The sequence below is a fragment of the Chiloscyllium punctatum genome, chromosome 27 (genome assembly GCF_047496795.1).
Source record: "Chiloscyllium punctatum isolate Juve2018m chromosome 27, sChiPun1.3, whole genome shotgun sequence".
In the NCBI taxonomy this organism is placed as follows: Eukaryota; Metazoa; Chordata; class Chondrichthyes; order Orectolobiformes; family Hemiscylliidae; genus Chiloscyllium; species Chiloscyllium punctatum.
In genome coordinates, this window is record NC_092765.1 from 32,822,639 (window position 1) to 33,976,071 (window position 1,153,433).

The 1,153,433-nt window shown below is 41.0% G+C and overlaps 8 protein-coding genes across 24 annotated transcripts; 6 read left to right on the forward strand and 2 right to left on the reverse strand.

Annotated features, from left to right (window-relative positions):
- Positions 1 to 558: 558 nt before the first annotated feature.
- On the forward strand, positions 559 to 71,283 carry LOC140453635 (uncharacterized). Of its 3 annotated transcripts, none has more exons than XM_072548491.1 (9): positions 559 to 697; positions 49,048 to 49,128; positions 53,148 to 53,222; positions 54,554 to 54,657; positions 56,798 to 56,890; positions 58,579 to 58,753; positions 60,149 to 60,333; positions 63,248 to 63,346; positions 67,334 to 71,283. In XM_072548491.1, the coding sequence occupies exons 2-9, from the start codon at positions 49,092 to 49,094 to the stop codon at positions 67,589 to 67,591; spliced, it is 1,026 nt and encodes a 341-aa protein (XP_072404592.1). In that variant the 5' UTR covers positions 559 to 697; positions 49,048 to 49,091; the 3' UTR covers positions 67,592 to 71,283. The 3 variants fall into 3 exon arrangements, with proteins under 3 accessions (XP_072404592.1, XP_072404594.1, XP_072404593.1); XM_072548493.1 differs by having other exon boundaries at positions 561 to 697; positions 58,579 to 58,747; XM_072548492.1 differs by lacking the exon at positions 559 to 697 and adding an exon at positions 47,857 to 47,990.
- Positions 71,284 to 96,060: 24,777 nt separating this feature from the next.
- Positions 96,061 to 115,451, forward strand: LOC140453295 (interferon alpha-inducible protein 6-like). Of its 2 annotated transcripts, XM_072547858.1 has the most exons (6): positions 96,061 to 96,087; positions 96,259 to 96,392; positions 101,390 to 101,500; positions 105,515 to 105,583; positions 113,892 to 114,053; positions 114,968 to 115,451. In XM_072547858.1, exons 3-6 carry the CDS (start codon positions 101,434 to 101,436, stop codon positions 115,075 to 115,077), a joined length of 408 nt encoding a protein of 135 aa, XP_072403959.1. In that variant the 5' UTR covers positions 96,061 to 96,087; positions 96,259 to 96,392; positions 101,390 to 101,433; the 3' UTR covers positions 115,078 to 115,451. The 2 variants fall into 2 exon arrangements, with proteins under 2 accessions (XP_072403959.1, XP_072403958.1); XM_072547857.1 differs by lacking the exon at positions 96,061 to 96,087 and having other exon boundaries at positions 96,128 to 96,392.
- Positions 115,452 to 140,593: 25,142 nt separating this feature from the next.
- LOC140453296 (interferon alpha-inducible protein 27-like protein 2A) lies at positions 140,594 to 147,672 on the forward strand. Of its 5 annotated transcripts, none has more exons than XM_072547864.1 (4): positions 140,594 to 140,702; positions 145,182 to 145,237; positions 146,936 to 147,097; positions 147,465 to 147,672. In XM_072547864.1, the coding sequence occupies exons 2-4, from the start codon at positions 145,210 to 145,212 to the stop codon at positions 147,536 to 147,538; spliced, it is 264 nt and encodes an 87-aa protein (XP_072403965.1). In that variant the 5' UTR covers positions 140,594 to 140,702; positions 145,182 to 145,209; the 3' UTR covers positions 147,539 to 147,672. The 5 variants fall into 5 exon arrangements, with proteins under 5 accessions (XP_072403965.1, XP_072403962.1, XP_072403964.1 ...); XM_072547861.1 differs by having other exon boundaries at positions 145,182 to 145,243; positions 147,465 to 147,671; XM_072547863.1 differs by having other exon boundaries at positions 140,642 to 140,774.
- A 1,636-nt stretch (positions 147,673 to 149,308) lies between these two features.
- Positions 149,309 to 155,247, forward strand: LOC140453297 (interferon alpha-inducible protein 27-like protein 2A). Its single transcript, XM_072547865.1, has 4 exons — positions 149,309 to 149,458; positions 152,770 to 152,831; positions 154,524 to 154,685; positions 155,053 to 155,247. The coding sequence occupies exons 2-4, from the start codon at positions 152,798 to 152,800 to the stop codon at positions 155,124 to 155,126; spliced, it is 270 nt and encodes an 89-aa protein (XP_072403966.1). The 5' UTR covers positions 149,309 to 149,458; positions 152,770 to 152,797; the 3' UTR covers positions 155,127 to 155,247.
- Positions 155,248 to 156,928: 1,681 nt separating this feature from the next.
- On the forward strand, positions 156,929 to 175,127 carry LOC140453636 (interferon alpha-inducible protein 27, mitochondrial-like). 2 transcript variants are annotated; one of them, XM_072548495.1, is made up of 6 exons: positions 156,929 to 157,216; positions 165,486 to 165,610; positions 169,327 to 169,353; positions 171,789 to 171,824; positions 172,858 to 173,019; positions 174,350 to 175,127. In XM_072548495.1, exons 2-6 carry the CDS (start codon positions 165,559 to 165,561, stop codon positions 174,454 to 174,456), a joined length of 384 nt encoding a protein of 127 aa, XP_072404596.1. In that variant the 5' UTR covers positions 156,929 to 157,216; positions 165,486 to 165,558; the 3' UTR covers positions 174,457 to 175,127. The 2 variants fall into 2 exon arrangements, with proteins under 2 accessions (XP_072404596.1, XP_072404595.1); XM_072548494.1 differs by having other exon boundaries at positions 156,930 to 157,165.
- A 12,633-nt stretch (positions 175,128 to 187,760) lies between these two features.
- On the forward strand, positions 187,761 to 219,440 carry LOC140453298 (interferon alpha-inducible protein 27, mitochondrial-like). Of its 3 annotated transcripts, none has more exons than XM_072547867.1 (6): positions 187,761 to 187,839; positions 196,751 to 197,050; positions 199,861 to 199,970; positions 210,741 to 210,788; positions 217,938 to 218,099; positions 219,240 to 219,440. In XM_072547867.1, the coding sequence occupies exons 3-6, from the start codon at positions 199,925 to 199,927 to the stop codon at positions 219,332 to 219,334; spliced, it is 351 nt and encodes a 116-aa protein (XP_072403968.1). In that variant the 5' UTR covers positions 187,761 to 187,839; positions 196,751 to 197,050; positions 199,861 to 199,924; the 3' UTR covers positions 219,335 to 219,440. The 3 variants fall into 3 exon arrangements, with proteins under 3 accessions (XP_072403968.1, XP_072403967.1, XP_072403969.1); XM_072547866.1 differs by having other exon boundaries at positions 196,770 to 197,050; XM_072547868.1 differs by lacking the exon at positions 196,751 to 197,050.
- A 6,540-nt stretch (positions 219,441 to 225,980) lies between these two features.
- On the reverse strand, positions 225,981 to 228,694 carry smim12 (small integral membrane protein 12). 3 transcript variants are annotated; one of them, XM_072548497.1, is made up of 2 exons: positions 228,661 to 228,694; positions 225,981 to 226,687 (listed from the first exon to the last, which is right to left on the reverse strand). In XM_072548497.1, exon 2 carries the CDS (start codon positions 226,680 to 226,682, stop codon positions 226,398 to 226,400), a length of 285 nt encoding a protein of 94 aa, XP_072404598.1. In that variant the 5' UTR covers positions 226,683 to 226,687; positions 228,661 to 228,694; the 3' UTR covers positions 225,981 to 226,397. The 3 variants fall into 3 exon arrangements, with proteins under 3 accessions (XP_072404598.1, XP_072404597.1, XP_072404599.1); XM_072548496.1 differs by lacking the exon at positions 228,661 to 228,694 and adding an exon at positions 227,981 to 228,644; XM_072548498.1 differs by lacking the exon at positions 228,661 to 228,694 and adding an exon at positions 227,752 to 227,850.
- Positions 228,695 to 239,640: 10,946 nt separating this feature from the next.
- On the reverse strand, positions 239,641 to 962,960 carry LOC140453638 (disks large-associated protein 2-like). Of its 5 annotated transcripts, XM_072548499.1 has the most exons (16): positions 962,687 to 962,960; positions 943,155 to 943,228; positions 778,211 to 778,322; positions 550,332 to 550,409; positions 549,733 to 549,879; positions 513,542 to 513,649; positions 388,855 to 389,943; positions 335,151 to 335,371; positions 313,039 to 313,210; positions 305,562 to 305,799; positions 296,180 to 296,520; positions 283,238 to 283,332; positions 272,177 to 272,601; positions 269,735 to 269,826; positions 262,714 to 262,866; positions 239,641 to 254,752 (listed from the first exon to the last, which is right to left on the reverse strand). In XM_072548499.1, exons 7-16 carry the CDS (start codon positions 389,875 to 389,877, stop codon positions 254,534 to 254,536), a joined length of 2,979 nt encoding a protein of 992 aa, XP_072404600.1. In that variant the 5' UTR covers positions 389,878 to 389,943; positions 513,542 to 513,649; positions 549,733 to 549,879; positions 550,332 to 550,409; positions 778,211 to 778,322; positions 943,155 to 943,228; positions 962,687 to 962,960; the 3' UTR covers positions 239,641 to 254,533. The 5 variants fall into 5 exon arrangements, with proteins under 5 accessions (XP_072404600.1, XP_072404603.1, XP_072404601.1 ...); XM_072548502.1 differs by lacking the exon at positions 549,733 to 549,879; XM_072548500.1 differs by lacking the exon at positions 513,542 to 513,649.
- Between the last annotated feature and the right edge of the window lie 190,473 nt (positions 962,961 to 1,153,433).

Sequence of the window (1,153,433 nt, forward strand, 5' to 3'; positions counted from 1 at the left end):
AGTGATTTATCATTTTTCTTCTTTACTCAATTTACTTCTACATCCTGGATTCCTGAACTTATGTTATCCCTCTCCATTGGGCTGAAGCCATCATTAATTAACAGAGCCACGCATCCACCTTTTCCTAATTTGCTGACCTTCTGAAATGACACAAGTCCTGCTATATTTAGGATATATCTATGTCATTTGCTAGTTCAGGATGCTGTACAAAATCATCCAGTCATCAAGCTGGCCTTTATAATTTACTACCTTCAGGCTTATAAATGGGACACTATATTCTTTATTGGATGACTTGCATATTATACTTTTCATCATTGGCAGTGATACACTTTCACCCTCACATGGCTGTATTCTATTTCCTATTTCCTGAACTTGAAACTTGCAGAATCAACTGAGCAAGTAGTGGGCTGCAGTGCTTGTACCATCCCTCTTACTAATACCAGGTAAGCACCAATCAGAAGGAGTAGCGTAAAATTGGTATGACTTACAGGTGAGAACTTCCTGTAGCTCTATTCAATTAGATTCACTTGCCTGACACCAAAGAGACAGGGGAAAAAAATTACCTGAACAACTCTCAACCATTCCAATTCCACAACGCACAGCAGCATCAAGCCAAGAGTCTGTATAGGCTTTACTTCCTTTCCAATTGTGATTTTCCCTAAAACCTACAGCTACTGATTTGTTTAAAGTGCACAAGGTAAGTAGGCTATGAAATTCTTTCCTTTGTCTGCATTTTAGAGCTTTCAAATCAAATGTGAATTTGACTAGAGGGGGATCTGCATTTGAGTTGAATTTCATGCTAACAGCTGTAGGTGGGGTATCATATTGCACTTTTACAGAGGCTCTCCCTTTTGATTATAATTGTTGCAAGATTTGAAGATTAGAATTATGATTGGAACAGTAGGGAGAGGGATATGTGCTGTCAGGGGACAAGAACGAAGAGACCCGCTGCGATTGATCCCTTGTTATTATATTTTAAAAAGATTAAGAAAAATTAATTTGTTTGGAATGGCTGCAAATACGTCTCGGCGTACAGGTAGAAGAAGTTTAGGTTGCTCAGAATTTAACTGAATTTGAAAAATCACTGTTTCCTGAAAGTGCACATCAAATCTGTTTGGCTCCTTATTGTTTTAGCCATTATATTTTGGACCACTGTATGTTCACTCCCCTCCATCTAAATATGAATCTATTATTCACTTATTTTTGACTGTTCGGATTTAGTATTGAGGTTAGCTTTCCTCTGATTCAATTTTACTTTGAACAATTTAGCAGAACAGATATGGTTCAGTGTGAGACTGATGTGAAAATTTACACATTGCGCGTGTTCTCATTTTGAAGCAACATCTATGTATAATGTTCAGATGCCCTGTAATCCATCTGTCTGGTCAGTGAGATCTAATCAAAGATTCATATATATATATCCAATTCCCTTTTGAAAGTTACTATTGAATCTGCTTCTGTAATCCTGCCATAATAATATGCCACATAAACAGAATTCTCCCTTTTTCCTTTATGCATCATTTCGAGTCTGTCTATCAGTGACAGTATCTTACTTGCTGTTTTTCTGGTTTGTTTTTCTTTTCATTTATCCATGATAATTAGAATTTCAATATGGATGAGTGACTCAGGAGAATTTTCATTGGCCTGTTTTAGACAGTATTTGAAATGGTGCGAGTGAAATTGAGGCACAGTTCCTCAACCACCATCCCCCAGCCTCAGTATGGGAGGTATGAAATGTTAGAAGTGACATTTCATGTCTGATCACATTCATGGATCAGTTATTGCTTGACTTAGGATTGCATAAGAATTACATATGATATACGGCTCTGAAACAAAATCTTTGCCTCAACTAGTCCACGCTGACTTTTATGCACACTTGAGCATCTTCCCATATTTTGTCCTCTACATCTACCAGTCCAATTCTATACTGTTTTCTGCATCACTTGTTTGTGTTGCTTCGCTTTTAATGCATGTTCATTTCACCCATTCCCTGTGGTAGTGAATTACACATTGTTACCGCTCCTTTGGAAAGAAGTCTCTCTTGAATATCTTGGTGAGTATCTTGTATTTAAGACCTCTTTATCTGCCCTTCACCACAAGAAGAAACATTCTCTCTGTACCCACTCTATTTTTATAAGACTGTAATTCTAAAGACAGCTATTATGTCACACCTCAACCTTTTTTGTCAAGAGCCAATTTAATCCTATCCTGAGCATGCACACATTTCTGGTATTATCTTGTAAATCTTCTCTGCATCCTCTCCAGTATTTTTGCATCCTTTCTGTAATATATAAATCAGAACTGCAACCAGCAAATGTGCTGTAACCAAGGTTTTAAATAAGGTTCGCATAACTTCCCTACTTTTCAGTTCTATCTGTCTAGAATTAAATCTTCGCGTATGTTTTTTTGGGTTTTTTTTGGCTCTTCCAAACTGGAATGCAGTATTTAGTGATTGCTGTATTGTTATTCAGAGATCTCCTTGTTCCTCCACCCCAGCAAAACTTCCAACTTCCTTGTAATAATTGACCTTTCCGTTCTTCCTACCAAACTGAACAATCTCACTTTATTTACATTACATTTAATTTTCCATTTATTTGCCCATTTTGCAAGTTTAGCATTGTTTTGCTATGATTTGTGGCATTTCTCCATTACATTGATTACGTCCCTAACCCTCAGTTTGGTAAGGTACACAAACATAGAAAATATATTTTTGATTCCAAAGGCTAAATCACAAATATACAGCAGGTCCACATTCATTAGTGTGGGATACCAATTTCTATTCCATTCAGAATAACTATCCCTTTACCATTCATTCTCTGCTTTCTGCCTTGAAGCTGGCTAACAAACCATTTGTTCCCTTATTCCATACTCTCTGATTTACCCATTAGTCTACCATGGGGAGCCTTATTGAAGACTTTTTGCAAATGCCGATAAATTGCATCTACTGTATTGCCATTGTCTACTTTTTCTGCTTCTTTTAATATGATTGAGAAATTATTGATATTCACCTTCAGCGCCTACATGAATTCTATCTCTATCGTGTTGATATCTGTGCTCCTTTGTTTGATTGCCGTCATGTTACTTAGAGTAGTGAACAAGGCATTTCTTATGCTTGTCTTTATTGATCAGAGCATTGATTGTCGAAGTTAGGAGGTCATGTTGCAGCTGTACAGGACATTGGTGAGGCCACTTTTGGAATACTGCTTTCAATTCTAGTCTCTATCCTGTAGGAAACATTTCATGAAATTTGACAGGGTTCAGAAAAGATGTACAAGGACGTTGCTGGAATTGGAGGATTTGAGCTACAGGGAGAGGTTGAATAGGCTGATCTTGTTTGTATCTGGAGGGTCAGAGGCTGAGGGATGACTTTATAGAGACTTATAAAATCATGAGGGGCATGGTTAGGGTAAACCATGAATAGGGGAGATCCCAGAATAGGGGAGCCCAAAACTATAGGGCAAAGGTTTAAGGTGAGAGGGAAAAGATTTAAAGGGACCTAAGGGATAACGTTTTCACACAGACAGTGGTGTGTGTGTGTGGAATGAGCTGGCAGGCAAAGTGGTGGAGGCTGGTACAATTACAACATTTAAAAGGCATCTGGATGGGTGTATGAATAGGAAGGGTTTAGAGGGAAATGGGCCAAATGTGGGCAAGTGAGACTTGATTAATTTAGGATATCTGGTCAGCATAGATGGGTTGGACCAAAGGGTCTGTTTCTGTGCTGTACAATATGAATAAGTACAGCTACTCCACTACCAAGGTTAAATTTTTTAGGAACCATTGTATGAACATAAGCTTCAAGTGTGTGAATTATAGTTAACCTTTTTGAAGAAATTAGTAAAATCAATGTTAATTAGGGGTTGAAAGGTTACCAGGGGTAGGTGGGAATATGGATTGAAGTTATCAGTTGATCAGTCATGAACTATTGAACCGTGGATCAGACTCAGTGGATGAGTGGCCTGCTGCTGTCCCTGATTTGTCTATTATCTTTCTCGTAATGAATCAAAGGGATGTGGGTGCCGTTGGCTGGGCCTTCTTGAACAATTCCAGTCCATTTTATATAGGTAGGTCCATGTTACATGCGGGGAAGAATTCCAGAATTTTGACCCAGCAATATTGCAATGTTTCCACATTGGGATGGTGAGTGGCGTGGAGGTGGTGGTGTTCCTATCTATCTGCTACATTTGTCCTTTGAGATGGTAGCAGCCATGAGTTTGAAAGGTGCTGTGTAAGCATTGTTAGTGAATTTCTGTTAGTGAGTTTTGTAGATGATGCATGGTATTACTACTGTACATTGGTGGTAGAAAGAGTGAATGTTTGTGGATGTGGTGCCAATCTACTCTGCTGCTTTGTGTAGGATGGTGTCAAGCTTCTTGAGTGTTGTTGGAGCTGCACTTATCCAGGTAAGTGGGGAGTATTCCATCACACTCCTGACTTGTGTCATGTGGATAGGCTTTGGGGAGACAGGAAATGAGTTACTCAACTCTGACTAGCTCTTATGGACACAAAATATTCATGTGGCTAGTGCAGTTCAGTTTCAGGTCATTGGCAATCTCCAGGATGTTGACAGTGGGGAATTCAGTAATGACAATGTCATTGTATATCAAGGGCAATGGCATCAAGCTGCTTGCATGTTCTTGGATTTGCACTTACTTTGACAAGTGGGAAGTATTCCACTTACCTCCTTACCTAAGACTTGTAGTCTATAGACAGGCTTTGGAGAGAAAGGACGTGAGATTCTTTGCAAGATTCCGAGCCACTGACCTACCCTGTAGCCACAATATTTATATGACTAGTCCAATTCAGTTTCTAATCAAGGATATTTTCCATGATGTTGATTTTGGGGGATTCAGAAATGCTAATGCCGAATGTCAAGATGAGATGGTTAGATTTTCTCTTGTTGGAGATGGTCATTGCTTGGACCTTGTGTATACAAAAGTTACTTGCCACTTGTCAGCCCAAGCCTGGATGTGATCTTGGCCTTGTTGCATTTGAATATGGTCGGTTTAGCATCTGAGGAGTTGCAAATTGTGTTAATGATGGTGCAATCATCGTTGGACATCCCCACTTCTGGCCTTATAAGACCATATGACATAGGAGTGGAAGTAAGGCTATTCAGCCCATCGAGTCCACTCCACCATTCAGTCATGGCTGATGGGCATGATTATGATGGATGGAAGGTCTTTGATAAAGCAACTGAAGATATTTGGTCATGAGGTTCTACCCTGAGGAATTCCTGCTGAGACACCCTGGAAATGACATGACTAACCTCCAACAACTACAACAATCTTTGTAGGTAGTATGTCTCCAACTAGCAGAGACTTTTCTCTGATTCCCTCAACTCCAGTTTTGTTGGGGCTCCTTGATGCCACACTCTGGGATTGGGGTAGAAACTGTCACACATCTCCTTCTGAAATGTGCCTTTGCAAAGGAAGTCTGGAGAAAGATGCAGTGATTTTTGTCAAGATTCATCCCGAGCTGTTCCGCGATGCAGGGCTCTGCGCTCAACGGTCTGTTCCTGGGACACATTCTGAGACAAATATCGACTGCACTTGAAGGACTGTCAACTCTGTGAAAGACACTCTTTGGTCTGCCTGAAACTTGTTGGTCTTCCAGAACAAGAATTTGACCCTGACCAAATGTTGCAGACTGGCACATTCCAAGGTCCATGACAAAATGCTGAAGATGATCTAAGCTTTGGGCAGCTCTGACAAGGCGCAGACAAAGGGAAAGACCATTGTCTGAGGTCATTCTGCCAAAGCTAAGTGGGGGTCTGTTCAGTTATCAGATCCTCCCGATGACTCAAATGTATATAAATATACTCTTGTACAAGTAAATGATGCCTTTGGTTTGGTTGCTGGATGCAGTCAAACTCCAATATTTGTTTGTTTCCTCAAGTTACGTACAGAACTGAACTGTGTGATGGTAAACAGATGTAAAGATTTTTTTAATGAATAAAATATATTGTTGAAATTCAAAAAAATTTAAAAGTCAGGAGCCTGAGTGATCCTGGCTGAACCCAAACCTGGTGTCACTGAACAGGTTATTGCTGAACAGGTGCTGCTTGACAACACGGTTGGTGACATCTTCCATCTTTACTGATGATCAAGAGTAGACTGATCGGGCTGTAACTGGCTGTGTTAGATTTGTTCTGCCTAGGATATAATGGGAAATTTTCTTCTGTGCCAGGTGGATGCCAATGTTGTAATGGACTGAGATGAACAATAAATGCTGGCTAGCCAGCAATGCCCACATCCCATGGAATGTTTAAGTAAAAATGTTTGTATAAAATATGTTTGTATGTTGGTTGTGATTGATGCAACATAGGCCTTTCTTTTTATATTCCATGTATGGCATTGTTTTGGACAGTAGTATATTGCAGATGACTGATGCCAAGTTGCCCAAAAAACAAGTAAAATTTCAACATCTGTGTTTCACTGAATGAAAACTGGGAGATAGGCGTGGATAATCTGGATGAATATTTGAGATTTTAAGATCAGGGTGAGACTTCTGCACCAGTGGTTATTACTTGAACAACTGCATTCACTGAGTTTGTTCAAAGAGAATGGTTTCATAGAATCTCTACAGTGTGGAAGCAGGCGATTTGGCCCATTGAGTCCACGTTTATCCTTTAAAGAGCATCTCACCCAGACCCTCCTCCGGCCCTGTAACCTTGCATTTCCTGCGGTTAACCCACCTAACCTGCACACCCCTGCACACTATGGGCAATTTAGCATGGCCATTTCAACTAACCTGCACATCTTTGGAATGTGGGAGGAAACTGGAGCACCCGGAGGAAACCCACACAGACACGGAAGAGAATGTGCAAACTCCACATAGACAGACACCTGAGGCTGGAATTGAACCTGGATTCCTGTCGCTGTGAGGCAGCAGTGCTAACCACTGAGCCACTGTGATTCATTTTATATTTTTATTTAGGGACCTAATGGGCAACTTTTTCACACAGAGGGTGGTACGTGTATGGAATGAGCTGCCAGAGGAAGTGGTGGAGGCTGGTACAATTACAACATTTAAGAGGCATTTGGATAGTATATGAATAAGAAGGTTTTGGAGGGATATGGGCTGGGTGCTGGCAGGTGGAACTAGATTGGGTTGGGATATCTGGATGACATGGATGGGTTGGACCGAAGGGTCTGTTTCAATGCTGTACATCTCTATGACTCTATTGGAATGCGATCTCACCACTATTTGGTGAGCAATTCACTGTTATAACTGTTTCATTACTGCACTGGTGGTTAAAAAATGAATGTGTCAAGTACCTTCCAGGTTATTCATTGATTTTGTCTAGTTGAGCTATTAATTTTATAGCAATATTCCACTCTTATAATGCAGTGGCGAACCTCCACAACATCGTTCTTGATGAATTTAAGTATTTGCAGTTTTGTAAAAAACTGGTATCAATAAAGGTGACCATGACACTCTTGTTTGTTTTAAGCACACATTTAATGTAAGAATGATCCTTTCAGAATTTAAACCTGACATTGTTATTCAATCTATTCTATATGTGACCTCTATCCCTTATCAATGTGGTTGGCTTTTAAATCAGCTTCATGGTGGATGAACATGCCAATCAACTGCATCCACCCACTAAGAAGAAGTCCCATCAACATTTTTTGGGCAATCAAATGGGAGGGTTATTAATGCTGGCCTTGCCAATTATAGCTGAAAATGTGTTGTTGGAAAAGCGTAGCAGGTCAGGCAGCATCCTCGGAGCAGGCGAATCGACGTTTCGGGCATGAGCTCTTCTTCAGGGCTCATGCCCGAAACGTCGATTCTCCTGCTCCTTGGATGCTGCCTGACTTGCTGCGCTTTTCCAGGAACACATTTTCAGCTCTGATCTCCAGCACCTGCAGTCCTCACTTTCTCCTTGCTAATTATATCCATGTTCTGAGAATGAATAAAAAAATGTTATAGATTATAATGTATAACTTTGCTGGCAAAGTATGGCTGTGGGCAGTTGTTCCTTTGAGGTCTAATTGTTTTTCAATTCAGAAGGTCAGACAGATGTTTCTTCTTTTACACGTGTGACACAGAAACTTACATTAAGTGGACAAAATTAAGTTGGTTCCAAAGTGCTTTCTATTTTAACAAGTTACCATTCAGTCCATCAATCTACAATCACATATAAAAGCATACATTTTATTTAGTGAATGACTGTGTGGAAAATTGTCTTTGGACGGTGGAGCAAGACAGGTGATGCCAGCTTGCATAGCCATTGGCATTGAATATCCGGGACTGTGTTTCATCGTAGACCATATGACATCACCCAGTCATGCCTGTATCTAAGGAGATTTTTCATTAACTTCCAGGTTTGCAATGATGATCATTCTCCATAAATTCCCTGGATAAAAATATTGCCAACTTCTTTTGGGTAGTACAGCAATCTGCAACTGGAAGAAAGAAGGACATGTCGGTAGCATCATTTAGTGACTGAAGCAGCATAGCACTGCCACAGGAATAACTTGGCCAGCCATTTCATTAAGTTCCATTCCTCTACCATCTCTTTTGACTCTCTTGATAGTTTTAAAATGTCTGTTCAGCATCAGTCCTCTGCTACATTGGCAAGACTGAATTCTCTGTTCCTATTACAAAGATTGGTCCTCTATTATTGGTAATTTTCTCCTTCCCTGCTATTGTGTTAGACTTAACCAAACCATCTTTCATCTCGATGATGTACTTTGACTCTGCACTGAGCTTTAAACTCCACAGAGGCTAAATTCGATAGGGCCAGGTATGACTTCATGTCCTAACTCACATGGAAGAGATTGTGCTAGACTTATTGTATATTATTGAACATTATCTTTGCTTTGAAGTTAAGTAAACAATGTGATTGTCAGTGTCAAAGGCAAGGTAAAGAGTTGGAACTGCTGATAAGTTGGGAAATGGTGTTGAGCTATCTGGTTTGGAACTTGGATAAGGTCTTTCTGATCAGCTCCTGCAGAAGGGGATAGTCTCAGTTGCATCCTGCCATTGCTCTCCTTCCTCATGTTCCTGCTCCTTTGCTGCTTAGCATAAAGAGTAAAAATGGATCCCTCATGAGCTGCAGCAAATAGCAAACAACCAACTATTGTTCCTCATTCTGTGGGATATGGCAGCAAGGTTCAGGCAGTGGAAGCTCACAGTTTGCTCTATCACTTTTCTAGTGGCAACATGGTTCTCATTATATGAATGCTACACACTACATCTGCCCATGCAAGTCAGCAGTCATGTCATTGGAAGGGGGGGGGGGGGGGGGTGGGTGGGGTTACCCAGTAGCCTCTCCTTCAGTCGTAACTGAAGTTGCTTTTGCTCATTTGAAGGCTTCTGCAGAAGCTAGTTGTTTCCAGATCTGGGTGAATTCTTTGGCCATCCCGAGAATGCAGAATGAGTAGAAGATTGAGCAGACATTAGACAGAGCAGTTCCAATTACGAGAAGAGGGAGGAAAAAGAGAGGGGGTGGGTAGGATTTTCAGCAGGAGACTATATGTGTCAGACCGTACAGGGAGCAGTTATCCTACCTGATGCTCAAAGATGAAATGCTGATGTTACATTGGATGAGCACAGAAAGAAAGTATCATGAGATGTCAGGCATGGACAAGCATTGTCCTCTGTCAATGGTCAAACACCAGCTAAATGGTCACTTTTCAGTTCAGATATAAGGTTTAATTGACTGTGAATGCACCAAATGATGGGTGCTTGTAATCAATAGCATGGGGAAGCCTGCAATCCAGGCAAAGCTGTTGTCTTTGCTTGCTAGCCTTTGATGAGAGACAGCAAAATTAGTTAATCACTTTGAATGAAAGCTTCAGTATGTACCATGCAACACTTTCATCAGCAAACTGTGAAATGTTACAATGACCTACATCTCAAAAGAAACCATATATGCAGAAGTTCATCACCACGGTCACTTTCACAGCTATTGGCATGCTCTGAGGTGGCAGTGTGACTGTCCTTACTGAAACACAAACACCTCATACACTGTTCATCTTTGAGCATCAGGTAGGATAACTGCTCCCTGTACACTCTGACACATATAGCCTCCTGCTGAAAATCCTACCCATCCCCTCTCTTTTTCCTCCCTCTTCTCATAATTGGAACTGCTCTGTCTAATGTCTGCTCAATCTTCTACTCATTCTGCATTCTCGGGATGGCCAAAGAATTCACCCAGATCTGGAAACAACTAGCTTCTGCAGAAGCCTTGAAATCAGCAAAGGCAACTTCAGTAGTTGCTACACCACTCTTTTCTGAATTTTGTAGCATATTTAGAAAATGCAAAACACTTGCAGAACTGTTGCAGCAGCAGGAAGAAGTCAACCTGTAATAAGTTGGTAAGCAGCTGATGATCCATTAAAACACTGGTGGTGAGTTCTTCCTGCTGTTGAGCACATGTGCAGGGGCATGAGGCTAAAACAGGGCATCGGTTGGAGCACTGAACTCCAACATATGCTGATGGATGTCATTTGCCTGCCTTACCTCTCCTCCCGCAACCATTCAGAACATGTCTGTCAACACACTAATCAATACAGTGTCTGGTACAATAACCTCCATAAATGTACACATGCACCTTGGGCACCATTCTGGAGCTCAGATATGTACTTGTAACAACCAATAACAGGTTCTAATAATCCCAATATTTTTGTACCGCATCTGATCCATGAATAGAACATTTTACTTCCACCTTTGTAACATTGTGAACCTTTGTTTCTGACACAACACTTCCATTGTGAGAAACCTTTACCCATTTGTATCATTTCCACATTCAACTATGTCTCCAAAATTCTCTTTGTTGGTCTCTTATTCTGTATAAACTCTAGCTTGTCCAAAACTGTAGCTGTGTAATCTATCTCACATAATGTTTCTGATCATGTCTATGGTTATCTAGGTCATCTCCTCTGACCTGAAATTCTATTCTGAATGTTCCATTATTCCATATCCATTCCAATGACCTGCCTGGAATGTAGAGTCTTCAGCTGCTTTGTTCCCACTCTCTGGAAGTTCTTAAGAATACCTCTCTGACTAAGCTTTTGCCCATCCCTCCTAATTTATATCGTCTAACTCAGTATCTGCTTTCCTTACACCAATTTGTAACACATGTGAAACATGAAGCTAAATATTCCATAGTGTGCAAATTGTTTCAGTGATGTTTATGTCTCTTGCAATTCTTGTGGCTAGAAATTAGACATTTTGCATGGAATCTTATAAAGCTCTGAGCAAAAGACCATAAGATATGTGAGTAGAGGGAAGCTATTTGGTCATTGAATCTTCTTCACCATAAAATGAGATCATTGTTGATCTGATGATTCTCAACTCCACTCTCCTGCCTTTTCCCCAATACCCTTGATTCCTTTACTGATTAACTACCTGTCAATCTGAGCCTTGAATCTACTTAAGAACCCAATCTCAACAGCCTTCTGTGGTAAAGAATTTCACAGATTCACTGCCTTCTGAGAGGAAAAACAGATCTTCATTTCTATTTTAAATAGGGGACCCCCTTACTTTGAGATTATGACCTCTGGTCTGGACTCTCCCACAAGGAGAAACAATCTTTCCACATCCAGCCTGTCAAGACCCATAAAAATCTTACATATTCCAAGTAGGTCTCCTCACATTGTCTGAAACTCCAATGAATGCAAGCCCAACTCACTCAACCACTCGTCATGAGAAAATCCCTTCATACCCATTAGCAAGTGGTGAGCTTTCTCTGGATTGCCTTCAATGCCAGTATGTTCTTTCTTTGTTAAGGGAACCAAAGCTTCTCTTGGTATTCTAGTGTGGTCTGACTAGTGCTATGCATAGTTTTAGCAAGATTTCCTTAATCTTATACTCCATTCATTTTGAAATAAAGGTCAACAGTCCATTTGTCTTCCCTGAAACCCATTCACTTTGATGCTACTGTTTTATGATTCTTGCAAAAGAACTCTCTTTGTGTTGTAGCTTTCAACTTTTAATAATATTCAGATCCTCTATTGTTCCTGCCAAAATGCATAAAATCTCACATTTTTCCACATTATTTTCCATCTGTCAAGTTCATGCTCATTCACTTACCTTGTCTAATCACTGTAAACTAAATATTCCATAGTGTGCAAATTGTTTCAGTTATTATTATGTCTCTTGCAATTCTTGTGGCTAGAAATTAGATATTTTGCATGGAATCTTATAAATCCCTGAGCAAAAGACCGTAAGATATGTGAGTAGAAGGAAGCTATTTGTTGCTTTGAATCTTCTTCACCATTCAATAAGATCATCATTGATCTGATGATTCTCAACTCCACTCTCCTGCCTTTTCCCCAATACCCTTGATTCCTTTACTGATTAAATACCTGTCTATCTGAGCCTCACTACTTGCTTTTCTACCTATTAGTTAAGCTACTTTCATCGTCTAAGTAATTCATATCCATTTTAAATAATTGCGGTCCTGGTGCTTATCCTTGTGGCACTCCATTCATTACATCCTGAAAATGCCCCCTTTGTCCCAATTCTCTTCTATTGGTTCATGAATACTCTGCCCATTCTAATATATGACCTCCAACATCATGGGCTCTTATTTTACAAAATGGTTTTATGGTGTGGTACCTTATCAAACACGTTTTGAAAATCTAAATATATTCCAACTACTAGTTCTACTTTATCTATCTGCTTGTTAGTCCTCAAAGAATACTAATAAATTTGTCTGGTATGAATTCCCTTTTGTGAAGCAATCATTATATGTTATTATGTTGTGATTTTCTATAATTTCATCATTTTTAATACTCGAACATTTTCCCAATGGCAGATGTTAAACAAACTGGCCTATAAGCATCCATGACCTGAATGATGAAGGCTATGGTGAGAAACTCTCCCCGTGTCTGTGTGGGTTTCCTCCGGGTGCTCTGTTTTCCTCCCACAGTCCAAAGATGTGCAGGTTAGGTGAATCGGCCACGCTAAATTTCCCATAACGTTCAGTGATGTGTGGGCTAGGTGCATTACTCAGGCGAATTGTAGAGTAACAGGGTAGGGAAATGGATTTAGGAGGGTTGGTGTGGACATGTTGGGCCAAATGGCCTGTTTCCACACTGTAAGGATTCGATGATTCTATGAAATCATGTGAGAAGTTGAGTGAGGCCAGTCTCAATGTTAGGGCCAGTTAGATGTATTTGCCCGTTAAGTTCTGAGAGTGGTGATAAGATTCTTGCGAAGCAATGGCAAGGTGGCTGTTAGCAGTGATTATTGCTTGCTTACAGGCTTATTAATATGCACATCTCATCTTATTAATATGTATCTTCCTGTTCTACCATCCCGAAATTAGATGCTGAGAATTCCAGGCATGAGAGTCACAGCGGATCCGGCTGACTCCAGTTCAGCACTTGCTCCTAAGGAACTCCAACCCGGACACCTAGCACTGCCATTTCAGGGGACACTCCACCTTCCTCTCCAACCTATCACCTTCCCCCCACCCCCCTTCATCTACTTATCACATTCCCAGCTACAACCCCCCAGTCACATTCCCCTCCCATTTATCTCTCAGCCAGCACTAGACTCTCCACTCTGATCTCTAGCATCTGCAGTCCTTATTTTCTCCTGCATACAACTCTCCACCTCATCATGGCATATCTGTGATCCTCTTACAGTGTGTTTCTGAATTTTAAAGCTACACCTTGTGGTATACAATCAACTACCATCGCAATGTTGCAGCAAGAATATTTGCATGTTAGGACAAGCACCCAGCTTGCAGAATGGACCAACTTACACCTCAGAATAAGGACAATTGTCATTGTTGTCAGCAGTCCTCAGTCACATCAAGTGCGACAGCCTTCAGTCAGGGGCTCCCTGCATTGTAAGTCAAGGGAAGCCTCTGATTATGATCCACAGGCTTGGCAGAGTCAGTCAGCCACTGGGGGTGGTCAGGATCAGGATTCTATCATCATAAGGAGCAAACAGCTGAACATCAGGCAGCCCATCCCCTGATGTGACTCCTTCTGCTCTGATGTGGGCCGTTCTCTCTTTGCAAGAGAGGGATTGCATGAGATGAATTTGTGTGGCACAGCTGTTAAGATTCATGCGACTGGAGGAAAGTCAGCAAGCAATCCTCTCTTTGTGGGGGAGTTGAGGACTAGGGTCAAGAGGAACATTACTGGGCTTCCCTTTAAATATCACCACAGTATCTGCCCACACAGTCTGTGCAGTGTATAGCTACTTCATTTTAAACTCATAATTGCAACTAAGTTTGCTTGTGTTCTTATGGAGGCACTTCAGATTTAAGATTTCTTGGAGGTTGTAGGTTATGACCAATTGTGGCTTATGGAAACACCTTGAACATTTTCTTGAGAACATGTCATTGAAAGGGTATTGAGAACATTGGAGTTTATTTTAACAATGCCTCCTCGAAATCATATGCTCGGTGATTAAAAATTGGCTTGCTTTTGCTGAACAGTCTCCGCATCCCAACATATCATCCAAAAGCCCTCCACCGCACTTCCTCCATTCCCCACTCCACTGCTCTAAACCCCTGCCCTCAACGCAATAAAGACAGAGTTCCCCCTTGTTCTCACCTACAACCCCACCAGTCTCCGCATCTAACATATCATCCTTGGTTCCAACTCCATTAAAACCCCACCACCAAAAGCATTTTCCCCTCCCATCCCTCTCTGCATTCTGCAAGGATCATTCTCTTCACCAATCCTTTGTTCACGCCACTCCCCCCACCAACACCCCGGAACCCTCAGGTACCTTGCCCTGCAACCGTAAAAGATGCAAAACCTGCCGGCACACTACTCCCGTCACCTCCAACCAGGGCCCCAAACAAACCTTCCAGATGAGACAGATGTTCACCCGCCTCTCTTCCAACCTAGTTTACTCTACCCGGTGCTCCCGTTGTGGTCTTTTCTACACTGAGGAGACCAAACATAAATTCAGGCCAAATTTCACCAAGTATCTCAACTGGGTCTACAGGGGCTGACTGGACCTCCCAGTCATTGCCCATTTTAATTCCCCTTCCCAAACCCTTTCTGACATGACCATCCTCGGCCTCCTTCATTGCCACAGCGAATCAGACCACAAATTGGAGGAGCAACACCTCATCTTCCACCTGGGCAGCCTACAGCCCGGAGGACTCAACATTGATTAGATTACATTACATTACAGTGTGGCAACAGGCCCTTCGGCCCAACAAGTCCACACCGACCCGCCGAAGCGCAACCCACCCATACCCCAACATTTACCCCTTACCTAACACTACGGGCAATTTAGCATGGCCAATTCACCTGACCTGCACATCTTTGGACTGTGGGAGGAAACTGGAGCACCCGGAGGAAACCCACGCAGACACGGGGCGAACGTGCAAACTCCACACAGTCAGTCGCCTGATTCGGGAATTGAACCCGGGTCTCTAGCGCTGTGAGGCAGCAGTGCTAACCACTGTACCACCGTGCTGCCCACTCCAGTTTCAAGTAACCTCCCTTCGCATTCCCTGACTCCCTTCCTAGCCCCACCGGCTCCTTCCATTCATCCGCTCAACTCTTTCTTCCAGCCACCAACCAAACTCATTCCTCCCATTGACCAACCAGGTCGTACCCTCTACCTTTGTTCACCTATCCTTACCTCACCATCTGCCCCCCTCCCTGCACCCACCAACCCCCCCCCCCCAACTTACCTGCAGCTCTTACACTCACCCCCAGTCCTGAAGAAGGGTTACACCCATAGCATTGACTTCTCCACCTCCTGATGCTGACTGGCTTGCTGTGTTCTTCCAGCTTGTCTACCCTGTTGTACACCCTGTTTGGGCTGTTTGAATAGCGACCGGCTAGAAGAGGTTCTTGTTTTTTTCTGGTCTTAGTTATGGGACAAGAACTCTAATGAGAAAGGTTGCCCCCAGTCAATCACTCCCATTTCTGAAAAGAAATCCCTCTTGCTGAGTTCAGAGTGAGGGCCTGAAGAGTAATTGCAGGAAGTTTTTAACATTGTAGTTGCTGAGAAATCTGCGTCTACCAACACTCCAGATGTAATCACGTATGATTAGTGAATTGACCATATGTTCCAGAATATCAGAATAATAGATTTTAGAACATTCTATGTCTTATCTTTATTTTAACCTCCAATAATAACTCAAATGGCCAAAAGGTGTGTTCATTTTGTTTTTATGAAGTGGACCTCTGCAGCGAGAAATCTATATTTCTCTTTTTCTTAAAGAGTGCTACTATGTCATTCATTCTGTAGACTTCAATTGATTTAATTAATCTGTTTGTTTATGAGAGTCCGGTAACTAATTCATGCTCACAACGCTTGATTGCTTAAGCCTGATTGATGACTTGAAGCTAAATTAATCAGAACTATTAAATCTTACTACAAACTGATCTCTAAGATAGGTTCAATACTATAGAGTTATTTAAAACATTTGGTAAATAAATCTGTTGTATACTTAGCAATTAGTCTAACATCCCAGAGTCATGCAGAGATGTGAAGAATACAATGCCGACTGGAAATGTAGAATATGCCAGTACAGCAAGGCTGGACTCAGAGATACTCCTATGATTGAGTAAATAACCAGATAACAAATTATCACTTTTTTCTCATCAGGAGCTACTAGTTTCTGTGAATCAAGCCCTGATATTAACAAGATTTAGGAGAAAAAATGAGAAATTGAGACATACAAATGTTACAATATCAACAATAAAACTAACAATATTTCTCCCTGTTTCCTTAAGCATGTATATTTGGGTCCTTCCCACCTCTAGTCCAGTTTACAAAATCTTGCTATCTAAAGAGGTCTACACGAAAATGCTGCAGAATAGGAAGCCAGCATTGTGTCAAGAAGTATTATTTAATCCAGAAATAGTGACCAAAAGATGGTCAGGGAGGTTTATAAGGGGCTATCCAGAGAATGGATCAAGGTGACAAAATGTTCTTTGTTAATGGAGAGTTAAAGGGGTGTGTAGAATCCCAGTGCATACAAGTATAGGCGACATGTAAAGCCACTATTCTACCATTTATTTTACATCATCATAGAAAGTTACCAAATACTCTGCTGGATCTAAAGGTCCAATTCTGTTGGTGCTTGTTCTTTTGCTGTTTTGTTCTGATCGGAGTTACTGAATGAATTGTTCAATGAAAAATGGTAAAACAAAAACATTCCTTTTCATCTCCAGTTTATAAATCTGAACTGAGTGCTGATTGGTCGAGGAGATTTCTTGGAAAACCAGTTTTTTAAAATATCAAGACTCCCCTGCATATCAAATGCTCATTCCCACTGGTGAGAACAGCAGCTACTTTGAGCAGTTTCCTTTGTACAATGGGTGCAACTTTTGGAATGGTCCACGCCCAGTAGCTTATGTTTCCTGCCAGCTACAAGGGGAACATTTTTCTTGTGTAGGAACATTACACAATCAATCACACTCCCACCCCATGTTTACCAAAAACAACAGGCACTATGAGGATAGTGGGGCCTGACAAAATGGTGCCTGTGCTGAAAACCAATCCATCAATTGACCCCCTCTAAACCTGCTCCCCCAGTCCCATCAACAGCCCCCAGCCCCATCAACAACCACACCTCTAGTGGAAATGGAAATAATATTACCCTTGTTCTTAAGTTCCAGCATTAGATAAATGTTTGGGGCACAAACAAGACCACACCAGTGGATCTCACTGGTGACTCCTTCCACTGCCAGATCAGTTATTGTAGTTAAATGGTGTCAGTACGTAATATACTAAAATATATGAAAAAAGGAAATATTGTGAAAGTTCTGGTTTATGGAAAACAAACCACTTCTGTTGGGGCCACATTACCCATGACTGCCAGTTAGTGCTTTATTTTCCATAAACTGTTAGTCCCTAGAGTGTTTTACCTATTTATTAAACACTGAAATGCTATTAATCATAGTTTAACGTGGGATAAAAAAATAAAGCAGAGCAGAAATGAGAACTGGTCTAAAGACTCAAATGTTAATTGGAACTTTACAATTTTTTTATAATTCGCTACTTGTCCGTCAGTTATTTAAAAAAGCTGCCAGCAAATTTGGACAGAGGGAAAGAATTCTCATCAATCAGCTGTGAGATGTTTGTACCGATTCTAGGTGTAGAACTGACACTTCCCAAGTCTGAGTCTTGGATCAGATTACACGGACATCTGCACAAGGGAAAGAAAGGCTATCGGGCCTGCAGAAGTGATTGCCATAGTGACTGAGCCTCTTCATGCCTCCTGTGACCTGTTATTGCTGCCATGGGTGATGATATCATATTTTTCAGTCCATTGTACTCACAGCAGTTTAACAGCAATGGAAATTCTCAGAGGAGTCAGAAGGGAAAAAAAAACGTTTTGAGTTCCATCTGGGTTTGAGCAATCCTAATGTACCGCAAGTAAACAACCTTTGATAGATTTAATTGACAAACACCTTACATATCCACTGCAGTATGAGATTAAAGGACATTTCAACTTCACTGCAAATTCTCAATAATAAACTACATTGAACTGGTCAAATGAGTTACATGTCTTAATGTTCATCATTTATGAATTAGTCCCTGCCCTTCCAATCTTCTACCTTGATGGTTCCTCTCCTGAAGGCATTAGGTGATCTGGGCTACAATTCTATGGGAAAACAATATTTGTCTAATCCCCTGTCCAAGTGGTTTTTCCATCCTAAATCTTTGACTGGGGAGCATTACACTCAGTTTTCAGTCAGTATCCAGCCCTCAGTTACTGTACTACTGTCAGAAACTGGTACCCCAAGTGATTTCCTCCCATGTATCTGAGGGGTGTCCAGTATTAAGCTTTTGCTTTCACTGATACACCAATAGCAATCAACTCAGCCCAGTTCAGGGATTTGACCTTTCTAAAAAGGTACAGTGTGCTCTACCTGACTGAAAGCAGGAGTATTTTCAATAATCCGTGTACAACAGGACCTTGATCAGATGGGCCAATGGGCGGAGGTGTGGTAGATAGAGTTTAATCTAGGTAAATATGAAGTGCTGCATTTTGAAAAGCCAAATCAGAGCAGGGCTTATATACTTAATAGTAAGATTCTGCTGAGTGTCACTGACCAAAGAGATCTTGGAGTGTAGGTTCATGATTCCTTGAAAGTGGAGTTGCAGGTAGACAGGGTAGTGAAGAAGACATTTGGTACATTTGCTTTTATTGCATTGAGTACAGGAGTTGGAATGTCATGTAAAATACATTGTTTAGGCCACTTTTGAAATACTGTATTCAATCCTGGTCTCCTGGCTGTAGGAAAGATGTTCTGAATCCTGAAAGAATTCAGAAAAGATTTACAAGGATGTTGCCAGGTTTGGAGGGTTTGAGATGTAGGAGAGGCTGATTAGGTTGGGTTTTTTTTCCCTGGAACATTGAAGGCTAAGGGGTGACCTAAACAAAGTTTATAAATTCATTAGGGGCATGGATAGTGTGAATAGTCAAGATGTTTTCCTCTGTGTAGAGGAGTTCAAAGTTAGAGGGCATAGGTTTAAGATGAGAGGGAAAAGATTTAATAGGGACCTAAGGGGCAACTTTTTCAAGCAGAGGGTGGTGCATATATGGAATAAATTGCCAAAAGAAGTGGAGGAGGCTAGTACAGCTACAACATTTAAAAAGCATCTGGATGGGTATACGAATAGGAAAGATTTAGAGGAATATGGTCTGGGTGCTGGCAGGTTGGATGAGATTGGGTTGGGATATCTGGTTGGCATGGACAAGTTGGACCAAAGGGTCTATTTCTATGCTGTACATTTCTATGACTCTGAGAAAATTCATGCCTTTAGTGTGGGTTGTAAGCTGTTTTTGGGCCCTGGGGCAGCAACAACTGCTGGGAATCTCTTACTAAATGAATCATAGAATCCCTACAGTGCAGATCGATGCCATTCAGCCCATTGAGTCTGCACTAACCCTCCAAAGTGGGCGACACGGTGGCACAGTGGTTAGCACTGCTGCCTCACAGCGCCAGAGACCCGGGTTCAGTTCCCTCCTCAGGCAACTATCTGTGTGGAGTTTGCACATTCTCCCCGTGCCTGCATGGGTTTCCTCCGGGTGCTCAGGTTTCCTCCCACAATCCAAAAAAATGTGCAGGTTAGGTGAATTGGCTGTGCTAAATTGCTCATAGTGTTAGGTGAAGGGATAAATGTAGGGGAATGGGTCTGGGTGGGTTGCTCTTTGGAGGGTCAGTGTGGACTTTTTGGGCCAAAGGGCCTGGTTCCACAATGTAAGTAATGTAATCTAATCTAATCAAACATCCCACTCTACCTCCAGAACATCGCACTTACCACAGCTAACCCACCTAACTTGTACATCCCTGAACACGATGGGCAATTTAGCTTGACAAGTCCACCGAATCTATACATGTTTGGACTGGGGCAGGAAACCAGTGCACCTGGAGGAATCTTATGCAGAGGCAGGGAGAATGTGCAAACTTCACACAGTCACCTGAGCGTGGAATCAAACTGAGCCAGCCTTAGTGCTGATAGCTGTGAGGCTCCTTTAAAACCCCTCTCTCCTTTAATAATGGGCACGATCTAAGTGACCAATTTTTTTCTGGTCTGATTGCCATCCTAAAAAACTCAGTAAACAGATAAGGACTTTTAACTAAAAAAATCCCTCTCCTGTAACTCTCCACTCTTCTCGACCACCATCCCCTAACCCCACCACAGATCTCCTCCCCATGCCCTATATCCCAACCCCTTTCACAACTTTCCATCACATCTCCCCCATCACCACTACACCATGGCTCTCATAGATCCATCCCACCTCCCGAAATCCCCCTGCATTCCCAAGCAATTTCCAAGCCTCAATATGAGGACGCCATGGGGAAAAATTGGGGAAGTGTTGATAAGATTGATTATATTACCCAAATAAAAATAAATGTCTTGGAATTTTGCTGTCCAACAGGATCCAACATGTTACCACATTAATGTCATAATTTAAATGGAATCAGTTGGTGATGGTTTGTGGAGCTAACTGTTCCTCAGTTCTCTGTTGTTTTTTTCAAACTCCAAATTAAATCATTGCAAATTCTGGTGGCTTAAGGTGCCCACGTTAAAATCTTGGGTAATAAATCAATCAAGGTTCACATCCAAGGACCCAATGTGTATAATTGTGTTATGCTCAAACTGATGATGGAGTAATAGATCAGCTGTTCTGGGTGAAAACATTGATCGTGTTAGCATTGATCAACTACTCAGTCACCCGAAGGGGCTAAGAAGGTATATTAGGCATTCACATTTCTGCCAATTGGTACATTTACTTACAGATTAGATTAGATAGATTACAGTGTGGAAACAGGCCCTTCGGCCCAACAAGTCCACACCGACCCTCCGAAGAGCAGCCCACTCAGACCCATTCCCCTACACCTAACAGTACGGGCAATTTAGCATGGTCAACTCACCTAACCTGCAGATTTTTGGACTGTGGGAGGAAACCAGAGCACCCGGAGGAAACCCACGCAGACACGGGGAGAATGTGCAAACTCCACACAGTCAGTTGCCTGAGGCAGGAATTGAACCCAGGTCTCTAGCGCTGTGAGGCAGCAGTGCTAACCACTGTGCCACCATGCCACTCAACTTGTATTTAACTGGTCCTCTCATGGTTATGCCAGGGCTCAGGGATAGAGTTTCATTGTCCTGCAAACATAGCTATAATATTTAGTCAAGCAACTCGATCCAGTTGTGGATTAAATACTTAGAAGACATTCTGCGCAACCCCTGTTGGGTTCAACAGGTTTATCCAATGAAGAGATGAGCCATACAGTTGAACATGCTCCCAGGACTAACCCATTCAGGATGATTGTACTGTGTTACAATTGCAAACAACTGAGGCTAGGGAAGAGGGAATGGAATAAGATTCTCACTTGTGATTGAGATTTAAGTTGAACCTTGTCAGAAATGCATGATTATCATCAGAAATGATTAACATTTAAACAGGGAGGGAATGTCCTCGTGGTAATGTCTTTGGACTAGTAATCTAGTGCCCAAGGCCAAAGTTCTGTGATGATGGGTTTAAATCCCATCATGGCAAATTGTAGAATTTGAATTCAATTTTAAAAATCTGGAATGATTACCATGTAAATACTGTTAATTGTTTTAAAAACTCATCTGGTTTAATGAAGTCTTTTAGGGAAGGAAATCTGCCATTTTACTTCATACCTGTAGGAATATGATTGACCATTAACAACTATCTACCCTTGAGGATGAGGAATAATTGCTGGCCTAGCCTCCCATGAACAAAAAAAAAGCCACACCCACAGATGTACAACAGGTTGAAGCCACAAGCAGATTGTCCTTCACCTTCCTGAGTCGTGGAGCAAGATTGACGGGGCTACTTTTGATTCGTGTTCCTATGTATGAATAGGCAAGGTTCACACATGAACAATAGTCATACAGTTAGGGTCCAGAGGATGAATGGTACTTATGAACCATACCCTGGTGTAGAATCAATTATTTCACGTGTGGAAGGAAGAAGAAAAAGAAGTGGTTGACAGAAAGTCTACAGCATGTTGGATATTTTGGACTGAATTTTTAATTCACTCTAATTACACTTAATTACATAGACCTAAAATTAGGCCTTTCTTGTATACAAAACCTTACTTCTAGTGGTCATGTTGTTGACACGGTTTCTCAATGTTTCCCCTGATAAAATACAAACTTTTGATACCTCTGACAAATATGAACAGCCGTAGAGACAACACCTCACCAATGGAACACTGTAGGACCTCATGACCTGGAATCTCTTAGCAAATTAGAAATACTACAGTGTGGAAACAGGCCCTTCATCCCAGCAAGTCCATACCAACAACCCCCCCCCTCCAAATTACTCTACAGCTCCCTTTGACTAGTACACATCCCTGAACACTATGGGCAATTTGGCATGGCCAATTCACCTAAGCTGCACATTTTTGGACTGAGGGAGGAAACCAGAAGAGACACGGGGTGAATGTGCAAACTCCACACACTCACCCAAAGCTGGAATTGAACCCAGGTCCCTAATGCTGTAGGGTAGCAGTGCTGACCACTGAGCCACCATGCCACTTAGCTTGTACTGCAGAGTACTATCTTGTTTGAAATCTAATGTCAGCATATTTTAGGCCATTCTTTCCTGCCCTCTATTCTACACTTGGCCCTGATTTTGTGTAAAGTAATGGTTTTGAGGGAGTTCATGTTCCATTGATGTCACACACAGTCTGTGCATGGAGACTGAGAGTTCTACATTACACTGAAGAGATGTAATCTGCACAGCTCATGAGAGACCTCAGTAATTATGCCTGTCTAACAATGTAGGTTTGTATTTTGCTACCAAGCAATAAGCCATTTTCATAATTAACAATAAACTCCATTGGCAGAGGTGGCAGATTCCATTTGTTGGTAAAGGTCTGTATAGGGTCATAGAGTCATACAGCATGGAAACAGACCCTTTGGTCGAACCAGTCCATACGGAACATAATCCCAAACTAAACTACTCCCACCTGCCGGCTTCTGGCCCATATCCCTCCAATCCTTTCTTATTCATGTACTTATCTCAGTGTCTTTTAAATGTTGTAACTGTGCCCACATTCACCCATCCTCAGGAGGCTCATTCCACATGCGATCTACCCTCCATGTAAAAATATTTGCTTCTCATGCTTTTTAAAAATATCTCTCCTTTCACCTTAAAAATACACTCCCTAATCTTTAAATCCCCAATCCTTGGGAAAAGACACCTACCATAAACCCTATCTATACCTTTATGAATTTACAAACCTCTATCAGGTCACCTCTCAACCTCCTATGCTCCAGTGAAAAATGCTCCAGTCTATTCAACCTTTCTTAATAACTCAAACCTTCCATATCTGGCAACATCCTCATAAGTCTCTTCAGAAATCTCTCTAGCTTAATCATATTCTTCCTACAACTGGGCAATCAGAACTGGACCCAGGTCTCCAAGAGAGGCCTTACCAATGATCTGTACAACCTCAATGTGACTTCTCAATTCCTATACTCAAGGAACTGAGCAATGAAGGCAAGCATGCTAAATGCCTTTTTAACCATCCTGACTACCTGTGATGCAAACTTCAAAGAATTGTGTAACTGAAATCTTAGGTCCCTCTGTTCTACATGACCCAAGGCCCTACCAATAATTATTTTATGCAGTAGTGTCAAATGGTGAATCGAAAGCCTGTTTTACATTTCAGGGTGACCTAAAATATTTTCCAGTCAACTAAATTATGTTGAAGTGCAGTCTTAATTGTAAAGTAGGCAATATGGCAATTTGTGCACTGCGAGATTCTACATCCCTATATTAAATACATGCCCAATCAGTTTTTAGTGATGTTTAGTGATGGACGGATAAACATTGGCTAGAACAGTGGGAGACACTTTCTTTCAAAATGTTAACTTTTACAGTAAGCTGAGAGGGTGAATTTACTACCTCATTTGAAAGATGGTACCTCTGATTGTGCAGAGCTCAGCCTTGCTCATGCATACAACAGGATTAGGATATATGCATGTACATATCAATGATTTAGACTTTAATGTAGGGTCAAGATTAAGAAATTTGCAAGTGACTCAAAAATTGGCTGTGTGGTTAACAAAGAGGAAGAATGTTATGGACTGCAAGAAGATGTCAATGGACTCGTCATGAGGAACAAAAGTGGCAAATGGAATTCAATCTGAAGCAATGTAATGCAATGTATTTGAGGTTGAGAATTTAGGCTTGAAATGACAAAACAAAAACTAGACATTGCTAAAAAGAGACATGAACTTCAAATTTTTCATCTTGTGTTCCAAATGCAAAAAAAAAATTAGAAAGGAAGTAACCTTTTATACTGTTTGAGAAGAGGGCAATGACTGGACTAAGGTTGACTTCGGAATGCAGTAGGGACTGTTAACTTACTTAGTTAAGGAATTATATTCAAACTCTGTAAGTTTATCTTGATTTGTCAGGGCATTGTCACAAGGTTATAGCAGCCCTTTACTCAGTGATAAAGGGTGAATGTGTTATCATATTTCTTTACCGAGAAAGAATCAGTCAAGACCCTGACCAGTCAGAGTTGATCTGCCTGGTTTGAATTTTAACCAACTAAGGCAGTTAATAGTTCCTGCTGCATCTCCAAGCTGACTATAATCTGATCATCCACCTCCACCCAAATTCTGCATATACCAACCTTTTCTAAGCTAAAATCAATTCTGAAGAAGGGTCACTGAACCCAAGATGTTATCTCTGCTTTCTCTCCACAGATGCTACCAGACCTGCTGAGTTTCTCCAGTAATTTGTTTTTATTTCTGATTTCTAGCATCCATAGTTCTTTGTATTTTTTGTTGCTTCTCTTCTAAAATTGAATTTTCAGTCCTCATGATTATGAGACAAGACTTTATTTTTCTTTTTAGCAACCTTTAAATTAAGCACTACCAAGCAATTATTAATAAATGCTAGAATAATGAGTTGTGTAGAGGAACAGATGGACTGTGTCCACGAATGTCTGAAACAAGTTAGGAAAATAAGGTGGTCATGAAAACATACTTTTGTTTATTTGCTGAGACATGGAAAGCAAGAATTGGAGCGTTGGCTTGAATTATATTAATCACTAATTAGACAAAATTTTGAATGCTGTGTGCAGTTCTGGTCAGGAAGGATGTGATTGCACTGGAGAGTTAGAAGAAAATCCAATGAGAAATGTTTTGCTGTGGGGAAAGCTTAGGTGGGTTGGAATTGTTTTCTCTGGAATTGGGGAGACTCAGTGGGAATTTAATTTGGGTGTTTACATTTGTGAGGCACCTTGACGGAATGAATGGGAACAAATATTATCCCTTGGCATAGAGGTCAAGAAAGCTTGGTAGGGAACACTTACAGGGAATTTGAAGAAAATATTTTCAACAGAAGGTGACATGGGACAGGAACTCAATGCACAAAAAAATTGGTTTGAAGACAGAAGCTCTCATTAAAGTTTTAAAAAATTGATATGCACTTGTATTTTCATGTAATACAGATCACACATGCTCACACACACGTGTTAGGAGCAAGAATAGGTCATTTGGCCACTTGAGTCTGCACCACCAGTTAGTAAGATCATGTTTGACCTGACTGTCATCTCAACTCCACATTCCCACCTTTTCTTGGTAACTTTTCACCTGCTTGCTTACCAATAATCCATTCTCCTCTGCTTTATGTGTGAACCAAGAGCTGGAAAGTGAGTCTTTTGTTGTGGGCACAGACAGAGTGGTCAAATGGCTTCCTTCTGTACCATAAACTTTCATGTTTCTATGTTAAATGTTGAAGCTTATGACTTAAAGATGACAGTGTGATCCTGAGTGAAAGTGGTTACTTGGCAAAAATGCGAAAGGAAATGAAATGAGTACAAGTTTGGAGACTGATGCAAACTGGACAATGCATGGAATACTTAGATTAAGAGAAGTCTATGATGCTACAGAATGGAGCAAGAAAATAAGGAATACTTGAAGAAATGCACTGATTGGCCAGGAGAGAGCCTTGAAAAGGTCTAGCTATTTATCAAGCATATAGAAAATTACACTGACTAACCAGTGAAAGGGTGCCATTATTAAAGTTAGTGAGCTGTGCAAATTCATCTCAGTTACTGCCCTCTATGGCAGTACTGCATGCAAGCACAGGAAAGCATCTAAAGACATAACCTATAGAGCCCTTCAAAAAATGATTACATACTGTGACAAATTTCAGAAGTTGAACCTGTCAAATTATATTTTTCACCCATAATTTACAAAAGCAAAATCCCGAGGCTTATAAACAACACATTCTGAAGCCTCTACGATATTGTGATTAGCTTCTTTTCCACTTTGTATTGTCTGCGTGCAAACGCACACCAGCTAAATTAGAGAAAGGCAAGTGGATTTGAGATACAAGCCGCAGAATTCAGGATCATAGCAAGTTTACAGAGGGTGGAACATTGAAAGTTAGCCAGGAAATATATTGGGATAATTCAATACAGGAATGAAAAATCTTCAATCAAAGTTTCAGAGATAGATAAACCAAGGTTCAGAGTGAATGTATTCCATTTACTGAGGTGAATGTGGATAGTCTTTGTCTCAAATATAGGTTCAAATGTCATCTCAGGAGCATGGATTGTAAGATTGCGAGCAGTCTGGTTCATTGCTGAGTCATTGCTGGGGAATGAAGCTGAATGACTTCAACCTTGCTAATGCTTAATCTGCAAAAAAAAATGATAGTTTTTCTAAGACCAGATCTTGGTAAGCATTTTGACAGAAGAGAGATGATGAGGTGAGAAAATAATAAGAAGTTGTCCTGGATATTGTCGTTATGGAGGTGAAAGTCGATCCCAGATCTGCAGATGATTTTGTCAAGGATTACGATGCTGATGATGAAAAGGAAGGAGTCACAGTTAAATCCTCGGAGGATTTCTAAAGTGATAAAATGGGGTTAGGCAGTGAAGCCATTGCTGGAAATACCTCTCCTATAGATTAGATTACTTACAGTGTGGAAACAGGCCCTTCGGCCCAACAAGTCCACACCGCGCCGCCGAAGCGTAACCCACCCATACCCCTACATCTACATCTACCCCTTACCTAACACTATGGGCAATTTAGCATGGCCAATTCACCTGGCCTGCACATCTTTGGACTGTGGGAGGAAACCGGAGCACCCGGAGGAAACCCACGCAGACACGGGGAGAACGTGCAAACTCCACACAGTCAGTCGCCTGAGGCGGGAATTGAACCCGGGTCTCAGGCGCTGTGAGGCAGCAGTGCTAACCACTAATAGATAAGAGTTAGCTCAGGGTGGATCCAAATGACAGCATCCTGCTAAGATGATCAATAAAGGAGAGATGCTGGAGAAGGAAAAGCGAGCAGAGAGGGAGTAATGCACCTTGCTTGCAGTTACAGATATTTTTAGATATTATCCTTGATAGGGATCTTCATAATTATAAAAGAGGTAGAGGGAATTTCAGGAGATATGGGCATGAATCAAGAAACTGACAACACAATCAAGAACTTTTAAAACATTTATAATCAGGAAATATGTTGTTGTTTACCACAGTTCTTTCAAACCAACATATGCAAAGAGAGTGTGACAAGATTTTGGGATCACCCAGGGCTTATTTGTTGTCAGGCAACATCATGGGAGAAACTCAGAGGCTGCTGAGAAAGGATGAGGAATGATCCAGACATGAATAACAAACTCCAACACTCTGCTTTTCCCATAATCACAGGATTCAAATTGAAGTGTGTTCTATTCTATTCTATCCTACTCTGTTCTATTCTATTTATATATAATTGTTCTATTTTATAATCTATTCTAAATATCCTATGTAAATAGAATGATATTATATTATTAAAATGATATTTACAGAACTATAAATGAGAGAATTAACAATATGCACCATTGATGTACTGTCCTTAGAATGGATTTGCCAAGATATCACATAAAAGGTTATTGTGCAAAACAGGAGCTCGTGGTATAAAGGGTAACATACAAACATAAACAGAAAATTGGCTGACTAGCTGTCTGGCTGATAATAGAATGTGTATAAATGGGTCTTTTGTGGATTGGCATAAGATCATGTCGGGCTCTGTGCTGGGTCACCTTTTTACAATTATATCAATGACTTAGATGAGACTATTGAAGGCCTAGTAGCTATATTTGCAGGTGACACAAATTTACTTTAAGAAGTACATTGTGGCTGCAACATAACTAGAATGCAGAAAAATACAGATGGGCTCAGTGAATAGTGAAACATTTGGCGGTGGGAAAATGTGAATTTGTTCACTTTGTCAGGAAGAATGAAAAAAAGACAGCATTGCTTACATGGAGAAGAACTGTGGGATTCCAAGATGCAGAGGGATCTAGTGCTCTTGTACCCATAATCAGGAAGACTAATGGGATGCTAGCCTTTGTAATCAGTGGAAGCAAACATAAAGATATTATGCTTCAGTTTTACAAGGCACTGTTGAGACCAGATCTTGAATATTGCGTTCAGTTTTGGTCTCCTTATTTAACGAAGGGTAGAAATATGTTGGAGACTATTCCCAGGAGTTTTACTGGATTGAGTGTCTGGGTTGTCTTATCAGGAAAGAGCGGACAGGCTGCGATTGTTTTCACTTGAGATCAGAAGAGCAAGGGATGATTTGATTGAAGTTGATAAGATTCTGAATGGATTTGACAAGGTGAATGTGGAAATAATGCTTCCTGTTGTGGATGAGACCACAACTAGGGTGAAGTATTGTAAGGTTATGTTCACACTATTAAAATTGAAATTTCTGCCTCAGAAGCCAGTTATAGGGGTGTTGTTGAATTAGATTCTTGTTAGGCAAGTGACTAAAGCATTGGTGAAAAATGGGAATGTGAAACTCAGAACACAAAGAGATCAAGCATATTCTTATTGAATGGCAGAGCAGATTTGAAGGGCCAAATGGCCTACTTCTGCTCCTAGTATATATATATATATATGTGTTCAAATTAGTTTTGACATTCAGCAAGTCTGTGATAGCACTAACATTGGCTGTGAAGATGCAACATAATGGCAGTGAACCAATACAGACATCTCTCATTGCCCTTGGCATCAGTGCTTGCTGAGTTTGAGTTTAATCCAGAGTTTGGGCAAGAATGCTGCTGAGTACAATAGAATGTGCTCCAGCAACTGCAGGGTAATATAGAAAATGGACAAATGTATCAAGTAAAAATGCAACTGCAAAGTCAAAAAGTTCTTCAGATCAGCTGATGACCATACTTTTATATAAAATTTAAATTCCATGCTTTGGTGTTTTTTTCTATGAAACAAAAAGATCCACGTGTAATTGAGGTACTAAACGTTCATGAGTTTCTGTTGTGATGCACACCAAGTTTAAATTTAATAGTGTCAACATATAAATACCCCAATTCAATTTAAATTTGTTCCTTCTCCATTTTACAATGAGATGATAAACGTCTGCGTTGTGGGTCTTTCTATATTTCACAGCTTTTCCAGAAGGGCTGGCATTTTCGACGTCGTAAGAAAGTGTGAGAGATTGTGTTCCCTCGGCTGTGAAGATGCTAGAAAAAAAGCAGCAACTGGGGCCATATGGGTGAATCTGAGGAAGAATGAACTGATCACTCACAATGTTAGGATTGTACCAAAGAACATCAAACAGTCAGAGGGAGATAGAAGACCAATTATGTAAGAACATTGCCAAGGAGTGAAGAAACAAAATGGCAGTAAAAGTAGAATTTCAACTACCCTCACATTAATTGAGACAATATCAGATGCAAAATTCGTGAAATGCATTCAGGAGAGCTACTTTTGTAGGTAATACATTGCAAACCTGCAAGAGAGGGACAGTCCTGGACTTTGTTTTAGGAAATGTGCCCAGGCAGTTGGAAGGATATCCATGGGAAAGCAATTTTGTTGTCATGATCATAAGCTGGTGAAATTTAGTACATGGAACGGAACCAAGGTAGACCAACACCAAGAAGTTCCAATTTGGAGAGAGGATAACAACTGAAATGTGGTTCAGCAAAACTAGGTTGGGGGAAGCAGCTACTTGAAGATGAATCAATATCCCGTCACGCCTCACTAAGGGAGGTTGCTGGAAATCAAGCTCTGATATGCCCAGAGTTATCACAAAATTTAAATATTTTTCAAAGTACACAATATTCTCCAATCTACCTGCCTTTTTCCATCCAAGTTAACAGAAAGCATGACTGGCTTTCTGTAATTAACAAGTGTTACTATTTATTACAAACAGACTCTAGCTACAGGTAAACAATTGTGAAATGTTAGCATAACATAGCTAACCCCTTAATAAAATTCACTTTATGCACAAGTGCAGCCAGACACTAAAAATGCATGGGTGTTCTGAGTAGAGGGTAAAACTGGGAAGGCAGGGTTCACTAAGATGATCCTTTTGGATTGCTAGAACTTATTCTCTCTTTTTCAGGTACTTTTTTTCACGCTGGTAGGGAGCAAGGTGCAATTAGTTTACACTCAAAGTGTCTGATTTGTTAGTTAAAAGCCACAGCTGACAGCAGACAATGGGGGAAACAAATTGGCTTTTTCCAGGGATTAGGTATATTTTTACTGCAAAGAAAAGGGAGCTGGCAAGAACCATTATTTAGAAAAGCATGGGTTAATTCAGTCAGTACAGATGGGCTGAAACAAAATCATGTCAGAATAACATTAGTGAATTTTTTGAGCCAGCAACAATGAGGGCCAATGAGGGTAGAATGTTTTTTTTTCAGTCCACATGGATTTTGCCAAAACATTTCACAAAGTACCACATGGAAGATTAGAGCGATCCATGGGATAGTAACAAATTGGATTCAAAATTGACTCAGTGGACATATGTTTTTATGACTGGAAGGGAGTTTTCAGTGAGGTTCCTTAGGGCTCAGTATAACATCCCTTGTGGTTTGTGGTGCATATCACTGATTTACACTTACATGCAGGGGCGGCATGGTGGCTCAGTGGTTAGCACTGCTACCTCACAGCACTAGGGACTCAGGTTCGATTTCAGCCTTGAGTGGTTGTCTGTGTGGAGCTTGCACATTCTCCCTGTGTCTGCATGGGTTTCCTCCCACAGTCCAGAGGTGTGCAGGTCAGGTGAATTGGCCATGCCAAGTTGCCTATTGTGTTAGGTGCATTAGTCAGAGGGAAATGGGCCTGGATGGGTTACTCTTTGGACGGTCTGTGTGGACTTGTGGGGCTGAAGGGCCTGTTTCCAAACTGTAGGGAATCTAATGTAATCTAATCAAGTAATGTGACTAAGCAATTTGTAGATGATAGGTCGATTGTGAAGAAGGAAGTTGTAGTCTGCAGGAAGATATCAACGGCATGGTCAGGCAAGGAGGAAAGTGTCAATGGAAATGGAAATGTTATATAATGCATTTGGGCAAGACAAGAAAGGCAAGGGAATGCACAACAGATGTTAGGACTGAAATGTAGAAGAACTGAGGCATCTTGATATACATAACCATCGATTGTTTAAAGTAACAGGATAGATCGAAAAGGTGGTCAAGAAGGCATATTACTTTCCTTCACTAGCAAAAAATTAGGATATAAGAATGGGAGATCATGTTAGAATAGTGGAAAACACTAGTCAGACTGCAACTAGACTTCTGTATTAAATTCTGATCACCACATTAAGTGAAGCATATGATCACTCCAGAGAGAGTACAGGAGAGATTTGCATGTATGTTGACAAGACCATAGAATTTTAGCTATGAGGGAAAATTGGACAACATGTAGTTGCTTTCTTCAGAACAGAAGAGGCTGAGAGGGAGTTTACTTGTGGGTCTGGAACTCAGTGCTGAAAGGGCAATCCACAAAATATCTTCAATGCATTTAACATGTACAGTACCTGCTATGCCATGTACATGCTCGTACCTAACTTACAAGTCCATGGACCATCGGCTGAAAAGTGGGGTTAAGCTTGATGATTCTTTGTCTTTGATGAGTCTTTCTGTATTTCACTGTTTCAGCTTCTCCAGAAGGGCTGGCTTTTAGATATGTGAAGGAAATGTGAGCGAATGCTTCCCTCTTGCCACAGTTTGCACAGCACTCTGCCACTGGTCCATGGTATCTTCCTGAAAGGGAGGGTGGGGCATGTGATATTCTCAGGTTCATTTCCTTTGGACAGTCTATGAGTTTATTATGTACAGAATTGTGGATTGGAATTCTAGCCATTATCAGGCAAAATTCATTCCAAGTCTGCATCCAGGCTTGAGGATGCCTCCTCTTGGAAATAAATGTTTCTGGGGAATTGTTGGCGATGATTAAGGTTCTGGGGGATGGTGTGTGCCTGTGGCCTTAACTGATCTGGTGAAGAAGGAAGTTTTTTTTTAAAGTATTAGAAGGCACTACCTGTATGAAAGTGAAAAAAACTGTAAATTTTGATGGTGTGCCACCAATGGGTGGCATGGTGGCTCAGTAGTTAGCACTGCTGCCTCACAGCACCAGGACCTGGGTTCGATTCTAACCTCGGGCACTTGTCTGTGTGGAGTTTGCACACTCTTCCTGTGTCTGCGTGGAGTTTCCTCCAACAGTACAAAGATGTGCAGCTTGGATGAATTGGCCATGCTAAGTTGCCCTTGGTGCTCAGGGATGTGTAGAGTAGGTGCATTAGTCAGGGGTAAATGCAGGATAATAGGGGAGGGGAATGGGTCTGGTTGGTTACTCTTCGAAGGGGTTGGTGTGAACCTGTTAGGCCAATGAGACTGTTTCCCCACTGTAGGGATTCTATGAATGAGCTTCATAAATTTTCAATGTCTGTATCAAGCTAGAGTGTGGACTCCAACCCAGCTCTTCCTGCCTCCACCCCAAACTACTGTCACCATTTCACATTCTGGAAAAGACTTGGCGTATCAGAACTCCCCACCCTGGGGCATAAAAAGTAAATTAATTGATCCTCAATGATTTTGAATTGGCAGAATCTTTTTAAAAATGTGTAGGAATTTCCTCAAGTAATTACATTATTTTCAGGTTTTACTTTTAATGTCCTACTTTTAATGAGGTAAGATTGTTACAGTCTTTGATTCAACCATATATATTTTTGTGATCATCTGCCTCCTTCTCACAACTTGTGGAAAGCTTTCTAACAGTTGGAGCTTTCAGTATCTCTTGTATTTGTATCTATTCTTTATTCCTTTAATTAGATTTATTTTCCAATTATTCCAGTTAGATCCAAAATTAGAATCATAGAATTTTTCAATATTGAAGGAGGCCATTTGACCAATCGTGACTATACAACCTCCCAAACAGGACTGGCTACTCAGCCAGTCCCATTCCCCAGCCCTAATGCTGTAGCCCTCTAACCTCAACAACTAACCATCAACAATTGATTGATATTCAAACAGTGCGATATTAAACTGAGTTCGAATCTGTTTATTCAGATTGATGTAAATGATCTCAGTGCTCTATTTTGTAGAAGAACAGGGAGGAAGGTCTCCAGTGTCCTGACCAATTCCGATACATCAGCCAACAAGACTAAAATAGATGTGGGCAGGACATGCACCTTCAAGTTGGGAAGCAGGAGTCAGTTAGTTCCTGCATTATGTTCCTGATGTTTGGAAGTTTGTTCATTCACATGGAATTTTCAACCTTCAGAGCCAGGGCCAGACTGGTGTCATGGCTGCTGCATCCTGATGTGGGTCAAAGGTAGGAACAGGGGTGGGCAGATTCAGAGGCCTATAGATTAGATAGACCATCTTTCATTGATGTATCAGGCCAGTTCTCAATATAGTTTTTAGGCCTCTATTACTCACCCTGCACCCATTTTTACTCCCCAGACATGCCCATGCCACTCTACTCTCACCTGTATGCATAATGCCCTCACATTTCTCATGGTGCCTGATGATTCTCTATACCCACATGCATCTTGCATGCCTCCTATGCAACCTCTATAACTATTCACCCTCTATGCAACATATACAGGAATCACTTGCACTGTGAGGTCATTGAAAACTAAGAAATATCAGAAAGACTATCTGTTCAAACCACACTTAGAAAAAGATTCCCCTTTAGGAACTCACAATGTTGTCAATCAAACATTCAGCCATTTGAACTCTTTTTGCAAGAGTAAATATTAGTTAATTCATCAAAACAAACAAACAGCTATCCAAAATCACTTCTTCAAGCTAATTAATCCTATTATCATTTTCATAAAACTGTCAATAAAATATACACACAGTCCACTCATCAGCCAGGTAACTAACTTTGGGTAAAGCTGAATCTATTAGTGAAGTTTGGAGGTCAGTCATGCTTTCCTAATGGGATCATATTACCGCACTGAATCAACAAATCCTACAGAGTTCAACTCAAAGGATTCTTTGATGTTGCCTTGCCAGATGTCCAGCCATCTGCTCCATCTTCAACAATAGCACAAGAGAATTTCAAGTTCAATATTTTAGAGTCTGAAAACATCTTCGGCCTTGGTCAACATAAAATGCAAGGTACAGTGTGTGGCACAGTGGTTAGCACTGCTGCCTCACAGCGCCGGAGACCCGGGTTCAATTCCCGTCTCAGGCGACTGACTGTGGAGTTTGCACGTTCTCCCCGTGTCTGCGTGGGTTTCCTCTGGGTGCTCCGGTTTCCTCCCACAGTCCAAAGATGTGCAGGTCAGGTGAATTGGCCATGCTAAATTGCCCGTAGTGTTAGGTAAGGGGTAGATATAGATTTAGGGGTATGGGTGGGTTACGCTTCGGCGGGGCGGTGTGGACTTGTTAGGGCCTGTTTCCACACTGTAAGTAATCTAATCTAATATGGAGATTGTGCTTCCTCTTATTGTGGGCGGCACGGTGGCACACTGGTTAGCACTGCTGCCTCGCAGCGCCGGAGACCCGGGTTCAATTCCCGCCTCAGGCGACTGACTGTGTGGAGTTTGCACGTTCTCCCCGTGTCTGCGTGGGTTTCCTCCGGGTGCTCCGGTTTCCTCCCACACTCCAAAGATGTGCAGGTCAGGTGAATTGGCCATTGCTAAATTGCCCATAGTGTTAGGTAAGGGGTAGATGCAGATGTAGGGGCATGGGTGGGTTACGCTTCGGCGGGGCGGTGTGGACTTGTTGGGCCGAAGGGCCTGTTTCCACACTGTAAGTAATCTAATCTAATCTAATCTAATCTAATCTAGTGTCATTCACTTAAATTGTATTAGGTAAAGTCACATAATCCCAGAGCACCATAAGGCCTGATCTCTCATGAGAGAGAGATGACAGGTGGTGGTTTAACCTGAGGGTTACCATGTCTCAGGAAAAGGGAGAGGTTGATAAGGTGGGACCTTCATGGTGAACTCAGCTGGTGTGGGAACTGAACCATGCTATTGGCATCACTCTGCATCGTAAGTCAATGATCCGGTTAACTGACCCCAGATTATATTAAAAACATGATTGAATGCAAAAGACCACTTTGCCCACTGGATCAAGTTTTCTAATGCATGTAAATACTTACGCAATGGTGGTAAATTTAACAGTTACTGACTTATTAAGGACAGAGCACAATCACTGCATGGAAAGCATATATAACTCACACTATAGCCCTTGCAGTTGGCAAGACCTTTTAAATTTTCCTGTTTACCCATCTTGGTTTCCATAGCCTTCAGGAACCAACCTGCCTCAGTTAAAATATTGATGTTGGAAAAAGTTTAATATTCTGCAAGCATCTAAATGGTCCCGGTGGCATTTTACATAAGCATCACATCACCAGCCCCCTGCCAATCTCACACACACACACACACCTAGTGGTGGGTTTGATATTGAGGCTGGTACACTTCCAGTTTAGACCTGTTCGTACGTATTCACTCAGCATCAGACAAGGAAACTCCAGTCCTACATGTTCATTTATTCCATTGTTGGACCTTGAGTGCCACATTTCCTGACATTACAACAACAACCACACATCAAAAGCATTTAAATTATAGTGACACATTTTGACACTGTTGGAGATTGTGCAGGGTGACATAAAAATGCAAGTTTTTCTTCTTGCTGAATATTTTTTATGGGCGAATGCAGATGCTGCATTTCACCACTTGGGGGTGGCATGTGCACCAATCTTCTCAGGCTCTTGGATTTACTACTTGTACTTAAGGAATGTATAAGGGTCTATTTCATCCATTCTAGAGCAGTGTTTTTCAATAGAAATTACTGACTAGTGACTCATGTGACTCCAATAAAACCATTTCATCACAGCCACTGGTTTTAATAGAAAGCAAAGTTGTTTAATCTAGATAACACCAGTAAAAATATATTACATGCAAATCTAATAAAAAAAAAGTGACTTCAGTCAGTTCACAAGGAATGGGCAATGCCAAAACACTTACACATCCTGATTTTCATCTTCCAACAAGCACACAGCTTAAACTGTGTATATGCACAAGCAGATGTCCAAGTATTGAGGTCACGGACACAATGGTGTGTGGTTGTCATTTTTCAATTTCTTTTATTAGTCAGAAATACAATACACTGCACATGGTTAACATATTGGACAACACTATGCTAATCTACATATTTAAACAGAAATAGGAAGTCCATACTATTCTGTTTTCAGATTTGTCTTCAGCATTTTATAGGTTTCTACTTATATTTTTGTAAACCAGGACACATAACTTATGAATTATATAATGTCATGATAAGAATAAAAGTGGAGATTCCTGAAGTTGTTGCCAATTAGAAAAAAGGAAGTCAAGTTAATAGCTTTGCTAACAAAACTTTCAGAAAAAAAGTTCTCAATTTTTACATCTCACACCTGGAAAGAAATATATAGGTTTACAGGTTCAACAATCTTAGGTTATGATAGACAATCTGCCAGATGTTCTCCCACCAGACAAAGGGCTTTTAACTTGGTAACATGCACAGGAATGTTTTTACTGAGTACCCAGCTCTGGTACAGGCAGACCTTGCTTTAATACCTCAAAGTAATATGAAACAGAAACCAGACCTCCTATCAGAAGGATGTTGTGAAACTTGAAATGGCTCAGAAAAGATTTACAAGGATGTTGCCAGCGTTGGAGGATTTGAGCTATAGGGAAAGGCTGAATAGACTGCGGCTGTTTTCCCTGGAGCATCGGAGGCTGAGGGGTGACTTTATAGAAGTTTACAAAATCATGAGGGACATGGTTAGGGTAAATGGACTAGGGCTTTTCCCTGGGCCGGGGGTGTCCAGAACTAGAGGGCATAGGTTTACGGTGAGAGGGGAAAAATTTAAAAGGGACCCATGGGGCAATCTTTTCATGGAAAGGGTGTTGTGTGTATGGAATGAGCTGCCAGAGGAAGTCATGGAGCCATGGAGATGTACAGCATGGAAACAGATCCTTTGGTCCAACCCGTCCATGCCGACCAGATATCCCAACCCAACCCAACCCAGTCTAGTCCCACCTGCCAGCACCCAGCCCATATCCCTCCAAACCCTTCTTATTCATATACCCATCCAAATGCCTCTTAAATGTTGCAATTGTACCAGCCTCCACCACTTCCTCTGGCAGCTCATTCCATACACATACCACCCTCTGTGTGAAAAAAGTTGCCTTTTAGGTCCCTTTTATATCTTTCTCCTCTAACCCTAAACCTATGCCCTCTAGGTTTGGACTCCTGGCCCCAGGGAAAAGACTTTGTCTATTTATCCTATCCATGCCCCTCATGATTTTGTAAACCTCTATAGGGTCACCCCTCAGCCTCCGACACTCCAGGGAAAACAGCCCCAGCCTGTTCAGCCTCTCCCTATAGCTCAAATCCTCCAATCCTGGAAACATCCTTGTAAATCTTTTCTGAACTCTTTCAAGTTTCACAACGTCTTTCCAATAGGAAGAAGACCAGAATTGCATGTAATATTCCAACAGTGGCCTAACCAATGTCCTGTACAGCCACAACATGACGTTCCAACTCCTGTACTCAATACTCTGACCAATAATGGAAAGCATACCAAATACCTTCTTCACTATCCTATCTACTTGCGACTCCACTTTCAAGGAGCTACGAACCTGCACTCCAAGGTCTCTTTGTTCAGCAACACTCCCTAGGACCTTACCATTAAGTGTATAAGTCCTGCTAAGATTTGCTTTACCAAAATGCAGCACCTCGCATTTATCTGAATTAAACTCCATCTGCCACTTCTCAGCCCATTGGCCGATCTGATCAAGATCCTGTTGTAATCTGAGGTAACCTTCTCGCTGTCCACTACACCTCTAATTTTGGTGTCATCTGCAAACTTGCTAACTATACCTCTTATGTTTGCATCCAAATCATTTATATAAATGACAAAAAGTAGAGGACCCAGCACCGATCCTTGTGGCACTCCACTGGTCACAGGACTCCAGTCTGAAGAACAACCCTCCACCACCACTCTCTGTCTTTTACCTTTGAGCCAGTTCTGTATCCAAATGGCGAGTTCTCCCTGTATTCTGTGAAATCTAACCTTGGGGAGACTTGTCGAACGCCTTACTGAAGTCCATATAGATCACATCTACCACTCTGCTGGTGGAGGCTGGTACAATTACAGCATTTAAAAGGCATCTGGATGGGTTTATGAATAGGAAGTCTGTAGAGGGATATGGGCCAAGCACTGGCAAATGAGACTAGATTAGGTTAGGATATCTGGTTGGCATGGATGAGGTGGACGGAGGGGTCTGTTTCCATGCTATGCATGTCTATGACTCTATGATTCTATGACTTAAATCATACCTATCGATTTCAAATCTAGGGCATGAATAGGTCAGAGGGATCGAGTGAGGATTCCAAATGAAGGTGTGACCACTGTAATGACAATAGATTGGTGAAGGTTCAAGGTGGTAAACTGTTGTTTCATGTTTGATATTTATCAGTCGCCATAGAGGCCTGAGCTGCATAATCTATGATAAAATGTATTGTAGAACTGACAAGCAGTTTAGTTAGACTCATCTCAATGTTGAAATTGTCTCACTCCATCTTTTATGCTTTTCACAAGCGTCATGGTGGGATTCTTGCTCGGCAGTTGCCTATTGACAGGGATTATTGCTTGCTAAACAATTTGTTAACAGCCCAACCCTTCTCAATAATACCCACTTTCCCATCTTACCAAACTTGACATCAGAAGAACTAGATAAGAAAACAAGGGTGAGCGGTTGGTGGATTAGGGTCACCCCCTACCCTGAGCAACTTCCATTTATAAAAAAGAGTCACCAATGTCTCGGGGCATACTCCATGGGTACCAGTCACCAGCATCCCATGTCCACAGTCATTGTGTCGGCCTCAAATATTCCTCAAGGGACATCTCAACTACACCGACAAAATGCTCAGAGGGTGGTGAGTATCTGGAATACACTGCCTGGCAGGGTAGTTCACAACCCTTGAGAAATGCTTGGGCGAACACTTGAAATGTTATACCACTGTTGGCCAAGTGCTGGAACGTGAGGCTAGTGTAGATTTAGATCTCAAACCAGGCAGGCCTGGCCTAGTGTTGTGGCCCTCACTCATGGTCATGGGACAGAAAGAAGCACTTCCAGATCCCTGCCTGCATAATGGGGCACCAGGTTTCCTCAGTTTGTCCATGCCCAGGCAAATGTGAGTAACTGTGCAGGGCAGCTCTGGACCAAGTGTGCACTCAGACAAGCACCATGAGCTTATCAAGATCTCACAAGCACAAGACATACTGGTGAATCCCAAAATAGCCACTGAGTGGTGACTTGTTCTGGTGAACATGTGTGGGAAGATGGGAGGAAATCAAATATGAGAGGTGCCTGGGACATGGTAGATAATTAATGCAGAGATTTTGGTAAGAGAGGGCAGGAGAGCTTGCTACTCTGCATGGCATAAACCTTCCATGAATCTCAACGCAAAGGGGACATTACCAACAGAATGCAGGATTCAACCCAAACAATGGCCAGCTTTTTTTCTGAACCACCATTGACTATATCCTGTGATAAGACATTTACCCTCACTTGGAGACACAGATAGCATACATACATATAAACAATGAATGAGGGAATACCACTGACCCCTTCAAGCCTGTTCTGCCATTCAGTAAGATCATGGTTGATCTGATTTAAACCTCAACTCTACTGCCTATCCCAATAATCTTTCATCCCTTTGATAACCTTTCATTCGCTGCTTGGAGGCCATTTCTTTCTGCCATGGGCAAATGTAGTAATTTGATTGTGAGGAAGGAGATATATCATAAGATTACATTTACCACAGTTCAGTACAGGAATATAGGAACAGGAGTTGGCCATTTAGCTGTTCATGCCTATTCCAACATTGAATGAGATGGTTGATCTGCAACTTAATTTTGTAAATCCATTTCCTTCCCATATCCCATACTATCTTTATTTCACAAACATCTATGTCAGATTTATATCTAGCAATTGATTAGTTTCTTCAACCATACAACTTTCAGCAATATCTATATTCCTCTAATTGTGTTTTTTTTAGTTTTTCAAGGGTTACTTACTCCAGCATTAGCAGCTGTACCTTCAGCCACCAAATCCCAATAGTTTGGAATTCCTCTCCACACCTCACGACCTTTCCTCTGGCAGGATGCTCAATAAAGCTAACCTAGGTGACATTTATTGGCCCAAAAATTTCTTTGTGTTTCAGAATCAAACTTTGCTTTATATTTCTCATGAAGTATCCTCATACTTTATGTTATGTTTAAGGTAGTAAATGAATCCAAGTCACCATTGTTATTATCAATTACCATTTGTGGAAGATTGCTCTGAGCTACTATTTCCTCATCTCATTCCTGAAAGATCTAACTCTCATTTTTAAATATTGCTCTTCTCCTATTTCCCAATCACCAGCTATAATTTCTTCATTTTCACTTTGCCTGTTTCTTATTATCTTGAAAGCTGCAATGAAGTCCTTATTTGCCAATTTAAATTCTAGTGAGTACAGCCCTAGTTTGCATAATCTTTCCTCATTATTTATTATTTGCAGTTAGGTATCATTCTGGTACATCTACCTGCACAGCCAATATATGTTTTGAAGATGTGATGTCCAGAACTGCTTCCTGTATTTGCTGATCTCTGATAGCTTTGTATGAATGGTTCTTAACTATTTCCCTCTTGTATTTTATCCTCTACTTATAAAAAATAACAGCCATGGGTCTTATTAATTCTTTTTGTACCAGTTCATTAAGTTAAATATTGAATTTAATATTTATGCTGGATGTAAGCTTGCTCACTGAGCTGGAAGGTTTGTTTTCAGATGTTTCCTCACCATACTAGGTAACATCATCAGTGAGCCTCTGGTGAAGCACTGGTTCTATGGCCCACTTTTTATTTATGTGTTTAGGTTTCCTTGGGTTGGTGATGTAATTTCTCTTTTTTTAGATTATTTACAGTGTGGAAACAGGCCCTTCAGCCCAACAAGTCCACACCGCACCCGCCGAAGCGCAACCCACCCATACCCCTACATCTACCCCTTACCTAACACTACGGGCAATTTAGCATGGCCAATTCACCTGACCTGCACATCTTTGGGGTGTGGGAGGAAACCGGAGCACCCGGAGGAAACCGATGCAGACACGGGGAGAACGTGCAAACTCCACACAGAGAGTCGCCTGAGGCGACATCTTGTGGAGATGTCATTTTCTGTTCTTTTTCTCAGGGGATGGTAAATGAGAACCAAGTCAACGTGTTTGATGATAGAGTTTTGGTTGGAATGCCATGCTTCTACGAATTGTCGCGCATGTTTCTGCTTGGCTTGTCCTAGGATGAATGTGTTGTCCCAGTCAAAGTGGTATTCTTTCTCATCTGCATGTAAAGATACTAATGAGAGTGGCTCATGTCTTATTGTGGCTAGTTGATGTTCATGTATCCTGTTGGCTTGTTTTCTGCCTGTTTGTCCAATGTAGTGTTATAGTTCTTGCAAACACCTGAGAAAAAGAACAGGAAGTGACATCACCAACCCAAAGAAACCTAAACACATAAATAAAAAGTGGGCCATAGAACCAGTGCTTCACCAGAGGCTCAATGATGAGGTTACCTAGTAGGGTGAGGAAACATCTGAAAACGAACCTTCCAGCTCAGTGAGCAAACTTACATTCAGAACCTCAACCTGAGCTACAAATCATAATATTTATGCATATAAGTAGGTCTGGGTGTTTTCAGTCTGTTTTGTACGTCTTATAATCTTCATCCGATGTTGCAAAATCTAGTAGATGATATGTTCGATCTGAACTTACTTATTAATGTAAATGCTCTGTTGTTAAATGAAGCACATTTCAGCAACATTTAGAAACAATAATATTGAGTCACTTATCCCAATAAAAACAGAATTGCCACTTTCTGCAGCTCCATGCTTCGTACCTGAGATATTTTATTTCAGCACGTGGACTTGCAATGCATTAAATCTGACAAAATAAAATAAGTTAAAGGAAGGAAGTTTCAGAATACAGCGGTTTCACTTTTTTTAAACAAAACTGTGAAGGATATTTTTGGCTGATTTGAAAATGATGCTATCTAGGGTGAAAGCCCACTCTGTGGTCTGGTTAATAATTTATTACTTTATCTCTGGTGGTTGAGCTAGGGAGGCTGATCAGGCTTTCAACAGACTGTGAGTGGAGAATAAGCAGTGTCTTGAAGAGAGACTGAAGTCCCAATTCTGTGGTGTAACTTGCCACGCCAGAGATTAAGTGTCATTGTGTCTCAGGTCCAGAAAGAATCTTGGTGATTTATTTGAGTATTTAAAGTCACAAAGAAAAAAACATGCAAATATCATAATAACTTTAAATTAGAGCTTTGGCCTAATATGAATGATTCTGGATATCTTTTGATACTTTAGGTTGTAAATTACATTAACTGATAACTTCTAGGCCACAGATGAGTTAGAAGTGACAAAGCAAATTGAAAAACACAACAATCTTTTAATGCCGCTTTTGGTAATGTCTCTCTGCCTCACAAGACATTTTCAAGGAAGGCAAATGTCACAGACATAGTAGAGCTTCTTTCAAGCTGTAAATATTTTAAACCAATTTAATCAAATACATTATGACATGTGACTCGCCACAGGAGGGACTTGGACCTGGACTGACTCAGAGGTTGTGACGCTCCAACTCCACCTCAAACAATCTTCTGTCAGGTTGCATTTCAAAGGGAATCCATGAGCTTCCTTCAGTGTCTGGCTAATATGTGCTGTATTAGAGAGTCATAGAGATGTACAACATGGAAACAGACCCTTCGGTCCAACCCGTCCATGCCGACCAGATAGAGCTGTTTGAAATGGAGCTGGAACTTTTCAACATGGGAAAGAGGAATGTGAGAAAATAAAAGACAACACACCCTAGCAAACTAGCAAACAACTCCAGAGTCCGAGTATAACTAAGAAACTGTTCTAGGTTATGTCCTATAACCAAGGTCATTCTTTCAAGATGACAGACTCCTTGATTCCATTGGATTGCGCCAATTATAAAAGAATGAAACCTAATGGTTCTATGTATGATAGGGCGGCAAGTGACCTGCCTTTTGTGCATAACTCACCTCAGCTTCTTAGAATCCCTACAGTGTGGAAACAAGCCCTTCGACCTAGCAAGTCCACACTAGCTCTCTGAAGAGCATCTCGCCCAAACCCATTCCTCTACATTTACCCTTGAATAATGCACCGAACTTATACATCCCTGAACACTGTGGGCAATTTAGCATGGCCAATTCACCTAACTTGCGCATGTTTGGATTGTGGGAGGAAACACACACAGACACAGGGAGAATGTGCAAACACAGACAGTCCACACAGACAGTCACCCAAGGCCGGAATTGAACCCAGGTCCCTGATGCTGTGAGGCAGCAGTTCTAACCACTGAGCCACCGTGCTGCCCTTACATTGTTACAGAATCCTGATAGTCTTTTTATGGGGACAGTTGATTATCAACACTGAAGCTGGGTTCTTATCAATCTTATCTTCTTCACTGTGTCCTGTTCAGTTACTATGAAATGACATTTGAAATGAACCAAATCAGCTGCACACTCCTCCCTGGAAGTGTTGAGGAGTATTATCTACATGACACTTAAGACTTAAGATGGTTGCAACCATTGCAGTCTTGTGTCTTGCAGTCACAAATAAAACTTGCATTCATATGGTGCCTTTCAAGACCCCAAGATATTAGAAAACATTTTACAACTTGAAACTTGAAAGTATGAAAACATAAGACTGGATTCCATTCAATGCACTGCCCAGTTTAAATGGTACATAAAATCCAGTTGGCAGTCTGTTCACTGTCTGCTTTTCCATCCCTGTCCCCATCACAATTTTACCAGTGGCTGGGGAGACATTTGCTTGGGGAGACCAATGGAGCAATCATAACTCTTAGAGTGACACCTAATGCCTACTTAAGGTCTGCATTCTCCTGCCCTTATCATTTAACTGCCAGCAGGAGAGCTCCATATAAGTAGCCAGTCCAGCAGGTTTCCATGTGATGGCTGGTGTAGAGGATGAGATTGTCTCCCTCCATAATGGGCTGCCTGGGCTATCTACACTCCCAAAGCCATCCACTGACCTCCTCTCGTATCAATGATTTCTCGAACACCCACCACCTACACTCCTACAACCTATCATGCTTGTACCCTAAGCGTGGCCCAAGGAAGATCCTAAAGCACCTTCAGCTTCAGCTTTGTCAAGCTTTGAATGCAGTACCAAGAGTTGCCACTGGTCCTGGTTGCACTGTTGATGCTAAAAAGCTGTCCACCTCTGATTGGCTGAAACAGCTCTCTGAGGCTGGGAATGCTGTTTCTGAGGGGCGGCATTGCAGCCTCCAATCTATTAACAGTCAAGTGGCTTTTAATTGGCTGCAGGAAAGCCATTCTTCCAGTGGACTGGCTCCCTCTCATTCCCCACATCCCCATCTTGGTACACTATGTAATCTAGCCTTCAGAACAATGCAGCATAGAAGGAAGTCATTTGACCTATCGAGTCTACGCTGGCTCCTTCAACTCCAACATCTTTAATCCATTGATTTCAAATTTGCCAACAGAGCTAAAATGTGATACTTTATGAAATGCTTTCTAAAAATCCATGTACACAACATCAACAGAACAGTGCCCTACTTCACTCTCTCTGTTACTGTACCAAAAACCTCAATCAAGTTTATCCACCCTGATTTGCCCTTAACAAAGTCATAGAAAGTCTCTTTTATTTATCCATCTTGATGCATGTGGCTGTTAATTTTCTCCTCGGAAATTGTTTTTACGGTCTTCCCTCTATTGAATTGATCAGTCTTTAATTCCACAATTGATCCTTCTCCCTTTTTTGAAATAAGATGTATGTAGCATTTGCAATTCTTAAGACCTTTGGCATCACTCCTATAGCTAAGGACGATTGGAAAATTGCGGTCAGTACCTCTGCAATTTCTATTCTCCCTTAACCCAGCGACTGAGAATGCATTGCACCAAGACTGAGTGGCTTTAAAACTTTTGGTGTTTTCTGATTCGTCGTCTTTAACTACTTTTATCTCATGCAATATCCAATAACCACCACACTGACTTTCGCTTTGGTTCTTCTGTGGTAAATACAACACATTTATTTAGTACCCCAGTTTCTGCCTAATGTTCATTTTGGGCTTTGATTGGCTCCTTCACTCCTAGACCAGCCTTTTGCTGTCAATATGCCTTTAGAAGAACTTTGGACTCCTTTTTATGTTCTTCTAACAGTCACCATGAGGCACCCCACCCCCTCACACCCCTCCCACCCAACACAGTATAATAACCATACTTACAGAAACATAGAATCATAGAGATGTACAGCATGGAAACAAATCCTTTGGTCGAACTCATCCATGCTGAAAATGTGTTGCTGGAAAAGCGCAGCAGGTCAGGCAGCATCCAAGGAACAGGAGAATTGACGTTTTGGGCATGAGCCCTTCCTCATTCCTGAAGAAGGGCTCATGCCTGAAACGTCGATTCTCCTGCTCCTTGGATGCTGCCTGACCTGCTGCGCTTTTCCAGCAACACATTTTCAACTCTGATCTCCAGCATCTGCAGTCCTCACTTTCTCCTCAAACTTATTCATGCTGACCAGATATCCTAAATGAATCTAGTCCCATTTGCCAGCACTTGGCCCATATCCCTCTAAACACTTCCTATTCATATACCCATCCAGATGCCTTTTAAATGTTGCAATTGTCCGAGCCTCCATCATTTCGTCTGGCAGCTCATTCCATACACACACCACCCTTTGCATGAAAAGGTTGCCCCTCAGCTCCCTTTTATATTTTTACCCTCTCACCTTAAACTTATGCCCTCTAGTTCTGGATTCCCCACACCAGGGAAAAAGACCTTGTCAATTTACCCTATCCATCCCCCTCATGATTTTATAAACCTCTATATGGTCACCCCTCAGCCTCTGACACTCCAGGGAAAACAACCCCAGCCTATTCAGCCTCTCTCTATAGCTCAAATCCTCCAACCCTGGCAACATCCTTGCAAACCTTTTCTGAATGCTTTCAAGTTTCACAACATCCTTCCAATAGGAAAGAGACCAGAACTGCACACAATATTTCAAAAGTGACCTCACCAATGTCCTGTACAGCTGTAACATGACTTCCATATTCACTGCTAGAATGTGAGAAATGCTGCCTTGTGTACTTTGTTTTGCCAGAATGAAAATGGAGGTATTGATGAGCTTCCTCATAGCTTTTAGTTGCTTCTACATCCAGTATCAGTCTTGGCTGGATGTGGTGGGGCAATATTGGCTACGACTCCCTGTCTATAGCCTAAATGAGTAGTGGGAGTCTTGCCTCTGTTTGTAGCAAATCCAAAACTTTTGGGGCCTAATCTAACTCCAGACCTTCTGCATAAAAAGTTAAAGCTGACATTCCAGTGTAGTATTGAGGAAATGCTATAATGTCTGTGGTGTTGCTATTTGGACAAGTCATTAAACCAATACACCAATTGTCCTTTTAGATGGATGTAAAATATCCCATGATACTACTTTGATATAAAAACAGGGGAGAGCTCCCTGGTGTCCCTAATCAACATCACGAAAACACATTACTTAGTCATGTTCACATTAATATTTGTGGGAGGTTACAAAGCAGAAATTGGCTGCTGCTTTTCCAACATGACAAGTTACTGTACTTCAGTGGTGCTTATTGCCTTTAAAATGTTTTCGGGCTTTCAGAATTCAAGAAAAGTGCTGTATAAACACAAGCCTCTCTTCCTATCCTATTTCATGTGTTTAGATTAGGATGTAGGTATAAACTGTCCAATGACCAGTTTGGGAATGATTTTGGGATACACCAAGTGCTCCAAACTTTATATACTGATTTGAACCAAAACATTGTAGTTTTTGAAAAACATATATTTATTCATCCTTTTCAAAACTAAGATGAAATGAACGTTATAACTTTTAAAAATCAGATGGCTGTCTATAAGTGAGAATCAGTCTCTGTGTAAATAAGTACCAGTCTCTGTGTGAGTGAGTACCAGTCTCTGTGAATGCCAGCCTTTTATAATGATTAGACTCTGTGTAAGCACCAGCCTCTCTGTGTAAGCACCAGCCTCTCTGCATAAGCACTAGACTTTCTGTGATAGAACCAGTCTCTGTATAAGTGAGTACCCACTTTATACAAGTCTCTGTGTTAAAACCAGTTGCTGGCTAAGTATCAGTCTCAATGTGGACGGAGCAGTCTTTGTTAAGGGCAGTCTCTGTAAAAGTGAGTACCACATTATATATATCTATATAAGTGAGTAAAAGTGTCTGTACATAAGTGAACACCACTGTCTGTGTAAATAAATACCAGTCTCTGTGTATAAGTGAGAAGTAGCTTCTGTGTAAATGAGTACCAGCCTCTGTGTATAAGTGAGTGCAGCTCTCTAGATTAAGTACCAGTCGTTGAGTACAACTACTTTGTATAAGTGAGCTCAAGTCTCTGTTTAGCTAATACCATGGATAGAAAGTTGCACTAGATTCTCTCATCTTTCAGCCTTCTCCTGTTGCAGACAAGTGTTCACTGCTTGAATCTAACTAATTTCAGCAAATCTTAGCATATTTGGTTAAGAAACACAAGGGTAGTGTTTTTCAAATATCTTTTGTGCTAAAACAAAAAAAAATTGCCAAAATTGTTTGTATGAGATGTAAGTAACACAGAATGATTCCCAAGGTGAAAGATTGCGTTGACCATTCACATGATTTTTTTTGTTGTAAATTTCAGCGACTCTCCTGCAAATCTGAGCAAGCACACAATTAACTTGTTCTCTCTGTGAGCTGCTGTAGGCAGAGTTAATACAGGTTTATTACAGCAGTACTTTGCCCTCCTGGAAAACACACCATTTATCATGGGATTAGGGCAGTATAACAACAAGAACATGTCCATTAGCAGTGAGTGCTTGGTTTATCTGTGGAGTAGAAGGCATGATCTCCCCTTTCCTATCATTCAGAGACAATTTGAGCTTAGCTGGCATAGTGAGATGGGTAGGAGAAGCAGGCTATAGCTATTAAATAAATTAATGAAAGATAATTTCTTAAAATTGAAAATTGTTCAGTTGACCTCAGTGAGCCTTGTATAGCTTTTTCTTCAAGGATAGGTCCTAATCAGTGTGCTTGCAGACAAGGAATTTCCTTATGTATTTCCTACAGCTGTTTACTTTTGAATATTCATGATTGCATTTCTTCTAGATCTCCTGCTGCCCTCCGAAGATTCCTCTGTACTTTTAAAAGTAAAGTTTATGTCAGCTCCTTATTCTCAAACAGTTCATTCTTGTTTTTTTCAGATTCATTTGGTGACTGGCCCACTGAATTTTCTCAGGGGTGAAGGATGGTGACCAGAAGCACCACAATCCAATATTTTATAGGTATCTTCACTTTCTGCACTTTTTTGAGGATAAAAAATCTCTTGGGGCATTTATTTCTGACAATCAATCATAAGAAAATCGTGCCACTCCTGACCTTTCTAACATTATTGTACTGAAGTGCTTTGAGATATGATCACACTGATTTTAAACACTGTAATGATCTACAATGTACTTCCTTCTATTATATCAAGTTCCTCTTACCATAGTATTAGAAAACTCAAAATGATCCCCAGGTGCTATCCAAGTTGAAAGGGGCAAAACCCAAATTCCAGGTAAAGACTTGAAATCCTAGAAGCTGTTTCTCACATATCAGGTGGATAAGACATGAATGTTTTATATGTTGACCACTGTGCTTTACTGAGATCTTAGTGCTTAGCCATAGGGATAGGTGTAAGATACTGTGCTGCAGACAAGCTATGGAACATCTGTATCTTTAACAGATTTTACTTGATTTAAAACAAGCCTTGACCTTTCATTTCTCAATCCTGATTTGGAGGAGCTGGTGTTGGACTGAGGTGGAAAACGTTAAAAATCATACACCACCAGGTTATTTGGAGACACTAGCTTTTGGAGTGCTGCACAGATGAAGAAGCAGTGCTTCAAAAGCTAGTGCCTCCAAGTAAACCTGTTGGACTATAGCTTAGTGTTGTGTGATTTTTAATGTTTTCAATCCTGTCCTCAATAATCTTGTTTGATTTAATATCAACTCTGATGCTATCATGAGAAGGTCTATTGTTCAAGGTGTCAGATGAAAGGAGACAATCAGATGTGAAAGTGTCTTCAGGGTCACGTGAGCTCTGAAAATGTAAAGGCACCATAAGCCTGAAGCCATCCCACATCAATTAGGATCATTCTCACTTTGAGTGGAGGGGTGGGAAACCAACCATCTCATGTTCAATTAAATATCATAATATTTAATTATGATTAAATAATTAAATCATAACTTTACATTCTTCCAGGTTTATCATTGGTCAGTCAGCTTTTACAGGCTTTGGAATCCAACAGGCAATAGCTAGGCGAGCATTATGTAGAAGATATGTGCCATGCTTTTCCAGCATTATTGTACACCAAACCTACAGACTTTCTTGCAATGAGCCAAACTAAGCTGCTTCCCAAGCATCACCTCTGCCAGCATCATGATCCTCCCCCTCCAGAGATTGCCAATCCTTCCCTCAGAATTGGCACCCTCCCTTCTCAGCATTATGGACCTCCCAAGGATCAGATCTTCTCCCAGTCCGTGCTAGCAGCAGGATCTCGACTTGACAGCTCCCTGTCAGCAAGTCAAGTCTGTTAATCAGGTTGGGCTCTGACTGGCAAATGTACTGGAAAGAAAAGAATGTCTCCTTTGGAAGTCCAAACTCCATCAAATGTGGGGAAAGCAGGGCTCAAATCCTTCTCCAGTTTTAAAATCTCATCCCTGTCAAGACTGGGCCATAATCTCTGTGCTAAAGAGACAGGGATAGTAACTATCTGTTGCACCACAAGCAATAATTTAGGTGGATCAATACTTCTGCTGAATTAAATATATGTATAACCAATTAAATTTCACATCTCATAATCAAATAACTCACTAACATGTAAAAACTGCTGCAGGTAACATTGCATTTAAGATAAATTTGGTAAAAAAGGACCAAGATGTGAAAAAAGATAAAAAGACACAAGGCCTAAAATTAGCATATAGCTAGAACACAAAATTGGAAATATTGAATTCACAATTTGTTTTGCACAGCATATGGTTTTATTTTCCATTTATATATGATCATCCAGATTAAAAAATGATTACTAGGTATGGACCCGTTTCAGCATCATTTTTAGCTCACCTGCACACTTCCATTCATCTAAGTTCTTTACTCACAATCTTATGGAGAAGCCCCTGTGAAAATCCCAGGCAGGGATCAATCATCTTTTCATTTGTCTATGCACTGTAACAGCTGCTTGTGACAATGGTTTCAATCTCTGATTTTCTACAAGTGCTGTGTTAGCTATAGCATGGTTCATTCTTGTTAAAATGGCAAATTTTGAAAGTAACATTCAGCTGTCAATAGTATGTTCTGGACCCATTATCACTTTGAATGTAATAGAAGATAACATTTTGAATTTGAGGTCCTAATTTACATCCCATCTAAACAAGGCAGAATGCTAATCAGCATCTGCCCTCAACCATGCCATTCTCACAGGCTGGTTGCCTTCGGGTTTTAGACTCCACATTGAAATGGAATTATTGACATTGCAAAACATTTTTGCTGCTCACCATTATAAAAGGAAACAAGTATGATTTGCATTTATACTCTCATTTCCAGTATAGGATGTCTCAAACTCCTTTACAATTTATGAAGAACTCTTGAAGTGTACTCCTTTTGGTAAGGTAGAAAAAGTGGCAGTTAATTTAGACACACAGTCCCACAAGCAGGAATTAAATAAATATCCAGATCATCTGTTTTATGTATTGGTTGAGGGATAAGTATCAGCTGGACACTGGGAGTCCAGAGTCACAGAGTTATACAGCACAGAAACAGACCCTTCGGTCTGACTCATCCTCTTCTTTGAGTGTTCCCATAGAGACTTGATCCTGGGTTTGAAGGGCCCTTAATTTTCTTTCCTTTCTTTATTCTTTCACTGGATATGGCCCATCACTGGCAAGGTCAGGATTTATCCTCTGTGCCTAATTGCCTTGAACTCAGTGGCTTACTGAGCCACTTCAGAGAACAGTTACATTGCTACCAGTATGGAGTCACACCCAGACCAAGGCAGTTCAGAAGATTTCCTTCCCTCAAGGACATGGTGAACCAGATGGGTTTTTATGCTAACTGATATGTTTCATGGCACCATTACTGAGACTAGTTTTATGTAGCAGTTTTATTAATTTGCCTTCTCATTTTGAAGATGAGATATTTCCAGAGATATTCATCTGTCACAGTGATCAAAATCCTGCCACTTTAAATGCAGGAAGCTACTAATAGCTGTCACGTTACAGCTCGCTGTACCGCCTTGAGATGACAGTTTGCTGAGACTGCTAGGCAGCAGATATTAAATAGTAGATTGTGCTCCAGTGAACCTCAAAGGCTGAACACAATAAACAGCTTTTAAAAAGGTGAACAAAGTTGATTTTTCCAAATACAACACAGCTCTCAGACAGTATTTTTAAAAGAGTTATTAAAAGACAACCACAAATATTATTACACTGAAATGCCTTCCATCCCAAAACAATTGCCATAGCCTATGCTCGAGTTTACTGCAGGAACTGGCCTGAGCCACAAAGCCATTCTAATTGCCCTGGCAGGACCGTGTGTGGAAGGACGGCTCTTCCAGATAGCACATGCCTACTGTTTATAAACTTTATCTTCTTGTCATGTGACTGTGTTTGGGCTGTGTTTGTGATTATCAAAAAGGGCCAAAATGGCCATGAGGGGCCAAAGGATGTGTCTGCACACACATGGGGACAGGGTCTCCTCAGCTGTCATTCCTTCACTGAGTTTGCCCCACCATTGACCAGCCCTCTCCTTCCCTTGTCCCTTCCCAGAGCCAGGGAGGCCTGAGGCCAGGGCTGCTGTTGTACCTGCTCCTCCCCACCTAAACTTCAGAGTGATCCACCTCCTTTTCTAGATACCAAAATATCAACAAAATGGTGGCCCTCATATGCCCAACTGGGACCAATGAAACCAGCATGCCACGATGCCATATTCCTGCACGTGCTCACTTGTTTCTCCAGCTGGTGCTGGCATCCCCTCCACAATCAAGACAGTCTTAGAAAAGAAAGGTTACTTGCTTAATGCAAGAACAAACTTCCTTGTGCCAAACAAAACATTGCCTTGCCAATTCCTAAAATATCTTAGAGTCATTTTGCTAATAACTTTTATATCTAAGTGATAGGATAAATCTTTTGAGTAGTTTAACTTAGTTGCAAATTATACTGTCAGTTAAAGACCATGTATTACTGACATTGCATTGTCGTGTGTTATACAATGTTACATATGGTATAATGATTTCAAGAGTGTTGGCTTTGTGGTTCCCTTCCACAGGTTTACTTGTGGTTTGCATTGTATTATTTAGCAATGCAATGGACATGGAGACATCCACGAATCAGGAAAATGGAGGTAAAATACTTAGAAAATGAATCTCACTGTTCTTCAAATATTTTAGGATGCTTGTTTCACTTACCTTTTCCCCTCTGCTGAAATAGTGGTATAAAGCACTACACATGAAGTAATATGCTATTGTGTCTGACATCGCCTGTAATGCTGATGTCTGATGAATTTTCACTTTAGTAAACTTCTTAAGTTCTCAGTGAGTAGCAGGTGCCATTGTTCATGCCTGCATCCAAAAAGCTTTGCACTTCCCAAAGAATAGTGTAAAGCAGATACACAGGGATAAATCAGATATAAAATTCTAACCACTGGGAAGACCATCCCAAGCTGAAATGTTTTGCGATAGAAAAATAGATAGAAAAGGGAACATGGTTCACACATCTTTGAAACCTAAAGGGATAAATGAACCAGAAATGGGTGAGATATGAATATTTAAACTCCCTCAAAATCAAACCCAGCTTGGCATCCAAGCATACACCCTCTTCCAGTTTGAGCAGTGACAGGTCAGGATGAAGCGGGTAAGAAGCAACAAGCAACCATTTCCAGCAGGCAGGCTGGCTGTTTAAAAATTATAAACTGTGTACTTCGGATTCAACCTGTTTTAAGTTTAGTACCCACCCTCCCCTCCACAATCCCTCCTCCCCCCAACACCTATCCATCACTCCTGACAAACAGGAGAATTCCAGCAGTTAATGGGAAGTGGAAACCTCTTGATATTCAAGGGGGAGCAGAAAGACTTTCTCCTAATCCACCAAGCTGATCTGCTTTCCTCTGTAGATACACATTCCCCCCCTCCCCAGACAATCGGATCACCCCATTAGTGATCCTAAGCCAGGGTGGCTTGTGGCTCAGTGGTTAGCACTGCTACTCACTGTGCCAGGGACCTGGATTCAACTCCAGCCTCAGGTGACCGTCTGTGTGGAGTTTGCATGTTCTCCCTGTGTCTGCATGGGTTTCCTCTCACTGTGCAAGATAGGTGCTATGGCCATTTTAAATTGCTCCATAGTATCCAGGGATGTGCAGGTTATGTGGATTAGCTATGGGAAAAGTAGGGTGATATGATAGGTGAGTGAGTTTGGATGGGATGCTCCCCAAGGGTCAGTGTGAACTTGATGGGCTACAGGGATTCTATTATTCTAAACCTGACTGTACCCTTCCCCAGTCTTGACAGTCAAGCTCATTTCTCTTGATGAATTGCACAGTATTGATAGGTAAATGGCATGCTCCATGTGTGAGCAGTAAATATCATCACAGAGGGGGCGAGGCAGGAGAGGAAACTAGGGGACAATGTATTCATTAACTTGTTTAAAGTGGGGTATATTTACTTTCTTTCACTGTAGACATGTCCTCCTGGGAAATGGCTAACAATTCATCTGATAATAATACGATGTGGGCAGATTCTTATGGAAATATGACAATGAATACAACTGATTTTCCAGTTAATGTAAGTTACTTACACACTTAATGTTCTATAATGTGGATTGTAATGAAGAGAGTCATGGCATGAAAAGATACATTATCTTCAGTCCTTTGCAAACAAGGTCCCTGATTTCAACTCTGCCTACATTTACTGGAAACTAGATGGGAATTAGTGGTGTGGAGATGGGAAATTTGGCAGAAGGCGTTAAAATGGAAAGTGGTCTCACGCCTTTCTCATTCCAATATAAAAAGCTACAACTTTATAGTGCAGGTGACATGAATTCCTGTCCCAAATCAATGGTGTTCTCTTTATGATTGGATTCTGACGATGACACAATATGGGTTCAATGTATTTTCACTCATCACTATTTAGTTGCAATGGGAGGTGTGATATAAGGTAGAAAGCATTGAATACAATAGCTCTTAGATAAGTCCTCATACATTCCAAATATGACATTGGTAAAGGGAATAGTTCCTTTACTATTTTAACTGGGAATCTGTATGGGGAAGCAGCAGTGGCCATGCCTGCTAGCAGAGGGATCATGCACCAGTAGAATCTGAGTAAGGCCAGCTTTCAGAGACAGTTTTTAGATTCCTTCGTGGGAAGCCAGCCAGATTAATCATTAGAAAAGGCTTTCTGCAACTGATCACAATTGCTCTCTGCAGGAGGAATGTTCTGTAAAAAAACTGAAATGTTTGGTAATTAAGATACTAGTCCTCCATTTTAAAGTGTACACAAAGTCATAGACGTCTACAACAAAAAAAAAAGATTTTTTGGCCTAGCAAGTCGATGCTGGTCAAAAGCAAGCACCTAACTATTCTATCCAATGTTTCAGTACTTGGCCAATAGCTCTTCTTTCATCAAAATCTCAATGAGAGGTGAACCAATCTACTCAACCTCCTCTCATAAAATCATCCCTCCATACTCAGGGACAGTCAAGTGAACCTTCACTGGATGTCCTTCAATGACCAGTATATCCTTCTTTAGATAACAGGCCCAAAACAGTTCGCAGTATTCCAGCTGTGGTCTGACTAGTGCTTTGTATAGTTTACAACCAGTTGTAACTGGATGTTGGTAAGCTCGGTTGTCTGGTCTGTAATGTAGCTTGATGCCAACAATATGGGTTCAATATATCTTCATTCATCAATATTTGATTGCAATGCGAGGTGTAGTATAAAGTGGAAAGCATTGAATACAATATCTCAGATCAGTCCTTCTGCATTTCAAATATGACATTGGTACAGGAAACAATTCCATTACTGGATAGGTTCAACACACAATCAGAACTAGGCCTCATGCTTCATTTAAATGAGACTCCTGAGAATGTGCTGGGATTTGGGAATTTAGTTTACATCCTGCTATATTGCTGGCAATAGCCATCAGGTAGATCCCAAGGGAGACAGAGAGGGGAGCTGATGGGCAATAGTAGGGCAGGACCTGGCAAAATGATGGTTGGAACTTCCATGGAGATAGGAGAGGCACTCCAGCCCAAAATTCATTACTCATGTTTGTTGCTAAAACAAAACTTATCTCCTTTTTTGGTGGCTTCCAGGCGCTGCAATAGGAGCTGCTGGTTAAGTGGCCCATGGATCCAGATGTCCTGTGCATATTTTGCCTGGTGTTGGCAGAGTTCAGGCAGTGGGATTTTGTGAAAGGGTTTCTACTGTAAATGATGGTTCCAAAATTGCCAATGCAAAAGGCCTGAACAGGTACTCTTCAGCCTTGGCCAGCACGGCAACAGGTGCAAAATAAGCGCATGAGCTATTCATCAAATCATCTCACAGACATCTGACTTTTATGCCTTTAAACTGGATGGAGTGATAACAAATTTCCAAGCTCTCACTCTGTTTACATAAGTAATCTACTATTGCACCTTGACACAATTCATATTTCACCAGAAACTTAGCGTTAGTAGATGACAGTCAAGATTTTGCAACAGAACTGAAATGAGTATGTTTAGATACTGTGCGAAATTAAGGCATAAATTTCCCCATTTCCACAAACAGAATTGATCAGTCTTTGAGATATTAAAATTTGTGATCTATATCCCTGCAAGTAATCTGTTATTCTAATAAAATGACATTGGAAGATATTAGCCATATATCAAATGATGTCAAAACTAAAGATTGAGTTTAATAAATAGTTTTGTTTTAATTGTTTACAGTTCTCCTGCCAGACATTTAACTGTTCAGGATACAACTGCTATGAAGACTATAGTGACTGGGAGGAGTGCCCTGAGACTCACATATACTGTGAGGTGGGTTTGTTAAAATGATCTTTTCAGCTGTGGAGTTGAAGAAAATGCGTACACAGCCTTCATAAGAAACACAGAGGTCTACTCTTTACACTTTCTCTCCAACCTGCTCCCCAGCTATCTCTGTGGCTGAGCCTATCCTTTAATACTGATTCATTAAGAGGTCAATGTTCCCAGGTGTATTTTCTGTACTTAGTCTGCTGACCTTATCGAGATCAGATATAACAGACTGAATTTCATTTTTATGTCTGTAGACTAGGAAAATTAAAATTCAGCTCAATTTTCTGCTCATAGTGACTCTTCATTTATTATTGTAGGGTAACAATCATATGTAGTCAAGACTAAAAATGACTATAGTGCCTTCTGTGATCAGATAGTCAAGTGGTACCTCTTGACTGGGTAGATATTTGTCTCATTGTCAATTGTTAGACCTGCTGGCTCTTGTGGCAAGTTGAAAGGAAAATAAGGAAAACCAAACACAAAATAGTTTCAAAGTCTGCTATAGGCAGCAAACCAATATGTTATACTGTGAAATATTTACTCATCCTTAAAGAACCCTTAATTTCAAACAAAAATATCTGTGTCAAAACAGAAATATCTATGAAGAACAAAATAACAAAAGTGCTATATTTTAAGACATCTTCTAATGTGTCCCAAGAGTATAATAGTTTTAATTTTGACTGTCACAATTATTTTAATCTGTGTCAGTTTCATCATATCTCATAGGATCTGTGAGGGAGGAAAGATGTCTAACCTTCATAATTACTGTTATCCTTTGTTGTAAGGAGATAACTAAGCTCAGCTGTAGAAATTGGAAAAAATTGTTTTCAATAATGGCTTAAACTTTAGGTTGAAGGAGTTACAAAGTGCTTTTTGCAAAAGGACTGACTATTACCTGCTGTTGAAATGCTGTAATCCCATATATAATTAAAATGCAAGAGCATGAACTCATATCACTGACCCATCCCTTGTTAGAAAATGTCAGCTTACTCAGGGGTAATTTTCAAAAGTAATATCAACGCTTTAATTTCCATAAGGAAATTTCCAAATATTTACTTTTCTGCGATGGAAACTCAACATTTCACTTTGCCCTCGAACATTTCTCTCCCAATTCCTTGCTAACACCTTGTTCATTAACTGATGGTTACAGGCTGTTGAACTGCAAGAATCCTCACATTATGACATTAATGCTTAGATCATTCCAATAAAAATAGCAGAAGATATCAGAATGTTCGATAAAAACAACGGGAAGGGACCATATCTGTCAGTGACAAAGCAGAAATGCTTGTGAATAACTCTTCTGAATGCATTTAACTCTTCTTATAGAATAGATAGGGAGATGCTATTCCCACTTGTAAAAGAAATAAGAATAAAAGGGCATAGATTTGAAGTGATGTTTAAGCAAAGCAAGTTAAATAGAAAAGAAATTTCACACCTCAAATAGTTAGAGTACTGAACGCCTAAAAATCTGATGGAGAAAGGTTCAACTGGGGCATTCAAGAAGGCACTGGATAATTATTTGGATAGAAATGGTTGAGCAGGGATGTGGACTAAAGGCAGGAGATTGACATCAGGTAACAGAACTAGTACAGGTACTCTGTGATGAATGATCTCCTTCCGCACCACAATCACATCTCTTTCATTATATTTCCAAAATACTGTTTTTAATTAATGTCCATTTTGTTATCCAGCTCTATCGTTCCTCCAATACCTCATACTGGGCAGGTTGTAGTGATGACTGCGCTGGTACTACCAACATCTGCAGAAATTCCTCTATAGAGATGTGTACGATGGAATGCTGTAATACGACTCTGTGCCTGATGCTGAATGGCGAAATTCAAGAATTACCTGGTGAACTCGGTACTGGTATCTGTTATATTGATTTACAGAATTCCTATTTGGAAATATGCTGTACAAATCACAGATACAATAGTAATGATTTCAGTGACCCCCATAAACATGCCTGAATTGATTATGAAGCTGTAGCTAACAAAAGACAGCAAAATAACAGCATCTGTAATGCTGTCTTCCATAATCAACTGATGACAAAATCCTTATAGCTTACTCTGGTTATTTCAGAAAAGCCCAGTGTTAGTAAGGCTAAATAGAATTAGCAATTCACCTTAGAGCTTTATAGAATGTCATATCCTTTCATATGATCAATTTGTGTTCCTATATTGAATGTCAGATTGAAATTTGATTAGCACTTATTATATGACTCTGAAGAACATTCTAGTCAGGCAAAGAAAAGTTGGAAAATAGATAAATTTGAAGTTTATCATTTGAGCATTTTTTTCAGCAACTACAATAGAATGGTAAGATCCTGATGGCAAGACAAAATGCAAGGAATGGCAAGGTTCTGTTTGGAAAATTCTTGTCTGTACACTCTGTAGGTGATTTTTTTTTGGATTACTGTATTATTGCACTGTCGATCCTGACAATCACTTAAGGTGACTCTAGAGCTATAGTTAATGTTTTATCTCAAATAGTTATACAAATGTCATGACTTCACCCATCTTGCACTTAGCATCAAGTTCAACAATTTGGTCATTTGTTTCTGATTACCTGATCACAAATTAACATCACTGTTAAAAAATTTGATGTTGAAATTCATTCCCTTCATGATATTTTTTAGAAATATTAAAATTAACATTCATAAGTATATTGGGGTCGTGAGTGCGGTGCTGGAAAAGCATAGCTGGTCAGGCTGCATCCGAGGAGCAGGAGAATCGACATTTTGGGTATAAGCTCTTCAGTCCTGTTGAAGGGCTTATGCCAGAAACATCAATTCTCCTGCTCCTTGGATGCAGCCTGACTGGCTGTGCTTTTCCAGCACCACACTCTCAACTCTGACCTCCAGCATCTACAGTCCTCACTTTCTCCTAATTCATAAATATATTCCTGAAACCAACACAAGCATTTATTTTATCAATATGCTTGTCTGTGCCAGGGTGTTACCCTCTTTTTGCATTTAGTCAACATCTTCTCCAGAAAGGCAGGTGCAAGATATTGAATGGCTGACAAATATTCAAAATTACTCTGCCACATGGGGTTAGTATTGGTCTAGAGTGAAAATTCAAAAGGAGGAATGATACTATTTGCTTACTGACAATACTTTGGAATTTTGATTTAATACATCTTTCTATCTGACACTGATTGGAAATTAGCCCTTAAATATGTTAACGTTAGAACTTGTGAGTGTTAGAACTTCTCATTAGTTAATGTTGCATAAAGCAAGCATCTTTTCTTTTTGCATTCCAGAGATGCAAATGTCAACTTATGAACCTACCCAAACCACTATGGAAATGACTGAGTCCACTGCTACAGAAACACCGTCCACAACACCGACCACAACACCGACCACGACACCAACAACAACACCGACCACGACACCAACAACAACACCAACAACAACACCGACAACCAAAGCAACAACAATAGGCAGTGTGAGTGTACAGCTGAGTGTCTCAGTTGATGTTACAAATGGAATTCTATATGTCCATTCTTATTTACTACCATTTTCTAAACCTTTGTTGAAATTAGTTTATCACAAGAACTCAGCCAAGAACACCGACCCAATTGGTTTACTAATTTACATATCTTTTCATGTCTGATTGATGAAATTACTTCCCCAATGTAGCTTCACTCAGTAACCACTGCTTTCAATGAGGTTGCCTGCATCATTTAAACTTGGATGTGTAACCCCTGCACTTGAATCAGGGCTTTCTGTTAAACTGGCATCGTTGTGTGTATGAAACACCACTGACATAATCAACCACCCACATCAGGGTGTCAAAAATTGCTAAGTTGCTTTCGCAAGGTAGTAACTAAATGTATCCTGATCTCTCGGAAGGCAGGTACCTGGCCAGGCATCTTAGGCTTCTGGAGTGTAATAAGATCAGGGCTTTGGCAGGAGTTTCTCTGCTTAATTCTTTTGTATCATGAGTTTGCTGAGGCCAACAACTCTTTCGGATGTTTTGCTTGTTCTGAATTATTGAACGTGACATAGTGCTGATCATGCCATCAGAGTTCCAAGATCAGAAGAAGCAGCAAGGAATGCAGTAAAGACCAGTGCAAGTTACAAATAGAGGGAGGTGGAAGCATTGCATTCAGCAGCTGATTAACATACTTGTAGGTCAATGAGGGGTAATGCATAAGGTGGTTAGGATTTGATGGAGAAAGCTGCCACTTGCATGGTCCACTGTGCAAGTCCAACACTTAACAATGCATGACCCAGCACATGACATTGAAGATTACTATGGCTGTAAATGTTTATTCTTCAGGCACTTTCTAGCATTGCTGATGCTAATGTTTGAGGCCAGCAATCTCAGTCAGTGTGTTACAAAATGGCTACAGTCTGCCCAAGTGTCAGCAGTTCATTGCCTTTCTCATGGTGATTGATGAGCAGGAGAAAGAACTTTGTAACTTGCCCAAAGTTTCCAGATACCTTAGACTTGATGCATTCAGGCCTTTTGTGCATCCTATTAGGAACATGCCTTCGTTGCTAATGACAAGGGTTTCCATTGGCTCAATATCCAAGTTGTTTTTTTTCTCTTCATTGGATGCAGGCATGACTGACTGGTCAAGCATTTATTGTCCAGAGGGACAGTTGAGAGTCAACCACATTTCCATGGTCTAGAGTCCAAATTAGGACAGATGGGATAAGAATGGCAAACTTGCTTCCCTAAAGACATTAGTGAACTAAATGGTTTTTTCCTAACAATTGATGATTATTCCATGGTCATCATTAGACTCTTATTTCCAGGTTATTACTGAATTCAAATTCCACCATCCTCCATGGTAGCAATCAAACCCAGATTGCCTGGTTCTTGTGATTAATAGTCTCATGATAATACCACTAGGCTATCACTTTGTTGTTACTGCAGGTAGAAAGTCATGAAGGGCTGTGATGAGATTTCAAACTGAAATAATGAATCCTTCACACAGTGTCAGTCCTCTGTTCCTTCAAGGCCATTTGGTGGAAGGGTTGCTGCTTGTTGAGTCTCAGCTCCTATTGTGCAATTGGAGTCAAGAGTGTGGTGCTGGAAAAGCACAGCAGGTCTGGCAGCATCCGAGGAGCAGGAGAATCGACGTTTCGGGCAAGAGCCCTTCATCAGGAAATCGTGCAATGCCTCTAATCCTCTGCTGCTTCCTGAGGCTGATCGGAACTTCTGGACTTAAAAAGGGAAAAAAAGTGGGCATGAGTTATCCTGTAGTCACGTGGGTAAGCACGGGTAAATTAGGTGGTTTCTAAAAGCAGCAGTAAGTCAAGATGGTGTTGGAGTGTGGTGACTCTTTGTGAGCTGTCCCCAGCAGATCATCTCCTTACACATGATTTTTTTTTTGTCGTGTATCCTGTGTATGGATACCATGTAAGCCGCCATAGAGGAAAACTGCTTTAATGTCCTGTAGAATGCTCATCAGGGACAGTGCTGCTGAGTTGCTGCTTCCCCACAATGCCCATCATTTACTCTTCAAGTGAAACAGTACACAGATGAACAGTCACCCTCCTCCTGTAGCTCCCTGTGTCTGAGCGTGAACTGTTCCAGAGGAGGGAAGTGTGTTAGAATTTGCATCATGAAAGATTTTTGAGGATGTGCAAATTAGGGTATAAATGTACCTCTGGTTTGAGAAAGATGGCAGAGGCCTGAAAAGTTGAAGGTAGTAATTTTGAGGACTGCAGTGAATGCTGTGATACTGTGACAGGAACCAAAGGAGATGGGATGAGTGTCTTGTTGCTTGCTTCCAATGTGTCCCTTCACTTTACAAGTTGCATGCTATCTTTATCTGGTTTCAGCAACAGGGAAAGTTACCATTGCAATTAGGCCAACTGCCAATAAAGAATATCAGTATACAGCCTGTGCATTTAACTCAAGCTAATAAGGACACCTTTGCAGAGTTGTGATTGGGTACCACTTCAAATGTGATGACCATTTTGGTAAAAGAAAAACCATTTGTAACTAATTTCACACAAAACGTTGGTTATTGCAGGACCTCAGAATACTGCAAATGGACTCCCAATGGTTACAGAGCCATTTACTCTCACACAACTTTGTAAAAGAAAGGTAGATATTGTAAAATATAGGTAAATAATTAGACTAATAATGTTTATTGATGACACTTTTATCACACAGTTCATTCAGAAATAAGCCTGGCACATGACATGATGATAAGTTCTGTGGCATATTTGTTTATATATTTAAAACACTATTTCGCAAAACTGCATAAGCTTTCTATGATACTGAGTCACGGTCGATAAGGGTTTACATTTGCGTGTGTGGATAAAATTCAGAGCTGTTCATGAAAATTTCTATTATTTTGCCAATATTTGTATCAAGCTGAGAGTATTTTTAACTGCAGGGAAACAAATGTGCTGTGATCAACTGCGCTGGAGATGACTGCTACAAAAACCAAAATCAGGGAGATATGTACTGTCCTATTGGTATGGATTACTGCAAGGTGAGATCTGTCTAAAAGGTTCACTGATACTGCAAAATATTAAACTGACATTGATAGGAGGAATATATTTAACAAATTTGTGTCGCAATCCTCTGTCTGTAACCTTAGTGATGATATTAAGCAATTTAAAACAAGAAGCTTAGTCCTGCATTACAGTAGTGGGCATGGGGTCTTTCACATGCACAAAACCTGAAGAACCTAGGTTGGAAAACCCGATATAGAATCAGAACGATCTTGCAGATGGATTTCTCAAAGCTACTGTATGGCACACATTATTATATCATGGTTATTTACTCTGGAATGATCAAACAGGATTCAGGTTAGAAATGGGATTGAGAACGAAATCCAACTGTTGTTTGGCTCCTTATCAGAAGTCTATTTTCTATTAGAAAACTAATTTTCAATCAGATAACTAATTTCCCCTCAGCTCCAATATTATAAAGTCCTGCCTATGGAGCTTAATCAAATCAAATATTTGAAAATTCAGGCAATAGTCTACACAAAATCCACCAGCATGTCAACTTTTAAAATTTTCACACATTTTCAGGACCTCCACAGACTCTCTTCACACTAATGTCCACAGATTCTTCCAGAACTGCACCTCAATATGCTACTACCTCCTCTCTCATGTTTCTGAACTCCCTCCCCTCTTTGGTCACCTCCCCTACCTTCACTTCTACTTCCCATTTGGTATACCTATTCCCTCTCTAAAGAGATTGAAGACATTTTATTTAGTTTTATTTATTTAGAGATATGTGTTCTTCTCTTTTGCAGTTTTGTTGTCAGTACATCACCTTCACAAACACATGCATGTCTCCGTCAAAATGGGGAAGGAAACAATGTGAATTTTTAAAAAATACTTTCTTACTTTCTCACTCCTGTTGAAACCACATGAACTATATTTCTCTCATGAGATCATATGAACATTCAAAAAATGATCAGCAGAAATAGAAAAGCTGATCTTAATACCTGCAGCATCATGACTAAACTGTCTTTGTACTCTCCCTTGAAGACACCCTGAGACTCATTCACCACACTACCAGTCAATATAATCCAGAGGTTTCATATACCCATCGAAATGGAGACCCATGTACAACATCAGGCCTATTCCCAATTTGTTAAAAATCACAACACCAGGTTATAGTCCAACAGGTTTATTTGGAAGTCCAAGCTATCAGACTTGCAGTGGGGCAGGATCATAGGATACAGAATTTGCTTTTCATATCTCTTTTATATTCGATGTAAGTTCATAAAAGTGAAGATGGAAGGAATAAAGGGAGAGAAAATGGTATTCCTACTTTAGCATAGTTTAAATATATAACCCTTGTTCCCTTGTCTTTCAAACTAGAGTAATGTATCAACAGTTATGCAATCTATCCACTTCATTATTTTATAAATCTCTAAAATAAATAGACATAACTTCTTCAACCTACCTGAGTAGCGAGGATTCATTAAAGCCATGGATCATTCTTGTAGTTCTTATATAACCCCTTTACAAATGTCTATGCTAAAGGCCATGTGACTGGAATAAATAAGTGCTAATTGTCATGCCATTGGTCATCCCCCTCATTCCCCACACTCATGTCCCCACAATCATCTATTTGCTTTCTCCCTGGGGTTGTTCTGAAGTCTCTGGGAATTAAAGCCTAGTGTGCAGGCCATGCTATGAGCAGCTCAGGAGAAAAATCATAGGGGCAATTATAAAGTCGTAGAGTCATAGAGATGTACAGCATGGAAACAGAGCCTTCAGTCCAACCCGTCCATGCCGACCAGATGTCCCAACCTAATCTAGTCCCACTTGCCAGCACTTGGCCCATATCTCTCGAAACACTTCCTATTCATATACCCATCCAGATGCCTTTTAAATGATATAATTGTACCAGCTTCCACCAATTCCTCTGGCAGCTCATTCTATATGCACACTGATCTCTGCATGGAAAAGTTGCCCCTTAGGTCTCTTTTAAATTTTTCCTCCTTTACCATAAGCTTATGCCCTCTAGTTCTGAACTCCCCCACCCCAGGGAAAAGACATTGTCTATTTATCCTATCCATGCCCCTCATGATTTTATAAACCTCTATAAGGTCATCCCTCAGTCTCCAATGCTCCAGGGAAGACAGCCCCAGCTTATTCAGCCTCTCCCTATAGCTGAAATCCTGCAACCCTGGCAACATTCTTGTAAAAATTGGGATCTAAAAAAGAAACAGATTTGAATGTTGTTATTCACTAATTTGAGAAGTGTTGGACATAGGAAGAGACTGCTTGATTGAAGGTCAAAAATATCTGTCACTGAATTGGGATACTGCACTTCTATTTATATTCTGGGATTTAGTTTTGCTCAGTTATCAAGATGGCTTGAGTGTGTTGTAGAATAATGAACAAATTATAGTTCAATCCATGTAATGGCTTTGGTAGTTCCTGATGTCCTCCCCCTTGTCCTAAGTACATAAGCCATGCTTAGCAAACCTTGGTCAATGAGGACTCTACAGATAGAGAGAAAGATTCCCATTCTGACTGAAATTAGACAACACTACCCCAGGGTAGAGTGACCATTTGTGAGTGTGGATTGAGCTGGAGATTGGAGGCTGTAATATGAAAACTTGAGGAATATATCCAACATGGTGACAACGCTATTCCTCTCCAGTACTTGAGTGAGACGTGGAGTGCTTCACTCAAAAAATTGATGATGCCAAATTAAATAACAATGTAGTACAGCACATTAATGTACAGAAATTACAGATAGTTGTGGATACAGGCAAATTCATCACACAAACTAGCTTTCCACCCATTGGTGGAAATTCATCTACACATCCTATTGCTTTGGGAAAGCAAACAACATATTCAAAGACCCACTTATACTCTCTTCCAACCTCTCCTATCAGGCAGAAGATACAAAGGTTTGAAAACATACAGAAACAGATTCAGAACAGCTTCTTCTCTCCTGTTATCAGACTTTTAAATGGCTCTCTTGATCTTTCTCTGCACCTTCTCTGTAGCTATAATACTATATTTTGCATCTGTTCTATTACCCTAATGTATTTATGTAAGGTATGATTTGTTTGGGTAGCATACAAAACAGGGAGAAAGTGAGGACTGCAGATGCTGAAGTTCAGAGCTGAAAAATGTGTTGCTGGAAAAGTGCAGCAGGTCAGGCAGCATCCAAGGAGCAGGAGAATCGACGTTTTGGGCATGAGCCCTTCTTCAGGAATCCCGAAACGTCGATCCTCCTGCTCTTTGGATGCTGCCTGACCTGCTGCGCTTTTCCAGCAACACATTTTTTAACATACAAAACAATAATTTTTTTTGTACATGTGACAATAATAAGTCAAATCAAATCATGACGTAACTCCTTAAAACACACCTCTTGGTTTAGATCTTTGACCAATATACATGTGAACGTATGAATTAGGAGCTGACGTTAACCCCAAGGCCTGCTCTACCATTCAGTAAGATTATGGCTGATCTGATTACCCTATATCCTACACACAATAGGTTTTCACCCCCTTGAAGATTGAGAATCTAAACAATGTTCTAATGGCTTTTTCATTGGCTTGGTGTTCATACTAAGTTTATAACTATTCAGAGAAGCAAGTTGGGATGTTTTGTGCATCAATGATACTATAAAAATGCAAGATGTTGATGTTTTGAAAGTCATCAATGCAGCATCCAATTCTATTATGTATATAAGTTGATGCATGAGGAAGTAATTGGAAGTAATTTTTCAGATGATATCTGACAGTAGTTTTTATTCACTCGTGGGATGTGGACACCACTGGCTGGGCCAGCATCTTATTACCCATCCCTAGTTGCCCTTGAGAAGGTGTTGGTGAACTGCCTTCTTGAACCCCTGCCGTCCACAGTTTGCAAATATATGAACTTTGTATTCCAACATGAATGAATATTCAATCATTTCAGAAACATCATCCTGAGTTTACTGCTATACTATATAGTCACATACATCTTTCAATGTTTCCCCTTCTGTTCATCAGCTGGAAAAGAACACAGCAACCAACACATGGACAAGTAGCTGTGATGACTCTTGCAACAGTGTGTCCTCTGGCTGTTCCAGTAGCAGTTCAACAACCTGTGTCCAGGAGTGCTGCACAGCCACCACAGATTCCTGTCTCAAATTAGATGGAGAAGAAAATTTGATTGGATCTGCAAGTATGACAGAGTCTATGAAGATAATGGTTTATACTGTTGCTGTGTTTATTTTGACTATTCACTTTGCACCCTTTAGTTTTTAAATGCAGGAGCCAAGAATTCACACCAGACTTTGAATGTTCAGTTCTGTCAATTGACATTCCGACATCAGCGTACAACTGCATAAGCCTTTTTATGTCAGTATTCAATCTGGGGAGATCTTTTACCCTTAATGAAGCTGAAGCAATTCTGAGTCTCAGAATAGGAGCTGGCTTAAAGGGATGCTGAAATGGGGAAATAGCTCTCTCTCTTCCTCTCTGGGCATCATCACTCATAGGAACAAATCTTTCAAATACTGAAAAAAGGTAGAAATTTCTCTGTAGTTGAAGAATCAAAATGCAGAAGTGTCCTTACATACCTAACTGCTGTAGACACCATAAATCTGAGGTAGAATTTTACCTCAGTGAGGGGTAAAGCCGCAAATTATGGAGGATGGATATTTACCTTCAATAGATGCATTGTCTTAAAAGGAAGTATATGGAAAATGATCAACATATTCATTGTGGCAGTGTGGAAAAATTAAGCCATTTTTTCCAATGTTTAAGTCCATTCCAACAAACAATAATGCCTTGGACTTCTCAACTTGCAACATAGAATGACTGGGAAAATGGGCACTATCTTCTTGCCAATCTGAAATAGACATAAATCAAACATAGGCCAAATCTATGAGAGAAATCAGTGTTTTTAACATTGAAATTAATATCAATAGCTTGAAATCTTAAATGCAAACTGCATTTGGTGTGATATGAAATTCATTCCCTCTTAAATTCTCATCTCCACAGCTCTGCATCAGAGAATACTTGATAAACTGTACAGAAAAGGCTTATGCAGTGATTATACCAATTCCAAATAGACATAAATCATTGTAATGTAAAGTGATACATCTAGTTAAAAGGTCTGTTCAGTGCAGTGAGTTTGCAGTGTTGAAATCTTTGTAGGTTATTGTAAATAACAACAATCTTTATGATTAAACATGTTGCTCATATAGCAGGAAAAAGTCTTCTAGGCCTTGCCTTTTATTATTTAAATACAGGAAGGGGCAGGAAATATAAAATTGCAATGTGACTACATTGTCCTCTGAGGGTCCTTGCTTTGTTATTTAGTGCACCAGCATCTAGATTCTGAAAGCTGATATTTTTGGTCTAGCAGACGTGATTCAAATGGTCCTTCTGAGGTGGATGCAGTTCCTTTTGCTATAAGGTGACTAACAACCAGGATGCTGTTGGCAACTGTGGCTCAGTGGGAATCACTCTTTCATTTGAAGGAAAAAGATTGCAGGTCAAAATCTCATTCCACAAAGATCTAGGTGGACACTTCCAGTGCAGCACTTGCCATCTGATTACAGACTTCTACTCTGTTAGTGGGATATAAAAGATCACTGAGGAAAAGCAAGGGAATTCTCCCTGATCTCTCAGCCAATATTTAACCTTTGACAAATAACATTAAAAACAACGTACCTGGTGACTGTCACTTTTCTGTTTGTGAGGGCTTACTATCTACAAATTAGACACCACAGTTCTGACAATAGTGATATCACTTCAAAAGGACTTTTCATTAGCTATGGAGTACTTCAGGATCTTTTGTGGTTATAAAAGGCACTACATCATTGCAAGTCTTTACCATCTGAGCTCAAGCAAAAAAAGTAACGTGAATGAAAGTTTTACTGGAATAAATAGTAGGGTTAATGTGTTTCTTTAAAAATGTGCTAGAAATACATCGAAGTTACTAAATGGAAGCATGCCATTCAATCCATCTATTCGGTGTCAGCATTTACCCAACATACCTCTGAGAAAATAATCCTAAATAGATTTACCTACCTTCTTCTCACACCCCTACAATAACTTGTCCATCATCAATCTATCCAATTAATCTCTTTCTGTCTGTTTGTTTCTACATCAATTAATTAACTGTGCTTATGAGTTCCACAGAAAACATAGGAGATGTTACCATGTAGTTATATAAGCATCAGAAGCCCTTATAGCTTTAGTTAGCCTTTTGTTAGTCCACAAAAGAAAGCAATCTATTAATTAAAAAAAACAAAAAAAAAAACAAATTACAATCCACTTCTTTCCTAATTTTACATCAGGAATGCCTTTCTCAGTTCAAATGTTTCCCAAGATCATTGCCAGAATTACTTGGTCAGTGTAGCTTTTTTGATTATTGTCCTCATCCTTCAAGGTTTCTGCTTCTACCTGGCATTGCCTTTGACATTCAATCTGTGCAGACTCACTCCTGGACAGGCCTTTTAAGAAATGCTTGAGCAAAGTTGAATGTATTTTTGAATGGTTGTAGCTGTGTCCCATCTACAGCCAGTCCTGTCATTACAGAGCACCGTTGCGAATTTGAATTCTGGCATGGTCTGGTCACCCTGCTTCTATATGAATATGCAGTTTAAACCTATGTCTTGTGATGTTTGCTTCAAGCATAAAATATTTGTTTGACTGGACTTTAATAAAATTAAAACAAAATTATATTTGTATAATGTTAGAGTAATGTATGTAATATGAATAAAGAGTCTAAGATGGGTTATATTTCTCTTTTAATGAAAACAGAGAGTCTGTCTTTCTCCAGAATCAATCATATTCTATTCCCAGAAACTTAATGTTTTTGTGATTTTGATTGTGGTTGTTAATTAAGAGGAACTACAGACATTCTCCTACTATTATTAAGAGGGGATAACACCAGGTGTAGAGGATTAACTGAAAGCTGCAGGAGGTATTGTTATGAGCGTTGCAAGCATTCAACCATTTTATTGTTTCCATTGTGAGAGGCTCAGCACCAAATAAGTATATTTAAAAATGGGTGTGCATTCTGTTTCAAAAGTGTTGATCTCATCCTCCCCTTCCTTGATGGTTATTCTCATAAAGTCTTCTCACTCAGAGCTGGCCTACTCTGTGACTCAGATCTTACCAAGATGGTGCCCACAGTATAGAAATCAATCTTGCTTCAGTTGGGTGTACTGGTATATTCCATTTTAGTCAGAGCTAATGGATTACCATATCTAATTAAAGTTTGATTTAACCTACTACTGAAAAATTAGTTAGCCCTCCTGACTTTTGTGATGACAGTCATTGTGCGATAGAATGAAACCTACTAATATCCTAGCTTAAAATTTGAAAGTTATTGATCTAATGAAACAATCAGAAAACTGATTAATTACAAGTATTTTTCTTTTTGGATAGAGAGCATTTTGAGGTACATGGCCAGAAATGATGTTAGACAGTTTCTCAGTCTCTAGTAAATCTGTTCATTTTCTGATTATGGTAATAATGATTCCCAGGCTAAAGTTGTTCAACTTCACATCACTTTACCACATGTGTCACTATAACAGCACAACATGACTTGCGTACCATTAGGGAGAAGAAGTTGAGGACATTTTGAATGCAGAGAAATGCGGTGACAACTAAATTCAGTACTTATTGGGTGTGTTTTTTCAAAGGCCTCCTGTCATTTGAATTTTGACGTTAATACAGGAAAAGAAATTCACAATATCCATAGGGCATTAAAGTGGCTAATACTCCTCTTAATAGTTTATTACAGGGTATTTTTTAATTAGCTTCTAATGAAATCACAGTTGAACATTGCTTTACTTACTCTGGTTGCACTTGTTTAACTGTGTTATTGTTAGGATTGTATCATTCTATTCTGTTTCAGATAATGACTATCAGATGTACGACTTTGTGTGGCATCTATGTATTACCAAACAAGCTTTAATAAAGTTATATTCAAACACAAATGCTCAGCTGTTTAACTTATCTGCATTGAAATTACAGCAGAATTTGTAAAATATTTCCTTATTCAAAGAAACAAAACGCATTTATTTTGGGAAGTTACATGTATTCATTTTCCATGGGCTTCATTGTACATTTAGAGTGATTTTTATTGTTATTTTAAATACAGTCATATCTTTAAAATGCTTGTTGCCTCTGGTTGTCTTCTCAGCATTTTTACTAATTTAATAAAAATTATTGACATTATTGACAATGGTAGGGCAATTATGTTTTATAGAGAAAACTATCTAAAATATCACATTTAATTCGATGGACATTTTTCACTTGTTAAAGAAAAAAACTACTTGACAGCAACAGGGAAGGAGTTACATGAGTTGGCTGCCAGACACAAATTAAGATGCAGAGCATTGGAATGTTTGGAACTTTGGAATAGCAGATTGCAACATAATTATGTGATGATTTACATGAAACTGTGCTCTACATATTACATTAATGGAAGAATCATTTCTTAAGTTCTAGAGTTCCAAGTCTTCTCTGGAGCTAACTTTTTAAACTTTTATCGAAAAGCAACAAAAATATCTTCTGTTCTCAAGGCTCATGAGTTTAGCAAAGCTAAAGAACAAGTGATTAGTCTATCACTGACTGCATCAAGAGAAAATTCATCCCTGATTTTCCTTTTATTGGATCACGTAAAATGGAATTAGATAGATCCACTATAGGTGGAATCTTGTGGTTTGATGGTAGTATCCCCACGTTTGAGTTAGAAAACCTAGGTTTAAATCCCACCTGCTCCAGGTTGATCTGAACAGATTGATTAAAAATTTCCAGATCCACCAAAAGTAACGTACATTGTTTCTTTCACTCCTTTAGACAGCTCTTAACTGTTAGCATGTTACTGTCATGAGTGAGCAGTGTAACTAAGTAGTAAATAGCTTGTGAGCTTTACATTCTAGAATAAGATCTGTTTATAAGGTTCTTTGGGAACCATCAAGGAGCTCATAATTCTTGACTGTCCTTTGTTTACGGTTCCATGTCTGTCTGAGTGTCCATGGAGAGGATGCATGCAATTTCTGATAGCATTTTTGAAGTTATGAAGACCAGTGTGTACTTGGGGTAAGGAAGGGCTCAACTGCATTACATTTTCCAGCCATGTCTAAAGTTGATTGTCCAGTTTTCTTTTTAGTTACAGTCCCCTAATGAGCTGTTTAAGATTTTCTTAGCTTGTTTCTTTTTTTTTCTCAGTTTTGAAAAAGAGTACAAGGACACTTGGACATGAATAAGGAACTTAGTTTTCATTGGGCTCTGGGATCTATGTGTTTCAAAGTTTATTTAGCCACGCAGTAAAAAAATGCTGGTCACAGAATCTTTTGGAAGGGAAAATAAAGCATTGATTTTCTTTTAAAAGAAACCAAAATGACTAATAAAATAGAAAGCCCATTTCATCAGGCCCATCAGATAGGTTTAAAAGGTGACATTGAGGAAATCTGTTAAAGGGACAACATCAAAAGGGTGGTTAAAATGGCAACGTACACAATAGAAAACATTGCAAAATCACTGCAATATATTTGCTCTAGTCATCCTAACCATTAGCCAACAAACCAGAAGTTCTTACAAACAATGGCTTAGAGCTTTCACAAATGATCGAGAGATGCAAGATGGCTATCCAGATCATTATACATACAGTCATAGATTCATAGAGTTGTACAGCATGGAAACAGACTCTTCGGTCCAACTTGTCCATGCCTACCAGATAGCATAAACTAATCTAGTTCCATTAGCCAGTACTTGGCCCATATCCCTCTAAACCCTTCCTATTCATATGCCAGCCTCCACCACTTTCTTTGGTAGCTCATTCCATGCAGGCACCACCCTCTGAGCGAAAAAGTTGCCCCTGATGTCATCTCTCACCTCTATGAAAAAGCTATCCAATTAGTTATATTTTCTGCTTTTTCCAGCTAGCCCTCCAATTTTTTTTCCCCTCATCCAGTCATCCTTTTATGTATTTCAGATCAGAACAGCATACTGTGCAACAAAAAGCTTCCTTTGGAGTTGTATCGTTCATTTCCCTTTCACGTGATATCTGTTCTCTCTCATGATTGATCATTCTGCCACTGGTAATAATTTCTACAAATGTAACCTATCAAAACCATTCAATAATCATGAGCATTTCCGTTAAATCTTCCTTTCAGCTTCTCTACTGTAAAGAGGACAACACCAGCTTCTCCTCAATCAAAAACAGAAATTGCTAGAGAAACTCTACCAGTCTGGCCACTTCTGTGGAAAGAAAGAGTTAACATTTCGAGTCTGGTAACTTCATCAGAATCAGATTCAAAATGTTAACTGCACTTTTTTGCCACAAATGCTGCCAGACCTGCTGAGTTTCTCCAGCAATTTCTGTTTTTGTTTAAGATCCCCAGTTGTTTTATTCATACCAGCTTCTCCTTTCGATCCACATGACTCAAGTCCTGCATCCCTCAGAGGCAAAACTGTGTAGAACATCGGGTATTTATTGACCTTAAGGGACATACTTTTGTTGATTAAAACACAGTGACTAACAGCTGTGTTTATGTGTTTCATGACTGCATGATGTACATTAGCTTATAGCTTATTAAGCCTGGTCTTATGTTTATAGGGAATTGTGCCAAATCTCTCCACTGAGATTGTGTTCTCTGTGCCAAATTAACCTTTGTAGATGTTAGTAGAAGCAAAATGGTCAGTTTTGTTTTGGTTGCTCTGCACTCTTGCCTTGTTACCATCATTGTTACTTTAGGAAGTCTGCAGAGCATCCAGCTAGTAAGTTATAGTCAGAAGTAATATTCTATTTACAACACAATGCACAATTTTGAAATCCTCAGCCTTGTTTTCAAATCCATCCACAGCCTTTCCCTCCCTATCTCTGAGAGCCTTTTCAATTTACAAACTTGAATTCTCTGTATTCCTCCAATTCTTGCATCTTGTACTTGACAACTGGTGGCCCTCCTTTTAACTGCCTGAGACCAAAGCCCTGAAATTCCCTCCCAAAACCTTTCCCTTTCTTAATCTCTTTGAAACTATCCTCATGACAAAGTTTTTTTCGCTTGTCATAATATAATTCTGTATCTTTTTATTAATGATGTTCAGCATAATGAACATTTTACTGCCTTGTAGGAAGTTATATAAATGCCTGTTGTTGTTACTGTCTGTGCATCCTATTAAAGTAAACATAAAGTAGTGCAATGTATTGATATTTCACCATTTTACTGTTATTGTTGCCTTGTTTAAAATTAGTTTTTACAAGATAATTTAATCTTAATCTTACATTGACTTCAATATTTCTTTTCTTGGTGCCTCAGTCAGAAACATTGTTCAACTTTATTTCACAACAGGGGAGATTAGTTACATGAGTACACATTGTGTACTGAAGCTGTTTATCTTACCTTATTTTTAATATAAACATAAACCTCCAAAAGTTCCACTGAAAACATTATTCTCAGAGGAGTTGGTTGCTGCTGGGCACTGAATCATGAGCAACAAGTGTTCAATGTAAATTAGCCCAGAGTCCAGAGAGCTAATTTGTCAAAATAAAATCTGGTTTACCACTCAACACACCATTTAAAATAAAAAGTGTTTGTTGTATTAACTCATCAAGTACCACAAATGGTTATGAGACCGATACACTAGACCCACTTAAGAAGCAGTGAGATAAATCAAGTGAGTCAAATGTCAATCTTCATCCAAAAGTATTTTCATCTGTGAAGTGCTCTTTGCTGTTTGAAAATACTGCTTTCTTTAACCCATGTTCATTTCCTTTACATCCATTGAATTTACTCATCCTTCCCCAGCAAGCTGTTATCTTTGGAAGATGTTGGACATGTAACTTACTCCCAAGCATAAAATGATAACTTGCACAAAAAGAGGCTACTTGGCCCATCATTGCCAAAGCTAGCTCTTTGAAAGAACTGTCAAGTTAGTCCATTCTCCATTATTTTGCATTTTCTTTTGCATTTTCAAGCGTCTACCCAGTCCTCTTTTGAAAGTTACAAATGAGTCTGATTGTACCATCCTTTAAGGCACAGCACAACTTCTCATTATAGTAAAAAATACTTCTCGTGTCCCTCTTCCAGTTACTTGTATCCACTGTTTCTTCTGTTACTTTGAGACATGTAATGAAACAATTTGCCAATGGCCTTTCATAAAACACAATGCAAACTAGGCTTTTTTTAAGTGGAGGTGGGTCTACTTACTGTTCTTTAACAGCTGACGATTATTCACTTTTCAAAGACATTCTTTACAAGTACAAATGTGTGCTGTAAAATGGTACAACAATGAAGTAATGATGTTCTCTCGATATATAAATAAAGGGGCCAATTTTCTTTAATATTAACCTCAGTCAACACTCCTTCTCCAGATACAAAATTCAGGAGTAAAGGGACATAGACCTGTTTTTATGATCCTCAATTTTTCCAGACCTTGACCAGTAGTCTATGATGGCCAAGTGGTATTAGTTGGATGTAGCTAGTTAACCCAGAGAAATAGGTAATGTTCTGAGGTTTGAATCTCACCACGGCAGATGGTGGAATTTGATTTCAATTAAAAAAATCTGGGATTAAGAGTCTATTGGTGACCATGAAACCATTGTGGATTATTGGGGCAAGCCTCATCTGGTTCGCTAATGTCTTTTAGGGCAAGAAATTGCCATCCTTACCTGGCCTGGCCTAAATGTGACTCCAGACCCATGGCAATGTGGTTGACTCTTAATTGCCCTCTGGGTAATAAATACTGCTCTAGGCTGTGCTGCCATCATCTTGTGAAATAAATGTGAAATGAAAAATCCAGAGTGCATTATAAACTGGCAAAATGACATTTGCAGAAACCAAAGAGTTTGCAAGGGCTTTCAAATAATGTTTTTGTTACAAAGATGTAGAAGCTCCAGAGTTATTCCCCACAGAGGTCTGTAAAACAGCAGGGGAGTTATCCACATTCACAGTGAAGACTGTGATCAACAATAATACAGTAATTAAGAAGCTGATGTACTTGTGGGCTCACGAAGGAGCATGAGCAAATGAAAATAAATGAGTGATGGATTTGGGCAGTGTTGGAGAGAGTTGCGTGATTTGACGCAGAGCTATTGAATAAAGGTAGCCATTGAAATCGCAAGTTTTATGTCGTGTGGAGTTATAAGAATATTGTTCTCCCCTGCATTGTGAACCCATCATCAAGAAACCAAGTCTGGTGCGCTTAACCAAAGCAATGATTGCACACTTTTGGATGAGATGTGCCATTTATTTCTCAGAATCTGGCTTTAGAAGTTTATATTTGGATGTTTATATTTGGAAATTCAAATATGTCTTATATTGCCGCAGTTACAGGCATTCAGCATTTGAAGATTATTTTGATCATTAAGCTATTTGTTTGCTAATCTTTAGTTAGGTTATTTGAATAGCTTATTTTTTTGGAAACAAATCACACAATTTGCAATTCAGTTCTGTTCACATTGATTTATGTCAATGTATGTATTATCCTTTAATAGCTGTAGCTTTTAGAAGATAGGTACACAGAGAAAAACAACTTGAAATGATAATGAATAGTTAATTCAACACGAACAAAACACAGATGCTCAGTTAGCTGTCTAACTGCGACCCAATGCAAATCAAGAGTCTTTCAAAGCTCTCAAATGTTATCTACTGGCTGGAGATATTGCTCTCATTTGTCACCATGGAGAAAACAAGCATTTCCCATGTTTCAGAAAAGGTCAACAACTAAAAAATGTTGTTTATAAATTGTGTTTGAATCAGCTGAGCCGCTGCATAAATAGATTAATATTTAACTGCGTTTTAAATTAGGAGCAAAACTAAGAGAACATGTTCTGTAACATGGAGTATGTTTATTTAACTATCTATTTTGAGTCAGCCCTTTTTGCTGCTTAAAGTTTAAAAGCCTTCAAAGCTGAACAATGATGACTAAGAAGAATAGTCAAAAGTTTTTGAAGCCAGTGTAACACTGAGGCTAATGAGTGACTTGTCCTTTCTGTTGGAAAGAGTCTGGACTTCATTTTGTGTCTTCTTTTGCTGATGCAGTCAAGGCCAATAGACTATTCTCCCACATTTGCAGTGTGAGCCAAGTCTGCACATAAATTGTGCTATGTTTTCATCCATTGTAACAATTTTCTTTTGCAATTTTGAAGAAATGTGGAGCAAGGTGTTTCAGCTTATACCTAAGAATGTTAGTCTCATACATTCTCCCTGTTCATCTCTGACATGCTTCAGTTAAACTGCCAGCATCTGGTTAAAGCGTTGGATTTTCCCATTCTGTTCTGCCCAGTTCCTTCAGGAATACTATTTCAGTGCCAGCTGCAGTACTCTAACTCTGGTGCTATTACAACTCTTCAAGTGGATCCTGGTTATAATTCACAATGGGTTGTCAGGATTATTAGGCTCTTCCTTGGGTGCCTTCCTGTGCAGGTGTTCACAACACCAGGCAGGGGAGATATTTTCCTGTCAATCCTGCGTCATTTATGTACAGCTTAATATTCCCACTTGTTATGTGCCCCACCCCTTGCCTGAAGGAATGAAACTGAGCCACAAAGGGGTGGAGTCTTGACTTGAAGGTTCCATTCTCCAATTTCCACCTCCCATTGTTCTCAGAGCCAGGGATTGATGGGATACCAAACAGAGACCTGAAAAGTAATGCTTCTTCATATTACTGCAAGATAACATTCAGTGCGCAAACACCCATTTGCGGCAAATAATCAATATTTCAATTTATAATGAACCAGGCGAATTTTCCCAGCATTTTTCAAAATATGATCACAACATCTGTAGGCTGTACAAGAACTCTCATGAGTGAACGTGCGCAGAAGGGAATCATGTTTTGAGGGTAATCATCTAGTGTTCTATTAAAAGAACAAGAAGACAAACACTTGTATAGCAGCTGGTGTCAGCTTACACTATAAACATTTGTGGCTCAATTAGTTGTTTAATGGATTTTACAGCCTTCTTTTTCACTCAGCATAATAGTGTTCTTAACTATAGGCAGCAGGTAGATTTGTATTTCACAGGATCACAGCAGTATTATAGCCCAAAGGAGACCATTCGGTCCATCTTGTTTGCACCAGCTCTTGAAATGAACATTATGAGTTAGTGTCCTTCTCCTGCCTTTTATCCACACCCTTGCACATTATTTCTACCCAATTAATCCTCTAATTCCCCATAGAATGGCTCAATTGACTGCCTCCACCGCACTTCCACACAATACATTCTAGACCTTAACCACTCATTGTACTAAAATACCTTTATCACATATCATAGAGTCATACAGGACAGAAAGGCCCTTCAGCCCATTGAGTCTACAATGACCTATGTCGACTAATCCCACTTTCCAGCACTTTGCCCATAACCCTGAATTTTATGACATTTCAAGTGTCATCCAAATATTTCTTTAAAAGGTTATGTGGTTTCCTGCCTCTACCACTCACCCAGGTATTATATTTCAGATTCTCAGCACTCTCTGGGTGAAAAAATATTTCTTCAAATTTAAACCTCCTATCCTTCACCTTAAGGTTATGCCCTCTCCTTACTGACCCCTCAACCAAGGGGAACAGCTGCTTCCCACCCACTCTGTCATTGATCCTCATAACCTAATACATCTCAATCAGATGCTCTCTCAGCTTTCTCTGCTCCATAGAAACCAACCTGAGCCTATTCAGCCTGTCTTCATAGCTAACAATCTCCATCCCAGGCAATATTCTCGTGAATTTCCTCAGCACCCCTTCCAATGCAATCACATTCTTTCTGTAGTGCGGTGACCAGAGCTCCACACAATATCCCAGCTCTGACCTAATCAAAACTTTGTACAGCCCTGATATAGCCTCCCTTATCATAGCATCAAATACTAGTTTGGTAATCAGTTTCAATTTGAGTCCTCTTGTTCTCAATCCTTTTACATTTGGGAACAGTTTCTCACTACCCACCATATCAAACCCTCTCATGAGTTTGAAAACTCCTCTTAACCTTCTTCTCTTCAAAGCGCACAGTCCCTAGCCTCTTCAGTAAATCCTCACAACTGAAGTTTTTCATTCATGGTACCATTCTTGGAAACCTTTTCTGTACTGTCTCCAATGATTTTGCATCCTTCCTATAATGTGGCATCCCGAACAGCACACAGCACTCCAGGTGACGTCAAACAAGTGCACACGTTTAGCAAAACCTCCTTGCCTTCCTACAACACTTGGAAAGCTTAAAGTCTCATTGTCCAATTGGATGATGCTTGATGTCGGCCAAGCAGTCTTTCATACCTCACTTTCAATAGCTTTATATTTGGCAAAAGGAAATATTCAAAGAAATCACATAGAAAGGGTTTAATGAACATTAAATACTGTGATGTAACTGTGATCTCACATGTGCTGCTCAGAGCAGACAGCTTTGGCTTTCATTAACAGGGGGATTAAGTTTAAGAGTCGTGAGATCTTGTTGCAGCTCTATAAAACTTTGGTTAGACCGCACTTGGAATACTGCATCCAGTTCTGGTCGCCCTATTATAGGAAAGATGTGGATGCTTTGGAGAGGGTTCAGAGGAGGTTTACCAGGATGCTGCCTGGACTGGAGGGCTTATCTTATGAAGAGAGGTTGACTGAGCTCGGACTTTTTTCATTGGAGAAAAGGAGGAGGAGAGGGGACCTAATTGAGGTATACAAGATAATGAGAGGCATAGATAGAGTCGATAGCCAGAGACTATTTCCCAGGGCAGAAATGACTAACACGAGGGGTCATAGTTTTAAGCTGATTGGAGGAAAGTATAGAGGGGATGTCAGAGGCAGGTTCTTTACACAGAGAGTTGTGAGAGCATGGAATGCGTTGCCAGCAGCAGTTGTGGAAGCAAGGTTATTGGGGACATTTAAGAGACTGCTGGACATGCATATGGTCACAGAAATTTGAGAGTGCATACATGAGGATCAGTGGTCGGCACAACATTGTGGGCTGAAGGGCCTGTTCTGTTCTATGTTCTATGTTCTAGCTCTGCTGCCTTTTCATGCGTACAGCTTACTGTTAAAGACTTTGTTTAAAACATATAGAAGTCTAGTCTGAGGCTGGATAAAGAACGGAAGAAACTTACCAAGCCAAAGATGACAAAAAAAAGTATTTTTAATATGCGTGTGACCTTTCCCCAGGATTGCATCCGTCATGAAAACAGATTTTAATTTCTGGAAACTCCAGACCAATCCCGAAGTGTGAGCAACCCAAAAATATCCATGCCCTGAAACAGAAGAAAATATTGGCCCAGGTTTTTTGAGGAGTGGCAATCCAAACCAATTCACTCTTTCTGCGCTCCACAATCCCAGACCTTTTAGAAATGAAAAGTGCACCTAAAGTCCAAATGTTCCCTTCATAACATAGGATTGTCCTGAGGGTGATGAGGGGTGGTATGGGGAGGGGGGAGGGGGCAGTCAAAACATGCCTCTTTGGCAGCCACCATGTTGTTTTCTGTGATTTAAATGCCCAGCAGCACAGCCTGACACTTGGCCAGTTTCTGGGTATGCAGCTAAGTTAGGGTTAGTGTAGAAGTTGATGAAGGAGTTAAGGTGCCAGGTGGGTAAGGAATCAGAAGGATAGGATATCAAGGTGCAGGATAAGTAATGTTGCAGGTACACAGAGTGCCAGGCAGTGGTGCCTGGTGAGTGGGTTGCCAGGTGAGTGATGGAGTGCTTAAGGGAGGCCAGGGTCAGGCGATGTTCTGGTGATTTTAGATCTCAAGGAACTGGAGCTCCAGATAAAATATCCTCCCCCTAAGATCTCTGTATATAGTTTTGGTCAATAATGGCAGTTGATTTTCACTCATAAAGATTTAAACCTCAATCACTACATGATGGCAACAATGACCAGACCCATAGAACTGCAAGCAAAAATCAGTTAGAGCTTAGAGGAGAGTTACCATGAGCCAGCCCGGCAGTTCAAACTCAGAGCTGGGAGTAATACCCGGAGTGAAGTTCAGTGGCGGTCGGGGCCTGTGAGTGATGGATTTTACATATTGAACCATTGAATGTGAAAGCCCATACAGAGGCTGAAAAGGCACAGGAGAAGTCCTATAACAGAGTACATGAAAAACAGCAGAAAGACATAAATTGGCCACAGTAAGTGAAACATTACTATAAATTGAAGTTACGGGGTACTTACAGAGATGGGTAAGGAATGTGCACTCAGAAAAACCCATAAGTAGTAAGTGTGCAGAGATGTTGTTCATGCCATTAAGGAAGTCTGGCAGTGGGAGTCCGACGAAACTGGTTTCGTGGACAGCTCTGAGGGCAAATAGTGTGCAGTGATTTTACAGTGAATTTAACACAAACTACAGCAGTCTTTGCACATTTATCACCACATGATGAATTTTCTGAGTGCACATTTGTCCCTGCCATCCCAGCAGCAACATACCCAGAGAGATACTGGTTGAACTCATCTTGTTTCATGTGGCATACCTATTGCAAGGTTTCAATACCATGATGGAACAGAGGTACAGAATTAACACTGAGATGCAGATATATTGGGAGATAGGAGAAGAGTGAATTATCAAAGAGGATACAGTAAATGCATATTAATCCTTTCAGACTCTTGCACATTGCTGTGACCAAAAATCTTCAGACTGCCCATGATCAAAAACTGAAATCATTGGCGTTTACTCAGTGACACCTGAAGCCATCTCCATTAAGGGAGGTAATGACCTGGTAGTATTATTGCTGGAATGTTAATCAGGAGATCATTGTAATGTTCCATGGACCCAGGTTCAAATTCCACCACAGCAGATAGTGGAATTTGAATTTGATAAAAATCTGGAATTAAGAGTCTAACCATGACCATGAAACTGCTGTCATTTTTGGAAAATCCCATCTGATTTACTAATATCCTTTAAGGAGGGGAATTGCCAACCTTACCTATCTAGCCTATGCGTGATTCCAGATCCCTGCAATGTGTTGACATTTAACTGCCATCTGCGCAATTAGGGATGAGCAGTAAATGCTAGGCTAACCAGCAATGCCCACATCAGTTGAATGAATCAAAAAAAATCTTCACCTCTAAGACCTCAGGACAGCAGTGCACATCTTGCCCCTCCCTCAAACCAGGGGGTCACAGATGGCAGGGAAAAAATGGCACAAATACTGAAGACAATCAGCTTCTCAAGGGCATTTTAGACTTTAGTTTGCTCTTTTGTGATAAATGCACAGAGTTAGCCGACATTCCAACAACGATTTGTATTCTCAGGCAATGATAAGAGACTATATGTATCCTCTTAGTGAATAGTGAGTGCTATGGGAGAATAACGCCTCAAGCAAAAGAGATGAGGTGCTGGGGAAAGTGGAGTAGAGTTAAATATTTATGGTTAACTGTTAAAAAATAGCCAGGTACTGCAAGGAACCTTGGGAGCAGATGTAGAGCGAGAAGAATTGTACCTCTATTCCAAGGTAACTATTGAGTCTGTGTAAAATGAGTTATGGCACAATGATGTTAGATCACATAGATCTGGAGTCTGGATCTGTGAAGGTCTAGATAAAATGTTCTCTGTGACCAACTTCTGTATGTTTTTATGTACAATAATGGTGTTCAACTGATATTCATTCATCAGCGTGTGGATTTCACACTACAATATACGCCAGACTGTATTGCTACAGCCTTTATCTGAGACATTTTTAGCATTTTAAAAAATAACTTAAGTTTGGTTAGGATCTGGCTGGATTAGAGAATTGCTTTACAGGTAGACTACAGCAAAAGAAAGTGATTACTCAGGAACTTGAGTGGCAACTTGTTAAATCATCACAACTAGGTTTATTTGCAGTTGTAGTTTAATTACAAAAAGTAAATCTTTTGTTATGATCCTAGCTGATGGTATTACTGAACAAGTCAGATCTGGGAAGGAAACTTGACTTCATGGACCAGATATTTATTGTTGTTAATGCAATAGTTAGTCACTGAAGCATATTTGCACAGGGCTACAGATTTCCTGTAGCAATGGAACAGAAGTTTACAACACAAAAAATGTTTAAAAAAACAAGCTAGCTAGGTATATATGACAATTTGAATGATCTCAAACACATGGCAAGACATTGCTTCTATCGGTTTCCTAAAACTCTGTGTTACAAAGACTCAGGTCCAGAGAATTCACACCCCATATCATGTTGTGGCCGTACAGGACATTGGTAAGGCCAGTTTTGGAATACTACGCTCAAATCTGGTCTTCCTGCTATAAGAAAGATGCTGGTAAACTTGAAAGGGTTCAGAAAAGATCTACAAACATGTTGCCAGGGATGGAGGGTTCAGTTATAGGCAGAGGCTGAATAGGCTGGAATTATTTTCCTTGGTGTGTCAGAGGCTGAGAAGTGACCTTATAGAGGTTTGTAAAATCATGAGGGGCATGGATAGGATAAATAGACAAGGTATTTTCCCCAGGGTAGGGGAGTCCAGAACTAGGGGTCATAGGTTTAAGGTGAGAGGGGCAACATTTAAAAGGGACCTAAGAGAAAACCTTTACCCATAGAGAGTGGTGCACATATGGAATGAACTGCCAGATGAAATGGTGGAGTCTGGTCCAATAACAACATTTAAAAGGTATCTGTTTGGGTACGTAAATAAGAAGGTTTTAGAGGGATATGGGCCAAATACTGGCAAATTGGACTAGATTAATTTAGGATATTTGGTCAGCATGAACAAGTTGGACCGAAGGATCTGTTTCCGTGCTGTACATTTCTATGACTCTATGTAGCAGGTATGGTTAGTAAGTTTGTAACTTATACCAAAATTGGTGTATAGTGGATAGTGAAGAAGGTTATCTAAGAGTACAAAGAGATCATGGTTAAATTGGCCAATGTGCTGAGAAATGGGAGATGGAGTTTAATGTGGATGTTGAGTTTTGGTAAGACAAACTAGGGAAGGATGTATACAGTTAATGGTAGGGCCCTGGGGATTGTTGTCGGACAGAGAGACTTGGTGTACAGGTACATAGCTCCTTGAAAATGTTATCACAAGTAGACAAGGTGGAGGAGGTGTTTGGTATGCTTGCCTTCATCACTCAGAGCCCTGAATAAAGGAGTTGGGATGTCATATTACGGCTGTACAAGACATTGGTAAGGCCACGTTTGGATTACTGCATACAATTCTGGTCATCCTGCAATAGGAAGATTGTCATTATACTGGAAAGGATGCAAAAAAGATTTACAAGGATGTAACTGAGACTGAAGGATTTGAGTTATAAGAAGAGCCTGGATAGGCTGGGATTTTTCTTTCCCTGAGTCTAGGAGGCTGAGGGGGGACCTTATAGAGGTTTATAAAATCATGAGGGGCATAGATATGGTGAATAGCCAAGGTCTTTTCCTTGGGATAGGAGAGCCCAAAACTAGAGGGCGTAGGTTTGTGGGGAGAGGAGAAAGATTTAAAAGGGACCTGAGGGGCAATGTTTTCACATAGAGGGTGGTCCGTATGTGGAATGAGCTGCCAGAGGAAGAGATAGAGGTTGGTACAATTAAAACATTTAAAAGACATTTGGACACGTAGATGGAATTATTTTCCCTGGTGTGTCAGAGGCTGAGAAGTGACCTTATAGAGGTTTGTAAAATCATGAGGGGCATGGATAGGATAAATAGACAAGGTATTTTCCCGAGGGTAGGGGAGTCCAGAACTAGGGGTCATAGGTTTAAGGTGAGAGGGGCAACATTTAAAAGGGACCTAAGAGAAAACCTTTACCCATAGAGAGTGGTGCACTTATGGAATGAACTGCCAGATGAAATGGTGGAGGCTGGTCCAATAACAACATTTAAAAGGTTTAGAGGGATATGGACAGGCAAATGGAACTAGATCAGTTTAGGAAATCTGGTCAGCGTGGATGTGTTGGGCCAAAAGGCCTGTTTCGTGCTGTTTGTCTATGATTGTAAGTAGAAATAATATTTGTTTAATTTATTTCCATCTTTCCTTGCTCATCCTCACGTTGGGTTAAAGATCCTGACCCCATGACAATAGCAATCCTAAGATTAGAAGCTAACTATATGGTCTTATATAGGTCCAAGCCTTGTCCTTTCATTCACTTTCACAAGATTTACAGCAGCCGTGTACTATGCTATAGCGCCACCTGTCAGCTGTTCTCATCTCAATTTTTTAAATCAAATCTCCGATTCCCATGCGGTGCATGAGGATTTTTGTTACTGTGTTAACAGTGCTAAATAAAGCAAGTTGTTGTATATACTTGTGCCATTAGGTTACACTAAATGTATGAGTTGTGGCATATTTGCTTGGTGAGGCTGTAAATTGTATCTGTTGTAAGTATTGCAGGCATTTCTCAATGCTACATTCCTTGTAGAGTATTAAGAAGTTTATTCATTAAGAAAATGTTAAAGTTGAAGTTTATCAGGGGACCTCACCCCGGCCATTGGTTCCATACCTGCTTGATATACAACCAATGGGTTGAAATCCATTTAGCTGAGTACCAAGTAAGTTGAATAACAGGCAATCCAGTCGAGACACCCGCACCAATCAACCAATCCGCCCCGTGGCCCAACATTTCAACTCCCCCTCCCACTCTGCCGAGGACATGGAGGTCCTGGGCCTCCTTCACCGCCGCTCCCTCACCACCAGACGCCTGGAGGAAGAACGCCTCATCTTCTGCCTCGGAATACTTCAACCCCAGGGCATCAATGTGGACTTCAACAGCTTCCTCATTTCCCCTTCCCCCACCTCATCCTAGTTTCAAACTTCCAGTTCAGCACTGTCCCCTTGACCTGTCCGGACTTGTCCGACCTGCCTAGCTCCTTTTCCACCTATCCACTCCACCCTCCCCTCCCTGACCCATCACCTTCATCTCCTCCCCCACTCACCCATTGTACTCTATGCTACTCTCTCCCCACCCCCACCTTCCTCTAGCTTATCTCTCCAAGCTTCAGGCTCACTGCCTTTATTCCTGATGAAGGGCTCTTGCCCGAAAGGTCGATTTCGCTGCTCGTTGGATGCTGCCTGAACTGCTGTGCTCTTCCAGCACCACTAATCCAGAATTTGGTTTCTAGCATCTGCAGTTATTGTTTTTACAATCCAGTACCAAGACCAAGTTCTATTGAATGTGTTGTGTTTTACAGCACTGAGACTTATTGGTAAGCTGTTGTTGTTAATACAAGGAAGTGGTGAATCTAAATCAAACTTGCAATCACCATTCTGCCAACTCTTTCAAAACATTTAATCAAAGCATTAATTTAATACAATTAAAATTGGTGCATTTTTGATTCATAAATTACAAAATTTTTTTCCATTTAGGAGGGAGTAGTGGAAAGTTCGCAGTTTAAAGAAGTTAAAATACTAAGTAACTATGCTCTAATATTTGTCTTCGTTGTCCAATTTTCTCTTTTTTTCTCTTCTCCTATGTCACTGACATTTGTTGACTTGTGGCTAATGGTACAAACTATCCCCAAACTCAGATAGTCAATTGTCAGCTTCCAGTATTAGTGTCAACAACCAGACCAAAAGCACAGATAAACTGGATACCTTTACCCATTCATGTAGGGAACATAACATTTATTAGGCTAGAGCTAACCACAAAGTCCTCTTCGCTTCAGTTAGAAAATGTGTTGGAATTAGACAAATGCCAAAGATACATTTTGTGCATGCCAGCAGCAAATATTATCCATATGCTTTGAGCAACTATTTCTGCAGATTTCAATTTATCTTGAAAAGGAAGTAAATCTAACAATTATGTCATGTTTTGCTGGTTTGATGTATATCTGACTTATCTCAAAGTAATGCAGAGTTTACTCTTGTTCTAAATCCCAACAGTTTATTCATGGAACTCTAAGCATCTTAGAACTTAGGTGATTTCCAAATTGCAGCACAGATGCCAGATCCTTTCTGAAACATTTCCATATTTCTTAACTCTCTAAATCCACTCACAATCTTTGCACATGTACACAGATCAGCAAACGTAACCAATTAGGTAAAAACAATAACTGCAGATGCTGGAAACCAGATTCTGGATTAGTGGTGCTGGAAGAGCACAGCAGTTCAGGCAGCATCCAAGAAGCTACTTGGATGCTGCCTGAACTGCTGTGCTCTTCCAGCACCACTAATCCAAAACGTAACCAATTAATCAAACCTAGATCAATGAAACCATTGAACGTTGTGGATTGTATAGGTGGCACACAGCTAGTATTTCTCTGCAGCTGAGAAAGTTGGAAGCTAATAGCTGGAATATCTCAAAAGCCCATTCACACATGCTAATCATAGAATTCTGGGATGTTGATAGCACAGAAGGAGACCATTTAGCCAGTCATGTCTGTGCCAGCTCTCAGCAAGAGAACTTAGCTAATCCCATTCCTATACTGTTTCTCCTCTAGTTCCGCAAATTTTCTCTCTACTGGTAATGATCTAATTTTCCTTGGTCAGCCACAATTGAATTCTATTCCATATCACTCGCAGTCAGTGCATTCAGGTCCTAACCTTACTGTGCAGAAACCGTAAGTCGGTGTCCTCTGGTTCTTGATCCTTTCATCTACAGAAGCACTTTCTCCTGATCCATTCTGTCTAGAACCTTCATGATGAACATCTCTATCAAATCCCTTCTTAATATACTCATGTCCAAGGCAAACAGCACGAGCCTATCCACATGACTAAAGTTCCCCATCACTGGAACAAGTAAATAATGTATTTGTAATCATTTGCTTATTGTAGTTATTTTATCCACTCAATTGTTGGCAATGTTTTATGTGAATCACATTCAGTTTATTCCTGAAGAGTGCCCAATGGGTTATCCAACAGGAAATCTTTCCACATATACACATTGGAGCAAAATGGAGCAAAATTTGTCAGCTGTTTACCAATTGAACTTGTTTTAGGTTGCAATTTGTGAGCGCCCTGATTACTTGAAACAAGAAATGTTTTCCCCATTGCTGCTCTGCACAACCCTTCTCAACACATCAGAAAGGATTCACCGTTAGAAAATGTAGCTCCCATCCACTACTCGAAGCAAAGTGGCATTAGGAGTGGTTTCTTCAACATCAGTCACCTTCAGGTAAACCCCCTGAAATACTAATGCAATATTAGTTAATTATTGTTGTCCTACAGCACATGGACTGCAGCGGTTTAAGAAAACAGCTCATCATCAACCTCTCAAGGGCAATTAGGGATGGGCAATAAATGCTCACCAGAAAGCAACACCCATGTCCCATGAGTGAATGAAAGAAAAGTTCTGCAGTTCTGGGAGCACATAAGTATATTACAGGGCTCATTCAGGTGGTAACACACCCTTCTCTTAACATTCAGTCACAAGAGGAGGGTATCACTGGCAAAGCCAACATTTATTCCCATCGCTAATTTCCTGGGAGAAGGTCTGCAAAATAAAAGGACAAAACATGCACAGTCCCCATTGTACCCTTCCTGACTTACAACTACAAGATTCAAACCAGAACCATCTCCTCGCAGGCTGGGCTTTGTTTAAGCTAGTTTCCCCCATTGCCATTATCAAGGCTCATTTTCATCAGCTGAGAGGAGACGAAGCTGGAGCCAGCAGATTGTTTTCCCATTATCAAACTACAAATAACTGCACAGAGGCTGGTATTCCATCGCCAAGTTACCCTTTATTTACACCTGCATGGATGCTGACCAGCCAGCTCAAAGTCACTTGCTAGAGTGAGGAGGATCCCTGAGCTTCTGAAGCTTCTATCTGGCAGCCATGTTAACAGCCCCAATCAGGGAACTCATACTCAATGAGATCCAACTAGCCAACCTTCTTGCAATCACGACAACACCCCATCCCATTTTATACCCCATAAAATATAATAAACATCAGGAGAGGAGCAAAACAGAATCTTTTCCCACCAGTTCTGTCTTCCTGCCATAGTTTGAACAAAAACAAATTCAGGTTAGGAAAGCAATAGCCACAAGATGGTGCAAGTGTTCTAAGTGACAATCTAATAAACTATAAAATTCCATTTTCCTGTTCCAATATGATGGCATGCACCTTTATCAGAGCACATTTTTAATTGCAGTCACTCATTACCCACCTCACTAGGATAAGATGTCCTAGCCCTGTGATTTGTTGGACAGTCTGAGGCATCAGGTGTACTAAACATTATCTCCCAACTAAACTATGGCAGAATCTTTCTGGAAATCGGTTAAGTGCCATTTTCATCTGGCTTCATGGAGGTTTTTCTCCATGAGGCCTAGCAAGGTATCTCATGTGATTGTCTCAAAATCATCTTATTAACTAGATGAAGCGTGTTTAAGAGAAGGACTTTATTTCTCTAGAGCACAGAGCCAAAATAGCATTCACTATGTGCAATTTCTAAAAGGCATTCAATCAGGTGCCACCTAAAAGTATTACAACTGATCCTCGGGCGAACATCCCCAATTCATCCCAATTCCAGAAAGAATATTCCTAAACGATAATGCTGTGGAGAGAGGAGGGATGCACTGTCTCACTATTCAGCACCTTCACTGCTTGGGAGTAACCAGGTCAATTTAAAACAGGATCCCTTCTCTCATGGTGCATTTTCACAAACCAAATGTACAGCATTTATGTTTTTAAAAGAGGCAATTTAACAAGGCTTTCTTGAGTTAAAGAAAGATCGATGTTATTGGCTACAAAAACGTGAAAATATAAGAAAACACACAAACAGATTAGAAACAAGAAGTGTGTCCAAAAAGTAATATTTAAAAAAAAACAAAGATATGAACCAGTCTTTGGCTTGACTATGATGAATAGATTGGGAAATGTTGTGGAAGGTGATTCCCGTAGCGCTGACTTTGGAAGCTGAGTTGTAGATTGGAGACCAAAGGAGTTGTCCAGTTTCCATCAAAAGGGACCAGTTTATAGCAAGAGATTATGGGCAGAATCTTACAGGGATCTGAATGACAAGGGCAATGGGAGAAATCTGGGAGGATTATATGAGAAGCCTATCTCGATGTCAGGAACAATGAGGTACATTTTCTGTCAAGGCAAGGTTCTCACTAGGCAACCGTGAGATGCCTATAAACGGGGATTATTGCATGGTAACAGCCTCATTAACACTGAATCTCACCTCACTAATCAGCAAACTCTCATGAGGAACCCCCATTCTACCATGAAGAAATTAGATGCCAACAATTCCTGAAATGAAAGGCAGAGTGGGACCTTGGTCAGCTCCAGCTCACCGCAGCAGCCTCTGGCTCTCCAACTTGGACACCTGGGAACAACAGCTCCAGGAAAATTCCACGGCACAAGTTGAATGCAGCCCTTGTCTACGGACTCGTGCCAGCCTCTTGGAACACTCATGGCATCTCACTGATCCCTCCCAAGATCCAGCATATGGACTGCTGTGTTCAAGAAGGCAGACCACCTCCTCAAGGGTGGGCAATCCCAGCCAGCAATGTCCACTTCCTACAAGTGAACTTTAAAAGCTTGCAGCACTTTTCTTGCACTTCAATGCTGCATCTCTGGGTACTTGACAATTAACATTGAAATGCTGCTTCAAGGACACTGTGTGCAGTGACAGACAACCAGCTCCTGCACTAGACTAGGCTGCATCTCAGAACTGTTTGCTCACTCTCCTAATGCTCACTCAGTTCAAGCAACCCTGTGTTGCCCTAACTTGTCTTTTGTTGGACTTTGGCCTCTCATCTGGAGCTTCCAGCCTCACAGCACTTCTGTCTTGTCTTGCTGTTTAAACACAAACACAAGGCAGATAACTTATCATGGTAGTTATCGGTTCACAATCAAGCCAAAGGAGACAGCCTGCAGTCAGGGGTCCCAGCACAGTAAGTCAATAGCAGCCTCTGATATCCACCCACACCCTTGGACAAATGGGACAGTCAGGACCAAGAGCCTCTCCTTGCAATGAATGGAGAAGCCTATCTCCTGTATGGCTCTTTCTCCCATATCATCGGTTGTTTTCTCCCAGAATGAGAGAATGGGAGGGATTGAGTGAGACGAAAGTGGGTGGCAATGCTGTTACTACTAATCCAGGCTGGGGGAGAGTGGCAGGTCGCCCTGAGAGAGTGAGCAGGCAGCACAGGGGGCATGTAGGGTTGGTGGTGTCAATCACTGGGGTGGGTGAGAGCGAGCAAGGGAAGATACTACATGCCACAGGGAGAATGGTCATACATGTGTCAGAGCAGAGATGGAGTGAGTGTCAGGTAGCAATCAGAAGATGGTGGCTCTCACCATGGTAGGGTGGAGTATCCTGTACACTGCTTGGCATTCCTCCAGATGACTGAGAGCACTGGCCCAGGTGGCAACCTCAGACCAGGCTGACAGGGTCTGGTGCTGATCGTGGGGGAGGAGGAAAATCCTCCTCTACATCACCAAATTGACCAGGACCTCAAGGTCACTGTCCACAAAACAAAGGGCCAATTTCCTCCTTTCTGCAAATGTCAATCATTATACAGCACAACTCCTGATTGTCAGTGGCTGTCCTGGAAAACAGATTTTTATTGAATTCAAATTCCATCATCTGCCATGACAGGACTCAAACCCGGGTCCTCAGATTATTACCTGGGTCTCGACATTAATAGTCCAGTGATAATACTATTAGGTCATTGCCTCCACTTGTATCTTTTATAGGTAGCACAAACACTGGGATGACAGTTCATTCCAGTAAATCCCAGCAGTGGTGTGTTCTTCAGGGTATAATGAGTGATAGAACCAGGCAAGCATTGGGTAACAAGCCCACCAGGATAGGTAGTTGGAGAGATTTAGGGTGACATGACAAGAAATCACAGTAAGCATCGCAGAGAGAAACTATTCATGATACTCAATGAAATTGACACTGAACAAAACTATGGCAAGATCCAGTCAGTGATTTTCTTTTGACCAGCATGTACAGAAATGTCTAGTCAGAGTTCTCAGCTGTATCCCTTTACTGCATACTTTTATACAATGGAAAACTCAAACCCCAGGCAAGCGCAGAAAGATTTAAAAAGGACATTAGGAGGAACTTTTTACACAGAGTGTTTCATGTGTGGAATGAACTGCCAGAGAAAGTGGTGGATGCAGATGCAGTTACTATATTTAAAAGACATTTGGATGAATACATGAGTAGGAAAGGTTTGGAGGGATATGGGCAAAATGAAGATAAATGGGGTTAGTTTAGTTTGGGACCATGATTGGCGTGGACTGGTTGGACCAAAAATTCTGTTTCCATGCTGTATGACTCTATAGTTCTATGACTATTCTAGTATATGGGCAGTGCATCACTCTAATGCACAGAGACCAGTGGTTGCAGCTTTTTTTAAATCTCCTTTCTTTTGTTATCCTGGAAGGGTAAAATACAATATGAAAGGAAAGAAAAAACTGCAGATGTTGGAAATCAGATTTACAAACAGAAATTGCTGGGAAAACTCAGCAGATCTGGCAGCATCTATGGAGAGAAAGCAGAATTAATTTTCAGGTCCAGTGACCCTTCTTCAGAACCAGACATGTTCTTCGCCTAGAACTGCATGTCTTTCAATGCATAGTATGTTTTCAGTCTAGGACACAATACACAGCAGATGGTTTTCTGCTGAGGGTAGTAATCAGTTCTTCATAATCTCTGTAACAGTTCAGTTTTATGAATGGAAATCTGTCCCTTTGACATTTTGATGATGTGTCCTTGACATTCTTCAGGTGCAACATTTCATGGCTCATCACAGGATGCAGCATAATCCACCCATCCACTGAACTTACATTCTCAGTTATCATTTCACTGGTCTGTCCATCATTTAAAAAGCAAATGTTGGACTTCAAAGTTCAATATATTCTTACATTTTGGGTTATGATACATTGTTATGACAAAAGGGAACTGTACAAAGGAAGAGCTAATGGTACTAGGATGATATCTCATCATGGTTGGCAAACTACCGAGAAACAGAGGCCCAGATCTATGGTATTTCCAATCCTAATTGGACTGTAGCCACTGGCCTTTGTGTGCTAGACTACTGGTGTACCCATTTGATTCAAGGTCCACTGTGTGCAAGATTTTTGGAGAGGGACACAGCTGAGAACTTCAGCTAGATATGCAGATAAAAAGAAACCAAATCTCTCTTTCTCATTACACCTACTTATACTTATTGTTAAATTGGAATATGCCTTTATGTAATCGAGGATCTTCTGCAAATCCTCTGCAATGACATAATCCAAACCATGAATGTGAGGTTGTCTTAAACTACTTGCGTAACACCCACTAAATTCCTTTCTGCACTCCTGGCTGAGTGATGCTCCTAATTTAATGTTCTCACCCTTGATTTAATATCATTCATGGCTTTGTTGCTCACTACTTCGGCAATCACATTCATCCCTATAACCCTCTTTACCACTAGCTAGGCTTAAGGTAAAACAAAAATGATGGGGTGATTGGTGGCAATGAGCTACTTCAAACAACCCTTACAGTCGACCACATGCCGCTAATAACACAAGGTGCTAGCTGTGGTCATAACTTGAAAAGCACAGGGAAAGGAAATGAAACTGTGATGAGTTAAAAGGGAGTAGGATAATGAAACTGAACACAAATAATAGCGTGTTCATGTATCACCTTTAAGAACGTAAAGTGTCATAAGATGCTTCGCAGTAGCATTATCAAACACAACTTGACACTGAGACAGAAAAGGAGACATTAGGAAAAATAAACAAAAACTCAGTGAAAAGGATTAGGTTTTAAGGAGTGTCTGAACAAGGAAAGAGTAGGAGAGGGGTAGAGATGTTTAGATAAGGAATTCCACAGCTTGGATCCTTGATATCTGATGAAACAGTTGCCAATGGTGCAATGGTTAAAGCCAGGGCTGCTGAATTGCAGGAGCAGAGATATCTGGAATTGTTGCAATGCTGGAGCAGATTATAGAGGTACTGTAAGTTTTAAATTCAGCTATCATGCAAACCATATATCAATGTATATCAGCAAGTAAAGGAATGTTAAAAGGAATTTGCGAGGAGTTGGGAAAGGCAGCATAGTTTTGGAGGGTGATAACTTCATGGAAGGTGGAAAATGTTAGAGTGGTCGGGAGAATGTTGGAATAGTGCGAGGTCTTTTTAGATTAGATTCTCTACAGTGTGGAAACAGGAGCCCCGGCCCAACAGGTCCACGCTGACCCTCCGAAAAGTAACCCACCCAGACCCATTTTCCTCTGACTAATGCACATAATACTATGGGCAATTTAGCATGGCTAATTCACCTGACCAACCTTCGCATAAACCAAATCATCCGCCGACATTTCCACCACCTCCAAACAGACCCCACTACCAGGGATATATTTCCCTCCCCACCCCTTTCCGCTTTCCGCAAAGATCGTTCCCTCCGCGACTACCTGGTCAGATCCACACCCCCAAACAACCCACCCTCCAATCCTGGCACTTTCCCCTGCCACCACAGGAACTGTAAAACCTGCGCCCACACCTCCTCCCTCACCTTTATTCCAAGGCCCTAAAGGAGCCTTCCACATCCATCAAAGTTTTACTTGCACCTCCACTAATATCATTTATTGTACCCGTTGCTCCCGATGCGGTCTCCTCTACATTGGGGAGACTGGGCGCCTCCTAGCAGAGCGCTTTAGGGAACATTCCCGGGACACCCTCACCAATCAATCACACCGCCCCGTGGCCCAACAATTCAACTCCCCCCCCACTCTGCCGAGGACATGGAGGTCCTGGGCCTCCTTCACCGCCGCTCCCTCACCACCAGACGCCTGGAGGAAGAACGCCTTATCTTCCGCCTCGGAACACTCCAACCCCAGGGCATCAATGTGGACTTCAACAGTTTCCTCATTTCCCCTTCCCCCACCTCACCTTAGTTCTAAACTTCCGGCTCAGTAACTGTCTCCATGACTTGTCCGGGCTTGTCCTACCTGCCTATCTCCTTTTCCACCTATTCACTCCACCCTCTCCTCCTTGACCTATCACCTTCATCTCCTCCCCCACTCACCCATTGTACTCTATGCTACTTTCTCCCCACCCCCACCCTCCTCTAGCTTATCTCTCCACACTTCAGGCTCACTGCCTTTATTCCTGATGAAGGGCTTTTGCCCGAAACGTTGATTTCGAAGCTGCTTGGATGCTGCCTGAACTGCTGTGCTCTTCCAGCACCACTAATCCAGAGTGCACATCTTTGGCCTGTGGGAGAAAACCAGAGCAGCCAGACAGACACAGGGAGAACATGCAAACTCCACACAGACAGTTGCCCAAGGCTGAAATCAAACTAGGACCCTGGTGCTATGAGGCAGCAGTGCTAACCACTGTGCCGCCCACAGTAATAAGAACTAGTGACAGAGTTAGGCAATTTTTGGTACTGGTGTGGATATGGACCAAAACAGACCCATTGATCCAACTCGTTCAGATATCCTAAATTAATCTAGTCCCATTTGCCAGCACCTGGCCCATATCCCTCGAAACCTTTCCTATTCATATACCCATCTAGATGCCTTTAAATGTAGTAATTGTGCCAGCCTCCACCACTTCCTCTGGCAGCTCATTCAATAAACACAACATCCTCTGTGTGAAAATGTTGCCCCTTAGGTTCCTTTTATATCTTTCCTCTCTTACCTGAAACCTATGTACTCTAATTCTGGACTCCCCAACCCCAGGGAAAAGACTTTGTCTATTTATCCTATCCATGCCCCTCATGATTTTATAAACCTCTATATGGTTGCCTCTCAGCCTCCGATGCTTCAGGGATAATAGCCCCAGCTTATTTAGCCTTTCCCTGTAGCTCAAGTCCTCCAACCCTAGCAACATTCATTTAAAGTTTTCTGAACCCTTTCAAGTTTCACAACATTCTTTCAATAGGCAGGAGACCAGAACTGCACGCAATATTCCAAAGTGTAAACAATTTCAACATTTTTTTCAGGTCACAAGGGAAATAAAGCCCTTTGGAATCACAGGTATTTCCAATTTTTTGTTCGTTGTCTCATCCAAGAAAAGGTTACTATTTCACCAATATTGAAACTGAATTTGTTCTTGGAAATTGAAACTGATGTGATTCTTTTGGAATGAGGCCAGATCTGTTGCACACAAAATCCCAGTTTATTATTTACCACTGTCTTCAACTCCAGTCACTAGACCATTAGATTCTCCATTCTGGATTAGTGGTGCTGGAAGAGCATAGCAGTTCAGGCAGCATCCAAGGAGCAGCGAAATCAACGTTTCGGACAAAAGCCCACCAGATTCTCCATTGGATTGTAGTAAGGTAACTTGCAATTTTTGGTGATGAATTTGTTATAGCCTGGAATAATTGGTGATGACGAATGAAACCTCTTAATTTTAACAAAGTTACTTCTAATTTTCGTAATGCAGTCAGAGTGTAAGTCAGTGTGTCTGATGTTTGTGTTGCATGTTTTAATTGTTTTTAAATTCTCTTAGCATTTCCCTTCCTTCTTCACTCAGCGAGCGTTCGTCTTTTTCTCCTCTAGCATTTTAAAGCCACTTAACACTTTTCAGGTCTTTGGTGGGACAGATAACAGTTGTGCACTTCCTCAGTTTTTAACTCAGATTGTGAGCATCACTGAACTATCTAAATACACCCAGCTTCATGTTACTCTCATCCAACTTAAGTTTGTTACAGATAGAATACAAGTGAAAAAGTCTGAACATTTGTTATTCAAAAACAAGTTCTTGGGTCTGCTATGCAATGCACAGAGGGAATCTCCCCCATCCCAGCTTCCGGGGAAGATGCTACATAGAAGTCTGGACTTGAAATTCTGTCTGATTTCCATCTCCCTAACTAAAAGTTACTGAAGCCAGTTGTGATATTCCTACCAATTCATAGTTCTGCCAAAATATTAACTCTGCTTTCGTCTCCACAAAAGTCTTCTGGTTTCTCCAGCACCCTTTCTTTTGCTTCAGATTTTTAACATATGTAGTTTTTTGTTTTATTGCCAAGGTGCCACTTGGCATGAAAAAAACAACTTGAAGGAAGACTTGAGGAACAAGAACAGTTTGCAGATGGCACCTCATCTGCAGAGCCAGGAAGACCTGTGTTGTATTATGGTTAGAAAAACCCACAATCTCTCAGTTGTCTGCATATACATTTTCCAGGAGATGTGGCTAATATCAAAAAGAAGAAAAAAGCTGCTGACGTTCTAAGGAAGTTGGCAATTAATGTCTTGAACAATTTTTCTTCCAGCCAAGGGGCTGAGAGCTCTAACTCAGCACAAACTGAAGATCAATCCTATGCTTATTCCAGGAATTAGTTATCCCTTTCCTCCTCATCCAAGTCTTAGCAGCAGCTGGCATTTTGATTTTGTATTGTTCAACTGGAACAATTAGGATAAGGTCTCATCAAAATTAAAACCAAGATTAATTCGCGATAACCAAAGTGATTTATTTCTATTGAATTGATGCCAGCAGGGCCATACCTTTAAGACCCAACTCCTTGACCAGATCTTGCTCTTCCTGTAATTAGTGAGTTTTGAGAAGATTTGTACTTCAGGTTGAGGTTCTGGATGTAGGTTTGCTCGCTGAGCTGGAAGGTTCATTTTCAGATGTTTTGTCACCATACTATGTAACATCTTCAGTGAGCCTCTGGATGAAGCATTGCTGATGATTCCTGCTTTCTATTTATATGTTTGGGTTTCATTGGGTTGGCGATGCCATTTCAAAGAAACCCAAACATAAAAATAGAAAGCAGGAATCATCAGCAATGCTTCATCTGGAGGCTCACTGAAGATGTTACATAGTATGGTGACAAAACATCTGAAAATGAACCTTCCAGTTCAACGAACAAACCTTATTCCTGTAAGTTGCGATCTTTGTCCCCTTTGCCCACCCAAGCATGTGACATACAATGGGAATTCCATGAGATTCTGATTACTCCACCAGAATTTCATTTTGAACTTGCTTTGTAAGTCCATAAAGTTAATGAACAATATTTCTGCCTTATCATTGTCATCCACTGTCAAGAAGGTGGAGAGTTTAAGACATAAAAATGATTTATAGACAAAAGAAAACTAACTCCCCAAACGTGGGTAACAAACAAACAGATTCAAGAACAGCTTTCCCCCCACTATTATTAGAATTCTGAATGGACCTCTCAAATTTTTCATTTAATGTTAATCTCACTCTTTGTGCACCTTCTCTGCAGCCGTAACATTGTATTCCTCACTCTGTTCTATTACCCAGTTGCATTGTGTATGGTATGGTCTGCCAGTACTGCATGTAAAACAAAACTTTTCACTGTGCCTAGGCGCATGTAACAATGATAAATCAAATCAAATTTAAAAGCTCAGACAAAGGCAGCAGAAGCTGTGATTCATAACAGAAGGTCAAAGGAGAGGAAAGTTCTCAATACTTGTGGTAAAAAAAAGTTATACTCTTTTGAGGATTAAGTACCAGGGGATCAGCAAAAGGACTGTTGAAGAACAATTATTATAGGATCCTCAGAGCAGATTCAGGTGAACTCAATCCTATCTTAAGGATCCCTTTGCAGCAATTTCCACTGTTCTATGCTGCTCAGTTGCTACAAATGTAATGCAAGTATCAAAATGGATTCACATGTATTTTTTTTTAAAAATAAGGGCCCTAAATAAGATTGGGCAGCTAGGCTTGGCAACTAATGCTCAAAGTGATAACATCTTTACATGATTCATTTGTTTATAAAGTGCCCATTTCATCCAAAGTTAAGATTGCCCAAGGAGTGGAATGGAGCACATTTGGGAATATTCAAAAAAGGAAGCAAGTCAATGAAGTGATCTGAGGGATATATTTCCCTCCCCACCCCTTTCCACCTTCTGCAAAGACAGTTCCCTCCGTGACTACCTGGTCAGGTCCACATCCCCCTACGACCCACCCTCCCATTCTGGCACTTTCCCCTGCCACCGCAGGAACTGTAAAACCTGTGCCCACACCTCCTCCCTCACCTCTATCCAAGGCCCTAAAGGAGCCTTCCACATCCATCAAAGTTTTACCTGCACATCCACTAATATTATTTATTGTATCCATTGCTCCCGATGTGGTCTCCTCTACATTGGGGAGACTGGGCGCCTCCTAGCAGAGCGCTTTAGGGAACATCTCCGAGACACCCGCACCAATCAACCAAACTGCCCCGTGGCCCAACATTTCAACTCCCCCTCCCACTCTGCTGAGGACATGGAGGTCTTGGGCCTCCTTCACCGCCGCTCCCTCACCACCAGACGCCTGGAGGAAGAACGCCTCATCTTCCGCCTCGGAACACTTCAACCCCAGGGCATCAATGTGGACTTCAACAGCTTCCTCATTTCCCCTTCCCCCACCTCATCCTAGTTTCAAACTTCCAGCTCAGCACTGTCTCCTTGACTTGTCCGGACTTGTCCGACCTGCCTATCTTCTTTTCCACCTATCCACTCCACCCTCTCCTCCTTGACTTATCACCTTCATCTCCTCCCCCACTCACCCATTGTACTCTATGCTACTCTCTCCCCACCCCCACCCTCCTCTAGCTTATCTCTCCACGCTTCAGGCTCACTGCCTTTATTCCTGATGAAGGGCTTTTGCCCGAAACGTCGATTTCGCTGCTCGTTGGATGCTGCCTGAACTGCTGTGCTCTTCCAGCACCACTAATCCAGTATTTGGTTTTCAGCATCTGCAGTCATTGTTTTTACCCTGAAAATAAAGTGCGCCATGTACAATCTTAACACAACCAGACACTGGGCCACACCCACTTAATCCACTAAACTGGTTAGGTGAGCTGTAGGATCTGGTTACAATCTCAAAGACAGCTCATCAGTCACACTGAAGAGCAAGATCAATCAGTTAACTCACCATTCAAGATCTGCAGATGAGATAGTGGCAATAAGTCCTGATTGGTAGCTGGTCACAGTTTTAATGTGATCTTCAGAGGTTTGAGGTCTAAATCCAGAGCATTTACTGGTATGTTAGCCTGCTTTAGGCTCCTATACCTCGCCTGAATCAGTTTGGAATTAGATGCTTTAGCTGTTAATTTGAGATCATTGAGCGACATGATTAATGCATGCTATAGGCTCAATGGATCTGGGAATTCAAAAGAAATTTCCTCACTTCTTTAGTGGTAAAAATTTGGAACGGAGAATGGTTAAAGCAAATAGATAGCTTTTATGGAGGGGATGCCAGACTAGAATTAGAGGGTGAAGAGAATAATGGATTATGATGGTCAATTTAAATGGGAAATGATAGAGGAAGCTCAAGTGAATCATAAACTCCAGCATGGATTGGCTGGGCTGAATGGTCTCTATCTCTGCAGGATATATTATATGATAATCCCCTATGAAATGAATTGGCTGACATCATGTACATAATTTCCGTATATGTGTAAACCATTCACGTTGCAATGTTATCTCTCTTATAATCCCTTTGGTTGGAGTGTGTGATGATGCTTTTTGTTGCTGTTGATTGTTCTCACTACAAACTAAATCCACTGTATTTTATACAATTCAGTCTGTTCCCTGGCAATTCAACTTACTCGAGTAAAGTTGATATTATATAGATGCACGTTAATGGAAGATAAAACTTGACAAATAAACAGTGGATGAAGTTTTTAATTAAAAGGGTTCTGTACATATGCACATAATGAAATCTTAATGAGCAGCTTCCCTGGTGGGTCTGTGGTTAAACAGACTCAAATTATGACTGAAAATTCACCCACACTTTCTATCACCACCTTGTGGTTCTTGCTGGAAAAAGTGTGGGATAAAGATCCAGTGCTGTGTTTAGGGACCTCAAGGAAGACCACTTTATTCCTCATCATTCAATAACCTCTAATGTCAAATATCTCAATTATTCACGTGCAGGATGTATCAATCAATCACTCTTCACCAAAGGCAACTCCTTGACTAATGGCCTGCTAAAGTTTTATCCAAGCTGAATTCTTTCTTCTCCTGGTGGTGGTTTACCATTGCCTTTCATGCTTAAGGGTAGAATAAGGATGCAGGCCTTCAGTCCAGCTTATTCAGAATGGGAATCAGATCTGCACTAGTGTTCTTCAAAGCGAGTTGCACAGAAGAAATTGAGGACTGCAGATGCTGGGGAGTCAGAGTCGAAAAGCTTGGCACTGGAAAAGGCACAACAGGCCAGGCAGCATTCAAACAGGAGGAGAGTTGACATTTCAGGCATAAGCCCTTCATCAGGAATGTGATAATCGGTTTACAGGAAAATGGACCATGGAACTATAATTAATGTGGGTGGAGGGAAGAACATCAATGAGAACAATATAATGTGGTTTACTGTGTTTTACAGGGAGAAATTTCTTGCGTGAAACTCAAACAATCCTAACTTCAGTTATGTTTCGTGGAACACTTGGTTTCTTCATTTCTTACCTCTTACTTTCAAGCACATTTGCAACCTCAGGTGAGTGAATATATTGCCATGAATTATTATAACTTAATTCCCAAAAGAAACATTAATTTATCAATATATTAACATTACAGAAAGTTTATAACTGAGCATGTATCACACTTCCTTACAATTCCTGTGCTACACACTGCTGTTGTTATTTTTTGTGATATGTCAATTCGGTATCACTGCTGCACCTGTGGTGCCTTGTGTTTAGGTATTGTTATATCCTGAACCTGTTTTTGATGGCCCTTGGAATTTCCCAGAAGTTAACTGTCCCTGATTAGTCTGTATGTTTTTCAAGTCTGTTTCTTATTCATGAACCTCGAGGTGATCTAGGTGAATGTGCCTGTTGGACATTGTGGAACACTGACATTTCCTTTCTTACTCTGGTGTGTGGTTAAATCCACACTTGGTCATTTTCAGGCTGAAGTAACATTTCACTTTAGTGGATAACAAGTGTGTTCACACAGCAATATTGACAGGATGGTTGGTAACATTTATAAGCATGGGTCTCTTCCTTCTCTGGAAAATATGGACAATGTTCAAGTGTATATGCACACATTCCAATTGTAGAGATGCTGCAAATTAGTTAAAGAATTTTTTGCTATAATATTACTGTATTACGAGGGCCCAGAGCTGATTGCACTGAGGTAAATTTGTTGTTAACACAGAAACTCTCAATTATTTAACAGTATTTTCTTCTTAATTCCGTCCTGAAGGCTATTGTTCTTAGATTCCACTGTACTTCTCAAATTTAGCATCCAGGGAGTCAGCCTGACAGGCCGAATAATGGTTGTAACCTTACACTCATCTCTCGTGATGCCTGGCTGCGACTAGATTCAAGTTGAGTCAAATTGAAACAATGACTTTTTTTATTTCTTCATTTTCTCTGTGTGCCCGTGTCCTTCCTTTCAATAGGAATGAATTATTTCTGTGTTCCAATTTCAGCAATTAGTGCTTGTAAAAGAAAAATAATGCCAGCATTTACCCTCTATGTGAGAAAATAATCCAAAACATTTTCTTGTCTTCCTTCCAAATCTTCTCAACATCTTTTCCTTGACTCACCTATCTAATCAGATACTGAATACTGGCATATTTTGGTTCAATTACTGTGACTGAAGTGTCAGTGGGAGAGCACATTGGGGCCAGTGACCATAATTCTATTTGTTTTAAAATAGTGATGGAAGAGGATAGACCTGATCTAAAAGTTGAATTTCTAAATTGAAGGAAGTATAATTTTGACGGTATTAGGCAAGAACTTTCAAAAGCTGATTCAGGGCAGATGTTTGCAGGTAAAGGGATGGCTGGAAAATGGGAAGCCTTCAGAAATGAGATAACGAGAGTCCAGAGAAAATATATTCCTGTCAGGGTGAAAGGAAAGGCTGGTAGGTGTAGGGAATGCTGGATGACTAAAGAAATTGAGGGTTTGGTTAAGAAACAGAAGGAAGCATTTGCCAGGTATGGACAAGATCGATTGAATGAATCCTTAGAAGAGTATAAAGGCAGTAGGAGTATACTTAAGAGGGAAATCAGGAGGGTAAAAAGGGGACATGAGATAGCTTTGGCAAATAGAATTAAGGAGAATCCAAATATTTTATATCAATGTTTACTGTGGAAAAGGACATGGAAGATATAGAATGTAGGGAAATAGATGGTGTCATCTTGAAAAATGTCCATATTACAGAGGAGGAAGTGCTGGCTGTCTTGAAACACATAAAAGTGGATAAATCCACAGGACCTGATCAGGTGTACCCTAGAACTCTGTGGGAAGCTAGGGAAGTGATTGCTGGGCCCCTTGCTGAGATATTTGTATCATTGATAGTCACAGGTGAAGCGCCAGATGGCTGGAGGTTGGCTAATGTGGTGCCACTATTTAAGAAGGGTGGTAAGGACAAGCCAGGGAACTATAGACCAGTAAGCCTGACCTCAGTGGTGGGCAAGTTGTTGGAGGGAATCCTAAGGAACAGGATGTACATGTATTTGGAAAGGCAAGGACTGATTTGGGATAGTCAACATGGCTTTGTGCGTGGGAAATCATGTCTCACAAACATGATTGAGTTTTTGAAGAAGAAACAAAGAGGATTGATGAGGGCAGAGCAGTAGATGTGATCTATATGGACTTCAGTAAGGCGTTCGACAAGGTTCCCCATGGGAAACTGATTAGCGAGGTTAGATCTCATGGAATACAGGGAGAACTAGCCATTTAGGTATCGAACTGGCTCAAAGGTAGAAGACAGAGGGTGGTGGTGGAGGGCTGTTTTTTCAGACTGGAGGCCTGTGACCAGTGGAGTGCCACAAGGATCGGTGCTGGGTCCTCTACTTTTCATCATTTATATAAATGATTTGGATGTGAGCATAAGAGGTACATTTAGTAAGTTTGCAGATGACACCAAAATTGGAGGTGTAGTGGGTTATCTCAGATTACAACAGGATCTTGATTAGATGCTGAGAAGTGGCAGATGGAGTTTAATTCAAATAAATGCGAGGTGCTGAATTTTGGGAAAGTAAATCTTAGCAGGACTTACACACTTAATGGTAAGGTCCTAGGGAGTGTTGCTGAACAAAGAGACCTTGGAGCGCAGGTTCATAGCTCCTTGAAAGTGGAGTCGCAGGTGGATAGGATAGTGAAGAAGCGTTTGGTATGCTTTCCTTTATTGGTTAGAGTATTGAGCACAGGAGTTGGGAGGTCATGTTGCAGCTGTACAGGACATTGGTTAGGCCACTGTTGGAATATTGCGTGCAATTCTGGTCTTCTTCCTATCGGAAAGATGTTGTGAAACTTGAAAGGGTTCAGAAAAGATTTACAAGGATGTTGCCAGTGTTGGAGGATTTGATCTATATGGAGAGGTTGAATAGGGTGGGGCTGTTTTCCCTGGAGCATCGGAGGCTGAGGGGTGATTTTATAGAGGTTTATAAAATCATGAGGGGCACAGATAGGATAAAGAGACAAAGTCTTTTCCCTGGGATCGGAGAGTCCAGAACTAGAGGGCATAGGTTTAGGGTGAGAGGGGAAAGATATAAAAGAGACCTAAGGGGCAACTTTTTCACACGGAGATTGGTACGTGCATGGAATGAGCTGCCAAAGGAAGTGGTAGAGGCTAGTACGATTGCAACATTTAAAAGACATCTGGATGGGTTTATGAATAGGAAGGGCTTGGAGGGATATGGGCCGGGTGCAGGCAGATGGGAGTAGATTGGGGTTGGAATATCTGGTCGGCATGGACAGGTTGGACTGAAGGGTCTGTTTCCGAGCTCTACTTCTCTGTGACTCTATGACTCTTTACTAATTTCAAAGTGATTACTCAACTTCACTCATCATTGCAACAAACTTCACTTTTTGTTCTCTTACAATGACGTATTGGTCAGTGCAAGGTTAGAAAGCCATTTGGCTCATTTTTGTTGGCTCAGTATCAAATGTTCTGTTGGTACTCACAACGTTGACTCAGACACAGATCTACAAAAGTTTGAGAGGCATAGATAGGGTGGATGATCAGAGGCTTTTTCTCAGCATGGAAAGGTCAACAGAAATAGGGCAAAGTTCCAGATGAGGGGGGAAAGTTCAGGGGAAAAGTATGGGGAAAATCTTTCACACAAAGGACGTTGGGTGTCCATAATGTACTGCCAGTGGAAGTCGTTGAAACTGGCATGTTAGCAACATTTAAGGTACATCTTGATGGACACATAAACTTGAGGCGAACAGAGGAATCGATACCACATATGGGCAATAAGTAGCAAGTCTAAATGAGGATTCGGAATCAGTGCTGGCTTGGTGAATCGAAGGGCCTGTTCCTGTGCTGTATTCTTGTATTTTATTAAGCCATTTAGGTACATGTGGAAATCAGAGGATACATTACACACCTTTATGTGGCTGGCATTCATCAGCACAACATCGAATTGTGAAACCCTGGTTTTCTGTTGGAGCAAGAATGTACCTTCATATTCAACCACAAGCCCAGAGAGCTAGGAAAGATAATGGAGGACTAAGATACAAATTTACATGAATTTTCAATATCTCTTCTTCTTCAGATCCTCCTCCAGATGAGGATGACTCCTGTGGATTTATGGAGGCACTTCCATATATTGTTGGCTTTGGAGGTATGAACATCCGTTAAATGTTTCCTACTCAGAGCATTTTTGCCTCAATAATATTGAGAACACATATTGAGAATCTATTTATGTTAGAATTCATCCAACGAAGGGATTGGATAGTACCATGAACTTCTGGATTAGTGGTGCTGGAAGAGCACAGCAGTTCAGGCAGCATCCAACGAGCAGCGAAATCGACGTTTCGGGCAAAAGCCCTTCCCGATACGTCCATTTCGCTGCTCGTTGGATACTGCCTGAACTGTTGTGCTCTTCCAGCACCACTAATCCAGAATTTGGTTTCCAGCATCTGCAGTTATTGTTTTTACCCAGTACCATGAACTTATCATGCAGCTTTAGTGAATTATGAACTAATGAGAAGGAAACATACTCTGCTCAAAGTTTGGGAGAAGATTTGTAGCTTGGGTGCTCGTTGTTGTGGTTCTGTTCACCGAGCTGGGAATTTGTCTTGCAAACGTTTCGTCCCCTGTCTAGGTGATATCCTCAGTGCTTGGGATCCTCCTGTGAAGCGCTTCTGTGCTGTTTCCTCCGGCAATTATATTGGCCTGTCTCTGCTGCTTCCGGTTGTCAGTTCGAGCTGTCCGCTGTAGTGGCCGATATATTGGGTCCAGGTCGATGTGTTTGTTGATAAGAGTCTGTGGATGAGTGCCATGCCTCGAGGAATTCCCTGGCTGTTCTCTGTTTGGCTTGCCCTATAATGGTAGTGTTGTCCCAGTCGAATTCATGTTGCGTGTCGTCTGTGTGTGTGGCTACTAAGGAGAGCTGGTCGTGTCGTTTCGTGGCTAGTTGGTGTTCGTGTATACGGATGTATACAGGAAGACAGTTAACGATCCGTATATACGAAAACTAACTAGCCACGAAACGACACGATCAGCTATCCTTAGTAGCCACACACACAGACGACAAGCAACATTAATTCGACTGGGACAACACTACCATTATAGGGCAAGCCAAACAGAGAACAGCCAGGGAATTCCTAGAGGCATGGCACTCATCCACAGACTCTATCAACAAACACATCGGCCTGGACCCAACATACCGGCCACTACAGCGGACAACTCGAACTGACAACCGGAAGCGGCAGAGACAGGCCACTATAAATGCCGGAGGAAACAGCACAGAAGCGCTTCACAGGAGGCTCCCAAGCACTGAGGATGTCACCTAGACAGGGGACGAAACATTTGCAAGACAAATTCCCAGCTCGGCGAACAGAACCACAACAAACATACTCTGCAATTTCAGTATTTAACTTCCTTGCATGAATTTCAATGGATATATCTGTAATTATCATGAAAATAGAACAATTGTGGTTTATTAGTGATATGATTTATTTTTGCCTAATATCTCCTTGAGCAGCTATCCTTGTGGCAGCATGGTGGCTCAGTGGTTAGCACTGCTGCCTCACAGGTTTGATTCCAGCCTCGGGTGACTGTCTGTGTGGAGTTTGCATATTCTCTCTATGTCTGTGTGGGTTTCCTTCAGGTGCTCCGGTTTCCTCCCACAGTCCAAAGATGTGCAGGCCAGGTGAATTGGCCATGCTAAATAGTGTTATGTGCATTAGTCAGAGGGAAATGGATCTGGGTGGGTTATACTTTGGAGGGTCGGTGTGAACTTGTTGGGCCAAAGGGCCTGTTTCCACACTGTAGGGAATCTAATCTTAATTAAGGAGCGGTGTAAATATTTATGCGAGTACACACATCCTTATCGCAGGTCATCCTATCTCAGAGCACACACCTACTGTGCTCCAGTGAACATGAAACCTTGCTTAGACAGCTATCTAACAGTTTCTTAGTAACCTTAAAGAGGCACATGAACATGATTAGGAAAAAGCTTCACACTCATTGTTTTTTAATTCTCTGGGGAAATGCCAGGCTTTATTTGTCCTCTAGAGAGGAAGGGGTGTAGCACTACTAATCAGAGAGGGTGTCACAGCTACAGAAGCTTCCAACATCGAGGAAGATCTGCCAACCGAGTCAGTATGGATGGAAATTAGGAACAGCAAGGGAGCAGTCACCTCGTTAGGGGTTTACTACAGGCTCCCCAATAGCAGCAGGGAGATTGAAGAAAGCATAGGTCAGCAGATTTTGGAAAAGTGTGGACGTAGTAGGGTTGTTGTAATGGGTGACTTTAACTTTCCCAATATTGATTGGAACCTCCTTCGAGCAGAAGATTTGAATGGAGCTGTTTTTGTAAGGTGTGTTCAGGAGGGTTTCCTAACTCAGTACGTTGACAGGCCGACGAGGGGAGAGGCCATTCTAGACTTGGTGCTTGGAAACGAGCCGGGGCAGGTATCAGATCTTGTAGTGAGAGAGCATTTTGGTGATAGTGACCACAACTGCCTCACATTCTACATAGCTATGGAGAAGGAGAGGATTAGGCAAAATGAGGGGATATTTAATTGGGGAAGAGGAAACTATGATGCGATTAGACATGAGTTAGGAAGCATGGATTGGGAGCAATTGTTCCATGATAAAGGCACTATAGACATGTGGAGACTGTTCAAGGAACAGTTGTTGCAAGTGATGCATATATATGTCCCTCTGAGACAGGCAAGAAGTGGTAGGATAAAGGAACCTTGGATGACGAGAGTGGTGGAGCTTCTTGTCAAAAGGAAAAGGTAGCTTACATAAGGTGGAGGAAGCTAGGGTCAAGCTCAGCTCTACAGGATTACAGGTGTGCATGCTGGAATGGATGGAGATAGAGGAAACTGATGTGCTGAAAATTTTGTCAAAAATTAAGATTGACAAGTCGCCAGGCCCGGACCAGATTTGTCCTCGGCTGCTTTGGAAAACGAGAAATGCAATTGATTTGCCACTTGCGAAGATCTTTTCATCCTCGCTCTCTGCTGGAGTCGTATCTGAAGACTGGAGAGAGGCAAATGTAATTCCTCTCTTCAAGAAAGGAAATAGGGAAATCCCCGACAATTACAGACCAGTCAGTCTCATGTCTGTCATCTGCAAGGTATTAGAAAGGATTCTGAGGGATAGGATTTATGACCATCTGGAAGATCATGGCTTGATTAAATGCGGTCAACATGGCTTTGTGAGGGGCAGGTCATGCCTCACAAACCTTATCGAGTTCTTTGAGGATGTGACTAGAAAGGTTGATGAGGGTCAAGCTGTGGATGTGGTGTATATGGACTTCAGCAAGGCATTTGATAAGGTTCTCCATGGTAGGCTCATCCAGAAGGTCAGGAGGAATGGGATACAGGGGAACTTAGCTGTCTGGTTACAGAATTAGCTGGCCAACAGAAGACAGCGAGTGGTAGTAAAAGGAAAATATTCTGCCTGGAAGTCTGTAGTGAGTGGTGTTCCACAGGGCTCTGTCCTTGGGCATCTACTGTTTGTAATTTTTATTAATGACTTGGATGAGGGGATTGAAGGATGGGTCAGCAAGTTTGCAGACGACACAAAGGTTGGAGGTGTCATTGACAGTATTGTAGGCTGCAGCGGGACATTGACAGGATGCAGAGATGGGCTGAGAGGTGGCAGATGGAGTTCAACCTGGATAAATGCGAGGTGATGCATTTTGGAAGATCGAATTTGAAAGCTGAGTACAGGATTAAGGATAGGATTCTTGGTGTGGAGGAACAGAGGGATCTTGGTGTGCAGGTACATAGATCCCTTAAAATGACCACCCAAGTGGACAGGGTTGTTAAGAAAGCATATGGTGTTTTGGCTTTCATTAACAGGGGGATTGAGTTTAGGAGTTGTGAGATCTTGTTACAGCTGTACAAAACTTTGGTTAGACTGCACTTGGAATACTGCATCCAGTTCTGGTCGTCCTATTATAGGAAAGATGTGGATGCTTTGGAGAGGGTTCAGAGGAGGTTTACCAGGATGCTGCCTGGACTGGAGGGCTTATCTTATGAAGAGAGATTGACTGAGCTCGGACATTTTTCATTGGAGAAAAGGAGGAGGAGAGAGGACCTGATTGAGGTATATAAGATAATGAGAGGCATAGATAGAGTCGATAGCCAGAGACTATTTCCCAGGGCAGAAATGACTAACACGAAGGGTCATAGTTTTAAGCTGGTTGGAGGAAAGTATAGAAGGGATGTCAGAGGCAGGTTCTTTACACAGAGAGTTGTGAGAGCATGGAATGCATTGCCAGCAGCAGTTGTGGAAGCAAGGTTATTGGGGACATTTGAGAGACTGCTGGACATGCATATGGTCACAGAAATTTGAGGGTGCATACATGAGAATCAGTGGTCGGCACAACATTGTGGGCTGAAGGGCCTGTTCTGTGCTGTACTGTTCTATGTTCTTACTCTGGTGCTTGGTTACATCCATACTTGCTCATTTTTCAGGCTTGAGTGACACAAGCATTTTAATGAGTTCGCACAGTAACATTTATAAACACAGGTCTATTCTTTCCCTGGAAAATATGTGCACTAAAGATGATGCAAATTAATCATCCAATTTTCTGCTATAACATTAAGGCCAAAACTTGATTGCACTGAGGAAAATTTGTTGCTAATGCAAAAGTTCTCAATTATTTATCATATTTTCTTCTGAATTCCCTCTCAAAGGCTATTGTTCGTAGAGGCTCAGGTTTCACAGTGCTTCTCAAAAATAGCAACCAGGTAGTTAGCCTCACAAACCCAGCAATGGTTATATCATAGAATGACTACAGTGGGGAAGCAGTCCATTCAGCCCATACCGGCCCTCAAACCCAATGCCTATAATCCTGCATTTCCCATGGCTAATCCACCTAGCCTGCCTCTCCCTGAACACAATGGGGCAATTTAGCATGGCTAATCCACCCAACCCGCACATCTTTGGACTGTGGGAGGAAAACAGAGCACCCAGAGTAAATCCAAACAGACACGATGAAAATGTGCAAACTCCACACAGTCAACTGGGGCTGGAATCAAACCCAGGTCCCTGGTGCTTGAGGCAGTAATGCTAATTACTGAGCTCATGCTCATACTCATAACCTCATACTCACTGCTCAGTGCTTATATATCTCTAACTAACCATAGCTATGAGCTCAGATGATCACATTAGACGAACCTTAGAAGCTAGCACAAAGTGAGTATGTGCTGAGTCATCTGAGGTTAGACTGGCAGCAGTTAATCTAACAGAAAAAGATTGTTCAATGTGCAGCTGCCTAAGGTGAGGCTGCTGAATTCTGCTGCTGACTAAGATATGGACCTCAATGGGGTGACATACAGGAATGTACAGACAGCCATGTCACGTCAATACAATGAGTATGCATATGCTAATAATATGATGAAGTATGTAATAATATAATCCGAATATCAGAAGTCACATGTTGTCACAATTTTAATAAAATAACAATGGAATAACTGTATAGATAGCAATAACAAGGATCAGTATTCTGTATGTTACTATGTGAAGTAAAGAGTTTGTAAGAAAGCAGTTAGTATTCAGTCTTAGTTAAGGCAGAGCCAGAGATGCAGCAGGTTCAGAGGAAGGAAAGTCTATAGATCAGCCTGAGAGTGCAGGCCTGAACTCCAAAACCCAAATCTCATTGAGTGAGCAACCATGAGGACAGATCAATATACAGTTGTATCCATGGTGTTAGCTCAAGCCATTGGGTACATCTGCTTGCCTACCAGAGAGTCTCAGTCACTGTTGAGAAACATGGAGGAATCTGCAGCTACTACTTGTAAAGGGAATGGCATAGTGTTTAGCTCCCCTGCAGCCTGTGCTCCATCTCACTGTCTTACAACAGATCCAGAGGATCTGCCATTGCTATCCCTACCTGGGGCAATCTTCCCTGTGACAGGCTACCTACTCCTCCCTCTTTGTAACGAGCACAAATCTCCATTGTAACAATAAGGAAATATGAATGTATTTTCAACAGTAAATGATATCAAATTAGCATATACCAATTGAAGCCTTCAGATCAATGCTCTTCTCAGATGGTATGACATCTGGTCCTACCAATAAGACACACAGAATATAGGCAAGACATAGGCAACTTACAAAGATATCTAATTTTCTTTCATTTTTATTCTCCACTTATTCCAAATGTTGTAAACAAATTCTCTCTGCTTTCAGATGTTTTCCACAAAGATACATAATACATGTGGCAGGAAGATCAATCGCACAATTTTCATTCTCTCAAAAATGCTTTATCATTTTCAATCTTAGAACTTCTCCAAACTTACTACATTGGAAATTGATGCATCTCCAGAAGGTCTCAGAACTGTCTATGACAGGATAATAAGCTTTTTGTATTTGGTTCCAGGATGCCTCTGGCAGCTCAGGCAAAAGATTCCAATTTCAGAAGAGAAGCTCTAGTTTTCAGATCACAACAGTTCATACAAACTGACTTAGCAAGACTTTCTGTCACAAATTGAAGTCTACAGCTCTCAACCAATCATTTCCAAGTGTGCCCCTTATTTGTGAAGATCCAGGGTATGATTTGAAAGTACAATACAAACCACGTTCTAAAATTAATATTTTGATGCTTTTAGACTACTTTCAAATCCTGCGAGAAGTAAAGCTATTCCTTTAGAGCTACAAGCTACTAATAAGTCTGGGTTGGAAAATAGTCTCAATATTAAAACCATACACCTTAGTCACAGCAAAGCAGAGGAAATTCAGAAAGCTATGTCAGACAATGACTGGCTGCACCAGCTGTAAAAGGTCATCACTGGATCGCTTGAATATATTAAACAGATCTCTGAACAAGTCTATTCCTTCTGGCCCTTCAGAGGCAAACTGAAACTCTCCAGGATCATAATTTTACAGGCAAACATGAGAATTCCACAATCTCAATTTCAAAACATGTTGGACCACCTAACTTTAGCTGATATGGAGACAAATGAAGATTGGCAGCATGATCCTATCTAGTGATCCAGCATCAACAAATCACACAAAACTCCATTAATTTCAAAAACTGAAAAAACCTCTCCTTCAACATGAGATTCCTTTTGAACTATGGTGTAAGATTGCGACTGATATTTTTCATTTCCAACAATATGATTAAATACTGGTCACTGACTACTACATCAGATTCCTTCAAGGTCATCACTAATAAAACAGTTGATGACACATTGACTGCTATATTCAGTGTGTTTGGTATTCCTCAACAAATAGTGTCTGACAACTGTCCACACCACCCTCAGTCTAACAATTTCACAGAGATTATACAGTAAAGTCCATGATTTTTTGGTGTAAAGCAGTTTGCCAATATTTTCTATGATACATGTACAGGCTGCTCCTCAAGGTAACAATTTAACCTGACTGGCAGCTCTCATGTTTGGGAAGGAAGTCCACACAGTTTCTTTTCCTCCAGCATACTCTTCACCCAGCCATGGGTCCATAACATGTTACAAGGGATTGATCAATGAGCATGCAGACAGTTATCTCAATTTGAACCTGGACAAAGCATCAGGGTTCAAGACTGTCACAAAAACATGTGTTCTTATGTGTCTACTCTGGGCCATATGATTTTGTATTAAGCAATGGTTAAGTCCTACAAAGGATAAGTGCTTTATCTGAACTGCATATAATCAACCAACTATCACACAGAATGATGATTGAAGATACCACACCTGACAACACACCTACAATGAGTGATGCATACTTATTATGAAGCCAGACCGCACATCACAGAATGAACTGATACAGTCAAATCATTACACAGATATAGATCAAATGCAGGCAATGGGACGTAAGTATTGCTAAATTGGTCAGCATGGACAAGTTGAACCGAAAGGTGTGTTTCCATACTGTGTGACTCTATGTTGTCTGTCTGCCAAGGCATTATCTCAATGAGTACAGATAATATGTCCATTTCAGATTTGAATATATTTATCAGAAAATTATTCCCATTTCCGAAAGGAATAAAGGGATGATGCATAATTGAGTAGATCCAAAATCAGGCAGGCTATGTACTGTTGTTAGATGATATCACAATGTTCCAATACCCTCATTACCTACATGACCAGTAGCAGCCATAGTAATAATGTTAACACCCTGCTTTTATTTGCTGAATATTTTCTCCCTGTACTGAGTAAGCACAGCATCCAGACTATGTGTAAGTCTAAGATCTCATAGCAGAGTAAGTAATTAGTGTTGTTAATACAACAACCGTGTCTACATTGGCATATGTTATATGGGCTAACATATAGGGAACACACAATCATATCATACTGGCAGTGATGTTGAACCTGGAAATTGCATCATGCTCTTTTGAAAGTTTTTAGGCAAAATAATTTGCAGAGACTGTGATAACTACAACAACATAAAACTTGCATATAGTTGAGAAATTGTTAAAGTCAATTTTATTAAATGCTGTATTATTTTTCCATGGGGCAAAGGAGCAGCAATGTTAGGAGGTCCTCCAGTTGTTGGAATACTTGGATTTACCACAAATGGTATAGCAGCAAAATCTATTGCATCATTAATGATGAAAATCACTGCATTTTACTATGGTGGATCAGTGTCTGCAGGAAGTCTGGTGTCAATACTTCAAAGTTTTGGTGAGTTATATGAATTTATGTGGACCAAATTTGCATTATACATTCTTTGTGTGAATCCTCAATTGTGCTACACTTGGAACATCTGTTACCGTGAATCCTCACCTCAACATTTTTACATTTGTTCCTAGAATGACAGAATTCCCACAGAAACTTTGATTTTATGTTTTGCAGATGTAGGGGTTATGTACTGCTCTCCTGGGCTAGATTTTATAGAGAGGCAGTAGTTGTCACATACCCTGTCTCCAATCATTAACACATTGGTGGAGACATAAAGTGGCAACTGGGACTGTAAGGATACCCATGAAGTTGAGTGATGGGAAATGGAGTGAGTTAGGTTGCTGGACTTTAAGGTAAGAAAGGCTTGAACATTCGAAGAACCTGTGGCTAGGGACGTCTGGGGTGAACTTTGGGGGCAGAGAGGAATAAATATGGGATAACCCCTGATTGATGTGCCACTCCAATATCCTCCTGTCTTTTCAAATAAACGCAGTATATAAAATGCTTTTTTTTCACTCTGACCTGCCTCCCCTTGTTCAGTGTTATATGGCAGAGGAGGTATATTGGGTGCATTAATTGCCACTTATGGGCACTCAAGGTTCCCACTAGGAATAGGGGTGGATGGCCCAGTGTGTGCCTTACCATGGGGAATGGTTCAGGGTGAGCAGGAGAAAGCTGCTCTGGTGATCCAATATATTTTATGTACACCAACAGCCCTCACAAAGGACAGCAGTAAAACCTATCTAATGATCCAGAGCCATGATTGCAAATACCACCATTAATGGTTCAGAAAATTCTAGTCAAGCCTGTGATGCCCAAATCCCATGATGAGTGAAAAGAAATCCAAATTGCTTCATTAATTCTTTAGAGAAGATCTTAGCAAAAAATACTAAATAACTATGTTTTTCTTTCAACAGGGGCAAAAATTGGGCTTTCTACCTTCGGTTCATTTGGAGCTAAAACTGGATATGACTTCCATAAATATTTTGTGTGTGGAAAAAGTAAAAAGTCATCCTCAAAAGACTAACATCAGCAAGCACTGGAAAAGGAATTAGGTGTGCATGGCTTAATTACAAATAAAGTACACTGTAGATTTCATACAGTTTGTGTGAATGAAAGTAAGATAAAAATAGTAAATGTTACTGGCTAGTCTTGTTCTGATCAATGACTCTTCCATTTTGCAATATACTATATTCACTCAATAAGGAATTACAATGAAATGTTAGCAGCTATTTTCTGTTGCATAGGTTCCTTTGTTTATTATCTATTGTGAACTTGTATTGCTATTCAACTGTCTTCCAACTTGGTTAGCCCAACATAGTGATCACAGTGTAAATACAGTGCTGGCTGCAAGTTTCAACTCAAGAATAAATAAATTGATCCTGGTAGCGGACAAAATTACGTTGAATGGAACAGACTCATTCCTTTCACATACAATTCACAAAGTGCTCTGCATATTTCAAAGGTGGAATATTGTAAAGAAAACTGTGTGTGTGTGTTTTGGAGAGGGATCGTCGGTGGGGAGAGATTATAACCGCAAAAGCAGACAGGTTTGGGAATGAAAATATCTGAAAGTCTCAAACACAATTCACAGTGAACCTGCCCATCTTTGTTTTAAAGGAGGCCAGACAGAGAGCAAATAAGCAACCCAAGAGTTGGACTCCTCATTTAAAAGGTTTAAAGGGTCCTACACCTCAATTGTCACGATTAACACTATTCAGGTTCACAATTAATTATCTTTCAAACATTGTTTGTGTGGCAGGAAGAACAGGAGAGCTTTCTCGAAGTCTTGAAATTAGATGCCGTTATTATTGATAGTCATACAGTCATACAGATGAGCAGCACCAAAACAGACCCTTCAGTCTAATGCATCCTTGCTGACCAGCTATCCTAAATAAAACCAGTCCCATTTGCCAGCATTTTACCCATATTCCTCTAAACCCTTCCTATTCATGTATCCATTCAGATACCTTTTAAATATTGTTTAATTTTACCTGCCTCCACCACTTCCTCTGGCAGTACATTCCATACATGCATCACCCTCTGCATGAAGAAGTTGCCCTTAGATCTCTTTTAAATCTTTCCACTCTCACCTTCACTCTATGCTCTCCAGTTTTGGACTGCCTTGAGAGAGAAGGACTGTAGTGAAAGGAGTAATTAACCATGGAGAACTAAGGAAATAAAAGAAGGTACCAAACTGAAAGCAAATGCACAAAGTGGCAAAGTTTAGTAGGAAACAAGGGGATTGGAAAATCTTTAAAGGTCATCAGAAAGCCACGAAATATGCTGTAAAGAAAATTGAGATGGATTATAAGAATAAACTAGCTCAGATATAAAATGAAAAATGTAAACATTGACCTCTTAGAAGCTGAGAAGGCAGATTTAATAATGGGAAATGAGGAAATGGCTAAGACATTGAACAGGTATTTTGTGTTGCTCTTCAAAATGGAAGAAACAAATAATATGTCAATAGTTGATGACAAGGAGCTATGGCAGGTGAGGACATGGAAACTATCATTATCATGAAAGAGGTAGTGTTAGGCAAGCTGATAGGTTTATAGATAAACAAGTCTCCTGGCCCTGATGGAATGCATCCCAGAGGACTAAAGAGATGGTGGAGGAGATAGCTGATGTGCTCTCAATAATTTACCAAAATTCAGTGGACTTGCCAGCAGATTTGAAAACAACAAATGTGATGCTACTGTTTAAGGAAGGAAGTAAACAAAAGGCAGGTAACTATAGGCCTGTTAGCTTAACTTTTACTGTGGGGAAAATGCTTGAATCTATAATCAAGGGGAAAAAACGAGACATCTATATAGAAATTGTGCTAATTTGCAGACACAGCATGGTTCATGAAAGGCAGGTCATGTTTAACTAATTTACTGGAATCCTTTGAGAACATTATTAATCCGGTGGACAACAGGGAATCAATGGATGTGGTGTATCTGGATTTCCAAAAGACATTTAACAAGATTCCGCACAAAAGGCTGTTGCATAAGCTAAAGATGCATGGCGTTACAGGCAATGTATTAGCATGGATAGAAGATTTGTTGACCAACAGGAAGCAAAGAGTGGGGACAAATGGGTATTTTTCTGGTTAGCAATCAGTGGCTAGTGGTATGTCTCAGAGATCAGTCTTGGGACCTCAATTGTTTACAATTTATATAGATAATTTAAAGTTGGGGATGAAGTATGGTGTGTCAAGGTTTGCAGATGACACTAACATGAGTGGTAGAACAAAGTGTGCAGAGGATACTGAAAGTCTGCAAAGGGATATAGGTACGTTAAGTGAATGGGTACAGGTCTGGCAGATGGAGTACAATGTTGGTAAGTGTGAGGCCATCCATGTTAGTTGGGAAAACAGCAAAATGAACTATCATCTAAATGGTGAAAAATTGCAGCATGTTGCTGTGCAGAGGGACCTGGGTGTCTTTGCGCACGAATCATGAGAAGTTGGTTTGCAGCTGCAGCAGGCAATTAAGAAAGCAAATGGAATATTGTCCTTCATTGCTAGAGGGATGGAGTTTAAAAAACAGGGAGGTTATGTTGCAGCTGTATAGGGTGCTGGTGAGGCCATATCTGGAGTATTGCATGCAGGTTTGGTCTCTTTACTTGAGAAAAGATGTACTGACAGTGGAGGGGTGCAGAGGAGGTTCGCAAGGTTGTTTCTGCAACTGAGAATGTCGCCTTATGAATAGAGATTGAGTAGAGTGGGACTGAACTCACTGGAATTTAGAATAATGAAGGGGGATCTGACAGAAACATATAAAATTATGAAGGGAATTGACAGAATAGGAGCATGGAGGTTGTTTCCACTAGTGGGTGAAACTAGAACTAGGGGGTATAGCCTCAAAATAAGGGGAGCAGATTTTGGACTGAGTGAGGAGGTACTTCCTTACCCAAAGGTTGTCAATCTGTGGAAATCCCTGCCCAGTGAAACAGCTGAAGAGAAATCAGAGTTAACATCTGATGACCCTTCCTTAGAACTGACCCAAAACGTTAACTTTGATTTCCCTTCACAGATGCTGCCAGACCTGCTGAGCTTTTCCAGAAACTTCTGATTTACTTCATCCACAGTTCTTTCAGTTTTTATAACGCAGTTGAGGCAATCTTGTTGAATGTTTTTATGGAAAAGATAGATAGAGTTTTGAACATTAAGGAATTAAGGGTTATCATGAGCAGGCAGATAAGTGGAGCTGAGTCCATGAATAGGTCAGCCACGATCTTATTGAATGGTGGAGCAGGTTCAAAGGTCGAGATGGACTACTCCTGCTCCAATTGCTTACGGTTTTATGTTCCACCTTAGGGAAGAGACCTTGACTATTTACCCAATCCATGCCCCTCATGATTTTATAAACCTCCACAAGGTCACCCTTCAGTTTCTAACCCTCCAGAGAAAATAACCCCAGCCTATTCAGCCTCTCCCTATAGCTCAAACCCTTCAACTCTGGCAGCATCCGTGTAAATCTTTTCTGACCCTTTCAAGATTAACAACATTCTTCCTATAGCAAGGAGACCAGAATTGAACACAGTATTCAAAGAGTGGCCTAACCAATATCTTGTACAGCCACAGCATGACCTCTCAACTCCTGTACTTAATGCACTGACCAATAAAGGATCAGAGGTAAAAACAATGACTGCAGATGCTGGAAACCAGATTCTGGATTAGTGGTGCTGGAAGAGCACAGCAGTTCAGGCAGCATCCAAGGAGCTTCCTTGGATGCTGCCTGAACTGCTGTGCTCTTCCAGCACCACTAATCCAGAGTAAAGGATCAGACCCTTGCAAACTATGACACTTACTGCAATTGAATTTCCACCACTTCCCCTGTGCTCCCTCCAGTGCCACTAGCCAAATCATCTATAGTGATTGGAACCAGGCAGATCTTATTGAATACGAGACCCTTGATTAGGATTGCTAACTTAGGTCAGTTAGGGGCGCAGGCTGACAGATATAAACAGGGGATTCCAAAACAAAAGGGAATTCATAATTTCCTCACTTCATTGACTGACTCTGAGCTGGCTATACTATATACATGTAAATAAAAGGTGACTTGGTGACAGGATACTGGCCTCTGTGCAGTTATTTCATCATCCAACTCACACAATGCTGTTATTACATGTCACCAGATGTCAAGTATAATTTTCATCAGATTCTTTGATGCAGTGCTTCAGTTTGTACCCCTTCAATGATTGATGAGGAGATACAGGCCAAATTATATTTTGTAGAGGGCTTTAGGACTCAGGTGCAACTTTATGATGGAGTCACAGAACTGCTTCCCACTACGAATAAATAGTGCAGTGTGCCTGGAATTAAGAGATTTGAAGAAAGAAGCACATGTAGAGAATTGTCTTTCAATAATGTAACAGTAAGATTAGAGGCTGGTACTTCTCACATTGCAATGTATATTTCGTATTAGTCACAAATAAACGGAGCTCTAAAAAAGGCCAAAGGCTGGAGACAGTTCTTGATTGTCGCTCTTGAACTGAAACACTTAAATGTGAACATACATAGGAATTAGAGACGATAGACAACAATTCACCAATTCACCAACAACTCTGCCATTTAACATGACCATGGCTGATCTTATCCTGGTCTCAAATCCACTTTCCTGCTTGGTTCCCAGAGTCCTTTATCCCACTTTTCATCAGAAACATACTTATTCCTTTTTTGAATCTGTTGATTGATTCTGCTTCCACTGCACTCAGAGACAATGAGTTCCACAGATTCACAACCCTCAAGAGAAGTAGTTTTTCCTCATCTAAGTTTTGAATTGACTTCCTCTCACCTTATATCTATGACCTCTTGTTTGAGACTGTCCCACTAGAGGGATCATTTGCTCAATGTCCACCGAATCAATCTCCTTCAGCATGTTATATACCTCAGTCAAATGCCCCCTTGTGGGAAAAATTGACCAAAATTGACACAAAACTGTGTGGAAGCCATTTTTGTCACAAAGCAATGTTTGCAGTAAAATGTAGCCTGCTAGAATAGTGCTGTTTGAGGCCTGGCTGAGGCATTCTATTTTGATAGCCTGACCTTACAGCTGCAGGCTGTCTCTGCTCCTCAGGCCAATAGATAGTTCTGCTCTCTATGTATTGTTTCACTCTGCCGCTTATCGGTTGTTCTTGCCTAGCCAAACCTGCAGAATAAGATAACATTCAGTTTTGTAGACATTAGGAAATGTGGGTCTGGACGATGTTGGTGAACCTTACAACTGTCCCTAGGTTGCTTAATTAATGGGTAGTGGGCTTGTATTTTACTATATAGAGTCATAGAGATGTACAGCATGGAAACAGACCCTTCGGTCCAACCCGTCCGTGCCGACCAGATATCTGTATTTCATTGGAATGCATTGGACTTCTCTGAATGAAGACGTACAATCCCCATGGCCATGATAAAGCGAGTTAAATTGTTCAAGGTCTCAACTCCTGACTATTTGGTTTTAAATGATTTGGTATAAGATTTATTTTGCCCTAACAATTGGCATAGCCAACAGGAACTCTATTTTACGAGGTTTTCTTGAACCTGTTGCTATTTTACGAGGTCCTCACTGAATCTGCTTGATTAAGGTTCCCCTTGGCCCACTTATGAGGAATGCTTTTGGTTTTATTTTTTTCTTTGTTTTGGTCTTGTTTTTGTTTTAAAAAAGAGGGGAACGACAGAGTTAAAATATCAGCCGGCTGCATGATCTGGCCCTGAGTTGACATGCTGATCTATTTTTAAGGGAAAAAGGGAAAGATAGAACATAGAACAGTGCAGCACAGAACAGGCCCTTCAGCCCACGATGTTGTGCCGACCACTGATCCTCATGTATGCACCCTCAACTTTCTGTGACCATATGCATGTCCAGCAGTCTCTCAAATGTCCCCAATAACCTTGCTTCCACAACTGTGCTGGCAACGCATTCCATGCTCTCAAAACCCTGTGTGTGAAGAACCTGTCTCTGACATCCCCCTCGATACTTTCCTCCAACCAGCTTAAAACTATGACCCCTCATGTTAGTCATTTCTGCCCTGGGAAATAGTCTCTGGCTATCGCCTCTATCTATGCCTCTCATTATCTTGTATACCTCAATTAGGTCCCCCTCCACCTCCTTTTCTCCAATGAAAAAGGTCCAAGCTCAGTCAACCTCTCTTCATAAGATAAGCCCTCTAGTCCAGGCAGCATCCTGGTAAACCTCCTCTGAACCCTCTCCAAAGCATCCACATCTTTCCTATAATAGGGTGACCAGAACTGGAAGAAGTATTCCAAGTGCGGTCTAACCAAAGTTTTATAGAGCTGCAACAAGATCTCACGACTCTTAAACTCAATCCCCCTGTTAATGAAAGCCAAAACACCATACGCTTTCTTCACAACCCTGTCCACTTGGGTGGTCATTTTAAGGGATCTATGTACCTGCACCCCAAGATCCCTCTGTTCCTCCACACTGCCAAGAATCCTATCCTTAATCTTGTACTCAACTTTCAAATTCGACCTTCTAAAATGCACCACCTCGCATTTATCCAGGTTGAACTCCATCTGCCACCTCTCAGCCCATCTCTACATCCTGTCAATGTCCCGCTGCAGCCTACAACAGCCCTCTATACTGTCAATGACACCTCCAACCTTTGTATCGTCTGCAAACTTGCTGACCCATCCTTCAATCCCCTCAGCCAAGTCATTAATAAAAATTACAAACAGTAGAGGCCCAAGGACGGAGCCCTGTGGAACACCACTCACCACTGACTTCCAGGCAGAATATTTTCCTTCTACTACAACTCGCTGTCTTCTGTTGGCCAGCCAATTCTGTATCCAGACAGCTAAGTTCCCCTGTATCCCATTCCTCCTGACCTTCTGAATGAGCCTACCATGGGGAACCTTATCAAATGCCTTGCTGACGTCCATATACACCACATCGATTGCTCAACCCTCATCAACCTTTCTGGTCACATCCTCAAAGAACTCAATAAGGTTTGTGAGGCATGACCTGCCCCTTACAAAGCCATGTTGACTGCATTTAATCAAGCCATGCTCTTCCAGATGGTCATAAATCCTATCCCTCAGAATCCTTTCTAACACCTTGCAGATGACAGACATGAGACTGACTGGTCTGTAATTGCCAGGGATTTCCCTATTTCCTTTCTTGAAGAGAGGAATTACATTTGCCTCTCTCCAGTCTTCAGGTACGACTCCAGCAGAGAGCGAGGATGCAAAGATCTTCACAAGTGGTGAAGCAATCTCATTTCTCGTTTCCCAAAGCAGCCAAGGACAAATCTGGTCCAGGCCTGGTGACTTGCCAATCTTAATGTTTGACAAAATTTTCAGCACATCAGTTTCCTCTATCTCTATCCATCCCAGCATGCACACCTGCTCATCAAAGGTTTCATTCACTACAAAGTTCGTTTCTTTCGTAAAGACAGAAGCAAAAAACTCATTTAGGACTTCCCCTACCTCCTCAGACTCCACACACAAATTCCCTATGCTATCCCTGATCGGCCCTACTCTTTCTTTGACCATTCTCTTATTCCTCACATAAGTATAAAATGCCTTTGTATTCTCCCTAATCCGTTCTGCCAAGCCTTTCTCATGCCCCCTCCTGGCTCTCCTCAGACCATTTTTGAGCTCCTTCCTCAAAAATGCCTGCTTGTAATCCTCTAGAGCTGAGCTTGACCCTAGCTTCCTCCACCTTATGTAAGCTATCTTCTCCCTTTTGACGAGAAGCTCCACTGCTCTCGTCATCCAAGGTTGCTTTATCTTACCCCTTCTTGCCTGTCTCAGAGGGACATATTTATTCATCAGTCGCAACAACTGTTCCTTAAACAGTCTCCACATGTCTATAGTGCCTTTACCATGGAACAATTGCTCCCAATCCATGCTTCTTAACTCATGTCTAATCGCATCATAGGTTCCTCTTCCCCAATTAAATATCCTCCCATTTTGCCTAATCCTCTCCTTCTCCATAGCTATGTAGAATGTGAGGCAGTTGTGGTCACTATCACCAAAATGCACTCCCACCACAAGATCTGATACCTGCCCCGGCTCGTTTCCAAGCACCAAGTCTAGAATGGCCTCTCCCCTCGTCGGCCTGTCAACGTACTGAATTAGGAAACCCTCCTGAACACACCTTACAAAAACAGCTCCATTCAAATCTTCTGCTCGAAGGAGGTTCCAATCAATATTGGGAAAGTTAAAGTCACCCATTACAACAACCCTCCTACGTCCACACTTTTCCAAAATCTGCCGACCTATGCTTTCTTCAATCTCCCTGCTGCTATTGGGGAGCCTAGAGTAAACCCCTACCGAAGTGACTGCTCCCTTGCTGTTCCTAATTTCCACCCATACTGACTCGGTTGGCAGATCTTCTTCGACAATGGAAGATGCTGTGGCAAGATGGTTACCAGAAGAACCCGCAGTGGTGGGGTTGCATGGAGCATTACAGGCCGGCCTGAGCTGATGCAAAGGGAAAAACGCTGTGGCGAGATGGAAGTTGGCAAGAATAATTTCTAAATTTAGGTGACCTTGAGTTCTTGACAGCTGCGGCCGCACTTGTTTGGCCTTGTGTGTGATTGTTCTTTTCCTTTTACAGGTTACAGACCTGCGCCACGGACTGGTGACGTTCTGATGGGATCGGTGAATTCCAAGCACCCGACAGAAAGGCTGCCCCCGGGGGACAAGTAAATCTCGTCTTGCTGAGCAGGGCGGCCAGTGTCTGTTTGCTGTCTTGAGGAAAACAAAGAATCGCCCGTGGTAAATCTGTTTGAATCAAGAATAAGGATACCCCAGTCCAGCCAGGTCACTGACCGATACTGTTTGAGAGATGAAATATAGAGAGTGGTTGCTACTTTGGTCACGTCCAAATAAAAAGGAAAGCTGGCCAGGGACAAAACTCTTGTGTCAATGTCTCATGGTTAATTTGAAGCTTGGCTGCATTAATTCATTATTAATTAATAAGTGGCAGGATAAAGCCGATAGTAGATGGAAAGATACCTTGCTGGCCAGTTGGATGAATTATACATGTGATAGGGGGAGAGAGGTATGTGCAGAGATGGAAGCTGAGTGAAGTTAAAAGCTGAGTGTGAATAGGTAGATGAAAAACAAAGGGAATACGAGAAACAGTGTAAAGCCACTGAGGAATAAGAAAAAGGTTAAAGCAACAACGCTGTAAAATAAAAAGAACTTACATTCTACTCATAATCCCGAGGCTATGTCTGGTAAACCGACCCAATTTGAGGAAGGGGATGACACTGATAGGGATGAGGCATAGGGATACCCATTGAGCTACCAACATCTCCCGATAGTCCCCAGCACACCCCTTATAAACCTTCCCTTACTCTGAAGATGAAGGGGCCAGTCTCGGTAACCAGCTTCATAGCCAACATCACTGGGGTGAGAGGCCTGAGCCATCCTAAACCAGGGGCCATCCCGGGAATCAGAGTAATGTTAATGAACCAAGCCCCTGACTGCAAGAAGAAACCAGAACTATTTCCTTAATACGTCCAAAGAGCAATACAGATGTAAAGGCAGCAAAATTCTGGGAGTGACCTGAATAAGAGTAGCTTGTGTTCTCAGACTGAAATATGTGGCCAGCTGTCTGACAAAAGTGGTATACAGCCCACAAATGAAAAATAATCAAGAAGCTGACTCACCTTTGCTTAACCCTACGCTTTTGCAATGTATTCCTTCTGGTGTCGCTGACATGATACACACAAACAATGTGAACTAGTCCAAGAATTCCTGGTCCCTAATGAAGTGAGCAGTGATTTTCTACTGGGATTAAACTATGATTTAAATTTTAGGTAAAACCTAATATGTCCAGCAACCTCATGATCCCTAAAGCCCATGTGCTAACTCCGACGGGGTTGATTGAGACCAGCATACCCACTGGGGGCAGAACCTACCTCAGATGCCCACCCAGCGACCACCACTGAATAACCCTTTACTGAGGGGACCCTGGAAATGGGGACAGACTGCCCACAGAACTACACCTTTGGAACTGAGAACAAAATGGTGAAATCCCCCATGGACAAATTGCAGGCCTTTGCGTTTACTATGAAAATATGGCCACTGGGGAGTGATGTGTCCTTAATGTTACCTTGGAGTTAACACAGGGGTCGACATGCTTGCATCCTAGCAAAAGGAAAATCTGCAAATATACACTTACTCTCATTGTGGTTTTTGACATGGCCTGATTGATTGGAGCCTTGTGGGAACATAGAGGATTTTAAACCTCCATGGGATAACCTATTAGTAATCTGTTGTGTCCAATCAATCTGGCAGTTATCAAGATGTTCCACTTACACTGAGGCAACTTATACAGTCTCCAAAGGAATGAACAGCTAGATGCTGCTGCCAAGCAGGCAGCCTTACACCCCAAACTTCTGGTCCCATTGGGGTCCCAGCAAAATCTGATTACAGACAATATAAGGACGGGTATATGAATCAGTAGATGAATTGATAGATGAATCAAAACCATCCCAATGACTGATACTGCTGCCACAACAGTGGTGGACAAGTGGGAAACATTTGCATCAGTTAACCAAACTCTTTAACGTTTACATTCACAGGTATGCCAAGCCGAATAATTAAGACCAGGGCAAATTGGAGCCTAGGTGGAAAGGCCTGTTCCTCATCCTTCTGGTGACCTTTTCAGCAGTCAGGGTCAAGGGGATGCCTGAATGGACGCACACGTCACAATGCAAAAGAGTGCCACCCCCTGGAGGAACACCAAAAGACCCTGTCAGAGACACCTGTTCAGCCTCCATCTGCGAATGGCTCAGCCTGATCACTCTGCCTTTTACTACACTCTTTCTTAGCTTCCTTTCACTATCTATTTTTGATTGGGGCACAATGGGTAGCCTGATAACCTCTAGTAAATGGGAATTACAGTTTAATACTTTTCTTTATGCACAGAGGATCAACCACTCTAGCTGCTGGGTATGTGCCCATATCCGCATCCATCCCAAACTCTCACCAAGTGAACCCTTGTGGAATTTGAGTGACTCGCAGCTTTCATTACCCCTGTCTTTGGAACTGCTTAGCTAGAAATCAAAGTAGCCCCACAGACAATCCTGTGTTCGGTTCAGTTCACTGTTGCGGCCCTCCTCTCCAGCGATCTCGCAGATGCCCACGTTTTCCCCTTCCTCACGAAACCCCCAATGATATTTCCCAGTCGCTGGAGTCTTCGGCCGCTTTTCTTGCTGAACCAGAGGACTATTTGTCCAATCTCCAACCACCACCCCCAACAATCCCCCAGCTCTAAGTACATTCACCCTTTTGCTGACATTCCTAATTTGTTCTTATAAAAAAAGAGGAGGGATCATGGGAGAAATTGATCAAAATTGACACAAAGCTAGGTGGAAGCCATTTTTGTCACAAAGCAATGTTTGCAGTAAAATGTAGCCTGCTAGAATAGTGCTGTTCGAGCCCTGGCTGAGGCATTCTGTTTTGATAGCCTGACCTTACAGCTGCAGGCTGTCTCTGCTCCTCAGGCCAATAGATTGTTCTGGAAACAGACAGCCTGAAATTTGTACCAAGCACTAAAAAGAAAGATATGATCTCAAAGTAACAGAGACAAATGATAAGGACAAGAATATGTTTTGCAAAAACCTAGGAAATCAAACAAATTCTTTGAGCCATACAAAGTTAAAAATCAGAGCGGAAAAATGTGTTGCTGGAAAAGCGCTGCAGGTCAGGCAGCATCGAAGGAGCAGGAGAATCGACGTTTCGGGTCCGAAACGTCGATTCTCCTGCTCCTTGGATGCTGCCTGACCTGCTGCACTTTTCCAGCAACACATTTTCAGCTCTGATCTCCAGCATCTGCAGTCCTCACTTTCTCCAAAGTTAAAAATCACAACAACAACAGGCTATAGTCCAACAGGTTTATTTGGAAGCACTAGCTTTCGGAGCGTCGCTTCTTCATCAGGTGGTTGTGGAGGATACAATTGTAAGGCACAGAATTTATAGCAAAAGTTTACAGTGTGATGTAACTGAAATTATACATCAAAAAATACCTTGATTGTCTGTTGAGTCATTCATCTGTTTGAATATCATGATGGTTTCACTTCTTTCATGTGTAAATCACAAAACTTTTTAAAAAGTTGCATTCTCAGGTTGCATTCTATGACAGAGAGAGGCCACACTTGTAAGGTTTTCTTTCAGACTCTCCTCTTACTGCAGAGCAATATGGTGTCACACAACAGTGAGAAAACCTTCAAAGGTGAAATATTTGATAAAGTTTTTATGAATCCCTCCCTGCTTAAGAGTCATAGAAAGACATATCGAAAGAAGGACACTATTTCCCAATACCATGGTCAGAAAATTGCCAGACATAGACAATTATTTGTGTGCATTTGGTGAATACCAAACAGTATCCTTTCTGTGGAGGAGAAAGTGAGGACTGCAGATGCTGGAGATCAGAGCTGCAAATGTGTTGCTGGAAAAGTGCAGCAGGTCAGGCAGCAACCCGACGTTTCGGGCATGAGCCCTTCTTCAGGAATGAGGAAAGTGTGTCCAGCAGGCTAAGATAAAAGGTAGGGAGGAGGGACTTGGGGAGGGGCATTGGAAATGCGATAGGTGGAAGGAGGTCAAGGTGAGGGTGATAGGCCCGAGTGGGGTCCGGCCTATCACCCTCACCTTGACCTCCTTCCGCCTATCGCATTTCCAACGCCCCTCCCCCAAGCCCCTCCTCCCTACCTTTTATCTTAGCCTGCTGGACACACTTTCCTCATTCCTGAAGAAGGGCTCATGCCTGAAACGTTGATTCTCCTGCTCCTTAGATGCTGCCTGACCTGCTGCGCTTTTCCAGCAACACATTTTCAGCTCAGTATTCTTTCTGTGTCAAAGCTTTTAGTGGGAATCCACCCCATCTTCTCTGACTGGGAAGACAGTAGCTGATCCTAAGATACATCATAACTTTTACATACTACTGATCATCTTCAGCCATCAACACCAGTTCAACAAAAATGTCAGAGAGAAAGTAGACGCAGTCATAATGCACTGAGACAATGTAAAAAGCCTAATTTGACAAATGTACTAATGCAAGTGAAACACAAGTTAAGAATGGAGATTGGCTTCAGATCAAATAGCCAAATTGCAACCTTGAACTTGTATCAATTCTATCACATACAAAGTATAACAAGCAAATTTTTCAGTATCAATATTTATCTTTTGGGTGGCAATCAGCAAGGTATTTGACCTTGAGCATAGAATCATAGAGATGTACAGCATAGAAACAGACACTTTGGTCCAATGCATCCATGCTGATCGGATATCCTTCATTAACTAATCCAATGTGCCAGCGTTTGACCAATATCCCTCTAAACCCTTCCTATTCAAATACCAATCCTGATGGCTTTTAAATGTTGCACAGTCAGTTCTTCTATAATGCAATGGTTATGTTCTTGTTCAACCCTCTGGTATAGAAAAATCATGCTGTGGAAACAGCGCTTTAAGTTTGGTGATGTAATTGTGTAACACCCAGCACACATTTTATGCTTTAGAAACAGTGTCCCCAGTTGGTCAACTGCATTACAGGGAATTTGCATTAGCGAAACGCATGTTATAGCAGAATGACCTGTAATTGTACCAGCCTCCTCTGGCAGTTTATTCCATCCATGCACCACCGTTTGTGTGAAAATGTTGCCCCTCAGATCCCTTTTAAAGCTTTCCCATCTCACCTTAATCCTATGCCCCCTCGCTTTTGATTATACCCATAATACCTCACTATACCCATGCCCCTCATAATTTTATAAATCTTTAAAAGGTCACCCCTCAACCTCTGATGCTCCGGGAAAAATAGCCCCGGCCTGTTCAGTCTCTCCCAATAGCTCAAATCCTCCAACCCTGGCAACATCCTTGTAAATCTTTTCTGAATTCTTTCAATCTTTCCAACATTTTCCTATAGCAGAGAAACCAGGATATTTTGAGGAACAAGATGATAGAACACAGTACATAGAGCATGTCAACACAGTACAGGCCCTTCAGCCCTCGATGCTGTGCCGGACGTCTATCCTACTCTAAGATCACACTAACCTACATACCCTTCACTGTATTACTTCCCACGTGCCTATTCAAGAGTTGCTAAAATGCCGCTAATGTATCTGACTCCACTACCACTGCTGGCAGTGCATTCCACACACCCACCACTCTCTGCGTCAAGAAATTACCCATGACATCTTCTCTAAACCCTCCTTCAATTACCTTCAAATTATGCCTCCCCAGTTGACATTTCCGCCATGGGGTAAAGTCTCTGGCTATCCACCCCATATCTTGTATATAATCTTGTACACCTCTATCAAGTCACCTCTTCTTCGCTCCTATAAGAAAAGCTCCAATTCCCTCAACCTTTCTGCATAAGACATGCCCTCCGGTCCAGGCAGCATCCTGGAAAATTTCCTCAGCGCCTTGTCTAAAACTTCCACATCTTTCCTATAATGAGCTGACCAGAACTGAACACAATATTCCAAGTGTAGTCCAACCAGGGTCCTACAGAGCTGCAGCATAACCTTGTGGTTCTTAAATTCAATCCCCCTACCAATGAAAGCTAACAAATCATACACTTTCTTAACAACTCTATCAACTTGGGTGGCAACTTTGAAGGATCTATGGACATGGATCCCAAGATTCCTCTGCTCCTCCACACTGTCAAGAATCCTGCCTTTAACCCTGTATTCTGTATTCAAATTTGTCTTTCCAAAATGAATTACTTCACACTTTTCAGGTTGAACTCTATCTGCCACTTATCAGCCCAGCTCTCCATCGTGTCAATGTCCTGTTGCAACTAAAACAACCCTCTACACTATCAACAACTCCACAAACCTTTGTGTCATTGACAAACTGACTAACCCACCCTTTCACTTCCTCATCCCAGTCATTTATAAAAATCACAAAGAGCAAAAGTCCCAGAACTGATCCCTGAGGAACACCACTGGTCACCGAGCTCCAGGCTGAATACTTTCCATCTATCACCATCCTCTGTCTTCTTTGGGCCAGCCAATTCTGTATCCTGACAGGTAGATCTTCCTACTTGCCATGCCTCCTTACTTTCTGAATGACCTACCAATGGCAACCTTATCAAATGCCTTGCTAAAATCCATTTACACCACACCCACTGCTCTACCTTCATCAACATGTTTGTCACATCCTCAAAGGTTTGTGAGGCATGACCTGCCCTTCACAAAGACATGTTGACTATCTCTAATCAAACTATGGTTTTACAAGCAATCATAAATCCTGTCTCTCAGAATCCTCTCCAATACTTTGCACGCCACTGACATAAAACAGACTGGTCTTTAATTCCCAGGATTATCCCTATTCCTTTCTTTGAGCAAGGGAATAACATTTGCCACCCTCTAATCATCTGGCACTACTCCAGTGGACAGTGAGAACACAATGATCATCGCCAAAAGCGCAGCAATCTCTTCCCTCGCTTTCTGTAAAACCTAGGGTATATCCCGCCTGGTCCTGGATGCATAAGGATTTATCTATCCATTTGTTTTTCAAAATTTTAAGCACATCTTCCTGCCTAACATCAACCTGTTCTAGCATATCAGTTGGTTTCACACTGCCCTCAGAAACATCAAGGTCCCTTAATGTAGTGAATACTGAAGCAAAGTATTCATTAAGGATCTCCCCTACTTCCTCCGACTCCAGGCGCAAGTTCCTTCCACTATCCCTGATCGGCCTTACCCTCACTCTGGCCATCCTCTTGTTCCTCACCAAAGTGTAGAGTGCTTAGGGTTTTCTCTTTCCTATGAGTCATATCAATCATCCACTGCATCAAGTTGATCACAGTACACTATAATAAATTTAAACACCTAATTGGAAACAATCAGAGACACTTTGTAGCTCAACATACTTCTGCATGCAGAGGAAAAGTTGAACTGAAATGATTTGAATTGTACATATTTGGATGATACTGTTTAGAACAATATAGTTGGAAATAGGTGGGGAAGATGTTGGGTTTAAAAATAATTGATTTGTATTTGATTGGGTCTGCCTGCTTGTTGATCTTTGTACTTGTATAGGATTGATTCAGTCTGTGGAATGAGTCATCTGACTGAATTCTGTATACTCAAAGAAACTCAAGGAGCATTCAGCTTGGCTGCTGAGTACATCGATATTGTCAAAGGATACTGACGTTTCTGTAAGTTTCACTCGGTTTAATATTCTGTAAATAAGCTGTTGTAATTTTGAACTACAGTTAGACCAGGGGCTTGTTGGACTTTTATCTCAAAAAAATAAGACTTTTAGATCCTGTTTATATTTAATTTCTGCCATTTTTACAAAAGAAATACAAAATGATGACCTGGCAGGATTACGAGCTGAATTTAACAATCCCCTGCCTATTTTTTGAAGAGTGAGGTGGTGGGACTTTCACTGAATTCAGCAGGCTTTGTTCTGAATATGTTTTGTTCTGAATCAACCTCTCCAGGGATATATGATTAAAGGATGCATCTTGGAACAGATGGAACTTGCGCCTGGGATCTTGGCTCAGTGGTAGAGGCCCCAATGTGACACAACATTTTTTTAATTCACTTGTGTTATGTACCAGACCAGACCCGCTCAAAATACTTTAAGTAGCCGAGACCCTAACCTTTTCTTACTCTACAAGTTGATGTGAAGTGCCGTGTTCCAGATGCATTGTGGCTGGTCAGACTACAAAACACAATTTATTTAAACACTTTGGTTAAAATACAAACAAAAGCAAGAAGAGTTTAGAATAACTTCACTATTGTAAAATTTAACTGATTGATAGATAAAGTACCTACAATCGGTTTTGCCATGACACAATAGTTCCATTCTTGTGCAATCCCGTGTTATAAGAAAATCTCATAATAGGAGCAAGATTTAAACTAACGGGGGCAGAATCACGTTATAATGAATGCACGCTTTAAATGTTCACGCTTTAGGAACAGTGTCCCCGATTTGTCAATCGTGTTATAGCAAATTCATATTAACGAAATGTGCCTTATAACAAAATGACCTGTATTGCTATTGTAACTGTTGCAATACAGTTACATCCCATAAACACCACCCCTTGGCAAAAAGGCAAATTCAGACACAGATTCTCACATGCAGGAGGAACAAAACTTCAAGAGTAAATCCAGAGAATGTAGCAGCTTGAAGATATTCACTGCTTCTCCAACTCTTTTAAGAGCCCACCAGTAGGCAAATTGATGCCATTAAGTCGGCAATTATTGTTCATCCTCAAGCCTACAGGACTTTACTGTTTGCAGATGATGCCTACACAAATGATCAACAGGTTTTTCTGTGTGCTTGATTGTATACTGGAGGATCCTTCTTAATTGAACACTTGAGCCTCTCAAAAGGAATCCTCTCTTCCCTAAGGTTTTATCTTCCTTATTCTAATGACCTACCAAGCCACAACCCTCACCCTGTTGCTGCAGCTTGCCAGCTCAACCCGCAGTGAGACCCCTAAACAGAGACTAATTGACCTTGTGTCATGCACCTCGGTTTTAAGTTGCTGGATTTTCCAGCAGCTGATGATTCCCTGGGGCCCCTCCCCACCCACAACCAACCTTTCAGCTTTTGAGGAAGTCCAGTGCTCTGTATCATTCAGTCCCAGCTGTTAATTAGGACTTAGGTGGTGGTGCTTTTGCCTCTCAGTCAGAAAATTGAATTTTGAGGTCCCATATCATAAAGATCAAAGCTGAGAGTCTAGTGCTGCTAAAATTGTTAGAGACACCTTCTCTTGAATGAGATGTGAAGACGTAGCCTCACTGATCCTGTCAGGTGTACAGAAATGATCCCATCACCACCGGATTATTTTGACGAGGTTCATGGGTGTTATTTGCAACATCTTGGTCACTAGGCATCTCTCAGCCACTTATCATAAAATCAAATTACCAGGTCATTTTTGCTTTGCTGTTTGCGGGATCTTGCTGTGCACAGACTGGGTGCTGTGTTTCCTTTTATTGCAATAGTGGCCGCACTTCAAAAGAACGATATTGGCTGTACGGGATGTTTCTGACTGATGTGAAAGGAGTAATGTAAATGCAAGTCTTCCATTCTGGATAATCATACCAACATCATTAACAAAAGGTCAAATGACAAAAAAAAGGTCGGGCAGGGGAAGGGGACTGTTGACTGGGTGCAGGAGGTGTGCAGGAAAGATGATGTATTGACAGTACTTACTCGACAGTGAGATTGATTGGTTTGAGAGTTTCACGTGAGTCCTTTACTCAGTTTACAGAGTGAATATCAGCACACTAGCCATGTGGGCAAGAGTTGGAGCTGCAACAGCAGGAGCAGGTAAGTTCTCTGCAACCGCACAATCGTTATTTTAAATTATGAGCATGTAGAGTCTCAGGGAAGATGCTACTAAAGTTTTTATTTGGCTCTATCATACAAGTATCTCAAAAGTGTCAAAATATCATAATGAGAACTAGATTCCCTATTGCATCTCCAATTCCGAGAAGCCCAAAGGCAGGTTATGGTCTGAGGACTGGCGTTCAAATCCAACCATGGAAGACTGTAGAATTTGAAATTTTTTTTAAAAGTCTGGAATTAAATGACCCTGAAACCACTGCTGTCGTAAAAACTCATCTCGTTGACTAATGTCCTTCAGAAAAGAAAATCTTGCTACCCTTGTCTGATCTATGTTTGACTCTGGATTCATAGCAATTCCCTCAAAAATGGCCTTGCAGAGCACTCTATTTTATTTAAGCACTAAGAAGCTTAAAACAAAAGGGAACTGGACGGACCACCTGACATTAGCCTAGGCTTTGAAAATTCAGTTGTGTCACGCCAGCTAAGACCTCCTGACCAACATTCACTAACACGCAGGCTAAGATAAAAGGTAGGGAGGAGGGACTTGGGGGAGAGACGTTGGAAATGCAATAGGTGGAAGGAGGTTCACCTTAACTTCCTTCCACCTATTGCATTCCCAACGCCCCTCCCCCAAGTCCCTCCTCCCTACCTTTTATCTTAGCCTGCTGGACACACTTTCCTCATTCCTGAAGAAGGGCTCATGCCCGAAACGTTGATTCTCCTGCTCCTTGGATGCTGCCTGACCTGCTGCGCTTTTCCAGCAACACATTTTCAGCTCTGATCTCCAGCATCTGCAGTCCTCACTTTCTCCTATTCACTAACACGCATTTGGCTAGTGCCAATGTTGAGGGAAATGTCTCGCAGACTAGGGAGCCCAACCAGTCACGCTCGTGAATATTCATTGTCATACTCCTAGAATCACACCTTACAAACAATGTTCCAGACATCACCCTCTCCATTCCCGGTAAGGCGGCGGCACTGTGGTATAGAATTGGGGTGGGTGGGGGGGGGGGGGGGGGGGTTTCCTGACAGACTTCAACATTGACTCCAGATCCCAAGACACCTTGTGGCATCAAGTTAAACATGGGCACAGAAGCATCTGATGCTTGCCACACACAGCACCTTCACCCGGCTTATGAATCCATACTCCTCTTTGTTGAGCACCACTTTAAGGAGGCACTAAGGGTGAGAAGGGTGTAGAATGTATTCTGAGTATGGTACTTCAATGTCATCACCATGATTGGATCAGCTGCATCACGAATGAACAAGCTGGTCAAGTATGTTGCCCAATTGTCTCCCTCAGTACAAAGAGGACAAGAGTCAAGTCTATATCAACTAACTTCTGCCTTTATTAGTTTAGTTAAAGCAGACATAAAATTTACTCCATTTGGTTAGAAAAAGGTTAACAGCAAGCAACTTATCACTACCCACTGAGCTTGGTGTTCCCAGAACAGTCAGCAAAATAAAAGCTAATACCCAAATTTAGAAGATTACACTGGCTGGGCACTTCTTCTGGGTCTCGGGGGATGGGGGGGTGGGGTGAGGGGGGGGGGGGTGGTGCGGGCGGTCTTCTCCAGACCCAAGTGTGGGTTGCACTCGGCGAAGGTTGCTCTCTGAGGTTTTCACTGATGGCACATTGAAGTCCTTCATTTTTATCCTTTTCCTTTATCTTCCCAAACTGTGGTGTTTTGTTCTTGTTGGCTCCTCAGCTCATCTGAGAGCCTATTGTTTTTGCAGTATAGGCTCACTTCGAGAACACCTTTAGGATTTCCTCATTATTCTTCCACTAAATAAGAATTTCCCTCTTCTAGCATCCCTCAGAGCTGAACCAGCTCAAACCAGCCCAAGTAAGCAGCGAGGGCTCAGATAACTTCAGTTCAGAGCTAATGTCTTTATGTGTGAGCAGCCTCTGGCCAATAAGTCCTAAAGGATATAGCAGCTACAGTGAATCTGCAGCAGGTGGGTGAGGGAATCAATGACAGAGAAAAACATAGTTGACCTCGTCCTCATCAACCTACCTACATCAATGTATCTGGCCATTAGAGTAATAGAAGGAGTGACTACCACGCAGTCCTAGTGGAGACAGTCCTATCTTCACATTAAGGATACCCTCTAGCATGCTGTGCAGTACTATCACTGTGCTAAATTGGAACACATCGAGGAACTCAGGACTAGGAATCATCAACAGCAGAATTGTACTGAAATAAATCAGCAATCACATGAACCGGCATATCCCCCTGTACTAACATTAACATTAAGTCAAGGATCATCCTAATTCAATGAAGAGTTCAGGACAGCATGCCAGGAATAGCACCGAGAAAGGTCTCAACCTGGTGAAGCTACAAAAGATACCATCTTCAGCCAATTTGATTCATTTCACATGATATCAAGAAATGGTTGGTGGTCCTGGATACTGCAAAGGCTGTTGGCCTGGACAATATTCCAGCAATAATACTGAAGACATGTGCTTCAGCACCCCTAGCCAAGCTTTTTCCACCCAGCTACAATACTAGCACCTACCCAACAACATGGAACATAGCCCAGGTATTTTCTGTACACAAAAAAGCAGGGCAAATCCAAACCAGCCAATTATTGACCCATCAGTCTACTCTTAATCATTGGTAAAGGGATGGAGGTGTCACCATTCTCTCTTCTTAGGAACCTTTCTCAACCGTTGAAGACCTTCCCATTCACAGTCTCAATTTCCCCCTGCAGCAATTCTCCCTCTCACAGACCCTCACGTTTTCCACACCATCTCTTTCTGCTTTGGAGCCTCACTCTGATTTTAGCATCGCTGTTCCCCTCATGGCCTCTTTGTCAACCCTCTTCTATTCCTGCCTGACCATCACCTGATGACCACTCACCCCACCTACTCAAGCTTCCCCAAACCTCACTTCCTCTCTAACTCACTTGGCCCTTGAAATCACCATCTTAATAACCTTCCACCCTCTTGCTGCCCACCAGCTTTCATGTGTTCCCCACCCCACCCCTTTCTCAAAGCCCTCCATGCTACAGCAGCTTTTTTCCCACCCCTGTAGATCTTCTCCATCTGACTACCTCCTGAGGATCCTTATAGCTCCTTTCTCCCTTTGCTGCCTCCCATCCGTTTTTCCGTTTCCTAATCACTGTCTCCTCCCCTGTCATGGTTACTCAGTGTAGACTTACCCATTGGCGGCCTTGATCCGCTTCATTTTCACTGCCCATTTTCCTCTGCAACCCCCCCCCCCCCGCCTCCCCCCCCCCCTCCCAGCACCCTCCTCAATGTGTGGTATTGAAATGGGGATATATTATCTTTCAGTTATAACCATTGCTGCTGCCCCGGTGATCCTGGGAGCTGTGGGATTTACCAGTGCTGGAATAGCAGGAGGCTCCATTGCAGCAAGTATGATGTCTTCAGCAGCTATCGCCAATGGGGGAGGAGTAGCTGCTGGAAGTCTGGTGGCTGCCCTTCAATCTGCTGGTAAAATCCGCTGATAAGTAATGGATAGTTCTCAGCATTTCTTCTTCAAAGCCTCATTGATAAAGTTTGACACTTTGCATTTATGACAGTATGAAATAATATTTTATTGTCTCTCAGTGTAGATTTAACTGAAGCTAGGTGATATTTTTGCAATAAATATTAATGCTACATATGTTTTAACCTCAACAATGTGCCAGTAAGATATGGGTTGGTTTTGTCATGAATGTTAATAAAAAAATTCTTATTTAACAAGTTTTAGTGTGGAATCTATACTTCCCCAGAATATTATTTAGATCAGAATTATCAGAAATGTTGATTATTGATAAATTCAGGACATGTCATGTTGATGCCTTTTCTTTTCCCGTTCTTTGCAGGGGCGGCTGGAATCCCAGTAGCTGCCAAAGTTGGACTGGGAATGTTAGGTGCCTCTTTGGGGTCATTGGCAAAATTTCCAAAACAAACCGTACCTAAAAACAAACAAAATTAAATGGATATTCTGTTTTCCATTCTGAATATGCAGGAAGCAAAATGTTAACTGCAATTCAATAAAGATACTGCATATTCCAAAATAGCTTTGACTGTTTTTCTATCCTAGATATTACAATGTGAAAAATATTATTCAGAAGCCAGTTATATAAATACCAAGTCAGAGCCCTGGGTTGACTAAATCACATCCTGACTCCCCAAAACCTGTTTTCCATCTACAAGACAGTAGTCGAGAATGTAATGGAATACTCTCCATCTGCCTGCGAGCGTGCAACTCCAACAACACTCAAAATGCTCAACACCATGCAGCGCAAAGCAGCTCATTTGATTGATACCCAATCTAACCCCTTCAGCATTCTCTCCTTTCCCCACTCACTGATACACAATGGCAACTATGTACTGCCTAAAAGATGCACTGCAGCCTTAAACAGCAACCTTCAAATGCATGACCTCAACTACCAGGAAGGACAAGGGTAGCAGATACATGGTAACAGCATCACCTGTAAGATTCATTTGAAGTCACACATCATCCCGACTTGGAAATATATCATTGTTCCTTCCCTAGGGCAAAATCTGTGAATTCACTGCCTAACAGCATTCACGGTTTGGAGTCATTCATGTAGAACGCTGAGCTCAAAAACTGCATGAATTCATGTAAAACTCCGTTATGTCACTTTTTAGATTAGAATCAATCTAAACATCATGGCATAGACAGAGAACACAGGGGGCTAACACCTTCAACATATTGTCTAGCTATCACCATTGTTAACAGCTAACCTGAGAATGCAACTTTTTTTAAAAAAAGGTTTTGTGATTTACACATGAAAGAAGTGAAACCATCATGATATTCAAACAGATGAAAGACTTAACAGACAATCAATTTTTCAATGATAATTTCAGTTACATCACACTGTAAATTTTTGCTATAAATTCTGTGTGTTAGGATTGAGTCCTCCACTATTAAACCTGTTGGACTATAACCTGGTGATGTGTGATTTTTTTTTAAACTCCTAACAGCATTGTGTGGGTACTTACATGAAATAGGCCACAACGGTCCTAGAAGGCAGCTCACCGCCAGCACCTCCAGGAGAAAGTGAGGACTGTAGATGCTGGAGAGTTAGAGTCAAAAAGGGTGATGCTGGAAAACCACAGCAGGTCAGGCAGCATCCAAGGAGCAGGAGAGTCGACCTGATGAAATAAGTCTGATGAAAGGCTTATGTCCAAAATGTCAACTCTCCTGCTCCTTGGATGCTGCCTGACCTGCTGTGCTTTTCCAGCGCCACTCTTTTCAACCACCACCTCAAGGAATGCTGAGGTAGCCTGCAATATCCACATCTTAACTATTAGACAGCAGTTTACCACAAACTCCAACATCCAGATCAACAGCACCCAGTTTCCCATACAAATCTAGCCACAAATTAATCACCTTTTTTTGGATTATTGAGCTTTAGTAGCAGTTTTTCTGAGGAATTCATAATGATTTCTGGCCTAAGTGTGTGTTATCAGAGTTTAGGTATGCCTGTCGTGCATTTATTTGGAAATATGGTAGCTGCTTTAGAGAGGAGGGACATCTTCTTCCCAAGGTGTCACCTGGTTTGTAAATTTAAGGGTTTGGATAAGTAAACTGTTCAAAATAATTTTCATTTCAGTTGAACTTTTGATCCATAACTACATTTTAGGGACAGTATGACAAATTATAAAATCAGCCCTCCAACACATTTATGTCCTTAGAAGTTTTATACCTTCCACACCCTGTGAGCATATTGTATTCTTAAATGGTTGGTAATGTCTGATGAAGGTTTGAGGCAATAAAACTGAAACTAATGGTGCAGGTTTGCTTTCTTGAATCAACCTGTTCAGAGATGTTATTACTCACCTCTGAAGTAGATGGGACTTGGACTCAGGCCTCCTGGCTCAAAAGTAGGGACACTACCACTTCATCACAAAGACCCCTGGTTTGATGTCTTGAATCTTGGCTTCATTGGAATGTGATAATAAATTCAACAGTGAAATCAACAAATGCCATCTTTTGGGTTCTCTACTAAACTACAGTTATGAAACCCTGGAGCCAGTCTTGACTTACTAATTTGAGAAAAAATCTTTGCTGTGAAGACCAGTCAAAATCGAATGAGTCACTCATTGAGTGTCGTAAGTGTGCTTAAAGGTAGATGTGGAGCAGGACTTGGTAATCAGAACTGTTTACTGAAGGTTGTAAATATGTACAAAGCAGGAAGGGATCCTGTGCTGGACTATGTCCTGACGTGCAACCTGATGTCACAAGTTGCCTTCTTTTTACTTTCTGCTGTTTTGGTAAATTGAGCATTAGGGAATAGCAGACTCTTTTCGGTTTGGTACCTGCATTTCACCAAACATCAAGTTACACCCCAAGACTGTCAGTAGTTCAGTTTCTGTCTTTGGACACCTCTAACACCTCTACTAGGTGATAATCAAGACATTTGGAAGAAATTTCTAATCATGATTCAATACAGTAAAGCTGCTCTACTCTTTGCACTCTTGGTCACGCAATAAAATTTGCAGGATCTGGCATGCACTGGTTAACAGAAATAATGTGATGGCAACTATTGCCAGTTATTAATGTACTTTTGAAATCAAATGACCAACAGGGTGAATACCACAACAGCAAGTGATCATAAATGAAGAACGTTCTGAAGACAGGACACTGGATCCGAAAGTGGAAGTGGAGCACATTGCAGATCTCAGTTGGTGAAGCATAAGATTCCACATTGTATTCTGCTAAATAATGCAGACTTTACTGTATTTCTGTAATAATTACATATCGTTTCTTCCATGAGTGGCAGGCATCATTCACTATTGATTGCCCTTCAGAATGTTATGGTGAACCCGGAGACAAATATAATCTCAATGCTGTTAGGAAGGGAGTTGCAAGATTCTGACCCAGCACTAATGAAGGACTGGTGATATAATTCCACATTAGGATATTCATCAGTTCAACACCAATATTACCACAAAATCCAGGTGCATTTCTTTTCATATTTTTGTCGATCAGGACTTCATTGCTTGGGTGGTGTTCAAGCTGATGACTAATGTTTTCCTATGTGGCAAACAGTAACACTCCCAGTCTGTCTCCCTTTTCCCTGTGAGGTAACTGTTCTCTCCATAAATTTATCTCTCTGTAATTTTTCTGAAGTTAAACAATTATTTCATGTTCATTGGATTCTGCATTGGTCAGAGATGGGTTCAAATCAGTTAAGAAAAGATATTGATCGATGTCAAACTGCAAACAGTCTGGTGAACTGGTTATTGGGTGTGGCTTCATTGATAAGATATATTTCAGAACTCAGTAGAAGCAAGTGCGAGCAGTTGATTGTGTAATCTTGCACAGCCAGCAGATACTTAAAAGCTCACGACTGAGTTTGTAGTAATTGCTGCTCTTGAGGTCAACGAAAGAGTTTCGGTGAGTGTCAGAAGCATTTCCTACTGGCGGGTCAAGCAGCAGCTGTGACTGTCTTGCAAAGGAAGGAATCCAGTAAGAATTTGTGTTTTGCTTCCTATTGGCAGCATATAAAACAGAAGCAAACTGTAATGGGTGAGGCCGTTTTTGGCAGGGCTGTGAGGTTGAAGTGCTGCTGTTGAGGGCAAAGTATGGGCTTTGGTGAGAATTCGATGTCGCTGAGGAGAGGGAGCAGCACCAAGGTATGGCAAGATAAGGTTGAATCCAGTAGTTACTAGAGCAGTCGGAATGACTGTTAGTGGAGTTTGTGAGATGTGTGAGATCAGGGAGAAGTCAAATGTCCCTCTGAGACTGCGTCAATCAGTTGGAACAGAAATCAGACTCACCCGAGGAGCTGTCAGGAGGCAGAATGTTTTATAGATAGGAGCTTCAGGGATGGTGATGGCCAGCTAGACGGCTGACCACCAGGTGAGGGAGGCGGGCAGTGCAGGAGTCCCCTCTGGCTGTTCCCCTCTCGAAGAATTATACTATTTTGGATACAATTGGCAGGATGGCTTCTCAGGGGCAAGCAGCAGCAGCTGGATCACTGGCACCATGATTGACTCTGACTCTGTTGTACAGCAGGGAAGCTCAAAGTGTATGTGAGCTGTAGCAATAGGGGACTCTACAGTCAGGGGCACAGATTGGTGTTTCTATGGCTATGAGCGAGACTCCAGCTGTCAATGTCGAGAATGTCTCTGAGCAGGCACAGGACACTCTGAAAGGCGAGGTTGAGCAGCCAGGGGTCGTGGTCCATTTTGGTATTAACGACACAGGTAGGAAGAGAGACAAGGTCCTGCAAAGGGAATTTAGGAAGTTAGGTATAAAATTGAAGACTTTCTCTAGGCTTATAATCTGTGTGCCACTGGGCACTGGAACTAAGAAGATAATACAGTTCAATGCGTGGCAAAAGGACTGACGTAGAAGGGAGAGCTTTAGATCTGGATCATTAGGATCTCTTCCAGGACTGCAGTGAACTGTATGAGAAAGTTCTGTAACATCTAAACTGGAGGGCCATCAATATCCTTGCAGGAGCACTTGCTAGTGTCATTTGGAGGCTTTAAACTGGTGTGGCAGAGGAATGGGAACCAGTGCAGAAGGTCGTCATGTGGAGTGATTGAGGAGAAGGTCGAGTTTAATTCAAGTCAGTTTAATAGGAACAACAGGCAAAGGCAGATTAATGAACATGGCAGAACTGGCAGTCTGAAGTGTATTTATTTTAACACAAAGAGTATAACTGGTAAAGCAGATGAGTTTAGAGCTTGGATTCGTACATGGGACCTGATGTTGAAGCCATTTAATAAACTTGCTTGAGAAAGGCAGGAATGTGGTACCAGTATTTAAGAAAGGTGGTAAGGACAACCCAGGGAACTATTGACCGGTGAGATTGATATCAATAATGGGCAAATTGTTGGAGGGAATCCTGAGGGACCGGATTTGCATGCATTTGGAAAAGCAAGTACTAATTAGGGATAGTCAGCATGGCTTTTTGCATGGGAAATCATGTCTCAACTTAAATGAGTTTTTTGAAGAAGTAACAAAGCGGATTGATGAGGGCAGAGCAGTAGATGTGATGTATATGGACTTCAGTAAGGCATTCAACAAGGTTTTCCATGGGAGACTGATTAGCAAGCTTAGATCTCATGGAATACAGGGAGAACTAGCCATTTGGATACAGAACTGACTCAAAGTTAGGAGACAGGGGATGGTGGTGGAGGGTTGTTTTTCAGACTGGAGGCCTGTGACCAGTGGACTGCCACAAGGATTGGTGCTGTGTCCACTACTTTTCATCATTTACAAACATGATTTGGATGGTATAGTTAGTAAGTTTGCAGATGGCACCAAAATTGGACGTGTAATGGATAGCGATGAAGGTTACCTCAGAGTACAACTGGATCTAGATCAGATGGTCCATTGGGCTGAGGACTGGCAGATAAAGTTTAATTTAGATAAATGCGAGGTGCTTCATTTTAGGAAAGCAAAGCTTAGCAGGACGTATACACTTAATGGTAAGGTCCTAGGAAGTGTTGCAGAACAAAGAGTCCTTGGAGTTCAGGTTCATAGCTCCTTGAAAGTAGAGTTGCAGGTAGATGAGATAGTGAAGAAGGCATTTGATATGCCTTCCTTTATTGGTCAGAGTACTGAGTACAGGAGTTGGGAGGTCATGGTTAGACTACTTTGGAATATTGTGTGCAATTCTGGTCTTCTTTCTAGAGGAATGGTGTTGTGAAACTTGAAAGGGTTCAGAAAAGATTTACAAGGATGTTGACAGGGTTGGAGGATTTGAGCTAAAGGGAGAGGTTGAATAGACTGGGGTTGTTTTCCCTGGAGTGTCAGAGGCTGAGGGGTGACCTATAGAGGTTTATAAAATCATGAGCAGCATGGATAGGGTAAATAGACAAGGTCTTTTACCTGGGGTGGGGAAAATGACTGCCAGTCCACCTGCTATTTCTCCCGCCATCGCTTTTCATACCCTGGGATGCATTCCCCCATGTCCAGGAGACTCATCTATCCTTAGCTTCATTCACATACTCAACACTAACTCTTCCATAATAATGATTATTTCCAGGTCCTCATCTACCTTCGCCTCTTCGTCACTTACTGGCATGTTATTAGTATCCTCCACTGTGGAGACCAATACAAACTACCTGTTCAATGTGTCAGCCATTTTTATCATATCCCATAACTAACTGCCCCTTCTCATCCTCTAAAGGACCAACATTTACTTTAGCCACTCTGCTTCATCTTACATATTTATAGAAACTTTTGGCATATGTATTTATATTCTGTGCTAGTTTTTTTTCATACTCTACCTTAATTTTCTTTGTAGCTCTTATTGTGGCTTTCTGTTGAACTTTAAAGTTTTCCCAATCTTCTGGATTCCTGCTGTTTTTGGCGACTTTGTATGCCTGCCTTATTTCTGTAGACACCCATGGCATATTGCCCCTCCTTTTACAGTCCTTCCTTCTCATCAGAAAACACTGTTACTGAGCACTGTGAAAAATTTCTTTGAAGGAAATTACCCTTTTGTAACATCAACTCCAAGGAAAGAAGTAATCATTTTTCTGAGATGCATTGTGTTTTTAAGCACACCCTGCAAAAAGGATTCCTGATTTGCCATCAAACGACTGGATAAATATTACAGAGCTAGTAAAAGAGCTAACCAGCACATGTTTAAAGGTTTTTCTCATAAAACCTAACCCAGAAAGTGTCATCTAGAAAGTCTTGGTATAGTGACAGTTGCAGTTCGACAAAGACTGTGAAGCTGTTGTTTGTCGATGACTTGGTGGGGTACTATCCCTGAATCCCATAAACATCGTCCTGGCGGCTTAGCAATGACCTGAATCTGAACTGGACCTGCCATTAAATACAATGGCTTCAAGAAAAGACCAGAGGCTGGGCATTCTGAGGCACGGAACACACACCCTGGCTCCCCACAGCCTGGTCCCCCACCTGCAAGGCACATGTCAAGTGAATGAGTTCTACTTTCCTGGATGAGTGCAGATCCAACAATGCTGAAGAAGCTCAACACCATCCAAAGCAGAGAAGCCCACTTGCAAGTGGATCATGTAGTCACTCTATCTAACACTGATGCACAGACTCAGCAATGTATCAACAGCAAGGCCCAATTCAACAACTTACCAGAGCTACTTTAACAGTACCACGCAAACACACACCCTCCAAACCTAGAAAGGCAAGAGCAGCAGATACATAGGAACACCATCACCTGCATGTTCCCTTACAGCCCACACACCATCCTGACTTGGAACTTTATTGCTGCTCTTTCTTAAGTCAAAATTCTAGAATTCCATTCCTCACAGCAGTATAGATGTACCTTCAGAGTTGGTTAGCTCAGATGGTTGGTTGACTAGTTTGTGACTCAGTGCGATGCCAACAGCACAGATCAATTCTCTCAGTGGCTTTGGTCACCATGGAGGTCTCTCTTTCTCAACCTCTTACCATCTTCACCTGAGGCATGGGGACTTTACTACAAACGTCCCTATTACTACAGCGTTTCAATAATCTTACCACCACCTTCTCGAGGGTGTTTAGGAATGTGTAATAAATACAAACCCAGCCAGCCAGTCTCACATTCTGTGAAAGAATTTTTCAAAAGTACTGATTTTTGTGGGAATTGCTGCAACAAACTGGTTGCTCTTTCCCACACTGAAACATTTATTAGTTGCACAGCACTTTGGGATGCCTGGTGTCTATAAATGCATTGTATAAAGGTAAAAGGCTTCCTTTCTAGATAATTGAATCAACCTCTTGAATTCATGGTAATGTGTTGAAGAAAGAACAGTCACAAAAAAACTGAGTAGCATTTATGTGTGTCTGGGGTGGTTATGTGCGACCCTGGTGGGGGAAGAGGTGACGTCTATGTTATTTACTTCTGCAATAAAGACTTTAGGATCAAGAATTTAACATGAAACCTTTATTCAGTTTGTAGAGCGAATATCTGGAGACAATCATGCTGCGAATTGGAGCTATAATAACAGGTACAGGTAAGTGCTATTCGATCATATAAATCTTTTTCTTTAAATAATAATGGAAAATAAAAGGGAAATCAAGGGGAAAACTTGCCACTAACTGGAATCATAACAAGCACAAGGAAGATGGTTGTGGCTGTTCTGAGAAGGCAACATGCTGTCTGCAATGTAGAACTCTAGTCACAGGCTGTGTCACAACTTTACTTTGGACTACACATATATTTGTTTAGATGTAAATGAACTCCCCACATTTATTTAAGCTATTATATTATTCCCTGGTATTCAGCTGATATATTTACTTTTAAGTAAAATGAATCAAAGAAGAAACCAGCCTTGCAAGCTTGAAGGCCGAAAGGAGCAACAGCAAACAAAGTATAACTACAATCGAGAAGTTCGCACAGTCCAGAAAACAAAAGACAATAAGATTATTTTGTAGACTGTGTTGGTTTGTGCAGGCAGACAGCTAATTCAAATCCACCTTGTCTAAATTCAAGCAATGACAAGAAAGGTGGGCTGCATGAAGAATGATGACCCAAAAGAGCTATCACAAAAAGAGGGTGCCAATACCAAAAAAGAAAACAAACAATAATACTGAACTCAATGCAAAGCGGAATGGATATCAAATCCACCAAGATGAAATAGAATGCCATGGATTATCTGGTCCAAGATTTAACAAAGGATGCAGTTATGCTACATAGATCCAGAAGGTGCAGAACCAGTTAGGCAACCTAAAAATATATCCAGCAGTTTGTAATAGGAGCTTACACAAAGTCAATTTTTTGGACTTGTGTGAAGCAAACTAGGACGTTTACTCAAAAATATGGAACATGATAAAAGATCAGCTGCATCCAATATTTAACTTTGAGATTTACCAGGTGGTTAAAAATGTGTTGCTGGAAAAGCGCAGCAGGTCAGGCAGCATCAAAGGAGCAGGAGAATCGACGTTACAGGCATAAGCCCTTCTTCAGGAATCAGGTGGAATTGACATCCACAGGCAAAAGCTGCAGGAATCAATAGATTAGTCTGTCAGTAAATGCATTAACACAAAGCAAGTGAGAACTCATTATCTCTCCAAATTCTCTAAGAAGCAGGACACACTTCCTGACAAACATGGGAGGATAAAAATGGTGCCGGTGTGGAACTACTCCAACAACATATGGAACAATGGGAACCTGGTTTCTTGCAATTATATATTTCTCGACAAACATGGGAGGATAAAAATGGTGCAGGTGTGGAACTGCTTCACTGACATGTGGGATACATCACACAGTGGGACTCTGGTTGCTTGCAGTAATATACAAAGTAAACAGTGAGCTCAGGCTTAGAAACTCACAACACTTAATGAAACAATGCTGAGGAAGAACAGAAAACATCCACGCAAATTGTGGAAACAAACACAAAAGAACACACCTAGACTGAACACCAGGACATCAATCAACACACGACAACATGTCCACAAACCAATATCAACCAAAGGCAAAATATACCAGATATTTCAAAAAGGCTGGATGGATTTATTGTGAAGGAAATAGACCTTAATTGCAGATGGGACTAACTAGACTTTAGAATTTCAGGTTTTGAGCAATATTAAATTGGATCAATGATGTTCTCACGTTTAAAAACTGCCACTTGATTCCCTGGTATTTTAATCAATATTAAATTTATGTACATTGTGCCATATTGAAATGGGGAAATATTATCTTTCAGTTGCTACCATTGCTGCTGCCCCAGTGATTCTGGGAGCTGTGGGATTTACCAGTGCTGGAATAGCAGGAGGCTCCATAGCAGCAAGTATGATGTCTTCAGCAGCTATCGCCAATGGGGGAGGAGTAGCTGCTGGAAGTCTGGTGGCCGTCCTTCAATCTGCTGGTAAAATCCGCTGATAAGTAATGGATGGTTCTCAGCATTTCTTCTTCAAAGCTTCACTGATGAAGTCTTAGCATTTATAACTGTACCCAATATTATTTTATTGTCTTGGATACTTCTCTCAGAGTAGACTTTACAAAAGCTAAGTGACAGTTTTGCAATAAATATTAATACTACTGATGTTTTAACCTCAGCAGTGTAAGGGTTGGCTTTATTGTGATTACAAATAAGGAAGTTAGCTATCTAACAATTTCACTATGCATTCTGTCTTTCCCTAGAATATTATTTAGACCAGAATTGTAAGAAATGTTGAGATTAATAAATTCAGGACATGTCATGTTGATGCCCTTTGTTTTTCTGTTCTTTGCAGGGGCGGCTGGAATCCCAGTAGCTGCCAAACTTGGACTGGGAGCTGCCGGTGCTTGTATTGGTGCACTTTTCTGACATTCGAAAATAAAAATGCCTGAAGACAACGGAAAATAAATAATTTTCATTCTGAATCAGAGGAGGGAAAAGGCAACTGAAGCCTAATGCTGAAATTCAATAAAAGCTCTGCATAATCTAACATTTCAGTCTGTCTGTTTCTTCATCCCAAATATGGGAAGTTTCTGTGCAACAGTTTTGCTCAAATTGTTTGCACCAATGGCCTAGGGGTATTAGTGCTAGACACGGGTGATGTTCTGGGTTCAAATCCACCCTGGCAAATGGGTGGAATTTCCATTCAAAAATAAAGGATTATAAAATCAAGAGCCTAATGATAATCATGATTTTTGGTTCACTTTCGGGAAGGAAACATGCCATCCTTTTCTGATCAACATGTAACGACACGCCCACAGCAATGTGGTTGACTATTAACTGCCCTCTGGGCAATAGTGATGCCCACATCTTGTGAAGGAATAAAAGTGCCAGCATCTGGCTTTACACTAAAATTTATCTCATGAAACATTCATGACCTTTTCTGGATTATTAACCTGCAATGGTAGGTTTTTTTTTCAGAGTAATTCTTCTCTAATCTGTGTTTTAACTGATTTGAGGTACACTTGTCATAATTTGGAAAAATGGTAACTGCTTTAATCCTCAAATCCCTGGCTGACTTTGAGATCCTCATTTGAGTTTTCAGCTTTGAGGCTTAATCATACATTTGTAGAATCATAGAATCCCTACAGTGTGGAAGCAGGCCATTCGGACCATCAAGTCTACACTGGCCCTCCAAAGAGTATCCCATCCCGCCCCAGCCCCCTTCCCTATCACCTTGCATTTCCCATGGCTAAACCACCTGGCCTGCACATCTTTGGACTGCAGGTGGAATTCTACACAGATGCGGGGAGAACGTGCAAACTCCACACAGACAGTCATCCAAGGCTGGAATCAAATTGGGTGCCAGGTGCTGTGAGGCAGCAGTGCTAAACTGAGTCAACATGTCACCAGATAAAGATTTGTCTTTTTTTTAAAAGGCATAATGTACCTTTCCTGATTCCAATGCCTGAAATTGTTTTTTATGATTGGTTTAGAGCCATTACCAAGTTTAGTTTAATATTCAATTTTCTGTCTTTAATGGGAAGATGCCACACCGATATGATTTTCAACTTAAAATGTTGTTGGTTAAGGTCATAAAAATGTATTTCTATTTGTGCAAGGAATTGCAAATCTTAGTTCCCTCACGCCTCAGGATTACGCTGTAATATTAAATCATCTGGGGTTCTGCAGCACTCTTCTCCTCCAGCCTCTTTGTGACAATCCAGCCAGATAATCTTGCTGTCAACCTGGTGGTCTGTGTTGCTTATTATTGCGCCAGTCTGAGGTTGGTGAGCTACTGATGTGGAGTGGGCAGCTCCACACAACTCAATGGGAACCTGGTGTTCTGAACAGCTCCAGCCTCCTCACACACACAAATTAATTTCTCTCACCCCGTTCACACACAGTGCACTTTATTTTCCACTCGTTGAATAGTTGTACATCTAAGTTTTGAATAATCCTTTATGTTATTCGAACTGCCAAGCATTTACTTAAACTGGGATTATTGATTTGGAACTTGAGTGTTAAAGAATTTAAAACACAACCCAACCTCCTGACATATTTTAATATTTACACAATTTCTCCTGGATACAAAGTTAGGGCTGGGAGTGATGTCATGTGGATTTCTGAGGAAACGAAACTGAAAATAATGATTTCTCAGAAACAACTTTCATTGTAATCTGGTATAAAAATGGAACGGGCTGAAAATTGAATTGGCAAAACTCACTGAGCATTAGGACCCGGCAGAATCCTCTGATTTGCTATATATTCTGTGATTCAGCCACTACGAAGCTACTCCTCCTGAGTCCAGCTTGGGTTCGTCTTTCGGTAATTCCAGGATCTATCTAGGTAATAACTAAGAAATCTACTAGTGATTTCAGGCACTTTCGGTCTTCTACAGTATGTATTTTTAGAAACATTATTTTTCTGTAGTTAAAATAATAGCAGGATTACACCAATATACTCATAACCCATCAATGCATTGCGTATGACATTTTCCTTAATTGGACTCTGATCCATTGAAGTTGCCTGAGCCACGATGATCTCCAGCTTTTGTTGTTTTCGGTATAGATTCCAGTATCTATAGTAATTTGCTCTTACCCGCGTGAAATTGAAGCGAATGGCTTTTGCTTTCCTGAGTGATACGGAGTAGCACTTACAGCTGTGTTTCTGTTGTGATGACAACATTACTGTCAAGTCTGCTAGGTTTACGTGAACAAAGATTTGATATTAAGCACGTGTGCAAGGCAGCATAGCCACTCCAGTCTGAAAGCCTCACTCATTTCCACAATATCTAAAGCCCACACCAATTGCACTGTATCTAATCTTTCTTCCCCATTACATAGTTTCACAGCTTCAAGATTCAGTCGTCATCTGACATCCTCTTTTTGAGAAATTCTGCTCTGCACGTAGCAAGCATATTCAACCTGAGATTACCTCATTCAATGTCAGAACTCACAGGACACCAGGTTGTAGTGTTGTTCAAGGTTGAAGAAGGAGCAGCGCTGCGAAAGCTTGTGGTTTCAACTAAACCTGTTGGACCATAACCTGGTGTCCTGTGACTTGTCACTTTGTCCACCTGAGTCCAACATGAGCACCTCCACCTCACTTAATACAACTGGTTTTCCTTTGCGGTCCCATACACTCCCTCCTCTCTGTTCAGCCCAATCTGATACAGAGGGCACATTGCCCAAGATCCTCCAGCCACTGTTAGCTCCAGTGATCTGATTTGAGATTGATGGATTTTAGATTTCATGCAAATTTGTTCTTAACTTCTGGCCAGACTAAAGTTCTCATGATGTCCTGAAGCTGTTCGTCTTTCAAACTGCACACGCTGAAATGGCAAGGCTATTAGATTAGATTCCCTACAGTGTGGAAACAGGCCTTTTGGGCCAACAAGTCCACACCGACCCTCCGAGAGTAACCTACCTAGTTCCATTTTCCTTTGACTAATGCACCTAACACTATGGGCAATTTAGCATGGCCAATTCACCTGACCTGCACATCTTTGGACCGTGGGAAGAAACCCACGCAGACATGGGGAGAATGTGCAAACTCCACACAGGCAGTTGCCCGAGGCTGGAATTGAACTTGGGACCCTGGTGCTGTGAGGCAACAGTGCTAACCACTGAGCCACCGTGCCTTTAGGAAAAGGGGAGCAAGAGAATTCCAAATGAAGAGTAAACAAGCTTTTCCACCTGTGCCCATAGAGATAGGGAACTAATACAGATTACAGCAGCTAAGGAGAATATGACTTTATCCAAGGCTAGTTTAAATAATCTTTACTTCAATGACAAGTTTTGATTTCCTAAAGCAATCCCAGTTTGTCTTTAAATGCAAAGGGGTTGATTTCTAAAACTTCCTTTGCAACCTTTGAAAAACAGGCAACTGAATGACAATGGCCAGTAGAGCTTTGGACACACCTGATCTGGAGTCAGCCGGTGGGAAAGGCCCATGAGGAGTATTCCATGTTGTCTGCTGATACGTCTGTCTGTTCTGATCAACCATAGACTGCTTTTCTCAGTGCCTACGGATGTGTACTGGAAGCATATGACTAGCAGCCTTGGAACTCACGTAGGAACAAAAGGATTCCAATGTCCAAGTCTCGGCTGTCCTGCCTAATATCTACATTTAATCTATAAAAGTCCAAACCAAGACAAATGTGAATCTTGCAACGCTTTACCAGCAATAGGAGAGATAAACAGTGGAACAGCAATAGACAGCAGAGACAAGATGATACCCTTTTGTATCATCAACTCCAAGGAAAGAAGTAATCATTTTTCTGAGATGCATTGTGTTTTTAAGCACACCCTGCAAAAAGGATTCCTGATTTGCCATCAAACGACTGGATAAATATTACAGAGCTAGTAAAAGAGCAAACCAGCACATGTTTAAAGGTTTTTCTCATAAAACCTAACCCAGAAAGTGTCATCTAGAAAGTCTTGGTATAGTGACAGTTGCAGTTCGACAAAGACTGTGAAGCTGTTGTTTGTCGATGACTTGGTGGGGTACTATCCCTGAATCCCATAAATATCGTCCTGGCGGCTTAGCAATGACCTGAATCTGAACTGGACCTGCCATTAAATACAATGGCTTCAAGAAAAGGCCAGAGACTGGGCATTCTGAGGCAGGGAACACACACCCTGGCTCCCCACAGCCTGGTCCCCCACCTGCAAGGCACATGTCAAGTGAATGAGTTCTACTTTCCTGGATGAGTGCAGATCCAACAATGCTGAAGAAGCTCAACACCATCCAGAGCAGAGAAGCCCACTTGCAAGTGGATCATGTAGTCACTCTATCTAACACTGATGCACAGACTCAGCAATGTATCAACAGCAAGGCCCAATTCAACAACTTACCAGAGCTACTTTAACAGTACCACGCAAACACACACCCTCCAAACCTAGAAAGGCAAGAGCAGCAGATACATAGGAACACCATCACCTGCATGTTCCCTTACAGCCCACACACCATCCTGACTTGGAACTTTATTGCTGCTCCTTCTTATGTCAAAATTCTAGAATTCCATTCCTCACAGCAGTATAGATGTACCTTCAGGGTTTGTTAGCTCAGATGGTTGGTTGACTAGTTTGTGACTCAGTGCGATGCCAACAGCACAGATCAATTCTCTCAGTGGCTTTGGTCACCATGGAGGTCTCTCTTTCTCAACCTCTTACCATCTTCACCTGAGGCATGGGGACTTTACTACAAACGTCCCTATTACTACAGCGTTTCAATAATCTTACCACCACCTTCTCGAGGGTGTTTAGGAAAGTGTAATAAATACAAACCCAGCCAGCCAGTCTCACATTCTGTGAAAGAATTTTTCAAAAGTACTGATTTTTGTGGGAATTGCTGCAACAAATTGGTTGCTCTTTCCCACACTGAAACATTTATTAGTTGCACAGCACTTTGGGATGCCTGGTGTCTATAAATGCATTGTATAAAGGTAAAAGTCTTCCTTTCTAGATAATTGAATCAACCTCTTGAATTCATGGTAATGTGTTGAAGAAAGAACATTCACAAAAAAACTGAGTAGCATTTATGTGTGTCTGGAGTGGTTGTGTGCGACACTGGTGAGGGAAGAGGTGATGTCTATGTTATTTACTTCTGTAATAAAGACTTTAGGATCAAGAATTTAACATGAAACCTTTATTCAGTTTGTAGAGTGAATATCTGGAGACAATCATGCTGGGAATTGGAGCTATAATAACAGGTGCAGGTAAGTGCTATTCGATCATATAAATCTTTTTCTTTAAATAATAATGGAAAATAAAAGGGAAATCAAGGGGAAAACTTGCCACTAACTGGAATCATAACAAGCACAAGGAAGATGGTTGTGGCTGTTCTGAGAAGGCAACATGTTGTCTGCAATGTAGAACTCTAGTCACAGGCTGTGTCACAACTTTACTTTGGACTACACATATATTTGTTTAGCTGTAAATGAACTCCCCACATTTATTTAAGCTATTATATTATTCCCTGGTATTCAGCTGATATATTTACTTTTAAGTAAAATGAATCAAAGAAGAAACCAGCCTTGCAAGCTTGAAGGCCGAAAGGAGCAACAGCAAACAAAGTATAACTACAATCGAGAAGTTCGCACAGTCCAGAAAACAAAAGACAATAAGATTATTTTGTAGACTGTGTTGGTTTGTGCAGGCAGACAGCTAATTCAAATCCACCTTGTCTAAATTCAAGCAATGACAAGAAAGGTGGGCTGCATGAAGAATGATGACCCAAAAGAGCTATCACAAAAAGAGGGTGCCAATACCAAAAAAGAAAACAAACAATAATACTGAACTCAACGCAAAGCGGAATGGATATCAAATCCACCAAGATGAAATAGAATGCCATGGATTATCTGGTCCAAGATTTAACAAAGGATGCAGTTATGCTACATAGATCCAGAAGGTGCAGAACCAGTTAGGCAACCTAAAAATATATCCAGCAGTTTGTAATAGGAGCTTACACAAAGTCAATTTTTTGGACTTGTGTGAAGCAAACTAGGACGTTTACTCAAAAATATGGAACATGATAAAAGATCAGCTGCATCCAATAGTTAACTTTGAGATTTACCAGGTGGTTAAAAATGTGTTGCTGGAAAAGCGCAGCAGGTCAGGTAGCATCAAAGGAGCAGGAGAATCGATGTTACAGGCATAAGCCCTTCTTCAGGAATCAGGTGGAATTGACATCCACAGGCAAAAGCTGCAGGAATCAATAGATTAGTCTGTCAGTAAATGCATTAACACAAAGCAAGTGAGAACTCATTATCTCTCCAAATTCTCTAAGAAGCAGGACACACTTCCTGACAAACATGGGAGGATAAAAATGGTGCCGGTGTGGAACTACTCCAACAACATATGGAACAATGGGAACCTGGTTTCTTGCAATTATATATGTCTCGACAAACATGGGAGGATAAAAATGGTGCAGGTGTGGAACTGCTTCACTGACATGTGGGATACATCACACAGTGGGACTCTGGTTGCTTGCAGTAATATACAAAGTAAACAGTGAGCTCAGGCTTAGAAACTCACAACACTTAATGAAACAATGCTGAGGAAGAACAGAAAACATCCACGCAAATTGTGGAAACAAACACAAAAGAACACACCTAGACTGAACACCAGGACATCAATCAACACACGACAACATGTCCACAAACCAATATCAACCAAAGGCAAAATATACCAGATATTTCAAAAAGGCTGGATGGATTTATTGTGAAGGAAATAGACCTTAATTGCAGATGGGACTAACTAGACTTTAGAATTTCAGGTTTTGAGCAATATTAAATTGGATCAATGATGTTCTCACGTTTAAAAACTGCCACTTGATTCCCTGGTATTTTAATCAATATTAAATTTATGTACATTGTGCCATACTGAAATGGGGAAATATTATCTTTCAGTTGCTACCATTGCTGCTGCCCCAGTGATTCTGGGAGCTGTGGGATTTACCAGTGCTGGAATAGCAGGAGGCTCCATAGCAGCAAGTATGATGTCTTCAGCAGCTATCGCCAATGGGGGAGGAGTAGCTGCTGGAAGTCTGGTGGCCGTCCTTCAATCTGCTGGTAAAATCCGCTGATAAGTAATGGATGGTTCTCAGCATTTCTTCTTCAAAGCTTCACTGATGAAGTCTTAGCATTTATAACTGTACCCAATATTATTTTATTGTCTTGGATACTTCTCTCAGAGTAGACTTTACAAAAGCTAAGTGACAGTTTTGCAATAAATATTAATACTACTGATGTTTTAACCTCAGCAGTGTAAGGGTTGGCTTTATTGTGATTACAAATAAGGAAGTTAGCTATCTAACAATTTCACTATGCATTCTGTCTTTCCCTAGAATATTATTTAGACCAGAATTGTAAGAAATGTTGAGATTAATAAATTCAGGACATGTCATGTTGATGCCCTTTGTTTTTCTGTTCTATGCAGGGGCGGCTGGAATCTCAGTAGCTGTCAAAATTGGACTGGGAGCTGCCGGTGCTTTTATTGGTGCACTTTTCTGACATTCGAAAATAAAAATGCCTGAAGATAACGGAAAATAAATAATTTTCATTCTGAATCAGAGGAGGGAAAATGCAACTGAAGCCTAATGCTGAAATTCAATAAAAGCTCTGCATAATCTAACATTTCAGTCTGTCTGTTTCTTCATCCCAAATATGGGAAGTTTCTGTGCAACAGTTTTGCTCAAATTGTTTGCACCAATGGCCTAGGGGTATTAGTGCTAGACACGGGTGATGTTCTGGGTTCAAATCCACCCTGGCAAATGGGTGGAATTTCCATTCAAAAATAAAGGATTATAAAATCAAGAGCCTAATGATAATCATGATTTTTGGTTCACTTTCGGGAAGGAAACATGCCATCCTTTTCTGATCAACATGTAACGACACGCCCACAGCAATGTGGTTGACTATTAACTGCCCTCTGGGCAATAGTGATGCCCACATCTTGTGAAGGAATAAAAGTGCCAGCATCTGGCTTTACACTAAAATTTATCTCATGAAACATTCATGACCTTTTCTGGATTATTAACCTGCAATGGTAGGTTTTTTTTTCAGAGTAATTCTTCTCTAATCTGTGTTTTAACTGATTTGAGGTACACTTGTCATAATTTAGAAAAATGGTAACTGCTTTAATCCTCAAATCCCTGGCTGACTTTGAGATCCTCATTTGAGTTTTCAGCTTTGAGGCTTAATCATACATTTGTAGAATCATAGAATCCCTACAGTGTGGAAGCAGGCCATTCGGACCATCAAGTCTACACTGGCCCTCCAAAGAGTATCCCATCCCGCCCCAGCCCCCTTCCCTATCACCTTGCATTTCCCATGGCTAAACCACCTGGCCTGCACATCTTTGGACTGCAGGTGGAATTCTACACAGATGCGGGGAGAACGTGCAAACTCCACACAGACAGTCATCCAAGGCTGGAATCAAATTGGGTGCCAGGTGCTGTGAGGCAGCAGTGCTAAACTGAGTCAACATGTCACCAGATAAAGATTTGTCTTTTTTTTAAAGGCATAATGTACCTTTCCTGATTCCAATGCCTGAAATTGTTTTTTATGATTGGTTTAGGGCCATTACCAAGTTTAGTTTAATATTCAATTTTCTGTCTTTAATGGGAAGATGCCACACCAATATGATTTTCAACTTAAAATGTTGTTGGTTAAGGTCATAAAAATGTATTTCTATTTGTGCAAGGAATTGCAAATCTTAGTTCCCTCACGCCTCAGGATTACGCTGTAATATTAAATCATCTGGGGTTCTGCAGCACTCTACTCCTCCAGCCTCTTTGTGACAATCCAGCCAGGTAATCTTGCTGTCAACCTGGTGGTCTGTGTTGCTTATTATTGCGCCAGTCTGAGGTTGGTGAGCTACTGATGTGGAGTGGGCAGCTCCACACAACTCAATGGGAACCTGGTGTTCTGAACAGCTCCAGCCTCCTCACACACACACAAATTAATTTCCCTCACCCCGTTCACACACAGTGCACTTTATTTTCCACTCGTTGAATGGTTGTACATCTAAGTTTTGAATAATCCTTTATGTTATTCGAACTGCCAAGCATTTACTTAAACTGGGATTATTGATTTGGAACTTGAGTGTTAAAGAATTTAAAACACAACCCAACCTCCTGACATATTTTAATGTTTACACAATTTCTCCTGGACACAAAGCTAGGGCTGGGAGTGATGTCATGTGGATTTCTGAGGAAACGAAACTGAAACTAATGTCGTAGATTCGATTTCTCAAATCCAGCTTTCATTGAAATCTGATATAAAAATGAAACGGGCTGATGCTTTTTTTTTTGATGAAGGGCTTTTGCCCGAAACGTCGATTTCGCTGCTCGTTGGATGCTGCCTGAACTTCTGTGCTCTTCCAGCACCACTAATCCAGTATATGAAAATTGAATTGGCAAAACTCACTGAGCATTAGGACCCGGCAGAATCCTCTGATTTGCTATATATTCTGTGATTCAGCCACTACGAAGCTACTCCTCCTGAGTCCAGCTTGGGTTCGTCTTTCGGTAATTCCAGGATCTATCCAGGTAATAACGAAGAAATCTACTAGTGATTTCAGGCACTTTCGGTCTTCTACAGTATGTATTTTTAGAAACATTATTTTTCTGTAGTTAAAATAATAGCAGGATTACACCAATATACTCATAACCCATCAATGCATTGCGTATGACATTTTCCTTAATTGGACTCTGATCCATTGAAGTTGCCTGAGCCACGATGATCTCCAGCTTTTGTTGTTTTCGGTATAGATTCCAGTATCTATAGTAATTTGCTCTTACCCGCGTGAAATTGAAGCTAATGGCTTTTGCTTTCCTGAGTGATACGGAGTAGCACTTACAGCTGTGTTTCTGTTGTGATGACAACATTACTGTCAAGTCTGCTAGGTTTACGTGAACAAAGATTTGATATTAAGCACGTGTGCAAGGCAGCATAGCCACTCCAGTCTGAAAGCCTCACTCATTTCCACAATATCTAAAGCCCACACCAATTGCACTGTATCTAATCTTTCTTCCCCATTACATAGTTTCACAGCTTCAAGATTCAGTCGTCATCTGACATCCTCTTTTTGAGAAATTCTGCTCTGCATGTAGCAAGCATATTCAACCTGAGATTACCTCATTCAATGTCAGAACTCACAGGACACCAGGTTGTAGTGTTGTTCAAGGTTGAAGAAGGAGCAGCGCTGTGAAAGCTTGTGGTTTCAAATAAACCTGTTGGACTATAACCTGGTGTCCTGTGACTTGTCACTTTGTCCACCCGAGTCCAACATGAGCACCTCCACCTCACTTAATACAACTGGTTTTCCTTTGCGGTCCCATACACTCCCTCCTCTCTGTTCAGCCCAATCTGATACAGAGGGCACATTGCCCAAGATCCTCCAGCCACTGTTAGCTCCAGTGATCTGATTTGAGATTGATGGATTTTAGATTTCATGCAAATTTGTTCTTAACTTCTGGCCAGACTAAAGTTCTCATGATGTCCTGAAGCTGTTCGTCTTTCAAACTGCACACGCTGAAATGGCAAGGCTATTAGATTAGATTCCCTACAGTGTGGAAACAGGCCCTTTGGGCCAACAAGTCCACACCGACCCTCCGAGAGTAACCTACCTAGTTCCATTTTCCTTTGACTAATGCACCTAACACTATGGGCAATTTAGCATGGCCAATTCACCTGACCTGCACATCTTTGGACCGTGGGAGGAAACCCACGCAGACATGGGGAGAATGTGCAAACTCCACACAGGCAGTTGCCCGAGGCTGGAATTGAACTTGGGACCCTGGTGCTGTGAGGCAACAGTGCTAACCACTGAGCCACCATGCCTTTAGGAAAAGGGGAGCAAGAGAATTCCAAATGAAGAGTAAACAAGCTTTTCCACCTGTGCCCATAGAGATAGGGAACTGTTACAGATTACAGCAGCTAAGGAGAATATGACTTTATCCAAGGCTAGTTTAAATAATCTTTACTTCAATGACAAGTTTTGATTTCCTAAAGCAATCCCAGTTTGTCTTTAAATGCAAAGGGGTTGATTTCTAAAACTTCCTTTGCAACCTTTGAAAAACAGGCAACTGAATGACAATGGCCAGTAGAGCTTTGGACACACCTGATGTGGGGTCAGCTGGTGGGAAAGGCCCATGAGGAGTATTCCATGTTGTCTGCTGATACGTCTGTCTGTTCTGATCAACCATAGACTGCTTTTCTCAGTGCCTACGGATGTGTACTGGAAGCATGTGACTAGCAGCCTTGGAACTCACGTAGGAACAAAAAGATTCCAATGTCCAAGTCTCGGCTGTCCTGCCTAATATCTATATTTAATCTATAAAAGTCCAAACCAAGACAAATGTGAATCTTGCAATGCTTTACCAGCAATAGGAGAGATAAACAGTGGAACAGAAATAGACAGCAGAGACAAGAAAAGTAAGAGAAGTCAGGGCACATCAATCCGCAAAACAAACTGTGAAATACATCCGCACTGACCATAATGGAGGCATGGTCAGTGCCTTGAAAGTCCCAAGCCTAGACTCGAATAAGGTGGAGGTGAGATAAGGTACCAGCCAAGTCATCTTTACACAAGGAGAAATTGCCCCTTTTGTATCATCAACTCCATGGGAAGAAATAATCATTTTTCAGAGATGCATTGTGTTTTTAAGCACTCCCTGCAACAAGGATTCCTGACTTGCCATCAAACGATTGGATAAACATCACAGAGCTAGTGAAAGAGCTAACCAGAACCTGTTTAAAGTTTTGTCTCATAAAAGTTCACCTAGAAAGTGTCATCTTGAAAGTCTTGGTATAGTGACAGTTGCAGTTCTACAAAAACTGTGAATCTTTTGTTGGGAGATGACTTGGTGCGGTACGATCTCTGAATGCCATTAACATCGTCCTGGCGGCTTAGCAATGACCTGAATCTGAACTGGACCTGCCATTAAATACAAAGGCTTGACGAAAAGGCCAGAGACTAGGCATTCTGAAGCACGGAATACACATCCTGGCTCCCCACAGCCTGATCCCCCACCTTCAAGGCTCATGTCAGGAGAACAATGGAGTGTGTTCTACTTTCATGTATGAGTGCAGATCCAACAATGCTGAAGAAGCTCAACACCATCCAGAGAGAGAAGCCCACTTGTAAATGAATCATGTAGTCACTCTATCTATCACTGATGCACAGATTCAGCAATGTATCAATGGCAAGACCCAATTCAACAACTCACCAGGGCTACTTTAATAGTTCCATGCAAACACACAACCTCCAACACCCAGAAAGACAAGAGCAGAAGATACATAGGAAAAGCATCACCTGCGTGTCCCCTTACAACCCACACGCCATCCTGACTTGGAACTTTATTGCTTCTCCTTCTTGATTCAAAATTCTGGGATTCCCTTCCTCACAGCAGTATAGATGTACCTTCAGGATTGGTTAGCTCAGATGGTTGGATGACTAGTTTGTGACTTGCTCCCTCCTCTCTGAGATCCGCACCAAATCATCACCAAACACTCAAATTATGGACCTGTGACACAAGCATCAGGAACCTGTTCGTGTTGTCTACGGCCCCTCACCATAAGCCAAATAAGCATCAGTCTCCTCTCTTCAAGTTGATCTTGAAGATCTAATCTACTTAATGCTGAGGCACTGTTCCAAATCTTATTTCAAAACATCTGATCAACATTTTCATTTGTGTCCTGAGCAACATGATCCATATTCTTCCCTTGCTCTGGGAGTCAGTGGCTATAGTGATGGTCTGGCACAATAGGCTTATTTATATTCCTTTATACCTAATCCTTCAACTTGCATGACCATAAGTGCTAATCCTATTCCCTGGGCTGTAAGTCCTCTTGCGACAAGACCACCCAAGGAGGCATCTCCCAATTATAATTCTCCTCAAGAAGTCCATTATGGCTACCTTCCCCCATGGGTATCTGTTACCAGCAAGTGGACAAATTACTACATTGTTAATCAGCATGGTTGTGGTTTTGCACAATGCCCACACATTGCTCTTGACAACATTGTGACTCCAATCCTGGCTTCCAAGCAAATGGTAGTATATTAGTCCATCCCCAGTATTAGTTATGATATTAATGACAGTCCAGTGAAGGAACTTCCTTCTTCCTGCTGCAAAACCTCCATCTTCTCAGTTCCCTATTATTGCTATAGATGAGATTAATTGCCACATCCCTGTGAGTATGCATTGTGGTTTTTAGGAACAGAAGAGGCAGGTCAAAGTCTGGAGTGCACCAGTAATTTCAGTAACTTGATCACTTTCAGTCATAGTCTGTTCCCTATCCTGGGTTCGATGCATTGGTGAGGTTGCATTCCTGGTGATGTGGAGTGTTGGAGGCTCCCAAGGTGTACCTGTCTAGGTGGTGGTTGCAGTGATGATTTTCCAGATTGTCATCACCCTGGAGATCTATCTGAAACAAAATAGTCAAGAGCACAATTGGTTTCTCTCCTGTTGACAAACTGAGTTCTAAGGATTCAATGCTTACACCTTCCTTTTCCTCCCATATCTAGACACCAAGTCAGGGCACAAGTCAGGAGTGTGGTGGAATACTCCCTGTATACCCATATAAGTGAAGCTTGAACAACACTCCAGATACTTGACACCATCTAGGACAAAGCAGACCCATTGTTACTTAACCACTGTACATGCCTTTTCCTAATCCTCCCCACTCTGTCAGTTCTCAGGGAGAGTACTGCCCTCCCCTCAATCTGTCATTTCTATCTATGAGGTGAAGTTGAGAATAAAATTCCTGAAATGATTAAAGAATCCTAATAGTTTCCTGATGTCCCTTATGTTCATGGATCAGGACAAGCTAGGGGATCACAGCACGTAATTTGTCTAATGCAGATCAATACACTTGGCAAATGGTGCATCTCAGATACTGAACCTTCAATTTCAGAGTAGTGCTTCATAATGCCCACCCTTAGTCTTAGATGCTGAAAGGAGATTGTCTACCCATGCAGGGCAGAGGTACAGAGATTCACTGGTGTTACAACCTGATTCATTGCTTGATTAATTATAACACTCTACCATGGAATGCCGTGAAACATGAGTCCTTGTGCATTATTTTCCCTCTATGGTGAAGGCAGTTTAATTGTGATTCAGTGGCTGAAGGAATGGTACAGAAGACACTTGTAATGTTCTAATACCCTATGGCCTAAGCTTAGCCCATTAACAGTCATGCCTGGGCTCACCAGAATGGGATGTATCTGTGGGATTACTTCATTCAAAGCTGTATTCATTAGACCATAACATATAGGAGCAGAATTAGGCCATTTGGCTTATCAAATCTACTCCACCTTTCACCCACAGCTGTTACATTTCCCAACCCCTTTCTTCTGCCTTCTCCTCATAACTCTAGATTCCCTTTCTAATCAAGAGCCTATCTATCTCTGTCTTGAATGCACTCAATTACTTGACCTCCACAGCCCTTTGTAGCAATGAGTTCCTCAGATTAATGACCCTCTTACTGAAGAAATTCCTTCTCATTTCATTGCTAAAAGATTGTCCCTTCAGTTTCCATCAGGTACCCCCATCCTTCTAAACTCCATCGAATACAGACCCAGAGTCCTTAACTACTCTTCAAATAACAAGCTCTTCATTCCCAGAATCATTTTTGTGAACCTCCTCTGGACCTCTTCCAATACCAGCACATCCTTCCATAGAAGCAAAGCTGCTAAGAATATTCCAAATGTGATCTGACCAGAGCCTTATACAGCCTCAGGAGAAAGTGAGGACTGCAGATGCTGGAGATCAGAGCTGAAAAATGTGTTGCTGGAAAAGCGCAGCAGGTCAGGCAGCATCCAAGGAGCAGGAGAATCAACATTTCAGGCATAAGCCCTTCTTCAGGAATGAGGAAGGTGTATCAAGTAGACGAAGATAAAAGGTAGGGAGGAGGGACTTGGGGGACGGGCGTTGGAAATGCGATAGGTGGAAGGAGATTAAGGTGAGGGTGATAGGCCGGAGAGGGGGTGGGGGCGGAGATGTCAGGAAGAAGATTGCAGGTCAAGAAGGCGGTGCTGAGTCCAAGGGTTGGGACTGAGATAAGGTGGGGGGAGGGGAAATGAGGGAGCTGGAGAAATCTACATTCCTCTCTTGTGGTTGGAGGGTTCCTAGGCAGAAGGTGAGGCGCTCTTCCTCCGGGTGTCGTGTTGCCATGGTCTAGCGATGGAGGAGGCCAAGGACCTGCATGTCCTTGGCGGAGTGGGAGGGGGAGTTAAAGTGTTGGTGCGGGTGTTCCAGAGGTGTTCTCTGAAACGTTCTGCAAGTAGGCGGCCTGTCTCCCCAATGTAGAGGAGGCCACATTTGGGTGCAGCAGATGCAGTAAATGATGTGTGTGGAGGTGCAGGTGAATTTGTGACGGATAAGGAAGGATCCCTTGGGGCCTTGGAGGGAAGTGAGGGGGGAGGTGTGGGCACAAGTTTTGCATTTCTTGCGGTTGCAGGGGAAGGTGCCGGGAGTGGAGGTTGGGTTGGTGGGGGGTGTGGACCTGATGAGGGAGTCGTGGAGGGAGTGGTCTTTCGGGAATGCTGATAGGGGAGGGGAGGAAAATATATCCTTGGTGGTGGGGTCTGTTTGGAGGTGGCGGAAATGACGCAGGATGACACAATGTATCTGGAGGTTGGTGGGATGGTAGGTGAGGACCAGTGGGGTTCTGTCCTGGTGGCGATTGGAGGGGCGGGGTTCAAGGGCGGAGGAGCGGGAAGTGGAGGAGATGCGGTAGAGAGCATCGTCAACCACGTCTGAGGGGAAATTGCGGTCTTTGAAGAAGGAGGCCATCTGGGTTGTTTGGTCCTGGGAGCAGATGCGGTGGAGGCGAAGGAATGGGAATATAGGATGGTGTTTTTACAGGAGGGAGGGTGGAGAAGGTGCAATCTAGGTAGCTGTGGGAGTCAGTCGGTTAATAGTAAATGTCCGTGTTGAGTCGGTCGCCCGAGATAGAAATGGAGAGGTCTAGGAAGGGGAGGGAGGAGTCTGAGACGGTCCAGGTAAATTTGAGGTCGGGGTGGAAGGTGTTAGTAAAGTGGATGAACTGTTCAACCTCCTTGTGGGAGCACGAGGTAGCACCGATACAGTCATCGATGTAGCGGAGGAAAAGATGGGAGGTGGTGCCAGTGTAGCTGCGGAAGATGGACTGTTCCACATATCTGATGAAGAGGCAGGCATAGCTGGGGCCCATGTGGGTGCCCATGGCTACTCCTTTGGTTTGGAGGAAGTGGGAGGATTGGAAAGAGAAGTTGTTCAGAGTGAGGACCAGTTCAATCAGTCGAAGGAGGGTGTCAGTGAAAGGGTACTGGTTGGGTCGGCGGGAAAGGAGTAGCTATGGACACCCACATGGGCCCCAGCTCTGCCTGCCTCTTCGTCAGATATGTGGAACAGTCATTTCAAACAAAAGCCCTTCATCAGGAATAGAGGTAGGGAGCCTCCAGGATGGAGAGATAAATGGGGTATGGAGGGGGGGGGGGTGGTGGTGGTGAGCCTGGGGAGAAGGTAACAAAGAGTAAAATAGATGAATGGGGGTGGGGATGGACGTGATAGGTCAGAGGGGAGGGTGGAACGGATAGGTGGGAAGAGAGACTGGCAGGTAGGACAGGTCATTTCCCATACCCCTGATCCTAAGAATTATATCTTATGCCTTTTTGAAAACATTCTAGATTTAAGCCTCAACCACTATCTGTGGCAGAATTCTGTAGGCTCACCATTCTCCATGGTGAAGACACTTCTCCTCATCTCAGTTTGAGATGGTCTATCTCATATCCTTAGTCTGAAATCATCTATCCCATATCCTTAGACTGTGACCCATTATTCTGGACTCCCAGTTATTAGGAACATCCTTCCTGCATTTACCCTGTCTAGATTTCTGTGAGAACCACCATCACGCCCATCTAATTCTTCTAAATGCTCGTGAATTTAGACCTACTCAATCCAATCTTTCATCATACATTATACCCATCCCAGGAACCAGTCTGGTAAATGTTGTTGCTCTCCCTCCATAACCAGAACATCTTCCTCAGATAAGGAGACCAAAACTACATGCAAGACTCCAGGTATGGTCTTACCAATGCTCAGTACAATTGCAACAAGAAATCCTTGCCCCTATACTGGTATTCCTCTCACTGTGAAGGCCAACATACCATTAGCCTCCTTCACTATCTGTTGCATCTGTATGCTTACTTTCAGTGACTGGTTTACAAGCACATCCAGGTTTTATTGCTCCTTTCACTTTCCCAATCTGTCGCTGTTCAGACAATAATTTGCCTTCCTGTTTATGCTACCAGAGTGGATAACCTCACATTTATCCACTTCATTGACATTGCATTTTCACTCCTCCACAAATTGTCTAAATCACACTGGAACATTTCTGCGTGCTTCTCACAATTTACCTTACAACATAAGTTGTAATCTGCAAACTTGGAGATATTGCATTTAATTCTCTCATCTAAACATCAAAATATCTTGCGGATAGATGGGCCCCAATCACTGATCCCTGCGGTACCCCGCTAGTCGCTACTAATCAGAAAAAGATCGGTTTATTCCTATTCTTTGTTTTCTGTCTGCTAACCAATTCTCTCTCCATGCCAGCACAACCAATCCCATGTGCTTTCACTTTCCATGCTCATATCTCATGTGGAACCTTATTGAAAGCCTTCTAAAAAGTCCAGTAAGCTGACAGCCATTGGCTCCCTCTTATCTACAAGTTACTTAAGATAACTGTTGGAAAATTCTGAAAATCATTTGAACCAACTCCACATTTTATTATACATTTGTGACCAATAAAGTAGGATGGCAGAGTCAGGATTTTGTTTGTGGCCTTTCTAATTGAGATTACATCTTGTCTTAAACTTTGCAGGAAAATCGCTGTGCTCCAGCTGTTCCTAGAACCTGCATTTCTTTCATTATTCACCCTTGAAAATCAAGGAAATATGCTTCATCTGATTTACAGCGCATTGATCTTGTCTGCTTCTTTCAACACAGGTGAGCAGTAGATTTATGTGAACATACTGACAGATGTTTAATAGTTCCATTGTTATGCCTGACTATCCCACAATCTTATTGAATGATACACTTTTCAAAAAGAAAAATAACTTATTGTTCGGAAACAAGTGAGCAATAATGCCCTTCAATTATTTGAGAATAGATTGAACAAAGAAGTCTGTAAATTCTAAGAAGATAACTTAACTTAAACTTTGGATTTCAGAGTGCTAAAGCAGGAAGTAAAGTTGGCATTAGTTTCTTGCTTTGATTCCAGGCATTCCACATTATCAACATGATGAGGAGAGAACTGTACATCAGTTGCACATTTGGAACGGAGTGGAGTAAGGGTGGAATTTCTTTGGTAATTACTTCAAAGATCCAAGTTAGAGAAAGAGAAGTCCAATGGATGAGTCAGTGACAACGCTAACAGGATAATGGATTGAGTCATAGAGTCATATAGCACAGTAACAGACCCTTCCATCCAACTCATTCAAGTTGAGCAGGGATGCCAAACTTTGCTAGTCCCATTTGCCTGCATTTGGTCTATATCTCTGTAAATCTTTCCTATTCATGTACCTATCCAAATGTCTTTTAAATGTTGCAATTTTATCTGCCTCCAACACTTCCTCTGTCAGCTCATTCCATATATCTTCCACTCTTTTTATGTGGAAAGGTTAGCCCTCAGGTCCCTTTTAAATCTTGCCCCTCTCACCTTAAACCTCTGGCCTTTTATTTTTGGACACTCCTTTCTTGGGAAAAAGACATTTTGTCCACGCCCCTCATGTTTTTATAAACCTCTATAAGGTCATTCCTCAACCTCCTTCACTCAAGGGGAGAAAACCACCATACTGGATTAGTGGTGCTGGAAGAGCACAGCAGTTCAGGCAGCATCCAACGAGCAGCGAAATCGATGTTTCGGGCAAAAGCCCTTCATCAGGAATGGGCTTTTGCCCGAAACGTCGATTTCGCTGCTCGTTGGATGCTGCCTGAACTGCTGTGCTCTTCCAGCACCACTAATCCAGTATTTGGTTTTCAGCATCTGCAGTCATTGCTTTTACCTTGAGAAAACCACCAGCCAATCCAGCCTTTCCTTTTGACTCAAACTTTCCAGCCCTGGCAATATCCTTACAAATTTTTTCTGTACCCTTTCAAGTTTAACAACAACCTTCCCACTGCAGGGCAATCAGAATTGAATGCAATATTTCAAAATTGGTCTCACTAATGTCTTGTACAGCGTCCTCGTAGTATTCCATCTTCAGTGAAAACAAGTGTACCAAACGCCACCTTCACCACTATCCTGTCCAAATGTGACTGTGATGGAAAGGACAATTGTCAGCCATCAGAAAGTGAGGAGAAAGAAACACTCTTGACTGTCAAGAAAGAATTGTTAAAGCTGAATTGCCATTGAAAAAAATTCATTTGGAATTTCAGCCAATTGACTCAGATGTTATGAGAACAGAAAGTTCAGGATTTATCAGCGTGATCAACTTGGAATAGCATATTGTTTGAGGGGTAGGCAGCAGGCAGGAATAACTGACAAGACACATGATTAGCTGGGATTTGGAAAGCAAAGAATGAAATGCACTATCAAAGTTTTCTCATGCTACTTTGAAAAGCATAGAATTAGAACACAGTTGCTTAATCGATACAGTTATAAAGTACAGAGGAAATCACAGATCAATCCTTTTGGGATTTACCATAAGACCATAAGACATAGGAGTGGAAGTAAGGCCATTCGGCCCATCGAGTCCACTCCGCCATTCAATCATGGCTGATGCGCATTTCAGCTCCACTTACCAGCATTCTCCCCGTAACCCTTAATTCCTCTAGACAACAAGAATCTATCAATCTCGGCCTTGAAGACATTTAGCGTCCCGGCTTCCACTGCACTCCATGGCAATGAATTCCACAGGCCCACCACTCTCTGGCTGAAGAAATTTCTCCGCATTTCTGTTCTGAAATGACCCCCTCTAATTCTAAGGCTGTGTCCACGGGTCCTAGTCTCCTCGTCTAACGGAAACAATTTCCTAGCATCCACCTTTTCCAAGCCATGTATTATTTTGTACGTCTCTGTTAAGTCTCCCCTTAATCTTCTAAACTCCAACGAATACAATCCCAGTATCCTCAGCCGTTCCTCATATGCTAGACCTGTCATTCCAGGGATCATCCGTGTGAATCTCCGCTGGACACGTTCCAGTGCCAGTATGTCCTTCCTGAGGTGTGGGGACCAAAACTGGACACAGTACTCCAAATGGGGCCTAACCAGAACTTTATAAAGTCTTAGTAGTACATCTCTGCTTTTATATTCCAACCCTCTTGAGATAAGAGACAACATTGCATTCGCTTTCTTAATCACAGACTCCACCTGCATGTTTACCTTTAGAGAATCCTCGACTAACAATGATTCAATACATAAGAGAGGATACAATAATAGACTATAAAGTGTATTTTATTTGTATTAATTGTGAGATTATACAAAGTTTATAGTGGAGACTCCTCCATCTTGCTGATGGTCAGACAGTCATTATTCCACTGTTGATCAGAATTGCACATACGGGCCCTGCAGAATCCTGATCATTGCAGATTCCAAAGGAACTGCTCAGGAAGTTAAACTTTTCACTGGACAGTTCCTCTCCGCTGAGAACCTCTCAAATTTATCAATTTGAGCCAAATAATCTAGGGGATTCAAATGGAGTTATGTAAATAATTACTCAGAAAAAGTTAGACTATTCTCATTTAGCCTAGTCTCATTCCTGAGTAGACATTCAATGGACCCATTAATTAGCTCGCCAACCCCTAACTATCCCCCCTACACAATAACACTCAGACTCTGCCATCACCCTCTCTTACCAGAATCCACCAGCCCTGCCATGCTCGGGGCCTGCTCAGCCCTTCTCCCACTCTGGACCAGTTGCTGCCCTTTCCTTGCTCCAGACCTATAACTTCATCACCCTTTCCCCTCTGTAGACCCACTGATAGCTCCTACCCGACTCTGGATAGGATATGCCCGTGCTGCTACCTACTGCCCCACCCACCACTTATGACTAGACTCTCTACCACTAGACCGGACCATTTCTGCAATCAAATAATTGCCCTCTCCAGCCCTTCACTGGAGCAAATCACCTCTACCTATCTTAAGCGTTGAATTATTTACTTGGCGTTTACCCATTTTGAATCCTTTGCCAAACCTGTTTGGCAAACCAACCACCAGCACCCCACTCCTTACTCATCTGGTGCCTTAACCCTCGTTACTTGGCACCTTATCCCACTGACAACCAAACTACTTGGTCACCCTACCCACTACCCATATGACATCCTAAGCTCACACTTACCTGAAGTACTTAACATTTGATGGCAGCTGTCAGTGGCTATCTTTGATTCTCGACTGTCAAATTTCAGAGTGTGTCAGCTACTGTCTGTGAAAAGTGGCCATGGTTTGCCTTTTTTCATCACTTCTGCACTACAAGAGAACAGCTTTAAAAAAATCTAGCCCATTTTCCTGAATGTCTCACATATTTCTATAAATATCTGTACATTTACAATGTAATTCATTGGTTGCAAAATGCTTTGTGTCATTCTGAAGATATGGTGAGATGCTGTATAAATGTACAGTTGTATTCTCTATGATGATACTGTGTATGTGTATCAAAATATTTTTTAAAGATGAAAAGAAAAAGAAAACATACTCATACTGTTATTAATTATATCTCTTACAGTTTCAAGCTCATCATCAGATGAGACAGGTAATCTGATTCAACACATCGGAGACAGTGTATTGCTTTAAAATGCAATTTATTCATTTTTATCATGATGTTTTACAAAAGTGTCAGAATGGAGAGACATCCCTTTCACTCTGTATATTCATCTGGATTTTCCAATGGCATGACAGTCATATTTCCAGTACAGTTGGAGTTTTGCATCAGGCCTCTGTAGAATCCCCATAGTAGCAAACTCTAAAGGACTAGCATAGAAAATTGAATTTTCCAACACACAACTCCTCGATGCTTAGAACCTCTTAAAAGTGTCTATTGAAGTCAGAAATCAAGTCTGATTAAGTTGAGTAAATAATTACTTAGAAATGTTAGACTATTAAATACCTAGTTTAACTCTTATGTCAGTATTCAGCTGACTCCATAATTACCTAATACTCCCCATTACACTTCTTGTGGGCCCATAAATTCTGAACTGACATTACTCTCTCACCCCCAAACATCAGACACCCTCACTCCACCAGCTCACCCCTTAACCCCAATATGGACCTGCTTTGCCTTCCCTAGCATCTAAATGCCTATTACCTGGACTGGACCTTCTGCTGCTGCTTCCTCTGATCCATGGACTACTGTGCACCTTCCCTGACCCACCACCCACTGTTCCCCTGCTTTGGACATGATCTGCCTGTACACTCCCCTCCCCTGCCCTGCTGTTAGACCCGATTGCTTCCTGGACTAGATACATACCCCTCTCCTACCCCTCACTGGAGCAGGCACATCTCAACCCTAATCTGAACACTAGATCACTCTCAGTCTACACCCACTTGCCATTCTACCTTCCTGGCATCTTCCACACATACATACTTGGTACTGTATCTACTGGTACACTGGCTACCTGGCACCCTACCCACTATCCATCTGACATCCTAACCATGTATTTAAGTACTTAACATTCAACAGGGGTTGACAAGGGGTCTCTCTGTGATTTTGCACCTTTTAAATTCCAGAACATAACAGTGCTATCCTGTCAGAAATGCCCAGTTTCTTCTTTTGTTATTTCCACTTCTTGGAAACTCTGGTCCATTAAACTGAAAGTTACACAAATATTGTTGCAATTACAAAGTAATCCACTGTTTGCAAAATACTTTGGGTTATTCTGAAGATGTAATAATATGCTATATCAACGTAAGAAGGCATTTTCAGACTTCAGTATAGCAAAATATGAAATCAAACTGGGTGAGCGAAATAAAGCTATTTAAAAAACACAAAATGTTCTCATCCTGTTATTAATTACATCCTTTTTCAGGTACTAGCTCATCAAGTGAGTCATACAATCCTGATTTTTTTCCCCCCACCTATCCCATCCTATTGGTCAGATACATTTACTACTTTACTGTCTGTGGCTGTGGGGTCCAGTGTAGTCCAGAAAGCTAATGTTATTATTTATATTGTGGAGAGGGACATCTTGCTTTTCCTTAAACAATCTGTCTTTTCCATGTGTAATGGAGAGTAAGCAGGGCTGAGGATATGGAGTACTTTCTCACTTTCTTTTTTCCCAGTATTGTCTACTGCACTGGGATAGTGCCATTTGGACATTCCAGTTATGTTTATTCTCATGGTTCAGATCGAAAATGACCCATTGCAGCATTTTTCTTCAAATCACGTCTGCTCAGCCACCAACATCCACCAATCCAGAAAGTATGTTTTGCTAAAAACAGGAAATGCCGGAAAAGCTTTCAGCATTTTCTGTTTTTAGCAAAACATGCTTTATAGATTTGTGGATGCTGGTGGCTGAGTAGACATGATTTGAAGAAAAATGCTGCAATGGGTCATTTTCTTTCAGCATTTCTGGCATCATCTGGCAAGTGAGAAACAGAGGTGCTAGTTCAGTTTGAGTGACTCGTTTTCATGAAGTTAGTAAACTTACTTTAACACTGCCCCCAGCTGTATGAGAACTCGATAGGGGTAGCCTGGCACTTGATAAACAAAGTACATCCTGCATTGAATATACTCTATGGGGCTCTGTCTGCAATCCTGAACACCACCTCCCAAACCCCCCATCACCTCACCTCATCAATGAAAGCTCCCCAAGTGGAGAAGACCATGCTGTTATTATCCAGCATTGAGTCTCAAACAAGTTCAAAGTTATTCTTTTTCTGTCCAATCAGGTTGAAGACAGGGAAAACTGAGCTCCTTGCTTTGGAACAGGTGACTATTTAATGGACATTGCACACTGTGGAAGCAGTGCCATATATCTGGGTTTTGAGCTTGTAGTTTTGAATGTTAATATACCCCTGACATTCTTAGCCCTCACACTGAGAAGAATATGTCTGTGCAATGCACAAACTGATAAAGTGATGTTTGATATTTAACTTGACTGTTTTACTTCATTACTGATATCAAATTATAGCGTTTCTCACTTTTTAAAGCTTTTGTCATGTTTGTTTTTATTCTCCATGTATTTACAGATTGGTCAACGGCTGCCTGGATTGCTGGAGGAGCGGGTAAAGAAACAACCTGCTTTCATACTCTCCCTTAACAGCTTCTCGGAATATCCAAAGATGCTTCCCAAATAGTTGAATATATACCTACTCACTGCTGTTTTGTGGGGAACCAATCTGGGCATGGGAAGATTCCACGAGTAGATAATGTTGTTTTCAGTGATGTTTCTTGAACGTTTGCCCAGAAAAGCATGCTGTTCTTCATTTAATTCCAACAAATGGTGGGCACCTTGATTTCTGTCTCCTCTGCAGTTCAAGTCAGCAGCTCACCATCAACTTCTTAAGGGCAACTAGGGACAGACAATAAAGACACCCTCATCCCATGAGCGAATTTTAAAAATTGCACCACTGACAACCCAGCACACCTTCAACATAACACTAAATTGTCAAGCTAAACTGAGACTGTGAGTGGGGAAACTTTGATGTTGGCATACTCAAAATCATGAAGGAGACAGAGCAAGTCGATAAGATAATTAGTCAATAAGTCTCTCAAAACACGTAGAGGGTAGTTAGAGCAAAACAACTGTGCTAATAACTGGGAATCATTGATAGAGCATAATTGGAAAAGATCACAGAGATGAGGAGAGATGGTGTTACATTTGTAACATTTGAATCTGGAACATGGAACCTGAAAAAGTGTGGAAGCTGACTCCAGATATATTGTTAGAAGTGAGATGAATAGGTTCTTACAGGCTATGGGCATTATATGGGAATGAGGGACCAAATGTGACCATTCTTTCAAAGTGATAGCATGATGGCTTGAAAGCTTTCTACGTTCTATCTTTATTATGATTCTATTCTAAAATAATCGGTGGGATAGCCTTGTTCGCTGATGGAATTTGAAAATGCAAACCTGTGACATGATGTTGAGTCCTTTAAAAGCTGTTGCTGTTGTGGCGTTATGCTGCTGTTACACAAAGGGCTGTCTTTATTCTTTCTGAATGGCTGCAAAATACATTGAACATGGGAAATCTCTGTGCTGGATTTGTTGAAGTAGTGATGTGTTATCAACTGGCTTGATTGTTCTATTTTGCAGTTGCTGCATTAGTTGCTGCCCCTGTTGCTGTTGCTGCAGCTGGATTTACTGGTGCTGGAATAGCAGCTGGATCCTTCGGAGCACAGATGATGTCTGCGGCAGCACTCGCTAATGGAGGAGGTGTAGCAGCAGGCGGCATTGTAGCAACTCTCCAGTCTATTGGTATGATTTCATATTTTTTTTTGTTTAATTGAACAGTTATAAAGATTGATGTTAATATAATCACTGGTTCAGCAGCTTGGCTGACCAAGTGGCAAGTAACATTTATGCCACAGAAATGCCAGCCAATGACCATCTCCAAAAAGACACAATCCAAACACCACCCCTTGACATTCAATAGTGTTACTATCACTGAATCCCCCACTATCAATATCCTCAGAGTTACCGTTGACAAGAAACTCAACTGGACTTGCCATGTGAACACAGTGGCTACAAGAGCAGGTCAGAGCAGTAACGAACTCACCTCCTGACTCCCAAAGTCTGTCCACCAAGTCAAGTGTGATAGAATACTTGCCTAGATGGGTGCAATTCCAACAAGACTCGAGAACTTATGACACTACACAGGACAAAGCAGCCTACTTGATTGACACAATATCCACGCTCTCTGACACCTGTGACACATCGTAGCAACAAGATGCACTGCAGAAATTCGCCAAAGATCCTTAGACAACACCTTCCAAACCCATGACAATGTCCAGTCAGAAGGACAAGGGCAGCAGATATACGGGAACACTACCCCCTGCAAATTCCCCTCCAAACCACTCACCATCCTGATTTGGAAATATGTCACCATTCCTTCAGTGTTGCTGGGTCAAAATCCTGGAATTCCTTCCCGTAGGGCATTGTGGGTCTACCTAGAGCACTATGTACTGTACTGGTTCAAGAAAAAAGCTTACCACCACTTTATCAAGGGCAACTAGGGACAAGCAAAAAATGCTGGCCAGACAGCAGTGCCCACATTCAACAAGTGTTTTTTTAAAAAAGCTTTAATTCATCTCTCCAAATGTACATGAAGAAAAGATTTTTGAATTGAGTCACGGTTCTGTGATTTTTCAAACACAAGGCTATCAGTCTTCATGAGAGCAGAGGGAGATTATATTTGCTGAATGCATTACTGAATGTAGTCCAAATGGGTATCTAAATAATAAAAACCCAATATTTATGTTGGAGTGAAACTCATCATTGAAGCAATTAGAAAAAGATGTCCTCTATCATTTATATTTTGAAATGACTTCGAGAACTGTGTATTGTAAAATGACAGATGAACAGTTTTGCACCCATTTACTTGTCCTTTTTGAATGGGTGGAGAACCAATTTATATCAACTGTTCAACAGCTTTTACACGATCAAGATTGGAGACCTGGAATATAATGCTTCCCTGTGCAGAATGGTTCACAGCACAGAATGATCAGTGTGGGGAGGGAGGCAGTGATATTGATATACGTTAAACATGGTAAAGATTAATGTAATGATCTTTTGTTAACCCATACAGGAGCTGCTGGAATCTCTACTGCTGGTGCTGCTGCCATAGGAAGTATCGGTGGCGTGGGTGGTTATGCAGCAAAAGCAGTTTTTCAGGATTCTGAAGATGAGCCCTAAAGCCCATGAGCTGTTTTAAAGTAGACACTTAGAAGGAATTAGTGAGGATTTATTTATTAGATGAAGGATTGAAATAATCATATACTATAAGAAATTAATAAGCAATGAAGTATTTTCTGCTGACTATAAATTAATAACTTTGAAATACTTTTAATTTTAGTATGGATGTTTCTATTCTCTTTCTGCTATTTTGATGCCCTGTTAGCTATTTTCTCAATTAGAAGTGGATTAAAAATCCTTCAGATGTTGTCGTTCTATAGCTGGTCATAGAGTAAATGCAAACATTCAGATTGCTGACTACATTAAATAGAAATGACAAGTGTCTGTGATGAGGAAAGTGTCATGCTGAATGTAATACCAATGCCACTGCAGTTCACTGCAAGAATGAACTTTGTCTGTCTGGAGTAAGGGTAGGGCTTATGCCCGAAACGTCGATTCTCTTGCTCCTCGGATGCTGCCTGGCCTGCTGTGTTTTTCCAGCACCATATTTTTCAACTCTGGTCTCCAGCATCTGCAGTCCTCACTTTCTCCTAGGGTATTTTAAGGTTATCTTCAAAATGTCACAAGATCCATCTGTCGCAATGTCTCCTCTTATGTATCTAATGGGGTCTGATCATGCTCTTGTAAAGCCATTTGGGATGTTTTGTTACATTAAAGGTGTTATAAAAATACCATTCATTGATGATCTTTTTGTCATATATCCCCAAACTTCCAATAGCATTTTTGTAACATGGGGGGATATAACGACTTTCAAGAGTCTCATATGAAAAGCATATTTTTGTTGAGATGCAGGGATATTTGACAAATGAAGCATGCATCTCAAAATGCACATCTCATGGCTGACACACAAGTCTTGGAAACTCAGTATCTGTGATATGTCAGAATGATTTGAGGTGGTAAAAGTATGCATTGCCTCTACAAAATAAAATCTGAGATGGTGTTACACTTAATATCACAATAATCAAATCTTAGTCTACTTGTGGAGCTAAACATCTTTCAAATGATAATTAACATAGCACTTGTTTTGGGATTTAATTTTCCCTTTGAACCCAGCATGCTGACCAAGAGCTTGGACCCCACTCTTAAAATTTCTTTCTTTGGCTCTGATGACCCCTCAATGAAACTCTGTGCGATGTTTTCCAACGTTAAAAGATGCTGTATAAGTGCAAGCTGTGGTTACTGCATTCTACTTGACAAACAATTTTAAACCTCATGGCCGCTTCCATTCAGAAATTTTACCATCTGGAGGCATAATTTTTCCAGCATTTGTTTCAGCAGATGCAAGCAACTCATGGCAGCATTTAACTGCAGTACATTGGGAGTAGAAATATGAAAGAGTTTTTCACTAAGTAAAACAATGCTTCTTGCTACTTTATAGCCATTTGTTCACTTAGGCCTCAAGTAAATATTTATATCCAGTGTCTTCCAGCTCACTCGTGGTTAGAATTTTTAATGTTATTCTGTAACCAAGAAAATGCCAAATCTTAATCCCAAATACCAGAGTTGACTGTGCTAAACCCATTGAGTATTATAACCCAGCAAGTCCTTTCAGTTTGCTATCTTTATTCTGCACTGTAATGAGTGTGAAGCTGTTCCTATTGAGATCAATTGAAGTTCAAGTTCACAAGCTACTCTGATAGACGTCAAGTAATATTTAAGGTATTGCAAGAAATTGGAGGTCATGATTTCACACATAGGTACTGTAAAGTTTTTACATTTATTTTTAGCAGTATTGCTTTTTATAGTATTCACTTAGAATAACAGCAAATGTAAACCTCATGGTCCACACACAGAGAAAGGCCCTTCAGCCCAATGAACGTGAGCCAGCCAAATATTTTCCAGCTCACACCATGTACCATCCACACAATGCACTGCAGAAATTCATTACGGATCTATAGACAGTACCTTCCTAGCCCAGTCACTGGGCCAAAAGTCTGGAACTCCCCCGTCCCCCGCATCCCCCTTCCCCCACCCCTCCAAAGGCATTGAGGAGCTACCTACACTTAATGGACTGCAGCAGGTTCAAGAAGGCAGCTTACCTCCATGTTCTCAAGGCTATCTAAGGAAGTCATACATGCTGGCCCAGACAGCAATGTCCACGTTGCATGAATGAATTTTTAAAAATTTGAAATAGCTTGATTTATTTTCATTTCTTTTGAGTGACACACCTCTCTCTTACTGTTAAAACAAAACCTATAACATGCATGCTTATATTTCAGTGAAAGACTTTGCAAAATAAAAGCAACCATGATCTATCAAATCAGATTTCCAGAATTTGGGATCTGTTTTGTCCAGTAACAACATTTATTGGGATTATACCACAGCGTGGAGGATTCAATGCAGCAGTTTGACTCAAACTCCAACATTAGGTTCAACAGCATGCAGCTTCATCCAAAAGTTTATGTCACAAAACATTCACAACTATTTTTCTGGATCATTAAACTGGAGTTGTAGTAGATTTCTCTGAGTTTCAGTTTTATCCAAATTTACCTGAGTTCGGTTACTCCTATCATACATAGATTTGGAAATATTACCGTTGTTTTAATACTCAGGTGGATTTTCTGCCAATTCATGGGTGGAATTTTCACTTCCTTGAGGATGTGGAAAATGGTAAGTCTGGGAAAATATAGTGAATCCAATGGAATCTCCCCTTAAGCTTTGTGGCAACTTCAGAATCTCACTTCTGAAATATGACTGTCATATTTCCATGTACTTCCATCTAGTTAATACCGACTCACCTTATTTGTACACCACTTCCAATTCTCCTCTTTTTCCCTGAAAAACTAGACTCGCAAATTTCTGATGTTGGTCCCAGCAGGCACTTGGTGGCTGCAGCTCAAAGATTGTCCCGTCCATCATCCAACTCCGTCATCGATACCATGTCCGTGCATGCTCAATACCCACCAACTTTCTCGACTGTCCACATTAGTCAGCATCAGCAAGCCACCAGGCTCAATACATCTTCATGCTCGCTCTTGGACCAAATTAAACAACAATTCAGCACTTTGACTCTACTTTGGAGCTCAAGATTTGCATGCTTCTGCCAGGTTGCTTTCGGTGCACACTATCATCTCATACATCAATACAGCTGGCATCAATGTCGCACCTGCAGCTAACAGCTTTGGTGGCAAACGCTGCATGAGTATATAGCAAATGGCCATGTCTGAAGGTCAAGAGGGATGAGGCCTCAGTGGAGTCAAGGGGCACTACAGATTTTGAGAAAATTCTCCTACCAAGTTCTATGTTGAGGAGAAGTGATGTTGATCCAGAGCAATAAAACACACCAGTAAGAGAGATTCTGAGGTGGCGATGCAGTGGAAATGTCCTTTGGCTCATAATCCAGGAGCCACAGACTAATGTTCTGAGGGACATAGGTTAAGTGCCACCTGTTCAATGTTTAAAAAAGTGGATTCAAAGAGAATGAGGGAACAATCTGGGTTATTGAAAGGCTAGTTTAAACTAAAAGCTTCATGAGAGAGACAGTCATAGAGTCATACAGCACAAAAGCAGACCCTTTAGTCTGACCAGACCATGTCAAACATGGTCCCAAACTAAACTAGTCTTACCTGCCTGCTCCTGGCTCATACCCCCCACATTTCTTATTCATATACTTAGCTGAGTGCCTTTTAAATGTGCCAACAGTCACCACTTTCTCGGGAAGTTCAATCCACATGCGGATCACTCTCTGTGTAAACCATTTGCTCCTCGTATCTTTTTCAAATCTCTCTCCTCTGGCCTTAAAAATATGTCCCCCAATCTTGAATTTCCCCCATCCTGGGAAAAGACACCTACCATAAACCCCATCTATACCCTCATGTTTTTACAAACCTCTATAAGACCACCTCCTAATCTCTTAGGTTCCAGTGAAAAAAAGCTCCAGTCTATCCAGTCTTTCTTTATTACTCAAATCTTCCATATTCAGCAACATTCTCATAAATCTCTTCTGAACCCTGTCTAACTTAATAATATTTTTCTGATAACTGGGTGACCAGAACTGGACACAGTACTCCAGAAGAAACATCACCAATGTCCCATACAGCCTCAACATGACTTCCCAGCTTCTGTACTCAAAGGACTGAACAATGAAGGAAAGCATGCTGAATCCCTTTTTAACAACCCTGTCTATATGTGACACAAGCTTCAAAGAATTAGGTACCTGTACCCTTAGGTCCCTCTGTTCTACAGTACCACCCAAGGCCCTACTATTAATTGTATAAGCCCTGCCACTGTCTGTTGTACCAAAATGCAATACCTTGCGTTAATCCAGATGACTTACACTGGGGAAAGATTAAGACAACATTAATTTCAATCCATGAAGTGTCATTCACCAAAATGGATTCCTAAGTTTACAGTTAGCAAGCGTGAGTTTGCGTCAAGATTAGAGTGGTGCTGGAAAAGCACGGCAGGTCAGGCAGCATCCCAGGAGCAGGAAAATCAATGTTTCGGGCAAAAGCCCTTCATCAGGAATGGAGGCTGGGAGTCTCGGGTGTGGAGGGATAAATGGGAGTGGGGTGGGGCTGGGGAGAAGATAGCTGAGCGTGCAATACGTGGATGGAGGTGGGGGTAATGGCGATAGGTCGGAGAGGAGGGTAGAGTGGATAAGTGGAAAGGAAGATTGACAGGTGGAACAGGCCATGAGGACGGTGTTGAGCTGGAAGATTGGAACTGGAGTAAAGTTGGGGGAGGGGAAATGAGGAAAGTGGTGAAGTCCACATTGATGCCCTGGGGTTGAAGGGTCCCGAAGCAGAAAATGAGGCTTTCTTCCTCCAGGTGGTGAGGGACTGGCGGTGGAGAAGGCCCAGGACCTGTATGGGTGCAGGTATTGCAAATCCATGAAGGTGAGGACCAGGGGGGCTCTGTCCCTCCCACATGGATTGAAGATGCCCTCAAACGCATCTGATCCATGTCCCGCACCTCCACCCTTGAACCACAACCCTCCAACTGCAACAAGGACAGAACCCCCCTGGTCCTGACCTTCCACCCCACCAACCTCCGCATAAATCGCATCATCCGCCAACATGTCCGTCACTTCCAAACGGACCCCACCACCAGGGATATATTTCCCTCCCCAACCCTATCCACTTTCTGAAAAGACCATTCCCTCCATGACTACCTGGTCAAGTCCATGCCCCACCCCCCCAACAACCCACCCTCCCATCCTGGCATCTTCCCCTGCCACCACAGAAATTGCAAAACCTGCGCCCACACCTCACCTTTGTCCAAGGTCCCAAAGGAGCCATTAAAGTTTCACCTGCATCCATCAAAGTTTCACTTGCACATCCACCAATGTCATTTATTGTATCCATTTCTCCCGGTGCAGTCTACTCTACATTGGGGAGACTGGGCGCCTTCTTGCAGAGTGCTTTAGGGAACACCTCCAGGTCACGAGCGCCAATCAACACCACTGCCCCGTGGCTTAACATTTCAACTCCCCCTCCCACTCTACCGAGGACATGTGGGTCCTGGGTCTCCTCCACCACCACTCCCTCACCACCTGGCGGCTAGAGGAAGAACACCTCATCTTTCACCTCGGGACCCTTCAACCCCAGGGCATCAATGTTGACTTCAGCAATTTCCTCATTCCTGCCCCACTTTAGCCCAGTTCCAACCTTCCAGCTCAACACCGTCCTCATGACCTGTCCCACCCGTCAACCTTCCTTCCCACCTATCCGCTCCACCCTCCTCTCCAACCTATCACCTTCATCCCCACCTCCAACCACCTATTGCACTCTCAGTTGCCTTGTCCCCAGCCCCACCCCTCCTCCCATTTTATCTCTCCACCCCCACACCAAGGCTCCCAGCCTCATTCCTGATGAAGAGCTTTTGCCTGAAAAGCCAATTTTCCCGCTCCTAGGATGCTGCCTAACCTGCTGTGTTTTTTTTTAGCACCTCACTAATCTTGACTCTATTCTCCAACATCTGCAGTTCCCACTTCTGCCAACATGAGTTTGAGCAGACCTCTAGAACCTCCCCTGTAATCTTGAATGTGTGACCTCCTGAACTATTATTATAGTCTGGTTCCAAACCTTGGTTTCCTGAATTAAGATCATCCCTCTCTATTTTTCCAACATCATCTTTAATTAGCAGACCCAACTCTCATAATTAGAGTGAGAGAAGAGTGAAGCTGGAAAAATTTGAAATGTATTTTTTGAAAACAACAACAACTGAGGAATGAGATGGCAGAGTTTCAATTCTTTCCTTTCTGAACCAGTGTTACTGCAGAAATATTAGTTTAATAAATTCTTGCTGTCAACCGAGCGGTCTCTATTGCCCAACACTGGGCCAGTCTGACACCAGTAAGCTGTCTATTTTGATTGGGCGGATCAGTACAACTTAAGGTGAACCTAGGTCTAAATAACCCCAGCCTCTTTATTTTTGGAACAAATGAGTTTCCGACACCCCTTCCACACACAATGTAATTCATTCTCCATTTTGCGAACGGTTGTCAATCTACAATTGAGTGTGATCCATGTGTTATGTAAATTGACTGGCTTTCATTTCAATTGGAGTTATTAATGTGCAACCCAGTGTCCTAGATTAGTAACACAGCCCATGCTTACAAATAGACTATTAAAAGGTAGGTGGTGACATCGGTTAGATTTCAGAGGAAACGAAACTGAAAGTAATGATGCTGGTTCGATTTCTTGAGGAACCCTTGGGACCTCGATTAAAAACTGGACATGGGGGAAAAAAATGAAGTGTCATTTTATGACTTCTCTGCTATTCTGAAATTGTAAAATACTAGAGACAGCCTGTTTTCGCTGGAAAAGAAGTAATATCTGTGAATTATGTTTGATAAGAATTGAATGATAAGGATGCGGGCATTAGGACCCAAGGTGTAATTTGTCGGTTTGCTGTACAGCATATATTCTGCACACGGCTGCAGAGTGTGGGCAGATGCAGCTATTGAAAACGGCTGCCGGTTAAGGTGAGGGTGGAAAACTGCAACTCATCAAGTAATGCTTCGGATATTTACGAGAAATTTGCCTTCGTGATTTCCCTCTCTACAGTTTGCATTTTAGCAATATCAATGTTCCATTATATATTTACAGATTTTATATATGCTATATTCATAACATCTCAGGGCATTGTTCTTTGGTATAACTGGGTCATTGAAGTTGATAACTGCTGCTTTTTTTTGTATCCAGAAGTGTTCTTGCTCACCACTGAACATTTCTCCAAAAAAAAAGTGTTCAGTGTTCAACACTAACTTGTCTCTAGCATTTCTGAGTGTTGGCAACGTGGGGCACTTGTTGAGTTCTGAGGAAGGGTCACTCAATCCAAAATGTTAATTCTGATTTCTGTCCACAGGTACTGTCAGACCTGCTGAGCTTTTGCAGCAATTTCTGTTTTGGTGACACTCATTCCTGTGTTCACTAAGATGTGCTCTTGAGTGCAATCTTAACAGAATAGCAGCTGAGCTGTCTGAGGTTATGAGGAGTCTTGGTGGGACATGACTGCAGTAACCGGGTTAGAATGAGGAGTTAGAAGATAGTGGTACAAGTATCCCTGACCTTTCAAAAGATTGTTTTACATCACTTGGCTTTTACAAAAGACCTGTATTAGTACCTGTTTTGCTAACCAAAAGAAATCCGAAGACTCTTTTCGCTTTTACGAGAAAGGGCAAAGGTCTTCCCATTTAAATTAATGCTTCTTCATTTTATGCCATTTTGGCTTACGAAAGGTTTCATAAGAACGCTGTATTTTCGGATATCTGGGGATAGCTGCATTTAGCACTACAGTGCCCAGAAATGTAGCAACCCTGTAATAACAGGAGTGATATTTAAAAGGAATGCAGAAGTTTCAAGTGACGTTTTGCATCAAGAGATACACATGAAAAGCAGGTAAGAAAGAATATCAGGAAGATAAATTTTGGTCAAAATAATGAAGCTACTCATGTTTACTGATATTTGAGCACAAATAATAAATTAAAGTTAGGTGTAAAGCAGATGCAATGGTAAATTCAAATATCTTTCAGTTATGCCACTTCATGGCTAACTATCTGCTTCCTGCATAAAATCTTGGGGACAGGATGAAGCTGCTGTATTTTCATGATATAAACTGATGATAGCATGCATCTCAATTTCAGTGAAAGTGCATTTAGTTTTTATCAAGCAACCAATTTACCAAAACGTTTTGTTGACAGAATTTGCAATTGTGCTTTTACTACAAGAAAAAAACACCCCCACCTTGTCTCAGTCCCAACCCTCGAACTCAGCACCACCTTCCTAACCTGCAATCTTCTTCCTGACCTCTCCGCCCCCACCCCCACTCCGGCCTATCACCCTCACCTTAACCTCCTTCCATCCATTGCATTTCCAACGCCCCTCCCCCAAGTCCCTCCTCCCTACCTTTTATCTTAGCCTGCTTGGCACACTCTCCTCATTCCTTAAGAAGGGCTCATGCCCCAAACGTCGATTCTCCTGCTCCTTGGATGCTTCCTGACCTGCTGCGCTTTTCCAGCAACACATTTTCAGCCCTGATCTCCAGCATCTGCAGTCCTCACATTCTCTAACTGGTCCCTGACTCAATGCAGACATTCAGTTCTGTGACTACATTTTATAAAAATGACATGCATTGGTAGATGCTGAAAGTACATTGAATATAATAATCTTAATTTTTGTTATCTGTTAATGATGAGGGTATGCCTTTTTTAACCTTATCACTTTGATCAGTCTGTTTAATACCTTCTCTTTCCTTTATGAAACCACATGGATTGCTTTGTTACATTAAAGGTGTTACAGAAGTACAACTCCTTGATGTAGTTTTTATCATGTATCCCCTCTTTCCCTTTCACACTGCCATCAAACAGGGAGTTATAATAGATTTCACAGCACCTCATATGAAACTTGAGAAAATTGGGATATTTCATAAATAAAGCACATGTCACAAAATACAAGTCTCATGGTTGACATACAAGTCTTGGACACTCTACATCTGCGATAATTAGTCAGAATAACTTGAAGTGGTACAACTAGTCAAGTCAGATTCAGAGTAATTACGTGATTGACCATATTAACTATTTACCATGATAATCACTCTCTGAATAAATTTACAACAGGCTACGAATGTACTTATAACAAAAAAAAGCTTAAGTTTTATTGCATGCAGAAAATAAAGGAACACCAATCACATTACACTAAACTATAGACAAAGATTATTTGAAAATGCTACAAACATGAAAAAAAATTGTTTAACACTCAACAATGTTACAAACACTCAAACCTTAGTGAATGACTACTCTGTCTCCATTTTAAAGATACCTGTTCAGTTGACATAGCTGGAATTAGTTTATGGAACTTCTTCTGGTGTCTAAATACTTCCGCAATGTAGGGCAATTTAGCATAGCCAATCCACCTAACCAGCACATCTTTTGGACTGAGGAGGAAACCAGAGCTCCTGGAGGAAACCCACGCAGATATGGGGAGAATGTGCAAACTCCACACAGACAGTCGCCCAAGAGTAGAATGAACCTGGATCCGTGCTTTCAGTGCAAACATTTGAGCCATCCATACCCTTTGCTTCAGTGACGTCAAGCTCCTTCGTTGAATGAATATATGGGGTGTTTGCTGGCATGTGTTGCGGGTGTTAGATTGATGTCCCGGGGTACCATACAGCAAGATGGCCCTGCATGCCAGACACATCCTGACAAGCAATCTGTCTTCATCTTTGCACAACTGAGCACATTAAAGCAGCAGGACTGGTAGTATTTAGGCAAGTCACTAAGTCAACAGGCAAGCCAAAGCACGGAAATATGCAGGCAGGCTGTAAGTGAGAAAGCATGCAAACAGCTCAGAGATGTAGTCTGTGAGCTGGGTGCCTGTGTTTATGAGCAAAGTGTCCTTTCAATGCGAATTGCTGGAAAGTGCTACAATGTGGGACTGTGCTTCCTACGAATCCTGCAAGTGGACCTCAGAGATGCCATGAGGATTCTGAGGGGTTGACAATTGTTGGATACCCAAATCCATGGATGGTGGTGCATGCAGCTGGTACCCATGGATTATGTTCTGAGATGCTGTTTGTTGTTGAACATAGAAATTGTTCAGCACCAGTGATGAACTGAAGTCACTGACTCTGACTTACACAGCGAGAATTCTCAATGCCTAATTTGTTTGGCATGTTTGGGAAGTTAGGACGCTGTTAGTAATGAGACTAGATAGAATAGAATAGAATCCCTACATTGTTGAAACAGGCCATTCAGCCCAACAAGTCCATACTTGTATACTAGATGTACACTTAATAAGGTATTTAAGAAGAAATAATTCTCCTGAACAGGTAACTTGCTACTACTCATGAGAAATTCACCTTGACACCTGGAAGATGTATAAAAGTTGCAGTGAGTTATTCCCAACATTGAAATAGGTCTCTCTAAACTTCTCATGTAATACTGCAACAAATCTTACCATCCTCGGCTGAAAATATTTCATCTGATATCTTGCAAGAAGAGGACACAATTGTAAGAAGTAACAGGTGGAATCATGATGGCTGAGTAATACTTAATCCTAAAACAACTTTATCAAAGCAACTTAATTGATCTTTTATAGGATGTTGCTGTGAATGGATTACATGTCATGTTTGCCACAAAAATGTGGCTGTTTCAAAATGGAAAATGATCAGTTGAGGGGCAGTTCTTAGTTTGCAGCATCTGAAGTGGTGTATCTGGGACTTTCAATCTGGTGTGAGTGCTGCAAGGTCCAGGCAGAGTCATAGAGTCCTACAGCATGGAGACAGGCCCTTTGGCCCAAACTGGTCCATGCTGACCAAAATGTCCATCCACACTAACCCCATTTCCCTGCACTTGGCCCATATCCTTTTAATCCTTTCCTATTCATGTATTTGTCCAAATGCCTTTCAAGTGTTGTTAATGTACCCTCCTCAACCACACCTGCTGACAGTTCATTCCATATGTGGTACTACACTCCGGGTAAAAAAAGTTACCCCTCAGGTTCTGTTTTATTCTTTCCCCTCTAACCTTAAACTGATGGCCTTTAGACCTCGATTCCCCAACCCAGGGAAAAAGACTGAGTGCATTCACCCTATCCATGCCTCTCATGATCGCATACATTTCTATATGTTCCCTCTCAGTCTCCTACGCTCTGAAGAAAAAAGTCCTAACTTGTCCAACCTCTTCCTATAACTCAGACCATTGAGTCCAGGCAGAGTCCTCCTAGATTTCTTCTGCACTCTTTCCAGTTTAATAACATAGTTCTTTTGACAAGGTGACCAAAACTGAACAGAATACTCCAAGTGAGGCCTCACCCACATACTGCAAAACTGCAACATAACTTCCCAATTTCAACACTCATTGCCCTGACTGATTAAGGTCAGTGTACCAAAAGCCTTTTTCACTGACCTACCTGTGACTCCACTTTCAGAGAACCATGCACCTGAACTCCAAGGTCCCTCTGTTCCACTGCACTCCTTAAGGCCCTAGCATTCACCATGAAATTCCTATCTCGATTTGACTTTCCAAAATGCAAGATTTCACACATCCATCTTAAATGCCATTTGCTATTTCTCGGCCCACTTCCTCAGCTGATCAGGTCCCGTTGGAATTTCTGAGAACTTACCTCACTGTCCACGATATCTCCTATGTTAGTGACACCTGCAAACTTACTAATTATGCCTTGCACATTCTCATCCAAATCATTGATATAGATAACAAATAGCAATGGGTTCAACACCGACCCCTGAGGCACTCCACTCGTCACAGGCCTCCAGTCTGACAAGTATCTTTCAACTATTACCCTTTGCTTCTCACAATCAAGCCAATTGTGTATCCAATTTGCCAGCTCGCCCTGGATTTCATGCGTTCTAACCTTCCAGAGCAGCCTGCCACGTGAAAACTTATCAAAGGCCTTACTAAAATCCTATATAGACTGTGTCTACTACCCTGTCCTCATCAACCTTCCTGGTCATTTCATCAAAGATTTGTGAGGCATGATTTCCCATGCAGGTGGAAGTGGGTACTGCAGATGCTGGCGATCAGAGTCAAGATTAAAATGGTACAGGAAAAGCACAGCAGGTCGGGCAGAGTCTGAGGAGTACGAAATTTGATGTTTCAGGCAAAAGCCCTTCATCAGGAATGAGGCTGGAAGCTCAGGGATAGAGAGATAAATGGTGGCGGAGTGGCGGTGGTTGAGAGTGCAATTGGTGGATGGAGGTGGGGTAAAGGTGATAGGTCAGAAAGGACGATGGACAGATAGGTGGGAAGGAAGATTGACAGGTCATGAGGATGGTGCTGAGCTGGAAGGTTGGAACTGGGGTAAGGTCGGGGGGAAGGGAAATGAAGGAAACTGATGAAGTCCACATTGATGCCATGGGGTTGAAGGGTTCCGAGGCAGAAGATGAGGCCTTCTTCCTCCAGGCGTCGGGTAGTAAGGGAGTGGCGATGGAGGAGGTCCAGGACCTGCATGTCCTCAGCAGAGTGGGAGGGGGAGTTGAAATGTTAGGTTTTGTTAGTTTTGTTTCTTCAGAAATTTGCTTTGAAACACAAACAGTCTTGGGACCAGATTCAGTTTCAGTTTCCTGTCTGCAGCGTGTATAAATCACTAAATAGTTCAGTCACATACATTGCCAAGTATCTGGTCGTTTGTTTATTTAGCTGTATATTTCCTTGTATTCTCACTGGCACAGGCTAACCAGAGGAAGTGCAGAGAAATTAAATGCTTTGTGACTAGTAGAAGTCCCACTGGATTGCCCAGGATTCCTCCATTTCCTGATCTTTCCTTCGCTCTTTCATTTCCAGCCTGTCTGGACTATATCGGTTATGTAGAATCCTTACTTTTCTCCCATCATACTCTGGATCCACTCAGTCTTTCTTTTATTGAGCCTATGCAGGTCATCGAAATCAGACAATGACAGCATTGTCACGCATAGGGGAATGCCTACTGCCTGATTCACTTCACTTTCCAGACCCAACTCAACTCTACATATTGCTTTCATTTGAATATGTATATATAAAACTAAATCGCATGGTAACATATAAAATGATCATATGTTTGAAAGGAAGCAAACTTATTAACTATATCATTATGACTAACCAACAGGACTTGACTAACCAACAGGACTTTGCACATCTGAATTAAAATTCCCCAAAATGATGGCACCTTCAAATTATCAATTTGTTCTTTATTCCTATGTCAATTATGACTTCTTGTGTACTGAGCCAGTTTCACTTCATTCATTTCACAACAATATCATGTGAGTTCAGAGGAAATCAATTCAAATTAAAAATAACTTCCGTGGACAGTCACACAACTCCCTTGCCACTCTTAAAACAGCCAGATTCGTGTTAACCCAGGAGCCCGGAGACCTATTTTGATTTTGCAATTGAAACTCCAGGAGAAACCTGATTTATGGACAACAATTGATCCACAGAAGGTAATATTGATCTTTATATCAATTTAAACTATGCTCAGTTTATCAGTGCAACATTCATGACTAGAGGTTTGATTAGAATAGATTCCCTACAGTATAGAAACAGGCCCTTTGGCACAACCAGTCCACACCGACCCTCCGAAGAATAACCCACCCAGACCCATTTCCCTCAGACTAATGCACCTAATACTATGGACAATTTAGCAATGACAAATTCATCCGACCTGCCCATCTTTGGACTGTGCGAGGAAACTAGAGCAAACCCACACAGACACAGGGAGAAAGTGCAAACTCCACACAGAGTCACCCGAGGCTGGAATCAAACCTGGGACCCTGGTGCTCTGAGGCAGCAGTGCTAACCACTGTGCCATCCCTAATTCATTACACCTCTGTTTATTCCAAGTTGCTAATATGATTAATTTTAATGCATCCTTATCCTTATATATTCATCTCTTTTTGTCGGTTATGCCAGTGTAAACTGGACATTGTGAGCTAAATCAGCATAAAATATTGCAGAGTTTTAAATGTAAATGTGCATGTATTTTCTGAAAATTTTTACACGAGATAAACCACAAAACTGGCTATGATCTAAGTTGAAACTATGGAGTTTTCATTGCATACTGAGGTGTAAGAAGGCTCTGCAATGGTGATGGTCTAGTGGCCTGACTCTAAATCATGAAAATCAGCTAACATTCTGGCAAGCCACAGTCTACAATGCATTCTCCAAACAGTTGTCAATTTTACCACAACTCCAGGAAGATTAACCAGATATAGGAATGCATTGACCCACCTGCTTGATACCTTCCCATCTGACTTTCTTTGTCGTCCTACCTTGAACAGCACCTCAGTGGGAACTGTAAGATTTTAATACCTCAGTTACACAGGTACGACTAGGCATATTTTAAAGTTTTGGAAGTATTTAATATAGCAGTAAATTATAATTTGTATCAAATGCCTATTAAATGGTACTGTATAATTTTGTTTAAAAATCATTATAACTCATTTTACTCACAGGTAGATGGTCAAACACAAAAGCAAAAACATATAGAGGGAGTGCTGGATGTCTTGAAACAGGTTAAGTTGGATAAATCCCCAGGACCTGATCAGGTGTACCCTAGAACTCTGTGGGAAGCTAAAGGAGTGATTGCTAGGCCTCTTGCTGAGATATGTGTATCATTGATAGTCACAGGTGAGGTGCTGGAAGACTGGAGGTTGGCAAACGTGGTGCCACTGTTTAAGAAGGGTGGGAAGGACAAGCCAGGGAACTATAGACCAGTGAGCCTGACGTCGGTGGTGGGCAACTTGTTGGAGGGAATCCTGTGGGACAGGATGTACATGTATTTGGAAAGGCAAGGACTGGTTAGGGATAGTCAGCATGGCTTTGTGCATGGGAAATCATGTCTCACAAACGTAATTGAGTTTTTGAAGAAGTAACAAAGAGGATTGATGAGGGCAGAGCAGTAGATGTGATCTATATGGACCTCAGTAAGGCATTCGACAAGGTTCCCCATGGAAGACTGATTAGCAAGGTTAGATCTCTTGGAATACAGGGAGAACTAGCTATTTGGATACAGAACTGGCTCAAAGGTAGAAGACAGAGGGTGGTGGTGGAGGGTAATCTTTCAGACTGGAGGCCTGTGACCAGTGGAGTGCCACAAGGATCGATGCTGGGTCCTCTACTTTTTGTCATTTACGTAAATGATTTGGATGCGAGCATAAGAGTTAGTAAGTTTGCAAATGACACCAAAATTGGAGGTGTAGTGGACAGGGAAGAGGGTTACCTCAGATTACACCAGGATCTGGACCAGATGGGCCAATGGGCTGAGCAGTGGCAGATGGAATTCAATTTAGATTAATGCAAGGTGCTGCATTTTGGGAAAGTAAATCTTAGCAGGACTTATACACTTAATGGTAAGGTCCTAGGGAGTGTCACTGAACAAAGAGACCTTGGAGTGCAGGTTCATAGTTCCTTGTAAAGAGAGTTGCAGGTAGATAGGATAGTGACAAAGGCATTTGGTTTGCTTTCTTTTATTGGTCACAATATTGAGTACAGGAGTTGGGACGTCATGTTGCAGCTGTACAGGACATTGGTTAGGCCACTGTTGGAATATTGCGTGCAATTCTGGTCTCCTTCCTAACGGAAAGATGTTGTGAAACTTGAAAGCGTTCAGAAAAGATTTACAAGGATGTTGCCAGGGTTGGAGGAATTAAGCTATAGGGAGAGGCAGAACAGGCTGGGGCTGTTTTCCCTGGAGTGGCGGAGGCTGAGGGGTGACCTTAAAGAGGTTTACACAACTATGAGAGGCATGGATATGGTAAATGGGCAATGTCTTTTCCCTGGGGTCGGGGAGTCCAGAACGAGAAGGCATAGGTTTAGGTGAGAGGAGAAAGATATAAAAGAGACCTAAGTGGCAACTTTTTCACGCAGAGGGTGGTATGGATATGAATGAGCTGCCAGAGGAAGTGGTGGAGGCGAGTACAATTGCAACATTTAAAAGGCATTTGGATGGGTATATGAATAGGAAGGATTTGGAGGGATATGGGCTGGGTGCTGGCAGGTGGGACTAGATTGGGTTGGGACATCTGGTCGGCATGGACGGGTTGGACCGAAGGGTCTGGTTCCATCTGTTCATCTCTATGACTCTATGACTCTCGATATTTTTGGTGCTAAGCTTATTTTTAGCTGTAATGTTAACATTTTACTAAATAACCTCAAAGAATGCTTTTTAATGGCTGGAGGAAAACTTACTATCACACTGCCTGATTGAGCTGGTTCAGGGAAGAATTCACCATTTTGATTTTGCAAATTAATTTTAATGGAAACGTAACGCCTAACCTAAATAGCAGAATGTAAGCACAATTTGGGTGCAATAACATTCAAAATGGGAAAAAATGTTAGTTAATTTATAATGTAAATGGTTCTTAGGGCTACAATGCTATTGTTATATGTATCAATCTAAAATTAACAAGGCATGACTAATTTTGAGGAAAGAGGAGTGTCTGCTATTTTGGAAAATAAATGCATTTTTCCCAATTTGTGGTAGCCACGTATACTGGGACATTGTCAAGAAAAACTGCCATACCATGCAGATGCATGGCTCCAGATCTCAGAATATCTGAGAAATTTGTTCTCAGGAATGAAAGATGCCCTTTGAAAACCAGTTTGCCTTTTGAAACGGGTCGACAAAAAGGTATGAAAACATACTTGTATTGTGGTTTGGAGGCACAGAATCATGGCTGCAATTTAAAACAATGAAATGGATTTATAAATGGCAAAAGTCATTTATCAACATATTTACTCAAAGTGCAACAGCAGCGTGTGTTGCCAGAGAATAAGAACAGAAGAAACAGAAGTCAAAGTAGACAATAAAATCATAAGAAATAGGAATAGGCCATTTATCCCCTGAGCCTGATCCATCATTGAATAGAATTATGACTGTTCTGATATTCCTCACGCTCACTTTCCTGCCTTTTACTATAACCCTTGACTTCATGACTGATCAAGACCCTACTTATACATACACAAAGACTCTGCTCCCACAGCTCTCTGTGGCAGGGAGTTCCAAAGACCCACAACCCTTTTGAGAGAAGAACTTCCTCTTTAACTATCTTAAATTGGTGTCCTGCTCTCTGATTCGAAACTCTCCCATGAGGGGAAACATGCTCTCAGCACTTACCCTGTCTAGCCCCTTCAGAATGCTAGATGGTTCAATAAGATGGCCTCTCATTCTTCAAAACTTCAGTGAGTACAGCGCCAACCTGTTTAACCTTTGCGTATAAGACAATTTCTCCATGTCAGGGGTCACCCGAGGGAACCTTTTCTGAACTGTCTCCAATGAAACAATATCTTTCTTGAAATAAGGGGATCAAAACTGTTCATGGTACTCCAGATGTGGTCTCACTAGCACCTTGTACAGCTGCAGTAAGACCTCCCGACTCTTATACTCCAACTCTCTTGAAAGAAGGGCCAACATTCCATTAGCCTTCCTGATTACCGACTGCAACTGTGTGCTAACTTTCTGTGTTTCATGTACAAGTCCCCCCAAATCCTAATGTGCTGCAGCTTTCTGTAGATTTTTTCTCCTTTTAAGTAATATTTTGTTCTTTTATTTTCCCCTCCAAAATGAACAATTTCATATTTTCCCACATAGAGTCTTAGAGATGAACAGCATGGAAACAGACCCTTCGGTCCAACCCGTCCATGCCGACCAGATATCTCAACCCAATCTAGTCCCACCTGCGAGCACCCGGCCCATATCCTTCCAAACCCTTCATATTCATATACCCATCCAAATGCCTCTTAAATGTTGCAATTGTACCAGCCTCCACCACTTCTTCTGGCAGCTCATTCCATACACATACCACCCTCTACGTGAAAAAGTTTTCCCTTAGGTCTCTTTTATATCTTTCCCCTCTCACCCTAAACCTATGCCCTCTTGTTCTGGACTCCCCGACCCCAGAGAAAATACTTAGTCTATTTATCCTATCCATGCCCCTCATAATTTTGTAAACCTCTATAAGGTCACCCCTCAGCCTCCGACACTCCAGGGAAAATAGCCCCAGCCTGTTCTGCCTCTCCCTATTGCTCAAATCCTCCAACCCTGGCAATATCCTTGTAAATCTTTTCTGAACCCTTTCAAGTTTCACAACATCTTTCCGATAGGAAGGAGACCAGAATTACATGCAATATTCCAACAGTGGCCTTACCAATGTCCTGTACAGCTGCAACATGACCCCGACTCCTGTACTCAGTACTCTGACCAATAAAGGAAAGCATAACAAACGCCTTCTTCACTATCCTATCTACCTGCGACTCCACTTTCAAGGAGCTATGAACCTGCACTCCAAGGTCTCTTTGTTCAGCGACACTCCCTAGGACCTTACCATTAACTGTATAAGTCCTGCTAAGATTTGCTTTCCCAAAATGCAGCACCTCGCATTTATCTGAATTAAACTCCATCTGCCACTTCTCAGCCCATTGGCCCATCTGGTCCAGATCCTGTTGTAATCTGAGGTAACCCTCTTCGCTGTCCACTACACCTCCAATTTTGGTGTCATCTGCAAACTTACTAACTGTACCTCTTATGTTCGCATCCAAATCATTTATGTAAATGACAAAAGTAGAGGGCCCAGCACCGATCCTTGTGGCACTCCACTGGTCACAGGCCTCCAGTCTGAAAAATAACCCTCCACCACCACCCTCTTCTACCTTTGAGCCAGTTGTGTATCCAAATGGCTAGTTCTCCCTGTATTCCAAGAGATCTAACCTTGCTAATCAGTCTCCCATGGGGAACCTTGTTGAATGCCTTACTGAAGTCCATATAGATTACATCTACTGCTCTGCCCTCATCAATCTTCTTTGTTACGTCTTCAAAACACTCAATCAAGTTTGTGAGACATGATTTCCCACGCACAAAGCCATGTTGACTATCCCAAATCAGTCCTTGCCTTTCCAAATACATGTACATCCTGTCCTTCAGGATTCCCTCCAACAGGTTGCCCACCACCTAGGTAAGGCTCACCAGTCTATAGTTCCCTGGCTTATCTTTACGGCCTTCTTAAATAGTGGCACCACGTTTGCCAACCTCCAGGCTTCCGGCATCTCACCTGTGACTATCAATGATACAAGTATATCAGCAAGAGGCCCAGCAATCACTTCTCTAGCTTCCCACACAAATCCCCTGATCAGATCCTGGGGATTTATCCACCTTTAACCGTTTCAAGACATCCAGCACTTCCTCCTCTGTAATCTGGACATTTTGCAAGATATCACCATCTATTTCCCGACAGTCTGTATCTTCCTTATCCTTTTCCACAGTAAATACTGATGCAAAATATTCATTTAGTATCTCCCCCATTTTCTGTGGCTCCACACAAAGGCCGCCTTGCTGATCTTTGAAAGGCCCTATTCTCTCCCTAGTTACCCTTTTGTCCTTAATATATTTGTAAAAACCGTTTGGATTCTCCTTAATTCTATTTGCCAAAGCTATCTCATGTCCCCTTTTTGCCCTCCTGATTTCCCTCTTTAAATATACTCCTACTTCCTTTATACTCTTCTAAGGATTCACTCGATCTATCCTGTCTATACCTGACATATGCTTCCTTTTTTTTCTTAATCAAACCCTCAATTTCTTTAGTCATCCAGCATTCCCTCTCCCTACCAGCCTTCCCTTTTACCCTGACAGGAATATACTTTCTCTGGATTCTTGTTATCTCATTTCTGAAGGTTTCCCATTTTCCAGCCGTCCCTTCACCTGCGAACACCTGCCTCCAATCAGCTTTCGGAAAGTTCTTGCCTAATACCGTCAAAATTGGCCTTTTTCCAATTTAGAACTTCAACTTTTAGATCTGGTCTAGCCTTTTCCATCACTATTTTAAAATGAATAGAATTATGCTCGCTGGCCCCAAAGTGCTCCCCCACTGACACCTCAGTCACCTGCCCTACCTTATTTTCCAAGATTAGGTCATGTTTTTCACCGTCTGTAGTAGGTACTGAACATACTGAATCAGAAAATTGTCTTGGACACACTTAAGAAATTCCTCTCCATCTAAACCATTAACACGATGGCAGTCCCAGTCGATGTTGAGAAAGTTAAAATCCCCTACCATAACTACCCTATTATTCTTACAGATAGCTGAGATCTCCTGACAAGTTTGTTTCTCAATTTCCCTCTGACTATTAGGGGGTCTATAATACAATCCCAATAAAGTGATCATCCCTTTCTTATTTCTCAGTTCTACCCAAATAACTTCCCTGCATGTATTTCTGGGAATATCCTCCCTCAGCACAGCTATAACGCTATACCTTATCAAAAATGCCACTCCCCCTCCTCTCTTGCCTTCCTTTCTATCCTTCCTGTAGCATCTGTATCCTGGAATATTAAGCTGCCAGTCCTGCCCATCCCTGAGCCATGTTTCTGTAATTGCTATGATATCCCAGTGCCATGTTCCTAACCATGCCCTGAGTTCATCTGCCTTCCCTGTTAGGCCCCTTACATTGAAATAAATGCAGTTTAATTTATTAGTCCTACTTGTCCCTGCCTGCCCTGACTGTTTGATTCACTTCTGTTCTCAGCTGTACCAGTCTCAGATTGATCTCTTTCCTCACTATCTCCCTGGGTCCCACCCCCCTACCTTACTGGTTTAAATCCTCCTGAGCAGTTTGAGCAAATTTCCCCGCCAGTATATTAATCCCCTTCCAATTCAGGTGCAATCCGTCCTTCTTGTACACGTCACTTCTACCCCAAAAGAGAGACTCCAATGATCCAAAAATGTGAATCCTTCTCCCATACCCCAGCCCCATACACCAAGTAGCGATTTCTGTTTTGGTAGCCAATATACTACCTCCAGCACTGTGGACCAGTATCTTGTGACTTAACCTATTGTGAGTTACTTTGCCGAATGCCTTCTGGAAATCCAAATATAACACATATTCTTGTTCCCTTCTATCCACTCTGGTTGAGATTTCCTCAAAAAATGTCTCATAAGTTAATCATACATGAATTCCCTTTCTTGAAGCCATGATGAGTCTACTTTATTAGGTAATGATTTTCCAAACATTCTGCTATTACTTTTTTTTTCATCAATAATTTGGTACTTTGCAATAATAGGTGTTAGGCTAATCATCCTATGGTTTTCCTTTTGGAATAAGGGGGTCACATTAGCATTTTTCCAATTCTCTACTCCCTCTCTAGAAACCAACCGTTTTTAGAAAATTATAACCAATGCATCCATTATCTTTGTAACTCCCTCTTTTGGGATCCTGGGATACAAGCTATCAGGGCCAGAGGACATACTTTCTTTTAGCCCCATTAATTTGTCTAATATTACTGCTTTAGTGATAGTAATGGTATTTGATTCCTCCCATGTATTCTTCAATATTAATAGGAAGTATTTTCCACATAAAGACTCATACAAAATATCTGTTCAACTTCTCTGCCATTTCCTTGTTCACCAAAATTGTATGCCCAGATTTATTTTCTAAGGGGCCTTTATTCACTTTGGCTTCACGCTTCCTTTTTAGATATTTATTTATAATATTTTTGTCAATATATATTTATATAATTTTATATACTTGCAGCATATTTTCTCTGTCTTTATTGTATTTTTAGTTCTCCATTGCTGAACCTTGAACTTATCCCAGTCTTTGGTGCTATCACTAACTTTGGCCCACTTATATGCTTTTCCTTTCAACTTAATATTCTCCTTAACTTCCTTGGTTAACTATGGTTGGTTTATTCCTCTCTCAGAATATTTCCTTCTTACTGGGGTGTAAGACATTTGGCCCCCCAAGGCTGCCCAGCTATTCAACAAGATCATGGATGATCCTGCTCCAGGACTCAACTTGCTAACCTATAGCTCTGACCTATGTAATATTTCAAAAAGTTATCTACCTTTTCTTTAAATACTTGCAATGATCTAGCCTTCCTATCTTTTGGGGCAGAGAATTACAGACATCCAATTCCCTCTGGGAGAAAAAATCCCATTGCATCTCAGTTTTATTCTATTCCTGTGTCAATTAGTTTGAGACTCCTCTACTAGTGGAAACATCTTTGCAACATCTGACCAAGCAAGCTCCCCACATTCTTCCAGAATCTGATTTTCAATAAGATCACCTGTCATACTTCTAATTTGAATGAGTAAAGAACTAAGATAAGTTATTATGATTATTATTATTAATATCCTTGAGAAGTCAACTGAGTCATCCCAGCCTAGTGAACCTCTTTTTAACTGCCTCCAATGTAAGTACATCCTTTAAAATACAAACTGTACACAATATTTGATGTACAAGCCCACCAACACATTATACAGTTTTCAACAGAATATTCTAGTTTTAAACTCCAAATCCTAAGCAATAATGACCAAAAATCCATTTACACTCCTTCATTAACTTCATTAACATCCATTACTGTAGCCTCTTTCATACACTGCAGGTAAGGATGCTCTGAGGCCTGGTACATTGGTGAGAACAAGCAGAGACTACGGCAACGGATGAATGGACACCGCACAACAATCAACAGACAGGAATATTCCCTCCCAGTCAGAGAACACTTCAATGGTCTGAGACATTCGATCTTGCACCGTAGGCGACTGTCCTCCAAGGTGGACTTCGAGACAGGCAACAACGAAAAGTGGCCGAGCAGAGGCTGATAGTCAAGTTCGGTACCCATGGGGATGGCCTTAACCGGGACCTTGGGTTCATGTCACACTACAGGTGACCCCACTGCACTGTAAACACACACACACACACCACTCCTACAGACCCATTCACTCACACAGACCCTCTCTCATAAGTTCACACATACCCTCCCACACTCACACATGCACCCTCCCACAGATTTATACCCCTTTACACTCTCACTCATTTATACACACACAATCTCTGACAGACCCTCATTACCCCCACCCTCCCCTCACACACTCACACTCACATACACCCACATGCACACATACACACATATGTTTGTGGGATGAATTTGCACTTGCAGAATTACATTTTACTTTGCTCAAAAACTGCATGAATCCATATAAGATTCTGTAAATCCCATTTTTAGATGAGAATCAGTCTGACCATTGTGGCACAGACAGCCTCACACAGGGTAGCTCACAGCTTAAATGCATTATCTGTGCAGACATGACACTAATTGTTAAAGTTCACTTGAGAATTTAACATTTGAAAAAGCTTTGCGATTTACATATGAAATAACTGAAACCAACATGGTCATTCTAAAGGATGAGAGACTTTACAAACAATCCAGGTCTTTTTCAATACATAATTTCAGTTACATCACACTGTAAACTTTTGCTATAAATTCTGTGTCTTACGATCTTATATTCCACAACCACCTGATGAAGGAGCAGCACTCTGAAAGCTTGTGCTTCCAGTTAAACCTTTTGGACTATAACCTGGTGTTGTGTGATTTTTAACTTAATGGAACAGCTCTTGCTTTCTTTTACTGTACTCCTCAGCTGTAATACTATCCCCTGAATTAAACCACATAGCCAAGCAATTGTGAATGGATGAAAATACCATCAATCACTTAACTGTTTTCCTGTCATGTCCCACTTGGTTCTGACAGGTAGAAACAGTTTGAAGGGGCTCGCTCCCATTGGCTTTTCTATCGTGCAACTGCTGCCGTTCTCGCGCATTTTCCTACTTTCCTCTTTATGAAACCACTGTCTCCATGCTTTCACATTGTTTGAGAAGCAGATGACCTCTTCCTCCCATTTCTTATGGAGCAGCTGTCCATGCCATGTACCTCCCACAGTTTCAGAAACATATGGCCACCTCTTTCAACCTTGAACAGGAAAGACTCAGTAGAACGACATTAACGGTATTATGAATAGTGGAGAATAAGTGGAAAGTGGAGTAGGTTTTTTTAAGTTTATTGAACAGTCCCTATTATCACAGAAAAATGTATTCAACAAATGCCACCTGTAATTGCATATTATTTGAGAGTTTGTTGTCAATTAATAGTCTAGTGATTAAAGTACTGTCAGTACTTAAATGTGGTCCATTTTTGAGTGTCTAAATATATTTTATTACTTTACTTATTTCATATCTGAGTATTCTCCTTTACATTGCCTGCACCTTATACCTCCTGCTGCTAAAAGGTAGTGCAGGTCAGGTCGTTATCTGCACAGCTTTGCCAATGGAGGAGGAATAGGATAGCATCCAAATGAAAGAAGCTGTGCCATTCCCCTCCCTACATCAGAGACCTTGTCATTGAGTCAGCATTTGGGGTGGCATGGTGGCTCGGTGGTTAGCACTGCTGCCTCACAGTGCTAGGGACCCAGGTTCAATTCCAGTCCTTGGGTGACTGTCTATGTGGAGTTTGCACGTTCTCTCTGTGTCTGTGTGGGATTCCTCCCACAGTCCAAAGATGTGCAGGTGAGGTGAATTGGCCATGCTAATTTGCCCATTGTGTTCAGGGAGGTGTAGATTAGGTACATTAATCGGGGTAAATGTAGAATATTGGGGATAGGGTTTGGGTGAAATACTCTTCAGAGAGTCAGTGTGGACTAGTTGGGCTGAATGGTTTCCACACCATAGGAATTCTAAGATTCCATTCAACATTTAATATTGCCTGACGGAATGATGAATACTTACATCGAGATTCCCTGTTACTAGTTGCACTTTCTGCTAAAAGAAATTTTTCAGCTTTTTCCTTCCATTTTCTCTTTGCCATGCATCCACTTAAGTCATTCAGTTCCAATTTGTATTCATGTATGCATCATCCACGTTAGAGTTAATCATCCCATCCTACCCCCATCACTATCGCACAGATAGGCACAGTCCTTAGGACATTCAATCTCGTCCCAATCTTCTGTCAATAAACAAATAAGGACTAAGGGGCTGATTGTTACTATATGGGATTACCATAAATTACAACTGATATCTCTTGCCTGTGCTGGCTAATCAACATCACTAGAACAGATTATATACTTTACATTTCATTGGTATTTGTTGCATGTTGCTATGTACAAATTGGCTGCTTTACAATAATGACTAAAATTTAAAAGTATTTCATTATTTGTAAGCTGCTTTAGGGCAGAGTGAGGAAAAGACTCTGCACATCCTTTCCTTCCCACTATGGACTGACGAACATGGAACATGGTCAGAAATATGAAGTAACATTGGCAAAATAATAGATTTTGCACATAGCCACAGTAAGGTAACTGAGTTTTTCTGCTTTTAATAATAAAGGGAAGAGCCAATTGCATTTGGAATAGCTTTAATTTCTCTCAATCCCTGTTAGGTAGAATTGGAATTCTGAGTGTTTTCTTACATACTTACGAGCATGAACAGAGAAGCAAAACAATCTATCTGTTCAAAGCTCATAAAATCAAAAGAAATGCAAGTAAAGATAGCTGCATTTGGCTCAAAAATGAAACTCTCATTTTGTGCACAAACTGTGATGAATCAGAATTTTTGTGAGGCGTGCATCAAAGTGTGAAGTAGTGAGGTTTGCTGTTTTCCAGATGCTTTAGTATGCGATTAAATGCTGCTCTCCTTTTCTACAGGTGACGGAATTTGATGACAATCTTAAGTTGACACTAACATTTGAGCTGTGGGGGAAAAAAGAAAATGCATTTGCTGGCCTTACTAATACTTATCTGCTCTTTCTCCACTGGTAAGATATTAAAATCAATTGTCATATAAAATGGACAAATAAGACAACCATGCCTCTGGTTATATTGCAAGAGATGTTTATAATTACTTTTAAATTTGTTCTTAGGATGAAGGAAATACAACCACAAAACAATTATTTGGGACCTTCTGTTTGAACTGATGGAGTATTTTGTAGAGGCTTCTCCACAATTATGATAAGTAGAGACTTTTAGGATACCTCAAAGCAGTTATGAAAGAATGACAAGACGTGTCCAAGTTAGGATGGTGATAAGGCAGTTGAATATATTTCTATCATGTTTTCAGAGTTTGTTGTTGATAGAGATGACAAGGCAGGGAACTGGTGTCAAGTTAGTGGTTTGCAAGTTGATGCAGTGTGTTCTATGCATAAAACTACATCCAATGTCTGCTGACATTGTGTTGTGTGTGCTATGTTCCTATTAGGGACAGACAACTTCAGCAACTTCTCAGCAACTGATGGAAAGAATTGCACAAGAAGGTTTTGTGTTATCAGACTTTTATTGTAACAAACAAAATAGAATTAGCATAATTAAACATTAGTCCAGAGACAACTTATTCTCTAAACTACAGAAAAGGTACTTTTCAAATTAACACAACCAAAACCTCTGTGTCACATTTCTTCATTACACCAATGGTAAGCTCACTAGACTAGTATTCAAGAGACCCAGGCTAATACCCTGAGGACATGGATTCAAAGCCCACCATGGCATGGCTAGAAGTAAGAGCCAGTCTTAGTGATGGTAGCCATGTTAACTATCAATTGTTGTAAAAACCCAACTGGCTCACAAATGTCTTTCAGTGAAAGAAATCTGCTGTTCTTACCCAGTCTGGTTTACATGAAATTCCAAGAAGACAGTAATGTGGCTGCCTCTTATCTTCCCCTTGAAATGGCCGAGCAAACTATTCAACTCCAGGGCAATTAGGGAAGGCCAATAAATGCAAGCTTTATTTTATTGCATTTATTATTCATGCTATTAAGTATTATTAAAGTTATTACATTACATGTACCTTTCAAAACCCATAAAAGGATTGAAAAATAATTCTCAGCAGATATGTACAATTGTAAATGAAGTCCCAAAAATTTCCCAGCCACTCCAGAGACACTCTTGTCTTGACCATGAACCCTTAAACGTTCCTTCACTCAAGCTCATGAGTATCATCAAACTGATTTCCAGCAGAAAGGGATTATCTGGTGACTGCTTGCTCTTTAAATCTTCAGCAGTTCTGCCTCTTTGAACAGAAAAATGATTCTGCTTGGTGGTTTACAGAAAATAAGTCTTTCCCTCTTCTCAGCATAGCAGCAGCTGTTTCTAGTTTCTCTCCAGGTCCTTAACGACTTTCTGAGATCAATATCTCAAAAGACCATGCCTCCTATTGTCTTAAGGTGAGAAAACTAGTATTCGGGTTTCTATAGGGTTTGGCCTGGGATGGTTTTTCCATGTCAACTCAAAACACATTGTTTCTTGGAAGATTCAAGTATATTTCATCATCTCCATTAAGTCATTTTTAATTGTCTTAAATTGCAGTAGAAAATCTTAAAAGTCACACCTTTAACATAGATGTTGAATACAATGGCAGGGCTACCAATTAAATGCATTGTTTTGGACTGAATCTAATAAGGTTTAAATTCTACTTGCTACTTTTCTCCCAGCTTTATTATAGGGTGAAACATTATATGCAGAAGCAACCTGTGTCTGAGGGTCCTTTCAAAGGGAAAATCATCAGGTTTCAGTCTTTATAATGATTTCCTTCCCACAAAACTTATCACTTTGTTTGATTCCAACCCTGTCAACTCAATCCTGACACAATGGCCAGAAGGAATGAATTGTTGACATTTTGCTTACGATCTTTTTACTGAATATCTCATTGTACCCCATCTGGACAGGGAACATATCTTCGACTTTTGACATTTTTCATTCACAAGAACCAAAACTGGACACTTGGCATTTGTAGAGAATTATGTTTATAACTCCAAGATTCTAGACAAATTAACACAGGGGACTATTCATTTTCACTCCAGTTAAGATTTGGGCACCCACAATGTCACTAACATTTCAGAGGATTGATGAGAAATCACGGGGTCAATTAGAATGCGTTTGCTATTTGACTTATTCTATGGGTGTTTAAGCATTGTTTAAGTGCATCAGGAGACTAAAATATTAGTCATTGTATGATGTAATACAATCTAAACCCATTTTTGTCAATATCTTTTCCTGTTTGTTTGAGGAAGGTTTATTTGTGAATAATTAGTTATTTTTTGTTAATCAGAGAAACAAGTATTGTTTCTAATACTTAAGCAGATACAGTCAAAACCTGTAACTGAATTTATTGTTACCATTGGAGGAATGGGACTAGAAAAGGAATTGGAGTATCCCTTCAACATCCATTAGAAGAATTTCCTCTGAGTTCCATCTCTGTGAAATTCCACTCAGTTGGTTTCGCTCCTAACTGAACCTTCCTTGCCTTGTTCTCAAGACTATCTCTATTCATTAGTCTTACCTTTCACAGAGTCATAGAGATGTACAGCATGAAAACAGACCCTTCGGCCCTACCCATCCATGCCGATCAGATATACCAACCCATTCTAGTCCCATCTGCCAGCACCCAGCCCATATCCCTCCCAACCCTTCCTATTCATATACCCATCCAAATGCCTCTTAAATGTTGCAATTGTACCAGCCTCCACCACATCCTCGGCAGCTCATTCCATACATGTACCACACTCTGTGTGAAAAAGTTGCCCCTGATGTCTCTGTTATATCGTTCTCCTCTCACCCTAAACCTATGCCCTCTAGTTCTGGACTCCCGACCCCAGGGAAAAGACTTTGTCTATTTATCCCATTCTATGCCCCTCATAATTTCGTAAACCTCTATAAGGTCACCCCTCAGCCTCCGATGCTCCAGGGAAAACAGCGCCAGCCTGTTCAGCCTCTCCCTATAGCTCAGATCCTCCCACCCTGGCAACATCCTTGTAAATCCTTCCTGAACCCTTTCAAGTTTCGCAACATCTTTCCGATAGGAAGGAGACCAGAATTGCATGCAATATTCCAACAGCGGCCTAACCAATGTCTTGTACAGCCACAACATGACCTCCCAACTTCTGTACTCAATACTCTGACCAATAAAGGAAAGCATAACAAACGCTTTCTTCACTATCCTATCTACCTGCGACTCTACTTTCAAGGAGCTATGAACCTGCACTCCAAGGTCTCTTTGTTCAACGACACTCCCTAGGACCTTACCATTAAGTGTATAAGTCCTGCTAAGATTTGCTTTCCCCAAATGCAGCACCTCGCATTTATCTGAAATAACTCCATCTACCACTTCTCAGCCCATTGGCCCATCTGGTACAGATCCTGTTATAATCTGAGGAAACCTCTTCTCTGTCCATTACACCTCCAATTTTGGTGTCATCTGCAAACTTACTAACTGTATCTCTTATGCTCGCATCCAAATCATTTATGTAAATGCCAAAACGTAGAGGGCCCAGCACCGATCCTTGTGGCACTCCACTGGTCACAGGCCTCCAGCCTGAAAAACAACCCTTCACCACCACCCTCTGTCTTCTACCTTTGAGACAGTTCTGTATCCAAATGGCTAGTTCTCCCTGTATTCCATGAGATCTAACCTTGCTTATCAGTCTCCCATGGGGAACCTTGTCAAACGCCTTACTGAAGTCCATATAGATTACATCTACTGCACTGCCCTAATCAATCTTCTTTGTTACTTCTTCAAAATACTCAATCAAGTTTGTGAGGCATGATTTCCCACACACAAAGCCATGTTGACTATCCCAAATCAGTCCTTGCCTTTCCAAATACATGTACATCCTATCCCTCAGGATTCCCTCCAACAACTTGCCCACCACCAAGATCAGGCTCACCAGGCTATAGTTCCCTGGCTTATTTTTACTGCCCTTCTTAAACAGTGGCATCACGTTTGCTAACCTCCAGTCTTCAGGCACCTCACCTGTGACTATCAATGATACAAATATCTCAGCAAGAGGCCCAGCAATCACTTCTCTAGCTTCCCACAGAGTTCTCGGGTACACCTGATCAGGTCCTGGGGATTTATCCACCTTTAACCATTTCAAGACATCCAGCACTTCCTCCTCTGTAATCTGGACATTTTGCAAGATGTCACCATCTATTTCCCTACAGTCTGTATCTTCCTTATCCTTTTCCACAGTAAATACTGATGCAAAATATTCATTTAGTATCTCCCCCATTTTCTATGGCTCCACACAAAGGCCGCCTTGCTGGTCTTTGAGGGGCCCTATTCTCTCCCTAGTTATCCTTTTGTCCTTAATATATTTGTAAAAATCCTTTGGATTCTCCTTAATTCTATTTGCCAAAGCTATCTCATGTCCTCTTTTTGCCCTCCTGATTCCCTCTTTAAATATACTCCTATTTCCTTTATACTCTTCTAAGGATTCACTCGACCTATACTGTCTATACCTGACATATGCTTCCTTCTTTTTCTTAACCAAACCCTCAATTTCTTTGGTCATCCAGCATTCCCTATACCTACCAGCCTTCCCTTTCACCCTGACAGGAGTATAATTTCTCTGGATTCTTGTTATCTCATTTCTGAAGGCTTCCCATTTTCCAGCCCATGACCTGCGAACACCTGCCTCCAATCAGCTTTCGAAAGTTCTTGTCTAATACCGTCAAAATTGGCCTTTTTCCAATTTAGAACTTCAACTTTTAGATCTGGTCTAGCCTTTTCCATCACTATTTTAAAACGAATAGAATTATGCTCGCTGGCCCCAAAGTGTTCCCCCACTGACACCTCAGTCACCTGCCCTAACTTATTTCCCAAGGTTAGGTCAAGTTTTGCACCTTCTCTAGTAGATATATCCACATACTGAATCAGAAAATTGTCTTGTACACACATAAGAAATTCCTCTCCATCTAAACCTTAAACACTATGGCAGTCCAAGTCTATGTTTGGAAAGTTAAAATCCCCTACCATAACTATCCTATTATTCTTACAGATAGTTGAGATCTCCTTACAAGTTTGTTTCTCAATTTCTGTCTGACTATTGGGGGGTCTATAATACAATCCCAATAAGGTGACCGTCCCTTTCTTATTTCTCAGTTCCACCCAAGTAACATCCCTGGATGTATTTCTGGGAATATCCTCCCTCCGCACAGCTGCAATGCTATCCCTTATCAAAAATGCCACTCCCCCTCCTCTCTTGCCTCCCTTTCTATCCTTCCTGTAGCATTTGTATCCTGGAACATTAAGCTGCCAGTCCTGCCCATCCCTGAGCCATGTTTCTGTAATTGCTATGATATCCCAGTGCCATGTTCCTAACCATGCCCTGAGTTCATCTGTCTTCCCTGTTAGCCTCCTTCCATTGAACTAAATGCAGTTTAATTTATTCATCCTACCTTGAACCTGCCTGCCCTGACTGTTTGACTCACTTCTCTTCTCAGCTGTATCCGTCTCAGATCGATCTCCTTCCTCACTATCTCCCTGGGTCCCACCACCCCACCTACTTGTTTAAATCCTCCCGAGCAGTTCAAGCAAATTTCCCTGCCATTATATTAGTCCCCTTCCAATTTGGGTGCAATCCGTCCTTCTTGTACAGGTCACTTCTACCCCAAAGAGATTCCAATGATCCAAAAATGTGAATCCTTCTCCCATGCACCAGCTCCTCAATCATGCATTCATCTGCTCTATCTTCTTATTCCTGCCCTCACTAGCTCGTAGCACTGGGAATAATCCAGATATTACTACCCTTGAGGACCTCCTTTTTAAATTTCTGCCTAACTCTTTGTAATCTCCCTTCTGAATCTCAACCTTTTCCCTTCTTGGTTCCAATATGGACAATGACCTCCTGCTGGCCCCTCTCTCCCGTGAGAACATTCTGCACCCTCTCTGAGGCATCCTTGATCCTGGCACCAGGGAAACAACACACCATTCTGCTTTTTTTCTGCTGGCCACAGAAACGTCTGTCTGTACCTCTGACTACAGAATCCCCTAACACAATTGATCTCATGGAAGCCGATGTACCCCTCGTTGCTTTACAGCCAGTCTCAACACCAGAAACCTGGCTGCTTGTGCTACATTCCCCTGAGAATCCATCACCCCCTACATTTTCCAGCATACCTGTTTGAAATGGGTATATCCACAAAAGACTCCTGCCCTAGGTGCCTACCTCTCTTACCCTTCCTGGAGTTAACCCATCTATGTGACTGTATCTGAGACTTGCCCCCCTCCCTATAACTACCATCCATCACATACTGTTGCTGTTGCAAATTCCTCATCGCTTCTATCTGTCTCTCCAAACAATCCCTTCGATCTGATAAGATTCGCATTCAACAGTATTTATGGCAGATATAATCCGCAGTAACCCTTAAACTCTCTTTAAACTCCCACATCTGACAAGAAGTACATCTCACTGCAAAGGCCATTTTTGCTCCTTCACAATTTACATACCCAGAAAATAACACCGTTTTATTCCTCTACAAAACACTGCCCCAGGTTAAATTAATAGCTATGGCTCATATTTTAAGTTTAATCAAGAGACTTCTCTCCAAAAACATATAATCAAGAAATAACCCACTGTACTCACTACTGCAGCCTTTCTCTTGGACAGACTGAAAACAACGATTAACTTATCTGATTCTGTGTTGTGAACTTCGCCCAACAGTTCCTCCAAGATTAGTTGTGAATTTCACTGTTGTTAATTTTCCCAGATGCATTCCGATGTCCAGCGATACACGAATTCAAACAGCAAAGGTGGTAACTGTGCAGGTTTTCTCTCCCCCTCTCTCTCCCTCTCCTGCACTGTACTCACCATGTGCTTCCTTTGTCTGCTCTTCTCCCTTTTAAACTGCTGTTGTTTTGACTTTTTTTTTCCGAAGTTCCAAAACAATGCAACAGCATATGAAACAGTAATTGCTGCTCCTGGAATTCGAGGAAATCACCTCCAGCACCTAAAATACCTCAAAAAAAGGAGCAGCTCTTACAGCCAGAAAACTTTCCCGTCCTCCATCTTTCCTCACACATAGCATACCCTTGGGTGGAAAATTAACTTCCATGTTTGTTAATTTATTTGTCAGCTTTACTTTTTCACCAATAATACTCCTGACTCCATTAAAACCACTCTGCAGTCTGATTGCTTATTGAGAATCAATTTGATGGATGAAAATGTTTTACCATCAGTAAACTGCTGAGACTGCAGTCATTCCTTGCATCTCCTCTTTGAAACTGAGATGGTGGAGGTCTTAAGAAAATCAAGGTGGATAAATCTCTGGGACCTGATCAAGCGTATCTGAGGATGTTGTGGGAAGCTAGGGAAGAAATTGCAGGGTCCCGGGCAGAGATATTTGTGTCAGGTGGTGGATTGCCCAGGTGTCCATCTCCTCATCCCTCCAAGGAAAGGATTTTTCCTGAGGTAGGAAAAGATAGAGATGGCGTCTGTGACAATGTGGAGATATTTATGTCCTGAACCTGAGCACGTAACATTTGTCACCCCACTGCAACAATTACACAAACCAGGGACCAGTAAAAGAGGAGGGAAATCTTACTGCAACTGTACAGGTGCTAGTGAGAGCAGCTTTGGTCCCCTTATTTAAAAAAAAATTGTGTTGTTTGATGCAGTTCAGAGAAGATTTACTAAGATGAAGGGATGGAGGCTTTGTCTTATAAGCAAACATGAAACAGGTTGGGACTCTACTCACTGAGGTTTAGAAGACATTTGGTACATGTCTAGAAAATGGTTGGAGTGCTATCAGCTGACACAGGCAATTGTGACGAGTTTAGTTTGGGAAATGGTAGGCATGGGCGATTTGGACAGAAAGGTCTGGTTTTCTGCTGTATGACTCTATCTACAATCACAGATGAGGTGCTGAAGACTGGAGGGTGGCTAATGTTGTGCCTTTATCGAAGGAAGGTCATAAGGAGAAGCCTGGGAACTACAGGGCGATGAGTCTGACATCAGTGGTGGGTAAATTGTTAGAGGAGATTCTGAGAGATAGTTTTTTACATGCCTTTAGAGAGGCAAGGACTAATTAGGGATGGCAGCATAGCTTTGTGCGTTTGAAATTGGTCTCACAATCCTGACTGAGTTTTTTGAGAACGTGACCAAAAAGAAAGATATGGGCAGAACTGTAGACATGGACATGGACTTTAGTAAAGCCTTTGACAAGGTTAGTAGACTGGTTAGTAAAGTTAGATCACATGGGATTCATGGAGAGTTTGCCAATTGGCTTGATGGTAGGAGACAGAGGGAGGATTGTTTTTTGGACTGGTGGCTTGTGACCAGTAGTGTTCTGCAGGGACTAGTGCTGGTCTACTGTTGTTTATAAATATTTATATAAATGATTTATATAAGAATTTAGAAGGCATGGGTAGTAAAGTTGCAGATTATACCAAAAGTCAGTGAAGATGGTCTCAGATTACAAAGGGATCTTGATCAATAGGACAAAAGAGCTGAGCAGTGGCAAGTGGAGTTTAATTTGGATAAATGCAAGGAATTGCATTTTGGTAAAACAAACAAGGGCAGGATTTATACAATTAATAGGGCCCTGGGTGGTGTTGCAGAACAGAGAAATCTAATGGTTCAGGAACATGTTTCTTTGAAAGTTGTATCATAGGCAGGAAGGGTTGTTATGGACAAGGCCAGACCATTCCAAACATTCTGAAGCAGGCAGCCCAGACCATAACTTTGCAACTTGTTTTGATAAGTATACAGTGAAAATTGCCCAGAGTAAGTTATCAAGGTTGACTACCAGGTTTTAAAAAGACAAAAATTCATTCACAAAATTACACAATGAAACACAAAGAGCAGAATAATGAACCCCTGCAGAACTCAGTCTATTCAAACTAGACTTAATTATGCTGTTATGAATATACACAACAGTCCCAATAAGCAAACTCCCTTAAAAACACAGTAAAAATGGAATAAATGCTTACAAGTTGAAGTTAGAAGGGCAGAAGGAGAGACAGTTTAGCAACCTATTTCCACACAGCTCAGTGTTGAACTCCTAACTAGTTCTGGACTGAAGTGCTCAGCTAGAGAGCTAACCACTTCCCTTACATTATACCGGTCACTTCCAAAACATGACCACTTTGGCCTAAAGTCTTATCTGTTTACATATAAACAAAATGTCTCTCAAAATCCTTTAATTTTTGTACCAAATCAGTCTAATCAGAACGTGGGAGCTGTTTACAACCCCTCTGAAAGAAGAAAAAAAACAAAGACACAGTATCCTTGAGAAAAGGAACAGCATTTAGAAAAAAGGGGCCAGCTTTGTGACAGGGTGGTTAAGAAGGCATTTAGCACACTTACCTTTATTGCTCAGACCATTGAGTATAGGAATTGGGATATCATGTACAAGACATTGTGGAGGCCATTTTCAGTGTGCTGTGCACAGCTCTTGTCATCCTGCTTTAGGAAGGATATTATTAAATTGGAGAGGGTTCAGAAAAGATTTGCAAGGATGTTGCTGGGACTGGAGGGTTTGAGTTATAAGGGGAGGCTGGATACAGTGGGACATTTTTCACTGGAGCATAAGAGGTTGAGGGGTGAGCTTATATGTGTTTTATAAAATGGTGAGGGGCATAGATAAGGTAAATAGCAAAGGTCTTTTCTGTAGGATAGAGAAGTTCAAAACTATTTTTAAGATGAGAGGAGAAAGATCTAAAAGGCAACTGAGGGGCAACTCTTTCACACAAAAGGTGGTTCATATGTGGAATTAAATGCCTGGGTAGACGTAGGTACAGTTGCAACTTTTAACAGACATTTATGCAGGTATATGAATAGGAAAGGTTTAGAGAGATATGGGCCAAGTATAGGCAAATAGTACTAGTTTCGTTTGGGAAACTTGTTGGACCACGGGGTCTACTCCCATACTGTATGACTCTCTGACTTTATGACTTTCTAAGTTGATTTCAATATTATTTTTTCAGCTGCACCTGCAAGTTAATCTCATTAATGCAGACACTCAGTGTCCCATTTGACCTTATCCTGACTTTGAAGCCTTCTTTCTACTGCAGTAGCAAGACCACCTACTTCATCTTTCATAATTGCTGCCTGTGCCATTATCTCATCCTTCTTGCCACTGGAAATTGCCATCAATTCCTTTGGTAATTTCAGGCTTATAGTGTCCAACATTTCCTTGCTAGAACTTCAAGTTCCATCTTACATAAGCTTCAACTTGTCAAATTCCCCTCCATCTGCACTTTATCTTGTGTTAAGCTCTTGTACAGTCTTATGTTTGTGCTCACTAACTTCCACACTCCATCCAATTCAAAATCCTTGCCTTTATGTTTAAATCACCCTTGCCCCTTTTCAAACAGTTTGAATCTTATATACTGATGCACATTTCTTCCTGCCACACTACAGTTGTTGATGGAACCACCAATACTACAAATGAGAAATTTCTGCCTAATGCCATTTACTTTTCTCCATCACCGCTTTCTGTCAAAAGTCCTCTTTTTGAACATGCCTTCGGGTATCTCCCATAGCTCTTCTCCTATCACTGCCTAGCATCAGTTTCAGTCTGTGAAGGTTTACTTAATGTTTTATATTCTAAAATTACTTTATAAAGACAAATTGTTTTTATCAAAACTCTAAATCTGTTGCAAATTACCCATTATGTTATGACTATAGATTTTTAAAAGTAAATTAGTTACTGAAAATGAAGGAAAATAAGTTAATCAAATATTATCACAATTGCAGACACCTCTCAATACTAGCATGCTTTTTAAAATGATTTGAACATCTTTTAACTTACAGTGGATGCCTCAGGATATTCTAAACTTGCTTGGATCGGTTTAGGAGCAGGTAAGAGAGTGATTTGTTCATATCTGTCTATTTAACCACATGTACATAACTACTGTTTATTTTGGTTCCTGTTTTCCTATTATCCATTGCTCCAGCATCACATCACATGGTATTGCCTGGCTGAGAAGGTGAGTCATTATCAGATATTTGCAATGCCAGGTTTGAACCATCTGGTAGGAAGTATAAGTATAATATAAATAAGTATGAACCATGAATAAATACACAACCTCCCAGATGGTATGAATGAGAATGACAATAACTAACATGCTGAAAATCACTAACTCAAATGTTATTATTAAAGGTCGCAGAAGATACTTATTCTCATGCTGAAAACAAGAGCTAGTTCATATACACAAGACTATGTGCCCTGATTCAAAATAGCAATGTGATGTTAACTAGCAAGCCTTCTATACGTTCGGCTTGTATATTATCATTGGATTATATGTAGATCTCTATCCCATTAGGTGATCAATAAAATACCATGACAAGTAATTGTGTAAAAGCTAAGACTATCAAACAATGGATTGTCATTTACAACTGTAGGCAATACTGTGTACTTTGGTAAATTAAGCATTATACTTGAACAGCAAACATCCAATGCGCTAATACTCATAGACATAAAAATGGCGCTTTCTGAACATGCTTTTCTTTTCCAGGTTACCCTTCTTGGATTATGTTGCAGTTTAAATAGTCTTGTGATGCACTTCATTTGTTCCTAACATTTGGATTATCAATAATAACCAAAATTATAATTTAGTTGACATTTTTTTCTGATGTTTTTAAAACAATCATAGAAATCAGAGATAATGGACCATGTATCAAAAATGATATTTTCTTTAAAGACTAGATTAATTGGTGAAGATTGGGGTTAGATCAATTTTGAAATTTGGAATAACATTTTGTTTATACATAGAGTGTAGATGCCAGAACAAATATAAACAATATTGATAAGCTATACAACTCAAAATTAAAACTGCTAAGCAGATATGGTTTCCAAATTGGAACCCATAAACACTTTATTAAAAATAATTATTTGCTTTTAAAATGAGCATATTAATTGCTTTGGAGAGTGAATCCAAGTGAGAACAATTATATGACCAAATAATGGAGAAGATATAAAGTGGAAAGAAGCACATGTTTCTGTGTTGTAAATGTTTTATTATTCCATGATATGAGTGAAATTGAGAAACATGGTACAGAGAAACAACCACAGAGAAAAACACCCCATTTTTGTCACAATGTTTCCACCATATTGTGGCAGCTGAGCTTTTAACAAACTAAGCACAGGAAATGAATCACCTGTTCTAAATAAAAGTCTGCCTCAAGAAAAGAACAAAACAAATGTTTAAGAGATTGAAAATCTATTTTTCAATTAGTGGTAGAACTACAATTGCACTCTAATTCATCACCGTCACTTCTTTGTATTTCATGTATTTAACATCTCTGTCATGATAATGTTCATGATAGGATTGGATAGAGTCAAAGCGTCATAGAGATGTACAGCATGGCAACCTTTTGGTCCAACCCATCCATGCCGACCAGATATCCCAACCCAATCTAGTCCCACCAGCCAGCACCCAGCCCATATCCCTTCAAACCCTTCCTATTCATATACCCATCCAAATGCCTTTTAAATGTTGCAATTGTACCAGCCTCCACCACTTCCTCTGGCAGCTCATTCCATACACGTACCACCCTCTGTGTGAAAATGTTGCCCCTGAGATCTCTTTTCCCTCTCACCCTAAACCTATGCCCTCTAGTTCTGGACTGCCTGACCCCAGGGAAAAGACTTTGCCTATTTACCCTATCCATGCCCCTCATAGTTTGTAAACCGATATAAGGTCACCCTTCAGCCTCCGAAGCTCCAGGGAAAACAGCCCCAGCCTGTTCAGCCTCTCCCTATAGCTCAAATCCTCCCACCCTGGCAACATCCTTGTAAATCTTTTCTGAACCCTTTCAAGTTTCACAACATCCTTCCGATAGGAAGGAGACCAGAATTGCATGCAATATTCCAAAAGTGACCGAAGCAATATTCTGTACAGCTGCAACATGACCTCCCAACTCCTGTAATCAATACTCTGACCAATAAAGGAAAGCAGAACAAATGCCTTCTTCACTATCCTATCTACTTGCAACTCCACTTTCAACGAGCTATGAACCTGCACTCCAACGTCTCTTTGTTCAGCAACACTCCCTCGGACCTTACCATTAAGCGTGTAAGTCCTGCTAAGATTTGTTTTCCCAAAATGCAGCACCTCGCATTTATTTGAATTAAACTCCATCTACCACTTCCCAGCTCATTGGCCCATCTGGTCCAGATCCTGTTGTAATCTGAGGTAACACTCTTCGCTGTCCACTACACCTCAAATTTTGGTGTCATCTGCAAACTTACTAACTGTACCTCTTATGCTCGCATCCAAATCATTTATGTAAATGACAAAAAGTAGAGGACCCAGCACCGATCCTTGTGACACTCCATGGTCACAGGCCTCCAGTCTGAAAAACAACCCTCCACCACCACCTTCTGTCTTCTACCTTTGAGCCAGTTCTGTATCCAAATGGCTAGCTCTCCCTGTATTCCATGAAATCTAACCTTGCTAATCAGTCTCCCATGGGGAACCTTGTCGAATGCCTTACTGAAGTCCATATAGATTACATCTACTGCTCTGCCCTCATCAATACTCTTTGTTACTTCTTCAAAAAACTCAATCAAGTTTGTGAGACATGATTGCCCATGCAAAAAGCCATGTTGACTATCCCAAATCAGTCCTTGCCTTTCCAAATACATGTACATCCTATCCCTCAGGATTCCCTCCAACAACTTGCCCACCACTGAGGTCAGGCTCACCGGGCTATAGTTCCCTGGCTTGTCTTTACCGCACTTCTTTAACAGTGGCACCGTGTTTGCCAACCTCCAGTCTTCTGGCACCTCACCTGTGACTATCAGTGATACAAATATCTCAGCAAAAGGCCCAGCAATCACTTCTGTAGCTTCCCACAGAGTTCTCAGGTACACCAGATCAGGTCCTGGGGATTTATCCACTTTTACCCATTTCAAGACATCCAGCACTTCCTCCTCTGTCATATGGACATTTTGCGAGATGTCACCATCTATTTCCCTACAGTCTGTATGTTCCATATCCTTTTCCACAGTAAATACTGATGCAAAATATTCATTTAGTATCTCCCCCATTTTCTGTGGCTCCACACAAAGGCCGTCTTGCTGATCTTTGAGGGGCCCTATTCTCTCCTTAGTTACCCTTTTGTCCTTAATATATTTGTAAAAACTCTTTGGATTCTCCTTAATTCTATTTGCCAAAGCTATCTCATGTCCCCTTTTTGCCCTCCTGATTTCCCTCTTAAGAATACTCCTACTTCCTTTATACTCTTCTAAGGATTCACTCGATCTATCCTGTCTATACCTGACATATGCTTCCTTCTTTTTCTTAACCAAACCCTCAACTTCTTTAGTCATCCACCATTCCCTATACCTACCAGCCTTCCCTTTCACCCTGACAGGAATATACTTTCTCTGGATTCTTGTTAACTCATTTCTGAAGGCTTCCCATTTTCCAGCCGTCCCTTCACCTGCGAACACCTGCCTCCAATCAGCTTTCGAAAGTTCTTGCCTAATACCATCAAAACTGGCCTTTTTCCAATTTAGAACTTCAACTTTTAGATCTGGTCTATCCTTTTCCATCACTATTTTAAAACAAATAGAATTATGGTCGCTGGCCCCAAAGTGCTCCCCCATTGACACCTCAGTCACCTGCCCTGTCTTCCTTCCCAAGAGTAGGTCAAGTAGGTCAAGTCCTCTAGTAGGTACATCCATATATTGAACTAGAAAATTGTCTTGTACGCACCTAAGAAATTCCTCTCCATCTGAACCTTTAACACTATGGCAGTCCAAGTCTATGTTTGTAAAGTTAAAATCCCCTACCATAACTACCCTATTATTCTTACAGATAGCTGAGATCTCCTTCCAAGTTTGTTTCTCAATTTCCCTCTGACTATTGTGGGGGTCTATAATATAATCCCACTAAGGTGATCATCTCTTTCTTATTTCTCAGTTCCACCCAAATAACTTCCCTGGATGTATTTCTGGGAATATCCTCCCTCCGCACAGCTGTAATGCTATCCCTTATCAAAAATGCCACTCCCTCTCCTCTCTTGCCTCCCTTTCTATCCTTCCTGTAGCATTTGTATCCTGGAACATTAAGCTGCCAGTCCTGCCCATCCATGAGCCATGTTTCTGTAATTATTATGATATCCCAGTCCCATGTTCCTAAACATGCCCTGAATTCATCTGCCTTCCCTGTTAGGCCCTTTGCATTGAAATAGATGCAGTTTAATTTATTAGTCCTACCTTGAACCTGCCTGCCCTGACTGTTTGACTCACGTCTGTTCTCAGATTGTTCTCTTTCTTCACTATCTCCCTGGGTCCCACCCCACCCCCCCCAACCTTACTTGTTTAAATCCTCCCAAGCAGTTCGAGCAAATTTCCCTGCCAGTATATTTGTCCCCTTCCAATTTAGGTGCAATCTGTCCTTCTTGTACAGGTCACTTCTACCCCAAAAAAGATTCCAATGATCCAAAAATGTGAATCCCTCTCCCATACACCAGCTCCTCAGCCATGCATTCATCTGCTCTATCCTCCTATTCCTGCCCTCACTAGCTCGTAGCACCGGGAGTATTCCAGATATTACTACCTTTGAGGACCTCCTTTTTAAATTTCTACCTAACTCTCTGTAATCTCCCTTCAGAATCTCAACCTTTTCCCTTCTTACATCATTGGTTCCAATGTGGACAATGACCTCTTGCTGGCCCCTCTCTCCTGTGAGATCATTCTGCACCCTCTCTGAGGCATCCTTGATCCTGGCACCAGGGAAACAACACACCATTCTGCTTTGTCTCTGCTGGCCACAGAAACATCTGTCTGTACCTCTGACTACAGAATCCCCTAACACAGTTGATGTCTTGGAAGCCGGCATACCCCTCGTTGCATTACAGCCAGTCTCAATACCAGAAACTTGGCTGTTTGTGCTACGTTCCCTTCAGAATCCATCAACCCCTACATTTTCCAAAACAGCATACCTGTTTGAAATGGGTATATCCACAAAAGACTCCTGCCCTAGGTGCCTACCTCTCTTCCCTTTCCTTGAGTTAATCCATCTATATGACTGTATCTGAGACTTGTCCCCCTCCCTATAACTACCATCCATCACATACTGTTGCTGTTGCAAATTCCTCATTGCTTCTACCTGTCTCTCCAACCAATCCCTTCGATCTGATAAGATTCGCATTCAACAGCATTTATGGCAGATATAATCCACAGTAACCCTTAAACTCTCTTTAAACTCCCACATCTGACAAGAAGTACATCTCACTGCAAAGGCCATTTTTGCTCCTTCACAATTTACATACCCAGAAAATAACACCGTTTTATTCCTCTACAAAACACTGCACCAGGTTAAATTAATAGTTATGGCTTATATTTTAAGTTTAATCAAGAGACGAATCTCCAAAAAACATATAATCAAGAAATAACCCACTGTACTCACTACTGCAGCCTTACTATTGGACAGACTGAAAACAACGATTAACTTATCTGATTCTGTGCTGTGAACTTCACCCAACAGTTCCTCCAAGATTAGTTGTGAATTTCACTGTTGTTAATTTTCCCAGATGCATTCCGATGTCCAGCAATACATTAATTCAAACAGCAAAGGCAGTAACTGTGCAGGTTTTCTCTCCCCCTCTCTCTCCCTCTCCTGCACTGTACTCACCATGTGCTTCCTTTGTCTGCTCTTCTCCCTTTTAAACTGCTGTTGTTTTGAATATTTTTTTCCCAAAGTTCCAAAACAATGCAACAGCATATAAAACAGTAATTGCTGCTCCTGGAATTTGAGGAAATCACCTCCAGCACCTAAAATACCTCAAAAAAAAGGAGCAGCTGTTACAGCCAGAAAATTTTCCCGTCCTCCATCTTGGATTACCCGGGATCTAGGAGATCAAGATCAAATTTAATAAACATTACACCAGCAAAACAAATTATGTCAGCATATTATGGATTGGCTTATAGAGTTCTCATTTCGCACTTTCCCTCTTGTTCATTTTTACATCTGCTGAACCTATCACCTTCATCCAGCTTTCCCAGCTTCTTCTCCCCAACCTCATCCCCCTCCCATTTGTCTCTCAGCCCTGATCCACAAGCCTCATTCCTGATGAAGGGCTTATGCCCGAAACGTCAATTCCCCTGCTCCTCGGATGCTGCCTGACCTGCTGTGCTTTTCCAGTACCACACTCTTGACTCTGATCTCCAGCATCTGCAGTCTTCACTTTCTCCTATGTGCTGAACTACTGTTTCTTTTAATCCACTGTCTTAAAACACAGCACACTAGTATGGTCATAGCTTTCATACTTCCCAACGTTATCTTAATTATATGTGTTATGACACCAGCTCCAGCCATATTAACTTATTGCAATATTGACTTTAGTCGCCTGGATAGGATGAAGGTGGTTCATTATTACATTTTTCTTAGACAAATTATATGTATATACAATATTCTATCGATACCAACCTCCTAGGAAATGGCCCTGCTTTTGTGCTGACATATAATTGGGCTCTGCTTTCTTAGTTTCACGTAATGAACAGCCTAGTAAACTAGTATAAAAAATAATCAGTTTGCTGCTATTAACATGTACTCTTCCCTCTGTCACATAATACAATAGAATTTTGTGAACTCATTCAAAATATCTTTTAAGATCTATGCTTTACAAATGGTGACCTTTCCGTTTGGCAATGAAGGCCTAAATCAACTGATTTGCTTTAAAGTTCTGCTTACTGTTGCCTGTCTTTGAAATGATACTACTATGTGTCTTGAGACTCGAGGATCACATTGGAATAGTGCCCATTTCCAATCCGCAGTACCATCTGAGATAGGATATATTGTTAGACTGGGTCTAATCACAAGGAGTTTATGAAGTACATATCTGGGTTTGAATTGCTATGACACATAGAATCGCACACAAACATGGATCATCACCTTCAAGGGGAGGAAGGGCTTCTGCTATATCTGATATATCACTACTGTCACCAGATAATTATGGATGATTAAATTAAATTAAATTGAATACTTTCATTTCCAGCTTCTGCTATTTTTGCTGCCCAAGGTTTTATTGCTGCACTTGGGTTCACAGCTACTGGAATAACAGAAGGTTCTTGGGCAGCAAGATTGATGTCAATCATCTCAAGTCTCAATGGAGGAACAGTACCATCTGGAAGTTTTGTAACCACACTTAAGTCCATTGGTAAGATATCTTAACCTTTTGCCATCTTCCTAAGTTACCCACTGTAGCTATGCCTTACTGAAGAATGCGTGAGCCCACACACATGTTTTGATCAGGTTTGCATTTAATAATATGAGGAAAGAGTTGTTTTAAGATTAGATTCCCTAAAGTGTGGAAACAGGCCCTTCAGCCCACCAACTGTCCAGAGTAACCCACCCAGTCCCATTTCCCTCTGACTAATGAGGCTAACACTATGGGCAATTTAGCATGGCCAATTCACCTGACCTGCACATCTTTGGACTGTGGGAGAAACCAGAGCACCCAGAGGTAAACTCAAACAGACAGAGGGAGAATGTTCAAACTCCACACACAGTCACCCAAGTCTGGAATTGAACCTGGGACCCTGGTGCTGTTAGGCAGCAGTGCTAACCACTGAGCCACCATGCCAGGGACTCCTGCAGCTCCACACACAGCAAATGAAGCAAACCACAATGGGAATGAATTGAATAAATTATTTAATCTTCTATTCCTCTGACAGATATTGCCTTATCTCTGCCAGAGCTCAGCCTGTAAATTGGCCATTGAAATTAAATATTGAATTTGGATTTTATATTTAGGAACTCAATGCTCTAGCATTATCATAAAAAAAAGACCTGCAAATGCTAGAAATCTGAAACTAAAACAAATAATTGGAGAATCTCAGCAGGTCCGGCAGCATTTGTGGAGAGAAAGCAGAGTTAATGTTTTGGGTCCAGTGACCCTTCTTCAGAACTCTCGCTTTGAATCTGTACAGATGCTACGGTAATACATCATAAAGAAGTGAGCGCCCTTATTTAGAGATCGAAATTCATATTGTAATGTTACAAAATTTACAAAACTATAAAAATTAATGAGCGTGACGGTGAACATTAGTACTAAATCTAATCACAATGATTTAATTCGTCCATGGGAAGGTGGGTGTCACCTGAGTTAGAAGCCAATCAGCACTATGGGAACTCTTCATATTTCAATGAGTACACCTAGTGTAGGGGAGCAGGGACTGGGGTTGGAGATGGGTCAAGATGACCCAATAAAAGCCTTAAAGCTGTGACCCAGTGATATCATATTCTTGCATAACAGTTGATATTCATAGCCTCTGTTTCTCACTTTTTTCCCTGAAAGGTACTGCAGGATTTGCTTTATCTACCATGGTCTTGTTGGGAGCTGTGGGTGCCCTCATTTCTATCATCATCGGTATTAAACTGGGTATTTTCTGAAACACTGTCTGCAGAAATAAATTGTTATGTTTTATCGACCAGCAGTGGTTTGGGAGTGTCTTTTTTTAATTCTCTTAGCCTAGATAGAATGCATTCTAAAGGAAAAAGTGAGGACTGCAGATGCTGGAGACCAGAGTCAAAACGTTGACTCTCCTGCTCCTTGGATGCTGCTTGACCTGCTGTATTTTTCCAGCACCACATTTTTGACTCAGAACTATTTCTTAAGCTAAGTAAGGTAAAACAGATTAAACCTATAGCAAATGCCTCCATTATTCTTGCTTCCAGACTGCCCACCCACTAAAGCTTGGTTCACTATTCATTTTTTACATGGACTCCTCTTATCTCTCTGCCTGTTCCCAATGTGGCTGGAAGTAAAACCAGTCTGGACATTGCATGGTCTCTGTAGTTGCTCTATAACCATAATCTTTGCCAATAGCCCGCTGAATTCAGCATCTTGGTCAAGCTGAACAAACCTTGGCATGAATTAATATAAAACTCCATTATCTCACTTTTTAGATTAGAATCAATCTAAACATCATGGCATAGACAGAGAACACAGGGGGCCAACACCTTCAACATATTGTCTAGCTATCACCATTGTTAACAGCTAACCTGAGAATGTAACATTTTTAAAAAAGGTTTTGTGATTTACACATGAAAGAAGTGAAACAATCATGGCATTCAATCAATTTTTCAATGTATAATTTCAGTTACATCACACTGTAAATTTTTGCTATAAATTCTGTGTGTTAGGATTGAGCCCTCCACTACCACCTGATGAAGGAGCAATGCTCCAAAAGCTAGTGTGCATCTGATTAAACCTGTTGGACTATAACCTGGTGTTGTGATTTTTGACTTTGTAGCCCGCACCAATGACTTGCATACAATGAAGGCAGTAAAGTTCTCCCCAGCTCATGATGAAATAGAAGTGTGGGTAGGCTTTTTAAAGGATGATTATGATGGGGCCATGGCACGTACACTTCTCATCTGTTGACCCCACCCCCCCACCAAATCACCTCAATCCTCAACATGCTTCTATGTCTTCCTCTGGTCAAGTGTCCTCTTACAGAACTGCAGGTGAACGGGCAAGTTGCAAGGTTGATATGAACAGTTTACTGAGGACATGAAATAGGTAGGCAAAAAGTTGGCAAATGGAAAATCATATTAAAAAATGGAAAGTTGTTCATTTTGGAATGGAGAACAAAAAACAATGTTATTTAAATGGAAAAAATCTGCAGCAAGTTGCAACACAAAGGGACATGGTGGGACTTGAGCACAAAACACAGAAAGTTAGTACACAGATTCAGCATATAATCAGGAAGGCTAATTAAATATTGGCCTTCATTTCAAAGAGGCTGAAGTACAAGAGTAAGGAGGTCTTACTGCAACTGTACAAGGTGCTGGTGAGACCACATCTGAGTATAGGGAGTGGTTTGCTCTCCTTATTTAAGGGAATATATAGTTTCATTGGAAACAGTTCAGTAAGATGATCCTATATAATAGGAATCTTGTGTGCAAGAGTTAAACAGGTTAGGGACTCTACTCACTGCAGTTTAGATGAATGAGAGGTGATCTCATTGAATCATGTAGGATTCTTAAGGTGCTTGACAGGGGAAATGCTAAGAAGTTGCTTCCCTGACAGAATACACCTCTTAAAATCACACTGACGAGGAGTGGCCTCTTCCCAGAGGACTGGCAGAGGATGCCACAACGTCAAACCCTGACAAGATTACAGTGGTGCTGGAAAAGCACATCAGGTCAGGCAGCATCCAAGGAGCAGGAAAATCAACGTTTCGGGCAAGAGCCCTTCATCAGGAATGAGGCTGGGAGCCTCCCGGGTGGAGAGATAAATGGGAGGGGGTGGGGCTGGAGAAAAGGTAGCTAAGAGTGCAATAGGTGGATGAAAGTGAGGATAATGGTGATAGGTCGGAGAGAAGGGTGGAGCGGATAGATGGGAAGGAAGATTGTCAGGTAGGACAGGTCATGAGGATGGTGCTGAGCTGGAAGGTTGAAACTGGGGTAAGGTGGGGGGAGGGGAAATGAGGAAACTGGTGAAGTCCACATTGATGCCCTGGGGTTGGAGTGTTCCAAGACGGAAAATGAGGCAGTCTTCCTCCATTCATCAAGTGGTGATGGAGGAGGCCCAGGTTGGGAGGGGGAGTTGAAATGTTTGGCCATGGAGCGGTGGGGTTGACTGGTGCAGGTGTCCCAGAAATGATCCCTAAAGCACTCTGCGAGAAGGTGTCCAGTCTCCCCAAAGTAAAGGAGACCACATCGGGAGCAACGGATACAATAAATGACATTTGTGGAAGTTCTGGTGAAACTCTAATGGATGTGGAAGGCTCCTGTGGAGCCTTGGATGGAGGTGAGGGGGGAGGTGTGGGCGCAGGTTTTGCAATTCCTGTGGAGACAGGGGAAAGTACCAAGATGGGAGGGTGGGTTGTTGGGGGGTGCGGACCTGACCAGGTAGTCACGGATGGAACGGTCTTTATGAAAAGCGGATGGGGTTGGGAAGGAAATATATCCCTGGTGATGGGGTCCGTTTGTAGGTGGTAGAAATGTCAGCGGATGATGTGGTTTATGTGGAGGTTGGTGGGGTGTAAGGTGAGGACCAGGGATTCTGTCCTTGTGGTTGAAAATGCCCTCCAATGCAACTCATTCACATCCCACACCCCACCCCTCCAACTGCAACAAGCTGGTGAGCACTTAACTGCAACAGCCTTGCAGCTGGCCAAGGAAGAAATGCCCAGGATGCTTGCACTTGAATACTAGGCACCTGCACAGCCCCAGGCAGGAGAGGATTCTGTGGTGTTCGCAATCAATGATTTAATTGATATGCACAGGGAAGAATAGGAGTGGCAGACAATTATATAAGAGGCAATGGTCTTCATAACCTAGAAGCTCCAGGACTGTTGCTATGCTGATGGCACCCAGCTGTCTAAGGCATGCGATTGGTTGTCTCCAAGTGGTGGCTGTCTTGAAGATCTAGAATTGGCACCTTGAGGATTTGCTGGAGAAACACACCAACTTGCATTCCATCACCCTAGCCAATGGTCCTCAAGACCGAAGGTATTGAGATAGGAGAACTGAGAACCCGACATGCATTCCAGTGGTGGTTCTTCCGAAGGACTCAGATGCCAGGAGGCACCCAGACAGAGGAGGAATCATACACACACACACACACCACCTCAGAACTCTCCTCACAGACACTCCAGAGGTGGCCAGGCCCTACATTTCGCTGCTTGTCCTTCTCCAATCCTTCGAAGTTGAAGACGAGGAGGATCCTTCTGTAGCTCTTCAGTATGGAGGTGAGTCCAGACACAAAAACCTTCTGGAGTTTCCCAACCAAACCTCCAAGATGAACAAGCTCACTACTGCAGAATGTGGGTCAACATCAAGACTTAATGGGAGGGAAAAGAACAAATTTAAAAAAGGTTTGAGGCCACTTTGGTGACAGTGCACTGTACATAAATTTTATTGGTTTTGCACCACATGCATTTCTGAGAGTCTCTTTGTGGACATAAATATAACTCTGCCAGCATTATGCCTAATTTCATGTTCACAGTATGTACCATGGTCTGCCCTGATAGCCTGCAAGGTGTATGTAGGGGAATTGTTTCTGCTGGCATCATTATCTTACATGGTCAAACACTCTCATCTTTTATTAGCCTCTGTGTGCAAATGTGTTGAAGTTAATGAAGTGGTCAACGATGAGTGGACAGGGAGGTGTACTGTGAACTAATACATTAGGATCACCAGGGATTAGAGGGCCTTTGATTCAGTGTCCTGTTCAATGCACAGATCTACATAGAATGCTGTAGCCCTCAAGAGGGCCTCATATTGATGGGTCTTGCAGAGCATCCCTCACAGGTTCGGACACCCTGCCCACTCAGCTGTGATTGCAGCTTTAACTTTCAGCACAGTGGAAAGATGGCAGTGAATGGTCTTCAGCCAGTGGCTTCTCGTCCCACCTTGACATGTTCATGAGTCCCAGGACAGCCAGATCCTTTTCCTAATTACCCTTCCTGTGAATGTCCACAGGTCTCATACATCCCCAAATCCCCACCCAACGCATCTACTCGTACCTTCAACTGCCTGCTCCCCTCCAACCACAGCCCCCAGCATATGAGATGGCTATGCCAGATGTGTTATAGACTGGCCTCAACTTTAAGTCAGAGTGGATGAACCTCTTTTGCATTCCCTGTTTGCATCATGCTTTACTGTATCCTGCACCTTACAAATACAAATAACCCAATTCACAATTGTCTTCTTTGCTTCCCCAAGCCTACAGCTCCAAATAGGTTGCTAAAACATCTTCCCACGGCCATAGCTCCTACTTATTTCTACCCATTCCAATGGATTGAGCATAGCTGACCCTCCCTGAACAAACTAACCAGACAGCCTCAGACAAGAAATGTTCCAAACAATATTAGTGATATCCCACAGACTGACCACTATGAAGCCACAGGACTGAGGTGATACACTCCTGGGCTGTTGTATGCTTGTGTGAAAACTGCTGGCCACACAGTATGGATGTGGCATTGACATAGAAAGTTGCTGTAGAGCAAAGTACATGTCTGCTTGACTGATGATCAGTAAGGCAAAGTTGCCAGGTTGTTTTCAACTGACACAGAAGGAAAGCCAGGTTGGTACTGGCATGCAGGTAGGTGTTGTGTGGGTGAGTGCTGAATGAGCAAACAATCAGCCAGAGATGGTGCCAAAGAGTGATGACTCCTACATTGGTGGGTCAGCGAAATGATGGAGGCACAGGTGTCATTGGTGAGCTGGCTCAGGGGGGAGTCAGCAAAATGAAGATAGACTCTCTTTTGGTTATATCTTTTTTATTCTTAAACTGTTCAAAATGGTGCCAAATCGTGGCAATTATTGAAGTTTTTCCACTTTATTTTACTGCATTATTTCAATGTAAAATGCATGTGACAACAAATCATTCAACTCATAGGAGAATCTAGGACCAGAGGGCCTAATCTTGGAATAAAGGGATATTAATTTAAGACTAAGTTAAGAAGAAATTTCTTCATTCAGAGAGTAAGTCTTTGAAACGCTCCGTTACAGACCGCTCTGGGAGCAGAGTCCACATGTACATTTAAGATTGAGATAGATGGATTCGTGATCAGTCGGAGAATTACGGGTTAACAGGGAAAGGGCAGGAACGTGGATGCGAAGAATGTTGAGCAGCTGGGATCCTATTGACAGGCACAGCAGGCCGGAAGGACAGAATGGCCCACTCCTATTCCTTTTCCTATGATCTTACACAATAACCTTCATTAGTTAAATTTATGTTATATATAACTCTGACAACAAAAACATCAGATTTTATTTTATTGCCTGTATGTTAAGCATTTTAATACCATAGTTTATTGGTAGGAACATGGAACTTAAGCAAAATTTAGCAAGGGAAGGTTGTGTTCTTAATACCAATTGCAATGACTACTGTTTTATTATGGGTTGTTACACCATTTGGTCATCCAGACAGTCTTTGATACCACCAGCCCACTTCCTAAATTAATCAGCTATGTTCTATTTTGGAGAATCAAATGCAAAACTGCTTCTTTTAACCTTGGAGATACTTCAGGAGTGTATGAGTCTCCTTCCTAATTCTCTCCCAGCATGGTGCTCATATCTTGGCTTTATTCAATGAATAATATATCTATCATAGCAAGTTAGGCTTATGAAAAACTTTAAAAGCATTAAATGCATTTGTTTAAACATGGAATACCTTTAACTGGATAAAAGAATGAAGAATGTTTAGCCAATAGAGGAAGATATGAAAGAGTTACTAAGTCCATCAAGCTCATCTTACATACAAGTTTTCTAGAAAATACAAATTCCAGACATGTAGTTTGGATGGTATCAGTATGAAGTGTTATCCATGCTACCCTTTAACCAAGTTTTTTGAATACAGATATTAAACTAAGGACATGTTCCAAACAGATGAACTGAAAAGATTTCAATACCCCATTTCTAAGCAGAATAGGGAGCTCTTTAACAGCAGGAGCCCATCAACAACATCATTGCTGCTGTTTGTGGAACCTCACTGAGGTGAAGTCTAATCATTCAACATGATTCTATGGTTACAAAATTATATTTTTGGGGGAACTTACCACAAACTTCAAATTCACACTGCTAGTTATACCCAACTGAAGAAAGTGCAACTGTTTAAGGCAGCTGAAATGACGTGGGTTTGGGTAAGTTGAAGCTCTCAGACTTCAAAGCTGCTTGCTCTGTATCAACTGGGAAATGCAGGGAGATGTGTGGTCACATATTACAAAGGAGAAAGTGAGGACAGCAGATGCTGGAGATCAGAATTGAAAAGTGTGGCATGGCAAAGCACAGCAGGTCAGGCAGCATTCGAGGAGCAGGAGAATCGATGTTTCGGGCATTCCCGATGAAGGGTTTTTGCTCCTTGGACGCTGCCTGACCTGCTGCGCTTTTCCAGCGTCACGCTCACATATTACAAAGGCAATGAATTAGAAACCATCGTCCCACTTGTATAAAACCTGGCCTATTATACTGGTAAGGATAAATTCACAAGGAAAACCAAATGAAAGGGATCCCAAACCTGTCTAAATTTGAACTGATTTCTGCAAAAGGTGTTAAGACTGAATAATGTTCAATCTGTAAACAATCATTCTTCAGTAACTTTATTTTCAATGGTAACAAAACCTTTACCTACTCCAACCGCAATAATTCTAAGTAAATGCATAATACATCAAGAATTTTGACATTTCATTAACTTATGACAAAATGCACCAGTTAATAGATCCAGGTTTGTTGTTGCAGTGGTGGGAAGGAATGGAAATTGCACTGAGATACATTCATCAGGAAACAGCATATTCCACTCCTCTGAGCTTTCAATTCTTGAAGGATCAATAAAAGCAGAGAATTTAGAGTTTTCACTTCACAGCAGACTGGCAAAACAAGCTCCACTTCAATTTTCCCCTGAAATTGGAAAATCTCAGTCAGGTGAGCATTTGAACTCCAACACACGTCCTGTCATCGGGCATCCACAAACTGCATTTGGAAGACAGCTTTCGTTTGTGGGCTAGCTATTACTGGCCTTGTCTGGTCGATTCCTGTTTAGCACTGCCTTTGGCGTGAACTCAAGTTTGTCCTTTAGGCTTAGCACTTTGGTACAATCTTTATCTGTGATTTCAGCAAGTTTTCTCTCTTCACGCAATTCAAAAATGCTTTTCTCTTCAACTGGCTGCTTTTGCTCCCCACGAATAAACCACTCTAAGTTGTATCCTACTGCCCCAACCACAAAGGCCACAGGAAAGGTTATATAGGGTGCATATGTACGGACAGCAACCCACAAGAGAGGCCACATGACGTCTGCAGAGAAAGAATATCATCTTAATGCTGAGTTCTTGTTTGCAATCTTAAAATTTCTATAGCAAACCAGATTGTCAAAATGACGTCAGCAAGATTATAGTGCAATAATAAAAATGGCTATTAATTTTTGCAAGTATTCACTTCTACTCATCCATAAGTTTAAAACAAAATCCGTCGTGCTGCTTAACTTGGCCAGAATTTTTCCCAACCAGTCCAGCTGAAAGTTAAAGCAGAATAATTCGCTTACAGCAGTGTTTATTCCTTCTCCCACCTATGATTGTTCAGCTTTTGGGAGCAATGGCACATTTTATACAGATTATTCTGGGATTCAGTCAAGTATAACTTTGGTCACAATCTTATGAGGAGGATACTAGGGCAATGGAATGTACAGTATTAATTCAACAGCATTCTACCGGGAATATTTTCTTTGGGAAGTTTTACTGTGCTTTTCTAAAGAACTTAAACTTGAGAACATAACATTCCAAAGAGAGAGGTCAAGCTGAAAATGGAATGCAGAGTAGTAGTAAATCAGTATAAAAGGTAGAACAGGGAGGTGAGTCAGAGGATGGCGACTCTGTGGAACTTATTGCCACAGAGGGTTACAGAGATCAAGTCATTGAGTGCATTTGAGACAGAGATAGGTTCTTGAATAGTAAGGGGATCGAGGGTTATAAAGAGAAGGCAAGAGAATGGAACATGTCAGCCATGATCGACTGGCAGAGCAAACTCAATGAGCTGAATGGCCTAATTCTGCTCTTATATCTTATGGTCTAAAATACACAAAGTTTTTCAGTGACTGACAGTATACATGTCAACACAAGGAGTGAACTGAATAAGGGGGATGAGCTCAATACACAGATAAATGCTCAAAAGCACAAAACCATGGCTAACACAGCATGCAGAAACATGCTTTAAAGATGGCAGGAACAGCAGCTCCAACTTCCTGGTTACAGGGTTTTCAGAGAGGAGGGAGATTATAATCCTAGATGATATAAGCACAACTGTGAGGAGTGTATTAAAAGTAGAGGAAGTTAGAGGAATTGAAGAACACAAACAAAACTTACACTTTGTCAGCTACATCATGACTCTTAATTTTAATATGACTGAATAAACTTAAATGTAAAGGATTTCACAATCATAATGAGCAGGTCTGAGGATGCCTTCTAGAGAGTAATCCAAACAAAGAGTAAAATTAAAAATTGCAGGTTAATCCCAACAATGCTTTATTATTCTGAAATTGTGCACTTCAAACAAGAGCAATAAAATCCAGAAGGGAAATGTGTAAATACTTACAGGGCAACAGGTAAGGGCTTAAGAATTTTTTGAGCTGGAATAGGCCATTCAGCTCCTCAAATCTGCCTAGAGTCAAAAAAAAACCTGTAGATACTGGAATCCAAACCAGGCACACTGGAGGTTGGAAGAACATGGCAGGTTAGGCAGCTTCAGGAGGTAGAGAAGTCAACCTTTTGGGTATTACCCTTTTTTCAGGGCTGGTTCTGGAACAGGTTTTGTTCTGACATAGGCTTCCGAAAAGGATGAAACGTTGGTTTCTCTGATGCTGCCCGGCCTGCTGTGCTCTTCCAGCCTCCTGTGTGTCTGCCTCGTCATTCAATAAGATAATGTGGTGGCTCCTATCAAGGGGACAGCTCGGGCCCAACGGCCTCGCTCCCTGATCCACAGCCTTTACCATCTCCAGAGAGCCGGGAGGCTGAGGCTGGGACCTGGGGCTCGGGCCTGGAGCTGGTGCCTGGGGCTGGAACCCGGGCCTGGAGCTGGGAATTGGGGCTGGACCGGGGACCCAGCAAGGACAGGCTGCCCTTGGGCTCCCTGCGGCCTCGCCAGCACCACGAATCCCCAGGCTCGAGTACACGCCGCGCCCCCTGGAGAGATACTTCCGGCCGGCCTACACCCGGTGTGGTGTGGGGGGGTGAATACCCTCCATTCTCTCTCTCTGTCGGTCTCCCCCTCCTCACCTTCCGCTCCTACGCCGCCCTGCCGCTGAATGCCCCCCCTTCTGACCCCTCCCTGATTGGCCAGCCACTCACCCCACCCCCTCATCGCCGATTGGATAGTCTGTCTGCCAGTCAGACCCTGGCCCCGCTTTCCAGCTGGCTGGATGCTGGCACTGAACCTTCCAAGAAAGTTGCTCAAAATGTCTTTTTCCTTGTGTCTCTCACTGACAATCTGAGGGTATCACTGTTTTCTGTGAGTTCACTTTTACAGGGAGTGAAAATACGAATATATACACAACAGTAGGCCACTTCCATGGCTGATCTCACAACATCAGTTTGTTCTTAACCCTCAAGTTCTTTCATCCCTTGGTTATCAGCAGAGACTGAGCCAAGTTCAGTACCAATGGGGTTGGCCTCAACCAGCACCTAGGGTTCATGTCACACTACAGGTGACCCCACTGCATTAGACACACGCACAGAGATGCATATACTCAGACACAGACACTCCTACAGACACACACACACACTCCTACAAACCCATGTACTCACGCAAACCCTCTCTCATAATCAAGCCCTATCTCATATACTCCCACACTCACACGCACCCTCTCACAAATTTATATCCCTTTGCACTCACACACAGACACACACACACACTCTCCCTCTCTCACAAACACTCATAACTCCAACCCCACACCCCCACATAAGTTTGTGGGATGAATTTGTACTTGCAGAATTATATTTTATTTTGCTCAAAAACTGCATGTGAGATCCATGTAATATTTTGTAAATCCGTTTTTAGATTAGAATCAGTCTAAACATTGTGGCACAGATAGTCTTACGCAGGGCACCTCATCCGTTAAATGCATTATCAGGACCGACATGACACCAATTGTTAAAGTTCACTTGAGAATGTAACTTCAAAAAAGTTCTGCGATTTACATATGAAAGAACTGAAACCAACATGTTCATTCTAAAAGATGAGAGACTTAACAAAACAATCCAGGTCTTTTTCAATATATAATTTCAGTTAAATCACATGTTTGCTATAAGTTCTGTGTCTTAGAATCTTATACTCCACAACCACCTGATGAAGGAACAGCTCTCCGAAAGCTAGTATTTCCAAATAAACCTGTTGGCCAATAACCTATAACCTATAATATGTGATTTTTAACTTTGTACACCCCAGTCCAACACTGGTACCTCCAAATATTGATTATCAAGAATTGTCTTACCTTAGAAATACTGTGCATCCACTACGTTCTAAGGAGCAGAATTGCAAAAATCTCATCTCTGCCTTAAATACGTGACTCCCCATTTTTAAACTATAACCCTAGTTCTAGATTCTTTCACAAAAGGAAAAATATTTTCCGCATTTACCCGGTCAAGGCACTTAGGATCTCACTTTCAATGGCTATTCTACATTCCAGGTATAGCCTGTCTTGCCCTTCCTTATTGGGCAATGTACTCTTTCCTGACATTAGTCTGGTAAATGTTTTCTGAACTAATTCCAATGCATTAACATCCTTCTGTAAGCATAGTGACCAACACTGCACAAATTCTGTAAATACAAACTTACCAATGTCCTGTACAATTGACGGTAGCCATGACATGGAGGTGCCACTGTTGGACTGGGGTGGGCAATGTTAAAAATCACATTACACCAGGTTATAGTCCAACAGGTTTACTTGGAAGTACAACTTTTGAGCGCTACTCCTTCGTCAGGTGGATAGCTGTGCATTAGGAAATGCAATTTACTTCTTTTTAGATTACTTCTCTGTTTCAACTTAATTATCACTCAGCACTTTAAGAAATTTCAAGGTCTATTTAGTGAAAAATATATGATTTTAAAATGGAAATGTTGTGAGCTGTCTCTCTGGTGGACTTGACAAATGCTGTGCTTTGTGTCAGTTTTTCTTGCATGATTATGCAATTGTCAGTTCAATACACATACATGCATGAGAAACCTTGTGAATCTTATAGCAGGGAGTGGCTTCACGTCAAACCCCTAGTGTTACATTATGGGCCTAAAGGTCTTGGCACCATATTTAACAGATAATGAATGGGCATCCGTTTCCTGCAAGCTAGAAGCATCACTCAGCATCTTGGAATAAATGATCATAGCTAAACATTTTTACCTTTCCAAGTTACCCGACAGAGCCTGCCTCCCATCCTAAGATAGACTTACACCATTTCCAAAACATTCACCTTCAGCCAGCTTTCTTGACTCATTGTGTTTTTATATTCACTTATGGGATGTAGGCAATACTGGCCAAGCCAACATTTATTGCTGATCCTTAGTTGCCCAGAGGGCAGGTAAGAGTCAACCACATTGCTGTGGGTCTGGAGTCACATGTAGTCCAGACCAGGTAAGGATGGTAGTTTCCTTCCCTGAAGGACATTAGTGATCCAGATGGGTTTATCCAACAATTGACGATGATTTTGTGGTCATCAGTAATTTCTTTATTCCAGATTCTTTATTGAACTCAAATTTCACCATCAGCGATGACTGGATTTGAACTCGGGTCACTAGAACATTGGTTGAGATTCTGGATTAATAGTCTTGCAATTATACCATGAGGTCATTGCCTTCCCTAGTTTACTCTATTATTTCCTGTTTATTTTTTCTTAATTCATTCATGAGATGTAGGCTTTGTTGGCTAGGTCAGCATTTATTGTTCATCCATAATTGCCCAAAGAGCGGTTAAAAGTGAATTACATTGCGGTGGATCTGGAATCACATATGGACTGGACCAATGTTCCTTCCCTAAGGGACATTAGTGAACAAGGTGGGTTTTTATGACAATTGACATTGGTTAGGTAGTCATCATTAATCCAGTTTTTAATTCCAGATTTATGAGTTGAATTTAAATTTCACCAGTTGTTGTGGTGGTGTCTAAACCATTATCTCGAGAACATTAGCATAGGCCTCTGGATTCCTGGTCCATTACACCTTAATCTCCTATAAGCATGGGCAAATGTAAGTTGGTTTAAACAGGGTTACTGTAAAATGCCTTTATGAACGTCACAATCTAAAAAATCTAAGACTATGCATGTATATGACATATTCATTTTTTTAAACAATTCTTTTTCTTGCATTTGCCAAACATTGCAAAATAATGGTATAAGCAGTTGACTGAACAGCTGGTTTGCATTGCAGAGCAGAGTACCCCAATAGCGTTGGCTAAGTTCCCACACTACCTAAGGTTACCATGAAGGAATCTCCTTCTCAACCTTCACCTCCTCCTTGTCTGAGGTGTGGTTAATCTCAGGTTAAAGCACCACCAGTCGCCTCTCTCTCACGAGAGAGTAACCCTATGGGTCAGTTGGAAGATGACAGCTTTATTTTACGTTGTCACATCTGATTTTGCTCCATGAGATTGATATGGAATGGAAAATTCTGCGGGGCAGTTTGTGCTATCTCATTCCCCAGCTATCAAAGTACTTAATGAATTCAGACATTGCAGGTAAGGTTTTACCTTTATTAGTGGAGTTTAGGTGAATATTTAGGTAAGTCAAAGAAACAAGCCTGTTAGAGAGCAACAACAACAGTAATTTGCATTTATGTAGCCCTGTTAATGTATTATTATGATCCAAAGTATAGGCATTTGAATGGAAGGCAGTAAAGGAAAGAGGTTTGGTGGACATTTGGAAGGGGTGAGGTGCCCCACAAGGTTGTGGCCCTGAGGCACACATAGATTGGTAGACCTTTTCTTTAAATTATACATTTTTATTTCTCTCTCAGCTTGTTCTTTAAGCCTTACTGTTAAGTCCAGATTTCTTGGGCAGTAGAATAGCCTTGGATGTTGGGCAAAACTACATCCTGGGCTATGGTAACTGCTGGCAGCAGCCTGTTTGTGTCCTCAGCATTTCAGATGGCTTGCTGCAGAAAGAGGGTTGAGGCAGTATGATTTTGTGCAGGAAAGTTCATGTCTTACTAATGAAGATCTATGTCCCCTCAAGAGGGGCTGCTTGATTCGAGATCGGTCAAAGGAATCGACAAATGCGGTTTAAGCAAAAAGCAAGAGTCATTAGTTTATTGAATTAAGGTACCTTGACGCAATTCTATCCAGCAACACAGAGATTGAAGCTTCTGTGTTCCGTGGTGAAGTTGCGCAATTACATTTGAAAATTTCACATTATTTATATGTTTTTTAGTAATACTACAACCTTAATCACAAGAAAGACCAATCACATACAATAAGGTGACATGATTTACAACAATGATTTACAACAAGTTAATCCAGTGATATTTCCTGGGAAAGGGTTCTTAATTACAAAAAAGTCTAATCAACAGTGAGATGGTGATATGATTGAAGACAGGCTAATCCAATGGTATTTTCTTTAAGAAGGGTATCTCATTTGTGTAAATTATCATGCCATGTATCAGTTCAAGGTTAGTTCAAATGGTCAATTAATATGTCAGTATTCATCTTATGAAAATTCTATTGTCCTCTTTTCTTTGAACTGCAACTTAATTCTGCAAATCAGCAGTATGTTCAGCAGTATGGTTCACAGGCCATTTTATAGTATTCTTTTAAATTGAGAAACCACTTTTTTATAATAAAAATCTACATATTTTTGTTGCCTAAATTCAAATTCACCAATTTAATAGAATTCTTTGAGGAAGTGACAAAGTTGATTGATGAGTTAAGGGCTGTAGATGTATACATGTATTTAAGTAAGACGTTTAATAAGGTTCCCCATGGTTAGCTGACAGAGAAAGTGAAGTTGCACGGGGTCCAGGGGTACTACCTAGATGGATAGAGAACTGGGTCGACAAAAGGAAACAGAGAGTAGTAGCGGAAGGGAGTTTCTCAAAATGGATACCTGTGACCAGTGGTGTTCCACAGGGATCTGTGCTGGGACCACTGTTGTTTGTGATGTATATAAATAATCTGGAGGAAGGTATAGGTGATCTGATTAGCAAGTTCACAGATGAGACTAAGATTCATGGAGTAGCAGACAGTGAAGGAGACTGTCAAAGAATGTGGCAGAATATAGATAGCTTGGAGAGTTGGGCAGAGAAATGGCAGATGGACTTCAATCCAGGCAAATGCGAGGTGATGCATTTTGGAAGATTCAATGCAAGAGTGAACTATATGGTAAATGGAAAAGTTTGGGGGAAATTGATGTACAGAGAGATTTGGGTGTTCGATTGTACCCAGAAGGTGGCAATGCAGGTTGATAGAGTGGTCAAAGGTATACGGTATGCTTTCTTTCATCTGATGGAGTATTGAGTACAAGAATTGGCAGTTCATGTTAGTTGTATAGGATTTTGGTTCGGCCACATTTTGGAATACTGTTTGCAGTTCTGGTTGCTGCATTACCAGAAGGATGTGGATGCTTTGGAGAGGGTACAGAAGAGGTTCACTAGGATGTTGCCTGGTATGGAGGGTATGAGCTATGAAGAGAGGTTGAGTAGATTAGGATTATTTTCAATAGAAAGATGGACTTTGAAGGGACCTGATTGAGGCAAAATCATGAGAGGTACAGACGGGTGAATAGCAAGAAATGTTTTCCCAGAGTGAGGGATTCAATTACTAAGGGTCACGAGTTCAAGGTGAGAGGGGAAAAGTTTAATGGAAATATGCATGTAATTTTACGCAGAGACTGATAGGTGCCTGGAATGTGTTGCCAGCGGATGTTGTAGAGGCGGGCACGATAGCATCATTTAAGACGTATCTAGACAGATACATGAATGGGCAGGGAGCAAAGGGATACAGATCCTTGGAAAATAGGAGACAAGTTTAGATAGAGGATCTGGATCGAAGCAGGCTTGGAGGGCTGAAGGGTCTGTTCCTGTGCTGGAATTTTCTTTGTTTTGCTGGGATACACTGTTCCCACAGCTCCAGGATCCATTGTGAAGGATGAAATTTCTAAATACTTGAAAGTTTATGGAAAATAGGGCAAAGTCAGCATCGTTTCATCAAGGGGAGATCATGCCTGACAAATCTGATGATAGAATTCTTTGAGGAAGAAACAAGCACGTTAGACCAAGGAAAGCCAATAGATGTTATTGACCTGGACTTCAAGAATGCCATTGACAAGGTGCCACACAGAAGGCTACTGAGTAAGCTAAGGGGCCATGGTGTTAGAGGCAATGTACTAGCATGGATAGAAGCCTGACTGTCTGGCAGAAAGCAGACAGTGGGGATAAAAGGATCCTTCTCAGGACGGCAGCTGCTGACAAGTGGTGTTCCATAAGGCTCAGTGGTTGGGACCACAACTTTTCACTTTATTCATTAACAATCTAAATGAAGAAACTAAGGGCCTTCTAGCTAGATTTGTAGATGATACAAAGATAGGCAGAGGGACAGGGAGTATTGAAGTGGTGGGGAGGCTGCAGAAGAATTTGGACAGTTTAGGAGAGTGGGCAAAGTAATGGCAACTGGGGTACAATTGGGAAAGTGTGAGGTCATGCACTTTGGTAGGAAGAATGGAGGCATGGACTATTTTCTAAATGGGGGGAGAAAATGCAGAAGTCTTTAAATGCAAAGAGACCTAGGAGGTCTAGTTCGGAATTCTCTCAAGGTAAGCAAGGTTGAGTCAGTAGTTAAGAAGGCAAATGCAATGTTGGCATTTATTTTGAGAGGACTTGAATATAAAAGCAGGGATAAACTCTGACGTTCTAGAAGACTCTAGTCAGACCACATTGGGAGCATTGTGCACAGTTTTGGGCCCTATAGCTCAGGAAGGATGTACTGGCCCTGGAACATGTTCAGAGGAGATTCACGAGAATGGTCCCAGGAATGAAAAGCTTAACATATGAGGAAAGTTTGAGGACTCTGGGACTATACTTAATGGAGTTTAGAAGAATAAGGGGGAACCTAATGGAATGTTATGGAATTCTGAACCACCTGGACAGTTGGATGTTGGGAAGATGTTTCCATTGGTAGGAGAGACTAGGACCCGAGTACATAGCCTTAGAGGAAAGGGAAGACCTTGTAGAACAGAGATAAGGCTAAACTTCTTCAGGAGAAAGTGAGGACTGCAGATGCTGGAAATCACAGTTGACAGTATGGGGTTGGAAAACCACAGCAGGTCAGGCAGCATCCAAACAGCAGGAGAATCAACGTTTTGGGCATCAGCCCTTTGTCAGGAATGAGGCTTGTGGACAAAGGGGGCTTGTGGGAAGGTTGGTGGGGGGGGGGGGGTGGGGGGGTGGATGGAGGCGATTGGGGAAGGTAGCTGGGAATGTGATAGGTTGATAAACTTCAGTCAGAGAGTGGTGAATCTGTGGAATTCACTGCCACAGAAAGCTGTGGAGGCCAGGTCATTGAGTATATTTAAGATTAAGATAGATAGTTTCTTGATTGTCAAGGGGATCAAGGGTTGCAGAGAGAAAGTGGGAGAATGGGTTGAGAAATCTATCAGCCATGATTGAATGGTGGGGCAGACTGGATGGGCTGAATGGCCTAATTTCTGCTTTTATGTCTTATGGTTTTACCTCAATCAGCATGTATTCTAGAACACTAGATCAATCAGAAGGGGATTGTTAGAAAGGAACTATCAGGTTATTGACCCAGTGATGCTGAAGGAACAGCGATATAATTCAATGTCAGAATGGTGTAAGGCTTGGAGAGAAACTTTCAGGTAACAAGGTTACCCGCATATCTGCTGCACTTGTCCTCAAGATAAATGCTCGGCACAACATCATGGGCCGAAGGGCATGTACTGTGCTGTACTGTTCTATGTTCTATGGTAGAGATCACTCGTTTGGAAATTATATTGAAGGAACCTTGGTGAGCTGAGGAGATGATAGTTTTCGGCTTTTTAGTTGAATTTCACTGAACTCTTATTTCTCCAATGTTGCCATATTTGTATTCTTGACTATTTGTTTGTCACCTCCCATACCCCTGCTCTTCTGGTGGAACATCCTTTCCTTTTACCTCAGAGTTGGTCACTCTGGTGGAGTGAACACAGTGGTTACTCTAGCAGAGTGAGCACAGAGGTCTCCCCTTCAGAGTGAACATGAGGTCACCCTTGGTCAGTGGGCAGAGAGTCATCCTGGCACAGCAGTTATTCTGGCCCAGTGGGACAGAAGTCAGCCATGTGGTGGAGTCAGCACAGAGGCCACTTTAGCAAAGTCAGCATGGAAGTGACAGAACATGATCAGAAGGGTAACAACTGAAATGGAAGGACTGAGGGAAGCATTTTCAGAAACATTTTGCAATTAGGTGGTAAACTTTGTTCATTTTTGTTCGTATCACAATCTGCATTTGATACTTATATACCAGTATAGACAAATGTAACAAGCTGTGTTCACTTCTCAACATGTGATTGCTCAAACATGGTTGTTATGGTCTTCTGTGATCAGGACTCAATCCAAATGCACTAAATGATATTCATTGATGCGTGCTGCAAGTCTTGAATGTTTTAGAGAATAATTGAACACAGAATTCTTTTTGGTAGGGTTTTGAGTTAGTAATCATTTCAAGTGCATGCTGCTAACTCAGCATTTCATGAAAGCTAAAAAAATTTCCCGAAGAACATTATCTTGAATAAACACTTTGAGGTCCTATTTTTTGAAGTTCCTGTTGAGCTTCTCAGGTTTGTAACAAAATAGTTTAGCTCAGTAAATTAATTATTTTTAAACTAGTCACATCTTTGTTGACATGCAATTTTAATAACAACTTGAAAACATCTGGGCTCATAAATAATTTGGAAAACTTTGATGCAATGGCGAAAAGTGTTTGTTTTAAATATAAATTTGTCAAAGATAAAGGCAACAAAGCTAACACCATCAGGTCAAATATAAATGAAAAACACAGCTAGTCATCTCAGCCTGAGGTCTCATCATTCAAAAATCTTGTAATCCTCAGTTTTGCCAAATACATACTATTTTGCAATAATACAGAGGATATCAGTACTGGAGTGATCCACAACACTGACATTTTGGTTCATAATAATAATTAAATTGAGCTTTCAAAAGTCTTGACATAGGTATGGTATTTTAATTAAAACAAAGAACTATGGATGTTGGAAATCAGAAACTAAAACAGAAATTGCTGGAGAACCTCAGCAGGTCTGGCAGCATCAATAGAGAGAAAAAAAAAGAGTTAGTTTTGAGTCCAGCGACCCTTCTTCAGAACTAATAGCAGCTAGGAAAAGACAGTATTTATGCTGAGGGTGGTGGGTAAAAACGACCCCAAGCTTCCAGTTGCCTGTTACTTCAATACACTACTGTGCTCCCTGGCCAACATTTCTTTGGGTTTTGCTGCAGTGTTCCAGTGAAGCTCAATGCAAGCTGGAAGAACAGCATCTCCAGTTCCATTTTGGGGACCCTTCAGCCTTCAGAACTCAAGATCAAGTTAATTAATTTTTGAACCAGAACACTGCCTTTCATGTCCTTTACCCACCCGCACACCCGCCATGACATGGGTGGCTTTCAGCTCAGCTAACTCATTTTCACCCACTTATGATGCCCATTATCAGCTTTTCTTCTTCTCTGGCATAATATTACATTCACTTCATCTGCCTAACTTTCCTTCTTTCCTCTCACTCCTTTACCCCAGCACCCCTGACATCAGCATTTTTTTCTAGCTACTATCAAATCTGAAGGAGGTCACTGAATTTGGAATGTTCACTCTGCTGCCAGACCTGCTGAGTTTCTCCAGTAATTACCATTTATGGTCTTTAAAAGAACAGTTTCCACGCAAAGTTAAAGATCACACAACAACAAATTATAGTCCACAACAAGTTTATTTGGAAGCACAAGCTTTCAGAACGCTGCTCCTTCATCAGGCCAAAGGTTAGTACGTTCACATAAATGTGTTGAATTATAACCTTGTGTTGTATGATTTTTAACTTTGTCCATCCCAGTCCACATCATAACTTTAGGTGTCACATTAAAGCATTTCCAGTGCAGATCCAGCAGAACATTGAGAAATAACATTTTCCTTTGTCTGTCCCAACAACACGCATTAAAGCCAACCTCCGAAAAAAAAGAGACAGTTGTGCATAGTTGTTACTTTCTAGACCTTGAGGCCTATCCAGATGAAATTGCCAAATTAATATCAAGTGAGGAACAGTTGGGTATTCTAGACCCATACCTACTCTAAAATGGATGAAAGTTCCCCACATTTATTTCGCTTAGGGCACTTGCATTTGACACAGAAGGAAGACTTTCATCCAATTTTTCTTGACTGGATTCAAATGCAGATCCAAAAAGTGTAAAAATCCAGTCCACTTCAAATTCCCTCTGTAAATTAATGGGTTATTCAAAATTTCACTGGTAAAATGAGATTATATGTCACAAACTAACACTGGGCCACCTGTTACCACAGTCTTGTGACCAATATGCATGTTAATTCTGAAGAATGCTGGAGGTTTTGTAATTGCAGGTTTTTAATATGATGAGATTTGTGTCCCCAGCATTGATCTTAAGGGGACGAAATGAGGGAAAATCATTGAAGCCAGGTGTCATATGGGAATAAGCAGCCACCCAATGTAACAATTAAGGGGTTCCCAAACATCTATAACTTTGTGTTTAATTGACATTACCACATCAAGTTTCAATTTGTTGGTCTGTTGAGGAAGAAAATCAGCTGGTGAAACAAGGACATACAATTCCCAACAGATTCCAACTGTCCAAAATCATTCATTTCAGGTAATAAACAGATAGCCACAGTTGACAGATCCCTCACCATCAGTAGTGAATTTATTATATCTTCATTAACCACAAAAGTCAGTGGGTGCAAAGGGCAGACAAAATAATGAGTGTGCCAGCTCTGACTCCACTCAACCTTCTTCCAGCAGCCAAATTACACAATTGCATTGGCAGAGATTTAGAAACAGACTCACACCATCACCTCTGAACAATGAATATCAAAGAGTTGGAGGTTAAAAATTGTTAACTTTTTTTTTCAAAAAAAGCAATGAATGGACAACAACACCAGTTAGAAATGTATAGATTTATTGATGTAGGTTTACATTCTAAAATAAATAAAAATGATAATTTTCTCTCATTTGATATCAAGTGAGAAATAATTCAGATGTTTTATGTTTATGTAATAAATTAATATTGAAGCATACTGTACCATTTTTTTTCAGCCAGTCAAAAATGTCCACAACACAATTTGAGTACAATGCCGATTCATTTAGATATTTGACCCATGTTCCAACAACACTATTTTGCCAGTATTCATTGATATAGTCAAATCATACAGTCAATTGCAGCCTTGAATAAATCAAATGACAAAACAACATAGTGTTTAACAACGACATGGTGGCTCAGTGGTAAGCACTGCTGCCTCACAGTGCCAGGGGCCTGGGGGGAAATGTAGGATCCCAGGAATAAAATGCGGGTGTAGAACTGGATGGCATGGTCTTCGGAGGGTCAGTGTGAACTCAATGGATCAAATGGCCTGCTTCCACACTGTAGGGATTCAGTGATTCTAAACACAGACTTCTGCTGCTCTAGCTGGTGACACTCTAATTAGACTATTTCCTTATACAGGGAAATGAGGTTGTAAATGTGAACTATATATTTTACCTTATTCTGTTGTAAACAAGACTAAAGATTTGAACTCATTTAATATCCACTCACTTGCACATAGTTGAAATCAAGGTCAAGTCTCCATAGCATAAATATATCTTGGTCAAAGTTTATTTCTAGTCGAACCCAGGACTGATAGTTAAGTAACAGGCCGATGGTCTGGTGAGTAAATAAATGATATACCCATGGTTGAAGTTACTCTTGCAAAGATAAACAGATAGGCTGACTGACCAATAAACAGATGGACAGACTGAGAGACAGGCCGACAGAGTTTTTCAAACAGTCAATAAGAATTTATATCTAAAATTTTATGTCACAAAATCTATCCTGTACATTTATTTAAATGTTTCTTTTGCATAACACAATGTTCAATATATTTATAAGCAGTGCCACTGGTCTAATAGATTACATCAATATGGTATATGGTTGCATATTAATATTTCACAAAATAATGATTTAATAGAAGACATTTGTCCCTTTTCATTCACATTCTGATATCTGGACTGAGAAGCACAGCATTACTGTACATTTATTTGTGAAAAGTTTTGTCTGTTCAATCAACTTGTTCATTTTAGACACAGTCGGATTTTCCATTCCATTTATGTCAAGGAAATCAAATCGAGTAGGGTGTAAAATGAGCAGATGATCTGAACTATTCAATTTGCGAATCAATGGGTGAGGTTAGAATGACCTCACCTGAGGTTCAGCCAGTAATAGATATTTGTACAGTCACACCATCTTCCTCTCATATGTACGTAATGTCTAATATAGTCAAAAGACACAACCTGTTTTTTAACTAAACAAATATTTCCATGGAAACAGAATAATCACAGCACAAACATATTGTAGTTTCTACAGAACTATATCTGAAAAGTATATTTTGCATGTTCACTTTCAATTAAAGGAAGTTGCAGTTGGGTAATCTCTGGAAAGGCAACTTTTGCCAGGAGCTGCACATGAAGAAATGTCAATCACAGCCAATGAACTGGGCCCATTGTTATATAAGTGCAAATGTTTAATGTAATTTTGAAGAATGATTTTGTGTACTATGGTCAAGAATGTTGGTGAAAAATGAACGATTGAAAACCTTTCCACATCCACTGCAAATTAAAAACTCTGAGAACAATAGATACAGTGTTAATCTTCCCCTTGATCCAATAACGTGCCCTGATATTCCACACCAGAAAATCTACTGTTTACAATAACAATACCACATTTCCATGTATGTAAGTTTGCTCACTGAGCTGCAAAGTTCATTTTCAGACCTTTCGTCACCATTCCAGGTAAAATCAACAGTGAGCCTCCAGTAAGCTTTCACTGGAGGCTCACTGATGATGCTACCTAGTCTGGTGACAAAATGTTGGAAAATGAACGTTTCAGCTCAGGTAGCAAACTTACATATAGACTGTCAACCTGAGCTACAAATCTCAACACTCGCTACCACATTTCCATTTCTAACATCAGGCAATCTCATGGCATGCTAGAGTGCAATTCCTAATTTAATGGGAATCAACACTGTTTGGGTACGACTGTATGGTCACTTTGTGGTTACTTGGAACTGGGAAAAGATGTCCAAACTAAATGCATATAGTATCACAACAGATGTAGAGTCATGGAGTCATGGAGATGTAGAGCACGCTTCCACAATCCGTTTTGAATTTGAGCTCAAGTGTCACACCAACATGATTATGTGCTCATGTACTGTGCCTTTAAGATACCAAGGGAAATCTTTCCTATGTTTAAACATGAAGAATCATTGTGCCTGCAGCATAAATATACAGGCTCGGTTCAGTTGTATAGGCAGTGATTTTTGTATGCAATGTTGTACAACACATATATAGTGTCCGTGAGACTGACCACTTTTTCTAAAGTAAGCAAATAGGACACACCACTCTAATTTTGACTCCAATCCACCACTCTAATCTTAACTCTAATCTTACCTGTGTTCCAACCTTCTAGCTCAGCACCATTGCCTTGACCTGTCCACCTGTCAATCTTCCTTACAGCGGGCTCAAAGGGCCAAATGGTGTACTCCTGCTTCCTTATTTCTACACACTGGAAGCTCAACGCGGGAAATCGCAATTCATCTTGAAAGAAATTTTAAGATTTGACATTGCAAAATGAAGGTTTCAAGGAAGGGAATATTTCTAGTGAATAATCTTTTTAAAAAGTATCGTAAGATGTTTATTCATTTCAGGAATTTATGAATGCAATTTGTTGAGGACAAAGCATTTTATGGTGGTAGTCACATATCCCTCTGTGGAATAAAGCTTTTGGTACAGTATTGATCACTATGCCATATAACCAAACACTACAAAAAGAGTGATACCTATCATATGTTATATGGGCTTTTTTCTTCAACAAACAGAACATGACTCAGAAAACAGTAGATTTTGCCGTCAACAGATTAAGTCATCATCAATGATGTCTGCAAATTACAATTTGCCCTCAGCGTATTAATGGTCAGAAAGCATACTAATGGTGCTCTCTATATTGCAAACATGATGCATTTATAAACTTCATGCTAATGTCAGTTAATATGCTGCTTGTTAATTATGGAATAAGAAAGCAACAGTATAATTCACAATGCTACGAATTATTCAAAGTTGCATACACTTCCTTTTTTTTGTAGCCTAACTTTAGGGGTCGTAAGTAGAAATTGCTATTTGTATTACATTTGTTGTTTTAACAAGATCTGTTGTTTTAATAATCAATAGCAATTGACTGTTTGAGACATAAGTGGCTACTCACAAATGCATTGCATCATTCCACTTCACTCTTTCACAAACAAGCTTTGTCACTGTAAAACTGAAGGTGGATTGAATGGAATCTATTTGCAGAGCTCATTGTGTCCCAAAAATGCCAAATACTCCCTCATTGTGGGCTTATTTCCTTGGAACTGAAATAAAGTATTAAAATGTGGGTTGTTTTTAAATGGGCTGAGGAGATTGGCACTGATGTATGGTTTACATAGAGACCTCCACCTTCTTTTCATTCAACTCACTAAAATGTTCTCACCTTTCCTTTGTCCTCAAGGCTTTGGCACTTACTGAAGGATGTTCCCAGCAATACTCATCCCTTTCTAATGCAAAAACAAGTGTGTATTTATTTTGCGCCATGAAAGCAGAAAAGCATCCTAAGGCACTTCATGGGTGGGCATGAGGCGGGTTTGGTGCTGGTAAACAGACATTGGCGTTGTGCAAAAATTTGAGCATTGACAGGTAATTTGATGCCAAAAGGGTGATTCCATCCACTCACTCATTTTACAACAGGGAGCATTAGTCAGGATACTCTGGATGACTGATGGTAAATTACCAAATCATCCCACTGAAATCAGTTGAACCAGTTACTGTCCTCATCTGTCTTCCACTTATGAATGCTGCCAACAGAGGTTGGGGAAAGCAACTGCCATTGTTGTTAAAACTGCTATTACTGACCTGGAATATCAACTAATACAACACAGTCCATGAACTGAAGCTCAAGCTTTCCTGGTCTCTCCTGTTTTGGTTACACACTGAATATTTTCCCAGGTATTTTGGTGTAAGCATTTATTGTCTGGTTTAGATTTATCTACACGTGACTTCATGGCAGCCGCTGGAGATACCAAATGTTCATTGTTTGTAATTGGAAACTAATGCAGGGCACTGAGGACGTGTCATCAGAGACTTTACATTGATATTGAATCTTGCTTGTTGGTAATCCCACTGTTCTATGCATTTGCAGGACAATTTGTTCATTGAGTTATCCGCATATTTATGCTATCAAGACAACGCTTGATGGAAAGTGATCATGAAAAGCTCAGTACATCTGCTGATATTAAGGATGCCAGCTTCCAACTTTGCCCAGAATTTCTATCTGGCTATAATATAAATACAGCCAATGCTGCAGGATGATGTACTGGCCAGGGAGAGTGGAGTTCCTGTCCTGGCACTTTGATAGGCGCAATCCTTCAAAAGCCTGGTGCAGGATTATTGGCTAACATTTCTGGAGGAGGATCTATGCCTTTGAGTATTGAGTGGAGGGATGCAGTCTGGCTCTCTCCAAAGAGGAGCATCCATTTTGCAGCACAGTAATTCTGGGGCATTTGGAGACAGCTATAATTTTTCCATGAAGTGACACCCACCCTCCTCCCTCAGCCAAATGCATGGCAGCCAACCTAGATGGGCACCATGTGATACCTTCGACAGGTATGGCACGAGTTCCACCTTTTCCCCAAAAGGTCTGCCAAGGTTATTGTTGGAAGATACAAACAAATTAGTGTGATCCTGCTGCCAATTTCAGAATTACTTGCCCCCTGAGTCTTTGGCCCATTTGGTGTTTTCAGATTGAATAGCCCCAGTCTTGTCATCCACAATGCAGTTTCTGCACAGAAAAACACAGTTGGCAGACATAGAGTATGTGAATCGAAGGAATTGTTTATTTCGGACAACAATGTACAAAGTGAAGAAGAATACCCGAATCCAACAAGCTACAATTTGTGTAATGGTTTTAATGTGAAAGGAAATGAAAGAAAAATAGTGACCTTACATTTCTGTGGCATCTTTCATGATCTCAGGATATCCCATGCAGTCTACAGCCACTGAAGTACTTTTCAAGTTTAGTCACTGTTGAAATGCAAGGGTGGAATTCACTGAAAGCCAATGGCAATAAATATAATGCTCCTCTCTTTCTTTCCTACATGTGAAACAGGATGACCATTTACATGGAGTTTTGTTGAGATGAAAATTATTTTACAGTACCACTTAAATTATTTTTGAAGGACAAGTATTCTTAAAAGCAGTTCAAATTTCAAAATGTATCTCCATTCTGGTCTTCAGTTCTCTAGAATATATAACATTGCCAGTACATTCTTTTCAGGAAGGAATGAACAACTAGGTCAAGGGACACGCTTTGAATTGGAACTTTGTTTTTAGTTTATACGATAGTGAACTAACATATTTTACTCTATCACAGGTTAATTTGTGTTCTTGCTTTTCCTTTATAGTTTAGTTTTGCTTATCAAGTCAGGAAAATGGAAAGCCTCTCACAGCATTTAAGTGATCACTTGCTCACCACTGGGGGAGAAAAGAAGAAACTCCACATTAAAGTAAATAGTTGAGTAATATTCAAATCCACATAGCTTTATTATGTATTCTTCAAACAGCCTGCCTACCATTCCTGTTCCGTGGAATAGAATGGTCTGGGTAGGATGTTATTTTAAGTCAAGGTTATGCTGCATTTCTTGTACACAAGATGATCAGTTTCAAAGAATGCATAGAAAATAATGTCTGCTTATTTTGATGTTATTAAAACAGTACTGCATTGAAATAACTCAAATGCCAATCTCTAAGGAATGCTCAGCACCAGATCTCATTACAACCTTGGTCCAAATATGGGTTAAAGAGCTGAATTCAACAGGGAGATGAGGTGAGATGAAAGTGACTGTTCTTAACAGCATGGCAGCATGTGACCAGTTGTGCCACAAAGGAACCTCATTAACAATGAAACCAATAGGAATCAGGGGTAAATATTCCACTGACTGTAGTCATATCTAGCACAGAGGAAAATTGCTGCGGTTATTGGAGGTCAATTACCTCAGTCACCCATGAGTTCGTTAGGGTCGTGTTTTAGATTCAAATGTCTTCAGATGCTTCATCAATGACTTTCCCTCCATCATTAGATCAGAAGTGAGTGATGGTTGCTGATGATTGCATAGTGCTTAGATCTATTCACAATTCTTCAGATAATGAAGCAGTCCACTTCTACACGCAACAAGATCTGGACAACATTCAGTTCAATGACTTAGAACAATTGGTGCACCAGAACATCATAACATGCATGTTCCAGTCACATTCTTGCCTTATGCATGTCAGGCAATGGAGAGAGTTTAACCAACATTTCCTTTGATATTCAATAAAATTATTGCATCACATCATCCACCATCAGCATCCTGGGGATTACAGCAGAAATTTAGCTGGACTAGCTTACAAGACCATGTCGGAGATTAGGAATTTTACATTGATTTCCTAACTCCTTAAGGCTTGCCCAACATCTTATGCACAGTTCAACTTGCTTGGGTGAGTGCAGGTCCTACAATCTCCATGAAGTTCATCACCATCCAAGACAATGCAGCCCACTTATTGGCAACCTATGTTACACCTAAAACATCCACTTCTATCATGATTAGTGTACTACAACTGCAGCGTGTACCACCTAAAAAATGCATTACAGCAACTTTCAACTTATTTTCCTCATCAACCTGTTCAGAGATGCTATTATACACCTCTGGAGCAGGTGCGACTTGAACCCAAGCCACCCGGTCCTGGGGTAGGGGTGCTACCTCTCTGTCTCAAGACGGCCCCTTCAATGAGCCCTGAACAGTATCACAAAATCAGGACATCTGTTACCTATAAGAACAAAGGCAGAAAATATACTGTACGTTTCCCTCCATCCTGGCCAGATATCATATCATTCTTTATTAGCTAATGTGTCAAATCCTGGAACTCCTTATCTAACAAGCTTATAGACAGCCCTGGCTCAAGGAGACTGACAGCCATGTTCTCAAGGGGTGACCACAAATGCCAGTCTTGACAGCAATACCCACATGCAATTAGCAAACAGAAAACACAAATAGAAGACATGCTACAACAACAAAGATATGTAAAAAATTGTGAGTTGACATTCAGAGTCTGACTGCTTTAACTATAGATCAGATTTATTTGATTCAACAGGACATTTGTTATGGCTGCTTTTCCATCTTTAGCTGAAATGTTGATCTTTAACCCTTGATCTTCTGTGTTTAATAAGCAGTAAGTCAAGACATGTACTGTAATACTTACTGTACACATCTTGACATTTACTCTGTACTTTCAAATAGCACGGGGGGTGTCCCTACATCTGAAGGACTGTAATAAATGGAGATGATGATTCGATGCTAGCCTAGCCAGTCATACCCATATTACATGAATGAACAAAAAAAAAATTCAGTAGATTTTACTTCTTAAATATAGTGAATTAAATACATTGACTGAATTCCAACTTCTGCTTTCAATGTCAATAATATATGTGTGTGTATGCATGTATATATATATATATATATATATATATTTAATTTCAATATTCCAGCATTAGAGAGCCATCCTTAATTTGATCCTTTGATTTGGTACAACCTTATATTCACTATAAATCTGCATTCAAGTCATAATTTATGTTAACAGCAATTATCTTTTTTACATTATGTGAAACTGTATTTGCTCAAAATGCATCATACTGATTCGTAGCTTCAGTACAATAATTAAATGTCCAATGTATTTTTAATTTAGAAGTAATCCAGAAATAGAGTCATGTACTGAGTTGTTTTTTTAAGTTGCACCTTACATCAATAGTAAAGAATGAGAACAAGCATTGACATAAAAAAGAAAAAAGGGACAAGTCTTAAAAGAATGATGAATAATGTAAGGCATTAATTAGTTGTGCAATTTATCAAAATATTTTAAAAAGGTCAAACCTGACAGGTATTGGCACACCTAACTTTGAATGTCATGACATCATAAAGGCTGTATAATGTGAAGATGTTAAACATTCAAAACAATTTAATGTTGTTTTTCAAAGCTGAGTCCAGTTTTGAAGTACATATTTTGACAAAAATGTTACAAATCCAATTAAGAAGTTGCATTCAGTTGCTTTGCTTGCTGCCTTGAATATAGCACATCAACGGGGAAATTAGGATTTTCAACACTGGTTGCTTTTGTATTAATAATTCACTCACATCAACTTCTTTCTGTGGTTGTTCACTTTGATGAAACTCTGCTCTGAGCTCTGACAGGATCTCTGTTGCTGTTTTACCTTTGCCAATGTCATCAGTTTCTGCTTCACTTTGCCTGTTTGTGAATCTACCAGAACTTAGTTTCACAAACATATCTATTTCCTCAGCAAATGTTTCAATCTTGGACTTACTCCACATAAGACTATAAGACATAGGTGCAGAAATTAGGCCATTCAGCCCATCAAGTCTGCTCTACCATTCAATCACCGCTGATAAATTTCTCAAACTCATTCTCCCGCGTTCTCCCCATAATCCTTGATCTCCTTGACAATCAAGAATCTATCTATCTCCATCTTACATACACTCATTAACCTGGATTCCTCAGCTCTCTACAGCAGTGAATTCTATAGATTCGCTACTGTCCGGCTGAAGAAGTTTCTCCTTATCTCCGTTTCAAAAGGTCTTCCCTTTACTCTAAGGCTATGCCCTTGGGTCCTAGTCTCTTTTACCAATGGAATCATCTTCCCAACATCTACTCTGTTCAGGCCATTCGGTATTCTGTAAGTTTCAATTATATTCCCCCCCATCCTTCTAAACTCCATCGAGTACAGACCCAGAATTCTCAAATGTTCCTCATATGTTAATTCTGGGACCATTCTCATGAACCTCCTCTGCACATGCTCCAGGGCCAGTACATCCTTCCTGAGATATGGGGCCCAAAACTGCACACAATACTCAAAATGTGGTCTGATCAGAGCCTTATAGAGCCTCAGAAGTACATATATTCAAGTCTTCACAAAATAAATGCTAACATTGCATTTGCCTTCCTAACTACTGACTCAACCTGCAAGTTTACCTTGACAGAATCCTGGACTAGAACTCCCAAGTTTCTTTGCACTTGCTGAATTTGCTCCTCATTTAGAAAGTAGTCCATGTATCTTCTTCTTACCAAAGCGCATGACTTTCCTATGTTGTATTCCATCTGCCACTAATTTGCCCACTCTCTTAACCTGTCCAAATCCTTCTACAGCCTTCCCACCTCCTCAATGCTCCTACCATTAATGTTTAAAATGAAAAGTTGTGGTCCCAACACTGACCCATGAATGCAACTGAACTACCAAGAATCACATTTCAGATTATGCGGCACGGTGGCACAGTGGTTAGCACTGCTGCCTCACAGCACCAGAGTCCCGGGCTCAATTCCCGCCTCAGGTGGCTGTCTGCGTGGAGGTTGCACATTCTCCCTGTGTCTGCGCGGGTGTGCTCCGGTTTCCTCCCACAGGTTAGGTGAGTTGACCATGCTAAATTGCCCGTAATGTTAGGTGAAGGGGTAAATGTAGGGGAATGGGTCTGGGTGGGTTGCGCTTCGGTGGGTCAGTGTTGGGCTGAAGGGCCTGTTTCCACACTGTAAGTAATCTGTAAGAACTGTAAGTAATCTAATTCCCACCATTGCTCTTGCTGCCTCCTGAGGGCCATGCTCAATTCCATGCACCATCCCATGCATGCCCACAATTCTCTATCAATACTAACTCACTCTACTTAGAGATATTCTGGTTCACAGATCAATGTTTACACTTTTCATCTGGTGTTTTAACTAAAAGTACTATGTTCTTTCATTCTGGTATAAAGATCAATGTTTTAACATCTCATGCTAATGTCTCTCTGATTACTTTGACCCTATCCTTTTTCCAATCGCATCTGTTTTGAAATTTCACCACCCAGTCTGAAGTTGCCTTCTGTTTTCATCAAACAATCATCCAGAGCTTAATCCAATTATGATTCTATCACACTGCTATTTGAATGTGGTGCAACACTTGAGGTCTTCGTCCACCATCTTTGCCTCTGTGCTTACTTAGATGGCCAGGAATCTTCTCCACATCCAAAGTACCTTTTCTCCTATCTTCAGAAACTTCATTCTAATTGGATCCCTCATTCTGGCCTCACAAGTCTAATTAGATTGAGAACTGATGTTTTGAGCACAGCTCAACTTTTATGCTCCCCTCCTTCTCTCTAAGCTACAACTCACAGCACTCTACTCTCTCAGGTTCGTTCCTAGTATCACCATCCCACTTGCTGACAAATGTGTCACAGGTACTTGGTCTACTGGCTTCTATTTAACAGAGGCTGAATGTCAACTGTCTGATACCTCTCCTACCTTCTTCCGTGCTCAAGTCTTCTTTTCCAATTGATTTTAACACATGTTGAAACCTCTCCACTGCCTCCAAGCTTATAGAGTCCCACGGAAGAGTCTGCTTCTAAACGTTTCACTAATAGGATTGCTGTAATGGTCATTGTATCGGCCTATTCATTCCCTCATGGAACTGACTTCTTAGTTTCTTGATTTTATTTGATCTCCTCTTGTCCAATATCTGCAACTCCTCCCCATGCCCTGGGGCTCTTTCACAATTTCTACTCTCATAGTACAGTTGGTTTTGTGATAACACGTGTTTCTTTAACGTGATTGAAGAATTTCGATCATTATTTGTTGAACACAAACTTTCCTTACCTGTAATGACTATAGCATGATTCTGGCCCCATTAGTTTAAATGGCATGGCTATTGTGTGATTTTGTTATAAAGCAAGATTGCACGAGAATAGAACTATCGTGTTATATCAGAACCGACTGTACTTACCATCTTCTCTTTACCATTGATGCCCAACTCTTTAAACATTCATCTCCCAAAAGGGCATTTTGAGAATTCTCCACTTCTTCCCGGGGTTTCGTTCAGTACCACCTATCATCAGTCTCCTGCTGGCTGAGATTTTTGTTCACATTTTACAGATTTTCATTTGAATGTTTTCACTTCCTCCAAATGAAAGTCGCTGCAAAATGCAATTTTTTTTAATCTAATATTTTTGTCTTACTCATCATCAAATGAGTCATCTCTGACTCTTCCCTTCCCTTCCTTGACTTGTCTATCTCCACCTGCAAGGATAGGCTATTGCCAAATATTGATCATAAGATGACTTATTCCGGTAGTTGCCTTTCCAGCAATTCCTCACACTTGACTTTAATAAGGACTCTATACAAGTTTGTAAGTTTCTCAGTCATGTGTTTTGAAAATACTAGCTTCTATACTACTGCTGATAGGTCCTCATCCAAAGGTTCTGCTCACGATGGTTAATACGGTCCTCAACCATGTCCGTTCCATATCCTCGTCCATTCCCCTCCCTCTCAGATCCAAGAATGAGTTCTCCTTGTCCTCACCTTGCAACCCAGCAGCCCTCGCTTTCAATGGATCACCTATCACTATCTCCAATGTAATGTTGCTACCAAGTATCATCCTGCACTCCCTCTCGGCATTCAATAAGGACCATTTCCTCCACTCCAATGCCATTCTCCAATTATATACAACATATCTTCCCTTTTCAATAGTACTTGCTCGCAAGTTGAAACACCTGCCCTTTTACCTCTGCCCTATCCATCATCCAAACACCTCGAACACACCTTCCTGGTGAAGCAGCAAATTACTTGTATTTCTTTCAATGTAATATCCAGTACTCATTGCACACAATGCAGGCTTTATTGCAATGAGGATATCAAATACAGACTGAGTACTTTGAGAAACCCAGTTTGAATCTGCAAGCATGGCCATGAGTTTATTGTTATCTGTTATTTTAATTCTCTGCTTCACTCCCACTGTGATCTCATTGTTCTTAGCTGCACACACCGTTCAATGAAGAGCAACATAAGCAGGAAGAACAGCTCCCCATCTTTCAATGAGACACTTCACAGCTTTCGGGCTCAACACCATTTAGCAATTTCCAATCACAACCACTGGCCCTGTGTTACTTTCATGGCAACTACTGGTGATGGTTCTGGCATTCCTATTTGCAACTCTGCTCATCCCAGCTTTTCTTTCTTTAGTTGACCCAATACCATCAACTTTGGCCTTGAGATAATTGCATTTCAATTTCACCTGCCTCCATCCTTGAGAGACCTTCCCCGATATTCTTTCCACTCTTTCCTCTTTCCCTGCCTTCGCACTTACTAAACACCAGTTATTATTCCAGTTCTGATAAAAGGCCACTGACCATAAAAATCACCTCTTTCTCTCTCCACAAGTTCAGTGAGACATGCGGAATATTTTCTGCATTTTCCGTTTGTATTTCAACATATTTCTCCAGCCTCGTTGTAAAAAGACCACATTTTATATTTCTCCAGGCTCCAAGGCAGTCAGTAAATTGGCAGTAGGGAGCTGAACAAAATTTGGAATATTCACACAGATTTAAAACGGGGAAACACCACTACTGAAGTCAAATACTGCAAATATTGGAAATCTAGAAGAAAAAGAGAATGCTGGAAAACTTCAGAAGTTGAAGTGGCATCTTCAGAAAGAGAAATAGAATTATAAAATTCCAGGTATGGTCAGCTGAAAGGCTACTGATCTGAAACTTTTAGTTTTGCTCTCAATAGATGCTGCTCAAGTATTCGCAACACATGCTGTTTGTAACTCAGTTATTAACTTACTTTGTCAGCAACTAATGCATAAATAATCCAAGGATATGATGGTAATTAACTGGGTACATTTGAAAACAAACCTGCAATAAGATCTGTCAAGCATACCTCGACTGTACATATAAGTAAGAAATGTTCAAAGACTCTGTATTGGCAGAATTTTTTATATACTATATATATTGGCCAGTGCCAACTTCAGATGTACAAAAACAGCAATCAGAAGAGAAAAAAATCAAATGTAGGTCTCTAATACGACAAGACTTGCTCTATTCTCTGAGTTTTTAAATGTAAATCAATTTCACCAATACAAATCTTTGTCCCAGTGATAACCACCAAGTAGGAATATTATCCCATTAAAATTGTAGCAGTCTTGGTGATAAGGACCCCTGCAAATTCTCTGCTGCCACCCCTCCCATGACTTGCCGTCCAGAATTAGAATTTACAATGTATGAATGCAACCTGCTTACCATGCTGTTTAATATCATAATCCACTTGTTATTGTAAGCTCACCAAATACCGTGCATTCATTCCCATAGAATGTAGTCCATTCATCTTGCCATTATATATTGCATATTACACATCTTTCCTGATTAATGCATCCCAGCAAGTCAGAATTATCTTACCATGCAAACACAACTTAAAACATTTTTACAATCTCTTTAGGTGCTTGCCACCAGTTCCGATCAATACATTGTTCCTTCAGCAGTCTGAATCTTTGGCCAGTTCTTTCATGGTTTAAGCCCTTGCACTCAATAATTTTTCCCAATGCCTTTTGGTATGCTTCCTTTTCCCAATTTTAGTACAATACAAAGCAACAATCCTTTAGTTTTAATTCTCAGTGCTGCTGTCCAGCGTCCTGTTCAGTGTCACCTGCAAATTTGGGGGTGATAATATTTTTCAAAAGTTATTGTTGATTTATGCACTCGTGATGAGCAATAGCCAATGTTACAGAAGTGAATATATTCTTTCTTCGTATCCATTCACTGTCAGTATTATTAAGTCCCCGGGTTAATTACAGAAACAGGAAGTTGTGACACAAGCCTCCCTCTATATCCTTCCAACAACTTGCCCGAATTGTGATCTCTGAAGGGCATGCCCAGACGCACTACAGCAATGTTTTCCTTTTCACGCCAACTTGGAATTCTACTTAAGCAGCTGTGAGTGCCATGGTATGGGCAAGGTTTTGTACTGTGGGTCCTGCTTACTTGAAAACCCAATTAAGCTATATAAAACTTATTCTACATAGGCTTCCTATAGCCATTTCAGACATAAAGACAGACATACTGAAAGAGAGAGAGAGAGAGAGAGACAGAGACAGAGGAGATACTTTGTACATTTGGCACTTCTGTTGTTCTGCTTGTGTATTTGTGTCAGTAATACCACATTCTTTTGTACAGAAGGACAGGTTGGGGATGTTGAGGGGAGTGTTTCATCCTGTTCAGCTGGGCTGCATCCATGTGCCCATAGGAAAGGGATACTTAATTGTGCCGCCCAATTGCCAGTACCAAAGGGTCATTGTCATGAACAACTTGAAATTGCTGGGTAGTCGAATAATTTTAAATTCTGACTGAACTCAGCACTTTCTGGATCATTTCCCTTGCAGTTTCAGATTTTTGGAATTCTCACAGTTTTGTGTGTAAATCTTATTCTCTTTTTAAAAAAAAACTACTCTCTAAGACCAGTGACAAATTCTGCGACAATCACGATGTCTCAGTAAAATGTATCACGTCAAGAATGAGCCACTGGTAAGTATCAGAGTGGAAAGATAATTCCAGTGAAATCGAAGGATGAAACTTTCACTGACTCAGGTCCAGCATCTTGTCCTGGTGAACTGCAGTTTCCTAATGAAACAAAAGTTAAAAAATAAGTACAAATGACAGCAGGATGCTTCCAGCTACATGCTTCTTCAGTCAGACCAAAACTCTCTTCATGTTGCTCTTTCACTCAGATGCATTATAAAGAACTTGTGCACAAAATATATTAGACTGCAGCTTCGTTTAAAAACTGAAGAAAATATAATTGGTCCACCATGACAACATAAAAGAACACAAGAGGAATGTTAATGCTTGCTACTGCTGAGACCAGACAGCAGGATTCAAATATGCCCTTGGTCTGGCTTTGTCATCCCTTGTACATAAGAAGTAAAGTTGAAGTTAAAGACAATGTTCCTGCCAAATGGCACTGTGCAATTTCAAAGCCTCGTCTGGGCTTCTGGGATGTAGATTTCGATGCTATCTGCACTTTCCGTGGCAGAGTTTTGCCGATATGAAGCTGCTCGCTTGGCAGCCATAAGTCGTTTTCTTGCTTCTTGCCTGTGTCTGTCAGCAAGTTCCAATGACTTCTCCCGCGCCGCAGGTAACCTTCCCTTCGACGGTTTCTTTGGTATAGGAGGGGGGATCTTCATTTCATCCTATTAACAAAAACATCTTTTTTAATGAATCACTGAAGTACAGTTATTTGCTTACTTCTTCATTTTCTCTCCTCAAAATGACCTCATCTTCATTTTTAACAAACAATTCCTCCTCCTATAAGCACTAACCCACACTGTTGCATTCCAGCATCTCCCCAATTGTACTTAGATATGCCAATGACCATCACAACTAAAATCACCCCAGTCCCTTACTGACATCCGTTAATATGCACTTTCAAACAAAGTCATTTATAAAGGCAAAATGTGATGACCTGGAACACCTTTAGCTTTGTCAAATTTTACCGAGACTGATTGGAGGAGCCCTTCAGTTTCCAACTGGTTCAGCAAGATCCACAGAATCTGTAGGCTGAATTTGCAGTCTTAATAAACTCTGCATTCGCTGTCTATGATATAAGGAAGCTTACATTATACTGTGTTACAAAGTGGGTAATTTGTAAATATTTTATTTATTTTAGAGTTTGTATTTTGGACTAATGACACGTGGGTTTGGATTTTGTGTGTATGGGTGGGAGGTGGTTTAATAATTAACTTGCCAGTTTTTTTATAGCCACAGTTTTTAGAAACCAATATGATAAATAGTGCTAATGGAACTTATTTGCACTGGGAGAGTTTCATGAGTGGACAAAATAAATAATTGAAAATATTAACTTTATTTCAATTTGTAGGAACAGGCTTCAGGGAAACACCGTAGCTGGGGAGAGCATTTCAGTTTGCATATGTCCTGGTTGAAGTTAAATATATAAAACAGTTTCTCTGTTTTATTGTTAAAACCAGATGTGCAAATTTGCACATTTGTGTTTCAGTGAAAAGTCACCTCAATAAATGTTGAGTAATACCTAAAATGTTCGGTTGCAATCTGGGAACTGACCTGTCCAGTCATAATTTCAGTTGGGATCACAACTTGTTTGAAACCTCCAACCTATGTTTACTATACTTAAGAGTTAATGAGCCTCGGACTGATAATAATCCCTTTACAGTGGAACAGAGATCATACAGGATATCCATTATCTTCTGTTTTCTCCACAAATATGAGGTCAGCATATAGGTCAATTATAAAAACGAACTGCCTACATAAGTTTGAATGATGACTCTCTTTGTTGTTCACTATGTGGGGTCTGTTTTGTGTAGGCATGTCTTAAATTCCAATGCAGCTTCAAAACCACATGCATCACCTGTTTGATCCCAGACACCGGGAAGTAATTGTTCATTTGTAGGATGAAATGTTGAGGCTGCGTACGAACGAGACTATAGCTCAACACGGCAGAAAAGTGGAATTGATTTAAACACTGAATAAATTGAAAGGTATGATTTTTGTGGGCTGAGAAAATATTATCCCATTCACCATGATTGATGGCAGCAGTGCACACATATATCAAAAATGGAATCCATCCATTAAAAAAGTTAAGATTAGGCTTACACTGCTTCATAAACAACTAGCTTTTCCCATATTTTCTCATGAGGAAACTAATTTTTATATTACCATGGATTCACTGTTTAGAGACATGAGTAAGACATGTCATAGATTAAGTGCATCATTCTTGGGAGGAAAAAGCAACCTTGCATTTTTGGTTTCTAAAGCTTTCAGTCATTCGACTTATTTCACATTATATAGACTAATGACTACCAAGAGGAGAAAGTGAGCACTGCAGATGCTGGAATCAGAGTCGAAGAGTGTGGTGCTAGAAAAGCACAGCAGGACAGGCAGCATCCAAGGAGGAGGAGAATTGACGTTTTGGACATAAGCCTTCATCAGGAATGAGGCTTGTGGGTCTGGGGGACGGTGGCGGGGGGGGGGGAAAGAGCTGAGAGATAAATGGGAGGGACGTGGAGCTGGGGAGAAGGTAACTGGGCACGTGTTAGGTAGACGAAGGTGGGGGTGGAGTGATAGGTTGGAGCAGACAGTGAAGCAGATAGATGGGAAGGAAGATGGATAGGTCAAGAGGGCGGTGTCAAGTTGGAGGCTTGGGACTGGGATAAGGTTGGAAGAAGGGAAATGAGGAAACTGGTGAAGTCCACATTGATCCCATGTGGCTGCAGGGTCCCAAGGTGGAAGATGAGGCGTTCTTCCTCCAGGTGTTGGGTGGTAAGGGTTTAGAGTTGGAGGAAGTTCAGGACCTGCATGTCCTTGGTGGAGTTGCAATGATCCGTTGCGAATGCTTGTTCAATTAAGTATGGGACTGTAAGAAAGAAACCTAATGAGACATTTGTAGAATCTGCAACAGAAAAATGAAATGCTTTGGGATCTATGGCTTCAATCACGGCAGTTCGAGAAAAGTTTTGAGAATGTAAGGGGAATCACCTTTAAGAAAGTATTCTGAAATAGTATTTCAGTAACCATCGATCCTTGAGACTTATCTTGATAAGCATTAAGAACCAAAGATCTGAGAAACAGCAGTTCTAATGTGAAATCTCACACAGACAGTTGTATGGAAATTATCATATGGGGATCAAAGAGGAAAGTGGAGGAAAATAAAATCTTGGGGTGGAAACAATATTACATTCAGGAACAATTAGACATATACCAAAATAATAAAGGAGAAAGGCTAGAACATAAAAGTGATATAGAGAACATAACAAGCTTCCATTGTAACAAGACTAATGGGGAAATTAATGGGGTCCTACTGCGATATTAGGAATACCTAACGAATTCTCAGAAAGTGATGCATCAGGAAAGGCAATGTGTATTAAAACTGCAGAGCTACATGTGAATTGTGTTTCCTCAGAATTTATGAGAAAGAGGAGATGGCTCAGGATAGTCAAGAAAATTCTTTCTTACTTACTGCTAAAAAGAACCAGGTCACCAGAGGTTCTGAATAGTTTGTTTCCAAGATACAGTATTTTCTTATTTTTCTAATTAAGGAGGTAGACCAATAAATTTATAGAGAGATATTGGAGCAAGTCAGTTGTTGATGTCACAATTTATCTTTCAGACGAGGCAATGAAGGGTAAAATATTAATTGGTGCAATATAAGAGGGTACATTTGCAGTAGTAAATTTAATTGCACAGAAATAATTATTATCTGGGGGAATAATCTGGAAGCTGAAAAATAATAATCTCAATGAAGGTGTCGAAATAAATATTGAAACTGCTGTGATATAGAAAGAACATTCTGGATTGTTTCTCGACTATGTTGTGACTGGATCTGAGGCCCATAGAATTAGCCACCAAAAGGAAAAGTCTACACAAGAGCAATGACATGAAAAGTCTGATGCTAGTTCCAAAAACTTAAGAAAAGAAAGGAGGAAGAAAAAGAGAATAAGGCTGATGTGTTTAGTCCTTTTTCATTAACAGAAATTAAAAGACATATTGAGAGTTGAGAGGTTTATGTTAAACAGTCCCACTTAGAAACTGTGTAAGGACCAATATATTAGGACCTGGATGTTATTACTTAAAAGACAACATGATAATGAGGAAATGGAGATCACTTCATTGAGGGATGGGCATTTGTTCATCAGGTGATAGTTCCACCTGAGTATCATAATGGGATTTAGAGAGTAACACATGTTGTGCTTTTATTTTCTTTTGTGTAAGAAATGTTGCTTTTATTTTGTTGAAAGTACATTGACAGCTCCTTGTGAATATGACTATCATAGTAATAAATATCGAAAATAAAGCTCATTGTTTATTAAGCCAGGCCTCACTTTGTATATGATTTGTTCAATATTCATAATCACCTGGGAATAAATAACTAAGACAAAATGGCTGTAGTTCTCAACATTTTGGGACATTGGGTTCTTCTTGTAACAGAACCCACTCTGACTTTTCCGCCATTTACTCCTACACCTCTTAACTACCTGATCACTTTTTTAACATATTTATTGTGTACAGCTTATCCAAGTCCTGGGTATAGATTTCTCTCTAGCTCTCTCTCCACATCCCATGGGTTCAAAATTGTTTTAAACAATTAGCAATCTTGTTAAATCTAAGAAACTCCAATGTCCTGATTAATTACATATCAACAAATGACCTGCAATTTGCAGTTAAAATAAACTCCAGTTTCTGTTTTGAAATTAAGCAGTGAAGAATATTTGAATTAAATTATTTCAAAACCCAATAAAATACAGATATCTTCCACTGTGGCAGCTCATTGCTGCCTAGGGAAAACAGCTTTTCACTGTATAGTACTTAGAAGAACCTGTCTTGTAATAATGTCAGCATGTCATGCCAGTTAAAATTTTCTATGGGTTATGTGACTATTAGTCTGATATTTAATCAGACTATTAAGTGTGTCACAGTCTCTTGTGGTGTGTGATATGTGGTATGGGACATATTGGGGACATGAGTAAGGCTTAAGCACTGTTTCATTGCTTGCATTTGACCTTCACATGAGCTGTCCTACAGCCCAATGACAGCACTGAATGCTCCACAGGTCTTTACCAGGACACTGTACAATCTAAATCACTCAGGACCTCCTCAGAATAGGCTAATTCCATACTGCACAGCAATAACCTCTTGCATAGTCAGGGCATACAGTCTGGATTCATCAGAGAAGTGACACGAACCCCCTTATCAAGTGTCCTGATGAGCCACTAAAATTTGATTCTCCTTTAATTACACCTCTGCTGTATCAGGAGCTCACACTGTGCTCCTGATCCTTGGTTCAATGAATCAGATATAAATTGGACAGCACAGAAATACTAATTTACATCAGATGAGTTGATTTGATGTGATTTATTATTATCACGTGTGCCTTGGTAGAGTGACAAAGTTTTGTTTTGTGTGCAATGCAGGCAGATCACACCATACAAAGCGCATAGGAGTAACAGAATAGAGCGAGGAATACAATGTTACAGCTACAGAGAATTTGAGTTAGTTGGTTGCTCAGAACACCGTAAAAGCTAAGCCAATTTAACTATCTGACAAAGGGTCCTGGCCTTAATTTGCTTGGAACCACTTCCTGAAAATTATTTCAATCTAAATTCATCATTCTCCCTCTCCTAACGGCAATTTTAGTACCTGTCATTTCTACCACTGAATCTATGTAATTACAATTCTGAACTGTCAGTAACATTCTAAATTATTCAATTAAATGCTTTTGGTATAAAGTCAAATGAAGCAAACTCACTCACCTCATTATTATCATAATCCACAGCTGTAGTGATGAGAATGCCTGAAGCTCTTTGCAGTTACATGTGGTTACCTAGCTTCATGCCCACAAACTCTGGGTCTCTCATTTTCTTTTGGTGTAAGCTTACAGCTGATAACAGTATTCCGTACACAATAATAAGCTAAATTAACTATAGCCTTCAGCATGACTTCATGCCAAATAACTATCTCTCTGCCATGCTATTCGTTTTCTTCCTCCTTGGGTTGGCACCTTGACTCCCTGCATCTCCCTGTGTCTGTGTTATCAACTCCTATTCTTACTCCCTGTTGGACTAAGGAATGAACTCTATTCTCAATTTCATCTCTCCACCCCTGAGGCTCCCAGCCTAATTCCTGACAAAGGGCTCCTGCCCGAAACGTCGATTCTCCTGCTCCTCAGATGCTGCACGACCTGCTGTGCTTTTCCAGCACCACACACTCTCGATTCTGATCTCCAGCATCTGCCGCCCTCACTTTCTCCCTCTATTCTCAATTACATCAGTGAAATCAAACAAGCAGTTATGGAAGCATTAAGTGTCATAGGCTTGCAGTTCAATTTTGACCGTGGAGGTACATGACCAATTGCAAATGCAGACGTGATAAGTGTGTGCAATGCACCCATAATTTTACAATCTTTACTTCCCATGAACCAGGTAGTACACGATGAATGGTAGAAGCATGGGTACCAGCAGTGAAAGTAAAGAAAATAAAAGCAACTTTAAAGTTTCAACAGAAAAGACGGATTGGGCAAAGGCAGCAGGTCAGAAAGAAAACTTTCGCAATAGATGGCATCTGGGGAGGAAGCTGAGCTCAGATTTGAGCAATGCGTTTAAGATCGTGAACCTCTGGGTTAAACTCTTGAGGCAATGAGAAAGAGAGATGGAGATACAGCGATAAGTTAAAGAGAACTGGCTTTAGTGTGGCCAAAATTAAATTAAAGGGTTTTTAAAAAATCATCAAGATCTTATTGTCAGATAGTTGGAGATGGTAAGAACAGACATAGAATCAATGAACAGGTGGAAATGTAGAGGCAGATGTCATCAGCAAATGTTTCAAAGGCATCTGGATGGGTAAATGAGTAGGAGGGATATGGGCCAAGTGCTGGGAAATGGGACTAAATTAACATAGTCAATATGGTCAACATGGACGAATTGGACCAAAGGGTCTGTTTCTGTGCTGTACAACTCTACGACACTATGGGATCATTATCACAATACCAGTTCCCATGGTAGTATGTAAACGTATGGACAGAAAAATAGTTCAAACAGCTACTCTTATGATGCAGTGTCATAATACAACAGAAACAAAACACAACCCAGGTGATTGCTTCAGGCAAGTAGCTGACAGTGTCAAATGCAGTGGAGTGACCCCCACCCAGGAGGATAAGGAAGTATAACAAGGTCACTGGGAAATTTGACAATGTACAATAATGTTGTGGGTGGGGCAGAAACTGACCAGAAGATTCTGAAGATGCAAAATATTCTATAACTTCAGTAAGTAAAGAAACATTTGATATTGGATAGCATAGGGGAGCATTGACAATGCATTCGCATAAACCCTGAGCTGGAGGAGAGGAATGGGTTGATAATCTCAGTCAATGTGGGACTGTGAAAAGGAATTTGGATGAAAAGTGTCTTCTTGAGGAGAAAGGTACGGTCTTCAACTAATTGATAACTAGCAACTGATGAAAGATCTTTTCATTCATCATCACCATTTTGTGTAAGCCCCAATGGAACAATATAGTTCAATGAGTTAACTTCAAATTTTTTGTCCTTTCTTCCAAATCCTAATATAATTTGTCTTTACCCTACATAGGTGATCCCCTTTTTGCCTGACACTCCTGCATTCACCTTCATCACCTCTACCATTGGCTTTTTTTCGTCTCTCACTCCCTCTGTTGTACCAATAGCTAGTGCTCATTCATTGCAAAAACATTTGCCCTCTCTGGAGCTTCACTTCTTATTAAATTGAATTTTCCCTGCCCTCTGTGGGGTGGTATGGTGGTTCAGCAGTTAGTACTACAATATCAGAGTGCCAAGGACCCCGGTTTGATTCCAGCCTCAGGTGACTGTCAGTCTGTGTGGAGTTTGCACATTCTCCCCTTGTCTGTGTGGGTGACCTCTGGGTGCTTTGGTTTCTTCCCACAATCCAAACATGTGGAGGTTAGGTGACTTGGTCATGATAAATTGCCCATAGTGTTCAGGGATTTGCAGAGGTAAATGTAGAATAATAAGGCAGGGTGGGTTACTCTTCAGAGGATCGGTGTGAACTTGTTGTGCTGGGTGGCCTGTGTTCACACTGTTGGGATTCTATGATTCTTCTCTTTCAAAAGCTTCCTCAAAGTCTGATTATTCAATGGTATTATTGGTCCCCTGATGCTAACGGTCTCCATTTTCCCTTTGTTGGGTTGTAGCAGCATTACAATTGTTTTTGATCTTCTTCATGTGATGCACCACTAAACACTGTTGTTCAATGTTTGTGGCATTTTACATTTTTAACCATTTTAAAACAAACTTCTCCTTTTATAAGAGTGGAGATATTACTCTTTATGGTAATTTTACACTAAATGTAATACCCATTCAGGGAAACATGTCATTCAACAAGGCACATATGTCTTCTCATTTCCTCTCTATGCATTGTTCTGTTACTCCCTTAGGACAAGGTGCAAGTTTTAACCAAAAGCTGTCTTCCAACCAGGATTGCAATTAAAAAAAAATAATGAAACTTAATAGTGTGGTTATAGAATTTTCTCATCAACCGTGTTTTCATGACCACTTAAAAATTCAGTAAACAAATAAAGAACAAAACTGAGAACAGCACAATAGTGAGTTATAGTGGACATGTGCGGGCCTACCTTTCTGTCTGAAGCCTCCAGCAATTTCCAATTATTTGCTTTTATCTGCAAAAGTTCATCAAACTTCAAAGTCACATCCTCAACCGACAGCTGCAAGAGATCCCAGAATCCTGCAAGATCCTGGGACGTAGGCAAAGGAAAAGCATTTGGATCCTGAGAGCACAAAATAGGCAACAAGAAAGAAATTACAATTAAAACTACTGAATAAAAGCACCAACGAAAGAAGATGTTTCTGTGTTGAAAACTACCTTCCTGATCCCGATAGGCCCTGCCAATTGTGGGTGTTGGTGGGGAGGGCGATGGAGTTGTTTTTAATTTTGATTTATTCATTCGTGGGGTGTAGGTATCACTGACTCAGTCGGAATTTATCGCCTATCCCTAACTGCCCTTAAGGTGGTGGTGGTGAGCTTCCCTCTTGAACCACTGCAGCCATGTGGCGTAGGGACATTGACACGACTGTTACAAAGTTGCAGGATTATGACCAACGACACTGAACGAATGGCAATATATTTCCAAGCCAGGCTAGGACTTGAATAGAAACATGCAGGTGTTTCAGGAACGTGTGGTATTCAGGAAAAAACAATGTTTATTAATTTGTGCTTTCTCCTTCCTTTCCTGAAGAAAAAAAATTGTGCACTTATTGGGACATGGGTAAACATCTAACACCATGTGCAGGTAACCATTCTTGCTCTTACAGACAAGGCCATGAATGTAAGCAGGACTTTTGCCACTTTGGAACACCATGGAGATAATTTTCACTTCAGAAGAGGAGGTCATTAGAAAGGTTGCCAGATCATTGCCCACCATTTCTCCTGCTGACAGTAACAATTACCTTCCCACTGCTCCTACTCAACATCCACATTATGGTACTTTCCAACAGGGATCATTATCTCTTGGTGCATTTTTGTTCCCCTTGCCTGAAGCTAATGAAACTAATCTTGAGAATGCTAATGCTTGCTTTGCTGAGGACTGTTAGTTTTAGGATTGAGCCCAATAATTTCTGGATTAAAGCAATCAATTCATAATCAGATTTCCTTAAGATTTCTTATTGTGAAATTAAAAACAAATTTTATTCAAGTGTCCGTGGAGAATATGAATTGATATTTTCAAGCTGTTGGAGTGGACAGTGAAGGTGGTTGGGATGGGGGGAGGAGAGAACAAATGAATTCTGAGAAGGTTTGGGCAAAAGTAGAGCTGACCTGTTCACCTGTTCAATACAATGCAGAGGTGCAGAAAACAGTTGAATATTTTCAAAGTATTGAAAATTCAGCAGCAATATGTCTATTCTGAAACTATGGTGTATGGGAAACAAATTTCTAAATTCAAAATTATCACTAAGCACTGTTACGCTCCTTGCACATTCTTTGGCCAATGATTTTAAACTTGACAGGCAATGGTGCTGGGGGAAGATTAAAGTAGTGACCAGGCAGACACCACTGTATTCCTGCAACTTTCCCAACCCCCACAGTCCAATTACTGACTGTTCTGAAGGTTGTGGTGGCCTGTTGCTAAAAAGGGCATTGTGTAATGGATCTGAAAGGGTTAATGCTGAAGAATGCCTTGGGCACCACTCCACTTGATAATATCTTTTGGTCTTAATAGGGAGAACTCAGGATCTTGAAGGAGTAGGACCCAGGGTCTAGGTCTTCCTCAAAGTCTTTGTAACAATATCTAACACTTTAATGTCACTTTATACCTAATTGTGATCAAGCAAACACTATGTCTTGTTTAAGGCGAGAACCCTTCTCATTAGACTACCTAGTGGTTTGTCTCGACTATTCTAGATGCTGTAGCTTCCTATAAAGCAAAAGGATGGTGATAGTAAATCTACCTGATACCTCATAGTGCTGAGATTTTATCTTCCCACATGGTGCGGCTTCCATTCAGCTGCCTCCTATAGCTTTAAGAAGGCTGCTTGTTCAGTCATTCAGTGGTTAAGAAGGGCTTAACACTCAAGGGCTTTAGAAAAGAAGGCAGCTTTGTGCCAAAATTCAACCTGGCAGAATCGAGATTCAGTGGTAATCTCGATTACCTGGTAGGAGACCTGTAGCACCAATAGTGAACATGCAACTCCATGGGCTGGAGGATTACTCACTCCCTGGCATATTGTGTTGGGTGGTGATGGTCCATAGGAATGGTCTCGAGTTAAGGTTCAGTCAGAGTGAATGGAAATTAGAGGCTCTGAGAGTAAAGCTGAAGTCTCTGGTCAGCAAGAGAAGACATTAATAAATGGCACAATTTACGGATTGGGAGCAAGTACATACAGCTCAGATTAAGTGTCACTCTATAATGAGTGGGCACCAGAATGCACAGATAAATTAAGGAAAATCAATGTAACAGAAGCAACTGAGAACAAGATCACAGACACAGGAAAGTTACAAAGTCAATATTAAATCAATAACAAAGCAACTTAGAAGTGAAAGCAAATAAAGTCCAATGGAAGAGGCAAGTTAAGAGGCTTCAGAAAGGCAGGATATTCATTAATTAAATCATGTTAATGGCAGAAAGTACGTATTTAAAACACACAGCAGGGTGTATCCAAAAAAAAAAGCAATGGGGATTATTATTTAGAGCTGCAGGCAGCAGGAATAATCTAAGAAAAAAACAATTAATGAAACAGGATTCATTCGGTAAAACAGTGAAGAGAATGGCAATCATTGTTGAAGCTGCAGGCAGCATGATTTATTTAGTAAAACCATTAAGGAAATGGGAATTATTTTAAGGCTGTAATTAGTTGATCCATCTAGAGAAGCTGTAAAAGATGTGCAAATATTCCATTTTATTTGCAAAAGGTTGGAATCCCCCATTTTGACTGATGGAATGCAAAGATAATCTTCAGTATATCAGTCTGCAGCAGTAGCAATGTTATACTGCAAAATTAAAATCTTCTAAAACAAGGGAAATAAACAATCACATTAGGAAGACATTGTATCAGAAATAATATTGCCAGGGAAGAATTCATTGCAAAGACTAGTAAAATAAAACAGAAGTGGACATCTTGGAGAAAGCAGATCTTAAGATGCAAAGTAGATTGCAAAGCAGAAACAATCAGAAACAGAAATATTATGTACAATTAGGAGTTTAATATTTCAGCTCAAAACAGTGTAAAGGAAGCAATATGTAATTTTGAAGAAGTTCTGAAACCTTTTGATAATTATTTTAACATTAGAACAAATAAAATACTTCAACAAGCAAGGTTTAATAGAAGTGTTTAGCATCCAGAAATAATTTTATCAGTGATTTGTGAAGACTAGTGGAAAAATAGGGCTATGAAGATTTCATGTCAGAATTCAGAGATGGAATTGCTGTTGGAATTTCTGATGAGTTTTTGTCAGGTTTTTGACAGTCCAAAGAAGATTAAATTTTGAGGAAGGTATTCAAAAATGAGTAAAGTAGAGGTCCAGTGCAGCATAGATTAGCATAAGAGGAGAAGTTTAAATTTAATCATAAAATGACCAAATGAATTAAATCAGTTCCTAAGTTAGAAAGCCTTGGAAAATTTGGATTTGGCAAATTGATTTTATTGCATTCACTATCTTGCCAACTATCTCCTTTAGAATTCTAAGCTGTATGTAATTAGGTTCAGGGAATTATCCAATTTCAGTCCCTTAAGTTTCTCCAATTTCCTAGATTTTCCAAAATTGCCTGAGTTTGGGAGTGGTTCCATCAGATTGGAAGTTGGCAAATGTAATACCAGTTCTCATAAAAAGGGGAATGGAGAAAACAGGGGATCACAGGCCAGTTAGCCTCACATCAGTCTTTGGTAAACTGCTGGAATCTATTCTGCCTGAGCTCTCTATGTGAAGGTAGGTTTAAGATGGTAATCTCCACCATCTGTGTGGCTAGGAAGCATGTCCTGAATTTACCCCAGCGAGAAGGGGATGCTGTTTACACTAATGTGGTCTATATTGGCTTTCAAGCTGACTGAGCACTCCAGTCTCCCAAAGTGTCTGGGTGCTGTGGCAACCTACACTTTTACATGCATGTCATAACAATGGAGAGTGATGGTGGAGGATTCAAGTTATTTTCATCGCATAGCTGACCAGAACATTTCCTGCACAGGCTAAGGATAAGGGGTTAATCATAAAGGATTGACATGTTAAGAAAATACTTCACTCAAAGGTCTGTGAATCCCTATGGGTTGTGGATGATTATTGAACACTTTTAAAATGCAAGCCAGATAGATCTTGGTCCCTCAGGGAATCAAGGATATGAAAATCAGATGGGGTCATGGAATTGAAGCCCAAGGTCAGCCATGATCAGACTGAATGCTGAGGCAGGCTTCATGGGCTGTATAATCTACTCCTATTTGCTGTGATCTATTCCTCAGGCAGTGCATTATCAATCTCAGAAGGGTCTGGAAAAATAGTAGCATTGACAGAGAATTTGGCACAAAGTGAAGTAGTTTGATATCTCATTAATGAGGGGTGTGTTTGAAAGAGAAGCAGAACTGGCGAAAGATGACAGCTACGTAGTGTATGTATCAGGAAGGTGTCTCAGTGAGACTTGGGTTCAAATCTAGTGTATAAATTTCCACCAAGGAATGCACTGAGGTTGCATTAAAAACAGTCAAATAGAAATCATGCCGCAAGCAGTAAACTCCATTGTCTAAGAGCATCAATATATATCAAAATTTACAGATTAAGAACATTGGACTTGACATAAAAACATAAAATGGTGAAACAGTTTACTCAACATCTGAAAACAGAAGTTAGGCTAATATTACAGGACTGGTGCCTGATCCACAGAGAAATATTAAACTACCTTTCTCTTTCAAATGCAGAATGACCAGAATTTTTGTAAATTTGTACTAAACTTTCTCCCACGTCACCAAAAAATTAGTAATTCTTGTACTGTACAGTTGTAATTCTTGTACTGTACAGTTATCCTCTTTTCCTGATATTACTTCACTAACAGAATGGTGAGCTAGTCCAGCTTTCCTTATTATTGACCACATTGAAGTGTACTGGGAAAAGCTAACCAAACTGAATGTTGGCAGGTTCAATTTATCGTTGGGTGCATTCAGTACTATTGATAATTGTGATGTCCATGTGAGAAGAAACAACTAAGTGTCAGGTTTGTCACAATTAAGCAACAAATGCAGAAATCTAAAGCAGGACTCTCATTATTAATTTGAGTTTTAAAAAACTGTTGAAAAAGGATTATAATTTAATTTTAGAATCCCTATTTCTTTGTGTGGAATATTCTGTCAGATAGAGTCATAGAGATGTACAGCATGGAAACAGACCCTCTGGTCCAATCCATCCATGCCAACCAGATATCCCTACCCAATCTAGACCTACCTGCCAGCATCCGACCGATATCCCTCCAAACCCTTCCTATTCATATACCCTTTCAAATGCATCTTAAATGTTGCAATTGTATCAGCCTCCACCCACATCCTCTGGCAGCTCATTCCATTCATGTACCACCCTCTGCGTGAAAAAGTTGCCCCTTAGGTTTCTTTTATATCTTTCCCCTCTCACCCTAAATCTATGCCCTCTAGTTCTGGACTCCCCGACCCCAGGGAAAAGGCTTTGCTTATTTACCCTATCCATGCCCCTCATAATTTTGTAAACCTCTATAAGGTCACCCCTCAGCCTCTGACGCTCCAGGGAAAACAACCCCAGTCTGTTCAGCCTCTCCCTGTAGCTCAAATCCGCCAACCCTGGCAACATCCTTGTAAATCATTTCTGAACCCTTTCAAGTTTCACAATATCTTTCCGATAGGAAGGAGACCAGAATTGAACGCAATATTCCACCAGTGGCCTAACCAATGTCCTGTACAGCTGCAACATGACCTCCCAACTCCTGTACTCAATACTCTGACCAATAAAGGAAAGCATACCAAACACCTTCTTCACTATCCTATTTACCTACGACTCCACTTTCAAGGAACTATGAACCTGCACTCCAAGGTCTCTTTGTTCATCAACACTCCCTCGGACCTTACCATTAAGTGTATATGTCCTGCTAAGATTTGCTTTCCCAAAATGCAGCACCTTGCATTTTTCTGAATTAAACTCCATCTGCTACTTCTCAGCCCATTGGCCCATCTGGTCAAGGTCTCATTGCAATCTGAGGTAACCCTCTTTGCTGTCCAGTACACCTCCAAATTTAGTATCATTTGCAAACTTGCCAACTTATACCTCTTATGCTCGCAGCCAAATCATTTATGTAAATGACCGATCCTTGTGGCACTCCACTGGTCACAGGCCTCCAGTCTGAAAAACAACCCTCCACCACCACCCTCTGTCTTCTACCTTTCAGCCAGTTCTGTATTCAAATGGCTAGTTCTCCCTGTATTCCGTGAGATCTAACCTTGCTAATCAATCTCCTATGGGGAACCTTGCCGAACACCTTACTGAAGTCCATATAGATCACATCTACTGTGCTGCCCTCATCAATCTTCTTTGTTACTTTCTCAAAAAAAACTCAATCAAGTTTGTGAGACATGATTTCCCACGCACAAAACCATGTTGACTATTCCAAATCCGTCCTTGCCTTTCCAAATACATGCACAATGATGAATTCTGGTAATTTTATCAGGGAACTTGGCTTGGAAGAGTTTTTGAAATGTTATGTGTGTGAGGCAACTCACAGCATGCACACACACCCATATGCAAATACATACTTGAATCTTGCATAGCCTCAATACATTGTTCTTCTACCCTCATCCTGTCGAACTCAATAACTCCTTGAAATAAAATTCTCTGCATTGAACTGAGGTAGGCTGTTTAGTATGTGAAGCCTCTCACACCATTCAATTGCTGATCATCACCTGGGACAGAATTCTCAGAAAACTTTGAAAACTGAAGTCTGCTTTTTCAAAACAGAAATAGAAGCGCAATGCTGTGGTTCATCATAGTTGCTTCGTACTCAGTTTTAAAAGGGGTCGTGCTGGATAGACTCTTTAAAGATGAGGGAAGCAGTTTGAGATATGTGAAAAGTTGATGCAGCGAAACAGAGATACAATTCCCCTTACTTCCCAAAATGAACACACACAACTACTATGATTTACCATATTCTGCTGACATAGTCGGTAAAACTGCTGGAACTTCTGTGACATGAGAAGCTGGGCACTGCCAACTGCGCTGCGAATCTTCTCAAGTACTGAAACACAAGACAGAGTGCATTAAATTCTGAATACAATCATTGCATCAGGGCACAGAGTTGTTTATCATAAGTAAACAACAATATTCAGATCACTTCCCTGAGCATGTATCAATCTCCTCATGAAGGGAGTCAAGCAATCTGTTCCCAGGACTCTGCCAATGCCACTCTTCAGCTGCTCTGAAAGGCGAATTGCCCAGTTACAATGATATAGACAGAAGGGCATTGAGTCATATGCTCACTCTGGCAGCTGGTGAGCCAGACAAAATGCCAGGAGATTGAAAGAAGGAGCAAAAATAAGTCAATAGACATAATGACTTAAAGGGGACAAAGTGCGTCAGTATTATGAGCACAATAGTCAAATCTGTGATTTAAAAGATAACCATCCTTTTTCATGAGACATTAGCAGTGTTCATTCAATTTACTTTCTGCAATGTCTTGTTACAGTGTGGATGGCATGTTTTGAAAGGTAGTGGAAGCAGATTCAAACAGTAATGCTCTAAAGAAAATGGTTTCTTAGCTTGCAAAGGAAAGGATTGCAGAGTTTTTGGGAATATGTGGAAAAGTGGGGTTAATTGGATATATGTGTCACAGTGCCAGCATTGGTGTCAGAGGCTGAATGTGTCAGAGGTCTCCTGTTCCTTGGATGCTGCCTGACCTGCTGTGCTTTTCCAGCAACACATTTTCAGCTCGTCAGAGGCTGAATGTCCACCTTCTGTAGTTTAATTTGAGGACATAGACTGAAGTGGAGTGTTAGCCTGAAAATCAGATCACATTCATTTAAATTTTTGGATTATGCTCAAAGAAAATGAATGTTTTTTTTTCTAGTTGCTGATCAGTTCACAATTTTACTGTATAAACACTCAAATGGAAAATAAAATTGTGGAAATTCCCTGTTACTTCAGCAAGCTCAACTACTTATACATTAAGTAAGATCCTATTTTGGATCTTCAAGTTGTGCATAGTTGGCAAATGTTATACAGGATTACAGCTGGACTTACTTCCCCATTCTAGGAAGAGTCCAAAATCATCACCTTTGACTGTAAACAAATGTCAGGTAAGGTTGTGTGGGGCTGGTACACACAGTCAAACTGTCTGTCAACATTTGTTGTAAAATCACGCACATGAACTGTAACCATTGGGCGATGAATGGTAATTATGAAACCATATTCTGGCAATCTGCAACTTCAGAAAGGGGAGGGGGGAAAATGACACCAACGCTGGCTCTCTGACACATATATCCAATTAACCCCACTTTTCAACTCATTTATATTTTCTTTGCAAACTTTGTTTAGTTCATTTTTATTCATTCACAGAATGTGGGCTTTGCTGGCTGGGCCAGCATTTATTTCTTACCCTTAGAAGTCCTGAGGATAGCTGAGAGTTAACCACATTTTGTGGGTCTGAAGTCATGTGTAGGCCAGACCAGGGAAGGGCAGCAGATTCCTTCCTTCAAGGATATTTGTAAATCAGGTTGGTTTTTCCTGACAATCAGCAATTGTTTCACTGTTATCATTCGACTCTCAGTTCCAGAGTTTTGTTGAATTCAAACTCAAGCGCCTGCCATAGTCCCGGGTCCCCAGAACATTGTCTGGATTAATAAGTCTCTTAAATAGTATCAGTAGGCCATGGGTTCCCAAAGCTTGGATCTAATCAAACATATTCGCAGAAAAATAGTAAATGTTTCTTAGGAAGACAGAATGATAAAGAAAAATTATTGGGGATGTGCAGGAATGTAGAGTTGAGGTCAGCCAATATCTTACTGAATGCCACAGCAGGCTCGAAGGGCTGAGTGGCCTACTCCTGTGCTGTGTTTGTGTGTTCATAGTTGGAAGGGATTTTACTGCAATTCCTGTGCGTGTCTGATCCAGATTGCTTCAGGTCTTATATTCCCAGCTGTGGGAATGTTGTAAGTTGGACAGTGGGAAAACAAAATTTAAGAACGGTATAACTCAGCAATTTCCATGCATGGAGTAACAGTGAGATGGCATTCTGGGCAGAGGCTTGGGACAGGTTTACAGACAGTGAATTCAAAGCATTGGAGGTTGCTAAAGTAACCAAAGAGAAATGCATGAAAATTATAGCAAGGAAAAACACATTATTTACCAATAAGAGATTTGATTAGCTCAGTTATTAGTTAGCTACAATAGTGCCAATGGCAGGGGTTGATTGTTATTCTGTCTGAGGAAGACTTACCACCTATCTCCTAGCCTTGTCCCTCAGTGAGGAAGGCAATGATAAACCAGCTTTGACAAAAACAGATCAAGGTGAAGCATTTGGAGACAATGAGCCTAGGAAGTGCCTTTGGGCACAGCATCTTTCCATGGAATGGATTGTCGAACCAGCTTACCCTCTTCAGGTAGGTCATTTTCCTCAGCTTCTCTCTCCATCTGCTGACACCATCCTTCTAATCGTTCCACTTCTGCCTGCAGTAACTTGATAAACCAGTCACCGTCTCTGTGGCATGGAGATATTCTGCCAGGATCTGGGAGGCTGTGAACACTGGCCTCTCCCCAGTGGTCCTGGCGCTGGGCGTCTGCACTATCATAGCGCATTCGGTAATCCTCCTTGTATGCCCATTGTCCTTGTGTGTGAACAGTTCTGAATGAAGTGTACTCATTGGAATGCTCTGGCTCTGAGGAATGCCGCTCGAATGATTGGCCAAACTGAAATCCCTTGTCCTCTGTGCTCACACACAGGCCAGGAATACCCTCCAATTCAAGGTCTGCCTGAACACTCGTTGTCACACTGTTTGAACGCTTAAATCTGGCATGCCTAGAGAAACCAAATATGAATAATTAATATGCAAGCTACAAGACGTCTTGGTATTTTATCCACTCCTATTTTCCACCCTGCTCTCCTGAAGGTGATATCTGAAATGACAGCATAGGTTTGGACGCTGAGGCCATCTCTCTAACTGTACTCCCCCACTCACAGTCCCACCCACACAACAACACTAGCACCTTGCCTGCCTGCCTGCCTGTGGTCTCTGTCAAATGACAACTCCATGTACGGGTCTGGACTATGAAAAGCAGGACAGTCAAGCCTGATCATCTTTTCATGTGACTTACACACACATACACTTTACACCAGATAGATGAGGAATGGAATCGTTATGTTGCCTTGTTAACTTAGTTAGCCAAAAGGGACGAAGCGAAAAACTATACGGCACAATGTGTAGGTCAGTTAATTCAGCACAAACAAAAATCAGCTAAGACCTGGAACAGTCATGGTCAGTAAGGTTTAGTACCATTCCTGATGAAGGGATTTTGCCCGAAGCATCGATTTTCCAGGTCCTTGGATGCTGCCTGACCTGCTGTGCTTTTCTAGCACCACACTCTCGACTCTGATCTTCAGCATCTGCAGACCTCACTTTTGCCAAGGTTTAGTACTATGCCAGGCAGTGATTTCTTTTTAGCACCAAGCCATTTTGGTTTGTTAGTCACCAAGGAAGTAACCACAATAAACCAGACTCTTCCTTGAAACACATGGGGCTGGATTTTCACCTCCCAGTAGTTGTGTCGGTTGGGTCATGAAATGTTGAACTTCATTTTTTTTGCTGGAGAAACAATTTTCTGCTTCCTGAAATTTCCTGACCCTACACCAACTTTGTGTGGGACAGTTGGGATGTTGGGGAAAGCCTTGGGTGCAAAGCCCACAATTACCTCTTCAACTTTTTAAACCGTAAACAAAACACCTCTTTGGAGAGTTCACACAGGGGAGGGCTGGTGTGGAGTTAGGAACATTTTGAAAGTATAAGAGTAATAATTTGTTTTGACACCTTCAAACATTATGATTCGATGCTGCATTGTAATGTAAATTTGTTTTCAATGCAGTGATTTGTCATCAGGATCTGTCCTGTAAACCTAAGTTGACTTCCCCATTGACTTGCCACGTATAAGTTTATCAAGCATTATAGGACAATTTCAGTGTTGTATAGCATCAAAATACATTTCAAAAAGAGGAAGGGGGGTGAGGTTTAAGGACTTTAAACATTAAAACAGGAGTAGGCCTTGCAGCCTATTGAGCCTGGCCCACCATTCCATATCAAGACTGATCATATACCTTCATGGCACATTCCCACACTATCTCCATTTCCCTTGATATCATAATTCTATTCATTCTGGACTCGAACCTGCTCAATGATAAGCTTTCACTGCCCCACGGTCGAAAACTTTAAAGATTCACCGTTCTGAGTGAAGAAATTCTTGATCACTTGAGTCTTAAACGGCCTACCCTCATCCTGACACTATTCCTATACGTCTCAGTCTCAGATTTACCAGTCAGGGGAAACATATTACCTAAAGTTACCCTAACCTGTCCTGTAAGAATTCTGTAATTTACAACGATATTGGCCCTCATTCCATGAAACTCTACAGATTAATCTGGTGAACCTCTGTCAGACTCCCTAGATGGTATAGATAAGGAGGTTGAAACTGTCCAGAATGTATCGGTCAGATATCACCAAGGTTCTACACAACCCTAACAAAGCATATTTACTCCTACACTCAATCTTCTTGTGATGAAGGCCAACATGCTGTTTGCCTTCCTAATTGCTTGCTGCACTTGCATATTAACCTTTGTGACTTGTGAACAAAGATACCTGCAACTCTTTGATCCCCAGTAAATTCCAACTTCTTACCGTTTAGAAAATATTCTACCTTTGCATTTTTTTGACCAACATGAATAAATTCACAATAAATTCTAACTGCCATGTTCTAACCTATTCACTGAGCCTGTCAGGTCCCTCTTACTGGGAGCAGAGGTGCTGTGCTGGAGAATCAAGTTGACCTTTCTAACCAGCTGAGCCCCGCACCCCCAGTCCATAGACAAGTGTGGCTTGAAAAATGCATAACCCAGTGTGAAAAGACACAAATCCCAGGAAAAGTCACACGTAAGTCTGTGAACGTTTCAGAAGGTGCAAGACTATGCAGGTCAGGTTTTCCAAAGCCCACTCAAAAATCTGGGTCTTAGAGTTACAAAGACAGCAGCTTTTATTTACTTTTCCATAGCATTCCCTCCCATACACAGAAATGGCTGAAAGCGCTTTTTATGGTAGTGCACACCAAGCCAAATGATGCTGGGGTGCAGAGGAGGGGATTGCTCAAGAAGAAGTGGAGGGAATAAAAGAATAGTCAAAGAGGAAACACTTAAAGTATTTGATAATACAGATCAAAGTAACAAGAAAGCTGTGCAGCAGAACACAGTTCTTCAAACTGGAGTCTCATCACCAATAAAGAAACAGATCTTTTAAAACTTATTCACGGCATGTGGGTATTGTTGGCGAGATTGGCTTATACTTTCAATCCCTTTATTGAGCTGGTGAGGGTGAGCTACCTTGAACTGTTACTGATGTTGTTGATCTGCATCACAGCTCTATGGAACTGCATAGCTCACTAGGCCATTTCAGAGGGCAGTTGAAAGTCAATCATAGTGTTGTGGGGCTGAAATCACACACTGGCTAGACCACATAAATGGAACAGGCTTCCTTAGCTATCTACAATCATTAATCAACTGAGTGCTTATATAAACAATGCAATATGTTTCTGTTCACTTTACTGTGATCAGCCTTTTATTCCCAGGTTTCCTTCAAGAAGGGTTCAAAATCTCAATTTGTCATAGAGACCTCAATTCACATTGTATGGATTTGTTCAGTGTCCTAGTCAGTCAATCAAACCAGTACTGAATTAAGGAACAGGAACGTATCAGAAAAAGTGCAAAGTAGATTCCCAGTATATTGCTTTACAGGGAAGGTCATTTGTGTCTGTGTGGTCAATTTGAAACAGCTTTTCGTTTTGTTCAAATCCCCTGCTATTCCCTCAGAAGTCTTCAGTCTTTTTAAATATTTGTAGACTCTCTGTTAAAATCTATCATGAATTCTGCTTCCAATACAATATTTAAGGGCTCCCAACAACCCCTTTATTGTGACACTATGCACTCTGGTCCAAGACTTTCCCATGGTGGAAATATCTTTTCAGCATCAACTCTCTCAAGCCCTTTGAGAATCCTACATGTTTCAATGAGAACACCTCTAATTCTTCCAAACTCCAATGTGTAGAATCCCAAAATGTTCAGCCTTTGCTCATGAGATAATCCCTCCATATCAGGGATCATCTGAGTGAACCTTCTCTGAATTGCTCCAATGAAATGATATCTTTTCTTAAATAAGGAGACCAAAACTGTTCACAGCACTTTAGATGTGGTCTCGCCAGCACCTTTTACAGTTGCAGTAAAACTTCCCATTCCTTTACTTCAAACCCCTGTAAATAAGGGCCAACATTCCATAAGCCTTCCTGATGAATCTGCTGCACCTGTGTGCTAGCTTTCTGCATTTTGTGCACAAATATTCCCAAGTTCCTTCATGTTGCAGCTTTCTACAGGTTTCCTTTATTTACTCACACTCTTCTTTAGTTTGCCCTTCCAAAATGAACACTTTCCCATTTTTCCCCTATTGTACAGCATTTAACAACTTTTTGCTCATGTATTTAACCTATCAATATCTCTCTGTAGACTCTCGCAGTCTGCCTTTCCGCTTATTTCTGTGTTGTTTAACAATTTGGTTACAGTACATTCACTCCAAGAGGTTAATATATATTGTAAAAGCTGCTGCACTGATCCCTGGGGAATCCAAACGTCATGAGTCACCAAGCTGATAAAGAACCCATTATCCACATTCACTGTTTTCGCCCATTGGCTATTCTCTTTCCATGCCAATATAATAGATTGGATTCCCTACAGTGTGGAAACAGACTCTTCGGCCCAACAAGTCCACACTGACTGTCCTTAGAGTAACCCACCCAGACACATTTCCCTCTGACTAATGCACCTAACACTATGGGCAATTTAGCATGGCCAATTCACCTGAGCTGCACATCTTTGGACTGTGAGAGGAAACCAGAGCTCCTGGAGGAAACCCATGCAGACACGGGGAGAATGTGCAAACTCCACACAGACAGTCACCCAAGGATGGAATTGAACCTGGGACCCTGGTGCTGTGAGACAGCAGTGCTAACCACTGAGCCACCGTGTTCTATCACCATGGACTCTTATTTTATGTGATGTACCTGGTCAAACTATTAATCTTTTGTGATGTACCTGGTCAAACGTCTTCTGAAACTCCAATACAACACATCTATTGGTTCCCCTCAATCTGCTCTGATTGAGACTTCATCAAAAAAACTCTATTAAATTAGTTAAATATGATTTCTGTTTCATGAACCCATGCTGAATCTGCTACTACTTCCTTAATAATTGATTCCAATACTTTTCCAACAATAGATGTTAGGTTAGTTGGCCTGTAGTTATCTTTTTTTTTTGCCTTCCTCCCTTTTTGAATAGGGTGTCAAATTGGGAGTCTTACAATCATCTGGTAGTTTTCCAGAATCTAAGGATTTTTGGAAAATTAGTGGCAATGCATCCACTATCCCTGCTGCAACTTATTTTAGGATCCTACAATGTAAGCCATAAGGGCCAGGACTAGAGTCAACTATAATTATTGCTCTATCCTTTTTATGTGCTCCTCTTATTTGCTAACTTATAGCCTTTCCTACAGATTGGGGTCTGGTTGGGCTCTGTACACGACACCTATCAATGTCTTCTTTCCCATGCTGTTTTTTTTACCTCCGCCCAAATGGACTTTACATCTACAAACCTAGAGTGTCTCTTACAACTGTCCTCATTTCACCTCTTTTTGACAGTGTTAACCCATCACCTTTACCATCCCTTCTGTCTAACCAAAAAGTCAAATATCCCTGAATGTTAAGCTCCCAGTTTTGATCTCCTTGTAATCATGTTTCCATAATGGCTATGAGGTCTTAGTCATTTACTTCCATTTGTATTGTCAGTTTATTTATCTTATTTTGAATACTTCTTGCATTAAGATACAAAGCTTTTAAATTTGTTCTATGATTGAATCTTCCTACACTTTTATGGTTCCTTGATACAACATGATATTCTGTCCCTTTTATTTTCTGGTAACAATCCTCCACCACTAACCTTCAATCCTACTTTCTCTTCTACCTTCAGTTTGCTAATTTTCTATGTAACTGAATGCCAGCCCCATCTACAGATCAGTTATGCAATTCTTCTGGACTCTGGTCCAGCATGATTCACATGGAGCCAATCTCATCAGAACAGATCCTTCTTTCTCCAGTTCTATTGCCAATGTCACATGAATTTGAACCCATTTCTCCAAACCCATTTGACCCTGTGCCAATTCACCTGTAGCTTCAGGAAGTAATCTGGAAATTAGTACCTTTTTTTTATCACTCATATTCCCTCAGCATCTTGGTCCGTCTTGCACAAAGCCATGCTGACTATCCTTATCTTTCAGAATCACTTCCAACAACTTACCCACCACCACTGTCAGACTCACAGGTCTCTGGTTCCCCAATCTCTCCTTACATCTTTTCTTAAATAAAGGAGCAACATTAACCGTCCTCCAGTGCTTCAGCATCTCGCCCATGGTTACTGACAATACAAGTATTTTCGCTGGGGTCCCTGTGATTTGCTCCCTAATGTTCCACAATGTTCTGTGATACACTTAATCAGGTCCTGGAGATTTATTTACCTTTATGTTTTCCAAGGCCTCCAGCACTTCCTCTTCTGTAATGTAGACTGTTTTCCATAATATCAATATGTATTTCCCCGTGTTCTCCAGATTCTATTTCCTTCTCCACAGGAAAAACTGACTCCAAATATTCATTTAATATCTCTCCCATCTCCTGTGGTCCCACGCATAGGCAACATCATTGACTTTTAAGGGGCTATACTCTCTCTCTAGCTGCTCTTCTGCTCTTAACGTATGTGTAGAATCTCTTTGGATTATCTTTAACTTTATCTGTCATGGCTATCTCATATCTTCTCTTTGCCTTCCTGATTTTCCTCTTTAGAATGCCCCTTCACTTTATAGTCTTCAAGAGAATCATTTAGTCCCAGTTATATATATCTAATTTTTTATTCTTAACTAGAACCTCAATATCTTTATTCATCTGTTGTTTCCTAATCTTATCAGCTTTACCTTTCCCTTGAACAGGAAGATAGTACTTCTGAACTGTCATTATCACACTTTTGAAAACCTCCCAATTGTCCATTTACCTATGAACAGTCTACTTCAATCAACTTTTGAGAGTTCTTGTCTCCTACCTTTAAAATGGGCCTTACACTAATTAAGAACTTTAACTTTTAGAGAAGGCCTTTCCTTTTCTGTAACTGTTTTATAACTAATGGAATTATGATCACTAGTACCAAAGTGTTCCCCAACTAACACTTCAGCCACTTGTGCTGCTTTATTTCCCAAGAGAAGGTCAAGCTTTGATCCTTCTCTAGTAGGCACATTCACATATTGATAAAGAAAATTTTCTTGAACACACTTAACAAATTCCTTGCCATCCAAACCTTTAAAACTATGGCAGCCCCAGTCAGTGCTTGGGAAATGAAAATTCCCGACTATTACAACCCCATTATGCTTACATATATCCGAGATCTCTCTACACATTTGCTCCTCAATTTCCCTCAGACTATGGGGAGCCTTTGGTACAATCCCCTCATGGTGATCATCCCTTCCTTATTTCTAATTTCAACCCATATATTTTCACATCATCAGAACATAGAGGCATTTCCATCAATGTTTACAGGACTATCTTTTTATTAATAGTTATCCTTCCTAATTGATCCAAATCCTCCTGTTGTACTCATTCACCTAGAATATCATAACCTTCTGTAAAAATGTGGTGATAGTGCCTTTCTCTCATCCTTCCTAGCGAGGTTTCTAGTTTAATTTGTATTTGATCCTAGGTTGTCTTTAAGAATTCTTTGACTTGTCATTTATAGGCATATGCAAGGCAGCAATCAAAGTATCCAAGTACTTTGGCATGCAGAACTGGTCCTAAAGTTTCCCAGATCACCAAAGGAAATACACCCCTGAGGGTGACCAACTGGAGCAAAGTCAACCCTGTCAACAGAATAGAAGGAAATGGTGAGGAGCCAATCCCCTAATCACAGGCTGGTTTTCTCCCATGTAGGCTCACTATGAACTCACTGGAGTTAGAGACCTGAGTATGTGGCCAGAAGCAGACGCCCGTGGAGTGATGCTAAGGATTGGAGGGGAAGTGAGGTGCAGAGTGAGTAGCTGTTGTGGTTGGGAGATGATGGGACATCTGGGGAGGCATAGAGGAGCTGAAGTGGTGTGGGCCTGAGTGCTGGTAGGGATGGGAGGAGCTGTGGATGAAGACGGACTGTTGCTGGGGTGGGTTGCGGGGAGGGGGGGGGGGTGGTAGGATGTAGGGAGATGGTCTGCAAATTGGGCAGCAGATCTGCAAAGGATGTAAAGGATTTAAAATAGTTTAAAGGGTCTGAAATGAGGAGACAACATTTTACAACTTTTCAACAAAGTGATATGGACTAAGAAAACGGAGGTAATGAACCCTTAGCAAAATAATGTGGAGCCTCTGGATGAAAACTGCAGGGGTACAGGATATACTGCTTGGGGAAAATGTGGTACATGCAACTGTCACAAATATTGTGTCAATTAAACTGGTTCATTTCATAAAGAAATGTATTTATGCAATATCATTTTTAAACTGCCTTATATATTCTGAATTACATGAGGTGCAATGACAGTTTGAGATAAGCACGCAACCATTTAGCTGTAACCTCATCAGTCCATAGGTAAGTGTGAGAGTTGTTCTTTCAAAAATACTTTTGTTGCTAACTTTTGTTTATTGTCTTGGGTTGATTTATACACAGTGATGTCTAGGAAATAAATGTTTCCTTCTTATGTTGTGTTTTTAAGATTATTGGAATAGTAACCCTTTTCAGCATATTGTTGAATTCTTCTCATTCTGCTTCTGCAAGAGGTCAAATTCCCCCCTTATTTTAACACAAACATAGAAGACATTGTTACGCACAGTGGCTCACAGCAAGAGTAGTTAGAACTGCTGCCTCACAGCGCCAGGGACCTAGATTCGATTTCACCCGCAGGCGATTGCACATTCTCCCCATGTCTGCGTTGGTTTCCTCTGGTTGCTCTGGTTTCCTCCCACAGTCCAAAGTTTTGCAGGTTAGATGGATTGGCCATGCTAAACTGCCCATATTGTCCAGGGATGTGCAGGCTAGGCGGATTAGCCATGGGAAATGCCAGGATAGGGTTGGGGGGGTGGAGGTGTGGTGAGTCTGGGTGGGATGTTCCTCGGAGGATTGGTGTGGACTTGATGGGAAAAATAGCTTGCTTCCACACTGTAGGGTATTTATGATTATGCAATGAAGAAGTTAGCAAGAGTGGTAAAGGAGCCTGTGAAAACCATAAAGGAGCTCCTGAGAAATCTCAAGAGTTGGGCTCAGAAAAGAAAATATTTTGAACACTGATGCAGAGATATGCAGCTGATGTTGGGTGCAGCAAGGCCATGCAGGGTCCCTGGAAAGAACAATAACGACGTTAAAATTAGTTCGCTAAGGCACCGAGAGCTACTGAAAGTTGTTTGGGGCACAGGCCCGGGCCAGTACTGAGACGTTCTGATGGCAAATCATTGATGTGAAATAATAACTTTGTACCTCTCTGCACTGATGCTTCTGAATGTGGTATTTCCAGTTTTTCTGTTGTTTTACCAATTGAATGAATTGCATTTTGTTGACATTTAGCAGGAGAATACAGATCTTTATCCTGGTTAAGCAAGAGAAGAAAAAGACAATAGCCTTGGGGTTGACAGAGAAGAAGTTGAGTGTCATCAAGTACAGTGTTAGTTCCAAAATCTTCACTTAGCGAGGCGCTCACTTCTGGGAATGCTTTTCAGTAATCAGGACCACACATTACATTACACTCTCTCATTGATGTTCATTTTGTGCAGGGCAATCGGGGAAATAAATTATTTACTTGCAGCAGAGAATTGTTTATTTCACAGCCAGCAGGCAAAATGATTCCTTGAACGAAGACACTAATCACCCACTAAACATATGGATAAGGCTGGCTGAAGAGCTATGAGGTGAACTCCACAACAGGCGAAAAGAACACTTCTGAGACTATTGAATTTTCAATGACTTGTAATGGACTAGTGAACAGGTACTGGCAGCTGAGCAGAAGTACGGTGCTTTCTAGATACTGCAATGAGAAAAGGGGGGAGAAATAGCTTTCCACACTGGGTAGGAGGATCAATCTCTCGATTGAACCTTTAGAGAGTGGAATTCTCCTCTGCTGAAACTTTGCTAATGCTGTGAACTGCAAGATCACTGTAATTCTCGGACCAAGTGTTACAGTAAAGGTGACCACTAACTCCCCCTAGTGGCTTCGTGGGCAAATGGAGCGCTGAAAGAAGTCAACTGCTTTGTATTCTCATATGGTGGTGGGTTAATCTTTCTCGGGGAGAACCCCAGACACATGGTAGGTGGAGGCAATACGGCATCACACTGGGCTAGGCAAAGAGGAAAGCAAATCAGCTCAGGATACGTTTGGGCTTTTGTGCATGTTTAAACGTTGTTTGAGGACAGGAGCAGGTTTGACTATGATGAACAACTAAATTAAAAATGCCACACAATAAGAATAGCTTCACTGGGGCATTCCCTGACACCAGTGGAAACACACCCCAGGGTAAATAAGCACTTTGAGATCTGGCAGCAAACAAAGGTGTAAAAATCTGTGAAGAGACATTGGATTCACAATCAGGTCAATGATCTTTTTCAATCATCGACCTTAAAAATAAACACAGCTTCTCTCCCCTTGTAGTGCTGTCCTGCGTTTTTCTTTTTCCCAACACTTTTTGTTCCTGATTTATGAGACAGAATTCTGTAAATTGAAATGAGTGTCACTAATGTCAGCACAAATCATACTTTTAACATTTACTGATCCTGCACTCCCAGGATGGAGCCAAATTCACAAGTATCATATTTCTATAACATAATGCCTATTTATTGCCCAGTGAGTTCTTTGAATATTGGATTGGTGAATGTTAGCCGATGGACCTTATGCAAAAGCATCTGGCAAGCAAATGTACTTCCTTACAAACACATTATAAATCAAAATATTGCACTGCATTAGTTGTATGTGATATAAATCATAGGAAATGTAATATGTTACCAGATAATTACTGTTAAGAAGGCATGATGTGACATAAATTCTGTGTGCTCAATGCAATTTTGTTGCATATGGGAGATAAGACTTAAAAATGGAAATGATATTCAAGTTTCCTTTTCTCACAGTGATTATTTAATTGCATCACATAGCAGGGTGCTGGAAATAGAGTGAACAGCAACTTTTGAAGGGATTTAGATATATATTTCAAGGGAAAGAGTTGTACAGTTATTGTGATAGAACAATAGTGAGGACATGATGGGCTGATTGACTTTCTGAGATGTACGATTCTATGATGCTATGAATAGCAAATGATGGACACGTCCTACTGAGTTAAAACAAGTGACTTACCGTTTATTATCTTCAACCTGTACTCCAATAGAATGGAACTCCCGAAGGCCTTTACTATCTGTGTCAGAATCAGTCATAGTCTCTGAACTATCCACCTGATATATGAAAAGACAATGAAATCATGTTATCATTTCTGCATGAGACTAAACTGGCCAAGAACAAGAGGCAGCTTTATCAGCCATGTCTAAACTGAGAAAAAGAATGGTTTTATGAAACTCTGATTATACAGTGAGATGCCACTGAATGTATTCATACCTATGACATCTTTAACTTGGGAGATTTATTTTGTTCCTATTCTTTGGGGCACATGACAAGGGAGTTAAAATTGTAGTTCACATAAATAAATAAAACTAACATCGGCCTTTTCACAGATGTTATATCTTGACCATTACTACAGTCTGATATAGATGGAGATGCCAGTGAGACATGCATATATAATCTTGACAATCTGTACCAACTAACTTGGTGCATTAAGTTCAAAATATCATGACTGATTTATGTTAATTGGATTCTTATGGCAGCAGTAAAGTAGAAAGGATAGCATATTCTACAGGTTTAAGATCCTCAAATTGTGTATATTCAAGGTGTATGCTTGATTGAGAGCCTTGATTGAATTTGAGCAATATATTTTACGTTTCCTTTACTCTGGTCTTAAAAGGAGATTTTATGTTCTTGGAGCTTCGTTCCTCAACTTATCCTAAAATCCTCTTAGGAAGGGACAGATAAGGGACTCGCTTTGATGTGCAGCAGCAAATCATCATGTATTCAATAAAAGGCTACTTAAGGCCTAGCTTGCATGAAGGGATAATAATAAAAACAGCAACTTAGACTTATATTGTATTTTTTATGTAACAAAACTTCCCAAAGCACTTGAAGATTATAAAACAAAAAAAAAATCACACTAAGCCAGATGACCAGAAATTTGAACAAAGAGGTAACTTTTAAGGAATGGCTTCAAGGAGGAGGCACAGAGATATAGGCAGACAGTATCAGAGCTTGGAGCCTCAGTAAGTGAAGGTCAAAACGCCAATAGTGGAGTAATTGTATATGGGGACACACAAGAATTCCGAATTAGAGGACAGCAGATAACCCAGAAGGTTGTAAGGCTGGAGGAGACTGCAGACCTGTGGAAGAGCATGATCAGGAGGGAATTTAAAAAAGGACACAAATTTTAATGTCAAGGTGTTGCTTGATCAGGAGCACAAGGGCATTATGGAAATCAAATATGCTGTGAGTTAAGACATGCACATGGGAGTAGTTTAGTCCACTGACATCAGTGTCTGACTGAGAATTTCTGCAGTTAAGGGTTCAAGACAAGAGTAAAGTTATGTAGGTGGATATAGATGGCTCTAATGACCACACAAATGAGAGGTAGGAAGCGCAAATAGAGTTTCTTAAGACCAAACGTGACACCAAGGTTGTGAACAGGGTGGCTCACATTGTCAGGAGAGCGATGGAATGGGTGAGAAGGGAATGGAGTTTCAAGTAGAAATCAAAAACAGTGATTTCAGTCTTTTTATTGAAAGAAATTTCAGTTCGTCCAGTAACACCGGAGGAGTCATTGATAGAGGTGGTTGTGAGTTAGAGCTCGGTATCCCTGTACAGGCAAAAACTAATGTTGTACCTTCAGATGGTACAGCCGAGGCAATGTCTAAATGGCACAGGAGAAACATTCTTGGAGTGGTCGATATCCTGAGGAAGAATAGCAAATTCTGTATTTGCTGCAAATCTATTATTTGTGGTGAATATGTTCATTTATTTGTGCATTGTGTCATACTTTATAGCCAAATCGACATTCTAACAGTGTCTTTATCCAACTTTCATACATTAAGGAAAGTGCATTATGACATGTGATATGTTAAAAAGCTGATAAATAGAAATACAATTTCCAGTGTTTTGTTCATTGAATGGTGTCAGGATCTCATAATAGAGATCTCTGCACTCGCAGCCTATGTTTTGCTGTCCTTTTAATGGACAGAACATAGCAGGTTAGGATTTTGCTGTTGGTGATAGCAAACAATATTCCTACAAATCAACCTTGATGTCTATTTAAGGGGAAGGGGGGCAGGGAAACAGAAAAGTTTCACTGGAGGAGGTACCTTCTTGATGATGTTGTAATGATTACTTTGATGTCACAACATTCATTATGATATCATGAAGCAACTAAAGTACCTTCAGTGACGCAACATATTTAAAGCGATGGTCTTTTTCAAGAGTTTCACCAACAGCATTCCCTTTATGGCATTATTTTGGCAGAAGCAGGATAGTGGTCAGAACTACTGATGACAGCTTCATGATGTCATGTCATGTAACTGGTATGATGACATTTTGTGATGTAATCCTATGCTTCAAAGTGACTTGTCACGGTATGAGGACAAACTTGGAAAACAGATTTCCTAAAATGATTTGAAGCACATTTTTAAAGGCAAAGTTTCCCTCATCACAATTAGTGGTGACCCATTGAATATATTGCAAGTATTACAATAATACTGATGGAGGAGTCAAACTTGCTACCCTTAAAATCGATTGTCTGACCAGACCAAACCCTCTCTGAATATGTTAAGAAGATAATCTAAACACCAGTTTTTTCTTATTTTAAAGTAAGTGTACAGCAATGCATTCCAGATGCAATTCTAGCAGCAGGAAGAGAACCCCCGCTTTTAGCTGTAACAGAGAGAGGGATAAGAGCTCCACATTCAGCTTCGAGACCCCAGCAACTGCTAAAAGCTAAAACTAAAAATCAGCTTTCTGTGGGAGCCTGACCCCACCCATTCAGTCTGCTTCTATTATTCCCAGAATCTCACAAGCTGGTTTACTTTATTTGCCTGAACAGATTTCAATGCCTTCATCCCAAACTTGCTTCTGACAAAAAAGACCAAATACACCTCTTAAGGCCATAGTATCCTCACAAAGCTCATAATACAATACACAAAAAATTTAACAGATGCACAATGGCAAGCCACACTCCGTGCCAATGTCTGCCATAGATGCACATATCTAATTGGGAAAAATGATGCCCAGTAGTAGTGAAGAGGTTATGCTATGCCAGTGTACAAGGAGTGGAGATACTAGAACCCATTCAAATTGGACGGGCAGTGTGCTAACATGCAAAGAAGGACATGAGATGGTCAAAATATTACTGATAATTTTGCAGGGTCTGGCAGGAGATGGAGATGAAAGTGAATAATTTAAAGGGAAACACAAAGGTAAGACAATATAAAATGTAAAGTCAAACGATGAGTATTAGTTGTCCAATCCTACTCTCTGAATGGGTAAATTCAGCACTAAGGCAGAGATGGGGCTAGAATGCTGTAGCTTCAGTTTGTATATTTGTTTTGTAGCCAACAGACAACTGATCTTCAAAATGGTAGCCTTCAAATTAAAAACCTTGAGAGGTAGTATTTCCTTTCTGCCCTTTAGCACATTTTAATCAAGCTGTCTTAACATAGGGCAACAATTGGGAAATTGCATATTCATTTGCCAAAACTGCATATATTAACATTTCTTCATGGAACTTCATCAAAGGAAATTTTTGGAAAGGTGAACATGTAAGACATCACTTGAGACATTCCTGAGCTTAAGAAATGAGGAATTTGAATCATTCTGACACATATGATCTTTAATTTAAAGAGTGCACTTGTAAACTCAACTCCCTTCCGGTCAGGCTTTGTACATCTTGATGTCAAAACCTGCATTTGAGATAAGAGGCACAAAATTGATTAGGAAAGTGTCATGTTCCAGTATATCATTTTAAAATTTTGAACAAAGATGATTAAAATGGCTGCTATGACTCATGTGATGAGTGGCATTTTGAGCTCTAGATCAGCCTGAATCTCAAGCAAATACCTAATTCAATATTGACATTTCAGGCCATCTGAGGAGTTTGCGTGGTCCTTTTTGAAAGGATAGATCTTCAACAAAAGATCTATTGAATTGAAGCCAGCTGTGTCTGTTTCACCATGGTGATAAAGGAATAGTGGAACCCAATCTGAGAAAGATGAATGTGAATGGATTCCATTAAATTTCCATTGCATTATAATGGCTTCCTTTGTCAAATTAGTTGAAATAAATCAACAGAAACATCAACCTTTATTTCAAAAAAGGACCGCAGACTTGTGAAAGTCACTTGACAATGACACCATTTTTGGCATGCTTTCCTTCATCGGATGAGGTACTGAATATAAGAGTTGGCAGGTCATATTATAGTTGCATTGGACTTTGATTCGGCCACATTTGGAAAAGTGTGTACAGTTCTGGTTGCCACAGTACCAAAAAGATGTGGATGCTTTGCAGAGGGTGCAGACGAGGTTTACCAGGATGTTATGGTGGGCACTAGCTATGAAGAGAGATTGAGTAGATTAGCATTATTTTCATTAGAAAGACAGGTTGGGTGTGGTGGTGGGGCTGCGGGGGGAGTGCAGTGGTGGTGGGCAGGACCTGATTGAGGTCTACAAAATCATGAGAGTTATAGACAGGGTGAATCATAAGAAGCTTTTTCTCGAGTGAGGGACTCAATTACGAGGGGTCACGTGTTCAAGGTGAGAGGGGAAAAGTTTGAGAGATATGCGTGGAAAGGTCTTTTTACAGAGGGTGATGGGTGCCTGGAATGCATTGCCAGCGGAGGTGGTAGAGGCGGGCACAATAGCGTAATTTAAGATGTGTCTAGTCAGATACACAAATGGGCAGGAAGCAGAGGGATACAGATTCTTAGAAAGTAGGCGACAGGTTTAGATAGAGGATATGGATTGGCTCAGGCTTGGAGGGCCGAAGGGTCTGTTCCTGTGCTGTAATGTTCCTTGTTCTTTGCGGCATGCTGTGACACAAGTAGAAGCTGCTTGCAGACAGAGACAGTTTTTCACTAAAAGCTATCAATTAGTTGCAAGCCATCTAAACAGTGATAAATAGAGACACCTTGCAACTCTGAGAAGGACTCTGCTTCAACTTATTTCAGTTTCAAGTTCATCTGAGAACAATATCCTGGATATTCAACCACAAGAAACCATGGCGATTACTAAGAACTTTTCCCAACTTGCATTTCACCGAATGCATCATCTTCAGCTAAGAAACTATTGAAAAAGATGAAAGCAATTATAATCTGTGACTTTTTTTGTACCTAAACTTTGTGCGAGACAGATGAGGGGGATACGATGCTTTACAATCCTGGTGCACCTGTGTGTAATAAATAAATGATCCGGTTTATTTTAAACCTCATAAAAGGTGACTGCTGAAATTAGTTAATTGGAATTCTCACTCTGAAGTTGAGAAAACACCTGAGGCTGAATCTCACCTTCCCTGGCAGTATTAGTTTTGCTGAGTTTTTGTCTCACTATGAAACAGAGCAAGATCTCTCACCATACCTTATGTAGCACTCATCTCATTTACTACCTATACAGCCTCTATGGCACCCCTCTTGCCTGACAGTCAATGATGTTCTTTACTCCACTGGCGTTACTGTCATCATCTTTTCTGATACTCTATACTCACTCTATCTGTATTACTGTACCCTGCCAAGGCTCACACTCTACCATTCTCATTACTGCCTCCAGCATCTTGCCTTTCTTGCTGTCTCCTATCACAAACCCTGGCATCACCAACCTATTTGCCCCCGGCGCCACTTACTCACTCATTCAGGATATCTCCCCACCTGCATCGCCAACCTCTTTCATCTCCCTTAATTCTAGGAAGAAAACAGCCTACAATAGAGCAGTTAGAGTCAAATACATTAAATGTACCAACCTTGACAGCCTCTGTGCTAATCACTTCCACACATTCACTTCTCTGAGAGAAAGAAATTCCTCCTCACCTCTGTGTTAAGTGTGTGACTTCTTATTCTGCGATTATGTCCTCTGGTCCTCGACTTTCCCAACAATCGGAACACATCTACACTAAGTCTAAGAATGTTGTATCTTATAATAAATTTCCTCTCATTCTAAATTCCAATGAGTATAGGACAAATCTACTCAAACTCTCTTCATAAGGCAGTCCCTCCTTGCTTGGTATTAGCCTACTGAAGCTTAACTGGACTGTCTTCAATTCCAGTATATCTTTCCTTAGATAATGGGCCCAAATCTGTTCACAGTGTTACAGATATTGCCTGACTAGTGCAATATATAGTTGTACCAAACCTCCCTATGTTCGTATTCATCCTGTTTGATTTAAAGGCCAGCGTTCGATTCACCTTCCCTATTAGCTGCTGAACTTGGACGCTAGCTTTTTGAGATTCATGGGCAAAGTCTTCAGAATGTCTCTGGCCCATAACTTTCTGCAGTCTATTTCTACTTAAATAATATTAAACTCCTCAATTTCTCCTATCAAAGTGCATATCTTTATATTTGCTCACATTATATTCCATCTGCTGAGGTTTTGCCCATTTACTTAACCTGTCTGTATCCCTTTGTAAACTGTAAGTCATCCTCACAATCTGGCTTCCCACCTGTTTCTACGTCATCTGCAAACTTGGCAATAGAAAGATTGCTTTTCTCATCCAAGTTAGTAATATGTACTGTAAATAACTGTGGCACCAGCACTGATCCCTCCAACACCATGGACCATTACCTTATTAAGTAGCCTAATGTATGGTACCTTACCAAATGCCTTCTGAATATCCAAATATATTACATCCACGGGTTCTCTTTTATTTATACTGCTTGTCTCCTCCTCAAAGAATTCTAGTAAATTTGTCAGGCATGATTCATGAAGCCATGCTGACGCTGTTTAATCACTATGCATTTATGTTCTGTTAAAACATCCTTTATCAAAGACATTAAGCTAACAGGCCTACACTGATCTGTTTTCTACCACACTTAGACTTCTGGTTTCCATAACATTAAAGAGCGAAAAAGGGATTGGAGAAGGTGCAATCAAAAATTCATACATAAGCTACCAGAATTATGAGGAAAGTTAAACTGGCTGAGACATTTTTCTTTCAAAATAGATAGACAGGGAGAAGACATGATAAGCATCTTTACAATAATGAAATGCTTTGATAAGGTAGCTGCATGGAAAATATCTCTATTGTCGAGGTGTCCAAAGTTGGAATCCATAAATATAAAATAGTTTCTGTGCAGTTGAGACACAAATAAAATGTCAGCAACTGAAACATTACCTCTGTTTCCCTCTCCATTGCTGCTACCTGGACTGAATTTAAATCATATTTTATTTTAGCATAGGCTTACAGGGTCAGATGAAAAGTGTTGGAAGGAGAACATGTCAGGCATAAATTTGACACTGTCAAGTTAAGCAGTCTCTGTGCTGTAAACTCAACAATTTTAAAACAATATCATTCAAAACAAAGGTAATGAAAGTGTCATTTTAAAGAAAGGGATGACGTAGCAAGGGGCCATGATGAGGTGGAGTCGGTGTTGGACTGGGGTGGACAAAATTAAAAATCACACAAACCAGGTTATAGTCCAACAGGTTTATCTGGAGGTACTAGCTTTCAGAGCGTTGCTCCTTCATCAGGTAACTAGTTCTGAAAGCTAGTTATCTCCAAAAAAACCTGTTGGACTATGACCTGGTCTTGCGTGATAGCAAGGTGGAGAAATTTGAGACAGCAATGCAAAATGTGATACAAATTAAAACTCTGACACTCAAAGATGGAAAGGAGACAGTGGGACATGCAAAGATTGACAGTGTATGAGGAACATAAGGAGCACCTTAACACCCAGTGCTGGAAGAGGTTAATGTGTGTGAGGTATGAGATGCTAGAGATTAATAAATGAGAGAAAAGTTTTGAATTTAAGACATTAAGAGACATTGTATCAAAGAAGCTTTATGGAATAGAGAGACACATGACCAGGATCCAGTGTGAGATACAGTAATGGTGCTAGATTTCTAGACAAGTTGCAGTTTGAAAAGGATGGCCAGTAAATTATGAGGGTGGCCAATAAATTGGTTTGGTTGGTGAGTAAATTGATGAGCAACATGCAGGAAAGAGGGATGAAGATGTGGATCAGGATTTGGTGGAGGTGGTGGGAGTGAAGTAAAACAAGCACGGGATGAAATTTTGGTGAAAATCAAGGGTTCATAGTCTGAAGCTCAGCTCATGACCAGTTTTAGAATGAGTACCTGCCATGTTGGGACTATTCTGTGGATTAATTTCTGTTTTTCCAAATCAGTTCCAGCTTTTGTAAAGCAAACCTTTTACATTTTGCAGCAAAACAACTCTAATTTGGACCCTATTTTCTCCATTTTGTCAATACATTGGAGCGGATCTCTCAGCACCTCTGGGGTACCTCTGTATGTTGAAGCCCCAGTGTGCAAACCCATATACAATAAATATTCTTGATTGAAACTGATACCTATCACCCAATGGCACACTCATAGACATTTATTTCTGCGCATGTACAATACTGTCAGAGCTCTTGTAGTACAGTAGTAGTATTCCTACTTGTGAGCCAGGAGATCTGCATTCAAGACCTCCATGTTCCAAAGCTGTTTAATAACGTCTGAGCACGTTGATTAGAAAATATAACCAATGCTGTCAGTTCTGTGAAGAATTGTTGAGTAGCACTCTTCAGGTACAGCCATCTGTCTGCCCTCACCTTTACTACTGGTACTAATGCAGAAAGAAGTTGCACTATGGCAGTTACAGCATCAGTGGAACAGTCCATCTTCCACAGCTCCACTGGCACCATTCCCCACCTTTTCTTCTGCTACACTGATGACTGTATCAGTGCCACCTTGTGCTCCCATGAGGAGCTTGAACAGTTCATCAATATCACCAGCACATTCCACCCTGACCTTAAGTTCGCCTGGACCATCTCAGATACCTCCTTCTCCTTCCTGGACCTCTCTATCTCCAACAGTGACTGACTCAGCACTGACATCTTCTACAAACCCGCCGACTCACACAGCTACCTGAATTACATCTTCGCCCACCATGCCTCCTATCACTTTGGAAGGTTGGAACTGGGATAAGGTGGGGGGAGGGAAAATCAAGAAACCTCCTAAAAATGCTATCACTTATTTCCAATTCTTCTGCTACTCCCACATCTGCTACCAGGAGGACCAGTTCCACCTCAGAACACACCAGATGACCTCCTTTCAAGACTGCAATTTCCCCTCCCATGTGGTTGATGATGCCCTCCAGTGCATCTCATCCACTTCCCGCACTTCCATCCTCAAACCCCACCCTTCAACTGCAACAAGGACAGAACCCCCCGGTCCTCACCTACCACCCTGCCAATCTCTAAACATATTGCATCATCCTTCACGATTTCCATCACCTACAAACGGACCCCATCACAAGGAATCTATTTCCCTCCCCACCCCAATCCACTTTCTGTAAAGACCATTCTCTCCACGACTCCCTTGTCAGGTCCAGGCCCCCATCAACCCACCCTCCTCTCCTGGCACCTTTCCCTGCCACTGCAGGAATTGCAAAGCCTGCTCTCACACCTCCCCCTGCACCTTGGTCCAAAGCCCACAGGAGCCTTCCACATCCATCAGAGTTTTGCCTGCACTTCCACACATGATATTTACTGTATCAGTTGCTCCTGATGCGGTCTCCTCTACATTGGGGAGACAGGACGCCTACTTGCAGAGCACTTTAGAGAATATTTCTGGGACACCCGCACCAACCAACCCCTCTGCCCCAGGGCTGAACACTTCAATGCCCCCTTCCATTCTGCCAAAGACATGCAGATCCTGGGCCTCCTCCATAGGCACTCCCTAACCACCCGACACCAGGAGGAAGAATGCCTCATCTTCCACCTTGGGATCTTCCAACCACACGGCATCAACATGGACTTCACTAGTTTCTTCATTTTCCCTACCCCCACCTTATCCCAGTTCCAACCTTCCAACTCGGCACCACCGTCATTACCTGTCCGACCTGTCCATCTTCCTTCCCACCAATCCGCTCCACCTTCCTCTCCGATCTATCACCATTATCCCCACCTCCATCTAGCTATTATACTCTCAGCTACTTCCCCCCAGCCCACCATCCCTCCATTCACCTCTCCATCGCCGAGGGTCCCAGCCTCATTCCTGAAGAAGAGCTCTTGCCCATAATGTCGATTCTCCCGCTCCTCAGATGCTGCCTGACCTGCTGTGCTTTTCCAGCACTACGTTCTCTACTCTAATCTCCAGCATCTGCAGTCCTCACTTTCTCCTAGCTACAGCATCAAGTTGTTTACTGAAACATTATTTCAAGAGGCACAGTGGAAAAGTGAGTGTGAGACTAACTGTTTGCTGCAAGGACTTGTACATTTGGAAAGAGTCATAGAGTCATAGAGATGTACAGCATGAAAACAGACCCTTCGGTCCAACCCATCCATGCCGACCAGATATCCCAACCCAATCTAGTCCCACCTGCCAGCACCTGGCCCATATCGATCCAAACCTTTCTTATTCATATACTCATCCAAATGCCTCTTAAATGTTGCAATTGTACCAGCCTCCACCACTTCCTCTGGCAGCTCATTCCATACACGTACCACCCTCTGCGTGAACAAGTTGCCCCGTAGGTCTCTTTTATATTTTTCCCCTCACCCTAAACCTGTGCCCTCTAGATCTGGACGCCCCGACGCCTAGACTTTGCCTATTTATCCTATCCATGCCCCTCATAATTTTGTAAACCTCTATAAGGTCACCCCTCAGCCTCCGACGCTCCAGGGAAAACAGCCCCTGCCTGTTCAGCCTCTCCCTAAAGCTCAAATCTTCCAACCCTGGCAACATCCTTGTAAATCTTTTCTGAACCCTTTCAAGTTTCACAACATAAGATACAGCTGCAACATGACCTCCCAGCTCCTGTACTCAATACTCTGACCAATAAAGGAAAGCATACCAAACGTCTTCTTCACTATCCTAGCTACCTGCGACTCCACTTTCAACGAGCTATGAACCTGCACTCCAAGGTCTCTTTGTTCAGCAACACTCCCTCGGACCTTTCTATTAAATGTATACGTCCTGCTAAGATTTGCTTTCCCAAAATGTAGCACCTCACATTTATCTGAATTAAACTCCATCTGCCACTTCTCAGCCCATTGGCCCATCTGGTCCAGATCCTATTGTAATCTGAGGTAACCTTCTTCGCTGTCCACTACACCTCCAATTTTGGTATCACCTGAAAAATTACTAACTGTACCTCTTATGCTCACATTCAAATCATTTATGTAAATGACAAAATGTAGATGACCCAGCGCCAATCCTTGTGGAACTCCAGTGGTCACAGGCCTCCAATGGTCACAGGCCTCCAGTCTGAAAACCAACCCTCCACCACTACCCTCTGTCTTCTACCTTTGAGCCAGTTCTGTATCCAAATGGTGAGTTCTCCCTGTATTCCGTGAGATCTAACCTTGCTAACCAGTCTCCCATGGGGAACCTTGTCGAACGCCTTACTGAAGTCCATATAGATCACATCTACCACTCTGCCCTCATCAATCCTCTTTGTTACTTTCTCAAAAAACTCAATCAAGTTTGTGAGAAAGGAATTTGGTCAGAAAATCAAACTATAATTGGAATAGTTAGAGACAAAAACTGCAGATGCAGGAATCCAAAGTAGACAAGAAAGAGGTTGGAAGAACACAGCAAGCCAGGCAGCATCAGGAGGTGGAGATGTCAGTGTTGTGGGTATAAACCTTCTTCAAGAATGGAGGAAGAATTCCTGATGAAGGGTTATACCTCGCAGCGCGCTTCAGGGAATATCTCAGGGACACCCGCACCAATCAACCACACCTCCCTGAGGCCCAACATTTCAACTCCCCCTCCCACTCTGCCGAGGACATGCAGATCCTCAGCCTCCTCCACCGCCACTTCCTCACCACCCGATGCCTGGAGGAAGAATGCTTCATCTTCCGCCTCGGAACACTTCAACCCCAGGGCATCAATGTGAACTTCACCAGTTTCCTCATTTCACTTCCCCCCACCTCACCGCAGTTCCAACCTTCCAGCTCAGCACTGCCCTCATGACCTGTCCTACCTGCCAATCTCCCTTCCCACCTATCCACTGCACCCTCCCCTCTGACCTATCACCTCCATCCCCACCCCCATTTGCCTCTTGTACTCTTCGTTACCTTCTCCCCAGGCCCAACCCCCCCCCCCCCCATTTATCTCTCCACCCTGGAGGCTTCCTGCCTCTATTCCTGATGAAGGGCTTTTGCCCAAAACGTTGATTTTCCTGCTCCTTGGATGCTGCCTGACCTGCTGTGCTTTTCCAGCATCACTCTGACCTAAACTCTGGTTTCCAGCATCTGCAGTCCTCACTTTTGCCTAGAAGGGTTATGCCAGCCTTCATCCAGCTTCCTGCTTGTCCACTGATAATTAGAATAGGACATCCACACTAAACTTCCTGCTGAGATCTTATTGCACTGCTTTAAGGCAAGAGTTGACTTTCCTATAAATAGTTTAGAGGTTACAGAGATATGATAAACCAAGTGTTAGACTTGGTGATTTTGCTGTTTCCATTCACCAGTTCTACATCAACTTAAGCATGAGAAGGACTATACATTGTCTTCATAATGAACCTTTGCCAACAGGTCCACTGCACTTCACAGGAGCTTTACCAGGTATGGTTTGTCACCAAGCTATCAAGGAGATGGCTAAAATCTTAATCAAATTAGAGATCTCTTTTTTTGTGTCATTCTTTTCCTTTTCTTTACTCAGTAGGGGAGGGGAGGGGGAGGTGGTGACTGTTGTTGTGTTGAATACATGAGAGACAAGAACCAAAATTTATCTTCAGGCAGAACCATTTTAGAAAGATATATGAATTATGATTGGACCGTCAGTTGGTGCAGGAAAGGAATTGGTGAGTGAAGCATTCCAAGGGAAAAGGTAATGCCGAGACCGTCAATTCATTGAATAGGAGAGTAAGAACCATACCATGGCAACACAAATTTGTGAGGACTCCAAGTGACTCATGCACAGAGATACCTAGTTAATTGTGAATGGAAGGTTCTCTCATTTTAACTCATTTGAGAAAATAGATATAGTTGTGGTTACCTGTATCCCAACAGATGAACGCCACTTTCTTTGGCGTGGCTGTAGCTTTGGTTCTTCACGATTCAGAATGCCTTTACTCATTCCAATTCCATCGGAGCTCTTTATTGAAGAACGACTTGGGGCACGTGACTCCAGTGCCAGGTGCAGTGCTTTGCCACTGTCAATACTATCTGTTGAATTGCACTGGGATTTAAGATCTTTTGACCAGGAGGTGGACCGATGGACCTCGTTCTGCAGGTATGCATCCTGGGTTGACTCTGTGCTGCTCTGGGCTGTCACTGAGATGATTGGCTTTGTGGCCATCCGAGGAGGAATTGGAGGAGCTTTCTTGTAATTAAATGCTAGAATTGGAATTTAAGATAGAAGGTCATTAGGATGCTTGGTTCCACAATGTTTTGCATTTTGAAAGACATTGTTTTCATTACAGCTATAGTTACAGACAGTGCAATGAATCATCTCCTTGGCACTTATGTATAAGGGACAGGGGTAGCCATATTATGTGACACAAGCCTGACTGATTCACTATCATGTTCAGTTCTGCATCATTATGCAGCACCTACAATGCTAGGATATTCAGTATGAGGTTTTACAGGAAAGACACAGAGGTTGTTCCACTTGAATGGAAAAAGCTCAGCATGAGGCATCGATTATTTAGAACTAAGAAAAGGGGTATTTTTTCATTCGAAGGACTGTGAATTTTTGGAATTCATTGCCATGACTCCATGGTTCTTCACTAAGCACAGTCAAAGCTGACACACGCTGTTATTTGGCCTCTTGGGGATTCAAAGGACATAAGAAGAGCGGAATAGAATGTGGATGTAAGGCTGGAGGTCAGTTAGGGTTATATTGAATGGCAGGGCAGGCTCAAAGGGCCTTATGGTTTACATCTGCTTATATTTTGTATGCCCTTACGTTGCAATCTTGTTCAAATAAAGTTATGGGTAGCATCAGGGGCAGCAATCCTCCTTTCCCTCATGCCCTAGCAAAGGAAGTAACCCACTCGCCAAGGTCAGCTAACTCACCACTGGTTTAAGTTTGAACCTTAGCTCATCCTGCATTGTACTATTCAACTCTTAATGATACAATTATCAAGTTATTAGGAACTTGGAGCAGGTGTATTGCTTTAAGTTCTGTTTTATTGAACCAGCTTTTCAAAAGCAAAATCTGGACTGTGAGAAATCTAAAATTACACAGCCTCCATGTAATGCATGCTGATACCACAAAGGAAAATACTGGAAATTAGTCAATGAGTGAGACTCATCTGTGGAGAAACAGATGACCTATCATCAACACTGAAAAAACACATTTCACTATGATTTTCAATTTGCCAATTGCTTTTTACTTCGCACTGAAAAGGGTACTGGGACTGAAGATTAGAGTTTGCTCTGCGTTATTCTAAACTGTTCCAAAGAGATACCTGAGAGTTTTGAAAAATATTATACTGATGGTTTCTGATCAAAAATGTTTTAGGCAGTGATTTAAGACTGTGCAAATTTGTAAGATGATTCTCAGTTAGCTTTTCATATTTCATATAAATTCTTGCATTATGGCTTTAACGGCACATGAGAATTTCGAGATATTTGTTTAAGAGGTTATTATTGCTCTGAGCCTTTGCAAAGTGCGAGCATCTTTTCAAAATGCGCATACTGAAGGTGTGGAGTCTTTGGACTCCATTCATCAACAGCCTTCCGTATTAAGCTTAACGTGCCAGAGGGTCATCTGAAGTGATATGAAGGATAACAGAGACAAAACTGGCAGCAACCCAACAATATGGAAAATGCCTAAGGATATCCTGTGCACAAAAGTTAGGACACACTCACCCTGGTCAATTCATGCCCTAACAGTCCATTCTCGATCAACAGCAAAATAATATAAGGTTATCCGTAATGCTATAAGCTGCACTTACAAAGGGACAACCTGCTCACTGATGCACAGTTTGGTTTTCTCCAGCTCCTGACCTCATTACAACCTTTGTCTAAGCATAGACTAAAAAGATGAACTCCAGAGGTGAGGTGGCAGTGACTGCACTTAACGTCAAGGCTGTATTTGACTGGAGTGTGGTATCAATGGGGATTTCCACTCTCTGCTCGTTGGAAACTTACCCAGAATAAAAAATGATGATTGTGGTTGCTGGAGGTCAATCATCTTAACTACAGAACATTTCTGCAGAAATTCCTCAGGGTAACTTCCTAACCTCAACCATTTTCAGCTTTTTGATCAATGGCCTTCTCTCTGTCATACTGACTGACTGATGACTGTACAATGTTCAGCACCTTTTGCGACACCTGATTTACTGAAGTAGCCCTCTCAATATGCAGTAAGACTTAGACAAAAACTTGAATTTATAAGTGACAAAGAATATTTCTGCCACCCAAGTATCAGGCGATGATCATCTCCCACAATACAAATTTCTAACAATTATCTCTTGAGATTCAATGGCATTTCCATTGCTGAATCCAGTACTATCTCCATCCTTAGAGTTATGACTGAGTAGGAATGGAAATGAACCTGCCATAGCAATATACTGACTATAAAAGTGGATCGGGGCGAGGAATTCTGGGTGAGTAGCTCACCTCATGGCTCCCCAATGCCTGTCTGCCATCTACAAGGCACAAGTTATGAGTGTGACAGCATATTCTTCACTTGCCTGAACAAGAAGCCGGACATTGTCCAGGACAAGGAGCTTGTTTGGCTCCGTATTTGGCACATCAATATTCCCTCCCGTCAAACTGACACACAGCAGCAGGTGTATATTATCCACAATATGTGCTGCATTAATTCATCATATTTGATCACACCTTCCAAACCTGCCCCCTCTACAGCTTAGAAGGGCAAAAACAGCAAAGACATGGGAACAGCCTCATCTACAAGTTTTCCTCCAAGTTACATACTCGTCTAATTTGGAACGATATCACCATTCTTTTTATCACTGGAGCAACATCTTGGAAAACCCTTTTAACAGCACTGTGGGTTTTCCTAAACCCCAAGAATTGCAGCAGTTCAACAAGGCAGGTCATGACCACTTTTTCCAAGGCAATCATTAATAGGTAAAAAAAATACTGGTCTAGCCTGCTATGTCCACACCCCTTGAATGGACATAAAAAAAGGATCGTTGCTGCACTAAGGGGTGTTTTAACAAAAGCAGATGTGCCAGAAACTGGGTAGAATTGGTTGTGCCCAACATGAGTGGATGTTGAAACAACAGTTGTGGGGCTGGCAAGAGAGTGTACACAACAGCCTCACCTTTGTCACTGGGACTCAGTACCTACCACTTCCTTTATTCAGAGTTATAGAGTCATACAGCACGGAAACACACCCTTTGGTCCAACCAGTCCATGTCGACCATAATCCAAAACTAAATTAATCCTGCCTGTCTGTACTTGGCCCATATCCCTTCAAACATTCTGTATTCATGTACTCGTCTAAACTCCTTAAGTTCGACAAGAAATATTGTATAATGTCACCAGGGGAAAAGATAAAGTGCAATCGACATTAACACTCATCACTTTTAAAGTGTTAAATATAGTTATATTTTAATTTGACTATGTTGACAGAACATTCTTCAAATCACAAGCTGATCAGACGTTTGCAATTCCCACTGATCTGCTTAGGGTGACGGATAATGTTGTCATGTATTGAATTGTTATTGTATGTGTGTAGACTGCTCTACAGATCAGGTACTCAGTCAAAGACTTCTCTAGTATATGGCACCTCTCTGCTAAAACATCTGTGTAACTAGGACCCCAATTTCCTTAGTTCTTCCTGGGGTTACACTGCCATGACTGCAAATGTGTGCAGCTCAAGTTGCTGGAGTGTTCGATGTAACAACCCCATGATTGATCCAGGGATCTAAAACTTTGTTTCAAAGTGCCTATATCATGTCCAATAATTATGCTGGTAGCAGCATCTGTTTCATTGTATCTTTTTATGTTCAATCACAATGGTGTCCTGATACCAGCGTTGATGTCACCTGGCAATTATATCTCCATTCTAATTTCTCCTTCAAAAAGTGCAACAATTATCCACTGAGGGAACCTTCACTCTTGCTTGGGAATCAAGTTTTCACCTGCATCATCTTCATTGCTGATCACTGCCAACCTACTGAAATGTTAATGCATTGGCAATTCTTGCAGTTTATAAAGGGCTTTATATTCAATCATAAGTAGGGACCGGACACACACACAGTATCCCTTCAACTCTGAGCAATGCTGTGCCATGAAATGTTGACCAATCTCTTTTACATCATGTGCAGACAAAATTTTCCTAAAGGGCTGCAATAGAGTCATAATCATACAACACGGAAACACACCCTTGATCTAACTTGTCTGCACTGTCCAGACAACCCAATCTGACCTAGTCCCATTTGTCAGCGTTTGGCTAATATCCAACTAAAGCCTTCCTATTCATATGCCTGTCCAGGGGCCTTTTAAAAATTGTAATTGACCTCACCTCCATCATTTCCTCTGGCAGCTCGTTCTATAAACACACCATCTTATGTATGGAAAAGTTACTTTTCAGGTCCTTTTCAAATCTTTCGCCTCTCATTTTAAACCTATGCCCTCTAGGTTTGGCCTCCCACAGCCTAGAGAGAAAAAAAAACTTTGGCTATTCACCCAACCCATGCCGCTCATGATTTTCTAAATCTCTGTAAGATCACCCCTCAGCCTCTGACGCTCCAGGGAAAATAGCACCAGCCTATTCAGCCTCTCCCATTAACTCAAACCTTCCAAATCTCAGCAACATCCTTGTAAATCTTTTCTGCATCCTCTCAACTTTAACAACATCTTTCCTATAGAAGGGCGACCAGAATTATACACAGTATTCCAAAAGTGGCCTTACTAATGTCCTGTAGGTCTGACAATAGTGGTTTGGTGCAAAACCTCATCTTATGCAGGGTTGGAATGGAAGTGGCACTCTATAATTATAATTATGCCAGTAAAATAATTCTCCTTATGATTCAAGTAAACCTGTCTTTTCTCTCTTCTTTCAGTCCTATCTTCCTCTTTCAAAAGAAAACACATATAGAATGCATCATATTCTGACTTGCTGAAAAAAAGAAAAACATTACAACATATAATATTCATCTATCATAAATCCTTTGAATATTTTAAGAAGACCTAACACTATCTCCCATGGAGATTAGGAACAGCCATCTATTGCCAGGCTTGCTGGTGCTCACGTCTTGTGAACAAATGAAGAAAGTGCTGGAACATGATGAGATTTAGTTGTGATATTCCCTTTAATCAATTAATCTGATGATCTTCATGATCTAGGCTTAAATTTAAGAGATAGTCAAATGGTGTAATCGCTGGGCTATTATTCCAGGTAATGCTCTAGGAAGACGGGTTCAAAATCAACCATGGCGGTGGGAATTTGAATGCATTAAAAATCCAGCATTAGGAGACTAATGGTAGCCTGATTGTCAGAAAAAATGCCCATCTGGTTCACTAATGTCAGTTAGGGAAGGAAGGTACCATCCTTACCTGGTCTGATCCACATGCGACTCCAGACCCACAGCAATATGGTTGACTCACAACTGCCCACTGGGCAATTGGGGGTGATGGGCAATAAACGCTGGCCTTGTCAGCAGCATCCACACCCCCAGAACAAGTATAAAATAAAATTGGGCAATGAATGTTTGCTACCTATAAAGCTGCAGCCAAACATTAGCATGTAATTCAGGAGCCATTTAACAGAGACAGGAAAGATTTGAAGGGATTTAAAAGATACTAGTCTTCCAACTATAAGAGCATACCTTTGATCAGAGAAAGATTATTAGGTTGATTTATATTACTGAGATGTTCAGAACTCAAACTGGAATTCTACATGACAGTTCTATTTACGATTCACCTTGAATTACAAATTTTTCGGAATGAGTTAAATTGAGAAATGCTCTGAGTTGGTCTGAATGGGTCCTTCTGGAATGGATCACTAGCTAATATGCTGAAGCTGTTGTCAGCCCCATCAATTTAATTGCGAAGAACAATACTTCATGGACAATACTGGAGAGCAACAAAAGGGAGAGAGAGTCAGAGTTCTGTGATCATTCTGCAGACCTATTGATTTCTGATGTTACACGATATGCATCAACATTACGTGTGCGCTTGCAGGAACTCAGTAAATTTCTCTCAAAGCTGTCAAACACTTATCAAACGTATCACAGCAAAAAAAAAGCAAAGATAAAAAGAAAAATAGGATATAGCTTTTAAATTTGGAGCCAGTGCCATGACACATGTTGATCATGAATCTGGATGGTTAAGAAAATAATACAGTTCTAACAGCAATTGAAAGGATAAAATAAAACATGTAGCTTACTCAACAAATAAATGCTTTTAATTTGTGACAGTACCTTTTGTATTGTATTTACTTCGCAGTCAAACATCTTTAGTAATATTGAGATCTATCTAGAAACTTGCACAGTACACTTCGATATCCACAGGTATCTGTTTGACTTTCAATCATAATTCAACATACAAAACTATTTCCTTGACAACTATTAATATTTTCCAAAGCAGCAACAAACTCATCCTACGATATCATTTTGATTGAAAAATATACCTCCTGATCTACCAGTTTACCTGGCAAACCCCAATCTTGTAAAGCAGCACGATATAGTTTAAAATAGAAGCCATCAAGTTTAAGTGCAGTGTTGACAGTTGGAAACTGCTGTTCAGAGACTGAAACAATAATTTAGCACCATTTACACACAGCTGAGATGAACACTGGGTAACAGGCATTGTGTGTTGGCTAACCATCAAGCACAGTTTGAAGGGACATTTAGGTCTGCTCATTTTACAAAATATGTTGGAACATAATTAATATTGCACTTTGACATTTGCAGACTGTTCATGAAATCATTTGTTTGCTGCCTGGCCTCAGTGATTTTCACTCATTAACCCTGCCAAGTTGCTTTCAGGGTTTTCAGCTGTAAACTTATTGAGATGATAGACTCTGCAGCTGGCAGAATGTAATGTCACCAGAAATCTGGACAGGATCTAGCACTCTGCTGTAAATTCCAAATGGTGCCATTCCTTTGGACATCAATTGAGTGTCAGTTCTCCTACACTGGATTAATATCTGTAAGGAAATAAATTCAGTCTACCCAGATTCAGTTGCAAACTAACATACAACCCATCCATCAGTCTTGGGTTTGAAGTCATATATCCCAGCAGAGATCAAATGGGACCCACTGCACCACTCCCTCACATTAAATTAGCTCTACACGAATCTCATTAAATATTGCTGGATATTATTCCAAGAAAGGGTGTTCATGCTGTTGTAATAATAAGGCACTAGAACAGTAGCAATCTCGTGTAATTAACTGGTATCTGTAATGGTCAAAAAGGAGAGGGTGGAAATATGCAAGTGACCTCAGCAGCAGCATTGTGTCAATGTGCCATAAATGTATGGAATATATTCAATTCCTATCCCGTATCAAATACTAAGATGTGGAGTTTTGAATGTGCTTGACGGTAGTGAAGGTAAAAACAATGACTGCAGATGCTGGGAACCAGGTTTTGGATTAGTGGTGCTGGAAGAGCACAGCAGTTCAGGCAATATCCGAGGAGCAGCAAAATCGACGTTTCGGGCAAAAGCCCTTCATCAGGAAAGACGCAACGGGAGCACGTCTGACTGCATATCAGAAGGTTGCATGTGCAAATCGTGTCAGCTGCAGTGTGCTACATGGGAGCTCAATTCCTGCTGTTTGTGGGCTTGACGGTAGTGAAGACAATTACTAATGAAATGATTCCATAGTTACTGCTACTTCTAATGATGCTGATGATGAAGAAGACCCATATGCTGACACATACAGGAGGCTATTGGAATGGATTGTTCAGATGGTGATCAGACTGATTTTGAATTGTCCTCTGAACTGTTTTAGTCGATTCGTTACATGTAGATGGAGTTGGTTCATACATAGCTTGTAATGTGACAGAATTGTATGGATTTTAAATGTGTTGATTAGTTACTTTATTCCATTGTGATGGTCATTCTTGAGCTCCAATCAAGTATACGTGTCAATCCTTCAAAAACATTACAGTTAAAAGTTCAAACCCTGATCTTTACCCAAAAATGGTCTCAAGTATTTGATTAATACATGGATAAATATGGCAATTTTCCACTTATATTGCACTCAATATTCATTTAATAAGGAATCTGCACAGAATAGGGATAATGTGTCTGTGATTTTTTTTTCAGTTAGGTCACCAAAGTAGTCATCCAGTAAAGAAATACTTAACCATTTAAATGATTTTTTTTTGAAAAAGGCAAAGAACATGAGAATCATGCCACAAACAGTTGACACAGACCCATCTTCTATCATTCATCATCATTTTAACTCAAACCTTCCAATCAACAGGAAACACTTCCGTGGACCTCAGGACAAGGTATGACAGTACAACACTGAAACAGCAGAGTGCACACTCTGTTTTCCACCAGGCTTGAATTGATCTTAGAAAGTAAACGTAATAAGGATTGACCTTTTTCTCGAGATGTGATCCAGGGAGGAGGCAGAGGAGGAAACTGGGTGGACATTGACACTTGCTGTAATTCAGCCTGTCCTTCTTGTGCCGATAACCTTGTTGTGCTCCTGCATTTAGATGACCAGCTTTGATAAATTGTAATGCATAACTGGCTGCCTTGATTCAATGATTGATGAGATTTAGTCGGGTGTAATCCATCACAAGCCTTGTCATTAGGCTTGCGGGACTGGTTAAATCAGAATAAATCTGCACTGATCTGAATTAGTCCTTGAAGTACGTTTTTAAATGATATCAATTTTTGCATCTTATCTACAAAAAGAGTTTGTGATTACAGCAATTGAGGTGTTTTAGAGCAGGGTGATTTCGTGGAGCAACTTGTGAATGATGGAACAAATGCTCAACACAGGCTGAATAAGAAATGATGAACAACCAGACTACAAACAGATTCCTGACAGTCTTCTTCCTTGGCCATCACTGGCAAAGAGTGGCTACACTGAAAATTCCTGGCTTAACAGATCACACCGAAATGAATATAGGTGTCCACAGAAATTCATGGATAATCTAATTTTTGAGGAATAAAACAATGAGAAATCAAAACAATAATGATTTATATTGAGGGAAATCTTTACCAATCCTTACATTGATCGCTGCAGTCCGACACACAAATGCATCATGCCAAGTGTGATAATGCAATATTTGCCCTGTTGTTAATTGCATTAGGCCACCTCTAAACATAGAAATTTGTGTTGCAAACCCTGTTTCCATGGTGACTGTCTCCCATTAAAACACTGATAGCTCAAAACTGAGACGGGAGGATTGGTCTGCAGAATTGATAATGCTCGAAACACTTCAATTAAAGGTGAGCAGTTGGTTTCATCATCCTCACTGTCAGTACTTACAAGTGCTGGATTTAATAGCACCGACACTCGTGGCAGGCATCATGGGTGCTGACATAGAAAACACAGACAGGCAGTCATCATCCTGTGAGCATCCAGCTTGAATGGCTCGCAGATAGCTGTGACTTCGCATTCGGAAACAGCCAGGCAGGTCGAGAGCCTCCACAGCTTGGGATTCCATTTCTCCAAAGACTGACTCACACACCACCTCGAACTGTCTGTTCTGATCAGCCTCGCCAATCTGCAGTAAAGCACACACATTCCTTATAAATCAAGGCACAGTTTGTTTTTTCATGTTGGATTATCTCATTAAACATTTAAAAATGTTGACGCCAAGTGCAGGGTGTATGCAAGTTGTAATGTGGTCTTACTATTTCACATTATTTTTATAAAAGGCTTTTATTCTCCCATTCTGCATTTCCACTCTTTTCAGGTTAAAACTTCCAGCAGTGGTTGTTTTTACACCATACATAGGGCAATAGGTGGCAGAGTGGATTACACACTGACATTTAATTTCTAGAATATGGGTTCAAGTCTAAGGCCAAATCGATGGAATGAAACAGTCCATTTTCTCTTAGTTGTATTAGTTCTGTGAAACCTAGCAATCTCCATCCAGTCTCAAACAATCCAGTACAAACTGACATTTAACTAGAAATCTTATCTTGGAGCCCAGAGGAAGAAATGGGAAGAAGGTGAGGAAGTGTCACACTTGTTTTGTAGCCATGGTCCATTGTGACCTGCACCGTATCTGAGAGTTCTTGCTAAAAATGTTCAAAGTACATTGCAGGCACATCAACAGCAATAAGGTGAAAAGACAGGTGAATGGTTTTGGGAGTGACCTCAAACACTGACAGATATGTTGTCAATTCCCAGCATTTTTAATCTTTTTAATGTCAGCCTGTATTGTTTATTTCTTTCATCTGCGAAATGCTTAATGCTGACACAAGGCACGCAAAATACAAAATAAATTCCTGCCTGGAATTCTGTAGTGGATCGAACCTCTGCAGAAAAATGTTGATGTCCCTGGTGTTTCTATCAATCTCCTGCTGAAGCTATCTATGTGCACAAAATTCAGAACACATAGCAAAGTACTTCAGAATATAGTTTCATTCTTAACTCACATTTCTCAATTTTAAAATATCCAAATTTGGTCTCAATGCTGTTTTTCCTCACACTGTTGTTGAACAAAGTTATAGTGACAAAGGAGCAGCAATTCGAAAGCTTGTACTTCCAAATAAACCTGTTGGACTTTAACCTGGTGTTGTGTGATTTTCAACCCCAGTCCAACATTGGCATCTCCACATGTTGGTAAGTAGACAATTTGGCTGGAATTTGTGCAAGATGACATTGAGCTTGGAACTGATGGATGGTCTTTGTCCAAAGATGGTAAACAGGAAGATGTTATGACATGATTATATTAGAACAGAGGTCATTTGACATTGAGACAGATTTCTTCCTGACACTGGACAACCACAAAGTTGTCATCACATTGAGAGATTCAATTAACTTGCTCCAGCATGTTCTAAGCGGTTGCTCCAGTTCTATCTGCTTAATGAAATGTTGACTTTGCATAGCTCTTACAATCGAAGAATTATAATGTTAAAACTTGGACCATGACCATGGTGAAACACTGCAGCTGTAATGTAATCTCCATTAGTCATCAATGATATTCAACTTACAAAAATAATACTTTGTTAATATAGATCACAGCACAGAAGCCAATTACTCAGGATGTGGAGAAATGAAATATCATTTTGTAGGGGCAATCATCTCAGACACAGTATCCCTTAATAATGATAATCCATTCATCCAGATAGACAGACCACAATGGTTCAAGAAGGTGCCAACAAGGAAAGTTGAATGAGCAACAATTGCTGGCCTTACCAGGGACACTCACACACCATGAACGACTCACAGAATAAAAGATAGGTGGACTATTGCTGAGTCGTCATGATTTCCAGCATTGTTTGTGCTCCAGTTTGTACAATGAATTACAATATTAGTTGTTTGAGAATTCAGGAAATGGGGAGATAATTGTGAAGTTTCTGTAGTATTGTAACATTTTGTAATTCTTAACTCAGATGCACAAGGAGAAGAGGGGATGGTAGCCTGGTAATACAGAGGCCCTGATTAATGCTTTGGGTACATGGGTTCAATCCCATTGTGGCAGCTGGTGGGATTTATATTTAAACAATTTATATAAATCAAGTGGTTGATGAAACTCTGAAATTAAAAGCCAATTGCAGTAATAGTGACCGCGAAACTATCATCAATTGTTGGAAAAACCCATCTGGTTTCCTGCCTGCCCCTTGGGGAAGCAAGTCTTCAGCCTTTCATTGGTCTGGTCCACATGTAATTCCTCATCCATAATGTGGTGGATTCATAACTACTCACTGAAAGGGTTTAGGAAGCCACTCAGTTCAAGAGTAATAGGGGTGGGTCAGGGTCTAGTAGTAATGGCTATATCCCATGAAGTAATAAAGAGAACAAAATCCAAATTAAAAAGCTTGTGTTACAGTCATTTAGTCCACAAATAAGCCACAGTTCCAGAGTAATCACAGGTGATTTGGTCAGTTGATGACTGAAATATAAACAGCATGATGAATGTATTGTGATCTTTCAAGGGACCTAAAATTCAGAGGCATTTTTGAAGAAAACCAAATGAGTTTCAGCCAAGATTCATTGTCTGGAGTTCCCAATCAAAAGATTATCACGTTAACCATAGAGTCATGGAGATGTACAGCATGGAAACAGACTCTTCGATCCACTTGTCCATGCTGACCAGATATCCCAACCCAATCTAGTCCCACCTGCCAGCACCCGGCCCATATCCCTCCAAACCCTTCCTATTCATATACCCATCTAAATGCCTCTTAAATGTTGCATTTGTACCAGCCTCCACCACTTCCTCTGACAGCTCATTCCATACACGTACCACCCTCTGCGTGAAATAGTTGCACCTTAGGTCTCTTTTATATCTTTCCCCTCTCACCCGAAACCTATGCCCTCTAATTCTGGACTCCCCCACCCTGGGGAAAAGACATTATCTATTTATCCTATCCATGCCCCTCATGATTTTATAAGACTCTATAAAGTCACCCGTCAGACCCAGGCGCTTCAGGGAAAACAGCCCTAGCCTATTCAACTTCTCCCTATAGCTCAAATCCTCCAACCCCGGCAATATCCTTGGTTAATCTTTTCTGAATCCTTTCAAGTTTCACAACATCTTTCCGATAGGAAGGAGACTAGAACTGCACGCAATATTCCAACAGCGGCCTAACCAATGTCCTGTACAGCCGCAACATGACCTCCCAACTCCTGTACTCAATACTCTGACCAAGAAAGGAAATCCTTAACTTAAAAACCTGACCTGCACGAAGAAGCAAATTACAGATGGGATGCTCGTGGTAAGTGAAACCAGATCCTTGTTATCCTGGATATTTTTGAGGTTCTCCCAGGAAATATCACTGGGTTCACCAAGAATGCATTCATCAACTTTAATTGAGATAATTATTGCTCGTTTCTGCCACAGATGACAATACAGTAGATACTACAGGCACATATATAGCCAGCTGAAGATCACTTTCTTATGTTCGAAGCATTCTCAAAGCACAGTCTGTATTGACTACACTAACTCTAGCATCTTTGTTGAGGGGAAAAAAACAGGATTACAAGACTTGTTTTGGATTGTTTGAGCAAAAGAGCTAGTAGTAAAATAATGAGCTGAAAGTCCTACTTCTACACTGAAATCATTTATTCACCTGTAATCACACCATTGTGGTAGCAGCAAACAGGAACTGTTCACTGAATATTCAGATGTGTAACCACTGGCTAGCAAGAAATGATGGAAGTGAATAATTATTTCCCCTATATCACTCACAGTACATACATCCTGAGGTAAATGAAGAAAACAGTTCTCATGTGAAGACATAATGCAGGATTGGTTTATGTAGTGGGTGGTTCATTGGTCCCAAAGATGAGTGACGTCACTTCCATAAACCTTAGTCCCACAAGAGAGGATATGGACATGCATTAATGAAGTAAGTGAACCACCACCTTCCAAAAACAATGGTTCCTTTGTATAGTTCATTGTAAGCTGTGTGTAGTATGAACTGGAGCGAATTGATCATACATTTCTAGTGGGATGGTGTACAATATTAAAAATCGAAAGAGGCTCCTACACACTCAGCAATTCTGCCTCATGCCAGCTGATTTTTGGGAAGGGGCTTGATAAATGTACCCCCTACAATGCCATGCCAAAGAGTACTGGGATGGGTATTGCAACTCAGTAGCATGGCCCCTTCCAGGTCAAGGGGAAAAGAACTGCATGAATATCCTATAACTGGAATTACCTGGCTGTGGTTGTTTGGTACAAGACAAGAAATATTTATCTTCTACCGAAAAGTGACTGGTGTCCAGTTTTTATGACATTCAGTTCTTACCAATGCAAGTGCTTATGTGTAATTTTCTGATGTGATATATTTCTGTCCTGTCCATTTGTGCCTCATGCACCAGTGCATCATTTATTTCTCTGATATGACCCAAATAAGCCTCCATTAGCAAGAATAAGCAAAACCAATTCTGGATAAATATTGTGAGGACCTGTGTGCATTCTATTTTTGTTCATACTCCATTGTCCTCCACATTACACATTCCACCAGGGTCTGCACGCTGCACTTTTCTCCTTCAGCCCCTCCAGCTTTCTCCGTACTTCTGCTCGAGTCTTCTGTACCTACCACTTCAAGCTCATGCTCAGTCACTTGCTCTAAATTACCTAACTCCTCCTCAATCTTTCATTTCTTCATTCCATTGTGAACCACTTTGGGATGCTTTGCTATCTTAAAAATGCCATACAAATGGTACAAATGCTATACAACCTACAGCCTGTCGTTCAAGTGGTCTATATAAAGACTTTCATTTACCTCTTGCCTAGAAGCAAGAGATGGGTAGCAAATGCACAACGACTCCCCTGTTCCTATTCTTCTGATGGTCCCTACTCAGCATACAGCCAATAATCCCTGTCTGGAGGTAACAACAGTGTTCAATGTCTTTTAATTTTTTTTGACACTCCCTCCAATATACCTTCACATGCTTCAAAACATTAGGTGGGCTTGGCAGCATTAGAGGGAACATCCCTAAAAGATGTCATCACTGTAATTCACCTCTGCATGGAGCTTGCAAAACATAATTTTCAATGATAGTTGTACAAATGGAGGGTAGAATTTCCACTCCAATCTAGACCTAATTTTATTTTGAAACAAATAACTTCTTCCAGTGCTCATGGTCAAATTTCTTTGGTGGCCCGGTGAGGTCAGAATTATAAAGGGACAGAAGGCAATGATGAAAATCTGCATCAACAGTCAAAGTTTCTTCACTCATCACTTCTGTTTATTCCTCATTCATCAAACCTACACATTCTTCCAAAGTTTTAATGTATTTGGACTGGTGATTGTTTGGAATGTGGATTGCATCAAGCATGTGAAAGCTTTGAATCAGATTTTGGCTGGTGCAGCATTTTGAGGATTGTGAGTGTGTGTGTATGTGAAAGAGAGCAACAGTCATGTAATAGCAGCATCTTCCTCTTGGGCTTATGGAATTTCTGGAAATAAAGATAACACACATAAGCAGATTAGAATTGATAAGCTGCTGTGTCACACTGAGTTTGTTTTGCAGTGGAATACAAACAGCATTTTCAATCTATTGAAAATTAAATTTCTTATCACAGTGATTATCATTATACAAACAGGGCCCTTGTTGTCATCATGGACTTCAAAATTCTGCAAACCTATACAGGTTTATAATCTCCTGAACGATATGATCACAGCAAATGGGAAGTTTCATTTGCGACACGATATTTACTGTCTTAGAACAGTAGCATGCGAAGGGCACATGCTCGTGTAAGGTTTGAAAAGTTATTTTACAGTCAGAATCAAAGGCCACACAATACTGTATCAGGTATTAAGTCAAGTAAAATGAAGCACAATATTATCTTGCTACCCGAAGATGGAAAAGCAGCACAAATACTTTCAAGTAGTCCCTTCTATTTGTGAAGAAGCTTTCTAGAGGGCAGCTTTCCTCAAGTAATAGGAAGAGGTCTGGCTTGTTTCGCCTGTGTGAATTAATCTCTTTTGTGCTCCATTTTCAGCAAGATGGGAGTACATTTGGGATTCTAATGTTCTGGTGTTAACCCATTCAAAAACGTGGCCACTAAAAATACTGCGAGAAATTTCTATTAGTTTTAGCTAATTGCCCCACAGACATCAAGCCGTTGAAACATGCCAAATATAACAGCGTAAGATCATTTTAGTGGTTCTAATTGCTTACCTTGGAGGTTAAATTGAGCACCTTCTTTGACAAATCCTTTGGAGCATAGTTGGGCTGTGTTGATCTTCCACTTGACTTCCTCCCATGCCTACAAGAGCCTTTGGGTCAAAGCTGATTTGTTTGGTTGTTTCAGTTTAGGAGGTACTAGGTGACTGAATGCCATTATTGTCATTTTAAAAGTTCTGTTGATTGTAATGTGTCTAAAACACCCATAATTTACTGGTGATTAAATTCATGCATTGTAAGTATTGCTAGGAGGTGAAGCAACTACCAAGTCTGATTTAATATACATAAATTGTGCCCTTAAAATGATTTCCATCACTTTTTTTCTATGAAAAGCTTGTTTATTACATCCTGAAAACATACTTTCAATACCATTTATGTATTTATTTGAATAATTTCAAAAACACTGGGATATTCTGAAAGATTTGCAATTCGACACAGCAAAAACTACTAATATTGAATTACTCTGGAGAGATTATATTTGCATGATCATTGTACACAAAAGAAAATGAAAACTTACCATTTTTGTGTTTAACCCTTTATCACATGTTGAACTGCCCCAAAGCAGTTCACACAATGAAAAACTGGAAGGAAAGGCAGCAGTCATTTTTTTTTGTTCTGGAATGTCTCAAAAACATTACTGAGATGAATAAGGACCTTTCCTTGAAACAATCAGGAGTTGTTACATAATTGGCAAGATATTCTAATTTTCTTCACATATTACCTTTGGAATTTCACCTGAATGGTCAGATGGAATCTCATTCTAATACCTCACAAGGGGGTCAACACAACAGTAAGTACAGCACACCCTCAGTGTCAGTTTGGTGTAGCACTCAAACTTACCTTCAGTGACTTGGAGACAGCAGCCAATCTAGGAATTTAATTAGTTTATTGACAGTTTACAGATGTTGCTGAATGAAAAAAAATTCATGCAGTTTTTGGCTTCCAGGATGAACACTGCTCTCAGAGAAGACATTCAGTCGCTAGAGGCAATGTGTCATTTTGGATGGGTTAAAGAAAATCTTATTGTTCCTGTAGGTTAGTTCCCATTGTAGGAGCATATTAGGATGGCATAGGCAGTGTTTGACCCATTTGAAGAAATAACAAAAGGTCTATTAGCTGCTTTATTGCACAAATTCATACCTGCTCTTACCTGATTGTTGGCACTGAGCAGTCGATTGTAACCTTGACTCCTGGGTAGAAGCTTCGGCGGAGTACGGAGACTAGACCGGTGCAGATTATCCAGACTGTAGTTCATTGTAGTTTGTCCTTGCAGGTAGGAGTGGCTGCAAATGTATGGATCAGAGCAGTGCTTACAGTTGAATCTATGTAGGTAAGCAGAAATGTATTATTGGGGAATGTATAATTTACAGAAAAATATTGGGAGTAACAGTGATCTCTATAACTGGCACAAAATTGATGAAAGCAAATCAACAGGCTATTTATGGAGAAGGAAACTGAGCAGAGATTGTTGATTCACTACCACCCAGCACTATTTTCACTCATGACTTCTGATTAGGAAAGGATTATAGTATTTGTTTAATGATTGTGGACAATGTGATTCTAATCAACAACTTTGGTACAGAAACAGAAGCTTGCATTTATCTAATGGCCTTCCTGGCCTCAGGATGACTCACACCACTTTGAAGAAGGGCTGTTATGTTGTAGCCACAACTGTTTTGCAGGCAAATGCAAGAGTCCACTGTGTACAGCATGTTCCCTCATATAACAGAGGCAAACCACTATATCATCTGTTTTGTTGATGCTGGTTGAGGGATAAGATTTTGCCAGGATATTCAAAAGATAGCTTCTTGAACAATGAATCTCACGCTCAGCGTCACACTGAGGCATCAGTCGAGATTATGGGTATAGCTCCAATCTGAAAGTTGTTCAGTCAGAAATAGGTGTGATACCACTGAGCTGTGCAAACGTAAAGTGACATAGCCTTGAACAGATGGAGAGGAAATTTCATACAATTGCCCATTCAATTACACCCACTTTAAACCAATACCAAAACTTATTATTTTCCTCACTATTCTCCCTGCTGTGTCAAATTTCATTCAATACCGAATGAGGGGGCAACATTATTTTCTTCATGATGACATCAAGTGAGTTTACATTTTAATAGATAGCGTTCTGTGGAATAACTGGAGTGATATCGTTGACTATTCAGTACCTCCAGCATGAGGCAATGAGGATATAGGGTGACATAAGTTAGCACTACTGCCTCACAGCGTCAGGGACCCACATTCAATTCCACGCTCGGGTGACTGCCTGTGTGGAGTTTGCACATTCTACCTGTATCTGCATGGGGTCGCTCTGGGTTTCCTCTCACAGTCCAAGGATGTGCAGTTTAGATGGATTGGCCATGGTAAATACAGGATTACAGAGGTAAGGTAGTGGGGGTGGGTCTGGGTAGAATGCTCTTTGGAGGATTGGTGTGGACTCAATGGACCAAAAGGCCTGATTCCACACTGTAGTGATTCTACGATATTTTAATAATCTTCACGGTGTATTGTTCTGAGACAGTTCTCTGGCCTTCTCTCATTCTATCTCACAATGTTCATCACTGCCCCCTCTCAGTTTCAAAAGAATAAAAGGGACGTATAGCACAGGAACAGGCCCTTCGGCCCTCCAACCCTGTGCCGATCCTCATGCTCTAATTAAACGAAAAAAACAAACTTTCTGCCCTTTTTTGGCCTATTTCCCTCTATTCCCTCCCTATTCATGTCATCCAGATGCCTCTTAAATGTAGCCTTTTCCCACCACCTCTTCTGGCAATGCATTCCAGGCTCCAACTACTCTCTGCATGAAAAACCTCCCTCGCATATTTCCCTTAAACTTCCCCTCTCTCACCTTGAACCTGTGCCCCCTTGTAATTGAAACTTCAACCCTGGGAAAAAGCCTTTGATCATCCATCTTATCAATGCCTCTCATAATTTTGTCAGGTCTCCTCTCAGCCACTTTCTAGACCGTTCACCCTCACTACGCTGAAACCAAGAGTTATCATTCTCACGGATTTCAAAGTCTTTCACCTCTTTCACAGCCTTCAAGCTCTGAGCTTCAAGCTTTCAATCACTTCATCACTATTACCTGATCTCCTGTAGCTCCTTCATTCATTTAACCCTGTTGTGTCTGCCAGCGTGGACTTTGGTTTCACAATTAACTAATATATAACTCCAATTGACAACATCTTTTGTGAACTAAAAGCTCTTAAATATGAAATGGGTGTTGGTCCTGGATATTTATATCCTTTTGACTGAGGTCACTATTCTCAAGGTTTATTGTACGAGCAATGGAGGCATCCAATATTGTTCTACATTGTACAGTGATAAGCAAAAACAGAAAGGCTACTTTTTGAAGAGTTCCTGCTGTCCCAGGTTGCTATAATCATTATTTTATATTGAAAAATGTGAAAAGTGCATTGAAATGCCAAATATATTTGAAAATACTCAATCTGAGAAGATTTTGCTGGAGATATACAATTGACAACATTTTCTGCTGCTGTCTGGAAAGTTGATGTGAAAGGGGCCAGAATAGTGGAGGACATATTGACTGTGCCCCCTAGCGGGTTTGATGTAATCCAGCAGTTCCCATGTCATGAGAAAATAATCCACTAAAATTATTTATTACCCATGGCTCAGTAATGCCAGTTGATGACTTGTTACAGGATCAGAATGCTCATCAGGGTTATCTTTCGATTTTTGTGCAATTCATTCTCCATAGCTTTCTGTTAATCTGGACCACAACATGCTGGTGCCTTTCTATGTGTTGTGTCCAAGAGTGAGATGGGTGAAAAGTATAGCAACTTAACAGTGGAACAATCTGTGTCCAATCTGCATAAGTGTTGGCCCCACTGCTCATAGCTAAATTTCGTTTTTGAATGAGTTTATTGCAGTTGCTCGCTTTTAAATTCAGGACCAAAGCACGATATGAAATCAGTAAAAACAATCAATATCTGACAACAGTTTTCAAAGTTTCAGATGGACTGCATCAATGAAATTCTGGAATGGGAACAAACGCGTTATTATTTTGCAGGCATCCCTGCTGGACAGATAGCTAGCACAGTTCTTGTGACACTCAGAGCTTCCAGGATTCTTCCTGTTGTTGGGCTGGTGCCCAGACCCCCTAAATGGATTTCCCAAAGGTGGAACAGAGAGTGCAAAGACCATTAAACAGGTGACCAACATACTGCCCAGCCATATATGGGTATAAACTGCACAAGCAAGCCCATAGGTAGAAGGTCTTCATCACATACAGTCCCCTTGTGTTCAGGGAAACAAATTTCAAGATTCCTTTAGCTGGGACCCTCCTTCCTCAATCCATACACTTGTACGCTAGCTTGTCCTGCTACCAAACTGGCCACCATTTCCCACTCATGATTTGGACTGAACGATGCAGTCAGGACCTGATGGCATTCGAGCAATGTGTTTAAAAGGAGCAGACTAGGTTTGACCAGGCGCTATTGCCACCTGAAGTGTAAACTATTGAGGACAGTCCAATCAGATGAGTAAATGCCCAGGAAATGTAATTGTCAGCCAACCAGTTGCCACCTTGTGGGCAAAGTTAACTCACACCTGTTATGCAGTTGATATATATTTCACAAGGCTTTCATATTTTAATGGAAGCATCTTGGTATTGTGTTTCCATAGTCTTACCAGACCATAGGGGTGCTCTTTCAACAGACAGAGGTGACTGGTGTTGATTTAACCTAAGGGCCACCATACCTCAGGTGAGGAGAGAGGTTCAGAAGGAGAGTCCTTATGGTAACCTCAGTAGGTGCAGGAATTGAACCATTGCTGTTGGTAGTGTATTGCTTCACAAACCAACCTTCCAGCCATTTCAGCTAAACTGATCAGTAACTGGAAACAAGTTGTTTGGGATTCAAATTTCAACCTCACATTGCTAATGGGTTGCCAACATGCTTTAAGGCTGTACCATGTGCGAGCCAGATAAGGCAAAGAGGAAACCAAGGGAAAACTGGTCTTTACGCCTCTGTTTTTTGATTGAGTAACAAACTCATCATCTCAAAAATATTGACGTGGGGCAGGGACCATATTCTCCCACTCTTTTTGCACTGTAGAACACCATTAAAAGGCTGCAGGAAGTCTGATCAAAGCAACAGTTGATATTTTTGCAAAGATAAGGATTGAGAAAGCTGTGACATGAGTTTCACTGCACCAGCACTTCAATTGGATCGATTAGGTTGTAGACAGTGAGGCTTGTTTTTGTTAAAGAGTATATTGATCTTCGTATTCTTCCTTATGCTGTGGCTCATGCTCCACTATCCGCAATCAAGTCCATCCCCTCTAATCTCAAGTGAACTCTCTGCTTCCACAGCATCAATCACAGATGCGGCCAATCTGACTGTTTCCTTGCATTGCTGTCACTCATATTCTGCTTTCACTCCCCAACCCTAATTCCTTCTGGATCTGCCTGGAGAAAGCTGCTGAAGTTTTGCACTGCATTCACTACAACATTTCTGCAAATGTCAGACCCCTATCTCAATCACTGATACTTTTGCTGTCATTAAAACCATTACTCCACCATAGTCTGGTCATTAATCCAGCAGTACTCTGTAGCTTTCAGTTCAAGATGCACAGAGCTCAGGGTTTGCCATGGATAATTCAGTTAGATTTAGAATAGTTATAGAAAAGGATAAAGATGAGCAAGGAATAAACGCTCTGAACTGGAGCCAGGCTCACTTTACTAAATAAAATATGATTTAGCCCATGTGACCTGGGAGCAGCGACTCACAGAGGAATCTGTATTGGAACACTGGCATGAATTCAGGGACGAAATAACAGGGTTACAGGGCACAGAAACATAAAGTGTTCTTCTTCTTTGGGATGAAGAAAGGTCAAACCACACACGGAACATTAACTCTGTTTTTCTCTCTCCATACATTGCTGCCAGACCTGCTGATCTTGAATGAAATAATTCATGATTTTATTGTCACATATATCTGGGAAAGTGCAATAAAAAGTGTTTTGTCAACACAATCCGGAGCCATTACAAAATGAACAAAAATAAGTGATTTAAATAGAGCTTCATTTTCTGTTTAATTGACAGAAAAACATAAAGGCAGAACAATAAGAAATAACCTTCAACTTTACGGTCCCTCTTATCAAACACGGCTCCAGGTTTCCTTAAGGTCTCCGGGATTTTCGTAAGTTGTTCTGGTCTCCGTGCCGCAAGGAATCCCTGTTCCGGGACAGGCGATGGCTCAGGAGTCCCCAGCTTCGCTGCTGTCACCTTATTGACATTGTAAGAGTCCCTGCTCTGGGCTGACCGTGCAGCCAAAGCTGCAGCCGCCGCTTGGCCGACATCTCTAGATATCCTTGCTCTGGGCCTACTGCAATCTTGAGCCACCAATGCGGCCACTACCTTGCTACCTTCACCATGAATCCGTTTGCAGCTTCCTCCACCATGACACCCTTCAGATTTCTAGTATCCAAGGCACGTTACTTTTACTTGGGATAAAAATGTTCCTGTAAAGACAAAGCATGATTCTTGCAGGGGGCTGGACGATGTGGGCTGTGGCAAGATTTGTTGCAGTCATGTGAGAAGACGGATGAAGTGGGAGCACCTCGCTGCATCTTTTTGACCAGGCTGTAATCTTGTTTGATGTCACAGTGAGAAACACTCCAAAAATCTCAAAGCCACTGGCACTTGGCCAAAAGAATGTACGATTCAACCCAAAGGGCGGCACCAAGACCAGATATTCGTGATGTGCAAGAACATAAAGGTGAGGATTACACAAAACAAAAGAGAAGCTTATGACAGATACTGAGGGTTCAAAACACCAGAGTCCTTAGAGAAGTATAAAAAAATGCAGAGGCTAATTAAAAAGTAAACAAGGAAAGCAAAGCCATTGGATGAGAAAGCATTGGTATATAGGTTAAAGGAAAACCTAAAGGTTTTATTTTTTAAACAGATATATAAAAAGTAAGAGTAGATCCCCTTAGGAACCATAGAGTCAATTGTCCATGGACTCGGAATACTTGGGCACAAGTTCTCAATGAATATTTTACATCCATCTTCGCACAAAGCAGAGAATTACAGGCCTGTCAGTCAGACCTTTCCTGATGAAGGGCTTTTGCCCGAAATGTCAATTTTCCTGTTCCTCGGTTGCTGCCTGACCTGCAGTGCTTTTCCAGCAGTACACTCTCGAGTCTGACCTTAGTGGTGGGACATAATCAGGCAGAGGTCTGGAGGGCAGAATATATTTGCACCCGGAGAGACATAGATTAGATTACTTACAGTGTGGAAATAGGCCCTTCGGCCCAACAAGTCCACACCGACCCGTCGAAGCGTATACCACCCACATTTACCCCTTCACCTAACACTACGGACAATTTAGCATGGTCGATTCACCTAACCTGCACATTTTTGGATTGTGGGAGGAAACCGGAGCACCCGGAGCAAACCCACGCAGACACGGGGAGAATGTGCAAACTCCACACAGAGAGTTGCCTGAGGCGGAAATTGAACCCGGGTCTCTGGCGCTGTGAGGCAGCAGTGCTAACCACTGTGCCACCGTGCCGCCCATAGATTAGTCAGGGATGAAAAATGTGTTGCTGAAAAAGTGCAGCAGGTCACGCAGCATCAAAGGAGTAGGAGAATCGACGTTTCAGGCATAAGCCCTTCTTCAAGAATGAGGAGGGTGTGCCAAGCAGGCTAAGATAAAAGGTAGGGAGGAGGGACTTGGGGGAGGAGCGTTGGGAATGCGATAGGTGGAAGGAGGTTAAGGTGAGGGTGATAGGCCGGAGTGGGGGTGGGGGCGGAAAGGTTGGGAGGAAGATTGCAGGTCAAGAAGGTGGTGCTGAGTCCGAGGGTTGGGACTGAGGAAAGGTGGGGGGAGGGGAAATGAGGAAGCTGGAGAAATCTGCATTCATCCCTTGTGGTTCCAATCCTCGGACTCAGCACCGCCTTCTTGACCTGCAATCTTCTTCCCGACCTCTCCCCCCCACCCCCTCTCCAGCCTATCACCCTCACCTTAACCTCCTTCCAACTATCGCATTCCCAATGCCCCTCCCCCAAGTCCCTCCTCCCTACCTTTTACCTTAACCTGCTTGGCACACTCTCCTCATTCCTGAAGAAGGGCTTATGCCCGAAATGTCAATTCTCCTGCTCCTTGGATGCTGCTTGACCTGCTGCGCTTTTCCAACAACACATTTTTCAGCTCTGATCTCCAGCATCCGCAGTCCTCACTTTCTCCTAATTAATCAGGGATGGTCAAGAAAGATTTGCGAAGGGAATGTTGTCGTTGCTAAATTTGATCACATGATTTGAGGAGCTAACCAGAAGTGTCGATGAGGGTAATGCGATCTACATTTAATGTGATCTACATTAACTTTAGCAAGGCTTTTGATAAGGTACACCATGGCAGACTGATTAAGAAAGTAAAAGCTCATGTGAGCCAAGGCAAAGTGGTAGGTTAGATCCAAACTTGGCTGACAGAAAGGAATCAGAGGGTGGCAATCAAGGGATGTTTCTAGAATCCACACAATTTGGAAGCAGGCCACTTAGTCCATGGAGTCCACACCAACTCTCCAAAGAACATCTCACCCAGACTCATCCCACTACCCCCTCTGCCTCCCCCTAGCCATGTAACCTGGTATTTCCCATAGCTAATCTACCAAGCTTGCACATTTCTGGATACAATGGACAATTTAGCATGGCCAATCCACCTAACTTGCATATCTCTGGATTGTAGGAAGAAACCGGAGCACCTGGAAGAAACCCACGCAAACACAGGGAAAATGTGCAAACTCCACACAGACAATTGCCTGAGACTGGAATCAAATCCGGGTCACCTGTGTCACTGTGATTGGAAATCTGTTCTCAGTGGAGTTCTGCAGGACTTGATACTGACGCTCATGCTAATTGTGGTGCAGAGTAATGATTTAAACTTAATAACAGAGAGCATGTTCAAAACGTTTGTGAATGACATGAAAATTCATGAGTGGTAAGTATTGTGGTGGACAGCCATAAACTGCAGGAGGATAGCAACAAACTGGCCAGGTAAGCAGAACAGTGACAAATGGAATTCAACCCAGAGAAATGTGAGATAATGATGCTGCAGAGGAGATTTACCAAGGTGTTTCCTGGTCTGAAAGGTCTGTGCACCTTTGGATTGTGGGAGGAAACCGGAGGAAACTGAGTATGTTGGGGTTGTTTTCTTGTAGGCAGTGAAGATTGAGAGGGGACCTGATGGTGGTACACAAGATTATGATGGGCATAGGTAGGTTGAATAAGAAGGTATCTTCTTCAATAGTAGATAAGCCAATGGCCAGCAGGTATAGATTTAGGGTAAGGTTCTAGATTAGAGTGGTGCTGGAAAAGCACAGCAGTTCAGGCAGCATCCGAGGAGCAGGAAAATCGTCGTTTCGGGCAAAAGCTCTTCGTCAGGAATATTCTTGATGAAGGGCTTTTGCCCGAAATGTTGATTTTCCTGCTCCTCGGATGCTGCCTGACCTGCTGTGCTTTTCCAGCACCACTCTAATCTAGAATCTGGTTTCCAGCATCTGCAGTCCTTGTTTTTACCTAGATTTAGGGTAAGAGGTAAAAGGCTAAGAGGAGAGTTTGAGGAGAAATCTTTTCACTCAGAGGATGGTGGAGATTCTGGAACTCACTGCCTGAAATGCTGGTTGAGTCAGAAGCTCTTGTAGAATTTAAGGTGCAGTTAGATATTCACTTCCATTGTCTTAGCCTCCAGGCCTAAGGGCCTGGAGAGATATAGGATTAGTGTCGTCAGATCTTTGTTGATCAGCACAGCTATGATGGACCAAGTGGCCTCCTTTTCTGATGTAAATGCCTAACTGGTTTTGCCCACTATGGTCAGATCTGACTGAACCACAGAAGGCACTACCGGGTACTGTCCTGCTGTAGCAAGATTTCCATATTCAAGGAACATTACAACTTCTCTTCCCACACGACATTTTTTTAAAAATCACACTTCTCATCTTAATTTCCTGTAACATATGCAGGAAACTCATTGATTAAGATCAGTCCAGCCACTATCAGCTGTTTTTGCTGTTTCCCTCCCATTCACCAAAAGCTTTCATCTCTCTCCCACCCTAGTCCTGAACTTGTATCTTCCTTTTTCTCCTTTCAACCCTCACAGTCTCCCCAAATTTATCTCATCTATGTGGCCTACATTCTATTCTTCCAATTATTCCCATCTCATTGCTGGTCACCATCAACTCCGCCAACACCCATGCTCATTAAATTCCATTCTTGACCATAAGATGGCTAATATTCCCCCTTCACAGGGTACTGTTCTCCTTTGTTTCAAAGCTGCCAACACTGTAAATAGACCTGTGTAAGCAACATATGTCAACCTGGTATAACCTTGGGGCAGCACAGTGGCTCAGTGGTTAGCACTGCTGCCTCACAGTGCCAGGGACCTGGGTTCGTTTCCAGCCTAAGGCAACTGTCTGTGTGGAGCTTACACATTCTGCCCGTGTCTGCGTGTGTTTCCTCCAGGTACTCTGGTTTCCTCTCACAATCCAAATATGTGCAGGTTAGGTGAATTGGCCAAGCTAAATGGTCAATGTGTTCAGGGATGTGTAGGTTAGGTGCATTAGGGTAATGGGTCTGAGTGGGATACTCCTTGGAGGGGCAGTGTGGACTTATTGGCCGAAGGAATTCTGATTCTGAAAAACAAACCTCAATTCAGTAGCTACATCAAAATCAGAAAATCCTTTAACAGCCTCTTAAAACTGTCAATCAAAATATGAAATTACCTCCCATACCCTTAACTGCTGCAATAGGCATTTCAGAGATTTTCAAATTTAGCCAAGCTGTAAGAAGAGGCGGTAATGATTTCTTTGCTAAGTCTATCAATTGATGAACTCCAGCACCATCTTTATTTTACATTTTTAAAAGGCTGGGGATAACTTCAGATCATAACACTGAAAGCAGATTTTACCCACTCTTCACAAGCATTTACACTTCCTCCATAAATTTGATGAAAGCCATACCATGGGTCAAGATCCTGGCAACAGGAAAAGTGGGTCTTTTTGAACTCCGCTCTGACTTCAAACAACTGAGCTGAGACTAGTTTTTCCTGACTTATGCTCTGCAAGATTGGGATCTGCTGGAAATGGGGAGCAGGGTCCCCATCTGAGTCCTGCCTGCCAATTTTTCAATGGAGTCAGACCAATTCCACAAAAATCCAGCCCCTGTTCACAACGTCAGTGTTAGATACTTTGGAGGAGACATTTGTTTGCATAGCTCTGATTCTAGGAAAACAATGCTGTTTCCTCTGGGACAGGCAGTGCCATAGGCTACTATCGATGGGTGGCATGTTGGCTCAGCGGTTAGCATTGCTGCATCACAGCACCAAGGACCCAGGTTCAATCACAGCCTCTGGCAATTGTCTGTGTGGAGTTTGCACATTCTCCCCTTGTGTGTGTGGATTTACTCCGGTTTTCCTCCCACAGTCCAAAGATGTGCAGGTTAGGTTGATTAGCCATATTAAATTGCCTATAGTGTCCAGGGATGTGCAGGCTTTGTAGATTAGCCATAGGAAATACAGGGTTACAGGGATGGGTTTGGGGAGTGGGTCTGGATGGGTTGCTCTTTGGAGAATCAATGTGGACTCAATGGGCTGAATGACCTGCTTCCACACTGTAGGGATTCTAAGTGACTTGTTTGGTTTCCTTCAAATTATTGTTGCGTACTCCGCAACAATTTTTAAACTCTTTGGGTTGCAGTTTGCTCACAAGACGTCGCGATCAGAAAAATCTTTTGCGGTGTTTTTATAGTATTGGACAATCTTGGAACTCAATGTCCAAAGAAGCAATCACACATACTGGCAAGATTTAGTCGGACTCTGTGACTTCTCAACATTCAACTTCAAAATTACAATCATTAAAATAATTCAAGTAGGCAGAAGTCAGCAGCAGGCCATCTTACTGCATGGGCACTTTCTTCACAGTTCATTAGTTCTCACCACCTTCATCATGCATGGAATTTCTAAACACAGCTGGACACGGCAAAAATAAAGAGTGGTGAAACAAAGGTAAGACAGTAAAAATAAAACAGACCCTTTTGAACAATTGCTAGGGAACAATGGGACCAGACAGCATGACTCTGAGCGATCAACATTTGCAAGGTCATGCCTCTGAGTCAGAGGGTTATTTGTTGAAATCCCACAACACAAGGTCTGAATTTATAATATAGATTGAGACTGCAGTGCAATACTGAGGGAGGGCTGCATTGTCAGTCATGCTGACTTTAGGCAAAGATGATGACCAGAGGGCCAGCCTGCCCTCTCAGGTGGATGTAAACGATTGCTATCTTGAGGAAAAGGAGGGGAACTCTCTCCCCAGATGTTCTGGCTAATATTTGTCCCTAAAGCAAAGCCATTGGGTAACAGAATGCTTGGTCTATTACACAGCAGTTTGTGGAATCTTGCTATGTGAAAATTAGCTTCTGTTAAAATTGTCAGTGCACTTCCAAAACGTTTCACTGGCTGTCAAGTATTTTGGAACATCCTGCGCTCACTGAAAATGGGCAAGTCCTTTTTGTTCTATTGTAGTGGGAATTCAAAAGAAAATCAGAGCTTTTCGAACATGTGCAACATCTTCAGCCTGTGGAGAAAATGTCAGGTAAAATGTCAGCTGAATGGGTCTACTTCATTCATACAGATCCCAAAATAAACATTGCAGATGACAGCTATGTTATTACTGTCACCCCTAAGTATACTTACAATACTTAAACGTCTCTTAAAATGACAGGGCTGGGATTTATCCAAAAACCTCACTGTTTCTTGTATTACTGGAGTCAGCTATAAAGATGCTTTCCTCTTTCATTTCAATTGTGTGTAATGGCACAATTGTAATTAGGAAATGGATTGGATGGTTGATCCTAAACTGAACCGTTTTGTAACTAATAATCACTTTACTGCAATTCAACCAACCTTTCTAATATCCTTAAAACTCCTGGATCATGCAGGGTATTCATTTTCAACTGCTGTCTACAGGTGGCAGCACAGAATCACAAATTACTGAGAATGAACTGTGATTTTTGAGTGAGATATATAAAATGCTGATGATTCCCTTAAAGAAAATACAGAATTCTGGCAGATGAGTGGTCAAAAATGTAAGATAATTTCTCGGACAAAATGAATGCAATTAATCCAAATGTAAGGGAGCTTTGTGGCTCTTGTGGCGCCATAGTCTTGCCAGACAATAGAGGCTGCTCTCTTATTAGAGAGGAGCGACTGGTGGTGATTTAACCTGAGGGCTACCAGATCTCAGGCAAGGGAAGAGGTTGAGAAGGAGAGCCTTTCATGGTAACCTCAAACAGGTGATGGAAATTGAACCCACGCTGTTGGCATCACATTGCTCTGCAAGCTAACAATCCAGCCAACTGGGCTAAAAGGAAGCTTTACCACAGTGTGGTAATTAATTATTAGCTCTCAAAACAAGGATGTCCCCCAAGGTGATAAAGGTATCAACTCAACAGTAAAATCTTGGCTGTGTACTACATCATCAAATCCTGCCATGATACCACAGTATCTCTTGCTTTGGTCCAATAAACAGGAAGACTCCAGATCTCGCCACTTGGAGATCTATGAAACTAATTTTCCAGCAGTGCTCAAATTTTCTGGCTTCGTAACAGTAGTTGTGGCTATTAAAGTAGAAAATTGCAAGTGGGCGGCAAGTTGCTCCTATCCATCCCATGATTAATAATATTGGCTTAGCTTTACAGTCAACAGTGAATGAACACACGAGCTGCTCATTTCACTTATACTTCACATGGGCACTGGGCTGAATTTTTATGAAGCTCATTGAGGCTGGAACAATGGCAGCTAGACACACTTAATCCCCAGACAGTCTCCCAGTGGAGGCAAAAACACATCTGGTTAAACCAGATAGTGGAAGGCGACTGACACGGGATTCTCAAACGTCAAGAGTGTAACAGTGAGTATATTTATGAGTGAGTGTGTGTGTGTATGTGTGTGAGAGAGAGAGAGTGAGAGTGAATGTGTGTGTGATTGAGTGAGTGTGTGTGAGAAAGATTGTGTGTGACTGAGTGGGTGTGTATGTGAGTGAGAGTATGTGTGTGTATGATGTTTGTCCCTGGAGTGTAGGAGGTTGAGGGGTGGCCTCAAAACTTTGAGGGATATACATAAGGTGAATAGTCAAGTCTTCTTCCAAGGTACAGGAGTCCAAAAGTAAAAGGCATAGGTTTAAGGTGAGAGGGGAAAGATTTAAAAAAGACAACTTTTTCACACAGAGGGTGGTTCTTATGTGGAATGAACTACAGAGGAAGTGACACATGCAGGTACAGTTATAACATTTAAGACATTTGGACAGGTATGAATAGCATACGTTTACAGAGGTATGGGCCAAAAGCAGGCAAGTGGGACTACTTTAGTTTTGAAAACTTGGTTGTCATGGACAGGTTGAACCGGAGGGTCTGTTTCTACGCTGTATGACTCTATGACTCTTTAAGATCATTATTGACCTGTGCTGGCCCACATGTGACTCGACATCCATCATAATTAGCTATTACGATGGGGCATAGCTTTAAATTAAGGGGTGGTAGGTATAGGACAGATGTTAGGGGTAGATTCTTTACTTAGCGAGTCGCGAGTTCATGGAATGCCCTGCCAGTAGCAGTGGTGGACTTTCCCTCTTTATGGGCATTTAAACGGGCATTGGATAGGCGTATGGAGGATGGTGGGCTTGGATCGGCGCAACATCGAGGGCCAAAGGGCCTGTACTGCGCTGTATTTTTCTATGTTCTATGTTCTATAATGTTGCTGATTTGTAATGCCCCTGAAATGGCCTGGCAAGCCATTCTGTAAAGTCCTCCTCACTACCAACTGGTGTGAAAATTGGGAGGGCTCTCCCATGCAGAACTCAGAGAGTCATAGAGACCTACAGCATGGAGACAGGTCCTTCGGCCCAAATTGGTCCATGCCGACCAACATGTCTGTCCATGTTAACCCCATTTCCTTGTACTTGGCACATATCCTTCGAAACCTTTTCTATCTATTTGTCCAAATGTCTTTTAAATGTTGTTAATGTACCCGCCTCAACCGTTTCCACTGGCAGCTCATTCCATATGTGTAAAAAAAGTTGCTTCTTAGGTTGCCTTTTATTCTTTCCCCCCTAACCTTCACTGATACCCTCAGTTCTAGTCCTTGATTCCCCAACCCTGGGAAAAAGACTGAGTAAATTCACCCTATCCATGCCTCTCATGATCTTCTACACCTCTATAAGGTCCCTCTCAGTTTCTTACGCTCAAAGTCCTAGCTTGGATGCTATGATGGTTCTACGTTCACCCTCTCCCTATAACTCAGATCATTGAGTCCAGGCAACATCCTTGTAGTTTCTTCTGCACTCTGTCCAGTTTAATAACATCCTTCCTATAGCAAGGTGACCAAAACTGAACACGATACTCCAAGTGCGGCCTCACCAATGTCCTGTATAACTGAAACATAACTTCCCAGCTTCTGTCCTCAGTGCCCTGAATGATAAAGGCCTTCTTCACTGCCCTGTCTACATGTGACTCCACTATCAGAGAACTGTGAACCTGAACTCCAAGATCTCTCCATTCCACTAGAATCCTTAAGGCCTTACTGTTCACCATGAAAACTCTACCTTGATTTGACTTTCCAAAATGCAAGACCTCATACATATCTATATTAAACTCTATTTGCCATTTCTCGGCCCACTTCCCCAGCTGATCAAGGTGCTGCTGCAATTTCTGATAACCTTCCTCACCGACTAAGTAACAGATTGACAATATCCCATGCACCACTGTCACCATGCCTGGGAATGTCCTGTACACGCTGGCAGGACAGATCTACCCAGCAATGTGGATGCCAGTCTTCAACCAATTTGATCCATTCTATGATGGGAGGGAGTGCAGTATACAGTTGGCAAGGAACTGTGCTGGGAGTCCTCAATATTGACTCCCTGAATTCTCATGGCAGGAGGGCAAAGCTGGGCAAGGAACCTCTTGCTGATTACCAAGTATTGTCACACCTCAGCTGCTGAAACAGTATTCCTCCATGTTAAACACCATTTGAATGAAACACTGAGGGTGGCAAAGGCACTGAATGTAGGGATCTTCAAGAGTCATCACCAAGAGTGACTTGGCAGCACCATGATTGACCCAGTTGGCTGGTTGCTAAAGGACATAGTGGTGAGACCGAGTCTGAGACAGATGATGAAGGAACCAAGAAAAGGAAAATATTGATTTGACCTTGGCCTCACCTATCAGCTTGCCACAGAAGCACCTGCGCATAACAGAATCGTTAGGAGTGACTAACCCACAGAAAATGATGTCTCACCTTCACAATGAGAATAGGCAAAAGTGAGGACTGCAGATGCTAGAGATTAGAGTCAAGATTAGAGTGGTGCTGAAAACACACAGCAGGTCAGGCAGCAGCCAGGGAGCAGGACAATCGACGTTTCGGGCAGGAGCCCCTCATCAGCCCTTCCTGCTGAAGGGGCTCCTGCCCGAAACGTCAATTTTCCTGCTCCTCGGATGCTGCCTGACCTGCTGTGTGTTTCCAGCACCACTCTAATCTTCACAATGAGAATCCCTTACATTGTGTGGTGTGGCATGACCACTATGCTACATTTCAAACAGATTCAGCAAGTCAAACCTAGGCATCCATGAGGCACTGTGGGCCACCAATAGCAGCAGAAATGTTTTCAAACACCACTTGTAAGATCATGGTGCAGCATATCTCCCATTTTAGCATTACCATAAAGTCAAGGGATGCTGCCTGGTTCACTGAAGAGTGCAGGAGGGTATGTCAGGAGTAGCACCAGGCATACCTAAAAATGAGACGTTAAATGGATGTAGCTGCAAAACAGAATACTTGCCTGCAAAACACCAACAAGTAATAGTTGAGAGATCATGCAATGAATGGTTCTAGTCTAAGCTCTGCACTTCTGTCATATGCAATTGTGAATGATAGTGGACAGTTAAATAGCTAACAAGGATCTGCATACATCCTCCACAAACATGGAGCCCAGTATAGTTCAAAGAACAAGGTTGAAGCATTTGCAAGCATCTTCAACCAGAGATATTGAGTGGATGATCCCTCCTGGCCAACTTCTGAGGTCCCCAGCATTGTAGATAACAGTCTTCAGCCAATTTGATTCATTCCATATGACATCAATAAACAATGGAAGGCATCTGACACTGCAAAAGTTTGAGTCTTTGTGACATTCCAGCAAATATTGAAGGCTGAAACACTGAAAGCATGTTCCTGAACTAACCACACCCCAAACCAACCTGTTTCAGTATGGCTACAACAATGATATTCACCCAACAATATGAAACATTGCCCAGGAATGTCCTGTCCAAAAAGGCAGGATAAATCCATATTGGCCAATTGCTGTCCTGTTAGACTACTCTCAATCATTTAAAAAAAAACATGGCAGCTGGGCCACCATCAGTAAAGTGATTGAAAGGTTCATCAAACGGTGCTATCAAGAATACTTGATCAGCAAAACCTGTTCACCTTTATTCAGTTTGGGTTCTACCAGCTCCATGCAGTTCTGGACCTCATGACAGCTTTGGTATTCAAACCTGGACAAAAGAGCTGAATCTGGACAAAAGAGCTGAATCCAGGAAGAGAGGCATGAGTGACTGCCATTGACAATAAGGACTCGAGCGTGGTATCAAAGAGCCCCTACCAAAGCTGGAGTCAATGGAAATCAAAGGTGAAACTCTCAAACGGGAATACTAAAGACACGGACGATGGTTGTGGTTGTTGGAGGGCAGTCATCTCAGTTCCAGGACAGCTCCTCAGAGTATTGCCCAAGGCCCAACCATCCTCAATGGCTTAATCAATGACCTGCATTCGCTGTAAACTCAAAACTGGGACTGTCCACTGATAATTGCAAAGTGTTCAGTACAATTCATGACTCCTGAGATACTGAAGTGTATGTAGCAAGATTAGAGTAACAGTCAGACTTGGGCTGAGAAGTGGCATGTAATATTCATACCACATGTTTATCCAGTAGTGACCATCTCCCTTGGCATTAAATAGTATTACCATTGCAGAATTCACTACCATTCACTTCCTGTTGATTACCATTTAAGAGAAACTGGAACAGTCATATCAAATATCTTGGTATTTCACCACGAATTTCACCAAAGAGCCTTAGACAGTACCTTGCAAACCCACATTCACTACCATCTGGAAGGATAAGTGCACAGATACATGAGAATACCATGACCTTCAAGTTCTCTCCAAACTACACATCATTCTGACTTGGAAATATGTCACCTTTCCTTTACTGTCGCTGGGCTGGGTCAAAATCCTCAAATACCCTCCCTCAGGCATTGTGGGTCATTCTATAGCACATGGACTGCAATGGTTCAAGGAAGCAGCTCACCATCACCCTCTCAAGGGATGGAAAATAAATGCTGCCTTAACCAGCAACCCCCATGTCTCATGAGCGAATAAAAAATTCCTTTGAAAAGCAGATCAACGTTTCACTAGGCTGATATCGGGGATGGCAGGATTGTCACATGAGAGATTGGTTTGAGGAGACCTGTATTCACTAGTGTTCAGAAGAATGAGAGAGAATCTGATTGAAACATTTCAAATTCTAACAAGGCTGGACAGACTAGATGCAGGAAGGATTCTTCTCCTTGTTGAGGAGTTTAGAATCAAGGGTCTCAGGATATCGGGTCGGCCATTTAGACAGTGATGAAGAAACATTGCTTTATTAGCAGGGTGACCAAAGTATGAAATTCACTGCCAAAGAAAGTTGATATTTAGGTAAGAGACTGATCATTTAAAATATATTAGAGGCATCACAGAATATAGAGAGAAAGTGAGAATATCGTGCTGAGATGGAGGGTCAGTTACAATCACACGGAATGGCAGAGAAAGCATGAAGGTGTAGGAAGATCCCTCTCCTAATCTCTATTTCTAGGAAGTCACCTCCTGTCTCCCCAGAGCCGGTCTACAATCTACAAGGCACAGGTCAGGTGTGCAACAGAATCCTTTCCACTTGCCTGGATGAGTGCAGCTCCAAAAGCATTCGAGAAGCTCAATGTTGGTCAGAAAAAGAAGCCCACTTGATTGACACCCCCCAACCATGACTTTCAACATTCACTCTCCTCACCAGTAACATGTGGCAGCAACAGTGTGCACCAAGTTTCTCCAGACAATGCCTTCCAAAGTCACCACCAGAACCACCTAAATGACGAGGGGAGTGTAAGTATGGGAAAGGTACCAGCTCCAAATCACACACTCTCCTGACTTGACTGACATTCCTCCACTGACTCCAAGTCACAAAGTTGGGACTCCCGTCCAAGCAACATAGTAGTTACAACATGAGGATGGCAGCTGTTTCAGATGCAGTCTCACCACTGCCCTCACAAGGGCAGTTAGGCACGGTGAACAAAAGATGTGTGGAAGTTCCAAGAGCAATTATACATAGATTTCCATAATGCATCAAATATAAGGGTAGCGCCTGAACTTCCAACATCATCAGGAGATTGAGAGTCAAAAGAATGGATTATTATTTTACATCACTGTTTCACACAAAGTTTAGTAGCTAATGTACTTCTCAAAGTGAAAATGGTCAGGGCTGTGAGTGGGACATTCCTTTTCTTGATCACAAGATGGCGGCGGCGGCAAGGTAAGATGTGTTCGGACTCTGTGCCCATACGCTCCTGCTCAGCTAGCCGGCCGCATTCTTCTTTGTTCTTTTCTTTCTTCTTTTCCCTTTTGTGTCAGAGTTCACCGTTTCTTCTGTGCTGTGGCTGCAGTGGAGGAAGGCAGTAGCCAGGGCCTGCGGTGGTGGCAGATCTGGGTGTTGGTTCCTCACGGCTGTCGCTTTATTGGATGCTTCATTATCGACGGGTGTGGTCTGATGCTCCTGGTGGCAGCGGTGTGGTGGCTACAGTGGTGGCGGGATGGTGGTTCAGTTCGTTCCTCGTGGCTATGACGACAATGCGGTGGCTTTGGGCAGCGAGTGAAGTGGTGACAGTTCAAGCGATCTCTTCAGTGTTGGCGGCTTGGTGGTCTGGTCTGTCCCTCCTTACTCTGGCTTCGGCAATGACAGTGGGGTGGGTCCAGTCCAGAAATCCTTGCTTTGGTGGCCTCAAGGGGAGTGATGGCATTCCTTTGCCACTCCAGAATCCCAGGAGCCATGGAGGGAACAAAAGATGAACTTTGTTCTAACTTTGTCTCAACATTTTCTTTTCTTAGCTTCTCTAATTAAAATGATATCCAATTGTGATGACATATCTCACTGTATTTTCATAAATACATGCGATAATAAATTGCTATGCTATCCTCTTCTGTATGTTTTGTGTCAGTGACAGCATCAGCCATGCTAGAAATGTGCAACTGACTGGAGGTTAAAGCTCCATCTACACTGCTCAATGATATGCCTGGCCTCAGACTTGGCTTGGTTGCCATCCCTTGAAAAACTGCTGTGAGCTACCGCCCATTCCCACAATGGTCATTGTCCCAACTTCTCTGAAAGAATCTGTCAAATGTCAGGCGGGATTATTGGTCGTTTCATACTACTGACATGCACAGACTGGAAATGGGACAGATCTTGCGCAAACTCATTTTATCAGGGGTCTTCTCTCTGCCAGTTTTGGGATGTTCATATCCATTGTACCTGACCAGAATACAAGCCCAGGTTCAAAACGTGAGAGCATTTTATCCAGCATTTGCCAGTTTATAGGCCCGTTATGATGAGGCCATTCCAGTAGGTAAAATTGAACGGCAGCCTGTAAATTTGAGATCATCATCAGAAACAAAAATTGCAAGCACTTATTGTGATTTGTTTTATAGCATTACTTCCATTGTTTTGGAAGATTGCGAACTGATAGGTACCGATATGCACTGTACCTTTTAACTGGCAAATTTACTTGAATATGCAATTCTGGCAAAAATTCTGAATAAGTGCACTGATATGCGAGATATTCTTTTGCATTTAGCATCATGCAGAGATTTGTTTCCCCCAGAAACAGATAGCGCGTCCCTTGCAATCATGTGTTTACTGCCACTGTCCAGTAACTAGATTATCATTGCATGGCCAAAGATGGTAACAAAGTAACCCGTTTATAACAGGAATTGGATGAATTTGCAAAAATCAAGAAAACTGGAAACTGCATTGGATGCGAAAGCAGTAGATATATGGTGAAGCACACTAGTATTGATAAATTCTGTCTCACCCTATTCAGTTGTTTGAGATGAAGCATCAAATGTTCAGGGCAATTACAGAGAAACACAAGCACAGACCATTTCATTGCCTTCCCCACTCATGAAGGAACATAATGCACAATTGGAAAAGTCAAAAACTATTTCTCAAGTCAATAGATTTTATCTGGTTTACCAAGATAAAGGCATGATTTGACATTCCACTTGAACCACCAACAACAGCAATACAATGTCAGTAGTATCAATGAACCAGCTCAGAATTCACTCCCATTTTAAATGCACCAGTTTTATGCAACAGCAGCTTATGTTTTTTATGGTATATACACACAGTTTTAAAATCCAGAGCTTCCAACCAGGTTCTATCCATAAGCATTCAAAAATTGTAATTTCAACCAATCATGCTGGTCCAGGAAAGATAGTCAATTGTTAAGTACTTTTGAAATGTTTTTCATATGAAATGATATTTAATTTATGAAGAAATCGCCTGACTTACACTAACTAAGCTATTAAATGATCCATTAAAGCTTTTTAAAAGTCATTTTCAATGACAAAATCAGATTATTTGCAGTTGGAGGACTGCTGCATTTCTTTATTAAACAATTTATTTCTGCTCATAAGGACTCTTTCAGCTATCTTAATAAAATTGCACCAAGTTATCAAACCATTAGGATCATATCTTAAATGGAAAGAAGATAAAAGAAACAATTACGTTTTGTAACACCTATCAATTGTGCTGATTCATGAAAGAATGCATCTGAGATTATGCAAATGAATTTTAGTGCGCTCTTAAAACATGAAGCTAATCAATATAATTTCAAGTATATTTTGAATGCAATTTTCCAAACTGGAAACCTAGAGATTTATTCACATCTGCCACTATGTGGCTATCTATTTGCATAAAGCACTGGAGCATTGGACTCAATGCAGTCCTGAACTTTTTGCTGTGACAATACTATAGCTTTAAGAGATGTATATTGTCTTGTTTTTTTTGTAAGGGAAGGTTGAGACAGAGGCGCCGAGCTTGTTTTGCTTTTAAAGTTGGAGCAATAGACGCAGCCTGAATGAGTGGGGTCAAGCTCCCAAAGAACCAGAATTTTTAGTTTTAACTTTCAGTAGCAGTTGTTGGGATCTTGAAGCTCTTATTCCTCTCTCTGTTACAGCTAAAAGCTAGAGTTCTTTTTCTACTGCTGGAATTGCAGATGAAGTAATTTACTTTACTGAATTTGCCTTTGTCAAAGGTGTGTCTATAAGATTTTACTATATTGGAACAGTTAATTAATGGTAGTTAACTTATATAATATTTTGTTAAGTATTTCAATACAGTTACAGTTAAGCCAAATATTTTATTTTAATTTTGTCTGTATTTGAACTGTAGTGCAAAAATAAAGTGAGTTTTTCTTAAAGTCAAGTAGTTTGACCAATTGAATTTTATCTGGAATGCAATGCCTTGTATTTACATTTAAATTAAGAAAAGTTAGGGTCAAGGCTATCATCCTAATGTATTTTGAGGGGGTTTGTTCTGGTTCATAACAATGGCCACCCATAAATGCAGAGCGTTAATGCTATGTCAAGTGAAAACCTTGGTTGTGATTCCCTTCCAAACTCCAGGGAGACATTGAGGTCAATTGTACCATCCCGTATTCCCCACTGAGTTCTGACAACTTTGCCAAGAGAAAGTTGAGACTGCAGATTCTAGAGATCAGAGTCGAGAGTGTGGTGCTGGAAAAGCACAGCCAGTCAGGCAGCATCCAAGGAGCAGGAGAATCGATGTTTCCTGATGAAGGGGTTATGCCTGAAACATCAATTCTTCTGCTCCTTGGATGCCACCTGACCTCCTGTGCTTTTCCAGCATACTTTTCCAGATAACTTTGCCATCCAATATACAAATTAAAGCTTCCCTACAAACCATGCATCTTTTGTTTGTGAATTGGGTATGTATCTCTAGATGCCATTCATATGAAACATTCATGACATTAGTTTATATCCTGACTGTACGACAGATGTTTGGAATGAAGGTTATGAAACCCAATAAACAAAAAAACATGACAACAGATCCCATGCTGTTGGGATTGCATCAATCTTACTTTGAGCGACTCGGCTCACTGCTGCCTCCTGCACCTAACAATTTCGGATAGTTCTCATGCCGAGAAGCTCCTTTGGGTGACATCTTTGGGCTTGCATCAGAGTCTCCACTTTCATCATCGCCCATTGCTTTGATGTAGCTGCCACTGCGCATTCTCCGACAAGGAATTTCACCGTCTTTGTTCACTCCCGGATACCCACCACCCCATTCATCCTGGGGCACCTGAACAATCAATACAAAACAGAACAGATGCAGGAGTTAAATCAAGTACTGTGAGGAACATTGCTGACTGAAAGAATATATCTTTATGGAGCAAAATGGGCACTATATTCCCATCACTTCTTGACTAGTTATTTTTCATTTTACAACAAATTATATTTTGGTGTTACTTTAGCGACATGAATGCCTTTTTGAAAAGGTATGTAGGCAGAATGTCTTATTTGGTTTTGTAACAAGGACAGAGATATAGCCTACAGTCTGGCTTTGAAAAATATGCCAGTTTTTTTTGCCCTCAATCAGTGGGAGAAAATACCATTACAACAGAGAAACATTGTCATTTGTGTGATGCGAGCTTGTGTAATTTTAACAGCCTGTTGATGCCCTGTCAGTAGAGGCATCGCTTTCTGCTCTGCAGATTATTTGAACATATGTCGCCTTCCTTCATTTTCACTGCAGTAACATATTAAAATTCTTCGTTGAGTAGTATAACGGAAGCATTTTCACCTTCCAGAGTGCAGCACTTCTCGATGGTCCACCATCTTCTTGTCAAGAGCAAATACAGATGGTCAGCAAATTCTAACCTTACCAGTAGATGCCACATCCAATAATGCTTTTTTTTTAGAAAACGGAATGGCTTTTTAAACCCTCTTATTACTGAAAACTCTTTATTTTTTGAATCCTGTTTTTAACCTCTGGAAACTAACTTTAGCCGTGATCTCATTGCTGCTGCAAGTGAGCCAAGTCTAACAAAGCCAATTTATATACATCAGGAATCGACACAAGCCCAGAATAGTCATCCTTGAAAATAAGGATCTAATTAACCAGCATTAAATCTATGTTTCTGATTTCAGTTCAGTGTATAGTTGTCAGAAGCAGAACGCAGACAAATATACACACATCAATCCAAAGCAGATCTACCCTACAATTATCCAAGTGATTTCAATACATCCAGATGTTTCATAGCTACATCCAAACCAACCACATGCAATTTTCAAATGCTTGTCCTTTCACTGGTCTGTTCTATTGCTTCTTGTTCATAAAGTAAACTTTATTATCACAGACACAAAGGCGTTTATAAGAAACTTCTCTATATTAAGGAGGAGATAGTGGTGCTGTGGTGGTGTCACTAGTCTAGCAACCCAGAGGCTCAGGCTTAAGCTTTGGAAACTGAGTTCAAATCCTAACGTGGCTTTTCGCAAAACTTACGTTCAATTAGTAAATCTGGAATGTTAAAGCTTATCTCAGTAACAGTGACAATGACAACCAGCATCAGCTGCTGTAAAGACTCACTTGGCTCATGTCCTTGAAAAAAGGGAATCTACCATCCATGTGGCTCCAAATGTGGTTGACACTTGACCCTTAACAGCAACTTTGTTCAAGGGCAAATTATGACATCATAGTTTTGGCCAAAAAAAAGTTGGACATTCATTGATTACATGTTGACTAAGTCAGAAATCCTGACAAAGGAGCAGCACTCCAAAAGCTTGTGATTTCAAATAAATATGTTGGACTATAACCTGGTGTCATGTGACTTCTGACTTTGTCCACTCCAGTCCAACACCTGCACCTCCACAATATGTTTGCTTGGTTTTGCTTTTCAAACACTGTATTGGTTTGCCTCAGCTGCTGGTGATTTACTCCTGAATCAGAAGATTGTGGGCTTGAACCCTTGTGAACTTGATTATATGATCTAAGCTATCACTTCTGTGCAATAATAAGAATGTGCCACACTGTCAGATGCATGCACGTTCAATTGTGATTATGCTGTTGAAACAAAAATATTGCAAATGAGAAAACGTAACAAAATAAATGAGCAAGAATATCACAATGCTCTGAATTTTACAGGCAACTTTATTTCTCTGACACAACTTTTATACTGTATCTGGCTGGAAAACCATCCATTTTATATCATTGAGAGGAACATTTGTTTCCAAATGCTGAATTTAGATTTCTACTTCTGTTGCTGTCTATTCTGACAATGGGACAACCTCTTCAAAAAAGGAATTCAAATTAAACAGTAATAAAAGCATCGCTTATGAAGTCTCAATATGTTTGTACAATCAAGCACTGTTGATTGATGACCTCACAGGAGCAATTGTTACAGAGCAGATATTCAGTCTGACAGTGGGCTAATCAAATGCAAGCGCTTTTTAACAGAAATCACTCTGGGTTAGACTTCCCTGCAAGCATATTATTTTCATACTAAGATTGATAATTCCTTTACTTGTACAGTATCAGTCTCCGTATTTAAGAAAGATGTAAATGCATTGGAAGCATTTCAGAGAAGGTTTCCAAGACTAATACCTGGAGTGAGTGAATTGATTTATAAAGAAAGAACAATCTTGTATTCACTGGAGCTCACAAGAGTAAAGGATGATTTGTTTTAAAAACATAAGATCCTGTTGGTTCTTGACAGGATGGGTTTGGAAATGATGTTTCCTCTTGTGGGAGGATTTAGAACTAGGGGGTCACTTCTTAAAATAAGTGTTGTCCATTCAGGGTAGAGATAAAACTCTTTTGTTTACAAAGAGGTTCGTATGTCTTTGGCAACAAAAACAGAAATTGCTGGACAAGCTCAGCAGGTCTGGCAGCATCTGTGAATAGAAATCAAAGTTATCGTTTTGGGTCCAATCACCCTTCCTCAAATGAAGGAAGGGTTATCAGACGCAAAACGTTAACTTGGATTTCTCTTCACAGATGCTGCCAGACCTGCTGAGCTTTTCCAGCAATTTCTGTTTTTGTTTCTGATTTACAGCATCTGGAGTTCTTTCGGTTTTTATTCATGAGTCTTTGGATCTGTCTTCCACCAGAAGCAGTGGAAGCAGAGTCTCTGAATACTTTTAAGATGGAAGTTAATGGGTTCTTGATATGCAAGGTGGTGAAAGGTAATCAGGGTGGGTGGGAATGTGGAGTATTTAGATCAGCCAGGAATGTGGAGGAGGCTCAAAGTACCAAGTGACTTACTTCTCCTCCCAGTTTAGATGTGTGTATGTTCACCATGCGGGTAGATGCCTTCTTACACCTTTCAGTTGCAAATGTTAGCATCTTTTACATTTATATAGCACTTTGAACATAGCAAAATATCCCAAGGAGCATTTTCAAAGAAAATCTGACACTGTGTCTTAAAAAGAATGATTAAGACAGTTGACCAAAAGCTTTGGCAAAGCTGTAGGATTTTAAGTATGGCTTAAAGAGAGGGTAAATGTTGAGAAGGCATTTCCTGTTATGGAGGCGTCTCAAACAAGGAGACATTGTTGCAGAATAAGGGTACACCTGTGTACAAGTGAGATGTGAAGGAATTTCTTAAAAGAGGAGAAGAGAGTTGAAATTCTGGTAGCGTTTACGAAAGGAATTCTCGAGCTTGGGGATTATCTAGCAGAAGGCTACAACCATCATTAGTGAGATGAGGGGTGTGTTAGATGCCAGTATTTGCAGAGGGTAGAGATCTTGGAAGGTTGTAAACCTGGGGAATGTTGCAGAGACAGGTTTGTTAAGACCGTGGAAGTCTTTGAACACAAGGGTGGGGGAATTGTAAAACTGAAGCATTGTCACATCTGAAGGTCACAGATTACAGAGATTACAGACTAATGGGATTTATTTCAATGTTAGGATTGTCGATGAGTTCAAGCTTATGACATAGAAGGCTAGCTAGGACTAATTCATTCTGGAAATAACAAGTCACTAGTGAGGGTTTGAACAGCAGACAGGCTTAGGCAGGGATAAAGACAAAGTGATGTAACAAAGGGGAGAAGTAGGTATTTTCGGTATTGGTAGGGATGTGGGGCAGAATTTTAAGGTGGAAATGTCTTTCCTCACATGAAGAGAGGATAAGGATTGCAACTCTTGCTGATGTCAGCACTCTGTAGTGTTTAACACCCTTAGGGCTGTAAATGAGCTAGAGGTAGCATCTCTGCCTCTCACTCAGGGCGAGTTTCAGCTTCAGAGAGTTGCTGGTCAATCTTACTGTCTCAGGGTCACCACTATGGATGGCAGTCACTGCTGGAAGTCACCTTCAGTTCAGGTTCAATTCCAGGAGGGAGACAGTATCTGGGGGTATACTTTCGGGAGGTTGGAGTTGATTGGTAGACGTATGTCTAACATTGTAAGGGGTCCAGTATTATAGTGTGATCTCTCCTCTCCCTACTTCCAGCCCAAGCAGAGTAATTTAATATGCTTCCTCTCTGTTCATGACTCCTGTTGGCTGAAAACTGTTGCAGTAAGCGGTACTTAATTGGTCAATAAAGCCCCACAGTGGGAGCAGGAAGGCCTATGCATACCGTCTGTAAGATTGCAGACAGCCCAGGGTAGGTGGGAAAGTCTACTGAGTCTAGATTAGAGTGGTGCTAGAAAAGCACAGCAGGTCAGGCAGCATCTGAGGACCAGGAAAATCAATGTTTCAGGCAAAAGCCCGTCATCAGGAATAGAGGTAGGGAGCCTCCAGGGTGGAGAGATAAATGAGAGGGGGGTGGGGGTGGGGAGAACATAGCATAGAGTACAATAGGTGAATGGGGGTGGGGATGGAGGTGATAGGTCAGAGAGGAGGGTGGGGGAAGGTAGCAAAGAGTACAATGGGTGAATGGAGGTGGGGTTGTAGGTGATAGGTCAGAGAGGAGGGTGGACTGGATAGGTGGAAAGGAAGATAGGCAGGTAGGACAGGTCATGAGGGCGGTGCTGAGCTGGAAGGTTGGAGTTGGGTTGAGGTGGTGGAAGGGGAAATGAGAAAACTGGTGAAGTCCATATTGATGCCATGGGATTGAAGTGTCATTTCCCCTTCCCCCACCTCACCCCAGCTCCAACCTTTCAGCTCAGCACCGTCCCCATGACCTGTCCTACCTGCCTATCTTCCATTACAACTATCCACTCCACCTGCCTCTCTGACCTATCAGCCCTATTCACCTACTGTACTCTATGCTACTTTCTCCCCACCCTCACCCCCTTCTCATTTATCACTCCACTCTGCAGGCACCCTGCCTCTATTCCTGATGAAGGGCTTTTGCCCGAAATGTCGATTTTCCTGCTTCTCGGATGTTGCCTGACCTGCTGTGCTTTTCCAGCACCACTTTAATCTAGACTCTGGTTTCCAGCATCTGCAGTCCTTGTTTTTACCCTGGGAAGGTCCACTGAGGCCATTTAATGGCCCTCCTGCCTGCTGATCAATCAGCAAAGGGCCTCAAAATTCTGCCCATGCATCTGAAGCTCTTCGAAGGGTTAATGAGGTTTCAAACCACAACGGTTCAGCATCTGACAGTGGCTGGGGAAGGGAATGGAGTCACTGTCTCGAGCACAAAGGGGTGGCGGGATCTGAAGGCTATGACTTCAACAAGCCAGCAGACTGAGGCAGTGGAAAGGTTGAGAGTGGGCAAAGGGAGGCAGAGCTACGAGGCATGTGGAATGCCATGCTTATGTTTTCAGGTGGATTTGCTGGGAGGCATCATGTGGAAGAAGTAGGAGGGATGCTAAAGTTAAATCTTTGGGGGACACAAGATGTAATAGTGTGTTTCAATTACAACATTTAAAAGGATCTGGATGGGTCGATGAAGAGGAAGGGCTTAGAGGGATATGAGCCAAACGCTGGCAAATGGGACGAGGTCAGATTGGGAAGTCTGGATAGTATGGAGGGAGTTGGATCAAAGGGTCTGTTTCTGTGAAATACAACTTTAAGGTAGAATGCAAAGCCATTGAAGGTGATTCTCCAGTTACAGCTGGATAGATAAGAGAAAAAGGCACAAGAACAGGAAAAATAGGAGTAGGAGTAAGCTATTCAATCCCTCAAATTTGCCTCATTATTCTATAAGATCATGGCTAACCTGCCCCAATCCCCAAATTCTCTTTTTGTGATTGTTCCTCATAACCCTCAACTCCATAATATTTCAAAAATCTATCCATTCTTCCTTAAATACTTTCAGTTCTCACCCCGACAGGACAGAATGTATAACACTCTCGAGGAGAAGAAATTCCTTCACATCTCAGTTGTAAATAAGTGTACCCTTATTCTACAACAATGTCCCCTCGTATGAGATGCCCCCATGACAGGAAATATCTTCTCAACATTTACCCTTTCTTTTCCCCTCAGAATCATGTATGTTTCAAAAGGATCACTCCTTATTCATCTAACCTCTATAGAATAAAGGTCTAACCTGTTTAGCCATTCTTGATAAGTCAACCTTTTCATGCCATGAATCAGTCAAATGAATTTCTTTTTGAACTGCCTTCAATGTTAGTACGTCTTTTCTTAAGAACAGGACAACGATGTATACAGTAATCCAGGTAAGGCAACACCCTGTACAGTTGTAAAAACAAATTCCTAATTTTAAATTCCAACCACCCTCCCCAGCAAAAAAGGCCAAAATTCCTTTTGCCTTCGAAAGTAAAGGTTGTACAGAGGCGAAAGTCAGGACTGCAGATGCTAGATATTAGAGTTGAGAGTGTGGTGCTGGAAAAGCACAGCAGATCAGGCAGCATCCGAGGACCAGGAGAAGCAACATTTCAGGCAAAAGCCCTTCTTCAGGAATGGGGCTGGGAGCCTCGGGAGTGGAGAGATAAATAGGTGGGTGGGTGGGTGGGGGGGTGCTAGGGGAAACGTAACAATAGGTGGGTGGAGGTGGGGGTAAAGGTGATAGGTCAGAGGGGAGGGTGCAGCGGATAGATGGGAAGGAAGATGGCACAGGTGAAACAGGTCATGAGGGCCATGCTGAGCTGGAAGGTTGGAACTGGGATAAGGTGGGGGGAGGGGAAATGGGGAAATGAGATTGCACATAGCTGAGCAACAATCCAAAAATAGTCTTCATTTTTGTCTAATTTGAGAAAAGAATATTTATTTCATTTCCCTTTCACACAGCTCCAATGTTGCAGCAATTGTCCAACCCTTGGTAATGATCAACTCATCTGGTATAAATTGTTGCTGTTGAGATTCCAACACCAGTTCTCACTGAGCCAGATCGAGATACTGTGCGTTGTGTATTTGTATAATTCCCTGCAGCTTGGCCTTATGTTTTCTCATGGTCTCTGTCATACACCATCTGTCCAAAAGGCTTCATATCGAAACTCCAGCTGCTAGGATTTATTGACCATGCAGGTGATCTAAAATCATCGCTCCTCAGTGACACATGACAAGGTGTGCTGACCGACAAGAATATTCCAAGTTCTGTGGTTGGCAGGTGTTCCCCATCTGAGGTCCAATCTTTCAATTTTGGTATATTTAAATATATACAGTCAAAAAACTATAGAAATTAGGATGCTAACAGAGTACCGTACAGACAGTTCTCGAAGTCTGTTAGCTGATCTTTAATGAGAGTATGGATGCCAATTGTCTTTACAGTCAATACTGAGATTTCAAGAATTGATTTAGTATACCAGGCAGCAGCAAAGAAGAGACATCAAAGTCAAAAATGTGTAGCTTTGATATGAAAATTCACACAAAATATTAAATTTATGAATGTGCAATACAGACCCATAGTGTACACTGTTACAGACTTCAATTGAGTTGAATTGAGAAATTGAAGCTTATGGCATTTGTTAAATGAAAATTTAATGCATTCATGGGACATTCTTCTGCCTTTTCTATTAGTGAATCTTAAATGGGTTAAGTCCTAAATTAAAATTGCAGATAGTGATACAATGCTAAAATAAGGTGAATGCTCATTTACTAGATTTGTGGAAGGTTCTTGTGCTACATTTGAGAAATGTAGACAAAAATTGACATCAAATATTCTTTGACTGTGCAGTATCACATTAACCATGCCCTGACACTGCTTGGCTTGGTATGAGCAGTGTCTGAATCAGAAGGTTCAAGTCCCACAACAGGACCTAAGCAAATGGCCTAAGCAAACATTGCAGTATAGCACTGCTCAGAGAAGCTGTTGATCAGACGAGAGAAATGAGGTACCTGTCTCCTTGTTCGTGTTGGGTGTAAAAGTATCTTTGGAAGTTTTTAGAAGATGGACAGTGCTCATAGACATTCATCCTTCAGAAACAGATTAACTCGCTGTTCATCAACATTGAGGGCCGGAGGGCCTGTACTGCGCTGTAATGTTCTATGCTCTATGTTTTGTGAGACCGTGTTGCGATGAAATTGGCTTCACATTGGACAACAGGAGTAAACCATTTGTTGTGAAGCATCTTAAATTGTTCTGAGCCACAAAGGAAGTTTTATATTTAGATAAGTTCCCTCTTTAGGTTTTGAAGGTAGTTTGGTGCAAGGCATAGTTTAACTTGGCTCAGAATCTTACCGTACAGGAAGTGACCATTTGGCCCATCATGACCATGTATGTCTTTGGAAGAGTGATTGAATTAGACGGCTACTCTGCTTTTGTCCCAGATCCCTGTGAAGCTAACCCTTCAAGTAAATACTCAATACCTTACTGCTTGAAAAGTCATGGAGCAGAACTGGTAACAAAGTACACTGGGGCACTGCTATAAATAACATGCTCCTTGGGCACCATATTGAGAGAACATATTATAGGTGAGATAGCAGTACAACAGTCTGACAAAGACAGTAAGGTAAAAACAATGACTGCAGATGCTGAAAACCAAATACTGGATTAGTGGTGCTGGAAGAGCACAGCAGTTCAGGCAGCATCCAACGAGCAGCGAAATCGACGTTTCGGGCAAAAGCCCTTCATCAGGAATAAAGGCAATGAGCCTGAAGCGTGGAGAGATTGGCAATTATCCACAAGCCAAGGTTAAAGCTGTGGGGATACAGCTTCAAGTTTCACCATGATGGAGTTCCAAATTCAGTGAAGGAAATCTAGAACTGAATATTAGTTTCATGGTCACCATCACTGTAAAAACCTAAAACCAAAATATCTGTGGATGCTGGAAATCAGAAACAAGACCAGAAATTGCTAGAAAAAAAAACTCTGCAGGTCTGGCAGTATCTGTGGAGAGATATGAGAGTAAACAGTTCGGTTTCAGTGACCCTTCTTCAGTCACTGGACTCAAAACGTTAACTCTGCTTTCCCTCCACAGATACTGCCAGACCTGCTGAGTTTTTCCAGCAATTTCTGGTTTTGTTTCTGATGATTAAAAGTTATGTTGTCACTACTGTCCTTTAGGGAAGGATATCTGCCACCCTCACCTAGCGGGCCTGTTTGTGACTCCAGCTTAGCAGGAACGTGGTTGACTCTTAACTGCCCTCTGAAAAGATTTAGGAAGTCATTCAGTTCAAGGGCAGTTAGGGATGGGCAACAAACTGGTCCTGGCAGCAACACCAAGCACCCATGAAATAATAAGTTACAATGCCCTTTTGTAAATGTCAGGCTAGTTGCCAGATCAATGTACACCATCTTTTGTTCTTCCTTTATAACCATACTTTTGGTTGTATAAATTATATAACTATATAAAACATTTATATATCACAACTACTGCAGGCCCTTTATTGATAGTTCTTTTTTAAAAAAGTAAATCCTATATTGTTTGCCTTTGTTAAACCCATGGTGGCATTTTGAAATTTGGGTTTGCAGAGTTAGCCACAACAGCTTTGTAAACTAACTTGTTTGCCGCTATTTAGTTTATCCTTCTGTCCTTTATTGAGTGATGCGATATTAGCTCCCCTGCACTTGCTCAGCACAGTTCACACATCTAAGAGAGTTGAGGAACCATGTTCAAAGCTGCAGATTTCTTTCAGTGGGGCTTGCAATACATTCCAAGAGGAACCAGTGCTTTATCTACTGAGTTCAGCTAAATGTTTTCAGAACTATATCCTTTTCTACATTTACCTTGAACAGATTTCACCCCTACTTTCATCTGACATATTTATATTCTGAGTTTCATCGCGATTTGTCAACACAAATGCTCAGCTAAAATCTTCAAGAGTAATATACCAAAGTAATCCTGTACGCTCCCTTTTTGTCACTTTTTTAAACAAATTTCCTGTCAAAATCATTAGTTTCCTTTGCTTTAATCTGTTATTCTTTTTGCATTCCAATACTGAATTGCATTATACTGCAATTGTATCAGAATGAGGAACCACTCAGAACCTTTGGGAACTTTATCACATTTAATGAGGGAGATTTAATGTCAAAATCAAACCTGACTATCTGGAATGCACATCTGACATTTTTAAAGTACAAAAGAACATTGGTCCAGAAATTCAGCTGTGATGGCTGTGTACATATACTTAATTGGTGGGACTTAATGCAATCTTCTGGTAAATTGGACATGTAAACTTGTTGTTTTCCTACTTCTGCTCCAATTGATTCTGGAATGGGAAAGCTGTGGATGGACTTCTATCCATCCTACTGAGTCATTCAACCAGCAGTCACTGTTGGAAGCCCGAAAACCCAGCAGCATCGAGGTTACATGCTGGCTCCCAATGGGAGGGGAAGAGAGTAGGGGACACTGATTCTAAGGCACCCATTACCTTGAAGGTGGAACCTGCTGTGAGGCAACATTTCCCCCTGCTGATCAAGGGCAGGGAGAGAAATTGAGGGCACGGACCCCAAGCACAGTGAGTGCTGACCCTGACCCCAACCCTGACACCAAGACAGCAAGTGTGCTCAAGTTCTGATGTACACCCTGGGTCACCGCTGCTGATCACTCCTGCCAGCCCTCCATGCAATGCCCACATGGCATCATTCCCACGTGGCCTAGGTCCCTTGATGATTTGAGGCATGAGCCTGTGGAGCCAGTTGGGAGCTGTCACTATTTCAATGGCACTGCCAGTGATGGACATCTGCTGTACTCATTTTGACTGGTTGTAGGGTGGAGCCTGGTAGGATTGGGCACTGATTGGTGAGGGTTCTGAGAGTAAGTTTTCCCAATCTTTAAATGATCATCTCATTCCCAACAAGACATTCGTTTAATCCTTCATAATGAAATAATAAATTGGCTGCTTCTTTCCAACTATCTCATAACCCTGAAAAAGAAAATCAGATTTAGCGTCATTAACCTCCCCCCCCCACCACCACCACCCAGGATAAAATTACCCCTGTTGCTGTATAAGGTCTGTGGAGGATCATGCAAATTATAAAATTAAGCTCAAAGTTGTCAGTTTAAAAAAATGTTATTCACTTTCATCTCAATTTGTATTTTGACAATGCAAACAGATTTTCTTTTTGTGAAATTCTCCTCAGAAATAAGAACCTCAACTGCCCTTGCTGCTGTTCTCTGAGCCCTTCCATAAATAATTAGATTATTAAAATGGGGCATCATGTTCTAAATATAACCTTAGAGAGCTGGTACACTAGGTTTTAAATTATAATAAATTACTCTTGAGATATATGCCAATGGTTGATCAGTTGGTAACAGGTCTCCTATTGATTGGTGATGTTGGATCAAAAACCCCATCAGAATCTTTCTTCTTTCTCAACTTTAACAATGGATCTTTCTTCCAATATGCATCACTTCAGACTAGTTACCCGTAAGGGTGGGACCTTCCTGGCCTAGAGGTGGAAGGCCTGGAGAATGAAGTGAACTTCATCCCAGGCTGGTGTCTTACCATTTTCCCACCTTTGCCCCTGTTCGGTTCTGGGCAGAAGACTCAAGCTTCACCTTCCCACCCCGCCACCAACCGAACCATTTAAACAATCAATTAATTGGGTTGCAATTATTTCACCAGTGTGCAAAACAAGAAAGAACTGAAGCATGCCCTCCTGACTGGGTAACCCGTTTAGACAGACTGTTTGCTTGGGGAAAAAGGGGCCTCCTTTTATCTTAAGTAATTGATGAATGGTGGAGGGGGCTAGACCTAGGGATGGGGTGGGGTGACCCCTGAACATACAGGGGCTGCCAGGTTCTGATTGGCCAGAAACTCTCAGTGGATAGGACTTTCTGCACTGGGTTTCTCATTCTGGAACAGTGTTCTGACAGCCAATCATCTGCATGATTGTTGGAATATCTGGTGCGCTTTCTCATCTTTGTAGACTATGGCTTTCCTTGCCGGAAATTTCCTGCAAGATCCCAGCCTAAATTCTACTTCCAGCTCCTTGAACTATCTTGTATTTTTCATTCAACAAACGTTCCTGCACAAGTCACTCCATCTAAATCTTTCCTATTAACCATCAGCTTCAGCTTTCCATTACTGAACTGATTTTCAATCAAGCTCATCAATGTTAATCCTTTTAGTTCAGACACAAAGCTTTATTAGATGGCTTTGGAAAATCTATCAATTGGATGACTTAATAATTACTAACTATTTCAACCAGTGCCAACAAATTCACAATCTATTCTTGAAAAAGCAATACTGATGATTCTTACGGATTTTATTTTTCTCAATAAACACGATCATGGCACTTGATGTCTTGGCATATTTCTTTGACTGGAATATCATCTTCTGATTCATGGCTTGTTCCTTTCTGCAATTTTAAGATTATCTACCCTTTCTTTTGGAGTACTGACCCTGTCAGCAATTGCCAGCAATTGAACTATAGACATGAAAATGGCTGGAAAATGTTGAATCCTTCTCAGAGCATGAAACCCACTGATTACTGGCCACTCAACGTTCTGTAAGATCACCTGACAAACAAGTAAATCGATGATCACCATTGTGTGATGTCTCAAGGTCTCATGGCATTTAAGAGAAATACACATGATATCATCACTATTAAAAAAGCATGTGACCTCAGGTTATAAAGATCTCAACTTCTATTTATCTTAGATCATTTGAAGCATGTTTCTTTGTTATAACCTAATAGCTTTAATATTTGCCCTGATACTTGTTTGTCTGAGGAATGTACTATTTGTATATAATAGCTGCTTGTAATATTTATTTGTTGGATTCTTCAATGCCAAGATATTTACACCAAGTTTCTTTCTTTATGGGAGATAACATAAGCATTGCCACATCAGGCAAAATCCCCATTTAAAGACAAACACACATCAAAGTGGTAGCAGTAGCCATGTGTAAAGGATTCCAATACCTATGTGGCAGATATTTGGAAAACTAAATGAAGACCAACTGGAAAAGTCAGACAAAGGGAGAAACATTCATCCTTGAGCAGCATATCTTTCTGTCAATAAAACAATGGGGCAGATTGCAATATGGGGTATTAACCAACAAGAAAAGAGAGCAACTTTGTTTTTGATCAAAATGTAAGCTCTTTAAAGACAAAATAAATAATGCAGAGATTGTATTATTTATAAAGGATGAAGATCACTTTTGAGCTGAGACAAATGGCAGGCCTAGTCCAGAACGAACATTTGAAAGGTTAGAATCTTCTGATCCTGGCAGGTCATTCACAACAATAGCTGAAATATCTTGTTAATAAAAAAATGGTATTTTAAATGTACACTGATAAAATTAGGATACATGGCTCAAGGTAGTAAGATGCAATGCTTTTAAGGTGGAATTTGGGATAGCACAAACCTCACATGGAGTAGACATCCATGACACTATGACTGAATTCAACTGTTCAACTAGCAAATATAGTTTGACATTACAGACCAAGTGAAAGATATTCCCAAGAAAAGAGCTCTAAAACTTTTACTTGCTATTAGCAAGTTAACACAATTGCTCTTTCATGTATGATCAGGAAGATCCGTAAAAGATCTGGAAGTTTATCAATGACCAGCTCAAGGTAAAATTTAACTTCAGGTTTAACAGACAGGAGTTTATTAACCAGTTTGTCAGAGGGGGCCACAGCAAAGGGCATGATTATAAAAGAGGCTCACTGAATTAGTTGTCGCTTCCGTACCAATAAAACATTTAGCAAGGATACTTTAGGCAAGAAAAAGGATCATATTATTGATGCAGTACTTGAGGACTGTTGCAAGAATAAAATCAACATTAGTTACATGCACTAGATGCATACCAAACCAACAAAATCAGTAACAAGTGTGATCTGTCCCATTTGCCCAAAGACTGTCCAGCTTTTCTTAGTATCTGTAAAATATGGAGCACTAGTCACATGTGCAGAAAATCTGGTTCCTAAGGCTAGGCCAGGCCCCAGAACAAAACACAGCTAACTAAGATGATTCTATAACACTGGCAAAGAAGACACTAAGAAAGTGCACAAATGTATATACATCAAGGAGGCTCAGAGACAAAAAAAGCAAAAGGCAAGTATCAGAAGGTAACTAAGCTTTCCATATAGTTAACTTCACATGCCATGCCAATGGTGTAAGGCAATGAGGAACTTTCACAGCCATTATTGCCATACATCTTGAAATGACAGGAAAACACAATAAAAGCTAAAATCAACACAGTAGCTAGAACTAACATATTACCACAATACATTGTGGTAAACATGTAATTCAGCACATAGTGCTCTACAGTACAGAGTATAAAAGGGTGTCACAGTATAACAGATCAACAACCCTGTACATTGGCAGAATCACACTGCAAAACCAAAATGCCAGCTCATCTTGGTCTCCTGATAACTTCGACCGGGTAGATAAACAATGGTGGAGCAGTGACAGGTCTACCATTACACACAGATCACAGTATAGTCACAATGCTTGAGATTTAAACTGCACTCACTGTAGCAGAACAGACCACATTTATTGATCCTCTAAGGAAGTGCAGTGTGCACATTCAAGACAAGCTTTGAGCAGAATGCAATAGGATTGAACAAAATGGTATAATTCAGATGTTTGTCCACCATACAGACTGGTGTAACTCCATGATGTTCCTCTTACAAAAAGTATTAATCAAAGGTGCCTTCATCTCACTCAAGAAGGTGACCCACCTAAAATACTGATGCTGGAAGAATTAAATGCTAAATTCTTTGGAGCAAAATTATTTTTCAAGCTAGATATGAAGCATGGATACTGGTCTGTCCATTTAGTATGAGAATCCCAAGTGCTTAGAATATTTAGAATGTCATTTCAATGGTACAGGTTCATTCAGTTACCATTTGATTCTATGGGATAAAGAGGATCTGATACGTTGTCTCAGAACGTTAAATTTCCTTTCACAATGCATCTGTAATTTTGCTGACAAGGTATCACAGCTGACAGGTTTGCCCAAGGAAAATGCCCTACATATGCAGCAGGATATTCATCTACTCATGAATGTATATGAGGTACGCCAAACAAATCGGCTCCAGTCGGGAAGGATGCTTCTACAACCAGACAATGTCCCACTCATTTCTTGGATGAAAGTTGCATCAGACCTATTCGGAGTGCATGAGGAATAGACTGCTTCTCTAAATTTGCCACTGTTCAATGAATTAGTAACACAAGCACAAGCATTGTTGACCTAATAAATGTTATTTTCAGTTTATTCGGTATTACAGACCAGATACTGTCTGACAATGAGTCACAACACACTGACAACCATTTAAAGACATGACTCCTAAGTAGAAATGACACACATCATCACCCTACTATCCATGCTTCAGCAGAACATATCAACATACTATTAAATAAATAATATTAAGTGCCAAGCAACAAAGAAAGATTTGATATCGTATTGCTGCATTTTCACGCAATATCAATGAAGAAGGGATTACCATCCCAAGCATAAATTATGCTCAAAAGTAAATGGGAATGAATTCGCCCAGAAACCAATTGCTTAATCATTACAAGACACAGCTCATTCTTCTTCAAAGATAAAGATTTAAAGATTGAAAGAGCTACACAATAAGAGAGCAGGTAGAGAACTACTAAAACTGAGCACTGGGCAGAGAAAGCTGGTTAGAAATTTAAATACTTGGCTACCAGTGAAGGTTTCTGAAATATGCAACAGCTCAGATCATAAGAAAGTCCTACTGATTGTGGTGTTCGGTTGCAAAGGAACAGAAGCCAAATCAAACTGATGCCCAGTGCAACAAAATCACGCAGGAAGAAAATAAACAAAGTGCACTCAAATGATGATTGTGTGGTGATATTCAGCAGCAACAGGCTGCAGCTGTTTGTCAGAGAAAAGCAACAAAGAACAACACAGATCTCTCCAGATGTAGTATGCAGATCCAGACAAATAATCAAACTACCGAAGCATTACCTTAAAGTTGAAACTGTTCTCATTAAATCTATTTTACCTATTAGTGCAACTGTTGAATTAACAATATACGCCTGTGTCCAATTTTGTATATTTTTGGGGATAAATTTTCATGTTTGGAAGAAGGGGCGAGTTGTATTGTGTTTCATGGTCAATATGAATATATGCTTTTACAGACATGCTCATGATATCATCACTATATCATAGCATGGTACTTGAGGGTCCTCGATCTTACCCCAGATCACTTAAAGCATGATACTCTGCTGGAAGCACCCATCTCTGTTGTAATCTATTATCTTAATATTAACATCAACATTTATGTCCCTGTGATTGTAATGTTTGTATGTAAAGTTAGTTGTCATAAACATGTGTGATTCTTCAGTCCTATTATATCCATGCCCACTTTCTTATTTATGGGAGGTAATATAAGCATTACCATATCAGGTAAAATATCCTGTCAGAGGCAAACTTACATCAAGCACAATTTATTTTTCATGATATGGATTCAGGAAGGAACATTGACCGCGATGCTGGCCCATATCTGTTCATCTAGTCATCCCATGTGAATTTTATGTACTTAGATCTGTATATACATATTTGGTGTTATTCATTAAAAAAAACATCTTATAAACAAATTGCAAAGAAGTAACTAAGGACCTTGAAAAACTATCAACGAGGACCAAGCAGCAACAAGTAGGTAGTAAAAGGCACACATTTTTAGAAAGCTCTTAAGCCAGCACCCTGAACTCTGAATAAACTAGAAATTTAAGAATGGATGTAATGTTTGTAACTAAGACATACATAATCACAAATTTCACAAAGGTTTCTTTAAACTCAGGTACACTAAGGACAAAAGAAAAGTATGAATTTTCAGTTGTTGCTGCAGTTGAGGTCACTTGGCAAACATCTTGCCATCCTAATCTCAAGCAGTCTGTTGCTCTATCCCTCTTATGAAGTTGCAAGATGCCATTTGTAGTCATTATTTTCTATCTAGATTGGTTAAGGCTCTCAAATGCACTCAGTTTCAGAATCACAGACTTAATTAATGTTATTGCAGGGTTCCTTTTCTCATGAATACTGAAGGTGTTTTAAGTTTATCTTCACATTTAGGGTTGAACATCCACATAATTTGGGTAACCATCAGCCAGGCTGTTGCTAATCTGTAAAAAACAAATATTCTCCATTGCTCAGCACTCAAAATCCAATGAATAAATAAATAAAAGTCTGCAATCATACTAAAAGCTTCACCTGTGGCAATTACAAATGTAATGTGAATTTAATTATATCAAATGATTACTGAGTCACAGAACAATTGCATGTTAAAAATTTTCATCAGGAAAATATTTTTTCTCCTACTGTAACCTACTTAACAGAATGGGCGAGAAATTGAAAACATAGTCTGTTCCACTTTAGTGAATGCACAATAAGTGAAGATCTTAAGTTAAAGTGAATAAAGCTGAAAATCCAATTTATTTGATGGAAGTGCTAATTTTGCCACTCAATGACTATCAGAAAAGCAGCCTGAACTGCACATCAATGAGTGAGGCAGTGGATTTCAAGCTGAAAAGCTCCTTGATTACACTTTCTCCCATTCTGCCTCCTGTCAGAAATCTATTCTAACATTTCAGTTTCTGTGTCTGTAACATCTATTCTGACAATGTCACCTTTTACCTTCTATTCATGAAAGGGAACAAAGAGAAATACTTACATTTGTATTCTGTCCTTCATCACTGGTTGAACAACTCTAAATCTTTTACAACTAATGAAGTACTTTTTGAAATTTGGACATTTAATACAAGAAATAAGTTTGACAGAATTTTCTTTTGCTTCAATGAAGGATTCCCACCCATGTTGACAGTTCCTGTGATTGTGTTCATTCTATGACTTGCGATTCTGCTCTCATCCCTTCATCTCCAGTCCAGAACCACATTAGGATGCATAGAATTTCCCTTATCTTCAGTTTCCATCATATTAGCCTTCATAGTCAATGAATGAAACTTCACTATTACTGCCATCGCAAGTGTGATACTACTACCAATTCACCTTCATTTCCCTTCCTCTTTCAGCATTCTAAAGGTACCACTTACTCCACAACACCCTGGTCTATTAGTCAATACCACAACACCCTGGTCTATTAGTCAATACCTATTATTCCTATAAAAGTACAGTAACAGTACCATATCACCTTCTGCCATCCCAAGTCCAATGCCTCAGACATTTTTTCCCGGCGAACTGTCAATTTATTTAGATTACTTTCAGTTTAATATTTCCTATTTATTTCCAACCTGCTGCACATTTATAACACAATTGTGTCATTATGTTATCACATGTTCTGAAAAGAAAGCTAAAATGACCTTATAAAATTGGCACAGAATCTTACAAGATGGCTCCCAGAAGTTAACCAACTGCTCTTGTTGATTCGTTACAGCCATACAAAGCCCAGCAGGCAGATATTACCTCACTAATTAACACAAAGGGTGACATTTGGAATTCAATTAACCCTTGTCCAATGTGTCCTTTTGAATTTTTGAGAATTCAAGGCTCCTGAGAGAATGGGAGACTAGAAGAACAACAACACAGAAAATTCCAGCATACCTGTCTTTGCTTTGAGGGACAATAATTCATCAAAGCTTTGGGATAATAGCCAATTTAAGTTTTGATCTGGATAATGCAAGCTGTGAGAGCCTATTTTGAGCAGAGCTCCAGAAATTCTGAGAAACACCATCAGAGATAAAGGACTTCTAAGTGAGAGTCAGAAAAAGGCAAACCAGCTAATAGATTGCTCTACTGAACAAGGTTTCTGAAGGTCACAACCTTAGCTCCTTCAAATCAAAACAAAGAAGTCTTCACTCCTTATCAGAATCTGTTATGTCTTTTTCTGCCTGTGGAAGCAAACTCCAACTATTCAATTAATAGATCTATTACAGCTGCTAAACTCTAACTTCAAGGTTTCAATGGCTTCACCTCAGAAAGGCCATGACTTGGATGTGCCGGTGTTGGACTGGGGTGGACAAAGTTAAAAATCACACAACACCAGGTTATAGTCCAACAGGTTTATTTGGAAGCACTAGCTTTTAGAGCGCCACTCCTTCATCAGCCATTTGTCCACCTCAGAAAGTGAAGTCTTCAAGCAAGACAGGTCTGCAACAATAACTGTGTCTGAACTACCTTAAGTCTTTATAAGTATATTTTACCTGTACTTACTTTTAATCTTTGTAACTGTATTTTGGCTGATATCAGTATCATTTTTTACTTAGTAAATTTCATCAACAGCATAGAAACTAACCTTTGATTTTGTTGAAAAATAAACCATTGCTGCTGCTTATTTTTAAAATGGAACACTTGAAAAAGTGAAAAGATGCAAAATGAGCTCCACAAAGTCACAGCTTACAGAACACTCTTTAAAGATGCCTAATATGACCGACACACTTGGAAGTCTAATCTATGCTAATGTATTATCCTCAATCCCATGAGCTTTAACTTTGTTTGCTAATTCCCTTTATCAAAAGGCTTCCAAAAACCCAAATACAACACCTTTACTTGTTTCCCAACATTGACTCTGTTAGTAACATCCACAAAATTCTCCAGGTTTGTAAACATGACTCCCCCTTCCTTAATCCATGTTGACTCTTAGTATCAATCAGATAATTATTTCCTAAAAAGTTCAGTAATCATATCCTGCATTATAGATTCTAGTATTTTCACTACTATTGTTGCCAGATTAGTAGGTATTTAATTCAGTTTCCACTCACCCTCCTTTCTTAAAATGTGGGATTACATTTACAACCTTCTAATCTACAGGCAGCACTGCAGAATTGAAATTTTGAAAGATAATCACAATGCAGCTGTTATTTTTGTAGCCATCTTGTTCAACGCTGGTGAAGCTCACTGGATCCCAGAGATTTCTCAAGTGTCAGTGCCATTAATTTCTCCAATGTTTTTTATTAATACAATTTATTTCAGTTCGACACTCTCATTAGGTTTCTTGGTCTTAGTTATTTCAGGGACATCTCTTGCATCTTCCTCTGTGATGACAGATGTGGCTTAGTGGTTAGAATTGCTATCTCACAGAACCAGGGATTTGTGTTTGATTCCACTCTTGGGTGATTATCTGCGTGGAGTTTTCACATTTTCCCCGCGTCTGTGTGGGTTTCCTCTGGGTGCTGTGGTTTCCTCTCACAGTCCACGTGGATTGGCCATGCTAAATTGTCGATAGAGCCCAGGACTGTGCCGGCTGGTGGATTAGCCATGGGGAGTACAAGGTTACAGGGAGAGTATAGAAGGGGTGGAACGCTCTTTGGAAGGTTGTTGTGGACTCAATGGGCCGAATGACCTGCCTTCCCATTGTAGGGATTTTATGATACTAGTTGAGCTTCTCTGCTTTTTTTTTCAATTTCCATTATAAATTCTCCTGTTTCTGTCCCATGCTTATCTTTGCTTATCTGTTCCATTTTACATAGCTATAGAAACTTTTACAATTTCCTTTTATGCCCTTGCTATTTTGCATTTGTTTTCAATCTCCCGTTCTTTATCAATTTCTTGGCCCTCCTTGGCTTTCAACATTCTTCGGTGAATTTATACCTTCTCCTTTTAACTAATACTATCTTACCTTTCCTGTGTTAGCTATGCTTGGTTGCCTTTTCTGATGGTTATGTTGTGCTTTAAAGGAATGTACTTTTTTTGAAAACCAAGTGTTAATTCTTAAATATTGCTGATCTACTGTAAAAGGCGAAAGTGAGGACTGCAGATGCTGGAGATCAGAGCTGAAAATTTGTTGCTGGAAAAGCGCAGCAGGTCAGGCAGCATCCGAGGAGCAGGAGAATCAACGTTTCGGGCATAAGCCCTTCTTCAGGAATGAGGAAAGTGCGTCCAGCAGGCTAAGATAAAAGGTAGGGAGGAGGGACTAGGGGGAGGGGTGTTGGGAATGCGATAGGTGGAGGGAGGTCAAGGTGAGGGTGATAGGCCAGAGTTGGGGTGGGGGCGGAGAGGTCAGGAAGAAGAATGCAGGTTAGGAAGGCGGTGCTGAGTTCGAGGGATTTGACTGAGACAAGGTGGGGGAGGGGAAATGAGGAAACTGGAGAAATCTGAGTTCATCCCTTATGGTTGGAGGGTTCCTAGGCGGAACATGAGGCACTCTTCCTCTAGCCATCGTGTTGCCATGGTCTGGCGATGGAGGAGTCCAAGGACCTGCATGTCCTTGGTGGAGTGGGAGGGGGAGTTGAAGTGTTGAGCCACGGGGTGGTTGGGTTGGTTGGTCCGGGTATCCCAGAGGAGTTCTCTAAAATATTAAGCAAGTAGGCGGCTTGTCTCCCCAATATAGAGGAGGCCACATCGGGTGCAGCGGATGCAGTAAATGATGTGCGTGGAGGTGCAGGTGAATTTGTGGTGGATATGGAAGGATCCCTTGGGGCCTTGGAGGGAAGTAAGGGGGGAGGTCTGGACGCAAGTTTTGCATTTCTTGCGGTTGCAGGGGAAGGTGCCGGGAGTGGAGGTTGGGTTAGTGGGGGGGTGTGGACCTGACGAGGGAGTCGCGGAGGGAGTGGTCTTTTCGGAACGCTGATAGGGGAGGGGAGGGAGATATATCCCTGGTAGTGGGGTCCGTTTGGAGGTGGTGGAAATGACGACAGATGACACAATGTATATGGAGGTTGGTGGGGTGGTAGGTGAGGACCAGTGGGGTTCTGTCCTCGTGGCGATTGGAGGGGTGGGGCTCAAGGGCAGAGGAGTGGGAAGTGGAGGAGATGCGGTGGACAGCATCGTCGATCACGTCTGGAGGGAAATTGCGGTCTTTGAAGAAGGAGGCCATCTGGGTTGTACGGTATTGGAACTGGTCCTTCTGGGAGCAGATGCGGCGGAGGCGATGCAATTGGGAATATGGCATGGCGTTTTTACAGGGGGCAGGGTGGGAGGAGGTGTAGTCTAGGTAGCTGTGGGAATCGGTCAGTTTAAGTAAATGTCCGTGTTGATTCGGTCGCCCGAGATAGAAATGGAAAGGTCTAGGAAGGGGAGGGAGGAGTCTGAGACGGTCCAGGTGAATTTGAGGTCGGGGTGGAAGGTGTTGGTAAAGTGGATGAACTGTTCAACCTCCTTGTGGGAACATGAGGCAGCACCGATACAGTCATTGATGTAGCGGAGGAAAAGGTTTGAGGTGGTGCCAGTGTAGCTGCGCAAGATGGATTGTTCCACATATCTGGCGAAGAGGCAGGCATAGCTGGGGCCCATGTGGGTGCCCATGGCTACTCCTTTGGTTTGGAGGAAGTGGGAGGATTGGAATGAGAAGTTGTTCAGGGTGAGGACCAGTTCAGTCAGTCGAAGGAGGGTGTCAGTGGAAGGGTACTGGTTGGTACGGCGGGAAAGGAAGAAGCGGAGGGTTTTGAGTCCTTTGTGATGGGGGATGGAGGTGTACAGGGACTGGATGTCCATGGTGAAGATAAAGCGTTGGGGACCGGGGAAGCGAAAATCATGGAGGAGGTGGAGGGCGTGGGTGGTGTCCCGAACGTCGGTGGGGAGTCCTTGGACTAAGGGGGACAGGACCGTGTCGAGGTATGCAGAGATGAGTTTGGTGGGGCAGGAGCAGGCTGAGACAATGGGTCAGCCGGGGCAGTCAGGTTTGTGGATTTTGAGCAGGTGGTAGAAACGGGCAGTGCGGGGTTGTGGGACTATGAGGTTGGAGGCGGTGGATGGGAGGACAATGGGTCGGCCGGGGCAGTCAGGTTTGTGGATTTTGGGCAAGCATCTTTCCATCCACCCCATCTTCCTCATGCCTCTATAACTGCCCCTGTTTAGGTACAAGATTCTAGTTTCAGATTGAACTTTATCAGTTTAAACACAATGAAACATTCAATAATACTCTGGTCACTATTCCCTAATATTCATTTCAACAAAGTTATTAATTAGCTCTTTATCACTCCATAATACTTGGTCCAAGCTGGCATGAATACACACTTCTGCCTTTAACAGTGTTCCTCTCTATATGGAAATCTCTATAGATGACTAGAAGGAAATCCAGTAAAACTGGTAAATGAGACATAGCGATTTCGTTCATCTTATAAGCTTCAAAATGGAACTGCAGAATGACCGGTAAAGTTTGTTTTTAAGTATCATTATATTTTTCCTTTCTGCATATACTCTATAATATTTGAAATATGTAAAGTGAGCATTAGTTACTGTTTAAAGCTAAAAATCTATCTTTAACCCTGAGCATATAGATTTCCTAGGCTTTTTGAACTTGTTGACTAAAACAAGGTGAAAATCCATGCAGGAAATATTGATGCTGAAGAATTGACAGGCAGAGGAGCATGGGAATGGGCTCTTATCCCTCCCCAACCAGTGCTCAAGACCATCACCACCATCCCAAGCTTTTACCCATTTTCTTTAATTAGTCATAACATTTTCCATGAACTATTGCAAATCTATCGAATATATTTTAGCTTTAGGAGACCAACCCTCTCCCAGGAGCCTGAAATTTGAATTTTATTTTGACTTGCTTGTACATGTCTGGTCATTTCCTGGTGATATTTTTCAGGTTTCTGTGCACACACAGCTTCAGGCTGCAGTGAAAGGCCAGCCTTGCACTCTTCATGTTCAGTTTATTAAAGTATAGCATGTTTTCAGGAGGCCCACAATGAACCTTGTCACACAACACACCACTCTGAGCCTTCCCTCAGCCCCAAAATGCTCAGGTGAAGCCATTCTGCTTCATCCCTGTCAGCAATACCTTCAGGAATCTCCTGTGCAAGTGCACAAATTAGGTATAAAGGTTTGCTCAACCCAAGCACGTTTGAGATCCCCATGGCAAATTCTCATTCAGCAAACTACTGCCAGCACATTCATATTACACAGGATTCCTGATCCAAGCAGAAATGTTAAATACAATTCTGATCCATGCAGAAAGTAGCAATCCATTATACTGTTTTTAACGCTCAGTACATTAGATATAATGAGCCCACTGCCAAAAATCAGCAAGGGCGATTTGAAGATTTTGCATGTCTTAATCATTTTTGTGTGAAATATGGATTGCTGCTGGATTTGTCTCAGCTGAATGGGGCTGGACTATAGAACATACATTTTCCAATTTTTCTTTATCTGCCATTTTATAGATGCCTTGACCCAACTGTAACCCCATTTCTACAGAAGGCAGTTCAATTTTTATCCGAAAATGACTTCTTAGAAGAGAGTCTTGCTCCAGATCTGCTCATTCCTTGTTCAGGCCGGCTTACTGCATGTAAATGTACTTATCTGGCTCCAATGTGTTTCGTCTGGGTCTGAAATAAGTTTAACTAAGGGCAAGGCGAGAGCCATATGCTGACAGGGTAAGTATTAGGTCCATCTTACTGAGACCTTGGTTTGCTTAATTTTCATGCCCTATTTAAGTAACTTAGTTTGATTCCTAACTGATTGGCCAATGCCATTGATATGGTGCTGGCAGGTAAAAGTACAGGTACATGAAGATAGGAAAAGCCAGCACCAGAGATAAGCCAAAGTGGTTCCTAGTGACCCTAACCACAGAGAGCGAGAATGTGGAAATAATCACTAGTCTGATCTGGAATTCAGTTTTAAACTGTGACCAGCTCTAACAAGCCTCAATAAGTTTTATGCTTTACTAGTTTTTTTTTTGTCTGTCTCTTATTGGTGATTGGCATATCTGAGGATGCCAAACTTGGGGTCAAATATGCAGCAACATGCTAAAATATCGCTGAGGTCTGAATGAGACCGTCAAAACATATGCTTGGGGAAATAAGGCCTTTGCCAAGGCGTCAGGCTCCCAAATGCAAGAGTGAAAGTCATGACTGGCCAGTGTCTCCATGCCCCAATGGCAGTGTCCCCACCTTTGAGCCAGAAGGCCTGGGTTCAAGTCTTACTTGCTCCAGAGGTGTGTCATAATGTCGCTGAACAGGTTCGTTAGAAAATATCAAAACCCTGCTATGGCTGAATTTGGGGTAAGTTTGGAGCATTTAAGTTGACCCTTTAACTCCATTAGACTTCTCTACTGGAAATATAAGTCAGATCCTTACGTTACTCTTCCCTTAATCAGGAGTTGCCATTATTCTGCATTGATATGACAGCATTAACGTCTCACAATCTTTAATCAAAATCCCTTCACTTTTGTGTGCGCTCAGCTTGATTTCTCCCTTATTAATATCTGAGTTCACACAATAAAAAATGATAGCTGATAGAAAGTGAATAATAAGCTGTCATTTAATCCTGGGCTTCAGGTGTTGTGTATTAGCCTCCTCAATGATGGTTTGAAATTAAAAAGATATTAAATTGTAGACTCACACTGCTCTCAATTTCTTCCTTTATCAAGCAGGGTAATTTAATTGAAACATTAATAATGAGCTTCTTTTGTCAAAGTAAAGAAGTGGATGTTTTGTTTGAAGGATCTGAGCACAGTGTCTGAGGTGCATTAGATGATGATAAATGGCATAGCTGATGGAAATTGCTGTGAGTCCCAGTCACCCAGTTGGAAACACATGCTTGTTAGTCCAGCCAGAGAGAAAGGTGGTGCTCTATTGATCGAATCATTTGGCATTCTGAGAACTTTTATTTTCAAATTTGTGCTAACTGAGGTGAAGCAAATACTATAAACAGGTGACAGGGTGCGAGGCTGCTCATTTAACACATGAGAGACCATTTGTCTCTCAATCATTAATAAGTAAGTGATTGTTCTCCTTGAGAATTCTATTGCTAGGATAGAAAATAGGTGTAGGGGGAGGCCATTCAGCCCTCTACCCTGCTATGCCATTCAACTAGATCATGGTGGCCCTTCTATCTCAACACCATTTTCTGTCATTCTCCTCATATCCCTCATACCCTTAATTCTTAGCAGCATTAGAAACAACACTGAAAGACAACCAACTTACAGAAGAAACCCAGCAAACAGAAGGTGCACGAACATTAAGCAGGAAAAAGGAAGGAAACATACACAATATAAAAAAGAAAACGTTAGAAAGACTAAAAAAAGATAAAAACACCATCATCCTACCTGCAGACAAAGGATGCTTGATAGTCATTTTAAATCAAAGAGACTACATTGAGAAAGTGAACGCACTACTTGCAGATACCAACACTTAACAACAAGTGGTCATAGACCTGACTCCCCAATTACAGAACCGAATCATAGCCCTACTCAAAAAACTTCAGAAATCTGGAGAAATAAATAAGACCAACTTCCAAACAAAAAGTGAAACAGATGGATCCAACACACCATGCTTCTATGGATTACCCAAAATTTACAAACCAGGAACCCCTCTCAGACCCATAGTCTCGCTACCTGGAACACCAACTTACAGGTTGGCCAACAAGTTACACCAAAGACTAAAACACATAGTAGAAGACTCACGCTACTCCATCCACTCCACCCAAGAATTCCTTAAGACCATCAAAGACACCAAGGTAGAAGAGGATGAAATAATGGTCTCCTTTGACATAACAGTCCTGTTTGTATCCATCAACATCAACCTGACTAAAGAAACACTGACTACACTATTAGAAGAACCAAAGACACACACATACATCAAACACCACCAACTTCATCAGCAAGGACAATATTGTCACGCTAGTGGACCTATGTCTTACCACCCACTTCACCTTCAAAAACAAAACCTACAGGTAAACCAATAGAATACCCATGGGATCTCCGATATCAGGGTTCTTAGCAGAGGCATTAATGCAGAGACTCGAACAAACAGCTCTGCCAACCATCCAACCCAAATTTTGGGTCTGCTACATGGATGATATCTTTGTCAGCACTAAACAAAATAAATTAGAGGAAACCTTCAAAACCATCATTAATACCCTTACTGGCATAAAATTCACTGACAAGAATGAAAACAACAATAAACTGCCATTCCTAAATGTCGCAGTAGAGTGAACAGCCAATGGCAAACTTCAAACCAGCGTCTACAGGTGAACAACACATACTGACCAAATACTGAACTACAGAAGCAATCATCCCAACACCCACAAACGAAGCTGCATTAGAACATTATTTCAATGAGCCACCACACACTGCAGCACAGAGGGACCACGCACAGCAGAGGAAAATCACCTATACTGTGTATTCAAAAAGAACGGGTACCCAATAAACACACCCCGCTGATTTCTCAGCAACAAACCCCAACAAGTCAACAAAACACATCCAGAAACCCTAGCCACTCTCCCCTACATCAAAGACATCTAGGAAATGACTGCCAGACTACTCAGACCCCTTGGCATCATGGTAGCCCACAAACCCATCAACACACTAAAACAGCAGCTAATGAACTTGAAAGACATATACAGACAACAAGCAAAACTAATGTCATTTACAAAATACCTTGCAAGAACTGTAACAAACACTACATTGGACAAACAGGTAGAAAACTAGCCACCAGAATACATGAACATCAACTCGCCACAAAAAAAAACCTCTCACTAGTATCCTTACATACCGATGTGGAAGGACATCACTTCGACTGGGACAACACATCCATCCTTGGACAAGCCAAACAGAAACATGCATGAGAACTCCTGGAAGCATGGCATTCCAAACGGAATTCTATCAACAAACACATGAGCCCATTTACCACCCCTGAGATAAAGATCAGGAAATGACATCACCACAGGAAATGACATAACCACCACAAGGAAACCTAAATACATAAACCAGAAAGCGGGCCATGCCACCAGTGCTTCATCCAGAGGCACACTGATGATGTTACCTAGTATGGTGGCGAAATGTCTGAAAACAGACCTTGCAGCTCAACGAGCAAACCTACATCGAGAACCTCAACCTGAGCTATGAATCTTCTCAAAACTTGCTAATATCTTTAATATTTAAAAATCTATCAATATTTATCTTGAACATACTCAATGGCTGAATCTCCACTGCCTACTGGGTAGAGAATTCAAAAGATTCACTGACCGCTGAATGAAGAAACTCCTCTTCATTCTTAAATGTGTTACCCCATATTCTGAGCTGGTGTCCCCTGGTTCAAACCATGGAAAACATCTTTCCTCCATCTACCCTGTAAAGCCTTGTAAGAACTTCAAGCAGGTAATCTCTCATTCTTCTAAACTCTAGAGAATACAGATCCGGTCTCCTCAACATGTCCTTGGGGAAAGATCCCTGACATCCCAGGAATCAGGCTGATGAATCTGCATTACAACCCCTCTATAAGAAGTATATATTTCATTCAGTCATGAGACAAAAACTGTGTACAATAGTCCAGGGGCAGTTTCACCAAGGCTGTATGCATTTGAAGACCTATTTACTTCTAAAATCAAGTGCTTTTGCAGACCAACGTATCAATTACCTTCTGGGTTTCTTGAGGCATATTGGTAATGGGGTGGGGGGGTGGGGTTCAGATCCCAAGTGCTTCCACTTATGGTTCTGTTATAACATGTCTGGACAGGTCAATTAAAATAACCACCACTCAGTTTTTCAAGTGTTTGTTGCAGCATTCAGAGATACACGAACAAGGACATCAAAGTCTCATTGGTCATCAATACTTCCAATCTCTTACCATTTAAGAGTTACTCTGCATTTCGGTTTTTGCCACCAAAATGGTTGACTTCATATTTTTCCACAGTATATTCCATCTGTGCATTTTTGCTCAGTCACTCAGCCTGACTAAACCCTTTCACCCAGTCACTCGGCCTGACTAAACCCTTTCATCCAGTCACTCAGCCTGACTAAACCCTTTTCCCAGTCACTCGGCCTGACTAAACCCTTTCACCCAGTCACCTCAGCCTTACTAAACCCTTTTCCCAGTCACTCGGCCTGACTAAATCCTTTCACCCAGTCACTCAGCCTGACTAAACCCTTTTCCCAGTCACTCGGCCTGTCTAAACCCTTTCACCCAGTCACCTCAGCCTTACTAAACCCTTTCACCCAGTCACTCAGCCTGACTAAACCCTTTCACCCAGTCACTCGGCCTGACTAAACCCTTTCACCCAGTCACTCAGCCTGTCTAAACCCTTTTCCCAGTCACTCAGCCTGACTAAACCCTTTCACCCAGTCACTCGGCCTGACTAAACCCTTTCACCCAGTCACTCAGCCTGACTAAACCCTTTTCCCAGTCACTCAGCCTGACTAAACCCTTTTCCCAGTCACTCAGCCTGTCTAAACCCTTTCACCCAGTCACTCGGCCTGTCTAAACCCTTTTCCCAGTCACTCGGCCTGACTAAACCCTTTCACCCAGTCACTCAGCCTGACTAAACCCTTTTCCCAGTCACTCGGCCTGACTAAACACTTTCACCCAGTCACTCAGCCTGACTAAACCCTTTCACCCAGTCACTCAGCCTGTCTAAACCCTTTCACCCAGTCACTCGGCCTGTCTAAACCCTTTTCCCAGTCACTCGGCCTGTCTAAACCCTTTCACCCAGTCACTCAGCCTGACTAAACCCTTTCACCCAGTCACTCAGCCTGACTAAACCCTTTTCCCAGTCACTCAGCCTGACTAAACCCTTTTCCCAGTCACTCAGCCTGTCTAAACCCTTTTCCCAGTCACTCGGCCTGTCTAAACCCTTTCACCCAGTCACTCGGCCTGACTAAACCCTTTCACCCAGTCACTCAGCCTGACTAAACCCTTTCACCCAGTCACTCAGCCTGACTAAACCCTTTTCCCAGTCACTCAGCCTGACTAAACCCTTTTCCCAGTCACTCAGCCTGTCTAAACCCTTTTCCCAGTCACTCGGCCTGTCTAAACCCTTTCACCCAGTCACTCGGCCTGACTAAACCCTTTTCCCAGTCACTCAGCCTGACTAAACCCTTTCACCCAGTCACTCAGCCTGTCTAAACCCTTTCACCCAGTCACTCGGCCTGTCTAAACCCTTTCACCCAGTCACTCGGCCTGACTAAACCTTTTCACCCAGTCACTTGGCCTGACTAAACCCTTTCACCCAGTCACTCGGCCTGTCTAAACCCTTTTCCCAGTCACTCGGCCTGTCTAAACCCTTTCACCCAGTCACTTGGCCTGACTAAACCCTTTTCCCAGTCACTCGGCCTGTCTAAACCCTTTTCCCAGTCACTCGGCCTGACTAAACCCTTTCACCCAGTCACTCAGCCTGACTAAACCCTTTCACCCAGTCACTCAGCCTGACTAAACCCTTTTCCCAGTCATTCCTCCTGACTAAACCCTTTTACCCAGTCACCTCAGCCTGACTAAACCCTTTTCTCAGTCACTCGGCCTGTCTAAACCCTTTTCCCAGTCACTCGGCCTGACTAAACCCTTTTCCCAGTCACTCGGCCTGTCTAAACCCTTTTCCCAGTCACTCGGCCTGTCTAAACCCTTTCACCCAGTCACTCGGCCTGACTAAACCCTTTCACCCAGTCACTCGGCCTGACTAAACCCTTTCACCCAGTCACTCGGCCTGTCTAAACCCTTTTCCCAGTCACTCGGCCTGTCTAAACCCTTTCACCCAGTCACTCGGCCTGACTAAACCCTTTTCCCAGTCACTCGGCCTGTCTAAACCCTTTCACCCAGTCACTCAGCCTGACTAAACCCTTTCACCCAGTCACTCAGCCTGACTAAACCCTTTTCCCAGTCACTCGTCCTGACTAAACCCTTTCACCCAGTCACCTCAGCCTGACTAAACCCTTTTCCCAGTCACTCAGCCTGACTAAACCCTTTCACCCAGTCACTCGGCCTGACTTAGCCCTTTCACCCAGTCACTCAGCCTGACTAAACCCTTTTCCCAGTCACTCGGCCTGTCTAAACCCTTTTCCCAGTCACTCAGCCTGACTAAACCCTTTCACCCAGTCACTCAGCCTGACTAAACCCTTTTCCCAGTCACTCGGCCTGTCTAAACCCTTTCACCCAGTCACTCGGCCTGTCTAAACCCTTTTCCCAGTCACTCGGCCTGTCTAAACCCTTTCACCCAGTCACTCGGCCTGTCTAAACCCTTTTCCCAGTCACTCGGCCTGACTAAACCCTTTCACCCAGTCACTCGGCCTGTCTAAACCCTTTTCCCAGTCACTCGGCCTGACTAAACCCTTTCACCCAGTCACTCAGCCTGACTAAACCCTTTTGCTCAGTCACTCAGCCTGACTAAACCCTTTTGCACAGTCACTCAACCTATCTAAATCCTTTTGCACAGTCACTCAACCTATCTAAATCCTTTTGCACAGTCACTCAACCTATCTAAATCCTTTTGAATCTCTTTGCATTGTCCTCAAAATGCACATTATTACTTAGCTTAATCATGAAAACGTTACTTTTGTACTCTGTATCCAAATCATTGATGTAGATATTGAACACTATTAAAGGCTGCCAACCTGAGAATGACCTCTTTATTCCTACTGTCTATTTTCTGCCAGTTAACTGCTTCACAATCCAGTATTTTACCTTCGATTCCGCAAGGTCTAATTTTTTTTGGCAACCTTTTGTATGGGACTTTATTGAAAGCATTCTAAAAATCTAAATACATCACCTTCACTGCTTCCCCCTATCGAAGCTGATGGTTACATCCTCAAAAAACTCCAGAAGGTTTGTCAAATAAGATATGCCTTTCATAAATCCATGTGAAATCTGTGAACTTTGCCTTTATTTTTTGCCTTTCCTGCTAGCACATCCTGTACAATAGATTTCCAGCATTTTCCCTAGTACTGATGTCAGGCTTATCGGTCTCTCGTTCCTAAATTTCATTCTCTCTCTCTCCTTTCTCGAATAGCAGGGTCACATTTGCTACTTTCTGATCTCCAGGAAACATTCCAAAATCAATTCAGGTTTGGAAGGTGAGTACTAATGAATTCACGATCTCATCAGCCATCTCTTTTAATGCTCTGGGATGTTGATCATCAGGTTCAGGGGAATTACTAATATTCAACTGCATTAATTTCTCCAGTATTGCTTTGTCTCACAAATGCTAATGTTTTTCAGTTCCTCAGTCTCATCAATCCCGATAATTCTGGTCGGCCTTTTGTATCTGTCTCCATGAAAATAGATACAAAATTTGTTTAGTTTCTCTGCTATTTCCTTCGTACCCCTTGTAATCTTCCTCTTTCTTTGTCTAATGGTCCCACATTTACCTGTGATAACCTTGTTTATTTTTATCTTTTTACATACATATAGAAGCCTTTATAGTCCATTTTACATTTTTTGCTAGTTTACTTTAATATTCTATATTCTCTTCCTTTATTAATTTCTTGGTTCTCCTTTGTTGAATTCTGAAATACCCAATCCTCAGTCTTACCTCATACAGTCATAGACTCATAGAGTCCTACAGCACGGAGACAGGACCTTTGGCTCAAACTGGTCCCTGCTGACCAAAATGTACGCCCATGCTAACCCCATTTCCCTGCACTTGGCCCATACCCTCTAATCCTTTCCTATTCATCTATTTGTTTGAACGCCTTTTAAATGATGTTAATGTACTCAACTTAAGCACTTCCACTGGCAGCTAATTCCATATGCATACAAAAGTTGCCTCTCTGGTCCCCTTTTATCCTTTCCCCTCTAACCTTATACTTGATGCCCTCTAGTACTCAATTCCCCAACCCTGGGACAAAGATTGCTCACTCTATCCATGCCTCTCATGATCTTATACACCTCCATTAGGTCTCCCTTCAGTCTCATTCGCTGGTAAGGCCAGATTTTGAGTATTATGTTCAGATTTGGTTGCCTTGCTATAGGACGGATGTTATTAAACTGGAAAGAGTGCCAAAGAAATTTACAAGAATATTGGCTGGACTCAATGGTCAGAGGTTGGAAATCTCCTTGTAACTCAGACCATTGAGTTCAGGCAATATTCTTGTAAATTTCTTTGGCACTCTTTCCAGTTTAATAATATCCGTCCTATAGCAAGGTGACCAAAACTGAACACAATGCTCTAAGTGCAGCCTCACCAATGCCCTGTAGAACTGCAACATTATTTCCGAATTTCCATACTCACTGCCCTGACTGATGAAGGCCAGTATGCCAAAAGCCTTCTTCACTGCCCTGTTTATCTGTGACACCATTTTCAGAGAACTCCAAGGTCCCTCTGTTCCACTATACTCCTTAAGGCCCTACCATTCACCATGAAATTTCGACCTTGATTTGACTTTCCAAAATGCTTGGCCTCACACTTATCTATACTAAACTCCATTTGTCATTTCTCAGCCTACTTTCCCAGATGATCTAAATTCTGCTGCAATTTCTGATAACCTTCCTCACTGCCTATTTTAGTGTCATCTGCAAACTTACTAATCATGCCTTGTATATTCTCATCCAAAGCATTGATATAGTTAACAAACAGCAATGGGCCCAGCACTGACTCCTGAGGCACTCCACTAGTCACAGGCCTCCAAGTCCGACAAGCATCCTTCCAACATTACCCACTGCTTCCTACCATCAAGTCAACCGTGTATCCAATTTGCCAGCTCCCCCTGGATTCCATGTGATCTAACCTTCCAGAGCACCATGTGGGACCTAATCCAAAGGCCTTATTGAAATCCATATAGACTACATCTACCGCCCTGCCCTCATCAACCTTCCTGGTCACTTCATCAAAGATCTGTAAGAAATTAGTGAAGCATGACCTCCCAATCACAAAGCCTTGCTGGCTACTCCTAATCAAACCTTGTCTTTCCAAATGCATGTGTATCTTATCCCTCAGAATCTTCTCAAATAAGTTACCCACCACAGATGTTAGGTTTACTGGTCTATAGTTCCCAGGCTTTTTCTTGCAGTCCTTCTTGAACTATGGCACAACATTTGCTACCCTCCAGTCTTCCGGGACCTCACTTCATCACAGAATCCCTACAGTGTGGAAACAGGCCATTTGGCCCAACAGGTCCACATGACCCTCTGAAGAGCAACTCGTCCAGATCCATTCCCCTACCCTATTACTCTACATTTACTCCTGACTAATGCACCTAACCTACACATCCCTAACGCAATTTAGCATGGCCAATTCATCTAACCTGTGTATCTTTAGACTGTGGGAGGAAACTGAATCACCCAGAGGAAACCCACGCAGACACGGAGAGAACGTATAAACTCCACACAGACAGTCACACCGAGGCTGGAATCAAACCTGGGTCGCTGACACTGTGAGGCAGCTGTGTTAACCACTGAGCCATCATGCTGCCCAAGTAGTCAAGCTGCCATTAAGCACAGGAAGCCTGACAGGGTTTGAACACACAACCTTCTGATCTGGAGTCAGGCATGCTACTGTTGCACTACAAGCCCACAGCTCTCTGAATAATGATGCAAAAATATCAGCCAGGGCCCTGCAATTTCTTCTCTAGCCTCTTGCAGTGCTCTTGGATATACCAGGTCAGGACTAGAAGATTTATCTACCTTCCTGCATTCTAATACATCCAACACCCCTTCTACTGTGATAAGGACTGTCCCCAAGATATCACCACTAACTTCCCCAAGTTCCCAAGTCTTCATGTCTTTCTCCATGGTTAAGAAAAGGAGAAATATTCATTGAGGACCTCGCTCATCTCCTGCAGTTCTACACATCCATGTCCACTTTGGTTCTTGAGAGGCCTTATTCTCTTTGGATTCACCCTAATATTCTTAGCCAAGGCTATCTTATGCCCCCTTTTCACCCTCTTGGTTTCCTTTTTCAGTAAACTCCTGTAAACCTTCAGGGATTCTCTTGATCCAAGCTGCCTGTAACTGAGCCATGCCTCTTCCTTTTTCTCGTCAATGCCTCAATATCTCTTGTCATCCAGGGTTCCCTAATCCTGCCAACCTTCCCCTTCACCCTCACAGGAACATACAGACATTGGACTGTGTCTTCAGAATCCTTAAGGGGGAGGGTGTGCAGCCAGAAGTCGTGGTGCACATTGGCATAGGTAGGAAGAGGGGTGGGGAGGTCATTCAGGAGCTCAGGGAGTTAGGCTGGAAGCTAAAAGCTAGGACAGACAGAGTCGTCATCTCTGCGTTGTTGCCGGTGCCACGTGACAGTGAGGCAAGGAATAGGGAGAGAGTGCAGTTGAACACGTGGCTGCAAGGATGGTGTAGGAGGGAGGGCTTCAGGTATTTGGACAATTAGACTGCATTTTGGGGAAGGTGGGACCTGTACAAACAGGACGGGTTGCACCTGAACCAGAAGGGCACCAATATCCTGGGAGATAGGTTTGCTAGCACTCTTCGGGGGGAGGGGGGGTTTAAATTAATTTGTCAGGGGGATGGGATCCGGACTTGTAGTCCAGCAAGTAGGTTAGCTGTTGTTCAGGATGTCCAAGAATGTAGGGAGGCTGTGGAGAAGGTAGCACTGACAGGGAATACTTGTGGACACAGAGATGGGTTCAAGTCTGTATACTTCAATGTAAAGAGTATCAGAAATAAGGTGGGTGAACTTAAGGCGTGGATCGGTACTTGGGACTCCGATGTTGTGGCCATCACGGAAACGTGGATTAAAGAGGGACAGGAATGGTTGTTGGAGGTTCCTGGTTACAGATGTTTCAGTAAGATTAGGGAGGGTGGTAAAAAAGGAGGGGGTGTGGCGTTGCTAATTAGAAATGGTATAATGGCTGCAGAAAGGCAGTTCGAGGGGGATCTGCCTTTGGAGGTAGTATGGGCTGAAGTCAGAAATAGGAAAGGTGCAGTCACCTTGTTGGGTGTTTATTATAGGCCCCCAATAGCAGCAGAGATGTGGAGAAACAGATTGGGAAACAGATTTTGGAAAGGTGCAGAAACACAGGGTAGTAGTCATGGGCGATTTCAACTTCCCAAATATTGATTGGAAGCTCTTCAGATCAAGTAGATTGGATGGGCGGTGTTTATGCAGTGTGTCCAGGAAGCTTTTCTAACTCAGTATGTAGATTGTCCGACCAGAGTGGAGGCCATATTGGATTTGGTACTTGGTAACGAACCGGGACAAGTGGTGGGCTTGTTAGTGGTTGAGCATTTTGGTGATGGTGACCACAATTCTGTGACTTTCACCTTGGTTATGGAGAGAGATAGGTGCGTGCAACAGGGCAGGTTTTACAATTGGGGGAAGGGTAAATACGATGCTGCAAGACAGGATCTGAGGAGCATAAGTTGGGAGCATAGGCTGTCAGGGAAGGATGTCGTTGAAGTGTGGAACCTTTTCAAGGAACAGATATGACGTGTCCTTGATATGTATGTACCTGTCAGTCAGGAAAGAGATGGTTGTGTGAGGGAACCTTGGTTGACGAGGGAGGTTGTATGTCTAGTAAAGAGGAAGAAGGAGGCGAACATAAGGTTGAGGAAACAAGGTTCAGACAGAGCAGTGGAGGGATACAGGATAGTCAGGAAGGAGCTGAAGAAAGGGATTAGGAGAGCTAAGAGAGGGCATGAAAAATCTTTGGCGGGTAGGATCAAGGATAACCCCAAGGCCTTTTATGCGTATGTGAGAAACATGAGAATGATGAAGACGAGGGTAGGTCTGATCAAGGACAGTAGTGGGAGACTGTGTATTGAGTCGGAAGAGATAGGAGAAGTCTTGCATGAGTACTTTTCTTCAGTATTTACAAATGAGAGGGACCGTATTGTTGAAGAGGAGAGTATAAAACGGACTGGTAAGCTAGAGGAGATACTTGTTAGGAAGGAAGATGTGTTGGGCATTTTGAAAAACTTGAGGATAGACAAGTCCCCCCGGCCTGACGGGATATTTCCTAGGATTATGTGGGAAGCAAGAGAGGAAATTGCAGAGCCGTGGCAATGATCTTTTCATCTTCACTGTCAATGGGGGTGGTACCAGGGGACTGGAGAGTGGCGAATGTTGTGCCCCTGTTCAAAAAAGGGAATAGGGATAACCCGGGAATTACAGGCCAGTTAGTCTTACTTCGGTGGTAGGCAAAGTAATGGAAAGGGTACTGAGGGATAGGATTTATGAGTATCTGGAAAGACACTGCTTGATTAGGGACAACCAGCACGGACTTGTGAGGGGTAGGTCTTGCCTTACAAGTCTTATTGAATTCTTTGAGGAGGTGACCAAGCATGTGGATGAGGGTAGAGCAGTGGATGTAGTGTACATGGATTTTAGTAAGGCATTTGATAAGGTTCCCCATGGTAGGCTTATGCGGAAAGTCAGGAGGCATGAGATAGTGGGAAATTTGGCCAGTTGGGTAGAGAACTGGCTAACCGGTCGAAGTCAGAGAGTGGTGGTAGATGGTAAATATTCAGCCTGGAGCTCAGTTACAAGTGGAGTTCCACAGGGATCAGTTCTGGGTCCTCTGCTGTTTGTAATTTTTATTAATGACTTGGAAGGGGGAGTCGAAGGGTGGGTCAGTAAATTTGCAGACGATACGAAGATTGGTGGAATTGTGGATCGTGAGGAGGGCTGTTGTCAGCTGAAAAGGGACTTAGATATGATGCAGAGCTGGGCTGAGGAGTGGCAGATGGAGTTCAACCCTGTCAAGGGTGAGGTTGTCCATTTTGGAAGGACAAATAAGAATGTGGAATACAGGGTTAACGGTAGGGTTCTTAGTGAGGTGGAGGAGCAGAGGGATCTTGGGGTCTATGTTCATAGCTCTTTGAAAGTTGCCACTCAGGTGGATAGAGCTTGTAAGAAGGCCTACAGTGTATTAGTGTTCATTAGCAGAGGGATTGAATTCAAGAGTCATGAAGTGATGTTGCAGCTGTACAGGACCTTGGTAAGGCCACATTTGGAGCACTATGTGCAGTTCTGGTCGCCTCACTTTAGGAAAGATGTGGAAGCTTTGGAGAGGGTGCAGAGGAGATTTACCAGGATGTTGCCTGGAATGGAGAATAGGTCGTACGAGGATAGGTTGAGAGTGTTAGGCCTTTTCTCATTGGAACGGCGAAGGATGAGGGGTGACTTGATAGAGTTATATAAGATGATCAGGGGAATAGATAGAGTAGACAGTCAGAGACTTTTTCCCCGGGTACAACAGAGTGTTACAAGGGGACATAAGTTTAAGGTGAAGGGTGGAAGGTTTCAGGGGGATGTCAGGGGTAGTTCTTTACCCAGAGAGTGGTGGGAGCATGGAATGCGCTGCCTGTGGGAGTGGCAGAGTCAGAATCATTGGTGACCTTTAAGTGGCAATTGGATAGGTACATGGATCGGTGCTTAAGCTAGGACAAATGTTTGGCACAACATCGTGGGCCGAAGGGCCTGTTCTGTGCTGTACTGTTCTATGTTCTATTATCTCTAGCTATCTCACTTTTAAATGCCTCCCACATCCCAGAGGTCCATGATTTGGCAATTTTCTAAGCTTTCTCCTTTGACATTTCTTGTTAGCCACCATTAGATCACATTTCCTGCTGGGGTTTTGTGCCTCAAAGAAATATATGCTTGTAATAATACATATATTAATACTTCAAATCTAGCCATTACCTATCCTAATCCCCCACAGGTTAATTATATTTAGATTTAAGCCATCATTCAGGATTGATCTTTATCACTGACAATTTTTCTTTTATGCATGTTAATGGGATTACATCTATTGCCCATCACTAACTGGCCTGGTACTGAGTGTTTTCCCATTTCAGATTGTAGTTAAGAGTCAGCCACAATGTTGTGGATCTGGAGTCACACGAAGATCAAGAACAGGTAGGGTCAGCAGATTTCCTTCCTTAAATGATGTTAATGAACCAGATGGATTTTTATGATAATCGACAGGGGTAATATGGTTGCCGTTTGCCTAGCTTTTAATTCCATGTTGTTTTATTGAATTCAAGATGCATGTTCTGCCATGCTAGGATAAGTCAGTATTAGCCATTACATTACATCATGCCATTACCTGCCCTCAATTTAACAAAATTCAATCATTTTACATTCACTCTTGTCTATACAAATCACCTTGCATTTGTTCCAGGAACTTGTCCTTTGCAGAATTGGGGTTAATTAGGTTGACCTGGTCTAAATGTAGAGTGAAGTTCTTGTGATTACTGTACTACCCTTGCTAAATACAGCTCTACATCCGTTTTTCTCACCATATCCTACCTTCTCATGACTGTTTGCTGACCTACAAATAACTCCCACTAATGTTAGCTATCCCTTGTTGTTTCTTAGTTCTACCCAAAATGATTCAAAATCTCGACCTTCCAATCTAAGATCTTCTCTTACTAATGCACTCATCCTATCCTTTATTAACAGTGCTACCCATGCTTTTTTAAATTTAACCTGTTGTTCCTAAATGTCAAATACCATTGAACATTCAGTTCTGAGCCTTAGTCACTCTGCAGCAACATCTCTCTAATGGCAAACAGATCATATTTGTTTCCTTCTGCTTTTGCTGTCAACCGAGCTATCTTGTTGCAAAAACTGCTACCATTCAGAGAAAGAGCCTTTAATTTTGCCTTAATAACAGTTTTCCATTTTTTGACATGTGTGATGCTGGCATTTATTTCCACGGGCTTCCCATTTTGTGTATTGGTTTTCTTCCTGTCATATCAGCTTTGTTATTGACCTATTGAATTCCCTTTCAGGTTCCTCTCCTCCTATCAGGCTGGTTTAAACCCTTCCCAAAGGCATAGCACCTTGCCTTGCAAGGATATTGGCTTTGGTCCTTCCAAGCTAAAAGCCCATCCTCCCTGTACAAGTCTCACCTGAAGGATGGACATTCTGCTAATCATGCTCCTCCATTTGCTCAAAATAATGGCTACGGTTATTTATTCCAATTCTTTGTCTGACCTATGTGACAGCAAAGTGGATTTTAACTGAATTGGCGCCTGCAAAGCAAGACTGAGGTTCAGCATACAAATTGGCTTCTTTTCCTTTGGCAATAATTCCAGCTTTCATTCTCTTAAAACAGATATTGTGTACACATATTTTGTGATATTTTGATGCAGAATGCATTGTAGGATTTGTTTAAATTTGATGTCATGTTACTGAGAAAATTAATTGAGAAGCCTTGAAACAATTTTTCGTACATTCCAGAAAGCAGAGATTGCCAATGGACTGGTCCAGTGACACTGAGTACATGAGCAGTTGCCAATTGCAGTAAATGTGTAAATTCTGGCTGAAATATTGCCATTGGGAGTAAGACCACCAACAGGAGAATTACTGCTGGAAGGAGACTTGCCAAGTCAGATCAGATCCAGTCAGCCTGCAGTCAATCTAGTCTGACCAGCTGAAACATAATTCTAAGTTTTAAATCACTGTGTTGTCTTCAAGTGGACTTGCAGTAAAATGTTATGAAAATAGCTGAGGATAATGTTGAAATAAACCCAGGTTGACTCAGGTCCTAATTCCTGTTCACAGTCAGGTGTACAGAGACAGAATTCTCAACTCCACAAATCCAACCTTTAAAAGTCACCATCTGCACTTCCCACATTTTTCTGGGAAGAAGGTCACACTAGATAAGGATGCAGGTCAGGTGACCCAAGAGGAGCTGAGCCAATTCCTAAGGTGGACTGGTGGATTATCTGCTTTGAACCTCCAGCACTCTGGCCAAAATTACAGTCATAACATATAAAATATTCCCCTCATTATCCTTCCCTTACTTCCCTTCACTTTCATACACACCCATTCCTGATCCTTGAAACTTAATGCACTCTACCCATCCCTCTGGCCCTTCATACCAGCAAGTCACACTCCACATACACTCCTCTACACACAGCCCAATAATCCTTATCAAATTTAGTGTCGGCAAGTAGAAATGAGAATCTAAACAAATTCACTGAAGGAAATAAGAATTCACCAAGGAGAAATCTAAAGCAGTTTCTAAAGTAGAGGTCTTGTTGAATTTGGCATTGAGCAATCCATTAGGCATGGTGGCTCATTGGTGAGCACTGCTACCTCACAGCTACCAGAGACCCAGGTTTGATTCCACCCTCGGATGACTGTCTGCATGGAGTTTGTACAATCTCCCCATTACTGAGTGGTTTTCCTCTGGGTTAGAACAAAGAACAAAGAAAATTTACAACCCAGGAACAGGTCCTTTGGCCCTCCAAGCCTGGGTTTTCCAGTTTCCTCCCACAGTCCAAAAACGTGCAAGTTAGGTGGACTGGCCATGTCCAGGAATGTGCAGGCATGGTGGATTAGCCTTGGAAATGCAGGGCTTCAAGGATAGGATAGACGGGGCAGATCTAGGGTGGATGCTCTGTGAAGGACTTTGGTGTGGACCCAATGGGTTGGATTGTCTGCTTCAACACTTAGGGAGTCTATTATTACAGCTGGCTGCTAACTCAATGATTTGTTACAACTCAGGACTGGGGATTAATTGTATCTTTACAGCTGATCTTATGGGAGGTTAAAACAAAAGCAATAATGTGATGGCTTGGGAGTTTACAAAAGCCAGTCTGGGGTTATCAGAAGAATCAATGGCAAAATTAATTGGGAAACTAGATTTCAAATGGATCAGAAGAGGAATAATATCTACTTAAGGCTACTTCTATGACTTGAAAGATCATTGGCATAGTCTATTTTAAAGAAAGCCTTGCAAGGCCTGGAATGCAGTGATTTAATAAGGAAACTAGAAAACATGGACACTTTTAACCATCAAAACTCAAAACTGAATTTGAAATAGTTTAGAGAAAAAAAACCCAGGTATATGCCAACAAGCACCCCTTTGCGGAGATCAAGCCTGTCCTGGTTTGCAGCTTATCCCAACATTTGGAGCAGTAGACTCCTACAATCCAATTGCCAGATTGCAATTCTGATAAGACCTCATGTGTGAAAGACAATCATTTACTTGCTATTGAATTGATCATTCAGTTGGAGTTTGGTTCTCTGCTACTGAAACCTTTCTTTATCCCAACCTCAGAACAAACTTGGTGAAGTTTGCAGAATAACAACAAGGCAATAGCTGCAGACAAAGGGTGTGCCATCTTCAATTTTCAAGGTCCTAGAGGCTTCACTGAACTCTCAAGGACATGAGAATGTTACCTTGCCTAACTCTTATTGAAATACACTTCTATAATTGGATCATTCCTGAATGAGTGGTACATGGCTAATGTAGTGCTCGATGTTTTGGGGTCAGTATGTAAATAAATAATTCTGTTTTCCCTAACCCATGAAAGTCTGCTGCTGGTAATCTTAACTTGCCTACAAACTGATGGAGGTTTTCAAAACAAACGCATCTACATTTGCAACAGCACATCACATGATCACGCAGTGAAGAGAAAGCTATTGGTTTTTTAATTTATCTACTCTTCCCTGTGTGCAACAAAGCTACTGGATCATATGGATTAGTGGAATTAAGTTCTGATTCAGATGTGCGGATGGACCTCCAATGTTAATCAAGCAAAGTCGTGCCCTAATTCTATGGTACCTTTATCTAAAATAAAATCTGTTTGGATTTGGCAAAAATAGCACTGGGTTCACTTCAGAGGCTGGGGTAGACCTTGCGCTTTAGCTCATTCAATACCCTATTGTGATAAAATGGCATAACATCAGACCATGAGAACTGACTTATAGAGAGGGGAAAATAAAGCAACCCCTTTCTCTGTTCACAATTGGGGAGTTGAATTTAAGTTCTGCTAATAAGATGCATCGGATAGCAACTTTTAAACTCGTGAATAAAAACGACAAAAGAAGATTAATGTATGTTGAGTTATCTCCTTTCACAGCATCGGACATCCTGTCGCAGTGCAGATTAATAATACATTTTGTGGCCATTTTCATCTAAGAACCATAAGTATATAATCTCAGTGAACTGTAACTGCTGCCAAACTTGAACAGCAGAACCTTATTTGCATTCATCCCTGGAATCCACACACTGAAATATGTTTACTTAAACATCTGCTTTAGCTTTTATTGTTTTAAGTTACTGTTTACAATTTATACAGCGCATAAACCATCATGCAGCCACTATATGTGTCAGCTCATGTTGAATCTACCTGATACTTCGGTTGTTTTTAAAAAACTGTTACTGTAGTTTTGGCATTACTTTGGAACTTATGAACAGTGTATGTTGTGATTGCAGATTCTGTGATTTTCTGCAGAAAGTTTGAATTTGCTCTCTTCTATCGACTTCTTGCTGTGAAGTTTACAGCTGCACAGATATGGAGAACTTCCAGTACCTGTAAATATCTGAATATTAGTCAATCTCATGCAACCATCATTCCCCTGACATTTGGCCAAAAGAAATCCTTAATTTTTCATATGGCTCAATTCATTATTCATTACGGAGCTGCTTGTCAATTATTTATCAAAACAATACTTGCAAATTATGAATTAAAACATGATATCTTCCATTTTCCCTTTCCATTCCCCTGATTCCCAGACAGCACTGAAACCGTTTCCTCACCCAGGCTATGGGGGTGGAGGGAACACTCCCCGAACCAGGAGCCCAATGACACCAAGTCAGGAAGCGGCCTTGTGCTAGATGCCTTTTTGGGGTTTTGGTGGGGGGGCACTATGTTCACCTAACAGCTGATGGTCTGCTTTTAATGTATTCAGTTTCAAAGCAGGTGCCATGTTACTGGAAAGTTCTTGGAACAAATAAAATGCTTATGGACTGGCGTGTGCTTGAAAGCAAAGATAAATTCCATGGTTCAGGATTGATCGTGAACAGGTACCCAAATGATGAGAGCGCTCACCAAATGTCTCAGTGTGTTTCAGTAATAGGTTCCAGCATAGAATCCCTACAATGTGGAAGCAGGCCATTCAGCCATTGAGTTCATATCGATCTTCCAAACAGCATCCCACCCAGACCCTCCAGCCCCTACCCTATAACCCTGCATTCCCCATGGCCAATCCACCTAACTTGTACATCTTTGAAACTGCAGCACCCGGAGGAAACCCTCACAGAATGTGCAAACGCCACTCAGACAGTCGCCCGAGGGTGAAGTTGAACCTGGTTCCTGGCACTGTCAGGCAGCAATGCTAAACACTCAGCCACCGTTCTGCCCCATAAAAGACAGAAAAGTATCAACTGAAAAAAATTATTTTGGAACTTGGGGTGTGGATGAAATAAATGAAAAATAGCTTGTCTGAACATGGAATAGGTTTTCTTTGAGTATTTTCTGACCTTCCCCTTTGGAGTTTTACAATTAGATGCATATTTTATGTTCATCTCTAACCATCCATATTAAAGTACTCAGCTTCTAGATGGGAATCCATATCATGTGGTAGAAAGACACGTTTATATGATTGTCTATTCATTTGTAGCTTTATAGCATCTGATCTGTCGAGGTGCAGGCTACTTTTTTGCATTCTGTGGCTTCAATGCTGTTAAAATCCAACAGGCATGGTACAGACAGGAAATGAGCATCCTAAAAATACCTTACTGGAGTAAATTACTGCAGATGCTAGAATCTGTACTAAAAACAACAAATTGGATTAAATTAGATTTCCTGCAGTATGGAAGCAGGCCCTTCGGCCCAACAAGTCCACATCGACCCTCCAAAGAGTAACCCACCCAGACCCATTCCCCAGCCTGATATTTACCCTGAACTAATGTACCTAACACTATGGGTAATTTAGCCTGGCCAATTCACCTTACTAGTACATTTTTGGATTGTGGGAGGAAACCGGAGCACCCAGAGGAAACTCACGCAGACACGGGGAGAGTTTTCAAACTCCACTGCTGGAGATCATAGCAGGTCAGGCAGCATCCGCAAACAGAGAGCAAGCTAATGTTTCGAGTCTAGAGTCAGCTCCAAAGAAGTGTCATCTAGATTCAAAACGTCAGCTTACTCTTTCTCCTGAAGTATCTTTCCCAGCCTTGGCCTTGGGAATGTAATACCAACAGTTTCCTAGGTCCTTTGGAGAGGTGTTGGTGAGGAGAGCTTGTGCTGAGGTGTAGTGAGGAAGTTTGACACTTGTGGTATTTTTATGGAATATGTAGAAAAGAAGACTATTCAAAAACTTTCTGGCTCTTCCTGAAAGGGGATGCTGGTAGACATGGGTATAGTGGAAGCATTAAACGTTCTGCTAATGTGTCCCTTTCGGTTGCCAGTGGGGTCTTATCATCACATCATTAGGCCCTCAATTTGCAATGGAAAAGAGACTTCACTCTAGCTTTAGACTGGTGCACCTTTTGCCAGCGGTAGGCCTCTGTGAAAGCAATAGCTGGCCAATTAAAAGTAATATCCTGCAGATGCTGGGAATCTGTAATAAAAAAAGTGTTGGAGAAATGCAGCAGGTCTGGGATGAGAGAAAACAGAATTTATGTTTTGGGTCTACTATGTCACTTGTTCAGAACTAAAATGGTTGGAAAATGGTAAAAAATGGAGGACCAAGGTATCGTGGAGGGAATGGCCCCTGCAAAATACTGACAGTGAATGGAAAAGGAAGATGTGCTTGATGGTGGTATCCTGCTGGAGGTGGAAGAAAAGGCAAAGGATGATCCTTTGCATATGGACACTGGTGGAGTAGAAAGTGAGGACAAGGATTTTGGGAGGGAGGAGAAGGGGTGACGGCAAAAGTCCAGGAGATGGGTCAGACAGAAGGCTAATTGTTGGGATTACCAATTTGCCATTATCCTGCTGACTTCATCGTGAACCACCCCAGCCCCAAGACAATGCCCCATTCAGGATTCATCTTATTTCTCAGCTGTTCAGTGATCACATAAAATAGATGATTAATCAGATAATCAATGTTTTCATATCTAAGATACGTGATTTGCATGACAACTACTTTGTTCATGTTGAAACACGACAAAGCAGCAGGGGAAACCTCTCTAAGTTCAAAGCAAGTCAGCACAAACAGAATATACAATGGGCACAATGAAATACTGACTCTCTTCCTCTCCCATCTGGTATTCTGTCATTTCTGAGCCATCAGAGTTGATCAAAGCTTTCTCTCATTCTGTTTTCTATAGGTCCCAAAGCATCTTGTGTAGAGAGAGAAAGTGTTACAGTTGATTAATTTGAAAATCCTTTGCATACTGAAGCAGTGGAATAAGGAGAGCAAGTATTCAAACTCAATCTTCCATCACAGTGTCTGTAATGAGTTTTGTAGCATGTTGGAATTGAGTGCAATGTTTATATACAGGCTGGAAACACAGTTGTTCTTCATTGTAGCAGATTATCTCTCTCACTGACAAAAGAGGAGATCAGGATCAGCACAAGAACACTGGGAATGCAAGCATATCCCAGGGGTGGATGTCTTACCTCCGTTCAGCTGAGGTTGTCAGGAGTTTCAAAACTCCTTGGGCAGCAATCTGAAAACAACGGGGTGAATTTGACACTGGGCATAGTGGCTCCGCCCACTCATGTAAAAGACAGGGGTAAATGTGCCTCCACTTGACTGGCTCACCCCACAGCCATTAAACAGCCTTTTTATTAGCTTGCTTTGGAGGTCCACTGTGACCAAGAGGAAGTTCCTGCACCAGTGAGTTGTGTAAGGTCAGTAACTCTCACAGAATCAGAGAATGTTACAGTACAGGAGGCCATTTGACCCATTGTATCCACACCGGCTCCTGAAAGAGCTACCCAGCCAGTTCCATTCTCCAGTTGTATCTCTGCAGCCTTCTAAATTCATCACTTTCAATATTTATCCAGCTTCCTTTTGAAATTTCCTGAGGAATTCACCTCCACCACTCTCCTAGGCAGTGCATTCCAATCCTAACAACTTCCTGAGTCAAGAAATTTCTCCTCACCTCACTCTTGTTTATTGAAGGTTTTGCAATTGCAACCTCGAGTTACTGGCATACCAACTAGAGGGAACAGAATATCCTGCTTTACCCTGTCAAAGTTGTTCATAACTTTGTACACTTCAATAAAGTCACCTCTTAATCTTCTCTGCTCCAAAAGAATTAGCTTAATTTCTCCAGTCTTTCTTTGTATCTAAAATCCCTCAGTCTGGTATTATCTAAGTAAATCTCGTTTTAACTCTCTCCAGACTTTAACATCTGTCCTTAAATAAGGTACCCAGAACTGTACATAATACTCCAAATATGGTATGACTAATGATTTGTAGAGGTATATGTCACTTCCTTGCTTTTATACTCTATGCCTCTGTTTATAAACCCAAGAATCTTGCAAGCCTTCTAAACAATTGTTTCAAATTGCCTTAATTGAGATATATAAGATAATCAAAGGGGTTAGATAGGGTGGACAGTGAGAGCCCTTTTTCTCGTATGGTGATGGCTACCACAACGGGACATAGCTTTAAATTGAGGGGTGCTAGATGTTGGATAGATGGCGGAAGTAGTTTCTTTTCTCAGAGAGTAGTAGGAGCGTGGAACGCACTGCCGACAACAGTAGTAGACTCGTCAACTTTAAGGACATTTAAATGGTCATTGCATAAACATATGGATGAAAATGGAATAGTGTAGGATAGGCTTCAGGTTGGTTCCACAGGTCAGTGCAACATCATGGACCAAAAGTTCTGGACTGCATTGTAATGTTCTATGTTATATGTTCTATTAAATTGCTTGGCCATCTTCAGAGAATCATACACCTGAACCCTGAGGTCTCACTGCTCCAGTACTCCCTTTAAAGTTATATCATTGAGGCTGTATTGCCTCTTTGTATTCCTTCTATGAAAATGTATGGCCTCACATTTCTATGCATTGAATTTCATCTGCCAAGTGTTTCCCTGTTTGTACAACATGTCAATGTCCCTCTGAAGTTGGTAGCTGTGTCAGAAGTGCCAATTTACAGCCTCTCTCACCTACCATCCTACCTCCAGAGGCAATAAAATCCTGGCTCATATTTCAAAATCATTCACACTTTTAAAAACAATTTGAAATTGGTTAAAGAACGGATATCATTGCTTTAAAGCAGCATGATCGCACAAATGATTGGATTGGTTCAAATGGTTTCCATCACTCATTCTGGTGTTCCAGAGGATTTCTTAAAATTTACTGAGTTTCTACAATCTTCAAATTTTTAATTAAGTGAAAAGCTAATTTAAATTAGTCATTGAGAAGAACTCATTCACTCAACAGATGATCATCATTTAGAACAATTTGCCTTGCTGGATTTTATATTAGAAAGAAATGTGAGGCTGAATGGATGATGTTTAATGGGCTGAATGGGCCACTGCCGACCTTACTTTTTCTTATGTAGCTCCATAACATAAATCTTCTAGATTGGCTCAAGTCCAGGCCAGACTGATGGAACAAAACCTTCCCCATCTCAGTAGCTGTAAATGTTCAAACTGGGAGGTGAGGCAGTCCAAATCCTGCTCACGGTATGAGCCCACATCACAAAACTGAACAAAAACCAGCACAAACTAGCACTAAATTAGGAAGCACACTCATGAAGGACACAAGATTGGCTGATCTGGACGATGGAAATGTCAATTGCAGCTGGGATTGTTCATTGAGAGTGGAGTAGAGGGGGGAATAGGAGCTGCTGGTGAATAGTTACGATTTATTATTAAGGCAGGGTGCAGAGAGATGATCTGTGGTAATTGATGGTGGTTGGAAGATGTGAAAAAAATGTTCCCTGTCCAGCATCAAAATAACAAAAGCAATACAAAACAAAGAATGAAAAAACCAGTAGGAAAATTCCATCAAGGTGCTGCACTGACTGACAGAGAGCTGCAATTCTTGACACTGATTGATTGCAATATTCTTTGTCGTCCTTCTCCAGTGTGTCTATTTCTGGTATGAACAAATTAAGACCAGACTATAAATTTTAGAACTACACTAGAGGGTTTTTAACTGTAAATGAAGTACTTTGTTCCTTATTAAAGTAATGATCTTTGCTAACGATTTTGGTTCTCAGTGCAGTGATCTGTTTTGGGATGATCTGTATCAGGTTATTGCTTAGGTTCCAAAGCGTGCACTTAAGACTGTAGCACTGCAGCTTAATGTCTCACTCAGAGCCTAAGGATCATCAATCAATCTGATATGGGAAGGCCACACTAACCATTTCTTTAGATCATTTGAGAATTGGACTTGAGGTGATTCAGTGTTAAGGAAATGATTAGGGGAAATAGAAACAAATATACATTTTTAAGGGGTAAAAATGGGATGATTTCTGCTAAGATTGATGTCAATGCTACAATTCTCAGTGGTTAATGCATGGAAAATTAAATGGTACTTCTAATGTGAGCATCCTTTGAGAGCTGGACCACATTCAAATCTTCAAGTCCTTCCTGTGACTTTTCCTTAATCTCACTGCTAACAATGTTTACTGAAACTGGATTGCTTCTTTGCCATAAATGCAGACAGTAAATTCACATTAAAGGTATCTGTCCACATTTCTTTAATCATAAAATGTAACGGGGGTTTGGGCTAAGAGATTAATTAAGCACCGGAAATCAACACCCCTCTTCTGAAAACCAACATTTCTGGTCTTTCACTTTATTCCGTTAATCAAACTGGAAATAGAATTCCACTGATCACAACAGACGGCTGAATATTTTGGCTGTGGTCCCTTCATTTTGAGGTTACTTGTAGATGCCTAGAAAGGGAAAGGTTTCTAAGAATCATTTTTCCATCTTTTGCCTAGCATAGATGTCAATGAATCCCATCCCACACCAAGTTCAGTTTGACCTTTTCCCCTGAATTTTCTGGTTTTCTTGGCCACTGCCAGCCCTAATCCCACTGCATCCTTGCATTGGTATCCTTCCTTGGTCTTGACGTTGTCAAGATTTGTAAAATCTTCCAATCTCCAAACATGCAGTGTTCTCTGATCTGGCCTCTTGTCCATCTCCCATCATTTACCCAACCATTCTCTCTGTCCTTCCTTCTGATTTTAAGATCCTCCTTAATAAGCACTTCTTGATGACGGCTTTTGCCCAAAATGTTGATTTTCCTGCTCCTCGGATGCTGCCTGACCTGCCGTGCTTTTCCAGCACTACTGTAATCTTGACTTCCTTACCAACCTTGAGTTACCCGAATATCCTTTTCTTGGTTGGGCACTTGCCTTTGGAATTCTTTCTACATTGACGAACGTTATAAATACAAGTAGAACATATACATGCATTTACTGCATGCCTTGCATGATATCTATGCAGGAAAAGAGCATTTGCAAAGGGTGTAACTTCTCTTAGTTGATTCAGTCAGGTATGTTTTCGAGAGAAAGCTTGGTCTATATGTGAATATGGTTACACTTGAAGTAAGTAACAATTTCCTTACCTTCTCAAGTGTGTCATTGAGAAGATAAAAAATAAATTTATTGCACACAGTAGCATGTGTGCAATACTTAAACAAATATAGGCAATATTTAAGCTGTCAATGCAATGCAATTTAACTGCACAAACCACCATGCATGTAATGTTTAAATTGTAAATCAAATATAATGTCACTGCACACAGCAGCATATATGCAGCAATTGTTAAGCATTAAATGAAGTAATTTAGATCCAGTGTATTTTAAATCAATACAGTTTTCTTTATCAAGTTGTAGGGGGTCAATGGGTCATTTTTAAATTACACATTTAAGTGTTGTGTTATGCCTGCTATCTATATAATTCCACAGTGCAAAGGATCATTTGCAGAGGCAAGTAAATATTGATTAGTCAATTTAAATATATTGATGTTGGTGTGTAAGAACTTTGCCAGCCAAGTTTGTAGGTTGGTATTAAATATTTCAATTTCCTACAGATATCCGATTATGACAGGTCAGTTAGTAATAAACATCACTGTTGCACAGACTTAAATACTGCTAAAAGCAGACCAGAAAGCAAAGGTTTTGGCATGCACTTCACAGGAGTACGATGCAAGAAACAGATTTGAAAATGGTGCCACCAACTTATACAGTATGACGAAAAGATGTTGACTGGTTAGGTCACTGTTGTACCAGGAATAATTACCTGTCAATCTTGAATTTCAGACCAGGCAGGTAGACTCTGATTGGTCAGGATGATACCATGGGAATGTAGCCAAGATTGGCTGTCTTCATGACCTTTTCTCCCCAGCGGCCAAGGGGCAATGTATGTACAAATCAATTTTTCCTGTGTTAAACAGGGCCTGTGAGTGAGTATATGAAGCTTCTCATATGCGCAAATGCATCACATTTGCATATTTGACTCACATTCTTAAATTGGTTTCTGGTGCAATTCTGAGCACAATCTGGAGTATTTAATTAATGTTCAATAGCACAATCATACCTAATGTTGGACATACAATGATGAGGTTAAAGCACAGCCAGAATGCTATCTGCTGCAAATGGTCAACAGATCATGCTGTTTGATACAGTCCACAATCCTTGCTCATTTCGTATCTGGCATCACACTCACACTGAAGTTTGAAACCACATTACCCATTTGTGTGGTAGACAAAATAACTTTTTAGGTTGATGATGGTGGAGAAAATTGTTGAAGGTTTACTGCAAAGCAACAGCTAGAGACAGCAACTTCACCTGCTGCTCAAGGTTTTGAGATAGTTTCCACTTCCACGGCAAACTGAGGTAGACTGGGCACCTTTAGTGCCAAAAAAGGCCCTTTCGTGAGTTTATACAATGTACAGTGAGCAATGATTTGACCAGGATATCATTATCACAGAATAGATTTGATACTGCCCGTCACATCATCAAGCTTACATTGTAAGCAGATGACTAGGACTCTATTCACAACATCACCCAGAAGGTCGTTAAGGTAAAAAGACTTCTTGTCTACTCTACAAATGAGTTTTATTGCTGGTGTGATGCCAGCAATGTTAGACGAGTGCACTTGTCTAATGACATGTCATTGACCATTTTCAATGGGTGGCACGTTAATCACGCTCAAACATCCAATGTTTGCAATCCTCAGCACACGAGATCAATATTAGTTGTAATTATACTATTGTCAATATTAATTCAATTATCCAGATTGTGCTAAAAATTACGCTGAAAACCAATGTAAGAATTTCAGCCATATGATGCATTTGCACATGCAAGAAGTTGTGTTTATTAACACACTGGACCTTATTTTATGTAGAAAAAAGGAATTTGCGTATATGTTGCACTTTTCTCACTGTGGAGGAAAAGGGGGTCAGAGAGATTGCTAATCTCTGTTACATGTCAATGGTATCGCCCTGAGCAGTGAGGATTACCTTCCTGGTCGGAGATGTGTTGCTGGAAAAGCACAGCAGATCAGGCAGCATCCAAGGAGCAGGAGAATCGACGTTTCAGGCATGAGCCCTTCTTCAGGAATGAGGAAAGTGTGCCCAGCAGGCTAAGATAAAAGGTAGGGAGGAGGGACTTGAGGGAGGGGCGTTAGAAATGCGATAGATGGAAGGAGGTTAAGGTGAGGGTGACAGGCCGGAGTGGGGGTGGGGGTGGAGAGGCCAGGAAGAAGATTGCAGGTTAGGAAGGTGGTGCTGAGTTCGAGGGTTGGGGCTGAGACAAGGTGGGGGGAGGGGAAATGAGGAAACTGGAGAAATCTGAGTTCATCCCTTGTGGTTGGAGGGTCCCTAAGCAGAAGATGAGGCGCTCTTCCTCCAGCCGTCGTGTTGCTATGGTCTGGCGATGGAGGAGTCCAAGAACCTGCATGTCCTTGGTGGAGTGGGAGGGGGAGTTGAAGTGTTGAGCCATGGGGTGGTTGGGTTGGTTGGTCCGGGGCCCCTGCCCCAAGTCCCTCCTCCCTACCTTTTATCTTAGCTTGCTGGGCACACTTTCCTCATTCCTGAAGAAGGGCTCATGCCCAAAACGTCGATTCTCCTGCTCCTTGAATGCTGCCTGACCTGCTGCGCTTTTCCAGCAACACATTTTCGGTTTTGATTTCCAGCATCTGCAGTCTTCACTTTCTCCTAGAAGATTTTTGCCTGGTCGGAGAACCAAGATTGACAGTTAACAATCCCTGCTGCATCCAAGCATATCATTGGATATTCAATTGTATTTACATCCTTTCTAACCAGCATCCTTTTCTCATGGTGTATAAATTTGTGTTTCTTCTCTCAAGGCTGCTCATTGCACCCTAGTCTGGAATGAATGTAAGATGAAAACCTTCAGACTTCTTGTCTCCTTTCAATAATGCTTAAACACGATGGTCTCAGAATAATTTACTTATTCCTTTATGGGACATGGAGATTGCTGGCAAGCCCAGAATTTGTGACTCTTTCCTACTTATCCTTGAACTGAATGGTTTGGTAGGCTGTTTCAGAGAGCAGTTAAGAGTCAACTACATTGCTGTGGGTCTGGAATCACACAGAGACCAGGTAAGAATGCCAGATTTTCTTCCTTGTGGACATTAGCAAGCCAGATGGGTTTTCACAGAAACTCAATAACATGTTGTCATTCCAGGATTTATTAGCTTAATTTAAATTCCACCAGCTGTTGTGGTATTTGAGCTTGTGTCTGCAGGATATTAACCTGGGCCTATAGCTTACTAGACCAGTGACATCACCATCACTCCACCATGTACTCCTTCACAGTGTATTCTCTTTTGGAGCCAGTGGAAAATAAGGCGCAGTGTAGAGAATGGTGAAGAATGTTCATAACTGAATGGATCCATAAATTTACAATACCGATAATATGGGCATTTCAAATGTACTTTTAAAACTCAATTCACGAACAGTCAAATCATGGCAATTAACTAGGAACATTCTGCAAGGCATTAATTGTAATGAGACCTCCACTTCAAAAGAGTAAACACAACTGTTTGAATAAAAGGAATGCATGTTCACTTTCAAATTGGAATTTTCATCATAATTTGCCATCATCCCCACCTCAACTATGGATTATAGCAGAGGGACCTGAGAAGGGAACGATAACTTTCAACGAGCATAGTAACACAAAAAGTGGAGCATCTGATTTGCAACTCAGACCCTGGCAGTTTCCAAAAGCCATGAAAGATTTAGTCTATCTCCCATTTTGTGACAATTAAAGCAAACTTATGAGAAGTCACATGAGAAATGCAAGGCTGGAAAGCAATGACGTGTTGCTCATTTAGCTTACTGCTAGCATTGACAATTACATTGTAACATTTACCTGAAGATAATGGTAAGCCCTTTCCTGTGCCTTGTCCTGCAGCATTAAAGGTTTGTCATGGCCCAGACCCGAGCTAGGATAGGCCTCTCTGGCCTGGTTTACCGTCATGGTGGACCACATACTTCTTTTCATATGTTGTGAATCAGTCAACATTGGCATAGCTGCACAGGCTGAACATTTCCCTTCACTGCTGCTTTTTAAACTCTTCAGGGTCAGATCTCTGCAGGCACTTTCGATGGGTTCTGTACAATATTGGGAGGCCTGTTCCATAGAGTGCCTACTGGCCCCAGTGGCCATCATGTAACTGCTGTCACTGTCGAGGTTGTCGTCTGAGCTCCACCATCCTGTGATCTTGGCTCTGTGCTTAGATTCAGATTTGCGTTCCTTGCTTTTGCTCCGCTTCGTTGACCTAGATTGGTGGTGGTGCTGGTGGTGATGCTGATGGTGATGATGGCTTTCCCCACCTTTTCCCTCCATCTTTGTACCATTCACATTTCCCTTTGAAGGGGCTTCCAGGGAGTGAGACTTGGCAAAAAGCTTCTGCACAGAGTGCACCAGGTGTCGTATCCTGCTGGGACTCTCGCTCCGCTGCTCAGCAGAACTTGCCCGTTGGTACTGAAGTGTGTGGAACCCATCATGATGCAGAGGCAACTGCTTCTCAAACTGGTCCAGCAGGTTAGCAGGTAGCCGATTGATCTTGCTGGAAGTGTGGGTGGCAGCCATGCAGTCGTCACAAGACTCGTACTGTGGGTTATGATGCATCCTGGGGAATGTACTACTGGAGGACATCTGCTCAGTCATGCTCATCGATACCGCAGGATATTCTGAGGGCATAGTACTCCTGGACATGCAGTAGTGATGGTCCATTGAACAGGAATCTGAAGGACTAAGCATGTAAGATTGCCGAGGGTCTTGACTGTGATGTAAATAATCATGGGAAGGGTCGCAATCCTCAGGCATACAGTGGCAAGTGTGCCCAGACGAGTGCTGTGACTGGCTACGACTTCCATTATATCCCTTCATTGTGTTAAAACAGTCCAGAGTCCATCTTTATTCTTCAGGATAGTGTTGATGAGCTGGCCCTATCATCTGTAAGAGGCAAACCAAAAACAGAATTAAACTTTTTTTCAAAATTAGGAATGTAGGTTTTTGAATCTTCAGGACAAGAGTATCAGTGTAAAACTAACAGGAATTCATCAAAACGTTCGACCATGATAATGTTTGAGATTTCACACAAACATCTAGAATTGGGATATGTGAGTCCAAATTTAGTGAGTAATCCTGCTGGGATATCACCATACATCAAGCAGGCAGCAAACACAATACCATAGGGAGTCCCAAATATCTTATTTGACATTTCTAATGTCACACTTCCTGATCAAGGGCTTATGCTCGAAACGTCAATTCTCCTGCTCCTCGGACGCTGCCTGACCTGCTGTGCTTTCCAAGCGATATGCTCTCATTTCTGATATGGTCCATAATGCACAGACCTTATGGCTGTTGTTATTTGAGCACTGATGCAGGAGGTGGATGCTGTGGTCAGAATTTTCTCCACTCACTGCGACAAGTGGACAGAACATTGATTTAATCTCTTCTTAGATGGACAGCATCTCTTGCAATGCATCACCCTTTCAGGATGACAATGAATTGTCAGCATAAATTGTATTGGAGCTCAAATTTATAATCTTTCCATCAGGGATATGAGGCAGATCTTTTGAGTCAGGCTGCAATTTGGTAATTTATGCAGTACCATGAAAGATATCTGCTTAGGGACATAGCATTTATCTTTATTGCCTGGATGGTTATCTCCTAGGGTGGAAGTGTATATTTTATATGAACTTCCTTGATATTGATCCTGTTGAAAGCAGTGCCTTGTCAAATATCATCCAGGCAATGAAGACTTTAACCCACAGTATCAACTTTGGAGAAGTATGTATCATTACATTTATTAAAGTTCTCATATTTCAGCATTGCAATGAAAAGGTTTTGTTCCAAATTACAGCTGATAATAGCAAATATTCCACTGCAGAGAAGCACTCCATTAATACATTAATGATCTGCCTAAGCTTGTTTCAGCCTGTGAAAGCGAAGAAGGAATTAATAAATTTAATTCCCACAGAATAGCAAATTTAACATTCTATTACCAGGGCACAATTAATAATAAAGGGGATGTCATTTAGGACTGAGATGAGAAGCATTTCTTTTTTACACAGAGAGTGATGAATCTTTGAAATGCATAACTTAGAGGGTTGTAGAACCTCAGTTTTGTGAATATTTAAAGTAGAGGTTGATAATTTATCCATGACATAAAGGGTTATGGGGATAATGTGGGTAAAAGAACCTGAAGTATTCAATTAGTAATGATTATATTAAATGGCATAGCAGGCTTGATGGGCTGAATGGCTTACTCCTGTTTCCATGTTTGTAAATCTGGCTTGATAGGCCATTTACTTAATTTAATAAGTGAGTCTTTCACTCAAATCTAAGCATGCAGTGCTGAAGATTTGGTTTTTAAAAATAAAACCGAAGTTTATTATACAAAAGAAAGTCAGGTAAAATGATCCATTTACACATTTAAAAGATTTAAAAACATACTCTCAAAATACAATCCAATCTACCTTAACACCATCATGTTATTGTACTCAAACACTAGAGAGAGTTTCTTTCTCTGTCACATCTACAGGTTTAACATTTTTTTTTGCTTTCAATTCCTGGTCTTGTGAGTTCAGTAACCTCTTTCTTGAATAGTCATTATAAATAAGCTTAGACTTTCTCAACATCAAACTAACCCTTCAGGGTTCGAACCAAATACTCCTGATTTGGAACTCTGTAGCTAAAGTCTTTACACTATCTATTTTCCAACAGTTCTAAACTGTTTCACATATTTAATACAGACCCAAGACCTCTGCATACTAACAAAAATCCAAATTAGGGGGTTCCACTCCACACAAAAAGAATCCTGATCCTTTAAATGATAGCAAGCTAATGCTCTTCAATGTTATCGCTGTGTGCTTGCAAAACTCTGTATATTTATAAAAATGCAAACAAATTCTGATTATCACCCCAGTACGTGTCTCTCTCTTTCACACTGGGTTTTTAAAAAAAATGGCTCCTGAAAACTTAAGGAGTAAATTATTAAACCACTTCATACACACAAACCAAAACCCACATGCCACTAGTTACAAATACAAATACAAACTAATGAAATTAAAATGTATATAAATCACACATATTACATCACACAAGGAACTCAAGTTATGAATAATTATGATATCACGATTAATAGCTTCAAAAATAAAAAATATTCCGTGAGGATTGCTGGAGTCCTCATGCTATGGGATATAAAAATAAAAATTGCATGATTCAAGGAGTGTAACACTTCCAAACATCCAGTATAAGTACTGTAACTTGGGTAAGAAGTCAGATTTTCTATTTCTTGCTGACCTTCAAGGAAACTGCACTCTAGATGTGAGGATGTTCCTTATCATGCTCCCATTACACTGTGAAATAAATTGTGAAATACATTTGAGAAGGTAATCTTGAGATAGATTGACAACGCAGCATTATTTCACACTGTGTTACCAAATAATAGAGTACAAGAATGCTGTGATTCCTCATGTTGAATTCACATCCTCCACCCTATTATTGAGGACAGCACCAATTAAAAATTTGGTACTTCCTCTAATACAGACAAAAAAGTCAGATCATACTGTATACTTTCAATTCCAACTTCTACCATCTCCTTTTCCTCTCCCATTTTACTTTGCGTCCTCACAATCCTGGTTGATCACTCTTCTCCACCATATCCAATCCTCAGGAATGGGATGGACAATTGGAGGGAGGTTATCTCACCTTTCCATTCTATCAGTGAGAAGAAAAACGAGAGTGCAAACCAAATTATATCATGTGTGTCAATGCCTTTGGTAAAATACTGGTCAGAAGTTACCAAGAATACAATAATCATTCAAGTTTGATGTAAGGGTTAGTATTTCAATTCTTGCCCTCTTCCAGGGTGCAAATGCAAAATATAAATTGACACATCAATGCCGTACCAACAAAGTGTAAATCTTTTGTAGATGCTGGTTTTTGAATAAGTTGCAAAAATACAATCCAGTCTGATCTTCAAGTGAATGTGAATGAATCCATGGTATTATATGAAAGAGCAAGTGCTTCTCCCTTGTGTCGTAGCCAATACTTACCCTTCAGTCAACATCACTGAAACAAATCAGCTGGTGTCATTTGTGGAACCTTGCTGTGTAGAAATTGGCTTCTTGCCTTTTCCACATTACAGTTGTGCCTCAACTTCAAAGTTACTTAATTGGCTGTGAAGCACTTAGGGACATCATGAGATTCAAGTCTTTGTTTTAATCTTAATGATATCGTCAAAAGTAACTTCTTCTCCTCTAGGCATTTTATGGGTTTGATTTTATTCCAAGCTCAATTTTCCTGCACATTCAGCATTTTATGAAACACAGCGATGGCTATTAGTGAACAAGGCACAAAAACTTGACAAGGTGATCTTAGAAGTTACGATTTTTTTTAATGTGTCAGAATATGGACGAATACAGCAGAATTTGCAAGATACATAATGAGTGAAACAAGATGGATTGTGCTTGGATCAGGATTTCTAAATAATACGTAATAAGATGACAAGTCTGCAATATGCATTTTTATTCTTCCATGACATAAATTCTAACAAAAATATCTTGCATTAAAACTGCTGTTTATAAGCCCAGAATTCTTGACCCACACTTTTTCAATCTTCTCCAATTTGTACTGGCTCCTTCTCTTTTTTTTATAACAAACATGGTCTAGCTGATAAAGATGTTGTCTAAACACACAATGAATAGTCTGATGTACGATTTGCAAAATATATTATTGTTATTTTGTAACTAAATTGCTAAAAGAAAACTAAATGGAGATGGGTTAATGCTGTGAAGGATTACTGTTTTAAAAATCAGAAACTAATTCTGGAATAGTGGCATAAATTACCTTATTCTAAGAGGAATTGGGAAAACACTTGGAAAAAAATGGAATAAGATATCTTTACAGTTTGGTTTAAGACAGGTAGGGTAAAACATTAAGTTTTATTTTCAGTTCAATTAAAAAAAAACACTAAAATTTTAGTTGAGAAGAATCAAGACTGAAGTTCAGAAGCAAGATTTTATTTTCTCTCTCAGTAAGTTTCAGTACAGGGGAAACCAGCACTGCAACAAGCAGTGTTCCTTTCTCCTCATTTGTTAAGCTTCTAAGCCAGAAGAGTTTAAGACAATAATTTTCAGCTTGTTCAAACTGAAATAGTTTAGGACATCAAAAGTGTAAAGGTTAATGCTGTTAGACCTGGAGCAATTGTAAAGTTGTCTCTACTGAGAAAGAGAAACTAATAGGAATCAGTTAAAAGAACAAACTTGGAGATGAGCTAAGAGAATAATTTCAATGGATCTGAGTCTTTGCTACAGATAGTGTTGGGAAATGAGATGAAACAGTGTTTAATGTTTGTGTTAAGATATCACCAACTGTTTTACATACATGTAGTAATTTCATTCATCTGCTTTTTTTCATTTTTGTAATATACTTATGTTCTGTCATTAAAGAACATCTGCAACCTTGTGAATCTGTTTCAATAACTAAGCACCATGCAAACCAACTAAAGAAAATGAATCTTAATTGTGTGACCTTTCAGGCCAGTGTTCATTCAGAAATCTGACATTTCTTGTAGAACCATCAGTTTGGATCATAACAAGAGTGTGACTGATATTTGAGTTTATTCATTCAAGACAGAAGAGAGACATTTGCAACATATAATAAAAACAACTTTCTTTCAACAGAAGTACGTGCTTTAAAAAAGAAATGAAGCCTCAATGAGCAAAAGTAGCAACCGCTGCGACACTCAAACATGGGGAGGCAAGGTGGCTCAGTGATTAGCAATGCTGCCTCACAGCCCTAGGGACCTGGGTTTGATTCCACCCTCAGGCCACTGTCTGTGTGGAGCCTGCACTCTCTCCCTGTATCTGTGTGGGTTTCATCATGGTTCTCCGGTTTTCTCCCACAGTCCAAAGTTGCGCAAATGAGGGGGATTGGCCATGCTAAATTGCCCAAAATGTCCAGGGACATATACGTTAGATGGATTAGCTACGAGAAATGCATGATTACAGTGGTGGAGTGGGTCTGGGTGGGAGGCTCTTCAGAGTGTCAGTGTGGGCTTGATGGACTGAATGGCCTTCTTCCACATTGTCCGAATTTTATGATTCCAATACTGAACCTGAAGGGACCGGTTCAAATGTCAACCCTTGATGTTTGCTGAATTGCATTCTATGTCCAATGATGTTGGTGGGTCACATCAATCAAGGTGCATTTTGCTATATTCTCTTCAATAATGATTCTTGAAGGAAAGTGTATCATGAAGAGAAGGACAGGAATTGGTCCCTGTCATAATGGTCCTGCGGTCAAACAATCTGCCAGTCAGGCCTATGCTTGCATATGTAGAATGATTATGGCTGGGAATTAAAGTGAGATTAATTAGATAATTCCTACAATGTACAATACTGTGAATGAGCCTCAAATGTGCTGCATGATTCTATGATTATATTCAAGCAATTTACTATAGGCTTGCTGTCACCTGTACCCCAGCAAATGTTAAAGCCTTTGGGAAGATGGCGACAGGCTGGACAAAAGATAACCTTGAAAATTCAAGTAATTCAATACATTCTAAGATCTAGATAGTTAGATTGTGAAAGTTCAACCAAAGTTCTCTTGCTTTTTGACAAGCCCTAAAACAGTCTCCACACAAATTGTGCAATCATTTAAGACCCATTTGATATTGGACGAGTAGTAAATTCCTTCTGGAGAGAGTTAAGGGAAGTACGTCTTCTGTACCTACCTGAAGACCATGTGAATGTGCAACAATAGAGGGTTATTACTGCATCAGTGATTCCTGATCTCAACAAAAAATACTGAAGGACTCCTTTCCAATAAATCCTGAACTCTGAGATCACTAGGAGCATCCCCTCAGTTTACAGTTGTGAAGTGTGTCATAATTAATTAATAATAATGGATTGTAACTCAAGATCTATTTAATTATTGTTATTTTTAAAGGTATTTCAAAGACATGCAAAGTGGTGCAGGGAAACAGCTAAAAAACAAATAATTTAACAGGGGTGAACAGCAAAAACATTAAGATGACTTCCTCATAGCTCAAGAACTGCTCTACCTAAAGGAAATTCAACATGACTTTAAGAAGAATACTTTTAGAGAGTGTTGCTGGCTAGGCCAGTATTTCTTGTTTATCTCTGGCTGCCCAGAGGACAGGTCAGAGTCAACTACATTGCTGTGGGGTGTGGAAACACATGGAGATCACACCAGGTAAAGATGATAGATTTTGTTCTCTGAAGAACAGTAGTGAACCAGATGGATTTTTATGACAATCGACAATTACATGATCGCCTTTAGGCCAGGTTTTTTTTCAATGATCCAGATTGATTTTGTGAAAGTAAAACATAAGATTCAATTGAGCTTAAACTTTACTATTGGTGATTTGAATAACTGTGTGTTTAATGCTTTTGTCTGAAATTTCCTTTCAATATTTGAGTGAACAGTTTATTTTAAACAAAATACATTTTGCATTATACTGTCCTCACTTAAAATATAGTCACTATATATTACACTAACATACAGTATGTTATGTTAAACATGTTTCATGACATTATATTCAAAGAATTTTAGAATCCCTAAAGTGTGGAAACAGGCCATTCACCCATTAAGTCCACACTGACTCTCTAAAGAACATTCCATCCAGACTCAACCCCTCACCCTTCCAATCCCTGTAACCCTGCATTTTCCAAGGCTAATGGTTAATCCACCTAACCTGCACATCCCTGGACACTATGGACAATGTAGCATTGCCAAACCACCCTAACCTGCACACCTTTGGTTTGTTGGAGTGTAAACCCCACAGAGACAGTCACCTGAGGCTGGTATCAAACCTGGGATCCTGATGCTGTGAGGCAGCAGTGCTAACCCCAGAGACACCATGCCACCCCATATATTATTATGTTAAATTGTAATATCACCTTTGTAGCCAAACACCTTTTACATATTTGGGCACACTATCTAGACTGTTACTTCACTATGGTCTAAAGGAGGTGTTGGAAGTGCTGTCTTTCAAATAAGTGATCATATCAAAGCCTATCAAAGCCTATATATGGTATATATACCGTATATACCGTGGATATATACGGTATCCACTTATAACTGGATACTGTATATAAGCAATGCATTGTGAAGAGTGCACAATCAACTGAAGTACTATATAGTGAAAGTTATATGAATGTTGCAACTTAAATGAGGGAGAATTTAATTAACATTTGATACATTCAGATGAATGTAAAAGATCTCATGACAGAGTATTATTATGTTAGTATACTTACATATTTATATTATTTAGTCTTGTTTTTAACTTACTGCAATGTGTTTTCTGCTTGTTGTAGGGTTTAGAGTATTTCGTGGTTATTGTGCATTACATGTTTTTAAACTCAAGGAGAATATAAGGGATTGAAAAGGTCTTGGAACTTCTATGTTTTCTGGGTTATTTTACATTATTTCTGTCATTCAATGTGTATCACAATTACTGTACTCACTTGAAGGTAACTACTGAATTTGTCATTCATAAACCACTCAGGTTTCACAGTTTGTTACATTGACAGAATCCGCTGCCTGAATGATCACTTTGTAAAATCACTGCTAGCTGGTTATTATTCAATAAGCAGGGAGAGGAAAATGAAAAAAGGCCCCAACAGAAGAATTAAATAAACAGAGAAGATCAGCAGCAGGCATTTATTGGATTATCTTTCACCTTGCATGGTTCCTGGCAAATTCACAGTAACATTCCTGAACTATTACATAGTTACAGGCACTCATTATTCTTGTTTATAGATGTTTATTCACAGAATGTGCCAAAGGTTGGCCACATCACAATACTTTAACTGATTAGCCTTCTGGACAGCAGCGGAATGAAGGTGAAAGAGATTACACACTTATAACTGGATACCGTATATAAGCAATGCATTGTGAAGAGTGCACAATCAACTGAAGTACTATATAGTGAAAGTTATATGAATGTTGCAACTTAAATGAGGGAGAATTTAATTAACATTTGATAACTAAAGCTTGATAAACTGCGACAGCATTAGGTCATTGGCAACATTTGACCTTTGGATCCAAGCTCTCCATTAAAGATCTGGGTACATGATCTAGACTGTCACTTCATTGAGGTGTTGATGAAGTACTGCACTGCTGGAAGTGCTCACTTTCAGATGTAAGTTTACAACAAGGTCCCATGTGCTCTCTCAGCTGAAGGTAAAAAATGACAATATTTGAAAAAGAGCAGGATAGTTCAGCCAGCAACACCACAATAGATTACCATTGCAATCATTTACTGTGCCTTTAATCACACAACCTTATGTTAAAAGAATGTTAAAAGCATTGTAGAATGCAAGATTTTATCTTTAAAAGGTTTTATCTTTATCTGATGCAAATATTCTGTGAAGTGCAATCTTGACTTCAGAAATGTATAAATAATGACATTTTTAAAAGTGATTAGCTGTTTGGCTACCCTCGGTCTTAACTCTGAATCATTCCCTTCTCCCCCATCTCAAAAATAGATGAGAAAGGTTCATCTGGAGCCTGCTTAGAATTTCTCAACTCCTGGCCAAGCAATGAACTGGAGGGAATCTGCTTGAAAATATTCAATGACTTCTGCCATGTAGATTGAGAAGCCCATAGAGTCTGTCCTTACTGTGCTTTCTTCCCTCAATGGGGTTCCTTTGCATCTTCCCCACCTCCCTGTTACAACTGGGACCCTCATTTCACAAAGGTACAAATGCTGATGTTAGATAATATTCAATTCAATATTGTACACTGAATAAGAGCCAATAATCCATTCTGGGCTTTGTCAAAAACATCAACTCTGGACATCATAATAGTTTATGCTTTCACCTGTTCAAAAGAATAGCAAGCAACCCAGTTTTCTTCAGAACTTATTAATATTGCAGGAATTCAAACTTTCAAAGCATGCAGTTCTCGCGAATCACACATCATCAGTGGGAATAAAAAAAAATTGTCACCTAGTCACGATGCACCTGTGATAATGATCCTGTAAGATTTCTCAAGCACCTAATGAGCCACTTAACTAGCATAAATGTCGAAAAGTTCATTTATCAAGATTTGCATTTTAAAAACATTATGTATAATAGCAGAACAAATGTTCCCTTTCATGGGATGTGGGTATCACTGGCAAGGTCAGTCTGTATTGTCCATGTCTAAATGCCTTGACCTTGAGGGGCTTGTTAAGCAATTTGAGAGGGCAGTTAAGAATCAACTGCATTGCTGTCACATGTAGGATAAATTCTGTTCCCTCAAGAAGTGGGGGGGGATGAAACTGATGTGATTTTATGACAGTTGATAATAGTTTCATGGTTGCCATTACAGAGATAATTGTCACACACTGAATGGGACTGTCCACAGCCTTAGTGTCACATTTCAAGCCTGAGCTTCTGACTGTCCATCCTTATCTACAGCAAATCCTTCTATTTTCACTGCCCAGTCCCTGCTTTGGCTATTGAAACCATCAACTTGCAAGGGCCAAAATACCTTTTGAGTAGATTTTCACAGGCCATTCAACCTATTCAGTCCACAATGAATTTCCAAAGGGCATCCCAACAGACCCACCCTATATGTGTATTTCCCATGGCTAATCCACCTAGCCTGCACATTCCTGGACACTATGGGCAAATCAGCAATGCCAATCTACCTAACCTACATAGCTTTGGACTGTGGGAAAAACCAGAGCACCCAGAGGAAACCTACGCAGAGACAGGGAATATATGCAAACTCCACACAGACAGTCAGTCATTTACTGGCTGCAGTGATGAACAAATGTTTGCTGAGACACTATGCATCCCACATGCAGTATTTAATAGAGGCCACAGGGGTCCCACTTGCTAGCTGGAGAGCTGTGAACTGTGAGAGAAATTCAAATGAGCAAGACCATGATTTCTGTTGGTCAGACAATCTGGGAGTCCTATGTACTGTCTGGGAGTCAGTTAGTTCAGTTGGCAGGATGGCTGGTCTGCAATACAGAGTGACGCCAACAGCACAAGTTCAAATCCTGCACCAGCTGATGCTACCATGAAGGTACCATCTTCTCAGCTTCTCCCTTCACTTGAACTATGGTGACCCTCAGGTTAACCTCACCACCAGCTGAGAGAGCCGTCTAGGACTATGGTAATTTCATTTTCACTTACTTGTCATTCCACTGTAGATGGGGTTGTGGATTCCTGTGGAAGTCCCATTGTGGTAGCTTCTAAAGGGACTGACCAGGAAATTGAAACTTCTGCTGGGAGATTCCTGGATGACTAAAACCATTCAAAGGTACCCATTTAAATCGGAACATTGGGAGGGGTCTGGATAAAATTAAGTCAATAGTTACCCAGGAAATGTTAGTCTATTGAATACACATTGTTATTCCTGAGTAATTATTCAATTGACCCTGTACTTACTTGATATGTCTTCAATTACAGCTCCCCAGACCACACCCCTCTGCCCTCCCCAGACCCTGACCTGACAACCCCAATCTCTCCCCCTCCTACCACAACCCAACATTCCGACCATGCTCCAGCCCCAACACCCTTCCCCCCGCCACCCCCCCCCCCCCCACCCCCACCCCCACCCCCACATTTCGGACCTCCTTTCCACTGCTTTGGACCTGCTGCCCCTGGCTCTGCCTTGGTCCTGATTTGACTCTTCAGCAAACATTTCCCTGTGATGTGAATACACTCCTCACCACCACCTTGCTTCCCCTGGTGACACCCAGACACCCATCCCTCCCCTGCCAGCACTGGATCTTCTATTTCGCAACCACTCTGATCTACCCTTAACACTGCAAGATGTCCCTGGCCTCCTCCCCACTTTCCACCCTGGCGCCATACTTCCTACCCATCATTCACCCTATCCCCCACACCATGTGGCACCCTAATCCACCTCGGACCTTAATCCTGATCAGAATCCCCTATCAGAAAAATGCAGAACTCTCTCAAATGGGACCCATTGTCTTTCAGAGTCAGCAAGTGAGCATTCCATCTCCAATATATGGAATTATATACATGCGTAAATAAAACAGGAGTTGCAAAGTTTTTGATGCTGACTCAGTTGCCTCCTTCTGATGTCTCTAGATAAGAAGAATAATTTCAGTGCTGACAGTTTGTTTATTTCACATAGGTCTCATGAAACTTCCTTCAATGTGGTCAGGTGACCAGTGCAGCTAATTTATGTCCATGTTTCTTCATTGTTGAAAGAGGTAGGCCTGAAAGCTTTCACAAAGTGTTTACGTTAGAGAATGGTTGGTCTCAATGAGAGTACACCAGGCATTCTGGATAATTTGAGGTTGTCCATATATCGAAATAAATATCCTTTAATTTGTCCTTTCTGAGGAAGACAATGCACAACAGAAGGGTGGAGAAAAGTCAAGTCACGAGAAGCTGGAGGTGTGTACATCCACTGCCAACTTCCAACCAACTCTAATGTGGCATGACAGTGTGGAAGGTTAGATTCTGCAAGAGAGGAGGACTGCAGCAGTTCATGAAGGCAGATTAACCACCACATCCAAGGACAGTTAAGGATACACAATACCCATATCCCATGAATGAATGAAGAGAAAGCAGGGTCAGATGTAGAACCTTCTATTTGCCAATGGCAATAGCATTCAGTTACTTTGTCAAATTCTCCTCCTCTCCCTCCTTCCAGTCATGTTACAAAAGTATGGACATGGTAGATTAGTGACCAACAGTACCTCCTTCTTCACTAAGCAGCTCCACTGCTCTGTCTCCGGTCAGCCAACAGGAAGTCTGAAAGCTCTGTTCCATCACTTGGGCAAGTTTTTCTGCTACCACATTTATCGTGCTAGTCTCAGGGTTTTGCCAGACACCTGAGCAACTGTGACAAAATCTGAAAGATTCCACATCCAAAATGAGCAATTCTTGCTCAAGTGACTGTATCCTTTTGGTGCTCCTGCAAAGGCAACAAATATCTGCCCGATTCCTCATAACAAACTTCTGAATCCAGGCACAGCAAGGGGAGTGAACTCATGCACACTAGACACAGCAGCAAATTCAGTAAGGGTTCAAAGAAAGATCTGCTGTTAGATAGTGCTTTTCACAACCGCAGGACGCACTCAACAGCCAATGAAGTACATTTGAAATGCATGCATCAATTCATCAGACAGGGCAAACCAACTCATCCCAACTGGAAAATCTCCCATTTCTTGTCTGAATGTTAGGTCCTATACACATATCCTCTGAAGGGCACATGAGACATGTGCAATTATTCTTTCCATTATAGCATATTCATGTTTAGGGCAAGCAGTAGACTGAAGGGCCTCAGGCAGCACAATCCCCCAACAGGCTTTTAGATGCTAAGTACAGCAATGTCAATCTCAGCTTCCAAAGCTACCTAGGAATTGACTGTTTTGTATCTTCTGCCTGACAGAAGAGCTTGGAAGAGATTATAACCAGGGTGGGAGGGACCTTTGATGATGCTGGCTGCCTTTCCAAGGAGTCAATGGATGGTAGATTGGCTTGCATGATGTACTGGGTTGTGTTCACAACTCTCTGTAGTTTCTTACGGTCTGGGCAGAGCAGTCGCTGTATCAAGCTGGGATGCATCCAGATAGAATGATTTCTATAGTGCATCAACAAAAGTTGGTGAGAGTCCTTATGGACATGCCGGATTTCTCTCCTGAGGAAGTAAAAGCGCTATTGTGCCTTCTTGACCATACCGTCAATGTGGGTGGTCAAGGACAGATTATTGGTGATGTACACTCATAGGAACTTGATGCTTTGGACCATCTTCACCTCAGCTCCATTGATGTAGATAGGACTGTGCCTTCCTCCTTGCTTCCTGAAGTCAATGACCAGCTCTTTAGTTTTGCTAACTGGACCAGCAGCAAATATTCCATAATTTACCTTGAGTGAGATTGACAATATGCACAGTAAGTGGGGCAGATTTCTTCTGGCCAGCAGAAATTCAGTTCATACCACTGAATTTAGTTAACTCTGAGTTCTGTTAAAAGAAATGCAGATGACAAACACTTTCTCAAAAAAACTTGAAAATAAGGATATAGCTGGCATTTAAAGGTTTTATTCTACTGTTTTGGCTTCACTGTCAATGAAATTTTCACCATCTTGGATAAGAATAAATTCTGGAAAATTTTACCAAAATGGTGTTTCATGCAGATATCACGAGAAACCCAATAAGCTCAGGTAAGATGGAGAGGGCTATAACACACCAAAATTGATCCTGGTAGTTGTCCAGGCCTATGACTGGCAAATCATTGACTGTGTATGACAAAGGTTACCTTGAATGAACAGTGTTGGCCTGATAATTTTGTGACCCACATTATTTCGTCTTAAGAGAAGGTGAATCTGATCATTGCCTAATTATTTTCATCTGCAGCACAGAAGAAAAAAAAAACAAAAGAATTTGGCATCCAGGGCTGTTGGTAACAGTAATTTGTGAAGATGAAGATGATGAGTGATTTATCATCATATATATCGAGGAAGATACAGCAAAAACTGTTTTGTTGCCACAATCCATGGCCATTTAATTCTGCTTCTCGTGAAAATCTGGTACCTTCAGCGCTGAGGTGACAAGCATGCTGCCAGAAATATGAGTGCCAGCTAATTTATTTTACAAAAACATTTCTAAAGTTGAAACGGTTGCTGGTGACAGTCCAGGAACCGAGATGCAATATTTTATTTATATTAAACAAGTAGTTAAAAAAAGTTCACTTTTTGTTCATGTTTAATAATCTGCCCATGCATCATTCATTATTCATACCAGTTGGGATAGCTACTAAGTATTCCCAGCTGGCTTTACATTATTTATTCAAAAAGAAAGTTCACTCCATGTTCAAGTTTTATAGTCTGACCTTGTATCATTCATTACTGCTACTGAGGTAGGCTTTTCATCTAACTATTCTCATCTGGTTTTACATCAGAGACAAGAGTGATGATGTATCCGATATCATATCACAGTGCACTGGAGAGTACTGTGATCTTGAGTTCAGTGGATATAAAAATCACGAGAGATGTAAATTAGGCTGCTGATTCAGAATAGGGTGAAAGTGAGGACTGCAGATGCTGGAGATTAGAGTCAAGATTAGAGTGGTGCTGGAAATGCACAGCAGGTCAGGCAGCATCTAAGGAGCAGGAAAATCGGGCCTCCTGCCCGAACATCGATTTTCCTGCTCCTCAGATGCTGCCTGACCTGCTGTGCATTTCCAGCACCATTCTAATATTGACTCAGAATCACCAATTTTCCATGATTACACAGAGCCTGATCTACCCCACTGCCTGAAGGTGACAGAAGTGCAATGCTTTAGTACAGCCAACATTGTCTTCACATTTCCCAGTTGTCAAATGACACCTGAATGCAGGCTTTCACAATTATTATTTTCTCTTTCAGTGCACTCACTAGCTAAGCCAGTGTTTATTGCCCATTCCTAATTGCTCAGAGAGCAGTTAAGAGTCAACCACTTTGCTGTGGGTCTGGAGTTATATGTAGGCCAGACCAGATAACGATGACAGATTTCATTCCCCAAAGGACATCAGTGAACCAGATGGGTTTTCCAACAATCGACATTGGCTTAGTGGTCATCATTAGACCCTTAATTCCTTATTCTTTATTGAACTCAAATTCTAATATCTGCTGTGGTGGGAGGTGAACCTGGTCCCCAGAATATTAGCTGATTTTTTTGATTAATAGTCTAATGATAATAACACTCGGCCATCTCCTCCCCATAAATTATATATGATCCTGAACTTGCAGCACAACAGCAGGTCATTCTGTCCAGTTGGTCTGTGCTAGTGGTTGTGCTTCACATGAGCTTAAACAAAATAGAAGTAACAAAACTAATTTTGTCAAAATTATATCCCTTATAGGCACTGGGCAACAAATGGTGTAGAGGTCCAGTGATACAAGATGGGATATAAATTCACTTAACTAGATTCATGAAATCACATTCTTTTAGCACTAAGTTAGAAAAGTATAATAATTTAATGATTCTTTTGCTTTTATATGGAATCAACTACCACAGATCTATATTCCCATGACACAAAACACATTCCCATGCTACAAAACCTTTGAGCGATGCCATGCAAAAGCTGCTTTTTGTGTGAGTATGTGAAGCTGAGAAATGTCACATTTTCTAGCCTGACAAAACCAATTCTCATGAACAAAATTACAAGTTTGAGATGTACAAAATGGCTGAGCTATTTATCTTGCCCATCGCTTTGTTCCTGTACTCACCCTTCCTGTTCAATGCTGTGATAGCATTTCACCATTAACTAGGCAGAGCTCTCAACCTCGCAATGTTGGCAACGTGAATGCAAATCCTTTGCAGTTTGAAAATAAAACACAACTTCACGCAAAAAAAAAAGATTGAATAAATTCCCCTCGACTTGAATGAATGAGAAGGCTGGAGCTGCTTACATTTGCAGGAACACAGCTGATGTGTGGATGGAGGTAATGTGAGCAGTTTGCAATCAGCTACAGCAGATTACGCTGCTCAGGAGATCCCTGAGAAGGGTAATTAATCCCACTACTAGTCTCGAGCTCCTTTCAGCCCACAAGGCCATGCTGTATAAGACTGCTCAGGTTTAAAGAGCGTCATTAAAAAAATGATTATTTAGAAGGGGAAGAAAGCTCTGTGCCACACTCTCTGTATGCTATCTGCAATCAGTTTTCATCCTTGACAATTTAATCCAACAGAATGCTGTGAAATTGTGCTTTCCTGAGTACCCAGGCAACACTGCAAATTTGGGTTGATATTAAGACTTAATGAATGAGGTGTGTATTCTCAATGGGTGGTAAATCAGCAGACGCCCGCTGATTAGGAATGTATCTGCACATATAGATGACAATGAGGATGATTTATGTAATTTTCAGGCAATGTGAGAAATGTTTAACATCCCACCTATACAATGTCCCCGAGCGATTTCAGCAGCAGGGCAGTTACAGCCGGCTGTCTGTGCATCAGGAATGGATATTTGAAGCATAAATTAGCAATGGTTTTTAGTTCTCCAAATCAGTTCAAAGGGTAAAGTAATGGAGACATCAACAGCAGCAGCAAGAAAGACCCATGGTCCATCTCAAGAACCTTTTTAACAAGGGCTGTCACTAAACTTGAACTTTCAGATAAGGAAGTTGCAAGGCACCAGGGTTTTGGATTCTTGTTTGTTATGAAATGCCACCTCCACAGACACAGTCTGGTTTGGTGCCCTCAATGAGTGATAAACAGCTTCCTGCCACACACTATTCTAGTATATGTAGGGAAACTATATTTCTTTTTTGGAGAATGTTCAAGATATCAGAGGCCCAGGGAACAAAATTCAAGGACAACTTCACTCCTTTAAAAGGGAGGTGTGGAGGAAATGAAGGAAAAAAAGAAACTCAATTTTAAATTTAAAACAAAAACAGGCATTACATCAGTCTTTTGGGCATGGCTTCCCTTTAAAGTTCTATGATGCTCAAAATTACGATTCTCCCCCTCTCATCAGGTGGCTTTTATCAGAATGCAGAGACCATCGTGATAAATAACTGTGATGAACAAAGTCTCTCCCCTCCCCTTCTCCTAAGCAGCTATTCTCACAGGATGAGCTCCAGGTATGTTGCCAAATTAAGACTTTTCTAATAGGACCCATTCACACTTATTTTCATTTCCCCAATGCTGCCTCCTCATGTAAGACTTCCAAGTAAATGCAGAGACAAGGCTTGGGATACATAACACCAGAATCTGGATGTAAGAATGATAACACCAACAAAAGAAGCATGGATAAATCCAAAATCAAATCTGGATAAGACACTGAGCCTTTCTTCGCTATGGTATGTAGTTGCCATGGTAGTCAGTTACGTGCACCACACGATTTTTAATGCTTCCACTGTATAATATTCATTCCAAAAACAAATTGGCTGGAGAAAGCTCTACTTTTTTTGAGAACATACCCATTAATTAATAATGGAAAGCAGTGAAGCAGACAGAACCAGCTCTCATAGTTTTAATCTCGAGTCTTTGTTCTACCGGACAATCTCTAGTAAGGCAGCATTTAAATTGATACAATTGGACTCAGTCTCTGTGGATTAGGAAGGGAAAATAAAAATCTCTCTTGCGCCTAATCATGGTTGGAACTGTAGAATACACTAGTGAAGACTCCCTGTAAGAAAATGAATGAGCTAAGCTATGATGGTTTACATCCACCTCCGCTGGCTGCAAAAAAATGTTTAAATTCTGTTCTACTGCTGTACCATACTCCAATTAAAATATACTTAACTGCTTCACCAGAAACCTTAATGAGCCAATTGCAACTCATTCTTAAGAGAGGAAAAGAACAATTTTATTGTTTGGGACCCACAAGAAACAATGAAACCACAATGTAAAGCCCACAAGTACAGACACATGGTACAAAATTATAAAGGGGCACATTAACACAAGAGAAATATACAGTTTTATGCCCCAGAGTGTGCTTGAGGTCAAAGGTTTTAACCTAAGACCACGGATGGTTAACAGTGTCTTATAAGAACAGCAGTAGTGAATACTGTAGCTCTCTTGTGTATGGATGTTTCTCTCCAAATTGTGTTATCAATGGATGATTTGCCGCTCCCAAGAGATAGACAGAGAGCTTTTATCAAGTCTACAGTCACAAATCCATTTCTTCTGTTCCGCCAAAAGCAGTTCCTTGAAATGCAAGCTTGTTTTCAGTATACAAAGTCACAGTTTGCAAGCTCGACAATGCAGATGATCTCTTTCATCTCCAATATGTGAAACTCATTACATAGGAATAAATCATAACAGCAGATAAGGGCCTTTCTATATGTGATTGTGTGGTCTAGCTTCAACGTTTTTGATAAAATTCTAATTTCAGTTCAGATCATTTTATTTATTCCACATTGATTTCATGAAGCTCTGCTAACTTGCATGGAGAGCTGATTGTTGTTATAATTAGTGATTTTTGAGAAGATTTGTACCTCAGGTTGATGATAAGTATGTAAGTTAGCTCACTGAGATGGAAGATTTGTTTTCAGACGTTTCGTCACCATACTAGATAACATCATCAGTGAGAGTCTATAGTGGTATGCCCTGCCTCTTTATTTATAGGTCTTAAGATAAGTGATGTCACTTCCAGTTCTTTTTTTTCAAGGGAAGGTAGTAGGATCTAAATTGGTGTGTTTATTGATGGAGTTCTGGTTAGAATGCTATGCCTCTAAAAATTCTCTTGCATGTCCTTGTTTCCCTTGTCCTAGGATGTGCGTGTTGTCCCAGTCAAAGTGGTGTCCTTCTTTGTCTGTATGTGTAGAAGTGATAGTGGGTCATGTCTTTCGGTGGCTAGTTGATGTTCATGTATCCTGGTGGCAAGTTTCCTGCTTGTTTGTCCGATGTAGTGTTTTTTTTGTATGGTATCTTGTAAATGACGTTAGCTTTGATGGTAGCATCTAGTGGATCCGTTAGTTTCATTAGTTGCTGTTTAAGTGTGTTGGTCGGTTTGTGGGTTTTTAAAATTTTAATTTTTTTTATTTTTAAAACCATTTCAGTCCACGAAAGTTGGAAATGTTAAAATTAGATGATGCCGTTTGAAATCAATAGCGTTGATTTTGATCATCTATTTGTGATAATGATTATAAAATAAATATTGGTCATATTACCATGATTAACTGTTTTGCTTTATCTTGAAATGGAACAATGGGATGTTTTACATTTGCCAGGCAGGCTGGCATGGTTTTTGTTTAATATCTTAAATGAAAGCCACTCTGATAGAGCGCAACATTCCTTTGGGACTGCGACTTGGATTTTGTTTCAAGTCTTGAAGTACATGTGACTTGAACCCAAAATCTTGTAACTCAGAGGTAGGAATGCTAACAACTTAATTCATGGCTGACAGTGATAGGTAGGTAAATCAGCTGAGCTGCCACAGAGTTTTAACATGGCAAACTCTGGCCAGTTTATCTGATTTTACAACAATCTTTAAGGGGAGAATTGAATGCTGTTGCAGAGACTCAGATATTGTTTTAAAAAGATATACTTGCTCCTGTGTGAAGCTAGGAGGAGTTAGGACTGCTGTTCCTGCCTCCACGTTAATGCTGCTGTGAGAAACAAAGCTCACTCACTTCAATAATTTCAGTCTGAGACAAGATCTGAATCAGTAGTGTCATTTATTTTACTCTTGCAAGAGGGTGTGGTGTTCACTGTCCACAAGGCAGGGACACACACACACTGAATTCAACTAGTACACAACATTTATGTAATTTGGCTCCTATTCTCTCCTCCCATTGCTCCTCCTTTGTTTACACCTCCCACCTCTCTAAGACCGGCGCACATTACTCTTGTTCATCTCTTGCCTTATCCGGTCTTGTCTGTGACAAAATGCTTATTTCTGGCCTCACAAGGCCGTTTGACCCCATCCTGCTGTGGGCCATTGTTAGGTATATCCTCCCTTACTTGTTATGACCTTATGACTTCATGACTTCTTGACTGTGGTTTGTTCTTGTTTTTGCAGAAGCGGGAAACAGATGCTTATCACTACTGTTTGTACAGGTGTATCTAGCTTAACCCCCTCCTCTCACAGCACCTTATCTATTTGTCTGTAACATCTATCATTCTTTACAGGCACATTTCAGCTAATACAAAAACAATTATGTATTTCCTTCACATAGTTTCCATTCTTGTTGACTCAGCTCTTGGCTGAAACAATTATACACTGGTGCGAGTTCATTTACCTTGCATAAGTAAATATGATTGCAGAAGTAACACTACTTTACCTATATCCCACACTGCCCACTACTGTTGGCCCGTACTTCTCTCCATCTACTGCCTTCCTGAACTGGGAATCCCCACTCCTCCAAATCGAACTGAATGCAACAAGGGTCCAGAACATCCACTGGGAACTTGAATATCTATGAGCGAGAGTGCCACTGACTGATCTGCCTGAGCGTTGAAGGACACAGCAGATGTTGAGAGACAAAAACTGAGGAAGACCTTGACCTTGTCCTTGACTTGGTTGCTGAAGCATCTGTTCAGGCAGTAATGAAAGGATTGTCAAATTTCAATGTTCACTCTAAGGACACCCCTATCGTATGATGTGGGACTAACACCATGTTAAATCAGATAGACTGAAACATTATTCAGCAACTTAGCTGATGAGTCTTGACACACTGTGGACCAACAACAGCAGCAGAATTAGATTTCATCACAATCTACACTCTCATATCCCTAATACCACTACCATTATCATCAAGCAGGAGATAAGCTTGCTACACTGAGGAGTGTCAAGGGAAAAATCAGTTAAAAACACTGTAAGACTTGAAAATGAACTGGTCATACTGGAATACTGTTCTGAGATATACAAAACAAGTCAGACCAGTATGGGTTATTTGCATGTTTAATGTTTTGTTTTCCCCTTCTGCATAGGACAGCATGCCACAAACAGCACAAGAATATCTAAAAATGAGGTGTCCAACTGTTGAAGCTGCTGCTTTGGTCCAAACAGCAGAATCAGCACATTACAAACACTCCTTGATACACAACCTTAGATCAGATCAAAGCTCTGCAGTCCAGTCACATGCTATTGAAAAACCAAACAACTAACAGGAGCCAGGGGCTGGGAAGTTATGCAGCAAGTGATTCACCATCTGCCTTTTCAAAGCCTGTGCACTAACTACACAGATACACCAAATGGACTGCAAGGTCAAGGAAGCAGCTCACCATTACCCTTCTCAGGGTCAGTTAGAGAGATGAACAGTAAATGCTGAACCAGCTAGCAACACCCACATTCGATGAATAGATAGCAAGACTCAGGAATGTGATGAAATACTCTCCACTGGCCTGGACGATTGCAGCTCCAACAACACTCAAGAAGCTTGACACCGTCTGCTTTACCTGTACCCTTTCCACCAACTTCAACATTCGTTCTCATCGCCGCTGGTACATAGAGGCAGCAGTGTGGCTCATATACATGATGATCACAGTAATCTGTCAAGGTTTTTTTTGAACAATACCTCTCCCAAGTTGTCATCATTGTGGTTTTGAAGAGTATAGCAGCCTTCTGGGAATACAACCAACTCCAATTTTCTGTTGTGCACCATTCTGACATGCAAGCACTTCAGGTTCTTTTACTGTCTCTTGGTGAAAATGCTGGAACCCCAGCATTGTAATGTCCTTCATCACACAGATTGAAGGATTCCAGAGGGCAGCTCATCACCATCTTCTCAAAAGGAATAAGGATGGCCAACGTATATGTTGGCCTTTCCAGAGATTCCTACATTTTTTAACTAAATCAACACACAGTTATTGGACGACCACCACCCACCAGAATATTACTGACTGAGCCGTGTCTACAATACAGTTGTGCAGCTTATGAGCTGACAATTATGTCCTGTAAGATTAGATAATATGAAATTAGCATGTAATATTTACTGCATAGCGTAGTCCAAAGAAAATTGTTAATGAGTGATTGATTAAGGATGCACAGGACACCATTGAGTATACTTGTGCATGCTGAGAATTACCAATGAGAAAAAGAAATGCAGAAAGAGGAGTGTCATGAATCAGTTGAATACCGGATTGGAATTGGTTAAATAGATAGCAGCATTTGTGAAACTGACAGAGTGCATGCAGCTGTATGCAATGGTTTGTCCTGTCAAGAATGACCTGCAATCGCCTGAAGGAGTTGCTGTATAATACTGATAAGCCTTCACCAATTTATGTTCAATGACATAGAATAGAACAGATATTTGATTTGGACATTGCTTCAAAGTTTTTGTACTCAGTCAACCAGGTCAGTTGGAGATAAATTTGTTTTAGCTTACCTCTGGGACTTCTGATGCCCTCTATTGCCCCCAATTCCTGAGGAACCACATAGGTCTTCTTCCGGCATTCAGTAACTGGCTATTTTGCTGAACAATCTGTTGAATTTGGAAGGTTTTGCTGTCTGCAGTATCTACACATTCATGTTATGCTCTAGTGGTTATCAATTTTACTTTAAATTGTCAGCTTCTGCCAAAAATGTGCAAGTTCTAAACCTATACCCACAGCAGATCATCACAGCCCCTCTGCCAAATTCAGTGTTAAGATCTAATGGCATGTCGAGAATTTTAAAAACTTTTGTCACGAGGCCACATGTAGTTGTAGAAACTTCATCTCAAATGTATAACATTGACAGAGAAGAGGAACTTTCTCTCATCTCCTATTGCAATAAATATTTGCAATGTTTCCCCAGAATTTCTGTGACCGTCTGCTGCTGTTTCAGTGAACGATCAGATCGAAGCCTTAACAGAAATTCCAGGCATTCTTCTCATTAAATAGACAATAGACAATAGACAATAGACAATAGACAATAGATGCAGGAGTAGGCCATTCTGCCCTTCGAGCCTGCACCGCCATTCAATATGATCATGGCTGATCATTCCTAATTAGTATCCTGTTCCAGCCTTATCTCCATACCCCTTGACTCCACTATCTTTAAGAGCTCTATCCAATTCTTTCTTAAAAGAATCCAGAGACTGGGCCTCCACTGCCCTCTGGGGCAGAGCATTCCACACAGCCACCACTCTCTGGGTGAAGTAGTTTCTCCTCATCTCTGTCCTAAATGGTCTACCCCGTATTTTTAAGTTGTGTCCTCTGGTTCGGCACTCCCCCATCAACGGAAATATGTTCCCTCCTGCCAGAGTGTCCAGTCCTTTCATAAGCCTATACGTTTCAATCAGATCCCCTCTCAGTCTTCTAAACTCAAGGGTATACAAGCCCAGTCGCTTCAGTCTTTCCGTGTAAGGCAATCCTGCCATTCCAGGAATTGACCTCGTGAACCTACGCTGCACTCCCTCAATAGCCAGAATGTCTTTCCTCAAATATGGAGACCAGAACTGCACACAGTACTCCAGGTGTGGTCTCACCAGGGCCCTGTACAGCTGCAGAAGCACCTCTTTGCTTCTATACTCAATCCCTCTTGTTATGAAGGCCAGCATGCTATTAGCCTTCTTCACGACCTGCTGTACCTGCATGCTTGCCTTCATTGACTGGTGGACAAGAACACCCAGATCTCTCTGAACAGCCCCTTTACCTAATTTGATACCATTGAGGTAGTAATCTGCCTTCCTGTTCTTGCCACCAAAGTGGATAACCAGACATTTATCCACATTAAACTGCATCTGCCATGCATCTGCCCACTCACCTAACTTGTCCAGGTCACCCTGTAATCCCCTAACATCCTCATCACATTTCACCCTACCACCTAGCTTTGTGTCATCAGCAAATTTGCTAATGTTATTGCTGATACCATCTTCTATATCATTTACATATATTGTAAAAAGCTGCGGTCCCAGCATGGATCCCTGCGGTACCCCACTGGTCACTGCCTGCCATTTCGAAATTATTGAGCATTAATATTATTACCAGTCTAATGTCAATATGTTCATAAATACAGTAATGACCACTGCCTGACCTTCCATTAATACCAGAAACATGGTCTAAAATTTGACTACTCAAATAAAGATATGATGGAGACACAAAGCTCATCAAACTAAGTAACACGGGTGAATTTGCTTTCAATCACTGATGCACCACTACTCTTACGTTTAATTGTTTGACACATCACAGGTCTTCTCAATTTAATTAAGTAACTTGCTACACTAAAGGTCATGATTAGATTAGATTAGATTAGATTAGATTAGATTACTTACAGTGTGGAAACAGGCCCTTCGGCCCAACAAATCCACACCGCCCCGCCGAAGCGTATACCCCACCCATACCCCTACATCTACATCTACCCCTTACCTAACACTACGGGCAATTTAGCATGGCCAATTCACCTGGCCTGCACATCTTTGGAGTGTGGGAGGAAACCGGAGCACCCAGAGGAAACCCACGCAGACACGGGGAGAACGTGCAAACTCCACACAGTCAGTCGCCTGAGGCGGGAATTGAACCCGGGTCTCTGGCGCTGTGAGGCAGCAGTGCTAACCACTGTGCCACCGTGCCGCCCACAACACAACATGGAGTCCAAAACACAAAAGAACACATCAAGAATATTCATGTAGTTCCAAAAAACTGACAGCTGAAGGCTAGTTCAGAACATAAGCCTTCTGAACACAAATGTCTTGAAGGAGTGTGAATGGAACATCTTCTATCTATCTGTAAAGTCTCCAGACAATCAACTGGATATGTAGTTGGGTGAAGACAAATCGTTTGGGCAATGAGACTCTGACTATGGAAGGATTTTGCTCATGTACCATCTAACCATTTAAGCCATGTACCCAGAATCCACTCTGATGCCATGTTGTTTGAGGCAACTGGGCACTTGGAGAGAGAGGATCATGTGACGTGCCAGTTAACCGTTTGCATGTTTGACCTCTCCTCATCTGGTCATAACACCACTTGACCTTGAACTGGGAATGAAATTCATTCCAAGTAAATTTGTTAAGAAAGAAAGCATAATGAGCAGGTAGAGATTTGCAGGGAGGGGCTGGTCATGGAAATTTGAACTTCAGGATGGATCTGATTGATTGTTTCCACTCTGAGGTCTGCACTTGTTTATAACTCAATGAGTATTCATGTTGCTCCTGATAATCTGTGGATATAGACCATCCTAAAAGAGCTAGTGAAGGTTGGGCAAAGTGGCACAGAAACTCCACAAAGAGGGAATTGATAAACTGAACAAGGTTTCAAATCCCCTGATGCTATAATTAGCCCTAACATTTAGCTTGTACCAAACTCCCTATTTGGTTATTTTAATATTTCAGAAACGTCCAATCGAAGTGTGTAACAGACCAGTTAATCATATCACATCATATAGACCTGTTTCATAAAAGTTGAAATGAGACCATTGAAAACTAATTGCTGTTATGTGGAGTGAAACTTATTACCCCCTTTATTACTTCACTGCTGCTTCCTCCCATCAGATTTGATTTCTAAGCTCTGATAATCCAGCTGAGTTGTTCCATTTTCTCATCTACGTATTATGGACAACATCCAGAAAGAATATTGACAAGCTGACATCATTTGATATGTGGCATACAGGAGGATGAGAAAGGGAAATGAGTGCATCACATCAAAGAGAATAAGATATAATATGTTGGTTAGATGATTTTAGCAGACGGTGGACAGAGACAAATATCAGACGGTGAAAAGGCTATGTTTGTCCGTTAGTGTTTTTTTAAAGTGACAGACTAAAATGAGAAAGAACTGCGATAAAATTTGTATTTTGATGGTTTTCTCCAACTTTCTAAAACAAAGAGCCTAACACTCGCATAAACAGATGTTTGAATAAGCAGTTGATGAAGTGAATGCAGGTACACAGGAACTGAGAGGCAGCAACAAAAAATTCATAGGTCTATGGACTAGTGGCCAGTTGACAATGACAAAGTTATTTTGCCTCACAACAACTGTGTGATTGGTCTCTCAGGTAATGAAACAACTGGGCCTGGGAACAAGATACAGAGAGAAGTGTTTTGTCTCTACAGCATGGCAGCTATCTCTTTCTGCAATAAAAACTCATTTTAAACCCAAAGAAAATCTTTCCTTCAGTAGCTGTTATGACTTTTAACTGACATGTTAGGGACCTCAGTTAGGCTAACCAGCTTTGCAGTTTTTTCCAGCGGAATCAGTTGAAGAAAATCTACTGAAAGGCAATATTCTGACCTGCATAAACATCCTAAGTATCATTCCAGTTTTCCTCTGCCCATCGTTTATTTTTCCTGTCCATTTGTTAGTGACTGTGTATATGTAGGGAATTTATGAGCAGATGAGAGTTTTAATTTGTTGTATTTTGTGGCAACAGTTTATAACGGTTTACCTGTAATTGCAGTCTAATTATTTGCAATGTATTTCTTGGTAAGTAAAGAAATGTGGTCTGTGCTTTGTGTCAACCTGAGTCTGAAAATCAGGAAAATTAGGAAATCTTATGCAGTTACTTTCACACTTAAACCTTTGCGATGATTGTGGGAATAATGGACATCGATTACAAGTGACCTGGGAACCCCATAAATTGACTTAAGGTATGACTGCGTGGGGCTGTTGCCTACAACATCATCTATACTGAATTCCTGATGGCAAAAGAGTGGATCCTTAAACAGAACCCTTCACAGGGACCCTGGCACCTCTGGATGGAATGCCATGGTAAGAATACACAGCTGATCAGGCTAAAGAAGCAAATGGTGTACAGCAGTGGACCATACAGGCAATTCCTCCATGTTGAATGGGAAGGTACAGAAGGTTGAGATGCTTCAGATTGTGAGGCTGAGCTTCCACAGGAGAGTTCAGAGCCTTGAGCCAATGCCAAATTGCATCCAAGTAGGAATCAGTTCAGACAGGAGTGTTCTACATAACTGAGTCCCTTCCACACTATGACCTGCATCTTTGTGATAAACTCTAGAGGATTGATCAAAGTTGTTGCACAGTACCTCAACATGGCAGCCATTTTCTGATTTATGATCAAAATCCAAATGCAAACTGAGTGTATTTACAGATAAACAAGAGGCCAAGTTAATCCATGATATGTTTTGAGGAATGCCAAAACCTTAAACTAGGCACCTTTTCCCAAATCTTGCTGCCAAGCAATATTTCTTGACCTGGATCTTCTGAAATCCTGATGGTGGAGACTGGATGTAACTTCAAGCTACGTTACAGGATTCCTTTGAGGTTCCAAAGCTAGGACTCCCTGGGAATTACCTGGGAGGTTTAACTATCCAGTGGACAATTCCTCTCCTCTCTGGGACCTTCTGGAAAAATCTCCAATTTTGCATTGGAGCCAGGGACTTTGGGTGGTTCAGCTAACTCCCTGGATAGTTGCCGAGTAAATGTTAACCAAGACAAGCCCTATCATAATTCCTGTGCAGCTGTACAACATACCGCCCAGTTAATGATGCACACTAAACCCCTACTGACACCTGGACTACCTTCCTAATCCCCGACTTTCTCTCTCTGATTCTGAAACCACACTCCTAACCTTACGCAACACCCCAACTCACCTGCCAACCCAAACTGGCAACCACTTCAACCCCTACCCACCTTATCCATTGTGCATCTCACTCAGCAACATAACCTACCTTCCTCTCCCACCTGCCACCTTACCCACTTGTCATGCTCACATCCTACACACCCGTCCTCTTCACCTGCTTCTTGCCACAGATTTTCAAAGAAGTTTTGGGACAATTAAACACCTTACTTACTGGAATACAGCAGCTAGTGCTGCAAAAAATGGGGCATGGCCTTTATGTAAACTCTGTACTGCTCCCTCTGGGATTCCCTACACTAAGGATGTGTCCTTAGTAGATTACACTGAAAAATTGGAGGAAGGTAAGTGTGTGTCATTTTCTCTCATTCAGGTCAGAAATAAGGGGCTGGAGTTGCTAAGGAGTGGTCTATCTCACTCAAATTGCCACTCTGCCACTTCTTTTCTTTGAAAGAAGTGAGGTCCACATTTCTGAGAAGACATTCCGTTCGGGGCTTCTTCAGAGCCGTGGAGTTCTACTTTCATTCTGACTGTTCTTTTGTAGCATAAAACTGCTAAAGATAGACAAATCATGGCCATTTTTTCATAGCAGTCTGCTGCTGTATTGGAAATCGGAAGCTCCTGACTGCCACCTTGATAGCTGCAGTCCAAAGGTAGGCAGAGAAGCGAAGTAGATGTTAGGGTGCTGAGAGGATACAAAGTCAGATAGGCAGAGGTTAGAGTGCCAGTTAAGTACAGTGCTAGCTGAGTAGTTCACCTGTGAGTTGGGGTTAGGATGATGGGGTGGAGGCGGGGGGCGGGGGGAAGAATGCCAAGTGGGAAATGATAAGAATGCCAAGTGGGTAGGATGTAATGGAGCCAGATGCGTGGTGCAGCACTTCAGGAAGGTTGTGATGGGTAGGTGAGTAGAGTTGGGTCATTCAGGGGTAGGGAGGATAAACGTCAGGTTTCAGATGGTTGTTGGTTCTTGCAGCATCACGGGTTTTGGGCAGCGTGGGGAGCAGTGGGGTGGGTAGGCCAATGGTCAGTTCTGGCAGCAACGAGATAGGGGTGGGGCAGGGGTTGGGTCGGGGTCAGTGGACGGTGGTTAGGTGCAGAGTGGGGTGGAGGATTCAGGATTTGGGGTGGGGATTGCAGGATTGGGGTGGGGAGTGGGATGGGGGTTTCAGGATTGTTGGCTCTGATGTCAAGTCCTGAGGCAGTGGGTAATGGTTACCTGGTTGGGGGAGGGCGGGGGCGCAGGGGGGGTGGTGGAGTGGTATCAGGCTATGGTCTGGGGAAGGTTTAGTATGGGGTGTGTGAGGTAACTATGAAGCCTGTGACTATTTCACTTGATTCAGTTGGAAGTCTCTCATGTCTCCCGGGAATGGAGACTTTCAATGGAGACTTTGGTAGAGTTTGTGTTGGACTGGAATTGTCCAGCAGAAAGTTCAATTTTCTGGGCAATTCCTTTCCAGTGTGCTACGATGGGAATTCTGCAGGGTCTGCAAGCTGGAATAATGACTGTCCGGCCATCAGAAAATCTGGATCAGGGTTTCCAGTTTTCATTGGAAGATCTGGACCTTTAAAGTCTGTTGTCACAATAGCTAAAATTAAATGGAAAATGTATGTGTAGCTGTGCTCTGTGTACACTTCCCAAATATAAATATCTCTAGGGTGTCTACATGTACAGTAACCAACAGTATAATCTTTCATGGCTATGGTTGCATAATGGTTTATTGTGGAACAAGATATCCAGAGGCTTGCACTATTGATCTGGCAAAATGAGTCCAAATCCCGTCATGGCAAATAGGGTGAATTTAAGTTTAATTAATCAAATAAATCTGAAATTTAGAAGTTAGTGGCTGTGCAACTTACAGATTTTTTTGTCAAATTCCATTAAGTCCTTCACAGAATGAAATTTACCATCCTTGTCTGGTGACTCCAGAAGCACAAAAAACAGTGGATTCTTGTCCAGCTTCCAGGCTGCTCAACTGCACCAAACCACTCACAGCTGTTCAAGAATATAAACTCACTGCCACCTTCTCAATGGGCATGAGAAGACAGGTAATAAATGCTGGCTGTGTCAGTGACACCCATGGGCTGAGTACGAATAATTGAAAAATTAATGTTACCAAAAAAGTGTGTGAAGACAAACTTGCTATTTAACCAAAAGAATAGAGCTGCTTGACTGTATTTTTTCATTCTGTACCGTGTCATAGTCACATCTTCTGCAGTTTCTCTTGTGGCATGTTATGTTCCATTTCCTGTTACTTTCCACAGATCTCCCATCTCACCTGAAGTAACAAGCAATTCTTTATGATGTCTGTCTCAAGGACAGTTCTGTCTTTCCAAATGATTTCTTGAAATAGAAATATTGACACTATGATACCAGTGAATTAACCACTCTTAACTTATTTTGCTCTGAAAAGTGTCATCATAAAAAAGTCACCATTGAAACTGGAAATCTCCCATGATGGAAACACATAAATGTTATAAAATAATATCTGTTGCAAGAGGGAAAAGTGTTTGTTTTTCAATATTCTCCACCTTAAACTCTAGGTCTATATTTCATATTCCTGCCTGCAATTCATTTTCATATGAGGATGTTCAGATTGTGAACAGGCAAGAGAGACAGATGCTTTAACTTCCATCAACATTTTGAAAGCAGCCACATCTGATTTGCATGCCTATTGCACTGAAGTTTCGATTTATGTGGAAAAACATGGCTCTTTTGGCATTGTTTTAAACAAATTGTGTGATGCAGTGTGTTCAGATATGAATGACGGAGCTCCTCAAATTGTTCAGTAGCTAGTTAGACTCAATATTGTTGTACCACATCACTGAGACCAAGAGGATCCCATGTTCCACCCCTGCATTGTGTTGTGTTAACTTGATGCAACCAGGGCAGTGACAATTTGCCTCATTGAATAAACCAGGGAAAGGATATATAATCAATACAAAAACAAATCACTGCAGATTCTGGGAAGCTGAAATCAAACAAAAATTGCTGGAATCATCCAACAGATCAGACATCAATTGTGGAGAAAACAGAATTACAATTCAAGGTTGCTTTCATTAATATTAAAGAATAATAGAACTGTAAAAGAATATGTAAATGTGGGAAAGGAAGAGGGAATGGAGGCAGTTGTTGAAAGTACAACAGGAAAGCCTTTGACTAGGTGAAGAACAGGGTAGGTTAAATGAGATTACCTGATGCAACAGCCATAGAGACTGGTTAGTGGCACCCCTCACTCAAACTCTTCTCCCTTCTGCCACCTGGCAGAAGATGCGAGCATTCAGTCACTCATGGCCAGACTGTGTAACAGTTTCTTCCCCCAAGCCATCAGGCTCTTTAACACAGTATGATTGGACTCTTTCCCATCTGAAATTCTTTGCACAACTTTGAATTGCTGCTGGAAAAATGCCTATTATTTATTATTCTTTTATTGCACTGCAACTTGCATGTTTTGCACTTCTCATGCACTTTATGCTGTGTACAATTAAGTAGTACCCTCAGTTCCGGAAGAACGCTGTCTCATTTTTACTGGACCAGTTGTATATGGTGGAAATAACAAATAAAACGCTCCTCTCCTCTCTCTATTCTCTATTAGGTAAAGCACAGAAACAAAGGTGATGTCCAAATGAAACATGAATAAGACAGCAAACAGTTTAATGCAAACAGGAAAGGGTAAGGAAAGTAATTACACAAGACTAGCAAAACAAAACAAGAGATTAAAAGTCAAAAAAGTACAAGTCAAAACAACACAGAATGGAACACAACATTGAACACAAAGGCTATAAAATTCTTATTCAAGAGATAAGGTGCTGTTTTTCAGGCTTGCGTTTACCTTCAGTGGAAAACTGTAGCAGGGCCATGGACATAAAGGCAAATGTGGAATAAGGGGGAGAATTAATTAACATGACAAGCAACTAGAAGTTCTGGATCTTGTTTGCAGATTGAACAGAGGAGTTCCAAAAAACAGTCACCCAATTTGCACTTTATCTCTTTAATATACAGGAAACCACAAAATGAGCTACAATCTCAACATTCTAAACTGAAAGAAATGAAAAAAAAGATAAATTGCCAAGGCTGCCAGAAAGCAACACTGGGAGGTCTGTGATATAAACTGTGTAATTTATGTACATTAATTCAATTTATTTTAGAGTTTGGATTTTGAACTGGTGGCATGTGGGCTTTAGTCTCGATGTATGAAAAGGTTCAGTAATTAACTGTCAGTCTTTCTGGAGCCTTCATATTAAGCAGTATGGTAACAGGGCCTCTTGGAGTGATAATCTGAGGTTATTTGTGTTGAGAGAGTTTCACAATTGGGAAGAGAACACTATTAAAGGCATTACATTGATTTTGGATCAGAAGAATGAACATAGACTTGGGCAATTCACAGGAAACCTGACTGGGATCAAATGCAAAAAAGTTTTTCCGAGAAAAATAGTTCCTGCAGAAAAGTTAAGAAATACATTTACTAAGTGTGAGGGTTTTAGTTTGAAAATTCCAGACCAGAAGAATTTGGTTCATATATTTAAACAGTTATTTAAAGATAAAAGCATTTATGCTCAGTTGTGCGAATAGTCAAAAAAAGGCAATCAAGCACTGAAGACTGGAAATTTGAAGAAGCAGTTGAGTTAACTCTAGAAATATGATAGAGAAGGGAACTCATTGTGGTATTTGCATTTAATAAAGGGAAGGCGTTGAGACAGATAGGATTCATAGAATCCCTACAGCGTGAAAACAGATCATTTGGCCCAACAAGTCCACACTGACCCTCTGAAGAGTAACCATTCCAGACCCATTCCCCTACCCTATTACTCTATGTTCACCCCTCAGTAATGTACCTACCCTACACATCTCTGAACACTATGAGCAATGTAGAATGACCAATTCACCTAACCTGCACATCCTTGGAATGTGGAAGGAAACCAGAGCACCCAGAGGAAACCCAAGCAGACACGGGGAGAATGTGCAAACTCCACACAGTCGCCCAAGGGTGGAATCGAACCAGGTCCCTGGCGCTGTGAGGCAGCAGTGCTAACCACTGAGCCGCCATGTGTTTTGCCATGTGTTTCAAAACGTTTCAAATTGTGTTACTTACAAACAGATTGGTTTGTTCTCCTTTATCTTTATTTTTGTATATAACAAGCTTCTGCTTTACTGTTAAAATAAAATCTGCAGCATTTCACACTTCTGCTTCTGTGAAAGACCACCTCCCTCAAATAATGCTCTGTCAAGCCAGATTTCAATCTGGGATCTGACTTGTCCTGTTATAACATCAGCTGGGTGATGTGGTTTAGTGTTTCTTTGAGCGTGGAAGTGTTCTTCTCTGCTTTTAAACCCTAACTTAGATCAATTTTTCGCTATTTGAATTCCACTTACTTATAATGCAACACCAAGGCACAGAATGTTGCATTGCTTTTCCAGCTTTAAGCCTGGTACACTTTTCTAGCCTTTTGTAAAAAATCAAGTTGTCCCTCTTTTCATCAAAGAGTTATTTAACATCAGTTGTTTCCTTTTATTAGCAACATCAAATCAGAATCTCAGAGATTGAAAATTATTTTAATGCAATGATAGAAGTAGGAATCAACATTACAGCAAACAACAGGACTGTTTGCTCTAGTTTCATAAGAGACTTAAAAGTTCTGTATGTACACACCTGACTATAAAAAGCATAGCCTTTCAGCATGAAACCAGAAGGCAAAATTGTCAAGTTCAAAATCTCAAACAGATAAGCAGTAGTAGCAGCAATATCAATTTTGAGACATAATGTCAGTATGAAAACATTTCTTTGATTATAGCTTCTTTGATACTGAAGCAGTCCATGTTCAAATGCAACCACATCTAGACAATACCCAGGCTTGGGCTGACAAGAGGCAAATAACATTTGCATTACACAAATGCCAGGCAATAACCATCTCCAATGAGACCGTTGGAGTTATCCCATAACATTCAATGGAGTTACCATCACTGAATCTCTCACTATCAACGTCCTGAGGTTTGCATTGATCAGACACTCAACTGGACTCACCACATGAATATAATGGCTATAACAGGAGGTCAGAGGCTAGGAATACCGCAGCAAGTAACTCACCTGCTGACTCCCCAATGCCTGTCCTCAAGGCACAAGTCAGGGTTGTGATGGAATAAACCCCACTTGCCTGGGCGAATACAGCTCCAACACCAGTCAAGAAGCTTGACACCATCTAGGACAAAGCATCCTGCTTGACTGGTACCACATCCACCCTTCCACCATCGACGCTCAGCATCAGGAGTGTGTACTATCTACAACACGTATTGTAGAAATTAACTGAAGATCCTTAGACACCTCCTTCTAAACCCACAACCACTTCCATCTCGAAAGACAAGTGCATCTGATACATGAGGGCGCCACCACCTGCAAGGTCCCCACTCACTGTCCTGACTTGGAAATATATTGCCGTTCCTTCAGTATTGCTGGGTCATTTTAGGTGTATCTACACTGCATGGACTACAGCTGTTCGGGAAGGCAGTTCATCACTACCTTCTCAGGAAAAATCAGGGATGGGCAATAAATGCTTGCCAGCCTGTGATGACCAAGTTCCATAAGTGAATAAATTAAAAATATCACTTCACAGTTAAACCACCAACTGGGATTGCTAATGATCAGTGAAGAAGTTATGACCCCTTTCATAATACTTATTTTCTTTTCAGAAATTTGATTTGGATTGCAAATGTTTCATTTATGAAACTTGAATACTCTCTACTTTGTAAATCAATGGTTGGTGTAACATAACATTTGATGTCACTTTTCTGATGCCTGTCAAAAAGTTGTGAATATAACAATGATACTGATATCTGCCCCATTGCTGTTCCTGTCAATTACAATCAGAACAGGCACACAATGCAAAATCTATTGATCAAAGTATTCTCTGTTACATTATATCCCTACTATCAGTCATGACGATGTGGATCACACAGGACAGAATTCGTTAGTTATGGCGATACCTGACAGATATTTACGTAGTGATATTTCTCTGTCAATCAACGTTCGTTGCCTGTTGCACATTGAGAAACCTGTCAGCTACAGTGGTATCCATCAATTGTAAATCCTGTCAATCGCAGTGATGTCTGCCAGGCAATGACAAAAACCTGTCATCAACATGATATTTCTTAGATATTGACAACTGAAGTGACATTTATCAATAAAAAATCTGCAAATCACAGTTATACCTGTCAATGACAAACATGTGAATTTCAGTGATTTCTATTATACTTTGACAAACGTATCAATCACAGTGCTATCAGAGACTGACAAATCTGTCAATCACAGATTTCTATCAGATATTGTCTCACCTGAGAATTCTAATAGTATATGTCAGACTTTGGAAAACCTGTCAATCACAATGTCACATGTTGGAAAAAAAACTTATCAATTGCAGTGATTTAAACCTATGAAACGCAATGATACCTAAATGACAAACCTCTCAATCACAGTGATATCTGTCAGACATTAACAAGCCTGTTAATATTACGTTATCTGTTGATGATAAATCTGTGAATCATAGCCATGTCTTTCATTGACAAACCTGTCAATTGCAGTGCTGTCAGTCAATGACACACTATTCAGTTCCAGGGTTATATGTGAGACTTGTACAAAACTCTCAAATCCAGTGATATCTGTCTTACTTGGAAGGAACTCTTACTTGTTGTGACATCTGTCAAAGACACAGCTGTCAATCAGAGATATCTGTCGAAATATAAACTCCTCGGTGATAGTGATAGCTGTCAGACAATAACAAACCTGTCAGCCACATTTACATCTGAGAGACAATAACAAACTGGTCAATCAAAGTGATATCAATCAGAAATTGACAAAATGTGTTGTTTACAAAATCAATCTCAGCACTAGCTGCTCTATTATGCCAACTCAAAAGGTTTCAGTCAAACATGTTGATGCCTGTCCCATGACAAACACTTTGTCTGCTCCTAAATCCCCTTAAATCACAGTGCTGCCTATCCCAGATCAGGAGTCCTGGTGAAGACTCCTGCCTCAAATGTCGACTCTCCTGTTCTTCTGATGCGAGTTGACCTGCTGTGCTTTTTCCAGCTCCACGTTTTATTGACACTCACTCCTCCATTCATACAGTTGCTTGGCTCACTGGCTTTCTTAACCAGAGAAAGTTCTTGCTCTGCTCCACTATCACACACATATCTATCGTTTACTCCTCAGTCCCATATCACACCCTTCTGATACTCAGCAATTTTTGCACACTTTGTCACTTATAACAATGGCAATTCTATACAATACCCTTCCACCACTTTCAATGATCCCTGTCCTATTGAGTGCCTCTACCAGTCTCAGTGAGAGACAGTCACGTCCAACTTTATATTTGAGGTGGCAACAAAATCAAAAATGTGATTCATGGAGCAAGTTTTAAACTTTTCCACTGGGATTGTTCACCACGATTGAGTACATTTGCTGAGAAATGGAGGTTATGCTCTGTCATTCCCTGTGGTGTGTGTGTGTCATTGCTGCAACAGTGGAAAAGAATCAAGCCTTTGTGTAGTTTTTTTAAAACTTGAAAGAAATTGCTTCTGTGTGAAGATAGCATTCTTTTAACAACAGAAGAAACGAACATTTTTTAGCTGACCTTCATGAGCTTCACTTTTAGATCTCGTGTACTTATAACTAGTTTCACCTCTGTAGTCTCTCTGATTCATACTGTGTATTTCAGGATCTTTCTTGCATGCATAAGTGTGGCATCCTGGCTCTGAAAATAGAGAAAACCTCACTTTCACTCCCCTTTGTCTCTTGCCTTCTGGAATTGCAAGGACATGAGGCTGGAGGTTTGCAGTTATTCAGTTCAGAACACATTGTCTACAATGGCACACTTGGCTCTGAATAGATAGCAACTTTAATTAGCTTCAAATCCAGAGCTCCAGAATGTTCTCCATGATTGAATGCTGAATCATTGAATATATTACGTAATTTCACCATGGATAAGCTAAAGGTATTAATTAAATTAATATGATCTCTAGCTGCTAGTTTAATTCCATAATTAGAGATGCCATACTATGACTTTCATATCGTTACCTGTAAGATTCTACAATATCCAACTTTGCAACCTATCAATTCCATTAATCTAATATAGATCAACTAGTTATGGATGACCAAATATGGCTGATCATTCTTTAGCTCAGTAAAAGACAATAGTGAAATTCTATACTATGAAATCCAATTCATTTGTAGATATTCTATCCAGAGTTGTGTTGCATATTTCCTCTTAACTGCTGCATTTTGTTGGATACTTTGTTGCCTAATATATTTTGACTATGGATGTTATCATCATTCATTCAGAGACAAGGATGACTCTCTCCATAGGTGGCTGTACAGTCCTACCACAGGCTCTGTTAACTTCGGGCCTGGGAAGGGGTGGGTGGGGCAGCATGATCTTCATGTTGCAGATTTTGAAAAATGTAACTATCCAGTTCAGAGTTTCCTACTGTCAATCGTGCAAAATGTGGCTGACGTTATTATCCCTAGCTCAGTTAGCTAGATGGCATGTGCATGGTGCAGAATGATGCTAATGAGTCAGAGGCTTTACAGCACGTGCAAAGTCTCTTCAATCCATCATGTATGTGCGAGTCATCAAAAGTCCATCAACTGCTCTATCCTCACCTTCAGTCCACATCACCTCTTCAAAAGATTCAATCAAATTTGTTCAACATGATCTTTCCTTGCCAAAGCCATGTTCACTATCCTTGATGACTCCATGCCTCTCTAAATGGAGATTAATTCTGGCCCTCAAAACCTTTTCCAGTATTTTCCATACCACTGATGTTAAACTCACTGGCTTGTATCTCATTAGCTGTCCTTCAGACCTCTGGCACCCCTCTTATGGCCACAGAGGATTTATAAATGAATGGCAGAATTCCTGCAATGTCCTCTCTTGTCTCTCACAGAGGCCTAGGATGTATCTCATCTGGGACTGCAGATTTATTCACCTCCAAACCTGCTAAAGCTGCTAATATGTCCTCCATGTCAGTGCTAGTTTGTTTAACTGTATCACAGTCCACCTCTCTGATTTCTATATTCACATTGTTCTTTTTTTGATGAACACAGAAGAAAAATACTCATTTAAAACTCCAGCCATGTCTTACAGCTCCACACATACATTGCTACTTTAATTCCTAATGGGCCCTAATACTTAAAGCCCCTAAAACCATTCCCTGATTACTCTCTTGCCCTTAAAGGACTTATAAAATGCCTTTAGATTTTCTTTAATGTTACTCTCCAGTCTTTCCCATGTCTCTCTTCTCTGTCTTAATTCTGTTTTTAAGTAACCACCTGCACTTTCTTTACTCCTCGAGGGCACTGTTTGTTTTGAGCTCTAAGTATCTGCCATGATCTTTTTCTTTCCATTGCCCAGTCTTGTATGACCCTTGACATCCAGGGTTCTCTGGACTAGTTGGTCCCGCCCTTCACCTGTAAGGAACATATTGGCTGTGATTCACCACTATTTACCTTTGGTTATTCCTCTGGTAGGATGCCCTTACCAACTGTGGTAGTTCATGGAGGCCTGCCAAATTACATTACCCAATGCTTGATGCCCCTCATGCTACAGAACTATTTCTTTCTCTCTCCAACTGGGAGAGGACCTGAGTGAATGGTAGCTAATTACTGATATTCTTTCAGTTTTAAGTGAGACAAATTATATATTACAACAGGCCTGGTGGCTCAGTGGTTGGCACTGCTGCCTCACATCGCCAGAGACCTAGGTTCCCACCTCAGGTGACTGTCTGTTTGGAGTTTGCACATTCTCCCCGTGTCTGCGAGAGTTTCCTCCGGGTGCTCCGGTTTCCTCCCACAATCCAAAGATGTGCAGGTCAGGTAAACTAGCATGCTAAATTGCCGAGTGATAGGTGCATTAGTCAGGGGTAAATGTAGGCTAGGGGAATGGGTCTGAGTGGGTTACTCTTTGCAGGGTCAGTATGAACTTGTTGGGCCAAATGGCCTGTTTCCATACTGTAGGGAAGCTCATCTAACAGGCCTCACGTCCTGTTTTGTTGATTCAACAATATATTTAAGGATGCATATTGCCCCTTCACCTCCCTAAATCAGCAGACTATAGCTTTACGCTCATTTTCACTCTTTCTTCTCCAAGTTAATTAATTCCGAAATTAGACAAAGTTTGCAGCTTTTACTTTTGCCCCAGTTTGTCTGTTCAATTTTTTACTATAGGCTCCACTAGGTGTGGCATTCTGGAAGCCAGTGATACCACAAAATTACAGCAGAGAACATTGGTTGAAGTTAACAGGCCAGTACACAGAAGCTTACTTTGAATTGTCATTTAAAGTAAAGGTAATGGAGTGAGTCAGATGGCACTGAATCACGTTGATATGCACGATTAACATTAATAGCTTTAATAAAGCTGAAGAAAATGACATGGGAAAGTCAAAAGGACAGTGCATGGATATTAAAAGTGCCAGAGCAGTATTTTGCCACTACCATAGTGTTGGCAGTAACCCCAGATATACATCATTCAGAAGAATGACTAACTACACTGATACATTACCCATTTCCCTCCTTTACAGCAATGACAACAGTTTAAAAGGGCCTCATTGCTTATGAAATGCATTGGGACATCCTGAGTTTATGAGAAACATTATATGCATATAGGCTATTTCTTTTGTCCTAGGTTGTGTACCTATTTTTCTCTAATTAACCTTTAAGGAATAACTTGCAACTGTGAATTGGCAAATAAAACTTGGTATTACAAGGAACAAATTCATTGTGTATTTCCAAGATTTGTTGAGAGGATTTTCAACTTTATAGTGTGCATGCATGGGCTTTTATCAGGTATTCCCCCAATGCAGTGCTAAGATAAATAAAAAATATGGGATGAAACAGCAGAGAAAGTGCATGGTTTGCAATAGGTTTACCAGGCAGCAGAACAATAGAACCAGCTATACGATTGCAGCAAATTACTGCAGATGCTAAAATCTATACTGAAAACAAAAAATACTGGAGATCAGCAAAGCATTTGATAAGGTTCCCCATAGTAGGCTCATTCAGAAGGTCAGGAGGAATGGGATACAGGGAAATTTAGCTGTCTGGATACAGAATTGGCTGGTCCACAGAAGACAGCTACAGTGGTAGTGGAAGGAAAGTATTCTGCCTGGAAGTCAGTGGTGAGCAGTGTTCCACAGGGCTCTGTTCTTGGGCTTCAACTCTTTGTAATTTTATTAATGACTTGGATGAGGAGATTGAAGGATGTGTTAGCAAGTTTGCAGACGACACAAAGGTTGGAGGTGTCGTTGACAGTATAGAGGACTGTTGTAGGCTGCAGCGTGACATTGACAGGATGCAGAGATGGGCTGAGAGGTGGCAGATGGAGTTCAACCTGGATAAATGTGAAGTGTACATTTTGGAAGGTCGAACTTGAAAGTTGAGTACAGGATTAAAGAATTAAAGATTAAAGTGTGGAGGAACAGCAGGATCTTTGTGCAGGTACATAGATCCCTTAAAATTGCCACCCATGTGGACAGGGTTGTTAAGAAAGCATATGGTATTTTGACTTTCACTAACAGGGGGATTGAGTTTAAGAGCTGTGAGGTCTGGTTGCAGCTCTATAAAACTTTGGTTAGATCGCACTTGGAATACTGTATCCAGTTCTGGTCGCCCTATTATAGGAAAGACGTGGATGCTTTGGAGAGGGTTCAGAGGAGGTTTACCAGGATGCTGCCTGGACTGGAGGGCTTATCTTATGAAGAGAGGTTGACTGAGCTCAAGTGTTTTTCATTGGAAAAAAGAAGGAAGAGAGGGGACCTAATTGAGGTGTACAAGATAATGAGAGGCATAGATAGAGTTGATAGCCAGAGACTTTTTCCCAGGGCAGAAATTGTTAACATGAGGGATTGTAGTTTTAAGCTGTTTGGCGGAAAGTATAGAGGGGATGTCAGAGGCGGGTTCTTTACGCAGAGAGTTGTGAGAGCATGGAATGCGTTGCCAGCAGCAGTTGTGGAAGTGAGGTCATTGGGGATATTTAAGAGACTGCTAGACATGCATATGTTCACAGAAATTTGAGGGTTCACACATTAGGTTTACCTTACATGAGGATCAATGGTCGGCACAATATTGTGGGCTAAAGGGCTGTACTGTTCTATGTTCTATGTTCTATCACAGTAGATCAGGCAGCATCAATGGAGAGAGAGCAAGTTAACGGGGGTTTGGGTCTAGATGACTCTTCATCAGAGTTGACATGAAGTATTGCGGGGGCAGCATTTATATAACAGTGGGAGTGGGGGGATTGGTGGGAGTGCTGGAGGAGAAAGGGTGTTGATATGTGATAGTACTGGGGAGGAATGTGTATACAATATGTGATCTAAGTAGATTTGCCATAACAATCAGCTGACCCCACTGACAGATTACAATTAAAGTTCCCACCATTCTGCTCAACTTTTATGCTGCATGATTCATAAATGGTATCACAAAACAGTCAAACACTTTCCTGAGTTACTTTTAAAAGGAGACAATGCTCAAGAAATTGTTTGCAGCTCAGAATAAAATAGTGAAGTAAACGAATGTGTCTGAGACAAGGTTATTTTTTGTGGACACTGAATTCAGATAAATCAGCATTGTCTCTTGTGAGTTTAAAAGAGCTCAGTGTTTTTACAACCTTCCAACTGATTCGGTTGCAGCTTTGCACAGACCCTGTCAGGGACATGGTAAAGCATGGAAATCTCCAGGGCGGGTTGCATCAATACATCCCTTCTGACTCTCTTTCTCCAAAAACCTACTTTTCCAATTCTCTGTTCTAAGAGGAGGAAAACTATATTCAGAAATGCTGAAAGAAATAATTCTTAAACCGTAAGCAAAAAAGAGTCCAGGTCTCAGGTATAACAAATCAACCACTGAACTAAAGTATGATCAGTTCTGTGCAGAAATCATAGCATCATTGAAGAATCAAAAGCGTTGTAAGACTAGCCCCTTCAGATTGGGAATGTGGAATGGTGATATAGAACTGTCTATCTGATTATCTTTACTTCGTTAAAAATATTTGCATCTACTCTGTTGGCCTGTGTGTGGGAAGCCAAAGGGCATAAATTTTAAGTTGTCAATCAAAAACTAGCATTTAATGTTTTTCCGCTGGTTAACAAGAACAGCTTGGCTGCAGCAAATAACTTTTATCATGTTAATAACATAAACCCCGGTGTGTATTTCTTTTAACCTGAATCAGACAGTCAGGCAAATTGGCCATTTTGATAAGTTAGTTAATTTTCACAATTGTGGTGACACTGGCAACAGTCAGGCTCAAAGGCTCCCAAATAAATTGTGTCAAAATCTTGCCGGGGGGGGGGGGGGGGCATATCTGGGGGGTTAACTCCAAGTACTGAGACATCAAAATGTGTTGATATTAAATTACAGTTAAATCAATTTTAAAATGAGGAAATATGAAGCTGCTTGAGATAAAAAGAAACAGAAAGGAAAGATGATTCAGAAGAAGGGATGATCATGTATTCATTAATTCAGGCTCAGAAAGTAGACCAGAGTTAAGTAAGTTAATATGGGCAGATAACATGGAGAATTATTCTATCAAAAGTGGAGCTCTGATGAGGAAATGAGACATCTTCATAAAGTTGCATAAGTGGGTAGCTGTTCATCAGATTTGGCACCACTTAGCTTTGTAAGAAGATACTGTAACACATAAAGTTTGTATGGCAGGACATGTCTGAATACAAAAAAAAAACCTCAAGGTTCGATTAACAGGCATAAGGATGGAGTGCACTTCTTTAAAATGTGCCAAGCATGTCATGTTGTAGCCAAAGCTCAACATATAGTCAACTGACACCTTTATTAGTGAATGAAGGAAAAATACTTTGCATGCTAGAAATCTAAAATAAAAACAGAAAATGCTAGAGGAACTCAGTACGTCTGGCAGCATCTATGCAGGGAGAAACAGAGTTAATTTTCCAAGTCCAATATGACTTATATGATGGTATGACAGAACTTGTATCATGTGGTCACGGGTGCATTATCTCGAATGGGAAAATGATGGGACAGGCTCAGGATTTAAGACAAAGATGATAAAAGGTTGCAGAAGACCTGAATAAGGTCTGAGTGAGCATGAATGGTCGAAGCTTTGTGTATTGTTGTCCATATGCCAAATACCTTATGACAAAATGCTTTTTTGAAATTGTATATAAAATCTTTTAAAGGTGCAGACAAGTAAAGCGCTTTGTTTTGTATGTGGATTGAAAATGAGAAAAATAGACATTTTTAAAAGGGATGAATGTACAAGGAGTTATTTGAAGCTCAGAGGAAAAAAAGTGAAGCTGTTATGTTTCTGGACAGCACAGTACATGAACAAGCCACTAACTGGTGTTCTTGTCCACCAGTCAATGAAGGCAAGCATGCAGGTACAGCAGGTCGTGAAGAAGGCTAATAGCATGCTGGCCTTCATAACAAGAGGGATTGAGTATAGAAGCAAAGAGGTGCTTCTGCAGCTGTACAGGGCCCTGGTGAGACCACACCTGGAGTACTGTGTACAGTTCTGGTCTCCAAATTTGAGGAAAGACATTCTGGCTATTGAGGGAGTGCAGCGTAGGTTCACAAGGTCAATTCCTGGAATGGCAGGATTGCCTTACACGGAAAGACTGAAGCGACTGGGCTTGTATACCCTTGAGTTTAGAAGACTGAGAGGGGATCTGATTGAAACGTATAGGATTATGAAAGGATTAGACACTCTGGCAGGAGGAAACATATTTCCGCTGATGGGGGAGTGCCGAACCAGAGGACACAACTTAAAAATACGGGGTAGACCATTTAGGACAGAGATGAGGAGAAACTACTTCACCCAGAGAGTGGTGGCTGTGTGGAATGCTCTGCCCCAGAGGGCAGTGGAGGCCCAGTCTCTGGATTCATTTAAGAAAGAATTGGATAGAGCTCTTAAAGATAGTGGAGTCAAGGGTTATGGAGATAAGGCTGGAACAGGATACTGATTGGGAATGATCAGCCATGATCATATTGAATGGCGGTGCAGGCTCGAAGGGCTGAATGGCCTACTCCTGCATCTATTGTCTATTGTCTATTATTGTCTATTGTCTATTGTCTATTGATCAAGATGCAGGTTCAGACAGACTCTGTGAGGGAAGTACAGGGTGAGGTATGGAAACCTCCAGAGGATGGCTGCACCAACATTTCTCTCCGTCCTCTTTCTCTATGTAGTTGCTCTGTCCAAATCTCAGTTGAAACAGCAGGTAAACTCTATTCAGGTTTTCTGAAAAAAGGTTCTCAAACTAAAAGACAAAAGAAAGATCCCGATGAGGTTATGGATTAAAGACAAATTGTTGCTGTGCAGATAACACTGTAGCAGCATCGAAGAATCAAAAGGACTGTGAGACTAACACTTCCAATTTTCAGATTTGAACAACAGAACTGCTTTTCCCTGACTATTTGTGTGTGTGTGTGTGTGTGTGTGTGTGTGTGTGTGAACGGAAAAGGAAAGAAGTTTCAGTTGTGTAGTCATAAATTGGCAATTCATTTTCCCTTGTGCTGGCATTGATTTAAAAATCAGTTCAATAACTAGTACAATAACTAATTATTTTCTTGTTAATAACAAAAACCTAATGTGTGTCTCTTTTAACCTGAATAAGACAAGCAGGTAAATTAGGAATGTTGGTAATTTAACTAACTTTTTTACATTTATGGTGGCTCTGGGAATAGTGGGGAAGGATATCATTTTGAGGTTTGTACAACATGGGCGGGTGTGAGATTTGTGGCAGGCTCTTGTGAGGCATCCAGGGGCCTCTTCCTTGATATTGGGAGCAAGTTGCTGCATCTATCCTGCAGCGAGAGGAATTTCTCACCGGGCAGTAGACAGTCGCAATGAAGGGGGATTATAACTTGCTTGGTATCCTATTAGTGGCTTCATTAATATTCAGTTTCCTACCATACCAAATGCACTGAACAAGCTAGACATGGTGAATCCTCGACTTGGAAGTCAGAACAGGAACTTGACAACTTAGCTCTGGTTGTGAAGAGCCTCCAGTGGCTGAACACCAAACAGCATCTCAGAGGACAGTCCGTGGGCACCAGCTGCACTTCATTCACAGACGTTTGAATCCAACATTTGCCAACCTGTCAGGCTTCTCTGATCCATTTGCAGGACACTTTGCAAATGCAGACTTGCATTGCAGGGTGCATTGACAACTAGCATTAAAAAGTTGCTACAAGGACACTTTGTGCACAGAGAACAAGCACCCAGTCCATGGCCTAGACCAAGCTACAGCTCGGGGCTGATCGCTTGCTCTCTTAGCACTTGCTTACTCCATGTCCAACTGCATTATCACAACATCCATGCTTATCTTTCACATTTCTGATGAAGAGCTTATGCTCAAAATGTCGACTCTCCTGCTCCTCAGATGCTGCCTGACCGGCTGTGCTTTTCCAGCACCGTACCTTTTGATTCTTATCATGTCATGCCAATTAACACAAGCAATAAGCCAAGTCACTTGCCTCACTACTCAGCAGTCCTCACTGAAGGGAGTGTACATGTTGTTGTACGTCAATCTGACACCTGATCATTGACACCACTGGATCCTCTCCTGCCTGGTCTCTGTCAATCCTCTGAGTGCCAGCGACCTGGCAAGTTTCTTCCTCAGCCAGCTCCAGAACGGAGACAGTGAGGTGCTCAACAGCTATGTTCCCAAGCTTTCTAAGCACGATGCTCCCACTGAGATGTCAGTCAGTGTCTCAGCAAGGGCAGGAGGCAGCCCTGCCAATGCCATACTCTCATCCTCACACGTCAAGGAGTTGATTTAGGGCAAAACTGGTCCTCTCTGTAGCCACATCATGGACATCCAAATAATTCCTGTGAAATACAACAAAGGGAAAGTATTGCAGCCAATGGGAAGAGGCGGTGTGGAATGAATGATGCTTAAAGGGAGTTAATTTGGCAATTATAATGAAGAGTGGTGCTTACTTGGATGGCAAGACATGGGTGGCTTGGTATCACCACTGAACTGGTCCTGGTCTTCTGCAAGGCACAGGATTCTCTTCTCACATGGGGGGTGAGGAGCCTGTGCTGGGCAGTGTTCCACCTGTCCCGGTCCTTAATGCCCTAATGTTGGCTGTCTTCTCTTGGAATGAAAGGAAAGGTGCTGTGAGAGATGAAAGTTAGGTGCCATGGAGGTTACTGCTGGCACAGGCAGTGAAATGTCTGAGCCAAATAAGCTGGCAGCATAGAGGCCATGCAGGGTTAGTGCTCTGCAATGTTTGGGGCAGTAAGAGTGTGCGCAGGAGATGTTGCAGGCCATAGTGAGACTGACAGAGAGTGAGCCTTGTTGGGAAGTGGGTGCAGTAGCAGAGATAGGCTGAGTGTGGGGTAGCAGAGAGAAGAGCTAGCAGACTGGAGAAGGTCATTGTCGCACCACTGGTTGTTCTTCCACACCTTGGAGACGGCACTGATCTTGGTGGTGACCAAGCTTACCAGGGTCTGGTGTTGTGGCTTATTCTGCTTCGGGAAAAGTATGCCCCCTCTTCACCACCTACTCAACCAGGACTTTCAGTTCCTTGTTAGACAAACACAGTGCTATCTTCCCTTTCTCCAATATCTTCAGAATGACTGCCCGTCATCAAACCAGACAGTTTCAGAATGCCAGCTCTCATCTGGGCCTTCTACAGTTGGTGCAAATGGCAGGGATGGATTTCCACTGAGTGGCAAGCTGTTCCAAGAATGGTGTGTGGGTAAGGTGGGACTTGAATGAATGAGCGGGATGCCATTGTAATCAGTCAAAGAGATGTGTTTGGTAAATTATGATGAGAAGTCTCAGAAGGCTAACTCTCCCAAAAACTCAACACACCTGATCATTAGCCAAAAAAACAACACAGGGACGACAGCTTTCTGAAATTATTTCAGAAGCTTACACTTTAAAAAGAGGGATGAAAAAATGGTCATTTGCATAGGACTTTTCACCATCTCAGAATGACCAGATATATTTAATGGCCAATAGACTACAATTGTAATACAGAAAAAGAGCAAATTGTGATTCACAAGATCCCAGAATCAGTAATGAAATAACTGACCAACTCATTTGTATTAGGTATTGGATTGGGGATAAGTGTTGGCGAGAGAGCAAAGAGAACTCTCCAGCTGCAGACAGGGTGTTGGTTTAGTATTCCACTTAAAGGTAGTGCCTCCAGTGATGCACTACTACCTCAGTACACGCTGAAGCCCTAACCTTGTGCACTGTTGAAAGTATGGCTTGAGGGAATAATTTATGTTTAGTTCACTATGCAGATTATCATAAATAGGATCATTGTTAGAGATAGAGGCTTTGCAACACTGCAAGGACAGATAGTTAAATTTCAGTTTCTCGATACAGTCATGGACATACAAATATAAAACAAATAGAAGTAAAAAAGTTTTGATAAACTTAAACAAGATGACAGCAGAAGCATGAATCTGTATCAAAACAGCTTTTTGTTGTTTAACCAGCAGAGTGTCTCAAGTACATCTACAGAGTGCACAAAACTATACAAACAAAACACAGAATAAATTACACATAATATACTGAAATATCAAAAAAAACTTCCAAACTCTCAAATAGTGTACAATATGTTACTACGGATAAACAATGAACATTATATCCAGGTCAGTGGTACACTACTGATTGCCTTTCACTGTATCATCTCAACTGACACTTCACAATCCCACGCTGAATCAGGTGTCCTTCACTTGCTAATCTTTTTAATTTCCTACTTAAATAACAATTCTTGCCTTTTCTTAATACTGGAACAAAACCAAAATGTGCCCCAAGGTGAGTTTTGAAGTTCACTGAACAATTTTACAATTTATGAAAAGTTACTGCGAATGCTTCTCCAGCCTTTCCCTGGCTTTATCAAAGCCCAATGTCAGGAGTTAGTAAAGTGATGTTTGAATATGCAGATATATTGCACATTTTGATTAACTTACTTTCTAAAAGTCTTTAACCATTCTATCATTACCAGTACTGTTGATTGCTTGTTCATATTTTTTGCTGAAAGATTTGGTGCTTAATTTTAAGAAAATTACCACAGAAAAGGTGAAATGCAATCTCAAATGCATTAAAGCTTTAAACTTGTATTATTGTTGCCATATATCTTAAGGAACTTATATATAGTATCAGTAATGGATGCCTCTTAGCTCGATATTTCAATAAACATCATTTAATTTGTTTTACTCTTTGATTTTCTCCTTTTCTGGCTAGCTAGAGGATTGACATGAATGTGTTTGACAGTTGCATATGACAAAGTACTGAAGAAAACAGATAGCTGGTGCTGACTTACAAGAAAATAACTTAATTCCTTGGTTCTGGCATCATAAACCGTGAGGACTGCTCACGAACTGAGCAAGGTCTCAAGAAAAAAAAATCCCTGAAATATATCGGCAGCTTTGCTATTTTCTATAATACTTCATCAAATATTTATTCAAAATAAACATTTGCTTTGGGCTGGCATTATCATTAGTCAGAAGCACAATGTACTCTTCAGAGTCAGCATAACTGATATGAAAAGCAATAGAGAGGGTGTAGAGATGTAAGACTTGAAGATGGAAGAGATTATATAACATTAAATGCCTTCTGGTGTTACATTACAATACCTAGCACAAAGCAATCAACATTAATCATACATTACAGTTCACTTTGTACAATCCATACACCCAGTTTGTTATCTTTATATATTATACACTCTAAATTATTATCTGCAATATATGTTCTCATCAGTAAATTAAACAAACTATCTAACATATCAACTGCAGATGTAACATGTTTTGCATTTTATATGTTAAAAACTTAAGCTGTTCCTTCTAAATTTTGTAACTATATTACTCAAAATTTATAATAAGATTGACCTACTTAAGAATAAGAGGAAGAGGCCATTCGGCCCATCAAGACTGCTCTGCCATTCAATAGCATCAGAGCTGATCTAATCATCTTCAAGTCCACTTTCCTGCCTTATCCCAATAACCTTTGATTCCCTCACTAATTGAAAATCTGTCTATCTCAGTCGAGAAGAAAGTTATAATGTGGAGGTGCCAGTGTTAGACTGGGGTGGACAAAGTTAAAAATCACATGATATCAGATTATAGTCCAACAGATTTATTTGGAAGTGCTAGCTTTCAGAGTGCTGCTCCTTCATCAGGTAGCTAGTGCAGTAGGATCATAGGACACAGAATTTATAGTAAAATATCATTGTGTCATACAACTGATGCAATATATTGAACAAACCTAGATTGCTGTTAAGTCTTTAATCACTTAGAATGGGTTGCAGGTTTTGGTTCATTAAAATGCAAATCCCAGAACTGCTTTCAAGTCACATTCCTGAGATAATTGAAGGCTTTATAAAAAAAAAGTGACATCTCAGCTCAGACAATGCATTAAAAGACTGGTTCTATTTTCTAGGCAGGAATCTATAAAATGACTCTTGGATTGACTGCCTACAGATTGTGTGCTTTTTGAACAAAATAGAATGTATCTGTAAAAACAATTCTGCAAATTCAACTTCACCCCATAGACTTATATGTGTGTGGTGCGTCCATGTGAGGAAGAGAGAGTGTGTGTGTGTGTGTGTGAGAGTGTGATGGAGTATATGCCTGTGAGAGACTGTGTGCACGGGTGTGAGTGAGGGGGGGAGGGGGGTATGTGTGGGTGTGCCTGAGACAGAATGTGTATATGAGAGAGGGTCTGTGTGAGTGTGTGAGTAGGTAAGAGTGTGTATGTGTGCTTGTGTGTGAGAGAGTATATAGTGTAGTGGGGTCACCTGTAGTGTGACAATAATGCAAGGTCCTGGTTGAGGCCATCCTCATGGATATCAAAGTTGGCTATCAGCCTCTGCTCAGCCACCCTGCGTTGTTGCTTTTCCTAAAGTCCGCCTTGGAGGATGGTCACGTGAAGTTCCAAAGCCAAATGTCCTGACCGCTGACTCTAACCTCACACCTTCAATGCACTGTCTGAGCTGCGTTGTCACTTTTTTCTTATAAAATCTTAAGTTATCTCAGGAATGTAGCAGCAACCTAGATTTGTTCATTACATCGCGTCAGTCGTATGACACAATGATCTATAAATTCTGTGTTGTGTGATCCTGCCCCACTAGTTACCTGACGAAGGGGCAGCACTCCGAAAGCTTGTACTTCCAAATAACCTGTTGGACTATAACCTGGTGTTGTGTGATTTTTAACTTAGAAGAAAATTAACAAATAAACCTCTTTCACCCTCTGTGGTAAAGAATTTCACATATTCTATACCTTCTAAGAGAAAAAAATTCCTCCTCATCCTTGTCCTAATTTTACTGAGTTTGTGCCCTCTGGTCTTAGATTCTCTCACTAGGGGAAACAACCATTCAGGTTTACCCTCTGAAGTCTGCTAAGAACCTGATATGCTTAAGTTTCTTATTCTTTTGAACTTTTTAAAAAATTTACTTGTGGGACAGCGCTAGCTGGCTTGTGTATATTGCCCATGCCTAGTTGCCCTTGAGAACATGGTGAGCTGTCTTCTTGAACTGCTGCAGTCTGTGTGCTATAGGCTCACCCACAATATCGTTAGGAAGAGAACTCCAGGAGTTTTGACCCAGTGACAGTGAAGGAATGACGATATATTTCCAAGCCAGGATGGCGAGTTGTTTGGAGGTCATCTTGCAGATGATTGTGTTCCTATATATCTGATACCCTTGTCCTTCTAGGCGGAAGTGGTCATGGAGAATGCCATCAAAATGTCTTTGGTGAATTTCTACAGTGCATCTTGTAGATAGTACAGACTGCTGCTACCGAGTGTCAGTGATGGAGAGTGTGGATGCGTATGGATGTGGAGTCAATCATGTAGGCTGCTTTGTCCTCAATGGTGTCATGGTGTTATTGGAGCTGCGTCCATCCAGGCACATGGGGAGTATCCCATCACATTCCTGACCTGTTCCTTGATGGTATGGATGGTGGACAGGCTTTATAGATTTACTTGCCACAATATTCCGTGCCTCTGACTTGCTCTCAGAGTCGTAACCACTTTATTTATATGGTGAGTCCAGTTCAGTTTCTGGTCAATGGTAACTCCCAGCATGTTCAGAGTGGAGATTTCAGTGATGGCAACACCACTGAATATGAAAGGGCAGTGTTCAGATTGTCTCTTATTGGAGATAGTCATTTCCTGGCATTTGGAAATCATGAATACTGCTTGCCATTTGTTAGCCCAAGCCTGGGCATTATCCAGATCTTGTTGCTTTTGAATGTGAACTAATTCAATACTTGAGGAGTCATGAATGGTGCTGAACATTGTGCAATCATCCATGAGTATCCCCGCTTCTGACAGAGGGAAGATCATTGATGAAGCAGCTAAAGATGGGTGGGCCTAGGTCACTACCCTGAGGAACTCCTGCAGAGATGACCTGGTACTGTGATGACTGACCTCCCACACCACAACCAGCCTCCTATGTGCCAGATATGACTCCAACCAGTGAAGAGTTTGCCCTCTGATTCTAATCAATTCCAATGTTGTTTGGGCTCCTTGGCCAGTATTCCATCACCAAGTCACCTTTTCTTTACACATGGGGAGTCCTTGACACTGATCCAGCTCCATCAGAGCCAGCTCTCAGAGTGAACAGGATGTCTGACACTCCTGTTTGCATCTGCCAGCAAGTGTTCCCTGACTGGATCAGATTAATAATCCAATCGTGGAACTTATATTCCATGAAGTGAAGTTCACCTAGCTGACTTCATTATAATCACTACAACTCTCAGCTCAGGAATTCAGCTGTTTTGCCCATGTTTGAACCAAGGCTATAATGAGGTCAGGAATCGAAGGGCCGTGGGGGAACCCATACTGGGCATAACTGAGCAGGTTATTGCTGAGCAGGTGTTGACGACACCTTCCATCACTTTACTGATGATCGAGAGTAGACTGATGGGGTCGTAACTGACTGGGTTGGATTTGTTCTGCTTTTTGTGTATAGAACATACCTGAGCAATTTTTAACATAGTGGGGTAGATGCTAGTGCTGTAACTGTAGTAAAAACAGGTAAGAAGAGCAGCAAGTTTTGGAATACAAATCTTCAGTCCTATTGCCAGAATATAGTCAAGGCCCAAAGTCTTTGCAGTATCCAGTGTCTCCAAATGTTTTTGGAAATCACGTGGAGTGAATCAAATTGGCTCTAACTGTTTAAGCCCTCTGCAAAAGAAAATACCTTCCATGCCTGAGATTAACCTAGTAAACCTTCTCTGGACTCTTTCCAATGCCAATAGGAGAGCAAAACTATCCATTGTATTCTTGGTGTGGTCTATGCAGTGTCTTGTATAGCTTTAACAAGACTTCCCTATTTTTATACTTAATGCCCTTCAAAATAATGGCCAATGTTTCATTTGCTTTCTCTATTTCGAGCTTACTTTGGACACTTTTCTGGTTGGTGCATGTGGACTCCCAAATCTCTCTGTGCTGAAGCTTTCTGGAGGCTTTCCCTAAATCAATAACATTCATCTCCTCTATCCTTCCCACCAAAGTGCATAATCACACATTATATTCAATCTGTATAGTTTTTGTCCACTCACCTAAATTGTCTGTAACCCTCTGCAGCCTCTGTAGACTGTTTGTGTCACTCACTCCACTTATTTTAATGTCATTCATAAACTCGACGATAGTATATTCATCTCCCTCATCCAATTCATGAGTATATTTTGTAATTATTGTGGCACTGATCCTTGTGGCCCCTACTAGTTTCAGGTTGCCATCCTGAAAATGCCCCCGAAAGGAGTTTAGATAAGGGGTTAAGCAACAACATAGTCCCTGAAAAGGCCTCCCAATAAATGTAGATCTCACTGGCAATACCAGGTATGTAATTTATTTTTATATATTTCAGGTAAGTTTTACATTCATCACACAAAAGCTGTACTCATCTAAATTCAGTATTTCTTGCGCTATTAAATTTTGCATTTTGAAATTACTTCTTGGAGTATAAACCTTTGTAATTTTTGTGAATTTGATGGATTCAACTGGGACCATGAAATATAAATGAGGCGGTAACATCCTGAAGATGGCTTCTGTAACATCAACCTCAAGTGGCATCATGATCTACCACAATCATTTACACAGATGATTGACTGCAATTACATTTAACAGAATATGTTTACTACAATTGGTATTGCAGAAGCTAGCTTTTGAGTCAGATATCATCCATCATATGGTGTCGAGAGAAACACAAATAAAATCGCTTTTCCCATTCTTCCTGGAATATTTTAAACTGCTCTTTTCAATTGGTTTGAACAAGTGGTGTCTGTGAGTTGACTCTTTACTTGGGTCTGCCTATGGAAAATAGATTTAACCATATGTACATTGGGCTAAACGTTTGGGTTCAGAATCAGAACTAGAGAAGCAGTGTAAAAGTTAGGCATTAGGACTATGTTAAAAAGAAAGCAACATTCATGCAGTAATATACAGGCAAAGATGTGCTACATATGAAATAAAATATAGCTCACACATTTGTGTAGAAGATAACAGAAAGCTGGGGGGATGATAAGCAGAGAATAATTGATAGCACAGAGTTGTTAACAAGACAATAAGTTCAAATATCATCTTTCACAAATGAAACTCTGCTTCATGAATATATCAGAAGTTATTACATTTAAACATACTCTCTTATGTAAGATTTATTCCCCAAGGTGCAGACAATGTCAAATAAAGTCACTGAATATTTGTATGAAAGACAGCTCCTGTGAAAGAGGAGAGCAGACAATGTGGAGCCTGCTAGCAAGTTATTGAATGCGTGAAACTGAAGTGGGCTTGAAATTAACTTGGCCATCAATATATCAAATATACAAGGCCATCAAGAATAACTATAATCACAGATGGGAATGCTACAGCAGAAGATGTGTTTTACATTTTGTGCTGGTTGTGAATTTCAGTGCGTAATATTTGATGTCCCCACATCCTGGGAATGTATTTGCAGGGATTTTGATTAGGAAAGGGAAAGCATCAAAACATGTGTAATAGTGGAACGGCCATGCTCAATGTTTACTTGCCTCTGTTGTGGATTTGTCAATGGCAGGGGAGATCTTTGCTTGGGCCAGTTCAGACTCAGATCTGACCAATTAATAGCCACCATGGGTTACTTTCCATTGCTGCTGGTGAAACCTAGCTGCTTTTTTTCCCAGTTTGTTTGATCCAGTGCAATGCAGGTATTCCCCCTAAAGTACCTCCCTCTCACATGTTCCTCTCCTGCTCTCCCAATGCATTTAAAAACTGACTGAGTTCTGCAACAAATGCAAGACTATTTCTAACTTAAAAAGCCTGAATCACAGATCTCTTTTGGCTGTACAGCAATGCCTGAGGGAAATGAAAGCACTGCAGATATACGTGCACTGTGCCTGTGGTTATACTGGAGCACCTATTGGTCTGCATCGTTATGAAGAAAATAAGCTCTGGCAATAACACATTCCATTAGGAAGAAAGCCACAGAGGACTGGAAGATTGAATAATTCAAATTTTGAGATAAACAGTGTTAATGAAGGGATAGGCAAAAGATTCACTTTCTGGATTAGTGGTGCTGGAAGAGCACTGCAGTTCAGGCAGCATCCACGTAGCTTCGAAATCGACGTTTCGGGCAAAAGCCCTTCATCAGGAATAAAGGCAGTGAGCCTTAAGCGTGGAGAGATAAGCTAGAGGAGGGCGGGGGTGGGGAGAAAGTAGCATAGAGTACAATGGGTGAGTGGGGGAGGGGATGAAGGTGATAGGTCAAGGAGGAGAGGGTGGAGTGGATAGGTGGAAAAGGAGATAGGCAGGTAGGACAAGTCCGGACAAGTCATGGAGACAGTTACTGAGCTGGAAGTTTAGAACTAGGGTGAGGTGGGGGAAGGGGAAATGAGGAAACTGTTGAAGTCCACATTAATGCCCTGGGGTTGAAGTGTTCCGAGGCGGAAGATGAGGCGTTCTTCCTCCAGGCGCCTGGTGGTGAGGGAGCGGCGGTGAAGGAGGCCCAGGACCTCCATGTCCTCGGCAGAGTGGGAGGGGGAGTTGAAATGTTGGGCCACGGGGCGGTGTGGTTGATTGGTGCGGGTGTCCCGGAGATATTCCCTAAAGCGCTATTCCTGATGAAGGGTTTTTGCCCGAAACGTCGATTTCGAAGCTACTTGGATGCTGCCTGAACTGCTGTGCTCTTCCAGCACCACTAATCCAGAATCTGATTTCCAGCATCTGCAGTCATTGTTTTTACCAAAAAGATTCACTTTGTTTGGCCAAAAACAGCACCAAAGTCTAGGCTGGGTCTCCTTGGCATCAGTTTTTTCCTTGAAACAGGTTACCTCTGAAGTGCATTGAAAGACAAATGGTTACTGATTTAATTTGTATGCAAGTTACTTTGCTGCACCTTCTCCAAAATCATCATGAAGCATCTGAAAAACCAGGTAGCAACACCACTGCATGACTACTGAAGCATAGGAATGGAATCTATTTTCCCTGCTCCTCGTGCCTGTTTTTCAAGAATGATTTGAATGCTGAATACAAGAAAATTTTCCATTCAGGTTCAACTTTATCATATTGTTATGGAGTAGAAACTTTTTTGTTTCTTACTTTTTCATGTGATTTGACCATTGCTGGCCTGGCCAACTGATGCTACCCATCTCCAGCTGGCATCTATGATGCTAGAGGCCTCAGAAAGAGGGCAAGATGAATCACCCATTCAACCCTTCTGGTAAAAGATGGTTGTAAATGCTTTAGCTTTATCTTGCGCACTGATGTGCTGGAATCTTATATCGTTGAGGATGAGGATATTTGAGGAACCTTCTGCTCCAGCTCTTTGTTCAGTTGTTCACCACTATTCATGACTGAACACAATTAGAGAGCTGAGGTGTGATCCAATGTTTATGAAATTGCTAAGCTCTATCAAGTGCTACTTCAACCGTTTGACATGACTCTGTATTTGAGTACTGTATTTGACTTTTAGCTCTGCTTGATGTTGCTCCTGGCATGCCCTCCAGCATTCTATGTTCAGCCAGAGTTGATTCCCCTGCTTGACAGCAGAGTGGGAGATAATGTTGGACCATGAGGTTGCAGATTCTATTGGAATACAACGTCTTGCCAATTCAGTAATTGTACAAACATGTAAAACATAGGTTAGCAATTCAAACACATCTCTCCAAGGTATACTGCATACCAGCTGTAAGTGGGGGACAGATGGGTTGGAGGGTTGAAAGAAATAGTGACCTTTGTGGTGAGGGTGAGAATAGGATGCTTCTAAAGGGTTCAGAGGGAAGGAAATGAAGGCCCTACCTCAGTTTCCAGTCTAAGCAGCTGAAGCTCTCATGTGTTCTGACTGGCCAAAGTCTCCCCATGTCATGGGTATAATACCCATAGTAGCAGGATAGACCTCTTAGATGGTCATTCATGGCCACTTAGAGGCCTCAAATAGGTCCAGGGTGTCGGGCCACCTGATGAACCCCCTCATTGCCCCTCATTCAATTGATGCAAAGGCGAGGATGCTCAATTAGGTGCTAGCATGCTACCCAGTGGATTTATAAACTTCTCCATTTTCAAAATCACTGGTTGGGGAGTGATATATTTTAAACCCAAATCTCTCTCACTGGCAATTGCCTCAGGATAAACCAAACTGATCATAGTTTTGATGTTTTTAACCTTCAGATGAGTTTTAAACAGATTTACACACTGGACTAAGACCATCTTAGTTCACATATGTTTCATTACCCAAATCCATCCTTGTCTCCGTTCACCTGCTATTGAGACTCTCAATGGTTTTACTCCTTGAGAATTCCAAACAAAACTGAAAAATAGGTGGTGATCAAAAAGTTTGCTGTTCATTTCTGAACTCGTACCAAGACTGCCCAGCCATCATTTGGTCCATGTTTAAGCACTGCCTCATTTACAAATTCTGAGCCTTGTTGTCAAATTCCTCATTGCCTTATTCTCCTTAACTCTCTGTCTAACGGCTGGCACCACAATTCCCACCACAGATAGGGTAAGGAGGTAAACTCCAAATCCAGCCTAATCAGAACAGGGATTGAAATCTACAATGAAGCCATCCAGCCAACTGAGCCAAATGGCTCTCTGCCAAGGAGTCCAAGACCCAGATCAGGCATCCATTTCTGAAAAGTAGATTGGAAGCTGTGTTTGGGAACTTTGCCACCTTACTCCCTGGTATCCTACTTATCTGGCACCTTAACTACTTGGCACCCAATATACCTGACTGCCTAACCCTAACCCCCTTGCATCGTAACCTCCCAGAACACTAACCTCACTCTCCCATTCTGTACTTATCCTTTCATAGGGGCTCTGTGATGGTGAACCTTTAAATTATAGATAACAGCAACTGACTGCTGTCAAAATGGGAGGTGTGATTTGACATCCCTCAACTATTCCAAACTTTGAGTGAGCTGTCAGAATGGAAGCATGACTACTTTTCTGAAGGAGCCCTAGTCAGAATGCTCGGTTCAAAAATGTGCAACTTTCTCACAATATAAGGCGAGGAGTAGCAATCTGCATGTAGTTCCCACTCCTTCCAAAATCAAATGTCAATGACAACATACAATTTTCTATCCATGTTATATGGAGCTATGAAGTGTGATGAAAAAGGCTCCACTTCTCCTTCCACCATATGGCTGACCAGGAGTCTCTCTCTAGCATGTACAAGTTGACACTTAATCTTTTTAGCTGTGCTCTGAATGCTCCTTCTTTGGCCACCAATTCCTGGTGAGACTTGAATGCTGATATCCTGCCTCAGAGGCAGGGACAGTTCCACTACATCACAACAATAACCTTGCTCAAACCTATAAGCCTCCGAAGTATGTAAGTGCATCCAATTCTAGACACTTCTGCATCTCAATACTATCTGCTTCATTACCGGTGACCATGTCTACAATAGCTGAGGTCCTAAACTCTGTCACTTCCCTTCTCAATACCCTCCTGTTCTTGTTCAGCCAGGGTTGATTCCCCTGCTTGATGGAAGAGTGGGAGATAATGCTGAACCATGAGGTTGCAGATTATCCTCTTGCTTATCCCATAAAACATCCTGAAATCTTCATTTTCCCACATGTTGACTGACTGTTGAAACCCCAAAAGTTGGTTGAAACCCTCTAGGCCTCACCTCATTTACCAAACTATGACAACCTGCTTGATTCACCTACTGTCTGTCTTCCATCTTGGCAACCCATATGCTGAAAGTGTTTTAGTGAAGAACTACTTTCAATCAAAGAACAGGAAACAAGGAATGTCTTTATGAAGTTTCTTATGACAAACCCTGTTCATCGAACAGCAGTATTTGAAATACCACAGCAAGAGTGGTTATTGCCAAAACAGGTTTAGGATAAGACAGAAAGTCTGTGTCGCCAACATCCAGTGCTGGAGTCTTAATATAAACCCTTTGTGCACTTACAGAATGGCACAAACCATCCTACTAATCACTTTCAACGAAGCAAATGAGAGGGCTATCATTTGCCTTGGGGGATTTGTATTTGCTAAATAAATAAAAATCATGTAAAATGTTTAAAACTTACCTTTTTAGCTTTCCTTTTAGTTATAACTGTCATTATGTTGCTCAGTATCAAATATTGCAAGATAATGATTCTGTACAGTGACTTGGGACATTTTATGATGCTAAACCTACGATATAACTACAAGCTATTTATGTTACTGTTGTTGCAATGCACTGACTGATATGACTGTAGACTCTCGGCATTTTGTTGCCAAAATTTGACAGTATTCTGAGACAATGTCCTACAATTTAACACCTGTCAAGCTGTTGTGGAACACATAATTTATCAGTGTAAGTCTGACCTTGTTCCCGGACTAATAGAATTGACTTGTGTAGAAAAGAGAACTTTCAGTCGTTGTATGATGAATCCTTTCCATTGCTCAGCATGTTGTATCGGCTATGTGGACTCTTGCTCACCATAAATGACATTTATTGCTACCATTCCCCTTTTAGGTTAGGACTTAAGAGAGCTGGTTTTGGCTAGTGCATTGGATGTAAATCACAAAGTAGAAGAATAAACAAAATAGACAGACAGGAGGCCGGAAGAAAGCAGGAAACCAGACAGCATCAGGAGGGGGAAAAGTCGACATTTCGGGTATAACCCTTCTTCAGGACTGGGGGTAGGTGTGGGGGGAGCTGCAGATAAAAGGGGTGGCAGGGGCAGGGTGGGGAAATAAGGAACGGTGAAGACAGGCTGAGGGCATGACCTGGTTGGTCAATGGGAGGAATGAATCCGGTTGGTGATAGGAGTGGTGATAGGAGCAGTGGGGGAGGGGGGGGGGGGTTACTGGGGTATTGGAAGGGAGTTGGGGGATTGGAAGGGGGGGGTTATTTGAAATTGGAGAACTCAGTGTTGAGTTCTCCAGGCTGTAGGCTGCCCAGGTGGAAGATGAGGTGTTGTTCCCCCAATTTGCATTGTGGTTCATTTTGGCAATGAAGGAAGCCAAGGCTGGTCATGTCAGAAAGGGAATGGGAAGGGGAATTAAAATGGGTGGTGACTGGGAGGTCCGGTCAGCCCCTGTGGGCCCAGCTGAGATGCTTCGTGAAACATGCCCTGAGTTTACATTTGGTCTCCCCGATGTAGAGAAGACCACTTCGGGAGCATTTGAGACAGTAAAGCTAGCTTGGAAGAGAGACATGTCTGTCTCACCTGGAAGGAGTGTTTGGGGCCCTAGATGGAGGTGAGGGGAGTGGTGTACCGGCAGGTTTTGCATCTTTTCCAGTTGAAGGGGAAGGTACCTAGGGGTTCAGGGGTGGTCGGTGGGGAGAGTGGCGCAAACCAAGGACTGTTGAATGGTATGGTCCTTGCGGAAGGCAGAGAGGGACAGGGAAGGGAAGATGTTCTAGGTGGTGGGTTCTAGTTGGAGTTGGGGGATGTATTCAAGGATTGTGTGTTGGATCTGGGGTGGTAGGTGAGAGCTAGATTCTGTCTTTATTGCGTTGGGGTGGGTTTAGAGCAGTGGATCGGGGAATGGAAGTGGTGCAGTGGAGGGCCATCTGGATGACGCAAGGAGGAAAAGCACATTGTCCATAATAGGTGGTCATCTGACATGCTCGTGAGTGGAATATCTCTTCAACCAAGCAGATGCAGTGGAGGTGAAGGCATTGGGAGAATGGGATTGGGTTCTTGCAGGATACTGGGTGGAAGGAGGTGTAGTCCAGGTAGTTGTGAGAGTCTGTATGTTTGTAGTAAACATCCGTCTGGTGTTTGACACCAGAGATGGAAATGGTGAGGTCAAGAATGGGGAGGAGTTGTCCAAGATGGACCAAGTGAATTTGACGGGGGGGGGGGGGGGGGGTGGAAATTGTGGGCGAAGTCGATGAACTACTCCAGAAGATCAGACGGGAGCTCTTCCCCACCTAACGCCTACCTCTTTGGGCCATCAATCTCTGGCTCCGATACCTCCCCTGTGCTGCTGCAGGGAGGTCACTTCCATTCAGCTGGCGACCTCCCCACAGGCACAGCTGCCCTGCCTCCTGTAAACTACCAGCAGATCCACAAAATGGGCCTTAATGGAGCTTTTAAATGCACAACTTGGACTGTGCTGCCAGTGCAGTTCCCAGTCTGTGATTAGAAAGGTTGCTTACTATGAGACCATATTTGGAAAATTTCCATGATGCCTACCATGCTGCTGGAACCCATCATGCTCACTCCCTCTCATTGCTACTTACCCAGTAAAGTCCCATGTTTCAGGTCGATGACCCTAGGAATTACAGACCAGTCAGTGTAACATCGCTGGTAGGCAAATTATTGGAGAGGATTCTGAGAGACAGGATTTATGATTATTTGGAAAAGCAGAGTTTGATAAGAAATAATCAGCAGGCCTTGTGAGGGACAGGTCATGCCTCACAAATCTTACTGAGTTAATTGAGCATTTGGCAAAGCACATTGATGAAGATAGAGCTGTGGATATGGGTTTTAGCAAGACGTTTGATAAGGTTCCCCATGGTAGAATCATTCAGAAAGTAGGGAGGTATGGGATAAGGGAAATTTGGCCATCTGAATACAGAGTTGGCTGGCCATGGAAAATAGAGAGTGGTAGATGGAAAGTATTCAGCCTAGAGCTTGGTAACCGGTGTTCTGAGACCTCTGCTCTTTGTGATTTTTATAAATTACTTGGATGAGGACGTGGAAGGGTGGGTTAATAAGTTTGCCAATGACACAAAGGCTGGTGGAGTTGTAGATAGTGCGAAGGGCTGTTTTAGGTTGCAATGGGACATTGACAGGATGCAGAGCTGGGCTGAGAAGTGGCAGATGGAGTTCAACCTGGAAAAGTGTGTAGTGATTCGTTTTGGAAGGTCAAATTTGAATGCAGAATACAGGGTTAAAGGCAGGATTCTTGGCAGTGTGGAGGAACAGAGGGGTTTTGGTGTTCATGGCCATAGATCTCCCAAAGTTGCCATCCAAGTTGATAGGGTTATTAAGAAGGTGTATGGTGTGTTGGCTTTCATTAGCAGGGGGATTGAGCTAAGAGCCATGAAGTTATGTTGCACCTCTACAAAGCCCTGATTAGACCACACTTTGAATATTGTGTTCAGTTCTGGTCGCTTCATTATAGGAAGGACATGGAAGCTTTAGAGAGGATGCAGAGGAGATTTACCAGGATGTTGCCTGGACTGGAGGGCATGTCTTATGAAGAAACTTTGAGGGAGTTAGGACTTTTCTCAATGGAGCAAAGAAGGGTGAGAGGCGACTTGACAGAGATATACAAGATATTAAGAGGCATAGATAGAGTGGATACCCAGAGACATTTTCCCATGGTGAAATTGGCTATCACAAGGGGGTATAATTTTAAGGTGATTGCAGATAGTTTTTGGAGAGATATCAGTGGTAGATTCTTTACACAGAGAGTAGGGGGTGCGTGGAATGCACTATCAGCAGTGGTAGTAGAGTCAGATGCATTAGGGACATTTAAGCCACTCTTAGATAGGCACACGATGATAGTAAAATGAACGGTATGTACGTTAGTTTGATCTTAAGGTGGGATAAAAGGTTGGCACAACATTGAGGATTGAAGGACTTGTACTGTACTGTTCTGTTTATATGTTCTATATTTATCAGAACTGAGCACAGTTGAAATTTAATATGTTTTAAAGAAATAAAAGGGAGGAGGACTGGTAAAAGAACAAAATGCTTTTGATAGGCTTGCAGGCAGGAGAGAAGAAATGACAATTGATTTGGTGGTGCAGTAAGGCCAAAGGAGGTGGCAATAGGGGGTTAGTATAGCAACAAAGATGTCACTGGAAGAATAGCAGAATTACCAACAGCTGCTACTTTGAAAAAAAGGAAAGGAAGTGACAGTAAAATCAAAACTGGCAAAGTAAAACAAACAAAATGGGGACAGAGGTTTCTGTCAATTCTGGAAGGCCATGAAATATTGAATCAAAAGACTAGATTCCTCACTGTGTAGAAACAGGCCCTTTGGCAACCAGTCTACACTGACCCTCCAAAGAGTAATCCACCCACACCCATTTCCCTCTGACTAATGCACCTAACACTACGGGCAATTTAACATGGCCAATTCACTTGACCCGCACATCTTTGGACTGTGAGAGGAAATCGGAGCAAGGGAGGAAACCCGCGCAGACACGGGGAGAAAGTGCAAACTCTACACTTCCAGCCTGAGGCTGGAATTGAACCTGGTGCTGTGAGGCTGCAGTGCTAACCACTGAGCCCTATGAGGTGCTGTTCCACAAAATCCTGTCGAGTTTCATAGGAACATGATAAGATGAGGTTAGAGAAGTGAGAGTGAAAGCACCAGAGTGAAAATTCAAAGGATAGGTAACCAGAGGCTCAGAGTCAAAGTGAATCTGGAGTCACTTTCATGGACTGAACAGAGGGGTGTGCACCATGGCCATCCAATCAGCATTAGCCTGATATGGGGTTCTATATTCACCGCTCACAGTGTTTCCATGCAGCCAGGGAAATGCTGGAACTCAGAGTGGCCCCAGTCGACTTCCACATGTCTGACAGGATATTAATGCAATGATACAACAACTTAGGAAAGTATTTGGTCTGTCAGCTGTTACTCCAGAGGAATTCGCATCTATGAGAAAATAAATTTTACTGCATTTTTTTTTAGCCTAATGGAACCACACAGAGTACAAGATACAGCATTGATCTCCTTACCTAAGGAAGGATAAACCTGTCTAAGAGGGAATACACTGAATGTTTACTTGATTGGCTTCAGGGAGGGGAGGACTGCTCTATGAGGAGAGATTCAGGAGACTGGATGTATATTCCCTCACATTTAAAAGAATGAGGGTAATCTCATTCAGATATATAAAACCATTCAGGGGCTTGACAGGATTTATGCTGACAGCATTTTTTGCCTTAGCTGGGGAGCCTTGAACTAGAAGTTACATAGAATAAAGGGTCAGCCGTTTGTAACTAAGATTTGGAAAAAGCTTTTTCTTTCAAAAGATTGAGAATACTTTAGAGAGCTTTGAATGCTCAGTCACTGGTTATATTGAAGATAGAGATTGATAAATTTTCAATGCAAAGAGAAATAGTGTTATGGGGACAAAGTGGGAATGTGAGTTCAGGTGGAAAGTCAGCCATGATTGACAAAGGCTTGCATGCAGTTCTTTATTTCTTGGTTCTCATCTGGCAATTGTAGGTATAACCTGAATGGTAACGGTATAATGTGAAGACGCTATAGTATTGAATTGACTGTATTGTCACGTGTACAGAGGCACAGTGAAAAGCTTTGTCTTGCGAGCAATACAGGCAGATCACAGAGTTAAGTAGCATAGTTAAGTAAATAATAGGTAAACAGTGGCAAAAACAAAATAACAGGTACAGGCGAATGTTCAGAATTTGAGAGCCCATTCTGTATTCGAACAACAATGGGGCAGAAACTATTTTGAAATCAGCTGGTGCATTGTTCAGGCTTCTATACTTTCTCCCCGATGGTAGAGGTTCTGGAAAAACATTGCCAAGGTGGGATCAGATCTTTGAAAATGCTGGCAACCTTTCCTTGACAACAGACCTGGTAGATGGATTCTGTAGATGGGAGATTGGCCTTTGTGATTGTCTGGGTTGAGTTCACCACTCTCTGTAACTGTCTCAGACCTTGAATGGTACAGTTGCCATACCATGTAGTGATACATCCAGACAGAATGCTCTCAATGGCACACTTATAAAAGTTGGCCAGGGTATTCACCGTCATGCCAAATTTCCTCAGCTGCCTGAGGAAGAAGAGACACTGTTAGGCCTTTGTAACCAGGGCGTCCACATGAAGAGTCCAAGAAAGCTTGTTGTGGATGACCACTCCCAGAAGCTCGACACTCTCCGCTCGTTCCACCTCTGTGCTGTTAATATATAGGGGGGCATGAGTAACATCCTGCCGAAAGTCAATAATGAGTTCCTTGGCTTTGCCAGCATTGAGAGCTAGGTTGTTCTCAGTACACCATTTTTTCAGGTTTTCCACTTCCTGTCTGTAGTCTGTTTCATTGCCATCTGAGATTCAACCAACTATGGTGGTGTCATCAGCAAACTTGTAAATGGCATTAGTCTGGTATTTGGCGATTCAGTCATGGATATACGGTGAGTACAGATCTCTGATGGGCTCCAGTATTGAGTGTTAGTGAGGATGAAATATTGTCTCCAAATTTCACTGATCGTAGCCTGTGGGTCAGGAAACTGAGGATCCAGTTGCAGAGAGTGGGGCTTAGTCCGAGATCATCAAGTTTAGTAATCAGCGTCGAGGGAATAATAGTGTTGAATGCTGAACTATAGTCAATGAGTAGGATTCTTACGTAGCTGTTCTTGGTGTCAAGATGTTCTAGGGAGGAGTGAAGGGCAAGTGATATAGCATTTGACGTTGATCTGTTGGTCCGATAGGCAAATTGGAGTGGGTCAAGAGTAGTGGGAGGCTGGAGTTGACTAATGCCATGACCAGCCTTTCAAAGCACTTCATGACCACCGAAGTTACGGCCACTGGGCGGTAGTCATTCAGACATACTGCATGAGCATTCTTCGGCACAGGGATGATATTGGCCCTCTTGAAACAGGCAAGAACAGTGGCCTGCTGCAGGGAGAGATTGGAGATGTCTGAGAAGACCCCTGCCAGTTGATCTGCGCATGCCTTGAGTGCACTACCTGATACTCCGTCTGGTCCCATCATGTTCTTTCGATTCATATGAAGGAAAACTGATCTGATCTCTGATGCAGTGACTGTTGGGACAGGTTCATCAGGACTTGGTGGAATAGGTGTTACCTCTCCAGCGAAATTCTGCTCAAAGCCAGCATAGAAGGCATTGAGACGATCTGGTAGGGATCTGTTGTCGTCTGCTATCTTACACTGTCTCTTTTTAGAACCTGTGATATCATTCAGTCCTTGCCATAGTCGCCAGGTGTCTATCTGGGTCTGTAGTAGAACAACATTGGTAATGCTACCCATCAGGTTCACTGTATACTGCATTTAAGTCGTCAGAAACAAATGCACCATCTCCTGATGACAGGTTTAGGAGGGAACTGGGTAGCATTTGTATAAAAGATGTTTATTTTGCTTAAAAGAGAGACATTTTCAAGGTTTTCCGCTTGTACTTGTATCTGACATGAATGCATATATACTCACCCCTTCTAAAACACTATCTTAGCAAAAAAATTTTGTTCATTCATCACCTGCACAGCTTCTCCCACTGACCCATCCTCGGCATCTATTGCAGTAAACTGGATGCTTATTCAATCTACACATATAGGAACTGATACTGAGATGTACATGCAAGCTACACAATCCCAGATAGAACTTAGTATTTATCTTCCACTAAGTGTGTGCAAAGTACCATTGTTGACAGAAACGTACACAGAATGCTCTCACAGAATACCAGATGAACAATCAGCCACTACCATGTGCACCAAGCAGAAAATCTTGTGCTTTAAGTCATTCTGTAATTGTCTGCAAGAAACCAAATCTGCTTTCATGAGGGTTTTAAATGACTTTAATATCATTCAGTTACGCCTTGGCATTTGGTACTTAAACTCTTGACATCAAAGTACCTAAAGAGTGAAATATAACTGGAATATTTACATTCCTAAATCGAATATATTCTGCATTTGTGACAATTATAATTTAAATAATTGGATAGTAGAAAAGTGCGCATTTGCATTTCATAAAGTACTTAATTTAATAATAACTGTGTTAGAAATAATTATCACATTGTCGGTGGTCTCTGCTGCATCAGTGCAGAAGCTTTTGTACTATCTTGTCTGTACTGTTTGCAAACTATTCAGTTTAGTAAAAGCATATATTATTGGATGAGACAATATAATCTAATTTGTTCTTCCCAGTTAAACTGTGACTGACATGTCTCTTCAAATCACATCAGACAAATATTTTTGATTATAATAGATTGGTAGTCATCCTCTTACCTATCAGCGCATTTCTTCATTTCTTGCATTAACACAGACGAGATTTATAGTTAATGATGATCACACATGGACAATCGCACATCCTCAACATAATCTAAGATCTAAAAGCATTTTCCCCTGTTGCTGAGTTGCATTGATATGTGTGTAATTTTGACACAAATTCTGAGGGATCAAATTTTTTTGGACTGCTGGCACAGAGGAGCTGGCTCATGGAAACTGTTATTGCAGAATCCAGATTTGCATATTTTTGGAAAAATATGGTGTTGTTGGGTGCATGAAGCACTTGAGAAGTTATTACCGATGGGAAACTGCCAAATGACTCTCTCAGTTGGCAAAGATACTTACACATTTGAATGCTTAAGCTCCTCAGGTTCTTGAATGATCTCTATATGATGATATTAATTGCTTTCCTAGTCGGGCTAGTCCATGTTGACTCCTCAAATATGCAAGAAGTTTCAGGACATATGTGGTTCAAAAACAACTCAACTACAATCTAATAACACAATTTAAACCAGCAGCAACATTCCACATGTCATTTCAAATAAATGTAAAGGCGCAGTCTAACATCTGTGAGCACCCAATTTATATGAACAATGTAATGAAGTAACATAAGCATGTAAGTAAAGAATTGTTGTAAGGTTGAACAGCATATAGACAAATGACAGCAAATGGCTACTCTGATGAAATTAGCAATTATAATGTAGGTTAGTTTGTGTAATAAACTTGTTTTGTAGAATACTGCTCCAAATGAGCAGCAATTTGAAGGGATTCAAATGAGCTCCATGCAATATGGTAATAGGTGTGAGCATTAGCACGCAACATCAGGAAAGGAGTAACAAGGTGAAAAAGGATTGCTTTGTGGCTTACATACTTTGCTCATTTATCTTACATGGATAGTGTAACATCTCAAGCTGACAAATGTGTAAATGAATAATTATGTTAATGAAGCTTTTTCAGCTTACAAAGAAGGAAAAGTGTACATGGTCTAGTCAACAGTGCAACAGCATGAGAATATTGTTAGGTTTTGTTACTTTTCTAAGTTCACCTGAATGGGAATCCTATAATAGAGTGGTGTTACTGTAAATCACTATCAATAATGGTGTTAAGACACTGTCACTGTGAAAGAGACTGGACTATATTTCAAAGATGTCATAAACTATGCATGTGATGATCTTGACTCATATATTGCCATCTGTATGTATTTGAGCAAATTATTGCAGATACTGGAATCTGTACTGAAAAAAAACAAATGCTCGAGATCACATCTGGATGGCAGTTCATCAGAGCCGAAGTGAAGTGTGGAGGGGACAGCATTTATGCTTAACTTTAAGGGTGTGGTGTTAGGGGTAGTGGGTGTAGGGTGCTGGTGGAGAAAATATGTTGGTAGTTCAGATTAAGTGATTGGAATGTGAGAATGCCTGAGTTGCTGTGATTTCCAGCATTTCTTGTTTTCAATTTTATATCTTATTGCTTATATGTTATTTGTATGCACCACACTTTCTCCCAGATTTAATACTGTACAGACCAGGTTCTAACTAATTTCTTAGTCCTTAAGCATACTAAAGCCTGTGATTGCTGCACATAACACATGCTAGACTGCGTTAATACACAAATCATAGTTCAACTCATGTATTATTCTATTTCTACCACTTCCCACCTCGAGTACTCTAATACATGTAGAATACTCCATCTGTCTCCAGTATTTTGTATATAATATTCTCAACTTTTTAAAGTTATGTTGAACCATGCTTTAAGTTGATCATGCAGCTAAAAATACTTTCTTTGCAAAGACTGTCAGAGAAGAAACTAAGAGTATGCAGAGCAAATGTAGAGAAACAGCCTGCAGCCAAATATGTCAGCATGAAATAAGCAGCTGTAACTTGAAAAGAATCTGGGACATGATACAAACTGGCTGGCTGTAACATGGAACATATTGTAAGGCAATGACAAGACATAATACAAACCCGAAAGCTAGCTATTAATATTTCCATATTTCTTTGAGACAGTTAAAATCAAGGATATTCAAGGAGTTATCACAAGGTTAAATGTCGAATGAGTGGTGAAATATCTTTTCCACAAACACTCATTGAGTCAGTTATTAATAGTGCAACAAAAACAAACTTGCATTGATGATGCAGATCCAAGCCTGTGGGTGACACAGAAACACTTTCTTTCTAAATCAACCTGTTTGGATATATTATGACACCACTCTCAGGGATGTGGGGCTTGAATCTAGATCTTCTGGTCAAGAGGAAGAGACACGACGACTATGCCACAATACCTCTTTGTGACACTTTTCTTTTTGGATAGAGCTCATTATTTACTCTACCTCACAGCTCCTTCCACACACCAGTCCTCCCCTTACAATCCCCCAAATTACCTACATAAAAGCAAAGGAGCTGGAGATTTGATACAAAAACAAAAATTGCTGGAGAAGCTCAGCATGGTTTGGCAGTGGTTGTAGAGAGAGAATCAGAGTTACCATTTTGAGTCTGATAAAGCTCTTCAGGACTGCACTTGCTTGGCTATTGTATATTAACACACATTGGCATAGAAATGCAATGTTCTCGAGATTATAAATCATGAATCCATGACCTCCCTGCAGGATTGAGAGCTTTGGAATGCTGACCGTTGGCTTTTTCTGATCCTTTTCCACAATAAAAAATGGGCGCCAGTATATCGGCAAGCAGTTTGGCAACCTTTTTTCATTTTTAAAAAATTATTTCATAGGATGTAGCTGACACTGATCCATGGTTGCTCTTGGCCTGAATGGGGCTTGCTTGGCCATTTCTGAGGGCAGTTAAGAGTCAACCAGATTTTTGAGGGTCAGGAGTCACACATCACACGTCGAACAGAGCGGGGAAAGATGGTCGATTTCCTTCCTTAAAGATCATGAGTGAATCAGATAGGTTTTTATAACTATCAATGATAGTTACCGTTGGTGTGACGAGGTTTATATTCCAGATTTTTTTATTCATCATATTTAAATTGCATCATTTGCAATGGTGGATCTCTGAACTTCCAGTGACATTATAGCAGTGTCATCATATTCTCTTAAATTACTACTTGACAAATGAAAGACGTGTAACACAGCTCATCAGATAGCAATCATTGAATGCTATTGTTTAAAGCAAAACTGATCCTTACTTATATCAGGAATTCCCAAACTTTGAGATAACATTATAAAGCTAGAGGTGTGTAATAACAGACACATTTAGTTGAAACAGGAAGAAAGACTTCCTCGTGATTGTTTACCTGTGTCAATTATGGAGTTGAGAAAATGATAGACTAAATGACGTCAAGAAAGTATTTTTGTTTGGGTACTGGTACCTGTTTATTTATTTTACATCTGTGAGAATGCGCAAAAAGTTTCCTTCAGATATGTTCTGGAGTGTCAAGTGACCTACATTTCCATGATTACGAATACATCCGTGAAAATCCTTGCACAGAGGAGCACAGGGATCATGAAGGGCCAAGGGAATGAACAGAGGGGCAACAAAAGCAGTCATTGCTGGAGAAGCTCAGTAGATCTGGCAGCATCTGTGAATAGAAACAGAGTTAATGTTTTGGGTCCAACATTCTGAGGAAGAGACATCCGACCCAAAAAGTTAACTCTGATTTCTCTACACAGATGCTGCCTGACCTGCTAAACCTGCTAAACATCATTTCCAAAGAAAGGATTGCTCATGAGAGGAACTAACCTGTTGTAAGGAGGTCTGAGGCCAGGGTTGCAGTACTAGTCCTAATGTAAGTTACCATGTAGCTATCAGTAATGTGAACTTACTCTTAAGCCTGGTTTTGCAGTATTCACTGTTCACAATGTGCAATCATACTGACTTACCTGGTACTGACCTACATGCCAGTACTCAAGTTCTGATGAAAGGTCACAGGCCCAAAACATTAACTCTGATTTGCCTTCACAGGTGCTGCCAGACCTGCCGAGCTTTTCCAGCAATATCTGTTTTTGTTTCCTCTTACTCTGAGCTCTTCTCATAATTTACTCAGCTTTTCATCTGTCCTGGCTGCTATCCATAGTCTCCTTGTTTACCTATCCCTTTCAGGTCTCTCTTTTTCTGAGCTCCGTCTCCACCTAACTGTTCACCTCCACCCCACCACCCCCTCCACCATCCAACTTCAGCTTCACCATAAAAGCAAAACAGTTTTTCCGAGCTGCTAACACTTCTGATGAAAAGTCAGTGAACTCAAAACATGAACTCTGCCTTCTCCTCACAGATGCGGCCAGACCTGCTGATTTTTGCCGACAATTTTTTGTTTTTGTTTCAGATACCCAGCTTGCATAGTTTTTGTTTTATCTCACCGAAAATGAGTCGAGGGAATTCATAATGGATCATGAGCTGGTGGTTGATTAAACAGGTATTTTGCATTGTACTTCACATTCCAGGATAGGAGAAACATCACAGAAATAATTAAATTAGGAAATGAGATGGAGGGAGGAAATCAAGAAATTTACTATCACCAGGAAGTGATACTTCGAGCAAATTATTGGAGCTGCAGATTAGTAACGCCCAGGTTCTACAGATGTCATTGTAGCTCTTTTAAAGACATGGGTAATGAGATAGCTGATGCAAACATCAAAAATACTGGAGAAACTCACCAATTCTGGCAGCATCTATGGAGAGAGAAACAGAACCAACATTTCAAGTTCAGGATAGGTATAGACAGCAGAGATCGAGTGAATCCTTAGAAGAGTACAAAGGAGTAGGAGTATACTTAAGAGAGAAGTCAGGAGGGCAAAAAGGGGACCATGAGATAGCTTTGGCAAATAGAGTTAAGGAGAATCCGAAGGGATTTTATAAATACATTAAGGACAAAAGGGTAACTAGGGAGAGAACAGGCCCCTCAAAAATCAGCAAGGCAACGTATGTATGGAACTGCAGGAGATGGGGGAGATACTAAATGAGTATCTTGCATCAGTGTTTACTGTGGAGAAGGATATTGAAGATATAGAATGTGGGGAAATAGATGGTGACATCTCAAAAAATGTCCATATTACAGATGAGGTGGTGTTGGATGTCTTAAAATGCATAAAAGTGGATAAATCCCAAGGACCTGATCAGGTGGAACCTAGAACTCTGTGGGAAGCTAGGGAAGTGATTTCTGGGTCCCTTGCTGAGATATCTGTATCATCAATAGTCACAGGTGAAGTCCTGGAAGTCTGGAGGTTGGCTAACGTGGTGCCATTATTTTTTAAAGTTGGTAAGGACAAACCAGAGAACTATAGACCAGTGAGCCTGACATCGGTGGTGGGTAAGTTGTTGCAGGGAATCCTGAGGGACAGAATTTATATGCATTTGGTAAGGCAAGGACTGATTAGGGATAGTCAACATGGCTTTGTGCATGGAAAATCATGTCTCACAAACTTGATTGAGTTTTTTGAAGAAGTAACGAAGGGGATTGATGAGGGCGGAATAGTGGATGTGACCTATATACACTTTAGTAAGGCGTTCGACAAGGTTCCTCACGGTAGACTGGTCAGCAAGGTTAGATCTCACGGAATACAGGGAGAACTAGCCATTTGTATATAGAACTGGCTCGAAGGTAGAAGACAGAGGGTGGTGGTGGAGGGTTGCTTTTCAGACTGGAGGCCTGTGAGCAGTGGAGTGCCACAAGGATCGGTGCTGAGTCCATGCTTTTCATCATTTATATGAATGATTTGGATGTGAACTGAAATCTGAATGATTTCAGATGACACCAAAATTGGAGGTGTAATGGACAGTGAAGAAGGTTACCTCTGAGTACAACAAGATCTTGATCGGAAAGGCTAATGGGCTGAGGAGTGGCAGATGGAGTTTAATTTAGATAAACATGAGGTACTGCATTTTGGAAAGGCAAATCAGAGCAGGACTCATACACTTAATGGTAAGGTCCTGGGGAGTATTGCTAAACAAAGAGACTTTGGAATGCAGGTTCATAGTGGATTCACAGGTAGATAGGATAGTGAAGACATTTGGTATGCTTCCTTTATTGGTCTGAGTTAAAAATCACACAATACCAGGTTATAGTCCAACATGTTTAATTGGAAGCACGAGCTTTCGGAAAACCACTCCTTCATCAGGTGGTTGTGGGCCACAACCACCTGATGAAGGAGCGTAGCTCTGAAAGCTAGCCCTTCCAATTAAACATGTTGGACTATAACCTGGTATTGTGTGATTTTTAACTTTGTACACCCCAATCCAACACCGGCATCGTCAAATCACTTATTGGTCAGATCATTGATTATAAGAGTCATGTCGCAGCTATGCAGGACATTGGTTAAGCCACTATTGGAATATTGCATGCAATTCTGATCTCCCTCCGGATGATGCGAAACTTGAAATGGTTCAGAATTGATTTACAAGGATGTTGTCAAGGTGGAGGATTTGAGCTATAGGGAGAGGCTGAATAGGCTGGGGCTGTTTTTTCCTGAAGCATTGGAGGCTGAGGGTGACCTTATTGAGGTGTATAAAATCAATAGGGGCATGATTAGGATAAGTAGAGAAATCTTTTCCCTGGGGTGAGGGAGTCCAGAACTAGAGGGCATAGGTTTAGGGGTGAGAGGGGAAAAATTTAAAAGGGACCTAAGGGGCAACTTTTTCATGCAGTAGGTGTGTGGAATGAGCTGGCAGAGGAATGGTGGAGGGTGGTACAAATCCAATCTTTAAATGTATGGATATATGAATTGGAAGGGTTTAGAAGGATATGGACCAAGCTCTGGCAAATGGAACTGGATTAGGTTCAGATATCTGGTCAGCATGGACGAGTTGGACTGAAGAATCTGTTTCTGTGCTGTATATCTCTATGACTCTATGACTGTCCATGACTCTTCTTCAGAAAGGTTTTCTTTGTTCTTTTTTCACAGAAGCTGCCAGATTTACTGAGCTTCTCTAGCAGTTTCTGCTTTTATTTCCAATGTCATGCAATTGCTGTATTTTGATTTTATGCAAATGCTTAATTCACTTCTGTTCCTGGTTGGCCAACCTTGAAGAAGTTCTGATCTTTCCTCAAATAATATTTTTGTTTGTCAGTTTGTCCACCTTCAGTGTTTTAATGTTTGACAAAGTGTTTACTAAAACTCGCTTTCACAACTCCATTTTGTTCTGAGGAACTATCTCTGGGCCATCCCTGCATGGATTCCAAATGAAGTACCATCAATCTTGTTTTGTATCCACTCAAGATTACAGTTATCCCACCATATATGGAAATCCGCACTCAGTGCTGTGCATCGCCACATGCACACTCTTGTCCACTCTCTCTATCAGCACTACTTCCCACTGTCTCAAAACTGTCCTGATCACCAGTTTCAGTACATTCTTTGTCTCATTCAATGAACTAACAATAAATGCTTTATCTTCCTCTCAGTTGTTAAGGATGACAGATTTCTTTCCTTAAAGGGTGTTATGACATGGTGGTAATCCCCTCTGTTAATTGAACTAAATGCTCAGAAAGGCTCACCTCACCTCATAATTTGTTAAAATATGAGTGACAGAAATTTCCAAATTCCACTATTAAAAGAACATAACATCAATTTATTCTTTAGCTCTAAAAGTGAACATTAAACAACAACTATTCACAACCTAACTCCCCTTTTCTCTTAACTGCTGATGATCTGCCTCCAACTCTATTCCAATATACTGTTCTAATATTATACTTATTAAAATTACATCAACTTATTTCAAAACTACAGCAGCTGTCATCTCTGGTGTCTGTCTTCTTCCGGCTGAAGATCTCCCTGGGTCATCTTCTGTCTTTTTACTGTAAATATGTTTCATATGAATCAGTGCCTTTGATAGAGAGTGTTTCATAATTCATTGGATCTGTATTGATGGTTGTTGCTCTGGTCAATGTTCAAACTGCTTGCCTTTTTAAAATATTGTCTTATTGGTTCAATGTTGGCAAAACAATAAATTTAAATGAGATTGAGTTTTAGTACCGTGGGGCATAATTAAAACAAATTGGTTAAATTTGAATTGTTGTCATTGGATCGCCTCATTGGTTCAATGTTGACAAAACAATAAATTCAAATATGACTGAGTTTTAGTATCCTGGGGCATAATTTAAACTGATGGATTAAATTTGAGTTGTTGTCAAAATAGCAACCAACTCAGGTGTCTATTCACAGCCACATGTTACAGATTTTCAATTTTCGAGTACACTCTGAAACTGTTATCTATTCATACCATAGGTGCATGTAAGTTCTCTGTGCATTCACTCTCTCTTAAAGGTATAGTACATGCCTTCAACTTCCGAACATTGGCAAGTAAAGTAGTCGGGCTTTTATGACAATTGATCCATGGTTGATGAACTTTCAATTTCAGATTTCATTAACTGAATTCAAATTCTACCAGCCACCGTTGTGGGGATTTGAAGCATGTCCCAGAATATTAGCTTCTGGATGACTAGTGAAGTTACATTACCCACACAAGCCACCATCTCTCCACAAATCTGCCCGCCAGCTACCTCAGTGAAACACTATATAGAGGCACACTAAAGAAACTGTAAGCCCTGTGAACTGAATGTAGCCTCCTGCAAGCCTAGGAGCTCACTGCTGCCATCTCTCCCATGAGGCTACATTTTTGCCAGTCTGACATTATTACTAGTTATCTTGACCAACCTTTTGGTCCAATCAAAGACAGCAAAACTGGTACTTGTCCAAGCTGATGGAATCAGAGTTCCAGAGTGTTGAAGGAAGCAGCAAAGCCTATTAGGTTACCTAGCAACATAAGTACAGGAAGCAAATGAGGAAACAAGTGAGTAGTGCATACTTATCCACAGTTTTTCCTGAGATTGCTTCAACCCGCTCAACTACCACTGTCTTCTCAATTTGTTCTCACTGATGAGCTCCAGAAGAATTGGGAAGCTTGTGGACTTACAATTAAAGTGATAAATCAGTGTCAATAACATTCTTAGTTGAGTAAATAACATGCTCGTTTTCAACCAGCCTCTCCCAAAGGAGTTTGCAAGCTCACTGTCTCAGGTACTGCAAGGAAACCCAGGAGTTAGTGGGTTGTTGCTGACTTCCTGAAGCATGACCGATTTGGCTGGTCTTCACTCCTGGGTTTACATGAGGTAGCTTTTTATCCCGCAGTTAAAAATCCACCTCATATGAAAATAATATGCAAAGCAATGGAGCTACTAAATTACTCAGCATGGTTGTTTTCTTCAAGAAGAGTCATGACCTCTGATTTGAAATTAGGTAGACGATCAAACACCTTTGCAAAAAATGCTTCTTTTTAGTGAAAAATGCATTTTCAGTTGTATTAATAGGAAAGCACAATGTAACTTTTCTTAAATATACCAAGCAATTTTTTTTTAAACGGGGAAAAAGAAACAATTACTTTCTATTTGCTCTCTGAAAGCATTGATTTATGCAAGGTTTTACATTTATAATTATGAAAATAATGTTGAATTTCTATCTAACAAGTGCGGTTTTGGGGTATTTTCAGTACAATTTCCTGACTGAGGTGTTTTATTAAGTTGCTGTATTATTGTCCCACAACTGAACAAAGTGCCTCATTTAGTAAGGATTTCATTTTCTATCTAATTGGAAATGTTTTAATCTCACTCTCATCTACTACATTATTATGAAAAAATATATTGGACATGTACTGCCAAGTTAGCCCACAGGCTGTGAAATAAGACTTGCTACTGAAATGCTAATTTTCCAGGTCTTCAATTTGGAATCGGACCCAGTTGTTACAAGACTAGACTGATTATTATTTCTTGTAATTGAGATATCTAACCTCCTTCCCATTTAAATGGCAGTGGATTCTTTGCAACATGATTCCATTGGCATCTCTCTCATGTCTTGCTCACTCTGTTTTGACTCTGGATTCAAGCCAAAGCATTCCCATTCTTGATACTTCAGCACTTTTGTAAATTTGCCATCGTTTTTGCACTTGCATTTGAGAACTACGCTGCCAGTTAAGCCTTTGTAAATGATAAACAAAGCAATAAAAGGTTTTTTAAAAAGCATATGTGCTAATTTTAGTGGAAGATGTCGGCAATTTGCCATTCCCAATAGGGTCCTGAGATGGCTCTCAGATCTCCTTCGAGGTATTTTGCATATCTCTGTGTTGCAGATCAGACAAATGTTTCAATACTGGTCATGGAACAAATACAAATCTTTAGTTACGCATCGGACCAATGCTGTAAATTTCTGAATAAATGCAAATGCTGCAAACTGTGGATGGTTCATTGCTAATTTTCAGCATCTCTGTGTGCCTTGGTTCACAGAATTGCTTCTGTATCACTTTTGCAGAATCAAGCTCCAGTTCACATTTGAGGTTATAATTCAGTTTGTCAGTAGGGCTGGGGCATGACACTGATCAAGTTTTTGCACATAATAGTTGCACAGTGACTTCCTTGGATTTTTGATTCCATTATTCATTGGATATGGATCTCACTGACAATATCAGCACTTATTGTTCATTCCTAATCACCTTTGAAAAGACACCAGTAAACTGCCTTCTTGAACCACTGCATTCTGTCACAACAGTTTGCTAAGCCATTTCAGAAATTAGTTGAGAGACAACCACATCTGCCATTCGTCTGAACTTATGTAGATGCCCGGCTGATTAATGACACAGCAGATTTCCTTCCCTGAAGGACAGCAGTGAGGCAGATGGTTTTTTACAACAATCCAGTAATTTCATGGTCACCACTGATGCTAGCTCCTAATGTCAGATGTATTTAATTAACTGAAGCTAAATTCCCCAACTGATGTGATGGGATTTGAATTCATCTCTTCAGAATATTGGTCCAGGCCTCAGGATTATTAGTCCAGGAACATAACCCCATGCTTCCATGAAAATGTACATGTGTAGATGCTAAACGGAAAGAGATCTGGACCTGGCTTTCATTGCCCTCAAAGTTAAACTGATACTGATACATAGGACAGAGATTCACATATGTGGAATGGCCATACATTTGAGGTGGTGGATGGTGCATTCTGAGAGAAAAAAACTAGTAAGTGAGATAACACAGGGGAAAATTAAACAGAAATATCTTTTTTTGTTTCAGTATATCAATGGAACAAAGAGAGATTTTGCAATCATTCTCAGTGAAGACAAGCGAGTTATCAAATTCACAAATAACATCCTACACCACTGTCACTAAGGTAAATACTTTCCCCTCATCCTTCTTGACCTATCTCTAGTTTTCTAATGAACAGGCTCAACACTTGTTTTTACAGGTGGGTTATAGTTTAAATAACAGAACTGACTTTTTTTCCTTTTATGTTTAATACAACCAAATATAACTTTCCAGATATACTTTGTGCTGCTCTTTATGTATCTAATTCAAAGTGATTCTGAGGTCTCTCAAAGATGTACGTCCATTCGTTTCCCTACCTAGCCTGGTAACTGTTAACCCCAGAATTGTCCATCATGATGATGGTTCTTCCTCATGTTTTTCCCTTTAGTGCAAGCTAGCAGAATCTTTTCAACTTCATTTCAGAACTACTGGAACTTGGGCTTTTCAATTTTAGCATTGGCTCCCACCTACATTCTTGTAAATGAAACATAGAGATACATGTCTGCTTGCTACTTCCTCTTCCCTGCAATCTGATAGATTAACTGTTGTGAATTTCAGAAATATTGTAAAAACCTCTTTTCTTCAAAGTCCAACTTCATAGCAATATGAATCACTAGCTAGTGTGCTTTTTGCCTCAGCTGAGGGCCACACTCTCTCAGAATTGCAAAGGACCGGCTCTGTACTACATCCTCAGGAGAATTCATACTCTCAACAAACAGTATTTCAATTCCATCTCAAACATTAAAAACTGTAAGTATAACAAACTTTTATCCACCCACGTCCATAACCAGCGCTCCTCAAACATTCCAAAAGATTCCACTGGCCTTGGAATCTATTCCGCCATTAGCCATGCGGCTGATGCAGCTGCCACCTCCATGCTGATTGATGATGTTACATCCGGCCCCATCATGGCCACTCCCACAACCACTTCCACCCCTCACAATTCCTCATGCATCACACGCGACATCACTTCCGCACTTCACATCGTCGCTGATGCCACATGCTCAGTGACTTCCGCCACCCCTACTGCCGTGGATACCACCACTTCCGCCCCCACCAGCGCCACTCATCTGCATTCTGCTGACATGCCCCCCACAGACCCCACTGTCACTATCCCCACCCCCCAGAACACCGAGGGGAACACTACCCCTGCTCATGACTCCACCCCCATTCCCCCCACCATCACACCCACTCCAGTTACAGGTTCCGCCCTGACTCCCAGCTCTACACCCACACCAGATCCCAGCTCCCAGCCCTGCTGAGTTTTCACCATCCCCCCAGACTCCCCCTCACTGAGGACGAACGATCAGTTCTCAGCAAAGGACTCACCTTCACCCCCCTCCGTCCACGCATCAATGAATTTAATACACGCCATGACGTCGAACAATTCTTCCGTCGCCTCCCCCTCCGAGCTTACTTTCACAATCAGGACTCCCGCCCACCTTCCGAGGACCCCTTCACCCACCTCCAACACACTGCATCCACCTGGACACCCCGCGCTGGCCTAGTACCTGCCCTCGAACTTTTCATTTCCAACCACCTCACAACGCGCAGCCCTCCAATTCCTCTGTTCCAATCCCAACCTCACCATCAAGCCAGTGGACAAAGGGGGCGCAGTGGTAGTCTGGCGCACTGACCTCTACACCGCTGAAACCAAACGTCAACTCGAGGACACCTCTTCCTATTGCTCCCTCGACCATGACCCCACCCCCATCACCAAACCATTATCTCTCAGACCATACAGAACCTCATCACCTCAGGAGATCTCCCACCCACAGCTTCCAACCTCATAGTCCGGGAACCCCGCACTGCCCGGTTCTACCTCCTTCCCAAGATCCACAAGCCTGACCACCCTGGCCGACCCATTGTCTCAGCATGCTCCTGCCCCACTGAACTCATCTCTACCTACTTCAACACTGTCCTAACCCCCCCTAGTCCAGGAACTCCCCACATACGTTCGAGACACCACCCACGCCCTCCACCTCCTCCAAGACTTCCGTTTCCCCAGCCCCCAACACCGCATCTTCACCATGGATATCCAATCCCTCTAAACCTCAATCCGCCACGACCAGGGCCTCCAAGCCCTCCGTTTGTTCCTCTCCAGATGTCCCCAACAGTACCCTTCCACTGACACTCTCATTCGTTTGGCCGAACTGGTCCTCACCCTTAACAATTTCTCCTTTGAATCCTCCCACTTCCTCCAGACCAAAGGCATAGCCATGGGCACACGTATGGGCCCCAGCTATGCCTGTCTCTTTGTTGGCTATGTAGAACAGTTGATCTTCCGTAATTACACCGGCACCACTCCCCACCTCTTCCTCCGCTACATTGATGACTGCATTGGCGCCACCTCGTGCTCCCGCGAGGAGGTTGAGCAATTCATCAATTTCACCAATATATTCCACCCTGACCTTAAATTTACCTGGACCATCTCTGACACCTCCCTCCCCTTCCTGGACCTCTCCATCTCCATTAATGATGACCGACTTGACACTGACATTTTTTTACAAACCCACCGACTCCCACAGCTACCTGGATTACACCTCTTCCCACCCTATCTCTTGCAAAAATGCCATCCCATATTCCCAATTCCTCCACCTCTGCCAGATCTGCTCCCAGCAGGACCAGTTCCACCACAGAATACACCAGATCGCCTCCTTCTTTAGAGACCGCAATTTCCCTTCCCACGTGGTTAAAGATGCCCTCCAATGCATCTCGTCTACATCCCGCACTTCCGCCCTCAGACCCCACCCCTCCAACCATAACAAGGACAGAATGCCCCTGGTGCTCACCTTCCACCCTACCAACCTTTGCATAAACCGAATCATCCGCCAACATTTCCGCCACCTCCAAACAGACCCCACCACCAGGAATATATTTCCCTCCCCATCCCTTTCCACCTTCCACAAAGACCGTTCCCTCCGTGACTACCTGGTCAGGTCCACGCCCCCCTACAACCCACCCTCCCATCCTGGCACTTTCTCCTGCCACCGCAGGAACTGTAAAACCTGCGCCCACACCTCCTCCCTCACCTCTATCCAAGGCCCTAAAGGAGCCTTCCACATCCATCAAAGTTTTACTTGCACATCCACTAATATCATTTATTGTATCTGTTGCTCCCGATGCGGCCTCCTCTACATTGGGGAGACTGGGCGCCTCCTAGCAGAGCGCTTTAGGGAACATCTCCAGGACACCCACACCAATCAACCACACTGCCCCGTGGCCCAACATTTCAACTCCCCCTCCCACTCTGCCGAGGACATGGAGGTCCTGGGCTTCCTTCACCGCCGCTCCCTCACCAACAGACGCCTGGAGGAAGAACGCCTCATCTTCCGCCTCGGAACACTTCAACCCCAGGGTATCAATGTGGACTTCAACAGTTTCCTCATTTCCCCTTTCCCCACCTCACCCTAGTTCTAAACTTCCAGCTCAGCACTGTCCCCATGACTTGTCCGGACTTGTCCTACCTGCCTATCTCCTTTTCCACCTATCCACTCCACCCTCTCCTCCCTGACCTATCACCTTCATCCCCTCCCCCACTCACCTATTGTACTCTATACTACTTTCTCCCCATCCCCACCCTCCTCTAGCTTATCTGTTCACACTTCAGGCTCACTGCCTTTATCCCTGATGAAGGGCTTTTTCCCGAAATGTCGATTTTGAAGCTCCTTGGATGCTGCCTGAACTGCTGTGCTCTTCCAGCACCACTAATCCAGAATATAACCTGGTGTTGCGTGATTTTTAATTTTGTACACCCCAGTCCAACACTAGCATCTCCAAATCATGACAAAGGGATTTGGGACTTATAGTTCAGAATTCTCTTCAGGTTAACATGCAAATTCATTTGGCGGTTATGAAGGCAAATGCAATGTTAACATTCATTTCAAGAGTACTAGAATACAAGAGGAGAGATGTATTGCTGAGGCTGTATAAGGAACTGGTCAGACTCTATCTGGAATATTGTTTTGGGTTCCATTTCTAAGGAAGGAGGTTTACAAAAATGATCCTAGGGATGAAGTGCTAGTCATGTGAGGAGTCATATGATGACTCTGGACCTGCACTTGATGGAATTTATAAGAATAGAATCATTGTATCCCTACAAATGCAAAAACAGGCCATTCAGCCCATCAAGTCTGCAGAGACTATCTGAACAGCACCCTATCCCGTAACCCTGCATTTACCATGGCCAATCTACCTAACCGGCACACCTTTGGACTGTAGAGGGAAACCAGAGCATCAAAGAAAACTCACACAGAAATGGGGAGAATGTACAAACTCTATACAGACAGTCACCCAAGGCTGGAACCAAACCCAGGCCCCAGAGTTGTGAGGCAGCAGTGCTAACTACTGAGCCATTGTGTCACTCTGGATGAGGGTGTCCCAATCAAAACTTACAGAGTACTGACAGCCCTGGATAGAATGGACATGGGGAAGATGTTTCCGCTAGTAGGACAGCCTCGGAGCCGAGGGCACAGCCTCAGAGTAAGGGGTGACCCTTGAAAACTGAGATGAGGAGGATTTGTCTTCAAGCAGAGGGTGGTGAATCTGTGGAACTCATTGCCACAGCAGGCTGTGAAGGCCAAGATATTGAGCATATTTAAGACAAAGACAGACAGATTCTTGATTGGTAAGGGGATGAAGGGTTACGGAGAGAAGGCAGGAGAATGGGGTTGAGAAAACATATCAGCTGTGATCAAACAGCAGGACAGAACTGATGTGTCAAATGGCCTAATTCTGCTCCTATATCATATGGTCTTTTGACTACCGAACCAGAAAGGTGGACTGGAGCTGCATGGATAGAGAGAACAAACAAAAGGCAAAACACTGCACTACTGCAGGAGGGCAAGGTGGAACTAAGTTTGACAGGCTTCAAGGGCAGAATGATCGCCTTTATATCTAAACAAACCTGTTGGACCATAACCTAGTATTGTGTGATTTTTTTACTTTGTCCACACCAGTCCAACACCATCACGGCCACATCATTTTTCTGTATATGTGTGAGACAAGGTAACTGCCATCATGCAGTCATGGAAAGTTAGCAGTAGGAGCTCCACCAACTGAGCTAACACAGCTGGTTAGGATCATAAAGAACAAAGAACAAAGAAAATTTACAGCCCAGGAACAGGCCCTTCGACCCTTCAAGCCTGAGCTGATCCAAATCAACTGTCTATACCTCTCACCCAATTCCTAAGCATCTGCATCCCTCTGCTCCCCACCTACTCACGCATCTGTCCAGATGCATCTTAAATGAATCTACTGTGCCTGCCTCTACCACCTCTGCTGGCAACGCATTCCAAATGCCCACCACCCTCTGTGTGAAGTACTTGCCACATGTATCCCCCTTAAACTTTCCACCTCTCACCTTGAAAGAGTGACCTCTTGTTATTGAATCCTTCACTCTGGGAAAAAGCTTGTCTCTATCTACCCTGTCTATACTCTTCATGATTTTGTAAACCTCAATCAGGTCCACCCTCAATCTCCTTTTTTCTAATGAAAATAAATCTAACCTACTCAACCTCTCTTCCATACACCTTCCATACCAGGCAACATCCTCGTAAATCTTCTCTGCAAAGCATTCATATTCTTTTGGTAATGTGGCGACCAGAACTATACACAGTATTCCAAATGCGGCCGAACCAATGCCTTGTACAATTTTAACATGACTTGTAAGCTCTTATATTCAATACCCCGTCCAATGAAGGCAAGCATACATATGCCACCTTAACCACTCTATCCACCTGAAGCAAACTTCAGGGTACAATGGACCTGCACTCCCAGATCTCTCTGCCCATCAACTTTTCCCAAAGCTCTTCCATTCATTGTATAATTTGCTCTAGAATTAGTCTTGCCTCAATCCATCACCTCACATTTGTCTGGATTGAAATCCATCTGCCACTTTTCTGCCCAACTCTACAGTCTATCTATATTCTCTGACAGTCCCTTATGCTTTATGCTACTCCACCAATCTTCATGTCATCTGCAAACTTGCTGGTCATATCAACAGTGCCCTCTTCCAGATCATTCATGTATATTACAAACAACAGTGGCCCCGGCACTGACCCCTGTGGAACACCACTGGTCACCTTTCTCCATTTCGAGAAACTCCCTTCAACTACTAATCTCTGTCTCCTGTTGTACAACCAGTTCTTTATCCACCTAGCTAGAACACCCTGCACACCATGTGACTTCACTTTCTCCATTAGTCTACCATGGGGAACCTTATCAAATGCCTTACTAAAGTCCATGTATATGACATCAACAGCCCTTCCTTCATCTATCAACTTGGTCATTTCCTCGAAGATTTCTATTAAGTAGGTAAGACACGATTTCTCCCACACAAAACCATGTTGCCTCTCACTGATAAGCCCATTCTTTTTAAAATATAAATAGATCCTATTAATCAGTACCTTCTCCAGCAACTTTTCCACCACTGATGTCAGGCTCACGTCAGTTACCTGGAATATCCCTACTACCCTTCTTGTACAGGGGGACAACATGAGTAACCTTCCAGTCCTCTGGCACCTCACCTGTATTTAAGGATGTCACAAAGATATCTGTCAGAGCCCTAACTATTTCCTCTCTCGCCTCCCATAGGAGCCTTGGATAGATCCCATCCAGTCCTGGGGATTTGTCCACCTTAATAACCTCTAGCATACCCAACACATCTTCCCTACTTATGTCAACAAGGTCCCGACTAATCAAACTTTTATCTCTAATCTCAACATTCATCAAGTTCCTCTCCTCACTGAACACTGATGTAAAGTAATCATTCAGAATCTCACCCATTCACTCAGGTTTGGTCACAGCCTTCCTTTGTTATCCTTTAGTGGACCAATCTTTTCTCTAGTTACCCGCTTGCTTCTTATATAAGAATAAAATGCTTTGGAATTCTCCTTAATTCTGCTCGCTAAAGCTATTTTATGACCTTTGAGCCCGCTTGATTCCACGTTTAAGACTTGTCCTACTCTTCCAATATTCCTCCAGGGCCCATTCTGTTCTTAGCTGCCTAGACCTTATGTATGCTTCCCTTTTCCTCTTGGCTAGTTGTACAATTTCTCCTGTCATCCACGGTTCACAAATCTTGCCCTTCCTATCCTTTGTCTTCAACGGGACATGGCTATCCTGCACTATCTGTAACCTATCTTTAAAAGCCTCTCACATCTCAAATGTCGACTTTCCTTCAAATAGCTGTGTCCAATCCACAATTTCAAGCTCCTGCCTAATTTTGATATAATTGGCCTTGGCCCAGTTTAGTACTCTTCCCTTAAGACCACTCTCTTTTTTATCTACGAGTATTCTGAAACTTACGGAATTGTGGTCACTGTTCCCAAAGAAATCCCCCACCGCAACTTCTACCACCTGTCCTGGCTCGTTCCCCAATACCAGGTCCAATATGGCCCCTTCCCCATTTACATACTGCTCTAGAAAACTCTTCTGGATGCTTCTTACAAATTCTACTCCATCCAGACCTCTGATGCTAAGTCTATCCCAGTCAATGTTGGGAAAATTAAAATCTCCCATCACCACTCCCCTGTTGCCTATACATCTTTCCATAATCTGTTTACCTATTTGTTTTTCTACCTCACGCTCACTGTTGGGCGGCCTGTAATACAGCCCCAATAATGTAACTGCATCCTTCTTATTTCTCAGCTTCACCCATAATGCCTCACTACCCAAGACCTCCACGGTGAGCTCCTTTAGCATAGTCGTGATATTATCCTTGACCAGCAATGCAATTCCACCACCTTTTTTACCTCTCTCCCTGTCTTGTCTGAAGCGTCTATATCCTGGAACATTTAGTTGCCAATCATATGCCCTTCCTTCAACCAAGCCTCTGTAATTGCAATAACGTCATACTCCCAGGCACCAATCCAAGACCTAAATTCATCTGCCTTACACACTATACTCCTTGCATTAAAGTAGATGCACTTCAGGCCACCAGTTTTTTTGCACTCATCTGCTCTCTGCCTACTCTTCCCTTTATTAATGCTATCTTCATAATTCTTACAGTTTCCAGTCTCCACCTCGCTGCCTACTTGCTTTCTCTTCTGGTTCCCAGTCCCCTGCCACATTAGTTTAAAACCTCCCCAACAGCAGTAGCAAAAACTCCCCCAAGGACATTGATTCCGGTCTGGTTCAGATGTAGACCATCCATTTTGTAATAGTCCCACCTTCCCCAGAACCAATCCCAATGTCCAACAAATCTGAATCCCTCCCTCTGACACCATCATCAGTTAACTTATTCAATGGTAACACGGAGGGTCCCTTTAATCATTTGAGAACATTTGGAGACACCCCAGAAATGCTCTCAGTATACATGTGCAACGGCTTCATGCACAGTGCCCCTGCTCGCACTGCCAGTGATGTCAATCCATTCTGTTGCTCACCTCTATTGTGCTTATTTGGGCACCACCATGTCTTCCACTGGCAGAGCAAAGTGTGTAAGTACCTCCTACGTACTCAATGTGAACCTTTCAGTGGTATCAGAAGACACAGTGCAATCTGTAAAGACTAAATGATTCAGGCCAATATTTACACAAACTTCATACAGTCATATTGGACTCAAGATTTTAACACTGTTCTTCGCTTCACAGACGCTGCCAGACCTGTTGAGTTTGTCTCACACTTTCTCTACTCCTCCAACGGCAGCTTCCTGAACTTCCCAACCACCCTCAGCCCTCAACAAGATTTGCTAGCAACCAGTCCTCGTTGAGCTTGATTTGCCTCCTTCTGTTGCTGAGATCAAGGAAGCTATTAAGCAGATATACTCAGACGAGGCTTCAGGGAAAGATGGAATGCAAGTGAAAAACTTTAGAGATGTACGTCCTGATACAATCGAAGCCTTCCATGAATGCTGCTGTGCATGTGGAATGAAGTTGTCAAGCAACTTTTGCGATGCCAGAATTGCTGCTCTCTATAAAATCAAAGGCAGCCCAGACAGAATGTGGCAACTACAGTGCTATCTCACTCCTGTTCATCGCAGGAAACAGCTTTGTTCCTATTACCCTGAACAGACTTATCATTGTGGCAGAAACAAATCTCCCTGAGGCCCAGTGTGGCTTTCACCCAGGTCACAACATGGTGGTCACAATGTTCACAGCGAGACAATCGCCTCAAGGAGAAATCGGCCCCTGACCTCATCTTCAATGCCTTCTCAAAGGTCTTTAATACAGTCAATATGTGGCCCTCTGAACAATCCTGGAATAGCACAATTGCCCAAAACATTTGACAAGATCATACAACTGTTCCATGAGGAAAGGCCAGGCCAGGTCCTATTAAGTGCTGAATCATCAGCTCCCTTTGAAACTGCGATAAATATATCATGGCTGCCTTCTAGTACCAATCCTCTTTAGCCTGTTCTTCACCTGTGTCCTTAGCCACACTGTCAAGGATCTCAAAGTAGGATCCTGTGATATTTTTCTGATGACTCTCTCTTTGACTTGCAATGCCTCAGTGCAGTAGCTAAATCATCTGAAACATTCACTGAGGATGTTATTTTTGCCAATGATGGCACACAAAATGAGAGCATTGCAGATCTTGTTGATAGCCTTTCAGAGGCTTTAGAGCTGGTGGGACAGAGCGTGAAAGACTGCCATTACGTACAAATCCTTGCTAAATTCCAGCACTGTTTAACCAGACACTTCCACCAGTGATACAAACCTGAAGAATGTCATTAATAATAAATACCTTGGAGTCATTTTCTCCAACAACAGCTTTGTTTGATAAATAAATAGCAGCTTGGATCAACAAGGTGAGCCAGGTGCTCAGAATGCTTCACGTCAGGATTTGATACCACCATAGCATTAGACTGTGCATGTAGATCAAGGTGTACACCTTGTCAGTAATTCCCTCCCTTATTGCTATGGGTCCTGGACTCTATACTGTAAACACAAATAGCAGTTGAAACAATTCCACATGTATGCTTTTCGCTGCATCCTCAGCAGCTGCTGGCAAAACCAGATTCCAAGTAGTGAAACCTTTGACTTAGCCCAGTCAACAAGAATTCAGGCAATGTTCCTGAAAGCTTAACTGTACTCGATAGGGTATGTAATTAGAATTAAGGACCATTCGGAGACAGCTGCAGAATGCAGAGCTGGCATCTGGCAACGGAAACCAAGGTTGGCTGATCAAGCAAAACAAAGACATGCTTAAGGGAAACCTGAAATAGTGCAGCAACCTGCTGAGAAGCTGGAAGATTCAGTGTGAGAAGGACCTTGAGGGCTTCTGTCGCTTTTATAAAAGCTTCAATGTCAACAACATGCTGCCCATGAACAGGGTCAGAGTGTAACATCTGTCCATGTCAACAAGATGAGTTCTAATGCCCCTACACTGCATCCAGACTAGGGCTACATCACTGATGAGTTTGCACATCCATCATCCTCTTTGTACCCAAAGGATTCCCATCCTCCGCATCATCAATGCCCAATGGTCTTTTGAGAGAGCTGCATTCCTCCAACTGTCTTCTGGACTATTGATGTTTGCAACTGCCCTATCACTGGCAGTCATACTTTCAGTTGTCAAAGCTTTGGAGTTCCCTCCTTTAATAAGTCTGCTTTTCTCATCCTTTAAGGGACTTGCTTTGACCAAGCTGTTGGTCACCTAACCAGATAATCTCTCATGTAACTCAGCGTCAAACTTTCATTTGGTATGGCTTCTATGAATAGTCTGGGGATATTTGGCAATTTTTAAAGGTGTTACATAAATGCAATTTGTACTTGTTGAAGAAAGGCCAAATCCAATTAGTCATCATCAGTTAATCATTGTTTCAATATCTACTTATTGTTTTCTATTATTGACTTAGAAAAATCTGAAATAACCAAGAAATTAAAAATGAGATGTGGAATTAGAATCCCTACAGTGTGGAAACAGGCCCTTTGGCCCAACAAGTCCACACCAACCCTCCAAAGAGTATCCCATCCAGACCTATTCTCCTACTGTATTACTCTACATTTACTCCTGACTAATGCACCTAACCTACACATCCCTGAACACTATGGGCAATTTAGCATGGCCAATTCACCTAATCAATGCAGCTTTGGACTGTGGGAGGAAACTGGAGCACCCAGAGAAACCCAAGCGGACACAGGGAGAACATGCAAACTCCACACAGATAATCGCCTGAGGCTGGAATTGTACCTGGGTCTCTGGCATTGTGAGGCAGTGGTGCTAGCCACTGAGCCACCGTGCTGCTCAATAAAAACTATTATAACAATTCACTCCGATGAGTCCCTAGTTTCAAATCATACTGACTGTTGCTAAGTGTTATATACCATGTCATGATAAAATGTATTGGGTGCCAGATGAATCTGTCTCCAAAATCCTCAAATTACATGGGAAAATTCACTCACGAGGGTGGACCTATCAGAGAAATGATGCCCCCCCCCAATAAGTTGAATGGAAGGAAATGGTGAAGATCTCAGAGGCCAAGACAGATGCGGCAGGCAAAGGGCCCAAAGGAAATGAGTGCTTGCAAGGAGATGGAGGAGAGATGGGGAGGCTGGGGACCGATGGTGATGATGCAGGGTGGGGTGGGCACAGTATGGTCTTTGAAGGAAAGGTTGCACACACTGCTCCTGATTTCACTGGAGGTTAGAAGAGTGAGGGGTAACTTGTTTGAAGTATGGTATATAATATCCTGTATAGTCTTGACAAAGTGGACTTAGAAGGTACCTTTTCTGTTGTGGGTGAATCCAGAAATACAGCACAACATTTTAAAATTAAGAGTTGCTCTTTTTGAGCAGAGGTGAGGAAACAGACACTGAGAATGCTGGAGAAACTCAACGGATCTGGCAGCATATGTGGAGAGAGAAACAGAGTTAGTGTTTCAAATCTTATGTGACTCACTTTCGGAGGTGAGGAGAAATGTATTCTCCCAGACTTTGCGCGACTTTGGAACACTCTGCCTTAGAAAGCTGTGGAAACGGGGTCATTAAATATCTTTAAAGTAGATTCTTCTGAGGCAGGAGAATCGTGAGTAGGTGAGAATGTGACATTCAACAAGCAACAGATTAGCCAGGATTTTACAGAATGGTTGAGCAGAAACTCAGGGATTAAATGGCCTCCTTCTGCTACAAATTGTTCGTTTATATGTACATTTGTTGGATGAAAGAGGGCTGGAAGAGAGAGCAGGCAGCAAGTGGCTATAAGTGGGAAAGAATGGCAGGTTGCAAGGCAGTGGGAGAAATCTGGAGCCGTAAAAGGAGAGAGACATTTTCAGATCAACAAAGGAACAGTCAGCTAACCAGCAGCTAGAAAATCTTGAAATCACTTTGTAATAAATTATTTGCATCATAATTTGGTATCTCTAGCTTAATTCTGCATCTGTTCAGGAGCCACGATGTGGGGAAAATTGCATTCGATATTACTATAATGAACATTACGTCTATTTTAAATTTAAACCTGAGATAGAGATCTGTGATGCATCAAAAAGGGTAGTAACTGCCTGGTTAAAATATTCTGTATTTATGAATATGCGACAGAAATGCTTTAGCTGTGATCTCACCAATCTTGAAGCTGTGCTTATGGTGATGGATTTTTATCTGTAGAAGTATCCCTCAGTTATTTTTTTAAAACATTGTTACTAATGTATACCTCTTGTCTTTTGTCAATTTAAATACTGGGAAATGAATGCTTTTCTTATGGAGTGTGACTTGAAATTTAATGGAGGATTGGTAATTATTCATGATATTGATTCTTCTAATGATACTTCTGTGTGTGACTCCAGATGCCCAAATGTTGACACAAATACACAAAGTAGTGGCACTAACACACTGCATCATCTAATAAAACATTTGGTGAGAATGGAAGAGCAGACACATAAAACCAAAAAAGCAGCCCTTGAGGAAGAAATGTTTTGTGCCCTGTGACAGGTGAACTAGCACAATGATAAGAATGGTTGATCATATGGTTCCCTGATTTATACCAGTCATTATTTCAGCAGGCAATATTTTTGTCATCCAGAATTGTTTTATAATGAGCCTGTCACTCATTGTCATTACTGTTTCTGCAGGATATCCTCTAACTAGGAAATATGTCTGTTTCAACAGGGACACAGCAAATCCACAAAGGCTTGTGTTTTAACGTAACCTAGTAGGCCCACACATTAGTGACCTGTTTGGCTGGTTTCTCTTCGATGATTGCTGTATGGCACTGACTGCATTCTTTACAAAACAGATTGAGTTACAGTTCTTCAGAAGATGAAAGCAAATTGATCTGCCTAGCATAGGATCCAGAGGTGAATTTTACTGACTGAGGCAAAACCAGTTTGAGTCCCTGCAGTTGAGTTGAGGGACAGCAGAAATAAACATCCATCCGGCAAAGGAGAAAGCAGGAATCATTCTATCTTCCACACTGGTTCATTCACAATATCTCATACAACACAAGTGCAGATTTCCTTTCACAGACCAACCTCTTTCAGGTGGAAACTCATTCTTAAATATATCTTTCAATCAAATTCTGAAGAAGAGTAACATCAGATGCGAATTTTGTTTTTCTTTCCACAAATGCTGCCAGAGGATGTGCCTTAGAGGTAGGTGGGATTTGAACTCAGACTTTCTGGCCCAGAGATAAGGATTCTACAAAAGTACCACAAGGGTATTTTTTATCAGCCCACTAGGACATGCTGTGACACACCACTAGGTGGGGGGGGGGGGGTGGGGGGGCGGTGCGCAGGGAGGTGGGATTTGAATCAGACCATCAGACCCAGAGTTGTCGACTCCACTGCTGTGCCACAAGACCATTACTCGTTCTTTAACATGTGCCTTAACTTTCTCCAATTAGTATTGACTACTCTCAACTGGAGCATGTACATATATGCATTCAACTGACAGAGCAGTGCAACACTTGAACAGCAAAGTTTAGGTAACCGACTACAGACTCAATCAGGAAATGGTGCATCAATTAGAAGTAACGAGTTAAAATAATTTTTGAACCTATTGCTTTCAGGTTGGAAGCAGGGGTGGGGTGGGGCAAGGCTGGGGGGGTGGTGGGGAGGAAGAAGCGCAAATAAACAATAGACTAAATATACTTTATTGAAAAGATTGCACCAAGCATGGCCTGAGAGGTGTGAGGTAGATGCATGATTTGGTGCTGAATCAGACAAATTTAAAAGATCTAACCCAATCCTTCATACAGAGCAAGATGGTCTCATCTGACCTGAAATAGTACAGGTAATCTCAAACCCCTTGGACAGATGAATGAAAATTCAGCGTGTTCTTGCTCCAGTGAGCTCTATGTGGGGCTTTGCATTTCTGTATCTAAAAAGGATGATGTTAACTGGGCCTTAAAATTCACAAGATGATTTACTGGCTACCTGGTTCCTTATGCCCTCGACCTTAACCTGCACTTCAAGCAGGTAGCAAGGACAGCTGCACTATTTCAGTCTGAATGAGCTGATACTTGATTGTGGAGAAAGTGAGGATTGCAGATGCTGGAGATCAGAGCTGAAAATGTGTTGCTGGAAAAGCGCAGCAGGTCAGGCAGCATCCAAGGAACAGGAGAATCGATGTTTCGGGCATAAGCCATAAGCCCTGCATTCCTGAAGAAGGGCTTCTGCCCGAAACGTCGATTCTCCTGTTCCTTGGATGCTGCCTGACCTGCTGCGCTTTTCCAGCAACACATTTTCAGCTCTGATACTTGATTGTGTGCAGTAAGCACTATCCACAGTGGTGAGTTCACAGGGATTCACAGAGCAAGGATTGAGCTGTATGAGATAGACTTGGGGCCCCTATAGACTCTGTAGTAATGTAAGAATGTTCATGTCATCTGTAAACAGTTGTAGTAATGCAATACACTCCATACTGGTTTCTCAGTAAGAGTGTTCCAGTTAGATCAGAAGGTGACTATCTGAATCCACAGTAAGTTATTTAGGGCTTGAACACACAAACACACCTCTCCAACGTCCCTGCTTCCCAAACTAACTTTGGTGCTGGTTAGCAGTCTCCTGAGGAGTTCAGGAAGGTTTGACACTGTGCCTTAGGATAAGATCAAATATCACTTGAATCATCAAAGCCCAATCTAGGTTCTTAAAAAAAAAATGTTTGTGGGATGGAAACATCACTGGAGTGGCCAGCATTTATTACCCATCTCTGGAGAAGCAACAGTAAGCCATTTTCTTGATCTACTGCAGTCCATGTGGTGTAGGTACACCCATAGTTCTGTTCGGGAGGGAGTTCTTAGAGTATTGATTTAGGCATTTACACAGCTTTTGCTGTCCTTGTTCATCTAGGTGGTGTGAAAGAAGAGGTATGAGATTCAGCAAGTTGGTTTCAGCACATTGTGTAGGTGTCACACATGGCTGCCTCAATGTGCCAAGAATGAAAGGAGTGAATGATTTGAATGGTGGCTGGAATGAGCAATGAGCAGGCTATTTTGGCCTGGAAATTGTTACATTTCATAAGAAATTTGAAAGCTGCATGTCACTAGGCAAGTGGAAACTACTGTATATACTTGTGTATATGTCAAATTTTGAAGACAGTATTTTTAAGGTGAAATTAGGGGGTTAATTAATACACAGGCACAAATTTTGAGGGGCTGAAATTCATGTTTCAGTTTGAAATACTGTATTATTTGCAAAGGTGGATTTGATGGTACAACTAATCCGGGGTAAAGAAGAAAAACAAAATTACAGTAAAAGTAATTACTGGACTAAAGCAAGAGACTGGTACAAAAATGTAACATGTCATAGATTCATTGAAATCCTGCAAAATCACACTGTTCACCTTCGTCACGGTCTGGTATAATGGCACACTTAAAATGCAACATTTATTAGATTCTTGAACTTTCCCACCAAATTCCTCTGTTTCCCTCCCATTTACTCTCATATGTACATCAGCAACCTTAACACATTTGTCAAAGAATTAAAGATATAACCATATGGCGCTAATATATCTTATTTTTATTCAGATATAATAGTCAACTAAAGTGATTAACTTTTTAATGATATTAACTTTTGGATGTATAGTGAACAAAGTACGATAAGTACTGATAGACTAAGTACCGGTCTGAATGAATGAATCAATCAAAACGTGCTGTAGGCAACCAAATGTGGTAAGTAAAGTTATGAACGAATGAATAGAAATGCAATATAGTAAACAAAGAGTGATGCATAGGTTCACCGAAATGAATGAATGGATGTGATTTAATGCAATATAGTAGGGTTGACTTATACACAAGACATATGGAAAATACAAGATTTATTTGGCCAAAAATAAGGGATCAAATTATACATGAGATCAACCTTTACACAAGTATGTATGGTACCCCTGACTTGAGCTTTGTAGGTGCTGGGATTTGACCCTTGTAGGTTGTGGGACAGGTTATGGAAGCTGAGTTATTTCCAACAGAATTCTAGCCTTTGACCTACTCTTGTAGCTACATTTAACTACAGGTCCAGTTAAATTTCTGATAACGGCAATGTCCAGTGCATCGACAGTGGTATATTTAAAGAGGGCTCCACCAGTTTGGGGTGTGTACCTTTGCTGCCTGCAATGTAAAACTACAATCTGTCTGATCAGGCATCATGGGAATCCAATCACTCCATTTAATTAACCTGTTTTTTTTCTGCCAGCACTTAAAAAGTGTTGCTTTTGGCACAGAGTTAAATTCAGAGGCACTGCCACAAGGATTAGAGTGGTGCACAGCAAGATGAAGCAACATCTGCTCTCCAATCTTCTTCACAGGTTTTGGTTGCAGGAAGTCATTTAACACTTGGTTGCAGGCAGTAATTGCACAGCAATACCAGGGTACTTTTATCTGAAACATTAATTACTGCATTCGCCGCACTGGTATTATTGTGAAGCTATGAATTAGAGCCTGTCAGCCACTAATGCCAATTTATAACTAAACAGAATAAATAACACTAATATCAAACAAAATTGGAAAGTCCATTAAAATATGTTCGCTTCAACCATGTCTGTCATCAGTATTTTCCATCTTATTCCAACTTTAACTCATGCGCTTCCAGAACAGTTTATTCACTTGTATAGTGCATCAAATGGTAAAACTGAGAAAAGTCCATTTCGCCAGAGATGGGATTAAATTGAGGATGAGATGCAGTTTGGCCGCTAGATGAGAACTAAAAAGCGATTGCTTTTGTACAATGACCATCACACGTAGGGAAGTGAGTCAAATTGTCTGATACTCAGAGGAAAAGAAGTAACGGGAGTGTTGAGCAGGAATGGAAAGGAAAACAGTGTAAAGAATATGGGAAGAACAAAGCATGGCTGTGAAGAAAATGGTTTTAGACAACAGGAAAGGAGCCAACCAAATAGACAGAATTTGCCCAAGGTACACAGAGAAACAGTGAAACTAGCAGCTGGAGGCCATTCAGCCTTAAGCCTGCCCTGCCATTCAATGTGATCATCACTGATCCTCTATTGCAATGTCATATTTCTGCTTTCTCCCTTGATGCTTCTAAAATCTAAACTTGTACCTGCATTTATCTTGGATATATTCAGCGCATTTGTCTTTGCAGCCTTCTGTGGCAGAGAATTCTATCGGTGCACTATCTTGTGAGTGAAGAAATGCTTCCTCATCTCAGTCCTAAATGGTTTATCCCCTATCTTGAGAATGCGTTGCCTGGTTCCAGCCAGGGTAAACATCCTCCTAGCATCTAGTTTGTCCAACTCTGTCAGAATTTTATATGTTTCAATCAGATCTCCTCTCATCCTTCTAAACTCTAGTGAATACAGGCCCAGTCAAACCCAACGTCTCCTCACATGACGATCTTGCCATCTTGCATCCTAGTGAACCTCTTGCTGCACTCTCTCTAAGGCAAGTACATCCTTTCCAACACAGGGAGACTAAAACCGCACACAATACACTAGGTGTGATAGTACCAAGGCTCTGAATAAGTGCAGTAAGATGTTCTTATTGTTGAACTCAAATCCTATTGCAATGAAGGCCCATATACCTTACATAATACACCATTTGCCTTCCGAATTGCTTGTTGGACTTGCCTGTCTTTTTCATTGACTGGTGTATAATGGTAACAAGATACTTTTCGTATATCCATGTTTCTCAATATATCACCATTTATAATTATACACTTTTTTTTATTTTTCACACTAAAGTTTATAATCTTACATTTACAACTTTGCACTTCATTTGCCATGTGCTTGCCCATCCACACAACTTGACTAAATGACCTAAAATCATCTCTGCATCATTGTTACAATTCACAAACTTGCCTGATTCTGTGTCATCAGCAGGCTTGGAAACATTGCACTTAATTCCCTCATCTAGGGCATTTCTGAATGTATTGTGTGGGGACCAAGCACTGCTTGTTGTAGTAGCCCACTAGACACTGACGGTCACTTTTAAAAATATCCACTGTTCCCACTCTATTTCCTGTCTGTCAACCAGTTCTTATGAGGGAGCTTATCAAAAGCATTCTGAAAATCCAAATACACCCCATCCATTGATTCTCCCTTATCTCTTCTCCTAGTTACATCCTCAAAAAAAACTCCAGTGGATTTGTTAAACGTGATTTGTCTTTCATAAACTCATGTCAGCTTTGTGCAATCCCATTAACGCTTTTCAACATTCAATTAGCAAGTCTTTTATCATAGACTCAAGCATTTTCCCCACTATTGATGTTAGACTTACTGGTTCGTTAATCTCTGGTTATACACTCATTGCTTTTTTTAAAAAAAAGGAAGGCTTACATTTGCCACCCTCAAATCTGTCGTTATCGTACCAGAGTCTACACAATTTTGTTAGATAACCGCCAAAACATCCAACGTTTCCAGAGCCATTTACCTTAATACTCAGGGATGTAGATTATCAGGCCCTGGTGATTTGTGAGCCTTTAACATTATTAATTGCTCTAACACCATTCTCTTACTCATACTGACTTTCTTTGTTTCTCAAACATTTCTGGGTGGTTATGTGTGAAGACACAACCAAAGCATGTGTTTAATGCTTCTGTCATTTCGTTGTTGCCTATTATCATTTCCAAAATTGCTATCAGAAACATACATTTGTCTTTATTAATCTTTCTCTTCACATATTTACTGGAACTTTTCTGGTTACCTTCTTTGTTCCCTACAATTTTAATCTTGTACTCTATTTTCCATTTCTTTATCGAACCTTTTGTCTTCCTTTGCCAAATTCTAAAATGCTCCGAATCCTCAATTTTCTGGCAATTTTATATGTCTCCTTTTTCAGATCTAATACTATCCCTAACTTCCTTTGTAAGTCATGGCTGAACCACCTTTTGTCTTGATTTTGTACGAGATAGAAATTTTAGAAGAATCCCAACAGTGTGGAAACAGACCCTTCGGCCCAACAAGTCCACACCGACCCTCCAAAGAGTAATTCCCCTACCTATTGTTTTCTATTTACCCCTACTAATTCACCTAACCTACACATCCCTGAACACTATGGGCAATTTAGAACAGCTAATTCAAATATGGTCCAATTCGACTCCAGAACATTCCAGACGGCCTCCTTCAAAGACCACAATTTGCCCTCCCACATGGTCGACAATGTCCTCCAACGCATCTGCTCCATTTCCCACACCTCTGCCCTTGAACCCCCACCTCTCTAATCGCAACAAGGACAGAACCCCCCAGTCCTCACCTTCCACTCCAGCAATCTCCAAATACAATGCATCATCTTCTGCCATTTCTGCCACCTACAAAGAGACCCCACCACCAAGGATATATTTCCCTCCCCATTCTATCTGCCTTCCACAGAGACCATTCTCTCCGTGACTCCCTTGTTAGGTCCACAGCGCCCACCAACCCACCATTCACTCCTGGCACCTTCCTTTGCCATCGCAAGAAGTGCAAAACCTGTGCCCACCTCTCCCTCTAGCCACCACTGTTCAAGGTCCCAAAGGATCCTTCCACATCCAACAAAGATTTACCTGTACTTCCACAGGCTTCACTTACTGGGTCCGTTGCTCTCGGTGTGGTCTGCTGTACATTGGGGAGACAAGACGCCAACTTGCAGAACGTTTCAGAGAATATCTCTGGGACACATGCACTAAACAACCCCAGTGCCCTGTGGCTGAACACTAACTCCCCCTCCCACTCCACCAAGGACACATAAGTCCTGGGCCTCCTCCATGGCCAAACTCTAGCCACCGACACCTGGAGAAAGAACGCCTCATCTTCTACCTTGGGACCCTCCAACCACATGGGATCAATGTAGGTTTCACCAGTTTCTTCATTTCCCCTTCCCCCACCTTATCCCAGAGCCAACCTTCCAACTCAGCACCACTCTCTTGAACCTGTCCATCTTCCTTCCCACCCATCCGCTTCACCCCCCCACCTCCATCTAGCTATCATACTCTCAGCTATCTTCCCCCCAGCCCCAACCCCCTCCCATTTATTTCTTAGCCCCCTTGGACCACCCCCTCATTCCTGATGAAGAGCTAATGCTCAAAATGTCAACTCTCCTGCTCCTCGGATGCTGCCTGACAGACTATGCTTTTCCAGCACCACATTTTCTGACTCTGGTCTCCAGCATCTGCAATCCTCACTTTCTCCTGGTTGAGAGTTGCCGGCCAATCAAGGGTCAGCAGCTCTATTGAACAGCAACACCACCAGGGGGACATTGGCTCCTGATAGGACACCATCAACAGATCCCAGACATAGGCATGTGATAGCAGGAGAGGGATTATTGGGTGTGTATCATGTGGGAGGGGAGCGATCAACAAGGATGGGAAGGGGTGACGGCTCTCAACAGATGTCTCCTTTATAATGTCAACTGCCACACTCAGGGACTGGGTACCTTTGATCAAACAACACAGCTGCATGCCACTGAGTTGACAGGGTCCCAAACATTCCTTCCAGGTGGGACAGAGGTTCACCTGCCTCTCCTCCAGCATAGTTTACTGTATCCAGTGCTCCTGATGTGGTCTTCGCTACATCAGGGAGACTGAAAGTGAGTGGGAATGTTTCATCGCACATCTCAGCTGGGCCCACAAGGGCCGACCGGACCTCCCAGTCACCGCCCATTTTAATACCCCTTCCCACTGCCTTTCCGACATGACCATCCTTGGCTTTCTCCATTGCCATAGCGAATCAGACCACAAATTGGAGGAGCAACACCTCATCTTCGGCCTGGGCAGCCTACAGCCCACAGGACTCAACACTGAGTTCTCCAATTTCAACTAACCTCCCTACCCATCCCCCAACTCCCTTCCCGGCCTCTCCCCCACCCTTCCTTTCTTCTCATTGACCCTTCCTTTTAACCACCAACCAGATTCACTCCTCCCATCTACCAACCAGGTCGTACCCTCTACCTGTGTTCACCTATCACTACCTCACCACCCTGCCCCACCACCCCATTTATCTGCAGCTTCCCCTACACCCACCCCCAATCCTGAAGAAGGGTTACACCCAAAACATTGACAACTCCACTTCCTGATGCTGCCTTGCCTGCTGTGTTCTTCCAGTCTCCTGCTTGTCTACACTGGGCCAATACTGGCAGCTGAGAGATAAGGCCCTTAAGTAGGCGCTAACTGTCACTAAGTGGACATAGGAGGCTGATAAGGTGCCTAACCCCCCCACCCTCCTGCTTGTTGAAATGTCCACTAAACCCATCATGGAGGGAGGAGATTAAATTCCATCCTACTATTCCATTTCAAAAAAGTACAGGTGCAGTGAGGAATTGTAAATCCTTTCCTTCACTTCTTACATTCTCTCCTCTTGGTCATTTACTCTCACATAAACAAGTTATGTCAAAATGGTATAACATGCTAGATACATCGACACATTATGTTAATTTCTAGCCGCAATACTTTGGAAAGAATACCAGGGGAAGTAAACAAGATTTATTAGAATGGTTCCACGGCTGACGAACTTTAATTAAGTGGAGAGACTGGCGAAACTCAGATGGTTTGCCTTGGAACACAGAAAATTAAGAGGAAATCTGAAGTACAGATTGAAAAGGTTGCACAAAAAAAAAGAGAAAACTGCTTTTAGTGTCAAAAAAGCAAGCAGCTAGAGAACGTACAGCAAATATAAAGAGCAAATAATCAGAGACAGTGTGAGAAACTTCTTTTTTGCCGCAAATTATTATAATCTGGAAAGTGCTTTGTGATTGAGGAAGATCTCAGGCTCATGCTGACCAGACTGATTGTTTAGCCATGCTTTCTCAATAGACATTTGGAAATTGAATTGCTGATGACATACCCCTCATTTAAATTCAGTAAGCAGACATTATGAGGCACTTTGTGAAAGAATAGGATGCACAGGAGTGGCCCAATGCATTACTCAAATAGAAATATTGCAACCTCATGATGAAACAACCTGTTAAAGAGGTGATTTGGAGGAGCCGGTGTGGGACTGGGGTGGACATTGGTAGAAATCACACAACACCGGGTTATAGTCCAACAGGTTTATTTGGAGGCACTAGCTTTCGAAGTGTTGTTTCTTCATCAGGTGGCTGTGGAGCAGGACCATAAGACACAGAATTTGTAGCAAAAGATTACAGTGTCATGCAGCTGAAATGAAAAATTGAACAAACTTAGATTGTTAACTCTTTCATCTTGCAGAATGGGTTTGCTGGTTTTGGTACTTTAATATGTAAATCCCAGAACTTCTTTTACGTCACATTCTCAATACAACTTTAGGTTTTATAACGAAAGGTGACATCTCAAGCTCAGACAATGCATTAAAGGTGTGAGGTTAACGTCTGTTTGTATCCCAATCTTGAGTCAGTCTGGTTCTATTTCCAAAGTGAAAGTTACAAAATACTTTATGGATTGACTGCATACAGGTTCTGCATTTTTGAGCAAAATACAATTAGATTAGATTCCCTACAGTGCAGAAGCAGGCCCTTTGGCCCAAGAAGTCCACACCGACCCTCTGAAGAGTAACCCACCCAGACCCATTTCCCTCTCACTAATGCACCTATCACTATGGGCAATTTAGCATGATCAATTCACCTGACCTGCACATCTTTGGACTGTGGGAGGAAACCGGAGCACCCAGAGGAAACCCACACAAACACGGGGAAAATGTGCAAACTCCACACAGACAGTCGCCCAGGCCTGGAATTGAACCCAGGTCCCTGGTGCTGTGAGCCACCGTGCCGCCCTAATGTATCTGCAAATTTAATTCTGCAAATACAAATTCACCCCATAGACTTATATGTGTGTGCATGTGCAGGAAAGAGAGAGAGAGAGAGACAGAGTGTGTGCATGTGAGTGCATGCGTGTTACTGCACCTGAGAAACTGTGTGTTTGCGTGTGTGCAAACTTGGTAAAGTATGTGTGTGATGGAGTATATGCCTGTGAGAGGGTGTGTGTGTGGGTGTGAGTGTGAGGACTGTGTGTCTGTGTGTATGAGAGAGAGTGTGTGTATGAGGGTCTGCGTGAGTGTATAAGTATGCAAGAATGCGTGTGCTTGTGTGTGAGAGAGAGTATATAGTGTAGTGAGGTCACCTGTAATGTGACACAAACCCAAGGTCCCAGTTGAGGCCATCCCCATGGGTTGCCATGTAAGGGTTTTACGGTGTTGTGGTCAATGTTGTCCTGAAGGCTGGGCAATTTACTGTGAACAGTAATTTGTTTAAGATTTGGTGGCTGTGGAGAAGTAGAGGTGTGGGGAAAGTCTTGGCGAATTGCTCAGCCTCATTGATAATGCGTTGTAGGCTGCAAAGACCATGGCCTAGGTTTTCAGCTCCTGGAAAGTACCGGATAATGAAGGGTACCCTATAGGTTGAAACCTGTGTCTAGCTCCAGAGGGGGTCGTTACGGTTTCTCACCATGGCACATTGTAACTGGCATTCGATGAGTTGAGCATTGTACCCTGTGATTATGAGGGCATCCTTGAGCACTTTCAGGTGTCTGTCACATTCCTCCTCATCTGAACAGATCCTGTATATCCATAGGGCTTGTCCGTAGGGGATGGCTGTGTTTGATATGTTTAGGGTGGAAGCTGGAGAAGTGTGGCCATTGTGAGGTTATCCACGGGTTTGCGCTAGAGTCAGGTGCTAAGGTGCCCATCCTTGATGGAGGTGCATGTGTCCAAGAATGAGACAGATACTAAAGTGTAGTCCATGGTAAGTCTGATCATGGGATGAAACTCATTGATATCACTGTGTGTAGTTGTTTCAGTGACTCCTCACAATGGGTCCAGAGGATAACACTGATGTCAATGTATCTGGTGTATTGTGTTGGTTGGAGGTTCTATGCAGCAAAGAAGTCTTGTTTGAACCTGTGCATGAAAATGTTGGCATAATGGGGTGAAATTTGGTCCCTATGGCTGTTCCATGTGTCTGGATGAAGAACCATTTATCAAAAGTGAAAACGTTGCGTTCGAGGATGAAACGGATGAATTGTAGGACGGTGCTGGGAGATTGGTAGTTGTTGGTATTGAGTACTGAGGCTATTGACACGATGCCATCATCATGGGGGATGCTGGTGTAGAGTGCTGACATGTCCATTGTGACAACGAATGATCCTGGTTTTCTGATCCAGGATGTGTCAGAGCGCCGGCATGGATACCAATATTACACATGGGGACACCATCCACCATGTACATGGCAGGTACTCATGTGATTTGGTCTACACTGTCTATCTCATCTGCTACAGGCAAGGATGCCATGAGGCATGGTACATTGGTGAGACCAAGCAGACTCTACGACAATGGATGAATGGACACCGCGCAACAATCAGCAGGCAGGTGCGTTCCCTCCCAGTCGGGGAGCACTTCAGCAGTTAGGAACATTCGGCCTTGGACCTTCAGGTGACCATCATCCAAGGTAGACACTGGGACAGACAACAACGCAAAGTGGCCAAGCAGAGGCTGATAGCCAAGTTCCGTACCCACGAGAATGGCCTCAACTGGGACCTTGGGTTCATGTCACACTACAGGTGACCCCACTACCCTATATGCACTGACACACACACACACACACTCTCATACGCTCACAAGTACACCCCTCACACTCACATCCATGCACACTCACAGGCTTATACCCCACCACACTCGCACACATACAAACACACATTCTCTGACGTGTGCTCACCCCATGCACACATTCACATGCATGCACCCATTTTGTCTCTCTTTCTCTCTTGCATGTGCACACACATATAGATTTATGGGGTGAATCTGACTCAACATTGGGATACAAACAGACTCTAACCCCACACCTTTCCTGCATTGTCTGAGTTTGATGTCACCTTTTGTTATAAAACCTGAAGTTATATTGAGAATGTGATTTAAAAGAAGTTCTGGGATTTAAATATTGAAGAACCAAAACCAGCAAAGCCATTCTGCAAGATGAAAGAGTTAACAATATATCATTTGTTCAATATATCATTTCAGCTGCATGCCACTGTAATCTTTTGCTATAAATTCTGGGTCTTGTGGTCTTATGCTCCACAACCACCTGATGAAGAAGCAGCACTTCGAATGCTAGTGCTTCCAAATAAACCTGTTGGACTATAACATGGCGCTGTGTGATTTTTACCTTTGTTGAAGAGGTGAAATCGTTCCTGGAAATTGGCATTTTTAAACTTAAATGGTTTTCTGTCTGTTTTTGAATTTATTTTACAGAACTGTGATTCTCTCTTGCTAAATATCAGTGCGTAAAGGGTTAAATCAGTACCAGCCAATAGCTTCTGAGAGGCAGCTACATCACTTCATTGGCACTGAGTTTGCTCCACAACTGTAATGTGATCAAACTAAAAACAATGAATAGCTGTGTGTGTCAATTGACAGCATTTACTGAGGTACATGTCTTTTTCAGTAGAGATTGTTCTCTTCGAATATTGATAACTAGCAATGTTAGTTTTTTTTTAGATTAGATTACTTACAGTGGGGAAACAGGCCCTTCGGCCCAACAAGTCCACACCGATCCTCCGAAGAGCAACCCACCCAGACCCATTCCCCTACGTTTACCCCTTCACCTAACACTACAGGCAATTAGGTGAACCAATTCACCTAACCTGCACATCTTTGGACTGTGGGAGGAAACCGGTGCACCCGGAGGAAACCCACGCAGACACGGGGAGAACGTGCAACTCCACACAGACAGTTGCCCAAGGTGGGAATTGAACCCGGGTCTCTGGCGCTGTGAGGCAGCAGTGCTAACCACTGTGTCACCGTGCCACAGTGTCAAAACAAACAGAAAACCATTTAAATTTTATTGAAACATGAAACAGGAACACTTTATTTCAGGATCTGTAATAGTCAGGAATGTTCACAAGTCCCACAGGGGAGCTCTTTCTGAGTCCCTTGAAAAGATAGCTACTGAACTACTCAAGCCTTCTGAGATCAATTGTTTTGTATTCACCTCAAAGGCAATATTTGCATGTCTTACAAAAAAAACCTGTTGAATCATGGATACCAGAATTTACAAGAATTTTAAGCTAGCCTGGCAAACAAAGTCAGTACATTGTTTCTTATTCTATACATCAGAGTGCAAAAAGAATACTATACCTTATTTGTTTCTTCTTTAGTCATGGGAACGTGTGCATCGTTGACTGGGCCAATGTTTGTAGTACATCCCTAGTTGCCTTTCAGCACCTTCTTAACCTCCTGCAGTCCACTTTGGGTAGGTACACCCACAAATACTGTTCGGGAAGGAGTTCCAGGATTTTGCCCCAGCAACACTGAAGCAAATGTGATACATTTCCACCTCAAGATAGTGAGTGGCTTAGTGGAACTTGCAGTTGGTGGCATACCCATGTATCTGCTAGTGGTCAGGGATTTTGGAAGATGCCGTCTAAGGAGTCTTTGAGAGTTGCTGCTGTGCATCTTATAGATAGTACTCACTGTTGTTACCCTGTATCGGTGATGGAGGCAGTGAATATCTTGTGGATGTGATACCAATCAAGCAGGCTTCTTGATTTTGGATGGTGTCAGCTTCTTGAGTGTTGCTAGAACTGTATTCATCCAAAAAAGTGAGAAATATTCAGTAGTATCCCTGATTTTGGGGAATTGAGAGATTATTTGCTTCAGGATTCCCTCTGACCTGTTCCCATAGCCACAGTATTATATAGCTTGTCTATTTCTCTGGTTATTGGTAATCATGAAGATGATGGTAGTAGGGATATTAATGTCATTGAATGTTGAAGGGTTGATGGTCAGATTCTCTTTCCTTGGAGGTAGTTGTCTGGCATGAAATTTACTTACCAGCCTGTGCCAGGATATTTTCAAGGTCTTATGCATTTGGATATGGATTACTTTGAATCCTACTGCGCATGATAAAATCACCAGGGAACATTTCAATTTTTATATAGTCTGGCAAGATAAACTGGCTACTGAGATATCTCTGTCTTAGCAAAAACCAAAAGTGTTTTGGGGAACGAAAACTCAGTTGTGAAGGTGAGCCATACCAAATTTGAAATGCTGACTTTTTGTTCTCTCCACAGATGCTGCCAGACCAGCTGAGTTTCTCCAGCATTTCCTGCTTTGTGTTAGTTCAGGTCTCCAGCATCTGCAGTATTTTCCTTTTATCTCTGCTATAGTGCCAGGGTCATTCTATCAATCCAAACATGTACAAGGCAGAAAGAGATTCATTAGAGATGTGAGATTGCTTAAGGTGTGACAAAAAATACCACTAAACCTGTGAGATTTTCTGCACGTCAAGCAAACAGAAGGTCCACCTGGAAGTATCGCCTCAACCATTTACAGACTTATAACTATCTTAATCTGCATGCATTTGACTCCCAATTGACCTAAAAGCTAAACGAAATTGAAATCAAACTCATATATATATCGAGACATTTGATGTAAATCATCTCTATTTGTTCTGTAATTGTCATTGGCCTGCATGAATAAACTGTGACATCTAAATCAATTTTCTTGCTTTTTGTTGGCAAAATATGCGACAACCTTATTCAATGAAACCATTTCCTTACTTCATGTAATAAAATGTTCCATCAATTATTAAGAAAATAACAAACAAAACTATTAGATTCCTGTCAAACACAATCAATGGAATGTCTAGTTGAATATTGCTTGGTAAAATAGAGTTGCTTATAATTGTGATGTACTTACTGAGGATAATAATGCAGTTTAAGCTGCCTAATGATACTACTGGGTGTTTGAGCCCAAGGCCTTACCATTGTAAGAAATTAATGAGGCTGGCCATATGATGGAGCCAAATTAACTTCTGGGCATATCAAAGCAACAAATCATTGAAACATAGGAAATACAGCAGGATCTAGCTGTGTGGGCTCATCTAAATTCCTTCAATTTAGCTGTACGGGTAACAACTAAGTCTCTACAATGAGGATGAGAAAAAGTGGTCAACTTCACAGGAACAATAGACATGTGGTGTTAAGGGCTGCTCAAACTTTGTGCCTATCAATACTTCTGAATTAAAGACAGAAGGGAGGATAGTAAGACAGATGTATCTTGTCTATACTAACCTTGGATGGATGACCTTCAAGTCACAAGAGTTCTGAGTGGGAGTCAAACTTTGTGGAAGATCAGAAGAAATGTAGAAAAATCTGACTTTGAAGACATCAAAGGTGCAAACTACAAACAGCCAATGCAGAAGCAGGAGCCTGAAATTGGAATACAGTGAAGAAGGACACGCCTTGCTAAGTAATTGAAGCCTGGCCAGTGCGGGTCATACCTAAGTCTGAGGTAGCTTTGATTTGCAATCTGATGCAATTAATGCTGCAGTCTTAACATAGAAACAGAGAAAATGGGAGCAGAAGTAGGCCATTCGACCCTTCAAACCTGCTGTGCCACTCATTATGATCATGGCTGATCATTCAACTTGATACCCTCCTCCTGCTTTCTCCCCATACCTTTTGGTCTTTTTAGCCCAAATAACCACATTTAAATCCTTTTTGGAAACATTCAGTGTTTTAGCCTCAACTGCTTTCAGTGGCATAGAGTTCCATAGGCTCACCACTCAATGGGTGAAGAAGCCACTCCTCACCTCAGTCCGAAATGGCTTAGTCTATATCCTAAGACTATGACCTCGGTTCTCGATTCCCCATCATTGGGAACATTGTTCTTGCATTTATCTTGTTTAGTCCCATTAGAACTTGTTAGCTTTCTATGAGATCCACATCCATGCCCCCCAACTCCTCATTCTTCTAAACTCCAATTAATATTATCCTAATTGATCCAATCTCTCTTCACATGTCAGCCCTGCATTCCCATGAGTCAGTCTGGTAAAACCTCTCTCCATAGCCAATCAGGAATTCTTGAGCTCTTACTGTGCAGCTAAATCACTCAACAGTGTATTTCTATGTTTAATAGATGCTTTTCTCCTGTTTTGCTCAAATCCCTTCAATCAAAGCACTCCTTTTTCCTCACTGAAGCTTACAAAATAATGAAGGAGCTCGAGAGTGGGGATGCTGAAAAGGATGTTTCCCCTCTCTTGGGAAGAGTGGCAGTCAAAAGTCAAGGGACAAATCTCAGAATGAGGTGAAAGATATTTAGGACTGAAATGAGGAAGAATTTCCTGACTTAGAGGGTAGAAATTCTCTACCCCAGGAGGCTGTTAGAAGCTTAGGTTTTGAGTATATTCAAAGATAGAGACTGATACATTGAAATATTAAAGAAATGTGGGCATAGTGAAGGCAAATTGCTTTAGAAGTGGATGATCAGCCATGATCTAAAATAACAGAGCAGGCTTGAGGACTGAATGACCTGTACTCCTGGTTCCATACATGTTCTATTCACTACTACAAGAGTGGCTCAGAGTGCCTCATGTCGACCAACTCTTGTATTTGACATCATAATTGAAAGCCATGGTAGCAGGTTGGCTGTTGGAAATGGTCCCACTCTGTCACAGCATGACAGAAAACCTAGAGTACTGGTCCTGTCTATCACCAGATTTCCACTTGGTTTTCCAGAAGGTCTTCAAACATACTGGTCAGATTACTGGTCAAACGTACTGGTCAGATTACTGGTCAAATGTACTGGTCAGACTTTAGGCAGGTGCAGTTTCTGCACTGGTAAGTTCAGCTTGTTCAAAAATCTCAGTTTAAATTGTAACTTGTCAGAATGAGGACTTGAAATGTCATCACATTCAAGGCTGTAGGCCTAGTGCTGGAAAGTCGCACCAGTGTAGATTTAGGGTACCCTAACTCAATGGGCCGAATGGACATTTTGTACTGCACAATTCTATGATTGTAAGGGAGTTCCACGATTTTAACCCTGTTACAGTAAAGGAAAAGAAATATTGTTTTAAGACAGGTGGTGTGTGATTTGGAGGAGAACTCGCAGGTGGTAGCGTTTCCATGCATCCACCACCCTTGTCCTTCTGGGTGGTAGGGGCCATGGGTTTAGAAGGTACTATTAAAGGCAAAGTGCTGCTGCACATCTTAAAGATGGTACACACTGCTGTCAACTTGCATCAGTGGTGTATGGGCTGCGAATCAAGCAGGGTACCTTGACCTGGATGTTGTAGTGCCTCTTGAGGATTGTTGGAAATTTACCCAATCAGGAACTGGTGAGTCAAGAGTGAGTTACTTGCTGCAGAATTCCTAGCATTTGACCTGCTCTTGAAATCATAGCATTTATATGGCAAGTCCAACTCAGTTTCTAATCCACAGCAGTAGACAATGGGCAAATCAATGACAGCAATGTCATCAAAGGGAGACAGTTAGATTCTCTCTTTTTAGAGACGGCCATTGTGTGACGTGTGAAAAGATGATTGCTGAGATGATTAACAGCACAAACATCTTCTTTAATGTAGGTATGATTCAAACCAGCAGACAATCTTCCCCTTGATTGCTACTAACTCCAGTTTTGCACACTCTTAATTTCAAACTCAGTCAAATGCTGCCTTGATGTCAAGGGCTACCAGTCACATCTCACCACTGGAGTTCAGCTTTACTGTCCATGTTTGAGCTAAGGCTGTAATGGGGACTGAAGCTGAGTGGACCTGGCACACACAAACTGAGTGACAGTCAACGAGTGTGCCACTTTGATGTCATTGGTGGTGACCCCTTCCCCTACTTTGTTCATGATCGAGAAAAGACTGATCGGATAGTAATTATCAAGGTTGGATTTGTCCTGCTTTGTATGGACTGGACAGACCTGGGAATTTTGCACATTGTTGAGTAGATGGCAGAGTTTGAGCTGCACTGGAACAACTACTTTTTGAACTCTTGTTCTGAATGATTGATAAATGATTGTATCATCTACGGTGTCACGTCCATTACAACGAATAGTCCCATCTATATAACCCTTCAATACAAGAAAACATCCAAAGGATAGAAGTGTTACCAAAACAAATTTGACACCAATCCACATAAAGAGAAATTAGAGCCAATGTCCAAAGCTTTGTCATAGAACATGTTTTACAAAGCATCTAACAGGAGGAGAGTAAGATAAACAGGTTTATGGAGGGAAATTCCAGAGATTAGGGACAGACATATGGCATTACAATGAACACTAGGGATATCCTAGACACCAGGATTTGGATAGTATTAATCCCTTTAAGGCTTGTAGGAGCTCACATGACGAAGGGGTGAAGTGATGAAAGAGTTTGAAAACTGAATTTAAAACAGACGTTTAACAGTGAGGAAATGCAAATCAGTGAGCAGAGGGGTAAACTGGACTTGATGCAAAATAGAAGGTAGCAATAGCTTCACTTTTGGAGGGTGGATGATGGGAGGTGGGCAAGAATATTGTTGGAATTGTCAAGTCTGGAGGTAAGGATGGCTTGGATGATGGCTTCAGCAGCAAATGAGCTGAAGCAGGGGCAGAATTGAGCAATATTGCGCACAGATGGAATTAGGTGGTCTTCATGGAACTGTGAAGTATGACGTCAAGGTTGTGAACAGCCCAGTCTCAGTTTCAGATAGTTGCCAGGAGGGGTTGGAGTTTTCTGTGTGCACTGAAGACAACTACTTCCCCCAATACTTAGTCAGAGGAAATTTTTGTTCATCCAGTACAAAAGCAGTCAGGCAACTTATTACAAGTCGGAGAGAGGCAGAATTGAGAATAAAGAAAAAGCATTCAGGATTAAATATCTACCACAATGAAGATGCTCTCTGTCATGGTGCAAAGTGGTAAAGTGGCCCAAAATCACATATCCTGCCTCTAGACATGGCATTTGCTATTTTTGAGTAGGGGAGGGTGAGATTGGAATCTATTTGGGAGTTGCATGTGTGCATTTTACAGAACTTAAATCACCAACAGTCTTCCCTGAAGGGGACTTTGGCGTCCCTGTAACATATATCCAGAATGTGCACATGACACATGCTAAAGGAGATGTGAACTTCATTCATTTGAATAGCTCGAGTATCCATTTGGAGTGATAAGGTACCATTATGGTTATGATCCTGGCATAGCTTTGAGCAAGTCAGGTACACTTTGCCGGGAAGAAGGGAAGGGATTGATCAGGCACTCTTTGGGTTTGTTAACTGCGAAAACAATGTTGCCTGGAAGGTGCAAAAAACCCTTGAAACTGTAAAACTGTCAAAGAAATTCCAAAAGGTGTCATGAAATGTTAAGCTTGACAAGAAGTGTCAGATATTGTCAAGAACTGTCAAACTTGTCAAGCTCTGCCAAAAACAGCAACCTTTTTAAGAACTGGCATAAAACACCAAGATCGTACTTTATTTTTGAATGGGAGCTTTGTTTTATCAATAGAGTGCAGTTGGCAACGTAGAACTTTAAATAGAAGAATTTCATTTTTTTATTTCTTCTATGTGCATGGGCAGTTATGAGAAATTAAGTGATGGCATGGTAGAAGATGAGAAAAAAAGACTGAAATACTAGTTGGCATAAGCTGGCACTTTGTTACCATAGGCATATGAAAGACTTTGGGAGATGGTAGAGGACACTAAGTGCCATCAGTGAGCATGGATGGGCATGAGTGGGGGTCAGGGTGCATGAGGAAGTTTGAGGACGGTGAGCTCTGGAGGGATTTCTTTTGTTATTTTCATTTTTAGACTCAATTCTGGGGGCTGAAGGCAGGCTCTCCACCGAGCTCAGCTCAGCGACTTGCAGCCTACTCAGCTTTTGCAAGGTCTTCCCAATGTTGGGATTGTGGGAATGAAAATTTGGACTTACAGTATGTGGCAGGGGTGCAGTATTTAGATGAGAATTAGGTGAGTCTAAGGAATTGTTATGGGAGTGGAAAGAAAAGTCATTGCTGGTGGTTCTAAAACAATGACTGGAGAAGCAACCATTGCACTTGGTAAGTAAATGGCTGATAAGGGAGAGGCTTTTGAGAAGAATGATGGTCAACATTGCCATTTACTGCAAAACAGTAGACTGTCATATTGATTGACAATTGATGCAATTTGCGACTGCAATGGGAGCTGCTTTAGTATTATGGCAGGTCAATAAGCCAAATGCAGGCATGGAAGCAACAGCACACTGATTAGATTAGATTTCCTACAGTGTGGAAACAGGCCCTTCGGCCCAACAAGTCCACATCGACACTCTGAAGAGTAAACCACCCAGACCCATTTCCCTCTGACTAATGCACCTCACACTATGGGCAATTTAGCATGGCTAATTCACCTGACCTGCACATCTTTGGACTGTGGGAGGAAACCGGAGCACCCGGAGGAAACCCACGCAGACACGGGGAGAGAATGTGCAAACTCCATACAGACAGTTGCCCGAGGTTGGAATTGAACCTGGGACCCTGGTGCTGTGAGGCAGCAGTGCTAACCACTCAGCCACCATGCTGCCCCACTAAAGCAGGATAAAGGGAGATTGCAAATGGTGGGGGTGGTGTGGGGTGGAAAGCATTTGCAAGAACAGTGGGGGTAAAATCTTCTAGGAGAAAGTGAGGACTGCAGATGCTGGAGATCAGAGCTGAAAATGTGTTGCTGGAAAAGCGCAGCAGGTCAGGGAGCATCCAAGGAGCAGGGCATGATTCCTGAAGAAGGGCTCATGCCCGAAACATCGATTCTCCTTCTCCTTGGATGCTGCCTGACCTGCTGCGCTTTTCCAGCAACACATTTTCAGCAGTGGGGGTAAAAGGTTATCTAATTAAATGAGCGGGATGATGACAACAGATTGAAAGAATATGCAGGTAGTATCTGAAGAGAAATAAATGTCAATAGCATCAGCTAACATGGTAGTCAAGTTGGGGGACCAGCAGTTTGGTGGGAACAGCGTAAAGAAGTAGGAGATGGGACTTATTGCCAAGACAAACTAGAAGATGAAATTATGGGGATTAAAACTAAACAGAGAAAGAGGACAGTTTAAGCCCAGGACTCCTGTAAGTACGACAGCAGAATCATTTTGATCAGCTAAAATGACATTCTGTTAATCATCTAAATAAACTGTGTAATGTAATGCCACAAGCTGTTCAAATTATCTCCTCGATTATTTTAATGGAAAACCAGAGTCTATAAACATTGGAGCAGCTTATTACAAGAATCTTCAAAGTGGAGCAAGCTTTTCATTAAACAGGACCCCATAGAAACAGAAATAATTGAATCTTACTCCAATTCTCTTCCTGTTGTGGAGAAAAGTCTGCCCTCCTTGGAATTAACTTAATGTCACCATGGTGACAATCTCATATAATGAATATCGCACCACATGGGCCAGGAATAAAAATAGGTCATTTAAAAATTAATAACTTCTTACAGTTTGTGTCATTGTAAACATCAAATTAATTATTGGGTGAGAACTAGGGTAATGGATACACTCCACTATGCTGTTAGGGGGTTTGCAAACAGAATGAGGTTTTGGAGCTCTAAAAGCTCAATTTCAATCTTTTGTGTTGTCTACCAGTAATTCTTGGGTTACATTTACTGAATCATGTTTTACTCCATTGTCTTTCCAAAGGAGTTAGTTTAAATGCTTTAATGATGCTCATGTTAAAGAAAAATATGCCAGAGATTAAATTGAAAATAAGAATTACTGGAGGAAACCTTGTTAGTTTGTTCTTTTCACTTCCACTAACCTGTTTAAAGTCAAAGGTCACCATGTTTGATCTTACTATTTACTTGTTCTAAAGCACTATTTGCATAATACGTTCATGTATAATTCATAAAGAAATGCTTAAATTTAATATGATATACTTTTCCAACCATGGAGGTCTTCTGATGGCGTCAACTGATGGTGGTTTAAGCTGAGGGTCACCACACTTCAGGCAAGGCGAGAATTTGAAAGAGAGGCCTTCCTGGTATAACAGTAACTCCATAAAGGCATTTGCTTAAGTTGTATTTATGCATTCATGGGATGTGGGCATCGCTAGATAGGTGAGCATTTATTGCCCATCTTTAATTGCCCAGAGGGCAGTTAAGAGCCAACCACATTGCTGCATGTCTGGAGTCACATGTAGGCCAGACCATGTAGCAATGGCATTTTCCTTCCCTAAAGGACATCAGTCAACCAGCTGGGTTTTTCCAACAATCGACTTTGGTCTCATTAGGCTCTTAATTCCAGATTTTTATTGAATTCAAATTCTATCCTCTGCAGGATTTGAACCCAGGTTCCCAAAACATTACCTGGATCAATAGTCTAACGATAACACCAAGAGGCCATTACCTCTCCATTCCACTGTTAGTTAAAACTCAATTACTTCCTGCAGAGAGGGAATATTGTTTGTGGAGGGAGAAAAGATTTAAGTGACTTTTCTTTCTAATTGTAATTTTAGCCTTGTTTGATGTGGAGTGTGTACCTCCTACTGAAATGAACTCTCCCACATTAGGGTCAAATTGGCAATGTGATGTCTGTAGGAGAAAATGAGGACTGCAGATGCTGGAGATCAGAGTCGAGAGTGTGGTGCTAGAAAAGCACAGCAGGTCAGGCAGCATCGGAGGAGCAGGAGAATGATGAAGTTTCCCGATGAAGGGCTTATGCCCGAAACATTGATTCTCCTGCTCCTCGGATGCTGCCTGACCCGCTGTGCTTTTCCAGCAACACACTCTCAAATGTGATGTCTCTCAACTGGGGTGATGGTTTATATTGCAGACACTATTACAAAAAAAAATTACTGCAGGTCAGGCAGTAAATTTACTCACACCATCTATTTTTACAATAAAAGTTGATCATGATGCTGAATTTTGTGGATTTTTTTTTTCACTAGCAGTGTTTGACTACAGCTGAAGGTACCTGCTATGTGAAGGTACATGGTGTGATTCAGCTCCATTTCCTAGTTATGTCTCTTCTGCTTGTGTTCACTGGCATATAACACATAGATATTGCTCTTGAATTGCAATGCCTATTTTGAAAAATACTGTTTATTTTTGTAGTCAATTGCAGTCTTTCAATGATGTGGCAATTAACCATTTTTGTCAGAGTGTAATCTCCAAGACCAAGCAATGCAATTGAGAATAATTAGTGTCCGGCATTGAGTAATGAGGCAGTCACTTAATAGTGGCCTTTAAATAGCATCAGAAAGTACAAGTTTAAAATAAGCAATTTTTTGCATCGTCAGTAGAGCAGTGAGGGGAATCCCATTTCATGGTGAATACAACAAAATTCCACTTGGAATTGGCCAAGGTCCTTTGTTGCAAAGAGATGAGTTATTTATAGCATGGTAATTCTCGAACAGGATGAAGTTCGAAGTGAATGTTTCATCAGAAACTACCCAGTTATATCAGGTGTGCAAGAAAATTGGGAGGATATTAGATGGCTGGAAGAAGCCATTGTGAAGACAGAATTGCTGCAAACAAAATGCTCTGTCTTAGTATCACACAGAGAATCTCAATTATGGGTCAAAAAGAAACTGAGGCTGAGAGAAAAGATAGAGACAGAGAGGGAGAGATTAAGGATAAAGAAAGGATTCTGGACATTGCAATAATGGTTAAAATGCATCAAGGATACAGATTTCAGAAGCTCATTTATAAGAATGTAGATGTATCTCTCTTGCATTGAAGGACTTCATTCTAAATACTTTCTAATCAATCTGCTCAAAGATGCCTGTGCCGCCTGGCCCAGAGATAGGAATAGTGACAGTACACCACAGGAGTTCGTAAAGGACTTTGTTCTGTTCATCGATCAGATCAAAACGTTTAGTCAACTTAATGTGAGTGAAACACTTAAATTGGAACGTATAATTGAGTAAACTGTTACTTCTGCACGTGCAAGTCACCTTTTTGGCAAAAGGATTCACACAGTTAATAGAGACGAGTCTGTCATGTGTCAGACATTAAACTGAAGTAGAGCATTATTTCCTTAAAATCTTGCACCTTTGTGAAAATTTGCTGAAAATATTAAACAATAACAAAAAACAGTAAAAGAACAATAAATTGTCAACACTACCAAATAATTAGGTAAAAACAATGACTGCAGATGCTGGAAACCAGATTCTGGATTAGTGTTGCTGGAAGACCACAGCAGTTCAGGCAGCATCCAAGGAGCAGCGAAATCGACGTTTCGGGCAAAAGCCCTTCATCAGGGATAAAGGCAGAGAGCCTGAAGCGTGGGGAGATAAGCTAGAGGAGGGTGGGGGTGGGGAGAAAGTAGCATAGAGTACAATAGGTGAGTGGGGGAGGGGATGAAGGTGATAGGTCAGGGAGGAGAGGGTGAGGTGGATAGGTGGAAAAGGAGATGGGCAGGTAGGACAAGTCCGGACAAGTCATGGGGACAGTTGCGCTGGATGTTTGGAACTAGGGTGAGGTGGGGGAAGGGGAAATGAGGAAACTGTTGAAGTCCACATTGATGCCTTGGGGTTGAAGTGTTCTGAGGCGGAAGATGAGGTGTTCTTCCTCCAGGTGTCTGGTGGTGAGGGAGCGGTGGTGAAGGAGGCTCAGGACCTCTATGTCCTCAGCAGAGTGGGAGGGGGAGTTAAAATATTGGGCCACGGGGTGGTGCGGTTGACTGGTGCGGGTGTCCCGGAGATGTTCCCTAAAGCGCTCTGCTAGGAGGCGCCCAGTCTCCCCAATGTAGAGGAGACTGCATTGGGAGCAATGGATACAATAAATGATATTAGTGGATGTGCAGGTAAAACTTTGATGGATGTGGAAGGCTCATTTAGGGCCTTGGATAGAGGTGAGGGAGGAGGTGTGGGCACAGGTTTTACAGTTCCTGCAGTGGTAGGGGAAGGTGCCCCTGGTGGTGGAGTCTTTTTTGGAGGTGGCGGAAATGTCGGCGGATGATTTGGTTTATGCGAAGGTTGGGAGGGTGGAAGGTGAGCACCAGGGGCGTTCTGTCCTTGTTACGGTTGGAGGGGTGGGCTCTGAGGGCGGAGGTGCGGGATGTGGACGAGATGCGTTGGAGAACATCTTTAACCACGTGGGAAGGGAAATTGCGGTCTCTAAAGAAGGAGGCCATCTGGTGTGTTCTGTGGTGGAACTGGTCCTCCTGGGAGCAGATCCGGCGGAGGCGGAGGAATTGGGAATATGGGATGGCATTTTTGCAAGAGGTAGGTTGGGAAGAGGTGTAATCCAGGTAGCTGTGGGAGTCGGTGGGTTTGTAAAAAATGTCAGTGTCAAGTCGGTCGTCATTAATGGAGATGGAGAGGTCCCAGAAGGGGACGGAGGTGTCAGAGATGGTCCAGGTAAATTTAAGGTCAGGGTGGAATGTGTTGGTGAAGTTGATGAATTGCTCAACCACCTTGCGGGAGCACGAGGTGACACCAATGCAGTCATCAATGGAGCGGAGGAAGAGGTGGGGAGTGGTGCCGGTGTAATTACGGGTCATCCCCTCCCCCACTCACCTATTGTACTCTATGCTGCTTTCTCCCCACCCCCATCCTCCTCTAGCTTATCTCTCCATGCTTCAGGCTCACTGCCTTTATTCCTGATGAAGGGATTTGGCCCGAAACGTCGATTTCGCTGCTCCTTGGTTGCTGCCTGAACTGCTGTGCTCTTCCAGCACCACTAATCCAGAATCTGCCAAATAGTTGCCAAGTAATTTCAAAGTATTCGATGGACATGGAGCATAAAGTGCCTGTGAATTCTGTTTAGAAAACATCACCTCAATCCAGATCTACTCTCCTGTCAAGTTGGATCCATTATTCTCACCTTGTGCAAAACAGAATTTGGAATCTAGTTAAAAATTCAACTCTATGTTATCTTGCTTTTAAGTATCTTAGTAATTTGCTTGCCAATCTTCTTGGTAAATGCTCTGAATCACAATATTCTCCTGAATGACAATTTTTATGTAGGCTCTTGATACCATAAGCTCTAACTGTTCCTTGTGTTCCATTGTAAACTACTGAAAGTACTTTGCCTCATTAACTTGACTGTTTGCAGCATGAACACAAGGTGTTATTCATGAAATTCAGTTTCGCTCTCAGGTGACAAATCATGTATTTGAAGAACTTGTTTTTGCACCTTTGTTTTTTTTAACAATCAGCATGGTCACCCAAAACCTGTTGATCTTCCGTAATTACATCGGCACCACTCCCCACCTCTTCCTCCGCTACATTGATGACTGCATTGGCGCCACCTCATGCTCCCGCGAGGAGGTTGAGCAATTCATCAACTTCACCAACACATTCCACCCTGACCTTAAATTTACCTAGACCATCTCTGACACCTCCCTCCCCTTCCTGGACCTCTCCATCTCCATTAACGAAAACCAACTTGACACTGACATTTTTTACAAACCCACCAACTCCCACAGCTACCTGGATTACACCTCTTCCCACCCTACCTCTTGCAAAAATGCCATCCCATTATTCCCAATTCCTCCACCTCCGCTGGATCTGCTCCCAGAAGGACCAGTTCCACCACAGAACACACCAGATGGCCTCCTTCTTTAGAGACCGCAATTTCCCTTCCCACGTGGTTAAAGATGCCCTCCAACGCATCTTGTCTACATCCCGCACCTCCGCCCTCAGACCCCACCCCTTCAACCGTAACAAGGACAGAACGCCCCTGGTGCTCACCTTCCACCCTACCAACCTTCGCATAAACCAAATCATCCGCCGACATTTCCGCCACCTCCAAACAGACCCCACCACCAGGGATATATTTCCCTCCCCACCCCTTTCCGCCTTCCGCAAAGACCGTTCCCTCCATGACTACCTGGTCAAGTCCACGCCCCCCTACAACCCACCCTCCCATCCTGGCACTTTCCCCTGCCACCGCAGGAACTATAAAACCTGCGCCCACACCTCCTCCCTCACCTCTATCCAAGGCCCTAAAGGAGCCTTCCACATCCATCAAAGCTTTACTTGCACATCCACTAATATCATTTATTGTATCCGTTGCTCCCGATGCAGTCTCCTCTAGATTGGGAAGACTGGGCGCCTCCTAGCAGAGCACTTTAGGGAACATCTCCAGGACACCCGCACCAATCAACCACACCGCCCCGTGGCCCAATATTTCAATTCCCCCTCCCACTCTGCCGAGGACATGGAGGTCCTGGACTTCCTTCACCGCTGCTCCCTCACCACCAGACGCCTGGAGGAAGAACGCCTCATCTTCCGCCTCGGAACACTTCAACCCCAGGGCATCAATGTGGACTTCAACGGTTTCCTCATTTCCCCTTCCACCACCTCACCCTATTTCTAAACTTCCAGCTCAGTAACTGTCCCCATGACTTGTCCGGACTTGTCCTACCTGCCAATCTCCTTTTCCACCTATCCACTCCACCCTCTCCTCCCTGACCTATCACCTTCATCCCCTCCCCCACTCACCCATTGTACTCTATGCTACTTTCTCCCCACCCCCACCCTCCTCTAGCTTATCTCTCCACTTCTCAGGCTCACTGCCTTTATTCCTGTTGAAGGGCTTTTGCCCGAAACGTTGATTTCGAAGCTCCTTGGATGCTGCCTGAACTGCTGTGCTCTTCCAGCACCACTAATCCAAAACCTGATCATGCTGAACTAAAAATTAATTATAATCTAAAAGAATTCAGTCGCGTTCAATTGATAACCACCTTATCCCATAGTCAAATAAACAAAGCAACATTGAAAAATATGTTTAAGAATTTCCTTCCACTTTTCCTTTTTACTTGTGGAAACTTCACTACGAAATAACAAGGTTATCTTATTTTCAGTCTCCTTCTTGCAACTGCCCATTTCATATGGAATTCCTGAAGTGCTGAGCTTTCTCTTGTTAGGAATTTACATATGCAGAACTTTCCAGTTGTGATCTGCAATCTAGAGAACCAGCCTGGCAGAGGTTGAAAGTAAGTTGCTGCAATTTGTGGGATCTATTAGCTTGGAATACAATAAACAACACGCTGTGTCATTTCCAGTTGCCCTCAGCTTCATCTCCAGGAAAGGGAAACAAATTTCTGTTGATTTGTTTTTGGCTAAACTTTTACTTTCCATTTATTAAGCAAAGCTTTATCTAAATCACCCTGCTTTAGATGTTCTCCACTTGAATGAATCCACTTAGCAGAGGCATAAGGAGGTTCATGTCAACATTTTTCTGTTTTGTGTTATTCTTCCACTTGCACACCAAGCCAAGTAACAGAGAGGTTGCTCATCTTCAGACACAAACTGCCCCTGTCCTATTTCTTTGTCATCTAATGTCATAATTCAAATGAGATACTGCATTTGTTATGACACCAGCTGATTTTATTATAGCACAGGCCAGATCCCAGACTGAAATCTGGCTGGATAAATCATATTTTGCTCCTTTCATTTTAATGAGATGATGTCTCCCTGAAACACAAACATGCATTGCTGCAGGATTCAGTTTTAAGAATAAACAAAAGGTTACTATGTAAGAAAAATGAATATAAAATAGAATAATCTAAACTATTTACACATAACACATAGTTAAAGATTTTGAAATGCCCAGTAAAAATATAATCCCATTAACAACAACATCCCATTATGGTGTTCAAATATCAGATAAATTCCCTTCTGTTACCCACACAGATTTTAAATTCGCTGTGACTTCAATTCCTGATCTTGAGAATCTGATAGCTTCATCCTTGATAGGTCGTATAACTGAGCATAAACTTTCTCAGCTTCAAATAGCCCCTTCAGGATTCCCGCCAAACTGGTCTGGAACTGTTACTATACATCTGACACAAAGGTGATCCTTTTTTTAAACAATTCTAAACTACCTTCTCTCTTTGTTGGAGCAACTACTTTATGGATCTGGCTTCAGTGAAGAATGGGGCAGAACTGCCCAATTGATTTTTTCCTCCCCAAGCTATTGGTGTTTCCCTAATCAAAACAAAAAACAACTTCAAACTCTGACCTTCCAAACTGGAGCTTGATACGCATGTGTTTAACTTGTTTACTCGTCAAATTCTCCTAAAGTAAATTAATCAATTTCTCTCCAAGAAGTCTTTCTTTAATATTCTGCCTGAACTAAAAATCAGACTGGCTGCAGAAATATTACATAGTAATCACAAAATTCATTCAGATACACTGTGAACCCATATGCCACTACTCCAAATTCAAAAATCCAAACTCAAAATGAAATATCATAATTTATTTAAATTACATACCTTGCAACACAACCACTCTCTGCCTGAGAGCTTTGTCATCTCTGGTGATTGATTTTCTCCTACACTGAAACCGTAGTCATCTAAAATATTCTAAAGACACTTTCTCGGCAGTTTTGCTCTGCTTTTCTCCTTCTTCTAGTCCACCTCATTAAATACAAACAAAAACAGAAATTACCGGAAACACTCAGCAGGTCTGGCAGCATTTGTGGAGAGAAATCAGAGTTAACGTTTCAGATCCAGTGGCCCTTCCTCAGAATACATCCTGAAACATTGACTCTGACTTCTCTCCACAGATGCTGCTGGACCTACTCTGCTTTTCTCACAATTTCTGTTTTTGTTTCTGATTTACAGCATAAGCAGCTCTTTCATGGAATCATCATTGAATCCCTACAGTGTGGAAGCAAGCCATATTCACATCGACCCTCCAGAGAGAACCCTATCCTAACATCACAATCCCACCTTTCCTATGGACATCCATGGACATGTGCACCTAATCCGCACATTTTTGGTCTGTGAAAGGAAGCCAGAGCACCTGAAGGAAACCCATGCAGACATGGGGGGAATGTGTAAACTCCACACAGACCAGTTTTCATTAAATGCATACTTTATGGTTGACTGTTAGAGGGTGGACAGTGGGTTAGATAGGGGGACAGGGAGAGCCTTTTTCCAAGTATGGTGACAGCAAGCATGAGGAGGCATAGCTTTAAATTAAGGGGTGATAAATATAGGACAGATGTCAGAGGTAGTTTCTTTACTCAGAGAGCAGTAAGGGTATGGAATGCTTTGCCTGCAATGGTAGTAGATTCATCAACTTTAAGTATATTTAAGTCGTTATTGGACAAGCATATGGACATACATGGAATAGTGTGGATTAGATGGGCTTCAGATTGGTTTGTCAGGTCGGCGCAACATCGAGGGCCGAAGGACTTGTCCTGCGCTGTAATGTTCTATGTTCTATATGTTTATTTTATTAACTGAATATAGACGGAGACCATCCAGATTTCTATTTTTGTCCTTTTATCAGTGGTGACTCACTAGTAGATAATCAAAGGCCTGGAACATTCCAGAAATTCCGCTTGGTTGGCTTGAGTGATTAAATGAAATCTTGTTGTTTATTAATGTAATTGCTTTTTCTTTCAAAATGAATGTAAATAAGAAGTTTTTAAAAATGAAACTCAAAGCTATGCAGTCTTAATTAAACCCTCATGATTTCACAATTATATCACAGCTCATGGAATGTAATATTTTCCACTGTTATTCCACAATTTCTGTTCAATAGACTTCAATCAGTGAATTACAAGTACTTGTTTTCACTGACCTATAACCTATAACTAATTTTGTAATTGAACTTATTGGCAAAGCAGTTCAGCCTGCATGATTGGTCCCATTGAAGACAAAGTACCAGTTCACAATTTCTTCTCTGTTGATCCGGATAACTCTAAAGGGAAAGATGTAAATTGTGAAGGCTTCTAGATCGAGCATAAATGATCGTTATAATGCAGTAGTAAGCTGTTGCCTGATTTGTGGTGTGATAGTTGTCTGATGATGCCTAGAAAGGACTATCATAAAGAAATTTAAGGCAGTAGGATCACTGACTACTGCAGGAGTGTTTTGCTCCTGGTGGAACCTAGCAGTATAATAACACTGGTTGATATATTATACTAATAACTTGTGAAACAAAGCTGAGTGTCTTAGGTCACTGATCAGAAAAGTTAAAGCAAGATTTTCATTATCTGTAGATCATAGTGGGTGGGTATAGATGCATGAAGAGGAGGCACCTTGTCTGATAATGTACAATAAAAGCCTTTCCTGTAGCCTCTTCCATGTCCTTAACTTTCTCTTCACACTATAATAATGGAGGACTCCATCTGAGAATCCTAGAGGTCCATTCCAAAACCATATTTAAAGAGGCAAATAGAATTTATACTAAATCTCCTGAATAATTTGCTAAACCACTAAAGAGTTCAATATTGATTCAGGGATATAACAAACCGGCTTAACAAAACAGAAAATGTTCTCTTCATTGAAGAATATACAATAAGTATACAATAAGTATATATTCTTCATGCTCCTATGGCCATGAAAGGAGCTGCAATGACTATGTGGTGTTAAAGTTGAGAGAAATGAGCGATTAGTGAAGCCCCTGTATTACATTTACATATGACAGATGGGTATAGCAGGGTCTTAAAGGGGGCCAAGCATATTGGGCCAGTTCTTAGCATCAGCTTTGAACAATTTTAGCAACACATTTTATTCTGTTTTACATGTCATGTGTGTCCCCAGATTGAAGCTGAAAAATGTGTTGCTGGAAAAGCGCAGCAGGTCAGGCAGCATCCAAGGAGCAGGAGATTCGTCGTTTCGGGCATAAGCCCTTCTTCAATTGCATGGATGCTGCCTGACCTGCTGTGCTTTTCCAGCAACACATTTTTCAGCTCTGATCTCCAGCATTTGCAGTCCTCACTTTCTCCTAGTGTCCCCAGATTGACAAAGATTCTAAAGAAAATCCAGTCTAGTCTGCGCCATCCTTATCTAAATACAGTAATGCATGTTTGTACTTTCTCATTTCCTGTGGAACTTAGGATAAGGTGGCATGAAACCAATGCAATCTCTATGGGCTGAATTCAACTCCTTTTCCAGCTCTCAGTTTGACCCAGACAAAATGGAAAACAATCATCATTTTTAATTATGGACATGCAATATTATTCATGATGAGACCCACGCTTGGGGTAAATGAGCAGGGTACCAAGTCTACCTCACAAATGTAGCTTAGTAGAAACACTTTATATGAATCAGAAGGCTTTGCTTTCATGCTTTGCTTAAAATTTTAGTGCTTTTTTAGATTAGATTCCTTACAGTGGGGCAAGAGACCCAACAAGTCCACACTGACCCTCAGAAGAATAACTCATCTAGATCCATTCCGTGGCATTAACCCCTAACTAATGCACTTAAGACGATGGGTAATTTAGCATGTCCAATTCACCTGACTTGCACATCTTTGGACTGTGGGAGGAAACCAGAGCACTCAGAGGAAACCCACGCAGACACGGGGAGAATGTGCAAACTCCACAGAGACAGTTGCCCGAGGCTGGAATTGAATCCAGGTCCCTGCTGCTGTGAGGCAGCAGTGCTAACCACTGAGCCACTGTGCCACCCTTTGTGTGCAGGATCAAAGGCCTCCATGCAATTGGAAGTGTCATCTCTCTAATGGGATATTACACTGAGGTCTGCTCAGTTGAACATGAAAGATCTCATGGGACTAATTCAAAGAAAAATGGCAAGTAAGTTAGGTGCCCTGACCCATACATTCAACAGTCTCACTGATCATTTATCTCATTTAATATTTGCACAAATTGGTCTGTCATGTTTATCTATGTGACAAGGATGATTACACTTCAAAAGTCAATAATTTGTGTGAGGTGTTTCAGGATACCCTGAGGGCATGAAAGCACTAAATTAAATTTCAATCTGCTACTTATGAGTAATCTTGATATCACCTGTCCTCAGCTGGGCCATAAAATATTGGTTTTCCCAAACTTGAGATGTAGAATTAAGAAAGACATTTGTACTTGAACCTGAAACTAAATGGTCAGGCGACATGAGATGGACGTGATAAGGTTCCTACTCAAGATAATCAACCCTGTTCGCATTAGCTATTATGAATGTTAAACACCATCTTTTAATCTGCAGTAACCATTGGAAGGGGAAGCTATCAAATTACATGCAATTTTAAAATAAAATGATATAAAAAGAAACTTGTCACCACAAGATGGTAGCATAAGGTAATAGTAATTTCTATTTCTATTACCAAGAACTCAGAATGCCCAAAGACACTATGTAGGATCAGCAATGAGCACACAAAACTTGCAACCTCCTGCTCTAATCTCATAGTCTAAAAGCTAGTTCTTTAACAGGCAACAATGAATTGGCAGTCCATTTTACATCTCCCTTAATTTTGTCTTTTACTTTGTAGCTTATAAGCTTACATTGCCTCACCAAGTCAAAATATACACACACAGTTATTTCTGAAGGATAAAATGCAGGGCCAATGTTTCTGCAATAGAACGCCAAATCTGTTTCCCACTCTGGTTCTCTAACAACTGAGCTACTCAGAGTTCAAGTAGATGAGAATAAACAGGTACCCTTCGTTCATCTCTCAAGCACACACGTATGCCAGAAATAAAACATGTATCTCTGCCCGGGAACTCCATTATATTCCAGCTATGAAGTCCATACACACAAAGCACATTAATTGAGCTATAAGAATGCATAGAGAGCAATTTGTTGATGCAGCATCGAACAGATGTACAGTAAAGTCCTGCTGTTCATGGGGAATATGTTCCTGGAGAACTTTGTAGTCACTTTTGAAAATGTTGAAAAAGACCAACTGTTAATGTGCAAAATGCAATGCATCCACAATACATTTTATGATTCCTGAATAATCGAACATTAGAGTCGCAGTGGACAAAAAGGTAATGGTAATGATTGCATAGAAAAACAAATTTGTGAAGGGCAGGCATGTGAATTGTGGGATGTTTCTGAGCATCAATTACTCAGGGTCAGGCAATGCTCTGCACATCTACTTCCACAGTCCCAAAGAATCCTTCAATTATACTAATGCAGAAACACATAAATGCTGGGTAGCTAGACCAGTAAGTCTGGATAGTGCCGCCATGAGTTCGCTCCCCTCACTCTTAATTGTCCTTTCTATTAGTTTCACATTAGAATCAGAGGGAACTTTTATTATGCATCAACATTGTATGAACCCAAGCAACTTGTCAATGACGATGTTTTAATTTGATTAACTGTGAAGTTAGGCAGCCTCCAGATTTAGACCAGCATCATTGCCAGATTTGTTTTGTAGCAAACTTCAGGAATGAGAAAAGGCTTCCCATCCAAACTTTCCTACTGTCTGTGTCACCTTCTGAACATTTTCCCCTTCCTCTCTGTCTTGACATCAGTCGAGTATAGAAATCTTCAGCAATATTAATCAACACTAATCAGTCCAGCATTAAGGCAGCAGGCTGAATATAGACTCTTCATTACCTCCTTTCTTTCCTTCTGCCTCCTCCTTCTCCAGGGAGCCTACTGAAATTTTGTCCATCAATTTCAATCTTCATCTCTTGCTTCGAGATGAAGGTTACAGTGACCTTGCTGCAGGCAGAAATTGAAGACATTTAGGATAGTTTATCTAGTATCTTTCTTTTAAAAAAAAGTCATATTGCTTCAACTTAAATGCATGTGGCTGCATTGATAACTCGACCGAGGCTGTAAAGCTGAAAGGAAAAGGTCAATTGGCTTGCGAATAAGGCCAGTGATTTGTAGAACAGATTGTTTACTCTCTCCCGGTTTGATGGACAAGTACCAGATATTTATTAATGTTGTGATCTCGCCTGAATTTTTTTTTTAAACGTAACCTGTTTGTTCTCCTCGATCAAGGAGAAAACTCAGCTAATGGTAAGCATTCATTCGCTGCTCATACCTTTTAAAATGTATTATTTGCTTCCATAGCGATTGTTGTTTTCATTAAGGCCTTTTTTGTTTCATTGTATATTGCTTCTTTTAAATGAAATGTCTAACTCACTTGATGTCACCTTCCTCCTTGACTTCTAAGGTCAGAGACACAACATTGAGTTTATTTGTCACTGGAACACATCCTGTTGAGAGAGCAGGGCCAGCCTTACAGACTGCTTGCATTCAAATTGCTTTTTCTTTAAACATGATTTTTGAAATGGCCTGGTTGTGAGTTAGCAAAATTGTAATTAAGTAATACCAGCAACTACAGAAAGTGTGCATCCCGATTTTCTTCAAATAAAGGATCTATTCCCCATAGTTAAGTCGTCTATCTTCCTATGCATCTTTAGCGAGTTGGTGATGAGACCCTTTGTGTTATTGAATGTGCAATATGAAAATTAACAGCATTATTAACATGCAAATAAGCCAACAAGTTCATTATGAAATATAGCATGAGTTGTGACTCTCCAAACCCTACGGATCGATTGATTGCATTCAGGCATTTACACAAACAGCATCTCATCCATAGCCTCTCTGTTACTGTTAAGAGTGCTGCAGATTGAAGCTTCCACAGAAAGTTTGGGCTGGAACTGACTGGTTAATGATGTGATATTTGTCAGGCACTGTGAAACAATCTCCCTGACCTGTTTTTCTCAATATATTTCATTTAACCACTAAATGCTATTTGACCAGTATGTGAATTCCATTTGAGGAGCAAGAAATGGAATTGCCCAGAAGAAGTAAGCCAATATGAGCCAAACCTGTTGAAACATTAGGATTTGTTGATCTCCAATCACCAGCTTTGTGATACTGGACAGAGAAGCACATCACTTCTGAAGAAAGGTCACTGGACCCGAAGTGTTAAGTCTGTTTTCTCTCCACAGATGCTACCAGACCTGTTGAACTTTTCCAGCAATTTTGGTTTTTGTTCTACATCTTAACTATTGCTCATGGGCATTTTATGCAAAGTAGAAATCATAAAATTCTGAAGAATGACATTTGTGCATGACTACTTGAAACATTTGTAGCAATTGCCTTGTTTTGCTATTGAAATGGTGAATTTAACATATTCAAACTATACATATAGCCACACCCCCAACTAAAAAAACAATGGAAGTGGGAATTTGATCAGAACATATTAAGCAATCTAATGACAGCATAAGTCCATCATTTACAGGCCATTAGCCTAGAAATTGCTGTTGGCAGGAATTAATTGGTAATTACCAGACATTGTTGAAGTAGCAGAGCCTGCTGGTTTACACACAATTTTGCTGCTTTCAGTCACTCCGCTAAACTATAAACTGCATTTGCCGCATGGGAGTTGGCCAACGTGAAGGAATTGTCTCAAGTCAGCCATGAACTGCAATTAAAGGATGTTGAAATAGTACTGGCAAAATTGCTTTTGAGTTTGGAATTGGAAAACAAGGAAATCGAAATTCATCAACCATGCACTGAAACCCCTACTGCAAGCATTAGGACAAGCAAACAGACAAGTTTTGGAACAGGTGGCTCCGACCCACATTACAAGGTGCTCCAGCATGGCAAGAGATTACTTGAAACAGACAGATTCCAGTCAGCCATGACAGTCCCAGGCACAGCTGATTCAGCTTTAGTGCAAGGAGTAGCAGAGCTATTAGAATCTCAACAGGCTGTCAACGAATCTCTGCAAGCAGCCAACACACACACACACTTAATCCCTGCGCGAACCACTTAGAAGGATTAGTAGGTTTGGTATCACTCATCTAAAACAAAGCCTAAACACAGTGGCAACTCAAGCTGCCGGCTTTAATATGTAATGTGTTAGAAGAAATAAATGGGACACATTTACTTACACATTGAACTGAGTATCATCAAGGATTAAGATAAAATCAAAGTCCAGCCAAAGATAGCAAAAGATGGCATGTGAAGTGTAATTCATGCAAGTTTGGGACAAGTAATTTGTCACATATGATTCTCTTCCCTCAGAAATTCTGCAGCAATAACGTTATTAAAAATTTCTCCCATCGGTCCCAATGCAAGCACATCCAATAACAAAAAGGATGTCATCACCAATTCGCTGAAGATGGTCAGGAAGATTGAAGACTTATGTATGGGGAATGTGTTCTCACTATGCAATGCTCAATCTGCTGACTTTCTTACAGCATTGGTGACCTGGATTTCCAAGCTTTTAACACCTTTAAGTCAGGCTCCTACTGTCAAATTTAAAATTCTCTTTGAGTGCCTGGATTTCTTGAGGATCTGGCAACTCAACAGCCAAAGGGAGACAGGGGATGATGCTGACTCCAGTGCTTAAGTTATTTTTTAGTCCTTCATGTGGATCAATAGAATAAAGAATGCTTCCTCCAGCCCCTCAAACTAACCTGTGAACCCCTGCCTCCAAGTGCAGCCTTGTCCTCTCTCCCCCTTGGTCATTTCTGGCCTTCCCGCATTTTCCCTGTCTCCTTACAAATGGTGGCATTCCTTCACTGAATGAAGGGCACTATAAAGTACAACCAATAGATCATGATGATGGCAACATAATTGTACAGTACAGTATTTTCAAAGGAAATTCCGTACAGAGATTCAAAACATGAGTACACGACAAGATGACCTTATTACTTTATATTTATCTGAATTGAATTGAATTAGCTTTATTGCCACATGCACTCAAATGAATACAGTGAAAAGTTTATAGTCGCCATATTTCAATGCTGTCTTAGGAACAAAGGTACCTAGGCACAGACTCTTAAGATCCCATCCGTGGAATTCTGATGTAAATAATGGATTATATTAAACACGATCACAAATTAATGTTCAATATAGCTTTTAGAGGAACTGCTTTGGATTCACTGAGATGATTAGGTTAGTGAATTATTAAGCTACTGAACTATTTGGACACAAACATAAAAATGAGCCAGGCATGGATAACACACAATAATTCTATACCTATATATGGCAACATAAAGATTCAGAATAGTATGCACTTCAGTATAATGACTATATTTATGAAATTATTTAAACATGTTTCACTTCATGACAAGTGGGATGTTGTACCTAACTCCCAATGTTGGGAAAAGACACCCATCATTATACCACCCTTTGGTTACTCAGGTAGGTGGAAATCCATATCTTAAGCTCAGAGGGAGCAAGAGATATATGCATGGAAATTGTTATTTTCCTTAAGACATTTTTTTTGAGAAGGAATAAGTCCAGATAGGGGAATAATAATGCCCTCTCTCTCTCTGAAGGCTGTTAAGGGTCACAACTCACATCAGTAATGAGTAGTTACAGTTTCAAAGCAGCTCTCAATGGATATGAATCCGAGGACAGAAAGCTTAGTGACGTGAATTCTATAGTCTCATTTCAGAAGGGAATGTCAGTCCAGATTGCAGCATCTATTTAAGATCTGATCTGCAAGGTAAATGACTGCCATGTCATTTCTTCTTGAATATTTAAGATTTATTGCTGTTACTTGAGAAGGGTTTTGGATTATTTATGTGAAACATAGCAGAGTACAGAGGTCTGCTGGTGGTGTGCATTAATGTTCTCAGGATATGGTATGCATCTATCATTTCCAATGTTACAAGCCCCTAATTTCATATTGTGGATACATTACAGAAATGGCTGTTTGAGGCAATGCATATAGACAATAGACAATAGGTGCAGGAGTAGGCCATTCTGCCCTTTGAGCCTGCACCACCATTCAATAATATCATGGCTGATCATCCTTAATCAGTATCCTGTTCCTGCCTTATCTCCATAACCCTTGATTCCACTATCCTTGAGAGCTCTATCCAACTATTTCTTAAATGAATTCAGAGATTGGGCCTCCACTGTCCTCAGGGGCAGAGCATTCCACACAGCCACCACTCTCTGGGTGAAGAAGTTTCTCCTCATCTCTGTCCTAAATGGTCTACCCCGTATTTTTAAGCCATGTCCTCTGGTTCAGCACTCACCTAACAGCGGAAACATGTTTCCTGCCTCCAGAGTGTCCAATCCGTTAATAATCTTACATGTCTCAATCAGATCCCCTCTCAGTCTTCTAAACTCAAGGGTGTACAAGCCCAGTCACGCCAGTCTTTCAGCGTAAGGTAGTCCTGCCATTCCAGGAATTGACCTCGTGAACCTACGCTGCACTCCCTCTATAGCCAGAATGTCTTTCCTCAAATTTGGAGACCAGAACTGCACACAGTACTCCAGGTGTGGTCTCACCAGGGCCCTGTACAGCTGCAGAAGAACCTCTTTGCTTCTATATTCAATCCGTATTGTTATGAAGGCCATCATGCTATTAGCCTTCTTCACTACCTGCTGTACCTGCATGCTTACCTTCATTGACTGGTGTACAAGAACACCCAAATCTCTTTGTACTGCCCCATTACCTAAATTGATTCCATTTAGATAGTAATCTGCCTTCCTGTTCTTGACACCAAATGATAACCATACATTTATCCACATTAAACTGCATCTGCCATGCATCCGTTCACTTACCTAGCCTGTCCAGGTCACCCTGTATTCTCCTAACATCCTCCTCACATTTCACCCTGTCATCCAGCTTAGTATCATCAGCAAGTTTGCTAATGTTATTACTAATACTATCTTCTATATCATTAACATATATTGTAAAAAGCTGTGGTCCCAGCACTGATCCCTACAGTAACCCACTGGTCACCGCCTGCCATTCCGAAATGGAGCCGTTTATCACTACTCTTTGTTTCCTGTCAGCCAACCAACTTTCAATCCAAGTTAGTACTTTGCCCCCAATACCATGTGCCCTAATTGTGCTCACTAGCCTCCTATGTGGGACTTTATCAAAAGCTTTCTGAAAGTCCAGGTACACTACATCTACTGGATCTCCCTCATCCATCTTCAGAGTTACATCCTCAAAAAATTCCAGAAGATTAGTCAAGCATGATTTCCCCTTCATAAATCCATGCTGACTCTGACCTATCCTGTTACTACTATCCAGATGTGTTGTAATTTCATCCTTTATAATAGACTCCAGCATCTTTCCCACCACTGAGGTCAGACTAACTGGTCTATAATTTCCTGCTTTCTCTCTCCCACCTTTCTTAAAAAGTGGTACAACATTAGCCACCCTCCAATCTGCAGGAACTGATCCCAAATCTATCGAACTCTGGAAATAATCACCAACACATCCACGATTTCTCGAGCCACCTCCTTCAGTACCCTGGGATGTAGACCATCAGGCCCTGAGGACTTATCAACCAGTTGAAAGGAAGGAATAGTTGATGGGAGACTACTTTGTACTGCTTTTGTGCATTTTCTGGCAGCCTGTGACAGGCAAAGTGCTTCCTGTAAAGAATCTTTTCTTCCATTTGAAATGTGAGCATCTCTGACATGGCTTACATTTATTGTCCATCCCCAATAACCCTTGAGCCAGTATGCTTGGCCACCTACAATTGAATAGCTCAGCTAGATCATTACAGAGGACAGTTAAGAATCAAACATATTCCTATGGGTCAAAGTTGCATGTAAGTCACAAGTAAAAGCAGAAATTGCTGGAAAAGCTCAGCAGGTCTGACAGTGTGGAGAGAAATCAGAGTTAACGCTTTCAGTTAAGTGACCCTTCCTCAGAACTGATTGCAGCTTGAAACATTTTGGTTTATGCGCTGAAAATTGGATGGGGGAAGGGGGTAAGGAGTAAAGGATAGGTGTGGATAGAGCCTAATGAGAGAGAAAAAAGGACAAAGGAGTGGATAACCATCTGGCTAGGAGAGTGAATAGCTGTTAATGGGGACTGTTAGTGGCTAACGATGGGCTGTATGTATTAGCTGACGATGTGATAACAAAGCCTGGTGGGTGGACGTTGGGGTAAGGGTGTGGGAGAACTCAAGCCCTAAAGTTGTTGAACTCGATATTGAGTCCAGAAGGCTGCAGGGTCCCAACGTGGAAAGTGAGGTGCTGTTCTTCCAGGTGGTGTTGAGCTTTGCTGGAGCACTGCAACAAGCCTGAGACAAGGATATTGATGAGACAACATGGTGGTGTGTTGAAGTGACAGGCAACTGGAAGTTTTGGGTCTTTCAGACAGGATAAGAATGTCAAATGTTGTCTGCTGAAGAGCATTGGTAAAAGTTATATGATTTTATAGATGCCATTGATATAATTGACTGAATAATTTAACATTTCAGGCAGTTTATTGTATAATTAAATAAATTTCTTTGTCAGATTTACAAAGGGAGGTTTATAATCAAAACAACTAATGAGTGGGTTAGCCAGATCATTGTTTCATTCTCTCCATCTACTCTTTATATTCTATATAACTGAAGCTTCCTGTACATTCCATTAGTGTAATGAATTTACTGAGAACTTGCAACAAGTAACAACACAGTTGCTCCTTTCATTACAAAAGGACACATTATCCTTATTTTGCAGAGAATGGGAATCAAGATGATGATAGAACACCATTTTGCTTTTCTTGTTGTACAATCTGGAATATCAGGAGGCTTTGGTAATAATCCTTATTTAACATATGTGTAGTATGTCAATTCTTAATTAAAAAGTGGAAATTTTGATTAATTCCCAATTCACTCTGTGATTGCTTATTTCGTGTTAAATGCTCCTCCCAAATCCTTCAGGGTAGACGCCTGTCAGATAACTGCTGTCAACAGTTTCCTCTTTAATTTCCTGAAGAAGTTTTGATTCACAATGCCATGGTCTCCACCACTAGCTCAAAGAGGCAGATTCTGAACACATGCCAACTAGAATGGGTAACCACTGTGATGGCACTAATATGATTTATCCATTTCCAGCTAACCAGCACCCATGTCCTTCCCCCAACACGACCCAAAGTGTATCAGTTGAAAGTTTGAATGATGAATAGTGATCATAGATACACCAATTTCTTTCCATCATCCATTGGACCAGGAATCTCTCTTAATCATAGAGATGTACAGCAAGGAAACAGACCCTTCGGTCCAACTTGCCCATGCTGACCAGATATCCTAACCTAATCTACTCCTATTTGCCAGCATTTGGCCCATATCCCTCTAAACCCTTTATATTCATAGACCCATCAGACGTCTTTTAAATGTTGTAATTGTACCAGCCTCCACCACTTTCTCTGGCAGCTCATTCCATACACACTCCACCCTTGCATAAAAAGGTTGTCCCCATAGGTCTCTTTTATACCTTTCCCCTCTCACCCTGAACCTATGTCCTCTAGTTCTGGACTCCCACACCCCAGGGAAAAGACGTTGTCTTTTTATACTGTCCATGCCCCTCATGATTTTATAAATCTCTACAAGGTCACCCTTCAGCCTCCAACACTCCAGGGAAAACAACCCCAGCCTGTTCAGCCTCTCTTGTTCTTGATGGAAGGATTTGCAGCTTGGTACTCAGATCTGCTTGGCCATGTTAGGAACACACCTTCCTTGGCCATCAAGTATAATCAAAAGAATTAAGGTAGGAGGTTCTGGCTCAGAGATACAGGGGCTGTGTTATCTGTTACAGGACCTCTTGAGAAAGTATTTACCTCCGCAACCTCAACATTGTATGTGTTATGGATGTTGTTTTGTAGAACTCAAAGACAGGGGAAAGTTTTAGTCAAAATGTTTACCACAGTTATAAATAAATTAAACTGCAAGTTAAAATGTAAAAGTTATACTTCTAGCCTTCAATATATTACATTGATGTCTTATGAAGATGTGGGTGTACTATACCTTTAAGAGAATAAAAGCTAGCAGTGACAGCACCAAGTGTTCTCAGTAAGACACAATGTAACATGTGCTCCAGCTATTGGGGTAGCTAGTTGCCTGGAAATGACAAAACAGTTTTGAATTAGGCCAATCATTTTAAATTACACCCCAAAAAATACCAAATTCCAATCAAGTTTGAATTGAGTATATTGACAATCTTAAAACCAATGACACAATCCGATGCTTTGGAGGTATAAGATGTGGGAAAATTGAACAGTTGGGAGGAGAACTGCCAAGCCAATGACATCTGCGCACTGCCCAGAAAAATAGCTCTCTTAAAGTATTTTACTTGATCAGTAACCTGAAGCAGACTTCCCAAGAAGAAGACAAGAATTCAGAGAAGACTGAAAGCAGCCTGCTTTTGAGATAAGAAGCGTCGTTTTCTAAATCTTAAACGGGAGTTTATTGGACCAGTATTATAGAAGGGAAGGTAAAAGGTAGGTTCGAGGAAGAACTTGTAAATAATTGTTAGTTAATTATTCTCTGTCATACTTTAAGGAATAAAGTTGTTAGCGTTTACTTTATATTGTTCTTGCCCATTCGAATTTTTAGATTAATGCATGGGATAAACCTTTTCTGTGTTGCTGGCTTTAAATTAAGTAGGAGGGTTTGCCCTATGTCTTCACAGATGCAACATAATAACATCCGTAAGCTTTTCAGATGATCAATTTTGAATGGCATGGTGGTAATATTTAAGATATTAGGAGAAAGTGAGGACTGACGATGCTGGAGATCAGAGTTGAAGAGTGTGGTTGTGGAAAAGCACAGCAGGTCAGGAAGCATCAGAGGAGCAGGAGAATTGATGTTTCATGCATAAGCCTGTTACTTGGATGCTGCCTGACCAGCTGTGCTTTTCCAGCACCACACTCTTCACTTAAGGTATTAGCTCCACTTTGCGAATTTTCTGATATTCTATGCTCTAAATTTGCTTGGTACATATTAAATACCTTCCAAACCTGTGAACTGTGTCACCCAAAGGACAAAGAAAATTAATTATGGAAATATCACGACTTGCAAGTTCCCCTCCATGACACATGTGATCCTGACTTGGAACTATATTGTAGTTAACTTCAATGCTGTTAAGCCATCATCTTGGAACTCTCTTTCAAAAAACAACCACAGATGTCATTACACACATGGACTGCAGTGATTTAAGAAGACAGCTTATAATCCCGTTCTCAAGGGCAGTTAGGAATGGGCAAGAAATGCTAGCCAGCATATATCATATGAACGATTAAAAAAAACATACTTCTAAAGTGTGATAACTTGAGCCTGCTTTTATGCCAACATGTTAATCAATTCTCCTGTCTCAACCCCAATACCCATCTGTACATTGTCCAGTGAGGTTAAAGCAGATAACAATGCTCCCATGCTATGATGCCATCCAGTTGAATTGACAACATGGAGAGTAAAGGAAAAAAGTTGCCTTTCAGGTAGTCCCAGCTGGAATATGTATCCTGTGGTGTGTCAGGAACCTAGTGGGGTCTGAAATTCGATAAAGTGAGGCACTGGAAAAGGATAATGTCTGAAATGTCGACTGCCTTGCTCCTCAGATGCTGCCTGACCTGCTGTGCTTCTCCCAGCACCACACATAATCCACTCTAACTTTCCAGCATCAGCAATCCTCACCGTTTCCTGGGATTTGAAGGTTTTCAACTGAGTAACTGGACTCTCCAAATTGGAAACAAAGATGATCATGGACCTCAAGAGAGTGGAAAAGATGAGCGGGGACTATCAGGAGCCAAGCTCCACACTCTGCCTGTTCCAGCAGTCTCCTGGCTAACATTCTTCACCATGTAGATCACTCCACCTTCTCTCCCCAGAAACATACTACATTTCTGTATACCTGTTTTTCTAAACAACCTGTTCAGAGGTGTTATTACACAGCTCTGCAGCAAGAGGGACTTGAACCTGGGCCTCCTGATCCAGGGGTAGGGAGTACCACTGGCCCACAAAACTTTATAACCTCCTCTGCACAATTCATTTTTAACACTAAAAACTATCTGCTTTCCCTTCTTGCAGGAAAACTGAATGCACGATGAGGGAGTGAGAGAGTTGCATGGTGTTGGATGGGGAACCATGTTGCCCTTCTGTAGTAATCAGTGATGGACATGAGCAATGTCCACTTGGTCCACTGGGAAGAAGGTCTTATCCATGAGGCTGAAGATGCCAGCAGTGAGCTATTGTGTCAGCACGAGCTTCCCAAAGTATTGGTGCTCAGACTCACTGAGAGAACTGATTGTGTCCCTGTCATTTGCATTTTGGGGATATCATCTTATTTGAGCTTGATCTCAGGGTCTATCCTCTCTGCCTTGTGGAATGGTGAGAGTCTGAGGAGAGTGCAGCTGGTGTTCTTACCTGCAGCTGTTCCTCCTACTGTTGGTCAGTCGTGCAAGGTAAAGGAGCATAGGCTGCTCCTCTGCAACAGTGAAGTGAATTAGAAGGGAAATGCCACTCAAGGTGAGTGAAGAAGTAGGATAGATGAACTGACTTCAAAGATGCCAGCATGAATCTGTGAAGCAGCAAAAGCACAACCCTACAAGAAGTTTTGTGAGCAGCAGCTTCTCTGTTTCAGCAAAGACGCACTCCCCGTTGTGCAGTCACCTTGGTGACACTGATGAGCTCTACAAAGTTCAGGAAATCAGTGTTCTGACTGGTAAAGCTTAATTTGTTAAATCAGTTAATCAGTTCAATCAGCTTCTGAAGCTGGGTGGGAGGTTGAGTTGTGAGGACAAGCGAGGATGCTTCAGTGTGATTTGGACAAGTTGAGTGAGTGGGCAAATGCATGGCAAATGAAGTTTAATGAGGATAAACATAAGACTATCAATGTTGGTAGCAAAAACAGGAAGGGCAGATTATTATCCAAATTGTGACTGATTTGGAAGGGGGGAGGTGCCAGGAGATCTGTGTGCCCTTGTATATTGATAGCTAAAAATAACCATGAAGTTGCAGCAGGCAGTGAAGAAGATAAATGGTGCATTGGCTTGATAGTCAGAGGATTAACTTGCTGCAATTGCATAGGGCCTTGCTGAGGCCGTACCTGGAGTATTGAGTGAAGTTTTGGTCTCCCTATCTAAGGAAGGATGTGTTAGCTAAGGAGGGATTGCAGCAAAAGTTTACCGGACTGTTTCCTGGTCTGACGTATGAAGAGAGACTGAATCGGTTAGTGCCATATTCAGTAGAGTTTAGAAAAATGAGGGAAGATCCCAAAGAAACCTATCAACAGGGTTAACGCAGGAATGATGTTTCTAATGACGAGAAGCAGGGTTCACAGTGTCAGGATAGGCTATTTAAGACTGAGATGAGAAGGAATTTCTTCACCCAGAGAGCCTGGAGATCTGCCTCAGAAAACACTTGAGAATAAAATACAATATTTTCAAGAGCGATTTGGAAATAGTAAGTCAGCTAAAGGAATAATAGTTTATGGGGAGAAAGCAGAAACAGGGTGAGAGTTGGATGGTCAGCCATGATCATATTGAACGACTGAGCAGATTCAAAGAGTTAAATAGCCTACTCCTGCACCTAGTTCCTTTGCTTCTATATCAATTCCCTGTTTGCAGACAACAATTACTTATCTGGCAGCTGCAAAGGGTTCCCTGCTTGCCAACCAACCTCAGCCAGATAAAACTCAGAAATATGTGGAATGATTTTGGATTCCTTATATAATGTTGTTTTAAGAGAGTTAAGTCCCAGTATGTACCCCAACACCCTTTTATTGTCAGTTAGGATGTACCCCATTGTGTCTCATGATGTGGGTTGATCAAGGAGAGTTCAACTGTGGTGAAAAATCATAACTTGTTTCTCAAACGAAATAATTTTAAAAAATCAACTTGCAACTTTGAATGAAAAGAATCCATCGGACCAAGGTCATGGTGTGAAACCCATTACATGGACAATGACTGATCTGATTACGATCCATGATTTTGGTTTGATTTCTTGATTCTTGTTTCCCAGCTGGTATTTGTTCACTATGTGCAGAACCAAACATCCCAGCCTTGTATCTGTAAGTTACATTCTGCAGAAAATCCTGGACTCAATTTTTTTTTCCCCCCACATGCATGTCTCGTTCAACCCCCAGCTGGGACATGCATTGAGTTGCACAGCAGGAGACATTGGTGTTCAGGAAATTCCTGCTGTTATGGTTCCCTGCACAGGGCACACTGCAAGCAAGGAATGCACAGTGACTCAGGCAAACATTATCCCTCGGATTAATGCATTACCTCAGGGTAGTCACTGACAGCAGCAATGGACCTTGTGATGTCCTTTTAATGGGCCATTTGGTTGAGAAGGCACTGACTATTTTACCTCCTTCAAACGGGCTGAGAGAGGTACAGAGCAGGCCGATGGGCAAAATAAACCCAGAGAAATACAAAAGCCAATTTGCATTGAACACATGCACTTCTCAGTAATTGTATCCAGATCTACGTTGAACAGAATTGCTGCAAAACTTGCTGTAAGTATATGCTGAACTCAATTTCCAGTAATTGGATCTCACACTGGCACAGTGATGTGCTCCTCTTAAGTGACAGGAGATGCTTTACTTTTTATTCAGTTTTTACACTTGGCTACCTATGATTCTTGCAATGCTAAGTCAAATCAAGTCAAAAGCACACATGCAACAACATATGTCTACTCCCCCATGACTGTACTCATTACACAAGATCAGAAAGAGAAAAAAGAAAGCACAAGATAAAGAAAAAACAAGTTGCTTCCATTTCAGCCTGTCCAGAGGAATGTTTAGAGGCAAATTTTACTTATAGTTTAAAAGAGAAACTGCTTTCTTGTAACCTTATGCATATGAATCATCTGGAACAGTACATCCTTGGGATTCACACTGATGAAGGCATTTTGCTACCTTTAATTATGTTGGTGTTCATTAGCACAGCAATCGTAACTTACTGAATAATATGCTTCCCTGCACATAATTTCAGAAAGGGATATGGATGATATGTAGAAGTCCCAGCTGGATTTTCAGTTCAATCTCCAGCTGAGGCGTGCTTTGAGTTATACAGCAGTAGCAGCAGCAGCAAGGTACTCATGAAGACACACATCTCTTTGGAGCTATGATATATTTACTATTTTTCAATCTTATTGCTTTCAACTTTACCATGCTCTGCCTGTCCAAATACTAGTCAAGGGCTGCTGAAATAAAGGATGTTAAATGATCAAATAAAAATTATCACAGAAACTGGTGCTTGTGCTGAACTATTGACTTATAATAAAACCATTGTATGTCTCAGAAGGTCTTTTGCTGCCTAATTCAAGATATGGATATTGACTTGTGAAACATTGCTCAACAGTGACAGAAATCAGAAGTTCTATATGTAGTCCTCCATGAACATTATAGTCTTCACCCACAATACCATATCCCAATTTGTAAAGAGTAACCTGAAATTTGCTTAGTTAGCTAAAATGTGGAAACGCATATGAAGCTTGACAGTGACCTATTCATTAGGAAATTGTCAGGCTACATCTTAATGTTTTCTGTGTTCTCTGAAGGGATATATGTGTTGAGAATTCAGTCGGTGATATCCTGAACTGGTGACAGGGCATTTCTGGATGAAGTTATATTCCTACAAAAGTCCATTGCCCCATCACCCTCATCCTTAAACACATGATCTAACTATCCCTGAATGTTGTTTCCACTACTTTACCAAGGGTCCATTAGTCCTTGGTATTACTCATTCCTTGCTTGAAGATGATGACAGAGCATAGTGCAGCACTGAAGAAAGAACTAGATGACCTCAGCCTCATCCAAGAGAACGAGATCTTTCTGGACAGGACCTTCAGTGAGGTTATTACACCGAGCATACCAGAAGAGAGTAGAAGGGAGAAGAAGATGAGCAAGGCAGAGATGAGACAAGTGCAAGAGACCCTGGGGGAAGTACTGTCAGGAACAGGTTGAATCTTTTGGAAACCGTAGAGACAGACGTCACTGCCAGTCCGAGAGGTGGTCAGGTCTGCCAATCAGAAATTGGCGTGGATGCAGAGCCAAGGAGTCAGACATCACACAGAGCTGTGGTAATAGGGGACTCCATAGTGCGAGGGACTGAAAGGGGTTACTGCAGCAACAGGCGGGATTTGAGGATGGTGTGTTGCCTTCCTGGTGCCAGGATTAAGGACATCGCAGACAGAGTGCAGGAAATCCTCAAGGGCGAAGGTGAAGAACCAGAGGTGGTGGTGCATGTCGGCACAAATGACGTCGGGAAGAAGAGGAGGGACATTCTATAGCGGGACTTCGGAGAACTCGGAAGAAGGCTGAAAAGCAGGACATCCAGGGTGGTTATCTCCGGTTTGCTTCCAGTTCCTCGGGCTGGAGAGGACAGGAACAGGGAAATAATGGACCTGAATGTTTGGCTGGGGAACTGGGTGCAGGAAGCAAGGATTTAAGTTCTTTGATCACTGGGGTATGTTTAGCGGTAAGGATAAATTATACAAGAGGGATGGGTTGCACCTTAATAGGTGGGGGACCAGCATTCTGGCAGGTAAGTTTGCCACTGCAACACAGCTACGTTTAAACTAAATAGCAGGGGGGGAGGGGACAAACTGGAAGTTTAAAAAGGAAGTTAAAGGGAAAGCTAAAACAAGAGAAGTCAAGAAAGACAACAGAATCAGTGGAGCAGAATACTCAAAAAAGGAACATGCTGTAAGGTCAAGTGAAATAGGGATTGATAGAAAGGGTGAGGGGAGTAACAAATTAAAAATATTATGTATGAATGCACGAAGCATTAGAAATAAGGTGGGTGAGCTTAAGGCTCATTTGGAAATTGGCAGTTACGATTTTGTGGGGATAACTGAGACGTGGCTTCAAGTGGACAGGGCCAAGGCGATACGTGCTATTGTAAGGACAGACTGACTGGCAAAGGGGGTGGGGTGGCCCTGTTGGTAAGGAATGATATTCAGTCCCTTGCGCAGGGGGACCTAGAATCAGGGGATGTAGAGTCAGTATGGATAGAGCTGAGAAATTCTAAGGGTAGAAAGACCCTAATGGGAGTTATCTACAGGCCCCCAAACAGTAGCCTGGATGTAGTGTGAAAGTTGAATAAGGAGCTAAAATTGGCCTGTCGCAAAGATATTACTACAGTTGTTATGGGGGATTTCAACATGCAGGTAGACTGGGAGAATCAGGATGGTACTGGACCCTAAGAAAGCGAGTTTGTGGAGTGCCTCCGAGATGCATTCTTAGAACAGCTGGTGCTGGAGCCTACCAGGGAGAAAGCAATTCTGGATCTGGTATTGCGCAATGAACCGGATTTGATCAGGGACCTGGAAATAAAGGAGCCATGAGGAGGTAGTGACCACAATACATTAAGCTTCAATCTGCAGTTTGAAAGGGAGAGGGTAGAATCGGAAGTGACAATATTTCAGTTGAATAAGGGGAACTATGAAACTATGAGGGAGGAGCTGGCCAAAGTTCAATGGTGCAATACCCTAGCAGGGATGACAGTGGAGGAACAATGGCAGGTATTTCTAGGTATAATGCAGAAGATGCAGGATCAGTTCATTCCAAAAAGGAAGAAAGATCCTAAGGGGAGGCAGGGTGGCCATGGCTGACGAGGGACGTTAAGGACCAAATAAAGACAAAAGGGAAAAAGTATAATATAGCAAAGATGAGTGGGAAATTGGAGGACTGGGAGGCTTTTAAAGAACAACAGAGGATTACTAAAAAGGAAATACGCAAAGAAAAAAATAAGGTACGAAGGTAAACTGACCAAAAATATAAAGGAGGATAGTAAAGGCTTTTTTAGGTATATGAAAAGAAAACAAGGTTAAGACTAAAATTGGGCCCTTGAAGACAGAAACGCGTGAATTTATTACGGGGAATAAAGAAATGGCAGAAGAGTTGAATTGGTACTTTAGATCTGTCTTCACTGGGGAAGACACGAGCAATCTCCCAGATGTAATAGTGGCTGAAGGACCTGAACTGATGGGAATTTATATTAGTCAGGAAATGGTGTTGGAGAGACTGTTAGGTCTGAAGGCTGTAAGTCCCCAGGACCTGATGGTCTGCATCCCAGGGTACTGAAGGAGGTGGCTCTAGAAATTGTGGATGTGTTGGTGATTATTTTCCAGAGTTCGATAGATTCAGAATCAGGTTGGGATCAGCGGATTGGAGGGTGGCTAATGTTGTACCACTTTTTAAGAAAGGAGGGAGAGAGTAAACAGAGAATTATAGACCAGTTAGTCTGACCTCAGTGGTGGGAAAAATGCTGGAGTGAATTATAAAGGGCGAAATTACGACAGATCTGGATAGCAGTAACAGGATAGGTCAGAGTCAGCATGGATTTATGAAGGGGAAATCATGCTTGACTAATCTTCTGGAATTTTTTGAGGATGTAACTCTGAAGATGGACAAGGGAGATCCAGTGGATGTAGTATACCTGACTTTCAAAAAGCCTTTGATAAAGTCCCACATAGGTTAGTGACCAAAATTAGGGCACATGGTATTCGGGGCAAAATACTGACATGGATTGAAAGTTGGTTGGCTGGCAGGAAACAAAGAGTAGTGATAAACGGCTCCCTTTCGGAATGGCAGGCGGTGACCAGTGGTGTGCCGCAGGGATCAGAGCTGGGACCGCAGCTTTTTACAATGTATATTAGTGATATAGATGAAGGTATTAAAAGTAATATTAGCAAATTTGCTGATGACACAAAATTGGGTGGCAGGGTGAAATGTGAGGAGGATGTTAGGAGAATACAGGGTGACCTGGACAGGCTAGGTGAGTGGACAGATGCATGGCAGATGCAGTTTAATGTGGATAAATGTGTGGTTATCCACTTTGGTGGCAAGAACAGATTACTACCTAAATGGAGTCAAGTTAGGTAAAGGGGCAGTACAACGAGATCTAGGTGTTCTTGTACATCAGTCAATGAAAGCAAGCATGCAGGTACAGCAGGTAGTGAAGAAAGCTCATAGCATGCTGGCCTTCATAACAAGAGGAATTGAGTATAGAAGCAAAGAGGTCCTTCTGCAGCTGTACAGGGCCCTGGTAAGACCGTACCTGAAATATTGTGTGCAATTTTGGTTTTCAAATTTGAGAAAAGACATTCTGGCTATTGAGGGAGTGCAGCGTAGGTTCACTGGGTCAATTCCCGGAATGGCGGGACTATCTTACGCTGAAAGATTGGAGTAACTGGGCTTGTACACGCTTCAGCTTAGAAGGCTGAGAGGGGATCTGATTGAGATGTATAAAATAATTAAAGGATTGGACACTCTGGAGGCAGGAAGCATGTTTCCGCTGATGGGTGAGTCCCGAACCAGAGGACACATTTTATAAATAAGGGGTAGGCCACTTAGAACAGAGTTGAGGAGAAACTTCTTCACCCAGAGAGTGGTGAGTGTATGGAATGCTCTGCCCCAGAAGGCTGTGGAGGCCAAGTCTCTAGATACTTTCAAGAAAGAGTTGGATAGAGCTCTCAAGGATAGTGGAATCAAGGGTTATAGGGATAAGGCAGGAACAGGATACTGATTGAGGATGATCAGCCTTGATCATGATGAATGGTGGTGCTGGCTCGAAGGGCAGAATGGCTTACTCCTGCACCTACTGTCTATTGACATTACTAATCTTAAATCTGCAATTGAATCTGATTGCAGCTGTTTGGTATGCCTCAGTTTTTTTTGTTATGCAAAGATCAAAGATTGAAGCGAGGGCCTTACTGTTTTGTGTATCTCAGTACCACACCATGCATAAACTAGAAACTGAAGCTGACCCCCACCCCGATGATTTACGAACGTATGAACAAGGGCAGAAATAAGCTGCTTCAAACTTGCTCTACCTTTCAATAAGGTCATGGCAGATCCATTTGTGTGCTCAGAATTTTACATTCCCACCGATCACTTGCTGTCTCTGAGGAGCAGAACATTCATTGAACAGTTGGAGATTTTAATTCTTTTGCCTTTCAGTTGTTTTTCTCCACTGCCAAGTTGAGAGTGATTAATATACACAATGTCCTGGGGTTTATACAGCAAAAGGACAAAAGCAGGGAAGCAACATTAAAGCTGTATAAAACTCCTGTTCAGCCTCAACTGAATCATCACACCCAGTTCTTTATGAAAAATGTGAAAGCTTTAGAAAGAAATTGATGAGGATAGTTCCTGGGATGACAGACTTCACTTTCATAGATAGATTGTATAAAGTAGGATTGTTCTCATTGAAGGAGGGCAGGAAGAGGGTGGAGATTTGAGAATGGTGCTCTGAACTCAGCAGATAAGAGAAACTATTTGGTGACCAGTGGTGTTCCATAGGAGTCAGTCTGGGACCTCTGCTCTACATGTGAATAGTGTGGAGGGCTGTTGTAGGTTGCAATGGGATGCAGAATCAGGCTGAGAAGTGGCAGATGGAGTTCAATCTGGAAAAGTGTTAGTGATTCACTTTGGCAGTCGAATTTGAATGCAGAATACAGGGTTAAAGGCAGGATTCTTGGCAGCATGGAGGAACAGAGGGATCGTGGTTTCCATGTGCCTAGATGCCTCAAAGTTGCCACCCAAGTTAATAGGGTTGTCAAGAAGGTGTACGGTGCATTGCCTTTCATTAGCAGCAGATTGAGTTTAAGAGCTGCGAGGTTAGATTGCAGCTCTATAGAGCCCTGGTTAGACCATACTTGGATTATTGTGTTGAGTTCTGGTCACCTCATTGTAGGAAGGATATGGAAGCTTTAGAGAGGGTGCAGAGGAGATTTACCAGGATGCGACCTGGACTGGAGAGCATGTCTTATGGAGAAAGGTTGAAGGAACTCAGGCTTTTCTCATTGCAGCAAAGAATGATGAGAGCTGATTTGATAGAGATGTACAAGATGATGAGAGGCATAGATAGAGTGGACAGTTAGGGACTTTTTTCCAGGGCAGAGAAGGCTATCATGTGGGGACATAATTTTAAGGTGATTGGAGGAAGGTTTAGGGAAGATGTTAGAGGTAAGCTCTTTACACAGAAAATGATGGGTGCATGGAATCCACTGCCAGCGTTGTTAGTAGAATCAGATGCTTTTAGGGACGTTTAAGTGACTCTTGGATGGGCATGTGGAAGATAGTACAATGTGGAACACCACTGGTCACCAAATAGTTTCTCTTACCTGCTGAATTCAGAGCACTCACAATTTTGGACACCATTCTCAAATCTCCACCCTCATCCTGCCCTCCTTCAATGAGAACAGTCCTAGTTTATATAATCTATGAAACTGAAGTCTGTCATCCCAGGAATTATCCTCATCAATTTCTTTCTATGTAGGTTAGTCTGATTTTAGAGTAGGATAAAAGGTCGGCACAACTTTGAGGGCCAAATGGCCTGTATTGTGCTGTACTGTTCAATGTTCTATGTTCTATGCCTGATGGTGGAAGGATCAAGCATTAGAGTAAACAGATTTAAAGTAACTGGCAAAAACAACAATGGGGAAATAAAGGAAAAATAAAAATGTTTTTATGATCTGAAAGTAACCATGGAGGAGGCAGTATCAATCAAGCACATGGAATTGGAATGTTATCTGAAAACAAATAAAATGCAGGACAATGAGAAATTGCAAGGAAGTATCACAAGGTAAATTGCTACTCCCCTGTGCCAGCAGGGAGATGGGCTGAATAGTTGTGTGCATGCTCTGACCATTCTATGATTCTGCACTCAAATTCAACACTCTGCATACATTCACTTCTCCTTGGAGAGAAATGTATTATTTGCTGATTGTACCAAGCCCATTAATAGTCAATGAACCACCACATGCTTCAGGAAAGGTGAAAGATCCACTGCTCTGTCACCCAACTCGCTCACCTTCCTTTTTTCCCCTCAGAATATCTGTCTGAGGTTGATGAACCTCTCTCCAATGGGGAATTCCCAAGAGTTCATGGCAGGCTGGAGTCCAGCATTAGATTGATCTTCGCATGGAAAGGTCCTGCTCCATTGCACTTCAGGTGATGAGTCCAGGTCAATAAAACAATTGACAGTATGTGCCAGAAACTTCCACTAAATGAAAAGGCTAACATCGTAAGAGTCTTCTTCTCTCATGTTTTCAGCAGAGGAGTGGGATTAAGTCACCTGTCTACCTTCTCTGATACAAAAAAAAAGAAGCTGAGGTAAAACTAAAGCATGGGGAGAAAGAATAATTTTGCACATTGCAGTTGCTTGCAAGTAATCACAGGGCATTATTGCGAGATTATCTATTCAGAGACCCAGATAATGTTCTAGGGATCTGAATTCAAATCCCACCAAGGCATATGGCACAAGTTAAATCCTATAAAAGTCTGGAATTAAAAGTCTAATGATGACTTTGGGAAATAACTTGTCTAGTTCACTGTCGTCTTTTAGGGGAAGAAACTATTGTCCCTACCCAATCTGGCCTACATGTGATAGCACACCAACAGCAATTTGGTTGACTCTTAACTGCCCTCTGGACAATAAATGCCAGCTAGTCACTGACACACACATCATAGAATCACAGAATCTCGACAATGTGGAAAGACATTATTCAGCCCGTTGAAGTGTTGGTGCAGATTCAAACAGCAATCCAACCAAACCCAATCCCTCATCCTATCGCTGTAACCCCTAATTTACCAAGGTTAATCCAGCTATTTGGACACAATGGGGCAATTTAGCATGACCAATCCACCTCATCTGTTCATCTTGGAGGAAACCCACACAGACACTGGGAGAATGTGCAAACTCCACACAGACAGATGCCTGAGGCTGGAATCAAACCTGGGTTCCTGGTGCTGTTAGGCAGCAATGCTAGCCACTGAGCCACCATACCACCGTATGAATGAATAAGGAATAAAATTCATGTTATTTCAGAGGGCATTTGAGAATATCATATTGAGCAAACAGCGCTCGATGTTGCCAGTAGTAAGTGATTAATAAAACATGAAATGAACAATGTCCTCACTGCTGTGGTTTAATTATTTCACTTTCTCATTAAGTGAAAGGATTTTGATGATAGGAATAGAGGAGGAAAGCACTGACATGCCAATCTCCATGGTGCCTGCTACTTCAGTGAGATGTAGGAAAAAAATTAAATCTCCAAACTCATTAAAACTGACATTGTTTTGAAGGCTTCCATCTTGACTCGGAAAGATGGGGTTCCTTTTCTTCTAGGTTCATCTATTCATTCCCTTAGCTATCCTGCAATTGAGAAATTGAGGCTGTAATTTCATTTTTACTGTTAATAGCATTTACTGGAAAGTTGACTGCACTATATATTCAGAATGGAAATTAATAATTGCATTATTTCCCAACTCTTAATTTGAATGAATGTGGTTAGATGAATAATTACTTTGCAAAAATAAATCTTATGGATATAAAGATCATTAGTAAGAATGTCATATATTTCTTAGATGGGTTGACTACTTTTTAATACTTGTGCCAATAATCACTCTGACTGAAACTTAATTAAAATGCTGTAATATATGCAGAATAAAATGCTTCCTGGTGATCAGCTCTCTCACAAAACAGCAATACAGATGTCAGTGTTATTCTGTGTCTATCATGTTACCTCACGAACATGAGGTGCATTGACAAACATTGTCAATTTTTAAAAGAACGAAAATGTGATTAAAGCATTATAGGCAATTAAAATTGCATACATTATTACTAATAATCAGGGACAAATTTCAAGGCAGTAATGTGATTCTGTCTTACTATTTACTGTGTTAGAATAAATGAGTGACTTTAATCTGCATGTAGATTGGGCAAATCAAAAAAGTCACAATACCGTAGAGGAGGAATTCCTAGAGTGTATGGTTTTCTGGACCAATATGTTGAGAAACCAACTAGAGAACAGGCCACCTCAGACTGTGTGTTGTGCAGTGAGAAAGAAATAGTTCACCGTTTTAGTTATGAGATACCGCTTGGGGATGAGTGACCATAATATTCTTAATCAAGATGGAGAGTGAGGTATTTGTTTGTGAGACTAGGGGTCCCAAACCTAATAAGGGAAACTATGATGGCGTGAGGCATGTGTTGGCTGTGGTGGATTGGGAAAAACCCCTGAAACAGTGGATAGGCAATAGCAAGCATTCAAAGAGCTCTTGTGGCTAAAGTGATCAAGGGGTATGGCAGAGGGCAGGATTAGGTTATTGAACTCGATGATCAGTCGTAATCATGTTTAATGGCGGAGTATGCTCAATGGGTTGAATGGCCTACTTCTGCCCTTTTCTTCGATCTTTCTGTGTTGTTTCCTTGTTACACATCTCAGATTAAATCTAAAACATTCATCAGCAATTTGCTCAAAGGCTTAAAATTTCACTGAGTTTCATGATACATCAACTGAATAGGGCATCTCTCAATGAGGTTTATACATTTGAATGTCCAGATTTGTTGCATTTTATTTTAAATATAAAGCTGTAATAGAGTTTGCAGATGCATTGAATAATGATGTAATGAGTCCGAAAGGACCACTTTACATTTTTGTCAGGATTACAAATTAACGTTACACCTCTGGCAAGACCATGATAGCATTGATTAATAAATTCCTTCAATGCAATTTAAAAGAGAGTACTGGAATTTGAAGTAAATTGAACAGAAATAAACAACACTCAAGCTTCATGGCAGTTCCTCGATAACTCAGGCTTGGAGTCTGAATTTAATACCGCTAGGTAGAAGCGTAGAGTCTGAGGGAATGGTGACAAATTCGAATCAACTGTGGACTTGCAATCAAACATTCTGTAGCCATAGGGTTACATGTGGACACCCCATCCACTTCTAAAAGGCTGCTTTTATTTACAATGCAAAGTCAAGTGTTGTTGTTCACGAGTGTCAAAGTTCAGAAAGTTCCACCTGATTGAATGTGACAAAAGCATCCATGTCTGTTGAGCAGAAATTCAAGCAGGAGGCAAATAACCAGACTATAACATTGCCTCACATTAAATTTGTAACTAGTTGAGAGATCTGGGAAAACACAGTAACAATCATAGTCCATCTGTACATTTTTTGCAAATCAGCACTTCTAGTGACTAGGCTTCTGGTAATTAGCCTCTGGGTTACAATTTTAATGTCGCAGTGCACCAGCAGATTTTCAGTGAAGTTTACAAGCTGATTATAATAGTTGCTGTGTTTTCCCAGATCTTACAACTCACTTATAATTTATCATTGTTGCCCATAAGACACAGGAGTAAAAGGAGGCCTATCAGTCCCCAAGGGGATCATGGTTGGTCTGATTATCCTCAATTCTACTTTTCTGCCTTTGATTCTCTTACTGATTAAAAATCTATTTCAGCCTTAAATATTCATAATGATTCAATCTCTATAGCCCGCACACTCAGAGAAGAAATTCCTCTTCATGTTTGTCCTAACTGGGTGGCCCCTTATTCTGAGATTATGCCCTCTAGCTCCACACTCACCCAAAACAATTATCCAACATCTACCCTCTCAAGTCCCCTAAGAAGATTCTATGTTCTTGTATATCTCAATAATGTTATGTTCTTGTGACAGATGCAACTACACGTGTAGGTGGATCAAAGTGGCTATTTTTGCTTTGGATATGGACAATCCCGCACTCTCACCTCTTTCTCCACAGAAGTTACTTATCTGGAGGCCAAACAAAGGGAAGGGGTTTCATGGGGACTTCCCATTTCCTGAAAGTTAGAGGCCCTTCCACAGGTGGGAGAAGGCTGTGCTGAACAAGTTGGTGTTGCAGCTTCTCGATGTAGGCCATCTTGAGGGCTGCAGTCTGAGGCTGTGATCTTGGCACCCACCGGTCAGAGTCGGAATGGGATGATATTTCTGAAAATACTTTGGAGTTGGCACAGACTCCCACTGAAGCGCAGTCTACAACACACTAGGGGAGATCTAGAAACAATTTGGAGCATTGTTTTTGGTATCTCTTGTTGGTGCAACACTCCATTCTCAAATGCCAGCTCCTGAGGCCCCTCCACCTTGACCTGTGAAACTCTGAGGTCAGCTGCAGAATTCGGCAATGTGCAGGAAAATAGCTGGAGAGATTGTGCATAATGATAGTGTACAGAAACAAGTTGCATTTACATAGCAACTTGCACCGAGAATAACATCCCAAGTTGATCCATTGAAGAGTATGAAAGATTGTATGCTGAATCAAGGAATGAGATAACAGAAGAGGTATCCAAATTCTCAACTAATGTTTGCTGGAGGATTGTAATGGAGCAGTGCAAAGTGCCACGATTGTTAGTGGCAACTTCAGTTCGTTTGCTTTGTACCTTCACGCCTTATTTTCTCCACTGGGGAAAAGTGGAGATGTACTGAACGAATGAGCATACTAAGAATCAAAGTCTTTCAGCCATGGTATGAAATCTCCTTCAGTGGCCAACAGTCTTGGTGTGACATTGAAACAGAAGCTTCAGGTTCAAAGGCAAGCATGCTATCGATTGAGGAATGATAACCTTGGACTACATTGGACAAACAGGCAGAAAACTAGCCACCAGGATACACAAACATCAACTAGGCACCAAAAGACATGACCCACTATCACTAGTATCCTTACATACAGACAAAGAAGGGCACCCCACTTTATCTGGGACAACACATCCATCTTATGACAAGCTAAACAGAGACATGCACAGGAATTCCTAGAGGCCTGGAATTCAAACTGGACCTCCATCAATAAACACACTGATTTGGACCCCAGTTACCAACCTCGGAGAAATATAACTGGAAATATTATCACCCACAGTAAAAGACCAACACATAAACAGAAAGCGGGACATAACACCAACGCTTCACCAGAAGCTCACCGATGATGTTACCGAACATGGTGACGAAACGTCTGAAAACAAACCTGCCACCTCAGTGAGCAAATTTACAACCAACCTGAATGATAACCTCTCTAACTCCAGAAAGTGGAACCGAGCCAAAAGCTAATAGTGGTGCAGTGGGAGACTTTTAATCTATAGAAGCTGATTATTCTCCCAAAGCTCCACATGATCACAGAAATCACATCAGTGCCTATTCAAAATGAGTGCAGAGCAGATGCCTCATCAGAAGATGGGCTCCATTAAAGAAGACATTGGGTTTCTATTGAGAAATAACATGATACGTGTAGATTTGTTAACACATCGGTTTAAACATATTATAGCACATACACGTAAGGAAGATAGGACTTGAACCTGGATCATCTGGCCTGGAGGTGGGAACATTAGCACTATGCCACATGAGTCACACACTTAAATGATGTTTCACAGCTGTTTGCAGTTGCTACCATATGAGAATCGATTGAACACACTGGGAATGCTAATAGCCTCAGAGCCTCTGCATCCAATTTTCCACCCCCTTTGCTGAACTCTTCTGACAGCTGAATGCAACATTTTCATGTTTTGTGATTGTTAGGTTTGATTCTCTACCTACGAGACATTCCATTTCTTTCAGAACACTTTGTGAATCGACTTGGTGTTCACTCAAATCAATTCCCCCATATATGCCTCATTTTGTAAATCTGGAGGTGAGCATTTCTATTTCATATTGTTAACTTTCATTTATCATTCATCTAATTGCTGAAACACAGAAAACTTGTTTTTCTGAAGCAATACCTTGTTTCTCTGTTTGCCTATTTCACGATCATCAGGAAGTTCGATGAACTTTTCTTCTACATCTTAAAATTCTGGGAAATCTAGCGCAGGGGATTAGTTTTAAGTCTCTGTATCTCCCAAAGCACCTCTGCAAGAGCACTTTTAAAATCTTTTTCAAATGCTGGTATTGGATGGAGAAATTGGATAACAAGCTTTCACACTGCTGAATATTTGTAGAAAATAACTCGCTCCAAATCAAGTCCCACCTTTAAAGTAACTACCAGTTTGATATTTTAGATTTTCACTGTTATCAATAAGTGTTCTTAACCTTTTTAGGGTTATGACTAATGCTAGAATATTGATCACCTTTGACATTTTCCTTCTTTCATGGATTTTCTGTGAAAATGGAGGAGAACTGACCTCGGGGAACTAACAATGTGAGTAAAAATAAATTAAGCTCAATTGCTGCTGTTGGTGGAAGTTGAGCTCTCATCAATAAATCATTCATACAGACCGATTTAACAATGCTCCTTACATTACGCATATTAATTCAGTCCCTTACTCTCCAGTAATTCATTTCAGCAGCTCCCTCTATGATGTTATCAGTATTCACAGCGAATGCACATTGAATTTGAATAGCAAAAGGATTTAGGGTTTGTTTGTGAGCACCAGTCAGGGCCAGGAGATGAGGTGAGTGGCCATGAGATGTAGCGCTAATTGAAAATACTAAACAGAAAATGAATATGTTCTGATGATGTTCTGAATAAGGGTTACTGAATTCAAAACATTAACTCTGCCTTCTCCCCACAGATGCTGTTTGACGTTTTGAGTTTCACCAGCAATTTCCATTTTTATTATAAATGTGCACTACTTGGTTGCTTTTCTGGAATTGCTGATTAGAGTCACGTTCTCAGTTCATTCAGTTACTCATAGTATTACTTTTAACCTAACTTTCTACACTTTGGAAGCTACTACAGTAGAATAGGTGGGAGCTTTCAAATCTTCAGGTTATGTTGTCAGCAGCCAAGCTTGTCTACTCAAAAAACACAGTCCCAATAAACAGCTTCACTTCTGGTTCTGCCCTGATACACTGGCCGTCTATTTCTCAGGCCTCAATTACTATTTAACAACTGACATCTGCTTGAACATCGGGTCCCTTCCAAACTTAGAGTCATAGAGATGTACAGCATGGAGACAGACCCTTCGGTCCAACCCGTCCGTGCCCACCAGATATCCCAACCCAATCTAGTCCCACCTGCCAGCACCCAGCCCATATCGATCCAAACTCTTCCTAATCATATACCCATCCAAATGCCTATTAAATGTTGCAATCGTACCAGCCTCCACCACTTCCTCTGGCAGCTCATTTCATACATGTACTACCCTCTGTGTGAAAAGGTTGCCCCTTTGGTCTCTTTTATATCCTTCCCCTCTCACATAAACCTATGCCCTCTAGTTCTGGACTCCCCAACCCCAGGGAAAAGACTTTGCCTATTTACCCTATCCATGCCCCTTTTAGTTTTGTAAACCTCTATAAGGTCATCCCTCAGCCTCTGACGCTCCAGGGAAAACAGCCCCAGACTGTCCAGCCTCTCCCAATAGCTCAAATCCTCCAACCCTGGCAACATCCTTGTAAATCTTTTCTGAACCCTTTCAAGTTTCACAACATCTTTCCGATAGGAAGGAGACCAGAATTGCATGCAATATTCCAACAGTGGCCTAACCAATGTCCTGTACAAATGCAACATGACCTCCCAACTCCTGTACTCAATATTCTGACCAATAAAGGAAAGCATACTAAACGCCTTCTTCACTATCCTATCTATCTGCAGCTCCATTTTAAGGAGCTATGAACCTCACTCCAAGGTCTTTTTGTTCAGCAACACTCCCTAGGACCTTACCATTAAGTGTATAACTCCTGTTAAGATCTGCTTTCCCAAAATGCAGCACCACGCATTTATCTGAATTAAACTCCATCTGCCACTTCTCAGCCCATTGGCCCATCTGGTCCAGATCCTGTTGTCATTGAGGTAACCCTCTTTGCTGTCCACTACACCTCCCAGGTACGGATCTCATTTCCAGGCAATGTCTGATATCTGTTTAAGCTCAATGATCTTCCCAGGATCTGTGCCTGCTTGAACTCCTTTGATCAAGAATTAGCTTCCTGGCCTGTCCTCACAAACAAATAAACTTGTTTGGTTTGTTCTTTTCATTTTACCATACACTATCCCAAAGCCCACAAGTCATTTTCAGCTCCCAATTCCCAGTTTACAATTCCAAACCAAAATTGAAAAAAGAATTAAAATGAAAAGTAATGAAAAAAATCAGTGAGCATTCAAACACTCTTTAAACAATGGAAAAGGTGGTCAGAGGGCGTTTCCCGTTGAAATGGCCCTCTCCCTCACTGACTTGCCATGTCAGCCTATTGCTGCAATCAAACTGAGAGGCCTGATTTCAAAACATTAACTTTCAATTTATCGGAGACTCCAGTCAAATGCAAGAATTAATATATTGGCCTTGCGTACATTATATATTTTGATGATGTGGCTTAAATGTTAAATCTGTTTAATATACAGTTTGCTCCAATCCAGTGAATCTCTCCACAGGTGAAGGGCATTCTATTACTACACATTTTAGAAAACATTTTCCTTTATCTATAATTCAGTCAGCGAGTAGTGGAAGTAAACAGCTTGGAATTAGATTTTTCTGGTGCGGCATGTTCTGCTGGTCGGGACTTTCCTTCTGTACCTTGACTGTGCCCCAACCTCAAACCATTTCTGACTATCAGGTCATTAATATGCTGCCACAGCACACGTAGCACAGAAGTACCAGATATACATTTAAAACACTTTTATACATTTCAAATGTGTTACACTACAAAATTGAACCAATACACTCTGCGATCGACCAGCTTGTTTCATGTTGATGCCAACTGCTACCTGCCCTCAGCCTGTGGTGAATGACAGGGATACACTGGCAAACCTACCATCCAGTAATGGGAAATATATTCTGTGATGTCCTTCTATAATTTGCCTCCCTATATAATATGTCTTCCTATAGTGGAGGTCAGCATGGTATACTCTCAATGCCAATTCGGGTGACAAATGTGAGAAGTGGTGTTTGGCAGTGAACTGTCAACAGAATAGTTACCCACTCAGCTTGACAAAATCAATTAGGGAAGTGCATTTCCTGATGTTTGTTTACTTTTGTGTTGTTGGAAAGAGGGTGATGGAATGGTCAGTGATAGAGGAAAGGTAATGCATTCAATTGTTAAACAGCAAGGTGTGGTTGCGATTATAGAGATCACTTATATCAGTGGAGGGTGGAAGTGAGGACTGAAGATGCTGGAGATCAGAGTTAAGATTTGAGTGGTTCTGGAAAAGCATAGCAGGTCAGGCAGCATCCAAGGAGCAGAAAAATTGACGTTTCGGGCAAAAGCCCTTCACCAGGAATGAGGCAGGGAGCCTCCGCAGTAGAGAGATAAATGGGAAGGGGTGGGGCTGGGTAGAAGGTAGCTAAGAGTGCAATAAGTGGATGGAGATGGGGATGAAGGTGATAGGTGGGAGAGGAGGGTGGAGCGGATAGGTGGGAAGGAAGACTGGCAGGTAGGACAGGTGATGAGGATGATGCTGAGCTAGCAGGTTGGAACTGGGGTAAGGTTGGGGGAGGGGAAATGAGGAGCCCAAGCAGAATGGGCTAATAGTGATGTAGCTTTCCTGGTTCTTTTGGTGCCACTACTTTCTGTTATAGCAACTCCTCCCTCACTTCCTCCTTCTTTGCCCTGTGCTCTTGTTTCTCCATTCCTCATCTGATAGGTGGTGGAAAGGGCTGTAGCCACTTCCTAGTAGCCAGGTTATGCAGCACACTAGGATAGAACTGAGCTGAACCAATGTTGGTGAGCATGTGAGGGGTCTTCCAGAACAGTTCAGACAGCAGCAATGATGTTGTCTATGGATGCCAGTAGTTTACTCTAGACTATTCTCAACAGCATCATGACTTTCATTGCAAGCCTGATATTCATATGCAACAAACAATGTACACCATGCGTGGATAACTCCTGCTGTCATTACTGAGCCTTTGATTTGTCATGGTGAGTGAGTCACAGGTTGAAGAGGGCTGGTGCTGAATACAGGAATTGTGATCACTGCCACGACTATGGGCAATCTGCATGATATACCACATGGAAACATAAACCAGCAATATCTTGCATGCTTTTTTTGTGTGACTCATGAACCAGAGCATCAACATTTCCCAACTTTTCATCATTTAAGAAATATTCTATCTTCTGTCTTTTCCACCAAAGTCAATAGCTTCACATTTAATCGTATGGTATTCCATCTGTCACTCTCTAGTCCATTCACTTAGTCTGTCTAAGCCCACTTGATGCTTTCTTGCATCCTCCTCATAACTTACTATCTCACCAAGTTTGGTGCTGCCAGCAAATTTGAAAATACTAGAACTGGTCCTCCAAATTAATTATGCAGACTGTGCACAGCTATGGACTGAGGACTGATCCTTGTGTGACCTGCTAGTAACAGTCTGCCAGCCTGAGAATGATCTGTTTGTTTCTACTCTCTGCTTTCTTTCTATTAAGAAATTCTCAATCCATACTACCTTATTTCCCACAATCCCACACACTGCAGTTTTATTTACTAACCTCCTGCATTGCATCTTAACAAATGCTTTCTGAAAATCCAAATACAATACTTCCACTGGTTTTCCTTCATCAATGTTGTGAGTAATTAAATATGATTGTCAAACATGACTTTCCTTCCATAAATCTATGCTGACTCTGCTCAATTTTAAATTGCTTCTTTTTAAATGTGCAGTTATCACATCATTTAGTAACAGATTCTAAAGTTTTCCCTATTACTCTTCTTAAACCGTCAGGTCTGTAGTTGTCCATTTTTCCATTCCCACCATCATTAACTAATGGAGTTATATTTGTTATTTTCTACTGCACAGGAACCTTACCAGAATCTACAGAAATTTGAAAGATAGTCACTAATGCATCCACTATCTCTCTAGCCACTGACTTCAACACTGGGATGAAACTCATCTGTTTCAGGGAGTTTACCAAATCTCACCTCATCAATATGCAGTGTCCCATTTTTCCACCCACCCTTTCGGAAACGAGACAATTCCGAGTGAGTGCAAAACAGAGCTGGTACCTGATGACTCCCGGCTTCTATCATGGACGAGCACCAACATTTCATGGCACACTCTATGAGCATTGGCCACACACACACACTTCAGGAAATGACACAAATCAGCCACACCACACCCTAATGCACATCTTCGATCCATTTGCGAAATGCACTTGAATGCTGCACTTTAGAGTGTACCGTCACCTTGCATCGCAGTTCTGTTGCTTGGCCTTTTTGCACACAGGGACTGTTATCTATCTTATTGATTCGATGAAGGCACTTCGGAGGGCTGTTCACTTGCTCTCTTAGATCTCTCATACACTTGGTGCATGTTTGGGAGCTCACCAAAGGGAAGAGGCTGATCCTGAGCCTCACTGTGTGAAGCCTGAATGGTTTCCTTCCAGTTTGGTGCAAATAGCTGCACTTAATGAAACTGCGACATGCCGCCACCACACTCTTGCAGTTCCTCAATGTATTGCTTTGGAAACCCAGCTCTTATACATTTGGGAATTAATCTCCCATAGTGTTAATACAGATTTAGTTACTGCAGTAAATTGAAGTCATCCATTATTGCTATATTACCTACAGCACATGCATTCCTAATTTCCTGATGTATTTATTCCCCAGAGTTTAGTAACCCGTAAAGAACTCTCAACAATGTCTGTGGCCCTTGCTCCACCCAAATCGATTCTCCATAATGTACCTTCAACTTAGGGTCCTCCCTTACCAACGTACTGAATTTGTCCCTTAATAAGAGTGCTTTCTCCACTTCATTTTGCATTTTGCCTGCTCTTCCTGAATGTCAAATATCCTTGGATATTCAGCTCAAAATCTTGCTAATGCTGGATCCACATCTCCATAATGGCAATTAAATACTACCAAGTTGTGCAAGAAAGTTAGTCCTAGTTCAGCTCACTTACAACTGACCCTCTTGTACAAGTCCTAACTGTCCCAAAATTGGTCCTAATGTCTCAGAAATCTGATGTCCTCTCTTCTATGGCCATGCCCTTAGTTCACTTACATTAACTTTATTTCCGTTTATTTATACTACTTTTATTTGCTTAGCCTCATTAAAATTTACAACTATTGATAAACCTTACTAGTATTGCTGAATCCAATTAATATTTTTGCTAGCTTCAATAAACCTTTTTTATAGCATTTCTTTTCCCGAATGCACCAAATTCTCACGGGAATCTAACTTCTGTTCGAGCAGTCCACATCTCGCTGGGGTGCAGGTTCCTGATCGTGTGTTCCTTACAGACAGTGTTCTTTGAAAATCCTGTCTCTGATACAGTGCCCCCAATGAGTCAGCAGCTGGTTTAGTTTCCAGTTACAGCGATGAACAAGTGAATGAATTACGTTCAACTGGTTTCATCACCAGCAACAGCCTAAAAGGAGTCCAGTGCCTGAAGCTCAAGAGCCAAAGTAAACCCAGACAGTCACAGTTTAAGAGGTTCCTACCTTGCTTTGAGGCTGCAGTTCTAATTGTATTAATTGGCAGATTTCAGTCACAATCTCGTTGATGAAACAAACATGGTTCCTCCTGAAGTTGAGGTAAAATCATTATTCCTTGACCATCCTTGGTGGATTTGGTCGCACTGAATATTGAAGGAGCTGGCTATAACAGATAGCTGATGCATTGGTAATGACCTTCCACAGTTCCATAGAATATGGTTCCTGCAGACTCATCAGCTTTAGATCAGCAGTAGGAAAAATGTTACAATCTATCCAAAAGGACATGAATAATGTTGAGACAGACCAGAGAATTCTCTGATGGCTGTTGAAACATTAATAAAGTTTAACGAGGTCTCTAACGTACCCATATAATTCTACCAGACGTCACAATCAAAGATCCAAAGAACTAAGATTTAGGTGGCTCATGATCCCTTTTAACTGATTTGGTAAAGGATTCTTCATTTCATTTACTGTCACAGTGTCATACAGTACAGAAACAGATCCTTTAGTCCAACTTGTCCAAGATTCCCAAATTAAACTAATCATTTGGCCCAAATCCCTCTAACTTTTCTTATTCATGTACCTATCCAAATGTCTTTTAAATGTTCTAATTGTACATGCATCTACCATTACCTCCAGCAGTTCATTCCACATATGAACCACACTGCGTGTGAAAAAGTTGTCCCTCAAGTACCTTTTAAATCTTGCCCCTCTCACCTTAAAAATACGCCCCCCAGTTTTGAAATCACCCAGCTTAAGGAAAAGACTTCTGCTATTCACCTTATCTATGTCGATCATGATTTTATAAACCTCAATACATCACCCATCAACCTCCAATGCTCCAGTGAAAAAAGTCCCAGCCTACCCAGCCTCTCCTTAAAATTCAAACCCTCCAGTCCCAGCAACATTGTGGTAAATATTTCTGAACCCTCTCCAATTTAATAATATCCTTCCTACAGCAGGGCGACCAGAACTGCATACAGTATTCGCCAATGTCCTCCACAACCTCAACATGACATCCCAACTCCTGCGAGGTTGAGACAGGTGTAGAGGATGAAAACGAAAGTGATGTCATACCAACGTTAGCTTCTGATTGAGCTCAACCCACACTGGTCTGTAGAACTGATACTTGTGGGATTTCCTGGCACAAACCCCTTTACCAAGATGCTGTCTTACACATTCCATATTTGAAGTGTGCTCCCTACAGCTTGGAATCCAGTTTTGATGTTCATGTGACTGCATTAAAGTCGGCTAAAGTAGGCACCATCAGCTCCAAACCTGCCAATTTGTAATTTTCTTCCTTCTTGGTATTATTAATCGACCTGTTCAAATGTGATTTGATACTCCTGCAGAGCAGGTGGAAATTGAACCCAGGCCATCTGGATCTTTTATCTTTTATCTTAGCCTGCTGGACACACTTTCCTCATTCCTGTAGAAGGGCTGATGCCCGAAACGTCGATTCTCCTGTTCTTTGGATGTTGCCTGACCTGCTGCGCTTTTCCAGCAACACATTTTCAGCATCTGGATCTGAGGCAGGGACGCTACCACTGTGCCACAAGAGACCCCAAAGATTTTCCTTCACATTCTCATATGACTGTCTCCCATTTTACCCTCCACTGTTTGTGACTTCTGTCAGATAGGCACAAGGAATTCCCATAGGTAATTCTTTACCCAGACAGTGGTTGCGGAGTGCAGTACCAGAATTTGAGGTCACTTTCATTCTTTCAAGATTCATAGATTCAAGAAAAAGCTGGATAATCACACAGGGGAGAAAGGAATAGATTGAGTTGTGATGGCAGTAATGTGGACGGATGAGGATAGATTTATACACAGTACAAATATCAATCTAATCTGGTGGGCCAAATGATCTGGTTTTTGTGTTGTAAATACTGTGTGAATAAATGCATCGTGTCACTGATGGTGATTACCATCTTAGAGTATTCTGCTCAGCAATTTGTAATTTTTCTTCCATTGCTCTCTCTGTTCTCCTGCCTGTTCGCATTTTCTGATCTTACTAAAACCCAATGTCAATTGTACTGAAAGAAACACACATTTTAACTTATCTTTTCTGTTTTAAAACAAACCAGAACACTGAGCTTTTGAATTTTTTTATCTTTGGGATTCTAGAATTTTGCAGTTTTACTTTTCAATAAAAGTCTCACTTATGGACTGTTGATCTCAAAGAGGATTTGTTTTAAGATATCATACGGTCTGTACATCACCGTACTTGGGCTGAACATGAACAAAACACAGAAGAACCACCGACATAAAGAAAAGCTCAAGAAATGATTACATTGCTCCAATCCAAGGTCCAGAAACAAGGATTTATAGCCATTCCTGTAAATTCTAAGATCCACTGTCCTCAGTCACTCCAATTAACTTGGAGTTTTTAGGGTTTCTGTATTTTTCTACATACGGCCTTAAAGGTACAAGCCAGATTCAGTGCAGCTTCATTTAGTAATGGACACTGTACCACTCTACAATGACTTTACATATATTGAGAAAGGGCAGTCAGGATATAAATACTCCCCTAATTCTATAATAATGTTTGGCGCAACTCACCTGTATAAAATTGTACTCTTCCTGACTTTTAAAACGTAATATCACAAAAGATACATGGAGCTCTATAGTAAAACAAAATCCTTCCAGGTATTAGCTACCAGCATGAACACAGAAATTCTTTTTCTTATATAAAGTGACTCATAGGCATCAAATATAGGTTTTGATGAATGCGTGGGAAAGAACAGCACAACTAAATTGGTGGTATCAAAACCAGTGGCTGCACAGACAGATGTTGACAATACGGAGAGTCTGAAGGGGGATACAGTACTTTACCACTCTACATGTAATCAAACCTTCATCTGACAATCAAAGGGTAGGAATGATGTTACTAACTGGCAGAGCAGAGCACAGTGATTTGTAAACATCTGTGTTCCTGAGGTAATGCAACAGCTCAAAACTCTTCCTGTCATCACAGTTGTTTAGTTAGCCCAATTACTTTTACATAACTGACCAACTACAATGGCGTAAGGTCCAGCTCAGCTATTATTTATTGCATTGTTTCTGACTTCATTCTGTGCTGTAGACACCAACTGCTTCAGGCAGCTGTCAGCCAACAGGAGAGATCAATGGTATGAGACAAACTGAGAAGTTACACAGTTACTGTGCATTATGCAGAAAATAATGAACAGCACCAATGTATGTGGTCTCAATTTAGTACAGAATGTCTTCAAGAATGAGTGTGTGTGTGTGTGTAAAGAAGATGCTTGGATTTATGAAAATACCGCAGGTGGAACTTATTTTGTACAAATCTAGGATTTAATATGGCAGAATTTAAGCAGAAAACTTGAACATTTAATGTTTATTGTCTTCAGGCAATATAAAATGCAATACTTTTTACAAAGGCTTTTTCAGAGAAGGATTAGAGTCAATGATTAAAAGGGGTAATTACAAATTTATCTGTTGAGGACCATAGGGAAATCCACATTACCGACAGACAGTGTCATCACTTCAAGCCTGCATCCATACTATCAACCTATCTTGTGAATAAAGTACAACCTAGCTCCAGTATCTTAATCAATCACACACCAACACTGACAAATTTTGAATGAATTTTGTCTGGCTATTAATATCATTTTAGAAAAAAAATTTGAAAAAGACTGTGATACAAGGAAGGAAAGGAAGATTTGAGTCTTGAAGGGGAGAACATCCATTATTGAATGAAAAGCTGCCTTTGCAAATGGCATCTCTGCATTGAGAAAAGGGGCGTGGCATCTGCCGGGTATAGGCAGCTGTCCATTAAACGTGTGGAGAGTCTGAACAATAGGAAGAGTACTTGTACCGAAGCCGAGATCATTAAAACTAGCCCAGGAACAAATATCGATACCTTGTTAAGCCATTCCAACTGTCACATAACAAGGAAATTGTCTGAAAAATTAACATGTGGTGCACCGTGCAAGGAAAGCAAATTACCTGCTGGACCATCTGTTTGTGCTAATAGGCTTCTCTGGTTTCAAGAGGCGTCACCCGCAGTTCATTGGAATCTGAAGAAGGATTATGTTGAACACAGAGACGGAGTGTTTGCCAGGAGCCCACCGAGCCCTTGTTACAGTCAGTCAGCTGTGAAATTCATTGACGTTAAAGCACTGGCAGAACTTTAATTGCATTAAGTTTTATGCATAGCAAATTAACAGGTAAAAGCTCGGAGACAGTGCGTTAAGAATATCTGAAATCACATCAGTCCTGCAGTGACAAAAAAATTCCCCTGGCAGATGGTGCTTTCCTGAATCATTTGATCTTCAGGATATCAGTGGTATACCAGTTTGAAACAGATGTGCTGCCATGTTTCTTTTGACTGACTGAATGCAACATGTGAGTGATTTTATGTTCTTTAATCCTGGTATCAATCACGCTGCCATAATTTCTCAAATCTCAGTGGTGCATCTAATTAATAAAGCAATGGCTACAACTTACAAACAAACACACACACAAATTGTTACTTTTCATGAGAGTGTGAAGGAGGATAATTGTTTAAAACAGGAATGCATAAAATCACGCCATTTCAAACGTACCATTGAGCAGCTGTGAAAATGGGGACTGTCACCACAGCAGTAAAAGGTTCGGCAGCCACTTCTTCCTGGCTTTTCCCTCTGTCAATTGAAGAGCAGAAAATCAGGAATTGCACAGAAAACCACACACACACATCACTTATGGTAGTTTATAAAACACATTCTACAGACAGTCAAGACAAAAATCTGGAAGTTACACTTATGTGCATATTCTGGGTTATGTGCTTACTTAGATTACATTTTGAGTTGACTAACAAACAGACTAGCAGACTGGCTGTCTGTCCAGCTGAACATAACAGAATAAATCATTGAATGAAGACAGTAGGATAGAGGCCGCTTACAGGAACACAGGAACAGAAGTAGGCTATTCAATTTATACCTCACCATTCAATACAATCATGCTGATCAAACACTTCAAAGCCTTTTGCCCATTCCATCCCCATTCTACTCATAACTGATCATTTATTAATCCTTACCTTAAAGTTACTCAAAGAGTGTGCTCCCATGGTCTTCTGTGGTTGAGAATTCCAAAGGTTCACAACCCTAAGTAAAAATAACTTCTCTTCATCTCAGACCTAAAGTGGATCTAGGAATCATCTTTGCTGCATCTACTCTGTTTATGCCTTTTGTAGGTTTTAAATGAGATGACCTCTCATTCATTGAAACTAGAGAATTTAGACCGAACTTGTCCAATCTCTCTTTGAAGGATGGTCTCGCCATACCAGAAACAAGTCTGAAGTACCTTTGCTGCACTCCATTTTATGCTGATATCATCTTTCCTGAGATAAAGAGTCAAAATTGCACACACTGCTCCAGGTGCTGTATAACCAAGCTCCTATACAAGTGAAGTAAGAATTTACTACTCCTGCACGCAAATTCACTTGTAATAAAGGATAACATGCCATTAGCCTTCTAAAAGCTTGCTGCCCTTCCATGTTAGTGTTCAGTGACTTCTTGACAAGGACACCTAGGTTCCCTTTTACATTACACTTTCCAACCACTTATCATTTCAGAAATACATAGTACATCTATTTCTCTTACCGAAGCAGGTAAGCTCTCAATTTTCCATGAGACTCCATCTGCCATGTTCTTGTGCATTCACTAAATCTGTCCAAAAATGCCTGGAGTCACTTTCCAATTTCCTCATAACACACATTCTCATTTAGCTTTGTATTATCCACAAAATTAGAAATATTACGTTTGGTCTCTACATATTGAAACATTTTGTGAATAGCTGAGCTCAAATACTGATCCTTAAAGTACCAGACGAGCCACAGTGTTCAAATAATCTATTTATGCCTACCCCCCGTACTCTGTCTGTGAGCCAATCATTAATCCATGCTGATATATTATCTCCTAGCCCATGTGTTTCAATTTTTCTAACCAGTTTCCTAAGGGAGACTTTATCGAAAGCCTTCTGAAAACCTAAAAAAAAGACATTTTTCCACTCTTGTTTATTAATTTTGAGACCATATCTTCAAAAATTCCAACATGTTTGTTAAGCACAATTTCACATTCACAAATCTATTACTGACTGTGCCCAATTAGATCATTAACAACCAGGTACCTGTTTGTCCCATCCTTTAGAATGGACTCTAGTAATTATCTAGCTATTGATGTAAGATTAGATTAGATTCCCTACAGTGTGGAAACAGGCCCTTCGACCCAACAAGTCCACACCAACCCTTCGAAGAGTAACCCACCCCTCACTGACTAATGCATCTAACACTATGGATAATTTAGCATGGCCAATTCACCTAACCTGCATCTCTTTGAACTGTGGGAGGAAACCAGAGCACCCGGAGGAAACCCCCGCAGACACGGGGAGAATGTGCAAACTCCACACAGACAGTCGCCCGAGGTTGGAATTGAACCTGGGACCCTGGCACTGTGAGGTAACAGTGCAAACCACTGAGCCACTATGCTGTAAGACTAACTGCTCTGTAGTTCCCTGTTTACTTTCTTCCTCTCTGTTTTCTGAAATAGTGAGGTGACATTTGCTACCTTACAATTCCAAGAAATTATTCTAGAATCCACAGAGTTCTGAAAGGAAATCATCAATGCACTGATTCTCTATAGCCACCTCTTTCAACACTCTGGGATGTAGATTATCAGCCCCATTACACAAGAATTTCACACACCATTGTTTCAAATAGCTGTGTAAAAGGTGCAACTACCTTTCTGAGATCTATAATATAATAATCATCTCCTTCATTCATTAGAAGAATAAGAAACCTATTCCTATATGCAAGGATATAGATTAAGATAATGCTTTCATGGATGCATAAAAAGACTGAACCTAGTCCTTAAATAATTACCATAACATGGCTGTGTAATGGCAGTCTGTAGTGTGCCAGCATTATGGATGGATGTATATGAACTGTTGAGTAATGTTTGTTTCCAGCATCTGAGTCATCATCTTGAAGGATGGATGTTTGGTCATGAACAACTCAGACGGGTCATCTATTTCATCCTAAGATTTGACAGCAGTTTGTGAGATATTGGTACAACCTGAGCTAGATAAAATGTTGTAGTATCATTTCATGAATCCATATATTGGTATGATGATCTCAGACTTTGCTACTTTGTTCTGGTTCAAGTAAGGAGTACTCATCATGCATTTATACCATCTTCTTCCTTCTTTGCAACAAAATCTTGTGTACATTGTGTAGTGAAAGTGTGTGTGATGAAAAACTGTCTGTCAAACAGACAGGGGTCTGCCTCCCAAACATGAGAGCCAGCCCTGAGGATAAACAATTGCCTTGAAGAGTAGCTCGTGGAGGTAATATGGTTCTTCAAAAGTCTTGGCAAATAGAGTCATAGTCATAGAGATGCACAGCATGGAAACAGACCCTTTGGTCCAACCCGTCCATGCCGACCAGATAACCCAACCCAAATCGAGTCCCACCTGCCAGCACCCGGCCCATATCCCTCCAAACCCTTCCTTTCATATACCCATCCAAATACCTATTAAATGTTGCAATTGTACCAACCTCCACCACTTCCTCTGACAGTTCATTCCATACATGTACCACCCTCTGTGTGAAAAAGTTGACCTGTAGGTCTCTTTTATATCTTTCCCCTCTCACCCAAAACCTATGCCCTCTAGTTCTGGACTCCCCAACCCCAGGGAAAAGACTTTGCCTATTTACCCTATCCATGCCTCTTTTAGTTTTGTAAACCTCTATAAGGTCATCCCTCAGCCTCCGATGCTCCAGGGAAAACAGCCCTAGCCTGTTCAGCCTCTCCCTATAGCTCAAATCCTCCAGCCCTGGCAACATCCTTGTAAATCTTTTCTGAACCCTTTGAAGTTTCACAACATCTTTCCAATCGGAAGGAGACCAGAATTGCACACAATATTCCAACAGTGGCCGAACAATGTCCTGTAGAGCCGCAACATGACCTCCCAACTCCTGTAATCAATACTCTGACCAATAAAGGAAAGCATACCAAACGCCTTCTTCACTATCCTAACTACCTGCGACTCCACTTTCAAGGAGCTATGAACCTGCTCTCCAAGGTCTCTTTGTTCAGCAACAATTCCTAGGACCTTACCATTAAGTGTACAAGTCCTGCAACATACCCACTCTGTCTGTAGGGACGACCTTGACCTTCTAGTTATTTACCATTTCAATAAACCACCTTGCTCTCCTGCTGCTAATATTCCTGTCCTGGGCCTACTGCAGTGCTCCACCAAACAAAACGTAAGCTTGAGAAACAACACATCATTTTCTGCTAAGGCACTTTACAGCCTCAAGGTCTCAATATTGAATTCCGAAACTGAGTACATATTGTCTGATTTTAAAATAAAATTCTCACATGTCCTCTCCTGCTGAAAACACTGTTATTTTTGTATCTGTCTACTTTGCTCCTAATATACAGGACCCATTCCCTCCATTTCACACCTTACATGCATTTTACATCTAGCTTTCGTTGTCCCCACCGTTCGCAATCCCTTTGTCTTTCAAACTGGGTCTCAACCTCTCTCAAGAGTGTAAAGAAAACACTTTTCAACACCTTTCAGTTCGGAAGGTGAGTCATTTGGGTGGCATGGTGGCTCAGTGCTTAGCACTGCTGCCTCAGAGCATCAGGGACGCAGGTTCGATTCCACCCTCATGTGACTGTATGGAGTTTGCAGGTTCTCCCCGTGTCTGTGTAGATTTCCTCCCACAATCCAAAAATGTGCAGGTTAAGTGGATTAGGTCTGGGAAATGCAGGATGACAGGGATTGGATCTGGGCGGGATGTTGTTCAGAGGGTCAGGGTGAACTTGATGAGCCGAATGGCCTATTTCCACACGAGGGATTCTATGATATCAGATTCCAAATCATTAACTGTTTCTCTCTCTACAGGATCTGCCAAGTATTTCCACTATTCTGCATGTTTGATTTGGAATAATTTTGTCTTTGAAAATTACACTCCTGGAGGGATCTAGTTAATCTCTGAACATTCTTACTCAGCAACGCACTGGCTGATGGTGAACACCTGTTGGAGCTGCAGGTACAGCCTGCTGAATTTGCTCTGCTTGGCTATGATCAGAATGACATCAATATGGAGATAAGCTTTGAAATCAGATTCAACAACATTCACTTGTAGGTCGATTTTGTTCTCAGCAGGATTTGAAAATCGGTTAAGAGCATCAGGATAGTCATCTGTGAGCTTGCTTTCTATGATACATCAAAATTATACACATGTAGCTGTTGCAGCTGAGGAGATGCATTGGTGGGAGAAATAAAACAGATTGTTTCCAATGGTTTGCAGCAAAAAGTGCAGCAAAATGCTTGCCGAAGCATTATTTGTGCAGCCTCTGGATTCCAAAAACGAAAGTGAGATATTCCTTTTCAATGTTGTCTCAGGACTTTGGAACCAAACACAATGGACTCATTAACCTGTAAAATGTGTTGATTGATCAACACATTGCTCTGGTTTACATTGTAAAACCAGCTTAGCTGTTAAATGAAATAAAACTGTAGATGCGAGAGATCTGAAACAAACAAAAACTGAAAATGCTGGAGAAACTCAGCAGATCTGACAGCATCTATGGAGAGAAAAACAGAGTTAATGTTTCAAGTTTAGTCACTCTTCATCAGAACTTTTAGGTATAACTGAGATGTTAACTGTCAGTCATCATTAACAGATGCATTCTAAGTAACAATACCTCTAACAATTGCAGTCCACTTGTCAACCTATCAGCACTCTTTTCTCAGACTGTATAATGTTGCTTTGTGTTTACTTTTGAAAGATTATCCTCATAAGTATAAGAAGCAAAACTTTAATTAAAATATGTCTTCTTTGGTAAAACGCACCCAACAAACCACTAGCTACTGAATCTAGTAATCACTGTTGATGGTAGTTAAACAGGTCAAAGCCAAGCAGCTCTCTGCTCGTCTTCATTTAAAATTGGAAAAGTACTGCAGTGCTGTGATCTGTGAACTGTTGAAAAGACAGTTACACCTTAGATCTTTGAGTTGCATAGATCATTCTCAGCTACCTTTCCCCCCAGTCCCACACCCTCCCATTTATCTCAGCCCCCTTGGCCGACAAGCCTAACTTCTGATGAAGGGCTTATGCTCGAAACGTCGACTCTCCTGCTCCTCGGACGCTGCCTGACCTGCTGTGCTTTTCCAGCACCACACTCTCGACTCTTACATAGATCATGCAGAACAGCCTCCTGTTCTCCGTTAATCACTCCTTGTAAACTCTTGGAGCTGTCTTTCTGTTGTCATGAAACTGTTGGTAATTTATGTTATTTCCTTGTAATCATGCTGTGTTCATGTTTATGTTTATACATGAAAAGTGACTTGTCCCGTTCCCCCAGAAGTCACAATTTTTAAAAAACCTGCTACTATGAATGTTATTTTCCAAAGTTGATAGTTCCAGCAGTCCTTTTATTTTAGTATTTTTATAGTAATCAAGACCGTATACAAAACAAGGGACTACATTTTACATGAAAGTTGATTTTTATATATATCCAATTTACTACCAGTCTGTGGATCTAGAAAGTAATTTATTTTTGTATGATTGACAACAAGCAATCACCTAGTTCTGTGTGTTACTATTATCTGAAAAGAGGTATCTGCAATTCTTTGTATTGCTATGATGCATTTTATCTACACCCCTCCCTCAACATTGTGCTGTGTCTCACAGTAAGCTTGACAATACACCCTTATGCCATCATCACTGTATCATTGCATGTTACTTGAGGATGTAAAGATATAAGATATAAAGAAGGTATATGCTCCACCTTAGCCTGGATCACTTGTTAATCATGTAACATCAGCCCTGCCATTTCTGTGCTGAGGAATGTCATGTTTGTACAGAGTAGTTATTTGGAATAAACATCTGTTGGATTCCTCAAGATGACACTATGACTTTCTGTTTCTTGTTTTGCAGGAGGTAATACAAGTATTGGTACATCAGATAAAATACCCCTGTTGGAGACAAACCCACACCATTCCTGTGGTATATCATTCAGCTGGAACTGAGCAGCACCTTTCCATACTTACTGAGAATGCTGTACAACTCCAATATGGGGCACGTATTTTATAGGGGGAGACTGGCTTACTTGGAACTTTTACCTTTGTTCTTGTTTGTATATTCCTCTCTTGTGTCAACATCAAGAGAGAGTGGTTTTTTTCCCCCTGCATAGGTTAGCCTGTATTCAGGCTTGAAGTTCTAAGTAGGACTCTGACATTGGCTGCTCTAAGCCAATGTAAGCAGTGCCAAGTTCTCACTGACAAATTCTTTACACAAACATTTTTAGACTGAAGCTGAAGCCTTCTCCTGTGACCTGACCACCTCCTGACTCCTTTTGTATTTTCAATGGCTGTAGGTGAATCACATCGGGCTAGATTTTCTGGCCAGAGTGGTGGGGAACCTGAAATAACTCCACAGAGGCTGGTATCCTGTCATCAAGTCACCCTTTATTTACACATGCATTGTATTTAACACTGGTCTGGTTTCCTCAGAGCCAGCTCACAGAGTGAACAGAGCCCCTGACACTCCTATCTTTATCTGTCAGCCAGGGCTCCCTGATTGGACTAGGTTAACAGCCCCCATCAGGGGACTCATATTCTATGACCTCATATTACTATAGAAACACTTGGAAGGAAACCAACTCATTGCTTGTAAGCTTGCTGTGCAACAATAGCACATGGGGATGGAATAGATTGGCGGACCTTCCCATTGTGACAGTCACAGCCCATCAGTCCCAGCAGAGATGGATCTCAGCAACGGCCATTGCTGTGATTACATGATGTAGCCCTGACAGCACCAAGGTTGCCCCAGAATGCTAACTCCCAGTGCTTTATGGCAGGGAGGGGTCCAACAACCTAGAGTTTTGTTAGGTAGATGGAACAGAAGGAAAAGAGGGATGGGTACTCCTGGTGTGCTCAGAGAAACCCCGACAAATCTGGTTCCCTTCTTTCTTGGAGACAGTAAGGATTGCAGATGCTGGAAGCCAGAATCAATAGATGTGAATCTGGAAAAGCACAGCAGTTGAGGCAGTATCTGAGGAGCAGCAGAGTCAATGTTTCAGGCCAAATCCCTTCGTTGGGACTGGGGAGGGAGAGGGGTATCTCAAGTAAACCTTTACAAATGGTCTGCCGCTTTGATCTGGTTGATTTAACTCAGTGTGTTATCGAGCGGCTGGGAGGGGGGGAGGAGGTGTCAGCTCAGGAATAGTTCTGAGGGAGATGGATTAGCAACTCTACCTATTTTACATGCCTTCCCACCCACCAGAAAGCATGCTGTCATCTATAGTAAAATCCCCTCTTTTCTGAAGTTTAACTTCTTTACAAATGTCGCATTTTTGTTCTAAACAAGAAAAAAAAGCATTAAATAACTTCCAAATGCAAATTTTTACCTCCATTTGCTGCAGTTCGCATTACGCTGTCCGCAGTCAAGACAACGTGGAATGTTATAGAGGTGATCTAATTCTGCAAGATATTCTCACACTGTCTTACAGTAAGCTTTGTGGATCAGACTAATTGATAGTCTCATTATAAATTAGAAAGATAAACAGAGTACAGGAAACTTTCCATTGGCTAAGGAGATTATTTGTTATCACAGGAAGTATCTGAAAACTCCCTCAAAACTGGAAAGGTTTAATCTGCTAGACTGTCTGATCCCTGAAGACTGACTTGCGCAAGATAAGAGCAGGCATCGCTGTCCATACCAAAAATGGGATTACTTTGAAACCCATTTCATGGTCGCCAGCTAGTATCCTTTAGGTTAAATCCTAAAACAAAGGAATATATCTGTAGGTCTGGTATGTCATTCCCTTATAAACTGAAGTTCACTGTAGAATAGCTATGATCTGGGATGCACTGGAATTTTGCTGAAGGGAATTTGATGCATACTTTAAAAGAAAAACATAATTGAGTCTCTAAGGAAAGAATAGGGGGGTGTTGGTAACTGAATAATTGATCCAAGCCTGAATAAATGAGTTGAACTATAGTGATAGTGATTCCACCTATTCAATGGTAACTAAGGGTGGACAATAAATGCTGGTCAGTCACACCCACATCTCACAAATGAATGAAATGGAAGTAACTGCCCCAATGTCATGACTTTAAGAATGTTAACAAAACAGGGGTTGGTGGGAACCTGGGGGTGGGGGGGGGGGGGGGTGGTGAGAATGCTGTGCTTATTGCAGTCAAAATTAGCACAAAGGAAAATAATTTTGTTTGTTGGAGGTCAATCATCTCAGTCCAGGATGTAGTGATTGCAACAAGGCCAGCTAGATGGATCTCATAGAATATAAGTTCCCTGATGGAGGCTACTAATTTGGTCCAATCAGGGAGCCCTACCTGATAGATATAAACAGGATTGTCTGGGGTTCTGATCACTATAAGAGGTGGCTCTGAGGGAGCTGGATCAGTGTCAAGGACTCTCGACAGGTAAGTAAAGGGTGACTTGGTGATGGACACCAGCCTCTGTGGAGTTATTTCAGTGGTAAGGAGAGAAAAGCATGTTCCTGAGGAAACTCGCTCACAACAGTTATCTTTGATTTGGAGATAAGCATTTCTGGCATCATGCTGTTTTGAGAAGCTTGACCTGTTTGATCATGCTGTTGAAGACTGTGGAAAGAATGTTATTATTTTCTGAGCCAAGTGACATTGGAGCAGATGAAAAGCAACAGGTAACACTCCAGACAGCCTGTGGAGCTGCAGCATTTTTCTTCTTGTTTATGGAAGCCTTTCTTTCCCTGAGACACCAGACACTAAACCTTTCAAGAGTTGACGGATTTAGTTATGGAATATTTCTACCCCGACACTCCTCTAATTCTGAGTTACTATTGTTTTTAATCATCAATTCAAGAACCAGGGGAATCTATACTGGAATTTTTGATGAGGCTAAGAAGAAAAATAAACAGGATTGTCAGGGGTTCTGATCACTGTAAGAGGTGGCTCTGAGGGAGCTGGATCAGTGTCAAGGACTCTCCATGAGTAAATAAAGGGTAACCTAGCAATGGGATACTGGTATCTGTGGTGTTTTTTCACAGGACATCACTGTGTGAGTTCCCTCAAGGCAGAGTCTTAGGCACAACCATTTTCAGGTGCTTCATTAATTAATTTCCCTCCATGAGATCAGAGGTGGGAATATTTGCAGATGATTGTACACATGTTCAGTCAGAGGGTGAGAATTCTGGGGTGAGTAACTCACTTCCTGGCTCCAAAGTACAGATCCAACATTTGAAAGTTACAAAGACTGGAGTGTGGTGGAATATTCTCCATTTGGCAGGATGGGTACATGACCAACAACACTCAAGAAGCTTGAAGCCTTTCAGGAGAAAACAGCACACCCACCATCCACTACCTTCAATATATTTTCCCTTCACCAATGATGCACAGTGCCAGCAGTGTGTACATCAACAAGATGAACTGCATCAATAAGATGAACTCTTAAAGAATTCTTCAACCACACCTTCCAAACTCAAGACCACGACCATCCAGAAGGAAAAGGGTAGTAGGTGCATGGGAAGCTGCAACCTCCCCTCTAAATGAAGAGACCATCCTGATTTGTACTTACCATGTTATGTCAAAATCCTGGAACACTCTTCCGATCAGCACTGTGAATGTCCCTATACCCAAGGAATGCAGTTACCACCACCTTCTCAGGGGCAATTGGGGATGGGCAATAAATGCTGGCCAAAGCAGCAATGGCAAGTTCCTATGAATGAACAAACAAATTGGATATATCTTTCAAAGTACCATGGATAAGAAGGGTCAAAAGCTTCCTTTGACACTATGATTTCTTACAATGGATTCTGGTGCTATATCACTACTTAGGCTTGATTTCATATTGAGATATGCAGTCCTTCCAAGTAATTGATTTGCTAGCAGTGATGAGAAGGTTTGTGGTGTTTCTAAGCTGTTTAAGATATAAGGTGTATGGGTTCATGTCCAGGTTTGTCCATACATAAATTGGCACTCGTTTTGTGTCTGGTTGCTTGATACACTGTCCAACCTCCATTGTCCATATGCTCTTGTCATATATGTTTTCCCTTTGGCTTGGTACAGATCAATGTTTTCATGATGTATATTGCAAGAAATTTATATGTCCATTTATGGTAACATGGAAGGGTACTGTGAAAGATGACAATTGTACGTGAAAGAATAGTTATTAATACCACATGAATCTGGATACCTATTTTGGTCACCTAAATGCTTATTAGCCCATAAAATAATTGCTTTTGCCTTCAAGTTTATGAAAGCAACCTTTTTTCCATTTATAGATTAAAATCTTTTTATTAAGAAAATCCCAACAATTTTATCACTGGGTAACTACTTGGAGTTGGAAAGAAAATTTTCAGCTGTAGAGCTCTTTAATACATAAACGTGGGAGCACGATTCCAACCACTTTGAAGTTGCATGTAGACTAAAACCACCGTAGAACAAACCTAACAATGCAGTAAAGGTACTGAAACAATGAACCTTCCATCTTGTTACTACATAAGAAAACACGAACACAAGCTTTGTCCTAATTACAAACAGCGTTATAAACACCATGACTTATTTATGAACCTGTACCATGTTCTGTGGTTCTGTAGTAAGTTATGACTTTCATTTACTTCTTTGCTGGAGTGGAGAGTTTCTTGTAACTGACAAGTTGATTAGATTTTGATGGAGTGCATTTAATTTCTAAGACATGCTCCTAAATGTTTTGGAGAATCAGTGGGGTGAGATTTTTTGAACAGAAATGGGTGAAGGCCTGCTTTAGCTCAATGGGATTTTCACACTCAGATATTGTGGTGTTTCGAACCATACATTCTGCAATGTTGTGAGCACATTAGCTCCAAAGCCCAATGGCTATTCCCCTATTTTTCACTAAATGTAGTATTTCAATCTCATGTTCTCCAGAGTGTGCTTTTCGATTTGCGAACAAGGGTATTCAGGAAATTTTCCCAACCCTTTCAAAATAAAAATCTGAATGCTGCTGAATATCTGCAGAGCACAGCAGAAACAGAACAATGCAATGAAGACACTGTCAGTCAGGGTTTTTAAAAATCGCCAAATTTGTTCATCTTGCTCATTCAGTGCAGCTCCTACCAAATATATTCTTTGTTCTCAGTCTGTCTCTCCCGTCTTTCTCACAGTCATCCTCTGTTGCATTGTCCCCCCTGAACTAGCCCAGTCTGCATTCAAACATTTGCGAATGATTGTTTAAAATGTTTACTTGGGAATGGCTGTGACTGAGAGAAAGTGAGCACTGCAGATGCTGGAGAACAGAATCAAAAAGTGTGGTGTTGGAGAAGCACAGCCAGTCAGGCAGCATCCGAGTCGACGTTTCGAGCTCTTCATCAAGGTGTGACTGACGCAAGTTGACTTCTCCACAGTGACTCCAAGCTTAGTCCTATCCTCACCAAAAGCACAATTTCTATTAGGGGAATCATTCCACAGCAATCAGTATCAAGAACCCTGACTGTTCCACCTGCAATGCTGACAGATCAATCATAGTGTCCCTGCATCTCAGCAACAGCTGGCACTGAAGATATTTCACTAAAATGGCTCTAGGTACAAAACACATGCAATTGTTCACACTTGTGTGCACAGCCTTGCATTTTGAAGTGATCAGAGCCTTCCAGTTAAACTGCTGACATTTAACTGACAACTGTTTATAATCATTCCATGCAGCTGATCACATAGCTGCTATTTGCACAAGGTTAAGAGTGCCAACTAGCAATGTTTCTGTGGTGCATTAGTTATCACATTCCTCTCAAATGCAACAAACAGCCAATTCAAAATATTAGTGTCCAGTGGTGCAGTAGTAGTGTCCCTGTTTTGGGGCAAGAAGGTCCAGGTTCAAGTTCCACTTGTCCAGGAGATATATTATAAAATGTCCAAATAAAAGTTGCCAATTATGATGGAGAGAAGCAAGTGTTCAATGAGTGGCTTGTACTAAGGTGCAAATCCCTTGCAGCTATTTTACTCAAACTGTTCAGACACTCAATGGACTTGAACCAGGCCTCCTGACCCAGAGGTATGGAAACTACTGCTGCACTGCAAGAACACTCCAATCAACCTACTCGGACACATCTGGGGCAGGTTGGACTTGAAACCAGACCTTCTGAACAAATCCCTTGCAAAATTAATCAGTAATAACCCACTGCGCTCAGCCAACACAGTGTTGGGTGAAGGTAATGAGGGAACAGCTTGAAGGTGATGACATTTATGGTGAATTGACTGCATTCCAATGTAGAAAAAGAATCTCTCTCTTGGATGCCATTCAATTATTATAAGGTGTATCAGTCAAACAATGCAGTGCTTCCTGAAAGCCACTTTCTGTTCATTAATAGCAATCGAATTGGGTGATAAAAATAGAGATTATTATAGCAACTGAAGGGATATTCAAGGAAGAATTCTCTGCTGTGTCACTTTAGTGACCCACAATGCTGTGTCTGAAACTGTCACCAAAGATACACAGCCCAGAATGAAGAGGAGGGGATGGAGAATGAAAACAGTGTGTCAGCAGGGAGGAGAGTACGGCAATGCCAACCAATGTCTGATGTATTGTGGTCTGGCATCCAGCGATATATAAACTTTGAAGCCCTAACAACGTGGAGATTGTTTAGCTCTGTAGCTGCCAAACTGAGTGTTCGGGCTCGGATTCCAGACTTCTTTGGCAGAGTTGTGGTGTACCAGTCTATCAAATGTTAGTACACAACTAATTATTTTCATAGCAATTTAAATACTTAGCATTTCTTAACCTTTGAATTAGATTTTCTGGCTATTCTGTTTTAACTCAAGCTAGTTATACTCAGTTTATGTAGTCACGTTTTGCTACATAGCAATATTGTAACACTCAAAAATAATGGCACTAACACTTTAAACTGGCTAGCACATATAGCAGGGAAATTATATTACTTACTATTCATTTGTCTATTACTAGTGCATAGAATTGTGTTGCCTCTCTCGCAGTATGTGAATTCTTTATTGCTTTTATATTTAAGATGACATGAAGATGCTATGAACAAGAACAGATTCTTTTATTTTTTGGGAGAAATTATTAACCTTTTTGTGACTGGTTGGGTGCTGATCACTGAATAGAAATAATTGTATTTTATCTGCTAAATAAATGTGTAGGGGATACTGAGCCTGGATATTCGTCCATGGGCTTAATCCCAACGTTAGACCCAAAATTCACTCATGTTGCACCCATTTTGCCAAACATCTGTCCATTCTCATTATAACATACTCAAACTTAAAATGAATGTGAATGAACATTAACTGGTGTTTAGACTGAAATCCAAAACTATACAAATGTCTTTCCTAAACTGCTACAATCAGGTGACCTCCACAATGAGGCACACACAAGTTAAGCTAGCTTTAGTAGAGACCTCATGTTGTACACAAGAATCATGATCAGAAATGACATGGAGGTCGGTGGAGCCAAGATGCAAAGAAGCACACTACAGACAGAAAGACAAAGGTATGCGTGGAACTTTGAATTGCCACTAAAAAAAATGAAGAACAAAGAAGCACCCAACACTTAAAACACTGGTTATGCAGACATTCCCCTACTAACATCTGTTTCAATGACAGAGGCTATGAAGCAAAGATGGACTATACTCCATGTACAATAGCAGAACTCCGAAAAATAAATAGCCAAACAATTATAAGTCCTTACACTTATATCACTGCAGCAATGTGATTGTTTCAAACTATATTCTACCCTAAACCTCTCCGAGGAGCAAAAAAAAATACATATGGCAACAGTTTTAAAGTGTTCAAGGCACATTTTTAACCCCAAGTAAACATTACATATCAAATGCGCATATTCAGTATCAGTCATTAACTGGAGATTGCAGAAAGCTGTGATTTTGCACAATTAAAGGATTGTTGATAGAATTACTTATCCAAATGCATTAAGCATAAAAGATTCTGTAGTGTGAGCATGCCTACTGAGAGAGGAGAAACTAACAATAAGCGAAGTAATTTACATGCCCAGAATTGCTGAGGCTGTAAATTAGCAGTTAAGGCATATTCATGGCAGAACAGAGGAGGTCTTGCAAAGTGCACACAGATCCTCCAGGCACAAACAGCAGAACAATCACAGACAAATGGCAGGATACAAATATTGCAGAGAACCTCATCCTAAAAAAGGAGATATGTTCGGCTTCGGAAAGCAGTGTTTTCTCTGCAAGAAGCTTAAACAATTTATACACAAGTGTATGGCTAAAAGGTTGCACCGCAATCAAATACAGATAGCTACTGAAGAAAGTTCAGCAGAAAGCCGCCTGAGAGAGAAAATAAAACAGCTTGAAAAGAAAGGAGTAATCAAAGATGCAGCAACTCCTAAAAAATGGATTTGAATCATATAATTCCTACAGTGTGGAGGCAGGTCATTCATCCCATCAAGTCCACACTGACCATCCAAAAAGCATCCCACCCATCTGGATTGTGACATACAAGCAAGGGAAGCAGATGCGTGGTGTAGCCATGCTTTTGAGGGCAACATTCTCAATGAAGAAACTGGAGGATGCTACAGTAGAATATGAAATTTTTCAGACTGTAAGTGAAACAGCAGCTCGATGGGCTGTGGAAGTGATCAATTCACCAGAGGTATTGAATATGACAATGGGTGCCTTGCTCAAATCAAGAAAGTTATCAACAGGATCTAAAACTCCAGATGTTGCAAGAAGTTGCAATACAAGGATAGCCCAAGAGTGTCAAAGATACACCTGGTGTAAGACCACATTGGATACAGAGTTAAATTGACAACCTAAAATTTATTTATTTGGAAATAATTTTATTTTCTACTTCATAAGCTTGTAAAGTTGGTTAATCTGGAGTTCTGCTCAAGGGCAGCAAAAAACAACACTCAGGGAGTCTATTGCAAACATACTCAGACTTCATAGTTTTCTGAAAAAATTGTCACATTTGGCAAATCGAGTTCATGAGAAAGTGAGAATCCAGTTAGCTTTGATAAAGTGCTCCTGCTCATGAATTATAAATATTGTTGACAGAAAACTTCCTTCTCCCTCACTCCAACATCGACATGCACATGATTTGTAGATTAAGAACAACACTGTTGCTTTACATGACTAATTTGAGATTGTTATTAACATACAGAACAAGAAAATACACATTTAGTCACAACCTCCAAATGTCTCAAATTAATTTGTAAACTAATAGGGCAACACGGTCACTCAGTGGTTAGCACTGCTGCCTTACAGTGCCAGGGACCCACATTCGATTCCAGCCTTGGGCAACTGTCTGTGTGGAGTTTGCACATTCTCCCCAGGTCTGTGTGGGTTTCCTCCGGGTGCTCCGGTTTCCTCCCACAATCCAATGATGAGCAGTTTAGGTGAATTGGCCATGCTAAGTTGCCCACAGTAATCAGAGATATGTCAGTTAGGTGCATTAGTCACGGGTAAAATGTAGAGTAATGGGGTAGGGGAATGGGTATAAGTGGGTTGCTCTATGGAGGGTTAGTGTAGACTTGTTTGGCTGAAGGGACCTGTTTCCACACTGTAGGGATTCTATGAATTATTGACGCTGTCAGAAATTAACGTTTTGACCTAAACTTGAAACATGTGAAGTAATAGTGTCCTAGTTATTTTAGTCAACCTGTTCAGATATGCAATAACACACCTCCAGGTCAGGTGGGACTTGAAATTCTGCTCTAGAGGTATTCATCACCACTGCACCAGAAAAGTAATAATTTTCCTTACCAATCTGTTCAGAGATCCTCTGAAACAGGTCAGACCTAAACCCACACATCCTGGTCCAGAGGCAAGAGCATTATCACTGCCTCAAAAGTATCCTCACAATAGTGTTCTAAATTCTGACTGATGAAGGTTTCATTTCTCGATCATCAAGCCCTTATTACTTTCATCAAAAGTCTTAAGTATTGTTGGGTGCACCCAAAAAGAGATCAGGATATGATGAGCCCCCTGGATTAGTGGGAGCATTGGTACATGGGGACTTGAAATACTGAGCTACAAAGATGTGTTAGAATTTTTAGTTAATTTTTCTTAATTAACTTACTTTCTGAAAGACGCAAGTTCATTAGTGTGTGGAAGTAGAACACAAATTATTGTCATGAATACCTCTTGTCCAACAGTCTGAGAAAGAGTTGGACCACGTAAGCTAAATGTCCAGCATGTACAGTCATTATCAGGTCTTCAAAGCAGCATAAGCAAATTGTAATAGACCAGAATGAACAGTGGACCTCCTGAAGTTAGTACTGAGATGACATAGGAGGAAGTTACAAAACTAGACATGAGAAACAGCCTCGGATGAGACAAGAAAAGATGAAACAAAGTTCTGACTGATCAAGGATAGAAGTGTCAAGGTTCAAGTAGCAAAGGATAAGTGGAGAACATTAAGAGTGTACCTTTCCCCCATGTTTTCAATAAAGATCTTGCCATTCTATTGGGTCATTCATATGAAGGGGAACTTTTCTAGGGCAATGAGGTCCTGTTAAAAATCCAGTCAGGTCCATCCCTGAGGAAGACTCTAATAAAGTAAGAGACTTTGAGATGCCAAAGGGTGGATGCTAACAGAATAACTTGAGAAGATAAGTTTGGCATAACACCCGAATACTGAGGGCACTAAGCAGAGAAATGAAAATAGAAAGAAAAAGCTAATCACAAATGCCAGTCTCATGTCTTTCTGGACCAATATTTGCTACTTGTCACAGGTGCACATTTTCTGTGGTCAAATGTATGTGAAATATCCACCTTAACATTAACATCAATGTGCCTACTCTTCAGTCAATCCTGATTGATTTGATAATTTATAAAAATCAATTATACTTACATTTAAAATAGCAACAAACTCAAAGGTCAAACATTTGAACAATGTGTAATCACTTTGTTCTAATCTAAAGCCAGGCTAGCAGACTTAGATTAACTCAAGCACCTTCCAGCCAGGGGAATGAAACTCCAATTTAATATCATTAAGCACTAGTTAAATTTTAATATTCATTAAGAGTCAAAGGACTGAAATGGCACTCTTGAGATGCATTCCTGTTGACCACCGCAATTTAATTTGGGTGATGGCTCTGCATCAGCACAAAATGTATGCTGTAGCTGACTTACAGTTCTATCCTTTTGGAATTTCTCCACATCAGTCCATATCTGGCTAATATTAAATATACAAATGAAGTTGCATTGGCATAGACAAACAGTATGACGACCATTGCAAAAACCAATTATAGCAAAGGTTCTAACCAAGTACGCTTAATATATCTGGATAAAACCAGTGACTTCCATTTCTCGATAAGCCTTGTGTACATTTGCTCTCTATACAAGATTAGTTGAGTTGTACTCTTCCCAAGGGCACTTCTGTGTCTTGACTTCTTGCAGCTGACAAAACTGTGGTATTTAAATGAATTGGATTCTGAGACATATGCTCAGAAGTAATCAATGAAAACAGAACGTCATGATCAAATGCAATTCGAAAATGTAAAAGCAAACCTCATGGGCATCAACACTTCCATGTTCATTTTCCCAAGGAATCTCAGAAATGCTTGACCCTGGGTTGATGCTGACACAAAATGGCACCTGCCTGTTAAATGAGATGCTAACTGAATTCTAATTTATGGTTGGGACAGCAAGGATAAATGTATAAGAAGGAACCGGTCAGCTCAGCCTGACTGTATGAATCTTCCAAGATACTAGTTACATAACATTATTGAGGCAGGGTCCAAATTAGATGGCTGCTTGTTCACAATGATAGGAAGAGGATGACTACGTTAAAAGGGAGTGCAATTTTACTTTAAGTCTCTCTCTCTCCATCTCTGCAATCTTTGCATCTATCACCTGATTTTAGTTAAGATATAATATTAAGGAACGTAAAAGGAGTCCATGTATTGTAATGATTGAGTATTTTACTCTATGCTTTTCTGTACATCCTACCCAGCACTTCTAATCTGCTCAATCTGAATAGGAACAAGATTAGGATATACAGCCCCTTAAGGTTGTCTTGCCATTCGATGAAATTATGGATCATCTTGTACCAACCCTCCATATGATTGTCCTCTCTCCATAGCCTTTTATATCCTTATCTAGCAAAAAGAAAATCATATTTATAATTATTAAGTGAACTAGGATCTGCTGCTTTTTGTGAGGAGAATTGTTACCACCCTTTGCAAAATGAAGTGTTTCCAAACTTCCTATCTGAATTTCTCCTATATTTGGTTTTCACTAACAGTGGAAAAAGGTTCATTTTTATCTACTCTTTCAAAATCTAAAGACACTCAATAAATTATTCCTTAATTTTTAATCTTCCAGGGTACAAACCCAGTCCATAAAGCCTCTTCAGATAATCCAACCATAGAAGCCTGGTGACGTTTTGATGAATCTGCATGTCTCTCTTTCCAGAAACAATTTAAACTTTCTATGCTGCAGCGCCTGGACCTCTACAGAGTGCTCCACTTGCAGTGCAATTAGAGCTTTGTAAGGCTGCAGCAATACTTCCACCCATCTATTAAAGTATAGCACATCTGTTCAAAACAGAGCAGCTCCACAACACATTGGCCTGGATTATCTCTCTGCTCAAATTTTTCCTTGCCCCAACACTGCCCTGTGTTTCTTTCCAGCCCAGGTTCTCCAGAAATGCAGAGTGCAATGTCCCTCATAGCTCTATAGAGACTAAAGAAAGACAAGGCACACTTCCTGTTTATAGCACCAGCTGCCATATGGCAAACTGGCACATACAGTGTGAATGTGAATGAATGAATGAGTGTGAGTGAGTGTGTGAATGGACTGATGGGCAGGGTGTGCTAATAAAGCAGTATGATGTTTGAGGTGGGTGTGAGGTAAGGTTTTTAGAATGGCAATGCTAGATAGGTCAGGAAGGGGATGTCAGATTGGGTCAGAGCTAGTAAGGAGATCGAAGGTCACTCAGGGATGTTAGTGTAAGAAATTGGGGCATCAGCTCTGAATTAAAGAGAGTATTTCGACTAGGATTATTCTGTCTAAAATCTCCTGTCTAAATTCTGCTGAACTGCCCAAAATCTCTGACATTAACTTCAAGCTAAAGATATTGGTGGAATGTCCTTGGGCGCACAGGAATTTCCCAATTGAATTTCAAACTTTCTAGGCAATTCTCTTGGAAGCTAATGTGTTGGACTCTTGCAGATCCTGAGGACCATCTTGTGTTCTCCAACAAGCTGAAAACCAGAAGATCTGGACCATAATAATCCAAAAGAAACATGCTTAAACTGAAAGCAACAATCAATGCACGGTCATGAATTTTATGAAGCAGAGTTTGGGTTTGAAATAATTTAAAGAATCAAATGGTGTCCTGAGAACTGAGTAAGATGGAAAAGTGACCTGGACGAGCTGAAAGGACTTTTTTTAAATTCACTCATTTCTTTTAAAATCGGGAGAACTTGGAATTCAAGAACATCTATTCAGAAACAATAAAGGAGATTCTTCCAAAGGTCAGTTGCAATGAAAAGGTTGTAAGAACCAACTTCCAATAAGTGATTGTAAAAACAAAATGGCTGAGATTTTTGTATTTGACTCTGCTGCAGTTTCCATTTGGAAGTCGGCAGCTGTTGTAGTATCTGACAGACATCGCACATGAATGCAAATTACTCATGGCAACCAGAAACTTAGAAGAGAAAGGCTCAAAACTGAAATGCCTGGGCTACACTGGCACTGATTTACAGTAGATTGCAGTTGTTGGGCTTCAGTCAAGGCAATGACTGTCCAGTCAGAAAGAAAACTAAAGAGTGAAAAAGAAAATGTTGGGGCATTGACAGAGTTTAATGAAAAATTATAATGTTATCATCAAACTAAATTGCAAACAATCCTCAACAAATTCACTACTAGTGTAATTACAGGTACTGTGGATTTCTAATGTTTATGGTTTTTAGGCTAAAATATCAGTGATCACCTTTTCTTTTTGTTTTATCCTGCTATTGATTTTCATTGTATTGTAGAGATATATGGTGACAACAGTACAGCACAAAGATTAATAGCTAAATGCTAAAAGCAGGAGTGCACCAATCATGTCAGATAATGTTTGATCACATGGAACTGGGACCCAATAAAGAGGTCCTGCTTGACCCCACCTCTATACCTGGTCCACATGGTTCATAAAAATTCATTAATTTGCATTAGCTTGTGTCCAGCTTTCACCTGCTGAAAGCATCCAAAATCTACTTGTGATATTTATACATAGCGGCATGGGTGGTATGCAGGCTGTGAGTCATTGTTGAGGGACTGCATCTGATGCTAATAAAGGTAGGAAAGTGAAAAACCTTCAGGCAAGCAGAACACACTCGACAAAATGTCCACAGCAAGACTCAGAGCAACTCATTCATACCAGAGCCCAATGATGGCAGTCTAGAAGCGCATGGAGTAACAGAAAAAGTCGAAGACAATATTCAGAGGCTCAACCAATGCACTGGATCAATTGGTGCTGCTACTTCAAGAACCATGAAACCTTGTCCATAGTCACTCTGAAGCTCAATAAGCATTAGGTTAGTATGCAATTGGCAGCAGTGCCAACACCATTCTGATTAGACAGTTCAAAAAAAGAAATCACCAACTATGCAGACATGCTTACAGTCTTAGATTCTTAATTTATAGTGTAATCTTATAATAGACCAGGAAAAATTCAATCAAAACAATCAGGAACCAGGGGAGACTCCTTACACCTTTATAAATAATCTGTATCCCAATGCTGAACATTGCTAACATGCAATATTGAGACAAACAAAAAAAATAGTAATTGATGGAGAAACTCAGCAGTTTTGGCAGCAACTATGAAGTGAAAAGAGAGTTATCATTTTGAGTCCAGTGACCCTTTGTTGTTTCAGAGCTCCAGTATCTACAGTTCTTTGTTTTATTCCAGTATGCAACATTGAACGATCCGAAGAGATTGCAGTTTAGTTGGGGTGAAGGAAGAGTCTTTATCGGAATCTTTGTAGTCCAAAGGGGACCATATTGGCTAAATCAGTGTAGTTTGCAAGGCAGGCTGAATTTGAAATCAGAAAAAAGGCTTGTTGTCAAGGGAGCAGGGAATCTTCACCAACAATTTCATCTTCACGTTTATCATTTAGATGCCATCCAAAATCCCACTAAGGCAAGAGATTTGGGAAGGGGGTACAATCACTGCTATTGCTCCATGCCTAGGTTGTGGTGGGAAAACTCCACATTGCGGTCCAGACTAGCCAGTCATGAATGATACAATTGCATGCCATAAGAGTTTTAAGATAATCTGCTGACCCAGCAGCAGAAAATGTCACTTTTCTAAATCTTTCATGGAATGTGGGTGTTGTTGGCTGGGCCAGCATTTATTACTCGCCCTAACTGCCCTTAAGAAGAGAGTGATGAAACTAAAACCAGACCATTCCAATATGCAAATGTCAATGAAGTAGATGATACTGAAGAACAAGATTCAGTCTTCTTCTGGCAAGTGATTCATTCACAAGAGGGCCTCTGGTTTGCAGATATCATTGTTAACAGCAAGGAAACTAATTTTAAAATGGATATAGAGGCAGATAATCTTTCTTTTAGATGCTATATTATGGTTGATGTCTGATTTTCACCAACTGCCTTCCATTCAATCTAATGGTAGAAGAAGTATTCCATTCAGTCTGAGGGCAGATGCAGGCTACATTTCAATGCAATTACAGAGAAATCACATACACTTTGCATGGCATGACTAAGTAGCATTGTTCTTTATTAAAACAGATCACTTGTGTGGCTTTGAAACTTCTCCAAGTTCAGAGGAAATTGAAGTTGACTCATGATACTACAAACCTGCTTTCACCGAAGAAACTTCAGATACAGGAGGATATTGCAGATTTTACTTCTCTTTTGTGGAGATGCTATGAAAAGCACAAAACCAATGCCCCAAGGATTAAAGTTACCAGCCAGAAGATGATCTTGCAGTACTCATTCAGTAAAGGGGTCAGAGAATGAAGATGCCATTGTTGTAAATGATTTGCGGGAGGAAGATGTTCTCAATTTTGTATCTTTTGAAGACAATTAGTTTTTCATTGAAGTTGCAAAAGAGGTGAATTTCCTCCCACTGTATATGCTGGATCAATCTGGTTCCTTCACACGAAGAATTGCCAAAGCTAGATGTCCTTCCCAGTGTGAAGATACCTTTGTCAGTGTTGAATCTTCAAGCAAGTTTGCAAATCAGAATACTATGGAGGAATTTGCTATACATGTTAATCTGATGTAGATGCCTGAGAGTGTCTAATTTCCTCTAATCTTCAAAGTGATTGCTTTGTAGTGATGGTGATCCAACTTTCTGCCAGAGTTCTTGAGGTGGCATTGTATGCAGAGGAGTAGCCGCAAACTGAACAGACCGTGAATGTCGTGCCAACAGGCACAGAAAGAAATTTTCTTACCTTAAATGTACTGAGGAAATAATTTCTACATCTTCAACATAGTCTTCAAAATAATAATAGTTCTTTCTAACTGACTGATTTGTTCCTGGATAAAATTAACTAGGTGTTGTTCATTGTTGCAGCAGCACTAGGTGATATGGTTGTGAACATGTTCATAGGAGCTGAAAGTGTTTCACTTCCCTCAAGCCACACTTTCACCTATTCTCAGTGAGCAAAAACAGAAGATGAGGAGAATGGGGATTTCTGTTTATTGCCTTTCCCTTTATTGGAATTTGATGGTCCAAATCCTGAAGATTTGTCCCTCAATCAGTCTTCGATCAGTCTTTAATGCTTTTGCTTTCAAGCCATTAGCTACGCAACCAAGTTACCAGCTGCTGTGAAAAGCTTGCATCCCATCCTGCCAACATGATAACCTTCCTCGCAAAATGTGATGAAACATTCCGTACATTTTCAAAACAAGCCAAGAACCAAAACTAACATCTTTGGTAAAGGAGACTGCGAAATTAAACTATGATGCAAATGTAAATAGTTTATGATACAAATGATGCATTGACATGGCAAACTTCAGGGGAGGTGTAGTACATGGGATTGATAGCTATGTGCTAACAGCTAGACTATATCACCGGGAACAGGCAATTTACAGGAAACCACATGGCACTGGGACTTGACGGAAAAAGATTCTTGTAAAGTCCTGTTCAACCATACCTTTGAGTGTAGTGTAAAGAGTTAATAAATATTTAACCGTTTCCACTGATATTTCTCCAGTAGTCACCTCTCAAGAGCATCCAAATGTTATGATATTTTTGCAAATTCCAGCGTTTCTTTAAGACAATCACACAGGAAATGTTGGTGCTTTATGTTATAATCTCATGAATGGTTTCAAAAATAATCTGTTTAAAAGGTGGCTTATCCAGTGACCACAGCAATTCTTTCCCAACTCCCTCGCCCCCTTGTTATCCCCTTAGGAGGACATAAATACAATGGTGTATAGTGTTGCACGCTAACTGTGGGCTATTTTGGTTAAAGAGTGAAAAATAGGCGTTACATAGGCTTTGTACGAGTAATGAATGCTTGTTTGAAGAAGTGCCAACTTAACACGTGATTGTTGATTAGCAAACTCTAAACATACCCATGGGTGCTGAAATGGCCAGCTGCAAGTTTGACACTTAATACTGATTAGATACTGTTTTTCAGGAGCGAAACTACTCGTGAAAAATCATCTTTCCTTGTGTTTTGAAAATTGAATAACTCTGGTCATAGATTCCTGTTCTTACATTTGAACAGCAGCTGTACTTCAGAAGTAGTCAATTGGCTGTGGCGTCTTGAGGTCATGAATGGAGCTATATAAATGCAAGCTGCCAGTATTTTTTATTACACCTTTCACTTTATTAGATTAAAATCTTACACTGATGTGAATTGATGATGCAAGGAATTCTACTCCTTATTGCCAAGATTTCAACAAATAAAAGGACATACTGTGCAGTGGCATCTGATTTAGTGACAATCTGTGAATAAACATCACTGCTCCAGACCAATTTCGAACACATGGTGGAACTCAGAGTGACTGCAACAACATGTGCATCATTCCAGTTACCAATTTTACTGCTGGGAATGAACTGTTGATGCTTTTCACATGGACCAGGTTGATCTCAAAATAGATGTTCACAGCTCCATGTGCAATTTGGCACTTCTATTAATCATGATGAAAGTATAATTAAGAGCTCCAGCTGATTTGAAAATTGGTGCCACAATGCCTCATGAGGTGCTCAGGACGAGGACTTGCCAAGGAAGTGGTTCATCTTAAACAGAGGAGAGTGTGAGGGTGGCTGCCAGATATCTGTCAGCTGATAATGGAGCCTTCTGGTTCAGAGGTTCCTTAATAAGCATCATACGAGTTCACAAGAGAGAATAAAAGTCAGATCAGAGTATGGCAAAGTAAAACAGCAGCAGTTTGAATGTCAAGTCTCAATGACATTATAGCAGCAGTCAAGGGGCTGAACATCAGTTCTTGTGGAACCCACTGTCCTTGTTGATAAACTTTCAACAGGTTTTAATCTCATATGAATGGCTTGTGCTAACTAGATCAGCAAGGAATAGGAGGTGGGCGAAGGCAGCAGGGGACCCTGTGGTACGTGCTAGTGAGGGTCAGAATAGGAGGATAGAGCAGATGAATGCGTAGCTGAGGAGCTGGTGCAGGGAGAAGGGTTCACATTTTTGGATCATTGGAATCTCTTCTGGGGTAGATGTGACCTGTCTTAGAAGGACAGATTGCACCTCAATTGGAAGGGGACTAATATACTGACAGGGGGATTTGTGAGAGCAGCTCAGGAGGATTTAAATCAGTAAGGAAACACAACCTTCTCAAGCACAACTAGAGACAGGCATAAATGCTGGGCTTGGTAGCAACACCTATATCCCATGAATGAACAAATTAAAAGTTATCTTTCTTCCATTCAGATACATCAAGGACAGCAGTTTTGAAAGAACTTACCAAATCTTAGTAGCTGGCCTTGAACCCTAGTATGGATAAAAGAGATAACATGAATCCTTACTATTACAAACTAATCAGAACCAGCAAAATGGTTCTATTGTTGAGAATTCTATTAATGAAAATAATAGAGTTTCAGACAGAACCAAGTAGACAATCTGGCAAAACAATACATATTTAAGTGGTTATTTTGAAACTGTGGTCACGTTTTGTCTTCATAAAGAGCTGCAAACATTAGTAATATTGAAATGCTAGCAAGATTGAGTGATAACATGTTAGAGCATCTAGTGCATATATTGATGACAGATGAAAACAGTAACAAATTAATAACAATTCACATGATAAAATGTAACACTCTGTATAACTCTAGCGCCAACCTTCTGTATATAAAAACATTTTCAAATTGAGGTTTCATTATGTTCTCATGCCTGGATTTTACGAAGTGATTGTGCGTGGGAACTAAATGAGTAGCTTTTGGGCTGTGTTATTCTCTTGAAAAAAAAATCTACTTCAACTCTTCTTCAGCAAACATATTCCCTAACTGATGCACCAAAATCTTCTATAGTGGTTGCAAATCATGGGGTATCTGTACTCGTGTTGGCAAGACCACCAAATTGTAGAAGGTGGTATCAGATGTGCTTTGTTTTGGATGGAACACCAAAGTGAGACGTTGTGCTTTCATTCAGAAGGACATACTAATTCCAATTGCAGCCATGATTTCTGGGATGTTGTAAAAATGTTTACGTTTACACCTCTGCCTCAACTACTACCACAAAAAATCAGATTTACAGGTCATTTATTAATTTGCTCTCTGAAGGATCTTAATGAGTGTAAATGGATTGTTATGTTTGTCTGAACAGCAATGACTGAACCTCAAAAGAAAACAAATAAACTTAAAGAACTTTAGTGTTTATATGAATATTTTAATAATGAATCCAAAAAGTATTTACAATGATTTATTTCCATATCACTGCCTGGACTGCTATTTTCATTCTCATGTTACCTTATTAAAGAAATGATGCTGTCATTATTAAAGAATCTTGTAAGATAATTTGACCATTTTAAAACAAAGGGTTACATTTTACATAGTAGGATGGTTCCCCGACCTCTGAAACTGCAGCCATTTTGAATATAGAACATTACAATACAGTACAGGCCCTTCGGCCCTCAATGTTGCACCAACTTGTGAAACCAATCTGAAGCCCATCTCACTTACACTATTCCATTATTATCATCCATATGTTTATCCAAATGCCCTCATTTAAATGCCCTTACAGTTGGCAAGTCGATTACTGTTGTAGGCAGGGCATTCCATGCCCTTACTACACTCTGAGTATTGGCCATTGGGCTCTGAACTTGGTTGAAGTGGGATTTCTGTCCCCATCCAAGATTCAGTCTGATCTCTCATATGTCTCTTATCCCAGCAATTCCAGGAGACAGAAGTCGAAGTGAAGGTGTTTTGCTGGTTGACAGGACACATGGGCTTAGGGAACTTGCATGGCCTGGGAATGGAGAGAGGGAAAATGGGTTGGGGGAAGGGGTTAAACTGTGAGTTGACGTCTCAGGGTGCTCAGTCATGAACCACCAGCTCCAGAGCAGTCTTGATGGGAACATTCGCTCCCTTGAGTAAAATCAGATTGGGGCTGGAAGGAGGAACATACTGTTAAGTAGTTATCTGATGCTTTTCCTGGCTGATAACATACCCATGGGTGTGGGCAGGCAGTCAGGCAAGAGGCATGCTGCTGCTTCCCTGACACCTAATATAATCTCCCTTCTCAGTTGTCTTTCCACCCCCGGGCAATAAAGCCGAGGATGGAAAGGCAATAAATTTTTACAAGTCAGAAGGCTTTAGCATAGATTTGAAATAGTGCTGGCAACATGGTGGAATTATCACACTGTAAATTGTATGTGTTGTGCTAAAAGGCTGTGACCTTTTTGCTAATAAAACCCTATTCGATGAGTATTAGCAGTGCAGTGCTTTAGGCTGCCAGCCTTTCAGCAAAGTTTCTTTTAAGCTGCACAGAAGTTCCCATGCAAATTCAACACAAGTTGGTCTCTTTAATTTCCCATGTATGCTGAAGCCATGTAACAAATTTTAAGTGGCTTGAAAGTCTTAGGAATGAGCCTTTGCTGGATTTTAGATTTTCCTGGATTTTGGATTACCCATTTCCATCACGACGAAGCTACAATAAGAAACCAAAGTATCTGCAGACACACAGTTTCAAACAGTTTGTCTTCAAGCTCTCTAAACATGTGACCTTACATCAAATAATTTGCAGTATTCCCATCTTAGATCTTAGTCTTGACAGCAATTTGTCAGGAACAGACTTTTACAAGTGGATGATAGACACGGAAATGAAGGAAAGCAAATGGCACTGTTATAATTGTAGCCCACACCATCAATTTCCAAAGACAGGACAGGTACTGAATGTTGGTATTTGAGGTGCAAGTTATTTAATGTGAAAACAGGGTAAATTATATAAAATTTTATAAATATTGCATGATGGCCATAGAGAGAAAAATGTTTTGATTTTGGACAGTTCAGCCTTTTTGAATAAATAGATTTGGAATACTAATCCTGAACAGTATAAAAAAAATCTTAAGAGGGAATTTCGCTTGGGACTTGGATTTAGAACACTCAGTAGATGTGTAAGATGAATGTGGGCAGCCTAAAACCTTAGGAGGTGTGAACCTGAAATCTTAAACAACTCCTGACTTGCCACTAGCACAAATGGAATTTCATCGACCACTCTTGATGGGTGGCACGGCTGGGATAAGAGACATACAAGAGTTGGGACAAAATCTTAGATGGGGACAGAAATGCCTCCTCAACCTAATTCAAAACCAAATGGCCAATAAATTTCAGAGGTCAGGGGAACCATCCTGCTTTGTAAAATGTAACCCTTTGTTTTAGAAATGGTCAAAGTATCTTTCAAGGTTCTTTAAACGTGGTAACTTCACCCCTTGAAGCTTGAGAATGACAATAGCAGTCCAGCCAGTGGTACAGAAATAGATCATTGTAAATACTATTTTGTTACATTATTAAAATATTCATGATTTCACAGATGGCTTTCTTTATATCAAGATCGACATTTTGCATTTCATGAATATTACTCAATGTCATTCATAACAACCAAAGGAATGAAGGTTTATTTGATCCAATTTGTGTCCAGCGTAGGACGACTTCAAAGATGAATATTTTGTACTTTCTGAAAAGGGAAAAGAATCACTTTCAGTAGAATCATGTATTAAATATTCCTCTAGCTTTGCTTGGTACACCTCTTCACATCAACTATGCATGACTTCCATCACTGCCTTTCTTAAAAGAGGTCTGAGAATACTTCTAAACACACAGTTTTATGGAGGAGAGCTGCGATTAGGATTGGAACAGGACTCTGCCTTCTGCTTCTTGTTTTAAGTACTTCTGACTAATATTACATGGTATGATAAATATATACAGCGCAGAAAGAGGCCATTCGTCCCATATATGCCTCTTCCCTCCTACCTTATCTAATCATAAAGTCATACAGCACAGAAACATATCCTCCATGCCGAACATAATCCCAAACTAAACTTATCCCACCTGCCTGCACCTGGCCCATATCCCTCCAAACCTTTCCTATTCATGCACTTTTTAAAATATCTTTTAAACATTGTAATTGTGTCCACATCCACTTTTCTTCACTCCCTTATGTGCTTATCTACCTTTCCCTCCCTTCAACTCAACTTTAGCTTCCGGATAACAGGTTCTGTATTCTAACCACTCTCTGGATAATTACTATTTTACATTGATGACCCCTAGTTCCTGTCTCGCTCATAACTGGAAATGTCCTACCTATTTCTGCCTTCTCAAAGCCTGCTAAATTACAACCACAGTCTAACATCCAGGCTACATCGGCGTAGCATTTGAATTTCTCACAACAACTTATGTCTTTATGCTGCTTATAATGTAATAAACCATGGCATTTCACAAGAGGATTATAAAACATAATTTGAAAGAAAAAGACACATAGGTCAGCTTAGTCAAAGACGCAGGTTTTAAGGAATATTTTAAATGTAGCGAAGTAGGGAAATGTAGAGAGAGTATTGTAGAGTTTAGAGATGAAGCAACTAAAGATATAGCTACCAACATAAGTGCAATTAATCTCAGCAAACACAGGAGAGCCAGAGTGACCTATCACCTTCATCCCCTCCCCCACTCACCCATTGTACTCTATGCTACTTTCTCCCCACCCCCACCCTCCTCTAGCTTATCTCTCCATGCTTCAGGCTCACTGCCTTTATTCCTGATGAAGGGCTTTTGCCCGAAACATCGATTTCGAAGCTACTTGGATGCTGCCTGAACTGCTGTGCTCTTCCAACACCACTAATCCAGAAACTAGTTGAAGGGTATGGGGTTGGAAAAGATTACAGAGGTTGGGGGAGGGGTGAATGACCATGGAGGAATTGGAAAACCAAGATGAAAATGTAAAAACAAATGACATTCAAATGGGAGCCAAGATGAGTGAACACAGAATGATAGGGAATGGGACTTTTCTTTTACAAATTATGAAGCAGGCAGCAGAGTTTTAGATCATTTCAAGTTTCCACGGTGTGGAATCCAGAAGACCAGCTAGTTATGCATTGGAATATTCTCCTATGGGAAACAAAGGCATGAATGAAGCTTTCAGCAACTATCAGCAGAGGCTGAGACAATGTTGGGTCTGAATACTGAGGTGGAAACATGTGAATTTAATGATGATGCAAATGTCTGATGGAAAATTATTCTTAGAGTCAAATATGACCCCAATGTTGCAAACAAACTGGTTTAGACTCAGACTGTTGTGAGAGAGAGTTGGTAGCTCAAGAGAATAGTTTGAAAGAAGACCAAAAGCAATGCTTTCAGTCTTTCCAGCACTTAACATTTCTCCTCATTTATACAAATGTGAGAGCAACAGTCTGACAATTTAGCAAAAATGAAAGAGTTGGGTTGGGTGAGGTAGAACATAGAACATAGAACATAGAACAATACAGCACAGAACAGGCCCTTCGGCCCACGATGTTGTGCCGAACTTCTATCCTAGATTAAGCACCCATCCATGTACCTATCCAAATGCCGCTTAAAGGTCGCCAATGAATCTGACTCTACCACTGCCTCGGGCAGCGTATTCCATGCCCCCACCACTCTCTGGGTAAAGAACCCACCCCTGACACCCCTAGGTAGTAAGTGGAAATGTAAACTAACCCCATTCTTTCAAAGGACATCTCTTGAGCATATCATATGGATGAGAAATGGAGAGAAGACAAGGGTCAATTTTTCGGCCACCTTTGTGTGTTTTTTTGGGATGCCAATCATTTAGTAGCAAAGTAGGCTAAATCATGAAGAGTTCAAGGCTGTGAATGTATGCCCAGTAACAATGGATTTGTCATGGCTTTCAAACCAAGTTAACCAATTATATTTGGGCTATTAGATCGTCAGAAAGATGATGCCAATCGAGTTGGTCCATGCTGAAAGTGAATCCAGTTTCTAAGGAAAACACGACACCATCTTACCCCTCACCTTGCCCAAAACTGAATGTTATTTCAGGTTTTGTATTGCAATACTAAATTCCTGCAGAATTATTTCATTGATGATAGAGTATTTTTCAAACTGTCTTGTCATAAGCCGTGTTTAATCTGGTGGTAGCATTACAATTCTGATAATTTGTTGAATTGTTGCTTAATTGTATCAACCAATTTTGTTTACTGAGGTATCCAACTTTTTGAATATTAAAGTAACACTGTTGATTTAAAATGCTGCACAGGTTCTAATAATTAACCCTGACATTCTCCTGTTAACCTTCTTGCATTTAGCTTGAAATCATTTGATTATAATAATACAGGGATTCCTGCAAATAAATGTTCAGTAAAACTAAATGTAATCAGCTAATGTCAATTATTATGATTGATTTTTCAATTCTAATGGTACTTTTCATGAATCACAGTGTTCACTCCTCAAATTCTTTGATCTGAAAACAACGAATGCTGGAAATCACAGTGGGTCAGACAGCATCCATGGAGAAAGAGAGAGCAAGCTAATATTTCAAGTTGCAATGACTCTTCATCAGAGTTGATGTGAAGTGTGAAGGGGGCAACATTTATGCTGTAGTTGCTGGGGGGTAAGGGGGGGGGGAAGCATAGGTGGATGCAGAGTGCTGGTAGAGAAAAGATGTTGCTAGTTCAGATGAAGCGATTGGGATGTGAGAATGGCAGAACAATGGTGTGACTAACTGCCAGACTGGAAAGAGAAGACAGTCCCACTGGGGTTGGCGGGGGAGGGGAGAGAGGATATGGTGACAAAGAATGTAACAAGTAAAGTTAAAAGAAAGGGAAGAAATGGGAGTTGGTTCATAATTTAAAGATGTTGAATTCAGTATTAAGGCTAGTGTGATGATAAGATGCTGTTCCTCGAGTTTGTGCTTTGGTTCACTGGAGCACTGCAGCAGGTTGCTGACATTTCCCACCCACTGCGGATGACAGGGCTCTCAACCACATCTGACCTATCACCCGCGCTTCTACCCTTGCCCCTTCCCATCACTTACAACATCATGGTGATTCCAGTCTGGCAGTTAGATGCACTATTGTTCTGCTATTCTCACATTCCGATCACTCTGTCTGAGCTATTAACATCGTTTCTCCACCAGCACCCTACACCCACCACACTACCCTTCCATACTCTCCCCGCTAGAGTATAGCAGAAATGCTGCCCCCTCTACAGTTCAGCTCTGATGAAAGGTCAACCAGAGCTAAAACATTAGCTTGCTCTCTCTCCGTGGATGCTGTCTGACCCACTGTGATCTCCAGTATTTGTTGTTTTCGGTACAGATTCCAGTATCTGCAGTAACTTGCGCCTCAAACTTCTTAGTCTTTTTTAAGTGGTGATGACTAAGGAGACCAAAGTTTTGTCCTCTTATTTTGTGCCTTAATAAAATTAGCTATAATAATTGCAATTAATATTATATGCATAACCCTGCCATTCATATTAATCACCAAAACTGAGCCCCCCCCCCACCTTGTTAATCTCAATCCCACCATCAATGAGATATTCACTCAGCTCTTCCTTTAAACACTTCAGCAGGAAATATATTTCACACTTCCATCCTTCTGTCATTAAAAAATCCTCCTAGCCTGGAGTTCTTCTTCAACTTCTTGAGTGGTACTTGTGCCTTTTAGGGTCATAGAGTCATAGAGATGTACAGCATGGAAACAGACCCTTTGGTCCAACACGTCCATGCCGACCAGATATCCCAACCCAATCTAGTCCCACCTGCCAGTACCCAGCCCATATCCCTCCAAACCCTTCCTATTCATATACCCATCCAAATGCCTCTTAAATGTTGCAATTGTACCAGCCTCCACCACTTCCTCTGGCAGCTCATTCCAAACCCGTACCACCCTCTGTTTGAAAAGATCACCCCTTAGTTCTCTTTTATATCTTTCTCCTCTTGCTCTAAACCTATGCCCTCTAGTTCTGGACTTCCTGACCCCAGGGAAAAGACTTTGCCTGTTTATCCTATCTATGCCCCTCATAATTTCTATAAAGTCACCCCTCAGCCTCCGACACTCCAGGAAAAACAGCCCCAGCCTGTTCTGCCTCTCCCTGTAGCTCAAATCCTCCAACCCTGGCAACATCCTTGTAAATCTTTTCTGTACCCTTTCAAGTTTCACAACATCTTTCCGATAGGAAGGAGACCAGAATTTTTATATCCCTACATCCCACATCAGTACAAGGCTACTCTAAAAATGCTGAGCAGATGACAGTTCATTGGTATCTACCATAGATAAAAACTGACAATTCATGAACATGAAATGCATTGAATTTTAGCTGTGAAGTTATCCATCAACAAGGCTTCAGCAAAATTAAGTGGGTTGGTTTTGACCGGCACTGATGTGATGGGCTCATAGGTCTTGTTATACTGCAGGGCTTGAAAGTAATTTAAATTCAGTTTAAGCAATAGTTATACAAACTAAGTTTCCACCATGTTATTACTGCAGACTGTTCAGCTCCTTTAAAAAGAGAATGATTACACACGGAGTGATAGTTGCAAAGATCTAAGTACAAAGAAGACAGTTGCCTCTTGAAACTTAATGAGCTAAATCCTACTGCTAGCTTTTGCTGTATTAATGGAATGCAGCAGGAAATGACTGAGCATGTCACTGCCTTTGGTATTTAGTTCGACAGCCGAAAGAATGGCTTCCAATGGAAATACAACGGGAATGAGCAATTCATAAGGGGCCCAAGTTGGAGGCACTGAAAGTTCTTGCAGAATTGTAGGGTTGAGCTGGGGAGGAATGAGGGCATTAGGGATTTAAACATAAGGAAACGCATTTTAATATTGCAGCATTGGTACTGCCAATTAATATGGCGATGAAGGATGAACAGGAATTCGTGTAGTTCAGAATAACGATAGCAGAGTTGTGAATGAGGTTATGTTTATGGATGACGTGAGGCTGGATAATTGAGCCTAGATGTAACAAAAAAGTTTGGGATTCAGTTTCAGTTGCAGATGCGTTGAAGCAGAGCAGACCCAGCAATTGTTCCAGAAAGAAAAGATCAATATATCCCAACAAAAACATCACCTCAATCAAGTTCATAGGATTAGAAAGTATACAGTTCACACTTATATTTAGTCATTATCCAAGGTAATAAGTGTATGATATATTCCTTTGTGCCATTAGTTTGCCACATCACATTTCCTGATTCAGAAAATACAGGCGTTACGATGGAGCTTTATGTGCTTAATGGCTTAAAAATTGCTTCTGCAAAACAGCCTCTGTACTTCTCTAAATTCTATCACAAATTAAGTCTGTTGATTACCCCCTTGGAATTATATGTTGAAATGATATATTGTGATCACATCATCAGGAGAATTTGTAAGAAAGACTTACTAATGGTAACAATTTGAAAGAACTATATTAAAACCAATTGAGATTGAACCATTAACTGGAGTTATTTCGACATTTGAATTGAACATGTTAGTTCTACCCCCTTTGAGTATACTATTCCTCTAAAATATGCAGTGAACTAAGTTATTACTGTAATTAAAATCATGTTGTGATAACACTGCAGATCAAATTGAGAGACTGGAGTATTGCACTGGTCTGTTTATCACCAAATGCCAGAATTTCGGTACTGCTTTCTGTTATGGACTGTTACCATTATATCACCTGGTTCAATATGCAAAGTGGTTTTAAGGACAAGGACAAATGGCTGGGTTTAAACTGCGCAGATAATGTGCACAGGTTTTGATTCTGCGGTCATGTTATGACATTTGAGCTACCTGTTACATACACCAAACACGTACACATCCGGACAACTGGGGGTTTGAAATAGAAAAGCAGAATATCTAATGTACTGCAGAAGCGTATTATCCATGATAAGCAGCCCTATTTCTTGAGAAGCTTGCTGAATGATCGAACAGCTACAGAAATATATGAAGCAGCTTTGATCCTGGAACTTCCCGGATGGAATTGGAAAAATCACTGCAGTGACTTCAGGTCTGATGGGCAAGGAAAGATCAGACAGAATGTTTGGAACCACTGGACTAGGGCTTGACTTCAGTTAAATAAACTGCAACAGAATTCTCAATCAATGTCGAAACAGCCTCTGCATCATCTGCAACCAGGAAAGTCACTTATTGCATCGAGTTTGAGAGGGTCTCATGAAGCAGAAAGTTGATGTCAAACTCTATAAACATTGATTGACACACCAATTCAAGACCAGTGCAGCAAGCTCCCCATACTCAACATGAATTGCTTCTGAGTTGATGGGATCCAAAGTAAAAAGTAGTTTTATCTCAAGATTCTGCTTTGTAATTTGGATTTGGAGTTGAATTGCATGTGGTGCTTTGATAAATAGTAACATAGATTCCCTTGTTCCACTCATATCGTCACATACTTTCTTCCTTTCACTCAAAGAAATATTTCAGGCAATGTCATAAAAATCAAAATTACTTCAGGACGATGATACCAAAGCATATCAAATTAATAGATGATAAGTTATTTGACATTTTGTTGGTGGTTTTATAAATGACCCCCTATCTCAAGTTTAGCACGTTCAAGGCCGGTGTTCAGCATGTGATGACTTGGAACTGCCTACTGCCTGTTTACTATTCTTGCACTCCAGTGTTGACTTGAAGGAACATTGTTTTTCATCTGTAGACTTCATCGTTATAAATAGTACTGTTACATTTTGATGGTACAGAAGCTTAGGTTGCTTCAAAATGAGGGTAATGCTGGAAATATATTTGCAAGTGAATACATGGGCTAGATAATGGAGTTTGCAGAGATCTTGGATTCAGATTAGCCTTTCTTCAAATCATTTCATTTCAAATGATCATGAGAATCAAAAACCTAGATTGCCAATGCATTAAAATGGTATAGTGGGGCCAATAGAAAAACCACATCATTGCATGTTTTTAACTAAAAGTTCAAAATAAATTTTAAGTTTTTCCCGATTCTTGTGAATTGTCCTGAAGAGTGAAAGTTTCAAGCTTCAAGCTTCAAAGGGTCAGTGTGGACTTGAAGGGCCAAATGGCCTGCCTCCACATTCTTGGGATTCTGTGATTCGATGGAAACATGGAATACTCAAAAATACCATTTCTCGTGACTTTTTCCTTCAAACATTTCCCTTCTGCTATTTCTGATTGAGGACGGAACAGCTGTTTGAGACTGCCACACTACTGTGAACCCATTGGCCACAAAATCCCACAAGCTCTGAAAACTGGTACAGATGGTGGTGCACAATCAACCTGTGGCCTGTTGCTTTGATGAAGGTGACAGATAAATTCATCTCAAAACAGAAAGTACTGGAAACACACAACAGGTAATGGCAGCATGTCCAGGGATGTGTGGGTTAGAGGGGTTCAAATCCAGCGGAATAGAGTGGAGAGGGTCCAGATGGGATGCTCTTCAAAGGACTGCTGCGGACCCGATGGGCCGAAAGGCCTCTATCTGTACTGTAGGGGTTCGCTGATTCAATGCATTGCTGATAGCTCATCCTGTGTACTTGTGATGACAAGGTTGAACAACATGCAACAGCCCACAAAGCCAACAGTTCAGTCGAGCACTGTTAAGTTCCTCTTAAGTGCTTCAGGGAGCTGAAGTATTGTTCTTGCTTTTATTTAAGGGTAGGGTGTGCTGATTAGAACGAGCACTTAAAAGGAGTAATGTTGAGTTGAATCCAATCACATCTGCTGTAACAAATGCACATTTGGCAACTGAGCCAAGCACAAGAATGACAAAAGATAGTGGCTGTTCAGAAAGTCTTATGATTGACACAGGCATGCGAGAGATAAATGATACAGTCACCAGGTTGAATGTTTTGATGACCTTCCTGCATTGCAGAATTAGTGTTGGCAAGAATATAGTTTGGATTCTCTTACTTTGTTGTGCCACACGGTGCTATTTTAAGCTGCAATACATAACTAGATATGGACAGCTGAACATCAATTACTTTTCTGGCTGTCAAAACATTAACAAGGCTTGCACAGGTCAGAATCTGCCCAATAATCTATGTTATCCTACACTTCTGCAGTCTGCAAAAGGTCGGGCAGCTCTACTACTATGCCAAGTTGAAATGTGAAGTTATGTCGATTAGCAAGGAAGCACATCTATCAATATTAGTCGGTGGCTTGCAAGTGAATATCCTGTTCAAACTGTGAAAAAAGTCATGCAGCAGAAGCTCCCAGGAAAAATCTACAAACATTGTTTAGCACAAGATTCCAGTGTCAAAGCTTGATTCTTCATAATGTTAGCAGATAGACTTCAGTTTTGACTTGATGCAGTTAACTTGTGAGGTCTGTTCCATTGAAGCTGCTGCTTGTCAGGTAGCATTAGATCATGTGATCTGTTGGAATTCTCCGTGAGCACAAGGAACTATCACAATTGCTGCCACTCCTATAATCCTTTATCACTTTGTAATGTCTCAAAGCACTTCAGAGCAAAAATTACTTTTAAAAGAACATGACTGTTGGCAAACAATTGGTGTGGATAAGCAATGCTTTGAAATTTTCATTTTTTTGTTCAATTTAACTGTGCTTGTCAAGTTAATTGAATCACATTGTGCTATATTACAGCAGTCTGAACCATGTGATATGGTTATGGGTTTCTGACTTTGAAGAAGTTCAATCTCATTACCAGTCTTACCAAAATGTGTTTGTCTAATACAACATGTTAACTGTGCATAGTATTTGTTGTTGTGGCAACCAAGGCCTAATGAACATCAATGAGCTCACTGATGAAAGGTCACTGACACAGAACGCTTTCTCTCTTTGTCTCTTTGCGAATGCTACCTGACCTGCTGAATACTTGCAGTATTTTCTCATATCTCTTTAATAAAGTCTCTAGGTTGCAAGTAGCTGAGGTAAAATACAGTAGTGCTATATTATTTAAGATATCATCATTCGACCTATCACCATGACAACCAACTGCACATCCTCAGACAACCTACACAATTAAAGGCACTTGACTGAGATGTACTGGAAAAAGCCACTCAAAAACAAATTATGAACAAAAGTGACATGTATTGATGTTGAGTGAGATCCACATCAGGCTGTACTCTGGACTTCCCCCACCCCAGGGAAGAGCCTTTGTCTATTTATCCTATCCATGCCCCTCATGATTTTATAAACCTCTATAAGGTAGTCCTACACCTTTGCCAAGATGGCGTCTCTCAGAGTTATTCTACTAACGCCATCTGCTGTGACTGGCAACTTTATCTTCATGTGCAAAGAAAAAATGCACCCTCCCTGTTGAAAGTTAAAACTTTTGTTTTTCCCAAATATTGCTTCTTTAGACTGTCATCATGGGTCTGCTCATTTGGAGCTCAATGTCATCCAAATAGTACACTACTCGACTGAATTCCTCACAAAATTCGATTCATTACCACTTGAAAAATTCCAGTGACTGAAGTAACACCAAATGACAACCCTTGAAACTAAAACTATATATTAACAGTCAGATGTGACTCATCTATAGCAAGTTGAAGAGAGGTACTCAGCAGATCTAATTTTAAAAATTGACAACAATGTGAACAGATTCTCTATGGATTACAAACTACTGGGTGGATTACATTCCAGCATTTCATTTAGAGTTAACTTATAGTCCTCATATATTCTTAAACCAACATTCTGCCTTTGGTGTAACCATTATAAGAGTGGTGTTATGATGCCAACTGATATTAACACCGGAGGAGTCAAATCTCAGAGTAAACCCTGAAGTTTTATCTTTGCAATTTGTTTACTGAAGTGGTCAATCACTGAGTATACTTACAAAAGTAGTTGTCAGGAGCTGGGGCGCAAGATACAACAGGAGAGAGAAAAGATGTGCAGGGAAGGCAAAATAACAAGAGATCACGGGGGACTTCAATATGCAGGTGCACTGGGAAAATCAGGTTGGTCATGGTTTGCAAGAAAACAAATTTGTGGAATGTCTACAAGATGGCACTTGACTGAGATGTGGCACATCCGGGAGGGGGAGAGTTACCTGGACGCTTTGTTTCAGGAGGCAGTCACACCTGGGAGATTAAGTAATTCACATACAGCGAGTGATCAGGCTCATCAGAGTGTGACTGTAAGTGAGGCAGGTAGGGGGAACCTGAGTTCAGGAGTGGAGGAGCCTCAGTCCTTGACCTTGTCCAACAGGTATGAGATTCTTGCTCCCTGTTCAGATGAGGAAAAGGGCTCTGGACAGGATGAGCCAACTGACCAAGGCACCATGGTGCAGAAGGCCATTCAAGAGGGGGGAGTTAATAGACAAGTAGTGGTTATAGGGGATTCTATAATTAGGGGGACAGATAGTATCCTTTGCAAGCCGGATCGGGAGTCTCGCATGGTGTGTTGCCTGCCCGGTGCCAGGGTGCGGGACATCTCCGACCGGCTTGAAAGGATATTGGAGCGGGAGGGGAGGATCGAGTTGTTGTGGTCCACGTTGGTACTAACAACATAGGCAAGACTAGGGTGGAGGACCTGTTTGGGGATTACGAAGCACTAGGTAGGAAATTGAAGCACAGGTCCTCAAGGGTCATAATCTCCGGATTACTGCCCGAGCCACGTGCCAATTGGCATAGGGACAAGAAAATTAGGCAAGTAAACATGTGGCTAAGGGATTGGTGTGGGAAAGAGGGATTCCACTTCATGGGGCATTGGCATCAGTTTTGGAACGGGGGGATCTGTACCGTTGGGACGGTCTCCACCTGAACCGATCTGGTACTAATGCTCTAGCGAAGAGGATAAATAGGGTGGTCAGTAGGATTTTAAACTTCTGAATTGGTGGGAAGGGAAAGTGAAAGTGACAGGGAGTATGGAGTTAAATGGAAAGACAAGCAGCAGGATTGCATGTGTCCAAGTGGATTTAAAATTGAGGCAGACTGGTAATGCAGAAAAAAGCAAGGATAACTTAGGACATCATATGACTTCCAATAACTCTAAGGATAAGAAAGTCAGCATTAAGGCACTTTACCTGAATGCTCGTAGCCTTCATAACAAAACAGATGAACTAATGGCATAGATCATAGTGAATGATTATGATGTGGTAGGCATCACAGAGACTTGGTTACAGGGGGGTCAGGACTGGCAGTTAAACCTCCAAGGATTTTCAACTTATCGAAAAGACAGGGAGGTCGGCAGAGGGGGTGGGGTTTCCTTGTTAGTTAAGAACAATATTAAATCTATGGCACTGAATGACATAGCGTCAGATGATGTGGAGTCTGTGTGGGTGGAATTGAGGAACCGCAAAGGCAAAAAAACCATAATGGGAGTTATGTACAGACCTCCTAACAGTGGTCAGGACCAGGGACGCAACATGTAATGGGAAATAGAGAAGGCATGTCAGAAAGGCAAGGTCACAGTGATCATGGGAGACTTCAATATGCAGGTAGACTGGGTAAATAATGTTGCCAGTGGATCCAAAGAAAGGGAATTCATGGAATGCTTACAGGATGGCTTTTTGGAACAGCTTGTCATGGAGCCCACAAGGGAGCAGGCTATTCTGGACCTAGTGCTTTGCAATGAACCAGACTTTATAAAAGATCTTAAAGTAAGGGAACCCTTAGGAAGCAGCGATCATAATATCGTAGAGTTCAGTCTGGAGTTTGAAAGAGAGAAGGCAAAATCGGATGTAATTGTGTTACAGTTAAATAAAGGTAATTATGAGGGCATGAGAGAGGAACTGACAAAAATAGACTGGAAGCAGAGGCTTGCAGGGAAGACAGTAGTGCAAAAATGGAGTTTGTGGGTATAATTGAGGACACTGTACAGAGGTTCATCCCCAAGAAAAGAAAGATTATCCAGGGAGGGATTAGACAGCCATGGCTGACAAAGGAAGTCAGGAAATATATCAAAGAAAAAGAGAGATCCTATAAAGTGGCCAAGAGCAGTGGGAAATCAGAAGATTGGGAAAGCTACAAAAACAAACAGAAGATAACAAAGAGAGTAATAAGAAAGGAGAGGATCAAATGTGAAGGTAGGGTAGCCATTAATATTAGAAATGATCGTAAAAGTTTCTTTCAATACATAAGAAACAAACGACAGACAAAAGTAGACATTGGGCCACTTCAAACTGATGCTGGAAGCCTAGTGATGGGAGATAAAGAAATAGCAGGAGAACTTAACAAGTACTTTGCGTCAGTTTTCACAGTGGAAGACATGAGTAATATCCCAACAATTAAAGGGAGTCAGGGAGCTGAGTTGAGTATGGTTGTCATTACAAAAGAGATAGTGCTAGAAAAGCTAAAAAGTCTTAAAATTGATAAATCTCCTGGCCCCGATGGGATACATCCTGGAGTTCTGAGAGAGGTGGCTGAGGAAATAGCGGAGGCATTGGTTGAGATCTTTCAAGAGTCACTGGAGTCAGGAAAAGTCCCGGATGATTGGAAGATTGCTGTTGTAACCCCCTTGTTCAAGAAAGGATCAAGACAAAAGATGGAAAATTATAGGCCAATTAGCCTAACCTCGGTTGTTGGTAAAATTCTAGAATCCATCATTAAGGATGAGGTTTCTAAATTCTTCGAAGAGCAGAGTCTGATTAGACCAAGTCAACATGGATTTAGTAAGGGGGGGTCATGCCTGACAAACCTGTTGGTATTCTTTGAAGAGGTGACAAGTAGGTTAGACCAGGGAAACCCAGTGGATGTGGTCTATCTAGACCTCCAAAAGGCCTTTGATAAGGTGCCACATGGGAGGCTGCTGAACAAGGTGTGGGCCCATGGTGTTCGAGATGAGCTACTGGGATGGATTGAGGATTGGCTGTCTGACAGAAGGCAGAGAGTTGGGATAAAAGGTTCTTTTTCGGAATGGCAGCCAGTGACGAGCGGTGTCCCGCAGGGTTCAGTGTTGGGACCACAGCTGTTCGCATTATATATTAATGATCTGGATGAAGGGACTGGGGAAATTCTAGCAAAGTTTGCAGATGATACGAAGTTAGGTGGACAAGCAGGTAGTACTGAGGAAGTGGGGAGGATGCAGAAGGATCTAGACAGTTTGGGAGAGTGGTCCAGGAAATGGCTGATGGAATTCAACGTGAACAAATGCGAGGTTTTGCACTTTGGCAAAAAGAATAAAAGCACAGACTACTTTCTAAACAGTGAGAAAATTCGTAAAGCCAAAGTACAAAGGGATCTGGGAGTGCTAGTCCAGGATTCTCTAAAGGTCAATATGCAGGTTGAGTCTGTGATGAAGAAAGCGAATGCAATGTTGTCACTTATCTCAAGAGGGTTGGAATATAAAAGCACCGTTGTGCTACTGAGACTTTATAAAGCTCTGGTTAGGCCCCATTTGGAGTACTGTGTCCAGTTTTGGTCCCCACACCTCAGGAAGGACATACTGGCACTGGAACGTGTCCAGCGGAGATTCACACGGATGATCCCTGGAATGGTAGGTCTAACATATGAGGAACGGCTGAGGATCCTGGGATTGTATTCATTGGAGTTTAGAAGATTAAGGGGAGACTTAATAGAGACGTACAAGATAATACATGGATGGAAAGGGTGGATGCTAGGAAATTGTTTCCGTTAGGTGAGGAGACTAGGACCCGTGGACACAGCCTTAGAATTAGAGGGGGTAAATTCAGAACAGAAATGCGGAGACATTTCTTCAGCCAGAGAGTGGTGGGCCTATGGAATTCATTGCCGCAGAGTGCAGTGGAGGCTGGGACGCTAAATGTCTTCAAGGCCAAGATTGATAGATTCTTGTTGTCTCGGGGGATTAAGGGCTACGGGGAGAATGCGGGTAAGTGGAGTTGAAGTGCCCATCAGCCATGATTGAATGGCGGAATGGACTCGATGGGCCGAATGGCCTTACTTCCAATCCTATGTCTTATGGTCTTAAGATGGCTTTTGGAGCAGCTTGTGGTGGAGTGCACAGAGAACAGGCAATACTGGATTTAGTCGCGAGTGCAGTGCTGCAAAAGCGCAGCAGGACAGGCAACATCTGAGGAGCAGGAGAATTGACGCTTCGGGCATAAGCGCTTCATCAGGAATACTGGATTTAGTGTTGTACAATGAGGAAGCCTTGATAAGGGAGCTGAAGGTGAAGAAATCCTTAGGAGGCAATGATCATAATTTGATTGAATTTACCCTGCAATTTGAGAGGGAGAAGATAGAAGCAGAGGTAATGATATTACAGCTGAATAAAGGCAACTACAGATGCATGATGGAGGAGCTGGGTAGAATTGACTGAGCCTAGCAGGAAAGACAGTGGAACAACAATGGGAGGAGTTTCTGGGAGTAATTCAGGAGATACAGCAGAGATTCATTTGAAGGAAAAGAAGCATGATACAGGGAGGATGGCTGATTAGGGAAGCCAGGGATAGCATAAAAGCAAACGGGAAAACACATAATGTGGCGAAGGGCAGTGGGAAACCAAATGATTGGGAAGCAAGACCAACAGAGGGCAACACAAAAAAAAGGAGGGAGAAAATTAAATATGAAGGTAAGCTAGCCAGTAATATAAACAAGACTGTAAGAAATTCTTGAGATATATAAGGAGCAAAAGAGAGACAAATGTGGACATTGGGTCACTGGAAAATAACGCTGGGGAGTTAGTAATGGGGAACAAGGAAACAGCTGAGGAACTGAATAATTACTTTGCATCAGTCTTCACTGTGGCAGACATGAGTAATATCCCAAAAATTCAAGGGAGTGAGGGGGCACAGCTGAGTATGGTGGCCATCACCAAGGAGAAGGTGCTAGAAAAACTGAATGGCCTGAAGTGGACAAATAATCTGGACCAGATGGACGACACCCCAGAGTTCTAAGGGAGATAGCTGAAGAGATAGCAGAGGCGATAGTGGTGATCTTTCAGGAATCGCTAGAATCAGGGAGGGTCCCAGAGGACTGGAAAATCACTAACTTGACACCCCTGTTTTAAAAAGAGGGGAAGGCGAAAGACGGAAAATTACAGACCGATTAGCCCAACCTCGGTTGTGGGTAAGATCCTGGAATCTGTTGTGAAGGATAAGATTTCTGAATACTTGGAAGTGTAAGGTAAAAGAGACCGAAGTCAGCATGGTTTCATCAAAGCGAGATCACGCCTGACAAATCTGCCAGAATCTTTTGAGGAAATAACAAGCAGGTTAGACCAGGGAGAACGAATGGATGTTACCTACCCGGACTTCAAGAAGGTGCCGCATAAGAGGCTACTGAGTAAGATAAGGGCCCTTGGTGTTAGAGGCAAGCTGCTAACATGGATAGAAGCTTGGCTGCCTGGCAGAAAGCAGAGAGTCTAGACAAAAGGGTCCTTCTCAGGGTGGCAGCTGGTGACAAGTAGCGTTCTACAAGGCTCAGTGTTGGGACCATAATTTTTCACTTTATACATTAACGATCTAGATGAAGGAACTGAGGGCACTCCGGCTAAGTTTGCAGATGATACAAAGAAAGGTAGAGGGACAGATAGCATTGAGGAGCTGGGGAGGCTGCAGCAGGATTTGGACAGGTTAGGAGAGTGGGCAAAGAAAGGTAGCAGATAGAGTACCACGTGGGAAAGTGTGAGGTCATGCACATTGGTTGGAAGAATAGAGGCATGGACTATTTTCTAAATGGGGAGAAAATTCAGAAGTGTGAAGTGAAAAGAGACCTGGAGGTTCTGGTCCAGGATTGTCTCAAGGTAAACTTGCAGGTTGTGTCAGTAGTTAGGAAAGCAAATGCAATGATGGCATTTATTTTGAGAGGACTTGAATATAAAGGAAGGGGTGTACTTTTGAGGTTCTATAAGGCTCTGGTCAGAGCACATTTGGAGCGTTATGCTTAGTTTTGGGTCTCATATCTCAGGAAGAATGTACTGGCCCTGGAGCATGTTCAGAGGAGGTTCACGAGAATGGTCCCAGGAATGAAAAGCTTAACATATGAGGAACATTTGAGGGCGCTGAATTTATACTTGATGGAGTTTAGAAGGATGAGGGGTGTTCTAATTGAAATGTACAGAATACTCAGTGGCCTAGACAGAGTAGATGTTGGGAAGATGTTTTCGGTGTGGAAGAGACTAGGACCCAAGGGCATATTGTCAGACGAAAGGGAAGACCTTTTAGAATGGAGATAAGGAGAAACATCTTGAGCCAGAGAGTGTTAATCTACGGAACTTATTGCCACAGAAGGCTGTGGAGGTCAGGTCATTGGGTATATTTAAGACTGAGATAGATAGGTTCTTGAGTATCAAGGGAATCAAGGGTTATGGGGAGAAAGGGGTTGAGAAACCTATCAGCCATGATTGAATGGTGGAGCAGACTAGGTGGGCTGAATGGCCTAATTTATGCTCCTAAGTCTTATGGTCTTATCAAAGGTTAAATGTATTTCAACAAAGCAGAAAACTAGCTTAAGTCTCACACTTTCTCAGAATTGCTGATTGGATGAGTTATTAAAATAAATGAGTTTCTGACCTTCATAAAGTTCACAGAGCCGAACACTTAAATTCCCTTTTAATTCTACTTTACAACACAAGTTCCCACATAAAATTAAATAGTTTTAAACAGAACTTGAGGAATGGTGAAACAATTGCATTCGATCGAATCTCCAACAAAGTGTTCTTGTTTCAGCAATATGCAATTAATAAAATATTATCAACATTCACCATAGTAGAACAAATATTCTGTTAAACTTTTGTTATAATGTTAGTCTTCTCCAACTTTGCTCTATTTTGTCCCTTAATGCATTAGGCTGTAGGTGAAGTCTGCAGTTTGATATTCCTCTGAACATGTATGCATCCATATGTTGGCCTTATTTCCTTGAATCAGATTGCTGCTTTCACTATACATGCACAGCGAATGGGCAATTGTGTTATATTGTCTTGTGAGTTTCACTTTTATGCAAAAAAGCGTATTCCAGTTCAACACCAGTGTATTTAACTAGTTCTGTCTGAGCAAGGACGGTTTTCCCTGTGAGGAGGGTAACTTTGTCCATTGATCCTTGTAGGTGACTAGAACTGTTGCTGTTCCTGTTATGGAAATTTTCTCCCCTCCATTATTTCTTAATTCTGTGCACAATTTCTCCCACTGATGAGGTCAAAATCTTTGATAATATACAGATTCAGGAATCACACAGACCAATGCCCATTACTGACCTCTATGTCAACCCTTGAGTTCTGAGGGATGGTCCCGGACCCAAAATGTTAACTCTGATTTCTCTTCACAAATGCTCCCAGACCTGCTGAGCTTTTCTAGCAATTTCTGTTTTTGTTTGTGACTTGGACTAAGATGCCCTGAGAATTTCCCTTGACTATCCTTGTGCTTCTTATTATTTGTATCTGAACAGACCCCCACTTTGACTTGCGGCTCTTTGATAATTTTAAGCAGACAATGTTGTTTCTTTCTGTCAGAGTTTGCTCCATGCTTGTTCGTTCTTGAATGGAAATTTATTCAACTAGCAATTCTGACAATCCCACCTTGCTGCCGATTCTGATATCTTTGCAGGACAGGATCGGAATATGGTGCACACAAGGAAAGTCAAAGGCCATTTGAAAAACTGTTGTATCCCAGAATTACCTAAAATAAATGTAATTACACAAGAGGATGCTTCTACACCGCCCTCCGACAGCTGCCAGAATTAGAGGCTGGCAGCTTAAGGAACAGCTGCGTCACCCAGAACATGGTGACTGCTGCCAGTAAGACACCCAGCCAGAAGACCAGGGTTGTCGCTGAATCTCCTAAGGTGAGTCATGGTTGGAGAGATTCACCATCTCAGTATAAGGATGGGTCAGGTTGGTGAGAGGAGCTGGCAGCGAGGGCACCATGGGGGTAAATCAGAGTAAGCTGCCACTTTGTGATTCTGAGTGCCTCAGTGGTCGGTAAGCAAACCTCTACGGGGCTGCCTGTCCCCAGGATAACACCGGTCACAGACAGATGAGGTCCTTCAAGTGATCATTATTTGTTGTCCATGGGTCTACCCACCACAGATTAAATTGTGGGAGGAGGGAGCTAGCAGCACAGTTTCTACCCAACTCCTTCCCTTCCTGGCCTTCAAACTCATTGGCTTAACTTGGTATATTCCAAGATGGTGGCACAGTAGGACTGCTGAGACAGAGCTCATCCGCATCTGCACATTTTTTTCTCTCTCTTTTCTTACCTCCCTTCCTTGGGCATCATCGGCGGTGTCCAGGGTGAAAGCCAGTGCAGACTCCCGGACTCAGCGTCGACCCATACTCCCGGACTCAGTGTGGACTTGGATTCCCGTCTCAATATCGACTCAGTGTGGACTAATTCTCCTGGTCTCAGTGTGAACTCATACTCCCGGTCTCAATATGGACTCGGACTCCTGGACTCAGCGTGGACTGTGACTCCTGGTCTCAGCATGCAGACTTATTTCTGGATTCAGCGTGGACTCAGAGTCCCGGACTCAGCATGGACCCATACTCCCAGACTCAGCATGGACTCATACTCTTGGACTCAGCGTGGACTGGCACTCCTGGACTCAGCGGGTACTGGGATTCCCGGACTCAGCATGGACTGGGAATCCTAGACTCAGCGTGGACTCGGACTCCTGGACTCAGCGTGGATCGGACTCCCGGACTCAGCATGGATTGGAGTCCCGGATTCAGCATGGACTCGGAATCCTGATACTCCTGATCTCAAGGTAAAGCCCAGCGCAGACTGGGTTAGAAGAACTGTTATTCTGAACATTCATTTCTCTATTTATCTAATTTATTGCTGACCTTTTTAATTTCTTTATTTTTAAAACATTTTTTCCTTAAGAATTTGCAAATAAGAATCTGTACTGAGGTAACTTTATACCTAAGATGATGCCACAAGTTGTGACTTGTAAACGTTTCACTGCACTCACATGAGTACATGTGACAATAAAGGCAATTCTAAGTACTCAGTTCACACAATCTTACTTCTGCCATTTTCCAATATTGACTAAGTGGACGAACCAAGTAGACCTTTGTTTCAACATGGAATATTCACACCCATATTCAATTGCTTTATGTTAATTCAACGCTCTCTCCCCTTGTCCAGTCGTTTACAACCTATATTTAACATGTGCTGTTTTGCTGATTTCAGATTCTCTGGTGAATGAGTGTCCTTCATCCTCACTCAGTTGAAAAAGTGAGGCAAGAAAATGAGAAGGAGAAGATTGCAGCGTCATACTGAGTTTTTCATAGTTTCTCAAAGTGTACAAAATGGCTGCTATGTAGCATTTTGCAAGAACGAACTTAAAGATGCGACATAAACAATAGCTCTTTCCTTCTTTTAAAGATTCACGCACAGCATTAGTCACTTCTTCCAGATTCTTTTTGTAAACATAGATTTCTCAGCAATAATAAAGTGTGCACATATTTTGTTAGTGATGGACCTGACAACAATGACCAATAAGTATGATATTTAATAAGTAGAGTTTACTCCAAAATAGAGTAATTATTTATTGATTAATTATGATTATCCTTAAACTTTGCAATATAAATGCAAATTACATAAATGATGAACAGCAAATGTTTGCTATGGAATATAATTACACTTGCCTAGTTCTCGCTGGACCTCAATTATGCATTCCTGGAGCTCTGATTATGTGCAAACAAGATCTAATTCTCACAACCTGTTCTTGATGACTGACAGAAGCAGCAATGGAAAATTTTCCTTACATGTATAAAATGATTCATGGCGCCATAACTCTCAGTACTTCAGGAACCTGGGCTGTGTGTAGCAAAAATAAACAAAACCTTTATCATTGAACCCCAATAACCTGCAAAGACAATTTCTGATTTCAGGAGAGGTCACTGTTAGGATCCAACTAAAGGAACTGACAAATGACATGAATGGAAATCCTGACAGGAACTTTGAAACATTCAAATCACTGTTGAAAATTTAGACAGTTGTATTTACATTTTCAAACAGGCATCAACATGCTACCAGCGTAAAGACTCCAAAGTAAGACTATGTGTCCTGACAGGATTAATTTTTGTTAGCATGTAAAAGGGAGCAGGGGTGATTCACATGAAGGAAAACCACAATGGTGCAGGACTATTTTAAATGCAGTGCTGAATTCAAGCAGACTCCATTTTGGCTGTTGCAAGGGACACAGCCCACATATAGGCAGTCACTATTTTATGGAGTAAATATAAATGCTTTGAACAGCAAGTAGGGGTATTTTAATTGTCATAATGTGAAATTAGAATTGCTTGGCACTTTAAAACTGAAAAAAAAAGGTGTCATTGAGAGTTTTTAAAAGATCTGTCCCTAGTAGTTCAAATAGCTGTTGCTTGAAATTTCTCCAAGAGCTGCATATGAATGCTTGACTGATTTCCAAATTTTTATCGTCTTTAATCTTGTGAATGAATAGATATTTATCTAAGAGATTACACAGTTGGAGACTTAAAAAAATAAAGGTTTGATTAAGTTTTTATGAGTTCTCTTAATCACCAAGTCTGTACTCAATCTTTAAAATTATATTTCAGTTTAGGATGGGCACTAAATTGGCGTGGGGGTAAACAGAGACATGGTTGTATAAAGGGGTCAAGGGATTAGGTTAGTGAATAAATTAGAAAGGGACCTTAAAGGGGGTTGGTGGTCATTGAGGGATGAATGCTAGAGAAACTAGACTTCCATAACATAACTTGGACAAAGTTGCAGACTACTACATGTGTGTACTAACCAGTTGGCCTTGGCACTCTCTCATCCAGCGGTCAGCTAAGCATTGTTTTCAGGGTCAGTTAGCCCAACTTTATCTTGCAATAACATTGCCTTAGTGCGATTCCTGCTCTTGAATTTCAATTTTCAATGGAATCAGGATGAGATGGGTGTGACAATGAATGAGCAATCTGCCAGATTACTATCCAGGCACTAAGATGAAAATTAACCATCCCCAAGTATTTACTTGAACATTGAGTTTTGACGCAATCACTGGAACTGTCTGAATGGAGTGGCCAAGTTTGATGCAGCTGAATTAATATTAGCTATCATCCCTGATTTGTTTGGTAATTATTTCATTACAGTAGGTTGATGCATCTCACCCTGAAATGCTTAGACTCAGTATCTCACCTTCATGAATAAATATATCAGCTACCTGCCAATGAATGTTGTTATTAGTTTTGCAGTAAGGACATTAGGCTGACCGAAATAAATCAGAAGGCCCATGTATTATTTCTAAGGCAACTTGATTTCAGTTTTCATCATAAAACAGATAAAACTCATAGCTACCTAAAACATCAGTAAATCCCACATAAAGAAATTGCATTGACTTATTCAATCTCATAAGCACTATCTGTGATTGTATGAGAATAATGATGTCTTTGTGTATTGCATTCCCTAGACACCAGTTACAAAAAATCTGAGTCTCAGATAATAAAACAGAAATTTGAATAATGACAATATGCCCGTTATTATCATTATTAAGGCTAAATCATTTCCACAGATGGTACGTTTTCCATGTGGTATTTCAGGTATTGATTTGTACAAAAACATTTTGGCTGACCTTTGCTCAACTCGTCACCTTCTCCATCTCGATAAGTGGCTGATCTTGGACCCATTGAAAAGTTACATTACAGAAAGTGGCCACTCAGCCCATCAATGCCTGCACTCAAGAAAGTTTCACACTGCAAAGAATACATGTTCATAAACATTGTAGTGTCACAATCACGTCAAGACTCACATATTTTGATGGCACGTATTGCATCATTATGGAACTAACATGTGGCTTATCAAACTTTTTCACAATGATAGTGCCCCTCGAAAATATCATAGAATCCTTACATTGTGGAAGCAGACCATTTGGCCCGTCAAGCCCACACCGCCCCTCTAAAGAGCATCCCACCCAACCCACCCTTCTACTCATATCTTTGGACTGTGGGAGGAAGGTAGAAGACCCAAAGGAAATGCACATAGTCATAGGGAGAATGTACAAACTCCACACAGTCGCCTGAGAGTGAAATTGAACGCAGATCCCTGGTGCTGTGAGGCAGCAGTGCTAACCGCTGAGCCACTGTGCTGCCCATAACATGCTTATATTATGTATTCTTCTGTATATCTGAAAAATATTCCTTATGCAACTTCAAAAGAAGCCGAGAAAATGTGAAAAAAAATGAATTGTTTTAATAAAATGAGAAGCATGAGACTTTGTGACTATCTTGAGACTTTCACATTTTTAATATTGTGTTGGTCTTCGTTTGATGCAAGACTTGTGTGACTTGTTTCAGAACAGAATATCACCATCTAGTGGTAAATATTTTTAGTGCCATTTATGATTATTATAAATAAAGTTAAACAAATGTAATCTTGTGTTTAGGCCAAAGCATCTCAAAATGTTTCAGAGTCAATGAAGTACAGTCAGCGTCAGCATTTCGGCAACAATGTAACCAATTTGCACACTGCTGTTTATGTGACCTTGTGTTATACTGCTGTTGGTTGAGACCTAAATATTGGTCAGGAAGAACTCCCCTTCCTTCTTCAAAATGGTGCATTTTTAAAAAATATTCATTTTAAAGGTTCGCCATCTCATTCAAAACTCAGTAATCCTAGGAGCGTAGCACTCCCTCCATTCTGCCAGTGAAATGTCAAACTAGGTGTTGTGCTCAAAGCTGTCAAGTGGATCTCAAGTCCCACAACCTTCAATTAAGAGGCAAGCATGCTATTAACTGAGCGAGAGATGACAACTGAAACTGGATAAGTATATGAGGAAGAAATGAAGAGAAAAATATGTTGATGGAGTGAGATATTAACGGGTGGAAGGAGCCTGGTGCGGATTATAGTCATCATGGACCTTATAAAGAAATTGCATTGACTCATTCAATCTCAAAAATGGAGTTGAATGGCCTGTTTCAGTGCTCTAATTTCTTTTTAAGTAGTTAATAAAAATAACTGAAATGGAGTAGAAAATTGAGGAACTCTCTTGAAAGCATTACATTCAGTATGACAGTTGCTGTTGCTTATGGGAACCCCCAAGTTTGGCTGATTTTTGTAATCTTGATAAATTTCCGTGTAATGGAGCTCCTTATTTTTAATAAGTGACATATTGCAACAGTTGAGGAGAATGTGGTTTCCCCTTCATTCAAAATAGGTGTTGCCTTCTCATATTGTTTTTAATACCCAAAGGCCCTACTGAACAAATTGTTTATTAAACATCATCAGAACAAAGCTTTGTCCCTTTGCTTCATCTCCTTTTACAATGTTATTGCAATCTGAAAAAAACAAGTCTGTAAGACAAATACGACAGGACCTCTAGACCAGATGTACCATAGTACATGCATATACTTCAAAGAGTAATCACAGTGGACTGTTCTGATGACGTTGATCACTTGTCTTGTTCCTACTCAAAAACCTCAAATGTTTCTGAATGTTAAACCTCATCTCAATATAAAGACATTAGTGTGTGAAAAAGCAGAAAGAACTATCATTTAGTGCCTGAAACTGCAGAGTACTCAATATGCAAGGAATTAAATGCTTGTTTACTATTCTCGAAAGGAATAGGCAAAGGGAATGATATGAATTTCTAAGCGTATTGCATTCCCTGACAATTAACTCATAGATCCTTTTAACAAGCAATTCAATACAAAGTACCTGAATGGAGCAGGCTGTCACTGACTTCTCACACAAGTCCATCAGTTTGGTTTGGCTCTTCCGCTCAATTGCTTAGAAAGTATTAACCGCAGACGATGACAAGCTTTGGAACCATCTGTGTACGGCAGCGCCTCAGTGAGCTGCTGAGTGACTGTCTGTCTTTGGGAGGGCCAAGATTTTTGGCCAAAGGGACAGCTAGATGTGCAGAGTAGTGCAGGAGGGCAGAACCAGCAGGACTGCTCGCTTCAGGCTTCAGCCTCTGCAGTGCTGCTGAGTGGCAGTGCAGAGCAGCCGTGCATAGCTAAAGAGATGGAGGGAGATGTGATGGGAATGCCTTGGGTCTCTGCCCTCTCACAAAAAAAAAGCCACGCAACAATATTGGAACATTTTTGTCCTGTTTCAAAGCAAATCAGACTAAAGACCAAATGAGCTTCTATGAAATGGAGAGCTGAAAGTGACGAGGATAATCATTGCTCTATAGCGCCCATTGTGTGCGTCAGCGACCCACCGGGTTTAGTGTCAATAATAGTCACAATAAGTTGCACATATCCAAATCCAGTCATCACATTTCACTGTAACACAACCAATTGTGTAACAAGTATTATGGATGACGGTTTAATGAATAGAAACACTTAACTTTTCACTGTAGCTTCTGGATACAATTACGGAAAATTAATGAAACATTGTCAATAGGAAAAGTGAAGCCAAATTCATTTCTGATCAACCAAACCCTTATATAGTGTTTAAACAGACAGCATGTTTGTGCAGCTGGAGAGCTTTTATAAATCTCTTCTTACATTTCTGTCTTTTTGATGAAATGCTCATTCCAAATACCCATGAAAAATAAATCTCTTTGTATCAGTTTGTCCTTCACAGGATTTACAAATAAGACATCACATGATTTAGAAGTGCTTTAACACATTTCAACTTTATTTTAGATTCAATGTTACAGAGAAAAATTCCAGTCACAGGCTGGTGCTATCAGTATTCTGACTGTCCCGAATTGTGCTGACAGCATCTGTGAGTTTTGCCAGTGATTCTATATGAGATTTAACTGTCAAAAATATATCAAAACTTCTGCAGACACACTCAGTGCATTAGATGAGCTGATGTTAAGAAAGGAATTTCCAAGAAAAAAAGAAGACTGCTTGATCCTACCTAGTATGGACGTAGAACTTTCCACCATAGACATTGCAATCTACATCAGATCACCACGCAACTTCAATGGTCATACTTAATACTGTAATTGAGACATCATAACAATAATTCTTTGAACAATGGCAAGACAGAACACAGCAAAGAAACAGGTGCTTGGTGGTGTGATGGAAATATAACAACTGCTCCTTCAACGTCAGCAAAATGGAAAAGCTGGTCATTGACTTCAGGAAGCAAGGTGGAGGGCACACCCTTATCGACATCAGTGGAGCTCAGGTGGATATAGTTGAGAGTGTCAAGTTTCGAGCAGTGATGATCACCAACAATCCATTCTTCACTACCCATGTTGATTGACAGTCAAGAAAGTAAAACAACTCCTCTTCTTCCTCAGGAAGCTCAGGAAGTCTGGCATGTCCATAAGGATGCTCACCAACTTGTATTGATGCACCATAGAAATCATTCTATCTGGATGCATCACAGCTTGGTCTGTAAGAAACTACAGAATTGTGAACACAGCCCAGTCCATCACGCAAATAAACCTTTCATCCAGTGACTCCATTTACGCTTCTTACAGCCTCGGAAGGGCAGCCAACATCATCAAAGATCCCTCCCAGCCCAGTTAGCATCTCTTACAATCTCTTCCTCCAGACAGGAGACACAAAAGCTTAAACACACTTACCAACAGGTTCAAGAACAGCTTCTTCCTCTTCTAAATGGACCTCTCAAATTTTACATTTCATGATGATCTTGCTTTTGTGCACCTTCTCTGCAGTCACAACATTGTATTCCTCAATCTGTTCTATTACTTTTATGCACTTTGTATGCTCTGATCTATTTGTACTGCACATAAAACAAAACTTTTAACTCTACTTAGGTACATGTGACAAGAATAAATCAAATCAAATCAAACTTTTTTTGAAGAATTGGACATCAATGGCAACTGCAGAGGGAAATTTTGGAGGCCGTTGTTCTCGAGTGCAACTGGGAAGTAGATTAAAATGTAAGAGACACAGTCATTGAAGGATGCATAGTAGGGACAATCTGATTGTACTGCTGCCTTTTTATTGTCATTGTTTGACAATAGAATGTAAACGGGTACATGCTTCAAGAACAACATGTTCCATAATTACTAATGAATATAACATTCTATGCTACAATACAGGAGTGTCAAAAAGTTACATCTGATAATGAGTTACGAGTACATTCAACAAAATCACTAAGACTAAGATTGCTTTAAAAACCAAAAGTGAATAGCAAGATCTGTTGTACAGAAATATCAAAAAATTGGAAGAGATGTTCTTATTTAACATCTTGGGGGTAATTCAGTGAGACATTGACTTTGTCAATCCTCTTTAGAATTGTATACACCTCAATTCACTCTTCTGTTATGCATTTAAACTTTCGACAGTATAGGCCTGAACTGCACGTTCTCTCTTCATATTACAAAACCATCATAACTAGAATCAATCAAGTGAATCTTCTTTGAAATGCCTCCAATACAACTACGTCACTCTTCAATAAAGGGATCCAAACTGTACATAATAATCCAGGTGCAGACTCAAACATGTCTTATACAGTTGCAGCAACACTTCCCTCCTTTTATTCTCTATTTCTCGAGCAATAAATGCAAAAATTGCATGTGCCTTCCTTATTACCAATTCTACCTGCATACTAGTTTTCTGTGATTCATGCACAAGGATACCCAAATCCACCTACATCAAAGTACTCTGAACTTTCTCACCATTTGGATAATAAGTTATCTTTCTATTCGACCAGAATGGATAATCTCACACTTAGCCCCATTAAATTCCTCTTTGCCAAATTTTAGCCTAACTTATCCATACATATCATTTTACAAATTTCCTTTTCCTTTATTGCAACTCACTTTGCCAATTGTTTTAGTGTCATCCACAAATTTAGCTGTAGTACCTTCTAACCTTTCATCCAAGTCATTAATTTAGATGATAAATAGGTCTGGTCTGAGGACTGAACCCTGTGGGACCTCACAAGTTATATCTTGCCAACCAAAAAAAGACCCATTTATTCTGATTTTTGATGCCTGTTGGTTGGCCAATCTTCTATCTGAGCTAATAAATTACCCCTAACCCAATGCAATCTTACCTTATGTATTACATTTGTGTGGCACCATATCAAATGCCATCTGGAAGTCCTGATATACTACATCTACAGGATCTCCATTATCCATATTGCTTGCTGCATATTTGAAGAACTCCAGCAAACTTACCCTTCAGAAAACCATGCAGACTCTGATGGATTGCGTTTTGACTTCCCAAATATCCTGTTTTCATTTTCTAAATAATGGATTCTAACAACTTCCCAAAGATAGGTGTGAATCTAACTCATCTATAATTTTCCACTTTCAGCCTCCCTCCCTTTTTGAATATGGATGTTATGTTACCATTTTTGCAATGCACAAACCTTTCCTGTATCCAGGGAATTTTGGATCACTACAATCAATGAATCCACTCTTCCTGTTGCTGTTTCCTTTCAGACACTAGGATGGAGGCCATCAGACCCTGGGGGCTTGCCTTCAGTCCCAAATGGTTGCTCAGTACATTTTTTTCGTAGTGATGATGATTGCTTGAAGTTGCTCCCTTTCTATAACCTCAGCATTATCTGTTACTATTTGGATGGCACTTGTGTCCTCTATTGTGAGAACTAAAGAAAAGTATTATTTATTGTCTCTGCTATTTCTGTGTTCCCCACTATTAACTGTCCAGTCTCAGGCTCCAAGGGACCGACATTCACTTTGACTACTGTTTTCCTTTTTATATCATTAGAAAAGCTTTTGCTATTCATTTGCATGCTTTGTGCTGGGTTTCTTTCATAACTTACCGTTGCTCTTTTTATTACATTTTTCAGTAACCCTTTGAGAACCTGTCACTGGCCTTTGCAATATGGAATGTTTTAGTTTTGCCTTTCTGTTAAGTGACTCACCTGCACTTGGCTTTGCAGGCAACATGTTAAGTTGGTCTATTTTTACACGATACCTGACATTTCGTCCCTGCTGATTACACTTGCAGGAAGTGCACCCATCTCCAGCTCCTCCAAGACCGTGTTAGGGAACTGGAGCTGGAGTTGGATGAACTTAGGATCATTCGGGAGGCGGGGGGGTCATAGATCGGAGCTTTAGAGAAGTAGTAACTCCAAAGATTGCAGACAGATGGGTGACAGTGAGGGGGACTGAGAGGAAGCAGCCAGTGCAGGGACCCCCTGCGGCCGTTCCCCTCAAGAACAAGTGTACCGTTTTGGATACTTGTGGGGGGAGCAACTTACCAGGGGTAAGCAATGGGGTTCAGGCCTCTAGCACGGAGCCTGTCCCCGTTGCTCAGAAGCGAGGGGTGGAGAAGAGCAGAGCAATAGTTATTGGGGACTCGATAGTTCGGGGCACAGATAGGCGGTTTTGTGGGGGCGAGAGAGACTCACGTTTGGTATGTTGCCTCCCAGGTGCAAGGGTACGTGACATCTCTGATCGTGTTTTCTGGGTCCTTAAGGGGGAGGGGGAGCAGCCCGAAGTCGTGGTCTACATTGGCACCAACGACATAGGTAGGAGGAGGGCTGAGGATGTTAGGCAGGCTTTCAGGGAGCTAGGTTGGAAGCTCAGAGTTAGCACAGAGTTGTTGTCTCTGGTTTGCTACCCGTGCCACGTGATAGAGAGTCGAGGAATAGGGAGGGAGAACAGTTAAATACGTGGCTACAGGGATGGTGCAGGAGGGAGGGATTCTGGTATATGGATAACTGGGGTTCTGGGGAAGGTGGGACCTCTATAAACAGGATGGTCTACACCTGAACCTGAGGGGCACCAGTATCCTTGGGGGGAGGTTTGCTAGTACTCGTTGGGAGGGTTTAAACTAACTCTGCAGGGGCTTGGGAACCTAGACTATAGCTTTAGAGTGCAGGACCTGGAGTGTAGGGAGGTTAGGAACATGGCATCAATCTCGAAGGAGGGTGCCTGTAAACAGGAAAGTGGCTTGAAGTGTATACTACAATGCAAGAAGTATACGAAATAAGGTAGGTGAACTTGCAGCGTGGGTTGGTACCTGGGATTTCGATGTTGTGGCTATTACGGAGACATGGGTAGAACAGGGACAGGATTGGCTGTTGCAGGTTCCAGGGTTTAAATGTTTTAGTAGGGTCAGAGGTGGGGGTAAAAGAGGGGGAGGTGTGGCATTGCTTGTCAAAGATAGTATTACAGTGGTGGAAAGTACGATGGATGAAGACTCGCCATCTGAGGTAGTTTGGGCTGAGGTTAGGAATAGGAAAGGTGAGATCACCCTGTTAGGAGTTTTCTACAGGCCTCCTAATAGTCCGAGAGACGTAGAAGAAAGGATTGCGAGGATGATTCAGGAGAAGAGTGAAAGTAATAGGGTGGTTGTTATGGGGGACTTTAATTTTCCTGATATTCATTGGGAAAGCTATAGCTCGACTTCGTTAGATGGGTTGGTGTTTGTCCAATGTGTGCAGGAGGGTTTCCTGACACAATATGTAGACAGGCCAACAAGAGATGAGGCCATACTGGATTTGGTTCTGGGTAACAAACCAGGCCAGGTATTAGAATTGGAGGTAGGTGAGCACTTTGGGGACAGTGACCACAATTCGGTGACTTTTACTCTAGTGATGGAGAGGGATAAGTGTGCACTGCAGGGCAAGAGTTATAGCTGGGAGCAGGGAAATTATGATGCGGTGAGGCACGACTTAGGATACGTGGCTTGGAAAAGTAGGCTTCAAGGCAAGGGCGCAATTGATATGTGGAGCTTGTTCAAGGAGCAACTATTGAGTGTCCTTGATAAGTACGTACCTGTCAGGCAGGGAGGAAAGGATCGTGTGAGGGAGCCGTGGTTTAATAAGGAATTGGAATCCCTTGTTAAAGGGAAGAGGGCGGCCTATGTAAAGATGAGGCGTGCAGGTTCAATTGGGGCGATTGAGAGTTATAAGGTAGCCAGGAAGGATCTGAAGAAAGAGCTAAGAGCAGCAAGGAGGGGACATGAAAAGTCCTTAGTTGGTAGGATTAGGGAAAACCCAAAGGCTTTCTATAGGTATATCAAGAATAAAAGAATGACTAGGGTAGGAATAGGTCCAGTCAAGGATAGTAGTGGGAAGTTGCGTGTGGAGGCTGAAGAGATTGGGGAGACACTGAATGAATACTTTTCGTCAGTATTCACTCAGGAACAGGACATTGTTGCCGATGTGAATACTGAGTCACAATTAATTAGAATGGACGGCTTTGAGGTATTGGAAGAGGTGTTGGAAATTCTGGAAAGGGTGAAAATAGATAAGTCCCCTGGGCCTGATAGCATTTATCCTAGAATTCTCTTGGAAGCAAGGGAGGAGATTGCAGAGCCATTGGCCTTGATTTTTATGTCCTCGGTGTCTACAGGAATAGTGCCAGAAGACTGAAGGATAGCAAATGTGGTTCCCTTGTTCAAGAAGGGGAGTAGGGATAACCCTAGTAACTATAGGCCAGTGAGCCTCACTTGTATTGTGGGCAAAGTCTTAGAGAGAATTGTAAGGGATAAGATTTATGAACATCTGGATAGGAATAATGTGATCAAGGATAGTCAGCATGGTTTTGTGAAGGGCAGATCGTGCCTCACAAACCTTATTGAATTATTTGAGAAGGTGACTAAGGAGATGGACGAGGGTAAAGCGGTAGATGTGGTGTATATGGATTTTAGTAAGGCTTTTGATAAGGTTCCCCATGGTAGGCTACTGCAAAAAATACGGAGGTATGGCATTGAGGGTGAGTTGGAGGTTTGGATTAGGAATTGTCTGGCTGGAAGAAGACAGAGGGTAGTAGTTGATGGTAAAGGTTCATCTTGGAGTGCAGTTACTAGCAGTGTTCCGCAAGGATCTGTTTTGGGACCATTGCTGTTTGTCATTTTTATAAACGACCTGTAGGAGGGGCTAGCAGGTTGGGTGAGCAAGTTTGCAGATGACACGAAAGTCAGTGGAGTTGTTGACAGTGAGGAAGGATGTGTCAGGTTACAGCGGGATATAGATAAGCTGCAGAGCTGGGCAGAAAGGTGGCAAATGGAGTTCAATGTAGGTAAGTGTGAGGTGATTCACTTTGGTATGAGTAACAAAAAGATGGGGTACTGGGCTAATGGTCGGATACTTGGTAGTGTGGATGAGCAGAGGGATCTTGGTGTCCATGTACACAGATCTCTGAAAGTTGCCACCCAGGTAAATAGTGCGGTGAAGAAGGCATATGGCGTACTGGCTTTTATTGGTAGAGGAATTGAGTTCCGGAGTCCTGAGGTCATGTTGCAGTTGTATAAGACTCTGGTGCGGCCAGATCTGGAGTACTGTGTGCAGTTTTGGTCGCTATACTATAGGAAGGATGTGGAGGTACTGGAATGGGTGCAGAGGAGGTTTACCAGGATGTTGCCTGGTATGGTAGGAAGATCGTATGAGGAAAGGCTGAGGCAATGGGGCTGTTTTCATTGGAGAAAAGAAGGTTTAGGGGTGACTTGATAGAGGTGTACAAGATGATTATGGGTTTAGATAGGGTTGACCATGAGAACCTTTTTCCACGTATGGAGTCAGCTATTACGAGGGGGCATAGCTTTAAATTAAGGGGTAGTAGGTATAGGACAGATGTTAAGGGTAGATTCTTTACTCAGCGAGTCGTGAGTTCATGGAATGCCCTGCCAGTAGCAGTGGTGGACTCTCCCTCTTTATGGGCATTTAAATGGGAATTGGATAGGCATATGGAGGATAGTGGGCTAGTGTAGGTTAGGTGGGCTTGGATCGGTGCAACATCGAGGGCCAAAGGGCCTGTACTGTGCTGTATTTTTCTATGTTCTATGTTCTATCACTACAGCTCTCATCAGCTGCCACCCCAACACTGCAAATGACTAGTTCAATTTAAAGGCATCCTGCAGCCACTTAAAGGGAAGGTATATTCTTGATATAAAAAGGACTGGAATTTAATCCAAACATATTCTGGGTTTTGATACTTTGAGGAACAGTTGAAAATGCCAGAAAGGGTGAGCACCAGGTTTTCCTGACAATAACCTGGAGACTTGGACACAACTTTGAAAGGAGAGGCGAAATGCCCTGGGAGGGGAAGGTAAGATGCAGCAGGTTGTTCGGAAATATTTCAGGAGGACTGTGAGCAAGCAACAACAGATATCAATGCTAAGAATACTGTTCCAAAAATATGGATGTCGTGCAGAAAAGTAAAGATCTAACATGCGTTGTGAAGATAAATGAGTTAACCTTCAAAATGGCATATCCTCCCAATGATCTTATCCATTCTCAATATTCTTCACTGCCATCACACACCTACTAATGATTTCAATTGGTCAGTATTAACTCTTCAATTCCTCACGTTCACTTTACTTCTCCTCACTCTCACATATTCTACATAGTTACAAACGTCACATGCACAACTCTCAATTCATGCAACCTGGAAACTATCTAATCATGACACCTGAGCACATTACAGAATATTACCTGACACACTTCTCTCTTTCTTGAAGAAGAAGGTGGCACAAGAAAGCATTGGAGGAGAACGGATTTTGGCTACACATTTAACCTCCATGTAGGAGGTAGACCTAACTATCAGAGGAAGGGATATCACTGAGGTTGGAGCCATTGGCAGAGCTACAGAGATAGATGGTGACAGCCTGCACATTTTCTCTTCCTCCACCACCCTCCGTTGACTGATGTTGTCTTTGTACACTGTTGGTTGTGTAAGTTTGCAATTCTTATTTTCTGCTCTCCCCTCACTACAATCCTGTACTTGTTCCTTTTCATTTCAGGCACCCAAGAACTGGAATCTTCCCAGTCAGTGAAGGAAATGAAGACACAGCAGACAAATAGTCACTGTCACTCAAACTTGCTCTCAGCCACTGCTGTCATCTGTCTCAGTGAATATGTCCATAACCTGTATATATCATCAGACAGGATAAGAAATCAATTGTCACATGATATGGGATTGGGACTATATGAGTTGAATGAGAAAGATGTACTAGAAAGATCTTTCCAAAAGTATGTACATACTACTGAAATCTTTGAAGAAAGAACTCACAATGTAGCCTAAAGTTCGACATGAGTGATTGGTGACTTTGAGCTTGAAGCACAGAATGAGACAGAACAGTGACCAGTTCAGACACAATGCAGTTTACAGACTAGTCACAGAGCAGGAATCTACACATGGTAAGACACCAAGAACAAATGCACAAGAGCCAGGACAAGAGGCAGAGATGCCTGTTCTGCAGACAGCAATGTCATACACTAGTCCTATTACACAGAATTCAATGGCCAGACTGCAAATGAAGCGTGATGTGTTAAACACAGTAAGTCAAAATATAATGTTCAAGGAGCATGAAGTGGTCCAGCACTAACTTCGCTCAAGACTTTGCACAGAGTGCATAGCACAATCTTCACAGCATGAAATGGGTTATCAGCTCTATAAGCATATCTATGGGAGCTGTCATAAAATAGCATTTGATAGCTAATCATATCTTCCATTCTAGCACAGTCTGCACCCATTGTAGTTCAAACAGCTCCCCTCAAAGTCTTGAGAACTGCACTGGAAGCTTGTACTGTTACCTTGTAAGTTCAACAACTGCCAATAGGTTCTGTACACCATCATTCCTGATGAAGGGCTTTTGCCCGAAACGTCAATTTTGAAGCTCCTCGGATGCTGCCTGAACTGCTAATCCAGCACCACTAATCCAGAATCTGTACACCATTGTTCAAAGGGACCACTGGTACATCACAGCTATCTATTAATCTGGTCCTCAACAAATCCAAAGATTATTTGAAGCAATGCTATTGGAAAATGGCAGTGGCTTTATGTAGCATCAATCCACCGTATTATATCTTTGCAACTCACTAATGTCCATAGTGCCCTGGCTGTTGTCTGTCAGTGCTGCGAACCAGCCTCCTTTTCACTCTGCCTGCTAATCTGGTAATAGGGAATGCAACAAAGCTGCCTCTCCATATTACGTCTCTCACTGATCTCACTTATACAGTAGCATTCAGCAAACTGCAAGATGGTGTTTACGCCTGTTGTGAGTGCAGCCTGGAATGAGGCAGGATGTGGGGGAAGGATAACATAGGTGAAGGTCCAACACCCATTTCTGCTAAGACATGAAAGCAGAGTGCAATAGTTAGAAGTACTTTCAGTCAGAAATACTGAGTGATTAATCCCTCTCAGCCCTCTCTCTGTGATCTCTCCTCTGTATGCCCCGTATCAGGTTTCAACCAATTTGATTGCGTTCACTTGGTATCAAGTCACAGCTCAGAATGTAGTGAAGGCTATGGGTGCTGACAATATTCTAGTCATAGTACTGAAGACTTATGTTTTAGAAGTTGCTGCACCCCAAGTCAAGAACTTCCAGTACAGCTACAACAAAGGCATCAATCCAATGGTGCAGAAAATTATCTATCTATGTCCTAGCAACAAAACACAGAACAAATCCAAACTGCTGAACTAGTGTTTTCTTCATTGACAATCAAAAGATCATAAGAAACTTTATAGAAGATATTGTTGAGAGTAGTACTAACTCAGCCCCAACCTGATCACAAATATCTAGTTTGCATTCTGCCAGGCTTACTCTGATGTGAACCTCATGACATCCTTGGTTCACATATTGACAAATGTGCTAGAGTTGAGGTAACTGTGTTTGTTCTTGACATGAATGCACATTTGATCGAGCAGGCCACTGAGGAGACAATGAGAATGAAGGAAAATTCACCACTCATTGGGAGTCACGTGGAGCAAAAGGTACAAAGTTTGGCTGTTGGAGGTGACACAACCCATGTCTCACTTTTTGTATTTTCTGAAGACTTTGGCATGTAGCATGCCTGAACATCAGTAGCATTAGTCATTGTGAAATCGTTTATCTTTGCTGACTAAGAGTATTGGAGGAACATGACCATCACCTTCTATAGCTTTTTAGACTTGTGTGATGGCCAGCAGGCTGCTGAAGTCAACCTTGGGAAGGAATACAGCAGGATAGATTCCTTAGCCAAACATTCCAGCCAAACCTCAAAATTCAAGATTTTTTCTTTCTCTAGAAGATACTTAGTAAGTACCCAAAGGTTACAGCAATAGTTTTAGATTTGTTCAGTAAATTATGTTTACTGGCTTGTTAATAAGTTGATGATGAACTCAGGTGGTTGTATTTTTGGATCTTCCAGAGTAATCAAGGTTGACGTTCAAAGAGTTCAAGTGATGCATACTATGAAACTTGTATAGGTTCAAGTTTCAAGTTACACTGCTGGCAGTAATCTCAAGAGAGGTACCCGTGGTGTGTAGTAAGACAGTAGCATGAGACACTGGATAGAGCACAGGATGATAGGGCTTCAGACTGGAGTAATGTTTTCAGTTTTCTGCTCATATACTGTAACACATGGTTCCTTATGGGCAATTATTGCTCACAGACCTCCCAACACTTTATGGAAAAAAACAGAGAGCGTCATCATGTCTATTAATATCCAGTATCTTTGCATTCTCAAACTCATTTGTATCAAGTCAGACATTATGTATAAGTGACACATAAGACTGACAATTATTTTGTATGAACCACCAATCCCTTAGACCCTAACACTTACGCATTCATGTTTGCCATTGTTCATTGGCAGCCATGTTTTGAGCCACCAATAAATTTCTTCACTGAACTGTTGTATCTCGCTATCATCTTTTCCTACTTTGAGACACTCCTCAAGACCCATTCTTTTAAGTGAACTTTTGATTACTCTCATACTGTATCTTCTCGATTTGGTTTAGTGTCCTGTTGTTAGCGCACACCTGTAAAATGAGTGGGAATATATTTTACTTTTTTTCTATTAATAATGTTCTATCAAAGCAAATCATTGTCATTACTAGTTTCAGTTGCATGGTTTGTTAGCAATGCTGTACATTTCACAAATCAATACATTATGTAGACACCATGAACTGTATCACTATTATTAAGAATGTATCAAACTGGAAAGATGGCGAAGTAGGATTACTTACATGCCAAGCAGCGGAAGCAGCAGACAGTAAACACTATCCCATAATCAATGGATCAATATCAAAGCTCTGCAGTCCTGCCTCATTCACTTTTGAACGGTTGTGAAGAATTAAACAATTACCTGAAGGACAGAGTTCCGCAAATATCCTCATTCTCAACAATGGGGAAGTATAGGACATCAAAGCAAAAGACAAGGTTCAGGTATTTGCATCCATTTCTGTCCAAGTTTTTGTTTTATTCATTCACTGGCTAGGCCAACATTCACTTGATTGACCAGAGGGGCAGTTAAGAGTCAACCACATTGCTAGGGTCTAGAATCACAAGAAGACAGACCAGGTAAGGTTGGCACATTTATTATTATTCACCATTGGCAAACCAGATGGGTTTTTACAATTTTCAATATGGGTTATATAGTCACCCTTTGGCTAGAATGTTTTTATTCCAGACTTTCATTGAATTCAAACTTCACCATCTGAGGAAGGGTCACTGGATCCTGAAATGTTAACTCTGCTTTCTCTCCACAGATGCTGCCAGACCTGCTGAATTTCTCCAGCAATTTCTGTCTCTGTTTTAGCATCTGCAGTGGTGAGATTTGAATCTATCCCGATAGTATTGAAGACTCTCAGGTTAATGTCCTAAGATAAAACAAAGATGCTGGAGAGCTGAAACATACAAAAAGAGAAACTGCCAGAGCAATTCAACAGGTCTGGCAGCACCTGCGGGGTGTTAATGCTATGAGTAACCTTTGAAGAGACACTGGGCTTGAAATGTCAACTGTTTTCTCTCCACAAACAATGGCAGACTTGCTCAGTTTCTTCAGCCATTTATGTTTGTATGTGTTCTGGATTATTCACCCAGTGACATTAACAATACGTCACCACCTCCCCAAAGTGTTGGTGTGGATGATCTATCTTGGCTTCCTTCAGAAGAATCCAGTGTTACAAATATCAGACTTCAATTTCAATTCAACTCACTTGATGTTATATCAAGAAAAAAACCAGAGGCACTTTCTCTTGTCAAGGCTATGTGCTCTGACAAAATACTGCAGCACACTTGTGCTCCAGAACTAGGCACACCCTCGACCGAGTTGTTCGAATACAGTTGCAGCCAAAGGAGTCGATCCAGCAATGTGAAAGGTTGCCCAGGTGCGTATTGGTCATAAAAAAAACACAACAAAGCCAACCTAACCAATTACTATGGTTCAAACATGAACAAAGGAGGTGAATTTCATGCAGCACTTGAATAAATATGGCATCAAGGAGCCTGAGCAAAACTGAAATGAATGGGAATCAAGAGAAAACTCTCCACTCATTGGAGTCATACTTCATAAAGAGATGGTTGTAGTTGCTCGTGGTCAATAATCGCAGTACCAGGACATGTCTGCAGGAGTTCCTCAGGGTAGTTTCCGAGGCCAAATCATCTTCAGCTGTTTCAACATTGGATCAGAAATGGGGAAGTTCGCTGATGACCACACAATATACAACCATGCTCTCAACTTCACAGGTACTCAAGCAGTGAGCATATGCAGCACAACCAAGATGACATCCAGGCTTGAACTGAAAAATGTCAAGTAACATTAACCTCACACAAGTACCAGGCAAAGACCATCTCCAACAAGTAAGAATCTAACCACTACCCTTGATATTCAATCATTACCAAATCCCCCACTATCAGCATTCAGGGGAGGTGCCACTGCCTAGAAACTGAACTTGCCCAGCTATATAAATACTATAACTGCAAGAATAATGCAGAGGCTAAGGATACTGTGATGAGAAACTCACCTCTTATCTCACCAATGTCTATCCACCATCTACACAGGACAAGTCAGGAGTGTGACGGAATCCTCTCCTCTTGCCTGGAGAGGATTCTCCAACAGCAAAAAGCCTGAGGCCCTCCAGGACAAAGCAGCCTGCCTGACTGGATGTCCTTCCACTACCTTCAACAATCACTCCTTTCATCACTGTCGAGCAACTGACTTTTACAGTGCCTGGGAAGATAGTGGAGGCTGGAAACATTACAACTTTTAAAGAAAATTTGGATGAGTACTTCAAATAACATAACATTCAAGAACATGGGACAAGTGCAGGAAATTGGGATCAATGCACCTTTCATGGTAGTTATATCAGTGCAGACTTGATAGTCCAAAGGGCTTTATCTGCGTTGTATGAATCAATGAATCTTTGATTAACAGTGGCTGCAGTGTGCACCATCTAAAAATACACTGCAGTCACTCTCTCAGGCTCTTTGCTAGCACCTTCCAAATCCCATCTCAAAGGACAAGGGCTGCAGATGCATAGCAACCTGCCAGTCACACAGCATCCTGACTTAGAAATGTATTATAATCCCTTTACTGTTGACAGGTCAAAATCTAGAAACTTCCTTTGTAACAACACCGTGTGTGCCATATGCCCAAAGACTACAGCTCATTAAGGTGGCAGCCCATTAGAATGTTCCCCAAGGCAATTAGGGATGGCCAATAAATTGTGATCTAGCCAGTGGTGCCCATATCCCACAAAGAAATTTTAAAAGCTCCATTTTCTTTAAATCAGAAGTTGCATTATTGGTCTGAAATGCTGAGAAGAACATGCTATTCTGTCAAAATATTTCTTTGCCCTAATCTTTTTATGTCGAAAAGTGTGGCACTGGAAAAGCACAGCAGGTCAGGCAGCATCCAAGGAGCAGGAGAATCGGTGCTTCGGGCATAAGTCCTTCCTCAGCAATGTTGGAGGGCTTGGGTAGAGAAGGAGGCTGAGAGATAAATAGGAGAGCAATGGGGCTGGGGGCAGACAGTGAGAGAGAGACTCACTGAGATCCTTGTGGAGGGAGGAAGAGAACATTTTTTTATACCAAGTTATTGGAGTATAAATGGTTGAACCCCCAATTTAACACTTGGTAGTACTAATTAGAATAGTAATTTTTAAAAAATATTCATTTTAGTAAGTTTCAGCACCAATATCTTTTTTTTAGAGTAAAACATAAGAATAATCATTAATCCTGAAGATTCTCCTGTTATTTTTAATTTAAATCATCATTGTGTAAATGAAATAGCAGATCAAGTCTGACAGTGCGCACGAGTTGAATTATTATTGCCTGTTACCAACCCAAGGTTACTTCAACGACTATGTGCGCATTATTACCTCAGTAATTGCACAAACTCAATTCCCTGGTCATGTCCAGAAGAATGTTATGTTTGATAATTCCAATGAGACAGGATTCCCTCTTCCCCTTCAAAGTTGTGCCAACCGTGGCCACTTTATCCTTTGCCAACTCCTGATTGGGAGAGAGAACCAAAACAACACTGACACATATCAAGGGATTTAGCATTTAGCAGCTCTGAGTTGAGAAGGGTGATTCTGCTGCTGAATACAATCAATTGTACACATACAAAGCATGCTGTCTGCTCTCCATTGTCACGGCTGCCAATGAATAATACAATTTAAAAAAATTTACTCACTTGTGGGACATTGGGTCAGTATTTACTGCCCCTCCCTAGTGGCCCTTGAGAAGGTTGTGTGCTGCCTTCTTGAACCGCTGCAGTCGACCTGCTAAAGGGTTGACCCACAATGCTATGAGGGAGGGAGTTCCAGGATTCCAGTGACAGTAAAGGAATTGCAATATATTTCCAAGTCAGGGTGGTGAATGGCTCGGAGGGGAACTTGTAGCCAGTGATATTCCCACGCATTTCCTGCCATTGTCCTTCAAAGTGGAAGCATTCGTGGGTTTGGAAGGTGCTGTCTCAGGACATTTAGTGAATTTCTGCAGCACATCTTGCAGATGGTACACTATACTGCTACAGAGCATTGGTGATAGATGTGCTTATGAATCATTGAATCCCTATAGTGTGGAAACAGGCCCTTCAGCCCAACAAGTCCACACCAACCCTCCCAAAAGTAACTCATCCAGATCCATTCCCCGACCCTATTGTCCGACATTTACCTCTGACTAATGCACCTAACCTACACATCCATGAACACTATGCGCAATTTAGCATGGCCAATTCACCTAATCTGCACATCTTTGAAGTGTGGGAGGGAAACAGAGCATCCAGAGGAAACTCATGCAAACACGGAGAGAATGTGCAATCTCCACACAGACAGTCGCCCGAGGTTGGAATCGATCCCGGGTCCCTGACACTATGCCGCCCCACGAAGGCTCAGTGGGTGCATAAAATTTAAACCTGTGTTTTAAACCTGAGCGCTAAACATTAAACCTGACTTGTGTCCTGTAGATAGTTGGCAGGTTTTGGGGAGACAGGAGGCAAGTTACTCACCTCGCTTCAGACCTGCTCTTGTAGCCTTTGTATCTATGTGGAAAATCCAGTGATATTGCTTTAGATTTTGTTAATAATATTTTGATACCAGCTTCTCCTTTCCTGACAACATTGATCCATGCTGAAGTAAAGTTCAATTCATATTGGATGCCTTTCAGTAACTTGATCAAACTTCACATGTGAGTGCAAACTATGAAGGGTGTTAGCATGCTATTGGAACCTGCCCACATCCTCAACAGAGTGGGGATCATGTTGACATCTCCTGTCAACGCCAGGATGGCAAAGACTAATGTTAGTGCTTCATAGAGTCATAGAAATGTACAGCATGGAAACAGACCCTTCGGTCCATCCCAACCCAATCTAGTTCCACCTGCCAGCACCTGGCCCATATCCCTCCAAACCCTTCTTATTCATATACCCATCCAAATGGCTCTTAAATGTTGCAATTGTACCAGCCTCCACCACTTCCTCTGGTAGCTTATTCCATCCACGTACCACCCTCTGTGTGAAAAAGTTGCCCCTTAGGTCTCTTTTATATCTTTCCCCTCTCACTCTAAACCTATGCCCTCTCGTTTTGGACTCCCCCACCACAGGGAAAATACTTTGTTATTTATCCTATCCATGCCCGTCATGATTTTGTAAACCTCTATAAGGTCACCCCTCAGCCTCCAACACTCCAGGGAAAACAGCCCCAGCTTGTTCAGCCTCTCCCTATAGCTCAACTCCTCCAACCCTGGCAACATCCTTGTAAATCTTTTCTGAACCCTTTCAAGTTTCACAACATCTTTCCGACAGTGTATGCAATATTCCAACAGTAGCCTAACCAATGTCCTGTACAGCTGCAAGATGACCTCCCAACTCCTGTAATCAATACTCTGACCAATAAAGGAAAGCATACCAAACGTCTTCTTCACTATCCTATCTACCTGCAACTTCACCTTCAAGGAGCTGTGAACCTGTACTCCAATGTCTCTTTGTTCAGCAACACTCCCTAGGACCTTACCATTAAGTGTATATGTCCAGGTAAGATTTGCTTTCCCAAAATGCAGCACTTCACATTTATCTGAATTAAACTCCATCTGCCATTTCTCAGCCCATTGGCCCGTCTGATCAAGGTCCCATTGTAATCTGAGGTAACCTTCTTCACTGTCCACTACACCTCCAATTTTGGTGTCATCTGCAAACTTAATAACTATACCTCTTATGCTCACATCCAAATCATTTCGATAAATGATGAAAAGTAGAGGACCCAGAACCAATCCTTGTGCCACTACACTGGTCATAGACCTGCAGTCTGAAAAACAACCCTCCATCACCACCCTCTGTCAGTGGGTGGGAATCATGATGACATCTCCTGTCAACGCCAGGAGGCAAAGTCAATGAGCCAGTTCTGTATGCAAATGACGAATTCTCCTTGTATTCCATGAGATTTAACCTTGCTCACCAGTCTCCCATGGGGAACCTTGTCAAATGCCTTACCTGAAGTCCATATAGATCACATTTACTGCTCTGCCCTCATCAATCCACTTTGTTACATCTTCAAAAAACTCAATCAAGTTTATGAGACATGATTTTCCACACAGAAAGCCATGTTGACTATTCCTAATCAGTCCTTGCCTTTCCAAGTACATGTACATCCTGTCCCTCAGGATTCCCTCCAACAACTTGCCCATCACCGAGGTCAGGCTCACCGGTCTATAGTTCCCTGACTTGTCCTTACAACCTTTCTTAAACAGTGGCACTACATTAGCTAACCTCCAGTCTTCTGGCACGTCACCTGTGACTATCAATGATACAAATATCTCAGTAAGAGGCCCAGTAATCACTTCCCTAACTTCCCACAGAGTTCTAGGGTACACCTGATTAGGTCCTGGGGATTTATCCACTTTTATGTGTTTCAAAACAGCCAGCACTTCCTCCTCTGTAATATGGACAATTTTTAAGATGACACCATCTATTTCCCTGCATTCTATATCTTCCATGTCCTTTTCCCACAGTAAATACTGATGCAAAATACCTGTGTTGTATCTTCCCCTTCTCCTGCAGCTCCACACAAAGGTCACCTTGCTGATCTTTGAAGGGCCCTATACTCTCCGTCGTTACCCTTTTGTCCTTAATGCATTTGCTTCAACGCCTGCTCAAGCAAAATAAGCTAACACAATTGTAATTGAACTTTGTCTGTCTGACTGTGTTGTGAACACTTGCCCTCTTTTGTGTCAGAATGGACTCTAAAATCCAAAAAGGAATTATGTCCCATTTTTATAAGGAATGGGGCAGCACGGTGGGTTAGTGGTCAGCACTGTTGTCTCACAGCACCAGGGATCCAAGGTTCGATTCCAGCCTCGGGCAACTGTGTGGAGTTTGCACATTCTCCCCATGTCTGTGTGGGTTTCCTTTGGGAGCTCCGGTTTCCTCCCACAATCCAAAAGATGTGCAGGTCACCGAGCTAAATTGCCCCTAGTGTTCAGGGATGTGTTGGTTAGGTGCATTGGTCAGGGAAATGTAGAATCATAGGATTGAGGAATGGGTCTTAGTGGGTTACTCTTCGGAGGGTCGATGTGGACTAGTTGGGCCACATGGCCTGATCCCACACTGTAGGAATTCTATGATTGTATGAATTAATTATTTCGGACTGTTTCTGTGAGAAGTGATTGTCTCCTCAAAGGACAGTTTAACATATGCCTGAGATGGGTTTTTTTTATTAGTGTATGAACGAATGACTTTATTGGCATGTCTATTTTACAGTGAGAAAAACAGTAAAATACAGTGAAAAGCTTTCCCATTGTCATACATTTTGGTGCCATTTGAATAGTTTTATGAGTAAGACAAAAAAACAAAGAAGTAGTTTAATGAAAATCCATTTGTCCTGAGCCAGCTCATCATCAATGATGCCTTCTTTGCCTCCTCCACCTCTTGTTGCTGTCTGTACTGGACCCAACTAACAAGGAAGTCGCCACATTTCAGGGGCCTTCTAAGGTGTCTACAAAAAAGTAGCCACAGGCTGCAAAGGAGCATGGGCTTTTCTTTCCATTAGAGATAGGCAATTGGTTATATGTAGCTTGAGGGTAACCTTTCCATAAACATGGGCTAAGGTGAGGATGCAGGCCTACCACAAATGATATGGGGATTGAAGATGCACTGTTGGTTTTATTTTGCAGCATACTCTAGTCAGAGAACAAACTTTTCATTTAGTTCCAAGATCAAAAACAGTTGGGTTCTCAAGAACAGCTGATCCACAACTCTACCTGAATATATGACCCATGTGATTCATAGAATTAGAAATCCTTTTCTTGCCTAAATCTAAAGTTAACCCCGAGAACTCTCAGACACAGTTATTCTGCTGTGGTCTGGGATAGGTAGAAAGCATCTGGAGGCTGAGAGTCTCTGTGATTCCTCCTGTTGAAACGTGATCCCCTGCAAACCAATCCTGCCCCATACAAATATAATGTTTAGTCAATAGTACTTTTAGTCTCATATTACAGTAAAGTACCAAAGATCTGAAATCACATGATATCCTTTCAGCTATTAAAAAATAAATTTAAGCTTGCAATTACAGTCTTTCAGTTTCTGGGGGGATCGTGATAATGCTAAGTATTCGATTTCCATGTTAGGCGAGGCGTTAGTTAGACAACTGCAGTGTTTTAGAATAAAAGTGCAAGGAACGATTGATGAATGAGGAATGATGCTTACCCGAAGGTAATACAACTCTGCTCTGTATTCAGAAACTGCTGCATAGACATTGTAATGCATTCAATTTCACTTATGATCAAATAAAAACCGTAACTGTAACCAATATGAAATCTGCATTTAATAATTAAACTGTCTTAAAGTGACTTAAAATTTATTACACTCATTCATTCCCAGGCTTTCCACTGAATCTCCATTACCCTAAGCACAGCAGCAATATGGCACACATCACTTTTCGAAAGCCTGTTCAGAAGTCTGAGTTTCTCAAAGGATCAAGGACATGGATCAGGATATTTACCCTCTAAATCCAAGCTTGCTTCTATTACAATGGTATAAAAACAGGAGTAGAAAAGATAATAAAATGCCGTGTTGTCTAAATATACAGACATCCTGTTGACACAGGGAAGCAGAGACAGATACAGATACAGTCTTCTTTTAGAAAGATACAACTGTCAACAAGGTAAAGGAGTTCACAGGTTCCTATCCGGGAGAACTGGTCTGTGGTAGCAAAGGTGCTGACAGCTTACCTATTGCCAAAGTGATTCAGGCTGAAGAGAAGTCCTGAATGGACGAATGACAGTAAGAAAAAGCTGGATAAACAGAAGACTAGGGAACAGGACCTTAAGGAATCCATGTTATGAGTTTGCTTAAAGGTCTCATGAAAAAAAAATCGCTAAAGTAGTTAACATCAAGTGAATGCAGAAGTTTGGTGGAAAGAAACCAATACAGCCGTGCCAATTGTAGTATGAACTTTAATGTGGAAACAGAGTGACCCTTTACACGCTTGAGTATCTGTAAAGTTGTTGTTGAAGGTAAGAGGTTGTTGCTGAAGGGAAAGATCTTCTAGGAGAAAGTGAGGACTGCAGATGCTGGAGATCAGAGCTGAAAATGTGTTGCTAGAAAAGCGCAGCAGGTCAGGCAGCGTCCAAGGAGCAGGAGAATCGACGTTTCGGGCAAGGGCTCATTCCTGAAGAAGGGCTTGTGCCCGAAATGTCGATTCTCCTGCTCCTTGGATGCTGCCTGACATGCTGCGCTTTTCCAGCAACACATTTTTCAGCTCAACAAGAGAAAGACCCAATCTTTCAATTTACCTTTATTTTTGATTGTAGACTAAAATGGAAAAAGATTGTTTAGAACTAATTGCTGAATTTTGTAAGCAAGTTACTCATTGTAATAGATAAAACAAAGAACAATGGATGCTGGAGATCCGAAGCAAAAAATAGAAATTGCTGGAGAAAGTCAACAGATCAGGCAGCATCTATGTGGAGTTAATGTGTTAAGTCCAGTGATTCTTCATCAGAACTGATAGCAGCGAGTAGAGTGTTTTTTATGCTGAAGACAGGGTTGGTGGGGTGGGGGGGGAAATGAAGTCAGCTATAGATGGAGATGGAGACCAGAGAGTGAGAAAGATAAGGTAAGTAAGGAATTGTTGATGGTAGGACAGGGCAGGAACAAAGGTGAATAAGTGGTAATGAGAGCTAAGAGTAGGAGAGAATGAGCAGGCTGTGCTGAAATTAACCCATGAAATGTGAGAATAGGCCTGAGAGTAGGAGAGAATGGGTAGGCTTTGCTTCCATGTCATCACAGGACGTAGGTATGGGAGTGGGAATGAGTTAAAAAATGGGAAGATAGAATCAGGCTCCGAAGTTATTCAACTCAATATTGAGTCCTAAAGGCTGCTTTTGTCCCCAAGTGGAAAATGAGATGCTGTTTTCTCAGCTTGTGCTGAGGTTCGCTGAAGCACTGCAGTAAGCCTGTGACAGAAATGTTGGTGTGGGAACAGAGTGGTGCGTTAAAGTGTCAGGCAACTGCAAGTTTGGGGTCATTTTTAGAGAGAGAACAGAGGTTTTCTGCAAAGTGGTCAGTTTATGTTTTGTAACCCCAATATAGAGACCATACTGTGGACTGCAAATACAGTGGACTAGATTGAGTGAAGTGCAGGTAAATCGCTGCTTCACCTAAAAGGTGTGTCTGAGGCCTTGGATAGTGAGGAAGAAGGAAATAAATGGGCAGGTGTTACACCTTCTGCAATTGCATGGGAAGGTGCTGTGGGGCTGTGGGGTGGTGTTGGGAAAGGAGAAAGAGTAGATTACAGTGTGCCAAAGTGAATAGTCCCTGTGGAAAGCTGAGAAGGGAATGGAGAGGAATGTATGTCTGGTCATGGCATTCCAATGGAAGTGATGGAAAGTTCAGCTTACTATCCTTCAAATGAAGGATGGTGGGATGGTAAGTGAGAACCAGAGGGCTCCTTTGTTTGGAGGAAAGAGAAGTGAAGTGGTGAAGGCAGAAGTGTAGGAGTTAATGTGTTAAGTCCGGTGATTCTTCATCAGAACTGATAGCAGCTAGGAGAAAGTGTAGGAGATGAGTTGGACACGGCTAAGGGCCCTCTTGACCATAATAGGAGGGAATCCTCAGAAAAAAGGTGGACATTTCAGAGGCCCCCCTGTCAAAGTTGACATCATCAGAATAGATGTGACAGAGATGGAGAAACTGGGAGAATGGAATAGGGTCTTTACAGGAAGCAGGGGGTGAGGATGTATTGTCAAGGTATCTGTGTGAGTTGGTGGGTTTGTAATGGATATGGGTTGCGTTTACACTGTTAATTTGCAAACAGTGGAAAGGCAAGTCAAGGCAGCACAATATCCGAGTGTGTGTGAAGCATGAGATTTGGCCACCAATGGGTAGCTGACCTCTAAGCAGCTTTGACAGAGACTTCCTAAACATGACTAACCAGAACCCTGAACTCTGCCTGTCTAGCTCTCTGACTGACCATACTGATTCCTCCATCTGCTTGTGATGCTGCTACAGGACTGAACATTGCCCACTCCCCAGACTGCAGTCAAATGGATTCTCAGATGTGAGTGTTCCAAGTGGATAACTGTCTTTGGCCAAGCCCACGCTTGATGGTACTGGGAAACACCCATCTAACCCCCCTGCCCCCCCTCACCCCCCCCCCCCCCCCCCCCCCCCCCCCACCAACCCTGACCAGTACATGTTAGATTGATGTCTTGGTCTGCCATTCACCAAGATGCCCTCTGCCACTCTCTCCCACACACATCCCTACTAATAAGCAGACCAACAGATTGTCTAAGTGTCTGTGAAAAAGGGTGTCTGTTTGTGGCCCTGGATTATCCCTTGAGCTTTATTTTGATTGCGCTCAATATGTAGATTGTTTTGAGCAAGTGGCAAGCTAAACTCACCAAGTACTTGCTCTGCTTTCCATACTGAGTCTTCTTGTCATCGAACGTCTTTGGCATGTTTGCTGATTTGACAACACAGTCTGTCATTTATGTCTGGCTGAGATTACAGAGAGATCCATGGGATCGGTCTTGATTGCATTTGCTATTTGATTCTCACTGTAGGATGTTCAATCACAGTTTGTTTACCACATTGTACATGAATTGTTGATTGTCAGAACGATAATAATTGTATAATGAAGAAATATTGTCTGTTCAAAACTGTGCAATCCTGTTCCTTTATTTTCTTAGGAAGTCTCCTGGATCTCTCTCTTGTCAATTTTGAAAGGTTAGTGGTCCCTAAGCACATTGTTACATAATTTGTCTGTCCCAGGTGCCTTTGAACATGCCCTGAAATTGGCTTTTAAGAAATCGGGATGAGATGTTGTTATTCACTCCCATTTCCCTTTTTATTCTGGGAATCTTATCTATTGTCTTCCGACGGCAACCAGACTGAGATTTGGAATTCTGGATGTGAGGGTTTAATGTTTCATAGCACATGTTGGTCAGAACCTTGCTGAGGTTTCGGGTATCTCACTTGCTGGCTCAAAGCCAGCCAGAGACCAGTGCTGCCTCTTCTTAAGCAGGCCTTTCGAGGCACAAGCCAATCAAGCCGTGGCAAGGCTCCCCAGCGGGCCTTCCTCTCACATCCAGGATCATAATTTAAAATCTGGCTGGTCTCGTCTGGGATCATATTACATCCATCAATACCCTCTTTCTTTGCTTGAATTCTCACAGCATATTCTGAACTATGCAAGGGAGTGGAGTGAATCTCATTTGTTGTTTTAATCTCTATCTTCTTCTTTCAATTGTCCATTTGGTTTGAAATCTGTCATTCTGTGTTAGAATGATCTTACATTTTACTGAATCACCCTTGAGTTATTGAGGATAAGGGCACATAGGTCAGATCGATCTGTGTTACTTTGTTTAATGGTGAGCAGCACAGAATGTAAAATGGAAATGAAGAATATAATGTCTCTATTTTAAAATCTCAAACAAAAGTATCTTTAACTCCTGACCCAAAAGTCAGATGTTTATATCCGTGTCATTATTCCCCGTTCTACTCGGCTGAGTGAATTTATTCAGTTCTTAAGGCAGCTGGATAGATTTTGGGAAGGAGACAGAGAAATCTGGTACATATTGTGCATTATTACATATAACAGTAAATGGCATCACTGAATCTAGAGAACATTAGAGATATGCATAGACTCAACATATTCCAATTTTACCACATAGACAGTACTTTAAATAGTCAGTAAGAAAATTAGACTACAATGAAAAGGATGTAGTTTAGAGGTTAGTTCACAATTCCCCACTTGACTAATGACATGGCAGAAAGTATGACAGTTCATCCTTGTTTAGTGTCACATTTAGTGACGTGTTTTAAAATTCTCTCTTTTTCTAGCAGCACAGAATTTCCAACTCTTAAGAATGGGGTAATCTGTCCCAGCAGCCTGTGAGTATGCCCTGAAATTGGCTTCTAAGAAATCTGGATGAGATGTTGTTCCCATGTTCACTCCCATTTCCCTTTTTATTCTGGGAATCTCATCTATTGTCTTACTATGGCAACCAGGCTGAGATTTGGAATTCTGGATGTGAGGGTTTAATATTTCATAGCACACATTGGTCAGAACCTTGCTGAGGTTTCAGGTATCTCACTTGCTGGCTCGAAGCCAGCCAGAGTCCAGTGCTGCCTCTTCTTAAGCAGGCCTGTCGAGGCACAAGCCTATCAAGCCGTGGCAAGGCTCCCCAGCGGGCCTTCCTCTAACTGACCAAGAGCAATGGTTGAGTCAGAGGTCAACAATTCCAAGATGGAGGTCTCTACTGTTAGAGAGACAGGAGCCAGAATCCTTGGACTGCACAGTCACACAGGCCCCAGGCAAATAAAGGATGTGAGGGGAGAGATTGATGCTTCCTGTGGTAAAGGGAGTGAAGAGATAGGCAAGATGATAATGCTGGCTCTAATAGGGAGTACTCCCACCTTCCCAATGTCAAGTCTATTAATTAGGCACTGATTTTGCTCATGAAGCCTGTCTCCACCTCTTTCACCCAGAAATATAAGGTGAAATACACAGCTCTAGTTGCCATACACACTGTATAGTGCCAGATAAAGCCCGTCTGCACCTGGCTTCATTAAAACAGTGGAGAGATGAAGCCCTTCAGTGGATCATTGGCCACTTCAAATGGTGAAAGGATGCAATAATAGGCCTTCCCACAGAGAACTAGGAAAATAACAGGGTTCTGTTACAAAGTCATTCTGTCGAATTGCATGTCCTATCTGACTCAAAGCAGAAGATTAAGCCTATCGTATTGATTTATATTACATTTACTATTCATTCACAGAGATGTATTCATTTAGAATTTGTTAAAATCTAAATAAAATAGTGCATAATAGAAAGCTTCACTGAAACAAACTGACACCATGTACGCAGTGGGATGGTGATATTCCATTAACAGGAACAACATCTGTTGATGCCATATGCACTCATTCACATGCAATATTTATATTCCAGAAAATACCTTTGAGACTTCCAGGCTGATGATTACCAATCCTCCCAACCATTAGAGTCTCGTGCAGGGGCTTCAGGACCCTGGAAAAGCCTTGCGATAATGTCAGGTAGGAGATTAGCCAGGTCAGGGGAAAACAGGAATTCATGGAACAGTCAGGTTGAGGGGGAGGACAGTCAGGTCAGGGATGCCACAGTGAGAGTCACTCGGGGGGCATTAATTGTGCAGCTGTCCAGGGCTTAGACTAGGTCCTTATCTGTTTAACATTTTCTGGGTAACCATTCAAGTAAGCAACTGAGAGCTGTCTGATGTCTCTAGGTCAATCTCAGAGGCAGAGACTTTTTCAAAAGGTCCCTGCAAGTAAGTGAATTCCCCAATGGAAATTCAAACTCCCAGGACAATTTTCATGCAGTCTGCGCATTGGGGGTCCTGCATAAACACATGGGAAGGGTTTACTGGTTGAGAATCCACCCATTTGGCTATTTCATGAGTGCAGCTTCCTCGGCCATCAAGTCCAGAACAGACTCTAACCCGGAGAATCTGGCAAAGAGGGAGAGATAGGAAACAGGCAGGAGGCTGGAAGGACACAGCAAGCCAGGCAGCATCAGGAGGTGGAGAAGTCAATATTTCGGGTGTAACCCTTCTTCAGCACTGGCTTGCTGTGTTCTTCCAGCCTCCTGCCTGTCTACTTTGGATTCCAGCATCTGCAGTTTATTTGTCTCTAAAGAAGGAGAGATGTCACACCATTGAGCATCCAGACACCTGAATGTCTGGGTCAGTAAACTAGTAAAGTTCAAAAAACAAACATATTCCTTTGGCCAGTCAACTCTTGTAAACTTTCTCCAAGTTACTACTATCCAGGAGGCTACAAATACCTGTATCGCTTAAAAATCATAATCAGGCACTGGCATATCTTTGATACAGCATCATGCTAGTCGCAAAATACAGAGGCTACTATTCAATATTAATATTGTGTTTTGCCAATTGTATAATAGGACAGTGAGAGATTACAAGAAGGTATTACTGGCGTAATTCCTAAATTACATGGAACCTGAAGACATATTACTTTGTTAAGGATCAAATTAAACACATTATGTTTACGGCTAGTCCAGATACTAGGTGAAGCTAACTATACATCAGATACATAGGCTTTGGCTTGACTTTCGCTTATTTTGAATACACCTTTGTGAAACACTTTGGGATCAATAAAGTGCCATATAAAGCTTTTGTAATTTGTGCAAGGGCAATGCTTTCTCGTTTCCTCCTGGTTGAGTTGCCTCTGTGTTTCTAGCAGACAATCTGTTGTGAGGCAGTTTTTTTTTTCTTACAGAAATTAAATTAATGAAAATGTGTGACCTACAATGGCAGTGTTAACCTTTTCAAATAATTACATTCTTAATATGTAGCAGAATGTGGAATCAAGTCACACTTTAAGACTCAAATCTCTCAACATCCATTTTAGAGGCTTTTGAGTTAAAAGCTTACATGGACAAATAAAACAGGAGTTGGCATAACGTCACAGGTGCAACTGCACATGCACAGATGAAACAGAGCTCTATATGTGTTATTTGGTGTATACATTCTAATTTACATCAAGTTGTTTGGTTGAAATCTGGTTATAGCATAAATCAACATCATATACACGCATCACCAAGTGTACACGGATATATATGCTTATGATTAATGGGCCTATCTTATTTTTTAATCTCGCACTCCAATAAGTTCAAACTCTGTACTTAACTCATCACACAGCTCAGAATATAATCAGCGCTAAATAAATAACTGCACCACAAGACATCAAACTAAGGGCAAGATTGCTGTCCTAATGCTTTTCACTTTTGCTTGCGACGTACATGCCACTGGCTAGGACAAGACTTATTGCCCATCCCTAATTGTTATTGTGAAGGGGTGGTGAGCTGCCTTCTTGAACTCCTGCAGTCCACCTGATGTCAGTATACCCAGCCCACACACATATAACATGAAGGAATGGAACAGTATTAGAATAATGTAAAGAGAATAACAGAGCTTGAAACAGTAATGTTGAAGGTGGTGTCAAAGTAAGAAGAAATTATGGTCTAGCTTCATTAGTGGGTTTACAACGACAAAAAGTAAGGTTGGGAAATTTCATTCAAGAGCTAACTTTGGGCTAGCTGAAAAAGAAGCAACACAACCAACTTTCTGTGTACTAAATCTTTGTTGAGAGTCTAAAAGTCCCTGCAATGTCCTTCAATTGTACAAATATAGTTTGGTCCAGTGAGTGAAGCCTTCTTTACTGTGAGTGTTGTAATTTAAGTCACAATGCATAGAACTTTGTAACTAAGTTAACAGATAGAGGGTGTTTATTTTTTCTTTATTTAACTTCTAACATTGTTTAACTTCCTTATTCCTTCATGTGTATTCAGGTGAACATCCAACATAAAAGGGAACGAATCAGGAATGAAGACTCCTCCAGTTTCACAGCTTGACTTCAGATGACTGATTTCAAAGACTCACAGCTTTGAAGCAAGCATTCCTCGGCTGAAGGGCATTCCACTAACTTTTTTATGCACAACACAATGGTCAAAAAAATAAATGCTGCTGCCAGAACAGATTAGATCATCTCACCCAGTAAGAGCACGCGTGCCGTTTATTCAGGAGCCTTTGTACTGATAAGTTGTTCAGTGTTCATCAAGATACAAGTTAAAGTTCACATCTTTGTGCAATAAAGGATGTTCTCTATAATCACAGTAGATTTATGAAACAGATTAAAAAGGTAATGGAATAAATTAAATACCTCATGTTCTTCAGCAAAAAAAATCTATTTAAGACTTTTTTTAAAAAATTGGAAATATTTCATAATTTATTTGATTGAAGAATTTCTTTGAATCCATTATTAACTATGATGGAGTGTTTGCTCATTATTGTAAACGAAGACATACTTTTGAATGAAATACTGTCCCATTTTGCATCTGCTGATGGCAATTTATAATCTTATGGACTGTTATAGCCTAGATCAGGATTAAAACAACTAATACTGATCTTGAAAATACAACTCGAAATATATTTGAAGATCAATTGGCTCCAGCTTTTCCTTTTAGTTTCTATTCTGTCGACTGAGATAGCAAGACAAAAGAATCAAGGTTACCATTAATTTAAAACACAAAACGTTTTCTTTGAAATAAACATTTCATTTACTGTTAACTATTTCAATGTCTTGGATTATTTCAGAGAAGTGTTTGATAGGAGAGGTCTGTCTTCAACGGATGATACAAGCAGTAAATGAACTGCAGCATTCATACATAAATAAGACACACAATGCCATTTATTATAAATGATAAAGTTGCTATAGTCCTACCAGATGATAGGGCCACTGTTTCATTAACGACAGAGACAACTGGTGGTGTTTTAGCCTGCGAGTCACCATGCTTCAGGCAAGGTTGAGAAGGAGAGTCCTTCATGGTTATTTTTAATTGGTGCAGGAATTGCGGGCCATCATTCTGCATTACAAACTAGCTATCTAACCAACTGAGCAATTTGTCACAGAATTAATTGTGAAAGATAATCATCACCCAAAACAGGATGCTAGGGGACTCGACTTCAAAATAAAACTCAGATTGTCTTCAGCCTGCAATGATGCACCTTGAATTAATTCATCAAATTTACAAGACACCAGCCTGAATAATTAAAACCAAGTTCACAGAGAAGGAAAAATGCGAAAGATATAAAAGGAATTCTTTCATGCTTCATTGTTTTAGGAATTGTTTTACACTGTACCACAATATCCATATTCAGTGAGAGTTTGTATTCCGAAACCATAAAGGGCACAAAAGAGGGGAATAAAACAAGATGATGACTAATTAGTTCTGGCAATGAGGCAACATGAACCTTACGGGCTAAGTGATCTTTTCAAATTCAGACAAGTGGACCAAAGTTGGCTGATGGCTTCAAGTTGGCTGTTTCACAAAGGCACTGTCATCATAGAAGAGTAGAATATTAGCACTGGTCAGCCACAGGTTCTTCCCATTCTGCATGGCCTTTGGTCATTTTTTTCTCCTCCTAAATTTCGAAGGTTAGAAATGTCACTGCTGGAGGATAGTACACAAAATGTTCATCCGGCACGTCCTGATGCAGTTTGAAGTGTCTTTGACATTACTATAACAACACAGTTCAACCCTATCCTCAGATTTTCAGCCCTTGATTCGGATATGGGACCTTGTTATTCATTTCACATCTGAATTACCCTGCAGCACAGCAATTGCTAATTAATGCTAGATTAAAGAAAAGTTGGCTCTGAAGACCACGTATACTGGGATCTGAATGCAGGCTGAAACTTGTTGACATGACTAAAGGAATGCCTGATTGCCACAAGTGGGTTAGATCCACATTGAACCATTTAGTTGGTTTTCTTCCTGTTGCTATGGCAGTTCTTTCCAATGTACCAAAGACAATCAAAAAAAGCCCAATTGTTAATAGCTATCAAAAGTTTGTGAACATTTATAGACTAATGATGATACTTTGTGGCACCTATCTTTCACATTGACTAGAGGTGCAGTTGACCAGCAGAACAAGCCAAAGTCATGAGGAGCAAAGGTTGGAATTAATAATCCAAATCAGCACTTAACTAGCTGATTCCAGTGGAGCACAAGTAGGGCCTAGATTACAGCACATACTCAAAATAGCCCAATGACATGAATAATGCAAACCCAACATTTCAAAGTCCATTTTGAATCAAGTGTAGTTGAATTTGATCTATTGAAAATCAGGGTTAATGCATTTATGAACAGTACATCTTCTATTTTGTACTTAACAACAGAATCGAGCACTCAAATACAAAATACCATACACTCAGGCATCCTATTCAAGTCAAAGTAGTTGCAGATGTTCAAATACTAAGAGGAATGTTAAGCAAATCCTGAAGTGGACCATTTGCCTCTCATCATGATAGTATAATATTCCTTTGTTTCTGACTGAGAGATAATGAGAAATCTGTTGCACTGGTCTGAATGGATGAAAAAGTGCACAGTACACTGACTTTTTTAGTTTTTAGTCTATTCTTGTAGGAAATTAATCACTGATCAATAATATTATTTGGATCAATTGACTAACGTGGAATGATTTCACTTGGATGCATTTTGATATTACTAATGATCATTGAGATTTTGTTTCTTCTGATTGTCTCCGAATATCCAGATATGACACAATTCAATCTGCCTTAGAAATATTCTCAGGTTCTGTGGCTTAATTGTGAATCTTGCCTTTGAAGAGGTTGTTTCACACTGCCCTTTATTGACTGGTATTGCTAATGTGACCACAGTCTGACAACAAGTGGATATCAGAGCTTCTGTACATATTTTCAAAGGAAGACCAAGTTAATCCTATACAAGGAGGCTTTGTTTTGAATTGTCAAGCAGCTTAATTCCACAGTAAAGTGAATACACAAAGCAATAATTAGAAGCCATTGCTACAACATACCTCAGCACAATATCATAAGAACAATGAAGATACCACACTCTTGTGTTTTGGAACAGCGACTTGCTCTATTTCAGCATCAGACCATAAGGCATAAGAGCTGATATAGGCCATTCACCCCAATGAGCCTCCTCTGCTACTCGGTGAGATCATAGCTGATCTGTTAATCCTGAACTCCACTTGTTTGAATTTTCCCTAAAAGCCTTAATTCCCTTTCAGGGAATTATCTCAGCCTTGAATATATTTAGTGATCCAGCCTCAACTACCTTCTGCATAAAAGAATTCCACAGATTCACTACCCTCTGACAAGAAAAAAATTCTCCTCATCCTTGTCTTTCATGTGCAATCCCTTATACTGTGACAATGCCCTCTGATCCTAGACTCTCCCACAAGGTGAAAGAACATGTCTGCATCTATCCTGTCATGTCCCCTAAGACATTTCCATGTTTCAACAAGGTTGCTTCTCATTCTTCTAAGTCCCAAGAAGTAAGGTCTAGTCTACTCAATCTCTCTGTGCACAATATTCCAGCTATAGTCTAAACCAGTGCCTTGTAAGCAGAGTAACCCCTTCTACGTTCTGTCCTTCTGCCCAAGAGGGGTAACTCTACTTGCAGATATATTTCCTCTTGGCCGTCTCATAACACTTCTGCTCAAATGTATGGTTGAAACCTGAGGTTTTCTTTTAGGCAGTTTGACTCGAGTCTGAATTCCATCACGCTCCAGGCCAACACACTCAACAGTTTAACATGAATAAAAGTACTGCAGTGATAAAAACAGAATATCATATCATCTTCTATTTCCTTCAGGGTGCTGGACCAGATGATCCATCAGAAATCTAAAACATACCTGGCAGCCCTGTTATCCTGTAAATTTAACCTCTTGAGAGTTAAATTTAGCGAAGCACTGAAAACTTCAACACAAATGACATCAAAGTGCTCCCACTCCTCTATGATGAAGACTACAAAATGTGACAGCTGTCTTCTACTGCAGAGGTCTTCGCCCTCTAGAACCTGCTAAAGTAGTTCGTTTTGACATTAAGGCTACAATAGCATGTCATAAAACTTGAAATCACCCCATATCTGCATGCATGGTCAAAATTATTAGCTACTCCCTCTGTAATGCACCATCCATCTCTGATGAAGAGTCATCAGGATTTGAAATGTTAGCTTGCTCTCTCTTTCTCTACGAATGCTATCTGACTCGCTGTGATATTCAGCATTTGTTTTCATCAGATCAACAAACTCATTGTGAACCAGGTGTTAAACCTAAGATGATTTTAAGTTTGTAGGGCCAATACCAATGGATGAAATGCTAATGTGGAACTGCACATTGTTTATTCATCAGAAAATCAGCAAAAAGCTCCAATTAGTTTGTATTGTGTTTGACAATCAATTTTAAAGATTAAAATATCATTCTACAATTCATCTAATATTTTTGACCCTGCCATATTTTTCACTGAGCATCGTTTTTAAAAAAAACTGGATCAGCTGGTCACTTATTTCACTTCTGGCTTACAAGTTATTAATTCTAAAATCAGCACTATAAAAAAAACTATTCATTTATTTCACTGATGCTTGTCAGAGTCTGATAGGCACACGTTAGCCTACAGATCACCAGCAACTACATTTTAAAGGCAATGCCTATTCTGTGAAGCATTTTGGAATGTCCTTTGAGCATAAAATGTGTCACCAATAAAAATTCTTATTGTCATTTCATAATTTATTTTACACTTACATCAAGCTACCCTTACTTTATTTCTATTTGCAAAATACCGAAGACATAGTAATTTTCTATTCAGGAATCAATCTTAAATGGAGCACTGTGTTCCAGTAAATAATATTCTTCCGAGGAGGCTTCAATGAATGGTTGTTGAAGCATCTCGAGCTCTCTGGTGAATGTTTCTCCCCTTCAAGCTGATCATTTTAATCCATTCTTTCTGTCATATCGAAAGCAGCCCTTTGAGATTCCTGATTGCGTTGTAACCATGGAAAAAAGAGCTTAACAAGAAACAATTAAAACGTTGGTCTTTTCAAGACAGATACTTAACTGATGTTCAATTTGAAAGCATCTCTTATGCTCCAAGTTCTATTTATATTTTGCAATGACCTAGCATAATTCCAGGTCGAATTACAAAGAAAAGGAAAGTATTCAGAACCAAAGTAATCTCCAGAAGCCCAGAAGTGTATATTTGAAAGCAAAGATAAATAACTCAACATCAAAGATAAGAGTTTTCCTTCATTGCTGCAGAGCGCAGTTCAACAAAAGGAGCAGCACTGTCAAGCTTGCTAATTAATCATTCGAGCAGAAAATGGTGTCTGTTCAACTGAAGACTATGGTCAAAGTTTTCAAATAGAAAGCATCTTGCCTACATTTTATCACAAAATTATCACAAAGTGGGAATGGGATTGAATTTTAATTATGATCGCTTTTCCCTCAGAATACTGAGACAGTGAGGGATTGTTTGATTTCGGCCTTTTCCATCTTACTCCCATTTCTTCCTGAGGTAGGCGAAAACGTGTTATCCAAATGTTGGTTTCCAGAATCTAACTTTTTGAAACAATTCTACTGCAAGGGCATCAAGATTATAGCAAAGATAGGGCTTATTAACAAATGATTCAAAATCTAAGGGGGATTGCTTTGCAACTCTATCTCCACACACACACAAACTCAAACACTCAGGAGATTAAAAAGGTAGGGCATGATAGCAGGAAGGCTATATTACAAATTTTGGTTAACTCAAAAGGTTTTAAAAAAGGTCAGCTGTAACTCTAAACCTAACCCTAACCCCAACCCTAACCTGCAGGAGGTGATTGTTCAAGGATAGCTTCCTCAGTGAGTTGGGACCAATAGTTTTCCTTCTTGCAGGCAAGGCCTAGGCTTCTATCTCAACAACAACTTGAAAATGGAGATGGAAGGTCCAAGACACATTGCCAATGTAGCCTGGATACCTGCTCACACTTTGAAAGTCAAGGAGTGACTGAGTTAAAATCCCAAAGTTGTATGGTTAAGCACTTCAACAACCTCAAGTTTTAGTCATGTGAGAAAGACCACCATTTCATGTGCTGAGGGCCCATCTTGGTGAATTAATGGAAGATTGTTCCAATAACAGTACCATTTTATTCCACCCAACATAGAACCATTCGAAGTTAAGAGGCAACTGTCATATCATTAGTGCCCATTTTAACATAATGGGTTTTGAGGTTTTCCTTTGTCTAGAACTGGATGGAGGCAGACAGCTCAAAACCAAGCACTTTGTCTCAGCTTTCACTGGAACATCTATACATTGCGAAGGGTTCAGAAGCCTCTCGAAATATGATCATGTGATCAGCCTCAGCCATTTTCTGCGCAACATTATGCACTTTTAAGAGAAGCAGTTTTCAAATGTGGAAATACAGGAAAGAATACTGTTTTCTGTGGGATTTTTCTTCATACCCTCTGGCCATGACAAAGTTATTAAAAAAAACACAAGCAAAGGTGTTCATGTTCTTCTGTACTACACAGCAAATTGAAAGTGGATGTGAGTGATATTACTTGAAAAGGCCTCCGACTCAGACGAGTTGATTCTATTAATAAAATGTCAAAGAGAAGTTTCTGCAACAGTTGAAGTTACATCAAAAATTGATATATTGCAGAATGCATTGTACCTTAGAAAGGGAAAGCCTTTTGAAATAATGTAGAAAAGGTGAGAAATTTAAAAGTAGCAACATACATCAGAACTAGGAGTAGCAGTAGGCCATTCAACCCTTCAAACCTATTTCACCATTCACCAGTTCCAACACCGAACAACCCAGATGGCCTCCTTCTTCAAAGACCGCAATATCTCCCCAGACGTGATCAACGATGCTCTCCACTGCATCTCCTCCACTTCCCGCTCCTCCGCCCTTGAGCCCCGCCTCTCCAATCGCCACCAGGACAGAACCCCATTGGTCCTCACCTACCATCCCACCAGCCTCCATATACATCATATCATCCGTCGTCATTTCCGCCACCTCCAAACGGACCCCACCACCAGGGATATATTTCCCTCCCCTCCCCTATCAGCGTTCTGAAAAGACCACTCCCTCTGTGACTCCCTTGTCAAGTCCACACCCTCCCACCAACCCAACCTCCACTCCCGGCACCTTCCCCTGCAACCACAAGAAATGCAAAACCTGCGCCCACACCTCCCCTCTTACTTCCCTCCAAGGCCCCAAGGGATCCTTCCATATCCGCCACAAGTTCACCTGCACCTCCACACACATCATTTACTGCATCTGCTGCACCCGATGTGGCCTCCTCTATATTGGGGAGACAGGCCGCCTACTTGCGGAACGTTTCAGAGAACACCTCTGGGACACCCGGACCAACCAACCCAACCACCCCGTGGCTCAACACTTCAACTCCCCTGCCCACTCCACCAAGGACATGCAGGTCCTTGGACTCCTCCATCGCCAGACCATAGCAACAAGACGGCTGGAGGAAGAGTGCCTCATTTTCCGCCTAGGAACCTTCCAACCACAAGGGATGAACTCAGATTTCTCCAGTTTCTGCATTTCCCCTCCCCCCACCTTGTCCCAGTCCCAACCCTCAAACTCAACACCACCTTCCTAACCTGCAATCTTCTTCCTGACCTCTCCGCCCCCACCCCCACTCCAGCCTATCACCCTCACCTTAACCTCCTTCCACCTATCGCATTTCCAATGCCCCATCCCCCAAGTCCCTCCTCCCTACCTTTTTTCTTAGCCTGCTTGGCACACTCTCCTCATTCCTGAAGAAGGGGTCATGCCCGAAACGTCGATTCTCCTGCTCCTTGGATGCCGCCTGACCTGCTGTGCTTTTCCAGCAACACATTTTCAGCTCTGATCTCCAGCACCTGCAGTCCTCACTTTCTCCTATTTCACCATTCGGCAAGTTTGTGGTTAATCTTCTACTTCAACACCATTGTCCCTTTCCTCGTATCCTTCGCAGTTTCTAATATTTAACAATCTGCCAATTTCAGTTCACATTCCGATCGCTTAATCTGCACTATCAGTATCCTTTCTCCCCCAGCTCTCCACCCCAACACTATAATTTAAATGCTGCCCCTTCCACACTTCACGTCAGCTCTGATGAAGAGTCACCCAGACTCAAAACGTGGGCTTGCTCTCTCCCCACAGATGTTGCCTGTGTCACTGATATTTGCAGCATTTCTTTTGGTTTCAGTACAGATTCCAACACCTGAAGTAATTTGCTCTTCCATTTTTGAAGATACTCAACAACTGATCCTCCGCAGCCCTCGATGAGCACAGAATTCAAACAACCCTCTCAGTAAAGAAATCAAAGAATTGGGTCCATTCTGACACCCCTGTTTAGGCAGATATGGCTCTCAGAGAAGCAGCCTCTGGGAAGTCGGTAGCCATGTATATGATGGTAAGGATATACTGGAAACTTCCTTTACATTTGGGCACGAGTGACAAAGTCCACTGACACCTTGCTGAATGGTTGACTGAAAACTGACACAGGAATCATAGATGCATGTCACTTTGCAGAGAAGGGTTTTTTCCACAACCTGGAGTGTTGGAGGCTAAGGGGTGACCTTATAGAGGTTTGCAAAATAATGAAGGGCATGGATAGGATAAATAGACAAAGTCTTTTCCCTGGGGTGGGGGAGTCCAGAACTAGAGGGCATAGGTTTAGGGTGAGAGGGGAAAGATAAAAAAGACACCTAAGGGCCAACTTTTTCATGCAGAGGGTGGTATGTGTATGGAATGAGCTGCCAGAGGATGTGGTGAAGGCTGGTACAATTGCAACATTAAAAAGGCATTTGGATGGGTATATGAATAGGAAGGGTTTGGAGGGATATGGGCTGGGTGCTGGCAGGTAGGACTAGATTGGGTTGGGATATCTGGTTGGCATAGACAGGTTGGACCGAAGGGTCTGTTTCCATGCTGTACATCTCTATGACTCTATAAATCCCTCCTCACCTCAGTCCTGAATGGCCTGTTCCTTACTCTGAGACTGTGCTCCCTCAGCCAGGGGAAAAGTCCTTTCTGCATTGACACTGTTGAGCCTTATAAAAAACTGTGTTTGAACTAACTCATCTCTCATTTCTCTAAACATCAGAGAATAAAGTCCCTGTCTGTTTAATCTTTCCTCAGAGGACAATCCATCCATCCCAGGAATTTGTTTGTTGAACCGTTGTTGCATTTTGAAACTTAATGCAATTTCTGTTATATCATGGTCACAATTTCCTAAATATTCCTTTCCAACAAGATTATTGAGAAGCAGCTGTTAAATGGCCAATTAAGGCTTCAACTGGAGCAAGGGCATGCTGGGACAGTGGACCACCAAGGAGATCTCACAGTCTCCACCTCCCCCAACAATAGTGTGCTGTAAATTTCTGCTTGATTCAAGTTTTTATTACTTATAGTAATTTAATTTAATTAGTTCACGGCACATTCTGACTACTGAGTTTCACCAAGGATAACTCGGAGTTAAATTACAACTTTAGAAGGACAAAAATTGACTTTCATTCACAAAAGCCCAAAAATATCTCAGTTAACTAATTCCGGTGTGAGTCTAACAGTTTTTGTGATTCAGTGAGGGTTACTAGTAAAGTCCATTTCCTTTGTTACCTGTCAACAGCATTATCACAAGATGAAATGTCTTCACACTGGCAAAAATAGAAATGTTATTCTGAGCTTTTCATAATACAGAAGGAACACTGTAAAAGCAAAGATTTTCAGTGAGGTAGCGTCTTAGTGTTATTGAAATAAAATGTAGTGAGGACAGGGAAAAAAATTGCCAACAGATAAATATTTTGAGGTTATAAAGGACTAGAGAGTTTTATACACAAAGGCTAAAAATATTGGGATTTTTAGGGCTCCAAAAATACATTCAAGGTGTACCTATGCACATTTGGGATAAATTTTGATGTATGTCTCAGTGGCTCAGTGGTTAGCACTGCTCCGGTTTCCTTCCACAGTCCAAAGATGTGCAGGTCATGTGAATTGGTCATGCTAAATTGCCCATTACTCAGGGGTACATATGGGGAATGGGTCTGGGTGGCTTACTCTTCGGAGGTTCGGTATGGAATTATTGGGCCGAAGGACCACAGGCATGTGGAATTATTTTAGTTTGGGACTGGCAGGGACAAGATCGGACTGACGGCTCTGTTTCTGTGCTGTAAAAATCTATAACTCTCTGTGGGCATAATGCAGAATTAGATTTAATTAGATGACCTACAGTATGGAAATAGGTCCTTCGGCCCAATACTTCCATACCGAACCTCCGAAGAGTAAGCCACCCAGACCCATTCCCCATATGTACCCCTGAGTAATGGGCAATTTAGCGTGGCCAATTCACATGACCTGCACATCTTTGGACTGTGGAAGGAAACCGGAGCAAACCCACGCAGACACTGGGAGAATGTGCAAACTGCCACACAGACAGTTGCCCAAGGCTGGAATTGAACCCGAGTCCCTGGCGCTGTGAGGCAGCAGTGCTAACCACTGAGCCACTGTGCCGCCCCAAATACAGTACAGTGAATGGCCTCCAACAGCAGTTGGATATTCTCCTTGCAATATTGATATTTTTTCCTCCAGTGCCATCATTTTAGAAACCAACACTCTAACCAGTGCCAAGATTAGAGTGGTGCTGGAAAAGCACAGCAGGTCAGGGAGCTTCCAAGGAGCAGGAAAATCGACGTTTCGGGCAAAAGCCCTTCATCAGGAATGAGGCCTGGGGCTTTTGCCCGAAATGTTGACTTTCCTGCTCCTCGGATGCTGCCTGACCGGCTGTGCTTTTCCAGAACCACTCTAATCTTGACTCTGATCTCCAGCATCTGCAGTCCTCACTTTCGCCCACTCTAACCAGTACATGCTCTGAACATCAGAAAGCTGCCCACATGCTCACGAGCAGCAAGAGTTCCCCACAGTATCACTGAATCACCAATAACTTACAAGCTAGTAGCTGGCTGATGCTTTCTGGCTGTTACTATATACTGATTCTACACGTTTTCTGGCTGTTACTATACTGATTCTACAAGTTTTTTATGTTGTTTACCACTGTTTAAAGTTACAAAGGTCTGCACAGAATGGTGTGGTGGATGCTGAGCGATATTGGCTGATGTCAAGGCTCCTGCACAAACCAGTTGCTCATAGACATGGACGAACCAGCTGGCATTCCATGGAATATAGCATTAAGTGGGAGAATGAGGTGAAGTCACATAGATCAGGGCAAGTTGCTGGAAGAGAAAGTAGTGTAGGGAGATGAGAGCAACAGATAGTCCCTTCTGCCCAGAGAGGTTGGGCAGCATTGTTCTGACCTTAACAAGGAACAATGTGTGAAGGATCTCTGCTTTGGTGAAGATATCCATTGTCTGTTGAGGCATAACTGCAATGTCAGAGCACGGCCAGGATCAGTATGCTATGGCAAGGAACTTACAGACACCTGAATTCTTCCAAGCAGTAGCTGGAAGTGTATGCAATGCATATAACAGTTTGCCAACCACTGCTGCATAAGGGAGATCACTGAGGCGCTCTACTCAATGAAATCTGGCTACATTTAATTCCCTCTTATCACAGAGAAGCAGGTACAGTTTCACTGGGAATGCAGCTTCTTCATAGCATGAGGCGACATTGATTGCATGTGCATCATTTTGTTGGCATCGCATGATAACTCTGCTGCACCTGAATGGAAAATGCTGCCACTCCCTCAAGATCCATCTGATATGTGACCCTAAGCAAATCATGCACTTCAATGTCCAGGATCCTGGGACAACAATCACATTTACATAGCACCTTTATCAGAAAGAAACACCCCAAAATACTTCACAGGAGAATTATAAAGCAAAGTACAATACTGAATCACATAAGAATTAGCCAGCATGTGATCTTGGCATCCAGAGGGACTCTAGTATATGGTGACTGCCTGTCCAGAGAAAGGCAAAGACTGCTTCATTGGGCAAGTACCCCACTGGAAGTGGAAGAAGGTGGACAGCAGCTTTTCACAACAAGGTAGGTGGGTTGGTATGGTTAGCCTCAGATTTGTTCAAAAGATTGCTGCACATAGTGTATTGAAGGCCTGCAGTGAATCCCCAACAGCCGTGCACTGACATGTACGAGATTGGTCAGGATCATCCGACACACCTCTGAATATTGCATCTGCTCCATATTGGTCCCTTAATATGGTCCACAAAAATCTTCTGTGCTATCACTTGGCATTACACATGCACCCCATTCTCTCCCTTCCTCTGTCGCTTTAAAAGTTTGAAACTGTCATTGAGGCATATAATAACACTACATCCAAGATCAAGATATTCAAAGCCCACTCTCAACGGTTTCCAGATGATAAATCAGATGATCAAAAGCTGTAGTCAAAGAGGTATATTTTAAGGAATGTCTTAGGAACATAAGAACAGGCGTAGGCCATCCAGCCCTTCGGGCCTGTTCCACCATTCAGTATGATCATGGTCTAACTTCATATACCTGCCTTTAGTCCATATCATTTCATAGCTTTGCCGAGCAAAAATTTAGCTCAGATTTAATATTAATAACAGATCCAGAAACTACAGCTGTTTGTGGAAGAGAGTTCCAAACGTCAAGCGAAAACTGAGGTAGAAAGGAGAGGTATCAAGGACATGAAGGCAATTACAGAGATGGGGAGGGTGAGGTGATAGAGGATATGAGAACGAGATGGACAAAGTTAAAACTAGATATCAGTTAACCATGAGCAAATGTTGGTGACGAAGAACAGGGGTATGGGACTTGCTTCAAGGGAAGGCACCGCCAGCAGTGTTTTGGATGATCTCAAGTTTATTACGGGGTACAATGTGGGACATTAGCCAGGAACATATTGGAATAGTGAAATCTAAAAGGAATGAGAAATTCGGCAGCAGATTACCCAATACAGGTTTGCAATTTGATGACAATGTCATGGAAGTGAAAATATATTGTCTTCGTGATGGCTCAAATAAGAGGTCGTAATCTCACCTCAGGGTCAAAAGTAACACCAAATGTTGTGAGCTGGCACACTTAATTTTTTAAATCATTAATGGGACGAGGACATTGCTGGCTTGGCCAGTATTTATTGCCCATCTACAGGGCAGGTAAGAGTCAACTGTCTTGCTGTGGGTCTGCAGTCACATGTAGTCCAGACCAGGAAAGGATGCCAGTTTCCTTCCACTTTAGCGAACCAGATGGGTTTTCCCCAACAATCATTATCATTATTAGATTTCTAATTTCAGACTTTTATTGAATTCAAATTCCACCATCTGCCATGATGAGATTCAAATACAGATCCCCAGAACATTACCTGTGTCTCTGGAAAAACAGTCCAGATAATACCATTTGGCCATTACCTCTCTTGTAATACTTTCAGAATCATAGAATCCCTACAGTGTGGAAGCAAGTCATTCAGCCCATCTAGTCCATACCAACCCCCTCCAAAAGCATCCCACCTGGACCGACCCTCCACTTTATCTCTATAACCTTGCATATCCCGTGGCTAATCCACCCTAGCCTGTACATCCCTGATTACTAAAGGGCAACTCAGCATGGCCAATGCACCAAATCTGCCCATCTTTCGACAGGGAGATTGACAGAGTTGGCAGTAAGGAAACTCAGCTTGGAGTCGTGACAAAAAATAATTGCTTTGGTCTTCCAAATATTTATTTGAATGAAATTTCCACAAAGCCAATCCTGGGACGAGACACAATATCCTAATTCTGGGGCAGTCTATTCATCGGGTGCATTTCAGCCAGCACAGCATACTGAAGGGCAGAAACCAGAAGAAAGATATCATCAACTTATCACAAGGCTTCAGGGCTCAGCCTATGTGCTCATGTACAGCAAACAAGCCATGATGCCATAAAGAATACAATTGTTTGTTCAGATCATTGAGGTGCACAATGCTTTCACTGTGCCAACCATTCCGCAGAACACAGCACGCTGAGCTATGATTTGGGTGTGCAGCATTCAGCAGGCTACATCTCACCATTGCAAGGGAACAGCCATGGCTTCTACCTGAGACATGAGCAGCTATCAACATGTGTAGCAGAAGGAGAATGAGAAGCAAGAAATGAAGGAGAAAGAGAACGCAAGAAGGTTGAAAAGATCCACCCCACCCTGCCACAAACCAGCTGGGCTCTCCAGGAAATTCCAATCTGGCTGTGGTGCCAGTAACTGCAACCCCCCCAACTCCTCATTCACCTTCAGCTCAGCACCTCCTTTCCATTGACCCTCAGAGCATCTGCTCGGCTACAGTACAGTATGACAGAGCTCCACCCTTCAGACACTCTACCTGTATTCCTGATGAAGGGCTTTTGCCCGAAACATCGATTTTACTGCTCCTCGGATGCTGCCTGAACTCCTGTGCTTTTCCAGCACCACTCTAATCCAGAACCTGGTTTCCAGCATCTGCAGTCATTGTTCTTACCTAGTTGATTTTTCCCAACAGTATGACAGAATACAGTACACTCTACAAACTCTAAAAATTTAAATCACGGCATACTGCATTTACAAGTCAGTGAGTCACCATTATGCATTTCTGTAGTGCCTATCCTAGTAGACTGCAGCCTGGCTGAAGGAAGGCTGTTGGTTCTCAGTGCGGGAGACTGCAGATAGAATTGAAGGATAACACCAAAAAACTCTGGCTGTTGAAGACCTTGTGTAGACAGTGTCATCTCAGGCTGCAGTCTGGGCTGGCTACATGAAAATGGTTAGGTGATCGGGTGGAGGATGAATGCTGTCTTCCTGCTGGATTAGGATAGCTTCTGGATCAGAGAGACTTGGGCCCAGGATCTATATCATTTCATTCAGGCTGTAGCCACAGAGCATTGGGAGATATGGTCCTATGGCTGGAACGCTAACCTGATGCCCTAGTTTTGAGTTCAGCTTAGTTGGACAATAACAATCCCTTAGTGCTGTTTAAGAAAGCTCAGGGAGTTCTCCTGGTGTGCTGCCAACATTCTTCCATGAATCAAAAACAGACTAACTGGACATTCGTCTCATTTCGTCATACTCAAAATGTCTGTGCCATTTGCCAATATAACATCAGTGATTGTGCACTGAGGCAATGCATTGTATGTGAAACACTTCACGACAAATGTGAGAAACTTAATAATAAGATGTACGACACAAGTTTCTTTCTTTCCGCCTAATTATAGAGGTTTGCATTAAACACAGCGGTGTTTTGAAGTTTCCAAATACAGTTAGTAGGCCAGCACGTCAGCCTATCTCAATGTTTCATTGTAATATTGTACAATTGGCAGTTAAGGTGGGGTAAGGATGGGTGGGAAGGGGTGTCCATTGAAGTAAAAAGCCTATATATAGATGCTACACATAGATTTTAAAAAGTAGCACAGCCAACTCCAGATTATTGGGATCAGGAACACGTTGCCCATGCTCCCAACTCAATGCCAACAGCAATAAAGTCCCCAAAAAACCATTTTTATTTTCTTGGATACTGTATCTTTTGATTTCCCTCTTAACCTTCCCAATTTTATTTCTTCTTTCCTGCTCAACGCTCATTGTTTTGACCTTCTCATGAATATATTTTGAGATGTCTTCCTGGATATGATGCACTCCACAGAAACTCAAGTAGAACTGAGTGACTCCATCATGTTCAAAAACAATCTTAGCGTTTCCCACCGTGGCTGCAAGTTATATTTATTACAATTTAATTGATTTTTGAAGGAAATATTCTTAGCAAACCTTGAAGTACATTAAATCATGACCAACATTTTTTTTTTAAAATGACCTTCTGAAGACATAAGAATGAACAGAAATCACCCAATTGTTCCATTTATTTGTAACTAGATTAAGTACAAATCAGTTGTCTATTGAATTATTGCAGACATTTTTAAAACACACTTTCAAGCTAAGGCAACCTTGAGATTGGCCCCAGCTCAATTTAGTGTTGCTTATCAATCATCCCTGACATCTTATTGCTGCTTTCTGAGTTCTGCTGTAATTGTTTTTAATGAAAGTATTGCACTTTTTCTTCACAGGAATCACAATGGATTTATTTGTATTATACATCTCACTTTGCTTTTAGTTGCAGCCTGAATCATGAACAAAGGGTTTAATTCATTCACATTTTGTCTTAATTCCTTTAATAACCATGCAATGAAATCCCAGTTGTGCAAGCCCCATTACAGAGAAAGAATAATGTTATTTCTCTTAATTGTTTGTTTTTCTTGGTCTCTCACCTCGGAATAAGCCAGTAACTGGACAAACAATGTGGTCATTCCTGATGAAGAGCTTCTGCTCAAAACAGCGACTCTCCTGCCCCTCGGATGCTGCCTGACTGGCCGTGCTTTTCCAGCACCACACTTTTTGACTCAACAATGTGGTCAGATGACCAGTCAATGCAAATTATAGGGGAAGGGGGTAGGGGTGAAATAAGAACTGATAAAATTCCAAATGTTTCCTCTTCTTGCAAGCCCTATTTAATGATTATTCTTAAAAGATGGCATTGAGATATCTCCTTCCAAGAGATTTTTCTCAAGAGTGTAATTTCAGCAGTTTTTTAATGAATTAATTATTGCTTGATACATGGGTGTCACTGTCTTGGTAGTAACTTATTGCTCACCTCTAATTGCCATCAAGAAGGTGGTTGTGAGTACATTCTTGAAGCACTGAGAGATGGGATGCTGTAGTGACATCTGCAGTGCTTTAGGTATAGGGTTCCAGGATTTTGAGCCAGCAGTAGTCAAGGAATGGTCATAGATGTTCCAAAGCAAGATCATTTGCAGCTTGGAGAGTAACCTGCAGCTAGTGGTGCCCCTGTGCAAGTATAGCCCTTATCCTTTTAGGTGAGAAAGGCCACAGATTGAGAATGAGCTGTTGGAGCAGCCTTGATGTATTGCAGCCATTGACTAGAAAATGAACAGGATAGTCAAATAAATACAGTGACAATATCTTGTAGACAGTATATACTGCTGCCATTGAGAGCTAGTGGTGCAGGGAATGAATGTGGAAGATGGTGGAGGAATGCCAATCAAGCAGGCTTCTTTGGCCTGACTGGTGTCAAATGTTTTAAAACTTTCTGAAGGTTTACTTATCCAGGCAACTGAATAAAAGGTGAAGCACAGCTGTGCCAATCCAATAGATGCCTAGCCTCGACAGGAAGCACAGCGCAGACTTATGCCATGCAGATGGTGACAGGTCTTGAGGAGGCAGGAGCTGAATTACTCACCACAGAAATCATCGCCACTAACCCTCTTGTCATCACAGCATTTATATGGCTGATCCAGTTCAGTTCCTGGTCAATGGTAGCACTCAATGTATCAAACATTGTTGAATCCCCAATGTTAATGGTATTAACATTGATGGTTAGAGTTTCTCTTGTTGGCTATGATCTCAGAGTACACTGGGACCTTGACCATATGGGCCAATGGACCAAGGAGTGGGAGATAGAGTTTAATTTAGATAAATGTGAGGTGTTGCATTTTTGGTCATGCAAAACAAGGCAGGACTTATATCGATGGGTGCAGGAGCATTGCTTCTTGAAAGTGGAGTTATGGGTAGACAGGGTGATAAAGAAGTCATTAGGCATACTGGCCTTCATTGGTCAGACCATTGAGCATAGGAGATGAGATGTCATGTTGTGACTGTACAGGACACTGCAAAACCACTTTTAGAATACTGCACACACTTCTGGTCACTGTGATATAGGAAGGATGTTGTTAAACTTGAGAGGGTACGGAAAAGATTTACAAGGATGTTGCTGGGACTGGAAGGTTTGCATTATGGAGAGAGACTTATCTCCCTGGAGTTCGGAGGCTGAAGGGTGACCTTATTAAGATTTATTAGATTGTGATGGGCATGGAGAGTGTGAATAGCCAAGGTCTTTTTCCCAGAATGGGGTAAGTCCAAAGCTAGAGGGCATAGGTTTAAGGTGAGAGGGGAAAGATTTCAAAAGGACCTGAGAGGTAGCTCTTTCATGCAGAGGGTGGTGCAGGTATGGAATGAGCTGCCAGAGGAAGTGGAGGAGGTGGGTATAATTACAGCATTCAAAAGGCATCTGGATGGATATATGAATAGGAAAAGATTACGGGCCAAATGGAACTAGGTCAGATTGGGATGTGTAAGTTTTCTTCAAAACATCATTTTCATTCTGTAAGAAGTCTCTATCCCCTTTCAAGGGCTTCTCTATGACAGTGCTCTGCAAACAGTAAGAATGATTTTTATTTGCTTTCTCTCTCTCAAAAGTGCATTGCTTAAACATGAGATCATCACTCAGTAATTGTTGAAAAATGTTTTCCTCAACTAATAGCTCACAGTGATTTTGGAGCTCTGAATATTTCTATGAAAGAGTCTTTATTCTTCATCAGCATACCTCATCGTTTCATCAATTATGTGAGAACATTGTCGTCCCTGCAGAGAATTTTGAAAATCTGCTGTAACTGTTTTATTTTTCAGTTTCCAAGACTTGATTGCAGTGAAGCTGTTAATAACTAGACTTATAGATGAGCAGTCACTTTAAGGTAGTTGGACGACTTCAATTATGGTTTAATTGGTCTGTTTAAGCTCTTTTTGTTGCTCGACTTTAAGATTCCCAAGCTCTGTAGTTTGGTTCTCCTCCTTTTTGCTGGGAAAAGATTTCCATAGACAGTTGATGGGGTTCAGTTTCACGGTTGCGTTAGATTTTTTTTGTAGGTTGCAATTTTCAACATTCAAAATTGTCAAATGATTCAATTTGAGTCTAAGTGCACCTTTTCCAAGGATAGCTTTTCCCTTGCTTCTTGCAGTTGTTGAATTACCACTTCTCCAAAGGGGAATTCCACACTGTTCAAAGGAACAGAAATTGGACCCTTCAAGCCTGCTTTTCTTTAGATTGTATAAACTCTGAAAAGGCTTCATCCAGTATTCCCACTGCAATGTGCTCCCACGTGAAGTTTCCATATTGGCAATTATCCATACAGCATTATAAATCATATGTGAAAGAGTTAATGATGACACTTGGCTCTTGGTTGCTCTGTCTATGATAGCAGTTCCAATTTAAACTGAAATAAAAGCTAATTCCATTGTTGCATGTTGCAGTTACTTCTGCTATGCCATGTCGGAATGAACAGCGTCAGCATTGCTGATCACGGATAGCAACACACTGACCCGGTCTTTGTTTAGAATTAGAATTAGGTTTTATTGTCACAGGTACTCAAGCACAAGGATATGTGAGTACAGTGAACATGGACCAAGTAGACATTTTCAGCACCATCTAAGGTACAAAAGTTCAGCATTACAGTCCTTCTAAAGCAGAGAAAGACAGCGAGAAAACTAAAGCAGATGGAGCAGATGGGTCCGCACTGAGCTTCACCTCGAGGCTGGGAGTCTGCACTGGGATTCACCTCGAGGCTGCGAGTCTGCACTGGGATTCACCTTGAGGCCAGGAGTCTGCACTGGAATTCACCTCGAGGCTGGGAGTCTGCACTGGAATTCACCTCGAGGTTGGGAGTCTGCACTGGGATTCATCTCGAGGCTGGGACTCTGCACTGGAATTCACCTCGAGGCTGGGAGTCTGCACTGGGATTCATCTCGAGGCTGGGACTCTGCACTGGAATTCACCTCGAGGCTGGGACTCTGCACTGGAATTCACCTCGAGGCTGGGAGTCCACACTGAGCTTCACCTCGAGGCCGGGAGTCTGCACTGAGCTTCACCTCGAGGCTGGGACGCTGCACTGGAATTCACCTCGAGGCCGGGAGTCCATACTGAGCTTCACCTCGAGGCTGGGACGTTGCACTGGAATTCACCTCGAGGCCGGGAGTCCATACTGAGCTTCACCTCGAGGCTAGGTGTCTATTGGTTTGGTTTCGTTTTGAGGCTTGAAGCGATAGAGCATTTGATAAACTAACAGAGCTATTGTATGCAATCCTCAGCCTGATCGGGACCTCCTGCACTCTCAAGAAGGTGTGGAAAAGGCATGGCTTTTTCCATGCTAAGTGTAAGTGTTATGTGGGCGATGATGACCAAAATGCTTTGTTCCTTTCCTGCATTTTTTTCTGCTCTTCCCCTTACCATAGTCTGTAAACCTTTGCGACCAACGAGAATTTATTAAGCAAAGTAGATGATGAACGTTTTCCTGCTGTTTGCTGTCTTTTCTGCTGTAGACTTTTCCCTTGCATTTTCAGCTTTTGCACAGCCTCTCCCTTTCTGCTGAGAGGAGTTAGAGAGTCATGAATTCTGTCTGTTGCTGCTTTGTGTCATCACTGAGCTTCTCTTGAAGCTTGAGACTCATATGGGGAAGTATTTCCTCAAAGCACAGTGAATCTGTGGAATTCTCGACCAGAGAAGATTATGGAGGCCAAATCACAGAATGAATACAAAAAAGTGATAGATACAATTTTAGATATTAAAACCGTCGAGGGGTATTTGGTGAAACCAGAAATATGGCATTGAGATAAAGGATCAGCCATGATCATATTAAATGGTGCTGCAGGCTCCCATGGCTGAATAACCTTATCCTGCTCCTAGCTTTATGTTCACCGCTCGATGTTTTTCCCCACTTCGAGGATCAGATCATTGGGCAGACCTCTTTCTCTACCCATGACACTGTACTGTCACTGGGCTTCAGCTAAGCTGCTTTGTGCTACCTGCCTCCAGTTCCATGGGTCTGTTCACTGCTACTACCGTGTTGTATGTTCCCCAAGACAACATTAAGAAGCTTTATTAAATGTAATTATATATAAAGAAATGGCACAGGAAGGCATCTTCTGGAACCCTTCAGACTCCGGTTCTTGCACTTGAGTCCTTTTAGACATTCTCACTACTTTTTGAGCCAAAGGTATAATTAACCTTTTACTTTAGACAGCTCACCAATGTGGGATTAAATTCCCACCCTCAGGTTTGTTACCCTTATAATATGAATGCTATGACACTGTCCTCTCAGACAATGGACTGATGCTTTCTTCGCCTTGCAGCAAAGGTCAAGAAGTCCTCATGCTGTGAAGTGTAGACATGATCCTGAAGGATGGTGAAATTTCTCTTTGTGAATAAAAACAGAAGACTTCCACACTTTCTCTATCATAATAAAAAACGGATAAGGACAATTGGGTAATGTGCAGTTTCTGGCAAGATTTTTTTTTGAAGTGGGAAAGATTTCAAAAGTAGGTATTTCCCCAATGTTCATTAATTACTTATTTCCCCTAAATAAAATGCAATTTAACTACATAAGCTCAACTGTCTATAAAATTGGTTTTCTTTTTGAGATTAAGAAAGGCTAACTGTTAAATAACAAGCACAAAGCCTCATCAGCTAAATTGTGAAAATCAATGTGACTGCTTGTGATTCTCACTGCAGACTCTGTATAACATTCCTTTTCATTGAATGTCAATCTCTACTCAGTGCGCAATGCTGTAATAGGCTCATGCAGCACTGCAATATGCATTAACATTGGGGTATCGTTAGAGGTAGAGTACAGAATTACTCTGCAACAGGACAGCCTGATATCCTTCCAGAAGTAATAGAATCAATAAACTACATTTGATGGTGTCAAAAAACATCATGTGTTCAGCTTGTTTGCTGACAAGTGCTTTTCTTTTAAAAAAAAGCAAACAATGACAAGTAGGAGATTAGCCTGAATAAATATTCTGTGATTTTTAGGACATAAACTCTGTATTGGAACTGATCTACTCATTACATCCAGTGTCAGTATAAGACAGTTAGGTCAGATACAGCATCACACTCTACACTGAGCAAGTATGCTGCTACCATTGGCTTGAGCACCTAGCATCCTCTCTAGGAGTAAGGGGGTAACAGGAAATTAAAAAGGAAATGGTCTTGTCTTCAGTGTTCAGAAGTCAAGGGCTAGAACTTGGATATGAAACTGCCAGGGAGTAGGTTGATAAAGGTCTTTATTTTTGGTCGAGCCCCCTGCAATCTCTTTACCACTGGCCTTGTGGGAGGCACACAAAAATGCCCCAACCATTTTTCCACTCGGGACATGGCAGGATATTCTGGAAGTGGTGAAGATTTTGTTCTATTGCATTTTAATTCAAAACTTGAAATTACATCCTCCATTTCAATGCACTGCTTCATTTCCTACACATTTATAACCTTCTAACAAAATGGTCAATTTTCAGCCAACTAATGATGACTTATAGATCTCTTTGTGAAATGTTGTTAGTGTAATAGGAACAGGGTTCAGATGGTCCCAACTCCCTTTTAACCCTTGCAGTCATCTAGGATGAACTTTCTGATCATTAAAATTTTACCATCTTGAGGCTCCATAGGAGTCACTAAAATAAATACATATATATTCTAAATATTAATAATAAAGAATCATAATAAATATTCTAAAATTAAAGCACAATACTGTGGATGCACAAATCTGAACTGAAAACACAGAATGCTGGAGAAACTCAAAATGTCTGGTCGAATCTGTGGGAAGCAGAACAGTTTTAACATTGAGTCCAAAGACTCCTCTTCAGAATAGTTCCAAAGAAGAATGATATTGGACTCAAAACATCAACTCTGTTTTGAAAGCCATATTGTATTTCTCCAGCATTCTCTGTTTTTATACCATTACCAACTGCTCTCTCTGTTTAACCAGGTCCAACTGCAATGTTGTGTTTACACACAGAACCTCTGTATATTTCCAATGCTACCAATTCCCCAAAGGTCAGACCACAAACAATATGGAATTCAGTGATGATGATTCAAAGATGAAATATTGTAATGTAGGTCTTCTATCATCAATCTAGTGATTAAAAACAGATCAGTTCTGAAATGAATCATAACCACAATCTCCACTGTATTTGTGTGAACGTCATAAAAATGATCAAGTCAGATTCATCCCAACAGCTGCCTTCTTTTTGTAAAACATCATGATAAGTGGGCAGCGCGGTGGCACAGTGGTTAGCACTGCTGCCTCACAGCGCTAGAGACCCGGGTTCAATTCCTGCCTCAGGTGGCCGACTGTGTGGAGTTTGCACGTTCTCACCGTGTCTGCGTGGGTTGCCTCCGGGTGCTCCAGTTTCCTCCCACAGTCCAAAAATGCGCAGGTTAGGTGAATTGGCCATGCTAAATTGCCCGTAGTGTTAGGGGCAGGGGTGAATGTGGGGAATGGGTCTGAGTGGGTTGCGCTTCGGCAGGTCGGTGTGGACTTGTTGGGCCGAAGAGCCTGTTTCCACACTGTAAGTAAACTAAAGTTCTATAAGTGGTAAGAATGTGGAATGTTATCAATGGTCCAAGTGAGCAAATGAATTTAAGGAAAAACTAGGCAACTCTGTGTTGAAAAGGATGGTTACAATAGTCGACTTAGATGAGAAAAGATGGGAGCAGATTCCAGTGGAGCATCATGACTGGGATGGGCAGATTGGTGCAAATGGCCTATTTCAAGACATGTCTAAATCATTCATTATTCATTCCATCAAACTCTTTCTAGTGAAACTCATTTAATCCATTAGGAAGATCAATGAAAGCAATAGACGGTTGTCTTCCTAGCCCCTGAACAATGTGGACATTGGTAAGAAAGTTAGGGGAACTGCATGAAAGGACCAATGAGGAAGTGAGAGCAAAATGTCTCATTTTCCAACCAAGTGTTGAACGACGAGTCACAATTCTCATCAAAGGGTAGTGAGGGGCTTAGTTGCCTGAATTAGCGTGCATTGACATTTTCATCATTACGCCATCTCACCTTAATGATATGCAGTTTCCCATGCTCTCACCCAGGGGTAGACACTAGTCAATGACAATTCCTGACATGAAAGTCAGGGCAGTAACCTGATGGCTCCAGCTTGCCAATTGCTCCTCTGAACCTCCATCAAGAACAACATCATAAAGTATGCTCTATGGGCAGCAAATAAACACATCCCCCAACCAGCAGGACCTCTAGGTCCCCATTGGCAAAGTTGGGTGCCAATTACTCTCTGTCTGACATGTCCAGGGTAAATGTAACAGTCTGTTCAGGGCAGATTTAAAGATGGCACCAGTGCAGGGAATTGCAGGAGATCCAAAACGTCAGCCTGGGCAAGAGGGAGAAAATGACAAGTGGGGCAGCATTGGGACATTGTGCGTAAGTCATGACACAAGCTCGAGAAGACAGCATGAGAAAACTAACGAAGGCTCCTGAAGAGAAATCCTCCATGAAGCTTGCTAAAATCGCTACAGTTGATTTTAGGTGAAATTTAGCCCAATATGTTTTTTTCACAATTTAATGAAAACCCATACAGCGTGGAACCAGGCCATTCAGCCCTATAAACAGCATCCCACCCAGACCCACCCTTTTATCCTAACTGTATTTCCCATGGCTAGTCCACCTAAGCTACACAACCCTGGACACTATGGGGACCTCAGCATGGCCAATCCACCAAACCTACACATCTTTGGACTGCGGGAGGAAACTGCAGCACCCAGAGGAAATCCACACAGACAAAGGGAGAGTATGCAAACTGCACACAAACAACCAGCAAGGGTTGAATCGAACCCAGGTCCCTGGTGCTGTGAGGCAGCACTGCTAACCACTGAGCCACCATGTTGCCCTACCTACATGACATAGAAACAGAGCAAATTTGTATTCTACATCAATAAAGAACTAGAAAAGCTGGCTTCTTCAGAAACAGGATTCAATGACCATTGTTGTAAATCTCCTGCATATTCCATTTATTTGTTCATTTGTCTATGAAGAATGCATGCAGGAATTGTCCCACATTACTTTAAAGCTTGAAAATATAATCAATTCAGTTAACTTGTAAGTAAAGTTCTGAGCATCCTTAATCAATCACGATTGCCTGCTCAAATACACACAATGAGAAAAAGTGAACATTTAACATTAATTATGTTGTAACTCCTTCTTCCCTGGAGCTTTTCCATTCACTTAATTCTGGTAACAGTAAATCTAGAGATTATTTTCCTGATTGAAATAACTACAAAAGCAGGTGAGATCAATCATAGCTGCTTCACAGTTTTTGGACTATGTTAAACTTGAAAAAAAGAAAAGTTTAAAGACAGTTGAGTATGGAAGACAATTAGTAGATAACTCACAGCTTGGCCTCTGAACACTAAGCAGTTTCTATCAGCACTGTTCCAGGTATTTTAGATGTTTCTTGACATGTGTCTGAAAATGTTAATAAACCGACAAAATGTCACAATACTTCTGCATTTGGATGGGTATATGAATAGGAAGGGTTTGGAGGGATATGGGCCGGGTGCTAGCAGGTGGGACTAGATTGGGTTGGGATATCTGGTCGGCATGGACAGGATCGACTGAAGGGTCTGTTTCCATGCTGTACATCTCTATGATGCTATTCAGGCAATTATGTATTTAAAATGGGGAAAGCATTAAAAACTTATTACAAAATTGCTAAGTAAGTGGCATTTCCAGCCATTCTAGAATATGTCCTCTGAGTAACACGAAGAAAAATATCAAAAAGCATTTGAATAAATAGGTACTGTGGCAATGGATAATTTCATAGTTGAAAACAAAAACAGAAAACGTTAGAGAAGCTCAGCAGGTCTGGTTGCATCTGTGGAGAGACAAAACGATTTAATGTTTCGAATCCCACATGATTTTTCTTTGAAACCTAGGGTTTGAAGGCATCTTTTAACTTTTGGTTTGATTCCACACTATGAATTTAGGTATGAATATATGGACATGAACAGAGGAAAAATACAGGTTCGTCCTTACCTAATGCAACTGTACATCAGAGCCTGGCATGTCTATGATTACTGTGCAGAACAGTATTCCATATTAATGAATAGAACAAAGAAAATTTATAGCCCAGGAACAGGCCGTTCAGCCCTCCAAACCTGAGCCGAATGATGAAGTATCACTTTGAAATCTAAGCCCAAAGACAGTTCTCAACATTTCCCTCTTTTGGATCAAGCTATAAAGATCACAAATTCATCATGAGGCATTAAACCACACAATGAACAATTAAGTATGCAACAGGCAGCAATAAGTGCTAACAGAAAAAATCCAAGTGCAAACAACAAATAAAGCCCAATAAAAATGGTCGGGAGATGGTGTAAGGGTCTTCTTTCCCAGGCTCAGTCCTGACCAATTCTGGATGCTTAATCTATTGGAGTAGAAAGTTAAAAATTTCACAACACCAGGTTATAGTCCAACAGGTTCAATTGGAAGCACTAGCTTTCGGAGCGCTACTCCTTCATCAGTGGACAACTTCCAATTAAACCTGTTGAACTATAACCTGGTGTTGTGTGATTTTTAACTTTGTACACCCCGGTCCAACATCGGCAGCTCCATATCATGTCTGTAGGAGTAGGTATTTCACAGTTGGTGCAGAACGTATAGAAGGTTTTGTGAATTTCAAATAAGATAAAGAATATTAAGATGAAGCAGCTGCTGACATCTCTAGCCTGTTTTTTCATTAGGTGTCACCACTTTACTCGTAGAAATAAGGACTGTCTATTCAAATATGGACCTGGTTATTCCTTGACTTTCAAATTACACAGTGCAAATATTTTATTAGAGATATGAAGCAATTTATTATAATTGTATTTTAAGTTTGCTGGTAGGTGAAGTTCGTATCAATGGATTAAGCATGAAAGTAATTATATATGCATTATAATGTCCAGACTTCCTTATGTACTTTTGTGCAGGAAACATCAGAATAACCACAGCATATTGCAAAAAGAGAAGAAAACTGCTTAATGGCAAATCCTTGATCATAACCTTCTTTAATTTAAGAAAGCCACGTTATCTACTGATCTATTGTGCTTCTCAAAGCCTTCAAATTCTTAAAACAAACCTTGTCTTTGCCAGATGGTTTCTATCTATGAACATTAAACCTTAGCAATTCAAACATGTTAAAAAAAATCAAGCAAACAATTACTAAATCTCTTTCCCAAAGTAAAGCATCATTCCATTTACAAAATGGCAAAAGCAAAGTTGAAACACAAATACACAATAACAAAACATTCAGCAGGTCAAGCAATATCTGCAAGGAAATGTTTAGGAAGGCTTATATTTTGGACTATCGATATTAACCAAAACTTGACCTCATAAACATAGCATAGTCACCAAAATCAATAAAGAATTCAGGAGATAGTACTTTTTACCAGAGAGAGACTAGCATAACAGTGGACTCACTACTGGAAAGAGCATGCACAAATTATGGGGAAAGGGATATGCTGATATGATTAAATTACCTACAGTGTGGAAACAGGCCCTTCGGCCCAACAAGTCCACACCGACCCTCCAAAGAGAAAGCAACCCCCCTATATTTACCCCTGACTAATCCACTTAACACTACGGGCAACTTAACATGGCCAATTCACCTAACCTGCACATCTTTGGACTGTGGGAGGAAACCGGAGCACCGGAGGAATCCCGCGCAGACACGGGGAGAATGTGCAACTCCACACAGACAGTTGTCCGAGGCGGGAATTGAACCCGGGTTTCTGGCACTGTGAGACAGCAGTGCTAACCACTGAGCAACCATATGGTTGGACAGAGTTGGTGAGAGGATACTATCATGGAACACAAGCATTTTCTTACACTGTGTGGGTGAATTCACTGCTTCTTTGATGTACATACAATCCAATAAACTAAACAGATTTCAGTTCTTACTAAGCAAACACAAATGTTAACAGTAAAGTTGTTCAGGTATTCAAAACACTGTCGTATAACAAGAACCTACAGAATGCATTCTTCTTACATGTGCATTGCCTTCTCCATCTTTTTTCTCTTCAAATTTTTACTGGTTAAATATTAGTTGCACTGCATCTAAATGTCATACACAATTTCATTTTTTCTGCATTTCTTCAAAAATCATTTAAGTTGACGCATTAAACTTGCACTTTCAATCCTCTGGAGTCTAGGCTACCTATAAGTAAATTTGGTTGGCTGAAAAGGAATTGCAGAGTCCAGTTTTTCAGACAGTTGTTGGCCAGAATATTAATATTTTAACCAATTGTTCCAACAATCAAGCAAAATTTGTGATGAGATTGGAAATTAAATAAATTCCTTTCCAATTCAGAGCTCTAATTAAATAGATATCATTATCACTGCTTTCCCTGTCTACAAAAACCTTGTTATTATGCTAAATCATCAAGCTCTTGTGTGGAAAGTAGGAATTCTGTTAAGATCACATGCAGTATCCAATAAACAGCTTGAGCCAGTTCAAAGATTGATTGGCTCGGGAGACCGGCATCCTCTTAAAATGCAGAAGTCAGGTAAGATTCAACCCTCAATAAATACTTCACCAATTCTCCATCATTCCTGAGGGTATCATAGAATGAGAAGCAGTTTGACTTGAAATGTTCATGGGAGGCCAAGCCCACAATATGGCTGTGTTGGTTCTATGTAGTTGCAATGAATTGGTGGGTTTCAGTTGAATTTCAACTGCCTCACCCCTCAACCCATTCAAGACAACTGAAGGCTCTCTGTTGGATTTGAAGCTGCGCACAAAATAAACTTGACTTGTATTGTCAAGGCCTATTGTCTGGTAGCTCTGTTGGACTTTCTGATTGCCTTATAAACCAAATGAAATTTGTCATTTGTTAATATTTTTAGTGTTTAGAGTTTGCCTGCATGCTGCAGTCTACAGGTGCAGGCAGCGAAAATAGAGTGAAACCGTGCATTAGATAGCATCAACTTTATTTCACACATGATTGCTTTATCCCCAGCTAGTGATTTTAAATTACTTCTCTGCCTATTTAAATTATCTGTTGAAATCTAAACCAGTCACATGTAACCTAGGCAAAACAGTTCACTTTTGGCTGCTTGCTCTGTGCAGAGTAGAGTAGACAAACTTTAGTTTACACAATTAATAAGACAGGACTTTCATTTATTATGTGCATCTCATTGCCTCAGAACATTCAAAATTGTTTTACATTCAGTGAAGTGCAATAACAAAAGAGTATTTAGATCAATCACGAACAGTACATCAGAACAAAACCGGCTGCCAAAATATCTGATACCAAAGAGCAATTGTCAATTAGGTCCATTGAAGTTAAATAACTGATCTAGATAGAACTATTGTTTCAGGTCAGTTAATATTTCAACCAGAAAGGAAATAAAAATGATTCACAGTCAATGGTTCATCTCGTTATCAAAGATTTAAACTGAATTCTATTTAGCAACTAGATTTCAATTTAGTAGCGTCAATGCTTTGCGAGTGACTGTTGCACAATTGCAGGCAGAAGAACACTTTCACCAACACTGCTACACTGAACTGTTGAAGTTAATGAAACAATAAATATGTACTGCTTTCTATAATATAGTGATGTAAGAATTTGTGGATTCTCGTCAAATAAATCACAGGCAAACCAGTACTACATACAAAAGCAGACTGTGAAAACAGCTTTTTTGATGTAATGCACTAGAAAAATAACTGAAACACTAACATTTCAATTATAAAGGCAGTAACAAATTGTGCATGCTGACTAGTACAAAGTCCTGTTGAACTTTCTAACTCTGAATCCCAACGAGAATTTTCTGGGCACAGAGTGAAAGGTCTGACAGTGATTCACTTCAACAGAACTTATTTCCCAATCTTACGTCCTTACACGTGATAATACAAATGACACTTATCTTCATACAGTTAAAGCATGCAAAGGTAAAATGTCTTAAATAAGAAAGTACTCTTTAAAAAAGAATTAATGTCACTGACTAGGCCAGCATTTATTACCTGTCCTTAACTACCTTGCAGAACATGGACAAATTAGTTTGCAAAATCTGTGTTTTTCTCAGTATTGAATTCTGCAACTTTTGAGGATCTGGTCACACACCAGAAGGTCTATGTTATGTGAGACTTCAGAGAGAAGGCCAAAGCACTCTAACCATCATCACATTTCATGATTTTAGTCTTCCTAAAATTTTGAATTATTCATATACTTAGCATTTTGCTCAGCTACAGTTCTGGTTAGATAACCTTAGGCAAATTCAGTTTATTAGCATCTTGTAAGAAACATTCTGATAGTATGCCTGAAACCAAATTCTAGTTCTGAAGGAATCTGGTTTGTAAATCTGCTAATCATATTCTGTATTACAGTGATTACAATAACTTAAAAGATCACTTCATCTTACAAAAGACATATTTTCACATCTCAGTCAGTCATTTTTCAATCATATGGCATTTTGGATATAATTGGATAGAACTTGGGACAAAGAGACCAGGTTCATCTACAGGTGTCCACAGGTTGTTTGGTATTTAGAATCCAGAATAAATAATGTTGTTCATAATAAAAAATAAATAACTTCATTAAAATTAGATTAGTCTGAAAAATGTGGACAGACCAGAGCTCCTGATTCAATATGTTATTCAGTAATTGATTCATACCTATTTCCTTCTGATTTTACCATCATTCCTTATTTAAAGAGATACTGACTTTTGGGAAGGGGAGCAGACAGTCAGTCTTGTATCATAATTTTTTCAACCTTGTTGCACACAAGTTAATGTATTGTGGGCTAAATATTACCAGAATAAGTATTACACAAAGAATAAGTTCTCATCAAACCCTTTCAGACAAAACATATTTCACAACTTCATGAAGGAGTGACTCTGCAGTCGGAGGAAAACAAGGTGCACTTGAGTTTGAATAAGTAGTTGCGCTATTAAGGCTAAAATAGTGTAGTCTTACCATTATCTGTTCCAGTAGAAGCATAGGTCACTGAATCATTACCTCACAAAATCATCAGTTACCACCAATAAAGTGATCACGAGAGGGGTCAAAAAGTATGGCGCTGGAAAAGCACAGTCGGTCAGGCAGTGTCCGAGGAGCAGAAGAGTCAATGTTTCAAGCAGAAGCTCTTCATGAGGAATATGACAGGGGTGGGGGAGGGGGCACTGAGAGATAATTGGGAGGGGGTGGGCCACAGGAAGGTAGCTAGGGAAGTGATGGGTAGATGATGGTGGGGGGTGATGGTGATAGGTTGAAGTGGGGAGGGTGTAGAGTGGATAGGTGGGAAGGAAGATGGACAGGTAGGACAATTCAAGAGGGCGGTGCTGAGTTGGAAGGTTGGATCTGGGATAAGGTGGGGGGAGGGGAGGAAACTGGTGAAATCAACATTGGGACCAATCCCTTTGTTCCTTTCAGTGACAGTGCTTGACAACAGTTTCTCTCCATAACTTGTTTTTGATGGAACAACACTCCTCAGTGATTATGATTAAATATGAAACATAATGGTGCCAATTGATGCAAAACCAATTGTGCTTGAGAGAATGAACATTGCTGCAGCAGTTGACATTTCAATTGTCCATTCAGTTTACATTGTACCTTAGAACCTAAGTAGAGTACTATCTCTGCTTCCAACATAGATAAATGACGTGAACCACAAAACATTCTTTCAACTCCTGGCATGTTTCTCATCTTAACACCTCTGAACTGTCATCTTTGATTAGTTACAGAAGCATTACATATTACTCAATTTGCACAAATGATGTGGAGGAACTGTTGTTGGACTGGGGTGGACAAAGTTAAAAATCACACAACACCAGGTTATAGACCAACAGGTTTATTTGGATGCACAAGCTTTTGGAGGGCTGCTCCTTCATTAATTAACTTAAGGAGCAGCACTTCAAAAGCTAGTGCTTCCAAATAAACCTGTCGAACTGTAACCTGGTGTTGAGTGATTTTTAAATTTGCACTAAATGATAAAACCATCCCAAAATGAACCAAATCAACACACTGCATGTATCACATGTTTTACTCCAATTCCCACTACTTTTTTGTTTAAATCTTACAGAATGAGTTTCATTCCTCTTACTTGAATATAGTATTTTGCAATAGGAATCTATTGAGTGTGTTCACTAAAATAGTCATACTACCAAACTGCTTTTTCAAGAATAATTTTAATTAGGTCCAGCATCAACATTTTCCATTCTCTCAATTTCTTTATTCAAGATAATTTTGTTCAAAAGTGCTTGCTGGTGCTATGGGGCCAGGATTTGGAAAGTGGCACGAAGCCAGATAGTTCTCTTTTGGCTGGCACAGGCACAACAAGTTGAATGGGCTCTCTCTGTGACATGCAATTGGTGTGTTTCTATGAAAAGAATAATTCTGGAACAACAACAAGTGTGAGGTACTGGCAATCTTTCCAGTTACAGTATACTGTACATTCTTGCCGTTTTGGACTCTTTATTTAAGGAGGTGGTTTAGAGGATGTCTACCAAACTGATGCATGGAATATTTTTAGTCAAGGAAAAGGTAATGATTAGGTTAGATGGAGTTGGAACACAAACAGATCAGCCATGATATTATTGAAAATGGGAAACAAGCTTGAATGGCTGTATTCTCCTCCAAATTAGACTGTTTTCATGGAGAAAAACTTTTTCTCAGTCCTGAATGCTATGCAGTTGCAGTTCCTTGAAATAGTGCCAAAATGCATAGAGACAGGGAGCTCCCATGTAAAGCACCAAGAATGACAGTTAAACAAATGTATGTTGGCCCTTAGCAATGGTTTCCACATGCTGAATGACACCCTTAACATGATTGATGAAAACCTAACCTTGACCTTTCTGTGCTCCACCTGTTTCCCTAATCTATTACTCTACATTTTACCCCTGACCAAAGCACCTAACCTACGCATCCCTGAACACTATGGGCAATTTAGCATGGCCAGTTTGCCGAACCTGCACATCTTTGGACTGTGGGAGGAAACTGGAGCATGCGGAGGAAACCCACGCAGACACGGGGAGAATGTGCAAACTCCACTCAAGGCTGGATTTGAACCTGGGTCCCTGACACTGAGGCTTACCACTGAGCCACCATGCCACCCCACATTGCCACAGGAATTCCTGAAGAACAGCTTATGCTAAAAACATCAACTCTCCTGCTCCTCCAAAGCTTCCTGACCGGCTGTGCTTTTCCAGCACCACACATTTTGACTCTGATCTCCAGCATCTGCAGTCCTCACCTTCTCTCTGTTCACTGATGAATGTAAAGCATCATTCACTGCTCTGTCCATATGCAGCAAGATCAAGACAGAGTATGAACTAGAGTTGCAAAGTAGCAAGTGGCATTCATATACAATGACCACCTCCAGTGGAAGAAAATCAAATAATCCCCATGAGATTTGAATGTTATTCACATTGCTGAATTTCCCACCAGGGTGGAGGGAATTAGTTTTGACCAGAAATAGATTAGCACCAGCCATGCAAATGCAGTGACTTCAAGAGCAAGTCAGAAGTTAGGAATTCTATGGTAAGTAAAATATCTCCTAACTCCTCAAAGCCTGCCCACCACTCACAAGGCACAAGATAGGAGTGCGATGGAACACTCTCCACTTGTCTAGATGAGAACAGTTCTAACAACATTCAGCACCATGCAGGAGCTTACTTCACTGATATCCTATCCATCACCCTCAATATGCACTCATTCTGTTACTGACAAATGGTAGGAGCAATGTATTATGTGTACAAGATACACAGCAGCGACTTGAAAAAGTTTCTTCAACAGCAACGTCCAAACCCATGACCTCTACCAGCTAGAATACCAAGATCAGTGGATCCAGGGGAATGCCATCGGCTGCAAGTTTCTGTTCAAGCCAACCCACAACACTTGTGGGGGTGTGTCCACCATTTAGACATGTGCAGCAATTTAAGATATGAGCTCATCACCACCTTCTCAAGCTCAATTTGAGATTGTCAACAAATATTGGCCTAACTAGCAAGATCCTGTCCTCATGAGAGAGCAATTCAGAAGTCAGAACAGTGTTATGAGTCACCACAAGGGGTCCACCATGTAGGGACAGTGGACAAGGGGTAAAGATTTGTATTTGCACAGTAATATACATGTGAGTGTTTAAGAACCTGTTAGATTGCTTAGTTCCTATTTAAACTTTCTGCAAGACTAAAATTACTCATTTGAGTCATCTTCTTGTTTCACCAGCTGCCAGGAAAGTGTACTACTCACTTGTGATAAATTGTAAGAGTTAAAGGTGAACAGTGGGTGACAAGGATGCTATATTGATTATATAATTATTTTATGTTGTTGGATGGGGGACAAAGCAGGATCAGCATATGGCTGTCAGATGGGATCACAGCTTCACACATCCCCAAGGTTTACTGCAGTGCTGTTTCAGCCCTCAGCACATCACTTTCTTCCTCTCCACCCCATGTTGTTCCTGTTCTTCACCAGCCAAAACTCCTGTACGCTTAGTATCTTCTTTCTTCTGTAGTTCTAGTCTCCATCGCAACACTACCATAAATAGCAGCTCATAAGTCAACGTATAACGTCTCCAAAAATCTTTTCCAATTAACAGGGATCGATTTATCTGCAGAGTACGAGAGAGAACCGATGGTATGGGTGTGGCCAGTGATAACTTGTTGGCTGGCTATGTGGGGATTTTCTTAGCGTGGGCGTGTCATATGTATCTACATATCCATTCAGCACAACAAATATGGCCTGCTGCAGTGATCAGTTGAAGTAAAACATCCAATTGAGGGGTGGAAAATTGCAGCAGACTACACGCAACTTCAGCTCATCCCCAAGACACATTTATGGGCAGCAGATTGCAAAAGTCAGCAAATATTTCCCACACATCTTCGGAGGAGCCAGAGGGAAGAAATTAAGTGCACTCGTGACTTTGATGACAAGTGGCACTGTATGATTAGGTTAGGTTCCCCCCAGGAAGGAAACAGGCCATTTGGCCCAACAAGCCCACACCGACCCTCCAAAACGTAACTCACCCAGACCCATTCCCCTACCTTATATTTACCCCTGACTAATGCAGCTAACACTATGGGCAATTCACCTAACCTGCACATCTTTGGATTGTGGGAGGAAACTGGAGCACAAGACAAAACTCACACAGAGAGACGTTCTCCTACTGGGAGAATGTGCAAACTCCTCACAGACAGCCGCCCAAGGTGGTAATCAAACCCAGGTCCATGGTGCTGTGAGGCAGCAATGCTAACCACTGAGCCACCATGCCACCTCTTCTGCAAAACAAGTCAATTATTTGTACTTGGTGCCCTTGGCAGGAAGGCATCTTCCAGATGGATGCAGAGGTCAGTGACTGTCTAATGCAGTGCTCTCATCCTCCCAAGGCAGTGATACTCTGAGATATCCAGGAAACCGATCCTTTGCCTGTATGTCCTCTGTAGGTAGGTTACACCTATGTCAACTGCAGATCTATGCCCTGCCCCTCTGTGCGATTGGACAACAGGTTGGAGGAGAAGGCTGCTGTTCATTTTGTTCCTCATGTGAGGTTCAAGGTAAAAGTGCATGATCAGCACTCACAGCCAAAGTGTAGAACAGAAGGATAAAGCCCCGAAGTCAAAGGAATTACCTCCAAAATACTAGAATTTCTCTCTGAGGCAGTACAGATAGACTCTTTGAACAAGTTTTGCAAACAAAAGCCTCTCACTAAGGCAAGGAACCAGGTGTGAGCTTTGAGCACTTATGGTAAGGTCATTCTGCTATAACACATGTTTCGTTAACACAAATTTGATGTAACGTGATTGACAAACTGGGGACACTGTTTCTAAAGCGCAAACGTTTAAAACACACACTGGCTGTAATGCTTATACAGCACCCAACACATTAAACACTGTTTCTAAAGCTCAATTTTTCTCTAACATGGGGTTGCACAAGAACCCAACCATCACATTGTAGAAGAACTGCCTACATTTTTTTGGCAGGTCTCTCCATTCTTGTCATCCTTTTGAAACCACCGATGGACTCTACAATGTCTATGCACCAAAGAGTTACGTTTGAAAATAGAGTTAAAATAGCCACTAATGATATATTTAATAAATTAAAATGGTAACAAACCTCCCCTCAGGGGAGCCTCTCACATGTGGTTGAGTACACTACAGTTAAAAGTAGAAGTTGAGGGAGGATCGCAGACATTTTCCTGGCAGGTTATTAATTTCAGCCCTTTTCACCAGCCATCCACTGCCAAAAACCAGGTGGCATGTTGGCTCTCAATGCTAAGGACCCTGGTTCGATTCCAGCCTTGGGCAATTGTGTGGCGTTTGCACATTCTCCCCATGTCTGCATGGGTTTCCTCTGGGTGCTCTGGTTTCCTTCCACAATCAAAAGATGTGCAGATTAGGTGAATTGGCTGTGCTAAATTGCTCATAGTTTCCAGGGCTGTGCAAGCTAGGTGGTTTAGCCATGGGAAAATGCAGGGTTACAGGGATAGTGGGGTGGGTCTAGGTCGGATGCACTTTGGAGGGTCAGAGTGACCTTGATAGGCTGAATGGCCTGCTTCCACACTGTAGGGATTCAATGAAAACCATTGGTATTTTTCAGTTAAAGTGTTTTCCATCATCTCTTAAATTCTGAGTTCCCAAGAGTTTCAGGGGACAATGGTTATTTTGTTAAACATGGTTCAACAACGTGTGCAACAAGGACAAACTGCAAGTGACAAAAATGACCAGTTCACTCAATCAGTTCTGAAGAAAGGTCATTAGACCGGAACTATTAACTCAGTTTCCTTTCCACAGATGCTACCAAACTTTGAGTTTATCCAACTTCAGTTTATGTGAACAGTTCACCTGCTTGTTGCAGCATTACATAAGGGAAGACAATTGCCAAGAAATGTTTCTGCTTTCTTCATGCAAGCGAAATTTTCACTTCAACCTGAAAAGGCCTAGGTTTAAGGCCTCAAGTGGCAAGGACTGCATCTGACTCTGAAAAACACTCCCGTCAGGAGTGTATTCAAATGTTAGCCTAGATTCTGCACTCAAATTGGGACAGCAATCCATGAAACACTGACTCACAGGAAATTATTTTAACCAAACCCACTGGGTGGGAAAGCCACAAGATCAGGTGAAAATAAAGCATTTTGCAACCACCTGATATTGTACTCAATTGTATTCAATAAAGCGTAAAATTGGGTCTAGTGTAAAACCAATTCAGTGCCTGATCCTAACCAACCCTCAACAGTTTCCCACTTAAAAGTACCTCTGGTTGCAAGTAAGTCATAACAGCATTACATTATTGCACAATGTTATTGAAAGAAAAAGGTATGACTCCTGCTTTTCTCTCACCCCAATACAGGCAATATAAAGCAAGTGGTAGTGACAACACTGTAGAAACTGGTTTGAAGTAATTACTGGGTCTGATAGTGTGACAGAATGGAATTGACATCCGTAGATGAAACCCCAGGGTGCTTCAGTAATCATAACATATTTTGTATGCATTTAAAATCAACCTCTCTCATGCACAGTCACCATATCTGAAAAAGAAACATTAAAAATAAGCAGAAAGTGAAACAAAATAAATGTTAGAATTAATCCTAATGTTTTGATTTTTCAACAAGTACCATTCATGAAATCCTTCTCTTTAAAGTACACTACTATATTAAAAAGAGCCTCAAGCAGTAACAGATGTATCTATCATGAGAAAATTTCCTTTCTGAGCAAAATATGAAACACAATTTTACAACAAAGGTAACAGAGAATAACAGGGACCTTAGCAACTTATAAAAAGCCTAGCACATTTGGTTAATAAATTAAGCTACTAATTAAAGAAATATTGCCTTCAAATATTTGCCTCAAAATTGCCACTGGCGCAATATTGAAGAATAAACTGAAGGTAACCTTCATAATTTCTTGGCTCCAAAGCAAGCAGTTTAAAATAAACTTTGTCATCTTCCCTGCCTGGCATAAAATGGTTGCTAGAGGTAACATAATAGCTGCACCTAGAAAGAGTCAAATCTTTCTTGCTCATAATAAGCACATGGCATCCTAAGTGCAATCAATAACACCCAAACTCTGGAAAAGTCAGAGGGCCTGCAGAATGCCTTGCCCTCAGATGGCTGCTGTTGGTCTCCAGGGCAAGCAATGAGATTCTTAACCCTGTTGAATAATGGATCTGTGGCTTCTATGATATATTGGTGTGCAGCAAAACTTGCTGACGATAAAATGTCCCCAGTGTTAAAGCCAACCGCGTAATGATTGAGGGCCAAGGTGCCTTTGTCAGTAGCACTATGGATTTTAGATATATGGAGATTTGTGGAGAATGTTGGCACAGTTCTGTCACAACCTGCCTTCATATTCAGTCAATACATTTCCACTCAGTTACTCTTAGGAAGCAGAGCCTAGCAAGAAAAACCTTTTATGCTGAGTTACAAAGAGACCTGTGGTACATCTTAAGTGGCAATGCCATTAGGTAAGAGCCCTTTTGTTTTCTTGTTGATCCTCCTTTACTGAGCCCACAGCCAGAGGTGAACTGAACACAATCCTGACAAGCAAAATTATTTTAAAAACCTTGAATTTTGAACAAAAGTAGTCAAAAGCTTGTGTCAAGATGCAAACTTCAAATCAGGCTGGTCAGGCTAGAAGATGCATTGCACTTTTAAACAGGAGCAATTGACATAACCATCATAGCACCTATCAGAAGAGATAGTGTCATGTGAGGTGCGTAATTTACATACATTATCATTTATTTTAGCGTTTGGAATCTGGACTAGTGGTAAGTAGATTTTGGCTACATATATGAGGAGGTTTAACTTGTCATTCTGTCTGGAGCTATGATTTCAAATCAGAATGTTTCAGAGGGAAGGCGACTGGAGCCCACCTGGAGTGATGATGAGAGCTCATTTTATGTTTGCATTGCGAAAGTTGCACAATCAGGGAGACTAATATTAAAAGGCAATAGCTTGCTTTTGGTTTAAAAAAATCAAGGATTGATTGTATCACTCAGGAAAAAACCCACAGATTATTAAATTTTTATGTCAATTTACAGAAGACCACGCTGGGGTCAGAAGTAAGAAAAGATTCCTTTGGAGAAAGGATTTGGTTAGAACAGTTAGGAAGTAAGTTAACTTAGTGTCCAGGTTTGAGCATGAAATGCCCAGGTCAGAAATATTTCAAAGTTTGGGAGAAGATTTGTAGCTCGGGTGCTCGTTGTTGTGGTTCTGTTCGCCGAGCTGGGAATTTGTCTTGCAAACGTTTTGTCCCCTGTCTAGGTGACATCCTCAGTGCTTGGGAGCTTCCTGTGAAGCGCTTCTGTGCTGTTTCCTCCGGCATTTATAGTGGTCTGTCTCTGCCGCTTCCGGTTGTCACTTCGAGCTGTCCGCTGTAGTGGCCCGTATATTGGGTCCAGGTCGATGTGTTTGTTGATAGAGTCTGTGGATGAGTGCCATGCCTCTAGGAATTCCCTGGCTGTTCTCTGTTTGGCTTGTTGTCCCAGTCGAATTCATGTTGCTTGTCGTCTGTGTGTGTGGCTACTAAGGATAGCTGGTCGTGTTGTTTCGTGGCTAATTGGTGTTCGTGTATATGGATCGTTAACTGTCTTCCTGTTTGTCCGATGTAGTGTTTTGTACAGTCCTTGCATGGGATTTTGTAAACTACATTAGTTTTGCTCATGTTGGGTATCGGGTCCTTTGTTCTGGTGAGTTGTTGTCTGAGCGTGACTGTTGGTTTGTGTGCTGTTATGAGTCCTAGTGGTCGCAGTAGTCTGGCTGTCAGTTCAGAAATGCTCCTGATGTATGGTAGTGTGGCTAGTCTTTTGGGTTGCAGCATGTCCTCGTTCCGTTGTCTCTCCCTTAGGTATCTGTTGATGAAATTGCGAGGGTATCCGTTTTTGGCGAATACTTTGTATAGGTGTTCCTCTTCCTCTTTTTGTAGTTCTGGTGTGCTGCAGTGTGCTGTGGCCCTTTTGAATAGTGTCCTGATGCAACTTCATTTGTGTGTGTTGGGTGGTTGCTTTCATAGTTTAGGATTTGGTCTGTGTGTGTGGCTTTCCTGTAAACCTTTGTGGTGAATTCTCCGTTCGGTGTTCTCTGTACCATCACGTCTAGGAATGGGAGTTGGTTGTCCTTTTCTTTCTCTCTAGTGAATCGGATTCCTGTGAGTGTGGCGTTGATGATCTGGTATGTGTTCTCTATTTCCGTGTTTTTAATTATTACAAAGGTGTCATCCACGTATCTGACCCAGAGTTTGGGTTTAAGTTGTGGTAAGACTGTTTGTTCTAACCTTTGCATTACTGCTTCTGCTATGAGTCCAGAAATCGGTGAGCCCATGGGTGTTCCGTTGATTTGTTCGTATATTTGGTTATTGAATGTGAAGTGTGTTGTGAGGCACAAGTCCAGTAGTTTAAGTATGCCGTCTTTGTTGATAGGTTCAACGTCCTGTTGTCTGTTATGTCTGTCCAGCAGGTTGGCTATTGTTTCTTTGGCTAGTGTTTTGTCGATGGAGGTGAACAGTGCCGTTACATCGAATGAGACCATAGTTTCTTCCTTGTCTATGTGTATATTACTGATGATGTCCAAGAATTCCTGTGTTGATTGTATAGATTGTCTGGATCCGCTGATCAGGTGTTTCAGTTTCTGCTGTAGTTCTATGGCCAGTTTGTGTGATGGTGTCCCTGGTAGTGATACTATGGGTCTGAGTGGGATGTCTGGTTTGTGCACTTTAGCTAGTCCATAGAATCTGGGGGTGTTGTTGCTTTCAGGTTTCTGAGGAAAAGGAAGAGGAACACCTATACAAAGTATTCGCAAAAACGGATACCCTCACAATTTCATCAACAGTTGCCTAAGGGAGAGACAACGGAATGAGTACATGCCGCAACCCAAAGGACTAGCCACACTACCATACATCAGGAGCATTTCTGAACTGACAGCCAGACTACTGCGACCACTAGGACCCATAACAGCACACAAACCAACAGCCACTCTCAGACAACTCACCAGAACAAAGGACCCGATACCCAACATGAGCAAAACTAATGTAGTGTACAAAATCCCATGCAAGGACTGCACAAAACACTACATCGGACAAACAGGAAGACAGTTAACGATCCGTATACACGAACACCAACTAGCCATGAAACGACACGACCAGCTATCCTTAGTAGCCACACACACAGACGACAAGCAACATGAATTCGACTGGGACAACACTACCATTATAGGGCAAGCCAAACAGAGAACAGCCAGGGAATTCCTAGAGGCATGGCACTCATCCACAGACTCTATCAACAAACACATCGACCTGGACCCAATATACCGGCCACTACAGCGGACAGCTCGAACTGACAACCGGAAGCGGCAGAGACAGGCCACTATAAATGCCGGAGGAAACAGCACAGAAGCGCTTCACAGGAGGCTCCCAAGCACTGAGGATGTCACCTAGACAGGGGACGAAACGTTTGCAAGACAAATTCCCAGTTCGGCGAACAGAACCACAACAGCAGAAATATTTGTTTATAATCCTATGCGGGTGATTTGAAGACAAAAATATTTAAGCTCAGTTGTGTGAATAATCAAGGAAAAGGCTACCAAGATACTAACACCATGGGCAGCATGGTGGCACAGTGGTTAGCACTGCTGCCTCACAGCGCCAGAGATCCGGGTTCAATTCCCGCCTCAGGTGACTAACTGTGTGGAGTTTGCACGTTCTCCCTGTGTCTGCGTGGGTTTCCTCTGGGTGCTCCGGTTTCCTCCCACACTCCAAAGATGTGCAGGTCAGGTGAATTGGCCATGCTAAATTGCCCGTAATGTTAGGTAAGGGGTAGATGTAGGGGTATGGGTGGGTTGCGCTTCGGCGGGGCGGTGTGGACTTGTTGGGCCGAAGGGCCTGTTTCCATTCTGTAAGTAATCTAATCTAATCTAAAACGAAACAGTTGAGTCAGAGGGAGAGAAAGGTATTTTTTCTGCAATTTGTGTATTGTAAACTGATAGTTCAGGAATACATCAGATTTGGTCTGCCATGTAATTCAAAATCTTTCAAAATATAAAGAGCTTGGTTTGGTCTATTTTGTCATAATTATTTTTCAGTATTGAACGTCTGTTTAATTGTTGAAATCAAATCTGGAGCATTGTATGTTTCTGTTTCAGTGAAAGACCACCATGTTAAATTAAGAAGAAAGCAAAATATGATCTATCAAGTCAGATTTCAGCGTGCAGTCTGACTTGATCAGTAGTAATAACATCTGGGATCATAAGAATAGACTGTTGCAATCTAACCATCCTTCAGCAACAATTTAGAGAGTTTGAGGAACCAAGGATACATGTTGCTTCAATGACACTCACCAAGTTATTATCTAATATCCCCTAAGTCCTTCCAATATTGTATTGAAGGTTTTTTTTCTTGAAAGTATCAGATTATCAGTAATAAGAACAATTGTGGACGAAATGACCTTGATTATGCGCCACTATTGAATTTGATTATGAATAGTCCTTGGATCCCATTTCATTTTTTTCATCTTCCCCATATTACTCAATTCTCTGAGGCACCAGAAGTCTATAATGCCAGTCTTCCATATACTCAGCAACAAAGTATCCAAAATGTTCTAGAATAAGCAATATCAATGATTCACAATCCTGAGACTGGAGAAATTTCTCATCAGCTCTATTATAAAGGATCATTCCCTTCATCCTGAAGTCTCAGAGGCGCAATTGGTCAGTGCGTTTGGCCATTAATCGAAAGGCTGCTGATTCAAGATCACCCAGGGATAGGTCGATCGCTGCTCTTATTAGCACTATTGCCTCACAGCGCTAGGGACCCGGGTTTGATTCCTGCCTCGGGCAACTGTGTGTGTGGAGTTTGCATATTCTCCCTTTGTCTGGGTGGGTTTCCTCCGGGTGTTCCAGTTTTCTCCCACAATCAAATGATGTGCAGGTTCAGTTACTTGGCCATGTTAAATTGCCTGTAGTGGTCAGGGATGTGTTGGTTAGGTGTATTAATCCAGGGTAGATGTAGGGAAATGGGTCTGGGTGGGTTACTCTTTGGAGGGTCAGTGTGGACTTGTTGGGCCGAAGGGCCTGTTTCCACACAGTAGGGAATCTATATATATATATTTTGCTTCATTATCCTAGATTACCCAACCAGAGGAAACAACCTCTCAGTGCCCATGTTGTCCAGCACTCACAGAATCTCGATTGATTCAATGAGTCCCCTGCCATTCTTCTAAATGCTGGAAACTCAAAATCAAAACTGTGAAGCGCTGGGGAAACTCAACAGGACTGGCAGCATACAGAGAGAGAAAAAGACATAATGTTTGAATCTGATGCTACTCTTCTTCAGAACTGAAAAGGGCTGGAAAATAGTGGTTTTGGAGAAGAGGGGAGTGGAAGAGATGGTGAGACTGCCCAGAGTAAAAGACACAGGAATGGTGGGAAAGGAAGGATAGAGATATAAAGCAGTTGCAATGTGAGAAGACAAGACAATAGGCCTGCTCTGTTGACAGTAAAGTCAACAAGACTTAAACAATGTCTCTTTTGCTTTGCTGAGACCAAATGCTGACTGGGTGATTGCTTTGTACAGGACCTCTGCTCTATCCATTAGAAAGATTCTGACCTTCCAGTAGCTTGCCATTTCAATAAACCATCTTGCTCCTATATTAGCATTTCCAACCTGGGCCTGCTACAGTGCTCAATGAAGTGCAATGCTAGCTGGAGAAAATGTACCTCATTTTCTGCTTAGGCACCATACATCCTCTGGGATTCAACACTGAGCTTCACAGCTTTACAGTATGACTTTAATCCTTCACTTTATTATACCCCCAACACCACCACAGTCCCAATCGCCTCACCACTCGCCTGGCCATGTCCTCTTTGCGTCTGGTTGCCCTCAGCAGAGCAGAAACATTTTTGCCTTTTCATGTAGACATCTATCGCTCATTTAACACCATTAGTACTCCCTTGTCTTTAGAAATGGACACCTTCACCATTTGTGTCTAAACAATAAAGAGCCCACTCAATGCCATCTAGATATAGCAATCATTTAAATGCCAAAGCAGCATAAAGTTGGCATTGCAACCAACAGTTACGGGTTAACTGCACATCACAATTCTGATGCCACTTTTCATAAACCATCTAATTTAACTGATCCAACCCTTATCTTTATCCCCTTGGATTTCAACATTAATTGAATGTCAATGGGACACTTTGAACTGTATTGGTAGCCAAGTCACCTGAGTATAACGTGAACAACTTCCTCAGAATGAGGGCCAACTCCTTCACTGAATCATATAGCACATTCTTCCCCTTCTACCTGTGCTGGCTCTTTGTAGAGCTAGCTGACTTGTCTCAGTCTCATGTTCCTTTCCTGTAGCCTTGTAATTATTTCCCCCTTTAAGTACTGATTTAATTCCCTCTCAGTTTCTAATGAAAGTCTGGTTCCATCACCCTTTGAAGTGATGTAATTCAGCTCATAATAATTGAAAACATAAAGTCAATCCTTCTCCTCTCCTCTCTGATTCTTTCTAAAACCAAAATTATAAGCACTGTACCACCATACAGAACAATGTTACAATGTCTGAGAAGCATAGATCTTTTTATCAATCTTCATAAAGCAGCAGAAACAAGCAGATATGGCATTTCCATTAATCCCTATGGAAATAATTGGCAAATTTAAAACTGAAAGATCCAAGAATTCAATTAAACCCAAGACATTTCTTTTTCAAAGTGGAAGAAATGAAAAGATTAAGAAAGTGATCTTACTGTCACACATTGAATCGTTGCATTACTGGAAAATCCTTCAAAGCAAGAATATTGGAACAGCCTTGCAAGGCATCCCACATTCACCTTAAGCAGCTACATGTCATTTCAACCATTTGAGTCAGACTCATAAGAAAGAGCTGCTAATAGACTGATGACACTTTCTTGCAGCGGTCTTAGCCAATTTATCCAAGACAACCTTTTGCTATAAGTGCCTCACTGCTGTCTTAGCATGGTTCGACAATGCGCTTCATAGAATCCCTACAGAGTAGAAACAGGCTATTCAGCCCAACGAGTCTACACTGACCCTCTGAAGAGTACCACGCCCAGATCCTACATTTACCCCTTACTAATACACCTAACCTACACATCCCTAAACACTTTTGGCAACTTAGCACAGCCAATTCACCTGACCTGCACATTTTTGGATTGTGGGAGGAAACCGGAGCACCCAGAGGAAACCCACACAGACACAGGGAGATTGTGCAAACTCCACACAGACAGTCGACCAAGGCAGGTCCTGAGCGCTGTGAGACAGCAGTGCTAACCACTGAGCCACCATACTGCCACCATGCTTGAATGGTCTCTTGAAGCAATTGCCTTATACAACTTCAAATGTACACAAATTGGTTCTGATGTAAGCAAAATAAGTCAAAGTGAAATACACCTGTGATTTGGCTGGAAAAACTGTGCCTAATGTTGTCATTCATTCATATATCACATCTTCCAAATAGATACCCTGCAATCGTTTTTACCAATATTCACTCTGGTTCAATGTAATTGAAGATAATATGCTGTACATTCTTGCAAATATATTCTGACTTTATTGGTTTCTAGTGGATCTAGAAACACAAAACTTTAGATCCATTTACACAAGAGTTCACAATTTGTTTACATTTAGATAGACACGGAAGAAAAGCTTCTTATCTCAATTTTACATCATATATATGAAGCATCCAAAATTTCCTGTCATTGTTCACACTGTTTTTATTCAAACTACAAGCTTAAAAGTCTGAAAGTCATTTTTTACACCTGGAGCTGAAGGAAACTATTAATATAAACCAACATCGCCTGGGTTCGCAATATCAAACACTTCTGGCTTGTCACCACCACAACAATCCTTTCTATACTTTTAAAGTAAATATTAAACAGGTTAAACAGGCCCTGGTGTGCACTGTGACAAAAAAGTAACAGGAGTTATTGCCCCTTCAAGCAAAGCATTAATCAGGTCAACAACAATCAGTCCTGGTGGGGCAAAGACATGATCTACACTTTTGAAGTATGCCCCATGTATTTTCAAATCTACCTGGTGAGAGGTTAACAGAAAACCACATTTCCTTGTTTTGTACACATCTGAAGCATTTCAGGCTTGAACCTGGGGCCTCCTGGCTCACAGGTAGTGACACTATCTCTGCACCACAAGGACATCTCTTCGCCTTTACAGACATGTTTAAGCAACCTGTTCATGGATGTTATTTCACACAGTGGAACAGATAGGAGTTGAACCTGGGATTTCTGGCTCATAGGTAGGGGCACTACCACAGGAACACTCTCTTGTCTGTTCTCTGCCTTGTCTGAGGGTCTCTCTATCACTGGTAGATAAACTACTGGAGAGAATTAACAAGAAAAGGCACTTGTATTACATAGATAGTTATAGTTTATAGTAACAATAGGTACAGTTAACATTAACTAGTTAAGCATAATTACAATCATCAGGAGCCAGGTACATCATATCTGTCTCAATTGAGAACTTCATGCAAGATGAACTGTTCCTCATTACGAATTGCTGGGCTTGTGCACTGGAAATCAAATCCTGCTATTCCTAGCTTCATCACAAGTGTTGAAGATTTCATGAAAAAAAAACACAAAAACTCTAACGTATCTGACTTTTAGAATTAGGTTGACATATACTATAACTCTACAAGTTAAAACTCTAACCCCCTCATAAAACACCCCTACACACAAACAGACTGACAAAGTATGGGTGTGATGAGCTGAGGGAAAGACTGAGAAGGTAATTGAATGATCCCTTTCCATGCGGTTCACTGAGATGAGCATTTTTGTTCATGTGCTCCCTGAGGTACTTTTTAATTGCTTGCAGGAGGCAGAGTGACTGGTTCAAACTCTGACATGTTGGTTAATGCCACAGCTTACAGTAACTGATGAAGGGAAATAAACTGGCTTTCTTCAGGCCTGAGATGTTTATTATTCAGTGCAGAGAAAAGGATAGCACCTTCTTTTCCAGAGGTCCGATGGTTTCTGTTCAAACATTCAGACCCACAAACTCTTCAGCTACATGGGAGCCAATCACATTGGCAAAAAAAAAGGCTTTGGTCATCAAAAACTGATCAGAACCCCACAGATGAATCAACTACTTGTTACCGACTGAACCTCCCTGCATACACACCACCCCAGCTTAAGGTCGGCTGTTGCAACCTCCACTACTACCTGTGATGACACTGCTCCTTTAACAAGATTATGTTTTTAGATTAGATTTCTTACAGTGTGGAAACATGCCCTTCAGCCCAACAAGTCCACACCGACCCTCCGAAGAGTAACCCACCCAGACCCATTTCCCCTGACTGATGCACCTAACACTATGGGCAATTTAACATGGCCAATTCATCTGACCTGTGCATCTTCGGATTGTGGGAGGAAACCAGAGCACCTGGAGGAAACCCGCACAGAAACGGGGAGAATGTACAAACTCCACACAGACAGTCTGTCCAAGGCAGGAATTGAACCTGGGTCCCTGGCACTGTGAGGCAGCCCGTGCCGCCCCTTGGTTTTCCTTCTTTTTTCCTAAAGTTGGTGTAAAAAGGCAAAGGTTCCGATTTGTCTGGGTCACTTTGACTATGGCGAACAGACACTATGTATAGCAACAATCAGGAAAAGGGCTTTTAGATTTGTTTTTTAAAAGAAAACACTTGTACAATGAAAGGGGAGTGGCCAATTCTCCCAGCTCCGTTTTTTTTTCTAGTTTGGTTTAGTTTGAAGCTACTGGTCACAAGAATGTTGTTGGGGGAAAAGGTTCCCTGACTCAACAGAGGTTTTCTGACTCACTCTTTCTGACATCTCCCCTGTAAGAAACTATGTTTGAATTTACCTTTTTACCAAGGGGCTGTGTTTATGGGATGTTGCAGGAAATTGGGACGGTATTATTAAGTTGTGATAAGAGTTGCCTGGGTTTTCAGATAGGTTAAGTTATTCTATGTTCTGCTTTCTTTGCTTGTGTTTCATTTGGTAGTCTGTCAATAAATTCTGTTTTGTTTACAGCCAAGCGGTTTGACCATGTGCATCACTCCTGGAGTATCCCCCTTACACCTGCTTAAAACAACTAAAAAAGTTAGGGCCTGGGCTACTTTCTTCAAATATTTTCAAGGGGTCTGGTCATACTGAAACAAGAAATTGTGTAAACAGCACTTACAATGGCTGTCAGGAAACTTGCTTTTAAGAAGTGCAGCGATCCCTTCCATAATTCATGGTTTTAAAAAAGTTATTTTTCCATTTAGTCCAGAATTGAAAGTATAGATAAATAAAAAGATACAGTCTTTACAACCTCCACACAAAGACTGTGACATAGGATCAGATTGTGTTAAGCACATCACACTTCCCAATAATAATCAGACAAAACTAACGGACTGTTGGGTGAAGTGTCATTCTGTACTTAGTCAGCTTTAGCCCTTTTCTTGGAGCATGTCAATAAACACTTTTTCAAAACTTGCTGTATTAAGTTGAACATACATTTTTATCAAGACTATGACACTCAGACAGAATAAGATTTTAACACGAGGTAGAGAGATTGCCAGGTACTACCAGTCAGGGCTTAATGTGTTATAAAGAAAGACAATCCAAAACTGGAACTTGATAAACAAACCAGAGCTCTCTTGGTGAAAATCAATCCTCTTAGCTGCCAACTGCAAAAAAACACCTCTGTATCATTCATCGCTATAAACTCTGTCACTAAGACACCTGTCAGTATGGCAGGTCCTGATTTACCACATAATAACATATATTCCTGGGGAATGATTCCAGTGATTCAAACTGAAGGATATGAGGATGAAAGAATTGGATGATACAAAGTCACAGGCCACTAGAACATACATAATGTGGGAACCTGTTCTATTACCAAATCCGCACAAGGAATAATGCTCTGACATTCTTTCTAGGTATCGAAGACTGCCCTGTTATATTGGTACACACATAGACCTTCAACTTAATAACTTTGATTGATTAAAATGCAAGAAATTCTGCAAGAATTGACAAAGGAAACAAGACCACAAAATACTCAGCCAGAAGTGAAAACTATAGGGTTCTAGGAAAAAAATGGAATCATAAACATTTCAAAATATTACAAGTCAACAATTTAAGAATGTAGTGTGGATAGACAGCCAGATTTTTACTGCATGCAGACCAAAAGTTACCATTTGGAGATATTGTGTGCCTTTAGGTTGGCGGTAGGCCCAGAGCCCGGACTCGATGCATGGTGGTCGGCCCAGAGCCCAGACTCCTGGCAGTGGTCAGCCCAGAGCCCGGACTCCAGGTAGTGGTCGGCCCGGAGCCCGGACTCCTGGCAATGGTCGGCCCGGAGCCCAGATTCCTGGCAATGGTCGGCCCGGAGCCCGGACTCCTGGCAGTGGTCGGCCTGGTGCCCAGATTCCTGGCAATGGTGAGCCCAGAGCCCAGAATCCTGGCAGTGGTGAGCCCGGAGCCCAGATTCCTGACAGTGGTCAGCCCAGAGCCCAGAATCCTGGCAGTGGTGAGCCCGGAGCCCGAACTCCTGGCAATGGTGAGCCCAGAGCCCAGAATCCTGGCAATGGTGAGCCCGGAGCCCAGATTCCTGGCAGTGGTGAGCCCAGAGCCCAGAATCCTGGCAGTGGTGAGCCCGGAGCCCGAACTCCTGGCAGTGGTGAGCCCGGAGCCCAGAATCCTGGCAGTGGTGAGCCCGGAGCCCAGATTCCTGGCAATGGTGAGCCCGGAGCCCAGATTCCTGGCATGGTGGTCGGCCCAGAGCCCAGATTCCAGGCACTAGGAGTGCTAGGAACAGGGACTCCTGGCAGTAGTGGTGCCCAGAATGGGGATTCAAAATAGCATCTGACTGTGGCAGCAAACAATTTTCACTGTATATACAAAATATATGTGACAATAAATCATTCATTCATCTGTTGTGACCTGGGATGGGTTATTTGACATGATTGCATGCATTATCCAGCAATATGCCGTGTGAGTGACTCAATAAATCGCATGTGGAAAAACAGGTGCAGGTCAGCCACAACAGTGATAAAATGAAGAAGCACAAGCTGGCTCTTCAATTCAGTGAGACTTCCCTACAGCTGTTCTTGACAAAATCACTGACAGAAGGGACTTCCTCTTTCCAGTGATGCTATCAGGACAGCATTCCATCAAACCCACCCACGTCATGACTAAACAACAATGAGGTTCAGTGCCAGCGACCCTCGCCAACTCAGGAAGAAAAGGAATAATCTCCTGTTCTCCACAAGGTAAGTGGCACCATCTTCACTCTGCCGCATCAGGTTCGACTCCAGCCTCGGGTGACTGTCTGTGTGGAGTTTGCACGTTCTCCCCATGTCTGTGTGGGTTTTCTCCAGGTGCTCCAGTTTCCTCCCACAGTCCAAAGATGTGCAGGCCAGGTGAATTGGCCATGCTAAATTGCCCATAGTGTTAGTTGCATTAGTGAGAGGGAAATGGGACTGGGAGGTTTACTCTTTGGAGGGTCGGTGTGGACTTGTTGGGTCGAAGGGCCTGTTTCCACACTGTAGGGAATCTAATCTAATCTACGTACATACAGGAGATGGCTCACTACCATGTAAGCTTGTCCATACAGTGCAAGTCTGCACTGTCATCATTGTCAATCCCCTCTTTTATCTTACTGCTGAAAAGATATGGCCTACAACTGTGTGGAGAGAGTCAGGATCAGCTGGGGCTTTCAGGGGACACACAGAGCTTCACTATATTTTTTGGACTTGCTAATTTTTCATTAATTTTAGTTTATTCTTGTATTAATTTTGGTTTGGAGCTGTGGACTGCAAACTGTGAGCTAAACAGGACTTTTGGACTGTGTATAGCAGCTTGTATTAAACAGAAAACAGATCAATAAAGCTTTTGTTTACTGATGAGGCCATGTCTGGAAGCCAACTGCAGGTTGGTTTCTGCTCAGAATATTCTGCATACACTTCATTGCCAAAGGAAAGCATTGTGTTTAAATAGGTAGCAGGATTTAGCTATTAACAGGTCTGTTCCTGGGAACCGGTTCTAGCAAGTCTGGAAAAAATGGTAACTGGGACCTCAGTCAGACATGGAGAATCAGAGTTTGAAATGGACAGCATGAAAAACTGAAAGGTCCCTGTCTTCCCATGAGTAGCTCTTGGAAGTTTGTAGGAAAATAAAACTGAGTTATAAATATTACTGCCCTTTTCTGAGTAAACTATAAAGGTGACCCTGATTAACATCTTCAGAAAATCAACCAAAAAAAAGCACCATTTATGCCAATGAAACAATACATTGTGAAAGCCAGTTAAGTAATCTGACCCGTTTTGTTATTTCCTTTCATTTATCCCTTAACTAAGTTTGTTTGTCTGCCTGTGTTTTGTGTGAATGGGGCTGAAAACAGGGATGTTTGGGTTTAAAGCAAACCCAATTAGATTACTTTGTTGTTTAATGTTACTCTGCTAAAATTACTATATCATTAATAAATTACCAAACCCTTTGTTTAAGATACAAACTGATGGCTGGGATTGACTAATCAGAGAGGCTGGGATTAGTTATCCCCAAGAAGAGTTAGAAACCATTGGGTTAATTTTAAGAATTGTTTCAATTTTACTGTGTTGCAAATACAGAGGTGACAGGGCTGATTTTGTTTAGCTGTCTGTCTATCTCCACGTTGAAGGAGCTGACCAATGAAGATTGGGACTGTTCCTGTGATGATGGGGAGATAGAATGAGCTAGGAACCAGATAGACTTCTTGCCAGCTGATGGTGAGAAAATCATCCCAACATCAAGAAAGAGTCGAGAACAAAAGTTATGTACTTTTGCCCGATTAAGTCATCATACCTGACATTATTCGTACCATTCCTGGGATGGGAAAATCATACAGAGAGTGAAACACAAGATACATTTATGAATATATCATAAGGAGGAGGCACAGTTCAGAATTCAGAAAAGTTTGGAGTTCTTTCGAACACTACACATTTTGCTTTTTGTAACCAGTATCTCAGAAGTAGGAACATTGCAGTTCACTCTCGTCTGATTCAACACTGACCTGAGAAAAACATCTCTTTTTGCACAAGTGGTCCAATCAGTTCCCACAAAGCAGCCCCCGCACCGTGATTTGTCTTAATGAAACTAACAATAACAGCGTCAATGAACACAAGCCATCTTCTTAAACAGCTGAGTTCTAATCACTTGTTATAACATAACTGGGAAACATGCGTCGACAATTGTGCCCCACTGTTCCACCATCCGTCACAAAATGTACAAACATATTAAATCTCAAAGAAAGCAGCAAATTGAGCAATTTGCCTGACTGACGATTGCTCAGGACAAAAGCAATTCACACCAGGCTGCATCAGTAGCAGCAAAATAAATAACTGCTTATTATAACACACTTTAACAGGAAGCAGAAAGTATTTCTAATCTACTAAATTGCAAGTTAAATTAGAAGCCTTCTAAAAGCCCAAATACAGAGACTCGCACACAATCAAAACAGATAGACGACAAATGGGTTAACACATTGATACCATGGGTGACAAAGGAATATAAGCATGGTTAACAAAATGCTGAAGATCAAACGTCCAATTCACAAAATGGAAAGTCATTTTCTCACAGTTCTTTTGAAATAATAACAGGCAGTTGAGGGCAGGATGATGACATTCTTCGATTCAACAGGTGATCAGATGGATCTAGATCCTTCCTTGCTTTAGGATGTTTTTCTTTTAAGGTTCCTTTGATTTCCTATCTTTTCCCACACAGAGAAAGACAGAGTGGAAGAAAGTGGGTGTTGTCTGCTCGCAGGCTCTCTATATTTTTTTCTCTACTGCCAACAGTTTCAGTTTTTAATACTCCACACCTCAACTAATCAGAGAGCTTATGTCAAGCAGAACTTTCTTAACTTGAAGCTGCTCAGTCTTCAGTTGTCTCTCTCATTGCTTCAAAGAATAAAATTGTATTGCACTGTTCACAAAATACACTTTGAGTTGCAAACTCCTTTTGTATTTCAGTTACAGCAATCTGATTTTCAGTTCAGTTTATAGTCCCAAGAAAGAAAAATATATGGTCTCGTACACACTGAAATTTGGTTTGGCAGAAACAAAGCCTAATTTTACATTTTATAGCAATACTTGAGAGAGCAACACTAACATTTCTCTCCCATTCTATGCCAATTTAAAATGTTGAATCCAGAAATAAATGAATGGGGTAATAATACGGCAGCATTCACAAAAATGGGGAATCTATATGAGAATCCATTCCATAACACTATGATTTAAACTATTGTCATTCTGGTCTCGTTGCCAGTAACCTTAGCCTATATTCCCTTGAAAGTATTTGATTCAGAGTGTTAATACTGTTGCTTTTCTTCATATATTAGCCGAGCTGATGAGTGTATAGGAGTTATTTGACCATAATAGGATGACACAGCCAAGCTCAATTTTTTGATTTTTCATTCAAACATGCAAACCTTCTATAGATGTGGCTGGATAATAAATAAGACCAAGAATCTTGGATAACCTTTCTCACTGTAATGCAGGGCCTATTGTAATGCCCGTGCTGCCTCAAATCGAGATCAAGTAAATCATCAAAGGCTTGTGATTGAATCCCAGTTGGGATGGTGTGTCCTATTTCAAGGTCCGTATGATTGTTTTGTTCTGTATTCTTTCTGCAAAGGCTGCCAGTCAATGTGCTTTGATGTTCACTCAGGTAGATTAGCTATCATGATATCATTACTGTAGGTTCAATAGAGAGTCAGCGTCTTGTTGATTACCAAAACTATTCATGTCCTTTGCTACAGTATGCAGTATTTACCCTCTGTGTCACATCTTCACAGGGAGCAAACAAGCTGTACAATAACTTTCAAATAATTCTACTCTTGTGGCATAATTAGAAATTTGTTTGAATTACGTTATATTGACCCAGCCAAATCATTTGATACGCTTATGAAATACCAAGAAATGTTTCTTCCTGCTGCCCTGCATTATGCAGGCATGTCATATTTTGAACTTTCAGCTAATACTTTTAAACATTGGATCCAAAGAAGCTTCAGTAATGGTTGCCACAATTCATGTGGCTTTTGGTATTTGGACTATGGACAGTAAAAAGTCTCTAAAGGTTAATAAATTTAATACACGCACATGTGAGGACACCTCACAGCCATCTGTGGAATCCTCACATTTCATTGCGTAAGGATGAGCCAGTACCTAAAACCATGGATTTTCCAAGTGGGCAGTGTCCATGTTTCACAATGAACATCCCTTTCTTGCAGCAGTAACTGCTGTATTATGCTACTAATGACCCTAAAGCCACACTGACGGCGACCGAATGATTGTAAGTGTGTAAAGTAAGTGTGTGTGTCTTAGAGACAGAGAGGGAGAGATAGTGTGTGTGTGTGAGTGATGGAGAAAGAGTGAGTGTGCGTGTGTGAGAGAGTGAGAGTCTGAGTTTGTGTGTGAGAGAGTGTGAATGTAAGAGCGTGAGAGTGAGTGTAGGTGACAGAGAGAGAAAAAAAGTGTGTGTGTATGTGTAAAATAGGTGTCCATAGGGCTGCTAGGGTGGGGGGAGAAAGTCAGTGATGAGTTGGTGATCAGGATAATTGTTAGCCAGGAGTTAGAGCAAGTTTTAATAAATCTAACCTTCTTGACTAACTATTATGGCAAATAACTTATTCTGAACTGAAAAACTGAGAACATTTTTAGAGTGTTCCAGACGCTGGGAGATTGCCATCAGAAGTTTCCACTTCCCCAGTGAATTCTGTGGAGTCAGCTGTATTGGAATTTCCACAAGGTCTGAATGCAGAGCTGATGTCCATGCTACAGTGACAACTATCTTCCTCTTGCGAGACTTGAGCCAATAATTTGTGTTTTAGTTCACCTCAGTATATTTCTATATACCTGGATAGCAATTAACCAGCAATTGAACCTAATAGCAAAGAAGTAGAGAGAGTGTGTAAAAGTCAAAAGGAACAAGTCATTTGCTCTGAGCAATAATAATGTAAGAATCAAACTGGATATTGGAGAAACACATATGATGAGCCGTGAAACCCAGGGTTGTTAAATGTTCTAATCCAAAGGCTAACAGAAAAGGGAAATTGCAAAGCGTTGTTTCAGTCATTGGTGTTTGAGAAGATGGGGTGGAATACCAAATACTGACAATTGACTTCTCTGTCTCTGGTTGCAGCCCCAAGTCATGGGAAGCTTACATGCATATTTTATTATATCTAAAATAAATAATACATTCTGAATATCTCTGTCATTGTCGAGGGAGTGGTAAATGGAGAAAAAAAAAACTTGAAAGGATCATTTTTCTCATTCTAGAATCAGGGCAGTAAAAACAAATTTGCCGAATACCATATTTATTCTGTAGCTGAAGGATTACTTCTGGGTCACAAATGTTTGATTGAGAAAGTGGGAAGTATGTAGAAAAGAACAGCGCAGCAAAGGCAAACATTGGTCCTTTGCAGGCAGAGACAGGAGAGGTGACGAGGAAATACAAAGATAAAGACGTTTTAAAAAATTACATTTTCACAGAAGAGGAAATCCAAACAAAAATTGTAACGAAAATGGAGGAGCACCAAGGAGCAAATGCAAGTGAAGAACATAATGTAATTCATAGCAGCAGAGAGTAAGTATTAAGGAAACTAACAGAATGGAGAACTGCCAAATTTCCTGAATCCAATTGCTTCATCTTAGGCTTCTGTAAAGATAGTGAAATATTGGTTGTGTTCTTTCAAAATTCTCTAGATTCTAAAACGATTCTTGTGGGTTGGAAGATAGTAATTGAGAAGGGAAATTTGTGAGAAAAAAGGGACTGACAGTTCACCAAACATCAAGTATCAGAAAACAAATGCTGGGACTCTACTATTAACAAAGTCTCTATAGAGCATAGACCAGTACAGCACAGTACAGGTCCTCGGACCCTCGATGGTGCGTTGGCCTTTTATCCTACTCTACAATTAGACTAATCTACATACTCTTCATTGTACTAACTTCCATGTGCCTATCCAAGAGCCACTTAAATGTCCCTAATGCATCTGACTCCACTACCACTGTTGGCAGTGCATTCCACGCATCCACTACTCTCTGTGAAAAAGACCTACCTCTGACATCTCCTCAAACCTTCCTCCAATTACTTTAAAATTATGTCCCCTCATGATAGATATTTTCACCATGGGAAAAGCTGTCTGGCTATCCACTCTATCTATGCTTCTCAACATCTTGTACATCTCTATTAATGCTGTTTGACTAATCACACTGCGATGTTTGGAGTCAATATGATTTTTGGAATGGGAAATAGTGTGTGAAAAATCAGTAAAACATTTGAGCATTTAACTAGTAGTGTCGATAAAAGGGAGCCAGCAGATATATGATTTCCAAAACAAACTCAATGAAGTTCCACACAAAAGGTCAATACACAAGATAAGGGCTCATGCAGTTAAGGATAATGCATCCGTGTGGACTGTGGACAGATTAACAAACATAAATTGTAACAAGTAGGAAGAAACAGAGGATTTTCAAGCTACCAAGCTAAACAAATGGGGTGCTGCAAGAAACAATAGGTGCTTATGAACTGGACAAAAGGATGAACAGTAAAACATCCAAGCTTGCAGATCACATAAAGCTAGGTGGAACAGGAAACGTTGTGGAGAGTATAAAGGGACTGCAAAGAGATATAGGGAGGTTAAGTGGGCAGGCTTTTAGATGGCAGAGTATAATCTGTAGAAATGAGAAAAAAGAATAGAAAATCAGATTTTTAAAAATGCAATTAAAATCTTTAAATTCTGGTGATCAAGGAGATTTAGATGTCTTCATACACGAAGCATAAAGCCAGCCTGCAAGGACTAGAAACAATTGTGAAAGCAAAGGTAATGATGGGTTTATTGCAATAAGTTTAGAGTTCTATGGTGAGGACGTCTTGCTCCAATTGTATAGTGCTTTGGTGAAACCATACCTGGGGTGATGTGTGTGGCTTTGGTCTCCATTTCCCAAGAATGAGATACATGCATTGGATGCTGTGTCATGAAGGATCACTACATTAATTCCTGGAATGAGAGGATATTCAATGGATGAGTAGTACCTCAATTGAGTAGAATGAGCTTATAATTTCTGGAGTTTATAAGGTTGCAAAGTGGCCTCTTTGAAACACAAGATGGGCATAGGGTATATAACATACTGGCTGTTTCCTCTAGCTGGTGGACCTGGAAAATGGCACAGCCTCAGGATGAGAGATGGATGTAGTTCCTCACTCTCAAGATTATGCACCTTTGAAAGTGTCTTCACTAAATGGTTTTGGATGCTCTGTTTTTGTGGAGTCCAAGCAGAAGTAACTAGCATTTTGAACAGGAATTCTGTAACAAAGGAATTGAGCAGAATGATGGAGTGAAGGTCAAAGATCAGCCATGATCATCTTAAAAATTGGAGATGTTTGAGGGACTGTATAACCTCCCTATGTTTCTAGTTATTATGTCTTAATGTTTAGTCCAAACTATAAGTCCAATTTAACAAGACAGAATTAAAAAAAGAACAGGTGTAGAATAATTTCCCAGGTAAAGCGATGGAGAATTAAAATGGAACTCAATTGTAGCACAGCTGAATGTTCATTTAGAAGCTCAGTAATCTTTAAGAGACCATATAATTTTTGCTCAAACTTAACTTGCCTTGTGATTTCATCCCAAGTTTTCTACCTCATACACCGTTTACAAGAGCAGCCATTTCTGCCACCATTGTTAGATTGTGTCGAAGTAAAGGTGGACAAATGGTCAGTTGTGGCTTGTTTGGTATTACCTCGGAGTTGGAATATTTGTGGGTTCATGCCCCCTCCAGAGAACTGAGCACAAGAATGGAGGCTGGTGTTAACAAGGGAGATGCTATCTTTCATATGAGATTTTTAACTGTTCCCCTTTCTGCTTTCTCAGGAGGGTTTTTTTTTCCTAATTCCATGACATTATTTTGAAGAACAGGTGGGCTATCCCTGGTATCTTGCCCAAACTTTTATCTCTTAAATCAACTCTTAAAACATATTTTCATTATCATACTGCTGTCTGTGCACAAATTGTCTGATATTTTTCCTACATTATGAAAGTGACTACTGCCATAGCTTGTAAAACACTCTGGAATTTCATGTAGTGATTGAAGAAGTGACAACGTTTTTTTTTATCTTTACGATCATAATGTCTGAATCTAAGCCACTGGATAAAGGATATAGTTTTATTTCTTTGTAGTCAGTAAACTTTTTCTCTTGGTGAAGTCAATCTTGCTTAAAAAGACTTCATAATCTATAATTTACTATTTGTTCTTCACTACAAAACTTCTCTAATATGGTACATTAATATTTCATTCATTCAATGTTTTATGCAGCTAATGAGATTATTTGGCCAGCTTAAGATTCAAACTAACAGATCAACTTTAAGTACTTTGCTTTATGTCTTGTAAACTCAAAGAAAAACTGAAATAATTTATAATAAACAGGATGTGGAAAAAAGTGATCATGTTCAACAATGAATCCTCAACGTCCATCACTGTCATCCCACGTTCCCCTAGCTTTATTAAGATGATTTAGCATTTCTTTCTTTTACTTAATCAAACAGCTAGATCTTCTCTCCTTCATTGCTATGACTCTTGCCTCTTTAACTCTGAAAATATGAAAGATTAATGTAAGAATTTCTCACTGCTTCAATAAATCAAGCAGAGAGGTAATCATTTGTTCTCTTTAAAAAAGCAAAGTACTACTGGAAATCTGAACAAAAGCAGAAATTGCTCGAGAAACTCAACAGGTCTGGTAGCATCTGTGGAGAGAAAGTCGCGTTTATGTTTTGGGCTCAATGGCCCTTCTTCAGAACTGATGGTAGCTAGGAAAAAGTGATATATGTGCTGGAGATTGGGGGTGGCATGGGGTGGAGGTGAGAGGGGCGTGGAAGAAAGAGGTCTACAATGGCAGAAGATGGACCCCAGAGTGAGAACAGCTGTTGGAAAGACAAAAGGATGTTGGGAAGACAAAAGGGTGAAAATGGTTTGGCTGTGATGAAAGCAGCACATGTTATGGCAGAGCCGGAGGTGCATGGGAGTATGTAAAGGACATGGGAGAAAAAAGTGTTTAAGCTCTACAACTCCTGAAATTCAATATAGAGTCCTGAAGGCTGCAGGGTCCCCAAATGGAAATCAGGAGAATGAGATGCTGGGAACCCTACAGTTTTTAAGACTCAATACTGGGTTCAGTTATTTTAGGTCCTCAACAGCTTCTTCCACACTCCCACTCTGTTATAACATGGGCTGCTTTCATTGTAGCCAATCCATTTTCAGTTACTCATGGCCCCCATGAGCAGTTTTCCTTTCTCCTGGCATATCATTATCCATACCTATGTCTGTCTAACTGCTGATCTCTCTCTGGGCTCAACCTCAAACTATCGCATACTCCAATCCCCTACCCCCTGTCTTCAGCATATGTACCACTTTTTTCTAGCTATTATCAGATCTAAAGAGAGTCATTGGACCTGAAACAGTAACCTCTGCTTTTTTCTCCACTGATGCTACCAGAGCTGCTAAGTTCTGCCAGCAATTTCTGTTTCTGTTCCATTTTATTCTCTGTTCATCCCAAGACTGTTCACTTCACTTTGTTTATCCACATCAACTTCAAGATCTATTTTGATGGTGACCTACTTTGTTTCATTAAGAATAAACTGCCCATGGGATGAATAGGTGCAATGTATTTTTAAAAAATTCTATCAGGTTTGGATTTGATTGAGAACAAATTGCAAATAATGTCCTGAATGTTTTACCCTCTGGTGTTTGCTGGAATCCCAGTAAGGTGAGTTTGAGGCAGATCCAGCAGAGTTTAAAATTGATTTGTGCAAACTTGAAATAGGTCTCATTAATTACATAGTTATTAATTATAAGAATGGCTGAGTCAAGAAATAAAAAAAAACACTGTGGTGCAATAGATGGTCAACGTATGGAGTAAAGATGAAGCATATGATTGGGTTGTGAAGAATAAGCTTCAATTAAATATCTAACCTGGGATTGTTGTGGCATTAAAAGTGGAGTGGTATTGAACTCCACAACATTAATCAATCTCACCTTGAGAATTACCAATAAATAAAGAGAACAAAAGTGTGCATTCAGCAAAAGAAAATTAGGTTATTTCATCATTTGGGAGTGCAGAGGGATCAAGATTGAACTGTAGCATGGGATGCACTTTTTCAATTCATATCAGTGTATGTAATTTCTTTGTCATAATAGTACCCTATTATTTGATAGATGCTCAACTAAAGGCTTGGTTTATTGAAATGCATCGAATAAAATGATCTTCATCTGTTCCAAACCACTGACTCATGACATGTTCATCTATTGAAAACGTCACATATTTTCAATAATTCTACTACAAACCAGAACAGTGAACAGAACTTGTTATTCTATCACCTTTTTGTTTGTATTAAATAATTTGCTTACATGAAATAAAGCATTTCTTCACACTTCATGTATTGAATGGGAATGAGTGGCAAAGTTCTTATGATGTTAATTCACAAGGTTAGATTGCATTAAACTCAAGGAGAAACCGTCTTGTTCTCAGATTAATCTGGATTCTTTAATTTCCAGAATCAGATGCATTTAAAAGGTTAGTACTGCAAACTCTGAGGCTTATTGTTCATAGTGAGCAGCTTTCTTATTGTTTCATGCAGCCCATTATTGTACAGTAATTAGACTCTGAAGAGCAACACTCCATTACATTCAATGTATGTCGAGAAACCAGCAGCAGGAAGTCAAGGGTATTGATGAATCAACAATATCCAAAGAATTCAATTTTGGACATATTGATGTACATGTGACCATTGACTTTCACTCATAAACTCATACACAAAATGTGCATTAATACTTCATATACAAATGACCAATCTCATGGAATATGATACTTGATATGCAAGGAGAAATTAACACAAAATACTTTAACACTCTGGAGGATCAAAAGTGGTAATTTATCCAATAATCAAGTAAATTCAATGGAGACGCATTCTGATGCCTGAATATTTTGTGGAAATGTGAGACAGTATGGTTCAGTCAGATAATAATTTATTTTATACACTTTTTAAGGAAGCATTTTCATTTACTGAAGCAATTTTTCATAATATTCATTTCAAAACAGCCAAAACAATGTATGCTGGAAGTAATGCAATCATGGAGAGAGGGACATCATCTTTGGGTTATCATTCACAATAAATCATGATCACCTGTAATATTTATGTCCTTCATAGCATTCGTACACAACATGATTCTCTGCTGACATCCTTTCATCTACTCAAAATGATGCACATGCATCAAACAAATTATTCACAATACGTTTTAGGAAGGCAGACATACAATGAAATCAAAGCTTTTGATTCTACAGTGCTCATGTGCAAAGCAATGCCTCAAGTCATCCAAAATCATAAATGCATAATTGTGGCAATTTCTTCTTCAGGCCCCAAATAGTATTAAATCACAAACCTACGACTGCCAGGCTCCAACTAGTAGCCTGCACCACACTACCTGGGCTTTTATATTGCACAGATATGATTTAGAAGTTGGCAGTGCCAATGTGATGGCCTATAAAAATTGACCAAAAATAGCAAATCATTTTCAAATTTAATTAGCAATACATTATTTTTTATATCAAGTCCCATAATTGGATTCTTTATTGTTAATATTTTTAGTACAGTACATAAACAGAATTGCCAATTGGTATTGAGAGACAGTCCTAGAGTTAGCAAATCTATGATAAAATACTAATTCATTCTACATTGCACAACATTACCATGCTTATACCCATTTTATGATTTGTGTGGTTAGGAATCTTGATATTCTTATACAGAATCTGTATCCCTCGCTATTCCCAATATTTGACATATTTCTGCACTTCTGGTTGTATAACTCTCAGCTTTGATAGTCCAGTATCGATATATTTTACGTTCCTATTGCAGTTCACTTTTTATTCCAGGCAGAAATGATAGCTCTCGCTGGGAGACAATGCATATCATCCTGAGATTCATTGATATTCCTGATGCACAACATCAAGTTGTTACCTTCCTCAGGCAGATTCCATAGTCAATTTTCAATCACAACAGCTAATTAAAAATAAGTCATTTCAATTTTCATGAATTTGTACCATTCATCTTCCTCAATCATTCTTTTTAAACTTGAACCTTCAAACTGAGATAAGATTTCAAAGCACATTACAGGAGTGGTATCATTCACTGAATCAATACACAATCAGAAATCAGCTTTAAGTAAAGACAGCTTAAGCAGTGAAACATGAAGTGATTGCAGTGATTATTTTTTTTTCAAAACATCTACATAACATTTTAATACTTAATTTGTCTGCATTCCAAAATTTCTGAAGATAAAAAATTAATATAACATTTATTTTTGGACAAAGAACTCATTAAACCTTTAATTGTGGTGAAATTTAGTGCAGAATATGTCCTTGTCACCCAAGGTAAATTACCATGTTAATACCAAACGGTGTCACATTTGACAGCTGTTATGTGCTATAGACTTATATCTGACAGGCAATGGATTGAACCTGCCCAGACTCATTTCACTTAGGGAATTACCTTCTTTCAGACAATCCATATAGAAAACACATTCAAAGGGCACCAAACTAAGGACATATGACAAGCAGTTGTCAGTATCAGCCAACTTCCATTTCCATAATGATCTTATTTTTTTAAAAACACAGTTCCAAAGACGCAAGCTAGATTGAATCATAAAACCCATTCTAAAAAATATCATGATCACGAGCATTCTGAAATGGTAATTTCCATTTCTTGTGAGGCTCTTTGAATTTGATGTAATTTCCTTACTAGCGGGTGCTTTCAAAGGTGACAGTAGAATTGCAGCTATTAATACTATTTGATCTGTCTAATATTTTCTTCAGATTTTGTTGATATCGATGCCTTATGTTAGTGCACCTCCTTCACCTTTAGATATTGCTATTGCATAACTATCAGGGACGAAGCAGGATATTGTATTTGAATTTTAATTTCTTTGCAACTTAAAACTCACAATCATATTGGAAACATCTTCCAGGAATTTAGATTAGATCCCCTACAGTGTGGAAACAGGCCCTTCGGCCCAACAAGCCCACACCAACCCTCCGAAGAGTAACCCACCCAGACCCATTTCCCTCTGACTAATGCACCTAACACTATGGGCAATGTATTATGGCCAATTCACCCTAACCGCGGGAGAAAACCAGAGCACCTGGAGGAAACCCACGCAGACACGGGGAGAACGTGCAAACTACACACAGACACCGAAGGCTGGGGATCGAACCTGGGACCCTGGTGCTGTGAGGCAGCAATGCTATCAACTGAGCCACCTGCTGCCCCAAATCAATGAAGTTATTTTGGCGAAAGGATTAAAGCAGATGCTAGACAGGACAGTACTCCTGAGAACTGGAGTCTTTACTGGCCCTGTCTATACCTCCTTTTAATTGAAATATATGAAACTCCTTTATTCCATGCCTACTCACCTCATCTCATGTCTTTTTCTGCCACTTTGATGACCTTATCAGTGCCATTTCCCACTCGTTACAAACTGGAAAATTCTACCAACTTTCTTTCTAATTTCCTATCTTTCCTGTTTTCGCGTGGTTCACAACTGACTATTTTCTTCCCATCTTTAAAGCTGCTCTCTTGATTTCTGGATGTTGACTACCAATCAATATCCACCATAAATAATCAACTGTCACAATCACCTTGACCATACTTCCTCCCATTCCTGCACCCAGTATTTCAATCCATTTTCCCTGTTTCCCCACTGCATCTGATGATGACAGATTCCATATCAAGACTTATTATAACTCTCTTTTTCATTCAGCTGAGGATTTACCCTTCGTGTGATTAATTGTATTCATCCAACTTCATGCTCCCTCCCAATCACTTCACTTCAAGAGCGACTGTAAGTTTTCCATTGTCATCATTTACAACCAGGCTCCACATTCAACAGATCATGCTTGGTCATTTTCAACAATGCAGCCTGATTTCATCAAAGACATTATCCCTTCCTCGTCCATTTCACCATTCCTCAATTATGCCCCCCAAAAATAGGGTGGTTTAGTATGCTTGCCTTCATTGCTCAGACCTTTGAGTTTAAGAATATCGATGTTATGTTGAGGTTGTATAGGACAATGGTGAGACTCTTCTGGAGTACTGTGTCCAGTTCTGCTAGCCCTGTTATAGAAAAGATATTATTAAGCTGGAGAAGGTTCAGAAGAGATTTACCAGGATGTTGCCGGTAATGGAGGATTTTAGTAATAAGGACGGGCTGGATAAGCTGGGGCATTTTTCACTGGAGCGTACAGTTCGAGAGGTGACCTTATAGAGATTTATAAACTCATTGAGGATAGAGATAAAATGAATGGCACATGTCTTTTCTCTGGGGTTGGAAATTTCTAGACTAGGGACATATTTTTAGGGTGAGAGGAGAAAGGTTTTTTAAAAAGACATTGGGGAAATTTTTTCACACTGAGAGCAGTTTGTGTGTGGAATGAACTTCCAGAGGGAGTGATGGATATGAGTACAGTTACAATATTTAAAAGGCATTTGGATAAGTACATGAACAGCAAAGATTTGAAGGGATATGGGCCAAGCACAGGCAGGTGGGGCTAGTTTAGTTTTAGATTATGGTTGGGTTGGACAGGTTGGACTGAAGGGTCTGTTTTTGTGCTGTACGACTCTATAACGCCCTCCCTTTTCCATGACTCCTTGTCATTCAGGCACAGAAGATACAACATTTGGCTTTTTACTGCCTCATTCTTATCATCGAGAAACCCAAATACTTCTTTCAGGTGAATTGGTAATGTCTCCTTGTTATGATCCGAGTCCACCAAAGTTGCATTATGATCTGGTTGGGATGGACAACATCTGAGATCCCAGGTAAAATCTCAGAAAATAAAACCAAATTACTCCATCATTTTGAACAAAAAACACAGTAAAAATATATACTTTATCTCATAGAATGTAGATTTAATGTGAGATAAATATGGGTGACAGACAAATATGATCAAAGAGGTTAAAGATGCCCTCCAATGCATCTCGTCCACATCCCGCACCTCTGCTCTCAGAGCCCACCCCTCCAACCGTAACAAGGACAGAACGCCCCTGGTGCTCACCTTCCACCCTACAAACCTTCGCATAAACCAAATCATCCACCAACATTTCTGCCACCTCCAAACAGACCCCACCAACAGGGATATATCTTCCTCCCCACCCCTTTCCGCCTTCCGCAAAGACCGTTCCCTCCGTGACTACCTGGTCAGGTCCACGCCCCCCTACAACCCACCCTCCCATCCTGGCACCTTCCCCTGCCACCGCAGGAATTGCAAAACCTGCCCCCACACCTCCTCCCTCACCTCCATCCAAGGCCCTAAAGGAGCCGTCCACATCCATCAAAGTTTTACCTGCACATCCACCAATATCATTTATTGTATCCATTGCTCCCCCGATGCGGTCTCCTCTACATTGGGCAGACTGGACGCCTCCTAGCAGAGCGCTGTAGGGAATATCTCCGGGAGACCCTCACCAATCAACCACACCGCCTTGAGGCCCAACATTTCAACTCCCCCTCCCACTCTACTGAGGACATGGAGGTCCTGGGCATCCTTCACCGCCGCTCCCTCACCACCAGGCGCCTGGAGGAAGCACGCCTCATCTTCCGCCTCGGAATACTTCAACTCCGGGGCATCAATGTGGACTTCAACAGTTTCCTCATTTCCCCTTCCCCCACCTCATCCTAGTTCCAAACTTCCAGCTCAGCACTGTCCCCATAACTTGTCCGACCTGCCTATCTTCTTTTCCACCTATCCACTCCACCCTACCCCCCTGACCTATTATCTTCATCCCCTCCCTCACTCACCTATTGTACTCTATGCTACTTTCTCCCCACCCCCCACCCTCCTCTCACTTATCTCTCCACCCTTCAGGCTCTCTGCCTGTATTCCTGATGAAGGGCTTTTGCTCCTCGGATGCTGCCTGAACTGCTGTGCTCTTCCAGCACCACTAATCCAAAATATGATCAAAGACCCCACAGAGCACATCAGGTAGCAAATGCAGTCAAGATAAAGCCCACAGATTGCTCAACAACAGCCGTGGGTAACCAAATTTCATTAAAACTTGACAAGGGATTTCAACTCTTCATATTCAAAGATCAGGTTATGAAACATCCAGTAAAGTTGATCAATCATGGATGGTCTCGACAATTGCTCATTCTGATAGTTCATTCTCCTTCCTGGAAATCAGTTTTCCTGCCTTCTGGAAAACCATGCCTACTCTCACATACAATTCCAATTTTTTTGGAGACAGCTTGCTTTACCAACCTAGTACGGTTCTTGGGTTTCTCAAAGCTCCAGGCTTACTCAGAGCTGTATCAAGTGAATGCTGCTTGTAGCTTCCATCCCCCCCCCCACCCCCCCACCCCCCACCAACTCTCAGCTCAACTGAAAGCTCTTCCAAGCCCTCACCCACTCACTCCAACCCTAACCTTCTACACTTCAAGTGAAGCTCAATCTAAGTTGGAGGAGCAGCATTCTTTCATCAAATGAAGTGCTTTCTAATTTTCTGAACTTGGCATTAAGTCCAACAATTTCAGATCATAAACTCAGCCCCCAGTTTCGGTCAGCAGTTGAGAATGATGCCTCTGTTTTCTTTTCATTCACACATTCTTTTGACTCAATATTTGTTCCTCCATTTATCAGATGACCATCTCTTTTTGCCTTGCACAATTAGTCACCTTGTCTTTAATCTCTTCTGCTTTCCACCCTGATATAGACTTTACCCTTTATTCCCCTTCCCCTCCTTTGCACTTGCTCTAACACTTTCCAGTTCTGAAATGTCATCAAGTTGAAGCACTAATTCTACTTTTGTTGATTGTGCTCAATCTGCTGAGTATTTCCAGAATTTATTTTCAGACATTTACCATCTGCAGTACTTTGTTTCATTTCTGTTTTAATAAGACTGGACGGCTATACGTTGGTTTTCAGTTCTGATTTCCATCACTTGATCTTGCCTGCAAGTGTTGAAGTGGCAGAATCAGAAATAATGAGATACAATTTTGTTGGAGCAATATATCTGGGATCCTCACATCCACTTCCATTCAGGGCTTTGGTTAGCATTTTGCAAGATGGCTTAGGATCAAGGAAAGGAGCACCAAAGTTCTCTGACGGGAGGTCCTGGAGGTGGAACACCAGAGGAGAAGGAATGTCCTGTACCTACAAGAAGTTAAGGAAGATACCTCAGCCTCCTGTCTATTCCATCTGTTAAGGCAGATGCTGCTCTGCCTGACTTCAAATCCACTTCAAAGCCTGTCACAACCAAAGTTAAAAATCACACATCAGGCTCATCTGTTGGACTATAACCTGGTGTTGTGTGATTTTTAAACTTTGTACACCCAGTCCAACACCGGCATCTCCAAATCATCACAACCAAGGTGGACTCATAGTGATCAAACTTTCCTCTTTCCGCTATCAGATAACATGGAATAGCATAGTACTTTTTCTTAATTGGTGAAGTCCTCAGACAGAATAAATGTTAAATCAAGTCTCTTGGCAAAGTCTCCCAGGAAGTCAATATGTTTCGGAAGTCTTCTTCACAGCTCCAACTCAAGATGTATCCATATAAGTGGCATGGCAACTATTCCTTTCAGTAATACTTGCAGCTGGCAACAACATTGTGTTTACTCCTAATCAAATGCTCACAGTTAGGAGGCAAAGTTAGTTGTAGTTCAAGCCACCAAAGTGATGTGCAGCCTCTTTAATGAGCATTAACAGATATTTTAAGTGATATAAACAGCTGTTCACTACCTTTACGGAATTGAGTTTTCCAGATTCTAGGTCAGGGGTTCTCAAATCTGGATCGGCAGATTCCTAAACGTCTGTAAAGACTTTCCAAGCTGCCCTTAAAACATATTCAGTGCAAGCTGGGCAACAGAAGCAGGATCCAGCTATCACATATACAGCGTAAAGTGGATTAGCTGTCTCATTGAGTGCTGTGCAGGATAGAAATAGAGTTATAGAGATATACAGCACGAAAACTGATCCTTCAATCCAACTTGTCCATGCCAACCAGATATCCCAAATTAATCTAGTCCCATTTGCCAGCATTTGGTCCATATTCCTCTAAACACTTCCTATTCATATACCCATCTAGGCGCCTTTTAAATGTTGTAATTGTACTAGCCTCCACCACTTCCTCTGGCAGCTCATTCGACACACGCACCACCCATATGAAGAAGTTGCCCCTTAGGTCCCTTTTAAATCTTTCCCCCCTCACCTTAAATCTATGCCCACTAGTTTTGGACTCCTCTACCCTGGGGAAAAGACCTTGTCTATTTACTCTATCTATGTCCCTTATGATTTTATAAACCTCTATTAGGTCACCCCTCAGCCTCCAATGCTCCAGGGACAATAACTCCACCCTATTCAGCCTTTCCCTACAGCTCAAACCCTCTAAGCTGGCAATATCCTTGTAATTTTTTTCTGAACCCTTTCAAGTTTCACATCTTTCCTACAATATACTTCAAGTGAAAAGCAGGCACATTGATGCTTGTGATTAATTGCCTGTTAGCTAAAACTATTATTACAAATTATGGCATTCTCACCTTAAGCATATTTTAAATTAGTATGGAAGGCATGTTTATGAATAGAAATCCAGTTGTCCAGTTCAGAAAAGTTCCTTCAAACAAAGAGTTGAACAACCACTATTCAGGAGACATATCAACAATTTAACACCAGTTTGTCAACCTAACTTCGCAAAGCTACAATTCTGGTTAATGCACTCAGCAATAATGGTGAACCGGTCCCGAAGAGAAAGGTCTTTCAAACAATGTGAGAACATACTGCTCGGATACTAAAGGAAGGCTTTTAGTCCAAATAGAAAAGATTCACACTCCAATATTTGCGCTTCAAAAAGAAAATGTCATAAATTCTGATCAAATATTATTTTCATCAGATGGAACAAAATGTACATTTTTCTCTGAAGTTTATTTACCTATAAATTGTTTACTGGTCATTCCCCACTTCTCTGTGCGGTCAGGGTTGCCATCAGAAGTTGATTATAAAAGCGATAGAACATTCAAGGCCTGCTTGGTACGGCTACAAAAGGACAACAGCAAGTAATGTGTTCACATTTGCTGATGACACTAAGTTGGAAGGTCATGGAAGTATCTTGGAAGTCTAGAATCAACACAATCTCAGGAGAAGGGGTCGATCATTCAGGACAATAATGAGTCCAAATTTCTTCACAAAGATTATGGATTCTTTCAAATTCTCTCTTCTAAGGTGTTGTGCATACATTTTTAGTCTCTTAGGAACCAAAGGATATGAGGAGTGTGGAATTGAGGCAAAAAAAAGCGCCATGATTATGTTCAAAGTGGAGAAGGTTAGAGGAAGGGTTCATGTGGTCTTACTCCTATTTCTTAGTGTCATATCTTATTCTTTTTTTTGTCTTTTATGTTTTATTGGCTACAATGTGCTTTACACATTAATCAGTTTACTTGGAAAGTCTCCATAATTCCTCCTACACTGTTACTCATTACGTTTGATTTCTTTTTCCTTTGATGTGACACCCAACAGAGCGACAAGGATGTGCCGTTAGAAGTTATGAACATGCTAAATTATTGAAGTAAGAATGATTTATGAGAAGACTAACAATCCAGAAATGAATGAAGAAACTCAACAGCAATGTGTGATCACCCCAGCTGAACATGGCAGAAGGTTTACATCTCAATTTACACTACGTTTGTTTTCTGCATTCACAACCCTGGAGCCATGTCTTGTTCCATCTTCTGTACAATGACCCTTGCCCACAAGTAGCACAGGGTTGGTTGACTCCGTAGCAGTTGTAAAGGGAAGCGCACCTTTGCTCTTCAGTGTAGCTACTAAACATGTAAGAAAGATAGTGGTGTCACAATGAGATAAAGGCCTACTTTCTGAAGCAAATCATTGCAACCATGTACAGAGAACATCATTGTAAGCTTGACAAGTTGAGAGAAAAACCTTCAGTCTTCAACAAAGGCTCATCATAAAATCAGACAACTTCAAGTAATCAACAAAAACAAATGACTGGAGTCACTCAACAGGTCAGGCAGCATCTGTGGAAAGGAAACTGTTAACATTTCGAGTCCTGTGACCCTTCTTCAATGCTTCAGGTAATTAACAGCTCATCCAGAGTGAAAAAGATCCTTAAGTCCAAATTGGATCCTGTTAATATTCAATGTGCAAAAATTATCAATATGGATAGATGGCAACTGGAGACTGTGAGAGAAACCCATTAGCAAATTATGGAAACACTAGAGGGATCTTTATCAGTCAAGACATAAGGCAGTTATGAAATATTAAAGGTACATATGCTGATCATGCAGGAACTTGTGGGGGAGATGAAAAGGGAATTGTACCTTAATTTCAAATACAACAACTGAGCAACTGGAAAAGGGAGCTATGTCACAGTCAGATCACATAGAACTGGAGCCTAAGCCTGGAGGACTCTAAGCATGATGTCCTCTCAAATCACCCTCTGTACATAGTTTTGCTCAATAAAGCCCATAGCTATTCACTCACTGGAGTGTAGCTATCATATTACTATTGTAGCAATGGTGACCACAGCATGACAATTTAACATTATTGCATCCTTCTAAGTCCTGTCAAGAAAAAATATACATAGAGAAGCTGCTGTATGTAAATTATAACATTGATTAAACATTTGATTTTATTCAGAAGTCAGGTGTTGAATGGGGATTTGCTTGTGCTCCAATATAAAGGGGCAGGCTGAAATTGTGGCTGTTGTGTTTGGAGGTATATGTCTGTTATCTATGTCTATGTCAATAAATTATTAAACGTGTGTAAGGTTTTGGCTCTTTCTTCCATCTGGTTATCTGGAATGGATTAAGTTGTTGATTTGGCAAGTGGAAACAGTTCCTTCACTGTTTCTGTGGAAACCAGGCAGAGGTTGATCAGCACTTAAAGGCATCCAAAGGTGGCAGGATTCTCACATTTTATCAAGCTTCTTCACATCAATCCATTCCTGAACAGAAAGCGCTTGCACTCAATTAGTATTCTGGTTGTATTGCAACAGAAATACAAAGCACACTCATGATAATGACTGTTGTCTAAAAAGGGGTGTTCCTCAGTGAATCCACTGGTTGGATGATTCTGGGAAGAACCAGGTAGTTGTCAATATCCATGGCTGCTAATCCCACTGATAAAGCTGCTAATATCAGTGAAGAGCTTCAGTCTAGAAATGTGAACACTTACATGCAGTGTCACACTTGCCACACGCTCCATTTTTTTTAAAAAATGTGGCCACATGGATTTGTTGCAAAGTGCATGCAGAGAAGTGCAATGATTGTGGAGAATGATTGAAATGGGACCTTCCAATGGATTAATCAGTTTCCTACATTTCCAAACCATTCTGACCAAGAAAACACAGGACTACTGCCTTGCTCCCAAGATAGAGGACACATTTTCATTATCAGCCAAGAGGCACCCAAGTGACTTAGAGTCACAGCACAGAATCAAACTCTTTGGTCCAACCAGTCCATGTCGACCAAAACCCGAAACTAAACTAGTTCCACCTGCTTGCACGTGGCCCATATCCGCCCAAATATTCTTGATTCATGTACTTATCTAAAAGTCTTTTAAACGTTGTAACTTAATTCCACACATGAACCACTCTTTGTGAAAAAAAAACCCGCCCCTCGTGTCTTTTTTATACTCTTTCTCCTCTCACCATAAAAATACACCCCCAATCTTGAAATTCTGAACCCGAGGGAAAAGACACCTGCCCTTACCTTATCTATACCCCTCGTGATTTTACAAGCTTTGATAAGGTCACTTACTTCATTGAGTCAGCATTAATGTCCCTCAAAGGTGCGAACACCTGAACATTTACCTCTCAGTGGTTATCAGCAAGAAGTAGGTTTATCCTTCTTTAATGTATCACCTTCAACTGGGTCAAAAACCACCAGCGTCAGGTGCTACTCACATGTCTCTGCTGTGCCACTTTGAACAAACTGGCCACTTTCTTTGTCCTCAATTTCCTCTCGAATGATTGACCGTAGACATTCAACAGAACAGCAACATTCAATGCTCTCCAGCTAAGTGTACTGCCTGTGAAATTAATTGATTGCCAATATAAGGAGCAGTGTTTATGTAGGAAAACTGGGCACAGATGCACTCACATTAGAAGATTTAATAAATTGGACTTTCTGTTGATGATTGGCTTGGGAAGTTAAATGTCACAGTCACATTTTCCCTCCTGACATGAATGTAGAGATGCATTAAGTCATGAGCTTTAAATTTATATAAAATATGCATTATATCTGACATGAGACTGTTTGATCCTGACATTGAATGTAAGACTTTTTATCCACTAGCACCTGTATTTCTCACATCGATGAGCAATAAATTTAGCAAAAACAACAACCAGGAACAGTTGTAATAACTTTGTGAAGGTTAAAAAAGGATTACCTTTGAACATAAGTTGTAGCTAGAGAAGTAAATATATAGAAACAAATATGTGGTCAATGGATTGTTCTGATCATAACATTCGACTGGTACTCAGGATACACATATTAAAAAATGTCAATTGAACTATACCTGCTTCATAAATCACTCAAATACATCTCTTCATCTCTATTCAGTGCCTCTGATGAAGACACATTCTTTATCAAACCCAAAAGCAGAGATGTATGCTTTAAATGAAGATACGACTGGATTTATTGATTCTTCCATGATTCACAATAAACTACCAAGCCATGCCTTTCAAAATGCAGGCCCCCTTGGGCTCTTTCCAGATCACAGAAATCTGCTTTTCCAGTACATTTGATGTGCTGGCCATCCCGTAATGAAAGCAGATCACTGAGAAATCTGCTCTTCCAGTACATGTTATTTGCTGTCATGACGAAAGCAAGTCTCCTATCAGTGGTGACCATTTTAGGTAGTATTTCAAATTATCTCAGGGTTACTTTTCAAAGTTCTGTGCCTCTCATCTAGCCATTGTTTAAACACTATTTTCATCCATTGCTTCCACAAAGCAACTCAGAACATGCATTATTTCATAAACAATCAAACCCAAACATATCACTCCAATGCCCTACACCACACTGCCCACTACAAATGGAATTAACTCGCAGAATGTTATTTCTATCTTCACTTATAATGTTATGTTTTGCCCAACTTTTATCTATCACTATGTCAACTACCACAGCATGTCAGATTTCTCTCATACATAAAACTGAAAATAAATAGGGTTACATTGATTAATTTATCAATTTATATCGCTGATAAAAGATGATGACATGAACTGGTCAATTCTATTGACTCTACTTGCTATTTGTTTTTCACCATTTTCTACTTTAGTTTGATATTATGACAACATTGACCAAGGAAAATGGAAAAATAATTGCAAAAATAAATGGAAAATTTGATATTGATTATTCCTTTCTATAATTAATGAAATTCCTTTTTTGTCCATTTCTGGTTGTGTTTGAATGAAAACAGCTGCATTAAAAGGTCAGGTTGGTGCGAATTGAGCAGTTCAAGTCATAATCTTTTATCAGAAATATAAATTGATAAATTAATCAAGTTAACCATTTTTATTTTCAGTTTTCTGTATGAGAGAAATCTGACATGCTACATAGAAGGAAGTGTTCCTGAGCAGTAGAAGAACAGGAGCGTTGAACTCCTCCACCCCCCCCCCCCTTCCCCTCCCCCCAAGCCATCCCCAAATAGCAGACAAACCCTCATAATCCCCTCTTCCTGGAGGTACTTTGCAGTCAGCAACCTTTTCTTGGAGGTGGCAGCGAGTCTCTGGGATTTATGATTTTTACATTGCTCGCTTGCCCATTGCCAAGATCTGCCAGCCTCACCAAGAAAGCCAATCTGCAGCCTTTAAAAGAAGCCCAGCAATGAAAATGTGTTAGGCTCCCTGCCAGGCAAAGTGGACTTAAAAACAGTAATAAAATAAAGCATAATAACACACTTCTCCTATAACGCACATAATAACGCACATCCCTTCTATCAGATTGTCTCTCATTCATTTTTTCCTGTTTTTAAACTGTTTCTTTTTCTCATTCCATATTCTAAAAACCACGTTTGGGTTGAACTTTACATGCAGTGGGAAAGAATCAACAGTGTGAATGTATTTCTGCCACGTGAATATCATTTAACACTCAGGAGGATAATTGGATAGAGGCAGGATTTTCAGCCAGAAGTTCCTACTCAGAAAGCTATCAGCCAATCAGACTGATCAATCTCACCATGAGTAGGTGCCACTCTTCCTAATACAGTAGACCCCTCAAACTTAATGTCTGAGACCCCAGAATGGAGCTAATTGTGAAGTTTTCCAATGGGAATTGGAGGGCAAGTCTGAGATGGTGAGTCTTAGCAGGTGGGGGTTATGATTGAAATGTAATCAGACTTGCTCCCCAATCATCCCATCCTCGAACTGCTCCCATTTACTAGAAAACTACTGCCAAGCAAGAAATGGTCTTCATGTGAAGCCTCAGTTGGGCTCAGATTAAATAAAATGATGGTGTGGAAGCATGAATTGGACAATCCCCCCAACCTGAAAACCTGCCAATAAATGACCATAAAGCTCTACCATTTATTTGTTTTACTTCCATTCTCTCCTTTCTGTCATTCTTAATCCGTTTACAGCTGGAACTAGTTACGCTCCATTGGTAACACACAACGCCTTTCTAAGCACTTACAGAGTCCTTTCTTCTGTTTATCAATGAGATTAGAGAGCTCTTCCAGTTACCCTGATTTGTATACAGAAGACAGCAAGCGGGATGACTGAGTGTATGGAAGGATTATATGATGAGAAGCAATTATGTAAATTGCGTATGTTATCATGATAGATTTCCTTCAGAAAAGTAAATGCACAATTTGAGACATGACACAGAGCAAATGTAGCATTTTTTGGGAGGTTCAAGGTGACTTTGAACTAGCGGTTCTCCACAATCTCCATCGGTGGGGACTTGTAGTCAAGTCTGACTTGGTTGTAGACTAATGGATAGTTTCCAAATGCTCTAATTAGTTGCCAATTACATTATCATTGTATCATGGAACCAAAAGGACGGTGGAAGGCAAACTGGATGCACCTGTGGTCTTTTCTCATCAGTTATGTTCATATCATTTTTGAAGACCGATGACCTAGAACGCTTTTTGATTCCATCGCAAAATAGAGAATCTTAAGGATGTTGATGTTTATCACCTTTTACAAGAGGAGGATAATTATTGGTTCTGTTTATATATTTAACAAGTCCACCCTTTGAGTTAAAAGTGAGGTTACTATTATTCTGCAACAATTAACTAGTGGGTTTTGATTCAATGCATCATTTCCTATTACAACATTTGGAAATAAAACTTAAAACTAGTGACCGAAACTGTATTTCTTCACCCCACCGTGGTTTCCTAATATGCTACTTTAATCTCTACCCAAACGTTTTCCATTGTATGCAAGTCCAATCTGCTTTTCTTCAAACCAGCAGGACATTCATGGGCATAATCTGATGAAGGCAACAGCAGTCCTGCCTGGGAGATTGCAGAATTTGCCAGAGCCCTGTGCAACCTCTTTTAGGGAATGCCCACTGCATCTTGTTCCACTCAAGATGTGTGACAAGCCATTGGCTTGCTATCTCTCAGGATCATGGTGGAAAGCTAACCCACTGGGAATGCTAGCCAGTCAATGACCAGCTCTACTGAATGACAACCCCACCAATGAGACAGTGGTTGCTGTCAATACGACACCCACCTGAGGCCTGACTACCGCTGCTGAATCCCAGGTTTCAGGTAAGTGGGCTGCACATGGAAAGGGGTTTCAGAAGCATGGGTGGGCTCGGACTCTCAGCTTGGACTGCCATCCTCCTAAAGCTGGGTCCTACAACCAGAGATGAAGTACTTTAGAGTGAGGGATGCCCCATCCCTCCACGACCAGAAAATAGCCCTGTGTGATCTAATAGGTGTATAAGTATTGGTTAGCACCAGCAGTGGCAGCGTGAGGCCCTGCAGTGTGCATATATAAGAGCTTCAATTAACAGCAAGCAGGAAGGCTACCCCTGGGACTTCCCACCACAAACTTCAATGAAGGCAAGAAGGTTCCTCCTTGTTTAATATGCCAGCCACCTTCAAACTCGCCACAGGGAAAGGCACAAGATTCCAACCTATATGTGATCCATGTAACTGAATTCCTTTCCACAAATACTCAAGCTCCTCTGTGACAGAAGACAGTCATTGTGATCCATGTCAAAACATTGCTTTTGGGTAGACATGACATGACACAACACTATTTTCAACTTCATTGCTTGGCTGTAAGACTTGAGTTGATTTACATTATTTATAAAAGCATCTAACTTGTATTTACATTGACCTAAAGCACTGAGTGAAAAACAATATGGCGAGCATTTGTCCTGCACAGAATCATTGGCTACCACAGTGAATAGTCAAGCTAAGGAGGTCTTGGATTCAAAATCCTGGATGTACTGAATTAGCTTATAAACTAGCCACTGATTTCACAGGAATGCTACAATCTAGGGCAGACAGGATCAATCTCACTTGCGAAATCCCTATTGGCCCAATGACTGTCACGCTATTTCAGTGAACAATTGAGAAAATATAGTTGAATAAGCTACTTATGAATGAGTGCCATTTCTATAGCTGTACCCTAACTCAGCAGCTAACACCTCCAGAAGAGAAGTGGAGCCATTTATGAAATTAAAATAAAAATGGTCATTCAGCTGCTTGAGACATTTCACCTTGTTTGGATTCAATCACTACTTCACTCTCACAATAGTCAACTATAAAAGCACAATGCTGCGACAAAATCTTGTCATCATCACGGCTACACTTACACAATGGCAGCAAGTTATTTTTCAGGATGTATCAGCGTTCTGCTTTGGTAATGCATGAACACAACAATTTAATTACACTGACTGTTTACTCTTTTGCATACAAGACCATTAATGAAACTTGCAGCATTGATGTCTTGGTTTAGAACAAGCTGTTATAACAAGGAGTTTGTGAAAGAAAAAAAAAATTTGATGTGCTCTCCTTTTTAATGAGGAAGTCATTAACAATGTGTGAAGTGTCTGAAATAATAAAAGGTAATTGTACAAAAACATCAGAAATGTACCAAGGAATTAATGATACATTGGAGTTACCAGCAACATTCTCCTTTAGATCTAGCCTCTGGGATTTGAATTTAGTTCCAATCTCTGCAGATGGAACAGCAATCTACCCCCTCTATGAAGGCTACTTAGAATTATAAATGTAATAGGTTTGGGTTGTCATAATCAAGTTCCCAGAGGGCATGAGCTCACAGCACAAGCCAGTCTTCAAATTAACTCTAATTGGTTTACACCCAGTGAAGCAGCTCACAGTATAAACTTTCTAAGTATCTGATTGTAATTGGACACCAATTTAAAAAATTTGTCAGCAAGTCCATGAAACAGAGACCAATAGAAACCACTCCCCATTCAACAACAGATAATAGACAATAGGTGCAGGGGTAGGCCATTCTGCCTTTCGAGCCAGCATCACCATTCATTATGATCTTGGCTGATCATCCTCAATCAGTATCCTGTCCCTGCCTTATCCCCATAACCCTTGATTCCACTATCCTTAAGAGCTCTATCCAACTCTTTCTTGAAAGTATCCAGAGACTTGGCCTCCACAGCCTTCTGGGGCAGAGCATTCCATACACCCACCACTCTCTGGGTGAAGAAGTTTCTCCTCAACTCTGTTCTAAGTGGCCTACCCCTTATTTTTAAACTGTGTCCTCTGGTTAGGGACTCACCCACCAGCGGAAACATGCTTCCTGCCTCCAGAGTGTCCAATCCTTTAATAATCTTATATGTCTCAATCAGATCCCCTCTCAGCCTTCTAAGCTCAAGCACATACAAGCCCAGTCGCTCCAATCTTTCAGCATAAGATAGTCCCACCATTCCGGGAATTGACCTTGTGAACCTATACTGCACTCCCTCTATAGCCAGAATGTCTTTCCTCAAATTTGGTGACCAAACCTGCGCACAATATTCCAGGTGCGGTCTCACCAGGGCCCTGTAGAGCTGCAGAAAGATCTCTTTGCTTCTATACTCTTGTAATGAAGGCCAGCATGCTATTAGCTTTCTTCACTGCCTGCTGTACCCACATGCTTGCTTTCATTGACTGATGTACAAGAACACCTAGATCTCGTTGTACTGCCCCTTTACCTAACTTGACTCCATTTAGGTAGTAATCTGCCTTCCTGTTCTTGCCACCAAAGTGGATAACCACATATTTATCTACATTAAACTGCATCTGCCATGCATCTGTCCACTCACCTAGCCTGTCCAGGTCACCCTGTATTCTCCTAACATCCTCCTCACATTTCACCCTGCCACCCAGCTTTGTGTCATCAGTAAATTTGCTAATATTACTTTTAATACCTTCATCTATATCACTAATGTACATTGTAAAAAACTGCAGTCCCAGCTCTGATCCCTGCAGTTACCGCCTGCCATTCCGAAAGGGAGCCGTTTATCGCTACTCTTTGTTTCCTGTCAGCCAACCAACTTTCAATGCACGTCAGCATTTTGCCCCTAATACCATGTGCCCTAATTTTGCTCACTAACCTCCTATGTGGGACTTTATCAAAGGCTTTCTGAAAGTCCAGGTATACTACATCCACTGGATCTCCCTTGTCCATCTTCAGAGTTACATCCCCAAAAAATTCCAGAAGATTAGTCAAGCATGATTTCCCCTTCACAAATCTGACCTATCCTGTTCCTGCTATCCAGATGCGTCGTAATTTCATCCTTTATAATTGACTCCAGCATTTTTCCCACCACTGAGGAACTTTTTGCCATGCACTCTTCAGGACAAACACAAGAAAGCCAAACTTCAACTGATCATATCAATTTATGTTTGAAGGGGAGGTGATGGCCTTCTGGTAGCATTGCTAACTATTATCCAGGAAAGGTTCTTGGGACCTGGGTTTGATTTCCACTACTGCTAATGGTTCAATTCCCAGAATTCAATAAAATCTGGAATTAAAAGTCTAAAGGTGATCACAAAAGCATTACCAATTGTCAAAAAACCCATCTGGTTCACTGATGTCATTTAGGGAAGGAAACTGCCATCCTTGCCTGCTGTGGCTTACATGTGATCCTAGACCTACAGTAATGTGGTTGACTCTTAACTGCTCTATGGGTAATTAAAGATGGGTCATAAATGCTGGCCTGGCCAGCCATGATCATTCTACACTGAATGAATAAATCAAATAGAATGCTGCTTGTTAGCAAGTTGACTCCTACAGGTCATGGAGAAGCCAATAGGTAATTGCAAGAAGCCTGCCAAATTCAAATAAGCCCGAATATAATCCTTTTATCTGCAAAGAATGGGACTCCACATATGTCCCTCTAGCAAGTGTAAGTGAGCAAGACTACAAACTCAACTGAATATTTTAAGTTGATTATTGGTGTGGTTATCAGGCGACATAAAACTGTGAACTTACCCTGAATGTAGAATCCTGACAGTATGGAAGCAGGCCATTCAGCCCATCAAATCTACACCAACCCTCTGAACAGCAGCCCACCCAGACCCACTCCATCTTTGTCACTCGACATTTCCCATGGCTAATCCACCTGCCCTACATATCCCAAGACACAATGGGTAATTTAGCATGGCCAATCCAACTAACCTGCACATCTTTGGACTGAGGGAGAAACTGGAGGATTCCCACCCAGTCACAGGGAGAATCCACAAACTCCAAGCAGGCAGTTACCCAAGGATGGAATTGAACCAAAGTCCCTTGTGCTGTGAGGCATCAGTGCTCACCACTGAGCCATTGTGCTTTTTTTTAGCTCTCTGCTGTCTTGAGGTTGGAAAGATGGTATAGAAACTGAATGAGACCAACCTGTGATAGGCATAACTTTAGCACTGGGCACTTATGGATCTGCTGAATGAGAAAAGGATGAGGAAACTCTTTAACAGCCCTTATTGAAATAAGAGAGGAAAAGCTATACAACACTCCTTTCACTGACTACAGGACCATTCTTAAAAAGCACACTAAGCTGCAAATCTAATACTTTCTCCAGAAGTTAAAATTTAGAGTTAACTATTACCTACTGGGCCTTCTTAATTAAAAAAGAAGGCTGAGGTGAGACTCCTGCAGGACAGAGTGTATTGCAAGGTGACTAGCCTGTACTTAGCCCGAATTGATCCTCTTCCAGCATAGCTGCTAAGTGCACAACTTTTCCCTAGATCTGGCAACAAACTATAAATAATGATTAAAGCATGCCCTTTAACACCACATATTGTCTTAGATTTTCTGCACTCTCAGCAACTGCCAAATCAGATGGTGAAAAATCAGCTGATTTTCCACCATGCTCAATCTTTTTGTTCCCCTATATATTTAAATTCTTTGGACTTATTTCCTGGACTCTTGCGTGATTGGAAATTAAAAGGCTTGGAAATACTTTACAAGGGTGGCATGGTGGCTCAGCGGTTAGCACTGCTGCCTCACAGTGCCTGGGACCTGGGTTCAATTCCTACGTTGGGTGACTATCTGTGTGGAGTTTGCACATTCTCCCTGTGTCTATGTAGGTTTCCACCAGGTGCTCCAGTTTCTTCTAACAATTCAAAGATGTGTAGGTTATGTGAATTGGCCATGTTAAATTGCTCATAGTGCTAGGTGCATTAGTCAGAAGGAAATGGGTCTTGCTGGGCTACACTTCGGAGGGTCGGTGTGGACTTGTTGGGTCAAATGGCCTGTATCCACACTGTAGATAATCTAAGTCAATGGAAATTAAAAAATACTGGCGTATTGAACCTTCCAGCTCAGCGAGCAAACCTACATCCAGAACCTCAACCTGAGTTACAAATCTTCTCAAAACTTGATAACCAGTGTAGTGTATAATTCATGAGGAGCCCATGTTGTGTGGCTGCTGGATAACCAACTTCACTCCCTGAGTTTTTATAGTAGAGTTTTTACGAAGCTACAGACTATCAAGAGAATGGAAGCCTCTGATTTAAAAAAACAATTGGGGATTCATTGGATTCATCTGAGGATGGCAGACAGCGTGCTAATTCTAAATCAGCTCTTCGAAGAGCTCAATTGTGTTATTAAAAATCATTCAGGTTAAGTACACCACCAGCCCAACAACTCACCAAAATATCTCCACACCTTTAATTCTCGGCTCGAGCATCCCTGACATATTGGTGATGGGTCCTAAATCCTGAAATTCTATTTCTAAACATACTATTCTCCCTCTTTCACTAATATACTCCTTAAAACCTCCCTGTTTTACAAAGCTCTGAATTAATTGACCCGATGCTTGGATGTCAAATCTTTCTTGAAGATGTTCATGTATAAGACATTAGGTGATTTACTGTGATTTCAGTTGGATTCATGAGATCAATTCAGGTAACACTTGAGGCAGCAAAGAATTTAAAAGCTCTGGAAGGAATTTTTACTCAGGCAAGTTCAGGTGAGTGTGGGTGCATGTGAGGAGTTAAATCCCGTAGAAATGACATTTGATCAGGAGACTGAGATCATCCAACTCTTTTCTGCCTTACACTTGCCTTCTGGGTTTGAAGGCAAGCAGGAATTCAATGCAGCTGTCTGCAAAGGCAAATCTTTAAAATACACTTTAAACAAGAAGATTGGCTTTAACAACCAGAAGGCCTCCTTCCTGAGCTGTCAGCAGCTCACCAGGGTCATCAACACAAATTCAGTGAAACTGAAAGGCTGGGAAACCTTTGATTAGCGGAACTGAAGAGGTACAGACAGTGAGGGGTGAAAGGCTGCAACTAACAGCACTCCTTTTCAGACAGTGTCCTTTCACTGCTTGACAGCTGGTTGCTAAATTCTTCAGCACTTTTCCTGTTGTTAGCCTTCACTATGGAAAGGGAGCAGGGTATGCAGCTTTGACAAAGATCAAGGAGGTCAGCAACACTAATAGATCCAGAAGCAACACAATGTTATACTTCTCAACTATATACTGTATCCCCTGACAGGGGGATGAGAAACAGAGACACAAGTCCAAGGAGGTGAGATCCCAGACAAGTGCCAGAAGATCAGCAGTACTACAGGAGGCTGAAGCTTGTCTTGACAGGTTACTGCTTATACTCTGCGATCTCCTGCAAGAAAACCTGCTTTCTGGTGCAGGAGGTGAGCACACATTAGGTGAGGGCCTGCAGATGCTTATCACTGGAGGGCCACGAGACCAGCCCCGACCTATACCCCCTCACCCCAACTTAAGTTTCTGTCTTTTCACGAGGTGTGAATTCTCTTCTCTTGTCGAGCAAGTGAGTGGAGAGATCTGGGACAAGCAATGATGTGATGAAGTGAAACTTGGATTCTAAAACAGAAATAAATAATGCTTCTGTGAGGGTGGCTTTTTCTAACAAATAAAATGTCAAAGTCATTTTGAACAGTGAGTTCAAAACAGAAATCCCAAGAAAATATGTGCCTTTAAGCACATAGCCAAATAAACTGCCTGGTGAGATAACTGGAAAATGGATCCATTCACAGGATTTAGGTTTTGCTGGTTAGGCCAACATTTATTGGCCTACGTGACCTGGAGAAGATCACGGTGAGGTGCCTTTTTGAACCACTGAAATCTCTTGGGGTACAGGAACAACCAGATTGCTAGTGGGCAGGGCGTCCCAGGATTCTGACCCAGTGACTGAGAGGATATTCAGTGCTCAGAAGGAATGGCAGTTAGTGAGATTCCCATGGAGGTGCTGTCTTTCCCCTTTTAGCTGGTAGAGTTAACAGGTTTGGAAGGTTCTGTCAGAGGAGTCTGGATGAATTGCTGCAGTGTGTCAGGTACTTTGTACACACTGCTGTTACTGTGTGTTAATGGTGAATGGAGTGGATGTTGAAGGTGGTGAATGAATTGCCAATCAAGAAATTTGCTTTGTCCTATGTCAAGCTTCTTGTATCTTCTTGAAACTCCAGTCATCAGGCAAGTGGAGATTATACAATCACAACTATTACTTGTGCCTTGTAGATGATGGACAGAAAATGGGGAGACAGAAAGTGCCAAATTCCTAACCTCTGACCAGTTGTTATAGGCCCAATAGTTTGAACAGCTAGTTCAGTTCAGTTTATGGTCAATAGCAATCCCAAGTGTTTGCAATAAGAGATTTAATGATGGGAACACCATTGTCAAGGGGTGATGCTTAGATTCTGTCTTGTTGGAAATCGTTATTGCCTGGCATTTGCCTGACACAAATGTTACTTACCACTTGATTGATTGATTGATTGATTTAGTGTCACGTGTACCAAAATAAAAGCTTTGTTTATAAGCAGTACAGGCAGATTATAGTAAGCAAAGGTGAACAGAACAAAGGATTTAGACAGAGGCATACAGGTGACATTGCATAGGGCATAATTGAGAGATTAACACTAGCAAGATGAGCATTATTTGAGGCTAGAGAGTCCATTCAATAGTTTAATAACGGCCAGGATAAAGCTGCTCATGAACCTGCTAGTGCGTGTGTTCAGGCTTCTGTATCTTCTACCTGATGGAAGGGGTTGTAGGAGATCATTACCAAGGTGCGATGGATCTTTAATGATGTCAGCAGCTTTTCCGTGGCAGTGAGCTAATTAAATAGAGTCCAAGGATGAAAGGTTGGCTCCTGTGAAGGCCTAGGCTGTGCACACCACTTTTTGTCATTTCTTACGGTGGGCAGAGTAGTTGCAATACCAGGCCGTTATGCACTTGGATAATATGCTCTCGATGGTGCATCTGCAGAAGTTGTTGAGGGTCCTTATGGACATGCCACATTTCCTAAGCCGCCTGAGGAAGAACAGGCATTGTTATGCCTTCTTGACCATCACATCTACGTGGGAAGGCCAGGACAGATTGTTAGTTATCATCACTCTGAGGAACCTGACGCTCTCCACCCTGTCAACCTCAGATCCATTGATGTAGATTTATCAGCCTGAGCCGGAATGTTACCCAAGTCTTGCTGCATATGCATTTCACTGTCTGAAAGTGTTGTGTCCTTCCCAGAAGGACCTCCATTGTCCTGTCTTCAGGACAAAGGGACTATTCTCCAGTTCATTCCACAGTGACTTCAAAGCACAAAGGCTCCTTTTCTGCTTGTCAGAATTCACTTCACTGCAGTCCCTCAGATCCTGCAGCAGGCTGTCTGGCTAAGAGTTAGTGCTCCAGCGCACAGCCTTTCTAGTCTAAGCCTCAAAAATCCATGTCCAGTTGATCATTGACAAATTCAATGCTTTATCCCACTTACTTTCTCTGGTGGGCTGGGAAACTAGAGGTAGGATGCTTTTGTTGTGGCTCAGTTAAAGAGCCTTGTGAAAGCCGTCCCCAGGAATTAATGGGTTCCCAATCCACAAATGGTCCTGCTATTTTGTCTCGGTCTAAATTGAAATGATTCAACCTTGAAGTTAATTGGAAAGCCACCAGTCATATGGGAATGCATTATTGTTTCTACAACTATGCTGTGCATTTTGTTCACCTAAGCTAGCAGAGCTCTGAACCAGAGGAGGGAATCTAGAAGGAGAAAAACAAAATATATTTTACAGCAGTACCGTTTCTGAAAGCTCCAGACAGAATCTTAGTGTTTCTTGCAAAGATGTGGACAATGGTAACAAGGATGGGATGAAATTTGAAATGTTGCTTCAAGTATGACATTTTTGAAAGCAAACTATCCCCAAGAACTTGGCAGACAACAAGGATTCAAGTGAAAAAGATACCTTGCACAATCCGAATGTTCATGGTTTTACCTGTTTCAACCTGTCACTAAATATAAAATGAATTGGACTCTCAGTTTCTGTAAAGTCACATTTTAAAGTAAGCTACATTACAAAAAAAATCTGATTAAGATAATGTACATTTTTCCAAATCTACATGGACAGACTGGTTTGAGATAGAGAGAGCCAAACTTATGTAAACAAACAGGTTTGCGACACAGAGGGAGACAGACAGAGATAGATAGACAAATTGAGATAGATAGATAGCTAGGCAGATATACAGACAGTTCGAACAGATAATTGGACAGAAATAGAGACAGAGAGATAGAACCAACAAGATAGACACAAGGCCTGGACTGCACACAGAGTTACCTGGGTTGTTAAATGACTTCTCTAACTGTACAGTTACCCTAAGAATTGATTTGAATTGAATTTATTGTCATGTGCACCGAGGCACAGTGAAAAGCTTTGTCTTTGGTACAATAGATTCCAAGTGCCTGGATGTCATGACTGGGATTACATCTCAGCACATTCCTTTCATAGCAAGAGTCCCATTGTCCAATTGATTCAGTCTAAAGGTTTGATTTGACTCGCTAAGTTTCCCAGTGATTGCCTGTACACTTTGCTAATGCCATGGGAGAGGCTCCCCATTCATATTTCTTCAAGACAATTGCTCTTGGTGATTCTTTTGGACAGGTAGCCTCCACTTAATGGCATGGAAATGTGAAGGGCACAGTGTGAAAATATTCAGCTACCTTGGACTGCACTTCCAAGTCACCAGAATGTAGTTTTATTCTGTCTTAAATTCCAGGTAGTGGATTCCAACCAGCTTGTTCATGGAGTAATTTTCCTAAAGCATTGCTTCAAAACACTCAATTTGGATGACAATTTTCTCTCTTTCTAAAATGATCAGGCTTACGCAGACAAACTTATATATGTATGGGAAGTTCCAGTACAAAGATCAATTGATTTTGAGATGGGAATTTCTAACTGTTAAATTGTAAGTTGACACCTTAATATTGAAGGCAATAAAGTCCAAACAGTCAAATCTATCAATCAACAAACCCCAACCTGCATGCCAACATAAATGTGTCTTGGTCACAATCCAAGATTTGTTTTTGTTTCCTCACAATAAAGTCATGCTTCTGTTTACTGTGTGAATACAAGTAAAGCAGGTCCCCACTCCAGATATAAATAGGACTGTAGAAAATCATTTGCAGGCTATTATATAAAGTGAACCCACTGGAGAACAGAATGCAGAGGACATCTGGATTATTGATTGGGTAGCAAACAAACTGCAATGCTGTATTGGCAAAAATATACTCACTGTTAGAGCAATGTGCAGTTATCTGATAAGAATGATTCCAATGGATGGGAGTATTTTTACCAGTTAATTTATAAGACATATTTCCTTCTCAGGTTATCAGTCAATTGGAATTGTTTTAATTCGAGATAAAACACTAAACACTTAATTGCAAGAAATAATAAATCTCCAGCTATAAAGGAAGAATGATTTATTTGATGACTCTGTAGGTAAAAAAAGATTGAAAGGTTAAATCACAAGACTTTCCAATATTATAAAATGAAACGCACAATTTAGTCGGATATAGATTTTTGCTTGTCAGGAATGGTCTGAGTAGAAAAGATGTGACTACTGCACACTGAAAATTAAAGATCTGAACACACTTATCTATCGTCTGACACATCTTATGCGATAGCTCAACTACCATACTGCTCAGATAATCATTCTTCAGACTGTAAAATTAAATGCTGCCGATCACTATTAGTTGAGGTTGACAAATTCATCATCCAAAGATGGCAATAGCAAGCTTACTATGAATAGCTTTGTTTTAGGAATTATTCAAGATCCAATATCAAACACAAAGTTCTATTAAGCAACAAACTGTAAAATCGTTAAAGCTTGTGATAGCAGAATTAAGGAAACACAGATTTCAGTGGCAGAAGTTTGATGAACAGAAAAAAACAGATTTAAGGTAAAAAGTGAAAGAACTGCAGATGATGTAAATCAGAAATAAAAACAGAAATTGCTGGAAAAGCTCAGCAGGTCTGGCAGCATCTGTGGAGCAAAATCAGATTTAATGTTTCAGGTTGAAACAATTTCCAGCAATTCCATTCTTGTGATAGGTGTAATTGGCAAAGGAACCATTGGTGATGTAAGTTTGTTCTATTACTACTCCAGTGAGTTATGATGATTTGGATTGCACTACCTGAAAGGATCATGGAGTTATACATTAACATTACCTGAAGGAAAGTGGACAATACATGAGAAAATGGCAGGGGAAGGACAGAGTAACGAAACTAATAGGATATCTCTTTATAACAACCAACATGACTCCATCAGGTCAACAACTTCTGTTTGTGTTATATTATCTTATGATTCTAGGATGAAGAATTAATTCTAATTTCGTCTTAAATTGGTATATTTGGTTTGTTGATTGTGCATGAGAAATCAGATCCATCATGAGGGCATATCAGAGATGAAATAATAAGTTAGTTATGGGAGCACCACAAATCGGTTATAAATCATTTTCCAAAAGGTATTCATAACACATGCTATATGCTTATAAATAACTATTACAAATTAATTATAGTTATTAGGCAAGACAGTTTAAAAAAATAATCATTGCACTCTTCTGCAATTTGGTTCCAATGCAGCAATAAGGAAGTATTAATTCTCATTAATCTGTGACATGAGCTTTGGACTTAGAATACTTATGCACTATGCACACATTTTCAAATACACATTTTCAGTAACTGGAATGCAATATGGCATCATCTGCAAGAGATATGAGGAAGTGGCCCGAGTAATTATTAGGAGGTAAGGATTTCTAAAGCACTGCAGTATACCTTTATCTCAATATTTACTACAAATTGTCAACAGTTTTCTCTACTAAAGATCTGGAACTCAATAACAAATCTGGTTTTTAAAAAAAGGTTTGTAATTTTGCTATACTTAGTGAATGAAAGAACATATTCACAATAGTACACATGGCAACCAGAGGAAATCTTACTTTCAGGTATAAAATTACAGGGAATAGAATCAAAAATGACTCAGCATAGAAGGAGGCCACTTGGCCTTTTGAAACCACTTCAAAAATGACCTTTCTGGGAATTGAAGATTTTAGTTCGCGCAGAAAATGTATTATGTACACTATGATCAATTGGCTGTCTACAGTTTCAAAATCCCATTGTAAAGTTTCAGACAGACACCTGATTATCTAGATAGCTACCAAGTGTGTTTTGTGTAATTTATATATTAATCATTTATTTGAATATTGGGATTTTGAACTCATGGAATTTGGATTTTGATCTGTGTGTATGGGGATTATTAACTTGTCTATATTTCTGGAACCATTCTTTTTTAAATCCAGCAGCACAGAGTCAGCGTTCTTGTAATGATAATGGAAACTTGTCAGTATTTCTGGAACCATTTTTTAAAAATCCAGTATCAGAGAGAGAGAGAGACATTCTTCTTGTAATCATAAGGGAAATTTGTTTGCATTATGACAGTTTTACCATTGGATAGACTAAATGTTGAAAAGTTTGCTAGCTGTTTAAAAGAATGTTGTCTCTTTAAAAGAATGAGAGCCCCATGATGTGGAGGTGGCGGTGTTTGACTGGGGTGGACAAAGTTAAAAATCACACAACACCAGGTTATAATCCAACAGGCTTAATTGGAAGCACTAGCATTTACAGCACTGCTCCTTCTGAAAGCTTGCACTTCCAAATAAACCTGTTGGATTATAAATTAGTGTTGTGTGATGTTTAACTTTAAAATAGTGCTTAGAAGAAAATTCAATCTTTAAAAGCTTTCATTTCAGCTTGCAGCAGTCCTGGTTGGAGTCAGATGTAAGAACACAGATTTTCCTCAAGAAAAGAGATAGTTCACAATAGTTAGTAAAGAAAATGATCTCCAGTGTAAGGGTTTTAGCTTGAATCTCCAGGCAGATGTGTTTGGTTCAAACTCATAAAGGGTTATTGGAAACTAAGAACTTCCAGACTCAGTGAATTATCAACTGTCAAACTCACAAGATGGGGAATGCAAGAAACACCTAAGTTAAACCAACAGACCTAATAGAAATAGGGACACTCTGGTACTTCAAAGTGAAAGTGTTGGATTAGATTTTAATGCTTGTAGGAATTTTTTTTCAAATTGTGTTGCATGTAGATTATTTGGTTTGTCCTGTTTTTACCTTCATTTATTTTATGCAATAAACTTCTGTTTTATTGGCATAATTGCATACTTGTGTTTCAGTGAATAACTTCATTGTTAAATAAAAACAAAACAAAATATGATCTATCAATCCGGATTTCAGTGTGGAATCTGACCTGCCGAGTAACAACATCAATTAGAATCAGAACATATTATGTATATAGCTTAATGTATTCTGTCAGTGCCCCTTTCCTATAGATGGCTTCTACTCAACATTGAAAGTCAGACAATATTTAGTAAACTGCTTTCTTCTGAACAGCCCAATGTTCTGACATAGGATTCATTGAGTCATACTGCACAGAAATGGACCCTTTGGTCCAACTCATCCAAGCTGACCAGGTTCTTTGAACTAAATCAGTCCCATTTGTCTGCGTTTAGCCCATATCCCTCTAAACTTTTATTGTCCAAATGTCTTTTAAATGTTCTAACTTCTCCCAAAGGAAATGATAACTCAAAAGCTCTCGATTGAACTGAAGCTTCTTATCTCAAATACAATCCATGACTTCAGAAACAGTATCAGGCTACTCAGTCATAGAGATGTACAGCACGGAAACAGATCCTTTGGTCCAATCCATTCATGCCAACCAGATATCCCAAACCAAACTAGTCCCACCTGCCAGCTTCTGGCCCATATCCCTCCAAACCCTTCCTATTCATATACCCATCCAAATGCCTCTTAAATGTTGCAATTGTACCAGCCTCCACCACTTCCTCTGGCAGCTCATTCCATAGACATACCACCGTCTGCATGGAAAAGTAGACCCTTAAGGGTGTTTTATATCTTTCCCCTCTCACCCTAAACCTATGCCCTCTAGTTCTGGACCCCCCACCCCAGGGAAAATACTTTGTCTATTTATCCTATCCATGCCCGTCATGATTTTATAAATCTCTATAAGGTCACCCTTCAGCCTCTGATGGTCCAGGGAAAACAGCCCCAGCCTGTTCAGCCTCTCCCTATAACTCAAATCCTCCAACCTTGGCAACAACCTAGCAAATCTTTTCTGAACCCTTTCAAGTTTCACAACATCTTTCTGATAGGAAGAAGACCAGAATTACATGCAATATTCCAACAGTGGCCGAACAAATGTCCTGTATAGCCACAACATGACCTTTTAACGCCTGTACTCAATACTCTGACCAATAATGGAAAGCATACCAAGCACCACCTTCACTATCCTATCTACCTGCAACTCTACTTTCAAGGAGCTATGAACCTGCACTCCAGGGTCTCTTTGTTCAGCAACACTCCCTAGGACCTTACCATTAAGAGTGTAAGTCCTGCTAAGATTTGCTTTCCCAAAATGCATCCCCTTGACAGTCTTCAATCAGTCCAATGGAAATGTATTGTTATCACTTCTTACAGTTAAAAAGTCTGCCACACCTTCGATTCAGTTCAATAAAAATAATTTAAAGCATTCTCTACATCATAAAAAAAGACACCTAGGAAGAAATGCTGGAGGAACTCATTCATCTTCAGAACTGTAAATATAATGGGAGAAACTGTCGATGAAATTCAATGGTTCAGATTTAGGGGAGTAAACAATTCTGGATTTTACATTTTCTTGATTTTTCCAGTTCAGTCTGCACTGAAACTGAATTTGGACTGTCACAAATGTTGGACAAACATTTCCCATTTTCAGATGTTCATCCCCATTTTCAGACGCTACTCTTGTCACGATTTGAGCTGATTTATTAAATATCACTGATGATTGGCTGGCGTCAGAACACATGACTCCAAATGCAAAAGTTGTGCAGTAAGAGTGTGAGATACTGTTGAATCTTGGAAAAACACTGGCAGCACATATTGTTGTCAGGCACAGATCTCAACTGTGAGTAGGGAAAGGATCACTGCCAAGCAGCAGCAAGGAGGAGTTCCTGAGGGCCTTTCTAATACAGAACGCTTGCCAGCATCTGACATCTGGCTGTCTTCCCACACTTTCTCTCTCACACAGAAAATGTTGTGTGGTGCATCGAGAGCTCAAGACAATCACAAGTCTGTGTAAAAAAATGAATGAAGGACAAATATACAGGGAATGAAATAACTGAAGATTTATAGTTGAATAAACTTGAATAAATAGTTGGTGGAAATGTAATTTATTCCAATTAATAAGATGTGAAAACCTATCATAATTGATCAGCATGTGTAGTTATTGATAACAGTTTACTGTTACAATCCATCACTAGGATTCTTAATTTGACAAGAAATCGATTGCAGCTTTCCATTTCTTTAGAGTCATACAGTACAGAAACAGATCTTTCAGTCCAACTCATTCATGCATACCAAGTTTCCCAAATTAAATTTGCCCGCATTTGGCCCATATCCCTCTAAATCTGTCCTATTCCTGTACCTGTCCAAATGTCTCTACATGTTGTAATTGTGCCTGCATCTACCACTTCCTGTGGCAGCTCATTCACATACAAACAACCCTATGTGTGAAAAAGTTGTTCCTCTCACTTTTAAAATAATTTCCAATGTATTACAATCACAATTGCGGAAGTCAAATTCTGTTTATTTCCATTTGAATTCTATTGTCTTTCACTTGTCCCATTCTTTTTGACGTATGACAGCTATGTGTTACCTGGTCCGGCCAACATGGGACGTTTAAGTGCCTCTGAAAAGGCCTGCCACCTCGTTCAAGGGCAATTAAAGATGGGTAAAGAGTGATGCCCACATTCCATGAGAGAATACAGAAAAGAACAAAATCTGGGAGGAATGATATTAAGCTAAAGAATATGATGACAGAGGTATGCAAAGTTTGCTCGTAGGTTAGAAAGCAGACAGTTGAAGTTGCACCACTTTGGAAGTTTGCTGAGAATACTGCAGACTGGTGCTTTCCAAGATCCAGGATTATTTACTTGAGGCCACAGTCATGTTTGGGACAGCTGTTTCATTGAAGCAAAGGGCAAAAGACACAGTCTAACATCCACCTCCCATTGCACATTGAGGAGCTGGAATCTATGCAAAACCTCTTAGGCCATATCTTTACCATGGAATAAATCTCATGTGCAACTGCTAAAGTATTGCTAAATCTCAGGTTGGCATATGCTGTACAGGAAGAATTTGCACTGGACTGTAGTTTGGGTAACATCCAATTTTAGCTGTTGCAAAATGTAATTTTATTATTCTTTGTAAATGAAGTATATTTTCTGATAAAAGAAAAATGACAAGGCTGTTGGTTGGATGCTGTGTCGTGTGACCTGTCCATAGGTGTTACTTCGAGGGAAATGCAATTGATGTGATATGACGGGGCCTGTGGTATTGTGAAGAATCTCGCTCAGTTGGGGGGGGGAAGAGGGAGTGTTTTACACTAAATAAATCTGCATGAGAAAGGTTAGTATTTGGAAAGGGAGAGGGACAATCATACAGAGGTAACAGACTGATATATTTGTTAAATCATCTCATGCAATACCTGTGGTTGTCTCATACTGGCATGATTGATACTTAACGAGATGTAATGAAGCATTCATCCTTGTCAAGTGAGTTTTGCACCACAGGCTTAAACTCCTTGAACCATGTAATAAATAGAAGAAAATAAATGATCTCAATAACTTCTGTTTCAAAAATGCAGTTCTAATCCAAATAAAGAAATGTAACAAATGGTTTAGTTTCAACTTTATTTTTACAACATGTCCACTGCATCTTTTTCTTGCACCTATTGGTAATCACTATGATGGATTAAACTGAATCATATAAACCAAGGCAAGGACCTGATGGCACAATGGTAATGCCCTATCTCTGGGTCAAAAGGCCTGGGTTCAAGATTAGAGTAGCGCTGGAAAAGCACAGCAGGTCAAGCAGCATCGAGGAGCAGGAAAATCGACATTTCGGGCAAAAGCCCTTTATTCCTGATGAAGGGCTTTTGCCCGAAATGTCGATTTTCCTGTTCCTCGGATGCTGCCTGACCTGGTGTGCTTTTCCAGCATCACTCTAATCTTGACTCTAATCTCCAGCATCAGCAGTCCTACTTTCACCTCAGCCTGGGTTCAAGTCCTGCTTCCTTCAGAGGTGTGTCATAATATATGTAAGCAGGTTAATGGAAATATTTTCAGTTACCAGCGCATCTCCAGATTGATCTCTGATCAACTGCACCCAGACCTGAGTTCAGCATTGTGCCAGGAATTTGTTCTCATCTGGTACAGTAATAGGATCACCACAATTATCCTTAATGCCTCAGGATTGCTGATTCCTATTCCTGTACAGCAATTCCTGCTGCAAAGATCTGTGTTTCTGGTATGCAAATGTGTATCAGAATATTTATGAGCAATTAGACCTGACTGTAGTGTCTGCTCAAAGTCTTCCTTGCTATTTATCATAATTTCTAACTAACTCATCCAACTTTCAACAAACTCTATATTTCTCTCTCTTTTTTTTATTAATGCTTAAGTTATTCCAACCAAATTCCACTAAGCCTCTTAAATTCCTCTTATCCTTTCATTGTGATCAAGGCTTCCCACTGCATACTGAAGGATAAATTTAGATCAGGTGTCTAAACGACTTTGCTTATACAGAAAGGTAATAAAAGTAAATTTCCAAAATAGAAGTTTGAATCCATACTATATAAACTAAGGAACTAACTAGATGTTGGAATGGATGATAGCTGGAGTTCACATTCTGCAAGTAACAGAGCAAATAGGAAAAGAATCTTATTCATATTTATCTGTCAATTGTATTCTGATCTACCAGATCCTTCAATATTGTAGAAGGTCTAATATTACTGTTCAGAGATTCTATCGTTGATTGAACAGCCAATTCATATCTCTGGAATTTGGCAGATTGGAAAAGGCACAGACTCACCAAACCATCCAAAACCAGAAATAAGTTAAAAGAAATTAAAATCCAACCATATAGAGCATCTTGTTAATCTATTTTCTGTTGAGTGTTAACATACAATCTCCCACCCACTGCAACTTTAGCAGATTTAGTATTATATGTTGCTCAGTTACCATCGTTAGTGATTGTTCATAAATATATACAACTAGTCCGGCATGAAAACTTCATGGCTTTAAAAAAAATCAAAAATTCCCACTCCCAACTGCCTTTCACTCATAGAGGTGGCTCATAGAAAATTAAATTTGTGTGAGATTTATGATAAAACCAAAGACAACTTGTTGAAGAAGCTTTGAAGCAGATTAGTTGGCTGAGGAAGATAAAGAGATAGTGAAGCAATGAAGAGTATGAAAAGAGAAGAAAAGTAAATGTGAAATCAAAGCCGTAAATAAAGAATAGAAGCACAGTTTTGGAGGAATGCAGGTAACTGTCATGTATTTATTAGGTTGTAGTGCAGAGATTCTTCAACAGCTGCCATTGTTTTAAATTGCATTACACACATTAATTGCACAATCATTACAGTATGGAAGGCTTGAACAGAATTCAACACTTTGGGCTGAACTGTACTAGAAATTTTGCCAAGTGCTAATTTCAGGAGTTTGAGTGTTCGTTAAACACCACTGTTGAACTGCATTAACACTCCTGTCAGTGCTACCAACAAGCTCTAACATTTGCTTTAAAATCTCAATGAAATCATAGGATTGAAGAGCCAGGTCCATGTGTCAATATTGACCAATTCAAAAGCAGCAGTTTCAATTTCGTGTGCTAACAGATAGTTTTGTTCAATTTACTACAGTTTTGAGAAGGAAAGTAATTACCTTGACAAGTATCCCTGCACCTCACCAAGTCACGGTGCTTGGTTTTCTTTGAGTAGTTTTCTAATTACTTTGGTTCATAGGTCACAATGCTCTAAAGATCTTTATTTTATAAATAGCAAATTGATGCTTTAAGGGGAATACCAATCAAAGGGTTCACTTTGTTGGTGTCACAGCAATCAGTTGTCCCACTGTTGATTCAAAACAGTCTCTGTCAGCTTACCAAATATTTATCAGACATCTCAGAAATGGTCAATCTCAGAGTTAAGTCTTGAGTTCAAACAAACAGAGAACATTGAACATTACAGCTCAGAACAGGCCCTTCAACCCTCGATGTTGTGCTGACCTGCGAAGCCAATCTGAAGCCCACCTAACCTACACTATTCCATTTTCAGCTATATGTCTATCCAATGACCATTTAAAAGTCCTTAAAGTTGGCGAGTCTACCACTGTTGTAGGCAGGCCGTTCCACGCCCTTAGTACTCTCTGAGTAAAGAAACTACCTCTGACATCTGTCCTATATCAATCACCCCTCAATTTAAAGCTATATCCCCTTGTGCTACCTATCACCATCCGAGGAAAAAGGCTCTCACTGTCCACCCTATCTAATCCTCTGATTATTTTATATGTCTCAATTAAGTCACCTCTCAACCTTCTTCTCTCTAGCGAAAACAGCCTCAAGTGCTTCAGCCTTTCCTCATAAGACCTTCCCTCGATACCAGGCAACGTCCTAGTATATCTCCTCTGACCCCTTTCCAACGTTTCCGCATCCTAGTACTGTACACAATACTCTAATTGAGGCTGCACCAGAGTTTTATACAGCTTCAGCATGACTTCATGGTTCTGAAACTCAATCCCTCTACCAATAAAAGCTGATGCATCGTATGCCTTCTTATCAACCCTATCAACCTGGGTGGCAACCGTCAGGGATCTACATACATGAATATCGAGATCTCTCTGCTCATTTATACTACCAAGAACCTTGCAATTAGCCTGGTACTCTGCATTCCTGTTACTGTTAATGGGGATGAACAGCAAAGCAAACTTAGGTCCTAAGGATTAATTAATTCAACTAAATTAATTTCAAGACCAGCACAAACGCCCAAAACTGCAGATTTTGAACACATGGAAGGAGAATGAAAAATACTGGAAATACTCAAATCAAATAGTATCTGGAAGAAAAGACAATAGTCTGAATTTTACTGTCAGTGACAATGGTAGGGCATTGTCACCACTGGCCATGAAGGGTTCGAACAAAGAAAAGATCTTGGAAATTTATGACAGCAGTCTAAAGCTGATGCCAGTCAAAGGGCTATCTTGGCAGGAATTAACAGTGATGTTAGCAACCAGGTAAGAAACTAATTGAAATGAGATATTCACCTGTAGCAAATGAGGAAGTGAAAAGCAGCTAGTTTAAATTCAGTTAATAAAACAAACACACAATTTAAGTTAATAAAAGAAACACACAATTTTAAAACAGAGATTAAAATAAAGATAATCAGAAATCTTTTACAAAGATTTTTGTTTTTAAAAATAAGGACTGTCACAACTTTTGAGAAATTTGACATTCCATAAATGCAGACCCCAGTAAATTGGTTAATAATCAGTGATAAGTTAGCAAGTATACCATTAAAAAGCCAGGTTTATCTCATTTAAATAAGTTTTCAACATTTTCTCATTTTGTATTGGGGAAAAAAAAACAGCATTAGAAAAGGGGGAGAGTTCTGATCAATGCAAATAGCAATGGAGATCTCAGTACAAGGAATGTCTTCACAGCACAGACTCACTGACAGAAACTGGTGAATTTCCACATTATCGTGCACAAGACCGAACCCCTGAAGTTGCTGTCAGTTTCAGTAGAGCAATGAGTACTGACTTTCCTCAAAATCAGGCCAATGTTTCAGGTCAATAAGCTTTCTTCACAATTTCAATTCAGACATTGTTCATTCAGCCTTGTGCTCATTTATTAACATGACAAAGTATTTGAATATCCAATCCACTTCAGTAGATCCACCCTTTGTTAACTACAGAAGTTAAACTTGTAGTCTAGACAGTGAGAGATAGTTTGCTGTATTTGACGATTGAAGTGCAGACAGTGCTCTCTACTGATTTACAATGGACCCCAAATTTTAGTTGTACTGTTGTTGAATGTAGAGAGATTTTCAATCATGGTCTACCGTCTTTTAATATAGTGACACTTGCACTTGTATCAAGCTCAAAGGTAGTGAGATGTCCATTGATATAAATATTTTCTTGCCAAGAAGCTGCTCCTGGATCAAGTATTTCTCCAAGGAGTATCTTTGGCTTTTCTTTCATTGTAGCCTGTTCTACCACATGAGCTTTTTTGTACAGGTAGATACTTGATGTCATGCTGCTCTGTGTCCTACTTCAACCCATTTTGTGAAAATGGATTGCATAATGTCTGTAAAGGCCCAGAGTGGTGGGTTTGGGGGCATGGTGATATGTAAGACCATGGGATGGGGAGAGGAATATAAGATGGCAATGGAGTGTCTGCAATAGCATGAAAAGTGAGTGGTGAGGATTGGAGGAATTTTTTTTCAGAATTAAAATGTGGGGTTGGGGTGTGGTTGTATTGGTTAGATGATGAGAGCATGAGGCCTAATAAAGTTGACGGTGTGGGTTTGATCATGGCATGGTAATGGTCATCTTAGCCTGCCACCTAACCATGCCCCATGCTTGTGGAGTGATTACCTTCAAGCTGTATAGAAGCAATTGTCCACTCTCCTCCTCCCACCCTGCCCCACCTCAGGAATCCAATCTTCCAAGCATGATCTTCCTGGGAAATGTGCAATCTGTGCCTGAAAGCTACCCCCTAATATGCATTACTCTAAATCCCAATTACAACACTCTTGGAATGAAGACAACAAGTTTTTTTCAACTCAGCAAACACAATGACGTCTTAAAGTTTGAAATATCCTATACCTCCTGCCTCCTGCTAACCAAGCTGTTCTGAGATGTTATTGTACACATCTGAAGCAGGTAAGTCTTAAACATAAACCTCTTTATCCTGAAGTAGAGACATTACCCCATGCAACAAGAGTCCTCATTTCCTCATTAATAAGGTGCCTATGACAATAACCTGAGCAATTCAATAATTGACAATGGACTATTAAATGTTAATGACTTGAACAATGCAATTTTAATTAAGATAGCGCTCCAGATATGTAATGATCAATGAGCTGATCGAGTTACAATTGGAATATACAACCACACTTGAATGATTTGCATCTCAATGCCTTTGAATATTAAGCACACATTTTCTCTGTAAAACTGTAGACACAGCTGTTAAGTTAGGTCTCTCTCTCCACACAACTACAATTTTTAAGCCTTGTCTACTGTTGTTTGACTCCCTCTCCATATGCGGCAGAGATTTCAAAGAAAGAACTCAATATCACAGCTGTGTCACCAGAAGAACAACCAAATCAATTATCCACATCTTTAAATCAAAAGCACTGAGACCAATGAACTCAGCCTGAAATTGAAGTTCTCTTTCTTTTATCAACACTGATTTGGCCAATTTATTCTTGCAACTTTGTAATCTGTACTTGTATTCATGTGGAATCTGAGTCTGTGCCCACAAATGCTGATGTGAATTTTATTATTTTACTTAGATCAATTTAAATACAATAATGCAAACCTCTTTCTCAAGAAAACTGGTCTTATTGGTTCCTTTATAATTACAACATGTAAACAGTTAAACGCTCACTGAATTGGCAAATATCTTGCCTGCTTTGGTTGAATGGAGGGAGGCAAAGAGGCAGATTATTTGATCACTCTTCATGTGGATGAAGCATTTTATGCTTCAACATCATTTTGCACAGTAACTAAATTCATGCTATTGTACAGCCTAGCTCAGGTCCTTGGACTTGTATGTTAAATAGTTGTCAGGAATTTCATCTCTCAGTCAGGATATCGTGATTGACAAGAAGCCAACACAAACTGCCACTTTTGGCAGAGTACATCTTAAAGGGACACACATGCTGTTTTTTCTTCTTACTGAAATGCTCATAGCCCTCTTGTGGCACAGTTGTAATACCCCTAAACTGAGAGACCCAGGTTTAAGTCCCACCGTGCTCCCTAGGTGTGTAATAACATCTTTGAGCAAGTTGATTAGGAAGGAAAAACTAAAGTATTCATGTTTTAATTAATTAGAAAATCACTGAGGTCATAATTAGGTAAAAAACACACGTGAAAGCAGAATTTGAAATTGAAAAGTCCATATATCAATATTTTTACTGCTATTTGTAAGGCATACTGGTATGCGAGAAGGCATTAGATATGCAAAAGAAAAACCATGAAGGTTGTTAAAGGAATTTATTTATGATGCTACATTCTGACTAAATTAGTCAACATCATTTGGTTGCTGAAGGTATTCTTGGAGGTATAGTTAGTAAGTTTGCAGATGACACCGATATTGGAGGCATGGTGTACAGCGAAGGAGGTTACTTCAGATTTCAACGGGATCTTGATCAGATCGGCCAGTGGGCTGAGAAGTAGCAGATGGAGTTTAATTCGGATAAATGTGAGGTGCTGCATTTTGGGAAAGCAAATCTGAGCAGGACTTACACTCTTAATGGTAAGGTCCAGGGGAGTGTTGCTGAACAAAGAGACCGTGTGTCTTTGTGCATAGCTCCTTGAAAGTAGAGTTGCAGGTAGATAGGATAGTGAAGGTGGTGCTTGGTATGCTTTCCATTATTGGTCAGAGTATTGAGTACAGGCGTTAAAAGGTCATGTTGTGGCTATACAGGACATTTGTTAGGCCACTGTTGGAATATTGCATGTAATTCTGGTCTTCTTCCTATCAGAAAGATGTTGTGAAACTTGAAAGGGTTCAGAAAAGATTTGCTAGGTTGTTGCCAAGGTTGGAGGATTTGAGTTATAGGGAGAGGCTGAACAGGCTGGGGCTGTTTTCCCTGGATTATCAGAGGCTGAGGGGTGACCTTATAGAGATTTATAAAATCATGACGGGCATGGATAGGATAAATAGACAAAGTATTTTCCCTGGGGTGGGGGGTCCAGAACTAGAGGGCATAGGTTTAGGGTGAGAGGGGAAAGATATAAAACACCCTTCAGGGTCTACTTTTCCATGCAGACGGTGGTATGTCTATGGAATGAGCTGCCAGAGGAAGTGGTGGAGGCTGGTACAATTGCAACATTTAAAGGCATCTGGATGGGTATATGAATAGGAAGGGTTTGGAGGGATATGGGCCAGGTGCTGGCAGGTGGGACTAGATTGGGTTGGGATATCTGGTCGGCATGGATGGGTTGGACCGAAGAGTCTGTTTCCGTGCTGTACATCTCTATGAAACTGTGACTCTATGACTCTATAAAAGACCGATGATAACTTCCTTGATATTTGCGAATAAAGATTCATAATTATTGACTGATAGTGTAATGATGATAATAGATCACTGATTAAGTCTTCATACAACAGTGGTACAATCTACAGCAGAGTATTAAAAATTCCAAATTTCCAATATTAGATTCGCATGAAAAAACTCAGATTCTAGGAGATGCTCAGTCAGTTGTGTTAAGCTCACAAATGGTAAAGGAAAGAGATTTCCAAGTAAGATATTCCAGAAATTAAGCTACCTTAAAATTCTCAATAAGATCTATATTAGAGCATTTCCAAAGGTATAATGAATTTCTTGAGCAAATAAGCACCCAATGTTTGGTCCAGTGTTGAATTTGTTGGTCTCAGTCAACAATGGACTCTCCACCCTGAGCTCACATGTGCAGGAAAGATTATTCAGAGTTCATTCTAATGGCTATTGTATCTACTGGGAATACATATGAAATAACTCCACAGAGGCAGGTACCCCATCACCAAGTCACCCTTTATTTACATGTGGCGAGGGTGGACAGAACCTCTGACACTCCTGCTTTTATCTATTAGCCTGGGCTTCATGATTGGGCCAGATTAAAACCCCCAATCAGGGAACTTGTATTCTATGAGGTCCACCTAGTTGACCTTGTTACAATCACTAAGATATGGATGTGGACATCACACAAGAATGTGATGATACCACATGCTTGAATAACACCGTTGGGAAGAAATTCTGAATAGATATTATCATGTCAACTGCCTTATATATGGCCCATTGCAGTCTATCAAATTCTGTAGAAAAGAATATTGTTTACCTGTCTAACAGGCAACACCAACAATACTGCCACTTTGTGCTGTCGTCCAAGATGATTTTCTATCTTTTTGACTTGCACTGTTGAGTTTTACAAAAGCTAAGTGACTCCCCATGGGACACTTCTGCCTCAGTCTCATCAAAAGAGACAAACAGTGCCACATTACATTAAAGTTGAGATTCCTGTGGCCAAGAGTATGCCAAGTACAAATATTCAGTCTTAAATTGCATTTAAAGGAAAAATTATTTTCTGTGCAAAAATGTTTATTAAAGTAAATCTTCACTTTCAGTCATAGAGCCATACAGCACAGAAACAGATTTGTCCACACCGACCATGTTGCCAAACCAACCTAGTCTCGCCTGCCTGCATTTAGCCCATATCCCTCCAAATTTTTTCCTATTCATGAACTTATTTAAATATCTCTTCAATGTTGTAACTGTAGTTTCATCCACCACTTTCTCTGGCAATTCCATTCCCCACACAAACATTCTGTGCAAAAGAAAGTTGCCCTTTGTGACCTTTTTTAAAAATTTTTCTCCACTCACCTTAAATATATGCCCCTTAGTTTTGAACTCCCCTACCCTAGGGAAAAAGTGCTTGACATCTTATCTGTGCCTCGAATCATTTTATAAACCTCAATAAGGTCGTCCTTCAACCTCCTATGCTCCTATGAAAAAAATTCCAGTCTTTCCAGTCTATTTTTATATTTCAAACCCTCTGTTCCTGGCAATGTCTTGGTAAATCTTTTCTGAACCCTCTCCAATTTATTAATGTTCTTCCAGTAACAGGGTGACCAGAACTGCATACTGTTCTCCAAAAGAGGCCTCACCAACATCCTGTACAACCTCAACATGATGCCCCAACTCCCATACTCAAAAGGTCTGAGAAATGAAGGCAAGTCCGGTAAATGCCTTCCTAACCAGCCTGTCTGTAATGCAAATTTCAAAAATTATGTACATAAACCCCGGGTGTCTGTTCTATAACACTAACCAAGGCCCTATCATTATTTGTGTAAGTTCTGTCCTTGTTTGTATTACCAAAATGCAATACCCCACATTTATCCAAACTAAACTCCATCTGCCACTCCTCAGCCCATTGACCCAATTGAACAAGATCTCTTTGTAATCCTAGGTAACTGTCTTCACTGTGCACTACACCTCCAAGTTTTGGAGTCATCTGCAAACTTACTAAGCATGCCTCCTATATTCTCATCCAAATGATTAATTTTCAAAGGTCTGTGAGGTTACTGGTACATTACGTTCAAGATTCATGAGCAAGTATCTGAACTCCTGAATAGTTATCCCTTGCACTTAAATATGAGATTTCAATGAAAAGAATAAGATATAATTCTCATGCTAATGTGTGCTCTATGTGCCTTTTCAAAACATCAAAAGACACTTAATAACAGTGCGCTCAAATTCAAGCAGAATAGTACTACACACAAAGAGATTATTCTCCAGAAATGCAGTCAACCCTTCCATGTTCTGCCACTCTTCAAAACATTTAATTAGCTTCAATTAAATTTATAGTATTAGGTGGTACACTAGAGTAAATTTCGGTCTTTCATCTAGTGAGGTCTAACTTCCAATATCGATGTGACATTTTCAGATTCTGCAACATGAAAACCTGCTCCGATAGGAATTTAAGGATGAGAAAGGATCAAAAACAATTCAGTTCCCCATCTATTCTCCTGATCTCTCCAAATTATAGTAACAGAATTACTAAATACTTTTAGCAGCAAATCTTCCCCAAATTAGACAGGCAGGAGGCTGGAAGAACACAGCAAGCCAGGCAGCATCAGGAGGTGGAGGAGTCGACGTTTCGGGTGTAACCCTTCTTCAGGACTCAGTCTTGCATCTGCAGTCTTTTTGTCTCTAATCTTCTCCAAATGACTGTGAATGCTGGATCAGCTGTTAAATTTAAATATCAGATCGATAACTTTTTTACTAAGGAGTGGTAATAAAGAATATGACCCAAAGGCAAGTACACGGAGTTAGACCACAGATCAGCCATGAGCTCATTGAATGTTGGAATAGGCTCGAGGGGCTGAATGGCCTACTGCTGTTCCTATGATCAGTCCACAACAGACAAAGTACGATGCAAGGAATATCAAAGCAGTGGCTCCAAAATTGCTGGATGTTCCAAAGCATGCAACTCCTTTTAGATTATGGGGTCAAGTTACTCAATCAGGACTCAGTTGGTAAACTCTGAGGCACAAGGCTGTGGGTTCCAATTCCACTCCAGAGACAATATTACCCTGTCAGAGCTGTTGTCACTCAGAAAAGAAGTTAAACCCCATCTGCCACCTCAGGTGGACATAACAGATCCCAGGGCTCTATCTCTAATAAGAACATTGGAAGTACCCCCAGTGTCCTGATAAATATTTACCTTTCAAGTAATAATGTAACAATGATTTTTTTTTTGGAATTTTGTTTGTTTAAGCTTCCTGCCTGCCACATGTCATACACTGCAACAGTGATCATCCTTCAAAAAATATTCCATTAGCAGTAAGATGCCTTCAGTTGGCCTAATGTTATGAAAGGCACCAAATAAATACATGCTTTGCTTTCTCCCTGTATTCTGCATTCAAAAACTTTAGTTTCTGAACAAAATCTATTGCATTTGCATTTAAATGAATCAATGATTGCTTCCATGATTTCTTCAGGGATTGAGTCTTCGATCACTGAAGTATAGTGTAGAGTTTACATCGGCATGATGGTTTGCAGAGCATTAGCAACAACGCAGCAACACAGCAACTACAGCATTAAACACGTATTGTCGAGTTTTTCAACAGTTGTTTAATACTTTGCATTCAAACTTAGAAGGGTATTTTATGTTGAGCATCAGTTCCCATAAAATATAAATGGAAAGGATGTTTTGTGCAAGTCGAAAAATCTGCAATATCCAGTTTGAACTAGTTATTCTGGTTAAAGAAGGACACTGTCGGTAGCAAAGGGAATTTACTGTCAGTGACACTGTAATGCAGTGCCATGACACCCTAATTTATATAGACGATGATTTCTAATCCTAGCACAGCACAGACACTGTATTTCTTTCCCAGCCCATAATATCACAGTTAGAGATATGCAAAGTGAGTCAAATCAACCCATAACAACGCTTCCAATTTCTATCCTTCATCTTCCTGCCTTTCTTTCCCTTTCTTCCCGTCATTCTCAGTGTAATAACTCAGGAAGCCTGAGTGGAAAGGCACTTCAATTATTGTTGAAAACTAACAGAGCCACTACCCATGGGGGTACATAGGTTAGTCCCAGTCTGGGACAGATAGTTTTGCAGACCCAATACGAGTTCTACTTTTTTTATTACTCTTGATTTTTTTCTTTTTTCTATATCCACAAGTGTTATCACATGGGTCTTATCAAGAATTCAGTCAATTGCTTCCTCAGGAAGTCTATTTGCCAGATTACATCTGTAACGCTACAACATAACTGAGGGTTTCAGGTTATAGTGGTTGGCTACTCTATCTATCAGTTTGTCAAAGGATTTTGAGTCCACCGCGGACAGGTAAGTTAAACTCTAATGATGCTAAAATGCAAGGCCTCACAGCAGTCTGGAAATGGTGTTTTGTTGCTGAGCCCCTTCTATTCCGTTTCCCTGAAAAATGTATCCAATTCCTATGGTACACTGGGGCCAATGCTTCACACACATATAAGGTTCTAGTTTCCCAAAGAGTGACATTTTTAATACTTCCCAGATTCACTGAAAGACAAGGCTTCTGAAGCTTTACTATTGTCACCATTATAATAACTCAGGAAGACCACCTGGCATATTAAAACAGAGCCATAGGCTATTCCAGCCCAGTACAGACATCACTGCAAACCTATCCTTGGGTGTGTTTTGCTTTATATTTTCTACTCAACAAACTCAGAGATGTTGTTCCACACCTCTGAAGCAGGTGGGATTTGAATCGTGACTCAGAAATAAGAACACTACCACTGCACCACAAGAACGTCCCCTCTTATGTAGCCAGAATATTACTATGTAGCCTGATAATTATATTTGTGGAAGTCTTATCAGACACAACTGGAAGGCTTTCCCACCACCAAAACACCATTACATTATTTTTTTGTTTTTATCTATCAACCGCCACCATTAAGTCACCCATGTAGCCAATTTGAAGTTTGCATGCAAAGCCAGTTAAAGGCAATGCAAACCATCAAAGGTGAGGGGGATGTAGGGAGAGAGGGACAGGTGAAATCAAAATGGAGCTGGAGGGAGAAATAAAGCCCCCATGACGTCCACCTCTCCCTAAAGGCATCAAGAACATTGATGGATACTGCATGCTCCCTCTCTGAGGAAAATGCGATGACTCCATAATGCTGCAAAATAAACAGTTGGGCTGGGAGTCCATGAACTATGTTGACATTGTCTACTAGAATAGTGCCAGAATACTGGATGATAGCAAATGTTGTTCCTTTGGTCAAGAAGGAAGTAGAGACAACCCTGGTAATTATAAAGCAGTGAGCCTTACTTCGGTGGTGGGTAAAGTATTGGAAAGCATTATAAGAGATAGGATTTATAATCATCTGGAAAGGAATATGTTGATTAAGGATGGTCAACACAATTTTGTGAACGGTAGATCAAACCTCACAAATCTTATTGAGTTCTTTGAGAAGGTGACCAAACAGATGGATGAAGATAAAGCGGTTGATGTGGTGTATATGGATTTCAGTAAGGCATTTGATAAGGTTCCTCACAGAAGGCTATTGCACAAAATACGGAGCATGGCATTGAGGGTGATTTAGCGGTTTGGATCAGAAGTTGGCAAGCTGAAAGAAGACAGAGGGTGGTGGTTGATGGTAAATATTCTTCCTGGAGTTCAGTTACTAGTGGTACACTGCAAGGATCTGTTTTGGGAGCACTGCTGTTTGTCATGTTTATAAATGACCTGGATGAGGGCACAGAAGGATGGGTTAGTAAATTTGCGGATGACACTAAGGTCGGTAGAGCTATGGATAGTGCTGAAGGATGCTGTAGGTTATATAGTGACATAGGTAAGCTACAGAGCTGGGCTGAGAGGTGGCAAATGGAGTTTAATGTGGAAAAGTGTGAGGTGATTCACTTTAGAAGTAGTAACAGGAATGCAGAGTACTAATGATAAGATTCTTGGTAATGCAGATGAGCAGAGAGATCTCAGTGTCCAGATACATGGATCCTTGAAAGTTGCAACCCAGGATAATAGGGTTGTTAAGAAGGTATATGGTGTGTTAGCTTTTACTGGTAGAGGGATTGAGTTTCGGAACAATGTGTTCATGTTGCGGCTGTGCAAAACTCTGGTGCAGCTGTATTTGGAGTATTGCGCACAGTTCTGGTCACCACATTAAAGGAAAGATGTGGAAGCTTTGGAAAGGGTTCAAAGGAGATTTACTAGGATGTTGCCTGGTATCAAGGAAAGGTATTATGAGGAAAGGCTGAGGGATTTGAGGCTGTTTTCGTTAGAGAGAAAGTTGAGAGGTGACTTAATCTAGACATATAAGATAATCAGAGGGTTAGATAAATCGGACATTGAGAGCCTTTTTCCTTGGATAGCAACGGCTAGCATGAGGAGACATACCTTTAAATATATAGATATAGGACAGTTATCAGAGGTAGTTTCTTTACTCAGAGAGTAGTAAGGGTGTGGACCAGTAGTAGACTTGCCAACTTTCAGGCCATTTAAATGGTCACTGGATAGGCACATGGACAAGATTGTAATAGTGTAGACTAGATGGGCTTCAGATTGGTTTCACAGGTCGACACAAAATCGATGGCTAAAGGGCCTGTACGGTACTGCAATGTTCTATGTTTCTATCTGCAGTTGTGTGGGACTGTTGTTTGCATCGCCTTCCATCCCAGGCTGCAATGCAAAATGGGACAGGTCTGCTTTATTTTCTATTTTTTACATCCCGAAGTATCATCACATAAAACCAAATCACCAAACCATCACGACTTTTGCTTTTTTTTTACTATTAACCACCACCAGTAATCACCTGTGCAGCCAATGAGAAGTTTACATGCAAAGCCCATTATAGGCAATGCATAGCATATTAACTTGGGCTGCTGAGCTATCACAGTCAGCTAGGGTTACTCCTTGTTCCATTCTGTCCACTTTTTAATTGCATGCGGTCACTAACAGATTGGGCTTGGCACCAGTCCTCTCTCCTGCTGTTAAGGGAAATGATTGAAGCTGCTGCATTTCATTAGTAGGAATCCCCATTTTTGTGAAAACTACTACCCATAGTAACCAGCAGCCAGAAAGTTCTCACTTCAATCTGTCCATGTTGATAACGTAAACTGTTCCCTTTGAATTCTGACTATGACCATTAAACCGTTGAGAGTAATGTAAATGGATCCCCTTGGGCAGGCCTTTACAGATTACCTTAACAAAAACCTTGTCCTTTGTGCATCTCTCTTGCCTCAGGAGTTTGGTACATGCACTTCACAGGGCACATCTACTTGAGTTGTGTTCTGCTACTCAGACTCGGTCAGATCTCCCCATTCGGAGTGAGCAAATCAAATGTCTCGGAGTGAGGTGAGGAGCTCTGACTAACCAACCTCAGAGAGGGAATTTAGGTCGTTATGGGCTTCTTATCTACATAAGTAGAGAGATCAACACTTTCTCCAGGAATGGTTAAAGATTGGCTTTTGGATCTCTTTACCCAATACGATGGGTGCAAGCTTCCAATATGTCCTATTAGTGTCTTGATTGTTGGAGTAACGTCAAGTATCAGGCAAACTAATTCCCAGCCTCCAATCAGACATTGATGCTCAGGTACCTCTGCTTATCGACTATAGAAAACTCCTGGAAAAAGCACAAAAAATCAATTTGATCAGGTTCTTCTTCAAAGCTTTCAGCTTTTGTTTTGTACACTGTTGGACAGCGCTTCAACTAGCACTCACTGTAAAAAAGTGCTGGATTATTTTCTAAGGCTTCTGCATGAATTCTAAACAAAAGCAGAGGCTCTGCCTCACTTCATATCTCAGATGTGAAAGAACACCCTGCAGTATTATGACAAGTGCATTAGACATGAACTTGTGGTGCCACTCTACAATGAGAGAGAAATGCTTGTGGGATCAATGCCACTAGACATCATTCAAGTTCTTTGTTCTGCACATTTTTCATGCAGACTGAAAAGACCATAACATTTTCAGTCCAGGGATTTCTATAGCACTGACCAACAGCTATATATTGTCAGGTGCTGCTTTTCTCTGCTTCATTGTTATAGCACGTATTCCTTTAAAAAAATTAAAGCTAGGTAATTTCACAATATTTCTCAATAAATAATATTCCTCATTCATTTCTAATGTAGGTGTTGAACTCTTTTCCCCACCAATTTCCTCAGAAGAGCGTGTGAAGAGTACATGTTTGGAGACCTTTGTTGATACTAAGGTCAGAGTTAGGAAACTTGCAACATATTTTCTCAGCATTATACTGGTATTATCCAACTCTCCTTCAAGTCTCCAGTTAACTGGTTAATCTAAGTAGGAATTCAAAGGCTACAATTTTATGATTGTTTTGATGGTGGAACTATCCAGTACTTAGCACTGTTTCTGCGAAAAACTGACAACAATATCTAACATCGATTATCGATGGAAAACCAGAAGCTGTTGTCAGAGGGATTCTGCTCCTTGACAATGTGTGTTGTTACAGTATCTGCAGATGCTGTCAACACTGAGTCAGTGAATTCACAAACTTCAAGATCCCGAACAATATTCTGTTTTAAATTCACTTGTGAGACATGGGCATTGCTGGCTGGGCCAGTTTTATTACCCATCTCTAGTTGCCCTTGAAAAGACAGTGGTGAGATGCCTTCTTCAACCATTGCAGTCCATGTGCTGTTGACCCACAGTGCCATTCAGGAAGGAATTCAAGGAATGTGACCCAGTGACAATCTATTTCCAAGTCAGGATGGTGAGTGGCTTGGAGAGTAACTTGCATGTGTTAGTGTACATATGGATTTTTTGCCTTTGTCCTTCTAAATGGTAGTGATCGGGGATTGAAAGGTGCTATCTAATCAGGCTAGGTGAATTTCTGCAGTGCACTTTGCAGATGGTACACACTGCTGTGACTCAGTGTCTGTGATGGAGGGAGTAAATACTTATGGATGTGGTGCCAGTAAAGCAGGCCTGAATGGTGTCAATCTTCTTCAGTATTGTTAGAGACCACTCACCTTAGATGAGTGCAGAGTATTCCATCGCATTCTTGACTAATGTCTTGTAGATGGTGGACAGTCTTTGGGGAATTACTCACTGCAGTATTCTGAATAAAAACTACTCGAGTATAGTCAAGAGAAAACCACAGGATTGTAACAAATATATGTCAATTATGATCAAGGAATACGTTTGTGAATTGAAGATTTTCTAGCTGCTCTCTCCATTCTGTCTCTCTCTCTTTATAAAGTTGCTCTCTCTATGTCTGTTATTCTTTCTCAAGCTGCTGTCTTCACTCTCTCTATCACTCTTTGTAATGCTGCTATCTACACTCTCTTTCTCTCCGGATCATCGGAGGCGGAGGTTTGACCTTATAGAGATTTATAAAATCATGAGGGACATGGAAAAGGTAAATAGACAAGGTATTTTCCCTGGGGTGGGGGAGGCCAGAACTAGAGAGCATAGGTTTAGGATGAGAGGGGCAAGATATAAAAGAGACCCAAGGGGCAACTTTTTCACGCAGAGGGTGATGCATGTGTGGAATGAGCAGCCAGACGAAGTGGTGGAGGCTGGTACAATTTCAGCAATTAAAAGGCACCTGGATGGGTATATAAATCGAAAGGGTTTCGAGAGATATGGGCCGGATGCTGACAGATGGAACTAGATTGTGTTGGGATATCCGGTCGGCATGGACGGGTTGGGCTGAAGGGTCTGTTTCTGTTTTGTACATCTCTATGACTCTATTGATTTTGTCAAAATTGAGGTAACCTAAAATGCTGTCCATGGTGCTGAATCGATTACTTTCATTCCACAAAAACAGTTAGAACATAGAACTGTACAGCATAGGAATGGTCCTTCAGCCCATGATGTTGATGCCAAATTAAACCTATCCCTTCTGCCTGCCCTTGGTCCAATTCATGTGCTTATTTAAAACGCTATTAAACTCCCCTATCGTACCTGCCTCCACCAGCACACCTAGCAGCGCATTCCATACTCCAAACAATCTCTGTAAAAGAACTTGCTCCTCACATTTCCTTTGAACTTTACCCCTCTCACCTTAAATGCATGCCCCTTACTTTTAGGCACTTCAATTCTAGGGGGAAAAAAGTTTCTGACTGTCAACCCTATCTATGCATCTCATAATTTTATAATTAAAAATCACTCAACACCAGGTTATAGTCCAACAGGTTGATTTGGAAGCACTAGCTTTTGGAGTGCTACTCCTTATCACAGCCACCTGATGAAGGAGCTGCGTTCGAAAGCCAGTGCTTCCAAATAATCCTGTTGGACTATAATCTGGTGTTGAGTGATTTTTTTTAAACTTTGTCCACCCCAGTCCAACACCGGCACCACCAAGTCATAATTTTATAGACTTGTATCAAGTCTCCCCTCAGCATCTGCCACTCCAGAAAAATACAAACTAAATTTTTCTAGCTTTTCCTTACAGTTAATATCCTCTAAATCTTGGCAGCATACTGGTGAACCTCTTCTGCAACCACTCCAAAGTTTCCACATCCTTCCTGTAATCTGGTGACCAGAATTAAACACAATACTCTTAAGTGTGGCCTAGTAATGTTCTAGGTGAACACTGTCCTAGTTCTTCTATATTTTGTTGAAAATATTAGCAGGTTAGTATGGTCTGCAGGCTGTCTTTAATATGGCACCTGGTGCATCACTATGGCTAGTTTTACTTCTATTAGAAAACGTGCTGGGTAATTACAGTCGTTTTGCTGGGACCAAAGACAGTGACACCCGACTGGAGGGAAATTGGTGAAACCAGCTTCCACCCTCATCACCGAATTAATGAATGGGCCAACATAACATGCATGCTGCCCAAGTAATTGAAAATGACCAAATTTCAGATGGTTCAGTGAATAGATTGCATTATTTCTTACATCAATCTAGTCATGCTCAGAATATAGAAAAGACGAATGAAGTTAATGCAAAACAATCAGATTGTCAATTTAAAAAAATATATACATCACATTTGGGATGAGCAGCATGACACAAATGATGTGCAGAGTTCAATGACATCAGCAGTCAGATTTTATTCAGCAATACAATAATCAGCACTACAACACTTCAATTCATACAAATTAACAAGCATCTTACAATTCACACAGTATAATCCAAACTACACTAATTTCAATTTCCATTTGAAAAACTGACCTACTGAATGGGTTTGGATTCCTGAGTGGACAATAAAAACAAAGAGGATAAAACTTCACAATCCAATTCTGGATTGAACATGCAAGATGAAATAACTGCCACACGTCTCGGAGTCAATATCAGGAGAATCTATCAAAGCATAAAGGACATCAAACTGAAAACACATGGGGCAAGGTGATGGGTGAAGAAGAATTTGAGAAAGAACCTGGTAGAAAGTGGAACAAAAACTGGTCAATATCTTGAAGAATGTCATTGTGGCCTCAACAGCATTGAGAGATTGTCACAGTCAGTTCTGCTATGTCACAGTAGTTCCGTTTTCATGCAATCTCACGATATAAGAAAATCGTGTAATAACAACACCATTTAAACTAATGTGGCTGGAATCACGCTATAACCAATACACACTTTAAAACTTTGCACTTTAGAAACAGTGTCCCCAATTCGTCATTTGTGTTATAACAGATTCATGTAAACGAAATGCATGTTATAGCAGAACAACCTCCACTAATTTTTTAAGATTATGTTCATTCATTTATTCCTCAGTTTCTACACACTTACGACAAATGAATTCAGACCTCATAGATAGCAAAGTTTCACAAGGATTTTGTGTAAATTGTGGTGTATGTTCAAACTTTCATGTTTCTATAAGGCAAAAAAAACCCGAGACAAATCTCAGAAAATATAATTTAGAAGATGCATTTTTTGTAAATTATTTTTAGGTATTAAATTTTACTATGATTATTAAAATACCTATAACTTCCAATAGTTATGAAGTGTTTTAGAAACAAAGTAATTTCTAAACTGATACCATATCACACAACAAATTATTATTATTAATTTAAACCAAAGGGTAAAATTTGACTTGGGCTCCAATTCAGGCTGAAAGTCATTGTTTTTTAAGCAGTGTGCACTCCAGCAGAGATATTGACACAAATTTGGCCCTTGGGACTTAATATATACTTCATAATCAACTTGTTCAGGGATGTAGGCAAAAGTGAGGACTGCAGATGCTGGAAAGCAGAGTTTAGGTCAGAGTGGTACTGGAAAAGCACAGCAGGTCAGGCAGCACCGAGGAGCAGGAAAATCGAACAGGCAAAAGCCCTTGTTCAAGGATGTTACTGCACCAGTCTGGAACAGGTGAGACTTGAAACCAGGTCTCCTGGCCCAAAAGACAGGGACTTTACCACTCCACAAGTGCCCTTCCCTGGACTCATTCACATTTTATGCACAAGTTGACAACATCAGATGATTGCTGGGGCTGCTTAACTCAGTAGTAGTTCAACATGAGAGTTGCAGTAGAAAATGATGTGTCAAGTAGAAATAGCTCTGTGGTGTAAGGGTCAATTGTACCTTTAAGAATAGCTACAGAGTATGTGCAAAACATACAATCGCACTGGCATCAGATCATGTGGAACTAAAGCCAAAGTCTGTCGAATTCCAGAAGGTGTCTTCCCTTATCATGTCATTTAAATGTTTATGTTTTGTAAAACACACTAATGATTGTACATAACAGCGTAAACTTCATCTCCCTTCAAGGCAGATGGGACTGAGGGGATTAAAGCAGGAACCAGTGATGGGAGGTGATTACAATGACGATAATTCAGGAATAGGATGAGCATCACAAATTTAGAAAATAAAAATCAAGCAGTTCATGATGTCAGTTGAAGCTACCAATCACATTATTATCTCATCTTGGTCGACAGCCATTATTATCAGATTCCTCTCAATTATCAATATAACCTCTGATTTTTCTGATTTTATCATTCACCACATTGACTCTCAACATAACTACATATTCTTCACTCACAATATCCAGTCTGACTTCAGATAACTAATTGGCAGTCTTCAAACATTTGGAAGAAGGTTTTGTGTCAGGCATTTATTTCAACATTAGCCATAAGGAGAGTACTTAAAGAATCAATTCAACAATCTAGTTATACAACAAAATGACAGGTTCATGAAAAATTAAAATGCAACCAGATTAGTACAATTCCTAATTGAGAAATAGAAATATTTATGATTAACTTTCATTTGGAAGCTTCAGAATTTATTAGCAACTATACAATGGCCAAGGCTTACACTCTTCCTAAAGATTTTAGCTAAACTTCGAGGTGATATCAAGGCTTTTAAGGTGCTTTGATTCTAACTCCATTTGAAATAAATTTTGACCTGAGAAAGTCTGAAATAGGATAAGAGCTGTTTGAAAATATTTTAGTTAGTGGAAGTGCTTGAGAACCAAACTTCTGAGTAATACAGATCAGAGCTGTAAACAAAAATATTGCCATGACTAAAATAGCATTGTATTTCTTCGATGTTGTTTTTGTCAAATGTAAATTTTCAGTCTTTCTACTGAATTCACCAGAACCAAATAAAAACAAAAAAACTTTCACTTGGCTCACTGTTTCTTCTCCTCACGATGCCATATTTGCACCTCAAGAGAGACTGCGCATTTCCAAAGGATCGTCAGTCAAAATACAAATATATGAAAATCTAACAATGCCAACTTGATGGCACTTCCAGTTATTTTGTCATTGGGTGCATGAGAAATACGCCAGAAATTGCCTCAAGTATGTCCTCAAGATGAGTCAACAGTCAGACTGAATCCCAGGGAAGGAAATTCTGGATCAGTCCGAACTAAATCTGGACTGCAAAATTTGGCTCTCCAATATTACTAGAACCAATGTCAATAAAACCCTGGACTGGAAAAGGAGCACAGTGCTTCCAGTCACATGAAGTGTAATAAGATGGGAGACAGAAGAGATTAAATGACAAATAGACAATAGACAATAGGTGCAGGAATAGGCCATTCTGCTCTTCGAGCCTGCACCTTCAAGGCTGATCATCCTTAATCAGTATCCTGTTCCTGCCTTATCTCCATAACCCTTGATTCCACTATCCTTGAGAGCTCTCTCCAACTCTTTCTTAAATGAATCTAGAGACCGGGCCTCCACTGCCCTCTGGGGCAGAGCATTCCACACAGCCACCACTCTCTGGGTGAAAAAGTTTCTCCTCATCTCTGTCCTAAATGGGTCTACCCCGTATTTTTAAGCTGTGTCCTCTGGTTCAGCACTCACCCATCAGCGGAAACATGTTTCCTGCCTCCAGAGTATCCAATCCTTTAATAATCTTATATGTCTCAATTAGATCCCCTCTCAGTCTTCTAAACTCAAGGGTATACAAGCCCAGTCACTCCAGTCTTTCAGCGTAAGGTAGTCCCGCCATTCCAGGAATTGACCTCGTGAACCTATGCTGCACTCCCTCAATAGCCAGAATGTCTTCCCTTAAATTTGGAGACCAGAACGGCACACAATACTCCAGGTGTGGTCTCACCAGGGCCCTGTACAGCTGCAGAAGAACCTCTTTGCTTCTATCCTCAATCCCTATTGTTATGAAGGCCAGCATGCTATTAGCCTTCTTCACTATCTGCTGTACCTGCATGCTTACCTTCATTGACTGGTGTACAAGAACACCCAGATCTCTTTGTACTGCCCTTTACCTAAATTGATTCCATTTAGGTAGTAATCTGCCTTCCCCTGTTTCTGTCTTCAAGGGCTCAATTTTAGTTTTAACCATTTTTTTGCCTTTCATATACCTAAAAAAAGCTTTTACTATCCTCCTTTATATTTTTGGCGAGTTTACCTTCGTACCTCATTTTTTCTCTGCGTATTTCCTTCTTAGCAATCCTCTCTTGTTCTTTAAAAGCTTCCCAGTCCTCCATTTTCCCACTTATCTTTACTATGTTATACTTTTTCTCTTTTAACTTTATATGTTTTTTAACTTCCCTCGTCAGCCACGGCCACCCATGCCTCCTCCTAGGATCTTTCTTTCTTTTTGGAATGAACTGATCCTGCACCTTCTGCATTATACACAGAAATATTTGCCATTGTTCCTCTACTGTCATTCCTGTTAAGGTATTGCACCATTGAACTTTGATCAGCTCCTCTCTCATAGCTCCATAGTTCCCTTTATTCAACAGAAATATTGCCACTTCCAATTGTACCCTCTCCCTCTCAAATTGCAGATTGAAGCTTATTGTATTACGGTCACTACTTCCCAATGGTTCCTTCACTTTGAGGTCCCTGATCAATTCTGGTTCATTGCACAATACCAGATCCAGAATTGCCTTCTCCCTGGTAGGCTCCAGCACCAGCTGTTCTAAGAATCCATCTCGGAGGCTCTCCACTAAGTCTCTTTCTTGAGGTCCAATACCATCCTGATTCTCCCAGTCTACCTGTATGTTGAAATCCCCCATAACAACTGTAGTAAGAAAAAGTGGTGCCAAAACAACAGAAGGATTAATGGCACAAGTGAAACAAACACAAATTATATATGGCAGGGTTCTGAATTGTTCCCATGCAGAAGAAAAACAAAGGAAACAAAAGTAAAGAAAAACAAAACAAAACCGGTCCAAAGGTTGCACTGTTGAACGCAGTGGTGAACTCAAAAGGCTAAAAATGCCCAGAAAAGATAGGATCCTGCTCCTTTTTCTCTTTCCACAGGTGCTGAAAGATCTGCAGAATACTAACAGAATTTTCTGCTTTTATTTTCACCAACAGACTCTTTTGATCACTGTTATTTTTGTTTCATGTTATTTCATGTTATTTTTCAAGCTGTTGTAGGCAGACACCTGTTGCCCCAATCGTCATTTTATTATAATGTATTTGGAATGTGTGCTTCAGAGCTTTAAATTTACCTCCGACTTGAAATTCAAAGCACAAAACATTTGGCAATGTATAATATTTTAAAATATATAAACAAATTATAAACTGAAATACAAGCAATGAAACCAACAATTAAGATGTCATGCCAGAACGGTTTATGAATTTTTATTTAATACTTTTAAAAACTGGATACTAACCTGATGTTAGAACTCACTTGGTAAAGTGCACTGATTCTCAAGTCCCACCTTTCCTGTAGTCATCACAAAATTCAATCAAATTACACACAGTCCCCAATTTACCTGTCCATTAGGATCAGGTTAACAAAAACACTGACCTGTTTGCTGTACTTCACATGGATTACTGTTTATGACAAATGTTTCCAGTGAGATGCTGGAGGAGTAGGGCTTCTGAACCTGGCACCCATCCTTCCTTCCACTTTCCTTTTCATTTTTTACATTTTTCCCTCTCCCTCTTCTCTTTTTTCTCTTTTATTTTGCCTACCTCATGTTGAAGAGCTCAGTCATGGCAACAAGTGAGCCCCCCACCGACGGGAAGGCCAAAGTTCAGTGGCTATTATCAATGCATCGAAATACCTTTTCATCTCCAAACTGAACTGGGTCAGTCTTAAATGTATTAACCTGGTCACCGTGGGATCAAAACTGGCCAGCAGTTTCTTCAGAGGGATCAGTCATCTGACAATCTGAGTCTGAAAGGAGCTACAAGTATTTGAGCAGCAGAGGTCCTTAACCATTTTTATAGTTTACCAGTGATTCATTCAAACTGTACAAAAAAAAGATCAAATGACAAATTCCCTTTTTTTCCAATCCATGTGTACCAGCTTAAGTACCTGTATTATCTCTATGAAGCATCTTTCATGCAGAAGAAAAACCCATCAAAATCTGTTATTTCACTTTCTCTGCTGAATTAAGGTAATCTAACTTGGACTGAATCAACTTTCAGCATTCTCAAATAATTGTACTTGGTCATTGTTCTGTTTTCAACCGAAAAAGTACCCAAACCAAATGATACATCAAATCTCCATTATAATATTGCCTGGGCATTCATAAAAATGCTATTTATGTTTTTGATAAACACAAGCAATGGCTTTTAATGGAATTCCATTTAATGGATGATCAATACTCCCTGCTTGCACTTAATCAAAGAGTGCATCTTTCTTTACATAGCTGAGCTCTGTATGTTACTAGACAAAAACAAAGGACACATAATTGCCCCAGTTAGCAAGAAGTAATTCTCCAATGTTACTGTTTTCAATTGAAATCAACATCCAAACCAATCTGAAGGTATCCCTCTTTCACTATGACAGTTATCATTGTCTGAACTCTGCATGAAATGGAACAAACACTAATCACACATTTATGATAGAAGTTAATAAGGAGTTTGAAGTTAGAAAACAGTGTCACTGAATTATTCCAAGATGATTGTTGAAAAATACTAACCTATCAAATCTTTGAACAAATCCAGTAAGAAATGATGGAAATCAACCTCTTCTCTATTATAAGTTGTTCAGTACAAGAACCTCCAGCTGTTTTACAGATCAAATTTGCTTGATGTATTTTTTCAGCACTGAGCACTGAAATTCAATTGTGCACAAAATGCCAATTCCAGTCTGCCATAGTCATATGAACACTACCATGAGGCACACACCCTGTCGGCATATACCTGAATTGGTAGATTTACAGCCACAATGCATACATGGGAGTATAAGAAAGTTTGTCTACAATTGCAATAAGCAGCTCAAACCTGTTTACCATGTTGAAAGATTTGGAAGGTACTGTCAAAAGAGCCTTCGTAGATTTCTACAGAGCAAGTTGTAGATGGTACACAATGCTGCTACTGAATATAGGTGATCGAGAGTGTGAATTTTTAACAATGTGACATCAAGTAGTCTGCTTTGTTCTGGATAGTGTCAAGCTTCTTAAGTGTTTTTAGAGCTACAAGTGGGGTGTGTCCCATCACACTCCTGACTTAGGCCTTGGAGATTTTGGACAAGTTACTGGAGTCAGGAGGTGAGTTCCTTACTGAAGAATTCCTAGCCATCCAAGCCAATGGTAACCCCAAGGATATTGATAGTGGGGGACTGAGTGATGGTAATGCAAGAGGCAATGGTTGGATTCCCTCTTGTAGTCACTGCCTGGCACTGAAATGGTGCAACTACTTGTCAGCTCTCAGCCTAAACCTGAATATTGTCCAGGTCTGCCTACACTTGGATGTAAAACCATAAGAACTAGGAGCAGGAATGAGTCTTTCAGCCCCTCACACCTGCTCTGCCATTCAACAGGATCATAGCTGATTTGACTCTCTCATATCCACTTTCTCCTAACTCTCGATTTCCCTACTAATCAAGAATTTATCTATCTGAGCTTTAAGTATACACAAGGCCCTGTGGGGAGGAGTTTCAAAGTCTCTCAACCCCTGGGGAAGAATAAAGCCCTCCTCTCCATCTTAAATGGAGCATAAGAATGTAGAAATTATTTTGCACTTACACAAACGCCTGCTTCGACCTCACATGGAGAATAGTAAGCTGGTTTGGATTCCACACCTTAAGGATATGGGTCAAAAGTGGGTATATGGAGTTAGACCACAGATCAGTCAAGACCTCATTGAATGGTTGAAATGGCTTAGGATGATGAATGACCTTCTCTTGTTCCTATTTTCTTCAATTGGCACCCCTTTGTTTTGAGAATATGTCCTCTGCTCCTCAACTCTCCTGTGAAAGGAAACATCTTCTCATCATTGAACACGGACACAGAGTACTTCAGTATCAGAGGAGTTGTAAATGTGCTGAACAGTCATCAGTGACTATCCCTTTATCTGACCTTATCTGAACTGCAACAAAAACTGAAACACGGTGTAGAAGATTCAAGTCACTCCATCCACTTCACCCAGGAATTCCTGAACATCATCAAAGACACCAAGGTAGAGTACGACGAGGTCATAGTCTCCGTCAATGTGACGGCCCTGTTCACATCAATAAACATCACCCTGGCCAAAGAAATACAGACCGCACTACTAGACGAACCAAAGTCACAAATACCAGACAGCACCAACTTCGCCAGCAATGACAGCGTCTTCAAACTAGGAGACTTGTGCCTCATTATCCACTTTACCATCAGTGACAAGATCTACAAACAAATCAACAGGAGGCCTATGGGATCTCCAAAATCAGGACTCTTAGCTGAAGCATTCTTAGAACGAGCAGCCCTCCCCACAATCCAGCCCAAGCTCTGGTTCCGCTATGTGGATGACACCTTTGTCATCATGAAATGCAACAAATTAGAAGAAACCCACAGACACATAAACAACATCCTTAACATGGTAAAGTTCACCAAAAAGGAAGAGAACAACAACAGATTCCCCTTCCAAGACTTCGCAGTAGAACAAAAAGCCAATGGAGAGCTTCAGACCAGTGTTTACAGGAAAGCCACGCACACTGGCCAGACACTCAACTACAGGAGCAATCATCCCAAAACCCATAAACAGAACTGCATCAGGACATTATTTAAATGAGCCACAACTTACTGCAGCACCCAGGAACTACAAGAAGCTGAGGGAAAACATCGATACAACATATTCAAGGATAATGGGTACCAAACAAGCAGTCCACTGATTCCTGAACAACAAACCTAAACAAGAAGACACAACACACCCAGAGACTCAAACCACCCTGCTAAAGATTAAAGACATCTCAGAGATGATGACCAGACTACTCCAGCCGTAGGCATAATGGTAGCCCACAAATCTACCACCACACTGCAACAGCTCCTGATGAATTTGAAGGACCCCATACCAACAACCAACAGAACAAACATCATATACAAAATACTCTGCTAAGGCTGCAACAAACATTACATTGGACAGATGGGCAGGAAACTAGCCACCGGGATATATGAGCACCAACTAGCCACCAAAAGACATGATCAACTATCATGAATATCCTTACACACAGATAATGAAGGACACCAGTTCAACTGCAACAATACATCCATCCCCCTGACAGGCTAAACGGAGACACGCACAGAAATTCTTAGAGGCCTGGCATTCAAACTAGAACTCCATTAACAAACATATCGATTTGAACCTCATTTACCAACCTCTCAGAGAAAGAACCGGAAGGGATATCACCCACCACAATAGACCAAGACACATAAATAACAAATGGAACACAACACCAGTGCTTGGGCTCTTTGATGCCACACTCAGCCAAATGCTGCCTTAGTGTCACCCCACCTCTGGAATTCAATTCTTTTGTCCATGACTGAACCACATCTGTAGTGATGTCAGGAGCTGAACAGCCCTGGCAGAATCCAAACTGACCATCAGTGAACAGGATATTGGTAAGCAGCTGTTGCTTGATAGCAGTGTTCGAATAAAAGCAGAATGTCAGAAATCTGAAAGTAATGCAGAGAATGCTGGAAACATTTAGCAGGTCTGGCAGCAGGTGTGGAGAGAGAAATAGAGTAAATGCTTTGTGTCCGAAATAACTTTTCTTCAGAAGTCACCTCTCTCTCCATGAATGATGTGAGCATCAAGGTAGGTTCTAACTGAGTAAGCACTAAGAGAGCAAGCAAGCAACGTGAGATATAGCCTGGTCCAATCTGTGAGCTAGGTGCCTGTCCGTGCATGCCAAGAGTCCCTTCTGCATCTTTTTTATGCTAGTTGCCAGTTCCAGAGAACCTTCCAATGTGTCAAGGAGGTGCCTTGATAGTTGTCAGGGGTTTTAAAGGCCAGATGTCAATGCCCATGGATGAGGGCTGCATGTGGACCTTGCCCATGAATCATGGCCTGAGCTGCAGCTTAGTCAAAGGCAACATGGAGATCATTTAGAGGAAGCGATGAGTTGATTCCAGCAGGTATCTGCTCTGGCTTGCATGTCCAGTTTTCACAAGATCTAGCTTACTTGGCAACTTTGGAAATGTAGAAAGCTGAATAATTATAAAGCAAGGTGGTCCATTAAGAATGTGTTTAACAGCAATAATTCCCCTTAATTGGCAACTTACCACTGCCTAGTGAGAAAATTGCCACAACATTGTGAAAATCACGAAAGATGGAACGAGGTGCACTTAATGGCAAGTTGGATCTCACCAGACTTCTCATCATCACAGGCCACATCAGACTCCTATTCCACCCTTTGTATTTACTTCTTGTCTTATTGTATAGAATGCCAGACCAAAAAGGCATTGCACCCTTACAACATGTGATGTTTTGATATTAAGGTACCCATCTCAACATTGCTGGTCATGACTACTATTTCAGTTACAGCAGTAATCACCATAACAGCAATAAGCAAAAGGACCTAAACTACAAGTCTGAGAACTTACAGCACTCTAAAAGGTTAGTGCTATCAATAAAGCTCAAGATATGTCTCAGTAAGAACCCAGCCTTTATGACATGTTTTGCAAAGGCAAATATTTGAGGAACAATCCATCCATACCATACTGGTACTCCCCAGATACCATAACTCGGGTCTTATCAAGTTCCTTGTAATACCTTGACATCTTTGACCCAATCAGTCCTTAATCTTCTAAATTCCAGGGAATACAATGTTAGTTCATATAATCACCTTATAGTTTAGCCCTTGGAACACAAATTTTATTCCTGTAAATATATGTTGCACTCCCTCCAAATACAATATACCTTTACCAAAGCTCCCAGAAGCAAACATAGTCTGTAGGTGTTAGCATTTTGCACATGTGTAGCTATCCCATAATGGATTTCCAATTAGTAGAATTCTCATACCTAGTCTCCCACAAAATCAAAGATTAACATCGACCAACTGTTTGAATTAATGCCGAATCCTGGACCAATTAATTTAACAGTCACATATCAGTGATATGATTTTGGCTGTTACCATTTTATTTTTTCCTAAGTTCCTTCCTTGTCTTTTGTTCAAATCCCGAGGGTAGTAGCACATGCTGAGCTGCAATTCCGTGGGCCTTCAGAGCCTTTGAATATCAAGTCTCTATGAGTGAATCCCCACGGAGTGTGCCATGGTCTGAGTGAACCTGGGATCTTCATGGTTCATATTGTTCAGTTCACACCAGGTGCTGCATTTACTCAATGAACCATGAAGGAAGAGGAGTATAATGATTTTTAAAATAAAATATTAATATCTGAACAGAGTCATTACTGTGATCACGAAAGAATTGCGGTATTTTGAAGAAGTATTAGTATCAATTTTTTTTATAATGCCTTCAACCTGTTCAAGTCTACCAGCATTATTACTCTGAGAACATTCGAACAAATTCTTACATGCTAGCATCGTATTTAATAGCATTCAGCTCTTTCTTCAGCAACAGATGAGGTGCTTATGAAGGCTATTTGATAGCACTCAATGTTTAACAGCAGAACGCAATATTTATTCATTTAAAGGACTGAGAATCGCTATGCAACTTGAATTTATATGGTCACTATTTAACACAATAGGACTCACACAAACACACTGTCATTAAGCAATAAGCCACATGCACAGGATTTGACTTGCTACAGTAGAAGGAAACACCAATAGATGTTTTGGATAAAAAAGTCATTAATTTGCATTAGTTGTTGAAAATTTCAATTAATTATAGCCTGATTTCTCATACAGGTAAACAATTAGGGAATCTTGTATAATTTCACCAAATGATCAAATCCAATACAATCCTGCATAATTCGTTACCAACACATTAATCATTATAAATAGGCAAATAACTTATCTACCTGTGACAGAAAATTGGAATATTGTTATTTCAAACTTGATATAGCCCAGTACAGGCAGCTTAAGAGGCAGGCTAATGGTGCAGCAGTGTCAATTGCTAAAATAAACTATAAATCTAAGCTGGTCATCACTCACTTAAGGAAAATATATATACAGAAAATATATAAGGCCACAGTGTCCCATGCACAGCACACAGGACTTCTTTAATCCTCAAAAAATCTCTTCAAAACTGGGAGCATCTCAAGTTAACTAAACTTTGATTGCAGAAATCAGAGCTGACATGTCATTCACTAAATGGTTATAAAAGAATATAAAAGTTGATTTGGTTCCCCTGACCTGCTGTTGACACACAGGCTAATGTTGCCAATGAATAACAAAGAGAACAAGCTATCCATGTCATATGCTTGCAGATAGATGGATTTATTTAACATATTTTGACAGGCCTGTTTGATATATCTACAGATTTAAACAAAACAAGCTATAATTTGTGCTTCCTGAAGCTGAAAGTGAAGTTAATAACTCCTCCTCCTGTATGTTTTCAACCTCCACAGGTGGAACATAGATCATTAATTTATTTCAAAATTATATTTCACATTTTCTGGAAGAAATTGGAGTAATGCTGACCTATGAAACAGTAACTTATTTAGGGGTGGCATAGTGGCTGAGTAGTTAGCATGGCTGTCTCATAGCACCAGAGACCCCGGATTTGATTCCAGCCACAGGTGACTATCTATGTGAAGTTTTCAGATTGTCCCCATGTCTGCAAGGGTTTCCTTTGGGTGTTCTGGTTTCCAAGATGTGCAGGCTAGATGGATTAGCAAGGGATGGAGTGGGTCTAGGTGGGATGTTCTTCAGAGGGTAAGTGTGGACTCAATAGGCCAAACAGCCTGCTTCCACACAGTAGGGATTCTATGATTGTATTGTGTATGGACAACCAATCCAAGCCCTTTATCATTTCATTAGTTGACTAATTCCATCAGAAGCCCATCTGAACTCTTGTTGCAAATAGCCAGCATCTTGTACTTCCCTGATTTATGGGATAATGTGGTATCTTCATTTAAAAGCGAGTCAAGTAAATGAGAACAGCTATCGCATGAACTAGAAAGCAAAAGGACCATGCCATCAATGTAATGCGATTATTACAATCAGAGATGGCTTGTCATCTATCAAGTCTTTACTGAATTAACATTCATCAAAAGATTATGATTGCATTCTTCAGCAGAAAAGACAAAAAAAGGTTGTCTTTATGGAGAGGTTAGACAGATTGGGCTTGTTCCCACTGGAGTTTAGAACAGTGAGGGGTGTCTTGAACTAAGTGAAAAAAGATCCTTAATAGTCTTGACAAGGTGGATTAATAGATAAATCCAAGAGACAAGTCTGATAAAAGTTTGATGCACTCCTATGGCAATATCTTTCCTGAGATATTGAGACCAAATAGCACACAGTATTCTAGGGATAGCCTAAACAAAATATGAGGGGTGCAATTAAAGCAAGCCTTTCACTACTCCTGTGTTCAAATCCTCAAGCAATAAATGCAAATATTCCAGTAGCCTTCTTTCTGCACTTGCATATTAAGACAAGGACACCTAGGTTCCTTTGGACTCTTACATTTTCCAACCTCTTACAATTTAAGAAATACTCTGAACACTTGTTTTTCCTTCCAAAGTGGATAAACTTACCTTTATCCAAATAGTATTCCATCTGCCCATTCATTAATCTTGCCCATATCCTCCTGAAACTAGTTTTGAGTGAATAGGCTGATTTAAGAAGACTGAGTCTGGAGGCATGCATTATAAAAGCAGGGAGGTTTTGCGACATGACTTATTAATCACTGGTTCAGCTGGAGGACTGATTTCCATAGCAGACACAACATTTTAACGAAACATTCAAGTAGCAGGATGAAGGCTTCTAAATCCCATCATCAGGCTCAAACGGGGAATGCAGTATTGTGCAGAAAATAGTCACTCAACAAGATATCCCTCCAGTTTAATTAATGATCAGAGGACAGATTCACTGTTTACTTTGTGCTAAGGTATAGGGTTGGATAAAGAGCCAGTGGGCTGTTAAACTGAAAAGCCAACCAGAGACCTTCCAGCTTAAAATGGGAAACAGACCATGATATCACGAGAAAATTCCAAAATGGAGATCCCATTCCTTTCCTTTTTAATTTAAAAACACAAAATAGTTTGATACAGGTTTGGCCAACACTACTATTGTTGAGGGTTGTGTATTTTCTGTTGGTGGTGGGGGAGAGGTGAGTGCAGGAGAATGGAAAAGGAATTCTGGTTCGCAGGCAGCCAAATGTTGCCAGTAGACTGGAAGGACTTCTATTCCTGATGAAGGGCTTTTGCCCGAAACGTCGATTTTCCTGCTCCTCGGATGCTGACTGACCTGCTGTGCTTTTCTACTCTAATCTGGACTCTGGAAGGACCACTAGTCTGCCTAGAGTTCTGCCATTTTGTCCTGGCACTGACTGGATACCTCCCAAGCTGTACAGCCACCACCACTGGCTGGAACCTGGAGACTGTCTAGGAGATCCCAGTCTGCCTCTTTTCAATAATTGTATAATAAATCTATTAGTGGGCTGGGTCAGTTAATCACCCTGCCTTGGCTGGTAGCCCCACTGCACATCCCTTTCGTCTTGGTGAAAATAACCCAGGAGTCAGATGAAGCCATAGAGAATTGACACTCTGGCTGCTTGCATGGCCTTTAGGACCATCATTTCTCCTTTGCCAGTGCTGGGAAGGGTTACAAATCCATGGCAAGGTCTCTGAAAGAGGAGGTTTATCAGAATCATACCAAACCCAAAATCCTGGCACTGCAACACAGCAGCGCTGACCACTGAGCTACTATATCACTCAGGGTGGCACAGTGACACTGCTACCTCACAGCACCAGGGACCCAGGTTCAAATTCAGCCTCAAGCGACTGTCTGTGCAGTGTTTGTACATTCTCCCTGTGTCTGCGTGAATTTCCTCCGGATGCTCTGGTTTGTTCCCACCATCCAAAGATGTGCAGGTGAGGTGGATTAGTCATAGGAAATGCAGGGTTACAGGGATAGAGTGGGGTCTAAGTTTAATGGAGATGCTCTTTTGAGAGTCAGTGTGGACTTGATAGGCCAAATTGCCTGTTTCCATACTGTAGGGATTCTATGATACCAGAATATAGGGTTTTAGACAAGTGGAAGAATAGAGAAGCTAGTTTCCCATAAAACTATGAATGTTAAGGGGGGGATTAATAGAGTTGTTGAAAGTTATGAAGACTTTTGTTGCTTCGAATACGAAAAGAAATGTTTTACCAAGTAGCAGAATCATTATTCAGAGTACGCGGATTTAAGACACAGGGTATTTCAATTTGAAACAATTTGAACAGAGATTAGGTTTCTATTGTGTAAGTGAACCAATAAGATCTGGAAGGTATGCAATGAAAAGAAGTGGAAGGACATTCAATAGAAACTTAGAGAAGAAACTGGATAATAGTTGCAAAAGGAAATACTACAAAAGTGGTATGCAAGATGACTGCACAGTTTAATAACTGCACCTAAGCTCTCTGTAGACTTTAAACATTCTTATGGAGTGGGGAGAATGCTTGTTCAGCATTTATCACAGAAAAGTACGAAGCCATTTAGTCTATGGAGTGGACTTCTAATACACAACTCTCTCTGGAATAATTTTAGCCTCATTTGCCAGGTCAGAAAGCACAGAATTGGGTGGATTTTGGCCATTTTTGATCACTCAATTTTGCTCTCAATTGATTTCAGGAGAACATAATACGGATTGGGTTAAAAAAAAACTCGCTTTGATCCTGATCTTGACTGTTTTCCAGCATTTTCCTACCTAGATATGCCTCCAGAATGCAGGTAAATTCTTAACAGCATTATTGCGCGAAGTTGCTGCAGAAGTGGCAGATATGACTGCAGCTCTTCTCACACCCAACACAGCCAAAGCAATAGTCAGTGGTGGTGATAACATTGGGAAAGCTAATACAATGTAATTATTGTGTCTGATAAGTGTGACAGAAATGGGATGAAACCCCATGATGCTTCAGTAACCATGTTAAGTGAATATTTTAATCTATCTTCTCTCATGCTCAGTCCCCATAAGCAAAAACATTAAATATATAAAAAAGAGACCAAAAATACAATATTGTTCAAGTTATTCCTAAGGTTTCTATTGCTCATTTATGAAATTCTTTCTTTAAATTATACAACTATATTAAAGGAAGCTGCCAGTGCAAATAAATAATTTCACATGGCAAAACGGTCCTCACTGAGCAGAATGCAGAATCACAGGAACATAGAATCAGAGCAGAGGGGAGCATAGATGGAGGATATGCAGCCACGTGAGTCTGTTCTGTCGGGACTCTTTTGAAGAGTAATCCACTTAGTGTCATTCCCATCTTCTTTCTCATGGCCCTCCATGGTTCCCTCCTAGTATTTACCGTATAGACTCATCATAGATCCGTATGCAAAGGTCAACCTTTGACCTTAGACCCCCAACTTTAGATTTTAAAAAATTGTTTGTTTTGTATTTGCCTGTTTGACAGGTCAACCCCCAACTTTTAACTCGAAAACATTATGTCTTTGTACTTACCACCCACTGCTGACAAGTGTGACCAAAATAGGATGAAACCCCATGGTGCTTCAGTAACCATGTTGTTGATATCATATTTTCCTGATGCAAGTTTACTTGAGAGTGTTACAGAGAAGCAGCCCATTGAAGGTGGCTATTCAGGTCCTTCTGTCTAGACAGGTACTTGTGGCTCCTGTTGCACTGGTTTTGGAGATGGGGTTGGCAGGAACAGTCCCGAACCTGGCAACTCCAACACAGTGAGGCAATGGAAGAGGGAAAACGCCTAACTCTCCAAAATGTGCAAAAGTCAACTCCCTACTTTAGACTAAACAGTTAGTCTTGGAAACTCTATTTTCACTCAAATATATACACAATATACAATTCACTTTTTAAAATTTCTATTAAACCATATTCCACCACTCAATATTACCTCTGAATATCCAAAGTAAGAGCATGAAGAACAAGCGACTACTTTTCAAAAATGCTGCTCATCAGATGCTGTACTAAAGAAATCTGTATTAGATTTCTGGCTCTGCTAATTCCAAAATGTACAAGGTGTAATTTTCAACAGCACCTGATCTCAAATCTGTTGAGTTGTGACCATGTTCTCTTTTCACTCAAGTGCGAAACCCAGTGATGTTCTGGTAAAGTGCTGGGGATGTTGCAAACGGGTTTCGATTCTGCCCAAATAGCCTGACTTCAGTTTTTTCTTTTAACTGCAACTCATTCACGTGGTCAATTATTCAAGATTACAGCCCGCACTGAGCAGAAATTCAAACAGCTCTGTATGTTTGATGACCTGGAAAAAAAGGAATTGGGCAAAAAACTATTCACATCTGTAAAGTAGACTGTACATGAGAACATTTGATCTTCGATCTTGTATCAGCAAATCCTAGAACAGTATTCGCCTAAAGAAATGTTCGATTGGAATGTTTTTTGGGAAACAGACTGCACTCCCAATATGGCAAATTGAGATTGACAAAATGATATTCTTGTTTAAAAAGAAAATCACATTGCACTTATTAAATTGATTTGATTTAAAAAACAACAGCTCCTTTGTAGAAAAAGCTTCAGGATATTTATGGTCCCTATTTTCAGCAGTCCCTGCTTTTATTTGATATTTCTTCTTGAGCATCCTTTCACAAATTCATTTCACTGCTTGTAAGAGATGTTTTCCAGGTAACTGAAGGAAGTGAAAGAGTTCTTTCAAGAAGAAATAGACCATCGTCATGTATACAAATATCAGGTAGATAGAGATCCATTAAGAATTGAAAAAAAAAGGAAAGAAAAATATAAAGAAACCATCATAAATAGCCAGACACCTGACAAACTAAACGCAAAAGAAATCTCTCAAATTTGTTTCACAATGTATAATGAAAGGTTTCAACAATGTACATCACTTCAATATCGGCTTCTTACAAACAGTCATTTTTTGTAATTCTGGAAAAAAGGAATAAATGAAAGATCCACAAAATCCGATATTCTATCCCGAAGACATAAAATCAACCCTGACAACCACTGAATAGAATCTGTTGAACATGATTGCGAGCAGAGGTACATGACATCCAGCAATGTGCACGTGTCAAACTCACAGTATCTCGGTGCCTAGCAACCCAATATATCTGACCAAATCAACTAGCACAGTCCCTCATCATTCTGCCACTGTGAAAACAAGCATCCAGTATAATTTGCATTTTGAGAAAAATAAAGGTGCCAGGAGACTGCAAGGCTTTCACCTTCAGGTTCTCATTGGATTAATTTCTTGAGAAGCAAAACCATTTTGCATATTGTTACATAAACACAACTAATGCGCTAGCTATCCTTCTTCAAAAATACCCGTTCTCCCAACACCAAAATGGCACATTTCACTGAAGCAGCTATGTATACTCGTAACAATGTACAACTGCTCCTGCTCCTTTCTACTTAGCTTCAGCTGCTACTGAGTGTCAAAAGAAGCAAAAGTACGAGGAGAATACACCCAGTGCAATTTCATACTATTGTTATATCCTTGTATCTGCTTGTGAAATATTAAACAAGACATCCACAGCAGCCACGAGTTGAAACTTGACAATGTGACAAGTTGTCAGTGGCATGATTAGACTTGGTGCCTTACTGCCATCCACCAGCACACTTGATAGTCTTCAGTCTGCATCAAATTTGCTATTTGCAACGACACAAAGCATTCAACCCCCACTGTCACCTCATCATCTATACTACCCTACAGAGTGAGATAATTGAAGACAGAGGGTTGATCTCCATCAGCAGGGGAAGCATTTCAGGTCACTGAGTTTGGCTGGCAGTTGTAGGGTTTCACTGACCAAAGAATCGGTGAGATTCTCCTGCCTGACCTTTAGCAGAATGATCATTGTCACAAGAGATCTAAGTTGGTGGAAAAGTATACTTTTCTTCTGATTTATAAGTATGTAAGTTTACTGAAATAACAAACCAAGGCAGTTAAGATGTCAGAAAATATCAACAAAATGAAATAAAAACCATGACGATTAATGTCCGTTAAATATTTTGTCAGGAATGTGCAAATAACATGGCAAGACCATGAATGCGCAGTAGACTTCAGTTAAAAGATGCTTTGTTAACAAGAATACTTGGATAGAGAACATTTGATTTGATGCCAGTTCTTTCCCTGCATGTGTCCCAGTGGTAAAACAAGAATGATTGCAAAAATATGGAAATGCTCTCTTCATCAGGAAACTGTCGCTAAAGAAGCTTGTACTTTATTGCTGTCATCAGTTTTTAAATGGTCTGAAGTGCAATGTTGGAAAGCACTTGTCATCTCATTTCCTCTTGCCCTGGATGCATTTTGTTCCTGTTAAACTTCTGCTTCCTATTGGAATCATTTACATCCAAATACAGGAAGGAATATGGGAACTTTCCAGACAGTCAATCATCTCTTTGGGGCAACAGCTGGCTTCTCAACACATTGACTTAACTTGCAGGGGTGAAGACAGGCCACCTTTCCTGGGTTGTAGATGAACAGAAATCAGGGCTTAGGATGTTTCCTTTACATTCTCAGGGCAAGAGCAGCCGGACCGTGTGAGGGAGAACTCTTCCTGGGTTTCTCGGCAGCAGTTCGCAAAAGATCTAATTGTGACATCCCAGAAAAGACAGAAATGTACAGTTTGAGTGGCTGCTGTTGACGGTTAAGTTTCAACTTGCAAGAAATTTTTAAAAACGTATAGTTCTAATCTAGCATAGGAAAGTAAGCATCGAAAGGCACAGGATGGAGAGCTGATGGGTGTGTAAGGGTGGAAGCATTTCTATGAATCACCAATTTATAATGAATAGTATAAGAGTAAAGGTTGAACTAAGTAGAAGTAATTAAAATTGAAGTGTAACTTAAAAGTTTTAAGGTTAAATTATGGCAGAACAACTTAGCCAAACAGCATCCCCATCCCGTGGCACATGGGAAGCTGGGTTAAATCTCATGCCCACGTGAGGTATGTGTTACCAGCAGCCTAAGATTGAGCTGTAGGTTTCAGTGATTGAGTCACTGAGGTGCACCTGAGGAAGAGAACTACATGGATAGCATATTCAGGGAGGTGAACTCACAGCAAATTAAGAATAAACAGGAAGAAAGGCAAGGGGTGACTTTTAAATATTTCAAGAAAAACAGGGAGTGCAGGAACTCCCAGAGGTAGCACTTTTTTTTTGCTCTGGACATTGGTCAGGGCAATGCATTCTTGGAGGAGTGCAAAAAGAGCCTTGCCTTTGGCCCCACAGGTGGCCCAACTGTACAGAAAGGAGGAAGAAAGTCAGAAGGACAAGACCGATGGGGGCTCTTTGCTTAAGGGAACTGATAGATATTACTCCACCCACCAACATGACTGCAGGACGGTTTGTTGACCTTCTGGTGCCAGAGTCAAGGACATCACAAAACGACTGCAGGACATTCTTCTGAAGAAGGGCAGACAGTCAGAGGTACGATAGCACAGGCAGGATGGAGGATGTGGTTCTGCTATTATGATTTGGGGAGTGATGTAGAAAATGAGCAAGCGGGACCTCTACAGTTGTAATCTCCAGATTAGTCCCAATGCTGCGTGCAGGCCAGAAACTGGAGAGGAAGACAAATGAATGTGTGGTTAGAAAATTGGCACAGAAGGGAGGGCATTAGATTTCAGGGACTTTGGGAGTGGTTCTGGGAGAGATGGCACCAGTCTAAGCCATTGGGCTGCATGTGAACAGAACTAGAACCGAGTTCCTTCCAGGGCATTTTGCTAGAGTTTTTGGGTGATTTCAAACTAACCCAGCAGGGGTGTGGGAACCAGAGAACATTGGGAAGTAATACGGAGGTACATGAAATGTTGAGAAAGATAGCATTAGAATAGAGAATAAGAACACATGCAGTCAGAAGAAGGGAGAAAGCAATGCAAGAGTTGCACTGTGTATATGTAAATGTACAGAGTTTGGTTAATACAATTGGGATGTTGCAGGCACAGATTGTCATGTGGAATTATGATATTGTGACAATGATAGCAATCCGGCTAAAGGTAGGGCAGGTCTGGGTGGTAAACCTTCCTGTTACAAGGTATTCATAAAAGATGGGAAAGGAAAAATAGAATGAGTGATGCCATTTTGATGAAGGAGAACATTGCAGTAATGGAGAAAGGAGATGTTTCAGAGAGTTCAAGGAGAGAATTGATTTTTCTAGAGTTAAGGAAGATGACCATAAGAAACAGGAACAGGAGTAGGCCTTTCACCACCCCCACCCCCACACCCCCACCCCCACCAAGTCTGTTCCACCATTCAATATGATCATGGCTGGTCGGACATTCCTCACGTTCACTTTCCTGCATTTCCCTGTAGCTCTTTAAGGGTACAATTAGATTGCTCAGTCAGCCATGAAACATCATAGTTAGTAGTTAAAGCAGGGCATTTATTTACCCATATATTGACTGCAACAGCGGCAGTGTAAAGGACAGCAAAGAGAAATATTCCTAGAATGTGTTCATGAGAAGTTTCCACAGCAGTCCACCAAGAAAGGGGGCACTGATAGACCTGGTTTTTGGGAATAAAGCATCCAAGTAGATTAAGTGACAGTGAGAGAACAGTGATAAATGTATCATAAGGTTTAGGATGACAGTGGAGAATGGCATTATTTTTACTCTGGATTGACCAATCAACTGGCAGAAAGTGGACTTCAATGGGGCAGCGACAGTGCCACACAGACTAGAACCAAAGGTTGGCAGAAGAAAACAGTCGTTGAACAATGGCCTACCTTCAAACAGGAGATGCTTCAGATAAGTCAAGGTCTAAGGTAGGAACAAACAAATCTAAAGTTCCCAGGATGACAATGGAGATAGAATAAAAATGGTGGGAAAAAGCAGCTGTCAGCTAATAAATATAATTGAGATACAAAAAGTTTAGTAGAGAGGTGAACAGCTAATACTAGACATAAAAAGGGAGAATGAAAACATACTGGCAGCTAACACAAGCAGAAATCTCAAAGTTTTCTACAAACAGATCGATCGTAAAAGGGTGGCAAGAGGAGTAGGCTGAATTGGAGGCCAAAAAGGATTTATGTCGCAACAAGAGCATGGCTAAAGTATTAAATTAATACCTTGTATCTGTCTTCACCTGAACAGCAGGTGCTGACCCATCCATGGAGACAGAGGAAGAAACCCAGTCACTAGAAGGAATTAAAGTTAATGAGGAGCAGGAATTTGATAAGCTATTTGTACTTAACATTAATAAGGCACCACAGCCAAATGAGATGCATCCAAGGATTTTCAAGAAATTGAAAGTGGAAATTGAAGGGACACTGGAAATCATCTTTCAATCTTTCTCAATTACTACAGGAGGCCTGGAGTTTTGCAACCATTATGTAATTATTCAAAAAAAATTGTAAAGATAAACACAGTAATTACAGATTAGTCAGTTTAACTTTGGTGGTGGGGAGTCTTCCAGAAACAATTACTTGGGAGCGAATTAAGATTTAGTTGATTTGGAATAGTTAGCATGGATATGTTAAGGGACAATCATGTCTTACTAACTAGGAGTGTTTCAAAGACATAGTAGAGTGGGTTGACCAGGATAAGCTGTTGATGGTGTATATTACCCACATAACAAAACTTGTGAGCAAAGTTATAGGTCATGAAATAACAGGGAAATAGCAACATAGATACAAAATGTCTGAGGGATAGTAAGCACAGAGTTTTAAATACCAATAGGTATTTTTCAAGATGGAAGACGGTATTGGGACCTTGGTTTTTCTGATATATGTAAATGACCTAGACCTTGGTATACAGGAGACGATTTCAAATTTGCAGATGACATAAAAAATGAGAAAATTGTAAACTATGAGGTTGACAGTATAAAACTTCAAAGGTCACTAGCACATTGGTGAAAGGGGCAGATAGGTGATAGGTGAAGTTCAATGCAGAACACAGTGAGGTGGTACAAAAGAAAAGGAGACTGTATGCAAAGACCACCACTCTAAGGTGTACAGAAACACAGAGATGTGAGGGCATATGTACATGAATCATTATAGGTGGAAGGATAGGTAGACAGAACTGTTATTACAGCATTCAGTATTCTCGGCTTCATTAAAAGAGAACAAGACAAGGTGATGATGAACTAGTATAGGACATTCTTAGACCTCGGTGAGAGTATAGTGTACATTTCTATATGCCAGACTAAAGGGAGGATATGAAAGAATTGTAATTAGTGCAGGAAAGATTTGCAAGAAGGGTTTCAGGCTTGAGAAATGTCGGTAATGAAGAAAGACTGGAGAAGTTGCAGCTGTCTTCCCTAAAGATGAGAAGGTTGAGAGGAGATTTGATCGAAATTTTCAAAATCTTAATTAGTCTGGACAGAGCAGATAGTGAGAAACTAGACCTGTTCATAAAAGGATTGAGAACAGGGAGTATGATTTTGAAGTACCTTGCAAAAGTACAAATGATGTGAGAGAAAACTTTTTCACCCAGTCAGTAATTAGGGTACATAATGCACTGCATGTAAGTGTCGTGGAGGCAGTTCAATTGAGGCACTCAAGGGGGCATTGCTTTGATTTGAATAATTATTTAATGTGCAGAGCCAAGGTGTAGAGGTCGCAGGTTGGCACAAGGTTGAAATACTCAGACGTGATGGGCTCAGCAGCCTCCATCCACACCTTGACAATTCCGTGATTGGAATACTCTTTTGCATTTCAAGGAGAAAATTACCAATAGCAATAGGAATGCATTAAGGGTAACTCTCCAGCAAGCACTGTTTCCATTTCGAACTGCTTCATTTGGAAACTTAGCGCAGCAAGGACAAGATTGCCTGAACCAATCATCTGGCAGTAAGCTTATGAACGTGAGTGGTGGAGGCTTGCTGCCAAATCAAACTGGGGAAGGGTGGCGCCCGAAGCAAGAGAGGACATCACATTTAAACAGTGGTATTTCTGCATGCAACCTCTCAGAGGGACAATGGCAGGTGAAATTGCCAGCATTGTGTTCACATCTAGACAGAAACAACTGTTTTAAAGTCTCGGGTGGAGGACAGCTCCAAACTCAGAAAATTTGTGACTGCTCAGCATACCACTTCACAGCTCAGCAAGAATCCACTGTGTAATTTGCTCCAAGCCATTCTGTAAAGTGGGGTAAATCTTTTCCCTGCGAGTGGCTGCAAAGGGCCATCCAAATGACCAAGGTAGTTGGACAGAAGTCACCAGGAAGGACTGGGTCCAAACTGAGAGAAGGTGAATGACCATCCCTGCACTGCAGAGGTATTTATTGTAACACCGTCATCAGTAGCTAAATTATAGGTGAGGAAAATGGGGGGCGCTGAATGGCTTTCCACCTCCCCAGCTTTCATAGCTACATGGGTTACATTTGCGTTTGTCAGGAAAGAGTGGGTATATAACATTGAGACAGAGGATCAGCCATGATCATACTGATGGGACAGCAGGCTCAATGGGCTGAGTGTCGTATGTCTGCACTTAATTTCTTTGTTTCCCTGTGGAAATTGTATCCCCCTTTACACATATCCAGATTTAGCAAACAGCATGAGGATTGGAAGGAAACTTGAGCAACCTGGCATGGGATGGGATCAGGGGGCAAACAGGCAACAATGTCATTGGCAACCTCACTTTCTTTCCACGTACTCTTGCAAGATGAATGTGCCCACAATACAAGAGAGAAGATGAAGTCTGGGAGTCGTCGATCAGAACAGTCATCAGCTGTTGGCTAAAGCAAAGATGGAAATACTGCAGTTTTCAGGGTAGCAGTGTGATTGATCCATATCTGATTCTAAGTTGGAATTGGTGGACGTGCAGAGTGAGGACTTAGTTTGGCTAATATCACCAGCTCCCAATTACAACTGGCTAATAAATGGTGGTGGCCCTCACCACTGTCATTCCAGAAATTCCTTGCATTGCGTAATTTGCAGAGTTGACTTCTGCAGAAAGCTGGGAGCAGATCACCTCTCACTAGCTCACAGGACAATAATCTAGATGTCTTGGAGGTGTAGAGTCCTACCTGCCTCTGCAGAAGCACTCAAGTTGGACAGGGAGTCAATCACATAGTATCCTCGATTCAGATGCTAGTGAACATTAGCTACAGTCAGGCAGCTGCAGATGAGGGAGGCTGTGACAGGAGAGGCCACCAGCATTTTGAAGACTGCTAAAGGATAGCCCCCTCCTACTGCACCCAGACTTGTGAAAGTGCTTCTCAGCCAACTGGAATTACAAAGCCACTGAGAAAAAATTCTGGCAGTGCTTTCCTTGAGCAGACATTCAAAAAAGCGATGGATTATTGATCTCTATTGTGTCTCATGTAAAAGAGTTTCCACAGATAGTTGGGGATCTCAATGAAGAGGCAGGCCTATGAGATAATTCATTGGATGCCTATGTCAACACAACCCTGGAGACTACTGCTGTACCAGAAGCTCAGCTGTGGACAATGAGAGGTTGTTGATGCCCCTGGGACCCCTGATGGCAATGTCTTTGACTAAACAGAATCAACTGCCACTATTAACATTTAATCAAAGTTTGGCAGTTAACTGGTACAATATTAATGGTCCATTGTACATCTACAATTTTGACGGTATTAGGCAAGAACTTTCGAAAACTGATTGGGGGCAGATGTTCACAAGTAAATGGACGGCTGGAAAATGGGAAGCCTTTAGAAATGAGATAACGAGAATCCAGAGAAAGTATATTCCTATCAGGGTGAAAGGAAAGACTGGTAGGTATATGCTGGATCACTAAAGAGATTGAGGTTTGGTTAAGAAACAGAAGGAAGCATATGTAAGTATAGACAGGATAGATCGAGTGAATCCTTAGAAGAGTATAAAGGAAGTAGGAGTATACTTAAGAGGGAAATCAGGAGGGCAAAAAGAGGACATGAGATAGCTTTGGCAAATAGAATTAAGGAGAATCCAAAGAGCTTTTACAAATACATTAAGGACAAAAGGGTAACTAGGGAGAGAATAGGGCTTTTCAAAGATCAGCAAGGTGGTCTTTGTGTGGAGCATAGAAAATGGGGGAGATACTAAATGAGTATTTTGCATCAGTATTTATTGTGGAAAAGGATATGGAACATATAGAGTGTAGAGAAATAGATGGTGACACCTTGCAAAATGTCAATATTACAGAGGAGGAAGTGCTGGATGTCTTGAAACACATAAAGATGGATAAATCCCCAGGACCTGATCAGGTGTACTCGAGAACTCTGTTTGAAGCTAGAGAAGTGATTGCTGGGCCTCTTGTTGAGAGATTTGTTTCATCGATAGTCACAGGTGAGGTGCCGGAAGACTGGAGGTTGGCTAATGTGGTGCCACTGTTTAAGAAGAGTGGTAAGGACATGCCAGGGAACTATAGACCAGTGAGCTTGACGTCGGTGGTGGGCAAGTTGATGAAGGGAATCCTGTGGGACAGGATGTACATGTATTTGGAAAGGGAAGGACTGATTTGGGATAGTCAACATGGCTTTGTACGTGGGAAATCATGTCTCACAAACATGATTGAGTTTTTTGAGGAAGTAACAAAGAGGATTGATGAGGGCAGAGCAAGAGATGTGATCTATATGGGCTTCAGTAAGGTGTTCGAAAAGGTTCCCCATGGGAGACTCATTAGCCAGGTTAGATCTCACAGAATGCAGGGAGAACTAGCCATTTGGATATAGAACTGGCTCAAAGGTAGAAGACAGAGAGTGGTGGCAGAGGAATGTTTTTCAGACTGGAGGCCTGTGACCAGTGGAGTGCCACAAGCGTTGGTGCTGGGTCCTCTACTTTTTATCATTTACATAAATGATTTGGATGCGAGCAGAAGAGGTATAGTTAGTAAGTTTGCAGATGACACCAAAATTGGAGGTATAGTGGACAGCGAAGAGGGTTACCTCAGATCACAACAGGATCTTGACCAGATGGGCCAATGGGCTGAGAAGTGGCAGATGGAGTTTAATTCAGATAAATGCAAGGTGCTACATTTTGGGAAAGCAAATCTTAGCAGGACTTATACACATAATGGTAAAGTCCTAGGGAGTGTTGCTAAACAAAGAGACCTTGGAGTGCAGGTTCATAACTCTTTGAAAGTGGAGTCACAGGTAGATAGGATAGTGAAGAAGGCGTTTGGTATGCTTTCTTTTATTGGTCAGAGTATTGAGTACAGGAGTTAGGAGGTGATGTTGCGGCTGTACAGGACACTGGTTAGGGCACTGTTAGAACATTGCATGTAATTCTGGTCTCCTTCCTTTTGGAAAGATGTTGTGAAACTTGAAAGGGTTCAGTAAAGATTTACGAGGATGTTGCCAGAGTTGGAGGATTTAAGCTAGAGGGAGAGGCTGAACAGACTGGGACTGTTTCCCCGCAGCATCGGAGGCTGAGGGGTGACCTTGTAGAGGTTTACAAAATTGAGGGGCATGGATAGGATAAATAGGCAAAGTCTTTTTCCTGGGTTGGGGAGTCCAGAACTGGAGGGCATAGGTTTAGGGTGAGAGGGAAAAGATATAAAAGAGACCTACGGGACAACTTTTTCACACAGAGGGTGGTACGTGTATGGAATGAGCTGCCAGAGGAAGAGGTGGAGGCTGGTACAATTGCAACATTTAAGAGGCATTTGGATGGGAATATGAATAGGAAGGGTTTGGAGGGATATGGGCCAGGTGCTGGGGGGTGGTACTAGATTGGTTTGAGATATCTTGTCGGCATGGATGGGTTGGACCGAAGGGTCTGTTTCCATGCTGTACATCTCTGTGACTCTATGACTCTACTTTAATCCACTTGTTATCCAATCAACATTCATCAGTCATACAGTATAAATGTTGGTTCCCCCTTAAATTGTCCTGATGAGTGAAAGATAAAAAAGCTTCAATAAAATTAATGCAATACTCAAGATCTGTACCAACAAATGGCAAATTACTAAACATGGACCATAAAAGAATCTGGGGTTATGTTCTACTGTATTAATGAGCCCTCTGGTGATAACTTTCACGTCAGTAACATACGTGTTTTGACACAGTTTATTTTTGATAAGGAAAGAACCAAAAAAAATTCTTGATATCAACTACTGGTTGCTTGGTAAGAAGTAAAGTGGGTTGGCAAATGGTGAGAATATATGTTTATTGAAAGCCAAAAATACCATGAGATAGGATACCGTCTGATTCCTTTTCATGGTATCTTCTTCCAACTCCCCACCATGTATTAGCCCAACACTGATTTTTCAATCTCACTGCTTCAAGGGAAGACACGCAATGGTACAAGTGTACAATCAAAAGACTTTCATTAACATAACACCTCATCACAACTCGAAAACAGCGTAAAGGGATTCAGAAGCAAAAAAAAACCTTGAATTACGTCACAGTTGTTGAGCAGGCAAACGTAGCAATAATTCTGTAGATAGAAAGATCCCACAAAAAGCAATGAGATGGTGATGGGAAAACTTATGACGAATTTTGATAGAATCAGAGGGACAGACGGTTTTGATTGGCAGAGGTCAGGTAAGAGGACCTGGATTTAGTATAATTGACAGAAACGAAAGACAGAATATGAGGAGAATTACTGTTACACATTCATCCAGATCTGGGATGCGCTACTTGAGAAAGGGTGTTGACAGTAGTAGATAGGCCAACGTTAAGGACATTTAAATGGTCATTGCATAAACATATGGAAGAAAATTGAATAGGTTAGATGGGCTTCAGCTTGGTTTCACAGGTTGGTGCAACATCAAGAGCCGAAGGGCATATAATGTGCTGTAATGTTCTATGTTCTTGAGCAGGTTCAACAATGACCTTGAAAAAGGAACTGGACAAATGTGTGAAGGGGAAAAATATCCAGGGTCTTAGAGAAAGACTAGGGCAGTGAAGACGACTGGTCAGCACACTCAAAGTGATTGCATACAACAATCTTCCTCCTCTACCAAACAATTCTGTGATTACACAAAGTATAAAGGCACTACAAATGCAATCACAGTTTGCAGTCTTGCCAAATAAATGAGCCTGTATGCATTATGGAACCATGTCTTAGCATATGCCAATGTACTCAAGGAGGATGCAGAGACAACGGAGGTCAAGATTTGGAAGGTAAGGGGTCATGAAAAGCTGTTTATGAAGCTTTGTAGTGCGATTTGAATACAGATTTTTTTCACCTCTATTTAAACAATATTAAACCAGAATTTGATGCTCAAAGAATGGTAAAGCTATTGGGGCAAAACATTATTTGTATCTGAATAGTATGGTAACATTGGACAGGGAAATTAGGAACATAGGATCCAGTGTCAGCCATTCAGCCCATTAAGCCTGACCCTCAAATCAAGTTGATGGTAGATCATTTCCTTGATTTTCCCGCATTATCTCCATACCCAATAATGTCACAAGCTCCTCAGTCTTTAATGGCCTGAGCCATATCCTGAGATTATGTCACCTAAAATAGTCACCAACCTGGGAAAGTGTCCTATCTATATCTACTCTGTCATACCTTCCAAGAAGTTTGTTAAGTTTCAATGAGAATATCTCACATCTTCAAAATTCTAGTGAATACAAACCCAGTTTTGTCAATCTCTCTTCATAAAACAATTTCAACATCCAAGGTAGTAAATGAGTAAATCTCCACTTTACACCCTCTGTGACAAGTATATCCCCCTTTGGATACTATAAAACTGCATACAACATTCCAGGTGAGATCTCACCAAGGCTCTATACAACTGCAACATGACATCTTCTGTTCTGAATTCCCCTTGGAATGTATGCCAATACACAATGCACCTTCCTAATTACTTGCTCCACGTATGCGCTAGCTTCCAATGACTCTTGGCAAGGTCACTCAGATCTCTTTGGAAACCTGCACTTCCCAACCTCTCACCATCTAAAACCCTTCAGCTTTTTAACTTCATATTTATTTACATTTGCTTCCTTTTGCTTTTATAGCAATCATGAAATCTTATTATTCAGGTTTAGATGTTTTTCAGAGACATATTACAGATACGTTTTTTTTTCAAGTTACTTCCATTTTGCCTCGTTTACAATCTCTGACTTAAATCAAATCTTTCTTTCCCAATCTTAACTATTTTTTCAGCCTGCTTCTCATCCCTTCTTTGGTTTAATTTCCGACATTTAAGTTTAATCGGTTAAGAAGATACACTGTTTGTTTAACTGTTCACTCAGGCTCCAGATGTGTGTTCCCCTCAATGTGCTGCCATTAGCTTGCACTTTCTGGACAAAATTGCTTGGGTTGAAGGCAATTGGTTAAGTCTAGCGACTGGGGGTTCGGGTTAGATGCTCTGTACAGCAAGGTCTAGTCCAAGAATTAATTTATTAACAACACGTGCATATTGTAGAACTGTGAACTCCAAATTGTCCACTTGTCAATTAGTCCTATAATTTACTTTTTACACAATGAATTTGTATCTGAAAATCCTAAACCATCAATTCACATGGAATGCTTTTAGGTGCAACCATCAGTATTAATCTTACTATTAAAGGAAACTGAGCTGCTCCAGGGTCTTATTAGAAAACATAGGTCACTTGCCATACTGAAAGGGCTTCATGCTTCTATTAGAGGAGTGCAGATGTGCAGTGATCTTGTCAATTACATCTAATAAGTAAAAAGGATATTTCTGGTCCACAATTTATGAAAGCCACTTTTATACTGTATTAAAATATCTTCTAAGAATTGCATGACCTTAGTGTCTTGCTTTAATCAAATTTAAATCTGCACTTTTTGCTGCCCTGTGACCAAAGAGAAAACTGTAAGATCAAACTACAGCAGTTCAAGACAACAGCTTACCACCATCTTCTCCAGGGCAGTTAGGAATGGGCAATCCACGAGGCAGTGATGCCAACAACCCATGAAGGAATACAGATATATTTGATTTTCAGATATAAATGCTCCACCTAATGTACTCAGGAACAAATCGCAAAATAACAAACTGGTCAGTCTACGTGTGAAAACCCTCTTAGCAAATTCCATGTTTAATTTAGGTACTTGCATTATAGTGTATTGTTGCATCTGTGTGACAGAATGGAATGCTGCATTTTCACATGATCGTTGAGGTAAACCGGAGTTGGAAAATCAAGCCATTGCAAGTGCTGATATTGTTGACATGCCAACCCAAACTCTTCCCCTTAATGACTGCCCCAAGATTCAGCTCGAGCTGACATTGATGTGTGAAACCTCGGTGCATTGTTTGATCTCAAACAGATCTTCAAGACTTTCAAGCTGTTATCCAGACACACCTACTTCCATGATATCAGTGCACTTTCTCTCCAATGCATCTATAAGCTCCATTTCCTCTGTCCGCTACTTGTCAGGACCTTGAGCAACATAAACCTGAATACAAGAGAAAGTCTCTCCCTTGAACCTCTCCTACACAAAGCCTCATGTATCCAATGCACCTTTCTGTACAAAGTCATGCTGACTCTCTGTCCTTTACTTCAGCAATTTTCAAAATCCCATCCTTAATTTTAGATTCATCAATAACATTTCTCTATGCTATCTCTGCAACTTCCTCCAGTCCCAAGCAATATATTGCACTGTTTGATCCTATAACACTGACATTTTCAAGAGCATTGAAAAGGTCATTCGCCTTTTGGCTCTCCGTATTTCCAAAAATCTCCTTAAAACAACTCCAGCTCCAAGTTCAGTACCAGTTACTTATCCTTCCCCACTATCAAAACTGTCCCTGAAATACTTAAAGTCTAATCTGCTTTGTACCGTAGTACATTGCATACAATCGTTGACATTTTAAGCCACTGTGTGCATGCTGGACAAGTAGCCATCCACCTCAGTCCTGTTCATCCCAATTTCCATCTCTTGGTGAGCAGCTTTACAAGGTTATGACACTTCAATGAATATTACAACAAGAGTAGGCCATTCAGCCCAGTGAGTCTGCTTCCCCATTCACTTAGATTGTAGCTCATCATCTACGTTAATGCCACCTTCCCACAACATATTCTCATCACTTGATGTCAGTAGATTCCAAAACTCTATCAAGATCCATCTTAAACATGCTCATCATTTGAGTTTCCACCTCCCTCTAGGGCAAAGAATTCCAAAGATTCACCACTCTGAGCGAATAAATCACTCATCTCAGTCTTAAATGCCCTACTCCTCATTCTGAGATTATCTCTTCTGATTCTAGACTCACCACATAAGGGAAATAGTTGAGAGTATTGTGCTGGAAAAGAACAGCAGGCCTGGCAGCATCCAAAGAGCAGGAGAATCGATGTTTGGGCATAAACACATCATCAGGGATCATTCCTGGTGAAGGGTTCATGCCTGAAACATCTATTCTCCTGCTCCTCAGGTGCTGTCTGATCTGCTGTGCTTTTCCAGCACCACACTCTCAAATGTGATCTCCAGCATTTGCAGTCCTCACTTTCTCTTAAATATGGAAAAGACTCTATCCACAACTACTTCATCATGCCTCTAAGAACTTCCTAACTTTCAATGAGATAATTTCTTATTCTTCTTGATGACAGAGAATGCAGACTCAATTCCCTCTATCTCTCGTCATAAGGATATCTTGCTATCCCAGGGTAAACTTCGATTGTACTTCCACAATGGTAACTACATCGCTTTGGAGTTAAGGAAGCCAAAAAAATTGTACTTATTCACTTAGAGGATGGTGAATCTTTGGAATTCTCTACCCCAAAGGGCTGTGGAAGCTCAGTCACTGAACAGGTTCAAGAGAGAAATTCAGACACAGCCTCATCAAAGCTCCATATAACTGCAGCAACACATCTTCTGACCTTAAATCTCTTTGCAATGAAGGCCAACATACAATTGGCCTTCCTTATTGATTGTTGCTCTTGCAAGCTATCATTGAGAAGCTCATGATTAACTCCATATGGGATCCTTTTATATAGCAACACTTCACAACCTCTTCCCATTTCAGAAATATTCTGGCCTTCTGTTTCATTTTACAATGAAAAAGTGTCATATCCATTCACATTACATTCCTTCTGCCATTTTTTGCTCATGCACTTTGTCTATCCAAGTCCCCTTGAAACCTCTTTGTTCGATCTTCAAATTACTTTCCAACCCAGTTTACTGTCATCAGTAACTCTGCAATAATTACATTTTGTCCCCACATTCAAATGATATCTATACCTTGTGAACAGCATGGACCTAGTCCTGATGCTTACACTACCCCGATTTCCTCCAGACCCATGTAATATATTGCACCCTTTGATCCTATAACACTGACATTTTCTGGAGCAGTAAAAGAGCCCTTCATCATTTGGCTCTCTGTATTTCCAAAGCCTACTTAAAAACAATTCCAATTCCAAGTTCAATAACAGTTGCTTAATCTTCCCCACCATCAAAACCTCCACTAAAATCTGCTTAAAGTCTTGTATGTTTTGTATCTTGGTACACTGCATACAATCACAGAAATTTATAGCACAGAAGGAGACCAATCAGCTTACCATCCTGAAAATGACCTACTTCTTCTTCCTCCCTACTTTTTGTCTGATAATCAGTTCTCAATCCATACTAGCTATTATCCCCATTCCAATGTGCTCTGATATTGTTTATCGACTTCTTGTGGGACTTTACCAAAAGTCCTTCTGAAAATCCAAAGATACTACACCCACTGGTTTTCCTTTACCATGTTACAAGTTACATCCTCAAAAAACTTTGACAGGTTTGTCAAACACGATTTCCCTTGCAAATGATTCATCTTGACACAGTCCAATATTGTCATTAATTTCAAAGTATCCAGTTATCAGTTAATAGACTCATTTAATAGTTAATACCATTTAATAAACTAACATTTTCACTACAACTGATGTCAAACTAACAGGTCTATGTTTCCCAATTCTCCCTCTCCTTCACTTCATAAATAGTGGGGTTACATTTTCTACTTTCTATTCAGCAGGAATATTTCTAGAGTCTGCAGAATTTTGGAAGATATCCACAAATGTACTCAGTATCTCAATAGACACCTCCTGCTTAATTAAATCCCTTGCTGTCTCCAGGCCTGGAAAATTCTCCCCATTAATTTGACTTTTCTGCTTGGTAGTAATTGACTGAATGTTTCTTATCTGAACATGAAAGGCACAAACATAAAATCAAATCAGTGCATATGATCATGTATTAAGTAGATTTGTTCAGTTTCTTTCTCTGAAAGACCTTTAATTTTAAATTTTAAAGGTAATTTTAACCTTTGGTGATGGTGTAAAATTAAAATTCGATGAAAACCAATGAAGCATTCACATCAAACAAAAAACACACCCAATTATCAAAATCTTTCGAAAGCTTAAAGCTTATGGTATAACATTGTGACAAATTAGTAGAGGTCACATGTTCAACAATGATGCTGATTATTTTTATTTACGAATCAAAAATACAATTAGTCACATCTGGATTTCCAATTAGCTACAAGTACAAAAGCTAACCATCGTAAAAGTACAAAGTTAAAAATCACATGGCACCACAACAACAACACACACAACCATCTGACGAAGGAGCAGCGCTCCGAAAGCTGGTGCTTCCAAATAAACCTGTTGTACTATAACCTGATGTGTGATTTTTAACTTTGTAGTGTTGTTGCTTGCTTATTTACCATATTTTAATGAATGTACAATGAAACTGCTCAAGGGCGGACAATTTTCAGATCCCGCACATTGTTAACACCCTTTGATTAGGTAAACCTTCCCTTCTCTTCAGCTGGAAACTTGTGCTTTTTTTCCGTCTTTGATATATTCACATTCAGTTCAAATGCCTTTACTTTCTGTGCCTTGGACTAGGGAGCTGTCATAGGTAATGTTATGAAATAAAGTTAAGATTTACCACCAAACCAGAAGCTTGGAAGATAGATCAGCTTCCTGTCCCATTCCACTAATAGCATATCAAGCAGGTTACAAAATAGCTAATATTATAAGTCTAACAATTTCCATTTTAGTAGAACTATTTTCTCTCTTTGGGATTCAGCAACAATTTTTTAAAAAGCAGTTTTTGTTCTCTACAATCTCAAAGTTCCATTCTTAATGCATGACCTTAACCTCAATAACTAGTTTCTTACAGAAATCTGTGTACAGAAGCTGATAATGTGTTTCCTGCTGCCCCAAGACACAACTGTATTGAAATGAACAAATGAGCCCGTGGCCTTAGATTAGCTTATTACCATATTGAAACATTGCGACTTGGATCTGAATCGCTGTAAATTTGGGCAGAATTTGGGTTGCTAATTGTATTTGAGGCACTGTTTGACTTGGAAAAAAGATATTTTGCAGTGCTGTTTTTCATTTGTATATTCAAACAGTCATTTGAGACCCAATACTGGAATAAAACATATTTTTGAATTTATATGGGGTGTAGTACATAGTTATTGTCACCAAAAAAAATGCTATTTTTATGCTTGATTTTCTCTGAAGTGTTCCAAAAAACCAGCCATAATTAATATAAAATAAGCCTCAAAAAGACTTACACATCATAGTGCACAGACTCCTGGTAAATTCAGTCCTTGTATTACACTGGAGTGGGCTAGGGGCACTGGGTATCAAAAAGGCTTCAGACCTTCACAATCAATGACACAATAATGACCAGTTTCTGACGCACTTTAGTGTCTCTGGCCGCAGTCATCACATACATCAAACCCTGCTGTCTCATGCTTCACTACCACGTTCATTCCGGATTGGTAAATTGTAAATTCAGAACAATTCTATAGCACAAAATAATTGAATGTCTGTAATGAGTCAATTATTTTTCAAAAGAATCCTTTGTACTGAAGAAGAAAGGCTTTGATCTTGGAACAGGTCGACTCTGAACGGTATGCTCTGCCCCATTCATCCTTTTGAGCCCATGTTGACTGTGGCAACATACATACTGAAGCTGGCACACAAGAAAGCAGCACATAGTTGCCTTATTTTGAAAAGCCTGACCAAATTCAGAGCAAAGGTAATATTATAATTTATGTCCAATGTCCAGGTTGAATTCAATCAATGATTTTGAAGTCAGATTATCTCTTGGACTCAATCATTAAAGAATGTAGGAATAACAACATAATTATAATCTGTGTCCATACCAAGAGAGTAGTTTAGAATCTATAATACAAATCAAATATATAACTATATGCTCCAAGAAGGACCATCCATTTTAAGTGTCACATAATACACGTCGAGATGTTCACCCCTCATCCAACCCTGAGATTCCACTGTTTCTTATTTCCCAATCTAGCAGACGTCAAAACTCTTATGATAATTTACAAATTCCTCTTTGATTCCTCCCCCACCTCCCCCCATGCAATGTTTGTTTACGTTCCAACCTGACCTAGGGTTCCTGACATATTAATGAATTGAAACCTGCAATCCATTCTAAAAGATGAAAGACTTAACAGCAATCTCGGTTTGTTCAATATATCATATCAGTTGCATGACACTCTGGTCTTGTGCTATACATTCTGTGTCTTATGATCCTACCCCACTAGTTATCTGATGAAGGAACAGTGCTCCGAAAGCTAATGCTTCTAAATAAACCTGTTGGACTATAACCTGGTGTTGTGCGATTTTTAACTTTGTCCAACACCAGCACTTCCTCATCATCCCTGACTATGAGACTCTACTATGTTTCCAACTTGCACTTGACCAGGCCTCTACAAGATCTTTGCATCAGTACCTTTCTTTACCTTGCTATTTTGCTTTATGCTTTTAAATACACCCCAAGAATTTGGGGGACTTTCTTAAAAATATTGTCACTACTTTCTCACTTATAAATGACAGTTAGAGCATTTTATTAAAAATACACTGTGCACAAATAAGGTAGAGTTGCTGTAAATTGTAGAATTGGTTCATTGAAATTTAAGCAGGTACCAACTGTGGCCAATAATTAGCTTTGTTAAGATTAAAGGACTCATAATACAGATTGACGCAAGCATTTCCCATTTAAAATAAAACAAGGAAAGATTTCAAAATCCTGATACCACACTTGGCTAGTTATTCCATGTGCTTTCATGGCTCTAGCAGTTCAGAAACCATTAGATTCTGTCTTCATCTAGAAGTACTCATCCTTATAATAATCCATACATGGATCTTAGCTAAATATTTATTCAAACTGTGTTAACATATACAGCATTAAATGTTCCAGTGGGGAGTCTATTCTATTACATTCCTCTCTATTTTGAGTCCAAAAGCTTCTAATCTAAAACTTTGCCAAAGGAATGTTAACTTTACATCAAATAAATTTGCAATTACAGCTGGACGATCTTAGTTCTGAGAATTCCCTAGGAACAGAGAATTTACTATACCCTTTTATATAGGATCTGTTTCTGATAGAGTGTGTGGTTAAATGGAGACATAAAAAAAAGAAAATAAGAGAAGGAATAAAATACTAACAAGCTGATTCAATCTTGTACACCCCATAAAGATTAGTACTGATTGAGATTGGTGAGAGAGTCACTTGCCGGTACTTTATCACAAAATGATGCACATTTTGGAGGACAGGAACCTAAAATGAAAAAGAAAGGAATAGAATTAGCTTTTAAAACATTTACAGTGCAAAAGTATAACTCCATAATTGATCACTAAGGGCAGACATGATCTGTGCTGCAACACTCTCAAGCTGGTAAAATAGTTTACCAGCAATATGCAGATACAGGCTGTGGTATTGGAAGGTTGGCTCTCCAAGGGAAAAGCAGATGTTAATCATGACCATTAATTAGCTTTGTCCAGATTAATCGACTCATAATTCAAATTTATGCTGTCATTACTAATTTAAAATAAAACAAGGCAAAAGTACAAATTTATGAGAACATACATAGCTGGTTATCCTCCATGGCTTTCATGGTCCCAATGTTTAATAGTGTTACCTTAAAATATCCCAACATAATGGTATTAGAAATTACTCATGTAGAACAGTTGAAAATGATACAATTGAGCCCATTTCCCAAATCATTGTGGTCACACTTAATTGTATCAAGCTCCGAGTGGAAGGTCAATTACTCCCTTATCCGGGAAGTACACAAAGTCAAAGACAGATCATCCAGATCCAATTTTATGAATGTCTATGGCAGCCAACTATGAAGTAACATTGGAAGAAGTCTAAAAACAGGTCATCCCATACAGTCAATTATTCTCTCAGTCAAAGATTTTTGTCTTTACTCACAAGCAAAAATTTGACAGAGCTTCCAACTCATTTTCACCAAATTTATTTCAAGTCATTTGGGTTCTATAAAGAGTGGATGGGCAATTCCTCAAAATTATCCACCTGGCAAGGAAGACTAAGAATTCTTCTGGATATGACAAGATGATTCAAAGAAGAAAAATGAAACTCTCTCATTCTCATAAGATGTAAATAATGAAAATTGTTTTTATTCACAGCTTTCTGCTTCAATTTGCTTTGCATGTGCTACTGTGTGACATCCAGAGGTTGTGAAAGGTTTAATGTAATTTTGTTTTAGGATATGCTCATGAGATTACTGATACTACACCAAATTAGTTACTCTACTGGCAAATTATGCAACAGATAGAGGGACTGAATGGTTTAATTTGGTCTTAAGTTCCTATTAAAGTGATGACTTTAACTGATCAAGAGTCTTTGGATTTATGACAACATCAAATTAATGATCCAAATGCAGTATGGAATAGTGATAGTGCAAAAGTCAAAGAGGGGAAATGTTCCTACGTTACAATCTAGAGAACTTCTGACAGTAGTATCTATTGAGAAGTGAGGCCCTACAAGATCTGGTTCTTAGGTATAAGGTTCTTAGGGCCAAGTGGTTCATGTGTCAGTGGGTGAGCATTTCAGGACAGAGTTCATCATAATGTAAGATTTAGGGTGGCACTGGAAAAGAAAAATAAAGTCCACATAAGAAGAATTAACCAGAGGAGACTTCAATGCGACAATCACAGAGCTGGCCTGAACAGACTAGAACTAAGGGTTGATGGGATAAATAGTAGCTGAACAATGGGCTACATGCAAAGAAAGAGATAGTTCAGACATTAACATAAAGAAGAGAAAGTGTGTTTACGACAGGTGTCAGGTATCAATTACAACTGACAACCAAGCTGAATACAGAGGGCTCGGAAGAAAGATGAAAAGCAAATCAGGGAAGTTAAAAGGGGTTATGTAAAAAAAGAAGAGACTGGCAGCTGACAAAAAAAGGCAATTCCAACATTTTCTAAAGGAACATAAACTGTAAAAAATGTGGTAGAATAAGGAGTGGGGAAATTATGGGCCGATAGGGAGTTCACCACATGAATGTAGGGGGCATGGCTAAAGTATTAAATGGATCAGTTACATTCATGTTTACCAAGGAAGCTGTTATCATGGCCTGGTTAGTAACAAAGAAGAAAATTCACTTAACAGAAGTGTTTAAACCAGATTTTAAAAAAGTAGTACTGGATAAGCAATCATTACTTAAATTTGACAAGGCACTGGGATCAGAAGGAACGGATCCAAAAGATATTGAAGCAATTAAAAGTGGATATTGCAGTGGCATGAGCAACAATTTTCCAATCTTTCTCAGATACAGGGATGTTGCTAGAATACTAGGGAATTAGAGACATAGTGCCCTTGTTCAAAAAAGGTTGCAATAATAGACCAGTCAGTGGAAATTGGATGTTAATAAAACTTTTAGAAATAATAATTCATAATAGAATTAATAGTCACATGAACAAATGTGGAGACCAAGCAAGGTGAGATAGCACAGATTTCTTAAGGAAAAGTTTTATCTAATTAGCTTGCTGGTGGTTTTGAAGTCATAATAAAAAGGATCGATGAATATAATGCTGTTGATTTTGTATATAGACTGTCACAACGCCTTGATACAGTGTCTGTTATAATCAAAAGGGGATAAGTACATAGTTATTCGAGCCCAAGTTTTCCATAGGTTAAAACATAAATAAAAATGATACCAAGTTCCAATATATACAATCATGTGTTTTATATTAGGCATGCAATGAGAAGATCGACCAACCAGCTTTCTTTAATAAACACAAATCTATAAATTTATTATATTACAATACCTAAAGATGCAGAATTGATTAATGTACAATTGTAAGATGAAAATATAAAAATATTTACTCCTGTCAATTACATAAATCATCCACAGAAGCACTTCAATTATGAGGGAAAACCATTTCTCTCTGCATCACATTTTGGCCAAGCCAGGAACCCTTTCCATCAGGACAAGTCAGGCCAAGTCCTTCTGGTATTGAATCACTCCATTTTCCACCTGAACAAAGGCATTCTTTTGTCCTTCTCACACCAACCTCTTGCTCAAACTATTTGCATTTCTAACTTTTCCCAGTTTCAATATTAAAATAGTCAACTTAAAGCATCAATTGTTTCCATGCACACAGATGCTGACTGATGTGTGCACTTATTAAATTTGAAGGCAATTTCCTGATATGTTGACAATTCACCACTAAGAGTTGGACAAACTACAATGAAAGTTTGTGTGGCTTTGGCAATGACTTTTATTGTGTAGATGGAAGGACAAAGAAGCTTGTTATCAAGCTAACTGAAGACTATAGTGTTTCATCAAATTGCACCAGAATCGCACTGTGGGTTCATTAGCTAACTTCTTTTGATAAATAATCATTTTATGTCACAATCAGTAATCTGAACAATTCATGTCAATTCCATGGTTTATAATCAGATACTATTTTTACCTTATGCCAGCTACAAATAAAAAGCCAAAGAATTTCAGGGATTGATCTTCATATTCTCCTTTTAAATCCGTCTCTTGTAGTATTTCCATGACAACTGTCTTTTGGAGTGGTAACATTGCTGCTGCAGCAATGTTAACAAATTTTAATGTTTAACCCAATGCTATTTTGCAACAAATAGCATTACAACATGTCATTTTGAAAGGGCTTTGGAAGTAATAATTAGGTTTGTGTGTTAAATTGCTTATGAATGAAACTATCGTTCACTGATTCATAGGTCGCAGGACAATTCTTTTAAAGTTGGCAGGTTGTGGTAATTGAGGAAGATGTAGCAATTGCTGCAAAAGCGGATGTTTTAGAGTCATAGAGATGTACAGGACAGAAACAGACCCTTCAGTCCCACTCTTCCATGTTGACTAGATATCCTAAATTAACCTAGACTCATTACTCAGCATTTGGTCCATATCCCTCTAAACCCTTCCTATTCATATACCCATCCAGATGCCTTTTAAATGTTGTAATTGTACCAGCCTCCACCACTTCCTCTGGCAGCTCATTCCATACACGTACCACTTTCTGTCCCTTTAAAATCTTTCCTCTCTCACATTAAACCTATGCTCTTTAGTTTTGGACTCTCCCATCCCAAAGAAAAGCCCTTGTCTATTTACCCTACCCATATCCCTCATGATTTTATAAACCACGATAAGGTCATCCCTCAGCCTCCGACACTCCAGGGAAAATAGCCCCACCCTATTCAGCTTCTCCCTGTAGCTCAAACCATCCAACCCTGGCAACATTCTTGTAAATCTTTTCTGAATCCTTTCAACTTTCACAACATTCTTCCCATTGCAGGAAGACCAGGATTGCACACTATTCCAAAAGTGGCCTAACCATGGGTGAATAAAAGCAGAATCTAAATTGTTTTTTCTAATTTTTAACTTGCAGAATGTACTCATCTGTGTCTAAACTTTTGTTCATGTAGGAAACAATTATCACCCATTACTGGGGTGAAATTACAAATCACATGAATTCTATTTACCTGAATAGTTAAATGCAACACATTTTCAGCTGATTAAGTTGTGGATTAGCTTTAAGATTTTAACAACTGATTCACTGCAAAACGCAGCCAAGGACAGTTCAACTTAATTTGCTCAACAAAGTCAGATTAATTTGTTTCTGTCCAATTTAATTTCAAAGAACTTCAAGAGCTGTTCCCTCAACTATTTTCTGGTGTGTTTCACTACTTTCCATACAGTATTTGGTCATTTTAACTTGTTGTTAAGAAATTTCATATCACAATAAATGTGGATTTTGTTAGTGCCCTGTATAAACTCTTAGTATTCATCTAATCCATCTAAGACAATCATTTTCCCAGAGGTTTAGAAATATCCCTCTAGATCAATTTCTGCTTCCAGTTCTCCAATATTGTTCAGCATACTCTGTGCATTTGCATTCATGCATTTTAACTTTACCCTTTTCACTTTCTTGCTCACTAGAAGGCAACTATCTCTTGAAGAGTCGTCTAGACTTGAAATGTTACTTTGCTTTCTCTCTCCATGGTTGCTGTCTGAACCGTTGTGAATCTCCAGCATTTGTTGTTTTCAGTACAGATTCCAGCATCTACAGTAATTTGCAACTATTTCTTTGTTCATTGTCAACACTCGAGCTTTTCTTCACCTCCTTTTCCCCATTCCCCATCTTCTCTCTTGCTGATTCTTCTAAAACTAGGCCCATTAGTGAACTCATCCTTAAGTTTAAATCCACCCGCAACATTATTTACTCTCTAAGCCAGCTGATTAATTCCATTTCTGTTCAGCTCCTCATTGTCTACCTGCACTCCAGTCCAGTTGCTTACTGCTGTTAATAATTAGTCTATAGAATGTGTCCGCTATAATAAATTTTCCCCTACAAACCTTAATCTTGAACTAAGAACCAAATAGCTGGCCATTTGTGTCATTGCAGGACATAGAAGGATAATTCTAAGCACTCCATACCTCCAAAACACATTAATTATTTGGACACCAGTCATTGTTTATGTGCTGCTGGCATTGCAAAGCACACAGTATGGAGAGGGAGAATCAGAAGATACTTAAGTGTGCTCACCCCGTATTCTGGTGCCTTACTGGAGCACACAGTGAAGAGTTGCTCTTGGCTCATGTCATCATTCCAATGTGTCAGAAAAGCACCACAGTTTCTCAGTAATCAACCTCAAATTAGTCCCTAGCCCATGAGCAAAGGAAGCCTACTTTAGATAGTAGTAATCATACCTCTAAATCTGATGCTTGTGTGTTCAAGTCCCACTTCAGCTCCTGAGCACATAATCTAGACTGATACTTAGCACTGTACTGTTGAATTGCATAAAATCATATACCTAGTCTATAAGGATTCCATAATCTTTCATTCAAACAAGAGAATTATCCTGAGTAAAATTTAACCAACATCATAAATGCAAATTAAAAATCGGCAATGTCCCAATCAAATTGATTCTTCACTCTTTGGCCTATTACACAGATTACAAAATGGCAACTACCATCTGTACTTTTCAAATGACATTCTGCAAAAGAGTGCAGGAGTCATTCAGACAAGCAGACTGTCAGTGTCCATGATTATTTTCCTGCCTTATCAGTATGGTGCATTCCATTAAGTATTGGAAACATCAGTGCAGCCATCAGAGCTTTTGCAGCCAACTGAGCCTTAAATTCATTACGAAATAACTACAAAATACTCATGAAATTATTAGTGCAAGACATGATAGGAGATCTCAGTTGGCAGGAATTAATCTGCTCAAATGAGGGTACTGTATACCAGTCAATGAACCCCTTTAGTTCCACTGCACAGACCTGTCAATTTCTAGTTTGGGATTGAAAGAGGCCACGATTGGGCTTTACCAAGATTCAACGTTCCAACAGTCTCAGTCCAATCTCTCAACAACTGCCAGCCCATGCAAAGATGAGAGCCCCTCATTATTAAAAGCATTATCTAGAGGCTCAAGTTCACTCAGGTATCCCGGGCCAAAGGTGAACAAGGCCAGGACTGAGATCACAGGAGAAAAGGTCAAAGATTGGCTTTCAGTGCACTCATTCTCCTGCTTCCTGTGGCAAGGTTCCTCAATCATTTCCGTGCCGGATAACCAAGCAACACCCCCATCGATCCCAACCCCACCTCGCCCAAACCAGGGAGGCCACTGGATAAACACCCAGGTTTGTACAGACATTAGAAAGCATAGGAATATCATATAGCTCCCATTTAATCCCCAAGGTCCAATGGAATCACTGTAGTTTGATGGGTGTAAATTAATGGTCACATAATTGACATGCTGCCACCAGCATCAGTCCCTCCTATCCTCCTTTGAATCAAGGACAGATTTAAACTTGGCTGGTGGGGGCCCTGTTCCATGATTAACTGACAAGAATATCACGTTCCCATCACAATAGGTTGTATTAAATTCTGACTAATGATTTCAAAACTGCACAATTATTTTGGAGCCCTGTGGATGTTTGGAATCCATGATATCTTGGTTCTTGAGGTCCATCACAGCATTCAGTCCCTCAGCAGTGAACATCTGACTTTATTTTCACTCTAGGGTACTCATTATGCTTTATCTAACATGCCGTATCATTGAACCTTCTGTTGAAAAAGAGCTCAGACTGTTTTCCAGCTTTGATAACATCAAAAGAAGATCATTCTTTGCAGTTCTACAGCAGCAAGCATTCAAGACCAGCTGTAAACTGGCATCAGATGAGCAGAAAGCACTCAGGATAGTTGCTTCCCATTAATTCCACGGGTTCTTAGTCCAAGACAAATGGGTCAGCCACTTTGTTGCTAATTAGGAATTATTCAGACTTGCACAGACAAACCCAAAATTTTCCATCGAATGTTGCTTGTTGGTAACAGATTAATACTACCAGGAAAAAAATTAACAATATCTTGGTCCAATCAATTAAATTCACATCTTCCTTCACAGTACTATTTTTCTGCCCAATATTTAATGACATGAAAATTTGTGAATAAGTAAAGGCCAATTCAGCCAGTCAAGTCCATGTTCAAAATCCATCTTCTGTTGCTCTTTCAAACTGATTAGATGTTTAATTTCATCTTAAACATTTTTAAGCGATTGTGCATTTGCCAAGTGTAGTAGTAATAGTCTATGGGTGAGGAGATATCTTAGATTAGATTTGATTCCCCATAGTGTGGAAACACGGCCTTCGGCCCAACCAGTCCACACCTACCCTCCGAAGAGTAACCCACCCAGACCCATTTCCCTCTGACTAATGCACCTAAAGCTACGGACAATTTAGCATGGCCCATTCATCTGACCTGCACATCTTTGTGACTGTGGGAGGAAACAGGAGCACCCGGAGGAAACCCACGGTGACACAGGGAGAATGTGCAAACTCCATACAGACAGTTGCCTGAGGCTGGAATCGAACCTGGGACCCTGGTGCTGTGAGGCAGCAGTGCTAACCACTGAGCTACCATGCCACCCCTATACAGTATACTTTTTGAGTATACAGTAACTTGGAGGTGTACAGTTCATATTTGTATCCAGAAACAAAAACAGAAGTTGTTTGAAAAGCTCATCAGGTCTGGCAGCATCTGTCGAGAAAAATTAGAGTTAATGTTTCAGGTTGAGTGACCCTTCCTCAGAATGGACACTGAACCCGAAATGTTAAGTCTGATTTCACTCCACTGATGCTGCTAGACCTGCTGAGTTTTTCCAGTAATTTGTGTTTTTGTTTTTGATTTACAGCATCTGCAGTTCTTTCGGCGTTTATTTACATGTATGCCCTTTCATTCTTCATACTTTCTGGCTGCAGAATTTTTAAAAAAATTTCCATATTGATATTTATGATGCAAATGCAAATTACTGCAGATGGTCAAAATGTGAACTAACAACAGAAAAAACTCAGGCAGCACACCCAGTGAGAGAAAAACAAAGTTCATATTTCATACCTGTGACCTTTCATCAGAACTGGAAAGCGTGCAGAAGAAATTTACAAGGATGTTGCCTGGACTCAAGGGATTGAGTTGAAAAGGAGGCATTGGAGAAGCTATGGCTCTTTTATTTACAGCATAGGAGACTGAGGGGGGTATCTAAGAGAAGGGTATCAGATCACGAGAGGCATTAACTTGGTGAATGCGTTCAGGCTTTTTCCCAGGGTTGGGGAAATCGAGGCCTAGAGCCATCAGTTTAAGGTAAGTGGGGAAAGACTAAATAGGGACCTGAGGGGCAACTGTTTTTACACTGACTGTGGTATGCATATGGAATGAGCTGCCAGCAGAGATGGTTGAGGCGGGTACATTAACAACATTTTAAAAACATTTGGATAAATACATGGACAGAAAGGTTTAGAAGGATACGGGACGATTCTAGGGAGATGGGTTAGCACGGATGGACATTTGGTCGGCCTGGACCAGTTTGAGCCAAAGGGCCCGTCTCCATACTGTAGAACTCTGTGACTGTATAACTGCTCAAACCTGAAATGTTAACTTTGAATACTTTTATGTTTTTCAAAATTCATTCCACACGTTTTTTTCCAAATCTTTTTGTGAATGAGATTATATTGTCCTTTCACCAGTTGATCTATAATGACAGATTCTCCATCTTAACCTGAATGAAACATCACTTATCAGCCAGCTAAAGTATGGGCCTTGCTTTAAAATACATAACTGAAACAGGAACAATTTAAAGCTAAAACTAATTGAATCAATAATTTGTTTGAAATAAATTACTTGTGACTTCACTTCATAATCTAATTTCAATTTGTAAGCATATTCTTAAACACACCGAAACTATACTGAATAGAACAGTTTTAGCACTGAGAGCAGTGGGAAACCACAGCATCACACGAAACACGGAGAAACAAAACAATTATGGCTCAGGAGACAAAGCAGAGTCAGCCATTTTGAGACACAATTGACATGAAAAACAAAATCAAAGTACAAAAGAGCCAACGAGATTTGCAAAGAGAATCACCAACATTTCCAAATCTGTTTCCTGGAGTGAGCAATAATTGATGTAGGCACATGAAGCAACAGCATAGAGAAGCAAAACAAATTTTTCTTGGTTTGACATTTTCTGTTCAGAAAAATAAAGATGCTATGTTAAAAGTGTTGCTAGAAATAAAGAAATGACTTGATGTCTTCGACTATTTTCATGTACAAAGAATTAAAACACACTGCAAACTCTGAGAGTGGTGCAATGGAAACCTGACAACTGGCAAGAATAATGAAAAAATAATTCAAATAAATCCAAGTAAATATTTTTTTATCAATCACCCGAGGCAGTGCAACAGTTGCTGGAGGACATCGAAAGTAACCTGCAGTCCCGCATCCTGAGGGAAACTAAATCTTCCTCAGCTGGAAGAAAGTGGGCAAAAAAAGTTAAATGGTTCAAACTCCAGGGAATTAAATTTTTGTAACAAGGATAAAATACAGGGGAAAATATGATCAAACTGTTTGGACTCAAAATAAGTTGGCAATACTATACATTATTTCAGAACGGTTAATGGAGTAAGTTAAAACAAAAAGAGAAATTGCTGGAAAAATTGAGCAGGTCTGGCAGCATCTGTGGAGAGAAAGAAGAGTTCATCTTTCAAGTCCAGTGGACCTTCTTAGAACACAAATTTCTAATATCTGCAGAGCCCCATTTAGTTTTAGGGCATAAGTTAAAACACTGATGAATTAAAGTAAAACATTGGCAAACAGAAACTATGTGACTTTGAAGAAATTTACTTCTTGAAAATAAAGTAACTTTATGCTGTGGTTTTACCCTGTCCATTAGAAACTGGGGTTGGTTAACTCAGTTGGCTGGCTGGCTTCCAATTCAGAGTGACATGAATATTGTGGTTTAATTCCTGCGCTAGCTAAGGGTATCATGAAGGACTCTCCAACTCAACCTCACCTGAAGTGTGATGACCCTCAGGTTAAATCACCACCATCTCTCCCCAACAAAACTAAGACGATGGTGATTACCTTTATTAGACAGTCTGCTCTACTTGCCTTGCAGGGGATTATCATTCCATTTCTATAATAATGGTACAGAATTAACTATTTAGTGTTTTACTACAACAATATCACTTCAAATAAATAAGGGAATGAATACTACACGTTAAAAGCACCTCATAACTTTTTTATTGTGCAAACATATATAAAACTTATTCATTCCTAGATTGTAAGAAATTAGTATCTGCATTAGAGGAGCAAAGGAATGTTTTACAAGTACAGTCATTTCTTCTGCAGCTGAATAGTCACATTCCTGTGCTACCCCACGCAAGAATCGTGCAATACAAATAGCACTTAAAGTGTTGGCGATGAAATCGCATTATAGACAACACACCTTTTACAAGTTCACGCTTTAGAAACAGTGCCCTCTTCACTTCACTTCCAAAAACAAAACCTACAGACAAACTAAAGGAACACCCATGGGATCTCCAATATCAGGATTCTTAGCAGAGGCAGTAATGCAGAGACTCAAACTAACAGGCCTGACAAAGCTTGGGTCCGCTATGGATGACACCTTTGTCATCACTAAATGAAACAAATTAGAGAAAACCTTCAAGACCATCAACAATACCCTTACTGGCATAAAATTCACTAAAGAGGAGGAAAACAACAACAAATTGCCATTCTCGATGTCACAGTCGAGCGAACAGCCAATGGGGAACTTCAAACCAGCGTCTGCAGGAAAACAACACATACGGAACAAATACCAAACTACAGAAGAAATCATTCCAACACCCATAAATGCAGCTACACTGGAACATTATTTAAATGAGCCACCACACACTGTAGCACAGAGGAACTATGCAGAGCAGAGAAAAATCACCTATATAGCTTATTCAAAAAGCCCAATGAACACAGTCCACCAATTTCTCAGCACAAACCAAAACAAGCAGACAAAATGCATCCAGAAACCCTAGCCACTCTCCCCTACATTAAAGACATCTCAGAAATGACTGGCAGACTACTCAGACCTCTTGGCATCATGATACCCACAAACCCACCAACACACTAAAACAGCAGCTAATGAACTTGAAAGACCCCATACAGACAATAAGCAAAACCAATGACATTTACAAAATATTGTGCAAGAACTGTACAAACACTACATTGGACAAACAGGCAGAAAACTAGCCACAAAAATACATGACCCAGTCTCACTAGTATCCTTATATACAGATGAAGAAGGAAACCATTTTGACCGGGATGACACGTCCATCTGAGGACAAGCCAAACAGAGACACGCACAAGAATTCCTGGAATTCCAACTGGGACTCTGTCAACAAACACATCGACTGGGACCCCATTTACCACTCTCTGAGAAAAGGAACAGGAAATGACATCACCACAGGAAGTGACATCACCAAGCCAAAGAAACATAAACACGTAAATAAAAGGTGGGCCACGAACACCAGTGCTTCACCGGAACCTCACTAATGATGCTACTTAGTATGGTGACCTAGTGTCTAAAAAAGAACCTTCCAGCTCAGCCAGCAAACTTACATCCAGAATGTCCTCTATTCGTCAAGCATGTTACAGCCAATTTGCATTGACAAAACGTGAGTTACAGTGGAATGCTTTAATCACTATGGATTTTATTGCTAAGTGAGGTATCTAAGGTTGTGGCATCTCTGTCATAGAATAATAAAAATTTCAGTATGGAAGGGAGATCAATGCAGCCCATCAATCTTGTTTCAAAACTTATTCGCACCCATCATTTCCTCTTTTACAAACTCTTTCTTCAAGTTTTTTAAGTTAATTATCTATTAAATTCCTTCAATAACCACTTGTGGTAATTTTATGTCTAATACTTCATTGCGAGACAAAATTTTCTAATCTCCCATTTACACATCTCGTACTAATTCTAAATTTATGCCACATGCATCAATTCACTGAAGCGGCAATCTTTTTTATGGTCTCAAATCTCAAAAATGTTGAAGGTTATGATCAGATGTTCTTAAAAAACAGAATCATTCCCTCATTCATTACATTATCTAAATGAGCTTCTGCTATAAAAGTTTCACTGTTCAGATATTATTTTCACGAATTGGTCCTTTAAACTTCTGCTTACACAGACTAACCAATGTCGAAAAGTGCGGTGCTGGAAAAGCACAGCAGGTCATACAGCATCCGAGGAGCAGGAGAGTCAATGTTTCAGGCATAAGCCCTTCATCAGGAATGTCCACACTGCTAATGAAGAGCTAATGCCTGAAACGTCGACTTTCCTGCTCCTCAGATGTTGTCTGAGCTGCTGTGCTCTTCCAGCGCCATACGTTTCGACTCTATCTCTCCAGCATCTGTAGTCCTCACTTTCTCTTAGCTTTATCGGTGCTAGAAAAGACCACCAGCCCCACATGTTTAGTATCCCAACAAATGGATTCAACCTATCCCCATTCCACCATTAGTGAATCATGACTACAATGTGAGTTGTTTGCAGAACACATTACAACAACTTGCCAAAGCTTCTTCAACAATATCCTCCAAATCCACAAGCTTCAATATATTGATTGCCAAGGGTAGCAGACATAAGGGAATGCCATCACCTTCAAAGTATACCCGTAGTCTGATTTGGACTTTGCTCTTCAAATCTCTTCATGGGGTCAAATCCTGGAACTTCCTACCTGACATTGTGAGAGCTGCTTCACTACACAGACTGGAGTGGTTCAAGAAGGCAGCTGACCTTCAACTACTAAAAGGCAACTCTCTAATAAATGCCAGCCTTACCAGCCTTGGCAGTAAATGGAAGATTAGAATTTTTCATGCAAAGGAGTTTTAAAATATGGAATACATCCATTCACTTGCTCCACCACCATCAACAAGATGCACTGCAGTCGCACATCAATGCCACTTTGAAAGCACCTTCCAAACCTATGATCGCCATCATCTAGAAAAGCAAAATCAACAGATGCAGAGAAACATATAACTTTCAAGTTTCCCTCCAAGCTACTCATCAAAATAATTTGAAACTACACTGCTGATCTTTCACTGTTGAAGGCTCAGTGTCCTGAAACCGCCTGCCTATCAACGTGATAGGCATACATACACCACATGGATTGCAGAAATTCAAGGTCTTCCCTCATTACCATCTTCTTGAGGCCAATTGGGAGTAAATAATAATTCTGACCCAGCCAGCTTCTAAATCCCAAGAACAATAAAAATAACACACAACACAGAAGATTACTGGAAGGGAAGGGAGGACTGTAGTAATATACAAGCTCAACATGCCAATATTGTTAACATTGTTATTGTCATTTTCTTTACACAAGATAGTTTAAAGTGCCCTTTTCAACATCTGGTCTTAAAGTTTTAGTAGTTGAAGGTCAGCTGCCTTCTTGAACCACTCCAGTCTGTGTAGTGAAGCAGCTCTCACAATGTCAGGTAGGAAGTTCCAGGATTTGACCCCATGAAGAAATTTGAAGAGCAAAGTCCAAATCAGACTACGGGTATACTTTGAAGGTGATGGCATTCCCTTATGTCTGCTATCCTTGGCAATCAATATATTGAAGCTTGTGGATTTGGAGGATATTGTTGAAGAAGCTTTGGCAAGTTGTTGCAATGTTTTTCAACTTCAGTTCCTGAAGAAGGGCTCATGCCCGAAACGTCGATTCTCCTGCTCCTTGGATGCTGCCTGACCTGCTGTGCTTTTCCAGCAACACATTTTCAGCTCTGATCTCCAGCATCTGCAGTCCTCACTTTCTCCTTTTCAACATATGTCCAATAATGGGACAGATTGTTCAGTATTAACACAAGCCTGTTGTCTTGGATACTCATGCCGTCATTAAGAAGATAAGGGTACAATGAATTGGTGTACCTGTTTACATTACTAATTGTGGTTCTATATGCAGCTACAAGTTCAGTTCCAATGCCACATACCATTTGTTAGCAAAATTGAAGCCCATTTAGGAGACAACAAGTGAAGAGCAATTAATGGATGATTAACCAGAATGGGTGAACTATGCTGTGAGGTCCTCAGGAACAGGTTTTAGTATAACTGACAACAAAAAATGCTGGAAATTACAGCAGGTCAGGCAGCATCCTCGAAGAGAAAACAAGTTAACATTTTGAGTCTAAATGACCCATCATCAGAGCTGAAGTGAATTGTAGTATAACTGGTCTGCTTAATTAGATGTGAGGCATAATTCCAAACTCGTGGAAATATTTGCAACAGCGAAAATGATCATAAAAGTAAGAATCTGTGGTTATATTAGCCTCTTCAAAACCTCTGAATGCCTCAAAGAACATTCTGACCACTGAAGTACATTCCAAAGATACTCAGTGTGTTGAAAAGGTAACAGGGCAGAGAAAAGGCCAAATAATCTATGATCGATGGAAGGTTAATATTGTTCAATCCACCAGGAAGAACTCCCCTGCTTTTCTTCAAAACGGCTCCATTGGATGTTTTATATACACCTGAGAAGAAAGCCAAGACCTTGGTTTAACATCTTATCTGACTCTGCAGCATGCCCTCCATCCAGAATTTAAATGCCAAATTTAATATATTTAGCAGACATCAGAAGGACAAAGTCAGACTGATTAAATAGGTAGATGTATGAGAGATTAAATTTAATGCAGAGAAGGTTGAAGTGAAGCATTTTGGTACCAAGAATGAAATGACTCATATAAACTAGATGTTTGAATTTTAAAAAGTGGCAGAGAACAGAGATACAGATCTATAAATCTGTGAGGGGCTAGGTCAAGCAGATAAGACCACTGAAAGAAAGCATAAGGGGCCCTTAGCACAATAGTTAAAGGCATAAAAGATATCCTAAGTGTTGACTGTGGAGGGATTTGTGATCACTGACAATTTGTAGTACTTTTCCAATAGCTTGTTTGTTAAGCAGCAGTTTAGATAAGATAGTTAATTAGACAACCTAGCATACAACTGTGACAACTGGGAATAGTTTAACTGATACCAGAGAACAAACAGACTCTTGGTGCAGAACAGTCGGTCTTGTTAAAGTTGCGAAGGCAATTGTTGCTCTCGAGCAGAGGTCTCAGGAAACACTTCTGTGAGTCTTACTCCTGTCCTGTTCCATCTTCTGGAGAAGACAGCTCTTTGAGGAATGCCCAATGAGGATTGCCCTCTGGCCCTGAGCACTTGTTGATATCTCCTTGTTCTAGGGGCAGGTAACTTACATTATGTCTGAATCCTTTATGAATCCTGATGAAAGTTTCCAACCTGAAATGTCGACTCCCTTCCTCCTCTGATGATGCCTGACCTGCTGTGCTTTTCCAGCCCCACTCATTATCCACTCTGAATTCTTTAGACTAATGACCATGGACAGCCACACATGACACTGGACAACAATTGTCCCCTCAAGCACCTTCATTTGAAGCAGTCCAAGGAAGAAAACCTTCTCATTTTCAAAAGCACTGCACTCATAACATTGTAGTGTGGCATCCAATAAATCTTTCGATTACACTGGTATAAGTAATGTAACACAGTTAAACAATGTCTCATGCTACACAGGAAATACTAAATCTGACACATAGTTTTAAAGGGGACCCCAATTTCCAACAAAAGCCACAATAAATTGAGGTTATGCCTCAATGTGAGTATAGTGCCCAATGCCAGGCACTACACCTTAGAAAGGACATCAAGAAATCAGAGGGTGTAGAGTAGTTTCACTGGAGTGGTGCCAGGGATGAAGAAATTCCATTATCCACAGAGACTGAAGAAGCTGGGATCGTCATCACAAGTGTGAAATTAATAGACATTTTCAAACTGATGACTTTCCTAATGAAGGGCTTATGCCCAAAACGTCGATCCTCCTGCTCCTTGGATGCTGCCTGACCTGCTGTGCTTTTCCAGCAACACACTCTCAACTCTGATCTCCAGCATCTGCAGTCCTCATTTTCCCCATTTTCAAACTGTTGAGGGGGTTTGATATAGAGTGGAGAGGCAAATTGTTTCAAATGTCAGGAGGATTGTATCTGTAGCCAAAGGACACAGTTGCAAGGTAACTGGCAAAACAACCAAAGAAAGATTGGGTAGGGGTTGCAAGGAGAGATCTGGAACGTGAGGTTTTATTTTAATATAGCACATTATTATGATCTGCAATGAAAGGGTAGCAGAAGCAGATTTCACAGTAAATTTCAAAAGTTATGGGATATCTACCTAATGTGCAATAGGGAAAGAGTAGGACTAATTGCTTAGCTCTTTCAAAGGGTTTAATGGATTAAGTTTCCTTCTGTTTTGATTTCAGAAGCTGAAAAGCACTGCAGTTGCTTACATATCCTTCCCTTTCAAGTGATTTATCTTTTCATTCAAAGCCACAAAATCGGAGAATTCTTTCTGATCAATAATCTACGTTTTAACCCATCCATCTGAAGCCAATGCAACCTTATTGAGCTGTATTTTCATTTACAAAGCTCCAGATTGTGAGCAAAGAAAGTCAGCTCAGGACCAAAGTGTTCATTCTCTTAGTGACAGCTAATTAAAGGCAACTTCTCAGCTGTACTCGCACCATTCTGCCACTGGGCTTCCAGACAGTGTACGATTGAAGTTTTGATGATTCAAAACATTCTCAGAGAAGCTTTGTACCTTTGTCTGTTTCATGGAACATTGAAAACATAATAGGCACATGAACCGCAGTGCCCACAGTGGGTGCAAGACGGCAGAATTTTCTCTTATACAATCTCAGTTCCTTTTGAGAAAAGTCTGTTGAAAAGTCATTACACAGAGGAAGGCTCGGCCATCTGGCCATTCAGTCCATGTCAGTGTTAATGCTGAACTTGACTATTTGCATCTTTCCTCATCTAAATTCTATCAGCCCATCCTCTGCTCCTTCGTAGATATATGTAGCCTCCCGTTCAATGGGAGTCAGTTGGCTGGACAGCGGGCTTGTGAAGCAATATAATGCCACAGCACAGATCCGATGGATCATACAGATTGAGTTTACCATGAAGGTCTCTCCTTTTCAACTTTTCCCCTCGCCTGAGGTGTGGTGACCCTCAGATTAAACCACCACCGAGTTATCACGCTCTAATGAGAGAACAGCCATATGGTCCTCTGGGCTATAGTGACTTTACCTTTACTGGAGTGCATTGTCAAAAAAACATTTTAACTATTCCACATTCTTACCACCCTCCAGATGAAGTCTGTGCTTTTGAACTCCCTGTTGGATTTCTAGGCAATTATCTTCTGTTATTGGCATCTACTCTTGCCCTTTCCCATAAATGGAAGTGCTCTATTAAACCTTTCATGATCTTGAAGGTGTCTATTAGCTTTCTCTTTTCAAGAGAAATGAAATCCAACCAGTTCATGCTCTCCTGACAGATACACACTTGCTTTTCTGGTGTTAAGCTTGGAAATCTTTTTCACACCCTCCTGAGAGCTTCTGTTCTGTTTTTATATTATGGTGGCACAGAATTATTTTGCACTATTTCAGGTGTGGCATGACTAAGATTCAATGCAAATTTAGCATAACTTCCTTACTTTTTAATTCTGTCCTGTGTCACAGTGCTATAAAATATGGAGCACTGATTTTTAAATTCGTTGTCTGATTTTGTACCTGGGCCTTCCACGGGCTAAAATGATTTTCACAAAGGAACCAAGAATACTGATTCAAAATGACCACAGGTATCAATTGAACACAAGCAGCCAAGTTTCAACAAAGACTACAGACAGCAAGCTAAAATTAGAATTTTATCCAAGATACTGATGACAGTCAGCAACTACCCCTTCCAAACCTTGCATTAGCACCTCCTAGAAATTAGAGAAAGGCCCTCTATTTTTATTTACACTTTGAGGAGAATGTTCACATGTTGGAGATTAAAATGTCACTTACATTTGCTTAGAGTCAATGAGCTCAGATATGGAAATAGACAAATAAGCTTTGTAGAAAAGAAAAAAAAGAAATGCCAAGGCTATACAACTAAAAGGTTGGGGCAGCTCCACCTTTCCCAGTTTCTGAAGAGTGAGTGAGCGCCTGGTAATAATACAAATTAAAGAAAAACATCAGAACACCAAGAACTCCAGGATAATGGTACTAGTCATTATTGCTGATAATCCAAGACACCAATTAAATAAGCATGGTCTCAGGGTAAAACCTTATGCTTCAAGGTCACTCTAAAGACTTTAAGTGATATTTTCTATTTATTTTTCTGTTTTTACTGATTACTACCTATTTTTGAACTTTGTTACCTGTATGTAAGTATACTTGATGACATGTATTCATTGTGCTTTTCTCAGGCAGAGGTAGCAGACAACAAAATTGCTATTTCTTTCACTCAAGAAACCTTGAAATTGCCCTCAGTTGCTACAATACAAAGTAAGTAACTACATCTTAATTGACAGAAAATATATCCTTGTGCTAAAAGAAACATATATCTTTGGCAAAGATAAGCTAAAAGATTGAAAAAGGGGAGCCCTTTCACTCCTACTCACTCGGTCCTAACACCCACTAGAAGTAAATATTATGCCCAAATTGTACTTGTGGTATGATACATATCTGATGCAGCAACACAAACCAGAGACTGGTTAAATGAGCCTACATCCATGGGCTACATACTTGGCTGCTGCAAACACTGAACATGTGGTAAAACTCACCAGAAAAGTTGTTGGATGAAAACACTTCTTTCTTTAGTGTTTTACATGTGTCAGCATCCTTAGCAAGACCATTGTTTGCTGTCCATCCTAAAGCCCTTGAAGTAAGAATCTTGCAAGTTCCTACAAAGTGAAGTTAACAGTTTCCACACTTCCATGGTTCTGGAATTAAATGTGGATGAGACCAAGTAGGAATGGCAATTTCCTTCCCTAAAGGACATGTGTGTAACAGATAGGTTCTTAAAGAATATTCAGTGATGGAAATGGTGACCATTAAACTGAGTCGAGCGTTCAATTCCACAGTTTTTATGAATTGACTTTAAGTTCTACCAGCAGCTGTGGTGAGATTTGAACCCATGACCCTACAGCAATATCCTTTGGCTCTGGCTTACTCATTCAGAGACAAAACCATGTCACCACCATATGTGCCATTTTTTCAAACAGCCTGTGCCATATTTGCAGATTGTATTTCTATTTTGCTGCATGCTTGTGCTTTAGTAGATTGGGGTCTGGGTGTGCAGGGACCCCAAATATACTCAATCTGGCTCCAATGCTGTCAGGGATATCAGAAAGGCAGGCTTTTTGTTAGATCAGCCACAAGCCTCCATATGCCAGTCCCTGTCTATTAAAGTAGCAAGCAGGAGATATTCCCTCAAAGTGCATTGAGGGGGAAAGAAAATTGGTAAATGATTACTTCACCACTTTGCTGCTCAGAAAAGGAAAATTGTTCCTCACAGTCTCACCTGGAAATGTCACAAAAGACAGCAGAAAAATAAGTAAGACAGGATTTTATGGAAACCTGTTCAACCTCCCCACTAATTGTGCAGTGCAATAATTGATTGGTGTACTTGGTACACACTTGATTTCTGGTGTGCATTGATATGTTTTGAAATTGATTCCTCCCACTTTTAAAGTGGACCCATACGTAAAGAATGACAGAAGGTAGAGCTTTTATTTGTGTATATCTCGTTTAGCTAAAACAAAGAAAGAAAGAAGGCACAAGAAGCTAAGGAGAAATAAATGTACATGTTAATTATGAAAATTGACACGGTTTAATTGCACAATTATAACATTTAAAATAAAAAGAAATGGAGGAAGAGAAAAAGACTCTCCTTTGGTTTTATTCCTGCAGCATTTAAATGAGATTCTAGAAAGCCCGTTCCCCTGACTCCCAACACCAGACGAACCATTAGATCTGCAGTAGGGTGCAAAGTTGGTTGCTGTTATTGTTGTGACATCTCCATAGTTTTAGCACCACAGGAACCCATCATACAGCATAAAGAATTCGGTTATCTCAATCAATTCTTTGTAAGGTATTAATCAGCACAGTATTAAGTAATGCCTGTTCTGCCCTTGCTGTGGGAGCATAACCCTTGCATACCAATGGTACATTATCTGTAGAATGGCAAACTGCCAAAACCAGAAGTCTCTCTGTTCTGCAAGTGCATTGCAATAGATCTGTAGAATTTTAAATGCTACAAATTAGCTTCGTCTTAGCGATAACTCCTGTCACATACTGTGAATTGTAACCCCACTTACCCAAAATAGCATTTCGTTCAGGACTAGCTTCTTAAGCTTTTCGTCATTTTAATTCTTGCTAGCTGCTCCTTATCAATTCTTGAAAGCCAACCCTATTTGCCATTTATTTTCCAATTTATCACAGATGATTCCACCAAATGAAACTTTTGAGTTTTCCCTTTATCCATTTATTTTCCAATTTTCAAGAGCTATTTCCTTCTATTTTTAAAATGGTTTCTCAAATCACGTCTTTCTCCATTTGAGAAAACAGGCAACCAGTTCCCAGGTAGTAACTGAAATGTAAATGGCCCAAAGTCTTGTCCATTGCCACCACCACATCAAGCTCTCGTGGGTCATCTGACCATACTGAATGCAGGAGACAGACTGCAATGGAACTCAGCCTCTCTGATCAGAGTGAAAGAAAACATGGTGAGTGTCCAAAAACCTTATTTCCAGCAGTTAGAGAATTAGACGAACGTAACTCAAGAGTCTGACATTGATAGGGAATCTGGTCCTCGTGTTCAGTTAGAGGAGAAAAGGGTTAAATAACAAGAGGTCTCAGTCAATAGATGTTAGGAGTAAAGGGTGGAGGAGTGGAAAAGGGAATCAGGTGAACAGTGAGTGGACCGAGCTCTAAGAGGTTTGATACGCGGGATATCTGAATCCACAGAGTCAAAAAATTAATATACAACCGTATCAGTTTGTGTGGTTGGGGGCAGGGGTTAAATGTTTGAGCTCAGCAGCAGTTGCGTGAAAGTGGTTCCAACCTACATCCAATTTTAACCTTTATTGGTAAATTGCTGCAATTGTGATGAAAGAAGGGAATGAAAGAAAAAGTGACAAAGAAGGTGTTTGTGATTGAAATTAAGTAACGATTTACAGCCTGTTACTAAATGGCCAAGTTGCATATCTGTATAGATGGCAAACTGTCAGTGTTTGTTCCACGAAAACTGACAGCAATCTCTGGAGTCCACACATAATGCAGCAAAGTGCAGAAACTCAGAAGTTGCTGTCAGCGATTTTACACTTCTCCAGAACTTGCACTTATACACTTCCAGTCTTACACTGTCAACTCTTAAATTTTGTACCTTGTTGAATGAGGTGAAAATGGCTTTTTAACCACATACTATGTCTATGTGTAATTCAAAAGTGTATTTACTTTTACTTTTTTAATGAAAGTTTTATTGCCCCTGAAAAATTGAGCTTTATGTCTGTTGAATGTCAATGTATTGATAATTTCCACATACTTCCGGAAGTGATAGTCCAGTAGTATTATCGCTGGGCTGTTAATCCACAGACCTAGGTAATGCTCTGGGCAATTGAGTTCAAATCCAACCATAGCAAATTTGGAGGTAAGAGTCTAATGATGACCACTGTTGATTGTTGGACAAACCCATCTGGTTCACTAATATCCTTTCGTGAGAGAAACTGCCACCCTTACCTGATCTGGCTTACATGTGACTCTGGACCCACATCACTGTGATTGACTCTTAACTGCCCCATGGGCGATATTGTTGGCCCAGCCAGAAATGCCCATAGGTCATGAATTAAGAATAAAAATTTTCAGAATCCTTTTCAAAGTTAATTACATTTCCATTTCCACTATGTCAACAGCATTTATTTTTCTGAAAAAGATTAAAAGTGAAGGTATTCAATCATTTTTTTCAACTTCCTGGTTTGTTGCCGATCAGAATAATTCAATTTGATTGGCTGTTTAGATGTCCAACTTGATGACATCACTGCCGCTGGGCTAAAGGAGGTCCCTCGGGTTGGCCTCAGATTCAAAGTGACATTGGAAAAGAGGAAATATGACCACACAAACACGGGTAGATTTCTGGGCAGCATTCATATTACCTCAATGGTGAATACTGCTGCTTCACTGCTGACTACAAAATTTATACCATGATGTATGTGCACGGCATAGGAATGATCCTAATCTACAGTAAATGATGCAGTAATGACTTGGCATTTCAAAACTTACCCTCAAATCCACTTTGACCTCAAGATAACTTACCAAGCTGCAACACTTTTAGGCTGATGCCAATGTGGTTTCTATTCTGTTTCAAGACTCACCTATTCTGCAGTGCACAGAGGATAAATTATCATACCATTTGAAAACACACTTAATTACTTGCCAATTACACTTACTTTGATCAGCCACGATCTCCCAGCACATCAATCTTAAAGTTTGACTGGCTATTTACCTGAGAATGTAAACACCTGTCTCAACCAAATGGCTGCGCTCATTAAATGTGCTTTTAATCAGGGTACCAGCTTGCTAACTGTGCTCAATTTAATGGGAGACACTGCGTCATGAATTATTTAAACAGGCATCTTATCACAGTTGTTTCTTTGTTCATCGATATGTTCTTTCCTTATTTGTGAATGAATGTGTTCGCATCGGAATCCTCGGTCAGTTTGAGAATGCTCTTCCCATTGGCCTTGCTGCATTAGTGACAATGAGAGAGCAGCTTTATGCTAATGCGTGGATCTGAATTTAACCTTTGTGTCATAATAATTGTGCTTCCAACAATAACCTTGAAGTCCTAAAATTACATATAAAACAAGAAGATATACCAAACCAGAGCAAGCAATATTTGAACTGTATTACAAAATCTATTTCTCTGCACACCTGCTGTCTCTGTATACCTGACCAGCATCGTAAGAAACCAATTTTATTCGGGACCATGAAATGCAAACTCTTAATTAAATTAGCTCTGAATGTCAACTGAGCAATGATCTGTTACAATGGCCACTGATTAGCGGCAGTCACTTTGCTCTTGCAGGAAGACAAGGGCTCTGACTAAGGCAACACTGAAAATAATGGGAGGAATGTAATGAGGTCCAGCCTTTCCAAAAAACAGGGTCATAATAGACAGTGGGTAGCAAATAGGAGGCTAAATGAGGAGGAAAGGGAGAGATCCGCCAAGCTATCCTGGCATCATTGCAGGGGGTCGTCAGGTTGGAGAATGAGGAGCTGACACATGCCCTATTAATGGGGTCACACCCACTGCACAAATGACTCCACTGAAGAAGTGATTGCTTCCCTACTGGCTTCAGCCCTCATTACTTTTAATTTCACTGCGCCCATTGGATTTCAAAAGGAAAAGATTAGCAAGGCCAAATAAATGTGGGTCCATTCCAGGCAAGGACAAGATCATTTATAATAAGAAAGAAAAATGGCAGAAAATTAAATGAGTACTGTGTGCCAGGCTTCACAAAGAAAGACACCAGATGTCTTCCTGAAATGAACCACAGATCTCATGTGGAACTGCAAGAAATTAGTATTAGTAAGAAAGTAGTTTTGGAGAAATTAATGGGAGTGGAAGTTGTCAAATCCCAGTGCCTGATGAATTTCACTCTTGAGCGTTAAAATAGATGATTACAGAGATAGTGCATGCACTGCTGGTCATTTTTCAAAATTTTATTAATTCAGCAATGGTGCCTGAAGATTGGAAGGCTGCAAATGTAATTCCATTGTTTAAGAAAAGAGGAATTGAAACAGAACTGCAGACCTATTAGCTCAGTGTCAACGGTGAAGAAAATACTATTAAAAAGGCTGTGGTCACTGGATATTTACAAAATGAAACCTGTTTCATTCAACATGGACTTATGAAGGGGAAAATAAGCAAAAAAAACATTAGTGGTGCATACAAACCCAATCACTCCAAAGTCAGGTCTCAAAACTGTCTTAAAAGAAGTTACCATGGATACAGTAATACTTAAAATGTGATTGTGAATTTCAGGTACACAGAAAGCCCATAAGTTACAAACTCAAAAACCAGAAACACAAGCTTGTAATAAGTGATGTGTGTGCACCCTGAAGTTTCCATCACACAGTGTACCTTTCACTTAATTGCTAGCATGCAATAAGTCACATATTGGTTTAAAGCCAAACCCCCAAGTTATTCAATTAGCAAGTCATTTTCCTCTACCACACCAGAACAAGCAGGTCCTGCTGTTCCCTACCCTCAAAAGAAGATGGTGGCAGTAATCCTACTTCATCATGAACAATGATACAGCCAGTTAAATACATTACAGCAATCAGTAATGAGGACCAGGCCTACAACAAGCAGTCCCTTCGAGAAGATAGACTCAGTCTTATCCTGCTGGGTAAAGGTACTGGTCCATGGTCAAAACCCAATCAGCCACTTCCTCCAGCACAATGAGTTCTCTCTCGCTGAAAATTTACAAGGAACTGCAAAGCCATTGAGAAGGCAAAGTAATGTACTTATGACTCTCAAATTTCAGCATGAGTGCTTCCATTCATGACCAAACTCTTTGAAGGCCCATATGTAATAAGATGAAGAGGGATTCATGGGCAATGTCCTAACATCCACCAAAACAGTTACACACATGCCTGCATTGAAGGCTCAGTGTCACTATCTCACAGATTTGAGAAATGAATGGCAGCAGCCTCCAGGTAAATGACCTCACCCAGACTATCATGACAGAGCTGAGCCAGTTCAAGAAGCTGATCAGTGGCTATCCCTCAGAGGACACCAGCACTATCACACCCATCACTCTCCAGGGCACACTCATGCTGTAGGGCTCTGGGGTTGAGGCTGTCACTGCCAATGGTATGGGTGCAGCAGCCTCTGGATGACCGCCAGCGGGCACCTCCATGATGAGGACAGAAGTCATCGACAACACAGTGAAATGCAAATACATTAAGCAGGCAGCTTCCACTCATCCTCAATTACAGGGGAAACACCCTACGGATGTGGACAAGATCCCAATATGCCACACTGGATGGAAGTCTCCATCTTTCATTTCTCCTCTTAGAATTGGATTTGGAAATCAAGCATTTAAGTTATTTAAGGTTGATATCAAAAGTGATATGACGGTTACAGTGACACTTTGAGTGTGGGAGGGGACCTGAACATGCTGCAATTCCATATTGTGATGTGGTGCTTAACTGGGAGCAGGAGAGATACTAAGCTCCATGTCCTTGAGTGACAGCAGGAATATTCAAACATATGTGCTGGCCAGATACGCTCCTTCTCAGATAGAAGTTTGGTCACTAATTCATCCCTTTATCAGACTAAGAGCTGCCCGAGTGAAGTGTTGTTGAATCAATGTGGCCCTTGCAGCTATGCGAGCCTGCCAATTGCCATTAGAACTCGACAATTTTGGCATTCTTTTTCCAATACTTTGGTCCTTCTGGAGCATCCCCTTCTTCCTCTCAATTCTCCAAGGAGTGTTCCAGATCGTCTCTACATCCAGCTTCAGGCTTCTTTCTCTTGTCATGCTGTGGAGCTGACAGTGGAGAGCCCTACCAGCAAGTAAAGACAATGGAAACACATCTGCAAGATGCCAGTGGTTTCTTTCAACAGTGGTTTCTTTTGTGTGTAGTATTGAATGGATATCAGAAGCTGCCTATAGATTTTTCCTGATGAAGGGCTTTTGCCCGAAACGTCGATTTCGAAGCTCCTTGGATGCTGCCTGAACTGCTGTGCTCTTCCAGCACCATTAATCCATTCACAGAATAACCCCATCACCCCACAGCCACTCCAGTGACTGAATGTCAGCTGAAAGTGGGCAAACTGAGGACACACTCAAGGTGAAAGAATCTTTCCAGTCAGGAGGAGTTAATACCAGTTCATTTCATCAGTCACATCTTCCAAGGTAGTTCCTGTACTCCATTAGATGTGATGGTGAACAGAAGGTAAAATAGAAGAGTAAACAGGACTGAAAGTTGGTCTGTGTCTTGGAGCTTCAGTAAGTTCGAGGGGCTGTGTGCCATTCTGTAATGAAGCATCTTGCAAGATCAAATTCTGTAATCGCCCAGTGGCCACTCACATATAAGGTCAGTGATATTAAATGTTTCAGTTCATTCCCATCAAATAGTTGATCTGATTTGGACCAAAGACAGCCACTGGAATCAAACACACCCCATCTTTTAACTAAAAACATTGGAGGTAAATGTGGAATAATCATCAACATTTACGTCATCAAACTAATCTTCTTGTGATTGCCTGGGTGACATGGGAATAAATAGAGCCAAGTTGGGGATTTATATATTATATTGTAATATGACATTAGGTACATTGACTAAATATGATTTCAATCAGGGAATTTCTAACAGATGCTCAGTGTTTCTGTATAATGATGGCCAACCTACACAATCAACCAAAAGGATTCCCTTTATTAATGCCATTCCCTGTGTCCGATTTTAATTAAGTCAGAGTTGGCAGGTGGTGAGGGCAATCTTTCTAAAATGGGATTGTATGCTAATCAATGGACCATAGCGATAGGCAAACTCAACGTCTCCCTGATGACTAAAAAAAATTTGGGAGGAAAACACATATGCCTTGACATAATTAACACCTCACCTTCCAAGCTGTAAACCAAGTTGAAGCCTGACTGGTAATGTTTGTTCTTCACAGTGTAAATCGTGACTTGAAAGTTTCTCCTCAGCTTAAGGCAAGAACTTTGAACACAGCTTCGATTCAATTCTATTCGAAATTGCTGGGTTTTCATCATTTACATTATTTATCAAAAGCTGTGTTGGAAATATCTTCCACAAAGGGCATTTATGATAAATGTGAGGTGATGCACTTTGGAAGAAGGAACAAGACAATGGAGTATTCAATGAGCTTCCTAATGTTGTACCATTCAGAGGAACAGAGGGATCTTGGGATGCTTGTCCACAATCACTGAAGATGGCAGGTCAAGTGATTGGGCAGTTAAGAAGGCACACACGATGCTTGCCTTTATCTGTTCTGGCATAGATTATAAGAGCAGGGAGGTTATGCTGGACTGTAAAGAACTTTGTTGAAAGCACAGCTAGAGTACTGTGTGAAGTTCTGGTCACCACACAATAGGAAGGATGTGATTATATTGGAGGGGTGCAAAAGAGATCCACCAGGATGTTGTCTGGGATGGAGCACTTCAGTTATGAAGGCAGACTAGATAAACTTGGGTTATTTTATTTGGAGCAGAGAAGATTGAGGGGGACCTGACTGAGGTTTATAAGACTATGAGGGGCATGGACAGGGTTAATAGAAAGCAACTGTTTCCCTGCGTCAAAAGGTCGATAACAAGAGGTCATAATTTTAAAGTGAGGTTTAGAGGGGACTTGGGGAAAAGCTTTTGTCACCCAGAGGGTGGTGGGGGTGTGGAATTCTGTGCCTGGGAGGGAAACCTCACCACCTTTAAAAGGAACTTGGATGATCTCTTGAAGTTCAATGTTATGTGCCTAGGGCGGGAAAGTGGGACAAGTGTAGGTATATTCTGGATTAGTGGATTAGATATTCTGGATTCTGGAATTATTCCTGATGAAGGGCTTTTGCCCGAAACGTCGATTTCGCTGCTCCTTGGATGCTGCCTGAACTGCTGCGCCCTTCCAGCACCACTAATCCAAAATCTGGTTTCCAGCACCTGCAGTCATTGTTTTTACCTAAGTGTAGGTATAGTATATTTTATTTATGCAGACTCGATGGACTGAAGGGCTTCCTCTGTGATCATTTGATTCTACAATTTATCTCTTGTGGAACTGATTATTGTTTAAGTATTAAGTTCTGTACTGCAAGGGACATCTCAGTTACTTGTGTTCTGCTATTTGCAAATAAATCAAACTTTTCATTTTCATACCATGTATTGGTCTAACTGTGCACAATGCCACCCTTGGAAGAAGATATGAAGAGATGGTGGACAACCATCAATATCTCCAGGGACTAACATCACAATGTGGCACATTTGGGCATTTTCAGCATATACTTTGGTGTAGATCATGATTCAGTCTGTTATGAAAAGTGTCATTTTGCTCTGATGCAAGATTAAAGTGTGGAAGTGAGAACAAATTGTAGCACAGTCTAACCTTTCTGCTTACATTATTTTAAAACAAATAATCTCATATTTTATCTCCAAAACACTACGGTGTCAGTTGGCGAACTGGGATTGAAATCAATTCACATTTGAACCATTGAATCCCTACAATGTGGAAGCAGGCCATTCAGCCCACTGAGTCCACACAGACCCTCCAAACAGCATTCCACCTAGACCCACCCCAACACATTTACCATGACTGATCCACCTAGCCTGCAATTCTTGGACACAATAGGTAATTTAGCAGGGCCAATCCACTGAGTCTGCACATCCTTGGACTGCAGGAGGAAACTGGAACACCCAGAGGAAACCAATGTGGAGAATGTGTAAACTCCACACCCAAGGGTGGAACTGAACCCAGAATCCCTGGCACTGTGAGGGAGCAGTGCTAACCACTGAACCATCGTGCTGCTTGTGTGTGGAGAAAGATTCAAAATATTTCAGAGCAACTATCTGCATCCAAACTCTCTCTGCTTTGAAACTGCTATTATTAATCTATATCAGTTCGCAAATACTAAGTGTTGCCCTCTGGCAGAAGACAAAAAGGTAATTTTTTTCACAGTTTGTGCATTGAAATAGTTAAAAGATAGATTTTGTAATGAAAGGAACATCAACATAAATCAGGTATGGGCCTACAGTACAGTGCTGTAACTGCATTGTGCCACACAGAAGTCAGATGGGCATTGCTACACTCAACTGGCCCCATGAAGTATTGTTGATTCCAGCTGTATTTGTCAGAGGGGAGACAGAGCAGGAGTGTTATATTTCCCAAGATACAGGCAAAGGTACAAAATATGACCTAAATAATTCTAATAACTTGCACCTCCTCAGCTGAGGCACTTCATTTTCCCTAAGGAGGTTTTAAATAATGAGGTCAGATCTTAATTGTTTTTTTTAAATAGCTAAAAGAACATGGGAATGCTTATGGTAAAATGTGAATGAATCATGCTTCCTTTCTGCAGCCCAGCAACATTTTACTATGGATCTGCAAAAGGAGTTTTTTTTTTGCTGGGACCAACAGAGTAGCATTACAATGGTTTTAATTACCACCAATAGGTTGTAGTCAAGAGTGTGGTGTTGGGAAAGCACAGCAGGTCAGGCAGCATCTAAGGAGCAGGAGAATCAACGTTTTCGGGCATCAGCCCTTCATCAGGAAATGTCAATTCCTTATGCCCGAAACATCGATTCTCTTGCTTCTTAAATACTGCCTGACATGCTGCGCTTTTCCAGCACCACACTCTCAACTCTGATCTCCAGCATCTGCAGTCCTCACTTTTTCCAATAGATTGTAGATGAAGTACAGTACAAAGTCTGTGAGTACTGCTGTAAAAAAGACGTAATGTCAAAGGTTTTGATGTTGCTGGATATTTACAGGAATACTAAGATAAAGTCACCATAGTTCTACCAGACCACAGGCTGTTCTCTTTTGACAGAGAGAAGACTGATGGTGGTTTAACCCAAAGGTCATCAAGTTCTGGCGAGGGAATAGGTTGAGAAGAAATGTCCTTCACGATAACCTCAGCCAATGTGTAGAGTTTGCTTGTGTACATGTGAGAATCAGACTTTTCACTATGCAAATTATGCATTTTGAGCTAGACTATGTGAAAAAGTAGCTATGTGATTGATATTCCATTTTTCACATATTTCTTAGAATGGCTCAACAATAAATTGCAGCTGATTGTCCATTGTAATCTCTCCAGAGGTGCCAAACGTCTGAAAAATAGAGCTCAGCATGTGCAACAGTTGTGCTTAACAAATTGTGCAATCAACGAATGATGGGGTATTTGATGCAGTCGTCGATAATGAAGATGCAGTCATTTCCACGAACATGGAAAAGGCAATGTTGAACCAAGAATAGAAAGCGACTTCATGTGGCTTTGGATCTTTGTGCCACATTCGCACAGTGTTTTTGACATGCATCTTAGTTATTAACAAGGATTTCAGTGTTCCTGCTGTCAACCAGCCAATAATCTCTCAAGAGTCTTCCTGGTTCATCATAAGTCAAGATATAGTCTCAAAGATCCATCTTTCTTCATAAAGCATGTTACCAGTCTGTGTGTTCCTGTATTCTAAGGATTCTATCTTGCTCCATCCTGTCCAGCTCAGTTCCTAAACTTTTCTTTAACAGAGACTGTTGTACATGGGGGAGTTAATGACCGGGCTTGCTTTAAATTGAATTGATAAGCAATGCTTACATCCTAGGACTTAAAGAAAGTAGCTATAGTGATAACTGATACACCGGCAGTAGACTTCCATGAGTCCTTAGATTCTAGAAAATTCCTGTAGGATTGGAAAACTGTCAACAAAACACCCTGATTCAAAGAAGGGAAACTAAAACAAAACACAGGAAACATTAAGTCAGTTTTACATCTGTCATTGGGAAAGTGTTTGAATCTATTGCACAGGATGCAATAACAAAGCATTTACATGTAAGTGCAGATCATAATCAAGAAAGCTAATGAAATGCTGGCCTCAATATATAGAGGACAGGAATACAGAGATGCAGAAGTGATGCTGCCGTTGGATAAAACCCTTGTTAGACCCCACTTGGAGTAATGTGAGCAGATCTGGGCACCACATATATTTTGGATGTCTTTGCCTTGGAGAGAGACAATATAGATTTACAAGAATGATATCTAGACTTCAAGGGTTAAGTCATGAAGAGAGATTATAAAATTAAGGTTGTTTTCTATAGAATTTAGAAGGTTAAGGAGTGATTCAAGATATTAACAGGAAAAGATAGGGTAGATAAAATATTTCAATTGGTCGGGGATTCTAAAACTAGGGGACATTGTCTGAGAATTAGGGCCTGACCATTCTCGGAGAGTTGGTAGAAAACACCTCAACACGAAGGGTGGTAAACAATTAGAACTTTCTTCCACAGATGGCAGTGGGTGCTAGAGCAGTTGTTAATTTTAAATCTGCAATACTTACATTTTATGAAGCAAAAGGTATAAGGGGCAAAGGCAAATATATAGCTAGACCACAGATTAATGATCTCATTGAATGGTGGAGTAAGCTTGAGGGACTGAATGGTCTACTCATGTTCCTATATTCTTATAATCAAACAGAGCCCAGCATGGCTCCATGAAGGTGAAATCATGTCAGACATATTTATTAGAATTGTTTAAAGAGGAAATAAGCAGGATAGATAAAGCAAAGCCAGTAAATGTAATTTATTTGGATTTTCAGAAGGCATTTACTAAGGTTCCGTACATGTCAATATTTCTTCAGATAAAAGCCTAGGGTGTTGAGGAGTTATATATTGGTATGGAGAGAGTATTGACTAAGTAACAGAAGACAGAGTTGGGATATGGGGGACATTTTCAGAATGGCAACCAGTAACTAGTAGAGTGCCACAGGAATCAGTGCTGCCGCACAATTATTTACAATGCATATCAATGACTTGGATGAGGAAAATGAATGAGGCGAAAGTGAGGACTGCAGATGCTGGAGATCAGAGTCAAGATTAGAGTGGTGCTGGAAAAGCACAGCAGGTCAGGCAGCATCCAAGAAGCAGGATAGTCGACGTTTTGAGCAGGAGCCCTTCATCAGGAATTCTGATGAAGGGCTCCTGCTCAAAACGTCGATTATACTGCTCCTCAGATGCTGCATGACCTGCTGTGCTTTTCCAGCACAACTCGAATCTTGACTGAGGAAAATGAATGCACTAGCTCCAAGCTTTCAGCTGGCACAAATACAGATGGAAAGACAAGTGATGAGGATGCCAGATCTACAAAGGGAGAAGAGACAAGTTTAAGTGAATGGGACAAAAACTTTATACAGGGACTATAGTAAAGAAAAATGCAAGGTTATAGACGTAGGCAGGAAGAACAGAAGGGTTGAATATTATTTACAGGAAGAAAGACTGTAGAAAGCTGCACCAGAGCAGGATTTGGATATCTTTCTGTTTAAATCACAAAGAGATAATATACAAGTTGAGCAGGTAATAGGGAAGGCAGATGGAATGGTTGCCTTTATTTCAAAGGAATTGAGTATAAATATATGGAAACCTTGACAAAACTAAACAAGGCCTCGAATAGCAGAAACAGCTTTGGTCCCTGATGTAAGGAAATATATAATGGCATTGGAGGCCATCCAGAGATAGCTCACTAGGTTTACTCTGGGAGAAGAGGAAGAGTAGGTTGAAATCTGTACTCAGTGGAGTCATAGAGATGTACAGCACAGAAACAGACTCTTCAATCCATTTTTGTCTATGCCTAAATTAATCTAATCCCATTTGTCAGCACTTGGCACGTATTCCTCTAAACCCTTCCTATTCATATGCCCATTCAGATGCCTTTTAAATGTTGTAATTGTTACCAGCCTCCAGCACTTCCTCTGGCAGCTCATTCCATACACGGCACCATCTTTCGTGTGAAAAAGTTGTACCTTTTAAATCTTTCCCTTCTCACCCTAAACCTATGCCCTCTAGTTAGAAGAATGAGAAGTGACCTTATTAAAGCATGTAAATTCTTAGGTGGCTGGACAGGGTAAATGCTGAGAGGTTATTTCTTCTGTTAAGAGAATCCAGGAGCAAATGGCACAATCTGACAATGAGGGGTTGTCTATTTAAGACTGGAATGTGGAGGAATTTCTTCTTTCAGGAGGCAATGAATCTGTGGAATTCTTTACTGCACAGGACTATAGAGATTGAGCCCCTGTATTGAGGTTAAGATGGACAGATTTGTAATCAGTAGAGGAACCAAGGGGTATGAGGTAAAGGCAGGATTGGGACATTGAAGATTATCAGATCAGCCATGATCTCATTCAATGGTGGAGCAGAATTGATGGGCCAAATAGACTATCTCTCCTCCACATCTTAAGGTCAAGCTATTAATCAAAACGCAACATTTAAAAGCATGCCCCTTCCTTGCTGTTTAAATATTTTCAATTTTGTTAGGTGGGCTGCTGTGTCCCAATTTAAATAAGAAATTTTGTCGACACTCTGACAAGATACGTTTGACTTTGGCTGGCTTGCTATTTATCTGGTACACACACCCTGATCACTTTGCCTTCCTTAATTGATTAAAACTGACCTTGAGAGGAATGTGTCTGCTTACCAAACAAGTAAGTTAGGTTTTAGAAATAGAATTAGGGTTTATTGTCATTTGTACGCAAGTGCAGGGAAACAGGAGTACAGCAAATGGTGTACAAAGTCACCATTTCCAGCACTATCTAAGGTACAAAGGTGCTGAGGTACAAAATCTAAGATATAAAATGGAAAAATAAAGAAATAAAGTTAAAAGCTTAGCATTACAGTCCTTCTAAAGCAAATAAAGACAACAAGAAAATAAATGCAGGCAGAATATATGGCCTGCACTGAGCTTCACCTCGAGGCTGGGAGTCTGCATTGGGATGCACCTCGAGGGTGGGAGTCCGCACTGGGTTACACCTCGAGGTTGGGGGTCCACACTGAGCTTCACCTCGAGGCTGGGAGTCTGCACTGGGATTCACATCGAGTCTGCACTGGGATTCATCCCGAGAGTGGGAGTCCGCACTGGGATTCACCTCGAAGCTGGGAGTCTGCACTGGGATACACGTCGAGGCTGGGAGTCTGCACTGGAATTCACCTCGAGGGTGGGAGTCTGCACTGGGATACACCTCGAGGTTCGGGGTCCACACTGAGCTTCACCTCAAGGCTGGGAGTCGGCACTGGGATTCACATTGACGCTGGGAGTCTGCACTGGGATTCACCTCGAGAGTGGGAGTCCGCACTGGGATTCACTTTGAGGCTGGGAGTCTGCACTGGGATTCACGTCGAGGCTGGGAGTCTGCACTGGGATACACCTCAAGGGTGGAAGGCTGCACTGGAATTCACCTCGAGGCCGGGTGTCTGCACTTGGATTCACCTCGAGGCTGGGAGTCTGCACTGGGGCTTCACCTTGAGGCTGGGAGTCCACACTGAGACTTCACCTCAAGGCTGGGAGTCTGTACTGAGCTTCACCTCGAGGCTGGGAGTCTGCACTGGGATTCACCTTGAGGCTGGGAGTCTGCACTGGGATTCACCTCGATGGTGGGAGTCCACACTGGGGCTTCACCTCAAGGCTGGGAGTCTGCACTGGGGCTTCACCTCGAGGCTGGGAGTCTGCACTGGGGTACACCTCGAAGCTGGAAGTCTGCACTGGGATTCATGTCAAGGCTGGGAGTCTGCACTGGGATACACCTCAAGGGTGGGAGTCTGCAGTGGAATTCACCTCGAGGCTGGGAGTCTGAACTTGGATTCACCTCAAGGCTGGGAGTCTACACTGGGGCTTCACCTCGAGGCTGGGAGTCTGCACTGGGGCTTTACCTCGAGACTGGGAGTCCACACTGGGACTTCTCCTCAAGGCTGGGAGTCCATACTGAGCTTCACCTCTAGGCCGGGAGTCTGTACTGGGGCTTCACCTCAAGGCTGGGGGTTCTCACTGAGCTTCACCTCGAGGCTGGGAGTCTGCACTGGGATACACCTCGAGGCTGGGAGTCCGCACTGGGATACACCTCGAAGCTGGAAGTCTGCACTGGGACTCATGTCGAGGCTGGGAGTCTGCACTGGGATACACCTCAAGGCTGGGAGTCTGCACTGGGATTCACCTCGAAGCTGGAAGTCTGCACTGGGACTCATGTCGAGGCTGGGAGTCTGCACTGGGATTCACCTCGAGGCTGGGAGTCTGCACTGGGGCTTCACCTCGAGGCCGGGAGTCCACACTGGGGTTTCACCTCGAGGCTGGGAGTCTGCACTGGGATTCACCTCGAGGCTGGGAGTCCACACTGGGGTTTCACCTCGAGGCTGGGAGTCCACACTGACCTTCACCTCGAGGCTGGGAGTCTGCACTGAGCTTCATCTCGAGGCTGGGAGTCTGCACTGGGATTCACGTCGAGGCTGGGAGCCCGCACTGGGATACACCTCGAAGCTGGAAGTCTGCACTGGGATTCATGTTGAGGCTGGGAGTCTGCACTGGGATACACCTCAAGGGTAGGAGTCTGCACTGAGATTCATGTCGAGGCCAGGAGTTTGCACTTGGATTCACCTCGAGGCTGGGAGTCTGCACTGGGATTCACCTCGAGGCTGGGAGTCCACACTGGGGTTTCACCTCGAGGCTGGGAGTCCACACTGACCTTCACCTCGAGGCTGGGAGTCTGCACTGAGCTTCATCTCGAGGCTGGGAGTCTGCACTGGGATTCACGTCGAGGCTGGGAGTCTGCACTGGGATACACCTCGAAGCTGGAAGTCTGCACTGGGATTCATGTTGAGGCTGGGAGTCTGCACTGGGATACACCTCAAGGGTAGGAGTCTGCACTGAGATTCATGTCGAGGCCAGGAGTTTGCACTTGGATTCACCTCGAGGCTGGGAGTCTGCACTGGGATTCACCTCGAGGCTGGGAGTCTGCACTGGGGCTTCACCTCGAGGCTGGGAGTCCACACTGGGGTTTCACCTCGAGGCTGGGAGTCCACACTGAGCTTCATCTCGAGGCTGGGAGTCTGCACTGGGATTCACGTCGAGGCTGGGAGTCTGCACTGGGATACACCTCGAAGCTGGAAGTCTGCACTGGGATTCATTATGAGGCTGGGAGTTTGCACTGGGATACACCTCAAGGGTGGGAGTCTGCACTGAGATTCATGTCGAGGCCAGGAGTTTGCACTTGGATTCACCTCGAGGCCGGGAGTCTGCACTGGGATTCACCTCGAGGCTGGGAGTCTGCACTGGGGCTTCACCTCGAGGCTGGGAGTCTGCACTGGGATACACCTCGAGGCTGGAAGTCTGCACTGGGATTCACCTCGAGGCTGGGAGTCTGCACTGGGGCTTCACCTCGAGGCTGGGAGTCCACACTGGGGTTTCACCTCGAGGCTGGGAGTCTGCACTGAGCTTCATCTCGAGGCTGGGAGTCTGCACTGGGATTCACGTCGAGGCTGGGAGTCTGCACTGGGATACACCTCGAAGCTGGAAGTCTGCACTGGGATTCATTATGAGGCTGGGAGTTTGCACTGGGATACACCTCAAGGGTGGGAGTCTGCACTGAGATTCATGTCGAGGCCAGGAGTTTGCACTTGGATTCACCTCGAGGCCGGGAGTCTGCACTGGGATTCACCTCGAGGCTGGGAGTCTGCACTGGGGCTTCACCTCGAGGCTGGGAGTCTGCACTGGGATACACCTCGAGGCTGGAAGTCTGCACTGGGGCTTCACCTCGAAGCCGGGAGTCTGCACTGGGATTCACCTCAAGGGTGGGAGTCTGCACTGGGGCTTCACCTCAAGGCTGGGAGTCTGCACTGAGCTTCACCTCAAGGCTGGGAGTCTGCACTGGGATTCACCTCAAGGCTGGGAGTCTGCACTGGGATTCACCACGAGGCTGGGAGTCCGCACTGAGCTTCACCTCAAGGCTGGGAGTCTGCACTGAGCTTCACGTCGAGGCCGGGAGTCTGCACTTGGATTCACATCGAGGCTGGAAGTCTGCACTGGGGCTTCACCTCGAAGCCGGGAGTCTGCACTGGGATTCACCTCAAGGGTGGGAGTCTGCACTGGGGCTTCACCTCAAGGCTGGGAGTCTGCACTGAGCTTCACCTCAAGGCTGGGAGTCTGCACTGGGATTCACCTCAAGGCTGGGAGTCTGCACTGGGATTCACCACGAGGCTGGGAGTCCGCACGGAGCTTCACCTCAAGGCTGGGAGTCTGCACTGAGCTTCACGTCGAGGCCGGGAGTCTGCACTTGGATTCACATCGAAGCCAGGAATCTGCACTGGGATTCACCTCGAGGCTGGGAGTCCGCACGGGATTCATGTCGAGGCTGGGAGTCTGCACTGGGATTCACGTTGAGGCTGGGAGTCTGCACTGGGATACACCTTGAGGCCAGAGTCTCTCAAGTCCATGCTTGGCCTCATTTTGAGTCTGCAGTGGGCTTCACATCGTGTCCTCACTGGATCAACGTACCAATGCCGTCACAGTCAGAGTTAAGTAGAAAGGGGAAAAATAGAGAAGAAAGAAAATAAATGCAGAGTGAATGAGGTCTGGCTCGGGAGCCCCACTATACCACCATCTTGGATATAAACATGAAGGTTTTAGTTGTTTCCAAAAGGCTTATTGGCCAGCTCTTGCATTCATAATGGCACTGCTGTGAGTACTGCACCTCCAGAAGGGATCTATTAATGAGAAAAATATCACTAGTCACTACGTCTTCACAGAGGTCATTGTGCATACGTCACGCTTGGCCAATTCAGGAATGGATTGGTCAGAGTATGTTTATTTAACACACTCATTCCCTCATTACAATTTTTTTCAGTTTCTCTAAATTTACACACACTTGACAAAAAAAATCAGAGAGTCAACCATGTGCAAGGTATCTATCAATAAGACTTGGGAAGTATTGGGGGTAAGGGAAGCTTGCTTGGCTTCTCTGATGGTACATCTAGGATTTGAGTAGTTGGCACATTCTTTAGAAGAGTCATAGAGTCATAGAGATGTACAGCACAGAAGCAGATCCTCCAGTCCAACTCGTCCATGTCGACCAAATCTAGTAGCATTTGCCAACACTTCACCCATATCCCTCTAAACCCTTCCTATTCATACATCCATCCAGATGCCTTATAAATTTTGTAATTATACTAGCCTCCACCACTTCCTCTGGCAGTTCATTCCTTGCACGTACCATCCTTTGCATGAAAAATTTGCCCCTTAAGACCCTTTTAAATTTTTCCCCTCTCACTCTAAACCTATGCTCTCTTGTTCTGGATTCCCCCAACCCCTGGGAAAAGACCTTGTCTATTTATCTTATCCATGCCCCTCTTTATTTTATAAATCTCTGTAAGGTCACCCCTCAGCCTCCGACACTCCAGGGAAAACAGCCCCAGCCTATTCAACCTATAACTCGAATCCTCCAACCCTGGCAACATCCTTGTAAATCTTTTCTGAACCCTTTCAAGTTTCACAGTATCTTTCCGATAGGAAGAAGACCAGAATTGCATGTAATATTCCAACGGTGGCCTAACCAATGCCCTGTACAGCTGCAATATGACCTCTGAACTCCTATACTCAATGCTCCGACCAATAAAGGAAAGCATACCAAACACCTTCTTTACAATCCTATCTACCTGAGACTCCATGATCAAGGAGCTATGAACCTGCATTCCAAGGTCTCTTTGTTCAGCAACACTCCCTTGGACTTCACCATGAAGTGTATAAGTCCTGCACCGGTTTGCATTTCCAAAATACAGCACCTCACATTTATCCAAATTAAACTCCATCTGCCACTCCTCAGCCCATTGGCCCAGGGTCTCTTGACAGAGCATTTTTTTTTCCGAAGGGATTAAGGAAGCACTTGCACTTAAGAAATTAAGAATATAAATGCAGTTAAAGATTCAATGTAGGCACAGGTTTTGGAGGGAACAGATTCACAAATCACTAAAAACACCAACAGTCATAAAAGGAAGCAAAGCACTTAAGGAAGAGAATTCAAAGCAGGCAAGTTCTGCTGAATCTGCATTGAGTCTTGATTGGATTAAACTTACAATCTGATCTCCCTCTCCCAAAAAGGAGAAGCAGTAGAAAAAGCATAATAAAGATCCGTGTGTAATCACAAACTAATCCAGTACACCTAACTGGAAAGATTCAAGAAAATGAGCTCTTTTCCTTCAAAAAGTAACAACCGAGAGATGCCCTGAACTAGAGGTCTGAAAGGAAAGATGTTTTTACTTATGACAGATTCCAAAACTAGCAGAAGAAAATAATCAATCATTGATAAATAAGAAAGAAATATTTGTTCAGAGGGTGGTGAAAATGTGGAAGATTTGGAGAAGTTGGGGTGAATTGCATATATGCATTTAAGGGCAAGATAAGGGCAAGCAAGATAAAGTATAGAAGGTTATGTTGATAGAAGAGAAGTAGCAATGTGGGAGAAGGCTGTGAGAAACATCAGCATAGACCTGTTGAGCCGAATAGCCTCTTTCCAATTCATTATTTCCTATTTAATTCTTTGTAATCTTTCAAACAAAAAAAGAGTAAGTACAAAACGGGTGGCAAGTCCATGCTATTCTTCTACTGAAATAACATTCAAATTAAATAAAAAGCTGCACAATATTCAAATTGTGCCATGATCGTACCAAAGACTATAATTTGCTTATAAATAGCTGTAGTTGAATGCCCCAAATGATGACAATTTTGCACAGTATCATTTTCACAGGCTGCTGCACTCACGCATGCTGTAATCGCTGATTCACAAAAGCTGACTGGAGATCCGTAAAGTCATCAAGGTATCCAGGATACAAAATAACTGTGGCAATTTTAAAGCTATCTACTTGATATCAGTAAAGTATCTCCTGTTTTCCTTGTCAGGAAGAATATAAACAGAGCGAAAAAAAGCCAATTAATTTTTAAACAATTTGCTAACAGCTGTACTATTCCATGCCATTAGCTGTTACTGCTAGATAAAGATGTAATGCTTTGAGTTCAGTTATCATTCCTTCTGTGGATGTGGTCAGGTATTAACTGAAGGAAGTAGCTGGTCATCAATATGCAATGTAATGTTTGCAATGAAAAAGTCAACAATAGAATGAACATTGTTGTCTCACAAGATCAGATAATTTCAATAATTTCTGTTTATCGTTCAAATGGTAACAGACTGTCCTAATTAGTGTCACATTGCTCATGTTATCTGAAGCATGTCATGAAATTGTACTTCAACATCATTCCAGTGAAAAGCATAGCTCTTTCCTGTAGAAAACAGACATCTTCCAGCATCTCCTATAAGGTTGCCATTACAAGAATACAGCTGAATGTAAAATGTTGCCTCCTGCCATTTAGCTACCCTCCAGCATATAAATGGCCACAGCTAACTTCCACTTTCCACTTATTGGGATATCCCCCAGTTTGCTGTTCTAACCAAATATTGCCCTTCACTACCTATGAAGGACAAGGCCACAAGTATACCAGAATAAGCATCTCCCTGTGCAAACTATTAGTTAGATATTGTTACCCTTTGATATTCAGTTCAAAATCTTTCTGCCCAATAAATTGCTGGAAACGCAAATTCAAAGGCTGATGGAATGAAGACAATGGCATATCTTGGAGAACAATAGAATCAACAGACTCACTCCTAAACCTAAAAAAATTAAAGGATTGAGGAAAAGTGAAAAGTCATATCGAAGGAAGATGAAGTAGTGTTGATTAAGTATAGAAAGAATTAAACAGAGAAAACAAAAGATTGAATTAAGAGAAAGGAAATTAAAATAGTTAAAAGGGAACAGAAGACATGAAACTTCACAATTTGTATATCATCTTTCCAGGCAGGAGAGAGAGATCAGCTTTGTAGGAGCATAAATCTCTTAATTTGAGTAATTGTTTCTTCTTAAGTATTAATCTTAACTTGTGGCAGGTTCAATAGACAACTAAGAGGTCAGTACAGCAACATTATAATATCCTTGTGGAGACTGACACCAAAGTTTTGGGAGCTTTGACGCAAAACATCTAGCAATTTTCCTTTATACTTTTTCTCGTTTTCGTCATCAGTTCAGCACTCTTAGGATCTTTCTTGGTCAACACATATGCATCCTTAATGGCAAAGAAAAACCAAGGGAATTCCCTTTTATTAATCTAACCTATTTTACTAATCAATCTATTCAGAGATGTTATTACACATTGCTGGAGCAGGTGGGACTTGCACTGAAGTCTCTCGCTCCAAGAGTGCCAGTACCTCTGTGTCACAAGATAACCTCAAAGACATTCTCTTGCCCCAGTCGTTGGGATTCTCCACAACAAGCTTCAATCATGCTCTTCAAAGTTTGATGCCAGCTTCCCAATGCACTTTGAGCTTATGGTGATAAGCAGAAGGTGTACATTGTTTCATTCACAAATTAGTTATCATTTCTTTGCCTATTTGGGACAAAAAACTTTAAACACAAATCATATTTCTTTGAGACATCCAACCCTTGTAAAAAACAAATTGAACTAACTAACTATCTTTCCGAAAAACACTACATCAAGAAGTCATGTTGAAACATCAATAACCATTTAAAGATACTGATTCATACTCAAGGTTTAAGGTTGGAATCCTACACAATCTACAACAATTAAATGGTTCATGGAAAACAGGAATCAGAAATGAAGGAGCAGGTGCAATTAATAATTAGGGTTTTGCAGTTACCAGTAATCTATTTTAGCCTATCTTTTTTGAACACACAAGTGACCTGCCATTGTAATTTCATGAGCAACTTCTAAAATTTCATTACAATACTCAAATGGACCTATCACCTAATGGAGAATGGTCCATTTATTGTCTGTATTCTCAGTGGCATTTTTGTCTGTCAAATAACAATTCCCACTATTTGGTTCTAGTTCAATTGCTGAAGCTGTTTGGTATAACTGTCATTTCAGGATCAGTTTGCTGCATTTTTATAAACGAAGACTGTCTCAGTGTCAGCCCCTTGTATCATAGACTTAGACAGGAAGAAGAGTCACAACAGAGATCCAATCACAATACAATATGGCCAAAATCAACACGTTCTGTCACATCTCTGTTTCTTTTACCTCCATTGGCAGTTTCACCACCTTCACTGAGGCCAATGAGCCAGGTAATTTCCCATCATAAAATTATTTCAATATGAATATGTAATCTAACTGCAAATTCTGCACCTACAAAGTCACTCTTTTATCCAGCAATGGGCTTTGGTATGTCCAGTGTTGTTACAATGGAAGCATGTAATTTTCTTTATGTTGCATTTTGGTTTCAACCTTTCTCCTTTATTACTTTGGCATTCCTGTCATTTTCTATAAAACTAGTACCTTTTCTTCCAATTTCCTTGTTGATTCCCATATGACCATCTCTCCATTTGTAACTGTCTGTGTAAGATGTCACAGGCGTCTGCCGCTTTTTGGATATTTGATTCTAGTTGCTCGCTTAAATACATTTTTAGATTGCAGAATGCCATTTTTGAATTCTTCTATGGTCATAATTTCCCTTTTTTTTCCTCTAGCTTATATGATCAAAACCACTGATTCCACAGAATTTCATTTTCCGTTTCAAATTCTACAAATGTCTGTTTGCGATTCTCTTTTGTAATCCCAAATTTTAACTGATAAATTTCAGGGGGAAGCTTATACCTGTTGAGTACTGTTTTGGAAATACATTCATAATCTGCAGATTGTTCTTCTGTCAACCTTACATATATTCACAACTGTACCTGTCAAACCACTTGGTAGCATTAATATTATCTGTCCAGCTACCTTTTAAAATAAAGTGAAATATCTTTCAACTCTATATTCACTAAAATTAGATGTTAAGCATAGATTCTCAATTAAATCAAATGCCTCAGTGGAATCAGAATCATCCTCCAAGCTACTTCTTCCTATCCTTCCTAACTATGTTGTCTAATTTCCTTATCCCTTCTGATCTCAAGCTTTTTACATCATTTTTCTTTACCCTCTCTCAGATTCAAATTTTTGTAAGTCTATGTCCCTTTCCACCACTCATTTTAATTCCCTTTCTCTTCTAAGTTTTTCCATTTGCATCAATAGCTTAATTCTAACACCTGCAAATCTTGCTTTAACAACAAAACAGTTTTATTTATTTTGTCTAATAAACCTAAATCAAACCAATCTAAATATAACAGCTTGAAAAATGTCAAAACACATAACAAAACAAAATGCATGACCAAACCATCACTTTACAGATACTGAAAATCCAGAGAAATTTCCCTTCACTATCAAATCTGACTTAACTGCCTTTTGTCAGTTCCTATCCTGTGAGCTATGAAGCCATTTTCTTCAATGCTCACAACCTGGATCTTAGCCTCTCTCAGCCAGAATAAATAAAGAAGGTTTTTGAACTAAAACCTGCAAGTTTCACAAACAGAACTATTTCATAGAGATAACTTATTTCTTATAACTTATAACTTATTTTTCTGAACAATCTGCTTTTCAGGGAGAAAGCATACTTACATCTGACCCTAGTCAGGTTTCCTTCGAGCTGATGTGAAAATCTTTTGACAAATCTTTTTTTTAAGAAACCTATTCATCCTCGACTCTGATACAGCTAATGGCTTAATGTTTTCTCTCTCCTACCCACAATATAAATAAATTTCCATTGACCCTCCAGGAGTTCTTGCAGTCAGATGTTCTCTGACACATGAAAGACTGACCTAGTTAATTTTTATACCCCTTCAGAAAAATAATACAACACCTATATGCCACCAGTTTGAAATCTAAACTTTCCTTTAAAAAAGATAATCACATTGCTGACATGGAGAATTAGTTTGGTATTAGATTCTCCACATGCAACTGTATCACATCATGAAGTTCACAACCCCATCTGCTGAACTGCCTGAGCATGGTAGCAGTACATCGAGAGCAGTGCACAAAGATGATAATTCCAAAATCGAAAGGGTGAAATGATAGCACTGATTTTCTGATGTAAGAGTGAAATGATACAGCGATGACCACACAAATGTAGCAAGGTGTAATTAATGACAAGTCAGAAACAGAACTCAACCTGAGCAAGGATGTTGAAAGGTTAATAATAAGGCCAAACTCAGCTGTGTACCTGAGTGTACCTTTGTGTAATTACTTAAGTACAATTACTTGTATGTATAACAAGTAGGGTTAAGGCAGGCCCCTGAGAGCTGTTTTCCCATTCATTACAATCCTGGCTGACCTTTTATCTCAACTTCACTTTTCCGCCTATTTCCTGCTTCGCTCAATTCGCTGAGATATCAAAAATCATTCGAGATACCTGAAGATACTCGACAGCTGAGGTAAAGCATTCCAAATTTCAGAAATCCTGAGTAAAGCATTTATGTCCTATCTGCTCATACCTTTCTCCTGAGCTCGTGCCTATGTTCTAGGTTGCATTGACAAAGGAAGCAACCTCATCATCTACCCTGCCAAGATTACATTCAGACTCCAGCATGTGATGCCCTATCTCTCTTCTAAATGCCAGAGAGTGTAGACCTAAATTATGCTGTGTATTTGAATATTGTTCAACTACTCGGAGTGGACATTCTAGAAAGTTGCAAGTAAAATTGTAAAAGAAATTCTGAATTATTATAGTCACAATTTACATTCCACACAGTGGATTTTATTGACATGCTCAAAGTTGATTTGTATTAATTAATAGAATGTTGGTATAGACCCCAAAGATATGGATTACAAACATATAATCACATTGCTAGGTTATTTACAGTACCCCATTAAGGAAGATGCCCACCACATATGCCCACCTTGAAGAAGCTTTGCTCCTCTCTTCATCAGGTTAGAATGGCAGTCATTTCTTATTGTTCACCATCATTACTTCTGTTTTCTTTGCCAAAATGTGCTTCTGTTGCTACATCTCAAATTTTTAGTGATTACCTCCAGCTGAACCCACATGGAATCTGACTGAAGCTTCATCCTTGAGCTTCAGACGAGCTGATGGCATAGATAAATGCGCAGGAACATGGTATCATAACAACGGCTGCAACATGGGCAGATTGGCTGTTCAACATTCTTAAATGGTTTTCATGCAAGATAGAGAGGAGAGTTAGAAGTTGGAGGAAGGTCCACAATATTGATCAAGAGATCAATTATAGAACTGAGGAAGGATGATACCTTGGTAAAAGATCATCACATTAAGCTGTATGGTGAGAAGTAGAAAATACAAAAATGATGCAGACATACATGTTGGGTGTGTATTATAGGCCAACTAACATGCTAAATGGAATTCAACCTGGAAAGGTGTGAGGTGATGCACTCGTCAGGAGCTAACAAGGCAAGGAATTACACCATGAAATGTTAAGATCCTGAAAAGTACTGAGGATCAGAGGGATCTTATTGTGCATATGCACAAATCCCTGAGATACATAAGGTGGTTAACAATGCATACAAGATACTTGCCTCTATTTGCCAAAGCACACAATAAAAAGAGCAGCCATGTTATGCTAGAACTGCAAAGATTGCCATTTAGACCACAACTGCATGCAATAATAGTCAACACATTATACCCAATATGCAATTGCACAAAAAAAAAAGGGCATGGAGGAACCTCACCAGGATGCTGTTTGAGCTGGAGGTGCTGAACTATCAGGAAAGACTTGATAGGCTGTGGCTATTTTCCTTGGAGCAGCAAGGGTTGAGTGGGGACCTGATCAAGGTGGATAAGATTGAGGTTAATAGATAATGTGGATAGGAAGACACTTTCCTGTGAGCAATCTGGGTCTATCAGCAGGAGACGTAGATTTATGGTAAAAGCTGCAACGCCAAGACGGGAATTAAGGAGAAGCTTTTTCCATTCTATAGGTTGTGTAAGACTGGAACTCATTGCCCGAAAGGCTGGTTGAATCAGAATTTCTTGTAACATTCAAGTAATCTTTAGATAGACACTGGTGTCATCATAGCCTCTGAGAGTGACCAACTGGATTGCATTCTGGCATGTCAGGAAGTACCATCAGCTGGAATCTTAATGTAAACAACCAAATAAGACTCATCGCTTTACCTGACTGCATTTTCATATGACACTCATGGTCAAGAGACAATGATCACCAGCACAATTTACATTCAAAAAGGTGTAAATGACCATACCCAGCAACAAAATGACACGGACCATTCTCCTTCAAAGACAGAGGAAAATGAAAGCCATGCACAGCAGGCAACCAGACAGCAAGCTACCAAAACAGCACACCAACTAGACAGTGCAAGTTCGAAATACTAATACTTGGACGTCCAGCAAAGGTTTCCAGAATATGCCACCAGATCATGCAAAGTCAATTATCGATCATGGTTCTACATTGTACAGGAACAGAGTCAGCTCACACCATTGTATGACACAGCAATCATGCATAAAGAAAAGGACCAAAACACTTCAAAAATGATTGTTGGGAATGTTGAGGGGCAGCAATCAGCAGCCAGACTACTAAGTTGTCAAACAAGCACAACAGGGAACATTATATACTGCTCCAGATAGGTATATGATCAACAGGTCAGGTCATAACTGTTTGTACAATTATCAAATTGACAACATGTGCCTACGTACAATCCTATATATCTCTTTGGCATAAGTTTCTATCTTTGAAAAGAAAGGATGTCTGTATACCTGTAAGAGAGACATACTCATGGCATCATCACTATGAAAGCACATGGCTCCTGTAAGAGACATACTCATGGCATCATCACTATCCAAAACACATGACTCAAGATTATGAAAGGTCATTTGCACCACATTACCTCAGATAATTTTGGATATGACACACTATTGAATGTGTGCATGGTAATCTAATGGTAATGTTTGCCAAGACATTAGCTTCCCAAGAATGTAATATCTCTATATGATAGCTACAGGTGAAAAATGTCTGTTGGATTCTTCAATACTACAATATCCATCCCCAGTTTATCTTACAGGAGGTAACATAGCATTGCCACATCAGGTAAAATCACATTACAATCAATTAAAACACTAGAGAATAAATTCCTTTTGATATCACTCTGACATACCATGACACAAAACACTTGTCTCTCTCTCTACCAACAGGGAGAGAACAATAGACTCCAGGCCCAGTTGTCATTTTGTGAGAACTAATGGATTTTGAATGAGTCAAAATCTGAACCTCTGTCTCTGGTATGTATACTGTTGCTATATCTGGCGTTCTGATACATCAATCACTCATTAAGTTATCTTGCAATTCCATGGGAGATTTCCTCCAATTTATACATAGAATATTTCAGAAATGAACCAGCAAAACATTCATAACCTTGAAATCCCCATTAAAATTTAAGCAGATTAAAAATAATTTTATAATCTAATTTTCTAGTTAACTATTATGAAATCTATTATAAAGACAAAACCATTTTGCACCTTTTCAAATCCAATGATGATCAAGTAATTAATCAAGACATTATTGGGTGCAAGATTTTATATTATGTTGAGCAGATCTGGACTTGTCACAATAATTTCTCAAACTATACTTGCCAATTTTGAAACTTACTCTCAGCTAATGTGACAGTAGCCTGAAGCTTCGATATTATTGTACACTTTGACCATTCAGGAGCATGATATAGAGAGAAATAACGCTGGATTATACACAGAAGGCAGGCTTACAACACCTCAGCATAAATTTTGGTTGTTAACACTACCTCCATTAGTCAGTTTGTCCCATTGTGATTTTCAGGTCAATGACCTTTCAAATAGTTTGACATAGGATTAATCTGTCTCATCTCTCAGATGACATTATGTGTGTCATGGTCTCAGTCAGAGACTGAAAACTCTTCACTCCCACAGGACCAAGCAGGAGCAGCGGCCATTACTGGGTACTTGTTAGTAGGCTAAAGAGGTAGCATTCAGCAATAGGCCCAGACATTCCACTAAGTCCAGGATCTCACTGGCACCAGGATAACAGGTCCTTACGAAATAGCTGGGGACACACTGGACAGAGCAGAAACCGAGGATAGATGTAGAGATACAAAACTATGGAGAAAGTGGTTTCAGGTTCTCTTTCCAGGCAGCCTAGGAAGGAGTGATCCCCATTCTTCTTTCACTGGCCTGACAGCAACAAAGTTACCTGCCAGATAAGCTGCTTTTAATTGACATTGCGATCTCAGCTCACATTACCACTGGACAAGGCTAGCGGCTTGATAGATCACGTGTTAAGTGTTTTGGTTTGAGCAAGTTTATTATCAAAAGAATTGAAAATAAAGTAGAATAGACATATTCTTGACTTATAATACCAATGGAAAGAATTTTAAACACACAGAAATATAATCCAATTCATCCCAAACCATTTCCTGAAAAATTGAAAAGAAATGTAACTTTTTGCACATTACCCAAAATAAATCCTGATATAGACCCCATACCCAATAAATCCTGGTACAGACCCAATACTCATCAGAGTCCCTAACATTTCAGTACCATATAAAATGAATTGGCAAGTGCAATATCATTTTTTACAGTTCATTCTGCTCAGTGACTGATGTAATATTGCAATTGATTTGTATGATCCTTGCAGTTTGCCATGTTTCCAAATTTGGCATCACTCAAATGATGAAATTTTACTTGATACTCTAATAGACCATTTATATAAATAATAAAAAAATACAATTCTCTCTTTTCTGCCCTTAAGTGACTCTTTTTCATCCAAATTGCCACTCCTTCCTACCCATGATCTCAATGTTGTTAACTCTGTTTATTTGCAGTACTTTGTAACTTTCTTAAAATCCACATAGATAACATCAACTGCATTCCCCTCATCAACCTTCTCTGTTACTTCATTAGAATATTCAATTGGATTTGTCAAGCATGAACTGACTTTTACAAATCCAGGCTAGTTTTTCTTATTTCAAAACTCTCTAAGTGCTTGTTGATTTTTTTTCCTTGATTATTATTTCTAAAACTTTCACAACCATTGATGTTAAACAGACTGGCCTAGAGTTACTAGAAATATCTTCACATCTCTTTGTAAATAACAGTGTCATATTGCTAATTTCATTGTATGAAACATCGTTATAATTGGGATATGATGGAAAGCCCTTTCACAATTGCCACCCCAGCACCCATCCCAACTCCTTTAGCAACTTGGAATGCACATATCCTCAACAGGTGACCTATCCAGCCACTCATATTCCAGCCAGTCTTTCCAGAACACGCAGCCTTTCAATTTTCAGCTCATTCATCACCTCTACAATCTTCTCTTCTACCAATATTTAGCCAGCATCCTCTTACATAGAATACCACTTCAGAATTTGCTAAGTATTCTAGCCTTTGCCTCTATGTATACATTGCCTCTCTTTGTGCCTATTCGGACTCACTTCCCCTTTTGCTACTTTCACAGTAGAAGATTGTTACGTTCCCTTTTATATTGACTGTCACTCTATTCACATATTCTATTACCCATGAACTGAGCCAAATAACCAAAAAACTAAACCCTTCCCTTCCGGGCCATGCCTGAAAGCACACATTAATCCACAGTAGTTCAGAGCTTACTACCTTCAAGCTCCTATGTGTTAACCTCCTCTCTAACCCCTGAAAATCTGATAATAGTTGCATCATTAGCACCAAGGAATACCAGAATTTCTGGCTCAATGCCTTCTGCCTGAAGAGTTTTGCTTCCAACACACAGTCAAATTATTACTTTACAGAAAGAGACCACTCAGACCCTCACATCTACCCTCGCCTTTGCAACATCCTACCGGCACCCCCAGGAACTCACCTGCAACGCCCATCTCCGCACCTCCTCCCTTCCATTCCTCTGACCGTCTCTTCCTTCTAGCTAACAACTGGATTCACTCCTCCCATTGACCAAACAGGCCGTCCCTCTACCTGTGTTCACCTATCACTACCTCACCATTCCACCCCTCTCCATTCCCTACCCCACCCTCCCTTTATCTGCAGCTCCCCTTACCCAGACCTCCAGTCCTGAAGAAGGGTTATACCCAAAACGTTGAATTCTCCACCTCCTGATTAGGCTTCCTGTATTCTTCCAGCCTCCTGTTGTCTACTTTCGATTCCAGCACCTGCAGGTTTTTTTTTGTCCCTCACATCAATGGCAAATCAGCCTTAGTCTAAACAATTTGGAATTTTTCTTGTTAATACAAAAAACAGTATAATGGCTTGGGCTTTCACAATTTTTTTTATATGGCATTTCATGGTCGAACATATTTGAGGAAAGACATTCTGGCTATTGAGGGAGTGCAGCGTAGGTTCACGAGGTCAATTCCTGGAATGGCAGGATTGCCTTACACGGAAAGACTGAAGCGACTGGGCTTGTATACCCTTGAGTTTAGAAGACTGAGAGGGGATCTGATTGAAACATATAGGATTATGAAAGGATTGGACACTCTGGCAGGAGGAAACATATTTCCGCTGATGGGGGAGTGCCGAACCAGAGGACACAACTTAAAAATACGGGGTAGACCATTTAGGACAGAGATGAGGAGAAACTACTTCACCCAGAGAGTGGTGGCTGTGTGGAATGCTCTGCCCCAGAGGGCAGTGGAGGCCCAGTCTCTGGATTCATTTAAGAAAGAATTGGATAGAGCTCTTAAAGATAGTGGAGTCAAGGGTTATGGAGATAAGGCTGGAACAGAATACTGATTGGGAATGATCAGCCATGATCATATTGAATGGCGGTGCAGGCTCGAAGGGCTGAATGGCCTACTCCTGCATCTATTGTCTATTGTCTATATATTCAATCTCCTAAGGTCTTTCATTCATTTTTGAATTAATATTACCTACTCACCAACAAACACAAATTGTTTGAGCTAAAATTACCTTGGCAAACTCTTTCACAATTTTGAGAACCTTGAACTATTCAACTCTTCATTTTTGTTTGAATGCAAAAGACACCAGTTTGTGTTATTAACATCTCACCTTTGTTACTATCTCAGTAAAAGCCTTCTGAAATCCTTCTTTGGCCTTGACATTCTTCCTGACCTAGGACACCCAAAACAATACACATCATTCTAATTCTGGGACACCAATGATTTGGATAGGTTTACAACTTTCTCATGGGTTTAAACCAGTGCTCCAATTAAACTTTCCTGTTTCAAACTGCAAGAACATAGAAGAGTGGGCACAAGTTTAAAAAAAAGGTCTTCTATTTAAAAAGGAAACGAGGAAGAATTTCACGTAGTGGGGGTCATTAATCTTCAGAATTCTCTGCCACAGACAGAGGTGGAGTCAGGGAACATATTTAATGCTGCATTAGACAGATTCCGGAACCACAACATTTCAGGAGAAAGCAGGAAAACATGGACTTAAGGCAATCATCAGAATGGCCTTGATTTTATTGACTGTCAGGCACGCCTCGGATGCTAAATGGCCTATTCCTTCTCCTATTTCTTATGCTTTTTATGTTCTTATGCAGAAAACATAATGCCTCAAGATGCAGCTGTAAAGTTTTCTACTGACCTTATGATGCAACAGTATCATCCAACATGATGGATTATAGTATTACCAGGTTATTTTTAGTAGCAGATGAAAGGACTGCTTACCATCTTGTATAGATTCTAATATTTTATGTTTGAGCATTCTATCAGAACATAATTCTTGTTCACAAAATATAAACTGGGGAACTGGGGCTGCCAGAGAGACACATTATTCAGAGAGAAGTCCCTCATATAGAACCCACTCCATCATTCTCTTATTCCCCTCAACTCTCTGCACCTGCAGAATTTCACCAGCTTCAAATAAATCTACCACAGACAAGGCTATTATTCTCTGAGATGAACTCATAAAAAGCTGCTCTTGCACCTCAATCAATGTGGCTGCAATATAGCATTACTCAATATTGTTCAATATAACCTGTTGTCACCCAGTATTGCAGTGGCATTAATAGAAACAGCAGCTGAGATTGACCAACCTCAAGTTCCTAAAGTGAGACAATCCAAATTTAGCAGCATAATATTTTGTTACATAAGTTCAAAAGGAGTTATTCTTTGAAAAAAAAAAGTTTAATTCATTAAAAGCACATTACTTTTACGCCTGAATATGAGAAGGTAGGGAAGAATAACCGAGATAGCAGTTTGGATAATAGATAGAATTGCACTCCCAAACCTGAAGGCCCGAGACAGAAATTGGGTTTTGGACATCATCATTATCAATGGGAGTTGCCAGTACCAATTATAACTCTGGAGGAAGCTTCCCAGTGTGGTCTGATCAAAAAATGGGGCATAACCCTTGTGGGGAGCAGCCATCACCTAAATCTGAAAGGACATTAACTCAACTGATCATTCTCCTCACTGTCTATAAACTCGAAAGTTAAAATAATTTCAATTATTTCATAACTTATACATTTTCTTAACTACTTATTATGAAAGTTATTGAAAAATGTGATGATGGAAAAACACAGCAGGCCAGGCAGCATCCGAGGAGCAGGAGAATCGACGTTTCGGGCAAAAGCCCTTCTTCGCCCGAAACTTCTATTCTCCTGCTCCTCGGATGCTGCCTGGCCTGCTGTGTTTTTCCAGCATCACATTTTTCAACTCTGGTCTCCAGCATCTGCAGTCCTCACTTTCTCCATTATGAAAGTTATTGGCTAGTTATTTAAGAACATGAGTGTAGAAAACAGAAGATACAAAGAACAGGCCCTTCAGCCCATCAAGACTGAACTGACACATGATGCTTTTCTAAATTAAAAACTTGTTGCCTCTGCGCAGCCTGTATCCTGCAATTCCCTTCCTATTCATATATCTTTCAAGATGCCTCTTAAACGTTGCTGTCATATCTGACCTCCAACACTTCCCCTGCCCGCACATTTCAGGCACTTTCCACCCTAAAAACCTACCTCTCACATCATCTTCAAACTTACTGCTTTTTACTTTAAACCATGTAAAAAAGATTCTGACTATCCATACCTCTCAATTTTCTATCATGTCACCCTTCATCCTTTGACATTCAAGTGAAAACAAACCAAGTTTGCCCAATCTCTCCTCATAGCTAATGCCTTCCAATCCAGGCCACATCCTGGTAAACTATTTCTGTACCCTCTCCAAAGCACACACCTTTAGTGTGGTGACCTGAACAGTACACAAAATTCCAAATGCAGCTTAAATAAAATTCAATGGAGATGCGATTGAGCCCATCAAACCTGCATCCCACTCAAGACAGATCATCCACTTCAACAGCTTTTTCCCCACACTATCCCCATATTCCCAGCCAGCTTCAGGATGATTCCCTTGGCTTGGGAGTCTAGAACCAGACGTCACAATTTAAAAGTAATACGGATGCCATTTAGGAATGCGAATGGGAGATATCTTTTACTCCAAGCGTTGCGAATCTTTGGAATTCTTCATTCCATAAGAACGTAGAAGCTCAGCCACAGATTATGTGTAAGAGAAGGACTGAGAGATTTCTGATTACCAATTGCATAAAGGGTTATGGGGATAGTGGGGTAATAGACAAAGTGCTTGATTATTCATGCTCATATTAAATGGCAGAGCAGGCTTGACAGGCCAAATGGCCTATTTCTGTTCCAATGCTCCAACTTAGAAATCTATTTAGAAAGTATAAGTGGCTTCCCCCATATTTTGAAATTATGTCCCTTCATGTTTGACTCCACAACCTGGTGAAACATCTTACCTGCATCTATTCTATCTATTCCTTTAAGTATTTTGCAGCTTTCAACAATATCACCTCTCATTCTTTACAGCATCAAGGCCCTGTTGTCCATTGTCCCCTTTTCGGTTAGTCCCACCATTCCTGACAACAAGTCTAGTGAACCTTCACTGCATGTCCTCTATGGCAATAACATCTTACTTAAGGTTAGGAGGCCAGAACTGCAGACAATATTCAGGTGTGGTCTAAGCAGCATTCTATATATTTAGAGTCATAGAGTCATACAAAAGATGTACAGCACAGAAATAGGCCCTTCGGTCCAACACATCCATGCCAACCAGATATCCCAACCCAATCTAGTCCCACCTGCCAGCATCCGGCCCATATCCCTCCAAACCCTTCCTCTTCATAAACCCATCCAAATGCCTTTTAAACGTTGCAATTGTACTGGCCTCCACCATTTCCTCTGTCAGCTCATTCCATACACATACCACCCTCTGAGTGAAAAAGTTACCTCTCAGGTCTCTTTTATATCTTTCCCCTCTCGCCCTAAACCTATGCCCTCTAGCTCTGGACTCCCCAACCCAAGGGAAAAGACTTTCTCTATTTATCTTATCCATGCCCATCATGATTTTATAAACCTCCACAAGGTCACCCCTCAGCCTCTGACGCTCCAGGGAAAACAGCCCTAATCTATTCAACCTCTCCCTATAGATTAAATCCTTCAACTCTAGTGATATCCTTGTAAATCTTTTCTGAACCCGTTCAAGTTTCACAACATCTTTCTGATAGGAAGGAGACGAGAATTGCATCCAACAGTGGCCTAACCAATGTCCTGTACAGCCACAACATGACCTCCCAACTCCTGTACTCAATACTTTGCCCAATAAAGGAAAGCATACCAAACGCCTTCTTCACTATCCTATCCACCTGTGACTCCACTTTCAAGGAGCTATGAACCTGCACTCCAAGGTCTCTTTGTTCAGCAACACTCCCTGGGACCTTACCATTAAGTGTATAAGTCCTGCTAAGACTTGCTTTCCCAAAATGCAGCACCTCACATTATCTAAATTAAACTCCATCTGCCACTTCTCAGCCCATTGGCCCATCTGATCAAGATCCTGTTGTAATCTGAAGTAACCTTCTTCGCTGTCCACTACACCTCCAATTTTGGTGTCATCAGCAAAATTACTAACTATACCTCTTATGCTCACATCCAAATCATTTATATAAATGATGAAAAGTAGTGGACCCAGCACCAATCCTTATGGCACTCCACTGGTCACAGGCCTCCAGTCTGAAAAACAACTCTCTACCACCACTCTCTGTCTTCTATCTTTGAGCCAGTTCTGTATCCAAATGGCTAGTTCTCCTTGTATTCCATGAGATCTAATCTTGCTCACCAGTCTCTCATGGGAAACCTTGTTGGATGCCTTACTGAAGTCCATACAGATCACACGTACTGCTCTGCCCTCAACAATCCTCTTTGTTACTTCTTCAAAAACCTGAATCAAATTTGTGAGACATGACTTCCCATGTATAAAGACATGTTGACTATCCCTAATCAGTCTTTACCTTTCCAAATACATATACATCCTGTCCCTCAGGTTTCCCTCCAACAACTTGCCAACCACCGACATCAAGCTCACTGGTCTATAGTTCCCTGATTAAAAGGGTTTCCCATTCAAAAATTCATGCTTTTAATATTGAATCAGACCACTACAATACATATCTTTTATAATAGATTCTAGAATTTTACTTACTATTCATAAAAGGCTAACAGTTCTGTAGTTTCCACATTTCCTGTTCCTCCCTCATTAATTAGTTGTAGGACATTTGCTATTTTCCTGTTATTCCAGAACCTTTTCAATTTTGGAGGATGATCACAAGTGCATCCATTATCTACACAGATCCCTCTTTCAATACTCTGGGATAAAGAATATCAGATTCTAGAGATTTTCAACCTTCAATAACAGAAGTTTCTTCAACTCAAATTTCTTGCGAATACTGATTTCCTTCAATTTCTCATTTTTCATAGATCCTTGAATGTCTAATTCTTTTCTACTCCATCTTCCTCAGTGAAGATAGGCAAAGTAATCAAATTAGTTTCTTTGCCACTTCTCTATTCCCCAAAATAAATTCTCCTGACTCTGCCTATAATGGAATCATATTTACTTTAGCCAAGGGTTTCCATTTTGCATCATTGTGGAAGATTTTACAGACCTATTTTTTATTTTTTTTGTTTACATTCATACTCTATTCTTCCTTCCATTATCAGTTTCATAGTCCACCTTTGCAATACGCTGACATCCTCACCATCCCCATATCAATACGCTGACATCCTCCCCATCCCCATATCAATACGCTGACATCTTCACAATCCCCATATCAATACGCTGACATCCTCACCATCCTCTTATCAATACGCTGACATCCTCACCATCCTCTTATCAATACGCGGACATCCTCCCCATCCCCATATCAATACGCTGACATCCTCACCATCCTCTTATCAATACGCTGACATCCTCCCCATTCCCATATCAATACGCTGACATCCTCCCCATTCCCATATCAATACGTTGACATCCTCCCCATTCCCATATCAATACGTTGACATCCTCCCCATCCCCATATCAATACGCTGACAATCTCCCCATCCTCATATCAATACGCTGACATCCTCACCATCCCCATATCAATACGCTGACAATCTCCCCATCCTCATATCAATACGCTGACATCCTCACCATCCCCATATCAATACGCTGACAATCTCCCCATCCTCATATCAATACGCTGACATCCTCCCCATTCCCATATCAATACGCTAAACATCCTCCCCATCCCCATATCAATACGCTGACATCCTCCCCATTCCCATATCAATACGCTGACATCCTCCCCATCCTCATATCAATACGCTGACATCCTCACCATCCTCTTATCAATACGCTGACATCCTTCCCATTCCCATATCAATACGCTGACATCCTCACCATCCCCATATCAATACGCTGACATCCTCACCATCCCCATATCAATACGTTGACATCCTCCCCACCCCCATATCAATACGCTGACATCCTCCCCATCCCCATATCAATACGCTGACATCCTTCCCATTCCCATATCAATACGCTGACATCCTCCCCACCCCCATATCAATACGTTGACATCCTCCCCATCCCCATATCAATACGCTGACATCCTCCCCATCCCCATATCAATACGCTGACATCCTCCCCATCCTCATATCAATACGCTGACATCCTCACCATCCTCTTATCAATACGCGGACATCCTCCCCATCCCCATATCAATACACTGACATCCTCACCATCCTCTTATCAATACGCTGACATCCTCACCATCCCCATATCAATACGCTGACATCCTCCCAATCTCAATATCAATACGCTGACATCTTCCGCATCCTCATTGCAATACGCTGATATCCTCACCATCCCCATATCAATATGCTGACATCCCCCCCACCCCCATATCAATACACTGACATCCTCACCATCCCCATATCAATACGCTGACATCCTCCCCACCCCCATATCAATACACTGACATCCTCCCCATCCCCATATCAATACACTGACATCCTCCCCATTCCCATATCAATATGTTGACATCCCCCCCACCCCCATATCAATATGTTGACATCCTCCCCACCCCCATATCAATACACTGACATCCTCCCCACCCCCATATCAATATGCTGACATGCTCCCCACCCCCATATCAATATGGTAGCCTCCTCCCCATTTTGATATCTATTACTATTTCTGGTAACTTTCTAAACTTTTTCCTTTTAATCTTACACAATTCTTAACTTGTGTGGGCAACAGTTGCCTGACGTTTTGGAGGTCTGTGTGTTTTGAATGAATGTACAGGTGCTACAAATTCTAACAATTCTTTTAAAAATAAAACTATCCATTGCTTTTGTAGTGTCATACCCCTTTAATATGTTGCCTGATTCCATCTCAGGTCATTTTGCTTGTCATACCACTATAATTTCCTTCCTTCAAATGGAAGGCTTCTGGCTTCAGATTGAATATCCTCACTTTTGAAATAACATAAAATCTACCTTATTATTGTCATTCATTCCTAAAAGTTTATTTTTAAACAACAAGACTAGTATTAATTAGCCTTCTTTCTTTACATGGTACAACAGCTGAAAATTGCCTATTCAGTTGTCAGGTCCTCAACTTTCTACTGTAGAAAACCATCCCTAATGTAGCCTAGAAACTCATCCTCCATAGTATTAGTACTCATTAGGTTTATTATGTCTATTTGTCATCCATGATTTCTGTATTACCCAGGCTACATGCATTTCTAATCTCCAGATTAATACCATGCTCCACAGTATCACTGCTGTTTGGTCATCTACAGATTGCTAACCCTTGTACTTCCTTAGTGCTGTCCAAACAGATTTCACATTTTGTTCCTCCAATTGAAGATCCTCCCTTACTAATGAACTGACCCCACCTGTTATTAACAATGTAGCAATGTTCCTTTTCCTTGCCTTTCTTAAATACAAGAGGTTAGATAAACACGAATCTTAAAAAGGAATGGCACAAATGCAGAGTTCAGCCACATGACCTGTTGCTGTGCTGCACATTACAACTATGCACAAGCAACTCATCTTCGCCTCACAAGTGCCAGACAGAGGGAAAAGGGTATTAAAAGTCTTGGCCTGTCCAATTTGCATGGCACAGCTATCACCCTAGTGCAAGTTATTCCCTGGTAAGTTCCCATACGAGAGTGGAACAAGATGAATCAGTCTCAAAAGCTTTTTATTGTAACAGCAGAAATCAGTGTTTAATCCCGACTGATGGTAATATTGGGCAGGTCAGGTTGCAGAGTGATCCCTGGCTTGATAACAAAATTGGGGAAAAGAGGGGACAGCAGAAGCTGGAGATCAGAGTCGAGAGGGTGGTGCTGGAAAAGCACAGCAAATCACGCAGCATCCGAGGAGCAGGAGAATCAATGTTTCACACATATGATGAAGGGCTTATCCCCAAAACATCAATTCTCCTGCTCCTTGGATGCTGCCAGACCTGCTGTGCTTTTCCAGCACCACACTCCTGACCTTGATGACAAAATTGTAAACATAAAACTTAAGGTCTATTCTGGTAGTCCATCACTGGACATTTTTTACAATATAAGGATAGCAACCCAAAGCAAACCCACCTCACTATCACAGATTCGGAACAATGAAATTAAAATATTCAATAACTCTCAAAATTGTTCAATTTTTCATAACCTGACTTTACATATAACAGATCTTGGATACCAAGTTTATAACTTAAACAAAAATTAATAACTCATTATTAATGATGTAATTTTAGCAGAACACAAATGGATAACATCCAATCTAATTAATATCTATGATCTTAGCCCAATATTCTTTGATCATAAACCTCCACTGCTACAGACAGAAAGATGGACACTTTTTTTAAGGGATACACTTTATAAAATAAAAGTCATAATCTGCCAGTTCAAAAATCACTTCAGCAATGAAAAGTAGTGCTTCAAGAAATCCCCAGACAACAGGTTGTATTGCTGGCACATAGTGCTGAATATCTTGATTGAGTTCCAAAGTCACCAGTCAACGTAAACGACTTCAGCAGACCTCTGGAGGTTTTTACTCATTTCTTACAGAAAAAAGACAGTGGTCCATTTTTTCCCAGTAGGTAGCTGGTGAATTACTAGACTGAATAAAAAACGAAACAAAAAAACACAGCCCCAGTCTGGAAGCTTCCAAAATGAAACTACATCTGACCAAAACTCCCTCTTCAGTCAGTTCACTCTTTTTTTCCCAACATTCCCTGTGGTTGGCTGGCCAGCACATGTCCTCCCTTGATTGACCAATTCAAAATCCTACCAGCTACAATCACGGAGCACAGCAAGTTAGTTTGTCGACAGTGTCCTCATAGCAGTAATTATCCTGCATTATCTTTTCAGGTCAGTTCTCAAAAGCAAACATCAATCTTTTTTTCTCTCCTTTTTTCTTGAAAGCAAGTTGCTACTCAAATTTCAACTTTAACCCACTTTTTCAAATCCAAAAATGAGAAAAATGAAAGAAAATCAATAACGGTCTCCACATGATACTCATACAAGGTTGCAAGTTTACTTTGAACACAAGAAGATAAGTTTATGACATAAAAAAAAGACAACTAATCTACACACAAAACAATTTGGAAATATCTCACTTTAAAAGCAGATAAAAATTCAACCTTTAGTCCGGCAATATTTCGAAGATAGATCAGTCTTGGTGAAGCAGCATTCTCGTCTTCACTTTACATTCTTACCTATCTGATGAGGTTCCATCATTTTCCCTTTGTGGCTTTCTGCACATTCACTAGATGTGATTCTGTCTGCCTATTCTAGAGACACAAACACAGGCTAACCCATTGTTTTACTGAATGCTATGAAAAGCTCAGGACTTTTTACACCCTGTTTGTTTGGAATGCTAAATCGACTCAAAACCTCTTTCCAGATCCGATGGCTGGAAGTTTAGCAAGTCTAATACAGCCTTTCTGCTGGTAAAGGCCTTTTCTTTTTCTGAACTGAGCCTTCCTATAGCTCTGATCCTTCTATGGTGATGAAACGTTTGAAACCAAACCTTCCAACTCAGCGAGCAAACTCATATCCAGAACGTCAACTTGAGCTACAAATCTTTCCAAAGCACTTTTGAAATGACTTTCTGACCTTGCAAAAAGAAAAGTCACCTTCACAGAAGTAAAAACGCATTTATCGCTATTTTAAAACCTAAGATCATCAACAATAATAAATTATAATCTTGCAACATATGTGAAAGATACTATAGTTCTAATTACAAATGCAAAATCCAACTGTCAGTCATTGCAATTCCACACGGAACAGATGCCTTTAAATATTTGTTTTGCAATGCCCTGATCTCAGTAATTTCTGGGGCTGCACAATTGCTTGAAATCCTGCTCTTTTTAATATTCTTCCATTAATAATGTGCAAATTACTGGCTGGCAACTAAACATGTCTTGCACCAATGAACAACAGCGCAATTAGAAGTGCTCCTGTTGCTCTCTAGTTGCTCTTTTGATGAGTGTACCATTTAGTGTGACATTGATCCGTGCAGTCCAGAGCAGTCCCAGTTTGATCCTCAGAATATGGTGATCAGCTAATCACAGCCAGGGCGGCAAAGGCATCACAAGTGACGCCTCACGAAGAGTGTGAGGAAAAACAAAAATCAAGTCAACGTCTCTGCTCCTGATCATGATTAACCATTCATCTTTGCTGTAAAAGTCATGTGCTAACTAGATATGATTTTTATGTCAGCCCTACCTTAACCATTTGTCATTGTTCGCACATATGATGGCTATCCACTTGCTTTAACTACCACAATACAGCCAAGTCCCTTGTACTTTTCTGCCACCAATCATCAGTTCGGGGAAAATGGACAAAAATGGGGGTTGCAGGAGCGCTGTCATAAAGGTTTATAATATACCAATCATTGGGAGGGAATCAGTTTAGCTCAGTTGGCTGAATTATTGGTTTGTGTGGTGCTGGAAAAGGACAGCTGGTCAGGCGGCATCTGAGGTGCAAGAGAATCAATGTTTCAGGCATAAGGCTTTCATCAGAAATGAGTCTCATTCCTGAAAAAGATCTTACGCCCGAAATGTCGATTCTCCTGCTCCTCAGATGCTGCCTGACCTGCTGTGCTTTTCCAGCACCACACTCTGCGACTCTGATCTTCAGCATCTGCAGTCCTCATTTCCACCTGGATCATTGGTTTACAGAGCAGTGTGATGCCAACAGCATGGGTTCAATTCCCATCACCAGTTGAGTTGACCATGAAGGACATTCCTTCTCAACCTCTTCCCTTGCTTGAGGTCTGGAGGCTCTCAGCTTAAATCACCACCAGTCACTTCTCTTTAATAAGACAGTAGCCCCTACGGTCTGGCAAGACAATGGTGACACAAAAACAAAAACAATCATTGGGAATTTGAGTTTTAAAATAGTGGCAAATGGGCTTTAAGTTTTAATTCAAAGAAGGCTTTTTTTAAAATAAAAAGGTCAGAAAGTCATTTTTGAACAATGAGCTGAATAAATATTTTCCAAGAAAGCACGTGACTTGAGTGAATGGGCAATCTGAGCTGTTCACGGCTGGAGTATGATGATGAGGAAGACTTTTATGATGGAAAAAAAACAGCCAGAGACCTCAACCTGGATTTAGCTTGGAAGGAAAGAATTACACCATCAGAAAAGCAGTTGAGTTTATGGAATGCTCCAGGTTATCAGAGCTGAAAGGAAGTCAAACTGTATTAGCAGTTCACATACACCAAGTTTGATTCAGAAATGTCAGTGAGTTTGTTGTTTATACATTTTAAGGAGACACAGGAATGGAGAGAATTTTATCAGGAGAATGTGCAGAAAGACAAAAAAGGAAATGTTTGCTACCTCATAAGTTGAGCAAGCAATAAAAGAGTTAAGATAATTCAGTGTCAGTGAAGGATATTGATGAATATAAAAGGGTCAATCTTTTATTTTTGCTGTTTAAGACAAGATCTTTTGAAATTTTCTGTCACCCTTTTTAATGTAATAATCATACATTCTTTGTTAAAACTATCTTGACAGCCTTGTGTGAATGTGTCTGACTATCATGATCACCAAATTGTAGAGATAAAACGTATGGACTATCGAACCTATTTCACACTGGATTCTGATTTTTCCAGCATTACCATCAATTAGGAACATAACAGTTCTTCCCAAGGACTCCAGTCTTGGCCTGGACTTTTCTTTGTCAGGTGAAATACTGGGAGAAGCAGAAAGGAAGTGGAAGAGTGAAGTCTACTGCTGTTTCCCTGGGAGCCTGCACCTCTCCCCCAGCAGCAGTGTTTATGCTCCTATCGCACCAAATGCACACAAACTGCTTCTTTTTCCAGCATTTCTTTGGGTTCAATCCCTGAGCAGTGCATGATGAAAAGCCACCATTGAGGGGAAAGCTGACCAATTCTGGAATCCTGTGCTATCAGGTTGTATCCTCTCCCCTTCAGCTCAGTCCAAGGTCGAACAGTGAAATGTCCTTTTGAACAAAGGGCCTGTTTCCATACTGTAAGTAATCTAATCAATCAATAAATTTAACGTGGCTCTGCTTCTTCAATGGCCACAATGACATTCCCTGATGGCAGTGCTGGGCTCTTGGTTACTGCTGCTGGTCACTCCTTGATCACTCATTACAATCCCCAGCCTGGAAAAACATCTTCTGGTTTTGGTGGAGGGCAGTTGGTCCTTGCCTGATCCATCTGAGGTAAGAAGGTAAAAATTGCGTCCTCCTTCTTGTGCTGAGCACATCATGAAGAACCAGAAAACTAGAAATACCTGCTTACACACAAGCAATACTCTAGATATATCACTGAAATAATTCTAATTTCATAGATAAAGGTTGTTTATTCATGAGCTGCTGCTTAAATAGTCATTAAGCAGCAAAAAAGCTCTGCTGTTCTTGAACTGAATGATAACTGCAAATAATATTTTATTCAAGGTTTGAACTCAGTACATGCAATTAAATATATGCGCGTTTTCGCAAACTTAAGAGTTTTCCAAGGCAATTTCCTTACATTTTTATAATAATGTGATTTATTGGGTTTGTGATTCAGGTAATGATCCTCATTTAAATTACATTGATGAATTTGTCATTCAGTGACTGGAGATTTACAAAAAGTGCACTTGGTTAAGCTTCACTTCATTTTAAAATCAAAAACAATGAGAGGTGTATTTCAACCTATCGTGACTTCAGCACTGAACCATTCCTTCAGATATCGACATTTTGCAATGAAAGACAACAGATTATAAAGTTATAATCTGAATTAACATATCACCTTTAAAGTAACATCTCCCAAGATGCTTCACAAATACATTATAAATCAAAATATGACACAGAGCCACAAAGGAAATATTAGGATAGATGAGGATATGCCTCATATGAGAGTAGCACCTTAAATGAAGTAAGCAAGGGGGAAAGGCTTAAGAAGGAAAGTTAGAATTTAGCACTCTAAACCAGGACTTCCCAACCTGGACTCCAAGTGGGTAATAGTTTGGAAAGCACTGTCTCAAGCTGAAGATACAGATACCACTGATAGAGGAATTAAAATCTGGTGATGATCAAGGGACTGGATGTAGAGAAAGGCAACAGGGAGGCCAAGGAAGAATTTGAAGCAAAATAGAAATTGAATCTTTACTGAATCAGTAGGCAATATTGGTTAGTGAGCACTATATGATGGTTAAATGGCTTCTGGCTGTTAGGATCCAATAGCATAAATATGAATGGTGGGAGACAGTGGGAGGAAAGGGTTATAGAATGGTCAAGCCAGGAGGTAACAGAAGCATGGACGACCATGTTAGCAGTTGAGGAGCTGAGGCAGGGACAGCATTGGGTAATATTACAAGGAGGGGTGATGGTCTCAGTGATGGCACAATATCCTATCTATCTCTGTCCTAAATACACTCAACAACTTGTCCTTCACAGCTTTCTGTGGCAATGAGTTCCACAGATTCACCACCCTCTGGCTGAAGACATTTCTCCTCATCTCAATTCTAAAAGGGGCATCCCTTCATTCTGAGACTGTGCCCTCAGGTCCTATTCTCTCCTACTAGTGGAAACATCTTCCCCCTGTCCATTCTATCCAGGCCTCTCAGTATTCTGTAAGTTTCAATCACGTCACCCCTTCCGGTACCACCGTGATAGGGGTTTTGGCATTCCAATGGGAGTTAGTCCAGGTTGGTCTCAAGAAGAAATTTCTCTGTACTCTGCTCCAAACAAATTTATGGAGCTCATACCAAGGGCAACATAAATCTATCATTATATCTTCAGAGCTCTTCTGCCTCTTGCAAGTGGATTCCTTTATTTTGATACTGTAGCATTACCTGCATTTGTCTCTTGGGCAAGTGGTAGACATCAGAGCAGAATGCCATTCTACACAAATAACAGCTCCTAACCACAGTAGCATCCATTCAGCAGGAAAAAGTCATACCCTGATCCTTTTTTTTAAATGCAGGGGTCACTCCTCTACGCCAAGAGTTTAAATACATCAGTTGAAGCTTTGAATGGTATTAAGGTTTTACTTGCTTCTCCTCCAGAATCACCCATCTATAACCTCACATTATATCCACATGGAGTAGATTTCTGAAGCTGTTAAAGATGCATCTCCAAGCAAGAGGTTAGTTAAGACTTATCCTGAAATAAATATTCAAATGCTAAATAGGTCAATATATGTAAGCAGTACAAAAGAAGATCAATTCTATAATCGTATAGCAGCTTTTTTTTTTGTATTACTAATGTACCAAATGCTAAAACTCGCTTTTTATAAATGCTAATGGGATCAGAAGTTATCCACTCTCCTGAGGGAAAAAGTGTTGAACATTTGTCATTGTTGGCAAAACCTTGACATCGTATCAGTAATCATGTCTAGGTTGTAAATTATTTTGCAAACTGTAATCCAAAACCTCTAATCTGCTTCTGTTTTCCTTTCGCCTTAAATGAATTATCTCTACGATGTCATCCTTTGAGCACCAATAACTCACTGGATTCCATGCTCAAGTGGCTATTGTTGCTAAATCTCCCAGACAGATGGTACAAAGCACCCTATCACATAAAAGTTGGCATTACAGTATAGTTAATGCTTTGAATTAGACAAGACAAAAGTAAGCCATTTGGCCCATCATGCCTGTGCAAGGTTTCCTATCTATTCGTCCCATTTCCCTTCTGTCTTCCCATTGTCCTACAAATGTTCAGTCTTCCTGTACATTGAGCCCCCTACCTGCTGCTGGCTCAATTGGCCATGGGAGGAGTAACTATCCTGGAGTTAACCAGAAGAAAGGCAGGAAGATGGGAAGGGGCTCCCCAACTGATATATGATTAAATGCTACTCTAACATCAAATTTGCCGGGGTGTGGACACCAAATTGCAACCAATTAATAAAAACAAATCAAAAACAGCAATTAGGAGGGTAAGTGAAAAATAAGACTCTTAAAGTCAAATATGTGAAGACAGGATGGCAGTGAACATAAAAGGAAATACTAAAGACTCCTATTGGTATCTAAATATTAAATGAGTTGTTAGGGGCACAATGGGGACTCTTGGAGGCAAAGAACATGATATATCCTTAGGGATGCAGGGCAAGGCTAGAATAATTGACAGGTTTCTTTGTATAGTGCTATCTAAGGAAGTAAATGCCAATAGAATATTGGTAGAAGCAGAGATGGCACAGGTAGTGAATGGAGTGACAATTGATAGACCAGATATATCAGAAAACTTTTCAGCTCTTAGACTGTATGAAAGTGCTTGATTCAAATAATTTAGAAACTAGATTGCGAAGGAAATTGGGGATGAGGATAGCAGTCAAACTTGTGGTAAGCTGCCAACCTTCCCGAGATATGGGGCAGATGCCAACATTTTGGCAGGTACGACAACTTCATTATAAAGGATATTGCTAGTACCTTCAGGTGATTTTTCTTTATTAAATTGTGGGATGTGAGTACCCTGTCAAGGCTCACCAGGAATACAGGGAGAACTAGCCATTTGGATACAGAACTGGCTCAAAGGTAGAAGAAAGAGGATGGTGATGGAGGGTTGTTTTTCAGACTGGAGGCCTGTGACCAGTGGAGTGCCACAAGAATCAGTGTTGGGTCCTCTACTTGATGTCATTTACATAAATGATTTGGATGCAAGCATAAGAGGTACAGTTGGTAAGTTTGCAGATGACACCAAAATTGGAGGTGTAGAGCGACAGCGAAAAGGATTACCTCAGATTACAACAGATGGGCCAAGAAGTGGCAGATGGAGCTTTATTCAGATAAATTCGAGGTGCTGCATTTTGGAAAAACAAATCTTAGCAGGATGTATACACTTAATGGTAAGGTCCTAGGGAGTGTTGCTGAACAAAGAGACCTTGGAGTGCAGGTTCATAGCTCCTTGAAAGTGGAGTCGCAGGTAGATAGGATAGTGAAGAAGGCGTTTGGTATGCTTTCTTTTATTGGTCAGAGTATTGAGTACAGGAGTTGGGAGGTCATGTTGCAGCTGTGCAGGATATTGGTTAGGCCACTATTGGAATATTGCGTGCAATTCTCGTCTCCTTCCTATCGAAAAGATGTTGTGAAACTTGAAAGGGTTCAGAAAAGATTTACAAGGATGTTGCCAGGGTTGGTGGATTTGAGCTATAGGGAGCGGCTGAACAGGCTGGGGCTGTTTTACCTGGAGCATCGGAGACTGAGGGATGACCTTATAGAGGTTTACAAAATTATGAGGAGCATGGATAGGGTAAATAGACAAAGTCTTTTCCCTGGGGTCAGGGAGTCCAGAACTAGAGGGCATAGGTTTAGGGTGAGAGGGGAAAGAGACCTATGGGACAACTTTTACACACAGAGGGTGGTACGTGTATGGAATGAGCTGCCAGAGGAAGTGGCGGACGCTGGAACAATTGCAACATTTAAGAGGCATTTAGATGGGTATATGAATAGGAAGGGTTTGGAGGGATATGGGCTGGGTGCTAGCAGGTGGGACTAGATTGGGTTGGGATATCTGGTTGGCATGGAGGGGCTGGACCGAAGGGTCTGTTTCCATGCTGTACATCTCTATGACTCTGTGACACTCTTTATCGTCTATTCCTGACTTGACCTTGAGAAGTCACAGGTAAGCTGCGTTCTTTGACATTGTAGTTCATATATGTGCAAGCTGGTGAGTTGCTGCAAGGCATCTAGTAGATGGTAGACACTGCTGCCACTCTGTACCTGGTAGATGTGATGCACGTTTATGCTGATAAGTGGAATACGAATACATGCAAGCCAGCCAGTTAATATAAATCACAGATAAAAGGCTTTGGAAACAATAATCAAGGGTGAAAAAAAATACGGTGGCACAGTGGTTAGCACTGCTGCCTCACAGCGCCAGAGACCCGGGTTCATTTCCTGCCTCGGGTGACTCTCTGTGTGGAGTTTGCACATTCTCCCCATGTCTGCATGGTTTCCTCTGGGTGCTCCGGTTTCCTCCCACAATCCAAAAATGGGCAGGTTAGGTGAATTGGCCATGCAAAATTGCCCGTAGTGTTAGGTGAAGGGGTAAATGTAGGGGAATGGGTCTGGGTGGGTTGCGCTTCGGCGGGTCGGTGTGGACTTGTTGGGCCGAAGGGCCAGTTTCCACACTGTAAGTAATCTAAACTAATTTAAACAGGCACTTGAGAGGTTTGAGTTATTTAAAGAGCGTCAGCACAGCTTTGTTAGGGGTAGGTCACGCTAGATTAATCTAATAGAATTTTTTGATAATTTACCAGGACGGCTGACCATAACAAAGTCAGTTTTAGGAGAGGAATGAACAAAGTACCACAAAAAAGGCTGGTTATTAAATTCAAGTCACATCGAAAGGAGTTGGTGTCAGGTTGGTTTGAAAAATAATGGTTTTAAGACGGAAAGGCATTGGTGCTCTTTCAGACTGGAGGATGGCAGACACACTGGTATTTCTCAAGTGTCATTGTGAGGGCCACTGGCTTGAAATTTAGAAATTGCAATACATGATACCAAATTGGGAGGTGCAGCAAACAGGGAGGATGATATGAATTGTCTGCAATGGGAAATAAATAAGCCAACTTCAGATAAATGACAGAAAGAATTCGATATTTGCTGAGATATGCACATTAGGCTACAAAACCTGTTGATGGACTCTGATTGGGAGATTTCAATACAAACAGGTGGGGCCGGCACCAAGCATCTTCTACCTAGTTATAGTCGGGTTTTCAGAAACCTAACCAGTGATCCTTTAAAAAATGTACAGCTGGTGCGTGGCAAAAACATTTAGCTGAAGAATATGCAGTTTTCTTTTAGTGGGCTCAGCAGCAGTGTAAGAGTGCTCCTCCTGAATCACAAAATAAACTCCAAATGGCCAGTGAGAATTTCAGACTGGTTTCGCACACACTCAATCCGAGACTTGCTGTAGTGGTTATCATGTTCTGAGCAGTGTCTAAGTGTGTCTGTTTCAATCATATTCTCAGTGAGTAAAGGTCAGTAGGATGAAATTAGAACTTGGTATATTTATTAATTTGTTTTTATTTACTTGTGGGTCATGGGCTAGCATTTATTGCCCGTCCCTAGTTGCCCTTAAGAAGATAGGGGTGAGCTGCCTTCTTGAACCGCTGCAGTCCATGTGCTATAAATTGACCCACAATGCCCTTAAGGAGGGAATTCCAGGATTTTGACTCAGCAACAGTGAAGGAATGGCAATATATTTCCAAGTCAAAATTGTGAGTGGCTTAGAGGGGAACTTGAAGGTGGTAGTGCTCCCATGTATCTGCTGCTGTTGTCCCTCTAGATGGACGTGGTTGTTGGTTTGGAAGGTTCTGTCCAAGGAGCCTTGGTGAATTTCTGCAGAGCATCTTGTAGATAGTACAGACTGCTGTGACTGAGCATCAGTCATGGAGAGAGTGGATGCTTGTGGATGTGGTGCCAATCAAGTTGGCTGCTTTGGCCTGGATGGTATCAAACATTTTGAATGTTGTTGGGGCTGCACTCATCCAGGCAAGTGGAGAGTATTCCATCATACTCCTGGGGAACAGGCTTTGAGAAGTGAGGTTACTCACCACAGGAAGTGAGTTACTCACCACAATATTCCTAGCCTCTGACCTTCTTTTGTAGACACTACGTTGATATGGAAAGTCTAACTGAGTTCCTGATCAATGGTAAACCCAGGGATGTTGACACTGGGGATTCAGTAATGATAACACCATTGAATATATGAAAATGGAGGAATGGTGAGATTGTCTCTTCTTGGAGATGGTCATTCCCTGATTTTTGTATGGCATGAATATTGCTTGCCACTTGATTCTGATTTATTATTGTCACATGTACCTCAGTTCAGTGAAAAAAATTGTTTTGCTTGCATTACAGACAGATCATACCATACAAAGTGCATAAGGGTAATAGAATACAGCAAGGAATACAATGTTGTGGCTGCAGAGGAGCTGCACAAAGTGCAAGATCAGCCCTAAATTTAAAATTTGAGATGTCCATTCAGAAGTCTGTCACCACCAGGGAAGAAGCTGTTTTTGAATCTATTGGTATGTTTCTCAAGCTTCTGTAACTTCTGCCCAACAGAAGAGTTTGGAAGAGACTATTATCGTGCTGGGAGGGATCTTTATGTTTCCCAAGGCAGCAAGAATTATATATAGAGTCAATGGATGGAATCTCAAACCTGAAAACTGTCCAGATTTTGTTGCTTTTGAAAATGGACTACTTCAGCATCTGGGGAGTCAGGAATGGTGATGTGTATTGTGCAATCATTGGCAAACATCCCCACTTTTGACCTTATGATGGCAGGGGGGAATTGTCATTGATGCAATAGCTCAAGATGTTTGGGGCGAGGACAATACCCTAAGGAACTCCTGCAGGATGTTCTGGAGCTAAGATGACTGACCTCCAACAACTGCAGCACCTTCCTGTCTGTCAAGTATGACTCCAATCAGCAGTGTCTTCGCTTTGATTCCCATTAATTCCAGATTTGCTTGGGCTCCTTGATACCACACATGATCAAGTACAGCCTTGATGTCAAGAGCCGTCACTCTCACCCCACCTCAGTGCAATTCAGTTCTTTTGTCCATGTTCGAAATAAGGCTGGAATGAAATCAGGAGCTCAATGATCCTGGTGAAACCCAATCTGGACATCAGAAAGCAGGTTATTGCTGAGCAGATGCTGCTTGATGGCACTGTTGATGGCACCTTCTATCACTTTACTGATGATCAAGAATAGACTGATGGAGTAATATCTGAGCAAGTTGGATTTGTCCTGCTTTTTTTTGTATATAGGATATACCTGGGCAATTTTTCACATTGTCGGGTAGATGCCAATGCTGTAACTGTACTAGAGCAGCTTGGCTCAGACAGCAGCAAGTTTGGAGCTCATGTCTTCAGTACTATTGCCAGAATATTGTCAGAGTCCACAGTCTTTGCAGTATCCAGTACATCCAACCATTTCCTGATTTCACATGGAGTCAATCAAGTCAGCTGGAGACTGGCATCTGTGATGCTGGGAACCGCTGGAGGAGCCTGAGATGGATCATCCACTTAGCAGTCTGGCTGAAGATTGCTGAAAATGCTTCAGCTTTATCATTTGCACTGATGTGTTGAGTTCTTCCATCATTGAGGATTGGGATATTTGTGGAACCTCCCTACCATCCACTACCATTCATGAGCCTGATGGGTTTTTCTGACAATTTCCAATGGTTCCATGGGCATCAGTAGATTCTTAATTCCAATTCTTTTTAATTGAATTCAAAGCCTACCATCAAAAACAGCAGGATTCGAACCCAGTCCTCTGAAGATTAGGTGAATTTCTGGATTAACGCCATTAGACCATCACCTCCCTTATCTTGAGACTGATGTAGAACATGAAAATGAAATACTGAAAGTTGAACCAAGTTGATGTAGAATAAACTTTAGCGTGCATGATAATGTCTGATTTGGGAAGTTTAACACTGATAGTTAGAAACGCAAAACGCTAATTTTCGATTCTAACTTCTGCGTACAATTCCTTCTACTCAGAGATTTGTTAATTTTAAAGTCATCACTAAAATTGGCCTTCATTTCTCAGAGCCAATTCCTTCCTTAAATTTCCATTCTCATTTATTAAAATTCAATTGATTGATAGATTAAGAGTTGAAATAAGCTAAGAAGAGCCAGGAGGGGACATGAGAAGTCGTTGGCAGATAGGATCAAGGAAAACCTAAGGCTTTCTATAGGTATGTCAGGAATAAAAGAATGACTAGAGTAAGATTAGGGCTAATCAAGGATAGTAGGGGAAGTTGTGTATGGAGTCAGAGGAGATAGGGGAAGCGCTAAATAAATATTTTTCATCAGTATTCACACTAAAAAAAGACAATGTTGTCAAGGAGAATACTGAGGTACAGGCTACTAGATGTGATGGGATTGAGGTTCACAAGGAGGAGGTGTTAGCAATTCTGGAGAGTGTGAAAATGGATCAGTCCCCTGGTACAGGTGGGATTTATCCTAGGTTTCTCTGGGAAGCCAGGGTGGAGCTTGCTGAGCCTTTGGCTTCAAAATTTATATCGTCATTGTCCATAGGAATAGTGCCAGAAGACTGGAGGATAGCAAATGTTGTTCCCTTGTTCAAAAAGGGGAGCAGAGATCATTCTGACATTTATAGACCAGTGAGCCTTACTTTGGTTGTGGGTAAAGTGTTGGAAAAGGTTATATGAGATAGGATTTATAATCATCTAGAAAGGAATAAGTTGATTAGGGATAGTCAACACAGTTTTGTGAAGGGAAGGCCGTGCTTCACAATCCTTATTGAGTTCTTTGAGAAGGGAACCAAACAGGTCGATGAGGGTAAAGCAGTTGATGTGGTGTATATGGATTTCAGTAAGGCGTTTGATAAGGTTCCCCATGGTAGGCTATTGCACAAAATGTGCAGGCATGAGACTTTGGGTGATTTAGTGGTTTGGATCAGAAATTCGACAGCTATAAGATGGTGGTTGATGGGAAATGTTTAGCCTGGACTTTAGTTACTAGTGGTGTACTGTAAGGATCTGTTTTGGGTCCATTGCTGTTTGTCATTTTTATAAATAACCTGGATGAAGGCGTAGAAGGATGGGTTAGTAAATTTACAGGTGACACTAAGGTCAGTAGAGTTTCTTTACTCAGAGAGTAGTAGGGGTGCGGAATATACTGTCTGCAACAGAAGTAGAGTCACCAACTTTGAGGGCACTTAAATGGTCATTGGATAGGCATGTAGATGAAAATGGAAAAGTGTAGGTTAGATGGGCTTTGGACTGGTTTCGCAAGTCAGCGCAACATTGAGGGTTGAAGGCCCTGATCTACACTGTAATGTTCTATGCTCTATGTTCTATGCTTCTCATTCATTATTTGATTCATTTTTCCCTTTCATGTTCTTGCTAATTCTTGAACATGCCCTGGGACATGCTGTCATGTTTCCTATATCCATTCAAAACTGGAAGTACACACAAGAAATCTAGAAAATAGTTATTGTGATAATTAAGTTATGTGAAGATAGGGGCATAAGAGGAAAAAGTAAACCAGTGTAGATATTTTCTAACCAACCTGTCCAAGATGTTATTGCACACTTCTGGAACAGGTGGGTTTTGAACCCAGGTCTCCAAGCTCAGAGGTAGGGACACTACCACTGCTCCACTGACCCCCACCACTCCTGGCATGGTGCTCAATGCATTCTTATTTTTGAGCTACTCAGTTGATGCCATGAGGCTGGGTTCCTCAGATTTCTGTGGACAGAATGAATTCGCTGGTCGAATCAATTGGCTTTTTTCTCGCGCATTTGTCCTTGTGAATAAAAATTCTCGAAGCACCAGCCATTTGTGAAGTTCAATATAATGCAGAACAAAGCTGGAAGCAGGCACTCGTGTAGTTCTGGGAGTGTCGCCTGCAGCGGTGAAAACAACCAGGCACAGCAATATCTGAAATGTGCTGTTGCACTTGAAAGTCACATTACCCCAGCCTGAACTCACATTTTTTTCATTAAGTTGAATACCTTGCAGCATCTTAATTTCTTTATAAAAGAAAGAGTAAGATAACAGACTTTCCCCACCCCCAGGCACAACATAGATGCTGCGGCACAAAATAATTGAGTACAGGCAATATTGCAAAGCAGAGCTGTGCAGAATGTCAGAAAGACGCCCGCCTGTGTAATATTCATCACGAAAGAGCCGTGTTACACAGCCTCAGTTTTGGCTTTCTGCTGCTTTCATTAAAGTTCCACTCTACTTCAATAAATTATTCAGATGAGCCAAGAAGCAGCAACTAATATGTGGCCCTTGGGCAATTGTTATTTGCAGGGAGTACTGTACAGAAATTGCTGTAAATTGCATAAAGCCTCTCATTTTCAAAGCCATCTGTGCTCCGCTCCCTTCTGAGGGCTGTCGGATCTTGTAACCGCTTGGCTTAACTGAATGTGCACCCTATGTAAATATAACAAATAATGTGCAACAGCTGAACCATTTGACATGACAGGTTTAGTACTAAACTGCCTGGCAGTAGGCCTGTGGTCAAGCCAATAACATTCAACGTCATGAAGGATCTTTCAAGCAACAAAATAAGCGCTGGAAATTTCTGGGCAATCTCCTGTTTGCCTGCACTGGGTGTGCAGGATATTTGCAGAAAGAGCTCTTCATTCTTGCTTGATGATCATACAGCAGCAGAGTGGGAGCCGGAGGAAATTTCTGGCCATGGAGATCGGATGCTGCAGTGTCAATGTCTCAGTCTTGGATCACTAGGATCACCACCTTTCCTTCAGAAGGATGACAATTGACATCACCGGGACAACCAAAGAGTTGTTCAGGGAAATGTTCAGCCTGGAGTTCAGTTACTAATGGTGTACTACAAGGTTCTGTTTTGGGTCCACTGCTGTTTGTCACATTTATAAATGACCTGGATGAGGGCATAGAAGGATGGGTTAGTAAATTTGCAGATGACACCAAAGTCGGTGGAGCTTTGGACAGTGCAGAAGGATGTTACAGATTACAGAGAGACATAGATAAGCTGCAGATCTGGGCTGAGAGGTGGCAAATGGAGTTTAATGTGGAAAAATGAGGTGATTCACTTTAGAAGGAGTAACAGGAATGCAGAGTATTGGGCTAATGGTAAGATTCTAGGTAGTGTAGATAAGCAATGAGATCTCGGTATCCATGTACATAGATCCCTGAAAGTTGTCACCCAGGTTGATAGGGTTGTTAAGAAGGCATATGGTGTGTTCGCTTTTATGAGTAAAGGGATTGAGTTTCAGAACCATGAGGTCATGTTGCAGCTGTACAAAACTCTGGTGCAGCTGCATTTGAAGTATTGCATACTGTTCTGGTCACCACAGAACTGTAGGAAGGATGTGGAAGCTTTGGAAAGGGTTCAGAGGAGATTTACTAGGATGTTGCCTAGTATGGAGGGTAAGTCTTACGTGGAAAGGCTGAGGGACTTCAGGCTGTTTCGAAGGAGAGAAGAAGGTTGAGAGGTGACTTAATAGAGACATATAAGATAATCATTGGATAAGATCGGGTAGACAGTGAGAGCCTTTTTCCTCGGATGGTGATGGCTAGCATGAGAGTACATGACTTTAAGTTGAGGGGTGATAGATGTAGGACAGATGTCAGAGGTAGTTTCTTTGCTCAGAGAGTAGTAGAGGCATGGAATGACCTGCCTGAAACAGTAGTTGACTTGCCAACTTTCAGGCCATTTAAATGGTCATTGGATAGTCATTTGGATGAACATGGAATAGTGTAGGTTAGATGGGTTTCAAATTGGTTTCACAGGTTGACACAACATAGAGGGCTGAAGGGCCTGTACTGCACTGTAATGTTCTATGTTCTACATTCTGAGATTTGTAAATGCTTGAATTAATGACCAAAACTACATTCACAATCTCCCCACATGCACAATAGTCCTACACAAAAATGCAGTGGGTAGAGAAAATTACTTGCATAAAATCAATTCCAGGTACATGGAGCACTGCAATCTCCAAACATGATTTCCCAAACAATTCCATACTTATCTCCATTCTGGCCAGGACTTGCGGATCAAACCAGGCAACTATATAGGACCAAATTACTGCAGATGCTGGAATCTGTGGGGATGCTGCATGACACATGGTGATTTCCAGCATTTGTTGTTTTCAGACAACTAATATATTTTGCTTCTGCGTCCTCAAATAGAAAAAGAGAGAACTTAAGAGACTGTATTCAAATGAACTCTTTTTATCGGCTCATTTTGCACTCCACAATAGCTGGTTCAATGTGTCCATAGGTCCAAGCTCTGCCAGTGCTCAAGCTGACCTTATTCTCCAAGGTAATATCTTGGCCTGTTCATGTAGTACCTTTTCTAGAGTAAGCTAAGAATTTCAAAACAAAAATTAGCTTTTTATTTGAGTATATTCCACCACTTGTTACTTATTCTAATTCTACAGCAAACCATAGTCCATATGATATTTCCACCTCCTACTTCCAAATACATCAAAACCCCCTGTACCCTAATCTGAGTGATTCACAAGTTTCAAATGCGTTTATCACCTGAATTTCTTCTGCTGCAGATCATTGCAACACTTCATGTAACTATTGTAAACCTACACTTCTTCAAGCAATGACTCAAATTTTAGACCTTTAAACGCCATTAAGAATTGGACATGCTGGTTCCTTGCAGAGGACCAGTTGAAGATCCATTTTATTTTATTTCCATAACAGTCACCAACTGCGGGCAAAGAAAACCCCCACTGGAAAAAATAATGAGGATAAAAAGGTGTTCTACTGAGGGAACATATGCCTCAGGTACAAAATATTAAGTCTTGAACACATTTGCACTATTTTCCTGTAGTACTTTTGATTTTATTTATGTGAAATCCATTCTAGGCAAACTCATTTTACCCCACACTGATTGCACTATATTTCCCATGAAACTGTTCCCTGTGATCCAACCCCTTATAAAGCTGCCTTATTCCACAGAGAGAGAGGTGAAGATGAAACAAACAGTTGAACATTCAGATGCTTCTTACAATTAGGTTTAATTTGTACTTTCAAACAGCTGCATTCTGTTCTGTTCCTCACACAGATCAATTTCCTCATGCTCTTTCCAAAAATATCTATTTTCTTCACTCACCAGTCAATCGGACAAAAACATGGCTTCACCTTATGTTAATTCGAGGAAGACAAAGCAATGGCAACCTTTACATTTTAAATGAATATTGACTATCCTTTAATACGTGTGATGTTCTGTCTATAGCAAGCAACACGGCTGGAGAAAGCTAACATACGTTAGTGCATGTCCAGATCAGACGTCAGCTTGGAGGGCTGACTTTTTGCCAGGAGTGAGAGATGTAGATACAGAAACCCTGAGTAGATTCAAGACAAAGATCAATAGATTTCTACATTCCTAGTGACTCCTTCAAGGTGATCACAGTGGAGTAGCTAGATTTCAGGCTCCTGAGCCTGGGGATCATCCGCTCCATCTGCTTTTCTTTCTTTCTTCCTTTTCTTGGTTTTGTTTTCCAAAACACTTTCTTCAGCGGAATCCAAGATGGCGGCATCATGTTAGGATCGCATTTGCTGGGCTCCACACCACAACACCGACCCAACAGAGCTTGAGCCCATCCTTTTCACTTTACTGTGCTTAAAAAGACAGTAAAGGAGCTAAAAACCTGAAAATAAAATTGGCTTACCTTTGTCCTTGCAGCTGGAGAATGCCAAAAAAAAGCAGGAAGCTCACCCAGGGCTGGGGCCACGGACCTGCTCACTGATGCAGCGCGCTTGCTTACTCAGGAGACCTTGGTTGAGGAGCTGGCTAAATCTTGCAAGGTCCTGGGGAGGAAAATCCAGAAAAAAATCAAAGAGAAGCTGGCTCCTAGATCTGCTATACTGCAAGACCTTGTAAAAAGGACTGATGAATCAAGCACCAGGCTGCAGGAGTAAGGGCAGAGACTGATTCCTTCAAGAGCCAGATTGAAGCCCGAGAAACACAGGTGTGTGGTCTGTTGGATCTCGAAAACAGGAGCAGAAGAAAGTACTTACATGTTGTTGGCATACCAGAGGGGACAGAAGGTGAGTGACCAGTGGAGTTCTTCGAGAAGTGGTTCCTGGAATTCCTTGACTTGGAGGCTGAGAAGGGGATAGCAATTAAGAGAGTCCACTGGATCATGGCACAAAAGCCAGGTACGGATCAGTGCCCACACCCTGTCTTGGTAAAGTTCCATCATTATAAAGATAAGCAGAGGGTCATGGAAGTCTCTTGAGCACAGGGGAGTGACCCGAAGGCGTTGGTGCGTGGTAGCTCCAGGGTCATGTTTTTTCAAGACTTCTCAGCATCAGTGGTCCAGGAAAGGAAGTCCTACGATGGCATCGAGAGGAGATTGAGAGAGCTTGGGATCCAGTATTGTTCAAGATATCCAGCGGTGCTTCGGATCAATCATAATGGATCCATACATTTGCTTGACTCATCGAAGAAAGCGAAGAACTTTGTGGACACGCTGACTTAAGTCGAACGGCTGAATAGGAGTAAAGGACAGAGCTGCTCGGGTTTGTTCTCCTTAAAAAGGACTTAGTGGAGTCTCCTTTCTGGTAATAAGTTGCGTGAAATGATGTCTGGGATGGATAGAGTATTTATTTTTAATTTCTAAGTTATGTTAAGGATAATGACATATTTATATTTAGTTTACTTGACTATAGTACTAATCTTGCTCTTGGGTGTTTTTTTCTTCTCTACCAGGTGGTCGGTGTATGTGGTGCGACCCTAGCTGGTAGGCATTGAGAGGGCAGTTGGGATGGTTAGTATGGTTACAGGATGTGTAGGTACCCTCTTCAAATCCGGGTAAATTCCTCCAATCAGTGCCTTTGGTGATTTTTTTGTTTTTCTGTTTTTATTGTATGTAGTTTTTGTAAGTTTTGTACATTTGTTGGCTGTTGTTATTTTAGTTTGTGACGTTTTTGGGTTTTGTGGATTATTTTGCATTAAATTCAGCGATCTGTAGTTTGGGTTCCTCCTCTCTGGATTCTAGATGCTGCCGTGGAAGGTTATGGCTAAGGATGTGTTGAAGTGATGCACCTGGAATATTAAGGAGAGTCATTCGCCGGTCAAGAGGAAGAAGGTACTTTCCAGTCTTAAAAGGGAGAGGGTGCATGTTGCCTTATTACAAGAAACACGCCTGGATGATGCAGAGCATTTGAAACTGCAACAGAATGGGTATGACCGGGTTTATTTTTCATCTTTCAATACAAGGAGTAGAGAGGTGGTCATTTTAGTTAGAAAGAATCTCCCGTTTAAGTTATTAGAGTGTATTAAAGTCACACGAGAGATTTGTAATCTTTAAAGCTTTGATACTGGGGAAGAATACAGGATCTTAAATGTTTACTGTTCCCTGGCCCACCCCCTTAAATTCTTGACAGACGCACTTTCTAGAGTGGTTAACCTTACATCTCAGCATATTATCGTAGGAGGGGATTTCAATTGTCTAATACACCTACGGTGGGCAGATTACCCAAGGGCCCTCTGATATCTTCTTTGTAATCTAAACAATTAAGGGACTTGTATGCTGAATTGGGGTCGGTAGATGTTTGGAGGCACCTTCACCCTACTGACAGGGACTTCATGTTCTTCTCGAACCCACAAAAATGCCATACCAGGATTGATCGTTTTCTGATCCCCACAGCACATCTGGGCTCGGTGGCATCATGTACAATTGGCAAGATCACCATTTCCGATCACGGCCCAGTGTATTTAATGGTTCAGAGTAACGGTACAGTGATAGGCTCGAGGCACTGACAACTGGACCCCTTCATCCTCAAGGATAGCAAATTTATTGAATCCTTTTCTACTAAGGTCAGAGCTTTTTTCTAAGATATTAATTCAAGCTCAGCCAGTAGCCCATACATCCTTTGGGAAACAGCTAAAGTCTGTGCCGGGGGATGGTTATTTCCTCTTCAGGCAATAAGAAGCAACAGATGGATGAGCATCAACACTTGCTCGAGACGCATCTGAAAGTAACTGAAAAGGCTAACTTTGACAGGCCCTCGCTGGTTAAACTGCAGAGGATCACGGCGCTCTGGTCTACACTGAACTCCATGCTCACACAAAGGCAGCCAAGAGGGAGCTTACATTTGCAATTCAAAGGTTGTTTGAACATGGGGATAAGCCGGGCAAGTACCTAGCATAACTTGCCAGGAAAAGGAGTGTCCCCCAAGTCATTACCTCGATCAGCGAGGACACTGGAAATTTAACCTATGACTTAAAAGGATTAATACAGCATTTCGGAAATTTTACACTGAACTATATCAATCTGAAAACTGTGAGTGAGGGTGGGTGGGTGGGTTAGGACGGAGTCCTTTTATAACAATTTGGACCTACCGGGAGTGACCCCTGAACAAGAGTCTCTCCTCAATACCCTGTTATCAGAGCAACAGGTGCATGACGCTGTGTGGGAGCTCTAGGATGAGAAGGCGCCAGGTCCTGATGGGCTCTATAAGGAATTTATGACTTACATAGTTGTGGCCTCCTCCCACCATCTCTAAGAGAGGTGAACATCTCTCTCATTCTGATAAAAGGGAAGGCTCCGGAGGACTCTGCTTTCTCTCGGAATTTCACTCCTGAATGTCGAATTCAAAATTCTATCCAAGACTCTGGCATCAAGACTAGAAACTGTACTGCCCTCCACCATTAAGGACAACCAGATGGGGTTCATTTAAGGTCATAGATCGATGGACAATGTCAGAAGGTTACTTAACATGGTCCAAGTATGTCAACAGGGATTGGTACAGGGATTGGTGATCTCCTTAGATGCGGAAAAGGCATTTGACAGGGTCGAGTGGCCACATCTTTTCCATACTTTAAAGCAGTTTGGCTTGGATGAGACCTTCATCAGGTGGTGGAGATTTTGGAAAATGATCCTCTTGCCGCAGTCCTCACCAATGGTGTACAATCAAGCAATTTCAATATTTGTAGGGGCAGTCAACAGGGCTGCCACTTGTCACCATCGCTTTTCACATTGGTGATCAAACCACTGGTGGAGGCAATGTGTAGCGATCCCAATATAACCACTTCAGAAGTGGGGACGATGTCACAAAAGATCGCACTGTACGCGGATGACGTTCTTGTCTTCTTATCAAACCCAACTCAGTGCCACACCTGATACAACGCATTATTCTGTTTGGGGCTTCTCAGGTTATAACATCAACTTTGTGAAATCAGAGGTCATGCCCATGGGTGGTCTCCCGAGAGGTCTCCTGAGGGCAGATCTCGGTTCCTCTTTAGATGGTTGCAGGAGGGCTTTCTCTACTTTAGCATATTTATTACTCCCATTTTTGGTCTACTATTTAAAACCAATTTTGTCCATTTATTCAACAGAATTAAGTAGGACCTTTGTAGATGGGAAGTACTTCCGATCTCTTGGTTAGGTCGGATAGCCCTCATTAAAATGAACACCCTGCCCTGCCTGTTGTATCCTATGCAAATGCTTCCTCTGCTTTTTACTAAACAGATATTTAGAAGACTGAACAGCTGGTTCAGTTCTTTTATCTGGTATATCAAGAAATCCCTAATTAAATTGACCAAATTGCAGTTACCTTACAGACCAGGAGGAGTGGGCCTTCCAGATATCAAAAACTACCAACTTAGCTCATTGTTATCGTACGTGAATGATTGGGCCCGGGGGGACCCTCACTCATTTTGGTTGGACATCGAAGCATCTCAGGCAAGATGCCCCCTTATTAGCCTGCTGTCCTTTGACAAAATTAGAACAGTCAAGAAATATTGCTATAGGCCAACAGTCATCGATATTGTCAAGGTGTGGAGGGCAATGTGTCAGGGTGAGGGCAATATTGCCAAAACATCATTTTGGACACTCATAGTTGGTATGCCGGGCTTTCAGCCAGGGATGGTGGACTCGGGGTTAAACTATGGGCAGCTAAGGGTGTGTCTTTTCGGGGTGATTTATTCAAAAAGGGACATATTGATGTCATTTGACCAGTTGGCACAGAAATATGAATTGCGTCTTTCCTTTTTTCTAAATTAGAAATTTCATACAAAAAGAGACTACATGTCTAACTGATTCTTAGAGGTCCGACATGGAGAAGAGGGTGTTGAGTGCTGAGGGTACATTATCTGTTAGCAATGCTTATCATCTATTGAGAGAGGGTCACTCAGATGAAACCAAATGGGTCTGTAAGGTATGGGCAAGGAAACTGGACGTTGGGATCTCTTCTGAAATATTGGAGGATATCTGGAAAAATGCAGCAAGGATCTCGATTTGCAACAGGACCCATACCTTGCAATTGAAGATTCTCCACAGGGTCCATCTGGCCCCAGTTCGTCTCGTTAAATTTAAAGCAGGAGCATCTTCAATGTGTCCTACATGTAAAGTGAGCATGGGCACGCTTACTCATCGTCTTTGGTCCTGCCACAGACTGCAGGCACACTGGAGCACTGTGGTAGGCGAAATAGAGAAGGCCTTGGGGACGGAGGTGGAGATGGACCCGGTATCTCTTCTTCTTGGATTTGTTAATTCACTTTCACTGGGTACACAAAAAAAAAGGCTTTTCAGTGTCCTCATGTTTTGTGCAAGGAAGAACATTCTATTAGGGTGGGTGTTGGAAAATCCCTCCAGGCTGGTGTAAGCTAGTCATGGAGCACATCCCCTTGGACTTTCTGACGAGTATTGTGCACCATAAACCTGAGAATTTCTATAGGACATGGCAGCTCTTTTTGGACTCCCTGGGTAGAGATTTGTCCGCCATACTAATACGAGCCTTTATTAGCCATGGCAATTCTATCTAATTAATCTGGTATCCGGAAAGGAGGATTTATATACAGATGAATTTGTATAAACTTATGCGCTCAATGATTGAGGGCTATTGCTTTGTTTCGGTGAGCTGTGTTTTTGTTATTTTTATTACTGTTAAGATTTTCCTTTTTTAGCTGAGTTACTAGTTATTATTTATCTATGTAATTAGATAGAGTCATAGAGTCATAGAGATGTACAGCATGGAAACAGACCCTTCAGTCCAACCTATCCATGCCGACCAGATATCCCAACCCAATCTAGTCCCACCTACCAGCACCCAGCCCATATCCCTCCAAACCATTCCTATTCATATACCCATCCAGGTGCCTTTTAAATGTTGCAATTGTACCAGCCTCCACCACTTCCTCTGGCAGCTCATTCCATACATGTACCACCCTCTGCGTGAAAAAGTTGCCCCTTAAGTCTCTTTTACATCTTTCCCCACTCACCGTAATCCTATGCCCTCAAGTTCTGGACTCCTCGACCCCAGGGGAAAGACTTTGTCTATTTATCCTATCCATGCCCCTCATAATTTTGTAAACCTTGATAAGGTCACTCCTCAGCCTCCGACGCTCCAGGGAAAACAGCCCCAGCCTGTTCATTAGTGGGTTTGTTTTTTTAGCATTGGTTGAATTATTTGGTTTTGTATTTGTTGTAATATTCAAAAAAAACTTTTCCTTGTCTTTTTCAAAAAAATTTTTTAAAAAGCACCTTCTTCAGTGTGGTGGCATCGGGTCCAGTGCGCATATGGGGCATGGTTTTGGACTCCCAGCAACGGTAGAGGTTTCGGGCCCAGTCCCAAATGCAGTAGCATCAGCGGTTGCGTCAGTGAGATCGGACAGCGGCACAGACCCGGGACAGTAGTGGCGGGATCCAGTTTGGGCCCAATGCAGATCCAAGGGCATCCACAAGGTTGGCTCAGTGAAAACTCATGGTGGGCGTAAGTGGAGGTGATACGGCACCAACGAATGGCAACTGGGCTCCAGTGGCGGTGGCGAGGTGGAAAGACTTGAGGCTGGCCAACCACATTCTGCTTGGATTGGTCTCAGTATGGGGGTTGGGGTGGGGGTGAAGGAGGGGGAACACCTGCACCCTTTTCCATGACTAAGCCTTCAAGATAAGATGAACATTTCTTCATTTTTTGCCTTCATTTACCATGTTTTGGTTTATTTTCTGTGTTTCAAGATGGTGCCAGAGTGCAGTGATACTATACAATGCTTTTCACTGTATTTATAACAAAACACATGTGACAATAATAAATTAAATCCAATCAAATAAAGGTACCAAGGAAAAATTAGGATGATGTTGGTCGATGATCAGTCTTGGCCTTGGCGGAGATGGCGCTTTATAAGTCCTTGTGGCGCACCATTTTATTCTGTCAACTTGGATTATTTAGGTGCACAAAAACTGAATATCATGGACGCAAACACACTTGGCCTGTTCAATGGTGGAACGGGACTGACCAACTCCTCACTCCTATGTTCCTAAACCGAGATTGGGACATTGATAAGGAAGGTCTGATGCTGAGAAACCTGGAGGTATGCAACCATATAACGACACAATTGTACAACAAACTATCCAACACATTATCTTAATTTACTGTCTGTTGAGTCAGATGGCAAGAAAATAAGATGTGCACAAAAAAAAGCTGGTCTTTTTTTCCTGATCTCAGCTCACATTAGTGAGGAGCCAGGGATCTCTCAATCCATAGCGAAACCGCCCGAACCAATAATCACCAATTGGTCTTTTGTGAACCTATTTATATGTGAAACCTCAACTAGAAAGCCTTAAATATGTACAGTGCATCTTAGATGAGAATCCGGACTGGCAGCAGGGGATAAAAACAAATTTGTATCTTATCGTATGATCAGGACGTCTTAAATCATTTTTTGAATAGGTACAATCTCTATTCTTACATAGCTAACAATATCAGGCAATGCATAAACAACAAAAAGGTCCCACTAACAACACTGCTCAGATAATCTCTTTTGAAGACGTTCTTTAAGAAATGCAAGTTGGCATAAGGTCAGGAACAGCCCCATTCTTCTACAAAGTTGTCTTAAGGGAAACTTTGCATCCACTCGAGCAACCAGGCAGGTCCCAGTTTAATGTTTCATCTAAAACACAATGGTACCATGTTGTACTGTCAATCTAGATTTTATGCTTGACTGCAAAGTGTGTTTGCGTCCATGATATTCGGATTATTTAGGTGCACAAAAACTAAGTTTACAGAATAAAATGGTGCGCCACAAGGACTTATAAAGCGCCATCTCCGCCAATTTACTATGGTCAATACCATGGGAGATTTACTAATATTTTAAAACAAAAAAAACCACTCAATTAATAAAACATATGAATAATGTGTACTTCAGACCCACTCAGGAAGGAGATGATAGAAGGTATTGGAAACAAAAATTACACTGATACAGAATTTACATAATTTAATTGACAAGGCCCTACAATTTTGCTTTAATTTGAGGTAGTGTATGTTAAGTATGTGTTGAGCATTGTGCATTTAGGCATACTGTTTAAAATGAATAAACAATATGTCATATTAGCAACAGTTCACTACCTCATATAAAAGCTTCTGAATTATCTTTTGAGAATGAAACGATGATTCATTGGCTCCCCTCATTTAAGAAGTAAATTCAAGTACTCCATTTCTGCCTCATATAAAATACTATTCTTTAAGCTTTTATATTCAGGTGCAAATTTTATGACTTTTTGGAAGCGATACATTTACTGCCAGTCTGAAAAGCTTACAACAGAAATATACAATATACTTTGTTAAAATAAATCTTCAACTTAACGACATACTTTATAAATTCAGACAGCTAATGGGCTCTGTGTTGAAACTCATTGTTCAAAAGCTTAAATATCCTGAAACCTTGCCTCGTGTTTTATTGCCAGAATAATGTTTCTTTCTTCTTATAGATGGTGAGTTGAAGACATAAGGTTGTAGTCAAGACCCAAACAAACCATCATAACTGAAACGTTTAAATAAAACAGGGCAATGCTAATCTCATCAGAATTTAAGGCTGCAAAATATCAGAATTTTAGTGCAACTGCTTAGTTAGCTATACATATTTCTTTTATCGATCTGTACTAGAAATTTTCTTTGAGAAGGACTGTCTTTAGTTATCATCTATCTACCCTGTAGGTGCTAAGGATAGACAGAAAAGCCTTGTGAAACTCGTTCCAATCATGTGGTTAAAGGCAACAGGTAAATACTAACAAAGGCTTGCCTTGCATGGGGCTTTCTTCTATGTGCAAGGCTCCGAACAGGTAAAAACAATTAAAATTAAGGATGAAACTGACAAAAATAAAAATGGAAGGTAACAAATGACAGAATCACTGGCACTGTGATGGTATAATCTAACCTAAATTGGTGAGCTATCCAACAAATTGCTTTGCAAAATGAGAATGCCTCTTTAATTGGATGCATTAATGTTGTGTTTATTCTTGTAAAAACTCATCTACCTGATAATGATTATTTCTGGAGTGATAACTGAGAACGCAGCTCCTTGATGTTAGCAATACTAGCTTGTGCTGAGGAAGAAGGGAACGTAAAGCTCAAAGGGACATTGGGTACAATGTCCAACTGTTGGACTATTCATTAATTAGAGAATTATTTAAAGGGACAGAGTCCACATTTTGTATTTTCTCAACCCTCAAAGAATTTGCAATTGTGCAGTATGCTTCATGCCTGTAGGACATTCCAAAATGTTTCAAAAACAGTGGGCTGAAGTCTTCCATGCCAAGTGGCATGTGCTGGTCAGTTAGGAAATATGGCAACAATTGGAAAAATGTTAGGTAAACTTAAGGTAATGTTAAGTTTAAAAAGAAGTTTGATCTCATTAGAGAGTGGGGTGAGGCCATTTGCATCTCATTAGTGCTTTATCTCACCTCATCTTTGTGCAATTGCCGATTCCTGAGAGAAACAAAATGGCAGCACTTCACAATATGAAAGTCATCACAGGTACCTGGTGACTCCAGCTCTCTGTTTGCTCCTCTGGACCTCCACCTTGGATAGGGGTCTCCAACACGCTGTGGTGCCCTCCACTGGCAGCAATCGCCTGTACTCCCCTGTCCACAGAGATTTGCACTGGATCTGCACCAGCCTCAGCACATCCTCCTGGCATATCACAGACCCATTCAGAAAGCAATTCTTCTCTTCACTACTTCATTTTGGGGTGCACCAAAACACCTTTCCTTATAATGTTGCTGCCACAGGTCACTTTGCATGCAAGGAGAGGTAACCCATCTCATGCACTAGAACTAACGTGGTGCCACTGTTTAAGAAAGGTGGAAAGGACAAACCAGGGAACTACAGACCAGTGAGCCTGACGTCGGTGGTGGGCAAGTTGTTGGAGAGAGTCCTGAGGGACAGGATGTACATGTATTTGGAAAGGCAAGAACTGATTAGGGATAGTCAACATGGCTTTAAGCATAGGAAATCATGTCTCTCAAACTCATTTGAGTTTTTTGAAGAAGTAACAAAGAGGATTGATGAGGGCAGAGCGATAGATGTGATCTATATGGACTTCAGGAAGGCATCAACAAGGTTCCCCATGGGAGACTGGTTGGCAAGGTTAGATCTCATGGAATACAAGGAGAACTCACCATTTGGATACAGAACTGGCTCAAAGGTAGAACACAGAGGGTGATCTTGGAGGGTTGTTTTTCAAACTGGAGGCCTGTGACCAGTGGAGTGTCAGAGAGAGTGGTGCTGGGTCCACTACTTTTCATCATTTACATAAATGATTTGGATGTGAGCATAAGAGGTATAGTTAGTAAGTTTGCTGACAACACCAAATTGGAGGTGTAATGGACAGCAAAGAAGGTTACCTCAGATTACAATGGGATCTTGATCAGATGGGCCAATGGGCTGAGAAATGGCAGATGGAGTTTAATTCAGATAAATGCGAGGTTCTGCATTTTGGGAAAGCAAGTCTTAGCAGGACTTACACACTTAATGGTAAGGTCCTAGGGAGTGTTGCTGAACAAAGAAACCTTGGAGTGCAGGTTCATAGCTCCTTGAAAGTGGAGTCGCAGGTACAGAGGATAGTGAAGAAGATGTTTGGTATGCTTTCTTTTATTGGGCAAAGTATTAAGTACAGGAGTTGGGAGGTCATGTTGTAGCTGTACAGGACATTGGTTAGGCCACTGTTGGAATATTGCATGCAATTCTGGTCTCCTTCCTATCGGAAAGATGTTGTGAAACTTGAAAGGGTTCAGAAAAGTTTTACAAGGATATCACCAAGGTTGGAGGGTGTGAGCTAAAGGGAGAGGTTGAACAGGCTGGGGCTGTTTTCCCTCGAGCGTCGGAGGCTGAGGGGTGAACTTATTGAAGTTTATTAAACCATGAGGAGCATGAATAGGATAAATAGACAAAATCTTCTCCCTGTGGTCAGGGAGTCCAGAACTAGAGAGTACAGGTTTAGGGTGAGAGGGGAAAGACATAAAAGAGACCTCAGAGGCAATTGTTTCACTCAGAGGGTGGTACATGTATGAAATGAGCTGCCAGAGGAAATGGTGAAAGCCCGTACAATTGCAATATTTGGATGGGTATATGAATAGGAATGGTTTGGAGGGATATGGGCCGGGTGCTGACAAGTGGGACTAGATTGGGTTGGGATATCTGGTCGGTATGGACGAGTTGGACCGAAGGGTCTGTTTCTATGACTCTAATAGGGTGTACCCTCAGGCCTTCTAATTTCCTCTCTTCATGCCTACTTGGATGTTCCCAGCATCTCTGTGTCACTGACATATTTAGTGCGGATACAAACCCAAGCAGCTTGTCATGGTTGGCAACTGTGATAAGTCAATGAGGTAGATACATTGCTGTCCAGCACCATGCTATGTCAATGTCACATCACATTATATACCAAAGGCTTACATAAAAATAGGAGCAGGGGTAGGCTATTTGGCTCTTCAAGCCATAGTCTAGGACTCAGAGTGGGGAGCATATGGAATTTTCTGCCATAGAAACTAGCTGCGGCCAAAACATTGATGTTTTCAAGGAGTTAGTTAAAAATCACACAACACCAGGTTTATTTGGAAGTACAAGCTTTTGGAGTGATGCTCCTTCGTCAGGTAGCTAGTGGGGTAGGATATGATCCTGCCCCATTCGTTACCTGATGAAGAAGCAGTGCTCTGAAAGCTCGTACTTCCAAATAAACCTGTTGGACTATAACCTGGTGTTGTGTGATTTTTAATTTTGTCCACCCTAGTCCAACACTGGCTCCTCCACTTCAAGGAGTTAGACATAGTTAGATATGTAGAGCTGAAGGGATCAAAGTATATGAGGAGAAATCAGGAACTGAGGGCACTGAGTTGGATAATTGTTTGTGATCATATTGAATAGCAGATGAGGATCTAAAGAGCCGAATGGCGTACACTTGCTCATACTTTCAATGTTTCAATAAGTGAAACATGACAAACCAGTACAAAACAAAAGGACTGCAGCTCCTGGAAGTCTGAAACAAAAACAGAAATTGCCAACGAAATTCAGCAGGTCTAGCAGCATCTGAGGAATGCAAAGAGAGTTAACATTTTGGGCCCTTCTTCAGAAAAGTTCCAAAGCGTTAACTCAAATTTCTCTCTACAGATGCTGCCAGACCTGCAGAGTTTCTCCAGCCACTTCTATTATGACAAAATATACTTCAGTTGCACAGAGCCTCGATTGAACCTCTATCTGAAATATAGCTCTCGGTTTTAATTCGCAAATCTCAGGAAAGGCAATTTGACTTTGGAATGGGATCCAAGGCAGAGTCACCAAAATTATACTATCACTTAAAAAGGGTTAAATTGAGATAACCACATGTATTAAACTGATTTTTTGCACTCTCTTCGACTATTATGGATGGTAAGTGATCTAACTGATAGTTAAAATGAACAAATGGTATTCAAAAGGATATGAACAGAAATTATTTTGTCTGGTGGGGACATTCAGAACAAGAGGGCATAAATGATTAAGGTCTAATTTCAAGATTAAGAGTGATATTAGAAAGTAGTCTTTCATAACAAAATATAATGGAAATCTGGAATTTTCTCCTTCAAACATTCGTAATTATGGTGGCTTACTTGAAATTTTCAAGCTTCACAACAATACATTTTTATGAGAAAAATGTCGTATACTGCCGTGCAAAGGGTTACTGGAGTGGTGATATTGATCAGCCATTATCTAATTGAATGGCTAATCTGCATCCCTTTGCTCCTGTTAACCAGGAGGTACCTCTGTTGCAGAGAAAAACCAAAACAAACTCAAAAGTTTTATGTGCCTCCCATGCAACGCCTGTTGAAGAATGTGATGTTGCATTCATAAAAACATTAAAATGTGCTAAGAATTTTATGCATTTCAATGAAATCAATTCTCATTTTTCTAAAACACAAGGAATACAGGAGCATTTTACTCAACTCGTCATCCTAGGTCAATTCTCTTATTCCAGGAATGAGCTTTGTCAACCATTGCTCTACTGCCACTAAAGCAAGTACATTATTCCTCAGGAAAGGAGACAGAAACTCAATACTGTAGTTCACGCATCATCTCATCAAAACCCTACATAATTTTAATATGATGTCCTACCTCTTATATTCCAACCATTTTACAATAAAGGCTAATGCACCATTTGCTTTCTTAACAGCTTGCTGCACCTTCATCTCTGATTTGACAGGACATACAAATCCTTCTGAATAACAACATTTACTAGTTCCTCAGCTGTTGAATTTTATTCTGTTTTTCATGAGTGGATCATTTCACACTTTGTTACATTATACACCATCTGTTGTGTCTTGTCTAATCACTTGGTTTGTTATTATCCTTTGCAGCCTCTTGGTGCCCTCCTCCATTTAATTTCTCATCTAAGTTCATATTGTCAACAAACTGGACACCATGCATCTTTCTTGAAGCCATTAGTATAGATATGAGGGCCTTTTAGGGTGGCATGGTGGCTCAGTGGTTAGTACTGCTGCTTCACAGCACCAGGGACCCAGGTTCAATTCTAGTCTTGGGTGACTGTCTGTGTGGAGTTTGCAAATGCTCCCCATGTCTGCGTGTTCTGGTTTCCTCCCTCAGTTCAAAGATGTGCAGGTTGGGTGGATTGGCCATGTGAAGTTGCCCCATAGTGTCCACGGTTTATGGGGGAGGTCTGATCGGATGTGCTTCAGAGGGTTGGTGCTGACTCGATGGGCTGAATGGCCCCTGTCTGCACTGTAGGGATTCTATAATTCTATGAAACATCAGCACAGATCCATGTGGTACTGCAGTAATTATACTCTGCAAACTCAAAAACAATCACTTTGATCCTGCTCTGTTCTCAGTTGTTTAAACGATCTAGATCCAGCCCAAAATAACTCCTAAGTTGTTAGACTTGCCCTTACACCCTTCAATTGCAACCATTTGTCTGTCCACTAAATTGTCAAAAGTGTTCTGAAGAAGGATTAATGGACTCAAAACATTAACTGTTTGTCTCTCCACAGATGTTGCCAGAACGACTGATTTTCTCCAGCAATTTCTGCTTTTGTTGTTAAAAGTGTGATCTGATAACAGCAGGGTGCAGGAAACATCTGGGAACTGAGTAAGTCAGGCAACCAATTGGACACCTCCTTACCAATGAGATTTAATAACTGAGAGGAATGAGAAGGTAATTGAATCAAAGAAGGTCAATTCAATATCAAATCAGCTACTAATGGAAAAAGAAAAAGAAGATTGAATCGAGAGGGAAAAAATTAAAAGTAAGCAAGGAAAAACTTGTATTTTAAATGTTAAAACTTACACTTAATGAATTTACCTCAAAATTAAAAATCTTAAAAAATGAGGTTCTTTATTTGTAATGCATAATTTTCAATGCCAAGGGACTTGGTGACAATAACAACATTTAATACATTACTTAATAAGTACGTAAGTTGCAATTGGCAAGACTTGCATTTCTTTGGTAAGTAAAGGAAGCGAAGTGTAAAATGCTTCTTTCGTGTGATGAACATCAGGTAATCACAACTTGTATAGCAATGTTTGCATCTTCACATTAAGCCACTCATTCACTTCTTGGCTGAAGTTTTTGCACCATTTACCCAAGAAGAGACTGTGACATTTGCTTTGACATTATTTTGAAAGAACAACAACTTTTCACCATTGGGAAAGTAAATTTAATAAACTGAAGTGTTCTGGTGAAAGATCACAGCTAAACTATTCTAACGTTAGACATTTAGATGATCAACATGTCAGCCTTAACTTTCGGGCCTATAGAGGAAAGAGTCTCTTTTGAAAGGTAACTGGGAATCTTGAATGGAACTGGATTTATAGAAAAGAAAGAATCTGAAAGAATGTAGTACATCATAATCTCTCCTCTCCAAAAACCCCAAAGTCTGAAAAGCCTAGTTGTTCAGAATGCTTTTGTAACAGACCCAAACAGCTCTCAGAGTTGCTGCTCAACTACCGAGGCACTTCAACAAATCTATAATGGCATGTGTTCACTGACCTTTAGACAGAGGCTGGAAAATGGTTGGTGATTGGAGGAGAGGCAATTTTAGTGCAGGAATTCTCAGCATGAAGTTACAACCCACAGATTTCTCTCTCTACACTGTTTGCTCCTCCCTTTCTCCATATCCCTATCTCTCACTTGTTTTGTGTTTCTCTCCATTTCTCCATCTCTCTCTCCAGCTGAGCGGAAACATGGAAGTTATATTACTTGGATAAGTGAAACAATTTTTACGATAACAGATCAACCTGAGACTGGTACAGTTGAGAACAGAAGTGAGTCAAACAGTCAGGGCAGGCAAGGACAAGGTGGGACTAATAAATTAAACTGCACTTATTTCAATGCAAGGGGCCGAACAGGGAAGGCAGATGAACTCAGGGCATGGTTAGGAACATGGGACTGGGATATCATAGCAATTACAGAGACATGGCTCAGGGATGGGCAGGACTGCCAGCTTAATGTTCCAGGATACAAATGCTACAGGAAGGATAGAAAGAGAGGCAAGAAAGGAGGGGGAGTGGTATTTTTGATAAGGGATAGCATTACAGCTGTGCTGAGGGAAGGTATTCCTGGAAATACATCCAAGGAAGTTATTTGGGTGAAACTGAGAAATAAGAAAGGGATGATCACCTTATTGGGATTGTATTATAGACCCCCCAATAGTCAGAGGGAAATTGAGAAACAAACTTGGAAGGAGATCTCACCAATCCGTAAGAATAATAGGGTGGTTATGGAAGGGGATTTCAACTTTTCAAACATAAACTGGGAATGCCATAATGTTAAGGGTTTAGATGGAGAGGAATTTCTTAAGTCTGTACAAGAAAATTTTCTGATTCAGTATGTCAATGTACCTCCTAGAGAAGGTGCAAAACTTGACCTACACTTGGGAACTAAAGCAGGGCAGGTGACTGAGGTGCCAGTGCGGGAGTACTTTGGGGCCAGCGACCATAATTCTATTCGTTTTACAATAGTGATGGAAAAGGATAGACCAGATCTAAGAGTTGAAGTTCTAACTTGGAGAAAGGCCAATTTTGACAGTATTAGGCAAGAACTTTTGAAAGCTGATTGGAGGCAGATGTTTGCAGGTAAAGGGGTGGCTGGAAAATGGGAAGCCTTTAGAAATGAGATAACAAGAATCCAGAGAAAGTATATTCCTGTCAGGGTGAAAGGAAAGGCTGATAGGTATAGGGAATGCTGGATGACTAAAGAAATTGAGGGTTTAGTTAAGAAAAAGAAGAATGAATATGTAAGGTATAGACAGGATAGATCGAGTGAATCCTTAGAAGAGTATAAAGGAAGTAGGAGTATACTTAAGAGGGAAATCAGGAAGGCAAAAAGGGGACATGAAACAGCTTTGGCAGATAGAATTAAGGAGAATCCAAAGGGTTTTTACAAATATATTAAGGACAAAAGCGTAACTAGGGAGAGAATAGGGCCCCTCAAAGATCAGCAAAGCAGCCTTTGTGTGGAACCGCAGAAAATGGGAGAGATATTAAACGAGTATTTTGCATCAGTATTTACTGTGGAAAAGGATATGGAAGATATAGAAAGTAGCAAAACAGATGGTGACATCTTGCAAAATGTCCATTTTACAGAGAAGGAAATGCTGGATGTCTTGAAACACATAAAAGGTGGATAAATCCCCAGGACCTGATCAAGTATACTCTACAACTCTGTGGGAAGCTAGAGAAGTGATTGCTGGGCCTCTTGCTGAGATATTTGTATCATCAATAGTCACAGATGAAGTGCCAGAAGACTGGAGATTGGCTAACATGGTGCCACGCTTTAAGGAGAGTAGTAAGGACAAGTCAGGGAACTATATCAGTGAGCCAGACGTCGGTGGTGGGCAAATTGTTGGAGGGAATCCTGAGGGACAGGATGTACATGTATGTGGAAAGGCAAGGACTGATTAGGGATAGTCAACATGGGTTTGTGCGTGGGAAATCATGTCTCACAAACTTGATTGAGTTTTTTGAAGAAGTAACAAAGAGGATTGATGAAGGCAGAGCAGTAGATGTGATCTATATGAACTTCAGTAAGGCATCGACAAGGTTCCCCATGGAAGACTGACTAGCAAGGTTAGATCTCATGGAATACAGGGAGAACTCGCCATTTGGATACAGAACTGGCTCAAAGGTAGAAGACAGAGGATGGTGATGGAGGGTTGTTTTTCAGACTGGAGGCCTGTGACCAGTGGAGTACCACAAGGATCGGTGCTGGGTCCTCTACTTTTTGTAATTTATATAAATGATTTGGATGCAAGCATAAGAGGTACAGTTAGTAAGTTTGCAGATAACACCAAAATTAGAGATGTAGTGCACAGTGAAGAAGGTTATGTCAGATTACAACAGGATCTTGAATAGTGAAGAAGGCATTTGGTATGGTTTCTTTTATTGGTCAGAGTATTGAGTACAGGAGTTGGGAGGTCATGTTGCAGCTGTACAGGACATTGGTTAGGTCACTGTTGGAATATTGCGTGCAATTCTTGTCTCCTTCCTATTGGAAAGATGTTGTGAAACTTGAAATGGTTCAGAAAAGATTAACAAAGATGTTGCCAGGGTTGGAGGATTCAAGCTATGGGGAGAGGCTGAACAAGCTGGGGCTGTTTTCCCTGGAGCGACGGAGGCTGAGGGGTGACATTATAGAGGTTTACAAAAGTATGAGGGGATGGATAAGGTAAATAGGCACAGTCTTTCCCCTGGGGTCGGGGAGCCCAGAACCAGAGGGCATAGGTTTAGGGTGGGAGGGGAAAGATGTAAAAGGGACCTCAGGGGCAACGTTTTCACGCAGAGGGTGGTACGTGTATGAAATGAGCTGTCAGAGGAAGTGGTGGAGGCTGGTACAATTGCAACATTTAAAAGGCATTTGGATGGGTATATGATTAGGAAGGGTTTGGAGGGACATGGGCCGGATGCTGGCAGGTGAGACTAGATTGGTTTGGGATAGCTGGTCGGCATGGATGGCTTGGACTGAAAGATCTGTTTCCATGCTGTACATCTCTATGATTCTTTGACTCCATGAGAACAGCGCGAGGTTATAATGCACCAAGTTTTAACTTTATGCAATAGCCATGTTTTAGTTTGTCGGAGGTTAAGATTTGTGACTTTAATTGTTAATCTAGGGTAACACCTTGGAGCAGCACTGAGGGAAGGCAACACCATCCTAGCTATCACCTTTCACAGGAGATGAAAATGTTCTAATGTTGTTCCTGCTCTTTTGGTCAATGTTTTGTCATCAGCAAAATAGTTAGCATATGCTGTTTTATTAGGCCTTGTCACACACAACTAGTCATTTCTGGTCATATTAAAATAATGTCTATGTTTCAAAAGTAATTCATTGGCCGTGAATTGGTTTGGGATGTCCTGAAGATGATATCAAAGTGATATCAATGCAAGTTCTTTCATTTAAGCAGTGTTAAATTCAATTGTGCTTGAACTGGCCTTAAGAATGGCTAGTTTTGGAAATGGAAAAATTCATTCCTTTAATGAAATGGATGGAGCTTTACACCTAATCCATGCTATATGTGACCAAAGCAATCTTCATATTGGATGAAGGAAACCGCATAATGTTCAGTTGCTCAATAGCAACATTCCTCATTCTCTTCCCCTCAAAAAACAACACGTTTTCCATCTGACACTGTTCATTTACAGGGAAGACCTAGTTTTGCATTCACAAATGGATAATTATTGTAATTAAACAAAAAGCACATATTTAATCCATTGTAGTTGAATTAACAAACAACCCACCACATGGCTCCTATGAAACAAGCTAGCTGTTTAGGCCCCGACTTTATTTCCTTCAACTAGTTTCTAAACACATTGTATATTTGCGAATATTAAACAGCTACAAAAGCAGAAACGAAACTTGGCATTTGTTTCCAACGGATATATTAACAGGTACTGTCATAAGGCACGTTGGCACGTACTGCATCAGAATACACATGCACTAATTGCATTTACCAGATGGCTCTTCTAACACTACTGTTAGCATAGCATGATTAAACAGGGGTGACATTTCCAGGTTTCCACTGTTTTATCATTTAGACTATGCTGTGCAGCACAGCAATTCATGAAAAAAAATCATAGCATGCTTTATTAGCAATATAAAATATTGTGCTTTGTTTCGGTTTGGTTCTTAACATAAAATAAGGGTAAGGAATTCTATATTTGAGCTCGAAGAAACACTTTTCCCAGACTTCCACTGGATGTGTTTAAGGTTTCCATTAATCACTTATGAAATTATATGTAGGGATCTGGAATGTTCTACATGCTCATGCCAGCACGGAGTGAGCAACATCAACATGAGGCAGCTTTGTGGAAGTGTGATGTGTGGATTGTACAAGGGAGATGACACAAAGCACCTCTTTAAGCTGTTTACACTGATAAATCAGCAATTAGAAAATCTGGAAATTGCCTTAACGGCACCATGGCAATGTGACGAATTGTGTGGCTGAAAATCAGCCCGAGCAAAGAGTGTGTTTTCTTCAGTGGGAAATGTCAGTTGGGTTCAATTTGGTTTCACAGATTTGCCCTGGGGCAATTCTCCAGTGTAGGAACAAGTAGGTTGCCATTACAGAGAGTTTGTTCATGAGGCCTGTGCAAAGCAAGGCTTGAGCAGGCGCTAACCCAGTTTTGGTCTTTGGAAAGTCAACCATCTGGGTACAGAACCAGCAAACAGAGATGGCCCATTGGGCTGGTGGGAGAACTGGGTTGTTAGTTACAGAGGGCAGTGGATCCCAGTTGGGGGAGGCCACGAGTAGGCCATACCAGGCCTACCAGAAAGGACATACCTTTGTCAAGTGGCCTCCAACAGTGCCTTTGAAGGGCAATAATTGGACTACTCTGTCTGGAAGAAGTGGGTATTAATGGTGACTTGCTGCTTTGCTCATTTCACCATTACAATTACAATTGGGAATTCTACAGCTGGTGTGGCCAATCCTTTACATATTTGAATAGCCCCTCCCCAGCCATACACATAAGAGCCTACCTGGAGTTTGGATCAGACAGGTAAGTGGGTGCATGAGATCCCTGACCCTTTTTCCACAAAGAGCCAAGATTTGAAGCTAACCTCTCTCTAGATCCTTAGTTCAGTCTAAAAATATTGAGGCTTCAGGATTCAAGACAAAAGGAAGTTGTAGAGACATCATGGCACAGAAGGAGACCATATGGTGACTGAGTCTACACCAGCTCTCCTCACAGCAATCCAGTTCACCGCACTAGCCCCTGCTTGATCCTCAGAACCTGCAAATTTATTTCCTTTGACTGCCCAACTAATTTCTGCAATCATTAATTGTTTACGGTTTAAAGAAAAATAAATAAATATTGCAAATGACACACACTGGTCTGACTTATCAATCAGTCTCCACTGTGTTCCTTTACAAATATTACTTTTATTTTTAAACTGGTGTTCCCTTTCAGTTCATCACCCTTATGGGCAGTAAAATGAAGGTTATTATCACTTACTACACAAATTAATGTTCCTTCTCAAATCCCTCCACGCATTGTTTGAACAAAACTTTAAACTTGTCTCCCAAAGTTCTTGTATCATCAACCAGTGGAAACAACATTTTCTTGTCGACATTATTCAAACCTGTTATCATCTTGTACACTTTTATGAATGCATCTCTGAATCTCTTGCTCCAAGGGGAACAATCCTAGTTTCTTCAACTCAACTCTATAGCGAAAAGCCCTGATCACTGGAATTGTTCCAGTAATTTCCATTGTTAAGGGCTGTCACATCACTCTAAAAGCACGGTGACCAGAAATAGATGCAATACTTACTCAAGTGGTGCCCGACCAGAACTTTATGGAAGGTTTAGCATAATTTTGAATAAAAGCAAAATGCTGCAGATGCTGGAAATCTGAAACAATCAGAGAATGCTGAAGAAAATCAAAACTCTTTCTCTCTCTCCATATACTGTCAGAGCTGCTGAGGTTTGCTTGAATTTTATGTGTTTGTTTCTGTAAAGCTTCACTGCTTTTGTATTAATGCCTGTATTTACGAAGCCCATAATCCCATACTGCCCAGAATGAATGTCTGGCTCTCCAAATCAGATGATGAGCATAGAATGATTACAACACAGAAGAAGGTGAATATATCAAAAGAATTATAATAAACTTGTTATCATCCAGTACCTATGAGAGCAGGAGTGTGCCAACTGATCAAATAGTCTGGTTGATCAAAGGTCGACACAATCAATGTAAAAACACATACTAAATAATAGAAATATAATGTAAGATGTATACACATCACTGTTATACTTCATTTATGTCTTAAAATCACTTAAATAATAATGGAACTTTGCCTGAAATAAAACATACCATCACAGAGCCTTCTCACTCGCACACTCAACTGGCTACTCACATATTGCAGCAGATCGGGGTACTTGAGGAGAAATTGACTCAAAATTGAATCAACTGTTGATATTTCCTGTGGCCATTTGACTGAACAAGTATATAGTCAGTTCTGCTATAACACCTCTTTCGTTAACGTGATTGGTTGTAACGTGATTGTTGAATAGAGAACGCTGTTTCTAAAACGCTTGGCTACAACACGATTAGATCGCCAACACTTTAAATGTCAATTGTATTGCGTGATTTTTGTATAGCACGAGGTCACACAGGAACGCAACTATCACATTATAGAAGAAATGACTGTATTCACATTGAGGTAAACAAATAAACTATAATAATTGGACAGAATATACAGTAAACTTTGTGGTATTTGAGAGATATCATTTTTATTAGTTTATCCAGAGAGCTGGATCATAAGGTGCCGGTTAAAACAAAGTTTGCTGTATATTGTAACTGTTGACTTTAAAGCCCAGAAACATTCACTCAGTATGTTCACCATTAGTTAGGGAAAGAGAGCCTACAACACTAATATTAAAACTTTCCCACTCATTCCATTGCTCTCCGAGCCATTGCCTCAGTTAGAAGCAACTATGTTGCAACCTCAATGTCCAATTAGAAACATAGACAATAAGATGAAGCCATTCAGCCTGTCAAACCTGTTGCAGCATTCAATATGATCATGGCCGATCCTTTATCTCAGCACAATACCCCCACTGTCTCCCCATCCTCCTTGACACCTTAAGCCTCTAGAAATATGTTTCTTTCTTAAAACTCTTCAGTGACTTTGATTCCACGTCACTCTAAGGCAGTGAATTCCAGGTTCACCACGTTAAGTGAGGAAAATTCTACTCATCTCAATCCAGAATAGCAGACTGTGTATCCTGTGACCATGACCCCTTGCTCTAGTACCCCTCCCCCACCAGCCAAAGGAAACATTATTCCTGCAGCAAGTCCCATTCGTAATCTGGATGTTTCAATTTAGTCCCCAATCATTCTTCAAAACGTCAATGAACACAGATCCAGTCTCTCCCATAAAATGAAGAGTACGATCTAATAGCCATTAAAGAGATGTGGCATGGATGACATGGAATGGGACTTGAACCTTGAAGGGTACAGAATGTCTAGGAATGACAGGTAACTGAGGAAGTGTTGAATTGTGGCTCAGTTGATTAATGTTGGTACTGGCACAATAGAGAGATATGACATAACTAAAGAATATTGAAACAGTTTGGGTGGAAATGGAAAGTGATAAAAGGCAAGACATAATTTATGGGAGGGACGTACAATAATTACATTGAGGGTTGGAGTGTAACAAAAAAAAATAATAGAAGCATGTCAGAATGATATTGCAGCAATCATGGGAGATTTTCATCTAAACATAAATGGGGGGAAAAGAATCAGCTGGACAGAAGTAGTCTGGAGGAGTTGCTAGAACTTTTCAGTGTTCTTTCTTTGAATAACATACTCTGGAGCTAACCAGTGAGCAGGCAACACCACATCATCGGGCACTCTAGAATGAGGTTGGAGTGATGAATGATCTCAGTGAAGGTGGCCCCACATAGAAGCAATCATAATAGGACTGAATTTTACATTCACTTCAACAGAGAATGCAGTGGGTCTGAATAACCTTTTACAAAATTAAATAAGGGGACTTATGAAAGCGTGAAAATAGAGCTGGCCGAAGTGAATTGGCAAATTAGGTTTAAAGAATGGGTCAAGAGAGATGCCGATGCCGATATTTGAGTGGATATTTTAAAATACACATAAGAGGCGATTTGTCTTACTCTTTGGAATGCAAGGGACAGACCCACAATTCATGGTCAACTGAAATGTTAGTATCAAACTAAAAGAAAAATAAGATTATTATGCAAAGACAGACAGCAAATCAGAAGACTGAATTGCGTATTAAAAAGAACAAAGAATAGCCAAAACATAATAAAGAGGGGAAGATTTGAGTAAGACAGAAAGCTAACTATAAGTATGAATGCAAACAGTAAGAGTTTCTGTCAATATTTAAATGAAGGGAAGAGCTAATAAAGTGAGCGCAGTTCTATTGAAAGGGAGACTGGAAAATAAGGAAATGGCAGATGAATTGAATAAATGTTTTGCATCAGTCTTCATTATAGAGCATACAAGTAATATCTCAGAAGCAGCATTAAATCAGGAAATGGGACAAGAAACCCAGGAAAGTCATAATCACCAGCGATGTGATCTGATTAAAATTGTTGGAGCTGTGAGCTACAAAGTGCTCAGCTTCTGATGAACTTTACTTGAAGGTCTTAAAAGAAGTGACTAGTGCAATAGTTGATGCACTGGTTTTAATTTTCCATACATCGTGGATTCGGGGACTACCCCTTTAAATTGAAAGAAAGTGAATGCAACTCCTTTAAAAAGGAAGGGAGACATTAAAGGAGACAGGAACTACTGCCTAGTTAGCTTAACATCTGGTATAGGGAAAATTTTAGAAGTTATTATTAAATCTATAGAAGGACATTTAAATAAATTCAAGGGAATCAGGCAGAGCCAACATGGTTTTATGGTCGGAAAATTGTGTTTGATTAATCCATTGAAGTCCTTCAAGGAGGTAACATCAAAGGTTATTGCAGAAAATAAAACATCATAATGTAGGAAGTAGCATATTTCATAGAATCCCTATAATGTAGAAACAGGCAATTCAGCCCAACATGCCCACATTAACCCTCCGAAAAGCACTCCACCCAGACTCACCTCCCTATCCTACCCCTGTAACCCTGGTCATTCCACCTAATTTACACAGCCCTGGACACTATGGAGACGTTAACATGGCCAATCCACCTAACCTGCACATCTTTGACTGTGGGAGGAAACCGGAGCACCCAGAGGAAACCCACGCAGACACGGGGAGAATGTGCAAACACCACACAGACAGTCACCAGAGGCTGGAATTGAACCAGGTCCCCGGTGCTGTGAGGCAGCAGTGCTAGCCACTGAGCCACCATGACATTAACATAGAAATTTGGCTGGGAAACGGGGAGCAAAGAGTAGGCAAAAATGGTGCTTTCTCGGTTGGCAAGATGCAATACATTGTGTGCCACAGGGATTGATGCCGAGAACTCACTGTTTAGAACTTCTATAAATGACTTGGATGAAGGGACAGAGATACAGTTGCCAAATTTGATAACAGCACAAAGATTGAAAGGAAAGTAAACTGTGAAAAGGACACAAAAAAGGCTACAAAAAGATATAGACAGGTTTAAGAGAGTGAGAAAAGATGTGGCAAATAGAGTATACTTAGAGATTGTTCATTTTGGCAGGAGGAGTAAAAAGCATAATATCTAAATAATGAGAGGTTGCAGAGCTGAGAGATGCAAAGGAATCAGTCTGTCCTCGTGCATGAATCTCAATGGGTTACTACACAGGTACAGCAAGTAATTAGGAAAGCTAATAGAATGTTATCATTTATCCCAAAGGGAAGAGAATACAAAAGGTAGGGAGGTTACGTTTCAATTATACCAGACATTAGTGAGACCGCAGCTGGAGATGTGTGCACAGTAATTGTCACCATATTTAAGGATGTAACTGTGTCAGAGCAGCTCAGAGCAGGTTTACTGCACTAATACCTGGATTGGGTGTGGGTATTGCCTCATGAGGAAAGGTTGGACCGCCAGGCTTTTATCTGCTGCAGTTCAGAAGAGCAACCAATGACTTGGTTGGATCTGAGGGGTTTTGGCAGGGTAGGTGTGGAGAGGGTCTTCTCTGTTATGTGAGGATCAAGAACTAGGTGTTGCTGTTTAAAAACCAGGGCAACCCACTTAAAACAAAGGAAGTGTTTTTTTTCTCTGTCAGAGCTATGAATCTTTGAAGCTGTCTTCCTGAAAAGATGGTGGAAGCAAGCTGCTTATATAATTATAAGGCAAAGGTAGGCAAATGCTTGTTAAGCAAAGGGAAGAAAGGTTATGAGGGCTAAGTGGAAATGTGAATTTGAGATTACAATCACATCAGTCATGAACTTGCTGAATGTTGGAGCAACTTTGAACTCCTGAATGATCAATTCCTACTCTTAATTCACACATTCATACGAACAAATCTGCCATCCCAGGAACCATTACTGCACTCCCTCTACGGCAAGTATGCAAGGAGTCGGAAACTGCACACCATATTCCAGGTATGGATTTCTGGGATGAAGGGATTGGCTTATCAAAAATAGCTGAACAGGTTTGACCTTTATTCCTTAGAGTTCAGAAGAATGAAGAGTGATCTTACTGAAGCATACATGGATTTCACGGGGCTTGACAGAGTAGATGTTGAGATGGTGTTTCCACCAATTGGGGAGTCTTGAACTAGGAGGCACTTATTTAAAACTGAGGTGCAAAAGAATTTCATCTGCCAGAGGGCAGGGAATGTTTGGAGTTCTCCAACCTCAAAGAGCTGCAGAGGTCAGACCACTGGAAGTGAGGGATTGTTAGATTTTTAAGCATCAGGGAGTTGGATGCTATGAGGATCTGGCATCAACAGGAGCTAGGACTTTCATAACTTTTATACCATCCCATACCCTTTAGAACAGAGAAAAGCAGAAACTTCTTCAGCCGGAGAGTGGTGAATGTATGGAATTCACTGCCACACAAGGCTGTGGAACCAGGTCATCAAGTATATTTAAGACTGAGATGGATAAGTTCTTGAATATAAAGCGATCAAAGGTTATGAGGAGAAAGTAGGAGAATGGGGCTGAGAAACTTATCAGCTGTGATTGAATGGTGGAGCAGACTCAACTGGCTGACTGGCCTAATTTCTGCTCCTATGTCTGAAGGTCTCATATCCACTCACCCAGTATTGATTTTGGACAGGACTCAATTTCTAGAACAACACTGGAAGATTTTTGGGATTCTCAGGAAACTACCAAATTAAACAAACAGCCATTCAAAATTCACAACAGAAAATCTTAATCCTCTTGGAATGATCATTAAATTTGAAGAAAGTGGGGAACTGCAGATGCTGGATCAGGGTCAAAAAGTGTAGTGCTAGAAAAGCACAGCAGGTCAGGCAGCATCTGAGGAGCAGGGGAGCTGACGTTTCGGGCATTAGCCCTTCATCAGGAACATTCTGTTATAACCTTACAGTGAAGCCTCTTCCAAAGATGCCCACCTTGAAGAAGTTCTCCTCCTCCCTCCACGAGGATCTCAGTGAGTCCCTCTCTCTCTCTCACTGCACTCTCCCCCCACCAAGTCATCTCCTTTACCCTGAAGCTCTTCAGCGACATCCTGAAGGAGACCCGCTACTACAGCCAAGATCATAAAACTGTCAATCAGAAAAAAACTGCAAGGCCCCCCCGTCAGCCGAACTTTCACAATGCTAGCTAACTTAAAGGTTATTCACCTTTCCTAGATAGGTCAATCAATCTCTGCAATAAAAACATAATTAACCTGTTGTACAACATTACTTTCTGATATGTGAAGTCAGCAACATCTTTTAAACCAGGCTTGACAGAGTTTTATCTGCAGAATGGGACATCCCCACAGTTCACAACAGTTCTAATTGGTCTGGAATGAAGTGTCCTTCAGAAGCCAGCACAATTCAGCTGGCTTCCTTTAGCAAACATAGCTAACCCACCTAGCCTGGACATCCTGGACACTATGGGCAATTTAACATCACCAATCTACCTCATCTGCACATCTTTGGACTGTGGGAGGAAACCCACGCAGTCACGACGAGAAGTGCAAACTCCGCAGCAACAGTCGCCCAAGGGTGAAATCAAACCCAAGTCCCTGGTGCTGTGAGGCAGCAGTGCTAGCCACTGAACCAGCATGCTGCCCAATGCTGGCAGGAGTTTCAGAATAGGATGCAATCCACTTTCACTTCCCTCCTGATCTAGATGGCAAAACCCAACCTTTGTGCACTGCATCAGACACTAATGAACTGGCTTGTATTGGTGCCTAAGGCAGTCAAACTGTTCCACTCCAACCAACCATTGGGCATCCTTTTTTAGTTTAGAATAATGCTATTGGGACAAGATTCCTTTCTGTGCTGAATGATGACACTCTTTTACAAAGCATCTTGCTGATTTGAAACAATACCAGTTACAAGCAAATTACAATTCAGTGTAGAAATAAAAATAAAAGAAATATAATTCAAAAATAGATTTGGTGTGCAGCTATCCTCAACTTCTATTGGTTGAGTCAACCATATCAATTTCTCGCCAGGCCAATTCGGAGATTTTAAATTTTTCTAAGTACTTCACTCTAAATGACCGATAATACTTTTCTTTCTCTCCATTTACCATACATGTGGGAAATCAAGCCAAGCATTGAGGGAAAAACTATTCTGTTTGCTAAAGAAAGGTCAAGTTTCTCTGTTCTTTTATGGACATCTTCCTGCTTAAACTCTTCCTGGATATATTTAAGGCAGAAATGAATTGCACTAATATAGAAAAGGTAAAAACAATGACTGCAAATGCTAGAAACCAGATTCTGGATTAGTGGTGCTGGAAGAGCACAGTTGGAGGGGTCGTTCCACATCCTGCAGAGACCACAATTTCCCTTCCCACATGGTTAAAGATGCCCTCCAACGCATCTCGTCCACATCCCGCACCTCCGCCCTCAGACCCCACCCCTCCAACCGTAACAAGGACAGAATGCCCCTGGTGCTCACCTTCCACCCTACCAACCTTTGCATAAACCAAATCATCCACCAACATTTCCGCCACCTCCAAACAGACCCCACCACCAGGGATGTATTTTCCTCCGCACCCCTTTCCGCCTTCCGCAAAGACTGTTTCCCTCCATGACTACCTGTTCAGGTCCACGCCCCCCTACAACCCACCTCCCATCCTGGCACCTTCCCCGGGCACTGCAGGAATTGCAAAACCTGCACCCACACCTTCTCCCTCACCTCCATCCAAGGCCCTAAAGGAGCCTTCCACATCCATCAATGTTTTACCGGCACATCTACCAATATCATTTATTGTATCCATTGCTCCCGATGCGGTCTCCTCTACATTGGGGAGACTGGACGACTACTAGCAGAGTGCTTTAGGGAACATCTCCGGGACACCCACACCAATCAACCACACCGCCCTGTGGCCCAACATTTCAACTCCCCCTCCCACTCTACCGAGGACATGGAGATCCTGGGCCTCCTTCACCGCTGCTCCCTCACCACTAGACGCCTGGAGGAAGAACGCCTCATCTTCCACCTCGGAACAATTTAACCCCAGGGCATCAATGTGGACCAGTTTCCTCATTTCCCCTTCCCCCACCTCACCCCAGTTCCAAACTTCCAGCTCAGCACTGTCCCCATGACTTGTCCTACCTGCCTATCTTCTTTTCCACCTATCTACTCCACCCTCCCCCCCCTGACCTATCACCTTCATCCCCTCCCCCACTCACCTATTGTACTATAAGCTACTTTCTCCCCACCCTCACCCTCCTCTCACTTATCTCTCCACCCTTCAAGCTCTCTGCCTGTATTCCTGATGAAGGGCTTTTGCCCGAAACGTCGATTTTACTGCTAATATAGAAAGGACAAGCAATGCACTCTCCTTGTTCTGCATACACCATGCTCCCACTTAATGAAATTAAATAGTAACTAAGGTCAAAGACGATACATTGGTCTAACTAAAAGGAGTTTTTAAAATGGTCACGCCACTGCAATGAAAATACTAAACAACTATTTAAATTACAGGGCAGCATTAGTAAACCCCAAACTCCATGTCCACGGGCATACAGAAGCTCTTCAAACAACTGGAGAAGGAATTTCTAATTGTTGTACTGAAGTGAAGGGCCTTTGGCAACACATTCGGGTTGGACTTTGAAATCCTCTTGCCCAGCCTCAACGTATACCAATGGCCTCAAAGTACCCTCGTTTCCTCCTTTCAGCTTGGCCTCCACTGTACAACCTCCAGGAATAAGTATCACCATGTTGGAGACATCTATATAGTAGATGCTGGAGCACTGCCACAGTTCATACACTTCCTCATTATAACTGATGTTTTGACCTCACATCCCAATATATTTCATTAAAAATATAACTGAAAGTTGATCTCTAATTAAAGCATAAAGCTGAACTTAAAGGCTATCTCTTCTCAGTGTCCCCACAAATGTACTTGCAAGTCACAGAGTCCTAGCAGCTGTAGCATTGTATGGTCCATCATGTCAATGCTGACACTCTGCAAAAACAATTTGCCACTGTCAGTTCCAACTCTTCCCTATAGCTTGGTTTTGCATGTTTTCCCCTTTCAGATAAAAGTCAATTACTTGTTGAGTACAATGCTTGAATCTGTCTCCACTGTGCTCATAGACAGTCCAGATCCTAACCCCTCGCTGTATGAAATATTGTTTCCCCGAGTCACCATTATGCTACAACATGGAGATAGACAGCCATACCAAATTAGCATTTCTACCCCCATATTCACAACACAATAAAACTAAACAATTGAAGATCTCCAATAATTAGTCCAATGCTTCCTTATCAGACATTTTAACAACCAATCTCAGATTTTGTGAATAATTAATTGCAGGCACCAGTTCTGCATCTCCAATAAAATACTTGAATACTAAATACAAAATTACTTTAGCAAAGGAAACATTAGACAACAAGGTAAGCTGATCTAAGCTTCAAACCTGAAACATTTGTCGTTATCCCCCATTCACACAAAAGACAAAGTTGAGAAGTAAACAAAATAAAATAACAAAACTAGCCAGAGTTCTTAAATGGCTTTCATGATGTGCTGTTTCCCATGTATAAATGTGGACTCCTGAGCATTTTTTCTGAAATGTTGATCAGGGTCACCTTTTCAGTTCAGCCAGGTAAAAGCAGTAATACTTCCAATTCAGCTTCCTACACTTTAGGGTTCCGGAAGCTGGTGTGGCAGATTGAGCAAGAAATCTTCATCTGACTGGTCAGCAACCAAGCTCATCTCCTCTGAAAACACAGGTCAGCAAAACAACTTCAGTTCTGGCTCTGCTCTGATGGACTGACTGTCTCTTCCTCAGGCCTCAATTATCATTCAACAATTGCCATCTGTCTCAACACTGGGTCTCTTCTAAACTTGCAGGAACCAATTACAATTAGCTTTATTGTCACATGTACTCAAATGAATACAGTGCAAAGTTTACAAGTCACCACTTATGGCACCATCTTAGGTACAAAGGTATCTAGGTACAGATTCTTAAGTATAGGCTCTTAGGAAAAAAATTAGAAAAATAAAGAAATAAAAGTTCAAAATAACAGCCCACCTGACCTGGATCACACTGGGCGGCCTAGAGTCCAACATCATTAATAGCCAACTTGTTATCCGTTTAAACACAAAGCTCTTCCCTGGGTCTGTGACTGTTGGAATCCCTTTAATTAAGAATCAGCCTGCAATTAGCCTCCAGGCTGCCCTCACACAAAAAAAAGCTTGTTTGAAATATTCTTTATCTTTCACCACAAGCTGTCCCAAAATCATTTCCAGCTCACAACTTAACATTCACAACTCCAGGCCAAAAATCAAAAAAGAATAAAAGTTTTTTAAAAGATGAAAAATCGACAAGAGTTCTTACAATTGCTTCTCTTCCCAGCAACCGTATATGAACTGAAGTTACTGGATAAACTCAGCAGGTCCGACAGCACCTGTAGAAAGAAAACAGAGTCAACATTCTGAATCTAGTGACCCTTCTTCATAACCTAAAAAGTGAGTTGTCTGGTTCTCAATCCTTTTGTGCTCCTTTACAAGTCTGGATTAAGCTTCAATAGGTTTCAGTTCTGTAACCTGCCGGTTATACTCGAGCTAAACTGTGCAGTGACTTCAGCAGGTGAATGTGCAGTTTTGCTTTTACTTTCAGAATAAAACAAAATTTTAGAAAAGCTGAGGTCACTGATCTTCAAATCCAATAGATTCAGAAAATGTGCTTTGTGTTGCACCATTAGATGAAACGCTTCACTGTGAAGAAAGCTCTTTTGTCACGAGAGAGCACAAGAAATAGCAAATGAGCAGAAATGGCTCAGACCTCTTGCTAATGACAGCACATCTGCAGCAAGATGATCAGGAGTGGCACTTATCATACCTCTGGAGCTTCACAAAGCCACCTGCTTCATCCTTGCAGCTCGAGAGCAAAGAAATACAAGAAGTAATGCTGCATCAGGTTTTTTTTTGGAGAATGGTAAACCTCCTAACCTGGGCATTACAAAAGCTTTCCCAGATAGCAAACATTTGTTGTGCAACACAACATGGGATATAAAAATGTTCGCAATAGGGAGACCCTTCAATCCTGGTTGAAAAGGGCAAAAATAAAAAGAGGCAAGAATTAGTCAAGCAGGTCATTTTTATTCTTTTTCCTCAGGGCTCTTTCTATAATTGGAAGATGTTCACATTTTAGATAAGAAATGGAGAATTATAAGAATGGAAGTATTCTTGTACACACTGTGGTTTCAAATGATTAAAAGGATTTTAAATATAATGTACTGGGAACATGTTTCTACTGAAATGTATTCTCTCGACTGAAGCTGCCAGAGAGGTAATCTTACTGGCTTTTCACAAATGTCTTTAAAAGTCAGATGACAAATTAAGAATTCACTGTGCGTTTCCAATTTTCTGCGTGGCCCCAGCAAGTGTAATGATATGGAGATTAAATAGAAGGAGAGCCGCACCACAGAATAGATTATGTGCGAGAGCTCGAGATTTGCATTGTGCAGTCTTGAAAGATTAATTATAATTTCACCACTTACATTAGATCTTCTAGATACAACAGGCTCTTTAGTTGAGCATGAAACCCATTTTCAATAATGAATTCATGCAGAAATTGGGGGTCTGGACTTATTCAGTCACCCTGAGCCAAGAATAAAAAGATAGTGAACTGGATATCTCTCGTTCATTCCTTAACACTTGCAGATCTGGATTGAAAGTTTGGGTAAAACTAAACAAAAACAAATGTTTAAATAGTGCCATTTTAATACAATGAAATGACCATGGAGCATCTTAAACAAGGTATAAGTTTGAATCACTGAAGGAAGTATTAGATCAGATGCAACCAAAAGCTTGATCGACAAGGTCAGCTATGAGAAAGCTGCCTCACAGCGCCAGGGACTCGGGTTCGATTCCAACCTCAGGCGACTGACTGTGTGAAGTTTGCACATTCTCCCCGTGTCTGCGTGGGTTTCCTCCGGATGCTCCAGTGTCCTCCCACAATCCCAAGATGTGCAGGTCAGGTGAATTGGCCATGCTAAATTGCCAACAGTGTTCAGGGATGTGAGGGTTAGGTGCATTTGTCAAGGGTAAATGTAAAGTTATCCAGGCAGGGAATGGGTCTGGGTGGGTTACTTTTTGAAGGGTCGATATGGACTTGTTGAGCCAAATGGCCTGTTTCCACACTGTAGGGATTCTATGATGATTCTATGAAATGCTTCGAAAGGAGAAAAGTGAGGAAGAGAGGCAGAAAATGAGTTGAAAGGATATTCCAGAGCTTGGTTAACTGAAGGCATATCCAATTGGTGTAGCAATGAGAAACAGAGAAGAACTAAAATAATGCAAATAGCTTTGAAGACAGGCTGAATAGACTGGGGCTGTTTTCCCTGGAGCGTCAGAGGCTGAGGGTTGACCTTATCGAGGTTTATAAAATCATAGGGGGCATGGATAGGGTAAATAGACAAAGTCATTTCCATGGAGTGGGGGAGTCCAGAACTAGATGGCACAGGTTTAGGGTGAGAGGGGAAAGATATAAAAGAGACCTAAGGGGTAACATGTTTATGCAGAGGGTGGTAAGTGTATGGAATGAGCTGCCAGAGGAAGTGGTGGAGGCTGGTACAATTGCAACATTTGAAAAGTATCTGGATGGGTATATGAATAGGAAGGGTTTGGAGGGATATGGGCCGGGTGCTGGCAGGTGGGACTCGATTGGGTTGGGATATCTGGTTGGCATAGGCAGGTTGGACTGAAGGGTCTGTTTCCATGCTGTACATCTCTATGACTGTATGATTCTACACAGAAAGGAAGACTTGTATTTAAAAAGCACTTTTCAGAAACAGTGAATGTCTCAAACCACCTTGCAGCATAAAACAGATTAAACAGAGATAGATGGAGCCAAGAGGATGGAGGGATTTGAAAGCATGGATGAGAATTTTTACATCAGAATGTTACTTGACCAGGAGAATATGTCGATCGATATGCACAGGGATAACAGATGTACAAGACATGGTGTGATTTGTTACGACCACAGTAAAGCTGTGTAAATCAATACTCAACATAAAAAAAATCAAAGAACTGCAGATGATTAAAATGAAAAACAGAAGTTGCTGGAGAAGCACAGCAGGTCTGGACGTGTACGTAGTGAAAAAGCAGAGTTAAAAAAGCAGGGTATCATGGTGGCTCAGTGGTTCCAACATTGGATGACTGTGTGGAGTTTGCACATTCCCCTCGTGTCTGCATGAGTTTCCTCCCACAGTCCAAAGATGTGCAGGTCAGGTGGATTGGCTATGCTAAATTGCTCATAGTGTTAGGTGCATTAGTCAGAGGGAAATGAGTCTGGGTGGGTTACTCTTCGGAGGGTCGGTGTGGGCTTGTTGGGCCAAAGGGCCTGTTCCTGCACTGTCGGTAATCTAATGTTTTGGGTCTCGTGACCCTTCTTCAGAGCTGGTTGTAGCAAGGAAAAGGTTGGTCGAAAAGCTGAACATGGGATTGGGGGATGAGGAGTAGACAATGGGTGGACATGGAGCTCAGAGAGGACAGCAGTTGGGCAGACAAAGGACTGAGTAAAAGTCAGGCTGGAAGAATGAATAGCTGCTAATGGGGACCATCAATGACTGACAGTGGGTTGGTTGTGGAAGCAGCCCATGTGATGACAAGGCCGAGTGTGTGGGGGGGTTTGGTAAGGACATGGGAGAAAGTGCTCAGGCCCTAAAATTATTGAACTTGATATTGAATCCAGAAGACTGCAGGATCCCCAAACAGAAAATGAGGTGTTATCCTTCCAGCTCACACTGAGTTTTGCTGGAGCACTGCAGCAAGCCTGAGACAGAGATGTTGGCCAAGGAACACAGTGGTTGAAATGGCAGCAATCGGATGCTCAAGGTTATTTCTGCAGACAGAATGTAGGTGTTCTGCACTTTGTATCCTTAATCTAGAGGAACCCACAGTAATTTACATTGAGTGAAATGCAGCATCACCTACAAGGTGTGTCTGGGGCCTTGGATAGTTAGAAGGGAGGAAGTTGGTAGGCTGGTGCTAGGTAATTGCAGTGGAAGGTGCTATGAGGCTGTGGGGATGTGTTCGGAGTGGAGGAGGAGTGCACCAAGGTGTCTTGGGGGGAACAGTTCCTGTAGAAGGCTGACAAACAAGGGTAGGGGAATATGTGTCTAATGGTCACATCCCACTGAGGTAACAGAAATGGCAGGTCATGACCCTTTGGATGTGAATGCTGATGGGGTGGTTAAGTGAGGACCAGAAGAACCCTATCACTGTTGTGGGAGGAAAGAGAAGGGAGTGACAGAAGGGTGGGATGGGTCGGACACAGCTAAAGGCTGTGTTAACCTTTGTATTAGGGATCCTCAGTTGAAGGAAGAAGGGGGACATTTAGGACGCCCCCTTATAGAAGTTGCATCATCGGAACAGATGCGACAAAGATACAGGAACTGGGAGAATGGAATTGAGTCTTTAGGAAGCAGGGTGTGAGGATAGATGGTCAAGGTAACTGTGGGAGTCAGTGGGTTTATAGTGAATTTTGGTGACCAGCCTATCCCCAGAAATGAATGTCGAGAAAGGGAAGGGAGGAGTCAGAGATGGACCAGGTGAAGATGACAGCAGGGTGGAAATTGGGAGCGAAACAGGTAAACATTTCCAATTCTGGACAAGAGGGGGAAGCAGTACCAATGATATCATTGATGTATTGGAGATAGAGTTGTGGGTAAGAACCAGAATAGGACCGGGACAAGGAGTGTTGCACATAGTCCACAAACAGACAGGCAACACTTGGGCCTATGTGGGTACCCATGGCCATGCCTCTGGCCTGAAGAAATTAGAAGATGTTAACAGAGAGAAACGTTAAAGAAGCTCAGCCCGAGCTGGAAGAATAGCACCTCAGTTTCCACTTGCGGATCGTGTAGCCTTGTGGACTCAATGTGGAGTTCAATAAGTTTAGGGCCTGAGTGGCTTCTCCTCTGTCCTTACCCCAATCCCCACACACCAGGTCTTGTCATCACATGGACTGCTACTACAAACAACTCATTGTCAGTTAATAATGGTCCCTTTTAGCAACTTGTCATTCTCCCAGACTAACCTTTACCAATTCCTTTGTACGGCCAACTGTTTTTCCTCTCTCTCTCTCTGGGTTCCATCTCCACCTATCCTTCACTCCTTTCCTCTCCCCCTCCCGGTACCTTCGCATATATACCAACTGGTTCTGAAGAAGGATCACTGGATCCGAAACATTAACTCTGATTTCTCTCCACAGATGCTGCCAGACGTACTGAGTTTTCCAGCAATTTCTGCTTTTGTTCAAAACTATCATATGACTTTAATACCCAAGGCTTTAATGAACTAAAAATTAGTTTAAAGAGGGCACTGCTAACCTAAAATAGTTGCAGTGATCACCTGACAAGCATAGCCAACCTTGTACGAAAGTGACTCCATTGGAAAATTATCATTTTAATAAAAGGCAGTGAAAACATTGAGACATCAAGAAATACACGCCTTTTGTGTTACTCACACGTATATGATTAATTCACATGTTGAGAAATCAATGGTTCAATGCAGAATATTCACTTTGAAAATGACAATGGAGCTAGACACACCTGGGGGTTGCACAGTGGCTCAGTGTGGGAGCAGCAGGGTGGCTCAGTGGTTAGCACTGCTGCCTCACAGCGCCAGGGACCCAGGTTTAATTCCAGCCTCGGATGACCCTCTTTGTGGAGCTTGCACATTCTCCCAGTGTCTGCATGGGTTTCCTCTGGGTGCTCCAGTTTCCTCCCACAATCCAAAGATATGCAGCAGGTTAGGTGATTTGGCCATGCTAAATTGCCCATAGTGTTCAGGGATGTGTAGGTTAGATGTATTAGTCAGGAGTAAATATAGGGTAAGGGAATGGGTCTGGGTGGGTTACTCTTCGGAGGGTCAGTGTGGACTTGTTGGGCTAAAGGGCCTGTTTCCACACTGTAGGGATTCTATAAATAAATTGATAACACCAAGAAATTGAAAAATATCTGCCTGTTTTTCTCAAGCTAACAGGGGAATAAAGCAACTTGGAGCAACCATACATGCAGGACAAGATCTATAAACTTGACTGCTGGAAAACAAGACAACGACTGAACAGCCTTATTCTCACATCTTAAGGACTTTAAATTAGATTTGTCTGTACCTTTCTGTAAGTATTAGACAACAGCTCTTTATTTTTGAAAAGATCAATCATGTTTTGTGTATGTTTGATGCTGCATTTTGATTATTTTCTGGACAGTAGATAATAAAATTCCTCTTTTTTTAAACTCAAAAAAAACTTTTGAATCTAGTTAATTTCAGTGCAATAACAGCATGCTAAAAAAGAAATAGAAGTATTTGTTGCAACTAACTGCCCAGAGAGAAAGAAGCCAGGAAATAAACAGTAACATTTTGGAATTAAGGAATCGTTCACACCGGACCTCTATTTTGAAGTACGTAAAATAAGTTGAACCAGGATGTCTCATTCCAAGTTTAATTGATTTTTTTCTTTTTGGAATTAGAGATTTTAAAGGGAGAAGAGCTGTTCATAACACAGTTTAAACAAAGGCAGAACTTGACAGAGGACAGTGTGTGGGAGACCAGCAGTCTATGAGAATGGTTTGGTATAACAAAGTAGTGAAGGCATGGTTGTGGGTTTCACTAGCATACAGAATGATTTAGGAGGTTATATCTCCTGGTTTGTGTTCACCCAGAGAGTGGTGAGAATCTGGAGCACACTACCTGGATACAGTAACAGTGGGAAGCATCATCACCTTTCAAAGGTAGGTGGATGACCACTCGAAATATCATGCCATTCAGGACTCTGGGCCGAGTGCTGAGAAGTGGGATCAGTGCAGATTTGTCAGCACAGACTTAATGGGCTGAAGGCCTCTGTACTGTAGGAGTACAACTCGAGGAGTGAATACAATGGAGGTAGAAATTGGCAGACCAAACGGCAACAGGAATGGATGGTCAGGAGTTTATTTCGAGAAGAAGCATGGCAGAGATTGCATAAAAGAAGGGGTCCCAAGCATTTTTCCCAAAAGGAACCCATTTCAAGGCTGGAAAATTGTCATGACCTTTCAGTGCAAACTGTACCAGTGCTAAGTTCTGTTTCTGAAGGATTCAGGGCCGGGGGTTGGTGGGTGGGATGTGTCATTGTTTCTAAGAAGACTTCATAGTTTTTTTCTTTGAAACAAAAGGTTTACATGTATACTGCTGTAGGGCACAGACCATGAAGCCATGCCCACAGTTTGTAAACAAATACGCCTGGCTTAACAGAGCCCCACAGCACAGCCAGAGCTCAATAATAGTCATTGTGGCCTCGGAGCTTGTGAGCCCAGATCTTCATTTAGGATCACGACCCTAACTTTTGGAAGCCCTAGTATAGGATCTCAATCACAGGATCATACCACCCACTCCAAGAAAACAAAACTGAAGGAATAAACAAGCTATGAAAATGTAAACTTTCACTATCAGAATTCTCCTTTAAAAGAAAAACTAACCTTTGCCAATGAATTCAAAAGGGAATTGGATGTCCACTTGAAAAAGAAAAGCCTGCAGGGTTTGACGGATGGTACAATATGGATGGTCAATGAGGAGAATAGTCGTCCTTGATGTTGTACAATCATCAGATCAGAACAAACATTTTCTAGCCTCTTTCTGACACTTATGGTTCAAAAATGAAGGCAGGTTACATCATTGGAGCTCACTGACCACAATATAAATGAACTCAATTAAATTCAGAAACCAAACAACTATTAACCCAATCATGTGTGCATTAAATTAATTTCCCTCACATGGTCAGGTACACTAATCCCTCAATCACTTCGCCATAACATCAATGTTTAATTATTAACACTGTTGAATAAACAGAATACAAATGAGAAAGTTAATCATAATTCATTACAAATCATGATGGGAAGACTTTATTTCTTCCTTTAAAAGTTGACAGTAATGATGAAATTCATTCTTTAACGGGCTGCCCTGTGGAAAATGCAACTTTGCGCAAAAATGTTCAAGGTGTGCTACCATCAGTAAATGGCAACAACACAGGAAGAGGAAAGATTAAAAGATCACTCTAATTCAGTCAGAGCAATACTCTGATTCTTCAATTTAACCAAACCTGCTTAACTATTTCAAAAAAAGAGAACAGAATAAAACCATATATAACTACACAGAAGGTGGCTATTTGGCCCACCATTGCTCAGCTAGATAGTCTGAAAGAATTATTCAATTAAACACACTCCTTCATTCTTTCCTTATTACCCCTGGTTACCCTTCATGTATTTATAGTGGCTCAGTGGTTAGCACTGCTGCTGCACAGCACCAGGAGCCCAGGTTCAATTCTCCCATCAGGTGACTGTCTGTGTGGAGTTTACACATTCTATCTGCATTGTTTTCTTCTTGGTGCTCTGGTTTCCTCCCACAGTCCAAAGGTGTGCAGGTAAGATGCTAAATTGCCCATTGTGTCCAGTGATGTGAGGGCTTGGTTGGTTAGCCTGGGAAATGCAGGGTTTATAGGGTAGAGGGAGTGGGGCTGGGTGAGATGCTCTTCGGAGGGTGGGTGTGGACTCAATGGCCTGCTTCCACACTTTAGGGATTCTATATTTGGCAACATTGGTTTTGGAACTATTTTACATTTTACCAAACCAGATTGAAGCATTTCACTAACATAATTCTCGAACATGAGTAACCAAGTAGGCAAGCCTTGTCTAAAAATATATCCAGATCCAATTATAATTTCTACCAAGGGAACAAAATATCACCTGCAGCACAGAATTCATTTTAAGATCAACCAGCCCAATTCCCAGTCAATTCTGCTTTAATGCTTATTGATGTAGATCAGTCAAAGAGCTAAACTTAAAACAAAATCAGATAGGCAAGATGCTCATCAACCATTACAATCTTATGGGGGAAATAATTCACAAGACAGAGGAAAGATACCAAGTAAAACAAAATAAACAGACAATTAGCAATAAAGGGAAACCAAAGGACAAGGAGCTTTTCATGGCGGGAGATTTCAGTTCAAAACCCCCCCACACAGCAGAGGCTAGCACAACAGAGGATGAAAGGAACAAATTCAACAAAACCAATGTGTTAATCTGAAACGGACTGGTGTCAAGCAAGTACAACCACCGAGGTCATGTTCCAAAACATGAATGAGCTGTGACTGTTCATGATTTTACATAGATATATGTAGGAACGCACGGTGTGATGCAACAGATTTCAAATGGTACATGCAAATCCGTAGTACTACGAAATGCTATGTAAACTGGTGTTATTCTGATTAAGAAGTTAATGCGGCATCTTCCAATGAATTACTGTGCCCTGCACATGACTGAATAAACTAATGTTAAATATGATTTGGAGATGCCGGTGTTGCACTGGGGTGTACAAAGTTAAAAGTCACACAACACCAGGTTATAGTCCAACAGGTTTATTTGGAAGCACTAGCTTTCAGAGTGCTGCTCCTTCATCAGCTGACTGGGGAAAATAAGATTGTAAGACACAGATTATAGCAAAAGTTTACAGTGTGATATAACTGAAATTATATATTGAAAAAGATCCAGATTGTTTGTTAAGTCTCTCATCTTTTAGAATGATCATGTTGGTTTCAGTTCTTTCATATGTAAATCACCAAACCTTTTTTAAAGTTACATTCTCAAGTGCACTTTAACAATTGGTGTCATGTCAGCCTAGATAAGGTATTAGAAGTATTGGGTTGCAAACATACACATAAGTTTGTGGGGTGAATTTGTACTTGCAGAATTACATTTTACTTTGCTCAAAAACTGCATGAATCCATGTATGATTCTGCAAATCTGTTTTTTAGATTAGAATCAGTTTGACCATTGTAGCACAAACAGCCTCACAGAGAGTTAACAGCTTCAATATCTTATCTGGAATGACATGACACCAATTGTTAAAGTGCACTTGAGAATGTAACTTTTAAAAAAGATTTTGCAATTTACATATAAAAGATCTGAAATCAACATGGTCAGTCTAAAAGATGAGAGACTTAACAACCAGTTCGGTCTTTTTCAATATATAATTTCAGTTACATCACACTGTAAACTATTGCTATAAATGTGCGGCATGTTGGCACAGTGGTTAGCACTGCTGCCTTATAGCGCCAGAGACCGGGGTTCAATTCTGGCCTCAGGCAACTGTCTGTGTGGAGTTTGCACAATCCCCCCTTGTTTCCTCCGGGTGCTCTAGTTTCCTCCCACAGTCCAGATTAGGTGAATTGGCCATACAAAATTGCCTGTAGTGCTAGGTGAAGGGGTAAATGTAGAAGAATGGGTCTGGGTGGGTTGCTGTTCGGAGGGTCGGTGTCGACTTGTTGGGCCGAAGGGCCTGTTTCCACACTGTAAGTAATCTAAATTCTGTGTCTTACAATTTTATTCTCCACAAACACCTGATGAAGGAGCAGCACTCCAAAAGCTAGTGCTTCCAAATAAACCTGTTGGACTACAACCTGGTGTTGTGTGATTTTTAACTTAATAATGTTAAATAAACCTCAAGTTCCATTGTTGAATCAAAGGGCAAGTTTTTTTTTTGCCCTGCTTCACAACTGCAGTGAAAATGGACCAAAGATATTCTACTTCCATCGATTCACTTTACTACCTGATAATTTCACTGATTAAAAATGATTTAAAAAAGGACAATACATATTTTACTGGTTTCAGTGGAATTACCATTTTAATCAAGAGATACGGAAACTCTGAGGTGTCAAAGATTCACCTCTCTGGCTTTACTCACATTTGCATGATAACGTCAAATATTGGGAGATGTAAGGTTGCCTCCAACAATCTATCTTGGAAGGAAACAATGACGAACAGCAACATCGGCACATGAACGGTGTAATAGCCTTTGAATAATGAAAGGGAACGGAATTAACATGAACTGAGAACACATGGACACCAAAAGATTTTCTTTCTCTTCTATCGATCTTGGAAATGGGTACAATGAACACAAAAACTTGAAAATGCCAGTGTTCAACAAAAAAATCAAGGGTATTTGTCAGCTTCACTACTGGATGTATTAGAATGTATGAAGGTAGATAAATCTCCTGGTCCTGATCAGATATATCCAAGAACACTGCAAGACGCTACAGAAGAAATTATGGGGACCCTGGCTAACATTTTTGCATCATCGTTAGCCACGGGTGAGGTCCCGGAAGGTAGTGAATGTTGTGCATTATTCAAGAAAGTCTGCAAAAAAAAAAGCCTGGGAAGTACAGACCCACATACTTAACTTCTGTGGTGAGTAAGTTACTTGGGAAGACTCTGAGAGATAAAATATACATGCATTTGGAAAGACAGGGTTTGTTTGGAAGTAGTCAGCAAGGCTTTGTGAGTGGGAGATCATGCCTCACAAATTTGTTAGGAGTTCTTTGATGAAGTGACCGGGAAGGTTGATGAGGGCAGGGTAGTAGACGTAGTCTATATGGATTTCGGTAAAGCCTTTGATAAAGTTCTACATGGTAGGCTGGTGTGGGAGGTTAGATCGCATAGAATCCAGGGGGATCTGGCAAATTGGATACACAATTGGCTTGACTGTAGGATGCAGAGGGTAATAGTGGAAGGCTGCTCGTCAGACTGGAGGCCTGTGACTAGTGGAGTGCCTCAGGGTGCTGGGCCCATCACAGTTTGTTATCTGTATCAATGATTTGGATGAGAATATACAAGGCATGATCAGTACGTTTGCTGATGGCACCAAATAGGTGGTATCGTGGACAGTGAGGAAGGTTATCTGAAATTGCAACAGGACCTTGATCAGCTGGGGAACTGGGCCGAGAAATGGCAAATGGAGTTTAATATACATAAGTGTGAGATCTTGCATTTTGAAAAGATAAATCATGGTAGGAGTTTCATGGTGAATGGTAGGGCCTTAAAGAGCACAGGGATCTTGGAGTTCTGGTTCACAGTTCTCTGAAAATGGAGTCACAGGTAGCCAAAACAGTGAAGAAGGCTTTTGGTGCACTGGCCTTCATCAGTCAAGGCATTGAGTATCAAAGTTGGGAAGTTTTGTTGCAGTTATACAGGACATTGGTAAGGTCGCACTTAGTGTATTGTGTTCAGTTTGGTTACCGTGCTACAAGAAGGATGTTACTAAACTTGAAAAAGTGCAGAAGCAATTTACAAGGATCTTGCCTGGACTCGATGGTCTGAGTTATACAGAGAGGTTGGACAAGCTAAGACTTTTTTCTTTAGCGTGTAAGGAGAATGAAGGGAGACCTTATAGAAGTGTTTAAGATCATGAGAGGCATGGATAGGGTGAATGCACTCAGTCTTTTCCCCAGGATTGGGGAATCAAGGACTAGAGGCCATCAGTTTAAAGTTAGAGGGGAAACAACAAAAGGGAACCTGAGGGGCAACTTTTTTACACAGAGGGTGGTACACATATGGAATGAGATGCCAGTGGAAGTAGTTGAGGCGAGTACATTAACAATATTTAAAAGGAATTTGGACAAGTACATGGATAGAAAGAAGACTAAAAGGATATGGGCCAAGTGTAGGGAAATGGGGTTAGCGTGGATGGACATTCTGGTTGGCATGGACCAGTTTGGACCAAAGGGCCTGTCGCCTTGCTGTAGGACTCTATGACTCGAGAGAAAGAGGGCGTTAATCAACAGTTAGGACCTGGGTTTCATTTTCACAATGCAAGGGCTCTAAACACTTAGAGATACAATTACTTTTACTTCCTTATCTGGACTAAACACCTTCCCCTTCCCCTTTTGTCCCACAAGACTGGCCATTAATGAAGTTTTACTGGAAGGGTGAAAGCTGTATTTTTGCAAACAAGAATTTTTGTTACTGACAAGAGAGTGTTTAAAGAAAAACAGGAGGGGAGGGCTACTCAGGCCTCTGTACTTGGTTGTAACAGAACTTGTAAAAGAAGGAAAATATCAACAAACAAGATATATAACCACAAATAGCTGGTTTGTGTAAAATAGGATGCACCGGCCCAACTGGAAACAAGTGGAAAAAAGAAACAGGCTGCAAATTGCTAACTGAATCACCATCCAGTGAAGCACAATAATCTGTTAATTAACTCTGAAGTAAATACTGGCTGAGAAACTCTGGTTTCCTGTTAGAAACTACTCATACCCCAAATGAGGGACCCTTGGATGCCCAAATGCATTGACTCTGCAGAAAATGTTATCTTCCAACAGCATGTGAAATCCTCCCTCTCTAACTTTTGAATTTAGGAGAATCTTCCAAGGATTACAAGTGACCTAGCAGGATAGGTAACAGGGAGACATTCATCTCAACTCTCACTAACACAGTAGCTAGTCTGGGACATTGAAACTTAACAGAACACAATAGCTAGGGCCAGAAAAAAAGGGTGCTCAGATTTTCTGAGCTGTTCCTCCTGCTGAGTGGAAGTAAACAATCCTCCATCAGAAGATCACACAGAGAAATTGGAGGAAGATAAGTGAGTAATTTTCTGTCTGATCAGTCTTAGAGATAGTGTTTCTGATCCCGATCAGGAAATCTGAGCTATTGTGTTTCAAACAGATGCCAGTGCTAGCTCAGAGCACATAATGGAAAATTCAAATCCAAACATCAACTTCCGATTTTGACTGTAATATCTGGTGTCCAAGAATGATCCCAAATATAGTTTGTAATCTGATTTAGAATATAGACACACTGCAGAAGGAACAACAAACCAACTGGAATTCAAGATAAATCTTTGAAATTAAAACTCAAACCATAAATATTAAAAAACAAAAGAAGTCCAAAATTTCCAACAGCAAGGAAGAAATTTCGGGACAATACAGCCCTTTTCAGAGACACCTCAGGGTGGATTTTGTCACAGTGCTTGGACCACAATGTCAGGAGTACTGATAGCTCCCAAGTCTACACTTTCCAGCACTGACCATCCCAGCAATCTTCTAGGAGGTGGCTTCCTATTCATTCTGCTCTGTGTTACTTTGGTGCAGATACGCACTGCTGCAGGATGGTCAGAAAGTTGTCAGCTCTGGGGTCTTGGTGTTCCCACTGGGAGAGGACACTGCTGAGGCAGAGCAGGTGCCTTGAGGGCCCCTGAAAACAGAAGCATCTTCACTGGGCCACACAGCAGTGAAGGAGGAAATCAAATCTTGGCTGGCAAGTCTGTCAGACAGAAGGGAGCCCCTCCATTAATCAGGACTGGCCACAATTATGCTAGCAATGCTTACCTAGTTATTACCTCACTGCAGAAACCAGATTCTGAGCCAAAATATCAACAAAGTGCTGTTAGTGGGAATTCGCTGCAAGTGTACTAGGCGCTGCTCGACCTACATTGTAATAGTGATGACACTTCAAATGGACACCATTATCTGAAAAGCACTAGAGAATGCCAGTCTTTCCTTCCAATGTAACTGGTCTCAGAGAGACACGTAAAAGGGAAGTACTGTGAATGCTGGAGGTCTGAAACAAAAACAGAAATGCAGCAGCCTCTGTGGGGAGAGGGACAGTCAATGTTTTGAGTTCAACTATGAACCTTCTTCCAAGCTCCAAAAGACACAGCCATTTTAGATTCAATTATTAAAGTGAAATAAAGAACTACAGACACTGGAAAGCAGAAGCAGAAACAGGAAGTGCTAGGGAAATGCAGCAGGCCTGGTAGCATCTTTCAAGAGGAAAACAGTTTTTTTTTATTGGATTCAAAGGATGAGGGCATCACTGGCCAGGCCTGCATTTATTGCTCATCCCTAATTGTTAGAAATCAACCACATTGATGTTGGTCTGGAGTCACATGTAGGCCAGACTAGGTAAGGATGGCAGTTTCCTTCCCTAAAGGACATTTTTGAATCGGATGGGTTTTTCCTGACAATGGGTTCCTGGTCATCATTAAACTCTTAATTCCAGATATTTATTGCATTCAATTTTCACCATCCATCTTGGAAGGATTCAAACCCAGCTCTCCAAAACATTACCTGGGTCTCTGGATTAAGAGCCCAGAGATAAGACCAATAGGCCAATACCTCCCGCTAAGGTTTGAGCCTTTCTAACAAAGGATAACTGGACTCAAAATACACATTCTATTTGGCTTTCCACAACTGCTGCCAGACCTGCTGCATTTCTCCAGCACCTTCTGTTTTTGTTTCATTTTGATGCTTGCATCTAAAATGACTGTGTTCTGTCGAAATTGGAAGAAGATTCCCAGTTGGGCTCAAAACATTAACCGTTCCTCTCACCACTGATGCCGCTGAGGTTCTCCAGCACTTCCTGTTTTTGCTTCAGATTTCCAGCCTCTGCTCCCAGACCTGCTGAGTTTCTCAGAGAAATAGAACACAAAAGGGAGGTAAATCACATCAGAAACATCTTATTGTACTGGTGGACATCATTAAAACTGGTATAATTTTTTCTAATGATGGTGTATATCTAGATATCTTAAGTGTAAGCTGAGACTGGCAAAGACAGACTAATGGTGCTTCAGAAGGTCAGACAGTTCAATTTGAGCACAATTGTTTTAATATGCTAATTAACATTGGGTGTCACTGGCTGGGCAAGCAATTCTTGCCCATCTATATTTGTCACTGAATCTTAGCGGTTTGCTAAGACTATTTCATTGGGCTGTTCATATTCGCCATATTGTTACGAGTCTGGAGACACACATTGACTACACCGGATAAGAACAACAGATTTCCTTTCCAAAAAAGGACATTAGTGAATCAGGGTTTTTTTTAAAATGACAGCTGACAATGGCTTCTTGATCATTAGGTTAGCTTTTAGTTCCAGATTTCATCAAATGCAAATTTCACCACCTGCCGTCATGGGACTCAAGGTAGATAAGCAGGAGGCTGGGAGAACACAGCAAGCCAGGAAGCATCAGGAGGTTGAGAAGTCGGCATTTCAGGTATAACCTTCTTCAGGACTGGGGGTGAGTGTAAGCAGAGCTGCAAGTAAAGGGGGAGGTTGGGGGAGGATTTTAGGTTGGAAGAGGGGTGGAGTGGTGTGGTAGTGATAGGTGAATACATCTATTGTTTCTTTTTGTCTCTAACTAAACATGGGATGCAAACTCATATCCTGCTGCATTATTGTTCAATGACATTACAGCCTGGCATTATCTTAACAAATGACCAGCAATTAAAGAAATAAATATTTTTTTAAGGATGTGCTGGAAATATATAATAGGTCTAATGCAGTTTGTACAGTGAGAAACATAGAGTTAATACTTCAGGTCAGACACTTCTAATCACATAGAGTTCAACATGAAATCTTAACCTCTGTTTCTGATTTAATAGATACGGTTTGACCTGATGACCATTTCCTGCCTTTGAATTCCAGAATCCACAGTATTTTCCTACTGTAGTGATGAAAGGTGTCTGCAAAGATTTAAAAAATTGGGAATCAGGAAATGTCACCATTGTATGGCACCACTAGTAATGGTCACACAAAACTTTACAGAATCAAATTCTATATCTGGATATTCTTTCATTTATAAAGAAAACTTTGCTTTCTCAGAGGAATACATACTTCGGCATTTCTTCCCATAAGGAAAACCACATGTAACAGCTGTAGCTGTAAAATCTATTTTAGTAACTTTTGTTTTATGCAAGAAATCTCTAGTAAATCAACAAAAATATTGATTTTTTAAATAAAATTGCTACACAATTTCAGGGTAGGTTATAAATGTGTGAGTGGATGCATTTTCAATCAAATATTTATTTTGGAAAATTAATAATTCATGTGTTTGAGGCATTAGTTCACTAAGTTTACTGGTTCATCATTTTGTGAGGAATATTTCCACACTAAAACAAATATTATTGAAGCACTCACTTCAAATTTTGCAATATTCAAAACTACAGCACTTCATGAGCTTATATTCCCATTCTTCCCACACTTTTGTTAAATGCTTTTTAACTTAAGCATGCAGAGTGTCCATTCAGCTATCCACAGACTGCTGCAAGATACCTGTGGAGTTCAGAGTAACCTATTAGAATGAGCAGACAACCCACCAAGTAATTCACTTAGCTACACGACCGAAGAATTTCGAAAACAGGAGGAAATCTAACCTGATGTGGATTTACCACATTCCACACATTAAAACTTGCACACGAAAGGGAGGTTTGCACTGTTTTCATAACCTCAGAGTGTCCCAAAACAATTTATAGCCAGTTAAAGTACCCTTGAAGTGTAGTCGCTGCTGTAATGAAGAAATTATAGAAGCCAATTTACCATATAGAAAAGTTGCACAAAGAGTTATGCGGAAATGGTCAAAGAGGAGAAAATGTTTTCTGGAGTGCTAATTCTAAGGCATGAGAATCACAATATGCAGTTACTTTATGTCCAAATGGAGTGATGTAGCAGCTGCACAACTTCATGTTGCCTCCTTATTGCCATGTTGAAATGTGCAGCAGTGGACCTGCCTTGAGTTAGACTGACATTAGCTGAAACTGGCCTGCAGCTCTTAAAGGTCAAGTGCATTTGACCCACAGAAGCCGTTTGAATAGTCTAAAACCAAAACGGTTTCCAAGAAGAATGCATCAATGGAGCAACAAGCTAGAGATTAGGTTCCCAGATTTTATGATGTTATACTAGAGACAGATAGAGCGGGTAACAAAGTCAATGGAAAGGGTCTGGCCTAAAACCTCAACTGCAATGCCATTCAATTATCTCACAAGTGGTCAGTCAGCAGGTCTGTCTTCCAATACTATATTCTACCTAGCACACCATTCAATGGACCATAACGCCTATCACTCAACCATAGGCAACCTGAAGAAATCAAGACTGTGGGCCAACATTCATAATCTCCAACCCATACTCACATATGTATCATTTCTATCAGCTCATATCCACATATCGTTCACACATCTGCCAAGCAGCTGCCATGGACAGGTTGAACCAAAGAGTCTGTTTTCATGCTGTACATCTCTATGACTCTATGACACTCAAAATCTTCCGTCTCTCCTGTAGGGAAAGTTGGAGCAAAACAGAGAGGAATAATAGAACAGGCTGCATGCCCTTCTGCCATTAGAGGTGTCTATTATGTAAATTGCCACGTCGGCTATTATTGAGGCCATCGCAATGGGCAGCATCAAGAACACGTGGAATGATGTTATGGCCTTGCTTTCCAAAACCTCTCAAATTCCACTTCTGCCTTTTCCCATTATCTGTTGTGAAGTATGAATTGCAAATCATTTAATCATGAATCTCATCCTCTCCACTGAACAATCTGAACCTCATCCCAAGCCTTTGCTTTCAGGTACCCCAAGAATTGCCACCTGCTCAACCACTGCAGCCACTTGATGAAGGGCATGAACCGGAGCGTTGAGATAATGAAGCAGCTTTATCAGATCCTCACAGGCACTAGCTTAGATATTGTTACTGCACAAACTGCAGAATAAAGCATTAAGATCAAATCTGTATGTGGCCTATCATCAGGCCAATTGGGAGGTCAAGGGAAACTTCCTGGAGGGCAAGATCACAGATTGATTCTAGTGTGGATTTGATCGGAGGACAGAAAAAGGCTAATGGTCACGCATACAGATGATTGATGCGATCATAGGCCTGGGAGAAAGCCTCAAGAAGCAACGAGGTTCAGATTGTACATTGGCACAGGACTTCACACAGAGTTTTGAAACCAGTCTTTGTAGTGCGGATTCTGCAGAGATACAGTACCTGGTAGCTGATGTGTCAGCTTCCCTGACAGTAACCATTCAAAATCCAAGCACTGAAGTTTAGACTGAGGTCACGAGACATCTGTGTGTTGCTACAACAGCTCAAGCTCAATTCCATCCAGGATGAGGCAGCTGCTGCCATGAGCACTCATGGAACTTACAGATCCCCACAGAAGCCCAGCAACCTGCTCCATCAGATTCCTTGGACTCATCCCAGACGAGTAGCAATGGATCCCTGGAATATCAAACCGCCGTCATGAGGGGTGGGGGTGGGGGGGATGTCTAAGATTGTAGCCAGTAACTGTGAGAAAGTAGAGTCTAGCTCTGACTATTCAAAGCCTGGAGGTACTCAAGGTTAGTCTCCAAACACAATGTCCATACAATCGCCTCTGTAAGCATAATGATCAGCTTGGGCTGCAGTTGTCTACATCCCTATTTTCAATTCATGTGGGTTCCCATTGCACCAAAACCAGCAGCACTTTGAGATTCAATAATGGCAGCTGGTTTTAAAAACATTGGATATTGGCTAAGTATTGTCCAACACACCAGAACTCTTCTAACTTTGTTTGAATAGCACAATAGGATGATTTACATCTGCTTTGGAGAGCATGGATTTAACATTTTATCTGAAGAACAGCAATACAGAATGCAGTACTTCCTCAGCACTGTAGTACAGGGTGAAGTTCAAGCCTCGAGAGCAGGAGATGAACTACAGACTCAATAGTGTAGGAACTACCACTGAACCACAGCAGATACTTGATCTAGATTGATATGGTGTGAAGTTATCAAGTCACGCTAAAGACATAAAATATGGAATTAACTTAATTCCACACAGAAAAACACATGCTTTTACACAGTACTTTGTTTTCACAGAACCAATCAATTACCCTGTCCACTGCTGTTTTGGAGATTCTGATTTAACATCTTGCCTGAAAGAAATCCATCAACACAATACCTTCCCAGTGTTACCTTCTTCCTCTGGGGCCTAAGTGTCCCAATCACAAAACCCTTTCACTGTACCTAGGTATGTGTGACAATAATAAAATCAAATCAAATAAAGGTCAGTGAAACAATAATGTGCTTTTCTTAATTTGAAGAAGACTATTTACAGATAATCTTCACTTGGAACTAAATATATTACATCTGACTTGTATCACTACTGCTTGATACTGACTGCTGTTTATGTGACCAATACATCACATTCTGTTGAGGCTTATAATGATTGGCAGTAGTTCAAGGCAGACATTTTAAAGGTACCACACAATTTTTAGTGGGAATTGGGTATAATGTACTTTGCCTGTTATATATTATCTGGAATTAAGAATCTACTGATGGCTATGAAACCATTGTAGATTGTCAGGACAACCCATTTGGTTCACTAATGCCCTCACCTGGTCTGACCTACATGTGACTCCAGAGCCACAGCAATCAGGCTGCCCTCTGAAATGGCCTAGCAAGCCACTCAGTTGTATCAATTGCCATGAAGACTCAACAAAGAAATGTAACAAGATGGAACTCCTGGCATCGATCTAGGCATTGGAAAAGATAACAGCAAAAGCAGCCCAAGGACCCTGCAAAATTCCTCCTTATGAACACTTGGGGGCTAGTGCCAGAAATGGGAGAGCTATCTCACAGACTGATTAAGCACAGCCTCACACAGTATGCTACTGAAGCTGATATTACCTACAGATACATAGCGGAAATTCACCAAAGATCTTTAGACAGCACCTTCCAAACCCAGGATCACTTCAATCTAGATGGATAAGGGCAGCAAATATATGGGAACACCACCATGTGCAAGTTCTCCTCCAGGCCACTCACCATCCTCACTTGGAGACATATCACCGTTCCTTTAATGTAACTGGGTCCTTTGAGGTAACCTGGAATCCCCTCCCTGACTGTATTGTGGGTCTATTTTCAACACACAGACTGCAGTGGTTGAAGAAGGCAGCTCACCATCACCTTCTTAAAGCCAACTAGAGATAGGCAATAAATGATGGCCAGCCAGCAACACCAATGTCCCACGAGTGAATAAGAAAGAAAACAGGGAACAACTGAACAGAGAAGGAAGCCCCTCTTTCTTTGAACCAAAGTGTTGAGATTGACAAATTCATGGAGCCCAGCAGAAATCCTGAAGTTGGCAGGCTACGTGGCACAGGGCAACAAAATGTTGTGGCCAGCCTGGGCAAATAATGAGGATGCCAACAAGCTGCTGAGAAGGGCTTGCAGGATTCTCAGAGGATAGGGGGCTGGTGGGGTAGGGAATATGGAGAAGCTGGGAGACACAACACTGCCATTGCATTTTTGAAAAAGCTTCCAACAGTTGAAACTATGTAGTTCGTTCCTTCTACGATGTTCAAATAATCGTGGAAAGGTCACTAAACTCCAGAAATGCAATCACACTTTACCAGGTGAACAGCTGAGACAGAAACACGTTTTCCCAGACCTGCCCAAAATGGATGAAAATGATTCCCAGCAAAACAGTTAACAGTTGTTTTTTTGTTTAATACATTTTAAATGCTATGACCATAGCACCATTGACGATTCGATGCTCAGCACCAGATGAGCACAGAGTGCAAAATTACGAGGATAGTACTGCAGTAGAGCCATCAGATTATGTCATCAACAGCTGGGCTCAATGCCACAACCTTTTAATTTAAAGACAAAAGTGCATCCAACTTAACCAAGCTGTTGCCTGAATCAAACTTCGCAAGGGCTCATCCAAGCCAGATCTAGAAACCATTCATAAAATTCTTAGCGTGCAACATGCCTTCAACATCTCCTCCAAAACAGCATGGAAGGGAATTATCATCACTCTGCTTTCAATTAGAGCCTGGCCTCCTGTTCCAATCATAAACTGGCCATGGGGTAACAAAAAAAAATTCTTTGATTCCTGCTACTCCACTGACCATTGTAACTTTCTAATCCTCCTTCCATTTAAACCAAAAATCATGTTTCCTGAAGGCAACAGACATGATAAACAAGCATCTTGCTTAATTTTCACAATTTTGAAATAGTAAAGCTTATTGTGCATCTTAACTGGATGAACCAAGAGTTTTACCTGTACACAGGAGTATGCCTTGGTATCTCAGGAATTTCTTTTTGAAAATTTAATCTCATGCTGCATGTGCAGCCATTGTTGAACAGTTATTTGGGTAGGAAACTCCTTCCAGATTTCTGCCAAAAGTAAATCTTGACTGATAAGTACCTAAAACCAGCTTGTCTTTACTTTCCTTTCTCCCTTTTGGGAAATACATTTGATCAAAATGCATGAAATCCTTAGTTGTGAACCTACCTCCTGTCGAACTATTAATGAGACATAAGAAGGATTATCAGAGAGTCAGAGTCAGAGAGATGTACACAAATACGTTCATACCCACCCTCAGTTGCTTTAATTCCACTTCTGTAAAGCCAAGTGTTACTTCTCCAACTTTGCCCATTATTTCAAAAGCAGATTATTAATACATTAAAGAAAATATTTCCAGAGAACGTGCAGACACAAAACACATTTGTTCAAAAATACTTTCTTAAACCTAAGAATCCTTCTATTAGCATATCTACATTTGACTGTCTTGCATGTTCAAAAGTAACCTCAAATTCTTTTCTCCCTTGTAACATATGATTAAAATCACATTTCTTTCATTTTTACTTATTCATGTTTCGCTTCTCAGTTCAGCATTGGGATCACTTTATCCACCAGTGATTATTATTGGGCTTTAGGCTTTAAAATGAGGAAAACTAATGGAAGACATTGGCAGAACTAGAAACAGCCAAGTATGTTTCAGGGTCTTGTGGGGTGATGATGCTGCTGGCTGAAAAGGGAGGAATTTTCCCTCAGCGCTTTTCCCCCTTGAGATTTCAATATTCCCAAAATCATTGTTAAATATGGCAGATCTGTAGCATTGACAGAATTGGAACTCGTAAGATTCAAGATAAAAGTGTAATTTTACATTAATGTATTCTGTTTTGACTCAAAATAAGCTGAACTGCTACAGGTGTTGGTGCTGCCTGTATAAATTGGGAAAGAAGGGATCATTTGCATGTGGAATAATTGCATGCCAATGAACATTTTGAGGGGAATATTATTTGTGATAATAATACATACCAAAATATGCATAACATTCACAACAAAAATGTTCTTTTCCCAATCAGGACAGAAAGAAGGTCAAAGAAAACAGCACCGGTGAAGACTGGGAGCAGAGCAAGGAAATAAACAAAAACAAATCACTGTAGATGTTAGAAATAACAGAAGGTTTGAAAGTATTGGAAACACCAAAATAGCATTCAGAATAGATAAATAAAGGAAAGCATTAACATTTCAAGGGGATAAAGAGGTTAGGTAAATGGGGGCTGACTGGGAAACAGAATGGTGGCTCAAGAGAGAGGGCATATGGGAAGCGGTAGTTGAAGGAAGGGTGGAATAAACTGGATAAAGGGCAGGATAGCATTGGGATAGTGTGAGGGAAGGGAAGAATGAGGGAGGCAAACTGCAGGTGAATAGAATGAGGGAATTAGACTAAAGCAGAGGGATGAAATTGTGGATTGATTAGCAGTGGGATAGGGAGAGAATTAGAAGTTGGAGCTCTGAGACATATCAGTGCTAAATGGCAACATTACCTTGTAATGATCACTTGTCACACTTATGTAGTGCTGTGCTACCTTTTCCTCACAAATCATACAGATTACAAAAAGAAAAATACCCCTTTCATTTACATCCTCCAGGCCTGGAACTTTTAATGCTAAAATAAGATTTGAAGTGAAATTTAAAACAGCTAAATTTTCTGGTATAATAGCTGGATTAAATATGCTAATTGAAATGTGTTTTGCATGTTTTTATGCTTTCTTTATAGTTTATTCTCTGAAGCATGAGCCTCTCTCAACAGTCTCTGTTGGAATATGATGAGGCTATACCAATGAAATGCAGGTTGTGTGCAACCTGAGTATGTTTTCTGTACAAGGAGAAAGTGAGGACTGCAGATGGTTAAAATCTTTCTCCTCGAAGATTTTAACCCTGCTGTGCTTTTCCAGCGATTCTCCTGCTCCTTGGATGCTGCCTGACCTGCTGCGCTTTTCCAGCAACACATTTTCAGCTATGTTTTCTGTACTTCAATTCCTTCAGATGTGTCAGTCCTGACTTGTTAGAATACAGTTCCTTCTAACAACATCTACTGCATTATTCTCTAAAATTATTTAAACAACAATATAATTTTGTAAAACTTTATTCATGTTACCTTCATCCAGAAAGAGAAAAGGAAATAGAGCACAATAATTTGTAGACACCTAATTACATGCCTGTTTTGGGCTCAATACATTTCAGAAAGCACATTACATTGAAACAAGGGCAGAATCCATCTCCTCAAAAATAAAGCACATTAAATTCAGCACAAAGCAAAAAGAAATGCAACTTCTGGGTGGCACAGTGGCACAGTGGTTAGCACTGCTGCCTCACAACGCCAGAGATCCGGGTTCAATTCCCGCCTCAGGCGACTACCCTGTTCTCCCCGTGTCTGCGTGGGTTTCCTCCCACAGTCCAAAAGATGTGCAGGTCAGGTGAATTGGCGATGCTGAATTCCTGTAGTGTTAGGTATGGGTAAATGTAGGGGTATGGGTGGGTTGCGCTTCGGCGGGGCGGTGTGGACTTGTTGGGCCGAAGGGCCTGTTTCCACACTGTAAGTAATCTAATCTAACCAATCAGCATTTATTTTGCCTGTTATGTAAATTATCATATGAAATTTAGCATTCTTGCGTTTGTCCCAAAAAGAGTGCAAGACTTGATAGGTGAGCCTAAGATGAAGGAACCCTAAAGAGGCAGTGATCATAATATGATTGAATTCACTCTGCAATTTGAGACGGTGAAGATAGAATCAGAGGTAACAGTATTATGACTGAATAAAGGGAACTATAGAGACATGAGGGCAGAGCCCCTGGTAGAAAGGACACGGAGAGAAATGTAACAGGAAAGACAGTGGAACAGCAATGGCAGGAGTAATTCTGGGAGACAGAGCAGATATTCATCCTGAGGAAAAAGAAGCATGATATAGGGAGGAAGAGACAACCATAGCTGACAAGGGAAGTCAGGGATAGCATAAAAGCAAAAGAGAAAGCACTAATGTGCAGTCGGAAACCAGAAGATTGGGAAGCTGACAAAGACCAACAGAGGGCAACAAAAAAAATAAGGAAACAGAAGATTAAATATGAAGATAACCTAGCCAGTATATATAAAGGAAGATTGTAAGTGTTTCTTTAGATATACAAAGGGCAAACGTGAAGACATTGGGCCACTGGAAAATGACACTGAAGAGACAGTAGTTGGGAATAAGAAAATGGCTGAGGAATTGAATAATTACTTTGCATCAGTCTTCACTGTGGAAGACATGAGTGACATCCAAAAAATTCATGAGAGTGAGGGGTCAGGGCAGAGTATGGTAGCCATTGCCAAGGAGAAGGTGCTAGAAAAACTGAATGGCCTGAAGGTGGATAAATACCCTGGACCAGATGGACTACACCCCAGAGTTCTAAGGGAGATAGCTGAAGAGGTAGTGGAGGCAATAGCAGTGACCTTTCAGGAATTGCTTGAATCAGGAAGTGTCCCAGAGACCTGGAAAATCATTAACGTGATGTCCCTATTTAAAAAGGGAGTAAGGCAAAACATGGAAAATTACAGACCAATTAGCCTAACCTTGGTTGTGGGTAAGATCCTGGAATCCATTGTGAAGGATGAGATTTCTGAATACAAGGAGTTTTAAGGTAAAATAGGGCAAAATCTGCATGGTTTCATCAAAGGGAGGTCATGCCTGATAGATCTGCCAGAATTCTTTGAGGAAGTAACAAGCAGGTTAGACCAAGGAGAGCCAATGGATGTTATCTGCCTGGACTTCAAGAAGACCTTTGACAAAGGGCCGCACAGGAGGTTACTGAGTAAGTTAAAGGCCCATTGTGTTCAAGGTAAGGTGCTGTTATGAATAGAAGCCTGGCTGTCTGGCAGAAAGCAGAGAATGGTGATAAAAGGGCCCTTTTCAGGATGACAACTGGTATCAAGAGGTGTTCCCCAAGGCTCAGTGGGATTGTAACTTTTCCCTTTATACATTAACAATCTAGATGAACTGAGGGCATTCTGTCTAGACATGAATATAAAAGCAGGGATATACTTCTGAGGTTCTCTAAGGCTCTGGTCAGACCACATTCGGAGTATTGTGCACAGTTTTGGGCCCCATATCTCAGGAAGGATGTACTGGCCCTGGAGCAGGTCCAGAGGAGGTTCACGAGAATGGTCCTAGGAATGAAAAGTTTAACATATAAGCAACGTTTGAGGACTCTGGGTTTATACTCAATGGAGTTTAGAAGGATGAGGGGGGATCTAATTGGAACTTACAGAATACTGAGTAGCTGGGACAGAGTAGATGTTGACAAGATGTTTCCATTGGTAGGATGGACACGAGGGCACAGCCTTAGAATAAAGGGAAGACCTTTTAGAATTGAGATAATGAGAAATGTTTTCAGCCAGAGAATGGTGATTCTATGAAATTCACTGATACCGAAGGCTGTGAAGGCCAGGTCATTGAGTATATTTAAGACTGAGATAGATAGGTTCTTGATTGTCCCTTTTGGTCCAACTCATCCATGCCAACCTGATATCCTAACTTAATCTAGTCCCATTTGCCAGCACTTGGCCCATATCCCTCCAAACCCTTTCTATTTATATACCCATCCAGATGCCTTTTAAATGCTGCAAATATACCAAACTCCACTACTTCCTCGGCAGCTCATTCCATACACGAACCACCCTCTGCGTGAAAATGTTGTGCCTTACGTGGCTTTTAAATCTTTCCCCTCTCACCTTAAAGCTATACCCTCTGGTTTTGGATTCCCTGACCCTGGGAAAAAGACCGTGTCTATTCCTGTCTATACCCCTCATGATTTTATAAACCTCCATATGGTCAGCTTCAGCTTCCAACGTTCCAGGTCTCCATTTTCATGCCATAATGAATCAAGGTTGTTCAATGTATATTTAGGTCCTATACTCACACTTTAATGCAATTCTGAGCATGTGCCATAGAATGCCAGTTGCATTTGCAACTTGTCACTTCATGAACATAAGAGGAAGTTTGAAAGTCAAAGAGTCATAAAGGCACTGTTTGAGACCAGTGAGCCTGACGTCGGTGGTGGGCAAGTTGTTGGAGGGAATCCTGACTAACAGGATGTACATGTATTTGGAAAGGCAAGGACTGATTATGGATAGTCAACATGGCTTTGCGCATGGGGAATCATGTCTTGCAAACTTGATTTGAGTTTTCTGAAGAAGTAACAAGAAGATTGAAGAGGGCAGAGCAGGAGATGGGATCTATATGGACTTCAGTAAGGTGCTCAACAAGGTTCCCCATGGGAGACTGGTAATGCAAGGTTAGATCTCATTGAATACAGGGAGAACTCGCCATTTGGATACAGAACTGGCTCAAAGGTAGAAGAGTAGAGGGTGGTGGTGGAGGGTTGTTTTTCAGACTGGAGGCCTGTGACTAGTAGAGTGCCACAAAGATCGGTGCTGGGTTCACTACTTTTCATCATTTATATAAATGATTTGAATGTGAGCATAAGAGATACAGTTAGTAAGTTTGCTGACGACACCAAAATTGGAGGTGTAGTGGACAGCGAAGACGGTTACGTCAGATTACAACAGGATCTTCATCAGATGGACCAATAGGGTGAGAAGTGGCAGCTGGAGTTTAATTTAGATAGATGGGAGGTGCTGCATTTTGGGAAAGCAAATCTTAGCAGGACTTATACATTTAATGGTCAGGTCCTAGGGAGGGTTGCTGAACAAAGAGACCTTGGAATGCAGGTTCATAGTTCCTTGAAAGTAGAGTCACAGGTAGATAGGATAGTGAAGAAGGCAAGGTAAAAACAATGACTGCAGATGCTGGAAACCAGATTCTGGATTAGTAGTGCTGGAAGAGCACAGCAGTTCAGGCAGCATCCAAGTAGCTTTGAAAGTAGCTTCAAGGGCTTTTGCCCGAAACGTTGATTTCGAAGCTACTTGGATGCTGCCTGAACTGCTGTGCTCTTCCAGCACCACTAATCCAGATAGTGAAGGCGGCATTTGGTATGCTTTCCTTTATTGGTCAGAATATTAAGTACAGGAGTTAGGAGGTCATGTTGCGGCTGTACAGGACATTGGTTGGATCATGTTTGGAATATTGTGTGCAATTCTGGCCTCCTTCCTATTGGAAAGATATTGTGAAACTTGAAAGGGTTCAGAAAAGATTTACAAGGATGTTGCTAGGGTTGGAGGATTTGAGCTATAGGGAGAGGCTGAATAGGCTAGGGCTGTTGTCTCTGGAGCATTGGAGGCTGAGGGGTGACCTACGAGAGATTTATAAAATCATGAGAGGCACGGATAGGATAAATAGACATTTTTTTTTTCCCTGGGGTGGGGGAGTCCAGAACTAGAGGGCATAGGTTTAGGGTGAGAGAGGAAAGATATAAAGGAGACTGAAGGAGCAACTTTTTCACGCAGAGGGTGGTACGTGTATCACCAGAGGAAGTGGTGGAGGCTGGTACAATTGCAACATTTAATAGGCAACTGGATGAGTATATGAATAGGAAGGGTTTGAAGGAATATGGGCCAGATGCTGGCAGGTGGGACCAGATTGGGTTGGGATATCTGGTCGGCATGGACAAGTTGGACCGAAGGGTCTGTTTCCATGCTGTATATCTCTATAGCTCTATGTACAGCCCAGAGACAGAACTTTCAGTCCAACTCGTCCATGCTGACCAGATATCCTTAATTCATCTAGGTCCACTTCAGATACACATACCAGTGTCACCACTTCCTCCTGGTAGCTCATTTCATACATGCCCTACCCTTTCCATGAAAACGTTGTCCTTTAGGTCCCCTTTAAGTCTTTTCCCTCTCACCTTAAACTTATGCCTGCTAGTTCTGGACTCCCCCAACCCAGGGAGAAGACCTTGTCTAAGTCAAGGAATATTCTGCAGAGTCATTTTAAAACAAACACATAGCATTTGGCACTTCATCCACAGGTAAATGTTTTCAAATGGAAATATTCATGCTGCAAATAGATCCAGCTGTTCATTCTAGAAAATGGGATTGTTCTGTTAGTTCCACAGTTAATCGCTTCTCTCCATCTTCCTGCACCCTCTGGCTCTCTGTACATCTATATGACTTGTACCATTCTTTCAGGGGTTGTTGGCTATTTTGGCCTTCAGCTGCTCCAATTAGCCTCCTGCACCCAATACTTACCCATCATCCTTCACTCAATGGCAAACACAGAGGCAGCCTGTTAATTGACTGCTTATCACTAGGTCATGCCAGACGTCAACCAGTGACCACAGCAGGGGCAGGACTCACTAACAGTCTCGAGACAGAGACACTTTGAGGATATTGTAGAGGTGGGGGTAGACCCATTGGTTGGCATGAAGGGTATGTATAAATGTAGCATGTAGGTACAAGGTTAAATGAATTTGCATGGGTACAGCATGGGAAAAAGAGAATGTGTGCGTGCGTGGGAGGGATGCACAGAGTAAGACCTTGTACCCAGCCACATTCAGGAGTCTCCATCCTCATTTTGGAATCACCCGGCCTGACTCCTGGGAGATTCCCCTACTTGGAACAAAACCACAACCTCACAGACTGGTTTCTCCTGATTGGGTTTCTTGGAGCTGGGAAATGTCCTATTTCTGTGTTCCCTAAACAGGCACAAACATTGAGGCTGGTTCATTGTTATATAAATTTAGACAAATCTGTATTTTCAAAAAGAATCTAAAAAACAAAACCTAAAAATTTACTGTACATAAAACCTAATAATTTAGTCTTATATATGTGGAGTCTAACACTGTATTTTCAATTAGAGACCTGTGCCTCTGAAAGGAAGCAAAGAACGTGAGCTCATGCATTTGACCATAGCCAAGAGCACATTCAGCTGAAGTGACTCTACAGGTTCGTAAGTAATTCCCAGCATCTGTGCCTCCAACTCCCAGAATTGTTTTTCAGTATTGACAGCAAAGCTGAGCATTCACAAATTGTTCTCAGACGAGATATTTGCAAGCTGTGCCCCTTCCAATGATGGAGAAGGCTGTGACGACGCTATGCAGAACAAAAGGTGCTTCGCATTTATCTCAACAAAAATCAAGCAACATGAACTTTTTTGTCCCTCCCTGGTTGAAATGAGCAATGATGGGAAAGGTGGGAAAATATGATAAGAATTACAACAAAATCAGATTCTAAACAATAAAACTTTTTCTGATATTTCCCCACAAGTGGAAACTTCAGAACCTCTCCTCAAGCAGTGACTACCTTACTTCCGTGCACTTTCACCTCATTAAAGCCCCAATGTGTCTCAGTTTTACTCCACCTTCAATTTTCCTCTACTCCAATGAGAACTAGATAGCTCAAATTCCCGATGTGTAAATCAGGGCTGAAGTCCATTGAGTGTTTGTCCTGGTTCTCGTTCAAATGGTTCTGTGTAATAAGGTCCCTGCAAGCTCCATGGCCACCATCTTCTTTGAACCTTCAGCCACACAGGGCATGCTCTCGACTAACTTTTGCATCAACTGCCGCACCATTTCAGCTCTCCACTTCAGAGCTCAAGGAAACGATGACTTGCATACTTCTGCCAGATTGCTTTGCATGCAGGGGCACAGCAGCAACTCCTGCATTTTATGGCTCTTAATTTGTGTGCTTAGTGCTTACACTTCGTACATATTTGGAAGCTGCAGATTGCTTTCTTAGCACTCACTCAATGATTAAGGGGAAGCCTGCCTCTGTGTTGGTCATAGAACACAGGGTCTTTAGTGTTCAGTTACAGACTGCAAGCCTCTGATCCTTGCATTGCTTTTTAGCGTAGAGAGAGAGGTTGGCAACTTATCATGGTTTGGAGCACTGCAAAGTCAAAATGGTGGTCATGTTGCTGTGTGGCACTTGGTTACATTAACATCAGATCTGCAGATTGAGCCAGCAGCTTACATGGCAATCACACCAAGCATGTTTCAAACAAACGGCCAATGTCTGAAAGTCAAAGGTGAGCAGTCCATCAGTGGGATGAAGGGGGTCTAATCAGTGAAGGGGGCACCAGTTAAGAAGCTGTCCAACCCCTGTCCAAGGGGTCAGTTAGGCACTTGGTCCTGCCACGGTCCAAAGATCTGGGTCCGGTCCATGTAGTCCAGGGATTAGGCCACAGTCTAATGTGACCAGTCCAGGGATTACACGTAGGTCAGTCAGGAGAAATCATTCCAGGGTGTGGGCCATATTTTCCTGCAATAAATCAAATACAGGATTGAGTATGATGGAAGTGAGTGGAAAAACACAAGCAGGACAGGCGGTGATGTATCCCCAGTGAGTGAATAGAAAGCACACAGAGGACGGGAGAGATAGTAGTTTGGGAGGATGAGGTGACGAAGAACCATTGAATGGTTATGGTGTATACAATAGTGAGATTTGGTGTCCATTGGCATTGGGGAGATGCGTGTGCAATGACAGAATAAGAGTGAGTGGTAGATCTGTGTGCAAGAAGTATCAGAGAGAAAATGGTGGCACTTAACCTGTGTGGAGCAAAGAAGATCATTGGCATTTTTCCTGTACTGCAATGTATTCCACTTCACGCAGGACACAGCATTGACCCTGCCTGTAATCTGCCTCCAGGCTGGTTTCGCCTGGTGGCATGACCTTCTGTGGCTGTCAGCTGTGAACGACCTGCCCTCCTCCCCTCTACCCTGATATCCAAGTCTCTATCCATGAAGCCAAGAAGTGAGCTTTTCCTCCTCCTATGTCATGTCGTGAACATGGAGACTCAGCACCGCTGTGGGCTGGAGGCATCATTCCTGACCCGCAGCATTTAAAAAATGACAAGAATTTGGGCTTCATATATTGCACAAAAGGCGTGAACACCAGAAAGTCCCAGCAGTGGTGAGCACTTTCACCTCTCAAGCTGCACAAATGTCTAATTGTTCAATTAATGAGGTGACAAGCTGAAGATTGTGTGAATTGGTGCTCTGAGCTATGAGGACGAGACGACAAAAATCTCACTCAACAAATAATGAAATGAAATTTGGAAAATCCCACTCCTGTGAAATGTTGTCAGATGATCTTTGACAGGAAGTAACTGATTGATAGAAAGAGTCACTGCCCAAAGGGTCCTGATGTGCTCAGTTTGGTTTACGCACACAACGTGCAATCACTTAGTTTAGTTGTCAAGTGAGTAGACCACATTTTCTTCCCATCAAACATCACTACATTGTCACTGTACTACACCACCATAAGGAAAAACTAGAATTAAACAGCTGTAGTCTGGATGCAGCCTTCTTCTCAATGTCACAATGATAAATAAAGGTGTTTGTTATTAAGATACCTGAAAGGAGTTGAAATTTGTTAATTCACTTGGGAAGTGGGCAACACCAACAATATTTACCTTCCAGAAATCAGTCAAAAAACAACTCCACAGTGAGCACATTACAAACCGCTTTGCAGATATTTTCCAGCAGTATTCAGTCCTGTGTTCCTCTCTTTATGCAACATTCACTTCAAACACAACACACTCAACTGTACACGTGACATGACTACCAGGTATGATAAAGGTAAAAACAATGACTGCAGATGCTGAAAATCAAATACTGGATTAGTGGTGCTGGAAGAGCACAGCAGTTCAGGCAGCATCCAACGAGCAGCGAAATCAACGTTTCGGGCAAAAGCCCTTCATCATCCTGATGAAGGGCTTTTGCCCGAAACGTTGATTTCGCTGCTCGTTGGATGCTGCCTGAACTGCTGTGCTCTTCCAGCACCACTAATCCAGTACCAGGTATGATAGTTCAGAGCATATGTTTGTAACGTGACCAAGCAGGTTGATTCTCAACCTGGAAATACTTCCAATCTGCCCAATGGTAGGTGGTAAGAGCTGGGAAATCTCCAGGTCAGCCATATTTGATGAGGATTGGTTCTCTGGTATCAATTTTGTTCTGGAGCAGGTCGCGAGCCAATAGAAACATGCATAAGCATGTACTTTGCCTGCCTCATGCATTGCCAAACATAGAAGAAGCATCAAAAGTGTGTGATTTGGTGATAAGTGAATGTTTAATTTATAACAAACTCCATTTAGTTTTCTGATAATTTGATGTTTAAACTAAAATTACTGGATCACTTCCCGTAACAAATGCTTCATTTCCTGAAGGCAGTTATCAAAAACGCTGCAGTCTGAAATTGTGAATGATGGAAAGTAAAGTGTTTCACTGAGAGCTACTAGTTTTTCAAGCTGAAATACTCAATTCAACAATTGCTGTTGTTCTCGCCAACCTCACGCTACAAAGGAAACCTTATCACAGGTCGTTCAGTTCTCAGTAACTCTGTGTGTGCACTACTGCCATACAGAAAACAAGCACACTTCGGTCAATAGCAAGATCAACCTTCACTCAAGCTTAAAGCTCTCTCTATCTAATAAAATGCTGAAGAGGGTAATGCAGAGGTTCACAATCTTATTCTTGCTATTCTTTCATCCTTGGGACTGAGGCTTCAAATCAGCACAGACCAATCGGATGAAAGCCGCTTGGTTGTCCCAGGGGAGCAAGGATCTTAACTGAATGATATTTGGGCATTTGGGATGCAGTTCCCACTGGATTTCAATCTACAGCACAATCCATCCTTTAGATGTGACACTGGTTTGCCATTCTCACTCAGAGCCAAAAGCAACCACAACAGAAAGGAAGGAGAAGAAAGATCCTCTCTCAAGCTAAAGTCAAAAAGACAGTGCTCCAACAGTTTCTGCTTGTTTATAACAGGAGTGGAACTGCACCGTCAGGACTGACCACCTGAAGGTGCTGGGTATTTGGTTCGGGGGGGCTGGGGCGTGCGCCAAGACCTGGGAGGAGTGGATCAGGAAGATGAGACAGAAACTAGGCAGATGGGGGCAACGGTCGCTCTCCATCGCGGGAAAAAACCTGGTCATCAGGTGTGAGGTACTCTCAGTATTGCTATATGTGGCACAGGTCTGGCCTGTCCCCAGGACCTGTGCCGCCGCAGTCACCCGGGCCATCTACCAATTCATTTGGAGATCAAAGATGGACCGGGTCCGAAGAGACTCTATGTACAAAGCCCGGTGCAATGGGGGAAAAAACACGCCCAATGCCACCCTCACCCTGATGGCCACCTTTGTGTGTGGCTGCATCAAGCTGTGCGTGGATCCCCGGTACGCAAACACCAAGTGTCACTACGTACTGAGGTTCTACCTGTCCCCGGTGTTGCGAAGGATGGGCCTGGCCTCGCTGCCGCGGAACGCTCCGAGTAGTTGGACCGTTCCGTATCACCTGTCCTTCGTGGAGAAATTTATGAGGAAAAACACCTTTGACCACAAGTCCATCAGGAAGTGGTCAGCACGTAGCGTCCTTGAGACCCTTCGGGAAAAGGAGAGGGCGGATCCTGTCGAGCGGTTCCCTGAGCAGACTGTCAAAGCCATTTGGCAGAATGCCTCATCGCCAGAACTTTCCAACAAGCACCAAGACGTGGCTTGGCTGGTGGTGAGAAGGGCTCTGCCCGTGAGATCCTTTATGCACGCCCGGACTCTCTGCCGCACCGCACGCTGCCCTCGAAGTGGCTGCGGGGGGGACGAGACTGTCACACACCTCCTTCTGGAATGTGCCTATGCAGAGGAAGTCTGGAGAGGAATGCAGTGGTGCTTGTCGAGGTTCGTCCCGAGCAGCGCCGTGACGCGGGACTCCGTGCTCTACGGCCTGTTCCCTGGGACTCACACCGAGACGAACATTAACTGCGCCTGGAGGATCATCAACTCGGTGAAGGACGCTCTCTGGGCGGTCCGAAACCTGTTGATCTTCCAGCTGAAGGAGTTGACCCCGACCGAGTGTTGCAGACTGGCACATTCCAAGGTCCAAGACTACGTGCTGAGGGACGCACTGAAGCTTGGGGCAGCTGCCGCCAAGGCGCGGTGGGGAAAGACCACCGTGTAAGATCGGCCTGCCTAAAGAAGAACAGGGGGCCCATGCGGACGTTTTTTTGGGCTCTGCTGATGCCTCAGCCAAATATATGTATATGTACAAGATTGAAAAATGCACAGGATTGTAAATGCGAATGACAAGGATAAATGCGAATCTGTGTTTGTAAATATGGACATATGTATGGCATGATCAAATGTACAGACCATCAAATCATTCTATGAATAAAGTATATTTTTGAAATTAAAAAAAACTTTAATTTTATCTCACCAACTTTCCTTATTAATTTAGCCCTTCAGTAAAAGATGCGAGCAATGTTCCAACTTAATGAACACAACAGCCCACACGGGTATACATTCATCACTGAGAAATGGTCACTTTGGAGTGGAATACTATTGTTTCCTTGTTGGCCCATAACAAAATTAGTTTTTTATATTGAGAATGCGTTTGTCAATGAACAGCTGAACAGACTGCGTGTTTCAATATTCAAATGCATTCACACCTGAATGACTCTTTGCTATGTTAACAATGGCAGATTTGGCGAGGAGGTTGTTTTATTAGAAGGAGGTGATATTTTCTGTGTTGATACCAGTGGAACAAAGGAAGTGAAGCTTTGCATCGTAGTATTTGCATTGTGATTGAAATGATTTTTTTCAGCTAAGTGCTGCAACATCTCGACTTTAATGCTTAGAAATGCCCAGCTGTTGAAAGAAAATGTAACAATGATGCCACCCACCTTCACAGCTATAGACCACAAGGTAGAAGAGCAAACGTAGACCATTTGGCTCATCTGCACCGCCAGTCAATGAGATCACGGCTGATCTGATAATCCTCAATCATTTTCCTGCCTTTTCACTTTCACCTTTCTTTTATTGATTAAAAACCTGTCGATCTCAGCTTTGAATGCACTTAATAGCACAGCCTCAACAGCCTTCTGCTATAAAGAATATCACAAATTGAGTTCCCACAGAGAGAATAAATTCCTCCTCAACTTCATGTAAAATAGGCCACCTCCCTAATTTGTGATAGTGCCCTCTGGTCCCTGTCACTCCCACTAGGGGAAACAAACTCTCTGCATTCATTCTGTAACGCCCCTAAGAATGTGATGTGTTTCGATAAGGTTGCCTCTCATTTTCCTAAACTCTAATGAGTACAAGCCTAACCTACTTAACCTCTCCTCCATACCAGAATGAAACTAGTCCATATTCTCTGTACTGTCTCCAATATCTGTGGATCTCTTCTTAGATAAGGGAACCAAAGTTGTTCACAGTATTACAGGTATAGTTTCACTAGTGCCTTGTATAGTTTGAGTGAGTTTAATACTCCATTCTTTTTTCATAGAATCATAGAATCCCTACAGTGTGGAAACAGGCCCTTCGGCCCCACACTGACCCTCCGAAGAGTAACCCAGACCCATTCCCTATGCCATTTTCCTATATATACCCCCTGATTAACGCATTTAACCTACACATCCCTGAACACTATGGGCAATTTAGCACGGCTAGTTCACCTATCTGCACAGCTTTGGATTGTGGGAGGAAACTAGAGCTTCTGGAGGAAACCCACACAGACACGGGGAGAATGTGCAAACTCCACATAGACAGTCGCCAAAGATGGACTCGAACCCTGCTGTGAGGCAGCAGTGCTAACCACTGAGCCCACCATGCCGCATTCTATAGGTATAAGGCCAACAGATCATTTGCCTTCCCTATTACCTGTTGAATATGTAGACTAGCTTCTTCTGATTCATGATCTCTCTGTGCTCCAGCTTTCTGCAGTCTTTCCTCTTTTAAATAATACTCAGCTCTTCTATTCTTCCTGCCTTTGTGCATAACATCACATTTTCCCATATTAGATTTCATCTGCAAGCTTTTGCCCACTCACTTAACCTCACAGAACCATAGACTATGTCAAGCTCACCATTTGATTTCCCAACTATATTTGTGTCATCCATAAATTTGGCACCGATTCATTCATTTCCTCATTCAAGTCATCACTATACATTGTAAATAACTGTGACACCAGTACTGATTCCTGAAAATAAGTAATGTTCCCTCCAAACTGGACCGTGTAGCCACTCGGAGGACCTGTGTATGCTGATTGGCAAGAAAAATGAGCAGAAGTGTAGGTGACAAGTTGTCACACTTTCATAATGCCCATATACCCCAATTCTGTCTTCTATTAATAGCCAACCCGCTATCCATGTTAATATATGCCTCCAACCCTATGGACTCTTAATTTAAGTAGCTTGATATGCAATACCTTATTTGAATTTTTTTTGGAAATCTAAGCATTTTGTGACCTACAACACATTAACTATTATCACATGAAAGGCAGAACATTAAGGTTTTGGCAAAAGTAGATTTACTAACAGGGAAACATACAGCCAGAAAAGAATATGTCTGACAGAAATACCATTTTACACATGAATGCACTTTCTAGTGGCATCAAGGAAATGTACTTTAATTTGTTGCATTGACAGTGAAATTCCTGGAACCACTCTTCCGCTAAGTTAACTGTTAAGCTCATTGCGCATGCAGTAGCTCTCTTCCCATATTGGCAAGCAGGGCTGCTGTTCTTAATGTGCCTATGCAAAAAGAACTGTGGCTTGTTATTCTCAACTACCTGCATTCAGAACATGTTTACAGATAGCAATGTATCTCACTTGTGCATCAAAAAGGAAACTCAAGAGAGTATTTTTACCCTAAGTCGCTGGATGAAAATAGTCACTGCATGGAATTGTTGAGTTAAATAGCAGAGGAAGGGAAGGTAGATAAACACATGGGAGAGAAAGCAAGAGGTTTGTGAACAAGTGTATGTGGAGCACATACTAACTGGGCCTAATGGCTTATTTCTACACTATGACTTGTGTATCTAGTCAAGCCTGATAATACCATTTATTCAATCAGTAACTGAGTCATACAGACCAAAAGGATCCTAAGGTTAACACTCAAGTTATTTTGATTCAGTTGATCTCTGCCAGGACAACATTGGATGGCAACAATCAGGGTTAGTTCCTCTAGAATGGAGAAGGAAAGAAAAAATAAGGAAGATAAACAGCCAAAAGGTTCATGGTGTGGTTTTGGCCTTCACTCAACCCTTTGGTCTAATGTTCACAAAATGATGGTTGCCAATGTTCCTAGTCTTCTATGTGCTATGATAGGAGTAGTAGATCGAATTTATTTGGGTTCTGCAGGAAACCACTTATTTTCAAAGTTACTTTGTAGATGATGGAACTTCAGTCCACCCCATCTAAAAAAGGCAAATATTACCAGCAATTAGCCCATAGTTTGGACTTGGCACAGGGATTCCTGCATTGGATATTCCCATCTCTTCAGCTCAAGCCCTGGTTACTGGTCTGAGAAGTAGCAGGGAAGATCCAGACCATGATATGTACATTCCCAATATAACAACTGGGATTGTGGCCTACAGGTTCTTAGGGCCAGTGCATTTTGATACAAGATATGTGAATAATATTGTCAAAAGGTGTGATGCTGTAAAACACAGCTGGTCAGGCAGCAGCTGAGGAGCAGGAGACTCTGATCTCCAGCATCTGCAGTCCTCACTTTCTCCTATGTGTATAATATATGTGGCACATGGGTTCTCTGTATTCTTGAAAGGGTTCAATGATTAACTTGTGTGTATTTTCTGTAGCCACAGCGTTAAAAAACAATATTAGAGAGAGACTTCCTGAAAAATAGTGGGAATTGTTTACACTGGGAGAGTTCATGAGTGATCAAAGTAAATAGTGTTGTGCAAAAAGCTTCCTGAGAGAAAATTCTGTTTTGTTTTACTTAGAGGAGACACCCAGAGCTTGGAAAAATAAATAGCTTTGGTTTGGACCAGTTTGCAGAAGCCTTAGCTGAAGCTGAATGTTAGCTCAATACAGGGAGCTCAGTTTAAAAGTTTCACCCCTAAAGTATTTGGTTAAAACCTTCAAGGGATGATGCAAACTAAGGAAGTCTAAGCTCAGATGTTTGAAGGCCCGAAGTAGAGTCCATCAGATTTTCAAGATTGGGAATTGAAACTAGAAGTAAATTAAGTCCTAGAAATCTGAAAGAGAAGGAAATTCTAGCTGGTGGAAGCAGTGTGAAGTTGTTAGGATTAATAGGATGCCACCTTTCCTCCATCACTATTCTTCTGCAACTCTATATTTAACATCATAAAATCAGTAGCATCAGCCCAAGAATGGCAGTAATTCAAATCAGTTTTCAGACATGTTTTAATACATCTCTGGAGCAGATGGGACTTCAACCCAAGCCAGAGTCAGGGACATTACCACTGTACCACAACAGTCTTATTGATAGGATTTTATTGAACCATGTGTTTTCAAATCTTAACTGTGTATTAGATGTAAAAAGTTGAGATTTCTCCTAATTTACCTTCATTTCTTTGCATAATAAATGTATGTTTTATGGTTCAACTTGAATCTGCAGAATTGCATGTTTGTATTGCAGTGAAAGGCCACTTCATTAAAACCAAAAAAGACCCAACTAGCCAGATTTCAGTTGTACATCAGACTTGGCCAGTAATGAGTTTAACTGGGATCATAAAGCATCCAGAATTAACAATGCCATGCTCTGTGATAACGGTAGGCAGACAGAAGTCTGTGATGCCCACCACATTCTGCTAGTCTTCTTTGAACAGAATTAAATACTGAACAGTCAGATTGTGGTGAATGGCTTAAAATGGATGGTCAGATTTATTTGTAAATGAAGTATAGAACCAGCAGGATATGGAAAATACAACTCAAAGATGGATTCAGTTTACAACCTTCTTGCATGTCCTTCTCAGCAGAATTTTTCCACCTAGATCAAGCTTGAGAAAGACTTAACTCATGGATCATTTAGTGAATCTTCTGGCATAATGCACCATATTAATAATTCATATCACCAATTCCAAATTTGGACCACATTCAGCTAGAACCAAAGACACTAACAAAAGAATGATACACTTAGTAACAGAGATATTCACCAACTAAGAGGTATATTATGGAGAATGCTATTGCATTAGATATGTATTTATTCATTATCTGTTTATCATTAACACTTTGACAGTGCAATTTCACTACCCATTAAGACAAAGCCTCTAGTCTGGAGCTTCCTTGTCAGAAGAATCATGAACAAAATGAAGTCTAACTATCGTCCTCAAAACTGAACAGTCCACCATTACCAACTACCTGAACAATCAACATCTTGGGGTTACTCATGATTATTGGTTTAAGTGGGTTTGCCATATTAAATATCAAACCTACAACAGAAAGGAGAGGTACAGTACTCACAACAAGTAGTTCACCCCAATATATCAAAGCCTCTCGATCATTGCTAAGATGAAAGTCATAGTGTGATGGAATATTCACTTATTTGAACAAACAAAACTCAGAAAATTCAATATCATCTATATCAGCGCAATTTACTTGACCAGTGCCCTGACAATGTGTTCAATATTCATCTCCACCTGTGATCTACAGTTTCTATATGCTCAATATAGAAGATACATTGCAGCGTCCCACCAACTTATATGCCCAGTGCTGTGGCCACTGTCATCTTGAAGGGCAAAATCAGCAAAATTGGAGGAACGGCAACATCAAGTCCCCAGAATATCACATACAATCATTGCCACCTTTCCTCCATCACTATTCTTCTGCAACTCTATATTTAACATCATAAAATCAGTAGCATCATCCCAAGAATGGCAGTAATTCAAAGAGAAGGTCGCCTGTGCACCTTCTCAGAATGATTCGTGATGAGCTGTAAATGCAGTATAACCCCCACCCTGTGCTTGATTCCTTTTGCACGGTTTTCCCTGTTAAAGAAGATCACCAGAATGCTGGATCATCAACCTTCAAGCATCCATCATTTTGGATTTGACAGGTAGGTTTACAGCAGAGAGACCTTCCTGCAGCTGCTCCTCCCAAGTGGACTGGCATTAATACACACTGTTTTCCAATAGTGGGATCTTCTGCAGGCAACACAGTGAGTGAAATTCTAACCAAGGGCCTTTCAGTTCAGAAGCAGGATGGTTAGTAACTTATATTCAAGTATTATACATGTTTCAAAGGAATAATTGAAAAATATTTAACAGTGGAACTTTTTCTACTATTCTGACACAGTCTTCTAAAATCCAGCTGTCAGATCCATTCAGGTATTTTCAGCAGAATTACTGTCCGTGTTCTGGAGTGTGCCAGTGAGGTGGCACTGTGGGGTGGACAGCGGCAGAGTTTATACAGGTAAACAACCTGAACAAATTCCTTCATATTGCCTTCAAGAATGTCTCTCTAAGAAAGCAACTTAGAAATGGTCATCAGATGTACTACTGCAGCCATTTATCTGCCCATGTTTTCCATTCTATTGGAATGGTCCTGAGGCAGAGCATCGAGGAATGGGATTTTTGGCACCACACTGTCAGTACCACTTCATCTACATACACTCACTTCTATTAATGTTGAAGCCTCTAACGAACAATACAGCAATTGTAAAAAGGCTTGTAATCTGCAGCAGATTGCTCCTTCCCTATTTTCTGCTTCTATGGCCGACAACACCAAACAAAGGAAGATATTGTCTTACTGTAACTTATTCACAAATGAAAGAATGTTACTTTCAAGGTTGTGATCTGCATTCTGGATCTGAAACCAGGAAAGACATTTTCCATTTTAACTGACTCTATTTAAAACAATTACTGGTGGGGAAAAGGTGGGTATTTTCCTATTCGATGCAGGAGGAACTCTCTCCCTTTATGACATTACAGGGAACCCTGTGGGAAGTCAATGCGGGTTCATTAGCAGTCACATTTAGGATGCAAGCTGAATAGCGGCTGGAATTGCACACTAGACAAAAAAAAGTCTCGAAGGTCAGTCTAAATTAAATCATAAGCCTCGTTACCTCCAGGCCAGCAAACTGCAGATGTCAATCTGACATCCCAAACAGCTCACTCATCGGCTTTAGATTAATTTAGTTCACTTCAGATGCTGCCTTTAGGCTGGCTTATTCCCAAATGGGACATGGGATGGAGAGAAGTATGGGCCAACAGTAGTTGGCAGCATTAACATGGAGGCAGGAACAGCACTCCTAACTCCTCCTAGCTTCACACAGGAGCAAGTATATCTTTTTAAAAAAATATCTGAGTCTCTGCAACAGCATCCAATTCTCCCCTTAAAGATTGTTGTAAAATCAGATAAACTAGCCAGAGTTTGCCATGTTAAAACTCTGGGGCAGCTCAGCTGATTTACCTACCTATCATTGTCAGCCATGAATTAAGTTGTTAGCATTCCTACCTCTGAGTTACAAGATTTTGGGTTCAAGTCACATGTACTTCAAGACTTGAAACAAAATCCAAGTCGCAGTCCCAAAGGAATGTTGCGCTCTATCAGAGTGGCTTTCGTTTAAGATATTAAACAAAAACCATGCCAGCCTGACTGGGCAAATGTAAAACATCCCATTGTTCCATTTCAAGATAAAGCAAAACAGTTAATCATGGTAATATGACCAATATTCATTCTATAATCATTATCACAAACAGATGATCAAAATCAGATGACAAAATTTAAATAAACGTCATTATCAAATGACTGTTTGTGGGAGCATGCTTTGGACAAGTTGGCTGCTACATTTTTACAGCTGAACTTCAAGATAGCTTGGCGATAAAGTGCTTTAGACATCAATGGGGCTGTGAAAAACACCATAAATGCAAATCTTCCATGCTCTTCCTTTAAAACAAAAACCAAAAGAACTGCGGATGCTGGAAATCAGAAGCAGCAGCTTGTTTCCCACATGAGAACAAGACAGTCTTCTGGACACAATATAGAGTTCGACAATCTTAGGGCTTCAGGCACCTTCTCCCATGTCCTTAGCCCAACCTCCAGACACCAGGCCTTATTATCACATGGTCAGCTATTACACAGAACCCATTGCTAGTCACTAATTATCCCCATTGGTAATTCTTCATTCTCCTAGGCTCATTGTTAATCATTCTTTTATCTGTCCAATTGTTGTTATCTTTCTTTGGGCTCTATCCCCATCTTTCATCTACTCCTTACCCCCTCACCCAACCCTCTGCATAAAAAAAAGCAACCTTTTCCCAGCTACCATCGGTCTGAGGAATGGTCATTGGCCCTGAAATATTCACTCTGATTTCTCTCCTCTGATGTTGCCAGACCTGCTGAGCTTTTCCAGCCATTTCTGGTTTTGTTTATGTTCTTCTTTTACAGCCCTATGCACCCATTGTAAGCATACCTTCAGTGTGGTAAAGTTATCTTTTGAACTTTCAAGTTCAAAATGAGAGTCTGCCTAATATCAAGGGAAAAGGTCTTTCAGCAATGTGGCATTTAAAATGTTGGTCATGTCGATGTGATGATTCCTCAACCAAACTCTAAGTGGATTAAATTACTTGTCTCTGGCACAGGGAAAGAAACCACCTGCAAATTGGAATTTCCCAGATTTACAAATCAAACAGGCCACTTCCAGAGGCAGCCTTGCAACACTGATGAGACATCTAAGGAAGAATTCCACTGGCATCATGTGATTTCTCCACATCCCAAATGGATTTTGCTCCAGCTGATGCATACAGTCACTGGTCACAGTCAGTCAACATGTCATTGAGAAGCCCTTGTTTAAATTCACTCTCTGCCACTCCATGTCTAATTGATCCTTCAGTGCAAAAGATTCCCTATAAGCAAAGTCCACATAATTGTTTAAAATATCATGGTCAAGTTCAACAAAAACATTGACACTAGCACAATTCATTTTTGAACAATTAACTGCACAGCAGAGGCTGATACCGCTGAGTGTTAACAGGCTCTTTTGTACTTTATATGTTCTCAAACATGATAGCCTGATTTTGACCACTTCGCCAACAATAACCTCTCTCAAAGGTTCCTTCATTACGTGTAGAAAGGCCATGATATTCACCAGAAACAACAAACATGAAAAAAACCCTGAATATTCGACAATTCCTCAAGGGGCTTACAAACTCTTTCAGTGGTGGAATAAGCTTGTGCTAGTTACTCAAGCCCAAGGGAAAATAGATCCTGGAAATGCTAAAAGAGACCTTTCACTGTAATCCAAGATAATGAAACACAAGCCACCTATGAATCACAAGGGGCTACAGCGTCTGAGTCATAGTACTACATGCTGTCAATCAATTCTGCAAGAATGGAAAAATGTAAATCAACTATTAGGACAGGTCAAAACTGAAAGTCCCACAGCATGACAATGAGAAAAGTTGTCACAGAAGAACTGCTTTCGCTACTTATGCTCTTAAATTGTATCACAGGAATACAAGGATTGATAAAGTTGCTTCTCTTGTCAGTGATCCTTAGATATCAACTGCTAAACTGACAATTACCACTCCACTCATTCCAACAAGACCTCAAATCATGGCCCTGTCAGCCCATTCAGGAGGATGTTAAAAAAATCCTGGAGCACTATTTCAAAGGAAAGTAGGGAAGTTCTACCCAGTTTCCTGTCAATACATATCCCTCAACCTACATCATTACAAAAGAAATCTCTGTAATAAACACGTTTGTGTTTGTGGGAACTTCTTGTGCAGAAAGTGCTGTGGAATTAACTATTTACAACGAAGACTGCCTTTCTAAAGAATAATTTAATTGGCTGAGCACCATTTGGTAGGTCATTAAAAGCACAATATAAATGTGAATCTTGCCTTGTTTGGGCAGCACAGTGGTACAGTGGTTAGCACTGCTGCCTCACAGCACAAGAGACCCAGGTTCAATTCCAGTCTCAGGTAACTGTCTGTGTGGAGTTAGCATATTCTCCCTGTGTTTGTGTGGGTTTCCTCCGGGTGCTCCAGTTTCTTCCCACAGGTCAAGTGAATTGGCCATGCTAAGTTGCTCATAGTGTTAGGTGCATTCGTCAGGGATAAATGTAGGGGAATGGGTCTGGGTGGGGTTGCTCTTCAGAGGGCCAGTGTGGACAGGCTGGGCCAAAGGGCCTGTTTCCACACTGTAGGAAATCTAATCTAAGGGTGGCACAGTGGTTAGCACTGCTACCTCGCAGCGCCAGAGACCCGGGTTCATTTCCCACCTCAGGCGACTGTCTGAGTGGAGTTTGCACATTCTCCCCGTGTCTGTGTGGGTTTCCTCCAGGTGCTCCGGTTTCCTCCCACAGACCAAAAATGTGCAGGTTAAGTGAATTGGCCATGCTAAATTGCCCATAGTGTTAAGTGAATGGGTAAAAATAGGGGAATGGGCCTGGATGGGTTTGCTCTTCGGAGGGTCGGTGTGGACCTGTTGGGCCGAAGGGCCTGTTTCCACACTGTAGGTAATCTGATCTAAACATTACAGTATCTTCAACAAAAGCAAAACAGATACCTGCGTACTGGACAGTATTCTTATAGCAATACTTCAAGAAGAAGATCAACTTTCAGGAGTTCGTTCTGTAGGTTAAATGAGGTGATGAATTGCACCACAAATATCAAAACCTTCTGCATCATTCAATATTTTCAGATGCAATGCAGTTCGAACTTGCAGTACCTTTGTGACTTCATAGAAAATCAATAAGATCAGCAGTTTTAATACAATTTTTTAACTGTAGATCTGAATAGGTCATTATTCAATATTGTGGCCTTGAGAATTGGCCTCAATTGGTGAAGATGATGCTCTGAACCCACCTTTTGATGCAAACAGAACTTGGAGCACAACAGCAATTCACACTTTGGACTCGCTCTTTCATCAGGACTAAAACAACTGCATCTTCAATGCCACTGGCAATACAACACTGCCTCAGGATACAGCCCTGCCCTTGGCAACACTTGACATGCTACCACAACACCAATATTTCCTAGAGAGGTTCACGCCTGCTGATCCACTCCATTACAGCAGCTTCCTGCTTCAAAGGCCAATTGTTCCACTCTGCCAGGTCATCAAACATGTTACCTCTGACTGTCCCTCCCATCCACTGTGTATAGTTGCGAAGAATGCTGCTACCTTATTCTCAGAACAATCTACAATTCCTACTCATAAGTCTGTGAAATCCTGAAATTGAATTGCAATAGTTTTATTGCCACATGTATTCAAATGAGTACAGTGAAAAGTTTACAAGTCACCACCTACAACCACTTCTAAGGATTAGCTCAGTTTAGTTGGTGACTCACTCATCTCCTGAAATAGCACATTGTGAACTGTACTCTAGGAATGGAGTACGTAATCTAGGTTTACACTGAAATGTAAAGCTGGGAGAGTGCTTCATTCACTGAATGCTATCTTTGGATGAGGTAGTAAGCTAAGATCTCAACTTCATATTCTGGTGAACATAAGTTAGATTCTGTAACTAATGGGAGGGTGGTTTATTTGAAAGGAGATTTATACAGTTATAGAGAAAGGACAGAGCAAATCTGAAGGGTAACAAAAGTGGTAACAATAACAGTCTGATAGGAATTAAAACATCCAAGTTAGGGGCAGGAGTAGACCATTCGGCCCGTCAAGACTGCTCCATCATTTAATTAGATCATGCTGCTCTGACGACTCCACATTCCCACCTCATCCCAATTGCACCCTTGCTTATCAAAGATTGATTTACCACTGCCTCAAAAATATTCAAGGACCTTGTATCCACCTCCCTTTGAGAAAAATAGTTACAAATTATAATAACTCTCTGAGATCTTAAAATGAGTGACACCTTATTTTGAAACAGTAACCCGAGTTGTAGACTGTCCCAAAAGTGAAAACATCCTTTCTACATGCACCGGACCAGCAATTCAGAAACCCACAGGAATATTCTGGGGACATAAGCTTGAATCCCACAATGATGGATCGTAAAATCTGAATTCAATAAAAATATGGAATTAAATGCTAATGGCAGCTACATAACCAGTATTGACTCTTGTCAACTGTCATTATAAACACATCTACTCACTAACATCCAAAAGGGAAGGAAATCTGTTATCCTTACCCAGTCTGGCCTACATAGGAGGCCTACAGCCCAGAGGACTCAACATTGAGTTCTCCAATTTCAAATAACCTTCCTTCCCTTCCCCTGACTCCCTTCCCAGCCCCTCTCCCTCCCTTCTACTCCTCCCTGCCACCAATCAAATTCATTCCTCACATTTTTGAACCAGGTTGTACCCACTACCTATCTTCAAATATCCCCACCTCACCACCTGCCCCGCCACCCCCTTTATCTGCAACTCCCCCTACACCCACCCCCAGTCCTGAAGAAGGGCTGCACCCGAAAAATCAACTTCTCCACCTCCTGATGCTGCCTGGCTTGCTGTGTTCTTCCAGCCTCCAGCTTGTCGACACAATAAGACAGAGCACACATCAAAAAATAATGTGAACTTGTAATGAAGGGATTGCAACAATTGTTAGCGATTTTAATCTTGATATACAATGGACAAATCAAATTGGCAAAGGTGGCTTGGAGGATGAGTTCACACAGTATGTGCATTTCAGATAGTTTTTTTTAGAACAATTCATTCTAGACAGGAAAACAGGGAACAGGGTATTTTCGACCTGATAACCATATCTGAGTTATTTAGGGATTTAGCAAGCAGGGTGTTCAACAGGGAAACTGCAGATTTGGTGTATCTTGATTTCCAAATGGTGTACGATAAGATTCCATAAAATTATTATTGAAACCAAAGCTAACATCTGCAGTAACATGCAATGTCCTACTAGCCATTTTCACACAAGACTCAGAGATTGATTGAAGTACTGTAATAAATGTTAGGTGAGAAAAATATTTTCACGTAAGTGTCTGGACGTGTGGTGAGAGATAGGCTCAACTGGATTTATTCAAGAGGGCACTGGATAAATACCTCAGAACGAAGAATGTGCAAGAATATGGGGAAAGGCAGGAAGATGGGACTAAGTCATGTGTATCTGCATGTGTGTGCACATATGGGTGTGTGCCTGTGTGTGTATAGGTGAACATTGCCCAGAGGTTGGTCATAGCACTTCATATGAAATCACTTTCCAGGATTATGTCAATGTTTTTCCCATGGTGTTGAATGAAGACAAAAAGAGGAATAGACATCACTGAAGACAAGATCATCTCTGCTTGCCCCTCGATCATAGTTTTGAAATCCTCTCTATCCAACTTCCCAAGTTATAGCAACAGCAACAAACAAGAAGGGCTTAGCCCGAAACATCGATTCTCCTGCTCCTTTGACGCTGCCTGACCTGCTGCGCTTTTCCAGCAACACATTTTTCAGCTCTGATCTCCAGCATCTGCAGTCCTCACTTTCTCCAACAAGATAGGCAGCACTGCAGAACATTGAAGGAGGAATATTACAGCGGTCTGAGCAACAATGGTTGTGGTGAAGTCCAACAAGACCCATCCTGACATGAGCAGCATTGCTCAAGATAGTGACGGAGTAGTACGCTCCAGCCAAAACTCGTCCACTCCACCATTATTATTCTTTGTTTACTTCTCTTTTCTCCCTCTTGGTGGTTTATTTTCTTCTTCTCTCACAGCCTCCAATGACTCCTAGCCTCTAGCAACAATTCTCCGTCTCCAGCAACAATTTCCAACCTCTGGCGATTACTCCCAGCCTGGCACAGCGGCCTTCTCCCATAGCGGCCTCCCAGTGTGGCATGGTGATCCACCAGCCTGGCGCAGTGACCTCCCAGCCTAGCACAGAGGCTCCCCAGCGTGGCATGGTGACCTCCTGGCCTAGTGTAGTGGCCTTCCCTACATATTGTAGTAGTCGTCCAGTGTGGCAGTCTGCAGCAAACTCACAGCCTTATGATCTGCCAGGCACAGTCTGGAGTCAGGGTCCGGTGTGGACTGGAAGCTAAGTGCCAGCATCGTCTGTTATTCTGAACTTTTGTTTCTGCAATGCTGGACATTTTATTTCTCTATTGCCTAAAAGGTTGTAACTGAAGAAGGTATACCTAGATACCTTCTACCTAAGTCGGCACTGTAAGTGGCAACGTATAAACTTTTCACCCAACCGTAACAACACAGAGTAAACCCCTTGGCTAAGTTAAATCTGCAACACAGAAATGATTTACGCCATGCTGTAATCTGTTACAATTCAAGAGGCAAAGAACTATTCTAAAAGTCACTATTTAAAGCTTAACAACTTTATTCTTTAAGTCTAACAGAGAATATTAACGAACAACTATTTGCAACTCCTTTCTCTTAAACCTATCTTTTACCTCATCTGCCACAAAAGTAGTCCAATAAAAAATTCTGATTACAATTTATGAAAGAAATCACATTTCGAAATCAGTCAGCTTTGCGAGTTTCCTCTGTAGATTCTCCCTCTAGGTTGGTTTCTATGTGCTGCTGTACAAACTTCTTCCACATACAGGTACCTCTCAGAGAGCTCTTAAACTAGCAGCCTACATCTGTTGGTCTTTTGGCTGTTCCCTTTCAAATGTTCAAAAATATCTGGTTTTATACCTCAAAACATTGAACCATTTCATTGGTATTAATATTATCAAAATACTAAATTCAAATTTGACTGGAGTTTGGTATCGTGGGGCATAATTTAAACTGATTGGCCAAACTTGAAATTTGCTTTTGTCTCATAGCAACCGAGCTACTGCTAGCTGTTTGACCAAGTGTTACATTTTAAATTTTCCAGTACTCTGTGTGCTTGCTAAATCCTTACCAGCCTTTCAACTCTCTTAAAGATACAGTATATACCTACAACTTCATAACACTACCTGTTGAGTATATGTAACAATAGAAGCTAATTCTAATTCTAATCTCCCTCTATCTTTTATGGTTTTGCCAAGCAATAATGTAAGTTTCTCAGGGTTGCAAATTAAGGGGAGTCGCTGCTTGTCAAATGCCTTATTAACAGCCTAACTCACCTTATTAATAATTTAGTTTATCTCACAGAATGTGCCAGATAAACTTGACATCAAGAAATCTTGACAAGGAAATCAGTCAGGGTGCCTGGAAACATTCAGTTTGCTGCACAAAACCTCCATCTTGACCATCTAGTATCTCAGAACATGATTCATGTGCACCAGTCACATGCAACCCTCATTCACAAATCAGCAATCCTGACGAAGATCTTATGGTCAAAACATCTCAGGTGTGCTTTTCCAGCACCACACTTTTTGAATCTGACCTCCAGCATCTGCAGTCCTCACTTTCTCTAAGCATTTACTAAGCCCTCACAAACAACATGGCATCTCTCTGGTCCAAGTGCAGGCCACTTTGGAAGCACAGGATTGCGCTGCATTTCATGGCACAGAGAGACCAGTTTAACACCCATAACATAGCAAACACGCTGCACAAATAGCTGTGTCAAAAAAAACTGGGTAGGGGCTAGAAGACAGTCCAGTCAAAAGGGTGATGGGAATACAGGGGGATTGTTCAAGCAAAGTCAGTCAGGGGTTACTGGGACTGTCGGTCAGAAATACAGTTGGCTGGCAGCTTGGGTGACTCACCATCAGAGGATCTGTGCCAGCACAATCCAGAGAGTGCTGAGCAGTCAGTCCTGCAAGGCCATCTCTAGCAGTCAGGGAGAAACTACTTATTGTCAATCAGGGAGCTGCAAAGGCAGAGGTAAGGATCAGTCACATCTGTTAGAGGAGTGAAATTAGTCAGAGGTCAGGGTGAATACTGTCCTGGAGCTCCAGCTGATCATTAAGGAAGTTGCAAGGGAGTCAGAGGGAGCAGAGGCAGGGTCACTGAACAAAAGGGATGGGGGGAGCAGATGCATTTGTGGGAGGTGGGAACGAGGACGGTGATGGTAGGAAGTCACAGTATACAGCAGGTGTGTGTGAAACAGCATCAGAGGGTAGGGTAGGCTATGGGGTGATTATTGGCATTGACCACCATGATGGCCTCCACAGGAGGAGCTCAGGGAGCAGGGTGGACATAAAAGCGCAATGATGAGGTTCAGCGATAAAGGAGCACGGATGGCAGGGAAGACAAGTGTGATGGACCTCCATGATGGGGGAGATAAGGAATGGTTATTGGAGCAATACAAACTATAAAGGAGACACGAAGGCTCAGAAGAAATATGTTAGCAAGCATGTGGCATCCTGAGCAGAGGTATTCACCACTAACTCCATTCCCCGCCACCACTTGCTGTTCTCCAGATTCATAACGGAATTGGAAAACAGCTCAGCCAATGCATGGACAGGCAGAGTGAGTGTCAGTGTGATGGGCAAATGCTTAGGATCCATGTCTGCTAGACATTGAAGGGGAAAATACATGAAGCACAGGTTTGCAAATTCCAGCTACATCTCATTAGCAAACATTTCTTTGTATCAAATGCTGGTCAAAGGCAGATTGCACAATGCCACTGGTGTCAGCCAAACTAATATTGTCAACTCAGTGATGCAGAAGTTAGCAGGAACTACTCAAAAGGAGATGAATGCTGGCCACAATGTGCTGTTATGACAAAGGGCACATTGCTTCATCATAAGTCGTTATGTGTAATGATGGATTCGAATGAATGCAATGAAAAGTGCAATGGTTGCGGTAGGTCTGGGACACGAAAGGGACTGGAGAACAGCATGCACTCCCTTTTGCATGTAACATGTTGTTCACTCAGTCGGCACAGTACCTTCATCATGAAGGACACATAGGGTGAATGGTGTGGTGGTTAAAATGGCAACTAGAGTGATAGAATGGAGTGTAAAGGAGTGTCTGCCATGCTGACTATGTGCCATGGGGAGCATGGTTTTCTGGCTATTGTGCCATTATGTTGCTGGTGAGAGGCAATGGTAGATTGCCAATGCTTTTTCAGGTACCTACCAGCTTCTCAAAGATGACGGTAGGGGAAGGGATGCCAGTCATTTACAGATATCCAATCAGTGGCAAATTCCTTGCTGTCAAAATGGCATTAGAATTGGATGTAAGGGATGTCATGGGGCAGAGTGGATAGCTAATGAGGTGCATTTGGTAAGATTTGGTGAGCAGTCTTGTTGGGTGTCACAGCAAGAAGCCCTTCAAGAAAACTCAATCTAACTCGCACTTATACAAAATAAATGTTCAGCCTTGAGTTTCTACTTACATATTGGCTCCTTCAGATGACGTAGTTGTACATTTGCAAATTTTGCTTCTATTTCATGTAAACAACAGCTAGAAGTACCAAGAACCTCGTCAGGAATAAAAACAAATCAATTGGGTCAAATAACCACTTTCTATGAAAGTGACCACCATGTTGGACTCAAATAATACAAAATAGTGTAATCAAAAACCAGTTGGGGTCTTAATACAAATGTCCAGCATAACAAATCAGCAGAAAATATGGAAACGTATGTTTCTCTCAAAAGCTCTTCTTTCATTCAGGTTCTCTACTCTCTACCCTTAAGCAAGTATTGGTTCAAGACAGGCTCTGCCCAGAGACTGAAAGAGCAGCACATACAGATGCCCTGCATTCTGGTTTTTAACAATAGATGTAAAATTTAGCCCAGCTTTGTAAGCCATGCAGGAAACTGTCATATTTCTGATGTTACATTGTAATTTGTGAGAGCAGCAATTGTTATATTATCAGGAGATCTGCGCTTTATGTGATTTGTTTCTTTGAATACGTTTTATGGCATCAGCTTGTCAATTTAAAAATTGAAAAGCTTCTTAAATATGGTGTGGCAAAGGAACATGAATGATGATTAGACAGTTCGATACTTCAGTGTTCATATTTAAAGAAGTAATGTGGTACAATTTCACTTCTCTCTTCAGGTCTGAATCTATACACCGATTCCATTCATTTATACCTATTTTATGTTCCAGCATATGCTAACAAAACAATCAGGAAATAGGCATGTAAATAGGAAATAGGTATACAAATTGGGTGTAATTTTCCCAACTACAACCCCCAAGAAATTCCATCCTTTCAGGTCTTCCTAATGTTTTAAATTAACTCAGTTTTTTAATATGTTGCAGGTCAACCTTATTACTGTACTCTTCTCTGCAAAGACTTTAGTCCTTGCAATATCACTTTTATTTCTTAAGGGCCAAAATTGATCCCAGCACTCAAAACACAATCTCAAGGCTCTGTACATTTTGGTGATGGCTTCTTCTCAATGATTATCAGGTTCAATACTCTATTATGGGTTGGTTGGTTGTAGGCTGCGTAAATGTTTGCACTGAAGCTGTTTATGCTCAATTGCAATCTTACTGTGTCAGGCATAAATAACTAAAAATCAATGGAAGGATCTGGGAGAAGAGGATGGGAGAATTATATGTTTGCTTTTATAGTTTGAGATCTTGCTCTTGCTGTTTTTCTCATATTCAGAGTCCCAGGTTATTCCTGTCGGTAAATCTTTGTTACTCTATAAAGTATCGTTATGCAGGCAATAACTAAATAATTTGCACAGAGCCCAGCGCAGCAGGAAATCTTCATTACTGCACTGAACCTCTGCATGTTAGTAACCAGGCTGGGACTCTGGTGAGTTCAGCAGCACAAGTATTTCACAGAATGGGATTCAGGCTGTAAATTTATTAAAATGGGTAAGCAAGTAGAAGCAAATGACATAGGTTTAGAAAATGACTGACTTAGCTATCCACTTAGGAAGACAACAAGGAAAAACACAAAGGTTCCTTCAGTGTCTAACTGCAAACGTGAGCGCCAGGGACACAGTATTCCTAAATATTCACTTTGACATGACAGTCTAGTTTATTTACCCATTTCAAGTGGCCTCAGACATTGTGAACAAGACAGGTCTAAGGAACACTTTTCCAAACAAAAAATGTCAGAGGCCAATGACATTTAAATATGAAACACTCGAACACAAAGGAGCTGGAAAACACAATCAAACAAAACATTCCCGTGATTTGAATTGGATCATGCAACTCCTGAGGCCAGGTACTACAGCAAATGCTGCTTTTAATTTTACTTATATGCTTCATTTTTGTCTAACTCACATAAAAAAAATCACAATAACTTATATTTAGACACACCACTGAAGCTTTTCATCCTACACTGATAAGGGCACAAATCGCAAGAGTACCAAATCTCAAAGGAGTAACAATATCTAAAGCATGAGCAGAGGGTGCTGTTGGTTAGCAAGGGGATCCTGATTAGCAGAAGGGTTACCATGGTGATTTTTCCAAGGAAACTTTAAACTTTTGCTTAAATTCAAACCAGGCAAGTCAATACTGATTTGTCAAGTCATTGCCATAATGAATGCACCAGGGAATGTCTGTCCCTCAAAGTCTGGTGCAGTTTCTGACATACGGGATCTTTTGTGAAAATACTTGTGGGTCCGAGCATGCACAGATGAGCCACACTGCAAACCTTACGAATGGTGTTGTCAACTATGTCCAAAGAGCAAAGAAAACAAAGTAGGAAGAGGTTGTTTGGTAATAGTTTGTCTTTGTCACAGTCATGTAGGATATCATTTATGATTGTGATCAGAACCATTTCAGTAATATAGTAAGGGTGGTAACCTGATTAAAGAGTTCCAGGGAAGTAAGTTAGAATAAAAAATAATTAAAATGTTACGTGCACCTTACATTTATGAGATGGCTCATAAATGAAATTATATCTTTGTGGTCTGCACCTTTCAGTACAAATATGTCAGGTAATATTCAACATCAGTTATATGATATTTGCTTCAATAATACTGATAGCATTGCACAGTGATGGGTGCACCACCATCACATTTGGGCTGTGCCATAAACTCTGCGGATCCATTTCTCGACTATCCACAACAAAATCATTGGAAACTTTCCCTGTCACTTGTAAAATACTATTAACAAACCTATTGTAGAATTCTAAATATAAAATCAACCAAACCTTTTCTGCCAGAACTAAAACAAAATGGGTGTGAAATATTTAATGCACAGGACCATGGACAGCTTTCTAGTTAAGTAATAATCCACACACTAAGTATAATTCTCGGAAATGACTTATCTCAAAACTACCATTGCATTTACTCATCATTAAATGCATATGAAAAAAAATTCATTTGATCTGACAGAAAGAATATTTTCCAGCAAAATTACATTTTTCTTAGACACCTATTTCAAAGACATTTATAAATATCGCTTTTTTTTTTGCTTCGTCATACATTGCAGCTTGTTAAAGTCATGCAATTGGCTTGTAGCTCTAGATGGTATCATGTTTACTTCAAGCACACTCCCCAACTATTCAGTCTGCTCTTGATCACCTCAAAGCAGATGTGCAGCAAATCAGAACCAAAAAGGTTCTAAACGTACAAACCAAAAGCTAGAAAGTCATTCCCCAAATAATGAGCATGCTAATGGATATCATAGAGTCAGAGTTACACAGCACGGAAACAGACCTTTCAGTCTAACTTGTCCAGGCCAACCAGATATCCTAAACTGATCAAGTCACATTTGCCAGCACTTGGCCCTTATCTCTTTAAACCCTTCCTATTCATCTAACCATTGAGATGCCTTTTAGATGTTGTAATTGTAGCCACCTCCACCACATCCCCAGGCAGTTCATCCCATACACATGCTACCCTCTGCTTGAAAACATTTCCCCTCAAGTTCCTTTTAAAACCTTCCTCTCTCAACCTAAATCTATGCCCTCCAATTTTGGACTTCTCTACCCTGGGAAAAAGACCATAGCCATTCACCCCATCCATGCCCCTCATGATTTTGTAAACCTCTAAAAGGTCATCCCTCAGCCTCCGATGCTCCAAGGAAAACTGCCCCCGCCTATTCAACCTCTACCATTAACTCAAACCTTCCAATCTCGGCAACATCCTTGTAAACCTTTTCTGAACCCCTTCAAGTTTCACAACTTCTTTCTGATAGCAGTGAGACCAGAACTGAATGCTGTATTCTACATGTGGCCTAACCAATGTCCTGTACAACTGCAACATGACCTCCCAACTCCTATACTCAGTGCACTGACCAATGATGGCAGAAATTCCAAACACCTTTTTCACCACCCTGTCTACCTGTGACTCCACTTTCTTGGAATAATGCATCTCAACCCTGCAGTTCCTTTGTTTCGCAACAGTCCCCAGGACCCTACCATTAATTGTTTAAGTCCTGCCCTGATTTGCCTTATCAAAATGCAACCCCGCACATTTATCTAAATTAAACTCCATCTGTTACTCCTTAGACCACTGGCCCATCTCATCAAGGTCCTGTTGTATTCTGAGATAACCTTCCTCATTTTCTTCACCACCACCTATTTTGGAGCCATTTGCAAACTTACTAACCATACCTCCTAGATTCACATCCAAATCATTTTTATAAATGATGAGAGGCAGTGGAGCCAACACTGATCCTTGCAGCACACCCCCGGTCACATGCCTCCAGTCCAAAAAAATCCTCCAATACCACCCTCTATCCTACCTTCAAGCCAATTTTGTATCCAATTGGCTAGCTCCCCAGATTCCATGTGATCTGACCACGCTAACCTGTCTAACATGCAGAACCTTGTTGAATGCCTTACTGAAGTCCATGTAGATAATGTGAACCACTCTACCTTAAACGTTCTTCACCACTTCTTCAAACATCTCTCTCAAATTAGACAGACATGATTTCTCACACACAACTCCTTGCTGACTTTCCCTAATCAGTCCTTGCCTTTCCAAATGAATGTAAATCTGGTTCCTCAGAATCCCCTCCACAGACTTACCCACCACTGACATCAGGCTCACAAATCTATAGTTCGTTGGATTTTCCTTATTACCTTTCTTAAATAATGGCACCACATTTGCCAATCTCCAGTTTATTGGCACCTCACCTATGGCTATTAGATGCTGCAAGGAACTCAGCAAGAGGCCCCGGAGTCTCTTCCCCAGCTTTCCATTAAGCTGTGAGATACGCCTGAAGATTTATCCACTATTATAAAATGATGTTTGTTTTAAAAGAATATCTCTTACAACAGCTCATGTGCTTCAGAAGGTACCAAACAGGCACAGTGTAACTGCAAAAGGTACACACTTGTCTGTGGCATAGACTCTTTTATAGAATTGACATATCAACAAATTCCAGGAATGGCAGGTGAAGATCTTTTCAACTATTCACCAACACCACAATACCATGCCCAGCTTTCTCCCATACTGTCTGGAGGGTGGTGACTTATGTTGAAATATAAATGGCAGGAATAGTCTGGCTCTTTTTTCTGAAATATACATGTCCAGACATAGAGGCGGATTTTCTCCTGTTGTGTTATGTTTCCTAGTCAGTATACCTTTAAAAGCCATGCTCATGGTTTTGTCATTGTGTTGTAGCATGTAACTTGATTTGTACAAAGGCCACATGCTCCGTCATTTGGATCACTTGAGGCATGACACTCTACTGGAAACATGCTCCTTTATTAGAAACCACTGGAGTCATATAGCATGGAAACAGACCCTTCAGTCCAACTAGACCACATTGACCATGATCTTATACTAAACTAGTCCCACTTGTCTGCGTCTGACCTATATCCCACCAAGTCTTTCTTATTCATGTACTCAACCAAATGTTTTTTAAATGTTGTAACTGTACCTGCTTCCACCACTTCCTCTGGCAATTCATTCGACACACTAACCACTCTTTGTGTAAAGAAGTTGACCTTCATGTCCTTTTAAAAGCTTTCACCTCTCACCTTAAAAATATACCCATAGTTTTGAACTCCGCTACATTAGGGAAAAGGCCTTTGCTATTCACCTTATCTATACCCCTAATGATTTTATAATGTCTATAAGGTCACCCGTTAGCCTCTAAAGTTCCAGTGAAAAAGGTCCCAGCCTATCCAGACTATTTTTCTAACTCAAACCCTCCATTCCCAGTAAAATCCTGGCAAATCTTTTCTGAACCCTCATATTGTCTGAGCTAATAAAAATAGCTTGTTGTAGTAATCATCTATTGGATTCTTCAAAACGACAATGTCATCACTCAGGTAATTTTTATATCAGGAAATAACATAAGCATTTAAGGTCTTTGAGAAGATTTGTAGCTCAGGTTGATGGTAAGTATGCAAGTTAATTCGCTGAACTTGAAGGTTTGTTTTCAGATGTTTTATCACCATGATTAGGTAACATCATCAGTGAGAATCTCTGATAAAGTGCTGGTGGCATGTCTCACCTCTTTATACCAAAACCTATAAATAGAGAGGTGGGACATACCACCAGCACTTCACCGGAGATTCTCACTGATGACGTTACCTAGTCATGGTGAAAAACATCTGAAAACAAACCTTCAAGCTCAGCGAGTTAACTTACATACTTATAAGCATTGCTGATTCAGATAGAATATCCTCCTGGATGCAAACTCATACCATAGTTTTGAACTCCCCTACATTAGGGAAAAGGCCTTTGCTATTCACCTTACCTATACCCCTAATGATTTTATAATTTCTATAAGGTCACCCGTTAGCCTCTAAAGTTCCATGCAAAATCCCATTACATCTAAAATGAATACCTTTACCTATCAAAAGGACAAAGTCTATTTTACTGGTGCATTTCAGAGATAAGTACATGAGGTGGAAAAGAATTAAAGAAGTGATGCAAAGTTGACAGAAAGGGAGAAGATTCATATGAAGCATATAAAGACTGAACCACTGGATCAAATGGTCATTTTTGTGCTTTAAAATTCTAAGTAATTCTATGTGAAAACAGATATTCCATCACTCAAACTGCTTGTCTGGGTTTTTAAGTATTGGCTCCTATATAAATGATGGAGCTTTGCCATGTTCAAGGACTGACTCCTCTACTGTTGTCAGCAGACAACTTACTCCATTAAACATCATAGAGCCAAGAGCAGACTGTGACAAACAATGATACTATAGATACTATTTGGAGTGAATATTTACTTTGATTGGGTTGTATTAGTGCAGGGGAAGAGTTTAGTGATGGCTTCAGATAAAAAGCCAGTTGGTCTCTCAATGCATTTCTGTTATTTTGGACTTGCATTTATTTCAAACAATTAACTAGTTAGAAGATTTCCCAGTGTGAGTAGCAACACATCCAAATCAGACACTTTATTATATCAGGCAACTTTATACAGATACCATGCAGTCTCTTAATCCAATGGAGTGCCTGTCTAATAAAATGGAATCAGGTACAGACAGTAGGTCATCATCATACTCACAGGTGTATCCCAAAATATGAATAGGAGCAGATGGAGAGCTATTCAATTTTCCAGTTCTGTAGAGCCCAAGATTTCTGCAAAAACCACAATATTGGATGAAATTTACAGCACATAAACAGGGTCATTCAGCCTGAAAGGTTTTTATGCATCACCCAATCCCCTTCCTCCCTACTTTATCTCACCTCATCCCATCAATGCCTTCCTAAGCTTCCTAATTAATGCATCTTTTGTATTTGCCTCAAAAACACTGCATGATAGTGAGGTTAACACTCTTATCACATCCTGAATAAAGCAATTTCTCCTGAATTTCTTGCTGGGATTTATTAATAAGGATCATAAATATTGTGTAGTTAAGATTGATTGCTCGAAAACCTACCCTATTAAATCCATTTACAAAGGCATCTTAGTAACTTGCTTTTCCTGGAGAAAAAAATGTCCTAGGCTGACAGTCATATCCAATAGTTACATTCTCTCAATTCAAAAAGCAAACTTGCATTTTGTTTCTGCACTCTGTCTATTGATTCAATGTCGTTTTCATTACATGGAGACCAGAAGGGTGCACATGATGATAAATTTGGCCAAAGTCCTGAAGATGCTTGACATAATTTGACCCAGATGTTTCAGTCAGTTCATCTGTGAATAGGATATCCTACTGACATCGGATGCAGGGTCTACAGTAAATAATATGCATTGCTTCTGTGTATTAAAAATGTGTGCACAGCATGAAAGTTCTAATCAGGGCTGTCAATTCAGGAAACGACAGCATTAGCAATGATTACAATATGACATGACAGAGCATAAAGTGAGGTCAGTTTAGAAATGGTACTTGGATTACTTATAGAATTTTATTTTCTTGATTTCAGTGTTGCTGGTCTGCATTGTTAAAAAGGTGTACGCCTGCTTTGATAGACTGGTATTTGGCAATACACGAGCATTGTTTGGAACTTGAGCAGCAGTCTGTTTTTTGCCTTCTGTGTAAGCCAACTCCAACATCTGTTTGTGTCAGCTGTACCAAAAGTTCACTGCTACCCTCTGTATGTTAGTGAACTTATTTTGTTTTAGAAAAAGAGATATGAAATAAAGTTTAGGATAATCCAAAGAGATTCTACAAATACATTAAGAGTAGCTAGGCAAAGAATGGACCTCTTAAAGATCAACAAGGTCGTCTATGTGTTGAACCTCAGGATATTAAATGAATATTTTGCTTCAGTGGAGAAAGAATTGCAGGCTAGAGAATTGGGGATAAAATATTGATGTTTTGAAAACAGTTCACATTACCAAAGAGGAAGTGCTGGAGGTCTTAGAAAACATACATCAGGACCTGATCAAATGTATCCCAGGACATTGTAAGAAGGAAGAACTTGTGGGAGCCCTCGCAGAAATACAGCAAGAGTATCATCTATGAACTCAGGTGAGGTGCCAGAGGACTGGAGTAAGGCTAATGTTGTGCCTTTATTTAAGAAATATTGTAAGGAGAAGCCTAGGAACTTGAGACCTGTAAGTCTCACATTGGTGGTGAGTAAGTTCTTGGGGGGGATTCTGAAAGATAGTTTTTATGTGCATTTGGAGAGGCAAGGATTGGTTAGGAATAATCAGCATGGCTTTGTACAAGGGAAATCATATCTCACAAAATTTGATTGAGAGTTTTGAGGAAATAACCAAAAAGATTGATGAGGGCAGAACAGTAGATATTATTTATATGGACATGATATGAACAGAGAAGCCTTGAACAAGGTTCCACATGGTAGATTAATTCATACAGTTATATTAAATGGGATTCAGGGAGAGCTTGCCAATTGGATACATAATTGACCTGACAGTAGGAGACAGACGGTGGTGTTGGAGGGCTGTTTTTCAGGTGGGAGGCCTTTGACCAGCAGTGTCCCACAGGGATCGGTACTGGGTGCACTTTTGTTTGACATTTATAAAAACGATTTGGAAGAGAATTTAGGAGGTATGGTTAGTATGTTTGCGGATGACACCAAAAATTGGATTCGGCAGCGGAGCTGGATTAGACCGCTCTGGGGAGGTGAGTAAAGGCTATAAATACTTACCACCAGGATGTTGGGCCTTCATTGCGGCAGCGGAGCTGGGTGGAAGTGGTTGAATTGCACTCTGGGAAGGTGAGTGAACTGATAGATTTGGGCCCAGGATATAGGTGCTTCAGGCGGGATAGAGAAGGAGGTAAAAGGAGTGGAGGAGTTGCATTATTAGTCAGAGAGGATATCACAGCTCTGCTGAAGGAGAGCGCGATGGTGGACTTGAGCAGTGAAGCAACATGGTCAGAGCTCAGAAATAGGGAGGGTGCAATAATAATGTTGGGGCTGTACTACAGGCCTCCCAACAGCGAGCATGAAATAGAGGTACAAATATGTCGACAGATTATGGAAAGATGTAGGAACAATAGGTCGGTTCTGATGGGAGATCTTAATTTTCCCAACATTGACAGGAATTCACTTAGAAGCAGAATTTGTAAGGAGCATCCAGCAGAGTTTTCTAGAGCAGTAGTCCAACATGGGAAGGGGCCATATTGGACCTGGTGTTGGGAAATGAACCTGGCCAGGTGGTTGAAGTTTCAGTAGGGGATTACTTTGGGAATAGCAATCACAATTCAGTAAGTTTTAGAATACTCATTGACAAAAACAAGAGTGGTCCTAAAGGAAGAGTGTTAAATTATGGGAAGGCCAACGATAGCAAAGTTCGGCAGGAGCTAAGGAATGTGGATTGGAAGCAGCTGTTTGAAAGTAAATCTGCATTTGAGGCTTTTATAGCAAGGTTGATTAGAGTACAGGACAGACTTGTTCCTGAGAAAATGAGGGATAGAAATGGCAAGATTTGGGAAGAATGGATGACAGATGAAATTGTGAGACTACCTTAGAGGAACAGGAAACATACATAAGGTCTAGGCGAATGAAAACAGATGAAGCTTTGGAAGAATATCGGGAAAGTCGCACCAATCTGAACCGAGGAATTAAGGGGGCTAAAAGGGGTCATGAAATATCTTTAGCAAACAGTGTTAAGGAAAATCCCAAAGCCTTTTATTCATTTATAAAGAGCAAGACAATAACTAGAGAAAGGGTTAGCCCACTTAAGGACAAAGGAGGAAAGTTATGCATGGAGTCAGATAAAATGGGTGAGATTCTTAATGAGTACTATGCATCAGTATTCACCAAGGAGAGGGACATGACAGAAAAGAGGTTAGGGATAGATGCTTGATTACTCTAGGTCAAGTCGGCATAAGGAGGGAGCAAGTGTTGGGTATTTGAAAAGGCATTAAGGTGGACAAGTCACCAGTTCCAGATCTATCCCAGGTTACTGAGAGGGCCGAAGGGCCTGTACTGCGCTGTAATGAGAGAAGCATGAGAGGAAATAGATGGAGCCTTGACAGATATCTTTGCAGCATCCTTGTACATGGTGAGGTGTCACAGGACTGGAGAATTGCTAATGTTGGCCGCTCATTTAAGAGAGGTAGCAGGGATAATCCAGGTAATTATAGACCTGTGAGCCTGACCTCAGTAGTAAGAAAACTGCTGGAGAAGATACTGAGGGATAGGATCTATTCCCATTTGGAAGAAAATGGACTTATCAGTGATAGCCAGCATGGTTTTGTGCAGGGAAGGTCATGTCCTACCAACTTAATCAAATGATTTGAGGAAGTGACAAAGTTGATTGATGAGGGAAAGGCTGTAGATGTCATATACATGGAGTTCAGTAAAGCTTTTGATAAGGTTTCCCATGGTAGGCTGATGGAGAAAGGAAAGTCGCATGGGGTCCAGGGTGTACTAGCTAGATGGATAGAGAACTGGATGGGCAACAGGACACAGAGAGTAGTAGTAGAAGGGAGTTTCTCAAAATGAAGAACAGTGACCAGTGGTGTTCCACAGGGATCCATGTTGGGACCACTGTTGTTTGTGAAATACATAAATAATCTGGTGGAAGGTATAGGTGGTCTGATTAGCAAGTTTGTCAATGACACTAAGATTGGTGGAGTAACAGACAATGAAGGGGACTGTCAGAGAATACAGCAGAATATAGATGGATTGGAGATCAGGCAGAGAAATGGCAGATTGAGTTCAATCTGGGCAAATGCAAGGTGATGCATTTTGGAAAATCCAATTCTAGAGCGAAATATATGGTAAATTGAAAAGCCCTGGGAAAACTGATGTACAGAGAGATCTGGGTGTTCAGATCCATTGTACCCTGAAGGTGGCAATGCAAGTCGATAGAGTGGTTAAGAAGGAAAATTACATACATTCCTTCATTGGACGGGGTATTGTGTACAAATATTGGCAGATCATGTTACAGTTGAACAGGACTTTGCTTCAGCCACATTTAGAAAAGGGCGTACAGTTTTGGTCACCACATTAGCAAAAGGACATGGATGCTTTGGAGAGGGTGCAGAAGAGGTTCACCAGAATGTTGCCTGGTATGGAGGGTGCTAGCTATGACGAGAGGTTGAGTAGATTAAAATTAGTTTCATTAGAAAGATGGAGGTTGAGGGGTGACCTGATTGAGGTCTATAAATTCATGAGAGGTATAGACGGGAGGATAGCGAGAAGCTTTTTCCCTGAGTGGGAGACTCAATTACTAGGGCTCATGAGTTCAAGGTGTGAGGGAAGGTTTAAGAGAAATATACGTGGAAAGTTCTTTACGCAGAGGGTGGTGGATGCCTGGAACACATTGCCAGCGGAGGTGGTAGAGGCGGGCACAGTAGCATCATTTAAGATGTATCTAGACAGATACATGAATGGGCAGGGAGCAGAAGGATACAGATCCTTAGAAAATAGGTGACAGGTTTAGATACAGGATCTGGATAAGCGCGGGTTTGGAGGGTCGAAGGGCCTGTTCCTGTGCTGTAATTTTCTTTGTTCTTTGTTCTTTGAACATGCCGGGAATGAAGGGTTAGAATTAGAAAAATACACTTGCACTGCCCTCTTGAACTGTCCTACCTGTCCATCTTCCTTCCCATCTATCCGCTCCACCTCCGCACAGACCTATCACCATCACCTCCATCTGCATCTACCTATCACCTCCCCAGTTACCTTCCCGTCAGCCCTACCCCTCTCTCCTATTTATCTCACCGTTCCCCCCATCCCCACCCCACATTCCTGACGAAGGGCTTACACTTGAAACTTCAAGTGTCCTGCTCCACTGGTGCCGTCTGACCTGCTGTGCTTTTCCAGCGCCACACATTTCGACTCTGATCTCCAGCATCTGCAGTCCTCACCTTCTCCTTGCTAACAATGGCCCAACCAAGAAGGACCTTCTTTATATGCTGTGAAAAACTGATGTCCCTTCTCAAAACCTGGTTTTCTGCACCCTAGTCCTGATGAGTACAAGACCCTCTACCCTTAGGGTTGTGTTTTGAATGAAAGGCCCACTGTTGGCTTCACAGTGATCAACTGGCTCATGGTCCAGAAAAGAGACAAGGCAGGTCCTGCTGGCTCTCCATCAAGTAGTCTATGCCCAACACCACAACATAAAAAATCACACTATCAGAATCAGACCCATAATCTGAAGCCAGAACTTACAGGAGTGAAACTAGATACACTTCAAGATCTCTTTCCTGTCAAACTATTGAATGGAATGCTCTCTTTGCAGACAGTGACTCCTAAAGCTGCCGTACAAGACGAACATTCTTTGTTAGTTGCTGTAGCAATAGAGAAGTCACTTCTCCACTTACTTAAAGGGCACTTCAAAAACTTTGGTATTCTCTTTCAAAAGTGACACTGAGTGCCAGATTAATTGTGTTTTTTAAAATTTGGCAGATTTTTCATCTAAAATTGTAGTACATGTGGCAAAGACAGATACGTGGTCTTAGATTTCAAAGTAACCACAATCCCATTGAATGATGAAATAATTATGGAGTTGAATGGCCTACTCCAGTTGTTCTACAACTGGAATACACTCAAATGTTTTTTTTCTATGACTATTTGTACAGAATCTTGGGCAAATTTCTTCTATGTGTTACTGATAATTGAGTTCTATGCACCTGGATAAAGAGTTCATTAAATTTTGCTGTAAAAGGGCCAACATTAAAATTTTCATTCAGTGTTGGAAAGAGCACAGAACCCAGCTGAAATACCCAACAGACACCAAAGTCTGTGCAACAAATTGCGACTTCCTCAAACCAAGTCTATTACTGCTCTCCATGATACTTTTATGCTCAGTCTATGAATTTTACAAATACTTCAGGAAGATTTAAGCAGTGACAGGAAAAGTGATCCTCTTGAGGAAGGTCTCTTCACTGTCTAATTATGGTTGTATTGAATGGGGTGCTCTGTTTTCAGACATTGTATCAGCTTCAGGAGTCAAGAACACCTGGATGGGTATATGAACAGGAACGGTTTTGAAGAATATGAGCCAAACGCTGGCAATTAGGACTAGATTAATTTAGGATATCTGGTCGGTATGGACGAGTTTGACCAAAGGACCTATTGCTGTGCTGTACATCGCTGACTCTATGACATTATTTGGATATTGCTCACAAATCACATTCCTGTATACAGAGCAAACAATTCTAAAACAAGTCCATTTACAAAAAAAGTTTATGGACAGGAGAAAGAAAGCACAAAGAACTGATTTTAAAATCCATAAGGTTTCTGTTATGCCAATAAAGTTAGTAGGTCGGTTAGCTCAGATGGTTAGTGCATGCTGTTAATAATGCCAACACTGATCGGATGCTTCCTTGGAATTTGCAGGTCGTGGGTTCACACTTACAGGGTATGTGTTTGCCCTTGCTTTAGGGTGGCACAGTGGTTAGCACTGCTGCCTCACAGTGCCAGGGACCTGGGTTTGATTTCAGCCTCAGGTGACTGCTTGTGTGGAGTTTGCACATTCTCCCTGTATCTGCATGGGTTTCCTCCCACAATCCAAAGACATGCAGGTTAGGAGAATTGGCCATGCTAAATTGCCCGTAGTGTTCAAGGATGTGTAGGTTAGGTGCATTAGTCAGGGGTAAATATAGGGTAGGGGAATGGGTCAGGGTGGGTTACTCTTTGGAGGGTTGGTGTGGACTTGTTGGGCTGAAGGGCCTGTTTCCACACTGTAGGGATTCTAAGACTCTAAGAAATTCATAACATGATTGAAGAACTATATGCATCTCTAGCCTTTATTCCAAAATGTGTTTCTTAGTGGAGGACTACTACAGAGACAAAATAACTGCAGGTGTAATTTCTGGAAAACATAGTGTTTACCAGTGGGACGCAACAGCTAAAGAGGTATCGAACAAACTTGAAAGCAGACAGGACTGTTATCTCTTTCAGATTACAAAGGTAACAAAGGATTGAGTCCTCTGCTCAACAGAGAGCCATCTCTGGTTTATGTCTCAAAATTATTTATAGTCATTCATGGGATGTGGACATTCCTTGCTATGACAGCATTCATTGCCCATCGCCACCTTAAGGACAACTAGGGCTCAATTGTCTTATTGAGGCACTGAGGTCCTTTTAGTGTAGGTAGCCCCACAACACGTGACAGTGGTGCAAGATTTTGACTCATTGACAGTGAGAGAACAGCAATATATTTTCAAGTCAGGATGGCGAGGAGCTCAGACAGGAACTTGCAGGTGCTGGTACTCCCATGTATCTGTTGCTCTTGCCCTTCCAGATGGAAGTGGTCCTGGGATTGGAAGGTACTGCTAAAGGAGACTTGGTGAATTTCTGAAGTGCATTTGGTAGACAGTACACACATCTGCACCTGATAATCAATGATGGAAGCATTGTACGTTTGTGGATGTGGTGCTAATCAATCGTGTAGGCTGCTTTGTTCCTAGTGGTGCCAAGCTTTGAGTGTGGTTGGACTCCATCCATCCATCACACTCCTGGCTTATACCTTGGACAGGTTTTGGGAAGTTAGAGTTACTCACTGTAGGATTCCAAGCCTCTCATCACCTTGTGTAGCCATTGCATTTATATGGCTGATCCACTTCATTTTCTGATAAATGGTATCCCCTAGGACATTAATAGTGGGGAATTCGATGCCACAGAGTCATAGAGTCATACAGCACAGAAACAGACCCTTCAGTCCAACTCATCTATGCCAACCAGATATCCTAAAATAATCCAGTCCCATTTGCCAGCATTTGGCCCATATCCCTCTAAAGGCTCTTCCTATTCATGTATCCACTCAATTGCTATACACATCTCCACCAGTTCCTCTGGCAGTTCATTCGTACACACAAAACCGTTGGCATGAAAAAGCTGTCTCTCAAGTACTTTTTAAATCTTTCCCCTCTCTCCTTTAACCTATGCCCTCTAGTTTTTAACTCCCCTATCCCAGGAAAAAGAACTTGGCTATTCACCCTATCCATGCCACTCATAATTTTATAAACCTTCTTAAGGTCACCCCTCACACTTGCTGCAGGGGACAAAGTCCTAGCCTATTTAGCCTCTAGCTATAGTTCAAATGCTCCAATTCTGGCAACATCCTTGTAAAGCTTTTCTGCATCCTTTCAAGTTTAACAACATTTTTCCTATAGCAGGAAGAACAAACTGAATGCAGTATTCTAAAAGTGGCCTCAATGTTCTATACAGCTGCAACATGGCATCCCAACTCCTATACTCAATGCACTTACCAATAAAGGCAAGTGTGCCAAATGCCTTCTTCACTGCCTTGAATTCTTCCATTTGTTACTGATAATTGAGTTCTATGCACATGGGTAAAGAGTTCATTAAATTTTGCTGTAAAAGGGCCAACATTAAAATCTTCACTCATTGTTGGAAAAAGCACAGAACCCAGCTGAAAATGCCCAACAGTCTGTGCAACAAACTGTGACTTCCTCAAGCCAGGGCTGTTATTGTTCATCCTGTCCATGACCCTCATGATTTTATAAACCTCATAAGGTCACCCCTCAGTCTCCAACACTCCAGGGAAAAAAGGTTACAGACTATTCAGCTTCTACCTGTGGTGACTCAACTTTCAAGTAACTGTGCACCTGCACTCCTAAAGCTCTTTGTTTGGCAACAATCTCCAGGGTCCTATCATTAACGATATAAGTCCTGCTCTGATGAACAGTCATTTAGACTCGAAACATTAGCTTGCTCTCTCTCCACAGATGCTGCCCAACCTGCTGTGATTTGTAGCATTTTTGTTTTCAGTACAGATTTCAGTGCTGATTCCAGCATCTGCAGTCATTTACTCCTAGGGCCTGCCCTGATCTGCCTTACCAAAATCCAATACCTCACATTTATCTAAGTTAAACTCTATCTGCCACTCCTCAGACCGTTTATCCATCTGGTCAAGGTCTTGTACTCTGAAAAAAACCTTCTTCACTGTCTACTACATCACCTATCTTGGTGGCATCTGCAAGCTTACTAACCGTACTTCCTATGCTCACATCCAATATCATTTATATAAATGACAAAAACCAATGGTTCCCAGTACCCTGTGGCACTCCCCTGGTCACAGGCCTCTAGTCCAAAAAACAACCCTCCACCACCATCCTCCATCCCCTACCTTCAAACCAATTTTGTATCGAATTGGCTAGCTCTCCCTGGATTCTATATGATTTAACTTTGCTCACCATTACACCATGTGGAACCTTGTGGAACGCCTTACTGAAGTCCATACAGACGTCTACTACTCCACCTTCATTAATCTTCATTGTCATCTCTTCAAGCAACTAATCAAATTAGTGAGACTTGATTCTCATGCACAAAGCAATGTTGACTATCCCTAATCCATCTTTGCCTTTTGAAATGTATTAAGTCCTGTCCCTCAGAATCCTGTCCAACAACTTACCCATCACTGATGGCAGGCTCACCGGTCTATAGTTCCCTAGCTTTTCCTTACCACCTCTCTTAAATAATGGCACCATATTAGCTAACCTCCAGGCTCCCTGCACTTCATCTATGGCTATCAATGATACGAATATCTCAGCTAGGGGCCTAGCAATCACTTCCCTAACTTCCCACTAAGTTCTGGGATATATCTGATCAGGTCCTGTGGATTTATTCACCTTTTCACGTTTTAAGAGGTTCAGCATCTCCTCTTCTGTATTTCCACAAGTGCTTTTACTTCCATGTCCTTCTCCCAGAGATATTAATACGATTGAATCAAGGAATAAAGGTTAATTGTCTCTTGTTGGCGATAGACAGTCATTGCCTGACACTTGTATGCCACACAAAAAAAAAATTAATCATCACTTGTCAGCCCAGGCCTTGCTTCATTTGAACATGGAGTGATTCAGTATATAAAGTGTAATTGTGCCGACAATTAGAGAATAGTGAACATTGCCAGTTCTGAACTTATGATAGAGGTGTGCTCATTGATGATGCAGCTGAAGATTTCTGGAACACTAGCCTCAAGATGCCTGTGGAGATTCTTCAAGCAAAAGAACCTAACATCCAACAACCACAGCCATCTTCTTTTGTATCAGGAAAGACTCCAGCCAGGGGAGAGTTTCAATGAATCCCTATGGTGTGGAAACAGGCCATTTGGCCCAACAAGTTCACACTGACCCACTGAAGAGTATCCCACAGATCCATTCCCCTACCCTGTTACTCTACATTTCTCCTAACTAGTGCACCTAGCCACCACATCCCTGAACACGATGGGCAATTTAGCATGTCCAAGTCACCTAACTGCACATTTTTGGACTGTGAGAGGAAACTGGAGCACCCAAGCAGACATGGGGAGAATGTGCAAACTCCACACAGACAGTTGCCCGAGACTGGAATCAAAACCAGGTCTCTGAGTTGTGAGGAAGCAGTGCTAACCACTGTGCCACCCTACCACCCACCTGATTCTCCCCCACCTGATTCCCATTAATTCCATTTTGTTCGGGCTCTTTGATGTGATTCTGAAATGCATCCTTGATGTTACCTCACCTCTGGCTATTCAGCTTTTACCTATGCTTGAACCAAGGCAGTAATGAAGTCAAGAGCTAAGTGGCCTTGGTGTAGTCCAAACTGGATGTCAGTGAGCTTGTTACTGCTGAGCAGGTGCTACTTCATAGGGCTGTTGATGATACCTCCCATCACTACTGATGCCTGAGAATAGCCTGACAGGGCAGTAAATGGCTGGGTTGGATTAGTCCTCCTTTTTCTGTACAGGACATACCTGAACAATATTCCACATTGTTAGGTAGATGCCAGTGTTGTTGTTGTACTGGAACAAATTGGCTAGATTCTGGAGCTCTCGTCTTCAATACTTTTGGTGGAATGGTATCACAGTCCAGTGCTCTTGCAATATCCAGTACCTCCATCCATTCCTTGACATCACAAAGTGAATTGAGTTGGCTGAAGACTGCCAACAGCACAGGATGCAGAGGACCTCCAGAGGAGGCCAAGATGGATCAGTCACTCAGCACCCCTGGATGAAGGTTGTTCCAAATGCTTTAGCCTTATCTTACAGAGCTTACATCTGAACTGCTGGTAGTGGAATTGCTGATCTCTTGCTCCTTATGTTGTTGGGAACTCAAGTAGCTTAACAAAGTTGACATTTCATTTGTCCTGAATTTCCACTTGCATTCTTCATTGTACCAGGGATGAACCCTAGGCTTGATGGTAATGGTGAAATGGGAGAGATGTCAGGCCATGAGGTTGCAGACTGTGTTGCTTCTGCTGCTGCTGCTGTTGGCCCACAGCACCTCATGGATGCCCATCTTGAGTTTCTAGATCTGTACAGCAATAGTGCCACACAACAACTGGATATGGTGGTGGTCACTCTTGCCAATGCTGTCATCAGCAGATGCACTTGCAGTAAACAGCTTGGTAAAGATGAGGTAAAATATGTTTTCCTCTCTTGTTGGCTCCTTCACCACTTGCCATAGACTCAATCTAGCAGCTATGTCCTTTGGGACTCAACCAACCTGGTCAGTAGTGGTGCTACCCAGCCTACACCTACCCACCTACAGCACATTCTGTGCCCCTGCCACTCAGTGCTCCTTGAAAAAGGTGTTCAACATAGACCAACTCATGGTAACCAGCAGGAGAAGGATTCATTGCTGTTGTCTGCCCTGGGCCTATGAGAACTCAAGCAATCTGGACTCAATAATGAGGACTTCAAGAGCAACCTCTCCCAACTATGCCACTACTTCTGTTTGGTCTGTGAGATAGCACACATAGGGATGGCGATTGTGATGAATACAACATTATGCAAAAGATATGATTCCATGGCGTGACAATCAGGCTGCCTGACTAATCTGTGATACAGCTCTCTCTAAGTTTTGCCTGCTAGTAAGGAGGTCACTGCAGGGTAAACTGTGTTTACTGTTGTCATTTCCGGTGATTTAGACAACGTAAGGTGCTCCACCCAGTCTCATTCATTTCTCCCTTTGTTAGAACTGAGTGACTCACCAGGCCATTTCACATGACAGTTAAAGTTAGTCTGGAGTCATATGTAAGTCAGCCCAGGTAAGGGCAGCAGTTTCCTTCCCTAAAAGGCATTAGTGAGCCAGTTGTATTTCTATGACAATCAAGAATGGTTTCATAGTTATCATTAGAGTTTTAGTTCCAGATTTCTATTCAATTCAAATTCCATTATCTTGCCATGGTAGGATTTGAACCTACGTTTCTGAAACATTACTTGTGTCTCTGGATTAAAAGTCTAGCAACAGTACCACTGGGCCATCGCCTCCCCAAATTCACAATTGCGTTCACCTTTACAAGAATATACAAGGGCTGGGGTTCAAAAGCCAATGTGAAGTCTACTGGTCTGTATTACTGCATCTGAGCATTACTATTCCATAAAGCTCACAATTAAAGAGCTATCCCCTAATTACTAGTGTTACAAGTGAAGACCTCATTGAATCCAAAGTTTGGAGGTCATCTAGCTAGCAAACAGACAAAAAAAGTTCTCTCACTGAGTGCCGCAAACCAATTTTAAAGAAAGAGGAATCAAACACAAAATGAAGAATCTCAAAACTGAACAGTTCAATTAGCAATGTCAATTCTCAAGGTAATGTCCACTGCTATGTGCAACCACTCGCTATTCCCAAACCATTCAGAGACTGATCTGTGTTTCATTTTTCAAACAAAGTATCAGTTTGGACCTATCTCTTATTTTTTAAAATCAGGAAGTATATTTACCACTTTGTGCATGTGGTATTTAATAAGCTCACTATGTTGATTTAGGAAAGCCTGGTTAAGTTGGATTCTTTAAAAAAATAAATTTTGGTCTGGAAGAAAGACATCCACTAGGACCATTTCAAACTAACCACGTTGCAACAATGGGTGAAGAAAGAATAGGAGCCAGTTCATCCCTCCTTACCCAGGGACTTAATAGCTTGGGGTACACCCTCTGGAACCATCATGAGCTGGGAAACCTCACCCTGGGACTGGTCATAACAATTCCAAACCAAGCCTGCCAACAATTCGTGTTTAGTAGCCCAAAGCCTAATTCTGGATGCAAAGTTCTAAAAGTTATCTATTCCCAATTATCGGTCTAGAGTTGAACATCAGTCTCAGTAATGTTGATCCAAAACTATTAATTGTCATTGAAACCCATCTGGTCAACTGCCATCCTTTAGGGAAGGAAATCTGCTATACTTTCTTGATCTCTCCTACATGATGGTGAAGTGCCCTTTTGAATGATTATTATCCTTTAGGTGTAGGACACCTTCAATAATAGTAAAGAGGAAAGAATCTAGGACTTTGGCTCAAAGTAATGAAATGGTATGATATATCCCAGACTGGATGCTGCACAACTGGAGAGAACTTGCAGGTGGTGGTGTTACCACACGTCTGCTGCCCTTGTCTTTCTGGATGGCAAAGGTTATAAGGTTTGGAAAGTGCTGATTAAGGAGTCTTGATGAGGTGTTGCACTGCATCTTGTAAATGGACACACTGCTGCCATTGCGCATTAGTGATGGAGGAAGGGAATGTTTAAAGCTGGTGATAGGGTGCTGATCAAGCAGGGTGCTTTGTCCTGGATGGTGGTTTTGAGCTTCCCGAGTGTTACTGGGGCTTGACTTATCCAGGCAAGTGGAGAATATTCCATCACACTTGCGCACTGTGCCTTGTAGATGGTGGAAAGGTTTTAGGGAGTCAAGAGGCAAGTTGCTTGCTATAGAATTCACTGTCTCTAATCAGCTCTTGCAACCACAGTATTGCATGCGGGGGTTGGTGTGTTAAGTTAGTTTGTAGTGTTATTTTAATGTATGATTCACCAAGAAAAAGATTATTTCCTGCTCTCTCTCCTTTCAATCCCTTTGAATTATAAGCAGTAACAGAGCAGCGTAAGGTGAATGAAATGATTAATGGAATAGTGAGCATTGGAAAGCTGCAAACACACTCAGCCTTTTTCATACACGTCTTATTGAACAGCTTGATGCCCTGTGAAAAGATCCCTTGTCTCTTTTCTGAAGAATACATGTTATAAGTCAGAGGGTGCCAAAGTTAGAGAAAAAAGGTGTGAAACAAAAATGTTACTAAAACGGGTAGGATTCGTTTATAAATACAACTAAGATCAGTTTGTGATATCGTCTCTCCAACCGGACAACTTTTTTCTAAAAAAAATAGCGTGCCCCACAGCCTCAGGACACGGAAAGTGCAAATGTTTTCTTCCTGTTAAAACGTGGGGTCAGAGGGTGAGGGATAATTCTGTCAGAGCCTGTTACACGTAATGCACCATAAATTTAAATATTCTGTCCTTATTTTAAAATAATATTTTGATGGTTTCAAATTAATAAATAGTAACTAAAAGCAATTTGGGAAACAGTTATAGAAAGGTTAAAGCATAGGTAATTATCTGCCATACTGTCTGAAGAGCAGGGAACACAAAACGGAGGCATTGCAGAGCTGGTGGGAGGAAGTAATTGCTGCAAGCCATGTTTTTATAGGCAATTTGATTGTAGTAGATATATGAACTGAAAATAAAAGTGTTGATAGAATACAAAAGCAATGCAGCACAAAATGAACATTCATTGTCTGAGTGTTATTTTAAAAGGTCCGTAAGTGGCATATGAGGCACTCATGTGGTGCAATTTATGTGAGGTGCCATTCAGCAGGGCATTAGCACATGTGCAGCTATGCCCAGTACTGCCATTTTGGATCACAACACTCCAACTGATGCACAATTAATCTAGATCAGTTGAACACACACATTCAAACGGCAAGAAGCACTTCCACCAGCATTATTTAAACCTGATCAACGGCTTACAGGATAGTAGTTGCTAGTTGATTTCTTCCAACAGTTGCTTCAAATCTGCATTTGTCTGGAAACTTCTAAATTTGTTTCAGAAGCCTTAAAAGAATAGTGTGACGCATACTGACAAAGTTTCACGTTCACTTCAAATCTTTCAAAAATCCAGTTATTCCCAGACACAGGAAGCTAGAAAGCCTTTAGCTTGTAACGCAGAATGACTTGAAAAAATGTGCAAAGGGTTTACAGATTGGTAGAAACTACTGGATAGGAGTGGGAAAAGGAGTGGTACTCTCAGCAGGAGGCTAATCTGCCAAGGGTACCCATGTCAACCTCTCCTACTTAAGCCTTAGCAAGGAACAGCGTACAAGATGTCAGTGCTTCAGCACAGGAAGCAAAAATCGGTCATTACTTCCATTTTGGGAGGTTAGACTCCAGATTCTGCATGAAATCCTATGTCAAATTTATGCTAGATTCATCTATGCTACTTAAAATTGACCATAGGCTTTTCAAGGCACCAATCATTTAACTGTGTCTATCTATCAGTCTTCTTCTATTCTCACAAAGCGCTCATCAGAGTGTGCTGTAGCAGAACATTAGTGTAATCTCACCTTCCAAGAAGCTGACATTTGAGTTATCTTTGCCTCCTCTCCTCACATCAGGTCACTCAATGGCAACAAATCCTGCTTCAATGCAAGCTTCTAAATTATGTGTCAGTATCTGTGTGCATGGCCGGATGTTTTAGACCAAGTGACAGTGCTGAGTTCTTGTCAGTGCTGGTCCAGCACTGCCTGGTCAGAGTGGAACCCTTGTCTAGCTATAGGGAGGAAAACACTTTGTGTTGCAGCGATTTAGGGGGCGGTGGACTGGTGGTTAAGATGTAAGAGTTATATGCTTACAAAATCTTCAACTTGTAAAATCAGAAACAAGAGTGGGATGAGGAAGTAATTGGAAATGTGAAAAACAGGATTAGGTATTTAGCATGAAAGATACAGACATCATCAATGCTTTCAGTGCCCTTTTGTCTACGTTCTCAGCAATAGGTGCCCCAATAATGGTCATTGTTTACACCATACAGATACACCTGTCCTCGGCCAGTTGGCTCTCAGTGCCTCTCCGGTTGTTCACCTTGTTCTGAAAAGAGGGAAGTGTATAACTGAGGGCTGTAAAATACGTTTCGGTAGCACAGCAGTCTTGATTCAAGAGCTGACAGTGTGTGCAAGTTGCGAGAAGAGGGTGTGAGGCACACAAAAGTACTAGAGAGTTCAGGATGCGGTGTAACATCCCAATGTGAGGTTACGAGTTCTGCTTGAAAGTGGTTGTAGATGTGTGAAATGGTTGAGCTGAGTTAAACAGTATCTGAAAATGATTGTGCAGTTGGGCATTTGAAGATCCAGTTAATGATCCTGACCATTCATCTAAGGTCACTGAACTTGTGGAAATATATTCAGACTCTCAGGTTTGACTCCTGACATGAACCTCTCCAACTACCTGCTCTCTGTCCTTTCGGCAACTATCTGGAGAGGGCCTGTCTTCGAAAGGGCACCTCTCTTCTTTGGGTGCAGCATTCAAACCCTTGTGGCCTATTGTCTCCCATCTTTCATTCTTCTATCTTAACCACAATGCAAACCAACAGTATTATGACTTCAACTCCTACTCCAGCCACAATGAAAAATGGGAACCTGGTTTTAGCTAGTACAGATTACCTTCAAGAAATGCTACTCGCTCAAAACTTTGGGCTCTCTGCTGAGATGTGTAGACACTTAGCACTGGTTACACAATGCAATTATGGTCTGCAAGCAACATGCCATTAGTGTCTGCTTTACATTGGAAAGTAGTGGGTTAATCAAACATCACAATCCCCATGCCAGCCTTCAGGAGCTATGGAAGTAAACTCGAATTTTAAATGGAAATTTTATGTTTTCAAATTTAATGAATTAAGCTTATTTTAGGGAAAAAAACATAGTTATCTTCAAGGATATAAATTCTTCTAATAATATGCTCAGGTCTCTGGACATTAGAATATTTATAATGGCAAAACTGACCTGTCCATATTTCTACTGAAAAGCTGTTTTATGTAAAATTGTCAAGCAATAGTTCCAATAATCTAAATAATTTACATAGGTAGAATCTATGATAAATATAGTAAAATTTATATTAGAAGTTTAAAAACCAGGACAGGATGCAATTTGAACTTGAGAACCAATTACATCTGATCTAACCCCAGCCTCACTTAGAATTCTGCAAAACCATGGAAAATTTTAGATATAATCATACACACGTGCACATATAAATTTATATAATTTCTTCCCCAATCTTTCAGAGCCAGGTATCTTGGTTAAATAGATTAGGGAATTGTTAAGGCGCTGCTGTTTGTCCCAATTCACTCGAAGCAAAACTTTGCTGATTTCCAATGTTAGAAAACAGATACAAAAACCAGGCTGTCTCTACAAAAATGTTTGTGAGCAACAATGATGGATTTACACCTCTGTGTTGTTCATTGAGAATCCACCCCTTGGAAGTTTCAATCCTGGGATGCACAAGTCCCAAAGTGAGGCATGGGGAATGGGAAGAGAATCAGCTCCACTCTTTACATAGAAGTCAAAAGAATAAAGTAAAAAAGGCCTGAAAGTCCTGCCCATATGCACCACTGGTGCTCACAGTGGATTCAGGAGAGGAATAACTGACTGGAGTAATCTAATGCAGTGCAGTATTTGGCAGAAATTCCCTGAAAGAGAATCTTTATCTCTCCTCCATCTCTCCAGCAGTTAGGAATACAGGTCCTTCCCTGAAGCAATTCTCTGGAAATCAAGTGATTCCCTTCAAATTATACCATTAGTGTTGTGTGAGTAAGCAAATAAATACATTTGCAAACACTTTTTCAAGATGCAGTATTGTTTTAAGTGAAAATTTATATTGTCAGTGCTGGATTTGGCAAATGAGAAGTGAAAATAAACAGTTTTCATCTTAAAAGGAATAGGTATGTGCAGTATCTCTCAGAATATTTTCCCGAGGATGGCATGGTAATATCAGCTCAAGAAAACTCAGTAATTTTATCTTTCCTGTTTAAGTGTGAACATCAACAAAACTCAATAAATTTATCTATCCTGTTTAAGCCTTCAACACCATCAGATTTAACAGTACACACCCAATGTTGTAAAAGTTTACACTGTAATATGAAGTTCCTTGAATGGCAACACAGCCCTGGTTGTCAGCGCAAGCTTTATATTCTGGTCAAAGCTTGCCCAAAAGCTCCACACTGAGGCAAAATTGAATTGTTAATTGTGCAGGATAACTAGATTCTGTAGAAGGACGAAGTATCTCCAGCTCTCCCATACTAATTCATTTTGAAGTTTGGCTTCATTTTGTAAATAAGAGGAGTCAGAATCTAGCCAAGTGGATAGTAAGCGCGACAATCTCATTATAATACATCACTTTACTAATGTCACTTCCATATTGGAGAAGCTGGTAATCTTTTGTTCCGATAATCAAATGCTCAGATTATTTTCATTTAGATTTTTGGCTTCATGCTGTAACTAGCTAAACACCTCCATCCACCAGTGACGCTTTCCACAAAAATAAAGATGGATTTTCAAAATAAAACAAGCCATTCTAACAGGAAAATAGCGTGAAACTTAATAAAATCTCTCAAAAGCTAGTGCACAAAACTGATATCTCCATTGAATGTTCTGGTTATTGCAGCAAACAGGGGCACAATATGGAGACTATGGCATGTAGATCTGTAAGAATGGGTTATTTGGGGGAAATTATCATCTTCTTCTGCTCCCTTTTCACTTGATAATATAAAAGGAGGGTCATAATAAGCTCCAAAAACACTTCAATGCCTGCCAACAATACATTGATTCAGGACACGTGTCAACAATTCCTTTTCAGCAGACTCTTATCAAAATGAAAATATCTCCAGGTTAAAAAGAGATCATTTCGATTTGATGGTATCTTTAAATCTGGAAGATAAGAACTGCAGTTCAAGGTCTGTTTTTTTTGTAAATGCTGATGTTTAATTGCACATATGCAGCGCTGTGATAATGCCACTAAACTGAGGGAACAAATGCAGCAAATATAACGCAGGCAAATCCCTTCAACGGTGCTACTTTGAGGCTGTTTTCTCTTAAATCATCCCTTCTAATCAGACTAAGGATCGTCCTGCATCCTCACAAGAATAAAACTCATGAAACAGCAGCACAGCAAGTGGCAAAGCAGACTGAACGGCACAAGCCTACCTTGATTTTGCATTTGAATTGCCTCTTCCATCTCCAAATAGATGCTTTGAAAGGTGGTTGAGTGCTGAATGCATGCGATAGCAATAAAGCACTGGTCTCATAATCATTGAATTTGCAGCACAATACTATGAAGTGCTAGTGAGGAGAGAGGGAGGGAGACTGGGTACCACAGCGAGGATTTTTCATAGTGAGAAAACTGGTACTTACCTCGTGGTGGAACACTCCCTGCCTCCGATTACAACCTTAATTCCACTTTCATCCCTGCGAGGAGAGCTGCCGGCGGGGCTGAGCGTAAAACAACAATCTACCCTCGGGGGACTTGCTAAATTGGTCTCACCTAACCTCCGAATGGTTTCACTTCAACTAGGTGACAATTAGTTCTGCAGCTGCTGCACTGCAGCGGGATGGGTTAACGGAGATCCATGCTTCACTATAACAGACACTCAAAATGTAAGGAAGCAGGAGTACATTAAGGGTAGCTCCGACGCCTTAGCAACAGACCTGCAATCTTAAGATATTGGTGCAAGCATACAGTCCTCCCTCGGGTGCATAATATCCGGCGTATTTGCCGCTCACCTCGTCTGGAAAATCTTTATTTTTTTGTGTGTGCTGCAGAATCCATTCCTAGGTCAGTCAGGCATTCCAGATTCGAGCAACATCATCAGCTGCTCCGCCTGCCATATATGGTCATTCTCCTGTGCACAGGATTTCCATGACAGCTAATAGTTCCATGAAGTCTAATGTATTGATTAGACCAGCAATTTGTCAAGTAATGTTACCATGACACTTGTATAGAGATGTTCTGGGAGCAGAGGAAAAGCCCCACATGCAGCCTGGAACCCAGTATCAGTTAGGTTAAAGGGAAAAAAAATTAACCCTCTTTTTCTTCCTCTCGCTCTTTAGATTGACCTTCTGCCTTTTTAACATTCATGCGGCACCCTTCCTGTTCTGTGCAGTTTAATTCTTGAAATCATTTGGACTGTATTTGATCTTAAAGGTGCTGGACATTATCATGCTCTGAGAGTGCTGGTTCAGAATCAATACTGAGAAAACCAGCAAAGTGCTTCGAAGGAGACCAGTGGGGTATGTCCTGTTACTAAACCAAGTGCTACTGTCAAAATCAAGACTATAGCAGCATTCGGAACAAGATAAACTAATTTAAAATAAGATTCATGCATGCTTGATTTTTATTTTAAATGTTAATAATGGTGGGAAGGACAACTTTATTTGTTGTTGATTGACATATTTTTCACTCAGTTTGAGGTAGGCACATTTTTATTTCCTCATGGGATATGAACATTAATGGCTAGGTCAGTATTTATTTTCCATTCCTAATTGTCCTTGACCGGGTGGTGATGAGCTGTCTTCTTAAAATGCTGAATCCATCTGTTATATGTACACAGACAATCTTAAAGGAATGGACTTTCAGGATTTTGACCCAGTGACAGTGAAGGAATAGTTCCAAATCTGAGTAGTCGCTGCCTTGAAGGGAAGTTTGTTGATGCCACAGACACCAGTATCCCATCACCAAGTCACCCTTTATTTACACAGGGGAAGTCCTTGACACTGATCGAGTTCTCAGAGTGAACAGAACGCCTGACGCTCCTGTTTTTATCTGTAATCCAGGGCTCCCTGATTGGACCAGATTAAAAGCCCCTCATATTCTAAGAGGTCCACCTGGCTTAGGTCATTACAATGACTACACAGGTGATGATTTTCCAGTGGGTTTGCAACCATTTATTGGTTTATGTGACATGTTCAAGTGTTTGAAAGGTACTGTTGAAGGAGGATAAATGAGTTGCTGCAATGTATCTTGTAAATATTAAACAACATTGCAAGTGCATTATGGGTCCAATATGAAAAAAATACCTTGCCTGCTCCAACTATGCATCAAAACCCCCTACTGTGTCATGGTGATCATCCCATTCCTACATATTCATAATTATACCTTGATGATTTAATGATAATTTTCTATTGTCAGAATTCCTACCTTAAACCTATTCAAACAAATAACAGATTAAACATTGTATGTAATTGTATTTGCTATATTATAGTAATTTGTAATACAAAATGCTTTAGGAATTCACGTATGTTACACAGTACAAGCATTATTATAATGATGCTTAAATTATGGACAGTGTTGTGCAGTAAAAAAAGTGTTTTTTGGGAATTAGATCAAGACTATCTCAACTCATTTTACTAAGGACACTGAAAGAATAGAAAAGAAATAGTTATTCCACCAGGATATTTCAATCCAATTAGTCTCTTTATTTGCCACGGCAACCGCTGTTACCTATGATACCTGCAACTCCATCCTGAACAGATTATCCATTACTCCAGATTTTCAAAGGATGATCATGGTTTTCATAACACTCTGGTTAGCATTCCTCTTACATAGGCACTCACTTGTGTTCATATTGTTCTCCATTCCAAACTGATATCTAATTGAAAGCATCCGCCTTATATTCTCTTTCAGACTCACTGATCCACGTTATAAGCATTTTTTTTTATTTTTATCTTAGACAAATGAGATGGTTGAGTTGCCTTTGAGACTGATTATCTACCATTAAATGTTAATTGACATCAACTTAAACAGTGCTATGACCGTCAATTCTACTTGTTCACTTCTTCAGTTTCAGCTTTGGCAGACTGTTTATTATCAATGATGGTTTCAATGAAGGACAACACCAAAATTGAGAAAGTCTTTCTCTGAACCACTTGAAACCAACAAGTTAAATGTGATGCTTTTCCCTCCTAATTTGTAACTAATGGCTGTTTGTGGCATTCATAACTGTATTACAAGCAAAACTAACACCTAGATTTTCACATATTAAACAGCCTCCTAACACCATGATATGGCAGTCAGGAAGTGTGTACACCCAGAATGCACTAAATGTCAAATTGGGAAAAGACAGAATAACAGAGATTGTCCGATGTCTTTGTATTAACCAGGCAATAACTCCTTTTCATGTACAAACAAGTGGCCGAATGCCTACTTTCAGCCCCATTGTAAAATGTTGTATTGAGGAAGGTGACAATGATATAATTGGTCAAATTTATTTTTTGTGAAGTGAATTTTTTCAACTCACTTTTCGGTCATTAAAAAAATGGACAAACGTACAGAGATATGCTTTGTTTATACATTAGAGTGTGTAACCAGTTAAATAAATAATGTCCAGTCATTGCCAATATTGAATTTCTGATAACTTAGAGAATATGATTAACAGTCTTCTGCATTCTCTGTCTTCAGTCGAGATTTGAAATTATGCGATGGTGAATCCCTATAACTCAGATTAAAACTAACTTCAGTATTGTGAGTAATACCAAAATTGAATTGTTATAATTTCAGTTCACATCCGGATAAACAAACAGAAGACTTAAGAAAGAAACTTAAATCATCACTGCAGAATGTTGAAGCTGATGACAAAAGGGAAGTGTGTTTATTTATATCCACGCTTCTCTGAGCTGTATTTTCATTCTCAAATTTGTGGATTGAAATCAGCTAGAATGCATGAGTCATGACATTGTTGTGGGAATTTGGCAGCCAAGTTCATAATTATGCACTTGGTTTCACTTGACGAATATACAGGTGGTATACAAATCCATTTCTAATTCCGGCAGTTTCGTTTAATGTAGGTACATGGCTGGCTGAACACAAGCAAATTGTTTTCAGGATATTTTGGAAACACGCAACATGGAAATCATGCTTGGCATGTTAGTGTTGGGTAATTATAGGAAATATGTAAATTGATGTATCTTTATATCAATACCACTTGGTTAATGCATTTAAAAAATGAATGACTGGCTAATGCCCAAGGTGTCACCTATTTAGGGTCCAGAAAATGTTTGAACTGAAGAAATTAATGATGGCTGGTAATCTCTATGGCTGCAGAATACTGCACATGGTACTTTAGACACCAATTTAGTCACTCATACAAGTGTATTGTCTGTTTTCAAGCTGGTATGAAACTCTTCAAAGGAATAATAAAGCTACACAGCTTGAATCTGACGGGACAACAAAAATGGTGCCCATGGTAATTAAAACTTTTTCCTTACTTGGAACACAAAAAAGCCATAATGATAGTAATTTATGTACCTTTTTAGATAATTGCCAGGTATTTTAGGCTGCATAGAAAAAAGTGTAAGCCATTTCCCTTCCAAAAACTACTTATTAAGATAAACAGCATTGAAAATCACAGTTCAAGCAGATTTTTTTTTACACAAGAAGGCTTGGCAATAAGGGTGAAGCATCCCCTGTGGAACAATTTTCCTGCCAACATAAGAAGTGGTAATATTTAAAATTGTACAATGAGACATAACTCTGCAAAAACTACAACTCCTCTGCATAATCTCCAAATTGTCTGATAGGTATGAGACTTGCAAATTGATGACTAATCACTACTCGGTCTCCTGATGAGAGTAAACACAGTGTAGCAATTACAACCTCTTGTATTAATTATATTATTCTTTGACGGGAATATTCCAGAGGGTCCTGACTTAAAACCAATCTGTTATGACTACAGCAATATGGGAAGATGTGCAGAATCAAAGGTAAGAAAGTCAGTTGGTTAAAACATTTGAATTTAGACCTTTTATTATGCAAGCAGTAGACGGGCAGAATTATTTTTATTGATCATGTCAGCAATACTTGGAAAAATATGAATGCATTGAATGGAATGTACATCATTTCAGGAAAGATGCTGTGCAAAATTGTCCTGCCCAGCTGGAAAGTAAATATTAAATTTAAGTTTGACACCAACCTGCAGTCATTAAAAGTATGCAAAAAAGTTTTGTAAAGATTGCCTGACAATTGACATTTTATAGAAAAGTTATTCGGGGCATTAATTCCCTTGTTTCTTGAGAAAATAATTTTTCAATTAAAATATGAAAATCAGGTAAACCAATTGTCTGCAATTGCAGTTCAGGCTAAACAGATGAGTCAAGATACATTTTGTGGCCTGATGGTAAACTAAGCCAACATGAAGTGACAATACATGCTGTATGTTTTCCAGATGACCATTATAGCTACCTCATGGTACTTGCTACCTGGGTAAGAGTTGTTTGAGTTAGCTTGCTGTTTCCAATCCTCCTTTATCTTAAGTTCATCCAGTGAGTAGATATAGAGGACACACTCTCAGAGAGTATCTTCAGAAGAGGAGCTGTTGTTAGTAATTATGATAGCAATAAATACAACTACATTTGGTCATCCATAATTATTAAGACCTTAGGGAGCTGAAGCAATATATCTGCTCTCTTCAAAAGATTGAGTAGAACTCCTTGTGACATCAGTAGAATGCTTTGAGCTAATGTTAGAAGACCATTAACCCATTCAGAACCATTTGGATCCCAGCTATTCATAATATTAATAATATTAATGACTGAGATGTGAGAACTAAATGTAATCTCTTCAAGTTTGCACATGACACAAAGCTGGGTGGGAGAGTGAACTGCAAGGAGGATGCAGAGACACTTCAGTGTGATTTGGACAAGGTGAATCGGTGGGCAAATGCATGGCAGATGAGGTACAATGTGGATACATGAGGGGATTTTCTTGGATTTTCTCCCCTTCAGAACAAGGTGGAATTTGCTCACTTCTTCCAGGGTAAACCAGATATTTTGCAAAGCTTTGTGATCTGAAACACCAAAGATGTTGTCCATGTAAATATTTAAAAAAACATTCTCTGACTGTTACTTTTAATTAGCTGTCATACTCAGAAGGCACAAAAAATACTAGTAATTCAAAAGACAAAGGAAATTTCTATAAAATTGTATGTTGCAAATATTTCAACAGTTGGTGAAACATTGTTCAGGAGCTAACATTTGACGTAAGGAAGGAGTTGCTACAACTTTTTAAATAGCTTCAGATTTTCTGCCCAGTCCCAGCCTCTGGATACCAATCAGACTTCTGCTTCCAGGGTCTGAACTCTCCAAAGTAGTCTCCCAATAATTCTGAATAATGACTGTATCAAAACCAAATCTGATTAGTTACAGTTAATGCTCACATTTTGCGTCCTACATCCCCACATATTGCAGAAATCCTCAAGTTGGCTGAAAAAGGTCAAGGAAACACTTGAATCAATTGGACCTACATATAGTTATGAGTGTAGTAGTTTCCATTAGAGTTCATGTGTTAACATAACTTATCCTTTCTGTGTACTGTGAAGATCGCATTTATTTGCTTACTATTAGCTAGCCATTGATTGGACCATTTGAAAGATTGGACCATTTTCACCTTGAAGTTTTGAGGTGGGAGTGGCTGAGAGGAAATGATCAATATTATATTGCATATTGTTACTGAATACTGATTTGAATAAGCACACCATCACTGTATCACTTTTGGTTTACTTTGATGGGTAAATGTAATCTTCTTCAGTTTTCAACTCTAAAACAGAACTGTAGCCATTTCTGTAACCAAGGAGACAGGTCCCATTTCTAACCTTTGCCCAGAACACTAACCTGATATATACTGGCTGGTCAGTTGTTATGAAGATGTGGATGTACTGTACCTTTAAGAGAGTTAAAAGTGGGTAGAACTACCTGGTAGCACCAATGTTCTCAATCAGGTAACAATGTAACACTTGGTCGGAAGCTAGATTAGCTGGTTGCCTGGAACCGACAAAACAGATTCGAATTAGGCCAATCATTTTAAATTATACCCCGAAAATTACAACTTCCAATCAAGTTTGAATTGAGTATATTGACAATCTTAAAAGCCAATAACACAATCCAATGTTTTGGGGGTATAAGACTAGGGGGAAATTGAACAGTTGGGAGGAGAATGCCACGCCACCAGCATGTGGAGACTGCCCGAAAAATCTCTCTCTGAAAGTTACCTTTATCTATCCATCACCAGTGAGGCATAATTCCTAAGAAGAAGAAAAGAAGACACAGGAAGATCCAAACAGAAGATCTGACAGCTGACTGGTTTTGAAAATTTGAATTTCTGGTAAATCTTAATTATAGAGTTTTATCAGACTAGGATTGTAGAAGGGAAGATAAAAGGTAGGTTAGAGGGAGGAGTTATAAATAGTTGTTAGTTAATTATTCTCTATTATACTTTACAAGATAAAGTTGTTCATTTTTACTTTAAATAGTTCTAAGCCTCTCGTATTTTCACAGATCACTGCCCAGGATAAATCTTTTTGGTTTTGCTGGTTTAAATGAAGCAGGAGGGTTTAGCCTGTGTCATAACAGTTTGGGGGCTCGGGTCCAGGATTTGAACTGGTTGAGACAGATTTGAATAGATTTTGGGGCATGAAAAATCCCAGCAGATTTAAATACTTGTAGGTTACTGTCCTAGATCTTTAAATAAAACATAGGTGAAACATTTTGTTTAATTTCAGTGACTTGTGGTTGATTAAATTAGAAGTGAGAGAAATGACTCTTTAAGTTGCTAAAGAGGTTCTGGGATTTGCAGATGATTCTCAAATTCGCCAAGAAAGCTTACAAGGAAAGAAAACGGCCATACTTTTAGAATTAGCAAATAAGTTAGATTCGGGTTTAAGCAAGGACAAAGGTAAAACTGAAATTGTAAGGGAATTACTCAAGCACTTAGGTGTGTCAGAGAAACAGACAAGTGCAGTGGAGGTAGAAAAACTTAAATTACAATTGAGGAAAATGGAGTTAGAAGATAAACAAAGGGAAAGAGAGGAGAGAGAAAGAGAAAGAGAGAGAGAAGAGAGAGAGGGAAGAGAGAGAGAGAAAGAAGGCTCTTAGCTGACAAAGGGAGAGAGAAGAAAGGGCAAGAGAAAGAGAGGAGAGAATTTGAACTTGAGAAGTTGCAAAGTCAGCAAACTCAAGATAACAGGATGGAAATTGAAAGAGAAGGTAGTGATAATATGTAATATATACTATACATATATATATATAAAATGTGTCAAAACTCTGCCACATTTTGATGAGAAAGATGTTGAAGCCTTCTTTATTTCATTTGAAAAATTGGCAGATGGAGTGGTCTGAGGATTTATGGGTAATGTTACTTTAGACTAAACTGGCAGGCAGAACTAGTGAAGTATTTGCCACGCTGACAGATGAGGTGTCAACAGATTATGAAGAGGTTAAGCAGACTATTTTAAGTGCTTATGAATTGGTACCAGAAGCACAGACAGCAGTTCAGAAAGACAAAGTAGGAACCAGGTCAGACTTATGTTGAGTTCAAAAGAATTAAATATAATCATTTTGAACAATGGGTACGTGCTTTGAAAATAGATAAGACCTTTGAGGCTCTCAGAGAAATTATTCCACTGGAGGAGTTTAAAAACTCACTTCTAGAGATGGTAAGAATTCACGTGGAGGAGCAGAACATTCACGAAATGAGAAGGACAACAGAATTAGCAGATGTACATCTTGGTGCATAAGACAAGCTTCCGGCCAGAATTTCATCCTGTGAGGAATAGAAGTTGGGAGAAGGGGAGATGCTATGCTACGAAACCAAAAGTAGAGAACTCTGGTAAGAAGTTACCATAGGATAAAAAAGAAGCCCGGAAAGGTGAAAGGCCTCAGGTGCTTCCGCTGTGGTAAAGTGGGACACATAAAGAAACAGTGCTGGTCATTAAAGAAAGGCATTGTGGGAAAAGATGTGGTAAAGGAAGCCAAGCCAGTGGCATTAGTGAAGGTAGTAAAGGAGCCCCCAAGAAGAGCTGCTGGAGAGTGCACAGCTTAGGCAGGGGCTGGGTATGAAGTTAATACCTGATCTCTACAAAGAATTTGCCTATGTGGTAAATTTACTCAGTAAGAACAGGGGGAGAAGGACAAAATGTTATAATTTTGAGAGATACAGGATCTAACCAGTCACTGACAGTAATGGATGAGCAAATATGCGCTCTTTCTGATCTATTACCTGGGAGTGTGGTAATTTGTGGCATAAATGGACAGAAATTTAGCATTCCCCTATGTAAGAGCAGCTTGGAGTGCCAATTTAAGACTGGGGAAGTTACAGAGTGTCAGTTCCAGGAATTCAGTTTGTTCTTCGGAATGATTTGGCAGGATCCAAGATGGGAGTGACACCCCTGGTTGTGGAGAAGCCCAAGAAAGTCCAAGAAACTGAGGAGTTAAAACAGAAATATTTTCCCAGGCTGTGTGGTAATCAGATCCCACTATCATAAGTCATAGCAAAAGTGAAAGGTAAAGAGAAAGATGAAGGAGCTGAGGTGCAGTTAGTCGATATCCTATTTGACATAATGGTACGGCACAAATCTGAACAGGCAGACGGTCAGACAGAAGGAAACAGCAGCTTGGTGCAGAGGAGAAATGGGCTGAAGTGCACCAAATTGTGTTGCTGGTAGCATACAGACAGAAGGTATTATGGGTAGCACATGAACTATCTGTAGGAGGTCATCTAGGGGGATGAAAGTCACAAGCTAAGGTACAAAAACTTTTTATGAGCCTGGAATGTACAAGGTTGTGGTTAACCTTTGCCATACGTGTCATACATGCCAAGTGGTAGATAAGCCACAGGCGGTAATAAAACCAACACCTTTATTGCCAATTCCTCCATTTGATGAACCTTGTAAGCAGGTTATAATTGATTGTGGTAGGTCCCCTCCCGAGAACTAAAAGTGGGAACCATTACTTGTTAGCCATAATGGATATGGCTTTCAGATTTCCAAAGGCAATTCCATTTCAGAGTATCAAGGCAAAAAAAGTGGTAGAGGAGTTAGTAGATCTTTTCACACGGTATGGGCTATCCAGAGAGATTCAGTCTGACCAAGGGTCAAATTTTACCGCTAGGCTGTTTAAGGAGGTTATGGATAGCTTAGGTATACAAAGCTTTAAATCCAGTGCATATCATCCTGAATCCCAGGGAGCTTTAGAAAGGTCGGATCAGACCTTAAAGACAGTATTGAGAGCATACTGTCAGAATTACCCTAATGATTGGGATAAAGGCATCCCGTATGTATTGTTTGCCATTAGAGATGCCCCAAATGAATCTATTCAGTTCACTCCCTTAGAGTTAATATTCGGTCATGAAATGAGAGGCCCTTTGAAATTAATTAAAGGAAAATTGACAGGACCAAAGTCGGAGATCTCACAATTAGATCATGTATCGGAGGTGAGGGAGAGATTACATCGAGTAGGTGGGTTAGCTAAACAGCACCTAAAGAGGGCACAGTATGGAATGAAGCAGGTGGCAGATAAAGGCTCTGCGATTCAGACGTTTTCCCAAGGAGGTGACGCGTTAGTACTGTTATCAGTGATAGGAGATCACTTCAAAGCCAGGATTAGTGGTCCCTATCAGATTGAGAACAAGTTGATTCAGGTGAACTATTCAGTAAAGATGCTAGATAGGAAAGACAGGTATTGAGTTAATCATGTGAATATGTTGAACCATATTATACTAGAGAGAAAGAAATGGAGAAGCAGGTGTTAGTTACTGCCCCGCAGAGTAAGGAATCAAATACAGATGATGTGGTTTTTGATGTGCCTCAAAACAGATTTAAAACTGAAGAAGTCCGAGAGGAGTGGGTTAGGTTAGTAAGTATCTGTCTCAGGAGCATAGGACACAGGTGAAAGCTTTGTTACTGCAGTATAAGGACATATGTAAGAATCAGATGGGGAGGACTAATGCTATTGTACATGAAGTAGATGTACAGAATGCTGCTCTGATAAAACAACATTCCTTTCAGCTTAATCCTTTCAAAGCCAGACAGGTTCAGACGGAGATGGAGGCCATGCTCAACAAGGACATCATTGAATCAAACCACAGCGAGTGGAGTTTGCTGATTGTCTTAGTTCCCAAACCGGATGGGACTCAACAATTCTGTGTGGATTATTGGAAGGTCAACACCGTTACAAAATTGGACTCCTATCCAACTCCTAGATTGGAGGACGGAATTGAGAAAGTCGGCCAAGCCAGTTATATCACCAAGTTGGACTTAATACTTGGTTACTGGCAGGTACCTTTATCCGAGACAGCAACCCCAAATGGGAATATCACTTTAAAGTGGTATGAAGAACACACCCGCCACATTCTAACTCATGAATGGAGTTGTGGCTGGGTTAACAAACTGTGCAGTCTATTTGTATGATATAATGATCTTCAGTAAGTCCTGGATAGATCACATGCTACAGTTGGCAGAACTCTTTGAATGGCTACGAGAAGCAAAACTTGTGATAAATTTAAATAAAACTGAATTCGCAAAAGCAGAGGTAACATTCTTGGGACATAAAATCTGTCATTGAAGATTGACCCCACGGAATGCAAAGACTAAGGCCATCAGGGAATTTCCATGACCTACCTCGAAGAAAGAGGTGCTTTGATTCTTAGGATTCAATGGATTCTATCAGATGTTTGTTCCAAACATCAGCAGTGTAGTGGCACCGTTAGCCAATTTGCTGAAGAAGAACACAAAGTTTTGGTGGACAGAACAATGCCAAGAGGCATTTCACCATTTGAAATCAATATTAACCACCAAACCAGTTTTAGCAACACTAAACTTTTCAAAAGTCACCATCGATGCTCGTGACATTGGAGTGGGAGCTGTACTCCTACAGAACAATGAGGATGGGATTGAACTGCCTTTTGGTTACTTTTTGAAGAAGATCAACATCCACCAAAGGAAATACTCCATGGTCGATAAAGAACTATTGAGTTTGGTTCTGGCCTTACAACATTTTAATGTGTATGTCAGGAACTATGTGTCAGAGATGGTTCTGTACACGGACCACAATCCGATTACATTCTTGGAACATCGTAAAGACAAGAATTTGAGACTATTTCGATGGAGTGTTATGTTACAGACTTTTAATTTAAAATTATACAAGTTGTGGGTTGCAAGAATGTAATTGTAGATGCGTTATCGCAGATTTAAATGATTAAGTTTAGATGAGATTTGTATTTATTTAATATAGATATATGGGAAGAAGTTAAGGTGAACTTATATTAAAGTTATCTTTATGTTAGGGAAATGTGTTTAAAAAAATAGAAAAATAAATGAAGCCATCTTTTCATTATGATGGTTCATTTCTTCTGAAGGGGAGAGGTATTCTGAAGATGTGTGTGCACTGTACCTTTAAGAGAGTTAAAAGCTGGTAGAACTACCTGACAACACCAAGTGTTCTCAATAAGGTAACAATGTAACACTTGGTCGAAAGCTAGATTAGCTGGTTGCCTGGAAACGATAAAACAGATTTGAATTAGGCCAATCAGTTGAAATTATACACCGAAAATACCAACTTCCAATCAAGTTTGAATTTAGACAATCTTAAAAGCCAATGACACGATCTAATGATTTGGGAGTATAAGAACAGGGAAAATTGAACAGTTGGGGGGAGAACTGCCACATTTGGGAGGTGAAGCATAAACCCTAAGAAGAAGAAAAGAAGACACAGGAAGATCCAAACAAAAAATCTGACAGCTTTTGAAAACTTGAATTTCTGGTAAATCTTAATTGGAGGGTTTTATTGGACTAGGATTGTAGAAGGGAAGGTAAAAGATAGGTTAGAGGAAGGAATTGTAAATGATTGTTAGTTAGTTATTCTCTGTTATACTTTAAGAAAAAAATTGTTAATCTTTACTTTAAATAGTTCTTGGCCTCTCAAATTTTCACACATTACTGCCCAGGATAAATCTTTTCTGAGTTGCTGATTTAAATGAAGCAGGAGGGTTTAGCCTGTGTTGTCACACAGTCAACTGAGCCAAATCCTCCCAAACCTACAAAGTAATTCAAATCACTGTGTTATCGCACACTTACATATGCTGATGTGGTAACCTTAAGCTAATGGATAGTAATGGTGGAGTCTCCAATGACCTTTAGTTATGTAGCTGACCAAGAATTCTGTTCCACTCTTTCCACCAGCCATTAGTGTGCTTTGTAAGGATTTACAAGTTAATGCACAGTGTGTTTGGCTGAATCTGGAGCTGCCTTCCTTGACCATCAAGTCTTAGAGTGTGACCTGAATCTGGAGTTCTGCCTCAGGGGCAGAGACACGAGCAACAGAAACAATGGGCCTTGTTCTGTAAATAAAAACAGTTCATTATTACCACAAACAGATGAATGGTTATTTGTCCTAATATTATCCAATTTGTGCCATGATGGTGCAGGACTTGAGTTTTGCTGAAAACAAAAAAGACATGCTGAATCAGGACAGACACAAAGATTGCACCATTTCAAAGGGAGAAACAAGATACGCTTCATGAGTCAAAAGTCCTGGTTATTTGACAAATCTGATTAGTCAACATGTTAGAATGACTAATGCCAGGGAACTCGTGTCTCCCATGTGTTTTAATTCAAAAGGTATAATGCCTGGGCACATCCTTTTACCTGCAGGGGACAGATTCCTGCTTATGAACACATATAATTTCTAATAAACATAAGCAAACCACAGTGTGAGTCTGATTGTTCAGCTTAAATTGATTGTTGGTGTAATTCTTGGCATGCTTGAGATTGTTCAACAAATGCTGTCCAATCCCCACATCAAAAGTTCACCAATAAGTTCTGAGCTTTGCTGTGAAGACTGGATGAATATGATCAGTACTCTGCATCTTGCAAAAAGCTGAAGGGGCATGTTATTTGATATGGTCCACCAGTCTTTGAGACATATGGCCTATTGTTATGGACCAGGACAGACCCCCTCAAAATATTTCAGGAAGGTAGCCCAGACCCTAACTTTGCTAATTGTTTAAAGCAGATATAAAGTGGGTATTCCAGGAAAGAGTCAGCTGGTCAAACCACTTACAAGATTACTGAATGAAACATGAAGAACAGAAAACAGAGTACCAAATAACCTACCCTATCCAAAACCTAACATACAATCCCAACTTAATGATGCTGTTCCAAATACTTGCAACAATTCCCATAAACACCCCTTGGCACAAAAGGTAAAATCAGACAAGTTCTGAGAGAATAAAAGTCAGTGAGGCACCAGCATGGACCTGCTTCTGGGTCCAGCAGCCTTTCTTCACATACTCTGCTAAAAAAATCAAACCAGAGTAAAACTGAGCTGGAAGAATTGGCCAGGCCCCTTTACATAAGTGATTTTTTTTAACTTGAAAGCCTTCTTCCTGAGGCAGTATCTGTTAACTATAAACAAGTTGGCCCTAAAACCCTTCAGCCATCAGACTTTTCAGAGTCTGTCATGTACAACCTCTGAAAAAAAACAAGGACTGCATAACCTTGTTAAAGCAGCAGCTTTGTCACACAATGTACCTGGCATTTCATCGACACCAATATCATAACCATATCACATTAAGATTGGCCAAGGTAGCTTCTGTTGCTCTTCATTCATGTCTAGTTAATAACCCATTCTCATCTCATGAACTAATAAGAAAGAAGCTGTGTTAATCAAACACATCAAATGAAGACGTTTGTTTGACATTAACCTATATGATATACATCATAAGTAAATACAAATGTTATATTGTATCTATTGTTATGCAGCATCTCACTATATAGTGTAATATTGTAAAATAGATACACATAGAACTTACTCGACAATACATGATTGGCATTATATATGACAACACAATCATTTTAAATAGCCTCATTTGATGTACTTTATCCTACACCTCTACAGTTTCTAATTTACTACAGACTTTTTGGAAAAGATTTTACTGAAAAATAACAATTGGGAGCAAAGTTAAAACAGCAATATATACTTGTGTGTGTCTGGTGCTTCTTTTGCAAGATTCAAAAAACTAAAAATTGGTTCTAATTGTACTTGTCGTATAGATATAAAGCAGGCAAAAGCAAAATCAAACCCAAAATCCAAAAAATGTCCAACTTTTTATTTGAGGCAGACATCCAGGCATATAAAGGCATCAGCTTTAATGGTTCTGCTCATGAATATACTGTCCTGTTGATCTAATTTTCCCACTCACCACTAACAGTTTGTTTCCCACAGTTCCCATACTCCACTATTTCTATGTCTTTTACACGGACCACAGCAAGTGGATCAGGCAGCCCGAAACTATATAAAGTCATATACTGTCATCAGGAGTGCTGCCTGAAGTGATAAGAAATGAGAACCAAGTTCTTACAATTCTTGGGCCTTGATTCCATCCTCAGGTGCAGTGATTGTTTATTATGTGAATTTGGTCCTTTTCAAATGGCTTCCAATAGTTTCTGGACCACTACTCAACCAAGTCACTATTCCTACAAGATCCTTACATTTAATGGTTTAGTAGTAAATTTCTGCACATTTTAACACCATTCTATTACCACATTTTTGCAAAATACCTTAGCAAAACAAAAAGTAGAGAAAGTTTGCTTTCAACAAGGTCATACAGATTGCACAGTAGAACAGATTGCACACTGTCAAGATTGTTGAACAAAATTACTTCATGATCTTCATGTAGAGTTGTAATGTGTGCATCTGCTTTCCCAAAGATCTTCGCTAAAACTGGTAGTTTACAAACCAGATTAGCAATATTATCAAAGTTACAACTGGTACCTGATGAATTCGGGCAGTTTCAGCGAGCAAGTGACCAACATTAAACCCTGCTTTTGTCACCTCCTTGGCTTTCAACCTGAAGGTAAGATTAGACCCTGATATCTAACATCAGCATTGTGACCGTAAACTCTTCTCGATGTTGCATTGCTTTCAAGGTGAATGTTTCACTTTCAAAATAAGACTGAAATGATGAGGAATTAAATACTTTCCCATTTTATCCACCAATGTTTCTCATTGTCAATTCCCCCTCAAGCTGGAGTACAGGTCAATTGCAAACAAAATCCCCAACTACTTCACTAACATTGATCTCAACAGCAGTCTCAGAGGAATAAACTCAATGACACAAATCAAGACAACATTAGAGCTGCTCTTCTACATTATGGAAGAATTTATTCATGATAATGAACTGTTGTTAATTTGACATAGCTAGAACCATCAAGGTGTCCCTCTGTGGTCAGAATGAAAATAAACTTGAATGAAATGATATAAAAAGCTTAAGTAATATGCACACTCCCATGATCTAAATCTCACAGATGAGGGAGGTTTAAGAATTTCGTAGAGTAGAATGTTATCATCTTTTAAAAAAAGATGCCAACGGCAATGGCAACAATGGTCATTAGATCATCGATTGAGGCAAGCTTTGGGAAACCCACATTGAAGAAATTAAACCATCAACACTGAAATTATCTAAATACATTGAAACCAGACAACTAAGTCAACATCAAGTAATTCATATTTCCTGTTTTAATTCATACTTGGTAATAATTCACCTATCGAGAGGTGAAAAGCTTGGCTGACAGTTAGTCGGTTTGGACAATGGAGCCAGACTCAAGAATACACACTGAACTATATCTCAACTTTTTTTGTGCAGCAGATCAACAAGAAAGAGTATGGCTTCAAGACAGTAAGGACTACAAGTTTCCTTCCAAGTTTCTTCCTTTGTTTCCCACCATTTAAGAAGACAGCACTGATGACAAAACAAATTGCAGGAACAGCCATTCATAGACAACTCAAAAGATATTGTCATGAAAGCTGTTCAATTTATATATAATGATATTATTTTTAGAGTTTAGGTGTTAAACTAGTTGCATATGGGTGTTAGTCCACATTTTTGTGAAGGGTTTAATAACCAACTAAATCAGTCTTTCTGGAACCATGATTTTAAAACAATATGGAGTCCTAAGGAAGTTTGCTTATTTTGAAAACAAGAGAAAGAAAACTGTAAAATATACTTGGTTGCTTTTGAGTTTAGAATAATCAAGGACTGATTTTAGCTGTTAAAAGTTCAGGCTTAGGCAGTTCAGAAAACAAAAACTGACCACAGTTAGATGCAAGTATAGGCTCTTATAGAGAAAAGGAGCTGCTTCAGACCAGTTAAGGAAATAAGTTACCTCTGTGAAAGAGTGTGGCCTGTGAATACTTATGGCCCAGGAGTTTGATTTGAAATCCGCATTGGTATTCAAAGCAAGGAAAGTCAATAATCTTAACTGTGTGAGGATTCATTGAAAAGGTTTTGTAGGACAAGGCAGAGAAAATAACAATTAAACAATACCTACAGGGAAAGTAAATTTCTCTGCTTTTTGATTAACTAAGTGATTGTTTTGGGCAGTAGATGGGATTTTGTTTTATCGTGTATTTTAAAATTTTTCAAATTATGTTTTATTTAGATAGCTTTAATTTATTTTATTTTTATCACTTTTGTGTAATAAACTTCTGTTTTATTGTTAATATCAAATCTGTAGTTATGCATGTTTGTGTTTCAGTGAAAAACCACCATCTTGAATTATAATCAAAAAAAAAAATTACCTACCATGCCTAACCATCCTTCTGGGATTCAATTTTACTGGCAACATCAGCTGAATCATAATAATATCAATAGATACTATCACTGCTAAAGATAGAAGTCCAAGCAAACAAGGTACAAGTAGGATAATCCAACTGAGATCTCAATTTAAAAATCCAACACATCAAGGACTCCAAGGACTTCTTATCTTTGTAGCTTTTGTTCTCTCTGTCTGCATTGAGCACTCTCTTCTTTTTAAACTTATGATGAGTATTTATGCATGTGTTTGATATTGTGTTTTATTATATTTCTCTTGACATTAGTAGATAACACCACTCTCTTTTTTCTAAATTCAAAGAAACTTTGTAACTGAGTCCTTAACTCTGACTGGCATGACATTTTACTTGAGTGCATAGCTGGGTATTTAAAAAGAAATAAAAATATCTGTTGTGACAACTGAAAAATAGGTTAAAGAGAGGGGTGCCAATTTGTCCTCTGCATCTGGGAATAGCATTGCAAAGTCTTTAATGAAATATGAGTGCTACTAGTAAGGTCAGTGTTTGTAGTTCACTCTTAATTCCTTTGGTGAGACAAGTGAGATGCCAAAAATATCTGCATGTTTAGTACTCAATTACAATTCTTCTGGAGTGATATGCAGCCTTCATGCATTTTATTTTAATTCATTCGTGGATGTGGGTGTCGCTCGCTGTGCCGGCATTTATTACCCATCCCTAGATGTCCTTGAGAAGGTGGTGGTGAGCTGCCTTCTTGAACTGCTGCAGTCCACCTGCTGTAGGTTGACTCTCAATGCCCTTAGGGAGGGAATTTTCCAGGATTTTGACCCAGTGACAGTGAAGGACCAGCAATATATTTTCAAGTCAGGATGGTGAGTGGCTTGGAGGGAAACTTGCAGATAGTGGTGTTCCCTTATATCTGCTGCCCTTGTCTTTCTAGATGAAAATAGTCATGGGTTTGGAAGGTGCTGTCTGAGAATCTTTGTGAATTTCTGCAGTGCATCTTGTTGATAATACACACTGCAGTATAGGATGGAATGAATGTTTGTGGATGTGGTACCAATCAAGCGAGCTGCTTTATTTTGGATGGTGTCAGTTTCTTGAGTGTTGTTGCACCTCTCCAAGCCAGTGGGAAGTCATGGATAGAGTCATGGAGGTCATCAAACATCCATGTATTATAGCTCCATTTTGCATGCAATGGCAATTCTCAGTACTCAACTACATAGTTCTTAAATGCCTTGAGGGTCGCCACTTCTACTATCCTCTACGGCAGTAGGTTTCAGTTCCCCACAAAAGTCTAGTGCTAGAAAAACACAACAGGTCAGGCAGCATCCAAGGAGTGGGAGAGTCGATGTTTCAAGCATAAACCCTTGATACATTCCTGATGAAGGGCTTACGCCTGAAACTTCAACTCTCTTGCTCCTCGGATGCTGCTGGACCTGCTGTGCTTTTCTACTGCCACACCTTCAACTCTGACACTCTGCAGTCCTCACTTTCTGTTCGTAAAGTCCATTTACATCAGCTGAACTACTCTCATCTACAAATCTGGTCACGTCCTCAAAACGTTCTGTCAAATTTGTTAATCGCAATCTCCCCCTTGTAAGGCAATACTTAATCCTTGCTTCTCAAAATGAAAACTATTTCTGTTGCTCAGAATTTTTAAAAAATTGTCTCCATTGCACAGGCGTTAGAATCACTGGCCTGCACACTCCAGGTTTAGCCTTACCACCCTTCTTGTGACTGAAGGGAATTTGAAAATTAATATCAGAGCCCCTGCAATCTCCTCCTTTGCCTCGCACTGCAGCTGTGTATATATATCATTTGGACCTCAGAATTTGTTCACTTTCAAGTCTGCTAAGACCCACTGATACCTTCTCCCACTCAGTGCTAATTTGTTTAAGTACTGTATATCACAGTCCCCATCTCTGATTTCTAGACCTACATCATCCTTATCTGTTGTGAATAAATATTCAATATACTCATTTAAAAGCTGAGCCATGTCTTCTAGCTTCATACACAGATTTCAACTTTCATCCCTAATGTGGCTGACTCTTTCACTGGTTATTCACTTGCCTCTAATATAGTTGTGAAATGCCTTTGAAGTTTATAGAGTCATAGAGTCATACAGCATGGAAACAGACCCTTTGATCTAACTAGTCTGCACTGACCACATTCCCAAACTAAACTAGTCCCACTTGCCTGTTTGGCCCCTATTCCTCCAAACCTTTCCTTTTCATGTACTTACTCAAATGGGTTTTAAACAACGTAACTGTACCTGAAACTACCACCTCCTCTAGCAGTTCATTCCACACACCAACAACTCTGTATAAAAAAGTTGCCTTTCATGTCCTTTTTAAACTTTTCTTCTCTCACCTGAAAAATATACCACCTAGTTTTGAACTCCCCACCCCTGGGGAAAAGAACCTTGCCATTTATCTTATCTATGCTCCATCATGTTTTTATAAACCTCTATAAGGTCACCCCTCAACTTCCCACACACCAGTGAAAGAGTCTTAGTCTATCCAGCCTACTTTTATAATGCAAACTCTTCATTCCCAGCAACATCCTGGTAAATCTTTCTAAACCCTCTCCAATTTAATAATATCCTTCTTGTAGAACGGCAACTAGAACTGCACACTGTACTCTAGAATAGACCTAACCAACACCTTGTTAAAGCTCAATATGATGTCCTAACTCCTCTATTCAATGAAGGCAAACATGCTATAATACTTCTTTAACTACCCTGTCTACCTGTGATACAAATTTCAAAGAACTGAGCCCCTAGTCTCTCTTCTACAACATTCCACATTTTCTTTAACGTTACCAGTGGTTTCCTATCCTGTCTTTGCTGCCCTTATTTACTTTTTAAGCAAAGTCCTGCACTTTCTGTAACCTTCTAGAGCTTGTTTGTGTTGAAACTTTTGCATCTACCATATGCTTCCTTTTTGTTTCACTGAAGATTCAGTTTCACTGAAGGTTTGGAATGAACTTCTCTTCCCACATGGTTAAAGATGCCCTCCAATGCATCTCGTCCACATCCCGCACCTCCGTCCTCAGATCCCACCCCTCCAGCCGTAACAAGGACAGAACGCCCCTGGTGCTCACCTTCCACCCTACCAACCTTCACATAAACCAAATCATCCGCCGACATTTCTGCCCCCTCTAAATGGATCCCACCACCAGGGATATATTTCCCTCCCCACCCCTTTCTGCCTTCTGTAAAGACCGTTCCCTCCGTGATTACCTGGTCAGGTCCACACCCCCCTACGACCCACCCTCCCATTCTGGCACTTTCCCCTGACACCGCAGGAATTGCAAAACCTGCGCCCATACCTCCTCCCTCATCTCCATCCAAGGCCCTAAAGGAGCCTTCCACATCCATCAAAGTTTTACCTGCACATCCACCAATATCATTTATTGTATCCGTTGCTCCCGATGCGGTCTCCTCTACATTGGGGAGAGTGGACGCCTCCTAGCAGAGCGCTTTAGGGAACATCTCCGGGACACCCACACCAATGAATCACACCGCCCTGTGGCCCAACATTTTACCTCCCCCTCCCACTCAGCCAAGGACATGGAGGTCCTGGGCCTCCTTCACCGCTGCTCCCTCACCACCCGATGCCTGGATGAAGAATGCCTCATCTTCCGCCTCAGAACACTTCAACCCCAGGGCATCAATGTGACTTCACCAGCTTCCTCATTTCCCCTTCCCCCACCTCACCCCAGTTCCAAACTTCCAGCTCAGCACTGTCCCCATGACTTGTCCTACCTGCCTATCTTCTTTTCCAACTCTCTGACCTATCATCTTCATCCCACCCCCATCCACCCATTGTACTCTTTGCTACCTTTCCCCACCCTCCTCACTGACCTATCACCTTCATCCATACCCCCACTCACCTATTGTACTCTATGCTACTTTCTCCCCACCCCCACCCTCCTGTCATTTATCTCTCCACCCTTCAGGCACATTGCCTGTATTCCTGATGAAGGGCTTTTGCCCGAAACGTCAGATTTTCCTCCTCCTCGGATGCTGCATGAACTGCTGTGCTTTTCCAGCACCACTCTACTCCAGAATCTGGTTTCCAGCATCTGCAGTCATTGTTTTTACCTACCTGATCAAAGTAACAATCAAAGCGAGATGGCATGTGTATTGAACACAGAAGTTTACAGATTCTCAGCAGTGGGAATGGAAGTGGTGCAATGGAGGGAGGATAAAGGATATTCTGAATTACAGGGGAAAGCAGGCCAGAAAGGTAACTAATGGTTCCAATGTGGGAGGGGAACACTAAAGTTGACAGCCAGGATTGCTAACACCAGGATATGGCTACAAAGCTCCAAAAGATTTAACGATAGTGTTTATGATAAATCATAACTAACATATACACTTCTCGGTAACTGAATCATATCTATAATTGCACTACTTCCACCATTTCAATATACACTTGCATTGACACAAATCACAATATTGTATCCCTCATAGACGACTCACACCTTACATTTCAGAAACATCAAACATATGAAGCTTTATACACACCTGTTATTAAATTTAGTAACACTCTCATCCAGAATAAGATAATATGTAACAGACACAAACAGGTTCCCACCATGGGCAGGGAAGCATAACTTTGCAGAGATTATAGTCCCTCAAAGAGTTAATGCTGGTTGTAGACTGGAACAGAATGTCACAGCTATATGTATAGCAGGAGGCATATCAGAAAGTGGCTATTCCAACCACTGGCCATTCCTGATTCCTCATATATCCACAACCATGCCTAATCCCTAATTCCGAAAACTGCGCTTTACCAATATTTCAAGATCTTTGAAGTTATATCTGGAAACTCACCAGCTATGAACTCAGCAAAGCAGAGATTTTAATTTTCAACCCTTAATGTCAGTTTAAGTGCTCTCCCTTTCATTTTTAGAAAAATTCACCCACATTAAGTGATGCTATTGTTTCATTTTGTTTTCTGTTTACCAAGCAGAAATAATACTACACAGAAACAATTCAAAGTCATTGATGCAGCATGTCACAAGGTTCCAATTGTTGGTGTGAGTCATTATCCCAGGATAACTCCGGCTCAGGGATAACAGACTATTTTCAGCAACATTTTTATTCATACAATATGTTCCTGATTTAAAAACAAGCCAGTGAACTAAAACTAAAAATACTTGAAGTGGAAATGTAAAATGTTGCTACCATTTAAAACTCTAAAGAATTGATCTAAACTGACACTGATCATGCAGAGAAAGCTGTGCTGTGAATAAGAAGAGACTATTATATCCTCAGTGGAGAATGTGTTTAATAGTGGACATTGTATATTGTATAACTTCAGTTCAAGAATTTAAATTCAATGAGCATGTGGGCAGCAAATCCATGCTCAAAACATGCTCCTGTCTATGATCCTGCAAGGATTTGTATTCAAGTCATCTAATTAATTTACCTTTAACTGTATAATTTTATTTGTTAAAATGCATATGCAACAACAGCTTGCATTTATGTAGTGTCTTTAAGATATTCATATAGCACATACTTCACAGGAATATTATGAGCAAAATTTGACACAACCATATTTTCAAGATACGATGATTAAAAACTTGGTCACAGAGAACAGTTTCAAGCAGTGTCTCAAAGGAGGAGAGAGATATAAAGAGGTGGAAAGTTTAGGGAGGGAAAGCATCAGGTTAAACAACAGAAGGCTCAGCCACTAATGGAAAGGTAAATGAAATTGAGAATAGATTAGCGGCCAAACTTGAAGGATTGTAGGGAACTTAGAGAGATATAGGACTGGAGGAACTGAGAGAAATGGAGGCACAAATCATGGAGGGGTTTGAGTGTCAGAATGCAATTGTCACAATGAAGATGTTACCAAACTAGAGATCAATGGGAATGACCAAACCAAGAGCTTATGGATAAATAGAGCTTTGCAGAGATATAGGTGACCTCACGTTTATGAAAGGTGGGAAAGGATGTCATATTCTGTTCCTATGAGTTAGAAATTGCAACATGAAAAGGGTCATTCAGCTTAATCAGTTTCGATCAATATTTGTAAGCAATTGCTCTAATCCCATGTCCTCGCTGTGTTCCCAAGTTCCTTAAACCTTACAAATCACCTAACTTATTCTTATATATGGACATTGTATTTGTTCAACTATTAACTGCAATTGTACACATGACTGCTCAACAACTCTGTGTTTTTATTGAAACCTCTCTCATAAAGTCAAAGAGTCATAGAGATGTACAGCACGGAAACAGACCCTTCAGTTGAACTCCTCCATGCCGACCAGATATCCCAACCCAATCTAGTCCCATTTGCCAGTGCTTGGCCCTTATCCCTCTCAACCCTTCCTATTCATATACCCATCCAGATGCCTCTTAAATGTTGCAATTGTACTAGCCTCCACCACTTCCTCTGGCAGCTCATTCCATACACACACCATCCTCTGCATGAAAATGTTGCCCCTTATGTCCTTTCTATGTCTTTCTCCTCTCACGCTAAACCTATGCCCTCTAGTTTTGGACTCCCCCACCCCAGGGATAAGATTTTGACTATTTATCCTATCCATGCTCCTCATGATTTTACAAACCTCTATGAGGTCACCCCTCAGCCTCCGACGCTCCAATCTCATCTAATTTTACACCTGTGTCCTCCCTTTAGAGCTTTCTAAACTATGGAAATGTGCAGCCTGTGCCATCCCTTCATTATTGTAAGCAACTGTATGAAATGACCTGAAAAGCTTATGTTGCAGCCTAGTTGCAGCGAAGCTGTTTCAGTACAGGTCATTCTGCTATAATACACATTTCATTAATGTGCATTCACTATAATGCAATTGATGAATTGAAGACACTGTTTCTACAGTGCAAATCTTTAAAACATGTATTGGTTATAACACCATTCCAGCCCCTTTAGTTTAAATAGTGCTGCTATTACACAATTTTCTTATAGCACCGGATTATACAAGAACAGAACTACTGCATTATAGCAGAATCGACTGTCCAGCTTCCTTTGTATTTATGTTTCTCCATAGCATTCAGCATCTAGTATCTTTTCTAAGGTATCTGTGTTTATGTACTGTGGAACCAAAGTTATACATGGTATTCCAAATATGGACTTCAAGATTTGGTGTAGATCTGTCATTAAATTTTAACTTTTATCTCCTAAATGCCTTGCTGGAATAAGAAAAATATTCTATTTGATTGTTTGACAGTTGATACCCTGTATCAATGTCCATCATGTTCATCAATGTCTCATCAAATCTTGTACATCATAGAGCCTTCCCCACAAATATGACTCTAATTTTGACCAAGATTAATGATTTTTACTAACAGAGTTCCAAATGATATTTGTTTCTCATTTCCACAGTTTAGAAGTGTCTGTTTGCATCTTTCTTTGTTCTTCAGAATTGTTAGCTGTATTTAAATTTAGTGTCTTCCTCAATTAGGACATCATATCCTTCAGTTCAACATCTAATCATTTGTGTACACAATGTGGTTCCAGCATGGAACCTTATAGAATGCCACTACTCATTTTGACTGCTCTTAAAAATCACTTCCTATTCTGGGCTTCCTCCTTTTGAACCAGTTATCCATTCAATTTTTCACCTGCACCTTGCTATCTGTAGTGTTATGCAGGTAATAGCTGAAAGGATTTATTGACATCATGAGTGAAGCTCTCTCCATCAGGATTTGATCAGGATTCTGTTTCTGAGAGGATCTAACCAATATGTTGACCAGTTTTCTTGTGTGTACTGTTACTGAAGCTTTCTGGTAATGTGTACTTACTCTTAAGTTAAGCTTGAAATTCACAAGAGACATCATGCGTCATAATGCTTAATTTGTTAATTACATTACAACTATGTAACAAGCTTGTAGGAGCAAATTACTGCAGATGCTGGAATCTGAACTGAAAACAAAAAATGCTGGAGATCACAGCCAGTAAGGCAGCATCCATGGAGAGAGAGCAAGCTAACGTTTCGAGTCTAGATGCCACTGATGAAGGGTAATAGAGTCATAGAGATGTACAGTCCATGCTGACCAGATATCCTAAACTAATCTAGTCCCATTTGCCAGCATTTGGCCCATATCCCTCTAAACCCTTACTGCAGAGGAACCTCGATTTTCCGGCATTCAATTATCCGAATATCAGATTATCTGGCAAGATTGCAAGGTCCTGATGTTTGACTAAATTATGTTATCTGGCATTTGATTATCTGGAATTTGACTAACCGAATGAAATATTCCCTGCCTGTGTCCTTCAGTTAATTGAGGTTCCTCTGTATTCATATACCCATCCAGATGCCCTTTTAAATATTGTAATTGTAGCAACCTCCACCAATTCCACTGGCAATTCATTCTATAATGCACCACCCTTAGTGTGAAAACATTGTCCCTTAGGTCCCTTTTAAATTCTTCCCCTCTCACCCTAAACCATGCCAGCTAATTCTGGACTACCCTACCCCAGGGAAAAGACCTCTATTTACCTTATCCATGCCTCCCATGACTTTATAAACTCTATAAGGTCACCCCTCAGTCTCCAATACTCCAAGCAAAACAGTCCAGTCTATTCAACCTGTCCCTATAGTTCAAACCCACCAACCCTGGCAACATCCTCAAAATTCTTTTCTGAACCCTTTCAAGTTTCACATCTTTCTGATAGGAAGGAGACCAGAATTGCACGCAATATTCCAAAAGTGGCCTAACCAATGTTCTGTGCAGCATCAGCATGACTTCCCAACTCTGACCAATAAAGAATTGCATACAAATGACTTCTTCACTATCCTATCTACCTGCAACTCCAATTTCAAGGAACTGTGAATCTGCACTCAAATGTCTCTTTGTTCAGCAACACTCCCCAGGACCTTACCATTAAGTATATAAGTTCTCTCTGATGTGCCATCTAAACTCGAAACATTAACTTGCTTTCTTGCCATGGATGTTGCCTGGCCCACTGTGATCTCCAACATTTTTGTTTTCAGTTCATGTAACAAGCTTGGATAGTTTTCGAGATTGAGCCTATATTCTGCTGAAGAGCTTATGTTGGTATCCCTCCCCACTTCGTATCATTAGCTTAAGTTAAATCCAATATGAAGGTTTGGTGGATGAATTCCCAGGTGATTTAACTACACCACTTCATACTTGGTGGCAACATTGAGGATGTTGCCAAAATAAGAATATCTTGTGCTTTAATCTTTTACAATAGATTCATAATGTTATACTAAGAATATCTCAATGTCCATGAACATCACATCTACAGTATCTTCCCCCATTCTTCATTTTCCAAAAGAATTATCAAATTTATGCTGAATTTTCTTTTCTAAAATCTGTGTTTCCCATTTGTAATTGTTTTCTTTTCACTTTTATGGAATTTTCTCCAGTTTCACAAGGTTCCATCATGTAACAGTTGTCTCCTTCCTTAAAATCACATTTGATCTTTGAAGACTTGGCCACAAGTGCTTTGTTATCACAAAAATATGCAATATGTTTTAGTCATTCTGTGGGATCCTATTCCATGATTCACACTAGGAATTATACACTGTAGCCTTAATTCTGTCTGTGTGGCCCAAACTCGTTGTCTATTAAAAAGAATCAGATTGTACCATTGGTCACAGGATCAGAAAATGCTTAGTTCATTCATTCATTAGTTCAATTTAGAATTTTGCAAGTTTGCCAAAAACTATTTCTCAAAAACTGATGGAATTCAATATTTTATCAATGTAACCCTCTGAATCTTCTACCTTCTAGCTGAACTTTCTGCAACATTTGGCTGAGGGGTGATCTTATAGAGATTTACAAAATTATGAAGGGCATGGATAGGGTAAACAAGCAAAGTCTTTTCCCTGGGGTGGGGGAATCCAGAACTAGACAGTATAGGTTTAGGGTGAGAGGGGAAAGATATAAAGGAGACCGACGGGGCATTTTTTTCACACAGAGGGTGGTACGTGTATGGAATGAGCTGTCAGAGGAAGTGGTGGAGGCTGGTACAATTGCAACATTTAAGAGGCATTTGGATGGGTATATGAAGAGGAAGGGTTTGGAGGGATATGGGCCAGGTGCTGGCAGGTAGGACTAGATTGGGTTGGGATATCTGGTCGGTATAGACAGGTTGGACCGAAGGGTCTGTTTCCATGCTATACATCTCCACCACTCTTGGACTCTACTTCAATTTTTTGTCTTCAGACATTAAATCATAACAAGTTTCATAGTTTCCATTATACATAGGATTTGTATATTTTAAATGTTGGCATGACCCTTTGGTCCCAAATGCCTCTTGCTAATTATTCAAACGCTCATCCGCATTTATCTGTGTCATCCATTTCTTTAAACTTTAGAGTCAGGTTGGACTTAAAGAAATTATTCCCCAGGATGTTGTGAGCTACAATGTCTGTATCTTCACTTACCAGATTTCTAATGGTTAAAACACACCAGTGCTGTTTCCTGTTCCTCAGTCTGCTGTTTGCTCTATCACATAGCTCATGTATCACATTGCTCTATGTGGTACCCTGCTGCCTTGAATCTTCAGTGTTCCTTTGTCTTGCTGAGCTGGATGTGTTCACTGCTCCTTAAGCATCAGCACTTCTATCTGCTATACATATTCTTTTTTTTTTCTTCTGCCAAGTAACCCAGTTTTAGCTTTCTGTCTACAGTTTTGAACTCTTGGCAATGTTTTTAATTACTGCCATTTGTTACTGCCCAACTTTGAATGTAAACAGTTCTAATAGCCTGTGAAGGGAATACTAATCCCAGCTTGCTACCGCTGTTGTACATTTGTATAATTTTACTCATGACACTTCCATTAGCAAGTCCTCATTGGCCAGGACTGTGTTTTTGCTTACCCAATATATAAGTGATTTTCAGCAAGACCAGGGATCAAGCAGAAAACCTTCATTGCAGTAATTCGGATTACTGGTAATACCACGTCCACTTACGTAAGATTTCTTCCACATTGGAAAGTGGCAAAATAAGCACTCCCCTAGATCATGATCAAAGCTATAACAGCCAGACTTACTAGATTAGATTCCCTACAGAATGGAAAAAGGCCATTTGGCCCAATAAGCCCAAACTGACCTGCCAAAGAGTAACCCCATCCACACCCATTAACCTGCCCTATTTCTACCCCTGACCAACACTCCTAACAGTTAACATGGCCAATTCACCTGACTGCACATCTTTGGACTATGGGAGAAAACCCCCTCAGACATAGGGAGAATGTGAAAACTCCACACAGGCAGTCACCCGAAGCAGGAATTGAACCTGGGTCCCTGGCGCTGTGAGTCACCATGCCACCCCCAATTATTATTAAATAATAGATGGAAAGATGATTCTGGCAACCAACTGGGGAGTTCTGTGAAAGGCGTCATCTTCACTTTTGGTGGAGCCCATCAGGCCAGCCCAATAAGAGTCAAGCCTGAAACCTTGACAAACATCTTTAGGCTAAAGTGAATTACAGAGAACACCAATTAACATTTGCCCAAGGACCAAATCTCAATATGTGCTGTTAACAAACTAATTTGTCGCAGTCCACATAAAACTGTTGAATTTAACAGAAACTATGATGACTACAGATACTGATAATATAACAACTATAAAAATGTTGGAACATTGGAATAGGATTAGGCCAGGCAGTGCTTTGAGCTTGCTCTGTCATTCTAGATCATGGCAGATCATGATGTCTGTCCACCATCTATAAGACACAAGTCAGGAGTGTGATGGAATACTCCCCACTTACCTGGATGGGTGCAGGTCCAACAACACTCAAGAAGCTTGACACCATCCAGGGCAAAGCAACCTGCTTGATTGACACATCTACAAACATTCAATTTCTCCCCCACCGGCACTCAGTAGCAGCAGTTTGTACTATCTGCAAGATTCATGGTAGAAATTCATCAAAATCCTTAGAGAGCACCTTCCAAACCCACAACCACTTCTATCTAGAAGGACAAGGACAGCAGGTACTTGGGAACACCACCACCTGCAAGTTCCTCTCCAAGCCATTCAACACCCCAATTTGGAAATATACCACTGTTCCTTCACAGTCACTGGGTCAACATCCTGGAATTCCCTCCCTACTGGCATTGTGGGTCAACCCACAGCAAGTGGACTGCAGCGATTCAAGAAGGCAGCTCATCACCACAAATAGGGATGGGCTATCAATGACGGCCAACTCCCACAAATGAATAAAAAAAATCTACCTTAACAGCATGTTCCTGAGCTATCCCCATATCCTCTGATGTCTTTAGGAACTGGAATGTTATCAAGCTCTTTCTTGAATTTGCTTAATGACTGAGCTTTCAAAACTCTCTAAGGCAGAGAATTCTAAACATTTACCCCCCTGACTGAAATTCCTATTCATCTCAGTGTTAAATGGGTTGATTTTTATTATGAGACCCTCAGCCTTATTCTACACTCCATAGCCAGGAGAAACATTGGTTTTGTATCTCCTCTGTCAAAACCTTAAAAATTATAGAAGTTCCTATGTGATTGCCTGTCATTCTTCTAAACTCTAAAGAGACTACAGGCCCCAAACCTCCTCAATTTCTCTTCATAGGATAGTTTCACTATCCCAGGAATCAGATAGGAGAACCTCAACTGTATTCCTTTTATAAACAAGAATAACCTTCCTGAGACAAGGGGACTGGAACTGTGTACAATACTTCAGGCGCAGTCTCACTGTGTTATATACAATTGAAGAAAGCCTTCTTCCCTCCCTCATTCAAATGCTCTTGCAATAAAGGCTAACCTCAATTGCCAGCTACACCTGCATGCTAGATATCAGTGATTTCTGAACACATAGGTCCTTCTGGAAATACTCCACATCTCCATTCCTCATACCAAAATGGATAACCTCACATTAATCTACAATATCTTCCATCTGCCATGCCCTTGGCCATTAGTTCCGTTTTTGAAGTCTGTTCACACCGTCCTCACAAATTACGTTCCCTCCAAACTTGGAAATATAATAACCAATCCATGTACCCATATCTTTAATAGAACGGGAATAGGTGGGGCCCCAGTACTGGACTGGTCACAGCATGCTAATCTGAGAGTGCCCATTTATAGTGTACTATATTTGTGCATCAGAGTAACCCCTCACCACCACAACACCATCATGCCACACCACAGCACTGGCCTACCCTGCCACTGACATCCCGAGCGCTTTCAGCAATGCTCCCAGTCTCCACACACAAACATACACAATATCACTATTATCACTGGATCAAAATCTTGGAATTCCCAACTCAAGGGGCTAAAGCAGTTCAAGGGAAAAAAATTGTCATTAAATTCTCAATCTAACTCAGACAGACAATTAAAATCCAGCTTTACCTTCATCATTCACCTTCAGTGAAAGATTAAGCCATGGCACAGTAGTCTAAGAGTAGTTTCAAGCTTATATATAATCCCTCATCAGAACATAGAAAATATTTCACATCTGCTGCTCAAATTTGTCATGTAAATGAGGTCAGTTTGTTTGTAACCAGCCACTTGACTTGGCCTTGCTCCTGATAACAGCCCACTAAGCCATCCACCGCCAGGTGGAGTAAACCCAACATTAAATCAATCAGTAACTTCCCTCCATGAAATTGGCATCCATTCCTTTTCTGGACAGTGATTACAATTAGGGCCACATATGTTTTGTACAAACTGCTGAAACCCATTCCCCTCCTCAGAGAAAGGGTGTCCATTTTTAGATCACAACAAACATTTTGACTGTTCTAGCTAGCTGCCACATTGAAAGAACTGCTGTCTTGCCAGATTTGATACCATCCACTCCTGACCACCCACCAAGCACTCTGGACAGGCTTTACTCATGACTGTTGAGTGATGGTAGGTTTTAGCAGCTGTTCATGGCATTAAAGTCCCAGGTATGTGTGAGCTGCAGCCATGTTAGCTGGGTGAAAAAGTTCGAGCTACACACATCCTAATATTTCTATGTGCCAAAATGAGCAATCCACGGTACAAGGGAGTGGGGCAAGATCCTGATTGGTGGGACAGCTTAGGAGACAATTATCCAGAGGGTGATGTCCTTTCCTAGGTCTGCTGAACAGCTTGGAGCTGTGAACCTCCTGTATCTATCCACGAAAAGAAAATTGCTTGAAGCGTGCCTGAGAACACACAAGATATTAGAAAGCCCACCAAAGGATTTGAGCCCATGTTAAAAGGGAATAATTTCAGTGTGTAAGCAGTTTCATTGCATAAAGAATCTGTCAAAGCCTTAGTAGCTTTGTCAAAGTTCAAATGGCTGACAGCCATATTTTGGACTCCACCTAGGGCAGACTTTTGCGGCAGGTAAATAAATTGGTGAATCATCTAGGGAGGAAATTCTAAGGCACCATTCAGCTTCTGTAGACTATGTTCCCACTGTCTACTAGGAATGAAAAGCTGCAGCCTGATTGGACTGGTGGTGGCACTAGGGATTGTACGTGTGGCTCTTTCTCAGGTATTGATACATCTTCATCCTCGCTATTGGCTCAGCCAATGTATGGTGCCAGACTTCCCTGGTAATTGGTTAGGCCAAACCTCCCTGGCAATAGTCATGGAGCCATAATTTGCAGTGATATCTTCCTGACCTCATATTGCCAAACAACATCAGCCAGGACATCTCATGGGCCCCACTTGAATATAAAATTAGCTCCTCTAGAGCCAGGACAGCTCTTTGTAGAATTGATTAATGATGTGAAGCAAACAATTGTGTTTGCATACAGTATAAAATCCATCATTTTTGTCACTTTAGTCTGTGATGTGTTTGTATAGCAGTCGATGAGGCTGCTTCATCAGTAATTGGGGTAAAATTGGCAGAAATATTTTAGTGTAAAATAATTCATTACCAAGACATTAGTTGCTAAGATTTCTATAACTTTTAATGCAAAAATATTGGCTTCAGTATTCACAGGGCAATAATTCATCCCTTTACTACTCAATGCAAGTTTGTGCTAACTCTCCTGCGCACATTTCACCTTTGTGCTTTGCTCATCCTCATCAGTTGAAAATTCATCGTGTGTAATTGACTTCTATAACTGGCAGCAATCATTATCATTTCATAGGGAACTGTAATAAACAAATGAGCGTGTGCTGCCGAAGGGAAAAGTGAAGCTAATTAGAGAATAGCCAAAGTACACAGGATAGAAATGCTTTGGGCCATTGTATGGCCAACTAACTGCTCTTCAATCAGTTGAAAAGAGATTCATTCTTCTGTGTCTTTTTATGCTCTCTGACCAATGGCAAGTCCAATCCACTCCAACACAGGGAAGGGGGCAGGTTCTGAATCCCCACCATTCAGGACAGTTTACAAACCCATTGCTGTTGGCACCAATTTGATCCACGTTAGTTGTTGAGTTAACTGAACTAACCAGCCCCTGCAAGGAGTCAAAGTGTTGTAACGTGGAGTTTTACATACATGTTGTGGTCTGGAGGTATGGATAGTGATGGGAGAGACTCCAATTTTCTTTCCAGCACATGGCTGACAAGGAATCCTTCTCGCTGTTACCGCTGCTATTGTTCTGTTCTTGAAGGCTATACAAGTTGATGTTCAATCTATTGGTTCAGGTTATGAACACAATTTCCCTCACTGTCAAGTCCTGCAGTCAGACATCAACCTAAAGCTGCTTCCTCAGAGGCACTAATGCTGCTCAGGGCACCACAGGATCTCCAACATGAATCTGAAGATTATTAAAAAAAAGCGAAAGCAATGGAAAATTCTTAATACGTAGTTGAATTAATCTGATTTATGAACTGATATCTTGCTTGCTTATTTTAAACTGCAGCTTACCACTTCCCGGAATAATATTTTAATATAGTGCACATCTTCCTCTCCTACACTGTTTTTGGAATCACAATTAATCACTGGTGTGTATTTGATACAAACCTCAATAAAAGCTGGATTGTGAACTTAAACCCTATTGATCATTTTAAATTGTGAAATATTATTCAGACAGCAATATTTGTTCACATAAGTGCTTTCAGAATGTGATTTTCCAGTAAGTCCCAGAATGGATTTTCCCACTCTAATATTGTGAATTACAAAAATCAGAAATAAAACATTTTATTTGAGAAATCAAGTTTCTAAGTAAAATAAACTTTTGCTATACATGCAGAAGCAACCAACCTGATGGAGCAATGCTCCTTCCTGATCCTGCACAATTCTGCCGCCCTAAGCATTCTAACTAAAACATCAACCATCTTTTCCCTTTCAAATGTTGATCATTCAACTTGTGTTTTTCCCCTCCAAACTGCACACCATCCTGACTGGAAACTGGGCTGTGGTTCCTTCACTGTCAGTGTTTCAAAATCCTGGAACTCAAAGGAGGAGGAGGTTCCACAGATTTCCTGTCCTTACTGCTGTGGGAGTCTGTCGCATCAGTGAAAATGAAAAGGCGAAGGCATTTGGAGCAATCTTCAGCCAGGGGTGCCAAGTGGTTGATCCATCTCAGCTTCTGTCAGAGATCCAGAATCGCAGATGCCAGTGTTCAGCCAAGGGCTTCTTCTTCCTGAAGAAGGGCTTATGCCCGAAACGTCGATTCTCCTCCTCCTTGGATGCTGCAAGACCTGCTGCGCTTTTCCAGCAACACATTTTTCAGCGCTGATCTCCAACATCTGCAGTCCTCACTTTCTCCTAACAAAGGCTATGAGCCTGATAACAATCCAGCAATAGTACTGAAGACTTGTGATCCAGAACTTGCAGTTCTTCTGACCAAGTTATTTCAATATGGTTACAACAAGGGCATTTATCCAACAATGTGGAATATTGTCCCTAATGTCCATGACAGAAAAAGCATGATAAATTCATTCTACCCAATTACTATCTTTTTGTCTACTCTCTATAGTCAGCAAAATAATTGGATAGATGTCAACAGGGCTGTCAAGCAACACTTGCATTGCTAACCAATTCAGTGTGGAGCTGGGAAAGGTACAACAGGTCAAGCAGCATCAGAGGAGTTGACATTACAGGTCAGAACCTTTCAACAGTCCTGCTGTGCTTTATCCAGCTCCACACTTTATTGATTCTGTCTTCACTATCTCTAATAACCTATTCAGCAATGCTCAATTTGCCTTCCACCAAGGACACTCAGCTTGCTACAGTCTCAGTTCATACATGGACAAAATAGCTGATTCCAGAGGAGAAGTGAGAATGACTGCCCTTGACATCATGACAGCATTTGACCAAATATGGCATAAAGAGCCACAGCAACTCTAGAGTCAATAAGAATTAGGGGACAACACTAGTTGGAGGCATACGAAGCACAGAAGAAGACGCTTGTGGTTGTTGGGGGTCAGTCATCTCAGCTCCAGGACAGCATTGCAGGAGTTTCTCTGGGGAGTGTCCAAGCCCAACCATCTCCAACTGCTTCCTTTCATCAGAAAGGTAGAAGTGATTGTACAGTGTACAGTACTGAGGTCTTGTGCACTTGAACTAGCTGCAATCTCAGCTAAACCTTCGGTACAGTTCAAACACTGTCATCCATCTGACAATGTGGAATATTGTCCAGGTAAGTCCTGTCCACAAAAAGCTAGAAAAATCCAATTCAAAGGTTCAGTACATGTTCACATTGAAAGGATATAGTGAAGGGAGAAGAGACTCATAAAAATTCTGCAATTTTCTAATTCTCCATTACCCATTATTACTGGCAGAGGCCTGAACACAGACAATTCAGGCTCTCAGCAGATACTTTATTCTAGTATGGCAAGATTACCTCACTTACAAGCCTACAATTACTATGATTTGAAATTTGGCCGACTGCCTGCAGGAAACTGGAGGGTGGTAAGCCTTGGGCGAACAATAAACTCCTGCATAAACTGATTAAACTCACTGGAAATAGTATGAGCCACCTTAAACTCTCAGGGTGGAAATTGGTTCAGCTCCAGGAAAAAAATGGGCAGCATTCCCAAAATGCATGTCTGAAGGTTGCTGTGATTTGGTCTTTGGCATCGTCTCTACTAATACCTCTGAGCTGAGGATGCCAGTTGCTCAAGACTCGAGATTTATGCAGGCAAACCTTGGAATTATGGAGGTCATTTCACTATCGCTGGAGTGAACATAAGAACAATGGATCCAGTTTAGCAACAGCCCATGGTATTGTTTTGGAATAACGATGATACCACATTCTCTTCCTGGATCCAGATAAATAAAAGCAGGAAAAATAATTTACTTTGTTTACAGTGTCCAGCAGGTGGCCTGTTTTATACTATTGACCAAGACACTGAAGGTTTCAAAAGATTAAGCAGAAATTGTATTATCCTGTTTCAGCTGACTTTCCCCTTTCTGTGCACAAGTTATTCAAAAGATGTAAGCTCTTTGTTTTGTGAGTATTCATTTAAGAAGATTCCACAGAAAATAAATTGGGGAGAATTACTTTCGTGGAGTTAGAAATTTGATATGGAGATGTAATTTCTCTGGACTGGAGAAGAAAGTTGGAAACATCGCTTTGACTGTATTCTATATTTAGTAAGTTTGCTTTCTTTTCTTCTTAGTTTAAATATCTGTTGTTGTAATAAGTCTGCAGCCATATGGAAACACAACTCATTGATTGACCACCACATCAACTAACTAAACAATAAAAAAACTATTAAATCTATTTTATACTATCATGCTATGATTTGACTGGTCTAGTAATACTATCAACTGGGATCACACAGTCATTAGATTTTGCCCATCTAAGTAACAATTTTTTTTTGCCAAGTACAAAAGAATTGTTTTATGTACAAAATGGAAGTACAAAATTACAAAGACATCTTGACAGATTAAATGAATTAGCAAAACTGTGACAAATAGATTTCAAACTAATCAAACACACCATCAGGTCATCCACTTCAAAGGATATGACAGGATACTTTGCAAATTGGTGAGAAGTTTGAAAATACATGAAAACTAAAGAAATCTGTGTGTCCAGGTACATTGATAATTAAAATGTCATGAACAGAAAAGTGATCCAAAGACTAATGAAACGCTAGTTTTTATATCATGAGAAAAAGGGTGCAAGTGGATAGAAGTTATGCTTCAGTAATACAAAGCACTGTTACAGCAAAGCTGTGTGAGTTCTGGGTACCATGCTTAGGAAGGATGTAATAGGCTAGGAAGGTATGTAGCGAACATTCACAGAAGTGGGAACAAGGTTCTGATGGATGAGTATGAGGAGATATTAAACAAACCAGGGTCATAATCCCTTAAATTTAGAAGGTGATTGGATCAAAACTTTCAAAATATTGAGAGGATAAAATAAGGAAAGACTGCTTCCATGAGTTGGGGATTCTTGGATTATGCAGCATAATCTAAAAATTGGAGACACTTTCAAAGTGTGAAATGAGATGAGAATTCTCCACCATTTGAACCTCTTCTGTAAATAGCAAGAGATACTTAATCAATTATTAATTCTTTGACTGAGATTGATAGATTTTTGTCTAGCATATGCAATACTGATGTAATGAGTATATTGTTAGGTCCAAATGAGCCATGACCTGACTGATTTGTGAAACTGGCTCAAGTGAATAAAGATCTGTCATTGTTCCTATGTTCCAATGTTTCTATGTTAAAAAGCTACACTGAAGCTGTCTTGTATCCAATGCTTAAACTGCACTTTAGTCAAAAGCAAAAAAAAACAATACCTCATTTTAATCTGCCCTAATTTCCTTTAGGTCAGCAAACTAGATATATACAGCAATTCATGGGAGCTTCATAAACAAAGCAGTTTTTAAAGAGGGTGAAGATTTGGTCTACACCATTTTCTCATTGTGACAGGCATGAATCATGATGTAGCTGTTCCAAAGCTATGGAGGTAGATAGCTCTCAAATTTTGTGCTACTTTCTTAATTAGCAATAAGTGCTGAAGCACGGCACAATTTGCACTGCTGACTGGCTAACTGCCTACTCGACAGGGTCTAGAACAGTGTGAAAGGTCAGCATATACTTGCCAGCCTCCAATTCTTAAAGGTAGTCTGCCCTTCTTAAAGAGAAGCTGCACTGGATCATAAAAAGGATGCTACTGATGATATTGGTGAAAATTTAAAAAAGGAAAAAAACTTGCACGGAAAGAATTAACATGTTTCCAAATGTAGGGCCAAATGAATTAATAAGGAAAGGGGAAAGAGAAATGAAGGCCATTTTTCCAGTTGGTTGGGGGGAATGCTGGAGGGGGGCCTCCAAGATTGCACTCTGAACGGAATGAGATCAGGTAGCCAGAGAAGTCATTATCTTGAATCTGCTGCCTTCAGGACCTAGAAATACAGGCAAATGAAATTCAACAATCCGACACATGTTGAAGTTGAGTGCATGCATCTTCACATCATCTTGTACTCACTCAACTCTCCCACTACTCTATGTATCATACCACTCTCTCAGTAGCTCTCACTAGCACTCAGCACTAACAAACATGCAATCTACCTCACTGACATGCACCTTCCAATACTCTCAGAACACATCCACACCTTGTTACATCTATATCCCTTCAGCTATTCAGCTGTGGCAGGTGTATGTGTTGCATTGCTGTGTTGTGCTATGCTAAACACAGTGCTGCAGTATCACTGCCAATGTTTTCTTCCTCTTGAATGGTTGTCCAAAGCAGAAGGCTATAGAGAGATTAATGGGAGACAGACACCCCTTTAATTTGCTGAGTCTTGTTGAGTAAGATAGTGCTGCACATCATGTGGATTTCAATGATGCCATTCAATGGGAATAGTAGTGGACTCATGCAGCATCAATTTGCAATCTGTAAATCTTCTCTGAGGATGACAGCATCATTCTCTCATTACTGCCACTTTGCCATTGACCTTGCTATTTCCTTTCAGCAACTTAGCCAGATTGCTACCTCCCAGGTTGAGGGGCTGAAGTTAGGCCCTCAAGATCCAGAATTGTTTAAGGCCATCTTCAAAGACTATCCACAGCATCATCCAATGAATGTCAGCAGTCTTTTTCCCAGCCATTGATGTAGTAACGTAAAAGAGCATTAGCTGAATGGAAGGAAACCTGCAAGACAGACAATAAGGGGGTTGGACATGGATGAAAAGCTAAGTTCTGTAATTCAATGTGTTGTTGGATAATGAGAAGGCTTTGATGAATTGTCTTTGATGTTAGATGATGGCTAAGGTGATCTGCAATTGATGTCTCAGATGGATGTAACGATGGAGAAAGATGGGTCCATGTTAATCAGGGAAGTAGTTTCATTGAAAACAGAGAATGACAATGCACCCTCTGACAGCCAGTCCAATTAGTAGGTGGCAGAAAACTTTCTTCTATCTTCCCCTCTTCCTCTTCCTAGTAAGGCATTTGATAAGGTTCCCCATGGTAGGCTTATGCGGAAAGTCAGGAGGCATGGGATAGAGGGAAATTTGGCCAATTGGATAGAAAACTGGCTAACCGGTCGAACTCAGAGAGTGGTGGTAGATGGTAAATATTCAGCCTGGAGCCCAGTTACAAGTGGGGTTCCGCAGGGATCAGTTCTGGGTCCTCTGCTGTTTGTAATTTTTATTAATGACTTGGATGAGGGAGTCGAAGGGTGGGTCAGTAAATTTGCAGATGATACGAAGATAGGTGGAGTTGTGGACAGTGAGGAGGGCATTTGTCGTTTGCAAAGGGACTTAGATATGATGCAGAGCTGGGCTGAGGAGTGGCAGATAGAGTTCAACCCTGCCAAGTGTGAGGTTGTCCATTTTGGAAGAACAAATAAGAATGCAGAATACAGGGTTAATGGTAGGGTTCTTAGTCAGGTGGAGGAACAGAGGGATCTTGGGGTCTATGTACATAGATCTTTGAAAGTTGCCACTCAGGTGGATAGAGTTTGTAAGAAGGCCTATGGTGTATTATCGTTCATTAGCAGAGGGATTGAATTCAAGAGTCATGAAGTGATGTTGCAGCTGTACAGGACTTTGGTTGGGCCACATTTGGAGTACTGTGTGCAGTTCTGGTCACCTCACTTTAGGAAAGATGTGGAAGCTTTGGAGAGGGTGCAGAGAAGATTTACCAGGATGTTGCCTGGAATGGAGAGTAGGTCGTACGAGGATAGGTTGAGAGTTCTAGGCCTTTTCTCGTTGGAATGGCGAAGGATGAGGGGTGACTTGATAGAGGTTTATAAGATGATCAGGATAATAGATAGAGTAGACAGTCAGAAACTTTTTCCCCGCGTACAACAGAGTGTTACAAGGGGACATAAATTTAAGGTGAAGGGTGGAAGGTATAGGGGGGATGTCAGGGGTAGCTTCTTTACCCAGAGAGTGGTGGGGCATGGAATGTGCTACCTGTGGGAGTGGCAGAGTCAGAATCATTGGCGACCTTTAAGTGGCAATTGGATAGGAACATGGATGGGTGCTTCATCTAGGATAGAAGTTCAGCACAACATCGTGGGCCGAAGGGCCTGTTCTGTGCTGTATTGTTCTATGTTCTATATTCTATGTTCTATGTTCCTCTTTAGGCTCCTCCCTAATGTTTTGGACCAGGCCAGACTCCCTCAAAATATTTCAAGAAGGTAGCCGAGACCCTAACTTTTCTTGTATTAAAGGTAGATTTGCAGTGGATATTTCAGGTATGCTGCAGCTGATCAAACCACTCGGCTTTAAGCAAAACAGAATGAATTTAGGCACTACAGCGAAACACAAACAAATGAAAACTTAACTGACTCGATACAGCAACTTAATTAAGGAGGTGTTCCAATTCCTATATCCTCCCATAATCACATTCCTTGGCAAAAGATAAATTCAAACACAGGTTCTTACAGGTAGGAGAGCTTTCAGAGAGAGAAGCCAGTCAAGAAATATTTGCTGAAGCATGGAACCCTTTTGCACTGTAGCAGCTTCTGCTACAGCTACCAACAGCTTCTCTGCTTAAACTAAACCAAACTAGAGAAAAACCTAAATCAGGAGTACTGGCCACTTTCCTGCCATTGTTAAACCATGTTCTACCTAAGACAATTAGGCACCTCCATCTTTATTATCTCTGTTAAAAATAACAAAATAACCTTGTTAAACATAGAACATAGAACATAGAACAATACAGCACAGAACAGGCCCTTCAGCCCACAATGTTGTGCCGAACATTTGTCCTAGCTTAAGCATCCATCCATGTTCCTATCCAATTGCCGCTTAAAGGTCGCCAATGATTCTGACTCTGCCACTCCCACAGGTAGCACATTCCATGCCCCGCCACTCTCTGGGTAAAGAAGCTACCCCTGACATCCCCCCTATACCTTCCACCCTTCACCTTAAATTTATGTCCCCTTGTAACACTCTGTTGTACCCGGGGAGAAAGTTTCTGACTGTCTACTCTATCTATTCCTCTGATCATCTTATAAACTTCTATCAAGTCACCCCTCATCCTTCGCGGTTCCAATGAGAAAAGGCCTAGCACTCTCAACCTATCATCGTACGACCTATTCTCCATTCCAGGCAACATCCTGGTAAATCTTCTCTGCACCCTTTCCAAAGCTTCCACATCTTTCCTAAAGTGAGGCGACCAGAACTGCACACTGTACTCCAAATGTGGCCTAACCAATGTCCTGTACAGCTGCAACATCACTTCACGACTCTTGAATTCAATCCCTCTGCTAATGAACGCTAAGACCATAAGACCATAAGATATAGGAGTGGAAGTAAGGCCATTCGGCCCATCGAGTCCACTCCGCCATTCAATCATGGCTGATAGGCATTTCAACTCCACTTACCCGCATTCTCCCTGTAGCCCTTAATTCCTCAAGACAACAAGAATCTATCAATCTCTGCCTTGAAGACATTTAGCGTCCTACACCGTAGGCCTTCTTACAAGCTCTTTCCACCTGAGTGGCAACTTTCAAAGATCTATGAACATAGACCCCAAGATCCGTCTGATCCTCCACCTTACTAAGAACCCGACCGTTAACCCTGTATTCCGCATTCTTATTTGTCCTTCCAAAATGGACAACCTCACACTTGACAGGGTTGAACTCCATCTGCCACTCCTCAGCCCAGCTCTGCATCATATCTAAGTCCCTTTGCAGCCGACAACAGCCCTCCTCACTATCCACAACTCCACCAATCTTCGTATCGTCTGTAAACTTACTGACCCACCCTTTGACTCCCTCTTCCAAGTCATTAATAAAAATTACAAACAGCAGAGGACTCAGAACTGATCCCTGCAGAACTCCACTTGTAACTGGGCTCCAGGCTGAATACTTACCATCTACCACCACTCTCTGACTTCGACCGGTTAGCCAGTTTTCAATCCAACTGGCCAAATTTCCCTCTATGCCATGCCTGCAATGATTGCAACCTCAGTCTAATCAGAAGTCAGTCGAAAGCACTTCATCAACAGGTTGTTGCCATGATGTTTAAAGCACAGGTTTCTTGGGTGAGTGACAAGTAAATGCATTGAATGGAGCTGTATGAACTAAATTTGCAAACAGACTGTGAAATTAGCAGCAAGGACTGACCAATATTATGACAGCATCAAGTCAGGAGCCTTTGGCTTACATGGGAGTGGCCTAGACTTACACTTTTCTGGCACTGGATACAGCGTGAAAGTTGTAGGAGGCTACTGGGAGCAGCTTCAGCCTTAGTATCACTGATTCCAGTCATGCTAAAGATTTGAATGACATAGGGGAGGCTGTGACATAGTGGCAATATTACTAGACAATTAATCAGAGTATCAGACTAATGGTCCAGTTCTGAAGAAGGGTCACTGGACTTATACAGCAGCATGGAAACAGACACTTAGGTCCAGCTAGTTCATGCCAACCAGCATGCCCATCTAAACTAGTCCATTCTGCCTGCTCCTGGCCCATATCCCTTTCTTATTCATGTACTTATCCAAATGGCTTTTAAACATTGTAATTGTACCCACACCTACTACTTCCTCTGGAGGTTTGTCCCACACACGAACCACTCTCTGTGAAAACAAATTGCCTTTTTAAAATCTTTCTCCTCTCACCTTGCCTCCTGATCTTGAAATCCCTCACCCTAAGGAAACAACACCTGCCATGCATCTTATCTATATCCCTCATGATTTTATAAACCTCTATAATGTCATCGCTCAATCTCCTATACTCCAGGAAAAGAAGTTCCAATCTATCTCTTTACAATTCAAGCCTTCCATTTCCGGCAACATCCTTGTAAAACTCTTTTGAACCCTCTCCAGCTTAATAATATCTTCCTGGAACAAGGAGACCAGAACTGGACACAGTACTCGAAGAAGTCTCATCAACATCCTGTAATAACTCAATATAATGTCACAACTCCTATGCTCAAAGGTCTGAGCAATGAAAGGCAGCATGTTATATGCTCTCTTAACTACCCTCTTTATCAATGATGCAAACTTCAAAGAATTATGCACCTGAACTACAGGTCTGCTCCACAACACCACCCAAGACTCCAAATGTTAACTTTGCTTCTCTCTGCACAGATGATGCCAGACCTGCTGAAATTCTCCAGCAATTTCTGTTTTTGTTTGTTAATAATCTGGCGAAAAGTGTTCAAATCCCACCATGGCAGATAATCAAATTTGAATTCAATTTTAATGCAAAAATAGCAATTGCTGGAAAACCTCAGCAGGTCTGGCAACATCTGTGGATAAATATCAGAGTTAACATTTCAGGTCCAGTGAACTGAAGAAGAGTTACTTGACCCAAATATTAATTCTGATTTGTCTCCACAGATGCTGCCAGTCCTGCTAAGATTTTGCAGCAATTTGTGTTTTTATTTCTGATTTCCAGCATCCACAGTTCTTCTGGTATTTTTTTCAGTGATAATGCAATTGAATTCAATTCATGAAAAATATGGAATCATAAAAGCTAATGATGATCATGTAACCATTGTTGATTTTCACAAAGGCAGAGACCCAGGTTCAATTCCTGCCTCAGGCGACTAACTGTGTGGAGTTTGCACATTCTCCCCGTGTCTGCGTGGGTTTCCTCCGGGTGCTCCGGTTTCCTCCCACAGTCCAAAGATGTGCAGGTCAGGTGAATTGGCCATGCTAAATTGCCCATAGTGTTAGGTAAGGGGTAAATGTAGGGGTATGGGTGGGTTGCGCTTTGGCGGGGCGGTGTGGACTTGTTGGGCCGAAGGGCCTGTTTCCACACTGTAAGTAATCTAATCTAATCTAATCTAATCTAAAAAATAACACCTGGTTTATTAATGTTCTTCAGAGAAGCAAGACTGTCTTCCTTACTCAGTCTGGCTTGCATGAGATTCCAAATCCACACCTATGTGCTTGACTCTGAACTGCCCTCTGAAATGGTCTAGCAAACCAGTCATTTCAAGAGCGATAAGGAATGGACAATAAATGCTGGCTCATCAAGCATTTGCTGTCCACATTTAATAAATAAAAGTCAAAATAATATTAACAAATGCTGCAGAAGCAGTTCCTGCTCTTTTAGAGAGAAGTTTGTGAGAAGGTTTGATAGAAATATTCAAAACTATGAAAGGTCTGATCAGAGTAGACAGGAATGATCAAGAACCAGAGGACACCAATTCACCAAATGAACAATGATGATATGAGACAGAAGTCTTTTACTCAGCAAGTGGATAGGATTTGGAATGCATTGCCTGGAAGTGTAGAGGGAGCAGATTCAATCATAGCTTTCAAAAGTGATTTGGAAACTTAAACTAAGGAAAGACACGTTTTAGGGCTACAAGGATCAGATAGAGTAATAGGATCTGCTGAATGGTATTTACAGAGAACCAGCATGGGCACGACAGAATGAATAGCGCTCTTTTGGTGAACCTTGATTCTCACCTGTCATCATTGTTCGCCTTCTTACTATTGGTTGGTTAATACAATGAAGGTAGGGTTGTTGTCTAATTAAAGCCAATAGTCTCTTCAGTGAATTCGCAATGGATCTGGACATGACACAAGGAAACCCTTGAAAACCATACAAATGTTGAGAATCATGGAGATGGAATGCAGGAGCTAGGTAACTTTCAATGATCCTACATACTGTCCCTTTAAGCTGTGAGGTTATCAGCTTGCTTATTGTTAACACTTGGCTTCACTTCATGACATCTGCTGTGATGGAGCTGCTGAAGTCTTCACATTCATTATAGCCTAAATAATTAATCCTAGCTGTTCATATTCATACATTCATTAAAAACCTGTCAACATCATTTATGTTCTTATCAACGTTAACAGTTCATTTTTTGGTCCTGAACTCTGCTGGTCAGACAGATGAAACAAATTTAGCTTGAAGTAGCAAGGTCATACTTAGATCCATCTTTATGAACGGCATTCTCACTCAATTTATTTTCACTCATATGAAAGAAGGAGATTAATAACTCTAAAATAACAGGGACAGGGATTTGAAGAAATCAGATAACCAGTGCATTAAATAGGCCTACAGGGAATCTGTTACCACACTGGTTAGAAAGCATTAGATGCTATAAAAAGATTTTTGTAGACTATTGTCGTTTCTTTTTCCATGTTTGTCAGCTCCATGTTTTATCCATTCACGGGCTATGTGTTTCAAGGCCTGTTTATGGTTAACTTTGTTGCATTCCTTCATGGAATATGAGCATCACTGACCATGCCAATGATTTTTTGGTGGTGGTGAGCTGCCTTCTTGGACTTTTGCATTTCATCTGGAGTGGATGCAGCTGCAGTACAGTTAGGAAGGGAGTTTGACCACTTGGAGTCAGTGGCAGTGAATAATTCCAAGTCAGCAAAGTATGTGGTTTGAAAGGGAACTTGCAAGTGAAAATGTTCCCATGTGTCTGTTGATATTGTGCTTCTAGTTGGGAGAGACCATGGGTTTAGAAGGTGTTTTCAAAGGAGACTTAGTGAGTAGCTGGATGGACTGCTAATCAATGGACTGCTTTGACCTGGATGGTATTGTCTTTCTTCTATTTTATTGGAGTTGAACACATCCAAGCAAATGGAGTACATTCCATCACATTCCTGACTTAAAGCTTGTGGACAGGCTTTAGGAGATCAGGTGAGTTAACCATCTCAGAATTGCCAGTCTCTAATCTTTGCTTGAAGTCACAGTATTTATATGGCTAGTGAAGTTCAACTTCTGGTCAACAGTAATTCTAAGGATGCTGACAGTGGGAGATTCAATATCAAAGGTGTGCTGCACTTTTGGAGGGGCAGTACCCAGCACAAAAGAAGACGGTTATGATTGTTGGAGGTCAATCATCTCAGCTCTTGAACTCAAAGACTACAAATTGTCAGAGTGTATCTGGCCACTTCATCACATACCAATGGTGTCTATGTCTGAATCAAACAATTAGATAATGTGTTGATTGTGTACTAACTAAGAACTAAAGCAATACCAGGAAAGAGGTGCCATATTAGATTCTAATTTGGATGTCTGTTCTTTATCTGTCATGAAATTCAAGACCCTAGTGATGATACAATGATCAGCCCCATTTGCAAATCATCAGGCACTGAGGCACTCTGTGCCCATAGAAGACGTGAACAACATTCAGGCTTTATCAAATAAATGACATGTACACTTGCATCATTCAAGTGCAATAAAATGGACATCTCCAACAAGAATGAATCTAGTCCGCTTCCCGTGACATTCAATACCTTCAAACCATCACTGAATTTCCTAAGATAAATATCCTTTGGAGTCTAACCATTAACCAGAAACTCACCTGGACCGGTCACGTAACTACTGTTGCTACAAGAGCATCTCAGTGACTCGCAGTTCTGTGGTGAGTAATTTAATTCTTGACTCCTCAAAGTCTGTCCACTAACTACAAGGCACGAGTCAGGGGTGTGATAGAACACTCTCCATTTACTTGCCTGAGTCCAGCTCCAAATACACACAAGAAGGTTAACATCCTGGAAGGTGCTCACTGCATTCACACCTCATTCCGCAACTTTAACATTCACTCCATCCGCTGTTGATGTACAGTGGAAACAATTAGTACCACATACAAGATCAAAAGTAACAACTCACCAGTGCTCCTCTGACAGCACTTTCCAAACTAAAGATCCCTATCAACTAGAAGGACAAGGGCAGCAGACATGTGGGAGTAGTGCCACCTGCAAATTCTCATCCAAGTCACATTATGCCTTGAAGTGAAAACATATCATCTTTGTGTCACTGTCATGGGATCAAAATCCTGGTGGTCTCTTCACAGCAACAGTATGGGCGTACTGCACCAGACAGGCTGCAGCAAGCTTAAAGCCTTCTTAAAGCTGCCGTGACTTAACTGAGAATATCATACTGATAATCATTCCTTGACTGTTCCACAGGTCATCACAAAATACGTAAATATGTGAGAATCCCAATGAAGCCGCCACCTGATTAGCCTAACTGATGGGACAAAAGTAAACCACACTGCGTTTCTTTTGTAACAGTAAAAATAACTCAATTTATTGTAACAGTTAACTTTAGCAACAACTGTAAAATAAAGACTTCTAATTTATGCGACTTAATGTATACATCTTCAAAACTCCAAAACACATACTCAGTCAATTGTAATTAAGACAGACAAAAGGCAAAGAAGAGAATCCGTTACAAGTTTGAGTGCTGAGGACAATTGCACGATTTGTGGCAGAATCAGACAAGAAGGAAAGATGTTGTGAAATTTGAAACGGTTCAGAAAAGATTTACAAGGATGTTGCCAGGGCTGGAGGATCTGAGCTCCAGGGAGAGGCTGAACAGGCCGGGGCTGTTTGTTCTGCAGCGTCGGAGGCTGAGGGGTGACCTTATAGAGGTTTATAAAATTATGAGGGGCATCGATAGGGTAAATAGACAAAGTCTTTTCCCTAGGGTCGGGGAGTCCAGAACTAGAGGGCGTAGGTTTAGGGTGAGAGGGAAAAGATATAAAAGGGACCTAACGGGCAACTTTTTCACGCACAGGGTGTTTCATGTATGGAATGAGCTGCCAGAGGAAGTGGTGGAAGCTGGTACAATTGCAACATTTAAGAGGCATTTGGATGGGTATATGGGCTGGGTGCTGGCAGGTGGAACTAGATTGGATTGGGATATCTGGTTGGCATGGACAAGTTGGACCGAAGGGTCTGTTTCCATGCTGTACATTTCTATGATTCTATGACTCTAACTCTGACAAGACTCATCTTGATGGAGACAGTGAGGTTTGCAGATGCTGGAGGTCAGAGTTGAGAGTGTGTTGCTGGAAAAGCACAGCAGATCAGGCAGCATCCGAGGAGCAGGAAAATTGCCTTTTCGGGTCAGAGCCCTTCACCAGAAATTTTGGGAGCACCTTACTTTTATGCTTTTGACAAAAGACAAGGTAAGTTCCCCACTAGGCAGCAGTGAGCTGCTGATTAAGCAGGCTTATTGCTTGTTCCATGTCTTGTGATGGCCTGACTTGCCTCATTTATATTCAGCTTTCTATCTTACTAAATGTGCCAAGCACGCCAAACATTGAGAAAACTTGATATGGAAACCAAAGAGAGTACCTAGTTAATTCAGCTTACTGCATCTTCTCTAATACCCTTACAGGATGCTTCGGAATCCCAGTGACTGCAGGATGCATTAGCAAGGAGCATTGACAGGCTGCAGCAGGGACACTCTGTATTCAGGGGCAACCACTGAACTCACCACGTGGACCAGGCTATATCATGTGGCTTGTTCACTGAGCACGAAGCTACATCATTCCTGATGAAGGGCTTTTGCCCGAAACGTCGATTTCGCTGCTCGTTGGATGCTGCCTAAACTGCTGTGCTCTTCCAGCACCACTAATCCAGTTTTTACCTTACATCCTCCCAGCATCCATGCCTTGCATTACCAGGCTAGCAATGCTTATTAGCATGTTTGTCCTTCAACCAGAACCAGAAGTTGTCACTATTGTGTACTGAGGTGCTCTTTAGTAGAGACAGACAGGCTGATTTTCAATAGGGATCTGTCCAGGGCTGGAAGCATCTGCTGTATGGCCAAACAAGATGTCAATCTACCACCTATGGCATGAGCTAGTTTGCTGCACGGCACACAAATGGCACATTCATTCGACCACATCGTCATATCAGAAACTAATAGGGACTAGTGTGCAGTCCAGTCAAATGGGGTGAGGGGGGCTGCTGTTGGTCAGTGGGTCCCAGCACCATTAGTCATGGGCACTTCCTGTACACAGTCCAAGGACTTGGCAATTGTCACACATCAATTTCAGACATTCATAGTCGGAGGATCTATTCCAGTGCAGTCGGGGAGTAGGCAGCAGTCAGTCCTGCAGGGCTATCACTAGCAGTCAGTAGAATTGTAATTTGTCTCTCAGGGAACTGCAAATGCAGAGGTCAGGGCATGCCGCATTCCTTGCCATTACTTTCTATTCTCCAGATGGGAAGTGCTACTGGAGGAATGGGTGGGACAAGAGTCAGGGTGGGCAGAGCCAATGCCACTTTGATGGGTGAATGTATGGGATAGATGTTTGCTGGATGTGAGGTCATTGTAAGAACAAATGCATAAAGCAACACTTTGTATATCTTAACTACATTTACTTTGCAATTATTTCATTGTCCATTTGTTATGTATGCAGACTGAGGGTGCTTGGGGTCAGATAAAAGAACTTGCAATGTGCCACTGGTGCTTCCATAAGACCATAAGACATAGGAGTGGAAGTAAGGCCATTTGGCCCATTGAGTCCACTCCGCCATTCAATCATGGCTGATGGGCATTTCAACTCCATTTACCCACATTCTCCCCGTCGCCCTTAATTCCTTGTGACATCAAGAATTTATCAATCTCTGCCTTGAAGCCATTTAGCGTCCCGGCCTCCACTGCACTTCGCGGCAATGATATCCACAGGCCCACTACTCTCTGGCTGAAGAAATGTCTCCGCATTTCTGTTCTGAATTTACCCCCTCTAATTCTAAGGCTGTGTCCACAGGTCCTAGTCTCCTCACCTAACGGAAACAATTTCCTAGTGTCCACTTAGTTGTCTCAACAATGTTGAAGTTTGCAGCAGTGAAGCTACTCGTTGAAGGTGAAATGTTACTTGAACCACTCATCAATTCATAGTTCTCTGGCCATTTCTTTCACAGCCATCACATTTACTTATGGGGAGGTGATGGGCTCATGGTAATATCACTGGACTCTGCTGCCTGAACTGCTGTGCTCTTCCAGCACCACTAATCCAGTATTTGGTTTTCAGCATCTGCAGTCATTGTTTTTACCTTGTTAATCCACAGACCCTGGCATTGCTCTGGGGACCCAGATTCAAATCCCACTATGGTGGGAAATAGTGGAATTTGAATTCAACAGAAATATCTGGAATTAAGATTCAAATCATTGCCAATTTTCAGGAAAAACCCATCTGGTTCACCAATGTCCTTCAGGGAAGGAAGCTGCCATCCTTACCTGGTCTGGCTGACATTTGGCTCCAGATCCACAGCAATGTGGTTGACACTGAACTGCCCTCTGGGTAATGAGGGATGGGCAATAAATGCTGGCCTAGCCAGCAATGCCCATATCCTGTGAATGAATTTTTAAAAAATCTTTTAGCTTTTAAAACATTCTTTTGTAATATCAAATTGCATAACCTCTGAAAACACAGAAACATTTCTTTTTACTGCCTGTTCTGCCATAACGTGGTAGTTCTGTTCTCATGCAATCCCATGTTATAAGAAAATCACATAATAGCAGCACCATTTAAACTAATGGGACTGGAATCATGTTATAACCAACATACAGTTTAAACATTGCACTTGTCCCCAATTCGTCAATCGCATTATAGCAAATTCACATTAACAAAACTTGCATTATAGCAGAACGACCTGTATTTATGTGCACTTATTTCCTCAAAAAGATGAATTAAATGAGTCAATGATGCCAGTTCTATTCAAACTTATGTCGACCTTCCTGACTAATCTATGCCTTTCGACATGTTCATTAAGTTCATTCAATGTGTCATACATGAGCAGTTTATGCACAACCAAGACAAGAATAATAATTTTATCCTCTTGGCCTTCCTTGAAAATGAATGAAGCTTTTGAAATGTTTTAATCATTTGGTACAAATTCCTGTATCCAAATATTGTTTGAAAATGATGATGAAGTGTTATCAAATTTCAACTTACATGATTCAGGAATGCATACCATCTGACCTTTTGGACTTTTCTACTTTTATTTCAACTAACTTTAATACAACGTCCTTTTCAAAGTTTAGATCTGATTGTGGCTCATTTAAATTCACTTCACATAAACCTACAATTAGATTGAAGGTTCCCCTTTTATTAAATGGTGCTGTAAAGACAGTAGTTTCTGTCTTAGTGCAAATAGTAATGTTGAATCTTCGAAAACATTATCGCTTAAAACAAAAGAGGCCATGCAAAAATGGGCAAATGTTTCTTTAGTTCTGCAATTAGTTATTGGAAAATTCCAAACCCACAATTAATGGCATTGAGTTTCTGTGCAATCATAAGTAATCAGCAATACACTGAAAGGGAAGTATAGATTTTTGAGAATGTGTTCAAGTAGCCATGGATGGTATTTAATAGAGGTTAAATAACCTCACCCATCAGCTTGAGGGATGCCAAGAGCCCTGGCCTGTTTCCTTTGGGAAGGTCAGGCTTCCCAAGTTGGTTAAGTGCCTCTCAGGTGTCTAATTGGGCAGTAATGGGCATTCCCCAGCATTAAGGACCCATTACTGTATAAAGCTACCTCCACTCAGATTTGCCATAATCATATACCTGCAACACTGCTACTAATGGGGCAGGGTCTTGGATTTGAGGGGGGTTGGACCACATGTGCTCTCCTTTTTTGATGTAATTTACTGGTTGCACAGCTGGTGTGGCACCTTCACCGAGTTGGTGCTCATTATGCAATCAGGGCCCTGAACCACATTATCCAGGCACACTGTTCCCTGCACAACTGCAGCAGGCAATGAGCTGATATGGTAGATGCTAAGGAAATGGGAGAATGGGATCTGCCTTCTGAGGACATTGAGGAGGAGGAAGCTTTTCTTGCTCATGACAGAGCTTTGCTGCATCAAGGGCGACAAGCCAGACAGGACCTAGTTGATAGTTGGTTGCTGAGACAGCATGTGGCTAGAGGGCAGGTAATCTGTAGTATGCTGGTTAACCAGTATCTAGAATGAGGAAGTAGGGTTGTGTGTGTGAGGGAGTGTCAACTGTGCTGGTTGTGTGCTGCAAACTGCATGGTTTTCACTGCATCTGTGTTATTATATTGCCAGTGAAGAGTAACTTTGGACTACCTATAATTGTCTGGATGCATAGCTGATCTGAAATCTCTCTTAGTTGAGGTTTTAGGCTAGCCATAAGTTAAACTGGATAACTTTACCTTGTAAGTAGATTTAGTAATACTAGAACCATTAATAATTCTTCATCCAGTTCTGAACATGCCCCTAAGCACGCAGAATCAGAGCTTTTGCCTCACCTAATTATATTCTATATTAATGACTTACATGAAGGCACAAAGTATATTGTGACTAAATTTCTTTACCAGAAGACCATAAGACAATAAGACACAGGAGTGGAAGCAAGGCCATTTGGCTCATCGAGTCCATTCCACCATTTAATCATGGCTGATGAGCATTTCAATTCCACTTACCCGCACTCTCCCTGTAGCCCTTTATTCCTTGCGAGATCAAGAACTTATCGATCTCTGCCTTGAAGACTCCCAGTTTCCCGGCCTGCACTGCGCTCCAATGAATTCCACAGGCCCACACTCTCTGGATGAAGAAATGTCTCCCCATTTCCATTCTAAATTGACCCCCTCTAATTTTAAGGTTGTGCCCATAGGTCTTAGTCTCCCCACATAACTGAAATAAATTTCCAGCATCCACCTTTTCTAAGCCATGCATTATCTTGTAAGTTTCTATTAGATCTCCCTTCAACCTTCTAAACTCTAATGAATACAATCCTAGGATCCTCAGCTGATCATCCTATGTTAGACCTACCATTCCAGGGATCATCCGAGTGAATCTCCCCTGGACATGCTCCAGTGCCAGTATGTCCTTCCTGTGGTGTGGTCTCAAAATTGGACACAGTATTATAAATGGGGCCTAACTAGAGCTTTATAACGTCTCAGAAACACATCACTGCTTTTATATTCCAACCCTCCTGAGATAAATGACAACATTACATTTGCTTTCTTATTCACAGACACAACCTGCAAGTCAACCTTTAGAGAATCCTGGAGTAGCACTCCCAGATCCCTTTGTACTTTGGCTTTATGAATTTTCTCACTGTTTAGAAAATAGCCCATGCCTGTATTCTTTTTTCCAAAGTGCAAGACCTCGCATTTGCTCACGTTGAATTTCATCAGCCATTTGCTGGACCTAAACTGCCTAAATCTTTCTGCAGCCTTCCCACCTCCTCAGTACTACCTGTCTGTCCACCTGACTTAGCATCATCGGCAAACCGCCAGAACGCCCCCAGTGCCTTCTTCCTGATCATTAATATATGAAGTGAACAGCTATAGCCCCAACACTAAACCCTGCGGGACACCACTTGTCACTTGCTGCCATTCCAAAAATCAACCTTTTATCCCAACTCTCTACTTTCTGTTAGACAGCCAATCCCCAATCCATGCCAGTAGCTGACCTCGAACACCATGGGCCCTCATGTTACTCAGCAGTGAGGCACCTTATCAAAGGCCTTTTGGAAGTCTAGGTAGATAACATCCATTGGGTTTCCCTGGTCTAACCTACTTGTTCCCTCTTCAAAGAATTCCAATAGGTTTGTCAGGCACGACCTCCCCTTACTAAATCCATGCCGACTTGTTCTAATCCAACCCTGCACTTCAAAGAATTTAGAAATCTCAATCTTAATGATGGATTCTGGAATTTTACCAACAGCCGAGGTTAGGCTAATCAGCCTATAATTTTCCATCTTTGTCTTGATCCTTTCTTGAACAAGGGGGTTACAACTGTGATTTTCCAATCATCTGGCACTATCCCTGACTCCAGTGATTTTTGAAAGATCACAGTCAGTGCCTCCACTATTTCTTCACCCACCTCTCTCAGAACTCGAGGATATAGCCCATTGGGGCCAGGAGATTTATTGATTTTTAGACCTTTTAGCTTTCTTAGCACTTTCTCTTTTGTAATGGCTACCATACTCAACTTTGCCCCCTGACTCTCCTTAATTGTTGGGATATTACTCATGTCTTCCACTGTGAAGACTGACACAAAGTACTCATTAAGTTCTTTAGCTATTTCCTTATCTCCCAGCACTAGCCTTCCAGCATCAATTTGGAGCGACCCGTTTCTACTTTTGCCTCTAATTTGTTTCTTATGTATTGAAAGAAACTTTTACTATCATTTCTAATATTACTGGCTAGCTTGATGATACAAACATACTTGGGAAAGTAAGTTGTGTGGAGGACACAAAAAGTATGCAACGGATGGTTTAAGTGAATGGACAAAATCTTTGCAGTTGGAGCAGGAAAATGGGAGGCTATCAACTTTTTTGGGAAGTACAGAACAACAAAATATTGTTTAAATGAAGAAAAACAAAAGAATAAAAACTGAAAAAACTGCCAACGTTGTGCAGCAGGAACAAAAACAGATATTCTTGGAAAAGCTCACCAGGTTTGGCAGTATCTGTGGACAGAAATCAGATTTAACATTTCAGGTCAACTGACCTTTCCTCAGATCTTAAGTTCACAGATCCTGCCAGACCTGCTGAGCTTTTAAAGACAATAAAATGTTGAAGTATAGAGAGATCAGGGTATCCTTGCACATGAATCTAAAAATGCAAGCAGGCACATACAGCGAGTAGTTATGAAACCAAATGGATTGTTGATCTTTATTGCAAGAGGGATTAAGAACAAATGCAGAGAAATCCTCCTAGAATAGTAAAGAGTATTGGTGAGACCATACTTATAGTACAATATACAATTTAGGTCTTATTTAAGGTCGGACACACTTGCATTGGAGGGACCTCAAAAAGATTCACTAAACACACTACTGGGAAGAAGTCCCTGTGTTATGGGGACATGATGAGCAGGTTGGGCCTATACCCATTGAAGTTTAGAGGAATGAAAGTTGATGTTATTGAGATATATCAAAATCTGTGAGCTTTGCAGGATGGATGCTAAAAGAATGTTTCTACTCATGGGCAAATCTAAAACAAAGGGACACATTTTCAGAATAAACATTAAAGATAGAGCAATTTCACCTTTCAGAAAGTGATCTCTTTTTGGAACTTTCTCCCCTAGAGAACAGTGGTGGCAGGATCATTGAATGTACTCAAAGCTGAGTTAGACAGATGTTTGATATACAAAGCAGGGGACAGACAAAATGTGGCATTAAGGCTATAATCAGGTTAGCCATGATCATATCAAATAGTGGAGCAGGCTTGAGGGGTTAAACGATCGACCCTTCCTTCTATTTTTATGCTACTTTATGTTCAACCACTCTGTAAAAAATTACGTTGTAAAGTTAAAACGGAACTAAGCTAAAATGTGAAATATCGGAGAAATTGTAGTTTCATACTTTATCCACAAGGACCCACAAAAAAAGTAACAAAATTCTCTAATTTTTATGTTAAGATTCTATGTGCTGATGTTGGTTAATTTAGTCAAGTTGCTTCTGCTATAAAATACTTGGAGATACATTCTATCTGGACATAATTTTGCTGGTCTGCGAATGCCTAAGAGGGATGACACTTCATTGTAAGATTCAGTCGGGAGCTATTAACATTGATTTAGTTATTTTGCTGATCTGAGATCTCTCGTTGATGAGATTTTAGGCTAACAGTAAGTTCACCTGGAGAGGCTTACCTTGCCAATGGGGTAAATATAGTAAAACTATTAATAATGTTTCATCCAACCCTTAACATGTTCCAAAGCGATGGAGAACCAATGCATCATTTCTGACATGTGGTTATTACTATTGTGTAACTTGCATAACAGCCAATTTATATGCAGCAAGATCCCAAAAAAAAAAGGAAATGAATAAATGAGATGATGATTTGTTTTTGATGATGTTGCTTTCGAAATAAATGTTGGTCAGAATACTGGGAGAACTACCTGCTCTTCTTTAATAGGTACATTAATGTACATCTATTCAAATTGTCCCATGGGAATATTTGCATCAATTGTGAATAGACACTTATCAGGGGAAATGTTTTCAGTCCTTCCCATTGTAATATAAAAGCTTTCAATTATATCCAGAAGTTATTTAAAATTCACCCTTTGTATAATGGAAGCATTAAATGAAAGGGACATAAAAATTGATGCAGGGGATGGTAGTCAGTGGCTTGCATCAGCAACCAGAGAAAATTTCCTTGCTGTACAAATACAGTCTATTTAAAACTAATGGTGTTGCCATGGTATCTCAGAAAACAATGTTATTGTGACAGTTTTCCAGAGCATTGTGAACAATTCTACAGTACCCTGCGGAGACATTTTTTTAAGGGTAGCAGGATAAAGAATAAATATCGAAGAGAGTCACATAACCCACCAATCTAAATTGAATGGTTATGTAATTTTCTGAGATACTTTGTAAAGATAATATAAACTCAAACTATTAAGTTTGACCAGTGTATCACTTTTTGTTTGGTGAATTAACGCCATCTATTCAATTTGTTTCTGCATCCATTATTTCCATATCCAGCTTATCATGATGTGGTAAAGTTCACCATGATCTATTTCATTGGCACTGCCTACACCAGCTAACCCAATGTTAAGTTAAACGTTAGCAACTGGAATGAACTTGAAAATGTCCAAGTCAATTTTGCTTAAGATTGTGAGAACTGAAAGGAGAAGATAATTGCACCATCCTTTTAAATTCAGGCTCCGTCTTCATTTTTTCATAGACTTCATTTTTTCATAGATGTGTGGCTCAGGCTTGGTCAATGCTGGTAAATTCACATTTATTGCACATCCTTGAGTTGTTGCTGGTAAAACTTCATCTGGAATTATTGCTGTTCTAGCACTAATGGTGTTAGTTAGGGAATTGTGGGATTTTGATCCCATCCCACGACCATGAAAGAATGAATAAATACCGACTCAGAATGACCAGAATAATCAGTTCTAAAGAAGAGCCTTTGGACTCGAAATGTTATCTCTGTTGCTCTCTTTTACAGAGCTTGTCCAGCACTTTCTGTTCATGTTTCAGCATGCACAGTATTTTGTTTTTATATTATCAGAATTATGTCAGATTAGAAAGGAACTTCAGAAACAGCAGTGTTCCTATGTTTTTCCTACTCCTGTTGTTTTCAGTGTGGGACGGGAAGATCCTACAACAAACTTAGTGAGGGTAACGTTAAGTAAAAGTAAAGCAAAAGATAATTGCTATGATTGTATCTGATTATGTTACATGGCTCGAATTTAAAATCAACTAGGAGAAAGTGAGGACTGCAGATGCTGGAGTACCAGAGTTGAAAAATGTGGTGCTGGAAAAACACAGCAGGCCAGGCAGCATCCGAGGAGCAGGAGAATCGACGTTTCGAGCATAAGCCCTTCTTCAGGAATTCTCATACCTGAAGAAGGGCTTATGTCCGAAATGTTGATTCTCCTGCTCCTCGGATGCTGCCTGGCCTGCTGTGTTTTTCCAGCACCACATTTTCAACTTGAATTTAAAATTACAGAGACGGGGTTCTCAGCATAGAGTTCTTCTGTGTGAATGGAAATTCAGCGGCCTCAAAACATCTGGCCAAATCGAACCCTCAAGGTCCCACATCATTAATTTTGCACATGATGTTCAAACATCAACAGAAAGACAGAAATAAACAGAGATGATAATATGTTTGACTGTTTTTATAATGAAACAATTTTGTGAGCAATCTTTATTCTTTAAGAGGATAATTCATTAGGGACAGTGGCATCGTCCTCGACCTTCATTGTGACCTGTACACAATGCTCAGAGGTGCTTACTTATTTTCGAAAGTCAGAGACAATGAATTATAATGTCGACTATCTGGTAACTAGAAAACTGCTTTTCATTCTATTAACCTAACTGTCACAGTGCATGGTCCAAAATTTAACTTGTGAGATTATACCCAAAAATACACAAATCAAAAATGTGTTGAGCAGAACCGTATTGCCAGGTTTATTACAATAGCATTTTACAAAGTAACAGCCAGTCCACTTCAAATTACACAGTTCTCCAGATCTCAGATCCCTGGAAATTACATTTACCAGCCAAGGAGGAACCGTTTGCAAATGAAATTACCCCAAGGACTGGGACTAGAGGCATCTTGATGGCTCCACATCCACAAACTGTCATGGAAATGACAAATCATAGCTAAAGGTTGTAATGAATGGCAGCACAATAAAGAAGAAAATAGATCAAAGATAAAACCAGCAGTGTACTTTACTTTAACACACATAAGGATTGCAAAATGATCAAATACCTTTTGATCATCTACTCTTGTCTTGTCTAATGTGTCTCAATGTCATACTTTCCTTTATAAGGCTCCAGTGAAGAACTTTGGAATGATTTATTGTGCTAATAGTACATAAATACAAAATTTCATTGTTAAAGAGGTTAATCCTTTTACAATATGAGGTTGTTTACTTGTATGCTTTAGCACTAACAAAGGTTCAGACCAGCAATTTATCACAATTTAGCACTGCATGAATTGTGCACATACCAGGCAAAACAGTCAATGACACATTTTCACTCTATGGATGTGAGGTTCATTAGACCATTGTTTATTGCCCAGTGCAAAGTGCCTCCAAAAAGGCAAGATGCTGTCTTGAATCCCCATTGACTAATGGGTATGTACAGTTCTCGTGCTCTTAGGAAGGGAATTCTAGGACTTTGATGCAGCTACAGTGAAGGAGTGAGAGTATATTCAGGATGGTGTGTGGATGGGAGGGGAATTTGCAGGTGGCAGTAGAGGACTTGGGTTTCGAAGATACAGTTCAGGGAAACTTGCTAAATTTCCATATTGCATCTTGTAAACGGTATGCATTGCTGCTCTTTATGTCCATGATGGAGGAAATGATTGGTTGGTCGGTGACGATCAAGTCAGTGGCTTTGATCTGAATGGTGTTGAGCTTCTTGAATGCTGTTGGAACAGTAGTCATCCCGATAAGTGGAGAACATATCTTCACACTCCAGACACTGTACCTATTAGCTGGTGGACAGGCACTGGCAGCTAAAATGTGAGTTACTCACAATAGAACCCATAGCCCATAAACTTCTCTTGTAGCCAGTATGTGGCTGGACCAGTTCAGTTTCTGATCAGAGGTACCCAAGGATGTTTATAGAGGGGAATTCCACAATGGTAATGTTATTGAATGTCAAGAAGAGATTCTTTGTTGTTGGAGACAGTCATTGGTTGCATTTGTGTGGCATGTATGTTAGTTGCCATTACTAACCTGATCCTGAATGTTGTCCAGGTCTTGATGCATATGGACACAGGCTAGTCCAGTATCTCAAGAGTAGTGAATGGTGCTAAGTATTGTGAAATTATCAGTAAGCCTCTCCATTCCTGATCTTATTGATAAAACAGCTGAAGATAATTGAGCCTTAGGCACAACCCTGAGGAACTCCTGCTTGGGGCCTGGATGTCTTTAAGCTGAGATAATTAACTTTGAACATTTATGACCATTTTCATTTTTTCCAAGAAATAACACTAATGTGGAAAGTTTTCTCTCTGATTTCTACTGACTAATATTTTGTAGGTCTTCCAGGTACCACACTCAAACAAATGTCTGCTTGATGCCAGTGTTCAGTCACTCTTACTCTGGAACTCAGCTTTTTGGACTATGCTTTATGTAAGACTGTAATGAATTCTGGAGCTGAGTGACTCCTGTGAAACACAGGTTAAAGATTGGTGAACAATGTATTACTGATTGAGTGGCAGTGTCTACGTTTTATAAAGATTGACATTATACTATTGGCTATCAGATAAATAGTATGTGATTATTTTTGTGAACAAGATCATGCATGAACAATTTTCCACATTGTTGGATAGATACCAAGTATTGTAGCTCTATTGGAACAGTGAAGGAGTTCTGGAGCACATGTCTGCAATACTAGAGAGAGAATGTAGCCTTTTCTGAATCTAGTGCCTTCAAGCATTTCATGAAATCATATGAAGTGAAATAAATTGATTACATACTGACATCTATTCTGCTGGGGCACCAGGAGGAAATGGAGATGGTTCATCTACTTGGATTTCTTCCGTTGCAAATTCTGCATGACAATTTGCACTGATGTGTTGAGCTTCCCCATCTTAGAGGACAGGGATATTTATGGACTTTCCTTCTGCAATTAGTTGTTTAATTACTCACTACCATTCACTTTTGATGTGGTAGGATGTCAGAGCTTTGATGTGATCCATTGGTAATTGGAATTCTTCACTCTCTCTGTTGCATGTTATTTCTGCTTTTTAACATGAATTAGATCTAGCCTTATTGTAGCTTCATTAGTAGCTGTAATTTCTAATGTTCTAAAACAAAGTTCAATGAGAAAACGCTCATTTCACAATAATATTAAACTTAATGATTTTTTTTCTGTAACGTCAAGATTTTCATTTTGCCTCAAGACATTTTTTCACAGCTTCAATTTGTTTCAAAAGACTGAGTTGCAATTTAATATTTTTATATCAACAATGGGAGAGACTTTTTCCATCTACATCTGTGAGAACTCTGCATGCTAATAATGCATCGACAGCAAAGTTGAAAAGTGTTTGCCTCTTCATCCTGTGAAAATTTCATGGCTCCTTTGATATTTTTTTAATCAACCTATTCAGTAATGTTATTACATAACCCTGGAAAAGATGGGACTTGAACTTGAGTTTCGAGACAGGGACACTACCACTACACAAGAGCCCTCTTTGACAGTTGTTGTTTGCTTATTCTCACAGACTTTGAACAAAACTAAAGATTGTTTTTTCACATTGGTATTTTAATAATAACAGACCCTGTAAACAGCAATCACTTGCAATTTTGTCCTATTTATTGTTGGTTAGAAAAAGGAAATAAAGACTACATGGAGAGTATGCTTTGCTGTTTATCAGTCTTGAAAATACAATTTTGAACACTCTATCTTCCAAACCATTCTCTTCCAGACTCTATTCAGAACAAGCACTTAGAAACTATGTAAACAATGAACTTTTAAACAACTTATCAGGTAACTGGTTGATGGAATTCTATTTTATTACTTACACATTTGGAAACTAGCAGTTCACTTCTTATTCATTTGCATTCTAGGCATAAGGCAAATGATTAAATCAGAAAATTGCTCAATTCTAGCACATAGTTTTTCCTCCATTAACTATAAGAAGTGCAGAATTTATACTTTATTTCTTTTTGAAACAGGAACTGGCTGCTACAGCAGAAAGTAATAGGGTACCTGATGAATGCTGTAAGTAACAGATTAGGGGAGCCTGATGCGCTGAAACATATGGTCGGTTGATGCCTGGTAATTTTCTTGGAAAGAAATCTGTGTAAGGATGTGTTTGTAGAGAGGTTTCATGGTCTTGGAACACTGGGGAATAATTCCCAATTCCAGGCTTAATAATAGCTATGCTCAAGGCTATTAAATCTTGCTGACACCTTTCTCCACCCTACCCAGACACCTCCACCTTATTTTCCAGCACCACACACTCAACCCCACACTATTGCCAGATCTAAATACACTCAAAATGCCAAAATCTGCTCTCCTCGTGAAATAAGCCCATTTTGTCAATTATGCTGAACACCAAGTTTTCCTATTTTAAATTTCCTTAGCTCCTCAATCACAGAATCCTCAAGGTATAGACCACATTCCCAGCATTTTACTTCCCCCATCACTTCCTCACACAGTTTTCTTTCCAAGTTAACTTGGATCTGAGTCTGTTCTAATGTTCCTGTGCCATCTTCGCTGAGACTTGGTAAAATCCCACCTGATTCTCAAGATTTCATTTGGATTTGGTTAAGCCCCAGGCCTAGTGCTGCCAGATATCAGATCCAATTGCAAAGCCCCTTGTTCCTTTAATGCCATTTTGCATAGCACTCAAAACACATCATGAACCAGATCACAAGCAATTCTGCTGCTGTGCAAACTTAATGGAATGCAACAAGTCACAGGCAGTAATGATGAAAGATTGCAATTTGGAATTGTTTTAAGTATACTACCAGCACCTAATAGTTTCTAGCAATCAATATTGAATAATATTTTCACAGATAAAACATAAAATTCATCTTTGGCTTTTCTCATGACTGCAGGCAGTAATTATTCTGCCAAAGCAGAAACACATATAAGTGTGAAAATAGTGAAAGATTCCGATACAAAAAAACACTTTAAAAATCTATCTGTTCCCTTTTAGAGCCAATTCCAATGATACTTTGAAGGCTACTTCAAATCCATTGCTACTGGGCAGAGCAGACATACAGGTACACTGTCTGGTAGTGCATGAAAGATATATCAGTGTTCTCCGAATAGCAATAGATCCCAATTTGCATTGCATAATGAGACATCTGCCTGTTTCTGATAAGACCCTTAATTAACTTTCAAAATGGTTTCCAGCACAAATGGAGCAGTAAGTTCTTGCACTGAAATTGATTGTACAGTATTACCACCTGAATCTTGTCCAAAAACAGCAATGAAAAGTAGGGCCAGAATATCCGATTTTTTGAGCATGATATTTGTGTTGCAATGTATTTAAATTATCAGACAGGATAAAAGGGAGAGCAAGGAGCACAGTGGCATTGTCACTACTAATTTAGAGATCCAGTCTAACTATCTGGGGTCATGGGTTCAAATCCCTCACAGCAGATGGCGAAATTTGAATGAAATAAATCTTGAATTTAAAGATAATATAATAGTCGCTATGAAACATTGTTAATTGTTTGTAAAACCCCATTTTGTCCGCTAATTATTTTTTAAAGTAAGGAAGTAAAATCTGCCAACCCTTTCCTGGTTTGGCTTGAATTTAACTGCAGATGCAGAACAATGTGGTTGGCTTTTAAATGCTCTCTGTTACGACCTGGCAAACCAGTCAGTTGTATCAAACAGTCTGATAAAAGGAATGAAAATGGATGGCCTACTCCGCACCAAACAAGATACCAGAAATTAGAATGGCATACACAGCCCTGTCATCCTTGTAAAGTCCACCTGACTAACACACGGGGAGTTGAGCCAAATTTGGAAGAGCTGTCTCACAGACGAGTCAAGCAATAGCCTGACAATCATACTCACAGTCATAATCTACAGACAAGGTCGCAGAGACTACCTTCACCATTCCTTGTAGCAGCATGGTAATATACAGTCGGGAGGGAGTCCGACTTGGAGTTTTAAACATTGACACTGGACACTATGATCTCCAACAGCAACAAGCAAATCTCCTGCTGATTAGAATTAGAACTGGATTTCATTGTTGTGTGTACTGAAGTACAGGAATATAGGAGTACAGTGAAAAGTGTACAAAGTTGCCATTCCTGGCACCATCTTGGGTACAAAGGTATACAGGCACAAAATCTTAAGTACAAAGTAGAAAAATAAAGAAATAAGGTAAAAGTTCAAAATCAAAGTTCTACATCATATAAAGTAGGAAAATAAAGTTAAAAATTCAGCATTACAGTCCTTCTTTAGCCACGGACTTGCAATCAATCCATGTTGGGCTTTCCCCACCAGGGCTCAAAACCTTTGTGCTGCTGTCCCGCCACTGACCAATAGAGTCCTGCGCCTCGCTGCCGGCCACTCTCACTGATCTCGACGATGCCGTAGTGCCGCTGAGGGCTAGATTCTCACCCCGCTCACCAGCTGCCTCATTGCCGAGCGCCAAAGTCCCGCTCTAGGCCCCAGCCACTGCCACACTCCGGTCCCTGATCTCTATCGAGAAGGTAAGTTTTTTTAAAAGTGAGAAAAAAACAAAACAAAAATGAAGTGACAAAAGAAAAATGGATGGAGTGGACGAGCTCCAGGCTCAGAGCCAGATGCTGTCATGTCTTCCTGAAACCTACCACAACAACCTGGCTGATCAATTTGTTCCCCTCTATGTTAACCACCTCTTGGAGATGCAGAGCGGATGGCAAGGGCACAGAATATACTCTCAGTAAAGGACTTCAGTATCTGTCATCAAGGCTGGCTTAGTAGCCCAACTACTGAATGAGTTGACTAAGTCCTAAAGAGTATAGCTGCTAGGCTGGGGCCAGTGATGAAGAAACCAATAAGAGCTAAAAACGTCCTTGAACTCATTCTCACCAATCTGCCTGTAGTAGAGGCATTTGTCCATGTCGGAGTGACCACCACAGTCCTTCTGTTTTCAAAGTCTCAGTTTCACAATGAGTGTATCTTCCATCATGTCATGTGGCTTTACAACTGTGCTCAATGGGATAGATTTTTCACAGGTCTAGCAACTAGACACATATGATGCTGTGGGCCATCAGTGGTAGCAGAACTGTACTCCATCACAATCTGTAACCTCATCCATGGTGTATCTCTCACCATCAAGGCATCAACCTTGGTTCGATGAAGAGTTTAGGAGCACACACCACAAATGATCCCATGCCTACAAATTAAGGTGGCAATTTGGGGAAGCTACAGCACAGGACCACTAGACTGCCATACAGTGTAAAGGAGTGAGTGATAGACAGAAATAAGAAATCCCCCAACCTATTGAACAGATCTAAGCTCTATACCTCTGCCACACCCAGTCATGAATGGTGATGGAAAATTAAATGAATAACAGGAAGAAGGTGGTCTACAAATATCTCTATATGATATAATGGGTGAGCACAGCATATCAGTGCAGAGGACAAGGTTGAAGCACTTGCAATGATCATTAGCTAGACGTGCTGACAGGATGATGCATCCCAGGGTCCTTCTGTGGTCCTCAGCCTCACAGACGTTTGTCTTCAGCCAATTCAATTTACTCAATGTGATATCAAGAAATGGCTGACAACATTGCATGCTGTAAAGTCTATGTGTCCTGACAATATTCCCTCAATAATATTGAAAACTTGTGTCCAGAACTCGCACCACACCTAGTCAAGTTGTTCCAGGTCAGTTACAACATTGACATCTGCCCAGCAGTGTGGAAAATTACCCAGGTTTGACCTGTCTACAAAAAGTAGGTCAAATCCATTTCAGCAAATTATAGCCCCATTTGTCTATTCTTAATCACCAACAAAGTGAAGGAATATGTGCAAAACAATGCTGTGAAGTGGGACTTACTCAACATCTTGGAGTACTGTGTACAGTTCTGGTCACCCTGCTATAGGATATTGTTCAACTGAAGAGGGTACAGAAAAGATTTACAAAGACTTTGCCGATAATGGAGGGTTTGACTGAGAAGGAGATGCTGGATAGGCTGGGACCTTTTTCACTGGAGCGTAAGAAGTTGAGGAGTGACCTTGTAGAGGCTTATAAAATAATGAGATGAATGGATAAGGTGAATAGCTAAGGTCTTACCCTTAGCTTGGGAAATTTGTTCAGCACGGATGCGTTGGACTGAAGGGTCTGTTTCCGTGCTGTATGACTTGATAATAATCTGTGCACTGACACTCAGTTTGAGTTCCAGTCACCTCCTGGTCCCATTAGACTCTTTATCCAAACATAAGCAAAAAAGCTGAACTCAAGAGAGGATGTAAAGCTGACCCTTGACCTCAAAGCAGCAAACGATCAACATTGGCATCAAACATCCTTTTCAAAAATAGATTCAATATGAATTGAGATGAAAACTCTGCACTGTTTGGAGTCATATCTAGCTCAGAGGAAGACAGTTGTTGCTGAAGATCAACATCTCAGCCTCAGGACATCACTGCAAAAATTCCTCAAGGTAGTAAGGCCCAATCATTTCAATTGTTTCTTCAGTGACCTTCTCTCCATCAGAAAGCCAGAAGTGGAGATGTTTGCACAATGTTCATCAACATTCACAACTCTTCAGATACTGAAGTAGTCCATGTCCATATGCAACAAGACCTGCACAACATCCAGACTGGGACTGATAAGTGGTATGTAGTATTTTTAGATTACAAATGCCAAATGATGGCCAACAAGAAAAAAATCCAATCCAACCATAATCTATTGATTTTCAGTGGCATTTTCATCCCTGAATCCCCCAATATTAAAATCATTAGGGATATCATTGACCAGGAATTCACTGAAATATGTCGACAAGCGCATGCCAGAGGCTGGGAATTCTACAGCAAGCAATTTAACTCCTGACTCTTCAAAGCCAATCCCACCATTTCTGAGGCATAAATCAGGAGAGTCATAGAATTACTTCCACTTGCCTGGAGGACTGTAGCTCCAGCAATAGTGAAAATTCTTGACACCATTTAGAACAAGGTTGTCGATATGCTTGGCAGCCCAGCTTCAAATTTTGCTCCATCAAAAACCAATGTACAGTGATAACAAAGTGTATCATATATAATAACTTCCTCCCTAACAGCATTGCAAGTGTAGCTACATCGCACGGATGTCAGTCGTTCAAGAAGGAAGGTCATCACCATCTTTTCAAGGGCAGTTAGGGTTAAATAAAATGTTGTACTTACTAACAACATTCCAATAACAAATACATAGGAACTGGAGTAGGCCATTTAGCCCATTGAGCCTGTTCCACCATTCAAGGCTGATCTGTGGCCTAACTCCATATGCCTGCCTTTGGCTCATATCCCTTTCTATCTTTGCTGATCAAAAATGTATCTATCCCAGATTTAAAACTAATAACTGATCCAGCATCCACTCCTGTTTGTGGAAGAGAATTCCAAGCATCTATCACTCTTTGTGTGTAGAAGTGCTTCTGAACAATCTCCCCTGAATGGGTGGCACGGTGGCACAGTGGTTAGCACTGCTGCCTCACAGCGCCAGAGACCCGGGTTCAATTCCTGACTCAGGCGACTCTCTGTGTGGAGTTTGCACATTCTCCCCGTGTCTACGTGGGTTTGCTCTGGTTTCCTCCCACGGTCCAAAACTGTGCAGGTTAGGTGAATTGGTCATGCTAAATTGCCCTTAGTGTTAGGTGTAGGGAAATGGGTCTGGGTGGGTGCGGGTCGGTGTGGACTTGTTGGGCCGAAGGGCCTGTTTCCACACTGTAAGTAATCTAATCTAAACCCTAATCCTCAGACTATGCTCCCTAGTTGTAGAATCCCCAATGATGGAAATATTTATCTTTATCTATTAGGTGGCACGGTGGCACAGTGGTTAGCACTGCTGCCTCACAGCGCCAGAGACCCCGGTTCAATTCTTGCCTCAGGCGACTGTGTAGTTTGCACATTCTCCCCGTGTCTGCGTGGGTTTGCTCTGGTTTCCTCCCACAGTCCAAAAATGTTCAGGTTCGGTGAATTGGCCATGCTAAATTGCCCATAGTGTTAGGTGAATGGGTCTGGGTGGATGGCAGGTCAGTGTGGACTTGTTGGGCCGAAGGGCCTGTTTCCACACTGTAAGTAATCTAATCAGATCACTCCTTCACCTTCTAAATTCTACAGAAAAAACTCTAATATGTTTAATAACAAATTAGCAATAAAATACTTAAATAAGACAACTCAATATTGATTATGTTTTTTTTCCTTTTCATCTTGACCCAGAACAAGACCAGAGGAAATTCAATGTTTTAGGAATACTTGGGCAGTTAGAAGTTTTAAGTTTTCTTTCAGAAAAGTTGACAACAATGCATCTGAATCTACCAGAAACCCTCAGCTCTGTTCCTTTTGAATATTGTTAATGAGTAATAAAAATGTTATCAAATACTTAGAGGATAAGCCAAAGAAGCAAACCTTTGAAATGCAATTGTGTCTCATGACCTGTCATGAGCTCAGATTAGCCTGTTTCTCCATTCACTTATAATAGTCTAAAGCAAAGCAGAGAACTGAGAGTATCTCACACTTAGTGACAACTTACAATAAGCAGCTTATCAAGTTTAAATTGTTAGAGTGAAAATCTTATGCTGCAGACATAAAATAATGCACTTCATCAAACTTTCTTCAAAGTTTAATTGACTGCTCCTAACTCAAATGTAGCTGTCAAGGATTTTTGCAATAACCTTGTTAGATGTATATGTAGTCCGTTTATAAAACAAATTACGTACTTTACTTGATTGCATGGACGCCTTTGGTTTCACATGGAGATGATTGACTGAGTCCGTACCACAACACCACCAACTGAGAAATAAAAGCCATGTTGTTGAAAGTTGACCACTTCATGTCTGTGTTCTTTCCTCCATCTATTTCCATCAGCCTTTGTAATACTTATTCTGCTTTCCCTGAAAATTTGAATGATTGACAGGAAATAATATTTCAAAGCAGGAGGAAGTTTGAGATAACTACTGTTGAATTTGTCAGAGCTTTTAATATAATATGCTTTCAAGATGGCTGGTGGAAAACTAGTCATTTCATATTTGCTGAAGTTTTATGTCTTTGATTCTCACTGTGAAAACTAGTATAATGAGATCATCTACTTATTTGATAACTGTTCATAAAACCCCAGTTTGATGCCTTCTCTGAAACATATAATCTGTAAAAGAAAGTAAGCTATTCAGAATATTGCTTTTAGCACCAATGTTAACATGTAGGAAGTCACACTCTATCAGCAGATTTTAAATTGTTCAAGCAACTCCACACATCTACAGTGATGGCCTCAGTAAAATCTTTATCCTATCCTGCTCATTCCCCTTGTATGATCCCAATTTTCAGTTCATCAAGTAGTATAGGCATCAATTAATTCTGCAATAAAGCTGCATCTCATCCAGTTGGACTGTGTCAGGCACTCCAACATCTCTCCGACCCTTACCAAAACTGCTCAGGACTCCTTAAGTATCCTGGAGAGTCGAAAAAAAATCTCATGTCATTTCATTCACTATCAATTATCTCCTTTAACTTGCCTTCCTGTCTCCTTCACCCTCATCCTGAACAGAATGTTTATTTTCCATATATTCCTTTGTTACTCAGATTGGCATCGTTCATTAACCAGCCACAAACTCTGTACCTCTGTTGCTGATTCAATATCCTTCTCTGGCTGCTCTTTCAGGATGCATAGAGTCAGAAGTCAGATGACACCAGGTTATAGTCCAACAGGTTTATTTGAAATCACAAGCTTCCGAAGCATTGCCCTTTCATCGGGTCACCTGACAAAGGGGCAACACTCCGAAACCTTTTGATTTCAGATAAACCTGTTCGACTGCAACCTAGTATTGTCTGATTTCTGATCTTGTCCACCCCAGTCCAACACCGGTACCTCCACATCAAGAATGCACAGACTGTTAAGTTCTGTGTCGTATTTGTCCACTAGTTGAGCCTTAGACTTCACATCCTCTACATTTAAAATGCCACTTATATGGTCCTTGCCTCAGTTCATCTGCTGTTCAAATGCTCAAGGCATGCCAGACTTTCAGCATGCTCCTGAATTGTCTCCCAAGCGTGTTGCTTTGAAAACTTCAGCTCAGCCAAGATTCTTTTGACCACATGTTTTGCTCTGCAGCAAGTCCTGCTTAAACATTGATATTCACAGATCTCCAACTGAACTTGTGGGATTCAGCAATGGGTCCTCACTTCAATAGCTATCTTTTATGCTTGAAAATAGTGTGTACTGTAGACAGCCAACCTGATGTGATCATTAATGCAAAATGGTTATTAACCACCCATACCCACAGTGGGGCACAGTGTCCACTTTTGGCTGTTTGTCTATGTGCTCCATAATGGAGTGCATTGCATAATAGGGATAGAGGTATAAAAGTGAAATATATCTTACAGAAACACTTTGGAGATCGGACAACATATTCATCATTCAGATCTGCTCAGGAATTAGCACTTCCAATATCTCAGACAAGTTTATACTCAATCCCAGGGGCCTAATGAATAAGGCATTAGCCTCCTAAGCCAGGGATTGTGGGTTTGGGAAGTTTGGGCTTTGGGCTGAAGGGTCTGTTCCCTTGCTGTATGATCCTATAGAATAGGAGCAATGAAGTATAATGTGCAGCACTATGGAACCAACAACTACCAGCTAATGGTTGGGTTAGAGTGCTGCCATCATTTCTCCTATCTATGCTAGGTTTAACAGCCAGTTTGGTACAATGGAAGAAAAGAACCTACTTAACAAGAAGAGAATCTCTTAACAATAAGATGTAGTTTATTCATTAAAAACAATTACACAACTTACTTACTTGAATTGGACAAATTTGCTTAACCTGTCAGGAGCTGGAGATGTTGTATCTGACTCTATCTGGTTCATAGAGTTCATAGAGTCTCTACAGTGCCAAGGCCATTTGCCCCATCAAGTCTACACCGACTCTCCGAAGAGCATCCCTGTAACCCCACATTTACCATAGTTAACCTACCTCACCAACAACTACAGGGCAACTTAGCATCGCCAATCCACCTAACATGCAAATCTTTGGACGATGGGAGGAAACCCATGCAGACACTAGGAGAATATGCAAACTCCACACAGGCAATCAAGTGTGGCAGAAATTCTGCGACGTAGCAATGCTAACTACTGTGACAGCATATAACCGACTTAAAGGACAGAACTTATAAAAGTCAAGAACTCCTTAGCAAACACTTGCAATTCAGTTCTGAAGCAGAGTTTATGGCCTTGAAATGTTAACTCTGTTTTTCTCGCTTTGTAGATGCAGCCAGACCTGCTGAATTTCTCAAGCAGTTTCTATTTTCAGATTTCACACACATGTGTAATATTTTACTTCTAATCGTCTGCTTGGCTGCTGCAGGAATCCAACTCCACTATATGATGGTGGGAGTTAGGCATTGGCTATTGCTCCCTCAGCATTATGTCTACCCCCACCCCGCCATCATCATTGGCTCTATTCACGTCAGCAGCATACGTTCATGGTGTATCTACTTACCACCGAGCACTAATTGGCTCGGTTTGTCACTCAGAAATCATCCTTGAAACTTGAAGGGCAAAATTTGGCACACTGCAACAGAAAATCATTATTACACAATATTCCAGCATCATACTTAGAAAAGGGCGTTCACATTTCCAATTTTTTAAAAATGGATTTTATTCCAGCAATGATGTAGATTCAGATGCACTCAGGAGTTTAGGCTATGAAAATGACTGGAATATATAAACTGATCCAGTTTCTGCCATCTGGAAAATAGAATAAACAGAATCCCGGGGGGGGGCCCTGATTCCCCCAACCAAGACACCATTTGGTGGAACCTAATATTGTCTCCAACAATACCTCTTTCAGAATCATTACCTTATACAGCAAATACCTGTAGATATTTGCAGAATTTGTTCGGAATGGAAACCTGTCTTACCAAATCACTCATACCATACGCACTTTCAGTCTGATAACCTAAAGTAGCTATTTAAAAAAAAACAAAAATTATTCTGATCAATGCTGCACTAAGGCAACCATGGTCTTGTATTATTTTGTACTATTATATCATACAATCTTTTTATTCATTCAAGTAATTGCCTGTATTTTTACAGGTTACATTCAAGTTGGGTAATTAATCTATATATGGAAACTATATATATAAATCTAGATAAATTAATGTTGCTTAAGAAAGGATTTTATTATAATTCTGTTCAACAATTCAACACAAATAAACCAGTGATTATAAATTAATGAATATCTGACTTCTCATAATTTTTATTCCATGCTGTAATAGCTTCCATTCCAGTAAAGCTATGCCTCAGGGAACTTTTTTTATGTTTTATACTTTATGAACGTTGAATGGTTCATTTTCACCACTTTTGGGATTAAGGACTTTCTTGAGCTTCTTCAGAAGCTTTTCTGAAAATTGACTTCCACTTAACAGTTCTGTTGCTGAAATATTCAATGTCTATAGAACAGATGCAGTACCTATTACAATGGAGCGTTTGACTTCTCTGTAGATTGTCTTGTTTGCTGTTAGCTGTAGATTTAGCAATGGGACACTGGTGCCCCATTCAGGAGGAACTGGATTGGATGTCAGCAGTTATTTTTCATGAGTAAATTCAGTCAATTTCACATGGGATCACATGATGTGCTTCCTTATAACAGATTATTCATTCTATCTTGAGAACAATAACATTTCACAGGAAGAACTAGAGAGCTCCTTGATGCTTGGAGTTTGTTTGGAAATACACTGAAGACTCCAACTGAAAACTCTAGATGAAGAGGAAAATCGTGGAGGAGCTAAACAAAAGAAAGCTAACAGTAGGATTAAAATTGCATTTTCAAATAGTAATTGAAATTCATGAAATCATTGCAAATTATATTTTCAATATTCCACAAAGAATTGGTATCTGTTATGGTATAAACAAAACAATAGATTAGTTTGATGAGCTAAATACTAAATGGACATGAGCTTTGTTCCAAAACACAAGGCAAAAATCCCCTCGATGGTAATCAACTCAGAAAATGAAACTCAGTGTGTACATGTAGCTGAGCTTCAACCCAGTCAGCAGCACCTCTTTGGAATGTAGTTCCTGCTGAGAAAAGGCTGTGAAAAATGTTAATCTTTTTATGTATTATCATGCAGGTGCATGTCACTGCAGGAGAGCACATAGTGCAAGATCATAGTGCTGCAAGGCCGATCTAGGCTGCAGATACCCGCATAGGGACAGCACTTCACATAGTTCATTGGAATACAGTGTAAGATCACACTATATGTTCCTTGACTGCCATACAATCATACAACAATTCATGATGTGCCTTAATCTCTTTTAATTGACCATTCAGTTGGCTAATGCCTTAGTTTTTGTCCCTTACTGTACAATTTAAGACAATACCACTGAATTATTTCCTGTGTTAGCCAGAAGCTCATACTGAACCAGGCCAAGCAAAGCTTTGGAATCTTCAATGGGCCGGAGATGAACCTCTTTTGAATTTTGAATTCAAACAATATCCTGATTGTTTCGGAGTCTGAATCAGGACACTAGAAAGCTTTACACCTCGTGTTGCATGAGCTGGCAGCCACAGGGTTAAAAGTTAGACCCGCGAAAGCACAAATTGGACAAGCACAAGTCCTATACCTGGGACACCTTATATCCCAGGGACTCAAGGAAATGTCAAGCGAATGAAAGAAGGCAATTCAGCAAATGCCATGACCCGTTACTGTAAGGGGAGTCAGAAAAGTCTTGGGGCTATGCAACTATAGCCGTAGCTTTATACCAGAGTTCACAAAATTGACTGACCAATTCAAAAACTAATCAAAGGGGGCAAGCCAGTCTCAGAATCCATGACCTGGGGACCAGAACAGGAAGAGGCTTAGAGTGAGCTGAAAATTTGGCTAATATCAACCCCCGGGCTAGGTCTGTCAGATCCCAGTAAAGACTTCCACATACATTGTAATAGTGAGGGAGGAGTTTACTCCACAGTGGTCACACTGGACAACAGGAGAAGTCCCAAAGGGTATTACTCTACCACAGAAGGGCCAGTAGTCACTGGGCTGCCCAGATGCATAGTGGCCTTAGACTGTGCTGCTTGAGTCCTGAGGGTCGACAAACCCACAGTAATGGCAGGGAATGTCATCCTCCACACCAAACACACCCTGTTGGAATTGTTAAACACCAGGGAGCTGAGGGCCATCTCCAATATGAGAAGGGCAAAGTGGGAGGCAGTTATCTTCCCACCAAATCAGCCCATGGTAATAGTTAGGAATACGGGAGAAAACCCAGCTGAGGGAATTCTGGACACAGGGGAACTGCACAATTGCAGAGACATCGATGGGGATGAAGATAGGGGTGGGGTAAAGAATATCCCCCTAGACCCAGCCAAGGCGACCTTCTTCATGGATGGGTCATAGAATATACAATAGGGTCGCGCCCGCACAGGATGGGCTGCAGTACACAATAAACTAGAGACTATTATGTCAGGAAGGATTGACGGAAGTCAGTCCACACAAGTAGCAGAGATAGTAGCACCAACCAAAGCATTTGAGCTGTCAAAGGGGAGAATTGTGAACATTTATAGAGATAGCCAATATGCCTTTGGAGTTGTATATGACTACATGGTTGCATGGGGGAGATGAGGGCTCACCACAACTGGGGCATTCCTCCTCAAACACCAGTTCAGAATCCAAGCACTGCTGAGCGCCAGCGAACAGCCAAAAGAGGTTGTCATAATAAAAATTAAAGCACACCAAAAGGAGCCAGGGAAAGATAGTCCAGGCTGGCTGAAATTTAAAGAGAATCAAGCCACAGACCGAGCAGCCCAGCGAGCCTTAGAGCAGGAAACCGTTGATGAGGTTCCAATAGCAACAATAGAACTAGTGGAAGATGCCAATCACATACAGCAGCTGCAGGAGGACACCCCACAGGAAGAGACGGAGAGATGGAAAATGCATGGAGCACTTAAAGGGGAGGTATCTGGAGGCAAGTGGACAAGGTGGTAGAACCAGCGTGCAGACAAAACACCTTGCTCGAGCTGCACCAGGGGCTCTCATACAGGCAGGGAAGCTATGATAGCAAGTCTAGGGAGAGAGTGGTGGTGGAAGGGAATGGGAAGAGATATAGCCAAACGCTGCTGCAGATGTATGGTTTGCGCACAACACAACCCAGGTAAATGCATAAAAGTTAAGATGGGGCACCAACTAAGGCCAAGGGGACTTTGGGAACACCTCCAAGTGGATTTCACAGGGCTACTACCACCTTCCCATGGGAAAACGTACTGCCTGGTCATCATAGACCAGTTCACCCAATGGATAGAAGCATTCCCCACCAAGAACTGTACTGCTACCACTAGAGCCAGGATTCTAGCAGAGGACGTAATCCCGACGTGGGGGGTACCCTTACAGATTGACTCCGATCAGGGATACATTTCACAGGCAAAGTTATGCAAACAATTTGCCAGCTACTAGGGATAAAACAAAACTTTCATATCCCATATCACCCCCAGAGCTCAGGGATGGTAGAGAAAATGAACAGAACCCTTAAAAGTGCTTTAGCTAAGGCCATACAGACATCAGGGGGAACAGGGGCCGAACTGCACAGCCATACTGATAAAATTAAGAGCCACCATGGATCAGGCAACTGGGCTAACACCCAACGAATTAATGACTAAGTGAGCAATGCAATTACCAGAGAGCATTATAACAGGTGGAACCAACGTAGGTCCGCCAAAAGACAAAATTCGGTGATATGTATTGGAATTAAGCACCCAACTAAAAGGGATGTGTAAATTGGTAACTGAGAGACAAGAGCAAAAAGACAAAGCAGGGGAACCTGAGATCTTCCCTGAGGTCACAGCAGCTAGGAGCCGCATGAACCCAATGAAACTCGCACTCCTTGACACTCCTTGAGATGGGGAGATCTTAGAAAAGGCCTACCTCTATGTGAGTTGGGTGGTCTGTGGGAGGTCTCCAAAATTGCCTCCTTGACCACAAAGTGGGAGAGAGAAGTGGGAGTTGACACAGGGCATTCTGACACAGGGCACACAGACACAAGGTGACTGCTGAGCCATTACATGGAAAAGTACAGTGAAGCATACACAGATACTGCCTGAGGCCAACGGGATATCAGCACAATAGACACAAAGCACAGATAATTAGTTCAAGGCAGGTGGGGGAGAGAATGCACATCAGTAACATCTACTGCCCGCCAAAGTGTCTGAGTCCGGCCACCACCTTCAACAGAAATGTTAACTATCTGAGACTGCTTGTGTACAGGTGTTAATACCTTAGATTTGCAGTAATGGAAATGGTCTTCCCTCTCGGGAAGAACGATCACAACCAATTACTGCAACAATGGGCTTCTGCGTAGTTGCTGAAACTGACAATGCCTCTGTAATGTTTTCTGTAAACAAACTATGCTGCACAAAGAAAGACTTGATATCAGGACCATTACACCATGAAATGGATAAAATAACGTGACATGTGCTCCGAGGGTGAGAGAAGGCTCACAGCTGACAAACATGCTGGCGGACGCCTCTCTCGCTCCCTGGAGCTCCGGTTTCTTTGTACAATAGACTTTGTCGTTAAATCTCGATTCTGACTCCGAGACTGGTGATTTTTCCCCACAACAACTCTATAACTCTAAGTAGCAAGAGCGACGTGATGCTTTCACTCAGTGAATAGTTGGGATATGGAATGCGTGGAATCATGGTGGAGCAGGTTTAACTGAAACATTCAAGGAGTCACTGCATGATTATTGAGATAAAAATAATTTGCAAGTGTAAGGAGGAAAGCCAGGAGTCTGGCACTGGGTCATGGTGCTTATTTAACCAGCTGGTGCAAGCAGGATGGACTGAATGACCCTCCTTCTGAATCATAAACTTTCTGTTATTCTGCTTCTCTCTTGCCACCTTCTTTTAAGTACATCTATTCAACATCAATTTTTACTATCACTATTTCAGGCATCCTTCCCAATTTCCCATCCAAATTTTAGTGTCCAGTTCACTATTTCCATTGTTAAAGACACTTTTTGAGTGTTTTTACATTAAGTGTGCTGCATGAATTCAGGTTTGTGAATTATTTGGCTTCTCACATAATTAAATCATTGACAAAGGATCAGAGAATGTTGTCATAAAGGTCAAGCCAGGAGTGTTGCTAAGGTGGCTTGCAATAACTAACTTGAACCAGGTTACACAGCATCAGACATCAGCTTGTAGACCATAGGAGAAGGAGCCTGAGACAAAGTGCAGCCTGTTGGATAACTTCAAAACATTACCCCAAATTCCAATGATTTTAACAATAAAGAGATTTGTACTTCTAAAAATTAAGCCAGTCTGCTGTGTATTTCCACACCCAAAGCACTCTTGAATTTGATAAGGGAATTCATAACCAAGTGGTTATGATAATTGTCCAAGACCTCTACCTTTGTCAATGATTTAATTATGAAAGAAGTCAAATAATTCACACAACCTGAATTCATGCACCATATTTAATATAAACATGCACAATAAGGGTAAAGAACGGGATACTAAAATTTCGAGGGGGAGACATTGGGAAGGATGCCCGAAGTAATTGACCTTGACCTCAAATCTGATCATTAGGGACCAGACCAGACCTCCTCAAAATATTTTAAGAAGGTAGCCTAAACCCAAACATTTTCTTATTTTAAAGGCAATCATAAAATATCTGTCGCCAATGCAATGCAACTGGTCAAACAACTCAATGTTAAGCAAAAAATAATTTATTTAGGCTGTAGTTAAAACACAACCAAAGAAAGAGGAATTTAAAATAACAACTGTCTTGGAAACCTTAACAGAATAATAGATACAGTAACTATAACTAGTTAACTACACTAATATACTAACAGCCCATAAACATACCACTTGGCAAAAAAGGAAAGTTCAGACACATATTCTCGCAAGCAGTTCTCTAATCCAAGAGGAAAACATCAAGAGAAAATTCAGAGAGTGTAGCAGTCAGGAGACATTCACTGACACTTCCAACACTTTTGAGACCCCAATAGCTTCTGCTTAAAGCTAAACCTAAGAACTGAAAAAAAGCCCTGCGAGAACTGATCACATCCACACTGCTTCCATTGTTCCAACTTCAAACAAAAAACCTCAAGGCATCACAGGTTGTTTGCGGCTTAGAGATAACTCATCACCCATGCCTCACAACCTCTCTTCACAGGGTCATAGAGTCATGGAGATGTAAAGCATGGAAACAGATCCTTCGGTCCAACCCGTCCATGACAAACAGATATCCCAACCCAATCTAGTCCCATCTGCCAGCACCCAGCCCAGATCCCTCCAAACCCTTCCTATTCATATACCCATCCAAATGCCTCTTAAATGTTGCAATTGTACCAGCCTCCACCACTTCCTCTGGCAGCTCATTCAATACACGTACCACCCTCTGTGTGAAAAAGTTGCCCCTTAGGTCGCTTTTATATCTTTCCCCTCTCACCCTAAACCTATGCCCTCTACGGCTCTGCCCTCATCAATCTTCTTTGTTACTTCTTCAAAAAACTCAATCAAGTTTGTGAAGCATGATTTCCCACGCACAAAGCCATGTTGACTATGCCTAATCAGTCCTTGCCTTTCCAAATACATGTACATCCTGTCCCTCAGGATTCCCTCCAACAACTTGCCCACCATCAACGTCACGCTCACTGGTCTATAGTTCCCTGGCTTGTCTTTACCGCCCTTCTTAAACAGTGGCACTTTATTTGCCAACCTCCAGTCTTCCGGCACCTCACCTGTGACTATCGATGATACAAATATCTCAGCAAGAGGCCCAGCAATCACTTCTCTAGCTTCAAACAGAGTTCTCGGGTACACCAGATCAGGTCCTGGGGATTTATCCACTTTTACCCATTTCAAGACATCCAGCACTTCTTCCTCTGTAATCTGGACATTTTGCAAGATGTCACAATCTATTTCCCTACAGTCTATATCTTCCATATCCTTTTCCACACTAAATACTGATGCAAAATACTCATTTAATATCTCCCCCATTTTCTGCGGCTCCACACAAAGGCTGCCTTGCTGATCTTTGAGGGACTCTATTCTCTCCCTAGTTACCCTTTTGTCCTTAATGTATTTGTAAAAACTCTGGATTCCTCTTAATTATATTTGCCAAAGCTATCTCATGTCCCCTTTTTCCCCTCCCGGGTCTCTGGCGCTGTGCAGCAACAGTCCTGCCCATCCCTGAGCCATGTTTCTGTAAATGCTATAATATCCCAGTCCCATGGGTGACACAGTGGTTCGCACTGCTACGTCACAGCACCAGAGAACCAGGTTCAATTCCCGCATCAGGCGACTGACTGTGTGGAGTTTGCACGTTCTCCCTGTGTCTACGTGGGTTTCCTCCGGGTGCTCCGGTTTCCTCCCACAGTCCAAAAATGTGCAGGTCAGGTGAATTGGCCATGCTAAACTGCCTGTAGTGTTAGGGGAATGGGTCTGGGTGGGTTGCTCCTCAGAGGGTCGGTGTGGACTTGTTGGGCCAAAGGGCGTGTTTCCACACTGTAAGTAATCTGATCTAATCCATGTTCCTAACCATGCCCTGAGTTCATCTGCCTTCCCTGTTAGGCCCCTTGCATTGAAATGAATGTAGTTTAATTTATTAGTCCTGACTGTTTGACTCACTCCTGTTCTCAGCTGTACCCCTCTCAGACCAATCTCTTTCCTCACTATCTCCCTGGGTCCCACCCCCCCCCACCTTACTAGTTTAAATCCTCCCAAGCATTTCTAGCAAATTTCCCTGCCAGTATATTAGTCCCCTTCCAATTTAGGTGCAATCTGTCCTTCTTTTACAGGTCACTTCTACCCAAAAGAGATTCCAATGATCCAAAAATGTGAACCCTTCTCCCATGCACCAGCTCCTCAGCCATGCATTCATCTGCCCTATCCTCCTATTCCTGCCCTCACTAGCTCGTGGCACTGGGAGTAATCCAGATATTACTACTCTCGAGGACCTCCTTTTTGAATTTCTGCCTAACTCTCTGTAATCTCCCTTCAGAATCTCAACTTTTTCCCTTCCAATGTCGTTGGTTCCAATGTGGACAATGACCTCCTGCTGGCCCCTCTTCCCTGTGAGAACATTCTGCACCCTCTCTGAGACATCCTTGATCCTGGCACCAGGGAAACAACACACCATTCTGCTTTTTCTCTGCTGGCCACAGAAACGTCTGTCTGTACCTCGGACTACAGAATCCCCTAACACAATTGATCTCTTGGAAGCCGACGTACCCCTCGTTGCATTAGAGCCAGTCACAATCCCAGAAACTTGGCTGTTTGTGCTACGTTCCCCTGAGAATCCATCACCCTCTACATTTTCCAAAACAGCATACCTGTACCTGAGACTTTCCCCCCTTCCCTATAACTGCCATCCATCACATACTGTTACTGTTGCAACAAAAAAACAGGACAAAATAACCTCTTGAAAGCCACAGCATCATCACTCTGGGTTATGACATTGAATTCAACAAATAATCTGTGATGGCACAAAATATAAAAAATCTCAAAATCTGTCAGATTGTTCTAAAGATCTTCAAGAAGGAAGGATATTATCTTTGCTTCAGACTCGGGGTGAATTTTGACCCTTAAATTTAGGTGGAGTGGGGTCAGGTAAAATGTCAAAGTATTTAAAAACCTCGATAATTTCACAACCAAAAGCAAGCTATTCATGCTAAACCTTTCAGAGACACCGCTTTGGCCCCAGTTGGGATATTGTGTTCAGTTCTGGACTGCACCCTTGAGGGAAAGTTGCCATGATCTCAGTGAGGGTGCAGAGGAGATCTGTTTGAATGGTATCTTGATGAGAAACCTCAACTCTGTGGAGATTCTGGGATTATTCTCCATGGGGCAGAAAAGGCTAAGGGGAGATTGGATGGAGCTGTTGGAAAATCATGAATGGCTTTGATCGATGAAATGATGATAACCAGTTTTCAGAGACAGAAAGATCAGGAATCAGAAAACACAGGGCTAAGGTGATTGACAAAGCGTCAGAAGTCAGAAAAAAATGGGCAACAGGTTTTGTAGTGAGGAATAGTAAGGAGGGAGATGTGATCCGTTTAACTCAACCTGAAGCCAAAAACTGGTGAGTATGCAGGATGAGGGCTGGGAGGCTTTCGGAGAGAAGTTGGCACTCTGTGGGCAGGGCTGCAGGGTACGTGATGGACTGTCAGTAGGCAGAAGCGGAGTCAGAGTCACAGCATTGAAAGGAGCAGCAGAGAGAGAGCTGGGTCATCAGTTGGTGAGGAGTAGAGTGAGATTCATGGGAAGTGAAAGTTGGTCACTGGGATTATGAGGAGAGACGAGGGTTGTTGGGAGAGAAGGACGAGGTATGGTCCATTGACGCAGAACAGTGTGAGTCAGACCTTTTCAGGACAGGGCGGTGAGGTGAAAGACAGGTCAATCGGGGAGAGGGAGAGAGCCAGGCTGTCAGCGGAGAGTGGGATGAGGGGTGAGAAACAACCCGACTGTTGGCAATTTTTTTCTTTCTAAATCACCTTATGCAGTGAACAGCGTTTCACAATGTTGATCGGTTTACCTTGCAGCACTCCTAATTGGCCATTCTATCAGCCTCTTCCATTGGCTAATCTGAAAGTTCAGGCACACTGACAGATCGACTCTTAATCAGAAAGGGAAACAGGTGTTATGAGGAAAAGGCAGGAAGTTGGAGTTGAGGAATATCATTAGCCAAGATATCATTGAATGGCAGAGAGAACTTGAGGGGCTGAAACACTGGCTCTGTCTTTATGCTTTGTGATCTCATGGATGCACTCCCTTCAGGGATATTATTCAGCAAACCTTCCAGACCTGAAACAATAACAGGAGGGCTGGGTGAGTGAGAGAATGGATGGGAAGTGTGGATGGGTGAGTGTGGATGGGTGAGTGTGGATGGGTGAGTGTGGATGGGAAGTGTGGATGGGTGAGTGTGGATGGGTGAGTGTGGATGAACCAGCCCAGGCCCCCTCAAAATATTTTCAGAAGGTGGCCCAGACCCTAACCTTTTCTTATTTTAGAGGTGGATGTGAAGTATGTTCCAGATGTAATGCGCCTGGTCAAACCAATCGACATTTAACTATAGAATTTAAATAAATTGTGTTTTGTTTAAGTACAAACAAAAGAAAGAGGAATTTAGAATAGCCTAACATTGGAAAAGTTAACAGAATAACAGAACCCCTACCTATTACTAATAAACTGTTCCAGAGTAGTAACATCCCATAAACCCACCCCTTGGCAAAAGGGTAAATTCGGATACAGACATAATTGTCCAGTCCAAGAGGAAACTATATCAAGAGAGATTTCAGACAATATAGTAGCAGGGAATTTTACTGAAGCTCCAACTCTTCTGGGATCCAAACAGCTTCTGACAGCTACAGCTAAAAAAAACTAGAAAGCTTGATCTGGCCGCAGTTCCTAGCCCCATCCACTTCCTTGGTGATCAAGGACCAAGCCATTTTCTCTCCTTAGCCCTGCTTCATAACCAAAAATGAAAAAACAAATGGTTCTTATTGGTCAGCTGTGCTGAATGGCAATTCACTGATTTAAATGATCAACTTGTTGTTTTGGAATTATTTTTAATTCCCTTTGAAAAATATGATTACTGCTTTGGCAAACCTTATTTCTCTTGCAATTTGCTCACCAGTCCATGAGTGAAAATAAAATTGAGTAGTGCACACCCCCCCTCCAGCATGAGGAAAGCTTGGACAAGTCAAAGTTATCTGTTCTCCTCCTGTGCTGCTCAGTCTCTTGCTGCAGCGGTCTGCTTAGTGTTCTTGTTCATTTCAGGAATTTGATATAAATTGAAGATTTTTTGTTAAATGTATTGTTGGATACATTTTCTTTAGTCTGAGCAATTCTAAACATGTCCAGAGATTCAATACCTCTTGCGCCTTTAAATAAAAGGTATAAGTAAAGTTACCACGGTCCTGCTCTTTCATGAGAGAGAGAATTGGGGGTGAGTTTAACCTGAGGGTAAATATGAGGGGTGATGTTGAGAGGTCATGGTGAATTTAGTCAGTACAGGAATTGAGTCTGCATTTGTTGACATCACTCAGCAGCTGTTCAGTCAATTAAGCTCACTGACCCCAAAAAAACCCTCTAAGTTTCTCCAGTTGACTTTGCCCCACATTATTGACAACCCTATAACTTCAGATCACGTTAAACTTTCGTATTGAAAGGAATAGATTCATGAAGCTTACTGAGAGTAGACTGTAACAACACATCACTAGAACTGGTGCAAAATTTTCAGCTCCTTTAGCTTTTCTCTAAATATGTAGAGAAATATAAATAAATGTCATTATGTAGCCTAACTGCAAATTGCCATAAACAGACATACTGGCAGCTTCATGTCCTTCCTGGACTGCCAATTGTACAAGTTATTTACAGCACTGATGAGCCACAGGGATTAATCCAGTATTAAAAGTTATTCATCTATATAGATTTCAAGCCTCTAACAGAGCAGTAATATAAATAGAGGGAAATGAAATAAAGAGTTAATTCCAGTCTATAGACCTGAATCACACAAAGAGCTATTGAACAGAAAAATGATATAATCCCCTCTTATGGGATGAACAGTAAAATCTGAAGATTATATTATACACCACAAAGAAGAGGGATTTTAACTATAGGTGGGAATCAGGTGTGCATGGGATGGGGATGCGGATGAGGTTAAAGGGCAAGTGTCAATCGCATCAGAACTTTGCAGGAATTTTAATTCTAGAGGCTCATCTGTATGTTGTTGATTGATTCCTCACCGAGATGCTGCAGAAACAGTGGCTGGCCTGTGAACAAGAGTGGGCATTTCCATGTCAGGACATATTCCCCTGGAAACAAAGGAAAAACTCAGCAATGGGAAGGTAAGTGTTGGGAAGTGTAAGAGAAAGGAATGAACCTCTTTGTGCATGGACATGTTCTCCAAACACTGAAAGCTCGGCTGAATAAACTGACCTGATCTGAAACACTTCACAGCTCCTTGTCCTTCCTTGTTTGGGAAATGTCACTGATTCCCCAGCCAGGCTACAATTCATTGGTCAGATTTTATTCTGTCCTGTAGCAGGTTTGAAGGCAGAGGGGGAAAACTAAACCAAACATGGGGTAAACTGGGTCTGGGTAGGATGCTTTTCAGAGGTTGGAGCAGCCATTGATGGGCCGAAAGGCCTCTTTCCACATTGTAGGGATTCTGTGACTATATAGTTTAAAAGGCTGGTAGCAGACAGGGAGAGCCGTCACTTCTTAAAATGGCTCCCTCCCTCTCATCCCAAGTTATTATTTTCACTGTTGTCCTCCCCACAAGACTCATTAATCCCCAGTACCCCAAACCACATTCAGAGTGACCTACCAACGTGATACACCGGAAGACCCACCAATCACACCACTGAAATCTGGATCTAATGTTACCTGTCTCTGTTCCAAAGCGTTGGAGAGCTTTGGTTGACTGGAAGCTCTCTGAGGCTGATCTTTCTAACCCAGTGAGGTGAAAGTCCCACCTCCAGTAACAGATAGGGAAGTGGCTGTGTGACAACTGTGTTTCCTTTGCTCATCACTACAGGGATTAAGAAATCTGGTGCCTCTCATAATTCAGTTCATACTTCGACCACCAGCCACCAGTTTGCAGACTCTTCATTATCAAGAAGGTTACCGTTACTGGAGTGCTACAGGATCAGAATTTAGATTGCAACTGTTGAGAAGAACAGGTTAAAATCAGGCTTCATATGAAACAGATGGGAAATTTGGATTAGATTCCCTGCAGTGTGGGAACAGGCCCTTCAGCCCAACAAATCCACACTGACCCTCCAAAGAGTAACCCATCCATTTCCTTCTGACTAATGCACTGAACACTATGGGCAATTTAGCCTGGCGAACTCACCTGACCTGCACATCTTTGGACTGTGGGAGGAACCCGGAGCACCCAGATGAAACCCACACAGACACGGAGAGAATGTACAAACTCCACACAGCCAGTCATCCGAGGCTGGAATTGAACTTGGGACCCCAGCGCTGTGAGGCAGCAGTGCTAACCACTATGCCGATTGATAGGTGAATCATGACGTGGCCAGAGGCATCAGGAGAAATCGCAAAAAAAGCTGTTCTCCGCCATATTTTCAGGTTTAAATTATGTTTCTTTTTAGGATGGATAAACTTACTGGTCTCAAAGTTTGTGAGAAGATTTATAGCTCGGGTGCTTGTTGTTGTGGTTCTGTTCGCCGAGCTGGGAATTTGTGTTGCAGACGTTTCGTCCCCTGTCTAGGTGACATCCTCAGTGCTTGGGAGCCTCCTGTGAAGCGCTTCTGTGATGTTTCCTCCGGCATTTATCGTGGTTTGTCTCTGCCGCTTCCGGTTGTCAGTTTCAGCTGTCCGCTGCAGTGGTCGGTATATTGGGTCCAGGTCGTTGTGCTTATTGATTGAATCTGTGGATGAGTGCCATGCCTCTAGGAATTCCCTGGCTGTTCTCTGTTTTGCTTGTCCTATAATAGTAGTGTTGTCCCAGTCGAACTCATGTTGCTTGTCATCTGTGTGTGTGGCTACTAAGGATAGCTGGTCGTGTTGTTTCGTGGCTAGTTGTCCTACTATTATAGGACAAACCAAACAGAGAACAGCCAGGGAATTCCTAGAGGCATGACACTCATCCACAGATTCAATCAATAAGCACATCGGCCACTGCAGCGGACAGCTGGAACTGACAACCGGAAGCGGCAGAGACAAACCTCTATAAATTGCTGGAGGAAACATCACAGAAACGCTTCACAAGAGGCTCCCAAGGACTAAGGATGTCACCTAGACAAGGGACAGAAATTCCCAGCTTACTGGTCTCAAGTTGGCCAATCTGATCACATGATGATATTTTCAGCAGCTCTGAGCCCCCTCAATTGTATAGATATTCGAGGTAAAGCTGACACATTGAACCACTGGAAAGTGAGTCAGGGGGAGTAGTGATGGAAAATAAAGAAAAGACGGAGAAACTGAATAGGTTTCTTTGCATCAGTTTTCACAACATACCAGAACGTCAAGAAAGTCAGGGAGCAGAGCTCAGTGTAGTGGCCATCACTAAGGAGAAGGTGCTAGGCAAGCTGAAGTGTCTGAAAATGGATAAATCGCTCAGACCAGATCAACTACATCCTAGGTGCTGATGGAATTAGCTGAGGAGATTGTAGAGGCATTAATGGTGATCTTTCAAGAATCACTAGAGTCAAAGATGGCTCTCATGGACTGGAAAATGTCGAAACCCCTGATTAAGAAGGGAGAGAATCAGAAGATGGGAAATTATAGATCAGTTAACGTGACCTTGATCATTGGTAAAATTTTAGAGTCTGTTATTAAGGATGAGATTGTGGAGTACTTGAAAGTGCACGGTAAAATAGAGCTGAGTCAGCACAGCTTTGTTAAGGAGAGGTCATGCCGGACAAATCTGTTAGAATTCTTTAAGGAGGTAATGATCATGTTGGACATTGGAGAGCCAGTGGACGTGATTGAATTGCATTTCCAGAAGATTTTTGACAAGGTGCCACACAGGAGGCTGCTAAATAAGGGAAGAGCCCATGGTATTAGGTGCAATGTACTGGCATGGATAGAGAACTAGCTGACTGGCAGAAGGCAGAGTGTAGGGAATAAAATGATCATTTTCAGGATAGCAACCAATGACTAGTGGAATGCTACAGGATCAGAATTGGGATTATAACTGTTCACATTATATATTAATGAATGAAAGAAGAGATGGCATTGCTGCTAAGTTTTCAGATGACACAAAGGTAGGTGGAGGGGCAGGCAGTGTTGAAGAAGTGGGGTGGCCACAGAAGGACTTAGACAGGCAAGGGGAGTAGTGATTGTAACAAGGTCTACCAGATGGACCTCAGAGAAAATGAGTTCCCTGACTGGGGCTGTTAACATGGTCCAATCAAGGAGCACTGATTGACAGATATAAACAGGAGTGCCAGAGGTTCTGTTCACTTGGAGAGCTGGCTCTAAGGAGGCCAGACCAGTGTTTAGTACTATGCATGTGCAAATAAAGGGTGATTTGGTGCCGGGATTCTGGCCTTTGTGGAGTTATTTCAAGGAGATTTGGCAATGAAGTGGCAGATAGAATACAATGTGGGAAAGTGTGAGATTATGCACTTTATTAGGAAGAATAGAGATATAGACTATTTTCTAAATGGAGAAAATCTCTTAAGGTTAAATTGCTGGTTCAGTTGGCAATTAGAAATGCAATGTGAGCATTCATTTTGAGAGGCCTGGAATACAAGAGCAGAGATGTACTGCTGAGGCTGCACAAAGCTCTGGTCAGACTGCATTTGGAATGTTGTGAGCAGTTTTGAATACCTTATGTAAGGAAAGATGTGTTGGCATTGGAGGGGGTCCAGTTAGGTTTACAAGAATGATCTTGGGAATGAAAGGCTTGTCATGTAAGGAGCAGTTGAGGACTCTGGGTCTCTACCCAGTGATGGTTAGAAGGATAAGGGAAGGGATCTGATCGAAACTTACAGTATATTGAGAGGCCTAGATAGACTGGATGTGGAAAGACAAGATCTCAAGGCCACAACCTCAGAGTAAAGGGATGACCTTTTAGAGCTGAGGAGGAATCTCTTCAGCCAAAAAGTGATGAATCTGTGGAACCCATTGCCACAGAAGGTTGTGGAGTCAAGTCACTGAGTATATTTAAGACAGAGATAGGCAGGTTCTTAATTAATAGGAGGATAAAAGGTTCCAGGGGGAATGGGGTTGAGAAACATATCTGGCATGATTGAATGGCAGAGTAGATGCAATGGGCTGAATGACCTCATTCTCCTCCTATACCTTCTGGTCGTATGGTCTGCCTCCAACCAACTGTGGACAAAAAAAATGTCAAGACCCATTTGGCGAGAATAGATGTTCATACATCTACAGTTACCTCATATCTCCCAATGGAAACATTGATGGGGTAGGTAAGGATACACTGTTAGGCTAAGGAAACCTCAAAATGCTGGTCTTAGTTACATGACTGAAATCTGGTTTGTCTAATTTCTTAACGATACAATCCTGGGATCCTAAGTTGGTAACTGGTAGAGTTTGAGGAGGAAACAGCACCCAAGGCTGAGTTGTCAGTCTGCCTCAGACCCTCCATCTCTGTCTCCAAGTTGCTGAGTGGCACAGTGGCTCAATGGTTAGCTCTGCTGCCTCGTAGCATCAGTGACCTGGGTTCAATTCCACCCTCAGGCGACTGTCTGTGTGGAGTTTGAACATTCTCCCCATATTTGTGTGTGTTTCCTCTGGGTGCTTTGGTTTCCTCCCACAGTCCAAAGATGTGCAGGCTAAGTGGATTGGCTATGCTAAATTACTCATTCATGTCCAGGGATGTGTAGGCTAGGTGGGTTATCATTTGGAATTGCAGGGTTATCGGTTTGGAGAGTGGGACTCTTTGGGACCCTCTTTGGATGGGTCAAGTGGATTTGATTTCCTGAATGAGTCAAGATTAGAATGGTGCTGGAAAAGCACAGCAGGTCAGGTAGCATCCGAGGAGCAGGAAAGTCGACGTTTTGGGCAGGAGTCCTTCATCATGATTGCCTGAATGACCTGCTTCCACACTGTAGGGATTCTATGATATACCTAGACTTTACCTCCAAGCAGAAAAGCTACTGGACTCAGCTCTCCAAGAAATTTATTCTTAGGACCCTGACCTCAGGGAAGTTGTAACTTATGTGAAATTATCTCTTAATGTTTCTGGATTTACCATAACTTGCAATTTATAACCTCTCTCTTCTCCTATCCTGTCTTCTTTGATTTTCTGAAGGCTTGCATCCAAGTGGATTAGCAAAGTAATTGCATTTTGATTGTTTTGTTTCTTTGACCTTTTATCTCATTTTAAAGAATTCTGCTTTGGATTATTCTTGGTTTATTTCAATAATAGGCATCAGGAGGCCTGAATTTGGGGAACACTCTTCAGTCTACCTCAGGTAAGATCTGGAGTCAAAAGAATAAATCAAACAAGATCATGCTGCCTTGAGCTTACGATGGGAAAGTCTATCTTAGTTTAAATTCACCTCCATTTCCCCTTTGTCTGTGAGAGTCACATGTGGAACTTTAACTGGCCATCTCCCTCTTTCCAGCGATTCAAATCACCCCATGGAACACTTAAGGCACATCTCAATTTATTGTAGACTGCAATAATGTTTCAAATCAAATGCAAAAATGATGTTGCAGTCCAGAAGTGTTAACTTCATAGGTTAGCTTTAACATGACCTTTTTGTTTTATACAGCTTGGTTGCTGTCTCAATTACAAAGCACTTTACACAACAGGATTGTTAATAGTTGTTGTTTTATCAACCAGACGGAGTTCCTATTTACCCTGCAGGTTAAGAATTTGACACAATTTAACATTTTCTTTACTGTATGATCAGTGGTTTTGTTTATCCAGCAAGATAAGTGATGACTTTGAAAAAAAATTGTAATTTTTTTGCCAGTGAAAGACCAAGATTATCATTGCTTTGACTAATTAGTATTTCTTCCAATCTACCTTTCACTGCCACACTGTAATTGTTTTCTTCTGTCAATTTACCTGTAAGAGAAACATTCACCTTCAAAAAGAAATTACCAATTTAACAGTGTTTTATGTATCCCTTTAAAATGTTTATTGGGGTGCATATATCAGCAAACATATTGACAGGGTGAGAACCCATCTGAAGAGTGGAATAGAATACTGCTTCCTGAATTAACCAGCATCAAATAGGAATCAGTTTACAATTGAACTTATTTGTTGATTATTAATGCTGGAAAGGGATTTTAAAAAGACATAAGGAGCAAAGTTTTTACACAGACGGTGAGTCACATATGGAATGAACTTCCTGAGGAAGTGGTGGATATGGGCACAGGTACCACGTTTAAAGACTTTTAGTTAAGTACATTAATAGGAAAGGTTTAGAGGGATATGGGCCAAGAGTAGGCAGGTGGGACTCATTTAGCCTGGGATTTTCGTTGGCCTGGACTGGGCAGATCAAAGGGTCTGGTTCTGTGCTGTATGACTCTGTTATTAAATTTTGCTTGTTTGGTCCTCCTTGCAAAAAACCATACAGTTTTCTTTTTAAAATAATTAGTTGCATTATACTCAGCTTTAAAAAAAAATCCCACATTCAAATATGGCAACAACAGACTTGAATGTTCTTTTACGTTCAACCTCAGACATGTTGTTAGGCTGACAGGTTTCATTCATGGTCAATTAATTTTCTCTCAAATTGCCTTTTCTATGGATTTTTAAAATATAATTTAAACCACCTGGATGTTTCCTTTAGCTCTTGCTTTAAATTAAATGAAAAAAAGAAACAGCAGAGAGTCATGAACACAGCACTGTCCATCACACAAACCAGCCTCCCATCCATTGACTCCATCTATACTTCCCATTGCCTCACACAAACCAACCTCCCATCCATTGACTCCATCTATACTTCCCACTGCCTCACACAAACCAGCCTCACACAAACCAGCCTCCCATTCATTGACTCCATCTACACTTCCCAATGCCTCACACAAACCAACCTCCTATCCATTGACTCCATCTACACTTCCCACTGCCTCGGGAAAGTGACCAACATAATCAAAGACCAGCACCTGCTATCCTGGTTTTGCTATTTTCCATCCTCTTCTGTTGGGCAGAAGACATCAAAATTCTTATACATGTTAGTACAGATTCAAGAACAGCTTCTTCCCCGCTGTTATCAGACTTTTGAGCACACCCCTTTAATGTTAATGTTGATCTCTCTCTGCACTTTCACAACAGCTGTAACATTGTATCCTGTACTCCAATCTGTTACCCTGGTGCACTTGTATAATAGCATCTGCAAAAGAGACAACATTTTTCACTGTACCTCAGTACACGTAACAGTACTAAAATCAAATCAGATCAAATAAATTTAAAATTATTGGTCCCCTTAAACTTCCGTTAAATTTACCATTGTGTGCCTGAACTAGCAACTTGTTATTTTAGTAATCCCAAATTCAGAACAAGTATGTCCAAATGTGATGGTTTTAAACAGTGCTTTTATTGGATTTTCAAGTGATCATACTTAGTAGAGGGGTATCCTGTTCTCAAAGACTTTGTCTCAGCAAAACTCTGCATCCCTGGCTGTGATTCTGGAAATCTGCTTTTAAAAATCCACTGTGGCTTTGGAAAAAGTCATTTGGGTTGATTGTGCCCAAACATGTCAACATATTTAGAAATCCAGAATTTAGTCCATTCAAAAAAGCAAGGATCTTGCCGTACCGGGATATGATAAGATTTAAAGACGGTCAGCAGAAAGGCTTAACTCTCTGTACTGAGAAGGAGCAGGACTCAAGTCAGCATGTCATACTTTCAGGTCCTCTGTTTAAAAAAAACTGTTGACATCGTCTGATAACTTCAAACTGGCTTTACAAATTTCTATTGACTTAAAGAAAAATTTTTCAAGACTTTTATAAGGCCACCTTCAGAATAGAACAGTACGAGTACATAGCCAAAATATTTCACATTCAAAATTCTGAGTTCAAATTGGATGTCTTTTACAATCTTTTCTACAGCAATTTTTTTAAAATAGCAGTTTTTAAACTTTGTCAATGAAATAAGATTTGAAAGACTTGAATCGATAATACTCTTTTGATTACTCCCTGCTTTAGTAATGGTTTCAGTCCAATGTAAGGGATGTTTTAAGATTAGTTTAGATTAGATTACTTAGATTAGGTTACTTACAGTGTGGAAACAGGCCCTTTGGCCTAACAAGTCCACACCGACCCTCCGAAAAGCAACCCACCCAGACCCATTCCCCTACATTTACTCCTTCACCTAACACTACGGGCAATTTAGCACGGTCAATTCACCTAACCTAACTGTCATGAACTCTTTCTGTAAATACAATCCAATTTTCATAGAGGGTTTCTTTAACTTCACTGGAGGAAATAGACTTTTCCTTAACTGTGCCCAAAGTTACCACTTCTTCACCCACCCCTTCTAGATCCTGAGTGACATTGCACACTGGTTTGGTCTCACAATGTAGGGACGGAATTTTGTGGGAATACGCTCAACTGTATTCCCAAAATTACCTGTCTTGTCTTGCAAGCTAAAAGGACCAGTTCTGAATGCCACACTATTTCTGTTTGGCAAATAATGATTTTTACTAAATAATGGGAGAAATCAATTTCAAGTTCCATCTTAACATCAACATTTGGTTTGTTCAGTCACAATTCTGGGTTGACCTGTAGTCTTTTCTTCATATTATGCATAATGGATATACTGTATTTATGTTGGCAATCATTTTTACCCTGCAACTCTTTTACAAATTTTGGCAGCATTTTATTTTCCTTATCCAACTGTAAAGCATACAAATGGGCACCATAGGTTTAATTATTCTCAATCAATCGTTCCTTTCATGAACTCTTTCCAAAGTCTATCAAAGACACCGACATAATTATCATTGCATATTTCTACAAATACCAGTACAACCCCTGGTGCAAATGATTCTAACTTTTCCATTAAATTATCAATCAGCCACATTTTAGAATCTCCCAATTACATAGCAACTTCAATCAAATACTGTACTGTTGTTTCTCCCAGCTTCTCAACCAACATTCAGGAAGTGGAGGAGCTGGTGTTGGACTGGGGTGGAGAAAGTTAAACATCACACAACACCAGGTTACAGTCCAACGGGTTATTGGAAGCACGAGCTTTCAGAGCACTGCTCCTTCATCAGGACCATAAGACACAGAAATTACAGCAAAAGATTACAGTATCATGTAAGTAAAATTATATATTAAACAAACCCAGATTGTTGTTAAGTCTTTCATCTTTTAGAAAGGGTTACAGGTTTCGGTTAATTGGTCCTGCTTCACAACCACCTGAAGAAGGAGCAGCCCTCCAAAAGCTAGTGTTTCCAAATAAACCTGTTTGACTATAACCTGGTGTTTTGTGATTTTTTAACTTTGTTAACATTGAAGAAGTTAAGCAAAGCTTGATTGGCTCCCTATCCACCATCTTTAACATTCAGTTTCTTCTTCACTAATACAGCAGTGTAAACCATTTGCAAGCTGCACTGCAGCAACTGAGCATGACACTTTTGACAGCACCTTCAAAACCCACAAACTCTACTGCCTAGAAGGACAAGGGCAGCAGTTACATGATTGTAAGCCCTCCTCCAAGCGACTCAGCATCTTACCTTGGAACCATATTGCCATTCCATAAATGTCGCAAGGTCAAAATACTGGAAGTCACTTCCCAACAGCATTGTAAATGTAGCCAACTCCCAGGAACTGCAGAGAGTGAAGAAGCTGGTCATCAGCATGTTTTCAAGGTAAATTAGGGATAAGCAAAGTTTGCTGGCTTTGCCACATCTTAATTTAAATTCCATGAATAAAAAGAAAATAACATTGGAGTCATAGACTAAAAAACAATTTCAGGTAATGGACATGAAAAGTCTTAGATATTCGATGATAGTATGAGCTAAGAAGAGCCAAATGGCCACCCTCATATAGCTTCCATAAGATTGCAGGTAGGCAACTGATTCTCATTCCTCCAACAACTCAGTTTTGATACAAGACTAGCTAAGGTGTTTATTTTGCTCATTCACTGTGTAATAAAAAACTGATTTGGTTGTTTCTAGGCAGCAGCTTAGACACAGATAGCCAGCATTAAAGGGCTATAAATAAAGTATTCAACACATCAGAAATAGAAGTAATTATTGTAATGTTAACAAAATCTGCTTTAAGAGTTAAGTACTAGTTACATTTTTTGTGCTCATTCTAGATGACAGATTTACAATGAAGGTTAAGAGAAACATTCTGAGAGAAAGGTGCAAGAGTGCAAACCCATATGTTCTTCCTCAAAAATGATTAATCACTTTACACATTACCATTGCCTAAGGTTTAATAGCTTCTTCCTTTTGATGGAAATCTCTGAATCTCGCTTGCTCTCCAAATGTTCATCACATAACCAATTAGGTTTAATTTCCACAAGAATCTTCAAGTATTGGCCGTTTAAGGAGAATTAATTAAATTCTGATTACTTCTTCGGAGAAACTATGATAGCTTGTGCAACGTTGTGGTGGGAACTGCTGCCCTTTGTTGCTACATGTAAAAGACCTGAACAATATTACTTTTAAGAAATAAATTGCATTTTGATAAGAAAGAATTGTATAAATATAGAAAATAGAATCAATTGTTTATTTTGAGCAGACATTTTCAGTTTTGTTGGCTTGTCTGTGGAGATTTTATAATTTGCTGTCAGAACTGATGCTTCAGGCAATGCCATGAGCACGTAGTCTTGCCCTTCTGGTGGTTATTTAGAGCAATAAGTGACGATCTCCATAAATGCCTACACTTATTGCTTCATAAGGTAGTTTCCTCTTATGGAATAGATCCTCTGGAACCATAATAAGACCAGGCTTTAGTTAATTCAGCATGTGGTTATGCCACTTTTCACTTTTCTCTTTTTATTTTCAAAATTTATTGCCTTGGGCCAGATGAGTATGGAATGTCAACAACTTTAATTGATATTTTCTAACCAGCCCCTTTTCATAGCATATGGGACATGAACCTGAGCATTCTGGTTCAAAGGTAGGGACACTACCAATGTGCCACAAGTTTTTGGAATGAGATTGTTACCTAGGCAATTAGATTTCCAAGCTTATTGATTGTTTACTTGTACACACAGTTCTTTCATATCATAAATAGTGTAAACCTGATCAAATATTTTAACATTAGGCTGGCTGTGTTCATGATGGATCTGGACAGAGCAGATAGGGAGAAATGTTGATAAAAGGATTAAGAAATAAAGACACTGACTTAATGTGATTGATAAAATATGCAATGTCACAAGGAAAACTCAATGAACACAACGAATAGATGCAATCTGGAATGCACTGCCTGAGAGTGTGGTTAAAAGAGTAAACATTTGAAAACCCCAGGAAGAAGGTGAGTTGGTGCTGCAGAGAGCAAATGGACATCCTGTACTTTTGTAACTACTCCAGGATTCTATGATTCAAATGATTATGCATTGGCTGGCGTTCATTCTGACAAAATACACATCATGAGTAGTTATTGTTTCTCATGGTTTGGAGGCAGTTCAGATAAAATCAGTTATTAAAAGCAAAGAAATCAGAAAAGTTATGTTGCTTAGCCTGAAATCTAAGACACAAACTGATAATGCAGAATTGTGCTGTTAAAGAGACACTTTGATCAAAATTTAGTACAAGCTGGCTTTGAAATTTTGCTACACTTGTTACATTTACTTTATTAGGTCAATCATAGGGCAGATCCAGAATCACAGGGAAATGTTGATTTGATTTATTATTGTCATACATACTAGGATACAGTGAAAAGTGTTGGCTATCCAGGCTAATCATATCTAACATAAGTACATTAGAGTAATAGAACAGAATGCAGAATATAGTGTTACAGCTATAGAAAAGGTGCACAGAAAGATCGATTCTAATATATAAGAGGTTTGTTCATAAATCTGATAACAGTGAGGAGAAGCTGTTCTTGAACGTGTTCAAATACATATTTACATACATACTTATGTACATATTTAAACATACATTTATGGATATAGCATCCATACAAGGTGCCACCTCAAAGCAATATTGTTTCATCTTGTTTCCGCAAGAAACTGGAAGGAAATTGAATCTAAGCATCCCTCCAGCATCAGAGATCATAGGAAATGAGGTGGCAACAGCAGTAAATCCAGCACACGATGCAAGCCTTGTCTCCTTTTGCAAAGCCATGATTCTGTTGTGTATGGGTCAGAAATGCTCTGAAAGGGTGAATACTGAGAACAGCCTTAAACATTATCCGCTATGGTTTTGTGAGAGAATCAAAGTAGGATCGTAAAGGAGTGAAACCATAACAAACCATAACTCGAGATCTCTACAACATTGTCTATCACACCAATGTAACTAGTTGCTAGCACGCGATAAAATATATCTTGTTAACTATAAGAGCCTTTTTTAGTTAAGAAAGATCAAACAGGCCCCATAGTATCCTACACTTAAAAAGGATGGTGGCAAAAATAATCATCATGAACAGCAGCTCATACAGACCAATGGGCTGGCACGGTCATAGAGCAGGTCCTGGATAACTGACTCTGCCTTCGCAGGAAACCTCATGTCTACAGTGTAACCAGGACCAATTACAATTTCCCACTCTGTCATATATCGTTCATCAAGTATGTGCTTCTTCTAATATCAGAATCTGACTTACTGTCAGTGCTGGACAGAAGGGGCATGGTGTTGAGTGAGCTTCATCTTCGGGCAGTTGTCATGTAGCATGGAGTTGCTTTTAGCTGATTCTTTGGGAGATGAATTAAACACAAAAGGTCCCACAATTAACAGCATGGTGCTCTGAGCAAAAAGGCTGGAGTATGCCAAGAAATGGCAGAACCATGTGGTTTCAAATCCAGGACTATTTGATCCTATTACCACTCTCCATCATTATCATCCTCCTTTGCCAATTCTTGTTGTGGTGAATCTGCAGAAAGAAAGGGAGATAGGAAAATCGGGTGAAAGGTCAAACTGATGCAGGAAGCAGAAGGCAATGTAAGGTAGTGGGCAGCTGGAGCTACATCCCGGTCTGTTAGTGTAGGTGCTTAGTCAGTAACATGGCACTGGCAATATGCTTCATCGTCTTCCTGAAGAAGAACTGACCGTCTCCCCACAAGTCCGCAAAGGGGAGTGAGAGGTTAATGGCTGTGGTGTCCTCTCTACTATTCTCGCTTGAAGCACAAAATTCCCGTGCAAAGATGTAAATAATGAAGATTATTAATGATAATTAAAGAATGTGTGGCAAATGTCATAAAAATGGGGTGTGAGCACTAAAATGAAGGAGAGGGAATAGAAAAGTGCAGGGTGACTGTTGTGTGTTAGGACTGTTGTGTCTAGCTATGGTGCAGTATAGGCACGCTCTTGCAATTATTGTGAATGGTTAATTGAAAGTCTTCCTTTAAGAAATAGAGAAGGATGCTCTGGTACCAGGGTGGACAAAGAAGTTGAGGGAATGTGTCATCTGTTGCTTTTCCTGTTCCTCTGAGAATATGACACTGTTCTGCAAACCTGAGGGTAAGGGAGGTGCCCATCAGTGCCAGAGTTAATTCCCTTCAAGAAGATCTAAAGATGAACTATCCTCTGCTCATCTTGCCTTCAACATCCTCCACGAGGACTACAAGAATAGAGTGAGTGAAGTTGTTCACTCTTCTCCTCTGGTGTTGCTATGCTCACTTGCACCCCCGGCACAGATGGTATTTGAATATTAAATGAATCTGACCAAGTGTAATTAAAGTAGGCAGGAGATGCAAGTAATAGGGTGGCGAATGAATCAGTCAAGTCCTATAGTGTTTCAGCCTCAATTTCTTGCCTCCCCGTGAATTGCTGAAAAGTCTAAGCTGAACTGAACATTTAAAAAGCTGCACAGAAACTTCCCGCTGGTTCAGCGGCTTGATGTTTTACACTGAATATTTTACCAAAGGGAATGAAAATGAAGCATGCCTAAGTCAGGCATAAGAAAATGCAACAGATTCTAAGTGAATATTCCCTTTCATGCCCCAAAACTAATCCTTTGCCCCAGCGTCACAAATATATCTACTCCTGCTTCTGTGCAACAGTTCACTTCTAATAAATCTGTTGCACACATTATTGGTTACTTGGGGGTCTAATAATGTTGAATACTGAAGAATTTTCAAAGAATTGCAGAAATGTACAGCACTGAATGAAGCCATTTGGGTTGTTCTGGCTGAGCTGGATCTTTGAAAGAGTCATCATGGTTTGCCTGACATTCTTGCATTTTGTCTGTAACCTTATAATTCCTCAGCCACAAGTCATTTTCCAACTTTCTTTGCATATTAATTATGGAATCAGTTAACAAATCTTTTGAGGTAGAACATTCTGAACTTAACAACTCTTTAGTGAAAATATTTTTCCTTACCTCAGTTCTAGACCTGATGATTTGAAACCTGATGACCCCTGGCTATCGATCCAACCACCAGAAGTGATATTTTCTCTGTCCACTTCATCAAATTTTCTCATCAATTTGAAAATGTTTCTGAAGACAATTCTTAACTTTTGCTTTTCCAAGGAGAAATGAATCTTAATATCAACTTCGCCTCTTAACTGAAGACCCTCACACATCGTAACATCCCAGTAATCATGATCTAAGGTCTTCATATCTTTCCTGTATTGTGGTGCCCAGAATTGGTCTCAATATCCCAGCTGAGGTGTAAACAATGTTTTACTTGTTTTAAGACAGAATATAAAAGCAAAACAAGTATTTGTAACTATTTGTAAGCAAGGTAACTCTTTTTTTAAAGCACATTATCACCAAGTTGCCCTGTCTCTTTTAAGATTTTGTGTCAGAGTTTGGACACACACTCATATGTTAGCACTGCCGCCTCACAGTGCCAGGGACCTGGGTTTGGTTTCATCCCACAGTCCAAAGGTGTGCAAGTAAGGTGGATTGGCTATTCTAAATTGCGCATAGTGTTCAGTGATGTGTAGGTTAGGTGGATTAGCCATGGGAAATGCAGGGTTATAGGGTAGGGGGATGGGTCTGGGTGGTCTCGGGTGGTTGATGAGGACTTGTTGGGCCGAATGGCCTATTTCCACACTGTGGGAATTCTATGATGTTTTTGCAAAATTAGTTCATTTTTAGAATATTGTCTTTCTACATTAATCTGCATTTAACTTCATCTGCTATATTTCTGCTAATTTCACAACCTATGTACATCACCCTGAAACCTAAAGCTATCCTTATGATTACCTGATACATTGCGAAATTTTATTTCATCGACAAGTATTATAATTCTACTTAGTTTAGCCAAATCTAGGTTGTTAGTAAAAATTAAAAAGGATAAGGCTCAAAATTGACACTTGAGGAATGTTACAGCAAATTAATTTCCAGTCTTAACAATTACCTCGTGCTCCCTGGATTGAGTCATTTTCACGTCAGTACTGCATTGTACACTCTCTACTGCTTTAAAATTCTCCCAGAGAATATTCTTCCAAGGGTGTACAGCCCAAAAATAAACACAATACTCCAGATTTGGACAAGACTTTATGTAGAATCATCATTATATCTAATCTTTCATGATGACACATGCTAGTCAGAAAAAATATTCCATTTAGCCATTTTTAAAATGGTATTATCCTCTTGAGTTTTGTACAATTTTTATGTTCAAATGCATTTGCCTTTTAATACAACTAATTTTTCAGCTCACAAACATTGGAACAAAAACTCCCTGTGGATAATGTTAAGGCAGATGTTACAACAACTGTTATCTACAAAGGCAATATGGAGACCCAAACTGGGCACAATTCTTTCAATGCACCCTGTCACATTACATTTCCATCATAGTACTGGCTACAATAACACATGATTAATGGAACAGTTTCAACCATGTGAAGGAATCTAGCAATTCCTAAACTCAAACACCCGCTATTGATTTTTTAATGCATGTAACTAAGGGATGGCTTCTTCAATTTGAAAATGAAAACTTTTATCCCATTCTTCCTATTTGACATCTTCATTTTTTATAGTGTTCATTAGTGAATCTGAAGTTTTGACACTGCATTGAAAAGTGATGCAGGCTATGACATTTTATTGCTGTGAAGTTGTTCAAATGTAATTATTTCAGAATGCTAAAGGTAAGGTAGGAAGATGACATGTGCAAAAATATACCATCATAAGCCAATGATGTTAGCAAAGGTCTATTCTGATCACATTTCAAGGAACATTGTACTTCCCTCTTTAAATGTTTATTAAACACACGTTTGGGAATTGAGAGCAACTGTACCTATTGGGAATCAGTATGCACTGCAGTTTGGCCACATTACTGTTCTATCCCTTCCAATTGCCCTATCAATTTTAAAAAGGGCAAAGTTCTCCTCCATTTCATCATGCCTTCTCTCTGCATTTTCTCTGTGCAGAGATCTGGGCTCTGCATAATAATTCAGAACCAAAGAGCAAGTTCTAAATGCAAGAATTATTTAATAATGTGCAATCATAGATATGATCAACATACTAATGTATAAATAAATTTGATTAGATTGACTATTTTCACATGTAATGAGATACAGTGAAAAATATTGTTTTTCATGCGAATCATACCTTACGTAAGTACATCAGGTTAATAGAACAAAATGTAGAATATAGTGTTACAGCTACAGAGAAGGTGCAGAGAAAGATCTACTCTAATATATGAGAGGTTCATTCATAAATCTGATAACAGTGGGGAAGAACCTGGTCTTTATGAAATGTATGAATTCGGAACAGCAATAGGTCATTTAATCTCTTGAACATGTATCACTTGTTGATACAATCATGGCTGATTGGATGGTGGTGAAAGTGAGGACTGCAGATACTGGAAATTAGATTCAAGATTAGAGTGGTGCTGGAAAAGCACAGCAGGTCAGGCAGTATCTGAGGAACAGGAAAATGGACATTTCGGGCAGGAGCCCTTCATCAGAAATGTACCCTCATTCTACTCCACATTCCTGACTGTCCCCTCTTCAATTCTCTTGTTAATCAAAAATCTACATATTGGTGCCTCAAACATAATGGCCCTGCAGTATCTGGGGAAAAGATTTCCATAAACTCATGACTATCTGAGAGAAAAAATTCTCCTTGTCTCCATTTTAAATGGCTCCTTAGTTTTAAACTATCCTCAAACTCTAATCTCCTCAACAAGGGGAAACAACCAACCAGCAAATACACCATCAAGTCCCTGGAGGATCTTATATGTTTCAATAAGGTCACCTCTCATTCTTCTAAATTCCATGGGGATAGACCCAATCTTTCTAACATTTCCTCATAAGATAACATCGGCTCAAGAACCAGAGAAGTGAACTTTTTTCTGAAGTGCTTCTAATACAATTATCTCTTTTCTTTAAACTCAGAACATTGAAACTCTAGATAGAACTCAGATCTAGCCTCACCAATACTTTGCACAACTGTAATAAAGTATCCTGATTTAATATTCCATTCACCTTGCTATTAACATTATTCCATTTGCCTCTTTAATGAATTACTGTACCACATGTTCACTTTACTAAGACACCTAAATCCATTTGTACCTCAGAGTTTTGTAATCTCTCTTAATTTAAGTAATATGCTCCCTCTTTATTCTTCCTGCCAAAGGAGACAGTTCACATTTTCCATGCTACGCTCCATCTGCCAAATTTTCAGTTATTCTTTTAACCTAGCTATGGTCCTTTGCAGACGTCTTATTCCCTGTTCATAATTTACTTTCCTATTTACTATGCTGTGTCTTCAGCAAATTTAGCAACTATACATTTTATCCTTTAATCCAAGTTATTGATATAATTTGTAAGAATTTGAGGCCTTAGCAATGATCCCAGAGGCACCTCACTCGTTACATCTTGCCAATCCAATGTTACCCCTTCAGGCCTATTATCCAATATCTATTAGCTATCAATCCTCAGTGACCATGAAGTGCTTTGAAAGGCCGGTCATGGCATTAGTCAACTTCAGCCTCCCCACTACTCCTGACCCATTCCAGTTTGACTATCGGACCAACAGATCCATATCAGATGCCATATCGCTTGCCTTTCATTCCTCTCTAGAACATCTTGACACTAAGAACAGTTATGTAAGAACTCATTGGCTACAGTTCAGCCTTCATCACTATTATCCCCCCGAGACTGATCACTAAACTTAGTGACCTCGGACTAAGCTCCATTCTCTGCAACTGGATCTTCAGCTTCCTGACCCACAGACCTTAATCAGTGAAGATTGGGGACAATAATTCATCCTCACTAACACTCAACACTGAAGCCCCCCCAAGGGTGCATCCTCAGCCACCTACTGCACTCACTGTATACCCATGACTGTGTCGACAAATACCAGACTAATGCCATTTACAATATCGCAGATGACACCATCATCAGAAAATCTCAGATAGCGACAAAACAGACTGCAGACAGGAGATGGAAGACCTGGAAAAATAGTGCACTGAGAACAACCTAGCTCTCAATACTGGCAAAACCAAGGAACTCATTATTGACTTTCAATGGAATTTTACTCATGTTCCCCCCCACCAAACATTAACAGCACAGAGGTGGAACGAGTGGACAGTGTCAAGTTCCTGGGAGTGGCCATCCACAACATGCTTTCTTGGACTGTTCATGTGGACACACTGGTTACAAAGGCCCAACAACATCTCTTCTTCCTCTGGCAGCTGAGGAAATTTGGCATAACAGTGAATACCCTTGCCAATGTTTATAGGTGCACCATCGAGAGCATTCTGTCTGGATGTATCACTACCTGGTATGGCAACTGTACCATTCAAGATTGGAGATGGTTACAGAGAGTGGTGAACTCGGCCCGGACAATCACAAAGGCCAATCTCCCATCTACAGAATCCATCTACCAGGCCAGTTGACAAGGAAAGGCCACCAGCACTCTCAAAGATCCACCTTAGCAATGTTTTTCTACAACCTCTGCCATCGGGGAGAAGGTAGAGAAGCCTGAACACATGTACCAGCTGGTTTTGAAACAGTTTCTACCCTACTGTTGTTAGAATACTGAATGGACTCACAAACTCTTAACATTCGCCTGTACCTGTGTTTTTGTTTTTGCTGCTGTTCACCAATTATTTACTTATCTATGCAACCTAATTCTGAGATCTGCCTGTATCGCTTGCAAGACAAAGCTTTTCACTGTGCCTCAATACACATGACAATAAATTCAAATCAATTCAATTCACCATATCTGCATGTTCCCCTTTATTCATGTTACTGTTAGTTACACAAATAAAGCTATTAAATCAGTCAAACATAAAATCTTCTACACAAAACCTAATGTTGACTCTGCATGATTGCACTGAGTTATTCTAAGTGCCCTGTCATTATCTGCTTAACAATAGCTTCCAGCAGTTTGCTAATGACAGATGTTAAGTTAATTCTCCTTTAGTTTCCCACTATCTGTCTCCCTCCTTTATTGAATTGAGGAGTTACATTTGCTGTTTCCTAAACTGATGAGACCTTCCAGAATCTGGAGAATTTTGGAAGACCACAAACAATGCATTTACTATCTCAGCAGCCTGTTCTTTTAAGATGCAAAGACAAAGTATATCAGGAATAGAGGACTAGTTGGTCTTTGGTGAGAATAATTTCCTCAGCATTCTTTCCCTGGCAACAATAATTGTTAAAAGTTCCACTCTCTCTTTCACTTCTTGATTTGTAATATTTCTAGGGTGTTATTTGTGCCTTCTTCAGTGAAGACAGACAGAAAGGGCTGAATCTTAGAGGAGTCTGAGTGATGAAGGCTCTGATGTGATTTGTGTCCGAATCAGCTGAGTCCCTTGAAAAGGAAACAAAATTACTCACAGACCCACGCACTCAAAAGAACAGACCTGTGTTGCCCCAAATCCATACAGATCCTAATGTATTATCTCCCTGTGTGCTGTACACTTCCTTGTCCCAGACATCAGTGTCCACCCCATTCACACAAACACATTTATGCACAGAGGCCAAGGAAAGACTAGGGACGTTGCACTTTCACAAACTGCAGAGAATTTTCAACATATACATCTACTCATCTGACATGGACATGAAATTGGGAATTATTTGCAGTTTCATTTGGGACTACACAGAGACTCAAGAAACCAGGTGGACATTCAAAACAATCATATTGATGCGAACCCGAGATTCTTTGCACAGTGCAAGGTCACCCTTGTCCCTAAAATTCTCTCAACAGGTTTCCTTCTTACTCTCCCTCCCATTTCGTGTTGTCTTCAGTTCTCCAGATGGGGTGGACATAGCCTGCTCAGAGTGGAGTCCTTTGGCACTGGATGTTTGTTTGGCCAATCCAGGGGTGTTGAGTCTAGACAGTCAAGTCATGGCCAGTGGCTAGTGTACCTGCCTCTGGTTCAATTTCCAAGGGGTCAGGAAGGGTGGAGAGAGTAGACATTTCTGAAGTGTGCTGAGTGTATATTTCAGAGGGTACATGTGGTTCCCCTTCTGGCTGTTTGCCTCCTGGCACTGTTCTGTCTCCCATGGAGGAAGGGGCAATTGAAGTGTTTGCCAAGGCACCCCATCCTCCTGTCACAATGATTTCACTCCTGAAGACCAATGGGAGGGCGATGGAGTGTACACGTGCATGCCTCTCCAGCAGACCCCCAGAGTGCTGGACCAAGCTCTCAATGGCAGCCACCAACCTGTCACAGAGGCAGACAGTGAGCTGCTGCACTGATGTAACCTTTATGTAAGGAGGGCCATTGAAACACACGTGTGTGAGTGAGTGAGAGAGAGAGAGAAGGGAAAACTTTCCATGTAATAATGAGAATGACAAACATGAGCTTGGTGGGATCTGTGTGCAGTAGCAGAGACAGAGTGAGAGTGAGATTGCAAAGAGAAGAATGTAGCCCTTACGCTGGCAAAGCAGAAAAGGTCACTGATCTTCTTATGACATTATTCACCATTTCTCTACACTGCTGAGAAGCCATAGACCTGGATGGACCAGGCTGTCAGGGTATGATAGTCTGGACGACTCTACAGATCCTATTGAAAGAGGGTGCCCCTTCTTTGCACCACCCTGTCCATCAGGACCTCCAAATCCTTGTTGGAAAGTTGTAGGGCCTTCTTCCCATTCTCCAACACGTTCAGATTGATGAGCAGTTTCCAAAAGCTAGTCCTCATCTGAGTACACATGTAACATGGGCACTAGCAATTCTCGTCTAATGACAGATTCCTGATGAGTGGAGAGTTGTTCTGGGAATGGTAGAGTGAGGATTGAATTGAGGGATGCCTTAGGTGAAGTAGGTAGTTAATGAGGTGGGTTTGGTAAGCTACAGTAAGAAATATTGCTAGGCTTTGTCGCAAGAATCTTTCTAAACACCACGACGCAACTCGTACCTAACCAGAAATCTTAGGTTTCATCACAATAAATCGATTCATTTCATCCGCCATTTCTTTACTTTCCATTACTAATCCTCCAGACTCATTCTCGAGGGGACTCACTTTACTTACTCTGGTTATTTTTAAATGCTTTAGAAAATATCACTTTTTTATTTATTTCTAGACAGCTTTCTTTCATACTCTAATTTCTCCTTATTGTATTTTTAGCTGTTTTTCATTTTCCATCCAATTTTCAAACTTGTCATTGAATTGTCTGCTTTTTCTTTTTTTTTCAAGTTCATGGTTTCTTTAACTTCTTTAATTAACCATGGATGATATGTACTTTTGCCAGTGTTTTTTTCCTGACAGATATAAAAGAAGATAATGTGCTTCTTACGATATACATATTTGTTTATTCCATATTTATAAAGTGAAGAAAAAGTCTTCAAAACTGTTGGTGGAGAAGGATGAGGGCAGCTGTTAATCTTGGGTGCTATCTTGGGATAGTCATGAAGTTCAGGACATTGAAAGCTGATTTGATTCCTGTACCTGATGTTAGATATCCCAGAATTCTGAAAAGGACAAGTAAACAGAGAAATTAACTTTGACTTTTTGAATTCATTAATAAAAACATGTTGTGCCATGGAGGCCATGACTACGAGAGAGAAAGAGAGAGAGAGAGAGAGAGAGAGAGAGAGCGCAAAAAATGCCAAGGGTTTAAACACACATTTAGGCATGGACTGATTAGAGAAAATGTAAATATAGAAGGTATAGTCCATATTTTTAAAGTGCATTCATTTGTGGGATGTTAACATCACTGTCTAATCTGCATTTATTGCCTGTTGCTACTTCCCTTTGAGAAGGTGATGGTGAACTGCCTTCTTGAACTGCTGCAGTCCACCTGCTTGGCCTACAATGCCATTAGGGTGGGAGTTCCAAGATTTTGACCAGTGACAGTGAAGGAGTGGAGATATATTTCCAAGTCAGGCTCATGAGTGACTTGGAGGGGAACTTGAAGGTGATGATGCTCCCAAATGTCTGCTGCCATTGTCCTTCTAGACAGAAGTGGTCGTGGGTTTAGAAAGTGTCGTTTGACGATCTTTTGTGAATTTCTGCAGTGCATCTTGTAGATAGTACACACTGTTGCTCTTGAGCATCGTGGTGAGGTCAACGAAAACAATGTTTAGATGTGACAATGCATCACATTTAGATTACTTACAGTGTGGAAACAGGCCCTTCGGCCCAACAAGTCCACACCGCCCCGCTGAAGCGTACCCACCCATACCCCTACATCTAAATCAACCCCTTACCTAACACTACGGGCAATTTAGCATGGCCAATTCACCTGACCTGCACATCTTTGGACTGTGGGAGGAAACCGGAGCACCCGGAGCACATGTAGTTCAAATAGGCCTCAGAATGTGCTCGATAAAGTGTCGCAGAAGAAAGTGATTGAGAAATTTAGGATATGTTACATAATAGAGAAGGAATGTGATGAACAGAGGATTAACTAATAGGCAGATTACAAAGCCTTGGGATAAAAAATGTTTTACAAACTCAAATATAAATAGACTACACATTAAAAAAGAACAATATCACCTGTCTTTTTTTCATAGTACACAGTCTGTTCATGTAAATGCATAGTTCTTTTAGATTTTTTTTTTGCATGGCTACTGATATTCAGTTTCTTACAGCAGAAAACTCTTGAGTAGTCTGTTTGCTACATTTCAGGTTGCTATGCAGTCCTCCAAATGCACAAATTTCACATGAATACTAACTAGTATGTTTTTATATTCCTTTGATACATGATCTGAACTTAAAGACATAAAAGAGTGGATATCAAAATTTGCCGAGGTTACCAACAGGGGCAGATGTAAATTGCTGGGAAGAAGTCTACGAGACAGTAAGCAGATGAGAAGAATGAGCAATTAAGCAGCTGATACCGTGTAACATGAAAGAAATAAGGAATATAATTTGGAAAGAAGGAAGAATTATGCATATTTCAAAATAATAACTTTTTTTTACATTAATGAATAACCGAAGGGTGAGGAACTACATTAATCATTAAAGATGTGCATGGACAGGTTAAAGAAAAAAGTATTAAGGCAACTAATTGGAACATATCACATGCCTATATTCAAATACTTTAGATTTTTAAAGCTGAATTTGCACCAACATCCTTGGTATGATAATTTCATTTACAGCTATATAATCTAATGGCAACAAAGACAATGCTTTCTTCTTATCTTCGCCACCTTAGCAATAATCAATTGCCTTTTTAAGGGATCCACCTCGGTTGTGTATGTTGGTTGTGCTTTTAATGAGTCACGTTCACTTTGAATTGTTGCTGGCATTGACTCCTCAAAAAGTAATTTTCAGCTTGTGCTGCTTTACAATTCTTGCATCCTATATGGAATTGAATTACACTGAAAAAAAAACATTAATTCATCAAGTTTCATTATTAAATGTGTACAGGTGTGGCATACTCACAACAAACTTATATTCTGTTGTAGTCTGTTGGCCACTTTCCTTATTGGAAGACATCCAATTTTCCACAACAAAACACAAGTCAAACTTGTCAATGCCTGCAGCCAGCTGTGATTTGCTCTAAATATCGAATGGTTTCTCATGCCCCATTCCCTGTGTTAAAGGGGCAATCTTCCAAGTAAAGCTAATGATTTGCTTCCTCTGCAGTTTGCAAAATCAAAGATGTTAACTACCTGCTGTTACGTTAAAAAATATCTAACTTAGAGATCCTTCCATGCTAGGCTGTGAGTTAATCATGATTTTCTCCTGTAGATATTATTACATCATTAGAGCATAGCTCAAAATGTGTTGCTGGAAAAGCACAGCAGGTCAGGCAGCATCCAAGGAGAAGGAGAATCGACGTTTCGGGCATTCTTCAGGAATGTTGCTACGCTTTTCCAGCAACACATTTTCAGCTCTGATCTCCAGCATCTGCAGTCCTCACTTTCTCCTAGAAGATTTTAATCTACTGTGAATCCTCTTACAAGGATGTCTTCCTTGAAGAAGCTCTCTTCCTCCCTCTACAATTCCTGAAAAAGGGCTCATGCCCGAAACGTCGATTCTCCTGCTCCTTGGATGCTGCCTGACCTGCTGCGCTTTTCCAGCAACACATTTTCAGCTCTGATCTCCAGCATCTGCAGTCCTCACTTTCTCCTAGAAGATCATTAGAGCATATCCCAGCATTCTTGTAAGTATTCTTTCTGATTATAATCTACTGTTCAGCATCCCTATAAGCCTTTTTATTTTGTATATTGTTGATGATCCCAACTGATTTGTACAATTGAACAGGTCAAATCTCAGAATGCAATCAGGCTTGATAGAGTATATTTTTAATTGTATATCTAATAGTTTACTGTCTGTATGTCAGTGAGACAAATTCACATGAAGCACCAAATGTTTTTTATTAATATGTCACAGGTTTATTGCACAACAACAAAACCAAAATATGAGCTAAGCTCTCTTGGTACAGAGACAGTTTTCCAAAAATCTTAAAACACACAGAAAAAAAATTCAATTGATTTCTCACCGCCATCCACTTACAGAGATTCAAGTCTGAAGAAATTACCTCCCCACATCGAGTCCTTAAGTTTCACTGAATTGATCTCCCCCAGTTGCTCTGCAGTGAAGTGCTAAGTCTTCTTTCATGAGTACACACAAAACAGTGAGCTTAGACTTTCTCAGCTAGTAATAGCCCTACAAATTTTAACCAAATCCTTTTGTTTGGGAAATTTCACAAACTGCTCCTCCACTGGAATAACTGTTTTTTTCCCAAACTGCCCTTGACTCCTGAAAGCAGCAAAAACTAAACTTGTTTCTGACCCCAGTCAGGCGTCCTCTGAATTACGCTAAAAAACTTCAATCACTAAGTTTTCTAAAGCAGATTCTTAATTAATCTGAACTGAAAGCAAGTTATTAGCCATTAATGTTTACCCTGTGTCATAAACAAACATGGTATTAACAAAAATTCCATTTACACACCACAAGGATCCACTTGCTTTCTGAACAATGCCAGATCATGTCCCAGAATTAAGGTGTGCCAATTAAGATTGAGCTGAGGACAAATTTCTTTTCTCAGTGGGTATGAGTCTTTGGAACGCTTTACCAAGAGAAGTGTCAGGGCAGAGTCCTTGAGTATACTAAAAGCAGATATATTCTTGAATAATAGGGGATTCAAGGGTAACGGGGAAAGGGCAGGAAAGTGGACATGAGGAGTGTCAGATACGTAATGGCAGGGCGGGCTTAAAGGACTGAATGGTCTAATCCTTTTCCCATTTCTTGTGCTCTTATGTCATTGCTCTGAAAGGAATCTCTGAATTTTTCTTTTTAAAGAAAATCTTTCACAAAAGTAGCCAAAATCCAGAAGCCACTATTTTGAAACCTAAACTTGAAAATAATAATGAATAAATATAAATTATGCACCTTTCATCACAAGTGGTTGTGCCTACAGGAACACAAGCCTTGTCCACACAACATGCCTACCCCATGGTTTATTTCAAACTTGGAGAGACACGCCGGCCTTCAGCTTTTTGGGTGTAATTCCATGTTTCCCATATTGCACTGGTATAGTTACTATTCACAAACATTTTGAGAACCACAGTTCAAATGTTCAGCTTGTTAAGCAATGCAAAACAATGTGCAATGAATATTCATGGAATGACCTGCAGTACTGACACAAAATGTCATAAAATTTAAATTCATGACACCCAGTTATGTGGCATTATGGCTGCTGTTTTGCTTTCATATGTACATTCATCTATTACTTCTTCTAAAAATCTTAGTGACATTCCCCCTTCCAGTCTCATCACTATGGTACATGGTGCTTATGGCATTCAAAAGCTTTAATCAATTTTAGGCTCAGATACAACAATATACCCTTCATTCCCCAAATACTCGTTTCAGACTGTTTATAAATTGTAGACCTGTAGAAGACTATTTATTCAGTTTGCATGCCTGGTAGAAATTGAATGGGAGGATCATTGAAATTGGCACACCCACAATTCCCAAAAGGGCACAGTCATTAGGAAATGTATCCTCTCCTTGGTGTGTCTTATTAATCTTCACAAAATATTTGTACTTTTCACAGAATGTTGATTGTTTTATTACACATGTTCAGTTCGGAAATCAATTTGATTTAAATCTCCAAAGATTTTTAAAAAGTTTTTAATTCAAAGCTTTGTGTGCTACTTTTATCAGGGTTTATACTAATGTAAGGATTTACCATCCAAAAGATTGAACAGTACTGAAAGTCATCATGGAGTGAACAAGATAGATGTTTCTTGCATGAGGGTGTTTATTTAACATGCAATGCAGTAGGGTTTCAATCTAAAATACATTTTCTGACCATTTTGAGTAATAAACAAAATGAGTCTTCCCATCCCAGGATGTAATATTAAGCAGATAATGAGGTGAGTCTTGATTGTACTTTCACACATCATACTGAGAAATGTTGCTCTCCTCTTGTGTTGAAATCTGCCCACGTGTAATAAATTCAAAATCACATATAATTTGAATATGAAAAATAAATAACACTAAGACCAGTGCAAGTTCTTAATGTATCACTGAGAATCCATTTGAGATTTGTACATAGCATGTCTAGACAAATATGTGACAACATCATGCACCATTTTCACAGAACACTACAGATGGGCAGGAAGTTGGAGGTCTTGGATAAAGCAGCAAGATGTTCTTGACGATCACAAAATATTAATAAATGTGGATATGGCCTTATGATGTTAATCATATAAGATTTTAATACCATTACATGATTTGGTCTATCTCCAAATATAAAGAAAGCTGCAGTCTTCTCTTAAGCTTCTTAAGCCACCTTTTCCCAGGACTTCTTCTGTTCTGTCTCAATTTCCATTGTTTCTTTTTCACGAGGCACAGCTCCAAGGCACCTATGTTCTTGATTCCATATGTGCTAGTTTAATGCAAAATAGATCTTTATCGGTTCCACCTACATATGACATACCCCTGTCCAATGCCATCTTGAAAGGAGTGTTTCCGTGCATCATATTTTTGCTGCATGCACAGAATACAATGTCAGTGAACATAAATTCTTGACTTGATGCCTGCATTGCCTTTTGGACTTTGTAGCTGTGGTTAACAACCTCTCTTAAACATGTACGGCATGTTTTAGAATCATCAAATTGCTACAGCCTTTCATCTCAGTGTATATGCTAGACCTCCTTAGGGGCAGTTCACATATTGTCTCTCTCTCTCACATCCTCTGCCCACATTCCTCCATTTCCAATGTAGATAATATTTAGAAAAATGCAGAACTGGTTATGGTTCGGAATGAAGCCACACTGTCTATTGTATGTCCATTGGTTGAGGAACTGACCACTCAGTCTTATCTTTTCTAGTCGACACTATCTACAGGATAGTCTACAGCTATCCTCCTCACTGCCAATTTTTGCATCATACTGTATATACTTAAGTTAAAATAAAAAGGTAGGGCACCTAGTATTGATCCCAGAGAAATGTCATTGGAAATAGCTTTCTAACTATGAAACTATTGTCAATCATGATCCTTTGTTTTCAGCCACTGAATTCATTTTGTATCCAGCATGGATATGTCCCAGAATCCGATGGACTCCTTTTTTCCAAACTAGTTTGCCATGTGGGACCTTGCAAGAAGTGTTACTAAAATTCATGTGGACTAGATTACCTCATTAATCCACCTTGTTATCACCTCAAACATTTAAATCAAGTTTGCAATTGCAAATTCATGTTTACTGACCTCAATTACTCCCTGCCTTCCCAAGTGATAGTTTATCCAATCTCTCAGAATGAATTCCAATACTTTATCCACAACTGAGTTTAGACTGAATGGCCTGTAATTATTTAGTGTATCCCTACTCTGTTAAACAAAAGTACAACATTCTCCAACCTCCAATCCTCCAGCACCACACCTGCATCAAGTGGGGATTGGAAACTGATGGTCAGAAAATCCATTTTTTCTTCTTTGGTTTTTTTTTTAAACAGCCTGCATTACATTTCATCTGGCCCTGGGTATTATCCACTTTCAAGGATGCTCTTCCACATAATACTTTGTTTTCCGATTTGTTTGCCACATTCAATATATCACACTTGTACTGCTTAGCTATAATTCCTGTATTGTTCTCCTTTTTTGAGAGGACAGTACAAAGTCTTCAGAAAGAACCACATCCATGTTTTCCACCTCTACACATACGTAACATTTCTAATCTTTTACAGACTCTAATCTCTCATTTGTTATCTGATTAAGTGCAATGTATTGATAAAACATTTGGTTTTACTAGCCAATATTATTTTATTCATTTTTTTTGCTTTGCTAACTGCCTTCTTTAATTCATTTGACTTTCAGTTGACTTTGTTGACTTCTGTTGACTTTCTGCAGGTTTGAATTCTCACTGCCCGGCAGAGGTTTGCATTTCCTGCCTTGTGTTACCCTGTCGATGTCTTCAGCCTCTCAGATGACTCCTCCAGCAATATATTGAGGCATCATCTTCTAATTTATATGTTGGTTATTTACTTTTTAGTGACTCTGTTTAAGTGTTTTGAAATACTGGATTATGGAGATGTCGGTGAAAACACATCTTGGTAACAGTCATGGTGCCATAGTAACCATCACACCTGAACTATAGCATGAGAGTAGAATCCTGGTGCACACTGAAGCGCTGTAATTGCCTGCAAAATTTAAATTGTTGATCGACTTATTTGCACTGTCCAGAATCCTCCATAAATGTCTCTTCCACTCTTCTCAGTGATGGACACTTGGGTTAAGAGCACAAAATCACAGAACTGTAATGGTGCAGACAGGGGACTTTCAGCCCCTCCTATCTATGCTACTTAACTCTGTGATCTGCCTGTATTGCTCGCAAGACAAAGCTTTTCACTGTGCCTCCGTATAGGTGACAATAAATTCAATTCAATTCAATTCAATGAATGAACGTGGCTTGAAATTATGGCTGAGTAAAGTTTACAGTTTCCGACCAGAGGAATTATGAAAAGAAAAGGTCCTGCCCTCTGAGATCTGTTCAGATTGCACCTTCTCAATGATGATGTTGATGAAGCTAAATTGTGAAACAATGGCTTTACAGTGATTCACAGAGGTCCAAACTACCTTTTCAACCATGTGATATCTTTCTAAACAAGCCCTTCAAAGGTAGTGTAAAAAAAAGGAATATCTGTACAATCGGTGGAGGGAAGACAAGAAAGGCAGTGATGGGAACGAGGCTCTGCCATAAACAATCCCATGTGAATGGGTTGTACAGGCTTGGGGTGCAATCAGAATGGAGTTTGCCATTGAAATGTTCAAGAAATATGGGCTTTACAATGCACTCGTTTGGTCAGAATATGCTTATTTGTAGAATGATATGATCAAGGATGAAGTGATTACTGATTAAGAAAATGTTGATGATCCCATAAGGCAATGCAATTTGAGAAGTGCATTCAGACAAATTACTTGGTTCTGAAGAGTGGTAGTAGGAGAGTAATTTTTTAATGGATTCTAATCCATCCTGCTGCTAAGTGGCATTCTTTCTCTTTAAAAACGGAATGAAATTGTATAAATTTCTATAAAGATTTTGTTTTTGATTAACGTGACAACTTGGATGAGATTATCATGTGCAAATTAATAAAAATTCAATGATAAAAATACATTTTGGTTCCTACTGTGCTATTTTGGAGGTTAAGTTGGCGAGAACAGCCCCTGACCGAGCAACGCTGTGAAAGTACTCCCAGTTGGCCGGTGAGATGATGAGGTGGATTTCAACTCCTCAAAAATATTACTCATCTGGGAGTCAACCTCCTACATTTCGGCTAAAACTTGGATCTTAGAAACTCAACTTTTGTAAGAGTACGTTCAGTATGCCTTTATAAAAGCACATAGCTTCTTAATTGGTGTAGTAAAGCCATTGCAATTCTACCACAACCATTGCTTCAATTAAACCTATCCAAATGGAAATGAAAATGTTAACTTAATCATAGTTATTTTTGTTCTGTAGATCTGATTTAACTGTGCAAATGGTGTGCTTTAAAATCATGTATCTGTTTGTCTAGTGCTGAAGATCTGCCTGGAAGTAACATCATCTGTGTTCACCTTTGCCCATTTGCTGCCATACTCTGATACACACCTTTGTCACCTCTGTCTCAACTAATCTAATATTCTGCTGGTCTCTCTGTTCGTCATGCTCTGCAAACTTCAGATTATCTAGCACTGTTGCCTTATCGTTTTCTGAACCAAACCCAGCTCACTTATTTCTATGCATTTCCATCAACTGCCATTGGAACTCTTGTTTCTTCCAATTCATGCCTGATACAGTGACATCACCATTCTTGACCATTATTTCGATAATCTATACCCAAGGCCTGCAGTTTCATTGTGAGTGCCTTTGGCCTCTCCACCTCTTTGTATTTATTTATAACTGTTTCTACAGTTGAGTTGTCTGACTAAATTTTCGGTTATCCTTCCCAGTGAGTCCCCTAACCGAACATTCATATCTGCCCGATTACAACTTTGGCATGTATTTTCAGTTGTTTTGATTTTTGGATTAAAGATGCTAAATAAATGCAACAGCTGTTGTTGTTATCAGATCAGTGTTCCCCTTTGCAACTCCCAGCCTGGAGGGTCAGGTACCATTCTGCTTTAGCATTCGGGATTCCTGACAGAGGTCCTCTGTCCAAACCTATTGCCACTCAAAACAGAAATTCATGTCAAATTTGTACTGCACTCAATTTTACCTTCTCAGCTCCCTAAATAAAAATAAATCTTTTTTCTCTTTCTGATTTATGTTTTGGCTGTTGCGAAGAGTTATTTACTAATTCAATGCACATTTGCACCAAGGTCCATTTCCATTCTCAGAGTAATTGGTTTGCTGTGTACAGCTGTTCCCACTGCCGTGATTGCAGCATTGAATTTGCATTACGTTTGTACACTGTCCAGAGATGACATGGAGCTCTGTGTTTAATGTGTAACCTTAATCAGTTGGAACAGAACCATGTTTTATCCTCTGAGAATATTACTGCACATAAATTGTAGGGTTTTTTTTCTTTTTAACGAATATTGCAATTCCATAAATGGAAAAAGACCATGTTAGTAACATTCATTTCTCTTCCTGATGTATTTTCGCACAGCATCATCCATGGGCAAAATAAAATTGATGTTCTATTTTTTCTGAGGGATGGAGCTGGGTGCTAAAAGGATTTTAGTAGAATATGCTTTCGTTACTGCAATTTGCAATAAACTTGTGTTCAGCTATTTCATGTTTAGATGCTTTGTTACAGCTTGACAAAAATTAAAGCCACGAGGTCATAGTTCTTTCCTTCGGTAATCATTCAGTCCAGCTCCCTCTGTCAGGCAGGAGAGGTTCCTGTTACAAGTCTACAAATACCATTGTAACAGTCTCTAAAATGAGCTGAATGCATTTTTTTTCCTATCAATTTCGGTTACCATGAAGGGCACAATTGATATTTTTTTGAGGATAAATGCTGAATTGGTGATTTCTCAAATACACTATCAGACTTCAAAATATTTCCACCCCTTAATCTTGCAAAAACAATCCTTGTACATGAACAGCAGTGATTTGTACATTTTAAGATAAACTTGGGCTGCAATGTCTCTAGTTAGGTGAATGACACATTGATATTTGTGAGTATTAAACAATGGACCTTATTCTCTGAATAATTTGGCTCTGAAATTCCAAGGGAGTTTTTGTGATGAGGTTGGGGTGGGAGAGAACAGTGGTGTGGGGGTTACTTCAAATTTGTGCAGGTGAGTGGTGGTATCTAGAATGGAGCAAAAATTCTGTCCATTTGAATTGAATTGAATTTATTGTCACATGTACCACGGCACAGTGAAAAGCTTTGTCTTGCGAGCGATACAGGCAGATCAGAGAGTTAAGTAGCATATATTAGTAAATAATAGGTAAACAGCTGCAAAAACAAAAACACAGGTACAGGCGAATGTTAAGAGTTTGTGAGTCCACTCGGTATTCTAATCACAGTAGGGTAGAAACTGTTTTGAAACCAGCTGGTGCGGGTGTTCAGGCTTCTGTACCTTCTTCCCGATGGTAGAGGTTGTAGAAAAACTTTGCCACGGAGGAATGGATCTTTGAGAATGCTGGCAGCCTTTCCTTTACAGAGGGCCTGGTAGATGGATTCTATGGATGCCTTTGTGATTGTCTGGGCCGAGTTCACCACTCTCTGTCTCTGATTTTGAATAGTACAGTTGCCATACTTGGTAGTGATACATCCAGACAGAATGCTCTCGATGGCGCACCTATAAAAGTTGGCAAGGGTTTTCGCCGTCATGCCAAATTTCCTCAGCTGCCTGAGGAAGAAGAGATATTGTTGGGCCTTTGTAACCAGTGCATCGACATGAAGCGTTCACGAAAGCTTGTTGTTAATGACCACTCCCAGGAACTTGGCACTGTCCACTTGTTCCATGTCTGTGTTGTTAATGTGGCGGGGGGCATGCATAACATCCTGCTGAAAGTCAATAATGAGCTCCTTAGTTTTGCCGGCATTGAGAGCTAGGTTGTTCTCAGTGCACCATTTTTTCAGGTCTTCCACCTCCCACCTGTAGTCTGTTTCATCGCCATCTGAGATTTGACCAACTATGGTGGTGTCATCAGCAAACTTGTAAATGGCAGTATTCTAATATTTGGTGACACATTTGTGGGTATACAGTGAATACAGTAGGGGGCTGAGGATGCACCCCTGGGGGGGCACCAGTGTTGATTGTTAGTGAGGATGAAATATTGTCCCCAGTCTTCATTGATTGAGGCCTGTGTGTCAGGAAACTGAGGATCCAGTTGCAGAGAGTGGGGCTTAGTCCGAGATCACTACGTTTAGTAATCAGTCTTGAGGGGATAATAGTGTTGAAGGCTGAACTGTAGTCAATGAGTAGGATTCTTACGTACCTGTTCTTGGTGTCAAGATGTTCTGTGGAGGAATGAAGGGTAAGTGATACGGCAGCTGATGTGGATCTGTTGGTCTGATAGGCAAATTGCTGAGGTAATGTTTGTGCCTGTCATAAATTAAAATGTAACTGACAGGATGGTGTCAGATTTGGAGATTCTGATTTGGTTACGCTCTGATATTGCAGACATTGAAGGCTAAATGACTGTTCGAGATGATTCTTGCACTCAGTCTGCATTGCTCTCTGGAAGCTTTGTGCTTCCAGTAAGGACCATGTTAAAACCAAAACTCAGAAAAGAGATAAGGTACTGTTTGTCCTACTCCACAATACCGTGAGACTAGGAACACATCCAGGGGTATAGCAGATGTGATGGTAGGTTTTCTGAAATGTTGGAACCATATCAGTTGGCTAGATGGCTGGTTTGTGATGCAGAGTGATGTCAACTATGGGAGTTTGATTCCGACACCAGCTGAAGTTTCTATGAAGGACTCTGCTTTTCAACCTCTCCCTTGGCCTGAGGCATGCTAACACTCAGATTAAACCACCATCAGTTGTCTCTCTGCAGGCCCGTGGTCTGTCTATGGTGACTTTGTTTCTAACATGGAACTCCTGAACTGACACCAGCTGTACACCAAGATCCAATTTTGCCGCGAATAGAAAATCGGAGCTGGAAAGGCTTGAGGTAAAGAAATGCTCATCCACATTGTGTGTGACAGTAAATGAACATTTGTTGGGCTGTTAAGTATATTCAGAAAATTGACTGTTTGAAGCTCCTTAAGATTTTAATTAAATAATACTTTCAGATGTAAGCTGCAGTTTGTGCTAATGCTTAATTGCTCCAATGAGAAGTCAAGGAAAATCTTTCCAGAGTGTTTTCCACAGTTTGTTTTCTCTTTTGGCTTTCTTATTCCTTTCACAATTGGAGAAGATGGTGCTCAGATTTGCAGGAATGAAAAGCACCTTCAAAGCATGGATGAACGAAGAGGTTTCATATCCTTTCCCGAGTTTGGGTGAGTCACCCTCTTGTACCGTCTAGTTGTCACTTGAAGCATAATATTCTCTTTACTCTCTCACAAGACATGGACATCAAATGCAAAGACCAACATGAACTGAAATTGCCCTTGAGAAAGTGGTAGTGGTTACCTTTTCAAACCACCGCAGTCTATGTCACGTAAGTGCACCCACAGTGATTGAGGGAGGAGTTCCAGGATTTTGACCCAATGACAAAGGGTGAAGAAATATTTTTACAATTCCCCCAGTGTCAGATAGAGGGGAACTGGGAGGTGGTAATGTTCAGTTCTCTTGCTACCTTTGTTTTTCTGGATGATGTGACTTTGGACAGTTCTGTCAAAAGAATCCTTGAATTAGTGTTGCAGTGCATTTTGTGTTTAGAACACTCTGTTGCTCACTGCCCACTGGTGGTAGAGGGAGTGAACACTTAAGGTATTGGATGAGGAGCCACTGAAGTTAATTGCTTTGACTTGGATGGTTTTAAGTTTCTCAAGTGTTGGAATTGTGTTCATTTGGGTAAGTGGAGAATACCTTAACATTTTCCAACTTGCACCTTATAAATAGAGGAAAATGTTTGAGGAATCTGGAGGTACTTTGTTCATTGCAGAATACTCAGTCTCCAACCTACTCTTGTAGCAGCAGCATTGAAACATTTGCTCCAGTTAAGTTTCTGGTTAATATTGACTTCAGGATTTTGCTTTTATGTGATGATGATGATGTGAATGTCATTGAATGTCAGGGAAAGGGAGTTGTGCTGTCTCTTGTTTTGTGTAGTCACTCTCTGGCACTCAGAAGGTGTGAATATTGTTTGCATCAATGGAAGAGTTGGAACAAGTTCATCCAGCTGCCTTAAGCTTAAAGAAGGAGGAAGGTGAAAGAAGAAAAACATCAAAGACCAACTTTCACAAGAAAACAGAAACAAAACAATAGGAAAGTATATTAACTTAGATAAGATTACTTCTTATTTAGATTTCTAATATGCATTTACTTAGGGCAAGAGAAGTCAGGTTTCAATGTTTTATTCTTGTAGTCTGTATGCTGTTTTCCTAATTCTGTTCACATAACATGTTCCCTCCAGATGCTTATTTGCTAATTTCTTCTTTCCACTGAATTATTTTTGTGAAGCTGTTGAGTAAACTGTGGAAAATAACTCAAAAGGGGCTGTGCTGGTGAACAGTCCATAGCCCGTGTCGAAAGGTGCTAGGTTCAGATTAACAGCTCATCCATCATGTGAGCTTCATGTGACAGGGAGAGGAGAGCTGTGCAGCCACTGAGAATTCCATCTCCCAACAAAACTGCTGCTCTCAAACAGATGTTGGGCGCTTCTCCCCAGTTGTTACAGCCAGAAATTATTTGATAAGAAATTTACATATTTAAAAGAAACATGAAGCATAAAGAACTTAAATTCTAAATATGAAAGATCGACTACAGCAGATATACGTCAGATTCTGTGCCTCATATCTGTCATTAAAGGGGCATTGTTGTTTTGGTCAATTCTACTCCAATGCTAAACGAGAGATACAAATTGTGTTGATTAATGACGCACTGCTATGATTTAGCTAAAACAAAATGAAAGACCTGAGAATTCAATTGAAAGGCCACTTGCTGCAGTACATTTGTATAACTCAGCTAACAAAGGGCAAACTTTCCAGATGAACATTTCTTCCTCAAGAAACGATAGCCCGCGGAAACCGAATTTTCATGGCAGACTATTTCCAGCTTTCTCAGGATCTATGATCAACTGAAAGCTCCTTGAAGAGGTCATTATGGCCACATTCTTGCGCACTGTCGACACCAACAACTCTCACAATTCCATTTACTGACATTGACTTACTGTTCATAAATAAATAAAAATTAACAAAAATATCAAAAGAGCATTGGAATACTTAGCAAACAGAAAAGATAATCCAGCCAAATTTAGCTTGCAGCTTTAACTGCTGCCATTCCAACATACTCACTTTAAGAAGTGCTTAGTTGTTCGCAGTAAAATGGTTAGCTGCCTCATAAATCCACTTCACTATTCAGAACAATGATCTTTCCTAGTAACTTGTTCCACAAATCCATTACACCATAGATGGAATTATGTCATGTTTTCAGCTTCTGTCCAAAGCAGAGGGGAGCTTCTTTAGTTGATGCAACAACCTTGGAAATGAGAATATGATAGTTTTCAGTACACAACTGAATTTGACCAGACTCAAATCTGATGGGAAAAGGTCTCAGGTAGTCTTACAAAACTGTAAAGTATTGAAAAATATCAATATCCATTGGCATACAAGAGTTTTAAAGACTGAAATATAGATTTTTATGCCAAATAGATCTTTCTGAAACATGGATGAGAGTTGTGTGTCAGGGTGTTGCAGAATTCCTGATGTAACACTGAGGGAATAGTCTGGGAAATTGAAGATTCCAGTTGCCAATTCCCCAATCCTGTAACCCTCAAAAAGCCTCCACTTAAATCAGAGAGTTCAGAGGGTTATATGCTGTATTTAAATTAGTTAATAATTACACAGGAAAAGTTAGACCATTTAAAAACTTGGTCCAACTCTTAGATTAATATAGAACTGACCTCTCAAATTATCAGGCACATTCCCAAATATACTGTCCCCATTCTGCATACACACAGCACTTACCCCCATCCACCAGACACTGATCTGACACCCTCATTCCCTTCCAGTATCCACTTCACTGCCCACTTTCTAACTGCCCAGCCCGACCTCTCCTCCTGAGACCTGGCACCCTCTTCTCCTCAAGGACCTGACCACCCCCTCAACCACTGGGACCTGAAGCTTCTTTCTTCAATATCCCCTCCAGGAGCTGTCAACCACCCTGCGACCCAACAATCTGCCTCCCCTCTAGGAGCTGACAGTTCCTCCCCCATCATCCAGACAACCCCCTTTTTACTTAAAACCCAACATAGCTGCTCCCTCTGGAACCTAACACCCTCTGTTATCCCTGGATCCTGACACCTCCCGCTTTCCCATTCTCATCTGACACCTTCTCTCCACTGGACCCAATAGCACTGATCCAACCCAATTCAGCCTAAACACTCAATCACTCACCTTTACTCTAACCTCACGTTTCCCTGGTGCTAAACAGATGGCTGACTGTGGGGCTGAACATTGATATCATAGAACACAACAACTACTATGAAAAGCTGCATAGTTTGCTGCTCCCCTAACAATTCTGCACTATGAGGACACAGCTGGATTTAAGGTATCCTTTGCATTTCTGTCGAAATCATGATTAGAATCTCCTGCCAGAAATAGGGAACTCTTTCCTTGTGTAAAAATGTAGGAACAGACTGGATGTAAGTTTGCTTGCTGAGCTGGAAGGTTCATTTGCAGACATTTTGTCACCATACTAGGAAATATCATCAGTGAGCCTCCAGTGAAGCACTGGTGTTAGTGACCCACTTTCTATTTATGTGTTTAGGTTTCTTTGGGTCAGTGATGTCATTTCCTGTTCTTTTTCTCAGAAGATGGTAATTGGGGTCCAAGTCAATATGCTTGTTGATAGAGTTATGGTTAGAGTGCCATGCTTCTCGGAATTCTCGTGTGTGTCTCTGTTTGGCTTGTCCTACGATGGATGTGTTGTCCCAGTCAAAGTGGTGCCCTTCCTCATTCATATGTGAGGATACTAGTGAGAGTGGGTCATATCATTTTGTGGCTAGTTGATGTTCATGTATCCTAGTGTTTGTTACAGTGTTTGCAAGATATTTTGAAGATTACATTAGTTTTGCTTGTTGTTTGTATAGGGTCTTTCAAGTTCATTAGCTGCAATTTATTGTGTTGGTGGGTTTGTGGGCTACCATGAAGCCAAGAGGTCTGAGTAGGCTGGCAGTCATTTCCAAGATGTCTTTGATGTCGGGGAGAGTAGCTAGGGTTTTAGGGCACATTTTGTCTGCTTGTTTGGGTTTGTTGCTGAGAAATTAATGGACTGCGTTCATTGGGTACCTATAGTGTATTCAAAGGAATGGGCACACAATTCTGATCTTTAAAACCACTGCTGATGTGTTGTGATGTTTTACACAGCTCTCTTAGAGTTTTTCTGACTTGTTGCTCCCTTCCTACTTGCCCAAATCACAAAGTATTATGTAGCTATTCCTTTCTACTTTACTATCAAGGGCATCCCTAGGACATTTGAGTTTACACCCTGTATTTATGAATCATTATGGGGATGTGCTTAGGCTGGAGGTTGAATGCTTTTTGCATTTGAGGTACGAAAGCCAGAAATGCAATGCAAACCAAACTGAAAATGCTGAAGATAGAAATCATGCCCCTAGCAGCTGGCAGCAGGTCATCCAGCCATGTTTGTTGATAAAACTATGGAGGTGATAAGGAGGAATCCAAAAATGCAGAGATAATTGCTTTGAAAAAAACCTGCTATCGGGAAGAGATAATATAAATTGTATTTTGGTTCAGAAATGAACAGTCGATTCACTTTGTACTGGTTTTGTCTTTTTGTGTGAGTGGAAACAGACTAAAATATCTAATCCCTGAGGATTGCATTGCAATTTCTCCGCAGTATCGTACAAACTGCTGCATAAGCAAGATGTTTTAAAGTTAATCACAGAATGCATGTGTGTCAAGAACCCCGTTACACTGCACTGCAATTAAAATGAGAATTGATTGATCAGGGTAAAATCGGCCATGGCATTTGATGCTCGACTGTCTCATCATCAGCATTGTGTTTAATCGGAATGCTAATTGTGACACTCTCCTGCTCTTGAAAATTAGTAATAGCAGTGTGACATCCTCTCTAAATGGCAGGCTACTGGGCAGATAGCCTCATTAAAATGATTGCTGATGTGAGGATCACTCATCAAAATGGATTTTGATAGTAATCATGCCAGTATAAAAAGGCACTCTTCCTATCAACACGTCTTTTCATCTGATTATTTTGTATTAGATTTAAACCTGCATCCCAGGGGTGAAACAATATTGCTTCCGCTGCCTACACAAATCCACCTCCTCCACCCACTTAATTATTTAATGTGTGTGGGAATTTTACACAATAAATTTAAAATGAGGGTTATCAGTCTTTTGACACTTTTGGAACCAACATTCTTAATGTATCACTTAAAAGGTACAGCTCCCATTGATTACCATGATTACAGTATAAATAATACTGTGCTACTGGAAGCTTCAGTTGTTTAGAGAACAATAATGCTCTTTTATTTATCTTTTCAAACTAAAAGGCCACCAACTGTTTTGAGTTGGCGTCAGTCTCAAATCCTATACAGCAGGAAAACCCTACTCTAAAAATTCACTTAAGTGCAATTCTAGCAATATATAGTTCACCTTCTACCTCTTGATAGCCATATGATACAACAATAATGGGGGTGTTGAATAATCAGAGGAAACACTTTCTATCTGAAAACCTGCAGGAGACTTAGACATGATGTGAGAAACACCCAGTGGAGTGAAGAACACAAGGAACAATGGGATTTAACCTATCTTTGTAAAAACAAGGACTGCAGATGCTGGAAACCAGAGTCTAGATTAGAGTGATGCTGGAAAAGCACAGCAGGTCAGGCAGCATCCGGAGCAGAAAAATCGACATTTTGGGAATCCTGATGAAGGGCTTTTGCCTGAAACATTGATTTTCCTGCTCCTCGGATGCTGCCTGACCTGCTGTGCTTTTCCAGCATCACTCTAATCTACACTTTAACCGACCTATGCCTTCTAATGTATTACTCTTTGCTCATCACTCAAATTGTACATTTCATCAAACTCAAACTGTTATTTTCTGAAAGAAATCTGTTTAATTTTCATTTGAATAAATCAATAATAACTGCTTCCACCAACTCCTTAAGGAGCCATGTCCATGTATTGATCACTCATTCAATGAAAGATTGATCCCACAGCTTCATTTTCAATTAATTCCTGACCCTTCAAAATCAGGTCATGTCCTCTGCTTCTGTTGCTCTGAACTGAGCAAAATAGTTTGCTCTGGTCAGCATTGTCTCATCTCTTTGGAATCTGAATAACAGCTATCATAAAATCTTTCCATTATCAGGGACAACTAAACTGTTGTCTGCTCGAGAATAGTATGCGTCTTTCTTGTTTTTGTGAACTTTGTGTTCATCAAGTTGAGGGACATTGCCATTTCCATTTTAGGTCCTCAGTATCCATGAACCCTCACAAGCTACTTGTAGGTGTAGATGTAACTAATCCTCCTTCTTTTCTGTTCCATTCTTTTTTTGTTGTTTAATAAAAATCTTCTACCTCAAATTTTATAGCATCATATTATCACTGCAGACATCAGTTTTAAAAATAATTAAAATTCTATGTAAGAAATTTAACCAGCAACATACTGTCAGGAGAAATTCAGTTCAGATGGCATACAAATGGGTGGTAGTAGGTAGATCGCCCATTATGCAAATTAAGTTCCATTGACAGCCATAAACAGTTAATATTAGGCAGGAATTATAATAAGAGGGCCAATGTAATACTGTCCAAACTACGTTGTTGTGTCAGACAGATTTCTAGCCCTGCAGCTTTTTAAAGATTAAAGATGATTTTTAAAATTATACTTTTCAATAATTTAAGGCAACATTTCCTCATTTAACCTGTGGCCACCTCCTGCCAGGACATTAATGAAGCATTAATGAATTTATCACATTTTACACACCTGAGAATGATTACCACACTTCAAGTGGACAGAAACAAAAAACTGCTGATGCTGGAATCCAAAGTAGACAAGCAGGAGGCTGGAGGAACACAGCAAGCCAGGCAGCACCAGGAGGCTGGAGGAACACAGCAAGCCAGGCAGCACCAGGAGGCTGGAGGAACACAGCAAGCCAGGCAGCACCAGGAGGCTGGAGGAACACAGCAAGCCAGGCAGCACCAGGAGGCTGAAAGAACACAGCAAGCCAGGCAGCACCAGGAGGCTGGAGGAACAGAGCAAGCCAGGCAGCACCAGGAGGCTGGAGGAACACAGCAAGCCAGGCAGCACCAGGAGGCTGGAGGAACACAGCAAGCCAGGCAGCACCAGGAGGCTGGAGGAACACAGCAAGCCAGGCAGCACCAGGAGGTGGAGAGTTCCTAATAAAGATTACCCCCAAAACGTTGACTTCTCCACCTCCTGATGCTGCCTGGCTTGCTGTGTTCTTCCAGCCTCCTGCCTGTCTAATACAAACGGACAGAAGCATTCAGCTACAAATTTAGTTTAAAAAAAAGCAATCACCTGTTTAGACGTGAAGCATTGCTCCATTTTTCTGTACAACCTGTAATTTGTTCATTTAAAGAAATGTTAATTTGGTAGATTGTAAGCAGTAGAATCAGAAAATCTGTGATTTTACCAACTGAGGAAATATCATCCTTATTATAGAACAATTCCCTAAATATAAAGCAGCTTGATTTGTTACTCCTCCCTTCATCCAACTTATCTCTGTTACTATAAACTTATGATAAAGACAGTGCATGTGCATATAATGATTCAATAAACAGATAGTCTCCACTTTCTTGTAAGTGTATGCCAATGAGATCATATTTTATCTTCACAACAGCACAGATTGGCGAGTTAATAATATTAGGGCCCATATTCCACTGTTCGTTGTTCATAAAAAGCCACAATCTTAAAGACAACATGTCAAAATGCCCCTGGATATTCTGTCTTGCAATCTGGAGATGTGTATTTTATATTCAAAAAATCTGATCAGATAATTGGATATCTATGCAAATCAAAAGCATCCAATTAGATCAGATTTTCTTTCTCAGCTGCAACATTAAGGCATGGCAGGATATGATCCGCAACACACTCAGCAGAAACAGTAATGAAATTATTACAAAAATAAGATTTATACATTTAAATAAATTTCTATTTCGACTGCAGTTATACTTGATTATGGCATTTTGTTCTCAAATTTTAACAAGATCACAGGCTCTCTTCCCAGTTGACTGTCTGGCCTTTGGAAGTGAATTCCATCCGCTTCATTGCCCTTTTGCCTATGGCTCCACAATGAAGTATTGCCAACTTGGCCAACCAATGTTTTGGGAAAGACATTCTTTTGGGCGTTGGAACCATAACATTGGGACTAAATGGGGAACCCCAAGTTCACATTTATCTGGACTCAAGAGGGCAGCCAGTCTGTCTTTCAGCTCATCCCTGGGAAATGTTCCTAGTGTTGGGAATGTGTCAGGAATGTCCTCCCCACCTTGCTCCTACAATTTCCTCACTCAGGAACTGGGGAAATCATGTCCTTCAGAGCCTGCATTCACTGTAATTCTGGTGTTTGACCCAGCAGGAAGAATTCTGCAAACTTTCCTTAAAGGATCTGAGTATCTCAAAGCCAGAAGTCTCAAAGAAATTATAGGTCTTGCACCAAACAAGTGAAGACGACTTGCAGGCTCCTTCCTTGAAAGTCAGCCATGACGCAATCGTTGAGAGAACACTAGGATAGGCAAAGGTACACAGAAGATAAGCCGCAAAGGAATATATAAGTGTGATTAATTAGATTTGTTTGAAGTATATAATTGATCCATTTATAAAATTGGTTCACTTTTTGGTGGTTTTTATTTTTCATTCTGGTCAAGAGGTCACAGTGATGGTCAGTGACAGAGGGAATGTAAAGTGTGAGACATGTGGTGCGTGGGAAATTCAGAATTGTTACAGTGCGGAAGGATGCAATTTGATCCACCATATCACCACCTACTCTCCAAATGAGCATCATGACTTAGTATTATTCTCCGGCCTTTTCTGAATACCTCAGAATTCTTTCTATTCAAATAATCATCTAATACCCTCAATTCAACCTGCCTCCACCACACTTCAAAGTAGTTTTTCTCTCTCGCATCAAATTTGTTTCTTTTCTAAATCACTTCAAATCTATACCCTCTGATTCTCGGTTAATTTTTATGATTGGGAACAGTTTTTTTTCTATCTACTCTATCTGCCATTCATGATTTTGAAAACTTTTACCAGCTTTGAAGGTGGCATGGTAGCTCAGTGGGTAGCACTGCTACCTTACAGCACCAGGGACCCAGGTTCGATTCCAGCTTTGGCGACTGTCTGTGTGGAGTTTTGTACGTTCTTCCCCCATCTGCATGGGTTTCCTCTCTTAATCCAAACATGTGCAGATTAGCTGAATTGCCCATAATGTTCAGGGATGTGTTGGCTAGGTGCATTAGTTAGGGGAATGGGTCAGTGTGGACTTGTTGGGCCTAATGCCCTGTTTCCACACTGTAGAGATTATAATAATGATTGATTCTTGATTATAATCTCCTTTTGACCTTCGCTCCAAGGGGAACTGGTATTGTGCTTCCATGAGTTCTTCATGCACAGCTTAGGAAGAAAGGGTCTTCCAGTTATCTCCTTTTTCCACTCCCCTTCCTCTTCCTCATGCTTCTGGCTCTCAGCTGCTCACCATAAGGCTGATACCAATAGCTGTCCCCTCGTGATATCAAGGTTACGCAGCATGTCGCTGACTGCAATGAAGTGAGACTCACTCTTCAATGACGAAAAGGTCCAGGTCATTGAAAACATTGTTTGGACCCACCATGGTCTGCCTTATCACATTTTAACGATTACACGACTTTTACTTTATGCATGGTGTGCATGTCTCTCTGTGTGTGCGTCGCTCATATGGTCAACAGGTAGTCCTGCACACTTTTGGTCATATTCACTTCATGCACTGTAATGTCCCTGCCAGTGTGCAGCCATTGCAACTTGCCCCAGAAATGTACGTTCACTATTGTGGTTGATTCTTAACGATTAGGGATGGACAATTATTGCTGGCTTGGCCAGTGACGCTCTCATCCCTTGAATGAATAGAAAAAAAAATTGGTCATCTGCAACAGGCCTGGCACCCAGTCACAACAAAATCTGAACTTTGTGCTGAAAATGTGTATACTTTTAAAGGCACTCTGTCTCCTTTAAGGTGATCAATATTGCAATTTCAGGAGTTGGAAGGCTTTGTAAAATACGTGAATAGACAAGTCCTTAATTGGGACAAGTCAGTGACAGGCTGATGAATTAAATGCATTTCTTCAGGCAATCATGCTCATGTGACAGCCATAACCTTCAATTAAGAATTTCAGAAAAAAACTGTAATTGTTGTGAAGGATACTTGACACATTTCACAACTGCAATATGCCACCAAACCCATTAAGATTCAAATAAAAAAGTCGGGCATTATGGCATGGTAACTATTGCTTACTTTTTGGTGTATTTCCATATTCAGTCAAGTTGTTATGATAAATCCATTCCATGCTCAGTCATATGTGCAATCACTTGACTTGGAAGCATTTAGAGGGTGTGTGCTGGGAGCACATTTGAGGAATGTGGTGTATTGCTCTATTTGAAGGTGGTGTAATATTCTTTGACTGCTCTAGACAAGTGTCCTTTATTCACCCGTACACGTATATATTGGCCTTTCAGTATTCCCACCACTCGAAATGAATGTGAGAGTCTTGACCTTTTACTGAAGCACTAGAAAGTGCTGGGAAATTGCAACTGAATGATAAAAGTCATTTCAAGTCCCAGTGCTGAAACATCAGGAATGGAGTGGGCTTTACGAGGGATTAGTAGGGATGTAGCAACATAACACTCAGTAGCTGCTGATATGGCAATGAGATTTGTAAGTGATCTGTTAAAAGACTTTTTTTGAGGCATGAGGTATGATTGGATTTAAGCAATGGAGTCTGCTACCAAGAGATGAAGCAATGCCAAACTATTTCTGGCAGCTGATGGAGTGCACTTACCTTTGTGTAGCTCGTCTGTGAGGTGGACACCCATTTCACCTAATTCCTAGAGGATGACTTTGCTGAATTGTTAACATAAAGGGGCAGCCAGGCTTAACTCACTGTCAATCATCTGTGAGTCGGTAAACACAATCGGAGGCAAACTTTGAGGGAACAGCTAAATGAAACCTCCCAACGTTATCATGCACTCGTGCATGGTCCATGTATGGAAGCCACAGTGTGCCGCTGGGCAAATGGTTATACAGTCTCAGCTGATGACTGTATCTGTAAAAAATGCAGCTGTGCAATGAGACTGGATGCCATGATCTTGGTAAAAACAATGACTGCAGATACTGGAAACCAGATTCTGGATTAGTGGTGCTGGAAGAGCACAGCAGTTCAAGCAGCACCAAGTAGCTTCGAAATCGACATTTCGGGCAAAAGCCCTTCATCAGGAATAGAGGCAGTGAACCTGAAGCCATGATCTTGTCCTGATGTTGGTCAGCCTTAAAAGAGATAAAGGTACCAGTTATACTGACCGATGTGTCAATCTCTTGTTCCCTATTATTTATGAGCATTCTGCTGGTACAAAGGATAGCCATTTGTTAGTCTCAAAATCGATAAAATATGATCGATAAGCCATGATCCACAAAATATGACCTGATTCCACACCCAGCTTGACCTCAATCCCCATCTCTCAATCTCTCTAAAGTAGTGATTCTCAACTGTCTTTTGGCCACAGACCGCTTCCCACCCCCCTCAACCAGGACCTCTTCTCAGGTTCCAGGGTCCCCCTTTCAAACTGGGATGCAACATGAACAGGTAAGACAGAAAATCATTTATTGTTGAACACCAAGAAAACTTGAACATTCAAATCTACTGGACAAAACTTTAAAAAAGACTATGAAATTAAACATCTAATGCAATCCTTGAGCTTGGAGCTTTTCTGCAAGTTTCATTATGTCGGGCTCCAGATTAAACAATGACAGTTGGAGGTCACCTCTTGTTGCATTATCAATCCTGCTCCTGGATTTTGCCAAAGAAACTATCTTGCAGAATCCACTGTCAACCAAATTTGTTGAGGGAAAGGCAATAAGCCCGTAAATCTTTGGGGCTCTCCTTCTCACAATTTTCAGTCTGTGGCCACCTTCAAATGTCCCAGGGCCCCTCTGAAGTATCTAAACAATCACACCAGATAAGCATAAATTTCGTCCAACTAACCTTTGAGAAATTCAAAATCAGTGTCTTTAGCAAAAGCAAAATATTGTAAATATGTTTCAAGTCAATGACCTCTCTTTGCAACACTAAAGGCCGGTAATTTGAAATGTTTAGCCCGGGCTGAAGTAACTCCACAGAGACCAGTATCCTGTCAACAAGTCACCCTTTATTTACACATGCGTAGTACTTGATTCTGATCCAGCTCCCTTAAGTGTCAGCTCTCAGAGTGAACAGAACCTATGATACTCCTGTTTTTTATCTGTCAGCCAGGGCTCCCTGATTGGACCAGGTTAACAGCCCCAATCAGGGAACTCATATTCAATGAAGTCCACCCCGCTGACCTCGTCACAATCAATTGCTTGCCACCCTGGATGAAATGTCAAAACTGAACAGACCAACTTTGAAAGAGGCTGCCCATGGTGAAAATACACTCAGGATAATCTTGCCAAGCTACAAGCAGAACTTCTGTCTCTCAGGGAAATGGCACCCCCATCCTCAAGAGTTGTTGGCCAAGCTGATTGACTGTGAGCTAACTGGTCCCAGATCAGTAGTGGCTAGTACTGGTACTAGAAGCAGGCCCAAGGAGAACATCCTGGAATTCCTTCCCTCAGGTGACCTGATTATTGTTTAAACCGTCCCATTACACAGAATTTTCACAACAGGGTGAGAAAGTGGGAATAAATCTGGCCTGTCAACCTCAGAGGTTGATCCCTCGTGGTCATGAATGTAGGCTGGTTGCAAGACACCTATGGGTTTTCCGGCATGTTCCAGTCATTTTATAAGCCATTAGGTCCTCCAGCCCTCACCCTTAGCCTACTTACCATGACACCTCCATGCTAACCATTGCTCCAATCCTGCCTCATGTCCTCTCTTCCACCTTCATGCTAAGTTATGTTCCTAACCCCACCCCCCCATGCCCCATTCTTACTCCTATGCCACCTCTATAGTCACTTACCCAGTAACCACTTGGAACAGATCTCAGGAGACAAGTGGGATGAACAAAATTAACTAACAATCTAATACAGCTCTCACTTCTACACACTTGATTGTGAAAATAACTTACAATGACAAATCCTATTCTAAGTCTTATTTTCAAATCTTGAAAAATGATTATCTCTCATAAAAATGATCAAAATATTATTCATACCCTACATTAAAGACAATTAATTCTGCAGTAACCTCTTTAAACTGTCAATCAATTAGTCCATAGAGAATAAACCTGCTGCAATAATTGTAACATTTGGAACTCACCCAAGCATTCATAATGACATCATCATTGTTCTTGTGAATTGACAACAAAGAACACCATTGGAACTGTACAGCTTTTTTCTGAACTATACTCAATGGCCTGTCAATCTAACAGAGGAGTTCTTTAATTTTAATCAACAGCTTTCACCTATTTTTTTAATATTTCAACAGTGAAGGATTTTTCTTTCAGATTATAGCATTTAAACAGATATTATCCACCCATCCAGAATGTTTGCATCTAGTGCATAAATTTGTGAACCCCACACTGTGTTTAAGAGCTTTCAAAAGCTAAGAAATCATTTTTGAACTCATTGCCAAGATTAAATTGTCACGCAGTTTTTGAGTTCCCTGACACTCCCCTGTTTCCAGCCAGCAGGAAATGGAATTCATTAGAAATAGAGACAGGAATCCTGAAACTGGGTGTAGTCCATTATTTTTAAAAGTCCTCATTGATAGGCAGAATATCCTAGAAGCACAGGAAAAACAGATGAATTATGAGACGATAAAACAATCAACTTGTGTTCTCCTAGCCATCTTAAATTGTTATTTTATTCAGCTTTTCTACACACTGGACAGAAATATTGATGGGAAACACTTCCTCCCTAACACTAGAAATGCAAATGTGCCTGCTAAATGCTTTCATTGTCTTTTAATGTGCATTAATGATTAGGCTCCCATGCAGAATGAACCAGAATGGATATTATAAATGTATGGCCTGTAGGAAATTCACCATGATGCATGTGTACAATGAGTGCCCAGTTTCCCGAATGCGATCAGTAATACCAATGCTTTAACACCAGAAATATAACAATGTTAGCAAACAATCTGTGAAACAGGCTGACCAGGCAATTATGATCTTAGTAATAAGGAAAACATTTCATAATCATTTTTTAATTACAGTTGTTCCAAAAATGCGATAGCAGTGTTTCTTTTTGGACAGTTACTTAAAGATAGTACTGGTATCCTAGGACACCCGTTGAACTATTAAAACAAGGTGCGACCATTTTCATTTTGGTTCTTCAATTAAATGCAGTGGTTTGTTATATAAAGAATATTTAGTTCCTTGATGTAAAACTGTAATGACAAACTGAGTGCTGTGCACAAGACGACAGTGAAAAATTTACATTAATTAGTCTGCAGAGGGAGGCTTACACACCTAAAATATTTTTTTTCAAATGTTATCTAATTTGTTTTATGATTTAAGCATTATCCGATTTGACTTCAGATTTCCAACATAATGCAGTTTTTAAAAATTAGGATACAGTACAGTCAAACAATAACTAGATTTCTTAACAGAGTTGTTGCATGTTATTGTTGCTTCAGACAGTTAGGGATAATTTAAATTTTGGGAAAATACAGAAGGAATTTTAATGTAACACTCAATTCCATGACTGATATAAAAGTACAATGCAAGATGCTTTGTGCACACACAGTGGAAAAGAATGTATCCACCGAGATCTGTCAACTTAGCGAATGCAAAATCAGCTGCAAAATTGCTCAATAAAAGTTAGCAAAACAATGCCATATGAAGAGTTAATAGATTGCCATTTGAGTTATTCATGAAGGCATAGGTGAGCAAAATTAAACACTGCACTATGGTGAAATATAACTGCACAAACAATGCACTATGAAGAAATATATCTACACAAAACACTGCACTATGGTGAAATATAACTGCACAAACTCTGCACTATGGCGAAATATAACTGCACAAACTCTGCACTATGGCGAAATATAGCTACACAGACGCTGCACTATGGTGAAATATAGCCACGCAAACTCTGCACGATGGTGAAATATAGCTCCACAGATGCTGCACTATGGTGAAATATAGCTACACAAACTCGGCACTATGGTGAAATATAGCTCCACAGATGGTGAAATATAGCTACACAAACACTGCACAATGGTGAGATATAGCTACACAACTGCTGTGCTATGGTGAAACACAGCTCCACCAAAACTGCACTATGGTGAAATATAGCTACACAGATGCTGCACTATGGTGACATATAGCTACACAAACGCTGCACTATGGTGAAATATAGGTACACAAGACACTGCATTATGATGAGGTACAGCTACACAACGCTGCACTATGGTGAAATATAGCTGCACAAACGCTGCACTATGGCAAAATATAGCTACACAAACGCTGCACTATGGTGAGATACAGCTACACAAACGCTGCACTATTGCGAAATATAGCTACACAAATGCTGCACTATGGTGAAATATAGCTACACAAACACTGAACTATGGTGAAATGTTGCTACACAAACACTGCACTATGGTGACATACAGCTACACAAACACTGCACTATAGTGAAATATAGCTACACAAACACTGCACTATGCTGAACTGTTGCTACACAAACACTGCACTATGGTGAAATACAGCTACACAAACACTGCACTATGGTGAGATACAGCTACACAAACACTGCACTATGGTGAAATACAGCTACACAAACACTGCACTATGCTGAACTGTTGCTACACAAACACTGCACTATGGTGAAATACAGCTACACAAACTCTGCACTATGGTGAAATGTAGCTACACAAACACTGCACTATGGTGAAATACTGCTACACAAACATTGCACTATTGTGAGATACAGCTACACAAATGCTGCACTATAGTGAAATATAGCTGCACGAACGCTGCTCTATGGTGAAATATAGCTACACAAACGCTGCACTATGTTGAGATACAGCTACATAAACACTGTACTATGGTGAGATACAGCTACACAAACACTGCACTATGGTGAAATATAGCTACACAAACGCTGCACTATGGTGAAATGTAGCTACACAAACACTGAACTATGGTGAGATACAGCTACACAAACACAGCACGATGGTGAAACATAGCTACACAAACACTGCACTATGGTGAAATATAGCTACACAAACACTACACTATGGTGAAGTATAGCTACACAAACACTGCACTATGGTGAAATACAGCTACACAAACACTGCACTATGCTGAACTGTTGCTACACAAACACTGCACTATGGTGAAATACAGCTACACAAACACTGCACTATGCTGAACTGTTGCTACACAAACACTGCACTATGGTGAAATACAGCTACACAAACGCTGCAATATGGTGAGATACAGCTACACAAACAGTGCACTTTGGTGAAACATAGCTACACATACGCTGCACTATGGTGAGATACAGCTACACAAACGCTGCAATATCGTGAGATACAGCTACACAAACACTGCACGATGGTGAGACACAGCTACACAAACACTACACTATGGTGAAATATAGCTACACAAACGCTGCAATATGGTGAGATACAGCTACACAAACACTGCACTATGGTGAAATATAGCTACACAAACGCTGCAATATGGTGAGATACAGCTACACAAACACTACACTATGGTGAAATATAGCTACACAAACACTGCACTATGGTGAGATACAGCTACACAAACACTGCACTATGGTGAAATATAGCTACACAAATGCTGCAATATGGTGAGATACAGCTACACAAACACTGCACTATGGTGAGATACAGCTACACAAACACTGCACTATGGTGAAATATAGCTACACAAACACTGCACTATGGTGAAATATAGCTACACAAATGCTGCAATATGGTGAGATATAGCTCCACAAACGCTGCACTATGGTGAGATACAGCTACACAAACGCTGCACTATGGTGAGATACAGCTACACAAACACTGCACTATGGTGAGATATAGCTCCACAAACGCTGCACTATGGTGAGATACAGCTACACAAACGCTGCACTATGGTGAGATACAGCTACACAAATGCTGCACTATGGCGAAATATAGCTACACAAACGCTGCACTATGGTGAAATATAGCGACACAAACACTGTACTATGGCGAAATATAGCTACTTCACTTCACATTTCTTTGCTCGTGATTAAAAGGCTGTTTCTAGATTCAGCATAAGTCTCTTATACTCTTAATGATTCCTCTTCTTGGTTTGATTGTGCATGTTTAACAATCAACTTCCAATTGAGTCATCTAGTTTACAGGTTTATGTGGATGCTCACCTTGTTCTCCAGTCTCATCCAGAAGTTGGCACAACTGTGCCATCAGAATAATGAGTACAAGTTAACAACATTTGTTCGGTTTATTTACGGGTTCATGAATAACAGGGAACACAAATGCCTGGCATTTAACCCAGAGATTTGTTCTTCGCAGTGGGAGGCGCATTGTTTAAGGAAACAGGAAAGTGGCTTTGAAGAAAGGCTTGTTGTGGTCTGTGTCAATCTTATTTGTGAACAGTTGGAGGGTATGTGTGTGTCAGAACTTGTTCCGCTGAAAAGGAACAGGGTGCATTCCAATTGCAGGAGCAGGGATGTATTTGTCGTTGATTAAGGACTAAGTAAAGAGAAATAAGAATTGCATTTATATAGCACTTTCCTTGTAGCCCCAGGATATCCCAAAGTGCTTTACAGCTGATCAACTAATTTTGAAGTCCAGTTGCTATTATTATGTGGGAAATGTGACAACCAGATCATACACTGCTGATGATCAAATGGTCTGGTCTTGGATTATGGACTAATGAATAAATATTGGCCCCATCATTAAGGAGAATCACCAGCTCTGCTTCAAAATGGTGCCACGGAGTCTCCAGTATTCACCCAAAGGGCAGTAGGGGCCTTAATTTAACTTGCCATCTGAAAAATAACAACCTCACCAAAGTGTAGTATTCCTTTCCTGTTTTGTAGAACATTCGGGCTGCATGGCAGCCTCGTGGGTAGCACTGCTGCCTCACAGCAGATTTTAAAACAGACAAAAAAAATTTATTCACAAAATTACACAATGAAACACAAATAACAGAATAAAGACCCCCGGCAGAACTCAACCTATCCAACTAGACTCAATTATGCTGTTCCAAATACACACAACAGCCCTAATAAGCAACCTCCCTTTAAAAACCAGTATCAATGGAACACAAGCTTACAGGTTGAAGTTGAAGGCAGAAAGAGAGCGAGTTTCCACACAGCTCCCTGTTGAACTTCCCAGTTAGGACTGAACTAAAACTGCTCAGCTCAGCTAGCTAGAGAGCTGACCAATCCCCTCTCTTTATACAGGTCACTTGTAAAGCATGATCACTTTGGCCTGAAATCTCATCTGTTTGCATATAAACAAAAGGCCTCACAAAATCCTTTTCATCTCTGTACCAAACCAGACTGATCGGAGTCCGGCCTGGTTTATTGCGCCTCTGAAAAAAATCAAGGACAGAGTCTCCTTGAGCCAAGGAACAGTTTTTAGAAAAAACAAGGGACTAACTTTATGACAGTTAGCCATGGGAAATGCAGGGGTCTGGATGGGATGCTATTCGGTGTGGACCTGTTGGACCAAATGGCCTGCTCCCACACTGTGAGGATTCTATGGATTAGGTTAGATTTTGTACTTAAGTCCTGGAGCGGGATTTCACCCCATAATCTTCTTGCTCAGTGTTGAGAGTGCTAGCAGCTGAGCCAAAACAGCACTTACAAGTGGTGGTAAGGGATAGGGGTAGATTGTATCAAAGGATTAGATGAGGAGACCTCTACTGCATCGTCTGTTGAACTTTGAGGAAACATATCTACCACTTCTGCCCCACAAGCTCTTTTGTAAAGCTACTCATCTCCAGGATTCAGCCCCTTTCATCTCCTTTAAGATGCCAAGTTTTCTGGGGCCCTAGAAACTCGAGTTAAAAATTGAATAATTGTTAAAATGAAGGTACTTAACCTCATTATTTCCAAATGTCCAAACTGTATCCAGTAAGCAAATTGGTTGTGTCGCCGGCTGATGAAGAGGCAGTGCCTCGAAAGGTAGTGCTTCCAAATAAATCTGTTGAACTATAACCTGGTGTTGTGTGATTTTTTTTAAACTATGTTTGCATTGAAAGTGAATATTCATGCTAATATTACTGTGTCAAATTTTTCACATTTTTGCCTCTTACATGATTCCCAATAATGCATTTTTAAAATTAAAATTCAACCAAATGTTTCAGATTGGTTTTTATCCAGATCTGGCAAAAGATCAAGATGTAATAGGTTTATAAGCAAACCCAGAGGCAGGGCCTGGGATGAAATAATAAAAGGTAAGGACTGCGTCAGGATAAATATCCAGGGTGATTAAATAACATGCTGGTGCCATGCAGAAGGGGATTACCTTGGGACACATAAAGAAACAAAATAGATAAGTCTATAGATAAGTCTATTGAGGAGTTGTCAACGCAGAACCATTGCCACATTATGGGAGCACTGTTGTCTGAAATCGTTAATCTCATTGTTGAGTCCAAAGGCCAGTAAGATCAAAGTTAAGCTGTTGTTTCTTGAGTTTGCATTGGGCATCATTTCAGAAAATTAGATGCTGAGCTCAGTGTGGAGTTGTAATGAAGAATTAGCATGGCAAGTCACCCAAAGCTTGCGGACTGAACATACCTGTTCTCAGTCACCCAATCTAAATTTGGTCTCCCTAATGTACAGGAGACAGTCCTGTGTAAAGTGAACCTAGCACACCAAATTGTAAGAAGTAGAAGTAAAATGCTGCTGGAGTTGGAGATGATATATTAGTGTGAAGAGTGGATTGGTTAATGGACAAGAAGCAGAGAGTCAGTATAAATGGGCCAATGTCAAGTTGGCAGGCAGTGTCTAGTGGACTGCTGCAGGGATCAGTGCTTGGGCTTCAGCTATTTATGATTTATATTAATGATTCTGAGAAAGAATAAAGTATCTATGTTGGATGATGATGCAATGCTAGTTGGGAAGCCATGCTGTGAGGTGAGCCATGCTTTGCAGTCACCTCACAGGGACTGCAAAGAGATAAAGACAACTTGAATGAATGGGCAACAAGGAGCATAATATGAGAAAGTGCGAGGGTATTCACTTCGGTCATAAGAATAGAATAGTAGAATACTTTTAAAATGTATGAATTTATAAATGTTGACATTTTGAACAATTTGGGTATACTCAGACATGGAACATACAAAGTTTGCATGAGGTTAGAGCAAACAACTGGGAAGGCAAGTTCCTTATTGGCTTTTATTGAAAGGGGATTGGAGTACAAAAGTAAAGACAAGTGGTTACAATTGTACAGGACTTCATTAGGACACATCTGAGATACTGTGCATAATTGTGTTCTAAATGTTTAATGTAAGTATATTTGCTTTGGAGGCAGTACAGTGAAGGTTCAATAGATTAGTAAATGGGATGAAGGGCTTGTCCTATGATGAGCAATTAAGTGAACTGGATCAATATTTTATGGAGTGCAGAACATAAGATGTGATCTAATTGAAACATTCGAGATTACAAAAGTGTTTAACCAGGTTTATCATGTAACATTGTTTCATGGGAAAGCTAGAACAAGTTGCAAGATAAGGGACAGATCATTTAGAAGTGAGATGGGAAGAATTTTTTCACCCAAATCAGTTGTAAATCTTTGGAAATCTCTACCCAGAGTATTTTGGATATTCCGGTATTGATTATGTTTAAGGGTTAGAAGTTAACCCTAAGCCTACCTCAGGTATACACATATTGATCTCTTAGGCCATCAGTAGATATGGGAACCATGCAAGAAAGTGAAGTTGAAGCCCAAGATTAACCAGGATCAAATGGGAGATGGAGGAGATTCAGCAAACCCAATGATCATCTCCTGCTCTTATGCTGGAAACCAAGTATCTGGGATCCTGAGGTATAGAAAAGGAAAGGGTAGGTTTTACATCTGCTGCATTTGCAAGTGAAGGGATTCTCTGGAGAAAGGAAAGGGTGTTGGGTATGGTTACGTGAATCAGGGTAACACTGAGGGAATGGCATCTTCAGGAGGAGTGAATAAGATGCATTTAGTGGTAGCACCATTATGGAACAAGCACAAATAACAGGGAATGAACCATTGAATGGAGGCTGGTGGCGGTGGAAGGTCAAAACAAGGGAAATCCTGTCATGGTTGGAAGGGGAGTGCAGTGGGTGAGAATAGGTGCAGGAAATCAGATGAACACAGTAAAGGGCTCTAGCAACTAGGGTGGAAGGGAATTCTTGATAGAGGAAAATGGAAGCAATGTCAGAAGTTCTGATGTGGAAGACAATGTCAGAAAAGAAGATACACAACAGAGAAAACAGGAGAATTCTATAGAGAATGCTCAAGTCATAAAACTTTCCAAGGTTTACTAATCAATTGCAAGGCAGCATAACCAGAATTTTAACAATTTTGATAAAAAAAGGGATACAGCTAACTCAACAATGGGATGAGACAAAAAGGTTGGAAGGAGATAATTTGTAAATTGAAGGGTGAATGAATGAAAAATGAGATGACAACCATTCTTAAAGATAGGTTGTCACAAATATTTCCGCAATAATAAACAGAAGGATGAAATACTGGTTCAAATTATGATGTGAAACTGTTATTATCCAAGCCAGCTTGTAGTTAATTAGCCACAGTTGTTCTAACAGCTAGCCTCAATGGACTGTATTCTGCTTGAATCAATCAATAGAGGTTTAAGCAGATCAGTCCATGTCCTGTTTTCTGGTTCATCTTATCTCTGATGAGGAATTAATTTTCAACCCTGAATATATTAACTTTACTGTTGGCTTTTCAGCATACATTTCCAATTACCTCGCTGACATACATATTTCTGAGCACCTTTGACCCAATCTCCATAGAGTGACAACATGACTAAAATAGAACAGAGCAGCTGATTCTTCTAATACCAGAGAAGTATCATTTTCCAATTGCGTTAGATTTATATAAAACTGGTAACTCAATTTATGTTCAAAATTCTTTGTATTCCTTATAAGTATTCCTCTTTGACATATGGATGACTATTTTAAAGAGGAGATGTTTTTGTTTGGTCATCTCAAATCAGGAACCAGTCTGATGTAAAAGGTCTTCGATAGATAAAGATATCAAAATTCCATTGCTCCTCCACAACTGATCCCAATTCAATATTCACTCAGAGCATGGGGATTATCAAAGTAATAGTCAAACTGTGCAATAAGACAATCTAATTTACAGATAATGTTGGTATGTTCTAAAATGACTACTCCTGATACCTTGTGGTACTTGCCATTTTGACAAGGACATGGTACTGGGAAAGGGTTTCCTGGAGGTCACTGCTAATATTTCCCATTGTCTTTGCTATGTCTTGGGCCTAGCTAGTTTTAAATGGGAGGGAATACATCACTATGGACTACGAAGCACTGTTCTCAGGCATGTTATTAACTATATTTGGTCAGGCAAAATGACCAGGATATAACTGGTGCAAATACATCTGCTCCATCTGACAGCTGGAATAGAACTCCCTATTTTTACCCACAGATTGTTTGGTTTCTGTAGAATGGATGGAGAAAATGTACCATGAAGATTAAAATGTTGCTTAGACCAGTAATGGAATTTTATTGATCTCTGCTTCAGCATTCAAGGGTGGACAGCAAAAAGGAGTCAGTATTCTTTTTCCGATGTTCAAAAGTCAGGAACAGGAAGTCACTTTCAGTATCCTTATCTATTATCATTATTTACCCTCAACATGATGTTTCTTGATAGCGATTTGGCCTAGATAAATCTCTCTTTTCTAGTGTTGCCACTTTGTTCCTCATGAAAATGCTGCACATGCAGAAGTGAGGTGGAGTGAGGTGGAGTGAGGTGGAGTGAGGTGGAGTGAGTGGGGGAAACTTTGTGTTGTCTGGTTCAAATTGAAGGCTTCCACTCCTTAGTTGCAGGAGAAAGGTAACAGTTGTAGGGCTTGAAGGCCTCTAATATTTGTGGGCCTGAGAGATTGCTGTGGGACGTAGATTACCACCTGCCGTGTATCATGTGGCCCTGCAGCTGCTGCTCAGTTTGGTGCTGAATTAGGAATTAGCACATTTGTCAGGGTTGGTTCACACAGCAGAACCTGGCTTCACGGTGTCATGGACATTTCTGTCACTGGAACAAGGCCTTGCTCTGCCAAGCCCATGTGAGTGCTGCGTACAACAGCCAGTCCACGTTAAAAGGGATTGTGCAGTTATCTTCCACCTTTCAAAAAAAAAATTCAGCACCTGCAATGTCAGGTGCATCATGAATAATCCCATCAGTGCCAGACTGGAATGGAATATTGCTACCATTGCGCAGAAACTCAAAAATTGACATCGCCGCCCTAAGCAATTCCCGGTGGGCAGTGCCAAGACCAACTCAAGTAGTAAGGTAGGCTTGGCCATTAAAGGTGAACTAGATGGCCATCTTGGAGACACCTCTTTCATGGTCAATGAATTCCTCAAGAACCTGAATCTTACCCTTGCCTAGAGGTAGTGTACTACGGGCCTTGGTGGATATGCCCCAACATTGAATGCTACAGATGGGTCCAAGGAGGAACTTGCTGCCAAACTCAAAGAGCCTCAGATTTGATTCCCAATGCACTACAAGCTGATCTTCCTTGGCAACTTCAGCCCCAGAGTTGGAAAAGATGCAGCTGTCAGGATAGATGTGAACAGCAGAGAGAGATCAAGGAAATCTAAAAGCAATGGTGCCCTGCACCTGACAAAATGTCGAAATGCAGCCTTATCATAACTGACATCTTGTTCTGTTTGAAAGACGAGTGCAAGGCCTCATGACAACACCTTTGTTCCATGCATTGGCTCAAATCCCTCATCATGTGCACAAAGGACCTCTAGGTTTTGTATATCACCATGACAGGAGCTGACAACTACAGATGGATTACCACTTATCTGCCATTAATATCAATGTTTTCCTAAACAGCTTGGCAACTGAAACAATGCCACAACGAAACCTCCATCAAGGCACTCAAAGACCCTAATAGATACGCACTCTTTGGCCAACACCTCACTGCCAAATGACGTCACCTGGTGATGCAGAAATATAGAGTGGCCTCAGCTTCAAGTCTACCCTCAAGGCCTCCATGATCAGCAATTGTAAAAAATGATGCTTGGCCATTTGACCAAGAAACACCATGACTGGTGCGATGAAAATGACCTGGAGATCCAACAGCTGCATTTTGAACCTGAAAGAGCAACCCAACCTGAGAACAGGGAAGCCGATTTGCAGTCAGCTGAAGACTGAAGTCCAACAAAACAGCTGTGAGCTAAAGATTAGGAGATAGGTGGAGAGAGCACATGAGATCCTACAGAAAATGATAATCACAACATGCATGAAATCTTCAATGTAGTCCAGACAACCCACAGTCCATGCTTTCAAGGCCTCGCTCCTCTGCTCAGCATGAACAGAGAAGAAAGTTCATCAAGGATGGAAAGGCAATCGGTGCCTGTTGGAAGGAGCACTTCAAGAGTCTCCTAAATAGAAACCCTGTTTTCAATGTGGGTGTCATCAACTCCATCCTACAACATGCTACCTCTCAACACAACCCCAACCTGACACGAGGTTAAAAAAGGCCACTCAGCAGTGAAAGAACATTAAGGCCAAAGGAACAGATGGAATTCCAGCTGCTGCGCTGAAATATAATGGAGCAGCACTATTTGTGCGACTACTTGATCTCATTTCCCTTGTCTGACCATCTTCAAGGGAGGTGATTGATCAGACTACAGCAATTACAGAGGATTTTCGCTGCTTTTGGCACCAGGGAAGGTCATCAGAAGAATCCTCCTCAATCGCCCTGTTGCTAAGGGGCTCTTTCCAAAGTCACAATGTGTTTTTCCCTCTGAACGTGATTTTCACCATGTGGCAGCTACAAGAGAAATACACTGAACAGCTTCAGCCCTTGTATACCACCTTCTTTAGCCTCACAAATGCCTTTGACACCATCAACTTCAAGATATTATTGACCAAACTGCTCTGCACCTAAAGGTTTGTCTCTATTCTCACCAATGACATACAAGCTGTGATCCAAGCAATAGATCCACTGTAGACCTAATTCACAATCAGACTCGGGTCAAGCAAGGCTCTGTCATTGCACTAATAGATTTCTTGATGTCCCTTGCTGCAATGTTCCCTTCAGCAAGCTTCCTGCTGGAGTGGAGCTAATTCACAGAATAAACAGGAAACTGTTCAACTTCTCCAGGCCAGTTACAAGGCCACCTCATGCCCACATTGGCCTTGCACTAATTATTTGTAAAAAAAAAGGTCCTCAGCCAAACCTCCATCTCCCCACTGCAACCACCCCTAAACCCAGTTATCAAAATCAATGACGAAGATTTGGACAACATGGAACACTTCCCATACTTTGAAAATCTAAAGTCAACAAGAGCAGAAATCAACAATGAGGTTCAACACCATCTTCAGTGTGCCATAATAATCATTAGTGACTCTAAGAAGAGAGCGTTTGAAGATGAGGACATCAAATCCAGCACCGAGCCCATGATCTACAGAGCAGTATTAAATGCCTCCCCATGAAATAACTCCACAGAGGCTGGTATCCCATCACCAAGTCACCCTTTATTTACACATAGGAAGTCCTTGACACTGATCCAGCTCCTTCAGAGACAGCTCTCACAGTGAACATAACCTGTGGCACTCCTGTTTATATCTGTCAGCCAGGGCTCCCAGATTGGACCAGATTAACAGCCCCAATCAGGCAACTCATATTCTACAAGGTCCACCTGGCTGACCTCATTACAATCACTACACCCATCCCATATAGACTATGTGCAGCTGGCACCTCAAAACCCTGGAGATGTACTGCATCTGACAACCCTGCCAGTGTATTGACAGGATAGATGCAGCAACATCAGTGCTCTCATTCAGGCCAACATCCCCAAACATTGAAACTTTAATCATGTTCATTTGACTCAGATGGTTGGGCCACAATTAACATTGCCTACACATCATGCAAATCTTGCTAAAAGCTCTACTCTGAGTTTTGACCTGATGAGTGAGCCCTGGGAGAGCAGAGGAAATATTTAAAAGACACCTTCTAAGCCTCTTTGAAAAACTGTGACATTCCTTTCAATATCTAAGACCAGTAGAAATGGAGGGAAATCATTTGGAAAGGATTTGTATACCTCAAGTTGGACCGAAGGGTCCGTTTGCATGCTGTATATCTCTATGACTCTCATCACCGACAGCAGAGAAGGGAGCTAGTGGCAACCTGGACAACACACCCTCCCATTCCCTTGGCCACTGTCCTCCTGGAGAGAAACCGTAGGCTCCGCATTGGATTCTTCAGTCACTTGAGAACTCATTGTCAATGTCAAAGTGAGTCATTCTCAACCATGAGGGACTGCCAGAGATGAGAGAATATTGGCATGACTCTGCTCAGTTTCTTTATACTCAGTGTCCCAAGTGTATTATGTCTTGATGTATTTTAGTACTTGAATAGAAGGTAACGTTATCATCATTAAAAAAATTGTCAAAGGAAATCTTTGAGCACTTCTGCTATGAAAATAATTGAAAGATTTTCTCTGGCAACACAGACTGCATGACAACATCTATAAAAGTAAGCATTCTTTAAGCTCTTGGAAGATGATGCCAAGCATGACAGGCAGCGTAATGCTAGCTACTGAAATTAGTTAAGACAAGCCTGATGTGTTAGGAATATGCGGCTTAAATCTGCATATGGTGATGGGATTGCAGAAGGCATCAGTCATAATATTGACCACACTAATAATATTAGACAAGTGAGAGATTTTGATGAGAAATGCCAAAGTCTTTTTTCTGGCTCATGCAATTATTATCTGTGAACTTCTCGCATGAAAACATATGCATGTTTTTGTGCGATTGCCTCATTTACATACATCTCTTTGAACGTCACTGATGTAAATCCACTGATTGATGACATTACAAGATTATATGGGAATAGTAGATAAAAGCAATTATACATAGAACTTACAATATGGAAACAGGCCATTCCGCCTAACTATCCATGATGGCATTTAGCTTCATGTCAGCAAATAGTTTCAAATATTATCTGTCCTGTTTCTTTGTACTTTCAACTACCATCCTTTGTTCATCTGTGAAACCTAATTTTGAACAATTACATTGTTTCTGCCTGAGACACTGATGTTGGAAATAAATTTCTATATTCTCACAACTCTGTGAAAAACCTCCAACCTTTCCCCTACCTTCTATTTTAAATTACTGATGTTTATTGTGTATCCTTGGATCCACAATCTTGACATCTAAGTTACTGAAAATATTCAATTCTATTCACTCTTCCTCTTCAATTTTATTACTTCACAGCTCATGATTGTCTAATAAAAGGCTTTTGTTATATTTCTAATCCCTCAATTTAGGCAACATACTTAATTTTGTATTCTACCTCAATATTTTCCCTTTAGTATGCAGCCCATTATTACTAAGTAAATTAGACCATATTAAGGATTTATGCAGACTCATTTTTTACATTTTGGCTTTGAAATTCTGTACTTTTGTGATATAAATAAGAATTTCATTCACTTGCTTTTTAGTCTTGTCAATACGGGTGCTGCCTCTACTGTCTTAAGATGTCCAAATTCCTTTGCTGTTTCATAGCACCATGATTAAATTAATTCAGAATATAATTACTGTTGTTACTTTTTCTATCAAAACCCCTTGTCTTATATCTAATGGCACTGAATTTTGACTAACACAAATTAGCCAATAGCCATTTTGGTCCTCTTAATTTGTCATCAAATTGCAATATTGTCTAACTACCAAGAGTCACTGTGATTGTCAATTTCAATGTTGTTTTAGGCTGCTGTAGCAATTGGTCATCATGCTGCATGCACCAGTCCATAGGAGAGGTTGCCATTATCCCCTGACCTCCGCTTGTATGGGCGCAATAACATCTAGAGGCTTCATGCATTTCTTGCAAGCATCCTTAAAGCAGGGCTTTGGACATTCAACTGATCATCTGGCTCTGGTTACATTGCTATATAGAAAATCCTTGCATATGTGACCTTCTAGTCTGTGGTTGTGTCCAAGCTGCGGCTTAATGAATGCAAACAAACTTGGGACCTTTACCTCTGAGAGGACTGCTCCATCTACAATTTTGTCCTACCAAGATATGCCCATAATTTAACAGAAATTGTTTGTCGACTGTTCTAGAAAACTGTGAGCTGCCAATGTTTCACAGCCATACAGCGGGTGTTGCGAACATAGGCTTATACATCAAGTGCTTGGTCCTCAGGATCAGCTATTGGATTTAGATTCCATGGGTCAGCAAAAGGTGATGGCTGCTTTCACTATGCACTTATTCAATTCTGCAACAAGGCATGGATTATGTGTCATTATACTCGAGGTAGCAGTATTTGTTAACCACTTCCAGCGGGGTGTTACTTCATGTAATTGGGAGTGGGGATAGAACCACTTGTCCCATGGTCGTCATTATCATGAGGCTTATAGCCAGGAATAAAGAGTTACAGGTCTGAGAAAGATCTTCCATGAATCATCATAGCTGATTTTCCACATAGGCAACTAGTTTTGTGTCATTAACATAGAGGAGGTTTGTTAGGGTGTGAGTTGTTTTTGACTTTGCTTTCAATCTTGATCGCTGTTTAACTTAATACACAAGTAAACTCCTTCAATATTCGCAGTGAAGCCATAAGAGAAGAGTATGTGAGAATTTGGGCTGGGATACAGCTTTGTTTCGCTTTATTTTTCACTGAAACTATCAGGAGTCAAGCATCAAACTGAACAATTCACTTCATGGTGCCATGGAAGGAACGAATGGGATTAAGGAGCTTTGAAGGACAACCACATTTCCCCAAAATCTTGTTCTGACTATGATGTACAATTACGTCTTTCATGGATAATTGCCCACAGTTTCAGGGTTTATGAATAATGAATCATGGGAGTTAGGGGTTGACAGTAAGAGCAGTGGATGGGGCCTTCACTGGGAAACCCCCTTCACAATAACAACAGGTCCTACAAGAAGATATTTAGTGCTTGTGAACGCAGGATCCTGCAGTAGCATGTTCCATGGGCATTAATGCCAATTAAAGCCATTAAATTGGCAAGTGGGATTGGTAGGAGATCCATCGGCCTTTCTGACCTGAAATTAATCTGGATGGAGGTCTGAAGGTGATGGGGTATCTATCTGCCATCCTCATAGCAGACTAAACGCCCCCCATTACCAAACCTGTCACAAGGGAAGGCATAAGATTCTGTCTGTGGTTGTATTATGAAGTGTATGTTTGTAATGTTTCACAGTAAATAAAGTGAGACTGAGTAAAGATTGATTGCCATATTATCATTCACCAGCTGGTCTTCTGGAACAAAATACTGCTGAAATATAACAGAATTGTCCATCCCTTTGCACTCCACAGCAGCCTTAATTTATTTAGACTAAGATGTCCCATGATATTTTACACATAAAGTGAAAACAGCAAATAAACAATGTTTCATGAAGAGACTGAAAGGGCAAGCAACATCTTGATCAAAATGTTGAGCCCTCAAAAGGTTATAAAGGGTGCAGAGAGAATGAAAGAGGCAAAGGGTATCATGTATAGAGTTTCACACACAAAATGACCAAGGGAATTGGAATCAAAACTTAATTTATGCTCAATTTCATAATTACCCACTCATAAAATACATGTTCTCTGTTTATCAATTTTTCGACTGGTCTTATACTTAGAATAACTTTCTTTCCTCAGCATTACGAGGAACAAGGTACTTGTTAACTGGCTTGTATTTTGAGTATTTGAAGAGTTATGGAGTGACAGCAATAGAGGGAAAAAAAACCAAGTTGCTTTGTCAGACACTTCTCCTGAGTAGCTTTGTACTGACAGGCCCTCATTAGGCAAAGCTTTTAAGACCTCTTCTTATTCAAGAGTGTAAGCTTAGGTACAAATCCCTGAGAAAGGCAGACCATCTTTCAAAGCAGTCTCTACTTTGACATTTCTAACATGCAACATAACCCCTGAGTTTCTTATATTTCAGGCTAAAATGTCCAACTTGACAGTCAATAAAATTGACCTAACTTGTGTGAATGAAATGCACAGATTCTTATTTTATGACAGACCACAATACATCAGAGAATGCTGACAAATGATATATGGTTGGTTTGACTTTAAAGTATTTATGATGGACATGATTTTATTTTAAAATCATAAACAATAATATGGGTTATGGGTTTCCTTACTGTTAGAGCAGACATCCTCTATGAATCAGGTGTACCAGAATTATAATAAATTATTTTTAAGTAAGTTTAGTGATTTTGTTGCAGTTGACACAGAGAGCAAGTTTTCCTCAGGTCTCTTTAATCATATCACATTTTAAAACCAGTCTCCTAAAATTGCAATGCAGAAAATAAAAGCAGAATTGTTTTCAAAAGGCCAAGTTTGGGCAGGTATGGAGGAATCAAACCAGTGGTGACAATGCAAATAACTACAAAACAGTTGCAGAGAATATAGCCTAATTTGTTTCCGCAAGGTTTTGAGGCTTGAAGAATTATCTTGTCATTCTTAAACATTGTAGATTCCTTTCTTTTATCTCAGAAGAGGGTAGATCAGCATTTTTAAAAATAACTTGAACAATCCACCACATAACCTCAAGCTGATATTTCTTCAAAAACAGTCTGATCCAACTTGCATTCAAAATAGTATTGGGCACCAAGCAGACTCGCGTGCTATCATAAACAATTATGTTTCTTTTCATTTATTTGGAATCCCTATCAAAGTCCCGAAAAGTAACCACTAGTACTGTGTTTCTCCATCTCATTGAGTCGGCTAGCCATCCAAACAGTGGATGCCTGGTGTCCACCTATTACTGACGTCAGTCCAAAGGGGACATTTTGTGAAATAATAATTTAACCACATATTCCAATTCAATCATAAATTTATATTTATAAGAGCATATAGGAAATGGGATTGTGCCAATCAACCCCCTACTTCACCATTCACTAAGATCATGCTTATTTGAAATTGGGATTGCTGTTTGTCAAGCAAGATTTTATTTTTAAACTACAATTATGTAACTCAGGTCCACAAAGCTCAAAGGCCCTGTTACGCAAACACTTAAATTCTTGTCTTTTTTTTCAGACTTTCTTCACCTTTCTTTGGGAGCAGTGACTCATACTAGGTTATGGTACTAGAGCTGTCAATAACATTCCAGTAGTTTTCCCATGTGACAACCCTTTGAGTGGAAACTAAGATAAAGTGTCAATAGGTTAATTGGTGGCAAGGGGATCACAGATAAGCCACTCAATGCATATTGTATAGGCCACCCATTGCAAATCCAATTAAAAGTGGAAACGGAAAAGTGTAGGCATGCAATGAATTGATTAAAATGAATCAGCACTTTATAGGGTTTGTGTAATGAATTAGGACAGAGCTTCATGCAGCAGGGATCAAACGTCAGGAAATCAGTTGTTAGAGAGGTTAAGAAGTTGTTCAAGTTATAAATTATGTACGTAGACTTGCACAAATGATGGTCAGGAAAAGACCAGCTAGTTCATCAAATCTGCTCTACATGCATGTAGGTCTAAGAATTATGACACACTTTACTCCACCACTCCAGACTCAACAGCCATTTAATTGCCTGGATGTGCTAAGGTCTGGGGACAAACACAAGGCAAATAAAGGGAAATAAATATGCTGAAAAATCTTCTCCATGCTCTCAGTGATCAAAACTCATTCAGAAAGTCACATAGGCCAATTTGTAAAGTCATGTTGGGAGAGTTTCATGGAGACTATGGGGATCTCAGCCACTGGGTGGAAAGCCTAGACTCCTACTATCTCCTTTGCAAAAGCCCACCAGTGTTAACATGCCAGTCAGGCATTTGAGAGGACACCAGAGGTCCTCAGGGATAGGATATCCTGCCCATCAGAGATCCGCAGTTCCAATGAAGAGCCTTACAATAGATGGCACTGGAATGACGTGCACCAGGATGGAGGGGGTGAATGGGGCCACATATAACTGCTGTCAGGACGGATTTCAAATGGGAGGAGGAGTCACAGAGAAGGCTGGTCAGCAGTCAAGGCAGGAGAATGGATTTCAGTGAACCCATTCCCAATGCCATGTCCCTCAAACAGGATTTAGTACCTTTAAAGGATGACCTCTCCTTCCACCTGTCTCCACCCACTCTAGGAGACCACAGGCTACCTTGCAGGTTTATATCCCATGCTCCCCATGTGGTAACCGGTCCACTCACCCTTGGGTCAACACCAATGTTTGCAAGTGGCGGCCCTTAGTTGGGATATTAATTGTCCCTTAAGGGTTTCAGAAGAGTGGGAAAGTCTTACCACCATAGATGTACCTGGATGGTGCAAGTGTGGAACTGGAAAAACAGCAGAGTTCCCAGCCACCACAGTACCTCTCAATTAACTGCCCTTCCCACCACCACATTGGCCACAGGGGAGATAATAAATTATCACCCCATTTCTTCCATAGGATCTGCCCTTCAAAAAGTAAGTACCTTATCCTCTTGAGGGCAAGCAAAAAGTCAGTACACACCACAACAGTTAGCAATACCTTTGAAACATTCACTACTTCAAGTAAAAGAAGAAATGTTAACATCCCACCTAATCCAATCCTCCTTTGTCCTTTCCCATCCACCAAACTAGGATAATCTGTCAACGAGTACACTATCCAGCCCTTACATTATTTTATTATGAAATATGCTGACCTACATTCCCAAGGGCCCCATATGTACTCCAACTACACATTCCTCTGCGCCAAGAGCATCACCAACTCCCTCACATTTAATCCTTCAATTTACAATTCATAGGCTAATGATTTTTGCTCATAGCACGATTGGAAAATTCTGATCAAAAGCTCCTTTCCAGCTTTAGTGCAGTTTGCTAGCAAAGTCAGCATTTATCTCTCCAGCTCAGATCCTTCATCACTTTTTTTTTCTCAGCTTTCTGGCCGCATCTGGTCTTTTATAGTCTGTTCCAACTTCTCCCTGCTTCATTGACCAGCTCCTCATCTGTGCCAGAAGAATATTTTAATTTAATTGTCCTGATTATCGTGCAAGTAATAGTTTCTTTTTTTACAAAGTGAACAATTAACTTCAGCGGAATGTATTCAATTTAATTTTGACAGCACAGTAACCTCATCTTTCCTGAAGATACTGTTTAAATTATGTTGGTACTGCATGTTCATAAATCTGTCAGTTGCACATGCATCTCCTGGAGGTCTGTTGTGAATGTTGGCTGGAGGATAGGATTGAACTGCAAAGATATTAAGACCTCATTGACACTACTTCAATGAGGATTACCATGAGTTTGAGGAATATCACCTTGACTTTCTCGTCAACATTTACAGCCTTCCAACCTTAAATATGAGTAAACGCTAGACGACAGCCATGCTCCCATTGGCACACAAACAACAGGAGTATCATTGGACCAGGGCAACAAGGAGTAAAGGAGGTATGCATTGGTATTTGGGGCTGGCTGTGTGTCTGGAACCTAACCAACGTTTCCACCACTTTCCCAGACTACAAGGTTCTTATCCTTTATAAGATATTCCACATTTCTCCCTCTTATGTTAACCTGCTTTGAACAATTATACATATTCTAGTTTCTTTTGTTTACTTACATGTCCTATTCCTACCCATCTTTGCCTTACTCCACCATCACTTCTCCCATTTACTCTCTTCTTTCCTCCAGCCTATCACAGCCTTACTGTTTCTGCTTTTCCTGCCCACTGTGCTTACTTCCTATTTTCCTGTTTCTAACGCTACTTCCAAGATGTTCATCTCAACACTGTCCCATTCCAAACAGAGGAGGTCAATCTGAAACATTCATTTTGATAATAAATCCGAAACTCTAATCCATGGTTCCTTTTGCCTATCATTCTGAAAAGAACAATGGCAGATTGATCCCACTGTAACAATGCCAGTTAATATCAATGTTGTATTTAAGTAACTTCTTGTCTTAATTCTGGAATAGTTTAAGGATCATTTACCACTCAACATGAAGTGTATACATTCATAGTAGTGATTAATGGGTACAAGAAACATTTTGCCAAAGGAAACTCTCATTTGTATGATGGCTAGCAATCTATCTCCCACCACATTCTTGTACTTGGAGTCCATACACCAGAAGTAAACTTTATTTCAATAAGTTGCTAGGCATTCTCCTTATTAAAAAATGAGTCATTTTAGTGGCCTTTCCTCAGACTGGTTCTCTGAGCAAAAGCTAGAAAATGCTGCAATTAAAACCAGTGACGCTGGATACAAACATGCCGAGAATAAATGTCTGATGTTCCCAGAGGAATTAATTGACCTTTTCACTTGATGTCATATCCTCATAAATTCATACTTAACTGCAAAGCTTTTAGCAGTAATGTTATCTGCAGTAGCTGTCTAATGGGCGAGGGCATGTACAGACAAAATTTAAAGATCAGTTAAATTTTCTATATTGCCCAACCTTTTCTCCTAGCCCCTTCAGATAACCACCTCACACACTAGATTTTGGCACTTGGCCACATTAATAGTAAGAAGGGGCAAAAACAGCAATTGACAGATTCTAAATAGAATCCCCAAGCCCTTCCTTTGCTGTCTATGTCTAGGCATAATACTTTTAGAGATGTTTCTGAAAATATCTTTTTATCCAACAGAAGATGCCATTCAGAAGGTTGCAGGTTTCTGTCAGGAGATGTGATTTCTTCCTCCCTCTGTTGGTATCCTACCTGAGACTGAGAGCAGTCCCACTTCCGCTATTCCTACTGACCTCCTTGGCTCCTTGACTCTCTCCCTTCAATCCATATACTTATATATATCATTTTCAGCTGTTTTGTTAAACCAATAAACTTTACTGAAAACAAACAATATACCGACCACTGCAATGAACAGCTGGAACTGACAACCGGAAGCGGCAGATTCAAACCACTACAAATGCCGGAGGAAAGATCACAGAAGCGCTTCACAGGAGGCTCCCAAGCACTGAGGATGTCACCTAGACAGGGGATGAAACGTCTGCAACACAAATTCCCAGCTCGGTGAACAGAACCACAACAACGAGCACCCGAGCTACAAATCTTCTCACAAACTTTGAACAAACAATTTGTGTTTATGTAGAATTTAAAAAATCATAAAGTGCTGGAGAAACTCAGCATCATTGGGGAGAGAAATGGAGTGAATGTTTTGAGTCTAAATTAACCCATCTTCAACATGACTTTTGTGTTTCTAAAGCACTTATCAGGACTACTAAAATGATTCAAAATACTTCAGAACTAAAGAAATGAAGTATACTTTTTCTAAAATGTGGTCAGTTATAACATAGTACTGTAAACATAACAACCAGCAGGCACTCAACTAACTCTCCACAAATGATAATCTGTTAATAACCGGATAATAATCTGGCTTTTGTGAGGTTCATATAACATCAGATATCAGCCAGGACACAAAAGTATTGTCCTACCCTTCTACAATTGTACTGTAGAATCTTTTATATCTACCTAAGCAAGCAGATGGCACCTGAGTCTAATGCTCATCCAAATGTCCATCAGTGGCTCAGAATTGCACTGAAGCATCAGCTTTGATTTTTTTTGGAATGAAGTCCTGGACTGGGACTTGAAACCAGAGGCAAACAAGTTATCAGCTGAGCCATAGCCAATATATCATAAGTGCTAACTTAATTGTGATTCATTACAACCTGTAGTTGTTTGCTTAAGCAGAACATCTTTAGAAAACAGGACTAGCCACCAATTGACTTTGAATCTGTGAGAAATGGAAGGCTGAATATTCCTACAACTCAGCTGAAAATGTGTTGCTGGAAAAGCGCAGCAGGTCAGGCAGCATCCAAGGAACAGGAGAATCGACGTTTCGGGCGTCAGCCCTTCTTCAGAAAGAAGGGCTGATGCCCGAAATGTCGATTCTCCTGTTCCTTGGATGCTGCCTGACCTACTGCGCTTTTCCAGCAACACATTTTCAGCTCTGATCTCCAGCATCTGCAGTCCTCACTTTCTCCTATTCCTACAACTCAGTAAAGGTTAAAACAGGGAAGTATCCAGTGATGAAAATCCATGGGTGGAATTTTGTATGGGGTGAAGTGATGTGGACTATGGTTCGATATGTGACAGAATTAGGTAACAAGTGTGGTGAGGTCCATCTCAGCATTGTGACCATCTCATCCCAACCTTTCTGTTTCTCACCAGCAGCAATGCAAGCTTCTCACCAGGTAGCAGCAAGTTGCTAACTGAAAGGGATTAATACTTGCTGATGCCCCTGTTGACACCCCAACTCACATCATTAATATTCAGGCTACAAGCTTGCCAAATTCATTAAAATAACTTGCCATTGGGAAAACGCAACATGGACATCAGAGTGGGTGTTTGTCAGCTTCATCATGCTATCTCCTCCGATCGACTTCCATCTTGCCTACGGCCACACTGTGGATCAGGGCAAAATCCACCAGCACCAGTCTCATGCACCTTCTCCCTTACAGACACAGGCACCCAGCTTTCAGGGAACCATCACTACCATCCTGGCATCTCTCTACTGCATTACCACAGTGTCCTGCAATTCCAGGCTTGCCCAGCAGAGCACGCTGGTAACCAGCATTGTCCAGCTACACTTGGTGCAAGTGCCTGGCATCCAGTGCATGGCATGCATTAGCCTGCCCACCAGTGCTGCTTCCTTGCCTTCTCAGTATACATTCACCTAATGCTTACATGCATGCCTTTCCCTGCCCTGGCTTGGTGCAGCAATTGGTACAGCCACTCAAACAGGCAGAGGGCCATGCTGCACATCAGTGGAGATTTTTCCACTCATGTGATGTGAGCATCACTGGCTAGGCCAGCAGTTATTGCCAATCCCGAGCTGCCCTTGAGAAGGTGGTGAGCTGCCTTCTTGAATCGCTGCAGTCTTTGTGCTGTAGATTGACCCACAATGCCTTTAGGGAGGAAATTCCCAGGATTTTGACCTAGCCAGAGTGAAGGAATGGCGATATATTTCCAAGTAAAGATAGTGAGTGGCTTGGATGGGAACTTGCAGACAGTGGTGCTCCCAAATGTCTGTAGCCCTTGTCCTTCTAGATGGAGGTGGTTGTGGGTTTGGAATTCTAAGAAGCCTTGGTGAATTTCTGTTGAGCATCTGTCATGTTGCGGCTGTACAGAACATTGATGAGGCCACTGTTGGAATATTGTATGCAATTCTGGTCTCCTTCCTATCGGAAAGATGCTGTGAAACTTGAAAGCGTTCAGAAAAGATATTTACAAGGATGTTGCCAGGGTTGGAGGATTTGAGCTGTACGAAGAGGTTGAATAGGCTAGGGTGGTTTTCCCTGGAGCGTCAAAGGCTGAGGAATGATCTTATAGAGGTTTATAGAATCATAAGGGGCATGGATAGTGTAAATAGACAAGGCCTTTCTCCTGGAACTGGGGAGTCGAGAACTTGAGGGCATAAGTCTAGGGTAAGAGGGGAAAGGTATAAAAGAGACCTAAGGGGCAATGTTTTCACTCAGAGGGTGGTACGTGTATGGAATGAGCTGCCAGAGGAAGTGGCGGAGGCTGATACAATTGCAACATTTAAAAAGCATCTGAATGGGTATATGAATAGGAAGGGTTTGGAGGGATATGAGCCAGGTGCTGGTAGGTGGGACTAGATTGGGTTGGGATATCTGGTCGGCATGGACGAGTTGGACTGAAGGGTCTGTTTCCATGACTCTATGTTGTAGATAGTAAGGGCGGCATGGTGGCTCAGTGGTTAGCACTATTGCCTCACAGCACCAAGGACCTGGGTTCAATTCCCGCCCCAGGCAACTGTCTGTGTGGAGTTTTCACATTCTCCCAATGTCTGCATGGGTTTCCTCCAGGTGCTCTGTTTTTTTTCCACATCTCCAAAGATGGGTAGGTTAGGTGAATTAGCCATGTTAAATTGTCCATTGTGTTAAGTGTAGGGGAATGGGTCTGATTGGTCTTGTTCTTCGGAGTGTTGGTGTGGACTCGTTGGGCCGAAGGGCCTGTTTCCATACTGTAGGGAATCTAATCTAATAGTACACACTGCTATTACTAGGTTCCAGTGGTGGAGGGAATGGATGTTTGTGGATGTGGTGCCAGTCAAGCAGACTGCTTTGTTATGCATGGTGTCAAACTTCTTGAATGTTGTTGGAGCTGCATTCTTGCAAACAAGCTCAGAGGATTCCATCATACTGATGACTTGCACATTCTAGACATGTTTGGAAAGAAGCATGCCTAACCGCGAACCTGATTTTGAAGCCATTGTATTTATAGGGCGAATTCAGTTAGATTTCTGGTCAATGGTAACCCTTAGCATGTTGTTCATGGGGAATTCAGTGATGGCAACACCACTGATTGTCAAGAGGCATTGATTAGATTATCTTTAATTGGAGTCTACTGATGACCATGAATTCTTCCCCATTGTCAGAAAAATCCATCTGTTTCACTAATGTCCCTCAGAGGAGGAAACTACAGTCCTTACCTTATCTAGTCTACATGTGACACCAGACCCACAGCAATGTGGTTCACTCAAAACTGCCCTCTGAGCAATTAGGGATGGGCAATAAATGCTGACCCAGTGATGCCCTCATCCCATGAAAAAAAAACAAACACAGAGCTCTCTGGATGGGAAAGAAGATAGAAATTAAGATAAAGAAAAAAAAGTGTGCTAATGACAGATGTCAGGTAAAAAATGCAATTAAGAACAAAGAGGTTCAGGAGACAGTGAAAGACCAAATAAGAGAATCAAAGAAGAATTATGATAAAAAGATCAGCAGTCAAAATGATATCATGTTTAACTAACTTGCTAGGGGGTTTTGAAGAGAGAACGAAAAGGCTTCATGAGGGTAATGCTGTTGATGTGGTCACAGACAGTGTCACACAATGGGTTTGCAAAGCAAGTTATAGCTCCTGGAATAAAAGGACCAGCAGCAGCATGGATTCAAAAATGGCTGAGTGATAGGAAACTGAGACAAATGGTTAATGGATATTTTATGGGGTGGAAGAACCATTGAAATGGAGTTCCCCAGGGGTCAGTATTGAGACCCTTGCTTTTCCTGGATTAATGATTTAAATCTTCATGTGCAGGAGCAATTTCTAAGTTTGTAGATGACACATAACTTGGAAGAATTGTAACCTGTGAGGAGGACAGTGTAGAACACAAGAAGGACGTAAGCAAGGTGAAAGAGTGGCAGATAAGTGACATATGAGTTTCAATGCAAAGAAGTATGGGGTGATGCATTTTGGGAGGACAATAAATAATAGGAGGTATAATTCTAATGGGGGTGCAAGACCAGTGAGCTCTGGGAGTATATATGCACAGATCATTGAAAATAGCAGAATAGGTAGAATGAACACTTAATAATGCATAAAGTATCCTTGGGTTATTGACAGGGACAGATTTTAAGAGAAAGATGGTGTGCTAAAATTGTATAAAGTGCTTGTTAGACTTCAGGTAGAGTACTGTGCACAGTTCTAGGTGTTATATTAGAGGAGATATACGAATGTATTGGCAGGAATGCAGAAGCAACTTACAAGAGTGGTTCCAAGGATAAGAAATTTCAGTTATTAGATTAGATTTCCTACAGTGTGGGAACAGTCCCTTTGGCCCAACAGTCCACACCAACCCTCCAAAGAGTAACCCACCCAAACCCATTTCCCCTCTGACTAATGCACCTAACACTATGGGCAATTTAACATGGCCAATTCACCTGCCCTGCACATCTTTGGACTGTGGGACAAAACCCAGGCAGACATGAGGAGAATATGCAAACTTCGCCTGAGGCCAGAATCGAACCTGGGACCCCAGTGCTGTGAGGCAGCAGTGCTAACCACTGCCACCTGGTCAACTGTAACCTGATAGTTATGTTTACCTGGACATTAATGTATTGATGAATTTAATGCTGCACATATCTAGTTGTAATAAATATCTGCTGGATTCTTTCAAACCACAATATCCACATCCAGTTTTCTTTTAATCTTATGAAGGCTGAGATAAGCACCGTAGTATCAGATAAAATGCCATGTTGGAGGCAAAATCACAACCTGGTTAACAATGGTGACCATCTTTAAAAATGTCGATAATATCCTAGTGGTAGATATTGGACACCTAATTAAAGACCAAATGAATAACAGTCTTGGATGTAACAGAATTCATACAATCATCAGCATGACAGATGACAGATAGCTGCATCAGAACTCTTTTGAAGTCGCAGGTAAATGGAAGCTCTAAGTAATTTTTACTGACAGAACATGTGTTCTGAGAAGCAATCATCCAGTCTGCATTTTGTCTTCCCATTGTAGAGGAGACCATACTGTGAACAGCAAATACAATGGGCTAGATGAAATAAAATACAGGTAAATTCCTGTTTCCCATGGAAAGTGTGGCTGGGGCCTTGGATAATGAGGTGTAAGAAGTAAACGGGCAGGTGTTAACCTTCAGCACTGCGTGAGAAGGTGCGGTGGGGGTGTGGGGAGGTGATGGGAGTGGAGGTGGAGTGGACCAGAGTGCCCTGGAATGAACGGCCCCTGCAAAATGCTGACAAAAGGGAGAGGAATATATCTGTGGTTGTGGCATCGCATTGGAGGTGATGGAATTGGTGACCTGCAATCCTTTGGATGAAGAGGCTGGTAGGGTAGCAAGTGGGGACCAGGGGGACCCTATCGCTGTTGTGGGAGGGTAAGGACAGAGGTGAGGGACGTGGGTCAGACACGGCTAAGGGCTCTGTCATACGCAATACAGGGAAATAAAAATATATTATTGAGTGTTCCCTGCAGAAGAGGGCATCATCAGGGCAGATGTGATACAGATGAAAAATCTGGGAGAATGGGATAGAGTATGTGAGGACGTATAGCTCAAAGCAACTATGGGAGACACTGGGATTGTATGAATGTCAGACTTTCTCCAATATTATGAAAATGTGTTGTCCAGTAAAAAAGTCAAAGGAGACTAACGCTGACTTTTTGATCTCAGTCTGCCAATCAATATCAAACAAATCTTAACATAATGCCGAAAGCATGTTTCAGAATATAACATTTTTGTTAATTTCCCTACATTGTTGGAACAAATTATATTCTGTGTCACATCACAAATTATTGTGCAGGGGATTTTTTTTTTAATGTTCTCCCAGAAGTTGAGCTTGACTAATAGCTTCTGAGTTTCTAAGGATTCTCGGTTGGTTCTGTATTCCATACTGATAGGTTTACATTTTAAGCCGTTGCTCAATATTGATCCATCCATAAGCACAGATATAGGCCATTCAGCCTGTCAAGTCCGCTCCACCCTTCTGTGAGATCATGCCTGATCTGTACCTCAGCTCCATCCCATTTCCTTAAGGCCTGGTACACATCCTCCCAAAAGCTTGTAGAAAGAATCCACAACTTATCAAAACTTTATTACAGATTTCTCCAGGCCTAGGAATGATTTTCACCCAATCATTGGAAAAATTGCTGCAGAAAATCATCTCTCTCTTTTATTCATTACAGTATTAAATTTCTTTGCTTGTGCATGTTCCAGCTGTGAGTCAGGAGATAATTAACTGAAGGGTACGTTCGAAAGCAGCATGAGACAGCCAGGCATCATATAACTTAATTAGGCAAGTCTACATTTATTAAGAGGATTATGACTCCCAGCATAGATTTCAGAGATAAGAATGGAGAATTAAAAATAAATATTAATGTGAAATAAGAACAAAGCCGAGCAAATTGCTTTAAGGTCAATTTGCTATTTTTCTTACTTGAGGAATCTAGGTCAGAACCTATAATCCTCTTATAAAATTAGTCTACATGGAAAAGAACAATTCAAAGAGCAACCATCCAGTTATCTATACTTTTAAATATCAAACAATGCCATCCACTCGCTTCTGTAGAATTTTTAAATGGTTGCTATTTCAATAGATCATCATCACTATCAACAAGTGCATTACGTCTACAAACTTTATTTTGCTTCTATTAATTGTGCCATTTCAAAATGGTCAGTTTTACCTTAAGTGGATGAGTGGTAGCACTCATTCCTGAAGACAATGGCTTAAATACCAATCTAGAAACTTGAACTAAAACTCATACAAGCACTTCAATCTCATACAGGGGTGTTAGATGAGACAATTAACTGATGCCTCAGCAACCCTCTTACGGTCAACATGAAAGGTCCTCTGGTACTATTGAGAAGAAGAGAAGGAATGCATTCCCCGATGTCCTAGCCAATACTTATCCCTCCATCAACATCTTTAATAGCAAGCTATTTGGTCATTACCAAGTTGCTGCTCTGAGAACTGGCTGTATGCAAATTGACTGCTAGTTTTTTGACATTGTGCACTTGACTGCTCTTCAATAAGACATCATTGTCTGGAAAGCATTTTGGGGCATCCTGAGATCACGATAGGCACTGGATAAATCTTTTCTAAAGATAGTCAAAACATACAAAAGAACAACGGCATATGTTACTGTATGAAATACGAATTTCCTCACATTATCGTAGATTCTGTAATAAAGCAATGAAATGGCACTGCGTGCAACTCGAGACTAAATGCAGGAGGCAGAGTTATCCCTGATAAACTCGAAAGACATTATAGAAACAAGTTTAATTAAATTGTCAAGTAAGTTATGTGTGAAATTTCCTGCCAAAGCCAAGAACACAGACATAACAGATGGGCTAGCACAGCATTTGAGTTCAGCAGAAATACAGGAAAAACCAAGTACTCCTGCTATTGAAAGGAGTATCAGAATCAGGTTGAGGTTCAGTGAAAGCACCTTAAGATAATAGAGGAATTTGAGCTTAGGAAACAGGGGACAAGAATGTAGAATTGAAAAAAATGGAAATAAACTTGAGAAAACTAAAATTAAAATTGCAAAGGGGAAGAAAGAGAGTGAACATAAATAAAAATTTAAAATGGTACAATTTTAAAAAGAGACGGGTTTTAATTGGGGAGAATTCTGACCATTGTTTGAAGGGGAAGTAAATGTTTATTTTTGTAAAACCTCTATCAAAATTGGAGAAAAAGGATATGGAGGCATGAGAGTCATAGTCACAGAGGTCGACAGCATAGAAAAGGCTCTTCAGTCCATCAAGGCTGCACTAGTCAAAACTAATCACCTAACTGTTCTAATCCCATTTTCCAGCACTTGGCCCATGACCTTGTGTGCTTTGGCAACAGAAGTGAACGTTTAAGTACTTCTTAAATGTCATGACTGTTTCTGTTCCTATCACCACCAACAATGTGTTTCAGATTCCCACCATCCTCTGAGTGAAATAAAAGTTTCCTCACATTCCCTCTAAACCTCCTGCCCATTACCTTAAATCTAAGCCACCTGGTCATTGATCCTTCCACCAAGTGGAAAAGTATCTTCCTGTCTATCCTATCTCTGTTGCTTATAACTGTAAACATCTGAATCTTAACCACCTCAGTCTCAGCTGCTCCAAGGAAAACAACCCCAGTCTATCCAATCACTCTTCACAAAAAAAAACTCTCCAGTCCAGGCAAATCCTGGTAAGTCTCCTTTGGAATCTCTCCATGCAACCATATCCATCCTATAATGTGGATTCCAGAACTGTTCACAATACTCTAGCTGTGACCCAACTAGCTTTTTGTACAGTTCCAGCATAACCTCCTTATTCTAAACTCTTGGCTAATAAAAGCAGGTATCCCATATGCCTTCTTAACACATACATGTGCATTATTTATGATCTTTGAGAAAATAGCAAAACAAATTAATTGACCAAAAGAGTACTGGACATTGGCCATAGAAAGCAAATTGACAAGTAGAGCACAAGAAATTTATGCTCCACTGTCAGATAAAGTTTCTGTAGATTATATTGCTGTGAAAAGAGTTATACTGGGTGCATATGAATTAGTGTCTGGGGCATATCAGCAAATTTTGAAATTTAAGGAAATAGCCTGGGCAAACTCACACTGAATTTGATAAAGTTAAAAGAAGTAATTTTGGCAGGGGTATGTGAGCATTAGAAATTGAAGTCGTGGATGAAGTCCTTAGTGAGATTAACTTCTTGGAAGATTTAAAAAATTCGGTACCACCTTGAGTAAAAACAATATTGAAGTCCAAATGATTGCAACTGTGAGACAGAAAGCAGTAATGGCTGATGATTATAAGCTGATCGATAAAACTTAACCTTTTCTCTATCACTCCCATTGCTCCAGTCACCACTTACAATGGAAAAAGATAAAGCTACAAATTTTACTCCTGCTAAATCATTACCCAGGGATATATCAACTCTGTCCATGGATAATTTCCATAGGTAATTAATAGGTAGGAAAGGAAGGCAATGAGGGTGGAGGTGAAAATCAAAGGCCCGCATGTTTCCATTGCATTAAAATGAGATAATTTATTCATAATGCTGGAAGATGTAAGGGAAGCCCATGGTATCTAATGGAGTTCATAAGATTGAGTCTGAAAAGGGAATCAAAAGGAAGGTAGTATGCATCAAATTGCAGTTTAATAACTAAGAGATTTGGGGAAAATACTATTTTAAGTGCAGGAGAGGTCAATTGGATAGATGAGAGATATAAAAGGTTTTGTCTACAAGAAACATCATCAAATGAGGCTAGACAAGTCCATAACTATATAAAGAAATACAGAATATAAAGGTATAAAGCTACTTAAACCTTCTTGCTGGAGAGGGATTTAATTTTCCTTCCAAAGAGAAATTAACGAAAGCCAAAATGTGAGTAAACCAGAGAAGTAGAGAGTACATCCTGGTTCCATTGTACAAAGTCCAATTGGAGTGTGATTCTTTGTTTTGCCCAGATGGATGGCTGCCAGAAATTAAGAAATTACCCATGAACAGAGTTGATTTATTCTTGGGCAATTAATTAGCAGAAGTATAAGTCATAGCTTTGTCTTTTTAGATTATGTGTGGTGAGTAGAGCAATTGTGAAACACTTGCATTGGTGGAAATCAACGTAACATCTCAAACAGATAGTATAGTAGTCACAACACTCTTTTTAGAATGAGGATAATGCAAAAGTCATGTTTGCCATGTCTACATTAATCGAGGTTCAAAAAACAGATCTAGAGTTACATAAGCTAACACAGACAGCTCACACTGAAACTGAGGCTGAAGGAAATCCAAAGTGTTAGTATATTAGAAACAGAGTTTTGATGGCAAAGTGGAGACAACCTCACAGTTCTGTGGATGGGAAAATGCATAGTTATTCATAACATAATGGAACAGTTATATAACATAAGGAGATATTGTGAGCTGCAGATGAAATTCCTACAGTATGACATGTAGAAATACCAAAAATGTTAACATTGATAAAGAGACATTTTATCTGGCCAAAGCTTCATTAGAACATAGTACAACAGTAAAACTTGTCACAATGTCAGGCAGTAGGAAAACCACAACATGTAATTAACCTAGCAGCTTTGATACCAATGCCAGTTTTTCAGAGAATGATAGATACCCTACAGTGTGGAACCAGGCCATTTGACCCAACAAGTCCGCATCAACCCTTCGAACAATATCCCACCTAGTCCCATTCCCCTACCCTATTACTCTACATTTCCCCTGACTAATGTACCTAACCCATGAATCCCTGAACACTATGGGAAATTTAGCATAGCCAATTCACCCAAATATAGTTATGCACATCTTTTGATTGTCAGAGGAAACCAGAACAACTGGAGGAAACTCATGGGAAGAATGTGTAAACTCCATACAGACAGTCGCCCAAGGCTGGAATCAAATCCGGGTCCCTGGTGCTGCGAGGCAGCAATGCTAGCCACCGAAAAACTATTCCATTGATTGTTAATAGATTCTGTAGAACTATTACCAGAAATGAAAGTAGGACACTAGTATACCCTTACAATTATAGACAAGACCCTGTTCCTTTAAGGACAGTAGGAGTAGAAATGTTAACTCAGCTTTTTACCCATTACGAACAACCAATTAAAATCAAATCTGATTCAGGCTCTAATGTTCTTCCTAAAGTTTTCCAGGACATCATCAGCAGTTTGGTCATAAAATAATTGAAGTGAACTGCACATTATCCGCAAACTGACGATGGGCCAAAGGGTCTCTTTCCATGCTGTAAAAATCCTATAACTCTCTGGCTCACTGAAAGCCTTGGGGAGATACAATCAGACTCTCTGGCATGCTGCTATCAATACCCACAGGATTAGGAGAAAGGATTAGATTTCTTACTATTTGCTACCAGAGATTCCCATATGAATCTATTGAATTTAGTCCATTTGAATTGATCTATAGACATGAGGTAAGAGGTCCTCTAACATCCCTGTTTGTTTGCTTGTCCATATCTATATGTGTGTTGAGGTTTAGAAAGGGGATACAGCTTAAGATAGAGTAGTTATAAGATTGACATTCACCTGTGTTTATAAATTATATCTTTGTAATACATAGTAGTTTCAAGTTAAGTACAGAAAGCTGGACAGTGTTTTCTGTTAATGAGTCCCTCAGACTGATAAATAGGGGACTTTGATTAATTTAATTAAATGTTTAACTTTTATAATCAGCACTTGTGTTGTGGGGCTTGAGCATCAGCACATTTTACCAAATGCACCATTGCACATGTTTATGTCAATGCATATCCATTAATTTTATGCTTGATAAAAGTGAAAATTATTCTTTCTTATTAGATCAAATACCATGGCTGAAGAAACAAGAGCCACAGTCTTCAGAGATAAAACTACCTGGCGCAGGAGGAATCATTCTTAAAAGCAAAGATATACTGAAGGTAACACTGCAGTACATGCATAACTTGGCCTCAGCATTCTTAAAATAGTGAGTTCAACCAGTTCCACAAAAACAACTGGTCCAGCAACAAACTACTATAAGCAGGTATAAGCAGTATCAGATTTAATTGGAATTCATAGACTCATAGTGGAAATAAGAAATAATCTATTGAGATTGTCTAACTTTGCAGAAGAGAATTATTTCACATTTTTGGAAAATGCTTTCAGCTCTTATCACCGAAGACAGGTCAGAAGACCAAAATCAATAACGTTTGTCATAAAAAGCAAATACTGACAATTAGAATGAGCAGCAAACCCACTCACAGCACCGTGGCTCAATGGTTAGCACTGCTGTCTCACAGCGCCAGGGACCTGGGTCTGATTCCCACCTCAGGCCACTGTCTGTGTAGAGTTTACACGTACTCCTCTTGTCTGCATGGGCTTCCTCCCACAATCCAAAGATGTGCAGGTTAGCTGTATTGGCCATGCTAAGTTGCCTATAGTGTTAGGTGCATTAGTCAGGGGTAAATATAGAGTGGGGAAATGGGTCTGGATGGGTTACTCTTTGGGGGGTCAGTGTGGACTTGTTGGGCCAAATGGCCTGATTCTATAATGTAGGGAATCTATTCTAATCACTCGAGCTTGTTGACAAATCATTAACTGAAGTTCATTGGGAAGCAAAACAACCCATTGAACAAATCAATACACCAGGTTTGACACAAATGCCAGAAGATGAACCAACAACAAGTTCAAGAGTAATATTTCAATAATTTGTCTTTCAAAGAAGAATTATCAGTACCAGTGACTACGATAATACAAAGTAACCAGCATGTAAATATGTCAAGTTCACCAGTAAGATTCACCCACAGAGGATGAAGGAAGATGTCCAAGTTAATTAACAAGTTGAAATAAATGCCTTCTGCACTTCAATGCAGTGTATGGATTCACTTGAACAAAATGGAGATTCGCTGCATACCACACACCAGATCAATGTCCACAGATTCACAACATCATTAAAGAGAAACTATTTTATTGAAAAATCTAGGATATCTCAAGGAAAGAAATATTTGTTTCAACAAAGCAGCTATCTTTCATGATGAACATTCATGAGACTAAAGGCCCCCCCCCCAAATGAAATTCTGGGACAATTACTAGAATAAGCAAGAAAGAGTTCAGAGATCCTCCAGATAAGACAATGAATGAACTATTGCAGGTATAGTAGGAACAACGCCACCCATCTGGAATATTCAAGAGCTAAAAGATCCTCCAGCAGAAAATGATTCACAGACAAATCAAGTTCAAACTCAGAACCAAGGTCAACACTTCCTAAGCAAATGACCTACCAATCTTCTAAGTCAGAAGAGAACATGTTCTGGAAGAGTTGTGAAATTTCCATGCCACCTGAATTTATTAAGCCACAGACCTGAGGGAGAAATGTAATAGTGATTACTGTAAATGTAGTTATATACTTGAATATAGAAATATTAACTATGGTGAAAAGTGCTTGTGGTTATTTGGGATAATAGTTCTGAAAGAGTTATTCTTGAAGTGCATTAAGCTCCATCCACTGTGATATCACACAGTCTTTGGATCAAGATGAAGCAATGTATCATGAGGCCTCAGTAGTGGCCGATGTGTCATGTCAGGCTCCTGATAGTCTTTGTAATTACACTGAACTAGTCAACGTAACTAACGTCTGTAGCAATCACACGATAAACAACATCTTGTTGTACAGTGCATGTGCCTCTTACAATGACTCAATAGTGATTTATTCACTTTATTATGTTGACCTCAGAGCAGAAAGGGGAATGTCTAAATTGTTTAAGGTTTTATTCAAAAGGAGTGGAAAGAAGGATTAGAGGAGGCACTCTACTCTAACCGCAAGTCACCGTTGTTTGGTGCGGCTTTGCACAATATTTCTGAGTTAAACCCCCACTTTTGGAGTTTTGGGTTATCCCAACTGAAACTTCAGAGCACAGACATATCAAGGTTTGCAAAATTTGTGCACCGTTTTTAGCATTGAAGACTGTTTGCTTTAACCTGCAAACATAATATATCCATTTCTCTTTTCCAATCCCCATCTTCCATCAGCTTAGAGTGCTTTGTCAGAAAACCTATCAGATCAATATCCCAAGGTCCACAGAATTACATCTCAATCAGATTGATCTCTGCAAGTAATTCCATTTCACTCTGGGGTCAGTGCTGAGGCTGCTCCTAAAGATGTCTCTAGAACATTAATCTAACAAATCAATTCCAATTATCGCCTATAATCCACACATGGTTTAATGCCTGTGTCCTCTCAAAATGTTTCGGAAACATGAATGAGGAGACATAAATACACCTTACCTGGCAACCACACATTTAAAATTGTCACCAAATACTTAACATTCCATTCTTGCTTAATTCTCACCCTAACTGTGCTTTTTCTTTAGGTGGTTGAGATGTCTCCCTGACACATTTTAATTAATATTTCCATGTGGTTTTATTCTTTCAAGGAGCCAGCATTTATTGTCCATCCTTAATTGCCACGACAGAGTTATGAGTCAACCACATTGCTGTAGATCTGGAGTCACATGTAGGCCAGCATATTTTCCTTCCTAAAGGACATTAGTGAATTAGGTGGGGTTAAAGTCAACTAAGCCCGTAAGATATAGGTGAAAAATTGACCCATTGCATCTGCTCTACCGTTCAATGAACTCATGGCTGATCCTTTACTCCACTTTTCTGTGTTTTCCCTATAACCCATTATCAATTAAAAATCTGTCTAACTAAGCCTTGCTTATATCTAATGACAGCCTCAACAGCTCTCTGTGGTGAATAATTCCACAAGTTCACAACCCTCTGAGAGAAGAAATTCTTCCTCATCTCTGTTGGGAATGGTTACCATCAAACTAGATTATTTTTAAAATTCTGCTTTTTAAAAATTAAACTCAAATTCCACAGTAATTCTTGCTGTTATAATTCACCATAGAACCTGGGCCTCTCAATTACTAGTAGTGACTTTACCACAATGCCATTGGACCTGTATTCTCTTGAATGTAGAAGATTAAGGGATGATATAACTGAGGTATTTGATTGATTAAAGGAGTTGATACAGTAGATAGAGAGAATAGATTTCTTCCAGCATGGGACTAGAACAGGCGACTGACTGTGTGGAGTTTGTACATTCTCCCCGTGTCTGCGTGGGTTTCCTCCGGGTGCTCTGGTTTCCTCCCACAGTCCAAAGATGTGCAGGTCAGGTGAATTGGCCATGCTAAATTGCCCGTAGTGTTAGGTAAAGGGGTAAATGTAGGGGAATGGGTGGGTTGCGCTTCGGGGGGGTCGGTGTAGACTTGTTGGGCCGAAGGTCCTGTTTCCACACTGTAATGTAATCTAATCTAATCTAGAACAGGGGACATAACCTCAAAATGTAAGTTCAGTCATTCATGGGTGATGTCAGGAAGCATATCTCTACCGGAAGGGCAGTGGAAATCTGGAACCTTCTTCTGAAACATTGTTGAGATCTATCCAATAGAAAGTTCCCAATTTTGTTTTAATGAAGGTGGGTATATGAAGTCATGGTACAGATGGACGATGGTGTAAATTAATGGTGGAACAGGCATGAGGGGCTGAGTGACCTACTCCTGTTCCTAATATAATTGTGTACATGGATCATGAGAAAGTCAAATATTTTAACTAACATTATAAAGGATGTGCTGAGATGAGGACATGTTCTATAATAAAAATTGACATTATTGACATTTTTAAAAAATGTAAATTAAAAACTAAAACATCATTATCCTTTGTTTACAGTATGTACTGCTGTTCTCTTAAATGCAGTGTTACATTATCCTCCCTTTGCTTGTTCTCCCAGGGACATTTCATTTATTGGTTCTTTCTTTTAAGCAGATGGATCAAGATGAACAAAGACTACTAGCTAACGCTATTTGCCAATTTTCAGTTGTTCAGTCAGGTTTTACATCTGTGCAGATGGTCAACATTTGCCTTGGGAAGAGGAATCATTTCTCATTAGGTCTCTTGCCCTGCTTCATACTTTCCCTGCAGAGATCTTGACTTTGCCAGCTGCTCTACCTCTGGCCATGTAGCTTCCCTGTAGACATTTAGGAAGGCCACACCAGATGGTAACAGAATGAAGTTCACGGATTAAAGCTGTTTAAGATCCCGCCGTAAGTTCATTTGGACACTTGACATTTCAATGGACAACATCGAAATAATTAAGATGTTTGAAATCTATCTGTGTATATTGTAATATACCAGCATGGATTTGCATGTAGCTCTATCACTCACAAATGGGGGATAATTATGCATAAATATATTTTAATAATTTAGTTTAACTTTATATCTAAAAATCAGTAATGGAATGTCATTAGCAAATTAATATGATATAAAAATTTAATAATCAAGAATATAATAAATATTTTCCCATCAAATGAAAACAGAAACTGAACAAGTTTTCTCAAAATGTTATTGGAATCATTGAGGAAAATTTTATGAAGATCCCAGGGATGGGAGGTGAAGCAGATAGGGATACTTAATTATTGGACAGGCTTAAAACTAGTTGACGGTGGATTGACAGCAGATCAAACAAAACAAAAGTGAGGACTGCAGATGCTGGAGTTTAAAGTCGAGAGAGTGGTGCTGGAAAACCAAAGCAGGTCAGGCAGCATCCGAGGAGCAGGAAAATCGACATTTCGGACAAAAGCCCTTCATCAGGAATGACACTGGGAGCCTTGGGGGTGGAGAGATAAATGGGAGGGGGTGGGGCTAGGGGGAAGGTAGCTGAGAGTGCAATAGGTGGATGGTGGTGGAGGTAAATGTGATAGGTTGGAGAGGAGGGTGGAGCGGATTGGTGGGAAGGAAGATTGGCAGGTGGGACAGGTCATGAGGGCAGTGCTGAGCTGGAAGATTGGAACTGGGGTAAGGTAGCAGGAGGGGAAATGAGGAAACTGGTGAAATTCACATTGATGCCCTGGGATTGAAGGATCCCAAAGCAGAAGTTGAGGTGTTCTTCCTCCAGGCATCGGGTGGTAAGGGAGAGGCAATGGAGGAGGCCCAGGACCTGCATATCTTTGATGGACTGGGAGGGGGAATTAAGTGTATGCCCATAGGGTGGTGGGGTTGGTTGGTGCAGGTGACCCGGAAATGTTCTCTGAAGCGCTGTGTGAGTAGGCGTCCTGTCTCCCCATCGGGGAGATCACATCGGGAGCAATGGATACAATAAATGACACATGTGGAAGGGCAGGTGAAACTTTGATGGATGTGGAAGGCTCCTTTGGGGCCTTGGACGTGGATGAGGTGGGGGAGGTGTTGGCGTGGGTTTTGCAATTCCTGTGGTGGCAGGGGAAGGTGCCAGCAGGGAGGGTGGGTTGTTGGGGGGCATGGATTTGACAAGGGAGTCCCAGAGGAAATGGTCTTTATGAAAAGTGAATGGTGTGGTGAGGGAAATATATCTCTAGTGGTTGGGTCCATTTGTAGGTGGCCAAAATGGCGGAGGATGATGTGATGTATATAGAGGTTCGTGTGGTGGAAGGTGAGGACCAGAGGAGAGCTTCTGTCCTTGTTGCAGTTGGAGGGGTGGGGTTTGAGGGCGAAGGTGCAGGAAGTGTATGAGGTGCAATGGAAGGCATTATCAACTATGTGGGAGGGGAAACTGTGGTCTTTAAAGAAGAAGGCCATCTGCTGAGTTCCGTGGTGGAACTGCTCCTCCTGGGAGCAGATGCCATGGAGGCGGAGCAATCCAGAATAAAGGATAACATTTTTGCAGGAGGCAGGGTAGGAGGAGGTGTAATCCAGGTAGCCTTGGGAGTCGTTGGGTTTGTAGAAAATGTCAGTGTTGAGTCTGTCATCGTTGATGGAGATGGAGAGGTCCTGGAAGGGGAGAGAGGTGTCAGAGATAGTACAGGTATCCAGGTGAATTTAAGGTCAGGGTGGAATGTGTTGGTGAAGTTGATGAACTATTCAACCTCCTCGCAGGAGCACGAGGTTGCGCTGATGCAGTCATCAATGTAACAGAGGAAAAGGTGTGGAATGGTGTCGGTGTAACTGTAGCCAACAAAGAGACAGGCATAGCTGGGGCCCATGCAGGTGCCCATGCCTACCTCTTTTTGTCTAGAGGAAGTGGGAGGATTTGGAGAAGAAACTGTTGAAGCTGAGGACCAGTTCAGCCAAACGAATTAGATTAGCAGTGGAAGGGTACTGGTGGGGGCATCAGGAGAGGATGAAAAAGTGGGTTTGGAGGCCCTGGTCATGGCGGTTGGAGGTGTAAAGGGAGGTCCATGGTGAAGTTGAGGCAGTGGGGGCTAGGGAAACTGGCCAGGGAAGTCTTGGAGGAGGTAGAGGGCGTAGGTGGTGTCCTGAAAGTATGTGGGGAGGTCCACTATATGTGAGCAGATCAAACTAGCCAATGGCAAGCACTGGGAACCTCTTTGTATACGCTGGCATGACATGCTGGTTCATTAAAAAACAGCTCCCCAGGATGAAAAGGGCCAGATTCTAACAGTAAATGTTTAGTCAACAACTTGAGGGTTGACCTTGAAAAGAATAATATTTTGGAGAGTTTACAATCCAACTATCAAATACCACAGAGTTTCCAGATGAGAGACTATTCCCTCTAACCTTGTCCCCAAAAAATATGCAAAGGGAGTAAAAAGTGTCTGTGTGAACACAGGTAGCTAAATAGCAGCCCTCAGTGGTGTGCTACAGATTCTATTTTGCAGAATTACACCACCATAAGTTTGGCTTCAGCAATGCTAGTGGCAAATAAAGAAAGTTTGGATGTTTTGGTTAAAAGTCAGGGGTCGATCTCACACAAGATGGAGAAAAATGAATCATTATTTGGCCAAAGGTCAGCAGCAATTTCTAGACGAGATCAACCATTACCCAAATACTTAAGGTAGATATGCCTTTCCAATTATGTAATCAATGAGTGTGAGACATGCTGTAGGTTCACGACTATTTCAATGTGAAATAGATAAGAGAGTCTTTCAATGTGGATTTTGAGTGTGAGGAGTTCTTCATGGTTCTGAAAAGAACTTCAACTACTTGAGAGGAGACAACAGAATTGAGGTCAGGTGGTGGCTGTGAAAGGGGAATGGTACATGGCTGCGTGAGGGATGGTGAGAAATAAATGCCAATTCTGTGAAGTCTCATGGGGGACAGTGAGAGGTAGATGGAAGACATAGGAAAGGTCACTTGAATGATGAGTAGCATTATTGTGGGGAGGTTAAGTGTTATGGAATCATAAAATCACAGAATTCCTACAGTGTGGAAACAGGCCATTCAGCCCATCGGGTCCACACCAACTCTCTGAAGAGCATCCCACTTAGACCCACCCTACTATCCTGTCTGTGTAACCCTGCATTTCCCATGGCTATTTCACCTAGACTGCATATCCCTGGGCACTATGTACAATTTAACATGGCCAATCCACTTAACCTGCACATCTTTGGACCATGGGAGGAAACTGGAGCATCCAGAGGAAACCTCTGTAGACATGGGGAGAATGTGCAAACTCCACACAGACATTCACTAAAGACTGGAATGAAATCCAGGTCCCTGACACTGTGAGGGTGCAGCAGTGCTAACAATTGAGCTACCGTACTGCCCTCATAGATAGGTTATGTAGATTAGGTTAATGTTGAGATCCCGAGAATCAATTGTAACAGAGAGAAGGGCAAAGATGAGAATGGGAGGGTTAATGCTCATGGAGAGAAGGTCAATATTAATTGAGGGAGTATACAGGCTTCCAATTTCAGGATCATGCTACCAATTGATACAAAAATAGCTAAATCAACAAGGAGTGTTCTCTGCAATGATCATCAAGGATGGAGTTAACTGTGGTAGATGAGTGGCGAATACTGTGTTGCCGATACTTAGTACGAATCTCCACATTTGTCAATAGTGCTCAGGACAAGACGGTATCCTTAAGGATTGTGCTGACCAGATCTTAGCTTACGTTTTGTCCACAGTTCAACTCAGGTAGAAATGATGGTCATGTGGCACAGTGTTTCTGCTATCTCTGGTGAAACTGCAGAGGGACTGGCAGAGAGTGGCGCAGGACCTGACACACCAGTGGCTGGATCACTACCAAAAGGCCCCAGCAGAAGGTCAGATGCTTGAAGATGCTGGAAAGCAGGGACCAGTGTGAAAGCAAGCACTGCCAGCCAAACAAATGCCCTGTCAAAAGTGGAAATACCTGCAAATGCAGAGAGCCAATCTCAGCGGCAATTTGGAATGGAATGGCTTTCGAACACTCATCTACATCAACCACTTCCTTGTAAAGTGGAAGGTGCCCATGTCTATAGCTTTGACAGTCACCATGGCATAGAATTCTCATGCCCGCAGTGATTTCCAGCCCTCTACAAGGTACATATTTGGCACTTCACAGTCATCAACTCCCAAATGCTTCAGGGAGGTGACCAGTTCACGAAATCCAATTAATCTGCGTGATTGAACACAGATGCAGAGAGCCAGAAACCATGGTGGTGGGATTCTGTGGCCATCCCTGGATTATTACAGGAACCACAGCAATGGATTGCAGACATATGACCCTGGGATCAGCCAGGAGGATTCATTACAGTAAAGGGATTCATTGTCTAAATGTGCAGCTGGTCTCCAGTCACCATGAATAAATCCTTCTTTTCATGCACTGATTCTTGCATCCTTATTACTCATAGACACTAGGTCTATTTGATTCCCTGAACAAGGCAAGAGCTACCTCCTCATTGACCAGGAATATCCACAGAGGTCCTGGCTCTTGACACCTGTGGGGTGCTCACAAAGTGCGGCAGAGGATTGGTACAGTGCCATCCATACCTTGATGATATGGTAGTACAAGCCAGCTGGCAACAAGGTCTCGCAGGTTGAACCATTGAGGTGGAACAATACTCACCCAAGACTCTCCAGCACCACTGTGGCCTGCTGTGCCCTTCACAATCTCACCTGGCAGAGGACTGGTGGGGTGGAAGGTGAAGAATCTAATATTTCAGCGAGTTGGAGAGGCAGCTGTAACTTTTGGATGTAGGTTTGCTCGCTGAGCTGAAATATTCATTTCCATACGTTTTGTTACCTTACTAGGTAACAGCTTCAGTAGACTCATGGCTTCGCATGAGGTCCACTGAAGATGTTACCTAGTAAGGTAACGAAACGTCTGGAAATGAACCTTTCAGCTCAGTGAGCAAACCTACATCCGAAACCGAAACCTGAGCTACAAATCTTCTCAAAACTCGCAGCTGTAACTGTTACTGTAGATGTCAGGGGCAAATCAGCAAATCACCAGATAGGCATGCAATGCTCTGATTGCAACCAGATTCCAACCAAAATGAGGACTGATAGCAGATACAATGGAATGGAAAGGCAATGCACCCACTGGGTTCTGCCTCTCCTCATTGTTGGGAATGGAAGTGGGAAATGATTTCTCTTGCTTCACATTTTGTGTGAATACCTGTAGTGAAGAACACAATTAGCATACTGTAATGCACAGTCTCTTTTCTCATCAATGTTTCAAACCTTACTAATGTGCATTCAATTGTTTACCCCAGACTGGAAGTCTCCTCACTCAAATGTCTTGAAGCTCTGGATCATTGCAGTAAGACGCAACCCAGAGAACAAACAGCACTGTGCCTGTGCTGTTTTTTCAAAAAAGTTGTACAATTATTCCCACTCCTCCTCTTTACCTATGCTCCTATAATTGTATCCTTTCCAAGTGCATATCAAATTTTCTTTTGGTAATTATTGTCGAAATTACCACCATTACCCTTTCAGGCATCCTGTTAGTTATTAAGTAAAGCCTCCTCATCTCCCCTTAATCCTCTTGCTAATTATTTTAATCCATGTCCTCTGCTCACTGACCCTTTTGTCAGAGGAAACGGTTTCTCTCTAACTACTTCATCAGAAAAAAAAAGGCCAGTTCTTTTGGCAGTCTGTACGTCAGACTGAAGAAGGTGAAATAGCTTGGTCATGTGGGCCATTCATTCCAGCCAAATTAGAGAAATGCAGACCTGTCTAAAGGTTGCAGGAGTTGGAGTAGTTCACAGAGAACGGGAGGGGCAAGGCCTGAAGATGTTTGGAAACAAGGATTATTTTTGAATGAAGGACATTTGAGAAATTTAATAAAGCTCAGAGCTAAGATTTTAAAATGGTCCAACTAAAGATCATGAAATTATTCATTCCAAATGAACAGTTTTATTCACAATACTCTCCACTTACTTACATACAAGTCAAACTCTGCCTACCCATTCTAACCCACACTCACCAACGCCTTCATTTCTCCATGTGAATCTAAAGAGATTTTTAACTGGTTATAACATATTTGGAGATGTCCTGAGGTCATACATGGGGATACAGATATTTTCTTTAAATGATGGTGCAAAAGTTTTTGTTTTTTTCCCTCTGGAAAGTTTCATGGTGTAGTTCTCCAGTTGGTTGACATGCACATGAGGTGCCCAATAAACAGGAGCCACAGGTGAAGCAAATATACTTTTCAGTATAGCTTCATCTCCCCTGAGGTGATTAGTGCTGCAAATGTCGTTCCCATTCTTATCACGGCAGAGCACAGCCGGACATCTCATTAACCTCAATCAGTCGCCTTCTTTGTTTTGTAGGCAGTGGTTCTGGGTATATTATGTGACATTTTTTGAAAGAGTTAGGTTTTCTGTTGGGTGTCTTGTTACAGAATAAACAATGTAGTTCATTGTTTTCTCTCTCTCTCTCTCATATCTTCATGCTCCGATTATAAGCTATTTAGACATTCATAAGAACTTTTAACCCTAACCCTATAAACTTCTCAATGAGAATTTTTATGGAAATGTAAACACTGAACTTGCCTTGAATATGGACTATGTTTTCTTACACAAACTTTTCAAAGCTATGACTGTATGTTTTACAAAAGATGAGTAATCAATCTGTGCTTCCTCATTGGTGAAGACTTCTCCTGAGTACTGATCTCATTTAGATTATGTGAAAGGACATTGCAGTTTGTAGTAAGCAAGTGAATGTTTCTTTGACACTATCTCTCAGAAAATGCTGAAACAAAGCTGGGACCAATATCCTCACTGGGGTAGTTCCCAGTAGTGTGGAGAGGTTTTCAATGAATATTGTAAGAGGGAATGGGAATAAAAGAAAAGAAACCCGATAAAAATAGCAGAGATGAATAGGAGTGTAATGAACAAGATTGTCAAACAGAGGGAGATTTGACTTGTACACACATATGTAGTAGTAGTAGTAACATTTTCAAACTAGGTTAGAAAAGAACATGTATACAGTGATATAATAAACACGTGGCTTCATGGAGACCATTATATTCCTGGTTGCAAAGATTTTTAAGAAGGATAAAGCAGAGGAGGACATATTTCATGATATAGGGAACAGTAAAAAAGTTAACTAGAGTGAACAGGAAGGGAACTAGCACTCTGTTGGGAATATATAGACTGAACAGTCAAAAGGAAAGGGTAAAACAGATGTCTGGATTAATTAGAAAAATGGTGAGAATAAATAAAAATTGATGACAACTGAACAAAGATCACCTGCAGTAGGGTACAGTCAGTGGAAAAGTGGAAATCTTTCTACGATGTACTCAGGGTTGTTTTCCTCATTAGTGTAGTCACAAAGACTCATGGGATCTCTCATGGAAGAAATACAGAATACACTGAAACATACCACGGACCAAGTTCAGCTGGATCATCCCATCAATCGAATCAATTACAATTGAAAAGAAAATCAGAGGTTGCCAATTTAAAATGGAGGTTGGACAAAACTTTCCATTCAGAGCACCATGAGTCTTTTGAACTACCGTTCTGAATTCATGGTGGAAGCAAAGTCCTTGAATCGTATTTTAAGGCAGAGGTGAATAGATTCTTGTTCAGCAAAGGTTTGAAAGGGATTGGCAGGAATGTCGATTTGAGGTTGCAATTAGTTGAGTCATGATATTTTTCAGTAAGAGAGGAGGCTCTGGTGGGGTTGACTGGTCTACTCTGCTTCTTAACCATTTGCTCATCTGTTAGGTAGAAAAGCTGGTTGGTTGAGGAGGTAATACAGAAAGAAAAAGTGATGCAGCTCAGAATGGAAAGACACTGGACCTTGAATCAGTAGTCCAACAATGCCTTCAAAAGGTTAGATGAAGTTTCTCAAATCTGACCACAACCTTCTGAAGTGGGTCTCCTATCAGCCCTATATTTTTTAGGTAGCCATTTATTACATTTCGATTAAAGCCTTCCATTAACTTCATAGAGGGTAAATTCGCTGGTAGAGTTTTCAGAATTTAACTTTCTCCTCTTTTACATAATGGTATGATTTTGGCTTTTATCCAATTGGCTGATATTACCCCATACTTCAGTGAGCTATTGAAAATACTTAGTAAAGAACCATGTACGAATTCTGCCATCATTTTTTACTACTCTACCATAAATTAGACGTGGTTCCTTCAACTTTATGTGCACATTTCCTTTCTGATGCAAAAGCAATCTATTTGAATTCTGATCCTTCTTGTGGTTGGAAACAGAAGTATCTGTTCAACTCTTCTATTCTGCCCTTTACATCACATCCTCATGTCATCTTCAAATGGCATTTTCTGCTTCCTAACTGACATTTCACACTAACAAAAACAAAAATATCCTGTTGTTCTGATGATTTCCCACTTCATATTATTTTAGTTTGCTTTATGCTTGCAGAATTTTAAAAATATGTTTTTGTATGTAAAATATCACTCCTTTTCTAAGTCTTAAAATGCCTCTTATTGAGCATTAGCTGCCACATTAATTTCCCTACAACTGCAGGGGCTCTCTATTACTATAATGAAACCTATTAAACACATCCTTTTAGACCTTGAAACATAAGCATTGAAGTACTGCTAATCTGAGAAGTAAGGGCATGCATTTTGCAAAATCATCAAAGACATGTAACTATGAAAGCTTTACAAAGTCTAATATTTCAAAATGCTATAATGTGACATTTTCTTTGTCAAGCACAAATTCGTATTGAAGCTTTCCAACCTGCTTCTCTCACTGAAGGAGACTCAATGATTGAAGAGGAAATAGTGTATTCCACATCTGACAAGACAAAAGCACGGCTGCAATCAGCTTACTTTGCCAGTGGGGAGTTGCTACATGAGAAATTGTTGTGCTACATTTTGACAGGGTTTAACTTTGGAAGAGATTAGGCTTGTCGAGTGCTCTGCAAACTTCAAAGACTTTTTTTTATTATATCTTTTAGTGGTAGCTTTAGACCATAAATTGGTCATTTTAAATGTAGAGTGCTAAATATGTGCGTCACCACATAAGTCAGGTTTTGAGAAGAGTATTCCACTGCCAGTACTGTGAAACTGTAGGTACAGTTTTTCCATCAGCATTAATGAGTATCCACACCTCCTCCAGCCAGTGAGACTTCAGCAGATATATTTCAATGATGACTCAATGCATCAAGTTGGTTCAGCGGTTAGCACTGCTGCCTCACAGTGCCAGGGACGTGGGTTTGATTCCAGACTTGGGTGGCTGTCTGTTTGGATGATTGTCTGTGTGGAGTTTATACATTCTCTCTCTGTCTGCGTGGGTTTCCATTGGATGCTCCAGTTTCTTCCCACAGTCCAACGATTTGTAGATTAGGTGGATTAGCCATAGTAAAGTGGGGTTATATGGAGAAGGTAGAGGGGGGTTGAGTTTGGATGGGATGTGTGATAGGGGTTGGTGTGGACTCAATAGCCCATTACTATCACTGAATCCCTGCCATCAGCACATTAGAATTATACTGACTTGAAACATAACTGGACCAATCATATACCATTCTGACTTTGAAACACAGAGGAACCATGATTATCTGAATATCGGATTATCCGGGCAAAATCACAAGGTCCCGATGCTTGGCTAAACTATGTTATCCGGCATTCGATTATCTGGAATTCGATTGACCGAACTTGCCCATTTCCTTTGGATAATCAAGGATCCTCTGTATATTGATGTTCATCACCATCAAAGCCTTGGAATTCCTCACTGATCAGCATTGTGGCTGTAACTTCAACGCATTGGCATCAATGATTCAACAGCTGGTCCATCATAACCTTCTCTAGAGCAGTTAGAACTAGACAATAAACACTACCCTTGCCAGCATTTGCCTTGGCCAGGCCATGATCAAATAAATGAAAGCATATATAAAATGCTCCCAATTAAGTGCACCCACACAATGACTGTTCAAAGCTGCTACCAGAAAGAAGAGAATCAAGGTACCAATGAAATTAAAATTAAATTACATCATAAAATCATTGATAATTGTGAAGCAAAGGTTTATGACTTTCAGAATATGTTTACACTAATATATGTTTTATATGCTCAATTTTTGTCCTGTACCGTGAGTGACTCACAGTCAGCACAAAAGTGGCCAACTGTGCACTGAGCTTCCCGAGCACAACTTGCATGTCGAATCGTGAGACTAATTAGCATGAACTGTCAGCACAGCAATAGCTTTGTGTCAGCAGCTAGCCAAATTAGGGATGTGGATAATCTAGTCTGTTGTTCAAATTTAAAGGGATGTGCTCACTTAAAGATAATTAAGAATAAACAGTGTTTCAGTATCAAAATAAGTTCAAAATCTGTACTTCTGACAAAATAGCTGTACTACTGACAAAATAGCTGTACTACTGCATGAGTTGAATGCAAAGAGAGCTTTCCTGCTCAATAGACCAGAAGATCTTCTTCAGAGGGACAGATGTGTAGAAATGCATCAGCCAAGTTTAACCAGGTGTATATCCAGAAAAAAATTATCTGTGAAGAAAACGTTACCAAACAAATAATTTTGGTCATTCTGCTTTTTGCTGTTTTATGGGATGTCCACCTTCACTGTGTACATTTCTGGTCTCCCTCCTACAGTTCAGAAAAGATTTACAAGGATGTTGCCAGGGTTGGAGGGTTTAAGCTAAAGGGAAAGGCTGAATGGGCTGGAGCTACTTTCCAAGGAGTGTCAGAGGCAGAGGGGTAACCTTATAGAAGTTATAGAATCATGAGAGGCATGGATAGGATGAATAGACATGGTCCTTTTACCCAGGGTGGGGAAGTCCAAAACTAGAGGGTACTGGTTTAAGGTGAGAGGGGAAAGGTTTAAAAGGAACCTAAAGGACAACGTTTTCACGCAAAGAGTGGTGTGTGTATGGAATGAGCTGCCAGAGGAAGTGTTGTAGGTTGATACAATTACGACATTTAAAAGGCAACTGGATGGGTATATGAATAGGAAGCATTTAAAAGGATGTAGGCCAAATGCTGGCAAATGGGACTAGATTAATTTGGGATATCTGGTCAACATGGGTGAGTTGGACCAAAAGGTCTGTGTCCATGCATCTCTCAGACTCTATGTCCCTATGTCTCAGAAATGGTGCTATGTTTCCAGCAGAACAAAAATCGTTGAACTCTAAAACTAATGAACAAAATGCTTCTCTTACAAATGTTTTGAAATGATAAGGCACAGCATAGGTACAAGAAATGGTACATTGGTGCCTTTAATGCTGCTGCAGTAATAGTGATATCCAAGAAATCTGAATTATAGAGGAGATAATTTGAGATTTCACAAACCTCCTGTAATGGTTTTTCGACAAATAAGAAATTTAATTTAGGGTTTCGGTGTATGAAGTACTTAACCTTCAGGGCCCTGTTACCAATATATTTGGAAGCAAAGAAGTGTTTCTTTAACAGACATTAGCAGAAGACAATCTCTCATTCTGAGTTTACTGAAACTATCCATGCATTTATAAAGGAGTTACATCTCTGATTTGCACAGTACAGGTAAGAAGTCTTTGTTCATTGAGTTGGGAAAATAACATTTAATTAGGGCAATAACATACCCTAAATAAATATATGGGTCACAATTTCATCTCAATAATTTTAGCAAAAAATTAGTCACGCATAACAATCAATGCAAATCAACAGGAAATACTAACAGATTATGCATCAATGTCTACTTCTGATTTAAGGATTCTTACTCTCCCAAAGCAATGTACAAATATTGGTTAAGAGATGACTTTTTAATAAGTATTTTAATATTTTCTATGTGCACTTGGAAAAAGCAAAGCTCAAAGCAAAGAGCTGTACGCATTTATTAGCTCTCATAATCTCTTCCTCATGTTAACCAGTAAATTATTCCTTTTGCAAACTGAAGTCACCCACGCACTGCACCTTAACGTTTGGAACCGAAATCTTCTGCAGCAACAGTGGGAGTATAAATAAGTGACGTTTCTATCAGGCCTACACCTGCTTAACCAACACTTTAACTGCAGTTATAACAATATGCAGGTTAAATCTTGTAACCACACATTCTCATAGTCATGCATTAATAACAACATACAGCATTCCAGGGGAAACAGTTTCAATGTTATTCAAACCTCAGCAAAATTGGAGAAGTACTCCTCATGTGTCACTTCAAGGTTCAAAGGCAGAACTATTCTGTAAACGACTTGAAATACCATTTCAAAATGCAGTTTTAGATGAACATTGGTACTAAGATCCGATCACTTGTTGAATCTAGTCCTGAGTGGAAAAGTAAAACTAACAGAATTCTCAGCTAATTAAGCCATGAAGTTTCTAAGATAATTACACCATGAAGACTTATGTATTCAAATGATAGATCCTTAATAGAAATAGAAAGGCATTTTGAAGTTCAAACCATGAATGATGCGAACATTCTAGTGACCCAGAAGTTTGAGCATTTTGCACATGCAGAAGACAGAGGACAACATTTTTGGCCTGTGTCTGAGTGGTGACAGCTTTGATATATTAGTGCTAGCAAGGCACAACTACAAACCGGGAAAAACAATTGCAATAACAAGCCATTAAGCCATCATGAACTAAGTGGACCTGGGGACAAGTTTAAAATCGGACACAAGAGAGCAAAATCTGGGGTCACATCAGAGCCTATATTTGGGTGGGAGCAGGGACATGGCATTGGGAGTTAGAAGTGAGAATGGGGCTGAAGATTGAGTCAAGATGCCTATGGTTTGCAAACCCTCAAACCAACCTTGCCACATAAGGTTGGGTCTAGTCTATTTTATGCATTCCTAAATGAGTTTTGTTTTAGCCTTTTCCAATAAGGCAGGAGGTAGTGCTCCATCTAGATGCATGCATCCTTGTTGCACTCTATTTTAAGAGTCTAGAAGACCAGCTAGCACCGGAAAAAACAAGCACTGAGATGGTAACCATGTTTTAGGTGGTTCTGTGTGGGGGCTATATTCTAACTGAGAAACAAGTTCTCAAATGGAACTGAGTGATGGACAAAAAAATCTCACATTCCCTCACATGTGAGCCAAACCCTGATCCTACAGGGGTTCTGAGGAAGGGTCACTGGACCAGGAACATTATCTTTGATTTCTCTTTACAGATTCTGTCAGACCTGCTGAGCTTTTCCAGCAATCTCTGCTTTTGTTACTGATCCTTATTTGCTGTTCCTCCAGTCTGTACTCTAAAGCCAGATCTGACATTTTAAAAGGCATGACTCTGTTGACTGTTCATGCCAGCAATTTCCATATTTTGTCCCTGGGATTTATGGTAATTGCTACCCTGGCGGAGAATCCCTTCAAAGATATTTTTTCTTTCTATTGATACAAAGTGCTCCTCATGGACATTTTCCCTTTTAGTTTAAATCCACTTTAATAGCTCTAGTCTTGAGACATTCAGCAATCTCCTCACTGCCAACTTATTTGTAGGCTTGTACAGTGTCTGCCCAATTCCACTCCACTCACACATTTAAACGGGACATTTCTTAATATCTTTATTCTGTCTCAGCTCTTCTCTCGGTTCTCTAAACTTCAAATCAAACTAGATGTTCCATGTCTATCTAAAACACTGGCATCATTTGCAAAATTAGCATTTTGTAATGTTAATCAATGCCCCTACCTTTTGAAGCAAGTTCAAGTATAAACTTCAGCAATTTATTTTTCTCAGCTTTGAGGATTCACTGAGGTTCCATTGTAAACCTAAACATGTCTGGAAGATGGATTGCTACATCTAATTAACTTTTCCTGCATTTCATTTCATTATCACAGTCACAACACCAACTATTTGTATTGCTGTCTCAGTCAAACCCAGGAGTAATTTGTCAGCTTTCTGAGAAGGTGCCTCTCATCTTCACCTCAATCTGAGCTGCATTCTGGAATAACCCTTGGCAGTTCATCAGCAAGTTTAATTGCAATCCTGCTCTTCAGTTGATAATGCTCTGAGCTCTGTTACAGGCAATGCTGAAGGGAGTTACTGCAATAAAAAAGAGTGCTGAAGAAACTCAGCAGGTCTTAGGAGAGGGACGTCTGATATGACTCTCCTTTGGCATTTTTCATTTCTGTTCTTCTGAATCTGTGGTACTTCACTTTTATTTTACTGCAAGGTCTCTGACAAAAAAAACTTTATTTGGTTGTATCAAATAAAGTAAGTCATGTTGAGAAAGAACATATGTGGGATTCCGCCATACTCACAAATCAGATGAAATCGATATAAAGATACTTATTGTGTTTCTGATCACAGCACAATTTCTCTTCTGGTTCTAGATTCTTGGGAATGTAGCTTGCCTTCATGAGTACTGTACAAGCCACTTGAAGCTTAGCTTCCAGCTTAGAAGATCAAATTATTTCTGGTACAGAATTCTGACCCCATACAAAAGGTTATCACACTCCATCATCATGAACTATCATAATAAGAACCTGAAATGTACGTCCCCAACAATTTTTTCCTACTTTCTTTCATATCCTTACTCCTTCACCTACTATCTTGATTTGATAAAGCTTTGAGCTTAGTAAAAGTAGTTAGAGAAAGCTAAAATAAAGGCAGGTTATAACTTGCTTTGACCAGACGGACATTTGGTGCTGACAATCAGTCAATTATTTAGTTCTGAACAGCATTTGACTGGTATACAGTCATTAGTTCAACAGTTTGCAAATGAATACTTATTATATGTTTAGTTCCATTCACCATCCAGGCTTATGCCAATGAAAAACAACAAAGATTAACTATCAATTAGAATTAAGTTTTCACATCTTATAACATACACATTCATAGCCTTAACATGGGTATGGTCTAAGGATCAGTGCTCAGCTTGAAGGAAGAATTGACTCTAACATTCATTAGATTACATCACTTACAGTGTGGAAACAGGCCCTTCAACCCAACAAGTCCACATTTACCACTTCACCTAACACTACAGGCAATTTAGCATGGCCAATTTACCTAGCTTGATACATCTTTGGACTGTGAGAGGAAACCAGAGCACCCCCATGCAGACACAGGGAGAATGTGCAAACTCCACACAGAGAGTCACCTGAGGGGGGAATTGAACCCAAGTCTCTGGTGTTGTGAGGTAGCAGTGCTAACCACTGTGCCACCTTGCCACACTCAAAGTCAGGAGTTTAAATTGTGAAAGCCCAATGTTCCCTTTTTGGAGAAGTTTCTGTGTAGCAATTTCCCTTGTAATCAAATTTGTTAATTTATATTTCAAGACTGAAGTAATAAAGAAATAATATCTGTGAAGTGCTAGATTTGCACAAGCAAATTTGTACAAAAGTCACAACTACAGTAATTCTGAAATGACATTCAAAGCTTTGGGTTGGATTTTGTCCTGAGTTGTAAAGTTAGGGACGAGGCCCATTCCACTGACCCAGGAATTCATGTTACAGCAGTCAAGCAATTAGTTGCCTGAGTGCTTTTGAAGAAGAGTCATATCAATCTTGGTCAAGAGAGTGGTGCTGGAAAAGCACAGCAGGTCAGGCAGCATCCGAGTAGCAAGAGAATTTACATTTCAGGCATAAGCCCTTCATCAGGAATGAGGCTTGTGGGCCGGGGGGGGGGGGGGGGTGGGCAGAGCTGAGAGATAAATGGGAGGGAGTGGGGCTAGGGGAAGGTAGCTGAGAATGCAAGAGGTAGATGAGAGTGGGGGAGATCTGATAGGTTGGAGAGGGAGGAGGAACAGATAGATGGGAAAGACAATGGACAGGTAAAGAGGGCATTTTGAGATGGAGGCTTGGGACTGGAATAATGTGGGGGGAAGGGAAATGAGGAGACTGGTGAAGTCCATATTGATCCCGTGTGGTTGCAGGGTCCCAAGACGGAATATGAGGCATTTTTCCTCCAGGTGGTGGTAAGGGTTTGGCAATGGAGGAGGCCCAGGACCTGCATGTCCTTGACGGAGTGGAAGGGGGAGTTGAAGTGTTCAGCCACGGGGTAGTGGGGTTGGTTGGTGTGGGTGTCCCAGAGGTGTTCTCTGAAACGATCCACAAGGAGGCATCCTGTCATCCTGATGTAGAAGAGACCACAGAGGGTGCAATGACTACAATAGATAACATTGGTGGAGGTACAGGTAAATTTCATATCAATCTTGAAACATTAACTCTTATTCTCTCTTAGATGTGCCAGACCTGCTGAGTTCCTCCAGCACGTCCTGTATTTCTTTCAGATTTTCAGCATGTGTAATATTTTGCTTTGAGTTGCTTGAGGTTGTGGCTCCTGCCTCATTTTGGAAGTGAGGGTATGGATTTCCTATCTATTCCACATGATTTTATTATGTACAACCAATCCACATCCCCTCACCACACTACCACCTCACCCCCCCACCCCCAACCCTTTCAATCACTAGCCCTCCCCACCACAACCTCAGCTCAATGTGAGGAAGGGACTTAAAATTACAGCTTTTGCCATTGGGTGTTTTCTTGACTTTAAGGGATGGAGCATGCAGAGCAGAAACATGTTGGTAGACTGAAAGTAAGGGAGAGGACGGGCAGAAATTTTCTTGAGCAAGGCTAGAAATTGCACTTTGGCCACCAGCCATACTCCCCATTCAATGTAAAATCAATCAAATTGAATGTAGGATGGGGTGTACATCAAGCAGCCAATTCCACTGTTTTCCACTGCTCACCCAAAGTGAATTTCTATCCAACAGCTTCATCAGACTTTCGCTGGACCTGTGGTAAATCTTAGCAGTAATAACTATTCACTTTCACCACAAAAAGTCACATCAAGAAATTACTTTCAATACTACTGACAGGGAGACTATCTGAAACAGTGAAGTTTTATTGTCAGAGGCAACACTGTAAAGTACGATGAGGACTGGAATTAAAAAACAGAATCCACAAATGGTAGGAAATTAAATAACTTGAAGAATTATTTCAGGTTAATATTTGCATACGAGCTTTAACATGACAAGACCAATCTAGCTTTATAACATTGTCAGTGAGAAGGTGACAGACTAGAAAATGATAGCATTGTTGAGAGTACTCAATCTGATCCCTCCACTATTTTGACAGTGCTTTTACAGAAAATTGAACATCTTTAATGTTTATAAACAAGTTTGCATATTACGTTTTGCTGTTCAAACTTTCTACTTGATGGACAAGGCACCTATTTGGAAAAAGTGGTTTATTTGCAAGTTTGACCTTGAAACAGCTTGTTCGGAAGAATGCCAAAGGCATCTTTTTGTATTCCTGCCAAGTATTTTACTTGCTCCACTAACAAGGAGAGATTCCCAGACCAATTAGGGTCAAATTTCCACTGACACAGCTCCAACATTTTATTTGCTGGACAGATTTATATCGGCAAGTGCATGCGAAGAGAAAGGGTCATTATGCCTCAACTCCCTCACAACATCTCGCAAAATTACAAGGTTGTTGGTATCTAACCAATTGAGTACATTCTTCAGTTCACAGTAAGAGCATTAAGCAACAGTCAAGATCATCAAATATATCTGTGGAACAAATCCTAACAGAGACCATGAGTCTCCTCAGCCACTTGCTGCATAAGTGCTTTTGTTTCCATAGAAATGAGAATATTGCATATTTGAGTAATGTGAAGATTTCTGTGTCATAGTCATAATGATTACTTCATCCACATTATATGCACTTTTAATGGATTTCAATCTGGCACTGCTTTTCTTAATACAAACTCGTTGAGTCACTAAAGTTTGCTTATGTGTTATTTGGTTTGATGGTGCCTCTTAAAAATCTTGCAAAAAGTGCTATACATATAGATTGTGTGGAGTGACAATTTAATTTTGATTTAGACTATTTTGCGTTATGTTTTTGTCAAGTTTTTGACAATGCTCTATCAAATGGTATCAGAAAATGTACAAATTGGTTGTGGCCAAACAGAACTTTACATGTAGCAATGTGTTGCCAGCTTACTCAGCCCATCTTGCAGACTTGTCAAGTGGGAATCCTACATGTTATTCCTTTCAACATGATACAGCACTTACTGATATTAACAGGACATCGCTGAATTCCCAAAGAAACTAATATATCATGACAGGATGATTGATGGAATGCCTTCAGTCATCACCACAAAAGTCTCACACATACTCTCTGCAAGAATAGGTGAAAGAGAAGTTTTGCAGGAATTCGCAGCATTCCACCTGGTCAAGTTCATAATTATTTAAAACTAACTCTAATTTTTTTCTCCTTCCATTCCAAAATTCCACTCCCCTGCCACAATCAATGAAATAATTTTGAACATTGTCTTCATAATTCATCACTTGGTTGTACATGACAGTATTAATTTTTGCTCTACCAAAGTGGGAAGGTCATGACTTTATCAGGTGCTTCTCTCTCAGCTATAGCCTAACAGGGATCAAGAGCCCAACTTGCAGCTAGTACTCAGCATTATTACCCCTACGTCAATAGTCAGTGCACTGGGCAAAGTGCAATACCATAAGGATGTCATCATGCATATGCAACACTGACAGATACAAGGGAGCAGATAGCTTTATATTAACTTGTTGCTGACAGGAGATAAAAACAACAAATCTGCTCTTTTATTAGTTTTACAATGGCAGTCTGTTGCTGCTGATAGGTTGTAATTCCTTGTCCAGCAATAATTCTCCAGACCATCACCACGTTCCCCATGCCCTGCATGTAAGAATTGATAGTATTAGAAGATGTCTTGACTGTTTAGTTTGTCACAAAACAAAGCTGATCCTATCTTCACTTGAAGCACACAAATACTCACTTGCCAGCATTGATCACTGGTTAGCAATTAGAAGTGGAAACGTTAGTCGATGTTTTTCAATCTTGGCTCAAAGGCAGAGAGGTCAATTATACAGCTACCTTGGTGGGCATACACTCACTTTATTGAGAGGACTGAAGTGTTAAACCATAAGACTCTATTACTGAAATTGCTAGAATTGGATTCTCATGTTTCTTCAATGCCTACAAATAGCAACTTTTACTGGAGAGGAAATAAAACAAATAGAACAATACCAGTAGGTCTTATATGCATACATTGATGTATTAAATTTCCCATCCATAATAGTTACAGAAAAATTTCACTGTCACCATGGAGATTGTGCAAGCTTTGCATCAGTCCCACCTAAACCACACTCCAGATTCACTGCATAGATACCAGGAAGACAGACAAAAGGATACAATAAAGAACAGGATAAATGATTTTTAAAAATTCATTCATTGAATGCAAATATCACTGGCAAAAGCATCGTTTATTTCTCATTTTTAATTGCCCTTAAAGAGGTGAAATGGAATATCTGTTCAAAGGGGGAGATCTGCTAATATTTGAGCCATTATTTATCCCTCAGCTAATACCACTGAGTCACTAAAACACATTGCTTAGTTATAGATCTATTAAGGGACTATGCTGTTCAAAAACTAGCTCCTGTGTTCCTCTATAACAGTAGGTAATGGCTATGTTTTAAAAAAACATAATTCATCAGAGACAAAACACAGGGCATGAAAGAAGCCAAATTAATACAGGTCCTTTATTTGCCTTTAGACATGCCAAAATAAGCTTGTCACTGTGAAATGGGGTATGTGAATGCTCCTTTACCTGATACTCTTCTTGTGTCCAAATAAAATAAATAGAGTTATAGAGATGTACAGCACAGAAACAGTGTCAGATCTAATTCATCCATGCTATGATGATATTCACCAAATATCCTAAATTAATCTAGACTCATTTGCCAGGATATGACCCATATCCGTTTAAAAACTTCCTATTCATATACCCATCCAGATGCTTTTTAAATGCTGTAATTGTACCAGCCTCCATCACTTCCTCTGGCAGCTCATTCCATATATGTGCCACTCTCTGCATGAATTGGAATGCCCAAAACCAGTCATCTGTGAAAATGTCATCACAAAGCAACTTTTCATATCTTCCTGACCACATACTTGTGCAAAGGTGGAAGAAGGGTGAAACAACTTCCACCACACTTGAAGAAGCTACATTTAAAATCCAGCAACAAACTGGTAGCTGCCATTATCAATGTCAAGGCTACAGGTCAAATGGCAATATTCACTTTATGTTCTCGAAATAAAAGCCAAAGATGTAAAGGTATTCATCAGCTTCCTTAAATATTACAAAGCACCATGTTTCAGGTGGGATGCTCCTAATCTCAGCCAATTCCTTCAAAAAAATGTCATGTCTCAGTCAAATACAAAATAGTCAGGATGTTGGAAGTTTGAAAATGAACATAAAATTTTGGAAATGCAAAACATATCAAGAAACATCTCTATAGAGAGAGAAGCAAATTTGATGTTTCAAATCAGTGACCTTTCATCAAAATTGGGGAAAGTTAGAAATCTAATAAATTAACTTGTTAATAGGTTAATTAATCTGTCATGACTCTCTGGGTCAATCCTGCTCTCTCATGTGATTTTCCCCATTGGTCACAGATAAGCATTGAGGATTTCACTGGGTCCTATCACATTCTCTACTGTCCAACCTGGAGGAAATGTTTGGAGTGCTGCTACTGGAGGGTGGGAACACCCATATTGCTAGACCACTAGTCTATCGCAATGCACACTTATAGCTATCCCACAATGCAGGGCCACCTGCTTTAGGAGCAGATTCCAAACTGTGCTGAACACTGGGAAATAATTAATCATGTTCACAACATCCAATGTGCCAGTGAGAACATCCCACAGGTTATGGGAGAGTCTGCTGACCATCAATCAGACCAGGAACCAGTCTCGGGACTATGTCTCTTTCAGTTTGGCCCACCAGCACACTGTAATCAACCAGATTCTGGATTAGTAGTGCTGGAAGAGCACAGCAGTTCAGGCAGCATCCGAGGAGCAGTAAAATCGACGTTTCGGGCAAAAGCCCTTCATCAGGAATACAGGCAGAGAGCCTGAAGGGTGGAGAGATAAGTGAGAGGAGGGTGGAGGTGGGGAGAAAGTAGCATACAGTACAATAGGTGAGTGGGGGAGGGGATGAAGGTGATAGGTCGGGGGGGAGGGTGGAGTGGATAGGTGGAAAAGAAGATAGGCAGTAGGACAAGTCATGGGGACAGTGCTGAGCTGGAAGTTTGGAACTGGGGTGAGGTGGGGGAAGGGGAAATGAGGAAACTGGTGAAGTCCACATTGATGCCCTGGGGTTAAATTGTTCCGAGGTGGAAGATGAGGCGTTCTTCCTCCAGGTGTCTAGTGGTGAGGGAGCAGTGGTGAAGGAGGCCCAGGACCTCCATATCCTCAGCAGAGTGGGAGGGGGAGTTGAAATGTTGGGCCACAGGGCAATGTGGTTGATTGGTGCGGGCTTCCCAGAGATGTTCCCTAAAGCGCTCTGCTAGGAGGCGTCCAGTCTGCCCAGTGTAGAGGAGACCGCATTGGGAGAAACGGATACAATAAATTATATTGGTGGATGTGCAGGTAAAACTTTGATGGATGTGGAAGGCTCCTTTAGGGCCTTGGATGGAGGTGAGGGAGGAGGTGTGGGCCCAGGTTTTATAATTCCTGTGGTGGCGGGGAGGGTGAGTTGTAGGGGGCTGTGGACCTGACCAGGTAGTCATGGAGGGAACGGTCTTTGCGGAAGGCAGAAAGGGGTGGGGAGGGAAATATATCCCTGGTGGTGGGATCTGTTTGGAGGTGGCGGAAATGTCGGTGGATGATTTGGTTTATGCGAAGGTTGGTAGGGTGGAAGGTGAGCACCAAGGCGTTCTGTCCTTGTTACGGTTGGAGGGGTGGGCTCTGAGGGCGGAGGTGCGGGATGTGGACGAGATGCATTGGAGGGCATCTTTAACCACGTGGGAAGGGAAATTGCAGTCTCTAAAGAAGGAGACCATCTGGTGTGTTCTGTGGTGGAACTGGTCCTCCTGGGAACAGATACGGCGGAGGCGAAGGAATTGGGAATACGGGATGGCATTTTTGCAGGAGGTAGGGTGGGAAGAGGTGTAATCCAGGTAGCTGTGGGAGTCGGTGAGTTTGTAAAAAATGTCAGTGTCAAGTCGGTCGTCATTAATGGAGATGGAGAGGTCCAGCAAGGGGAGGGAGGTGTCAGAGATCATCCAGGTAAATTTAAGGTTAGGGTGGAATGTGTTGGTGATGTTGATGAATTGCTCAACCTCCTCGCGGGAGCACAAGGTGGCACCAATGCAGTCATCAATGTAGCAGAGGAAGAGGTGGGGAGTGGTGCCGGTGTAATTATGGAAGATCGACTATTCTACATAGCCAACAAAGAGACAGGCATAGCTGGGGCCCATACGGGTGCCCGTAGCTACCCCTTTGGTCTGGAGGAAGTGGGAGGATTATGGCCGGCACGGTGGCACAGTGGTTAGCACTGCTGCCTCACAGCGCCAGAGACCCGGGTTCAATTCCTGCCTCAGGCGACTAACTGTGTGGAGTTTGCACATCCTCCCCATGTCTGCGTGGGTTTCCTCCAGGTGTTCTGGTTTCCTCCCACAGACCAAAGATGTGCAGGTCAGGTGAATTGGCCATGCTAAATTGCCCGTAGTGTTAGGTAAGGGGTAAATGTAGGGGTATGGGTGGGTTGCGCTTCAGCGGGGCGGTGTGGACCTGTTGAGCCAAAGGGCCTGTTTCCACACTGTAAGTAATCTAATATAATCTAAAAAAAAATTGTTAAGGGTGAGGACCAGTTCGGCCAAACGAATGAGTGTGTCGGTGGAAGGGTACTGTTCGGGATGGTCGGGAGAGGAAAAAAACGGAGGACTTGGAGGCCTTGGTCATGGTGGATAGAGGTGTAGAGGGATTGGATATCCATGGTGAAGATGAGGCATTGGGGGCCAGGGAAACGGAAGTCTTGGAGGCGGTGGAGGGCGTGGGTGGTGTCTCGAACGTATGTGGGGAGTTCCTGGACTGAGGGGGATAGGACAGTGTCGAGGTAGGTAGAAATGAGTTCAGTGGGGCAGGAGCATGCTGAGACAATGGGTTGGCCAGGGTGGTCAGGCCTGTGGGTCTTGGGTAGGAGGTAGAACCGGGCAGTGCGGGGTTCCCGGACTATGAGGTTGGAAGCTGTGGATGGGAGATCTAGACATTTGTTGCCATCTAGTGTCTATCTTAAATGCCAAAACATGTTCCCAGAAAGAAAAATTTACCCAGCTCCCTAGGACATGAGGCAATTCTAAGTTGGTACAATCTTGTTTTTGTATCAGTATCATTAATCAATATCACTGTGTCAATACCAATATCAGTAACATTGACTATCTGGCATCAAAGGAATTTGGACAGGGCAATGTAAAGCATTTAAGAATATATTTTTATTAGAATTTTTGAATCATCTTTTGACCCACTTTAAACAGAAAATATAATGAAGTTTCTTGTCCACTTGGTGCATAACATAAAGAACTGTGCTGCAAAACCATGGTTTACCAGAAGCGGACATTTTATCGTGAAATAAGAACACACAGAGTTGGAAGTATCCTGCATGTCCTTTGAGATCTGACAAGAAAAGACTGGCTAGCATTTAGTTTGGAGGTCTGTCAACAGAACGGAAAAAGAAGTGGGTGTAAACCCTTTAATGGACTAACAAATTGGTTTCAGTCAGTCTTGTAGAGGGACGTCCTTGGCTTTTCTCTCCAGTTCTGGTGAAAGACCTCTCAGCAAAATATTAGCCTGTCTTTCCACTTTTCAGATGTTGACAGTTCTATTGTATACTTAAGGCATTTTCTGAGTTTTATTTCAGAATACCAGTACTTACAATTCTTTGGTTTTATCTTGACGACTTAACAGTAAAAGTTATGACAGGATCAGCCCTCACACATAAACCCTGATTTAAATTCAATCATCCTGAGTCAAACCTAAAGGAACTGCAATTTCAATCATGTACACTTTATGTGTGTGCAACAAAACTGAATGATCTTTAATCAGTCCATCAACAGACTGGTAAAACTCAAATGTGACTTGTATGAGTCACTGTGATTATGTTATTTCTTCACAATTTGCCTGAGTTGAACGAGCATTTATATTTCAGATGGGTTTTTATTGTTGATAGCATTTAAATTTCATTTTTCTTCAGTTGCTTTACAAAAAGCCAGTAGTTAAGCAGGTACAATTTGAATTCTGAGTTTCCCTCAGATTGCTTAATATGCAAAGCAACATGTTTCAGGTGGAATGCTCACAATTTATTTCATTGAC

Excerpts from the sequence above, each read along its gene's own strand:
- LOC140453295 (XM_072547858.1), top strand. The coding sequence starts at position 101,434 with ATGTTTCGTGGAACACTTGGTTTCTTCATTTCTTACCTCTTACTTTCA. Across the intron at positions 101,501-105,514 it reads AAGCACATTTGCAACCTCAG|ATCCTCCTCCAGATGAGGAT; the intron begins GTGAGTGAATAT and ends CTTCTTCTTCAG. Across the intron at positions 105,584-113,891 it reads ATATATTGTTGGCTTTGGAG|GAGCAGCAATGTTAGGAGGT; the intron begins GTATGAACATCC and ends CATGGGGCAAAG.
- LOC140453296 (XM_072547861.1), top strand. The coding sequence starts at position 145,210 with ATGCTGCGAATTGGAGCTATAATAACAGGTACAG. Across the intron at positions 145,244-146,935 it reads AGCTATAATAACAGGTACAG|TTGCTACCATTGCTGCTGCC; the intron begins GTAAGTGCTATT and ends ATTATCTTTCAG. Across the intron at positions 147,098-147,464 it reads GGCCGTCCTTCAATCTGCTG|GGGCGGCTGGAATCCCAGTA; the intron begins GTAAAATCCGCT and ends TGTTCTTTGCAG.
- LOC140453297 (XM_072547865.1), top strand. The coding sequence starts at position 152,798 with ATGCTGGGAATTGGAGCTATAATAACAGGTGCAG. Across the intron at positions 152,832-154,523 it reads AGCTATAATAACAGGTGCAG|TTGCTACCATTGCTGCTGCC; the intron begins GTAAGTGCTATT and ends ATTATCTTTCAG. Across the intron at positions 154,686-155,052 it reads GGCCGTCCTTCAATCTGCTG|GGGCGGCTGGAATCTCAGTA; the intron begins GTAAAATCCGCT and ends TGTTCTATGCAG.
- LOC140453635 (XM_072548491.1), top strand. The coding sequence starts at position 49,092 with ATGGTGACCAGAAGCACCACAATCCAATATTTTATAG. Across the intron at positions 49,129-53,147 it reads CACAATCCAATATTTTATAG|GTTTACTTGTGGTTTGCATT; the intron begins GTATCTTCACTT and ends TCCCTTCCACAG. Across the intron at positions 56,891-58,578 it reads AGACTCACATATACTGTGAG|CTCTATCGTTCCTCCAATAC; the intron begins GTGGGTTTGTTA and ends TTTGTTATCCAG.
- LOC140453636 (XM_072548495.1), top strand. The coding sequence starts at position 165,559 with ATGCTTCATCTGATTTACAGCGCATTGATCTTGTCTGCTTCTTTCAAC. Across the intron at positions 165,611-169,326 it reads GTCTGCTTCTTTCAACACAG|TTTCAAGCTCATCATCAGAT; the intron begins GTGAGCAGTAGA and ends TATCTCTTACAG. Across the intron at positions 169,354-171,788 it reads CTCATCATCAGATGAGACAG|ATTGGTCAACGGCTGCCTGG; the intron begins GTAATCTGATTC and ends ATGTATTTACAG.
- LOC140453638 (XM_072548503.1), bottom strand. The coding sequence starts at position 389,877 with ATGAAGGGATATAATGGAAGTCGTAGCCAGTCACAGCACTCGTCTGGG. Across the intron at positions 335,372-388,854 it reads GGGCTTACCATTATCTTCAG|GTGCCCCAGGATGAATGGGG; the intron begins GTAAATGTTACA and ends TTGATTGTTCAG. Across the intron at positions 262,867-269,734 it reads GACTATGTCAGCAGAATATG|GATCCAAATGCTTTTCCTTT; the intron begins GTAAATCATAGT and ends TTGTGCTCTCAG.
- LOC140453298 (XM_072547867.1), top strand. The coding sequence starts at position 199,925 with ATGCATTTGCTGGCCTTACTAATACTTATCTGCTCTTTCTCCACTG. Across the intron at positions 199,971-210,740 it reads TATCTGCTCTTTCTCCACTG|TGGATGCCTCAGGATATTCT; the intron begins GTAAGATATTAA and ends TTTAACTTACAG. Across the intron at positions 210,789-217,937 it reads TTGGATCGGTTTAGGAGCAG|CTTCTGCTATTTTTGCTGCC; the intron begins GTAAGAGAGTGA and ends TTTCATTTCCAG.
- smim12 (XM_072548496.1), bottom strand. The coding sequence starts at position 228,113 with ATGTTCTTCCAACCTCCAGTGTGCCTGGTTTGGATTCCAGTATCTACA. Across the intron at positions 226,688-227,980 it reads AAGCCCTTACCTGTTGCCCT|ACGTCATGTGGCCTCTCTTG; the intron begins GTAAGTATTTAC and ends CTTTCTCTGCAG.